Genomic DNA, 1,076,233 nt, shown 5'->3' with positions numbered 1-1,076,233 from the left:
ACACTAGAAATAACATAAGCCTAGAATGGAGTAGAAAAGGAGAAGCAATTAGCAAAGAGAGATTTAAAGCCAATTTTCCCAAGCTAAAAAGATCTATAACCTTAGCTGTATAAAGAATCTACCAAGTACTGGGAAAATTAACATATTGACACACATAGAAACAATCTCGTGGTATTTCTGAATTTCAGGAATATTGGACAAATTCCATAAGCATGCAAGTTGGAGGGGGAAAGTAGCCACAAGAAAATAAAATCAATAGCAGCCTCATAGATTTCTGTTACCTAACACTAAATGCCAGAAGGAAGGAACATTTCTATTGAAGGATTTTGAATTTTGAGGGTAAAAAAGATGATTTAAGAATTTTACTTTTGGGAAAATATTTGTGAAGATAGCAGAAAGACATTGTTAAGCAGAAAGCATATCATGAATCTCTATGTACCCATTCTGTACTCCAGCCAACCTTAAAACTATGGAAGTAAGGTATGGACGTGACACCGTATATGAGAAAAGGCAGTGAGCACTGCAAGTTCAAGATCCTTTCTAAATGATCATTTGTGTGGTTATGAAACAATGTAATGAACAAAAATAATTCCTCAAATGAAAATCTATACTGCAAAAAAAAAAAAATCAATCTACCAAAATAATACCCTGACTATTCCAATAAAATGTCTACTATAGGAGCATTCAGAAGGATAAAAGTGTTCCAAGTCTTTTTAATGGGAGAAGTTTCAACGGATAGATAGGAAAGTAGATATTAAAATATTTAGTTAAAAAATTTAAAGACTAATGCTAGCAGAATGAAAATTGAATTATAAACTCCATGTTTCGGAGGCAAAAAGGGAACAACAAACTTGAGAACTATTATGAAATAAAGCGTTTTTGTTTTTATTTTCTAAGGTGATCAGGAAGAAGTACATATAAGAAACCAGGTTAAAAAATCACAGCGTGTAAATTCAGATAGGTAAAGTTATCTAGTAAAGGATAGTTATTATCATAGTGTATCCAAAGAGTGAACTATTTGCTGTGTACCAGATATATACCCCAAATGGAATGACATAGAAAGGTTAAAAATAATGATACTTTGTAAAATTGCAATAGTCATATGTAAGCAGACAACAACAAAAAAAATGGTAGCAATATTAATTTCCCGGATGAAACTGAGAAGAAAAACAGCAGAGCAAAGAGAGTTACTTTATCTTGATAAATTATTATTCACAGTATAAATAAATAATTAATCTCCATGTTAGATACAAAAGTAAGTTTAAAAAAAGTCATTTGAAAGACAATTCTCCATAGGCTTCTTGCACTTCTGAATGTCTTTTGAGCAGAGGTAGTAGTTCTGCTTTTTTTCAGACTTATTTTGAAGGATGTTTGTGTAGCAAGCAGTCTTGGAAGATAGGGATAGTGTTTACTGTTCACTATAAAAGATTCAGAGTCTCTAAGCCCAGGATTTCTATCCTGCAAACAACTCACTGTGCGTGCATGTGGCGTCTGGACCTTGTATCACCCTGGTGGAATTAGGGCAAAATGCTGATATTCTGGCCGCTGCTATTTCTGTGAACAATAGATTGTGCTTCATCCCTGACCTAGGAGTCTCATGTCTTCCATTCTCATCTACGAAATTCCAGCAGGCAAATTTGTTAGCATCTCAGACCCTTTGCAGTTCTTGACCCAGATAACCTTAAAAATGAAAAAATCGTGAGTCAAGAGGTAGAAAATGTTTCTCCTCTCTTTCCAGGGGTACTGGGTGACTGATTGCAATTCTTCATCCTCTTGAAATGTGGCAGGATTATGTAACATGCTTTGCCCAAAGTATTATGCAAGTAAAATTGTCTTTGTCACAAATGAGCATTGAGGGGCGCCTGGGTGGCGCAGTCAGTTGAGCGTCCGACTTCAGCCAGGTCACGATCTCGCGGTCCGTGAGTTCGAGCCCCGCGTCGGGCTCTGGGCTGATGGCTCAGAGCCTGGAGCCTGTTTCCGATTCTGTGTCTCCCTCTCTCTCTGCCCCTCCCCCATTCAAGCTCTGTCTCTCTCTGTCCCAAAAATAAATAAAACGTTGAAAAAAAAAATGAGCATTGAAAGAATGAATAATTCTAAAGGAATATCTATAGATACTCCTCTAAGAAATAGAAAAAGAGTGAATACTCCCCAACTCATGAGGCCAACATATCCTCGATACCAAAATTTGACAAGGATAGTACAAGAAAATGATAGGCCACTTTCACAATGAATATAGATGCAAAAATCCTAAACAAAATATTAGCAAGTAAAATTTAAAAACATATTAGAAGATAAATAATGTCTTTTGCTGGATATTCTTCATTCGCTTCTTCAGATTTCCCTTCCACCCTTCTCTTCTCTGTTGTGTGCCCTTAAAGGCTGCTCTTTTTGCACGTATCAGTGAGTGTATAATGTCCTCCAGTTGCATCTGGTCAGTGGGAAGCATCAGCAGGACATCTGAGATCTGGAAGACACACAGAGGTTGGGTATTTATTCTCTTGACTCCTATCTGATTTTTGGTCTGTTGTCAGTGACTGCATTTATCTGCCGGAGGCCGTATCTCTCATTGTATGTATGGTCTGCCTTTCTACTCTATAACTCTCTTTGAGTTCTGAGACTCATTCCTTTACTCCTTCAGCTTATGGGTGAATTGCTTTCTTTTGTAGCTAGGTTGAAGGTGCTTCACTTTTTTATTTTGATTTCCTTAAACCGTGCCCTTTCCTTTGTAAACAACCCTTTTCTAAATACTTTTCAAATTCACAGTTTGAGTGTGCCTCCTGGACCCTGACAAAAACAGTAACTGGTACCAGGAACAATCCTAGCAAACAGACTTTAAAATGGAATTTAGGCTTGGGCTGCTCACATATTTGGAGAGCATATGGATAACCTCCTTGCCAGGGGGAAATAGGACACTGGTAATGTGCACCATGTGGTAGCATCATGATAACTCAAAATATCACAAGTGGTGGTGCACAGTGGGGTACACGTGGAGGATAAGCATAGGGAGATCAAATGGCTGAGCCAACTAGTCACTTTGGTGGCAAAGATTATGGCATAGGATGGTACTTCTTACAACTGAAAGGGTTCATAAGGAAAAGACAGACTGGAAGCCTTGAAGGTCCAACACAAGGCCCAGATAGAAATTCAGAAAACCTTAATGACAACTCTAAAGAAATTACTTATCTCCTGTGTTTACCTGTCAGATGTAACTGGGGATTAAGTCTAGAGCCTGACTGGAAGGTTTACAGAGTTATACTGTTAGTAAAGTGTGTACCCAGGCTAGATCACATTAAGGTAAGGATAGTGGTGAGGAAGAACAAACAAGGTATGGTCGGGTATGGGTTAGCCTATATACTGAAAGAGTTGTAGGATCGTGTCAGTTTTTATTAAGAGTTAGGGGAGCATGTGTAAGAGTTTATTCTAAGACTATTAGACCAAAAAGGACAAAACAAAAGATTGCACCGAAGCAAATTCATGTTCTTGCCTAGAATTCAGGATTTACTGTGTTGGCTTGAGGCCCTGTGAACTGCTACATATGTTTACCACTAGAAAGTGACCTATATCAATGACCTCAAAATGCAAGAACTTCCCTCGAAAACATTATTCAGGAAAATGGGTTGTTGGGGTGGATCTATTATGTGTGACTTTCTCAGACACCCCTTACAGGTGTCAGTACTACACAAGAGGATCTTCGCCAAGGCATTAAGAAATGCAGTCGTGAGTGTGTTACCAGCTTCCCTGAAAAGCTCTGTGGTGGCTGTTCCCTATAGGCTGGAGATGACAGTGGGAATATCGTTATGGAAATTGATAACCTGATTTTATGGGAACAATGTGATCCCCAACGCTAAAAGCCGAGTGGTGAAGCTTAACCATTGGAGAAAAAGAGGGCAGAGTTATAATAAAAAGCCCTAGGAGCAAAATGATTTACCCTGAAGAGATTTATAAGGATGATTAAATGATAATCAGATCCACGGGGATGAAACGGACAGTCATATTCATTTTCTAGAGCTCCTGTAACAAATTAAAACAAACTGAATGGCTTAAAACAACAAGTATTTCTTTTCTCACAATTCTGCAGGCCAGAAGTCTGAAATCAAGGTGTTGGCAGAGACACTCTCTCTCCAGATGCTATGTGAGAGAATCTTTTCTTGCCTCTTCCAGCTTCTGGTGGCTCCAGGCATTTCTTGGATTCTTTGGCTGTAGTATTCCAATCTCTGCCTTTATGCTCACATGTGGCCTCCTTCTCTTAATGTGTCTGTTTTCTATTCTTCTGCCTCTTATGTGGATACTTATCATTGGATGATTCACTAAGTGACGACATTACTAAAAAATGCCCATAATAAACTGTATGTTATCAGATTGACCCAATCATAAAGTTGAATGTACACAGCATCATTCCATTGTGAAGTGGAAATTGTATATTCAGGAACACCCTTGTAGGTTTAGAAGTTACAAGTAAACCACATGAAGTAGATACTTCAGACTCCCATGTTATATACTCCTACTGCTTTCCCCCTTACCCCTCAACAGACAACTATGGCTTCATGGACAGTTGCCTATGACCACTGAAATGGAAGGAAAAAAAGAATTGGTTTACAGAAGGATCTTCACACCATAGTGTCAATAGATGATCCAGTTTAGGGAAAGGTCTGCACATATGCTTCCCACTTTACTGCAGCTCCACTTTGGAACGCCATGGAAGACACTATAAAGAATTCTCTCGAAGGGAAGACTTTCAAGTGGCACATCTTGTTATCTACTTTTTGTGCAATGGGAACATAGTTGGTGGTATAGATCTACAGAGATCCATGGGCAGTACCTACAAGGTTAATCAACTGGAAAGAGACTTAGAATAATATTTATTTTTAATTTTTTTTAACATTTATTTATTTTTGAGACAGAGAGAGACAGAGCATGAACTGGGGAGGGCCAGAGAGAGGGAGACACAGAATATGAAACAGGCTCCAGGCTCTGAGCTGTCAGCACAGAGCCCGATGTGGGGCTCGAACTCACGGACTGCGAGATCATGACCTGAGCCGAAGTCGGCCACCCAACCGACTGAGCCACCCAGGCGCCCCTAGAATAATATTTAAAACTTGGTGATAAGGAGTTTGGGGGGGATGCATGTGGGTAAGCATGTCCTATGTAAGTGCACTCCAGATGGCATCTGCTGCAGAGGATGCTGTCAGTAATCAAGCAGACAAGATTATTCCTCCTATGTATCTCAATCAGCTTCTTCCACCAGATTTCTGGTGTTTGCTCAATGGGTTCATTCACAAACCAACACTGACAATATGGGTGGAACTCATCTATGGGCTTAACAACAGGGATTTTGCTTCACCTAGTCCTATTTGGCTACAACCACAGCCAGATGTCTAATCTGCCAATAGCAGAGGACAATAATAAGTCACAAGATGATAATATTCCCCAGGGAAACCAGCTGGCAATCTGATGGATAGTTGAGTATATTGGATCTTTTTTATCAGGGAAAGGGCATTCTCATGAATATAGATGTTTAATATGCATATGGACTTGTCTTCCTTGCTTACAGTATTTCTGTCCACACAATCATTCATGGACCTACAGGAAGTATTACTTATCATTATGGTTTCATGTATTACATTACCTTCAACCAAGGACTCATTTCACAGAGGAGGAAGTGAGACATTGGGTTCAGGCTCACAGAATTCACTGGTCTTACCATGTCCTTACTACCTAGAAATATCTGGCTTGATTAAATTCTAGAATGACCTACTGAAGGGTCAGTTATGGCATCATCGGAGTGACAATACCCTGAGGGGTTGGAGTGCTGTCTTACAGGATGTAGTATATGCCTTAAATCATTGGTCAGTATATACTGTCTCTTTCAGTCAGAATGCATAGGCTGGGAAAAAATGGGCAGAACTAGCTAGTGGATGTTGCTATCTCTCCTATCCTAAAAATGCACAGAACTGGGAACAAAAGATAAAGCTGAGTGTGACCCCTTTCACTGTTATGCCATGTAATCTACATAAAATTATCACTGTTCATCCTTTCAACCTTGTACTCAATGGATTTGTAGATCTTAATACACAAGGAAGAAATTCCCCCAGGGAACACAATAATATTCCCACTGAACTGGAATTCAAGACTCACAAAGCAATTCTTTAGAGAGCATAAATGGTCAAGTCAGTGTGTCTAAGAGAACAGGTCATAATTTCTATTTTTTGTAGATTGAGAGCTACCAATACCTGGTTGAGAAAGAATATTTTCACTTTTTTTTTTTTTGGCTTTAAGACTATTTTATTCTCATTAGATCTCATAGGAGTCCCTGGCAACTCCAAATGATACTCCAGATAGTATGCCATGGTGACCTATTAGAAGCAATACACCATGTTGCTTTATGTGAATTATGTATCACTCCATAATGGGCATTATAAAACATCATTTTGGACTCTCAAAACTGTCACATATTATATATATATATATATATATATATATATATATATACACACACACACATGTGTGTGTGTGTATATATATACATATACATACATATATGTATATATATATACACACACACACACATGTATATATATATATATGACACACACACACATGTATATATATATATATGACTTTCAGAGGGAAAACTGAAAAAGTTTAGTTAAAATAATATACTGGGGGTTCCTGGGTAGCTCAGTCAGTTAAGTCCGACTCTGGGTTTTGGCTCAGGTCATGATCTTACAGTTCATGAGATTGAGCCCCGAGTTGGGCTCTGTGCTGACATCATGAAGCCTGCTTGGGATTCTCTCTCTCCTTCTCTCTCTGCCCCTCCCCCACTCACACTTGCTCACTCGTGCATGCATGTGTTTTCTCTCTCACCCTCTCTCCCTCTCAAAATAAATAAACTTTAAAAATAAGACTAATATACTGGATGCTCTTTGCTTGAGAAGAATGTATATTCTGTTGGATGATGTAGTCTATAGACATCCATTATATGCAGCTCATTGATGGTGTTGTTGAGTTCAACTGTGTTCTTAGTAATTTTCTGGATGCTGGATCTGTACATTTCTGACAGAGGGATGCTGAAGTGCCCAACTATAACAAAATAATCCTAATTCCTCCCTTCCATCCCTTGTATCATTGCTGTCATTCATTTCACTTACATATAAGCAGACATAAACATTTATATGATATATACAAACACACGCAAAGTCATTTTGCTACTGTTTTTAACAAAATGTTATCTGTTAAATCAATTAGGAATACTGTTCTAGTAGGTTGTGACTCACTATTTGCCTGTCATTCTCTCCAATATAAGGTTTGTCTGTGACCTTACTTCTGTTATGGATGTAAAAAGAGTTGTTGATTTTTCAGTTGGCTCAGCTTTTTATTTGTTAGGACAGAGTGGGCACTTCTAAGCTTTTTTACATGCTGTACCAAAACTCCCCTAGATGTTCTGGGCTTGGAAGGAATTCTAATAATCCTTTTGCCAACTTAAATTTAATGTACTGCATATTTTTAAAAACATTTCTTATGTTACACATCTAATACATATAAAATAGATTAAAATATTACCAATAAAAGTCAATTTATAAAAACATACACTCAATTTTCAGTCTTAATGATTCAGGAAAAAATATTTCCACTATAGTCATTATATGTATGCATTTATATAATCAGGAAAGGAAAATACATACTGAACTATAAACTTCTCAATATGAATAGTTTGTGATAATGACAGTGTCTGCTTTTCATCGCATATTACGGACAGCTATTGCAAGATGTTTGTGAAATCTACACTGAATTTGAACTTCTTTCCCACATACAATGTAGAATTAAATTACAATTTGAACAAATACATGCTAAGAGTGTTCTCAGATTCTAGAGAGCTGATATATTTGCATTGTGTGAAAACTGAAATTAAGAGCATATCAAAAACTGAATTGAGCAATGTTTAATCATTGCTGATTCAAGTGACTTGGAGTGAAGATCAATATAGGGGATGCAGAAGCAAATTGATACTGAACAAAGTGTAAAAGTTTTGCACAAGTCCGATGAGTATATTTTTCTGACTCTCCAATAAGGTAATATACTGGAGTTTAGTATTTCCTGCTAGTATTGGATTTGTGAGTTGAATTAGGTACAAGAACAAGTAATGAAAGAAGGAGACTGGATTATTTTTCCTTAATAGCTTTTCAAATTGTTATCTATATACTTACTGATATGCATTTTCCACCCTGGGTATTCCCCTTGTTTGGTTGGTTGGTTGGTTGGTTGGTTGGTTGGTTGGTTTTTTTCCTACCTTCTCTCCCATGCCTCTACTTTATTCTAATCTTATTTTAAGGCCAGCCCAACTGTACTTCATGATGTGGACTAGTTACTGTGCCTTAGGGCCACAATGTTAAATAAAATGCTATCCATGCCCTAAAGGAACCTATGTAGATAGATAGACAAATAATTGTGACCTTTCTGTGCTTCTTCATCCATAAAGTAGGCAATACTTCTTAACTGACTGAGCCACCCAGGCGCCCCCCAAGTAGGCAATAGTTCAGCAGCAGGATTGTTAACAATTAAGACTGTTTATGTAAAATATATGGGAACAGGAAATGTAAAATGTTTGTTAAATGAAGGATTAACGTTTGCTGTCTTTAAGTGCTTTTAAAGACAGCTTAGGGGCGCCTGGGTGGCGCAGTCGGTTAAGCGTCCGACTTCAGCCAGGTCACGATCTTGTGGTCCGTGAGTTCGAGCCCCGCATCCGGATCTGGGCTGATGGCTCGGAGCCTGGAGCCTGTTTCTGATTCTGTGTCTCCCTCTCTCTCTGCCCTCCCCCGTTCATGCTCTGTCTCTCTCTGTCCCAAAAATAAATAAAAAAGGTTAAAAAAAAATTTGAAGACAGCTTAATTTTCTCTCTTTTATGATTTCACATGCAGTATTTTGTTGGGGGACACGCAGAATTAGGTCTTACCCTCTAATGACGGGTCATCTGTTTTAGTGGCCTGCATGCTTGTTAACAGTGCCATGGCTCTGTGGGAATTTGTCCAACAGCCAGCGCGTGCTAATTTGACCTGCAACTCATCCCTTACCTTTATTGTTTCCTTTTATCCAGAGCTCTGCTTTAAGCAGAACTCTGCTTTCTACAGCTAAATGTTCCAGGTGTATGAAGTGTGAACAGCTACTGTGATATTTTGCAGCTATGAACTTTACGAACGTTCAAGAGGTTATTATGAACTTCCTGTGGCGCTTCCTCAGAAAAAACCCATCTTCACAAGAGCTTTCCCTGTAAATTGTTTGCTTCGTTCTCTCCACCACTCAGCTTGGCTCCTCACTAATGCTGTGTTTGGCAGCCTCCATTGGTGTTCCTAACCTGCATTTATCTTTCCCAAGTTAGAAGCAGCTGGGCAATTTTAGGAAAACAACAACTCACTAATTCTTTCATTGCTAATTTGTAAAGCCAGTAATTCTCTCAAACTTTAGGATCCTGGTTTGGCTTTGAAACAAAAACTATATATGGTCTTAAACTTTCTAAGCTTTATAATTTACAAATATCCTCTTAATGTGAGAGTTTTAAAAATACCAGTTACTGGAATAACAAATATTATATACTGTGATAGCTCTATTTTCCTTACCTGTTTTTACGTTGACATGAATAAAACCAACTGGAGTTGGTCTCACATTGTAAGAAACTATTTCATTTGTATCACACACAGCAAGTAGCCAGAAAAGATCCTTGAGTTGAAAAAATTTTTAAGTTGCTTTCAAATAAATAATAAAGACTTCTTATCTGCTAAACAAAAACCCCAGTTTTATGATAACGATATGTTTTTGTAATTGTTTTCTTTGGAGAAAATTCTAGAGAGATTAATTATTTTTAGAATGAATTTAATGTCTGCTGGTTTTCAAACTTTTAAATTACATTATTATTTGACTGAACTGAACTCCTCTTGATCTGCCTTTTAAACGATCTTTTCCTTATAAATAAGTTAGGGAAAAACTTACTAAGTAGGCCAAAATGCCACATACTGGTCAGGCTCCCTCCAGATATGAAAGTAGGGAGAAGGAAAGCAGCCTTAGATGTTCGACAAATTATAACAATACTTTGTTTTAAAAACATCAATATAGTGGGGCGCCTGGGTGGTTCAGTCAGTTGAGCGTCTGACTTCGGCTCATGTCACGATCTCACGGTTTGTGGGTTCCAGCCCCACGTCGGGCTCTGTGGTGACAGCTCAGAGCCTGGAGCCTGCTTGGGATTCTGTGTCTGTCCCTCTCTGCCCCTTTCCCACTCACACTGTCTCTCTTTCCTTCAAAAATAAATAAACATTAAAAGTAAATAAATAAAAACATCAATATAGTAATAAAAATGCTATAAGAAATAGCAAAACTAGTTATGTTATTCTTTTAATAAAAACCGCATTACACAAGAAATAAATTTAAAAACCTATGACTCGCAGAAAGGATCCTAATTCCCCCAATATACCTATAGTTGCAATTTTTACTTGCAGTGGTTGAAGTGTACATAAGAAATTTATTTTTATTGCATCATTTCATTATTGAGGTAAAATTTATAAAGAGTGAAATACATAGATCCTATGTGTATAATTTAATGATTTTGAACAATGTGTACATCTGTATGACCAATATATTATAGAACATAGATACGATTTCAGAAAGTAGTTTTGTGGCCCCATACAGTCAATTCTTACCCACCACAGACAATCACCATTCTGACTCCAGTCATCAGAGATTAGCATTGATTGTTCTTGAGTTTATATTATAAAGAACTCTTTTGTGCCTGGCTTCTTTTGTGCAATATAATATTTTTGAGATTCCCTGATGTTTAATGCCTCGACAATTTGTTAATATTATTGTTGAATGATATTTTATTTGGATTCTCGCCAGGCGCTTTGGGCTATTATAAATAAGCTGCTATGAACTTTCTTTTACCAAGCCTTTTTCTGAACACATACTTTCATTTCTATTGAGGAAATATCTAGAATAAAAATTGTTACGTTGTAGGGCAGATATATTTGCAACTTTAGCATAATGGGCTGAACAGTTTTCCATAATTGATTATATTTTACATTCCACCAACAATGTGTAAGAATTGTATTTGCTCTGAATCTTCACTAGCAGTTGGTGGTATAGGTCTTTTTGTTATCTTATTGGATGTGAAGTGGCATCTTATTATAGTTGTAATTTACATTTCCCTGTTGACTAATGAAGAACAACTTTCTATGTTCTTACTGCATCATTCTTATGCATTCTGTTGGAAGGTGTTTCATCCATTCTTCAGTTGGATTGCTTTTCTTAGGTGTTAAGTATTCTTTATATTTTCTGAATACAAGTCCTCTGTCAGATACATATTGGCGGCTCTTTTCTTCCAGTCTGTGGCTCTCTGTTTAATTGTATCGTGTCCTTTCGTGAGTAACAGTTTTTAACTTGTGAAAGTCCGGTTAATCAGTTATTTTTATGGTGGTCAGTGCTTTTGTGTCCTAAGAAAAGTTTGCCTTCCCTCAAGTTGAGCAGGTATTCTTTCTTTCTACTTGTTTGTAGCTTTAGCTTTACATTTAGGTCCTTTACATTTAGGTCCTTAACTCATCTGAGTGAATTTCTGTATATTAAGTGAAATTGGGACTGACTAAAGTTTCTTTTTTGTGTGTGGCTCTCTAGTTGCTAGAGCCATTTGTTGAAAGGAATTTCCTTTGTCCCTTCTTTTATTGGTACTTTGATTGTATTCTTTGCTTGTCTCCATTGATATCTGCTCTCACTTTTATTAATTTATTGTTTCTATTTATTTTGGGTTAATATGCTTATCTTTCCCTAGTTTCTTCAAGTGAAAACTTTGAAGAGAATTGATTTTAAATCTTTTATTCATATAAACATTTCATGCTATAATTTTCCCTCCAAACAATGCTTTAGCTATACTCAACAAATCTAAGATGTTGTCTTTTCAACATCAATTTATGATATAAGAATGCAAAATAGTCAAGTGCTATTTGACTCTGCTTATTCTATTCTCATATAACCTAAAGGCACATTTCAAAGAAGAAAAGTTTGAGGCAGGTTTCTATTCATATGCAATTATATGTATAAGTGCATAATTTGACTTTGGGCATAAAAATGAATTCCTCTAGAATAATATACAAATATATTACATAAACCAAATATATTAGATTTTTAAAACTATGCAATTTAAGAGGTAAGAGTATTCACTCAAAGTAAATTTATTTTAGTACTCATTTATAAAATCCAAATGATGAATACCTGCAACTTTAATATCAAATCACTCTAAGATTGCTATCTTTTTTTTTTTTTTTTTTTAATTTTTTTTTCAACGTTTTTTATTTATTTTTGGGACAGAGAGAGACAGAGCATGAACGGGGGAGGGGCAGAGAGAGAGGGAGACACAGAATCGGAAACAGGCTCCAGGCTCCGAGCCATCAGCCCAGAGCCCGACGCGGGGCTCGAACTCACGGACCGTGAGATCGTGACCTGGCTGAAGTCGGACGCTTAACCGACTGCGCCACCCAGGCGCTCCTAAGATTGCTATCTTTTCTTTCTCTCCTTTTCTCTTGTTCTGTCCTCTGAATTGTTCTGGTGATACATTATGAGGAAGGCTAAATATGCCTCACAAAAGTTCATATTTGTTGAAAAACTTGACCATATCCTTGGGAAGGAGTACTACTCAAGAAAACGAAATACACTTTATGCAATGGTCTGTGTTTTTATTTGCCAGCATTACTCAGAGAATGGTAGCCACATTTTGCCTGTCCAGGGCAGAAATGCCAAATAGCATTTCTGACTTTAATGTTTATTACCCATAGTATATTTGTCTCCTATACATGCATATTGTCTAGAGTAGTGTGGCTAAGCCCATAGGTTGAACAGGAAATTAAACTTCTAATTTTATAGTGTTTCCCTATATATCTCTTAGGCTGGAATGTATATACCTATCACAGCTAAGGAATTAGAAGGTGTGGTTGAAAGGTGTTGAGGTACATTGAAAGAGACTTGGGTTTTCATCTTGATGCAGTTTACTATGCATTTGATTTTGGATGAGTAAATTATTTCTCCATCTTTTCAATGAACCGTTTGGTCCAGATAATCCCTATGGTGCCTTGAAGCTACAGAATTTTAAGTCTACGATAAATGCAAACCAGATCAGAATTTGGTGCTACGATTTGTTACTCAGTCATTATAATCAGTTAGTTTCCAAATTCAGAGAATTGATAAAACTTTTCAAATGACTATCAATTATATCTATTATTTTTCGCATAGACTTTTAACGACTTTTTTTTCACATTTTAACCCAATCGGCCCAAAGAAGCCTATGAAAATTACATAAATAATACTAACTTCAAAAGACCTTTGCCAATGCAATATTTTGGTTAAGAATGCTTTTTATTATGTTATATACTTTAAATACATTCTTTTCAAAACTTAAGACTGCAGATTATAGATTTAACTCATTCCGTTGTGGTGGCTATGAGAGACGTCATTCAGCTTTCGCTGTGGGGAGCACCCTCAGCAGGCAGACCTAGTTTTGGCTCTTCGGTTCCACCACTGAGTTTGCACTGACGCGGTACTTTCCTTGGGCAGCTCCCGGCTAGTAGTAGTGGGAATAATAGGGCCCGCCCATTCCTGGGAACACGGCGGGGGGCGGGGCCAAACACGCAACTTGGGACTCTATATCCAGAGTCAAAGCTTTCTCAGAACCGCATTGCAATCTGAGGCTTTTCCTACTTTACTCTTCTTCCTTCCTCTTCTTTCAAAGGTGTTAGGATTGCCTTGTGCTCCGAAGGCCATCCTGCCAGCTCCTGCTCTTTCTTCTTCTCTCCATTGGGTTTTGTTTCCTAATAAATCTCTCGCATGTTTAATCCTGCCTTGGCGGGAGGACCAGAAGTGACATAAATTTTTGTACAACGTCAGCCATCTAATATAATTAATAAAGCCAGTCCTCAGAGTCAACACAGCCAGATTAGACTTCATTTCTGGCAGAAAGTCTGGCTCTTTTTGCCCATTTACATTAACATTGTAGTAAGAATTTTCCGAATATAATACAATTACCTAAGGTAAATTATGGAATATATCTCATAAAAGATTACTGAAAGCAGTCAATTCAAGATTAAGATGACATAAGAAGTAACGTAATTAATGGGGCTCCTGGAAGGCTCAGTTGGTTGAGTGACCGACTGTCGATACCAGCTCATGTCATGATCTCCCGGTTTGTGAGATCGAGTCCCACATCAGACTCTGTTGACAGTGCAGAGCCCGCTTGGTATTCTCTGTCTCCCTCTGTCTCTCTACCCCTCCCTTGATCATGCTCTCTCTCAAAATAAATAAACTTAAAAAAAAAAAAGAACTAATTAATACTAATGTAACTAATGTAATAAGGTTTTTGGAAGATCATAAAACAATAATAAATTTATATGGTATTATTCATTACTTAATTTTAATAATGCATTGTATAAATAGCTAATATAATTTATTTATAAGGCAAAGATGAAGCTAAAATGCATAGTATTCCTTAAGTAAATCAGTATACATGCATATATTAGACTGTGATGTTCAGCTTTTGGAAATAATTAAAAAAGAATTATGTATGAAAAATCAGAAATAACTCCAGTAATTTTTTATCTATCTATTTATTTATTTATTATTATTTTTTAATCTAAATCCAAGTTAGTTAACATATAGTGTAATAATGATTTCAAGAACAGAATTTAGTGATTCATCACTTATCTATAACACCCAGTGCTCATCCCAACAGGTGCCTACTTAATGCCCATCACCCATCTAGCCCATCCCTTCCCCCAACACTCTGCCAGCAACCTTCAGTTTATTCTCTGTATGTAAGAGACTCTTATGGTTTGCCTCCCTCTCTGTTTTAATCTTATTTTTGCTTACCTTTCCCCTATGTTTATCTGTTTTGTTTCTGAAATTCCACATATGAGTGAAATCATATAATATTTGTCTTTCTCTGACTCATTTTGCTTAACGTAATACATTGTGGTTCCATCCACATCGTTGCAAATGGCAAGATTTCATTCTTTTTGATTGCTGAGTAATATTCCAGTGTGTGTGTGTGTGTGTGTGTGTGTGTGTGTACAACATCTTCTTTATCCATTCATCAGTCGATGGGCCTTTGTGCTCTTTCCATACTTTGGCTATGACAATAGTGCTGCCATAAACATTGGGGTGCATATGCCCCTTCAAATCAGCATTTTTGTATTCTTTGGATAAATACCTAGTAGAGCAATTGCTGGATCGTAGGTTAGTTCTATTTTTAATTTTTTGAGGAACCTCCATACAGTTTTCCAGAATGGCTGCACCAGTTTGCATTCCCACCAGCAGTGCAAAAGAGATCCTTTTCTCCTCATCCTCTCCAACATCTGTTGTTGCCCAAGTTGTTAATTTTAGCCATTCTGACAGGTGTGAGGTGGTATCTCATTGTGGTTTTGATTTGTCAGTAATTTTTTTTAAATATTAAGATTAAGCTTTTCCGGGGGCACCTGGGTGACTCAGTCAGTTAAGCATTTGATTTCGGCTTAGGTCATGATCTCACGGTTCGTGCAAGTCCTGTATTGAGCTCCACATTGACAGTGCAGAGCCTGCTTGAGATTCTCTCCCTCCCTCTTTGCCCCTCCCCCACTGCTGCACGTGTGCTCTCTTTCTCTCTCTCAAAAATAAATAAATAAATAATAAATAAATAAATAAATAAATTTTAAAGAAGATAAACAAAGATTAAATTTTCCTATGTATCAACAAAAGGAAAAGTGTATATGGCTAAAAACTAATTGATCCAGTAACTACTTATTTTTATTTTTTTGTATTACTAATAGAATTTGATAAATATTGGGATGCCTGGCTGGCTTGGTTGGTTGGTTAAGTGTCCGACTTAGGCTCAGGTCATGATCTCACAGTGTGTGGGTTTGAGCCCCATGGCAGGCTCTGCTCAGGCAGCTCAGAGCCTGGAGCATGCTTCACATTCTGTCTCTGTCTCTCTCTGCCCCTTCCCTGCTCCTGCTCTGTCTCTGCCTCTCAAAAATAAGTAAAATGTAAAACAAAAAATTTTTTTAAAGTATATGATAAACACTAAACATTTTATAAAATAACTAAAATTTTATAAAATAAACTAAAAAAATGAATATACTTGAAGATTTAGTTACATATACACATTATATATACATATGTGAAATGTATATAATTTAATCATATAATTTGACAAAATATGTTAATTATATTGCCCTACTGTATGCTTTAATTCTATCAAGTTTAAATGGTATCACATCAAATTTACACCTACAAGTTTTATTCCTTGTAGTTAGAATGGTACAGTACTTGTTCTTTGGTTATTGGGAGGTACTTTTCATTCCACCTAATCACTCATTCTGTGGAGAAATGTTGGGAGAAATGGAAAAGAAATGCTCATCCTTAAGTAAAAAATAATCCATTTCCACCTCTATGTTTTCTTTCATATATCTTTTTGCTTTACTTACATGTTCTTTAGAAATTAATTATTTTAATAATAATTTAAGGATGCTGAGATTAAAACTATTGAAGGAAAATCCTCATTCTGATTAACCATGTTCTCCAATTCTCCAACATACCTGATTTTAGATCATCCTGACAAGGACCAAAATTCCCAATTTCTTCATTTTTTTACCTACAATTGATATAAGACACAGGAAGACAAGATACTTTCATTAAGCTAGGTTTGGTGTGCTTTGATTACTCATTAAACGAGGTTCCACAATAATTGTATTCGTAATTGCCCCTTAGTTTATTGCCTTGGTAGTCATTACTCCCTAGAACAATGTATCATAGAGAGATTCCTATGACCAAGGAATCATTAGTTATGGTAGGAAATGGGATGTTATGAAGAGGGAGATGAAAAATAGAATCTACTTGATGCTAAAGTGCAACTGCATGTTGAGAGTATGAGAAATTAATTCCTTCAAACCTTGGTGTCCTTACACCCCTTAAAAGTCCTCCTATACCCTCCACCCCCAAGGCCATGCATTTTTCAGGTTGAAGATTTCTGACTTTGTCCTCCTTTCCCAACTATTACTGGCCCTTACTTCTTGTATAAAAATTCTGGAACCGTCACTGACCTAAATGCTATAGACATTTGAGGTTGTAAATCCAGAGTACAGTCAGAGGAGGCAGGAGAAAAATGGAGAGAAAAAAAATTGAAGAAGAGGAAACAAAAGGAGAGATGCAAATCTTTATCTATAGAGGGAAAGAAAGCACACATATGTACGCACGAATAAGGATAAAGAGGATGTATCAACTAAGAAAATAGATACAATGGTAGTTTTAAAGGCACTTGTTTAAGATAACTGTTTTGGATTTTGATGTAAATCTTAGGGTGAGTTATAACTTCTCTTTGAAATATCCATTGATCCAATTGTTCCCAAGTAGAGGGCCCATTGGAATCACCAAAGGAACTTTAAAAAATACAGAGCCCAATCCTTTTCTAGACCTACTGAATCAGAATCTCTGGGATAGAATCCAGGATGCACTTTAACAACCTATTTGTGTGTATTATTATATTCTCATAAGACACCTTCCAGGTCTAGGAAACTGCAAACACCATGTGGGGACACTGAGGAAGGATGACAAAGGAAGGATTTTTTTTTAATCTCCAGAAATTAGAAAATGAGGAAATAATGATAGAACTTGCTTTTGTGAGCATATTGAAGGAAGAGAGCCAAGACGAGGACACAAGAAGTGACCCAAACCTCCTCCAATTTCTGACTTTTGAGGGACAGTAGAAGAGAAAGGTTTAAACGGGCGAGCTAGGGTTCAAGAAGGACTAGCTGACCAGGAACAGTGTGCACAAGGGTCTGGAAACATAGTAGTCAAAAATCAAAATCACTGGGAGATGAGCTGTGCTAGCAGCAGATTTTGTCCACTTCATAAACATGCCTGGACCTAGATGCCTCTCATCTTTCGAAATCTCAGCCTAGAGAGGTCACCTGGATCCAGCCCTCCCTTTATCCCACCTAAGTCACTGCTTCTAGTGTTTTCTCTCTTCTGTCCACCACTCACTCTCGGACTCCCCTTATCATCTCATAATTTCCCTTCCCTCTCAGATTTCTTTCCAGTATCATTCACCATCTATATCTGCTTAGCTTTCTGTTTCCATGGTGAGTCTTGTTTTTTCATAATCGATGAAGCTGAATTCTTGTTACTGATCCCTTCATTGGGGAATCCATTGTTACCAGGAAGAGCATTGGCAATAGGCACTGGGCTAGTGATTAAGAGCATTTTCCTATTTATCACTTTAAAAAGTAGAAGTAAATAATACATGAATGAATATAGATTCCAAAATGCTTTCATTAATGAAACCCTGACACATGCACTTCTTTTTTTTTTTTTTTACATTTATTTATTTTTGAGAGAGTAAAAGAGAGAGACAGAGCGTGAGCAGGAGAGGGGCAGAGAGAGAGGGAGACAGAATCCGAAGCAGGCTCCAGGCTCTGAGCTGTCAGCACAGAGCCCAATGCGGGGCTTGAAACCACAAACTTTGAGATCATGACCTGACCTGAAGTCAGACGCTTTACTGACTGAGCCACCCAGGTGCCCCATGACACTTTTACTTCTTAACCCCTCCTGCAATGTACAAATCATCCCTGGTGAAAAATTCCTGTTATTTAACCAACTTCTCTCATGTCACAGACCAGGCCTATGTCCTCTGTTCCACTGTAAAAATGGAAAACCATTTTCTATCATTTTTTGTGTAATAACCTCTCATTTGATACCTAGAAATTGTACAGTGAACTTTTTCACCCAAGTTTATTACTTATTTCCACAGTTATTGTAATAAAATTTGAAATATCTTTACAAAGGGACATATCACCCCACTGCCTTTAACTCCAGCTTTACCATATTTATGGGAAGAGCCGTAAGTCAGTTTTCCCCAAGGCTACTCTTGATTTTAGGTGACAAAACAAAGGCTACTTGCTGTAGGTGTATAGACTCACACCTGTTATCTCTTCTTGAGTCCAGATCTGTAGTCAGTTCCTCTGTAAATCTCCCTCTTCTAAAACTAAATGTTCAGAAAGGATATCTAAACTGATGTAAGGCTAAGTTTTTTCAGCACAAGTGATTTCTCAAAGCTCTATGCCACTATTCTTCATTCCAGCTATTAAAATTCATAGCAGCAAACTCTGTGAACACTGGATCTATGTGGGTTGGAGGTAAATTTAGGCCTTAATAGAGGATGTCACTCACAAGGCAAGATAATTTAAAGATGGTCTCTTTGCATTTGAATTTCAAAGCACTACAGCAGGAAGAAAGAAATGTTGCCAGTGTAAATTTATGTATGATATGGCTTCTGAAAAGTATCTCTAGAGTCAACATATGGATCACAGAGATCCTATAATAAGCCTGGATAATGAAAAATCACTTATTTTTATCTCAGTTTATTTTTAAAGATGATTTTATACATTTTGATATCCACAGGAGCCAAAACTGTATTTCCACAAGGAGAAAGACATGTATGGTAATCCAAAAGCCTGACGCCAAGTATCTGCCCCCAAAACTTAAAGTTATAGGATGATCTCATTTGACCATCTGGGAAAACAATATTAAATAGATAAATTCCAAACAGTGGCCATGATCTGCAGTAGTAATCTTTTTTTTTTGTAGTTGTATACTGGCTCCCACATAGGTTGGCAGTAACAACTACAAAGGTAATTTTGGCACATATAGGCATAGAATATCCAGTTAAATTGAGATGTTTATTCGCTACATTTTTATTCGCTAAATCTAGCAACTCTTATTATAGAGGTATTTCTTTGGCCTTATGTGCCTCATTTCTTTTGGCAACAGGCAGATAATTGGAGACTCTCACTAGAACCAGAAAAATTATTCATTATACCTCTATTTTTAATAAGCTTTCTTCATTCTCCTCCCCATGCCTTTCATTCTCAAAAGCTATAAAGCTCAGCAAAACCGAACCAAACAGAACAGGGCGAAATTCATTAATGGCATTTTAATTTCACTCTTCTCTGTGCTTATCTAGATAGATAATTTACATTATTATAGGGATTTTAACATGACAAACTGTGTTATGTTCCAACCAACTTACAAAGCCCTACCGGAGCAGCAGAAGGTATCCTGCTGCCTGCTCTAGATTCCCTGACGTTCCTCTGTAAAGTCTCTTACATTTTTAATAAATTAAGAAAATCTATGTGCTAGTGTACCTGTTAACTAAGCCAGGGAAGCCAACTCTTTGGGTCAAGGAGGGGCATCAGGGTCCTGTTTCATATTTATGTAGAATGTACATCTCATTCTTTGCAAGACACCAAGGAAAACAAGCCTGGATTAAGTTCAGGAAGAAGGAGGGAATGAGAGAGTGTTGAGTGAGGGCTGGAGAGGAGCTGAAGCAAGTGTGTCATCTGAGAGAGGTTCTTTGGAAAGGAGAAAGGCACTGCCCTGATTCCATCCCCCCCCCCCCCCCCACTTCATAGCAGGGGGCAGCTGTTTGAATCACACCATTGCTTAGGCTTGTGGGGCTGACTTGGATTCCAAGTTCTTTTGTCTTTCTGATGTTAACTTGAGTTGCCATGTCATCATTCTAATTTTTGTCCTACCTTTTTTTTCCCTTGGAACTGATTGCTTGTTCACTACACGTATCTCTAGGAGATTTCCCTGTGATTATTGTGGGAGTCAGTGATTGGGAAAGGAGGGTGGGCATGGGATTTCACCCTCATTCAATGAGTCATTCAATGAGAGTTCTGTGATATTTTTATCTTTAGCATAATTTATTCTGGTTACAGTATTTGGAAGCAGATATCTTTGATTTTATTTTTTAGGCTTAAATTTGAAGTGAGATGATGTAGTTTCTTTCTTGCAAGTCTCATAAGTATACCCAAAGCATTTTCTATCGTATTTAAAAGCAAAAATGATTTGCCAAAAAGTGATTGGGGCTCTCTTTCACCCTCCAGTGTATTCCCTCATTCGGTTGGCCCTTCTCTGACCTCAGAGCCTGATTCCCTCATACTGCATTCTGTTTTCCCACCAGGGTATACTCTATCCCGCTCTTCACCTTTTTCTCCTACCTGTCAATTCATTTGTTCATTCAGTTATGTATTAGTTCATTTTGCAAATAATTATTATCTACCATGTACTGTTCTAGGTGCTGATGCACAGCACTGAATAAAGCAATGTTCTTGCCCCCATGTGTATGTAGGGGTGAGAGACAAAGTATAAGTAATATAATGTGTAAGTATGTAAACACACATAAATATTTAAATATAAAAGTATAAGCATACAATGTCAACCAGAGATAAAGACCATTAAGGAAAGCCCAATCAAAGTAAGAAGAGAGTTCTATTAGTTATGGTGGTAAGGAAAGGCCTGTTTGATGAGGTGATATTTGAGCAGCAACCTGACTAAAGCAAAGGAGGAAGCCAGGCAAATAACTGGGTTGAAGAGTTCTGGGCTGAGGGAACAATAAGAAAGCCAGTGTGAGGGGAAAGGAGATCCAAGTGGTAGCCAGGGGCCAGATCACGCAGGGCCTTGTGAGAACTTTGGGATTCCTTTTCATGAAAAGGGACAACATTGTAGGGTTGTAGATACAGGAAAGTAACAAGGTGAAATTGATATTGTAAAACAGTGTTCAATGGCACTTCCCCAAAATACTAGTTTTTTCATGCATTTGTGGCTTTTTATATACTCTTTCTTCTGCCCTCTAATGTTCTCTCTCACCCCATTTTTCTGCTCCCATTGTGTTTTGTGCATAGAATTGTTATGTTGCATAACAGTATGCTCTAATTCTTTATTAGGAGACTATCTCCTTTATTATTTATTTATTTATTTATTTATTTATTTATTTATTGTGTCAACTGTACTTATTTTTTAATTTATTTTATTTTTTTAATGTACATCCAAGTTAGTTAGCATATAGTGCAACAGTGATTTCAGGAGTAGATTCCTTAGTGCCCCTTATCCATTTAGCCCATTCCCCCTCCTACAATCCCTCCAGTAACCCTCAGTGTGTTCTCCATATTTATGAGTCTCTTCTGTTTTGTCCCCCTCTCTGTTTTTATATTATTTTTGCTTCCCTTCCCTTGTGTTCATCTGTCCTGTGTCTTAAAGTCCTCATATGAGTGAAGTCATTGATAATTGTTTTTCTCTGACTGACTAATTTTGCTTAGCATAATACCCTCTAGTTTCATCCATGGAGTTGCAAATGACAATATTTCATTCTTTTTGATTGTCAATACTTCATTGCATATATATATACCATTTCTTCTTTATCCGTTTATCCATTGATGGACATTTGGGCTCTTTCCATACTTTGGCTATTGTTGATAGTGCTGCTATAAACATTGGAGTGCATGTGCCCCTTTGAAACAGCATACCTGTATCCCTTGGATAAATACCTACTAGTGCAATTGCTGGGTCGTAAGGTAGTTCTATTTTTAATTTTTTGAGGAAACTTCATACTGTTTTCCAGAGTGGCTGCACCAGCATTCCCACCAGCAGTGCTAAAGGGATCCTCTCTCTCTGCATCCTCACCAACATCTGTCGTTGCCTGAGTTGTTAATGTTAGCTATTCTGACAGGTGTGAGGTGGTATCTCATTGTGGTTTTGATTTATGTTTCCCTGATGATGAGTGATGTGGAGCATTTTTTCATGTGTCAGTTGGCCATCTGGATGTCTTCTTTGGAGAATTGTCTATTCATGTCTTTTGCGCACTTCCTCAATGGATTATTTGTTTTTGAGGTGTTGAGTTTGATGAGTTCTTTATAGATTTTGGATACTAATCCTTTATCTGATATGTCATTTGCAGATATCTTCTCCCATTCCATCAGTTGCCTTTTAGTTTTGCTGATTGTTTCCTTCGCTGTGCAGAAGCTTTTTATTTTGATGAGGTCCCAATAGTTCATTTTTGCTTTTGTTTCTTTTGCCTATGGAGATATGTTGAATAAAAATTTTCTGCAGCCAAGGTCAAAAGGTTTTTGTCTGCTTTCCCTTGAGGATTTTGATGGCTTCCTGTCTTGCATTTAGGTCTTCCATCCATTTTGAGTTTATTTTTGTGTATGGTGTAAGGAAGTGGTCCAGGTTCATTCTTTTGCATGTCGCTGTCCAGTTTTCCCAGCACCACTTGCTGAAGAGACTGTCTTTATTCCATTGGATATTCTTTCCTGCTTTGTCAAAGATTAGTTGGCCATAATTTTCTGGGTGCATTTCTGGGTTCTCTACTTTGTTCCATTGTTCTGAGTGTCTGTTCTTATGCCAGTACCATACTGCTGGATGATTACAGCTTTGTAATACAGCTCAAAGTTCGGGATTGTGATGCCTCCTGCTTTGATTATCCTTTTCAAGATTGCTTTGACTATTCGGGGTCTTTTCTGGTTCCATTCAAATTTTAGGATTGTTTGTTCTATCTCTGAAGAATGCCGGTGTTATTTTGATAGGGATTGCATTGAATATGTAGATTGCTTTGGGTAGTATTGACATTTTAACAATATTTGTTTTTCCTATCCAGGAGCATGGAATCTTTTTCCATTTTTTTGTGTGTCTTCTTCAATTTCTTTCATAAAGTTTCCGTAGTTTTCAGTGTATAGATTTTTCACCTCTTTGGTTAGATTTATTCCTAGGTATTTTATGGTTTTTGGTGCAATTGTAAATGGGATTGATTCCTTGATTTTTCTTTCTGTTGCTTCACTGTTGGTGTATAGGAATGCAACCTATTTCTATGCATTGATTTTATATCCTACAACTTTGTTGAATTCATGAATCAGTTCTAGCAGTTTTTTGTTGGAATCTTTTGGATTTTCCATATAGAGTGTCATGTCATCTGCGAAGAGTGAACATTTGACCTCCTCTTGGCTGATTTGGATGCCTTTTATTTCTTTGTGTTTTCTGACCGCAGAAGCTAAGATTTCCAATACTATGTTAAATAACAGTGGTGAGAGTGGACATCCCTGTCTTGTTCCTGACCTTAGGGGGAAAGCTCTCAGTTTTTCCCCATTGAGGATGATATTAGCATTGGGTCTTTATATATGGCTTTTATAATCTTGAGGTATGATCCTTCTATCCCTACCTTCTTGAGGGTTTTTATCAAGAAAGGATGCTGTATTTTGTCAAAAGCTTTCTCTGCATCTATTGAGAGGATCATGTGGTTCTTGTCCTTTCTTTTACTGATTTGATGAATCACAATGATTGTTTTGTGGATATTGAAACAGACCTGCATCCCAGGTATAAATCCCAGTTGGTTGTGGTGAATAATTTTTTAATATATTGTTGGATCCAGTTGGCTAGTATCTTGTTGAGGATTTTTGTATCCAGGTTCATCAGGGAAATTGGTCTATAGTTCTCCTTTTTTGGGGTCTTTGTCTGGTTTTGGAATCAAGGTAATTCTGGCTTCATAGAAAGAGTTTGGAAGTTTTCTTTCCATTTCTATTTTTTGAAACAGCTTCAAGTGAATAGGTGTTAACTCTTCCTTAAATGTTTGGTAGAATTCCCCTGGAAAGCCATCTGGCCCTGGACTCTGATTTTTTGAGAGATTTTTGATTACTAATTCGATTTCTTTACTGGTTATGGGTCTGTCCAAATTTCTATATCTTCCTGTTTCAGTTTTGGTAGTGTATATGTTTCTAAGAATTTGTCCATTTCTTCCAGATTGCCCATTTTATTGGCATATAATTACTCATAATTTTCTCTTATTATTGTTTGTAATTCTGCTGTGTTGGTTGTAATCTCTCCTCTTTCATTCTTGATTTTATTTATTTGGGTCCTTTCCTTTTTCTTTTTGATCAAACTGGCTAGTGGTTTATCAATTTTGTTAATTCTTTCAAAGAACCAGCTTCTAGTTTCATTGATCTGTTCTACTGTTTTTTTGGTTTTGATACCATTGATTTCTGCTCTAATCTTTATTATTTCCTGTCTTCTACTCATTTTGTGTTTTATTTGCTGTTCTTTTTCCATCTCTTTAAGGTTTAAGGTTAGGTTGTGTATCTGAGACCTTTTTCTCTTCTTGAGGAAGGCCTGGATTGTTATATACTTACCTCTTATGACCGCCTTTGCTGTGTCCCAGAGGTTTTGTGCTGTGGAGTTATTTTCTTTGACTTCCATGTACTTTTTAATTTCCTCTTTAACTTCTTGGTTAGCCCATTCATTCTTTGGGATGTTCTTTAGTCTCCAAGTATTTGTTACCTTTCCAAATGTTTTCTTGTGGTTGAATTTGAGTTTCAGAGTGTTGTGGTCTGAAAATATGCACGGTATGATCTTGATCTTTTTGTACTTGTTGAGGGCTGATTTGTGTCCCAGTATGTGATCTATTCTAGAAAACGTTCCATATACACTGGAGAAGAATGTATATTCCACTGCTTTAGGATGAAATGTTCTGAATATATGTTAAGTCCATCCAGTCCAGTGTGTCATTCAAAACCATTGTTTCCTTGTTGATTTTCTAATTAGATGATCTGTCCATTGCTATAAGTGGGGTGTTGAAGTCCCTTACTATTATGGTATTATTATTACCAATGAGTTTCTTTATGTTTGTGATTAATTGATATATATTTGGGTGCTATCACATTTGGAGCATAAATGTTTACAATTTTTCTGTCTTCTTGTTGGGTAGACCCCTTAGTTATGATATAATGCCCTTCCTCATCTCTTGTTACAGTCTTTATTTTAAAGTCTAGATTGTCTGATGTAAGTATGGCTACTCCAGCTTTCTTTTGTCGACCATTACCATGATAGATAGTTCTCCAGTCATCTATCTCAATCTGAAGGTGTCCTTAGGTCTAAAGTGGGTCTCTTGTAAACAGCATATAGATGGATGTTGTTTTCTTATCCATCCTGTTACTCCATGTTTTTTGATTGGAGCATTGAGTCCATTGACATTTAGAGTGAGTACTGAAAGATATGAATTTATTGCCATTACGTTTCTTGTCGAGTTGGAATGTCTGGTGGTGTTCTCTGGTTCTTTCTAGTCTTTGTTGCTTTTGGTACGTATTTATTTATTTATTTATTTATTTATTTATTTATTTATTTATTTTCATCTTTTCTCTCTCAGAGAGTCCCCCTTAAAATTTCTTGCAGGGCTGGTTTAGTGATCATGAACTCCTTTAATTTTTGTTTGTCTGGGAAACTTTTTATCTCTCCTTCTATTTTGAATGATAGCCTTGATGGATAAAGAATTCTTGGCTGCATGTTTTCTGATTCAGCACATGGAATATATCTCGCCACTGCTTTCTGGCCTGCCAAGTTTCTGTGCATAGCTCTGCTGCAATCCTGATCTGTCTTCCCTTGTAGGTTAAGGACTTTTTTTCCCTTGCTGCTTTCATGATTTTTTCCTTGCCTGAGTATTTTGTGAATTTGACTACAATATGCCTTGTTGATGATCGGTTTTTGTTTAATCTAATGGGAGTCCTCTGTGCTTCCTGGATTTGGATGTCTGTGTCTTTCCCCAGGTTAGGAAAGTTCTCTGCTATGATTTACTCACATAACCCTTCTACCCTTTTTTCTCTCTCTTCATCTCTGGGACCCTTATGATTCTGATGTAGTTCCTTTTTAATGAATCACTGATTTCTTTAATTCTTAAATTGTGCTCTTTTGCCTTAGTCTCCCTCTTTTTTTCTGCTTCATTATTCTCCATAAGTTTGTCCTCTATATCGCTGATTTACAGCTCTGCCTCATCCATCCTTGCCAGTATGGCATCCATTTGAGGTTGCAGGTCAGTTATAGCATTTTTTTAAATTTCATCCTGACTAGCTTTTATTTCTTTTATATCCACAGAGAGGGATTCTAATCTATTGTCAACCCTAGCTAGTATTCTTATTATCATGATTCTAAATTCTGGTTTAGACATCTTGGTTGTATCTGTGTTGGTTAAGTCCCCGGCTGTCGTTTCTTACTGCTTTTTCTTTTGGAGTGAATTCCTGTCGAGGTCTGTGGTTCAAGTTGTGCAGATTGTTGTATTAATCCTGAAATCGGTTTTCTAGGTGTGCAGGATGGTTTAGTGTTGATCACGGACGTGAGACACAATAAAACTTCCATGCTGTTCCATCATCTTGGCTCCTCTCTGAGACTATCTCCTTTAATTGTTATGCTGCAGATGATGTCCTCATTCATTATCCACCAGAGTTAGAACACTTCATGTAGCCCTTCCCTTATCAAAGTGTTGAGTGGATAAACAAATGAGGTCGAGTGAATAAGTAACAAATGCTTCAGATTAATGTGTCACTAGGAAGTAAGGTCCACATTAGAGAATCCCTTTAACTCTGAATATTGTTTAATGGTACAGTATGAAGTTGGCTTATATATATATATATATATATATATATATATATATATATATTGTCAAAAGACTTTAAAACCTAGCTAGAGTCAACAGCCTGTTTACTATGTATTATTCTCTAACATTTTTTTCTTGAAACTATATATACTTATATCAACCCAGCACAATTAAGATATGAGCGTTTTAAAAAAATTTAAATTCAAGTTAGTTAACATACAGTGTAGTCTTGGATTCAGGAGTAGAACTCAGTGATTCATTCATCTCTTACAAATGACACCCAGTGCTCCTCTTGAAAAGTGCCCACCTTGGCTGTTATGGACATCACTCGATTAGGACCTGCCAGATGTAGATACCCTCCCACCCCCCTGCAACCCCAGCTATGGGAAAGGCCACACTTGATGTTTGTTTTTTAACTGCAATGAGATAGAAATTTCAGAAGAGAAAAGAGAAATTGGTAGGGGAGGGAGGAGAAGAGGACATTGAGGAGAGAAGAATCTGGGAACAGCACCCTTGACCTTCTAATGCTGTGGCTTTATAAGGCTAGGCTGTCAAGCTGCTCAAGGACCCATGAAGAAAATAAGTTCTCTCCCTTCAGAGAAATGTCTTCAGGAAAAAAAAAAAAGTGCCACAAACAGCTTTCTTTTTCCAGACACTAGAGTGTTTTCCCCTTAGGTCAATGACCATTAGATAACTGACCCTATTTTCATTTTTGTTTTGGCCCCCAAAACTTAGCATGACATTTACAGCTCAATTTTATTAACGCTGTAGTTAACTCTCTAGTCTGTCTAAACATTTATTCCATCTTTCTACCTGGCCTTGTCTGTTTATAGTTATGTATTCTCAGGTACCAATTTTCAACTATTGTATGTTAGCTAGTAAATTATATATGCTTGTAGACAAACACCATTCTTATGTGACCAATAAATAATGAAAAAGAAAAGTGCCCTCCTTAATGCCTGTCACCCATTTAACCCATCCCCCACCCACCTCCTCTCCAGCAAACCTTAGTTGGTTCTCTGTATTCAAGAGTCTTTTATGGTTTGCCTCCCTCTCTGTTTTTATCTTATTTTTCCTTCCCTTCTCCTGTGTTCATCTGTTTTATTTCTTAAATTCCACATAAGAGTGAAATCATAGGCTATTTGTCTTTCTCTGGCTGACTTATTTTGCTAAACGTAATACCCTCTGGTTCCATCCATGTTGAGCCTATTTTAATGGTATTATTTCCTACCTAATTTTTTTCTTAAAATCTGTAAGTGTGCCAGATACTGTTGGCTAGTACTTGACTATAACCCCTCTCTTTCACGTGCACTACTGTTTCCAGAAAGACTGAAAGCACTTCCTAGAATCCCTCGATGGTTAGGTTTCAGATAGGTGCTGCCAGTGAGGAGGTACTGAAGCAAAATTATAAGGCAGAAGGAAGAGAGACACTCTTCTGCTTCCGGCTCTGGTAGTGGCAGGCAATTTCAGGTTCTGTTAGTGGTGGCTTTGGATCCAGCAGCCGCAGATACAGCTGTTCTAAAAAGTTAGCACAGCATAGAGTTAGTTTTATCCTTAGCCCAGGGAAGGTAGCAGGGGTAGCCTCTCCTCAGCTGCAGTGCCTGAATCTTCCCCAGGGTCGGTGACAAGTCAAGGTTCCTTGCTCTGGCTCCACAGTGGTGGTAGCCTGGTCTTCAGGTAATGCTTCATTTTTGTTTTGCTCAGCCAACTCTTCTAATACATTTGTTATGAATTTCCTGCATTAAATCCTTTCCTTCTTTTTTGGAAATACCTCAAACGGGTTCTGTTTTCCTCATTACATCCTAATAAGGAAAGGAGTAGACTGCATTTCTGCATTCACAGGTGTTGACCAAAATGTAGCCTGGAAGTCACAGTCCTCTCCCTACTCTAGTTTCTAAACACAAACTCTGTCCAGTGTAATTCAAAATGATGAATTTTCAAGCTAAACAAAATTCCTGTCATTTCTAGGTTTCTGAGGGGTTTTTTTGTTGTTGGTTTGTTTCTACTTATAAGGGGACAAAATCTTCTGTTACCCCACAGAACCCAGCATGGTGCTGAGTTAGAATCCTATGTACAAAAATATACCTGTTGAACTGAAGGTAGATTAACATACAAAAGAAACTATAAACTACAAAGCTAATAAAATATGGATGAATACTCAGAAGTATGTGACAATACAGAATGTTGGGAGCCTAAGAAAGAGTGAGTGGTGGTAACCTTGACTTTCCCTGCTTTAGTGTTAACTGTCGTCTATGGAAAGGTATAACATGATGTTTTCCTTGCCTCATTCACATAAATGTTCAAGTTTAGTAGGTGAGTGACTACTCAGCTCTCTCCATGTCTGTGGAGTTTGAAGTGACCCACAGCCTCTTAAATGAGTACAATTCTGCTGGTAAAACCACTGGCAAGGCATGAGTGGGTGGATGTAAAACTCAAAGAGTATTTGGGTTCTTAGAGAAATACTCAACTACTTAGAAATGTGCAAAAGTGAATTGCCTTATTACTGTGGAAATAATAAAGCAGAAGTTAGTGAAGCAGGCATTTTTCCAGACCAAACATATTGTAGATGTAATGGATACAGGGTTAAGAGAGAGAGAGAGGTAGAAAAAGCCTTGAATATAATGAAAAGGAGTTTGGACTTGATATTATTGGAAAGGATTAGCTATGTGGCTGAAAGAGGGAGTTTAAAATGTGGCCCACTGACCCTACATTCTACCCACCTGGGTATTATTCTTTTCTTTTTCACTTTCTCTTTTATTTCTTTTTGTTTCTTTTCTTTTTATCTTTCCTTTTAAAGTAGATAATCCAAAAGATAGCATGTATCCACCAGGGGGACATAACCCACTACCAATAATAAATTTGAAGAGTTTGGTATAAATATGAAAAATTTGAATTCACATGCCAAATATGGGGGCACTTTCAAAAAAATAGGCTGGAGACCCAGGATTTCTGAATTTAATCTAGGTTTCCCGATTAAAAGAAAAAAATTGGTATGCCCACTTTCCTTTGCATCATTATATGGAGGGCATGTACTATGAATATTGTAAATGAGAGTCACCATCTGATTTGATGAAAAAAAGTGATCATCATTGTAACTTTTTTCATATCTTTAACTAGTTGGGACGTTTGGGAGAAGTGCAGAGTCTCAGAATTGGATTAAAGCAGTGCCAAACAGATATGGGAGGGATGGATAGAAGAGACAGCATGTGAAAAGAAACAAAAAGACAATTTGATCTACAAGTTGTGGATAGAGCAATGGGGGAAATCAAAGAAGTGCCTAAGGATCTGAACCTGAGAGCCTAGGTTTGTTAAAGGGGGTGGGACTTAGAGAGTTGCAAGGGTGTGGGAAGGAGGACTGGGACTAAGTGCCTTAAATGCCTTGCTATTCTATAAGTTTCTAATGAAGTTTAACAATTCTCTCATATAATGGAATGCTCTGTCATTGGGTTGGTTAGTCACAGTTTTCTATGCTTTATTCAAGTTCAACCTTCTTTGCTTCTTCTCAGGAGTCTACTGCACAGTTTCAAGGAGGTTTTCCACTTGCCAAAGCTCCAAGCAAGGACAGTAGATTTTTATGAAATTCAGAAAGGCATAATAAGAGGGATGACTTCAAAAGGTAGAAAAGTCTGTGGAAACACTGAGAGATTTCTCCTAGTATACGAGTTGTCTATAACCCCTAATTTCAAGGGTTAGTAATTCCAATGTTAACAAATTACAGTTCTAAGTAGGGACATGATAGCAGGCTTGTAGTAGTGGAAAATTTGGTTTCAGGATGAAGGCATTACTAGTAATGACAAGATGAGCATTTAAACATGGATCTTTTTTATCTTGATGTGGACAACTATTCAGAATCCCAACAAATGAGCTAGTGGTTGCTTGCTCTACTTTTTTGTTGACATGGAAGTATGCAGATCTGCATTCTATCTAGATCCAATTACTGCAGATGCTGTAAGAAAAGGTGGCTTATCTTTTTTTACTTCCTTGGGTCTCATCCATTCTTTTTTGGGTCTTATTTGATTAAGATCATGAAAGAGGATTTTATTTGAATTTCTTTTTCTCTTGAAACCTTCTTTGAAGCACTCTGGTAAATCTCTGTCTCTAATTTACTTTTGAATTAATTTGAAGCTTTGTTCCAATCAGAAGAAAGTGATTATTAAAACCTATGTTGTATTCTGAGTGGCCGTAGAATTTATAAAATGTTAGTAATAGAGATTGATTTTCTCAGGCAAGGAAGGCAAGTAAAATAGTTTTTTTTTTTAAGTTTATTTATTTTGAGAGAGTGAGAGAGAGAGAGAGAGCGCGCAAGCATGAGTTGGGGAGGTGAGGAGAGAGAAAGAGAGAATCCCAAGCAGACTCTGTGCTAACAAGTCTAATGTGGGGCTTGAGCTCACAAATTGTGAGATCATGACCTGAGTTGAAACTGAGAGATGCTTAACCAACTGAGCCACCCAGGTGCCCCCAAAATTTTGTTTTATAATAGAGCTTAACTGGAAAAATTTCTAACAGATGTAGTTGTAGCTCCCTTCTGTATGTAATGGTATTTGCCTCTAAATACTTAAAAGAGAGCTACTTTGGGAATTTCACTAATTAGTAGTCAACAATTAATTGCAATTTTGATATATTACCATCCTTTGTGTGACTACTGAATGCTAACCATATGTTTTGTATATAATTCGTGGCTTCTGATGTGCTTGGAATTGTTCTCTTTGGTAGGTAAAGTGTTAATTTATTACACCATTAGTATACACATTTCCAGTATCCTATAATCAGATTTTGGAAAAGCATCCTACATATTTAGCCATCATCAAGTGAAGCAAAGTGCGTTGCAAGATGTAGTTTTCATCATTCTCTTCACCTCATTATTCATTTTTGAGGGTTCATTGTTTGAAATTGTTTACTAGTAATACTTTATGTACTCCTTTATAATTAAACCATCACAAGTATTTTGGTAGGTGGTGAATTTTAATTACCATTTTGTAGTGGTTTATCTGGACCAATCCACTTACCATAGAAGCTGTCAGTGAAATCTGGTGTGTGTGTGTGTGTGTGTGTGTGTGTGTGTGTGTGTACACATATATACAGATACATATGTATACATACATACACATAGATATATACATGTGTATAAATATCCACATCATGTAGAATATGTATATTTATATATATCTCCCTTAGAAGTACTATTCATGTTTAGAAATTGATCAATATGATGTGAAGAATGTGTTTGATTTTATCTTTCTATAATTTGCTATTTGGTTGTCTCACACTTTTTAAAAGTTCTTTCTCTGATTTCAGATTATGCCTTTTATTATATACCAAGAATTTTTATCCCTTTTGGTTTCTATCCTGATACACTAAATTGTTTCATTAATCTGCCTATTAATGCATCAATACTGCACTACTTTATTTATACAGACTTTATAGCATGTTTTAAAATTTAGTCTGGTCCCCTCTCCTACATTGCTTTTCTTTCACAAGGCTTTTCTGGCTTTTCGTTTTACTCATTCTGATATGTAAGCTAACTAATCAACTTGTAACTTAAGAAAAATATGATGATATTTTATTAAGATTGTTTTAAATTTTTAAGTTTTCCTTGGAAAATTGACATGTTTATGATGTTGAATATTCTAAACTAAGAATCTGTCAGTGTCTTTCCATTCATTCAGGTTTAATTTTGTGTTTTGTTTCAAGAATGCGTTATAGTTTTACTCATGTAAGTCTTGCACTTTTCTTTCTTTTTTTATTAGTTTATTTTTTTTTAACTTACATCCAAGTTAGTTAGCATATAGTGCAGTAATGATTTCAGGGGTAGAATCCAGTGTTTCATCACCTACATATACCACCCAGTGCTCACCCAATGCCCATTGCCCATTTAGGCCATCCGCCCACCCAAAACCCCTCCAGCAACCCTCAGTTTCTTCTCTGTATTTAAGAGTCTCTGATGATTTGCCTCCCTCTCTGTTTTTATCTTACTTTTGCTTCCCTTCCCCTATGTTCATGTTTTGTTTCTGAAATTCCACATATGAGTGAAATCATATATTTGTCTTTCTCTGAGTGACTTATTTTGCTTAGCATAATATACTCTAGTTCCATTCACATTGTTGCAAATGGCAAGATGTCATTCTTTTTACTTGCCAAGTAATATTCCATGGTGTGTGTATGTATGTATGTGTATATATATGTGTGTGTATGTGTTTGTTGTGGTATATATGTATATATATACACATCACATCTTAAAAATTTTTTTTAATGTTTATTATTTATTTTGAGAGTGAGAGAGAGACAGAGCATGAGCAGGGGAGGGGCAGAGAGAGAGGGAGATACAGAATCTGAAGCAGGCTCCAGGCTCTGAGCTGTCAGCACAGAGCTCCACACAGGCTCGAACTCACAAACCTTGAGATCGTGACCTGAGCCGAAGTTGGAAGCTTAACCAGGCACCCGTACACATCTTCTTTATCCATTCATCAGTCATAAACATTTGGACTCTTTCCATACTTTGGCTATTGTTGATAATGCTGCTATAAACATTGGGGTGCATGTGCCCCTTCAAAACAGCACACCTATATCCTTTGGATAAATACCTAGCGCACTTTTCTTTTTAAGCTGATGTTTGGATATGTTATTTTTTGCAAAGTAAATACAGTCTGCTCTTCCGTTATTTCTTCTAATTAAATTCTGTTTGTATGCATAAAGGCTATGGATTTCTGCATTTTAATTTTGTATTCTTTATTTTATTAAGTTCTTTCATAACTTTTACTAGTTTTTATCATGGATTCTTTTGGGGTTTCCAGATATTTAGGTGTATCATCTGCAAATAGACATGTTTTTGCTTCTTCTTTTGCATTTTCTCTAATCTGTTTATGATAAATTGTCTGTTTGGACTTTTTATGTTGGTTGGAACCCATTTTCCTAAATTTTATTTTCCCAGAAAACTACCAATTTCTGTTAGAATTTCAAATATAGTTTTATAGAATTATGTAAAGTTAACCAGTTAAATTTATAGCCTTTTGTTTCTTGGTCATATTTTCAATATATCTTTACCTTAAAAATTCATAGTAGGGGCACCTGGGTGGCTCAGTTGGTTGAGCACCTGACTTTGGCTTAAGTCATGATCCCACAGCTTGTGGGTTTGAGCCCCGCGTTGGGCTTGTGCTGACACCTCGGAGCATGGAACCTGCTTTGGATTCTGTGTCTCCTTTTCTCTCTGCCCCTCCCCTACTTGTACTCTGTGTCTCTCTTTCTCAAAAATAAATAAACATTAAAAAATTTTTTTAAATAAAAAATTCATATTAAACTAACATTTTATAGTCAGTATTGAAGTCTTGTGTGGTGTCTAATTTTTTTATTATTTTTTTTCTTAGTCTCGCTCCGGCTAACTTGCTTACATGTTTGGTACTTTATTATTTTGAACTCATACTTTGCTGACTTAACCTAAGGGGGCATGGGTTAAGAAAAGTTTCCCCCAGAAAATATTTTCTACTGCTGGGACCCAGAGGGTACCATCAGTTGAGACTATGTGGTAGACAAGGGGATGAAGCATCAACATCCTTTAAGAAAGATCTTGCTGCTGCCCTGCAGACAGTGTGCTAAGCAGAGAAAGAACTTCTAGCTCCTAGCCATATTAGTTCTGCTCAGCTGTAAGAAGCCACGACACCTGAAATCACAAAGCAGGTATAATGGCCTGGTTATTATAGCTCACCTCTGGACACTTGGACAGCCAATACTCACTCCAGGTCACCCTGCTGGGTTGTCTGAGCTTTTTTTTTCCTCCTGCCCCATCCTGCTCCCTCTTCTGTCCCTTCGCAGGCATTGATCCTTAGTAAACCATTCTTCAGTCTCTTATCTCAGCCCTGGTTCTGAAGAATCCAACCTGCAAACCTTATTGGCATAGGTTTTTATGACCCTGCAATTAACGTATTCCCAGGCCCAAATGTAGGCAGGTCTGTGGTTGGAAATTCCAAGAGGAGACAATCATTATTACATTTTCCCCCAACTCTGACCATGGTGGACACAGAGAGATTTTAAGTTCCCTTTGAGATTTTGCCTCAAATAGGAAGATTTTCTTTTTATAAGTATGGCTCTTTGCGAGGATCTCAGGTTTATTTCCCTTTCTTCTCACTCTGTAGAGACCCAAGGCCTGAGTCACTTCTCCCCCAACCCCCCAACCTGACATTTAACTCCTCAGACTGAAGGATCTCAGATCTTCAGTTCCCATTTGGCTGACTTTAATATTTGGAATTTTAAGTGGCCCAAAGGGAGAAGACTTCTCTCCATAGAGGACTTAGGTGGTTCTGTCAGATGCCTGGAGGAACTGCCAGTCAGGAGCACCTTAAACTGAATTTTCAGTTGGGATGTTGGGGCCTCACTGGAAATGTGAATTCCAGCCCCGAGTCCACATGAGTGTGAGCTTATGGTTTTGAATTCTCAGGAGGCGGTTCTTCTACCCAGCCCCTTTTACTAGCCAAGGCTGAGGTAGGTACGTTTTCTTACTTGCTGCCTTTGGGTTTCTGTTTACTTGATTTTTAACTTTACCCATTGAGAGTATTGACTTTGGTGGTACCATGTTTATCTGGTCTTTGCTACAATTTCCCAAATGATGAGAGGGCTTGATTTTGTCTTCTCACCTCATTATGTTCCATGAAACGAAAGACTGCCAGGGACTGACCCATGGCCTCAGATAAACAGTAGTATTAGCACATGCTCAGCTCTTCAGATGTGTGCTTTTTTGTGGTTTTAGGCTTCTGAACTTCTTTAACTTTCTCGTTGGCCAGGCTATGTATCAAAAGGGTATTTATTTATTTTAAAAAGGTTTTGTTTTAATTTTATTTGTTTTTGAGAGAGAGAGGAGGGGGCAGAGAGAGAGGGAGACACAGAATCTGAAGCAGACTCTAGGTACTGAGCTGTCAGCACAGAGCCACACATGGGGCTCAAACCCACGAGCTGAGCGTGACATTATGACCTGAGCCGAAGTCAAACTCTGAACCAACTCAAGTCACCCAGGTGTCCCTCAAAAGGGTATTTAAAGGGGCGCCTGGGTGGCTCAGTCGGTTGAGCGTCCGACTTCAGCTCAGGTCATGATCTCGCGGTCCACGAGTTCGAGCCCCGCGTCGGGCTCTGGGCTGATGGCTCAGAGCCTGGAGCCTGCTTCCGATTCTGTGTCTCCCTCTCTCTCTGCCCCTCCCCCGTTCATGCTGTGTCTCTCTCTGTCTCAAAAATAAATAAATGTTAAAAAAAAAAAAGGGTATTTAAAAGGGAAGATTTGTGTGTGTGTGTGTGTGTGTGTGTGTGTGTGTGTGTGTGTGTTTGGTCTTTTTTTGTTATTGGGAATAGAAGTAAATGTTTTAGTTTTGAGCTAGTTTTAACTGAGTCATAAGTTCTGAGAAGGAAGCATTAAAGGAAATGAATTCTAAAAGACATTGATAGAGATTTGAAACTGTATTGACATTAAGGCCATCTTTTTTATAGAGCCGGCTTTGGCTAATCAGCTGTGCAAAAGGACATTCAAGGAGAAAAACACTGGCTCTGAGCCAAAAGGATAGGTATGCAAATGAAGTTCTGAGAAAAATACCAGAATTTTCTTAAGGAAAAAAAAAATCACCCATAACTCTGAGATGTGGTCCATCTTGAAGATCTGCTGCTCCAAACATCACTAAAAGCATCATGCTGGCATTAATGACTGAGGGAAGGTAAATGTCAGATTGTAGGGTAGCTGATGAGTGGAGAAAATCATCTTTCAAATGACAGATTTATAGCTCAGGGAGGTTAGACGGTTGGCAGATAGTCACGAGGATTGTGGTGCTATCTTGTGGCTGCTTTGCTATAACAAGCAAACCTAGGAATGAAACAGGTTTGAATCAAACCAGATTTCTTTTTTCATTTTTTTAGAAAGAAAATATGCACAATGGATTTCCAATATAAATTGACAACATGAAAGTTTTAGTAAAAACCGAGGGCATACAGATCATGCATAGTGTTTGGAGTAGAGCTGCTAACATGTATAAAACAATGAGAACTTTATTTTGTATGTACTGTACTGATTTGTGTTATCTCTAAACATAGTTATGGCAGCAGTTGGACAGAGTTTACTTCAAGAGATTTACGTTATGAGGACAACTAACAAATATTCTTTCAACTAGCAAATACTCTTACTCTCAGGATTCCATTCTGAGTGAACTCTGGGTTGATGATGAGAACCAGCCTTGGTTGACTCTGCTCTTTTTTTTTTTTTTTTTTTTTTTTACTTTTTCCAATGCCATCTTGCTTCTCAGTCTTCCCATATGTCTCAGCAAGTGCTATAATAGGACTGATGGGTGATGTATGTGTGATATCTTGCCTAAAATTAAAGTCTAAAATATATTCTGAAAAAAGTAACAGTAACAACACTTTGGGCATATGCAAAGGTGACAGATGTTGTTAGGAGAAGGGCCATATTTTTCATGGATACGGAGCACCTTTCTCTGAGGCCAACATTATGTTCCTTCCCAACACCCATTTGTCAATGACTCCAAATGCTCCTTCTGTGACAGAATAACAGAAGCACTGATCCTTGAGGCTGTAATCACTCTTGCTGTAATTGCTTTTGTTATGTACACTTAGTACCATCCACAGTGTTTTCCTTCCTGATGGGTAAGAACTTTCACAGCCACGTAGAGCTTCTGCTCTGTGCTGCTTCCAGAATCTTGTTTATATGTGCTGAGTCCCTAATCTCCCGCTCCAAAATCACTGGGCTGAACAGGGAAGGGAATGGGTGACATAGGTCTTGAATTGGCCCTGACACAAAACATCTGAATTGGATTGAGTCCATTGTTGCAACCCTTCTCTAAGGATGAGAGGGCAGTTCTGATTAATTCTGAATCACTTCGTTAGTCTCACTGATTTCCTTGGAAGGATTTAAATTCCCTTATTTTTTCTACTCATTTCCCACATATTTTTATTTTTTTTTTTTAAAGGAAAGCTGATCTGTACTGTATTTCAGACTCCATCCTTTTGGCCACACTCACCAGGTGTCCCTTTGTAATGCACCCTGGAGAGATGTACCTTGCAGGACAAGGCTTACTGCCCTCAAGATCTGCCCTCACCTTTCCTCCTGGCCACCAGACCAGTAGCTAAGTCCACCAAGTAAAGTCCTCTGGGCCATCCAAGAAACACAGTCTGTTAAAAGTGTGAGGGACTTACATAATAGATCCAGTCTAACAAGCCCACTCCCCTGAATCTTTGACCCCTTTCCATGCTCTGCCAAGGCAGTTCTGGTATTGCTATTCATTTTATGAGAGCCAACCTTTTCCAAGTGTCTAAGAACCTTACCAGCCATGCTTCAGAACTGGCACTCTTGCCTAGACACTAGATTTTGTCTCATAGGAAAGTGCCCCCATATTGATACATTTTGCTTAGTTCAGCTTTACATTTTGCCACTCTTGTTTGGTTCAGCAACACTATCACCCTTCCCAGGTATAGCTTCCTGGCTTTGGCTGATCGAGTCAATGCCTTTTGTGCCTGAGTAAAATCTAAGTAAGAGAAATAGTATAGAGAAGAGAAAGGAGCTATGGAAGAATCCAATCTCTGGTAGTTGCAGGAAGAGTCTAGTGTCATCATGATACAATGGGGAATTCTCAAATGTAAATCCCATCACAAAAACTGCCCCACCTTGAGACGAGGGAGTAGGGCTTTTGTATCATTATCCAATCAATAGTTGGTTATTGGCAATGGGATAAGTGGCATGAAGTTAGTTTCAATCCCAGGTACTCTTCCAGAAAAGATTGGAGGTGTAAACCATTATTAGCTAAAGCACTCCACAGCAGCTAGGGTTTGGGTGCATCGACCAAAGTAGGAAAAGAGATTGCAGGGGATCAGAGCAGCCCACCAACACAGCATGTTGTACAATTTATCAAAATATTTGTTATGTTAATGTTCAGCTGAAAGATAATTTCCAAATTTTTACTAGTATTTCAACCAGAATGCATTATTCTCTTCTCTCCATGTTTACATGTAATTTGTAATTGCTTTAAAGTTTCTATTTGTAATTGCTTTAAAGTTTCTGAGATACAGTTAGTTGTTTATATAACTGTGTCCCAACTCAGTTGTAAATCTGGAGAAACAGTCAGTCATTCTAGACTTCACAGAGTGAACTTATACATTGTATCTAATACTTTTTAAAAAGATGTGTTTGGGGCGCCTGGGTGGCTGTCGGTTAAGTGACCGACTTCAGCTCAGGTCATGATCTCACAGTTCGTGGATTTCAGCCCCGCGTGGGGCTCTGTGCTGACAGCTCAGAGCCTGGAGCCTGCTTCGGATTCTGTCTCCCTCTCTCTCTGCCCCTCCCTTGCTCATGCTCTGTCTCTCTCTCTCTCTCTCTCTCCCAAAAATAAATAAATAAAATTTAAAAAAATAAAAAATAAATAAAAAGATGTGTTTGATGATCTGCATCAGAGTTGGCAGGAGAAAACCTATAGAGATTCCTTTTGTAAAGAAAAAGTATTCTCAGTTTATCTTTTAAGTTAGTCTGCATCTTCACATGTTATATTTGCTTAATGGTTGTGTATGTCAGCAAAGATTTCAGAGATCCTTGGAATAAAATGGTTATATACGTGTACAACCTGAGCAAATTCAGCTTTGTAATTGACTGAGATAATGATGGTATCCTTGGGAAAGGCTGTGGTCATGGTCTCAGAAAAAATCCTTGAATAAGGATTATTAAAATAAATGTGGACTTCAGTAAACTTTAGAGACACCCAGAGAGAAAAACAAAATGTACCTAGTGAATTTTCTTCTCTAGTTGGCTCTAGTTGGGCAGAAAAAAAATACCTGCCACCCAAATATCATTAGACTAGAAAACAAACAGAAATAATGCTTTGGCAAGAAAACAAGCATATTAAAGAGCTTTTCAGGGGCGCCTGGGTGGCGCAGTCGGTTAAGCGTCCAACTTCAGCCAGGTCACGATCTCGCGGTCCGTGAGTTCGAGCCCCGCGTCGGGCTCTGGGCTGATGGCTCAGAGCCTGGAGCCTGTTTCCCATTCTGTGTCTCCCTCTCTCTCTGCCCCTCCCCCGTTCATGCTCTGTCTCTCTCTGTCCCAAAAATAAATAAACGTTGAAAAAAAAATTAAAAAAAAAAAAAGCTTTTCAAATTGTTAAAAGGTGGATGGGAAGAACATGAATTAAACCAGTTCTTTTCAAAATTTAAGTCTTTTTCAAGGCATGAGGTAAACACTTTCGATAGTTTGCTTTTTTTCATAGTTGTTTGCTTTTGCAACCTAATTAAAAATTATTCTTTGTACAAAGATTCTATCTCTGATGTTTAATCTACCCATTCAGACCAAGACACCGGGGTACAAATTTAGTAGGCAACTTACCAAAAACCTGAAAAGCAGAACTGTTGTTAAGGGCAAGGCTCTAAAAGGAGAGTTCATTCTTTGTATGCTACAGCAGATTCTCTCCTTGGTGCAACTCTATAACGTGCTGCAGATCTCCAATATCTTTGAGTCTTTTTTTTTTTTTTTTAACATTTATTTATTTTTGAGACAGAGAGAGAGAGAGAGCATGAACACGGGAGGGTCAGAGAAAGAGGGAGACACAGAATCTGAAACAGGTTCCAGGCTCTGAGCTGTCAGCCCAGAGCCCGACGCGGGGCTCGAACCCAAGACCTTGAGATCATGACCTGAGCCGAAGTCGGACGCCCAACCGACCGAGCCACCCAGGGGCCCCTCTTTGAGTCTTTTTTTAAATAATTTTTAAAAATGTTTTACTCATTTTTGAGACAGAGAAAGACAGAACGTGAGTAGGGGAGGGATAGAGAGAGAGCGAGACACAGAATCCAAAGCAGGCTCCAGGCTCCGAGCGGTCAGCACAGAACCCGACGCGGAGCTCGAACTCACAAACGGCGAGATCATGACCTGAGCCGAAGTCGGACCCTCAGCGGACTGAGCCACCCAGGCGCCCCGGCCTTTCTTTCTTTCTTTCTTTCTTTTTTTTTTTTTTTTTCTTTTTTTTTGGCTTTTCTAAAGTCAAGGAAATTTATTTCCTGAGGTCATGACACAGGAAGTAGACTCAGCCACAGCTGTGGAGGTCTCCTAGCGGAGGCCAGAGCCTTACGGACGTGCTGGACGAGCCAGGACGCTTACGGGGAAAGGTCCAGTTACGTCGGCTAGTGCCCAGGACAGGGGAGAGCCGTCCCAGAGCAAAGGTGTCAGGGAGGTGCCGGCGCGCCCGGCTTCACTGCGAGACCTCGCGGAGGGGGAAGCGTCAACAGTTTACGGAGGCTCCAGCCATCGGGTCAGATTGAGACAAACCGTGCGTGGTGGGGTTTGGGTCAGCAGGCCGGAGACGCTTCTGCTTTTTGATCATTATCGCCTGGGGCCCCATCGGGGTTGTGGAGGGCTGAGCCCCAAAGCTGGGAAATTCTTCAGAGCTGCTCACATCAAGAGACTTCTCGCTGCTGCTGGCGGTCCAGGGAGCGTTCCGTACCGCATAGCCCTTGGATGGCGCCTTCGACTCCTCGGCGGCCGGTGGCTTCACGTACACCTGCAACGGCTCGCTGTCGACTACGTCAGCCAGGTATTCCTCGTCTAGGTTGAGAATGTGGTGCATGGCCCCCTCCACGTTCTCCGGGAGCCCCGTCACAGTGACGCACTTGGAGTCTGGGGCGAAGCGAAGGGCCACCGTGAATTCATCCGTTATTTTGAGGATGGCTTTTCCACGGGCACAGTGCCTTTGATTCTTGAACGGATTGGTTTGGAATAGGATCTACCCTCTAGAGTCAAGGAGAAACGAAAAGAAGGGCCTATGTGCTGTATCTCTTATACCAAGATCAGTGCACTTGTTTGGCACGCAATCAATATTTATTGCATAAGTAAATATTCTTGTTTTTATGACAACATCCATTTTATACATGGTTACCATATTGCTTAACATTTTATCTCAGTATGTTATTGAAGTTTCTAATTTAAATTATTTAAAATAGATATTAAGACATGGGGATTATCGACGATGGGAATAGTTTAGATTAAACATGCTTTGATTTAGCGGAGTGCATTAGAACAGATCTTTACAGGCGCATGAGTATTTTTCAGTGAAGACTAAGTTAGGGATATCTGTTAATAATGATTCAGAAAATTAAAATGAAGTGTTTAGAGTCCGCATTTTGTCATATTTGGACTTTAATGCTCCGCATATTCTCAGATCTGCTGTAACCTGAGGATCTCAGGTTAACTCCTTGATGCTTATCCATGGAGATCCGAAACACCTGCTTCCTCTTCTTTCGGGAGGCCCAGATTTCCCCGCGTTGTCCATGGGAGGCTGGCATGTGTCTCTAGGACTGAACTAAACTTCCCTATGTTGTGAATAATTGGAGGAAGCAAATTATACACAACTGAAGCAAGTTTCTGTATTTCTCTTCTCTTGGCATAGATTTCAGTCATGATGTGATCATTTTCAATCCCTCCCTATCACTTTTCCCACTTTCTAAGCAGACGTCTTCTTCCAGCCTCCATTTATTATATGATTACTTTGTCAACGTAAGGTGCTGCAATACATCTACTTTATAAATATATGTGTAGATGTATTGCATACATGTACTTTAGAAATGTATGTATAGATGTCAAATACCCAGAGGATTCTTTGTACCAAGGAAAACTGATACTTGGCCCGACAACTCCATTGCAAGATTGTGGACATACCAGTTGGCAGTTAAGAGAGGTACCCAGAATCAACTTGCTTCCTTTGTGTTGGTCATGGGTGACCATGTAGCCTCAATTCAGTGCACGTCCTTTAGGCTTAGTGGTTGAGGGACCAGCAGGCTGCCTGAGACTTTTGGCTCCTGGGTCAAAAAGAACCAGTGTTTTGGCAGAAAGGACACTTGTCTAGCCACTAACTCCCCAGATGTTTATCTATTGATGAGCATAAAGAAGGCTTCAGCTTATGTTGTGTCTTTAACTTAGTCTCTCTTCACTCATGTGTCTCTGACTTAGTCTCTCCTCACTCATGGCCTTCTCTAGGCCACTGTTACAGCATGGATGTCTCTCACTGCTTGTTGGAATTTGGAAGGTAAATGTCTATCAACCTAAGTAGCTGAGACAATAGTTTTCTTCTCTCAAAGATATGTAACCATATAACTGGAGCCTTAACTGTTTAATGTTAGAACAAAATAGATAAGAATGTCAGGAAGTGGGGTGGGGGACAGATATATGAACCTTGTAGAGGAGAGATCTAAAAGGAAGGTTTAAACTTGCACAAGTTTATCCTAAGCGTGTATAAATTAGCAATACGTATGTATGTGATTTGTTGAGTTCCTTCTTCTTACATACCAAGTAAGTACTTGTATACCCTTCCTAACTCTGTGAAATAGGGAATATTATTACCTTGTTCAAAAGGTGAGAACTGGGGCGCCTGGGTGGCGCAGTCGGTTAAGCGTCCGACTTCAGCCAGGTCACGATCTCGCGGTCCTTGAGTTCGAGCCCCGCGTCGGGCTCTGGGCTGATGGCTCAGAGCCTGGAGCCTGTTTCCAATTCTGTGTCTCCCTCTCTCTCTGCCCCTCCCCCGTTCATGCTCTGTCTCTCTCTGTCCCAAAAATAAATAAACATTGAAAAAAAAAAAAAAGGTGAGAACTGTCCTCAGAGGTTGAAAAACTTGCCAAGGTGACATGGCTAGTAGGTAATGGAGCCATACTGGCTCCACCTACTCACTCCAGATGTTAGCTCTGAACCCTTCTGCGGAGATGATGCATAGATTGTGTGACCGGAAGTACACTCCTGGGGCTGTGCGAATGGCACAATCACTCTGCTCTGTTGCCCTGGGCAAAGAGAAGGGTGGACTTAAAATTCTGGTTCCTTTGTTCTCTTTTGAATAGCCTCAGATTGTAAGTAGTCTCTATTTTTTATGCTCTAGGGCCCTTGAAGGAAAGGCAGCTCTAGGAAAGGGAAGATCATTTTTTTGTTGCTCCTGTGTAGTCTGGGTTTTATAGGGCAGTGCCAGATTGATTTATATTCTTTCTTGCAATGAAAAAAGACAATTTTTATTTAAAAAGGAAAGATTCTTGAAGGCGGTGGGAAATGAATAGGATTAAAAAAGGTTATATTTTTTTCGCTTTTGACATTTTCTGCTACATTGACATTTTTCTGTGGTGTTTGGTAGGGGGTGAGACCTTTTCTGTTTTGCTTTATTTACTTATGTGTGTCTTAAACAAATCAAGCTCTTTGTTTCAAACTATTTCTATTGTTTTTCCTTTTTTGCTTTGTGGGAGCAAATCTTTATAAGAAAATACTAACTTGCTTTTATTTGATTCAAGGTCAAAATACATTTGTTGAAAAAAAGATCTATATATTCTAGAAGAGAAATGAATGTTTCTCTGTTTTAAAGGATTTTAAATATTTAGCTTCTGAAAAAAATCACAATTATATGAACACTGGGGCACCTGGGTGTCTCAGTCAGTTAAGCATCTGACTTTGGCTCAGGTTCTGATTTCATGGTTCATGAGTTTGAGCCATGCATCAGGCTCTGCGCTGACAGTGCGGAGCCTGCTTGGGATTCTCTCTCTCTCTCCCTCTCCTTCTCTGGCCCTGCTCTGCTCTCTTGCATGTTCTCTCTCTCTCTCTTTTCTCTCTCAAAGTAAATAAATTTTAAAAACATATGAACACTAATGCCATGTTTATGCGATACGTGCATTTTTGTTGAACTTGATTTTGATAGGCAGGGTGGATAATTTAGGATACAATTCTCCTTTGGTATAAAGAGGTATCAATATAACATTTCATCAAGGAGCACAAGTGAAGGCTTCCCAGCTCACACTGTAAAGCTAGCATGCCACATTTTGGAGGGCTCTTACATTAGTAAGTTGGTCCTTATGAAGACCATTTGTGTGGTAGATAATTGCTTGACTACACAATTTTATTAGTTTAAGACTCAGAGAATTATAGAATTTCAAGAATTGAAATGACTACCAGTCATTTACCAGGCTTTAGCCTTCCTGTTTTGTTAGATATTTTTTGTTCTCTCTTCAAAAATCACATTATGCATATTACAATAAAGAAAATACCCTGTTCGCTCTTCCCCTTGTGTAAAGCCATTGGCATCTATTTTAGTTTCCTAGACCTGCCATAACAAGGAACCAAGGTGGCTTCAAACAACAAAGATTTATTCTGTCACAGTTCAGGAAGCCAGAAGTCCAAAATCAAGGTGCCAGCCAGGTTACTTTCCTTTGGAGGGTCTGAGACAGAATCTGTACCACATTCCTCTCCTCTCCTCTGGTGGTTCCCAGCAATCCTTGGTGTTCTTGCATTGTGGACACATAACTCCAGTCTCTGCCTCCGTCTTTACATGACATTCTCCCCTGTGGGTTTTTGTCCAAATTTCCCTCCTCTTATAAGGACACCAGGCATTGGATTAAGGTTCACCCTAATCCAGAATGACCTCATTTTAACTTGATTGTTAAGTACAAAGACACCATTTCCATATAAAGTCACACTCACAGGTACTGGGGTTAGGACATCAACATATCCTTTTGGGAGATACAGTTAGGCCTACACTGGCACCACCAGGACATATTAGACGTAGAAGTCCTGTACTAGGAGACAGAATCCATGCTTGAGTGAACAGTTAGTGAAACACTATTTATTCATTTGTTCCATTATTGCAAATCTTAAAGGACTGGTCAGAGTGTTTTATTTTCCTAGAATATTGACTTGAAATGAGTCGGCTACAGATTGGTGTATGAAAATCTCATATTGGCTTCATATTACTGATTTTTGCTATAAAGGATTGGAAAGCTGGTAATTTCCGTGGTCTTAGGAGTTTGTTAGGCATTAAGAAAATGAGTCAGGATGTATGTGTACCACTCTGTGGCCAGAGGAAGGATTCTGAACTTAGCACTTCCCACTCCTCAAATTTGCTTGAGGAAATTGAAGGCTCGTCCCAGGAGCAAGAAGAAGAAACAGATTGGAGTGGGGACAGAGGCTAAGACTTGGCACTGAAGGTGTGGGTGACTTCTCTCTTGGGCTTGAGCAGCCTCACTCAGGAGTCTTATCTCTACATATAGTGACGTGCTGACATGCCTGGGTGAGGACTTCTGCACATCATCAGCCGGCATACATTTAGGTGCCCAGGAGAATCTGGAGAGGTATACATGAAGAAGGAGGCCTGCATGTTAGGGTCTGCCTCTGGATAACAGAGCAAAGAGAACAGGGTGGGAGGATCCCACTGACCTGAGGGCTGGGCCAATAAAAGGCAGCCCAGAGGCTTCCCTGCAAGGAACTCACTGAGGAAGGATGAAAAATTCTGGAACAGGACCCTGTATGTCATGTGGGAATACTCATGGTCAGACATTGTGAAGCTATTGAGAAACCACAACTTGCTTGGTGAAGAGAAACATTTTTGGATTTTTCTACACACTTCAATGAAAACCTCCTTCTGATGTGCATTGGCCCGTGTGCCTGTATATTTGGGAATTGAGGACAGCTTGCTGGGCTCTCCACTGGAGACATTTTCCCCAGGTGTCTGGGGGGAGGCTTTGAGCCAAGGAAAGTGTTTCACTCAAATGAAGTAGTCTGGGTCTTTTCAGCGTAGGACAGATCAGGTATGAATGTTATTCTTTGAAAAGCCCTGAAATTGTACACAAAACTTTCTGTAGATTTCCGTGTACTTTGTGAGGATGAAGGTCCATAACTTTCAATGGAAGGCCTTCATGACGTAGAAAAGGCTAACCTTACCTCTTTCCAGTCTACTCTGAGTTGACTGAACACGATGAACTTTTGTCTTATGTAGGACTATTGTTCTACGTGGGATACTTTCCCTTCTCTTCCTGCCCTCCTTCCACACCCATCCTCACTCCTGCTGGACTCCTCCTCAGACTGCAAGTCTTAGCTTAAAGTTCATCTCTTTCTCTTTCCCATCTAAAGAATGTTGTCTCCTTGCCTATTATTCTCTCCTCAGCTCCTTATGTGTTTCTTCTAAAAATGCATCAAAACATACATAATTTGTTTATTTTTAATCTATTTCCCAAAGGTCGAGGATCTTGTCTGTCTTGTTTCTCTTCAAATCCCAAGTGCCTAACCCAGTGCCCAGATGTTCATAGTCATAGTGCAGAGTAAATGTTCAGGAAATATTTATTAAATACAAAATACTTAGAGAACACGTTCTAACCTCAGGTAACAAACCGAAGAGCATTAGATTTATAGAATCATAATCCTTAAAGACAGTTCCAGATACTTGTTTTTTACACTACGTTCATAGTTATTTGTGCTGATGAAATCACCAGCTGTACCCATAATCAGAGCTTAATTTACCTTTGCAGAAGAAACAGAATTTCTTAAAGTCCCATAAAAAAAACCCCAAAAAACAGATATTAGCAACCAGTGAAGCAAACTCTAAACTGAAATGAAATTTAGAGAACATTTTCTTCAATCTAATATAAGTTGCAAAAAATAAGAGAGCCCGAATATTTCTTGTTACCAATGCCCACATTTCTGGACATGTAAAAACATGATGTATTCTGTTACTCTTTTGTGTACCAATAATTTCAAACCTAATGCATAGCAACTCACAGAGCAGTGCACTCACAAAAAAGGGGGCTCAGGAAAGACTTATTTGGTGCCCAATTCTTTGACAGCTTTCTTTTTTTTTAAATTTTTTTAACGTTTTTTTATTTATTTTTGAGATAGAGACAGAGCATGAACGGGGGAGGGTCAGAGAGAGAGGGAGACATAGAATCTGAAACAGGTTCCAGGCTCTGAGCTGTCAGCCCAGAGCCTGACACGGGGCTTGAACTCATGGACCGCGAGATCGTGACCTGAGCCGAAGTCGAATGCTTAACCGATTGAGCCACCCAGGCACCCCTCTTTGACAGCTTTCAATGGCTAGGCCTTTCTGTGTCTGTTTTTATTTTTTTATAATTTTTTAATTATTATTATTATTATTATTATTATTTTTGAGAGACAGAATACGAGTGGGGGAGGGACAGAGAGAGAGAGGGAGACACAGAATTTGAAGCAGGCTCCAGGCTCTGAGCTTCAGCACAGAGCCAGATGCGGGGCTTGAACCCATGAACCACAAGATCACGAACTGAACGGAAGTTGGACGCTTAAACAACTGAGCCACTCAGGTGCCCCTGTGTTGGTTTTTAAAAGAGAGATCTATACCTATAAATATTAGCCTCAGTTTCAATATAGTTCTAGTTTACTTTTAAATTTCCAAAGACAGTCCAATAGGATATGTGAATCTGTATCTTTGTACTTAAGTGACTTCATTTTTTAAAAAGTTCTTTAGCAGCCCTTTTCAGGACAGTATTGACAGTGAATGGTTTAATTATTCATCCAGGACAATTCTTAAACTTAGGACAATGATGACTGATGTAACCGCACTTCAGCTTAAGGAACAGAAAACTTGCTTTCTACAGATTATTGTTCCTTCATATAAAAATATAATGCACATCAGAAGGGATTAAGTTAAAACTTGATTACCCACTGAATATTTTACAAAAAGATTTTTCCCCAGCCCATTAACTTAAGGAATGTCCTCATTTTTCAGACAAAGAGGTTTCAAATAATTGCACAATTTGCTTAGGTTATAGCTTTACCTGTAGACTTCTAGGTTCAATAAAATGTTATGTTAAAAGCAAGTTTTGTATTTATTTGTGACATTTCTATAGACCTGTAAGGAAATACATTTAAAATTTTAAGATTGTATTCTTTTTCTAACAAAAGCACTGCACAATCACTGTAGAAAAACGTAAAAGTGAATAAAAAAATTCAGCATGCCCTAATAAAACTGTGATGAATATTCTTTTGATGAAATACTTTCATCCATTTTTGAATTATTTCCAGAATAAATTTTCTCTGTGTACAATTTTAAAGTATATTATACATGTTTGAAACTACTTACTGGTACTTGATTATTAATAAATCAAATGTAATTTTTCTTTAATACACAATCTATACTATTAAGATAAGGAATAAAGCCAAACTGAAAAAAAAGAAAATGGCAACCTATTCCTAAAAATATTAACTAGGAAAAAATAAAATAGGCCAATTCAGTCCTTTAGGTCATGTTAACTTAATTACACTGTGATTACGTTCGAACTCCATGAGGGCAAAGATTTTTGTTAGTTTTGTTCACTGCTTAATTCTTATGCCCAAAACAGTACTTGCCATATATTAATACTAAAAATCATATGTAGGATGAGTTAATCAGGGCAATATGATAAAATTACGGTTTGTAGACAGTTTAAAGCCCCTTTCGGCAGTATAAATCTAATCAAAATGGATTCATTTAGTACCTTTATGTTTGGAGCCCACAGATACTTGCCTCTACTTTACATATGAGGAAACCACAGCTCATATTGGTCTCTTTGGTTTTTCTTCCTCTAATAGTCCAACAAAATTAACAACTGAGCCACACAACGAGAAATGAATTACAAATCTACTATGATGTTTATTAGCTAAAGATATCTAAAATTGAGATCTATATCTTATACATGACTGATTAGAAAATCATTCTTTTTTTTTTTTCTTTTTGGATTTTTAATTCCAGTAGAACTAACATACAGTGTTATATTAGTTTCAGGTGTACAATACAGTGATTCAACATTTCCATACACACCCAGTGCTCATCTTGGCAAGTGCCCTCCTTTATCCTGATGACCTATTTTCCCATCCCCCCTCACACCTCCTCTCTGGTAACCTTCAGTTCATTGTCTATAGTTAAGAGTCAGCTTCATAGTTTATCTCATTCTCTGTTTCTTTTTCCTTTGCTCATTTGTTTTGTCTTAGCACGATTTGATCGTAGCACGATTACTGGATCATATTTCTGACGTTTTGAGGAATCTCCATACCATTTTCCACAGTGGCTGCACCAGTTAGCGTTTCCAACAGTGCATGAGGGTTCCTTTTTCTCCGCATCCTCTCCAACACTTGTTTCTTTGTTTCTAATTTTAGTCTATTCTGACGGGTATGAGGTAGTATCTCATTGTAGTTTTGATTTGCATTTCCCTGACGATGAGTGATGTTGAGCATCTTTTCATGTGTCTGTCTTTTGGATGTCTTCTTTGGAGAAATACCTGTTCATTGTCTTCTGCCCATTTTTTAATTGGATTATTTGTTTTTCGGGTATTGGATTGTGTAAGTTCTTTATATATTTTGGCTACAAACCCCTTATCAGATATGTCATTTGCAAATATCTTCTCCCATTCAGTAGGTTGCCTTTTATTTTTGTTGATTATTTCCTTTGCTGTGCAGAAGCTTTTTATTTTGATATAGTCCCAATAGTTTATTTTTGCTCCTATTTCCCTTGCTGCAGGAGTCATATCTAGAAAAATGTTGCTACAGCTGATGTCAGAGACATTACTGCCTGGTGCTCTTCTACTATTTTTATGGTTGCAGGTCTCACATTTAGGTCTTTAATCCATTTCGAGTTTATTTTTGTATATGGTGTAAGAAAATGGCCCATTTTCATTCTTTTGCATGTAGCTGACCACTTTTCCCAGCACCATTTGTTGAAGAGACTGTCTTTTTCCCATTGGATGTTCTTTCCTGCTTTGTCAAAGATTACTTGACCATATAATTGTGACTTTATTTCTGTGTTTTCTATTCTGTTCCATTAATATATGTGTCTATTTTTGTGCCCATATCATACTGTTTTAATTACTACAGCTTTGTAATATAACTGGAAGTCTGGAATTGTGATACCTCCAGCTTTCCTTTTCTTTTTCAAAATTGCTTTGGCTATTTGGGGTATTTTGTGGTTCCATATAAATTTTAGGATTGTTTATTCTAGTTCTGTGAAAAATGCTGCATTAAATGTGTAGATTGCTCTGGGTATTATAGGCATTTTAACAATATTTGTTCTTCTAATCCATGAGCATGCAACGTCTTTCCATTTCTTTGTGTCATTTTCATGTTCTTTCTTCAATGTTTTATAGTTTTCAGAATACACATCTTTCACCTCTTTGGTTAGGTTAATTCCCAGGTGTCTTATTTTTGGTGCAATTGTAAATGGAATTGTTTCTAACATCCCTAATATCCCTTCCTGCTACTTCATTATTAGTGTATAGAAACGCAACAGATTTCTGGGGCGCCTGGATGGCTCAGTTGGTTGAGTGTCTGGCTTTGGCTCAGGTCATGATCTCGTGGTCTGTGGGTTTGAGTCCCACATTGGTCTCTGTGCTGAAAGCTCAGAGCTTGGAGCCTGCTTCAGAATCTGTGTCTCCCTCTCTCTCTCTGCCTCTCCCCAACTCATGCTCTGTCTCTCTCCATCTCTCAAAAATGAATAAACATTTAAAAAGTTTTACAAAAAAAAGAAATGCAACAGATTTCTGCACATTGATTTTGTATCCTATGACTTTATTGAATTCACTTTCAGTTCTCCTAGTTTTTGGTGGAGTCTTTTGGGTTTTTTATATATAGTATCATGTCATCTGCAGAGAGTGAAAGTTTTATTTCTTCCTTACCAATTTGGATGCCATTTATTTATTTATTTATTTATTTATTTATTTATTTATTTATTTTCTGATTGCTGTGGCTAGGACTTGTTGAATCAAAGTGGTAAGAGTGGACATCCTTGTCTTTTGCCTGACCTTTGGGGAAAGCTCTCACTTTTTCCCCATTGAGTATGTTGTTCACTGTGATTTTTCATATATGGCCTTTATTATGCTGAGTTGTAGTTGTGTTACCGCTAAACCTACTTTGCTGAGGGCTTTTATCATGAATGGTTATTTTATTTTGTCAAATACTTTTTGTGTGTCTGTTGAAATGATCATATGGTTTTTATCCTTTCTTATTGATGTGATTTATTATGTTGATTGACTTGTGAATATTGAGCCACTCTTGCATCCTCGAAATAAATCTCACTTGATCATGGTGAATTATTTTTTTAAATGTATTATTGGATTCAGTGTGCTAATATTTTGTTGAGGATTTCTACCTCCATGTTCATCAGAGATATTGGCCTATAGTTCTGCTTTTTCGTAGTGTCTTAATCTGGTTTTGGTATCAGGGTGATACTGACCTCTTAGAATAAATTGGGAAGTTTTCCTTCTATTTTTTTTTGGGGGGGGGGGAATAGTTTGAGAAAAATAGATATTAACTGTTCTTTAAGAAGAATTTAAGAGTTAAGTTTTGTAGAATTCACCTGTGTAGTCATCTGATCCTGGACCTTTGTTTCTTGGAAGTTTTTGATTACTCTTCAGTCTTCTTTTTTTTTTTTTTTTTAATTTTTTTTTCAACGTTTTTATTTATTTTTGGGACAGAGAGAGACAGAGCATGAACGGGGGAGGGGCAGAGAGAGAGGGAGACACAGAATCGGAAGCAGGCTCCAGGCTCCGAGCCATCAGCCCAGAGCCTGACGCGGGGCTCGAACTCACGGACCGCGAGATCGTGACCTGGCTGAAGTCGGACGCTTAACCGACTGCGCCACCCAGGCGCCCCACTCTTCAGTCTTCTTCTTGGTAATTGGTCTGTTCCAATTTCCTGTTTCTTCCTGCTTCAGTATGGGAGGTTATATGTTTTTAGGAATGTATCCATTTATTCTAGTTTGTCCAATTTGTTGGCATATAGTTTTTCAGAACATTCTCTCAATTGTTGGTATTTCTGTGGTGTTGATTTTTGTTTCTCCTCTTTCATTAGTGATTTTGTTGATTTGAGTCCTCTCTCTCTCTCTGTGTCTCTCTCTTTTGATGAGTCTGGCTAGAGGTTTTTCAATTTTGTTGACTTTTTTCAAAGAACTAGCTCCTCATTTCATTGATCTATTCTATTTTTTAAAGTTCTCGTATTATTTATATCTGCTCTAATCTTTATTATTTCCTTTCTTCTGCTGGTTTGGGGTTTTGTTTGTTGTTCTTTTAATAGCTTTTGTAGGTGCAAAGTTAGGTTGCTTATTTGAGAATTTTCTTGCTTCTTGAGATAGGCCTGTATTGCTATAAATTTCTTCTATGAACCACTTTGCTGCATCCCAAAGATTTTGGACCATTGTGTTTTCATTTTTGTTTGTTTCCATGTACTTTTCGATTTCTTGGTTGCCCTGTTCATTGTTTAGTAGAATGTTAATTAACCTCCATGTATTTGTGGTTTTTCCAGATTTTTTTTCTTGTGGTTGATTTCTAGTTTCATAGCATTGTGGTCAGAGAAGATGCCTGGTATGAGTTCAATCTTTTTGAATTTGTTGAGGCTTGTTCTGTGGCCTTATATGTGATCTCTTCTGGAGAATGTTCTATGTGCACTTGAAATGAATATGTATTCTGCTCTTTTAGGACAGAATGTTCTGAATATATCTGTTAAATCCATCTGGTCCAGTGTGTCCTTCAAAGCCATTGTTTTCTTGTTGATTTTATGTTTGAATGATCTGCCCATCAATGTAAGTGGGGTGTTAAAGTCTCCTACAATTATTCTATTACCATCAATTAGTTCCTTTATGTTTATTATTAACTGTTTTATGTTTTTGGATGATCATATGTTGGGTGCATAAATATTTACAATTGTTATGTCTTCTTGGTGGATTGCCCCCTTTATTATAATATAGTGTCCTTCTTTGTTTTAAAGTCTATGTTGTCTGATACAGGTATTGCTACTCTGGCTTTCTTTTGACATCCATTTGCATGATAAGTGTTTCTTCATCCACTCGCTTTCAATCTGCAGGTGTCTTTCGGTCTGAAATGAATCTTTTGTAGGCAACATATGGATGGGTCTTATTTTTTTAATCCATTCTGTAACCCTGTCTTTTGATTGGAACATTTAGACCATTTATATTAAAAGTAATTATTGATAGATATGTATTGCCATTTTATTATTTGTTTTGTCGTTTTTTGTAGTTTTTCTCTGATCCTTTCTTCTCTTTCTTTCATGGTTTGTTGGTTTTCTTGGTGACATACTTAGATTCCTTTTTTTTTAATTCTTTGCATGTCTATCATTGGTATTTGATTTGTATATATTTATATATCATTGGGTCTGTACATAACATTTTCTGTGTATAGCAGTCTGTATTAAGTTGATGATTGCTTAAGTTCAAACCCATTCTTTACTTTTCGCCCCCACCATGTTTTAGGTATATGGTACCACATTTTACATCCTTTTATTTTGTGAATTTCTTGACTGATTTTTTTTTCCACAAATACTTATTTTTACTGCTTTTGTGCTTCCTACTTTTCATAGTCTCACTTATGGACTTTGTTTTTCACCCCAGGAGTCCCCTTTAATATTTCTTGTAAGGCTGCTTTAGTGGTTGGTCATGAACTCTTTTAGTTTTTGTTTATCTGAGCAACTCAGTTTATCTCTCCTTCAGTTCTGGATAGTAGCCTTACTGGATTAAATATTCTTGGCTTTAGGTTTTTCCCTTCCAGCACTTTAAATATATCACACCACTCCTTTCTGGCCTGCAAAGTTTCTGCTGAAAAATCCTGATAGCTTTATGGGCTTTCCTTTGTATGTAACTCTCTTCTTCTTTTCTATTTAATTTTTTTTCTTTATCACTACTTTTTGCCATTTTACTTCACTGTGTGTCTTGTGTAGCCCTCCGTTGGTTGATTTTGTTGGAAGATCTCTGTGCTTCTTGGATCTGGATATCGGTTTCCTTCCTCAGATTAGGGAAGTTTTCAACTATTATTTCACCAGATAAATTTTCTGCTTCTTCTTCTCTCTCTTCTCCTTCTGGGATCCCTATAATGCAAATGTTATTATGCTTAATGGAGTCACTGAATTCCCTAAGATTGTTCTTGTTCTGCATAATTATTTTTCTTTCATTTGTTCAGCTTGATTACTTTCCACGACTGTCTTCTAGTTCATTAATTCATTCCTTTGCTTCTTCCAGTCTGCTACTTATTCCATCAAGCGTATTTTTTTAAGTTTATTTGTTTATTTTTGAGAGAGAGAAAAAGCATGAGCAGGAGAGGGGCAGAGAGAGAGAGGGAAAGAGGGAATCCCAAGCAGGCTCTACACTGTCGGTGCAGAGCTTGACACGAGGCTTGATTCCATGAACCGTGATATCATGACCTGAGCTAAAATCAAGGGTCAGATGTTTAACTGACTGAGCCACCCAGATGCCCCTCTATCAAGTGTATTTTAAATTTCATTTATTGTGTTCTGCTTCTCTGGTTAGTTCTTTGTTTTCTCTCTCTTTCACTGATGTCCTCCACTCTTTTCTCAGGTCCAGTGAGTATCTTTATGATTAATCCTTTAAATTCTTTATCAGGTATGTTAATAATATCCATTTCGCTTAGGTCTCATGGTGTGGTTTTGTCCTCTTCTTTCATTTGTGACATATTCCTTTGCCTCCTCATTTTGCCTACTTCTCTGTGTCTGTTTCTCTGGGTTAGGAAAGTCAGCTAAATCTCTTGCTTTTGAAAGTAGTAGGGTGGGAGGTGCACTTTTACCTAGGTGGCACCGGTTCTTCTTCACAGGAGATGAGCAGCCTTCATGGAGACCTGGACTGGCCTGACTGTCCACAAAGCACACATGGGCTGGGATGCAGTTGTAACAAGGTACAGGTAGTGTTGGCAAGGTTTGCGCAGGTCTTCTGGGGGAGAGGTTCTGCAGCACCAGGACTGAAGCAGGCCTGCCTGGAGGGGGTGGGGCACAGGGTAAGTAAGTTAGATAGTGAATGCTAGTGCTGCTAGTGCTGCTGGTTCTACAGGTGATTCTGTGTTTATGATGAGGGACAGCGGAGGAAGATGGCACCCATCAGCTCCCCTGTTCCTGGAGAAGTCCCTCAGCAAACTGAGATCAGCAACTAAGTCTCCCTGTTGCAAGCCCCCGGCACCCTAAGCCACTATTCCCAAGCTGCATCTCCACAGCCATCTGTTGCATGTCCCTTCGAGGGCAGGAGCTCAGCCCCCTTTTGCCCTCCCCTCAATCTACCAGAGCTGAGCCTACTGACCTTCAGAGCTCTCGGCTCCAAGTCAGGTGACTGCAAGCACCCATGGAATTTGGCCCCTCTGATTCTCAAAGCCAAATGCCAGAGGGATTTCTACTTCCCCATAGGCTCCCTGGTATGCTAGTCTGTTTCTTGCCCCTCTCCATGCATGTAGCTCCCTCCCTCTGGCTGTCAGACACATGGGGTTTGGGACTCCCACTGAATCCTTGCCCTTTCTACCCTTTTCCATGTGGCCTCTTCTCTACATTTAGTTGTGGAGTTTGTTCAGCTAGTCTTTGGGTCCTTTTCTGGGTTATTTGCTCTGATGAGAGCAAATATCCAGTATCCATGAGATGAAATGAGTTTAGAGTCCTCCTACTCTACCATCTTCCCCAGAAGTTGGAAAATAATTCTTAAAACAATTTAGAGAAACTCACGGAAGCTCTTTATGTGTAATATAACTTTTGGACCTGATTGTTGTGCACTCTGGGTTAATTTGCTAATTAGCTCATTTAACTACATTCTCATTTAGTTTTTTCATCTAGTAGCCTTAGTGTTTGTTTACATTTTCTGATTAGGTTGGATGAAGATAATTGTTAATAATATCTCCCTTGTGATCACTTGAAATGAATGTAAACCACTTGGAAAATGCCTTTTCAGAACTTGTTGAACCCAAAGTTCTTTGTCCTATAGCAGACAATCTCTGTTAAATTTCCCAAAGTCTAATCTTGTGCATCTTCAGCCAAGTCTGATGACTCGAGTTCAGTCTCTATGCAGACTTCCACTTGTCCTCCATCATTATAACTCCTTTCCCTCTAAATTCTAAACTCTTTTTTAAAATATAATTTACTGTCAAATTGGTTTCCATAGTAAATTCTAAACTCTTTAGCAACTTGGAAATCCAATTTTTGCTGCCTTTTCCTCTGTTACTCCTCTAAGCTTCCACTCCTTGAGTCAGAGTAGAAAAATACCTCTAGGCAGAATCCCAGGGCTATCATGAGACTCACATTACAAGTTTTTCTTCTCTGGAGAATCATAGTTTTGTACTGTCTGTTGTTCAATACCTGAAAACAGTTACCACATCTATTTGGCAAGTTGTGAAGTTTTTTACAGCACGAATGACAAACCTGCTTATACTACTTGCTCTGTCAAGTCCAGAAACAGACATCTTATTTACTTTTTGTTACGCTTTTTTCATCGTGTTCTTCTTTTTTTCTTTCCTGACTGAATACACTTACTTATTTTGGTTGAATACATTTATTTCATTCTTTTTTTTTTTTTTTTTTGGTGTGATTTGAAATCAACACTCTATTTCCATTAAAGAGTGGTCATTTAAAAAAATATATATTTGCCTAATATTTGAACCTTTATTTTTGTAACAACATCAATAATTAACGAATATATTTAAGATTGCTCCCTCTAAGAATGTGATTGTGAAAATTGAGGCATAAATATTGGAAAAGAAACTTCCGAGTCACAATTTAGAATGCTATTATTTATACCTAGAAAATCTAACAGATTAAAGTAATTTATTATATCTAATAAGATAATTTAATAATCTGGCTACAAAATTAAGAGTCTTTCTGTATACTAAGATGTGTATTGGCCCCTGGCAGAGGAACAGCAGCAGGCCTAGGTAGACTTCCTTGGTTCCCCTCAACTTTGACAAAGGCAATCGGGATAATTGAAGTTCTCCAGAGGGAGGTGAAACCCCACCAGGATGAATAGCCTGAGGTTAGGATTGTAATCCGGATAGCTCAAATCGATGAACAAAAGGGAACTGCTGCTGCTGTGCATAAAATACAGTGGGCTGGCATCTATGTGGAAAATGCTTTCTTCAATATCATACTGCTTCTGATTCCCCTGTCCCCCTTTGGAGGTGTGTATATGTGTTTAAAAAAAGTTTCCTGTTGATTTTCCTGGAAGGATAAGAAAGATTATCTTAACACTGATAGAGAAATCTTGGAAGATGCTAAGGCTTGGAGAGATAAAGGTTAACCAAGATTCTCCTACTGTCTTGAGGGCTACTCACTAGCCTTCAAGATGTAATTCCAAATTGAATAACTAAATCTTTGGGGAAAGTGTCATCGTCATTATGTCCTATGAATCATACCGGTAAGAGAAGGGAGATGGTTCCTTAGAAGAAACATCTGTGAACAGGAAATGGTGATGTTTTTCTAAAGGGTGGTAGACACTAGCTCTGTGAAAGTATAAAGAAGAGATACTTTTTAAGGAGAGGGGAAAAAAGGCAGCTGTCAACTCAGAGAAGCAAGGATAACAAATGAGTTGTCACTACAGAGAGGTGATCTCTGGGGGAAAAAAAATGACTTTCTTTTTCCTAGGACTGTGGGCAGCCTTTTATGTACCGTGTAATTTAAATTTTTTCTCCAATGTTCCAATTTCTTTATTTTACCCTTCTTGTTTCTGGCATACTTCTGTAGCCTGTGCATTAGCACTGCGAGCAGTTAACCTAATGAGGAGTTAAGGAAAGTGCAGTCTTACCCAGCTTGTGGCATTAAAATTGCATCAAGAAGGACAGTAGGTCTCAGTGAAGCAAGGGAAGCCCAGAACAGCAGCACTCTAGCCCAGAGTGCTAAGAGGATGACTTAGGGGAGGGCATTGAGACAACTCCCTACCCATTTGTCGAATGCACCAGAGAAAGGCAACACTTGATTCAGGGAAGGCTAACAATTGGGTTATATAACAATTTAAATAAGTTCATGAATATCTTCTTCTTTAATGTAATTTTAACTTCAAAATGCTGTAATATGCATATTAACATCATTAACGACAGCAATAATAGATAATATTTACTGAGTGCTTGCTATTTCTATACTTTGTGTTGTACTTGAGTTATCTCATTTAATCCTCGAAAATGATTTATGAGGAAGATACTACCATTTTCTCAGATGAGGAAATAGAGTTTTGATGAGATTAAGTGAGATTAAGTAACTTTGGTCATGCTTACACATCTAGTTAATGAAGTAGCCAGCATTCAAATTCAAGTACCTGATTTTAGACCCTACCTTTTTATATACTCCGAATAAGCCAAATATAGTGAGTACCGATATATAGAATAAATAATACAGCCTACAGCACAGTCCCATGGATAGACATCAGTACTTCCAGAAGTGATCTCGCACACTGGAATTTTATATCCTCATGAAGTAAGTAGAGAGAGTGTTTTCTGGAGGTAAGGTGAGCTGGGAATTCTATTTTCTGTCTGCTAAAACAATAGGAATTCCTTTCTTCCAGTCAGAAATATTAAGTAAGTCAAGGCCATCTATGAGCATAACATACTGGGTGTATAAGGTCTGGAAAATAAACACCTGCTGTACCGGGACTAAGGCCATCTAATGGTTTTTACCCAAACAACTCAAGGGAGGATATCTCCTCAAATGTGTTTTTGAAGTACATAGTGTTTTATGAAAAAAATGAAGATAATAAATGCTGCATATTAAAATGTTTGTGACAGGTGCATTTAAAGTCTTCTCTGACCTCCTGCCCCTAAGTGTGTTCACATGACAACTTCCTTGAATAAATACTTAGTCTGGAGGCTATTCTGGAAAGCAGAGGTCTCTGATACACTTGGTAACTATAGTTACAGTTGTCTCTTCTTTTCCTGGAATGTAAAATAATATATCATCATCTCAGAAGTCATTTTGAAAGCCTTAATGAGATAAACACTCATTTTTCCTTGCAATATTCTTATTGTTGAGTGCTAGTCATAATTTCCTTCTCTTAATGATAAAAATGATGTCTAGCCATAAAGCAGAAGCAAGATGTGAATGCTAATGTCTCACAACTTGAAGAACAAATCTATTAATTAAAAAAGTATTCCAAGGAAAGTGTTTTTCTTGTCATTATTAAAACAAAATAACTAATTTATTTAATTAATGGTTATTCTGGATAATGATTATATTGAGTTTTAATTGGCTAATCCATACAAACTTGGCAAAACATTAATACAAAACTGATTTTTTAAAATGTTCACCAAAAATTGAAGTGTTCCTCTCAGCTTGGAAAAGCAATTGTAACACGTGGAAGAAATGGGAAATTAATCCAGTGGCTTGGTAATGTGAATCATTCCCCTACTCCCTGATGTCTCTTGTGTCTTGTGGGAAGGGACTCTCCTCCAGGGGCTCCAAAGGAAAAAGGTTAACAAAACTTGTCTCTTCAGTTCTTATTCATGAGAAGGCATTTAGGAGGAGATTTTAAATTTTACTTCCTCAGTTATACTAAAAAGCATATCTATAGTAAAATAGAAACACTTTAATAAATATCCTTCAGGATAGATTTGCCAATCTTTCCTGTTATGTCCAAGGTATGGTGTTTCCCCCACAAAGAAATAGAGTACTTGATATGCCAAGTAGAATTCTTTTCCAACTTAGTTTCTACACCCATTGCTGAGGTCTGTGACTTGAGCTCAACTTGGGCTGGGAAACTGACTTGTGTGGGTCCTGGATGCTGTCCCTACCTTTTTATCCTGTTGTGAACACGATGGGTAACAAGAAAACACACTGGCAAAGGCATAGGGAATGATTTTGGCTGCAAATTTTTATTTCTTAAGTAAAATTTTGTTACTCTGTTCGCTTGTACCTCACCTTCAGAATTTATTTCCTTATGAATTCTGAGCCTTCTTACCACTGTAGGAGAGCCCCAAGTCCAAACATTAAAGAGACCATGACTGTCATCACTACTCCTTATTCTTCCCTTTAACCCAGGTCCACAGTGGCAAGAGGAAGTTTTTTAAAGTGACACCAAAGCCAATAATCAAGAGAAAAAGATGAAGTAGATTGAAGCAGGAGCTCAAGAACAAGTGACAAGGACTGTAAACAACTTTTGGTGTCTGTAGCTTGTCACTATGTGCCAGCAGATAGGTAGCTCACACAATGGGCCAGATTGTTTTGAAGAAAAATAGTTGAAATGGCCATTTTTCAACTAGTGGTGTCTTTTAGAGGTGTAACATATAAGAGCAGGTCTACTGACTATATATTTCAACAAACTGCTACATAATTACTTATACAGGTGACTTTTCAGTATTTTACTTGAAAATAAACATATTGACTTATCAGAGAGTGAGCTGCTTGAAGGCAGTGCTGATTCAGATTTATTATTCTGTCTAAATCTATCTAAATATCTAGATATATTTAGATATCTATCTAAATCTAAAATAGTGTAAGTATCCTTGCAAGGCTGGAGAGCTCTCTCTTTCTGCCCCCCTCTCTCTCTTTATATATATATGTATATATGTATATGTATACATGTATATGTACATATGTATATATACACATGTACATATGTATATGTATATGTACATGTATACATGTACATATATATGTGTACATGTATATATATGTATACATATATATCTGTACATACATATACACACGTACATATATATGTATACATGCATATATATACATGTACATATATATGTGTATGTATGTATATGTAATTTATATGTGTATGTTCTATATCTATATTTATATGTCTTTATCTATCTATGTATATATATCTGTTAATCTCACCAGGGCTGGTGAAAGAGAGAGAGAGGAAAGGAGGGAGACATAGAGGAAGGGAGGGAGAAAGAAGGAAGGGGAGAGAGAGAGAGAGAGAGAGAGAGAGAGAGAGAGAGAAATATACAAACCTTCCATATTTTCCTCCCTGTAGTGATGGAGTGAGAAAGAGATTTGCAAGACAGCTGTATTCTTGGTTGCATTGAGAAGTTATTGTTCATTCTTTGGTGGCTGTGACTCCTGCTCCAACTTTTGGACACAGGCTCCTTATGGACATGCAGTAAATCCAACATTGCCTCCACCCTGCTAAAGGATGCTTAAGTTCTATCAGCTCTCCTAGACACTAAGATTCTTAGAAGGCTCTTCCCACATCTTTTTGAGGTGGTGGTGAACTACAGTATTTTGGGTTCTGTACTGAGTTTTAATGTTGAAGGAGTGGTTTACCTCTATACCACCAACCAATATTTTGGACACCACCTGAGTGTCATATAATCCAATACAGTTTTGATGCTGTTCACTCAGAGGTAGCATTAGATCCCACAGGTTCAGTCCCGGAAGACTGCTCTCTACTTCACATGCCAACTGCAAGTCCAGGTTGTTGGATGTGCTTCTGACTGAATGGCCATAAATTAGAAGTTTCCATGACCCCTTCCCTGGTTTTGATTAATTTGCTAGAGTAGCTTACAGAATTCAGGGAACCCATTAATTCATTATATTACTAGCTTATTACATAGGATATGAAAGGATGCAAGTCAACAGCCAAATGGCTAGCCAACGCTAGCCAATGGACTAGCTTATTACATAGCATATGAAACGATGCGAGTCAACAGCCAAATGGAAAGATACATACAGCAAGGTGTGGGGAAGGTGCAGCAGACACACCACTCTCCCTGGATCTCCTCATGATCACCAACCCATAAGCTCTCTGAACCCTCTCCTTTTGGCTTTTCATGGAGGCTTCATTACACAGGCGATATTTATTAAATCATTGGAAACTGGTGATTGATTCAACCTCTAGTTCCCTTCCTTCTCCCTGGAAATCAGGGGGTGAGTCTGAAAGTTCTAACCCTCTAACCACATGGTTGGGGTTCCCTAGCAACCAAGCCCCATCCCTAGGTGTTTCCAAAGCCACCTCATAAACATAAACCCCATTGTGGTGGAATGAGGCTTATTATGAATAATAAGATGCCCATTTGACCTTTGTGGCTCTGAATCAATTTCAGGAACTGATGACAAGAGACCAAATGTTATAACAAAAGATGCTTCCATTGTTGTTATCACTCAATTCCAGAGGTTTTAGAAGCAGTGAGCCAGGAATCATGGATGAAGACCAGATATATATGAGAAATATATTTTGGTCACTTGAATGAATAAATATATATGTCAAAAACCAAACTGTACACAGAATAAAACAAAGTAGAAAGACGAGTTTATTGACCTGCAAGCTGGGAAACTCAAGGCTACAGGAGCTGTGAGTTCTGGATTGCTCATGGAATAAAGGATTTTTATGGGGTGAATGTGGAAGTTATTTGGCTTTTTCAGCTGACTGGTTGCCCAGTAGTCTTCTTCTTTATTTGCATTAGGGTGACTGAGCCAGGGGAACAAGGAAGTCCAAAGATGACGTGAGCAGACTTGGTGTTTGAAGATTGGCTGGCATCCGGGGGTTGACTGGCATCCTCTGCTGATTTCTGAGAAAAGCTGCAAATTCCTGAGAATTATGTTAGGTAAGGTTAAGTTTTATTGTTCTTTAATGCACCTGTGTTGGCCAACTCTGTTTTTGTCCCCAACATAAATGACTCTGTCGTAGTTTTGGTTCTACATACAATTCTTATAAATATCACACTCTGCAAGGTGGTAGGTTCTAATAACAACACCTTCTGCAGCCTTCAGATCTGATCACTTGCAGAATTCATATTCTCCATATCTTGGGAATGGGAAAATTGAAATTTGGTGGCTAGCGGTAGAGGTGTGGTGGTGGTTATGTGGAGTTTTGCCATAATGTCGTCTCTGAACAAACCTTTCAGAAAAGTTTCTGATTCTGATATTTGTAAGTTCTCTATTCCTAAAATATGGACCATGTGTGCCCAGCATAAGCTTTTGTTGTCAAGTCCTGGAAAATAAGATCCTACAAGGCATCTGACACTATCCTGTTCGTATTATATGTCAGAGTAACACTTGAAGTAACATGTCTTCGTATTATTTAATTCTTATTAGTAGCTTGGTTGTTTGTTTAAATCTCAGTAGCTAATTCATGTAATTAACTGTAATTTTCCAGGATGGTCTTTTGGTAGCTTACGAGTATAGAAATGTGAAATTTCCCCTCAAGAATGATAAATAAATTCATCACTTTCATCACTGACATATGGTCTTTAATGTCAATAATCTAATAAAGGTCTTAGGTTAGACTCATAAAAATAAGTAAAGATTAGAAAATGAGACCTGTAGGAAAAGATTAAAGGATCATTCAGAAAAACTGAGAGCCGTTTCACTGATAATCTTCATTTTTCTGATAATAAAATAAGGAGAATGTTGGTCACCTTCATAAAGGAGAATTATTGTTCTTCATAAATAATAGAAGGAAGAGTAAATAAAGTGTTAATTTTAATACTTGAATGGGTCAGAAATTTCACCCAGTTGGAAAATATTAAGGATTACTTTAGAAATGAAAAATTTAGAATTCTTTCTGGATTAAGACAGGACAGCTTTCTGATTTGTTGGTTGTGATCTGGGACAGGTTAACTAAAGCACGTGGAGAAATCTGATCGCTTTAATAAAGTTCAGTCAACTGTTTAATCTTAGAAACCCTCTGTCATTCTTAGAATGGCCTCTGGAGGTCAGGGTTGAGGCATGGTGTGTTGCTGAGTTCCCTAGTTCACTGTCTTTGCGGTCAGAGTACCACAAACACTGCTACTTTTGGTTCTCCATCTGGTATCACTTATAAACTCTAAGTTTGTTTACGCATAAAAGATAATTCAACTAACAAGCTAATGTGCAATATTCTGTGTTATTGGATATTTGCATATCTTTGTAAACATTTTTAATTTATACATTTAAGTAAGAGTCTGTATTAATTTCTGTTAAAATAAAGTAGTTAGGGCTCAAAGAACATTAAAAAAATCTGTTAAGGTCTTGAAATATGTAAAGACTTGTAAAATAATACATATTGAGAGTGAAGGCACCTTAAGTTTAAAATAATAGGATTATTTTAATTTTTCTCACGTTCTTAAAATTTAGGATTGCAATCATTCTTTTAATTCAAAAGCATTTGAAAGCTCTCCAAAAAATTTTAAAAAACCATTTGGAATGAGGTAGAATAATTTACCATTATTACTGTACGTTAGTGTTTTTATTAGCCCCGACTCAGAGAATGGCAGGCAGCCAAAAGACATCCATCCTCCCCCGAGTCCCTCCTGTGCATCCTTACTCCACAGTCCAATGACTAGTGAAGGCCAGCACCTAGGAAGGGGGGATTAGAGGAAGGTTCTATATTTGAGAAGCTCTTTACCAATTTTTGGAACTACATGTTTTCCTATTCTTTTGCTATTTTCTGCTTTCTTCCCATTTATACTTATTTGTGTTTAAACAATGCTCCCGGATATCCTTGAATATTTTGGAAAAATATGAATGGTAGTCTTATATTTTCAACGTCTAAATGTTTAAAACATTTAAACATCTAAACGTCCTAATGAGTTGCTGTATTTAATTATATATTGTGTGGTAATAAATATGAGGATGATTGAGCTGTTTCCAGATATTATTCACTTAAAAAGAGTATGCCCTGGTAATTCTGGTAATGCCCAGGCTTTTCCTAGGCCTTTGAGTCCCTTCCCTCATTCCTGCCTTCATTCCCAAACCCTATTCTTTAAGGCTCCAATGTCTTTTTTGTGAAGGTTTCTCAAATTCCATCATGTGAATTTCACACCCCTTTCTGGGTTTTCTCACCGGATCTTATACATACCTCTGTTAAAACTCATGCAGTGGCATCTTTTTAAGTTCTTCCATGTTCCTAAAATTCACAGTTACAAACAGCAAGGTAATAGAGGATATCAAAACATTTAAAAACCAGCAGAGTACCAGCGTTGATCAATTGGAATGGAGACCAGCTTGAAATAACACTGGTATGGTGGGGCTTAAAAAGATCTCTTCAGGCTACCTTCTGAGCTCATCAAGGGCAGGACTTCTGCATAACTTGGTATTCTTAGACCTAGCACAGTACTTGGCATTTGGTTGATCAATAAATGTTTTATGAATAAGTGAATGAGATATCAAGAAAAGTTATTCATTAATTCCAGGACAAACCCTAAAGTGTGAGTAGTGACTTCAGGATTGCCTGACACCATTTAACGTTAGACATTAGGTTAGCTTGTGTTGTTCCTCATATGAGGTGATCCTAATGACACATTCCACAAGATCTATGCGTTGAATTATTGTGACAGGCCATCTGTTCTCACACTTTCCTGGTATATTTTTGAGGGACAGAATGGGTTGATTAAATTGGATTTGTGAAAGAACAGATAGTAGATAAACCTGTTTCTCAAAGAAATCAGTCTATGATGCCATTTAAAAAATAACCTGTAATTAATTATTTAAAAGATATCGAACATTTTGAAAGCTGTTATTCCTCATAAGTTACTTTCACGTATGGTAGGATACATACTAGATGAGAGTCATTCTTCATTTAATGTTTATTTATTGTGGAAAAAGATTCTTTGGATACAATTTAGAACTATTTAAATTGAGGAAATAAGTGTTCAGTTTGCCTCGGGGTAGCAATTCTTTAGAGCCTTTTTTTTTTATAACCTTAAAGTAGAGACAGTACATGTCAACCTGGTTTCCAACTATCTTTCCTGTGATGATTCCTTTATCTTATTCATTGGGATGGCTTCAGTTTCTTTCCACTTTCTTCTAGCAGTTGAAACTTTCTTCTTAGCAGAATGGTGGTTCCTTCTCTCCTACCCTAAGCGATGCACATACCCCCACAGCACACGTTGAACTGAATAGACTCAATTTGCTCCTCTTAGACTGACTCAGGGGAATAAAGTTTGGGGCCAGTGCTGGTCAATTTGAGGTTAATTAGACCAACATAAAATAATTATTTACCTCTGCTTAATATAGTGCTTCTAAGTGATGAAACCACAGCAGGATTAAAGGGCATGAGTTTTGTCCCTCCGGTTAAGTTAAAATGGAAATCAGGGTGGAGCTATAGGAAGCTTTAATCTTACAGTCCAAAGGTTCCAGCTTTCTCCTGGGAGACTGTGTGATAGCAGGCAAATCTTGGAACTTCTGGCAAACCTTTTTCTCATAGGGATTATTAAGCATTTGGCTTAGCTCACCTCTAAAGTGTTACATGGCCCCAAAATTCTACAATTTTTAAAACATTTTTTAAGTTTATTTATTTATTTTGTGAGGGTGGGAGGGGCAGAGAGAGATTGGAAGGGAGAGAATCTCAAGCAAGCTCTCCCTTGTTGATGAGGGAGCATAAGGCAAACTGATGCCCTGCAAGCCCCCCTCCCCCAGGTGGGATATGTGTGACATTCCTTAGGTGCTCCTGGCTGCCCTGAAGCTAAGAGAAGGAGAAAACAAATGGCTAACTGAGGAGATCACAGTCATGCAGGACATGAGTCTCCATCAGTTTACATACGTCTTAGTAAATGACAAGAAAAAGGCAATCTTATCAATAGCCTAACCTCCAGAAACCTATAGACTCAGTTTCCTGGAGCCTTAACATCACCCTCCCCACCATAGTGATGTGGGCAACAAAGACAAGAATGGAATGGTAAATAAGATTAAACTTCCTCATAACCTGCAGCCCATTGACAAATACTTGAGATAGGCAGAGTAAAACGTTCCTCCAAGAATGCTCTATGGTCTTAATGCCTTGCTAGAGAAAAAACAACTTTAGCTTGACAATAACTACATCTCAGGTATCTTATTGGTCCTCTTTAACATAGCAACTCCTTTTGGAAACTTCCGCTTTTGCCTTTACCTCCATAGTACACAACCAGCCACTCTTCGCAACCCCAGTGCAACTCTTATTTTCCCATGGGGTCTGTCCTCGTGCTTTAATAGAATCACCTTTTTTTAAATTTTTAAAAAGTTTTTTAAATGTTTATTTTATTTTTGAGAGAGAGAGAGAGAGAGAACGGGGGAGGGGCAGAGAGAGGGGGAGACACAGAATCCAAACAGGCTCCAGGCTCTGAGCTGTCAGCACAGAGCCCGACATGGGGCTCGAACCCAGGAACCGTGAGATCATAACTTGAGCTGAAGTTGGCACTTAACTGACTGAGCCACCCAGGTGCCCCAAAATTCTACAGTTTTTTGAAAGGTAACTTTTCAAAGGTTTGGGAGTTGTGATTAAGCAGGTGTTGAGGAGGAATGTTATTCTGCTCTTTAAGATCCTTTTAGCTGGACTAAGAATCAAATTGATGTGAGACAGATTAACAAGAGAAAGTCAAATTTAGAATCCACACAAACATGAAATTCCAAAGATAGTGAGGCAACATGACACTCATATGAGGTGAGGAGAGGAGTAGGGTCTGAGGATACAAAGGGGAGAAAGACCATTAGCAACAAAGGTAAAAGGAGATGTTTAAAAAACAAAGGTTGTCCAATTATGCAGATAAATTTCTTAGGTAAAGAGGAATCTCTGTTTACAGATCTCTGCCTGATATAGGCTGGCAGCTGATGGGGAGGTAAAGAGCTTTTCCTGAATGTGCCGGGTTTTGACTGCTTTTAATGCAAAATAATGTTCATGCAAAATGAACCATCTTGGGGTGGCCTGCCCTTGGCCCCTACACGGGTTATGAACTGAGCATGTTCTGTCTGCCCAAAAGCCGCCCCCACCCCCCACCCCCCACCCCCCGCCCCGGGCTCTGACTCTCTAAATGTTTGCATTGTAATAACAGCTGGCATCTCCTCATCTCACAAACTGTCCTTTTCATTCCAGAAACGGGAGCTCCATAATGGTTTTTGGAGTTACTCCCTTTCAATTACTGATTGATTTCAGGGCACTATCCCCTTCTAAAATTATGCCTGGCACATATTCAAAGTAAGAGAATTACAAATTTGCTTTCTTAAGATGTCAATGTAAGTGTGCGATTTATTCTTCCAAAAGTGAGACCAAGACAATAGAAATTAGCCTGAAACATGAATGCAAAAAAGGTGAAAATGATGATGCTTCATCTTAAAAATTAACATCTGCTGTGGTATTGAGGAAAGTGCAAGTGGAAGACTGAGCTGCTTTTCAGAGCCTGAGTCTCGGTGCTTTTAAGAGTGCTCTTGGGGGGACCTCACATGTCCTCCAGTTTGCAGATACTAAAGCCCAATTGTCTTTCTTCCTAAGTAAATTCTAGAAGATTGAGTCATCCTGAAGGAATTTTTTTGTATACAATAATGCCAATTTGTTAATTTATAACCAAAAACAACTAAGAAGTAGACTAGAATCCCGTGGAACTGGTCAGCAAATTGTGTTTCTTATAGGAAAGTTTAGTTACAAAATTAAATCAATATTAGAAGATTACTTGGTAACTATACTGTTATAGAGTGGGGAGTGACATGATCTCCTGGGACAATTAAAATAATAGTTAACGCCGAGGAATATTATCACCAATCTCTATAGTAAGCTTTTATTTCTAAACAAGAATTAACCAGTCCCTTAGGCAGTAATGGAAACACACTGGTGAATTTTTACTATTAAGTCTTTATATTTAGCATGCTATAGTCACCATAAACTCTAGTCCTTATGATAACTGTACTTTCTCATTAAAGATTTTCCAAGATTATAGTACTCCCAACTTAATTATATTTCAAAATGCTTTTATTTTATAAGGCACAGGGAGTTGCTTATTGGGATCTAGGAAATGTAGTTGTCTGAGCAACCTATTTGTAAATCTTTTCCTTGGAGGGGTATTTCTTAAGAAAATGTCAAAGCCAATCATGTTTATGTTGGCTATAGTTAGCACTTGTTTCTTACCACTGTTCATAAATGCACCTTACTTGGAATCTAAAACCCTTATGCAAATTTATAGATTGGACTGAGATTGGTTACACCAGGCAAATCTCTTAACTACATTGTGGTTCTCAAGGATTTGCTGAGATTTTGGTAGATGTAATTTAAATGGCAACTGTAGTTTCATCTTCTATGTTTTTAGTTTTCTTCAAGACACAATTTACCTATAAGGCTCTATTTGTTTTATATGTGTGCAGGTATAGTAGGACCTCAAATACCTGTAACTCTCAGCTTTCAGTATTTATTAAGGGTCAGTAATTGTAAAATACAGTAAAAATTTGAAGATGTGGCCAAAGTAAATTTCTTTTTAACTAGGCAGATTGAATCATAGGCAAAATATTGAAACATTTATAGTGTCTAAAATGATTTTTTTTTGGACTAATTTAAGCAAGGTTGTTCAGGTCTCCTTTTTCCTCAAAAAAAAGAAAGGAAATTTGAACAAAGTTCTAGTTAGTTACTTTGTTAAAAAATTGATTGTATTCATAGCTTTTGAAGTTAAAATTAATTTAAAAACTTCCTATGATAGTTTGGTTTAGGAACCATTGTCTTAGGATATGGTCTGAGCAAGAATATGTAATAAGCAGCCCTTTGGAAGTGATTTTTGTGATCTCTTAAAAAATATCCACATAACTCACTAGCTAATATTGCCAGCAACACAGATGCCATTTTCCTATTGAAGCATTTTTATCTGGAACAGTTGACAGTTAAGTTTGAAGTTTTCAGGAGAGAGCAAAGTACTAAGAATGAGGAATAAGGCAAAAGATACTGAGTATAAACTGTCCTGGACAGTCTAGGTAGGGCATAGGCAGTTGGAGACCCTAGACGGGCAGTAGGGCATGGGTTGCAAAAGTACTAAAAATCAAAAAGGGGGTACAGAAAAAGGAATGGAGTAAGGTTTTCATACCTACATGGATCTACATATTCTCACGCATTCATGAGTTTGACCTCTGAGGGTCCCCTTGACCAAAAATATCCTTTCTGACATTTCTCCATAGTTGCCTGAAATTCTCATTGTATTTGTTTTGGGGGGATAAAAGCAAGGATGATCTAGCCCTTTTCTTCTAATCAGCCTGTAAGCATCTTATTAACAAGGATTGTATCCTGTTTCTCTGAACACCCACACAGTGCATAACAGTGATGTGTATATATACATGTGACCTTTTCTTGTGAAGGAAAAAGGGGCATCTTCATTTCTACCTGTTGAGACTTCAGCTCATGTTGGTGTCCAAGGGGCACCACAGAGGGAAGTGCAGCCTCAGTAGAGGAGCACTAGTAAGGGTTAGAGTAGGAAACCTTGGGCCACCCTGGCCTGCTCTCAGTTTTCTTGTTGGAGGAGGATTTCTGAGAAAGGTGTTTCGTTGATTAGGTACCCTTGCATTGATCAGACCCTTGCATTGTCTTTCTGAATGGGAAAAGTGTGGGGTTTGGGGGCAGAAAACTTAGAACTGATTCCTAGCTGTGGGATTTGGCCCAAGCACTCTCTCATCTTCACTCATCATTATCCTGATCTGTAAAATGGGATGAAACAGTAACTACCCTGGCCTTGTGGAACCCCATTCCTTCTCTGGCTACCTAGTGATTATGTCTGGTTGACACGAGTGTCCACCTCTTACTGCTTGCTCCTCACTTTCCTATCATCCCCACCCTACCTGTTCATGTGGTTAGGGATTAGCACGGTGATGGTTATTGCTTAAAGCTTGAAAATTAACTATTTAAGTAAAAGAAAAATCCTTGCTGCAGTCTGATTTCAAATAACATGAAGGTAAACATCAACTCAGCCCATGGGCAAATTCCAAATTAGTGTAGCCTGATTTTAAAATTTTATTCTTGGTGGCTCAGAGGCTAGGTGGCAGACTTTGGCTCAGGTCATGATCTCATGGTTCCTGGGTTCCAACCCCACCTCAGTCTCTGTGCTGACAGTTCAGAGCCTGGAGCCTGCTTTGGATTCTGTGTCTCCCTCTCTCTCTGCCCCTCCCCCATTCTCTCTCTCTCTTGCACACTTTGTCTCTCAAAATAAATAAACGCTAAAAAAAATTCTTAAAAATGTAAAAAATAAAAATGAATAAAAATCTTATTCTGGGGGTACCTGGGTGGCTCAGTCGGTTAAGTGTCGGACTCTTGATTTCAACTTGGATCATGATCCCAGGGTCATGGAATCAAGCCCTCCTCAGGCTCTGCATTGAGGGTGGACCTGCTTGGACCTCTCTCTCTCTCTCTCTCTCTCTCTCTTTCTCTCTCTCTCTCTCTCTCTCTCTCCCTCTCTCTTTCTCTCTCTCTCTCTCTCTCTCTCCCTCTCTCTCTCTCTCTCTCTCTCTCTCTCTCTCCCTCTCCCCCTTCCTCCCTCCCTTCCTCCTCCCTGCTCCCTCTTCCCCAATTGTGTTCTCTTTCTCTCTTCAAGAAAATAAAAAAAATAAAATAAAACAAAATAAAACAAAATAAAACAAAATAAAACAAAATATTATTCTGGGTCTTTAGACTACATGTACGAACTAGTTCCCTGTATATTTTCACATTTGAAATGCATTGGTACACATCTGAGTGTGATTTTCAAGGTTACAATTTGCAGAATTATAATAGGGCAGAAAGTTTCATTGCTGTTACTCCTTAGATTTTCTGATTAAACAGGAGTTGGATTTTCTTGGTTGAAGAATGAGGAGTGGAGCAAAGTGGTGGGTTATTTATTTATTCTGTTCCTAATCTATTCTCTTCATGTTGCGTATTATTACTTTTTGTAGTGTTCTTGCTTCTGGTATTTTAAACTATCTTTTAATATTTCAGTTGATATTGTATATTGAACAGATGTCTTAAATTATTTCAGCATGGTGTACAGAGAAACCTAAAAAGAATTCGTTTTAAAAATCATTATTTGTTGCTTTCCCAAAACTTGGTATAGTGCTTTCTCCATTTTTTCCCCCACAGTAATATTCTTGATTTCATCTTTTGAGGTCAATATGTTGCCTCATATCGATATTAATTCACTGGAGCAAGGTCTTGAGTACATTTGTCAAATGTCCAATTTGGTTATAACCAAGTTAACGAGTAACATTTGTTATTAATTACATCAATAAAAACATCATAATCTTACGACTCTGGTTTGAGCCTAATAGAGTAGGAGGTTTGAGGGATGAATATTCACAGGCAATTAATGGACTGTTCTCTAGAAAAAACATGCTAAGAATCATTTTAATAGCCTCTTTGCATCCTAACCAGACTTCAATCAAATCAAACTGTTTCTGGCTATAAAAAAAATGTAATCGGTTCCTCAAAATTAAATCCAATGAACTTGTCTTTGTAGAAGGTCAAGTAATATACTCTCATGAAAGAAAATGGTTCCTCATTTAATGCATCAGTTATTAAAAAGGTGTTCTATTTTCCTGTTTGGGTTCTGTCTGTTTTTTTTATTACTGCATATTAAAGTAACCATCTTGCCAACATGCAAATGATACGCTAACTGAACATGGTTTGCATGAAAGGGCCAGAGAGACCTATCAGAGGCATTATTATGCCTAAGCAGTAGAAAATCACAGAGCATCTTGCTCTATTGCATGCTTATATGACTCATAGAAACAAGTAAAAATTAAAATATAGTAGATGATTTTCTACTTTTTTTTTATTTTTATTTTATTTTATTTTATTTTATTTTATTTTATTTTTATGAAATTTATTGACAAATTGGTTTCCATACAACACCCAGTGCTCATCCCAAAAGGTGCCCTCCTCAATACCCATCACCCACCCTCTCCTCCCTCCCACCCCCCATCAACCCTCAGTTTGTTCTCAGTTTTTAACAGTCTCTTATGCTTTGGCTCTCTCCCATTCTAACCTCTTTTTTTTTTTTTTTCCCTTCCCCTCCCCCATGGGTTCCTGTTAAGTTTCTCAGGATCCACATAAGAGTCTACTTCTTTTTTTTTAAAGAAGACTTTCAGAGAATCTTATAAAATCTTAGATTTTGGTACCTCTTTACTGGTGAAAGAGTCAGACACCTCAGGTTTAGTTAAGGAATATAAAAGAGAGAACAAGAAGGGAGATGAGAGGGAGGGAAGAGGAGAATGTTAGACAGAAAGGTGCATAGAAAGGGAAAAAGAGAGAGAGAATAGGCAAAAATACCAGAGAACTATAGCTTTGTCATAACAGAGAATGGAATAATGTTCATTGAAAATATCTTACCAAGTGCTGCTGGATACTTGGCATATTTTATAGCATTTTATCTTTTGAAGTAGGTTCTATCTTCCATTTAAAGTTAGAGAAACAAAGGCTTACAGTGTTTCCAAAAACCTTGTCCAAGGCCACAAGCTACCATGTGAACCACCTTTTTGACTTTGAGGCCCATGATTTTTTCATTGTGCCATGCTAGCCAAAGGCATGCGGTATCTAATTTTTGGTAAGGAAAATCCATTCCAGTCTTACTAAAATGAAATTTCAATATACCATCATTACTTTCTATCCTAAGTGAAAAGTTGATTAGGTTTTTCAGACATAATAAAGATAAAGGAAATGGAGATTGCTATTTCTTGGTAGATATATGTGTGCACTTATTTCTTTGATGAACAAATCTCAGTGTCCTACAGAAAAAGGCCACTCGTCAGCTAGAAGCTGCAGATATGTTTTATCTGGGCTGGTTGGAAAGATTCTCTCCCTGTCCTTCCTATTTTTGTTCTTGGATAATAATCTCCCATACAAGGACAAGAGAAGCTGTAGATGACCAGCAGTGTTATAAAGGTCACTACCTTAAGTGAAGCTTCTACTGGCCAAGACAGAAAGTTTCCAGTAAAAGGAACTGGGCCTCACTCAGAGAACAGTGCTGTAATTCAAAAGTCCTAGGACCAGAGGATGCTTCAGGTAGTCTGGTTGGTGGCATGTAGACCCTGAGACTTGGCTCTCTTTTTACTTTTTTAAAAAATTGAGATATAACTCATCTACCATAAAATGTACCCTTTTAAAGTATACAATTGAGTGTTTTTTAGTATATTCACAGGTTGCACAACCATCATTGCTGTTGAATGCTAGAATATTTTCATAACCTTAAGAAGAAATCCCATTACTCATTAGCAATCACTCTTTATTTCCTCCTCCCCCAGTTCTCTGCAACCACAATTCTACTTTCTGCCTCTCAAGATTTGCCTATCCAGCTACATTTTATATGTAATTACAAAGCCACACATTTGATGACATTTCCTGTTACCATTACTATTGCTCCCATATGGGCATTGGGCAATCCAGTAGGCTTTTTTCCCAGGATGTTAAAGTGAGGGACCAAGTGTAATTTCCCCACACCCCTTCAAGTGTATCCAGCCTCAGTTCCAGTGCAGGGATTACATTTTCCCCTGGAGTTTACAAGCTTCCTCTAGACTCCCTGAATTGTGGATATTGGAAAAAGCATTAGGAACTCAATTAAATTTGAGTCTTTACTAGAAATATTTATCCCCTAATCTTCTCACATAAGCAAATATTCATTAGACCCATGACTTCAGTCTGATTTTTCCCTTTGTTCTCGAATCTCACTGCTCTAAACATCATTTGTGTGCATTTAATATCTCTAAAAGACCTTTGAATCCTGTGAAATCGGTTACCAAAGCCAGAAACCCAAGAATCATCTTAGATCTTTCTTCATGGTTTTATTTTGCTTCCTCTTTCACTTCAAGAACCCATTACTAGATTCTAGAGATTTTAACCACCTATTGCAATATCTTCCCTACTCTCTCCTTCATCTCTAGACCCCCTACCATTGTGAAAGCCCCTTCAACATGAAGTAGTTATGATGACCAGACTGCAACTACTTCTCTTCTGGTCCCCCTGCTTCCCATCTTGCCCCACTTCATTATCTCCAGTAATGCCCCCAAGTAGTCTTCTCATAATCGCAATCTGTTTATTTCCTTCCCCTCATCTTAAAATTCTTGAAAATTTCTCCACAGTTTTCAGAATGAAGTTCAAAATGTACTAGTTCCTCCAGAGTCTTCCCTTAGGTCCGCCTTGCACAATTCCTCACTTGTACCCTTTCCCTGCACCCACACTGACTGGCTTGTCTGCCCTGAATAGGTTACTCAGCTTCAGGTTCACTGCCCCTGCACAGAACTTTGCATTATCTAGAATGTTCTTTTCTACTTTATTCTTTTATTACTCTTTGAGTCCTACCATCTCTTTTCTGGAATGTAGGCCCTCAGTGGACAGAGACGGCATAATTTGTTCATCTCTATGCCAAGTGCTCTGCTCATTACTCTGCTGCCACACTTCTGATACTTTACTCACTTTTCCATAATGTCATTGCAATTCTCAGTATCTACAACTGTACTGTAAATGTATTGAAAACACGTAGCAGCTAGTATAATACCTAAGTAAATGTCTAGTATTTATTGGATGGAAGGGAAGAAGGAAAGAGAAATAAAGAAAGGAAAATAAAGAGCAACAGGACCCAAATGTTGCCTATCTCCATATGCATCATGAACTCATGGTGGGATTCAGCACTTTGCCCTTAAAGCCGACCCATGCTGGAAATCATAAGTGAGTAAAACCAGCTTTATACTGCTGTTTGAAAAATGTGTGGAGGGCATGAAGGAAAGACTTTAGAAAGTAAAGCCATAAAACATAAAACATTTGGTAAACTTCATAAAAGTCAAATTTGGTTTTTTGACCTATTTGGTTTCCCCCTGTGTTCCAAGAAGACATAGCAATCCTAAATGCACATGCACGTAAAACATCAAAATCTATGGTATATATAAAATATATGATTAAAATATATAAGGCAAAAACTGATAGAACCACAAGGAGAAATAGGTTAATCCATTATTACAGTGAAGACTTTAACACTGCTCTGTCACACATGGACAGATCCAGCAGGCAGAAAATCAGTAACGACATAGTTGAATTCAGAACACTGTCAATCAACTGACTATAATGAACATCTATAGCCTACTTCAACAACAGCAGAATATATATTCTTCTCAAAGTCACATGGAACATTCACCAAGGTAGACCACATCTTAGGCTATAAAATGCACCTTAGCAAATTTAGAAGAATAGGAATTATATAATGTCTATGTATTCTCAGATCATCGTGGAATTAAATTAGAAATCAATAACAGAAAAATAGAAAACACCCAAATATTTGGTGATTAAACAACGTACTTCTAAATAATATATGAACCAAAGGAAAAAAAACTCGAAAGAAATTTTAAAATATTTGGAATAAATGAAAATGAGCACACAACTTATCAAAATTTGGGAATCCTGAGAAAGCAGTGCTTGTAGGGAAATTAATAGCATTGAATGCATATACCAGTAAGAAGCAGATGAATTCACACCATGGAACTTGGGAAAGATTTGGGACTGAGAGGCACCTATGACTGCACCAGACAGGGGTGACACATGGGGCTGAAAACAAAAAGAACTGGTTAAAAGCCTCACTGAGAGTCAATTAGACCTAATGATCCTTTCTTCCATTTCCTGTAGCTTAACCTTAACAAGAAACTGGAAATTTACTTTGTAGAGAGTAAATCTCAAAATCACCAGGGATAATGGCAAAAAGGGAAGAGCTACTGCAATAAAATGGTAAATTATAAACTAACAATAAAGACTATATATGGAGACTTGTACTTTCACCCCAATGCTCCTCGCTGTATGAACATTCAAAGTCAAGTATGTGCTTCCCCTTTTCCCTGGATAAGTTTTATAGAACTCTTCTCTGGAGAAACTGAAGTGTTCCTAAGAAAAGACCTGTGGGTACCATCCTAGCAGGAAAACAGATTCATACTAGATGATTCAAATGAAGGGACATTAATGAAGGAACTACTTACAGTCTGTACATGAACAAATGAGGGATGGTGAGTCACCTAGCAACTAGCAACAGTAAGAAGTCATTATATCCCCAGGTTGAAGGCAAAATGGAGGGAAGTAAAAGCCAGTGAGAAGTAAAACAGTGCAACAGAGCCCTCTCGGCAGGAACCAAAGTGTGGAGAGTTGCAGGTACTGCTAGAGACTCTGTGCTAAAGCAAGGAGAGAAGCAGGGAAAATACCCTTAGTCTGGTTGTTTAGGGGGAACTAGTGTATAGTTCTCAGGGTCAGCCTCCTGGGACACAGAGTAGGATAGAGAAAAATAGAGAAAAGACATGATGGAGGAGGCAGTGCACAAACAATATCTAGCAAAGATACTGACACTTGGAAGTCTTCTAATGAAACCTCTGTACTCCAATTTGAACACTCTAGAAGTCTACTAGTGTGAACTTCCAAGTTGTTCTGTAGTGCCACATTCTTAAGTGTGATTGGTCAGCCATACTAACCTTTGAAAAGGTCTCCAAATTAAAAGGCAGTTGAGGGGCGCCTGGGTGGTTCAGTCGGTTAAGCGTCCGACTTGATTTCAGCGCAGGTCATGATCTCACATTTCTTGAATTCAAGCTTCACATCATGCTCTGCACTGATAGCATGGAGCCTGTCTGGGCTCTCTCTCCCTCTCTCTCTGCTCTCTCCCTCTCTCCCCCCCCCCAATAAATAAATAAATAAACATTAAAAAAAAGTTGTAAGAGAAACCACCCAAATAATCATTCAAAAATTAAAAACTCTAGAGGACAAAAGAAAAATAGGGGACTTTAAAAACAATATATTTAAGTCTATATTCTCAGACGATTGTATTTCATTCATAAAGCAAAAATCAGAATGAATTTTTTTATGTTTTAAAATTTTATTTATTTATTTTGAAATAGAGTGCAAGTTGGGGAGGGCAGGGAGAGAGGGAGAGAGAGCATCCCAAGCAGGCTTCCCACTGCCCGTTTAGAGCCTGATACAGGGCTGGAACCCATGAATCATGAGATCATGACCTGAGCCACAGTCGGATGCTCAAACAACTGAACCACCCAGGCACCCTCAGAATGTTTTAAAAGCAGCAGTAGAAACACTGAACTTTCAGAAGTGAAAAATATAATAAAATAAATCAATAAAAGAATTATAAAGTTAGGAAATAGTTGAGAAAGTAGGACAAAATTGCAAAGATATTTAAAGGAGAAGGGAAATTAGATAATAAATCCATGAGCTCTAACATCTGACTCATAAGAGTTTCTAAAAGAGGCAACAGAGAAAAATGGAAGGGAGAAAATCTCCAAAGAATTTATCCAATAACATTTGCGTCACTGAAGAATGTGTGACTTTAGAGATATCATTGAGCATCCAATGCAATGAACATAATTTCAGACCACCAGGAATAACAGGAATTGCTGAAAACCTTTAGAGGTCAAACAAATTGACATTCAAGGAATCGAGGACAAAGTGACATTAGACTTCTCAACAGCAACATTGGAAGTTAGAAGACAGTGGAAAAGTATCTTCAAACTTATGAGGGAAAGAAAGATGATTTTTTAAAAATGTTTATTTTTGACAGAGAGAGACATAGTGTGAGTAGGAGAGGGGCAGAGAGAGAGGGAGACACAGAATCCGAAGCAGGCTCCAGGCTCTGAGCTGTCAGCACAGAACCCGACACAGGACTTGAACACACTAACTGTGAGAACATGACCTGAACTGAAGTCAGATGCTTAACTGACTGAGCTGCACAGACGCCCTGGGAAAGGTTATTTTTAACTTAGAATTCTATATCCATCCAAATGATTTGTCAAGAATGACACTAGATAACCACATTTTCAAACATTTGAAGTCTTAAAAACCTATTTTTTGTGTGCCATGTCTTAGTTGTTAATGAAGGACATATGTGTATGCTACTAAATCAATATATTCTACTAAATTAGTGCCTCCAGGTAAGGAGAGAGAGGAAAGGTAAAGTCCCAGGTTGACAGCTGTGCCATTAGGCTTAGAGAGCAACCAGTCTGGATTGAAGGAGGAAGAGAGAGTTTCCCAGGATGGGTGTCTAAAAAAAAGGGACCTAATTATCTTGTGTGCCTAGTCATAGTGACTAAGATGGCCTTAACATTCCCCTCAGCTTGGCTAAATTTTAGGCAGTCTTCTTCCTGATTATGGGCCCCTGACCATAATCATTTCTTAAAGCATTTACTTTAGAAAACTTGGGATTATAAATTCTTTCTCTGCCCCCTTGAGATTTAAATCTCTCAGACTTGCCAGTTGTACAACTCAGGAATATCTTTTTCAAGTGACTTAGGACCTTGGAAATGTAATCATCAAGTAAGTAGGGCCCCTATCTTCTAGTGTCTGTGGAGGAGTAGGAGCCTAACTTTGTTAAGGGGAAATTAACAGAGGTCCTACTCATACTGATCAACCTCTCAGCTAATGTCCACCAATATTTTTCCCACTAGTTCACCCCAGTACTTAAAAACCACCACTTTATGATCTAGAGGATTTGAGTTCAACCTATCTCTCCTACTACAATAGTCTTAAGTCTTTCTTTCGTTCTTTCCTGTTTAACCCATCCAGTGTAATTTTTCTTTGATAGTTCAAAAGTAGTATTAGGAGGCATTTATTCATTATATTGTATAGTCTGGGAAGAACTCATGATAGTGACATAGAAAACTAAGGAAAGAAGAAATAATTGCTTAGTCAATTCAACGTTTTCTTACTGTACCTTTTTCTATTCCTGAGTTTCCTGCCCAGAGAGGCTTCTCACTTATTTGAGCCACACAGTGCGTTTTGCTTATGCGTTTCTTTTACAACATATTGTTCCTCCTGGAATGCTGAATCCTTATTCTCCATAATAAGAAGTCTATAGATTTAATTTCTTTCCTTTAATTTTGTTCCTCCCCAATTCGACACAGTATCTAAACTTTCCAGATTTTTTAATTTAAGATCCTTGGTTGGATGGTGCATTAAATTTGGTACTTTGGACGGTGCATTATATGGTACTTCATAACCCACAGAGGACCCTTATACCCCATCTTAATTGATCCTTATAACAACCCTGTAATACAGGTGAGTTTTGGCACTGGATTCAGAAAAACATAGGTCAATACCCTAAATCTGGTCAAGTTTTTTAATCTCACTAAGCCTCAATCTTACGTTACTGTGAGGTGTGGGCAGTACGTAGCCCATAGGGCAGTTGTGAGGATTAAATGAGACCATGCATATAATTGCTTTGCACAATATCTGGCATAGTCAACACTCAGTAAGTCTATTAATGATTATTACTATTTTATAAGGGAAGACTAAAGTTTAGACTCAATGGAAGAAAAGTTACTATATTATGAAACAGGGTTTTAAATGTATATCTTTTGATTCCAAAAGCAGTTCATATCTACTATCTCACACTGTCTCTCTAACTCTGTGTTTTTAAAGCAGCATCTTCATTAGGATTTACTGGCTCATTATTTTAGGTTAGATGTTTAGTACATAAGTATGTTTTGAAAGAGAATGTGGCCTACAGTGTGATAGGGAAGGAGACATTGGATTCTCAGTAGTGATGGGGAGGGGGACAGAACAAAAAGAGACCTAACCAGGGAGCTGTGAACGGTTGGGAGGCAGGGAGAGGGAAGAGGGGCTAAGATGGGGGAAGGGCAGAGGCATCACGATGTGCAATAGGGGCACCAGAAGACAAACTGCTCGTGCCTGTCATTCATATCTGGTGTGCCCTCGCCATCCGTGGTTCTCAACAGTGATGGAATAGCCAGACAAAATAATGTGTTTCAAAAGAAGAGCCACTGGAAAAGGAGAGGGCCCTCTAATTTTTAACCTGGTGTGCAAAGTGTAAATTTAATTCATCCACAGGGGTAAAGGGAAGGGAAGAGTAGCTGAGATGAGCAGACTGCGAGGGGTGCTTCTCTGAGAACAGCCCAGACCTGGGGACTAAGTGGTCTGTGTGGCGGCTGTGCCCGAGACCAGCTGTTGCTTTCACTTTTCGATGTCTTTGTTCAAACCATATGGTGTAGAAAAGGTACATATTTATAAATAAATTGACGGTGATTCTAGATTCCATCTGTGTATGTGACTTGTTTTGTCTCAGATTTATCACTCTCTTGGAAGAGAAGATGGACTTGAATCGGACAAGGTTGGCCCTCAGAGAACCCATAAGATAATTTTCCACTGTGTTTGTTTTCCTATCTGACACAGTGGTAAACCTCAACAACAGAGAGCTGTTTTTTTTTATTTTGTCATGTTTGGTTTTTAGTAATTGAAAGGATATCTAAAATGGGTATAACCATTCATATCCTTTTTAAATTCCTCCTTTGAGAAGGTTGTCACTGATTTTGAATTTAATTTTATGATTTTGAATACTTCAAGTACCTCGGCTCTGGGTAGCTTTTGCAGATAAAACAGGCACCTTTAGGGTTCTTGAAGGGCAAAGGGTTTACTGGACCGGGAGAGAGGGAGGGCTGGGTTAGGCCTTCAAACTTCTGACTCTGCAAGCTCTTGGCAAAGGTTTTTCATTTATTTGTTTGTTTGTTTTTGACTGCTGCGTGATTCAAGTGATTTTGGCCCTGATGACCTTGTGGGTAGATTCTACATGTTAGAGCTGGAAAGAGCCATGGGAATCATCCAGTGTAATCCTTCCCTGTTTTACAGTTGAGAAAACCAAGAAGACCCAAGGAAGCATAGCTACTTGTTCTATACCTAGGAAAATATTTTATTTACTATATACATTACCAAAAAATATCTCATAACCCACACTTACGAGCACAAATAATGATTCAGGTTTGCCATCACCAGAAGCATGCTCAGCCCTGCAGGCTACCTCCTACCATCAGGCTCACCGATATCTGAAAGCTATTATTCTTGTGCTATTTACATTCCCTCTTCCATTCACTCTACAGCCTTCCAATCTGTATGTTATTCCACAGGTGCTAACTGACTAATCTGATAAATTAATCATCAGTCTGCTGATGGGGAACAAGAAAGGCCCAAATAGGAAAAGATACCTCAGAAATTTCTGAGCAGGCTACTGTTGTCATTCCTCCAAACATTGTTTGGAGTGTTGCCACACAGGAATCCTGACCCTGAGAAAACCATGCTTCCCTTTCCTGTGTTTCAGGGTCTACCCAAAGAGTTGAGGGTTCCTTGCTGGGGTCGAGGTTCTAGTTCAGGTACTGCTCCTACTTTTCCTTTCTTAGGGGACTTTAGCCATAAAATATTTGAGTGAATGAATGCCTTTGTCTCTGAAACTCCAGAACTCAAGCATAATCTCTATCCATACCTTTGTGCTACGTCTGAAGATTCCCACCGTGGTTATCTTTTCCCCTGAGGTGAGGATTTTCTTTTGATATATTTGTTTATACTCAGATCAGTATGTTCCAGGGTTTGCTGGATCAGATTCAAAGTGAGTAGTCACCACATGCTTCCTGAAAGAGTTCAAGAAGTTCACGGAATAATTAGGGAAATGACACAGTGCCTTAGGGAAGTATTTTCTTATGAGACTTTATGAAGGGGATGTATTGCTTAATGGTTAAGAACATGGATTCTGGGGCAAGAGAATCCTGGGTTCAGATCCTGGCTGAGTCCATTACTAGCTATATGACTTTGGGAAAATTACTTAAACTCAGTATGCCTCAGTTTCCCTATCTATAAAGTGGGGGATAAAAGGAATACACATTCGAGGGTCATAGAAATTATATAACTAACTGCATATAAAGGTACTATAAGAATTGTGTATTCTAAATCATAACACCCCAGACCATATCATAATACCACATATTATAAAATCGTATATAAGCTCATGGTTAAAGAAGGATTTTCTATGGTTAACTCATTAGTTCTCACTTTGTTTCAGCTCAACAAACAAAAGTTCCGTGCTTGACTAATAAGACAAGGTCTGTGATGTTAAGGGGTTCAGGGTTCTACTGAGGAAAACAACTCTTTGTACCTCTCTTGATTGACTTTCACCCTCTGAATCATCACTGACTCCTGAGCCTTGTAGACCATGAATACAAAGAATCAAATTGAGGGGTGCCTGGATGGCTGAGTCAGTTAAGTATCCGACTTAAGCTCAGGTCATGATCTCACAGTTCCTGGGTTTGAGCCCCTGCTTCGGATCCTCTGTCTCTTTCCCTCTGCCTCTCTCCCTCTGTCGCTCTCTCTCTCTCTCTCTCTCTCTCTCTCAAAAATAAATGAACATTAAAAAAGTAAGAGTCAGATTGGTAGTGGAACCTTCCCCCAAGTGATGCACACATCCAATATGAGCACAAGGGCCCTGTTTCTGTTTATACAACCTCACCTCTGAATAACTTCCGTATACTTTCCTCCTTCTGCTACAATTCTCTGAGGAAGGCAGTTTAGAAAATTGATTTCTGTAAGGCCTAATGTTTAACTAGTATGACCAGGAGCACATTTTCATAGAGAGAGATAATTAACTTGGTTTCATTTTCACATGACTATCCCGTGATAAGTTGAATTCTTAGAATAAAAACATGTGTCACTTTCCTTCCAAAGGGCAATTATGAGGTGCTCAGCTAGACTTTCCCCTTAATATTATTTCCTCACCCTCAGAATCGCCACCCTGATGGCTAAGGAAAAGTCCCTTGGATGAAACAGAACGTGAGTTAGCAGAGAGTTTTTAGCATAATCTGCTACTAAGGTGGCAGTTTGGCCTTTCCTGCTACATGTAAGCTTTGCAGACAGAGGTGTAAGCAGCCCAGAGGAAAAAGAAGTGTGATTTCAGTCAGATGATTTAAGAATCTGAAACCCACAGCCAGTTACTAGTAAGAGTTATAGGAATGAAATAAAAATTTAGTAAAAGTCTGTTATAAAATATTTGCCTATGTAATGGATTATGTTCTATCAAAATAAAATCATGTGCCTCAAATTAGGGTGATACATCATTAAGTCGTAGGGAGCAAATCGAATGGATTTGCTGCCTGAGGCTGTGAGAGGCTGAGGACAGTAGAACAAGGACAATTGATGTATCTTCTTGGAGACGAGTGTGCTCATTGCTGTCCCAGAGATGGCACTAACTGTCCTGGGGCTCTGCGTGTGTTAAGTAACAAATGCAAAGTCTCTGGCACATCGTAAGCACTCAAAAGATAATATTATTACATTTTGGTTTTACATCATAATGGTGTTTACTCTAATTGACTGAGGGTTTTTTAAGTTATTAGAATGTGGACTCATAATTTATTAACCAGAAATCTCTATTTGCAATCAGTGGTGAAATATTTAGTAGAAGCCAGGAAATGACAAAGATAATCCTTCATCTCAAAGCTTTTAAATTATGTAATTGTTAGATAATTTTCAATTCATTTGGATAAAAATCTCAGTATTCATTCAAGCAAAAAGGGTATTTGTAGGAAGAATCGAAACATACTCATAGAAAGAATGTCAGTCATTGTTCTCAATCTAAGTGAATAATACCATTTAATAATGCTATCAATAGTATGGAAAGATAGAGGACAAGTTGTGATCCTTGTTATTATCATTGAGAGGGGCTTCCAGGGAAGCAACATTAATACCAGCGGCAGAGGGGAAGTGAGGAGGAGTGACAGCTGAGGGCAGGAGGGTAACCAGCCAACCTTCCAATGTCAGCAGAAGGAAAATATTTTTAGAGAAGTAGCAATGGAGAAAGGATGAGAAAAAGGGAAGGTGCAACAAGACTGAGCACAAAGGAAAGAGAAAGAGTGCTAGCTGTCAGTGATTCTAGGATGTTGTTTTACAGAATGCAGCGAACTCATTAACGAGTTGTCGTACAGTTGCTTTATGTGGGTAAAGAGTTAAACAGTATTTCGCATTAACTGCATTGTAGTGCCAGCCAGATTTCTTTGATGATTTATTCTCAACTTTGCCAACATTAGCCTGGCATGTGAGAAACTGCGCTCTCAGCAGCCATAAATTTTCTAAAAGTTTCATTTCGTTTTAGGGAGAAAATTAAGTGTCCATTCCAATAGCAATAAGAAAGAATAAATCCCATTTTAAGCACATATTTCTTGCTGTGAGCTTAAAAATACAATTTTTACTAGCCTGTTTCTCTTTTTCTTATGAATTAATTTTGAGTGGCTGCTTTAAGATATTCAGAGTAGGCACAGATCCATATAAAGAAAAAGGATTATGTATCAGAGACAGTTTCTTTCTTAAAATCATCCATATTTGCATGTCATGGCTAATATCCACCGATGCTTAGTAAATCGGTAGACTGTGGCTGTATTGACAATCTTGTGCTTAAGCTACTACTGTTTTATCAGGACTGTTAGCTTTTTCCTCAGGCTCCTGGCAGCCCAGGGCAGACTTTTATTTCCAAGCATCTGCTCACTACTTAATTCATAATTATCGTTCTGGATACAGCCAGTGCCCGTAGCAGTAGTTCTAAATTACCACTTTGGACAAGCATATAAATGATGAAACCTCATTTATGAGTGACGTCTCTGCGGAAAGCATGATTTCTGATGTTGTTTACATCCTTCATCGGTGATTGATTAAGTCACAAACCAGAATAATTTTGCTGTAATAACTAAGATAATGATTTTTCCTATTGTATTTGCTTTTTCTTTGTTTCCTTCTCAATTTGGGGGACCGTTCAGTCTGGACCCCTGGAGGCTCTTTTTCTCTCTTTATCCATATCATGGATAGTCATACCAATTATGCTGTAATATTGTTTTATTCCTCATGTTATTAGGGATTAAACTATTGCATAAAATGGGCTTAAATGCTGAGAATTTAAGTACATGTTTAAATCCTGAGAATTGTGTTACACTGGCAATAAAGTTTCTATCACATTTCAAAGTTTAAAACCTCAGTTCTAACAATGACAGCATTTTAAAATCTCTTTGGATGGCACTAAAGGTTCAGTGTTCATGGATATTTTGTTTGAATCTGTGGATTAGGCATTGAACCTGTGGATTACTCAGCTATTCTTGATGAGTTTGGAGAGTTTGGAAAATGAACACCAAATATAATGATGCTGACTGATGGCCCAAAGTGAGGCGTGGTGACCCACTCCATGGACATGCAGGGGGGCCGCTTTTAGGAAGTGGTCCCCGTGGTGATCAGAGTCATGGTCTCCAGTGATGCTACCACATCCAGAACATCTGCTGGACACGGGATCTGGTCCAGGGCCAGCCTCTGCAGGCATCACTGGGCAGCCGCATGGGCCCCAGGAAGATGGAGGCACAGATGACCATGGTGCTTCGACAGCCCAAGGGAACGTCACGCTACATCCCTGCATGTGTGCGGGTGAACATGCGACATGTTTATTCAGAGTTACACAGTCTGGGAATTAATGGAATTCAGAGTAACGCAGTCTGAATTAATAGAATTGTTAAAATCAAAAACAAATGAAGACCAACCTTGAAAACCACCCCCACACAAGATAAAATCAGTTTAGTCATACAAACAATGTTTAATTTAGCTTGTTTTACGAGACTAACTTGACCTGAGTCAGTTTTACTTATGCCTCTGGAAATCATAAGCAAAACTCAAACTGTTGCCCAAGGTTGATCAATTTCTTATCATTTAAGAAAATTCTAATATTATAAATTCTAACTGAGTTCTCCCCTCTTTACATTCCCTGCCCATAAATACACCTACATCAAATCCTTAAAGGACCCGCCTAGAGCTCACTACAGTTTGTGTGTGTCGAATTCCAGTTCCTCTTCTACTCCTGAAGAAACTCATCTTTTTGATAATTTTGAGTTTGCCTCAGTTTATTCCACTGTTTAGGTTGACAGACAGGATGAAAAGGAGAATAGATACTAACTTTTTCTTATGAGACAGGAAGAGAAACATCCAGCTGTGGGGTCACTTTGGCTCCCTCTTTTATATAATATGTCTTTCTGGTTATGAATTTGGTTTTTCTCTCCATTCTGTGTAAGAAATACAGGTATTATTGATATGTCTGTAACCTGGACTCAGGACTGTCAGGTCCCAACAGCACTGTCCTGTTGCTAGACCTTGGGAGTTGGGAGTGGATAGGAATGGATATTTAGCTCCAGAACGAAGTCTTATTTTACCCTATAGGTCTTTTGGCACATAAGGTATATTTATACACTTCCACTAAGACCAAAGTTTAAACTCTCTCCATCCAGTAATTTGTTGTGTTCCTTCTATTGAGCAGAAAGAATTTCAGATACATCTTTCTTACTCTAAACTCATTCCCCCCATGTTCCCACTGGGTTTTGAGGTAAAAAGCCAACCACTTTTCTATTTTGGTAGGTTTGTATTTGGAGCAAGTACACAGTGCTTCTATTTCAACTCTATTTTGAGATTTTTTTTTTTCCAAAAGAAGCATTTTTAAAAGAAAAATTTTCCCGCTGGAGTAAATGATTTACCAGCCAGGCAAAAGAGCAAGGAAATTGTTCATATTAAATCTCAGAACATTCAAAGTTCTAATGTGCCTCTGAAGTTTAGCTCTTAGAACTTTACATAGTACTCAAATACCTGGACCCTAAAAAGAAGCAATACTATATAAGCAAAAGGCGTTCCATTTTTAGGATTTAAACAGTAATAGATTTTGAAAAACCATGTTAGAAATTCATGTTTAGATACAATCTATAGATAAGTGTTCAATTTCTTGAGGTCTGCTCATTAAAAATTCTTATTTTACAATATTTACATGAACAGGTGCCCCTTCCATACATATACCAACTTACACACACACACACACACACACACACACACACACACACACACAGCATTTTTCCAGAATTTTATTTCCTTCACCATACATGATACACATGGAATATTTTAAATAGAATGTATTAAGGAGTCAGAATCAATTCAGATTAGCTTCTGTGTAACCAGCTAACAAACTATCAACCCTCACATAAAAGAAGGCTACAACTATGGAAGAGACCCACTATATCTAGAATGAAATGTATGTTATGGATTTCATTGAAAAATACTCTTATTAAGGCCTTGATTACATTAAAATCTGTCTTTGAGTTTTAGACTGGTTAATTGCAAACTATTTTCCCACTTCCTCACCCAAAATAATGAAAGCTTTGACACAGTGTTTATCAAATATTTAGAACCAGAGAATCTTAATATGAAAAGAGCAATTATTGAAATCATCAGATAGATTTTCAACAGAATATTACACTACAAAAATGGTAATAGTTACAAGGTGTAATTGTGTCAGTTTATCTCAAATCATCCGTGTTCAGAATGAATGAGGAAAGGATACATACTTAGCTTGGAATAGAAGAAAATATTTCCTTTGCTTTTGATGTTGTTTCTTATTTCTTTGATAGTAAAACATAAATAACTAAAACTTTGCTCATAGGTGGCAAAATCTTAACTTTTTACTTCCTAGTGGGTCCCTGGTTGAGCTTGGAAGTAAATAAAAGTCTTTAGAACTAAGAAGAGAGAGGAACTGGAAGCTGTTAACATTCTCAAATATAAAAGTATGACAAGGTGCAAGCAACAGTTTAAGTCAGAGGAAGTTATTGCTTGAGAGAACATTACAAAACAGGAGACCAGTTAGCAGAGTTGCCACCAGGGAAAACTAGGAGCATGAAGGAGGTCTTTCTGTTCTGTACATCTCCTGACCATGTATATTCAAGCTTCCTCCCTCAAATTCTCCTCCTTGCCAACCTTTTAATAGTCATGTCTAACTGGAAAGTATTTACTTTCTTCCATCATCTTGGAGCTCTGCAATATGTAACTTGCCAAATTGCTCTGTGTTAACAACAAAAATACCTAAGCATCAAATATGTATAGTGCATGGAAATTACTCATTTCAGGTACCATGTTTAATGGCGGTAGCACTCCCATTTGGTTCTCCAGTAGAAGGGATTTGTGGACAGATTAAAAAGGCAGAACTTTGGGAGCTTTCTAGGGGAAAGATATCTAAAATCAGGTATAGCCTTGTGACTTCCCTTGACTCACAGTGTTCAAATATATCTGCTGATTTTATGTAGCTTGGTCCATGACTTAGACTTGGAGAACACAAGAAAATCAGATTGCTTTATGGTCTTCTAATCACCAATGTTTGTTTTTTGATTATACTGGATGAAAAATCCAGATTCTCAGAGGGTTAAAGGAGTCATGGATTAATAAGATAAATTTTCATCCTGAAAATTGATTCTTAACTTCTTATTTCTCACATAGAAATATATTTTCTCCATTCTAAGGACATACTGATTTCAAATACATAGCCTGTTCAACTTGACTTCTAAGAATCACCGCACACACACCCACACCTAACTGAAGGCAATTTAAGAACTAATAGGAGATGTGCCTAAGAACTTGAAGATGGCACTTTCATTTTCAGTTTGGCTGGAACTGAGAAAATTGAAAATGTATATTAAAAAGCCATTATAAAAAATTTACTGTATTTATCATTTAAATCATGTCTTCAAAAATTTGGAATTGACAGTTTTAGAGATCATGTGCTTGATTCATGCTCTTAAAGTAATTCAACAAGTATATTAACATGATAGCTCTTCTTCTACTGAAGAACATTAATTTCTTTCATTCAATGTGCTAATGGATACTTGAAGTCATTGCTAAGGTCAACTACAAACATTCCCTTTTGACTATACAGTGACTGTTCTTATTAAATGAACATTTATTCAGCTCTAAACATGATGAAATGCATGACTGGAGGATGATGTCTGCTCTTTAGTTCTTATGACTTCAGTATCATTATTCTAGTAAGCCTCTCAGTAAAACTTGCACAGGGGACATTGCTTTCATGTCCCCTTTACTCTTTAGGAAGCAGTTGCCTGAACTCTGCTAACCTTCATTCAGACAGAGAAATGTGAAATTAGCATGCCTCTTTCATGCCTTGTCTTTGATAAAAAGTGCAAAACATTTACGAATAAAACCATTAGGTTATTTCATTTCTAGACTGCTGCAATCTGCTGTTTAAGGACAACCTAACAGGGAGAAAAATACAGACACATTTTAGTCTGTTTGGATTCCATTTTTAATTACTTCCTTTTAATTTTTACTTGTTACAGACTTGAGTTTAATTAACAACCTGTAGTGGATGCTGTAGTGTGATGCCCAGGTTCCTCTTCCAGGAATGAGATTTGAGAGATTTATCTTTTTTTTCTTAAGTTGATTTATTTATTTTGAGAGAAAGAGAGAGAGAGAGCATGAGCAGGGGAGGGACGGAGAGAGAATCAGAGAATCCTAAGCAGGCTGTGCACTGACAGAACAGAGCCCGAAGCAGGACTCAATATCAGGAATCATGAAATCATGACCTGAGCCGAAATCAAGAGTCAGAAGCTTGACTGACTGAGCCACCCAGGTGCCCTGAGAATTTGTCTTTTGACGGTTCTCAACTGAAATATCTTTAGCCAAAGAGAGCCATCTGCTCAAGGCCATGCCCTTTCCCTGAGGTCAGCTGCATCAAATGTCTAGTTTCTCCAGGCTTGGGTCTATGTATCCCACACCCTTGCCAAAAGACAGCACAACTCTGAGGGCTCCATCCCTGCTCCAGAGTACCCACGTAATTGGGTGAGCCTTTGTTGTGACTTCATCCATTTTAAACCTTCTTTTGCTGTCCTACAAACCTTCCTAGTCAACTTCCTGCATACAAATGTCTATTTCTATAAGAGTACCGTAAATGACGGTACTCTTATATACAATACCATGCAAGTTTGAAAATCACAGCCACTTTCTGATAACCTAAACCAGTATTTCAAAGAGAAAGTTTAGGGTATGGGATGGAGTGAGATTAAGTGGCAACAATCATAAAGTTTTTTTTCTCTAGAGGCCTACAATAGAGCTGTAGAATCCAAGAGTTACCAGTCAACAGAAATCTTCCCATGAAATAACTGATCTACTGCAACCGACAGAGCACTGTTGAAAGAGCACTGGACAGGAAGAAGACACTTATTGTTCATTCCTGCAAACAGTGTGGGACCCTGGTCAAGTTGGCTTATTCATTAAAGACTAGACTGTGTATTTTCTAAGGTCCCTTCAATTCATGGGTCTGTGATTTTTTTTCCAGGCTTATGAAAGAAGTACTATTTATACTTGTTAAAAATTATTAGGACAATACTTATTTCTTTATAGGTATCTTCAGTGAGAGTGCCATAGACCATATAACAGGGCTGAATGGCAGATTTGAAAAAGGACAATAATTCACTAGAGCTGAGGAGATATCAAAGTAGCCATGATGTTTATGAAGGGTTGGTCCTAAGAGGGAGGACAACATGGTAAAACCATGAGGGGGAGTCTGAGAAAATGTTATGTCAACAGGTAGAAAAATAACTGCCACAGGTGAAAAAAAAAAACCACAAAAAATGAAAGCTTATTCTGTCTTTCCTTTTTCATGCTTCTTAGTATGCTGTGTTAATTCCAAATACCACAACTTCTGTTTCTGGCTATGACAGACTAGCTTATAGACCAATCATTCTTCCAAGAAAACCTAGAGAAGTGAAAAGCTGGATTAAAATACACACACACACACACACACACACACACACACACACATACACACACACACACACACACACACGTAATCTGAAGACATTAGAGAGATTCCAAGGCAACAAGGACTTGGGGGCCAGATTGCTGAAGAGAAGGAAAAGTGAGTGAGTACAACATGCAGTACTACTGATTTTCCCCCCAAAGCATTTGCCAATTTGTAAGTGATGGTTGTGAGGCTGGAAGTCTGCCCAGAGCTTTGAGACAAAAATGGAATTCAGAGATCATTATGGAGGACAGACCTAGTTAACAATCCAGGATTTCCGTTGTGACTCCTGAAGAGTTACTCTTTAATAGTAATGACAAACCAGAAATAGACTGGCTCACACACAGGCTGAACTCTGCTTCAAACTAGCTCAATTTCAACTTCAGGCTGGATTAAGGGAAATTTCCCTTATCCCTATCCTTATCCTAAATGTCTACTAGAAGACAGATGTCTCTAGAATTTTTCATACCCTGTGTGCAGCATTCATTTATACATTTACCAGGCTATAGGAAACAAGAACAAATGTTAATAGAGGAAAAAAAAAAAAGATACTAGTAAAGGTCTTTAGCAATTTCAGCTATTGGAGTTATCAAATACTGACCTTTTGTTAACCTGTGAGGACCCTAGTTCCCTCATTCTCCCTAGACCTCTGATGTATTCAAGGTGATAAGAGGTAATTTCACATAATAGTTCATGCTAATATATGAGGAGAACTTTTCTTCCATCTCATTCAACTCTTTGATGAACTTTAATGGTGCTTCTAGGGAAATAACTAGTTATTTGTGTAGCCCCAAAGAGATAGTGGGAATCTCAGGCTATGGAGGAAAGAAGAATATTGGTAAAATGGCAGTATATGAGAGCGATATTTTGGGGGCAGGAAAGGCACCATGAGAATCCAATAATGGCTTTATATAGGCGGCTATTCAGCCTGCCTACATGAAGGTAAATTCTCAGCAAGCATAATTAATCACTGGCCCCTATGATTTTGTTTGTTTTATCTTCATACTATAGCTACTTTATTCCTCAAGATCCTTCGCTATATTTCATGCAGTTCTGTTGTTTTAAAACACTGATGAGGTATGATGCGCTTTCAGTAAAGCAGCTGTAAATCTATCAAATCTGCCACAGTCAATATCAAATCCACAAAGGCATGATTGCTGGCATAAGAAATTCAGATTACTTTCTGTTGACTGTACTTGGATAAAGATAGAACTTGCTTAAGGAATCTGAAAAGATGAAGGGCATAGGGCTCTTGGTTTTGCTTTTTAGAAAAAGGAGATATGACATAAAATAATATTTCTAGGTCCAGTAGAGGAAAACAAGACAGACTTTATTTATTTATTTATTTTGTAGGTGATGGTGTTGAAAGGTATAACAAAATAAGAGGTAAAATAAAAAATCCAGTTGGAAGATTGAATAGTTGGGTCTAATATAGCTATTATTCTGTCAGCGTTGACATTATAAATTCCCATCTTTGGGTGTTTATAAAATCCAGTTAGACCTAAAACAAAATACACTAGACTCTAGCCAGCAAGCAATTAAAAAAAATTGAATAATGTACTTTAAATCATTTTTAGCTCTAGGCCTTGCAAATTGCGCTACCACCAAATGACCCTGAATATTTCCAACTTCATTTACCTGGGACTGAACTTGATTTCTTTCAGGTACAGTTTTGGAATATAGAAGTATGACAAAATGCTCTTCAAAGATATTTTAATATGGATAAATGTAGGCGTTAAGCTTCATCACTACTGTCAGGGGGTCACCAGTGGTTATCATTTGAATCAAACAGGTTTACTGAATACTTTATAAGTACTGAACTTCATTCGAATAATGTTCAGTATTTTAAAGAGCTGAAATTAAGCTTGTAAATTAAGATTTCAAGGCAATATTAACTAAGTATAATAGACCCAGTGCTAACATAGTGACCAGCACAACGTTGGTGCTCAAGTACTATACTGGATCAATCAGCCCTGCCTTTTCCCAGCACTGCTACATAAATGTTGCAGTTTTATTGATTTTGTCTGAGAGACAGAGAATAGAAAAAGATGGGAGAAGACAACAGAATGGTTATTGAAGACCAGTAAAAGAAAAAAACAGAAAAATAAAGTGGGGAAACAGAAGAGATGAGCAGACACAGGTGACCCAGAAGCAGACTCATATCAAGATTTATAGCTTATTCAGTGGACATCATGCTGCTTGCAATAAGTATAATCAAGATGACACATTTAATTGTTAATCATTAATTTAACAAATAAATAAGCATAGCAACAATAATAGTATATTGTGGGATAAAAGGAAAACCACAAAAAAAACCCTGAAATACTCAATGACAGTATCACACAGATCAGACATGTTTGGAGTTTGAAGATCTTTGCATTGTTTGAGAGAATGGTAAAGATACTTATTGATTTCAGACTTGGAAGAATATAATAGCTCATGATAGAAAGTTTAAAGGAACAACTAACAGAATTGGATCGTGGTATATATTCTCCAAATTTGTAGTTAAGAGAGATGGGATTAAAAAAAACATAATCAAAAGTGTGTGTGGGGGGGGGGGCGGGACAAGAAAGGAGAAAAAAAGCATTGTTAAAGGCAAAAATAAGACCACAGAAATAAATTCAAATTTATCAATACTGTGATGGATATAAATGGATAAATGCTTTGGTTGAAAAATTGGCAGATAGGGCCAGGTTTTTTTTTTTTCTCTCAGACTGGATTTGAAAACATACACATAGGCAACTCACTATATTTTGTTGATAAGAAGTACATCTAAAACATAATGATCCAGAAATTCTGAAAACCAAAAAGTAGAAAAAGATACTTCTTACAAAGAAAATTTAGAATTCAAAGGTAAGGGGTGCCTGGGTGGCTCAGTCAGTTGAGCATCTGAGTCTTCATTTCCACTCAGGTCATGTTCCCAACATCATGAGATCAAGCCACACATCTGCCTCTGCACTGAGCTTGGAGCCTGCTTAAGATGCCCCCCCACCCCGTCTCTAAGCACCTGGATGGCTCAGTTGGTTAAGCATCCCACTTCAGCTCAGGTCATGATCTCATGGTCAGTGAGTTTGGCCTAACATCAGGGTCCCTGCTGTTAGCACAGAGCTTGCTTCAGATCCTCTGTCTCTCTCTCTCTTCCCCTCCCCAACTTGTGCATGCGTGCACTCTCTCTCTCTGTCTCAAAAATAAATAAACATTAAAAAATGATTCTCTCAAAAAAAACCCACAAAAGTCAAAGGGCAGAAAAAATATTCCTAACAAAATGAAAATTGGTATACTTACATTAGTATACAGAGAAAGCTATAAGGCAAAAAAGCATTATTAAAGATAAATAAGATCAGAGTATAATTTTTAAAAGTATTAATACACCATATTTTAAACTTGGATATATCAAATAATGAAACTTCAAAATACATTAAGCAAAAATTGATAGATCTGCAAAAGAAATATGCAAATCCGAAGCATAATGGGACCTTTAATCGTATTTGTTGGTAATTGATGAATCAAGTGTACAAAAGATGTGGGCTAATGGTCCTGTGCTTAAGTGCCATTGTAGTTGTGTGCTTTCACAAAGCATAACTAATTGTAAGAGACTTTCACAAATACACTCTGGACAGAAGTAAACAAATAAGCAAATTACTTACAAGGCAGTGCCATTTCAGACATAATTCTTTTATAATTAGTAGTTTTTGGAAAATGGAGTTTGGCATAATTTACAATTCAGTCAACATTCATGGAGGCTGACTATCACAGAAATAAGGTGCACTATGACCACAAGAAGTTTTTTCATACTTTGCAAGTGGTTTTGTATTTTAGCTATGAAGATTAGTTATCAGAGCCAAACTTGGTCTTAACAAGTAGAATTTTTATGTATGTACATTCAAAGTCTCTTACATCTTTCTGAGCCTATTCATTTGCAGATAGAAGTAACAGCTGTAACAAGGTTCTTCATATCATGCATTCACATATGATATGCACAATTTTTTAAAGAAATCTCCAATTTCTTTAAGACAAAAGGAGGACTTGCAACAGGGCCCTATAGATGAGGAAGTTCCAAGTGTAGGCGATCCACCCTCAGGTGTCTTCCATTTTTTTTTTTTAAGTTTTATTTATTTGTTTTGAGAGAGAGAAAGAAAGAGCATGAGCAGGGGAGGGGAGGAGAGAGAGAGAGAGAGAGAGAGAATCCCAAGCAGGCTCCATGCTGTAAGTGTGGAGCCTGATGTGAGGCTCAGATTCATGAACAAGGAGATCATGACTTGAGCCAAAATCAAGAGTTGGATGCTTAACCGACTGAGCTACCCAGGAGCCCCAGGTGTCTTCCATTTCATTTTGTTTAGCTTCATCTCGAGCCCTTTGTCTGAAATGTCATGGCTCTGCCTCATAGGGCGTGTGGTTGGCATTCTGCTTTCTTCACTGCCTGGCACTTGGACAATTTTAACTTTTCCAAACTCAATTACTTTCTATGTAGAATGGAAGTCATAGTATCTAACTGATTGCATTGCTGTGAATTTTAAGTAAGATATATTCAAAAAACTTTACCAAGAGATATTAATATTCTTCTCGCTTCCCCCCACCCCACCTTGCTCCTTCTACTCCCAATGCCCCCATCAGAGGACTAAGACCAATGTTCTGCATCTATGATGTCATGTTATATGCTCACCCTAACTCAGGCATCTACTCTTCGTTCTTTCAGTGTCCCTGCTATGGGTCATAGTCTGGGTAACTGAGATGCCAAGCTTACCAGCCAGGGAAGCTACATTATGCTTTTCTTTCTATATCCAATGCTGTTGCTATTGCATTGTTTTGTGTTCACCGAACACCTGATCACTATTATTATCATCATTCCAACTGATGACAATAATAAAACAATCACTTAGGATTTTGCAGATGATGTCAACTCTCCTAAGGTTGTTTGGCTGTTTCTGCTGTATTTTCTCAGTTTGATCCAAAACAGATCCCTGAGTTATCTCTTAGTTGATAATATCTTTCCTAACTCATTTGATTTCACTCATTTTTCCCCTCCAGATTTTAAATGATGAGCAAGTTCTGTACAGACTCTTCTCAGAACTGATTTAGTTTAGATTCAGTAGCAGTCTTGCAGGATCATGGAGAGACTGCTAAGTTTAATGCCACAATCATCTCAGCTCCTACAGAGTATTCATTTCATTGTCAGCTGGTGGGAACAGGCAATTGCTGTGCTCTAAGGCTGATTCCCTTCAGTAATGAAGCAAGGCACTGGGACATTTTCATTTCTGAATTCCAAGTGAGTACATATTGTCATTTCAGATGCTATTCTAAGATCTATCATTTGCTGGAGTGCATCTGGTACCACATTTATTTACAGCATTCTAATTTTTCTTTAAAACTTAGAGAATGTGGGAAGAAACTGAGGTATTGATTTTGGATATGTAGAGCTCAGCTAGTAATATAGGGTCAAGTTGTATTCTCCAAGGGAAAAATGCTCAATTTCTCATCATTTCTGCTACTGAAGACAGCATTAGAAATAATAATTGAAAATAGGTAATAGACAATCAGCCAGAGGGTTTATTTGATAGCAAAGAGATGTCTGAGTCCCAGGGAGAGAAAATCAAGTTGTAAGAGAGGCAAAGTGCTACCAGGCAGTAATAATGGGAAATTGTGCAACTTTTTACTTTGATACTGAAACATTTCTTATCCTGCTCTAAATGAGACGGTGAACACTAGTATCCTGCTTAAAAAATAAAGGAAAAGAAAATGGAAGAATATTGTAAGGTAATAATTGCCTTGCCCTGAGAAAAATCCATGAAGCAAAGGAAAATTATAGCACAATATTGAAAGGTGAATTTCATATAATTAAACAAGTAACTGAAGATGTAAAAGACAACCACAAATCAGAAATTAAAAATCTCTGAAATTGTCAACAGCTGTATATGATGTTAGATAAAAGTAGAGTAACATTTTTAAGAATTTCAAGGAAGAATATGTGATCCAGGAGTTTTATATGCGCTGCTTCAATTTTCACAGCTATAGAAAACTCATTTTAACCATGTAAGAACTCAGGGACTATTGCACTCACAAGTTCTTTCTTCCTGAGGAAACTGCTAGAGAACAGCCTTCATCCAATCAAGAGACAATTTTAGCCAAAATGCTTGTAGTGTGTACTGTTTGCATATATTTAATTGCAGAGCTAAGAGTAAATTAAAGATAAGATTAGAATGTAAATGTTAAATCCTCTGAATAAATATAAATACCACAACTAAAAACTGGAAGAGGAAGGTATAAAGCTAACAACTGTACAAAAGGTATAAGGAAAACATTAAATGCTTACGATATATACATTATATTCAAGCAAATGGGAAGATGTTCCATAATCTTAAAAAGGAAGGATAAAAAATTATCAGGATGTTAACTCTATCCAAGGTAATAATAAGAATGAAATGAAATGAAATGAAAATACCAGGTTTTTAAAAAATTTTCTAAAAATTGAATCCGAAGTTTAGATGAAAAAAATTAATCAAGCTTTGATAACTGTAAGTTGTGGGGGAAGGAAGGCAACAGAAGTGAGGAGGCTAGCACTCATAGATGCTAAAGAATACTGTGTAGCCTCTAATTAAAACAGTGTTGGATAGGCAAGTAAGTGGACTGACTGACAATCCAAAGGAACAAACATATAGAAAACCCCCAAATAGACCCCAAATGTAGGTTCATTTATTCATCTTAATCACTGGAGAAAGGTAACTCAGCAAATTGTATTGGGTTAATTGGAGAAACATTGGGAAAAAAAAGTTGGATCCTTACCTCAAACTATGTATAAGAATAAACTCCTCTGATTGATCAGAGATATGAATATTTAAAAAAATGAAAATGAAAAAGAAACTATACATGTACTAATAAAAGGGAATTCCTCTATAAAATGGAAATGGAAAAGCTTTCCTAATTATGACTAAAACTCTCCTTGAATTATTAGGGGAAAAACTGATAAATTTGCTCTAAAAAATGTATAAGGCAAAGGAAAAAAAACTAAATTTAAAAGAAATATATAAGATTTAGAAAGGAAAGGAAAAGAAGATTTGCCTTGCCCCTGAAGTCTTTCTTCATCTCAGTTTGATCTTAAATGGTTTTGAGTAAGTAGGTTGGATAAAACAATGTCTAAAGTTACTTCAATCTCAATATTTTAGAATTCTGGTATGCGTGGACTACCTAAATAAGAGAGAGAGGAAGGTATATTCTTGGAATGGATTTTGGTCTCTGTTTTTTTTTTTCTTTCTAGTAATCTGACCACTTCACTTTAATCTCTGCCCAACCATAAAATACAGGATATATTCTCACTATTGCTTCTTTATGTGTGACACTGATAGACTTTACTCTTCATTCCTCTCGAAATGAAGACCATACCGTCAGTTCATGAGCAGAGACTCAAGCCTCATGGATTAGAATTTCTGTTTCTTGGGGAGCCTGGGTGACTCAGTCGGTTAAGCATCCAACTCTTGATCTCTGCTCAGGTCATCATCTCTTGGTTTGTGGGATTGAGCCCCTCATCGGGCTCAGGGCTGACAGCACAGAGCATGCTTGGGATTCTTTCTCTCCCTCCCTCTCTCTCTCTCTGCTCCTAACCTATTCATGTGAGTTCTCTCTCTCCCTCTCTCCTCTCTCTCTCTCTCTCTCTCTCTCTCTCAATAAAATAATAAACTTAAAAAAAATAATTTCTGTTTCCTCAAGCCTTCTAGTATCCAGGAACTTTGTAAATTCCCGGTGAATAGGCAACAGCTGATTAAGGTCCCTGGGTTTGTGGAGTGCTGGGTAACACAATGAATTCAGAGAACTTTGGCCTTGGGAAAGGTGGTGGGAAAAGAAAACATCCTGTAACAGGAAGTAAGTTCCATGACCTTTGACCATGTGTATAAATGGTAGTTTGGGATAAGGAAGTGTAAAAGGGTAAAGAGCAGAGGTAGAAAAGAAACCATATTGCTATCAGAGATTATTTTTGCCCATGATGATGACTTGTAGTTACAAGAGTTTTCATGAAGGAAAAAGGAAGCTAACTATGATTTTTTTTCTAAATAAATACACAGCTTCTAGCTATTTGTAATTATTCCAAAAATGGTTTGAGTTTGCTTAAAAATAAAAGTTGCATTTACAAAGAAAAAAATCATATGGTGTCTGAGACTGAGGATAATTATATATAATACCTTGGATATAAATAATTTAAAGGTTATTTACTCATATTAGGCATGGTATTGTACAAGCAAAAGCCAAAAAAAGGAGAAAATATATATTGAGTTATATAATTTTCATCGTCATTTAAAAGTAAGCACATCTTTTTTTTTTTTTTTGAAGTAACAGTTTTTATTTATTTATTTATTTTGGGACAACATCTTTTTAAGAGAGAGAGGTTTTTTGTTTTGTTTTGTTTTGTTTTGTTTTGTTTTCTGTTGTTAAATTCTTTGAGAAGTTTATCTGAAAGATCCTTACATAGGAACAGGGAAGGAAACATTCAGCAGTGGGTCTGTAACTGGTTTCTTCTTTCCTCAGGGCTGCCTGAGGAAAGATTGACCTGAACTCTTGCAAACATTGACTTATGGAACATACAACTAAAAGGCAAATGAGAGTTTAGCCAGAATGCTTTTAGAAGGGTATACGTGGTTTATCTAGTTTGATTCTTATTAATAAATCTGAAATTTATGAACTTATGTGCCATAGCCATGATAAAGAACAGGATTTAATTATGTAGCTAGAACAGGTTGTGTGATTAATGAGGCATATAAGAGACCCCAAACTCAGTGGTTTTCCTGTGTTTGACTGGCACCCAAAAGATGGCATAAGTCTGAAACCAAATGAACTCAGGTACAGAAAAGTGTACTCTAAGACCTGCATCGGATATTTGGTGCCTCATAGATATTGATGTTGCTTGTATTATTGCTTTCATTTCTTTGCTAATCATTAATCATTAATAAAGCTTGAGCCTGATGAAGATTCTTATTTCATTGATTGATAATTGAGGCCTTTGCGATTGTACCGGAATAGTGAACAGTATAAGCAACAGCATCTCCACTTTGTTTTAAATTTTTTAAAATGTTTATTTTTGAGAGAGACAGAGACAGAATGCCGATGGGTTAGGGGCAGAGAGAGAGGGAGACACAGAATCCGAAGCAGGCTCCAGGCTCTGAGCTGTCAGCACAGAGCCTGACGCGGGGCTGGAATTCACAAGCTGTGAGATCATGAGCCTGACGCGGGGCTGGAATTCACAAGCTGTGAGATCATGACCTGAGCTGAAGTTGGACGCTCAACCCACTGAGCCACCCAGGCGCCCCTCCACTTTGTTTTAGAAAGGACACTGCCACCTTCTTCACATGACTATTCCTTATAGACAATGTTTACAGCAGCTGAGGACCCAACATAGTGAAAACAAACTGTTTCTATAAGGACTCAAATTTCTCTGGGACATATATGTGGCTTTTTGAAGGTTGGGCTCAGTTCAAGGGTAGAATTCCAGAAATGTAGAACAATGAATCACTAGCACGTTGTATAGACTCTCTTTCACATGCTAACAGTCTTAATAAGGCTTACATCAAGAGCTCTCCAGGGACCCATTTATGATAAAGCTTTCTAGAGAATGGCTGAAGTGTAGGTATTTATTGAATGAAAGAAAGGTCTTTAAGATGTAGAAACAAGGTGTGCTGTATTAAAGTGGACAATGTTATAAGTTTTTAAAGATTTTTCTTCTTTTTTTTTTCTTTGGACTGGATGCAAGACAATTATTTATATCATCTATTAACCTTTATACCTATTAACATTTATACCTTGTCACTGAACAGCAGGTACCAATTCTGGATACATTCAAATAAAAGTCAGAATCATTCTTTTATGAGTATTACCTGCTTGTAAGAGTTTCCTTTACATATGTTTTGTATTTATAAGTTGTTAGGTACAGAGTACGTGTTTCTTCTTCACTTTTTTAAAACTTAAAAGCACTTTTACCTAGTAAATTTTCCCGATGGGTAAAGAAGGTGTGAAAAAAAAATTTTTTTTTTTTTTTTTGCTTCTGGAATAGTTCTCACTGTAAAGTAATGAATGATCTTTTTTGGTTGATTTACCTGAATCTGTCTTCTAGAATTTATCACATTATATTTATATTTTTTACCTGTAAATATGAGTACCAGACCCTGGATTTATGGGGAGCCTATCAAGGTGAGGATAACCTTCTATCTGTCTCAGGTACACCTAACAGGAAGATACCTTCTTGTTAGGAAAGCAAAGGTAGGGCTGGAGGTTGGGGGCGGGGGAAGGGAGACAAAATGATTTAGAAAATGGGAGTTGAAAAGAGAAGACTATGAAATCTCTTGAGTCATGACTTTTAAATCCCTGGATTATAGTGGTGCAATGAATTCATTTTTACCTTCTGAATGTATTGGTATTTTATTGGGCAGTATTGTCTACATCACACCCAAGGGGCTACTTTTAATCAAATCCATTCGTTTGGCAAATATTTTTAAAGCCATGTTTTTGCTTAACACTGGGCTTTATCTAGGGATATAAGTAATTAACAAAATAGTTAGGATTTCTTCCCTTGGGGAGACCATTATCTTAGGGGAGAAACAGACATTTAATTGAGTACTCAATTGATTGTTTAATTATAATTGTGATAAATACCTCAAAGGACAGGAGCTATATATGATGGAAGGCTATTAGCAGATGATCTGACATAAAGTAAGATTCAGTAAGGTTCTTTTAATTGCCTGAAATCATACAGTTTAGAAGTAGCAGAATAGAAATTTGAACCCGGGCGTAATCTTACTCTGACTCTGCAACTAAATAGTGGCACAAAGTACCATGTGAGCAAAAAGAAGTTTTCTTTGACTACTCTAACAAGTTACTACACATTTAGTAGCTTAAGACAACACAATGTGTTATTTTACAGTTCTCTAGGTTAGAAGTCCAATACAGGTCTCATGGGCTAACATCAGGTGTCAGCAGATTTATGTTCCTTTCTGGAGGCTTTCTGGGAAAATCTGTTTCCTTACTAAGTTTTCCATCTTTAAGAGGCTGTCCTCATTCCTTGGCCCATGGCCTTCTTTCTCCATCTTCAAAACCAGCAAAGATGAGTCCTGTTTTTCTCACATCACATCACTCTGATTACTCTTGTGCTTTCCTCTTTTACTTTTAAGGACTCTGGTGATTACATTGAGCCCATGTGGATAATCCAGGATAATCTTTCTATTTTAAAGTCAGCTGATTAGCAAACTTAATTCCCCTTTCACATGTATGGCAACACATTCACTGGTCTCAGGGATTAAGATGTGAAGGTGTGGATGTCCTTGGGTGGGGGAAGGGGGGAGGGGGAGTGATTATTTCAGCTTCCACAAAGGGGATATTAATTGTGGCTCAAGGGTAGAAGAATCAGAGATAGCATTGGGTGGAAAAGAGTATGATAAACAGGTATGATAAACAGGTTACCACAGCATGAGCAAGACATGGAAAGGAGTTCTTTAAGAAGTATGGAGCTCAGACGAACCTGAGTCCAAAATGCAATTGGGCTCTACTTCAGAGAAGCAACTGTAAAATATATATTTTTTATATTTATAAACAACTGGAAATGTGAAACTTTCAAGACATTTGGTATTGAGTGATCGTTACTTCATTTTTTAGATGTTATAATGGTATTATGGCTATGTGTATAAAATATTCCTTACCTCTTAGTCATACATATAAAATATTGGTGGATGAAATCATAAGACACCTGCAATTTACTTTCAGTACAGAAAAGGAGAGATGAAACAGAATTATGTCCATGGATTGATGACTATTGAATAAGAGAGTTGGGAGGAGGGGATTCATCCTGCTCTGTGGTTTGAAATTTTCCATAATAAAAAATTAAAGTTAAAAATAAAAATAGGCTTTTTTTTAGGACAAATAATATTCTGTTGTATGTAGGTACTACATTTTCTCTATCCATTTGTCTATCAATGGACATTTAAGTTGCTTTCATATCTTGACTAGTATGAATAATGCTGCAGTGAACACCGGAGTACAAATATCTCAAACTTTGGGGACATTATGCTAAGTGTAATGAGCCCATCACAAAAGGACACGTACTGCATAGCTCCATTTAGATGAGGTACCTAAAGTAATCAAACTCATACAAGCAGAAAGAAGAATGGTGGTTGCCAGAGGGTGAGGGGGCAGTGGAAATGGGGAGTTGCTGTTCAGCAGGTAAAGTTTCCACTATTCAAGTTGTAAAATTCTAGACACCTGTGGTATAAAATTATGCTTATAGTTAACAATAAAGTGTTAAGAGTATAAACAGTGAACTTAAAAACTTAAGAGGATAGATCTTATGTGAATTTAATTTAGAAAACAAAGGCATGTCACCATTTTGCAAATTTTGATAACAAATGAATAAGTTAAGTGATGACTCTATCAAATATTTTTTTTTTACATTTGTTATAATGTCTTTAGATATCTTATGTAATCTGGTCAGCCAGTGTATTGTCCAAACAATTTTCATTAAAACATTTATCTTTTTACTTTGTAGGTAATGATTTTAGTCCATGATGACACTATATGTCATAAATTGAATTCATTGGCAGAGACCTAGAGTTTAATTATCAACACACAGTTAATTCTGTCTTCGTTCCATCTGATAACATTATGCCAAAGGGAATATATAGATATCATAAAGATATATGACCTTTAATCTTACAGCCTATAAAGATATTGACTAGATAAAACAGCACTGTGGTCTATGAATCATTACACTTGCATTGTAGTCTTGGTTCTACCTATCAAAATGCATTCTTTAAGGACATTAAGCTCACTCTTTTTTTGGCACAGGGCTGATAATACTCACTTAAAGGAGAATTATGCAGATTAGCGTATTTAAAAATGTTTTAATCCTGGAAAGTAAGCTTTGACTGAAGATTTTAACTAGTGAAAATAGTTTCAACCTTAAACATATTTGCTAAAATATTTGTGATATGTGTTCTTGACATGCTACACAGTTAAAATACAGACTTTGAAGTAAAAGTTTGCTGCGTTGTAAGTCGAGTGTTTCTTTAATATGTCTCATTGCTAAGGTTTCCAACTTAAAATAATTTTTCCCATCTTTTCTTTTGTAACAACTCATGGAAATAAGTGAGAACAACAAAGTCTAACATGGATAAAAAATAGGAATGAGCACACGGACATTAAATGAAGATTGCCACTTCAGTTACTTACAGAGGACCTTATTATTATTTTTTTCTCCGACTTTTCAAATTTTGTGTACTGCCCTAATATTCTAGGACATTGAAGCTGGGATGGACATCAGAGCATCAAGTTCACAAGTTATTTTACACCTTTGATATCAGATGGTATAGGCTGCTGGGCCATATGTGCTTCCCCATAGCTTTCAGCAGGAAGGTTTAGATGGTTTACTTAAAAGCCATATGTAGCATGATTTGTCTATATTCTAGTTGCACCTTAGAAATCCTACTATTTGTATTTACAGCTATTATCACAGGAGCACTTTAAGTAGCGGTTACAGATTTGTGATGCTTTAGTCACATGCTTTCTTCCAGGCTCCTCCGTTTGTGAACCTTGGGTTTACAGAAGGCCTGGTTAAATGTCCTGGCATGATCTGGGGCTGAAAACTGTTGTGCCTTATGTAAAACTACCTGATAAAAGGAATATTCTTGGGACGATGACCTCATTACTATGGTACTCTCATTGAACAAATGAAGCTTTTAAATACAATCATCATACCCAGTTGCCTGCTAGGGTGAACCCCGAGGAGCTGAGGGCTGAGAAATTGTTTGAACTGACACCTTGGCAGTGGCTAGTGAACTATTTTGATTATTTTTACTACCACAATTCTCTCCTGTTGGTTCACCTCTTGTGGCCCAAAGTATATAGGGCTGCTTTACTGTGCTATGACCAAGAACAATCTTTATGTATAGTCTCCATCATAATGGTAAGTTTTGTTGTCTTCAATATTATCCATATGCCAGGGATTTTAATAACTAGGGCCTGAAAATCCTGAATTAATAGGGGCAAACATAGTGATCTATAAATCTATAAGAAAACGAGCATTTAAAATTTTTTTTTCAACGTTTTTTATTTATTTTTGGGACAGAGAGAGACAGAGCATGAACGGGGGAGGGGCAGAGAGAGAGGGAGACACAGAATCGGAAACAGGCTCCAGGCTCCGAGCCATCAGCCCAGAGCCTGACGCGGGGCTCGAACTCAATGGACCGCGAGATCGTGACCTGGCTGAAGTCGGAGGCTTAACCGACTGCGCCACCCAGGCGCCCCAAAACGAGCATTTTAAATTTGATCTAAGTTCTGTAATATTCAATAATGCTTTCACAAAAAATTCTCTAAGATGTAGGAATGTTTGTTTTGCCAAATAGAAATTACTTCATTCATTCTATTATAAAGGAATGCATGTATATTCATTACAAATAATTCAAAAAATACAAAACATATAGAAAAAGAAAATTAAAATCATCACAATCTCATCACTAAAAGATAATTTCTGTTAACAATTGGCTATGTATTTTTCCAGACTCTTAACTATATCTACTATCTGTTCTTACAAAAATATGATCACATTATATATACTGTTTTGTGACCTGATTTACCACCCCCAAATCCCTGCTGCCCCCTAAACCACACACATACACACACACACACACACACACACACACACACACACACACACCCCACTGGTACTTTTCTATTTCAAAATTTTGCTTATATACAACCAAGACCTAAAAAGGTTGGATAATGTCTAATCAGGGGATTTTATGTTTAGAAGTATGAAGGATGAAGAAGGATTACTACTTAACTGTTAGAAATATCAGACGTGTATGTGTTTCACCAAGGATCACAAACCTGGGTTAACATGGCAGAAGCACCGAAACAGAGTTTTAAGAAATATGTATGTCATTCCAGGCATGATACAGAATACAAGAGCACTGCCCTATATGGTTGAGAACAGTTCTGAATTCCATCTTACAATTTTAAGTCTACCTTTGTGCTTTGACTTAAGACACTTTATCGCTGGGCTAGTTACTGGTAGCTATGCATAAATTTATTAGTTACCAGTTTTATGGTGGGCTCTCCATATCCTTATCACTACATGAAAGCTGAATGAGAGGAAGGTAAAATATAATTGCTGTTTATTCATGTCAGCAATCAGGGGAAATGAGATAGTGCTGCTGAAGGAGGCCTAGACCTGGCAGTGCTTACAAACCCTGGCAGTCAAGTTCAGTGCGGTCAGAGGAAGCCTTGAGTCATAGGCAGGTACTCTAGCTTTTAAGTTGCAGGTTTTTTAAGACTGCATGTTGCAGTAACAACTTGTCTACTTTGAGACTGGCTAAAAAAACCAGGTGTACTCAAACCTAATTTTCCTTTATCAGACTAGATTTTTCAGGGTTTGGTAGTCTAAATTCTTGTCCTGAGCAAGAGTTTTATCTTATTGAATGTATAAGTATCTCCTTTTGACATGTGATCATAAATTAAAGAATGTTAAGTATGTACCTAAATATATTAAAGATTTACGTAGTCACATAATTTACCAGTGGAAGAATTAAAGGTTAGAGAAGTGACCTTTTAAGATCGCATAAATAGGGGCACCTAGGTGGCTCAGTCCATGAAGCGTACGACTCTTGATTTCGGTTCAGGTCATGATCTCAGTGTCATGAGATCAAGCTCTGTATCCGTCTCCATGCTGAGTGTGGAGCCTGCTTTAGATTCTCTCTCTTCCTCTCTCTCTCTCTTTCTCTCTCTCTGCTCCTTCCATTCTCTCTCTCTCTCAAAAAAAAAAAAGGTTTGCATAAATAATTACTGACAGATCTGTGATGGGAACCCATGACTCTTGTCACCTAGGGAGTCTACTGGACAATATAATGTATTAACTGTATCTTTTATTTTCTGTATTCTGATGCTTTGACATCTGGGGCCTTTCTGACCCTGGAGGGGCTGCACCATACAGAGTTAGCCTAGCCAACTTCTAGAGATACTAAATAACTTGCTTATCAGCACATTTTTCAATTGAAAACCAATCAACCCAGAGCCCACATCCCTAACCACCTCCTTTATTAGGCTGTTACACTCTCAGTCACTATCCACCTGCCCTAATCACACCAGGATCAGGTATCAGGCAATAAGGGAGAGTCCCTATGCCCCAAAGCCCACTGAAATTATCCAAACTGGTCAATTTCTAACGTGCCTACCCTATTTTATCTGTTCCTGCTCATGAAAATCACAATAAAATCTTGTCTTTTTATACCCCCTCCCCACTTCCTGACTGATCTTGGTGCTCCTCTGTGCCCCCCACCCCATCCCCATGACATGGTGATGCTCTGTCTCTTGGGACCTGTAAATAAAACAAACTATCTTTTCATTGGCAGTGATCTCCTAATTTGCTGGCCTTGTCATGCCTGAATAATAATAATTAAAAATCCATATATTAAAACATGTAGAACCTTTTTAAAAAAATTTTTTTTAATGTTGATTTATTTTTGAGAGACAGAGAACAAGGGAGGGGGGGAGAGAGAGAGGGAAACAGAATCCGAAGCAAGCTCCAGGCTCTAAAATGTCACCACAGAGCCCCACACAGGGCTCGAACCCACAAACCATAAGATCATGACCTGAGCTGAAGTCAGATGCTTAACCGACTGAGCCACCCATGTGCCCCAACACATAGACCCTTCTTAATCATGATAGACTTCAGTTATACTACTACTACCAGATAAACATTATGTGTGCAGAAATTACAGTCACTGCCTCTGATTCTGCTCTATGCCAATACTATATTGTCTTTATAATCATTCAAGTAGATCAAAGAGAGGCCAGTACTACACCTCTGTTAGGATATTATAGATACATTTAAATATATATATTACAAAATATGTACGAATGATGCACATATTTCAGACTTCCTTTCCATTCAATTTATCCTCTTCCAGATTCATATACAATTGTACAGTTAGCAAAGGAGGTGAACCTCATGAGAGCCTCTGATGAACTGCAGTATTCAATTCAATGCTTATAAGTCATATGGCCTTTTGGCTTTGTTTTGGTAGTCCTGGGCTTCTTATGACAAAGTTCTTGTAACATTCTAGGAAAAAAAAAAGATGAGCTTAAAATCCACGTTATTCACAAATTACATTCCCATAACCACAAACAGGTCCTATTTCCTATTTGGGGAAAACAGGAAGACTTTGGAGCAAGTCAGGAGGATCTGGGAGAGCATTCAGAAATTCTCAGAGTTAGAGAAAGTTTTCATATCATAATTTAGAAAAGTCTCATTTTAAACCAAAGATTTATAGAAAAATTGCTTTCACCTATTAGAATGAACTGTAGGAAATTTCCATTCTTCCAGGTGAAAAAGGGTCAAATATTGACAGTTCCCTATGGTTTAGCCTATTAGCAGAGCAAGTAGGATTTTTCTCTGCCCAGCAGTTTTTGTCTTTTTTTTTTTTATCAATGTGACAACTAGAAAAATGGGGCTTTAATGATCAAAGATAAACTGTTACTCATGTTTTAATTATCCTCCTAAACTGTAGATGGAAGCTCATCCCACAGGCACAGTGCCTATTGTCTCTATGAATCAAAAAGTGAAGGAGACAGATCAACATTTTAGGACTAAGAAGACAGAAGCTAACACTTCTGTTTTTCAGATTGGAATTTATTTTCTGCTGTGGTATTATTATTTAGCCTTGTCATCTCCAATCTGACAATTACCAAGTTTTCTAGTAGCTTCAATTGACAATCCAATATCTTAATTTTTAATCTTCCTCTAACATTTACAGATGGTGAATTTCATACTAGTTTGAAGAAAACATGGACTATTGACTGATTGTAGAAGTTTCCTCAATATTTTTATCCCTGGTATTATATTTCAACAGGGTAGAATTTGCAAAATGGGTAGTGTGGCTGGTAAATATAGATTACATTAATAAAGATCTATGCCTCCTCAGAGGAAAAGGAATGGATTGAAGTGAAAAAGAATTTCTGTGGTGTTTATCTTAAAACTAACATCAGCAGAGCAAACCTCCTGGGAACTTTTCTGTGCCTCCACGAAATCTTCTCTTTGTAGATTCCAGGCTTTGGTGTCAGAAACACCTTGCATTTATATGCATTGACTCTCTGTGCTCTCCTGATGTTTGGATAGCCGGAAAACATCAATAAACTTACTTTGGAGCCTGATGTATACAATCCATGTGATTTTACATCTTACAGTGAACAATAGAGTAGATGACCTAGGAGACTCACCTTGGTCAGTTCTTTGGAAAATATAGTCTTGTCTGATTTACCTTTGTATACTTTCTTAGTATTGTGTTGTGAATGAAGGCATGCTTTTTGGTTTGATATGTTGGAAAGCAAAGACATGTTCTCTAATTGCGTATGAGCTTGAAATCCTCAGAAACCAGACATGGAAATGGTATGGTCCACAATGATAATAGCAGCTCCACAATGATAACCTCTTGGTCATGACAGTGACAGTCTGGCCAGAGTCTAAGAGTTAATCGCAACCTGAAATAAAGGCCTAAAATGAAGTCAGTGGCTTTTCTTAATTCTATTAAAATAACCACTGGTATCAGCCTAGAGATTTATTTCTGTTATCAGAGGTAGTTGCTTGAAGATTCTTATTTCATAAGAAATAAGGTATTTATTAACAAATGATATGCTGGAACATGTTCAAACTTCTGGCTAATTAAAAAGATTTTAAACTCAAAGCAACTATGATGGGAATTTGTAAAGATTTTGTCATATCAAAAACTGGAAGCATCAGAATGCAGCAGACAAAATACAAAAAGTGAGGAGAAAACACTCATGTCTGAAGTATAGAAAAGGAAAACCTTGGACAGGAGGTCTAAGGAAAGGCTGAGCTTTGGCAAAGGTGGAGACTACAGTGCCCAGGAGATGGGTCCCCTAGCAGATGAGGCACCGGCCTTGTGAATCACCAGGACATGTAATAAACCAATAGTCTCTGGCATTACTTCACTATCTGAGTTTATTTATAGAATTCTCTTGGTTTGTGTAGTCCTTTTTATGCTATTATTTTAACCAAGTGATCATTTAAGATCCTTTGCTGTGGCACACAGAATTAAGGTCTTCTTTTCCACAAAGTGGTACCCCAGGATCTGATATTTAGGAATAAATCAGCATCTGTTGTAACTACACATATTCTGTAATCTTGTAAAGACTTCTCATTTTAATTCAAGTTGTATGTCTGCTTAAGAAGCCTGTAACATTCGCCCCTATTTTTGTTTTTTAAAAATTATATCTTACTGTCTGACTTAATAGAAATTAAGTTAGTAAATTAAAAAAACAATTTTTTTAACGTTTATTTTTATTTTTGAGACAGAGACAGAGCATGAATGGGGGAGGGTCAGAGAGAGAGGGAGACACAGAATCTGAAGCAGTCTCCAGGCTCTGAGCTGTCAGCACAGAGCCCGATGCAGGGCTCGAACTCACAGACCGCGAGATCATGACCTAAGCTGAAGTCGGCCGCTTAACCGACTGAGCCACCCAGGCGCCCCAAAAAGACAATTTTTAATGTTTGTTTATTATTTTTTTTTTTAATTTTTTTTTTCAACGTTTATTTATTTTTGGGACAGAGAGAGACAGAGCATGAACGGGGGAGGGGCAGAGAGAGAGGGAGACACAGAATTGGAAACAGGCTTCAGGCTCCGAGCCATCAGCCCAGAGCCTGACGCGGGGCTTGAACTCACGGACCGCGAGATCGTGACCTGGCTGAAGTCGGACGCTTAACCGACTGCGCCACCCAGGCGCCCCAATGTTTGTTTATTTTTGAGAGAGAGAGAGAGAGAGCATGAGTAAGGGAGGGGCAGAGAGAGAGGGAGACACAGAATCTGAAGCAGGCTCCAGGCTCTGAGCTGTCAGCACAGAGCCCAATGTGAGGCTTGAACTCACGAACTGCAAGATCATGACCTGAGCTGAAGTTGGATGCTTAACCAACTGAGCTACCCAGGCGCCCCAAGTTAGTAAATTTTTACCTGATTGTAAAGGTGTTAAAATGTGGAGTGTGACTATATTCTCATCTGTGTTAACCATTAATTATTTGAAAAATAGTTGAAGATATGTTAAAGACTCACTGTAATCTGGCAATACTGTTATATCTGTGAACCATCTCATGACTACAAAAGATGTTCTATGGAAACCATGTTGTGGAGGTCTGATGTTCAGGTGCCTCAGAAAGAAGGCAGAATCAGAGGTTCAGATATAAGCAACTAGAAAAAGTTACAGCAGCAGAAGAAGGTAGGATTGTGCTTCAGATTCTTCTAAACTAAGAGGACTTTAATATACCAAAAGGAGCTAACCCTGGATGATATTTGGGATATCCAGGACATAAAGAACTGTTCAATTTACTTTAATTAAAATTAGGCAGATGCTCTGAAATTCATCTAAGTGCTTCAGAATCCCAGTCCTGGTGGTCTGAGGTTAATACTGGTATGTGGAGGGATTTCAGGTGCATTCATTTTCTCAAACTTAGACACTACTTAAAGTTTAGCTTATAAATCTCTCTCTTTTGCTGAATGGGCTCAGGTAGCAGCCCAAGAATGTTTTTTGATTGTTGTTTTCAGTGAAATTTTAATTTTTAAAAATTGATAGTCTATTTTTAGACCAGTTTTAAATTTATAGAAAATTGAGCAGATAGCACAGGGGGTTCCCATATTCCTCTTTTTCCCATGCCCATAATTTCTGCTGTTATTAATATCTTAAAATAATTGTGGTACATTTGTTACCATCAATGAACCAGTATCAATACTTTGTTACTAATTAAACTCCATAGTTTACATCAAGGTTAACTCTTCCTGTTGTACAGAAATTTCTGCAGTTGTGGTAAGTCTATAATGATGTGTATCTCCCATTAAACTAAGGTAATTGTTTAGGTTGAGTGACCGAATCAAAGATAATTTTAAAGTGGCTATTATGGCATGACCATAAAGATGTTTAAATCTCAAGTATCAGTGACACATCCCCGAAGGCAAGGGAATTAAAAGCAAAAATGAACTATTGGAACCTCATGAAGATAAAAAGCTTCTGCACAGCAAAGGAAACAACCGACAAAACTAAAAGGTAACCAATGGAATGGGAAAAGATATTTGCAAATGACATATTGGACAAAGGGCTAGTATCCAAAATCTATAAAGAGCTCACCAAACTCCACACCCGAGAAACAAATAATCCAGTGAAGAAATGGGCAGAAAACATGAATAGACACTTCTCTAAAGAAGACATCTGGATGGCCAACAGGCACATGAAAAGATGTTCAACATTGCTCCTCATCAGGGAAATAGAAATCAAAACCATACTCAGATATCACCTCACGCCAGTCAGAGTGGCCAAAATGAACAAATCAGGAGACTATAGATGCTGGCGAGGATGTGGAGAAACGGGAACCCTCTTGCACTGTTGGTGGGAATGCAAACTGGTGCAGCTGCTCTGGACAACTGTGTGGAGGCTCCTCAAAAAATTAAAAATAGACCTATCTATGGCCCAGCAGTAACACTGCTAGGAATTTACCCAAGGGAAACAGGAGTGCTGATGCATAGGGGCACTTGTATCCCAATGTTTATAGCAGCGCTCTCAACAATAGCCAAATTTTGGAAAGAGCCTAAATGTCCATCAACTGATGAATGGATAAAGAAATTGTGGGTTATATACACAATGGAGTACTATGTGGCAATGAGAAAGAATGAAATATGGCCTTTTGTAGCAACGTGGATGGAACTGGAGAGTGTGATGCTAAGTGAAATAAGCCATACAGAGAAAGACAGATACCATATGTCTTCCCTCCCACGGGGGAGGGGAAGGAAAAAAAAAAAGAGGTTAGAGTGGGAGAGAGCCAAAGCATAAGAGACTCTTAAAAACTCAGAACAAACTGAGGGTTGATGGGGGGTGGGAGGAAGGGGAGGGTAGGTGATGGGTATTAAAGAGGGCATCTTTTGGGATGAGAACTAGGTGTTGTATGGAAACCAATTTGACAATAAATTTCATATATTAACAAAATAAAATAAATAAACCAATAAAAAAACATAAATCTCAAGTATCAGTTTAACTTTTTCTTCCTAAATAGCTTATGGAAGTTAAACTGATACTAATTTGTAATAAAAAAGTATAATCTAGAGGAGAGGAGTAGATGGCAGAGCAAACAAGAAAAAAATCTTCCAATAAGGAAGAGGGATTGCTTGCTTCTCCTACTTTGCTTCGCTAAAGAGATGAAGTTACTCCTAATCAACACCTTTGTAAGAAAGTTCACCAGAGCTAGAAGCTTGTAGCCATGCAACAGTGAATTGAAGTGGGGCATAAAGAAATGAGTATTGAGGTGCTCTCAAAAAAAAAAAGCTACTTACTAGCCAAGAACTATTCCAGATACTCTTAGACACCATGATTAAAGACAGCTTACTCCATGCTTTGTTTTAGGTAGCTTCTTCCTGACTTAGAATAAAAACTTTCCTTAATTTAATACTATTAAATGCATGTTTTAAAAAAAAAAAACAGTTCAATCAGCAAGAGTACAGTAGATTTGGTTTATTCTGTCTTTAATTTGATTGACTGAATGACAGTCCAATTTCATCAATAATTAATAAAGCCACAGTTCCTAAATTAACCATGTTGTGGTACATAGTTTTGTTATTGTCTTAGGTGGTAGTCATAATACCACTGGTTGGTTTCTTTTCTTCCTCATATAGTTCTGGCTTTTTCAACTTCTTCTTTCTACTATATTTACACTTTGTTTTTATTTATGTGATACCATTATCTTAAGTGGTTAATGTGTTTTTCTAAGGTAATGTAATGTTTTTTCTAGTTGTGATTTCACTACAGTAAATCTTTTCTCATGTTTTGTCCTGGAGGCCTCTTGACCTTCACCTACCAAATACCCTGACTTGAGTTCTTTGGGCTATAACATTGAGTTGCAAATAGTGTGTGATCCATTAAGCTGTTTTCTAGGATTCTGCCTACTGGAAACAATGCTGTTGAGTGATTACTTTTTAGACATGTAGGTGTCTTCTCCACACCCCGCCCCCCCCTTTTTTCCAAATTGAACGTTATTTTGTTAATTTCTGTTCCCATTTCCAGATTCTTGGGAAATTTATATCATTTTTCTTACCACATTAAGTGTAACAACTTCCAATCTGGAATCATTGACCATTGTTTTTGAGAAGTTGATTTCCTATTTCAGGTGAATAATGAAGACAAAGTTTGTTCTCTTCTAACTCCTATAGAACATTGCTTACACTACTCTTATCACCTCCCAGACAGCTTTGTACGTGATAAATTGTGTTTATTTTCCTTGTGAGATTACAAGTGTCTCTAGGGCAGAGGATATTCAGATTTGCATTTTCCACAGATATTAGCATAATGCTTTTCACACAGTAGGAATTTAGTAAATATGTGGGATTTACATTATTACGCCTCTTTATAGGAAACTTCACAAATGCGTCTAGAAATACTGCCATTCAGCCTAACACATAGTCTGTGTTTTTTTCTTCTGTCTTTCAGCTGATGTTTACCACATGTACTTATGCAAATTGATTTGATTAACATTGTTTTTATGGTTTGGGATGGGGCATTATGTCTTTTAAAATCCAGGCGCACAATAAGTGTTACATTTGTTCTAATCACAACATGAAATTCAACGGGGAAGGTTTTGTTGGTTTTTTGTTTTTTTTAAGTTAATTGGGCCTTTCCATCCTGGCATTTAAGATTCTGATTGCTTTTGTTTCATGTATTTAAATGCTTTCCCTTGGCATTTTCTAATTATTACATAAATAACACAGACATACAGGAGCAGTGTTTCAGCCTTCACTCTTATTTTGCCAGGAGTCCAAAGTGATTATGTTAGCATTGAGGGCTTTCTTCATAATTTCTCCTTAGTTTTCTCCTGCTTTCAAATGTAAAACAATTACCCTGTAAAAACACAAAACATTAAAAAGCATTAATAAGTAGATAAAAATTAATTATGATTTATAATTTGGAGACTACCATCATCAATGTTTTAGGAATATATTCTTGCATTTTTAAAGAAAAAATTTTGTTTTATAATTTTCTTTTTTCACTTAAATGCATATATAAAACATTTTCCACCCCTTAAATATTCTATAGTAGCATTTTCAGTATTTTCTTATTGTGATATTTTGATGTATCGTGATTTTGACAATCTTTGCTTTGGATATAAGAGACTTTTCCTTATTCATACCCTTATAAATTCCAGTGTATGACCATCAAACATACTTTATGATAAATTAATTTTCAATGAGTAGTCAGCCTTATGTGTATAGAAAGGGACCATGGCTAATACTTGGACTACTATGACGTTGAAATTCCTAAAGTCTGATTGTTTGTTCCTTTACTACTCAGTCATTGCCATTGTTGAGCCTACAATCTGACCCTGCAGTTTCTAGGCACTGAAATTATGGTTCTTTTATGGACCATAACCAGTTAGAGCTGGTTAAAGGACTCCTCTGTGCTGAGGCATTAGTATGGCCAGAAAGGAAGTGAGCAAATCCTCCAATTTATGCTGTGCCATGGAAAGTGAAGAGAGTTTTCTTTTAATATTTCATTAGTAATGATAACATAAATACTGGTACTGAGATGATAAAAAATTGAGATGTAACTAAATTGGGAAAATGGGGAAAGGAGAAATAGGTATCATGGTGTAAGAGTGCCATAACAGTTGTGTCTGTTATGATTAGTTTTGGTTGTATATAAAATGAAAATACAGAAGAAGATAGACTTAAACAGATAGTAGGCTTATTTCCTCTTCAGTAAATGAATTTGGGAGATGGGCTGCCTAGATTGATGTGGAAGTTCTATCAAGCACATGGGGCCCTATACCTTTTGAATCACTGCTTTGTCATGCTAGTGTGTTGCCTTCTTCCTCAAGGACCAAAGTGGCTACTGGAGATTTATTCATGATAACTGCATTCCAGGAAGCAGGAAAGAGGAAGGAGAGAAAAAAAAATAGTCATACAGAAAAATACTGAATTATGAGTACAGTTCAATACATTATCACAAAGGGAACTCACCCAAGTAGCTACAACCCAGGGTCAAGGAACAGAATATTTCCAGCATCATAGGAATGCTTCCTGCACCCCTTCCCAATCCCCAAATCTTTCTTCTCCTCTCCAAAGATAACCATGATTCTCACTTCTACCATGATTGATTGACTTTTCCTATTTTTGCATTTTTACAAATGAAAATATACAGTATGTATTCTTTTGTGTTTGGATTTTTCTATACAACATTATTTTCTGTGAACTAATCCATGTTTTTGTAAGTAGCTACATTTCATTCAAGAACTTGGAAGATGCCATTTTGTGTTCTTCTAGCTTCCATTGTTCCTATTGAGAAGTAACCTGTAATTCTTATTGTTGCAATTTTGAAGGTAACCTGCCTTACTTTTTTTTCTTTAAATTTCCAGTATAATTAACATATAATGTTATGTTAGTTTCAGGTGTACATTATAGTGATCCAACAACTTTATACATTACTCACTGCTCATCACAATAAGTGTACTCTTAACCCTGTTAATTTATTTCGCTCATTCCCCCCCACACCTCTCCTCTGGTAACCACCAGTTCTCTATACTTAAGAGTCTGGTTTTTTTGGTTGTCTCTTTGTTTGTTTGTTTTATTAATTAAGTTCTATAGATGAGTGAAATCTTATGGTGTTTGCCTTTCTCTGACTGACTTCTTTTATTTAGCATTGTATTATCTAGATCCATCCATTTTGTTGCAAATGGCAAGATTTAATTCTTTTTTTTATGGCTGATAATATTCCGTTGTATGTATATACCACATCTTCTTTATCCAGTATCATTTATCAATGGACACTTGGGTTGCTTCCATAATTTGGCTACTGTAAATAATGCTGCAGTAAATGCAGGGCTGCATATATCTTTTTGAATTAGTGTTTCCATATTCTCTGGGTAAACACTCAGTAGTGGAATTACTGGATCATATGGCAATTCTATTTTTAGTTTTTTTGAGGACCATCCATACTGTTTTCCACAGTGGCCGCATCAATTTGCATTCCCACCAATAGTGAGCAAGAGTTTCTTTTTCTCCACATCCTCAGCAACACTCGTTTCTTGTGTTTCTGATTTTAGCCATTCTGGCGGGTGTGAAGTGGTATCTCATTATGGTTTTGATTTGCATTTCCCTGATGATGAGTAATGATGAGCATCTTTTCATGTATTCTGGCCATCTGTATGTCTTCTTTGGAGAAATGTTTGTTCATATCTTCTGCCCATTCTTTAATTGGATTGTTGTTGTTGTTGTTGTTGTTGTTGTTGTTTGTTTTCCTGTTTTTGGTTTTGTGTGTGTGTGTGTGTGTGTGTGTGTGTGTATGTGTGTGTGTTTGGTGTTGAGTTGTATAAGTTCTTTATATATTTTGGATGCTAACCCCTTACCAGATACGTAATTTGCAAATATTTTCTCTCATTCAATAGGTTGTCTTTTAGTGTTGTTGATAGTTTCATTTGCTGTGCAGAAGCTTTTTATTTTAATGTAGTCCCAATAGTCTATTTTTGCTTTTGTTTCCCCTGCCTCAGGAGACATATCTAGAAAAATATTGCTATGGCCAATGTCAGAGAAATTACTGTTTGTGTTCTCTTCTAGGATTTTTGTGGCTTCAGGTCTCACATTTAATCCATTTTGAGTTTATTGTTGTGTATGGTGTAAAAAAGTGGTCCATTTTCATTCTTTTGCATGTAGCTGACCAATTTTCCCAACACCATTTGTTGAAGAGACTGTCTTTATTCCCATTGCATATTCTTGTCTCCTTTGTGAAAGATTAATTGATCATATAACTGTGGGTTTATTTCTGGGCTCTCTATTTTTTTTTTTTTCTGTTGATCTGTGTGTCTATTTTTGTGCTAGGACCATGATGTTTAGATTATTACAACTTTGTAGTATATCTTGAAATCTAGGACTGTATACTTCCAGTTGTGTTCTTTGTTTTCAAGATTGCTTTGGCTATTTGGGGCCTTTTGTAATTCTAGTTCTATGAAAAACACTGTTGGTATTTTGATAGGTATTGCATTAAATCTGTAGATTACTTTGGGTACTATGACCATTTTAACAATTTTGTTCCCTCAATTCATGAGTATGGAATATCTTTACATGTGTTTCTGTTATCTTCAATTTCTTTCATCAGTGTTTTAATAGTTTTCAGAGTTCAGGTCTTTCACCTCTCTGGTTAAGTTTATACTAAAGTATTTTATTATTTTTGTACCAAATGGGATCGTTTTCTTGATTTCTCTCTCTGCTTCTTCCTTGTTAGTAGATAGAAATGTAGCAGGTTTTTATATATTGATTGTATATCCTGCAATCTTACTGAATTCATTGATCAGTTCTACTAGACTTTTGGTGGTGTCTTTAGGGCTTTTCTACAAGTAGTATCATGTCATCTGCAAATAGTGAAAGTTTTACCTCTTTCCCTACCAATTTGGATGCCTTTTATTTTTTCTTATCTGACTGCTATGGCTAGGATTTCCTGTACTATATTGAATAAAAAGTAGTGAGAATGGACATTCTTGTCTTATTTCTGATCTTAGGGGAAATTCAAAAATTTCTCAGTTTTTCACCATTGAGTATGATGTTAGCTGTGGGTTTTTCATTTAAGGCTTTTATTATGTTGAAGTGTGTTTCCTCTAAACCTAGTTTGTTGAGGATTTTTTTATCATGAATGGATGTTGTACTTTGTCAAATGCTTTTTCTGAAGCTATTAAAATGATACATGTATTTTATCCTTTCTTATTGATGTGATATATCACATTGATTGATTTGTGATGTTTTGAACCACTCTTGCCTCCTAGGAAGGAATCCCACTTGATTTTGGTGAATTATTTTTTAATATACTGTTGGATTCAGTTTGCTAATATTTTGTTGAGGATCTTTGCATGTATGTTCATCAGACATATTGGTGTGTAGTTCCTTTTTTTTTTTTTTTTTTTTTTTTCCCCTGTAGTGTCTTAATCTGGTTTTGTTATCAGGACAATGCTGGCCTCATAGAATGAGTTTGGTAGTTTTCCTTCCTCTTCTATTTTTTGTAATCATTTGAGAAGAATAGGTATTAGCTCTTCCTTCAGTGTTTGGTAGAATTCACTTATAAAGCTGTATGGTTCTGGACTTTTGTTTGTTGGACATTAAAAAAATTTTTTTTAATGTTTATTTATTTTTGAGAGAGACAGAGACAGAGTGTGAATCAGGGAGGGGCAAGAAAGAGAAGGACACATAGAATCCTAAGCAGGCTCCAGGCTCCAAGCTGTCAGCACAGAGCTCCATGTGAGGCTTGACCTCACCAACAGTGAGATCATGACCTGAACCAATGTTCAACCGACTGAGCCACCCAGATGCCTCTGGACATTTTTTGATTACCGATTCAGTTTCATTACTGGTAATTATCTCTCTAATCTGAATGATAGCCTTGCTGGATGGAATATTCTTGGTTGCAGGGTTGGTTTTTTTGTTTTTGTTTTTGTTTTTTTTTTCTTTCAGCACTTTGAATGTAGCGTTTCTTTCCCTTCTAGCCTCCAAAGTGAAAAATCAGCTGATAACCTTATGGGGCTTTCCTTCTATGTAACTATTTTCTATTCTGTTGCTTCTTTTTAAATTCTTTCTCACTACTTTTTGTTATTTTAATTCTATGTGTTTTGGTATGGACCTCCTTGGTTTGATATTCTTGGGGACTCTCTAGGCATTCTGGATTTGGATTTCTGTTTCCTTTCCCAATTTGGGATGCTTTCAGCTATTATTTTCTGTAGCCTTTTCTCTTCTTCTGAGATCCCTATAAGGCGAATATTATTTCACTTGATAGTTTTGCTGAAAAACCTTTACCTATTTTCATTTGTTATTACTTTTTCTATCTCTCCTGTTCTGCTTGATTGCTTTCCATTACTCTGTTCTCCAGATCACTGATCTGTTCTGCTTCATCTAGTCTACTGTTTATTCCATTTAGTGTGTGTTTTTAAGTGTTTTTATTTATTTTGAGAGAGAGGGGGCATGTGAGCAGGGCAGGTGCAGAGAGAGAGAGAGGGAGAAAGAAAGAATCCCAAGCAGACTGGGCATGCATGGAGCCTGACACAGGACTCATAATCACGAGCCATGAGATCATGACCTGTGCTGAAATCAAGAGTAAGATGCTTAACCAACTGAGCCACCCAGGCACCCCCTATGTAGTGTATTTTTAATTTGTTATTGAGTTCTTTATCTGATGGGTTCTTTTTTATGTTTACTCTTTGTTGAGGGTCTCACTGAGGTCCTCCACTCTTTTCTCAAGGCTGTGAGTTTCTTAATGACCATTACTTTAAATTCTCTATCAGGTATATTATTTATCTCTGCTTCATTTAGCTCTTTTGCTGCAATTTTGTCCTGTTTTTTTCATTTGTGACAGACATATTTCTCTATCTCCTCATTCTGTCTAACTCTCTGTGTCTGTTTCTATGTGTTAGGAAAGTCAGCTACACCTCCTGCTTTTGAAAGTAGTGGCCTTATGGGGACACCTGGGTGGTTCAGTCAGTTAAGTGTCCAACTTCAGTTCAGGTCATGATCTCACAGTTTGTGAGTTCAAGCCCCACATAAGGCTCTGTGCTGACAGCTCGGATCCTGGAGCCTGCTTTGAATTCTGTGTCTCCCTCTCTCTCCACCCCTCCCTCGCTCGTACGCTCTCTCTCTCTCCCTTTCTCTCAAAAATAAATAAACATTAAAACAAGTTAAGAAAGTAGTGGTCTTATGAGGAATAGGTCCTGTAGTGCCCTGTAGTGCAATGTCTCCTGTGCATCAGAACCTGACATTTCAGGGATGTTTTCTGTGTGTGTCACATGCACGCTACTATTATGACTGAGCTGTGTTTTCCTTCTGTCCAGGGGTCTGCGTTGCCTCTCTTTGCCTGTTGTGGTCAGGGTTTGGTCCCTGTGTTGTCAGTGGGTCAGTCTGGGGCTACCTTGCACTTGAATTGGGTCAGATCACCAGGCATTTGCCAGAGCTTGGTAGCACCAAACTGCAGGGTAGTCTCCCTATGTTTTCTCCTGAGAAGCTTTTTTTGGTGGACCAGGTCTTCAGTCAGACCAGATGTTTGCCCTAAGCCCACTACTGGGATTGCAGTCAAACTGGTGTGTGTGGTTATATCCCCCTCTCCCAGGGACAGAAGACGATTTTGTGTGGTCCTGACCCCTGTTGAGGCTGTTTGTATACTGCCATGCTTGTGGCGCAGCTTTGGAATGACTCCTACTGAGGGCATGAGTCTGCAGGAGAATGTGGGAGGGGAGCACGCTGTTAGCAAGCTAGGTGAAGATTGTTCAGGCTGCGCTGATTCCTGTCAGGGTCAGTGTGTCTGGGCTGGGTGTCAGGGGAGGGAAATGGCACCCGCCAGCCTCTTTGTTCTTAGCGATGTCTTCCAAAGATCCCTGCACCTCCAGCACAGGCCTTACCAAACATATCTTCCTCCCATACACCCCAGGCATTTTTCAAACTGTTGCTTCTATGCTGTATCTCCTGAGGCTGTTTGCTGTGTTGTCTCTTCAAGAGCAGGGCATGTTTCCCATTTCCTCCCAGCTCTTACAGAGCCAAGCCATTGATTTTTAACATTCCAGGTGTTAAGCTCCACTAATTGTAGGAACCCGAGAAGTTCCTCTGGTTTTTAAAGCCAATGTTATGGAGTTTTGTCTTCCTGGTGGAGGTCTCTGTGTCTGGGGTGCCCGGTGTGGGGTCTGCTCCTCTCTTTTCCATGCCCACAGTGTCCCTCTCTCTTACAGATGGTCCTAAGGGTCATTTTGTCTTCCAACCACTTCTCTGCTCTTCCTATCCTCTTTGATGGGGTTTCTTCTCTACATTTAACTGTGGGGAGTCTGTTCTGCCAGTCTTGTGTGGTTTTCTGGGTTATTTACACGGATGTGAATGTTATCTAGGTGTATCTGTGGGATGGGGTGAGCCTAGGATCCTCCTACTCCACCATCTTCCCTGTTTATTTCTTTATCTTTGCTGTTGAGCGGTTTCGCTTTGATATGCCTAGGTCTGGTTTTCTTTGAATTTTTCTTGCTTGGGATTTGTAGTGATTTTTGATTCTATAAATTATCCTTCATCAGTTTTAGAAACTATGAGCCATTATCTCTTCAAATGTTGCTTCCGCTTCATTCTGTCTCTTCTTTTTCTCCTTCTTCTCCTTCTCCTCCTCCCTGCTTTTCTTCTTCTTCATTCCAGTTATACATAAGTTAGTGTATATGCTCTGTGTTTCAATATTTCTATGTTTCTATCATTTTTCTCTTATTTGTATTGTCTTCTGACCTACCTTCTACTTCACTCATTTGTTCTTAAGTTATGAATTATCTGCTATGAATCCATCAGGCAAGATCTCAATATCAGTTACTTTATTTTTCAATGTTGGAATTTTTATTTGGATCTTTTTAATAGTCTTTAGTTTTTGCTGAGATTTTAAATCTTGTCGTTTATTTAACATATTAGACATAATTTTTCAATATAAATTGAGCACTAGGAAGATGCTATCTTCCTGAAGAGAGAATTTGTCTTTGCTTCTGGCAGGCTGCTAGGGTCACTAGGAATCCGGGATCATTTTAATCCAGTGAAGAAGGGGAATGATTTGAAGCTCATTTTCCCATAATTTTCTGTACAGGCTGGTCTACTTCTAGTTCATCTTTTTGCCTAAAGTATAATTCTCTACAGCCCCAATTTAAAGTCTTAGTGGTTTATCAGGTCCTCCCTCTTTGGGGGTTCTTGAGCTCCATTGTTCCTCTAGCACAAGAAATATGTCAAAAACTGCTCAGTTTCTCAGAGATCTTTTCTGGAACCTGGATAAGCCTTGTGCTGTATAGCCCATTCATGTCCCTAGCTTCAGTTCTGCACTATTACGTCTTTCTACAGCTAGTGTTACTTTACCAAGCTCAAATATTTGCTCCCCATTCTGTTCCTTCAATCCTCATGGCACTAGGGGCTTCCTCTTCTAACCCTAGGGATGTCACCATCCCTTTATTATGTGTTTTTTTTTTTCTTTACCATCCCCACAACTGTGTATATAGTCCCATAGTTAAGCACACTTCAACTACATTTTTGACTGTGCCATCTGCTCCTTGCTACACTCTGATGCAAGCATGCCTGTGGGGGGAAATAAAACTGCAGGTACTGTACTCTTTTCTCTAGGTTTCCTTCTTGTCCTGAATCTTGGCCCGTAATTTTTATTAAATCTCTAATACCTCAACTTGTTTTATTTTTAAAAATACATTGTTTGTCTTTTCTAATTATTTTTAGTGGTGGAGTTGTGAATTACCTAGTCCATATTCCTGAGTGTGGAATTTTCCCCCATGCTTGTATTTTAAAGGAAATGTTTTTTTTTTAATTTTTTTTAACATTTATTTATTTTGAGACAGAGAGAGAGAGACAGAGCATGAACGGGGGAGGGGCAGAGAGAGAGGGAGACACAGAATCTGAAGCAGGCTCCAGGCTCCGAGCCATCAACCCAGAGCCCGACTCGGGGCTCGAACTCACAGACCGCGAGATCGTGACCTGAGCTGAAGTCGGACGCTCAACCGACTGAGCCACCCAGGCGCCCCTTAAAGGAAATGTTTAAAAAAATGCACAAAATACCCTTTAGTTGGTCATATGATTGGTCATATGGGTACACATAACTGCAAAGAAATCTGGAAAATCTTTAACCTAGATGGCAATATGCACATCTAAAATGGGAAGTCTGTTCTATAGAAGAAAGTGAAGCTGGGTATAGTGAGGTAACTAGCAGTGCATGCCCCAGAAACAAGTAGATAATATCAACAATTTAGAAATATATTGTGTAAATAAATATATCACTTAGAAATGCAAAGAGGAATATTATAAAAATTAAGAGTTAAAAAGGATTTCTTTTCTGGCAGGTGGGACTCAGAGGTAGAGAAGAGCAAGGCAAGGAACTGCCATTTTGTTGTTGTTGTTGTTGTTGTTGTTGTTGCTGCTGCTGCTGCTATTGTTTTTATAAGTCTTATGGTTCTAATGGACATACAAATCCATCTCCATGTATTGCTTTGATACAAATAAAGTTCATATTAAAAGGAAGAAAAATGATAGTGTCTTTCTGTCCTAAATGTATGTGATCTTTATTCTTATACTTCTCTGGGTTTCAGTTGCCTTCTCTAAAAATTCTTTCAGTTTATATTGTGCTTTACCATGAAATGGAATTAGACTAAATGCTCTTTAATGTCCCTTTGATTCTTGATATTTAATTAATCTGATTCAATCTATGAAAAACATATAGTGCTGATTTAAAATGTATCTGTCACCACACTTAGATACAGACCTGTTTGTATCTTGGTGTTCGTTTCGAACCAGACTAGGTACCTATTACCCAGAGAAAGCAAAAAAATCTCCACATGTAAATTTACGTAATAATGAAAATGTTAAAAGCAGAGAATTTTCCCCAGGAGCCAAGATAAAGTTTCAGCTTTAAAAATATGAAAGTAGCAATTGGGGAATCTCAAAATATGTACAACATGCTTATTTGATAGTTTCTGATATTGAATGATATTAAAATCTGAACATGCTGGTTTGTGAACCCATACCCTTGAATAAGATTTTTGAGGGCCATGTTGAAGATTACTGAGATAATACCTATTAAGGCATTTGAGTCCTTTAGAGAAGACTTGCATTACAAAGAGTAGAATTACCTATATAAACTGTTCTTGGTTTTCTCACGTTTTAAATGAGATTAAGTGGGGGAAATGGCTACACTGTGGGGTTTTCTAAAAGTTCTCTTTCCAGTTGCTGTTAGGACTCTATGGAAATTGCAATAGAAATGAAGGAAATGAGTAATTGCACCAAACATCTGTGCGAGAGAAGTAAGAATAAGTGTTATACTGGTATGACACCTACATCTTCCTGGTTATTCTAATGTGATGAACAATATCTCTAAAAAGATTTTCACACTTATAGGCCTGTTTTTACTCTTTGAATTTATCTCGTTTTCACGGAAGAGTATATCACTCTGCACGTATTTTTATTTTGGCCTCTGTTATACTTGCCTGAGTCCCTCTACTTTAATTTTAAATTTAACATCTTTCTTTGTATCAGATAGTCTCCATGGTACTCATGAGAAGAGTCTTCATACTACAGGGCTCACTTGCTCTCGATCACCTGGCTTATAGATTGGCCAAACTTGGGGCTAATACTTACCTGCCATTTGCTCATTCATGACTGAGATAGCGCATCCCTGTGGTACCTATATGAAAATTATGTTCGAGGAATTCCTTATGAGGACACAGTAGATGAGGAAAGATATTCTAATATCTTACTTAAAAAAATAAAATATTGAATCCAGGTCTGTCTAGGAGTGTTTGGAAGATTGTTGAGGAGGATCTAATATTGATCTTTTTCTTTGATCAGAGGCTGAGTCTTGTATTAAAATTTAAAATTATTGTATGGGAAAAGAGAACTGAATTTGGCTTCGAGACAGTGAGGTAGGCCAGAGCTGCATGATTTAGCTGTAACCTTGGTCAAGTGACCTCAGTACTCAAATCTTCCTTTTTCATCTTTTAAATAGGAATAGTGGTAGTATATATTTTGTAAAGCTGTTGTGAAAATTAAAATAATTCATATAAATACTCGGCTTATAGCAAATGCTATATGTTATTTTTATTGCCTAATTAAGCATTGTTTTGGTAATAATAAAGATGTTCACAATAGTCACTAAATCTTCATCTCCATTTTCTTTGATAGATTATGCTCTATTTGCTTCTTTGGTTGTTTGGTTTCAAACAGACTTCTTTGGTTGTTTTTCAGTCAGTGTTACCAGAATTAACTATGCTTTCTCCAAATGTGCACAACCTTTCAGCAATTTAATGTAAAGACTTCTGGGTATCTTTGTAATTTTCAAGGTAATTTTATATTTTTCAAAAAAGACAGTAAGAAAATTCTAAATGTCATTAGATGTATACTAAACTTTTGTTTCCCTTTCTTTTTCTCCCGCCAGTGGGTATAGATTTGCACAAGCCTGACCAGTCCCACCAACTCTTATTCAGTCCCCTTTATGCCCAGCAGAATGTGTTAAATAACTGAAAGTGCATATGTCCAGTCACTAAGAGACAAATAAGAGAAGAAAAAATTATACTAATGTTTTTGCCCCTTTATGACCCTTCTCAACAACTCTAATATTGGCTCTTTATCTGATTGAAAGATAAAATGTGGCATATCGTTCTCTAATAGGTAAATATATTATTTTTAAGGTCTTGAGTTCTAAGGTCTAGAAGAACCAATCCTTGTATTACAATATAAACAGTTGCTCATGGGGCGCCTGGGTGGCTCAGTCAGTTGAGCGTCTGACCTCGGCTCAGGTCATGATCTCACGGTCTATGAGTTCGAGCCCCGCGGTGGGCTCTGTGCTGACAGCTCAGAGCCTGGAGCCTGCTTCGGATTCTGTCTCTCCCTCTCTCTCTGCCCCTCCCCCACTCATGCTCTGTCTCTCTCTGTCTCAGAAATAAATAAACATTAAAACAAATTTTAAAAAATAAATAAAAATAAAATACAAATAAACAGTTGCTCGTGTCTGGAGCCTCCTGCCTCTAGAGGTTAGCATAACATGAGTTAGTAGCATACACCTTTAAGGTCAAATCAAAAAAGTATTTACTTTTTGTTTTGTTTTGTTTTATTTTAAAAGAAAAAAGAATTCAAGAACCAGCAAAAGTCTATTCAAGAAAATAGAAGATCTCTTTGAACTTGGAATCTGTGTCTCATAGTATTTCTGATAAGGTCACCAGGCAAAAGGTGGCCTCAAGTCCTCAATCTTCCAGAGCCTCCAAAACAGTTTCGTCCTCCTACATTTCAATCTAATTCTGAAACATGTATATAATCTTCTTGGTGGGAGTCATGTCCTCTCATAGCTCCCTGTATACGTAATATAGTGGTCTGTGTGGTTCAAGTAGAAGAAAGATATTGACTGACTGAATGAAAAAACAATTAGCGTAACTTTGGGCAGCACATTAATTTCTTTATGATTTATCCTGTCATATTCCAAACAGTCTCTTAACAGTTTGTTAAACAGGTCTGGCTACTGCTCTGCTCACCTCCATTTCCCCTGGAGAATGTAGGCAATGACACTTTGGTCTTACCTGACTCTGACACTTAATGGCAATTTGAACACATTATGTCACCTTTGAGGTCCTCAGTTTATTCATCTATAAAGAGAAGATAATGGTTCCTGCTCTGTTGGCCTTGCATATTTTCAAAAGGATCTATCTAATAAGAACTGAACATGAAAAGCTCAAAGTCTGCCAGTGTACAAAAGGAATGTGTTCATATTAACCAAGCACTGAGCATGGGTCCATGGGCTGAGAAAGCCTTCAGGCACAGGGTGCCTGTTAGGGGGTCCTGTGTTAGCTTTGTTCCTTCCATGCTCTTCCCCCCCCCCCCCCCCCCTTAAATAGCCTGTAATCACCCTGCAATAGCTAATCAACACACTTTTCTGATTAGAGGGAAACATGAAGCATATGGACAAAAATAAGGGAAAATAGAAAGTCGGACACTGAATTTGATACAAATTGATTTTAGTTGGGCTTAAAAATTGTATATTCTTAATATTTAGCAGAACCATTCAAAATATGCATAACAAGTCACTTACTAGCTTTGCTTAAATATAAGAACTATATTCTACTATATTCTTTCCCCTTGATTTCTCACATTTCTTCTTCTCTTCTATTCTTAAATGTTTTCTCTACAACCTTTTTGTTCTGGGCTTGAGTCTCCACCCACCTCTCCCTTCCCCTAAATGGACCAGGACAAACCTGACCTCTTTTAGATTCCCTCCTTAAAACCAACTGAGAGCTGATCTTGTTTTTTATTATGCCTCGTATTGCAATAAGCAGCTTTTTTCCAGTAGCTCTTCAGTTTACTAAGGGTTCATGAGGGAGAAATTCCTAGAGCAGAGATGAGAAGTACAGAAAGGGAAAAGACACGGAAAGAGAAGTAGAAGCCTGCAACAAGCAAATATTCTGCACTATAAAAGTCTCTCAAGAAGTGATGTTTCTCTACTGATTTTCCACACAAACAGGCTAGCTGAACCCTGGCCAAAGAACTTGTCTCCGGGACCTACATGCATTTCTTGGAACTTTACTTTCAAACATGTAGAATCACTACATTCTTTGGGAATTGGAGCTATAGAAATGCACATGTAATGTAAATAAATTTGTGTGTGTGTGTCAGAAGCATCAATTGTGACAAACTCAACAGATATTTATTGGGCATTTGTTACAAACCCGGCATTATGTCAGGTGTTGGAGATACAGCTATGGATAAGACAAAAACAGTTTTGAGTGTAGTTTGCTTACACTTTCATTACAGAGGTTTTGTTTTTTAACTAAGCTTTTCTGCTTTCCTGCAAACAGATAAAGAATATAAACTACAACTATATTTGAATTTAATGCATACCTTTTCCCAGCAGTTATTACTTCCTCAGTAGCCTGCATGGGATAATATGATACATAAATAGTACTTGAAACACTATCTGAACATACAACCAGTCAATAAAAGTTAGAAGGAGGAGGAAGAAGACGACGATGGAGTCCGAGAACTGTAGTTACCTACTAGATTTGACAATAACATTGTACCCTGAGTATGGGGTGGTGCAATGAGTTGAAGAGGAACCATCAGAATGCTTGGGTGAGAGTTCCAATATTTGCCATTTTCTTTTGGACAGATTAGTCTCTCAGGGCCACCATGTGCTCAGGTACAAGATGGGAGGAAAATTTAAATCTTCCTACATCACTGGAGGCTGCTGGATCAAATAATATAGGGTATGCGATAATAATTTTGTGACTTAACAGAAGTACTATTAAGTAAGGTGGTTAGTAAAAGTTTATGCTGAATATGAATCAAAATATCAGTAGATCCACCTTATCTAAATGTAACTAATGTTTTATTAGGAAATCCACACTACTGAATGCCCCAATTCATTGGAAAATGTGAGCTCTATTTTTATTTCTCAGAATGCAAACACAAGGGATTTCTGAGATAGGCACGTATTTCTTTTATGGGAGGGAAAGAGGCTTAGTTGTTTGGAAAATGGTACCTGCTGGTTAATCTGTGCCATCTCTGTCATCTCCATAGCAACAAGCTCTGATGTAACAAACAGAGGAACTTGATGGAGAAATCAAAAATAGCTCAGAGATATGGTAATGGGAATTCATAAAGTTACCAATGAAGTAAGAAGATTGTTCCCATGTAAATATTCTCTCTTCCACTTCTGTTCTTAATGAGAAATTCCTCTTCGGAAGGTATTCGTTACCGTGGTTATTAAAACTTAAATACCATCTATTCTTTTTTTTTCTATTAAAAAGTTGGTTGTTGCAGAGTAATGCATTTTTAGTAAAACAAAACGTGGCAGACTTATAATTCCTGACTCACTTAAGGGGATACGTTGTATCTGGTACAAGATAACATTCTTTGGTTCCAGCAGTTGGTTCTAAGAGTAAAAGAGTCAGGAATGGATCTCACTGCCCTTGACTCTTTGGCTCCCAAGGTTAGAGTATTAAGGAATAAATGGACTGCTATCCAGATTATATTGTCTGTTTTGGTACTTTCAGCATTTTTTTTTTTATTAAGAGTGAATAATAATAATAGTAAACATATATGTAGAGGTCACAACATGCAAGCAATATTCTAGGAGGTATATGTGTGTGTTTTCATTCAATTTATGAAATAGGTACTATTATTATCCCCAATTTACAAGGAACAGAGAACTAACTTGCCTCAAATTACACAGCTGGTAATGTAAATGGTGTTGTTTGTTTTCTGTAGACAATGGTAATTTATTTGCTTTTGTATCCAGAGGATCACTGTCTAAGAATGATGATAGACCATATTGTAAGTAGTATGATATCCCATTTCAATCAGGGATGATGAAACCTTTAATACTTAAGTAGGCGCAGAGAAAAGGGAATGAGCAATGTTTTTCCTAAATAGGAACAAGGAGGAAGGGAGATGCTGTATCTTTTGGTTCAGGCCAAGTCTCTCTACTGCACTTTGCAATAATATTGATAGCTACTATTTATATAAGGCACATTCTATGGGCTAAGCAATATAATGCATGTTTTATAGGTACTTCTCATTTAATTCTCACAACAGTCTATTCGGTAGGTGTTATTTTCATTTTACAGGTGAGGAAATGGGGATGAAAGGATTTTGAGTGAATGATGGAATGATAGAATTTTCTAATAATTTTTTATTCTTTCAGTCGGGGCTTAGAAATTTTACAAAGTTCATAATGGTGGGTGGTCTAAGGTTTAAATCATAGACTGATTCCAAACTCTAGAAAGTGATCAAAAGTAATTGATGATGGGGCACCTGAGTGGCTCAGTGGGTTAGGCGACCAACTTCGGCTCAGGTCATGATCTCACGGTCTGTGAGTTTGAGCCCCGCGTCAGGCTCTGTGCTGACAGCTCAGAGCCTGGAGCCTCCTTCGGATTCTGTGTCTCCCTCTCTCTCTGTCCCTCCCCTGTTCACGCTGTTTCTCTCTGTCTCTCAATAACAAATAAACATTAAAAAAAATTTTTTTTAAGTAATTGATGAAATTTATTTACACAAGTGTGCGGGTCCTTCTGAAAACTATTTTATCAAAGTAAATAGGATGGGTGGGTGTAGTTGAAAATTTATCCTGTATGAAGCTTGCCTTGTAAATACTCTGGAATGATAACTTATTTCATTCCTTGTATATTTTGATGTATCAAAGTCTCAGATGGCAAATCTGCCCTTGTTTTATTTTGCTTTTATTTATTCATTAAAAAAAAAATCTTTATTGAACACCAACTCTGACCACACACCATGCCAAATTACGGAGATACAGAGATGACTAAAACATCTTCCTTGGCCTGAAGTTGCTCATAGCTGAGTGGATGAGATGATAAATAGATGACGAGTGAGCATGTAGGACAAAACTCTCATCTGGGAGCTTTGGGAGTAGTAAAGGACCAAATGTCAGACAGGAAGTAGTGTCTGTGCAGAGATTTGAAGGATGAATTGAACAATTGTTCCAGATAGTGTGGGTATGGAAGCTGATTTCAACCACAGGGGAAAGAATGTGATTTTTAAGATATCAATATGTGGAGAGAAAATAGAAGAACAAAGCTGCCTTGCCTGAAAACTGATCACTCCACTAAAACAAGTGACTTTTTACTTTCATGTCAGCATCACTAATTTAAAAGCATGTTTCTGATTTCTTGAGAGGATATGACCTTGCAAGACCTTTTGCAGTAGTCTAGATACAGGAGGGAATTGTGGATGATTTCTCATTGTTTTCTACTTGTTATACTTAAGGACATCGATCTGTGTCACAAAACGTATTTCAGGATGACTTATCATATACGTTGCAAATGTATTTGAACTGGAAAGGTAGAAAGCTCAGGGTATATTGAAGTGTAGTGGTTGAGTTGCAAATTGGCCGTTTACAGTAATAAACGTCCCCACCCAGACTTCCTGGCAAATTGCAATTTATCCTTTCAAGACTTTGCTTAGACACTACTTCCTTTTTGATCTTCTTTTCCTAATAACTGAAGGGTTTTTAGAAATGTTATCATTTATTCCCCAGTGAAAATATGTGAAGTACAGTTATTTCTTTCAGCTTGAGGAACAGCATCTTCTAAGTGGAGAATGTAAAAAGAAACTCAAGTCATTGATGTTCTCTTGACTCTTTTCACTTGCCCGTGTACAATCCTGATTTGCCTCATTTTCTGCCCATTCCAACCTCTCCCTTTGTCCCTAAAACACTTTCAGTTTTCCCTTCTTTCCTCATTTTCTGTCTCTTTTTTTAATGTTTATTTATTTAGTTAGTTGTTTTTTGTTTGTTTGTTTTTTGTTTTTTTTTTGAGAGAGAGAGGGACAGAGAGTAAGCAGGGGAGGGGCAGGGAGAGAGAGGGAGACACAGAATGTGAAGCAGGCTCTAGGCTCCGAGCTGTCAGTATAGAGCCCAGCGCCGGCTGGAACTCACAAACCGGGAGATCATGACCTAAGCTGAAGTCAGATGCTTACCAACTGAGCCACCCAGGCACCCCTTTCCTCATTCTTAATCACCTGTTTCATTGACAATCCTCTGTCTATTCATAAATATGATTTTTCTCTATTCCCTAGTGTTTATGAGTAATAGGTTGATGGGTAAATCATTTTCTTTTCATAGAGCTTTCCCAAATTGTTCTTTTAACTGCTGGTAAATTTCCTAATCAATTATTTCATACAACCCAGTGCAACTAGGGTGTTTATTTGTTTGGAATCGTAGACAATTCTAATCAACGACACCATATAAAAGCCAGATCCCTTATATTCATGTGTGCTTGTGGGTGAGAGTGGGTGGACTGGAGGGAAACAAGTCTTAAGTGTTCTAGAATCTTCAAATTTTTGAGCCAAAAAAAATAATTTAGGTATCGTTTAGTTCAGCCCCTTAATTTTAATAAAGAGCAAACAAGTCCAGAATCCCACAGTAGTACAAGGAGGCAGATTGGAAGGCAGGACCAAGGCTCTGAGCTGTGCCACCAAGCCCAGGTCTCCCAAAGCAAATCTGTTAAAATCAAGTGGGCTTGGCCTTTTGTAAAAATGTAGATTTTTTTTTTTTTTTGAGTCCTTTAAAAAAGACCTGGCCTGAAAAACTATCCAGTCTGACTAGGTCTGATTCTTTTCACTGGAGTGTGAGGAAGTAGAAGAAGATTACATTTCAATTTATTTGGTGATATCCTCAGCTCTGAAGTACTTTGCAGGTCTGAGAAAAGAGACATACATAGAAATTAGGTTCTTAAAAGTAATTCCAAAGCTACTTAAATTGCATGATTTAATGCTATGTAGGGAAAGGGTGGGGAGTCTCTAAAGAAACTGACCTCTACCCCTTTGAATAGGAAAGCACTTTTTGGCCTCTTGGCCTCGAAATTGACATCAGAGTTTGGAGAATGAAATTCTGTATGATAGAATTTACCTAGCCACATCACCCTGTCATTTACTTAAATTATGTATTTCTTTTTCGCTCTCAAGTCCTGGCATTCATACCAGAAATTTGAGGTCATTTTTATTATGTTCTATGGTAATTAAAGAAATTTCTTCCCTGTCCTAGAAAGACCAAATTAACCCCTCATGTTCTCCCTTTGGGACTCAAAGTTAATTAATGGCCACATAATGGGTCACTTTGCTCTTCACTCATTCCCAGAGCACTTTCCTTCCCCTCACTGTCTTTGAGATCTGAAAATTGCATTTTTTTCTTCCTCTTTCACGTCTCCTGAAACTTCGGACCTTCTGAGTGGCTATAGAACATGGAAATACACTTGCTCTCCTCCATGGTAATTTCCCTGAGGTATAGAATTTCATTCCTGCTATCTGAACAGTGTTAAGGGATTTGGATCATTCTTTCAGAATCCATAGTACAATATTTCGCAGGAGGATGCAGAAAAAAATGAGTCTCATACCTAATTCTATGTAACAGTTGCAGTGGGAACAGAAATGTAGAAGTTAGAGTCTAGGGGAGAAACTCAATTTTAAGTTTGGTAGGTTGCCTGCTGCTAGGGTAAAGGGAGCATGAGTCTGAATGTAACCCTACCTTTTTGGATGTGTCCCAGAAATATATCTGAGGATATTAAAACATGCCTGGAACTCATGAAGCAAGCTGCAATGCATTCATTTAGCCACCTTGAAGGAGGTGGGGCTGATTATGTCGTGTCTGTTAAATGTGTTTTCCTATTTTCCCAGTGTTCACTAGGTGTATAATACATATGTATGAACATAAATACATACATACATCTGCCCCCAAGTAATCATCATGGGTGGTTTGTAATTTGCTGCTTTTATACAGAAGGAAGCTTTTAGAGCGCAAGTGTTAGCTGTTTTACATTTTAAGGCAAGTCCCCAGGTGAGAGCTGATCCTGGATTCCTTTCAAGGAAACTACTCAGCAGGAGTTTGGAGGCAGAAACTAATACAGAAATTATACATCCACAACATGCACTTGACTCTCCTTTGAAGTTGTTCTAACACGGTGATTATGAAATCTGACCCGTGAAGGAAAGATTTTCAAAATAACTCCTCCTCAGAAACAATAATTAAAACTGGCCTAATTAGTTGTTGGATAAGTAACATGACTTCTTTATGTTCTGTTCTTTATGTCAGTAAAAGTCTAAAACTGTGGGAAAAATGGAACTAAAGTACAGGATGGACTTCAAGTGGAGAAAACCATCACAGACATGCTAGGGCTTATTCAAAGGTAGTTCATCTCTGGTTTGCTCATGTGACTGTGAATTACCAGCCTCACTAACTGCTTCAAGATCCAAAGAGAGTGCCTGCAAGGCTTCTTTGGGAGTGATGCAAATCCACTGAATCGTTATCAAAGGGAGTTCCTTGTATGAGATATCTTTTATGTTTCCCAGCAGTACATATGATAGAATTGGGAAAAAAAAAAAAAAAAAGAGGAGCAAAGTTTCCATCTGAAACTACTGGAGAGCTGCTGGATCTGACCATCACTAAGGTTGTTGGAATGTAGGGGAGTGAGGGCACCAACCTCTTTATCTGACTTTGCAGTATTCGCCCACCCCACCCTATCGGCTGCTCTGTCTTCCTCCCAAGGGAGTGATAACAGTAGGGGTACAGTCAGAACAGGCGCTAACATGCCAGTTATGTAAATGCAGAACCTTGTACCCATGGAACCCCACCACAAGAGCTGGCATTTTGGCAAGTCTAAAATCTTACCCGGTGTGGATTCTAGGACTTCCTTCACGTTGTGTAGACTCATGACATGCACTTAACTTTAAAGGTTATTTATAGTTTCTAAAAAGCTTTTCATAAATGTTCCCTCATTTGATTTTCATTATAACCCTGTGGTGTGAATATTGTTATTTTGAAGACTATCTTGTTATTTTGCTGATGATGCCTCAAATGTATTTTTTTTCTTATGTGTTGTTTCAACAAACAAACATAACTTAACACCTATGGTCTGCAGCATAATGCCCCAAAGACATACTTCCCCAAAGACATCATCAATCATCCTAATCCCTGGAGATGGTGAGCTTGTTAAGATTATATGACAAAAGGGAATTAAGATTGCAGATGGAATTAAGGTTCTAAATCAGCTACTAATCCCTTATAATAGGGGGTTTGTCCTGAATTATTCAGGTGGGCCTGTTGTAAACACAGGGAATTTAGAAGTAGAAGAACAGGCACAAGAGGTCAGAGTGGTATTGTACAAGAAAGACCAGACCCGCTGTTGCTGGCTTTGAAGATGAAGGAATGGGCCGAATAGCCAGAGAATCTGGGTGGCTTCTAGAAGCTGGAAAAGGCAAGGGAACAGATTCTCCTCTAGAGCTTACAGAAGGGAAGTAGTCTTACTGACACTTTGATTTTAGTGCAATTAAACTTGTGTTTTTTTTGTAAAATTGTAAGACAATAAATTTGTACTGTTTTAAGCCACTAAATTTGAGATGATTTGTTACAGCAGCCATAGAAAACTAACAGACTTTTTCACACAAGTGAATGGTCTAGATAACTAAAGTATAATATTTTGATTGACAGTTTAAATCCTTTAGATGGAAATATCTGTTAAATATATTTTGCATTTCTTTACTACATTAAACAGGATACACTGATCACAATTTAGCTTTCCTAATAATTATGAAACATAGTTATGAACACAAAAATTCGGGGCTGCAATAGTACTGATGAACTCCTGAGGATATTAATGTAGGAAGAGCTGTTGGGCATTAAACTAAATAAGCCTAGCCTAGTTTTTTTGGTTTGTTTGTTTGTTTTTTAAAGTTCTTGGGTCTCAATTCTCCTTATCAGTTCTTCCTGCTGGCTGTTTATAAGTTTCTACCAGCCACCTCCAATGATGCTTATAATCTGTTTATAACCAAACTTGTTAAAAAGTAACTTAAAATTATATTTAATGGAATTTAGAAAATATATGCCAAGTGACACACACACATACACACGCATACACACCTATGTATTTTTTCCTAATGTGCTTGGTTGTCTGAGGATTGAACATAATATGAATGTACCATCTGTAGGTACTTCATTGTATATTTAATATTCACTAGGATCCCATGAGGTCGGTGGGAGACTAATAAGTGCATAATTTCTGTGAGTTTATGTCTGTGTCTGACCTAAAGGAGATAACATTATATTAAAAATCAATAGGCTGGAGGTTGGGACTGGAGGCTCTGAAATGCTTGCAAGTTTGAGACACTGAAAAGCTTGCATGGTTGCGAGGTGACAGAGAAGAAGAAAGAAAGGTCAGGCCAGAGAGGAAGGCATGACTGTGATAATGACTTTGGGTTGTATTCCAAGAGGAAAGAATTAAGGAGAGAAGAAGCATGATCAGAACAAAAGATCACTTGACTGCTGTGTAAAAAATCAATTGAGTGCGGGTGAGGGGGGAAACAGGAGTGGATAAGAGGAGAATTTTCGTAAGGAAGCTATGTCAGCAATCCAGGCAACGGAGTGGTGGCTTCAGCTAGCGGTGAACAGGGAAAAGGGATGGATGGAGTCAAGACAGATGTTGGAGGCAGAGCATTTTATCCAGATCTTAAAGGAAAGGCTTATGATCTTATGTGGGGCAAATATTCAGCATATTCAGTGTAATAGGGGAGCTCTAACTTGACATAAATCACATTAACACAAGGCAGAAGGCCTTGACTATCACAGTAAAGGTATATATAGTATGGAAATCTTGACAACATTTGTATCAAGATTGACTATCTGCCCTTAGTGTCGGAAGCTTAAAACTGGGCCTCTCACCAAAGCTGGGGAAGCCATCCCTTCACTGCCCCATCCCTTCAGAATGTCCTTTCTTCTGCTCTTTCCAGTGCTGGAGCTCGGACTCTTGAGTGACCGCTCAGGCAGTCCAGGTAGAATCCCGCCTACTTTCGGCTCTGCCGTATAGACCTATAACACGTGAGCCCTAATAGAAAAATTTGGAAACCTGACAGGGATGTTTACATGAATCTTGACTTAGAGAAAATCCAGTTTTGGACTAAATTTATCTTGAGCTCTGAGATTTAAATGATGCTGTCTCAAGCTTAAGAAAATCTGGAAAATCGATATATCATTCAGTTAAGCAAAATATACTTCACATGTTGAATTTAAGTTTATTTGAAAGTTTCCAATTATCTGAATCAGGAAAGGATCCAGATATTGAGATAAGGATACAAGATTCTTTGACCTGGCTCTGAATATGACATGCCAAGGTTTCCTAATAAAAGTAACATTTTCTAGCAAATACTAACATTTATCATTCAAATATATTTTTCATTTTTTATAAGGATATCTCAGAGATTACCAAGCTTTTAAAAAAGGCATAAACTCTGCAATCTAGCAGCAATTTCTTGACTTCTATATAACATCAGGACGCCCTGTTTTTCTTTATATTCCCTTCAATGTTAGGGTTTAAGGCCAGGTCTCCAGAATGATAACTGAAGCAAATAAATCACTCCTTACCCATTGTATTGGAAGTAATAAGAGCACAAACTAAAGCAATTGGTAGAATTCATCATTTTTCACCTTGGAAGTATTCTAAGTGGGCCTGGGTGGCTCAGTCGGTTATGCGTCTGACTTCGACACAGGTCATGATCTCACGGTTCGTGAGTTTGAGCCCTGTGTCAGGCTCTGTGCCAACAGCTCAGAGCCTGGAGCCTGCTTTGGATTCCGTGTCTCCCTTCTTGTCTGCACCTCCCCCCTCCATGTGTTTTCTGTCTCTCTCTCTTTCAAAAATAAATAAAACATTAAAAAAAATTTTTAACTTATTGCCATAATTTAGCTATTGTTGAAAGTGCATCTATAAACACTGGGGTAAAGCATTCCACCTGAAAGCCAAAAAGTAAAGAATTGATACTTTTTTTAAATGCCTAAAAATGATAATAGAAAGTAGTCATAGGAAAGAAAACTTGAATGTCCTTTCTAAATCTCTTTCAAATAAAGTTAGATTGATTTTTTTTAACATAAACAAAAATCACATGTTTTCTCCTATAACAGTACTCTTCAACCAATTAACATTCACAAAGAGTGCTTTGCTGTGTTCTGAAAATTTTAAATAAGTAATTGAGTCAGTGAAATAAACCTGTACACATGTGGAAAATAATAACCAAGGGCCAGAAGGTGATTCAGTGAGTGCCTGTCAACTGAATGGCCTCTAAGCTTCTTGACTGGGAGAGTTCAGCCTTGGCTACACATTAGAGTCCCTCGAGCAGTTTTGAAAAATGCTGAGTCTTGGGCCATACTCCAGACCAATAAGCAGAATCTCTAGAGGAGTTACTGGGGCATGGTTGTTATTTTTGAGCCTTTCCAAATGCTCCCCAAACGCAGCCAAGATGGAACCACTGCAGCGTGATCAATGTTATACCTTCAGACATATCAGGATTGCTTAGGTGTTTTCTCCAAACTTACATGAATCTTAAAGAACTGGGACTGAGAACTCTGTGGATGAGAAGTTCATTCCAATAAGGGTACAAGGAAGTTGGCACTATTTGCTGCTGACTGCTAATGAGAAGGTGTGTACCTTATTTTTGTACCTTATTGCTCTGAAGAACTGGCTAAAAACAATTCACCACCATCTGAACAAAGCCGCTTTCTCAGTAGGTCAGACCTGCTCAGTTATTACATTTGGTTTCTTAACTACTAAGAAGAGGGCAAGACTTTAGAAGTACAATGAAAGAGGAAGCTCAGTAATTACTTACCTGTTCCACCAAGTGCCAAGACACCTATAAGTGAGTGAACAAACACTAGCATTCAGGAACTTGGCTTCCATACAGAACCCAGTGCTTCTGTAAACCAAATAAGAGGCCCAGTTTTATATAAGGAGGAGGCTGGGATTGTTTCTAATTGGGGAGAAAAATCCACTCCCATTAGAAAGATACTCCCACCAAGTGCACGCGCGTGCACACACACACACACACACACACACACACGACTGTTTACGTTTGAAGAAATTGATATGCATAGGAGACAAAAAATATCTTTATGAAGGAATACTTAAAAACTGTTTGAAGATGAAGGTCACAACTGAATTCCATTTTCTCAGTCTTTCTGAAGTATAGAAATCCACATTACAATAGGCTCCTCGAGCAAATACAAACTGATTTTAACAAGTGAGCGAAGGAATATTATTGTCCATCACCAGCAGTAATTATGTGTCCTTTTCTAGAACTACCCAATTTCTTTTAAAGTTACTATTCTGGGGCCACCTGGGTGGCTCCATCGGTTAAACATCTGAATCTTGATTTCAGCTCAGGTCCTGATCTCACTTTGTGAGTTTGTGAGTTCGAGCCCCACATTGGGCTCTCTGTTGCCAGCACAGAGCCTGCCTCAGATCCTCTGTCCCCCCCTCTCTCTGCCCCTATCCTGCACTCTTTCTATCTCAAAAATATATATATAAAATAAATTTTAAAAATAAAAAAACCTTAAAGTTATTATTCTGAGAGTACAGGTTAGCAGAGGGTTTTGTGTGGCTGAATCTGGTAAACATCTGGGAATCCAGGTGCTTGACATTTAAATTCTCTGTGGCAGAAGTGTTCCTTCATCATATGAAACTGTCACATTATTATTTTGCCTAATGATACCATCATTATCATATTCACTTGAGTGACAAAATGCCAGAATCTCGCTCATCAGTTTTCTGCTGTGTCCTTCCAAAATCAAAGAGCTTTTTCTTTTTAAATCTATTGAATTAGCATGGTAGGCTCAGGCAACAGAGTGGAGCTTCAGTAGTGGTATTCAAAAATTATATGCCATCTTAGGCCACCCCTGTAATTCATGCATTAAATTTAGTTCTGCCAAGATTTAGCCATTTAAGCTTGAGTTGTTTTAAATTTAATTATGTGTGTCAAGACAAATATTTAAGTGTGAAAATTTCAATCACAAGAAATAAGGAAAAAGTAAACATAATTTAGAGAGACAGGGTAAAACAAAATATTCTTATTATACCAATCTGCTAACCTATATGATTCTAATTCCTTTGATTGAATTAAAAGAATAAATTTGTTTTTCATGTATTTTAAAACGATGTTTTGTCTGCACACATATTACAGCAAGTATAGTTAGTAGGAATTACATAAAAACAGTGATGTGTTGAAAGTTTCTAATAATTCAATAAATGATGTGGGGAGACTGAGTAAAGAAGGTAAAAAGAAACACAAGATGCCTTAGTTGTTAGGGGATTGGACTCTGGAATCAAATAACATGAATTTAATCTTGGCTCAGCCACTTGTATGTGAACTTAGCAATTATTTAACTGTTCAAAGCCTTGTATCAATGCGACCCCGCTTGTGTGTCTGTTGTGAGGACAGAAGTAGACAACATGTATGGTACATAAATGCTCAGTAGTGGTTAGCTATTATTAATAATAGCAAGGATTATATTATGTTGCATTTATTATATATCATACCACATTATATGATATTAAATGATATTATATTATAAGGTAGCTTTATTTCCAATTATAAGAGATACATAACAGAGATGAATAGACAAAGGGTATCTAGATTTCAGCTACCATTTGGAAGCTACTTTAATAATCATAATATTATTAATGTAGCTAAAACCAAAACCTGCTGATGGTAGTTCAGCATGATGAGATGATGAAGCCTCAGATAACTGGTTACCATTAGTGAAACTGAACTCACTAAATAGGATCTGCTTCAGTTCAATTAGTGGCACCACCCTAATACCCACCCAGTCATGCAAGTCTGAACCTCCTGGGCCTGTGAGATGCTCCTCACTCCTTCACTGCTCTTCCCCCCAACTGTTAGTTAACTCAGAAGATTTCATTGTTTACAACTCCTAAAAGCCTCCAGACTCTTCATTCCTCCCCATTCCTCTCTCCCGCGCTCTCCTGGCCTCTCCTGGCCTCTCCTGCCTGGATGCTCTGTTTTTCTCCCATTCTCCTACACACGCTGTCTCTGGAGTGTCTGCTTTCCTTCTTTCCTAACACAGTTGCTTTCTGTCTTCTCTTCAGTCCATAGAAAGCCCTTTTCTTTCTTCCCATTATGGGATGACTGACAAACAAAATCCTAATATGAGAATTAATTAGTGAAAGCCATTTTTTGAGCCCAGTCTTACTGAATTGCCAAATTACTGATTTTATGTTTCCTGATTAAACTTAGTATGTGTAGTTAACCCTCTGGCTTCATAGAAATCTAGAAGATCAGATGACCTATGCAGAAGGCCTAGTCGCTAATGATTCTTTAATTCCGTTTAAGTCAATACAGTGACATGTGTTTTACTGGCATAAAAACAAATGCAATGGGCTTTTGCCATGTTTCCAAGAAGAGATCTCAAGCATGAGGAAAGTAAGGCAGTATGGTACTTAATAGCATGGGTTGTGGGGTCAGACTGCCTCAATCACAGGCTGCCTCAGGTTCTCTGCAGCCTGGGGAAAGTTATTCACTCTTTTTACTAGACATGCTCTGAGAATAACCACATAAAATGCTCAACACAGTACCTATTATATTTTCAGCATCTCGTGACTGGTAGATCAAAGTGATGGCCCTGTTCTGTGTCTCCTGAGAGTGTTTGTGTCTGTGAATGTGTGTGTCTGTGCTTTAATTTTCCCTTCAAGAGTGATCTCTAGCACAATTCCAAAGAGAGAATGAAACAGGAGGGGACAGATACTTTTAAAGGAGTAGGAGGAATACATATAAAGGCTTATAAAATCGAATTGCTGTTATGTTGGCTTTCTGAAAATTTCCACTCATAAATAATATTTATTCATTTATTTAAAAATATTGTCATAAATGTTTATTGAGGGTCTACTATGTTCACTGTTTGAGCTGCTGGGGATACAGCAGTGAAAAAAACACAAAGTTCCTTTCCTGGTTTATACCCTAGGGGAGGGAGATGGGCAATAAATAAATCAGTAAATATGCAGTGTATCAGATGGTAACAGGGTAATAGAGAAAAATAAAGCAGGCTGGAAAGCATGAGATATGTGTAATTGGTTATTAACATAATGATGATGATGATGATGATTTTATGAAGACTGCTGCTCTCCTGCCTGACTGACCTTCATTAGTTTTATAAGAAGAGTAGATCAGGGGCGCCTGGGTGGCGCAGTCGGTTAAGCGTCCGACTTCAGCCAGGTCACGATCTCGCGGTCCGTGAGTTCGAGCCCCGCGTCGGGCTCTGGGCTGATGGTTCAGAGCCTGGAGCCTGTTTCCGGTTCTGTGTCTCCCTCTCTCTCTCTGCCCCTCCCCCGTTCATGCTCTGTCTCTCTCTGTCCCAAAAATAAATAAAAAATAAAATAAAATAAAATAAAAAAAAAGAAGAGTAGATCAGCCCGCAGGTAACCGCATGTCTCAATATAGTCTGTGGGGATGGGTCTAGGATGGGCTGGGGCTATCAGGTGGGGCACACAGCAGAAACAACATTCTTTTGCATGAGGAAGTTCTGAGAATACAGCATTGTACTACTGTAATATGGAAGAGACATTAAAGACCAAAGGTAGTACCAAAAGAATAGAGCTAGAAAGAAACTTAAAGATGTGAATTGAATGGTGCACTCCTGTGCTTCCTAACACAAGTCATTTTTCCAGACATGAAGATCTGAAGAGACAGACTGAAAGAAAATAACTTTAAGTTAACATTATACTGGACACTTAAGAATAGATTGCATTGATTCATTATGTTAAAAAAATCCTGATGAAGATTTTTCCTGATGATTCATTATGTTAAAAAAAACCTGAGAGACATCTGATGAAGCCTCACTGTTAAGGTGTCCAGTGAGGAGGGGAGAGGAGGAGAGTGCAAGGAAGGCATCTGAGGGATGCGAATTCCAGGCAGAGGGAACAGCAAGTGCCAAGTCCCAGAGGCAGGAACACAGTCTATGGTTTCACGAATAGCAGGAATACCTGTCAGCACAGGGGAGAGTGAGAGGCAGGCAGAACACACTGATCGTTAGACCAATTTAAAGACTTTGGCTTTTATTCTGAGTGCAAATGGGAAACCAGTGGAAGGCTTTTGAGTGGAGGAGTAAACATGACCCAACTGATGCATTACGAGGTTGTCTGCAGCCTTTCTGTAGAGAATAGATGGAAGGGAATTGGCAGTGGGATGAGGGTGGAAGCAGGGAGCCCTATTAGGAAGTAATTGCAGTAATCCAGTCAGAGTTGAAGGTGACTTGGACCAGTGTGAAGGCTGTGGAAGTGGTGAAAGTGGGCAGATTCTGCGTGTAGTAATATGAAAGTAGAGCTGACAGGACTGAGTGCTGGATCAGCTTGTCACAGATGATAAAACATTCTGTCCGTTAGTTCATTGTCTCCCTTCACACTCCTGACAAGGGTGAGAAGCAGGTGTTGCACTTACTTCATAAGAGAGAATTGATGCTCTGAGGAGTTAATACAGATATGAGGTCTAACAGTGTCAGCGGGGCAGGGGTGTGGTCTTGAACCCCCTGTTGTCATTCCTAGCCGCCTCCTCCTGGAGGACCCTCTCTCCCCAAGAGTTCTCGTAGGACCCTTTTATCCCCATACAGCATCTGTGTGACAGCAGAACCAACATTTCTTTGTTCAATTCAATAGTGCCTTCCTATTACAAATCCATTCCCTTGTGCCATTGGATTTCCCAGATTTCTCACACAATGACTTCATAGTGTCCTGAGTAGAAAATTCAAAAACCCTTTTTAGATGTCTCACCAGCTTTCTCTTTATTTGGTGGCAAGTAATTTCTGGCTTCATTTCTGGCTGAACCTCTCCACTGCTGTCCCATATGCCTGTACTAAACTAAACACACACACACACACACACACACACACACACACACACACTAATTGATTGCAGTTATAAGATTACCCTAACTTGATTAGATGTGAATATAACAACCCAAGCATATATTTTCTGATCTGAAAGGATAAACACAGCAAAATATAGCAATAGACCAAAACAGAAAGTATCAATTAGTCCTCTTGCAAAATAGTTATTAAACTTCAGATATCACAGAGATGTTCTTTTTGGCTTTGTCTTTGTCTTCTCAGTGTAGAAGAACTTATTTTATACTTCTAAAACATTTCTGGAATAGAACTGGTAGGGGAAGAGGATGTGGAGGATAAGGAGTCACGGAGATTTTTAAGTGGGCAAGTTATTTCCTTGAACATAGTTAGAATTTAAACAGCATGATGCTGATTTTTCTCCTCACTCTCATGGTTGAGGAATAAATGAAAATTAACAGCGTCTTTGCTGAGATGAAACATAAAGTGATTCCAGCTTAGTACCTTATAAAATCAAGTAATTTCTATCCCAGTGATAAAGAGTCCCTCAAAGTCCTGTGAATGAAAACTCAGTTATGTCTTGGGCAATTTTGTTCACTTTACGTCCTATATGCTTTTTTTATAAATGCATGTACAGTATGGGAGGGGTAATTGTTTAGTCTCCAGACAACCTTTCCACTTACCCTGTGATTCTGAGACTCTGGTGCCTCTGTGAAGACAGCCATAGAAAGCTGCTCACATACTGGATTTTGGCATGCAGGATGCCTTTCTGCATTCATGGCACCAATATGAGGCAATTTGGCTGGACTGACTTCATTAGGAATTAGGCTATAATGGATGTTAGTGTTTTTACCTCCATGGAGAGTGGGAGAGTGTCCCAGCTCCTAATAGTTATTACTTATGTATACAACTTTCCATTCTTTCATTCTCTCTTTGTAAAATGAGGCTGAAGGATTGGCTTGAAGTTATAGAGAGGAAAGATTATGCACAGTCTTCCAAATCACTCAGCTCTCTAATTGGTTCCTAAAGACAATTAAATTGATTCTGTTACTTCAGTACTCTGTTTCTGTTGGCCTTGGCACAATAAGTCACTTCTGAGAAATGGCAAAGTCCTACATTAGGATCGATCAGTGAAATGAGTTTTCAATCTCATTCCCATAATTACTATAAGGACAATAAAAGCGTGGCCTTCTGGTAGACATGCAAGAAAGTACTAATTTCCAAATGTATGAAATAAATAGACTAAGGGTGTGGTCAGTTATTGAATAAGAAGGAACTATTCCTTATTCTGTAGCAATTATTTGTATAGATTCCATTCATTCATTTCTCTGTAGGAATAATAGTCTTATGAAAATGTAAACATTCCTAAGAAGGTAACATGTTAGGTTATTATTGACCACAGTAACTTTGGTAGCTTAAGTTACTGTTCACAGTATTTACATACTGCACTTAGCATGTGACTTCCTTGGGGCTTGAGGTGGGCAAATTGTAATTCTCTGCCCTTTGGGAATCAGAGTGTTCTTTGATTGCTGTTTCCATGTTGGGCTCAGTGTGCACCTTCCTTTGGCCAGAGGGATATTAGCAGACTGGATTGCATCATTGGCCTTGATCTCTTACATTTCTATCATTGCCATACTTCCTCTATGAAGCTGCTGTCCCTTCAACCTGGGCCCCAGGATGGCATACATGGAGAAGAATGGACCTCAACCATCAGTGAAGTCTAGTCTAAGGCAGCCAATGTTTAGCTGACCTGTATACAGGTATACATGTATCTCTTAAGTTTATATGTTTCTGGGTGGTTTATGCAGTAATAGTTGAATAATACAATAACAATCATTAATTAGATACTTAGGAGTTAAAGGTGCTAAACATACATTATCTCTGAAAGAGTTGGTTTCATGCTGGAGTAGGACATTAAGTTTAGGATAGACTTCTAAATCTGATTGTGCAATTATGTAAAAATAAATACGTTGGAGTATCTATGAGAGAAGGTGTCCTTCTTGCCTTCCTAAAAGAAAGGGGTGATCTAGAATATTCTTTATTTTTCCCTGAGAGTGACTTAACAGTGGTAATATGATGCAATATAAGAATGGAGTATGACAGTTTAAAAAGAAATAAAGAAGAATGAGGGGTGCCTAGATGGCTCAGTCGATTGGGTGTCTGACTCTTGATTTCAGCTCAGGTCATGATCTTATCATTCCTGCGATCGAGCCCCGTGTCTGGCTCTGCGTTGACAACATGGAGCCTACTTGTGATTGTCTCTCTCTCCCTCTCTCTTCTGCCCCTCCCCAACTCACACTCTTTCTGTCTCTCAAAATAAGTAAATAAACTTAACAGAAAAGAAAGAAGAATGAAAAAAAATGTATTAGGATCTCCTTGTTACTTTTTAAGTATAGAAGGTGCAGAGTATGGTATACTCGTGTGCCAGGTTTTTATTTTGATTTGCTCATTTCATCCTCACAGCAATGAATTTAGGAAGTTGGCACTATTATTATAGGCATTTTATAGTTGAAGAAACTGAGACATAAGAGTTCAAGGAAACTAACATCCTCACCCAACTGAGAAATAGAATGCTATGACTAAAACCAAGGCAGACTGGCTCCAAAGTCCCTGCTATACCAAATTGTGAATTAACCAAACTCTAAGGAACAGTACTACTGAAAGTTGTAAGAAATATCCAGCATTTTCTAAATGAACAAGGAACTCTCATCCCTTGATCCTTCATACATGTGAATTCCACTGAATGGGGTGTCTTGCCCTTTTTGCCCAGCACATTCCTTAAGACCCATCCCAGATGCACTACCTCCAGAAAGCCTCCTTGGTCTCCCCAGTCTGGGTTAGGTGTCTTTTCTTCTTTGTTTCAGTTCTCCTTGTGCTGTGTCATTCACCTTCAACACAATGTTGTTATAGTTTATGTGCTGTGTCTCTTCCTCAGAATATGAACATCTTAAGAGCAGGAATTATGTCTTTGTGCTAGTTACATAGAAGGTTCTTAACAATGGCCAGTGGTGAGTTATATGATACACTTAAGGGTACAACAAGTGATTGGTATTTGGAAAGAGTCCCCATTATTTTCTTTCCAACTTAATTTTACAACAACCTGCATCACCTGATAAGCTTCTTTCAAGCTGGTGTTTCAGAGCTCTGGTTCCCCTCCAAGTCTTTTAGCTGGTAGCCTTCCTGCCAGGAGTGCTCTTCAGCCCTCCTCTTTCTGTAGCTGGCTTCTTCACCTCTGTCAGCCTCAGATAGCCTTGTCTGACTTCTTATGTTGTGGACTTCACCTTGTTATCACCTTTCAGGGCAGCCCCATTTGTTTCTTGCGTATTGTATCAGGAGATTCCATCAAGATACTCATTTGTGTTTTCTTTTTGTTGGTATTGAAGAATCAAACTACTGAGAGCTATTGTGTTTTGTTTTCTTTATTTATTACTCCCAGATTTTTAGAAGGCCTAATTTTATTTTTTTATTTTTTAAATTTAAATCCAAGTTAATGTATAGTGTAATAATGATTTCAGGAGTAGAATTTAGTGATTCATCACTTACATGCAACACCCAGTGCTCATCCCAACAAGTGCCCTCCTTAATGTGGAAGGCCTGATTTTAAAGAGGAGATTATTCTGGGTACTCCAGAGCAGGGAGAAGAAAGGCTCATGCCTGTGAAGGTGGGGGTCAGAGGGTGGAAGAGAACATTTTCAAACCCTGGGAAAGGGACAGCAGAGTGTCAGTCTACAGGCAATGGTTCTGTTCCAGTTTCCTGGAAGTATTTCATGGGAGGTTCAGAGTCCTACTAAGTAGGGTTCTGTGTGTCTCTAGGAATGCTGGTCCCTTAGAACTAGACTCATTGGCTCAGCTAAGAGTTCTGAATTCAAGCGTGGGGGCAGCAGGCTGCCTGCCCTTTCAGGACCATGTGGGCTCAGTGACTTCAACAATCCGATCCCAGCCATGCTGGCCTGAAGACTGAAGGAGGATGAGGTGGCCCCTAAAATGACTGAGATCAAATTTCCCACCAGCCTGATATGCTGGGGATTCAGAGGTATGTTTAATTTTGTTTGAAGAAAACAAATTAATCTGACAGTTCAAGCTTACTTGACTATAATTCATACCTGCTACAAAAGCACTTGTTACGGTTTATAATTATATATTATATTTCTCTTGTTCATTGTTTGTCTTACAGATTCTAAGTTCAATGAGGGCAAGAAGGTGCTGAAGTAATTTTTCTCAAATCAATGTTGAATTAATGAATTTTGCACATAATAGGGTAAAGACTAATTGTTCACTTAACTCATTAGTGAGGTATACTTACCAGAGTGCGAGGTGGTAAACAGCATTACAAAAAAAAAAAAATATTCACAGGAAGGTCAATAAGCTTTCTCCACTTTTTATTCCTATTTATTAATGGCAGAAATTTAATTGAGAAAAATGCTACCAATTAACCTTCCAAAACATCCCTTAAACATGTAATAGTCAGTGTGCTAGGTGGTCCACTGACAATGAACAAAGGAATGGGGCAGGGGGGCGGGGGCCGTTATAAGGACAAAGAGAACAAGGACATGTGACAGGAATGAAAGAGAAGAGGGGAAAAGGGGGGGGGGGGGTGGAAAGGGCAAACTGTGGGAAGGATACTCAGTAAAGACCTGAGGATGATTCCTGAGAAGATGTTCAAGAACATTCTAAAAGAACTGAGTGGACTAAGGAAAAAATCACCATGAAAAGCATAGGAGTAGGATAGGAATGTGGATGGAATTCAGTTTAAGAGCTGTCCTGGGGCTGTGACATCTCATTACTTGTCCTTATGCACCTGCCTAGACCTTACTGTATACTGTAATCTATATGTAGGGTTGATTATACAAAGGTAAAGAATGAGGGTTTCTACTCATCAAAAATTGTGCATGAACAGAACAAGTTCATAAAGTTCAACAGAACATAAAGTGCTCAGAACAGAACAAGTTAGGTGATCTAGGTGACTATTTGGGTTATTTGTGTTTACTTCTCCTGAATTTGTCATTTGGTCTTATTATCACCTGCCTGGATGTTCTATTTTTTATAAATCATTACAGCATTGAAGCGTTCAAGTGCTAAGATTCTAACATGAGTATAGCGTGTTATGAGCTATATCTCTAATAGTGAAGATGGCTTTGTGAAGAGTGGCCTTAAAACCAGCCTTTATCCTTGGATGCTCTGCATTTGGCCACAATGGAACCCTGAAGAGAGGCTGTTGATGGAGCATGATAATAAGAAAGCGTAAGTCATTCATCTCTGAGTTCCCTATAATGGGGCTGCAAAACCATCTCCTGCCCCAAAGAAAGATTTAACTAGTGACAAGGGAGTGTTGGTTATGGGGAGGAAAATTACCTTCCCCCCATACTTTAGCAATAAAAATAAGGATAAGAATCAGGGTTTGAGACAAATGCTGCTATTCACTGACTTTCTTTTTATGTTGTTTTGATGGTGCTGAGCTTTGGAGTCAGGACAGAATGGAGATGTTGGGATAGGAAGGGCATCTTTCAAAATTTACAAATTACTAATTAACTAAAATGAAATGGCCTTTTGGTACTCTCTGAAGTGGGTCATTGTAAGAGAAAAAAAGTCATTTGTTTTCCTTTCACTTTGGGCATTGCAAATGAATATTCCTTTAGGAAAATTGTGTATGGAGACTCAGAAAAATCATTGCTCTATTCATTCAGTGTGACAGAAATGAAAATGATTCTATGAAAACAAAGCAGTATGAGTTGGATTATATTTTTTATTGCTGATAATCTAAATTTTTTCCAATGCCATCACAGTAGTATCTGTTAACAAATATTTATTAAGCCCTCAGTGTGTTTTCTGCTTAAAGCAACTGGATGGGGATGAGAGGGAACGAGGCTAGGTTAGAATAAAGACAGAACTAACAAGACTATTTGCTATCAACCCATCCTGTGTTTTTACTGTGACTGGAGATCACATGTCAATGCCTTTTTTGGGGGTCTGGCCTTTACCATAAAGGAGACATTTCATCTAAAAAAGGTCAAAAAGACCAAAAAATATATAGAAGGAATGTAAAGATAAGATATATAGATATTTCCAGGCAATAGATACTGTGATCATGTATGAATAATGACAGAAATCTGGACCTCCCAGTACTAGTTAGCAAATTTACTTTTTGACTCTCTAGATATTTTGAAAAGGTTTTTACTTATAAATAAACACGTATAAACAACTACCCATGACCAAAAAACAAAAACAAACAAAAAACAAAAAATAAAACAAGGAATAAATGACAGTTAACAGTTACTAATGTCAGAGTTAATAATTTGGCATTGTAATTCATAGTGGATAATAAAATTACAGGCAATTTTAAGTTCTGGTCAGCTGCTAAGTGGTTAGATCTTTAAACCAATTTTGAAAAGGAGATATGGAGTATTAAATAGAGTCCTGGAAAACCATTCCCTAAGGATATTATTTCCCATGATCATACATCCTGGTTTCCAGAGTGCAAATTCAGTTTATGGCTACTGTCCCAGAATAAATATTAATGGATCCTTTTTAACTCTAAAAAGTGTGCCAGTTAGATTAAAAAATTGTATCTACCTATGGGACATCATGACTATCATGATGTGCTCTCCATTTGAGGAATATGAATCATTTTGAATTCCAGTTGAGTTGTATTTATTGAGCAACCACTATAGACTCAACAATGATAATAATAATAATAATAATAGCAATTTTAGCAGATAATATTTATTTTGGGATTACCATGTTCTGGGTAATTATACTGGGCACTTTATGTGCATTAGCTCATTTAAATTTTAAAACAAGCTTGTGGAGTAAATGCTCTTATCACCATTATATAGATTTTTTTTTAAGTAATGGAAGCACAAAATAATAAGTAACTTGCCCAAGAACACACAGATAGTACGTATTGAATCCAATAGTCAGCATTTTTATTCCAAGCCCTATTTTGTTAACCATTTTTTTTTTTTATCAAGAAGCTTACCAATTAGTTAAGTAACTAGGTTAGGAAGTATGACATAAGCACATGAAATAAATAAAATGGGATAGTAAATGAGATAAAATGTATGTATTGCCCATTTCCCAGAGGCTCTTTCATCTGTGGAACATAGAATTATTGTGGAGAGTTTTTAAAAAGTTATAGAAAACATGAAACATTTATAAATTGAATAGATAATAGGCTTCATATTTCTGCTATACTTTTATGATTGATAAATTATACTTAAATTAAAAGCAATACAGAATTCAAAGTAGTTTCTTTTGTTACTTCAAATATATTTTTCTTAAAACCCTACTGCTTTCAAGTTTCATGTCACCAGGGGCAAAGAGGGTACCAGCAAATCAACAAAAGCTGGATGAACGAATTGCCCAACAACAGCAAGCACCCTGTACAGAGAAAGTGAGAGTGATTACTTGATAGTTGTATTAGGAGGTTAAGTGTGGTGATGTATGTAAGTGTTTAGAATGGTATCAGACACATGGTAAATGCTTATGAAATGATTATTCAATAAATGCTACTGAGGAATGTGACACTCAGTAGGGTGTTATTAGGGTGTTAGATTAGCATGGAATTTGGAGATGCCAGGATAAGGATGGAAAGATAAAAAGGAAAAACATAAATGAGTTGTTGAAGACAAAAGTGGGTCTAGCAGGACAGGACAGAAGAGCAAGCAGGAGATAGTAGATGGTGGTGGTCAGTCGTAGTGATTGGAAAAGGAGAATTTAAATAAGTGGTTACTTGAAAAGGAGAGTAAAATGCTCCAGAGCACTCACAAAATCATTTGGGATGTTTCCTTCTTTTCTACTCTTGCTATAACTTACTTTCCCAGAACTGCTTTGGGTAACCCATTCATCCCTTTAAAACCAAATTTTATGCATGTTGAATTATACGTACTAAAAGATAAACAGTGGAAGCATTTATAATAAGTTCAAAGAACAAATAAACGAAGTGATTTTTTCTTTTTGCATCTATATTCCTCCTTGTTTTCTGAATGTTTTCTGATCGTTCTCCACTCTGCAGTTGGCTGTGGTGAATGTTCTTAATTATGGTCATCAGAATGATGAAAGAGTTTTCATATCACAGGTGTTGACAGCAGACAAATCTGTGGTTTCAGAAAAGGCAGTTTCGGTCTGAAGACGAATGTTGACAAAAGCACAATAGATATTGCAAGGGTACTAATCTCAAATTTATAGGGAGAACAGCACATGTCATGCTGTGCAGCCCAAGTTTGGGACATTTAATATAAGGAATGGCTTCCATACTGATTGCAACAAGAACGTTAATTGTTCTCCTCTTGCACTGTGTCTAGTGCTACAGCACAAATCTGCTTCCCTTAATTAGATTTCAGAGGATTCAGAAAGGTTCCACTCTTGATCTGAATTGTTTCATTTAGTGGCATTATTGGGTTTTTATTTCAGCAGCCTGGAGGTGAAACCCATCAACCAATCAGCAAGTTTATACAGCATCCCTACTATGCAGTTGGCTTTGTGTTAGGTGCCTATAATGGAACTGTGGAGGCAGAACCTGCACATATGAAATAATAAGAGAACAATGAAGGCCGAACTGTGTGGAACTGACTTTCAATGCAACAGAAACTGAGAACAGAGGGATCAGTGTGGGCTAAAGAGGTTTAAATTTTTTTCTTATGATTTTAAATTATTATTATCAATTCCTACCATTATAACAACATTTACTGAGCATTAAGTGCTCACCATACACCAGGTACTATGCAGAGCACTTTGTGTGCCTTCTCTGATTTAATCCTCACAACAACCCTTTTTATTATTCCCACTTACAAAGAGAAAACAACATACTCTCTTTTCCCCTAATTTATATATGATGATATTGACTCTTGACATGGTTATATAATTCACCCATAGTCAGAGTTAGAAATGCCCGAGTCTATACTTGAATGCAAGTTTGTCTGACCCACCCCCCCCGACCATTATGCACATTAAAACAATATATGCTGATATAGCTTCATAGCAGGATGAAGCACATAAAGTAAGTCTTAAAAACTACATGTAGATTCCAAAAGGCAACAGAGAAGAGGGAGGGTATTTTAACAGGAGGAGTAGAACATACATACACACTGAGACAAGAATGAGCACGACATCTTTAAGGTGCAGGGGAAAGGTGCATGTCCAGAGCAGAAAGTTAGTGCCATGGAGGAGTATAAAGGCTGAGTGGATCTTGTTTTCATAGTCCTGTGCTTGAATCTACACAAACCAAGGTGTGGCTTGAAGCTGGATCAGGCAGAAAACAGGCAGTACTACTAAAGAAATTAGAATATCTGATAGCAAAATAGTTACATCAATTTTAAAAATTTTTTATGTTTATTTTTGAGAGAGACAAAGAGAGAAAGCATGAGAAGGAAAGGTGCAGAGAGAGAGGGAGACACAGAATCTGAAGCAGGCTTCAGGCTCTGAGCTGTCAGCACAGAGCCCTACACGGGGCTCGAACCCACATGCTGTGAAATCTTGACCTGAGCCAAAGTTGGTCGCTCCACCGACTGAGCCACCCAGGTGTCCTTACTTCAAACTTGATGGCCGAGAGACTCAGGTACACGAGAGTCAGAGTAACAGAACAAGACTAGATAGGGTAGGTCATACATTTGTTCATACCCTCCCTTCATTCATCCACACTGTTGTAAATGAGCATGTGTTACATTTAAGACATTACACTGGGTGTTGTAAAAATTTTAGCGATTAAAAAAAAAGGCAGGATTTCTTCCCTCAAACAGTTTGTAGTCTAGACTGGGTTGACTTGAGCTGTGGTTGTTAAAGTGTACCAATTGGGAGAAAGTGGAGCAGGAGAAGATCTGTGAAGGAAGACTAATACATTCTGAGTGAACTGAAAGCCCAATCAGAGGAATAATTTACTGATTGATTGATTTAAAGACTATTTTTGAGCACATATCTTATGCTAGGTGTTGGGGAAAAAAATGGAGTCCTCATAAAACTTAGATGTGGGTAAAGGATAAACAATAAGATGAACTCACGGGTGAATGTAAAATTACAAGGTCAGGGAAGACTTCTCTGCAAGAAATTAATTGAGACTGAGGGATATATATGAAACAACCAGACACAGAAGGGAGGGAATATTGTTCTGGGCAAAGAAAAGAGCATATGTGAATGTTGAGTGTGGGGTGGAAATACGGTAACGGTAAAGAACTGAAGGCCAGAGCCCCTGAAGCACGGCAAGTGACAGAGACCATATTGTGTGAGGAGTTGAAGAAACACAAAACAAAGATCTGTAGGCCATTACACAGCATCGTCTTTATCTTAAGAACAATGGAAAGCCGGTGAAGAGGGAAAGAGGGAAGTGATACATCAGATCTGCAGCAATGTGGAGAAAAGATTGGAAGGAAGGAAGATTGAATGCAGTGGGGTAATGATAGCTTCAATTAGGGTGGTGTTGATAGTGCTCGTAGGGTGGAGATGAAAACAAAAAAATCAAAAGCTATTTATGAGATAAAACCAGAAAGACTTTGTAGTGGATTGGATATAGAGGTGAAGAGGAAAATATCAAGGAAAACTAGATTATGCTTGTACAACTGGATGAATGATGGTGCTGTTTTCTGGAAGACCATGTTCTTGGTGGCAGGAGACTAAGTTTAGATGAGGTTTTTGGGGAAATCTAAGAAAAATCTCAAGTAGGCAGCTATATATATGTGTGTCTAAATCTGAAAGAGAGTTCTGGACTGAGAATATATATTTGTGAGTTTGTTGTTTCAGAACTACAGGATGGCAGCTGAATCCTAGAAGGAGAAATTTAAGTTTTCTTCATGAAAGACCTTGTTTTCATGCGGTCTAGCACAGTCAGTCTGAGGCCAGTGTTCTGCTGGTTCTGCCCTTACACATCCTCACAGAACAAGAAGTATCCATCCTACTAGTATTTAGGAGCTGTATGTAGCAAAGGCATATTGGAAGGATTTATACCATAATTTGGTCTAAGAAAATCCATAATTTGATTTAATGAATACCTCTTATAGGTGAGGTCTTCTACTAAATAACCCAGGAGTTGAAATTTGAGTGAGATGTGGTCCCCGATGATGCTCAGAATCTCCTATTGCTAAATCATGGGAAATAAACATAGTTGGTTCTCAATAAGTAGTAAACCATAATAAAAGCATGTTTATTATGCTCTTATAACCTATCTCCTTCCTAAGTAAAGCAGAGGTCTATTAGAGCAATGAAAACTTAGGTTGAAAAGATGACCAATGTGCCAAGACTGAGAGAAAATGCCTAACAAAAGGCAAGATATAGGATAAAAAAAATAGATGGACACTTTTACAGGTTCTGCCCATGCACCAGATAAGCAGCTAAGGACTATATTTAAAAATGCAGTGCTCACATGCACATAGATTACATTATCACCCTGTCTTCTTTACTTAAAGTTTTCATCAGAGCATTACTGATTTTAATTGGAGAGACTCCACCCATGTCACTTTAAACTGCATTTCCCTGTAAGGTAGAATTCCTGGAAGGAATTTGAAATATCAGAAAGAGTACCTTTAATGTAAGTAAAAACAGCATATATAGTGTGACTTGAAAGAAAACATGTATCTGATAAAGAACTTATATTGAGACTATATAAAGAACACTTACAACTCAATAATAATAATAATAATAGGAATAGTAGGAAGACCAAACTTTCTGATCTTTTTAAAAAATAGGCCAAATGGGGTGCCTGGGTGGCTCAGTCGGTTAAGTGGCCGACTTCGGCTCAGGTCATGATCTCTCGGTCCGTGAGTTTGAGCCCCGCATCGGGCTCTGTGCTGACAGCTCAGAGCCTGGAGCCTGTTTCAGATTCTGTGTCTCCCTCTCTCTGACCCTCCCCTGTTCATGCTCTGTCTCTCACTGTCTCAAAAATAAATAAAACGTTAAAAAAAATTTTTAAAAATAGGCCAAAGATTTAAACAAAAAGAATGTATACTAGAATAGCCAATAAGCACATGAAAGATAATCAACATCATTACTCAATAAAGAAATGCAAATTTAAGCCATATTGAGATATTACACACCAACCAGAATGATTAAAATTTAAAAAACTTATAGTACCAATTGTTGACCAAGATGTGGAAAAACTGGAACTCACATTCTACCGGTAGGAATGTAAAATGTTTCAGTCACATTGGAAAATAATATGGTAGGTTTTTATTATACACTTTCCAGATGACTCAGCAATCACGCTTCTAAGTATTTACTCAAAAGAAATGAAAATGTATGTTCACAAAAGTCATGCATGCAGATGTTCATAGTAATTTATTTAGAATGGTCAAAAACTGGAAACAATCCACATGTCCACCACCTGATCGCTAGATACACAAATTGTGGTATATCCATAAATCAAATATTATTCAGAGATTTAAAAAGGAAAAACTATGGGGCACCTGGGTGGCTCAGTCAGTTAAGCGTCTGACTTTGGCTTAGGTCATGATCTCATGATTTGTGAGTTTGAGCCCCACATCAGGCTCTGCACTGACAGTGCAGAAAAAAGAAAAAGGACTACTGATGTATGGAAAATTATGGATAAAGCCTCACTGACAAAACCAGTGTAGTTCTAAAACATTGAGTTTTGGAAAAACTGAACTTTATTTCTTTTTTCCCCCTCCAAACATTATCCTGTTCAGCTTCTCTACATTCAGTGCCAAAAAGAAAATACAATCATTGTCCTACAGGCACATGGTTATCTTTTTGTGTGAAACTTGTACATGTATCTGTTTCAATTCACAATAGTCCTCAATCCAATTTCTCTCTCTCAACGAAATACTTCTGGAAATATCTCTATATGACTGAAATACTGTTGTATTATCCAAGAGGGGAAAAAAAGTCTTGAATTTTGTCAACAATAGTTACTGTAGATTTTTCTTACTCAGTAGAGAATGCCTTAGTGTAATTCTTAGAAGTCATTGCCTTTATTACAGCATTCCCTTACCACCCATATCTGACATAAAAGTGGTCTGATGTTGACATGTACTTGCTTATACCCCAATGATATACATTCATCTAACCATTCATTTGAAAACATTTTTTGAGTACTCACTGAAATACTCACTCCTATGCTAGATCCAGAGACTAGGACAACGAATAAGACTTATTTCAAAGGCCTGAGCCTCCTGGAAGAGATAAGACATGCTAATAGTTGATAAGGATATAGTATTATAGTCAGTGGTTCTCAGCTCTGGCTTCATAATAGAATGACTGGGGAGACCTTTCAGGAAGTGCTGATACTGGGTTCCAACCGAGAGATTCTAGTTTAATTGGTCTGAAGCAATGCATGGACATCAGTATTGTTTTTAACAACACGCAATTAAATCTAGTAGCATCTGTGACGGAGGAAAATATAAGGTACTGTGGGAGCATTTAGGAGTTACCTAGGATCCAAAATAAATATCTGATGGAATTGATTAACTCAGTGAGTTGATTCACTCAGTGAAGAAAGAATATCTAATCGAATCAGGAAGAAGTTTCTCCCAACCAGATGCATCAGAAAAGGGCAAAACATGAAAATCCTTCCCTCAACAAATACTTACTGAGTGTCGTCTATATTCCAGGCACTGTCCAAAGACCTAAGAACTAGGTCTCAGTAACCAAAGAGAAATCTCTCCTGTTCTTACAGAAATTATACTATGATGTAGATACTGACATTATACTATTAATTGTGGAAATAATACTTAAATTACAATTCTGAAAAATGCCATAAAACACAGGAACTATGAGGGTCTAGTTGAGATATACCCAACTCACTGTGTGTGGCCGGTAAGGTTTTTGAGAAGGACTGAATTTAGCTTGAAACTTGAAGGATGGACAAATGGCAATCAACATAAGTGGGAATTCAGAGAATGGCTGGCAGAGAAGAGAACTGTGAAAAGCCCTGATGTGGACTGCATGGTCAGTAGGTGGCTGAAGAACAGTGAGCTGAAGGAGGATTATGGAGGAGAATGTTTCTCCACTGAGGCAAATTACCCGGGACTTTGTAGGCCATGCTAAGTCCTTAGTATATCACATCCCTTCTGTTCCCATGTGGTATCAGTGACACATCAGTTTGTGTGACTCTTGGCAGCTAACAAAATATTTCCACAAATATCTCATGTCCTCAAAAACAGTCCTGTCTCTTAGATAATATTCAAAGATGCTAATTGACTTGCTCAAGTTCACATAGCTTAAAATCAGTCTATAGAAACCAAGACTCCAAACCTGAGCCTTTTTCTATCATACAACAGCTAATATTTTGTTACTAGATTATATCTATTGTGTGCAGCTAAGTAAAGATTGTTCTGATAAATTTAGAATCACTTGTCTAGATTTTATGACAGTACAAAGATGTTAGGAGCACTTTGTGATTTGTTGTTTGTTTTTATAAGAACAATGGACTCAAAAGACAAAGGGCAGATTTAACAGTAGCTAGGCAGACCTGTCTAGATGAAAGGAATTTATCAAGATAGATCTCTGCTCGGAGCTAGAGGAGCCTTATTTACTCAGTAACTGCTTCCAAGAGGAAATGAATGCCTGTAAAGAAAAGAGAGACTTCTCACTGCCCAAATTCTACTGATGAAAGAGAAAGCTTTGCCTTGTTAAAGATTCCAAGCAACCTATAAGAGCTCTGAGGAAGCAGCCAATAAATACAGTCTTTGCACTGCTCTAGGACCTCACTCTTTGCTTGTCTGGCGAGGAGGGAAGGTGTGCCTGCCTAGGTTCCTCCACATGGCTCTGGAGCATGTTCATTGGACGCCATTTTGTTGATGGCGCCCTATCAGAGCCACCACCTCCCCCCCAAAGGGATTCTTCAAGGAATTTACCTAGTGTCTGCCTGAGTGGAAAAGATTCATGGTAGACATGGGATAAAGCAATTCATCTTTCTTGGCACTTTTTCTTGTAGTCTAGACTGGCTAGATTGTAGTAGCTAGTACCACAAAAAGATTCAGAGAGAAATGTTCTCTATAGATGTTAAATTGGGACATATACTATGTGTTTAAATAAGTAAATCACGAACTAGGCACAACTAAATGCCAGAAAAAGTAACATCTAATAACTTGCTGAAAATGTCAACTCTTTAATATTTGTCTCTGTGTCCTAAATGTGCAAAACTATAATACGTATATGTTACAGAGAGTGGAAGTCAGGTACTTTTGAGTTTGGGTGAGCATCTCAATTCCTTGAATATAACCAAGGGTTTTATAAGTACATGAGTATTTCATTTGGTCAGTATTATTAGGAAGCAAAATATTTAAGAAGCATATTTCTAGATCACTAAAAGCAAGCCCTCCAAATGTCAAAATATGTATTTTCTTATTTTTACTTTTTACTACCCTTTAGTATAACTGCCCTTTGTTTTTACCAGATCTAGTTAAGATTATCATTCTTCCTGTCCCTCAAGGCAGGCTCCCCATGGCCCTTTATTTATCCAGATCCCTTCCTTATCCAATCTGTCTTCTGGTTTAATAGATTCCACCCCGTAAGAACTCACATATTTAGTCTTGATTCCTCTTTTCCATTTCCACTTTTGGTGGAAATACAATACAGTTCATGTATCACCTGGACTACTGCAAAATGTTTTGAATTCTTCTCAAAGAATTGCTCTCAATTCTTCTCAAGGAAGAGTTGCTTGCTTCCAACTCTGTTGTCATTAATTCTGTTGTCAGGTGAGATGGCCATCTGCCATGACAAACCAGCACTTTGGGGCGAGGCTTGCTATGCTTGGAGAATTTCCAACAATGTGGAATCTGCCTTCCCAAGGTACATCCAAGAAATCTTCGTTCTCTGGCTGCTGGGTAACAAGGGCACAGGCATAGAACTGGGCTTTGTTATTTAGGTTCATCCATGCAACACTTGGATTCTGAAGCGTGTAAATGGAAGAAAGAAGCTCTACATACATTCCTTTTTGCTGGCAGGAAGTCTGGTTCTGGAAATAGAGTCACTGTAGCATCCAGTGGCAGCAGCATCTCAGATGGCCATCTCTGATGGAGCCAGTTCTGAGCATGATTTGGGGTATCATTCTTCAAAGTAGCCTGGAGCATAGTTCTTCAACTCTCCCAGGGGTTCCATGAATCACCCAGTATTATTTCAGTCAAGTCAGCTCTTTTTCTTGCCCCTTATAAGCACAGAGTAATCTTTCTGAAAAGTAAACCCAACAATTTCACTCCTGCTTAAACTTCAGGACTCCCTACTGCCTACAGAATGAAGTTCAGACTCTTTAACTTGACATTCCAGGTTCATTACCATTTTGGTTCCATCAGCATCTCTAGCCTCTTGTCCTCCCATTCTCCCCACACAGACACTAATCCAAACATACCAAACAACATGCAACACCCTCTTTGTGCCATTGTTTTTAGTGCTCTACCCTTTGCTTGGAATGCTCCTAATTCCACTCTGTCCAGTAAACACCATTCTTCCTTCATGTCTTAACTTACTGCAACATTTATTCCCTACAACCTCCTTGGCAAACTTATGCATTTTCCCTCTTTCTTTCAAGTTGTGTCCTATATATCTCTATTTTAATACTCACCACATTGCAGAAAGTGTTTAGACATTGGCCTTACCTACCCTGGCTGTATGCCTCTCAAAGGCAAGAACTATGTGGTATTTATAGTTCTTCAACTATAGTTCTTCAACTAGCACAATCCCTAATGCTTGATATTAACTTTATACATCGTGGATGAATAGATAATGAATTTACCTCGTCCTTTTAATTCATCCAGCTTCACCTCTTTCAGTACCCCACTCACACCCCACCTACTCCAGCCAAGGGCTTCCCCCATCACCACCCCCGCCTCTGCTACTGAGGGCACCTGACATCTTTGTTCCTTTCTGCAAAGTCCTTCCTCTGGATGTTCTCTGGGAAGCATTTACACAGTTAACAAGACTGTTCAGTTATCTCTTTCATACTAAGCATTTCTGTCCCCTTTTCCTATCCCCCAGTATATTGAACCACTCCCTATTTTGTGTTTAAACTGTCCCCTAAAGAGGCTTTTTTTTTCCCAGAGTCTCTAAAATACTTTCTTGCCTTTATTCACACAGTCTGTAACTCTTTTCTATGCTGTAATCTTCTGGGGAACAGTGACCATGTCTTCTTAATCTTCATATCCCCGGCACTGACCAAAAACACCTGGTAAATGAAAGAAGCTTCATAAAATTTTGACAAATTATTTGAATGTTGCTACTACACATTTTCTAGTGAGAAATGTATTGTTGGCCTTTCTTTTTCTTGGTCTTCTATCTCTTTCTTTGCTCTTGTCTTCCCCCTACCGACTTTTTCACTAAAAGCTAATGTTTCCACAGAAAGAGGGATTTAATATTTAGTTTTAGGGGATGGTTGGATGGATATATGGATGGATGGGTGGATGGATGGTTGGATAGATGGATGATGTATGAAAACATAGATACATATATAAATTGACAGATAGATTGACAGATATGATAACATATTAGAGAAAAAATGTTATCTTAAAAATTACAAGGCACTGAAAGTTAATAACTAGAGAAATTAAAACAAGCAGCTGTCAGAAGACATAATGAGAGAATCCAACTAATTACAATTTTAAAAATACAAGGCCATGTTCTAATTCATCCTGAAACCTGGGGCCAGAATTGGCAATCTTAAATGCCTATCTACTTGAGTTACTTTTATGCCTTAAATCTTCCAATGACCCAAATATTAGCAAAACCTATAGAGTTTAAGTATAACCTGATCCTAGCTCTCTCCCAACCTGCAGAGCTAATAAGGGGAGGATTCTTTTAAATCAAGAGTAGAGCACATAAAGTTTTTATTGCTAAGTATGCCCTATAAGCAAGATGTGTGGGATCTGACTGAAGGACCTCAGGTGTTGGAATGATGCAAAGGGCAGGGGCGCTGTTGGTGGAGATAGAGACAGTCAACCCTAGTAGCCACACACGAAGAGTGAGAGAAGGTCTGGGTGAAATGCAGCTACCAAAAAGCTGGATGAGAAGGAACCAGAACTGAAGTAGGAATTCAGCGTTTTGCAGAACGTTGTGGTGAAGGGGATTGACTTGGTCACTGGAAAATTCAAGATTGGTGAAAGGGAAAGAAGTAAAGGCTCACTGCCACTTGCAGACTTCCAGTGGCCCTCAGAGGCATTGCAGTCACCCTAACAGCAAGTGCAGAGAGGACTAAGAGAGCATGCAGTAGTCATCCATTGTTAGAAGGCAGTTCATGTCTTACCAACAAATAAAATGAACTAAGGAATGCCACCAGAGGAAAGGAGAAAGCTAAAAAATGCATTAGAAATGACAAAGGAAATAATGCAAATTAGATGCAATAAAAGCAACAGAAATTCAAATAATAGACACAGATTTTTTTAAAAACACATTTTAAAAAGTTTTCAATTGAGCTGACCATTTATTTGTCTTTGAGCCCTCTCTCTTTCCATTAGAATGCCATTGCCTATGCCAAAGCAGTTGGTCCCGTTAGCACCTATTTCCTTGAGCTGATGAGTTGTCTGCCATGGGTCCTTCTAGCAGAAGCAGTGCTAACAAGTGCCAGGGCCCACTGCCAGGTGCCCTCTCTGGGCTGCTGATGGGGTGCAGTTCAGAGGGACTTGCGGCAAACCACCGTCGCAAGGCTTGTTCGGTTCCCAGTTTCTATGGTGGTGTTTTTGCAGAGTTCTAAAGAGAGCTCCCAAAGAGTTCATTTGGGCCTCTGCAAAGATTTCAGTGTAACATCAGTCAAGTTAAATGATTCTACACCTGGGATTTCGACTTGTTTTCTCCTTTTTCTCCCTCCCCCCACCTTTTTCTTTTTGTTAGGCTGAGTGACATAGGCACTGATGTTTCCTCTCTCTAAAGCTGCTGGTGGCCTGGTGATTTCATAGATCACCTCATTCAGATTCTCCCACAGGGGCTAGTTTCAAAACACTGGCCCTGATCTATAATCAAATTTGCTGGCTGTCTGTTTCCTTGAAGTGGCAGAATCCTGCTGATGCCATAGTAAATACTGCCCCTCAGGAAGGGAACATTGTGTTTTAGGTCCTGGCTCATTGCATAGAAATAGAATGGCGAATGTTGAGCAAAGTCAGCACTGCAAATTTTTCCCTACAAAAAGTAGATTATTTTGTTTAATGGAATCTTAATGTATATTATTTATCAGTAAAGAATGGACATTTGATATACTATCAGACCACTTGTGTCTTATATTACGATGAAATGTTAAATTACAGTGGAATGGAGAGGTGAGAAAAGCATTATCTTAGTGTGACCGTGGCTTGAGTCAGCTTTTATCCATAAAACCCCATTGCTCATCTCAGATAAAGGGATTTGAAGTAGAAGACTCAAATGTCCAATTTCAGTTTGGCTTCTATATTTAATAATATAGAATAAATTATATAAAATAATTCTATTTTATAGAATTCTATTTTATAGAATATATAATTCTATTATAAAATATAATAGAATAAACCCATATTTAAATATGGGTTTAACCCATATTACTGCTGCATTAATAAATGCATCTGTTAGTGCATTCCTAAGCATAACTCATGGTAGATTCATTTAAGTTCCAGAGATTGCTTAGCAACGATATACAATAAACTGTGCTTCTCTTGGGATACAAGGATGACTTTGACCCCTCAATGAGACATGACTTTGATGTTTTTTCTTAATTGATGGTGATGATTTGTGCTCTGAGTCATCCACACTCTAGGATATGTGGCTGGCTAAGTATAGATCTATCCTATGGGTCACAGGACAGAGTTTTAGCTGGAAGAACTACAAGAGGATTATATTCATACCTTCAATTCTATTAGTATCAAACTGAATTGGTTGCTGACATTTAAATCTCAAGAAATTTCATGTAAAAGATTATAATACTGAGGGTTATTTTTTGGTTTTGTTTTGTTTTGTTTGTTTTGTTTTATTTTTTTCCTAATTCAGAAAAAGCTGATGGCCTGGGACCTGTAGCGTCTCATGCCAACTGAGTGGGTCTGAGGATGGCTGGCTCCTCTAGGGAGCCACCTACTTTTGATTTTACCAAGGTTCCCTGCTTGCTCCTCCCTCTCATATTTGATGGACTCGTACCCAAAGACGTTTGAGTTTGCAATCCCTGCTTAAGGGCTATTTTATTTGTTATGCAGGGAAGGACACTCACCTTAATTAAAGTGCTTCCACCCAATGTCCTCTGTGATGGAGGAGGCATGCATTTCGCAGTTACTTTCACCACAAATACATTTTGTGTCCTTAATGGAATTAAGCTCTGTGGCCTGTGAATCAGCAAGTCTATCAGGATCATAGGTAAAATCTCTGTCTAGTAGAGACAACCTGTCACTCAAACTAGTTTTTGACACTCAAGAATAGATTACTTCAGGTGTTTAAAATTCTTAATAAAGTTTTTAGTTAATCTTAAGATTCTGTGAGCTCTCGGGACTTTTTAAATCCTCTGTACCGCGAATTAATTTACTCAGGTCAATCTCCATTCCTTTTGCCACATCATTCATTCCCTTTGATCAGAGCGCTCTCCCCAGACTCTCCAAAGATCCCAAATCTTTATTTTTAGATGCCTTTTAACTCTCAGTTTCTGCATGGCTAAGGGGACCACATGATGCAATTTGCCTTGAACAGCCTTAGAGTAATTATTAATAGCATCCCTTTTATTCTCAAAAGTGTCCAGATCTGAGCAATAAAATATAGGGTTACCCTACCCTGGCTACCCCAGTCCTTACGATACCTGTGTTTGTGATTATTGTAACACAGAGCAGTCCATGTTCTAGGATTTAAAAATTCTAATTCACTTATTAACTCTGAGTCTGAAGATTTCTTCTCAGCAACATCAAAGTGAATAGACACCTCTAACTACCCACCTCCCATAGAAGGCAAACTTCTAATAATAATAGTTTACCTCATTGATATTTGTTTAGTTCAGCACTTCTCAAAATGGGGTTTAGGTACTCTGTGGGATTATTTTCATAATCAGACAAAGACATTATTTGCTTTTGTTTTCTCTCACTCTCTCATCAGTATTTGGTGGCGTTTCCCAGAGGCAACATGACATGATATGGCAGTAGATTGAATGCAGAGTCCAACTGTTTCCAGTCTCTAAAGAGATTTGCAAAAATGTAAAACAATACCATTATTCTCACAGTTTTTTTGAGGAGTATATTTAAGTTTCTTAAAATATATTATTTGTGTTAGCCTATAATGGGGTTATTATTTTTAGTATTAAGCAAATTGCTAAATATGTAAAGTTTTTCTCAGCTTTATTTTCTAATGGCGTATGAAAAAATGTTTAAGTAAGAGCATAGAGCATCTGAGACAGAATGTTTGAGGACTGCTCACAAAGTGCTTTGTACTTTTCAAATAATTTCACATTTATTATGCAATTTTGAGCAGTTTTATCTTTTCTTAAATGGAGATGTGACTCACATGCTGCAATGTTCACTCTTAAAGTGTACAATTCAGTGTTTTTTCATATATTCACAAAATTGTACAGTTATCACCACTGTCTAATTTCAGCATAATTTCATAACCAAAAAAGAAACTGCATGCCCATTAGTAATTATTCCCCACTTTCCCCTTTCCCCAACCCTTGGCAACCACTAATCTACTCTCTGTTTCTATGGATTTGCCTATCCTGGGCATTTCATATGTATGTTATTGTAGAATAAGCAGCCATTTATATCTGACTTCTTTTACTGAGCATAATGTTATCAAGGTTTATAATTGTAACAAGTAGCAGGTATCAGGTGTAGCAGGTATCAGAATCTCATTCTATTTTATGGCTTAATAATATTCCATTGTATGCTTATACCAAATTTTGTTTACCCATTCATCTTTTAGCAGACATTTGGATCATTCCCACTTTTCAAAAATCCTGTAAAAAATGCTCTTGTGAACATTCATATACAGGTTTTTGTGTCCAGACATGTTTTCATTTCTCTTGGGTATATACCTAAATGTGGAATTGCTAGGTCATATGGCAATTTAATATTTAACATTTGGGAAAATTCCAAACTGTTTTTCAAAGCTGCTGCAGTTTTACATTCCCAACAATTGTGTATGGGATTCAGTTCTTCTATATTCTTGGCAACAGTTGTTATTATCTGTGTTTTGTTTTTTTTTTTTTTTAATCGCAGTCACCCCAGTGAGTTTGAAGTAGCATTCTGTTATGGTTTGATTTGCGTTTCTTTGGTGACCAATAATCACGAGCACCTTTTTGTATGCATATTGGCCATTTGTGTATCTTCTTTACAGAAATGTCTGTTGAAATCTGACTCAGAAAAATCTGTCAAATCTGTTAAAAAATTATATCGTCAGGGCGACTGGGTGGCTCAGTCGGTTAAGCTTCCGACTTCGGCTCAGGTCGTGATCTCACGGTGCATGAATTTGAGCCTCACGATGCATTGATCTCACGGTGCATGAATCTGAGCCTCTGACAGCTCAGAGCCTGGAGCCTGCTTCCGATTCTGTGTCTCCCTCTCTCTGCCTCTCTCCCACTCACACGCTGTCTCTCTCTCTCTCAAAAATAAATAAACATTAAAAAAATTTTTTTAATTGTATTGTCTTTTTACTGTTGAATTGTAATTTTTAAAAATATATTCTAGGGGTGCCTGGGTGGCTCAGTTGATTAAGGGTCCAGCTCTTGGTTTCAGCTCAGGTCATGATCTCAATGGTTCATGAGTTTGAGCCTCATGCTTGGGATTCTCTCTCTCCCTCTCTCTCTGTCCCTCCCCTGTTCGTGCTCTCTCTTTCCATCTCTGTCTCCCAAAATAAATAAATAAACTTAAAAAAATAAAAAATATATATATTCTAGATATGACACCTTTATCAGATATATGATTTATAAATATATTCTCTCATTTTATGGGTTGTGTTTTCACTTTCTTGGTAGTGTCTTTGGAGCACAGACATCTTTAATTTTGATGAATCTAACTTGTCTAGTTTTTCTTTGGTTACTTTTAGTTTTGGTATCATATCTAAAGAAAACAATGCCAGGGTTGGAGAAATAGGTGAAGGTGGTCAAAAGATACAAATTTCCAATTACAAAATAAATAAATCATGGGCATGTAATGTACAGCATTATGACTCTAGTTAATAGTACTGCAGTGTTACATTTAAAAGTTGCTAAGAGAGTAGATCTTAAAAGTTCTCATTACAAGGAAGAGAATTTGTTACTATGTGATGATAGATTTTAACTAGACTCCTGGTGATCATTTCTCAATAAATACAAATATGCCAAACCATTATGCTGTGCACCTGAAACTAATATAATAAGTCAGTTATATCTCAATTAAGAAAATAAACTAGATAAACCCAAACAACAGCATGACTGAATGAATGAGTAAATGTAAATACAGAAGGAAAGAAACAGGGGCTCCTGGGTGGCTCAGTTGGTTAAGCATCTGACTCTTGATTTCAGCTCAGGTCATGATTTCAGTGTGTGGGATTGAGCCTGCATCAGGCTTCGTGCTGACAGCAAGGAGCCTGCTTGGGATTCTCTCTCTCCCTCTCTCTCTCTTTGCTCCTCCCCTGCTCACGCGCACTCTCTCTCCCTCTCTTTCAAAATAAATCAATGAACTAAAAAGGATTAAATAAATAAACCAGTGCCAAATCTAAGGTCACAAATATTCAAACCAGTGTTTCTTCTAAGAGTTTTATAGTTTCAGCTCTTACATTTAGCTCTTCCATCCATTTTGAATTAATTTTTGGATATAGTGTGAGTCAGGGATACAACTTAATTTTTGTACATACAGATATCCAGTTGTCCCAGCACTATTTATAGGAAACAACTCTCCTTCCCCATTGAATTATCTTCCTCACCCTCATCAGAGTAGTTTTACTTTTACCTCAATTTTCATTGCTTCCAAATTAGTCTCTACTTAATTGCACCTTTTGCTCAATTTCAAAGTGCACATTCCCAGATGGAGCACTGGCTGCCAAATAATTAGTGAAAACAAGTGACAATGAAGTTACTCAGAAGTTAATCCTGAGAAACAGTTTACTAAATGTCTATGAAAACATCTTCCAGGATGAGTGATCACAGCAAGTTGCTGGGTCTATGAAAAGATGAATGATTCTGTGTAAAATCATCTGAACGTTTCCTTTATACTATGTAGATTGGATTTCTTGACAAATGACAGTAGATTGCGCCAAAGGTTGTTTTAAGTAGCAAATCTCTTGGCTATTTGTTTGGATGGACTTTGGATAGTTTCTTTTACATTGTTAATAGTTCTTTTTTTTTTCATTTTTAGGAGAAACATAGCATCAAAGGTTAGAAATCTGTACATTTTCCTAGAAAGTTTTGAGAATTCTACATTTTTTGAAAGAAAAATTTTAATGTATATATTGAGAAGAAATTTTTTGAATATAAATCAGCTCTAGAAATACAGAATGTAAGAGCTGTGAGATCATGTAAATCCTTGATTTTTAACATTTTTTTTAACATTTATTTATTTTTGAGAGAGACAGAGTGTGAGCCAGGAAGGGCCAGAGAGAGAAGGAGACACAGAATCCAAAGCAGGCTCCAGACTCTGAGCTGTCAGCACAGAGCCTGATGCGGGGCTCAAACCCACAAACGGAGAGATCATGACCTGAGCTGAAGTCGGTTGCTCAATCAACTGAGCCACCCAGGCGCCCCGAAATCCTTGATTTTTTTTTTAAGGGAGAATAATGAAGGCTACAAAGGTAAATTTATTTATCTGAGGAATGCCCACAGAGAAGTAATAAGGCAATGAGGAAAATCAGTAGGAGACTATAGGCAAGGTCTTGAAAGAGTTGAAAAATGGAAGGCACTTTAAAACCTGCAGTAACTGTCCAGATACAACACATATTTAGAGAACCTATCTGCTTAGTAAACAACTGGAGTGCTTCTCCCAGTATAAGAGTTGACCTGTCAGTTATCATAATGATACGTTAACTAAGGCAACAGAAAGTAGGCAGCAAGGTTAAGATGAAAAGAGTTGCCATGAGGCTATCAGACCAAGGGAATATCACAATAAAAAAATGAAAATCAAATACTTGTCTTCTATGAAAGTATGGGATGGGGGAATAGCAGGCAGCTGCCTTAAATGTTTTAGATATAGAGAGAGTCTTGAAGTTGAGAATGATTAAAGTGACCATTGAAAGATGAATTTTATACATGGCCAAATATTAGAATAATGCTCCTAGTAGTATAAAAATCAGATGTTAGAGAATATTAGTTTTGGGGGGGATACTCCCATCCTTCTCCTTTATGAGTCTATTTCTGTGTTTTTGTTTGTTCATTTGTTTTGTTTTTTAGACTCCACGTATAAGTGAAATCATACGGTATCTGTCTTTCTGTGTCTGACTTATTTCACTTAGCATAATACCCTCCAGGTTCATCCATGTTGTTGCAGATAGTAAGATCTCATTCTTTTTTATGGCTGAGTAATATTCTATGTATGTATAAATATATAAATATAGATATATACCACATCTTCTTTATTCACTCATTTATCAATGGAAATTTAGGTTGCTTCCATATGTTGGCTGTTGTAAATAATGTTGCAGTAAACGTTGGGTACATATGAGTGTTTTTATTTTCTTTGGGTGAATAGTAGTGGAATTACTTGATTGTATAGTATTTCAATACTATAATTTTTTGAGGTGCCTACTTGGGTCTTTATACTTTCGGGTGATGCCTCTTTTCCCTAAGGGGAAGGTCTGAGATCCATTCACTCTCTCAGCCTTGGTACTTCCCAGTCCAGGCTCTCTCTTGCTCCAGGAAGCTCTGCCAAGATCCCTGAGTGGCTGATGCTGAGTTTGCGTAGTAGATAACATCCCTACAGAACAGAAGAGAGGAAAGAGTGGCCAAGAGGAAAAATACTAGTGGTTTCTAATTATACTCGGTTCATATTAACTCCACATGTGATCTCTTGGGTGTCTGTTTATAGAGTCACATATATGCATTCACACATATTTAATACTGATGGCATTTCCTTTCTAGAAAATATGAACATTCCTAATTTTTGAGTAATTACTAATGGACAGTCCTCCTTTCTTCGGAGAAATCCATAGTTCAATAAGTATAGTTACTAACACTTCTTATCCAGACAAAAACATATTTCAAAATATAAAGGAATAATTGTTTAGTGAAGTTGAAAGTAACTTATGCCTTAGAAAAAACTGTTTATATCCTTTTTTGGCGTTTATGCTAACTAAAGAGTAGAGGGTAGACATAATCAGATGTGTAGCAGAGGCTTCTGGGAAAGTAGATTTCAAAAATTTTATGAGAAATGTGGATTTGTGCTTGAAGACAGGAGACAGGAAAATGCCAACAAGGCAAAAGTCATTGCTATTAACTGTACATCAGTGAGTGAAAGGTCAATCTTGGGCCAGATTCTAGAATGGACTACATTCTACTAAAAGCGCATGTCTACTCAAAGAAGACAATTCAGTAGACCTGAGTTAATGATATTGTCCAAGAGCTGCTTTCTAATGCAAGAGTGTCAACTTGAAGGAAGGTATCTGGAGAAAGGAACCTGTTGAATATATTATCGATGAATCTAGATAAAAATATGCAGGGTGCTAATATTAAATATTTGTTTAGCATGCATGTGATGAATGACAGAAGTCATGGCAATTTAAAACCTGTAAAAATCTAAGAAGAGAGAAATTAATAGGGAAGATTTTCTGTGTCTATCAGTATGACAAAATAGAGATTACTAAGCTACAGCATATGGAAAAATATTTTGAATGTTTATTGGATGGTGAGCTCAAAATGTTTCAGCAATGTAATACGGCAATGCAAACCAAACTCTGCAGTGCAGCCTGCATTACTATAAGAACCACATAAGAACTGTTCCTGTCTGCTGAACAGCATCTACAATAGAGCTGTGAACTCAGGCCAGAGGTATAGAAAAAACTAGTTGCTGCTTTTAATCTGAGAAGAGTGCTCAGGCTACTGATAAGACTTGAAATTTGAGACACGAGGAACAATTGAAGCAAATGGGTAAGAGGAGACTTCAAATAATAAAGACTGTCATGTGGAAGTGGAGCTTGATTTCCACCTCCCAACTCCAGCCCCATGATCCCAAAAAGCAAAATTTAAAAAGCAGGTGGAAGTTACAGGAAGACAAATTTTGGCTCAGTCTCAGGGAAAAAAAATCTAACAGAGATTAGATTAGGGGATATTTAAATACGGAACGAGGGATGATTCGTCTATCATTCAAGGCATTCAAGAATGGGCTAGGGTTGCCTGGCTGGCTAAGTCAGAAGAGCATACGACTCTTGATCTCAGGGTTGTGAGTTTGAGCCCCACATAGGGTATAGAGATTACTTACATACATATATACATACATATATACACAAACAAACTTGGGGAGGGGAAAGAATGGGCTAAAACAAACAAACAAAAACGGGTTTTTCGCACCAATATCTCACAGAGGCCAAACAATTTTCCAAACCAGAGATACTGTGATTCCCCAAATGTAGAGGAAGCCACATTAGGCCAAGACTCTTGCTGTGAGAATTTCTAATCAGTTACTTTAGGGGCTAGGAAAATAGACATTGTTATGAAAGCTAGCAGAACAGTCAAAATTAGTTGTCTTCCCATAGGACATGTCTTATGCTGTACTAAGCCATAAGGAGTCCTTTTCTGTGTACGTGGCGTCTTCCTCATTCAATGGTAAGCTCTCTTGTGGCACCATACTTTATTCATATCAGTTCACTCACGAGAAGGGGTCCATTTTATTAGCTTCATTTCTTTTAAAATCTCCCAGAGTTTAGGGGCACCTGGGTGGCTCAGTCAGTTGAGCATCCCGCTTCGGCTGAGGTCATGATCTCCTAGTTCATGAGTTTGAGCCCTGTGTCAGACTCTTTGCTGACAGTTTGGAGCCTGGAGCCTGCTTCAGATTCTGTGTCTCTGCCCCTCCCCCATTCATTCTCTCCTCTCTCTCTCTCTCTCTCTCAAATAAACATTAAAAAATATAAACAAACAAACAAACAAACAAAATCTCCCAGAGTTTAAACTACTGACCACTGTCATTTTTTTATCATGTTTATCCAGACCAAAAGTATAATTTAAGCTGTGTCCTCATGGTCTGTAAATTAATGTGGTTTAACTGTACAATCATAGAAATTGAGAAGAAAATATTGTTCTGAAAATGCACCTCTGTGAATCTTTGGTGAAAGAAAATGGACAAGAATGTAAGCATAAATAACTTGTCAGAATAAATGTTGGTATGTTTCTTCATAAGGTCTTGAGTTGCCACAAGGCACACATTTCCTTCCTTTAAACAATGAATTTCCTCTATAAGCAACCATTTTGAACCGAAAGCTGCCAAACCCAAATAATAAAGCCCATGTGGTGAAGAAGAGTGAATGCTGTAGCTATGCCAACAGAAAATTGCTCCAAGAGGGCAGCCTGGCTAACTTCCTGTATTCATGTTAATGACATATTATAAAATATTCTACACTTAGGTCAAAAATAACTTCCAAGGAAGATGGGTCAGCTTGGCAGTAAGCTGGATGGTGTCAGTGCCACCTACTAAACTTAAAATGAAATCACCATTAGGAACTATGTTAACACTTTATCTGTTCACTGTCCTCAAGGACAGGAGATGTCCCAAGCTCAAATGGACTTTTGGTAGTAAAAATGATGGGAGAAATACCAATTTTTTTTTTCCTGAGATAGGAAAAGCAGACCTAATGGCTGTGAACAACAGTGAATTCATAGCAGAATTGAGATTACTAGGGGAAAATTTTTACCTCACTAGTTTCTTTAAACTGGTCTCTCTAGCTATACCCAAAAGCAGATTCTAACTGCTTACTCTGAACTATATGAAATCCTTCTGACTTTATAAGAGGACTGAACACTTGGATCAGCTGGGATCATGTGGGCTATTTCTGTGGCTCCTTAGCTTCCATTGCTGGGGCATTCTGGAATCATAAGCAATCCTCTCAGAGCACCTGAAACTCTGGTCTGCTTTCTCATCCAGGTGCTGATAACAATGCTACATCCAGGAGTCCTGGGCTCTCCTTTGAATATCACGAGGATGACGATATGTCTTACGTGTGAAGACGGTTGAAACATAACTGTCACACAAGATGATTGGGCAGGGGAGGGAGAGGCGGGCAAGGAACGGAAGTAAACAGTGTTCCAGGCAATTCACTTTTGTAATGATCTGCTCAATACTCCAGAATGTCCTTTGTCCTCTTCCCTTCTCAACATTTCTCTCTTCCTCCCTCTATCCTTAGATTTTTCCTTTCATCTCCCAGAGAACCCAGGATAAAGATATGGCCAGTGTTGGTCAAGGGAAAACATTCCTCCCACCCTGGTAGAGGGTGTGACCAGTTGTTAATGGCTGCAGTACTAAACTGCTCTGGCAACTGCTCTTTTGTGCTGGAAATAGGTCCTCTTTCAGAATTTGCTTTGCTTCTCAGTTCATGGGAGTTCAGGTCCTCACCCACAGGTCACGGTTCAGTCTTCACTGTTCAGTCAGCCATTTACCTCATGACATCAGAAGAATGATTACTGAAGTTGTGGTTAATAATCAGCGTACCAATTTAGGAGTTAGGCAGGAATCTGGAGTCTCCAGGGCAGACTGTCTTTCTCTAAATAATGACTTTATCCTTTACATTAGGAAATAAAAATAAAAACTGATGCAGTTCATTGATGTGGGCCTGGAAATGTTCCTGTATATATTATCTATATGTTTCACTTTCATCAAGATAATTCATCATCTTTTAATTTTTTTTTAATGTTTATTTCTGAGACAGAGAGAGACAGAGCCTGAGAGGGGGAGGGGCAGAGAGAGAGGGAGACATAGAATCTGAAGCAGACTCCAGGCTCTGAGCTGTCAGCACAGAGCCTGACGCGGGGCTCCAACTCACAAACCATGAGATCATGACCTGAGCCGAAGTTGGTCGCTCAACCAACTGAACCACCCAGGTGCCCCGAAAATTCATCATCTTAAAGAATAGAAAAGTGGGCAAGAAGAAATTGAAAATACTAAAAAGTACTAAGGAAAATGACCACTAAATGCCAGTTAGGAGGGGGAAAAATCATCTTAGTTTTCATAATATCAAAAAGGGGTTTGGGGCACAGCTCACATACATCATTCAGAGAGTGAAACCCTTCACAGTGCAGGGTCCGGAAGTTGTGGAATTTATAAATGTAACCAGAATATATAAATGGAGATGCGCCATGAATGAGTGTCAAAATTAGGAACTTGTCGAGGCTTAGAAACAAATGAACTGTAAGGAGAAAATCTGACCTACATTCCTTGACTTAATTGTCTAACAATAGCAATCAACTAAGACTGGCATGCACCTTCAAGTCTAAAAATTCAAGGAATGAAAATAGGAGCACATAATTGAAGCAAACGCAGTGGTTGTTTTTTTTTTTTTTTTTAATGTTTTATTTATTTTTGAGACAGAGAGAGACAGAGCATGAGCAGGGGAGGGGCAGAGAGAGAGGGAGACACAGAATCCGAAGCAGGCTCCAGGCTCCAGGCTCCGAGCCGTCAGCACAGAGCCCGACACGGGGCTCGAACCCACAAACTGTGAGATCATGACCTGAGCCGAAGTTGGACGCTTAACCAACTGAGCCACCCAGGCGCCCCTGTTTGTTTGTTTGTTTGTTTGTTTGTTTGTTTGTTTTAAATACAAATGTGCCTATCTGCTTTCACCAATAGTAAAAGCATTCTGACCTTTTTTTTTCTAGTCAAAGTATATACTGAGTATGCACACTTTGGGGTATATTTGCAATGCAGCAGATATTCCCCCATGGGACAAGCCATGTCTCTTTGCAGACCTAATACACTATTGAAGAATTCCTCTTAGAAACCATACTCTCTCAGCAATGAGGCTAATCAGTTCCCACTTGTCTATATCTGTAGGTAAGTTTAGAGAAACTTTTCACAGAATATTCACTTGTCTCTAGCAGCTTGCTAGAGACATAAGGGGAGTAAATTAATGTCCCCTGGACTCAAAGTGTTTGCAATCTTACTGAGGATTTAAGATTTACATGTATTAATAAAATTGTAATTCAGGTAAGCCAGTTTACTTACAGGCAAAAATGTACCTTACAGATACTAAGTCAGTGATTCTCAAATATTAGTGTGCATGAAAGCTATGTTGGGAGCCATCTAAACATGCAGCCACATTTTGACCCAACAGGTCAGGGATCTTTACCTTTGTCAAGCACTCCAGATTGTTTGGATGTTGTTTGGCCAGTGAGGCTCTTGGGTGGGTGCATGGGAAGTCAGGAACTGTCAGGATGGGTTTATAGAAGGCAGCAGACTGGAGATGAAGCTACAAGTCACACTTCAAGGATTGGTGGGATTTAAATTTAGAGAAGGGAAGCATATTCTTGGAAGAGGGAAAAGCCTGAAGAAAAGCACAAGTTTGGGAGCAAATGTAGGATAAGAAATATATACCCAGAAAACAAGCCTGAGAGAAGCATGTAGGATAGTCACATTTCCACTCCACTCGTATAGACTGTCTATGCAGCTTTCATATCCTAGTCAACCTAACTTCTTTATGCAGGTAATCAGAATATATAAAGAAAGAATCTTTCTTTTCTTCATGCTGGAACCTGAGTTTCACATGTTATGTTCAATAAGAAGTCTCAAGGAACATAAAAAAGAAAGCAAGCCTTATAGTTACAATGTCTAAGCCAACCAAATCATGTCTATATACAAATTCTAGTTCTGATGGTTAGTATTAGTCTCAGATTAATAGTCATTATGGTGACGTATGACATAGTTAAGAAAACATCATTGCCTTAGGAACCAGAAAGAACTGGATTTAAATCATTATTATATCACTTAGTACCTGGGACATTTTGCATCTCTTTGGATTTTAATTTCCAAATCAATAAAAGAGAAATAATTATAACAATACCTACAATATCAATACCTTGTATTGAGTTTTGAAGATTAAACAAGGTGGTTATGTAAACTCCCTGGCACATAGTAAATAACTTTAAATAAATGAATAATGTTTCTAATATTTTTGCATTTGTAAAGAACATGTTTTAAGTGAATTAATCCATGATTATACATTGGCATAATTCATTTTAGATCAGATAGGTAAAACATAGCACAGTTGTGATATATTAGGAGAGTTATGTTTTTCTGTACAAAGAAGGGGTGCACTTTGGCAGTGGTAGAACTGGTTAACAATGTGATGTGATTTGAAGGACACCCTAAGATATGTTGCCAAGGGGCCCAAAGTCTCCCATTAAGAGTGTCATTCTCTGGTGACTCTTAGAGAGGTATGCAGCTCATATCAGTCATTCATGCCTAGTGTTAATTATCCTGTCAGATCTTTTCTCTCTGTGAGAGTGAGGAACAAGAGATTGGCTGGACATAAAGAAAAGGTGTAACCATTTTGTAATAAGGGGCACACACAGAGGACTGAGCTGGTTAGAGCCTCGGGCCACAGTAGGAGGGTCTTACAAGCCTTAGTCTGGTGAGAAGAGCAGCAGAATAGAGAAAATAAGGCATAGAAAGGAGGCACTGACAAATGTCAAGAGTTTTTCCTTCAGTCTCCATCTGGTTTGAGAGCCACTGTTCCCCCATTTCTGTTAAATGTCACACAAATGCCTTTTCATTTTTGGTATCATTTCATAAAGTAAAATTCTCTAAGATAAGAAAGTGAGGCTCAAATGGTCTCACCAGGTGGCCTAAGGAAATTTAAGAACAGAAATGGTTTCCTAAAAAACATTCAATGAACTGTACAGAGTGTTACATAGAGGAAAAAAAAGAAAAGAAGTATTGAAACTGTTTTGGGTAATTGTGTTCCTTTAATGTGTTTCTTTAAAACACTTATTATTATTCCTCGTTATTTATTACTATTATTTGTAATTACCCTCTCTTTTTCTCACCTGAGAAATTTAAGAAGTAATGTACCTTTCTGGTTTGGAGACTTTTTTTTCTGTATACTCTGCTGATTTTCCTGAATCACTATCTGTGATATATCTTTAGAAATTTAGACACTTAGAGGGAAAAGTGCTTTCTCATCTACGTTAATAATAAGGCGAACGTTGGTGAAAGAATTATCTTCTTTGATAGGAAAAGAAAGCAGTTACATTAGTGTGGAATTAGAAATAAGGTCTAAATGCTAACCATAGACTACATAAAAGTAAGGTTATTTATACCAAGAGAAATTGACTATAAATTATAAAAAAAATGTGTTCTGTTTATACCTAGGGCTAGGTGCGTAGTAGTTATTTAGTTGAAGTGTATCACATTATTAATTTACAACACAATTAGAAACAAACCAGAGTCCCTAGCCCTGAGCGGTTTTGAAATACATCCTCCACATCACTGTGAGAACAGTCACCATCTTCACACATGTGCTTACACACACACACACACACACACACACACACACACACACACACTCACCCCTTGAATGGCCCCAATGACTTATCTCTGGGAAGATTTCCTGTTAATTATCTAGTCAGAATCAGCCCAGTAGTGTCAACTTAGTCATGAAAAAGTGGAACAGGGGAGGGCTTATATAAGGCTTTATGATAACTTTTAGTTTTCTATCAAAAGAGACAATGGGGTACAAGAAACACACAGAATTTTGCTTTCAATTAGTGAATAAATCATTGTGCAACTGAGTGTGATATTGGGAGAAAAATGCTGCTCAACATCAGAAGCAGTGTTATTTATCTTTTGAATGAGAGCAGAGAATTCCTAAATGAGAGAGGTCAGGAGCTCTTCTCTGAGCCATACTTCACATAGGCAGTGCAGAGGGCTGCCTCAACACATTACCTGAGAAGCCCTAGAAAAATCTGTACCAAAACCTTTACCTTTCACACTGCCATACACTGAAATTCCTACTGCTGGAAATCGCTATTTCAATTCACACACTGAAAATGCACTTTCTTAGAAAGGGCACTGGGGGCATCCGATAGAGATTGCTCAAGGCACCACCCAAATATGGAGCCCGGAAGTCAGGGGACATCGAAAGGGGCAGAGGGGCCTCACTGTGGGCAACATCAACAAACCTCACTATTTTGCCTTCCCCTAGATATGGCCAATAAATGTTCTAGTTAATGTGAACAAATTAAATAGGGAAAAATCAGTTGTATCTTTCAAAATCCATACCAGCAAGTGGCATGTGATTTCTTACGAACACTCGGGCTTCTCTCTCCATGTTAATCGTGACAGTAAAACAATAAAAAATCAAGATTTAATTTTAACTCATGTTGAACCATCTAGTGCAATAAATGATGATGATGGGCTGGAGAAATATTAATCCGTGTTGGTTATTTAACACCTGCCTTATTTTCAGAAGAGCACTATCAAACGTGTCTGCTCAGGACAATGAACGTCCTCAGCTATGTTCTAGTTTATCGTAAGTTTTTCCTGGTAGTTTTCACTCTGTTGGTTTTACTGCCATTGCCAATCATCCTTCGCACCAAGGTAAGTGAACCTGGAGAATAGGCTGGTGGATTTCCTGATTTATTTAGCTGTCCTTTAATAGTTTCTGTGTAATTGCCTGGTTCAGAACTGGATGGGTGGTGCCACTCTGAGTTTGAAGTCAGGATGGTCGTACATTGTGTTTTGTCCACTTTGCCCCTTTTTAATGGTTAAAGTTGGTGATCCTCAGTATGACCAACTAGAATAATTAAATAACATATTCAATCAGAATTGTTCTCTTTCTGGTTAACCAGATGAGACAAAGAACAAAAGAAGCACAACCCTTGAGATCTTGTCATTCTAGTTATCAATCTCCAGGCACGATCCTGGGTTAGCACGATCCCATCTCCCAAGGCCAGGCAGCTTTGGGATACTGGGGAAAGAGCTAGAAGAATAACCGGGAGCCCCAGGGTCTAGCACAGACTAATTTACTTGTCAGCTCCATGGCTCAGTGTGGGCCACTAAACCTCCTGGAAATTTAGTTTCCTTATGGAATGAGAAAACGTTGAAAGCATGATGTAATTTTCCTCAGTTAATTAGAAAACTTAATAAATGATTGTACCATGTTCCAATCATTTGAGATCTTATTTCAGTTCGGTGTACTTAGAAGCATTTTTCTGTTTGCTTTTAAGTGTAGTCAAAGTCCAGAACAATAAACCCAAGACATTTTTAATCCCGTGGTAAAATGATTTGAATCAGCAAGCATTTAGTGAGCGTAATGAGTGTTACTTGGTAAGAGGACAATCACTGGAGCTAAACTCTCTGCTTTAGGTCACAGATATACCACTTACAAGCTGTGTGACTTGGGCAAATTAGTTAACTTCTCTGGGCTTCTGTTTTCTTGTATGTAAGCCTGGGAGAGTAACAGGCTTGTTGTGAAGATTAAATGCATAAGCATTCATCAGTAGTGGCTGGCACACAGTAAGTAGGGCAGCAAGAGTCTCCCTAAATGTGTTCACCCACAGCCGGTGCAGTTCCCACCACCCCATGATGGCTTTCTGATGTTCTCTAACAAATATTAATCAAGGTTTTACCAGTCTACGTTGAAGTAGAATCACAGTAATTATAATATGGTGGATCTTTCAGTCTCCCTCAAAAGCCTATCACTGATCTAGGAATCTCTGAAGGAAATTCATGTGAGCTAATGAAAAATCCTTTTTGATTCTACCAAGGTCTCCTCTGCCTGTAAAGCTGGGGAAGGGACTGGCCTCTACTGCCCCTGGCTACTTGTTGCCTCGTGCAGGGGACAGCCTTCCAGCTCTAGCAGCCTCCCAGGCTGGGCCTCTCTCTCCTCACAATGATGACTCACAATTCCCTGTTGAGGAAGGGAAGGACTCCCACCCTTTTTGGTCAAACATTGTCTGAACCCTCAAAGCCTTAAAGAATTTCTAGTGAAAACAATAGGCCCTGTCCATTGCTTTGGTTTAGTTGGTTTTGTTTTTCAAATTTTGTGTGATTAATCTTTCTCTCACCCCCCTTCTGCTTCCCGTATCAGCTACTTCTGAGGACTCCTATACGAGTCTCTGGCAGTTACAGACATGGGACTCTAATGTGAATGCTGCTCTATCTGAACCCCCTTCAAAGACTTGTTACTCTGCCTAGTGTGCATGATGGCCTCCTCTTTCAAACTCCCCTGGTCCTGTGGGCCCCCCAGACCTGGCTGAATTCTACCATTCTATCATGAATACATCCTGGTTCATACCTGGACCCCTGCTATATTTTAATATTTCTGGATTAGTTTCAGCCTAAATCCTTACTTATGGCAGAGAAAATAAGAAATCAAGCTAGTCAGTACAAACTTATGCTATGACTATATATCATCTGTGCTGCTCCTTTGACATACATGTGCATGAGACTTTGATTATCTTCCATAATTTTCAGAGGAAGTGAATATAAATTCGTTGAAAGGGAGAACAACTAACTAAATAAAAAGCAGAGGTTTCAGTGCATGATTCATTAATCAGAAAGTATATTCTTGTTAAGAAATGCAGTCATTAATTTGTTTTTTCAAGGCACTATGACAGGAGTACATTAGGTCTGTGGAGAAACCAGGGACCTGGCATCATGTTGCATTTGATGAACTGTGTTCCTCCTTCCTTTTCCACTAATCAACTCATTTGTTAAAATTCAATCAGTGTTAATGTGAGGTTTTTTTCCTAGCACAATAGCATGATTTCATTTTTGGCTACTTCAAATGCATATTTAATCATTCAATCAACTGCTAAATAAACTCAATAGTATTTTAACTGTTGCTTACAATGAAAGCAGAACTTTTTTTTCAAACAATATGGGGCATTGGAGGGAATGAACTTAAAGTAGAGGCTATTTTGACATGGCTGCAAATCACTTTATTGTAACTTTTGGATGACCAAACTGAAGAACCCTATGCTTCTAAACAGCCAGTAACAGAACAACTAAAGAATTCAAGCAAAACAAAAAATCAATTTTGCTTTATAAAAATACAATAATTCTGCGTGAATGTCAGAACAATGAATTATTGACTGATTTTTTTTTTTTTCATTTTCCTACTGCTTATTGAGTTGTTTCTATAGATTGGCCTTAACCCTTACCTTAATTCCATCACAGTTTAGAAATGTACATGGGTGGCTCAGTAGGTTAAGCAGCAAACTTCAGCTCAGGTCATGATCTCATGATTCATGGGTTCAAGCCCCACTGAGAGCTCAGAGCCCACTTCGAATCCTCTGTCTCCCTCTCTGCCCCTCCCACGCTCTTGTATGCTCTCTCTCTCTCTCTCGCTCTCTCTCTCTCTCTCTCAAAAATAAACATTAAAAAAAAAGAAATGTGGCATTAACAATTAGAGACCCTTAGTAGTTTTGCAATACAATATTCAAAGGGAAGGAGAAGGAATTCCCTTTGCAGAACATGCCTCTGTTATAAGCATTCTGCCAGCTGCTTTATCTGAATTATCTCATTTAACCTTCATTACAAACCTATAAGACAGTCACATATGTTCTATCATTCTCATTTTCCACTTGGGGAAGCTGATGCACAAAGTATGTGACCCAACAAAGGTCACATAGATGCTATGGAAACTGGATTTAAACACAGATTCTGTCAGAACTCAGACTTCATGCTTTCCCATTGATTATGTTTTAGTCTTTTCTGTATTTTGTATTTTTTGAAGATTTACCCTCTATTTCGAATAGTTATATAAAGTGTGGCTTGATGATCATTATCAACAACTCAGGCATTTCTCCTTGTGATAATGCTTTAGAAGGTCAAAATACAGAAGGGGTGTATCTTAGCCATTTCCTCACTTGACCTCTTGCTATTCAACGTCTTCAAGTTAGAAAATTGCAGTGATTCTAACTACTGCAGATGGGCATATGAGAACCAAAGTAACAGTCTTACATGTGTGTCATTTGCTGAATGTCCCAGAGTTTCAGCTATACAAGCTGGTCATGTCAGCTTGTCAGCATATGCTGTACCTTCCCTTCACACCTGTACCCAAATGTTCATTATGAGTCATGGCATTCGATTGGCATCTTAAGATCTTCTAGTTGGAAGAAATTTTAAGACTGTGTTTTTCAATGTTTTCATGGAAATATTTCATAGCAAAGGAGACTATGCTCATGGGCATAAGTCAAACAGAAGCTCAAATTTAATCCTTATGAATTAGGTATTATTATTAGTCCAGTTCTGCAGATTAGAAACAGAGACAGAAACGAGTAAACAGATTACCAAAATGTGGCTATATAGATGTTTCCAGTCAACATCTGTCTGACTCCAGAGCTGTGATCTCAACCGCAACTGAATATCTGTATTCTTACAGCTTCCACAATGGTAATAATTATACTCCTAATACATTGGGATAAATGTCACTTTACTAAAGGAATCACAATTTCCTATTGCTTTACAATGAAACATCAGTTTTTAATTATGATATAAACATAAAGGTAGTCTTAGTCCTTCTCCAGTGAGTAGCTAGTGATCAATAAAACAAGCCTGGAATATAATTCATATTTATGTAAATATTTGAATGAAATTAATAATTGCACTGAATTTTTCTCAATTTGGAAAGGAACTTTCTTAAATATTGCCTGATAAAAAGTTAAAATTGGCGTAGGCCATATGCCATAGTTTCAGTGATATCCTCTGTGCAATTGTGTTCTTTTATTACTGTTTTTAGCATCTTGTTAATTTTTACTTTTCTCAGTACCCTCTACTATTCCCTTACTCATTTTTCCAATTCTTGGTTTTTCTTTGATTTTCTATTAATAATACAAAAAGATAAGAGGAAGGCCAGGGTTTTTTGAGGAGCAGTAAGAGGAGAAAATTGAGCAATAATATTTTCTGTGTATAGAGTGCATTTCTTCCAGTCGTATCTCACTCGGTCTGGCTTATCCCTGGTTTATCCCTAATTAGAACCCCTTTTTGAGATAAAGAGAGGGGAAACAGCCACACAGAAACTGAGCAGCATGTCCTAGTTAATTGGTTATAAAACCGAAACCAGATTTTAATTATCTCTCAGATACTCCAGGATCTCTCTGCAAAATATTTTACACCAAGAGAGACTTGGAGAGAAAAGAGAATGGCAGAGTCAACACAGCAGAGCATTAGTGCGCAGTCACGACATGGGTTATGGAGGGAGGGACTATGGCATTAAGGGCAGCTCTGTATCTGCATTGTCATGTGCTACCTGCATTTCCCTCACAATATATTCATCTGATATGTCCTGAGTTTCAAAGTTATAATAGAAATTATAATAAATAGAAGAAATGATACAAATGACAGACTTATGGTGTCAAATCTAAAACAAAAACAAAACAGGAAAATATCATGCTTGTAGAGAAATGTAACCTTGTAAGTGATAAAGGATGTACCAGAAGGAGGAAATTCTGACAGAGAAAAGAAAATGAAGGGGAGAGAATTTAAAATGATTACAAGTGAAAGAAGAGCAAAGGAGAAAAACTCCAAGAAAACATACTGAACTTTGAAAGGGACAAGTCAAACAGGCATTTCAATAGAAATAATTGATATTGTTCTAAATGTTGGTTTAAAGCATAGTAGGGACTTAAGATATGGGGGGAAATTCTGTAAACTCCAAGAAAGTAAGCACTTCAGTCACAAAAGAGCATCAAAATGATGTAGGGCAAGAAAAAAAAAAGGCAGAAGTCATGCTAATAGTAATGTGGTAGATGAACAAAACGAGGAAATCCAAATTTGATACATATTTTTTCATGACTATTTTATGAGACCTTGCTAAGCCCAATGTGTTGTGCTAAGTGAACTGTGGTATGTAAACATAAGTTTAAATTAATGTTTCTGCTTTCAAGAAGCCTGCACAGTTTTTGAAAAGTCAGTATACACTGTGGCAAACATTAACCACAAATTTAAGGTTGTATATAAATACACACCAAATGATTTAAACAAATAATTTGTGTCTAGACATGTAATTAAAAGGCAGATGGATCTCTGGGGATTCATCCTCCTCCAGCCCCACCCCCACCCCCATGTCCTCAATCACACACAGTCCCGCTTGTCCACCACCTGCTGCTCCTTCTGTTTTCTTTATCTCCTAGAACCTGCTAGCCTTCACCCCATTCCCAGGTCGGAAACCTGTGTGTCATCTCAGGTGCTTCAAATCATCAGTCTATGTTGTGTCACTTCCTTTTTTTTTTTTTTTTAATAATTTTTTAAATGTTTATTTATTTTTGAGAGATGGAGAAAGACAGAGAATGAGCAGAGGAGGGGCAGAGAGAGAGGGAGACACAGAATCTGAAGCAGGCTCCAGGCTCTGAGCTGTCAGCACAGAGCCCGACGCAGGGCTCGAACCAGATCATGACCTGAGCCAAAGTCAGACACTTAACCGACTGAGCCACCCAGGCCCCCCTGTTGCCTCACTTCCTAAATCCCCCCTCCCATCTGCTTCTTCATCTCCCTGCTGGCACTGCTTTCATTAGGCTGTCCCATATCTCTTTCCCATGGACCATTTTTAGTCTTTTTCCCGTGTCTCCTACCAGAGCACTGTTTTTTAAATGCCAACCAGGTCCTGTTGTATCCCTGGTCAAAGTTGTTCAGTGATTCCCTTTTGCTTACGGGGGAAACAAATATCTAAACAAAGCATGTATACACTGATGGATATTCAAGGTTTTGCCAATGATTTGTCCTAACAACCCTCTCCCAGAACCCAAGTACCCGTCTCCCACATTCATGTTTTACATGTTAGCAGTATTTCACTATTTGCAGTCCCTAGATTACTATTGACTATTTGTGGCTATTCTTGCCTCTCTGTCTTTGCACATGCTGTACCCTTGTCCTGAAATGCTCTCTCCTCTTGCTCTGTCGTTTTTGAGGAAGCAGATCAGGCAGTGATACAAACTGGGAATCATCCTCAATGCTCTCGATGCATCTTGGATACTTCAGCCTGTGTTATAGTACGTGTTCCACTTTGCTTTTATCATTTGCTCCTCCTGTACACTCTAAATACCTCAAAAGCATGGAGCATACTGTTTAATTTCTGTTTTCTCTGGCATCAAACATAGTGCCAGTCACACAGTAGATAGTTGATAACTATGCTGAATGAGAGTGGTGATGTCTAGTAGTAGAAAGATGTGGAGACTTAATCCAGATCTTGGAGGAAAGATAGGATGCAGGAGAAAGAAGATGATCGAAGGAAGGGATTTCAAATAGAGTGACAAGGATGGCAAAGGGACAGAACAAGAACGCTGGAGTAAGTTTTTTTCCTTCCGTGGTACATTTTTATACCTAGTTTGATAATGATGATCAGTATCAACGTCCGCTATAAACCCCATAGCAGCCATTAGAAATACTCAGTATTACGCCCAGTTTATAGACGAACAAACAGAGACTAAAAGAGGTGAAGCAATTTGCCCAAAGTCACACAGGCTATAAAGGGAGTAAGAGGATGTAAACACAAGTCTCTCTGACTCCCAAGTCCATCAAGGATATTGCTTCTTTAATAGTATTTATATCAGATCTTTAAAAGCTTGTGCACAGTTGGCCTTACTCCATCGTTTTCTGGGTTTTCGAGTACAAAAGCATAAGTTGATATGAGGCCTCCCTCTGCCCGGATTGCAGGGTAATCATGACCCATGATGGACAAATAGTGTGAGCAAGCCTTAGACTCTGATTGTTTTACGCTGCTGAGATTTAAGGACTTTGCCACAGCATAGCCTCAGCTGCCCTGACTTACCTTGCACATTCTGAAAAACTTCCCAAGTGACTCTGTCGTGCTGCCCCTGGACCATTTCCTCATCTGTAAAATGAACAAGACTCTTAAAAGAGTTTTAAATGTGATCTGTGGATCAGCTGCCTCAGATTCACCTGAGCTACTTGTTTCAAATCACAACCTCTGTACGTGAAGTACAAGACACTGCACGCTTAACAGACTCCTCATGATTCTGAAGCTGTCAATTCACAGACTGCATTCTGATCGCCCTCTAATGCATTCTCAGGTCGGAGAACGAGGTGGACTCTGGTCATTTCCAGTTCCCCCGTGTGGGCGGCGTGTGAGAACTGTATATCTCCATTGCTAATTAGTTGCAGAGGTGAAATGAAAAGTAGGAGTTAATCATTCCCCAGTAATTGGCATAGTGGCGCCACCAGTTGCCTTTCCCCGCTGTCCATTTGGGCTAAAAACAAGAAATGCTAGTTTTTTCCCTTGACTGTGTAGTTGAGCTCCTCCTTACTCTTTATCTTCCAACATGAGAATATTTCTAGTCATGGTAAGCCTTGCAATTAGTATGGATTGAGTCTTGAGAAATCACTGCGTCAGAAAAGGTAGGTGTATCACAAACCACGCAAAGCCCTTTACAGGCTCTGTGAAATAATAATAGTGTTTTTCTTGTAGCAGACAGATTTAAAATGCATGATTTTTCTCCTTTCTTAATTGCTTTGTGTCCTCTTTAGAAAATCAATTGCAGTGAGTGAGGCCTGTGATTGGTCCTGCTTTTCTCCAGCTGTGCTGAGAGATCATACCCACATACGTACTAATTCATCAGCCGAATTGCTCCCTAATACCAGTCAGAGTGTCATTAAAAAAGGAGGGAAGGGGCAAAAGAAACTATATTTTAAAGCCTAATTTTTATTCCAATTCCATCTGGAGATATAATTTAAAAGAGAACCGAGGTGATTTTTAAGTATAATCAGCCACATTTCCCAAGACAATTTGACAGTCGGAATTTGTGGAGGAAAACCGTTATCCAAATTGTCTAGTCATAGCTTCATTTGCCTTCCTACCTCTGCAGCAGGTACCCTGGCTGCACTTGGTTGAGGTGGTTAAGACAAGACACGACTGTGTTATTGTTAAATGGGGCCTGGGGAAGCATGAAAGTGTCGGCTGTGAGGAAGTAACCTATGCAGGAAAAGTTTTAGCTCCAATGCTCGTTTACTGGCAAGAGAGATGAGAGCTCCGGGAAAAATGTAGAGACATTCCTCCACTGGGGTGAGGGTTAAGATAGCCGGTGCCAGACAAGTGGGAGAGAAAACAAAAAAGAAAACAAGGCAAAGTAAAGAAGTTCCTAATGCTGAAGAATTCTATGTTTAGATAGCGATTGAGAGTTTTCTAGAAGGATCAAGCCCTATAAATAGAAACAACTGTAGGGAGAACACAGAAAAACTGTGAGAAGAAAACATCTATTCAAGGAATATTCCTGAGTGCTTCGTATGTCCCAGGCACTGCTTTCAGTGCAGGAATAGAGCAATAAATAAAAAATATATGCTCTCGTAGCATTTTCGCTTGGATTGAATCCCAGCTCTACCACGTACTAGCAATGTGATCACTAATCTCTAGTTGAACTTGGAATTACAATATGTACCTCAAAGAATTTGGGTGCACATTAAGTCAGTGGAACACCAAATATTGTATCTGGCATGTAGTGGACATTCATAAGTGTTATTTTCCCATCCTTTTACTTATTCATAGGTCAGAAAAACACATTTGTCCATTTACCTGGCAGATGTCTTCACCTTTTAAATAAGTTCTCCTGTCTATAAAGTTTATGATCCGCAGTGTAGATGAAGTTTGTACAGTTAGGATTCTTCTACCCCAACCCCTTCTCCACGCTACACCCAAAGCAAACACATGCTTCCATAGACCAGAATGGGTAAGACAAACAAACGGGGGGAGTAAAGGTGAGAACTTAATGGTTCAAAATACTCCCGCATCGTCCTGAGGTCAGGTTCAAAGAGCCAAACTAAGTGCCAGAGAGTAGTTTTCTTGCAGCTGTGGGGAGAGGGGGAAAAAGACAGACGACTGTCTGTGGCAGCATTCATAGGAGGCAGACACGCAGCCTGCCACCCAGCACCTGACTCAAGCTACTGGATCCAGCTAGATGATTGGATTTGCATTGTCCTGGTAGGGCAGGACCCCAGGCTGCCAAGATAAGACATTCTAGATTGGAAGCTAAGGACTTGCTGGAGGCAACTGTAAAGCTTCTGGATGAGGAATAATGAATATAGAAAAAATAAACAGAAAGATAAAAGGACTACCCCTCAGGATAAATATGAAAATAAATTTCAGCATGCAAAAAGATAATTAAGAAAGACTGAAAATGAAATCAACACAGCAATGAAACACTCCAAATCTAAGGAAAACAATAGGGGAATCAAGACAAGTTTGAGAAAAATATAAGATGAAGGACTTGAGATACAGATTGTAAAACTTGTTAAAAAGCTGTAATACTTAAAAGAGTTTAACAGTTTTGCAGAAAGTGATTTTTATTTTTATTTATTTATTTTTTTAAACATTTATTTATTTTTGAGACAGAGAGAGACAGAGCATGAACGGGGGAGGGGCAGAGAGAGAGGGAGACACAGAATCGGAAACAGGCTCCAGGCTCTGAGCCATCAGCTCAGAGCCCGACGCGGGGCTTGAACTCACGGACCGCGAGATCGTGACCTGGCTGAAGTCGGACGCTTAACCGACTGCGCCACCCAGGCGCCCCTAGAAAGTGATTTTTAAAAGGTGGCTGTGATTGAGGCCAGAAACAAATGTGCCTGCATTTATAGAAATTTGGCATAAGAAATGGGTAACAACAGGAATTGGTGGGAAAAAGACAGACCATCCAATTTAAAAAGCCAGGACATTTTGGCTACCCATTTAGGAAAAATAAGGTATCAGTTTCCTATATAAGTAAATCAAGGCCCTACTCTTGAAAAGTTTTAACTTCAGAAAAAACCGTGGGAGTATATAATACAGGAAGAATTTCTCATACAAGGTAGTAAAAATTTTTTAAAATAAGAACATTTTAAAATAACTGCATTAAAATTAAAAACTTGTCAACCAAAACTACAATAAAGCAAATTGCATAGGCGAGCCAGACATTAAGAAAAACATTTGAAAATATTTAACTTCTAAATAAATATTAAGAATCTAAAAGGTAACTCCACAGATTCATGAAAAAAAGAAGCAAAGAAACAACAGAAGAATAAGAGGTTATAAATAAGGTAATTTGCAGGAGAGAAACAATTATGTTCAATTACCATGAAAAAAATACTTCAATGGTATTCAAGCAAATGCAAATTAAATTAAGAGGAGCTTTTCATACCATCAAATTGTCAAATAAATCAATTAGCCCAATATACCGGTGGTTGGTGAAATGGAACTCTCTCACATTGTTGGTACTGATATAAACAGATACAACTATCTTAGATATCACTTGAGCAATACTCACTACAGTTAGAATCCACGCCTTCCATCTAGAAATTTCACTACTAGTTTTAGATATATACTCGAGCTTTGAAAATCTCTTTCCTGTTATCCACATGGAGGCACGGTACAAAGATGTTGGGGAAAGAACCCTAAACCTTCAGTAGAAATATGGACAGATGAATTGTAATAAATGCATAAAAAGAAATGCCATATCCATTTAAAATTAATTAATAATAGGTCTACATGTATCAATATGAACACATTTGAAATACATGAGTAAGATGGGAAATTAGGGTAAAAAGGCATTTTTTGCATGAGTAAAAAAACAAATTAAAAAATGATATAGACAGTAAGCCTTGTTTAATTTTAAAACCATGCGGTGTTTATTGTCTATAATGTATTAATGTCTACATGTAGTAAAATCGCAAAAACATGGGTAGAAAGGGTACAAACCACATTTTAGACAGTGGTTGACTTTAAGGATTGACCAAGAAGAAAGAAATGGAGTAGTTTATATGTCCCGAACTATACGTGGAATGTTTTATTTACTTAAAAAATTCAAGCAAATGTAGCAAGTCGTCAACATTTTTAAAATATGATGAAGTGTACAAGTGTTATATTATTTTTTCATATGTTCTCAATATTTTATTTAATAATTGGAATACTGCTCAACAATGAAAAAGAATGAAATCTTGCCATTTGCAACAACGTGATGGATCTAGAGGGTATTATGCTAAGTGAAATAAGTCAGTCAGAGAAAGACAGATATCATATGATTTCACTCAGGTGGAATTTGAGAAACTCAATAGATGAACATAGGGGAAGGGAAGGATAAATAAGACAAAAACAGAGAGGGAAGTTGGGGTGCCTGGGTGACTCAGTTGATTAAGCGTCCAACTCTTGGTTTCAGCTCAGATCATGATCTCACAGCTTCGTGGGTTTGAGCCCTACATCGGATTCTGTGCTGGCAGTGTGGAGCCTGCTTGGAATTCTCTTTCCTTCTGTCTCTGCCCCTCACCCACCTGTGCTGCCTCTGTCTCTCAACATAAACAAATAAACTAAAAAAACAAACAAACAAACAAAACAGAGAGGGAGACAAACCATAAGAGACGGTTAAATACAGAGAACAGGAGCACCTGGGTGGCTCAGTCGGTTAAGCTCTGACTTCAGCTCAGGTCATGATCTAACAGTTCATGAGTTCAAGCCCCGCATCGGGCTCTGTGCTGACAGCTCAGATCCTGGAGCCTCCTTCACATTCTGTCTCCCTCGCTCTCTCCGCCCCTGCCCTGCTCACGCTGTCTCTGTCTCCCTGATCTCTTTCTCTCTCAAAAATAAATAAGCATGAAAAAAATTAAATACAGAGAACAAGCTGAGGGCTGCTGGAGGGGAGGTGGGTGGGGGGATGGGCTAAGTGGGTGATGGGCATTAAGGAGGGCACTTGCTGGGATGAGTGCTGGGTGTCATATGTAAGAGATGAATCACTGGGTTCTACTCCTGAAGCCAAGACTACACTGTATCTTTATTAACTTGAATTTAAATTAAAAAATAGAAAAAAAATTAAAGATATATTGCTAGAAAAATTCTAATACTTTTTTTAATGTCAGAAAACAGGAACCTCCTGTTCATATTGGTAATTAGTCTGCACTTAATAGCTTCATCTCTCTCTGGTATTTGAGAGAATCTTCATGCAACAGAAAAAGTGGTGATGGCCCTAAATGAGCCAGGGAGGCACAGCGGACACACACAGAGTGGGAGACCGTGGTTAAGTGACATTAAACCTCATACTGCGTAACGGAATTTACAACATCTGTCTTCTGCACAACTGCCTTTTGTCTGGCTGGATGTGGTTTGTTTGCTGAATTTGCCCATGTAATTTTTGGAAATCGTAGAGAGCAGATAAATTTTTGAACAGAATTTTTTTCTTTTATTTTGAGGTATTTTTATTTGGAAAAGCTGTCTCAACTCCCCCACCCTCGTTTCATGTAGCGTCTTGAGAATGAATCATGATTTTAAATATCCTTTTTGTAAGATCAGTCTTAGAATTTGGAATCTTTTTTTTTTTCTTACTCTATTTTCCTTCACAATAAACACAGAAGAAGTGCACATGATTGTGTTGCTCTGACTCAGTTCAAGAACTCATACTAAAGTGCTTTCCTATTTCTAGAACAAAATTTTATTTAAATTATTACTTTTTTTGTAAATTAAATTATTTAAATTATAGTTGCAGAGTTCATTTGAATAAGATATCAGTGATTTCTACTAGACTTAAGAGGCATTGGAAGAGAGGGGAAAACAATTCGCCCACAATCTAACTGAGCGGACATCGGTCTCCTTTCACTGTGGCTTTATCATTATTTGCCTCTGGTGGCCGTAGCGGTGGTTGTGATGTGTGGTGGTGGTAATGGTGGGGCAGCTCTATTTTAGGGATGGGGGGCTTGCCAAGAAGGTGGAAAAAGAGATGGAAGAGAAAAACTAAAGCGATCACCAGGAGATAAATATGGGAGAGCTAGACACGATGGGCCAGTCTACAGCTTTCTACCGACAAAATGAAGGAGTTTTTCCTCTCCCTCAGAACGGGTTCCGTGAACCAGGTATCCAGGATACCCCTTCAGTGACAGCACAGACAACTTACGCGTTGTCTGTTTTTTTTCCTTCATTAGAAGAACCTAGTCACCAAAAATTTCTTACCCTAATATTAGTGTTTTTTAAATAGATACCAATAACAGAAAACAATGAAATGTTTTTGTCCCTCTTTTGTTACTTCTTAACGAGAATATTCACAGATATTTGATTTTTAAAAATAATTCGACATATTTTAATATTAGGTTCTTTAAAAAAAATGCTTAACATTGTGTCTGGATTAACCTTCTGTTGTTAAATGCCTGAAGAGTGTTGATGGGAAAGAACACTTTCCTTCCCATGACTCCAAGCCTGACCAAGGAAGATCACATAATAGAAAACAGGAACTGGAGGGAGATATCAATAGGATGTGACTGTAATTTATCAGCCAAAAGAGGGACACTTTTGAGAATGAAAAGGGTTGCTAATCAGAAAAATACCTGTATGTCAGGTGTAACCCAGCACTATCCCAAGAAAACTGAGATTGCCATCTTGCCCACCCAGAGAGAGAATTCTCTATTCCTCCTTTTCTAGACTTTTGAGTTTTCCTCAAGATATGAAAAATGGGGCACTTGCCACAAATTCTGGGAAGGCAGCTCTTAGGGACAATGCAGATATGGTGCCTTAGCCAGCTGCAATTAAAATCTCCTGGGACTCAAATGCAAAAGTATGAAATGTGTTCGAGTGTTTGGGGGAAGCTCCATAGACAAGACATAAATTTGAACCTTACATTGAAGGATGGACAACTTTTCAAAATATGTTCTAAACCTAGGGATTAAATTTGAGCAGTTTATTTTTACCTGGGAGCAGTATCTGGAAACCTGTATCTGGTTTCCAAATTGGAGGCCAGAGTTAAAGAGAAAAGGGAAAAAGGAAGTAACCCAGTGCCTCTCAAAATTTAACTTGTATACGAATCACCCGGGGAACCTGAAAATACTGATTCTGATTCAGTGTGTCTGGGGAAGGGCCTGATTTCTGCATTTCTCACAAGCTCTAGGCTCATGCTGATGCTACTGGTCCATGGGCCACACAGAAATTCAAACAAACAGTTCAAATGTTGGTTCTGAAATGGTAAAGAAAGATGTACTCGCAAGGCAGAGTATGTAGGTAGCATTTTTACTACCAGAGATTTTATTCAAATGCCAACAAAGGCCAAGCAGATAAGAGAATAAAGTGAAATGGTGCAGACATGCTGTGCAGAACTGAAAAGCACAAGTCTGTCTTGAAGGATAAGCTCTGCTTGAGTCTGGAGAATTGTTGACATGGAAGAATATTATCCTAATATTACCAAATGCATTAGTTTTTTTTTCAAGGAAAGCCAGGAATTCAGATTTTATTTTTAATATGAAATTTGGTTTGTAAATCATGATTCAAATTAAACACTCACATGTGCGCGCATGCACACACACACACACACACACACACATACACACACCATAGTGAGTCAAATAAATTATATTTTGTTAGTCAGGGTCATCAGCTTCCAACTGCTTCATCCAAATTGAACTGGATGAACTTCATCCAGTCAAACTGGATCAAATGGTCCAAGGGTCTAGAGTATGGTTACAGGCAGGTAGAAGCTTCCACTTAAGGGCATCTGGGGGCTTACTGGTATGACTGCGTGGCTGAACATTATGTATTAAAGTTCAGAAAAAGGCTGCATAATGAGGAGCAGGGATAAGAACCCAAGTATCAGGAAGGTGCATAAATAAACTCCTTAGAAGCAGAGAGCTGAGGGGCACCTGGGTAGCTCATTCGGTTAAGCTAAGCATCTGACTTTGGCTCAGGTCATGATCTTGTGTTTGTGAGTTGGAGCCCCGCTTCGGGCTCTGTGCTGACAGCTCAGAGCCTGGAGCCTGCTTTGGATACTGTATCTCCTTCTCTTTCTCTGCTACTCCGCTACTTGTGTGCCCTCTCCTCTCTGTCTCTGTCTCTCTCTCTCTCTCTCTCAGAAATAATAAATGAATAAACTTAAAAAAATACATTTAAAGAAATAGCTGATGTCAGAAAGTATTTGGGGTAAGTCTTATTATAATTAGAGTTCAAGTGGCCTTGAATGCAAGATGAGGATTTTGGATTATTTTCAATAAACAACTGAAAATCACTGACTTGATTTTAAGTCCGGGCTGGGCCAGTTAAAATATGAAAGTTATTAGGGAAGCTAATAATTTGATACTTGAAATTTTGCTTTTTATTGTGTTTTAAAAAGTCGGCCACTGAGCAGAGTATGAAGTTTAGCTGAAGTAGACCCATATGGAGATGAAACGGGGGTTATGTTAGCTAGCGCCATCTTTTCCGTTTATTTTTGTTTTAGCAGTCCGTTACAGACTGGTGCTACAAATAGATTTCAGGGTGGCTAGTCCCTTAATCTGGCTTTATACAAGGGGATGACAAAATCAAAGTGGAAGATGATCTGGTCAGGAGGAACAGTCTTGCCTGCAGTGGAGGAAGTGGGGTGGAGGTTGATGGGCAGATCTGAGAGAAAAAGGACAGGGGATGGATAGGTGATCTGGCTGTGGCTGAAGAGCAAGACAATAAAAGGGTTCGTTTTTCTTTGAAATCTGGGTTCTTGCAAATATGGTAGAAAACAAAGTCGTAAGGAGAAACTTTGGAGGAACTTCATGTGTTCTCAACAAGAGAAAACACAGGCCTGGCCGTTCTCACGCACTGGCATTTTAAATGAAGCTAGTATTCACAAAGTCTCTTCAGAGCAAATCAGAAGTTTCAGTCAAGGCTCAGGTTTGTCTCGTCGTTTTGTTGTCAAGATTATAGAGGCAGGCTTTCTATAAACCTGTCAACATCCAAACACCTTTATTCTTTCTCCTTTAAAAAGATAACACAATGAAGACATAACATAATCTGGTTTATTATGGATTTCTTAGACCCCCGGCTGAAGGTGCGGGGATGCCAGATGACTAAACACCAGGCTCAGAGGATTCAGCCTGACATGGGTGAATCAGAGGGCAGCAGAGCTAGGAATTTTGTTGCCCTGGGAAAATCATAAGTAAAACACCTCATTAAACTCAGACAGTTTTTGTAAACTTCTCAAATGCAACTCAGGATTTGCAGAGATTAAGCACTGTGGGAGTCAAACAAAGCCATATGATAGATGCTAACTTTTGTTGACCACTTAGTACTCTCCAGGTGATTTCATTTCAAAATTATTTATATAAGCCAAATATAATAATATACTTTAACCATTTTTTAATTGACATATACTTGATATCCAACATTAGATTCGTTTCAGGTATAGAACACAGTGATTCCACATTTGTATACACTGTGAAATGATCACCACGGTAAATCTAGTTACCATCTGTCACCATACAAATTTACATTTTTTTTTCCTTCTTATGATAGGAACTTTTAAGATTTACTTTCTTTGCATCTTGCAAATTGGAGATACAATGTCATTGACTGTAGTCATCATGCTCTATGCATTATGTCCTCATGACTTTTTATTTTATAACTGGAATTTTGTACCTTTTGATCCACTTCAACCCATTTTGTCTGCCTTCCCAACCCCTCCCCTCTAGCAACCACCAATCTGTTCTCTGTATCTATAAGTTTGGCTTGGTTTGATTTTGTGTGATCATTTCTTTATTAGATGCCACATATAAGTGAGATCATGCGGTATTTGTCTTTCTTTGTGTGACTTATTTCACTTAGCACAATACCCTGGAGGGCCTTCTATGTTGCCACAAATGGCAAGATTCCATTCTTTTTTACGGCTCAGAGGTATTCATACATACACCATATTTTTATCCATTCATCCATCAATGGGCACGTAGGTACTTTCCATACCTTGGCTATTGTAAATAATGCTGCAGTGAACATAAGAGTACATATCTCTTTTTGAATTAGTGTTTTCATACTCTTCAGGAAAATACCCAATAATGGAATTACTGGATCATCGTATGGTAGTTCTATTTTTAATTTTTTGAAGGACCCCCACACTGTTTTCCAGTGGGGCTGGAAATTGCACCAATTTACATTGCTACTAACAGTGCACAAGTGTTCCTCTTTCCTCCACATCCTTGCCAGCACTTACTATCTCTTCTCCTTTTCCTAATAGCCATTCTGACAGGTGTGAGGTGATCTCAGTATGGTTTTGATTTGCATATCCCTGAAGATTGTGATGCTGAGCACCTTTCATATGCCTGTTGGCCATCTGTGTGTCTTCTTTAGAAAAACGTCTATTCAGATCCTCTGCCTATTTTTAATTGTTTTTTGTTGTTGTTACTGAGTTTATGAATTCTTTATATATTTTGGATATTGGCTTCTTACCAGGTGTATAAATTACAAATATCTTCTCTCATTCATTAGGTTAATTTTTATTCTGTTGATAGTCTCCTTCTCTATGCAGAAGCTTTATAGTTTGTTGTAGTCACATTTGTTTATTTTTGCTTTTGTTGCTGTTGCCTTTTGAGTCAGATCAAAAAAAAAAAAAAGGTATCACCAAGACCATTGTCAGGGAGCTTACTGCCTATGTTTTCTTCTGGTAATTTTGTGATTTCTGTTCTTACATTCAAGTCTTTAATCCATTTTGAGTTAATTTTTGTGTGGTCTAGTTTCATTCTTTTGCGTGTGGCTGTCCAGTTTTCCAAATACTATTATTTGAAGACACTGTCCTTTCTCCATTGTATACTCTTGGTTTCTTTGTCATAAATTAATTGGTCATATATATGTGGGTTTATTTATGAACTCTCTATACTGTCCTATTGATCTATGAGTCTGTTTTTATGCCAATACCATACTGTTTTGATTATTATAGCTTTGTAATATCATTTGAAATCAAGGAGCATGATGCCTCTAGCTTTGTCCTTTTTTCTCAAGATTGCTTGGCTCTTCATATTTTTGTGTTCCATACAAATTTTAGGATTGTTTGTTCAAATTCTGTGAAAAATTTCATTGAAATTTTGACAGGAATTTCATTGAATCTCTTGAGTGCTTTGGGTAATATGGACATTTTAACAGCATTAATTCTTTAAACTCATGAGCACAGAATATTTTTCCATTTATTTGTGTCTTCAATTTCTTTCGTCAGTGTCATAGTTTTTAACATACAGATCTTTCACCTCCTGGTTAAATTTATTCCCAGGTATTTTATTCTTTTTGATATGGTTGTAAATGGGATGGTTTTCTTAATTTATTTTCTTATAGTGCATTGTTACTATATAAAAACACAAAAAATTATAGTTGTTTTGTGTCCTGCAATTTTAATTAATTTATTAGCCTCAGTAGTGTTTTTGGTGGAGTCTTTAAGATTTTCTCTATATAATATTATGTCATATGCAAATAGTGCCAGTTTTGCTTCTTCCTTCGAATTTGGATTCCTTTTATTTGCTTTTCTTGCCTAATTGTTGTGGCTGGAACTTCCAGTACTATGCTGAGTAGAAGTAGTGAGAGTGGACATCTGTGTCTTGTTCCTGATCTTAGAGGAAGTGCTTTCAGCTTTTTACCATTGAGTATATGATAGCTGTGGGCTTGTCATATATGGCTTTTATTATACTGAGTTTTATTCCATCTATACCCACCTTGTCGAGTTTTTATCATAAAAGGATGTTGAATTTTGTCAGGTGCTTTTTCTGTATCTATTGAGATGATCATATAAATTTTATCATTCATTATATCAATGTGGTATATCACCTTGATAGATTTGTGGATATTGAACCATCCTTGAATCCCTGGAATAATTCTCACTTGATTATGATGCATGATCCTTTTAATGTACCACTGAATTCAGTTAGCTAATATTTTGTTGAGGATTTGGCATCTATGTTCATTAGGGAGATTGACCTGTAATTTTTTTCTTATGTGTCCTTTTCTGGTTTTGGTATCAAGGTGATATTGGTCTCATAAAATGAGTTTGGGAGCATTCCCTCCTCTCCAGTTTTTGGACAAGCTTAAGAATGAGAAGTGTTAGGGGCGCCTGGGTGGCGCAGTCGGTTAGGCGTCCGACTTCAGCCAGGTCACGATCTCGCAGTCCGTGAGTTTGAGCCCCGCGTCAGGCTCTGGGCTGATGGCTCAGAGCCTGGAGCCTGTTTCTGATTCTGTGTCTCCCTCTCTCTCTGCCCCTCCCTCGTTCATGCTCTGTCTCTCTCTGTCCCAAAAATAAATAAACGTTGAAAAAAAAATTAAAAAAAAAAAAGAATGAGAAGTGTTAGATCTTTTAACATTTGGTAGAATTCACTGGTGAAGCTCTTCAGTCCTGGACTTTTCTTTGTTGGGAGTTTTTGATTACTCACTCAATCTCCTTACTAGTAATTGGTCTTTTCAGATTTTCTATTTCTTTATGATTCCGTCTTAGAAGATTGTATAGTTCTAGGAATTTATCCATTTCTTCTAGTTTGTCCAGTTTATTGGTATACAATTTTTCATAGTAGTCTTTTATGATTATTTGTAATTCTTTGATGTCAGGTATAACTTATCTGATATTCTAACTTTATTTATTTGAGCCCTCTCTCTTTTTTTCTTTCATAGGTCTAGCTAAAAGTTTTTGAGTTTTGTTTATCTTTTCAAAGAACCAGATCTTAGTTCCATTGATCTTTTCTCTTGTCTTTTTAGTGTCTATTTTATTTATTTCCACTCTGAAATGGAAATAATTTCCATAAAATTAATTTGGAATTAATTTGAAAAATAATTATTTTTTTCCTTTTACAAATGTTGGGCTTTATTGTTATTTTCCTGGTTCCTTTAGGTACAAAGTTAGACTATTTGTATTTTTTCTTGTTTCTTTAGGTGGTAGCATGCCAATGACTATCTCTCTGATTGTTGTAGACTTGTAGTGCCCAGAAATGCTGTCCTCCCTGGCCAGCAGAGCCAGGCACTCGAGGGGCATATTCTGTGGTGGGTACACTTTCCTGCTAGCTTTGGCAGGGCTTTGAATGTAGGATCAGCCTCCCAGCTCTGGCAGGGTGGAGGGGGCCGTAGGGGTGGATACCACAAGACAAGGGAAGAATGCAAAAATAGCACCAACCAGCACCTCTTTCCCTGGACAGAATCCTAACAGGCTCTGCCCCTCTGGGAGACACTTTTAAGATTAGCGAATGACTCTCCTTCGTGTATGGTCTCAGCACTTTTCAAACTGCTGATTTTGTGCTGAGTCCCAGGGTGGGTGAATTCGTACATGAACCCTTGAAGAGTAGAATCTCCATTCCCTACAGCCTCATGGTTCACCTGAACCTAAGCCCCACTGGTTTTCAAAGCCAGATATTTGGGGGCCTCCTCTCTCTGGTACAGATCCCAAGAGTTGAGGTGTCCAATCTGGGGCACAAACCCCTCACTCCTCAGGGAGTAACTTCATATTTGTGAGATATCTCCTAATGGTGGGTCACCATACCATACACAGGGTTTTTGGTGAGACCACATCTCTGCCTCTCTTACCTGTCCAGATGTGGCTTTTTTATCCTTTGTTGTGAAGGAAACTATTAAGGTAGTTCCTAGGTTTATTTTTCTGAACAAATTATCTCATGTGTAGCTATAGATTTGTTGTGTCTATGGGAGGAGGCAAGTTCAGTTCTGCCATCTTGAGCCCCAAATCTCAACCATTTTTTAACAACATCCTAAAACATAAACACACAATTTTATACCTAGCAAAGCAACAGATTCTGTTAAGAATCTCATTTCTGTTGAGTCTCTCTATGTTTCCCCAGGAGCTCAGCTGTCTTTCTAAAAAGCAAAGCAGGAGGCTCTTAAACTCCAGGTCCATGTTACTTAGGAGCTCATTTAGTCCCATCCATCTCATGTAGCTTGGCCCTGCCCTTCTTTATCTGAAGCAAAATACAGCAAAAAGTTTTTTCTAGGTTGATTTACGCCCTTTAGTAGGAGAGGAAGGCAGGTGTACATGTGCCACCAACAGGCACCAGGGAACACATTTAAAAGTCATATATGTCTCGCCCCAGGGGAAAGGCAGTAACTTGGCTATTTACACACTCCAGAAGAACCGGGAGGGCATTTTATAGGCAAATAAAAGTGAACACAAGCATTCATACACACCGATACGAGCACAGAAAATTGACTATATGCTGTTATCTGTTTCGAAGGAAGGTGAATGAAAATTAAAAACTGAGGACTTTTTTGTCTTCGTTTTTTCATTTTATTAAATTTTGGCTCTTAGAATCCCTGAGAAATAATTATTTGCTGCCCAACTTAAAGGTTCAGAGACCTCCAGAGTTTCCTCTTACTTTCTCGGTGACACAGCTCCATTCAGCAAATGTGGATGTGATTTGATTAATGATTTCCCAGCCTCATTATTTCACCTTGCATTTTTCTTTTGTTCTTTCCAGGAAGCAGAATGTGCCTACACACTCTTTGTCATTGCCACATTTTGGCTTACAGAAGCTTTGCCTCTGTCAGTAACAGCTTTGCTGCCTGGTTTAATGTTTCCATTGTTTGGGATCATGCCTTCTAAGAACGTAAGTCCTCTTGCAAATGTATGTGATAATTAGATTCCTTATTTTGTGTTGATACTCCCATTGAGAAAGTTGTATTGAAAGGGAGCAATAATCCTATTGATAAAGCTTCCACATTAGTCCTGCATGTTTCCAGTTGTTTCTCCCTAGAATTCTGCATGTATGTCTGCATTCAGGTGGACAGAAACAAAACACAGGCTGTAGCCTCTTGAGTCATGTGTGTCAGTAGGAGAAATGCGTGTCCAGCCTTCCTGGACTGACATCTATGGCTGGTGTCTCTCTCCCAACAAAAGGGCCAACCTTTTCACATCCTGCATAAGCTTTTTCTTTTCAACAGAATTTGGTCTCACACAGTGTTAGAAAAGCAATTTTTGTTTTTAATGAAGAAAAAGCTACCCTGTTTTCTTTTCCAGAAACCTGCCATTTCAAAAGATAAAGCCAAATTAACTTTCATGTGTATTTCTATTTTGTTCTTGCTGAGAGGAGTTTATTCATGCTGAGAGGTGTTTCTTACCTTTATACAATCTGAGGGTACCCGTCTGAAGAAAATGGATTCAGTTTCCCATTAAAAGCATGAAATGCATTGAAATCAGAAAATCTGTCTTCATGCAGTCTCCAGCCACCCAGCACACAACTGCCCAAACCACAGCTGAAAGAATCTCAGGAAAGGTGTCAAGTTCAAGATGCCAGCCCCTGCAATTTGTCACCTTTGGACTTCTATCTTCTGCCAGGGTTCAATATTGCTAACTTGAGGTTCATCTGTCTTATAACGTGGGTAGAGATTTTTCTTTTTAAATAACCCATGTTATATAGAGATGGGGTTTTTTGTTGTTGTTATTTTGTTTTGTTTTTTGTCCTATGGGAGAAGCAATTCCTTTCCTTCTCTTCATGTCCTTCTTCCTCATTTCGTGGTTCAAGATCTTCTTTTCTTCTTTTTGCGTTGCAGATCCATTTTACTCCTCTTTTCTTACTGCATTTTCCCTTCCCTCAGAAACTTGACTCTTTTCTTTCTAAGCACCATTGCTTGGGAAGAGAGTGTAGCTTCTCGTCCCCTTCTGCTGCCCACAGAATCTGGGATCTATAATTTAAGAAGTTTCTCAAATGTTCCAACATGCTACATGGCTCCCAGTAAAGGAATATTTAAAAGAAGGGGCAGGCAAGTTCTTAAACGTAGTGTGTTAAGTTATTAACTCCTGTCCTGCTGGCCTAGGTGGTTGTACCTCTAAAGGTGACTAGTTCAACAGTGACGTATTTGTCTTTTACGGTTTAATAAGAATGAAACTGACTAAATTGACTTTTTAAAAGAAGCTGAGATCAAAGCAAGATTAACTGCAACTGGGGCATTTCTGTAGCAAAGAGGCTAAAGGAAGACAGGAGAAGAAGGATGCCTAGGAAAGCCTGGCTTTGTGGGAACTGCCAAAGAAATATCTTTGCCTCTTTACAGAATGTGGAGGCCTGGCTAGAGGCAGCAAAATTCTAGGTACTATCAGCTGTTGCGTTAGTCAGGCTGCCAATACCTGTCCAGGAGTCCTTTGTCTCCAGAAGTGTCAACCTCAGACTAATTTAACAGTCATAGAACCTTAGCCTTGGAAGCTCGTACTTCTGGATCATTTCATCCTGGGCAGGGATTTCCCCTCTCAATAGCTCTTACAGATGAGATCACTCAGGAAGTGTTTGGGTCTTCCTGTGTGTGGGTTTAGAATACCCTTCAAAGAAAATACATATTTTTTTTTTAACACTTTGAATACTTGATTCACTCAGCTTTACTGAGCCCAGTGTCAAACTCAGTCACTTTGTCCCTAGACTTTCCTCTAAATGTCTAAGATTACGCATACACACACACACACACACACACACACACACGCGCGCACACACACACACACACACACACACATGGACAGCAACAATAGCAACAATAAAAACTTCATCTTTCTTCCACATGACATTGCTGTTTTTGATGTGAAAATAAATACCATTTCCTCTTTCAGTCTCCCCCGCTCCAGTCTTTATGGTTTCTGCATCTCAACTCCCTTCCTTAACCCCACCACCTCCACCTGTGCCATCACCACCATCTTCACTCCTGTTCCCAGAACTACCTCCAGTTTGTCAGTGGTACTTATGAATTAGATAGTTAGTGAATGTAATGTCTATCACGTGGTAAGCACTCACTATATATTAGTTAATATTATCATTATTTGTACATTGACAAGAGTGAATACCTCACTAGAAACATTCTGACTGTTGCAAAGCTAAGTGAATCTATTTCATTTCAGCCTAAATTCATTGCAAATTTTATGTGACTTTTTTTTACCCTAAGCTTAGTAGGAACTTGAAACAAATCAAAGTCCTTAGGACTTTCAGTGTAGCAAACTGCTCTTCAGTCTTATGATCCTCTTTCCAGAAAGGGCAACTGGAATTTTACTAGGAAATATCTGACCAAAGTTATGGGGAAAGGGCTAGAGATTTATTCAGAAGACCTGAGCTTAAAACCTGATATTCACCACTAATTACTTGTATGGTCCTGATCATATCCCTTAGCAACTCTTTTTTTCTCATAATCCAGAGGTTGTTATAATAATCAAATCAAATAAAAATGTGAAACAGTGATAGATACTAGGCATCAATTATTCTTATGAGTTTTAATATCCACAGTTAAAGGTGTTAAATATCATTCCAGCCCTTCTGAAGGATTTGGAATCTCAACTTTGCCATGGAGACTAATGTGTCTTTAATACCCTTGTCTAAGTGCAGAGCCTTACACATCCTTCTCTTTGGCCACAATAGTTTTAATCTTATGTTATGCATTTATTAAGTCAATGCTAAATATCTGTATCTTACTGAGCACCTTATTGTATTAAATAATGTCAACAAATTTTGAATTTCTCTCATATCTATTGAATAAAATCTGAAATGCTAAATATTTAGTGTGCCGAATTAGATATTCCAAAACAAATATCATTATTATTATTATCGTCATGGAAAAAGTGTTTATATATAAATTTTATAGATATAAATATGAAGATACTCATATGTATATGCAGATGTTATATATTTAGGTCAGTCGTGCAATAAATATTTATGTGCTAGGACTCTGCCAGGATCTTGGGAATACATTAATGAGTAAATACAGACAAAAGTCCCTGTCTTCATAGGAGAAAAGAGACAATAAACAATATACCTTAATGCATAGGTAAATTACAGGGAGTTAGAAGGTAATTGGTGCTATGGAAAAAAGCAACAGGATAATAAAGATCTAGAGAGGGTTGCAGTTTTAAACAGGATCATCAGAGTAGACTCAATGAGGTGTCAATACCTGAACAAAGACTTACAGGAGATGAGGGAGTTAGTCATGTGGATATCTGGGGAACAGCCGTCACTGAAGGCCACACGGCCCCCACAAACACCTCAAGGCAGGAATAGGTCCGAAGGGTGATTAGAGCAAAGTGAGTGAAGGAGAAAATGATAGAAGATGATGTCAGGGAGATAATGTGTAGAGGGACTAGACCATCTAGGGCCAAAGTAGGCCAACATAAGTAACATTTTAATGAAATGAGAATGAGACTCTCTAGAGAGTTTTGAGTAGAGGAGTGGCATGATCAATTTGACTTTTATTTAAAAGGATAATTTAGACCTGCTATGCTGAGAAACAAGGCAAAAAGAAGGAAACAGGTAGCAGGTTATTGCAATAATGCAGTTGAGAGGCCATGGTTAATTCAGACAAGGGATAGTAATAGGGATATTGAATATATTGTTAATGTATTTTTAAGATAAAACCAACAAAATTTCCTGTATGATTTGATAGAGCATATGATAGAAAGAAAGAATTCAAGGATGCCTCAGAACTTTTTGACCTGGCAGCTGGAAAATTGGAGTTGCCATCAACTGAAATGGGGAAAACCATGGGCAGAGTAGGCTTGTTGCACAAGAGAGGCTGACACCAGGAATACAAAGTTGGACACTAAGTATGAAATAACTGTTTGATATACAAGTGAGGGTGTTAAATAGGCAGTTAAATACAAATGGGCCGAGAGAGCTGAGCTGGAGATACAGGTTTGAGAATTATCAGCATATACATGATACTGAAAGCTCTAAAAGTTGATGAGATCGTTTAGAGAATGAGTGAAGATAAAAAACAAAGATAACAAAGAACTGACTAATTGGAGAACTACAACATTAAGGGATTGATAAGAAGAAAAAGAATTTGCAAAGAAGAATGAGGATAGGTTATTGAGGTAGGAGGAAGACCAGGAGAGTGTGGGATCCTGGAAATGTTTTAAGGATGAGGCAGTGATCAAATGTGTCGAATCTAATAGGTCAATTAATGCGAAAACTGGAAATTGACCATTGGATTTAGCAACAAAGCATAAATACATATTCTTAAACAACAAAATATATATAATATAATAATAATATAATATAATATAATTAATATAATATAATTAATATAATCATATACTTTATAACTGAGCATTTTTCTAAAAAATATCATTTAATTCACAAACTTGATATGAAGTATTATTGAACTTTTATGGGTAAGTATACTGACTTGTAGGAAGCTTGTGAACTGGTAAATTTTATAGCTAAGAGAGAACCCACATGCTCTGATAGCAAAAGTGCATGTGTTTTGGTGAAATCCCACTTTGAGACAGAAATATGACTACCTTGATCTTAAAAACAGATTTCAAATTTCATTAGAATTTTATTTGACATGCTTATTTTGCCTCAAAAATAGTTATATTTACCAGTGTCATTTACAGACCAGTAGCATTTTCTCCTATTACCTCCTATACACATGGGCTATAAACAAACACATATACTCGTGACTAATGTGCTACAAATATACTGTGATGAAACCCAAAGAATGGGTAATACAATGGAAAACAAAAGAATGTGAGAATTCCTCCTTAGGTTTATAATTATTTGCATTTAGACAATTGGGCTGCAGGCCATTTTTTTGTTTACAGAGTCTATTAAGAGACTGGAAAACTATGAGTCTGAGGGCCAAATTCAGCCTGCTACCCAATTTTTAAATTAAAGTTTTACTGGAGGAGCACCTGGGTGGCTCAGTCAGTTGAGCCTTCGACTTCAGCTCAGGTCATGATCTTGTGGTTTGTGAGTTCGGGCCCCACATCTGTGCTGACAGCTCAGAGCCTGGAGCCTGCCTCAGATTCTGTGTCTTCCTCTCTCTCTCTGTCCCTCCCCTGCTCACACTCTGTCAATCTCTCTCTCAAAAAATAAATAAACATTTAAAAAAATGTTTTTTAAGTTTTATTGGAAACACACAAAGCCATGGTTGTTCATTTACAGTCTCTGGCTACTTTTGTGCTACAGACAAGTTGAGTAGTTGCAGTACAAACAATGAGGCTCACAAATTCACATTTATTATCTGACCTTTTACAGACAAAGTCTGCCAACTGCTGACATAATCTAAAGAGAAATACAAGAGTATCTTATGGTCTTGGACTTCCTTCTGTGTTCAATAATTTACTAATAATGGCTCACTTCTATTTCTTTAAATACATGGTAATTTTTTAAATAATTCTGCATTTATTTTTTCATAGAATTCTCAGACTGATGGAATAGTGTAAGTAGGGTTTATTTTCATGAGCAAAACTGCAAAAGAGATAAGAGCAGAGGAAAGCTCAAATGTCTATTTATCTTCCAATAATCAATTTGAATATCAGGTACTGTAAGAAGAGTTTCCCAATTCCCCTAGAAAAAGGTGGTTATTTACTCTTTGAGCCTCAGCTATAGCTTGAAGAAATATTTTCCATGCACCTGTGATACTTTACTGCTGTCTTTGTTACCTTGTTTTTCTCACCTAGTAACCTGTAAGCTTCTTGAGTCTAGGGACTTATTAATTCAGTATCTATTGAGTGCCAATACGTGCCATGAATGTCCTAAATCCATAAATGCAATGATCAATAAGACACATCTCTGCCTTCAACATATAGCTAGTCTAATAAAGGGGATAATAAAGTAAAAAACAAAATTATCACCACGTGCATTAAGATGTACTCTCACAAAAGGAAGCGGCATCCAACCACGTTTAGGGTAGTCAGGAAAGGCATCTTAGAATTGACATCTGATTTCATCCATGAAGGAAAATTATGGGTAACCAAAATAAGAGAATAGAGTCATTCCAGGTTAAATGACAGCCGAGTGTTAAAACATTTCTGTGATTGGAGAGTTTCACACATAAGGAGAAGTTGGCAGAGAGCACTGAAAGACTAAGCTGGAAAGGTGAAATGGGACTAAATGATGAAGAGTCTTACAAGACGTGTTGAGAAGGTTGGATTTGGGTCTTAAAACACATGGGGTCCACTGAAGTAGTATAGGAGGCACAATGATGTGATTAGATTTATACTTTAGAAAAGTAATTGTGACAATGGTGAGGGGTGGATTAGAAAAAGATCAAACGGTAACCATGTGAGAAGTGGTAAGGAGCTCAATTAAAGGTTTGAGTAGTAGTAAGGTTTGAATAGAACAAAGTGGACAATTTAAAGTAGATGGGGGAACTGGAAATAATAGGACTTAGTGACTAAGACGCACTTATTGGAAATGAAAAAGGAATCAGAGCTGACCCTTAGGTTTCTAACTTGGAGAACTAAGTAGATGGAAGTTTCATTTGCCACAAAAAGGCATATGCTGAGTTTTTAGATATTTATAGGAAATTCAAATGGAAATGTCCAGCTGGATACACCAGTCTGGAACACAGAAGACTTATCTGTTTGGGCACAAACACCTTAGTGTCATCAGCATTAATTCAACAAATAGGTATTGAATGCCTACTATGTGCCAAACATGATTTTAGTCACATAGAGTTAGAAATTGAATCTGTAAGATTCAATAATCAGGGGTGCAAAACAAGACTGGAGACAAACCTTATAGAGTACCAACATTTAAAAAAAGGTAGAGGAAAAGTAATTTTGAAAGTAGGCCAAGAAGAAAAATTCAGAGAGGCAGAGATAGACCCAGGAAGGGAAAAAAATGGTTTGTCAGGTTGTAAATACTAGTAAAATAATAAATTGAAAGAATACTTATACTGAATGTAAGGACTGAGAGAGTTAAGAGGTTAGAAGTTTGGGAAGAGAGGGTAGACAATTGGGATTTAGGAGCTCAAAGAGTGTAGCTTGTACGTGGATTCCCTTCCTCCCTCTCTCACTCATCCAGTATTATTTACTGAGCTCCTACTCTGTACCAGAACTGTACTAGGTGCCAAATATGCAATGACTAGCAAAACAGATTCCTGGTCCTCTTAGAATGTATAGTGTAATAACAAACTACATAATGTGATGTGCTATAAAGGAAATAAACAGGGCTCCACAATACAGAAAAATAGTAAAATCTGTTTAGAAAAGCTGGATATTTGAGAATTGAAGAGGTGTGAAGAGGGAAAAACATGTCAGACATTTATTCTTGCCTTCCCTGTTCATATAACAGTTTTGGTGCATAGTAAACTCTTGTCCAATGTTAGAGTAATTAATAAATGAAATAATAAGGAAATTGATATAATTATTTTCTATTATGCAATTACTACAAAATGCAAAGAGGTACATATAAACTTTGAAAACATAATAAACTAACTTTTCACAAAACATAAAGAAGAGATCCACTTGTCCACTTTTAATTCCAAGGCTAATTTTTATTTTGTTTTGAAACCAAGCCAGATTTGGTGGGTTATACTAAAAGTGCAGGTACAACTCAAAATATCAAAATAAGGGCGCCTGTGTGGTTCAGTCCATTGAGTGTCCAACTTCAGCTCAGGTCATGATCTCCTGGTTCGTGGGTTCGAGCCCCACATCGGGCTCTGTGCTGACAGCTCAAAGCCTGGACCCTGCTTTGGATTCTGTGTCTCCCTCTCTCTCTGCCCCACTAATGTTCTGTCTCTCTCTCTCTCTGTCTCCCTCTCTGTGTCAAGAATAAATAAACATTAAAAAAATTTTAATAGCAAAATCATCATGAAGACTGATTTTTCTGTTCCTTTGTGGTTTCATATTAGAATAGTTATTTTCCAACTCTTCCATTCCTTCTAACAGATATTTTTAAGGGATATTTCTTCTTTCTTTTTAAATGTCTATTTATTTATTTTGAGAGAGAGTGTGCAAGTGGAAGAGGGGCAGAGAGAGGGAGAGAGAGAAATCCCAAGCAAGCTCCACGCTGCCCGCGCAGAGCCTGCTGTGGGGATTGATCTCACGTATGGTGAGATCATGACCTGAACTGAAATCAAGAGTCAGACACTTAACTGACTGAGCCACTCAGGTGCCTTAGGGATATTTCCTCTTATAATCGTCTCTTTTCTGCACAGCCTTGTGATTCAGTTTAACCAAGCGGGTCCTAAAGTCAGGTCTGTTGAATATCAGTCTCATGAGGTACAGCACCTAAGAATTTAAAAGTAAGTTTTCTGTGGTTAGATAAATTGAGAAATATGTTGTATATGGAACTCTTGGAGTGGCAATATATATTAAAGGTATACTTAATATAAATATATAATACAATGTTTATATTATTTATAAAATTTAATGTTTAAATATTATAAGTATAGTATTTAAAGGTTTTGAGGAGATCTACGGGAAAGAAAATGCTAGTATTTCAAAACTCTCTGGTTTCTAAACTTATTTGACCACAACATCTTTGTGTTGTTGCTGCTGTTTGAGAAAAAGATTATGTACCTAACATACCTCAGAGCATTCTTTGGTAAATAGGTGGACCCAAAGTGTCTGTACACTCTACTAATCTCTCAATGGTGTTAGCTAAAAATGGTTTAAAATGTTGGCTCCTATTGAAGGGTATTTATTTTCTAGCTAATGATTTTGAAGGTAAAACCATTCAAAGTATTAAGAAGTGACACTGAAGTTATGGCATAATGGATAGTATCGACGACACTGGCAAGTTGGAGACTTAACTTGGACTTTCCCAAATCACAGTCATTGTCATTCTACCATAGTAGCATAACTCGATTAACCCCAGCTGAGAGGAGGAAAAATTAAGACATTGAAGGCAGTTTCCTGATGTTACACAGTTATTTAAAAACCCAGTATGGAGCATCTGTGTGGCTCAGTCAGCTACGCATCCAACTCTTGATATTGGTTCAGGTCATGATCTTGTGGTCGTGAGATAGAGCCATGCCTGGAGCTCCTCATCGGGCTCCACGCTAAGTGTGGAGCCTGATTGGGATTCTCTCCCTCCCCCTCTCTCTACCCTTCCCCTACTCGTTCTCCCTCCCCCCTCAAAATAAATAAATAAACATTAAAAATAAAAAAATAAAAGTAAATAAAAACCCAGTATCTTGGGTTCCCTTTCTTTTTTTTTTTTTTTTTTGTATACATTCTTCCTTAACACTACTATTTCTGGATAAGAATATAGAACTTACTTCAAATTTGTATTCTAATGCATCTACATTTTTCTTAACCAAATAGAAAGATTAAGTAGTTTGAAGGTCACAGCTAAGAGCAGCAAAGTTAAGAGAAAGCAAAATTGCTTTCTCGGGCAATCTCATTTTCCCCCCACCAACATAAATAAATGATCATGGGCTTAACTATAATTTCAGGTGGCATCTGCTTATTTCAAAGATTTTCATCTACTGCTAATTGGAGTCATCTGCTTAGCAACATCAATAGAAAAATGGAATTTACACAAAAGGATCGCTCTGAGAATGGTGATGACAGTGGGTGTGAACCCAGCATGGTAAGTACCGCATTTACTGTTCCAGGTTTACATTCCAAACAGATCATTTTTATGCAGAGCAAATAACTAAATAAGTAATACGCGTCCAGGCAGTCATTCATATCACAGTATAATTCATGCCTTTTTCTCTCCTCTGCAAATATGAAAGGGATGTAAAGTGTACTTGAGTTGGAGGAGGAAACAACAACTTTCCCTTCACAGCAGGTCTAACTACAGGGAGATTGGAGTAAGTGCACACAACTCTCTCACCTTTCATGCACATTAAGAGGCAAAGCTGAAAGGAGCCTTGAACCTCAACAGACAAGATTGATAGGCTTCAGAGTAGATTTCAGTCCTATCTCGTTTTTTGGCTAATTACCCATTCAAGACTTGTTCAAGAGCATCCTTGATCATCAGGGAAGATGTTAAGAACCAAAGACAAAGACATTACTGACAAAATACAAATGTGTGCAGAAAAATTCCAAGGTGAACATTTTTCTTTTTAAATGAACTGTTGCAAAGTGAAACAATTAAGAAGTTTCATCTACAGAATGTGAAATCGCTCACTTGACTGATTTTCCCCCACTGAATGCTTTCCCCCACTGAAATGAATGCTTTTTTCCATTAAATTAATTGGCTTTTGTAGTTTTAATTCTAGCTCTTGTTAAGAACATAGATGTGAGCTAAAAAATATATTTTCAGTGTCATAATCACTTGCATATGAGAAATTACATGTTTCTATCTAAAGGCAATACATATATACCAGTCCTTATAAAGTTTAGTGTGTAGTAAGCAGAAAGTTCCCAGTAAAATTACCACCAAAAAGTTCTAAATTAGAAATTATAATAATACTGATTTTAAAATACGCATTTAACATTTGCCTAAGCATTAAGCTTTAAAGCCTTAGGTGGTTCTTCCCTTCTCATTTTTCTTTGAAAATAAGAAAATTTTATTGAATTATGTTGCATAATTCATTCTAGAGTGTATCCATATCTGTGTTTACCATTTATGAGTAAAATAGTGTTGTTGAATACAGAAAATAACTCAGATGAGTCAAATTTTTTAAATGTTTGTTACTTACAATTTTTATAACATGTATGTATTAAGGTAATTTCACTCTTAAAATGAAATGGTGTTCCACAGCTCTTGGGACGCTACAGATACTGTCTCTTTTCCTTGATCACCTTCTCACTGACCACAGGGAATAGGGGAGTGAACCGCACAGTGAAGCAAGAGTCCTGTCCATTATATCATTAAGTGGCTTTGCAATTTAAGGCATTTTCACCACACTAAAGATTTATCTGATCACCATCTTCTTTTATAGGAATATTTCATGTCTTGTCAGAGCCTTAAGTTAAAGGTATTTCTAGTTTACTTTTATTAAGAATCATGTCTTATTTAAACAGATATCTGAAGAGTTCTATTTTGTTTTACATGTAAAAATTGTTCACCTGATCTGAAGTGGAAACTTACAGTGTGGAATTTTTCTTGTGGATCTACTTTTTTTTTTTAATCTTTATTTATTTTTGAGAGAGAGACAGCATGTGAGCAGGGAAGGAGCAGAGACAGAGAGAGACACAGAATGCGAAGCAGGCTCCAGGCTCCAAGCTGTCAGCACAGAGCCCGACATGGGGCTCAAACTCATGAACTGTGAGATCATGACCTGAGCTGAAGTGGGATGCTCAACCCACTGGGCCACCCAGGCGCCCCACTTGTGGATCTACTTTTAAGGGGAGTCACAGAATTTTATAAATGGCTTTATATGGAAAGATGTGCTTCTGAATGATTTTCTGGGATCTCCTACTCAAAGGAGATCATATTTTTCCCCCCAGGTGTGACTTTGAAAGCTTATAGATACAGTTTCAAATCCTAGAAGTCTTAGGTGTGTTATTTTTAAAGGAGAAGAACTGCTCTAAATATAAGAGAAGACAAAATAATATATCCAGTTCTTGACCACAGGTAGGAATGTTAAATTCAAGAAAGCGTAAATAATAGAATCTATAGAAAATTCTGAAACCTCATTTTAGCTAGTAATTTTAACCATTTCCTTTATCTACCATATACTGAACCAAGTAGTCAATAACAAAAAGCAGATTTAAAAATACTAATTTTTCTCCTTGCCCTTGTGCTTCCCTGGCACAAAGACTAATAAACAGAGATGAGATCAAAAGGTAAGAGAAAGAATAAGGGATCCTAAACTCAAAAATTGATGACATTTCCTCTTACTAGTATTTGAAGGTAAGCGTCATCTGCAAAGGGCATTCAAATATTGGTATAATATTATAAGCTGTTATACCATCTACTGACTTGCAGTTCGGTTATACATTTAATCATTTTTTTCTGTTTCAAGAGAAGATTCTTATGGTTTCCAGGGAGACAAATCTCATAAAAACTCCACTCTTCTATGTGCCACTTTGGTTCCTGTCTGGCTATGGCCATCCTCAGGGGTCGTCATCCAAGGGGAACCTTAACTTAAGTGTGTTTTGAAAAAAATTCCCAAGTCAAAAACAGCAACCTTGACAGTTAAATAATACAGAGCTAGTTAAGCTGAAGAGCACAGTTCATACTAAAAGCCCTCTCATTTCAGGCTGACATTGGGGTTCATGAGCAGTACCGCCTTTTTATCTATGTGGCTTAGCAACACCTCAACTGCTGCCATGGTGATGCCCATCGTGGAGGCTGTGGCACAGCAAATCATCAGTGCTGAAGCAGAGGTCGAGGCCACTCAGATGACTTATTTCAGTGGATCAACCAACCATGGACTGGAAATTGATGGTATCACATGTTGTTACAGCTGCAGCGGGGTCTAATCATTTGGGCAATAGGCATAAACTCAAGAATCCTGGCTTATATTTTATTGACTATCCATACATGCATGATGTGAATTTAGCCTTCCCCTTTCTGTATTTATACAAAGGAATGACATTACCCGAATATTTTACCTTCAGTTAATGGTCAAATCTACATTCTCTGGAAAAAAAGAGGAAGAATGCCCTTTCTATCCTCCAGCCAGTCTGATGGAAATCTTTCTCTGTCTCTCTCTCTCAGGAGACCCCAGGTCTACTTTCATACTGAATTGACATTCCTGCATAAAACTGGGAATCTGTCATTCCTACATTCTATTTGGAAAGAGCATTGCATTTGGCTGTGGTTATTTCTGGCTCTGATAAATTTCCCTGATAGAGTGAAAACTGTTGGGGCAATATTTGTATTTATAAAATACTTTATTAAGATGAATGTTATGTCAGTAGGTGAATTTATTTTCAGTTTCTAGTAATGCTTCCATCTTTACACACACACACACACACACACACACACACACACACACCTGCACACACAGAAAACCCTTTAAAGTATTTTTCTTCTATTTAATGTTTTGCAGAAAGTGTTAATGAACACGAAACAAACGAGAGGAAAGAGAAGACAATACCAGTTCCAGGGTAAAGAATATTGACATTTTGATTAGGATTTTCTAAATTACATTTTAATAAAATTATAAACGGGGTCGATTTATTTTGCAGATACAGTAATGATGCAGGGAAAAATTCAAGCAATATGGAGCTGGAAAAGGTACATTAAATGTGATTCTTTCTAAATAATTATATGTGAAATTATATTAGATGTGCAGTTAGAGACGTATGCATTTTAAAATCTGCTACTTGCTTCCTTGTTTATAAATTACTTTGCTTGCCCAAGTCAAAATGGTTTGATAAGCCCTCATGGAGAGACTAAAATCAATATTCTGATAGAAAGTATTTTAGGCTTTGAAAATTAGCATCATTATTTTCTCCTTTTACTAAGTTTGTGGTGATAGGAGGTAGCATATGTAGTTCAAAGAAATATAATTCCAGTCTCAGAATATTGTTTCATTTTCTTATTAAAATCTTACTGGCTTGGTAGCCTGATTTTCATTAGGACTCTCCCCATTTCTTTCAGGTTATAAACTTAGAGCAACTATTCGTGTAATTGCAATCCAGTTATCTTTAGTATTCCCACTAAAAAATTCAATGCAGAATTTATGAATTGCTACTGTCAAACACAGATGGAGGAGTCGTAGTCATTCTAGCTATTCAAGGAAGGAAGGAGACTTTTGTAAATTATCCCACAGAATTCATTTCCCAGAATAAATCAATATAAAAATTCTATACCGAGTCGTATTGGGAGCAATAGATCTTGAGTCTACTGAAAAGTAATCCTGCATAGCAATAGTTTTATAGTAACCATGGTATTAGGAATAGGAGAGTGGGGCATATGTTCCTTCCTCAGGCTGTAATGCATTCACATGCAGCTCAGTAGGAAAAAGAAAACTCTCTTGTTATTTACAGAAATCTTTAAGGAAAGAGTGATTTCTGTGTAAAGCAGAGACAAATAACAAAGCTAAGTTTTAAGCCTTTAGCTACAGTGTACAGTAAGAGTTTTAAAGATGAGAACTGAATATACATTTATGAAAACATTATCATTTTTAGTGATAGAGTAATTCTTGTAAAACATAGAAAATCAATAGCAGGCAAAGTATGTCACAGAAGAATACATTAAAAATGAGCTTTAAAAATTATGAAAACTGGCAATCCTAAACAGAAAAATATGCTCGCACTCAGTAACTTTCTCGTGGTCATCTTTAGAAACCCAGTTTTCTGGCATGATGCTGAAATTTAGTGTCAAGCCCCTTCGAATCGATTTGACATCCAACACAGTCCTAGGCATTATAGAAAGGTCCAACGATGAAAAGACCTGCTCCCCACTGTGTGCAGCTCAGAGTCTAGTGGGGAAGGTGGACGTAAAAAAGACATGTGACATAACTCCTACAACAGAAGCATGCACAGAGGGGCTAAGTGTTCAGAAGTGGAGAGCAACCAGCTCAGTCAGGGCATGTTGCAGGAGTGGAGTGCAAGGGAACGAGATTTGAGTCAGGAAGGACACAGCATGTTCAATCAGCAGAATGCAGACTCCATGCATGCAGGGACTATGTCTCATTTGTTCACCATTTAATTCCATGACACGCTTCATTGCCTCATTTTCAGTAGATATTTATCTTCATCAATTAATGAATGAGTGAAAAGAGAAGAGGTATTCTAATTAGAGAATGCAGTGAATTCAAAGACCCAAATATGTGGAGAACCGGCCTTTTCTCAGGAAACCTCTCCACTGCAGGTTCTAGGGATGAGTTGTGGTAAGTGAAATGTGAAGATAGATCAAGCCATGTTCAGAATAGCTGTCTGTGGGACGCCTGGGTGACTAGTCTGGTTAAGCATCCGACTCTTGATTCCTGCTCAGGTCATGATCTCACAGTTTCGTGAGTTCGAGCCACACGTCAGGCCCTGCGCTGAACCTGCAGAGCCTGCTTGGGATTGTCTCTCTCTCTCTCTCTGTCTCTGCCCTTCCCTGCCCATGCTCTCTCTGCCTCTCTCAAAATAAATAAATAAACTTTTAAAAAAATATTTAAAAAAATAGCTGTTCTTGGGGCGTGTGGGTGGTCCCTTAAGCGTCAGACTTCGGCTCAGGTCATGATCTCATTGTTTGTGAGTTGGAGCCTCCGTGTTGGGATCTGTGCTGACAGCTCAGAGCCCAGATCTTGCTTCAGATTCTGTGTCTCCCTCTCTTTCTGAGCCTCCCCTGCTCATGCTCTGTCTCTGTCTCTCTCTCTCTCAAAAGTAAATAAACATTAAAAAAATAATATTTAAAAATTTGTTTTAAATGCAGAAGAGTTTAGAGTTTATCTTAGGGGAAATGGGAATCTTTGAAACTGGAGAGCAGCATGGTAAATTCTGCCCATTGAGAAACTTCCTGTGGCAACAATTTGAAGAGTGGAGAGTGCAAACCAAACTGGACTTTTTTGATTGATCAGACTTTGAGGACAAGAGAGAGAAAAGCATAGAAGATGTCTCTGCCAGAGTAAACAAGGTAAATGTAGGCCTTGATGTCACCAATTGAGATGCAGACACAGGAGGAACAAGTGTTCAATGGAGAAAAGTAAAGATAATGTGGGTACATTTAGGGCAATAAAGACTGAGTTCTGAGTTTGGGAGAAGAGAGCAAGCAAGGCCTTTGAACAATGCTTCTGTGGTCTTTGTAGAACTCAACGTATAAAATTCAACTTTATGCAAAAGAAAAATTAAAGGATAACTTTTTACTTTACAAAAGTATTCTTTGTTAGAGATAACACGAAAGTGTTATTTTATATACACACTTAAGATATGTTTTGATTTTTAACAATTACAGATAGATATATTGTATATTTTGTGTTCAATTTGTACTAAATTGCACCTGTTCTTTGCCAGGTTTAAACTAGCTACTTTAACATTAATTGATTATGTGGAAGAATCTGTATCTACTTCATCTAGTTATGAAAAGGAAAGAATATTTATATTTATAATGTTTTTTCTTCTATTTTCTTCTTGAAGCAGGTAGGGCATTCTATTGAATTAAAATAGCTGTATGGTTTGGCTTTGAATTTGAACTATAAGTCATCAAAGATCCAAATATTACTCCTTTAAAGAAGGAATGGTTTAAAATAAATTTCAGAGAAGAGGGAAAAATGAAGGGCTTAGGTTTTTCTAAATTTGCACTATTTTGCCATGTTCGTATTTTAAAAAAATATTTAATTTCTACTGAAAATTACTACAATTTTGTACATTTGAATCATTTGTTCAGTAAAAAAATAAGTCTTTTTCTTAAATTTAATTAAAATCTGTTTACTAGTATAATTAAATCAATCCAAGATGATCAATAACCTTACTTTATTTTAGAATTATATATTTACTTCATTTTTTAGAATTATGTTTCTCTTTAAAGGCAATAACACACACCAATCCATATAAAGTTTAGTGTGTAGTAAGCAGAAAGTTCCCAGTAAGTAGAAGAAAATTAAGAATTACTACCAAATAAGTTCTACATTAGTAATTATAATAATATTGATTAAAAATATACGTTTAACATTTGCCCTAGTATTATCTTCTTAATGAGGCCTACCCTGATCACCCATTTTCATTATGGCCAATACATCCCTCCTAATACCCTTGAACCTGCCCTACTTTTCCCAAAGCATGCATTACCTTCATACCAATGAAATTATTTATTTAATTATTTTCCATATGCTTATTTGTATTTCAAATATCTAGAACAGGTGACTGCCATAGAGTAAGCATGTAGTAAATATTTGCTGAGTGAAGGAATAAATTCAGTAATATTTTTCTCAATAATACTTAGATTAAAAGAACTCATTCTGTATAGAAACTATAACAAGAAAAAAGCAAACTGATAAAGGTTGAAAGATAAAACCGTGAGTCAGATTAATTTCATTTTTTCCAGCTTAATTGAGATATAATTGACACATAAGTATACTTCACTCAGCCAACACATTGGGTAAATTTAAGGCGCACCTGTTGATTTGATATATTTATATATTGCAGAATGATTATCACCATTGCAATAGTTAATACCTCCATCACATTACATAATTACCATTTCTTTTTTGTGGTAAGAACATTTAAGATCTACTCTGTTAGCAACTTCCAATATATAGCAAGTATTATTAATTTTAACCATCATGCTGGACATTAGGTCCTGAGAAATTATTCATCTTATAACTGTAAGTTTGTACCCTTTGACCAAAATCTCATTTCCCCAACCCCAGCCCCCAGGACCACACTCTACACTCTGTTTCTATGAATTAGACTTTTTTCAATTCCACATGTAAATGATAACATGCAATAATTGTCTTTGACTTATTTCACTTAGCATAATGTTATTATAATAACAGCCATTCTGTTGGGTATGAGGTCATAACTCACTGTGATTTTGATTTGCATTTCCCTGATGGTAGTGATATTGAGTATCTTCTCATCCACCTGTTGGACCACTTGTATGTCTTCTTTGAAAAAATGTCCATTCAGTTCCTCTCATTTTTAAATTGGATTATCTGGGATTTGTTGCTGTTGAGTTAATTTTTATGAGTAGTACAAGAAAGGGGTCCAATTTTATATGCCTGTGGTAATCCAGTTTTCCCAACACCATTTATTGAAGAGGCTGTCCTTTCCTCACTAAGTATCTTGGCTCCTTGTCAAATGCTGGCTCCTTGTATATATTAAGGTTTATTTCTGGGCTTTCAATTCTGTCCTGTTGGGGTGTGTGTCTCTCTTTTTATGCCAATTCCAGACTGTTTTGATTACTATAGCTTAGTAATATAGTTTGAAACCAGCAAGTGTGATACCCTCAGTTTTGTTCTTTCTCAGAAAAGAGAAAATTGCTTTGGCTATTCATGGGGATTAATTTCATTTTTTGGTGGAAAGAATATAAGGGTTTGGAACTAAAACTTATCAACCCTAAAATTGTCGTTGATAGAACTGCAAACTTCTGACATAGATGATAATAATGATAATTTTGCCATTGCTGCTGCTACTGCTAGTAATGATTACATGTTAGTTTTGAAGGTGATAGATATTCAGTAGCCCCTCTGATTCCAGGAACTGATTAAAGAATAGCCATATACCAATGCTGCATACCTAAAAGGGAGATGTTTTCCATGACTTGCCAAGTTCTCTTCTTATTATAGACCATGACCCAGACATTAGCAGAGCTCCCTACTTGTGCCCAAATAAAAGTGGTGGGTAAGTGATTAGCCTATAAATCCTGCATGACTCTAAAAGTAGTTACAATATTTTTTTTGAGGCAAAAAGGAACAAAAAACAATGGAATATCCTAAAGGGACACTGACAGTACATGGTCAAATTTATTTGTCAGGTTCCAGGGGAGCAACTGAGAAACCAATCATCATCACTTCATATTATTTCTATCAGAAATGAGTTCCAGGTATCCAAAAACCAATTTTTACATACCAAAAGAAGAATCAAGTTGCTAGATTTTTTCCTTCTTCACAAGCACTAGTATTATTCAAAGAGATACCCACATTTTTATACTAGCTCAATTTCTAAACGTCCAGGCATCTTTGAATGAAAGGAATTGGAAAATCGGTTTGCTTTTAATGAAAGGTCTAAGATAATTGTTTTCCTTTCATTTTATATAATTCGTCATCCTCTACAGGGAAGAGTTCAAAGGGAAAATTTCCTTGAACAAATGAAATCTTGTTTTTTATTTTATTTTTTTTTTTTAATTTTTTTTTTCAACGTTTATTTATTTTTGGGACAGAGAGAGACAGAGCATGAACGGGGGAGGGGCAGAGAGAGAGGGAGACACAGAATTGGAAACAGGCTCCAGGCTCTGAGCCATCAGCCCAGAGCCCGACGCGGGGCTCGAACTCACGGACCGCGAGATCGTGACCTGGCTGAAGTCGGACGCTTAACCGACTGCGCCACCCAGGCGCCCCTAAATCTTGTTTTTTAATTAGGTGTTTAGTTTGGGGGTGAAAATCCTTATTATTGAAAACCAAATTCTAAAAGAAAACACTATTTAATGTTCTCCAAGAATTCAAAGAACCATATTAACTGTAATAAGCATGGTTCGTAATATCATGGTCTAGGGGCATTAGTTCTGCCAAGTTGGTAGATAACAATTCTAGAATATCTGGTGTCTACATCAAATAGAAACAAAACTGTGTTCTCCTTGATTACTCTTCCATGCAAGCCTAGGTGTAACTGAGTGACAAAGCCACTCATGAGAGCTCTTCAGTCCTCACCTGACACCTGACAATGTAGGTGTCTTCTTTCACTCATCCAGACAAATCCTGTAGTTTACAGAGAGATGATGATAGGGAAGGAGAGTAACCACCACATACCCTTTAGGAATAACAGCCCCATCAGAATGACAGGAGACAGCAAGTGTCTGCAAGGATGTGGAGAAAAGGGAACCCTTGTGCACTATTGGTGGGAATGTAAATTGGTTCGGTCACTGTAGAAAACAGTATATAAAGGTTCATCAGGAAATTAAAAAGGGAGTTACCATATGATCTAGAAATCCCACTTCTGGATATATATCCAAAGGAAATGAAAATAAGATCTCAGAGAGATATCTGCACTCCTATGTTCATTGCAGCATTATTCACAATAGCCACAATATGGAAACAACCTAAGTGTCCACCGATGGATGAATGGATAAAGAAGTGGTATGTATATACAATGGAATATTATTCAGCCATGAGAGAGAAGGAAATCCTGCCATTTGCAACAATATGGATGAAATTTGAGGACATTATGCTAAGTGAAATAAGGCAGACAGAAAAATACAAATACTGCATGGTATCATTTATATGTGGAATCTAAAAAACAAAGTAAAATTCATACAAACAGTAGAAAAGTGGTTGTCAAGGGCTGAGTGGTGGGGTGCAAACTTTTGGCTATAAGATGAGTTAGGTCCAAGGATGTAATGTAAAACATGGTGACTATGGTTAACACTATTGTATGATTGAGATTGGTTAGGGTAGTAGTGTTTGAATGTCTCAAAAAACAACAACAACAACAACAACAACAACAACAGAAAAATAGATGTGTGAGGTGGTGGAAATATTGATTGGCTGGGTTGGGGTTACTTTTCATAATGTATGTATGTGTCAGATTACCACAACTATGCACTTTAACTATTTTATAATTTTGTCAATTATATCTCAATAAAGTTGAAAGAAAATGTGGGATTTTTTAAAGTTTATTTATTATGTGAGAGAGAGAGTATGAGCTGGTGAGGGTGGGGGTTGGGGCAGAGAGAGGAGAGAGAATCCCAAGAAGGCTGGGTACCGTCAGCACAAAGCCCAGCCTGGGCTTGGTCCCACGAAAAGACAGTCAACCAACTGAGCCACCCAGGTGCCCCAGTTGTGGGATAATATATGTGTACATCAAGTGACCTTGATGTACACACTAACAGTGAAAGGATTCCTCCAATCCAGTTGATTGGCATCTAGATATTTATCAAGTTTAGGCACTTCTCATGTTTTTTTAAAAATTTTTTTAAAGGTTCATTTATTTATTTTTGAGGTGGGGGCAGCGGCATAGAGAGAAGGAGACAGAGAAACCCAAGCAGGCTGTGCACTGTCAGCACAAAGCCCAACGCGAGGCTCAAGCTCATGAACTGTGAGATCATGACCTGAGCCAAAGTTGGACAGATAACTAACTGAACCACCCAGGCGCCCCTACTTTGTCTTTTTTTTTTCTTAAACATTTATTCATTTTTGTAGACAGAGAGAGATGGAGTGTGAGCGGGAGAGGGGCAGAGGGAGAGGGAGACACAGAATCTGAAGCAGGCTCCAGGCTCTGAGCTGTCAGCATGCAGCCCAATATGAGGCTTAAACTAACGAACTGTGAGATCATGACCTGAGCCAAGTCTAACGCCCAACCGACTGAGCCACCCAGACACCCCTAGTTAGTCCTTTTTAATGTGGCAGTTCCTACGCCTCTGGGAATACAAATTGAGCTTTTAAAAGAAATCATAACTATCCTATTTACTAATCCATTTTATGACAACACATTTCATTCAAGAATTCGGATGCCTCACTGTCAGTGTTCTTATATCAGAACAAAAGATTAAATTTCTGGTATGTAATAGAGATCCAATATCTTCCACAAACAGTCTAGACTAGAGTGAAGGTAAATGCCTGCGTACGGACAAGCAGGTAAAACCTAATTCATCTGAAATTATACCAGGTGTATTTTTTTTTAAGTTTATTTATGTATTTTGAGAGACAGAGACAGCACAAGTGGGGGGAGGGGCAGAGAGAGGGAGAGAGAGAGAATCCCAAGCAGTCTCAACACTGCCAGTGCAGAGCCTAATGCGGGGCTCAAACCCACAAAGCCCTGAGATCATGACTGAGCCAAAACCAAGAGGGATGTTTAACTGACTGAGCCACCCAGGTGCTACCAGGTGTATTTTCTGATAAAATAAGGTAGTAGGTGGCAACAGTTAGTGAGGTAAATTCACTTATCTTAAAAAAAAAAAAGATAAAGGAATCACAGAAGCAATCTGTGAACATGACCTCACTCCATATTTCAATTTTTATTGCCGCCAAAGTCCTAGCTCCACTGATATCTAGACTTAGCTGTGTTTCCATAAAACACTTTGTTGTTAAAGGAATGATTGTTGATAATATCTTTTCTCCCATATGTCTTTCATTTTTGAATCACCAAAATGCAGTTCTTCACATTTGAAGTTATTGAAATATCATCTGGCAAATAACATAAGTTCAGCCATGTTGGAAGCATCTGTACTTTCCTCTAACTGTACAGTAAGCCTCCCACGCTATATAATTTATTCTAATACTGTAGTTTGTTTTTTTAAAATCCTCAGAAATGTTTTTCTATGCATCTTCCCATAGTATTTCCTAACAAAAGAGTGCATTTATTTTATTTTGTCCTCAAATCGTTTTTATGTATTTGATCACAAAATACTTTACACACACATGTATTTGTAAAATGTAACAGAAAAAATTTAAAGAAAATGCATAAAATGGTATCTTTCACACCTCAGCTTAATTAATTTTGAGAAATCTCTGTGAGCCCTTCTCTGATTCCATCTCCTTTCCTCACACAATCACATCCTTCCCCTTATTGAGACAGCCACAGTCAAGAATGTTGTGTTAATCATTCTCTTGTTTTCTTTTCAGTATTTCTACTTCTTACTTCTTCATCACGACAAAGACCCAAAATAGCAATAGTTTTAACAAGATAGGAATACGCTGAAATGGTGGCTCCACAGTCATGATGGCCCTGATTCTTTCTGTCCCAGTTGTGCCATCCTCTCAGCACTTGACTGCTACCTCATGGTGTAAGATTAGCTGCCTCATCTCCCTCTATCCATTCTCTACTCTAGCTAGCTGCAAAAAAAGAAAACAGGTGTATGTACTTAGAAATTGCTCTATTACTTTCCTGGCTTTAGGATTGTTTATATTTTCTATTTCTACCTGAGTTAGTTGCATTTTTCTAGGAATTTATGCATTCCATCTCAAATATACTGGCATATAGTTGTTTACAATATCCACTAAGACCTATTTAATTTCTTTTTTTTTTAAATTTCTTTTTAATGTTTGTTGTTTTTGAGAGAGAGAGAGACAGAGAGCAAGCAGGGGAGGGGCAGAGAGAGAGGGAGACACAGAATCAGAAGCAGGCTCTAGGCTCTGAGCTGTCAGCACAGAGCCCAATGCGGGGCTCGAACTCACAGACCGCGTGATCATGACCTGAGCTGTAGTCGGCTGCCCAACTGACTGAGCCACCCAGGCGCCCAGACCTATTTAATTTCTAAAGTACTTTTAGTTACAACTTTTGTCATTCTTAATATTTTTACTTATGCTTTTAAACTTGCTAAAATAATCTTTTAAAAGCCTATGTCTATTTTATTTGTCTTATAAGTCTTGTCAAAGCACTGACCTTTGGCTCTTTAATCGTATTTATGTATGTTCTAATTTATTTATTAGTTTCCTCTATTATTTTGTTCCGTCTGCTTAATTTTTGCATTCATTCTGTTCTTTTTAAAGTAGATATTTACATTATGAAATTCGAGCTATTATTTTCTTTCAAAGTAACAATTTAAGGAGATGAATTTTCTTCTATTAATTTATCTATACCACATATTTTTCAGTTCTTTGAGTTTTCTGATTTCTATTATGCTAGATTCTTTCATTCATGAGTTGCTTAGAAGTGTATTTTAAAATTTGAAATAAATGAGGCTTTTGAACTACTTTTTAAAAATTTCTAACTTAATTTTACTGTAGTCTGACATCAGTTCTTCTAAACTTGTTGAGGCAGATTTGTGAACTAGCACATGGTCAATTGTGATAAATATTTCATTGCACTTAAAAGATTGTATATTCTCAACTTACTGCGTGCAGTATTTTCCAAAAGTCTGTTAGATCAAGTTTGCTAGTTGTTTTTAAAATTTTCTGTGACCTAACCAATTTTTTGTCTATTTAACCCAGCAATTAATGGAACAGTTGTATTAAAATCCCCCTCTAGGATATGGATATGTCTATTTCTTCTGATAGTGTTGTCAATTTTAGTTTATATATATTTTTAGATTATTTAGATTATGTTATTGTGTCCCTACCAGTTTAGAATGTTTGTATATTCCTAGTTAATTAATGCTTTTACCACTTTGCAGTGCCCCTCTCAGTGTATAGTAATGTTTTGGGGTCTTAGAGTTTATTTGTATGCTAATGTAGCAATGCCAGCTTTCTTTTTTTTTTAACCTTCATATTTATTTTTCGTATTTATTTTAATTCCAGTATAATTAACATACAGTGTTATATGAGTGTCAAGTGTACATATAGTGATTCAACAAACTCTATATATTACTCGGTGCTCATCATGAGAAGTGTACTCTTAATCCCCTTCCCCTATTCTACCCAACCCCCACCCACCTACCCTATGATGACTGTTAATTTGTTCTCTATATTCAAGACTCTGATTTTTGGTTTGTCTCTTTTTTCTTTGCTTGTTTTGTTTAAGTTCCACATATTAGTGAAATTGTATATTTGTCTTCCTCTGACTGACTTATTTCACTTAGCATTATACCCTTTAGATCCATCCACGTTGTTGCAAATGGCAAGATTTCATTCTTTTTTATGGCTGAGTAATATTCTATTTATACTGCATATTTTATTTATCCATTCATCTATTGATGGACACTCTGGTTGCTTCCATAATTTGGCTATTATAAATCATGCTGCAATAAACATAGGTGTTCATATCTTTTTTCAAATTACTGCTTTTGTATTTTGAGGGTAAATACCCACTAATGGAATTATTGGATCATTTGGTAATTCTATTTTTTATTTTTTAAATTAAAAAATTTAACGTTCGTTTTTAAGAGACAGAGAGAGGCAGAACATGAGCAGGGGAGGGGCAGAGATAGAGGGAGACACAGATTCCAAAGCAGGCTCCAGGCTCTAAGCTGTCAGCACAGAGCCTGATGCGGGGCTTGAACCCATGAACTGTGAGATCATGACCTGAACTGAAGTTGTACGCTTAACTGACTGAGCCACCCAGGAGCCCTTGGTAAATCTGTTTTTAACTTTTTGAGGAACCTCTATATTAAGGACATTTTAACAGTATTTTTTCTATCCATGAGCAGAGAATATCTTTCTATTTGTTTCTGTTGTCTTTAATTTCTTTCATCAATGTTTTATAGTTTCAGAGCACAGGTCTTTCACCTCTTTGGCTAAGTTTATTCCTAAGTATTTTATTATTTTTGGTGCAGTTGTAAATGGAACTGCCTTCTTAATTTCTCCTTCTACTGTTTTATTATTAGTGTACAGAAATACAATGGATTTCTGTATATTGATTTTGTATCCTGAAACCTGACTTAATTCATTTACCGATTCTATTTACCAAAGATTTTTGGTCAAGTCTTTGGGGTCTTCTATATATAATATCATGTCATTTGCAAACAGTGAAAGCTTTACTTTTGTCTTACCTTTTGGATGCCTTTTATTTCTTTTTGTTGTCAGATTGCTGCAGCTAGGACTTCCAGTACTATGTCGAATAAAAGTGGTAAGAGTGGACATCCTGGCATTGTTCTTGACCTTAAGGAAAAGTTCTCAGTTTTTCACCATTGAGTATGATGTTAGCTGTGGGTTTTTCATATGTGGCCTTTATTATGTTGAGGTATGTTCCCTCTAAACCTACTTTGTTGAGAGTTTTTGTCATGAATGTTCTACTTTGTTAAATGCTTTTTTTTTTTTTTTGGCATCTATTGAAATGATCTTGTGGTTCTTATTCTTTCTCTTATTGATGTGATGTATCACATTGATTTATTTGCAAATGTTGAACCACACTTGCATCTCAGGATGAATCCCACATGATCATGGTGAATGATTTTTTGAATGCATTGTTGAATTCAGTTTGCTAGTGTTTCATTGAGGATTTTTGCATCTATGTTCATTGGACATATTGGCCTGTAATTCTCTTTTTTTGCAGTGTCTTAATCTGGTTTCGATTTCAGGGTAATGGTGGCCTCATAAAATGAATTTGGAAGCTTTTCTTCCTTTTCTATTTTTTTTGGATTAGTTTATGAAGGATGAGTATTAACTCTAATTTAGATGTTTGGTAGAATTCACCTGTGAAGCCATCGGGTCCTGAACTTTGTTGGGAGTTTTTTTGATAACTACTTCAATTTCATCAGTGATAATTGGTCTGTTCAAATTTTCTATTTCCTTCTGATTCAATTTTGGGAGGTTACATGTTTCTAGGAATTTATGCATTTCTTCTAGGTTGTCCAATTTGTTGGCATATAATTTTTCATAATATTCTAATTGTATTTCTGTGATGTCAGTTACTTCTCCTGTTTCATTTCTGAATTTGTTTGTGTCCTCTCCTTTGTTGTTTGTTGTTGATGAAGATGATGATGATGAGTTTGACTAAAGCTATATGAATTTTGTTAATCTGTGCAAAGAAACAGCTCCTGGTTTCATTGATCTGTTCTATTGGTTTTTTAGTTTCTATTTTATTTCTGCTCTAATCTTAGTTATTTCCTTCCTTTCACTGGTTTTGGGTTTTATTTGTTGTTCTATTTCTAGCTCTTTTAGGTATAAGATTAGGTTGTTTATTTGAGAATTTTCTTGCTTCTTGAGGTAGACCTGTATTGCTATAAACTTTATTGTTAGTACACCTTTTGCTACATCCCAAAGGTTTTGGACTGTTGTTTTCATTTTAATTTGTCTCTATGTATTTTTTATCTTTGATTTGATTTCTTGGTTGGCCCATTCATTGTTTAGTAGCATGTTATTTAACCTCCATATATTTGTGCTTTTTCCAGATTTGTGTATATGTAGTTGATTTCCAGTTTCATAGTAAGTGTTATGGTCAAAATAGTGTTATGGTCAAAAAAGATGCATGTTATGACTTTAATCTTTTTGAATTTGTTGATACTTGTTTTGTGGTCTAATATATGATCTATTCTGGAGAATGTTCTCATGTGCACTTGAAAAGAATATGTATTTGCTGTTTTAGGATGGAATGTTCTGAATATATCTGTTAGATCCATCTGGTCCAATATATCATTCAAAGCCACCGTTTCATTGTTGGTTTTCTGTATGAAAGATCTATCCATTGATGTAAGTGGGGTGTTAAAGTCCCATACTATTATTGTATTACCATCAGTTACTTTATATTTGTTATTAGCTGCTTTATGTATTTGAATGCATATTTATAATTGTTATACTTTCTTGATTGTTCTCTTTATGATTATAGAGTGTCCTTCTTTGACTCTTGTTACACTCTTTGTTTTAAAGCCCATTTTTCCTAATATAAATATTGCTACTGTGGCTTTCTTTTCACTTCCATTTGCAAGATAAATGCTTTTTTATCCCTTCACCTTCAATCTGCATGTTGCTTTAGGTCTGAAGTGAGTATCTTGCAGGCAGGATATAGATGGACTTGCTTTTTTATCGCTTCCGTCATGCTTTTTTTTGATTTGGGCATTAGTCCGTTTACATTTGAAGTAGGTATGTTCTTATTAATTACTATTAATTCATAATTATTAATTATGTACTTATGTAATTATTAATAGGTATGTACTTATTTCATTTTGTTGTTTGTTTTATGATTGTTTTTGTAGTTCTTTCTTTTTTCTCTTGCTCTTTTCTCGCATAGTTTGCTGGCTCTCTTTAGTGGTGTACTTGGATTGGGTTCTCTTTATTTTTTGCATATTCATTAACAGTTTTTTATTTGTGGTTCCCATTAGTCTTATATACAAAATTTTATGCATATAGCAACCTATATTAAGTTGATAGTCTCTTACATTTGAGCTCATTCTTTATTCCTCTGCCCCCCTCACCATGTTTTAGGTATATAGTGTCATACTTTACATCCTTTTATTTTGTGAATTCCTTGACTTATTTTTATAGGTATACATTATTTTACTGCTTTTGTGCTTTCTACTTTTCTTGCTTCTGTTTGTGGTCTCTCCTTTCCATTCAAAGGGCCCTTTAACATTTCTCACACGGCTGGTTTAGTGGTGATGAATTCCTTTAACTTGTTTGTCTGGGAAACTCCTTTATCTCTCTATTCTGAATGACAGCCTTGTTTGATGAGTATTCTTGGTTGCAGGGTTTTTTCCATTCAGCTCTTTGAATATATCATGCCACTCCCTTCTGGCCTGCAAAGTTTGTGCTAAAAAATCAGCTGATAGCCTTATGGGGATTCCCTTGTAGGTTACAGTTTTCTTTTCTCTTGCTTCTTTTAAGATACTTTTTAAAAAAATTTTTTAATGTTTATTTTTATTTCTTTTTGAGAGAGAGACAGAGTGCAGAAGAGAGGGAGACACAGAATCTGAAGCAGGCTCCAGGCTCTGAGCTGTCAGCACAGAGCCTGGGGGCTCAAACTCACAAATCATGAGATCATGACCTGAGCTGAAGTCAGATGTTTAACGGTCTGAGCCACCCAGGTGCCCCTTACTGTGTGTCTTGTGGACCACCTTGGGTTGATTTTGTTGGGGACTCACGTGCTTCCTGGATCCGGATTTCTGTTTCTTTCCCCAGATTTGGGAGGTTTTCAGCTATTATTTCTTCAAAGAATTTTTTTTGCCACTTCTTCTCTTCTCTTTCTGGGATCCCTACAATGCAAATGTTATTACACTTGATGGTGTCACTGAGTTCCCCTTACATAATTTCATTTCTTTTTCTTTTTCTTTCTCTCCTGTTCAGCTTGATGGTTTTCCATTAATCTGTGTTCCATATCACTGACCCATTCTTCTGCTTTCTCTAGTCTATTATTTATCCCATCAAGTGTATTTGTAATTTCAGTTATTGAGTTATTCATGTCTGATTGGTTCTTTTTTGTGTGGTCTATCTCTTTGTTGAGGGTCTCCCTGAGTTTCTCCACTCTTTTCTCAAGTCCAGTGAGTATCTTTATGATCCTTACTTTAAATTCTCTATCAGACATATTGCTTGTCTCCATTTCATTTAGTTCTGTTGCTGTGATTTTCTCCTCTTCTTTCATTTGGCACATTTCCATCCTTCTCATCATTTTGTCTAATTCTCTGTGTTTGTTTTTATGTGCTAAGAAATTCATCCCTGTTTTCTGCTCTTGCAAGTAGTGGCCTTATGAAGAAGAGGTCCTCTAGTGCCCTGTAGTGCAATGTTCCTGGTCCACCAGAACCTGGCACTTCAGGAGTGTCTCCAGTGTGTGTTGTGTGCACCCTACTGTTGTGGCTAAAGCATGTTTGTCTTCGGTCCAGTCATCTGCAATGGCTTCTTTGTTGTGAGCAGGTTTTAGTCTTTGCATTGCTACCGAGCCAGTCTAAGGCATTTGCCAGAGATGCAATACCACTGAACTGCAGGGTACTTTCTCTGTGTTGTCTCCTCAAAGACTTTTGTTGATGGGCAGGGCCTGTAATCAGACCCTGATGTCTGCTGTAGCCCACTGCTGGGGCCACAGTTGGACTGGTGTATGTGGTTATCTTCCCCTATCCCTTGGGTAGGAGTCATTTTGGAGTGGTGCTGGCCCCTATTAGTACCGCTTCTACACTGCCAGGTTTGTGGCACCATTTTGGAAGGGCTCTAGTCAAGGGCATATTGGAGGCATAAGGTCCATAGGAGAAGGTGGGGGTGGGGTGCATGGTGCCAGCAAAGTCCAGCTGGTCAGATGTGGGAGAGGACCTGCAACCTCCTAGGAAAACTCCTGCCCAGGCCAGCCAGGTTGGAGGGGACGGATCCACAGAAGCACAAGGGCTGGGGAGAGAGAGCTAGGTAGAAAGTGTTGGTGCTGTGCTGGTTCCTACAGGTATCCATGTATCTAGGCTGGAGGGTGAGGGAAGGAAATGGCAGCTGCCAGCTCTTTTGTTCTTAAAGTCTCCCAAAGATCCCTGCACCTCAAGCATTTGGTCTGAGATTAGTAAATAAATCTCCTTCCTGTATACCCCAGGTGTTTCATACTGCTGCTTCTATGCTGTATCTCAATATTGTGCTGTCTCTTTGGGGTTGGGGACTCCACCCTCCTGGCTCTCCCGGAGCTGACCCTGCTGATTTTTAAAGTTGCAGGTATTAAGCCCCACTGACTGTTGAGTCTCTTGGTTTTCAAAGCCAAATGTTACGGGGATTCATCTTCCCTGTACAAGTCCCCCATGCCTAGGGTGTTTGGTGTGAGGGTCTGGTCCTCTCCTTTTTTGAGACCCACAATATCCCTTCTTTGCACAGAGTCCTGTGGGTATGTTTGGTTCCAGACCTCATCTTTGCATTTCCTACTCTCTTTGATGTGGCCTCTTCTGTACATTTAGCTGTGGAGAGTCTGTTCTGCCAGTCTTCAGGTCTTTTTCTGGGTTATTTACACTGATGTGAGTGTTATCTAGTTGTATCTGTGGGAGGAGGTGAGCTTAGAATCCTCTGACTCTACCGTCTTCCCCAGAAGTCTCCTTAAGTGCCAGCTTTCTTTCAGTTAGACTTTACCTAGCATTTCTTCTCTCCTTTCACGTTCAATATTTCTATGTCCTTATGCTTTAGATGTATTTCTTATAAAAAAACATATTGCTGGCTTTTACATTTTTATCCAGGTTGAAGATTTTTGGCTGACAAGTTTTATCCATTTGAATTTTTTGTGACTTTATAAATTTAGAATAATTTTGAATATCAGATTTCTATTTTTTTCCAAATATTTTTTTATATCTCTTCCCTGCATTCTTTTGCAGTTATTTTCTTTTTGTTCTTTATTTAGTTCATCACACACACATACACACACATACACACACACCCCTGCATGCATATATACACGTATGCACATATACACGCACACACACATACACACACTTATACACTATGCTCTGTGTCTGTTATTATTATAGATTTACTGAAAATTTTTATCATGTGTATTGGTCAACTAAGTCTAACAAAACATGGCAGACTTGGTGGCTTAAACAACAGAAATTTATTTTCTTACATTTCTGTAGGATAAAAGTCCAAGCCACCAGGGTTAGTTCTGGTAAGGCCTTTCTTCCTGGCTTGTAGACAGCTTGCCTGCTCACTGTGTCTTCACACAGCCTTCTCTCTTTGCAGAAGCAGAGAGAAAAAGAGAGATGTCTGGTCTTTCTTCCTCTTCTTATAAGGACAACAATTTTATCACATTAGGGCCCTACCTTTGTGGTCTCATTTAACTCTAATTACCACCTTAAATTCCCTGTATCCAAAACAGTCACATTGGGTGTTAAGGCTTCAATATATGAATGTGAGGTGGACACAGTTCAAACTATAATGTCATGTATGCTTGATTTATAAAAATGTAAAAAGAATCCATTATTCCCTTCCTCTTGAACAGGACGAAGACCTTAGGACATTTCAACTATACCATCTCTTCCTGTTTATGTGTGGCCATTTTCTAATATTTGCTAGTTCTACTCTGCCATTCTCCTATAAACTATATAATTTTATTTTTTAAATCAATGCTTTGTACAATTATGTGCATATTTACTAATATCTTTGTTCACCATTGTTTCTTGCTTCTTGAACATTCTTTCTGGTTTCATACTCTTTCTGCCTGAATATATCTTTTGAATGTACTTCAGAGAGTACCTTTTGAGGGTAAACTCTCAGTTTTGTTTTATATAAAGGTCTTTACAATTCATGGAATATATTTTTGTGATTATAGATTTCTAGATTGACTATTTTTTTTTCATTGCATATTGACACGTATTCCTACTGTCTTTTGACTGTTTTGCTGTTATAAATAAGCTAGCTGTCATTCAAATTGCCATTCCTTTAACAGACAATCCTTTCTCTTTGGTTACTTTAAAGATGTGCATGTCTATGTGCATGTGTGTAACTTGAATCTTTTCTAATAATTATTTTTTTTAATGTTTATTTATTATTGAGAGACAGAGCATGAGCATGGGAGGGGCAGAGGGAGGGGGAGACACAGAATCCAAAGCAGGCTCCAGACTTTGAGCTGTCAACACAGAGCCCAATGAGGGGCTCGAACTCACAAACTGAGAGATCATTACCTGAGCCAAAGTCAGACGCTTAACTGACTGAACCACCCAGGTGCCCCTTTTCCAATAATTCTTGAGAATTCTCAGCCATTATTTTCTCTGAGTCTCCAGTTAAACATATGTTAAACTTTATTATTCTGTCTTCCATGCTTTTTAACACCTTTATTTTCCTTCTGTGTCTTGCTAGACTACATTATGAATAACTTCAGATCTATCTCCCAGTTCATTAATTCTCCCTTCAGCTATGTCTATCTTTTTTGTTTAACTATTTACTGAGTATTTAAATCCAGTTATTTATTTAATTTTATTTATTTTAGGGAGATAGAGAAATGGAAAGAGTATGCATGAGCAAGGGAGAAGAGTAGAGGGAGAGAGAGAGAGAATCTTAAGCAGGTTCCATGCTTAGTGTGGAGCCCAACATGAGGCTTGGTCCCACAACCGTGGGATCATGACCTGAGCTGAAATCAAGAATTAGATACTCAGCCAACTGAGCCATCCAGGTGTTCCTAAATTCAGTTACTTAAATTTTAATTTCTATAAATTCTATTTGTCTCCTTTTAAGATTTGCTGGGTGATTTTTTTATAGTCTCTTTATCTTTGCTCATATTTTCCATTTCTTCTCTAATTTTGTTAATCATAAATTAATTTACTTATATGTCTAATGGCTCTAGTGTCTGAGGTCCTGTAGATCACTCCTTGGCCTATTTTTGTTTTCTGCTGTTTTCTCACTTTTCTTGCCTTTTGTGTGTGTGTGTGTGTGTGTGTGTGTGTGTGTGTGTGTATGTTTTGTGTTTTTAAATATTGAAATGATAGGGGCACCTGGGTTGCTTATTCAGTTGAGCATCCAACTCTTGATTTCAGCTCAGGTCATGGTCCTAGGGTCATGGGACCAAGCCCCGCATCAGGCTCCACGCTGAGCATGGAGCCTGCTTAAGATTCTCTTTCTTTCTCTCTCTGCCCCTCTCCTCCACTTGCATACTCTCTCTTTCTCAAATTAAAAAAATAAAAATAAATAAATATTGAAATACTAGTTTTTCTTGAAACTTCTGTGGGAATTCCTTAAGTCCTGGGTTGCAGCTGCATAGAACTTCTATATTATTGTTTTTCTTTTAACAGACAGGTAGCACCAATTCAGACTAAAAGTGGTCATGGTTAGGAGTTTTTAGGCTACATTATGTTTTCCCCTTAAGTCAGGATGAGATTTCCTTGCTGTCTATTTTTACAAAGAATACCCGTTTTATGAGTGTTCTCCTCCATGATTCCCCATGGAGGGTGGGCCTTAGGTGTTATCTGCCATCCCAGCTCTCTCTGCAAAAGAATAAACTGATATCCTCAGATCAAAAAGCTGCCTAGTCACTCACCTAAGATTCCCATTTTCACTTTATTTAGGGCCAAGGCAAATCCCTTACTTTTGTATAGTTTTGTAATACATCTTAAGGTGCTTTTTAAATATTTAAACCACATTTTATTTAACAGGAGATCTGACTTGTCATATAGCTGAAGAGAAATCCACTGTTATTTATATATTATGTCAGTCATTTTTACTCCTATAGAAAGAAAAAGATTTTTCCCAGTACACATATATTTTCATTTTCAGCTATTCATGAATGCATTACAAAGGAAATTTCTAAATATTTAACATTTAGGATAATAGCATTTTATTAAATAAACCTTGGATTTAAGTATGATTTTTGACATTGCTAGAAAAGTAGAATTTTTATAAAGAGTCTTCATGTCTTAAGTGCTTAATTTTAAATATCTTTCTATTCATCATACTATTACTATATAATCTAATATTCCAATTCACAATATGCAAATACTTCTTTATTAACTACAGTGGATATAAATCACATTTCCAGGAGTCTTATTGATAACTTCAATTTTGTTACCAACTTCTCTGATTGTTCAAGTTATTACAGATTTGATCCTTACCAGATCTTCATGAAGAGTTCATATTGGGGGTAGAAGGATCTCCTCTCATATTTTCTTTCTGGTCACTTATGTATTATCTTTATTCTGGGCTTTCTTTACATACATAATTTCCTATAGAAATCATTTAAATCCATATGTGTATTATGAGAAGGCTGTTTTAATTAAAACTACAAAGCATAATCTGTTATCCACTTAACCAAGTACATGTAAACTCAATATGCTGAGAGCTAACAAAGGAGACAGGACCCCACTGTCAATCCCTCTTCACACTATGGAGCTTTTACTCTCCCCCCACCTTTTACCTATATTATCCACCAATGCATAGACCATCAAGGCATCAAGGTCAATCTGTGCAATAATTATTAGTTAAGATTCATTCATTTATTTTTAATGTGAAACAGAAAATATTGCATCTTCCAATAAGATGCCAGATTGAATAAGCCCATTTACCTTCACCCTATCCTAAATCTCCATTACAACAAGAACAAATAGACCTTTTAAGTCACAAGTTACAATTCTATAAATGTCAAGAGAAGAGATGACAGCAAAATCATTTTGGAAGCTGGAAATAAAAGGATGAGTCAGTTATGTCACGAAAGCGGAATCTTAAATCAATGGTGAGGAAAGACAATAAACAATCCAACTTACATAGCAGCAGCCTTCAAAGTTTTTAAAATGTTGAAAATCAAGGATAAGTAAAAAATGGCTTATGAAACATTAAATTCCCAAATTTCTTCCTCAACTCTACATAAATGCAACTGCTTCTCCTCCACCAGACAGAAGTGGAATATTTAGATCTGGTAAAGCAGAGGGTAAAGAGAGCTGGAACCTGTTCAGGTCACAGGAGGGTTTCACAGTGATAACTGGGGCAGTAGGAGGCATTTTATATGTCAAATGGTGAGAAACTTGCCTTCTACTCAACTGTTCCTGGGAGCCAGACATATACCCTCCAGGTGTCAACGGACAGGAGACCAGGGGTCCATCCCTGGGGAACGTAATCAACACAAAGAAAAGGTAAAAATATATAGAATTGGGTTTTCTCAGGAGAAAAAAAAAAAAAGGCCCACTCAGATGATACTGCAGTGAAACCCACAATCAATAACAAATCCCAAAGCACATGTATAGAGCTTCCAAACAGTTTTCCACTGTCTTAAATATGAGCCAACATATCTGAAGAATATCTTGGGCATGAAAGAGAGAGTTCCAAAGAAACAAAAAGAAAGCAGAAAGCTGCAGGAAACGGAAACCATGTAAGAAGGTGAAAACACAAGAAAAGAGACTATCATTAATATAGTAACAGAGAGGTAAACAAAGGAATTGCATTCATGGAATATATGAAGGGTGTTCTTTTTTTTCAGCATAGGTATGTTTAATACAATGCTGTCTTGCACCATCCTTTTTTTAGTTTTTATTTTTAAATAAATTTACACTTTCACCTATTTCTAACCCCCTCACCCCTTGCCTCTTGCAACCACCAATCTGTTCTCTGCATCTATGAGTGTGGTTTTTTTGTGGCTTTGTGCTTTTACTTTTTTAAAAGATTTCACATATAGTAGAGATTGTATAATATTTGTCTTTCACTGTCTGACTTATTTCATTTAGCGTAATTCCTTTGATTTCCATCTGTGTTGTCACAAACGGCAAGATTTCATTCATTTTTTTATGGCTGAATGATATTGCACTGTGTACATATACCACAATTTCTTTATTCATTCATCCATCAATGGACACTTAGGTTGTTTCCATATCATTGCTATTGCAGATAATGTAGCAATGAACATGGGTATGCGTATTTCTTTTCGAGTTAGGTTTTCCATTTTCTTTTCAGAACTACCCCAAAGTAGAATTGCTACATCATATTGTAGTTCTTTTTTAGTTTTTTGAGGAACTTCCATACTGTTGTCCATTGTGGCTGCACCAGTTTACATTCCAGCCAACAGTGCATAAGGGTTCCCTTTTCTCCACATCCTCACCAACACTTATTATTTCTTGTCTTTTTGATAATAGTCATGCTGAAAGGTATGAGGTGATAACTCATTGTGGTTTTGATTTATATTTCCCTCATCATTAAGGATGTTGAGCATCTTTTCATGTGCCTGTTGACCATTTGTATGTCATCTTTGGGAAAATGTCTGTTCAGACCTTCTGCACATTTATTGATTGAATTGTTTGGGGTTTTTGCTATTGAGCTGTATGAGTTCTTTATATTTTTTGTATAGTAGCCCCTTATCAGGAATATGATTTGAAAATACTTTCTCTCATTTAGTAAGTTGTCTTTTCATTTTTGTTGATGGTTTCCTTTGCTGTGCAGCAGCTTTTTAGTATAAGTCCCACTTATTTATTTTTGCTTTTGTGGCTTTTGCTTTTGGTGTCAGATTCAAAAAGCCATCACCAAGACCTATGTCGAAGAGGTTACCATCTAAGTTTTCTTTTAGGAGTTTTATGGTTTCAGACTATGTTCAAGTCTTTAACCCATTTTGAGTTAATTTTTGTGTATACTTTAAGACTGTGGCAAAATTTCATTGTTTTGCATGTGGCTGTCCACTTTTTCTAATACCACTTATTGAAGAAGCCCTCCTTTACCCCATTGGCTCCTTTGTCATAAATTAATTGACTATATCTATGTGGGTTTTATTTGGGGGCTTTCTATTCTGTTCCATTGATCTATGAGTCTGTTTTTATGCCAATTAGCACACTATTTTAATTACTATGGATTTTTAATGTAGTTTGAAATCAGGTAGCATGATGCCTCCAGCTTTGTTCTTTTTTCTCAAGATTGCTTTGGCTACTCGGGGTGTTTTGTGGTTCCATACAAATTTTAGGATTGTTTGCTCTGTTTTTGTGAAAAATGTCACCAGAATTTTGATATCAAATTTGCATCAAATCTGTAGATTGCTTTGGGTAGTTTGGATACTACAGATTGCTTTTGAGTAGTATCAATTTTAACAATATTGATTCTTCTAATCTGTAAGCATGGAATGTCTTTCCATTTGTGTCTTTTTCAATTTCTTCATTAATATCTTCTAGTTTTCAATATACAGGTCTTTTTCATCCTTGGTTAAATTTATTTCTAGATATTTTATTATTTTGTGTAATTATAAATGGAATAGTTTTCTGCTTCTCCTGACTGTTCATTTTAGTGTATAGAAATGCAGCAGATTTTGCATATGGATTTTGTTTGCTGCAGTGTTACTGAATTTTATTAGTTCTAACAGTTTTTTTCATGAAGTGTTTAGAGCTTTCTATATATAATATCATTTCATTACAAATAGTGACAGTTTTACTTCTTTCTTTCCAATTTGGATTCCCTTTCTTTCTTTCTTTCTTTTCTGTTTTGTTGCTCTTGTTTTTTTTTGTTTTTTGTTCTAGCTAGGACTTCCAATACTCCATAGAATAGATGTGCTGAGTGGGCATCCTTGTTTTGTTTCTGATCATAAAAGAAAGACTTTCAGCTTTTCACCATTGAGTATGTTATTAGCAGTGGGCTTGTCATATATCGCCTTTCTTATGTTGAGGTACATTTCCTCTGTACTCACTTTATTGAGAGTTTTTATCATAAATGATGGCTGAATTTTGGTAAACACTTTTACTACATCTATCAATATGATATTTTTATCCTTCATTTTGTTAATGAGGTGTATCACATTGACAAGCTGCAGATGTTGAATCAGCCTTGTATTGCTAGAATAAATTTCATTTAATAATGGTATATGATCCTTTTAATGTATTCAATGTATTGAATTTGGCTTGCTATGATTTTGTTGAGGATTTTTGCATATATGTTCATCAGGGATAGTGGCATGTAATTATCTTTTTTTGTAGTGTCCTTGAATGGTCTTGGTATCATGGTAATTAATGCTGGCCTCATAAAATGAGTTTGGAAGAGTCCCTCCTCTTCTATTTTTTGGAAGTTTGAGTAAGATTGTTATTAATTATTCTTTGACTGTTTGGTAGACTTCACCAATGAAGCCATCTAGTCCTGGACTTTTTTTGTTGAGAGATTTTGGATTACTGACTCAATCGCCTTGCTAGTAATCAGTGTGTTGACATTTTCTATTTCATCATGATTCAGTATTGGTACAATGTATGTTTCTAGGAATTTATCCATGAATGGAATTCTTTAAAAGAGGAACAAGAAGACAAAAAGTAAAATGTGAACATAAATAAAATATAAAATATATAAAATGTAATTTAAAAATATGAAATTACATCATAAATAGAAAATTTAGTAGAAAAAAATAGAATGAAACAAGAGAAGAGAATAATAGGAAATTTCAGAAAAAGAATAGAGAAGACTGAGTGAAGACTAATCAAAAATTGAAGAAAATTTCCATAGTGGAAGAATATAATTTTTATGATTAATAGTCCCACTGGGTGCCAACATAAGAGATGAAACACACTCACATTGAGAAGGTTATTGATATTTCAGGATATTATGAAAAAAAGGGAAGATCCTAAAAGTTATCAGGAAAAGGGAAAAACTGATTCATTAAAAAGGATGAAAAACATGAATGGCTAAAAACTTCTCTATAGCAACATTGGAAATTCAAACAGTAGGGAAAAATGCCTTCAACATTCTGCATAACATTTATTTTCAATCTTGAAATCAATATCCAGTCAAATTATGGATAGAAGCAAGAGGATAGACTAAAGTCTAGGTAGATCTTTGCAGATGTAGAGAAGAAAATGACTGGACTTAGAAAAGGTTAGGAAGGCCTCTGAAAGAAGTGCTCTAAGACAGTGAAATTGGTAGAATACTTGGTGTAGGCTAAGTATGTTGTTTGATTGTTCTGAGAGAAGATTTAAACAACCACAGAATGGTTGGGGCCATTTAGTGGTGGTTATTTAGAAAACTAAGCAAAACTTAGAAAATTAAGCAAACAAGGAGGGGTAGAAAAAGTACAAAACAGGAAAAGTAATATAGGTAGTATTGCTCAGATGTTCATGCATCTCTACTCTAGGCAGCATTCTGAACATTGAATTCTGCTCTAAATTATCATGTAGTCATAATGGGAGGATAATGGGGACGTGAAAAGTGTGAGTGTGTTCAGTGGTCAAGTCTATGAAAGAAAGCGAAATTCCCATTGTCTAACATAGTAGAAATTTAATTGTAATGCCAACAACTGCGAAATAAATGTATCATATCCTATGGATATTTTTAAGATAAGTGCAAATAAATACCCAAAAAGAGCTAGAAGATTTTAAACTGGCTGTCTTCAGCAAGCAGAAAATGATTAGCTAGAACTAAGATTTTGTACAATTAGCCGCCAATAATTATTTAAATGTAAATGGACACCCCTAACGTTTTCTTACCACTCTCACCCCAGTGAATTATTATGCACATGATTGAAGACCACTGGTTTAGCCTATGCTGGTTCATGTATGCATTTTTAGTAAGGAAGATTGGAAGGAAATGTTTAACATGCCCCTGGAATCTCCAGTCATAGCCACCAGGTGGCAATAGTGAGTTATATCTGGACCTGCAAGATTTCTGTTCTGAAATGTCCCTTGAGCACCACGCATTTGATGATGTCATGGGATTGACATTTGGTCATGTCTTAGACAAAATTTGTCTGTCGCTTGGAAGAATTTGTAGAAGGTACATTCACAAGGTCTTAGATGTCATATTTGTGTGAAATAACAAACAATTGGGATTGAATAAAAACAGATTACAATTGCTATGATAAAAGCAATATGAAATGTAATTAAGTATAAAGTCTTAGGTGTAGATTTAAAAACACATAAATAAAAAGTGTTCTGGAAGGTCAAATGGTACAAAAGAAATAATTGACTGGAAACTCAGATACATGGATTCTGAGCTATGTCACATTTAAGATGAATTTTGGTCTTCTGAAAAATGTACCACGTAATCTCTAAATACTTGTCTGCACTAATAGACTACAATTCTTTTATATATTGGGAAAACTCTTTTATGATTGTAGAAGACACAAAAAATATCAAGAAGACAGAAGATACCCCCAATTCTATTGTTAATATTTTGACATTTTTCATTTTGGGCTATTCCTAGGCATTATGTGTGTGTGGATATATTTTTATTATAAAAATTACTTTATTCTGAATATTTAAATTCACGTAAGTCCCCCATCATGAAACATTATAAAGCAAGCACTTTCCCATTCACAGTATGTCCATGGCAATGTCCTTTGGTCTTCTTAGCACAGGAAGTCTTCTCTGGCCATGTTATCCCTGACTGTCTCCAGCTTCACCCCTCTAGATGTTTTGCATCTCTTCTTTTCTTTGCATAGGAATCATTTTTCCCTCCCAAACTCTTAGGAGAAAGTACACCAAACACACACATGCATGCACACACACACACACACATACACACACACACACACACACCAAATTCCTCATCTACTTATGGAAGAATGTAGTGCTTATTTTATTGTCCTCATATCTGCAAACACATGCTCTTGACTTTCTAGTCCAAATGACTTATTACAAATCTCTTTTGAGCCCTTTGGTCAACCCTTGGTCTCAAGTTGAAACCACTGTCTTCAGCAAAAGACTAACCTGCTGAGGACTCTCCTTTCCATTGTTTTTGTAGTTTCTGTACCAGTAGTTGGCTCAATTAATGGCTTGTCTCAGGCTTTCTTAAGGGATGTATCCATAAGAGACTCTTAAATATGGAGAACAAACTGAGGGTTGCTGGAGGGGACGTGGGTGGGAGGATGGGTTAATGGGTGATGGGCATTAGGAGGGCACTTTTCACGATGAGCACTAGGCGTCATATGGAAGAGATGAATCACTGGGTTCTACTTCTGAAGCCAAGACTATACTGTGTGTTAACTACCTTGAATTTAAATTTAAAAGAATTTTTTTAAGAACAGCTCTAGTTTTCTGCCCACTGACCTCCACTACTGTCTCTCTGGAACCCAGTCTTTACCCCTTACTATAACATCATCTCCTCAATAAATTCGACCCAGTAATCACATGACCTAAGCCAAAAACAACAACAAAAAAAACAAACAAAAACCAAAAACAAAATCAAACAATAGGGCTGACTGCATGGGGTTCACATTTACTGGATGATAACAGAATTGTTGCACCCCATCCCACCTCCCAACACCTGCACTTAACCCTTAACATGTATTATGATATATTAGTGTTACAATTTATTGCAGAATTTAAATTTAACTTGAATTTTTAATGTTTCTAAATTGTCCATGATATTTGCATAAATATCACCTTATGTGCAGTAGCATTAATGTATGTTTTAAAGGTCTATACAGAGGGAAAAGTATGGGAAGTCCATAAAGGATAAAACATGGTGAATATATTAGTATTTTCCTATTTTGATTTTTAAAATTTTATATCAGCCAATGCATTTTAGTCATTGTGCTTTATATACATATATAAACACCTATATATGCATGTATTTTCAGTTCAGCTTTTATATGAAATCCAGTTTTTTCTTTGTAGTTTTGAAAGTGTTTTTTGTAATTTTGAAAGTTTTAATGTGTCAGTGAGAATTATTATACACATTACATCTTTAAGTTTCCATTCTTATTATCAGTTTAATTGTATCCAAATTATATATCACTTTCTGGTTTCTCTTTGGTCTTTTCTGTAGCAAAATAGATAATTTTTAAGCCCTAAATTTCATTTGTACCACTATAATAATTTTTAAAGATATTTTGCTATTTTATTCACATACCATTTATTTTTCAAATTTTCAATGGCAGCTTTTATCGTGGAAAATACACATCATTTCCATGTAGGAAATGTAGGAAATATTAGACAAAAGGAGACACTTACAAATTATTTTAGGTGAAGAGTAGATACCCAGAGGGCTAACTTTTAAGTTAATTAGAAGGTAAGAGGCAAATTACAATCAATGCACCAGACCCTACAATGCTAAGTCATTCCCACATCCATGATGGTTTTCAGTGAATAGAAAATATTTCCTTTCTGTGATTTCTCCCAAAGATCTTTCAGTGTGTGTATCACAGATAGCATACCTATCTGTATGGAATAGGGAGATTCCTCTATTTGTATATTTTAAAAATACATCTATTTTTTTTTTTTTTTAATTTTTTTTTTTCAACGTTTTTATTTATTTTTGGGACAGAGAGAGACAGAGCATGAACGGGGGAGGGGCAGAGAGAGAGGGAGACCCAGAATCGGAAACAGGCTCCAGGCTCTGAGCCATCTGCCCAGAGCCCGACGCGGGGCTTGAACTCACGGATCGCAAGATCGTGACCTGGCTGAAGTCGGATGCTTAACCGACTGCGCCACCCAGGCGCCCCGAAATACATCTATATTTTTTTAAGGCTGAAATGTGTGGGACAGGTCTCAAATAGGCAAGACTTGATAGATAAATACCCATAAGGAGGCTATTACAGTAGGCCAAATCAGATTTGATTTATACCAAAGTGATAGTAGTGGAGATGAACACGAAAGAGTCCAGACATATTTAAGTAGATAAAATTGACATGATTTGGGAGGGTGAGGAAGAGAATGTTTTCAAGGAGGACAAGCAATATAGTGTAGTGGCTGAGGTTATGAATTGTAAAACAAGACTACACGGCTTTAAAATCCAAGTGTGCCATTTTCAGACTATGTGACCTTGGGCGAGCCACTTAACTTTATCTCATGTCTTCATGTGTAAAATGGAATAACAGCGCTAACCTCATTGTGTTGTAAGAATAAAGTGGATTAAGTTGTTTATTTAATTTTGACTTAGAACGGTGTTTATTGTACACTAAGCACACTATAAGTATTTGTAATTATAATGATGATGATACTACCAGATTAATTAGGTGATCCTGAAGAAGAACTACATTTGAGGAAGGAAATGCTGAGTTTGGTTTTGAACATTTTGGGATTGAGGTTTTATTTAAGACATTCAAATTATGTTAAACAGTTAATTGGGTATGTAGGTCTAAAAGGAGAAGTCTGGGCTGAAGAACAGAATTGATGGTCTGGTGTATCTATATTCATTAAACCAGTGAAAATATATGAGATTTCCTAAGGATAAACATTGCAGTGAAAAGAGACAGGTGCCCATGACATAGTTTTCAAGAAATTCCAGTTTTAAGGAAAGATGAGGGAAAATGAACTGACAAGGGAGACAGAGAAACAAGCAGAGATGTAGGAGAAAACCCAGAAGAGTGAGATACCACAGAAGCCCTAAGAAGAGTTTTCAAGCGGGAAGAAGCGATTAACTCTTTCAGGTCCTGTTGAGAGGTCTACAAAACTGAGACTGAAAAGTATCCGTTGAGTTTAGTAATGTGGAGGCTATTGATAATCACAGCAAGCACACTTGGGGTGGACTGAAGAGATGGAAGCCAGATTGGCGTGAGTAAGAATGCAGTCAGTGGATGTAGACAGCTCTTTTGAGTAGTTCGGCTGTGAAAATGAAAGTGAGGTAGGGCAGTGGTTTGATCGAGAAGAAGGTTAAGAAGGCCGCCTTTTTCTCTTTTGTAAAGATGACTTGAAAATGATTAAATGTTGGTGACACAGAAGACAAATAGAAGAGGACCACGTGATGTGTAAACTATTTTCTGTTGAACAGAATTCAGGCACAGGAGCCAAGTATCGAACAAAGAAGGACCACATGATGTGTAAACTTATGTGCTTGTGTATTGCTTACTCTTCCACCATCGGTGGACTGACAACGATCACTGGTACTTCCACCAACCTGATCTTCGCTGAGCATTTCAATATGTAAGTAAAAGTTTTGAACTGTCGATTTGATAAAGAGACAGCATGCAACTTATGAAGGTGAGTCTTAACTGATTCAGAGAATTCAGGAACAGTGATTGCTATCCTGAGTTAACTCTCCTTCGTTTTTGTTTTTTTTTAATGTTTATTTATTTGTTTGACAAAGAGAGAGCACGCACACAACAGGGGAGGACCAGAGAGAGAAAGGAAAAAAGAGAATCCCAAGTGGACTCTGTGCTGTTAGCACTGAGCCCGATGTGGAGCTTGACCCCACGAACTGTGAGATCATTCCCTGAGCCAAAATCAAGAGTCAGACACTTAACTGACTGAGCCACCCAGGTGCCCCTACTCTCCTTTGTTTTTTATCAGGACATCAGGACATCTGCCCTTCTACTAAGAGTTAAATATGTAGGGCATAGTGAATCAGTAGGTGCTCACAGATTCCCCAAGCAAGCTCAGAAGAGATAACTCCTGGCTAACCATTCTAGCCAAATGGGGAAAACATTTATCATTACAAATAATACTGCAAATGATAGTTAACAAAAGCGAATAGGGATTATTTGCAGAGGAAAATTTTTGTCGGGCTTGGGAACTAGCATTTGAACTTGAAAGATGAGTGGTGAGCAAAGGTGCTAATTACAGAAGTCTTACCTAGAATTCAAAAATAGTTGAAGGATTGGGCAATTGCAAGAAATGTCAGTAATAAAGTATTCTAAGGACAGATTCATGACTCTAAATATAAGTCTGCAACTGTGATGTTAATCCATTGCAGAACATGGGGAATATGTGAGTAGAGTCAGATAACTTGGATGCAAAATTCCACAATTATCAGGGGTGCCGAGGTGGCTCAGTCAGTTACGTGTCAGACTCTTGATTTCGCCTCAGGTCATGATCTCATGTGAGATCAAGCTCCAGGTTGGGCTCTGCGCTGACAGCATGGGATGTGCTTGGTATTCTCTCTCTCTGCCTCTACCCATGCTGGTGCATGCTCTCTTGTCTGTCTTTCTCAAAATAAATAAATAAACTTTTTTTAAAATTCCACAATCTGGGGCACTTGGGTGGCTCAATCGGTTAAGCGTCCAACTTCAGCTCAGGTCATGATCTAGCGGCTTGTGAGTTCGAGCCCTGCATCGGGCTCTGTGCTGACAGCTCAGAGTATGGAACCTGCTTCAGATTCTGTGTCTCCCTCTCTCTCTGCTCCTCCTCCACTCACTCTCTCTCTCTCTCTCTCTCTCTCAAAAATAAATAAACAATAAAAAAATTTTTAATTCCACAATTTTCAGTCACTTACTTTATGAATTTGAAGAATAAAAAGTGCATTACTCTCCCCAAGACTTAATTTTACCTATCGAAAATAGTCACAGTTCAGATGGTTATTGTGAGAATTAAATGAATTAAACTATGTAAAAATACTTGACAGTATTTGTAAGAGCTATTATAAGAACTATTGAAAAATAGTTTGAAAGTCCATGCTTTTATGTGAGGCCTCAAACTGCTTCTACACCCAAGGTATATTTTCAAGTACTAATAGGACAGATAACTGTCAGAGTTCCAGCAAGTTGGGCAGCATTAAGGATGCTCTGGAAAAGGATTTAGCTCTTTTCACAGGAAAATTCAGGTTCAGAATCAGGAAAATTACATACTTCAAAGCAGATTCACAGATTTTATAAACTTTCTGAAATTATTTGCAAAATGTTGTACATGCATAGCTTTTCCAAGAAATCCAAGATTCAAGAAAATGTCACAGTCCATTCTAAAAAGAACAAGAACTTGTGTGCAAAGAACAGTGGCAGGGCGGTTTAGGACAGGCTACCACAGACCTCCATGTGTATTTATTGTTTCTCTGATTACACATGCATCATGTATACTCCCAACGGCCATCTTAGAAACAAACTTCTAAAAGGCATTTGGTTTATAAGTGGGAGACTTCTTTAATTTGCCATCTCAGAAAGGACTTACCCAATGTATCCCCTAATTTAAGACAGGAAATGTACTTGATCTCTTTCTGAAAATTAGACTACTGTCCTTTCTCATTAATTCCCCAAGAAGGTTCCACATAATAGTCTTCTCTGTAAATCTCTTTTTCTAAAAATTTAGACCAGAATTTTATTATTTTATTCTTGGTGGTAGAGAACTGCTAGCCTCTACCATTCCCATGAAATTGATGGTGTTAAAGTAAAGTAAAGTAATCTATGCTGAATTTGCCATTGGTCTGTAGTCTTGCACAATGTATCAACCAAATTTTCTTTTACTTAACTGTTCCCTTGTCATTTGCAATGACAGATTGAGAGCATTGTAGCACTTTGAGCAAAATGTTTCAGTAACTATTTTCCCTAATTATCTAATCTTCTAATTCTCCTAGTCATGGGAATTTGGCCAAAGATTCTTTAAATTTAGAAAATGCTTAACATGTAGTTTGAAATTTGGCGACGTTTTGTCTTCAAAAGTTTACTTTAACATTAGGAATTATACACAAAAAGAAAGAAACTCAGAGTACCCCTTCTTGATAGAAAATACTAGAATAGAGGGGAAAAACAACCTTATGTGAAAAAATATAATTGATATTATTAAACAAACTAGATATTTAACTTTTTCTTAAGTATTGGCCCTAAAAGACAACAGCATCTCAAAGCAACAATGGAATGAAATGCATTCACTTTCTTTAGGAAAAGTTCCAGAAACTTAAAACTACAGGGAAAAAAAAAAGGATTTATATTCTTTGCCCAGATCTTTGGAAACAGACAGAAATTGCCCTTTATTTTCAAATCCACTACAATAATGCCACCTTTATCCTCTTGACACCGCTTGCCATCTTTTTTAAAGCAATACCAACAGTGATTTTGTGCAATTTAATTTTGGATCTCGCCCAGCTCCAAAGGTGCATGAATCCTAAGAATCCATGATTTCCTACCATTTACTTCTAGAGAAAGGTGCCATCTTACAAACAATGGGAAGAGGAGAATGGATAACACATTTCAAAGCCTTTATCCATCTCTCCATCTATCACTTATAGATACAAAATATATTTATATGTATTTTATATATTCATATAAATATATTTATAAGTATATTTATATATACATATATATAGTGTCTTTTATTCTCTTCTTTGCACAAAGAATGGAAGAACAATGAATTCTGAGAAAGCTAAATTTCATTCAGTGCAAATAAAACAAACCTTTATTCCTTCATTCTTCAGTCAACAAACATTAGTTGAGGACTGACAATGTGCAAGGCACTGTTTTGAATTCTTCTGGAGAATGCAAAAAATAAAACTTGTCAGGAAACTTCGAAATTCCATCTGGTTTTCTAGACAAAACATGCATATGTGAAAAACTTAAAAATTTTTAAAACATAATAACATTTGGTTTTGACATATAGGAGAGAAGTTAGGTGACATGTATTGAATTCGTGTCAGAAATTTTACATACGTTTTAGTGCACACATACTCTATATATCCTTGCTGTGAAGGTGGCATATACTGGGGAGTAAAGCATAGGCTCTAGACTTAAAATGTCTGTGTTGAAATCCCAGTTCTTCCATTTACAAACGAGGTGATCTTGGACAGATTACTCTCTTTAAGCTTGTTACCTTCCCAGAGAAATGGGGATGATAATAAGGTCTCTCTCTTAGAGAGTTGTTTAGAGTTTTACAATAAATAAATAAATAACACTTTAAAAAGTGCCTAGCACAGAGCATATGCTCTGTAAATGTTTGTTATTATTACTAGAGTCAAGAAAGTGGATGTTTGTATAGCAGACTGAGGTCCAAACCAAGATCATTCAAACCCCCATCTGTCTCCCTAAACAATTACCTCCCTAGAAACATAATTGAACGTTCACTCTAACAGAGGAGTGTAGCTGTGTGCACGGCCAGGATCACTAGAGAAAACTTGTCTATACAGCATGACCCAATCTTAAAAGAGGTAAATAGCATGTTTATGAAGAAAATGAATGCAAATAATTCATAAAACCAAAACACAAAAAGTTTGTAATCATGTTTTTAGGGAGGCAGTGAAATAATCTGTGTATTTTTTGGCACTGTTTAGAACAGCAATGTGCAGATTGATTGGCATTCTAAGAGTCTGAGGATAGAAGACCAATTAGGAGTCTATTACCAAAGTGCTAACAGACGATAAGGGCAAAACTAAGCTAGTTGTGAAGTGATAGGATTTAGACTCAGGACACTGTATGTACAGACAGGAAGAGTGAGTAATTAGGTGTGAGGATTTATGGGCAAGGAGGGGTTAGGGCAACTCTGGGAATTTTTGCCAATATGGATAAATAGGTAGTGATGCCATGAATTTCTTGGTTCATTGGAGAAATTAATAAATTTGATTTTAGATGTACTAACATGGCCTGCTAAGACCCTATCCACAAGATTTTCAGTAGTCATTTGCAAATGCATCGTTGAAGTTAGTTTAAAATCTGAGGGCTGGCGCATCTGGGTGGTTCAGTCGGTTGAGTGTCTGATTTTGGCTCAGGTCAGGATCTCCTGGTTCGTGGGTTCGAGCCTCACTTCGGGCCTGCTTCAGATTCTGTGTCTCCCTGTCTCTGTTCCTCTCCCCTGCTTGCACTCTGTCTCTCTCTCTTACTCAAAAATAAATAAACATTAAAAAAAATTTTAATTTGAGGGACATATATACATACATACACACACACACACATACACACATGTATACACACACACATACATACACACACACACACACACACAGAAATTAAAATCTTGGATGTAGAAATGGTTACAAAGGGAGAAAAAAGTTAAAAGAATCAAGACATGGATAGACTCTTGGGTAGTGTTGAAAAAAAGTTGAGAAAAGTTTATCAGAGTAGGTGGAGAACCAGGAGCATGTGGTGTTTTGAAAGCCAAATAAGACCATTTTCAAAGTGGAGGATGACTCAGGAACAAGCAGTGTGGTAGAAGGGTCAAGGAGGAGGATGGCTAAGAAAAGGCTTGATTCTTATCAGTGTCCCCCAAGAAGACACATGGGAGGGAGGACCAAATTTAGACTGCAGAGAGTTAAGATGTGAGTAAATAGTGGGGAGGGGAAAGCAGCTAACTTAAATGGTTCTTTCAAGTTTGACAAAGCAAAGAAAAAAAGAACAAGCATGGTGTGACCAGAGGTAGAGAGTTCTCTTGGAACAAGGGAGATGTCAGTTTTGTTTTACACTCAGGAGAAGGAAACTGTAAAAGAGATGTGTGACATTTTGAAAAAGAGAGAGGAGGAGATTGATTGGCCAAGAGTCAGGTAGAAGCAGAATGGAATTAGAAACAAGAGTCGAAATGTTAGTCTTGGAAAAGAAGTACACATCCTCTTGAGTAATAATGAGGGTAAGAAGAGAAAAAGTGAAGACAGAGGAATTTCAGAGCATGTGTACAGTTCCCTCCTTTCACAGATGAGGAAACTGAGGCTCAGAGACTTTAAGCAATTGATCACTAGTCAATGGAGGAACAGCCAGATGAAGACAGATGGCCCAAGGCCTAGTGCTCTTTCTATTCTGCAGTCTCACTGCCTCACAGACCATATTATGTGAGGGTGCCAAGATGGCAAAATTCTAAAAACACAAGTTTGCTGCCAGTAGCAAGAAAAACTACATCAGTCTTCACATTCATGGGTGGCATTTTCTTTTTTTTTTAATGTAAGCGTGCAAACATAGCAAGTGGCATTTGAAATAGTTGCAAAGCTAAGTGTGTGGCTAGTTAGACTGAACCATTCCCTTGTTGTTATGAGCTGATGTATAGCTTGGGAGGTGATTTTCAGAATAATACTAACCAGATGAAGCTAATTCCCTAACTCAACTATAAAGTGTGCCGTTTTTTGGCATTCTTAATCTGAATCTAGCACCAGTGGTACCTAAATTCTGGCTCCTCTGTGATTAATTCACCATTATCCTTAACTAATCCTTGGAATAGAGCGTTCTGGAAATATTCTTTCGTCTTCCTACTTCCTGTTACTACCTTACAGGTTTGTGAGATTTTTATTAGCTTCTCTGTTAGGTAAATCCTGGTTGATCAGCATTCTCTGCCTGACCCTCATTCCATTCTGCTCCACTGACAATACTTCCAGTCATCACCCAATCTCCTCATTCCCTGACAATTATTGTTAATATCTACCACCTTGTAATAAACCCATTTCCTCCTACTCCGGTTCTTAAAAGGCCTGCCAACTGTGTCAATTTCTTTCTCTACTTGTGTGGATGCTCTTTCATCTGAAACTCCGTTCAGTTACTCCTATACCACCATTCCCATCTCCTCTGATCATAAACTGTATTCACATCTCTATAAGCGTGTCTCATCTACATTTATGCATAACCATCACCCCTGATGATTTTCAGACTTATAGAGTCTGAATGAATCATTGTCTTATTCTTTTAGCACACAAGGGGCACAGGTAGATGATCGATAATCATCAGCTGAGATGAACTCTACCAAGACATAAATGAAGTGCTTATTGTTCTTGGGAATCATCTCAATAACTAAATAATTTTTTGATATTAAAATTATGCTACTGAGGGAAATATTATTAGAGGCAATTACTGCTGTCATAGCAAACTAGTTTTGATGCATCGATATTATTTAACAAATAGAACAGCTATTAGTTAAACCCAAAACGCAAATCTACCAGATTAAAATGGAAGTAAAATTTCATAACTTGTTGATTATCAAAGAATATTATTCAGCTTGTGGGTGGCAGCTGTGTAATATGTGGGTGTACAAAGAGCATGGAAGGAACTTTTATTGTGAACAATTAGCACAGTCGTTGTTACTAATTACATATTAAATTATAACTACTGTGGTTCACAAACTAAGAAATTGTAAAATAAATGTGTTTATAGGTCCCCTAAATTCAAATGTGTTTATTGGTACCCATCTTCCTAACCTTTCTTGTTGGCTAATTATAGAGGTAGAAGATAAACCAGTTACCTAACAATAGCTACCTTCAAAAGTTACCATGATTTTTTCCTGGAGAATTGAGCAATTATATTTCTCAGAAATAAGTTCTCTGGCAAGTACCATAGAAGAAATTTGGGTATTGCAGAGTTTGCACTCAGACCTTGGCTCAGATTGCAGTCTTGCCATATATTAGCTTAACTTCTGTGAACATCATCAGTTTCTTCCTCTGTATAATGGGGGTGATACTAGAACTTATTACTGTGAGGATTAAGTGGGATAATGCATGCTTGGCTCTTAGCAAGAGGGCCTGGCACATAGGAAATTGCCAATAATGCTAGCAGTTGATGCTGTTTATTTTACTTTTGCTATTCCTATTAGAAATATAAGCTTGGTTCCTGAATAACAAGTAGTTAATATTTGAAAAGAAATGTCTGCAAATATACCAATACAGAACTGAAAAGTGGCTTTGACTCAAATAATCAAAGCAGTCATTAATCAAAAGGACTATAATCAGCATGGACACAGCGTATAGTGCTCTAAAGGCCAAAATTTGTTTCAAGGCTGTAAATTTCCACAAGTACATCCATTCTTTTGAGACAATTTCTGTGAATTTCATTAGAATTAATGCTATTCATCATTCTGTAGTTGGGCATGAGAACTGCAACAACAACACTATCTTCCTGAGTTTCAACAATGATGGGCACACAGGCTTCAGGTCAAAGCACATCTCTGCTATGGTGAAATCATTTCTATGGTGTTCTAAAATGTCCTTAGACATAAAGTTTGTGCCCTGGCTTACGGATATCTTGCAGTATATATGGAGCTTTCTATTTTCACCTGGGGACTGGAGTTGAGGACACTATGCCTTAATGAAAAGACAGTGTATTTTAAACCCCCCTTCTGGGTTGAAAATTCTGCTTGACTGTACAATCTGTGACCTTGAACAATCCATTTAACCTTATGAGACGTAGTGTCTTCCTGTGTAAAATGGATATATAATGCTTTCCTCACAGGATTTGTGTTAGAATGAAATGTGCTTAGCTCATCTGCTCATTCCTAAACCTCTGCCTGACCTCTAGATGCCCCAGGGTGCGTTCCCTCTTCCTTTTATCTCCATTTACTCCTGAAATTATCGCGCCCATTTCTGTGGTTTACAATATCACCTGTATGTTGGCAACGACCTCTTTTCTATCTCTAACCGCCCGCTGCTCTCATTTTCAGACTCATCTATCTAACTGCCCATCCAACATGACCACTTGGAAAACTAAGGGACATCTTTGATTAACATGCCCACAGCAGCATTTTTGACCCTCCATTCCCTTACCCATCTGCCAACCTGTTCTCTCCTCAGACTTCATTTCAATAAACGGCACCTCTTCCTCATTCCTCCACATTTTGTCCCAAATATGTTTAAAATCAATTGTCTTCTCATCTTCACTGCTACCAATCTGACTTCAGCTAAAATCTACTCTATTTCCCATTCTACCCTACTCCTCTGCCAAACTTCTTTTGTCTTCTAATAAATTTCCCTGTGTATTTGGTTTATATTGCTACTTTACACATTACCATTAACTTAACCGGCCTAAAACTGCATGAATTTGTGACCTCATAATTTCTGTGGGTCAGGAGTCTAGGCACAGGTTAGCTGAGAACCTTGCTTAGGATCTCACCAGGCTAAAAATCAAGGTGACAGCTGGAACTCTAATCTCCACAGAAGGTTAGAGCCCTATTCCAAGATCATTCAGGTTACTGGCCTGAACTGAGTTCCCTGTGGTTGAATTACTGACGTGCCCATTTTATTGCTAAGTTTTGGCGTGAGGTCACTCTCAACTTCTAGAGCTACCTCTAGGTCCTTGACACATGGCCCCTTCCTCTGGCAATAGGAAAGCTTACTTCTTTAGGCCAGCAGGAAAGGTTCTCTTTTTTTTTTAATTTTTTTTTCCAACGTTTATTTATTTTTGGGACAGAGAGAGACAAAGCATGAATGGGGGAGGGGCAGAGAGAGAGGGAGACACAGAATCGGAAACAAGCTCCAGGCTCTGAGCCATCAGCCCAGAGCCAGACGTGGGGCTCGAACTCCCGGACCACGAGATCGTGACCTGGCTGAAGTCGGACGCTTAACCGACTGCGCCACCCAGGCGCCCCGGAAAGGTTCTCTTTTAAGGGTTCACCTGATTAAGTCAGATCCACCCAAGATAATCTCCCTTTTGATTAACTCAAAAATTAATGGGGACCTTGATTACCACTGCAAAATCCCTTCACTTTTTCCATAAAAGAAACTAATCACAGGAATGAAATCCCACCTTATATGCAAGTTCTTCCCACACAGAAGAGAAAAGATTATACAAAACATGTATACCAGGCACAGAAATCTTGTGGGTCATTTTGGAGTTCTGCCTACTACAACTTGGCTTCCACTCTTGTTGCCTTCAATCTTGAGGATCCATCTAACCAACGTGCTTTATGTAAATAACAAATTTACATAGACTTTAAGTTAGATCATGTCACTAACTTATTTATTATGTTCCAATTACTCCTGATTACGTTTGTGCTAAAATTCAAATTCCTTCTGATGGCCTACAAGGTGTTACTTGATCTGATTGCTGTTGGCTACTTCTTGGGCTTTATTTCATGCCACTAACTTTAGCTCACTACCCACAGCCACACTGGCCTTCTGATCCTCAAACATTCTGCACTCATTCCTACCTCAGGGCCTTTGTACTTGCTATTTCCTCTGGGGGGTGGGGGACAGGTAACTATTTCCCAGCTATTTACAAGACTGGCTCCTTCTTGCCATTTAGATCTCATTTCAAATATCACCCTCTTTAACCACACTATGTAAAACTTTTTCCTCTCCCTAGTAATTTTCTATTACATTATTTTGTTTGATTGTTTTCATGCTTACCTATTTACTGTCTGTGCTCCTCATTTCAATGTAAGCTTTATGGGGGCACCTGGGTGGCTCAGTCTGTTAAGCCTCCAACTCGATTTCGTCTCAGGTCAGGATCTCACAGTTGGTGAGATCCAGCCCCGAGTCAGACGGTGCTGACAGTACAAAGCTTGCTTGGGATTTCCCCTCTCTCCCTCTCTCACTGCTCCTCCCCCACTTCCCCCCCCCCCTCTCTCTTTCTCAAAATGAATACATAAACTTAAAAAATGTTTAAAAAATGTAAACTTTATGAAAGGCTATCTTACATCCATCTAATTCACCACTATATCCCCAATATTTAGAAGAGTGCCTGGTACATGGTAGATACTCAAAGTGTTGGGTAAAAGTAATTCATTCTATCAGAATGAATTGTACTTAACATAGTTCATGATATTTATTTTAGGCAGATACTTGCAGTCGCTTCACTTTACAGGGCATGAGGAAGTGGGAAAAGAAAAAGTGAAAAACTAATCCTTCACAGTATGCCATTCATTCCATTATCACTTAAAGTATTCACTGGAAATATAAGTATAAAGGTTATGATCATGGAGGCCACTGTCCTGTGTGGTGTTCACTTCCTTAATACTAAAGAAAAAAAGCAAAAAGAAAACAGAATTTAGCTTTTTCAGGCTTTCATTTACTAAATGAACTACCTCCCTCCAGGCAAAAATTCTAAAAAGGCCCTCGTCAATTAAACAAATTTTATTTAAAAAAAATTTTTTATACATTTATTTACCTTTTTTTTAATATATGAAATTTATTGTCAAATTGGTTTCCATACAACACCCAGTGCTCATCCCAACAGGTGCCCTCCTCAATACCCATCACCCACCCTCCCCTCCCTCCCACCCCCCATCAACCCTCAGTTTGTTCTCAGTTTTTAAGAGTCTCTTATGCTTTGGCTCTCTCCCACTCTAACCTCTTTTTTTTTTTTTCCTTCCCCTCCCCCATGGGTTCCTGTTAAGTTTCTCAGGATCCACATAAGAGTGAAAACATAGGGTATCTGTCTTTCTCTGTATGGCTTATTTCACTTAGCATCACACTCTCCAGTTCCATCCATGTTGCTACAAAGGGCCATATTTCATTCTTTCTCATTGCCACGTAGTACTCCATTGTGTATATAAACCACAATTTCTTTATCCATTCATCAGTTGATGGACATTTAGGCTCTTTCCACAATTTGGCTATTGTTGAGAGTGCTGCTATAAACATTGGGGTACAAGTGCCCCTATGCATCAGTACTCCTGTTTCCCTTGGGTAAATTCCTAGCAGTGCTATTGCTGGATCATAGGGTAGGTCTATTTTTAATTTTTTGAGGAACCTCCACACTGTTTTCCAGAGGAGCTGCACCAGTCTGCATTCCCACCAACAGTGCAAGAGGGTTCCTGTTTCTCCACATCCTCGCCAGCATCTACAGTCTCCTGATTTGTTCATTTTGGCCACTCTGACTGGCATGAGGTGATATCTGAGTGTGGTTTTGATTTGTAGTTCCCTGATGAGCGATGTTGAGCATCTTTTCATGTGCCTGTTGGCCATCCAGATATCTTCTTTAGAGAAGTGTCTATTCATGTTTTCTGCCCATTTCTTTCCTGGATTATTTGTTTTTCGGGTGTGGAGTTTGGTGAGCTCTTTATAGATTTTGGATACTAGCTCTTTGTCCAATATGTCATTTGCAAATATCTTTTCCCATTCCATTGGTTGCCTTTTAGTTTTGTTGATTGTTTCCTTTGCTGTGCAGAAGCTTTTTATCTTCATGAGGTCCCAATAGTTCATTTTTGCTTTTGATAGGGAGAGACAGAGCACAAGTGAGGGAGGGGCAGAGAGAGACGGAGACACAGAATCCAAAGCAGGCTCCAGGCTCTGAGCTGTCAGCACAGAGCCCGACAAGGGCTCAAACTCACAAACCGTGAGATCATGACCTGAGCCGAAGTCAGATGCTTACCCTACTGAGCCACCCAGGCGCCCCCAGTTAAATTTTAGAGGACTGAGTAAGGAGAACAATATAGCCTGATTTCAAAGTATGAGCTACAGACGGTGAGAGATGAAATGGGGTTTGGGGTGCTGGTTTGAACCTAATTCTGGCAGCATTTCTAAATGCCTTTAGGCTGAACAGAATAGCATAAGCCATCAACCTGTAACCCAAGTCTAATAAACTGATGAGAAATAAGAATAAGCCTTTTCGTCCTTATTGAATTTTCCAACTGAAGACAGCAAACATTTTTAGCAATTCTTAGTAGAAGCTCATGGACATGATATAGCATTTTTCCATTCATCAATTCTCTGTATTCTGTAGCATTTCTTACTTACCCTTGGTCATTTCTAATTGCGTAAATGTGTAAGCTAAGCTTTGGATCTCTTCACGATAGATAATGATCATCCCAACTTGCTCCTGATAAATCTAGGATGTAGAGCAATTTTTTTATAACCTCAAAGTAATGGTAGAAAACACTGGAAATCTAGAGTTTTAAAAACCCATTCTTTTTTTTTTTTAAGTCTTTGCATTACTTAGCAACCATCTTAAAATAGAGGAGACACTTTATAAAATAGAAAAATGTGGCTTATGTTGATGGCTATAGTGTGAAACATTTCATTTATTTACATGACCTTTTTTAAATGGAAAAATACAAAGCGTGATTTAAATAGAACAAGAATATAAAAGTCTATCATTTCTATAAAGTTCTCTATATTTTATCATTTCAAAAATAATAAAAATAGGTTAACAGTGTCTTTATTGCTTCTGTGTGTTTTCTGTACTTTCCAAAGTTCCAAAGTCACTGTGTCAAGAAAAAAAGCAAAGAAACTATTTCTCAAATTTCCTGTTTTTCCCTCCTCTGTCATAAAATAGATAACTATGTGAGAATTAACTTGGAATTTATACTACATTTTTGAAGAATAAATGTGAGGTTACCAAAGAAACTGTGCTTGTCTCTGACTCCTCCCCTCCCCCAACTTTTTTTATTATTGTTTTGTGTTTATGTGGATTGAAAAGCTGAAAATAACTAGGAGAAATAAAGGAAGAGCTCATGTTTTCCGCAGAACTTTTAGTCATTTTTATCTGGTCCAGATTTATTCTGTTTGGCTGAGCCCTAAAGCACTGTCTAATTCTAAGAAGGGCCTGGCAAGATGGTTGTAGTTTCTTCAGGGCAGACAGAAGAGAGGAGAAACGGCTATAGAAGACAATATGGATGGATCAGAGTCCCTTCCTAAGTGCCTGGGATGCCAGCTACCAATTTAGGTTCCATGAAGTTAATTTTCATCTGTTCCCAAGTCTGTTTGTCTTTCCTCGCTCACATACCGATGATTCGAGTGCTAAGAACCAGGCACATATACCCATGCATACCCATTTCTTGTGCATTTAGTGAGTGTGGACACTGTGCCAGCTTTCCCAAGCACTTCCTTACACATTGAACAAAGGGAACAAAAATCATAACATACCCACCCTTGCTTGTGAGGGAAGCAGCAATAATCACAGAGTTACAGATTCAGGACAAGAGGTAAGAGGTAAAACCAACTGCCGTACTTAATGATGAGAAGGTTCCACACCTTCCCTCTTGACTGGGAGCATGGCAAAGACATGAGGTGTTGCTTCCCAGAGGACCATCAGAAAGGATTCCCTTTACACTCCCGTGAACACTTTTCTGTCTTTTCACACAGGCGTTACCCTGAATGTCGTTGCATTAACTTTGGATCCTGGTTTATGCTTTCCTTCCCGGCAGCTATTATTATTCTATTCTTGTCCTGGATCTGGCTTCAGTGGCTTTTCCTAGGATTCAAGTAAGTAAATATTCCATGTTGATCGGATAACTAAAGGTGTCTCGGTTCCCAGTTCTCAGCTGCTCACCCAGTGCCCTTTCACCCGTTCCGTGCACACGGAGTCTCTGCATTTCTCTTCCTTACAAAACTGATGCACATGAGCACATATTTTAAGGATAAGCTAAAACATTATCTAAACAGTGTTGGCTGTGGAGGAGAGTTTGTAAAAAGCAAATCTATCTTGGTCTCCTTTGAATCCTAAGCTAATAATTTATTAATCAGCTGGAAGGGCATAAGGAACTTGTGGTAAGGACCCAGTCCAGCTTGTTAAAGTGGAATTTCAAGAAGTTTTGTCCCTCCTTTTTGTTTAATGTGGGGATTTCCTCTGGTTACCTAGTCACTTTAAACTATAGCACGCAATATTCCTGCTTCATCTTGGCACCAAAATTAGTACATCCTTGAAAAAATCACATAAAGACGTGAGAGTGTGCCCTGTGGAAAGAATGTTAGATTAGGAATCAGGAGACCAGGGATAAAGACTGTGGCTTCTCACAGTCCAGATGAGTGATCTTTCTCAGTCTCCATGTTTTCAACTGTAAAATGATGGAGTTTCATTGGATTATCAGTAAGATCACTTCCAATACTGCAATTGTAACACATATGGGTCCAAGGTGAACACCTAGAAGTCAAGGTGAGAAACACTGATCAAGAAAGAGCCACTAAAATGTCAAATACATGTATTCAAGGAAAATTTGGCAATAATGCCTTGGCTGGACTGAAGCTGGTAGTTCATAAGTACCAATGAGTTACAATACTTAAATGACAGCCAGCGTTTAAAATTATGAAGGACTCCACAGCAAAATCTAAATATATATATATTTATATTTATATTTATATTTATATTTATATTTATATTTATATTTATATATATTTATATATAACAGTACTCCACAAAGAAAGGGGAAATGGCTATAAATCAAACCCTGAGAATTTTTTTCCTGAAAAAACAAAACAATTGAAATTCATCTTTATCGGCTATTTAAATAATCTCAAGGACCTATGAACAAAACAACGTGTTATCTCCTAAGCAGGTGAGACTGAAGTCAGCTATCTGTGCTTCCTTTGAAAAGCAAAGCACTGTGTCCATGTGGTGGTCCGTGCCCGTGCCCAAATTTTCCAAGTCTAGTCACCTAAGGACTCATATTCTTCCCTCTCCATTTCCTCTTCCTGATTTTTCTCCAGAACTGCCACAGTTTTGTTAGCAGTGGGAAGATGATACTGATGATTTAAAAAACAAAAAAACAAACAAACAAAAAAAACTGTTTGTCCAGATTGTGGGAGCAGCGTGTGGCAGTTCTCCTGCTGAAGCAAATGTGTGGAATGTCACTGACTTCAGCAGGTGGGCATCAGTGGGGAGAAGCCAGCTGTATACTAAATGCCCCTTCCTGGAAATCCAAGCCTCTGGTGGTCTATTCAGTTGCACAGGTAGCAATTCAAGATGCAAAGGACAGGAATCCCAACTAAGGGAGAAAGCACCTGGTCACAGACCCATAGTTGTTTCCTTCTTTGCTGCTACATATAATGACTTTATTAAAAAATGTATGCAACCATTGTCATTATTATGGAATGGCCTACCCTGTATAAAGGAGAAATTAAGAAAATAAAGGGCAGATGTATTGAAAGGTGTTCTCAGTGAGGACAAAAATCCTGTGAAGTGCATACATTAGGCAAAAGTCCATAAATCATGACCGGTGACATGTTTAAGCAGTCCCGTTGCTGTCCGCTATCGGTTAGACATTACACAACTTCACACTCCGGCCAATTTTTCAGTGTCCATTTCAGTCAGTCGGGGTCTTCACCTCCAAAGGTTTTAGATCAACAAACAGAAATTATCAGCCACTCCCCTGGCAGGCCACCCTACATTCTGGTTAGCATGTTGGCTGTTAACACAGTTAACTCACCCATTATAAATGATCCCAGCATACTTGGGAAGAGAGGCTCATCTATCAGTGCCGCTGAACTTATTTAATGCATTGTCATATGCTTCATCAGTTCCTTTGTGAAGGCATTAACCTTCTTTGTAGCAAAGCCAATATGGCGTTGGACTTGACTATTTATAGTCCCCAACCAAAGAGACCAAATACATATACAGTCTACTGGCTGGAAAACATTTTTTAGGGAGACTTGCCTCTTTTTTTAATTCTACCTTTCTGTTCTACAGATGGATCTCAAGGTGGTTCAGGATCAATTTCTTATAATAGTAGTATTTATATTGTGACAAGGGGTAAAATTTCAAGACCGGCACTAGTCAGTAATTTAGTTGAGATTATAAACATTAAATATTATCCTCATTGATCTTAAGTATAACAACATCCATCTCATTATGTTCAGGGGTTGGAATGTGTGCAGGAGAATGATTATGAAAGTGTAGAATGGATGATTTAAGAATTGAGGAAACTCGGGGTGCCTGGGTGGCTCAGTCAGTTAAGCGTCCGACTTTGACTCAGGTCATGATCTCAGGGTCTGTGGGTTTGAGCCCTGCATCTAGCTCTGTGCTTACAGCTCAGAGCCTGGAGCCTGTTTCAGATTCTGTGTCTCCCTCTGTCTCTACCCCTCCCCCACTTGTTCTCTCTCTCTCTCTCTCTCTCTCTCTCTCTCTCTCTCTCAAAAACAAATAAGCATTAAACAGAATTTTTTAATTAAAAAAAACGAATTGAGGAAACTCGCCTCCTTCAAAGGGAATAATAGTCCAAACAAGTCTGAGTGGCAGAGCTACAGAAATAAATAGATAAATAAATAAAATGTCTCTGTGTGATAGCTGTCTTCACACCGCCTCAGTCTTCCAGCTTCCTCCCTCATATACATCCATGTTCAGCCCAGCAATTTTCCAGAAGAATATGCTTCTGTGTTCGTTCTTCTCCTAAAATTGCTTTCACTGACGTCTGATTGACCTACAAAAAACCATAGATATTTGATATGTACAACGTGTTTGGAGATCAGTGTACACCCATGAACCATCATCAATGTGAAGGCCAAAAACTTTTCCATCACCTCCAAGTTTCCTTTTGTCCCTGCGCTTTTTCTTTTTTTCTCCCTTTTGTGGTAAAAGCACTTAACATAAGATCTGCCCTCTCAGTGAATTTTTAAGTATACAATACAGTATTGTGAATCATAGGCCTTATTTTGTGCAGTAAATCTCTAGAGCTTATTTATTTTTCATAAGGGAAACTTTGTACCCTTTGACTAACACCTCCCCATTGCCCTCTCCTTCCATTCCCTGGCAAACACCATTTTACTCTCTGCTCTTATGTGTTTGACTATTTTGGATTCTGCATTTCTGTAAGATCATACAGTATTTGTTTTTCTGCATCTGGCTTATTTCACTTAGCAGAATGTCCCCGAGTCCATCTGTCTTACTACAAATGGCAGGATTTCCTTCTTTGAGGCTGAATAATATTCCGTTGTATGTATAAGCCACTGTTTCTTTTTTTTAATACCACTTTTACTTTACCTACTTGTTTGTCAGTGGACATCTGAGTTGTTTCCATGTCTTGACCATTGTGAATAATGGTTCAGTGAACATGTGAGTGCAGGTATCTGGTCAAGATCCAGATTTCAATTTCTTTGGATATACACTCAGAAATGCCTTCCCTACTGCACATAATGTAATCTAACTCACCTACTCATAGACCTTCCAAAAGGTAGTCCATAAGAATCTAGCCATTTGCTCATTTGTTTATTCCTCTGGAGGGATTTTTTGTTTTTAATCTAGGCGCTAGAGCAGTACTTCACAAAAAAAAAGTTTTGAAGACCCTGGACTTCGAGAAAGAAAAATTAGTCACAGGGGAAGGTATCACTAAAGTCAACAGCTGAAAGAAATAGGCACCGGCAGTTACTATTGGCAATAGTTGAAAAACTATCTAGTAGATTCTATTAGGACATAAGAGGTCAAGAATCTTATAGGAAAAAAAAAAATGGAACCAAGTTGTTTTCGTTCTGAGAATAGATCTAGTTCAGACTCCGCTCATGATCACGGTACATGACTTTGCTGCCCTAGTGTATGACCCGAGTTTAGTATATTTTGTGAAAACTGATGGATCTGACAACCAGCTGTCTCAATTTGACACTGTTCAGTTGATGAGTCGAGTGTTTATTTTACATGCCAGTTATATGTACAGTGTTGAGAGTCACTGTACCAAAGGGAACATCTATGACACTGCCCCTGCCTTCAAACAATTGGTTATCTCACTAGTGAGATAAAACCTACACATGTGCAACAATTAACAGTCAAGATAGACAAGACATAGATTAAAATCTATAACAATCAGGTATATAATAAAGTGTTAAATTAGAGATGAGCGTCTCATGGCAAAATTCCAAGGGTACAGAGGTAGAAACAGAGGTAGAAAAGGAAGGGATCAGGGGAAGATGTGTGAAAATGGGGAACAAAAATTAAGTCTCGCAAATTGAGAAAACCAGGCAAAAGAGGAAAAAGGGGAGAGGACATTCAAAGAAGGTGATGGAGGTATAGGAACCAAACACAGATTTCTGTTATTGGCCGGGAGATCCATATTTTGTAAAGCTTTCACACAAATCTCTTCTATGAAGGGAGAATTCTTTGCTTAACAAGTTTATTCTTTTCAGTTTTAAGGAGATGTTCAAATGTGGCAAGACCAAAACAGTCAAGCAAAAAGCCTGTGCTGAGGTGATTAAACAAGAATACCAAAAACTTGGGCCAATAAGGTAAGATGCACCTGCACGCAGACGCACAAGCAAACACACTCATGCTCACACAGGTGCATACTGTTTATACTGCAAGTATTCGTGCAAAGGGAAACAGGCACATAATAGTCTATAATGTGTTTAGGACACCTAATAAGGGCCTTGAATATGCTAGCCCTTGTAAATAGATCTCAACATGACAAAATACATACTTTTAGCTCACTGAAATTTACCAGGTAGAATCAAAGGAAGCCAAAGACTCCATAGAGGAGTCGAGTCCTTTTCTAACTGGATTGGTTCTCTCAAATTGTTGACACGTAATCATCTGGTTTTTATAGCGTTTAGCGTTCTGCTAAGATTACTCTGGCAATAGCTCAGGGAGTTTCTACGAATGTCCTGACTGAGAAAATAAATGAAATGATGGGAATTTTTGCACAGGTATCAGGAAATTGTGACCTTGGTCCTCTTCATTGTGATGGCTCTGCTATGGTTTAGCCGAGATCCTGGGTTTGTTCCCGGTTGGTCTGCACTTTTTTCCAAGTAAGCATTACATATTATGTTTGTCAAACCTTACTGTTTTTTGTTGGTTTTTTTTTTTTCTGGTTTTCTCCTAAGTGGTTCCTATAACTCTATAAGATTATATGAGACTTTTTTCCCCCTTCCTTTCCACTGAAAAGATTTAATTCTAATCTTTTCAGGAAAAAAAATAAGAAATGAAATTTAAGGTAAGACTGCAGATAAGATAATCATATATTCTGTAACTAAAAGTCAGGCTCCTTTAGGCAAAGCTTTTCCCAGCCTTACAAAATTAGAAATATAATCTGTAGGAAAGCCATGATCTGTGGTGGTTTGGAGTGCAGACTGTGGAGCCTCACTGCTTGAGGTGTATTCTGGATCTTCCACTTTGGGCAAGTCACTTATATCTGAGTTCCTCCATCTGTGAAATAAGGCTAATAACAGCACTTAGAATAGCGCTGCCCTACTCTATACTGACAGTGCAGAGCCTGCTTGGGATTCTCTCTCTCCCTCTTTCTCTGCCCTCCCCTGCTTGCTCTCTCTCTCTCTCTCTCTCTCTCTCTCTCTCAAAATAAATAACATAAACTTTTAAAAAAAAAGAGTAGTGCTGCCCTTACTCCCTACAGAAATGCAGTATTTATTATTAAGTGAGATAAATGCCACTCCATCCTTGTTAATAACCTGAGATGGATCGCTTCTCAGCCTTTTGGCTAAGATCAAGTGTAATAACCTGAGATGGATTCATATTCTGTGATTTTTGCCAACTTATTTTTTTTTTTTTTTTACTCAGGTCAGTATCTTCTCTTTTTTTTCTAATTATGTTCCTTTTTTATACTAGTTCACTATAAATCCATCCCTGCCCCTATTTTTTAGATAAAGAATTCCTGAATAAGTAATAAGACTGATTTTAGAAACTAATGTTAGCAGCTGGGTCGAGTTAATTTCATCTTGCAGTGTCTTATAGACCAGCAGTCCTGCTGAGTCATATGAAGTCACGGGGAGGATGATAGCGTAATTTTCTAAATTAAGGGCCATCCTATGTGTCAATATAAATACTTTGGTTTTGAGATGTATGTTCCCAATCTGTCTTTCACTGAAGTACTCTGCTTCCTAAATTGAGCAGATCTCCGATGATGACTTCCTGTCTCACATCCCACAGCAAGAATCCATGTCTCTGGGGACAGAAACCAAAATTATTTTAGTTAAAGGCATTCTGCTGACATGGAATAAAGAGGTCCTTCTCTTCTTGAATAGAGACTTCTGGCAATATAGGCATTCGCAACATTTTTTAAAGGTGCGAGGTCTGTGTGCAAATTCCTAGTGAACATACAAGTGCAGCAGTGTGATGCGGTAGCATGTTTCAAAGGATCGGCTTCAGCTTGATAAACTTTTTGTTTAGGACTAAAACTTTTCACTTTGAGAAGTCTAAACAAAAGGCAGCATCCTGTTATTCATAGCAAACTATCACTTAACAGTTTGATTATTATTTTTTAGTTTTGTAATAGGTTGTAAACCAACATAAAAAGTGAGTTTCCTTTTCAAAATTCCACTCCTATTAACCTAAGTAGGGAGAGTCTTCTCTAAACACTAGTGTGTAAACACTAAATGAAATCAGATAGTAGCTAATAAAAACCAGGAAGAAATCCCAGTATGAATTCAACGTAATAAGTTTCTAATTTCTGTTCTTTATAGGAAGAAAGTGTAATTCAGAAGATATTTTGTTTGCAGCAGGAAAACGGAGTATATTTACTATGGTCAGGTGTTCGTGTTATGTAGAATTCCGAGAGAAAACAATAGGAAAAGGAACAAAGGCTTGAGAGGAGAAGGAATTTGAAGATATAAGTCTAACTGACTTTGATTCATAAATCGCCAAAGCAAATAAAATTTGTGTAAGCTTAATATTTTGTAATACTGAGGCAACCTTAGTTCATAATCAAGTAAAAATAAAATGAAAATAAACAAGTACTGAAATAATAATAGTTTTAAAAGTCTTTGGGAACACAATTACCTCAACATTTATGGCTTGATTTTATGTAAAGTATATTCTGTAGAATATATTTGTAATATAGAGATTTTAAGCATTTAGAATTTCCAAAGCTAGGGTGATATATCAAGATTTATAGCTACCACCTAATGTTTTCATTCCATCTGTTTGAACCTGGACTGAATTCAATGTGTCTTTTCATATAAAACAAAATCAGATTACATGATGCCTGACCTAATTTGGTAAAATTACAATAAAAAATTATAACTCAAGTAAAAGAAATAAGGAGCAATAAAATAATAAATATTGGTGAAGTTTGTTGAATAAATTACACCAAATAGCTTTGTACTCAGCAAAGAAATAAATAAAATCTATATTTAAGGAAAACAGACTCCTTTCTAAAGTTGCCAGATTGAATAAAAATAATGTGTTTCCTTGATTATTTATACTGTTCAAGTGAATCACAGGAGTAGAGAGCTTCTATAGTATGTACACATTGCCGAGTCACAAGGCAGCAAAATAATCTCTAGGGTGTACATATTTCTTCTCAGGTTACAAAGATTCACTAGTTAATACTGCTGAATCTTAAAACTGAATTTTAATTATGTATGTCTGTTTAATTCATGTCTGGTTTCCAGGTGCTTATTAACAGTTGAGGCTTCTGGGAACCTGTCTTACTTGCTGGAATGACCTAGTGATTCTAAGACCCCATCTGTTCCTGAATCACTCTTAATTTGTACAGTGATCATTTATGAGCATCTCATAAACCATTCTAATAATTAATATTCTTGACTGAGTTTCACAGGGTGCAAAGCATTAAATGGGTTGATTTCATTTGTATGATATGGCTAGGGCCTATAATCACAGAAGCAGATGTTATATCTTAGAAAAACAGATCAATTTCTTTTCATAATTTACAGAAGAATTTTAGAGGACTCTAGAAACACCCTTTCGTTGCCACAAGTCAATACTGTGATGTTATACAACAATTATACAGGGCTTTGCCTAGTCTAGCAATTGTTTTGGTTTCAGTTCTCTGCCAGTATATTAAATGAAAAAATTCAAAGAAAAAATCACTTACCAAATCCTTGAGCCTTGCCTAAAAAGTGTGGGCCATTATGTTAGCATGTGTATTCATGGTTTTGAAAGTAGGAGACATATATGGAAACAATGAGAACATGGTGTGAGATTTTCGGCTTCACTAAGTTACATCATTTAGTTGGAAATCCGTAGATTTTAGACCTGATTATCCAGAATAAATAATCTATACCTCCACTACTACTTGTATGCTTATTAGCATAGTCGATTGTCGTTTAGTTCATTCAAGTTCTTCCTGCTATTTTTAATGTACACATCTGTCCTTTTTCAGGTATCCTGGTTTTGCTACAGATTCAACTGTTGCCTTACTTATAGGACTTCTCTTCTTTCTTATCCCAGCTAAGAGATTGACTAAAACTACACCTACAGGAGAAATTGGTTGAGTATTATTTATAATTCTGAATGAATTTGACAGAAGAGCAAAAATTACAAAATTCCATTGGTTTCAGTTAGCACTTAGAACAGAAGGAATGGACATGCTTCCAAGAAGGCCTGGCTTAGCACACCCTGTTTGCGCACTGCAACCCTTATTCAGCCAGCACGTGTTCTCCCCCTGCAAGGAGAACCATCTTACTTGGCAGAAGTGAGAAGTAGATTTCCTTATGCAACATGGTTAGAACTCCACTATGAGTGATACTGTTTGGTTCACAATAGGCCCACTTCCCCTGCCATAATCAGAATTAATCTTACTATTGGCAAACATAGGAACAAGAACTCTAAAGTCATACTTCATGATGAGCCCTTGATAATAAATGCTGAGGATCTAAAAAGGTGAAGAGTTTCAAGGGAAAGAGTATTTACATCATCATAGTAATCCTGGAGAGAATGCAAATCAAGCCCACATATAGCCAGAACCCTAGTGTCACAAATGAAAGACGTAGTATTCAGTGGGAGCATTCATTGTCTTTGTAATACATGGACAAAGAAGTATCCTTGTTTATGTGAGCATACCCCCCTTCCCCTGACACACACATATTTTTTAAACACAGGATTCTGCTGTCCCCCCCCCCCCATTTATGCTTTATACTAATATAGCAGGTGTTTTTGGTAGTCAGATTCCTATGTTGTTATTGTAGGACAAATGGTTTAAAATTGTTTGGAAATAGTTTAGTAGAGGGTGGGGGGGTTTATTGTTGGTTTTTCTTTTATTTGTGCCGCCTTTTTTTTTGCATGGGTGGAACCTGGATTCATGGAGTTGAGTTGGCCCACCTGACTCCCTGTGTCCAAATTGATAAGCGACTAATGAGTCAGATTTCTAGGACATGATATATATAAATAGCATAATGTAGAAATAAATACCTTTTGTTCTTTACTTGAGTCTAGAACATCTCAAAGTGTGTTATAAGGAGATATTGTAATACAGAGTAATAATTTCTGTGAGACCCTGAGGACACTGACCGTTGAAGTCAAATCCCTATGGCCTATTAGTGGCCAGTGTTGAGGAACCAATGCTTGGCTTAACTTCCCTGGTTCCCACATTTGAATCCTCCTCTCAGAAAAAGCCTTGCTTCTGTTGGGGAGAAAGAATTTTATCTTCCCTTCAAGATCCTTCCAGCTGGACTAAGACTCAAGTTGATAGGAGCAGATTAATGGTAGAAAATCAAATTTAATGATGTACATACAGGGAATCCACACAGACATGGAAGTTCCAAAGACAGTGAGGCAACATGACCCTTATATGAGCTAAGAAGAGGGATAGGGGTCTGAGGATACAGAGGAGAAAGACCAATAGCAGGAAGGTGAAAGGAGATGTTTGGAAAACAAAGGTTACCCAATTATGCAGATAAGTTTCTTAGGTAAAGAGAAATCTTTGTTAATCTCTCTCTTCCTGGTACAAGCAGATAGTTGAGTGGGGAGGCAAAGAACTTTTTCTGAATCTGCTGGGGTTTTTTTGTTTGTATTTTTAATGTTTTTGGGGGTTTTGTTTTGTTTTATTTTTAAGAGAGAGAGCACTAGCAGAGGGACAGAGAGAGGGGGGGACAAAGTATACAAAGCAGGCTCTGCAGTTATATCAGCGAGCTCCATGTGGAGCTCAAACTCACGAACCATGAGATCATGACCTGAGCCAAAGTTGGACACTCAACCGCCTGAGCCATCCAGGTTGCCCAAGTCTGCTGGGTTGTGATTGCTTTTAACTCAAAATAACATTCATGACAAAGTCGCCCATCTTGGGGCAGCCTGCCGTTGGCCCCTATACCAATGTCTACCAGTCTCTCTCTTCTCATTCTTCAACTCCTGTTCTCCCTGATAAACTCATTCACAGTAGGTTTAAAAATGGCAAGACATTATGTGTTAAATTTTACATGAGAGGCATATTTCAGAAATGTTTGTGTCTTAACAGAAAATATATTGCTTTTTTTTGAGAGACAGAGAGAGAGAGAGAGAGCGTGCACACAGGTGGGGAGGGGCAGAGGAAGAGAGAGAATCTTAAGGAGGCTCCATGCCTAGTACGGAGCATAGTGCAGGACTTGATCTCAAGATCATGAGATCCTAACCTGAGCTGAAATCAGGAGTCAGATGCTTAACTGACTGAACCACCAAGGCAGGCCTTGATAGGTATATATATCCTAATTCAAGCAAGGAAGAGCAAAATCTCCATCAATAGTGAAGGCAAGTTTGGTTTAGGTTTAACAGAAGGAGATAGGAAGGAGTCTTAGTAGTAACCTTAAAATCTCACCATGTAGAAGGCCACTTGTTACACACAAATGTTAAATGGGAATAATATATTCATGGATGACCTTTTTTCTCAACAAATCAAATGAGCCATTATGACCTAAATATCAAAAGAAGTCTTTATGATAATTGCTTTGTAAGAATTTTAAGAGTCTTATGAATGATACTTAAATTATTTAATCTGAACTTTGATTTTAAACTGAAATCATGATGAATCTATTATGACCCTCCTCATGATTTGAAAAAATAAAAAAGGTTCAAGAAAATAGTGAATAAAATTATAATGCAACAGTGATGATATTAGAACCAATGTCGTATTAGACACTTTGAATAGCAAAGAATAGTATAGTCAATGCATTGTGTTACTCATAGTAGGCAGAATGTTAGTGGAATGAATGAATGAATGAATGGCACTATAAATGATAATGTTATAATCTATCTAAATTTGTAATATGATCCAAAGGATTTTTCCAAGTCATGTTTATGTTTGTTTGTTTGTTTTGGAATGCAGTGTCCCACCTCAGCCAGGTAGAAATCACTCAAAGTTCAGATCAAGTTACTTACCTAAAAACAATAGAGGAATATTAAAAACTTCTTATGAGATGGCGGTTTCAGGTAATGAAAACAAATACATGTCATATTGTCATCTTTTAAGCAATGTATAACTGTGGGAATTGTGTTTTGCAGTTGCTTTTGATTATTCTCCGCTGATTACTTGGAAAGAATTCCAGTCATTCATGCCCTGGGATATAGCCATCCTTGTTGGTGGAGGGTTTGCCTTGGCAGATGGCTGTGAGGTAATACTCTGTGTCTAAGATATTTAACAATTAACTAGACTTTTCCAAAGAAGAACAAGAGACATTTAATTTAAGCTTTGACATATTCAACTTTACCCTATCATTTTAACAATACAGAATTCAATAGTCATGCAGTGAGTATACCACACAAACAAAGTGAGTTCAATAATTTTTACAGGCTGCGAGCATAAAACATCATTTTTTATGATGTCCCAACATGTCAAAAGGAATAAAGCAAAGAAGATTAGAATTCTTAAATCATGAAATGGTACTAGAAGACTAGCTAAGTAAGAAAGAAATGCAAAAATCATATGTACAATGACTCCTAGCAAAACATTTTGTTTTATACCTTTACCTTATTTCATGATGAATTTGAGTACCTCACAGACTTCTCTTCAGTGTATCATAGTCCAGGTGGGCCTGGGTGGCTCAGTCAGTTAAACGTCCTACTCTTGATTTTGGCTCAGGTCACGATCTCACAGTTCATGGGATCAAGCCCGGCTTTGGGTTCTGCCCTGAAGGGCTCTGCGCTCGCTCTCTCTCTCTCTCTCTCTCTCTCTCTCTGCCTCTCCCCTGCATGTGCTGGCTGTCTCTCAAAAATAAACATTTTTTAAAAATTTACAATATATCATAGTCCTAAGGCTGTCAAAGAAGAATAAGAAGTAACAGTACTTCATTACATCATTTATTTATTACATATTAAGTACATTAAAAGTACTTAGTACATGCTGGGGCACCTGGGTGGGTCTGTTGGCTAAGCATCTGCCTTCGGCTCAGGTTAGGATCCCACAGTTCAGGGGTTCGAGCCCTGCATGGAGTTCTGTGCTGACAGCTCAGAGCCTGGAGCCTGCTTCACATTCTGTGTCTCCCTCCCTCTGCCCTCCCCCTGGTCACGCTCTGTCTTTCTCTGTCTCTATCTCAAAAATAAATAAACATTAAAAAAAAAAGTATTTAGTGAATGTTTATTGAATGAAGTCCAGAGAGAATTTTACATAACCATTGCTAATACTACATTATGTCTAATTTTAGGGAGAAATAAAACCACCATTAGGAATAATTCTTTGGCCTGTCATCTACTATCTAGTTTATATAAAGTAGAAGTCTGAGGAGGCCTTTGTCACTTGAAAGTCATTGTAGGGCTGCTGGAAAAAAGCATCTTCTTGAAAAGCCCATGAGAAAGTTTTTACTCTTTGATTAAAAACTCTCATTTCTGGGTCTTATAGTCATATGTGAAACACTTAAAGCTCACAGCTGCTCCATTTCCTTATTCAGCCATCAGAGTAAAAAGGATGATGAAAGAGATGTGTTGTGTCCAGCCTTTTCGTTTCTGGAAAGTTAAATTTTTATTTTTCTCAAGGCGAATAACTATCTGCTATCTTCTAAATAGCCTCTAGGGAGATTGTCTTTTGCTTCTTACTTTATTGTCAATTTTTCTGTATGGCATTTGGACACAAAACTTTCGACTTAATAGGTGAAAAATCTCAGAAATTGTCTCAATTCTGAGTGCCACTTATAATGCCTTTTTACATCTAGATTTGGCTTGCCTCATAGACCACTCAAATTTAAATGATAGAAATATAAGGCAAATTCACTTTTTTCCCCTACTATTTCAGAAATAATGAGATCTGGTTTCTCAGAATCAGTAACTTCCGTTATTTTTATTGCTAATTTGAACTGTGAGGGAATCAGAATCGGTAATTCTGACACTGATGTTAACTTTGTTCATGTCTCCTTCCCAGAATATCTGTCCGGATTGGACTCTAGATACTCAAAGTGATTTTAAAAGCATTGGCCAGACCCTAGAATTGCAAAATCCAAGAAAATTAAAAGGTGTGGACTTCCTCTGATACACTAGCCCCTCCCACTGGAAGAATTAGGGAAACCATAGAAAGAGGTCTAGTTTGCTGTGAAAATCCTGGTACATAGAATTAAATTTCTGTGGGATATCCAGAATGACCCTATCCCTGAGTGGGTATGTTGAAGCCATGAATTTCAAAAATATGGCTGTGGAAAAATATGCCCCTAGAAACTGATTTTACAAAGATTTGGAGACAGTTCATTTTTTAAAATTTTGTTCCAAACTGTAATTAGTTTGGCAAATGTCCAGAACTCAATAACTCTCCTGGGTGGGAGCAATGAGAGAGCAGCTAGCTACTAAAGCATTCACCTCTTTGTAATTCGCTCTCTCTTAAAAGCCTGTTAACTTTGTTTTAATATAATCACAGTACACTAAGTGTCTCAGGTATGAACAATATTCATATAATCCTAATGGCAAAATTTAAATATTGATTTAATAAAAAGTGTTGATATATGAGTAAAGGAAATGGAGGGCCAGGAAATACATGTATGGTGGATGGTGTAAGAAAGCTGAATCCTTATGTAACGTATTGGAAAGTCAGTAAACAAAATCTAAATTAGCAAATTAGAAAAACACATAGTTTAAAAAATAGCTGTAAATAGCTAATATGGGTTGAAAATTGTCTCTGGGGAACACAACGTAGGAATAGAGAGAGGCAGACCAGAGGGCTTCCATTTTCTTAAAGTCCTGTAGTACCACATGATTTGTCCATATAAATTAGGTAAAATTAAATTTTAATTTAAAAAACGTGAGAAGACAATTCAAATTTCCTAAAGCATGTTGGTAGTGTTAAAATCAGAATAATTGAGAACTTCTCCATGTCAGAGCCTCCTAGATCTACCAAACTATGGGAAAATATGAAAGATTAAAGTTATATTTTAGAAACTGTGTTCTTAGGGCAAAGGTTACATTTTATACATTTAAATTGTGTCTGATTAAAATGAATTGTTTACAAATAACATTACAAATTATTATTATTTTCTTTTTTTTTTTTTTTTTTTTTTTAGGAATCAGGACTATCTAAGTGGATAGGAAATAAATTATCTCCTCTAGGTTCATTACCAGTATGGCTAATAATTCTGATATCTTCTTTGCTTGTCACATCTTTAACAGAGGTAGCCAGCAATCCAGCTACCATTACCCTTCTTCTCCCGATATTATCTTCACTGGTGGGTATCTCATTGATCTGCTTTTATACTCATCAAAAGTGTAGTGTTCTACTTTGCTTGTTCTCATATTGTGGTATGGAATCATTTTTGGTGTGAATGATCTTCTTATAAGTAGCTTATAGAGTGGTCTTTATTTGGGTTGATACTTTTTTGGGAGACCTCAACGCAGAACTCTGTTCTACATTCAAGCAGCAAGATCTTAAGAGAAGTACTTACCTTCTTTCTGCCCAGATTTTTCATTTGCAGATAAGTACAAGGGTCAGCCTGGGTCCTTTCCAGCTGTGAGACTTTGGGATTCAGTGTTTCCTGGCAACTTCAGTATTTACATGTCTAACACTGACACTTCTCCCTCCAGATTATTCCTCAGTTTCTGAGAAGTGGTTCATATAGGTGATTTGCAAGTGAATAAGAAGCTAGGCTTATGCTTCCGGCTTTAAGCTTAAATATCTTAGACATGGTTGTTTCTCTCTATAGCCCAGGGAATAATTTTAAAAGATAAGTAAAAACCAGATTTGCAAGGAGAGAGAGGAAACGACAATCTACCTTTTTTCTCCCCACCTAGCTAGCAATTACAAGAAATAGCGTTAAGTAAAATGTTTTCCTTATTGGGACGGCTAAGTTTGGTGAGAGGTAGCACTTTAAATTAAGAAGGATTGCCCTTCTGAAATTGTTCTCCTCCAGCTCAAGGCGCATATGATAGCATTCTTAAGCTGCTGCTTCAAATTAGAGAAGAAATGTAGGCAGTTTATACTGGCAAAATACCATTTTGGTTTTTCTGTTTTTTATTTCTCAACAGGGCACAGATGAAATGGCACAGTTAGAAAAGTTAGATGATGAATTAAGAATAGGAGTGACTCTTCTTCTGTGAAGATCCCTAAGCAAATTTCAAATTATATATGGCACAGAGGCAGAAAAGTTAATGGAATAATGAGAAGCTTTGGAGCCAGAGAGACATAAGCCCCTACATAAGCTCTGCTGCTTGCCATCTTTGTGTCTGGACTTTAACCTTTCTGGGCCTTAGTTTCTTCATCTGTTATTTGGGGCTATAATAGCCATCTCATAGGTCATTGGGAAAATTAAGTTATTTTATATAAATACACACACACACACACACACACACACAGCACCTAGCACACTGGATAAATGATAAATTGCTTCTGTTTTTATTTAGTTCCTGGAATAAATGATACTTTATTTTCTAAATGAACTGAGCTTTAATACTTATGTGGGCATCAATAACCATATAGACAACAACAAGAGGAAGAGACATTTCTGAAAAATATTCTTCAAGCTAGAGTTGCATTTATGTGTACAATTTTATGTCTTTAAGTTTTAACCTGCTTCTGTGAAAGTTTATTATAATAATTTTGCTCATTTTGATGCTTGGTGCCTACCTCAAAATTTCGCTTAGACTCCTTTGTCTTTCCCAACAGGCTGAAGCCATTCAAGTGAACCCTCTTTATATTTTGATACCTTCTACTCTGTGTACTTCATTTGCATTCCTCCTACCAGTAGCAAATCCACCCAATGCTATTGTTTTTTCATATGGCCATCTAAAAGTAATTGACATGGTGAGTGAGCTGAAAGAAAACAATCAGGTCCAATGTCTTGTGTTATCGCTCCTTTTACACACTAATCAACTTCCAGGGAAAGCATGGCTTGAGTTCTGTTTCTGAAGGTGAGTACATGATTGGTCATAGAATTGTTTTCAAGAGTGATACCAGAAGCAAACAGGCCATTAGAATTTGCAGTCACAAACACGGATACTGAATGCATCAGTAACACCCTGGAAGAGGGAAAAGAGCATAGACTGTGTTCCACACAAGGGCTTAAACTTACATGTCAAAATCAGAATCCAACTTGACCTAGGCAAAAGGAAGAAGTAGAATTAATGAAATTCAGCAGAAAACCACGCCCTGTGGTTTTCTATCACAAATATCTTTGCAACCAACCAACATTTGCTTTGAATAACATACTGGGCTCAGTGCCTGCTGATGAAAAGTCGTCTTTCTTGCTGTGATTCTAATAGTGGCATCTGACATGAAAGTGCAAGCAAGTCATAACAGAACGTTTAGTGTGGTGTCTACATGTGGTGTTTCTTCCGATCCGATGGGGGCCCCAAAATGTGGGGCAACGATCGGGTGGAAGCCACCTGAGGCAGAACAGAGGAGATAGAAGTTGGCTGAATACACCACAAGAGAACAACGGGCAGGACGGCAGAAGAAAGGCTGTCTGCAAGGAGGCAGTGGGTGGGGGGCATTTTTAAAGGAGGAAGTTGAAGAGGTTTGGCAATATATGGAATTTTCCCTTTTTTGGTAACTGAGCCTGGTTGTAAGTAGCCCATTGTCATTTAGGGCCTTTGGATATTTGGGGGTGGGTCGCCTGATGGGCCTGTCAGTATTCAGCCAGGTGGTCACTGTGTCCCTTTCTACATTCCCTTGCTCATGGCTGTTTGCCGTGGTAGGCAAGGACTAGCTTGAGAATACTCTAGTCTCCCCCAAATCTTGATCACCAACTTCCAAACCAAACCAAACAGGAATGTAATGAAAGTAACTTCCATTAGTTTACTCTGCAGGTGCACTCCCCAGGTAAGTCCCAGCTCCCTCCCGCCACACACATTGCTGTCCCTACATTCCTGCAGTGTAAACATTTTGGAAATGCCTCTATGCAGAAGTCACATAATAATCTTTTGGAAAAGAAAATGTGTATGACACCATATAACCAGTGTCCTGTGCACATGAATTTAAACAATAAAAACAGGATTTTGGAAAAGTGAATGGCTTGCATAGAAAGAAAAGGAGACTCCCTATAATAATCATCACTAGATATCCCCTTTTGCTTTGGGGCTCCATGCTTTAAAACAAAGAATGCAGAGGTAAGCAATCTTTCCCTGTAAAAAGTCAGACAGTAAATATTTGACATTCTGTGGGCCGTATGCTCTCTCTCACGACTACTCAATTCTGCCATTGTATCACGACCGCAGCCAACAACAATATGTGAACAAATAGTCGTAGTTCTAGTACCATAAAACTTTATTTACCAAAACAGGTCATGGGCAGTATTTTGCCAGTCTCTGTTTTAATGGATAGAAAACAACTTTGAAATTTTTAGTAGCTACTAGGATGATGACATAAGAGCCAGAAAAATGGGCACTCTAAGAAAGATGGATAGAAGTGGCATTTTATTAAATCTCAATAGGAGAATACTAAAGGCTAAACTAATAATGGTATTGAGTGAACATGAAGGATCCAGTTATCATATCGTGACCCGAACCTTACCCACTGAAAGACAAGACCTCAAAACTCAAATTCTGATTTAACATGAAATGGCAACTTTTTAAAGGGATTTTTTCTTGAGTTAGTTGATTCCAGTATATTCCTAAGAGGAACCTCTCAGCATCTCCAACTAAATGTCATTTAGCTGGGGACGGATTCTCCTTTGACATGAATGGAAGAATTCATTGTTTTATGAAATGACAACAATTTACACACATCATTTAGGGCGCATGTAAATCTGGCATATACTTTCTGCTACAGTGTTCTAACTCTCCTATAGGTTTTCTTTTGGGGAGACTGACATTTATGCTCTTTCCTGTTCAAGGTTAAAGCTGGACTTGGTGTTAACATCGTGGGTGTCGCTGTGGTGATGCTTGGCATGTCCACCTGGATTGTGACTCTGTTTGACCTGTCTACTTACCCTTCTTGGGCTCCTCCAATTAGTAATGCGACCATGCCATGACAAGCATGAACATTATAACTATCCTGTGGTGAGTTTTGAGAACCATTGAGAATTCACTGCAGATTTGGCTTTGGGAAATTGATGACACATTTAAATTAGTCCTGATGTAGCTTTTGTGGTTCCAGTAAACGCTCAAAACCTGCTGGCATAACCCAGAGTTCACAGCAAAGAGCGTCTCCGTGCCTTTATCAAGAAGCTCACAGCTGAGATTTTGCTCATAGACCCTATGCATCCTGCTTCAACGTAAGAGTAATTTATAACATGACCTTCAAAGAGATTAGGTGATTTATTTCATTTTATAGTTTTGGTTTGGTGTAACATTTCAAACATCAATTTAGTATTTCAGAAACTTCCCATAAAGCTAGAAATAGGAAATAAAACATACCACTTAATTAGGTACTTGGATAAATCATTTCTGTAGTGTTGCTGAAGGGAATTTGTTGAAAAACCAAAGCAGTGGTCATCTGCTGGTGCAGAAGAAAGGTTTAATTTAAATGAAATCTGCACTCTATCATTTTAAAAAATACCAGATTATTTTTGACGTATACATATGATATGAAAATTGAAATTGAACTGGTAGTTTCAAAATTATAGTTGAATCCACTAAACAATAGAAATCTCATAGATAAGGATTAATGTCTACTTGACCTTATGGTTGGGTTAATATAATTCATACCTTTATATCTCAGTGCACTAAGAAATGCATTTTGTAGAGCTGTGAATAATGCTTGCTATGATTTGCACTGTTAGCACAGTGTAGGTATAAAAGAAAGCTGAACACTATAAAACTATTAACACATTTATGTATGTGTATAACAGTTTTGTTTATGTTTATCTTATAAATACATAAATACAAAATATAAATATAAATCAGAAATACATAATGTCATATGTAAAAAGAGAAGATTCAGAAATCTAAATGAATTATCACTATGTATAGAGATAGAAAAAAGTAACATAACTCCATTATTTTCAACATTGAGGCAAAATATCAGATGAAAAATAAGAATAAAAAAGTAAAACTGTTGACATATTTACGAAATAAAAATTATTAAATTAACTATTGAACAATAATTTTATTATTACTAAATAGTTAATAATTTAATAATTATTAAATTAATAGTTATTAAGTTATTCATGGGCAAAAAAAAAAGGAAAAAAAGAAGGGGTGTCTGAGTGGCTCAGTTGGTTAAGCATCTGACTCTTGATTTCAGCTCAGGGCAGGATCTAAGTTTGTGGGTTTGAGAGCCCCATGTCAGGTGCTATGCTGGTGGTGAAGCCTGCTTGGGATTCTCTCTCTCTCTCTCTCTCTCTCTCTTTCTCTGCCCTCACTCATGCTTGCTCGCTCTCTCTCTCTCTCAAAAATAAACTTTAAAGCAGAAAAGGAAAGGAAAGGAAAGAAAAAAAGAAAGAGAAGAGAAGAAAAAAGAAATCTGAACATTTAAACAAAAATAGAAAGAGAATAGTCTCCTAGCACTCAGGATGTGAAAAAGAATAAGGTCTATTGACATTTCCTAAATTCGACTACAGGGGAAAAAACGACAATGAAAAACAAAATAATGTGCACAGTTAGGAAAGGATGGAGAAGTTAAAACATAACAATTCTCATGCTAAAAATAAAGTGGAAGACAGGTTAAGAAAATACTTTTGGTATTTTAATCTTGATAGAAGTCATCAGCCCTCAGTTGGTTTTTATGCAAATGATGGTACTTATAAGGTTGTTCTTGAAAATTAAATATAGCAAAAAGTAGTTTTTAAAAAGGAAGACATTCCTTTAAAAATTATATATTATACATTGTCTATGTTCATTGTCTATTAGTCAATGCAAAATTTATCATTTTTTTAAAAATTTGTCCATTTGAGCCTTACAATATATTGCTGCTTTATGTATGTCTTCTAAGTTCCCCCTATTCACTTATTTTTTTCCCTATCATATGTTATACTTTTACTTATGATCAATAGAATCTATTACTTTTTGGCTTTTTTTTCTAGTCATTCAATTTATCACTGCTGAATTATATTATGTGATGAATACATTTTAATTATGAAAAAATGAAATGACTTTTCAAATTAGAGTGAAGAAGTTTTCCCTTCAAAAAAATAATACAAACATTTCAGCTTGATTCATTTTAATGAATTGCTTCCACAGCTGCCAGCTGAGTACAAGAAAAATAATACTTAGTCAAAATTTGTTTAAGTGAGCCATACTGTTCTCTTGCTCCACCTTTATGTTTAGTTGACATATCAAAAATGACTTAACTCATCCATTTCACATTTGTCCCATTTACATCAAAGTTCTCAAGCTATTTTAGTTTGAAAGTTGTGTACTGTCTTTGGAAGTTTCCAAAAGGCAATCTAAACAGATGATCAAACAAATCTGTGTCCTCCCACTCCATGGTAGAGAGTGTTTTTGTTATTATCCTGATCCTTTCTTAAAGGTTAACTAGAAATCTTTGTCACTTTAAGTCCCAGTATCTTCCTCAGGATTGGCTCTTGTCTAGATAATAGTAGCAATTTCACTAAGTGCCTATTTACTGTCTGTTCATGCAAGTGTTTGGAGGCCCCACTGGCGTATGTGTGTGTCTTTCACTCACTTCAGCTGCCTCTGTACATGTCAGCATCTCTAGAATTCAGACTTCCTTCCCTTCAAATGTCTGCACTGTTTCCACCTCACTTGGTCAACACGGCTTTGTTCTCTCCTTTCAGCCTGGGAGGTGGGGAAGTATGCTTTTAACCAATGAGAGTCATCAACCCTGTTATCAAAAATTGATAATATAATATCCTGGTACCTTGGAAGTTTCTTGACATGTATACTACATAGTATAATACGTAAAAGATTTATTATTTGATACATTATTATATCTCTGCCATGGCTAAATATTTGATAAAGATTGGGGCGCCTGGGTGATTCAGTCATTTAGGCGTCCAACTTCGATTCAGGTCACGATCTCACAGTTGATGGGTTCAAGCCCTGCATCGGGCTGTGTGCTGACAGCTCAGAGCCTGAAGTCTGCTTCAGATTCTCTGTCTTCCTCTCTCTCTCTGCCCCTCCCCTGCTTGTGCTGTCTCACTCTTTCTCAAAAATAGATAAGTATTAAAGAAAAGTTTTTTAAGCAAAAGAAGAAATGAAACACTTTATTTTTTTAATGTTTATTTATTTTGAGAGAGAGAGACACACAGAGCATGAGTTGGGGAGGGGCAGAGAAAGAGGGAGACACAGAATCTGAAGCAGGTTACAGGCTCTAAACTGTCAGCACAGAACCTGATGTGGGACTCAAACCCAAGAATAGTAGGATCATGACCTGAGCCAAAGTCTGATGCTCAACCGACTGGGCCATCCAGGTGCCCCAGAAGCACTTTAATCAAAGTAAAAATTATGGGGCACCTGGGTGACTCAGTTGGTTAAGCCTCCAACTCTTGATTTCAGCTCAGGTCATAATGTCACTGTCGTGGGATCGAGCCCCATGTTGGGCTCCATGTTGGGCATGGACCCTGCTTAAGATTCTCTCTCTCCCTCTTCCTCTGCTCTTCCCGTGCTCACATGCATTCTCTCTCTCTCTCTCTCTCTCTCTCAAAAAAAAAAAAGGGGGTGGGGGGTAAAAAGTTATTAGGTAAGTTTTCTGGATGCAGATATCAAAAACACAGGTCCCCAGGCTGTGTTTGTAAAAGCAAGACCAGACTAGACCAAGAGTAAACAGTAAACCAGTGTAGAACTAAAGCAGAAATCAATGGGTTTTTCCAAATATGGGGATCATCATTTGCCTAAGAAGAAAAAGCCTCAGGGTTTAAAAAAGAAATAAAGGAGGTTTTCTTACTTATAGTATAGTGGTATAGATACTGGGGGTGTTTTTAGGGGGAGTAGATTTTAAACCAAATAATAAAAAATATTGTATAACATATATTTCTATGCCAGTAAGAAAATAATGGAAGTCCTCAAGAGAAAGATGATTGAGCACCAGCAAGCACCCAGAGACTTAACCAAGGACTGACAGTGGCAACTGTTAATCCCTAGACATCTCAAAATTTTCTTTTAATGGGTAGATACACAGGAAGCAAGGGATGGGTGACAAAGCCAGGACCCAAGCAAGTGTAGGTTGAATGGAAAACTAAATTGAGTGAGGATCTCAAAGGGCTGTATTCTCAGAGCAAATGTGAACTGGGGGAAAAAAGCCCATCCTATAGAGGAAAACATCAAAGGAACCTTCATGTTTTGGCCTATGCACTAGGTAGAAGAGTAAAATCTCCCTTGAGAATTCGTAACTGTGCAGGTTAGGGGCCTAAACTCTCAATACCAGTGTGTATTGGAAAAAAACCTTAATCTGAAACTTTATCTTAAAACAATCCCGGGTTGGTAGTATGCCCAAGTATCTGGCAAAAGGAAGGAGCACCTTCTTCAGCCTGGGGCTCGGAGAATTACTAAGGTGAAATCTCTGTGAGAGATTATAATCAAAACTTGTAAATTCTGCCAAGACGCAAAACATACTGTGCAAGAGCCTGAATAATCCAAAGGACAAAGACAATAGATACTCTACTTATCAAATACAGAATATAAAATGAGGAAGTATAATGTTTGACAATATAAAAGAGGGTATGAGAAATATAATAATTGTGGTAGGCAGAATTCTAAAAATGTCTCCCTAAGTTTTCTGTCTTCTGGTTATTCAATCAAACACTAATCTAGGTATTGCGATGAAGGGGGTTTGCAGACATAATTAAGTTTATTCATCAGCTAGCCTTAAAATATGGAGATTATCCTGGATTATCCAGATGGGTCTAATGTGATCATATGAGATTTTAAAACCAAAAGAGGAATACAGAAGAGTCAAGGGGGTGAGATGAGACAATGAGAAGTCAGAGAGATTGGAAGCATTATAAGGCCTAACTCATTATCGGTGGTTTTTGAAGATGAAAGGGGTTATAAGCCAGGAATGCAGAAGACTCTAGAAGCCGAGAATGACCCCTGGTTGAAACCCAACAAGAAAACAGAGGCCTCAGTCCTACAGATTCATGGAACTGAATTCTACCAATCCTAAGCCTAGAAGTTGATTCTCCTCAAGAAACTCCAATAAGGAACACAGCCTGGAAGATGCCTTGATCTTAATCCTATGAGACTTGTTTTGGACAAGTCTGTTAATCTACAGAATTTTAGGATAATAATGACTATTGTTTTAAGCCAGTAAATTTGTGGTAGTTTTTATGACAACAATAGAAATCAAATAAAATAAGGAATGAGAGACTGTAAAAAGTGACCAGATAGATCTGAAAAAGTATCAAATAGAAATTTTAGACATGAAAACTATAAGTTAAGTTAAAAACTTAATGAATGGGTTAAATAGCACATTTTACAAACCAGTAAATTGTGTGAACTTGACAACACATTCCCAAAAAAATTAATTAGAATGCAACACAGAGATAGACAAAAGGAGCCCTGAAATGGAAGTAAAGAAAAATACAAGCTAGAATGCCAAATTATAACATATGTTTAATTAGAATTCCAAGAGTAGATTTAAAAAATGAAGGAGACACAATCACTGAATACAATGAGTGACAGTTTTCCAATACTAATAAAATAAACGAATCCAGATTTTCAAGAAGCATGATGAATCCAAAGCAGGACTTAGGGGGGAAAAACAGTAAATCTACACTCACCTACATGATTGTGAATAGTTGAACAACCAAGAGAAAGACAAGATCTTAATAGAAGACTAAGGCTTAGACTAAGGCTACTTTCTCAAAAGCAATTAGAAACAGTGAAGTATCTTCAAGTGCTAAAACAAAGAATTGGATATCTAGAAAATCTATGTTTTAAGAATAAAAGAAGGGACACCTGGGTGGCTCAGCCAGTTGAGCACCCAACTCTTGATTTCGGCTCAGGTCATGATTCCAGGGTTGTGGGATCTGCATTGGGCTCTGCGCTGAGTGGAGCTTACTTAAGATTCTCTCTCTCTCTCTCTCTCTCTCTCTCTCTCTCTCTCTCTCCCTCCCTCCCTCAGCCCCTCTCCCCCATTCATGCTCTCTCTCTGTCTCCAAAATATAAATTAAAATAAAATTTCAAAAAAGAAAACTAAAGAATTTTCAAACTAACAAAAACTAAGACAGTTTACCACTAACCAAAGCTCCAAAATTACTTCTATTGGTCATATCAAAAGAAAAAGAATTCAAGGAAGAAGATAATGTGACACAATAAGAAATGGTGAATAATCAAACTGATAAATATATGGGTTTGAAAAACCAAGTAGAATTAAAATACTACAAGAGCAAAATGTACAGTTCCAAGGAGACAAAATAGTCTAATTTTGCTCTCAAGCCCCATTTTCTTGGCAGTAGGACACTTAATCTAACTAAATCAAAGCCAAATTCACCATTTCAGTGTTTTAACGGATTTCAGAGTTTAATTTAGTCAAACTTAGTTTTTGTGTTTTCGATCCTCTCTCTTATTTCCTTCAGCTTACAGTTTTTATCCAAGTTTTGTGGACCGTACATGTGAAACTCTCACTGAGTGACTGTAATGTATCTAGTCTTTGTGATTAGACTGGCTTCCACCAAGATGCACAGTCCTCGGAAGTGTACAGTTCTCATTGGTTTTATCATTCACTTCTGATTGAAAGATGTACTCATGCGACTCACATCATCCCTGAAGTCAACATCTCCTCATTGTAACCACAGGCTCTATTGATCCACCGCTTGAAGGGCTTTCAGGACTTTGGATACTCTGCATCTCTCTGGGGTCCTGGCAGTCTGAGGAGGAAAGTGTGTCTAAGCCCCACCTGTACCACACTCCTTCCCATTAGTCTGCTTTCCTGCTGGACTGCATGTTAAGTGCAAGGGAGAGAGAGCCTGAAGCTCACATCTTATACCCAGAAGAGTCAGTATATTCATTCATTCATTCATTCATTCATTCATTCAATAAGTCATTAATTAATTATTCATTAAAAATAATGGATGCAACCTTATAGCCACAGAACAGAGCACATCAGCCTAGCTCAAATGGAGACCAAAACCATTGTTTGTCTTAAGAAGTGTTTATGAGCATAGGATCTGGAGGCAGATTGCCAGCACTGAATCCCTGCTCTCCACTCACGATTCCGTCTTCAGATGTGTTAGGTAACCTCTGTATGCTGCAATTTCCTCATCTGAAAATGGGAAGGCAGAAGGATATTTTCATGGAGTTACAAGGATTAAATGAGTTAATTGCACAGAGAACACTTACAACAGTAACTGGCCATAGTAAAAGCTCAGTATGAGATAGTATTCTTCTCAATGTTGTATCATTTTTATTCCTCACCACAGCACACAGAAGTAATTGCACTCATAAAATCACTAGACTTGGTCAGACTCCTTCTTCAGGAGGCTCTTAGCCAAGATCTCATTGAAACCTTAGGATTTAAGTTAGAAAGGTTACTCCTAGTTCATAACACCTAAGCAGAGATTTCCAGAGAATCTTCTAATATTTACCCAATAAGTTGAGAGAGAACACTGGAGGTGAAACAGTGACCAAAGTATGTATTTTTTTTAATGGACCTCAATTTATAGAATTCAGTGCACAAAGACTCTATAAGGAAATTTAGACACCATAGACAGTACTGTAAGCCAAGTTGAATAACTTACTGAAATAATGTGGCATTATGTTCATATCGAATGAGCCTCTCACTCCATTAAATGATTCTCATCATTAGTTTTCACTTCAGGGATTTTCAAATAGTTCAAAACTCCCCATGTTGCCAATGCTCCCTGGAGCATTGTCTGCAGGGTTGTTGATGAATCCTGACAGCTGTAGTTCTGTGCACCTGCTGAGCTGAGCCTACCCTCTGACCTCCCCGCAGCAGCACGTCTACCGCTGGGCCACTGAGTCAGATGCTGTGCCTTTGTGGTTATTGTTCTGTAAAAAGTACGCCCTGAAGATTACCAAAATATCAGAAATGTCACGCAGCCTCCTCCTTCATTCCAAGAAGATTTGTGTGCTCTTGAATCCATGTGAAATAGCCAGCATTCCCATTATTTTTCCTTATTTATTCTAATTGCTTCATTCTGCCCTTTTTTGTTTCTTTTTTGTTTTTTGTTTCTTGATGCATTTTTTTTAAGCAAACGTGGTTTAGATTCCTCAGAAAAGTCAGATACTATGTTTGTTAGAACCTCAGAATAGCGATCTCTTAACAGTGCTTCTACACAAAGAAATTACAAATAGATCACTTTGCACATCTACTCCAGATTCAATTATGGCCTATGGATAAATTTGCAACTAGAGCTTGAAAATTACATACCTTATATTTCATACAACGGCTTTCAAATTCCATGTCATCCTGATAGAAAGTAGGGGAAGTTTTGGTGGCACAGTTTAGGAAAGAAAGAAGAGATGTTCTGAAAACAGGAAATTCGATTTATTTTAACATGACTGCCGTGAAATCGGCTTCTACTTTGAAGAAAGTCTTCAATTCCTCAAACAATTTTGTATGTGTTAGATGCTGGACTTCCAGACTAGCCTCCAGAGGCCTTCCTTTCCTAGCACTTCTTGACGGAGTTGAGGGACTTTTACCACCTTAGACAATTAAAATAAGCCGTGTACCAGAAACAAACATTTTTGAGACTAGAACAAGAACCCAATGAACTCTAGTCATAATGGATAAATGAACTGAGGAAGAATTGACATTTTAAAAATTTTGAGTCTCCTGACCCATGAACACACTGCATTTCTCTATTTAGGTATTCTTTAATTTCTCTGAGCAATGTTATATAGTTTTCGATGTACAGTTTGTTCATCTTTAAACACATTTAACCCTAAGTGTTGCTATTGTCAGTGGTCTTATATTTTAGCTTCAATTTCTGGTTGATAGTTGCCATGATTTAGAAATGCCATACATTTTTATAAATTGATTTTGTACCTGCACCGTTGCTAAGCTTACTTAGTATTTCTAGTTGGGTTTTGGAGTGGGTTTGGGGGGTTTTTCTTATTGTTGTTATTTTGGTAAATTTCATAAAATTGTCTACATGATATCTTCTGTGAATAAAATCGGCAGTATTTCACCCTTTCCAATCTGATTACTTTTATTTCCCATTTTATCTTAAAATATCTTTGTTTTTTCTTCTCCTAGTAGCATTTTTTTTTACCATTAATTATGAATGTTTGCTGTTGAATTTTCAGAGCCTTTTTAATCAGATTGAGGGAACTCTTCTGCTAGTTTGCTGAGAGGTTTTTGTTGTTGTTGTTGTTGTTGTTTTTTTAATTAGGAATGGATGTTGGAATTTGTCAAATGCTTTTGCTGCACCTTTGGAGCTTATATTCTAGTTTTATTTTGCAGTCTTTTAATATGCTAAATTACACTGAATTAGACAAACTTTGAACATGATATTTTGTATTTTATATATTGTTAGATTTTGTTTACCAAAATTTTGTTAAGAATTTTTGCACCAGTGTTCAGGATGGACATTGGTCTGTAGCTTCCTTACTTTGTTGTTTTTGTTGTTGTATTAGGATAATGCTTGCCTAAGAGAATGAGTTAGGAAGCATTTTCTTCTCTTCAATTGTCTGGAAGAGTTGTAGAATTTAAATTATTTTAAATTTATTGAGATTCTTTATGAAAGAATATTGTTTATCTTGAGAAATATTCTGCCTTGAAAAGGGTATGTATTCTGCTGTTGCTGAGCAGAGACTTGTAAAGTGTCAATTGGGCCAACTTTGTTGATACTTTTTTCAATTATTCTATATTCTTACCGATTTTTTTTCCTACTTGTTCTGCCAATATATATCAAGAGAGGAATTTTGAAATCTTTGCCTATAATTGTAGAGTTGTCAATTACTTGCATTTTGACCTGCTTTTGCTCTATGTTTTTCAAAACTCTACTTTTTGGTTAGTGTGTAAACATAAGGTTGCTATGTACTCTATGCCTTTATCACTGTATAATGCTCTTTTTACCAATGTTGATATTCTTCACTCTGAAATATATGGGTATTAATGTAAGTATACTTTTTAAATTAGTTTTAGCATAGGTTATCTTTTTCCAGTCCTTTATTTGTAACTGGCTTGTGTCTTTATATTTAAGGTGAGTTTCTTATAGGAAATATGATTGAATCTTGTGTTCTTATGTATTAATCAAATATGACTGACTCTGCTATTTAATTTAAGTATTTATGTCTTTTGTATTTATGTTACATTTTGTATAATTGCATTTAAATCCACAATTTTGCTGTTTTTTCCTATTTTATTTGTTCCGTGCTTTGTTTCCCTCTTGTACTGCCCTCCTTTGGATTATTGACTTTTTTATGACTTAATTTTATTTCATTCCTTGACTTATTTATTGTAATATTTCTAGTTTCTTGAAGATTCACAGTATACATCTTTAACTATCACAATTTACATAATATATTACTGCTTTATGTGTAATATTCTTTTTTTTTAATTTTATTTTTACTTTTTAAAATTTACATCCAAATCAGTTAGCATATAGTGCAACAATGATTTCAGGAGTAGATTCCTTAAGCCCCTTACCCATTTAGCCCATCCCCCCTCCCACAACCCCTCCAGCAACCCTCAGTTTGTTCTCCATATTTATGAGTCTCTTCTGTTTTGTCCCCTTCTCTGTTTTTACATTATTTTTTGTTTCCCTTCCCTTATGTTCATCTGTTCTGTATCTTAAAGTCCCCATATGAGTGAATTGATATGATTTTTGTCTTTCTCTGACTGACTAATTTCACTTAGCATAATAACCTCCAGTTCCATCCACGTAGTTGCAAATAGCAAGATTTCATTCTTTTTGATTGCCGAGTAATACTCCATCGTATCTATATACCACTTCTTCTTTATCCATTCATCCATTGATGGAAATTTGGGCTCTTTCCATACTTTGGCTATTGTTGATAGTGCTGCTATAAACATGGGGATGCATGTGTCCCTTCAAAACAGCACACCTGTATCCCGTGGGTAAATGCCTAGTAGTGCCATTGCTGGGTCATAGGGTAGTTCTATTTTTAGATTTTTGAGGAACCTCCATACTGTTTTCCAGAGTGGCTGCACCAGCTTGCATTGCCACCAACAGTGCAAAAGAGATCCTCTCCACATCCTCGTCGACATCAGTTGTTGCCTGAGTTGTTAATGTTAGCCATTCTGACAGGTGTAAGGTGGTATCTCATTGTGGTTTTGATTTGTATTTCCCTGATAATGAGTGATGTTGAGCATTTCTTCATGTGTCGGTTGGCCATCTGGATGTCTTCCTTGGAGAAGTGTCTATTCATGTCTTTCGCCCATTTCTTCACTGGATTATTTGTTTTTTGGGTGTTGAGTTTGATAAGTTCTTTATAGACTTTGGATACTAACCCTTTATCTGATATGTCATTTGCAAATATCTTCTCCCAATCTGTCGGTTGCCTTTTAGTTTTGCTGATTGTTTCTTCGCTGTGCAGAAGCTTTTTATTTTGATGAGGTCCCAGTAGTTCATTTTTGCTTTTATTTCCCTTGCCTCCAGAGACGTGTTGAGTAAGAAGTTGCTGCGGGCAACATCAAAGAGGTTTTTGCCTGCTTTCTCCCCGAGGATTTTGATGGCTTCCTGTCTTACATTGAGGTCTTTCATCCATTTTGAGTTTATTTTTGTGTATGGTGTAAGAAAGTGGTCCAGGTTTGGGGCGCCTGGGTGGCGCAGTCGGTTAAGCGTCCGACTTCAGCCAGGTCACGATCTCGTGGTCTGTGAGTTCGAGCCCCGCATCAGGCTCTGGGCTGATGGCTCGGAGCCTGGAGCCTGTTTCCGATTCTGTGTCTCCCTCTCTCTCTGCCCCTCACCCGTTCATGCTCTGTCTCTCTCTGTCCCAAAAATAAATAAACGTTGAAAAAAAAAATTAAAAAAAAAAAAAAAAAAAGAAAGTGGTCCAGGTTCATTCTTCTGTATATTGCTGTCCAGTTTTGCCAGCACCACTTGCTGAAGAGACTGTCTTTATTCCATTGGATATTCTTTCCTGCTTTGTTAAAGATTAGTTGGCCATATGTTTGTGGGTCCATTTCTAGGTTCTCTATTCTGTTCCATTGATCTGAGTGTCTGTTCTTGTGCCAGTACCATACTGTCTTGATGATTACAGTTTTGGAGTATAGCTTGAAGTCTGGGATTATGATGCATCCTCCTTTGGTTTTCTTTTTCAAGATTGCTTTGGCTATTTGGGTCTCTTCTGGTTCCATACAAATTTTAGGATTATTTGTTCTAGCTCTGTGAAGAATGCTGATGTTACTTTGATAGGGATTGCATTGAATATGTAGATTGCTTAGGGTAGTATTGATATTTTAACAATATTTGTTCTTCCTATCCAGGAGCATGGAATCTTTTTCCATTTTTTTGTGTCTTCTTCAATTTCTTTCATAAGCTTTCTATAGTTTTCAGTGTATAGAGTTTTCACCTCTTTGGTTAGATTTATTCCTAGGTATTTTATGGTTTTTGGTGCAACTGTAATGGGATCGATTCCTTAATTTCTCCCTCTGTTGCTTCATTGTTGGTATATAGGAATGCAACTGATTTCTGTGTGTTGATTTTATATCTGCAACTTTGCTGAATTCATGAATCAATTCTAGCAGTTTTTTGCTGGAATGTTTTGGGTTTTCCATATAGAGTATCATGTCATCTGCAAAGAGTGAATGTTTGACCTCCTCCTGGCCGATTTGGATGCCTTTTATTTCTTTGTGTTGTCTGATCGCAGAGGCTAAGACTTCCAATACTATGTTGAATAACAGTGGTGAGAGTGGACATCCCTGTCTTGTTCCTGACCTTAGGTGGAAAGCTCTCAGTTTTTCCCCATTGAGGATGATATTAGCATTAGGTCTTTCATATATGGCTTTTAGGATCTCGAGATGTGCTCCTTCTATCCCTACTTTCTTGAGGGTTTTTATCAAGAAAGAATGCTGTATTTTGTCCAATGCTTTCTCTGCATCTATTGATAGGATCATATGGTTCTTGTCCTTCCTTTTATTGATGTGATGAATCACATTAATTGTTTTGTGGATATTAAACCAGCCCTGTATCCCAGGTATAAATCCCACTTGGTCATGGTGAATAATTTTTTTTAATGTATTGTTGGATCTGGTTGGCCAATATCTTGTTGAGGATTTTTGCATCCATGTTCATCAGGGAATTTAGTCTATAATTCTCCTTTTTAGTGGGATCTCTGTCTGGTTTTGGAATCAAGGTAATGCTGGCTTCATAGAAAGAGTTTGGAAGTTTTCCTTCCATTTCTATTTTTTGGAACAATTTCAAGAGAATAGGTGCTAACTCTTCCTTAAAGGTTTGGTAGAATTCCCCTGGAAAGCCAGCTGGCCCTGGACTCTTGTTTTTTGGGAGATTTTTGATTACTAATTCGATTTCCTTACTGGTTATGGGTCTGTTCAAATTTTCTATTTCTTCCTGTTTCAGTTTTGGTAGTGTATATGTTTCTAGGAGTTTGTCCATTTCTTCCAGATTACCCATTTTATTGGCATATAGTTGCTCATAATATTCTCTTATTATTGTTTTCATTTGTTTTCATTTCATTCTGAACACAACAGAATCTCTCCTCTTTCATTCTTGATTTTATTTATTTGGGTCCTTTCGTTTTTCTTCTTGGTCAGACTGGCTAGTGGTTTATCAATTTTGTTAATTATTTCAAAGAACCAGCTTCTGGTTTCATTGACCTGTTCTGTTTTTTTTGGTTTTGATAGCATTAATTTCTGCTCTAATCTTTATTATTTCCTGTCTTCTGCTGGTTTGGGGTTTTATTTGTTGTTCTTTTTCCAGCTCCTTAAGGCAGAAGGTTAGGTTGTGTATCTGAGATCTTTCTTCCTTCTTTAAGAAGGCCTGGATGGCTATATAGTTCCCTCCTATGACTGCTTTGCTGCATCCTAGAGGTTTTCAATTGTGGTGTTATCACTTTCATTGACTTCCATATACTTTTTAATTTCCTCTTTAACTGCTCAGTTAGCCCATTCATTCTTTAGTAGGATGTTATTTAGTCACCAGGTATTTGTTACTTTGCCAACTTTTTTCTTGTGGTTGATTTTGAGTTTCATAGCATTGTGGTCTGAAAATATGCACGGTATGATCTCAATCTTTTTATACTTACTTAGGGCTGATTTGTGGTCTGTTCTGGAGAATGTTCCATGTGCACTGGAGAAGAATGTATATTCTGCTGCTTTAGGATGAAATGTTCTGAATATATCTGTTAAGTCCATCTGGTCCAGTGTGTCATTCAAAGCCATTGTTTCCTTGTTGGTTTTTTGATTAGATGATCCGTCCATTGCTGTGAGTGTGGTGTTGAAGTCTCCTACTATTATGGTATTACTATCGATGAGTTTCTTTTTTTTTTTTTTTTAATTTTTAATGTTTATTTATTTTTGAGACAGAGACAGCATGAACGGGGGAGGGTCAGAGAGAGGGAGACACAGAATCTGAAACAGGCTTCAGGCTCTGAGCCGTCAGCACAGAGCCCGATGCGGGGCTCGAACTCACGGACTGCGAGATCATGACCTGAGCCAAAGTCGGCCGCTTAACCGACTGAGCCACCTAGGTGCCCCTCGATGAGTTTCTTTACATTTGTGATTAACTGATTTATATATTTGGGTGTTTCCACATTTGGCGCATAAATGTTTACAATTTTTAGGTCTTCTTGGTCTATAGACTCCTTGATTATGATATAATGCCCTTCTGCATCTCTTGATACAGTCTTTGTTTTAAAGTCTAGATTGTCTGATATAAGTATGGCTACTCTGGCTTCCTTTTGTTGATCGTTAGCATGATAGATGGTTCTCCATCCCCTTATTTTCAATCTGAAGGTGTCTTTAGGTCTAAAGTGGGTCTCTTGTAAACAGCATATAGATGGATCTTGTTTTCTTATCCATTCTGTTACCGTATGTCTTTTGATTGGAGCATTGAGTCCATTGACGTTTAGAGTGAGTACTGAAAGTACTGAAAGATGATGCTTGTTGAGTTGGAGTTTCTGGTGGTGTTCTCTGGTCCTTTCTAATCTTTTGTTGCTTTTGGTTTGTATATATATATATATATATATATATATATATATATATATATTTCATCTTTTCTCCCCTCTGAAAATCCCCCTCAACATTTCTTGCAGGACTGGTTTAGTGGTCGCAAACTTCTTTATTTTTTGTTTGTCTGGGAAACTTTTTATCTCTCCTTGTATTTTGAATGACAGCCTTGCTGGATAAAGAATTCTTGGCTACATATTTTTCCGATTCAGCACACTGAATATGTCCTGCCACTCCTTTCTGACCTGCCAGTTTTCTGTGGATAGGTCTGCTGCAAACCTGATCTGTCTTCCCTTGTAGGTTAGCAACTTTCTTTCCCTTACTGCTTTCATGATTCTTTCCTTGCCTGAATAGTTTGTGAATTTGACTATGATATGCCTTGTTGATGGTTGGTTTTTGTTGAATCTAATGAGGGTCCTCTGTGCTCCCTGGATTTTGATGTCTCTGTCTTTCCCCAGGGTAGGAAAGTTTTCCACTATGATTTGCTCACATAACCCTTCTACCCCTATTTCTCTCTCTTCGTCTTCTGGGACCCCTATGATTCTGATGTTGTTCCTTTTTAATGAGTCACTGATTTCTCTAATCTTAAATCATGCTCTTTTGCCTTAATCTCCCTCTTTTTTCCTGCTTCATTATTCTCTATAAGTTTGTCCTCTATATCGCTGATTCTCTGTTCTGCCTCATCCATCCTTGCTGCCGCTGCATCCATCCGTGATTGCAGCTCAGTTATAGCATTTTTAATCTCATTCTGGCTATTCTTTACTTCTTTTATCTCTGCTGAAAGGGATTCTAATCCATTTTCGACTCCAGCTAGTATTCTTATTATCGTGATTCTAAATTCTGGTTCAGACATCTTGCTTGTATCTGTGTTGGTTAAATCCCTGGCTGTCGTTTTTTGTGCTCTTTCTTTTGGAGTGAATTCCTTCGTTTTGTCATTTTGAAGGGAGAAAAGGAATTAATTAGGTAGAAAAATTGAAATAAAAAAATTAAAATTAAAAAAATTAAAATTAAAAATTAAAAACACGCACAAAAATCAAATAGATAATGCTAGATCCTAGGTGAGTTTTGGTCTGTGTGTTGAAAGTGGTTTGACAGATTAGAGAAAGAAAAAAACAAAAGGGGGGGAAGGAAAAAAAAAGGAAATCGTTTGAGAATTTGAAAAAATGAATACACTGAAGTAGACTAAAATGAGATGATGGGGGTAAAATAGAATTTGAAAAAATATACAAAAAGGTAAAGAATGTGGTAGAAAAAAGTCAAAGAAGAGTATTTTTAATAAAAATTAAAAATAAATATGAATTTTTTCATTTTCTATATTTAAGAAAAAAGAAAATAAAGGAAAAAGAAAAAAGATAAAAAAAGAAAAAAAGAAATCGTTTGAAAATTTGTAAAAGTGAATACACTGTAGTAGACTAAAATAAAATAATGGAAGTAAAATAGAATTTGAAAAAATTACATAAAAGCAAAAACTTATGGTAATAAAAATTAAATAAAAATATTTTTAACAGAAATTGAAAGTAAAAATGAAGTTTTCTCTCTCTGCATTCAAGAAAAAGAAAATAAATGAAAAAGAAAAAAAGAAAAATAAAGAAAAAAAGGAAATTGAAAATTTGAAAAGGTGAGTACACTGAAGTAGACAAAAATAAAATGATGGAAGTAAAGTAGAATTTGAAAAAAATTACACAAAAGTAAAGAATATAGTAATACAAATTAAAGATATATTTAATAAAAATTGAAAATAAAAATGAAGTTTTTCTCTTTCTGTATTCAAAAAAAAGAAAAGAATTGTAAAAGAGAAAAAGGAAAAAGAAAAAAGAAAGAAAGAAAAAAATTGAATAGATGAACCTGTGAACAGACTGAAGTAGGACTGAAATTGCTTTGTTTTCCCCTAGAAGTCAGTCTATGTAGCTCTTTATAGTCCATAAGCTGGTGGTGAGGCTTGTGTTCTTGAAGAGCGAAGTTGGCCCAGTTGGGCGGGGCTCAGTATAACAGCTCCGCTCTCCACTAGATGGCACTGCTAGCCTACTGGGGTGGATTGTTGCCATGCGCATAGGTGCATACGTGCATGTGCAGGAGTGGTGAAAATGGCGCCATCCAGCTACCCAGTCTGTTCTCCCAGATGAGCAATTGCACACCCATCTTCTGTCTTTAGCTCTCGTCCACTTTCTGCTTTTTCTCTCTCCATGCGGCCCCAGGCAGTACCTCTCTCCCAAGTTTTGTCTCAGATGTGGCTGTTTTCCCTGGCCCCTTACTTCCAAAGAACTGCGGCTTTGACCCATTCCAACCCTCTGCAGTTGGGTCGCATGAGCAATGGCTAAATGTCGGCTGCACCCAGGAACGCCCGCTGGACCCTGTTGTTGTTGGTGCCCCGAGACTGCAGCCAGATGCTAGACCGCCCCAGAAAAAGTTCGTGAGACAATATAGCAGGAGCATTTCAGGGATTATGGAAAATCCCACCACACATGTGGCACCAGGCTTCACCCTTAATGACCTTCCCCAGCACCAGCGAATATGGCCGCCTTCCGGGTCTGCCGGGACTGGGTAGCTTCAACAGTCTCTACCAACTGTCCTTCCAGCAGTGGAATCGCTTTTCCCCATGTGGCCCAAGAACCTCCTGAACCCCAGTCTGTTCCTGGGGATTCGCCCTTCCCAGATATCGATTACCGCCAGGTATCGAGCTGCAGAGTTGCAGCCTTTGTGCTCCCCTTGTTTACAGTCTTAATGGAATTTAAACCCTCTCCTTTCTCCTTTCTCCCTTTTTAGTTTAGACCCTGCGGCTGTTTCCAGTTTTTCCCCTTTCTCTCCAGCTGCTTTTGGGGAGGGGTGATTTTCCCGTATTCTACCCCCACACAGACTCCATCCTCTCTCTGCCCACAAAAGCGGTTCTCTACCTTTCGCAGCTTCTCGCTCCCCATGTTCAGCTCTCTGCACTGCATACCTGCTGAATTCTGTGGTTCAGGTTGTGCAGATTGTTGTGTTAATCCTCCAATCAGTTTTCTAGGTGTGTAGGATGGTTTAGTGTTGGTCTGGCTGTATTTCATGGACACAAGACACACAAAAAGCTTCCATGCTGTTCTGCCATCTTGGCTCCTCCCTTTATGTGTAATATTCTTTTTTTTTTATTTTTTTTTTTAAATTTTTTTTTCAACGTTTATTTTTATTTTTGGGACAGAGAGAGACAGAGCATGAACGGGGGAGGGGCAGAGAGAGAGGGAGACACAGAATCGGAAACAGGCTCCAGGCTCTGAGCCATCAGCCCAGAGCCCGACGCGGGGCTCGAATTCACGGACCTCGAGATCGTGACCTGGCTGAAGTCGGACGCTTAACCAACTGCGCCACCCAGGCGCCCCTATGTGTAATATTCTTAACAGAATTTATACCTATAGCCTCCTCTTACCACTTTGTGTTATTGTTGTCATACATTTTATTTCTATATAGATCATAAACTAAAAAATGAATTGCTATTTTTTATCTAAACAGTCAACTTTTGAAAATAACAAAAAATATTTGATTTTTTTCCACATTTTTCATTTCTTTTATATAAGCTTGCTATTTTGATTTCTACCTGGTATAATTTTTATTCTTTAAGCTTTTTTAAATCTGGAAAAAAATCTAATTTACCTTTATTTTGGAAAGATGTTTTCACTGGGAATAAAATTTTAAGTTGATAGTATTTATCTCTCAGAAAATTAACAATGTTCCATAGTCTTCTGGTTTATATTCTTTTTGATAAGAATTCCTAACTTTTAATTCCTAACTTTGTTCTTCCATATGTAATGTGTATGTTTTTTCTTCTGGCTACTTTTAAGATTTTTCTTTATTACTGATTTTATACAATTTTATTATAAGGTACCTTGGTATAATTTTATTTCTATGTGTTCAGGTTTCATTAGCCTTCAAAGTATTTATAATCAGATGTTTGTTTTTATCAAATTTTGGTGTAATTTTCTTTGTTTCTATGTGTTCAGGTTTCATCAGGTTTCAGTGTATTTATAAAAGTTTTTTTTTTTAATCAAATCTGGAAAACCTTCATCCATTTTTCCTTAAAGTAGTCTCTCTATGCCTCCTTTTATTTCAGGGACTACAATAACACACATATTTGGTCACTTGATATTGTCCCAAAGTACACTGAATCTCTGTTTTTGTTTTCTGTTTTTTCCATCATTTTTTATGTGTGTTTATCATTTTGAATAGTCTCTGTTGTTACATCTTTAGTTTTACCAGTTCTTTCTTCTTCGTTGTCTAATCTGTTAACTCCATCAAGTACATTTTCCGTCTCAAACATTGTAATTTTCAACTTTAGAAATTTGATTTTGGTCTTTTGTATTTTTCCTGTAATTATTGAGCATACTCATATTTTTCTCTACCTTCTTGAACATATGTAATATAGTTTTAATAACTTTCATGATCTTATCTACTAATTCTATCACCTATGTCATTTCTGTTTCTATTCCTGTTGCTTGACTTTTCTCTCTTTTAAGAGTCCTGTTTTCCTTCTTTTGCTGTCTGGTATTTTTTTTTTTCAATTGAGAGCCATATATTGCTTATTTTACTTTGTTTAATACTATACATATACATATATATGCCTATATATATATTTATTTATTTAAGTTTATTAATTTCTGAGAGAGGGAGAGAGAGGGGGGGAGATAGAGAGAAAGAGAGAGAGAGAGAGAGAGAGAGAATCTTAAGCAGCCTCCATGCTATCACGGAGGGCTTGAACTCATGAATCATGAGATTTTGGCTTGAGCCAGAACAAAGAGTCAGATGCTTAACCAACTGAGCCACCCAAGTGCCCTAATACCAGATATATTTTTATTCCTAACATACTTGAGTGTTATTCTGGGGCATTCTTGCATTATTCAGAAATATTTTGATCCTTGCTCTTAAGATTTACTGGGTGAGACCAGGAAAACCTTTAGTAGAGTGACATTTGCCTCATACTGAGGCAATACCTTTTTGAGTATTGTACTGGATGCTCCATTAATTTACCACTCTAGCTCATGGGAACATGAATTATTCCCAGCCCTGTGCTAGTTTTTGGAATTGTCCCGTCTAATAATTTGATTCGTTTTTTCTTCACCCTTAGCTAGTTTCCTGAGAGACAGGCATTAATCAGTATTCAGCAGATTAGTGGACAGGATTCCTGGAGATCTCTCTGCACTTGTCAGTGCATGTTTCTCCTTTCTGATACTCTGCCTGATAACTACAGCCACCTGTCCTCTTCACACTCCCAGCGCCATCTATTCAACTCAGGTGATCACCAGTATCGGCCTGGATTCCCTTTTTTGAACCTGCTGCCTGGAAACTCTCCCCTTGTTGTAAGTTGGAATAATCATAGTTCTCAATGATTTCTTCTCTCTCAGAGATCACTGTCCTGTATTTCCTGATGTCCAATGTCTGAAAATTGTTGTTTCATATCATTTTTCCTATTTTTAGTTATTTGAGGCAGAGGGTGAATCCTGTTCCTCATGCTGTATCTTGCCAAAAGTGGAAGTATCTAGAAGAGTCAGATGTAATTATAATCTTTTTCTCCTAGTAAGGTTGGAATCAGGACAAGTGGAGTTAATTGGATGGTTCTGAAGTCTCCAATTTTAATCACTGGTGTATAATTCAGCTCTTAAATAAGAGAGTAAATACTGTATGAAGAGCCTCTATGGTAGTATTGGGAAGTAGAGAGGGTTGCTTCATGAATGCAATTTGAATTTGTTGAGTTTGAGATTTATTCACCACTTATGAGAGACTTAAGAAGAAATAACTAATGAGCACTTAAATAATCCGAATGTGAAATGGCAAATAGTAGTCAGACCTGCATTTCTAGTTTAAAATTAAAGATGAAGTGAGTCTGGAACATACAAAAAATGTGTAAGAACATCCTTTCTGTTGTTTCTTCATCGTCAGTACTATGATAGCTACCTGATATTAATGTCCTATATTGTTTGATATATTTTTAATTATTATTTTAATTCAGAACTAAAGTTTTATGGCCCTATTTGAGAGTATGCTATGACAAATGTAACCCATATGTGTGTGTATGTGTGTATATATATATATATATATATTGCTTATATGTAAAAATAATAAAGGCATATACAGGGATATATATATGCAGTTTTAAAATCTTGGGAAAATTGTTCAGAGAACAATTCAACTGCAAAGTAAGTTCAACATGAGGAGGCAGGTCTCTGACAGAAACTGTGATATGTGTGGTATGACAGGAATATTTTATCTTCACAGCCATGGGACTTTTTGGGTAGATCATCTAACAGATGTTAAATGAATAATAAATAATGACAGGTTATTCCGCAGGGTCTGGGAAGTAATTTTTTACTACAGTCCTTGATATTGCTCTCCATAAACTTTTAATCTCCATCTCAGCTGGGAAAGTAATTGCTTCTGGTCAGAGCTGGAGGTCCACTGGGAGCGAGCAGTCCTCTCCTCAGGGAACCCAGTGGGTTAGTATCCCTAAGTATCCCTAAGATACGCTCTTATCTTCCTCTCCGTACAGAACCTACTCATGGGTCCTCCTTAGAATTTGAACAGGGCCAGAATCCATCATCAGAACTGGAATTTAAATCCTCGCATTACGCCTGTAGTCAGGACTGTATGTGTGATTTAATGTGCTAGATATTTTATACTTTGACTTAAAGCCAGCTTTATAGTTAATGTATTACTGAAGGCTAAAGTTACTTGTATTTACCTCCCCATATTTTTGTAAAGCCAGAATTCTGAAGATTATAAAGAACATAAGGGGTGCCTGGCTGGCTCAGTCAGTAGAGCATGTGACTCTTGACATTGTTAAGTTTGAGCCCCATGTTGGTTGGAGAGATTACTACAAAGTAAAATCTCTAAAATAAAAAAGAACATCAATCATCCCATGAAGACAGAAATCTCACTGGCCACTATTTACATTCCTCTTCGCCATCTATTTTCTTTATCTTCATTTATTCACTTGACTAAAGAATGTAAACAAGGAAAGAAAACTACATACAATTCCCTAAAGCACTATTGAACATTTCTAGTAGATTGCTTTTTAAAGTCTGTCATTAGCCAAGTACTTCACAAAATATAAAGCATGTTTGCAAGAAAGAGAATTTTTAACTTAGCAGTCTTTGCTGTGCCTCCTGGGAAAACCTACATGGAGAGCAGAGGTGATAACTAAACACGCAAGTACTGTTTGTTGTGATATTACTAATCGCATCTTATGCGATCTCCTCTGAATCTATTCTCCAAACATTGTGGATATTGAATAGCAATGAAGTGGCTCAGTGAATCCAATAACATTCAAGAGAGTTTAAAGTCGACTTTAAATTTAGACTTTTGAGTATCATAACGGAGACAGACTAGTTTACCCGACTTCAAGACTTATTATATAGATAGAGTAATCAAGACTATGTGGTATTGGTAAAGGCATGGACATATATAGTTAACACCGAATGAAGAACCATAAGTAGTCCCATGTAAATATGCCTATTTTGGACAAAGGTACAAAAGCAATTTAATGGAGGAAGGATAGCCTTTACCACAAATGGTGCTGTAGAAGTAGACATCCACAGACAAAACCAGGAAACAAAACAAAACTTTGACCTGAGCTTTATATTGTATGAAAATTAGCTTCATCGATAATGAGCTTAAATGCATAAATGTAAAAACATAAAACTCTAAAATGTTTAGAAAAAAATTGAAAGGGGGCGCCTGGGTGGCGCAGTCGGTTAAGCGTCCGACTTCAGCCAGGTCACGATCTCGCGGTCCGTGAGTTCGAGCCCCGAGTCGGGCTCTGGGCTGATGGCTCAGAGCCTGGAGCCTGTTTCCGATTCTGTGTCTCCCTCTCTCTCTGCCCCTCCCCCGTTCATGCTCTGTCTCTCTCTGTCCCAAAAATAAATAAACGTTGGAAAAAAAAAAAAAAGAAAAAAATTGAAAGAAAATCTTCATGGATCTAGGGCTTGGCAAAGAGTTCTTAGACTTAACACCAAAAGTATAATCCATAAAAGCAAAAATTAATAAACTGGATATCAAAATTTAAAACTGTTGCTCAGCAAATCCCCCATTAAGAGATTGAAAAAAAAACACGAAATGAGAGAAAATATTTGCAAACCACAGGGACTAATACTGACAATGTATGAAGAACTCTTAAAACTCAGTAAACAAACAATCCAACTAGACAGTGGGCAAAAGATGGGCACCTGGGTGGCTCAGTCAGTTAAGCGTCTGACTTCAGCTCAGGTCATGATCTCACAGTCCGTGAGTTCGAGCCTCGTGTCCGGCTCTGGGCTGACAGCTCAAAGCCCGGAGCTTGCTTCGGATTAGGTGCCTCCCTCTCTGCCCCTCCCCCACTCATGCTGTGTGTGTGTCTCCCTCTCTAACTCTCAAAAATAAACATTAAAAACTTAAAAAGAAAAAAAAAAGAAAGTGGGCAAAAGATATGAAGATACACTTCACAGAGGAGCATATATAGATGTTAAATAAATACATGAAAAGATGTCCAAATCATTATCCATCATGTAAATGCAAATTAAAAACACAACGAGCTATTACTACACCCATGTCAGGATGGCTAAAGTAAAGAACGACAGCACCGAATGCTGTCAAGGATGTGGAGAAACTCAATCACTCAGTGCTGGTGGCAATACAGGTGGTACCGCCAGTCTGGAAGACAAATTGGCAGCTTCTTAACAAAAAATTGGACATGAAACTCCCATGTCCCAGCAATTGCTATCCTGGACATTTCTCTGCAATCCAGAGAAATGAAAGTGTATGTTCATACAAAAACCTACGTGCAAATGTTTATAGCAGCTTAGTAGGAAAAGCCAAAAACTGGAAACAACCTCGATGTCCCTCAAATTGTGAATGGACAGGCAAACTGAGACACATTCGTACCCTGGAACATGACTCAGTATGAAAAAAGAACAAACTTTGCACTGAGTTAGGTCCTTGTGAGGTCTCGGGTCCAGTGAAATTGCTAAAGTGTCTTTGGCCACACAAGTTGGCAAGGCATGCCTTTAGCACTTCTTCAGTGTTGGTGACATTTTGCTTAGTGAGGTGGTAAGCCTTTTGTGAGAGAGTAGCTGTAAATATTTATTACTGACATTGTCCTAAGTTCTCTCACCACAAACAGTAAATTATGGTGAAAAACAAAACAAATGTGGAGACGGAGGTTGGGATGGAAGGTGCAGACATCACTTTTCAGCTACACCTGAACTTTGCCGAACTGAGATGGATGCAATACTCTGCACGTTCAGGAGCAGTACTGAGCCAGTTTTTCTCCTTCCTCTTGTTTTTATTCTTCACAGTCCATCTGGTTTTCACTCTTACTGTCTGAATGGCTGATAGAGTACCTTTTTATAAAGCACTCAGAATGTCTGTGTAAATTGAAAGATGCAGCACACACAATTGCGTGTTCTCAAAGAATTTTCACATTGTTCATTTTCAGTAGAGTCTGATTAAGTGCCTCCTAAGAGCCGAAGCAACAATCTGAACTATCAAAGCAATCAGCAGCCTATCTTTTAATTCTTCTCCATAAAATAATGTCAGCTTGTGAATCAGATTTTCTAAAATTTTCTTGTTGACATTTTCTAATCCTTTTTTTTTAATTCCCTTAGAAAAAACATATAACAAATGCTGATTTAATAGTGCCTGCTGTCTCCCATGTATTGTTCTTAATTCCTATCAGCATATGTACAAAATTTTGAGGAAAGGGGCACCTGGGTAGCTCAGTCAGTTGAGTGTCAGACTTCAGCTCAGGTCATGATTTGGCTTAGGTCGTGATCTCATGGTTCATGGGTTCCAGCCCCGCATCAGACTATCTACTGTCAGCACGGAGCCCACTTCAGATTCTCTGTCCACCTCTCTCTGCCTCTTCCCCACTCACACTCTCTCTCCCAAAGATAAATATTTTTAAAATTTTTCTAGGAAGAGTTGGAAAATCAGCTATGTCCACCACTGCCACTCCTGTTCAGAGGTTAGAATTAGTTGGGGGCTGATTCGGCCCGTTGTACATAGCATTGTTTAATTTTTTTTTGATTTTTTAAATGTTTTTATTTATTTTTGAGGCAGAAAGAGACAGAGCATGAGCAGGGGAGGGGCAGAGAGAGAGGGAGACACAAAATCCAAAGCAGGATCCAGGCTCTGAGCTGTCAGCACAGAGCCTGACACGGGACTCGAACTCACGGAGTGTGAGATCATGGCCTGAACTGAAGGCGGATGCTTAACCGACAGAGCCACCCAGGCACCCCACATAGCATTGTTTTAGAGCAAGACCTTGTGATGGGTTCTAGGAGTTCTTTGTGAAAATACAACACCGTTATAAATATTTCTGTCACTCTTAGGAAAAAATATCAGAATAAAAAATAGTCTTCTGGAAAAGATCATTTAGTCCACATTTTTACTTTTTTGGATAAATGTGGGTGCCCAAAGAGCTTTGATATGAAAAGCTCATTGATCAGTTGATTTTAAAGGAGGTATGACCACGTTGTTTTGAATGAGTGGACTATGAAAGCCTGGGATGGGGAGGTAAAAGAATATAGTAGGAACATGTTTATATACAATATTATCTAAATATTACCAAGATGCCTTTGGATTTAGGTTATTTGCCAGAGTACTATTGCCTAATTTAAGATTAGAAAATTTAAAAATATGAGTTAAGAGCCTGGTTTGGGCTGCGCCTTGGAGCCCCATGTACCGCTCTACACCGACAGCAAGGAACCTGCTTGGGATTCTTGCTCTCTGCCCCTCCCCTGCTCATGCTCACATACACTCCCGCACGAGCTCTCTCTCTTCCTCTCTCTCTGAAATAAAAAAATAAACATTAAAAAAAGAAAAAGAGCCTGGTTTGGGAGTAAGAAATACCAGGGCTCCAATATTACCATTTCCCATGTGCATTACTTTGGCCTGCTTATGTAAGTCTTTAACTCCCAGCTTCTCTGACTATAAAATGTAGTAACGGTAGTTAACTATTGAGATTACAACATATAATGCATGTATTTACTTTTTAGGAAGCACTTTAAAATTGTCCTTACTATTTTATTATTGCTTATAAAACGTGTTTTTACCTATTTGGATTGTTACTTTTATACAAGAGTAGGATTAGGAAATGAACTCCTTTTTTTGAATCCTCTTGATAATTTCTTTTAATCTGTTTATTTTTAAACTTTGCCCTGGGCTTCCTTCCAGAAAGGATTGCAATTAGGTTATAGATATTACAATCAAAGAGAATTTTTTTAAAAATAGAGAAAGAAAGAGTATAGGGAAAATAAACCCAGGAAAATCAGTTGAAGCTAAATGCATTGCAGTACATTTAAGATATGTTTCATATAGCCAGGTGTCTTTTTACCTTGCTGATAAAGAAGATTCCATCCTTAATGACATTATTCACTATTCATTATTCACTATTAGTGAAACTCCTGAGCTGTTTCTTAGAATGCTCTATAATAAAATCCCATAGTGGGGCACCTAGGTGGCTCAGTTGGTTGAGCATCCGACTTCAGTTCAGGTCATGATCTCACCGTTCTTGAGTTCGAGTCCCACATAGGACTCGCTGCTGTCAGCCTGTCAGCGTAGAGCCCGCCTTAGATCCTCTGTCCCTCTCTCTGTCCCTCCCCCACTTGCGCTCTCCCAAAAATACATAACTATTTAAAATATAAAATAAAATCCCACAGAATAATCACATCACTCAGGGAGAGCAAGTCTTGTTATGACCTGGGTGGGAAGTGTGGGTTTGTTGAGGCAGGTGAGGGATGGAGGAGAAATGCCACAATTTTAGTTCAGGTGTTTTGTGTCTGACTGACTTGACTCTGAGTATTTTATCTAAAGAATGACCATTACAGTCTTTGAAATATATTCCATGTATATTGATTTTTTATATCTATTTTTAGTTTTTAATTATAAAATGCTTCAAACATACAGAAAAGCACAGAACGTATTAGTAACCACACCAGCGTACCCACTGTCCCATGAACCCACCATGCAAATTTTTTAAATTAATAACAATTTATGATATTTGTCCCATATATTTTTCCAAAAGACAGGAATATTCCAAATAACATCTAAAGGCCCCTAAAACTCATTACTGCCACCAGAGTCACATGATGACTATCCATGACAGTAATGACTATCCATGTTAGCATACATTTTCTCCAGTTGTATGTATGTATAAGTAATTTCTAGTAATGTGTTTAGAATGTTTTTTAAGTTTTACATAAATTTTATCATTCTGTGCATATATTTTACAGTACATTTTTCTTAATAACTGCATTCATATGTGTAGTCTAGTTTATTATTTTAATTTCTGTATAGCATTAGATTTTATTTTAAAGGACAATTTTATCAACTCCCCCAATGACGGGCAAATATTTTTTCCCCAGTAATATTCTTGTACATGGCTCGTTGTGCACATGTATGAATTTCTCTAGAGAAGATCAATGCAATTGAAATTGCTTATTTCCAGAGCACGGACAGCTCCAATTTTACCAGGTATTGCCTACATGGCTTTCAGTAGAGGCTGTATTCATTTATACTCCTGACAGCAATGTGTAGGAGTTCTCATTTGCCCACATCCTTTTCCACATTTGTTGTTAGACATTTCAACTCTTGCCATACTCATAGGAATTTTATCTTGATATTGCTGTAACATTTTTCTAATATGTTCTGAAGTTGAACATTTTTCCATACATTTATTAGCTAGCCCTTGGAATTTCATGTTCTTTGAATTGTATATAAATAGGTTTTCCCTAACCTTCTGCTATTTATTTTTATTGATTTATAGTAATTCTGTACCTTAGATAGCAATCCTCATGCTGTTTGGCAGGCTGTTGTTGTTGTTGTTTTTCATGATGGATTAGCTTTGAACCAAGTTGTTAATTTTAGCACAGTAAAACTTATGTGTTGTTTCCTTTAACATTTTGTGGGTTTTGCCTTTTTGCCCTTTATGGATATACTCTGTGCGCTCATATAAAAAACCACGTCCCTGCCCCCCAATATCATAAAGCTATTTTCTTATGTTTTACAGCAATGCTCATATATAAAATTATTTTATAATTTTTTTCCTTTTTTTTTTTTATCTCCGTCCAACTTTGTTATCAAGGTTATAATACTTTTATCCTGTGAGTTAAGTATCTTTCCCACTTTTTCTATTCTCTGGGATCATTTATATTAGATATAGATTATCTTGGGGCGCCTGGGTGGCACAGTCGGTTGAGCCTCCGACTTCAGCCAGGTCACGATCTCGCGGTCCGTGAGTTCGAGCCCCGCGTGGGCTCTGGGCTGATGACTCAGAGCCTGGAGCCTGTTTCCGATTCTGTGTCTCCCTCTCTCTCTGCCCCTCCCCCGTTCATGCTCTGTCTCTCTCTGTCCCAAAAATAAATAAACGTTGAAAAAAAAATTAAAAAAAAAAAGATATAGATTATCTTTCTTCTAAGACTTGAAAGAAATTGACTACATAAATATCTAGAATTTTCCCACAAAATTTTGCTATGAACGTTCTCATATAGCAAAGTAGAAGGAATTTTAGTGAAGGCCCTTCTACCTACTACCTAGATTCCACCATTAACATTTTACTCTGCTTGCTTTATCACATATTTGTCCATCTCTCCATCCCTCTGCCCAACTAGATTGTTGGTTAGTAAGTAGTTTTGATTCTTCTTTGATGTAAATCTAGATTTTTTTTTAATTTTTTTTTTTAACTTTTATTTATTTTTGAGACAGAGAGAGACAGAGCATGAACGGGGGAGGGGCAGAGAGAGGGAGACACAGAATCGGAAACAGGCTCCAGGCTCCGAGCCATCAGCCCAGAGCCTGACGCGGGGCTCGAACTCACGGACCGCGAGATCGTGACCTGGCTGAAGTCGGACGCTTAACCGACTGCGCCACCCAGGCGCCCCTAGATTTTTAAAAACTCTGTTACAAATGACTCACCTTAGTTTTCAATATTATTAGAATAAAATTTTCAACATGAGCCTGTTATTTTGTCTACTATATTTGTAACTGTGCCCTATATCTCCATTGTTATTTTTTTTTACAAATTAAGTGATCATGACCTAGTTCACAAAACATGTCTCAATAAATTACAATAAATCAGTTTTTGACAATGTTTTATAACCACAATGTAATAAAATCAGCTAATAACAAAAAGATAGTTCAAAATGTTTACAAGGTTTAAAAACATTTCTAACAAATTTCTAATAAATGTGAATTATATGTTATGTTGTGTTTGTTACATATGTTCTATATGTTATTTGCCAGTAACATCTCTTTGCTGTCAGCATTTATTGCTACCAACTGATTTGTGGTTATATCCAATATGAATTTTTTTTTGTACTACATTTGTTCAGATCTCGTTTCATGTGCTTTAGTAAGAATCTAGTTTTATTCTTATAGGTCCCATGCTGATTTTATGTTATTGATGTTATCATCAGAACAAGTACTTTTTCCCTGAGCTACTTTTTTCTGTGGAGTTTCATACAATGTTCAACTTATTCACCATAATTAGTACATTCTTCCCTTCATTAGTTTCAACGTGGCTAAAAGCTGTCATCTCATCTGTTCTTGTTGGAGATGGCATGTGTCACTGCTTTTTCTTCCTCAGATTTCTTTTTCTATTCAGATTACTTACCCTTTTCCTGACTCTGAAAAGGGGTTGCTTGAAGAACATTTGCCAGACACAAAGAATGACAATTGTGCATTTGCCATTACTGGTCCTGGTATCACCAGGTTCTCCCTCAGATATTTCCCCCTCATGTTTACCATCAGCCACATGAAGACTTCTGGACCAGAACACCACACTTAGCACCTCCTTCACTCAGCTAGTCACAAGATTCTTATTAGATCCAAAGCAGTCTTGGGACCCAGAATTAAATAAAAATAGTAGCTCACACTTAGTGAGTTTGGACTGTGCTGCAGGCATGGTTTGGGGGGATTTACACGTACCTTCTCACATATTTTGGACACAGATATTTTATTCCACGGTCATCACAAAAACATTTTTAACCTTCCTACAGTGAGATATATTTGATGCTTGCCTCACCAGTTTGTTAAAGGTGGCAAAATTAGTTTCGTTCAGACTGAATGGCAGCAGGATTAGTGATAAACAAGTTTTCAGCATTTTCCTCTGGCCCTTATGTTTAAGATTAAGTTAACATTGCCACGACATATTAGATTAGCGTAATTTCAGTCATTATTTGCATAGCCTATAGAAAAATATGCAAAGGCAGCCAAACATAATTTATTATTTGGCCTTTAATACACTTAAAGTCTTGCCGGTGACTGTAGAAGATTATAAATGTTCCTCGTAGGTTTTTTTAATTATTTTTTTTTCCTTCTCCCTTCATTTGGTGCTATTTACTAAAGCTGTACTCGCTCACTGCTTTCGCATACTGATCTAATGGTTTTTGTTCACATTCAAACAGATAAGGAAAGTACATATACAGACCCCAGACCCTCCATGCAGGGAGGATCCTGCCTTGTGTCCCTGGATAGACAGCTGCTTCCTGACGTTGGTGCCCGCCTGCTTACACTTCCTTTGTTAGCTGTGTGATGTATCTATTTGTAGGTTGCAGAGTCAAGAGATTCAGGGTTTTCATTCCCTTTTGAGTCAGATTCTTTAGGCTTACCCTTAGTCTCCTCTGTTCTGGGCAAAAACTCCTCCTTTCTGATCACCACGGAGGTTAATATTTGCCCTCAGTCGAGCTCTGCCCCACTTCCCCTCCCTCAGAGTGTAGGGAAGAGGACTGGGTGCTTCTGCCAAACTTACTGGGGAAAGAAGTAAAACAAACGAACAAGATAAATATGTAGCCCTTTAATGTGCATTCTCATCTCTTGTTCTTGGAGATTCTGATTTCTGTCACCCATTGGCTCAGTGGGGACAACTAGCTTACCAGTTGGTCTTTGAATGTCTTTCCTTCTCCCTTCAGTATGTATCAGGGTTTCTCAACAACAGCACTCTTGACATTGTAGTCCTGGTAAGTCTTTTATGTGAAGAACTGTGCTGTGTCCTGTAGGGTGGCTAGCAGCTTTCTGGCCCCTGCCTGCTAGATGCCAGCAGCAGACGTCCTCCACTTGGGACAACCAGAAATATCTCTGGACTATGTCAAATGTCCCCCGGGGGTCAGAATTACCAGTTAAGGCCACTAATATATATCATTTAATTGTAATTATAGATACTATTAATCTAATTTATTACAGAAAACAAAAGTGCTATTGTAACAAAATACCTTTAAAATTTTCATATTTAAAAAAGGAAGTAGAATATTTTTTAAATGGACCAAATTGACAAAAATAGTAAATAATTCAATAGATGGGAACGACCAAGAGCACTGCATTGTAGCCCACAAGGACATAACTGCTCGCTGTCGGGCATTTGTATTATAGTGACTGCTCCCCTCATTCTTTCCTTCAGCAATATTGGTATAATTACTTTGCTCTAGGAACTGTGCGGAGGACAGGGGTTACAGAAATGAAAATGAAACAGAACAATCCTTGTCTTTAAACATTGTTTGACAAGTATAGTTTTTCTGAAGATATAATCTTAATAAATTTAAGGAATGTACAAAGTCTGAAGTCAGTGTTGAATAAAAGTTTAATTCTAAGCTTGGTCGTTTTCTCAATTTTTGCCAAACTACTTTTGCCAGTGTCAATAAAAACTAAAATTTCATGAATTTTTGTCGGCGAAAGAAGAACTATCGTAAGTTATCAACAACAATTTAGTAAACCTTTTTTTTTCATTTTCTATTGTTATTGAAGTTAACTAAAACATCGCCATGATAATTTTAGGGATCTGTTTTCATGACTAGGCAAACATGACTACTTTTTTCTTTTACTCAACATAATAACTTTATTTATTTTTTATTTTTTAATATAATTTATTGTCAAATAGGCTTCCATACAACACCCAGTGCTCATCCCAATAAGTGCCCTCCTCAATGCCCATCACCCACCTTCCCCTCTCCCCCCACCCCCATAAACCCTCAGTTTGTTCTCTGTATTTAAAAGTCTCTTATGGTTTGCCTCCCTCCCTCTCTGTTTGTAACTTTTTTTGTCCCCTTCCCCTCCCCCATGGTCTTCTGTTAAGTTTCTCAAGATCCACATATGAGTGAAAACATATGGTATCTGTCTTTCTCTGCCTGACTTATTTCACTTAGCATAATACCCTCCAGTTCTACCCACATTACTTCAATGGCCAGATTTCATTCTTTCTCATTGCCAAATAGTATTCCGTTGTATATATAAACCACATCTTCTTCATCCACTCATCAGTTGGTGGACATTTGGGCTCTTTCCATAGTTTGGCTATTGTTGAAAGTGCTGCTATAAACATTGGGGTACAAGTGCCCCTATGCATCAGCATTCCTGTATCTCTTGTGTAAATTCCTGGCAGTGCTATTGCTGGGTCATGGGGTAGGTCTATTTTTAATTTTTTGAGGAACCTCCACACTGTTTTCCAGAGAGCCTGCACCAGGCAAACATGAATTTAAATTGGCTTGTGTTCATACATGCTTCTTTAGTTTGTATATTTCCCTTAACAATATATATTAAATATAACATGATAATACACGTATTTCCTCCATTTATAATGAATGTAGAAAATTTCTTTGTGAGAATATACCATGAAGTATTTGCCTTCCCTCCACTGATATACACTGAGGTCATTTGCAAGGTTTCATTATTAGAAATGATACTGCAGTGAAAAGCCTTCTTCATACCTTCTTCTGCACTTAGGTGAGAATTTCTGAACAGTAGGTACCTTGTGCTATGACGCATCTGCACCTTCACTCTGTGTTACCAAGTGATCCTCGAAAGTGCTACACTAACTTCTGCTGCCACTGAAATTATTGATAATTTCCACTTAAACCCTCATTCTTTCCAACAGTTGATATTTGCAATTCTCTTACAATCTTAGCCAATTTGATGAATGGATAATTAGTATTTGATGATTGAAGTTTGCATTTCCCTGACTGATAATGAGAATAAATATTTTACGTTTCTTCTTCTATGAATTTCCTGTTCATATATTTTTCTATTTATCTTTCTATTGAGTTGTCTGGCTTCTATTTATTAATAGAAGAATTTCTATTTTTTTATATTTATTTTCTTGCTTGTATTTATATTTTCTTGCTTGTAATCCTTCGACACTTGTACTTGTGTTTATCTTGTCCTGGTGAATGACCATATTTTGCTTTTGTCTGCTTTGTTTTTTGAATTGAGTTAAAGTTTTTAGATTTAAGTCCTCATTGAATTAGCTTTTAATCCTCATTAATTTTTATCAAATTAATGTTTCCTTTGTGTTATATTCTATATGTATCTTTTATTTTAAAAAAGCTTTCTCTACTCCACTTATGAAGTTATTCTCTATAAATTCTTTTAAAATATTTGTTTTGCTTTTCACCTTTGTTTTTAAATGAATTTAATTTGTTTTTGTAAATACTGAGAATAAGCATCTATTTTTAATTTTTCAGTATGAATACATCTATTGCCCCAGTAATAGGGCAACTGTCTCAATAACTTGAGAAGTCTAATATTTTCCCCATCGATTTTTTACATGCCAAACTCCCATTACAAGAATAATCCCTGTTTGGGGACTCTATTCTCTTTCATTGACCCATTGGTTCCAGTTTTTTTTAAATAAAGTTTTAATAAGGTTTTTAAATAAATTTTATTTTTAGAATAATTTTAGATTTATAGAAAATTGCAAAGACAGTGTAACATTTATGTTTTGCACCCAATTTCCCCTATTATTAGAACCTTAATTAGTACAGTATATTATGATTAGCGAGACAATATTGGTTCATTATTATTAATTAAAGTGCATTATTTAATCCTATTTCCTTAGTTTTACCTGACATCCTTTTTCTGTTCCAGGATAAGCCCGCATTAAGTTGTCATATCTCCTTAGGCTCTCCTAACAGTTTCTCAGACTTTCTTTGTTTTGATGATCTTGACAGTTTTGAGAGGTACTGGTCAGGTAGTTTGTAGAATGTCACTCTATTGGGATTTGTCTAATGTTTTTTTTCTCATTATTAGACTGGGCCTCTAGGTTTTTTGATCTGCTTGGGTGCCTGCCCTGCTCTCCCCAGAAAGCTTCATTATGTGAGTAATACAACTTTCCGTTCCCTATCGGTGCTAGTGTGGCATATCAGCCTGACATGGCGACTGAATTTGAGGAGGAGGGGAGACAGTCAGGCCTGCCTCAGTAGGGTGGCTTAAGAGTTTCATTGTTCATTAAAATAGATTAGGACTTCTTTGAATTGAGACCCTATACTATGTTCTTAGTGAACATTTACAGACCACTAAATATTCTTTTAAATTTCTTGTAAATTTCTCTTTTAATTTCTCCTGATATCTCAGGATATCAATTATGAACCTGTGGTGATAGATTTTATGTCACATCTGTCTGACTTTCCCCTGTGGCTCAACACGATACTCTCCCTGGTATCATAGTCATTCTCTTATATTTAAAAAAAAATGAAGCTTTAAAGCTTTGCTTCTAATATTTGCTATGAATTTATGTTGGTCTTCTATAAGGAAAAGATATAATTGATATAAATTTACAAAAGGTATAAAATTTTTTTCTATATAAATGACCAATTCTTCCAGTACTGTTTGTTAAATGCCCTTGTCTTTCCTCGCTGGTTTGAAAGACTCTGTCATATAAAAGTATCTCCATCTATGTTTGTGCAATATCACCACGGACTCCAAGTAGGGGAGCCTCTAGCTGAGGACCCATGCTTCAGAACGTCTGCAATGGTCCCTCTCCAGCCACATCCCTTCCTATGATGAGAGCAGGCAGCAAGGCAAGAGACATACCCACCCAGAGCCCTGTCCCAGTTTTCAACCTACCTAGTGTTGGATACCCTGGATCCCGGAATTTCATGTCCAAACAACTCTGAACCCTCTTGCAGGTATAAGGCCTGCACAATTTGCTTTCCTTCAGAGGAGACCATACCACCAATAAGCAGGAGGGCTGACCAAGTGGAGGCTGTGTTGGTGGATCCATGGGAAGGGCTTGGAGGTTCAGGCTAGTGTCCACACTAGGCGTGCATGAAACCTTTAGGAATGGGAAGAGAATAGGGCCAGGCCAAGACTCAGAAGCAGGAGTCAGAGGCCTATGCGTCCTGTACCACCACATTCTGAGACAGAACTCAAACAATCCGAGAATTATAAATTCAGACCTTGCCTTCCAAATATATATACATATGAATGTGTATGTGTCAAATTAAAAAGATAAAACATATTTCACTTATTTCTTTGCTAGCTTACTTAAATGGTATATGGGTTTCCATTTGTACTCTTGCCCTAGCTCCTACAAATGGTAAGGGTGTCTTGTGTTTGTGTTTGTTTCTAGGTTCTTTATCATGTTCCATTGGCCTATTTGTCTGTTTTTGTTTCAATAGCACCCTGCCTTAATTAATGTAATAATTAATCAAAAGGGAAAGTCCCCTACCAATTTTGTTCTAAATTATTTTAGTTATTTTTGTCCTTTTTTCCTCCAATGTAAATCTGGGAGGGGGGGATCAGCTTATCAAGTTCAAAAAAAAAATCTCCTTTAAACTATCATTTTTACTGGTTCATTCTCTTTTTAATTTAAAAGCTCCCTTTTAGGCTAATGTATGAATTTTCTCATATTTTAACCGACTGCCATTGGTTCTGTCTTAGCCTCTAAATCAGTGGTTCTAGACCAGAGGGACTTTGGCCCCCCAGGGGACATTTGACGATGTCTGGAGACGTTTCTGGTTGTCACAAATGAAGTGAGGGGTGCCACTGGCATCTAGTGGGTAGAGACCAGGATGCTGCTAAACATCCTGAAGTGCATACAACAGCCCTCACAGCAAACCGTGTGACCCAAAATGTCAAAGGTGCTGGGGCTGAGAACCCCGTTCCAGACGACACAGGAGCATGCAGAACCATTATGACACATATATACACATAAGTGCATGTTACAAGCGTGTGGACCCGTTTGCACATCTGTGAGTATATTGTCATCGGTACTGAGCTAACTGCTTTCTTACCCCTGCCCTGCATCTGAGAGTCTCAAAGCAATTTACCGACATTATCCTGTTAGTCCTCATCCAGAGCTCTCGAAATAGGTGACAGCATGATTACCCTTGTTTTATTAATTCAGAGACACAGATTAAGTGCTTTCCCAGTGTTCTTTACAAAAGTAAAACTATTGAAAACCATATTCCATGAAGCCCTCTGTTTCAGCCATTATGTGATGGATGATAGTTTCTTCTTTTCTTCTGCTTTAAGAAGTTGGATGATTTTTCTTCAGGCAACAATACCCTTCCTACTTTTCAACACACAATTCAATTCTAAGTACCTAGTTCTTAACATAGAAAGGAGTCTAATTTTAATACACACTTAAAAATTTTATTTAAGTCGGTAGAAATATTTTCATACTTGAAGGAAAAAAATCTAGGGAAAACCTTCATAAAAGTTTGGAATGGTTTAGTGATTAAGAATCTGAAAAGAACTAATGCTGTAAAGGAATTTACTGAACTTTATTTAATTTAATCAGGATAGCAGTGTCATTAGGTTTTAGACTTCATTTAGACTTCAATATTTAATAGCAAACTGATCTTCAGTAATTCTGAAGGGATTATTACTGATCATATTGATTCTTAAGGAATCATAAATCTGGACATGGATATAAAAGAATATTTCATGCTGAGGGCACTGGTCATAAGGGCAAATACATCTTCCTTGCTCTCATAGCCAGTGGAATTATACTTGAGTATGTGTGATGATTAATTTTATATGTCAACTTGGCCAGGCCATGGTGTCCGGATATGCGGTCAAACATTGTTCTGGATAATTCTTTGATAATCATTGTTTTGGATGATAGTAGCATTTAAAATAGTAACATAGAATAAAGCCCATTACTCTCCTTAGTGTGGATGGGCCTCTTCCAATCAGGTGAATTCCTGAAAACAATAGACTGACCTCCTCCTAGCAAGAGGGAATTCTGCAGCAGGTGGCCTGTGCACTTGAAGTACAGCATTGGTTCTTTCTGGATCTCCAGTCTGCCAGCCCACCCTGCAGATTTTGAATTTGCCAGCCTCAATAATCAAATGAGTCAATTTCTTAAAGTAGATATCTTTCCATAGATATACACACACCCTATTGGTTCTGTTTCTCTAGAGAACTCCGAGTAATAAAATATGTAAAGAACTTCTTTATCATGTATCAACAATATGGATTGATACACATAGACTTTGAACTAAAAAGAATTATACATAGTGTCTAGTAACCAGCTGTGTTTTCTTTTATTTAGACAATTGGTTTACACACTTTTTCATCTTCTCCACTCTCAAATCCCATCAATGTGCTGTGATTATCACAAACACACTAAGATAAATTCTACATATCCTGTTCTCCTGTCTTTCTTGAACATATGGGAAACTAAACTTCCTAGGAGTTAGGTAGCCAGGCCAGTGGGACTAGTCTTGGCTAAAGAAATGTGAATGGAAATGACTTGTGTTACTTCCAGGTTGAGGCAGTAAATCTTCCTGTGCAATTCTCCAGTCTCCCTCTTTCCCCGCCTCAGCAAACCGTGAAACCTGATGTTGAAATGTCAATGCCTCCCTTAACCAGAATCCTTGAGTGACCATCTGTGGAGCAAAGCCTACCTCTGCCCAGCTTTGATACAGAAACAAGTCTTCATTGTCTTTAACTATTGGAATTCATGGCTAATGTTTTACCACAGGATAACCTAGTTTATCCTGACCAATATATATGGCAACGCTTCCTTGCTGGCACCACATAAATGCTGGAAGAAAAGGGGACTGCAACTATACTCTTATGAAATGTGGTCATATTATCTAAAAGAAGAAGGTGAATCCAGAATTAATACAATATAATCTAAAATTAACTAAGAACGTTCTAAAATTAACACTATCATGTTATCTGATACTTTGGCTAAATTCAAATATATTTAAATCAGTTTATGGATATAGATAAAATCTTCTGTCTCACACTTTTCTGGCATTGTCCAAATCATTTCAATTTCCTGTACAACTGTTTCCTTACTACATTGTTATAAAAATTAGGATGAGAACTAGTTTTTTTTTAACCTTGTGAGCTTCTTATGAGAAATGCTTTTAAGAAATAAGAGCACAAGTTTTATTTGGAGCTAATATTCCAGGGCACATACAAACCAAAGAATAGTGATTACATAATTTTAGCCCCATTAATATAAGGAGATATAAGTTGACATTATGTACCTGACTCAGTTCTTTCTTCCACTTCCTCTCCTTCTAGATATGATGAAACAAAGATATCACAAGGTTTTTCTGGTTCCCGAGCTAGCCTTCCCACCCCATGGAAGGAAAAGGTGGAACCATCCCACCATGGAAGGAAAAAAAGAAGAAAAATACTTAAATCTCAATTTTACCTTAGCAGCAACAGGCACAGGGCCTTAGTCTTTTGCCCTGCCAGAGCAAACTGCTTTTCAAATCTGAAAGTAATGAGGAGAGTCCTGAATTTGTCTTACTTTCTGGGTATAAACCCTGTATCTAAAAGTTACTCTCTTGGGATGCTGAATTAGTCATTTACTCTCCCTTATCCTCAATTTCCTCAATTCAAAAAAATAAATTTATTAATATGTAACTCCTGTAGTTCTTCCCCAGGTGGCCCCTTGGTGATGCTTAATAATCACTCAAAATTATCTGACGCTTAGTAATTACTGAAAATTAATTATTAAATAAATACAATCATGGATCGGTGGCTGGTAACTATGAAATTTGTAGATCAAAATAATGTTTGTGAAAATATTTTCTTTTAAGAAAAAATTTTTTAATGTTTATTATTTTTGAGAGAGAGACAGAGACAGAGCAAGCAGGGAAGGGGCAGAGAGAGAGGGAGACACAGAATCAGAAGCAGGCTCCAGTCTCCGAGCTGTCAGCACAGAGCCCGATGTGGGGCTCGAGCTCATAGACCACGAGATCATGACCTGAGCTGTAGTGGGCCGCCCAACCGACTGAGCCGCCCAGGCGCCCCAAAAATATTTTCAAAATGATTAAGAGCTATAAAGATATAAGGTATTATCAATAGAAAAGTGTTTTGAAAATATTATCTCTAATATTTATTAGATACGAGTCTAAAACCTTCTGGCTTAACAACATAGAATTCTTTTAGATTCTGTATGCACTTAGTAGATGCCTCAGAAGTTGGGGAGTTCCTTTCATAGCAACCTGAGCAAAAGGAGACTTCAGTGCTCCACCCCCCCCCCCAACCTGTCCCTGGAGATGCATGTTCACAGCATACTTGAACTTCATAATGCAGTTGGAGTTTCTGCACCAGGAAGGTTGGCCCCTCTAAAAGCAATGCCTCAGAAATAGTTTGAGAGGAACCACAGAAGGGATGCCTTTATACCTCACCCTCTATACCCACCTCTCATAGAAGATGAGGAAAATACTCATGGGACCACCTGGGGAAGCACTTTCTCCAAAACAATGAATATATGTGAAAGACTTTTGACCTTGAAGTGGTGCAGGAATTAGGTTTACCCTTCGGTGTAGTTTAGGGTCTTGAAATCCTAGGAACCTACAAAGGTGAAGTAACACTTCAGACCAGATCTTCAAAGAAAGCCTCTGACTGAACTTCAGTTGAAGTAACTTCAAACAGGTGCAGACTCTGACATCTCGGAGTTCTTCCAAAGATCAGCCCATGTCTGGTTCTGATTTGCTGTTGATTTAGAGAAACTCTTTATTTTCTTTGGGCATCAAAGTTTGTTTTTGTCATAAACAAAAGCCTCTCCTATCTCACTGCCCCCAGACCCAGCTCATAGCAGAACTCTCAGAGTATTTAATCAACAATAAAGACTGACGTTAACTCAAGAAATTTACTTAGAACTTTCGAGCATTAGGCAATTTGCTAGTTATCTGTGAAATTCATCTTTGACTTATAAATAAAGCAATTAAACTTGCTATCTTTTTTTTAATGCTTATTAAATTATAAGAGAGAGAGAGACAGAAAAGAGTAGGACAGCCTAATTAGGTAATAGCTGATGATGACAATTGCACCTTTATTTTTCTTTGTATGATTCTAAACTTCACTCCTCTCTCCACACCAGTGCCATTGTCACCACCGCAAACTCCTTTTCTAATGGTTTAATCATATTCTACTGGGGCTGCTTTGTGAGACAAACAGTAATAAGAAGTCTCAAGAAAAGGAAAGTTAAATAGTGATATATTTAACATTTTCACAACTCCTTAGTTTTTGAAGAATTTCAAGGACCTTGGTTCATAATGGACAGGCACCAGATACCTACCTACAAATGATGTTTTCCAAAAATAACACTCCTTACGATCACTACCTTATGTCACAGACTATGAGTCTGGAGTTCTCTCTTGTCCAGCAAGAGGACAGATGCAGAATTGAATATGAGAGAGGCTAATGTCTGGGAGGAGACAAGAGCCCCAAACAGGGGTATTTTATTGAGATATCAAGATCTTACACATGTGGTGAATGTGCAGAAGAAAACAAACAGATAGTAATCGTTAACTTGTGTGTGTAAGAAGCAAAGGGCCTGGGGGGCAAGTGGAATTTGAAGTTGTGATCAAAGTATATTGGTGCCAGATGGAAAGTAGTTTCCTGCAGATGATATAACAAGTTACTCGTGATCCCATTATAATATCTCGCTAACTAATCTTGGGCAATTTCTCCCTGTGGTGGCAGCTTTCCACCCTAAGCTTTTTTTTTTTTTAACATATTTGTGTAAGTATAAGGAATTCTTGAACCTATTTCCCACAACCTTAAGTCTGAAACAATTAACATGAGGGCAGAAAGCTCCCCCTGGTTTGTGGCTTTCTTTGCTATGGTCCCTGATATTGGCTCTCAGGTACCTCGATAAGCCTAGACTGATTTTTTATAAGTATACAAGAATGAGGGTGTGCCAACATAGCTTACACACTTGCTTTTTCTCTCTGTCTCTTTTTCTCTCCAACAGCCTGTAGGATACAGGGGATATAAATACTCTTTCCTATTCCAGCCAATAACATTCCTGAAAGAATGAATTATTAACACCAGAGATTGTCAAACTATTTGTGATAAAATAGTTATACATATTATGAAATGTAGTTCTGTTCTATTATTTTCATCAAGACTGAGTAGACAAAGTGGTAGAGACCCATCACTACATGCAAACAAATTCTTTTCTCATCAAGGCCTGTCCCCATCCTCCACCTTCTGGTCACACTAATTATATGAGACAGCTTGTAGGGATAGTAGAGGCTCTCATGCCTACCACAGAATTCACATTTGGGTGTCAAAGCAAAAATTCCACCAAAGTCAAACAAGTAAGGAAGATTTTGTGCTGAGCTGTTGCAACAGGGAGCCAGGCCAGAACTGAGTTTGAATTCATCTCTGTTGAAATAAAAGGCAGGAGAGTTTTGAAGCACTGGGGTGAGCTTTTGAAAGAGTATTGGAGGACATTAGGAGGAAAGGTTGGTTAATGAAATGTGTGGAGCCACTGAGTTATTCCTGAGTTTGCAAATGTTTTTCTGTGATTAGGCCATCTGTGTTCACCCCTAGAACTTACAAGTTAGCCTCCTGTTCTCCCACAGAAAGTATGGCCCTATTTCCCTGATGATTACATTTCAAAGAAACAACTCCCAGACCCTGGAGAAAGACATTCCTGGGTTTAAAACTGGCGAAAGGTTTCTAAAAGGTTTATGTCTCAAAGGAGCAGAGAAAGAATTTACATGTTTTCTAAAGCAAACGCTCTGAGAAAAGGGAGGTCAGGATCCTGGAGTCAGGAAGAAGTCTGTCTAAAGTCAAGAAGCTGAGAGGAATGTTCAGGTTGTCTTGGTCATGGGCCCATTTTAATTACTGCTGAACTAGAGTGTCTCCACAGTATGACCTTCTACAAAATAAAATTTGGTAGAAAATGAACTTATTTTAACTATATACAAGAAGGTTTAGTCACAGAATGGCCTCCCTGGGAGGCCTCCTCTAAGGCAGATCTCCACAGAAGTACACATTAAAAAATACAAGATGTCAATTTGTTTTCCAGTATATTCCTACTGACTATTGTGATCAAAACACAAAACTGATTTTCACATGAAATCAAGTCACCATATGGCTCAAGTGACCTGAAGAACCATAGGTCTTGTGAATCATGTCTTGCTTTTTGCTTAGACACGAAGGTGAAATCCTTAAAAGCTTTTCTTCTTTTTAATGATATGCACTGATAGAGCTGCTGGTTTGTTCCCCACTTCCATATATCACAGAATGAGCTTTGTTACCAAAAATCAAGGACTTTGGTTTTCATTCCCGACTCAAACGCTCCCCGACTCCCACCTCTAGTCCTTTTTGGTTTTTTGTTTGTTTGTTTGTTTGTTTGGAAGTTGAGAAGCTTTCTTAACACCTTGCTCTTAGAATATAATTTATGTTGGGGCGCCTGGGTGGCGCAGTCGGTTAAGCGTCCGACTTCAGCCAGGTCACGATCTCGCGGTCCGGGAGTTCGAGCCCCGCGTCAGGCTCTGGGCTGATGGCTCAGAGCCTGGAGCCTGTTTCCGATTCTGTGTCTCCCTCTCTCTGACCCTCCCCCGTTCATGCTCTGTCTCTCTCTGTCCCAAAAATAAATAAACGTTGAAAAAAAAAAAAAAGAATATAATTTATGTTTCTTTAGGTACCCAGAAGCCAGAAGGCATCATATAAATAAAATTAACTTCATTTTGAACCAGGCTGTAAACTGGTTAATGGAAACCAAGATGAATTGCTTCTGAATGGAAATCAACACTCATCCCTAGAATTGGAGCACCTATCCCAACAAACAAAAGAACTGTTACATGAAGAATAATTTTCTGTTTATAAATCTCTGTGTATTTCCAATCATGCTTATTGTCATATGAACAAAGTGTAAGTTAGAAAGAAGCTCACTTCCCAATAGTTGGATCTTCATTTAAAAAAAATTTTTTTAACGTTTTTATTTATTTTTGGGACAGAGAGAGACAGAGCATGAATGGGGGAGGGGCAGAGAGAGAGGGAGACACAGAATCGGAAGCAGGCTCCAGGCTCTGAGCCATCATCCCAGAGCCTGACGCGGGGCTCGAACTCCCGGACCGCGAGATCGTGACCTGGCTGAAGTCGGACGCTTAACCAACTGCGCCACCCAGGCGCCCCTGGATCTTCATTTAATATTCATCCACAGTCGCTGCTGGAATTAATTACTCACACCTGCGCACGTTGTTCCCCTCATACTTTTGCTTCTACCAGCGGCCATCAGGAATTACCCAGCCTCTGGGCTACTTCTCTAAGTCGCTTAGAGCCACCCACTCACAGATTGTTTTTTTTCTAAGGATGTGGTTTCTTAGTATTCCTCTGGGTTTTCTTTGTTTGTTTTCCTAGCTTTGTTGAGATAGAGTTGACGTATGGTATAAAAGGTGTACAACGTGATGATTTGATATATGTATATATTGTGAAATGATTACCACAATAAGATTAGTTAACACCTCCATCCCCTTACACGGTTACGCGTGTGTGTGTGTGTGTGTGTGTGTGAGAGAGAGAGAGAGAGAGAGAGAGAGAGAGAGAAAACATTTAAGATCTCCTCTCTTAGCAACTTTCAAGTATACAATACAGTATAGTTAACTATAGTCATCATGCTGCACCTTGGGTCACCAGAACTTATTTATTTTATAAGTGAAAGTTTGTTCCCTTTGACCAACATCTTCCCATTTCCCCCCACACCCCAAGTATTTTTCTTACAAGGAAATTCTATTTATTTAGTGCATGTTGGGCTATTCAGTTGAGTTAAATGGACACAGATCACAACTTGTTTAAAATTCTGATTGGCTATGTTCACCTTTAAGTCTTAACATTTCTGTAATAATTAGGCTAATGACCATCTAATCAGAAGAAAATACTTCAGTGTCACCACTGCAGGGCATATGTTTGGGGCTGCTTTGATTAGCATCAAATCATTTGCAGTCTTAAGTGATCAAAACTTAAATGAGCGAGACCAGTGAAGGTTTTAGATACAGTGCAAAGTCATGAAATGGAGTCACTTTAACAGGATTAGATATTGTTATCAAGTCCTTGAAATAACATGATACATACTTCACGGGAAAAAATGGCTTATTCAACGTTAATAACAAAGTTAATTGGAAGGAAGGATGGATGGATCGATGGATGGATGGATGGATGGATGGATGAATGGATAGATGAAAAGGAATATATATGGGTTATAGATTCGGTAAAATACAGGTTTTTTTTTCTCAGAACAACATGATTCTTCCTCATTAGGTCATGTTTACATATATAAGTTAATCAATATTCAATTGTTACACATTTATAATATGTATAATTCTTCCTTATTATAAACCCATCTGCAAAAAAAAATTTATAAATACACCTTAACATGCATCTAAACAGCAAACACGTATTATGACCTGTTGGTACACATACGTGACCCAGCACAGCATTTATTGGAGAAAACTGGCCAGGACAGGAGCAATCAGGAGCAGGTACAGAGGCTGCTTCTGCTCATCACATCTAGACTCAGTGCGAAAGGATAAAGCAGGGCCAGAGAGAAGCCCTGGGGGGTTTAAAGGACCCCAAGGCTTTCCCTTCCCTTAGTCTAAGCTCTGTGGTTCCAGCATATGGCAAAACTCTGGCCTCCTGTCTTAGTCTACCCTCTTTGCATTCCTGGTTGATGGAACATAAAAGGAAGAACCCAAATAGAGGACAGAATTTGGAAAAAAATGATGGAAGGGTGAAATTTTTAAATCTTTAGCCAAGGTCATGCCTAACCTGACCAACTCACTTCAGGCATTTTCAATTATAGTCCTCTGTTTTAATTTCTTCATAGCAATTATTGTTGCCTTGAATTATTTTACTTTATTACTTCTTGATTTTGTGTCTCCCCAAACTTGAAGATGAATTCCGTGAAAGGAGAAATCCTGCCTGACTTACATTCCTGGCACTCAAAATAGTATCTGCATCATTGTGAAAACTGACTATTTGTTGAAATAAAAAGGGGAATGAATAAATAAATTCTATTACCTGGAAAATAACTCATACATTAGATATATACTATGTAATATATACATTTGTTACAATGTAGATACACAACACACATAGGTGTGAATATATGTATATATAGTGTATATGTGAGTGTGTGTGTACATGTGTGTATTTAGAACTGGTGTAAGAATGAGCTTACTTTGAGACTGGAAAACTGGTAACTATCTAAAAGGCAACATCAGAATTGAATTCTCTCTTCCCACTGCATCATGGGGTCTTGCTTCCTTCCATGAGAAAATGACAGGGTATTTACCTTTTTTGACCTCATAATTGCACTCTGCCGTTAGCTGTCCTTCCTCACTGCAGCTCAGACAAATTGGGGGTGAGGTCAAGGGGTGTTACCCTCTCTGGAGCCTATGTGTTTCTGGATTGACTTCACGATGTCTCTGTCACACTGAGGTCTGCCCAGTGCCGGGGACTGTTGCTGAAGTGTGGGCAACAATCTCATTTGGGAAACATCCTGGGATAAAGAAAGCAAATCTGGGGGTGCATGGCACAACCCCGATATCTGGCTAGGTAGGGGCTCCTGACACAGTAGGAATCTATTGCCCTGCTCACCTACAACTTGCTGGCTAGGGATCTGGCTTCAGCGGTCTGGCTCCTGCCTCCCTCACCTGTGAGCCCACAAGGTCACACAAAGCTCTGGTCATAATGTCACTGTTTGGTCTGAGGCATGGCCGTTTTATTTTTATACTTCATCAGTAGCTTCACTAGTAGCAAGGATTTCGAAACTCTGAGAACTGTCTGGGTTTGGTAGAAACTCCTGCTCATCTATCTCTGAGACCTACATTGGCCTCACACAGATATTTCAGTTTCAGTAAGCTGCATTTCACAGCATCTAGCTGATTGGACCCTGTCATTTCCCCCTAAGCCTAAACACATAATTAGAGCACATACTGACCTTTCTATCTACATGCAGGTGTGATTTAAACATGTGAACCCAGTAGTAACTGCACTCCTTGCTTCATCTTCTATGATTGATGAGTTTTCTGCTACAAAGATCCGCATGGACATAAATATTTCCTAATGCTGGATCCTGGCTGACTATCCCATTAACCTAAGTCTCCACTTAGCCCCAAGGTCTGAAAGCCCTCTTTCAATTCAATGCATTTTCTAACCATGAAACAATGTCCTCTTGCTTCATACCTGACACGATACCTGTGACATTCTTGGTGACAAACAGCTTATAGCAGTGTTACCCAAACCTACTTGATCTTGGCAGCTCGGTCTCCATGGGACTTGCTCTTGGCTACTGACGAGGTTCCAGTCTCATTATGAGTGTCAGAGACCTCTGCTCTCTTTTCAGGAAAGACTCTAAATCCTATATAAATTGTGTGTCTGAGGAAGAAAGATAACACCTCATTTCCAGCCTGCAAGTTTGAAGTCGTTTTTCACACCCTTTCATTCTGGGTATCTCACATAACACTGCCTCTGTCTAATTCAGCTGTGCAGGGGGTGGGGGAAGGTAGGGGGTGGATAGAAGAAAATTTGAAATATGGCTTTTGTGTGTACTCGGGAAGAAGTGAGGCGATGGTCAGCCAGAGCCCAGGAACTACCGCATCTCATTTCTTGACATATCAGCAGACAGTTCAACCCAAGATTCTCCCACATACACCCTCAAGAACTGCTTTAGGATCCACAGTGGTAGGTGAGCTTTTAACCAAAAGAAAACAAACTTCACAAAGCCATTCCATTTCAGAAGAGACTCAAGCATGCATTTGAAAGGAAGGGGTATTAGGATAATCAATCGGAACAAAGATGAGGTTGACAGTGAAAGTCTATGAAAGGGTTTGGACGATTATTCAAGAGAATAAACCATTTTTAAATTGAATCTTTTAACTTTTAGAAAGTGTGACAATGTTCTGGGGATTACAAGGGGCTGCTGTTTCCTCTTCAATTCTTCAAGGCATCATATTCCAGGCACTTTATTCTCACAACACTTGTAATTCCTATTTCAGACTCATTTTCATGATCTCCCTCTTACTCTTAGGCAATTGCTTTCCATTCTTTAAAACCATAAATCAAGCATCTTGGAAAACGTGGTGTTACAGGGTGCCGATTTAATCAGAGTGTCAGGGGGCAAATCAAATAATAGATCTTAAATCTTAATATGACTACAATTAAACTGAATCACCTGGGAACTCAATAGGGTGTGATCCATCAGAAAAATATCCATATACACCCCAGAGATCTGTTTAGATATTTCCCTTCTTAAATTTCTACTCTTGGACTCAGCTGGTCAAAAGTTAATCCTTTTTTCTCTTTCCACACAAACCTTTTAAGATCTGTTTGTCTCTCCCATTTCCTTCCTTCCTTTCCAGGCTCCCCATTTCAGCTTCAGCCAAATCCATAAGCCACCCTCCCTCCTGCAAGAAGTTCTTGCCTTAAGAGGAGAAAGCCTTCAGCTTAGACTGGTTATTCTTTAAAAAGAAAGAAAAAAAAAATCACCCTCCTTAGAATCCCCCAGCTTGAATGTATGAACCAGAGTTTAGATTTTGGCCATCTTGAGTCAAGGGTAAAGGCTCTTCTAACATCACTCTGGACAACACAGAGAAGCCCAATCACTCCTCCGCCTCAAGGCTGCCCCTATAGTCCTACCTGGGAATATTTTCTCCTCCCTCAACTATGTTTTAGAACAGCATATTTGTAATGTAACTTTTTTTTCTTTTTTGCAGTTAATAATTTCGAGAAACTGAATAGTGTAAATAAACAAAATAAGCCCAAAGATACAAAATTAAAGTTTTACAGTTGATGTCCCCAGCTCCTCAGTGGATTACAAAGTTCAATTCCTGACTCTCTGGGCTCTCTAGGCTCCCTGTTACCTGATTCTGACTCTCTGGGTCTTGGCAGAGAGGCTGTATAGTTCAATGGTTATGAGGACAGGCTATGAAACTCACAGTTCCATGCTCACTGGAGGGTTATTTTTTTTTCTTTTAATGGTTTTTTAATTTATTTTTTAATATGAAATTTATTGTCAAATTGGTTTCCATACAACACCCAGTGCTCATCCCGACAGATGCCTTCCTCAATGCCCATCACCCACTGCCCCCTCCCTCCCACTCCCCATCAACCCTCAGTTTATTCTCAGATTTTAAGAGTCTCTTATGGTTTGGCTGTCTTCTTCCCTTTTTTCCCCCTCCCCCTCCCCCATGGTCTTCTATTAAGTTTCTCAGGATCCACATAAGAGTGAAGACATATGGTATCTGTCTTTCTCTGTATGACTCATTTCACTTAGCATAAGACCCTCTAGTTCCATCCACGTTGCTACAAAGGGCCATATTTCATTCTTTCTCATTGCCGCGTAGTACTCCATTGTGTATATAAACCACAGTTTCTTTATCCATTCATCAGTTGATGGACATTTAGGCTCTTTCCATGATCTGGCTACTATTGAAAGTGCTGCTATAAAAATTGGGGTACAAGTGCCCCTATGCATCAGCACTCCTGTATCCCTTGGGTAAATTCCTAGCAGTGCTATTGCTGGGTCATAGGGTAGATCTATTTTTAATTTTTTGAGGAACCTCCACACTATTTTCCAGAGTGGCTGCACCAGTTTGCATTCCCACCAACAGTGCAAGAGGGTTGCCGTTTCTCCACATCCTCGCCAGCATCTATAGTCACTGGAGGGTTATTTAAAGACCATTCTGTGCCCCATTTTTCTGTGTGACTGATGATGATCAATTAGAGACATGACATCAAGATAGTTGCTCAGATGACTGTGCTGTTATCCCAAAATCCTGCACTTCCTCATTTGTCTGTAGATAAGGCCTCTGCTGAGTTAACCTGAACACATTGCTTCCTTGAAATCTTCAAGATTCTAAGACACTATTGTTCACACTCAAAAAATGAGATGCACTCAGTCTCTAGCTGTTTTTCTTTTTCTTTTTTTAAGTGTATGAAGACACTTGATTTACCCAGAAAAGTTTGCCAAAAAATTGATCAGAAAATAAATGAACTATCCTGAAAGTAATGCTGATGCTTCATAGTGTGATTTTTTTTTTTTAACTTAAGGATACAGTATGGATTTCTCTAAAGATGCTAGAAAGTGATTTGGTCTCAGTTCCAGTAGTTTTGAAATTTTATTCTTTAAGGAACTCTAGCAAATTTGAGGAAGAAGTTTTATCCCTTTCATTGCCATATTAATCAAAAGGAACTATGCAACTTTCTCATTTCCTGAATTATTTTTTAAAAGCTGCTCTTTTTATTACATAAAGACTTGGTAAAGAAAAAAATCAAAATAAGTAGAAACTAGCTCACCTATTTTTCTTTCAAGAGCTTACATTTTTAGTGCCTAGCACAATGTCTTTTCTATTCCTTATTATTTTTTTGCAAAAGTTTCTTTTTCAGTTTGATGTATAAATCAAGATAGGCTATGAACTATTTCTTCCCTTCAATTATGTATGCATAGACTGCCAAAAATGTATCACTAGCAAGTGGCATTTAAATGGCAATTGGAGGGGGGGCACCTGGGTGGCTAGGTCAGTTAAGCATCCCACTCTTGGTTTTAGCTCAGGTCATGATCTCATAGATGCTGACTTAGAATTCAAGCCCCTCATTGGGCTCTGGGCTGACAGCATGGAGTCTCCTTGCGATCCTCTCTTTCCCTCTCTTTGTCCTCTCCCTCTCCTGCTCGTGCTCTCATGATCTCTCTCTCTCTCTCTCTCTCTCTCTCAAGATAAATAAACTTAAAAAAAAAGAATAAATGGAAATTTTTAATACTAAAATATAAAGCTATAATTAATAGCCATTATTGACATGTCGAAAAATTACATACTCAGTTCACATCTGTGATTGTAGTCTGGGACTAGGCAATTTGAGAAACAGTATGTCCCTGACATGTTGCATTAGACTTACAAATTTTCTTTTTGTTTCTGTTTCTTTGTTTTTTTACATGCATTTTTAAATTTTTTATAATTTATATATTTTTTATAATTTATATGCAAGTTAGTTAGCACATGTGCAACAATGATTTCAGGAGTAGATTCCTTAAGCCCCTTACCCATTTAGCCCATCCCCCCTCCCACAACCCCTCCAGCAACCCTCTGTTTGCTCTCTATATTTAAGAGTCTCTATATTTAAGAGTCTATATTTAAGTTTTGTCCCCCTCCCTCTTTTTATTTTATTTTTGCTTCCTTTCCCTTATGTTCATCTGTTTTGTATCTTAAGTCCTCATATGAGTGAAGTCATATGATATTTGTCTTTCTATGACTGACTAATTTCACTTAGCATAATACCCTCTAGTTCCATCCATGTAATTCCAAATGGCAAGATTTCATGCTTTTTGATGGCCGAGTAATACTCCATTATATATATATATACCACTTCTTCTTTATCCATTCATCCATCGATGGACATTTGGGCTCTTTCCATACTTTGGCTATTGTTGATAGTATTGCTATAAACACTGGGGTGCAATTGCCCCTTTGAAACAGCATACCTGTATCCCTTGGATAAATAGCTAGTAGTGCAATTGCCTAGGGTATTTCTATTTTAATTTTTTGAGGAACCTCCATACTGTTTTCCCAAGTGGCTGCACCAGTTTGCATTCCCACCAGCAGTGCAAAAGAGATCCTCTTTCTCCACATCCCAGCAACATCTGTTGTTGCCTGGGTTGTTCATTTTAGCCATTCTGACAGGTGTGAGGTGGTATTTCAAAGTGGCTTTGATTTGTATTTCCTGGATGATGATGTTGAGCATTTTTTCATGTGTCAGTTGGCCATCTGGATGTATTCTTTGGAGAAGTGTCTATTCATGTCTTTTGCCTACTTCCTCACTGGATTATTTGTTTTTTGGGTGTTGAGTTTGATACGTTCTTATAGATTTTGGATACTAACCTTTTATCTGAGATGTCATTTGCAAATATCTCCTACCATTCCATCAGTTGCCTTTAGTTTTTCTGGTTGTTTCCTTCGCTGTTCAGAAGCTTTTTATTACAGTGAAGTCCCGATAGTTCACTTTTGCTTTGGTTTCCCTTGCCTCGGGAGATGTGTTGAATAAGAAGTTGCTGAAAATGAACTATTGGAACCTCATGAAGATAAAAAGCTTCTGCACAGCAAAGGAAACAATCAACAAAACTAAAAGGCAACCAACGGAATGGGAAAAGATATTTGCAAATGACATATCAGACAAAAAGCTAGTATCCAAAATCTATAAATAGCTCACCAAACTCCACATCCAAAAAACAAATAATCCAGTGAAGAAATGGGCAGAAATCATGAATAGACACTTCTCTAAAGAAGACATCCAGGGGCGCCTGGGTGGCGCAGTCGGTTAGGCGTCCGACTTCAGCCAGGTCACGATCTTGCGGTCCGGGAGTTCGAGCCCCACGTCGGGCTCTGGGCTGATGGCTCGGAGCCTGGAGCCTGTTTCCGATTCTGTGTCTCCCTCTCTCTCTGCCCCTCCCCCATTCATGCTCTGTCTCTCTCTGTCCCAAAAATAAATAAACGTTGAAAAACAATTTAAAAAAAAAAAAAAAAAAAAAAAGAAGACATCCAGATGGCCAACAGGCACATGAAAAGATGCTCAACATCGCTCCTCATCAGGGAAATACAAATCAAAACCACACTCAGATATCACCTCACGCCAGTCAGAGTGGCCAAAATGAACAAATCAGGAGACTATAGATGCTGGAGAGGATGTGGAGAAACGGGAACCCTCTTTGCACTGTTGGTGGGAATGCAAACTGGTGCAGCCACTCTGGAAAACAGTGTGGAGGTTCCTCAGAAAATTAAAAATAGACCTACCCTATGACCCAGCAATAGCACTGCTAGGAATTTACCCAAGGGATACAGGAGTACTGATGCATAGGGGCACTTGTACCCCAATGTTTATAGCAGCATTCTCAACAATAGCCAAATTGTGGAAAGAGCCTAAATGTCCATCAACTGATGAATGGATAAAGAAACTGTGGTTTATATACACAATGGAGTACTACGTGGCAATGAGAAAGAATGAAATATGGCCCTTTGTAGCAACATGGGTGGAACTGGAGAGTGTTATGCTAAATGAAATAAGCCATACAGAGAAAGACAGATACCATATGTTTTCACTTTTATGTGGATCCTGAGAAACTTAACAGAAACCCATGGGGGAGGGGAAGGGAAAAAAAAAGAGGTTAGGGTGGGAGAGAGCCAAAGCATAAGAGACTCTTAAAAATTGAGGACAAACTGAGGGTTTATGGAGGGTGGGAATGGGGCAACCGTGCAGAAGCTTTATATCTTCATGAGGTCCCAATAGATGCATTGAAGAGGGCATCTTTTGGGATGAGCACTGGGTGTTGTATGGAAACCAGTTTGACAATAAATTTCATATATTAAAAAATAAATAAATAAATAAACAAATAAATATTTAAAAATATATATTATCTCAAAAAAAAATAAGAAGTTGCTGCAGGTGAGGTCAAAGAAGTTTTTGCCTGCTTTCTCCCCAAGGATTTTGATGGCTTCCTGTCTTACATTGAGGTCTTTCATCCATTTTGAGTTTGTTTTTGTGTGTGGTGTAAGAAAGTGGTCCAGGTTCATTCTTCTGCATGTCCAGTTTTCCCAGCACCACTTGCTGAAGAGACTGTCTTTATTCCATTGGATATTCTTTCTTGCTTTGTCAAAGATTAGTTGGCCATACATTTGTGGGTCCATTTCTGGGTTCTCTATTCTGTTCCATTGATCTAAATGTCTGTTTTTGTACCAGTACCATATTGTCTTGATGATTACAGCTTTGTAATACACATTAAAGTCCAGGATTGTGATGCCTCCTGCTTTGGTTTTCTTTTTCAAGATTGCTTTGGATTTGTGGGGTCTTTTCTGGTTCCATAAAAATTTTATGATTGTTTGTTCTAGCTCTGTGAAGAATGCTGGTGGTATTTTGATAGGGATTTCACTGAATATGTAGATTGCTTTGGCTAGCGTTGACATTTTAAGAATATTTGTTCTTCCTATCCAGGAGCATGGAATCTTTTTCCTTTTTTTGTGTGTCTTCTTCAATTTCTTTCATAAGCTTTCTATAGTTTTCAGTGTATAGATTTTTCACCTCTTTGGTTAGGTTTATTCCTAGGTATTTTATGATTTTTGGTGCAATTGTAAATAGGATTGATTCCTTGATTTTTCTTTCTGTTGCTACATTATTGGTGTATAGGAATGCAACCAATTTCTATGCATTGATTTTATATCCTGTGACTTTGGTGAATTCATGGATCAGTTGTAGCAGTTTCTTGGTGGAATCTTTTAGGTTTTCCATATAGAGTATCATGTCATCTGCAAAGAATGAATGTTTGACCTCCTCCTGGCCAATTTGGATGCCTTTTATTTCTTTGTGTTGTCTGATTGCAGAGGCTAAGACTTCCAATACTATGTTGAGTAACAGTGGTGGGAGTGGACATCCCTGTCATGGTCCTGACATTAGAAGGAAAGCTGTCAGTTTTTCCTCATTGAGGATGATATTACCATTGGGTGTTTCATATATGGCTTTTAGGATCTTAAGGTATGCTCCTTCTGTCCCTACTTTCTTGAGGGTTTTTATCAAGAAAGGATGCTGGGGCGCTTGGGTGGCTCAGTCGGTTAGGCGGCCGACTTCGGCTCAGGTCACGATCTCGCTGTCCGTGAGTTCGAGCCCCACGTCGGGCTCTGTGCTGACAGCTCAGAGCCTGGAGCCTGTTTCGGATTCTGTGTCTCCCTCTCTCTGACCCTCTCCTGTTCATGCTCTGTCTCTCTCTGTCTCAAAAAAAAATAAACGTTAAAAAAAAAAAAGAAAGGATGCTGTATTTTGTCAAATGCTTTCTCTGCATCTATTGATAGAATCATGTGGTTCTTGTCCTTTATTTTACTGATGTGATGAATCATATTGATTGTTTTGTGGATACTGAACCAGCCCTGCATCTCAGGTATAAATCCCACTTGGTCATGGTGAATAATTTTTTTAATGTATTGTTGGAACCAGTTGGCTAGTATCTTGTTGAGGATTTTTGCATCCATGTTCATCAGGGAATTTGGTCTATAGTTCTCCTTTTTAGTGACATCTCTGTCTGGTTTTGGAATCAAGGTAATGCTGGCTTCATAGAAAGAGTTTGGAAGTTTTCTTTCCATTCCTATTTTTTGGAACAGCTTCAAGAGAATAGGTGCTAACTCTTCCTTAAATGTGTGGTAGAGTTCTCCTGGAAAGCCATCTGGCCCTGGACTCTTTGTTTTGGGGGATATTTTTGGTTACTAATTCGATTTCCTTACTGGTTATGGGTCTGTTCAAATTTTCTATTTTCTTGTTTCAGTTTTGATAGTTTATATGTTTCTAGGAATTTGTCCATTTCTTCCAGATTGCCCATTTTATTGGCATATAATTGCTCATAATATTCTCTTATTATTGTTTGTATTTCTGCTCTATTGGTTTTGATCTCTCCTCTTTCATTCTTGATTTTATTTATTTGGGTCCTTTCCGTTTTCTTTTTGATCAAACTGGCTAGTAGTTTATCAATTTTGTTAATTCTTTCAAAGAACCAGCTTCTGGTTTCATTGATCTGTTCTAATGTTTTTTTGGTTTCGATAGCATTGATTTCTGCTCTAATCTTTATTATTTCCTGTCTTTTGCTAGTTTTGTGTTTTATTTCATGTTCTTTTTCCAGCTTTTTAAGACGTAAGGTTAGGTTGGGTATTTGTGACCTTTCTTCCTTCTTTAAGAAGGCCTGAATTGCTATATACTTCCCTCTTATGACTGCCTTTGCTGTGTCCCAGAGGTTTGGGGCTGTGGCATTATCATTTTCATTGGCTTATAAGTACTTTTAAATTTCCTTTTTAACTTCTTGTTTAGCCCATTCATTCTTTAGTAAGATGGTCTTTTGTCTCCAAGTATTTGTTATCTTTCCATATTTTTTCTTGTGGTTGATTTCAAGTTTCATAGCATTGTGGTCTGAAAATATGCATGTTATGATCAATTTTTTTGTACTTATTGAGGGCTGGTTTGTGTTCCAGTATGTGATGTATTCTGGAGAATGTTCCATGTGCACTGGAGAAGAATGTGTATTCTGCTGCTTTTGGATGAAATGCTCTGAATATATCTGTTAAGTCCATCCGGTCCAGTGTGTCATTCAAAGCCATTGTTTCCGTGTTGATTTTCTGGTTAGGTGATCTCTCCATTGTTGTAAGTGGGATGTTGAAGTCCCCTACTATTATGGTATTATTATCAATGAGTTTCTTTATGTTTGTGATTAATTTATTTATATATTTGGATGCTCTCACATTTGGAGCATAAGTGTTTACAATTGTTAGATCTTCTTGGTGAATAGACTCCTTGATTATGATATAATGCCCTTCTTCATCTGTTGTTAGTCTTTATTTTAAAGTCTAGATTGTCTGATATAAGTATGGCTACTCCGGTTTTCTTTTGTTGACCATTAGCATGATAGATGGTTCTCCATCCCCTTACTTTCAATCTGAAGGTGTCTTTAGGTCTAAAGTTGGTCTCTTGTAAGCAGCATATAGATGGATCTTGTTTTCTTATCCATTCTGTTACTCTTTGTCTTTTGATTGGAGCATTTAGTCTATTGACGTTTAGAGTGAGTCCTGAAAAGATAAGAATTTCTTGCCATTATGTTGCCTGTAGAGTTGGAGTTTCTGGTGGTGTTCTCTGGTCCTTTCTAGTCTTTGTTGCTTTTGGTCTTTTTTTTTTTTTTTTTTTTTGTCTTTTCTCCCCTCAGAGAGTACCCCTTAACATTTCTTGCAGGGCTGGTTTAGTGGTCATGAACTCCTTTAATTTTTGTTTGAGAAACTTTCTATCTCTCCCTCTATTTTGAATGACAGCCTGCTGGATAAAGAATTCTTGGCTGCACATTTTTCTGATTCAGCACACTGAATATATGCTACCACTCCTTTCTGGCCTGTCAAGTTTCTGTGGATAGGTCTGCTGCAAACCTGATCTGTCTTCTCTTGTAGGTTAAGGACTTTTTTCCCTTGCTGCTTTCATGATTCTTTCCTTGCCTGAGTACTTTGTGAACTTGACTATGATATGCCTTGTTGATGGTCGGTTTTTGTTGAATCTAATGGGGAGTCCTCTGTGCTTCCTGGATTTTGATGTCTGTGTCTTTCCCCAGGTTAGGAAAGTTTTCTACTATGATTTGCTCACATAACCCTTCTACCCCTTTTTCTCTCTCTTCATTTTCTGGGACCCCTATGATACTGGCATTGTTCCTTTTTAATAGTCACTGATTTCTTTAATTTTTTTTTTAATTTTTTTTTCAACGTTTATTTATTTTTGGGACAGAGAGAGACAGAGCATGAACGGGGAAGGGGCAGAGAGAGAGGGAGACACAGAATCGGAAACAGGCTCCAGGCTCTGAGCCATCAGCCCAGAGCCTGACGCGGGGCTCGAACTCACGGACTGCGAGATCGTGACCTGGCTGAAGTCGGACGCTTAACCGACTGCGCCACCCAGGCGCCCCTGATTTCTTTAATTTTTAAATTGTGTTCCTTTGCCTTAGTCTAGCTCTTTGTTCCTGCTTCATTGTTCTCCATAAGTTTGTCCTCTCTATGGCTGATTTGCAGCTCTGCCTCATCCATCCTTATCACTGTGGCATCTATTCAAGATTGCAGCTCAGTTATAGCATTTTTTATTTCATCCTGATTAACTTTTATCTCTGCAGAAAGAGATTCTAATCTGTTTTCAACCCCAGCTAGTATTCTTGTCATCCTGATTCAAATTCTGGTTCAGACATCTTGCTTGTATCTGTGTTGATTAAGTCCCTGGCTGTCATTTCTTACTGTTATTTCTTTTGGGATGAATTCCTTCATTTTGTGATTTTTGAAGGAAGAAAAGGAATTAATAAGGTAAGGAAAAAATTAAAATTAAAAAATTAAAAACAACACAAAAAATCAAATAAAGGATTCTAGATCCTAGGTGTGTTCTGGTGTGGTTATTGAAAGAACCTTGATGGATTAGAGAAAAAAGGGAAAACTAAGAAAAGAAAAAAAAAAGGAAAATGTTTGAAAATTTGAAAAAAATACAATGAAATAGAATAAAATTAAATGATGGAAGTAAAAAAAATAGAATTTGAAAAATTTAGAAAAAAAGTAAAAAATTCAGTAGAAAAAAATTAAAGAAAAATATTTTTAATAGAAATGGAAAATAAAAATAATTTTTTTCTCTTTCTGTATTCAAGAATAAAAGAAAAGAAATTGAATAGATAGACCAGCAAACAGACTGAAGTACGATTGAAATTACATTGGTTTCCCCTAGAAGTCGAACTATGAAGCACTTCATAGTCTGTATACTAAGCAGGCAGAGAGACTTGTATTGTTCCTGAAGAGGGAGGTTGGCTCAGTTGGGCGGGGACTTAGTGTAAGGACTCCGTTCTCCACTAGATGGCGCTGCTTAGCTCACTGGGTCGATTGCCAGTGGCGCTTGTAGGTGTGTATGCACATGCGCCAGAGGGGTGAAAATGGCCTGACTACCCAGTCTCGGAACTCTGTTCTCCCTGACCAGGCAATTGCACAGCTTTCCTTTGTCTCTGGCTTCAGTCCGCTCCTCGCTTTTACACTGTCTGTGACCAAGCCGTCAGGTTGCCAGGCGGCACCTCCCTCCTGAGTTTTATCTCAGGTGCGGCTGTGTTTCCCGGCCCCTCGCTTCTGAGGGACTGTGGCTTTGACCCGCTTATACCCTCTGGGGGAGGGTCTGACCGAGGAATGGTCGGTGCCGGCTGCTCCCAGGAACATTTGCGGGACCATGCTGCTGCCAACGCCCAGCGACTGCGGCTGGGTGCCAGCCCACCCCAGAAAAAGTTCACGCGATCATTTCAGGGGTTATGGAAAATCACAACACATCTGGCACCAGGCTTCACCCTTAACGACCTTGTTCCAGTGCAGCGAATGTGGTTGTTCTCTGGCGTCTGCTGACACCCTTGTCTGGGGGGGGTCCACACAGCCTCTACCAGATGCCCTCCCAGCAGGGGAACCGCCTCTCCCCTGTGGCCTGCAGACCCACAGACTTCACTCTGCTCTTGGAGATTCACCCTTCCCACCAGCGCACCTCCAGGTATTGAACTGCAGAGTTTCAGGCTCTGTGCTCCCCCTGTTTATAGAGTCTTAATGGAATTTAAACTGTCTCTCCTTTATCCCTTTTTTGTTCAGTTCCTTGAGTACTCTTTCTTTTCTCTCCAGCTGCTTTGGGCGGGAGTGGGGATGCTTTTCGTACTCTGCCCCCCCCCCCCCCCGTCTCCATCCTCTCTCTGCAAACAAAAACAGCTGCCTGCCCTCTGCAGCTTCTCTCTTCCCCAGTTCACCTCTCCGCGCCATGTACCTGCTGAGTTCTGTGGTTCAGGTTGTGCAGATTGTTGTGTTAATCCTCAGATCAGCTTACTAGGTGTGCAGGATGGTTTAGTGTTGATCTGGCTGTATTTCAGGGATGAGAGGCGCAAAAAAACTTCCATGCTGTTCCACCATCTTGACTTAACAAATGTGTTAAGTCAAGACTGTTTTCAATCATATTTGTTTCAAATTTCTGTTTAGGTGAAATTGTCTCAGACATTAGATTGGCTAAAATATCAAATGCCTGTTTAGAATGGGACTTTGCAAAAGCAGTGTCTATTTGCTGTCCCTTTTAAATCAGTTGAACTCAGTGCCATATATTAAAGTTGCCTGAGAAGGTTTAATATTTTTCATATTAATAGTGGAAGAGCTTAAATATTTTAATTTAATTGCACTAGAGTGAGGCTTCTAAAAAGAGTCAAGATATGAATCACTGATTTTCCCTAACAGTGAAAATTGAAGAGTCAGGACAAAGCGTGGGACCAGGAGTCTGTGCATTAGTTGGTATCTTTTTAACCATGAAGGATTTAAGACTAACCAATGGTGCAAAAATCCCTTGTCTACTTTCATGTTTGCTATCCTTTATATGTATTCTTTTTTAAAAATATTTTTTAATGTTTATTTATTCTTGACAGTGTGTGTGTGTGTGTGTGTGTGTGTGTGTGAGTGTGTGTGAGCAGAAGTGGGTCAGAGAGAGGGAGACACAGAATCTAAAGTAGGCTCTAGGCTCTGAGCTGTCAGCACAGAGCCAGATGTGGGGCTCAAACTCACTAACCTTGAGATCATAATCTGAGCCAAAGTCAGACACTCAACTGACTGAGCCACACAGGCAACCCCCTTATATATTCTTAAATGTGGTTCACCCCAATTCATGTGGGCCTTTATTTTCAAGTAAGCATATGGGGGAGACAAACTTCACAGAGAAACTAAGAATGAACCATCTCACTTTAAATGCAGAACTCACAGATGAGCTTCCTTAATGTGGCAGTCTGGACCAGAGCCCTTTCTTTTGTTATCTCAGCTGGCACTGGGGTTGGTGGGGGTCTCAGGGCTGTAAAGGATAAAATGCCACAGAAAACACTATGCTTCCGATTGTAAAGTTGAAAGTCAAAAGAGGTCATGTCTCATCTTCTTGCTGATTCAGAAGAAGACAGAAGATCCAAAAAAGCAGATGTTTCTAACAGTTCCTGGAGATGCAAGAGACCTGGACAGAAATATTGAAACCCACACTCCTGCTTCCCAAAGTATCTGAGTTAGTAGCCTTTTGCTCACCCAAAGGACACATTTATGGCAACCTCCCCCACTCTTGGCACATAACAGATGCTCTGTAAATCTTTTGGGAATTGATTAGGAAAAAATGGCCATAATAAAATGCTTGGATCCACAGGAAAAGAAGTCTTTTAAGCCTCATATAAAACCCATTGATGAGGAAATAATTTTTTTAACTTAACAAATTTGGTCATCTGTGTCCCTAGATTACATAAAACAGCCTTTTAGAAAGACTAATTGGGCTGATAAGCTAGAAGCTGATGCTGAGAAAGAACAGCTGATGTAAAATCCAGACCTAGAAAAGTAGGGTCTCATTGGGTTCACAGTAAAACTGAAACAATTGAAATTTATCACTCTGGTTCCATCAGAGAACTTCATATTTTGTTCAGGACACTGTACGTAACAGGATGAAAAAAAATATTAACTTACATTAAAAAGTTGTGACTTAACTATCTACATGGCTTAAATATAATAGTGAATAAATTCTAAGCCTTAATCATTATAAAATTTCAATTATGGGAAACAATTTATTTTCTGATAGAGCTACATAGATAAAACAATAGTCTTTTTCTTTTCTATATGAAATAAAGACTCCTGGTCTGAGAGCAGCTATATACTCATCATGTTCTCCCTGAAAGCCCGTAATTGCCACACTTCCTGTTACCGTTCTCCCAATGGATTGAATGCCAGTCAATGTTCGCTACCGACTCCTGGGGGCTTCTGAGGCTTACATGCTGACTCTGTAATTAAAAGCCTGTGCCAGGAAGCAACTGTCAGCTCAAGCCTTCCCTCCTACTGGTGAATGTCTGTCAACTCAAGGATTTATTTTTTTAATATGAGAAAATGTCAGTTGCCGTCTGAAATAAAGTTTTTGATGATTCAAGCAAACATTGAATACCTAATGGTTAAATAAAAGAAATACAAAAAATACAGCATTGCTTTGAAAGCAACTCCTTTTACATTGTGAAAAGGATTTTACCCAAGAACTCATCATAGATCATAAATAAATGTTATATATTCCCCTTTTGTAAATTTTACACACACACACACATACACACACACACACATACGTGTGTGTGTGTGTGTGTGTGTGTGTGTTCTAGGGTTAGTGTTTTTTAATAAGAAGAACCTATAAAAACCTCAAGATCTCTTATCACTACATCTGTTCCTATGAACATAAAAACATCTATAGTAGGAAACACCATGAAGTTTAGTAGCAAAGATGATATTTATTCATCATGAACTTTAACACTTGATTGAACAACATTATGACTATCCCAATTTCATACCAAAATAACAGTGTAATATTTTTTAATTCAGAAAAAACTAGTTGCCATATTATGAATACAGTTGACCCTTAAACAATGCAGGTGAAAAGAGTAAGATGAAGTCACTCATGTCAAGCAGTGACCCATGTCAAGCAGTGATGTAAGCAGCCAAGTGTGTTGCAGCTAAGACCACTGAAATCAGCACAAGCTGATGACACCAGAATTGATAACGAGCAGAACCAGAGGAGGCCTGCAAAGCCCCAAGACTGATTTTACTCCTTGAAAAAGAGAGGACTTTTACAGCAAGCTGCCAGACTCTCCAGATGCTGATCCTTTCGCGTCTGACAACATCAAAAAGGCAACAGCTGCTTAAAGGCTCTGCCTGACTGATCTCTGAACAGAACAGAGATCCTCCATTGCTTGAACATGATAAGCAACACGTGCAGAGGGCTGACCGTGACCGGATGGAGGCCTCATCTCAACTGCGCGCTCTCAGATTGATGTCACGTTTGGTTTGTTAACTTCTTACCCCTTGTTGTATCTGATTTTTTGTGTGACTTTGTATTGTGCTTTGCTTTGTGTGATGTGTATGAAGCCAAGTTAAATGCACAATGAAATATCATTGAGTTTGTAATCCTGGACCTGCTTTACAGTTAGTTAACCTTGCTTTATAATTGAATAAAGCTGACATTATGGAAAGACTCAACTCATGGGACGCCTAGGTGGCTCAGTCGGTTAAACATCTGACTCTTGATCTCAGCTCAAGTTTTGCTCTCAGGGTTATGGGCTCCACCCTGGGCATGAAGCCTACTTCAAAAAAGAAAAAAAGAAGACACATTGCATCCACAACTTATGTGTGCACCTTCATAGTGTCCTGATGACAGCAGGGATTAGGGGTACCAACCTCCTGTGCAGTTGAAAATCTGCATGTAACTTTTGACTTCTCAAAAACTTAACCACTAATATCCCACTGCTGACCAGAAGCCTTCCAACAACATAAAAAGTCAATTAACACTTATTTTGTATGGTTTATTTTGAGAGAGAGAGAGAGTGTATGTGCGTGTGCATGATTGGGGGAGGGGCAGAGAAAGAGGGAGAATATCAAGCAGGCTCCACCCGTAGCGTGGAGCCCTACACATGGCTCAGTCTCACAACTATGAGATCATGACCCGAGCCAAAATCAAGAGTCAGATGCTTAACCAACTGAGCCACCCAGGCACCCCCATATTTTGTATGTTACCTTGTTATATACTATAATCTTACAACAATGTAGAGAAAGAAGATATTATTAAGCAAGCTATAAGGAAGAGAAAATACATTTACAGTACTGTACTATATTTATGGGAAAAAATCTGCTTATAAGTGAATCTGCACAGTTCAAACTCGTGTTGTTCGAGGGTCAACTATATATGCCCATGGAGATATTTATTTTCCAAATTCACTCATGTAAGTTTGAGCACACCTTATCTACATTTGTTTATAAGTGCCCAGACTGTGATTTTGGTAGAAACAGTATAACGGTAATCGTTCATTTCTATCTTGCCCTCCCATCAACTATGGCTTCCGCCACATACATCCCATCCATTAGTTCTGGGATTCCCATGAATGACATGTGCTCTCAAACAGCTCTCATTCTATAAGACATCACTGTCACCCCATCACAACTTTTCCCCTCCAAGTCTTCCCCAGAAAGGACAGTACGTCTCAAAATGCTGTGGCTCTGCCATTTCGTGTGTTCCTTCTTGAAAATGGGTCATCCTTCTCTTGTGCACATCCCTTCTCCTATAGAAGTTTCAGCAGGAGACTGACAGCACACTGTCCCCTCCATTTCCTCCACATTGCTTCCGTTCTACAGGAGCCATTCTGGCCCTGGAACTTCCTTCTTCTATGATCCTAAACAAAGGCCTCATGCAAACCAATCCCTCATGAAGATCAATCCCTTTAGGCTTGTTCGAACCTTAAGTCACAAGGAAGGGTAGCCACTACACATTCCTTCTTTCAAATGGCTTTTACTGAGACCTTTACAAATTTCCAACACATGATTTAAGAAAGCTATACAGGATGAAGTGTAATGACAGGATGTTACGAAAGAGAAGCACACTAAAGAAGGGGAGCATTAAGATCATTCCTCTTCCTAAACTAGATGAGTAGCAGTAGGTGTACATGTGTGATTATGTTCAATACCTGCTTTTATGAAGTGCCTCTAGATCACTTTCATTATAAACCTTCAAAGCAACAATTCCATCTTTATTTCATTGTTTTATGAATATACCTAGAGGCCTACTTGAGTAGTATACTTGATAAATCCAGTTAATAGCTGATAACTCTCTAAGATCACTCAATTGCTAAAGAAAGGGGCACATGCTAGGTTTATATTTGCAGACACTGAAATAAATTACTAGATTTTTATCCCATACAGCTAGAGGTAGAGATTGATAAAGATGCTAAGTCCCATTACTAATCTTTTTCTTGTACTGTCAGTAAATATGTTTTTGAACTCCTGCCATATGTAAGAAACTATGTTAGGTATTTTGATGCATTAAACAAATAAAAATAAAGTTAGAAGATAACTTACCATCTAGTTTGGGAAGGAAACCATGTACGTACAAATCAATATAAGGCCTTACACTATATTCCAAGTTTGAAGATTTGTAAAGCTATGTAAATTTAAAGTTTTTATTAAATATGTACATCATATTTATACAAGAGCATAAGCTCCTGTTTAGTAACTATGCAGAGATAAATTTTGTGTTCTTAATCTTTTTCCATAAAGTCTCTATGTAGCTTAACAAAGCTGACTAGTTGAGACCTGGTTATTGATATATAAATTCATCTTTTTGAAATAATCATGTGGTTTCTTTGAGATAGATTCTCATTTATTTGTTTGATAGGTGATAAATGCGTTTGGTATGATATTCAAAAGGTAAAATCTATGAACAGTGAAAGGTAAATCTCAATCTCTTTCTTCTTCTCTAGTTATCAGTCCCCCCACCCCCAGCCAATACTTTTACCAGTTTCTTGTATATCTTTCTAGAGAAAAATTATGCCTTTACAAATTGTACATACGTGCTTTGCTTTTTTGATATAAATGGCAGCTTACTATGTATAATCTTTTGTTTTATTCACTAAGTAACATTAAATTTAGAGTTATGATATTCCCATATTAGTCCATGTAAAAGTGTATATACCATAATGCATTTAATCAGTACCTTATTAAAGAACATTTAGTTATTGTCCAACTTTTATGAGTACAAGCACTGTTTTAGTGAATATCTTTGTACATAGATCATTTCACACATGAAATAGAATTGCTGGATTAATGGGAGGTACATTTAAAATTTTGACAGATATAGTCAATTTCCTTCCAGCAATAAATTTCTTCAATGGCAAATCACTTATGAAAATAGCAAACCCATGGAGCAAGCTGAACATCTGTTTTCTTATGCAAGAAGCAAGTGGTTTTTAAGCCTTACATTTTAAGGCTATATCTATAACCAGAGTGGTAAGGCCAAAATTATTCAAGAACTATTTCAAATGAAGCATTTGTCTTTAAAATTAGCTACAGTCCATCGAGTACAATTGTTGTCAGGGGACAAATTTTAGGGACAAATTTTGGGGCATTTATTTTTAACTAGCATTAGGTCATAAGCAGGGTATATTTGGAAATTTTCTGTCAGTGGTATCAATAAATATGGTCTAATAATTTTTCTGAACATTTCCCCAAAGTGTTTTATTCTTTTAAGTCAACAGGCAATATTTGACAAATACTTTAAGTATGTATTTTGAGTCAGGCACCATTGTAAATATATACTGAGTACAACAATGAATATTACATGGCCTCTGACTTCAATTAGAAAAGCCACATACAGGTAGAATAACATTTTAATTAAAAAGGCAGTGAAGTGTTACAGAAGTGTTAACAAGGACCAATGGATATACAAAGGAAAATATCAATTATAGCTAAGGGAGAAGAAGAGACTTCATAGAGGAGATAGCACATGAATTGAGTTTAACAAGTGAGTTAATATTCAACACGTACATTGAAGATGGAGATGACATGAGGAAGCAGAGGCCAGGAGGATGAAAAACTTTGGTATAGTCCATGAAAAAAATTCAGAATAGTCAAAAAGATAGATGTAGATAGACATAAATATACACACTGAACACATATATATGTAGGTACACACATATATATTACATTACATATAGGATATATATAATACTTTAATATATTATATATAATATATATTTATATGTATATAAAACTATGGACAAGGAGCAGAAAAGGGATGCAACTTGAGATAAGGTTGGAAGAGAAGTCAAAGACTAGATCCTGAAAGAACCTTGTATGATACATTAAGATATTTTGACTTTGAATCTCCTACGACTAAGCAGTGCACCACTTGGAACTGACAACACTAAATCTGTTACAGTTTCACATTCCATGAACAATTCAGCTCTAGGATGGCTGAGGATACAAGAAAATCTCCCAGGCATGTCCCTCTGAACAAGTAATCTCATCCATTTACACCAAAATATACATCATTTTCTATGTGTGCCATGATAAAGAGAAAAGTAGAGACAAACTCCTGTAGGTAATAAGAAGCTATTTAAGCTCCTAAATCACATGCAGTTTAGAAAGATCACTAAGAATTGCATGAAAGATAAAGAAGGCTTAAAGGCCAAGTACTGAGTTGACAATTGATAACGAGAAGGTACAATTAATATCTCCCAGGAGATAAAAGGATGGCACCCACATTTTGCCTTCATTGACCAAGAGAATAGTAATGTCTCTTGTTGAGTTTAAGAATAAAAGATAAGTAAGAGCTTTTGCAGGAAAGATGAGTTGAATGTTAGAATAGTCCTCGCATGTCAAAAGCCAGAGGGACATATAAGATACATATGAGATGCCAGTAGAAATATCGAACATTGGGGCACCTGGGTGGCTCAGTGGTTGAGCCCCCAATTCATATTGGCTGAAGTCATGATCCCAGGGTCGTGGGATCAAGCCCGCGATTCCCCCTCTCTCTTCCTCTGCCACTCTACCCCGCTTGCACTCGCTCGCTCTCGAAGAAGAAGAAGAAAAAGAAGAAGAAGAAGAAGAAGAAGAAGAAGAAGAAGAAGAAGAAGAAAAGAAAGAAAGAAAGAAAGAAAGAAAGAAAGAAAGAAAGAAAGAAAGAAAGAAGGAAAGAAGAAAAGAAAGAAAAAAAGAAGAAAAGAAAAGAAAAATCAAATTTTAACATTGGCTTAAAATGCTATGTGTACTTAAAGTCAAGTAATAGAAACTGTAGATACTGCAATTACCTTGTGCCCTAGAAACTGCCCTAACTTTGTATAACAAATATGTGGAAAGTGGATTAAACAAGATCTAGATTTTTTTTTATTCCATGTAGCTTGTCCAGTCTGGAGTTGGATATTCCAGGACTTGATGCTTTAGTTCCAGGGTGTGATCAATGACCCAGACAGCCTAGGAGTTTTCACTGCACTATGCTTTCTGGTGATTTCCAGCCTTGAAGTCACTATAAGGTCATAAAATGGCAACTGTAGTTCTAGCCAAAATATCCACATTCCATGAAGGAAGAAGGAGACAAAGGAGAAGATAGAGGGCATGTGCCCATTGAGTTTAGTCATTCTGTTAAGATTTCCCAGAAACATTAAAACTTGCCTCCAGAATGAAGCTGGACCTTGTGGGAGTAACAGAAGGCTGGAAAGTCTGAAGAAAGAAGGTATCCCTACAGGAAGCAGCCTTTGTATGTACAGAAAGGCCACGTGCAAAAAGTAAAGTTCCACACACACCCACCATGGGCCTTCATTTGCATCCGACCAGCTAGTCATGAACTTGTTTTCTTTCTCAAAATGGACTGTGCCCAAACTCATTTCTAGATGCTGTGAGCATGAATAAGTGAATTGATCAAAATAATAAGTACTGAAAATAGTTTCAAATATATTTGAGTCATAAAGTTTGTGTTAGTCGTTATCCTTATTTATTAATGCCTTCTTATATAGCTCAGCATACCATAAGAAAGTAGAAACATTATGTAGCAAATATGTGTATTGAGTGTTTATGGATACACATTTCAGTTGAAAGAAAGAAGAGAAAAGACCCAGGGCCTGGGCTCTTTTTGAATCACTACATGTCAGCATGTTAATCTCCACGGTTATGGTCATAGCCAAAATGTTCTACCTCCAAGGTTAGAAGTCCTTTCCAGCTGATAACTAATTTAAGTGTCTTGGTATAAGCTGGGAGAGATCTTTAAACACAGTAAGACTTGAACACATGACAACATAAGGAGTGTAATGAGATGAGAAACAAAACTAGAACATTCTACACTGTCTTGGTGTTGGGTAGGGGATTTTTAATTCTAGCAAAAGATACAGTCTTTTTTCCTTTGATCCTTTCCTTATTTTCATTCATTTATGGTGTTTGTTGGTTGGTAAACTTGCCTTGTAAGTCAGTTTTCTTGGTTTGTACTCTGGCATTCTCACTGCCAAATATGGGAACAACACCATTGGCTAACTATTGCATTTCTTTCCAAAAAACCATTTGATATTCCTTGTCTAAGCAATTTCCCATTAAATAAAAATCATTTATTGTCATTGTGATTATATAAACAGATCAACTTTTGACATTTCTGCTTTTAAAAACATCATTCCCACCAATCACCCTATTTCCTTCAGCAGTGTTCCTTTGGTGACTCCTATGTTTCCTTTTCAATTACCATCCTATTTTCTTTTTAAATTAATACTTAGTGGAAAATGTAAGTGCTACGACAATGTTATGAAAATAATCCCACACGAAATCTTTAAGAATTTTATTTCCCATTAACTTCCATTGTAAAAGTTGTTTTCATTTCTTGTGAAAGGCAAATTTAATAGACCAAGACTCACAGTTTAGGAAGTGAAGGAATGTTTGTGTGCATTCTCTCTGCTCAGCCACAGATTTCCCTGAGCTGTCCATATCTAGTGGATCACTGGGTGCTTCACACCCTATGGCTTTCTTTAGGTAATAATGACTATTACATTTTTCAAGTGATAAATACTCTTGACAGTCCAGGTAACTTTTCGGATTTTTGTTCCTACTTTTGCAGGCCTTATATCATCTTTTTTGGGTTTATCTGTTCTTCCTACTTTCTATTTTCTTCTCCTACCTCAGACATCCAGGAAATATAGAATGTGTCTTTTACTTTCATTCTCAAACTTTCAGGCCTTCACAAAAAGTAGAGAAAAATGTCTGAAGTTAATGAAAGGCAATTTTTCCTTCACCCACTGGAGAAATTGAAAATATGACCTTTCAAAAAGACATATAGAGAGACAGCTTAAAGTCTGATAAAATCTATGTCAAATTAAGTGATTCCCCCAGCCCATAATTGCTCTTCAGGTGGTTGATTTCCATCAGGATTACACAGGACCCAGACTAGCTTGAGCAATTTACAAATACTCTCTGCCTTTTCCCTGCGTATTACCCCTTAGTTTTGGCCCCATTACTTCTCCTTATCATTTTCCAGCTTTCACCCATTTGCAGACTAAATTACACATCAGACACCAGGAATCTTGAACACCAATTTCATGCACAGAAATTTGAAATGAAGAAGCTCATAGCAATGTCTCCTTTACCTGAAAAGAGCATCTTTATTTCTGTGCTAAGAAAATAGGTGTCCTATTATGGGTTTAGATATCTCTAATAATTTAATCTGCACTTAGTCTCATTTTTAAATTATAAAATAGGGATAAATAATCCTTTTAGAGTAGTCATGAGATTGGAGAAAGGTCCTATTATATGATCAATAAAAGAGGTTGTAATAAGGATAATAATAACAGAAAGCAAATGATTACCTAGCACTTTCCACAATGCAAAGGGCTTTCACATGCAGGTTTCATACTGTATATTTCTAAATTTGCCCTCATGGCAATCTCAAGAATTAGATAGCTAGTAGATATCACAGATGTGGAAATTTAGAGAATTAAAGTGACTTGATCAAAGTCACACACTTAGGAGGAATCAAAACCTTGACTAAACAAGGACATCTGATTCCTATCCCCCAAACTTTCTATGCTTAAAACATAAAATAAAATAAAACAAATTTAACTAAGTCTATTTATCTTCCTTCATAAAACACTATTGTTCTGATCACTGAAAAATAGACTCTAAAAATTAGAAAAGTCTTATATCCCAGATTTTCACTCCATCCATAAATCTTTTTCACAATATAGCAGATTCTCTGGATTCTTCTTAAATACCAGTGTCAGGGAGCATCCTGCCTTGTATATGGCAGCCTGTTCCACTTGAGTTATCCTATTTGTGTGTGTGTGTGTGTGTGTGTGTGTGTGTGTGTGTGTGTGTAACCAATATTTTCTTCCCCTCAGCTTTAAAGCTCCTTATCATTTGCCCTCTCTGTGTTGGTTATGTTCTTCAGATGCATCTTTTATCCTAGCCCACCAGATAAGTACTGTATGATGGTTCTACATATATTTTAAAATAGGTTTCTCTTCTGTTCTGTTTTCTCTTAAGTAAACTTCCCCAAATCCTTATATGAGACATTTACCTGCTTCCTCTCTAGCCTTGGTATCTGTTTTTTGAACATTTCCTAATTGCCAAAAGAGCATCCAGTTGAAATCCCAGCACTCTTCTCCATAAGACATTGGAGGAATCATTTGGACATTTAAAAAAAACCTCAACCACCCTTTCCTGCCCTCCAACAAGGAATGAGAAAACCAAAGCATAGAGGGCTAAGTGACTCGTCTGAGGACACAAAAGTCATGGCACAGGACTCCTTGATATTATACAGTAATATTATTCTCTTAATATCATGATACCAATGATTCTCCCTTCTTAGACTTGCAAATATGAAAATCTTAAAAGTCACTGGAATGTTAAAACAGTCACTGAAAGAATGTTCTCAGTTGATTTTTCACTAAATTGGTCATTTTATATACTTATTTCTTGGGGCTAACCCCTGAAAAATGTCAGGGCACCAGCAGAAGCAATCCTTGCACCCTCATGGAGAATCACCTCCAAGACCATTATAGCTCTAATACCCTACGGGTCTATGTTATAGGTCAAATGATATCATGCATTCTACTTCCAGGGAAAATTACTTGCAAGAGTATAGTTTAATCTCCGTTGCTGAGCTCCTGAATGACTTAGATGTCTCTCAGCTACTAAAATTAGCCCACCTCTACTATTAAAAAAAAGTATTATATACTTACACTGCATCTCTAAGGTCTTGGTACAAGGAAATATTAAATATACAAATATTTATTAACTGGCATAATTTAGGAATAGTTTGTTTTGATTACTCCATAAGCTTTCTGGCTAACGGAGCATTCCCTCTCCTTACATAGTAAAATTGCTGGGGCAATGCAAAGAGTTGCCATGGAAATTCTCTTTGATGTGTGTATAATTGCATGTTTTTTTTAAGGTTTATTTATTTATTTGTTTATTTTGAAAGAGAGAGAGCGAGCACTTGCAAGCGTGCGTGCAGGCAGGGGAGGGGCAGAGAGAAAGGGAGAGAGAGAATCCCAAGCAGGCTCCGTGCTGACACTGCAGAGCCTGACATGGGGCCCAGACTCACAAACTGTGAGGTCATGACCTGAGCAGAAACCAGGAGGCCCACACATAACTGACCGAGCCAACCTAGCACCCCTGCATGGTTTTATTTTTAAACTATGTATTTTAAAACAGGTGGTTACCAGAGGGGAGGTGGGTGGGGAGACGGGTGAAATAGGTGAAGGGGATTAAGAGTACACTTATCATGATGAGCACTGAGTATTGTATGGATGGCATTGTTGAATCACCAGATTGTACACCTGAAACAAATATAACATTGTATGTTAACTACACTGGAAGCAAAGTTAAAAAAAATAAAAATGGTAATTCTACAGACTAAAATGTGACAGCAAGATAACCAATAACAGGAATTGGTTTAAATTTAAAAAGTAGGAATTTAAGTAGGCACACAGGAAAAATAAATCCTCTAAATTTTACATAAGTAGAAAGCTTAAGGAATGAATAATAATACTACTAATACTAACAATAATATTTTAAAAATCAGAAAAACAAGAAGTCTAAAGTGTTTCTGAGAAATACCAGAGGCTTAAAAAGTATTTGTGAGGGTCACAATTAAAATGCTACAGTCTGGGGAACCCTCTTGCACTGTTGGTGGGAATGCAGACTGGTGCAGCCACTCTGGAAAACAGTGTGGAGGTTCCTCAGAAAATTAAAAATAGACCTACCCTATGACCCAGCAGTAGCACTGCTAGAAATTTACCCAAGGGATACAGGAGTACTGATGCATAGGGGCACTTGTACCCCAATGTTCACAGCAGCACTCTCAACAATAGCCAAATTATGGAAAGAGCCTAAATGTCCATCAACTGATGAATGGATAAAGAAACTGTGGTTTATATACACAATGGAGTACTATGTGGCAATGAGAAAGAATGAAATATGGCCCTTTGTAGCAACGTGGATGGAACTGGAGAGTGTGATGCTAAGTGAAATAAGCCATACAGAGAAAGACAGATACCATATGTTTTCACTCTTATGTGGATCCTGAGAAACTTAACAGAAACCCATGGGGGAGGGGAAGGAAAAAAAAAAAAAGAGGTTAGAGTGGGAGAGAGCCAAAGCATAAGAGACTCTTAAAAACTGAGAACAAACTGAGGGTTGATGGGAGGTGGGAGGGAGGGTAGGGTGGGTAATGGGCATTGAAGAGGGCATCTTTTGGGATGAGCACTGGGTGTTGTATGGAAACCAATTTGACAATAAATTTCATATATTAAAAAAATAAATTAAATAAATAAATAAATAAATATATAAATAAAATAAAATGCTACAGTCTGTCCATTCATCCCTGCTTTATCCTCTTAGAAGCTATGAATACTATGCTTACACAATTAAAACTTACTTCTAAAAAATCTTTATTCCCAATGGATTAAGATCACTGAAATTTCTAAAAAACTTTTATTCTTTTTTTTATTATAACCATAATACATATTCAACTTAGAGAAGTGGGAAATATAGGGAATATGTGGAAATATATCCACAAAAATTAATATTACTAACTCCATTACTCAAATGCGATCAGTGAAAATTTTTCCATTATCCATTTAACCTTTATATATGCCCTGATGTAAATATTATAATATGTAAGTTTGAGGGGCGCCTGGGTGGCGTCTGACTTTAGCTCAGGTCGTGATCTTGCAATTCATGGGTTTAAGCCCCGCCTCGGGCTCTGTGCTGACAGCTTAGAGCCTGGAGCCTGCTTCAGATTCTGTCTCCCTCTCTCTCTGCCCCTCCTCCACTCTCACTCTATCTCACTTTCAAAACTAAACATTAAAAATTTTTAATAAAAATACGTAAATTTGAAATATTGGGGTCATATGATACATAATGGAATATAACTTTTTTTTTCACTTATGAAAATACCATAAAGCCTATTCCGTATGTTTGAATACCCTTCAAAAATGATTTTACTCAACATAAAAATGTTGAGACATTGTTATGGATATATCAAAATGTGTTTAGTTCCCCTATGATGCATTAGGTTATTTCCATTTACGGTAATTAAATTTCTCTCTAGTAAACAATGTTGTGTATGTATTAATACAAATATATATAATATGTCCTATATACACATATACACATACATATGGGGGCATAAGGATATAGCTGTCTTGAAGTTCTTTGGTGCATATTACTAAAATGCCTTACAGAATTTCATGATTTATACTCCCATCAGACAAATATAGAATGCGTGTATATTTTTAACTCATTGTTTTAACTTGTGCCTATCATTATTTGTATTAAGACTGTTATGATAAGGAGGATAATGGTCCCCCAAAGATGTTCTAATCTCCCAAAGCTGTGAATATGTACCCTCACATGGCCCAAAGGACTCTGTAGATGTGATTAAATGAAGCTCTTGAGATCGGAAGATCATCCTGGATTATCCTAGCAGGCCCAATGTAATCACAAGAATCCTTATAAGAAGCAGGTAGGAAGAGTCAGAGAAGGCAGTGTGATAGCAGAAGCAGAGAAGATATGCTGACTGAAGCAGGAGGCAGAGAGAGAGAGAGAAATAAAGATGCCACACTGTTGGCCTTGAAGATGGAGGGAGGAGCCACAAGCCAAAAAATGCAGGTAGACTTTGAAAAGTTCTAAAGGCAAGGAAATAGATTCTTCCCTAGAACTCTTAGAAGAAATACAGGAATACAACCCTTTTGACCTCCAGAGCTGTAAGACAATATATGTGTGTTGTTTTAAACCACTAAATTAGTGGTAATTGTTACAACAGCAATAGAAACTAACACAGCTCTTTTCATCGATTGTGGATTCTGTTATCACAGGTCATCTTTTAGACCATAAATACATTGTCTTTTTTACTTCTACTTTCATGAACATAAAAAATGTTTGACAGTTCTCAGCAACCACCTATTGTTACTATGCTAGTTAATAGAATTACGGGTCTTACATCAAAAGAAGGAGATTTCATTACATACTCGAAGACATGGATACTCAGAGACCATTAGCTCTCCAAGGGAGTTTAGAGACTATAAAGTCCCACAAAAATTAAATCTTCTTATTCATGAAGAATACTTCAAGTTTATGAATAACTGGTTCACATTTAGGTGACAGTTTCATTTCACTTAATGTTAATTCAAATTCATAGTGAGAATCACAATAGCCTGCTACATAGGTATGAAAACAGAAAAAGATCATCAAAGAATCCCAACAATGGGATGAGTAGGAAAACCAGTCAGAATCCAGAAAAAAAGTCACACCAAATAACTGATTGGGGAAGGTAACAACCAGTACTTTCTAGGCTTTCCTCAGGAAATAGAAAGGACATCAAGTTTGTACCTCCTATAGTGTCCAGCCCCTATTTTGTAGTCACTATGTGTAGCACCCAGACACCTGGACCAATGTCTCTGCAGAGCAGATGTGGGAACCAATCAGTACCCTGCAACACTGTGCACTGACTTCTTTTAGGACCTTGTCAAAATGGGAGTGACACCCTACTTTGAATAGGCCCAATTTAATTGACTTTTTAAGTAAACAATGAGATGGAAGCTTCTGGACACCAAAGAATGGAATTCTGTTAAAGAGATTGTCAACCTCTACCTTTCAATACCTACTGTTGTTTGAAATAACATTCCACCCTGGACCAGTGAGTCTTCTGTTCTCAAATTTTTGAGCAGACACCAAAAACTGTTTAGTCCAAATTTTCTGAGAAGCAGATATCAAGAAAGGATTAAATGTGCAAGGATTGTAATATGGGAAATGCCCGTGTGAGTGAAGTAAAGAAGCTTGGAGAAGCCTGGGAAAGACTAAGATGAAAGTCTGACTTCAAGTGAAGGAGAAAGCCCATGTTTCTCTAGTCAGACACAGACACTATGCTCTGGAGAAAGGAATATCTTTCTAACTCTCAACTCCTCTCCACTACTCAAAAGTTGTGCAGAGGTACCTGGGTGGCTCAGTCAATTAACCGTCCAACTTCAGCTCAGGTCATGATCTCACCATTCCTGAGTTCAAGCCCTGCATCAGGCTCTGTGCTGACAGCTCAGAGCCTGGAGCCTGTTTCGGATTCTGTGTCTGTCTCCCTCTCTGCCCCTCCCCTGCCAGCTCTCTCTCTCTCTCTCTCTCTCTCTCAAAAATAAATAAACACTAAAAAAAATTTGTTTAAATAAAAATAAAAACAAAAGTTGTGCAAATATGGACAAGTAAAACTTCTCCAAGACTTAGTTTCTTTGTCAATTGAATGGGGATACTAATAGTATTCCCCTGCTACAGCTGGGCTAGTAAATGAAAGTGTATATAATTTAAGCTCAGTGATTGGCATTAAACTTTTAATAAATCTGGCTATTGTAAATATAACTTGATTAGTTCACCTCTCTTCTAGATAAAAAGAAAATAGATTAAAAACAACATTTCTCTTTTAAGATGCAGCAAAGGATAGTGAGTGCTATAAAGATAATTAAAAAGCATGATGGGCTATGCAACCCTACAGACCAGAGTTCAAATTGTATTTCAGCCCTCTGAAACTTACTGAGACATTGCAAATTAATTAAAATAGCTGAGACTTTCCTCATTTGTAAAATGAGGGTAATAATAATATCTATAGTATATGGATATAGTTGTTTCAGGGATTAAATGAGATAATAAATGTATTCAAAACCCCTACGCAGTGCCTAGCACGATAGTAAGAGCACAAAACATTTTAGTTATAATCCACTATTGTTCTCTATTATATAGCATGATAATTTCACGGCTGATGAGTTAAGTAGAGTCATCAATTCCTGAAACTAATAATTACAAATTATTCTCTTCAAGGTTTTCATCATCCTTTAAAAAATGTTTTAAAATCTCTTTTCATGTTGTCCTTCGTGGTTCATATATTCGGTGGTCACACTTGTCATCTTCACCAGAGTATGTGCCCATTTTAGAGGTTGTGCCCTCAATGTGCCTGTTACAGCGGCTTTGTTTCTTTCTTCCTAGATTTTGTTTCTAAGCTGCTTAGGTGCTTGGTAGCCAGAGATGCAAATTTCACTCAGTTGTATGCAAAATAAGAATAAATATATTATGAATGAGAGGCTAAGAGATTTTCCTTGTCCAGAGTGCTGAGCTTGAGTACCAAGGCTTCAGTGAAATACATTTTGCTCTCCAAAGGCCATTCTCACATCCTTCCTAACTCTGCAATATTTCCCTATAAAAACTGAGTCTCAGATATCATATGATTTCACTCATTTGTGGAATTTGAGAAACTTAACAGATGAACATAGGGGAAGGGAAGGAAAAATAAGATAAAAACAGAGAGGGAGACAAATCATAAAAGACTCTTAAATACAGAGGACAAACTGAGGGTTAATGGTGGGGGGGCTTAAATGGGTGATGGGCATTAAGGAGGGCACTTTTTGGGATGAGTACTGGGTTAAGAGATAAATCACCCAGCTCTATTCCTGAAGTCAAGACTACACTGTATGCTAACTTGAGAATAAAAAAAATAAAATAAATTAAAAAAAAAAACCACTGAGACTCCAGTGGGTTGCAGTTGCTGACTATAGTCCTGTGCCCATAAAAAAAATGCCAATAATGGTTGTTAATTGAATGAAACGGAAATAAGTTGAAATAAGTTGAACCTTAGCAACATTACGACCAGTCTTCTTTCAGTATAAAAGTGTTATAGACTAAACGGTCTATAAATGTTCACATTATTTTATTTCTACAAACCACATTGCATGTCTGGTCATGTGTCCTTAGGAACTTTGATTTTCTTTTATACCAATGAAAAAATGAAAACTTTGCTAATCCTGTTGCAATCCTCTCTGAGGATCCATTCCTGTGTCTGATTAGACAAGTGTTGGTATATGAGCCTACCTTTAGGCACGGCAAACATTCAATATCCCTCTGCTTATTTGGTTTTAAAAAGGTTTGTGAAGTGTACATCTGGGTATTCTCAGCACTTCATTTTCCTTCTTTTCCAAGTGGCATTTAATACTAAACAAAAGCTGATCAGAGGTTGGGAATTATCCTTGGCCCATTGTGTTTCCATGGTTACAGGTCTGTGTTGTTCATCTTCCGAATTCAGCCTCAATGACTTACGCTGCCTTTGTGACCTGTGCTTATTAAATCTTGATTACTATGTTCCATCTGCATTGGTCTCTTACTTATACACCACAATAGCTTCTAAAGGAGGCAGTCTTCCTACATTGTGATTGAAGCATCTGAACACAAACATCACTTTGTCAGTATTTCTCACTTCTCATGACAAAGTCCACACTAAAATAACTGGCCCCTTTTAAAGTTATGCTTTGAGGAAAGTAACATCTTTTTAACCTCTTTTAACAATGTTATTCCTTCAAAATTCTCTCCAATGTATGATTAATCACCTCCTTTTCTACCCTCCCATCTAGAAAAACTATTATTTGTTTGTTTCACTACCAAGGTAATGAATGGATTAATATAATCTAGAAAACAATGAAGCAGTGCTACCAAATTAATAGAACATTACAACACTAATTAATAGAAGATATTTTGAAAATGAAAATGTAATTCAATTCAATCAGAATGCCTGCTGCCTTTGTAAGTAAATTTTAGAAAATCCTAGATGAGAATATTTGTAAAATAGAGAAAATTGAATTACCAAAGGAAGGTAATTGAAAAACAGTCTGTATCAGAATTAGACACTGCTGCCTGTAACAATAGTAATAAAAATAATAAGAAAAATAGTGTCATAAGTAAAATAGAAGTTTTGTTCCCTAATAAAAGGATTCTAAAAGTAGGCAGTCCCTGGAAGGAATGGCAGCTCCATAGTCATCAAGGACCCAGGCTTCTTGTAGTTTCTGCCTCAGGATCTTTAGCAGGCTGATTCACAATCCATTAGCATTGCTAGAGCTCCAGCTCTCATAGCTACATTCCAGGAAACAAGATAGAGAAAGGGGAGGACTCCTTCAAACTCCACACATCATATGTACTTACATCTCTTTGGCCAAAAATTAGTTATATGGTTACATGTGGTTGCAAAGAAGTCTGGAAATATAGTCTCTTAAATGGGCTACAAGGTGGCCAGCTAAAAATCAAGATTCTGTTACTATAGAAGAAGAGGAAAATGGATATTGTGAACAACTAGCAGTCTCTATCAGAAATCCCAAAAATATAACATAAAGATTATAAAGAATGCCATGAATAGGCACTACTGACAAAATCATATTTAAATAACTGTTGTAGCATTTGAAAAACAACTTTCAAATATTTCTTTGTTTTAAGGAATATTTGACAAATTAAATTTTAATCTCTTCCCCTTTTTCATCTCACAGTATTGTCTTTACCTTCCCTAGACAATTTGATAATAAAGATAATTGACATTTATTGAGCAGACTAAGTGCTAGGCAATGAGCTTAATTTTAAAACCCTCAGGCCAAACTTTTGAGGTGGTTATAATTTATTGCCATTTTATAAAAAACAAATTTAAGGAGATAAGTAATTTGACCAAAGTCATAAAGCTAAGTGGTGAAGTCAAGACTCTAACTCAGTCAAGTTGACCAGGGAATTCTGTTCTCACTATACTACAGCACTATTCACTTATTGTAATTATAATTTGCTCCTATGCTTTTATATACTTCTATATACAATTCTTATCTCCCTTACCTTCTGCGTCTTACATCCAATTACCTTTTTCTACTCATTTTCTAAGCTAGAACTCAGTAAAAACCTAAAACGTACACTAAGAAGCAATTTAGGGTTAATGTGTTCACTATCGTCGTATATTGCCTAATATAGTCCCTTCCATAAAGTAGGTGCTCACTAAATACTTAGGGGCAGCATACAAGAAGGCTAGAAGAAGGTAATGGGTAATGTATGGATGAGTGGTTTCAGGTAAATGGTGGAGGAAGAAATAGACTATAAAACGTAAGCAGAAAAAGAAAGCAGGAATGTCGGGTGAGTCTGTACTCTTGAGTTTTGCATTAAAAGGTTAGAGGTTAAATAAAGATTACAGGGCTTAGCAGGATTTTGTGCAATTTGGGTTCTGATGGTTTGGTTTTTGTTTGTTTTGATTTTAACATCTGGGAATGTTGAGAATGTTTGAGGTATAAAAAGTCTGAGGAGGGGCGCCTGGGTGGCTCAGTCAGTTGGGCAGCTGACTTTGGCTCAGGTCATGATCTTGCACTTTGTGGGTTTGTGTGCTCACATTTTATAGTCTATTTCTTCCTCCACCATTTACCTGAAACCACTCATCCATACATTACCCATTACCTTCTTCTAGCCTTCTAGAACCCCTCTGTGGGTTCAAGCCCCGTGTCGGGCTCTGTGCTGACAGCTTGCAGCCTGGGGCCTGCTTCAGATTCTGTGTCTCCCTCTCTCTCTGGTCCTCCCCTGCTTGCACTCTGTCTCTCTCTCAAAGATAAATAAAGATTTTTTAAAAAATTTTAAGTCTGAGGAAATAAGGAGAAAGATAATGTAAGGGATAAAATGTAAAAATAGCCCCAAAGGAAGTGAGACAGTATGAGATGAGGGCGTAAATGAAAAGCAGAACCTCAGCAAAGACAGAGAAGTCCATTTTCCTGAACTGTATGGAAAAATGGAGGTACAGGAACAATAATTAATCTCCTTTACTGCAACCTGAAATTAGGCACTATTGCTAGTTGAAATGAGGATAGGACAGGAGATATAAATGAAAAGGAATAAAAGAGGAAAAATGTTGGAGTCCAGCCAAGAAGGGACCCATGAACTAGATGTGGAAAGTTAGGCACAGAAAAATCATCGAAGAACATCGCTACAGATGGGCAAATCAGTATGGTAGCAAGAGCGATTCTCAAGGATCTAGTGGAGAAGCCACAAGGAGAAAGGGAAACTACTGACATGAAAAGCAGCCAGTGAAATGGATGAAGACAAAGGGGACTGAAAACAGGATCAGGGTATTTGGAGAAGACTGAGGTATGTGGGGGAAGTGAGAGGTGAGTAGACTTTTCCTCTGATAAATGTTCTCTAGTCAGCCATTGCATTAGAAGGTAATTTGAAAAAATGTCCTACATTAGCATATGACAAAAGGAGAAAAAAAGAAGAACATTCTGTGCAGATCTAATCTTTGGGGGTATTCAAAGCAACAGCATATTGTTTATTATCATATTTCATAATCACAGAGTCATTATACCGAACTGACATTTTTCTCAAGTACCCCTTTTATTTTCCTCACCGCCACTACATTTTGCTTCCATGATACTCTTTACAAATTTATCTCTTTGGCTAAATGAGATCTTGAGCTATTGCTCAATGAAATAATGAATAAATCAGTATGTACTCCAGACACAAGGCCACCATCAGCGGTGGTAATGCAAATGTGAGATTTCTCCATGAAGAGATTCCTATGATTTCAATACCATTACAGCATTAATGTTAAATTATTTACCCAACTTGGCATAGACTTGCAATCATTTATCCACCTTTCTTCATCCAGTTCCCTTTCTGGTAATGAGCAAATATTTTTCAGAATAGGAATAGCCTTAGAAAAGCCGAAAACATCATTAGCAAATTTCAATGAATCATTCAAGAAAATATTTACTGGCCTCATTATGATCCCAACACTGTGTGGGCACTGGGGATCTAGTTGTCACAAAACAAAGTTCCTACCATCCCTCATTTACATTTTGATGAAGCAAGTAGACACTAAACGAATAATTTAGTTTATGGTGTATCAGCTGGGAATAGGTGCTGTGAGGAAAAAAAAAAAAGGACAGGCTAGGATAGATGAGGTAGGACTAGGGAGTGAGTAGGATAGTGAGGGAGAAAAATGCAATCTTAAATAAGAGTCAATAGAAACCTTGCTTGTGAAGGTAATATTTGAGTAAAGATTAGAAGGAATTGAGACAGTAAACTAGATATCTGTGAGAAATAGTTAAGTAAGACTGGGAACAACAAATCAAAAGACCTAAGAGACCCTGAAGTTGGAGCCTGCATAGTCAGAGAAATGATGGGGTTGTAGATCATTACAATATGGGAAGACATTGGAGGATTTTGTGCAGAGCAATAGCTGATTGGGCTCACGTTTTTAAAGGATCACTCTGGACATTATGTTGAGAATAAGCAGTAGATGGCAACAGTGGAGCCAGACAGATGGTAGAAAAGCAATTGTGATATTGAACTGAGAGGCGATGGGACCTTGCTCCTGAAGAGCATTAGCAGCAGTAGTAAGAAGTGATAGGTTCCTGGGTCAGTTTTGGATATCCATATTTGCTAATGGATGGGATGTGGGATTTGAAAGACAGAGACAGCAGTGACCCCATTATTTTTGTCATGAGCAAATGAAAAGTTGGAGGTGCCATTGGGGCAGGAGGGATAACTACAGGAAGAGCAGATATGTTGCTTTTCTGTTGATGCTGTTAAATCTGGAAGGCTCAAAGAGGATCAATTTAAATGTAAGAAACACCAGGTAATTCTTCCAGATGGCTCAAGTTAGCTAAAGGAATAAGGGATTGAGGACAGTTAATCCAGGTCTACTTAAATTGAATACTCATCAAACCCAGACTCATGAAGCAAAGGTCAAACATTTTGCTTCAAAGACCAAAGGAGGGAGGAGAGGCCCCGGCCCTCATCTCCTCTTATCTGTCACTTGTGGTCTGATGAGAGGTTCTTCTCTCAGCCAGGGTGTCCTCCTTCAAGCTCAGGGGAGAGAGGCAATATATATAAGGCTAATTGCTCCTCTTGCAGTGGGGTTCAATTAATGGTGAGATCTCGTAACATTTTCATAGCAATAGAGAGTGGGTAATAACCAAAAATTGGAGTTGGCTCTCAAATTTTATCAAAGCAGGAATGATGTGCAGCAGGTCTTTGAGTAGTATTCAGGGATTTTTTTAAATCTGTTTTTTTCCCCTCTTGCATCAGCATCACAAGTAAGGATCAGTAGTAGCTTATCAGTCCCATCCACCATCACCCCCCATTCAGGGTTGTTTCATCAATAGCAGGGGCTCACTTCTAATTTGCTTATTGATTTCCAAGAAAAATCTAGTGCTTGTGAATAACTCTCTTTATTTGATCAACTGAATTCTCTTACTTAATGAAGCAAAGTTAAGTGATTCTTAAATAAAACATTTGCTGCTATATAAAAGTTGTATCCACTTTTCTTTATCCCAAATACTATATTGACTAACCTAAACATCATTAACTTTTTCTTGTGTCCTATTGCTCCCCTTTATGAGGCAAGACAACCTTTAAAATATTCTAAAAACAACAAAAAACAAAAAACAACTACCCAATTTAGAAATGTTTAGCCTTCATGTTGACGCTCCCTGTTCTGTTTCCTTTCTTCTCATCTTTACTGCGGTTGTGGAATATTACAAAGGAGCATGCTATTGGTCAAGAAAGAGCCTGAAGGCCCTGATCTGGATTTTGGTTCCTTAGCAGCTCTGTGTATGCTACCATCAGAATAAAAGTGTTTTCATAAACTACTGAACAACCAGCTAGTTAAACTAAGCCATGCATTTTTAGCCCTTATTATCCAGGAGAGCACTTTTCGTGTTTACCTGGCTGCAAAGGAAAGAAATAAGCTGATGAATCTTATCCAAAACAGATTACATTGTGAAAAACTGGGAAGGGGTATTGAAACTGGCATGCTGTATGTTTTAATCTAATGTGGCTATATTACATGTATATGTTAATATTTGAATGAATTGAGTCGTTTTGTGTCCCATATTTTTCTCCAGAAGGTGATAAAAGGAAGATATAGGAAACGAAGTTGCAAATATACATATATATGAAAATGAGAGAGAATAGAAATAAGTGAAAATGTATACAAGGCACACTGATAGTCAAAATATGTTATTAACTGGATGTCTCCACAGACTTTTCTACTTGCCTCTTTTTCTCATTGTTAATAGAAATATTATAGTATTTATCTGTTGTTATTTTCTCAAGTTCATTAATCTTTTCATCCGCAGAGTTTAATGTGCTCTTTTTTCCAGCTTTATTGACATACTATTGACATATAACATGTAAATTTAATGTGTACAGTGTAATTATTTGATACACATATATATTGTGAAATGATTACCACAGTAAGATTAGTTAACACTCCATCTCCTCACATAACTACCTTTGTGTGTGTGTGACAATAGCATTTAAAACCTATTCTTTTAACAGCTTTCGGATATATGATCCAGTTTGTTAATTATAATCACTATGATGTACATTAGATCCACACAACTTACAGCGTAAGTTTGTACCTTTGAGCAAATCTCCCCATTTCCCCCATTCCCCAGCCCCTGGCAACCACCATTCTATTCTCTATTTCTATGAATTTAGCTTTTTAAAATTCCATATGTAAGTGAAAACATAGTATTTGTCCTTTTCTGTGTGACTTATTTTACTTTTCATAATGTCCTCAAGGTCTTCATCAGTATATACATCACATCTTCTTTATCCATTTACCCATCAGGAGACACTCAGATTGTTTCTATGTCCTGGCTAATGTGAATAAGTGAATAATGCTGCAATAAACACAGGGGTGCAGATACCTCTTTAAGATAGTGGTTTCATTTCCTTTGGAAATATACCTAGAAGTGGGATTGCTAGATTCTATGGTAGTTCTATTTTTAATTTCTTGAGGAACCTCCATACTGTTTTCCATAGTGGCTGTACCAGTTTACATTCCCACCAACAGGGCACGAGGATTCGCTTTTCCCTACATCCTCACCAACACTTGTTCTCTCTTATCTTTTTTTTATGTTTATTTATTCTTGAGAGAGAGAGACAGAGACAGAGAGAGACAGAGTGCAAGAGGGGGAGGGGCAGAGAGAGAGGATGACACAAAATCTGAAGCAAGCTTCAGGCTCTCAGCTATCAGCACAGAGCCCAGTTCAGGGCTTAAACCCACAGACTGCGAGATCATGATCTGAGCCGAAGTTGGATGCTTAACCAACTGAGCCACCCGGGCACCCCTCTTATCCTTTTTATAATAGCCATTCTAACAGGTGTGGGGTGATACCTCATTGTGGTTTTGATTTGCCTTTTCCTGATGTGCCTCTCATCTGCTATTAATCCATCTAGCCAATTTCTTACAGTTCTTTCATGTTTGATTTCTTTCCTCTTTTATCAGGCTCACCACATCCCCATCAAGATCCTTCTGAGACAACCTTTGTTAGCAGTCTGCCACCCAGGAGAGGAGATAGAGTAGTTCCTGAGGGCTGCATTTGTTGCCTGGTAGAAAGGGGCCTCTACAGCACCTTCTAGCATGGGAGATATACTCGCTCTTACAGGGAATGGAGGGGTACTTCTGAAAGTGTTGAGTGTTTAGTGATATCTGTCTAGCCAAAATCCTAAGGGGCAGACATTCAGATATCCTTCATCCTGTGTCTAAGTATCCCAGGTTTTCCCAACCAGGGCCTTGACTTTACCCTGGAAGACCTGTCTTGGCTTAACATTTAAATAGTTCTGGATCTCTGCAACATTATCAAATCTTCATTTCAGTGCTCAGTTTTGTCTGCTGTTAGCTCTTCCACTATGAGAGGTAAGAGCCTCATGATAAGTTACCAAAGGTGCCTCTGGCTTTCATACTTAACCTTTAACTGCTTGTCCATGAATCTCAGTTTCTTCTTATCCCTTTCCAGGGAGTCAGTACAACTTAGCAGAAACCAGCAAACTACTTGTAGGTATTGTTCCCTCCTTATCTTTCAAATGACTAAATTATCACAACTTTAAGGTCAGTTCATTCCACTGAGATGTTTTCCCAGGTCACCACTGGTGAACCTTTAGCAATCAGGGCACCATATTGTGCCAGGGGCTATGTGTGTCCCCAAATAATATTCATATTGAGGTCCTCTCTGCCTGCTGAGATAAGAATGAGTGAGTCTCCAAATCCCATCTTATCACCTGCTCCTCAGACCACTCCTGGGACCACTTATGCGAGTTCAGACTTCCAAAAAGCAGACACCACAATAGCATCTTATGTGCAAAAGACTAACTGGATAAATTTCTGTGAAACAAAGAGGATGACTCTGAACATGACAGAGGTAGAATCCAGACTGAGATGGAATTTGACCTCTAGAGAGAAGGGGAGTGAGGAAAGATGATGAGGTAGGAAGATTCTTAGACTGCAGTGCAGTTTAAAGGAAGTTCTGGCCAGACTGAAAAGCGTCCTTGAACCAAAGTCACACAGTGAAGGAGTCCCCATCTCACAGAAATGGATCTGCATCATTCCTCCCTTTCCTCCAGCCATGCTCAGTCTCCCTTTCCTCCTGCCATGCTCAGTCACTAAGTGAGAACAGCCCATGGGAAACATGGCTTTCATGGCAAATGCGGTTGTGGAACTAGAAGGACAGACACTGGGGCCATCAGTCAAGCATGTTGTTACCAGCAGCTAGAAATCTGAGCAGCACATTTTCATGGCTACTGTCTCCACAGCTCCTTGCTAACTAGTCTATGTAAATGCTGCCCTCTAGAGTTCTGAAGGCACAACCCCTAGGTGTCTGATTCCTAAATATCTACTGCACAAACTCACCTCCGTCTTCAAATTCAGACAATTCCATCCCTTCCTCCTTCTCAGCTTACAATATTTTGTTTCCTACTTCACTGAAAAAAATAGGCACAATAAGAAAGGAACTTCAACATGTTATCACCATGTATATACTTCTTTTATTCCTGCTACTGGGGAAAAAACATTCTTGCATAAAACAAAGGTCAGTTCCTCCACTTGGCTAGGTCCCATTACCTCTGAACAAAATTCCAGAAGTTCTCAGTCCTCTCTCTCTTCTTCTCCCCCGTCCTCTCTCATCAATCTACCTTCTCTACTAGATTACTCGTATATAAAAACATGCCATTATTAATCTTTAAAGAGGGTTTAGGCAGCCTGTGAACAACTCTAAATTCTGGGCTAAGACAAAGACCAGGAGGCTTGAGAACTCTTGTCCTCTTTCTCTTTATTTCTCAATCCTTTCCTTTCCTTCATCTTCTTGCATTTTCATCCTTCTTGTTCCTTTTGTTCCTATGCAAATACTTTGGGTAGCACAGAGATATCCTAGTCTTCCATGAAGGTTGCCACCATTGTTTGCATCCAGGGCTGACTGATGAGTTATTGACCTTGTAGTTGTGAAAGATGCAGAAGGAAACCAAGAGAAGGCTTCTCAAAGTTCTTCAGTAGCTCGTCTGTCTCTTATTCTTTTCTACCATGTGTCATTAAGTAAGATTTATTCCCAAACTTCTCTCTAAGGTATTTGACCTCTGAAAATATTATATTGCCCCAAATTAGAACAAGGATACTTTTGTAGTGGGATCTCATTTATTAAAAACAGGAGAAAAACCTCACTTATTTTATATGTGGACAGAATCTCAGCTTGGGCCAAAGTGTGTCTTCTCTTGGAGTCAAGATAAATTTATTTATAACTAGAACACCCTGAGGAGTGGCCACAGGGAAGCCTATGTATACGAGGTCCCGAGACATCCCAAGGCTAGAAGGAACCAGGTATGATGTATTCATATCAATAATTGTCAAACTTTATCAGGCATCCAAATCACCTAAAAGCCTTGTTAAAATTTGGATTGTTAGGTCCCACTCCCAGTATTTCTGACTCAATAGGTCAGAATAGGGCCCAAGAATTTACATTTCTAAGTATTTTTCTGGTGATAATGATGCTGTTAATTTATGGGATCCATGGTTTTAGACATTATTGCAAGAGAGGACTGTCTCTGAGGGTAGTGTTTATCATTCTGTCCTAACCCCTTCCAGTGTCATGGATTTATACTATGTCCTAGGGAGAGAGAGAGAGAGAGAGAGAGAGAGAGAGAGAGAGAGAGACAAATAAATTAAACATCACTGAGGCTCTGGAATATTTGGCTTTGGTAGCTTTCTAATTGAATATAACAGGAGAAGGGGGAAATTATTCTCATCCACAGTACCACAGGTCATCAGAGCCCTATACCTTGAGTGTTCAAAGGTTCTAAGGCATCATGGATAGTGCCTGATTGGAATGATGAAATGGAGAGAGTGCCTAATGGAGGTACATATGTCACCTGAAACACAGTTGTTGATGATGATGGTGGTGGGCTTTAACTCCTTTTGGTCAGAATTTTGCCTAAGGCCTTTGAGTGGCATCATTTTAGTATTAAATTACAGTTCTTGTACTGTCTATAATTTGCAATTTGCCAACTGACTGGGTACATGCTCCCAGGGTTTCAGTAATGTGTACATTCAATAAATTAGAGACTAAACAAATTAATGCTATGATTCTTATCTAAAGAATGAGATAAAAAGCAAAGAAAAACATTACTTGCTTCAGGCCACAAAGGTTGGTGGCAGAATTAGAAATAGGAGAGAGAAAGCTCCCAAACCTTCTTCATGGACCACGTTAGTTACTATTAAATATTCATTTAAACTGCTGACCATTTTCAAATGAAAAAGATCAATTCTGATTGTTATTGAATGCTGGTGACACAAGAAAGAATGTGTATGGCTAACTGGGAAACATCTAAGACCACTGTTTTTTGACAAATCTGGAATTGCTTTAACAAGAGTCAAAAGCAAAAAAACTCCAGAGCACCTGGGTGGCTTAGTCGGTTAAGTGTCCGACTCTTGATTTGGTTCAGGTCATGATATCATAGTTTCTGGAGTTCGAGCCCAGCATTGGGCTCTGCACTGACTGCATGAAACCTGCTGGATATTCTCCCTCTCTTTCTGCCCCTACCTGGCTCATACTCTCTCTGCCTCTCTTAAAATAAATAATTAAACTTTAAAAAGAAAAGAAAAGAAAAAAGAAGGCACCAAACTCTATGACTAGCCTGTTGGGGAAGGAGTTCTGTTTTTCAGGGAAGTGAGTTATAAAGGAGAAGGCAGGTAAACAAAGCATGCTGTTCATTTTGGGGTGAAGATGAAATCATTTTTCCCACAGCCTTTAAGGATGGATACAATCTTCCTCCACAGAACAAATAAATACTAAGAAAAATAAGATTGTCACAGACGGAAAAGAAGCTTCCCCTACTATATATAGGAACAAGTATAGGCTTAAGTCACCTCCAGAGATGGATTATCTCTGAACTTCTATAACACAGGGAAACTTTAAAGAAAGAGGTATATAGAGTATAAATCTTCACAGGATCTTTAGAGAAGGCTTTGTTTAGAAGTCACAGCCCTACATGTTGTGCAATATACAGGCTCTAATGTTATTAGATAATTAAAATGCACCTGGAGTTCATGAATGCTTTGAAAATATGATGCTATATATAGCATTAAACATTTCATTTGTAGCTGCAGAAAAATTGTGGCTTTTACTAGAATAATCAATATACCAGAATTTGGGATGATAGTAGAACCATAAGCATATTCACAAATTTGGAAACTAAGAAAGATCCAGCAAAATTTATATTGGGTGAAAGCACTGAGGGATAAAAATATGTAACGAAGACTATCTTCATACTGTGGATGAATGAGAATTATTTCCTGAAGAATTGGACACTCCCATCATTTTTCAGCTACTAAAAGCTTATGAAATGAAGAGGTCACTTCGCCTTACAGATGTTCAAAGTAAAACTACACATGGAAGTTTTGTTATTGTCACTACACATGCAAGTATCTTCCCCACAGAGGTGGCTCTAAAGCCGTGGGTCTAAAACTGAGCTGCCATTTAGAATTTGGTGGGGTGATTTTGTAAAATCCTGATACCCAGCCTATACCCCAGAAAATTAAATTAGAGTATTAGGGATGGAACTTAGGTCTCAGTTATTGATTTTTTTTTTACAGCTTTACTGAGGTATAATTGATACACAGTTGACCCTAGAACACAGGTTTAAACTACATGGGTCCACGTACATGCAGATTTCTTATAGTACAGCATGATAAATGTATTTTCTCTTCCGTATGGTTTTCTTAATAACCTTTTGTCTCTAGCTTACATTATTATAAGAATATAGTTTATGATACAGATAACATACAGAATATGTGTTAAATGACTGTTTATTTTATCCGTGAAGCATCTGGTCAATAGCAGGTTATTAGTAGTTAAGTTTCTGGGATTCAAAAGTTATATGCAGAATTTTTTTTTTTATTGGGGGAGAGAGAGAGAGAGAGAGTGTGTGTGTGTGTGTGTGTGTGTGTGTGTGTGTGAGGGGGGTGGGCAGAGGGAGAGAGAGTGAAAGCGAAAGAGAAAGAGAGAGAATCTCAAGCAGGCTGCATGCTCAGCCCAGAGTCTGACACAGGACTCAATCCCACAACCCTGGGATCATGACCTGAGCCAAAATCAAGAGTCAGATGCTCAATTGACTGAGCCACCCAGGTGCCCCAGTTATATGCAGACCTTCAATTACATGGGGGGTTGAAAACTGTACAAAAACTACATATATTTAGTGCGTACAATTTGATGAGTTTAGACGTGTACAAACACTCATGATAACCATCACTACAGTCAAGGTAGTACCATATGCAACACTTCCCAGAGTTTCCTTGTGTCCCTTTGCTTTTTTTTTTGCTTTATTTTGTGGTAAGAACACTTAACATGAGATTTACTCTCTTGACAAATTTCGAATGCATAATATCATATTGTTAACTATAAAATCCATGTTGTATAGCAGATCTCTAGCACTTATTCATTGAGCATGACTTAAACATTATTCCTATTGAATAACAATAACCCATTTCCTCACTACCCAACCTCTGGGAAGCACTATTATATTCTCTGATTCTATGAATTTGACTATTTTACATATGTCATATAAGTGGAATCATGCATTATTGATCTCATTATGACTAGCTTATTTCATGTTGGATATCTGTCAGATTCATCCATGTTGTCACAAATAGTAAGATTTCCTACATTTTTAAGGCTGAATAATATTCCATTGTACATATATACCATATTTTCTTTACCCATTCATCTGTTGATGAACATTTTGGTTGTTTCCACTTCTGGGCTATTATGAATAGTGTTACAATTAACATGGGAGTGCGACATCTCTTTGAGATCCTGACTTCAACTTTTTGGATATATATACCCAGAAGTGAGATTGCTGAATTATATGGTAGTTCTATTGTTAAGTTTTTGAGGAATCTCCATCTATTTTTTCATAGTTGTTATGCCCACCAACAGTTACATTCCCACCAACAGTATTCCAATTTCTCTGTGGCTGCTCCAATGCTTATCTTTTTGTTTTTTAATAGTAGTCATCCTAGGGGCAACTGAGTGGCTTAGTTGTTAAGCATCCAACTCTTGATTACGACTCAGGTCATGACCTCGGTTTGTGAGGTCGAGCTCCATGTCGGGCTCTGTGCTGACAGTGCAGAGCCTGCTTAGGATTATCTCTCTCCCTCTCTCTCTGCCTCTTCCCTGTGCTCTCTCTCTTTCTCTCAAAATTAGTAAACATTAAAAAAAGTTTTAAATAATAGTCATCCTAGCAGATATGAGGTGACATTTATTGCAGTTTTTTTTTCTGCTTTATTGTGATGCTTTTAACCTCAGCACAAAGAGTAAGTAATTTATCTTCCACATTTTCTTTATTGCACCTCTGATTTGCATTTTCCTGATAATTAATGACATTGACTATCTTTCCACATATGTGTTGGCCATTTTGCAGGATACAAAATTGATATATAAAATTGGTTGCATTTACATACACTAATAATTAACCATCTAAAAGGGGAATTAAGAAAACAACCCCACCTACAATAGCATCAAAAAGGATAATATACTTAGGAATGAACTTGTTTTTTTCTGTAGAAACAGAAAAACAATTCTAAAGTTCTTAGGGGACCACAGAAGAATCATAGTAGCTAAAGGAAGATTGAAAATGCACAAACAAGCTAGAGACATCACATGTTCGGATTTCCAAATATATTAGATTTCCAAATATATTACAAAGTTGCAGTAATTAAAACAGTATGGTACTGGCATACAGACAAATATATACACTAGCAGAATGGGATAGAACAGAAAAAAAACCTATCGTGTACACAACCAACTGATCATTGACAAGGAATGGGGAAAAGAAAATCTCTTCAACAAAAGGTGCTAGGAAGCCTGGATACACAAATGCAAAAGAAAGAAACTGGACCCTTATACTAACACAAAATCAACACAAAATGCATTAAAGACTTAAATGTGAGACTATAAACAGTAAAACTCCTAGAAGAAAACATAGGGGAAACGTTCCTTGACATTGCACTTTGCAGTGATTTCTTCAATGTGACACCAAAAACACAGGGAACATAAGCAAAAATAGACAAGTTCAACTATATCAAACTAGAAAGTTTCTGTACAGGAAAGGAAACAACCAACAAAAATAAAAAGGCAACCTATGGAATGGGGTAAAATATTTGTAAATCAGATATATAATAAAGGGTTTATTCCCAGGAGGTATAAGGAACTCCTAAAATTCAGTAGCAAATAATCAAATAACCTGGTTCAAAAATGCACAAAGAACTTGAAGACATTTTCCCAAAAATGTCAGTTATGGTCTCTAAAGCTCTATAAATGAGTCCATGTGTACCTGTGGAGACTCTAGTTCTCTGGGGTGAAACTCAAGTATGTAGTAAGTAGCTTCTAAGTGGTCTACCTATATTTATCCTGATTTGTCACAGAAATCTTAGTCTATTCTATTGAGATTTTGCCTGTATATAAACCCATTATTTTATTACTTACTAAATATAGGTACCTATAAATATAATTCAACTAACATAGAGTTTGGCTATCTGTTTCTTAGAGTTGCCTCTGTATTAGCTTCCTATTGCTGCTGTAACAAATTACTATAAATGTAGTAGTTTAGAGCAGCACAAATTTATTATCTTAAAGTTCCAGAAGTCAGAGTCTGAAGTGAGACTTGTGGGTCTAAATCAAGGTGTCCACATAGCTGTGCTCCTTCTGGGAACTCTAGGGGAGAATCTGTTTCTTGTCTTTTCCTGCTTCTAGAAGCTGCCTGGATTCCTTAGATTGTGACTCTGATCTCTGCTTCCATCATCACATCACCTCCTCTGACTCTCACTCTCCTGCCTTCCTCTTACAAGGACCTTTGTGATTACACTGGGTCTATTCCAGTTTTCCAGGATCATCTTATCATCTCAAGATTGAGATTATCTACAATGTCCTTTTGCTGTATAAGGTAACATAGTCAAAGGTTTCAGGGATTCAAATATGACAATTTGTGGACCCTTATTTTATCTATGAAATTATAAATAAACTACCATGTGATGGGCACGTGACCATAGTATTGCTGAAATTACATTGTATTAACTTGGGTTCATTTTGCCAGTCCCATTGGTTCAAACAGTGATTGACAGTACATATCCACAGTCATGTGGATCATGGAAATCTCTCTCCACAATGTCACATGTGATTATAAGTCACCATTTGTCTCATTCAGTTTCAGTGCATTTGTTCAAGCCACAATTTTTCCCTGAAAAATAGTTGCCAACTTAGGCACACTTATATTTTATCAACCTTGCCAATTTCAGTTATTTGAATGGCATAGGAATATAACCATAGTGTATATTCTCTACAATGTTAGGCCACTGGCCCTTACACTTACAGTAGAATATGTGGTTCTCTAGTCTGCTCTTCTTGTGTTCTTCATTCATTCAATAGATATTTTCTAAGCACCAACTAGAGGCTGTAGTGTTCTAGTTGCTAAATCAAGGGACCTCAGAGATTGCTCTACAGGAGTCATACACACAGACGTAATAAAAGACAACCTTTGAACTCCTAACCCCACAGAACATTAACCACCAGTTTATAGGGGGACTCTTTACGTGTCACTTTCAGAGAATCTGGGTTGTTTGATTGGCTGTTATCACAAAGAGAGTGCGTCTGTGGAGTAGAGTTGTGCCAGATCATCCCTGGGGCTGCGGGCCAGCCTATCAGTGGCTGGTTTGGACAGGTGCTCATTCCTGGTCCAACTACAGTGGCTGGTATTGTCACGAGGGCTATAGTAGTGCGTATTGCGCTTAAGAACCCCTCAGAAGGAGGTCTGGAGCATCATGAGCATTCTGAGGTTCTCTGAGTGAGGCAGTGCCTATTGGAGGCAACATGTTTAGTGCATCCTGGACAAAAGGCAGATCTTAATGTTATTATTGCATATTTCACTTACCATCACTTCTCATTCTCTTCTTTCTCCCTACTTCTGTATGGACACATCTTAACCCATTCACCTGGTAATCGCAAGCTACTGTTTTGTCATCTCACTTTTTAAATTTGCTGATTCTTGCATTTTATTGAGAATGCAAAGCACATGCTTTCTAATATTCTTTTTTCTAGTATAATTTTTTAACTATTGTTTTTACCTTTGTATCATGAGTTCAGTGGTTTATTGTTATGTTTAAGAATTCTAAGCGTCATGTTGGATTGCTTCTGTTTTCTCCTCTGTGAATGATTAAAAGTCCATAAGACTTGGTGCTTATCACACATAAGGTCCATGACTTTCACTTTGTCTTTATCGCCAACTAGCAATTATTAGAATTTGCTTCTCATTTTTGAAGCCAGTAATTAAATGTTTGGTATCTATCTGGTACAGTTTTCCTGAACTCATTTCCTGAATTCATCCTCTAGTCAGCCTATATAGCTATGAATTAGTTCCTAGATATTTGGAAGTAATGAGTAGCTTGTCCCTTGTCCAAAACAGTGCTTAAAGTCTACCAGTTCACAGATTCCTGCTTATAGGGATCTTTTTGTCTCGGAGTCTTTCAATTCCATCTTCATGTTCCAAGGTGCCACACACACCATGGGTTCACTTCCACCTAGCAGCATTAGGTACACTGAACCGTGGTTCTAGAATCAAGTTATAAAAAGAGATTGCTTCATGGAGGTGCCATGAGAGCTGTTTGAGAAACTGCGAATCAAGTTTGCCTCTAGTGAGAATGCAAAGCGTGGAAGGGCAAGGGGTTAAGCTTCCATGTCCCCTGTAACAGGTGAATGTGAACACAGGTATGCTTCACCACAGACCACTGGCTGCTCAGCTTGGGCTCAGGACCTGTAGCAATTGGAGCTTTGAGCATCATAGCATGTGATGGGGAAGAGTACAGCAAACACCATGGTACACTGCTAGAAAGGGAAGCAGCTGGCAGGTGCAGTATCCTCAGCAGGTGCCTGACAAATCAGACCATCCAGCATCTGCTGCAGTCAGTCTTGCTTGTGATCCCACAGGGGACACTTCCAGAAATAATTCATGGGTACCGTACAGAGGGCTGATAGTTTACAGGACCAGATTATACCAGTCAGAGACATTTGAAGTCACGACCATCAGTGATTCCATTGTTCCAGCCTCCCAAACAGAGAAAGCAAAGCTTCTTGGCTTCTCTGCTCAACAGGCCTAATTTTTAAAAATTGTTTTACTAGTGGTGAGAGGGCCTTCTTTATTCATCTTGAGCAATGTCAGCAGTGACAAAAAGAGCTGGCCATGTAGGAAGGCAAAAAACAATGATGTCAATGGAACATGAACAATTCTCAAAGATATATAAAGCATTGGCTCAAGGCATTGAAATTGGCAGAACAACAGCTAAGGATGCCACCCTACCACTGTAGGGAGTGCAGTGCAGGAACTCAATGGGCAGTTATGAAAGTGGCATGCATTGGATGAGGGTACTTGAAGGTCTGGAATTCTAGCAATATTGCAGGTAGAAACTGAGAGTAAGGACTTTTCTTTGTTATTTTTAATTTGCACTCACACTTTGGTTATAGCATCCACTCCAGCCTACTGTGGAAGCCAAGGAGAGAGGATTTCTGAAGTTTTCCTTATTATGGCCTTCAGCAGAATAGAAATATTATCCAGGACATGAATGGACGGTGAAGGCTTTATCTTCCCTGTGGTTCAAATTTTAGGTTAAAGAAGTGAGGATATCATTTAAAAAATATTTTTTTTACTGTTTGTTTATTTTTGAGAGAGAGTGGGGAAGGGGCAGAGAGAGAAGGAGACACGGAATCCGAAGCAGGCTCCAGGCTCCAAACTGTCAGCACAGAGCCCGAGATGGGGCTCAAACCCATGAACCGTAAGATCATGACCTGAGCTGAAACTGGACGCTTAACTGACTGAGCCACTCAGGCGCCCCAAGAAGTGAGGATATCATTTAAAGAAGATGCGAAAATAAGTTAAAGATGCCTTAGACAGATAAAGATATAAACAGCATGACTATGAAATAAGTATGTCTTTTATGGGAATAATCAAGGCACCTCAGGAGCAGGAAACAACATTCAAACAGATTTCTTTGCATCCGGGCCTGCTAAAAAACCAGCAAGCAAAGCATAAGCAGATCTTGCAGATAGGAAAATAGCAAAGTGAAAGATGAGCTGGGAAAAATTTACATCCAGAGGGCGGTATTTTCTTGCATGAGACAATAGTGGGACTTGGAGCCTATTCCCTACCTGGAAATTATTGCAGAGATTTTGAGTCCGTGTCCAAGAAGATACTTTGGAGTGGAAGAATGATGCCCCTCCGGCTCACTATCTTCTTCATAACCATCTATGTGCTCAAATCCTTGAGAGTAATTATGCAGAGGAGCTTAATGTTTGCAGTGCTGGGCAGAGTGGGTGCAGGCCAAAAGGCTGTCATCGGTGGACTTGAGTCTCATCTGCCTGGGTATTTGCTGCTTCTGTCTACAGTGGGCATCTGACTTATACAATTTTTGCTCCTATTTTAACCCTAACTATGTATTTTGGTACTTATCAATCACCTGAGAATTTACTAATACTCTTACTTTCTGGTTAACCAGCTTGCTTGCTGTCTTCTACTGTGTCAAAGTCTCTTCCTTTACCAGTCCACCTCTTCTAGCTGAGGTGGAGAATGTTGAGATTTGTTCCTCGGATGTTGCTGGGTTCTTTGTTGGTTTTTTGTGTGTCAATCATCTTTTCAACTATTAGGAATTGTGTCAATGTTCGCTTAATCACCGTGGGGCGTTTCTCTACAAACAGCACTATGGTTAAGGGACTTAAGACATTCCATTTGTTTACCATATCTCATCTAATGGTTGCATTGGTTATTCCTTTCCTCCTGTTCCTGGCCTCCACCATCATGCTCATGGCCTCACTGTTCCAACACATGGAGCAGATGCAACACCATAGCACTGGTCACTGCAGCTCCAGCATGAAAGCTCACACCACTGCCCTCAGGTCTCTCACCATTTTCCTCGTCCTCTTCACTTCTTACTTGCTGACCCTACTCATCTCTATTATGAGTATCTCATTGGATAAGAGGTCTTGGTTCAGGGCTTGGGGAGCTGTCATCTGTGCTATAGTCTCTATTCACGCTGCTTAACTAATGCTGAGCATCCCTAAATTGAAAAAGTTTTCAAGATAAGGTGCTGGAGCCTAGAGACTGACTGAGGCACAGGGTACAACAAGACCCCTGGGTAAATGGGAGTATGCATTGACACAACTAATACCAATAACCAGCATTATTCTTGACAATCCCCCATGTAATAGTAATACACCATATGTGCAAGCCTCATTCTCCTTCATCCCACAGCCATCTATCTCTAATCAATTCTTTCTCTATTCCATGACACTCCTTCATTTGCTTTCCACAATCACCATGTTGGTCCCAACTTTCTCATGCATTTTTATTTTATCCTTTTCATGACTGCCAATTACTTTATGCATTAATATGAATCCCTTCCCCTCAAGAATTTATTGCCCACACCCTGAATATTCCCCATGCTAACCCCTCAATCCACTTTCCTAAACTTAGTCAAGAAAGGTCTTGCCATCTCTCTCTCTCTCTCTCTGCTGCTACTGCTTCTAAACCTTTATCCAATGACATATATTTTCTTATTTGGTTCTCTACCAAATACTGTCCCTTAATTCCGCTAAAACTCAAGTCAAAAATGAACTCCTCTTTTATTTTCATTCACCAAGAAACTATACTCTTCCCAGAATAGTAGACTACTGACCCAGTCTGGGTTCATCCTAGAACCTCTCCAAATATTGGCAACCTAACTGGGTCAATTGTAGATAGTTTCCATTGGTTGGATACTTGCCTCTCTATCGTACTACAAATTGGACAGAACTTTCTAGGAAGATTCCTAGATTGAGGCTTAGCTGGTTTTCGATATATAACCCAGGGGTCAGCTGGGAAACTCCTCTTACTTTGTAAAATCTGAATTACATTGGCTTAAATTTTCTATTCTCTTCTATATGTGCTCAGTCATAGTCCAAAGTCCTCCTCAAATGGGTAAGAATATAAGAGTTGCATAGTACTCAATTAAAAATCACCTGTAGGACTTTCCTGTGCTTTGGAAGCCCTTTTCAGCCTTCTCAATCCCACAGAACTCTCTCATACTCTTTCCTTTGCAAAAACTAGCCCCACTCTCTTCCCATGACATCTTGTTCATTATTTCTCCCCTCTTCACCCTGGCCCACCCGCAACAAAGTGTCTTGGCAACACCCAACTCTCAGGCCTTTGGGTCTCAGCTTTTGTCTGCTCCAGGCACTTATCAAGGTATTTTTCCTAAAGACAGCTTCATCTCTTAAGGCATCCTGGTGCCTGAGGTTTCACCTTTTATATGAATCAAGCATGTGTGATGAACTGAAATTCTGGCTCTCTCACTAGAAGACTGAAGCACCTGCTGAGAAAAAGCCAAACTATCGGGAAAAGGACACAGTTATCTCAAGCTAGACTTTAAAGAAAGACTTAGTCCCTGGAAGGGAATGGAAATTCCCATCTGGCCTTGGGTCTGTCATTCCAATTTGTCTCCAAGTAAAGCCATCCCTTAAATTCACGTTTGAAACTGAGGATGTGAAACAGAAGCATAGTCTGAGAGACCACTCTCACCAAAGACTCTGTGCCATGCGTCAGACCTCAGCACCACTGCTTTGTTGCATAGAAAGGTCAGTGAACTATATTTTCGCACTTCATGGCACCACGCACGCAGCCTTGGCATTTCCCAAGCTCCAATGCTTCAACTATAGTAGAAGGTGGATGGAACATGGTGGATGCGGTAATATCTGGGGAACACAGTCATAACCCGATGAAGTGGGACTGAGAAGAAGAAAGGAAAATAAGAAGTAGATATCAACGTTGTGTTACCTAATCAGAGACCCCCAGGAATGCTTAGGAAGCTGGTGGGGAGATAGGTTGCAAGGGTTTGGGATCTGAACGGAATAGGTGGGACAAGAGACAGTAAAATTTGAGTTACTGCTATGGGTCAATTATAGTATCCACATCTTACATGTTGTAAAATCACAGAAAGCTGAAAATAACAAAACTGTAACCTCCATATATGTATAAATAAAGAACGGAGGGGCGCCTGGGTGGCTCAGTCAGTTGGGCATCCGACTTCGGCTCAGGTCACGATCTCGCGGTCCATGAGTTCGAGCCCCACGTCGGGCTCTGGGCTGATGGCTCAGAGCCTGGAGCATGCTTCCGATTCTGTGTCTCCCTCTCTCTCTGCCCCTCCCCCGTTCATGCTCTGTCTCTCTCTGTCTCAAAAATAAATAAACGTTAAAAAAAATTTTTTTTTAAAAAGAACGGGGGGGGAACCCTCCCCTTAACTATCACATACATAGATGCTCTTCCAGAATCTGTTAAATATTTGTCATACTCAGTCTTCTTTTGTGTAAAGTGCAATGGAAAACTTATTCTGGATATACAAAAGGTGGGGTGTTAGAGGTAGTTGAAGGGGTACAGAAATAAAAAAAATACAGTGGAAACTGAAATAATAACTATCCCTTATATTCATGGCACCTAACAATTCACAAAGAGTTTTCACATACATTTTCTCATTTTCAACTAAAAAGACAGGTCAAGATCATCCAATCCAACCCAGATGGAAAACAGACCTGAGAAGGTCAAGTGAATTACCTAAATTCGCATTGTTGGTTAATACCAGACCTAAGAATCAAGGGAAAAGAAAAGGAAACCAAGGGATAAATTTTATTTTATATTTTTCCCAATATATGAAGTTTATTGTCAAATTGGTTTCCATACAACACCCAGTGCTCATCCCAAAAGGTGCCCTCCTCAATACCCATTACCCACCCTCCCCTCCCTCCCACCCCCCATCAACCCTCAGTTTGTTCTCAGTTTTTAAGAGTCTCTTATGCTTTGGCTCTCTTCCACTCTAACCTCTTTTTTTTTCCTTCCCCTCCCCCATGGGTTTCTGTTAAGTTTCTCAGGATCCACATAAGAGTGAAAACATATGGTATCTGTCTTTCTCTGTATGGCTTATTTCACTTAGCATAACACTCTCCAGTTCCATCCATGTTGCTACAAAGGGCCATATTTCATTCTTTCTCATTGCCACGTAGTACTCCATTGTGTATATAAACCACAATTTCTTTATCCATTCATCAGTTGATAGACATTTAGGTTCTTTCCATAATTTGGCTATTGTTGAGAGTGCTGCTATAAACATTGGGGTACAAGTGCCCCTATGCATCAGTACTCCTGTATCCCCAAGGGATAAATTTTAAAGAAGCAAAGAGTTTAAATTTGGAAAAAGATGATTAACATTTAAAAAGGAAATACTTTTTTTTTTAATGTTTATTTTTGAGAGAGAGAGACAGATCAGGAGTGGGGGAGGGGCAGAGAGAGATGGAGACAGAATCTTAGGCAGGTTCCAGGATCTGAGCTGTCAGCACAGAGCCTGATGTGAGGCTCAAACTCATGAGCTGTGAGATCATGGCTTGAGCCAGAGTCAGACATTCAATCAACTGAGCCACCAGGCGCCCCACAAGGGAAATACTTTATAGAGAACAGCAGCAGTGTTTGGACCAAGGACAAAGAAAATTCTTTTGAGAGTTGAAGTTAGCTAGATAAGAAATTCTATCTGCCAAAGGGCTATGTACCCGTGTTGTCCAGCTTGTAAGTAGTTTATCCTATAATACTCGTTATTAACATTAATTGACATGCATGCATAGAGTGTGTTGCCTGATAACTCACAACAATCAGGGAGCAGAAGATAAAAAAAAAAAAAAAAAAAGAAGATAAAGAAGTCCTGGATTTTAGGAGCAAATGTTTAGAAGCCCATGGGTAGTGACAGTGAATTTAGGAGGAGCTATGTGAATGTGGCATCCCAGCACCTGTATATACACCAAATCTTTAGCAACTAGAAAGTAGATTCTCCACCCTTCACACAATGCCCCATGAGTTTAATGAATGTCTTATGATACAGAGAAGAGTAGCAACTGTGGTGAATTTCTGGTAATGCCTGGCATGGAGTCTGTTCCTAATTAGACACACCACAGAATTTATCCATTGAATGATATTTTCTAAGTCCCAACCCCCACTCCTACCATTCAATTTACATGAGTTCAAAAACTTGAGTTGCACCATTTTGCCTGTTTCTGAGCTGATGTAAGCCTCAACAAGATCTGCCTCTGAACCACTGGCCCAGCCTGAACTCCCAGTAATCTCCAGCCTAAACCCAAGTGTTTGCACCAGAAGCATCTGTTTCCTGAATATCCATGCATAGCTCTACATCCTCACATTCACTGATGCCATTCACCTTTTCCTGTGCTCCTCTTTATGACCATGGCCTAAGTTTTATTCCCCTTCGAGCCCTAGTGCCAGACAAGCTGCATACACAAGTGCCAAACCCGATCACTAACTCTTGCCCCTTCACACTTGTTCCCCTTTCTGTTATACCTAATGTGTTTATCTCTTACTTGGCACTGAGTGTAAGCTCTGTCCCATTATCACATATCTCTTTATTTCACCTCTTTTTAAAAAATTGAGATATAATTGACATATATTATTTAAGTTTAAAGTGTACAAACATGTTTTTTTTATGCCTTGTTGTTTATTTATTTTGAGAGAGAGAGAGCACGTGTGAGTGGGGAGGGACAGAGAAAGAGACAGGGAGAGAGCGAGAATCCCAAGCAGGCTCCTCACTGTCAGCACAGAGCCTGATGTGGGGCAGGGCCAATCGAGGGGCAGAGTTGGACTTGGGGATCAATACTCACGAACCGTAAGATCATGATCTGAGCCAAAATCAAGAGTTGAACAATTAACAGACTGAGCCACTCAGACACCCCACAACATGTTTATTTTATACACTTAGATATTGTAATATGATTACCACCACAGTGTTAGCTAAAAACCTCAATCATGTCACATAGTCACCATTTCTTTTTTGTGGTAGACATTTAAGATCTAGTTACTTAATGACTCTCAAGTACATAATACAGTATTATGAAATATAATCACAATGCTATGCACTAGATCCCCAGAACACATTCATCTTCAGATTGCAAGCTTTTAACCCTTTGACCAGCATATCCCAATTCCTCCACACCCAAGCCCTTTGTAACCACCATTCTACAGGTTTGGCTTTTATAGATTCCATGTATAAGTGAAATAATACTTGGCTTTGACAGGGATTCCACTAAATCTATCAGGTGGCTTTGGGTAGTATGGACTTTTTATAATATTAATTCTTCCAATCTATGAACAAAGGACAGCTTCCCAGTTATTTATGCCTTCAATCTCTTTCATTAAAGTCATGTAGTTTTTAGTGTATGGATCCTTTGATTCTTCATTCAACTTATCCCTGTTTTATTGTTTTTGATGCTATTGTGAATAGGGATTTTTTTTTAATTTCTTTTTTAGACATTTCATTGTTGATGTATAGGAATGCAACTAATTTCTGTATGCTGATTTTAAATCCTGACACTTTACTGAATTTGTTGGTTACTTCCAAGTGTTTTTTGGTTAAGACTGGTCTCTATGTGCTCTCCCTGTGTACGCACATCACCTGTCTTGGGGCCGGGCATACACAGACAGCCACAGAGTCAGGGGAGGTACGGTTTGACACTCAGGGCATTGGGGGTGCCTGGGGGTCAGTTGCAGGGATCCTCAGGTGAGGTTTTCCCGGAAGCTCATGGGCAGAATTCCTGCTGGAGCCCAAAACACAGTCAGCAGTAACCATATCCCTTTAATGTCCTCTGATATTTGTATGCACGTCTTTTCCAATCTCCTCCCTAGTAGTGTCCCCCACAGCTGGGGAAGCCGGGAACTCACTCCACCCCTTCTCTTTCTCCTATGGGCAAGGTGACCAACCTGTTTCTCTTACCTACATCGATGTGTCCAAACTCTTCTGTTTTTCTTTCTCAAGTGGAGTGCTGGAACTTCTCCTCTGGAGAATCTGGACTTCTACAAGGGCTCTCTTGCTGGTGAGTATCTACACAAGCTGGTGATCTCCACATGCTCTTAGACTACAGCCAAAAGGGGCTTAAGCCAGTTCACAGTCTCCTGCTGGTTCCATAGCCAAAACCGATATCTGTTTGCCTAGTACCTGATCTACAGGTGGGCAAGACTCCTCCCAGGTCCCTTGGCATATGGTGTTGGACCCTACGACCACCACAGAGGCACTTTTGTTTATGAAAGGATGCTGAATTTTAGTTGCTAAAGGAGTGACAAAAAGGAAGGCATCTTATGCCTCCTTGATGTTGATGTCATTGTGTCTGCTCCTATGCAGTGGAAGCTTTCTACACACAAGAAATTCAACTAATATTAAATGGTGATGATGACCATGGGATGATAAGTAACAACACTGAATTCTGATGAGACAGCACAGGATTGGCTCAGATTTATTCCATAAATATTCACCGTCAACCTACTGGACACTGCTGGGAATATAAAGATGGGCTGGCAGCTGTATCAACCTGTGTTCCTCCTGGGAAATGAGGGCTCTTCCCTGAGAGTTCACATGTCAGCTTTGTTATCCCAGTGGAGTGCTTAGATCAGCTTTTACCCTTCTTGTTTCAAGAGAACGTGGGTAGAAAGAGGCTGTGGGTGTTCCACGAAGGGGTAAAAGCTCAAAGGAGCCAAGCAGTAAGAGCCTTTCCTATAGCAGGGAATGATCCATCAAGTGTGGAAATCCCATCTTGAAGCACAGGAAACAGCCTGCCTGCATTTGCACCCCTTCCCCAACAGAGGGCACCAATGGCCAGATTACAATAGCACCAGGCAGTTAGGCTTTAATTTTATTTTCCCCTCAACTCAATGGTCCTGTAAGAGCAGGAAGAAGAGAGAGAGGAGGAAGTGAAAGAATTGAATCTCCACTTTCTTCCCTGCTGGTCTTCAACCTCTGTACTAGACCTAAGATAGTGGAGGAGATGAAGACTTTAATTAGATATGACATTAATGTTGATTTAGACTCTTTAAAACCTGAAAATGAGACTAGTCTTCAAAACCTGTGGAATCTATAATGCCATCAAGTGGTGATCTCTGGAATGTTTTTGAAGGCAGAGGTTGGAGAAAAGCTTGTTTCTTTAGAGTTCGGTCTATTCAATAAATGTGTTGTTCCATGAGACGTAAAAATCAGTATGATGTGAAATACCTCTGTATTTTCTTTGAGATCGCTTATCCTGTGTTGTGTATTTCATTCCCCTTATAAAAAGACCTTGAGATAAGTTCCTTGCTCAGAAAGAACTAAACCAAAGGTCAAGGTAAAGGCCTATCTCTGATAATCCTTCATTTTCTTGCCACTGTGGCGGTCACAACTTCCTCTACCTGAATCCAGATATAGCCGCCTTAAATTGTCTCTGTTGAAATACTTTTCTAAGGTACTCCTGACACAGAGCTCTGCTCTCCTGCTCATTCTGGTGCTTGTGTTTATATATTTCGTTACTGGTGTTATTGGTCTCCTATGAATGGTTCTTATCGTCTCGTATTTCTACTATAGATTGTGGCAAGTTCTTTCCAACATTGGTCTTGTGAAAGATAGAACAAGAGAAGACAAAGAAAGATTACCAGAGGCAGTGGAGGAGTAACATTGTAGCAATGAAACAATCATGACATACCTGCAATTGCAAACCAATTTTTTAAAACTGTGCAGATTTATTTTTATCCCAGAAACACATATTAAAGGAGAGAGTTTAGGGAACTTGTTCTTGTAAAGCCTAGAGGAGGTATCTCCTTACAATCAGTGGGAAATAAGTTATTCCTGTGACTATTCTTAATGTCAAAATTCTTCCCAACAGGAAGGGAAACCATCTTCTTCAGCCTTTAAATAGAATCCTTGAGACACATTCACCATCTATTAGCCACGTCTTAAACTCCCAAAGAAACACTTTTTGAAAGACTATTTGTTCTATTTTTAATAACACTTACAAAATTGATCCTAAGTGTGAATTGACTTTTTTGTTAGTTTTGCTGGCAAGGATATAGTTATATAAACTGTATTGCGGTGCCAAGTTTCTTCAAAACATATTTTTTAATAAAATATACCAAAAATGACAGGTTAAGTTGGTTGGATGAAAGATAAATCCCTTATCATGAGCTAAGTTTTCTTTAAATTTTAACCTAAATGATAGATTTTTTCAAAGATATTTTTTATTAAAATATGCTAGATGTAAGTAACTGAAACACAGCCAAGATACAGTCAAAATGATTGCGAATAATCCCTTGCATTGCAGGGAAAATAGATCTTAAAACTTAAGTTTAAAATTAGAAGAAAGATAAGTCTCACAAGCCTTCATTCTTAAAGTCTAAAGATAGACTGTGTAGGTCGATATTTCTTAAGAATATTGGCAGCTTGGTGTTGTCAGTACTTGATGGTTTGAATGAGGCCCACTCCAAGAACTTGGAAATAAGATCATCTTCTGAAGAGTCAATCAAGAAATCAACTCGCATCCCTACCTCTTCTCTAAATGTAGTAACCAGAAAATGGGTGGCTAGAGCATAAGTTTTTAGTCAGTATATAGTTTCAAGGAGGGCTAGGGAACTAGGCAGAATCAATGCACCAAGCAGAAATACCCAACCATACCCACACCATCTGCCACTGGCATCCATGACGTTAGGGGACAGGCAAGAGGACACGCATCACAGCTGTCCTGAGAGCCTCCGATGCCTGTGACCCAAGATCAGCTCTCACCTACACAGCCACTACCCCACATCACTTATTTCCTCCTTGTGTGACTCTGGTGGGTGCCTCTGCTTACTAACATGGATCACACATAGAGTTCTAGCTGCAGAGTCTGAAAAATGCCATGTTAATATCCCAGCCTTCACTGAAGGCTCACAGGAAGGGAGCCAGAGGGGGTATAGAGTGAGACAAAGCAGTCTCTCCACAACTTTCTTATGCAAATACCTGCCACCTGTAATTTATAGACCTTACACATTGATTACCATTTTTCACTAATAAAAAACTAGTGAAGTATTGCCAAAAAATGTGCTTATACCTAAAATGGATATGAAATGGATATGAAATGGATATGAAAATAAATCATGAAAGTTCTCAAGCAATTGATACCGGAAAAAAAAAATCTCTATATAACATCAAGGATAATTCAATATGGCTACCTTGACATTTATTAAAATCAAGAATCCCAAACTCTAATAATTTCAGGCTAGTCACATAAATATGTGAAGTTCACGTAAGACAATGGTAAACGTGGCAGAACACGCTGACCGTTCCCCATGTCACTTGCTTTCTGTTGCAGAGGGGGAAAATACCTTAAATGTAATGGCAGAGAAGGGGAAGAAGACATTATTAGCTGTAGTATTAGATGGGCTTCATTTCCCTCCCTGATCCTCTTTATCAAATCCGTGCACTTAGCTCCTAGCTGTTGTCACGATCAGCTGCTAACAGCTCACAAGAGCTCACTTCTTAAGAAAATTGCTAACAAACAACAGAAACAGCCTTACTCAGGAAACTATTTTCAGCCTACATATTGTAGCCTACAGCTAATGACTGAATGATATGGAGTGTAAATTCCAACCCCCTTGGGCCAGACTAACTCTATGGTACAATTCATACTCAGAACTCCCTCTGGGATCCCACATCCTTACCTAGCTTTCCCCTACCTGCCCTACCCAGCATGCCTCACTCATTTTCTCCTGAGAACTCTCCTTCACTATATCATCTGAACAAGAATCTGCCCAAGTTTTGTCTCCAGGGAATTAAAATGAACTAAGAAACTAGCTATTTTCGGTATTGTTATAGTAGAAAAATAGTAAGGAGCAAAGAGAAAAAAAGAAGGCACTAATACTTAGTAAAGAGAAATATATCAGAGCTAAACAGTATAAAAACACATGCATGTTAAAATGCTAAAATCTAGCAGTAGATAATATATCTTATTTTTAATTGTACATGCAACATGTTATAAAAATTGACCACAGATTAGACGAAAAAGAAAAAAACCCCAAAAGTTTCAAAATGAAATAATACAGCCAACATTATTTGACACAATACAATTAACCCAGAAAATAATAACAAAAACGATTAAAAAGACCTTTTTACATAAACCTTGAAAAGCATGCTGAAAACTCTTGGTTCAAGGCAGAAGACAAGACTTCAAAATTTATTGACAATAGCTGCAAACAAAACATATCAAGTCTGTGAGATACAACTAAAACAGTTTTAGTGTTGAATTCCCATAAAATACAAATACAAAATAAAAATCCATTGATTAAACACCCTACTCAAAAAACTTTGAAAGGAAAAGAAAGCAAAAAGAAATTAATAAAGATAAAAGCAAAAATTGATGGATTTGAAAACTGAAAAAGAGTTAAACTAATAAAATCGAAAAGTGTTAGTTGAAAATTTTAATACAATAGACAAATTACTAGCTAATTTAATCTAGAAATGATGGGAAAAAACAAAATTATCCAAAATTATAAGTGACAAAAGATAAATAACCATTAAAACAGAACATTAAGATTTTTTTAATAATGTTTATTTACTTTTAAGAGAAAGAGAGAGACAGAGACAGAGGCAAGAGCGGGGGGGGGGGGGGGGGGGAGGGAGGGGAGGGGTTGGGAGGTGGGGTCAGAGAGAGGGAGACCCAGAATTCAAAGCTGTCAGCACAGAGCCCGATGCCGGGAGCCCACAGACGCCCCAAAATAGAACTTTTAAAGAAAATTGTGAAACTACTTTGCAAAACTCTGAGAAAATCCATTTTAAAATATAGATGAGGGACACATGGGTGGCTCAGTTGGTTAAGTGTCCGACTGTGGCTCAGGTCATGATCTCATGGTTCGTGGGTCCAAGCCCCATATCAGGCTCTGCGCTGACAGCTCAAAGCCTGGACCCTGCTTCAGATCCTGTGTCTCCCTCTTTCTCTGCTCCTCTCCCACTCGTGCTCTGGCTCTCTCAGTCTCTCAAAAATTAATAAACGTTAAAAAAATTGTTTTAATATAGATGAAATGGGCACCTGGGAGGCTCAGTCCGTCAAGCAGCCAACTTGGGCTCAAGTCATGATCTCGTTGTTTATGGGGTTGAGCCCCACATTGTGCTCTGTGCTGACAGCTTAGAACCTGGAGCCTGTTTCAGATTCTGTGTCTCCCTCACTCTCTGCCTCCCCTCCACTTGCACTCTCTCTCTCTCTCAAAAATAAAGAAAACATTAAAAAAAATTTAAATATAGATGAAACAAATAATTTTCTACAACAATGGAACAGAGGGACTTCCAGGTTTCTGTTCCACATGTAAGGAGCTTGGAAGTTGCCATTCCAGCCCAGCCCATGTAAAGAGCTGAACAGACTGAACCCTGGCAAAGATTACCTAAGCCAGGTGATCAAGGTTAACCTCATTAGTGGTATGTCATACCCCTGCTATGGGCCCCCTGGTAGGAAGTAATAAGAATGACACTTCAGCTCTGTGCTCTTCCTCCTAGAAACCCAGTGTAACCATGAAAACAACATCAGACAAACCCAAACTGAGAGACATTCTACAAAATACCTGAGCAATTCTTCTCAAGACCCCTCAAAAAATCGGAGAAATTGTCCCAGACCAGAAGAGGTTAAGGCAGCAACGATGATTAAATACAGTGTGATTATCTTTGATAAGAGTCCAGAACACAAAAAGGACATTAAGGAAAAACTAGTGAAATCTGAATAAACTTCAGAAATCAGTTAATAGTAACATATCAATGTTCGATCCTTAGCTGTGATAAATGTTCTGTATGTATCCTAAGTAACAATTGGGGAAAACAAGTATTAGCACTCTTTGCTCTGTCTTTGAAATTCTTTTGTAAATCTCAACTATTTTAAAATCAAAGTTTTTTTTTTTAATATTTATTTATTTGGGGGAGAGTGCAAGCGGGGGAGGGACAGAGAACAGAAGATCAGTCTACCCTAGGTGATCCACACGTCCCTTGCTCTACCCTAGGTGATCCTTTCCATACATCCTTTCTCTCCTTGGAGGAGGCTGTCCCTGCATGGGTGTCAGATTGCTCAATCACCTTATGTCTTTAGCTCCATGGTGGGTTCAAGAAAAGTTACGATTTTGTCATTTATCCAGCTCTTTCTCATTGATAGATGGGAGCATGTTCTTTTCAGCTTTGCCCATCCTAGGTGTAAGACAAACTCCAGAGATTTCTCCCTAACTCTGAATACTACAGTCAAGCATGCATTTGGGAGGGGTGGTGATTATATTAATCACCATTAGAATTAGAATTATATTCTAATGGTGATTAGAATAATATACTTTTAAAACAGAGATTCTGGGGTGCCTGCGTGGCTTAGTCAGTTAAATGTCCAAGCCCTGATTTTGGCTCAGGTCATGATCTCACAGTTGGTGAGATTGAACCCTGCATCCACTGATAGCACGGAGCCGGCTTTGGATCCTCTCTCTCCTCTCTCTCTGCCCCTCACCTGCTCATTTTTTTTTCTCTCTCTCTCTCTCTCTGAAAATAAATAAATAAACTTTTTTTTTAAAAAGAGAGAGATTCTGAAGATTTCAAAAGAATCATAGAATCGTAACAGTGCAAGGAATATATTAGAGGCAATCTAGCTTAGATAAATTCTTTAAGCCATGTCCTGTTTTATTAAAATTAACATTTCACTCATATTCCTTCCAGGAGGAGGTTGCTTCTAAGTAAAGATCACTATACTTCCTGCACATCCCTACCAATCAAAAAATATCTCTCACTCTTTTCTTTCAACTGAAATGAAAAGCATAGGACATAAAACTTACAATATTGAGAATGTTTTCAAACTCTACACCCCTATCCTGACTCTGCTTAAATCAGTACTGTATATGGAATCTTCCCCCTCCTTAGTTAGAAAATAATTCACTATTCCAAACACTCCCCAAATAAATATTTTTCTTCTGTATATGTGCTTCTCAAAAAAGTACTTTTGACAGTGAATTCTTTACACTGACACAACAAACCAACGTGGTAGTAACAAAGATGGGGATAGATAACACGGGCAAGAGAGGGAGGACAGGTCTATCTCTTTTTGCAAGAAGGCTGAAAGGTGGGTTATAATAAAAAAGAACTGTGCCATCTAAGGACTCAATACTTCTAAGGCAAATGTGGTAAAGCACCAAATAGCCAAAGAACTGAGGTGATGGAACAGATTCATATCAAGTGTCTCTAGTCTCTGACCAGAAACAGAAACCCCCGTGAAGAAATCAGAAACATCTGCAATGTGAGACCTGAGGGACACAGCCCATCTTCATTGTTTGTAATTCTCAAATGCTGGAAAAAAAATCCTGTAACGATTACCATTGACTAGTAAAACATAACCTTGGAGAAGTGTTCCCTTGTCATAAGAATCATCAGGCTTCCTATCAAAAATACAGATTCCTGGGAACCATTCCAGATCAAAAAAACAGAATCTCCAGGAAAGATTCCACAAAAGGTAAACTTTCTTTTTTTCTTTTTAAATGTGCATTTATTTTTGAGACAGTGTAAGTGGGGGAGGGACAGAGAGTGAGACAGAGGATCTGAAGCAGGCTCTGTGCTGACATGACAGCAATGAGCCCCGTGTGGGGCTTGAACTCATGAACTGCAAGATCATGACTTCAGCCAAAGTTGGACACTCAACCAAGAGAACCACCAAGGTGCACCTTGTTTAAAACAAAACAAAACAAAACAAAACTATTTTATTTATTTTTTAATTTTATTTTTTATTTTTTAAAATTTACATCCAAATTAGTTAGCATATAGTGCAACAATGATTTCAGGAGTAGATTCCTTAAGCCCCTTACCCATTTAGCCCATCCCCCCTCCCACAACCCCTCCAGCAACCCTCAGTTTGTTCTCCATATTTATGAGTCTCTTCTGTTTTGTCTCCCTCCCTGTTTTTATATTATTTTTGTTTCCCTTCACTTATGTTCATCTGTTCTGTCTCTTAAAGATCTCATATGAGTGAAGTCATATGATTTTTGTCTTTCTCTGACTAATTTCACTTAGCACAATACCCTCCAGTTACATCCACATAGTTGCAAATGGCAAGATTTCCTTCTTTTTGATTGCTGAGTAATACTCCACTGTATATATATACCACTTCTTCTTTATCCATTCATCCATCGATGAACATTTGGGCTCTTTCCATACTTTGGCTATTGTTGATAGTACTGCTATAAACACTGGGGTGCAATTGCCCCTTTGAAACAGCACACCTGTATCCCGTGGGCAAATGCCTAGTAGTGCAATTGCTGGGTCATAGGGTAGTTCTATTTTTATTTTTTTGAGGAACCTCCATACTGTTTTACAGAGTGGCTGCACCAGCCTGCATTGCCACCAACAATGCAAAAGAGATCCTCTTTCTCCACATCCTCGCCAACATCTGTTGTTGCCTGAGTTGTTCATGTTAGCCATTCTGACAGGTGTAAGGTGGTATCTCATTGTGGTTTTGATTTGTATTTCCCTGATGATGAGTGATGTTGAACATTTCTTCATGTGTCGGTTGGCCATCTGGATGTCTTCCTTGGAGAAGTGTCTATTCATGTCTTTCGCCCATTTCTTCACTGGATTATTTGTTTTTTGGGTGTTGAGTTTGAAAAGTTCTTTTTTTTTATTTTTGAGACAGGGAGAGACAGAGCACGAACAGGGGAGGGTCAGAGAGAGGGAGACACAGAATCTGAAACAGGCTCCAGGCTCTGAGCTGTCAGCACAGAGCCCGACGCGGGGTCGAACTCACGGACTGTGAGATCATGACCTGAGCCGAAGTCAGACCCTTAACCGACTGAGCCACCCAGGTGCCCCTGATAAGTTCTTTATAGACTTTGGATTCTAACCCTTTATCTGATATGTCATTTGCAAATATCTTCTCCCAATCTGTCGGTTGCCTTTTAGTTTTGCTGATTGTTTCCTTCACTGTGCAGAAGCTTTTTATTTTGATGAGGTCCCAGTAGTTCATTTTTGCTTTTATTTCCCTTGCCTCCAGAGACGTGTTGAGTAAGAAGTTGCTGCAGGCAACATCAAAGAGGTTTTTGCCTGCTTTCTCCCTGAGGATTTTGATGGCTTCCTGTCTTACATTGAGGTCTTTCATCCATTTTGAGTTTATTTTTGTGTATGGTGTAAGAATGTGGTCCAGGTTCAGTTTTTTTGCATGTAGCTGTCCAGTTTTGCCAGCACCACTTGCTGAAGAGACTGTCTTTATTCCATTGGATATTCTTTCCTGCTTTGTCAAAGATTAGTTGGCCATATATCTGTGGGTCCATTTCTAGGTTCTCTATTCTGTTCCATTGATCTGAGTGTCTGTTCTTGTGCCAGTACCATACTGTCTTGATGATTACAGTTTTGGAGTATAGCTTGAAGTCTGGGATTGTGATGCCTCCTGCTTTGGTTTTCTTTTTCAAGATTGATTTGGCTATTTGGGTCTCTTCTGGTTCCATAAAAATTTTAGGATTATTTGTTCTAGCTCTGTGAAGAATTCTGGTGTTACTTTGATATAGATTGCATTGAATATGTAGATTGCTTTGGGTAGTATTGACATTTTAACAATATTTGTTCTTCATATTCAGGAACATGGACTCCTTTTCCATTTTTGTATCTTCTTCAATTTCTTTCATAAGCTTTCTATGGTTTTCAATGTATCGATTTTTCACCTCTTTAGTTAGATTTATTCCTAGGTATTTTATGGTTTTGTGTGCAACTGTAAATGGGATTGATTCTTTGATTTCTCTTTCTGTCACTTCATTGTTGGTGTATAGGAATGTAACTGATTTCTGTGAATTGATTTTATATCCTGCAAATTTGCTGAATTCATGAATCAATTCTAGCAGTTTTTTGGTGGAATGTTTTGGGTTTTGCATATAGAGTTATCATGTCATCTGTGAAGAGTGAAAGTTTGACCTCCTCCTAGCTGATTTGGATTCCTTTTATTTCTTTGTATTGTCTGATTGCAGAGGTTAAGACTTCTAATACTATGTTGAATAACAGTGGTGAGAGTGGACATCCCTGTCTTGTTCCTGACCTTAGGGGGAAAGCTCTCAGTTTTTCCCCATTGAGGATGAGTTTCTTTATGCTTTTGATTAACTGATTTATGTATTTGGGTTCTCCCACATTTGGCGCATAAATGTTTATAATTGTTAAGCCTTCTTGGTGGACAGACCCCACCCAGATTATGATATAATGCCCTTCTGCATCTCTTGATACAGTCTTTGTTTTAAAGTCTAGATTGTCTGATATAAGTATGGCTACTCTGGCTTTCTTTTATTGGCCATTAGCATGATATATGGTTCTCCATCCCCTTATTTTCAATCTGAAGGTGTCTTTAGGTCTAAAGTGGGTCTCTTGTAAACAGCATATAGATGGATCTTGTTTTCTTATCCATCCTGTTACCCTATGTCTTTTGATTGAAGCATTGAGTCCATTGACGTTTAGAGTGAGTATTGAAAGATATGAATTTATTGCCATTATGCTTGTAGAGTTGGAGTGTCTGGTGGTGTTCTCTAGTCCTTTCTAATCTTTTGTTGCTTTTGGTATATATATATATATATATATATATATATATATATATATATATATATTCTTTTCATCTTTTCTCCCCTCAGAGAGTGCCCCCTTAACATTTCTTGCAGGGCTGGTTTAGTGGTCACAAACTCCTTTATTTTTTGTTTGTTTGAGAAACTTTGTATCTCTCCTATTTTGAGTGATGGCCTTGCTGGATAAAGAATTCTTGGCTACATATTTTTCCGATTCAGCACACTGAATATATCCCACCATTCCTTCTGTCCTGCCAAGTTTCTGTGGATAGGTCTGCTGCAAACCTGATCTGTCTTCCCTTGTAGGTTAGCAACTTTTTTTCCCTTACTGCTTTCATGATTCTTTCCTTGCCTGAGTAGTTTGTGAATTTGACTATGATATGCCTTGTTGATGGTTGGTTTTTGTTGAATCTAATGAGGGTCCTCTGTGCTTCCTGGATTTTGATGTCTCTGTCTTTCCCCAGGGTAGGAAAGTTTTCCACTATGATTTGCTCACATAACCCTTCTACCCCTATTTCTCTCTCTTCCTCTTCTGGGACCCCTATGATTCTGATGTTGTTCCTTTTTAATGAGTCACTGATTTCTCTAATTCTTAAATCATGCTCTTTTGCCTTAATCTCCCTCTTTTTTCCTGCTTCATTATTCTTTATAAGTTTGTCCTCTATATCGCCGATCTCTGTTCTGCCTCATCTATCCTTGCTGCCGCTGCATCCATTTGTGATTGCAGCTCAGTTATAGCACTTTTAATTTCATTCTGGCTATTTTTTATTTCCTTTATATCTGCAGAAAGGGATTCTAATCTATTTTAAACTCCAGCTAGTATTCTTATTATCGTGATTCTAAATTCTGGTTCAGATATCTTGCTTGTATCTGTGTTGGGTTAAATCCCTGGCTGTTGTTTCTTTGTGCTCTTTCTTTTGGGGTGAATTCCTTCATTTTGTCATTTTTAAGGGAGAAAAGGAATTAATGAGGTAGAAAAATTGAAATAAAAAATTAAAATTAAAAATTACAAACACACACACACACAAATCGAATAGATGATGCTAGATTCTAGGTGTGTTTTGGTCTGGGTGTTGAAAGTGATTTGACAGATTAAAGGAAAAAAAAGGGGGGGCAGGAGAAAAGAAAAGGAAATCATTTGAGAATTTGAAAAAATGAATACACTGAAGTAGACTAAAATGAGATGATGGGGGTAAAATAGAATTTGAAAAAAAATACACAAAAGTAAAAATATAGTAGAAAAAAATTAAAGAAAAATATTTTTAATAAAAATTAAAAACAAATGTGAATTTTTTGTTTTCTGTATTTAAGAAAAAAGAAATGAAAAAGAAAAAAGATAAAAATGAAAGAAAAAAGAAATATTTTGAAATTTTGAAAAAGTGAAAATATTGTAGGATACTAAAATAAAATAATGGAAGTAAAATAGAGTTTGAAAAAATTTACATAAAAGCAAAAAATATAGTAATTAAAATTAAATAAGAATATTTTTAATAGAAATTGAATGTAAAAAATAAAGTTTTTCTCTTTCTGCATTCAAGAAAAAGAAAAGAAATGAAAGAGGGGAAAAAAGAAAAAAAAGGAAATCGTTTGATTATTTGAAAAAGTGAATACACTGTAGTAGACTAAAATAAAATAATGGAAGTAAAATAGAATTTGAAAAAATTTACACAAAAGTAAAAAATATAGTAATAAAAATTAAGTAAAGGTATTTTTAATAAAAATTGAAAATAAAAATGAATTTTTCTCTTTCTGTATTAAAGAAAAAGAAAATAATTGTAAAAAAGAAAAAGAAAAAAGGGAAAAAAAGAAAGAAAATTGAATAGATGAACTTGCTAACAGATTGAAGTAGGACTGAAATTACTTTGTTTTCCCCTAGAAGTCAGTCTATGTAGCTCTTTACAGTCCATAAATCAAGCCAGTGGTGAGTCTTGTGTTCTTTAAGAGTGAAGTTGGCCCAGTTGGGCGGGGCTCAGTGTAACAGCTCCACTCTCCACTAGGTGGCACTGCTAGCCTACTGGGGTGGATTGTTGCTGTGCTTGTAGGTGTGTTTGCGCAGGTGCAGGAGCCGTGAAAATGGTGCCACCAGGCTACCCAGTCTGTTCTCCCAGATCAGCAATCGTGCACCCATCCTCTGTCTTCAACTTTCGTCCACTCCCCGCTTTTCCACTCTCCGTGACCAGGCCCCAGGCAGTACTTCTCTCCCGAGTTTTGTCTCAGATGCGGCTGTTTTCCCCACGCCTTACTTCTAAAGGACTGTGGTTTTGACCTGTTCTGCCCCTCTGCAGGAGGGTCTCACCGAGCAATGGCTGAATGTCGGCTGCACCCAGGAACGCCCGCTGGACCCTGTTGTTGCCGGTGCCCCAAGACTCAGCCAGGTGCCAGCCCGTCCCAGAAAACGTTCATGATACAGTGTAGTAGCAGCGTTTCAGGGATTATGGAAAATCCCACCACACATGTGGCACCAGGCTTCACCCTTAATGACCTTGCCCCAGCACCAGTGAACGTGGCCACCTTCCAGGTTCTGCTGGGACCACGTGGCTTCAACAGTCTCTACCAACTGTCCTTCCAGCAGTGAAACCACTTTTCCCTGTGTGGCCCAAGAACCTCCCAGACCCCACTCTGTTCCTGGGGATTCGCCCTTCCCATCAGAGCACCAGCAGGTATTGAGCTGCAGAGTTGCAACCTTTGTGCTCCCCTTGTTTACAGTCTTAATGGAATTTAAACCCTCTCCTTTCTCCTTTCTCCCCTTTTAGTTTAGTCCCTGCGACTGTTTCCAATTTTCCCCTTTCTCTCCAGCTGCTTTTGGGGAGGGGTGATTTTCCCCTATTCTCCCCCTCTCCCCAGTCTCTGTCTTCTCTCTGCCCACAAAAGTGTTTCCCTACCTTCGTGGCTTCTTGCTCCCCAAGTTCAGCTCTCTGTGCCACGTACCTGCTGAATTCTGTGGTTCAGGTTGTGCAGATTGTTGTGTTAATCCTCCAATCAGTTTTCTAGGTGTGTAGGATGGTTTAGTGTTGGTCTGGCTGTATTTCATGGACGCGAGACACACAAAAAGCTTCCATGCTGTTCTGCCATCTTGGCTCCTCACCCCCAAAAAACTATTTTTTTAAGTTTATTTATTTATTTTGGGAGAGAGAGTACACGCACATGCAAAAGCAGGGAAAGGGCAGAAACAGAGAGGGAGAGAGGATCCCAAGCAGGCTCCAGGCTGCCGGTGCTGGGCTGGACACGAGGCTGGACACAGGGCTTAGGTTCACAAACCGTGAGCTCCTGACCTGAGCTGAGATCAACGGTTGGATGCTTCACTGACTGAGCCACCCAGGTGCCCCAGAACTGAGACCCATGGGATTCCTTGGCTCAGAATTATTTGGGGAACACAGTTGGAACACAGCCTCTTCAACCATTCCTTGCCCTAAACAGCATTTTTGTATTATTAGCCAATTATTTCTGATAATCAAGGCCAAATAACCCTGATGCTTAACACTAAAATATTAAATATGAGGAGTTGCCTGTGTGCTTGTTAAACTATAATTTCTTTTCTGGAGATACAAACGGAAGAAACTCAGTGTTGAATTCACCTTACAGTAAATTTTAGTGAGAAGCTGGTAGCAAGCAAACTGAAGTGTTTTATTTTTGCCTGAATGATTTCCTTTAGAAAATTATTCAAGGACAAGATATAACCTTTTTAAACAAATTATTCCAATGAGTGTAAAATTATATGAGCAGGAACAAATCAAAATTTATTCATAAACATATGACTGACAGAGTAGAATCATTGCTCTAAACCTCTTGAGAATATGTCTCAGACTGAACCTAGATTGAGAGCCTCTTTGTGAACTATCCACGGCCACATACTTCAGTGGAAATATGTTTGTTTTACACAAAAGGAGTTTCTAATGAAGAGAACTTTGTCTTTTATAGTAAAGATGAAAGGCATTGAGGCTTGGTTTTAATTTGGGGGAAAAGGATGAAAATACTGCAGAGACTTGTTTTGTTTTTTAAGTTTTTATTTACCAGAGACTTCTTTGAATTCTCCTACAAACTACCTCCTGGGCTCTTATCACTGACCCTTAGGCAGTGTTTCTTAATGTCTGGCTTGAGATTATTGGAGTCAGGAGTACTTGAAATTAAGTGTTTAAAATGCTAATTCCTAGGACCCCTTAGACTTAAAGAAGTCACATTTTAAGTGTGTAAGCCAGAAGATACATTTTTAAAAGCATTCCAAATTATATAGATGAACACAGAAGTTGGAAAAATCAGTGCCCTGAAGTATGGAGCAGCTAATCTTTTCTGGAAAAGGCCAAATACTAAGTATTTTTACTTTATTCTTAAACCACTTTTTTTGAAGTATGGGTGACATATAAAAGGTTGTACATATTTAATGTAGATAGTTGTATGAGTTTGAGGATAAGTATACACCCCGGAAACCATCATCACCATTAAGATCATGGATGTATTCATAACCTCCCATGGTTTCCCCCAGCCCCCTCTATTATTATTACTATTACTATTTTGGTGTGATAAAAATATTTAATGTAAGATCTGTTCTTTTAGCAAATTTTAAGTATACAATACAGTATTGATAGCTATAGGTACTGTGCTATATAGGGATTGCTCGAACTTATTTATCTTGCAAAACTGAAACTGTGTACCCTTTGACCATCATCTCCCCCATTTCGCTCTCCCCGCTGCCCCTGGCAGCCACTTTTCTATTCTCTGCTTCTGCGAGTTTGATTATTTCCGATTATCCATGTAAATTATATCACATAGGGGCGCCTGGGTGGCTAGTCAGTTAAGTGTCCCACTTTGGCTTAGGTCATGATCTCGCGGTTTGTAAGTTCAAGCCCCACATCGGGCTCTGTGCTGACAGCTCAGAGCCTGGAACCTGCTTTGGATTCTGTGCCTCCCTCTCTCTCTGCCTCTCCCCTGATCATGCTCTGTCTCTCTCTCAAAAATAAATAAACATTAAAAAAAAGTTTAATGATATCACTTAGTATTTATCTTTCTGTGCCTGGTTATTTCACTTAGCATAACGTCCTTCAGGTCTATCCATGTTGTCACACATGACAGGATTTCCATCGTTTTTAAGGCTGAATAACATCCCACTGAATGTATAAAGCACTTTTTCTTTATCCATTCATCTGTCAGTGGACCCAGGTTGTTTCCCTGTCTTGGCTATTGTGAATAATGCTGCAGTGAACATGTGAGTGCAGGTATCTCTCAAGATCCTGACTTTAATTCCTTTTGATAAAGATCCACAAGTGGAATTGCTGGATCATATGGTAGTTCTATTTTTCATTTTTTGAGGAGATAATGTAATTTTAGAATGCATTTAGCTAGAATGATAAACAAAACTATACTACTTGTATCCAGAATGTTTTTCTGTTGTCTACCTTTAAAAGACACTTATTAATTCTAATAATTTTAATAAGAAAACTCAGAAACTCCATTCATAATTAAGTGCCTCTTTTATTTGTAGCCTGTTTAGAAACTAACTCTTACTTTTGGAGCTCTGGGACAAATTATAATATTCCCCATTGAAATCTCTACCAGTTGCCTTTTGTCTTAATGTCTTTTGATCTGACTCTGCTAACATTGTTAAGTGAGAGAAAGAATGTACTCTTATGTTTGCAAAACTTATTTCATACCAAATTTCTATAATTTTCTAGAACCAATATCAGAACTTCAGCATCAGCTTTATTTTTATTTTATACCAAAATACTCCTACATCCAAGAGGCATAAAGTTCTCTTCAAGGGTAAACTTTTTATGATCAAAGGCACTCCTAGATACCACAGGCCCCCAAACACCATGCCTTCTCTTTCTGCCTTCGCCGCTCTCATGGCCTCCTAATTCCCACATCTGCCACACATGCACACACGTGCTCGCATGCGCACACGCTGCACATCCTCTCTTCTTCCACAGACCCCTAATCGTTGTTGCCTGGGTTTTGCCTATTTCCTAATCCAATGTTTGCATAGGAGAAAGTGTAAGTGATTACAACAGAGAAAAAGGAAGAGAATTGAAAGGAGTGGAGAAAGTATTGTCGTGAGGTAGCCATGAAATGAAATAACAGCATAGAGAAGGAGCTGTGTGTAAATCTCTGCCTTCATCTGATGACAGATGTGTTGATGCAGAATTTGAGGGCTAGGATAGACCTGTGAGTCTTCCAGTACAAAGCCCTCTGTTAGCAGATAAAGAAAAAAAAAAGGAGTAGAGAGTGGGTGACTTAATTCAGGAATTTAAATAGGTGTTGAGGAAACTAGAATTAGAAACTATATGTCAGTTTTTCCATTAAGATGTTTGAGTTTTGTTTTTGTTTTCGTTTTTCCTATTCATACATCCTTAGTAGCATGTACTCCTCCTAACCCATATGAGATAAGACTGGTATTTTCACCCCCGCATTATCAGCACAGTGATAGTGGTGGTGTATTCATCAGGACTCAGGGTTTGAGGGAACTGATTGTACTCAGATTGCACAAAGAACTATGATTAGTTTATGCTAATTAATTTGGGTTTATTGCATAAATACACCAAGAGTAAATTAAACAGTAAACAGTATAAATTGTCCCATAGCCAGGTCTCATGGAGCACTGGAATGTTAGTTGCAAAGCAAGTCTAAGGATCCAAAATTCTTGTTCCTATTCAACAGCAGACATCCTTGCTCCCTATTCCAGTGTTCTAATATGATGTTGACTCAGCTAATCTCTAAATGTAATGCTCTTATTTTTACTAATAATAGACTTTTTCCCCTTTCTCTGTGTGTATGACTAATACCACTCCCTTAGAAAAATGGCAATCACCTTTTAACGTGGAACGACCCAAACATGACAGAGCACTTGTGTGTGCCCACTTCAAAGGCCATGAGTTAACCCCCAGATCTGGTTCTTTTAGGTCAGATGCCCATCTTGTGTCAATCAGTTATGGCGAGGGTGGTGGCAAAAATCATGGCATCATATGAAATAAAATACGCCTCAGTGGAGGCCATGGGTATAGCAGCCCTATGGTTTCCCAAAAGGTCATTGTAACCACTTCACATGTTAAGCACTTCGCATGGCCTGCCCTATGAAGAAACAAGCTTTAAAAACAACCCCCACCAAAAAAAAAAATATACACAATGAATGAATACAGAATATATATGTGTAGTACACATAAAGCAGAGAGATTTTGGATTACAATTGAATGTACACAGTAGTCACACCTGAGACCACAGTAAATGATGACAAAGGAGGGGTGGGGTGGAGGCATCAACCTTTACAGATGAAGAGAAAGGAAGAGGGGACAAGAAAAACAGTATTTTGTGGGCAAGAGCACAGACGTTTGGTAACTGACTCAGCACTACTGAGAAAGTTGAATCCTAAACTGACAATATTAGAAAATCAAAAAGCAAGGCAATTTATACCACATGACTCATGAAAGAGATGAAGGCTCCGGGCACCTCTGGAAGTGGGGGTGAAAGTGGAGAGAGAACAAGAGATGTTGCTAAAGTCTGTTAAAGAGAGTAGTGGCCTCCGTAGTTCCTCTGCCTGCCATGGCAAAGCCTGGGGCTTATTCTCCAGGGAGGATGAAACAGAGGGTAGGTCAAGTGGATGTCACTGGCACAGCTAAGATTGGGTACCATCCTGGAAAAGTGCCTTCTGCCAGGACTCAGGTTCCAGAATCCCAGCAGCTGAGTTTATACCTTTCAGACAGGAGATTAGAAACACTTTCCTGAAGAATTCGACTACTAGGGGTTCCCTAGCCAAATGCCAAGCCAGATCACCCAGCAGTGGATCCCACCACATTCAACACATGACAGTCCTGTGCAGAGAGCTTCCCCTCAGCCTTTTGGCACCGGATTCTTCAATACGATTGAATAGCATGTCCAGATATTTGGTGAAAGCTTCTAGTAGGAAAGGCAGAGAAACAAGAACCACAGGGAAAAGTAGCTTGGAGGAAATAAAAATTTGAAAGGACCTAGTGGTGAATACTCCCCTAAAAAAAAATCACAGCTCTTTGCAAGGGTGTTATTGCTTTTCCTCCCATCAAGAGAGTCCATTTGAATATGCGCTGGCTGGTGACAGACTTGGAGAGTTTGTCAAGGGGGCCTATAAGCCTCTGCTATTGCTCTCTTAGAACCCGGGAATTGCCCGGAATCACGAGAAATAGTAAATGAAATTGTTCTAAACCACCAAGTTTGATATGTGTTCATTTTAAGATTGCATAAGAATCATGGTCTTACCTTTTTAAAACTGTGCTTTAGCAACAGCCAGGTCTTCATTTTTCTCAGGTTGAGAGAATGCCTAAAACTGGGCGGGGGGTGGGGGCTGGGAGGCAAAATAAGCATGTTACTTAGAATAATGGACATTAATGTCAAAAGAAACCATGAAAGCTTGAAATTGTCATTTTTCCTTATAATCTTTACAAAAAAACTCTTGTTTTATCAAAGTCTTGTGCATGTGTAACTTGGATAAAAGTTAAAACTACATCCTAAAATGTAAAGGCCCAAGAAAAAAGATAGAGAAAGAAATGTACCAAAATGTTCCTGATGCTACTGATTGCCTGAATGGTCGGTTGCAAGTGATTTTTATTTTGTATTGTTTTGAATATGTACTGATTACATATTCTCTAACTTTTCTCTATTTTCCAAATTTTCAATAGTGAGTATATATGGCTTACATAATCAGAAAAAAAAACTTGATGAGTTAGAGAAAAAAATAAGCAAGAAAGTCTTCTTGACCATGTTTAACTGCTAGGCTCTCCTGCACTCCCATGTCCCTTCCCATTCTCTTCAGGCTTCTGAATGTTTTCATCTCTTTCTCACTCTCACACATAATGAGAACACACAATCAGCTCCTTGACAATTGTCAATTCTTTTTAGGTTTTTGGTTCTTCCTGAAAACAAACCTTCTCAGAAAAACAAACTGGTCTGTATATGGCAGCTTTCTTTGATTTCTAGACATTCTCTGTGTTTCTGTATAACTTTTTGTCTCTCCCCTATCCTAACCCCTAAGACTACTGGCTCTGCCATCCTATCCTACTCTCCCTCATCTAGAAGTACCAAACTCAGATCCTCCATGTTCATGATTTGACTGCAGGATAGTGATTCGACACATCTGTGTTAAATCATAATCCACTTTCCCAAGCTGTTTTTCCTCACAGTCAGGGCTGATGTTGGCCAGAAGAATGACAGAAGTACCATTTGTCTCTGGTTCCACCCCTTGTAAGCTCTTTTTAAGGGGAGCTGTGATGTTGAATGTCACTGTTCACCCTATAACACCATCTTGTAGGCTGTCGATACTGTTGCTCATGTTACAGGTTGATCTGCATGAAATACGTGCACTATCCACAAACCTGAGAGTCTTGCAGAAAGGATCGTTTAAGGAATCCACACATAGGAGAAAGATTTTTCAAGGTATTAGTTCTTTCCTTCTTAGAAGAAAGGCTAATTTCCAAATAAAACAGTGGAGACAGGGAGGGCTGAGAGGAAAGGATAAAGACTTGCCTTTCACTGAGACATAAATATTTTATATGTGAAAGCTAGGATTAGTTTCTACTCTGGTCTTTGAATGTTTTTTTATTCTTTAGCTAAAATGTGCTTTTCCAAATTACAGCAGGAATATTATAATACAGCAGTACTTTCTAACCCTGCCACTGTGTCACACTCAACTGTTGTGGTTCACTCCTTTAAACTGTGCTTCAGATTACATAGATAAGTGATTATTAATACTGTACATATTTATGTACTTGATAAATTATTTTCAATATTTGCATTTTTGGTGAAAAAAGTCTCCCTATATAGAGGAGAGGAGGGAGTCAAAAGGAAAAAAAACTATTATAAGCTAAGGGCAGGGCTAAAGTATTGAGCAAAGTATGAGTCTTCATGACTAAAATGTTCACTCCTATCTAAAAAAAACATACTACAGTCAATTGTTTGAATAAACAATTCTAAGAGCATGAAAAGATCCTTGTTTTTACATGGAGCACAGCTTGTATTTATATACAGTGTAAGGTATTAAAGTATAAACACAAGAAGTCGCTGCAATAGGTAATAACACCTACTTCCTTTGTGATGAGGGACTAGGAAGCTCTCAACTGTGTTGGAGAAAAATCATCCATGGGAAAGAAGGAGGGAAGAGAAAAAGAAAGAAGGAAGGAAGGGAGGGAGGGAGGCAGGAAGGAGTAAGGAGAAAAGAAGGAAGGAACCCTACTGATTTAAACTGTATTTACCAACTCTAATCCACCAAGAAATTTTAGAAATACTGATTTATGTCAAGAAAAACATTTTTTAAGGTTATTTATTAATTTTGAGAGAGAGAGAGAGATAGTACACGGGCATGCACAAGCACAAATAGGGCAGGGGCAGAGAGAGGAGGAGAGAGGATCCCAAGCAGGCTCCATGTTGTGCAGAGACTGACATGGTGCTCGATCCCAGGAACTGGGAGATCATGACCTCAGCCAAAATCAAGAGTCAGATGCTTAACCAACTAAGCCACACAGGAGCTTCAGGAAAACATTTTCATCTTACATTCAGAAATGGGGAAAGGGATGGTCTGGTCATATCAAAAAGGGAATATTAAATTCTCTCTTTTTAAGCTGCTAACAATAATAATCTATAGTTAAGACTTTTTGCTTAAAGGTACCAAAGAAAATAAGAAGACAAAAAAGAAAATTAACTTTATTGTACCTCCCAGAGTCTGTGGGCATAGCCAGCTGTGCATGATGTAATAGGGGGTACTGCAATAGATGGGCACAGAGGCCAGCACAGGAGATTTGAGCCACATACTTGGATTTGGAGAACTTTTGGAATCTGGGTTTTTTTTTCTTTGTTTGTCAGGTGGTACTAAAATGTTTTAATTTTATAAAATAAAAAAGATGGAGAGATAGAAAACTAAATGTGATAGAGATTAAAATAATAAAAAAAAATCTACAGAGAGTGGAGTTGGGATGGGGAAGTTAATTACCAATTTCTATTCTGATTCTTCCACCTTATATTTTATCATAGCTCTTGGATATCACTTTAAACACAACTTTGTCTTTTCCTTATAACCCCATAACAAATTCCCCTTCTCTTCCCTTCATATTTTCAAATATACCCCTCTTCTCTCTTATTCCCTCCACTTTTCTTCCTTGTCTTTCCTCCTCTATTTCCTATTTTTCTTTCCCTAATAGCAAGAGACAAGCAAAGTGTAGAACAAAATGGGAGTATTATTTTTAAATGAAATGGGGGAAAATGTCAAGAAACAGCAGGAAGAGCAGATGGAGAGAAGGAGAGGAAAAAGGGGAGAAGAGGAGGATTTCCACAAATAATCTCCATGATCTTTGGGGGCAAAGGGACCCAAGTTTGAAGTACTAAGGAGTGACTGAGCCAAAGAAGGGAGATCAACGCAGAAGAGTAAGATGAAGAGTAATAGAGTGTACTAATGAGGTGGGAAAGGAATAGGATTAGTGGTAAATATAAAGCAAAAAAGAAAATGTGTAAATTGGATTGTTAAAATTATATTCAGTGCTTTCAGTTGTGTAAATCAAAGGTATGAAAATCCACTAGAAAGGCTTTTGTTTCAATAGTATCAAATGTCATAATGAATTAGAAAGCAAAATCATAACCAAGGACATTGTTGAAAAAATTCATTAATAACGCTTAAAAAGTTATAGCACACATAAATTGTTAAGTACTGCCCACTCAAAACAATTAATAATTCAACTTAATATGTAGCTCCTAGTCCAGACAAATGGTTTTAGCATATTTACTTAAATAATGAAAGATTTCATTAATTATGAAGGCTGGTAGTGGGATAAAAAGTTATTCAAGGCATTCAAATTGTTCTTTTTCTAGGATATGCTCTTATATGGAGTGTTGAAATGAAAAGGTGAGATTTGCAATCTATTAGAACACCAAAAACTAAGGGCTATAATATTGCTAAATACTTATTTGTACTCAATATTATGCAGTCTGTAAGGCTTTCCTTCTTTTCTTTTTAATTTGATGATCATACCCAACAAATTGCCTGATTTATCTCTAATTATCTTGTCAAAATTCTAAATAGTAAATTTTTACATAAGTAGAATTATAGCCAGGTAAGAAATTTTTTAAGTTTCTAGCATATCTACTAAATAAAATATACTATGATAGACAAAGAGGATTATCAATAAATTTAATTTCTATTAGTAGGACAACTGCGTTAGAGCAAACTAATCATTTGTGAAGAGTGGACATACTTTAAAAATACATTTAATTAAATACATTTAATTCAGTCAGAATTGCTGGTCTTCTCTTTGCTCAAGACCTTATTTATATTAGGCATTAAAATGGGTCAAATAATTTTAGGTGAGAAACAAAAATACAAGTGATTATAAAACCACACTTGCTCTTATGTATACTTTAATATTTAATAGTTCAATAGTACAGTGGAAAGAGTACATAGTAGTACAGTATCTGAAGTAGGAGAGATAAAAATAATAATGGAAAGACCTGGAAATCCCCACGGATTGGTAAGAATAATGCAGTGCCTTCCACCGACATCACAGGGAAGGAAAGTTTGAAAAGATGGTGAAAAGCAAGAGCTAAGGCCCAGAGGTAGGCATCTCTTATTTCTGAAGTTTCTTCCCTTGTAGCAATCTGAAATCAAATCCTCTGTGATTTTAATCCCCTGATATTTTTCCTGTCTCTGGAGTTATGCACACTAGACCTATTCATTCCTTTAAAAGACGGCTTTTAATTACTGTTGATTGTGTCTGAGTCTTCTGTAAGTAAAGATCTTCTGTTCCTTCTTAAATGACAATTTTTAAGTGTTTCTTAACTGTCAAAATTTTGAATCACTTTATTATCTTCATTGTTTTCTTCTAAATCAGTTTCAGATTGATCATACTATTTCAAGTGTGTTGTCAAATGCCTTTCAGTGGTGACAAAGCAAAACTGGATTACAAGATCTCCTGCTCCCAAACACAGATGAATAAACAATTACCAAAAATGACAAATGTACTGCAATCAAAGAAAAAAGTAGAAAATTCTGGGCTTTTTTATATGGCTCTGAACTCCCAAGAAATATTATCAAGGGAAAAAGTGGATTGAAATCTTAAAAATCTCACAAATGCTATCTATGTGGAAAGAAATGTACTATAAGTGAGTAGGAAGCAGGGGAAAGAAAGTCTTGAGAGTAGAAAGCAGTATGATTTTTCATGTTTTTAGAAGCTCAGCAGAGGCAGAATATGTGGTTAAGGATTGACATTGTCCAGGGATTTCCAAAATAAAGAACTAATGTCAAGCCTTAAACCATTGTTTCTTGAAAATACAGCATACCTTGGACTAGATAATGTGGACTCCATGAGAACTGGAGAAGGCCATCAAAAAAATATGAAACAAAAACTCAGCATCTGAGTCTTATGAAGAAGGCTGCTCCAGTTCCAGCTCTTATACATACTTCATATTTCAGAAAGGTGGATAACATGTAGTTCCAATCTTTAAGCAGAAGAGAAGCCTATCTTAGGTAAAGTGTTAACGCTGCAAGAAAGAATTCAATCACTTTAAATCAAAACATTGAGAATGTCCGGATAGAACTGCCCACATCAAACATGAGCAAGCTGAGAGAAAAAAGCCAAAAACAACAACCAATGAAAAAAATAAGAAAACAGAGAAGGAGAGGAAGAGAAGGATGAGAACGAAGCATGCAAAGATGAAGAACCCACTACAGAAGAAGGCATTACCCAAGGTAAAGAAAATCTTCCAAAAATGCTTTGAGCCACAGAAAAATGGAATATGGATAGGAATTCAATAAAACATTAACTCTAGGAGAGGATGATAAAGCATCTATATAAATGGCTGAAGAAACAAATTGAGAAAAAATGCATTATTCCAGAACTAAACAATAATTTAGAATCAGCAAGGAACAGAATTGACATGGCTAAAAATCTATTAGCTACATAGACAATAGAACTGAATATCACGGTAACTGTGTACAGTAGGTTAGATAATAACCACCTAAGAATATCAGGTGTCAGTCCCTGAAACCTGCAAATATTACCTGATAAGGAAAAGGGGTCTTTTCAGATGGGAGTAAGTGAAGGATCTTGACATGGGGAGATGATCCTAGATTACCCAGGTGGGCCATAAATCTAATCATAAATGTCCATGTAAAAGAGAGGCAAAGGGAGATCTGACTCCGTGGAAGAGGAGGAAGCAATGTGACCAAGGAGGCAGGGGCTGGAGTGACACTGCCATAGGAAAGGTTGCCAGCAGCGACCAGAAGCTGGAAGAAGGGGAGCAAATCTTCCTAGAATGTTCAGAGAGCCTAGCCCTGCTGACACCTTCATTTCAGCTCAGGGAAGCTAATGTCAGACTTCTGGACTCTGGAACTCTGAGAGAATACATTTCTGGTGTTTTAAGCCACTGACTTTGTGGAGCTTTGTTACAGCAGCTCTAGGGAACTAGAGAGAGATGACTGCTTCATTTTTGCCTTCCAGACCCTGCAAAATTCCTCTTCTGCCCAGCTCTAACCTACTACCATACAGGAAAGGGGGGTCTAGGAAAAGTAGTTCACACTTAACTAAATGATTGATTTGGTTGGTAAGCCAACATGAGTAGCCTGAGGTTTCCAAACAAGGAGCCCAGAGGTTTGGAACAATTGGTCTGTAATCAGAAACCATTCAAACAAAACAAATCTGTATTTGCTTGTAAAATGACCTGCTCTCTTTTTATCTTGTTCTCTAATGATGCTTATTGTTTTCATGTCCAAGATTAAATGTCCATTCAAGCTTAACCAATTTCCTCCTGATGTTCATTTCAGGTTTATACCACAATGAGGTCATGATTTTACTCTTGCAATCATACATTGGTAAAATGAAGTTACTTCTGAAAATTATTTAATATCTAATTCAAGACAAAAAATTTGAGAAGATATGACAAGTAACCAACACTGCTAGTGTTTAGGTAGTTGACTATCTTCCTATCTACTTTCAGAGTGAAGGATTACACGGAAACAGAGTAAAACTACACTACATTTGGAATACATCTGATACTTCATCCCCCAGTTTTTTTTTCTGATCAGTACTATCTCTCATTTATTTATAAAGGAACAAAATGTAAGAGCGGCATTTTCTGATGTGCAAGATGGGCGTTCTTGAATGACTATAAGTTTCATGCAGCATTATACAAAATTTGATCACATAGAGATAAAGATCTGCCCTTCCCAATTATCTTTCCATTGATTATACCAAAGAGAAAGTCTCAACTTCTTGCTAGTATCTTAAACATACCTCTAAATATAACTGTTCTCTTGAAGTAAATAGAGATCAGGTCTCAGGCCAAGGGCTTAGGGAAGGCAAGAGGACTTGCTATAACTTATTTAGTGTTTTCAATGCATTTAGTTTTATAAAAGTCTACTTTCTCCAAGTAATATCACTGACTAATTATATTAGTTATAGAAAGCCAATTTAAGGAATATGGTAAGTAAATAATGTTACAAGTAGATGTGGATATAGCAAATGTTATGAAGGTAGTACAAAAATGGATGAACTTAGAGAAACAGTGCATGGGGAAATCACGCAACATACCTTCACCATAACTGGTTGTCACTGCCATAAATAACACAAAGAAAGAGGTGACATCATCACGGGTTATTTTCTTTGTACTAAAGCTACTGTATTTATACTTAGAATTGTTCTTCACGAGGGATATTCCCTACTAAAGAATAGTTATGTATACATATAAAACCAGATTCAATCAGTTATGATGCAGGTTCAGCTGCTATTACTGGTAACCAAGTGAAAAATGGCTCAGATAACATAGAAGTTGATTTCTCTCTCCTGTAATAGGCATATTGCAAGTAGCCCAGGAGGTTTCCATTTCGCTTTTGCTCCTCTTGCACTGCTGAAGCTGCTACAGGATCAAAGATGCCCAAGCACACGTTCTACATCTCATGTAGCAGGATGAAAGCAGAAGCCAAATGAAGGAAAGCTTCTTCCCTTAGTGCTGTACCCTGGTAAGGGCAAAAGCATCTTGCCACATTTAAATATAAAGGAGGTTGGTTGGTCGTATGGTCCACCGGAAATTCCATTAGTATAGAAGAGAATGGGTATTCATGGGCACATAGGGGTCTGTTTAAAGATCCAGGGGATTTCTCAATACAGAAGAGATGAAATTATATTCAGTATTATTTTATCATTACTGCATTATTGCATCTTATGGTTCTATTCCATGCTAAATTAAATACAAACCCCTTGGCCTAAAGTTCAAGTATCTCCACAGTTATCTACAATATAAAAATATGGCTTTAAGTTACAGACAGTTTGAAATGGCAACACATTAGAGCTGCTTCTTTAAAAAAAATGTACAATGTTACTGAATGTATCTGGGTGAATATGATAATTAAGCAAGATGCGAATTTGAGCATGTAAGAGCATGTATATGGGGTTTATTTCTTGAAGACATCAACTGACACTAAAGCCTAGAAAGGTATTTATACATTTTTAGCTCTGCTAATGACCAGTAGGTGACAGAAGGTAAACTTAAGACTCCCACAGAAGAGGCTGACACTGATAAATGAAAACGAGGTTAAACAGAATCATTATAAAAATCCCTTTGGTAAAACTTTAGAAAAACAGAAGTTAAAGCCAGATGCTTCTGTTACACAGCTCATCCAATTTAAGTCCACACAAGTATCAAAAATCTCTCTTCTAAGACTTCATCACAAATGCCCAAGGTTTTGGGAGTGGCAGGAGAAGTGGTCAGCACTTGCCACTTCTGGGACATTTTGTATGAGGCCCCCAAAATCGTATAATTTGAGTTGTGGGAAGCCCCTGGAACCTGTCCTAGATATAAGGGTCTTAAGTCGTATTCACTACCATGATAGCACCATTGGGAATATAACTTTTCAACTTTCCATATCTTGGAAATAATTGTGACAGATGGTAAGCAGAAAGTGGGACACTTTCTGTGGGACACAGAACTACACTCCCCCTGTAGTTCTGTGTAGGAACTCCCCTATACACCCCCAAGAGTAACAGAGATTCCATTCCACTGTAACAGTGAAAATAAAGTGAAAACAATCATCAATATAATAGAGTAGTATTATCACTTACTACTCAAATGGTACCAGAGTATAAGAATTCACTTATATATCAGATCAGAATATGTACTCATTCAAGCATATATGACCTAACGCTACTTCTCTTTCAAATCTTAGAATATTTTCAATATGTAAAGAATTGTGTCCATCCATCCTTAAAAAGTAAAGCTATGCTGGACATGAGGAAAGTAGCTTAACTGTTATTAGGATAGCTCTAAATAAAATCGTAGAGTAGGCAGAGCTTCTGTCTTCACTTCCAGCCTAGCTCTTTTACAATTTCCTGCTGGTCTCTACCCCTAATCTTTCAAGCACCTGGTCTCCTTGCATTCTTCTCTATCCTATCCCACATCCTAGCTTCTGATTTCATCCATGCTATTCTTGCTCCCAGAGAAGGATCTTCTACACATGGCAATAGTACATTACATTGTATACTCAACTTCAAGGGGAAAAGAATGACTATGGACAGGGTGGCTAGATATTTCCATCCTCTTCCATCAACAGTATTATGAAAGAAGTCGTGCCCCACTCATTCTTGGTCATGTCATTTGGGTTGGATAAACCATTCACAACTTTAGGGGTGAGCCGTATGATCGCCTTTTGTCATCTGGATCAAGTACCTATAGAAGGCCAAGTTTTCAGTGGAAATAAAGAGTTTAAGGACTGTGGACTTGGTTGGTTACCTCTAAAAAATGTGGGAAAAGAAAATGATGAGTTTAGAGCTTTAAATTCATAGCACAAGGTCTAGGGAATAAACGGAAAGCTTCCTTACACCTTGTAGCTAAATGGTTGAGATGTCTGAAAACAAACCCAAAGTCCAATCCTGCAGGTGGCTAAATTATAATGCACATAGAGTTCACAGCCCCAGATTCTCTTATGTTATAGAATTGATTAGAAAAGAGTGGGAACTATGAAAAGTGGAATGAGACTATCTGGAGAAGTCCTAGAGAAGCTGGGCACCTTGAACCTCCAAATTCTGCTGTGTCTCTTTTGCCAGGAGAAAAAGCCTATTTTCACTGTGGAAAGAGGTTAGACTCTTCTTGCCTAAAAAACGTGTAATGACATTTCCAAGAGAGTTACCTTGCAGGAAATCTTAATCTTCTTCTTACTATTACTCCTTACCTATAACTATGTTAAAATCCAGGGCACTGAGAATAAAGTATGACCTGGGAGGAAGTGGCATACACAATATTGCAAAATTCTGGCAATATACACAAACTAAAACCTGAGGAATGTGTATCATAATGGATTCTATCATAATGGAGTGCTTGGAATCAGGTAGAAGGAATGCACTATTGGCAAAGGCCAAACTTACTGATATAGGGGGATTAATGACAAATTTTGAATTTAATGTGTTATCTAAGGTAGTTTGGATTGGCTCTATGGGTTCAATTGCTTGATTGAAATTTGGAGTTAAGTGTGGTTATGCTGACTGAAGTTGAGAAACCAAAATTGCCCTGGTATTTTGCAGAGAAATGTATCAAATATTTAAGGACTATTGGATACTGCAGTGACTTTATAACGTGTGACTTCCTCTCCCATCAAATTATGTCCTCAAGGAAGGTCTGGAGGGCATTTCCTTTATAAAGGCTTTGAGAAGTAGACTGGTGAAGGGATCACCAGTATCCTTGAAGGCTTCTGTAATAGCTTTTTCTGGAGGCCAGGGGTAACAGTGGGCAATGCTGCTATTAAAATAGGTTGTCTGAATCCTGTGTGGGAAGATGCAATCCCACTGTACCACAAGCCAAGTTCCAGGTCTTACTTGTCAAGAGTCAAAGAAGGTACAGTTACTATAACAGGAAGCAGACTATTTGACCATCAGTGATCTTTGGTCCTGGATAATTGATTGTGATGATTTTAGGTCTGAAATACACCATTGTAGTTTATTTGAATAATCAGAATGGCTCTGATAACTGAATAATGGTGGACAGAAATCTAACTTAAATCATCTCAATAGAGAGTCCTGGACCCTCAATCAATTCCCAGATTTGAGCCAATTTATAGGTAAAATCTCCTTGAATGAAGGTAGGGCTGGGTTTCCTTGAGACATTTGGGACCCTTAGACATTCCCAAAGAATATCCCATAAAACTTCTTAGCCTTTCCCAAAGGAATTGTGGACACTTACCAATGTGAATGCACTGACGAAAGGGTAACACCCAGATCTGAGGGAATTATTGGACCCTGGGCACTAAACCAAAACTAACTTGGGGAACAAAACCTTAACAGTCAAGTTAGAAGCTTATGGAAGTCAGGAGACTAATAAGGTTTTGGTTCATGTCTGCCTTGTAGTGGCTCCAGTAGAACCTCTATCCACTCTAGTAATTTTTTCCAATTCCAGAAAACAGAATTGAAATAGACACACCTAACAATTGCCAGAATCCCCACAGTAGTTCGCTGACACACAGTGAGGCAAGAATTATAGTAGGAAAGGCCAAATGGAAACCTCTAGAATAGCACTGAATTATCAAAAATTAATCTGATGGTGACTCTTGTCACAGTGGCTATTCTACATGTGTTTCTTGACTACAATAAATCAACATAGTCTCTGGTTCCTGGTGTGCAGCTGTTAAACTGGTGAAATCTTTTCCTCTGTACTTGCTAGAAACAATCAAGAGTAGTTTGCTTTCAACTCACTATCTCTCTGTCCAATTCAGTCTTCAGGCACTTTGATAACCTATCCATCCTATAGGATATGATACTGCTCAAATACAATGGCATCACACTAATTGAACCTTCCTGGTAAGCAGAAACAGAAACATTGGTAAGTCACATGTGGGTCAGAGGTAGAAAGAAACCTCCGTGAAAATTCAAGGGTCTGACACCCCAGTGAAATTTCTAGGAGTTCCATAGTTTGGGGCATATCGAAATAGCCCTTACATGGTTTAAAAATCCTCTCCAGTTACTAAGAAAGAGGCTTAATGGCATCTTTTCACTTCAGGGACATCATACTTTATTTGGGTATTCTATTACAAACCATTTACTGAAAAACCTGAAAGACTAAAATTTTTAAATGGACCCAAAGCAAAAAATAGCTCTGCAACAGGTAAAGGAGGCTGTACAGTTGTTCTGCCATTTGAGTCCTATGACCCCGCAGATCCAGTAATGTTTGAAATGTCTGGGCAGATAGGGATGCTGTATGGAGTCTTGGCCAGACCCTATAGGGAAAATGCATCACAGGAATACATTTTACAGCATAGCTATGCTGTTATCTGCAGATAACTATTTCCCTTTTGAAAAATAGTTTATGGCTTACCAATGAGGGTAAACAGACACTGACTGCTTGGCCATTGGCCCTTGAGTTAGTATATTTTCTGAGCTGCCCATGACAAACTGGGAATTGTCTGATGCCCAAGTCATTCATAGTAACAGTAACAACACCTTGTCAGGAAAACGTAGTAGAAAGGAAATCAGAGTTGGGAAGGTCATGAGGCACAAGTAACAACATCAAATGGCTCAGATTCCTTAAAAAGCAGTTAATTAAAAGTCTACTACTTTCCCCACTATGTTCAGAACTCCTTGAAGCAGAGAATATGGAGTGTTCATCTCTTTATCTGTAATGCTTGAAAAATTCCCAGCAAATTTCAACATATTTTTATTGAATGTGTCCAAGCATGAAATAATTAGGGCCTAGTTAAGGAAGTGGGAACACAGCACAAAGGAATTGGTGGGTTAAATTAAATTAGCAAGAAAGTTGTACTGGGGGCAAAAAGCTGAGAGAACAGTTGGGGAACAATCAGGCAGCATGGGAAACATGGACAATGACAGTGAGAATTCTGATTTTTTTTTAACTAAACCTGGGGTAGAAAATGACATCTTATTGGTTGATATAAACAGAAATTTCAGAAAAAGAAGTTTCAGAATGATGCAATGAAGTATAGTGTCTGTGAATATAAGATATAAGGAGCTCTTCAAGGCAATTAGTATCCCGATGAAATAGTAGGTCCTCCAGAAAGGATCATAATCATATTAAAGGGGGTCATGGAGAAGAAGCAAGTAAAGAAGAAAATTCAAGAGCAAATAAGGGGGAGAAATGGAGAAACAAGAATAATGTAGTTGTGTCAAAGTAGGTAGGTCTAACAATACTGTCAAATATGCAATAAAGAGGGATAAGAATAGGCTCCTGCTTTAGGTGTCTTTGTCTTTAGTCACTTTTTAATTGGAATGATTTCAGTAACATGGAAACAGTGTAAACCACAATAGAGAGCCACAAAATTTGAAAAATAAATAGAGAAAGGCTGCAGGGATATTCTATTTGATCAAGTTGAAGCAAAGAGAGGAAGGGGAAGCATTCAGGGTGAGTATACACTGGGCAGAGGACATACCTCCCCATGTTTGAATATGGCAGGGCTGGAAGCAATGGGAAGAGGTGAACAATGAAAGAGAAAGCATGGGCTCAAGGCTGAGGCAGGTGGATGGCTGAAGAATAGGTATGTCTGTGGAGAACAGCTGATTTATGATTATGATATTGGAAGATGGGGGAAAGCGAAAAAAGATTAGGTGCCAAAATCAGTGATGTTTTCCCAAAAGTCCACCTCACAGGGCCTGGGAAGAAATGATCAATGGGGAATAATAGATTTTTAAAACTGTGAATGCTCATTAGTGATAAATAAAGGAGCAATAAAAAGCTGAAGATCATAGAAAAATATGCATTGTTTCACCTTGATTTGACTCGTCAGTCTTATAAGCTTTCGTTTTACTTGTATCCCAAGTACACAGAACTACACTTGATTATAGTCATGCATTTTGGATTAGTGAATATTTAACAATAAATTTTATCATGACTTAGGTGCTAAATTTTGCTCTGTATTCAATAACATCAATTATGAAATGCAATGTTCCAGATTCTAGTTCAGTAGCAGGGAACATGCACATTAATGGAATCTTTAAAAGCCTATATATATAAATTACAAATGCAAATATGAAAATCATATATATTATACAATCTTAGGTTTGAAAGATATAGAAAGATTTAAGAAGTCCTTTTTCTCTTACCCACTGAGGGCTATGAGATTAAACAAAGTTGTGGAGGCTTCCCATTGAAATGAAGCCTATTACCTTGAATATTTTCCTCCTACTCCACTACTCCTATTTTCATTCTAAAAACTCAATATAGGGGCGCCTGGGTGGCACAGTCGGTTAAGCGTCCGACTTCAGCCAGGTCACGATCTCGCGGTCCGGGAGTTCGAGCCCCGCGTCGGGCTCTGGGCTGATGGCTCAGAGCCTGGAGCCTGTTTCCGATTCTGTGTCTCCCTCTCTCTCTGCCCCTCCCCCGTTCATATTCTGTCTCTCTCTGTCCCCCAAAAAATAAATAAACGTTGAAAAAAAAATTCTAAAAACTCAATATAGTCTTAACATATTTTGAGTTTATCTGTGCATTACTTTATTTTCCCCATCTTGTTTAAGAATTCTGAGGGAATAGGAGAGGAGAAGTACCCTTCAGATACCCACAATAATGCTGCTTCCATGGAATCACATTCAATTAATTGGCACCTGACCCCAGACCTAGGAGCATCCTCCTGAAAAAAATGTAGTTAAAAAATGTTCAATAAGCATGTTCAGTGATAGATGTTCAAGTGCTGATTTTCAAGACCAGTTTTTCTATACCTATTAGCCTACCAGTTTTGTGGTTCTCTTCGTTTACCATCAGGAGAGAGCAGTCATAAACATAGCTAGTCATTAGGAGCTTGGGTGGTTTTAATAAAATGAAAATTGCCTTGTTTCTATTATTGATGATCTATCTCTTCCTTTGCTTGTATTGAATAGCAACTACTAAATGGGTTCATAATACTAATTCTTTGCTGAGTTCCCTGAGGTTGCAAGGAAAAGACATGCCAGGTTAGATGATATGGTGTTATTATAAGGATGGCTCTAGAAATAAAGAAGCATGGGAAGCCATCTCACCAGCTATACTCCAGTTCAGAAGTGCATCACCTCTAGGGATGGGATTGCATTTAATTCCATGAAAAACAAGCAAGGGCCCATTTTCATCAGGATTTTTCAGACTAAGGCCCAAGAACCCACCTCCTATTGGGGTATCTTCACATTAATGAGACAATCCAGTATGGAACATCCCAGTTGGGCTGAGTATTGCACCAAGCCATCTCAGTAGGAGATAGCACACCTTACATCCATGAGATGGCATATCTTATTTATGTCTATACTTTATGTCCAAGTTTATTTCAGGCAGGGTACCTATAGCTGGATCCCTATAGCTATTTCATATTGTGTACCTACTATAAACCATAGTAGCTTAAAACAGAAGTTCATTTCCTTATAACAGGTCTGAAGGGCATCCTTGTCCGCAATTCATCTCTGGTATCATTGCTTCTGTAGGTAAGTACTGTCTAAATAGTAAAACATTGGATCTCAAGTGTATGTAAGATTAACCTGTAATGCTTATTTAAAATGTAGGTGATTAAATAAATTTAGAGGGAGTTGGTGCTCTCATTTTTTATTAGAGAGAGAGAGGGAGTGCCTGCAAGGGAAAGGGGAACTAGGAGACAGAGAGAGAGAGAGAGAGAGAGAGAGAGAGAATCCCAAGCAGGCTGCATACTCAGCACACAGCCAGATGTGGGGCTCAATCCCATGACCTTGGTATCATGACCTGAGCTGAAATCAAGAGTCAGACACTCCACTGAATGAGCCACCCAGGTGCCATACATGCTTCCATTTTAAAAAGCACCTTTTGTGTTTCTGATGAAAGTGGTAGAGGATCGCACTTTGAGAAATTCTGTATAGAGAATGTCTTCTCAGCCTGCTTTGCTTTTTCCAGACTGAGTCATTTGAGGCTATTCAGGGTTTTACCAGGTCACATAATCTTGCACTCAGTTTCTTTAAAGACTAAATGTTTGAGAATCAGACCAAGATACCCATAGAGGAAGAAGAGAACTCATTAGGGACAAAGGTAGTTTTAGAAGTTACATATGACATGAAAATAAGAAAAAAATACTGTATCAGGAATTATTCTTTGCAAAATGCCTGTAATTCACCACCATTATCACTTCCACAGTTAGACGCTGTTAGAATGGAGGCTATTAGAAGACTCCACCCAGCTGGGTTTGGAAACTTGATTAGATCATGGTTCGGTGGCAGATGGTAGCTGGAAAAATAATGCAAAGCACAACTAAATGATAGCAGGAAAATGAGGATCCACATTGAGAGGGAACACACCATAATCTTTAATGACAAATTAAGTTCAGTTAACTAAGCTCGTCCAAGCCTTCAGTACCGTGTAGTGTGAGATTTTAGAAAAACATCTCTGCTAAACATGAACAAACCATTCTTTTATAGACAACTTAATCATTTATCTTCTTATATTGGCAGCTAGATAATTTCATTACCAAGCTTTCCTTGAAATATTTTTTAATTGATTACTTCTATGTAACAGGTATTTATGAATAAGTTTAGAAAGATACGTAAAACACCATTAGGAAGTTCTGTTGCTGGGTTTGCAATGTGAAGTTTATAAACTACTTTATTCAGAAGCAGTAGAGGCCAAGTTTCCTCTACATGTACCTCCCTCAAAAAGATTAAATGGGTAATACTTCTAAAATATTATGAGAGATTTAATTAAGACTACATAATCCAGCATATAGGATTAGAGAAGCACTGTTAACTAGCAAGAAAGGAAATACGGGCTCTGAAGGAAAAATCACAAAGCCTTAGCACGACAGAAGCTGAGGTAGGTTAAGAACTAAGACAGGAGAAGGGGCCATATAATGGAGTGGTTGAGAGCATGGACCTTCTCTCCCTCTCTCTCTGTCTCTCTCTCTGTCTTTGTTGTTGTTGTTGTTGTTGCCTACATTAGGAATCCTAACCTTCTCTATCTATAAAGACAGGATAATAACAATATCTGTTTCACCAGACTGTTGCAGAGTCAATGAGTTACCATAGGTAAAGGACTTAGGACAGTGCCTGCACATAGCAAGTTCCAAGTAGCCCTAACTCTTGGCTCTTATTATTAACTAGAGGAGATTAGAGGAGATTCACACCACTCTAAGACAGAAGGGTTTAAATAATAACACGTTCCCCATAGGTAAGCCAAATCCCTTCCTCTCTTTCAATTTAAACTCATATTCTCTTACTGTGTCATTCATGGCAGCAGGGAATAGTTGGACACTCTCCTCTGCATGATGACCCTTCATACTCTGAATGATTTCATGTATTCGGAAACATTTGTGGATGTAGAGCTCTTCAGGGAAAAGCGTGTCCCAATCTAATTTCACAAAGTAATGTCTGGAAGGAAACGATCAATGAGGTTAGTCTAAATCAAAGCACTTTAGAGAAAGTCTTTTAATCCATCTTTAGGCCAGTAAAGCATGGATAGAGAATCACTGATGTCCAAAAGAGTTCCTTATATCTATACTTCCTAGTACATTTTGAGGCTAAAATTAAAGGTTAGGGAAAGATTTAATCGATTAAATCAGAATAATGTGGAGTCTGTTTCCACATTACGATATCAGAATATTTATTTTGAATCTTGAGGTTTATAACATGATTTTGGTTTATCCTAATCTTGGATTTAGTTACCTATTTGAAGTAACAACTGGAAGGCAGAGGATCCTATTTACACATATTCAGATTTTCACAAAACCTAGCAAATGGTTTACCTATTACAAGTATTCATTAAGCATTAGTGCTTAATGAGTCCATAGTAGTCAAGTTAGAAATTTAGGAGCTAACAATCATTTCTGAGTTCTGTTTATTAAAATTAATAGCAACCACGGAACATCACACCATGAGGTAAATGCTCAATAAATATATGTTGCTTCAAGCAGTGCAGACAAACAGTAAATGAAATGTCAAGCTCACTTTCTTTAATGAGTGCTGAGGGTGCTCATAGGCCAGTTGGGGGATTCATGGGTGAGGTGAGCCCAATGTCTCATGGGTGGAGTTCTTGATGGGAATCTCTGATTCACTTAGTGGGATCCACGTTCCTTTAATGTCCTCTGAGAGTCCTATCTTCCACTCTCTCGGCCTTCTCCCTCTATCTCCACATGCAACTCATGATTCCGTGCTTCATATATGGTGAGAAGGAAATGGGTCTCTGGAGCAACATCCCACAGGGCTGGGGAAGCTTGGTTGTCAGCCACATGTAATCACTCTCCCCCATGGGAGAGATCACAGGCCAGTAAGGTCTCACTTGGCACTGAGCCATGACCCTTGTAGGGGAAGGGTAATGCAGATGAAGTCAAACTGTTCCTCTGACTCCAGTGCATCCAAACTCGTACTTTCTTTTTCCTTTAGTGGTGGGCTAGAGCTTCTTCACTGAAAACCTGGACTTCCACATAGGTTCTTGCATCCATGGGTGATCGTCTAAGTCCACAGCCAAGAAGGGCTGGAGCCAGCTCACAGGCCACTGCAGAGTCCACAGACAGGACCAAGGTCTATGTACCTATTACTTAACACATGGGTGGGCAAGACTCCTCAGGTTTTTTGGTATATTGTGCTGTATCCCACAGTTCCCACAAATGCATTCGGTCTATGGATTGATGCCAAACTGTTGTGAATGCAGGATACAACAAGGGACATCTTATTCAGCCACGTTGCTGATGTCACATATGAACATATACTTAACTCATACAGATTCTTCCCTAACTGAGAAATGTACTTTGATCCTGTATTACATTGTCTGTCACCTGTCACCATTGACCCAATACTACACTCAGGCCTTCCCAGACTTCTTTTCATTTTCATTAAGTTTTGAGGTTGTTTCATTAGGTTACTTTAGTCCCAATAAGAAATAAATCAGAGCTTTTGACACCGCAGGCCCAGGGCTCTTCCTTTCAAGTAGTATCAGGGTATGTTCTATACATTAAACATTAATACGTGTAATCCTTCTGTTGTTTCCCACAAGACAGAATTGAACGATATAATATATTCAGGCTGATTTTTTTTCCTAAAAAGTCTAAAATGTTTTTCAATGCTTTTTTATCGCTCCTATCATATCTTCCATATGTACTTGGGAAATGGGCAAAGAGCTTTAGAGTACTCAAGATCATGCGATGAGAAGCTAAAAATTAGAATCTTTGACTATAAGCTATTTGAAATACAGCTTTGCAATAATCTTCTAGTAATCACAAGAGCTTAAGATTGCATTTTGAATTCTTTTAAATATCAGCTTATTTTATATTTCATGTTCTGTAGGATTTTACTTGGCTTTTACTCATGTTCATTTTCACCTTTTTTTTTCCATCTTCTATATTTAAAGTCTAGGCAATTTCTTACTAAATTGTCATTTCCAGGTGAGGTTGGTGAGTGACTGCTGATGACATTTAAACTGTGAATTCATAAACATCCAAAATATTCCTCACTTGCATGAACTTTTCATTCTTTTAAATTAAAATATTTAGACTCCATAAACCTGCCATTAAAATTCAAATGTGATACTTGGAATAAGTAATATTTTAAGTCATTATCACTAACACGTTTTGTAATCAAATTAGTTGATGTACATAGTTCATTGAATTTCAAGTAGATACTCTTTATAACTAATTCAATTCTCCTGTTCATAGATTTATTATTTTTGAGTGCTATTTATTAAGAGAACTGTATTTTAGCTTTTGACCAGGTTAGAGTAGGTTAATATACAATTCCTTATAGGTTAATGAACACTTATTTCAGTGACAGAAATTAAATAAAATAAGAAATTGTGATGAGGAGGCAGAGAATTAGCATAGACTTCAATGCTACTTACAAAATAAATGTTATATGAACTAAAAAAGTTGATGGGTTCAAGGATCCAACACTATAACCTAAAATGGAAATTTAATAATAAACTCTTGTCAGCAGTTACAAATTACTCAAGTAAAGAATGAATTTGTAGAAAGAAAGCAACTCACAAAGGAAAAAACATGAGCAACAAATGTTTAAAATCTTTGACTAAATATTTAAAAATAAAATGTACATTAAGACAACAATATAACAGGATTTTATTTTGTTTTGTTTTTTTTGTCCCAAATTTGTCCCAAATTGTCCTATTTTAAAAATTGATAACAACAACTGTGTTAGGAGTACAAAAAGAAAAAAAAAAACAGGCAATCCCTCATATTCATAGAAGCAATGTTAATTGATATAGCCTTTCCAGCAATTGGGTGACATATATGCAAATTTTCTGGCAATTAAAAAATATATACCAAACATCTTGAAATATATGTTTGTCAACTTAGAAAAGCCTCTTCTAAAAAGTTGTTTAGAGAAAATATTTATTGGTATCTGCAAAAATACAGCTGCATTATTAAGGGCTGTAAAGGTCCAATAATCAGGGTTAAGTAATTGTGTTTCACAAATTGACGTGTAAAGTTATTCAAAATTATCATTAATCAGAAAGCCCATTTTTGTAAAAAAAGATATACATGCATATATAAATATAAATAGTCATAATTTCTGAGATATATACCAGGGAACTTGTGTGATATCAACTTTTTATTTTTTACTATTTTATTATTTCTATTTTACTATTCTATTTTGTGCATCTATATTTATAATTTTTGTCCAATGATCATGTATTTAACAAAGTTTTTAAAAATAATCTAATAATTGTTTTACATACGCCTCAAATATATAACCCCCCAAAATCTCCTTAAGCTGTAATCCTTTTTAATGAAAGAAAATTGGGAAATGTATAAAAACCTGTTGAGCCATATACTCAGCACCATCCCCATCTCTGACAACTGCCCTTCTTCACCCCAGTGAGAGAGCCCGACAGCTCTTATTTTTTTGTTTATTTATTTCCTTTGAAGAGAGAGAGAGAGAGAGAGAGAGAGAGAGAGAGAGAGAGAGAGAATCCCAAGCAGGCTCCTTGCTGTCAATGCAGAGCTTGATGTGGGGCTTGATCCCACAAACCATGAGATCATAACTTGAGCTGAAATCAAGAGTCCGAGGCTCAAACTACTGGGCCACCCAGCTGCCACCCCCCCCCCACATAGCTGTGTTTTAATGGCTAACGCCGCTGGAACCAGATATGGACATTTGTACAAACGAGGCCACTCAAGGTCTCTCCCTTTATCTGGAACTGGAATTCAGATTGGCTAGTAAGCAATACCTGAACTGAAAACAAATAAACCCAGAGGTATGGGATGTTGTAAGAGAAAGGTAGAAAAAATTAGCCTCCTAGAGACAGAAGGAAGGTGAGGGAAGAATAGAGAAGAGACAGACTGTGGAGTTACCAGGAAGACAACATGAGTAATCCTAGTTCTAAGGTTCTTTTCTGAAGCTTACCAGGCCTGATTGCACTTCCTGTCTCAGGATTCCAGGAGCAACATATATTCTATGATAAAGTCTATTTCTTCTTAAACGAGTTCAAGTAAGTTTCTGTTATTTTCAAAGAAAAAGCACAGATTAAGAAATAGTCTATCAGTTAAGAAAGCAGAAGTCATACCAACTATTTTAACTAGAAAATTTAATAGAAGGAATTGATTTAACAGTTACTAGAGGATCAAAGAGAGAAAAAAGGAAACACTGAAGTATCGTTGAGGTAGCAACCACAGTAGGAAGCTACCACCTGTAGGGCTGGCATAATAAAGAGAAGAAAGTAGGAATACTGTAAAACCTAGGAGTTTGAAAGCAGGCTGCCTAGCTGGCCCTTGTAACTCAATGATCGTGGAGAAGAGGCCCCAAGAACCTGGGACTCAGGTATCCAAGAAGAGGATGCCAGCCAGCTGGTGCTGGTCTTTCTGAGAAGGCAAAATGAGAGTGGCTGTGGAAGTTTGAGGGAAAGAAGTAGAAACTAGAACCAACTGCTACTGTTATTTATTGTCACTTCCAGGGCAAAAAAAAACACTTCTGGGGTGATGTTGACAGTGACAGGAAACAAAACGGGAAAGAACACATCCCTTTTTCCTTCTTTGGCCTCCAGTATTCCTTTAGAATTCTCTATTGTCAAAGTCTAAGACAGAGGCACCTGGCAAAGTGGAAATGTGTATGGTTTGCATAGTCCCAGCCCTAGTAATACAAAGCAGAACGGAAAAGAGTAGGTTTGAAACAACAAGAAAATGCCTTAATAACAAGTAAATATGGCAGAAGTAAATTTTATGTTACTTCTTAATTCTATGTTTATGCCAAATACAATCTAAAAATACTTTCAAAATGAATGAAAAACACTGTAGAGAAACCATAGAAACCATTCAGTAGATAAATTAGCAAATTCAGGGGAAATTTGCTATTTTGGCAGTCTGTGTTCTGCTAAAAAAACTCTTTTAATTAGCTTTGTTTAGTCCTACATATAATTAAGTTTGTGAATTTAGAAGCAATCTTATATGTGTCAGTTGAACAAAAATGAGAAATTGTTAGCATCTTTTTTGTTGAAAAATGTTGAATTCCGACAGTACCAAAACCTAATACAAGAAATAATTGGAAGACAAAAATTTAAATGGGAACCATATGAGGTGATGAATTTGTTAATTAGCTTGATTGTGGTAATCACTTTACAATGTATGCTTATATCAAAACATCACATTGTACACCCTAAATATATGCATTTATTTGTCAAAAAAGAATAGAAAAATTAAATAATCTTAAATTAAGGAAATTAAGTCAATTATTTTTATCAAACAAATAAAATCACATCTCAAAAACTTCACTAGTGAAAATTTCTAAACATTGAAATAAAAAATAAGACCCACCCTAGATAACTCTTTCAAAGAATAGAGAAAGAGTGGATACTTTCTATTTCTTTTTTTGCCAACATAGATGTTACAAGAAAGAGAAATTACAGACCACCCTTTCTTGCAAATACAAATGGAAAAATCCTTTTAAAAAGTTGTCAAGTCAAATATAGCTATATATAAAAAGGATAATGCAACAAAACTAACTGGGGTTTATCCCAGGAATGTAAGGTTAGGTAAATATTCAAAAATTATTCAGTGTAATTTTTTACATTAACAGAATGAAGGGAAAAAATGATCATCTCAATAAGTACAGAAATATATTTGATAAAATTCAATACTTATAATAACAATAAAAAAACCCTCTTCACATACTGGGACTAGAAAGGAATATTCATATTATTATAATGGTTGTCTATGAGCAATCCATAGCTAACATTATACTTAGTGATGAAAGAGGCAGTACTCTCACCCTGAAGGTAGAAGGAAGACTCATATGTCAACACTCACCATTTGTATTCAACATTGTACCAGAGGTCCTAGTCTGTGTAATAAGACAAGTAAAAGAAATAAAAGATATAAATATCAAAGAGAAGGAAGCAAAACTCTGTATTTTCATGTGACATGTGTGTATATATTTTTTAAAATCCAGACAAAAATTGCATATGACGTGTGTGTGAATATTTTTTAAAAGCCAGGAAAACTATTGGAAGTAATAAATGAGTCTGGCAAAGTTGCAGTATTAACAAGATTAATAACAAGGCTATTAACAAGGTTACTATACAAAATTGATTTTTTTCTGTATACTGGCAATGAATAAGTGGAAAGTAAAATTTTAAATCAATGTCATTTGCAATAGCATCAAGATCACCAAATACCTCAAACTAAATCTAATAAAAGATGTGCAGTGCCTCTACAATAAAAATTTCGAGGGGTGCAGTCGGTTAAACGTCCGACTTCAGCTAGGTCACGATCTCGCGGTCCGTGAGTTCGAGCCCTGCGTCAGGCTCTGGGCTGATGGCTTAGAGCCTGGAGCCTGTTTCCGATTCTGTGTCTCCCTCTCTCTCTGCCCCTCCCCCGTTCATGCTGTCTCTCTCTGTCCCAAAAATAAATAAACGTTGAAAAAAAAATTTTTTTTTTTAAATTTCGAAAGCTTATTAACAAGAATTGAGTAAATAAAGTAGCATTTCACCATATTTATGGCTTGGAAACCTCAATATTTTTTTAAGTTTATGTATTAATTTTGAGAAAGAGAGAGAGAGGGACTGTGAGTGGGGGAGGAACAAGGAAAGAGAAGGACAGAGAGGATCCTAAGCAGGTTCCACACACTCAGTGTAGAGGCTGACTTAGTAGGGCTCGAACTTACGAAGCATGAGACCATGACCTGAGCCAAAACCAAGAGTCAGACGTTTAACTGACTGAGCCGCCCAGGTGCCCCAGAAACCTCAATATTTTTGAGATGTCAGTTTCCCCAGATGAACCACTGGTTTCAATGTAATCCCAACCAAGAGTTCAGAAATGTGTGTGTTTATGAGTATGTAAACTGTCAAAATGTTGCTAAGAGTTACACGAAAATTAAAAAAAAACAACAACTTGAAAAGCCAAGACAATCTTGAATAAAAAAAATCTTGGAGGACTTAGACTATCATATTTCAAGACTTAGTATCATGCCAAAATTGGTGCAAGGATCAATAAGTGGAACAATGGAACCAAGTGGCAAAAGCCCCACAGCAATTCATGGAGAAATGAATTACTTTTCAATGACTGGTTCTGTGGGAACTGAATACCTATAAGAATCCAAAGGAGCTTGACTCCCTACTTCATACACTATACAAATAAAAACACTAGGTTGAGGTATATCAAGGGTAAATGTGAACAATGAATACATAAAGCAAAAAGACGGGGAAAAATCCCAGAGGACAATATCTATATTATTTTGGGACAGGCAAATATTTCTTACACGGGACACAAAAAGCATTAGCAATAAAAAATGGTGATGTTGGACTGCTTTAAATTAATAATTTCTTTTCATTAAAAGACATCAGTATTGGGTCAGAAAAGGTAACCGGGAATTCATATTTTCAGTTTCTATAACTGTCAAGGGCTTATATAACAGTTTATACAATTGTCCGGGATATTTAAGAACTCACACAGATCCATTAAAAAAAAAAAAAAAAAGACAGGCAATACAAGAGAAAATTGAGCCAAAAAAGGAAACCGACATTACAAAAAAGAAGAAAGTGAAATGGCTGGGAAATACATAAAAACATATTCAATTTTACTACAGTACCAGCTCCACAAAAATACCAGAATGAGAAGAACAGACAAGGACGACAATGATGCAGGACAATTGGAAATGTCATACACTGCAGTAGACATTTACATTGATATTATCACTTGGAAAAATTGTTTGGCAGTATCTACTACTGTGGAACATACACACACCTTATCAGGTTTCTATTCCTAGATCTATACGTGAGAGATGCATACAAATATTAATAAGAAAGACATATATAAGAATATTCATGGCAGTGTTGTTTGAATAACTCAAAACTGGAAAAATGTAAATGTCTACTTATGGTAAAACTGATGAAAAATTATGGTACATTTTAAAAAACGGAATGCTATCAGGGCGCCTGAGTGGCTCAATTGGTGAAGCTTCTGACTCTTGATTTCGGTTCAGGTCCTGATCTTGTGGTTTGTGGGATCGGGCCCCATGTGGCACTCTGTGCTGAGAGTGGGGAGACTGCTTGGGATTCTCTCCCTCTGTCTCTCCTGTGCTTTTGTGCACGCTCTCTCTCTCAAAATAAATAAAGAAACGTTAAAAAGTGGAATGTTATCGATTAGTGACAATGATCAAATTACAATTTCACGCAACAGCACAAATATACTGTTGGAAGAAAGAAGCCATAAGCAAAAAAAGAAAATATTGTAAGATTCCATTCGTAGAAAGTCTTAAAAAAACACAGGCAAACTAGCCAATTTCAGGGGCGCCTGGGTGGCTCAGTCAGTTTAGCATCCGAATTCGGCTCTAGTCATGATCGCACAGTTTGTGGGTTGGAGCCCCGAGTCGGTCTCTGTGCTGACAGCTCAGAGCCTGAAGCCTGCTTCGCATTCTGTTTCCCTCTCTCTCTGCCCCTCCCCCGCTCATGTTCTGTCTGTCTGTCTGTCTGTCTCTCAAAACTAAGCAAATATTTTTAAAAAATTAAAAAAACACTAACCAATTTCATTAAGTCAGGATATTGGCTACCCTTGAAATGGGAAGGACAGGGTGGGGCATAAAGGGGACTTCTGAGGTATTCATAATGTGCAGGTTAAGTGAACATGTTCATTTTGTGAAAACACATTAAGCTACTCTTATGATTTGTGTACTTTTAAAATGTATGTTATAATCCAATAAAATTTACATTAGCAAGCCTGAATGGAAGGATTAAGCAGCTAATTAGACACAGATGAGAAATAATGTGATGACTAGAAAATAGATCTGAAAAAACTTGGAAAAATACAGCACAGGGAGAAAATTTGAAAGATTAAAAGATGCAGAAAGTAGAATCCAAATGAGGATAAATACAAATTGATATACACTTAGATACAGTGTCATGAGATACAAAATGCCAACACACACACACACACACACACACACACACACACACACACACTTAAAAGCCACAAGAGAAAAGAAAATTATCTTAAAAAAAGGAATGACAATTATCCTGGAAGCCAGAAAATTGTGGGAAAATATCTTCAGAATACTAAGAGAAAGTATTTTTCACTCTAGACTTGTACACAACATGCCTGCATCCTAGATGAAAGTAAACCTGGGTATGCGAGTTCTCTTGTTTCTTGGGAGGGCTGACTTTACAATGTAGGAAATTACAAAACATAAGGCTGTTCAAAGATGTTGGACAGCCACTTCTGATGAATATCCCCTCCATCCCATTCCTTGACTGCCTGCCAACCACATGCTACTTTATTATATACCTGAATATCCAAAAATGAATTCCCTCACCCCAACAGAAGAATGCTGTTTCCACAAAAGCAAAGCAAAATGAACCTCATTCGTTTGTTCCCTAAAAAGGAACAATTTGTAAATATCATCAGGGACTGCATCTAAACTCCAATTTCAATATTCTAAAGAAATGTGTTTTCCTCCTGTGGATTACTCATGATGTTGTTTTTTTGCTTTGCTTTTTACATTTTTTAATTGAGATATAATTGACTTATAACATTATATTAGTTTCAGGTATATGACATAATAATTAGATATTTGTATATATTGCAAAATGATCAACACAAGAAGTCTAGTTAATATCTATCACCATACATAGTTACAGTGAGGTTTTGATATTCTGTAAGTTATGAACGAAATTACAAAAATGACCACCAGCCACAAATCCTATTTAAAATAGTAGATGAGGGGCGTCTGGGTGGCTCAGTTGGTTGAGCGTCCGACTTCAGCCAGGTCACGATCTCGCGGTCCGTGAGTTCGAGCCCCGCGTCAGGCTCTGGGCTGATGGCTCAGAGCCTGGAGCCTGTTTCTGATTCTGTGTCTCCCTCTCTCTCTGCCCCTCCCCCGTTCATGCTCTGTCTCTCTCTGTCCCAAAAATAAATGAACGTAGAAAAAAAAATTTTTTTAATTAAAAAAATAAAAAATAAATAAAATAAAATAGTAGATGAATTGGAGGTGCTTCAAACTCAGTTAATACCTTAAATACCACCTTCATTTCTACAAATGGTCACTAGAGAACCAAAGTTCATTCCTTAGAGCAATAAACCTTTGATGGTCCTGTCTGGGTGGATATACTCTAGAATGCGGTCAATTCTAGTGAACGTGATAGTACAACAGGACACTAGGTTATCTCCACAATTCCATCTGTACTCCTCCAACCCTTATTGTTTACTTTGTACAAAATGCTCTGCAAAATGCCTTATGCTGCTTTTTATTATCTTGAGAATACCACTTATATAGTACTGCAGCTGAGAATCTTTGGAAACTCAAGGCCAAATATACATATACACCCAAAATTGTCTATAGAAAGCATAAAATGCCTTCCCCATCTATGCATTTGTAAATGTGTAGATGGCACTTCCAACTAATGAAATACAGTTTACTTCATTGTTTCTCTCACTTAACAAGTATCTATTAAGGGGAGTCAGTCTATCTCATCACATGTGCCAAAAATAGGGATGGAGTGGATGCCCACAGGAAAAATTAGTTCTGTTACCAGAAGAAAAGTGATAGATTTTGAGCAGGCAAAGACAGCAAATAGTCACCCTGTCATTTATTTTCAAAATCTATATAGGCATGGAAAGATGAGAGTCGGGATGAAGTTTTGAAACTTTGCCCGTTCTTACCTCTTCCCTTGAAGCTCTGTGTATAAGCCAAAGATGAAGAAAATGACAATCATGATATAATAGAGTGGCAAGAATCTGAACTTTGTGTTAGTAATTTCACAACAAAATTATTTAATACATGTGAATATCAGCTTCCTTGTTCAAAAACAAAATGGAAGAGGAGGAGGAGGAGGGAAAGAGAAAATTGAATAAGATGAGCTCCGAAGTACCAAAATTCTATGCTTCTTTATCTTTTATTTTAATATTCCTGATTAGACAGAATCTCATTTTCCTTTTTTATGTTTAAGAATTTGATGTTTTTAATATCTCATGCTTCTTGGTTATTATCCACATATGTGCTGCGGTAATAATCTTACTATCTGGTATTGGGTTTTGAATAAAAACAAAATTGCAGTATTTGATGACAAATATATAAGGAAGATTTTTTTTTTGTGGAAGCATGGATACATATTTTCATGGAATTGTTTTTTTCTTATCTAACAGATCAGATTGGATGTTTTTGCAGGACAAGGATAATGTATTGGGCATAAAGTAGAGTTCATTATGGAAACGTGTTGCACTAATATCAGGTATAGAAATAATGCATTAGAGTCCAGGAGAACAGTACCAAGCAAATATAATGGTCATTTTGCAGTGATCTTTAAATAAGATGCTATAGAACCTTGGATAGGAAGATAATAATAACCACCCTTTATTGAACAGCTGCTAGGTGTCAGCTTTTTGTGTGTTCTCTGTAACATTCTCTTATAAACCATATTACAGTGTTGTGTATAGAGATCATGAAATAGAATACATGTATAAGGAAATGGCAAAGGGATTAAGGCTCAAAGATTGATAGTTTACCTAAACTCACAGATGTGGTCATTGACAACAACGAATCCGTTCTCAGGTCTCTTGGATATTTTGAGACCATTGTCTTTCCTACTTTGAGATTATGACTTTTGATAATTTCCAAGAAGAGAATGCCTCGCCTTCTTGTTTCATATCAGGAAAGTTGTTCCCTATGAAACATCTCTGCGACATTTGAATCTGAGGCAAATCTATATCAAATGAAGAAAGGTCTACAGAAATGCAGGAGTTGTGATTTTTTTATAAATTGCTATTTATTATTTGGTAGAGAATACAAAATGTTGACATAAGAAAGAGCAAATTGGCTCTTATTTCTAAATCCATAAATGCAGTTGATAGTGGTCTTGTAGAAACTCTTACTAGAATGTCCTACAGAGATATGAAATTAGGTTACTAATTTAGGATCTGTTTAAAGATAGCAGTATTAATTTCCCTTTGTTTTCCATGTTATCCAGAATAAACTACCTTATTTGGAGGAAGATGCTTCTGAAGCAAGAAGCACAAGAAAGCAGCTCAAAGTTTCTTACTCTTAAGAATAGTGATTGTTCCTTATTAAATCAGTGGTCATAGATCAGCAAAGCTGCCTCCAAAGGTAATTTCAGATGAATCAAGCCCTAGGTAATCAAGGCAAAGCTTTGCTATGCACATGTTAATTTGAGTATGTCTCACACTGCCAAAGGCAATAGCAGAACCCACGGCAACGAGTATGCTAATAAAGTAGCTGGATGTACATATGGAGCAAGAGGAAGCTGAATAGGTCTCTGGTCTAGTTCAACAGCAAGACTTCTTTCTATTCTAAATTTTCACAACAAAGTGGTTATGCAAGCTCGGATAAATCTCAAGAGGTTGAATAATGGTTCAGGAGCCAATTGGAATGTTTCCATTTTAAATGTAGTCCTTAAAATAAAGAAATAAAAACAAATGTAGTCATTATTTTGGTAATGTCATGGATTGCTTAATTCTGCTAGTTTTTCAACAGTGAGAGGTAGCAGAATATACCACCCTCCATATGCCATTTTGACATATTGATTGTTTTGAATCAAAGTTCCTTAAGACAGTTAAGAAGGACACACTGACTCTCCTTTGTCCCCTTGAAAGCAAAAAATAAATCTCCGTGTAAAAGATACCCTCCCTTTATCAGGAGGAAGAAAAACATCATTATCACCAGAGACAGGGAATTTAGGGCTGAGAAAGCTATATAAACAAACCTTGTTACTTCTTCGCTAATTTACTACCCCAAGCCCAAACTTCTTTGTCTTGTCAATTCTTCACAAATGTATTGTTTGTCTAGAAGATATAAAAGATGCTTGCTTTGGTAACTTCTTGGAGTACTACATTTTGGTGGGCTCCTGTACATATGAAATTAAATTTAATTTTTTTCCTGTCAGTTTGTCTTAATGTCAATTTAATAATTAGACCTGCTAAAGAACCTCAAAGAGAAGAGCAGAAAAGGTTTCCTCCCCTACAGCAGAAAAGGGAAATGGAAACCATTGCTGTACTTGCCAATATGCAGCTTTACACGGATACCCGCTGAACTGGAATGGAAGCTATGCCAGGCTTTCAGTTAATGAGGTTTCTCAATCAACTGGCTATAGGTGCTGAGTGCCTGCTCTAGGGGTGCACTTTTCCAGGCAAACTCTGTGTTAGATTTTCTATGTATAGCCACAAGTGCCTCTCCAAAATTTGGAAGAAGGGGAAATAAGTTTGTTTTAAGAGACAAACATTGAAATCAATGTATAAAACAACAGTAAGCAGATTTGCCTCAAAGAGAGTGAAAGGCTCCACTGATGAATGGTAACTTGATTGAATGAAATAGCAACATATTTAATGGAAGAATGTGTTAATGAATGGAGAAATAAATTAGTCACACACACACACACACACACACAGAATATGAGAAAGAGAGAGAGAATGCGAAAATCTAAGTATCTAGAAATAAAATGGGATCAGGGCAACACAAGTCTGGTGTAAATTAAACATTGGAATATTGTACCTTTAAGGGTAAAAACAAATTAAAAATAAGAAGCTTAATTCTCCCTATTGAAAATGAGAGCACTTCTCTCCCACTTCCCCTTTCTTAGAGAATTTACTTAGAAACCTTTTAAGTTCTTTTGCTCCTTTTGGAAATGTATATGTCTTTTATTTTTTATTTAGGTATAATTGACCTATAACATGATATTAGTATCAGGTGTACAACATAATGATTTGATATTTGTACATACTGTGAAATGATCACCACACTCAGTCTAATTAACATCCATCACCATACGTAGATAGAAATTGTTCTTTCTTGTGATGAAAATCTTCAAGATCTACTCTCTTAGCAACTTGCAAATACAGAATACAGTGTTATTCACTATAATCCCCATGTTGTACATTATATTCCCATAAGTTATTTATTTTATAGCTGGAAGTTTGTACATCTTAACCTCCTTTACCCATTTTGCCCTCCAACCCCATCCCCTATCTTGGGCAACAACCGATCTCGTCTCTGTATCCATAAGCTCAGGAGTTTGTGGGGTTTTATTGCTTTTTAGTTGTTGTTGTTGTTGTTGTTGTTGTTGTTGTTGTTATTTTTTAGATTCTACATATAAGTGAGATCATATGGTATATAAGCCTTTTTAAAAGTTAGATAAGCCTGTTGGTAACTTCAAGAGCCAGGAATGTCTTTCTCAATGACCTAGGAACCATCTCTTTGAAAATGTAATAATCAAGACGGATAACACCCCTATTTCCTAGTTTCTGTGGAAGATTAGTGGCCTAACCTCAGTGAGAGTCTCATTTCAAGTTATAAAACTACTTCCAGTCCTAAAGTTAAAAGATTTTTTTTTTCTTTTGGGTAAAGCCAATTAGCTAACAAAGATGGTTATCCTAATTACCAAGTTAATTAAGGGTGAACTATGTGTGACAAATGGTGTTGTTCTCTTAAGAACTAGTTATTGTTCATCTTGAGAACATGGATATAATGAATTATATCTGCCTGGCTATATAAGAGTGAGATTTTTTGTTTTTGCATACTATTTGGTGGATTGCCTGTGATGTGTTTCACATTGTGGTTTACTGCTTATTCAATAATAAAATTGTTTACCTTCTCTTCTATCTTTGTGGTGAGGTTTTCTGAGCTAGGAGATTTTATTTCTAATTATATTTCTACAACACAATTCCCTTTGCTCTGATCCCATGCTCATTCTAAGTTCTTGATTATAAATAGTTTTCCCTTAAAAGTCTGGATCCAATGCATTAAATAGGTGTAAGAATTTTTGGCTTACATTCTTATTCTTCTCCTTGTAAAATAATACGCATTTGTTTATACACATCAGTCTCTAGGAGTTTGATTATTGTTAGTACACTTTCAAAGAAGACTCCAATCTTAATTATGCTGTCAAGTTTTTAAGCGCGTAAATCTGAGAACCATCTTCCTATCCCTGATGAATTGCCAAGATGAATGCTACTCTGTGAGGATTCTTAGCAAATAGCCAACAGGCTTTCCCTAGTGAATTACTTTAGACATGCAACTTTTCATGCAAAATTTCTTCAGAAGCAAAAAGATAATAGATTAGAAAAACTTGCCTACCTAACAAAAATTGCTAAATGTTAAAACAAATGTTGTCTGTTCAGATCTTGCTCTTGGCTTTGCACTAAAAAGTGGTTAAGTGTTGTGATGCCTTAAATTTCTTTCTGGGATATACAAGGGAATTCATCAATGTGGAAAGAAACAGGTATTCTACTGAGGAATGAAGGAAAGAAAACAAAACATTATGTTTCAGTGTTTCTATCCTAACATCTCTCAGATATAGGGCTTGGTAGCCAGCAGATGGAGAACACCATTCTCTCTGCCTAATTTCATTTTAAAAAATATGGAAGACTAAAGAAAGTCTACACATTATTTATTCTTTCTGTTATCAAATGCCCATTTTATTCTACATTTGTTTTAGATGCTTCCAGGTAGCATTAAAATATAAAGACACATCAGTTTTCTGGGAAATTTCAATATACCATTGAATATCTGGAGCTGAACTTTTAATTCAATAACATACTTGGGACCCTGTTCCATCACTTGAACTTCTAGTAACAAGCCTTCATTTCTATTTACCCTTTCTATGTTCATTTTGTTGTTCAGCCTCTTAATATGCTGGCACACTTTTATCCAGAGCAGCTCATTTTTAGTATATCAGTTTTTCTCTATACTATATAGAACTGAAAACTATGGTTTCGTGTAACCTAGCTACATTCAGGCTGCACACATATAAATTGCTTGAGATTTATGTACATTTGAAGTTTGGAGTACTTAATTTTGATTCTAGATTATCTTGCTCTCCAGAATATTAGTTTTCATTTGTTTACTAAGAAGCTTTTTAGTTTGTGAGTTCCATGGTTTTGTGATTAGCTTGAATTTTGGTTATGTACATATTGGTGGTGTGCCCTGAAATAATTTTATTTAAATGTTTTTAGTGTTTTATTTTTATTTTTGAAAGAGAGAGAGAGACAGAACGTGAGTGAGGGAGGAACAGAGAGAGAGGGAGACACAGAATCTGAAGCAGGCTCCAGGCTCTGGGCTGTCAGCGCAGAGCCTGACACGGGGCTTGAACTCACAGACTGCGAGATCTTGACCTGAGCGAAGTCAGACGCTCAACCTACTGAGCCACCCAGGCTTAATTTTTTCTAAATTATTTTTTTAATAATTTTTTCTAAATCCTTACTAATAATTGTTTTTCACTTGTTAAAAAATATTCTGTCTCACTGTAAGTTACAAATGGTTTGGTCACTTAGGTGCTTCACTGTAAAAGATCATCAGTCTCATTTAAAATAAAGCACACGATGGGGCACTTGAGTGGCTTAGTTAATTGAGTGCCCAACTCTTGATTTCAGCTGGGGTCATGATCCTAGGGTCATGACATCGAGCCCATGCTTAGTGTAGGGCCTGCTTGAAGATTCTCTCTCTCTCCCTCTGTCTCTCTTCCTGGCTCACGCTCTCTCTATCTCTCTAAAATAAAAAATAAATAAATAAACAAATAAAATAAAGCACATGCAAATCCCCCTGTCCACTTCCAATCAAACCCAACAGATTTTTAGTCGCTCTTCAAGAAGTTTTTTTTTTTTTTTTTTTAAGTAAGCTCTAGGCCCAACATGGGGCTTGATCTCCTGACCCCAATATCGCAAGTCTCATGCTCTACTGACTGAACCAGCTAGGCTCCTCAAGAGCTTTTAATGATAGTCTTAAACACCTACTTTGTCTTACTCTTTTCAGTGTTAATCAAAAATATTATAAATGGAGAACGTGACTCTTCTAATTAAAATATATTAACATTATTATATCATAAGGAATGTGATTTCTTTAAAAAGGTATGATAAAAATTTGCAATCTAACAGTTATATTTAGCAGGTAAAATGTTGTGTTATTTAATATTGCTCTAGAGAGTGTTGAAATGCTACATTCAAAAACATGAAGACAGAAGGAGAAATTGGGCTTAAATTGGTAAATAGGAAGATTCCACTAAATCTGATAAAACCTAATAAATGGCAAGGATTTGATAAATGGCAAGATTCACTGGCACTCAGTAAAACCTGAGATGCCAAGAAAACCAAAAGATCAAATTATTTTCTTATTTTATCTTAGCATACCTGCTTTTCAGTTGCCAAGAATTCAAATAATCATGTCCGATTACTTTAGTACTTTTCTGTGCTGGCTGAGCAATGTCAGAAAAAGCTCACTGAAATAAATAGGAACATTGATGTGGTCTTTCTCCGGGGAAGGGCATACGGTTAGTTATGCACAACTCTAGGGAGTACTTCTCATATTCATGGTTGCCCTGGACTTGTGTGTTGATTACCATGGCTGTTTGTCAGATGGACGTACATGCTTTGAGAAAGAAATTTTCTCCTACTATGAACAAAAGCACCATTCAGGCTGCAGCAAGGCTAGACTCTAGATACGCACTGCCAAGCAGTAACACAATAAGCCAGAATCTTTGCATGATTAGATTACAGCGTCAACCAAACTTGCATCCTTTGTGAAAACATGTGGAAATTCAAATGTAATATTTCTTCAGAAATTTAGTGACTTTAACAAGGATATCATATTCTGAAATAAAATAATAAAAAATGATTAGCTTTTATAGTATAAATATAAATAGGAATCTGCTGATTTTATTATTAGTTCTTCCCTGTTGCAGTCAATAGTTCTGGTTTGTTTCAGTCAAAAAATAGCTAAAATTTTGCACATCAAGTGGAATACAATTAGATAAAATATAGGAAAAAATTTTAATGAACAATATAGTCAAAAAGTAATATAAGAAATACAATGAAAACAAAAGTACAACCAGAAAAATAATGGTACATTAAATTACTGAAGAATATTACAGAGAAAGAAGTAGTTGCCCATGAAATGCTATTAAAAAGAATTATATACCAAATAGCATGAACTTGAAAACAGTATATTAATATAAAGCTAAGAGGGAAGGTAAGTCCATGCATCAACACCTATGCTCTGACTTAGAAGATACAGGGAAAGAACAATTGGAATAAACTCCCCAAAATAAAAGAGCAAAAACTTAACATTGAAGAACAGTTACAGATGCTTGTAACAGAATCAGATAGGTGGGGGAAAGAGATCTTGAATAACAGCAAAGAAAACCAGTAGAAAACTGTCCTGTGGTCAGGAGATCTTTGGGGAGCTCATTGCAAGAGAAGGAGAATATTGGAAACATCAGAATAAACCCCAGAAGTAAGAGGAGAAAAAAGAGTAGGCTGAAAGGAAAAGTAAACCCCACAGAGAAGAAGCAAGCATTCCATTAGGCAGTAAGGTATATCCTAGAATGAAAACACACAGTCTTGATGGCTTGAGTTCACATCCTACCTCTGTTATTCAACTGGCTGTGTGAACTTGGGCAAGGTAGTTACCCCTCTAAGGATTAAATATGTATTGTGTAGGTATGATATTTGTCATAATTGCATGCAGTATGTATGTCCAGCCATCCAATCATGAATATATGTATTATATATCTCATATATTATTATGGCAAAAACAAATGAGGGAAAGAGAAATGTTGCAACCAGGAATAGTATTCAAAAGAGTTTTAGTTTGAATCTGGAAATTCCAAGATGTAGAGGAGATAGAAAGGATGATATAGCCTTCTCACCATACAGTTAAAAATATTATTAATTATAATTCCTTTCCATCCCTATGCAGGTTAGAGAGGGAGCCATTCAGATTTTTCTGTTGACTATACCTACAGTTTGCCTTCTTGCAAGTTAGTTTTTCCACTAATTTCTTCAAAATGCCACTGAATATTAGTTTACTATACTGACAATTTTGTGGTTGATGACATTTGTCTGCCCTGCCAATCTGGTCTCCTTTCTTCCTTCCTAGAAAAACCTCTTATTTGATCATAGCAAAACCCTTTTCCAGGGGTTGGCCTGATTGGTCTAAGACCAAAAGTGAATTCTAGTGACTGGTTCAGGGATCTAGACCTAAGCCAATCAGCACATGACACATCTTAGGCTACAAGATTCAGTCACAAATGGGTATGTGACCAAATTCTGGCTAATTGGGAGAGATTTGCTGAAGACTTCTGGGGGGGGGGGGGGGGACGGGAAGCATCTTTGTTATTATAAGATGGCTCCCTGAATCTTTCCTATCTTTTTCTGGTGTAGTAATAGGCGATGGGCAATATAGCATTTTCGCTACTATGCAGACAGCAGTCTAAGGAAAAACCCAATACTCAGAGGAAGGCACAGGAAACTATGAAGAACCAGAACCAGAATTACTAAATGAAACAGACCTAAAGTCTGTCTGGCCTCTGGAGTCTCAGTCACATAAGTCAATAAATTTTCTTACTGTTTAAGCCAATTTGAATAGGATTTTGAGGTACTTGTGTGTGAATTGACTTCCATGTCAAAAGAGTGTTGGTTCATTCTCTGACCAGAGTGCCCTGTATCCAGTTTATGTGGCCTTATGAGTTACTGTATTTCAGCCAGAAGGACTTTTGGTCATAAAATGTTGGAGGATCTCCTGATCGATTCCGGACTGTATCAAAGAATTAAAAATTTCTTAGCTACCACTCTCAGGAAATTCTTCTGCTTGTTTGCACTGGTTTTTCTTTTTGTTCCAGATTAACAAATAAAACAGTGGATTTATTTCTCATAAATTCTTTTGCTAATATAAGTAGAGCGTGATTTCTGAGTCCTCTCTTCCTTTAGATCAGTATATGGCTGCCATGAGGCTTCTTCTATTCAGAACTGTCCTTCATAGGAAGTAGGCTGCTAAGAAAGAAAAATGAGATCATTCTCACCAAGACAGTTTTGCCTAAATGAAAAAGAGAAGACAAATAAAAATTAAATTAAAATAAATTCATTATGAGTTTAATACTATATTTTTTGATGAATAGATGGTAATTTGCATGTTATGTTACATATTCTGAAATTATTGCCATTTTAATAATACAGAATAGTATTAGAAAAAATGTAAACTGGAGGAAAATAATTCAAATTCAATGTGTCTATTTTCCTTTTTTTTAATATTTTATTTTTAAGTAATCTCTACTCCCAACATGGGACTCAAACCCACAACCCCAAGATCAAGAGTCTCATACACTCCACTGACTGAGCCAGCCAGGTGCCCCAGTATGTCTATTTTCAAGTCAAACTAACAGGGTTTTTTTGTGGCTTTCATCTTCAAATAACTATCCTTTCAAGATGCATTTCATTTCAATTCCAAATAAGTAGCATTTCATTTCTTTTACTTTAGTGGGTTTTTCCTTATTATTTGTTCACCAATACTTAGTTAATTTACTCTCATGGGCTTGTACCTTAGTCCTGCTGCAAGTAATCTTTCACATCTATTATATATCTTGCTTCACAAGTATTTGGTCGTGTTTTAAAATTTATTTGACAAGAAAATTATTCATTGCTGAGTTCAGATATTACCTCCTTTGGGAAGGCTGTCTGGACTCTCCTAAAGCGACTCAATCTGCCTCGTCTGTTCTCCCTAGAACATATAGTTACCATTCATACCTCTATAGCTTGTTATTTACCTCATTTTCTTTCATTTAACTTTTTAAGTAATGGTCTCCTTTACTAGCCTATGATGTCTGCATTAGTAGACTCCCAGCCTTATTAGAACTTCAGGCCTCGGTACCTACCACAAAACCTGACACAGGTACAACCAATAAAAGTTTCTTGTGTCCCTGCTCAGTTTAAGGTCTTCTAAGGAATGTGCCTAGTTTCTGCCATTCTTAACCTAAAAGTTGGAGACAGTTCGCTTTCACCTGTCTCTATATTGCAGTATTTGCAATTCATAGAGATTAAGAGACTGCATTCTAGAGTTAGATTATCTGCATTCAAATTCCAGCTTTGTTCGTTTCTAGCTGAGTAACCTTGAAGAAGTTACTTAATATCTCCAAGTCTCAATTTCTTTAGCTGTAAAGTTGGCATAATAATAGCATAGCAACTTGGCATAATAATAATATGCTAATAGGGATTTTGTGAAGATCCAGCGGGGGAAAAAATTATAAAACTCTTAATACAATGCCTGGGTTGTACTACGCATTCTCACCCTCAAGTATATGGCAGGCAGTGCTTTTGGGTTTAACGTTAGCTATTATTATTACTGTTGTTATTATTAGCTATTTAAATATTTTATTTTCAGTGTGATTAGATACTACGTTTCAGATAGTAATGAAATGTTGTTATAGAAGGAAGGCTGTTGATTTAAGGTAGCTTTAGAAAAATTCCAGGTAATATTACAGCTAAGAATTAACAGTATCAACAAGAAGCATTCACACCAGAATTCTGCTTTTATTGTTCACAGGCTATCTTTTTACAGGAAAACAAGTTTTATATTTTCAGTCAGTCTTGATCCACCATTTGAATTCAATGGTTGCTATCTTTGGGTTTTTAGCATGTGGATATCTTAGTACACAAACTCTAGAATTCAAATAAACAGTTGATAGTTGGGGGGAGGGATGTACTTTGCTATGTCTTCAAAATGCTCCAAATTTGCTCATATTTCTCTACATGATAGATCACCATGGACAAGTATGGATTGTGAGAGATTTAGAAAATGGACAACGAACTAAAATGCTGATTATTTAGTATTTTCCTATTAACTTCATTTTTTTGTTCACAATTCCAGATATTGAAAATTTGTGGGTGTGATGGAAATATGTGTAGGTATATGTCTGCCAGAGGAAAATTGATGTATATGGTACTGCTTCTAGGTGAAAAATCCCCAATATGCAGTCTATTCGAATTCCAAAGAATCTCACATGATTATTCACTGTGGTTCTTTAATGTTAGTGCTTGAAATATTCAAGTTGAAAAAGTTAAATTAGTTGAGACTAATAAAGACTGCCCCGTTAAAAGCTTAACCATGACTTTTGGCTGGACGATAGAAAAATTGTGTTTATTTTGGAAACTGACTCCTAAGACTCTGTTATTTGTAAACTTCATATGTAGGAAAGAAAAAAACAAATGTGGGATCAACTTGTAGATTCCAGTGTGGCAACTGTAAGAGAAAGCATTAGAAACCAGTAACAGTCTCCTCAGAGATTCACTACATTAGGTCTGAATTTCGTTAGATTCTGTAAGCACGTATACATTACCGTGACCTTGGGAGTACCTTCTCCGAATTCTGGAGACTGCGTATGCAATGTTTAATTCATTTTATTTTTGGGGTGCCTGGGTGGCTCAGTCGGTTAGGCGTCTAACTTCAGCTCAGGTCATGATCTCATGGTCCATGAGTTCGAGCCCCACGTCAGGCTCTGTGCTGACAGCTCAGAGCCTGGAGCCTGCTTCGGATTCTGGGTCTCCCTCTCTCTCTGCCCCTTCCCCACTCATGCTCTGTCTCTCTCTCTCTCGTAAATAAAATAAAAACATAAAAATTTCTTTAAAAAAAATAATTCATTTTATTTTTGTCAGTACTTCCAATTGCTTTAATGGGATTACATGTACTACCTCTAGTATTTTAATTTTATACCTGAAAATTATTTCCCAAATTACAAAAAAATCAACCTTCTTATATATCAGCAGTGCCTAAGGTAATAGCACTAGCTGAAGTCTATTTAAAAAGTCCCCTCACTTATCTGCCGGGGTTATGTGCCAAGACACCAAGTGGACGCCTATGGATAAAGTCAAACCTTATGTATACTGGGTTTTTTTTTTCACTATACACACAAAGCTATGATAAAGGTTAATTTATAAATTAAGCACAGTAAGAGATGAACAATGATAACTAATAATAAAATAGAATAATAGTAATAATCTACTGTAATAAAAAGTTATGTGATTGTGGTTTCTCTTTCAAAATATTTTATTGTACTGTACTTACCCTTCTGGTGATGATGTGAGATGGTAAAATGCTTACGTGAGGAGAAGTGAGGTGAATGACGCAGGCATCATGTCAAAACTAGGCTACCATTGACCTTCTGCTAATTCATCGGGAGGATGATCTGCTTCCAGATTCCCATTGACAGAGGGTAATGGAAACCACAGAAATGAAACAGCAGATGAAGTGAGACTACTGTATTTATAGAAATTCAGCAGCATTACTTGCTTTCTAGTTTGCGATAAGCATCATCACCAATGAAATATTAATTTTCTATAGGTCATTTCATTCCAACTTTTGGAAACTTTTCTATTTTTTATTTATTAAATGTTTATTTATTTAGGGGCGCCTGGATGGCTCAGTTGGTTAAGCATCTGCCTCTTGACATCAGCTCAGGTCATGATCTCGTTGTTCATGGGTTCTGGCCCTGCGTTGAGCTCTGCATTGACAGGGCTGAGCCTGCTTGGGATTCTCTCTCTCTCCTTCTCTCTCTGCCCCTCCCCTGCTCACTCGTTCTTTAAAATTAAGTAAGTAAACTTAAGAAATAGTTAAATGTTTATTTATTTTGAGAGGGAGGGAAAGAGTGTGAACAAGGGGAGGGGCAAAGAGAGAGGAAGACAGAGAATCCCAAGCAGGTTCCAGAACCTCACGTGGGGCTGGATCTCATGAACACTGGGATCATGACCTAAGCCGAAATCAAGAGTCAGATGCTTAACTGACTGAGCCATCTAGGTACTCCCCTTGTTATTTTTTTAATCAACTTTATTGAGTTGTAATTTACAAATAATGAACTACATTCATATAAACTACAGTAAAACCCTGGTTTGTGAGCATAGTTCATTCCAGAAACATGCTTGTAATCCAAAGCACTTGTATATCAAAGTGAATGTCCACACAAGAAATGAAGGAAACTCAAATGATTCTTTCCACAACCCAAAAATATTCATATAAAATCATTACGGTACTGTAATATAATACAAAATAATAAAGAAACTACAAAATATAAAGAAAAATAAACAAATTAACCTGCACTTTCCTTTGAAAACCTTCATGGCTGGAGTGAGGGAGACAAGAGAAATGAGGATTATTATGTAGGACAAGTTTCACTATCACTAATAGAATCACTGCTATCTATTGGCTCAATGGAATACTTTTCATTTCGTGCAGGTTTAACAAGGAACCTATCCAAAGACACTTGCTTTTGCCTCCTTTTGAGGATTTTGCGGAAATGTGACATTGCATTGTCATTAAACAGATTCGTTGCTCGCACTGTTACTGCCTTATTTGCGTGGTGCTTTTCTACAAAGTTTGCACAGTCTCCTGCATTTTACACATCTCCCTAATCTCATTTGAAGTGAAGGGTTCCTCCACCTTTTTCTCCTCCTCTGCAGATGAGATGCAGATGTTAAACTTCTTATAAAATCTTGCAATTTTGGCCACTCACATACCTCATTCATACTTCTTGATGATTTCCTTCCTAATTTCCACCATAATCATCTCCTTCTTACCACCTTTCTTTTCAACTTTTTCTGCATGGGGGTCATTGTATACACTTGCATGGATATTGACTACAGTTCAGTATTAATAAACTTGTGTCATATACTGTATTTAATGTAACTGGCAATAAGGTAGCAGAGGAAAAGGTCTCTATCTATAGGTAGCCTGACCTAGAATGAAGCAAAACACTTCTATTCTTACTCTTGTATGGAAAAAGTAAAGGACTGTACATAAATACTTTGAAGTGACAAAAAATACACTAGTGCCAGTTGTGGGCACCTTCCAATGTTCTGAAAAATCACTGATTTCTGCCAAACACCATGGCCTGAGACCGAGCGTCCGAGCATGGAAGATGATCACCCACAATCCCACACAAGAGACACTGAGAGAGAGAAGAACCATTGGCTCAGTTGTAATTATGTGACATTCAGCGTCATGTACTACTCATATTGCAAGACATCACTCGTTTATTAAGGTAACATTTATTATAAATATTTGCTTGTCTTATGAAACACTCACAGAACAAGTTAATCGCAATCCAAGGTTTTACTCTATATGATTTGTTGAGTATTGACGGAGGTATGCGTCTGTGAAACTACTACTATGAATCAAGACACAAAATGTTTTGATAGCCCCCAAACTATTCCCCATGGCATTTTGCAATCCATCTCTTCCTCTGCTCCTGATCCCAGGCGACCACTTTTGCCTTCTGTTATGATAGGTTAGTTTGCAATTGTCATACTTTTAGATAAATAGAATTATACATATGTCCTTCTTGTGTCTGGCTTCTTTCACTCATCACAGTATTTTTGAGATTCATCCATATTGCACATATCAGTAGTTCATTCCTTTTTATTGCTGAGTAATAATAAATTCATGCATTTACCATATTTTTTCCCATTCACCTGTTGATTTGGAGAGTGTCTAGCGTTTGGCTAGCATTATTGTGAATAATGCTGATTTGAGCATTCATGCATATCTTTATTTGGACTTGGGTTTTCATTTCTCTTAGGTAAATACATACTTAGGAATGGAATTGCTGGTTCATATGCTAATTATATGTCTAAATGGATGAGAAACTGCCATACAATTTTCCAAAGTGCTGTGCCATTTTACCTTCCCACTTAGCAGAGTGTAAGTTCCAGTCCTCCGCATCCTCACCAACAATTGGTATTGGTGATGTTTTTACTTTTAATTCAGATGGCTATGTAGTACTGTGTCGTTGTGGTTTTAACCAGTTAATGAACGTTGCTTTTAAAAGTGGGGTAGAAATGAAATTCAATGATCTTTTGCAAGGTTCCAATTCTGTCCTATCCCTAACTCTATTCAATAAGTATAGTTAATCATCTACCTTGTGTCATGTACTGTGTTAGGAAAGAGAAAAGAATAAGAAACTGTTTTCTGAAGACTTCACTTCATGAGACAGGAGTAAAAAAAAAATGTCACATACAGTCCAGTTGCTACTATAGTAAAGGTTTAGGAAATACATTGACAGGGGCGCCTGGATGGCTCAGTAGGTTGAGTGTCCAACTTTCACTCAGGTCATGATCTCACAGTTTGTGAGTTCGAGCCCCACAGCAGGCTCTCTGCGGTCATCACAGAGTCTGCTTCAGATCCTCTGTCTCTCTCTCAAAAATAAATAACGACTAAAAAATACATATATTGACAAGAGCATCTGGGTGGTTCAGTCGGTTGAGTGTCTGATTTTGACCCAGGTCATAATCTCATGGTTTGTGAGTTCAAGCCCCGAATTGGGCTTTGTGATGATAGCTGAGAGCCTGGAGCCTGCTTCGGGTTCTGTGTCTCCCTTTTGCTCTGCACCTCCCCCACTGATGCTCACTTTCTCTCTCTCTCTCTCTCTCTCTCTCTCTCTCTCTCTCAAAAATAAACATAAAAAATTAATATAGATAGATAGTAATAGAGGAAGGAAGAAAAGTTGGAGAGGACTTCACAAGAGGTGGTGTCACTTGAATTATCTTCATTATAATTCCTTTTACCTTCTTTTGAAAAGGAAATACATTCATAACAGAAAATTTAGAAAAAATAAATGAGATTTACCTCATTAATCTGTATTTTGGGTGCTAGCAATCTCATATGGACCAAAAAGTTCAATGAGGAGATGTGCCTTAAGTAAGAAAAAGAAACCTGGTTGTCTTGCCTGACAGGCCTTCCCTACAGATGAGTCATTTATACTGATATGGCCACTAGAGTTAACTTCACTTAAATGTAAACCTCTTGTCTTGTGCCAAACAAGTGTGCTTCACTGGAAAAAGGGAATGGGCTTGAGAGGAAACAAGATGGGTAGGAGAAGCCAGGAGGTGGAGATTTCATTAAATGAGCAGAGACACACAGAAATCGCAGTGCCTGCTCTTTACCCGCCATTCACTACGGGACACACATCCTAAGTGTTTTGTTGAATTCTCACAGCAACCTTAAGAGGGTTTTAAATAGAGAGAAGCTGAAGTAAGAGATATTAAGACTACCATGATAGATTCAAAGATTGTTTAAAAAAATTGACTCTCCCCCACCCTTACTTCCCCACTGCATTGATGCTTGATTTGGTCATTTGACTGGGCTCATGGTGGACAGAAGGCAGAAAGACTTTAGTTTTGGCCATGTGATTTGCTTTGGTCAATGGGATGCTAACAGGTATAACACAAGCAGAGGCTTAAAATATGCATGCAGGGATGGCTTCTCCTCTAATGGCTCTGCCATCACAATGAAACATGCCCTACTTGGCCTACTGGTACAAGGAGGATGAAAGACAGGTGGAGCAGTCCTGGGACCAACATGTAATTTAGAGTACAGGCAAGCCTGAGGCAGGTAGCCCACAGACAAGTGAGAAAGAATAGTTGATTATTGTTTATTCCACTGAGTTTTAGGGTGATTTTATTACTCAGCCACCTAAGTATCAGAAAGAATTTGAACTGTGACAACATAACTACAGAGTCTAAACCACATTGCCACTCATTCGGTTATTTTCAGATATCTAGGTAAAGATAACTGGTTGGAGGCTGAAAGATAATCAGGAGGAAGTTATGGGTCCGGAATTAAAAGAATATTTTGTCGATTAAAGAACTAAACCTTGGCAAATTATTTAATCTCTCTGTGCCTTCCTTATAAGGCTATGGTGAAAAAGAAAATGCAGTAATAGCTATCATATCTCTTCAAGTGTGGTAAAAGTGTTATGGAAATGCTAGTTTTTCTTTTAAGTCTATTTTCTTTCCTGCTGTTTCTCAGTGCCTAGAACAGCACCTGGTGTGCAGTGGGCACTCAGTAAATATTTGTTAAGAGAAATTAAATTTTTTTCAAATAGTATTCTCAGTTTGTAAATGTAAATGACAGGAACACACTGTGCGTCTATCATTAGGGGAGTAATTTCTGTTTTTGACAAGAGTGGGGGAAGTCTAGGAAGTCCCTTCCTCTTAGAGCAGATTTGTGTGGGGTATACTCTACAGGGGATGTTCGTTTCCTGTCTCTATCACCCAACTAAAGGCACCCAAACTAATGCTCTGTAAATCCTCACATTAAAGGAGAATGTTATTGCAGTCTTATACTACGATGCTTTCTGCCTCAAAGATTGTTTTATTAATGGGAAAATATTTGAATTTCATATTTGTTCTGCCGTTAAAGAAAGGGAACTTGATTTATAAAATACAGATAATTCAGAAAACAGCCAAATGAACATCTGGGTTTGAAAGTTGGGTCACCATGATAAAAATGTTCATTTACCCTTTTTCCTTCTTTGTTTACCACAAAGCAAGATCTAGCCAAATGAGACATCTCACTTTACGACATTTGCATTTAAATCACTTTAGGATTCAGGTCAGAGAAATGGTTGGTTTGGTTTGGGTTAGATGAGCAATTTGTTCCCCACATCAACTCACAGAACATTCAAGGACTAGAGATGTTATTTAACTTGCTCTATTTTCTATTATAACACAGACTGCCTTTTTATCCCAAAACTTTTCCGAAGATTTCCCAAGAAAACTTCTGGTCGTGTGGATAAAGGATTACTTCAGCTCCAAACTTTCCTGTTAAAATATTAAACAGGAACATTTGAACAGTATAGTATCATCGCCATGAAACTGACTAACAATCTGGAAGCAATAAATTTTGCTTAAGTATCCTCCATTGTACTGAGTGCTTCACCCTGTGACAGATATTCTCCAGTGAGGGTTTCGAGTGAAACTCCTATCTCAGCTAAAAATCTTTTAATAGCTACTCCTAATCCTGAACCATTTTTGGCCTCAGTTAATATGTGTTAGGAATGTAATTAACCTATCAGTATCAGTAGTATGTTAACAGTTATAGACTAAACCTAGTATTGAAAGACAAAAAAGAAAAGATCAATCTCATTATTCTCGCTGTAGATTTTCATTATAATGAATCCTTTGTTTTATTTCTTGAAAATCCGTTGTATCTATTCCAAGACCACATGTTTGAAAAAAAATTTTTTTAATCTGATAAAAAAACAATTTTTTAATGATTACTTATTTTTAAGACAGAGAGAGAGAGAGAGAGAGAGAGAGAGAGAGAGAGCATGAACCAGGGAGGGACAGACAGAGAAGGAAATACAGAATCCAAAGAAGGCTCCAGGCTCTGAGCTGTCAGCGCAGAGACCAATGGGAGGCTTGAATTCACAAACCAGAGATCATGACCTGAGCAGAAGTCAGATGCTTAACTGACTGAGCCACCCAGGCTCCTCAACAATTTTCTTAATTAAAAGAATTTCGCAAGTCCAATATTGTACAAACTCAAAAGTTTGGGAGGCCTTAACATCTTCACTCTCATTTTTGTCTAATATCCATTTCTTCATCAAGATACTTCAGTTATAGCTCCCATATTTCTTTCCAATTATTTCCTTTCTTCTATTTCCACTGCTTTCACCTATTCTTGCCCTCTTGTAATCGCTACAGTGCAACTTGAGTGATTTTTATTATAAAAAATAAAACGTGAATATAATGCTGATGCCCAACACCATCATTGCTCTTAGGATACAGGCCAAAACCTTTGGGATGGTCCACAGGGCCTGGGCTGTCTGGCTTCAGTTCTGGGCATTCCAGTCACCCTGGCCTTCTTTCAGGGACTGAGAACAAACCAAACTCCTTCTTGTTTCAGGATGCCCCCTCAAATATGCCCCCTTCTGCCTGAAAGTCTAGTATGTATCTCTCTCTCTCTCTCTGTATATATATATATAATATATATATATATATATTATATATATATATCCACATACCTATTATTGAAATTATCACACATATGTATACTAACAATACATTTTTAATCTTATTTCATTTATGGCACCACCTGCCTCTCCTCCAGCCCAGACAATTTTGAAGCAAATCCCAGGCATATTATGAAAGGCCCTTTCTAACTCATGCCTATCCTCACGATCTCTGCCCAAGCACCACCTGCTTTCCTCATCTCTCTGCCAGAGTGGGTCATATCTGCCTGTCTCATGTTGTCTTATGTTCACTAATACAGCACTTCATAATGACTACTAGCTTACTCAAAGTTTTCGGAAAAACTATAGCATTGTATCGGATTAAAAGGTGTAATGATGGTGTCAATCAGAAGATGGCACTGTTCAAAGGGAGAAAAATAATCTGAGCAATTGATGGAAAAGCCAATCAATAAAATTAAAAATATCCCCGAATTATAGCAGTAAATATTTTCTTTGAGATTTTCATGTGGCTATGTTATGCCTTAGATATACTTATATAGATATTACTGCCCTTAAGAACTTCAAGTATTTCCTTTTAGGAACACATTTTCCCTTATTACCTCCCCTAAAATGGTTTCTCTTCATTTGACATAAGATTGTTTATCTTTTTTAAAATTTTTTAAATTTTTTTTCAACGTTTATTTATTTATTGATTGATTGATTTATTTATTTTTGGGGGACAGAGAGAGACAGCATGAACGGGGGAGGGGCAGAGAGAGAGGGAGACACAGAATCGGAAACAGGCTCCAGGCTCTGAGCCATCAGCCCAGAGCCTGACGCTGGGCTCGAACTCACGGACGGAGAGATCGTGACCTGGCTGAAGTCGGACGCTTAACGACTGCGCCACCCAGGCTCCCCAAGATTGTTTATCTTAAAAGTAAAGGATCTTGTAACCAATTTTTGAGTACTCTGTTTATTAAACCTACTTATGAGTGATAATTAGATAGGATATAAAATATTACTTCTCCTGACCACATCACCTGAAATCAGAAATACATTATACAATTAGCACATCTTAAATTATCTTTCCCTCACTGGGTAAATAATCTAGAGAGAGAAAATTATTGAGTTAGCTCCTCTATAGTTCCTCAACAATTGAAAGGACATGCTTGCGTGTGATGTCATTTCTAATTTCCACTGGATGTTACAGAGGACTTCTAAAGACAACTGCTAACCTTGGTAGAAAGTGATACTGTATATCATCCAACTGCTTCATTTGTCTAATATGGTATGTGCAAAGTGGCTATTTAGAAAATATCAGTTGAAATAAGAAGTTCAATTATTTTTTTCATCTATACCAGGTGACTGAATCTGGGGCAGGACATTTTAGCAGTTGTGTGATATATGAAAAATAAGTATGTAAAGATTCCAGTTACACTTATACTGACATCTCTAGAGCATAAGACTTATTAAAAGTTAAACTCCAACCTAGTCTTTTAACCACATTTGTAATACATGTGTTTTAGCATTCAAGTATCTGACCAAGTTAAAGATACAGCACCATCTTATGGATATTTCTGTATTTGTAAAATCTGGAAATGCAAAAATCATTCAAGTTTGGGAAAGGAAATCTTTACCAGAAAAAAATTGTAGAAGGAGAATATTTTAATATAACAAGGGAAAATGATACGGTATTGAATAATCTGAATATGTGTGTGTGCATGTATGAATGTGTGTGTTTGTGATGGCATATTAAATGAAGGCACAAACCGAGATCTGTAATTCTTTTTCTTTTCAAAATTGTGAATTCCGATAAAAAGAAAAATGAACACCTGTTCTTTCAATCCAAATTCATAACTTTGTGAAATAAGACATGTAGCCCAGAATCCTATCAGTCTCTAAATGACACTGAAATATCACTGAGTATCAACCTTGCAAAGATGCTTTCAAACTACAGAACTATTGAGAAGTAGAAGCGTGCTTACTAGCCATGAGTCACACTTCCTAAAGAATTCTGAGAAGCTTAGGTGATAATAAACCTATTTAACTATCTGCTGATACTACACAACTGGTAATAAAGTCTCCTTATGTTTATCTAGTATTTAAATGTTTTCACAAGTGATTTATGCCCATTATTTTGTTTAGATTTTAGATGCAGATATTTTTGAATAATCGCTTCTTAATAGAACTCTTATTATTGTAATGTAGAACACAAAGCCGGTTTAAGGAGATTACAGAAAAATTGATGAACAAAACTCCCCAGTTAATGGTTAAGGTGTAGTCAGATACGTATGGTCCACCAACTTTCGTTCACTTTAGTTATCAAGTATGGGCCTGAGGCATTACATGATTTACCGAGTTCATATTTTATAGAATGATTCCGCTCTAACTAAAACACAGCTTCAGTGATTCTTAGATTTTTGCTGCCTTGAACTCTATGGTATAAGCTTTGGAACCTCTTCTTAGAAAAACAGTCCATGGATTTGATACATTTTGCATACAATTTTAGGGGGCTCTAGACCCCCTGGAGTTCATCCATACTCTATGATTTTAAATAATATTCTCCTTATTTTATTTTATTTTTAAAGTAGTTTTTAATATTTATTTATTTATTTTTGAGAGGTAGAGCAGGGGCAGAGAGACAGGGAGTGAGAGAAGACCCCAAGCAGGTTCTGCGCGCGGTCAGCACAGAGCCCCATGTGAGGTTCAAACCCACGAACCGTGAGATCATGACCTGAGCCGAAATCAAGAGTGCGCCGCTCAACCAACTGGGCCACCCAGGTGCCCCTATTCTCCTTATTTTAACATTTATTTATTTAGGTCCTATTTTGATGAGTAAAAGCCGGGAACTTAATTGCAAAAATATGAAGTCTTGTGATAGAGAGGATCTATAATTTTTCCAAACACACACACAAACACACTCCTATTTGGTTTTAAGTCATTTCCCCCCACAACTAAATTACATAAAAAGATCATTGTAAATAAAGAGGTTCTTATTGGCTTATTTTTATATATATTTTATTTTCATATTGTTTACTTCAGAGTGAGATGTGAAAATATGATGCTGACTACAAGTAATATAGAATTTTTAGTTTTATCTGCACAGAATAGTATAGTTTCTAACAATGTCCTGTTAGGAATCATTTTTTTTATATAATGTAGACTCTTGAATCTAAATTTCTAAATTTTGTTTTAAATGTAAACTTGTCACCAATTAATAAAATTAAGTTATCCCTAGATGTCCACAGTAGTAGAAAAAATATGACATAGTTGAAAAATTCTAAGCATACCATATATATCTTTTTTGCTCAGTTCTTAGATAAAGATAGGTATTTTTATGACTTAAAAGAAACCCAGGGAAATTTAATAGGCTTATAATAATAATATGTTTAAGTTCAGATTCAAGGCATAATATTAGATATTAAATTACCTTTTTTATGTTATCAAATGAAGAATTATCCCTATATAAAAATTACTTTATTAATATTCCAGAAATATCTTGCTAATTTAATACAATGCTTTAATTTTTGAGAGAGACTGCATAAAATGTATGAAAAATTTATATATATGATAATTTAAAATATGAATGAAGACATTTTCACAGTCTATATCTTTAACTGTAATAAGATCCACGGGATATATTTGTTCAACATAGTATAATACCTACTTTATTCTAGACAGAGAGAAGAATATTTGAGAGTGAATATTTAATGGGTAACAACAATGTTTTAGTTGTACAATAGCAAAATTAGAAACCTAACCCTGAAGACGAAGCATACTCAAAATACGATCCTTAAACCCCTGGGCATCCCTAAGACCCTAACAGAGAGGTTGAAAATTTTTTCATGTGAATACAAGATGTTATTGGTCTTGTTCACTGTGTTGACATTACATAGCTGCTGTAGAAGACAATGGTGGATTCATGCTGGAACTTCAGCGGGAATCAAAGCAGTGGCTTAAAAAGCCACTAATATCACTGTGTCCTTCACCTGCAGACACTCACAGAAAGAAAAAAAAAGCCAATGTCACTTAAAAATATTCCTGATTAAGCAGTAAAAAGGTAATGAGTTTGTTAAGTCTCAACCCTTGGGCATACACTTAAAAATATATTCTGTGAGGTGAAATGAGATGTTCACATAGAACACTTCCACTGTATATTGAAATACAATGTTTGTCTGGAGGAGAAGGAACTGTTTGAGTTGCAAGCTGAACTAGCTGCTTTTTCATTGAACGCCATTTTTACCGGAGAGAGCAACTTGACAAACAAATTATAACTATTCAGACTTCGATAACTTGGGAGGCATTTCCTCAAACATGAGTGAGGTGAGCTTGTCTCCACTGACAGTATTGTTACCAGTTATAAAATTCAAGCTTTCGAATGAAAATTAGAATTCGGAAAATCTCTGTCTGCAACTGTGAGCTTAATAGTTTTCCGGTACTCAACGACTTTTTTGATGTTATTGCTGGTTATTGACAAATGTCGTTTTTTGGGTGCTATGTAATTAAATAAAATGTGCCAACTTTTGGACAATCTAGATTATCCAATGAACCGGTGTAAGAAAGTTTTACTGATGTGGTTTTAGATTCCATATTGCAACTAATCTTAAGGAAACCCCCACTTACTGAGTTTGGGTATAATATCAAAGTAGCATAACCACAGTTACAGAAACAGGCTATTAAAATACTCCTTCCTTTGTCAACTGCATATTTATGTGGGATTGGATTGTCTTCATCTCTTTCAAACAAAACATATTTCAACAGGTTGAATGTAGAAACAGATAAGAAAATCTACATGATTTCTATTAAGTCAGACATTAAAAAGATTTGTGTAGTGGAAAATAATGCCACTCTTTCCACCCACCTTTTTATTTTGGAAATACAGTTCTTTTTTTTCATAAAAATATGTAATTTATGTTACATAATAGGTTTGTTACTTTTACGTTTAAATGAATTAATAAAGAACTATTCCTAAATTTTCTTAGTTTTATTTTTCTAATATTAAAAATACCAATAAATGTAACCCGCCTAACCAAGACCTTGTGGTCCTTAACAACTTTTAAGAGTGTAAGCGGGTCCTGAGAACAAGTTTGTTCAGCACTGCTACAGACCAGAGTAATAGTAGTTAATAAAAATATATCTTTATTTTTCCTATGTAACGTAATTTAACTATCACTTATAATTGTCTTCAATAAAAACTACTTCAATTTAGTTTAATTTTTTTGAGCATTATTGTTGAAATGGTGTAAGTTTTTTTTTTTACAGTAGTAGAATTCTCATCTCTTGAGTAAGACATTGGTTGAATTTCTAGTCCATCGATGCAATGCTCTCTTTACAGTGCCCTAGTACGGTGCTTAATGTAGAAAAGGCACTCAATAAATATTATTGATTGGCAAAAAAATCTGTTCAGCAACAAAGTCAATATAACTTCAAGAAAACTATAAAAGGTAGATGGGGGGAAAAACCTGTTATTGCTTTATCCATTTATGAGCATAATTCCTACGTTTTAACATTTAAAATACAAACATCTTTTCTAGGCTAGATATCTGCTTCTCTAGAAGAGCATAATCACCACATGCATTATATAACTTGAATTAATGTAAGACTTTTCGCATGACATTTTGAGCACATAGGTCACAATATGTTTCTACCTTTTTTTCTCCTTGTACTTTACAACCAGCTCATTTCTGTTACCTCCTCCAAATTTCCACCAAATGGAAAATTAAGAACAAAACTATAATCAGTCATTAATGAATGTCCACAGATTGAATAGGAACAGAAGAAAAGTAGCTTCTTCTTGTGGGTCAGACCTTCTTATAAAAATTATGAAATCTTTGGGGTGCCTGGGTGGCTCAGATGGTTTGACGTTCCACCCTTGATTTTGCCTCCAGTCATGATCTCATGGTTGGTTCACGGGTTTGAGCCTCGCGTTGGGCTCTGCACTGACTGTGTGGAGCCTGCTTGGGATTCTTTCTCTCTCCATCTCTCTGCCTCTCTCCTGCTCCTGCTCTCTCTCTCTCTCTTTCTCAAAATAAATAAACATTTTAAAAATTTATGAAATCTTTGAGATCTTAATAAAATACTTTAACACATATTTGGGGGTTTCTTCAGTCTGGTTGTTTCAGGACAAATAATTTAGAAATACAAATTCTAAGCTATGTAAAACCCAATAAAAATGCATAGAATCATTTACTATATTATCTACAGTTTGTTTCTTAAAAATTTTTTTAATGTATATTTATTTTTAATAGAGAAAGAGAAAGACTGCAAGTGGGAGAGGGACAGAGCGAGAGGGAGACAGAATCTGAAGCAGGCTCCAGGCTCTGAGCTGTCAGCACAGAGCCCAACGTGGGACTTGAGCTCACAAACTATGAGATCATGACCTGAGCTGAAGTCGGACGCTTAACTGACTGAGCCACCCAGGCACCTCTTTACAGTTTGTTTTTATAGTTCTATGGTTAACAGTGAGCCAAATAATAAAGCAGTTATAATAACAACAGCAAAATACTTGGCATTCACTGAGAATTTACTCTGTATCAAATACTTTTTTAGTACTTTACGTCCATTATCTTGTTTTATCTTCACAACAATCCTTTGACTATATCTTGTGTTTATGTGCATGAGTCTGTGTATCAATGTTGACTACTCGTTTACTGGTCAATTTGTGCTAATCGTTTGCATATATTTTACCCATTATCTATAAAAAGTGGAGTCCTGGAACAGTTCTCCACTAGGACTCAAATTCTAACTAGAGAGGAGGAAAAAGGGAAAGCTAGGCAACGAGAGGAAAGGGATTTAAATAAAGTTGCCAGGAAGATCATTGCCTCATAAGATATAAATATTCATCTTCAAATTTGTTGTTTTTATCTTACTTCTGTAAATGCATAGTCTTTTTTCTTACCTGGGCTTGTGAGTTGACAGTTTTCCTGTACATATTTGCAAAACTGGTCCTTCTATTTGACCTGAAAAAGATTCCTCTCTCTGTTGTAATATTATTTTAGTGATAACTAGACTACAAAAAATAATAGACTGTCCAATTCCAAAACACTTAAGGGATATTTTGTGAATTTTTTCTGTATTGCCACAAGAGCATATATTACCATAATTTCTTATTTTGCTCATGTCTGTTTCACATGCATTGCCTCAGGGACTAACTTTTATTGTTTTTATCTATTCAGAATAGTGCAGAGCCTAGAGTGGATGCCCAAAAAAATATCTGTTCAATGAAAGAATGATTTCATTTGTGACTTAAAAGAGTTAATACCTTCCTTTCAGGTCAAATGCACAAATCAATTCTTAACCAGAAAACAGACCACCTATAGCTATTCAGGTCACACACCTGTTTCCTTAAATATCATTGCCAAAACACATTTTATATTCTATTTCATTACTGTGCATCCATCTTTCCCCAGGATTAAAGGTGTTTCATTAAAAAGCAGTATAAGCTCAATTTGTTTTTATATTCACCTTGACAAAAGTAAAAAGGTATCGGGGCGCCTGGGTGGCGCAGTCGGTTAAACGTCTGACTTCAGCCAGGTCACGATCTCGCGGTCTGTGAGTTCGAGCCCCGCGTCGGGCTCTGGGCTGATGGCTCAGAGCCTGGAGCCTGTTTCCGATTCTGTGTCTCCCTCTCTCTCTGCCCCTCCCCCGTTCATGCTCTGTCTCTCTCTGTCCCAAAAATAAATAAACGTTGGAAAAAAAAATTTTTTAAAAAAGTAAAAAGGTATCATTGAATAAGTTCAAGTGTATTTTGTGTATTTATGAAATGGTACAAGCCAATCATAGTCTTACGTTAGGCATCATTATTCAATTATTCTGGAGCATCAGCTGATGTTATAATTGCCTGGAAAGCTAATATTTAAGGTAAAATTTGGCAAGAACATCCATGCCAGCACAAAATAAAAAATGTTAATTAAGAACAACTGAATTCTAATGATCAGGTTGTCTTTTCAGGCTTGTTTTCTTTGAACCATCCTTTAATTGGAGAAGAGGCAGGGAGGGTTCCCCAGAGACCCATTGTTGGCCTTCTCTCTCTGAACATGATTTCTGGACCTTCTCATCTATATCTGTAGCTTCAACTAGCACCAATATGCTGACGATTCCCTTATCTGCTGACAGAATTGAATAACAGCTTTGCATCTCCAACTGATCTAGGATAGAGTTTAGGATCTCTATGATGGGTTCCTCAAAACTTCATGTTTCTCCAAACCTATGTGTCTATCATCAGTGAAGTTACCCTATCCTGAGAATCGTATTCTATTCTTAACCTCTTCCTCAGCTCCTCATCCATATTCTATTAATTCCTTTGTCCTTCTCTTAAGCGTCCCTCTTCTTCTTGTCCTCTGTTTAAAGTCAAGCCCTCACTGTTTCTCTCCCCGATTTTTTTTTTTTTTTTTGAGTAATTTAATTGGTATTTTGCTTCTGGCTTCACTGCCCTTACACTGCTCTGGATGACTCTTAAGAGTTAAGGATCATCTTATGTTGTACCTTACTTAAGCCTTCACGTATAACCCCATTCGGATGCCTGCTCACTGTCTTGCTTGATGCTAGATTTGCCTCTGCCAGTTCTCTAGTCTCACTCCCTTCATCTTCATATGTATCCTCCTCTTCAGGCATGCCAGTTTATTTGCAATTCTCTGAACATGGCAAATAATTGCATACCTTTGCAAACAGTTCCTCCTGCCTCCAAGTGCCCTCACCCTAATAGCTCTAAATCATTCTTCAAGACGTATGTCAAGCATCCTTCCTTTTCTCTGTCCTGCATGAGGTAATTCTTCTCTATCTTACATTATCTTTGGGGATACTAGAATAATCATCAGATTGCAATATCAATATTTATTTTCTGCTTTTTTAAAATAAATCATTTTCTCATTTGTCATTGTTTAATCTATACACTTTTAAAGGTTCAAGACTAGATCTTGTTTTTCTAAGTATACCCAGCATAGTTTTGACATATGTTAGCTTCTTAAGCGATGTATGTTTAATTAATGAAATCCTTAAACATTGTCTTTGTTGTCTTTTGGATACTTCTTTAATTTATGCCCCTTAAACCATTTTCATCTTCATAGAGAAAACACTACATCTTTTTTTAAAAATGTTTATTTACTTTTGAGAGAGAAAGACAGAGAGAGAGAGAGAGAGAGAGAGAGAGAGAGAGAGAGAGAATGAGCGGGGGAGGTGCAGAGAGAGAGGGGGACAGATGATACAAAGCAGGCTCTGTGCTGACAGCAGAGAGCCTGATGTGGGGCTCAAACTCACAAACTGAGAGATCATGACATGAGCCAGAGTCAGACACTCAACTGATTGAGTCACCCAAGTGCCCCCACTGTCTATCTTATTCTAAAAATTATTAGATGTTTTCCAGTCATGTCCCCAAGGCTTGAAGAATCTTTAATTTGGTAACTATTTTTAATAGGAAGAGAATAAGTGATTACATCAAGTAGTATTAACTAATTAATAAAGGAAACAAAAGTATAGCTTTCTTTGGCAAGAAAAGAAAGGGCAATAAAACTGTTATAAATTGTACTTTTATGTTGCTAAGTACAACATATTTGAGTTATCAGTTTAATAAACATCATACATTTAGTAAACTGATTTATAATCAGATTATAATAGAAAAAAAGCACTATTTGGAATTAGAAAGGACTCATAATGTTGAGTCTTTGTTCCCATAATTCTGTGGGAAAGAGGATTCTCTAAATCTCAGGATCCTTATCTGTACAAAGGAACTACTAATAAAAATAAAAAAATGAAATAATGTATGTAAAGGGCTTGGTGCAATAGTCCATACAAAGCACCTAAAAGATTAATTGTAATCATCACCATCATCATTACCTGTTATCCAAAGGTTACTTTGATGGCATTAGTTAAGCACATTTACAAAACTTTGCAAAATGTAAATTGCTATGTATGTAAGCATTAGATACTATGACTGAAATGAATAGGCTTATCATTTATGGTTTACCTTGCCAAGAATAAAACATTCTTGAAATACATCAGTTTCTGAGATTTCCTATTCCTTGGAAAGTTGGAGATCTGCCAGCAGTAATGCCCTCAGTGAACATTTTATCGCCATGGGCACCCATTGAGGATTGATAAATAAGCAAGGCTCCTTAGGAGTAAATGCCTCCTTATCTTTTTATCCCATCTAGGGAGAACGTCAGTAAATGCAGAAGGAAAGCCTCTCTATTGTGTACCTAACTGTGCAAGTGGCTTTAAAAAAGCTAGAACTGCTTTTTGGCCACAGAGTAGACAAGCTCAGAGTCGACAGTGTACCTCCCCCGTATCTCCCCGGCGCTTCATAATCTCTCTGCCAGTCTGGCCATAGTACATTGCATCTTGGATTGAATGCACTGTTTTCCCTGTTTCCCCCTCTTGACCGGATTAAGAACATTGGAAACAGAAATCACAGGAAGAAACTTCCAGGTGGTTCCAGCATTGGGACTGAGAAATCTGTGCAGATAAAACAGGCTTCAGGTGCAGCCTCGAGACGCCCACTTGAGGCCAGAACCAACAATGACCAAGTGCTGTGTGTCCCTGAGCTTCGCAGGCTCCGCCAAATGCTGACAGTGCCGGACAACGGGCGTGTGCACAAACGTTAGCTGAAGATATGTGTGCACTACACAAACTATTTGAGTCAATCTCATTCCAACCCAGAAAATAATCCAGCTATGTGTGAGCTGAACCAAAGTGCCATTCCAAAAATACAAAATCTATCTTGCTCATGTGGGAATAAAAACAGTTTAAAAAGAAAGCCTCGCGTGTTTCTTTTTCTTTCTTTCTTTCTTTCTTTTTCTTTCTTTCTTTTTCTTTTCTTTCTTTCTTTCTTTTTTTTTTTTTTTTTTGTCAAAAACGTTCCTCTGACTTTATAATTTGGACTTCTGCATGAGCGTCAAACAGCAGCAGAGCAGAGCGAGAGACTTTTCAAAGTCTCTCCCCAACATTATTTTGAGGTGAGTGGCTCCCACTTTTCCGCACTTGGGTTCAATCTGGGCATCGGATTCGGGTCTCAGGGATGTTCTGGCCGCTTTCCTCACCTTCGGAGAGTAGCAGCAACTCCACCGCCCCCATCCACCTGCCCTTTAGGAATCTGTCGGGAGGAAAAGCATGGAGGGTAGGGGGTCAAGGTAGTCCAAGCAACCCCGGGTGTGCATACGGAGCAGATACGTCTAGCCCCTCCTCGCTTTTGCAAACTACCAGCCTCGGCACCCGGGATCCTGGGCACCGGCAGCAGCCGCGGCGCGCGCACGCGTACTCCACGACCCCGCGCCCGCTCAACATTTTATTCCACGTGTTGCTTGTTGTAGGAGCCACAGGTTCCCCACCTGCGTCCGGGCGCTCGGGCCGCCCCGCCTCTGCCCGCCGGCGTGGCCGGATCACGGGGTTGGCGGGTCCCGGGCGGGCAGAGGAATTCACGAGGTGCTCACGTTCACCTCCAACGCTAACTCCGCCTATTTAATCCCGGCGGCTCCCCCTCGCCTCCTCCCGGCTCTTGCCCGCCCCTTTCGCCCTGGTGGTAGGAAACATTCCGGTCTTTAACTCGACGTGTCCGGAAAGCTCTGGCCAGTTTTCCTTTCGTTCTGCGGCCGCTGCTGCCAGCCGCACGGCTCCCTCAGACCGGCGGACGCAGCTGCCGCGGGTGAGGCGCCTGGGGGCCGCGGGCCGAGCGGCGGGGCGCCCCGAGCACCATGCTGGACCCGTCTTCCAGCGAAGAGGAGTCGGACGAAGGGCTGGAAGAGGAGAGCCGCGATGTGCTGGTGGCGGCCGGCGGCCCGCAGCGAGCGCCACCGGCCCCGGCTCGCGAAGGGCGGCGGGACGCGCCGGGGCGCGCGGGCGGCGGCAGCGCGGCCAGACCCGTGAGCCCGAGCCCCTCTGTGCTCAGCGAGGGGCGAGATGAGCCCGACAGGCAGCTGGATGAGGAGCAGGAGCGGAGGATCCGCCTGCAGCTCTACGTCTTCGTCGTGAGGTGCATCGCGTACCCCTTCAACGCCAAGCAGCCCACCGACATGGCCCGGAGGCAGCAGAAGGTGAGTTGCACGCAGGACTCGGCGCCTCCGGCCGCCACTTCTACCTCCCCGGAGTTTTCTCCCGGGAGAGCGCTGGGGCGTTTGCCCTCTGCCCTTGTATAATGCGTGCACTGTTTTTTGTCGGTCTTTACGGTTCAAGGGAATCTTTCAGGGGGAATCCCTTCGTGCTTTAGCCGGCTGGGTACCGGGTTGCAGCGGATGCGTCCTCCCCCAGCCCCCTTCCTGTTGGCAGAAGCTGTCAGCTTGGCATCGGGAGACCCGCAGCGCCCGCCGTGCGGTGGTTGCACCCGCTGGGACTCCGCTCCGGCCAGGTTACAACGCAACTTCCATCAACTTAAGTTTCTAAGAGCAGTGGTGCTTTCCTCCCCACCTGAGTTCAGCTGGAGCTGGGCTTTTCTGTGGGTCTTAATGATTGTGTAATTAGGCGAAACAGGTGGAATCTGGCCACCCCTGTTAGCTAGAGCAGCCTTCACTAGGGCGAAGGGGTAGAAATTTTCCGCAGGGAATAAAAAAGTTAACGAGCTTGCTTTACTGCTATGTAATGAACACTTCAAATCCAAACCCTGGAGAAGGTACGCAGTTCTTAGAATTGCTGTAGGTTGATAATTCCTGGTCTGGGCAGGCACTATTAATGAAAAACAAAGGATTGGTGCATAACCACTTGGTAAGGAATGCGTGTTTTTTTTTGTTTTTGTTTTTTTTGCTTTGTTTTTGCATCCCAAAGAGGTAAGGAGATTGTTTCAGGTGTAACGTCTGCCAACTTTAGTTTTAAAACAACATTGCAGGGGTCCGATGTTTTTGTAACAGTAGAAAGTCATGACTCCAATTGCTCTAATTGGGTAAATGGGAACCTAAGAAATCTTTCTGATAGAATGCTGAACCTAAAAGGTCCAGTAGAAATCTAACTATCTCTGACAAAATGTGGAGACCCAGAGAGCTTATAATTTGCCCGAGGCGTATCTAGATGCACACGTGTTTATTTTCTGAAATATCAAGCACATAAAGCATTTCTCAGAAATCCAGGGAGAATTTGAATGGTCTTCTGAAACACCACTGCAGCTTTGAGTACATGCAGTCCTCCCACCATCCTCCTCTATCCAGCCTTTAATAACACACCTAAACTAAGTAGCTGTTTTGAAACCCTTCACTCTCTGGGAATACTTGAGGGGTGATTCTTTACAGCTGGTGCCTAATTACACCGAACCTTCAAGAACCTAACCCTGTAGGTAATTCAGTCACAGAATGCTAGAGCTGGAAAAGACCTTGGTGTCCTCCAGGCAGACCCCTCATTTCGGAGGTGAGCAGTCTGAGTATCCTTTCCTCAGGGGGCATGATTGAAGTCCCCATTCCTCCAGTCAGTTGTGCGTGCCCCATGATGTTCTTGTGCACCTTCTATTCTTCCGTAGGTAAGTACCCTGCTTCCTCATCGTTGTGCTGCAGTCACCTGTTGCTTGTCCACTCCATAGGTCAAGCAGATTTCAACTTCAGTAGTCCTCCTTATGCTAAGTGTAAGTAATTCTTGACCTGTCTAGCCGTGTAAAGCTTCTGAATGTCAGCCTGTTATCACTTCAGTCATTCATATTGCATTGAAGCTTATTTTTAGTGTATTAAACTGTAAAAGCGTATGGTGAAACTAAAGCTAGTCCTGTCCAGACTATTCTGCTTTTGTAAAAAGTTACTGGTAGCTGACTTACACTGTGCTTGTCGCATTTTGGTACTGAAACTCCCCTTTGCTTGTTCATGGTTACAGATCTGACTCCTCCCATTTAAATAGAATGTTCCTACAGAAGTTATTTGAACTGTCAAATATGTTCACAACCCTAAGAAAACTATGACCTTACCCAGAGGTTACCAAAACCCAAACAACAAAACCCTGCATCTGATCTCTGCAAAACTACTTGGAAACTTCAGCTCTCTAAATCTTGGGAGCATTGAGTGCTGTCAGATTAACTTCAGTGAATTTTATTAAGGGGGAGGCCACATAACCTAAATCTTTGCCTTATTCCAAAGTCCCCACACTTTTTTTTAACGTGCTGCTTCCTAGAGGGAAGTGGAACAATTCTTGGTAGTAGGTTTTCTTCTAGGATGGAGTGAAGTGGGAACTTCTATTCCTGTGAATTTGATACATAAGTCAATTAATGCCAGAAACTTTAAGTCTCAAATTATACACGTGGGTTATGTAAAAAATCACTGCATAATTGCAAAATCATTAATCCATTGTATGTTTTTTCCTGTATCTTCAAGTAGTCCAACATCTAATAAAAGGATCTGATAGCTTAAATTGTTATTGACCTGCATGTTGCTGCTTACTCCTCACAACTTTGAGAATTTAGAAACTCTCAGACTGAGATCTTGAAAGGGTCCTCACTTAAAAAAAAAAAAAAAGAAAAAAGTTAATGTTTATTCACTTTTTGAGAGTGAGGGACCTAGCACAAGCAGGGGAGGGGCAGGGATGGAGACCCAATCCAAAGCAGGCTCCAGGTTCTGAGCTGTTAGCACAGAGCCTGACACTGGGCTCAGACCCATGAACTGTGATATGACCTGGGCCGAAGTCTGACACTTATCTGACTGAACCACCCAGGAGCCCCAGGGGTCCTCGTTTTATAAGTGACACAAGAGCCTTCCCTCTGGCTGTCCTAGCCCTCCCTTAAAGGGCTGGTGAGTTTTTTGAACTAGACCTCAGCTGCAGTGTTTTGTTTTCTCCTTACTTAGCTAGAAAGGCCCACAAAGCTAGTTAGGGGTTTTATCCAGGAGTTACTCGAAAGCTTAGTAGCATTAAACTCGGTTGACTCAAACATTGCTTTCTTTGCTCTTGGCTGGAAAACTTCGAGGAACAGTGGCCAGTGTATGCCATTGGGGCCCTGGGACTACTGATGGCTCTACAGAAAATTCTGGAAGTGAGTATCTGGGTCCACCCTAACAGCTTTGCACCAGGTGGTCACATCACTTAACTTATCCAGGGGTTCACACGTGATACCAATATGAAGTAACTGCTAATGGCAAAAGATTTAGTTCCGAATAGTGACTAAGCCTGATGCCTCTTTACCTTGATGACTTTGGTACCATCAGAATGCTACAGCAATAATGAACTTTGTGTGACTCTCTATCATTGGTTAAGGGTGGGATCAGTATTAATGGCAAAGCAGTTTACCAAATAAGCAAATCCGCTTCATCATAAGGCAAATCATAAAGGCAATTTATTGAACCTTTGGAAAAGTAATAGGTGTTCATGGTGACTAGAAGGTAGGGGGACTCTGACCCATCATAACGACTACCACAGCAGGGGGGTCAGTATGTTCATTCCTGTAGTTAAAGGTTTAGACTACAGGTCTGTAGGCTTCTAATGGGTGGTTGCACTGTTTTTGTTTTCGTTAAGGTTAGTAAAGTCTGATGTTGAAGGAACCTGTTCTTTTTAAACTAGAAATCAGGAATTAGAGTAAAATGGTATTTGATAACTTTCTGTGAATCCTAGATCGATGTTCTTGCCATTTCTACATGTATGACCAGTAATCACTCTAAATTGTGACTTAACCTTCACCTAGAATAAGCATTCCCACCACTTCACATAATTTTTGTCTAAGTTTGAGAAACGTACACAAATGTGAAATTGTGGGTGGGGGTGGGGGGGAATGCATAGGTGCCTGCCTAGAACTCTGCCATCTGAATGTTTCATTACAAAAAGTGGCTACCTGTAGATCTTTGGACATGATGGTCTCTTTTGTTAACATTCTGACTGCTCAGGTGATCCCTAAGTTCAGGGAAAAGAGCCAAATTTTTAAAATTTTCTTTAAATGTTTATTTCTGAGACCGAGTGGGGGAGGGGCAGAGAGGGGAGACACAGAATCCCAAGAGGCTTCAGGCTCTGAGCTGTCTACACAGAGCCCAACCTAGGACTCAAACCTGGAGATCTTGACCTGAGCCTGGGTCAGACACTTAACGGAATGAGCCACCCTGGCATCCTGGAAAAACCAGTTTTCCAAAACAAAGCCCCCACAGCTTTACAAGGGTTGAGAATCCCTTACCTAAGGCTAGGAAATCTTATGCCTTTAGTGCTGTGTTGCCCCCTCTTTGGTGCCTTAGCTAGGGCGTCCAGCAAAAACGTGTCTTGGGGGGGGGGGGGCGCATGCCTTGGTGGCTCAGTTAGCTAAACATCAGACTCTTGATTTCAGCTCAAGTCATAATCTTGAGGCCTGCTTAAGATTCTCTGCCCCTCCCATGCTCATTGGTGTATGTGCTCAAACCCCCCAAAACTTGTTTGGATACAAACAAGTGTCAGATTTAGTACATGTTGCAAAGAATTAGGTGCAATTTAGAGGAAAGCGGTGGCAGGGGTGGGGGGGTGCTGGGAGAAAGGAAAGTAAGGGTCTTCTGATCTCGGGGAAACTAGTGTTCCTAAATGTGCTTTTGAGACCTCCAGGATTTTTACCCCTGAAAACCATAAAAATGTAAAGCTGGTAGAACTGATGACTGCAAAGTGAAACTTGGCCACTGCCACTACCAAGCCCAAGAGACCAGCAGTGTAGAAGCCCAGTATTCTACCTTGTTTTCTTGTTTGCAGGTTTCCAGCAAATGATGTGAAAATCTTAAAAAGCCACCCTCTTTGGGAGTTAGGCTTAATTCAGCCTTTGTGCTCTTTCTGACTTTGGTACATTGTGGAGCAAATGCAGAAGGGATAGGTTATGTTGGTTTTTAAGAGCGAATACATTGTCCTCTAGGGAGTGAGTTGAAACCACATTAAAGTAACCTCAGACCGGACTTAATACAGTATCTCAGGAAGATGCGTGTTGCTTTGATTCATCTAACCCTCCACAGGGTGTCTTGAGATGGTGGCACTTAATTTAGTGGAATGAGTTGTGTTGATGAGAAGAACTCAGACGGATTAAGTGATATTGACGTTTGCTTCTTTCAAAAATGAAATCAGCTGTAATTCTGATATACAATGACTGCTTATAAAGTGAAATAGCTAATCATGTTTCCCTCTTTGGTTTTTTCTTAATGGAAACTGTTCCCTTTATTTATACCCTCAAAAGATAAATAACACTGTATGTAAGGTCATTAAAGAACTTTAAGATAAAATTAAAGCCAATTGCCAGGTTATGAAATAGAATTCCAAATAGAACATCCCACCAGTTTGGTAGTGAGGAGGCCTCTTTTGCATGATTGTGCTATTTTCTATGCATTTCAGATTGACTTAGATCTTTAGGAAGGAAGTGGTGGGTCACATAGTCATGTGTTGCCGTTTTAATTTTTGGGTTAAAGACCTAATAGCTGTAAATGTAAAGGTGGACGTATACTGGAACAAAGGACACCTGCCCAAAATTAATATTTAGGAATCAAATTATGAAATTGTCCTGAGTTGGTAACACTTCCTGTTAGGACCACTGTTTTTGGTCCCTGTGTTTCAAAATCAGCTGAGGATTTTGATGGGCTTTCATTTTTTTAAAAACAAAAATCTGATTTCTATCCTTAGCTGCACATTAGAATTCCCTGGAGAGCCCTTAAGAATCCCATCATCCAAGTTGCACCCCACATTAATGAAATCAATCTCTGGGGGTTGTAGTCTTAAAGCTTCCTAGGTGATTCCAGTGTAGGGCCAAGGTTGAGAACTGTGTGTGTGTGTTTTCTGGAAAGCTGCCGGAAACTGGCTTATTTTCACATGGGCAAGGTGAAAGTATTTGCATTAACGAGTAAGATTACTGAGTAATTAAACCAATATTCCATGTTAAGGTAAAAGCAACAGGGATGCTCTAAGGGAGGAACGAACATCTAAATATTCTAGACTTTATTGAATCAATACAGTGGGAGGCCAGTACATATTAGACTTCCGAAAGGTCTTTAATTAGGTAATATGCTAGAGGCAATTAAGTTGAATTTGCAAGTGTGTAATTATAAAACCACAGATCACAACGTTAGCGATAGAAAATATAGGATGCTGAGGGTAAGCCTGAGTGTTGCTTCCTATTCCAAAATGAACTGGGAGAGTATAGTGAAATCTCAGAGGTTGACACTGAGTAATGCCTAACTGAAGAGTAAATTGCACCAAGGTCTTTCAAGATCTTTAGTCAGTGGAATATTTCCTTGGTATATGCAGTAGTCGTCCATATGGGTCTTTCAGAAAGTAACTTCAGAAGGCATTAAGTGAAGTACTTAGCTAAGTTCTTGTTTAAACGGTTTTAAGTGTTATATTTTTGTTTGCAGTCCGCAAAATTTTAGCGTTAGGTGGAGAGTATGGAAACCTGTTGAAATTGCATTAGTGTCACATAACTGTTGTACACCTGAGACTAACGTTGTGTATTGACTGTACTTCAGGAAATTAAAAAAAAATACATTAATAGGTTGTAGTTTGCATTTGAGAGTCTTCTGTTTGTAGAGCATCATTGGTCTACTTTTTGAAACTTCTTCACATCACTTTGTAAACCTTGTGGTTTGAATATTTTCATTTTCTAACCTTCAGGTTTGTGATGAATTTTTACAACAAAAATATTACTGGGGCAAAAGGTATGAACAGTTTAAAGGCAGTCTTTGCCAGGCTAGCAGGATAGTTAACTCGCTCCTTCCTGATAGTGAAGATGAATATATGTGTATGGTCTAATGTCCTTTTTTTCATTTTTTTTGGTTGCGATTTTGGTAATGTGAACTCTTTATCAGTATGTTGAAAATAACATTCCTTTGTGAAGGGTTTTCTATAGTCTGCCTTTTTTTAAGATATACTTTGATCTTTTCCTTAACTTTTCTTCTCTTGGACAATTTCCCATCTAGAATTAATGTTTGAAGCAAGGAGTTGACATCTCCCCGCGCCCCCCCCCCCCCCCCCCCCCCCCCCCCCCCGCCAAAGTTAAGCAGTTCTTGCAGACTGATTCTTGATTATGCTCTGCTTCCTTCCATTCCTAAGCTGGAAGGCCAAGTTCATATGATTTCCCTCATTAATTCATTGACCAAGTATCTATTGAGCCTCTACTTAACAAGATCAGATGTTCTGGAAACACAGTCAAGAATAAAACAAGCATAAATTCCCTCAGTAGTGTTCAGTAACTTATAGATTATGCGTATGTGTCTTTTACATCTTTTTTTAGGTTACCTATTCTAATTGATCTAGCTCTTTTCCTATTGCTCATATCATATAATTTTGACTTAGGATAATTACATATTTTAATACTTGATTGGAGTTCCCATTTGTCAAATTTTTTACCATTCTATTCCTCCCCCATCCCCACCCCCTCACCCTTAATTTTTTTTTTTATGTTTATTTTTGAGAGAGAGCCACAAGAGTGCAAGCAGGGGAAGGGCAGGGGGAGAGGGAGACACAGAATCCTAAGCAGGCTCCAGGCTCTGAGCTTTAGGCACAGAGCCCCATGCAGGGCTCAAACTCAAGGACCCTGAGATCATGACCTGAGCTGAGGTCAGCTCAGGCACTCAACCAAATGAGCCACCCAGGTGCCCCTCATTTGCCCTTTATTAAAAAAAAAAAAAATGCAGCAGTTAGGAAATTGCTTTGTCTTCAGGGAGCCTGGCTTCATTCTTTTGTAGTATCCATGCATTGTATGAGTAAGGTATTTCTGCTCTCTAGGTCCTGGCTTTTTCATTTGTAAAAAGGAGCTAATGGCTGCATAGAATTTTTGTTACAATTAAATGAGATGCATAGAAAGTGTTTAGCTTAGTGCCTGCTAACACATATCCTCCCTTATGCTCCTGATTAGATGCTGTCATTTCTTGTTAAGCCTGTTTGAGAAACTAATTTTTACTAAAGTCAGTCTTGTTGATGTACATCCTCTTCAGTTAGGCTTCTTCTGTCGTCGTGATGTTTCGTCCCTTTCATTGTATTGACCCCTTGGGTTTATAACCAAGTTATTTTTAAACCTTTTACAATTTTTTCGCTGTGGCTTGTGTTTTTCTATTACCAGTAATTGGTAAATGTTAAACTCTAGCTTTGTTTTAACTGATCATATCGCTGTGCACTATTGTTTTAGTAAGTCCTATCTGAGCCTTCTGGGTTGTCTATGGTAGGCGGTTGAATCCTCTGATAGTAATGATTTGTCTTCTCCGGTAGCTGTACCTGTTCTGTTTGACATCTCTGGTTAAGAACGTTCAAAACCGTGTATTTGTTTTTTTTTTAATTTTTAAAAAAAAATTTAAATGTTTATTTTTGAGAGAGTGACAGACCAGAGTGAGCAGGGGAGGGGCCGAGAGAGAGAGGGAGACACAGAATCAGAAGCAGGTTCCAGGCTCTGAGCTGTCAGCACAGAGCCTGACTCAGGGCTTGAACCCACAGACAGTGAGATCATAACCTGAGCTGAATTTGGATGCTTAACCAACTGAGCCACCCAGGTGCCCTGCCATATCCTTCTCTTGATGCAGGCTTTACTAGGAATGCTTTTGGAATTGTACCAAGGAACATATTGTTAGCATTTTAGGGTATTCTTTGCTAGTCTATTTTTCTTACATTAAGTGAGTTGAAAAATATCAGGAATGGACTTTTATCAAATTTCTTGTCCCATCAATTGAGGTGATTGCCTGACTTAATTTTACTGATGTGATGGATTTACTAGGTTTCCTATTGTTAAACTGTATTTACATTCCTAGGGTAATTGCTCCCTGATTGTGGTGGTTTTTAAAAAACTTGAGTTCCCTAGGCTTTTAATTTTTTGTATTTCTTTTGGTCTGTATTCAGAAAGGTCTTTTTCTGGGCTGGCTGTCAACTGTCACCGAAAATTGGCCATTTCTAGGTTTTCAGGTATATTAACATAGTTGGATATATCTTTCATTTTCTCTATCTTCAGCTTTTGGTCTCCAGGGTTTCTCCTTTTTAAAAATTCATTAGATAGCCCAGATACTCTTGTTCTTACAAATGTACACGTTAACTTTATAAACTTTGTTTTATAGTTTCTATTTTCCTAAGTTGGTTTTTTTTTTTTTTTTGGGGGGGGGTGGGGGTGGAGCTGGGTAAGGGGAGATACAAGGTGGTTCTTTGATCTGGCAGCTTAACAGGATTTTTTTTCTGCTTTGTAATAAAATGAAAGTATATGAAGCTATGAATTTACCTCTAGGTACATTTTGGCATCTGTCTGTAGTACTATGAAATTTTTGCTAAATGTTATTTTTCTCTTGAATCGGTATTAACGTAGTTAACCAGAATACTTAAAAATTTCTAGTGGTGAAGTTTTTTTTTTTTTCTCTGGTAATTTCTAATCTTATGTTGACACTATGGTTCACTGTAGTATGCAATGAATATTAAGTTTTAGGTCAAAAATCATGTGGCAAATTTTGACTTTAGGATTTTTTTATATATCTAATAATTAGCATTATAGTAATCATTCCTATCTTATTTGTTGTCTTTATAGTATCATCTTTATATTATCCTACAATTGTATGTATCTTTAACTGACTTTGTATATCTAGAAGCATTTAACTCCTAGATATTGATGCCAGATTCCTACTAGTATAAAGAGAAGTATATACTGTAGTCAGTGGAAAGGAACTCCCTTTGATTCATTTAGTGTGGGTGTTGGACAAGGATTCTTTGTCCAACTTTAAAGGTTAAAACTACTTTCTGTTGGAGTTTTGGATGTTAATCATAATGCATACACCTGCTTTTCACATCTATAAACACATCTGCATGTGTGCATATATACATTTTGAGGTTATTTTGTATTGAAGATTATTTAATACAACAATTTTTGCCTGGTCTTTGCTTTTGAGTTTGAAACCATCATTGCCAATGTACCATTAATCTTATTTTCCATTTTGTTTTTTGTTTCCTTTATTTTTGTTTTGTCTTGAGTATATGGCATTTCAGCTCTTCCATCCTGGAGCCAGGGACAGGTAGAGGGACAGGATATAAATCTTGCTAGGTCTTCATAGTTGTGCTTCTTGTTTTGATTCACAAAGCAAAGCATGTGTGCTTTAAGAAGCTGGGTCTCTAGTTTTCATGGATTATGAAGTTAATGGACATTCATCTTGATGGGTTTTAGTCTTATATTTCATCTGCAGTATTTCCTTTAAAAATACTGTTATGTATCTGTATGAATACTGGAAGATGGGAAAATTAAATTCTGCTACAAAACCTGTATTTTTATTTCACAAATTTAGGGAAATCTATTCCATATTTTATTTAAAGAGATGAGAGTCTTAATTTGGCTCTGTAGAAAAATCTCTAAAACTCAAAATACTTCTTTAGCCAGAAAGGCTTACAAAATGCTAAGTATCCTCAGGAATCATTCTGAACTATAACAAGACATCTATTGCCTACATTTGTGAAGCTCTGGTTTTCTTTACCAGAAGGGCTTCATGTATTGTTGAGTGGCAGGAAGTAGGGAGATAGAAAGCACTTTTTTTTTTTTTTTTTGAGAGTGGGGGAGGGCAGACAGGGGGCGGGGGAGAGAATCCCAAGCAGACTCTTTGCTTTGATCGCAGAGCCTGATATATAGGGTTTGATCCCAAACTGTGAGATTATGACCTGCACTGAAATCAAGAGTTGGCTGCTTAACTGACTGAGCCACTCAGGCATTCCAGAAAGCACATTCTTGTTCTCTATTCCCTGCTTCAACTAGAAGGCCACTCTGTTTTACATGATAGAACAGTATATCTTAAATTACTGGGGGAGGACAGTGTCCAAATAGCTTTAATGTTTCATAATTGTGGTTCAAGGGTGCGATCCTGTAAGAACGTCTATAATTTGATCGCTACATCCTAGAATCCTAGGCTTTGTTGCCTTTCTTATTCTTAAAAATATTTGAGAAGCTATGTGGGGATATACAATTTAATCCAATACAGATCATGCCATGAGGAACTTAAAACCTAATAGGTGAGATGTTGAATTTGTGGTCCTTGAAATAAGTAGAGCTCAAAAGGACAATCGTTTGGAGCTTGGGAGGGATTTGGGTATAAGAAGTAAATTTGAGAATTGTCATGTGGATTTCATTTGAAAGCATGGGCTTGAATGATGTAGAAGGAAAGTGAATCCAGCAAGAGAAGTAGCACTAGGAGTGCTAGTTTGAGATTGTAATCTGAATCTAAGCTATTACAATATATTTACATAGCATAAACCTTGCAGAACTTAGAATTAAACAGTCTGTTCACTCTTCCCCATTGCCAATCAGCTTTCCAGAGGGAACCTTTATAACTTTTCATGTTTTTTTAGTTCTTTTGGAAATAGTTCATAAATTGAAATATGTATACCACTTTTCTCATGGATTCCTAGTGACTTTAGCCATTGCTTCCTGTAGAATATACGATGGGGAGAGTCAGCTCATTTCCTACAAGCATCTGGTTTCCTTTCTTCTGGAATATGGTCTTTTACCATTATTGGTTTCTGCTAGTTCCTCCTCTATGTTCTCACCTTCTTACAAGAAATAGAATTTTTAGCTGGGCACGTGGCTGTCTGGCTGAAGACTACATTTCTTATCTTGCCCTCCCCTTCCTTTTGTTATCCGTGGAACAGAGCATGACTGTCCAGAGAATGTATGTCAAGAACCTAGCTTGGAGGGTGCCAACTTTATTTCTCCCACACGAGAATAGGGCCAGGTCCCATGGCCCTATCAGTCTTTACAAGGAATTGCACAGGTAATGTCTTTGTTTTTACACAATTCTGGAAGACCAGCTACAGACTTGAGATTTTGCTGAGGAGGGCAGGAAGGAAGTCTTGCCAGAATAGGAGGAACAAGTATGTGGCATACAAATTGTTGGCTCAAATTGTCGTTGATGGCTGGGAACAATTGGAATCTGATATTTGTTCTACCTTCTCTTGGCAGTTAGCTTAGCCAAAAGACTAATTTCAGGCTAGCGGGCTATGAATGGAAGTGATGTGTGCGAATGTATGGGCCGTTCCTTGTGAAGGGAAGGAAAAATTCGTCTTTTAAGGTTTTCTAGCTGGAGTAAGAATTAAATTTACATGAGACAGACCAGAGAAAAAGTTTATTGCATGCACACAGAGGCCCAATAATAGAGACCTAAAGACATGACTAAGGCAGCTTTTTCACTTTTTAGGTAAAGACAGTAAATTTGAGGAATTGACAACTGAATTTGGGGAGCCTCAGTAAGGAATTCTAAACAGAATTTAGGCCAAGGTACTAAATTAGTAAAAAGGGTTGTTTGTACAGGCTTCAGGCTCTAAATTTCCAGTCTCTCATCATGAGAATGTCTTTTAACCTCCTGGTACAGGGAGGGTACCTTTTGTGTGGGGCATGATGCCCTGCTTTTAAGGGGGACAGAGGAGGGTCTAGGTGTCCTTGTGCAGGCTGTCCCAGTAACTTTTATTTAAAGAAGTAAGTTAGGGGCGCCTGGGTGGCTCTGTCAGTTAAGCATCCAACTTCAGCTCAGGTCATGATCTCAGAGTTCAGGGGTTGGAGCCCTGCCTCAAGCTCTCTAGTGTCAGCACAGAGCCAGCTTCAGATCCTCTGCCCCCATCTCTGTCCCTCCTCTGCTTGTGCTCGTTCTTTCAAAAGTTAAATATTCCAGAGTGTGGTCTGTCTTGGGGAAGCCTGCCTTTGGCTCCTACACCGGAAACAAGAGGAGCGTGTCCCTGTCCCTCTGCCCTTTCCCACCCACTGGCTGAATATCTGTCTCAGTCTGGCAGTTAAAGCAGCCTTTGGATGAGGAGCCGGTTACTAATTGAGTCGCTGAGCGGCGTGGCTTGCAGACGGAGAGCTACCCCACCTCTCAGATCTCTACAGGAGAGAGAAGTGAACCTCTCATGGTTAATTTTCAAGTGACTTGATTTTTACTTGTTAAAGTGGGTCTGCTCTATCCATATTGTAACTACAGTTAGTTTGAAGTCTAAACAATCACTTGTTTTTTGCCTTCCTATATGAGGCAGGAAACACTCCTTGTGACTACAAGGAAAAGACTGCAGGAATTTCAGACACTGGAATTGAAATCCATTGCCAACAGCACCTGCATCTAGATTCTTCAATGAAGAAAATATCTTCCCAAGGTTAACTTTATCTTTTAGAATCCTTAAGACTTCTGGGGCTCCTAGGTGGCTCAGGTAAGTGTCTGACTTTGGCTCAGGTCATGATTTCACAGTTGGTGGGTTTTGAACCCTGTGTCCATCTCTGTGCTGACAGCTCAGAGCCTGGAGCCTGCTTCAGATTCCGTCTCCCTCTCTCTCCACCTCTCCCCCACTTATTCCTTCTCTCACTCGCTCAAATAAACATGAAAATTAAAAATCCTAAAGACTTTTGTATTTTGAGTAGCTGATTCTAAAAACTGGAAGCTACTTAGTGGAGTTCTGTCACTACAAACCACATAGTATGCATTGGTTGCATATCTTCTAAAAGTTGAAACTTTTCTTGGAGTTCTTGTTTTTCTTTACCTATTTTGTCTCAAGTTGCTAATTACGAACCATTGGTACTTGGAAGCAAAAACCTAAAAACAGGGAGGGGGACATGACAGACTCTTAAATATAGGGAACAGAGGGTTGCTGGAGGGGTTTTGGGAGGGGGGGATGGGTTAAATGGGTAAGGGGCATTAAAGACACTTGGTATGAGCACTGGGTGTTATACATAGGGGCTTAATCACTGGAATCTACTCTTGAAAATTGTTGTTGTGCTATATGTTAACTGGGATGTAAGTTAAAAAATATAAAAAGTGGTAAACAGAAAAAAGTTTTATTACTTAAAAAACAAAAAAAACCTTGGTTCCCAATGGGGCTGGTAATACCCCCAGCAGACACTTAACCAACATACCCCATAAAATGTTTTTTTCTCGGTGATTGGGGGGTTGCTACTAGTATTTAGTGGGTAGGGTCCAGGGATTCTAGAAAAAACTAAAATGCAGGATAAATTGTCTTTCATCCTACATGGCATTTGAATGTCTTGTTGGACATTGATGTAGGTAAATCCTGTCTATGGTTATTTGAGCCTAGAGTAAAGCTCTTTATAAAGAAGGTATTGGGGCACCTGGGTGGTTCAGCTGGTTGGGTGGCTGACTCTTAATTTTGGCTCAGGTTGTCATCCCAGGGTCTGGGAATTGAGCCCCCCCCCCCCCCCCCATCCTCCTACTGCCATTGTGCTCTGTGCACAGAGCATGGAGCCTGCTTAAGATTCTCTCCTTCCTCCCCTCTCCTCTGCTCATGCTGAAGCTTACTCTAAAATTTAAAAAAATCTGTATGGTTTAATATGTATGATCTTCCAAAAAATCCAGACAACTTTTGGGTAAATTGGGGAAAGATTGAACTCTATTTTGTTAGGAACTTACCTGAGAATTGCTCATCATATTGGAAAAAAAAGTCACCAGTAGCAATGATGCTTATGATGTTTGTTATCGATATAGGATGCCTGTGTCAGCTTTCATTTTCAGTTGTCCCATTCTCCTGGATTTTATGGATAGGCAAACTGTTTAGCCCTTGAAAATATCAAAAGAGAGTGTTGATAACATTCAGTTAAATCTTATCTCCCTTATCTTAAATTCAGACTTCCATATCATATATGTGGGTATACATGTCGAGTTTACTTTCCTGTAGACCAGCTATGCCTAAGCACTTATATCTGAAATCCATGTTATTTCCCTTCATTTTATTATTCTAGTTAGGAGGTTATATTTTTGAAAGTATGTGGAAATACTGTAACCTAGCAGTAAAATCACTTCTGTGTAGCCAAAAGGTTATTATTTATTTTTTTAAAGGAGGAGGATTATGAAATAGGGCCCAGTAGGAAATAACTGTTATGCCAAGGGGCAACTCACAAATGAGAGGGTCAGGTAGTTTAAGGGAACCAATGAGGGATGGTGAAGCATTCAAGGGTTACTACAGGGGGAAGAACTTACTTACCTGTAGGCCTCTGTGGGCGAAAGGAGGAAACTCTGACCTGAACTGACCAGGAAGCAAAGGTGTGGGAGAAAGCTATCTGACAGAGGGTGTGGTCTTCAGGTGTAGAATAGAATTATGGCCAGATGGTGCATAGTAGGGAGGTGGCCCAGGGATTAAATCTCCTGTTATCTTGTACTTCTTTCCCTCTGATTTTGTGCAGGCACCTCCCCAACAAGGAAAACCCAAAGAGAAGCTGAAGAACAAGCCTGCTTAGCTGTTAGGACTTATTGATTCTGAGAGTGCAGAGCCGGATAGGTGATGGGAAATGGAGCTCGAGACCAAAGGGGGAATCCAGCGCATGGGATATCTGATTGGGTTTGGAAATGACTATTACAGTGGATAGCTGGCCTTGATCGCTTCATCTCTTTTCTTTTGCATATCTTTCCCCTTTGGTTTACTCTGAACTCAGTGTTGGGACAACAGGCTGAGAGTTGTGATTCTCTTTTCATAGTTCTTGTGAGCTATAGAGCCCCTGTTCCTATTTCCTAATTTTGTTTGAAAGTTTTCATACTCCCCTTTGAAGGAGTGTGACAAATTTTCTGAATCTACATGGGTTTGAAATTTTTTTCATAGAGAAATCAACTGGGCAGAGTAGTCTGGATTGAAACCCTCTTCCCTCGGAACTTTTAAGGCATTAATAGTACACTCTTCCAGTTTCCAGTGTTGCTAATATAAAGTTTGAAGTTGGCTTTCACTCATTTTTAGAAGACCCATTTTTTCCTTTCTGGTGCTTTTAATGTACTTGGCTTTAGAGGGCTCTAAAATGTTAGTCTTAGTTTGAAAGTTTGTTGTGCTAGATGCTAAATTTTGCTGTTCTAGTCAATCTGGCTATAGGCACATGTCATCTTAACCCAAAGGAAATTATTTGTGGATTTGGGGTGGACAAAGGCTGGGTTATAAAAGGTGGTGATTGCTTTTCTTAAAGGTGAGAAAGCTCCTTAGAATCACTGGCTTTATAAGCACACTTAGAAATTTCACAGGGTTCTATTTGGATGAATTTTCTAATCCTGCTCTTGAGATTGTTTAAAGTGTTTTTTGCCTGTCTCTTGGTTTTGCTTTAGGTATCAGAGTAATATAAAGTTAGCTTAGAAGAATCCAAGAACAGAACAGTGTATTCATGTTCTGTATATAATTAAAATGTTCCCTATTCTTTTAACTTTCTGTGTGACTTCCATGTGTACTAATGGAGCTGTTTAACTGGAGTAAGGCCGTGATGATAAAATATAAACATCTGGCTGAAAAAGCGAATTTCAAAAGAAATGTATTGGTATGCTGCATGGTTTTTACCTAGGGGCATTAAGCAGTTAATGCAAATGTTAAAAAATCTGATTTAACCAACTTTTTTTCAATCTGTATGTATGACTCCCATGTTCAGTCAGTCATTTATAAAATGGAGTCTTTGGGGATTTTATTGTAAAATATTGCAAACTTAGCTAAAACCCAGTTAAATTGAGTATCTTAAGCAGGCTTGGGAACACACCAATAAGGGAGTAGTGAGGGGAATCGGGAGTATATTCTGAAAAAGAACTTGGAAGTTATGTGCTAGGGTCCAGGAAGAGCTGGGAATTTTTATTATTTTTTGGGTAGATACTTAACTTTTCATCGTGCATAACCCTTAGGGCCCTGTTCCCTGATGATATCAATATGTGTTGGTTTCAGTAGGTAATAATGACTGTATTTGCCCCCAAGAGCCAAGAGTGTGACCACAAGAACATTTGAATTTTATGAAGCAACTTATATTTTCATTAAAAAATGCTCTTTTCAGCATATTTGCTTAAATACAGCCCTTTTCGTGTGTGTTTTTTCTCATCAAGAACCTCACGAGACCAGTGTGTTCATCAGTTTCAGAGTTCGGTATTGCTGTTCAGAGGTCTCACAGCAGAATCGTCTCTCTCTTCATAAAAACATAGACTCTAAACTGTCAGCTACATACATTGTGCCCAAAATATTGTTGACCAGGTTCTGAGATGTTCTTCAGATCATGAGGGTTAAAAAGGGATGAAATAGATAAAATTTCTTTCTAAAAGAAATGAGTAGGATTAAATGGCACTTTCAAGTGTTGGGCGTTTGAGCTCATCTTATTTCTGTTTCTGCGTGTGCTCAGGGAATGTAAGTGATCTGCCTTAGGTCAGTAAATGATGGCATTGGAATTACCCCGTCTCTGTGCCTTCACACCCTTGGATCTTCATGGGCTTGCCAAGGTGTGTTCTTGGTTTTTTTTTCTCTCACAGTAAGAACTATATTTGTTTCTTGAATAAGAGCTCTTATTTAAAACTGGTTTGTTAAATTGCATGGAAGTCAGGAGTACGTGGTTGTGTCGCAGAACAAGTCATGTGCCTCCAGTGCGTTACTACCTACAGTTATAGCCCAAGTGACTTGAATGTTTTTGTGATCTTCCACAGTGGCTTTCTACAGGGAGTTAGGATTGTATGGGAAATTGTTTGAATAGGAGATGTTCAAATGTCAGGACCTCATGATTGGAATTCTGAAGTCTCCTAAATTGTAATGGAGGCTGTCACACTGCTAAGGTTATTGATCTTGATTCCCTTTGGGTGCTTCGACTGAGGGCTCCCAGCTCCCTTCACCAAAGCCACATGAATCTGGTTATGGAAAGCTGTCCTCATTTAATAGTAGCTGAACCTGGGTTCTTTGTACTGTTGCATTTTTTTTATACTATCTTTTGTTTTTCTTATCTCCAGAGCTGTATATATTTTTTGAATATAGAAATAATGTGCTTGTAAAAAACTTCAAAAACAGAAGTTAAGGGGGAAGTTACTCAGGATCTGGCTAGAGGTAACAGTGGTGAGTGCTGAGCAGTTCATCCTTACTGTTCCCATGCGACTCCCATTGATCATGCTGTAAGCAACTTTGTATCTTGGCTTTTTTCCCCCACTTAGCATTCTATCCTGAATATATCCCTGTTCAAAAAAACTTGTTAACGGTCTTGTACTCTTTCCTCATACATACTAATTTCATGAACATTTATGTCCTGATGACCTTCTTGGTGTACCTTATGGGGATGAGGGATGGATTTGACGACACTTCTATTGTAGGTGTACAATAAGCGTGCACATGTTGACACTTGTAATATACAGTTGGCCCCTGAACAGCGTAGGGTTAGGGGCACCAAGCCCCCCCCCCCCCGCCATTCTCCCATGCAGTCAAATCTGTGCATATGTTTTGACTCCCAAAAAACTTAATTTGCTTATAGCTTGCTGTTGACTGCAAGACTTACTGATATCCTAAACAGTCCATCAATATATCGCATGTGTATTATATACTGTATGCTTAAAGTAAGCTAGAGAAAACGTTAAAATCCTAAGGAAGAGGAAATTTACTATAAGAGAAAAAAAATCCACATGCAAGTGGACCCACACAGTTCAAACTTCTGTTCAAAGTATATTGAGTAATTATACTGATATATACATACACACCTGTGAATAGTCTTTAAGAATATCTCCTTGCATCCTCACCAACTTTGAATGTAGTAGAGATGTTTTGGTAAAGGTTTCTTTCATTTTAACAAAGACCATCTTCCTGTGCTCTGTGAGGAGTTAGACATCTTTGTATATTGGATATAAATGGTCTCTTTACTACTTAAAAATGTTAAAATGCTGGCTTTTCACATGTTTTTGTAGCCATTGTTGGACCCCATTATTGTGAAGTCTCTTGAGAGACAAAGTAGAATCCAAGAATTCATGTTGGTATGTCTGGAAAACTTGTCAGGAGAGGTTTGTGTGTCTAAAAAGTGTATTGGTGGCGGGGAGGAGTTTGGCGTTTCAGTGGTCTAGAGAAGGAGAGCATGAGTGAAGGTAGTGAAGGTAACGGAAGGGTTGTATGGTGTTTAAGAAACAATGAGGTACAAATGGGCTGATGTGAATGAAGAGGATTTAAGGATGATTCTTAGGATCTTGCTGGTGCCAGTTGGGGGGATGTGAAATGGAAGAACAGGATTTGGGGATCTTCCAGTGAGGATTTTGTTGGCTCTGAACAGAAAGGCAGTCTAATAGCTTAAATCACTGGGCTTTATTTCCCTTTACAAGAACAGAGTGCTGTGGCAGTGGCTCCCTTGTGCTTTATCCCTCCCATGACACTTTGGCCATTATGGCTGCAACTACCTGCAGGTGAGGCACTTACCTTCCAAGTGGAAGGAACAGGGAAGCCATGGGCTCCATCATGGAGAAGACCTCATTCTGGAAAGGAGGTCCCCTCCCCACTTCGGCTTCTTTCTATAGCTTATTGGCAAACCATAGTTGTAAAGAAGGCTGGGTGGAGGTGCCTGGAAGGCTCAGTCATTTGATTTTTTTTTTTTTTTTTTTTTTTTTTTTTTTTCCTTACCAGCTTCTGTATCAGAGGAACACAGAAGAGGGATTTGGAATTGGAGTAAAGTTACTGAGAGTATGCCAACAAGGAAGGCAGGAAACAAACTAAATTTTGGCATGTTTGTGGAGGAGACTTCTGTGCAATAGAAAACAATGCCTCCTTCGGAAGTTGTCAGTGTTTGAAATACATAGGGGCAGTCTGTACTTCATATTTAGCCTTATAACTAAAGAACTTCATGTTTTTTCTTTGTTTCTGTGGCTTCTCCTAAATTCCATTTCGTAGGTTTCCTGCCAGTTGGTGGTTTCAAGACCATGTCCTCCACCTTCCAGCCACAGAGCCGGATTCCCCGTGACTTCTTATTCTGGTCTGGTGTGCTGTTATTTTCCTTAACTGTCTCAGTTCTCCTGGGTATGCTTCTAGTGTGAATGGGAGGGTCCTTATCCATGTTTGGAACTTGCATTCCAGTTTATAGCGTATAGATGGCAACCACAATTTCCAGTTCCTCCCCATGCAGTTGACCTTTGAATAACACGGGTGTAAACTTCACGGGTCCACTTGAATCCATGTGTGGATTTTTTTTTTAAATACTGTAATAGCATTTTCTTATGACTTCATAATTATTTTGAGCTTTATGATAATACAGTATATTATGAAACATACATAATGACTGTTCCTTTTTTTTTTAACGTTTATTTATTTTTGAGACAGAGACAGAGCATGAATGGGGGAGGGTCAGAGAGAGAGGGAGACACAGAATCGGAAACAGGCTCCAGGCTCTGAGCTGTCAGCACAGAGCCTCACGTAGGGCTCGAACTCACGGACCGCGAGATCATGACCTGAGCCGAAGTCGGACGCTTAACCGACTGAGCCACCCGGGTGCCCCCATAATGACTGTTCTTGGTAAAGCTTCTAGTCAACTGTGAGCTACTAAGTTTTTGGGAAGTTGGGTTATACTTGGCTTTTGGACTACATAGCAGGTGGTGCCCCTAACACCAGCATTGTCCAAGGGTCATCCGTATATACCTTTACGTAAATGGGGGATTGGATTGCTCCTGGACTAAATGTGTAGTAACTCTTAACTCGAAAGGTCTATTCCCTCCTGGTATCTGTTTCGTATCCATTCACCGTGCTAATGCAGGGAGATGTAGCTTCCAGGAAGAATACTGCTGTGAGGGATACTCCTGCTAAAGAAGTGATCCCTCTAGGAAATGAACACTCCCTTTCCATAGGATGGTGCTTGTTTCCTCCCTTTTGTGTCCTTTGCTATCCTGAGGACAGCAGATGGGGATCAAAGTGACCCTTGAAAAGCTTTCAGACTACCACGAACTACTTCCTCTCCAGGGACAAAGGCTTTTAAGTAATTTGAAGCCTTTATAGGTTCTATTTCGTATGGGTTGTATTTTCACATATAACGAGTCTGTAAACATCTAATGTTTTAGGTCTGACGCAGTCTAGTTGATGTCCCTTTATACTATGACTGTCAAGGACATGATTCATTGTTGAATTAGTGGTGACTAACCGTTGGAGTGCTGAAGCGGTTTTCTGATCCGTGCGGCTACCTGTCTTCCCTGGGGTCAGTCCAACATTCCCTTTTATACCAAAGTGCTTATGCAACACAATATAACCTGAAGTGTGTTTTCTGTAGAACTTGTTACTCTCACAGGCACTCCAGGCTGAATTTTCTGTCCTTGTATATGCATCCTGTTTATCTGCAGGGCTAATGAGCGTTAGCCTGGAGGTTGCCGGTAGAGTCTCCCCAGCCCTTGTGTGCACAGCACACATTGTTCGAGCCCAGCTGCGTGATGGAGGGGGTCTGGTTTGCCCACGTTCTGTAGCAAGTGTGGGTGGTATCTTTGTCTTGACACCTTAGCGGCTCAGGTTTTTCTATTGACGTTTCTGTACATCGACCTCACCTCCTTTGACTTCTTAATCATTCTGTGCTGTGAGTACAGGGTTGGTGAAAGCAAGGCTCGTTTCTGGCAGCTTCTGGGACTGGCCTCAGGGGTGCCCGGAGCCTTGAGGTGGTGACTGTTAGCAGCAAGTTCTCTAGGAGGACTGGGGTGAGGTTTCCTGGCTGAGCTGTAAGCCCTGAGGAGCCTCCAGGACTTTTGCCTTGGGCTCCAGATCAAGAGTATTTGTAACGCACTTAATCCGTGATCTGGAGGACATCCCTCTTTGCCTCTTCCTCTCGCACCCGTTGCCCCTTTCGTCTCCCCTGATCTCCCTTCAGCCAGATTTCCCTGGGAAATCAGTGTAGGTTACTATAGAGTATGTGCATACCTTCCAGATTGTAATTTAACACACCATGCATGTATATCTTTTGACATAGGAGTACCAAAGGATCTAATCAGAAAAACGACCACCAAGTGGTTTCATAGAGGGAATATAATATAGGGAACTAATTACGAAGGTGTTAGGAAAGCCAAAAGAGCAGATATGAATCTGTTCTTCAATGCAGAGGTTACCAGCTGCAGGAAGCTGCCATTCCTTGGGCCACAGTGGGGGTAAGAAGAGTTCCTGTTGTTAGAGCCAAGGAGAGGGAGCGTGGTGGGAGCCCAGCTGTAGTAGAGGAGCCACCTGTGAGCAGAACCCAGGATCTAGGGCCACCTGATTCCAACTGGAACCATGGAAGAGGCTCCCCATGGGGAACTGAACAGTGGAGATCTAGCTACTGTTGGAGATGCCACCTGAAGTAGAAGACGTTGGGGGAGAAACATTGATCTTTCTAGTCATGACGTCCAGTTTCCAGCTAGTCTCTTAAGCCAGCTGTCCAGGAATCCTGGGCACTGAAGTCTCTGGCCTTCAGTCCTGTGAAGGGGAAGGTGGGAATAGATGGGAAGGCAAAGGACAGGGCCTTTTCCTTAAGTATGGTTCTTTATTAAAAAAAAAAAATTTTTTTTTTAAATTTTTGAGAGCACGAGGGGAAGCGGGGGAAGGGCAGAGAAAGAGGGAGACCCTGAATCTGAAGCAGGCTCCAGGCTCTGAGCTGTCAGCACAGAGCTCCATGCAGGGCTTGAACTCACTAATCTTGAGATCATGACAACTAAGGTTGGACACTTAACGGACTCCCTGATGCCAGACCTTAAGGGATAGTCCTGCTTTTCTAGCCTAAGGCACATCCCTGATGTACCTTCTATATTTCCACTTCAGATTCTTTTAATTGGTGGGATTTAATTTCATGTGATTTTTTTTTTTTTAGAATGGTGATTACAAAGCAGTCTGCACGCAGAATTCTGCAGTAGCCTTCTAAACTTGTTTTCTTCTGTCCTTCAGACAACCCAGTCTGATCTCTTCAAGCAGTCAGTGATTACTTTGTAACAAAAGTCAAACTGCTTTTGTTCAAGACCTCCAGTGGGTTCCACTGCACTCCTAGAAAGTCTTCACTGTGGCCTGCAAGGCTCTGCATGATCTGCCCCCTTTATCTCTTACCTCCTGCTCCTCTCTTGCTCTTTCTTCTTCTCTAAACGACCTTTTTGCTGTTCTGGAACATGCTGGCATGTTCTTACATCTGCCCTTTTGTTCTTACCATTCCCTGAACCTCAGATGCTTTTCTTCTAGATAACCCTCCTGCCCCCCTTCACCTGTACTTTCAGTTTGGTAAGGCAGTTTTAGTCAGGAAAACCTGACCTTGGTCTGTCCTTCTACTCATTTACATACTAACTACTTTCTCTTCCTGCTTTAATTTTCCCTGTTGTACTTATCACCTAATATACTATGTAACCTTCATTGTTCACCCCTACCTTCTATCTCCTCCCATAAGCTCAATGAGGGCAGGGAATTTTGTCGGTTTGTTCATAGAAGGTCTGGCATATGTATGTCTTTAGGAAGATTTTCTAGCCATTTGGAGTGTCAAGATTACTTATCTTTCAATTACATTGGATGGGACAGTATTCTACCAACTTTTTAAAAGACATTTGAGAGAGTGCACATGTGTGAGTTGGGGAAGGGGAGGAGAGTGAGAGGGAGGGAGAATATCAAGCAGAGGCTATGGACCACTCAGAGCCCGATGTGGAGCTCCATCCCACCAATTGTGAGATCTTGACCTGAGCTAAAATCAAGAGTCAGGAGATAGACCAACTGAGCCACCCAGGTGTCCCATATTTTTACCAACTTTTAATGCGTATCTCATTTAACTTAATTCTTCATAGAAGAAAAACTTCTTCACTCAAACTCGCGGGGTAGTAAGGACTTCTGGATTCAAATTAGAGTTGACACTAATTGATCGTGGTCCATCACCTTTGCCTTCGCTTCCTTGGTGATATTAAGGTAATAGTGCCTTGCTTCATGGTTGTGGGTATCAAGGCATAAAAAAGGTTGAGCCTACACAGTAAGTGTTCACTTGCTCTTAGCTGTTATAATGGGATTACATGCTGGGGTGACTTGTAAAGTGGATCTCTGGGGGCTCCTTGGCTCATCGCCCACTTTCTGGGAGTTGGATGCTCCTTTGCTTCCTCTGGCACTCTGAGGTCCTGTCTGCTGTGGGCTGGGCCTAGCCAGGTGACCAGGGACAGAAGGGATTGTAAGGTAGGCAATCCTTCAAATTGTGGGACTGTGCTAATGGATGACTTGAGCTCGAGGACTTGCTATCCACTTGGCTGAACCTTTTCTTGGACCTTTGCCAGAAGTCCAGTCCTTCTCTCTTCTCCTTGAATCTTGTATGAGGATGCTGCCTGTCTTTGCTCCCTACTTGTTATGGGATGTGTGTGTGTGTGTCCCCAAAATTTAGAAGTTGAAATCCTACCCATCAAGGTGATGGTATTGGGGGTGGGACCTTTAGGACATGATTAAGTTATGAGGGTAGAGCCCTCATGAATAGGATTACTGCCCTTCAAAAGGCATCTATGAACCAGGAAGTGGGCCAGGCACCACATCTGCCTGTGCCTTAATCTTGGACTTCCAGCCTCCAGAACTATGAGAAATAAATGCTGGTCACCCAACCAATTATTCTTTTGTTTATAGTAGCCTGGATGGACTGGGACCCTACTCCAATAGGTCTTTTATTGGAGGCTCCAGGCTGCAAGCTGTCAGCACAGAGCCCAATGCGGGACTCGAACTCACGAACTGTGAGATCATGACCCAGGCCGAAGTTGGATGCTTAACTGACTGAGCCACCCAGGCGTCCTGGGCTTGTACATGTTTAATCTTACTAGTGGCTTCTTGATGGATCCGAACTAATGCAAATGACACTCAAGATAATAAAAGCCTCACTGAAAGTTTTCCAAAGTTGGAGAGGAGTGATGGCTGTCTGGAGGGAAAGTATTCAAGGTTCAGGAAACTGTAAGACCATGGGGGCAGATGAACATGCCAGGATGTTCTAGAACACCAAGGAGGTAGTTTAGTTGAAAAACACAACCATCTCATTGTGGGCTTAGGACTTGTCCTACTGAGAGCAGAAATGTGTGGCCAGTGAGGAGCCTACTAGCTACGGTATGCCCTTTGCAGAGTAAGAATGGTGCCAAGGTAAATGGAGAACATATAATAAACTTGTGTCTTGCTGGCTGTTGGAGTTTCTGCTAATAGTATTAGCTTGCAAGCTGTTTCCCCCTGCCTGCACCACCCCACCCCCGATTTCACGGAAGTGAAATCATATGGTATTTCTTTCTCTGACTTCTTTCACTTAGCATAATATCATCTAGGTCCATCCATGTTGTCACATATGGCAGGATTTCATTCTTCATGGCTGAGTATATCTATTGAGTATCTCAATGGCTGAGTATCTCCATTGCTTGTATGTGCCACATGTTCATCTAGTGATGGACACTTAGGTTGCTTCCTTATCTAGATTATTATAAATACTGTGGTGAACACAGGGGTACATATATTTCTGAACTGATTTTCATTTTCTTTGGATAACTGGAAATTGGTAGTATGGTAGTTCCATTTTTAATTTTTTGAGGAATCTCCATCCTGTTGGCGTTGTGGCCACGCCAGTTTATATGCCCACGGATAGTGCACAAGTGTTTGGTCATTCTCCATATCCTTGCTAACTCTTGTTATCTTGTCCTTTTGAGAATAGCCAGTGTCACAGGTGTAAGGGGGTAGCTCATTGTGGCTTTGATTGCATTTCCCTGACTAGCCGTGTTGAGCATCTTTACATGTGCCTGTTGGCCATCTGTAGGTCTTTGGGAAAATGTCTATGTCCTCTGCCCATATTTTAATTACTGTTTTTTTTAAATAATGTGTAAACTCTGTATTTGGGATGTTAACCCCTTATTTGGGTAGGATTTATAAATCTCTTTCATCCGGTGGGTTGCCTATTTTGTTTGCTGTGCAAAAGCTTCATAGTTTGTTGTAATCACATTTGTTTATTTTGGCTTTTGTTGACCTTGCTTGAGGAGACTGGTCCAAAAAAATTGCTAAGACCAATGTCGAACTGCTTACTGTCTGTTTTCTTCTAGGAGGCTTATGTGATTTTTCTTTCAGAAGACTTTTGACTAAGCAGATTAAATATAATGAAAAAGTAAGTTTTACCCAGGCATCTTACAAATTGAGAAATTCAGAATGTGCCAACATTCTTCAATAGAACTGTTCAAAATTTTGGTAAACATGAATAAATTACATTTGTGTTTATCAAATAGTGGGTAACTCACTTATTAATCACTGATGGAAATGTGAATTTGAGTGGTCTCTAGATAGCTTGGTAAGGAGACTAAGTTTAGACTCCATTTCTTAGCCTTCAGATGAAAACTGTTAGATGTGGAGGGTTGAGAGGTTTAGCAATTATTCGTTAACCTGCCTGGGACTTTAGAAAGCAGGTTCCATGTTCTGGCATCTATTTTCTTAATAGAACACGAAAAGCTGTGCTGAGATGCTTCCGAAACCTTTTCTTCTTGTGAAGTCTTAAGAACAACAATGTAGGGGAGAGAAAAATGACTTTGCTTCAACCCATCTAGGTTCTTGGCTGACACCACCTCCCTATAGTACGAGATTAAGAGGAGAAAAACAGAAGTTTAATACTCCACTTACCCCACACGTATGGGAGAGACAACAGAAGACTCAATAACTCCCTAAATGGCCCAAGCCAGCACGTTAAATATCATCTGCAGCTAATGACAAAGAAGATGGTAGTGGGGTGGGGGGAGGATGGAGGAAAGCAAGTTACGGGAGGTTTCTTAGGCAAACCGCAGTAAATAAAGGCTTGTGGTGGTTCCTTGCCTTCTCCATTGGTAAGTTTCTAGAGATTTAATCTTCCCCCTCTACCTGGTAGGGAGAAGGGGGTACACTTACAAATGGAGATGTGTCTGCTATTAAAAATCATGAGCTGAAGATAATCCTTATGCCAAAGAGGTGTATTTTGGGGTGGCAGATTTTCCCTTTCAGTAGCTTGTGTGTGTAAATCTTGAGATTTCTTAGATGCATTCTCTCTCCCCTTCCTGACATCCACTGCCTCGGAGTTTAGAAGGAGTTGCCTGAAGGTTTTGGTTGCCTACGTGTCAAATTCTTAAGGTAAAAGTCAGCATTGCATTTTACACACAGATGCAGAGTCTGGGTGTAGTCCACTAACATGGAAATATTTTAATTTGCAGTGACCTCTGAGAATAACAGTTCAGTGGGGTGGCATTGGAGGCTGTGGGGTCTGTTTGAATCACAGCTGTGCCACTTTGTAGCATCTGATCTTGGCATTTGAGCCTTTGGGAGCCCTGACTCCTCATCCATGAGGAAAACACTCAGCACAGATCTGGGGCATCATAGACTGTAGATAAATGGTCTTTACTCTAGAAGGTGGTGTAGGCATTTGCCAGTTTGAGGGGAGACTTTTCCTTCTGACCCTTCCCATGCAAATGGAGAGATTCAGGTTCCCTTGTTCTTATTATTCCAGCAGTGACTCTAGTATCTGAGGGCTCTGTTTCTGAGGAAGGGCTTGTTTGTCTGTCTTGGAACACTGCCTCAACAGGGACTTTTCTCTTAGTTATGCTGGTTACAGGCCTTGAGAGAGTAAGGGTATTGCTTTTATCAGGGGCATTTATAAATTGGCAAGAGCTTAACTATAAGCAGATACTGAGTGTTCTAGTGGGATCACCTTGTTAGAAGGTTCAAATTGTCTATTCTGGCAAATTTTGCCATGTGGTTGCTCTAACAAGTTATCTTGCTCCCACCAAATAGTTTCTTGGCAGGATGTTTTATTGGTTTTGCTAATTTCTTTCAGTCCGAAGTATTAACCAATACTATTCTAATACCTTTACCATTCTTACCACTACTGTTGGAATTGGAAGCCAGGAACACTTTTTATTTCAGTAAGTCTAGAAAAGAAAAACGAGGGAGGTTAAGTAAGTAACTGATAAGGCTGTTGGGTTTGAATGGTAACTTGACTAATGCCTACCAGTGTGAGCTGAAGCAAAGTTGCTTTTGAAAACCTGTTTTCCCATGTATTAAGAGGGCATAAGAATGGTATTTTTCTCATGGGGACTGTTAATGAAGAAAAGTCGAGTTAGACATAGATATATGGTGGCTGTTCTTGTTCAAACAAGTGAATTGATATAAAAAATGGGAAACATACAGAGCTGCACACAATTGAAGAAAGCAGAAGGCCCTTTAGTTGATCACTGAAGACTTCTATTAGGTAAGTATTGAACTAGATTAGAAGAGATGAATGAGGAATAATGGACTAGAGAGACTTCCATTCAGGTACTTAATTACTTATTCAAACTTTTGTTTCTTTTTTATTTAAAAATTGTTTTTAAAAGTTTATTTTTGAGAGTGAGCATGAGCAAGAGGGAGGGGGGGGAGAGAGAATCCCAAGCAGGCTCGGCAGTGTCAGAATGGAGTCCAAATGTGGGGCTCAAGCTTAGGAAACCATAAGATCGTGACCCGAGCTGAAATCAAGAGTCGGAAACTTAACTGACTGAGCCACCCAGGCACCCCTTACTCAACATTTTAAAGCCATGGTTCTCAAACTGCAGCATGTGTTAGCCTGCTGAGGACGACTCCTGAGGAGACCTTCAAAAATGCACGTTCCTGGGGCGCCTGGGTGGCTCAGTCGGTTAAGCGTCAGACTTCAGCTCAGGTCATGATCTCGTGGTTTGTGAGTTCAAGCCCCACCATGTAGGGCTCTCCACTCTCAGCAGAGGGCACACTAAAGATCCTCTGTCTTCGTCTCTCTGCCCTTCCCCAGCTTGTGCTCTCTGTCAAAAACAAAAACACATTCCTGAGCCTACTGCCAGGTGTTGTGGGTCAACAGGTATGGGGTGGGGCACGAAAATTTACATTTTAACAAGCACCAGAGTTGTGGCTACTGACAACACTACCAGTCTGTGGCAGGGAGATGCCGCAGGGTCCCATGGAGCTTGGCATGTTGCTGACGGGAATGGAGGCCAACTTGAGGGTCCTCTCAGGATGTGAAAGTTGCAGTTGGCACAGTCGCATAATTTGCTATATGCGGATTCTCCAGACAACTAGAACCAGTTGGCGTGTGGTGGGGGATGGTGCTCAGGAGAGTAGAGGTTTAATGAGGGAAGTGGCTCATATGACGACGGAGGCCAAGAAATTCCACAGTCTGCTGTCTGCAAGCTAGAGAACCAGGAAAGCTGTTGCTGTAATTCAGTCTGAGTCCAAAGGCCCGAGAATTGAAGGACCAGTGGTTGAAGTCCTAATGTAAGTCTGAAGGTCCAAGACTCGGGAGCACAGATGCCTAAAGGCAGGAGAAGGTGGATGTTGCACAGTCAGCAAATTGACCCTTCCACCTTTCGTCTGTTTTATTTAGATCTTCAAGGGATCGGATGTCCACTAGCATTGGGAAAGACCATCTGTATTCTGTCTTGTGATTCAGGGCTAATCTCTGGGGAGATCTCATATACACCCAGAAGTGTTAGATCAGTTCTTGGGGTATCTTGTAGTTCAGGGACATTGACCCAGTCATTCCCCTCTGCTCTGCGTATTTTCTAGAACCTCAGTTTTGACGGTTTTGGCCTGTTTGTGGTTGTTCCTTACCAAGATACAAGTAACTGGTCTGTGTCTTTCTTCACATTTTTGGCTGTTTGCAACACAAACCTCTCTCTCATAGCTCATATCAACTTTTATTTCTGCAATTCTGTTGAATCTGTGAATACATATATTTCACCTAAAAATTGAAGCAGCGCTTCAAATACCTCATCCTTGGCTTTAAATTTCCTATATTAGGTGACTTTTGCATCTAACTAAACTCAACCTAAAGTTTACTTTTGAGCCTTAAAAAGTACAGCCATAAACCTTCTCAACACTGGTGAAAAAATTTCCCATAATTTCCTTGATATTTGAGAGATTTGTACCATTTGCTTTAGGCTACAACTTAGTAGACCATCTTTTTAGTGTATGAAGCAGTTTTTCTCACACAGGTTTAAGTCCGTTTTTATTTACATCTTATTCCAGCTTTTACATCTTGTTTCTTAGAGTAGAAATGAATAAACCTTGCTGACTAGGTTTTATAGTACCTTTATCACTTAATATGACTAAGTGGAATGTGTAAGATGCAGTGCTTACCATTTAGTACCTTGCATTAAAATAAATGTCTCCAGCTTAATTGTGAATCCCTACAGAGAAACAGCTAGAATTCAACATATTTGCTTACCTCTGAATTTTTAGAGGTACATACTCCAGTTTTCTTCTTGGGTATTTTAACCATTGTGTTGATTTGCAAAAACACGACTTTGTGTTCCCTCAAACACTCCCCCCCCCCCCCCCCCCCCGCCCTTGGATGGAGTCTTCACTAGGTGCTGTAACCTTTCTTGGACGATAACATGAGTGATATGTCAAATTCTCTTATTTCCTGTAGTCCTACAAATCCCATTTTGGTAGCTTTCAGTTTTGAGTCATAATCAAAACTCTAGACTTTGAGGTTTGAAGATGGTCCGTCCTGTATGCGAGGGCCTGCCTTGGGCTGAGCCCCGTAGTGGGGTAAGTAGTGCAGTTGGAGAGAAATTTATAAATGAAGCTTCTTGTGAAGAAAAAAAAATGGGGCATTTATACAAGAGGATTAATTTTAATTGGAGTGATTAGAAAAGGTACCAAGGAGAGGTGCCTGGGTGGCTTAGTCGGTTAAGCGCCTGACTTCTTGATTTCCGTTCAGGTCATGATTCTGTGGTGGTGGGATCGAACCCTGCATAGTGCTCTGCTCTGGGTGTGGAGCCTGCTAAAGATTCTCTCTCCTCTCCCCCACTTCCGCGCTCATTTCACTTGTACGCTCTCAAAAACAAAACAAACACCAAGGAGTTGGCATTTGAATGCAGTCTTGGAAATCATCTCCTTTAAGTCTTATTCGAGGAGTAGGAGAGTGGCAGGTATGTTGAGAGGACTTGGTATAATCTGGGGAGATTGCAGTATAATGGACATGGTGGGGCAGGGATGATAAAGTTGGAAAGGTCAAATTCTGGAAGTTTGAGTGCCATGCAAAGAAACTGGGATTTAATGAAGGGAATATTCCTTAGTTGTAAAGCATTGCGTGTGAAGCCCAGCTAGAGGTCAGAGCTGGGAACTGGAGCATGATCTTCAAAGATGCCATAAAGGGTTTACAGTGACATTACACAGCCACCAATCCAGGGACGTGTGAGAAAGATCTTTATCACCTCAAGTCTTCTGTGGCCATTATCTTCTGATGGATGGTGATAACCCCTATTCTCCCTCATTCCTAGGATCTGAGCCAAATAGAATTTGTGGTCGAGAACTGAGGATGTCTGTCAGTGGGGAAATGGTGATTAAAATGCCTAATTCAAAGTTTTAAATCTCTCAGAAGCACCTTGATTTTGTCCCTCTGTGAACTATGGAATGATAAAATCTGTGGGGGGGGAACCCCATAACTTGCAATGCGCACGCACCCCCCCCCCCCACACACACACGGTAACCAAAAAGCCTTAGAATAAAATATTGTTACGTCTTCTCATTTACATACTGCTTTAGGCCACAGGTCTATCTTTACATCAGAATTTGACTCAAACTCTTAAAATTGCCTTCTGTAAATCTTTTGTCTCCTAAGCTCGAATAGCTGACTTTTCTAACTGCATCAGACCTCTGACCTCCAATCTTTTATTTGATGTGACTTTTTACTTATTAAAAATTTTAATATTTGTTTACTTTTGACAGAGATCCAGAACATGAGTGGGGGAAGGGCATAGGGAGAGGGACACAGAATCTGAAGAAGGCTCCAGGCTCTGAACTGTTAGCACATAGCCCGACATGGGGCTCAAACTCACGGACTGTGAGATCGTGACCTAAACCGAAATCAGACACTTAACCGTCTGAACCACCAAGGGGCACCTTGATGTGACTTTGGATAGTGTAGTCACTACCATGATTGCATACATTATACCTGAATCCTTGTCCACAAACTGTAATTTAGGATGCATCACTATATTGAGGTATTCTAAAAGAGCTATTTTCTACTTAATTCGGTAAGCTGTATTTTCCATCCTAGTATGAGTGCCAGTGTTCTAAAATGTTTCCTATGTGTAAAGAGGATACAGGATGTATAGCGATACTGTATTGTTAAGGCATACTCTTTGAGAAGGGAACTCCTAGAAATGTTTGGTCCCCAAAAAGACCTGTATCTATGATCTAGATATCAGGGGTAAACAGGATTCTCAAGTATCCCTTTTAGAGGAAAGGTCAGGTAGGGTATTTCTTGGCTTTAAAGCTCTCAAAGAGTTTGCCTCTAATCTTAGAAGATGAATTTTAATATGAAAAGTACAACTTAGTTATGCCCCAACACTTCACTCCATCTTGTAGGTTCAGCCTCATCCCCCAGACAGGGCTGATTTTTTTTTGTCTGTAGTAGGGCCTGTATGAAGAGTTTAGAAGCAGAAAGCCATTAGACTCAACTTTAGGCTTGGCTTGTGTTCAGTCTGGTTCTCCTCTTGGTGCCCTAGTTGCCTGGAAACTGGATTCCTGCCTTGCTCATCTGTGATCACTTCTCTGCTGGGTATCCCAGTTTGCTTTCAGATACAACGTACTCCCTTTGAATTCCTTGTTCTCCTTTTCATCAGACCACTTGTGCCCATAATGCCTTCCAACTTGCCCTCCACCCAGATCCTATTTTCGCTTTCAACTTTTGGCTTATAATGGTATCCTCCCCCCACCCCAACTTCATCGTGTAGGCTCTTTTCATTTCAGATCTTCTAGACTCAGGCCCTCTTTTACCATCTTATCATTAACTGAGTCTTTTTTTCTTCTGTATTCTGATCAGTGTGGAATTTCAAGTCAAACCTTCCAAAGTCTGTCTTGTCAGACTGCTTAATTTTATGGTGAAAATATTTTTTCTTTGTCAAATGTCATAATTTGGTATGATAGCATCATTCCCCAAGGAACTGGGGTTTTCATTAGGAGCTCACACATGCATTGCTGGCTGTGCATTTTAAAATATTATTCTTTGTATCAAAGCACCAACTTCATTGTTTCCCTCTCCAGGGCATCACTTTTTGTTATCCTGATAACCACTCGTCTCATGGTTTCAGATCCAAGTATATATATACACGTATGCCTGGTCTATGGCTGAAGAATTAAAAGCTTTTACATATTATGCGGTTTAGCCAGGGACACATTGGAAAGCCAGAGATGAAACTAAGGATAGGACTCTACTTTTGCTAATCTTTGGTTCCTGTAGCCCTCTTGATGGAAGAACATTAACACAAAATCCACTATGTGGGGTGGTGCTTAAGCTGATCTTGATTCCCTATCTTTTGCCTCAGGAAGATTGTCTCTGTAGGCTCTGTAAGCTACGACCTAATTTTCATGATCTCTTTTTCCTATAGCTGAGAAGTAACTTTATCTGCCACAGGGCTGATGTAGTTGCTGTTGGGAGCTTAGGGAACCTGGGTTGTAGGGAAATGAGAATTCTTCTTGGGCTGTGAGAGTAGGAGAGAATGTTCAAATATGTGAATGATTACAACCTAGATTTTCAGGAAAGGTATCCAAAAACTAACTTTGGAGAACTAGGGTGTAAACTTTTTGAAATATATGCATTTATTTTTTTAATTTTTTTTCAACGTTTATTTATTTTTGGGGCAGAGAGAGACAGAGCATGAACGGGGGAGGGGCAGAGAGAGAGGGAGACACAGCATTGGAAACAGGCTCCAGGCTCCAAGCCATCAGCCCAGAGCCCGACACGGGGCTCGAACTCCCGGACCGCGAGATCGTGACCTGGCTGAAGTCGGATGCTTAACCGACTGCGCCACCCAGGCGCCCCAAAATATATGCATTTAAAATCAGGTAGTGAGGACATTAATCGCATGTTCTTTATTAGGTCTAATGCTTTTTTTTAAATAACAAATAGTGTGTAATACCATTTTTTGTGTCCTAAAATAGCTATATGCTCTATGAATTTTATATTTAAATATTTATAACAAATGCATAACCCAGTCATAATGCATTGTTATAATGCCTTATCTATAATATGAAGTAAAAATAATTTCAGTAAACTAACATGTAAATCAATGTGTAAATACTTGAACACAGCTATCCTGGGAGATCCAATTTAAGATGTGTGTATTCATATTTATATAAAATCATGGAATGTACCAATCTCTGGTGCAGACTGACATAAATGTATTCTGTTGATTTAAACATAGCCCACAGCAGGATTTTCCTAACTAGCAAATAGCTGTTAATGTTTCTAAAAATATGGTCTTTCCTGAATTTGCATAGTAGTTGTATTTTCGAAAAACTGTGGATATATTTAAACCCCTGCAAAAATGCTTGTATATAAACTTAGTATTAGGTTCTAGTAAGTTTTTTTCTCTTCTGTGGATGTCCTGGAGGATGTCTGCAGCCCCAGGACCATCCTTCATGTAGATCATTTAGCATTACTATCCCCTGCTTCTCTAATACCAGCTATGCCCCTTCACTCCCATGTCATTGGGACAACCGTCAGTAACCATTTTAAAATGTTCCTCAATGAGGGTGGTCTGTGGCCTTCTTAGAGACCCTGTGCACCAGTCATTGGGGTGGTGATGCATCCCTGTAGATGAGCTTCCAACCTCAAATAATAGGTTCGTTCGGGTCTTTTCTGACTTCTGCTAGGTTTCTGGCCATTTATATTCTTGGTGCTGCTGATATTATACTCAGAAAATAAAGTTGGACTAAACCCATTCTAGTCAAGGGTCCATTCTGGTCATGGAACCAGGAAGAATGGGTTCTGAAATACTTCTGGCAAGGAAGGGATAGTCCTCAGCCCTTTAAATTAGTAGTTGTAGTTCAAATGCCGGTCGCAGTCGGTGTGACAAATGGGTGTTGGCTTCATCTGTCTCCCACTCCAGGGCAGGAGTGGAAAAGACAGATTTTTTTTTTTTTCCCTCTAGCCCTGTGGTTCACGAATATGGCTGCATATTAGAATCACTTGGTAAGCCTTGAAGCAAAGCCAGGTCTACACCAAGTGAATCAGAATTCTGGGGCTTACCCTGGATATTTAAGCTCTCCAGACAGTTTGGTCAGTCATGGTTAGAGGGGACTTCTCCATCAGCTCTTATTCCAATTAACTAGGCTGGTGCCTTGTCCAGTCTAGCACTTTGATGTTCTGGCAAGATCTTTGGCTAATCGATATATCAAAAATGTGCTGGTTTTATCGATAAAAAGTTTTATTCATTTGGTAAGCAAATACCACAGATCTAGGACTTGAGGATTCACACTGACTGAGAAAGTAACCTGTCCTGAGGGAGGAACACAAAGGAGCAGTCAGTTCTCCAAGGCACCATCAGAGTTGACTTCTTGGAGGAAGTGAAATTAGAGCAGCAGGTTGAAAGGTGAATAGATCAATATGTGAGTGAGAGGGATTCAGATGGGATTAGCTGTAAGGGTACCAGGACATGAAGTGGCACATTGTGTGTGGGGGGCAGCTTTGGGGAAAGGCACATAGCAAGAGATGAAACTTGGTTAGGTGGGTGGGAACTGGGTACGCGGAGCCTTTTGCAGGAGTTTGGGCTTTATTCTGTAAAGCGAGACCTAGTGAAGGCTTGCACGGAGGAAAAATATGAGGTGAGTTCTTTGTAAAAAGAGCATTCTGGAAAACCTAATGAGAATAGTTTAGAGGAAGGCAGAGGTGAGTGAGTGGGAAGGTCCTGGCAGAATTCGGACAACCTGAAGTAAGGTAGTAGCTGTGTAGGTAGGTAGAGATACTGTTGGGATGATCAACACATCCCATCTGTGTTGGGATGTTGGGGTTTGATCAGAGATCCAGTCAGTAGGAGAGTGGAGTCGAAGGGATTTACGGTGACTCCTCCCTTTTACATTTGAGCGACTGGGTGGGCAGTGATGGTATTTCCTTCTAAAATGTTCCCTTTGAGGTCGATGATCCAGGCATCTTGATGGGACTCGCTGGCTCTTGAGGTGTGGGCTGACTCAAACTAAGCCCTTAGGAAGGTGAGAAGCTAATAGCATGTAAATAGAGATTTTGATAAGCATTGCAAAGGCAACTGATGAATTTCCTTTGAAAATAGGCTTCTGTCTGGTTAGAGGAGGCCATTCACTACATCGGAGTTAGCTTGCCCAGTGGCCAGGTATCTTTGGAGGCTGTCCCGTGGGGCTACCAGACACTGTCACTGATAGTACATCTCAAATTTGTCACCTGTTTCTATCAAATATCCCTTCATCTCAAAGTTTGGTTGTAACTTTGACAGTAGACCGTGACACTTCAGAGGTCAAGGTAGTGGTGTGAGCAGATTAGTTACCTTCCTTCTCAACTTCCCATTTTGATGTTTTCCTGGCTTTTTCTGTTATGGCAGATACGTGGGTAATTCTGTGGCCTGCTTTCTCCATCCTTCTATATTGTTGAAGGAGAATTTCGTCCTGCTTTTGGTAGGAAAGAAAAAATAACCCATCTAGTACATTGAGTACAGGCTCTTGCTAGTGTGTGTTCAGAATGGGAATCCGGTATCTGGTATTAGAAAGCACTGTTCTTAATGAAGCCTTTTGTTTTTCCAGTTTGGTATCCTTAGCTAGCTGTAAAAAGAAAAAAAAAAAACCCAGAAAAACAAAAGGTTGGGGGAGGTAACAATCTCTTAAGTAATTTACTCATGGGATTGTAAAGCATTGTTTTCCTTTGTGCCTTCTTCCACATATAGTTACAATTGATTTTTATTTTTGCTCCATTAGAAGTGTTTAAAAACAACCCCCACAAAATTTTGCTTCAGTGGTGGCTACTGAAAGGCTTAAGTTATCTAGCTTATTTCCTTTAGTTATCTTGACAGCAAAAATGTTCTCAAACTGAGAATTGACTGGGCCCTTACTGGATAATCTAGAACATGTGTTTTTTCCCTTTCCTACCTGTTTGTATCTTAGTCTGGAAATTTAAAGACCACTGTATCCTATGTTAACACATACCATTTTTAACATATATATTCACATGCTTATAACTTTAACATACAAAGAATATGTACTTTATTTTTCTGATGCCATTCTGTAAGCATTATCTAGTTGACTTTATAATCTTAGTATCTCTCCCCCCCCCCCCCATTGTCACTTTTTGGTATGTAGGATTGTGACTATTGTTAAATGAGTGTCCATTTTCGACATGGTTAAAGAGGAATAGAAAGCGTTTCAGATGGTCAGGAGCCTTCCACCAGGTTTCAGGGCATTGTGTGAAACTGGCACGAACAATGCTGCAAATCAGAATTCGAAGCAGAAGAGCAGTCCTGAGGCTGGGCTCACCCTGTCCTACCAGATTGTTGCTCCTTTAGACTCCCCTTCCACCCTTTCTCACCATGCTTTCTGCCCCAGAAGTGGACCTGCTTGGACTCTTGCTCTCAGGCTTCTGATTAGGTTTGGCTCTTGGGAACCTGGCTGAAGCTGGGAGGGTCGGGGGAGGAAAGAAGTCCCAAGTATTCCTGCTCCCTCCCTGACCCCCAAGGTCCTCTGGAGTGGGCTGTGCTCCTTAGAGCTCACAGCTCTCCACGAAGCAACCATTTCTTTTCTTTTACATTTATTTATCTCTGAGAGACAGAGCACAAGTGGGGGAAGGTCAGAGAGAGAAGGAGACACAGAATCCGAAGCAGGGTTCCAGGCTCTGAGCTGTCAGCACAGAGCCTGATGTGGGGCTCGAACCCACAAACTGTGAGATCATGACCTGAGCCGAAGTCGGTTGCTTAACCAACTGAGCCACCCAGGCACCCCCCACAAAGCAACCATTTCTGTGGCTGTTTCTCAGACTGACAATAACTGCTCCTTCACCTACTTCTAAGCTAGGAGTGGTCACGGCCCAGCCACTGTCAGCCTAGGGCAGGGTTCTGTTACACTCCCACCTTGTAAATCACCCTTATTAAATTCTGTTACTACATTCTGAGTGTCCCATCTTTTTCTTCTTGGGACCCTGAGTGAAGGACTGGTCATACTGGATAGTTGGCTTGTAGTACAAAGTTCTTAGTAGGAACTAGGCTTTGGAAATTTGGAATTAATGGACTCAGCCTTGAAGATCTTCAGTTCTTCCTGTTTACATTGGTTTTGGGAGGAATAGTTGAGAATCCAAGTCAGCCTGGGGAAAAAAGGTCTGCTTTTCTTTGCTATTTTATGATGGGTGGAGAGGTTCTAGGTTGTTTGGTTTTGTTTTTCCCTGTAATCAGATATATTTTTTGATTCTTCCTACTCTTAACATACTCAACTTGCATTTTCACCTCTTTCATAAATTGGCTTAAAATTTATGGTTGCTGTAACTTGCTTTATGCTACAAGGTAGGTTTATTTTTTTAAAATGTTTATTATGTTACATAAAACTAAATATATATTTATAGTATATATATTCTCATGTTTATTTTTAAGAGGCAGTGTGAGTGGGGAAGGGGCAGAGAGAGGGGGGACACAGAATCTGAAGCAGGCTCTAGGCTCTGAGCTGTCAGCATAGAGCCCAACGCGGGGCTTGAACCCATGAACCGTGAGATCGTGACCTGAGCTGAAGTCGGACGCTCAACCGACTGAGCCACCCGGGCACCCCTTCAGGGTAGATTTGAAAAGTTTTCTGTGGTGCTATGTTATCTAAGTTATTAACTTTTCTTAAATCCTTGAGCTTGATACCAAATTTCATACATTAAATTACATATAATTATGTCTTTCCTGAGACTTCTAATTCTTTTGCCTCAATCTGCTTTAATTTTATGATTGTTTTAATGGTAGTTTGTAATGTAAAGGTGGGGCTAACTGTCCTGTCCCTTTCATGTTGGAGTACTTGACAACATATTCTTTGAAAATAAGTTTTGATTTATTTAGTGAATACATTTGTTATCACGTGTGTCTACAAGTGTACATGTACTGTCAGGTGTCATTTGTATACTTTGCAATTGTAATGTTGACCATTTCCCCCCAGAATCTTCACCCTAAACAAATGGTTTAAAGAGTTTTATACAGTTTAAATTTGGGTGCCTGGGTGGCTCTGTTGCCTAAGCATTTTCTTTTAATTAAAAAAAATATATATTTTTTTTAACGTTTATTTATCTTGAGACAGAGCATGAACAGGGGAGGGTCAGAGAGAGAGGGAGACACAGAATCTAAACAGGCTCCAGGCCCTGAGCTGTCAGCACAGAGCCCGACGCAGGGCTCGAGCTCATGGACCGTGAGATCGTGACCTGAGCCGAAGTCGGACGCTCAACCCACTGAGCCCACCCAGGCGCCCCATGGCCTAAGCATTTTCACTCTTGATCTCCGCTCAGGCCCTCATCTCAGGGTTGAGTGTTTAAGCTCTGTCCTGGGCATGAAAGCTATTTAAAAAAAGAAACCAAACCCAAAACAAGTTTAAACTGCAGTATAAGCATTGGAAGGAATTTTTTATTGCTAAATGATGCCCGTAGATTACTGCATATAACCTCTAGCATGGCATTCTACAAAACAGCATTGATAAGGTTGATACCGATAGACTGGTTCTGTATTTTCTGGAACGTTAATCACAAAGAATTGATGTTTTTGCAGTTGTTTTCATAAAGGAATATTACAGGAATGTTACATAACTTTTAGGTACATAAATTTTATACCTTGATATATGGGCATGAAAATTTTATTATATACGTGACTTCTTTAGTAAAGATTATCTTTTCTGTAGATCTGCCAATGTATCAATTCATATACTTTGCTATTTCTTATCATTGTATTAAGAATTTCCAAAGGGGGCATTAATGGTAGTAGGCCTTTTTTAAAAATCTATTTGAAGAGAAGGTCTCCACTCTGAAGTATTCTGTGGCTTTTTGTTTAGCGTGATACATTTTATTCTGTTTATCAACTTCTAAAAGGTTTTAACTCAGAAAAATGGAAAAATTGTTTTTATGACTACCCTCCCCCCCAGATACTTGTTATAGTAGCAAAGCCCCTCAAAAGGTGGAGGGTGCCACTGTGTGTCTTTCTCAGTTTATGGTACCTGGCTATTTTTGGGTAATTCTTCCATTGGTTTTAGGTATGGTGGTAGTAGACTCTCGGGCTGTGTTGAGCATCTATGCTGTGTACCGGTATCTCCCTTAAGGAAGTTTGACGTGACTGGCACTCTTGAGCCTGCTCTCTGCTCTGGTACAGAGTGGTACAGAGAAGAGCAAGAAAGCCAGAAGGAGTCTAGAATTTGGTGATGGTATACTGCTTATTTTCTTTTCAGTGCTGTTTTGTAGAATGCCATGCTAGATGTTATATGCAGTGATCTATGGGCATCATTTAGCAGTCTTTTATCCAGGATAAAAAATTCCTTGTAATGCTTGTACTGAAGTTTAAACCATTTAGGGTGGAGGTTGTGTGGGGTAATGGTCAACATTATAATTGGTTAAGGGATCTAGAGTTATAAAGTAAATGTATTACACAAATGAGACATGCGTGATACACATATACTTGTATATACATATGACATATTTTTTGGCTGTTGTAATCTTGCAAACCAATTAATAAAACCAAATTTTAACTGAAATTCTCTTATGGGCTTGGATGCCTTGAATCTTTATCTACAACTGAGTTGTTTCAGTAAGCTTGGAAAAGAGAATCCTCTGCATTCTGTAGAAAGTAAATTTTAATAATTTTAGATGTAAGGTAATGCTATCTAAGAATCTAACATAAAATTACTTTCACATACAATATTTACTAAAATGATTACTGGAAGGTTCACTGAACAGATATGGAATGGAGGCACCAATAAATTTCCACTTATGCTTATAAGTAGATCTGAGTAAAGGATCTAAGTCGTCAGTTGGTTTTCTTCATCTTCATTTCTTGTTTTGCCAAAATGTAAAACCAAAGGTGACTTGAATTCCAACACTGAAGGGATTTGTTTTCCTATAGAAGATTTATAAAAATGAATTTGATTATATTTTGGGTTCCTTTTAAAATTGTAACTGACTTGCTTACGTAACTAATGCTTGCCTCCCTCCAGAAAAGTACTCCCTAATCGTCTCCAAGTCCTGGCACACTTAAATGATAATTTGTATAGTACTTCCTGGTAACTGGAAAAGGCTTCCTTCGTTTGGAATTGATGGGACCAGGTGATTCTGGTTGTCCTGGGCCCAGCCTTGTTCCTGGGCCATGGCACGTGTGCCATGGAGGCTCCGGGTAGAGCTCATTATAAAGTTCGGCAGCACAATGAATACATTCTTCAATACGGTTACTGCGAAAGACAGAAAGCACTGTAGGAACAGCTCCACTCATTCGGTTTTGTTGTTCTTCCACGATTCTGACCTAGGTTTTTCACTCTTCTGCTCAAAACCCCAGTGGCTCCCTAATACACTCAAACCACAGGTCTTAAATCACCTGCAGGATCTGTCATCCTTTGACTTCATAGCTTTACCTATCCTTGTTTCTCTGTGTTTTTAACTCCCCACTAGCCTTCTTTGTACTGCCTTCTACATGCTAGGCATGTTCTCCGTGCTGTTTCCTCTACCTGAAATGTTCTTCCCCAGAGAATCAGTATGACCTTCCCAGAGGCCAACTGACCACTCTTTGAAAAATGGATTTGACTTTTGGGTTCCCTGTGCATTATCAACTTCGCTGATAGTGGAACTTGGGTTTATGCTGGTATTTCTGGGAAAAGTCAACTGCAAAATCTACAAGGTTCTCTGCTTGTTGTTCCTGTCGAAACTGAATTCTTGAAGGTCTTTACCACTAAATCTATTGGCCTCTTCAGCTGATGTTTTCCTGCCCTTCTGTAGCATGGGATAATTGCCCTGCTTGTTAAAACCATCTTCTCCTTGAACTTTGGTAATTCTGCCCTTCCCTAGGTTTGTAATGCTTTGATGGTTCTTCAGTTTTCTTTCACCTGGGATTTTTTTCAATTCTTTCAGGGTAATTTCCCAAGGGTTAGACGTGGATTTTCAGTTACTACCCATTTAGTTTTTCTACCTTAACCTTTTCACCTATTCTCACAATGTTATCAACTCTGCCCTTGCAGGCCTATCTTGGTTATTATCTTTGATGGCACTCCTATCTGAACAGTTTATAAGTTTCTTTTAGCCAAATGTGTTTAAGGTAGTCTCTGGTTCCTGGCTCTTTTTCCCTCCATATCCATTCAAACCTTATTTAAGAACAAGCTCAAATCTATTTCCCATCTGAAACCTTCCCAAACACTCAGTCTGATATTTCTTGAATTTGTGTTCTTAGAAAGTCCATAAATTAAGGACTTTTATTGTTAACTTGAAATTTTTTTATTTTATTTTTTTTTAATTTGTATTATCTAATAAACTTTTTATTTTTATTTATTTTTATATATGAAATTTATTGTCAAATTTGTTTCCATACAACACCCAGTGCTCATCCCAAAAGGTGCCCTCCTCAATACCCATCACCCACCCTCTCCTCCCTCCCACCCCCCATCAACCCTCAGTTTGTTCTCAGTTTTTAACAGTCTCTTATGCTTTGGCTCTCTCCCACTCTAACCTCTTTTTTTTTTTTTTTTTTCCTTCCCCTCCCCCATGGGTTCCTGTTAAGTTTCTCAGGGTCCACATAAGAGTGAAACCATAGGGTATCTGTCTTTCTCTGTATGGCTTATTTCACTTAGCATCACACTCTCCAGTTCCATCCACGTTGCTACAAAGGGCCATATTTCATTTTTTCTCATTGCCACGTAGTATTCCATTGTGTATATAAACCACAATTTCTTTATCCATTCATCAGTTGATGGACATTTAGGCTCTTTCCATAATTTGGCTATTGTTGAGAGTGCTGCTATGAACATTGGGGTACAAGTGGCCCTATGCATCAGTACTCCTGTATCCCTTGGATAAATTCCTAGCAGTGCTATTGCTGGGTCATAGGGCAGGTCTATTTTTAATTTTCTGAGGAACCTCCACACTGCTAACTTGAAATTTTTTTAAAACCCTATTGCTGTTGAAGTGAAAGTTAGAGGAAATACCCTCTTGGGCCCACATTAAGTGTATTTAAGCTTAATGTTTAACATTGTAATTCTTAAAACCAAGTTTAGTATTTAAACATAAAGCATGATACATAAACATTTTCCTGTTTCTTGAACTGATTCACAACATTTTAATAAGGTGAAAAAATGGTCCATTTCAGTAGGAATTAAAACATTACAAACCACTAGATACTACTTTCATCTGTTAGCAAAGATTTTGAATACTATAATGGTATGTTATGTTAAAACGTTATCTCATAAAGGGGCGCCTAGGTTGGCTCAGTCCATCTCGGAGCATCTGACTCTTGATTTCGGCTCAGGTCATGATCCCACGGTTTGTGGGACTGAGCCCTGTGTCAGGCTCTGCACTGAGAATGTGGAGCCTGCTTGGGATTCTCTCTCCCCCGCTCTCTCTGCCCCACTCACATTCTTTCTCAAAATAAACTTAAATTATATCATCACAATTAGGGAAAATGGAAATAGAAATGATATGAACAGAACAGAGGCTAGAAGGCATTACGAAAATGTTACTGGTCTCACTGTCCAGGCACAACTATCTTTCCTCCCTGGGTTATTTCCCCCACTTTTTGATCAGCAATATGGTATTTGGACATCTGTTTCCTTTTTGTAGTTAGAGGAGGAGTGTATTCACGTGAGCTAAGGAAAACAAAAGTGAAGAGAAATGCCGTTATTTCATCATGAAACTAATAAAAAAATTAAGACTTTCATTTTTTATAGCAGTGTTAAGTGCACAAAACTGAGGGGACATACAGAGGTTGCCTGTACACTGTATGACTTCCCCATTGTCCACATCCCCCACCAGATGGTACGTTTGTTACCACTGATAAACCTACGTTGGCACATCATAATCACCCAAAGCCCATGGTTAATTTTAGGGTTCACTCTTGGTGTTGTCCATTCTATGGGTTTGAATACAGGTATATTATGTATCCACCATTTTGGTATCCTACTTGGTAGTTTCACTGCTAAAATTGTCTTTTTATGATCCGGCAGTCTCCCATTCTCTGTATTGGAATGGCTTGCTTTCATGACCGACGAAGATTTGGGTAATGTTTGTGTAGATCTCACTATGTTATGGCAATTTCCATATCGTACTGTGATTTCTTGGCTTCTCTGGGGATAGCCAGCTATGGTTTTGAATTACTAATTTGTATAGCAGCATTTGAACATCTATTCAGTTTACATCTGTGAGGTTTACTTCAGTTGCCTTGCAGTGGTAGGTAGAACCAGACCACAATATTGTCATCTGTTCCCACGGTTATACTGGTAGGTTTCTGGTAACACAGGCAGAGTAGGTCTGTTTATGTTCCATTTCTTCAGATGGAAGATCAGACCCAGGAAAATAAGCCCTTTTTCTATTTCCAGATGATTTCTGATCAAGCATAAATAGACTTTGAAAATCTGTATGCTACATTTCTCTTGAGCAAGTATTAGCAAAGGGCCATGTATGAAACCAGGTCTCTCTACGCTGTTTCAGGATTCAAGTTCACACTTCTCATTTAGTATACATGTGTGCACACATGTGTGGTTCACAACATGCTTTTTATACTTAAGCTTTTTTAAGTCCATGATCTTGGAAACTGTGGACTTAAGGAAATCTGATGTTTTGAGGGAATTAACATTATGTGTTTACATGCCACCTACCACCGGAATAGAGTTCCCTTAATGACCACTCTGGTATTTGTTCCTTTATTTTTATTTTTATTTTTTTATTTTTGAGACCATGAGCAGGAGAGGGGCAGAGAGAGAGAGAGACAGACAGAATCTGAAGCAGGCTCCAGGCTCTGAACTGTCAGCACAGAGCCCAGTGTGGGACTCGAACTCAGCCATGAGATCATGACCTGAACTGAAGTTGGACACTTAACCAACTTAAGCCACCTAGACACCCCAGGACTGTTATTTCGTGTATGCATCCTAACAATGCTTGGCACATAAATATTTTTGAATGATTTTAGAGTGAAATACATACTTCTATATAAATCCATCTATTACCAAAGAGGGACAGTATTTTATAGCATGATTGATGTTGGCATTTATGGTCTCTAACCAGAATGGGACCATTCCTTTATGGAATGCTGACCTAGAGCTTTCCTTACATACTATATTGGCATCCCTTTTTCTGGAAAGATTTTCATTTTTCAAAGGGGAAAGATAACTTACTACAAGCTTCAGTCTATTTTATGTGAGAGTAGAGCTACAGTGACAATCCCTATGTATGCTTTGTGTGTGTATGTGGGGGGGGGGGTCTCTGATCAACTTTTTAAATTGCTAATATTGGAAAGGGCTCTTTAATCTTTGGCAGAATTGCTTGAGGGTGAGGAGTTTGAGTTCAGGCTTTTGGCCCCTACTGAGGTGGAGAGTTAAGTTTATGTGATTGAAATTTTACTGGCAATAATTCCAGGGACCTCCTTTAAACTGCCCCCTACTGCCAGACAACATCCCAACAGGAATACAGGAATTGAAGTACATCCCCATTTGGGAAATAACTCCTATATCTTCAGTCCTCTTTTTTTTTTTTTTTTAAGGTAAAAGCCTGTAGAATTCACAATAAAATATAAACATCACAGGTTCTAATGAAAATCCATAATTGAATATACTGATGGTTTTTGAAGACTGGAATGTATCAATTTTTCTTGTAGAAATAATAAAGGGTTGCTTTGCTATTTTACCCCACAAATAACACCAGTTAGGGCATGATGTTTTGTTGCATGAAGTGATGATGTAATATAGGTATGAGTCCCTTATGTTACTTGATCATGTAATGTTGGACTTGGTTTTCTTTTTGTAACAAGAAGATCTGAATAATAGCCCCATTGATCACTTTCAGCGGGAAGAAGGAAGAGGAGGCCTGTTTCCTAGTAGGTCACTGAATTTTGTGTGGTATTACTACTTCCTCCAGCCTAGGTTCTAAATTTCTCCTAGAAAAGCCTAATAATATGGCCCTCAGATTTTTTACATTTAAAAGATTATGGGGCACCTGACTGGCTTAGAGCATGTGACTCGACCTCAGGGTCGGGAGTTCAAGCCTCACTTTGGGTGTGGCACCTACTTAGAAAAAAACCCAACATCAGATTTTTTTTTTTTTAATTTCCGCTTTAATCCCGTGGTGGTTCTTTGTTTTTTTATCATAAGCTCTGTTCACTGGAAGTCCTGATTGCATTCTTTTAATGACCTATTGTGAGTACTTTCTTTTGAATTTCATGGTGTTATAGTTGGAATTTATAAATGGAAAACATGAAACTTTTTTTTTCTTAAATAGAATGGAGTTATTTTATAGCTGAAGGGGATATGTAATTATTGGACTTGGAACTATCTTTAGCCTTCTTTTACAGTATGAATTGCTTGCTTTATGATTAATCTTTTTGCTTCAGTGTTTTCTGAAGAACCTCCTAAATAGGAATTGAAGATCTTCCAGTGTCCAGAGACCGTTCTTTTTTTGCAGTTATTACAAATTGAAGACTACAAATTACTGAAAAAAATACTGAGCCTGGCTCATCTCTTTTTCCTCTTATGCACTATATATGGGAGAAGTTAAATTTCTTATTTTGGTACTTCTTATTTTTAAATTACTGCACATTCAGAATAGTCTGTCTCTGCAGACCTTTTGAAATTGGTGGGATTGGCATCTTCTTTTTTTTTTTTGGTATCCTAATGCTAATAAGGTTTAACTTCCTGCTATTTCTATAGCACTGTCAATAAATGGAATGCCACTTTTTTAAACCTCACTTAAAATAGAATCCTTATTCTATAGATTTTACACTTTGCCTTTTAATCTTGCAGTAGACATTACTCTCCTGTGATTTTTCTGAGTCTGCAGTGTAGTGACGAGTTAGCAGGGACTATGGAGACCAGACTGTCTCAATTTTGATGATTCTGCCTCTTACCGGCTGTGTGGACTTGGGCTGGGCTAGTTAACCTTTCTGTGTCTAAATTATTCTCACCTTGAAACGGGGATAATAGTTCTTTCCTGTACTTTTATATATAGTGATCACTGTAGTGAAGTACAACGGATAGTTGTATGCCTCATTCTGTGTATTCATAAGTACTTTTTTTTGTGTGTGTCACAATACTTGAAAAGGTATCTGCTCTTGTGCTGTTTTGAATGAGCTTGGCCTAAATGAATTATAATCTTATTGTCAAATTTAGAGATATTAGAGGCCCCTTTTAAACAGTTTTGTAAAAAGAGGTGCATCTTCTCTGTAGGGTAAAGACTTCAAGCTGTGTTTTAGAAGTGCTTAAAATATATTTAATACATGAAATAAGCTAAAGGCTTAAGGTTACTTAGGAGTGAAATATTTATGTACCAGTTGACCTCTATAGTAAGGTTTTCCTGTAAAACTTCTGTCATGCTTTCTTCACATGAGACAAAAGATAGTTGAATCCATCTACCAGTCGCACGTGACTCTTCATAGGGTAATTGAAAATATAGAAAGTGGCTTTTGCATGCAAGGTAGGAATGTGGGAGGTTGACCTTGTAATGCCATTCACGAGGTTTCTTCTTGCAAAACATTGAACAAAACTGATCCAGTATTCCTTCAGAGTGCAAAGGGAAGAAAATTTCTAAGTTTGGCTTTTGGATTCTCTGCTTCACTCTTTTGCTGAAGGAAAACAACACGTTAGCCTAATGCAAGTAGTATATACATTATAATCACCTGAAGACGTGATGGGTAGAATCGGTGGGTTGGACAGTGGAGAATAGTGCTGTTTGACCAAAAACACCTAGGTGTTCTGATGGCAGACCTCAGTCTGAATGCTCCCATAAAGTTCATAGTATTTCCTAATATTTTTAATGGCTGGGGAATTTACAGTGTTGTATTTCATTCTGGGTATCGGTGATGTGTGTCTTTTTCTGTTTTTATGGTTGTTGCTAGAAGTTTAACAAACTTATTCCCCCCACCCCCTCAAAAACCAGCTTTTTATTCCATTGATCTTTTCCCTCTGTTGATTTCCTATTTTCAATTTCATTAGCTTTTGCTTTTCATTTCCTTCTACTTAGATTGGATTTATTTTGTTCTTTCTCGGTTCTTGAGCTGAGAGCTTAAATTAAGACTTCTAAAATCTATACATCTAGTGCTATAAATTTTGCTCTCAGCAATGCTTGTGTCTAATCTAGATATATTGTATACTCATTCGGTTTAACATTGGTTTATTTTTAAAAATTCATTAGGGAGGGTACGCAAGTCGGGGAGGTGGCAGAGGGGGAGAGAATCCTAAGCAGGCCCCACACTCATCACAGAGCTTGATCTCACTACCCTGGGATCATGACCTGAGCTGAAATTAAGGGTCAGACACTCAATCTACCGAGCTGCCCAGGTGCCCCTCTTGTTTAAAAAAAAAAAAAAAAAAAAAAATTGAGACCCTCTTCGATCCACTTGTTTAGAAGTGTATTGCTTGGTTTTCAGCTGCTTGGAAGTCTTCCTGTTGTCTTTGCTATTGATTCCTAGTTCGGTCCTATTTTGGTCAGATAAAATAGTCTGTATGATATCATTAGTTCTTTTAAAGTTTTTGAAGTTTGTGGCTCAGGATACGGTCTATCTCGATATGTGCTCTGATGTCACTCGAATGTATTCTGCTGTTGGGCAGAGTGTTAACATTAGATTCTCCTAGTTGAAGGTATTGAATCCTGTATGTTTTCTAGTAACTTAGTTCATCTCCAACTGTAATGGTAGACGTGTATATTTTGAGTTTTAGTTCTGCTTTACATATTTTGCAGCCTTGTTTTTTGGTGCATGCACATTTAGGTCACCTAGGCCATCTTGGTGGATTGACTTTTTCCCATTATGTAATATCCCTTTGTCTACTAATTTTGCTCTGAAGTTTGTTGTATCTGATAGTCCTAATTACCTTTCACCAATGTTTGCATGATATCTTTTTCCTTCCATTTCCTTTCAATTGCCTGTGTCATATTTGAAGTGAGTTTATTGTATGCAGTATATAGTTGGGTTAGGGTTTTTAATCTGTCAGTCTGTCTTTAGTATATTTAAACCATTTATATTTAATATAACCATTTATCTGTTAGGGCATAAGTCTGCCATTTCATTTTGTTTTCTCATTTTCACTTAGTCTTGACTTCCTATGGGTTATTTTAATATAGGTTAAAATTATGATAATATCTACAATGAGTGTATCTTTATGGCCTTCTAAGAGGTTGCTCTAGGTATTACCTAAATACCCATAAATTCTTACAGTCCACTAGTATCACCTTTTTACTAGTCCTTTTGAAATATAGACTCTTTTTATATTTCAAAACACTTCTATTCCAGTGTGTGTATTCACACACATACACCACATCTGGATCCACTCATCTGTCAGTGGGCACTTATGTTGCTTCTGTATGTTGGCTATTGCAAATAATGCTGCAATAAACACAGGGGTGCATGTACTTTTTGAATTAGTGTTTTTGTGTTCTTTGGATAGATACCCAATAATGGGATTATTGGATCATAGGGCATTTCTATTTTCAACTTTTTGAGGAATTTACATACTGTTTTCCACAGTGGCTACCCCAGTTGGCTTGCATTCCCACCAACCGTACACGAGGGCTTCTTTCTTTCCTTTCACATTTTTGTGAACACGTGCTATTCTTTTTTAATTTTAGCCATCCTTACAGGTGTAAGAGATCTCATTTTGGTTTGGACTTGAAATTCTCTGTGGAGTAGCTTTTCCTGTGTCTAGCCATCTGAATGTTGTCTTTGGAAAAATGTCTATTCAAGTTCTCTGCCTGTTGGATTGATGTGTTTTGTTTTTGGTGTTATGTAAGATCTTTATGTATTTTGGATATTAACTCCTTATCATAAATACTGTGCAAATATATTTTCCTGTTCAGTAGGTTGCCATTTTGTGTTGTTGTTGATGATTTTCCTTCATTGTGTGAAAGCTTTTTATTTGGATATAGTCCCAGTAGTTCATTTTTTGCTTTTGTTTCTCTTGCCTTAGGAGACCTATCTAGAAAAATGTTGCTATGACTGATGTCAGAGAAATTACTGCTTGTATTGTCCAGTTTTATGGTTTCATGTCTGACATTTAAGTCTTTAATCCATTCGGAGTTTATCTTTGAATAGGGTTTTAAAAAGTAGTCCAGTTGGAATTTTTTTTTCCATGTAGCTATCCTGTTTTCCTAGCACCATTTATTGAAGAGACTTTTCCCAGTTGTATAATCCTGCTTCCTTTGCCATAGATTGACCATATAAGCATGGGTGTATTTTTGGGCTCTATATTCTGTTCTGTTGATCAGTGTTTCTGTTCTGTAACAGATCCAGACTGTTTTGATTATTACAGCTTTGTGGTAGATTAGGAAATCTGGAACGGAGATTTTTGGCTCTGTTCTTTCTCAGGATTGCTTTGGCTATTTGTGGTCTTCTGTGGTTCCATACAAATTCTAGTATTCTGTGAAAAATGCTGTTGATACTTTGAGAGGATTGCATTAAATCCTATAGATTGCTTTGGGTAGCATAGACATTTGACCAGTATTCTTCCAATCCATGGGCATGGAAAATCTTTCCATTTGTGTCCTCTTCACTTTCATGAGTGCTAGAGTTCTCAGGGTACAGATCTTTCATCTCCTCGGTTACATTTATTCCTAGGTGTCTAATTCTTCTTGGTACTATTCTAAATGGAATTATTTCCTGGATTTATTTTGCTTTGTTATTTGTGTACAGAAATGCTACTAATTCCTGGGTATTAATTTTGTATCCTGCAGTTTTACTGAATCTTAGTTTTTCATGGCGTCGATAGCGTTTTCTATATAGAGGATGTTACACAGCCATGAAAAGGATGAGCTCTTGTTAATTGTGACAACACTGATGGACCCAGAGGGTATTATGCTAAATAAGTCAGACTGAGAAAGACCAATACCATGTGATTTCACTCCGGTAGAATCTAAAAAGAATCAGACTTCTAAATACAGAGAGCAAACTCAAGGTTGCCTGAAGGAAGAGGGTGGGGTTTATAGGCTAATAAGGTGGAGGTGGTTTTACAGTTATGGAATGAGTAAGTCATGGAAATGTGCACAGAATAGGGAATACAGTCAGTGATATTGGAGTAGTATCCTGTGGTGACAGATGGTAGCTACTTGTGAATGTAGCATAGAGAAGTTGAATCACTATACACCTGAAACTAATGCAACACTGTCAACTATACTGAAAAAACAAAATGAAGCAATTAAAAATATTTTTATACATAACATTGGAATGATATGAAACAGTGTTTTGCTTTAACCATCAAAAAACATAATTTAGAAATCTGAAAAGGAAGAAAGCTTATTATGTTTACCTGTGTTTTGGTTTATTTGGTTTTTCTACCAAATGTTTTCTAGAAAACACTTCAGTTGCTTTTAAAGTAGGTTTGCTTGTGAAAAGTCCTGGGTTTCATTTATCTGAGAAAGTCTGGATATCCCTTCTATTTCCTGAGGACATGTTGGATATAGGATTGTAGGTTTGCCATTTATTTCTACTTTTGCATAACACTCAACTCTGGCTTCCATGGTTGCTAATAAGACACATATTTTCAATAAAGTATGTCATTTTTCTTAGCTGCTTTACAGATTTTGTTTCAGAAGTTTAATTATTATGGGTCTTGGCATGGATTTCTTCGGGGTTATCCAGTGTTTGGGGTTTTCTTGGTTTCTTGAATCCATAGGTTTGTGTCTCCATGGCAAATTTGGAGAGCTTTCAGCCATGATTCAGTACTTTTTCAGACTCCCCCTTGTTTCTCTTTTCCTGGGATTCCATTGACAGAAAAGCTAGATGATTATTAACCCATAGGTTGCTGAGACTGTTGATTTTTTTTTTTCTCTTGTTCATACTGGGTATTTCCTATTCTGCTTTCTAGTTCATATTCTTTCCTCTGTTGCCTCCACTCTGTCATTGAATTCATTCACGGAATTTTAAATTTTGGTTGTATATTTCCTTTAAAATTCCCATTTGTGTTTTCCCTTGCTGAGGCTTAATTTCTTTGAGGCTCTTTTTTTTTTTTTTTTTTTTTTGGATGGGTTTTAATAAACATAATTGTTCTTTGAAGTATTTTTATGATGGCTGCTTTAAAATCTTTGTCAGGGGCGCCTGGGTGGCTCAGTCGGTTAAGCGTCCGACTTCAGCTCAGGTCACGATCTCACGGACCGTGGGTTCGAGCCCCGCGTCAGGCTCTGGGCTGACGGCTCGGAGCCTGGAGCCTGCTTCCGGTTCTGTGTCTCCCTCTCTCTCTGCCCCTCCCCCGTTCATGCTCTGTTTCTCTCTGTCTCAAAAATGAATAATCATTAAAAAAAAAAAAATCTTTGTCAGTTAAATCTGATGTCTGTCATTTCAGTGTTGGCATCTGTTGATTGTCCCTTCAGTTTCCAGTATTCCTGGTTCTTGGTTATGACTATTTTTCTATTGAAACCTGGATCTTTTTGTGTCATGAAAGACTATGGTGGTGGTTAAACTTTAAGTGCTTGTGTTTGCTGCTGGCAGAGAGCAGGGGATACTGCCTCATTGCTAGCAGGGGGAGCTAGAAGTCTAGATTCTTCAGTGAGCCTCAGTTGACCTGTGAGTGGGGGTTCTTAATTGTTGGGTGGGGTGGAATTTTTGCCTTTTCTCTCCATGGACCCCGTGGTGTTTCTGCTGGTTGATGGTGAAAGTCTTTAGTCTGCACTAGGCCACCTCTGTCCCTACCTGAGTGGGAGGGATGTCACCTTGTGGGGGGGCTGAAGTCCAGGCTTACCGTGTTGCTTCTAGTGATTGAGGAAGAAGGGTGCTCATCATTGCCCAGTAGGCTTTAATCACACCTTCCCTCACTTACTCCGTGGTCTCTGGCACAACCTAGGCAGGAGTGTTTCAGGTGTTCAAGTCTCTAGAGAAAGTAGAATTCCTGACCTTTGTTGGCTTGGGTGGTGGAGATGAGGTAGGTTTGGTTATTTCTTGTGTTTGTGTATGTGTGTGTGTGTGTGTGTGTGTGTGTGTGTGTGTGTGTGTGTGTGTGTGTGTTTAGGCCATAACAACTGTATTCCAAATGTTTTCTGTCTAATCAAGTTGCCTGTTTGCTAGTATTTTGGTTATCTGGAGAAGCCTTTTGTCAGGGCTTTTTTTTGGGTTGGGCCATTTGTTTTTAGGTGTCCTAAATCTTTAGCTCCAAATCTGGAATATAAGAGGCAGAACCAAACAGTGTTATTTCTTGGTTCCCAGCTTTCTTCTTTCTCTTTAATATTCTTATCCTTGTTTTATAAATCCAAGATTTTCTGTTGTACTTAATGGGAGGAATAGGGAAAAGGACATCTACTCAGTTGTTCCAGAAGCAGCAAAAGTACCATACAACACTTCTTGAATGAAAAAATTGTAGAAATCAAAGACAGATGAGTTTTGAACAGGGGTTAGGGATGGGGTGGGGCTGTGGCAGGAAGGTTATGTGTGATGTTCTAAATAAGCAACCTGAAGAATTCTTGTGGTTTTTGTACCCACGGTGTTGGATTAGAGGAACCTTCACTGGTGACCACATTATTTACAACCTAATGTGCATACACAAGGAATATGCATAATCTGGGGAAATTTAAGTTAGATGGATTGTGTCAATGTCAATATACTGGCTTCAGTATTGTACTCTGGTTTTGCAAATTGTTACCATGGATCAAAGTGGACATGGGACCTCTCTATTTGAACTATGTGTGATTATGGAGTGATCTCCGTAAAAATCTTAAATTAATGAATTCCAAAATACAAAACTAAAACTATAGAGTAAGGTATATTCACAGAAATCTTGTTTTCAGAGATGTCCCCTCCTTTTTTGGCTAAGTAACCATATCTGTGTTTTTTCTTCTTGTTTTTTTTGTTTGCTTTTGTTTTTTCCTTTGGGAACCTTGATGTGCCCACTTATGAAGAATCCTATTGAAAACATTGTATATCGTGCTTTTTCACTTGATAATAAGGTTTGCCTTGGTCACTCTATATAGACTGTTTTCACCCATTATTGCATGGGTGAACCATAGTTCGTTGGCTCTTATAATAATACTATCTTTATGCTGTGGTTATTTTGTATTCTTGTGAGTATATTTTGGAATACAGTAGAGGTGGGATTTCTAGATTAAGTGGAAACATTGGAAATTTTGCAAGAATTTTTAATTCTAGAGAGTTTGTAATGTAGTTAATACCAGGGTGGGATAATCCCATTCACCCAATTACTGTGCTTTTTCTGGCTGTTCTAGGTATTTTTCCACCTTGAACTTTTCAATGAACAATTGAAGGGCGTCTGGATTTTTTTTTCTCTATTAGATTATGTGTACATTGTTTCATTGGTCACAAAACCTAGTACTGTGTATGAAAAGGTTTATCAAATCAGTGAGGAAAAAATGGACTTAATAGCCATTTTTTAAACCACTGAATAGCCATATGGAAAAATAAAATTAAATTTGTTCTTCGTTAATGCATAAGAATTAATTCCAAATCCAGAATAAATTCCAAATACAAAAAATGAAATAGTACAAGCCCTTAGGAATAGAGAAGGCATTCCTATACAAAATTCAAAACCCAGGAGCAATTAAGATATTAATACATTTGCCAAAGATATAAGCAAGGTTGAAATAATCAAACTGGAAATCATTGCTACACATCATAGACCTAGAATAAGGACTAACCTTGATTTTGTAAGGAGCTATTAAAAACTGGAAGAGTAATAAAAAAGGGTAATGGAATAAATGTAAATGGCTCTTGAACAGGAAAGTATAGGGCATCTGGGTGGCTTAGTTGGTTAAGGGTCTGACTTTTGTGGGCTCTGGTCATGATCTCAGGGTTGAGATCAAGCTCCTTGTTGGGCTCTGGGCTGGTTGTGGAGCCTATTTGGGATTCTTGTGCTCTGGCTCCCTTAGTAGCTCCCCTGCCTTGTGTGTACATGCTCTCAAAAAAACAAAAACATGGGAAAGTATAAAAGCAGTTAAAACAATGAGTGAGCAATCATTTCTTTCGGATCAAGTGGCAGAATGCTACAAGTTTATTTTTTTGCTGGCAAAGCATTGAGAAAAAAGCATACTGACATTGTAAGTTCAGATTCGGTGCTCGTGCGGAAGTTTTTTCAGGGTGCAGTTAAGAGCATGGACCCTATGCTCCTGATGTTGTAATTACTCTTGTTAGCTACATGACCTTGCACATATTTCTTGGCTTCCCTAAGTTAGTTATCTTGTCAATGAAAGAGCGATGTAAAAATATTTATCTTGGGCGACTTTTGTGAGAAATAATACATTAAATGAAAACACCATGATATTTTTTTCCTCATCACTTCTGTCCTCACTGTTTCCTAATTGTTAAATGATTGCCAGACTAATTCTTAAGCTGAAGATGAAGGGGTACTGAAGGGTACTTGGAGGTTGAGCTTGAGCAATTGCAAGTCCATGCCTTGTGCCTGTGCAAGTCACAAGGTTTGGGAAGGTCAGGCGTGGAACTGGAGCTCTGGGAGGGACAGCATAACCCCACAGTGTGAGGCGTTGTTGTTGCAGTTGTTGCTGTTGCAGTTGTTGCTGTTGCAGTTGTTGCTGTTGCAGTTGTTGCTGTTGCAGTTGTTGCTGTTGCAGTTGTTGCTGTTGCAGTTGTTGCTGTTGCAGTTGTTGCTGTTGCAGTTGTTGCTGTTGCAGTTGTTGCAGCAGCTGTAGCAGCTGTTGTGGTTGTTGAAAACCCAGCACTGCTTTTACCCTTCTTATGATATGATACTCAACTACTAGAGTAAATGGTGAGGGACCCAGAAACTGGTGCAAAGTGGGCAAGAGACTTTTTCAGAGGCCCAGCTCCAAAGTTAGGTCCATTGCAGGTTACATTTTGTTAACATTTCTGAGTGAACACACCCAATGGAGTCTGTATCTTGAAACAAAAATAACCTTGTGAATTGGAGCTGATCTCCCTCCATAGTTACAGAGCCCTGCTACTGGGACTGTGGACAGGTAGGGCAGTTACCTTCAGAAATTCAGAATCTCTAGCCCCACCCCAAGCCTATTGAATTAGACTCTTCATTCAGCAGGATCAACCGGGGATTTGTATGCATATTTCAAAATTAGAAGCATTGTTTACTTGAAACTCTTCTAGGCATGGGGCGCCTGGGTGGCGCAGTCGGTTAAGCGTCTGACTTCAGCCAGGTCACGATCTCGCGGTCCGTGAGTTTGAGCCCCGCGTCAGGCTCTGGGCTGATGGCTCAGAGCCTGGAGCCTGTTTCCGATTCTGTGTCTCTCTCTCTCTCTCTCTCTCTCTCTCTCTCTCTCTCTCTGCCCCTCCCCCGTTCATGCTCTGTCTCTCTCTGTCCCAAAAATAAATAAACGTTGAAAAAAAAATTAAAAAAAAAAAAAACTCTTCTAGGCAAACTATCTAGGAGAGAGGGACAGGCTATATTCATAACTTTTTATTACCTGATTAGCTTGCTTTTTCATTCCCAGTATTGAGGCTTTACAGACACATTGCAATTTATTAATCACTTATATGCTAAGACAGTGGTTAAACAAGGTATACCATTATCATCTAATACCTCAAGGTTAAGAGTTAAGTTCTGGTCTCCCCATTTTTACAGTGGAGGAAACTGAGGCAAGGGAATTTTCCCTGCCACCCCCCTCCCAAATGGAAACGCATTGTGCAATTAAGAACATGTGAGGTGAGCATCAGGTATTTCTCTACTGATAAGGATTGAATATTTTGGAGCACATGCCTTGACACGAAATGATTTCTTTAAAAGCTAAGAATTAAAAAATTTAGGAAATAGCATTTAATTTTTGAGAGAGTAGAGTTCATCTTTTCTTCTAACAATAGGTTAATTCTTAAGCAGAATGATTGCAATTAGAGCTGCTGAGAGTTGAAACTTTGCTCTCCGTGACTGCCAGGTTAGAGGTGGGGTAATTGGTCAAGTCTTCTAACCATGAAGGACCTGGTGGGTTTATTCCGTACTTGTCAAGGTTTAACAGTTCTCTGGAATGTATGATAAATTTTTGTTTTTTCATTATTAGCCATGGCTCATTTGTTTCCCTCCCTTTCAGGTCTAGTTCTGTTGTATATCTGTATGGTTTCACCTGCTTACAGCATTTCTTGCTTCTACCACAGCCGGGGAATAACTTCAAGAATTACATATTTTAACTGACTTCTAAATTAGGTGTCATGTTTTGATCTTTTGTTTAAAAATGGTAGATAAACTTGTCTCCTGCACAGCTTTGTGAAATCAGTTTTTCCAGATGTGAGGTCAAAGCATAATCATCTGAAGTGTATTCTTGAGCATTACGTGGGGCCTTGAACACCCTTTTTCTGGAAGCAAATTAGCATTCTGGGTGAGTTGAGCAGTACGTCTCTAGTTAGGTGCACTTTGGAGATTCTCTGAACAATTGTGACTAAGGAAAGCATACATTACATGTAGAACGATAATTTAGTGAGTTACAGGAGCAATGTATTCAAACCACTTTATTGTAGCTATGTTGCAAAGTCTAAGCATGCAGAAGCCTTCCCCCCCATCCCCCACCCTCCACTTTACCTCTTAAATACATCTTGGTTTTTGCCTGTAAAGCTGCCTGCTTCAGTTGTATTTTCCTTCACGCTTTGTGCTAAAGCTCTGTTGGACTGATCTAGGAAAAATTCCCACTCATCCGGTTGCGAGTACAGGGACCCTGAATCAAAAGTGTCTAAAGGAGGTTTCCATGAACCAAAATACAATCAATTTAATAACATGACAACTGTATGTGAATATCATAGTTTCTTGATTCACAGGAACTTGTAATAAAAATAGTGAAATGCTGGCTGTCTTTAAAATTGCACAACAAAATAGATTAGTATGTGTATATATACCAATATACACAAATTCAAACATTTTAGGCTTGGTAGGCCATAGTGTCTCTGTATCCACTCTGGTAGTGCAGAAGTAGTCCTAGTATGCAGATACATGGCATGGCCGTGTCATAGCAAAATTGTGGATGCAAGTTTTAACTTCATAGAATTTTGGTGTGTTGTGAATAATATACTTGATTAAAAATTTTTTTTTAAACATGAGAATACCATGTCTCCTAGAAAGTATGCTAGGCCCCCGTAATGTAGATTTTATAGTCTGTTGACACCATTATGGTTGTGGTGCAGTTAAGATGCTTCTTAGAGTATTTCAGTTACTTAAATTCTACATTTGTTTCAGGCTTCACTAAATTGGGAAGACTTCTTATTTTGCTTATGTGATCTGCTTTAAGTATATCTCCTCTCTTTGTAGGATTTTGCTAATACTACCGAGAATATTGTCTGCTTGACTTTTGTTCAGAATATTTAGCGAGATACTAGTTGGAAGGCAGAAATAGCTTGATGTAGTTAGGCTTTGTAATCAGGTTCCGCATGCTGGCTTTATGATTTGGGCCCACTCCTAAGCCTCATTTTACTCAGCTTTAAAATGGAAATAGAGGACTAGTTTTGCCCCCCACATCACTATACACACATGAATGAAGTAATTTTTTTAAAAACTGGGGGAAGGGTGCCTGGGTGGCTCCATCAGTTATGCGTCTGACTCTTGATTTCTGCTTAGGTCATGATCTCATGGTTCATGAGTTCAGAGCCCCATGTTGGGCTCTGTGCTTGCAGTGTGGGGCCTGTTTGGGATTCTCTCTCCCTCTCTCTACCCCTCCCCTCTTCATGTATGCTGTGCATAAATAAACTTTAAAACCTAGGGGAAAAGCAAATTAAAACAGTGAGCTCCCACTGCATACCATAGAATGGCCCAAACTTGAAACATCAACACCGAATGCTGACGTAGAGCAACAAGAACTTATATTTCTGGTGAGACTATAAATGGTACAACTACTTTGGAAGATGGTATGATGGCTTCTTACAAAAAGAACATACTCTGACCATACAACCCAGCCATTGTACTCCTTAGTATTTGCCCAAAGTACTTGAAAACTTAAGCTCACACAGAAATCAGCACATACATGTTAATGGCAGCTTTATTCATAATTTTCAAAACTTAGAAGCAAGCAAGATATTATTCAGTAGGTGAGTGGATAAATAAGCTGGTATATCCAGACAGTGAAATGTTATTCACTGTTTAGAGGAAATATGAAGCCATAAGAAGATGTGCAGGAACCTTAAACGCATATTATGAAGTGAAGGAACTGATTTGAAAAGGCTTCTGTAGAATTCCAATTACAATGTTCTAGAAAAGGCAGAATTATAGGGAAAGTAGATAAATGGTGGTTGAGGGCTAGGGAAGGGGAGGGATGAATAGGCATAGCACAGAAGGTTTAAGGCAGTGAAAAAACTGATACCATAATGATGGGTATGTGTCATTAGTATACGTTTGTCCAAAACCATAGAATGAATGCCACCAAGAGTGAAGCCTCAGGTAAACTGAGTCCTTTGGGGGGTTACGATGTCAATGTAGGGTTATCAACTATAACAAATACACTATTCTGGAGGATTTTGGTAATGGGGCAGCTGTGTATGTTGGGGTAGGAGGGTTTCTATGGGAAATCTCTGTACCTTTCCCTTCATTTTGTCAACCTAAAACTACCCCCAAAATACTTCTGATTAAAAGCCAGCATGGATAACATTATTTTAAAACTTTAAGTCAGGGCCACCTGGGTGGCTCAAGTCATGATCTTTGTGGTTTCAGAGTTTAAGCCCTGCGCTGGGCTCTGTGCTGACTGCTCGTAGCCTGGTGCCTGCTTTGGATTCTGTCTGTCTCTGTCTCTGTCTCTGTCTCTGTCTGTCTGTCTCTCTCTCTCTCTCTCTCTGCCCCTCCCCACTTGCTTGCTTGCTTGCTCTCTCTCCCTCAAAAATAAACCCTTCAAAACCAAACAAACAAAAAAACCCCCAAAACTTTAGGTCAGACCTCATTTCTCCCTGGTTAACATTTTTATGGGACATACTCATTTTCCCGTGTTTAAAGAGGAAGGCCTGTTTTTGAGGGGGGGGGGGGGAGGAAAAGTTAGTACATCTGTAACTTAAAAAATTCTTTATTAAAGTATTTCCTAGTACCCAGTTTTTTTTGGGGTAATACTAAGAATGGTATTATCAAATAAAGTCCTGAAGGGCGATTGAGACCAAGCTGTGAACACAGACGGTACAGTTTTTTTAATGCAGTGGTATTGTCAGAATACCCCCCTTTATAGCCTGCATGCATTTCCAGGCATTTACTGAAGTCCAGTTTCTTGATGTTACAGTTCAGTTTTTAAGACCATATCTATACTTAAAAGATTCTTAATGTAAATAAGCAAGGTAATTTACAAGTGATAGTGGTTTTGAGTGTTTTTTTGACTAGAGAACAATGAACACTCCATTTATGGTTAGCAAACAGCTAGAAATGATGAGTTATATAATGCCACAATTACATTTTAGTAAAAAGACTTAAGAGTATCACAAATTAGCATAATTAAGCAATATAAGTATAGTCTGTTGATATAATTTGGAGCTGTGTGGAAAATTAAAGTGTCCTTACTCACTTTCATTTCTGAACAGGGAGTAGGAGGAGAAGAAAAACCCTATAAATGCAGGTATTGATTTACATCTTGCAGGGAAGGGTCAAAAGGGACTTGGCTGTAGATAAAGACATAATTAGCTTGTACTTTTCTCTAAGATAATGTTGTCTTTGAAAAATCTTTCTACCTATGCTGTTTTAAAATCTGAGTGGAAGAAGAATGGAAAGTGGTAGGACCTTGGTCTTTGTTCATAGCTTTTCCTGCAGTGTTCCATTTTGGGTAGAATACCAGAAGATTGGATTCCTAGCTTTAGGAGGTCCAAGGAGCAGTTGACAAATAGCACATTGAGAGCCAACCAAAAATAACTACTAGGTTTTCAGGGTGTGTTAACAAATAGTAGTGTTGGTTATATAGAGAAAGTTCATAGGAGGACACTATATTTAATTTAAAATGACCCTAATTTTAAGAAACCATAGTATTAGTAATGAAACGAGATCTTTTTAGCATCTAATCTGTAATAACTGGAAGATAGTATGGCCGAAACATAGGATGAATAAACGGTATGTGTTGGGTATTATATAAAGATTTTGAAAAACAAAGTGTTGTATCTATCATAAAGATGACCCCCTCCCCACCCATTTTCATAGGAAGTTTTTAATTGGAATTCCCATGTTAAAAAGTTCTTTTATGCTATTTTTGTTTTCTATAGCATTTACCAGCCTTTAGCATTTATTCATAGTTTTAGATCTATAGCTAACTAGAAGGAAAGACTATTTCTGTTCTTTGAAGTTCTATTTTCTGTCAGTATATCATGAAAATCCTTTAGAATAACTGATCAACCTATATAACCTTGATGGATGTGTATACCATCATGCAGATAGGGAATTGATAGCAGAAATCACTGAACATGTGTTGGGACAAGTAGGGTATTTAGTCCATTGGAACCTCAGTCTACCAAATTGTATGAAAGGAAACATACAGGAGGGGAAGAAATAAGTTGAAAATCCCAATCAGCTGAGGACCCAGAATACTAGAATCTTTAAAAGGGGAAAAAGCAACAGTAAATGATCTAAATGATTGAATAAATAATAGAGGAGTTTGCTCAGTTTAGCAAATGATTGCCCTAATTAGTTTTAGCAGTGGGTAATGTAATAAAACAATATTTTCCAAGATATTTCATCTCCGTATATTAAAAAACCACTTAGTAATAGGCATTTAAGATTCCTCTTTTTGTGGCTTGACAGTTGATATTTGTGGGTATTTTTAAATACATTACAAAGTGTATGGTATTAGAAATGGCAAGCAGGTGAGAAGAACTTCTAGAGGTAGCAAAGAGATTACAGGGAAAAAGGATAGTTGATCTCGAGGCAAGACCAGAAAATCCGATCAGGTGTATAAGAATTTGAGGCATGTCAGTCTAGTCATTAACATAGGGAAACTGACCCTCCATGGTACATAGTATCCTTAGGACATCTGTTATAATCTAGAGTAGTAATCTCCAATCACGGTAATTTAGAGGTTTAAGAAAGGCTGAAATATTTTCTGCTTCATTGACTTAATACTGCATACTCCAGTATGTAGCCAAAAATCCTTGTCATTTCCTTAAAATGCCATTGAAGAAATATTCTAGGGGTGCCTGGGTGGCTCAGTCGTCAAGCGTCCGACTTCAGCTCAGGTCATGATCTCGTAGTCTGTGAGTTTGAGCCCCGCATGGGGCTCTGTGCTGACAGCTCAGAACCTGGAGCCTGCTTCCAATTCTGTGTCTCCCTCTCTCTCCCTGCCCCTCCCTCACTCGTGCTCGCTTGCTCTCTCTCAAAAATATTAAAAAAATTTTAAAAATAATGGTAAGTTGATCTCTTGGCTTCAACTAGAACTGTCAGCCATTCAATTGCACAGGAGTTCAGAGAGCAGATGATCTATTACATTAAAAATACTTTCCTGAAAGAAAACTCAGTCTATATCTGTGGTTGTAAAAATGTAGCATTTAGTGGTTATGAATGTTGATATTCAAACTTTTGGTAGATATTTATAGATTTGCCTTGTTTTGACTTAAAAGAAGTTATTTTATAAAAAAGTCATTTTCAAGGATGTTTAAAAGCTTAGAGTAAATTAACTTGTTTTTTTCTTCTAGGGAAATACTGGTTATGCCATTGCCTTGCGCTGATGTCTTTGTCTAAGACTTTTCTGAACTTAGAGTTCAGGTTCAGTCCTATCCTCAGTCAGGAACAGACCAAGAGCATTGTGATGGCTGGGGACACTGACCACAGTGGATTGATGGCCCTTTCCCACCATTTGGCCAGAGGGAGTATAGCTGTTAGTCACAAAGCAAAAAGCCTTAGTGCAAACATGTTTGTGATTCTTTCCATTCAGGAATCATCCCCCCAACACAGTTAAAATGGAGCATAAATACACTGGAAGAGCCAGGCATTCATCTTGGTTATCTAAAAGAATGTTGACAGCTCTGAAGTGTGTATAATACTCAGTTGACAATGCCTTGTGTTCTTAATTGAAGCAATTTAATTTTAAATTGAGGATCTTCTTTCTCAAACCTCTTTCCATTGAAGAGACCAGTGATGTCAGAGGCCTGAGCTCACCATCTAGTGGTTAAAGGTTACTGTGAGTAAGGGTATGTCACGTTATCATACATGATAAGAGAAAACACCATGGAGAATGACCAGCTCTATCTCACAGTGGTAGCAACCTGACATTCTTTCAGATCCCGAAGTGAGCTCCATAATAGAATGTTTTCTTCCCTACTCTTTATCTTAGATTACCAGGACAAGGATTTAGGCAGGTGGTTACTGTTTCTACCTTGCAAAGGAAGAAATGAGTCTTGCCAGATTGTGATTACTCTTTACAGAATACTGGCAATATGTACTTTTTCACTTAAGATGTACATTTTTTTTTTAAGCAGTAAGGTAAGGGATTAAGTGAATTTCTACAAACAGCACTGAGCTGTATGACTTGTATTCACCGGTTTAATTTTTAAAAGTTAATTTTTGAGTTCATCTACAGTATGACAAGGCAATAAGGGGGGAGATGGGGAAGTGAAGAGGCCTAGATCCTTAAAAATACATGCATATGATAATGCATCCATATTGGTTTCTTATTAAAAACCATTTTTTAGAACAGTAAAATAAAAATATGAGAAATCACAACATGTTAATAAAGGTAGTCATTGTAAGAACTGTATCCTTTTGTATACACGAATTTGATTATAAAAGGTATAGTGGTCTGTGTTCTGTACTTTACCAGCTTTCCTTAACTACTTTTCAGGGCTATCATTTTAATGGTCGATGCCATTGTATGCATGTGTAACTATTTAACCAACCAACTACTTATATTTGGATGGTGGCTAATATTTAAAAAAGTGTTTTGAAGAACCTTTTTATTTTTTTTATTTAAAAACAATTTTTTTTAACATTTATTTTTGAGACAGAGACAGAGCATGAACAGGGGAGGGTCAGAGAGAGAGAGGGAGACGCAGAATCTGAAACAGGCTTCAGGCTCTGAGCTGTCAGCACAGAGCCCGATGCGGGGCTTGAACTCCCGAACCGCGAGATCATGACCTGAGCCGAAGTCGGACGCTTAACCGACTGAGCCATCCAGGCTCCCCTTGAAGAACCTTTTTTTTTAAATTTTTTTTTTCAACGTTTATTTATTTTTGGGACAGAGAGAGACAGAGCATGAACGGGGGAGGGGCAGAGAGAGAGGGAGACACAGAATCGGAAACAGGCTCCAGGCTCCGAGCCATCAGCTCAGAGCCTGACGCGGGGCTCGAACTCATGGACCGCGAGATCGTGACCTGGCTGAAGTCGGACGCTTAACCGACTGCGCCACCCAGGCGCCCCTGAAGAACCTTTTTAAACAAACCTGTGTGTCAGGCTTTATGCCAAGTCTCAGAGATGACAGGGGAGATGTGATTTCTTCAGTGATGGAGCTTTTGATGGGAGAAGATACTTATGGTTGGACATTTATAATGGGATAGACCTACACCTAGGGTGTGTAAAGGCATGTGGGTGCATATCTACATTAGGGAACTCAGAAAAATTTTTTGAACTGAGGTCCCAGGAGTGAGACTGGGCCAGCTGTTACAGAAGACTGAGGTAGAGCATTTGAGGCAGAAAGAATAGGAAGTGCAAAGTTCCTGAGGCACCCGTGGCCTCAGCTTGTTGTTAAAAGGAAGAGATCTTTGAGTATCTATTTCTCCTTCTGCTTTGAAAATGAATCATGGGTTCAGTGTTAGTTTAGAAAGCTGGACTTTATTTTTTTTTTTTAACTTTAATTTTTTTTGCCCACATAGGGTAATTTCAGGGGGATATTTGGCACCCACAGTATAGTATTATTCACAGTACTATGCACATAGTAGAAACATAAACACTCTATTCAGGTTATTTTTACATCTTTGAATTTTTAAGATTTTACCCATATTGACACCTTTGAGACATTTTAAGTTTTTTCTATAAGATTTTTGAATACTGTTAGTTGTAGGTCTTGAAGCCCTTACTGAAGCCTTAGGGTTTAAAAATTCTCTTGACTTTCCATATGGATCTGATTTCCAGTAAATACCAATTTAAGTTTTCCTTTTTTAAAATGTATATTTTTGACTAATGTTTCTTACTGCATTGACTAAAAATATAGTAAGTGAGTAGTAGCAATGGTACTAGGGATCCTGTTTTTTTTTCCTAATTTAAATGAGAACATACCTAATATCTTCTGGCTAATTGTGTGGGAGATTTGTGCTAGGTACACTTTGATACCCTTTACTACATGAAGACCCTTGAATACTGGTCCTTGCTAAATACATTTTGTTAGCAAAGGGTGATGAATTACTTAGATCCTTTTAAGCATTGATGTGATCCCATGACATTTATTCTTTAATCTGTTAATGTAACAGATTTCATTAGGATATTTCTAACATACTGGACCGTCTGTACATTCGTGGCATAAACATTAATGGGTTTAGGCACATTATCTAGGAGCTTGTGAGAAATGCAGATTCTCAGGTATCTACTGAACCAGAATCTGAATTTTAAAAAGACTCCCAGGTGACTCACGTGAATGTTAAAGTTTAAGAATCCCTGTCCTGGAACTTGATCAGTGTTTGTTAAAGGTTACGTACGTGTTTTAACAGAGTATTAATCTGTGAGGTAAAAATTTCTCCTTTATTTTGACAAGTTAGATTGTGTACTGTGCTTAACGAAATCGGAGATGTTAAATTTTCCAACATGACTACATTTATCAAAATATTTCTCATGTGAATCAAATATGAAACAGGAATAGAAACTAGTATTGTGACTCTGGATGTATCCGTTTATTGAGTAATATATTCCAAGTATTGAACTAGATTGTAGACAGTGAAAATGGCTTATGTGTAAATGGTATTTATGGAGCACTGTTTGCATATATATCTATTTTAAATATTTTTATTTATTTTTGAGAGAGAGAATGTGAAGTGGGGAGGGACAGAGAGAGAGAGACACAATGCAAAGCAGGCTCCGAGCTGTCAGCACAGAGCCGCGGAGCTGTCAGCACAGAGCCGCGGGGCTCGAACTCACGAACTGCGAGATCATGACCTGAGCCAAAGTCGGACACTTAACCGCCTGAGCCACCCAGGCGCCCCTGCATATATTAACTTTCCAGGACAAGGGAGTGTTAGGTGTTTCCTTCTGAGAAGCCACAAGCAGCCTTTCTAAAGTTCCTTAGCTGGTAGGTGTTGGGGCCGGGAGCTGTAGATTTATCTCCCCAGCCTGAGGTGTGGTGACTTTTTTCCCCACACGGATAAAGGTATTACCTGGGGAAAAAGTGTAAATATAAGGCATCGAACCTCACCACTTAGAAGAGAAAGTGAACAATTGAATATTTTAAAGAGTTTTAATTGTTAGGTTATATGTTGACTGATTGGAGTGCCATGGCTAATGTTTTTATCTGCTTGTTCAGGCCTTTTGATGAAAAGATTTTTGTTGAATTTGATTCCATTTTAATTCTTTAGGTTAATGTTCTATATTTGCTTAATGAGCTATACTCCTTAAAAATATACTTTCATCTTCTCAAAATACTGTGTTTTGTGTTTCTTGCATTATTTGGGAACTGTGTTTTATAATTAATATTTTCAGATGGATTGGCAATATCTCAGGGTTGGTATTTAAAGAAAAGTGCTGTATTATTGAAAGGTAGGAAGATTATAAACCTGAATCTGATTTTGTTTATAAAGCCATTAGGTTTATCATGTGACTGAAAATGTGACCAATATTTTAACAATGGAAGATCATTTTTCTAAATGTGAGTTATACCTGAACAGATGATTTCACTAGTACTCCTTGCATAGAGAGCTTTTTGTGGGTCCCCACCTAGCTGTCCAAAGTAACTGTTAAATGCTTTCTGCAAAGGGAGACTTTTCTTCACCCTCCTGTCTTGGAAAAATCAAGCAGCAGGTAAAGAAGGTTTGCATAAATCTTTTATGAGCTCAGGAAAACTCAAACACTCCTCCCATAATGTAGCTTTTATTTTCTTCCTGGAACAAGTCTTCCATGAAGTAGAGTTTAAAATAAAATGGAAGTGGGGCACCTGGGTGGCTCAGTTGACTAAGTATCTGACTCTTGGTTTCGGCTCAGGTCATGAACTTGCAGTTTGTGAGTTTAAGCTCCGTATTGAGCTCTGTGCTGGCAGCTTGGAGCATGCTTGGGATTCTTTGCTTTCTTGCTCTCTCGCTTTTGCTCTTTCTCTCCCCCTTCCTTTCTGTTTTTCTTTTTCTTTCTTTCTCTCGCTCACGCGCTCTCTTGCTCTTTTTCGCTCTCACTCTTTTTCGCTCTGTTTCTCTCGCTCTTTCCCGCTTTCGCACTCGTGCTTTCGTGCTCACTTTCTCTCGCTTTCTCTTTCGTTTTCTCTCTAGCTCTCTCACTCTTTCTCGCTCTCTCGCTTTCTCTCGCTCTTTTTCTTTCTCTAGCTCTTGCTCTCACTCGCTCTCACTTTCTTTCTGCCCCTGCCTTCCCCCCAGCTGTGTGTGTGTGTCTCTCTCTCTCTCTCTCTCAAAATAGATAAACTTAAAAATACATAAAATAAAATGGAAGTCTCCAGAGTTCCAATACAATTGGGTCTACAAAACTTGTGATGGAGTCCATGGTAGAATTTCTTTTGTTGAAAAGGTTACCTTATAATGTTTTGCATTGGCTAAGGCTTTGTGAAGACTAACCTTCCATTTGCTTTTGCAGCATTTGGGATAATAAAGGACCTATATATAGGTTGATATAGAGACAGAGGCTGTAAATATCATCCAGGTAGTGGTGGTTCCCCTCTAAAGAATTTCATTTCAGCTGATAGTTAATGTCTTAGTCTGTGAGGAAGTTTATGTGCTTACTTTGGCTTTTCATCAAGGAGAGTAGCCTATTACCTTACTCCAGGGGCTGAGTGAGCTGTGGCCTTGAGCAAGCAATGATGGCTGAGTCGAGGATGGTGTGTTCAGGGAGGCTCATAGAGCCTTCCTTCCTGGTTTTTGCTCTTGATATTTACAATGAGTTAGGGAAGAAAAGAAGTTGTTAGAGCTTTACCATGGAGTTAGAGTTCTTGAGGATAATGTGAAGAGGAGGATTCCATGTCTGAATGTTAGTCAAAGAATAATGTTCAAGGGTTAGGGGTTGGAGAGATGTACCAAGGAATTTTAAACAGTGAAAGTGGGAAGAAATGAGAAAATCTGTGAAATCATAAGGGGCCTTGAGTAATCTTTTTAGACACTGGACACCATAAATCTGTGGTGTTTTAGGTTTGTGTGTATGTGTATATATGGAATGGCTGAAAGGTACAACTTTTATGTTTCCTCGTTTGCACTCGGTGGTCTTTGCATGAACTCAAGGATTCCTACTGGAATGCTCAGACATGCAGTCAGGAATCACATTAGAATTGTACAAATCTTATCCATGGTGTGTTGACTAGAAGTTGAGGTAAACATAGTGCTGTTAGAATGATCAGTTTATCTTGAGAGACTAGATGCTTTCCTGTTTCTTGGCTTTGGATGAGCGATCTACCTTTCATTTGCTCCGTTTATGTTTAAACGGAACATGTTCTAATTCAATTTTTTTGCTTTAACAAAATAAGCTATTTGAAAGACATCAGATCTAATTTACTTGAAATCCATAATTTCATGCTACTAAATACCTTTGAGAATCTTATGGGTGCTTCTTTAAAGCCTGTTGAATTTTTACTAACAGTAGTTTAAGTTTGTTACCAGAGTAATGGTGATCTCTGTTCGCCACAGCATATGCTTGGGAATACATTTTGCTTGGTATACAAGATTGTGATTTGATTGACAGACACTGAGTCTGCCTTTTGTTTTTAGGTTCATTTCTTTTTAATATTCAGCACAAAGCAAATATGTGGGATTTGGTCTGTTGTTTAGAGACTGACTTAGCCACTTGATTTAGTTCCCTTAAGACATCAACCACTAATATAAAATGTATTTTCTTCACCAGAGATTTTGAGAAATAATTAGATGCATATAAATCATTTAATTACTAACATTGAGATGAAGATGCATTTGTGATTTACTCAACCCATTTAGTAATTTATAAAATTTAAGTGCCTTCAATTCCGAGCAAACATTTTAGACTGTGGTTTATAATTAGATTGAGTTCATTTTTTTTTATTTTAAAATTTACTCTGAAATTGAAAAACTTCCAAGATAGGCTGTTTGTGTAAAAATTCTTTTGTCCTGTCTTGCTATTCTTAATAGGATAATTAAATAGCAATAAGATGCTGAGAAAGTTGCTAAATCACGATGTACTTGGTAATGGCATCCTGTGTAATCTTTCTCCAGATTGTGTTTGAATAGCTGTTATTCTGGCAGTTGGCTGTTAGTTGCTGTGCTGGTATATCTGCCTATGAGTTTCACTCCTAACCTTTGGCCCAATTCAGAATGAACTCAAGATTTAGTTGACATTGACTATCAACCCAAGGATGATGGGAATGTTCAGAAGAAGAACTAAGAATAGCAAGGTTTAGAAACCTTTGTGTTTTTATCTCTGAAAAGAATACTATCTCATCCCATCTATGGCTTCCCCAGTGTGTTGTATAGTGTAAAATTGAAAAGTTAGGCAATCTTTTTTTTTTTTTAATTTATTTTACTTGGGGTGGGGGTGGAGGGCTGGAGAGAGAGAATCCCAAGCAGGCTCCATGCTGTCAGCACAGAGCCCAACACAGGGCTCTATCCCGCCAACAGAAAGATCATGACCTGAGCTGAAATCAAGAGTGGGATGCTTAACTGAGCCACCCAGGTGCTCTGAAAGTTAGACAATATTGTATGCCATAGTGGAAAAATAATTTCTTCTGGAAAACTGTGGTGTTAAAGGAAGAACTTCATCTGAACCTCATATATTACAAATCAGTCGTTTGTACTCGTAACCACCAGCACAGTCTCATACAGCATATTTAATTTTGCCCTGGTCAGTGTGGTCTACAGCATTGAAGCACAGTAATAAAGACAACTGGTAGAATTGAGGGACCTTTTCATTTCCTGTGGGCATACTGCATATGGAGCTCTAAATTTAAAATGATTTGTACATTTTTCCCTTTGCTATATTTTAGGTGCTACCGTTTCCTTTTGTACTTTGCTCATAGTTGAGATTCCTTAAATGCTTCAGTGTTAAGTCTTAATAGCCAGGAAAAGTTACGAAGATGGGCTCTTGGGAGACTTTAGTTCTACAGAAGGTCAGGATCTTATGCCTGAGAATTTTCGAGTAGCAGCTCAATTAGTCAGAACTAGTCATGCATTGGAGTATCTTGAAGAGCTATCTTGAAACCAATTTCAAACCTAGCTGGTGTTCATGAATTGTAATTTCAAGAATGAAGGATAGAGTACTAGATTTAGATGCTTCTTTAAAAATCAGTTTCATATGGATTAAGTTGATGTTTCATAAGCACTAGTTTGATCTTTATATGCCTCGATAGTTTAAAATCCTGTATTTTCCTGAGTTTTGAATTCATTTCTGTAGTGTTTATTTTAAAAAGCTAAATTGAAAGGGGGAAGATTAGGAGCCTTTTCTTGAGTTTAAGAACTTTAATAAAGTTGCATTTAAGGAAAAACTCATCCACTCTGACCATTCTGTTTTTGATCCACAACCTTATTGCAAACTTCGCTCCAGGGACCTGTGTTTGTCTTAAACAAAAACCCAAACCTGCCTGATGGGATTCTTTGTTCTTATGTCAACATAAAGTATTTATTTCCTTCAGCACCCTACCTTCAATTTATTTTTCTAAGAAAATGGGTTAAGTGCCATTTTTATTTTCTTCAAACTGTATATGCAAGTCTGTGTTCTTTTAAGGAAACTAGCTCTATATCTCTTAGCATTGCAGATATTTTTCCACACATAGTTTTGCCTTTCTAAATGGTGTTTCATTTTTTGCTCTGTTTTTATGCACAAGTTTTAAAGTTTTATGTAGTCAAATTATCTAGGTTTTCCCTTTGGCCTCTGGGTTTTATGTACAAATGACTTTTGAAAAGTGTTTACTGGCTATACCCTTACCGAGGGACATCTTTAGGAGTTAGAGCACTTTTTCTGATCTGGAAGTGGGAGAACTTTAAAATTTATTTTGAGAGAGAGGGAGAGAAAGAGAACATGAGCAGGGCTGGGACAGAGAATCTCAAGTAGGCTCCGTGGCCAGCATGGAGCCCAACATGGGGCTTGATCCCACGACGGTGAGATCATGATCTGAGCCCAAATCAAGAGTCAGACACTTAACCAGGTGAGCCACTCAGGTGCCCCTGGAAGGGAGGGAATTGATACGGATGTCCTCTGGGTTTGGGAACTAAATAGGTTTTGGGGGTTAGGTTGTAATCCTGATGTAGTAAGTGGCAGAGCTTTTTGTATTCCTGAGCAGTTCTCCCCTGTAAGACCTTTGGCTTCTGAGTGCTTTCCAAAGCAAGATAAAGTGGCTGAGGCAATTAAATAAGAGATCTCACTACTAATTACTGGGCCTTTGGAGTAAATGAACCAATTAGAGGCTAACCCTTCCTTGAAATGTATTGGCCTTAAGGGACGTGTGGGCTAGTAAAGCAGTAACCAGCCTTTCTGACAGAAAAGTGGTTATAAAAATGTGAAGTTCTGAGTAGACTCTGGATGCTGCAGCTGGCATTCTGAATCCTTCCAGCCCAAATGACACCCTACTACTGAAGTCTTTTCCTCTGAGGACATTCCCTTCCTCCCCTCATTCTTTTATGTATGTCCCACATGGGTCCAGGGCAGCTAAGCTGAAGACTGAGAAATAGCATTATCCTTGCCTCCCCATCTGACACTTTCCATCTCTGAGGACATGTGGCCTGGGGAGTATCTTAAAGCCTGGGACCGAGTGTTGGAGATAGGTAGGCAAGTACTTCTTTGTGGTCCACATCTAATGGCAGCCAGGGTGCTTGCAGCCTTTAGAGTAAGGGCTAGTGAAGTGTGGAACTGTTTGTCCTGCTGAAGCAGGCAGTTCCTTAATTGTGGTGACTGTTTGAGGGCTTAAACCCTGGGGAGCACAAGTCCACCTAAGCCTGACTGAACACAAGTGACAAAAGTGGAGCCCTGTGACCTCAGATCAGACTTAGTGCCTCAGGCTTTGCTGGAATCTACACTCAGTCATGGAATGGGTGGTTCCCTGAAGGCTTGCCGAGGGTCTTGCTGTAGCCAAATCAGCCTAAGACCATCAGGGACAATGTTGTAGTTTTACAAAGTCATGTTGATTCTTTGCAATGAGGGAGACCACACAGCAGAGGATCCATTCAACCTTTCATCAATAAAAAGAAAATACAGAGTTATTACAGGGTTTTGGAGAAGGATGAGGTTTGGGTGACATTTAAATAAACTTTTTGATAGGTTTAGAGCTGGACTTCGTCTAAATAGGTTAACATCACTGCAAAGTGGACCTTGGTCCTGTTTCCTTGGAAACTGCAAAGCTGAGTGATGAGAAATGTCCTATCCATCAACCTTTCTGAAGCTCTGTGCCTGGGTTTGTAAATCAAGTTTACTTCTTTGTCCAAGTGACTTAGATCCTCCAGGTTAAAGTGAAATGATTCATTCTCATTAGGATTTTAAACAAAGTTTCTGATAGTCTGTGATTTTAGTGAACTAAAGTTTCTTCAGGAGTAAGAAAATGGACACACAAAGGGGGTTATTATGGAACATTACAGTAGCAGGAGTCCTTGAGAAAAATACTGCTTTCTACTAACCTGGAAAGTGGCTCTATCCATATCTGTTGTTCCAGCCTGATGAATGGCTGGGCAGATTTTTACTTTAATTTGTACTTTTTCCTTCTCCAGTAGTACGCACTCAGTCTCAAAGGAGGATGTTTGTTATGTAGTCTGAGTATGGTTTGTCAGGGACTCTTTGTTCTCTCCTAGGACCGTAACTGCACAATGCCTTTCCAGTTGTTTTAGGCTGGTGGTTGGACCTTGAGAGGTGTTGAGTGAGGGTTAGAGATCACTTAGTACTGCTTTGCCTCATCCCCTAACATGAAGTTTTGTGCATGGTAAAAGATACTACTGAAGGATCCCCTGCTATTGCCAGACATCCTGGAATGCAGTTAGTTTGTCAGGTTAGAATTTACTCCCTTTTCCCTGCCCCAGACATGTAATTGGGAACTTGCAATGGACCCTGTAATGCACTAGGCACTTATGTCAATGTTAATACAAGGTGGTTTTGTCTTTTGGGAGCTCTGTTGGGAGAGATGAGTATGGAAGCAGGTTGTTGTAGTGAATGTTGGAGACACGGAGTTGGTGTTGATGAAGTGTCCATTTCCATTTGAACTTTAATAACTCTTCAGTTACCTGGGATTTGGGCCCTGCATTGGAATATATCTGGGCTCAGAGTCCGTTTACAGATGAGAGTGCATCATCCAGAAGTTTTATAATAACTTGTAGGCCTGTGGTTTTCATAGACCCTTCTGCGATGGCCTGAGACAGCATATGCATAAATTCATGGTACTGGACACGGCTGTCAAATGGCATGAAACCTAAGTGAATAAACTTTCAGGTTTTCCTTCTGAGTAGGGAGACACTTTGAGACACCCTCCTGAGAGGCAGGGAGGTTAAATATCTGGTCTCCAGTCACTCAGCCAGTGAGAGCATGAGATGTTCCTGGTGCTTAGTTTTGTTTTTGGAATGAGTTATCCAGAGTATTTAGATGAAGGAGTTGGGAATTGTTTCCAAAGAGTCCTGTGTATTCCTAGGGGATTCACATCTTAAATGCTAGGTGAGGCCTGCCTATATATGCCTGGCATTTGCTAGCACTAGGAATGCGGCTGTGAGAAACACCCATGCTTCATTCTCCTGGAACCTCGTTTCCAGCAGGGGAGAATGCATTGGGCTGGGAGGATGGAGTCTTGAGCAGTCTTGATTATCCTTTTATCTGTTGTCTGGTTTATTTCAGTTTTCTTTTGAATAAAGGGTAGCCAAAATCAATTTGAAAACCACCTTTATAGAAAAAAGTCGAATGTGGTGATGGTTTATTGCCCTTTACTTCTCACGTTATAGTTCTAAAAATACTGGTTGCAGTCCTGTCTGCAACCTGGGACTCCTACACCATTAGTAAAAGCATTTACAATTGAAGATTGGAAGGGAAAACTGTTCACGGAACTTGTGCCATGTATCAAAATTGGGAAATTTTGTGAGAATTCAACAATGTTGACATAATAGAAAAGAGACAAGAATGTCACTCCCTATTCGCCAACTTTCAGCTAAACATCCTTGTGCAAATCTAATCTATAAATCTGCTGCTTATCTATTTTGTAAATCATTTTGACTTTGCTTCAGGCATTATCTGGTTAGTCCTTTTTCTCCCAGTTTCTTGTCTGCTTGATCCTCCTCCTTCCCTTTTGAAATTTGCTCTTGGCATTCTAATGCTCATTATTAGCTGACCTACACCGTTCTCTCTGGCCTCTCACCCATTTCCCCAGTGTTGCTAATTTGCCACTTAAATGAACAAAAACTGTATTTAGATGTTGACTATATCCTATAAATGTCAAAAATGAAAGTCTATGTGATTCCTGCCTAGGAGGGCAGTTTGAAGATGTGGGTATGTTTTATTTCTCTTAGGACCTTGTTACCTGGCTCTTCTGAGCCACAGGGACCTATAGGCAGCAGGTTTAAGGGGGGTGGGGCTTCAGGGAAATGAAATGGTGGGGGCTTTCTCTAAATGGTCTGAGCCTTGCTGGGAGAACAGTGTTAGAACCACAGGATGAAGAATCTCAAAGAGATCCTGGAAAAAGGCTGGTCTTTGGAGATCTGCATGTTCCTTGGAGTAGGCGTGTGAAAGTGTGCTGGACACCCTAAAAGCCCAAGAGGAAGCTGACTGGCTAGACTGGGTCATTCATGCTCTTGAGCCTGAGACAGCAGTAGGCCTGAGAGGAATGAGACTTCCCCCTGCTCTTTGCCAGGGACTGACAGCCTCTTCAGAGCTCACATGGGTGCAATTTAAAACCAGGTTAGAGCTCAGGTTCTCCAACTTACATGGGGAATTTACATAACTAATGCCTGAGTTTTCTACTCCAGGGATTCTTATTTAATAGGCCCTAGGCTTTAGAAATTTTAAACTCCCCAACCACCCAAGTGAATCTAATGTGTAGCCAGATTAGAGAACCACCAGACTGGAACCAACAAAGACAGCAATCTACATAAGACAACCTGCAGTCAGAAAAAGGAAAATCAAAACAAATTTGAAATGAAGTATTTCATTGGATGAGACATGTTAAACACTCAAAAAAAAAAAACCAAACAAACCCTAAAAATCTTAAGCATGATTCCTAATCAACTTAGTTCATGAATAAGAAGGGAATAAGAGTGAGGTTGGTCACTGCTGACACCTGAGTTGGTGTCCTTGGAAGATCAAGTACACAAATATCTCAGGTTACAGAAGTATAAAGATGATAAAAAGATAAAAATCATGAGGGGAAAATAGAAGAATGGGAGAGTAGATTCTAGAGGTCTGAAATAAAAGTAACAAATTTAGTGAGGTTAAAAAAAATAGGAAAGGTATGAATTCTCTATAGTAGAGAGTCTCCCTGACCTGAACATAGGAAAGATCTGGGCCAGTAAGCTGAAATTGCTCACTAAGGTCTAGGCTCACCTGATGAGAAAGACCTACAGTCTAGACCTATTCTGGTAACATTATGTTCTGTAAGGCTATAGATGGTTCCAGGGAGAAGAAGAAGAAAAAAAAAACCCAACTTTAGAAAACAGTGGGAGGTGGGAACCAGCCTGGCATTGGTTTTCTCATCTGCAAGTCAGAGAGGAGATGGGGATATCCACAAGTTACTGAGAGAAGTGGACCATAATCCAAGAATGCTATTTCCAATTTATGTAACTCACCTGCCTACATGAAAGATGTGTGAGGATATGCATGAATTCAGAGAATCACCAGTACATACCCTATTGTAAGGATAGGTGCTAACTAAATACTAAATGAACCTGAACAATGACTTCAAGATGGGAAAAGATAGAGTAAATACTGATCATAAACCTTAACACATTTGTGCATAGACAATTAGAAATTAAACCTAAATGGATGGAGATCACTGGGGATTTGTAACTTAAATGCAAAATGACACCTTAAGTCTTCCTAGAAAACCCAAAGGTATACTCTATCAGACAAACTGAGAGTGGTGGGCAGAGAAGTGGAAGCATTCTAGAAAGATCATAAGAGGGTTGAGGGAGGAGAAATTAAAAAGAACACACAGTGAGCTTACTAGGGCGGTATAAAAGGGTAAAGAGAAGGTCATCTTGGGAAAACTCCATTAATGGAAGTAGTTGTAATCTTGTTTTCAAAGAATGGAGCCTTATCTGGTGAGAATAGGGAGAAAGAAGGTGACTAATGAAAGAAAGGATGTCCAAATTAACAAGGGGGTTGGTAAATAACAAATCAGTCCTTCAATTAAAAACTGTGAAATAAAACGACTACAAGAAGGAATAATAGGAATAAAATATTAGTCCTTGTGTTAAATATAAACAGAATAATTAGAAAATTAAAAGCCAGATATAAGATTAATTAGAGTAAACCAAGTTAGTCTATTTATTGCTTATTGCCATTTATTGTTAGTGTTTATAAGAATATTTGAAAGAGATGCATTAAAATCATACTAGGAAATGACAGGTTAAAAACATAAATGCACCAAACAACATCAGTTAAACTGTAAAGCAAAAAAAAAAAATGTGAATCAAACAGACTATCCATACACATAATCCATTATGTCCTCACATTTGGTATAGATGACCAAATACTTTTTATTTTTTAATGTTTGTTTATTTTTGAGAGAGGAGGAGAGACAGTGTGAGTTGGGGAGGGGCGGAGAGGAAAGGAGACACAGAATCTGAAGCAGGCTCCAGACTCCAAGCTGTCAGCACAGAGCCCAACGTGGGGCCCTGAACTCATGAACTGCGAGATCATGACCTGAGCCGAAGTTGGATGCTTAACTGACTGAAACACTTGGGTGTGCCGATGACCAAATACTTCTTAGTGTGTGCTGATGTCATTTCCAATGAAAACTGAAACAGGAAGAAATTTAAATCAATCTTTAAAATTTTAGAATAAATGATTACTAGTATAACAGATTAACAACTAAGTTATCTAGTTGTGCTATTTTTAACATTTCTTGAAAATTTTAGTAAATGGGATAGTAAAGTAGCAAAGACCTTGGAAGGTTATTGTTACTGTTATGGAGAGATATAATTTTATACCTAGAAAACTTAATCTAGTAAAAGAATTTGATAATTTTTGTGTATTTACCTTATATCTAGCAACAATAAGTCTATGTGCTAAGCAGCCAAAATAAAAATGCAAATAATTTAGAATAGTGACAAAACCACATAGTGATAAATTCAAGGTAAGCATAAGACCTATGTGAATAAACCAAAGTTTTCCTGACATAAAATGAAATCTGAACAAATGAACTTAAAATGGAAGATTCAAGGGGCACCTGGGTGGCTCAGTCAGTTAAGTGTCCATCTTCGACTCAGGTGATAATCTCATGGTTGGGGAGTTTGAGCCCTGCATTGGGCTCTGTGCTGAGAGCTCGGAGCCTGGAACCTGCTTTGGGTTCTGTCTCCCTCTCTCTCTCCCTCCCCTACTTGTGTATGCATGCTCTCAAAAAAAAAAAATAACCATTAAAAAACTGGAAGATTCGATGGCAGTAAATATGAAGTCATTCAGTATATAGAGGTTTCCATTTCAGATGTCAACATGGTTGTTAAATGGAAAGAAATAGTTTATGGAGAATAAGTGCTTGGATAGAAAACTTAGGGGGATTTTGGCTACTCAGTTGGAGTATTCTCTCTACTGAGTTAATAGTACAATATTTAATCAATATAGCATTGTGCTAAGAACAGATAAATAGGTGAGTAGAACAAAATTAAAAATCTACTCTGTAGAAAATTTAACACTGATAATGCTTTATTAAATGTAGAGACTAGGAAAGGATATTTACTGAGTGGTACTGGTACAATTGAAGGAAAAGTGAATTCTTTTATGTTCAGATAAAAGAACAAATGAGGTAAGAGATAAATATAAAAGCCTCCAGGTAGGAGAATAACACCTAACAAAGACTGGAAACACAAACTAAAAAAAGAAAAAAGACTTTATAGTCTCTTCTACTCAGAAGAGTTATCTTTTAAAGAGTCAAAGAGCCCCCCACCTCAAATATCATACAAATGATGTATTTATAGCAATTACATGGAAAGACCTGGTAATAGACAAGACAAAAGGGTAATGGGTAAGGAAATAGACAATTCAGAGAAGAGCAAACCCAAATGATCAAATTTATGAGACGATGCAAAATGAAATATCAAAGGTTGATTTTTATTTATCAGACTGGTAATTGTAAAATGACGCTACATCATGGGTATGGCAGGAAAGGTATTCTGGTAGATCACTTCCGTAAGAAGCTACAAATCTATTGAAAGGTATACATCCATTACTTCAGTATTTTCACATGTGGGACTACTCTAGAGAATAAAAGCACCTTAAGTAAGGCTATATATGGAAGAATGGTTATTGGTGCATTGTTTGCAGTGACGTGAAACCAAAAACCATGTAGGTGCTGTCAGAAGAGGAATGGCCGTATGAATTGTGGTCGGTACAGCTACGTGTCATTTAGTATTATGCAGGTCCTAAGAGAAGGACTCAGAGCTAAACTGGATTTAGGGGAGGTTTCTCTGGAGGTACTGGTTGAGTGAGAAATGCAGTCTACCAAAAACTAATTTCCCATTTTTGTAAAATAAAACTATGGTTTAAAATACCTCTGTAGCTTATGTAGTTGTGTGCATGTTTGTATCTATAGAATTGAATATGGAGAAAAAGTCAAAGTTGTATTATTTCTAGTACTCCTGGTAGAGGTGTCACTCTGAGTTTCTTTGTAAGACTATAAAAAGTGAAGGTTGGTGAGGAAGAGCATGGACTCAAGCTGGAAAGAAAAAACTACTTAAAAAAAATATTGATAATATGTAGGGATTTGTAGAATGCTGTACAGGTAGACACAGATTTTTAAAATCTGGCTCTTGGGTATTTGACTTTGAGACAAGTTGAGCCAACCTACTTATCTCTTCAAGTCTGGAAAGGACCAACAAACAACAAAAACTAAACTTAGTGAAAGTGCTAGAAAACATGGAAGGATGCCACTGAGTAACCTGAGGCACTGAGGAATTTTTAGCAGTTCTGCAGCAGACAACATCAGATGAGGAGAAAAGTCCAATAATGGTGACTGGCCTGTGATTCATCACATGGAACAGAGGACGTGCCCAGGAAGTGACTCGTCAGTGGAGGTGGTTTTACTCAGAAGGCTTTAGTAAGTCTGTAGTTTGAGGGTAGCAAGGTAGTGATGTTAGGTTCATGATGGAGTGGTACACAGGGTGACAAAATGAAGGCCCTTTTGAACATGCGTTAATTCTGTGTGTGACTCCTGGCTTTGTCACTGAGGTCTGTTCCCAAAATAAATGGGACCTCTGCTGCAGTGGGTTTTGTTTGTGTGGGCACTCAGTTCTTTGTTTGTTTGTTTTTTCTTTTAATGTTTACTTTGAAAGACAACAAGTGAGTAGGGGATGGGCAGAGAGAAGGGGGAGAATTTCAAGCAGGCTCCGTGCTGTCACTGCAGAGCCCGATGCGGGGCTAAGATCACCTGAACTGTGAGATCATGACCTGAGCTCAAATGAGTCCAGATGCTTAACCAGCTGAGCCACCCAAGGGCCCCCTGAACACTCAGTTCTTTTTTTTTTTTTTTTGAGAGAGGGAGAGAGAGAATGCGAGCCAGGGGATGGGGGAGAGTCAGAGGAAGCAGAAGCTGACTCTGTGCTGACAGCAGAGTGCCTGATGTAGGGCTTGAACTCACAGACCCGTGAGGTCATGACCTGAGCTGAAGACAGATGCTTAACCAACTGAGCCACCCAGGTGCCCAACACTCAGTTCTTGAATACCTAGAAGGTTTATTTATTGTGTGGTGGAAAGTGGGGGCTGTGAACTAAGGCATTCACAATAACTGAGATTATTGTCTAGCAAATGCTTGCTCTTTTTTTCTCCTTCCAGGCAGAGTTTACTTTCCTTGCCCCTTGGCTTTGAGCCCGGCCTTTTGATTTCAGCCAGTGTAATGTTTGTGGGTGTTACTTGAACAGAGTTTTGAAATGTTAAACCTATTTGAGGTTGGCCCCCTTGAGAGCTACTGACTTCAACATGAGAAGACGTGTCTTCTGTTCCTGAGCCTGGCCCCAGAATGAGACCAGTGGAATGGTCACCTGGTTGACCAGAAGCAGCAGAGCTACCCTAGCTGATGACTCTTGAGAGAGGAAAGGCTACTTGTCTTTGGCTGACACGCTGTAAACAATAGCTGAGTGACACAGCTATTGTAGAGGAGAAAAACCTGTTGTTTTACAGGTACAAGAACTAGAAATTCCTCTGACTTTACTAGAAATTTTACTTTGAACTTGAGAAAAAGTACTTTATCCAAATGGAAGAGGAATCCTAATAACATGGAAGGGGAATGGAGGAATCAGCAGTGGAAACTGAAATTAGTAAAATTTATGATTAAGCTTAAGTAACAGCTTGTAAGAAGGCTGTGAATCTTAATACAGTTGTTAGGAAAGGATTTTCAGAATTCAAGATCTGTTCTGTTGGAAAAAGTATCGGGAGTCTAAGCTCAGTAAATTTCAGGAGGCTGGCAGGGAAGGGGAATTAAAACCTTGTTTATAGTCCTCAGTCCTATTTTACTAGGGGGAAGATCATATATAGTGTTGATTGTTAATGGTGATAAGCAAGTATAGGTGCAAATATGCTAAATTAAAGGTAAGTAAAAAATGCAATATTAAAAAAAAAAACTGCCCTCTGTGCCAGAGGGAGACTTTGTTTCCTAACCAGGGTAATAAATACTTCCTTTCCTCCCTCTGGGAGGAAGTTTAGAAAGCTATGCCTAGCATTTAATTAAAAAAATAAATACGTACATACTTACATACATACATACATACATACATTGACATTTCCTAAACCACAGGGTTTTGTAGCTGTGACACGAACACACTGTGCAGCATCTTGCATCAAGCCACCTTGCATCCCTTCTATGGGACTTCACAAGCAGAACCCCTTGACCATGAAGCTAATGCTCCCTTGTGTGTTATGAAAAATAATCTCCTTTAATCTTTGACTCAGGAGTTTCATCTCCTGTACCAGTGTCTATAAAACGACAGGCCAGTTTGTTACCTTGAAAACAGTAAAATCTCAGACTTTTCAGATATTCTGTTATACTGTTAAATGTTTTTTGTATCACCCTTGGATAAAAGGTACAGCATACTGAGAATGAGTATAATTGTCATCAAACTTTTATAATGCAAAACAACATGATAAAAATTCTGGAAGTAGTTTATATTTTCAAAAAAAATTTTTTTTGAAAAAAAATTTAACGTTTATCTTTGAGAGACCGAGCTTGACAGGAGAGTGGCAGAGAGAGAGGGAGCTACAGAATCCTAAGTAGGCTCCATGCTCTGAGCTGTCAGCACAGAGCCTGGCGTGGGGCTTGAACTCACAAACTGTGGGATTATGACCTGAGCCGAAGTCTGTCACTCAACCAACTGAGTCATCCAGGCACCCCATTTTGAAACCCTTATTTCAAAAGCTTTAACATGGTATTATCAAAAAATTTAACAAAAATCTAGGGAGATTTGACTATCACCCTCAAAAACTTGAGTACATAAAATATTTATAGATCTACATATACCATATTAGAAAGTAATGTAAACTGAGTGCCCATGAAACCATTAAATACAGTGTAGGCTTCAAATGAAAGTTCAATATTAAAAAGTAGAAACAATTCAGTCTATATTTGCTTTCCTAAATCCCTTTAAACTAGAAATTAGGTTGGAATTTTTGGTTCCAAACAGAATTGAAAGCTTCTAAATAATTTTAGGATCAAGGAGGATATCAAATGTAAAACTATGCTGCTGGAATAAGAGACATACTCTGTAGCAAAGGTTATCTTAAGTGGTTAAACCATAGTTGGTAGAAAATTCATAACCTTATGCTTTGATTAAACAAAAGGATATGAAAATAAATGAGAAATTCAGACCTAGAAACTAGGGAGTCTTCACTAACTTTTCCTTGGAAATGGTTCTGGTTCTCACTGCTAAATATAAGCTTGTGCTAACACATTGTTCCATTTTTAGAAAAGAAAATAGCTTTTTAGCTTCTAAAGAAATTGGCTTGAGAAGGCTTTTTTGTCAGTTAGTATGTTTCCAGAGTGTGTATTTTTATTTTTATAGAAAAACTTGAATAAATCTTAGCAGATTTCTCATATTCAAAAACAACTTATAATAATTTACACCATCTACCTTTAGAGATTAATACATAGGACAACATGTAGTGCTTGAAATTTAAATGGAATTGAAGAGTTATTTTTTTTAAACCGAAATGCTTACAAGACTGATTCAGTATCTGAACTACATTTATTTTTTTTTTCTTCTGGATATTTGGGTTTTTTTTTTTTTATAGCCTGTTAATAAAAAAAAAAATTTGACCTATAATGTGCAGAGTTTGCACAAGAGAGAACTAAGCAAACATAAGTTTATAATCCGTACAGCATGCAGAACAAACAAGGTGAAGGAAAATGTGAATGCCAAACATCAGAGAGCAAAACTGTGGAGATCTGTCTTTATTCCTTTAAAATGTAAAAGGTGATTTAAGGAAAGCTCCACAAGGGAAGTGGACTGAAAATTTGAAGTGCTGTCACGGAAAAGTAGTTTGCTACAGTAGTAAAGATTAAAAAAGTATTTTGTATGCCAACCTTTTTCTGATATTAAAGCAGTGCCAGAAAAATACTTGTTCATTTTAGAACATTTAGGATGTGTAAACATACAAAGAGGATGAATCCTACGTTTCTTTTGTGAAGTCTTTTCCATGTCTTTGGGCTGCATTCTTCTTAATTTTTTTAATGTTTAGTTTTGAGAGAGAGCACGAGAAGGGGAGGGGCAGAGAGAGAGGGAGACAGAATCTGAAGCAGGCTCCAGGTTCTGAGCTGTCAGCATGGAGCCTGATACGGGGCTCGAACCCACAAACTGTGAGATGATGACCTGAGCTGAAGTCAGACCCTTAACTGACTGAGCCACCCAGGCACCCCTCTCTGGGCTGGATTCTATTCCTCCTTTTTGTGTCCAAGGTGTACCCTTTTCATTCTCGGTATTTCATGCACAGTAGTAAAGCTGTGATTATCTTCTCCATTATGGTAGGTAGCATTGAAGTTTAAACAATGTTACCTTTTTTTTTTTTTTTTAATATCGGCAATTTAGTGATGTCATTAATAGCACTCAGTAAACACTGATTTTTGGGTTAGTTATTAGGATTGATTTATTCTAGAAGAGGAGATGCTTCTTTAAGCAGAATAAACCGTATTTAGGCCTTAGGTCAACTAGCATTTCAGAAATGCTAACTGCCAATTTTTGCACTCGATTTAGGTTTAAAAATCCCCGTATCACTGTGTCCTTTCCAGCACTGGGCATTCCAACTTTAAGGTGTTAGCCAATGTAATCAATAAAATCTTAATGTGCTCTCTTTTCATTACTAGAGCGATTGGACATTTTAACAGTATTGAAATCCTGTGAATTACTCATGTCTTCTCCCTTCTGCTTGAGATCTAATTCTAATAAACTTAACTTTTGCCCATTTCATGTGAGGGAATGTTCTTCCAGTTTGTTGCTTTTTTAGTTTTCTTTGGGATCTGTGTGCCATACAAAAGTTTTGTGTATATAATATCATGGATTCTTTGTCATTTCGTTTGTCTGGAAAGTCCTTTTGTATAAAGAGCATACGTTTTCACTTTTATTTTCTTGCGGTGTTATATGGTTTAAGTGCCTTATCTAGCGCAAAGAGTGCATTGTATTTACTGGATTTGCATTAATTGAGCATGTGGATTTGTGAAGAATGGACATCTAACTTCTGGTCCAGAAACCGAACCGGTTTCTCCAATTATTTACTTGAAATCTCTCAGCGAAGATTTTTTTTTTTTTTTTTTAATGTAGACTCCGAATCTTCCATAATTTTTCCTCTGTTTTAGTTTGGGATGATTTTTGCCCCTGGATTTTCCTATTCTATAAAATTTTACTCATGAAAAACTTTTTTTTCCCCCACAGATTGACCTATATCTGTTGAATTTATTGAACTCCCTTATTTACCAGAAGCTACCCAGTTCAGGTTTTCTAGATAGAAAGTATATTTAAGAGTAAAGTGATATTCTGGCTTGGGATTGTCCTCAGTTTTTCAACCATTAAGAATGCTCTCCGTTGTTGTGAAATGTAGGTTATAATGTTCCCAAAATTTACTTAATTTTTAAAAATAGGAATCCATATAGAATTTGACAAATATACAAATACCTTCTTGGCCTATATTAAGATCAAATCTACAGATACCTAGCATATATTAAGATCATTACGTGGTGTCAGAGTTTGACCTGTTGAAGTGCTCTACTAGTCAGATTTGTATATTAAACCGTTCTTGAAGAAATCTGACCTAGTCTTGGATTATTTTAACAGAAGATTGGAATCGATCCACTTTTATTTTCCCAAATACTTAATATCACATTTTGAGGAGCACATGAAAAATTCCTGCATACTACCCATCTGTCTCTATTCTGTTCTCCTTCCTTAGTGACTTCAGATTACCCTGACTCCTAAGTTTTTTCACTCTTCCATAGGGAATGGATGAATTTAGTTAAAACTTCTACCCCTAAATGTATGCAATCCTTCTTCCCCAGCAGCAGTTGCCTTGCTATGATCTCTCTTCCCTGCTCCCAAACACAAATTTGATCATGCCAGTTCAGTTTTCAAAATCAATTGGTGGTGTTGCATTGCCTTTGCAATGAAACTGAAGCTCTTTAGCGGAGTTATTTTGATCTTTGACTACCTTGAAGTCTTTACATTTGCCCTTATTCCAGTCTTAGTGCATCACCTTATGTTATAGAAGTATGATAGGTTCTCACAGCCTAGAATGATCTACTGCCTTATTTGCCTGGTGACTCCTGCAGCTTCCCTCTTAAGCTCAGCATCTACTTCATCTCGGAAGTGTTTTATGATAGCTTGGCTATGCACCCTAAATTTAGCTGTCTTTCCTGTCTACTCCCATTATAGCCTTCATGTTTGTGTTCTACTTATCACACAGTATTTTAATTTTCTTGCCTTTTCATCACTACGCATTTGAGAGCAAGTATGTTTGGCCTTATTCGTCTTACTGTGTCTCCTAAACAATAGAGGCTCAATAAATATTTGAGTGAAAGGATAGAGAAATAGACTACCTGGAGCCTGCATTATAGTAGACCCTGGTCTTTTCCTCTTCTGCCTCACTGCTACTGGTGTTCTTTCCAGAAGATAAATCTAATACTTTTAGAACAGCATTGTAAATCCTTTAATGAGTCTCAACACCCACATGATAAAGTACTTGAAGCAGTGTTTCTCTAGACTTGATTCTGAATGCCTACAGGTTAGAATCATCTGGGGAGTTTGAAAAACCATGGGGATGCCTATACCCTATCCCAGACCAGTTACAGTAATCTCTGGGGTTAGGCCTCAGCATGGGTATTTTCCCAAAACTCCCTGGATCCTAGTATGTAGTAAGATGAAATTTGCCCAGCTCACAATCTGGGCATTTCCAGCAGCCACCGGTCAAGTCCCTCAGTTTATCTGGAAGTCTGAGCGTCAAGGCTTGATGGAGCACTGAGAATTCTTCCTGGTTGTTTTCTCTCTGCTGAGACCTGCTTCACTGTTTGGAGACTGGCTCCTCAAGGCCTTGATGCCCTGGTTGTCTGCAGAGGCCCGTGAGTGCCCATGTGGCATGGTTGCCATCGGGACTGCCATTTGGGTGCCACCATACACACTGCAGATACTTTACATCCTCCGTGCACTGTTCTTCACAGCTCTCCGGGGTTTACATTTATGGGTTTGCTCTGCCTAACCTGTATTGGGCACTAGGTTGAAGAAAGAGTGCTTTTCTTTGTCATTCTCCCTTATTTAATGGGTGTCATAAGAAGTGAAGCTACCTTATGCCTGGTATGTTCTAAGTTAGTGTGATGTCTTAGCTGAGATTGCGGTAACAATATACTGTAACCTGGGTGACTTCTACAACAAACGTTTCTCAGTTCTGGAGGCCTGGGACATCCAAGATCAAAATGCAGACAGAATCATTGTATTGTGAGCATGTTCCCTGGTGTATAGACAGCTGTTATCTGTCTTCACATGTCCCAGAGAGGGAGCTTTTGTCTTGTCCTTTTTTTTTTTTTTTTTTTTTTTTTTTTAAATCAGGACACTAATCCCATCTTGAAGGACCTGCTCTCATCACCTGATCTAACCCTAGTTACCTCCCCAATGTCTGACCTCCAGATACCATCATACTATGGGTTAGTATGGATTTCAAAATGTGAATTTTGAGGGGAGGGTCTCAAACTTTCTCTAACAAAGGACCAGTGGTACTTGTGTTACAGATACTGTGTGTATAGATTTACCTTTGAGAAGGTTACTTTGTCACTTGCCAGAATGGTCTGTTACACTCTTTAAGGGGAATTTTTTTTTTTTTTTTTGAAATCTGAGGGATGCTGTTAATCCCTTGTATCCTTAAATTTCTTTTGATAAAAGTGGTCTTCTCAATTAAGGTACTGATTTTATAATCCACATGATAGAGGGTGGAGTGCAGATGAGGTAGGAAAAAGAAAGGAGTGTGTGGCTGGTGCTATTGGAACAGACTGAATACCGTGTGCTCACTCAGTGAGGCAAGCTGTCCTGGAGGTGAAGGGTTCTGTACACCCACAGCTGGGTTTCAGTTTTTATCCCATCAGTTATAGCTGGTGTCCTTGGGTAGCCACTTAACCTCATGCCTCAGCTTCTGTAAAACACCCATGAGTTCTCATCTCATGGGTGGTTGTGTGGATTCAGTGAATTAACTATATAAAGTGCTTACAAGAATACCTGACACATAGAAGCGCTCAGTAAATGTTAGCTATCGTTAGAACTGTGAAAACTATAATTTTAACCCTCACAGCAGCTATTTGAGATTTCTCTTACTATCTCCATTTTAAAGGAGGAAAAACCAGCTTTGGAGATGTTCACTGAATGACCCAGGACATGTGATTTAACAGCTGACAGATTCAAACCCATGTCTGTCTCAGTCTGAAGCCTCTACTCTTAGTTTAACTATAACCGTAGAAAGATGATGTTTAAACTGCTCCTAAGTATTGTTGAAGTCTTTGATTAGAAAGTTTTCAGTGGTTACTTGATCTGAAAACCACTAAGAAGATTGACCTTCGTCAGAGTGATTAATGTCATTCCCAGAAAATTGTGCTGCACGTATGGAGTGATTGGTGGGGGTTCCGGGGGGGTGCGAGGATAAAGACCTGGCAACGTCAGGTGACAGAGCTTGAACAGAGGTGGAGTCAGGGAAGAGTAGGAATATTGTGACCTGGAGATCTCCAAGTCCTTGGCGGCCGGCTACTGCAAGCTGTGGACCCAAGTGCTGCTTTCCTGAAGAATAGATCGCTTCGCCATGTTGGGAATTTGGAGGGAGGAGAAATGCTGTCAAGGCCTTTCCAAAGGGAGAGCATGAGATTTGGACTCTAATTTTTAGCTGTGGATTTTAAAACCATGTGTTGGCAGAGGTGTAAGAGCTAAGTGTCTTATCTAGTAATCGTAAGACTAAGCGGAGTTGTCTTGAGGGCAGGGCGAACATAAAAGCAGAAAGTCAGATTATAGTTGTCTCAGTGACTGGAGTCTCTCAAACTCGGGGTATGGATCTTACATTAAACATACACCAAATTTGACTGCAGTTAGAGTGGCAGCCTTGCTGTGATCTAGAAATACTTACGGCAGCTGTGGCTTTTTTTTTCCCCCCTTAGAATGGCACTTAGCATATGCTGTCTTTCCAGGTTATCTGTATTTTCTGTCATAGGCTCTGCTTTGAATTGTGGCTGTCATTCCTCATTTAGGTTTTCTTTTTAGAACAAAATGTATTTACTGTGTTCTCTCAGGACTTGGTATACATGGGATCTTTGGGCTACTCGGTACTTGAAGACAAAACCTGAAAGGGGGAATACTTAAGTCTAAACATATGGCTTCCAAAGGAACTGCTATTACTTATATAATTATCCACAATATGATTTTCCTCATGTCTAAGCAGACACTTTAAAAATAGCATATGTCTCCTTCTGCAAAACTGAAGACATTATTTTGTGTCCTTCTTAGTCATTTTGTTTTCAATCTTGAAAAACAAATCCTTACCAGATAGTGTTTTAAAGATCTCTATCGGATGACCAGCGGGTAAGGTAAAGTAAGGTGACCTTCGTAAAAATCTTTCAGCTTCTATTTGACTCTAAGATTTACTGGTCCCCCTTTTCTCCTATTTAAAAGAATCTTAAATTTTTAGAACAAAGTAGGATTTTTTTTTTTCCGAAATTCCTGTTTTTCTAACAGGATGGTCTGTCTGCTATTCATATGTGACTTGGTATATTTCTTATAAGACTGACTAAAGCTTTATGTTGCCTTCACACTTAGCACCCGACCACTCTAGTAGGAGCTAGGAAATGAAGGTCATAACCCTGGATTTGGGCTTGCCAGTGTCAGGTTTTTCTGTCAAGTGCTTGTCTCACTCAGCCAAACTGATGATTAGACATTTGAAGGTGCCTGCTGTAAGCCGTCCTTTATTAAGGGACAGTTTGGCTGTAATTATCACATTTCCCTTTGTTAATTTGTGACTGACACCTGGCTGCATCCTTCAAAAACTGTATATAAGACCACAAACTCATTTCAGCCATGACTGTCACCTGATCTATTTTTCTAAAATTGTAAACACAAAAAGGAATGCAAACTTGTTTCTCATGTGAAATAACACATGAGAGGAAGTAGATCAGTCACAGTAAGAGAACCAGAATTCTAGAAGCCTAATTTTTCAACATGGATTATCTAAGTTCTATTATGAAACAGTTTCTTCACCCTTTTTAACTACAATCTCATGAAATGACTGAAAATCTGGGAGTTGTTCCAATCAGATAGTACCCTTCATCATAGTTTACTAAAAGTGCTTGGAGGTAAATTTTTGGAATGTCAGTAAGTGACTAATTTACAGTTGCTAAAATGATTGGCACACCACCACGTGGACTGGAAGGGTGAGGCGAAGGCAGGAAGAAATGGGCACGATGGGTGTGCCAGCTGTGTAGAAGTAAAGCCTTTGTGGATCTCACTGGATGCTTTAGAGGTCTTCTCATCTGTCGGCTTTTCCTTGCACAAAAAGTAGGTAATTTGTCTCCAACTGGGAAGTTCAGGTTCTTGAAAAGCATAGTAGGTGGCACCTGTGGGTTGTGAGGAGCGACGGGGTTAGGGTGGTGGCACAGTGTTCAAAAAGGTAGACTTTGGAATTAACATACCCAGGTCCAGAATCCCATCTCTCACTTCCAGGCATTGGCACTTTGCTTAACTGCTGAGCCCACATTTTCTTGTCTGTGAAATGGGGATACTAACCTCTGCTTCAGAGTGAATTAGTTTACTGTCTAAAACCTAGGAAGCTTTCAATAAAGGACGGTCTTGTAATGATCTAGGAAAAAATTAAAATGACATTACGTGCACATTTAAAAACTCATTAAGGGGCGCTTGGGTGGCTCACTTGGTTAAGGGTCAGACTTCTGACAGCTCAGCCTGGAGCCTGCTGTGGTTTCTGTATCTCCCTCTCTCTCTCCCCCTCCCCCTCTCCCACTGTGTGTGTGTGTGTGTGTGTGTGTGTGTGTGTGTCTGTCTGTCTGTCTGTCTGTCTCTCTCAAGGATAAAGGAACATTACAAAAAACCTTAAAGTTTCTAAAAGTGTTTGCTTGGAAGCGTTCTACAGTTTTTATTATTTATTCATTCATTCATTTTTGAGAGAAACAGAGACAGAGCAGGGGTGGGCCAGAGAGAGTCTCTAGCAGGCTCCACACTGTCAGTGCAAAGCCCAGTGTGGGACTTGAACTCGCAAACCGTGAGAACACAATTTGAGCTGAAACCAAGAGCCGGACACTTAGCCAACCAAGCCACCCAGGTGCCCCGGAAGCATTCTACATTTTGATAGCATTGAAAACACAATTTGGCAGTCAGCCTTCTCCACAATCTCCTTACATTATCTAGGGAATAATGACTTTTTTCTTTTTAATGTTTGTTTAGTTTTGAGAGAGCATGAGCAGGGGAGGAGCAGAGAGAGGAGGAGACACAGAATCCGAAGCAGGCTCCAGGCTATCAGCACAGAGCCTGTTGTGGGCTTGAACCTATGAACCGCGAGCTCATGACCTGAGCCCAAGTTGGACGCTTAACCAACTGAGCCACCCAGGCACCCCGGGAATAATGACTTTTTATTAAGTAGCTGATAAGTGTTAGATGCTTGTCTTTCATATTTGGCTTTCATATTTTATGTGTATTAGTCATCTCATCTTATGCCAGTTCTGTGAAATAGGTACTATTATTATCCCCTCTTTATAGATAAGAAATGGAGGTGTAAAGAGCGAGTTACTTCCCCAGTAACGAGCAAATGATAGCACTGGCATTTAGCTTGAACTCCATCAGCAGGGCCAGAGTTGGTTGGGTACCTGTCAGCTAGGATGTCGTCATCTGCTGACATACATTCTCCTACACTTCTGTGTTCCACAAAGTCTTTTTAAAAGCTTTTGAACTAGCCCTTACATATTTGAGATTTACTGTCTCTTGCACTGGCATACACCCTTGCTAACACCTTGTCTTGGGTGTTAGCAAGACAGCTTTTCAAAGTCGTCTTGGTTTTGAAGGGTTTTTCTGAGCCAAAGCTGGCTGTATATTGAAAGAGAAGGGAAAGAACAGTTTTCATTTCCCTGCCCCATGGTTCAAAAAACATAGTCTTTAGGACATGTAACAGTAACTTTTGAGTTTGAGGACAGATAACTAAATGCGTAAAATGACCAGAGATGTAAAAATATTCCTAAATCCATATAAAACATTTCTAGGGGTGCCCGGGTAGCTTAGTTGGCTAAGTGTCCAACTTCACAGTTCATGAGTTTCAGCCCCGTGTCGGGCTCTGTGCTGACAGCTCAGAGCCTGGAACCTGCTTCGGATTCTGTGTTCTCCTCTCACTGCCCCTCCCCTGCTCATACTGTCTGAAAATAAATATTAAAAGAATTTTTTCTGAAAATCTAGTTGGCTAGCAATCAGTCTGTATTATATCTATACGACCATGGCTCAAATGAATGAAAAACTGTTGTTTACCTTCATGAGAGAGAAATTGGTCCCGGAAATCAAACACGTCTGAGGATTTGCATAATGGCCTCACAAACAGCTAGCTCTTGGGTGACCTCGGGAACCTTACCTGTCCTGGAGTACTGCTTCTCAACTGTAAATTAGAGATAATAAAAATTACAGATTTGTTTAGATGATAAAATGGGTTTACATTTTAGCTAGCATAGTACATAGGAGGGTTTCAATTATTGACGGCTGCTACTTCAGCTGATTTTTGTTAATACGTTTTTACAAAGAGGACATGTTCCTAACAAAGAGTGCACTTGAGTTTTAGAAATATCGTAAACCACCTTATTTTGAATATACATTGTGACTGTATTAGTGGAGCAGGTGCTGTGGGAAGTTCTGGAACTGGGAAGAAGTTGATGGCGATGGTCCTTGAGGTGTAGAAGGTCTGCAGACTAGTGGTTGAGTTCCTGACTGCATCTGTCCTCTCCTGGTGACTGACTGGTGAGTCGTTGGTCCATGTGCTTCTAAAGTGTTTCTTAACATATTCAGGGTGATGGTTCCATATCTTTAGCTTCCAGGGTTTGTTTGAGTTTATCAATCCCCCCCCCCCCACACACACACACAGGTCAACAGTAAGCAGTATAAACTGACCAGGATTCTCCATGGTCATTTTAATCAGTTGTCTTCCAGGAGGGAGAATTAAATATACTATTGGACTTCAACTTGAAAATTCTTGACTGGGACATATTGAGACCCTTGAGCCCTGACTTTCTACAGGAGTAAAATCGAGCTGTGAGCCTTCGAAGCTCTGAACTGTTGGAGTGCCTGAGCTATTACATGCCAGAACATGTACAGTTCAATTGGTATAATCCATCACCGTATCAGATGAGCCCCTGCAATTGGATTTAATTCATGAGGGTGCGAGTCGGGGAGTGTGACCCTGCGGATGTCTGAGAGCCAGCTTACCTGGCACCCTCCATCTGCCCTCAGCTGGGTGGTGGTAGGGGGCACAGGAGCAGGGAAGGCAAGGTAGTAAGATGCCTGGGCTCCAGATTTTGCTGTTAGTGTAACAAACTTGACATTTTGTAGTTGAGGGGAAATGAGGCTTAGAGAGGTAAAATGATTTCTTGCAAACTTATGTAACTGGTTGGTGGCATAACTGCCTCGAACACATACTTTCCCTTTTCTGGGCCTTGGTATTTGGCTCTTACCTCTAGCTGGAGCAGACTTACCCTAAATGCCTAGTTTTTCCCTCCCTCACCATCTTGTCTAAAATAGCACTCCTTCTTTTTCCTTTCTACCACTTTACTCTGCTTTATTTTGCTTTGTGACCCACTCCGCACCGTCTCACACTGTTAAATATACTTGCATCTTTGTCTCTCCATCTAGAATGTAAGTTCCACAAAGGCCAGTTATTTGTACTCTTTACAGTTTTATACTCAAAGCCTAGGAAATGCCTGGCTACACAGTAGATGCTAAATATCACTTAAATCAAGGAACAAACTCGTTAATCAGACATCTGTCTACAGTGACCAAGTATTATACGAGTTGCTGAGGATACAGTTATAAATAGGCTATTTGCTGTATCAAGATTGCGTTTTCTAGTGGAAGAGAGACCAGATTCATTTAGTGTGTGTTCTATTGATAGGAACGCACAGGAGGGTCTCTAGGCTTAGAGATAGAGAAGTTACCCTGAAAATGTGATAATTTAAGCTGAGTCATAGAAGCAGCTTGAGTGAAACTGAAGTGTGGAAGTGTTGGGCAGGGAAGTGATGGACATCAGGCAAAGGGAGCTCCAAATGGAAATGCCTACAGGAACGGGAGCTGAGAGAATTTTAGGAGTTAGGTTGCCTGGATGAGGAGATCTTAAAAATCTTTTGGCCCAGCTGAATTTATTAACCTCTAGATATACTGATGAAATAAATATGTGTACTCATAATATTGGTACATTAAATCCTGTACCCTATAAAAACATACCAAAAGTCCTGCTTCTATTTTAATCATTTGAAATGTCTCAGCCTTTTGATGTGTATCTTCTGTGTTATTGTTATCATAAATAGAACCGCTTTGGGGTTACCTAACAAAGTCTTCCAGAGCTGCTTATTTTTTACTTTGCTAAAGTCATGCATTCATTCAGTAATAAGCATTGCAGAGCAACTCCTTCGTGCCAGGCACAGTGATGGAAAATGGACAGAACCCTTAACTCTCGAGAATAGAGTTAACATTTTGAATGTTTGTGATGTGCTTTTTGAATGTAGATTTGGTATTCTTGACAATGTTATCTCTACAGATACTTGTATAACCTTAAAGCCATTTTTGCTCTTTTCTGTTTCTTCTGACAATTATACATGCCCATATTTTCTTCTTAAATAATTTTTTTGAAGTTTATTTTGAGAGAGCCGGAGTGGGGGAGGGGCAGAAAGAGAAGGAGTCAGAGAATCCCATGTAGGCTCCGCACTGTAAGCATGGAGCATGATATGGGGCTGAAACTCATGAACCATGAGATCATGACCTGAGCTGAAACCAAGAGATGGATGCTTAACTGACTGAGCTGCCCAGGTGCCCCCACATGCCTGTATCTCTAAAGAATGTTTATGTACTCATGTAATTGATCCATTTTAGCCATTGTCTGCCGAATTCCTATCATTATGGCTTAGGATTTAGTGCTGTTAACCCTCTATCCCCTTTCCTTCCCTTCCCTCTCCTTACTCATATAGGGTTGTATTAATCTTTTTTCTTCTATCACTATTTAATATTTTGCATATGCAGTATTCACAACTGGGAATTATGCAGTGTGATGATATTTTCTTCATTTTGTTTTTCTTGAAACTAATGATGACTTACTTGCTTAGTTATAACTACCAATTATACTTTTCCCCACTCTATCCAAAAGACTTTCTATGCAGCCCTCCATAAGTTGGTCATGTTAAGGAAAGAAAATCTCTTCTCTGATTTTTGGTGGTCCCATCTCTGTGGTGATCTCTATTGACCATGTAGACTGGTTGCGAGGTGGGCTGCCTTTTAGGTTTTGTGCGAATTTCCTTTGCTGTTATCTTGGATATTCCTTTTAAAGACTGTATTATGGATATTCATATGACAGTGTAGAAGCCCACAGAGCTTTGGTTTACTAGATTTAAAAAAAAAAAAAAAAAAAACACCTGAAGTCTATCAGTTGGGTTGAAGAAGAAATCACATACCTTGATGTAGTCATCATATGCCTGTCTTAGGAACTAAATACAGTTAGAAAGTTAGGACCAAAAGGAGAAGAGCAATTATTTTTGCAAAAAAGGGAATAAGATGTTTAAAAGGATAGGAGTTTTAAATCTGTATTTAAAAAAAATACACACACATATCAAAATTAAAATTGACATCTAATCATTAAATACACACTTAACCAAACAGCTTTGGTGACCTTCTAGAATTCACGTGTAGTGAGCTTGTTAAATCAGTTGGTAGCTGATTTTTTCCACATGTTGTATGTTCTATGTTGAAACTTCTCTGGCTAGTTAAGGCACAGGTAGTAAAGGTATGCTTTGATTAAATCACCAGTGATTGTCAGGATACAGATGATCCCCTATTTAAGCACAGCTTGGTGGATGCCTTTTATTGCTTGCTTTGCCCATGTGTGCATATGAGTGTTACTCTTCTAAAAGACAGGGAAGTCCTATTTTGACTGTTCTTCCTTTCTTGCTCTTGTCCTATACATTTTCATGAACTGGTTTGTTCAATGACCTACACATGTAATCAGGAAATTAAAATAGGGAACAAACCAATTAATACACAACAGGGCATGGTGAAAATTGTGGACAACTCAAGAGTTCATCACTTCTCAGCTGTAGCTGTCATTGCCCAGTTTAGTAAATCTTCCCTCCTTCTCTTTTCCTCCTTCCTTACTGTTATCCAGAAATTCAGTTTTTGTGTGTAATCTCACTTTGAAGAGGACTTTTGCCCTTTGAGTTGGTTCAGAATTTGGATCAGTAACCACCAGCTAAGTTTGGCTTTCTCAGTCTTGAGAGAGCATACATGTGCTGCTTCTGGCTTCCTGGGTGGAGTTAATTCAGGGGTGTTGCTTTCCGGGGCCTCTTGGTTCCTTCTTTGGCAGATGGCTCTGGCACTCCAGGTTCTTTAGCTACTCTTCTGAAGGGCTGGGCATCCATGAAGGATTTTTGTGTACTGCAGGGGTTCTCCTATTCCCTTCTTCTTTTGAATCCTTTTCTCTCTTACCAAAATCACTTTCTTGGTCTTTCACTTGCTTGGGCCAAACATGTTCTCTAATAGTGTCATCAAGTTAAAAAAAAAAAAAAAGTACAATAGCAATGCACACTGTGGTGACAGCCCTTAACAAATCTGCCTTTTAAGGGTCTCTTGGGTGGCTCAGTGGGTTAAGCCTCTGACTCTTCATTTTGGCTCAGGGTATGATCTCCTGGTTCATGACGTTGAGGCCCCTCTCCTGACAGCCCAGAGCCTGTTGGGGAGTCTCTTTCCCTCTTTCTCTGCCCTACCCCTGCTTTTGTACAAGTTCTTGCTCAGTAAATAAACATTAAAAACACACACACACACACAAATTTGCCTTTTGAGTCACAGTGTTCCAATTTGGACAGGGTTGCCCTTGGTTGATACATACTTCTCATCCTAAAATCTCAGCCATCTTGAGAGTTCAGTTTGCTTGGCTCCTTAGTTGAAGCTTCAGTTTCCTAGGAGGATGTTCTCTTTCTTGGGAGGACATCTCATTTTGTTGAAGCACATCCTCCAGTAACTTCCTGAGAGATGGTCGTGCGCGGGAGGAATATTTATTGAATTTTGTAAAAACACTTTTTATTCACGTGTTCAATTAATAGTTGGACTAGGTAAAGAATTTTAAGTCCATTTTCCTCAATTTTTAAAGCCTTTGTTCCATTGTCTTAGTTTTTGGTGAGTCTGAAGCCCTTCTGATTCCTCATCTATTTATTACAGTGATGTGCTTTGATTCGTAATCCGAATTCAGAAACACTACCCCTACCGTGTTTTATTACAAGGTGATACGCATGGTGAAATGTACCAAGGTAGTATTTTTTTTCTTTGTACTTTTGAAAAATCAGAAATGTAACTTTATGAAAATGGAGTTTATTCCTTCTTTAACCTTGCATTTCAATTCATCCTTTGTCTTGTGTCTTTAATCCTTTTTGTCCACTCACATCTGCTTCATTCCTCTTCAGAGTATATGCTTTTTTTCAATTAAAAAAAACTCAGAGAAAGGCATAATAATCTTACTCATTTTGGCAATAATTCCTGAGACTGTCTATTTAGTGAGGAAATAGTAAATTTTTTGTCCTATTCAGTAGCTTCATAAAAATACAGTTTACTGCTCTGAAACCACATGGATTCCTTGGCCTCTTCTTTTTCCTTTAAGGGCTTTAATTTTTTTCTTTTCCCTGAAATAAGAAAGCCCTTAATCACTATTTTTAGCTTATGCTAAGTAAAATTTTCCTTTCTAAACAAATGCACTCTTTGAATGTGTTAAGCTTAGTGCTTTCTTATCCTAGTCACTTTCCCCTTGAACTTTGCTGATAAAGATTAAGAAACACTGATGGTTTACAGCTATCACTTTTTTTAATGCCAAAGGCTTTCATGGCAAGAGAAGAAATAATTGAATGAACTTAGTTCTAATTCTGAAAGGTGGTTTAGCATTAGCTCTGAAGACTGCTTAGGGAAAGGTCAGTAAACATATGCAAATCCCATCTTCCTTCGGATTTGAGTAGCTTTTGCCCCCGCATCCCTGCGAGTCTGATTTCATATAATTTTGAGTGATACAGATGATTTGATGTGTGCCCGTTTAAAAAGTGGCAACAACTTAGTATTTGTTGAATAGGAAATCGTTCAAGAAGCATAGGTACTAAAATTTATGTTTTTTATACCAAAATCAGGCACTTGATATCAGTCTCAAAATAGTTACTTTATACATTCCTTGTGCTTTAAATCCAGTAGAGACTTTCAAAATAAGGAGCAAGATTGCATTTGCTTCGCTTCATCTCTGTGGTCATTATAATGTGTATGAAAATGTTCGTAAGAGTCTTAATGGGACTGATCAAAGATTTTAGAAGTTTAAGTAAAATACAGTGAAAAGTTTGGTTTATTTGTGGCCTGACCATTTTCTTGCTGTGCTGGGGTTGAGTGTACAATACCAAAACAAGAACTGATGTTGAGAACCTCTAAGGAATATAACAATAAGGTCTGACAATTTTCTTTCCTGCTGTTGAATTATAATTGACATACAACATTACTAGTTTCAGGTGTACAAGAGAGTGGTTCAGTATTTTTACACATTTTGAGATGGATCACCATGAGTGGTCCAGTTACTGTCTGTTCCTTTCCAAAGTTATTACAGTGTTGTGGACTGTAGTCCCTCTGCTGTACATTTCATCCCTGCAACTTATTTTATAACTAGAAGTTTGTACCTCTTAATCTTCACCCCTTCCCCCACCGGCACCCTGCTTCCCTGGGGGACCTACTGGATCTCTGAATCTATGAGTCTGTTTCTGTTGGTGGTGGTGGTTTAAGATTCCACCTACAAGTGAAAGTGGTGTTTGTTTGTTTCTGACTTAACTCCACTTAGCATCGTACCCTCTAAGTCCATTCATGTCGTCACAAACATCAAGATTTTATTTTTTTATGACTAATATTGTGTATATATACCACATACTCTCCATCAATCAGTGGACAGGTTGCGTCCATATCTTCTTGGCTATTGTAAACAGTGCTACAGTGAACGTAGGGGTATATGTATCTTTTTGAATTAGTGTTTTCATTTTCATCAGATAAATACCTGGAAGTGGAATTGCTGGATCATATGGTCATTCTATTTTTATTGTTTTGAGGAACCTCTCTACTGTTTTTCACAGTGGCTGTACCAGTTTACATTTTCACCCCCAGTGCATGAGTGTTCCCTTTTCCTCCATATTCTCCTGTATGCTTGTTATTTTTCATATTTTTTATCCTAGTTATTCTGACTGGTGTGAAGGGGGTATCTTCTTGTGGTCTGGATTTACATTTCCCTGATGATTAGTGATGTTGAATATCTTTTCATGTGTCTATTGGCCACCCGTATGTCTTTGGAAAAATGTTCCTCTGCTCATTTTTAATCTGATTATTTTTTTGTTATTGAGTTATTGAGTTCTTTATACATTTTGAAATTCAGGCCCTTATCTGCTGTATTATTTGCAGGTATCTTTTACTGTTAAGTAGGTTGCCCTTTCATTTTATTGATGGTTCCCTTTGCTGTGTAAAAAAGCTTTTCAATTTGATACTATCTTGGTTTTCTGTTGCCCTTATCTGAGATGTATTAAAAAAAAATTACTAAGACCAATGTCAAAAAGCAATTGCCTTTTTTTTTTTTTGGAAATGTTATGGTTTTAGGTCTTAAATTTTTTAATCCACTTTTTATTTTTCTATGTGGTATAATAAAATGGTCTGGTTTCATTCTATTGCATGTAGTTTTGCCAACAGTTTTCCCAACATCATTTATTGAAGATTGTTTTTTTCCCATTGTGTTGTTGCCGCCTTTATCATAGCTAAATTAACCATATAAATGTGGGTTTATTTCTGGGCTGTGTCTGTTTTGGTGACCGGGCCTGACTGTATTGATAACTATAACTTTGTAACATAGTTTGAAATCAAGGCGTATGATACTCCAGCTTCCTTCTTCTTAAGATTGCTTTGGCTATTTGTAGTCTTTTATGGTTCCATGCGAATTTTTGAATTACTCTAGTTTGGTATAAAATACCCTTGGGGTTTTTTTGTTTTGTTTTTTGTTTTTGTTTTTTTGATGGTGATTATTTTGAATCTGTAGATGGCTTTGAGTAGTTTGAACGTTCTAACAATGTTGGGCCAATTCCTTAGCACAGTACATCTATTTATTTGTGTCGTCTTCAGTTTGTTTCATCATTGTCATAGAATTTTCAGAATACAGGACTTTTCACCTCCTTGGTTAAATTTATTTCTGGGTATTCTTATTGATGCAATTGTAAATGGGATTTAAAAAAAAATCTTACTGCTTTTAGCATATAGAAATACAACAAATTCATATTTGTATCCTGCAACTTCACTGAATTCTAATACTATTTTGGTGGATTCTTTAGAGTTTTCTATACATAGTATCATGTCATCTGCAACTTGTGACAGTTTTCTATCCAATTAGGATGCCCCTCCTTTTTTTTTCTTGCCTAATTTATGTGGCTAGGATTTCCAATATTGTGTTGAATAAAAGTGATGAGTGGGCCTCCTTGTTTCTGATGGTTGTCTTAATTTGTTGGCAATTTGCAACTGAAAGGAACTCAGTTTCATAGGCATGGGTGGTAGTGCATATATGTAAGTAATTATAATTTAATCCAAGATCTAAAAACTGCAAGGAAGTTTTTTACAAAGCATAAAGGGAAGCAAGCTTGTTTGTTGCATTTGCTTCCAATAGACTTGATGTCTGTCTACTAAGAAAGTATTAGGTTGTGAATGTTCCTGTCCAAGTGTTGTTAGTTTTTTAAATAGCATTTTATGTAGGAAGAATATAATAATTTTGGAAATCCTAGCTATACTTGTATGGTTATCTTATGCTTTTACTGATGTTAATTTTTTCTTTGAACTATGTGGCTATATTTAGGAAGACAGCCAGGAGTTTGATCTAGACAAGGTTTTTATAATTTTATCTTAAAATTAACTCTATATAATAGTATCAAATAGGTAATGACCACTTCCTTTTTTTGGCCTAAAATAAATAAATTTATAATTTTTCTTTAATCTTCAAGTATGTAATTTTTATTAGTTTTATAATTCAGCTCAAGATTGAATCTAAGCAGGAGTCTTATAAAAGAGGATTGTTCAGGTTTTCAGATTCCAGCCAAGTGTTCAGGACATGAATGTCTGGACTGCTTCCATCCCCTAAGTGACTACAAAGCATCTAGAGCAGGAACTGGGATTTTGAGTTTGGTTGAGTGTGCCTCAGCCAAAGACCTTACCATTCTCTCTGTTGCCACGTAAAGGTCTCGGGATGCCAAGTCTATTGTAGTACGGAGCACTTTGAAAAATACGCCCAACTTGTGGTAACAGAAGCTTGGTCAGCAGTGTTTTAAAACATTGCCTTTTGGCCATATTTCACAGCTTTCTCACTTATGTGTTGGAATACACTACAGTGGTCATTATATGTATGGCCAAGGGCTGCCTTTTTAGCAGAATTTTAGGAAGTACCATTCACGTTCATTCAACATAAAAGATGCCCCTCAGGAGAGGTACAGGATGCCCCTGTACCTCTGGAGTGGTACAGGATTAGCAGTATTGCATACTGCAACGTGGGATGCAAACTTGAGGGTATTAGGATATCTGTATTGGTTCAATGAAACAGTTCAGGACTTTTTTTGTTGCGAAGAATGATTTTGACCTGGGAAAACCTCTGAGTATCTGGAAATTTGATTACTAAGGGTATAAATATTCTTCAAATGTAGCATCTCTTAACAAGTGTGGTAGGTATACTTTTGTAAATATAAGTGCTTTTCAAATTGAACTTTCTCCTATCAGGACTTTCAGAATGATTTTATTCTTCACGCATTGTTTACATGATGTCCTACAGTATGAGGATACAAATAACACCAACTAAGCTGTGCTAGTGACTTGTCTTAGCCTCACTTTTGAAGTTGAATTGTTTTCAGTCTATAAGCTTTGTCAGTACATGTTCACGTATATTCATCCAGTCCTTGTAATTTTCGATTAGTTCATTCTGGGTCTCCAGTGTCTGCCACTTTTTGAAGCTGGCCAGTAAGTATCCAACAAATCTGCAAGGTGAGTGTAAAGCATTACAGTTTTCTTTAAAAAAAAAAAAATCACTTTTTAATTTCCTCTTTAGATACACTTTCCTGTGCCATCAGGACGCTGTGATAGGAAACAAATAACAAATGATGGTCTGATCTTCCTGTTGCCTCACATAAAAGCTGGAAGCAGATGGGACGGTAGCCACTTGGATTATATTCACCATTTGCTTAACATAATTTAGTATAAAATCCAGGCAGGCTTCTATAGGAAGGGTCTTTGGAAGAAAAATGACGTGGTAATTACATTGCAATATTTTCAGAATCAACTCTTGATGTCCAAGCCTTTACATATTCCTGTCAGTGCAGAGCATACACATAGGCCTTGTTTATATAATGTCTTATTTGTTTCTTGATTTTTCTTCTGCCACAGAGGATATTTCATTCCTAGTAGTTTGGGTATTTCTCTGCAAAACAAACAGTGTTGTTCTAAGCATGACTTCTCTGGAATTTTAGTTGTTTTTTTTTTTTTTTTTTTTAAAGACCATTTTAATAGCTGCAGATTCATTAATATGTAATGAAAATTAAATTTTTGATTTAGTAATGTTTGGAATTAGTATCGTCCGTCATCTGACCTCTTTATCTGTAAGAATTTGGACAGCTGACACCTTTTGGTCCCTTATACAATCTAATGTTGATAATATGTAACTGTTGAAATAAGCCATGTCCTGGTTTAGGTGAGATGTTTTGGCGTTAGCGTTTAATTGCATGACCTTGAGTTCTTGAGTTCAGTATGATACATTTGTAACAGAGCTAATAAAATTTCTTAAAATTCATCACTTATTTATGAATATATTATGGTAAGGTATGAGCATGGTTTTTGTGTAATACCTTTGCTGAACTTGATAAATGTTTGTGATGAAATAAGACATTTAGACTGCAGAAAAGAATTACTGGAATATACAAATCCTGATCTGGTATAATCTTCATACTGCCTAGTGTCAGACCTTCTTATCACTATTATCTGAAGGTGTTCTAAATTAAAAAGAAAAAAAAATGTATTTTAGTGGAAAGATATCTGTAAAAACTCTATTCAGATCAAAGTTTTAAAGGAAACTATGAGCTATTACGAATTTGGAAACTTGATCCAAAAAAACTCTAAGGTTGCCTGTTTTAAGATTGTTAGACTACTCAAAAATTTAAAAATAGTTTTAGGAAATACTGAGATACAGATATCCTGTAATATTCAACAATTAAAACTTAGAAATTCACATAGATGTTCATAAAATAAAAAATTAAAAAAAATAAACATCTGTTCAGAAGCTCTAAAGGCCCTTAATCCTTTTCATTAAATTGCATGAATTGAGAAGCAAACTTCTTTCCAAATCATAGAATTCCTTCAAGGGGCCTTTGGTTAAGTATTAAAAATGACAATAGATAAACTTAGGAATAGTTGATCCAGTTCACAGAAAAACAATAGTAGTTGTGGTAGTAGTGATAAGCAGTGCCACTTTGTGTTAGTAGGAAAAATTATGAAACACAGAGAAGCAAATTAAATGGAGGGAACGCTAAACGTTTTACATGTGGGTGCTAAACAAAACTCCTTGGTTATAAACGGACTGCGAGGACAATTATCCTGTGATTCAGCTGGGGGTCGGGGGGTGCAGTTTGTAGGGACCTTATGCTGCTGCTTGTTAGTGTGGAGTGCTCTGCATCAAGCCTTATTTGTCAAAGTGACCATGACCTAACCAAGAAGGTTTATGGAAGGAGCCATGCAAATTATGTTCAAATAGGATTCAACTGATTAAAGCTTTTTGAATAGTACTTTGAAGAGGTTAATTCTTTTTGGTGACCTGCAGCCCTCAGGAAGCTCTGTTCTGTAGAGCTTGTTAACAGCCCCCCCCCCCCCGCCCCGCCCCACTACTGCCAGTGGGTGGGTAGGGGGAGTATATGCGTATGCTCTGCAAGTACGCTTATGCATTGGCGTGTTAACGCATACACAGTGGAGTCAGTCCTATGTTTGGCAGCCATAGCTGTTAGCTAAAGTGTACTCTTTTACAAACCAAGATCACAGGAAGGAAGAAACTTCCTTTCTTCAGTCACAACTCGATTTCAAAGTATCATAATTTATTTTACAAAACACTGGAAAATGAGGATGTATTTTCACCCAAATACTAACTAAACTCACTGAAGGTAGACTTTTTTGGTCCCCCATTGTCACTGCAGTACTTGGTATGGGACAGGGTCTCGTATATTTGTTGAAATGAATATTTGAGAAAACCTTAAATACTAACAACCTTTCTAAATAGAAGTTGAGGCACTTATTGCTTTAAAGTTTCCTATTTGCATTTAGAAAATTGTAGGGCAGTGTAGTAATTGAGAAGTGATGTGTATGGCTTTTGGCTTAAACAGAGAATAACATGAGAATGAGTTTCTCTGCTTTATGTGTATGTAGCATAAAGTGCATCTCCTTCCTGGGAAATTTCTCTTTGATTTAGTTAAACCCTATCAGATTTTATTTTTAAAAAATGTGCTTTTAAGATGTATATTAAAGATGTGTATTAATAAGAGACTAATTTCTAGGTTTGCAGTCACAAGTAATCTTTTACCTAAGGACTGGTGACGAAGTAATCTACCAGAATGTCCATTGAGCACTTTCTTGGGATGACTCCCTTTTGGGGAGTAGAAGTTCCAGTCTCCGTATCTTATTCTCTGTTGATCTGCTTCCTTCCCACAGCCTTCTATCTGCTTGCTTTCTTTTTCCTCTGCTGACTCCTTTCCTAATCAGGAGGGAAAATCATTGGTGCCCTGTCTTCTAGGAGAAGGCTGCTGGCTTAGTGAGCTAATGCTAAGCTGCCATGCACTTTAAAGAACTAATAGGTTTAGATACTCACCTACTATAGGAATTTTTAACAAGGCAGAGGTTCTGGAAACAATACTATAACCCAGAGAGTTAGTCATTATAGAATGCCAGACATTTTGGTGGGCAGAGATGGGATATGTGAGTAATGTTTCGGAAGATGTGACAAATCACAAATCTGTCACATGGAAGCCTTTTGAGTTGTGTAAAATTTACCCAGTGTTTTTTCAATTTAGGTGCTTTATGTAATTCTTTGCAGTATCCTAATTACAGTGGCACTAAATTTCATGCTTAACTGTTAATGTATATTAATTATTGATATTTATAATTCTGTCATTGTAGCCAAGTTTTGCAGTGATACCCAGGAACACTTCAATTATTTATAATACTCGGGACTTCAGAAAGCATGAGAATGTGGTATTCTTTGCTACAAAAGTAATTTAGGTGGTATTGTAATTTAGCAATGTCAATAGATATTTTATGGGATAAGTAGGGTTTGTTCATAGAATTTTTTGTGAGAAACATTAAACAGAAACACTGGAATGTCTTCCAATATGAAAAAAAAATTCAGATGTGCTTTAGCACAAAATATTTAACTTTTCTGTTCTATATATTCACATCCTAGATTATCTTTCGGTTTTTAGCATCTTGAATCCCTTTTGAGTTGTCTTGAGTTTTCTTGGACATCTGTTTTGTGAATCTAAATTTTCTCCTGCAAAATGGAACTGATAATAGTCTTAAACATTAACAAAGAGTAAATAAGGACTCTTCTAGTTGGCTTGGCTCTAGGTCTTTGTGTGGGCAGGAGATGGAGTAGAGCCAAAGGCACCCCAATAGACAGTTCTAGGACCAAAATGCAAATTCTGTGGCCTGAATTGCATGGTTACTTCACTCTTGAGGAATCTTTATGTATATGCATTTGGTATAGGATAGGTTTTCTCTTGAGACCAATGTATTCTGTGGGGATACTTGACATGTGGTCACCAGTGAGTGATACTATGCAGTGACCCTTCTCCATTCCTGTGGTTTGGTTGTATTTGGAGGTTCGGTTTGTGTGGCCAAGGTCTTTCCATGTTGATTTGAATTGCTTTAATTTTTTTTACAATATGGCATTCTATTTTTTTTTGCTTTTTTTGCTTTTTTAAACTTGTAGACTTGGTGTATAAAGCGACCTTCTTTAAGATTCAGGCAGGTTAAGGTTAGATTGTATGTGAAGGCTAACTTTCCTGGGCATGGTGTGAAGGAGAGCATGCTTTAGATTTTTTAAGATATATTTTGAGAGAGAATACAAGTGGGTGATGGACAGAGAGAGAGGGTGAGATCGAATCCCAAGCAGGCTCTGCACTCTCAGTGTGGAACCCAAAGCAGGACTCAAACTCACAAACCAGGAGATCATGACCTGAGCCAAAACTAAGAGTAGGATGCTTAACTGAGCCACCCAGGTGACCCTAATTTCTAACACACTATGTATGCTCAGCCTTCTACCTCAGTAGAATGCATGGCTAAACCTTAGGTTCTGTATGTTAATTCCCCATGCTCTGGAAAATTATATTCTGTATTATTTCTCATGAGAAATTTGCTTTATTTATAAGCATTTGCGTGTTAGATGCTTTCCAAGCAGACAAGATGTACAACTTAAGTTCCTGTATCTTAAACTAGGACTCATAATTACACTAACCAGGAGATAAATGTATTTTTTTTTTGGTCATGAATAAAAATCTAAAAGTTGCTTGTAGTCCTACCCTGTGTATCTTGCATGTCTGTTTTTCCATTTTGTTAGTTGAAAATACAATTTTACGAGTTAAATCTAAGCAGTATGTTGTGTAAATAAACCTTAATCCACTGATGCCTCCATACATTTGTTTTAGTTAGGTAGATGTCTTAACTCATGGGTACCAGATCCAATAATCCTCTAACCTAGCTGAACATCAGACCCTCAGGAATTTAGAGTAGCTTTCCAGGTCCCTGTATGCAGAAGTTGAAATAGTAGGTCTTCAGTATCTGTATTTCTGAAAAAGCTTTCAAAGATTGTGAGGAGCCAGGTTTCAGAAACTCCCCAGTTTTTCATGGTTTAAAAACAATCACACATGCCTCTTAGTGGTGTCTCCTCTATTTGTCCAGTTTTCATCTTGCACAGCATATTGAGTTGTGTTGTAAAGATTTCCTTGTGAGGTTTCTTTTCAGATAGCACTGAAAAGATAAAGAAGTTGGAGGGGACAGTTACAGTGACACATTGTCAGGTCCTAAGAGGCAGAGGAATACAAGGCAATCCAAAGAACAAAGGGAAGATGTTATCAAAGCCTCGGTGAGTTAGAAGGTAGAATACAAATACAACTATAGGATACCCTGGGACACTGGAATTTTAGGTAAACTGTGAATAACATTTGACATAAGTATCCCAGGTAGCTCATAGGACATACTTCTAAAAACCACCCTAAATACGTGTTTAACATAAGTATTTTATCATTACCCATTGCTTATCTGAAATACAAATTTATTGGGACATCCTATATTTGGCAGCCTTACCTAGAAGCACACTGGTATGAAAGGAGGACATGCTATATGCTTAGACTCAACAGCATAGCCAAAAGTGGCCGTTCAACTAAATTAGCTCTAGAAGCAGTTTTTATTTTAAGATCCCTTATTTTCTTGTTTTTAGTTACTTGAAAGCTAGCTTTGTAGTTGACAGAATAAACTATTTGCTTTTTTTTTTTTTTAATGCTTCATTTTGAGAGAGGGAGAGAGTGTGTGCCGTGTGTGTGTGTGTGTGAGCTGGGGAGGGGAAGAGACGGAAGGAGAGGACTGTGCTGTCAGGGCAGAGCTCCACGTGGAGCTTGATCTCATGAACCTCCAGACGACCTGAGCCAATACCAATAGTCCGATGCTGAGTTCTCCAGGTGCCCCCATTTGCTTTTTCTTAGTGGGGAAATGGTTACATAGTTTTTTGTTTGGTTTGACCTCACTGTGTACAAGTGTACTATCTACTTTTATCTACCAGCAGCATTCTGCACATGAATTAAAATTGCTTTTAAAATCTAAAAATCTAAAGCACATGTCATCCAAGTCTATGTGTTCAGTTCTTTTAATGCTAATCTTGAAGAGGTTTTTGGGGGTATTTTGTGTGTGTGTGTGTGTGTGTGTGTGTGTGTGTGTGTGTGTTTGTGTTAACTCCGTTTAATTTTCACCAGTCCTTGAATTTGCTGATAACAAATGTTAAGCCCTGAAGTTGAGGTAGCATAGCATGCTTTGCTGGCTAAAATTCTGGTAGATTGTTCTCTTTAAAGGAGTAGTAATGTGATCTTTGCAGTTATCAACAGGGGTTAAATTCTTAAAGTTGCTGCTAAGATTTCTGTTTGAGGTACACACTAGGACTTTATGTGTTAGGGAAATTAGCCAGGCATTTGAACATAGAAGGCTTTAACTCTTCTCTGCATCTTTCCATTCCAAGCCTCCTTTTTGGAAAGGTCAGGAAGAATGACAGTTCTAGTTGGCCTACATCATAGTCCTTGTGTAGCTACAGTTCTTCCCTAACCAGACCCTTGGATTTATTCAGATATCAGACCCCCATTGTGCGGGAATGACTGGATTCCTCTTGAATCCTCAGGGTGACTGACTCTGGATCCATCCATCATGATACTACCCCTTCCCTTACTTCAGGGATTTCTTCAGGAATAGATCCATGAATCCTTACTGGATAGTAACATGTAGGGAGAAATACTACATGTAAGGGTGTGCTGATTCTGGGAAAGTTGTCTCTACCCGCCCCCCGCCCCTCCTCAGAGTAAAAACACTTTCTTTAATGTTTAGTTTTTGTGACTTGGAGGATGCCTTGATAGAGTGAACATGGGTTTCTTTGGAGGCAGGGAAGCTGGAGGACAAACCAGCACATGGAGGGATATACCTAGATGTAAAAGGCCTACTAAACCCTTGATGACTTCATTGAGTGACTCAGTTAACTGATCTGGAACCCTCTTGTCTTGAGATGTGCGATGATAAACCCCTATTTTGTCTAATAGGCCCTTTTGAGTTGGAGCTTGTGTAACTTTCAGTCTAATGCACTCTTACCAAATTAAAGGAGTTAAAGAGGATATTCTCTCACTGGGGTTGGCCCCACTGGGTGTGTCAGGGATGGGTCAACCAAGATGACAAGCTGAAAGTTCCCCCTCCCCCCCCCCCTTTTTTTTTTTAACAGATAGCCTTTGCTCATCCATGATGTATCTGCTTTAGAAAGAAAGCAAAAACTTCAAACATTTCTGGGGAAAGCAAATGTATATCCTATTTTCTTTTAAAAGCAGCTATCCCAGAGCACTTATTAGCTCCTGGAAAAGGCCATTGTGTGGCTTGGAGCTGGTCAGCTTGTTTAAGCTTTTAGACAAGTACACAGTTGTCTGCAGCAGTGTCTGTCCAAGTTCTTTGTGACGAATATAAAATCTCTGTTTCTTCAGCATGCGGAACTTTGCCATGAAATACCAGATGGTACCAAGGCACAGAGTTCTTCCTGCCGGAGAACAATATTCTCTGCAAAACAGAACTACTCACACTGCAGCTCAGCAAAGAAAGCCTTTGGTATTTCTTAGGTCCTCACTGAGTCTGACCATGCTTACTTAGACAACACACAGCCCTGGAATTTTAAGACTGTCCCATACTCCTCATTCAGTTATGTCACTGCAAGTGTCTTTTTTTTTTTTTTTTAATGTTTATTTTTGAGAGACAGATGTGGCACGAGTGGGGAGGGGCAGAGAGAGGGAGGGAGACACAGAATCTGAAGCAGGCCCCAGGCTCTGAGCTGTCAGCGCAGAGCCCGATGCATGGTGAGATCATGACCTGAGCTGAAGTCGGACGCTCAGCCGACTGAGCCACCCAGGTGCCCTGCTAGTGTCCTTTGCCAATGGTTGTGACAGGATACATGCCCAGAAAAGCAGGGTAGTGCATAATGATCTCTTCCACTCTAGATTTTCTTCCAGTGTAGATGACTTTGTATCAGCAAACACTGTACTTAGTGGGAATGGGGATACATAGATAACTGACAGCCCTGTGTAAGGAATGTGTACTCTAGTGAGGAGAAAACCATGCTATGCAAATGGTAGGGTACACAGAAGGTTTCTTGGAGGTTTTGTTTGGGTTCCTTTCTAAAGGGAGAAAGGAAATCTAGGCAGAGTGGACTAACCTGTGTTGAACAAGCATGGTGGGATAATGATATGGAGGGAAAGAGAGGAGCTTTTAAGGGGCGCCTGGGTGGCTCAGTTGGTTGAACGTCCGACTTCGGCTCAGGTCATGATCTCACAGTCTGTGAGTTTGAGCCCCGTGTCAGGCTCTGTGCTGACAGCTCAGAGCCTGGAGCCTGCTTCAAATTCTGTGTCTCCCTCTCTCTCTGCTCCTCCCCTGCTCGTGCTCTCTCTCCAAAAAAAAAAAAAAAAAAAAAAAAAAAAGCCTTTACTCAACTTGCCAGGCTGATCAAATCTTGTGATGGCTTTGCCAGGCTCTGAGGGTCTTGTATCTTGACACTGGTATGAAGAATGATTTGCTCAAGAAGAAACTCAAAGGGTAGCCAGTGGCTAAGAGTGTGCTAGTCAGATGCACCTGACTCTGCCTCCAAATTATGTGAGTTGGGTCTTTCTTATCTGGGTCTTAGCTTCATATTTGACACAAGGAACCTACCTCATGGGTGCTTGGAATAACCCTTGTAAAGAGGTTAGAAATGTGCTTACTATGTGGTAAGTGGTCAATTAGTATTAGCTATTCCTAGGTATTAATTACATGTTTATCAGGGGTGGTCAAGGGGAAGTTCTATTGTTTAAAAAGGGCAATCCCCTTATCTCCCTTGACATGGTCTACTAGACTTATTTGTAGGAAGACAGGACTGCTTCTGACTCTGCAGGTGGTGAGGTGACTGAACATGTGCTGGACTACTTCCTGTTTTCTGCCTTTCTAACCTAGTTCATCTCCAAGATGTCTTTTGGGAAGTCTTGTATACCCATAGTTATCTCTGACTTGCTTGATTCCAACAGATCGTTAAGACTGTTATTATAATTGGCATATTAGTCAGGGTTCTCTAGAGAAATAGAGCCCATAGTATATCTATATATATCTGCGATTTATTACAGGAATTGGCTCACACAATTATGAAGGCTGAGAAGTCCCATAATCTTCCCTCTGTAAGCTGCAGGGCCAGGAAAGTTGGTGTATTCAGTGAGTCCGAAGGCCCAAGAACCAGGAGCCGTGATGTTCAAGAGCAGTAAAAGATGGATGTCACAGCTCAAGAAGAGAGAATTCACCTTTTATCAGCTTGTTTCTATTCAGGCTCTCAGTGAATCAGATGATACCTGCTCATACTGGTGAGGGTGGATCTCTTTATTCAGTGTACTGAATCAAATCTTCATCTCTTCCAAAAACACTTCCATAGACCTACCGAGAAACCGTATTTTACCAGCTATCTGTCAAGTGGGCAGATAAAAAAAAATATATCCTCACGATTAGTTTGCATTTGCTTGTGATGAGCTGCTATTATTTGGGACCATTAAAGGTGTTCATAGGTCCATCTCCTTCTGAATCGTGGGTGAAACTGATGCTCTAATGAGTAAGAAGGTCCTAAAGCAGATTGTTGAAAGATAATGACCAACAAAATTTGGCAGTTGGCTCTCTTAACCTTTATTCACTTGATTGTCTTTGGTAAGATAAACTGAATGGAGACTTAGAGTCAAACAACATGTCAGTGGGATAGGCAGCATGTAGGGATAAAATACAACTCATAGACTTGGATTCAGAATACCTAGGTTATGATCTTGCTTCTGTGACCTAACGGGTTATGTACCTTTTAACCTTTAAGACTGTTTTCTCATCTAAAATATGACTAATAATACCTACTTTGCTCTTTGACAGTGAAAAAATACTAGGCAAATACTTAAGTTTTTTGCCTTTTAGGCTCTTGTGTTCTTCTGAATCAGTCATACCCTAAGACTGCCACAAGCCACATACTGGGGGTCCTGTTGCTGTGAGGTCACAGCTATTTGGCAGGATATAGCATGGACTTGTTCATCTGTCATCAATGGACACCTGACCATCACTCACATTTCTCTCTACCAGTGTATCTGATTGAACTAAAATGGGAGCCGTGTAACTAACTTAAAATTTTCCAGTGGTGCTTTAAAAGCAGATGAAGGTCATTTTAATAAGTCATTCTATATATACAAAATGTCTTTCAATATATAACCGATATGCAAGTATTAGTGAGATGCTTCATATTTTTTATTGTACTGTTTGAAATCTTGCAGGTGTTTTAGACTTGGACCACATGTCAACTTGGACCAGCCACATTTCAGTTGCTTGGTGGCCAGGTGTGGTTATGTACTGGACAGCATAGCTCTGGGCAGTCTATTTTTAATGGTCCATCTGCATCCATCTTAAGATTGGTTTTTGTCTCTGGTCTCTGCCACTGTGGAAACAAAATCCCCATGTATTTCTAAAATAATAGGTAACAGTTCAAAGCATTTAATGTGTGTTAAGCAGTTTTTCCCCATTACTGGGAACAGCCTTATTGTAGATTGCTACCATCCTCATTGTGTAGATAAGGAACTGGAGACCTTGAGGGTAAGTGACCTGAAGAGCCTACAACTTGTGGGGGATCCTGGAAACAAAGGCAGTCGGGCACTGCAGCCTGTTATCTTTATTACTGTTTGTCATGTAGAACCTTGTTAATGAGTAGGTGAACCTGTCTGATAAGCTGTTGTCTGATCTGTTGTGATGGATTGAGGTAGTCTTGAGGTGTTATGATTGCATGATAAGCCAACATTTTTGTGGGGGTAGGTGAGCGTGAGAGTGGAGGATGTAGCTGTCCTGGTAAGGAATAGTGTCATAGCGGCTGGTATATGTTTGTTCATTTGTTCATTCTTTAAAAAAAAAAAAAAAACACAAAAAAACATGTTCTATGTGTTAAAATCATGTTCTTATCCCGATGTGGATTTTATTCTAGTGGGGAGACTTTAATAAGCAAAAGAAAACATACAAGCTATCTGTGACACAATGGACAGTGATAAACACCTCTTAACTGGTTGGGGGGGGGGGTGGTGGAGAGTGACTGAGCAAAAACAGTAGTATGGTGATTAGAAATAATATAGGCTTTAGACCAGGATACTGGTTTACATTCTTCCCCTGCCCCTTTATCAGATGTGAAGTTAGGCAAAGTGCTTAACTTCTTTGGGCTTAATTTCCTCATGTATAAAACGAAGATGAACACTTTATAGGAGACTAAGGAAGATTGAAACACGTGTGGAATGTGTTTAGTGCAACAAGGAAATTGATGGAATTCATGGATTTAACTTGTCTAGGTCCAGTATTTACTAGCATCCCCCTACACCCTCCAATCCCATCATGGCATGTAATTTTGCTGAGGCTTGAATTTGACTTAGGAGGCCAGTGAGAATGGGAATAGAAGTAGTCACTTAGTGGCTAAGACTAGCCTGCAGCCTGTCTATTCAGAGGGATTTTGCTCTTTCAACTCATGACTGTATACATTTCATTATAAAATGTTTTAAAGCAGATTTGGGGCTTTTTAATACCCACTTTCAATACTGTGGACAATAGAATTCAGTCTGGCAGATAGCTTTATTTTTAGCCTCCATCAGGCACTTAAACCCTAGGCTTAACTGTTCATGGGGTGAAGTTTACTAGATGGTTTTTTGTTTGTTTGTTTTTACATAAAATAACATATGGAATGAATATTCTATTTCAAAACTAAGATAACCTTACCAGCAAGGGATGGCATTTTCACCCTGGTTGGGTATCTCACCGGGATTTGTATCAGTTAGGATTTGTTTCATTGCTATATTGATAATGAACTCCAGATAAGAGTGATGGGTATATAGAGGCTTATTTCCCTTTTACATAAAGGAAATTGGGGTGTAGATGGTCCAGGGTTACAGTGGCTCTTCCACATCAAAAAGGGCATCAGGCTCTTTCTATCTTCCACCATTTTTATGGGCCAACCTGAGAGTTACTGCAAACACCTCAAATTCCAGTCAGTAGGAAAAAAGGAAAGAGATAAAAATTGGCTTTTCAGCTACCTTTTAGGGTCTCCTGCAAGTTGCACACACTTGCTTACATCTCTTAAGCCTTAACTTGGAAATACTAGATGAAGCTGTTGTTTGTAGTCTTAGCTAGGAGTATTCACTGTTCCAAATATCTGTGCTTACAGAAGGGGGCAAGAAAAGTTATTTGGCTAGGAAACTAATAGCAATGCCTTCCACGGGCTTTATAACTGGCCATATAACTGGTCATATAACTGAGACCTGGCCACGGTCCCTCTGTTTTTCTACTGATAGGCAGTTTGGAGAGGTTTGTGGTTTTGGAAACATGGAAGGTGTAGATTATTTTGCCCTAATAGTGTCTTTTTTTTTTTTTTTTTTTTTTTTTTTTTGGAGAGAGAGAGTGCATACGAATGGGGGAGGGGCAGAGGAACAGGGAGCTCAAATCTCATGCAGACTCCATGTCCAGCACAGACCCTGTCACTGCGGTGGATCTCAGGACCCGAGACCACAACCTGAGCGAAAACCAAGAGTGGGATGCTTATCTGACTGAGTCACCCTAGGCGCCTCGCCCCAATGGTTTTGTGTAGATCTTTTTGACTGCCAGAATGTTGGTAGGGAGGGAAAAATGAAAATAGCATCTCTACTTTAGTCTTCTTCTGTTAATATCTTTTAGTATATCTCACTAATAGGCATTAAAGCTATGCTTGTGTATTTCAGAGACCATCTGTGCCTGGAGTAAATCCTTTCATTTTCTTGAAAAATATTTGTTAGTATCTCTTCGAGGTATGCATACACTGTGACCCATTCTCCAATCCTAGAGGGAGGTACCATACCCACTAGTCACCTGCCACTTTGCTTTGGAATCTGTGGTCACTTTTACGTGGATGTCACACAGCCCCACCATGAGTGTGAAGGCTCTTGATGGGGAGCACAGGTCAGGACAGGCTTTGCACAGCAGTGCTTGCTGGATTCCTAAATTCCTGACTAACATAAATGTCTGGTTTCCTGCTGTAGTCAAGATGCTGATGTAAGTCTTCAGTTGGTCATGACTTAGAATGAAAATGCTAGAGTCTAATTTGAAAATGAAGGAAAAAAAAACACCTAAGAAACATAAGACACATCTGAACTTTGAAAATTGTTTTCTGTGGCAGTTGTTATGGATAAATTATCACTGCCAGCCAGAAGTCGTAAAACTTAGCTTTTGCTGTCAGTATTCAGAATGTTCTGTTTATAAGCCTAATCTCTTGGCTGTATTTAGATATTTGCAAGGATATTTATGTTCTAGTTTCTGCAATTTAATTTCATATAAAAAGCTCTCTAAAAATTCCCGTTGGATAATTTTTGCATCAGAGTTTTCTCTATTTGAAAAACGTTATGTATTCATTGGTAAGTATACTCTTGTGAAGGCAGTATATGGACAAAACTGAAATATAGGATGAATCCTAATAAAGTCAGCTACCCTGGAGAATGTTAATCGATTGTGTCAAATTTGGGTGAATCCATGTAATGATAGGTTTCCTGTTTCTTAATCCTCAGCTGAAGGTTTCTTAAAATGACTCCCCCAGTTGAAGACTACAGATACCACCTTATGTTAGTGGACATAAAGCTAGGAGTGTTATTTGGTCATTGGGTGAAGGAATTAGAATTCTAATAAAATATTAATCAACTGGAATAGTAGACCAAATCTAGCAAGATGAAACATGGCTTAATGAAACGCAGGTAAGAATGTTATAGAAATTTTTGTTTATAAGCATGATGTGAGTCAGTTGATGTGACTGCCAAGAAGAGTTCATTTGTTTTTGGTTTGAATTAAGAGTGATTAGAATGTGGGAAGTGGTCCCCCCCCTTCTGTGTTGCCCACACTGTCTTAGGAGAATTATGATCAGTTGGCTCAGTATTTTTAAGACGGACATTACTATTGTTATGAGCTCCGTTTGTATGTTACATCTTCCAATGTGCTTTTTTTAATACTTACCTGTAACGAACTTCTATTTAATGGTTGAATGTTTAATTTATGAAGAAACCTTTAGGGTGTTGGGGAACTGGCAGACTTTATCCTGGAAAGGCAAAGACTCACAAATAAGCCAGTACCTGTTTTCCAGTTCCTGAACAGCTATGTTGAAGAAAGTAATGTTTAGTCTGTCTTGTCCTGGTGCTAGAACTAGGATTGTGTGAAAGTCCTAAGGGAAGGGAAGCAAATTTCAATTCTTGAAAATTTGTATAGGCTTCATTGTGAGGCAATGAAGGTGTGTGTTAGCTTTAATAGACTCCAAGGGAGGCTGAGAGATGACTTCATAGGGATTTTGTAAAGTTTAACGCTTTGATCAGAATATTAAATGACTGCTACAGTTTTATTCTGAGTTTGTTGTTTTTTTATTTTCCTGGTCTAGAGATGTTAGACCCAAAAACTCAAAAACTCAAAAATCAACAACAACAAAAAAAGTGGGACTGTCAAGTTCAAATCTTTCACTTGAAAGGAGAACTGAAAAATCAGGTCATCTGTTGTCCAGTCTCCCTGCAGGATGATGAGATCTAAACTATATGCAATGGATCGTAATTGTTCTGTGTTAAAACATGTGGAAAGTTGCTCTCATAGCTTATTTTAAATCTAAATTAAAATTTGAGTGAAGAGTCCTAGGAGTTAAAATCTAAAATAAATATAGCAGTATAGGTTGAAAAGTCTTTTTTACTTTTTTTCCATCTGTCCAGTGCCCATAGCCATCCTTCTCTAGTTTCCATCTGCGTGTGGAAACATATTCACATGCGTGTTCTAATTTTGCCCCTTTTCAATGGGAGTGGTGGCTTATTTTTATACCCTGTTCTATAACTAGCTTCCTTCCCCCAAGATATTTTGCAGATCTTTTCATATCCATACAGAAGAGAACTTTTTTCTTTTTATAGAGCAAATAGTATTGCCACTGTTTGGATATAGCATTTATTAGCCCTCTATTTATGAAAATTTAGGCTGTTAGCTTTTTTCTGCTTTTTGCTGCCACTGAGTGGAGGGGTGGGGGATGACCAGCTGCTACTGTGCTAGAAGCTAAAATTGGCCCGAATTAAACACAATTTACATTCAAGTCTTCCCCTGTAAGTTGCAAGCCCTCAGTAGACTCCAGAATTCCAAAATATTTATATCAGACAGAAACTGCCAATGCAATTGTAGGCTAGGTGGGAGAGATTTCTGGTGCTTCCCACTCCACCATCTTCCCAGAATCCTTCCTCTGTCATGTAGATCTAATTTGCATTTTACTTATTATGAATGAAGTTAGGCATGCTTTTTCATAGCTTAAGAGTCATTTCTCTGGATATATCCATTTGGTCTGTTTCTCTGTTGTCAGATTCTTATAGTGTCTGGGATATGTATTTGGAAATTAGCTCTTTAAGATAGGAGTTACATGTATTTTCCTCACCCCTCATTGGTCTTTTTCTAACTTTTTTGCCTATGATTTTTTTGCCATGGAGAATTTATGTTTAGTGTATTTGTAATTAAATTTATGACTTGCAGATTTGCATTCATGGTTAGAAAGATCTTTTCACATGCTAGTGTTTAAAAGAATTTTCTTCTTCATGCACTTCTACGTTTTCATGTTAAAAGTTTTAATTTGGACTGTAACAGTGTGTGTGATGATACAATTTAATTTTTTTCTCTTTGGCTACCCACTTATTGTAACCCCATTCATTAAATAGACCATCTTTTGAGTGTACTTAGACCTAATTCTTTGGTTTATTCCATTAGTCTTTATCTGTTGATGTGTAATATTTATTTTGATAATGCAAATAGATTTTAGGGAACTCTACTTTCTAAACAGCTATCCCTGCTGCTAGATTTTAAATTTAATTTCCTTTTTTCCCCTCCGTATCTTTTGTGGAAATACAGACTTCTATACTAAAAAAGTACTTTATTGACTTTTTTTTTTATATATATATTACTGTAATGGTGGCTGTCATTTTAGGTCTTAAATGTAACTGCAGTAATTGTTAAAAAAAAAAAAAAGTTGAAGTTGGATATTTAGCTAGATGCCTCTGGCCTGTTTATGAACTATACCAACAGTGTTGAAGTTTCTAAGAAGACTGTTTTCTCAGATATCATGTACCTAATTGGAATTCATGAATTTTCCATGCCGTAATCCCCCAAAAGAAGTAACTCATTGGTACAATGGCACAATAAACACTGTAAAGAACAAAATGCATCTGATAAGACAATTGAATGAAGAAGTCTCCAGTTTTTGAAAGCTATTTACTTTATATATATATATATATGTATATATACAATGTGTGTATAAAATGGATGTGTATAAATGTATAAAATACATAAAATATATATATCTCAAATGAGGGAGATGGGGAGAAAGCTCAGTAAGATCTCTTCCAGTTCGTTGTCATTTGCACATTTTTCCATGTTCATTGTGTTACCTGGACACTTGGTTTGCAAGTTGAAGCCCTTGCTGGCAGTTCGTGGGCTTGGCAGCTAATGTGCTCTCAACAACTGCTGTCCTGTTTCCATCTGGTCCTTTTGTGTGAGCCATGCTTCAAGAGCTAAAGTCGTGGACTCCATTTGCCTTGCCAGTACTTACACACAAAAGGTCCCTGCTTTGATTTTCCTTATGTTATAAAGAGGCAAGTGTAATATAATGGTGATAGTTCTGCATTTGAGCTTGGTTTAGCTTTCCCTAAAATGAAGGAGATAAGGTTAAAAAAAAATGGAGTGGTATTTCTTCTCTGCTGCTCAGGGCAAGAGGTTTCTTACGCTGGGGTACAATAGGACGTTTCTGTGTTAAGTCTGTCACTACCAGCAGCATTTTCTCTGGAAACTGTCTTGTTAGATTCCTGAATAAAATCCCCTTTCTTTTGAAAGCGCTTGTCTTTCCTATTGGAATGGCATCTTAATAAGCCTTTTGAACAGATTTAAACTTAGGGCACATCAGCCTTCTTTTGGAAGCCAAATCGTTGCAGTTTATTTAGCCTTCCTTCCTAATCCTTTTTTAATCATTTTATCTTTAGCATATTTCCAAATGTTTCGTATCTCTCTGTAGAATCCAGAACTGGAATGAGTTCTTTAATAGTCTGATGAGGAATGAATGAAATGGAAAGATCACTTTTTCCTGTTCCTTATGTATGTTGGCATTGTGGGTTGTTTTTTTTTTTCTTCCCCTGCAAGACTGTTCTCTCAGCAGGTAAGCACTTTCAACTGCTGTGGGACCTACTGTGCCCCACCTCTAGTGAAGTCTGTGCCCTGTATTCTGGGCTGGCTTCAGGGGCAGTTGCACAGGGCTCCATGCTTCAAAGGGCCCATGCTTGGTGGAAAGTGCTGTTACTACTGTCTTGAAATCCTTCAATTTTTAATAACGGGCTCCTGCGTCTCCTATTGCCTTGAGCCCTACAAACAGCTGACTCTGCTTGTCACTGATGACTGTAGGACATAGTTGGTAAGTCATGGTTCATGTCCCATGCACCTTTAGTAATCATTATGGCAGCCAGACCCAGGGTGAGGAAATCTGGTTGTGAACTTGAACTCCCCTCCGTGGCGTATAGCTCTTGCTTGGTATGCTTATAATAAGGCATGCTCTGTCTGCCTGTTGCCTCTCTGTTCTCTGGATTTGTCTTCCAATCAATTCTTTATCTCCCCTCAAGCATTGAGATATGTTCATGGAATTCAAATTTGTGCCATCCAAAAAATGTTCTTTCCAGAGGATACTTTCTCAGGGTCCTCTGTCCTTTGCAGTCTTCCAGTTAGTCTTCATCTAAGGTGGCTGTTGTTCACTCACTTCCAAGGACCCTCGTTCTCTCTGTTCTCTGTGCTCAGGACAGCTGGCAATTTTGCACAACAGTTCATTTCTCATCCGAACTTTAGATTTTACCTGTTTCTACAAACAGACCAGGGTAGTAAACCTAGGAGCTCCATCTGGCATAGAAACTTGTATCACATTGCAATGTTAGGATTCCAGAGTATGGGAAAGTGAATTGGAAATGTTTTAAAATTGAGCCATAGTATAAGTTAGTAGGAGTTGTTAGCTTTTTTTTTTTTTTCTTTTTTAACATAAAGCTAATTCTAGGTGTCAGATCTAACTTCTGGCTATTAACATTTTTATGAATTGTCACATTTCTCAGATTGGCTGATTTTTCAGCTAATTCCCTCTTTTTCTTCTAGCTTAACAAGCAACAATTGCAGTTATTGAAAGAAAGGTTCCAGGCCTTCCTCAACGGAGAAACTCAAATTGTGGCTGATGAAGCATTTTGCAATGCAGTTCGGAGTTATTATGAGGTAAGTTTAAAGAGCTTTGTTTTTGATATTTTGATGCTTCTTAGAAAGATTTTTAAAAATGGCTTTCCTATTTTAAGGAACTCACTGGTATGATAGGAAGGCTGTGAGTTTGCAACCTTCCTGAAAGCATTGTCAAATTTATTTTACAATTTAAAAACTCTAATTCCACAACCTGGCTTGGAGAGATAAACAGAATTGGAAATTATTCACATCTTTTCGGGAGAAGTAAACTGTTTAGAAAAATGTTCTGGCAGTGATTGATACAGGTGAGTATAGCTATCTTTGGGTCCACATGTCTAAATTATCCTTTTTAATCAGAATTTTAATAGTAAATTACTATCTTGTACCATTGTGTTCCCTAAGCTTTATAATTAAGGCTGGTACTAATTTCAATAGGATAAACTGAATTCCTTTTTCTTCCTGGAGGAATAATACTACCAATACCACCTTGCTTATTCTGATTTTAGTTTGTGATTCATCAAGAATTCTCTGTGGATTTCCTATGAGCACCAGTTTTCACACATGGTCATTAACTGCTTCAGTGAGTTGCCAGTAGATATTAAATTTAGAGAAATCCCTTTTTATCCTAAGCATTTCAGAGTCATTGGTGGGGGGTGGGGATGCATTCCTTTTACTGTGTAGACAGTCGAAATCTTTAGCTGTAGAAGCAGAACATGCAAACTAGTAAAAGGAAAATGTGGAGATGCGGTAGGTCAGAACTTGCCTGATGCAGGGAATATCTTTGCATGAAAAATCACTGGATGTACAGATAATTGGTTGCATTTGTCATTTACTGATGGTAGGCGTTCGGAGGTCCCTCATGCCACCTGAGGGAGGTTTGTATTAGCCCAGGAGTTGGCCTTGTTGAGTTGTATGAACGTGTGGAAGTCTTGCTTACCGAATGTCTGTATGGCATGGATCTCATGACAGCAATGACGTGTCCAACTGGATCTCGACTCAAAAGATCTTAAAGTATAAGATATATGAAATATATATAAATATATATAAATAAATAAAGTATATATGAAATATAAGGACCTGTAGTAGTAGCCTCGTGTAATGAAAGAATAGCCAAAGGTCTGTGTTCGGGATGAAGGAAATGGAGGTTCTGGAAAGTAATTTGTGCTAAAAAAGAAACAAAAACGGGGTGCCTGGGTGGCTCAGTCGGTTGAGTGTCCAACTTCGGCTCATGTCATGATCTCACGGTTTGTGGGTTCAAGCCCCACATCAGGCTCTTGTGCTGATGGCTTGGACCCTGGAGCCTGCTTTGGATTCCGTGTCTCCCTTTCTCACTGCCACTCTCCCATTTGTGCTCTGTCTCAAGAATAAACAAACATTAAAATTTTTTTTTAATGTAACTTAAAAAATCAACCGGCTCATTTTTGGTTTGGGGAAATGTACTGTGGCCACTGGCTATGTTAACATTAGGAAAAACTGAGTCTGGGTGAGGGGAGTGTGTGAGAGCGTGCAGTACTATATCTGCAATTTGCGTGTAAATCTGAAATTATTCCAAAGTAAAGTATATTCCAAAATAAGTTATTAAGCACATTAAAAAGCATAATGTGATATGGTCACACTTTGACAAGAGGCACACTTAAGCTGTGACACTGGAGAGATTGAATTGTAATGAAAGTGTGTCCTCATTGTATCCTACATGGGGATTTTCTCTTGGTGTCCTGTATAAAGATGTGGACAAATTTAGGGTTATCATGTTTGGAACATATCACATGTAGGTTGTTTTAAGAAGTGAGAAATGTTTAGTCAGGAGATGGATTAGGTGTCTGTGGAGCCAACAGCAAAACTAGCCTAAGGTGGAAACTAAAGTGGGGAGATGCCAACCTAACATCAGAGTTTTGTCGCACGCCCCAAATGCAGAATGGCTGGTGAGAGCAGCATCACCAGAGGCTAGATTCTGGCTACACTTGCACATCACTTGGGAGGCATATTGCACAAACCGGTCCTGGAACTTTGCCCTGGACTTTGTGAGTCAGAATTTCAGAATCTGTCCTTACCAAAGCTCCTCAGGTTGTTCTCCTGCAGTTGGTAGGTTTCTAAACAATGGAATTAGATGATGATTTGCTGGGATTGTTGCAAAAAGAGTCGCAAGAACTGAAGAGGTGGTTGGACTGGGTGACCAAGCATTTTCTAGTCTTCTGGATACTATTTCTAGCCAGCGTGAGACTGTATCCACCTTGCCTTTGTGCAACTCTCAAAGCCATGTTAAGATTGGTGATACTAATCGTGTTTATGGAGGCAGCATTCCTGATTTACATTTTGGAGTTATTCTCAAGGTGGCACACAGTTGGTATTTAAACTCTTCAACAGGGGTATTTTGTTGGGTAAATACGGCAAAAAAAAACTTTGCAGTTTTTTTCCTCAGAAGTCCTATTTTTGTACATATGCTGTGACTAACAGTGCTAGTAGCCTCTGGTACCTTTATGAGGTATTTTTTATGGCTCAATAAAAATCCCTAATTTTTTTCTTCCAGTGTCTCTAGTAAAGAGTACACATATTACCCACAAATGAGAGGTTAGAAACTAAATCTCACAGATGTTATAGGACTTGTCTGGTAAGCATCTGAGTTAAACCTGAACCTAGATGTTCAGAAACATTCTGATAGAGCTGTTTCACGGTTGCCATTTTGAATACACCTGTGTCAGGTAGTATATGTGAAGCACTTCAAAAAATACTTTATTTTTTTAAAATGTTTTTCTTTATTTTTGAGACAGACAGAGCATGAGCAGGGGAGGGGCAGAGAGAGAGGGAGACACAGAAGCCGAAGCAGGCAGTAGGCTCTGAGCTGTCAGCACAGAGCCAAACGTGGGGCTCGAACTCAGAACTGTGAGATCATGACCTAAACTGAAGTCCAACATCTCACCGACTGAGCTCCCCAGGCACTCCCCAAAATTATTTTTATTCTTGAATAAACCTTTTAAACAGACTTCATCTCATTTTAGAGATGAAACTGACAAGTGTCAAAATCTGTATTGCTAATTAGTAGCACAACTAAAACCTCTCTTTCCATTAAAGCTTTTTTCTTTTTTTGAGCATGAGACAGTGTAAGTGGGGGAGGGGCAGAGAATGAGTGGGGTAGAGAGAGAGAATCCCAAGCAGGTTCTGAGCTGTCAGTGTTGAGCCCTAGACAGGGCTCTCTCACAAACCATGAGATCATGACCTGAGCCAAAATCCAAAGCCAGATGCTTAACCAACTGAGCTGCCCAGTTGCTCCTCCCCTAAAGTTTTTTTTTTTTTTTTTAACATTTATTCATTTTTGAGAGATGGAGACACACACATCATGAGTGGGGGATGGGCAGAGAGAGGGAGACACAGAATCCGAAGCAGGCTCCGAGCTGTCAGTACAGAGCCCCAAGTGGGGCTCGAACCCACCAACCCTTGAGATTGTGACTTGAGCTGAAAATGGACACTCAACAGACTGAGCCCCCCAGGCACCCCTCCCCTAAAGCTTTTTAGAAGTAGATTTTAATTCACTGTATTTTGAGAAACATGTTGAACTAGATCTTACAACTACTAGAATAGGTGTTTCCTGAAGGATCTGTTTTTGTCCTGGTCATCATTGTATCCCCAGTGTGTAGAACACAAATGCATTCAGCAGCTATTTGTTGGCTAAGTGAGGGAGTATCGTAGCACCTATTTCTCTATGTAGAAATTGCTTATTTTCCCGCACAACAGTATTTTTCTAAGAGTATTTCAGTATTGCGATGGAATTTGCTTTGGTTATAAATGTTCTCATTCATGATTTGTTCTTCAGAAGTTGCAATTACTTGGGCACCTGGGTGGCTCAGTTGGTTAAGCTTCTGACTGTAAGTCATTATCTCATGGTCCCTGAGTTGGAGCCCCTCATCCAGCTCTTTGTTTACAGCTCAGAGCCTGGAGCCTGCTTTGGATTCTGTGTCTCCCTCTCTCTGCCCCTCTTCTGCTCATGCTCTCTCTCTCAAAAACCAATAAAAAAAAAAAAAAAACCAAAAAACAGATTTCAGATAGTTTAGAAGTCTGGTTGAATTTTCATGTTCTAACTTAGTATTCTATGATTCTATGATCTATGTTTTGGCTTCTCACATCCTTTGAGGTCTGTTTTCAGAGATACTTTGTTGTTTGCTATATATAATTGTTTTCAACTACTAATCTTATCAGTAGTAATTTTCTCATTTATTAGGTTCTGTACCCTTTAGCTGCAATGGCCATTTCTAAGTACGATAGGCATGAAAAACCCTAATAAATGTGTATTACCAATAAAACTGATAGTACATCTTCATACTTTGTGAACCAAAGTTCCCCCAAAGTCTGTATGCTACTGACTTTATTTTTATATTTTTGGTTTCATAAATGCTATTTAGTGATTTTTATGGCATCTTTTCCAGCTTGGTTGTATATCTTTTTTGTAATTTTTAATTTTTAATTTTTTTTAAAGACCAGAGTTACCTGCCTGGTTTTTGTTTTGCTTGTAACTTCAGATATTTGGTTTGCATTACTTTTTAGCAACTGGATCTTAATATGACTCAAAAGACACATTTCTTCAAGGTACATTCATTACTTTAAAAGATAATTTCTTTCAACTAGATCATGACAGGATTGGGATTTGGTATTTTATGTGGTGCCCTCTTGGGTGTGCTTCTTCAGGTCTTTGTTTTAATAAATACCATGAATACTATTCAGTATGTCACTTACACAGAATTATATATTATGAAGGTAATGATTCCTATTGGACAACATAATTTTTATCACATCGATTTTAATAAGATGTCTCAAGTTTGGCTTAAATACTGGCTTATAAAGTACTAAGAGTAAGTCTGTTTTTGAAATCACACCAGTCTTTCTCACCATAAAGCTAAGCATAATTAGAAAACTGTATCCAGGCATCTAAACCACCTAACGAGGCAGCCATATGGTACAGAGGGACCAGAACGGGAAAAGAGGAAAATGGCAGGTAGTGTATATAGCTACTTAATAAAAGTTAGCAGTTATTCTCTTGATAATTTCGTCATTGCTAATGGTGGTTAGATTCTACCGTGCTTTTTTTAATTGAAATTTTCTTCCTTTCAAGTTTTTTGTTTTGTTGTTTTTTCTTATTTTTTTAATTGTTTTTAACTGCTGCAGGTAACTTATTGTCTGGAGGAAAGCATAAATGGATATTAAGTCTATGTATTTTTTTCTTGCCTTTTTTTTTTTTTGCGTTTTGCTTTTCAACTTAGGAAACTTCAGCTGATTCTGGGAATGGGGAAACATAAGTTTTATTACAACATAAAACTTTCCAACTTATTCTTCCCATCAGATATATGCTTGTTTCACAAGACTCAAGTGGACTTTATCCAAATACAACCAATGACAGTGTGATTTATAACAGATATGTGGGAAAGTAAATGGCTTTTCTCAGAAATTTCCAAGAGTATACAATTGCTTACTACTTGCTTTCAGCCCAACAAGCTTTCAAGTTCTGTTAGTGTGGGAGAAGTTAAAAAAAAAACAAAAACACCAAGATGTTGGAGCTTTTCTTTGTGGGTTGGTTTTCTTCACAACTTTTCAGAAAGGGTGTGATTTTTTCTATTACTTCCACTTGTTTATGTTCTCTTCTGGTTCTGAAGAATGGACAAGGGTTATAGGGGCGTTTAGTGTTTAAAAATTGCCAAAAATATATTGATGTTAGTCTTGCCCCCACCATCACGACCACCACCATGGGCTCTCCAGAATTTCTACTTGCTAATAAGAAAAAATGAAAATTCTTTCACTAACTTAAATTTCTCTTCAGTGTTCAAATTTCATATAAAATGAAAAATTACTTTCATCTCAAAATATAGTGAGCTCTAATTTTCGCCCTTTTATTGCATACTTTTATTTAAAATGCATTTTTAAATTCTTGGATTCAGAAAATGTCTACTTTATTGAAGAACACTTGTGAGTAGAAGTAATACATGTTTATGTTAGAGAATTAAAAACTAAACAGGAAAATTTGCTATCCTAAAACTGTTGTAAAAAAATATAGTACTATTTTAAAAAAGGAAAAACAAATAATCACCTATAATTGCAAAACCTGTAAATAACTCCTTTCAACAGTTTAGCGTTTCTCTCTTATACATAAGAAACTGGAATCATTTGAATTTCCTTATGTACTACTATGTCAAGACTATTTTTTTTTTTTAAGTTTATTTTGAGAGGGAGTGGGGAGGCAATGAAGGGGAGAGAGGATACCAAGCAGGCTCCATGCTGACAGCATGGAGCACAGTGCGGGGCTCAAACTCACGAACTGTGAGATCATGAACTGAGCTGAAACTGAGAGTCATCAGTCGTCGAATGCTTAACTGACTGACTCACCCAGGCACCCCTGTCATGAGCATTCTTTAACAGCAAATGTTCACCATAAACATGGTTTTAAATAGGTGCATAATACATACACCATTGATAAAAATAAAACCCATGTATCTTTTAATTTTCTTAATAGATGTTCCAACTTTTTCCATTTTTAGCTATTAAAGTACTGAAATGGTCATTAATACTCATTTATTTTTTTTTTAATATTTTTTTTTCAACGTTTATTTATTTTTTGGGGGACAGAGAGAGACGGAGCATGAACGGGGGAGGGGCAGAGAGAGAAGGAGACACAGAATCAGAAACAGGCTCCAGGCTCTGAGCCATCAGCCCAGAGCCCGACGCGGGGCTCGAACTCACGGACCGTGAGATCGTGACCTGGCTGAAGTCGGATGCTTAACCGACTGCGCCACCCAGGCGCCCCAATACTCATTTATTTTTGATAAATTTCTGCAGGTGGTATTACGGGATGATCTGAAATGAGCATTGTTTACTCTTCATACCAGTTACTAAATTGCCCTCAAAAGTAGTAATAACTTGTGGTAAAAACAATGAGAGCCTCATTTTTAAAAAAATGTTTATTTTTAATGTGTTTATTTCTGAGACAGAGAAAGACAGCATGAGTAGGGGAGGGGCAGAGAGAAAGGAAGACACAGAATCTGAAGCAGGCTCCAGACTCTGAGCTGTCAGCACAGCCCGACATGGGGCTCGAACTCAGACTGTGAGATCATGACCTGAGCTGAAGTCGGATGCCCAACCGACTGAGCCACCCAGGCGCCCCTAAAAATGTTTGTTTTTGAGAGTGCATACAAGCAGGCAAGGTGCAGAAAGAGGGAGACACAGAATCTGAAGCAGGCTCTAGACTCTGAGCTGTCAGCACAGAGCCCAACACGGGGCTCGAACAGATGAACTGTGAGATCATGGACCTGAGCCAAAGTCGGACGCTTAACAGATGGAGCCACCCAGGCAACCAGAGAGTGCCAGTTTTTTCCTTCACACTTGGTATTACCATAAAATAAATGCCAGCTATTTGGTTCACTTATTTCTGTTTTACTAGTGTGGTTTTGACAGTCTCTATTGGTCATTCATATTTCTTGAATTACCTGTTCATATCCTTTGTCCATTTTTCCATTTGGATATTCTGTCAAATACTGAGTTTATGGTTGTTTTTATACAGCAAGAAAACTATTAATCCTTTGTTATGCTGTGGTCATTTATCTTTTTTTTTTTTTTTTTGCACGTTTCCTTATCTCCAGTAGTGATTCATTTCCTGTTCTGGTGGAATGAAAGACCTGTTCACATACAGAGTAGAACCTATACCCTATTTTGTTAGCTTTGGATTTTCTTCTTCAAAAATCACTTGTGACCGTGCTTTCCATCATACTTCCAGCTACTGCCTTTCTTTGCTCTGTCAGTAGCTAATATTGGTGTAACTCCTGTCACTGCTGTGCCTGAAGGGGGAAGATGATCTCAGACTGCCTCTAATTGCACAAGTCCCTGAAGGGTAATTTGTGTCTCGCTACTTTTCCTTTCTTTGTCCTGTGTGCTCTTACATCTCCAAAATGAAAAGAACAAATAGAGGAGCATGGCTTGATACTATTGTCCTCAGACAAATACCTGAGCCATAGTTTTGAATTCTTAGATAAACACATTAAGACAAAGCAAAACGATCTTTCTCGTCCAGAACACCAAGGAACTTCGGCCTGCTTCTTCCATGGAAATTGGGGTATGCGTTCCTGTTACATAAAAATTAAGTGCAGGAGTGCCTGGCTGGATCAGGCAGTAGAGCATAGGACATTTAATCTCAGGGTTATGAGTTTAAGCCCCACACTGTGTGTAGAGCTTTTTAAAAGGTTGACCTCAAGGGTTGCCTGTTGTGGTAGAGGTGACAGTGTCCTATGAACTAGAATGAGAACCCTGGAGATGAAGATCAATGGGAAGACTGGGATCTGTTTGGAGGATAGAGATTATTAATCTCTGACCTTGATACTTGACCCTCCCCCATCTTCACCTCAATGATAAAATTGTCACATATTACAAGTATAGATATTTAATGGTTTGTGAAAACTGAGAGCGTTTTAATGCATTTTTGTCTTGTTTTATGTAATTACTGTCGTTATTTTAGAGTTAACCTGTACAGCCTGAGTGTTCCTTTGTCTAGTGTGTGCCAACTAAAAGGAGAGAGAGGCTGAGCAGGCCTGCATTTAAATATTTTGATGAAAGTTTCTTTATCATTTTACTTTGGGATAGAAAGATTTACTTTTCATATTCCAAGGGATGTTTGACCTGTCAAAATCTTTTACAATGTGAAATAATGCCATGCAAAAGGCCTATTTTTTCATAGGGAATTGACGATTGCTGAGTAAACCAAGATTGGCAGCCTGTGGCAGGAGGGTGTAAAAAAAGGTCAGCACATTCACAGATGAAATCCAGTAACCGGTAATGAGAAGTGAGGTTTTAAATTTGCATTGAGCTCTGCGGATCACATTGCGTTTGCTATTTTTGATATTAGCCATTTTATTTCACATCACATTTTCTTAAATTCTAAGGATGGCATTTTCAATTAAGTATTCTGTAAGAATCTGGAAAATGTTTTCATGTCTGAGATTCCTATTTCTGTTCAGGGGAGCTTCCTTGATGCTCTCTGTCAGTGGGTTTTGTAGACCTGCTTACCTTCTTGATGGCATCCATTTCATGGTGAAGAAGGGTTAGTCTATAGATTGTATGATTTTGTTGTTTGAAGGTAGGCGATGTTTGAAGCAAACCTGGTTTGACCATCTTCTTCCTCTTCACATGTTTTTAGAAGAATTTGTCTTTGTTTTTCAAGCTCATATAACGTATTTGTGGTAGAGGGCATGGTTAGACTTTATCTCTTAGCTCTTAATGTTCTTTACATTTTAAGACAACGATATTGTATCTTTACCATGGGCTATGGGTTAGTAGACCTAGTGCAGCTTTCCAGTTTGGCTGGTGATTTGGAAATTTAATCCAAGCCAGGTAGCCACAAAGAACAGAAGTATCTGTGGCTTACTTCAGGCCAGCATTCTCTAATCCCCAAACCCAGTGTGAGAGTTCTCCATTTAGGGTTACCACACGACAAAGGTAGACTTTTGAGCTTTGCCCTATCTCAGGTGCTTTTTTTTATTATTAAATTTTAAAAATTTACATCCAAGTTAGCATATAGTGCAACAGTGGTTTCAGGGCTAGATTCCTTAATGTTCCTTACCCATTTAGCCCACCCCCCCCCCCACAACCCCTCCAGTAACCTTCTGTTTGTTCTCCATGTTTAAGAGTCTCTTATGTTTTGTCCCCCTCCCTGTTTCTACATTATTTTTGCTTCCTTTCCCTGTGTTCATCTGTTCTGTGTCTTAAAGTCCTCATATGAGTGACATCATATGATACTTGTCTTTCTCTAATTTTGCTTAGCATAATACCCTCTTGTTCCATCCACATAGCTGCAAATGGCAAGATTTCATTCTTTTTGATTGCTGAGTAATACTCCATTGTATATATATACACCACATCTTCTTTATCCATTCATCCATCAGTGGACATTTGGGCTCTTTCCATACTTTGGCTATTGTTGATAGTGCTGCTGCAAACATTGGGGTGCTTGTGTCCTTTCAAAACAGCATATCAGGTGCTTATTTTTGAGTCACACCACAGGCATGTTCTACTTTGGCCTAACATCATGATCCAGGAAGAATTTAGACCTATGTTGGTCCAACTATCATGCTTTCTATCAGGCACTCTCAGTTCTTTCAATAAAATGCAAGTCAGCAAAGCCATATCCTCCTCCCGGGAAAATTCCACATTAGTGCTTAGAGAATCTGACTGGTCTCACTGCTGGTGCTTTGTGATGGATGAGCTGTTGGGTCACAGATTACATTTTTTTTTAAGGGAAATGCTCTTTAAGTGTCTTTGAGAAGTTGTTTAGTGTCATTTGTTAAATTATGTCACCCTAAGGTTAACATGTCTTTGAAAAACTATTGTGCTTTGATTTACCTAATTAGGCAAGTTATATCTTATGTGGATTGTTTTTTGGTATCAGATAGTTGTTTCTAATTCTAAAGTTAATTTCTTTGATTACCTGGAGCATTTTTCAATTTTCAAAAAGTTTCAGGAGTTAAATAATCCCTTTCCCTGATGCTTTATGACCCTGAAAGCATCAAGACGCTTTGTGGTTACTTAAATGTCACTCTTAGGTCGAATGCCTTTCCTCTGCTTATCTTCTGTCAGGTTTACTCATTAGAACTTTTTAGCATTGAACTTCTATTTATTTTTAAGGGAGGGACAGAGAGAGAGGGAGACACAGAATCTGAAGCAGGATCCAGGCTCTGAGCTGTCAGCATGGAGCCTGATGTAGAGCTTGAACTCATCAACCTCGAGATCATGACCTGAGCCGAAGTCAGACGCTTAACTGACTGAACCACCCAGATGCCCCTGAAATTGTTTTTAAAGCTTTGTCTTTCACTGGTTTCAGGGGTGAGATCTTGAGAGGAATCCCATGTACCCTTGTTAGCATAGTCCCAGTGGGGGCTGGTCTCACCTTGGTATGTCTAAGTTTTTCTCTATCCTAAAAAATGAATAGAATATGCTCTTGAAAAGCATAAGGTATTAAGCAGGTAAAATATGCAAGACAATGGCCAGCTAAGATTGCCATTGATCATCTGTTTCTTAGCTCATATAACTTGAATACCTCTGTTAACTGTTTTCAAAGTACTTATTGAAAGGCCTGTTTGATACCTCCACAAAACACACTGAAGATCTAGTCCTTATCCTTTAACACTTTACAGTTAAAACAAAAAAACCTCAGTGTCCATGAAGGTACTGGTTCTTCTGACCTTTTCAGAAGATCACAGAGAATTATGGAAAGAGCCTAAATGTCCATCAACTGATGAATGGATAAAGAAATTGTGTCCATCAATTGATGAATGGATAAAGAAATTAATTCTCCATACACAATGGAGTACTACGTGGCAATGAGAAAGAATGAAATATGGCCCTTTGTAGCAATGTGGATGGAACTGGAGAGTGATACTAAGTGAAATAAGCCATACAGAGAAAGACAGATACCCTATGGTTTCACTCTTATGTGGATCCTGAGAAACTTAACAGAAACCCATGGGGGAGGGGAAGAAAGAAAAAAGAGGTTAGAGTGGGAGAGAGCCAAAGCATAAGAGACTCTTAAAAACTGAGAACAAACTGAGGGTTTTGATGGGGGTTGGGAGGAGGGGTGATGGAGGGAGGGGAGGGTGGGTGATGGGTATTGAGGAGGGCACCTTTTGGGATGAGCACTGGGTGTTGTATGGAAACCAATTTGACAATAAATTTCACATATTGAAAAAAATCAGAGAGGAACATTCTTTTGCATACAAATCTGTTTGTGATGGGAGTTTTATTTAAAAGTAGTTGAGCTGGTGAAAGAAGATTTGGTGTCTTGATGAAGGATAACTATTTGAAAAAAATTGTCAAGCTTCTTTGGAAGTGCCTACTATTTTTAGCCAAAGGGATAATATAAAAGTTGTATGCATTTATCCCATAATCCTTCAGCCTTCCACTCACTGTGTGTGAGGTGCTATGCAGGTACCCTCCAGGTGTTTGACTGCTACTTTGCTCCTAAAGTACTAGCTGTTCCATTAAGGGTAAAGACAGAGTATCAGCATTCCTAGCTGTAATGAGAGGAAGGATCATGAAGAATGGTAAAAGAGGGGTGCGTGGGTGGCGCAGTCGGTTAAGCGTCCGACTTCAGCCAGGTCACGATCTCGCGGTCTGTGAGTTCGAGCCCCGCGTCGGGCTCTGGGCTGATGGCTCGGAGCCTGTTTCTGATGCTGTGTCTCCCTCTCTCTCTGCCCCTCCCCCATTCATGCTCTGTTTCTCTCTGTCCCAAAAATAAATAAAAAACGTTGAAAAAAAATTTTTTTTTTAAAAAAGAATGGTAAAAGAGAAATGTCAGAGAGAGGCTGATTAATTATAATTTACAGCTGTGGATCTTTTTTAAAAATATTTTTTTAATATCCATTTGTTTAAGACAGACCATGCAAGCGGGAAAGGGGCACAGAGAGATAGGGAGACGCAGAATCCGAAGCAGGCTCCAGGCTCTGAGCTGTCAGCAAAGAGCCCTACGTGGGCCTGGAACCCATGAACCTATCTGAGCCACAGTTGGATGCTTCACCGACTGAGCCACCCAGGCACCCTACAGCTGAGGTTCTTAATCTGGAGAGAATTCAGGGAATCTGAGCTCAGATGGAAAAACATTACACCTTTATTTTCACTAATCTGTAACTGAAACTTAGCATTTACTTATGAATGTAGAAAACACGCTACAGTAGTACTGGGTGTTATCTGTGGCTTTATCTCCAATCAAAATACATGTTTCTTCCTATCACATATTTCATTGCAGCTATCTTGAAATACTGTTTACATTCATGAGCTACACTGAAATTACAGTACTTTTAATACCTTATTGCATCTTTAAAAAAATTTTTTTTAATGTTTATTTTTGAGCACAAGAGAAGAGAGAACGTGAGCAGGGGAAGGGCAGAGAAAGGGAGACAGAATCTGAAGCAGGCTCCGGCTCTGAGCTGTCAGCACAGAGCCTGACACGAGGCTTGAACCCATGAACTGCAAGATGATGACCTGAGCTGAAGTCGGACACCTAACTGACTGAGCCACCCAGGTGCCCTCTGTATTGCATCTTCCTAATGAGTTATTAACGATACATATAAACTTCCTGCCACACATTGGCTTTTAAAATATTTTTTATAACTGTATTTCAGTAAAACTGCTTTTCTTTGTAATCCTGTGAATTTGTTTAAAAGCACTATCCTCAGAAGGGATTCATAGGCTTTACTAGACTGCCAAAAAAGATCCTATTACCAAAATGGTTAGAAATCTTAGAGGACTTTTGAAGACTTCAATACAGAGGGAATAGGGTGTAAGCATAAGGGGTGAAAGCGGGCAGACAAAAGTGTGTTTTGTTTCTGTGCTGGGGTTGCAGATTTAACACCTATCTGTGTGACTCCTAGAACTGAACCTTGCTGCTTCATTTTCTTCATCTGTAAAACGGTGCTAGTGCATCTCCCTCCCAGGATTGTTGATGATTAAATTGCCAAGCCCAGTGTTAGATGTGAGCTATTTATTACCTGGAGCATTGCTTTCCCAAAAGTACCTCCCCCCCCCCCTTTTTTTTTTTTTTGCCTAGTTCAGCACTTAATTCATATTATGTGTATTCCTTCCTAATTAAATGCTCTTTCAGAACAGGAAACCATGGCTTATATATGCTACAGAACATAGAGACATAAAGTAATCAATTTTGAGTGAAATAGCTCATCTAATAAACATTGAAATGTTAATCAGGTACTGTCTTATGCTCTGGAAATACAAAGATGGATAAGCAAGGTCCCGTGACCTCAAAGACTCCAGTGTGTTTGGACGGATAGATACACGAGCAGTTGATGATTAAAATCACCCTGGGCCAACTTTACTAGCTTGGAGTAGGGAGAACTGAAACCACATCTAAGTTCTCCCTTCTGTACAGAGTAAACCTAAGAAGACTTGAATGTGCTGTCACCTACGTCTATGTGACAGTTTTATGTACATAGTAGTTGACACTTGGTGATTTCTATGAAGCTGTGAAAATTAGATTAAGTGTGTTAATGTACCACAGTGTGTGGCACATATTACATTTGTGATGGTAGCTTTTCAGTTGAATGATACGAAACTGCCAATATGTTTTTAATAAAAAAGCTTCCTATGGATACATCTAATAGTATTTAAAGCTGCAATAATTAATTCTACTTGCTGTCTCTCCTAGGTGGTTTTGTGTGTCAGTGTTTTTTAAAAATTCTTTGTTTATTTTTGAGAGACTGGGTGAGTAGGGGAGGGGCATAAAGAGAGGGAGACAGAGCCTGTTGTAGGGCTTGAACCCACAAACCCCGAGATCATGACCTGAGCCAAAGTCAGACGCTTAACCAACTGAGCCACCCAAGTGCCCTTGTGTGTCAGAAATCTTGTGAACATCTAGATATCGGTCAGAATCGTATGTGATTGACTTTTAAGAACGTGACTGGAGGCAGATGACTTATTAGGGGCAGACTAGAAGATTCCAAAGGTTCTTCATGAAAATCCTTCATCATATATACTTTTGTAATACCTTATGCTTACTTACTGTCAAGGTATATTTAAGCATATACAGTTTTAACAGCATTAATACTGTTTTTATGTGTTCTTAATTTTGTTTCCAAATATTTGACATGTCCTCTCAAATCACATTTAGAAATTAATATTTAAATTATTTAATTTAATAAAATGGTGTTTATTATCTCAGAAACAGTCTCTGCTGTCTCATGAGGCCTGACACCTAATCAGCATGGCAAAATGATTTTATTTCAGATCAGCCAACATTTGGATATCCATTGATCATGTGGATTTGGAGTAGCCCTGCCTGTGCTCCAAAATTAGGGGAAAATTGTGAGCTGTTGAATTCAAACATAATGTTTAGGAAACATTTTAGTAAATAGTTCTCTATTGCAAGAACTCTCCTTTTTGAATAAGCTTTTTCCATTCTGAGATGGTATGTACGTGTTTTCATTTTTTAAATTGCAACAGACAGTTGCAGGGGAAATTCTTCCTTCCCCAATGGCCTTTTAATCTCTGATTTTGAAGAAGCGGTAAGTGATGATTTTCTACTTCTGTGATTTTTTTTTCCAGTCACCTTGGACTATATTTAATCCTTTATATACTGCTGAGATTTTAGCTTGACTAGAGTTCTGAAAATTTCTATCTCACATAGGGGAATTTAATTCCCATCCTGGCTTGGCTTCTCCTTTTCTTATAAAATTATATGCATGTTATAGTATAGCACGGATAGGTGTTAAACCAGTGATCATTATAGATGGATTATGAAGGGTCCTTCAAGAGGTAAGGCTGTAAATACACTTCATCTCAGTTCCATGCATACTGGAAAGAAAAATGGATGCCAGCTTCCCTCCCTGTTTCTGTGCCTAGTAGCCTTGGTTTTTAAAATTGACTTCATGTGTACTCTCGTTAGTCACTCCGAAGGATAGGTGTGGTGTGAACTTGGCCCTCTTGTTTCCTTTACAGCATGGAGAAAGTAGATGATTTGAGCAACCTAGGGAGCAGAGAGGAAGGGCAGTGTTGGGGGACTTCCTGCTGACTCCCCTGTAAACAGAATTCCACACCTCAGTTAGGCTGGCCTTTTTCTGTTTCACTGCCTTGTCCTTCCTTTGTTTTCCCTCTTTCCCCGACCCCGACCCCGTTTAAAGAGCTCTCGGTATGGTCAGCACCTCTCATCTCAAACCTAGTGACTGCTGGCCCCTTCTCCTCCCACACTTGAAGATCCTGGGTTGCCCATGGCTATCAGCAAGTATGCTAAGGGGGTTGAGTCCATAGAACATGGAGGGATTTGCATCTCGGCTTTTTTTTTTTTTTTTTAAACTTCACCCCTTCAAAATTGATACACTGAAGGTGGCATCAGATAGCAGTCCCTGAAAGTTTAAAAAAAAAAGTTTTAACATTCATTTTTTTGTTTTTTTCAACGTTTATTTATTTTTGGGACAGAGAGAAACAGAGCATGAACAGGGGAGGGGCAGAGAGAGAGGGAGACACAGAATCGGAAACAAGCTCCAGGCTCTGAGCCATCAGCCCAGAGCCCAACGCGGTGCTCGAACTCACGGACCGCGAGATCGTGACCTGGCTGAAGTCGGACGCTTAACCGACTGCGCCACCCAGGCGCCCCTAACATTCATTTTTGAAAGACAAAGTGAGCAGGAGGAAGGAGGGGGTAGAGAGGGGGAGGGAGACACAGAATCTGAAGCAGGCTCCAGCCTCTGAGCTGTCAGCACAGAGCCCGACGTGGGGCTTGAGCACACAAACAGTGAGATGATGACCTGAGCCGAAGTTGGATGCTTAACTGACTGAGCCACCTGGGCGCCCCATCCCTGAACATTTTATTATTGAAACACAATCAGTGGCTAATGATTGTTGTAAATGTAGCAAGTTGGAGGTGTAAAGAGGTCCACCCTAAACTATATTCTTTGCCAAATTCTGTTTGAGAAAAGGAGTTTATTTGCTTTTATTCATTGCTATATCAAACCAGCTGACAGGGTCCTTGGCTCCCCACATTGTCTCTGAGAAGTAGTCCATGGTTCTTGTTTAGCTTCTGTGCTCTACAGTGTGTTCTCATTCTTTTAAATGTTATGTTGTAATGCTTGGATTATACATGGAGCCACTTGATCAGCTCCTTGCCAATTTATGTCTTCGTTTTAGTCTATTCAGGCTGCTATAATAAAACACCATACACTGGATGACTTATAAACAATAGAAAGATTTTTCTATAAGTTCTGGAGACTGGGAAGTCTAAGATCATGGTTCTGGAATAGTGAATGGGGTAGCAGGCAAGGAACTAATTCCTGGTTAATGCATGGTGCTTTCTTGCTGTGTCCTCCTCATTCAGTGGAACAAGCTAGGGAGCTCCATTGAGTCCCTTTTTATAAGAGCCCTAGTCCATTCATTGAGGGCTCTACCCTCCGGACTTAAGTATCTTCCAGAGACCTCACCTCCTAAAACCATCACATTGGGTGTTAGGATTTCAGTGTTCAGAATTTGGAGGGGGGGACACAAGCCTTAAATCATAGACCTCGTTTCACTACATCATACATGACTGTTCAGTGATGGGGGAAGGGAGAGTGGTGGTGCAGAACTGTAGTTACCTGAGAATGACATACACATCTTTTCATTTCCATGGTTTTCCCATCCTGCTCTATCCAGAGAACACTTATCTGTCCTGGAAGACTGAGCTTCCTTATTACGTCCTCTGTGTAACCCTCCCTTCTCTCCCCATCCTCCTTCCACTTCTCCCTTCCCTCCTTTTCTTTTCCCCTTGTCCTCCCACATGATTTTTCCATGTCAAAAGATTTACAGATCTATAGGAACATAATGGATGATGTGGATATGACCTTCTTGGAGTAGATTAAGATGTAATAGTTGAATTGCATAATGACGATCACATAAACTACACAAAGTTTCTACCCTTAGTAAACTCTAAATGTGAATTTTGAAAAAGAAAAAGGGGGGATATACTGCTGGTCTGAGGTAAATAGTATTTCGGTATTTTCTGCCCAGTAATTTTATTATCTCAGGAAAATGTTTATCTTCTCTAGGGTACATTCTTAAATTTAAGGCCTTTGAGCTAAAAGATGGAAGGGATGGAAAGATTTCAGTTGCTCAATGTTGTATAACATTGGTTTTTCTACAGTATATTTGGGACAGAGAGAGACAGAGCATGAACGGGGGAGGGGCAGAGAGAGGGAGACACAGAATCAGAAACAGGCTCCAGGCTCTGAGCCATCAGCCCAGAGCCTGACGCGGGGCTCGAACTCACGGACCGCGAGATCGTGACCTGGCTGAAGTCGGACGCTTAACCGACGGCGCCACCCAGGCGCCCCTACTCCCTATTATCGTAAAGCTGCTTCATTATTACTCTTAGCTTGGGGGTATGAAAATCGGTTTTTTATTTTCAAGATAACTTCCATATGGAAAACCTAAACAGTACTATCTATAAACCAATTTTTAGTCAATATTTATTGGGAGAAAAAGTTTCTGCTACTTTATAATGTTCTTTATAATTTTTATAAAAAATTCTACATGTTCTTACCCATTTAATGTTTTCATTCAAAAATTAAGCACTACCTACAAGAACTATTTATGGTCTGTGTTTTTAAATGTCTTTGTACCTTCAATTTACACATTTTTGAAGTTGTCAGACTGTTAAGGCATTGCTACTATCTGTCCCCTTTGCTTATTTGGTGGGACCAAACAAAAAGAGGAGAAAACCTCTTAATTGGGTTCTTGACATGCTATTTGGGAAATTTAGTGTGAAGTAGTAAAAAATGATAGATAATGCCAAATATGAAAATAAGCTGGGGATCTGTGACATCTTGAATTCAAACATATTAAATGTACAGAATAGTTAATGTTAAGAAAGATTACTTGCAGTAAAAATCTGTGTTTTGTCATTTAGTTCATTATAAATTTCGCTTAAGTGGTAAATTTTGTTTGTATATTGAAAACTCAGGTATAGCATGTGTTAGATTGTCCGCTCTGTCCTAGAATGAAAGGCATGTTTACATTCTGTGTAGAAACTGAACTCCTTTTCTTCGGATGTGGAGTGACTATAAATAGACTCACAGTACTTTAGATCAGATTTGCCCCCAAATGAGTTTATTGCAAACTTCAGGGAAAAAAAAGTTCATGTTGAAATGTGTATAAAACATATGGCCCTTAGTAAAATCTAGAGGAGCACAATCATGTTCTTTTTTTTTTTTTTCCCCCAACGTTTTATTTTTTGGGGGACAGAGAGAGAGCATGAATGGGGGAGGGGCAGAGAGAGAGGGAGACACAGAATCGGAAACAGGCTCCAGGCTCCGAGCCATCAGCCCAGAGCCTGACGCGGGGCTCGAACTCACGGACCGCGAGATCGTGACCTGGCTGAAGTCGGACGCTTAACCGACTGCGCCACCCAGGCGCCCCTCATAATCATGTTCTTAATGTTGGTCACAGTGGATGGATGACTTTATTATTGGCACCTTACTAAGAATAGACTATTGGGATTTTTAGTCTGGAGTTATGTATTGGTGGTTTTTACAGTTGTACCACTGGATTTCTTTTTGTCATAGCTTGTGTGTGAAAGTTTTAAGCCTTATGCTATGGAGAAGTTTTTGGCCTTGGCGGGAGGAGTATAGCTGGCTTTGTCCATGGGAAAGCTGCTCTTGATTTAGAGGCAGTTACTGTATTTACACTTAGACCTTACACAAAGGAGCATGCACTCAGTTTAAACTACAGGTGGCCCTGGTACACAGGCTTAGAATAACACTGGTGTTTTCCTAGGCATAAGTGTGTGAAAGACCATCTTTTTCACGTCTTTTAGGCATAAGCAACACAGTATCTGCTCATCTTTAATTGCAAGGCGTATAAATCCTGTTGTGTGACTTACAGAGGAGCCACGTTTGGATTCATGCTGTTTGTCCGTAGGCTCAGATTCCATACCCCCGACCCAGGCCCATTCCACCAGTTTGGCTGTGAGGAGAGAAACCTTCACCAGGAAGCAGGGTTATATAAGGCCTAACCAAACCTAACTAGTGACAGTGGACACTCCAATAATAGTCACTTACTAAAGAATAATGTCATACCACTTGAGAGACTACCCATGCATGGGGGCGGGGAGGGTAAAGGGTATATACAAGTTAAAAGGTTTTATATATGATGGAAGAGATTGAGAGCCTCAAAACCTGGTATCAGGCATTCATCATTGCAAAGAAGGAAAAGTGTCTCAAATGTCATTCTGAGAGTGAAGATTGTTTATAGAGGCGGGTTCTTACACCACCCACTTGGTAAATTCATAGTGTTAATTAAAGTCAGCATCTTAATGGGAGTACTTAGGTTTACAGGTCAGTCAGAACAGCTGCCATGGACTGATTAGCATCTTGGCAACATTAAAAGGCTTTTTTTAAAAAATTTTTTTTTAAAACCTTTGACTTTTCTATCTTGGCTATAGTTTTGGCTACATACACTGTTCCCTCAGATAACTGACTTACTGCTGAGTCCGGGTACTTAATTCTGTAGATAATTATAACCCCAAAGAATGAACTTGAAAGTAGTAAACATGATAAAAAGTAAAGAAACTGAGGCTAAAGTCTAGTTGTGGTAGACCTGTGAGACTGATGCTACCCAGATTAATGAAAAAATGCATAAATAAGCACAGTTAGATAAGCCCAAATAGCAGAATTACATTTGAATTTTAGCTACTTTGAACAATGCTAGGCCAATACGTTTGGAAACTTTTATGAATTGGTATTTTTGTTGGAAAACAAAATTGAAGAAGAAAAAGAAACCCTGAATGATCTATAATCCTTTAAGACAGTGAAATGATAAGTTGCACTCAAATAGTTTTACCAAACCTTAAGGGAAAAATAATTTCTAAGACCTGTTCTGGAAATGAGAAGAAATGCTTGTTTTATGAGGCTGGTAAATCTTTGTACAAACGAAATTGGAAAATATATGAATAGAAAACTAAAGATCAGCCTTTTTACATAGATACACAACACTGATATTTAACATTTTATTAAGGATTTTTGTATCAAAAAGTGTGTTCTATCCTGAGTGGGTGAATGGGTCAGTATTAGAAAAACTATTAATATTGTATACATTGAGCTAAGAGAGGAATCATTATGTCAATGTAACAAATGGCATTTAATACAATTCAACATGTGTTTAGGATAAAAATGTGCAAGATAAAAATGGGCACTAGAAAGGTTCTTGAATATCAAAAATTTACACAAAGCATCTAGTTAATGAAGACCTTGAAGTTTTCAAAAGAAAAGACAAGGCTGTCACCCCTTACTATTCAAGTATTCCATGATGTAACAGAAGTCCTAGTCACTGCAAATAAGAAAAAGTGACTTTAAACTTGTAAAAGTAAACTATCCACATTTGCAGGTGCTACGTTTTCTATGTAGACCATTTCAAGAAAACCTATAGAGAAACTACGAAAACTAATGACTTCGGCAGGATTGCTGGATAAAAACTAGGCCAACCTACAGAAATCTGTACCACTTTTATTAAAGAACTAGTAAAAAAAAAAAATGGGAAAAAAAACAATTCATTCTCAAAAGCATCAAAACTCAAAGTACCTGTTAGGTACGAATCCAACCAAATACTGCAAGGTCCCAGGGAGAAATATCATGAAATATTATTGAAGGTAGAGAACATGTTTCTGAATGGGAATATTTGATGGCATTAGTTATAATTTAACCTGAGCATAGTCAGGAAATGATTGAAATTAAAACCTCCAACAGAATCTTGTTTTTTCTTACGTTACTTGATAAGCTGATACTGAAACTTGTGTGGAAAAGCAAAGGATCAAGAAACAGGCATGATCGTGTGGAAAAGGAGAAATGGCATGGGGAGATTTGCTGTACCAGGAACCCATGATTATAATTAAGATGGCTTATTTACTTCTCTATTATTGTCATAATATAAATAAATCCATGCATAGGTATAAACTTGATCTGTTTCACAAGTGGCATTACAAACTTTTGAAGAAATGATGGACTGATGGATAAACATTGCTAGGATAACTGGCTACCCGTAGGGAGTTAAGATACTACTGGATTCTGTCCTCACACTCTGCACAAATACGTTCTAAACATGTTAAATACAGAAATGCAAAAAGCAAGAACTTTGAGGAAAATGTAAGTGAAAATAGGATGACAGGATTTTTAAGCCAAAGAAAGCACAAACCATAAGTGATTGAAAAAAATGCTAAAAGCTGAAATACTTCACATGACAAAACAAAGTAGGGAGAAAATAGTTGGTATTACCATCAACAAGCCTATAATACATAGGCTTAATACCTAAAATACATACAGAACTCTTCTATGTCTGTATGACAAGGCAAATGGTCCCTGGACAGAATGGGTAAATTTCAAAGAATAGGAAATCTACATGGTTAATAAACTGTAATAGTTTCATGTAGCTGTTGTGATAGTTGCCACAAACTGATTGGCTTAAAACCTTTATTTTCCTAGTTTGGAAGGTCAGATACCTGAAATCAAGATGTAAGCAGGGCTGCATTCTCTCAGCTCTGGGGGAAGACTCCTTCAAAGCTTCTTCCAGCTTTTGGAGTCTCTTGACATTGTCATCTTAGCTTGTGATCGTGTCACCCTAGACTCTGCCTTCATCTTTACGTTGCTGCTTTCCCTTCTGCCTGCCAGATATTCCCTGTGTCTCTCTCAGAAGGACACTGGTCATTAGATTTGGACCCCGCTTGATAACCTAAGATGATTTCTTCATCTCAAGATCTTTAATTTTATCCACAAAGACTTTTTCAACAAAAGTAGCTTTCATAAGCTCCAGGGGTTTAACATGGATGTCAAATACATGTTGGAGTCATTCAACCTGTTACAAAATTGGGATGATTAACATTCCTAGTAATCAAGGATGTTTAGATTAAAAGGAGATACCGTTTCTTCCAGTTTGGTGAATTTGGAAAAATGAAACTTTAATAAGGATATAGGAGAATGAGTAGTTACATGGTTCTGGCTGAAGTTGTAAATCTTTTCAAACAATCTGTTCAACTTGTAGCAGTGTAGTGCCTATACCTTGTGAACTGGAAATTGGCCTGCCAGGAGTATAGTCTAGGGAAACTCAAGCACAAGGAAACCCATGTAGGAATGTCTGTTGCAACGCTGAAATATTGAAGGAGTGAAAACAACTCAAGTACTTATCAATAGGTGAGTGAATATAAAGTACGATATGTTCATACAATAGAATGCTATAAAACTGGTGAATCTCAAAGACAATGATCAAAAAAGTTGCAGAATGGTTTGTATGGCATAGTTGTATTTATATGGTTTTTGTAACACATAGCAGAGTTTTTCTATATGAATACATGCACATAAAGCTTACTGAAATTAGTAGCACTTTCAGAATAGGGTTTATCTCTGGACGTCTGGATTATTGGTTTGAGGGTGGTATATAAAGGGCTTCAAGTGTGTCTAATTTATTTTCATTAAACATCCTTTACTAGGTTGTGTAGTGTTCCCCCCCAAATTCAGGTTCTTCAGAACCTCAAAATGTGACTTCATTTGGAAGTAGCGTTGTTGTAGATGTAATTACGGTGGGGGGCATACCAGAGTAGAGTGTGCTCTTAAGTTCTATGACTAGTGTCCTTAGGAGAAGAAAGATACAGGGGAGGAAGCCCTGAGAAGATATGAGGATCGGGGCAGACGTTGCAGTGATATGTCTGTAAGTCAAGGGACTAAGAATTGCTGGGAACCGCCAGAATGTGCTGGAAAACATGGACCAGATTCTCTTGAGCTTGCAGTAGGAATAAGTCCTGCCAACACTTCAATTTTCTATCTCTAGCACGAAGAACTATGAGGGGAAAAAAGCCCTATTTCAAGTCATCTAGTCTGTGGTATTTTGTTACATGGCCCTAGGAACTGAATGTGTGTCTAAGATGTTAAGATTAAAAGTTTGGGTGATGAGTATGTGAGTGTAACATTTTCTTTTTCTTTTTAAATATTGCACCTTAAAAATACTTAAAAGTGAATAATCCCCACTAATTTGATTGAATTTGCTATGATTAACCTTTTTGTTGAAGAAAATAAATGTGTATGTAATTGTCTAAATGAGCAGTGCTGCAAATATTGCAGATGGACTCATGGCTGATAGTTGCAGTAAAATCCCAGCAGTATGTTTTCTGTTGTCTTTTAAGGTTTTAAATATTGAAGTGGGGGACTAATTCACCATCTGAAAAAGTTGTTCTTGGCCAGTGTCCAGTATGGTAAATGATTATGCATCGGGACCTGCTTATAAAAGTATTTGGGCTATGAGACATTATGATAGCTATCAGGGTCAAATCCTGATTCCTATTTAACTCCCTCTGTGGTGTTAAATGACTACTTGCTTGGCTTCAGTTTTCTCATTTATAGCTTAGAGATTCTAAATAGTACTACTTCATTGCCAGGTGAATAGTAAAAGCGATAATCTAGAAGGTGCTAAACCCCACCATTTAGTAAAGACTCAAATTGAAGCTCTGTTATGGTTCATAGCAATAGCATTATAAATTACTGTACTTCAACAGATTATGAAAGTACTATAGTTGAAATATGAGCTAGAACAGTTTGTAAAAATACTACACTAATAACCTTGAGAGTACTTTGTATTCCTGTGCATGGCATTGGGTTTTGTCTGATTGACTCTCCATCTGTCTCACACTCAGTAGCCCATCTTGTGTATTTTTTGAGACATAAATGTAAACCCACGAATTTTGTTTCAGTCTTCAGTTTTTTGTGGATTTTTTCTGTAATTTTCACCTGTGGCCCTACTTAATGTTTTTTGTTCCATGATTGATGCAAGAAAAGTATTAAATTTACTAAAGGTTTTAAAAGAAAAAATGACATTTGGAAGATGAAGTTAAAAAATAAGACCACCAGAAACAATTCACAAAGTTGTAGAGAGGAGAGAAGGTGTTAACTTCATATACTTGGAGATAAAAAGGCTGTCACTCACCTGTGTTTTCGGGTTAACTGTGTCACCATCTTTTTTACAGTGTTTATTTCGATCACTCAGTCTCGTCACCCAATTTCATCACAAATGTACTGTTTTTTTTTTTTTAATGTTTTTATTTATTTTTGAGACCAAGACAGAGTGTGAGCAAGGGAGGGGCAGAGAGAGGAGACACAGAATCCGAAACAGGCTGCAGGCTCTGAGCTGTCAGCACAGAACCCGATGTGGGGCTCAAACCCACAAACCACGAAATCATGACCTGAGCTGAATTTGGACGCTCAATAGACTGAGCCACCCAGGTGCCCCGCAAATGCACTCTCAATCCCCTCACTTATTTCACCCTTCCCTCGTTTCATTCATTCCCCCCACTCCTCTCCCCTCTGGTAACCATCTGTTTATTTTCTATCATTAAGAGACTGTTTCTTGTCTTGTTTCTTTCCCCCCTGCCTTTTGCTCATTTGTTTCTTAAATTCCACTTATGAGTGAAATCAGATGGTAATTCTTTGACTGACTTCACTTAGCTACATCCATGCCATTTCAAATGACAAGACTTTTTTATGGTGGAATAATATTTTAATGTGTGTGTATATCATAGATTCTATATCCATCAGTTGATAGATACTTACCCTGCTTCTGTATCTTGGCTATTATAAATAATGTTGCTTTAAACGTAGGGATGCATGTACCCCCTTTGAATTACTGTTCTTGTGTTCTTCAGGTAAATAAGCAGTATTGTAATTGCTGGGTAACAGGATAGTTCTAATTTTAAGTTTTTGAGGAACCTCCATATTTTCTAGATGGCTATATCAGTTTGCATTCCTACCAACAGTGCAAAAAAAGATCCCCCCTCCCCATCCCTGCCAACACCTGTTGTTTCTTGTGTTGTAGACTTTAGCCATTCTGGTGAGTATGAGGTGATCGTTCATTGTGGTTTTAATTTGCATGTTCTTGATGTCAGGTGACTATGAACATCTTCCCATGTATTCGTTGGCCATGTGTATGTCGTCTTGGGAGAAATGTCAGTCTGTGTCTTCTAACTTTTTTTTTTAATCTTTATTTTTGAGGGAGAGAGAGGGACATAGCACAAGCAGGGGAGGGGCAGAGATAGAGGGAGACATCGAATCTAAAGCAGGCTCCAGGCTCCCGAGCTGTCACCATGAGCTGTGAGATCATGACCTGAGCTGAAGTTGGACACTCAACCGACTGAGCCACCCAAGCACCCCTGTCTTCTGCCAGTTTTTTTAATTGGATTATTTGTCTTTTGGATGTTGAAGTTGTATCAGTTCTTCATATATTTTAGGTAATAGCCCTTAATTTGATGTATCATTTGGAAATATCTTTTCCTATTCCATAGGTTGCCTTTCAGTTGTATTGTTTCCTTCACTGTGAAGAGGCTTTTTATTTTGATGTAGTCCCAGTAGTTTATTTTTGATCTTGTTTCCCTTGCCTCAGGGGACTTATCTGGAAAAAAAAGGTTGCTGTGGCTGATGTCAGAAAAATTATTGCCTGTGCTCTTTCCTAGGATTTTTATGGTTTCAGGTCACACATTTAGGTCTTTCATCCATTGTGAGTTTATTTTTGTGTATAGTGTGAGAAAGTGATCCAATTTCATTCTTTTACCTGTAGCTGTCCAGTTTTCACAACACTATTTGTTGGAGACTTTTTCCCCGTTAGATATTCTCTCCTGCTTTGTCAAAGATTAATTGACCATATAATTATGGGTTTATTTTTGGATTTTTTATTCTGTCCTGTTGCTCTGTGTCTATTTTTGTGTTAGTGCCATACTTTTTTGATTACTATAGCTTTGTAGTATAACTTGAAGTCCAGAAGTGTGATGCCTCCAGCTTTGCTTTTCTTCTTCAAGATTGCTTTGGCTATTTGGGGTCTTTTGCAGTTCAATACAAATTTTAGAGTGGTTCTAGTTCTGTGAAAAATGCTGTTGGTATACTGATAGGGATTGCATTAAATGTGTAGATTGCTTTGGGTAGTATAGCCATCTTAACAGTGTTTTTCAAAAATACTAGAATGTGAAATGTCTTTCCATTTGGGTCTTCAATTTCTTTCGTCAGTGTTTTGTAGCTTTCACAGTTACAGGTCTTTCACCTCTTTGGTTAGGCTTCTTCCTAGGTAACATTATATTAGGTATGGGAATAAATGGTATTGTTTTCATAAATTCTTTCTGCTGTTTCGTTATTTGTGTATAGAAATGCAACAGATTTCTGTAGATTGATTTTATATTCTGTGACTTTACTTGAATTAGTTTATCAGTTAAAGCAGGTTTTTTTTGTTTTGTTTTTTGATGGATTTTTGTTTTTGTTTTTGTGGAGTCTTTCAGGTATCTATGTAAGGTATCATGTCATCTGCAAATAGTGAAAGTTTTACCTTTTTCTTGCCAATTTGGATGCCTTTTATTTTTTTGTCTGAATATTGTGGCTAGGACTCCCAGTACTATGTTGAATAAAAGTGATCAGAGTGAGGGGCACCTGACTGGCTCAGTCTGTACAGCATGCAACTCTTGATCTTGGGGTTGTAAGTTTGAGCCCTATGTTGGGTGTAAAGATTACTTTTAAAAAATCTAAAAAATTTAAAAAGGTGGTAAAAGTAGACATCCTTGTCTTGTTCCTCACCTTAGGGAAAGGCTCTCAGTATATTCCTACTAAGGATATTAGCTCTGGGTTTTTCATGGATGACCTTTATTATGTTGTGGTATGTTTCCTCTAAACCTACTTCATTGTGGGTTTTTATCATAAATGGATGTTGTACTTTGTCAAATGCTTTTTCTGTGTCTATTGAAATCATAGAATTTTTTATCCTTTCTCTTATTGATGTGATATGTTATATTGATTTGTGAATATTGAACCACCCTTGTAATCAGGAATAAATCCCACTTGATTGTGGTGAATGATTTTTGTATTATTGGATTCTGTTTGCTAGTATTTTGTTGAGGATTTCTGGGTCTGTGTTCATCAGACATACTAGCCTTTAGTTCTCTTTTTTTTTGTGGTGTCTTTATCTGTTTTTGGTATCATGATAATGCTGGCCTCACAGAATGAATTTGGAAGTTCCCCTTCCTCTTCTATTTCTTGGAATCGTTTGAGAAGAATAGGTATTAACTCTTCTTTAAATGTTTAGTAGAATTTGCCTGTGAAGCTGTCAGGTCCTGGACTTTTGTTAGGTGTTTTTTGATTACTGATTCAATTTCTTTGCTGGTAATTGGTCTATTCAAATTTTCTGTATCATCTTGTTTCAGTTTTGGCAGGTTATATGTTTCTAGAAACTTACCCATTTCTTCTAGGTTGTCCAATTTGTTGGCATGTCGTTTTTCATAAATATTCTCATAGTTGTATTTCTGTGGTAGTATTGGTCCTCTATCATTTATGATTTTATTTATTTGGGTCCTTTCTTTTCTTGATCTGGAGAGAAGTTTATCATTTTTTTTTAAAGCTTACTTGGAGAGAGCAAGAGCTGTGGGGAGGGGTAGAGAGACCGAATCCCAAGCAGGCTCCACACCAACAGCATGGCTCACTCCCACGAAGCGTGAGATCATGACCTGAACAGAAACCAAAAGCCAGACACTTAACCGACTGAGCCAGCCCGGTGCCCTAGAGGTTTGTTAGTTTTACTGATTTTTTTTTCCCTCTCCAAAGAACCAGTTCCTGGTTTCATTGATCTGTTCTATTATGGTTTATTTTTGTGTTTTGTTTTTTAGTTTTTATATCCTTTATTTCTGCTCCAACCTTTATTTCTTTCCCTATCCTGGTTTTAGGTTTTGTTCTTCTAGTTCATTTAGGTGGAAGGTTAGGTTGAGATTTTTCTTCTGTATAGGCCTATATTGTAATAAACTTTCCTTTTAGACCTGCTTTTGCTGCATCCGAAACGTTTTGAACCATTGTGTTTTCATCTTCATTTATTTCTGTGTACTTTATTTCCTGGTTGATCCATTCATTATTCAGTAGTATGTTATTTAATCCTATTTTTGTGGTTTTCTTGGTGAATGACTTTGTTTCTCAGTGTATGGTCAGAAAAGATGCATCGTATGACTTGGATGTATTTGAATTTTTTGAGGCTGGTTTGTGGCCTGATACTTGATCTGTGCTGGAGAATGTTCCATGTGCATTTGAAAAGAATGTGTGTTCTGTTTTAGGAGCGAATGTTTTTGAATATATCTGGTAAATCCATCTGGTCCAGTGTGTCGTTCAAAGCCAGTTTTTCCGTGTTGATTTTCTGGTTAGACGATCTGTCCATTGATGTAAGTGGGGTGTTAAAGTGCCTTGTTGCCGTTGTGTTATCATTGGTTGGTTCCTTTGACCTAGTTATTAACTGTTTTAATTATCTTGTTGCTACCATGCTGGGTGCATAAATAGTTACAGTTGTTACATCTTGTTGGATTGTCTTTTATTATAAATGTTCTCCTTTGTCTCTTATTACAGTCTTTGTTTCAAAATCTATTTTGTCCAACATAGCTTTGCTACTTTAGCTTTCTTTTGACAACCATTTGCGTGATAAATGTTTTTCTGTCCTCTCACTTCCAATCTATAGGTGTCTTTAGGTCTGAAATGAGTCTCTTAGGGACAGCATATACATGGGTCTTGTTTTTTTTTGTTTTTGTTTTTTTTATCCATTCCATCACACAATATCTTTTTATTGGAGTGTTTAGTCAATTTACGTTCCAAGTAATTATTGATATGTATTTATTGCCATTTTATTAATTATTTTGTGGTTGAAGATTTTCCCTCACCCTTTTTTGTCTTTTTCATGGTTTGCTGATTTTCTTTAATGATCTATTTGGATTTCTTTGTTATTCTTTGCACATTTATTATTGATCTGTGATTATCATTAGGTTTGTATATAACATCTGTGTGTACAGTCTATATCAAGTTGATGGTCCTTTAATGGAACCATTAAAGGTGGTTCCTTTAATGATGGAACCCATTCTTTACTCCTCCCCATGTTGTAGGTGCATGTATATAGGTCATATACCTAAAACATACCATACTTAAAACATATACCTAAAGGAATAATTTTTATTCTTTTATTTTGTGAGTTCCTTGACTGATATTTTACAAAAATGCTCATTTTTACTACTATTGTGTTTCCTGCCTTTATACTGTAACTTTTGGTTTCCTTTTCCACCCAGAGTCCCCTTTATTATTTCTTACAGGGCTGGCTTAGTGGTCATAACTCTTATAGTTTTTGTCTGGGAAGCTCTTTATCTCTCCTCTTATTCTGTGCGATAACCTTGTGGCGTAGAATATTCTTGGTTGCAGGTTTTTCCCATTCAGCACTTTGTATATATCATCCCACTCCTTTCTGGCTTGGAATGTTTCTGCTGAAAAACCTACTGATAGATAGCCTTATGGTGGGGTTTCCTTTGTATATAACCATCTTTTGTCTTGATTCTTTTATAGTGTTTTTTTCCTGTATCACTACATTTTGCCATTTTGATTACAACATGCCTTGGTGTCGATCTGCTTTTGTTAATTTTGTTAGGGTTTCTCTGTGCCTCCTGGATCTGGATATCTGCTTCCTTCCCCAGGTTAGGGGAGCTTTCAGCTATTATGTTTTCAAATATATTCTGTCCCCCTTTCTCCTTTTCTTCTGGGACTGCTATAATATGAATGTTACTATGTTTGATGGAATCGCTGGGTTCCCTAAGTTCTTTTGTGTAACTCTTTTTCTCTTTTGTTAACCTTGATTTCTTTCCATTACTCTTTTAAGTCATAAATTTGTTCCTCTCAGCCTCCTGTCCCTTCCATCCAGCGTGTTTCTTATTTTGTTTATCGAGGCCCTTATCTCTATTTATTCTTTATCTGTGTTAAGGGTATCACTCACGACCTACACTCTTTTCAAATCAATTGAGTATCCTTCTGATGATTGCTTTAAATCCTCTATCAGACATGTTACTTACACCTGTTTCACTTAGATCTCTGGCCTTGTCGTGGTCTTTTATTTATTTGGGACATTCCTCTGTCTTATTTTGTCTAAGTATCTGTGCCTATTTTGTGTATTAGGAAAGTCAGTTACTTCTCCTTTAATGGCCTTATGAAGAAGAAATCCCATAGTGCCCTGGATTTTAGCATCCCCTGTTTCTCAGGGCCTGGTGCTTCTGGGATTGTCGTCAATGTGTGCTCCGTGCACTCTGCTGTTGTGTCCTGGCTGTTTTTTTGTTTTGTTTTGTTTTGTTTTTTCCCTTTAGACCAGCCTTCTGCAGAGGCTTTCTTTGTGTGTTGTGGGTAATGTTTGGTCCCTGGTCTGAATGTGCTAAGTTTAACTAGGTATGCTTTGATCTGCTTCTGAAATGAGACCTGTCTGTGTTGCCACTAGGACAGAGGACTTGGAAAAACCCCAGGGTTGGGGGTTGTGGTGTGGGCAGGGGTTTGGGCTGGTCTTCTGAGAGAGGGGTTCCTGCAGGGCCAAGACTGAGGCAGGTGTGACTGGGAAGGATGGTTCCACCATAGTGCAGGGGTTGGGACTTGGCATGAGCAAGTTAGGTAATGAGTACGGGCACTGGCTGGTTACTGCAGGTAGCCCTGGGCTCAATGCTGAAGGGTGGGGAAGAAAATGGCACCTGCCAGTTCTTTTGTTACTGGTAGGATCTCACCCTCGATACTCCCTCTTTGGGACAAGCTCTGAGACGAGCACCTAACCTTCCAACTGTGTGCTTCAGGTGCTCTTCAGATAACGGTTTCCATACTGTTGGTCCACAGGCAGTTTGCCCTTCAGCACCAGTATCCTCCAGCCTCTCCCAGGGCCAAGCATGCTGACCCAGGCTTTAAAACTCCAGGCTTTAAGCTGTGCTTGTTTCAAGAACTCATGAAATCTAGGTCCTCTCACTTTCCAAGCCACTTGCTGTAGGGGTTCATTTTCGCCATGTACTCCCCTATGTGCTAATCTGCCTCTCCCCCTTCTCTGCAACCACGTTTATGATCCAGTTCTCTCCCAAGCCACACCTCTGCACTTCCCACCTTCTTTGATGTGGCTTCCGCTCTATCTTTAGTTGAGTTTGTTCCGCCAGACTTCATGTTGATTTCTGGGATATTTAGTATGATCTCATTGTTGTATTCCTAGGATAAAGGGAGCCTAGGGTCTTCCTACTCTGCCGCCATCTTTTTACAGTCTACTTTCATTTATATGGGATGTCGATCATTTAGTTTTTCCACCTGAGTAATTTTAGTGTCCTCTCAATAAAATAGACAGTGGAACATCAGTAATTCAGCTATGTTGCACAGAATGAAATTCTTTACGTGTAGTTTACACATACTTTGCTTTCTCACATAACATCTGTCCCTTAAAACTCAAACATCTTTTCCTAAAAACTCATGGATAGTTTGAGTCATTGGTGACCTGAATGTTCTTCTTCGAGTTTAATGTGGATTAGTAATATAACAATTGGTGAAACAAGGCTCCTTTTCAACATAATGAACAATATCATGGCAGGAAAGCTAATCAAAAGCTTTACTTCTTTGTTTTGATTTTATAGGAGGTCTGTGGGTGTGAGGGAACAAAAAACACCTTTTGTTTGAAGTTGGTCATGTGTATTCCAACAATAATAACTAAGCTCTGTGACTATTTTCTTGCCCCCTCTGAGTCCCAAAACCCTTTCTCTAAAGGGCAGCCATGTTAACTGTTTAGTTGGAGATGGTAAGAGGCATTTATGTAGAGACTAGGTCTCTAGTCTTTAAGAGTGAATGTTACATGTGGAAAAGTGATAGCAAATATTCTGTCAATATAGAGAACTTCTTAGAATTATAGGATTTTAATCAGCAGGTTTCTGGGGATTGTAGGATTTGACCACATTTTTGGCTGGGGAATATAGAAGGCCTTCTGGGTTGCTGAGAAAGTTGGTGTCTTTAGAACTTTGTGCTTTAAGTATTACTGTTGATCTAATCTAGGGCTTTGAGGTGCTGCAATGCGCAATATTAATCTGATACAGTTTTCTTATATTGACCATTTGACATATGACTTGAGGTACAGATATGTTGATCTATAAACTAAAATAATTTTTTTAATGTTTGTTTTGAAAGAGAGAGGTAGAAAGCAAGGGAGGGACAGAGGGAGCGGGGGAAAGAATCCCAAACAGACTCTACACTCTCAGCGTAGAGCCTGCTGTGGGGCTCGAACCTATGAACCCAGGAGATCATGACCTGAGCCGAAATCAAGAGTCAGATGCTTAAACGACTGAGCCACCCAGGCACTCCTAAACTAAAGGGTTTTTGATTCAGTAGAGTCTACTTAAACATTAGAAATAGTTATTACTTTATGGCTGTATATTATTCCATTTTTCAAGTATAGAGCTGTGGATGGAATTTATTTCACAGAAAAAATGTCAGACGGATGGCCTCTGATCTTATGATACTAAATAAGCCTTTGCTGGACAACTGTTGTCAAAGTAATTCTTAGCTGAGGGAAGATTTGTCACATCATTGCCTGTTTTATATATTTTTTAAATGGGTGGCTGTACAAAGCAGAGGTTGCCAGAGCTGCTGATGGATCTTAGTATTTTGAAGAATAAGTACTTGAAAAGACACATTTGACGGGGACCCTGAGCGCTAGTCCCTGTGCTAGTATAGGGGGAAAAGGGAGGAAACCAGTTTTATACAAATAAGTTAACATTACTCACCAGACATTTTAAGCCAAACTGAACTGGGAACAGACATAAACACCTAACTACATGTAATATACGGCAGGATTGACTGTCAAATAGATGTAAAAACAATGTGTCATAGGAACAGGTGCTTTTCTCTGGGGAGCTTGCAGAGGGAGGATTGGGATGAGTCGTGAAGGATGAGAAGAATGTTATTAGGTGGAAAATGGAGGAAATAGGCTATCTAGAATTGGGAAGGGGCGGAAGGGCCAGGCCTGTTGATCAAGCCTCTACCATGCCAGTGGTGTGCTTGGTGATTTCTGAATAAATGTGGAAGCGGTCATCTGATAGTCCACCATCCATCGCGCTGAGAGGCCGACATTACTTCCCCATCGTACAAGTGAAAAAACAGGCTCACTGTGGCACCCCTCACTCAGCATGTGGTGAAGACTAGGTTTCCCGGTGGGTCTGTCACATAGCTGGGTGCTTCAGCAAGTTGCTGCTAGCATGATGACGCCATCCTCCTGTTTTTTCTCCTCTGCTGCCTCCCAGGAGGGATTAAATTACCTCACAAATGGGTAAAGTTTTTGTGACCGGTGAATTGGAAAAATATAACTGATTTAAATGGGAAAATCTCCTTAATTGCCTCTACCCTGCTATTTCAGGTGGCTAAGAGCTTACTCAGAGTTAAGTGCTCTGCAGGACTGGTCTTCAGAAGGCAAAACAGAAACCTTCAATGACTGACTTTGGCTTAGGAAGGTCTGGAATCTACTTGAGGGTTTTAGAACAATTTTAAAATGGCAGAGCCTCAAAATCGGCCTTCATACCCATTTGGTCCTCAGTGTTGGCTCTTACTAACTACAGAAGCAGAAAAAGTCTATTGATAGAACAAGTTCTTGGCAGTTATTCAAAAGATTCCTTTTTTTTTTCTTTTTGAGTGCATTGCCTATTCACCCTTTCAAACAAAACTCCAGACTAAATGATCGAGTTAATATTAAGATGTGTTTTGTCCCAACTCAAAGAAAGATGGTCATACAATCAAATACAGTTCTTAATCTTGTGTTTACTTAAGGATGTTCAGCTCCTTCCTCTATCCTTCTTGATGCAAAGGTTACAGTGTAAATAAAGGTTTTTTTGCCCCAATTACTTCTCAGACTGGTTACTAATATATTCCTACTCTATTGATTACCATTCTATATTTGAACTAGGTAGATGGAGAAGAAAAAAAGGTATTCAATTTAGTGTTAGTTATATGAACCTTAAATTCTGAATGCAGAAGAGAATATAATTTAGGTAGTTTGTTTTATACCCATTAAAATTTAAAGACATTTGGTCATACTCTACCTGCTCATTTATCTTTGTATTCAAGTATGGCTATAGGAAATCCAGTTTGGAGTATTAAATATACAGAATTCAATATTGAACTCATGCACATTCTAATTATACCCAAACTGAAATTATCACCCTTGTAACGATAAAACAAAATACATAATTATTGAATGAGGAATAGTATATATTAGGATATAGAGGATAATGACACTGTGAGTTTATCCAGCCTTCACTAAGAACTTACAATAGATAACTACATGTGCTAGATACTGTGCTAGAGGATGAGTACTGAAAATGAGCCATTGAGTCCTAGCTGTGAAGGAAGTTAATGGAGTAGATAATTCTGTAGAGGGAGCTCTGTCAGCTGCTGCATTATAAACCATCCCACACTCCTGTATATCGGGGCAGTTTCTTCTTTTTATAAACTGTAAAATAAGAGTATCTGTTATTGCTCAGAAGTCTAGGGTTGACCAGGTGAGTCTTCAGTTCTGTGTGGTCACCTCACGATCATGTAGACCTCTCTGCTTATCAAGGCCTTTCACACATGTTGGTCTATCTGTAGACGGATGTAGGGTGGGCTCAGCTAGGCTGCCTGGCCTCTCCTCCACTTAGCATCTTGTTAGTCAGGCTTGTTAGGCTAGTTTTCTTTACTTTGAGGGTGGTGGGGTTCCGAGAGCTGGGGAACAGGGCAAGACGGTAAGGCTTCCTGAGGCTTAGACTCAGACCTGGCATGTCTGTACTTCTGTTCTAGTCTCTTTACTACCTAAGTTCAAAGGGTATAGAAATAGATACACCTCCTGATGGAAGGAACTGCTCTAAGCCACATTTTAAGGGCTGTCATTAGAGGGAGGGAAGTAATTGGTGTCGTTTGCAATCAGTGTACCTACCATAGGAACAAACCCGCTTATTAGAAGGCATAAAGCCTGTGTAAGGTCTTCTATAGTGACTGCCGCAATAGGAGTGCAGGAAACTATAAGCTGTTTGAATTGAAGAAGATAAATTTCAGGATTGATAATTGTAGAAAATGAGACCAGATGAAAGCAAAGAGGACCAAGCTGGAGAGGCTTGTATTTCATTCTTGGCCGCTTGGGTGTTATCCTTTGAATAGAGCAAGCCATCTAAAGTTTTAAGCAAAAAAAGGAATGCCATTGTAAACTTCATTACTTTTTGTCTATAGGTTGCTCTGGCAACGAATGAATCCAAGGTGATGGGAGATTAGATAACGATGCTATTGCAAAGTTCTACACTGTGGGAATGATTTTGAAGGCCAGACTAAAACAGTGGAAAGTATTCATTCAAGTGTGATAAAACCTGACCATGCTAACTATTCATTCACACAAGCTCTTTTGAGCCAGCACTGTTAAGTGTTTGAGTAAGGTGAGCATTCCTTGTCCTCCATGTCATGGTGGCTTCTTGGAGCTTTGGAGCTCCTACACTAACTAAACTTTCCTTCTGCATCTGTTAGGCATGCCAGTAAATAGAAATAGTAATCCTGGCCTACGTTAGTGAAGAAATGGTAGTTGGTCATGTGGTGATTTAAAATGTGTCTGCTTTGTGGGCACCTGTGTGGTACTGTTGGTCTTCAGCTCAGGTCATGATCTCATGGTTTGTGAGTCCAAGCCCCTACATCGAACTTGCTCCTATGAGCACTGTACCCCTTTCTGTGACCCTCCCCCTGCTTATGCACATGCTCTCTCAGACCTTCCCCCCAAAAAACCAAAAACTTCACATGTACAGAGAAAAAACAAGTGTCTACTAATATACTTAATTACCAGAGCCCTTAATGACTTTGAAAGTCATTAAATTGGTTAATATAATGAATAATGAAGAGCCTGAGTAAATTTTGGGGTTTTCAGGTATCTGTACCTGTTCTAGTACATAGTACTTGACTGTCCAGGTAATTCCCAACTTCATGTTACTTAAAAAATTTATTGTCTTTCATTTAAGCATATTCAGAACTCCTTTCTGTGTTCAAGAATATTAAGAGGAGAAAGCATTTGTATATTAAAAAATTTTTTATTGCATATGTCTGAATATGTGAGAATAATGATTAACTTATGAGAGAAAATGAGAAAATACATGAGAACTTAATTTACAATAAAATAGATAATTTTAAGTTGATGTAATTCTGCCTTTTAATATTCTGTTCTTGCCAAATCCTATTATGCATTTAGTTACTGGCATAAAACTTACATAGTTTTCAAACTTTAAGTGAATCCAGTGTGTTTTGTGGATTCTTAGAGATCTCGAATATCATAGCCCTGGATACTGTGACTTGTGAAATCATTTATTAAAGTTTCTTCAGTATCACCTGTATCTTACAGATACTATGTAGGCAATGCTGAGTGAATGCATTTGGCTATTTCTGTCATCAGGGTGGAGATTTCTGGAAATTTGAGTAATGAAAATTATAACCTTCTTAACATTTTAGGTGGAACCTGAAAGTTAAGATACAGAGATGCCTATTTCTGATTTGTTCATAACACTTTTCTACTACGTAGATGATGACCTCCTTAATAGAGGGGCCGTGTTGTGTTCCTTGTGATACAGGCTCTAGCCCTTGTCAGTGTATAGTGTGTATTACATGTTTGTTGTGGTTAATGATTATTTAAATATTCCTTTGGGCAAAAGGAATTTAGAGCCTGTAGCTGCTGTGTTGTTTACCTACTCACGTGGCAGTTTGTACCTTTTTCCTTTGGTGGGAGAGCACCAGTAAAGGGGATCGTTATTGATATATTGGCAATTATAAAAGCTGAATTTATGATAAGAGCTCAGATATCCCATGGAGAAGTAAGTTTTGTGTTGGTTCCTTCCTCACAAGCCTGTTCTATTAGTTTATTAGCCTCAGCATTGACATTTTGGACCAGATAATTATTTAACCGGGCTATCCATGTGCACTTTGGAATTTTAAAAAGCATCCCTGGCCTCTACCAGTGCATGCCAATAGTATTCTGTCATTGTGGCAGTCGAAAATGTCTTCAGAAGCAGCCAAATATCCCCTGGAAGGGAAAATTGTCCCCTATTTGGAAACCACTGTGTTGGAGATAAACAGTTGTTTCTTATAGTTGCATGTATTCTGGGACTCCAGCGAGTTCTATCATTGCCTTAGTTCCCTTACCTCGTAGTGAGAAAAATACAATGAATTGGTAAAATTTTCAAATCATTTTTCAACCACAGGACCTTGAGATTTGAGATGTGTTACTGAGTCAGAATATAGTTCCTGTTTAAACTGTTTACCCTTAAGAATTAGCAAACCAAAACAAAGTTAGAATTTTTTAACCAGATTTACTGAGGTATTGACAAATGGACAAAAATTATACATGTGTGAGGTGTACAGTGTGATGCTTTGGTACGTGTACGTTTTGAAATCGATCACAAACTAGTTAACCTATCCATCCCCTCACATAGTTTCCATTTGTGTGTGTGATGAGGACACTTGAGATCTACTTTTTTGGCAAATGTTGAGTATACAGCATTCTTGAAGTTGTGTGTTTTCCAGGTGTAGTTGACACACAGTGTTACGTATTTTCAGGTATATGCATAGTGACTGGACAAGTTTATATGTGATGTTCGGCCCACAAGTGTGGTAGCTGCTATCTGTCACCCTACAATGCTGTCACAATACGATTGACTAATATTGCTTACACTATGCCTTTTAGTCCCATGACTTAGAGAATTACTTCTTAAAATCCAAATGTTAAGTAATCCTACAGCACCTAATGTGATGATGTAAATGGTCTTCCTAGTAAGGCTTCACCTGGTCAACGTTAATGGGCCAGCGCTTGACATGATTTGAAGCTAGGAAGAGTCCACGTTCTGTGTGTCTTCACAATAGTCCAGATGTGAACTGAATGATGAGACAAGTTTCATGGTTTCCAATTTTATTTTTGTAAGTGAATATTAAATATTACAAGGAGTACAACTAAATGCTTTTGTCAAAACGGCAGAATTCTGTCAACATGCCTCAAATTTTTTTTTTGTCCCTTTTGTATCCCGAGGGCGTTAGGTATGCCTGGGGCATAGGCTACATTTTATATAATGAAAATGATAAATGTTTGAGTGTTGCCTGTTTATTGCATCTTTGAAACAGACTTCAGGTGAGATTTAAAATTAAAGCAAATAAGCATTAAAGGATCTTTAAAGCAGTAAAGATGCCATGGTTTGCAGCAATAAACTGAGTGATTTGTGGCCATTGTGGTCCTCCTTTCCTCCACCCACTACTACCCTTCCAGTTACCAGATCTGTTAATTCAACCTTTGAAGTGACTGACTTGTCTGTGCCTCTGCATGTTTACTACTATTTCAGGAGTCCAAGCCACTGTCTACCTAAGCTCCCCTCACCACTCTTCTCCTCCAACCCGCTCCCCGCATGAGACAGCCAGAGTGTGCTTGATAACGTGTCTACATCTTGTAAATGTTTGTAAGTCCACCTCCCCACCTTGCAACCCCTTTGGTGTGTTTCTTTTGTCCTTGGGACCTAATCCAAAATCCTGGTGTAACATTTACAACCCTGCACGCTGATTGCTGTTTGCCCTCCTCCCTCATTACCTTTTGCCCTCTCTCCTGTTTTGCCAAACAGACATTGCTTCAGATCCTTTCATTTGCTGTGTTCTTTCCTGTGTTAGGGTCTTGAAACTGCCATTTCCTCTGCCTGAAATACTATTCTTAGCCTAGGTAATTCTGATTTATCTTTCAAGTCTTAGTGGTACTACGTACCACTTCCTTGGGGAGCAATGCCTTGGACCTCTAATCAAATTTGTGTCCTTTTATATTCTTCGGATAGAGTGTTTTCCTTTCAGCGACCCTATCAACTTGCAGCTACGTGTTTGTGTGTGTGTTTAAGATGTGTCCTCACTAGGGGTGCCTGAATGGCTCAGTTGGTTAAGCATCCGACTTCGGTTCAGGTCATGATCTCACCATTCATGAGTTTGAGCCCTGCCTCAGGCTCTGTGCTGACAGTTCAGAGCCTAGAGCCTGCTTCAGATTCTGTGTCTCCCTCTCTCTCTGTCCCTTCCCTGTTTGTGCTCTGTCTCTCTCTTCTCAAAAACAAATATGTATTTATATATATAATACAGATTTTTATGTATATATATGTATATACATATATATAAACGTATATATACATGTATATACATATACATATATATACATATATACATATACATATATATAAATCTGTGCTAGGTTGTAAGCTCCACACAGTAGGTGCCTGTCTGTTTTTGCCTCCAATGTATGATCCGTGCTTAGTGTTTGCCTAGCACATAGATTCTTAGTAGCAATTTTAGTGAAAAGTTGAATGTGCCTTGTGAGTTGGCAATGTATCAGGCTTACAACATGTTTATTGTCCTCATGTTGAATCTGAGATAAGCATTTAATTTTGAAAGAGTAGAAATGATTTGTTCCTGCTGCCCATAGATTAGCATATTGGGTAGCATGGAACCATGCATGAGGACTGGTGACTGGCCAGCCACATGCACGAATACATGAATGATTTCTACTTTGCTTAACAGACAGAAAAACAATATAGAGTGGTATTAGGCAGTTTTCACTCTATCCAGAACTAGGAAAGAAACTCCGGGCTTAAAAAAACAAAAACTTGCCTGTTTATTGCTTTACAGTTTATCCAAATTGTTATATACCATGAGTCCTTGCTTGGTGGTTTTTTGGCCAATAGAATTTCAGTATGCAGTGCACTAATATCAACTCCTGGATTGGCTTAACTACCTCTGATGTCACAATATCCCCGTGAGGAAGTCATAATTTGCTTGAAATCACATTGTACTAATAACAACTCTTGTTCTGTTTCATTACAAGAAAGATAATCTACCAAAAATAAAAATGCTGGAAGGAGGAACATACCTCTGATCAACACAGACTTTTTTCCATTTATGTGCTTTAATTATCTACTGCCAACAATTGAAGTTAGCTTCTTTGCTGTTTTTTGTTTTTTGTTTGTCAGTTAAGAGGCAAATGGAGGAATGAGCCTACTTAGAATTACTCCTTCAACTCATAGTTCTGTTTCATCTCAACTATTGAGGCTTAGCATCTTTCTACTACTTAGCCTTTCTGGCTCAAAAGGAAAAGCCATTTGGACAGCCCACCTGAATATAACATTTCAGGTGGGAAATCGGATTATATCTGAATTAGGAGAGAGTGGAGTGTTCGGAAATCATTCTCCTTTGGAAAGGGTGTCTGGTGTGGCGGTACTTCCGGAAGGATGGAATCAGAATGCTTGTAATCCTATGACCAACTTCAGCAGACCTGAACAAGCAGACTCTTGGTTGGCCCTCATTGAACGGGGAGGCTGTACTTTCACACATAAAATCAACGTGGCAGCAGAGAAGGGAGCAAATGGGGTGATCATCTATAACTATCCAGGTACGGGTAACAAAGTATTTCCCATGTCTCACCAGGGAACGGAAAATATAGTTGCAGTAATGATAGGCAACTTGAAAGGCATGGAACTTTTGCATTTGATTCAGAAAGGAGTCTACGTGACGATCATCATTGAGGTGGGAAGAATGCACATGCCATGGCTGAGCCATTATGTCATGTCTCTCTTTACCTTCCTGGCTGCCACAGTTGCCTACCTTTTCTTGTACTGTGCTTGGAGACCTAGGGTGCCCAATTCTTCCACCAGGAGGCGAAGACAGATGAAAGCAGATGTGAAGAAAGCTATCGGTCAGCTTCAACTGCGAGTGCTCAAGGAGGGGGATAAGGAACTAGATCCAAACGAAGACAGTTGTGTTGTTTGCTTTGACATCTACAAACCCCAAGATGTAGTACGTATTTTAACTTGCAAACATTTTTTCCATAAGACGTGCATTGACCCCTGGCTTTTAGCACACAGGACATGCCCCATGTGCAAGTGTGACATTTTGAAGACTTCAACCCAGACAATCTTCTGAAGATGTAACTGAGTCTTTCCAAAGGTTAAAATTAAATGAATTTTCATGTAGTACTTGATGTAGAGAGAAACTCCATCTTCTCTACCTAAGCACTGAAGAGGATGAAAGTTGCGTTTTTAAAATAAAACTCCATATCATGCCAGCTATTTGAACTTGTTGTTTTTCTATTAAGCTGTTAGATTTTTTTGTCTTTATCCAAATAAGAACATCAGTATATGTTTAAAAGCAAATTAGTTTTATCTTCAAATTAAAATGATTTTGGTGTTGAGGCTATAGAGGATTAGGCATGATATTTTAAAGTTTCTTTTTTAGATTCATTTTATTATTTCTATGGGTTTTTTAATTATGAAATTAATTGTCAAATTGGTTTCCATACAACACCCAGTGCTCATCCCCAACAGGTGCCCTCCTCAATGCCTGTCACACACTTTCCCCTCCCTCCCACCCCCCATCAACCCTCAGTTTATTCTCAGTTTTTAAGAGTCTCTTATGGTCTGGCTCCCTCCCTCTCTCCCTTTTTTCTTTTTTTTTTTTTTCCTTCCCCTACCCCATGGTCTTGGTCTTCTGTTAAATTTCTCAGGATCCACATAAGAGTGAAAACATATGGTATCTGTCTTTCTCTGTATGACTTATTTCACTTAGCATAACACTCTGTTTTTGATACCTAAAATCTCTATTAAATAAATTTCATTATAGGGACGCCTGGATGGCTCAGCCAATAGAGCATGCAACTCTTAATCTCAGGGTTGTGAGTTCAGGCCCCAAGTTGGGCATAGAGCTTACTTAAAAAAATAAAATCATTATATAATTAGACCTTGATTTAATTCTCCATGGTTAATCAATAGGAACTCTGGTTTCCAAAGGCACTGGGTAGATCATGAGTTCTAAGTAATTGCTTTGGATGACAACACCTCTGGTTAGGTAACTAAAATATTTTAAATTATTATAGACCTCATTTAAGGAAAGCATCACAAAAAAATATCTCTTTTGTTTGTCAGAGCCTGGTTAGCCTAGCCTACTGAATTTAGCTCTGGTAGCAGATTTCTCTTCTAGAATTAACCTTAGTAAGTGCTTTTGTTTTCTTAAAATGGTGGTGAGTGTGTTTCTGCTTGGGCATTTTGACACAGTTCTAGAGTGGAGCTGAAATTTTGTTCGGCTGCCTTTAAAAATTGTGAGTAGATAAACACAAATACTTCTGTGTAACAATGGAGAGGCTGAAAGATTTGGGTTTTGTGTTTGACTAAAATCTCTCTGGATGAAATGCTACACCATTGGTATCAACTTAGATGGCACTTTATGGATGTACACACTATGTACTACACATTTTGAAGAGTGGGTTGTATGGAAATACAATCAGGTTAGTGGCCTTTGGAAAAGAAAATTCACTCTTGGGAGCTGAAGTTTACTCAGTAGTATTTATGTTTTTATGCCGCTTGGGTTGGGCCTGTAGGACCCTGTTCTTCTTCCCTCCCTCAAGTTTTGTTGACTCACATTTCATAAGAACAACTAGCTCTCTTAGCCCTGGTGAGACCCAGCCAAAACTGTCTCTCAGCATCCTGTGTTGTAAGGACAGACATTTGGTTCAAGGTAAAAATTCTTGCTTTCCTAGCCAGTGGATAAGAACCAATGAGAGAGACCCTCATGAAAGTGTATGCCCCTACACCAGGGGCTGTCCATGTTAGTCCACAAGTCACTTTGGTATGAAGTCCTTTTGTGCCAGTGATAGAAGTGAGCAAAAATATAGGCAGAACTGATAGTGTATGTGGGGATGGGGAAGGGCAGTTTCTATCAGGGATGTTTGATTTTAGCAAATGTTTTGTTCAAAGCATCTGTGACCTTTAACACTGCTGTTGGTGTTCATCTAAATGAGGAACCTTGATGTTTTATTAAAATCAATAGTTGCCTTTTTGTTTAAAATGAATGATGCGAAGACTGCTAAACAGAATTGTTTCCCCTTATACTCTTCCTCTCTTCCCTCAAAATATTGTTAGATCAGTAACAGATGTCAGTGTCTGCAGAGAAAAGAGATTAAAGTTCTTTACTGCTGTCATCCCTATGGATAGGCAACGTAAGAGTGAGACAAGCGAGGCTAAAGTAATCCAACAGGATACCCTCCTTTTAAAAATCAAAACCAAATCAAACCAACGAATCTGAGCAAGCAGTTGTTAAATAAACTTAGTACAGTGCTTTATGTGATAAATAAATCTATTGTGATCACGTGAGTGAAAAATGGTAGTAACGCTCATTGCTTTTACCACATAATTGTTCTTCATGCTAATTCCTAATTATTTTAAACTTGCCATTTTGTTGCATGTTTCCTCGATTTGTGAAGAGTGATAATGCTGTGGCTTTCTTGCATATGCTTTCAGGTGTGTGTGTGTGTGTGTGGTATGAATTTTATATTTCTGATTTAATGTGATACCTGTTAATATGTTGCTCAGGGATTGACTTGATCTTACAACCTAGGTATCACCCATAAACAGTATTTGAAACTCTCAAGTCAGTAAGTTGACAGCAGGTTCAAAGCTCTTATCTAATTGGCTGTGTTATCTTTTATGTCATAATCACATCACCCAATTGTAAACAGTATCTGGAGTTACATTAGTGGGACTGGGATTTTTTTCTTTTTCAATCTAAAGGGTTTCTCTTCCTCTCTCTAATAAAACATCTGAACCTCCTAAGACCTCTTTAAGAATTTCTTACAAAAACATGCCGGAAGACCGTGGAACTTGTTTTCACCCTGAAGATTTTTCTCATTTTATTATTTTCAACTGATTGCCCACAGATGTGGAAGCCACATCTTTTTGTTGGGTTGGTTCTTCAGTCGCTAGGTGGGGAGAGAGATGAATCCACTCAAGATTAGCACTTACAGAAACAAAACTGCCTCTTCCTGGCTTATGAAATTCAGTTTTCTTTGGCTTCTTAGTCACAATTGTTGCAGAGCCAGTGCTGTCTGGACTGCTTACATGAACATCTCGTTTCATGTTGGGAATCGGATGTTGTCAGAGTTGGGGGAAACGGGAGTGTTTGGAAGAAGCTCCACTTTGAAGAGAGTGGCAGGAGTTATCGTGCCACCTGATGGAAAAACTCAAAATGCATGTAATCCCAGTACCAGTTTCAGCAGATTGAAGAACTCAGAGACCTGGCTTGCACTTGTTGAACGAGGTGGTTGTACCTTCACGCAGAAAATTAAGGTGGCCATCGAGAAGGGAGCCGGCGGAGTGATCATCTACAACTTTCCAGGAACTGGCAATCAGGTTTTTCCCATGTCTCATCAGGCATTTGAAGACATCGTTGTGGTGATGATTGGCAACCTCAAGGGCGTGGAGATTTTGCATTTAATTCAGAAGGGAGTTCACGTTACAGTCATAGTTGAGGTGGGGAGGAAACACATCATCTGGATGAATCACTATTTTGTCTCTTTTGTGATTGTCACAACTGCTACTTTAGCATATTTCATCTTTTATCGTATTCGGAGACTTTGGATAGCAAGGATTCAGAACCGGAGATGGCAGCGGTTAACAACTGATCTCAAGAAAGCCTTTGGCCAGCTGCAGCTTCGGGTTCTGAAAGAGGGGGATGAGGAAATCAGTCCAAATGGAGATAGCTGCGTAGTTTGCTTTGAACTCTATAAGCCTAACGATACAGTTCGTATTCTCACTTGTAAACACTTTTTCCACAAGAGTTGCATTGACCCCTGGATTCTGGCCCATGGGACGTGCCCCATGTGCAAACGTGACATTCTTAAAGCTTTGGGTATTCAGGTGGATGTTGAAGATGGGACAGAATCTTTGCAGGTTCTCATGTCAAATGAATTGTCTGATGCCCTGTCCCCTGATGAAGAAGAGACAGACAGTGAACTTCCTCCTGTGAGAGGATCTGACGAAGTGACCCCTTTAGAAGCGGGGGAGGTGCCACTGCCCCCTCAGAATGACAGCCAGCCTACTTCAGTAGTTGAAGATGTTCATCCTTTACCTTGACAGCATGACCTTTGAGCAAGTGGATTAAACCTGTTTGTCAACTCAAGTCCTAATACTGACAAGCAGTTTGTCTGTTTGAAGTGTGGTTTTTGTGTCCTCTTGTTACTTTGGTAACTTTCTGCATTGTTTGTCAAGCAGAAAAAGGGCCTAGCAGGATTTTTTTGTTTACCTTTTTGCCTTTGCTAAATGTAACTTTTTGTCCATGTCTATTGAGTATATATGTCTATTTGTACACATGCATGTTAAAATCAAGAATGAACTTTCCCCCCTAAATGTTCGTACATATTCTGGGCTCCATTTTGATAAGAAAATTGTTCATATATTCGCATGTTCCTTATACAGAAGCCATCAATTGTTTGGGAACGATAAATTATCTTATGTGCTAGAAAGAGTAATATTTTTGATACATTTATAGTACAATATACTACTTTTGAAGTCAATGTGTGCTGTGGTTTTTTCATTCTTAGCATGAAAATTTTGCTGGCCAGAATTTTATTACTCTCACCCTTGGCAAGAAGTTCTTTTCAAGCTGTTAGTACATTTTGATGGGTTCTGCATATGCATGGTGATAGTAATTTTAAAAGTAAAACACTAGCACTTTTCAGTGAACAGCAAATAATTCAGTGCCCAATATTGCTGAAAAGTATTACATGTTCATGATTTGTGGAAAGATTTAAATGGTCAAGAATTCCTATGGTGTTTGTTAGGGTGTATTCATTTCCTATGTATTTCAGCTTACTAAGTATGTTTTGTCATTAAAGATTTAAAACGTGCTAGATTATTTTCAGGTAAGTATCACAATGTAGATGTTCTTACGACAGCGTTTGTGTTTATTTTGTTCACTGTATTTTCAGGATCTAGCAGAATGCTGGACACTCATAGTTTTGAGTGAAAGGATGAGTAATAAGTATTTTTTTTATCCCAATCATACAAAATAAGGGGAACTTAGTCCTGACAATTTTCATCCTAAATCACCTTGACAAAATAGAAAACTGATTCTCAGCTCAGAATCCATTATTTCTACTTAACGTATATAGTTCTAACAAGGAGCTTTGAACTCTTCCCGGCCTGACAGTGGGTTTTTAGTTCTTGTGCAACACTAAGAGAGTGGGGTTTTTTTGTTCTTGGCAACACTGGAGAGAGATCTGTTAGGAACTTTCTTGAGTTCAGTGCTGACAACCCTGGAATTCAGAAGCTGGTGGAAGGGCAACAGTTGATTCTAACTGCAACACCAAGTCAGACTATTTAAAGGAGGGAGAAACAATCATTGAAGGTCAGGGAGAATCGGAACACAGCAAAATGTATCTAAGATGACCAGGTAGAGGGGTGAAACTTGACTTGGTACACACATGCTTCTTTTTATTTTTGAGAGTGAGTGTGCTATCGGGGGAGGGGTGGAGGGGCAGGGAGAATCTTAAGCAGGCTCCATTCCGGGCATGGAGCCAGATGAAGGACTTGATCTCAGGAGTCTGAGATCATGATCTGAGCCGAAATCAAGAGCTGGATGCTTAACCCACTGAGTCACCCAGGCACCTTTACACAGGCTCTTATACCTAACCGGGGAGAGGTTTGATTCAGTTAATCAAAGGAATTGGTCTTTGAAAGAACTGCAGAGCATCGATACTGTGGAGGATTTCACAGAAACACTGTTTGGCAGATCTTTTTGCTTTTACCTGGGAGAGTAAATTTGTTTGAGGTACCAAGGATCACTTTAAAGAGACAGGAGACTGAAGATCATTTAAAAGCCACTCCTACTAGAATCTGTTGCTAAATCCAGGATAAGTTGTCTTTCTCAGACTGGCCACTGTTGGCATCTCAGTCTCTAGGGCTAGCAGCTCATGGAGTGGCAAGGGTAACTTCCACTGGTTGCCCAAGAGAATCATTGGAACTATGGAAGTGAATGCATCTTGGCAGCCCCCGAACCTAGGTTCTAGAATCATTACAGCTGTGTGTCCTCCTGGCAAATTAAATATGGGTTACATGTTCCACGATAGACCTAGCATTTAAATTTGCTTTTCACACTAACTGCCGTTGTGTTCTCTTTCAGTCCTTCCTGTGCCTCCTCGGTTTTTCCTTTTGGTTCATCATTGTCAACCGTAAACATGACTTATCATGTGTACAAAATTAACATATTTACTTTCATAATTCAGTGTCTCATTGATGGACATTTAACGCACTGTGGGCTTATTGTCTTGATCTGAGAATTTTCAGTGGATACCCTTTAAAAGGTGTTAGAACCTGTATTTGTGTTGGGGAAGGAAAGGTCAGTGAGCTTGGAAGCTGTCATTGCTGAGTTGTCTACCATGTAGGCAGAGGACTAAGTGCTTTCTCTTTCTTATGTCCGAACAAAAGTTTTAATTTTTGTCTTTAGAATGTTGTAAACAGATCAGTTAAAACACTTTTGCTGAGTTTAATAACTAGAACCTGGAAATAAGGCTGCTGTGTCAAATTTAAGGTATTATTCGTTGTAGTAAATTTTTACCTATTTTGTGGGCTACCTCATTTTCTCTTAGCGAGGTAAACGTCTTTTGTCATAATGGCATGGGACCATGATAGGAACTGTCTTGCTCCTAATACCAGCGTCATGATACATTTCCCTTGTGTTTCTTCGTACATACTTTTGCATTCCCTGGTGGTTGATTCCCCACACCCACCTCTAATAGGGGGGTTTGATGTTCCTTATAAAAATTCAACTTCTTTGCTTCATTACTGGGATATATTAGGTTTAATTATTTACTAAACCGAAAGTGGCCTTAACCACTTGGGTGAACTTGACCACTGATTGGGTGATGCAATAGGTGATTTTATCTATACATTTCCTTGTATGACAAGACACACTAAACTATAACCCTGTCTCTTGCTATAGAAATACTGTAATGTAGTTGTGCTGTAGAGAAATGTTGGCCAACCATACTATTTACAATAGTTTGTGTACTTTAAAAGGCTTAGCTTGAGAGCTGGTGTTTCCGATGGTATTTAAGTTTTGTGTAGAGTTAATGTTTTCTCCTACAGACTTTCAGGTTTTTGAAGTAGCACACAGGAATCAAGGAAAGGATCAGAATTTAGAGAAGCACTGATGTAAAAAAACAAAAGAAAAAAACATTCACTCCTGGCTACTGTGTGAAGAGTAATGGCGACTCCCATGTTCTTACTCCATCATTTCCTATGGGCACCAGTTTCCGTCTTTTAGAATTTATTTGGCTTTGTGTTTGGTGCATTTTTAAGTGTTTAGTGCTTACTGATGAAGAATACGGATTATGAGTTACTGCAGTTACTAAAAGAAATATCTTAAAAATAACTGTTTTTATAAACTGCAAGTACTTTTTTTTAGAAAAGGAGGGAATAATGCACTTGAGATTAGCTGCTCCCTGTGCACAGGTGTTAAAGCTCCTCATCACAGTCCCTCCACAGAAACCTGCCTTATTTGTAGATATTCTGCCTATAAGTCTTCACAGTTGTGCTGTCATCTTAGACCTCTGAGATAGAGTTCCTTGAGGACTTCAGCTGCTGACATGAACTTTCCTCATTGTTGACAACCAGCGTAATCCTGATTTCAAAACTTCTCTACACCTGTAGTGTTCATCTCCCAGTTCTACAACACACCATTGTCTCCGCCATCAGCTTCTGTCATTTTTGAAAATGACTCAACTAAGAGCATCTTTTTCAGAATTACCTCTTTGAATTCACTTGACTTTTCCTTTCCACCCCTTGCTTGCTTTGTTCTCATTCTATGGTTTCCTGTACCCATTCTTTTTCAGCCCATCTCTTTTCCAGCTGCAGCCTAGAACCAACCAGCAGCCATTTGTTTTGTTCTACCACATGCCACTGAATTCCTTGCCTTCTAAACTTTTTTCCAGGACCATTGGTTGTCTGAGTCATCTCTACTGATTTTTACCAGATACTTAGTTCTGTTTAAAAATTCTTTATTCTCAGGGCGCCTGGGTGGCTCATTCGGTTGAGCGTCCGACTTCAACTTAGGTCATGATCTCACAGTTTGTGGGTTTGAGCCCTGCATCAGGCTCTGTGCTGACAGCTCAGAGCCTGGAGCCTGTTTCAGATTCTGTGTCTCCCTCTCTCTCTGCCCCTCCCCGCTCACGCGCTGTCTCCCTCTGTCTCGAAAATAAACAGAAAACATTTAAAAATTCTTTATTCTCAGGGTGCCTAGGTGGCTCAGTTGGTTAAGCATCCTACTTCGGCTCACATCATGATATGAGTTTGTGAGTTCGAACCCTGCATCGGGCTCTGTGCTGACCACTCAGAGCCTGGGCCCTGCTTCAGATTCTGTGTCTCCCTCCCCTGTTGGCTCGTGCATGTGCACGCTCGCTCACTCTGTCTCAAAAATAAATATAAAAAAATTTTTAAATTCTTTATTCTCTTAAGTCCCTCTTTTGTTTCTCATGGAGCAGTGCTTCTTGACCTTGGCTACACATCAGAATCCTGTTGAAGGCTCTTAAAATTCTCCATGTCCAGACTGCACCCAGCACCTGTGCTTTGGGCTCTGGCTTCAGAATTTTTTTCACTTACCCAGTTGATTGCAATAAACAGACAAGATCAAGAACCACTACCATAGGGTTTTTTCAGAGAGCCTTTATGTTAATCAAGTTCCTTGTTTCACCTTCTGCTTACTTCTTATTGACTTGTTTTCACTTTACTCAAAATATTGAGATGGAAATCTAGCAAGTCATGAAGGGTGATATTTCATGAAGAGCAATTGATAAAGGCTTCTGGGAATATGAAGGAATGGATTTCAGCTAGAGAAGCAAGAACACTTAGCCCCATTTCAAATGTTACTTCCTTCTCTATCATTTGGGAAGAAGCACATTTTAATGGAGGGAAGGATGTGAGCAGCAGTGTGGTTCCCCCCACCAAAGAAATATATTGTTGGTAATTCAGGCAGTAAAATAATCATGTAAGAATTTAAGAATGTTGATATATCATGGATTATTATTATTTTTTAAGAGAGTGAGTGCACGAGAGGGGTAGAGAGAATCCCAAGCAGGCTCCACACTCAGCCATGAGCCCTACTCAGGGCTCCATCCCACAACCCTGTGATCATGACCTGAGCTGAAATCAAGAGTCAGACGCTTAACCAGCTGGGCCACCTAGGGTCCTCAGATCATGGATTGTTAATCTGTTTTTTTCTTTTTCAAGTATTTAAATTCCAGATAACATGGTATAATATTTCAGGTGTAAAATTTAGTGATTTATCACTTAAAATACCCAGTACTCATCACAAGTACCTTCCTTAATCCCCATCATCCATTTAACCCATCCCATACTCCAAACCTCTAGCAACCCTCAGTTCTCTATAGTTAAGAGTCTGTTTTAACAACAGTGTTTTCTAAAGAAGTTAGTATCATGTAGAATTTTGATTAAGGAACTTGAAGACCAGGAATTCTGGAGGCTGTTGTAGGAAACCAGGAGTGATAAAAAGAAAGTGTAAACAAAAGCAGTAATGGGTGAAATTGAGTAAGAGAATTCACCTTCAAGATAACATGTGCTTTGATTTCGTTTGCTGATTTGTATTTTTGATCTGATTTTTTAATGACCAAGTTGGTACTGATTTCAGAACTTGCCTTTATACCCATAACTTTCATCTTCAGTTTAGCAACACCGTGAATAAAGAATAGAAGGGTTAGTTAGGGTCAGCAGGAGTAGAGGAGGAAGGGCCAGGGTCAAGGATGACTCCTAGATTTCCGTCTGGGGCACTAGGTGATAATGGTGCTATTCATTGGAGTAGAAAATAGGTGAATCAAGCTTTTGGGGTAGAAGAAGGGTTCACATTTTGAATGTGCTGGATTTGAGGAGCCCACATAACTTACAATAATGTCCACTACACGGCTGAAAATAATAGGTCTGTAGGAATTAAATGAGAACATAGCAAAAGAAAGGATCTGTACAAAGTAGTCAATTGTGGTGATTTACTAACAAAACAATCCACCATTGACTTGTATATTAGTGGTAACTTACTAATGTAAAATTTAATACTGCTGTTTTGGATTCCTTGATTTTATGGTATTCCCATGGAAGTGCTATATGGCTTTTTCTCTCAAAAAGTGGTGGTTAGGATGGTAGTGTGGTGATAATAACCGTTTTGGCATGACAGGATGCTGTTCCATGTGTTTATCAGGCAGACACTCATTTAACCCTAACAATAACTGAGGTATGCTCATTCTTTAGATGATAAAACTTAGACCCACAGAGGCTAAGCAGTTTGCCTAAAGTTAAACAGCTGTTATGTGGCAGCATCTGTGTTTGACTTTGGTCTGGTTCCACAGCTCTTGGCCTTTACCACAGCACTACAATTAGCTTGAAAAACCAGTTTTTTAAGAGGAGTCTTGTTTTGAGGACTTCAAGAATTGGGCCTTAGAAGAAAATTCCCAGCTAAAAGATACTGGGAGTGCTGGTGAGAGGGTGGTGCAAGTGATAACTGGAGAAATCTCCAGACAATTTAGGGATACAGGAGCATGGGTGGCTGAGGGTTGTGGGAAAAATGTATCTAATTGAGAAGGGAAAGTTGAGCTCAAGGGGAATGTCTGCTTACATTTAGAAAGTATGGATTCTGGAGTTGATCTCATACAAAAAATCAATTAGTTGGGGGGTTTTATGTAGTCTTTTATTCCTTTGAAGTTGGAAAGGGTTAAAAATAATTTTTACAATTGCCCTAATAATTGATAACACTCCATTTTGCATGTTCAGGGATAAGCACAGTTGCCTATTGAAAAGAATACCATGCTTTTTTATACATCAGGTGACCTGTATTCATATCCTTTCCCCCAAGGCAGAGCATCTCAGAACAGTAGTCCTCAGGCCAGTACCGTTAGCATCACTTGAGCCTGTTGGAAGTGCAGGTTCTCAGCCCCCACTAGACCTTTATGGAGCCAGAAAAGTTGGGGAGGAGGGGAGGGAGGCCAATACCTGTTTCAGCGAGTCTTCCAGCTGATTATGATGGACATTCAGGTTTAGGGATCTCTACTGTCTCAGGAAGTTTATTTTCAGAAGAGGATGCATCACATAGTTGTCATCAGATAGAAATAGTATACATGAAAATAATGGTGAATCTTAAAGCAGTACACAAATCATAGTTGCTATTGTTGTATTAAGAGACCTAGTAGGCATTTTTCACAGGTCCAACTTAACAGATTTATGTAGGACTTGTGCATATAAATGCTTACTCCTTTCCTCTCCTAGTTCTCGTTTCTCTACCACCACTATCACACTGCCAAGGGATTTGTGAAAAAACAGATTATAGACAATTTAGGAATTCCAAAGTAGAAGGTTAGGGGAAAAAAAAAAACACAGAGCTTAGAGCAGTCGATGCACTGGGTAAGGATTGTTTCTAATACCACCTATTTAGTAGGTCTGAAAATAACCTACTAAAACGGGACCATTGATGAAATGCAGAAGGGAATTAGGTAAATTCCTGGGTTTGGGTTCAGAAAACCAGCCTCACAAATACTGGAGGGAGACTCCGTTTAGAGTCCATGAATATATAGCTGAAAGTACATCTGTGCAGCTACCTGAAAATGCTTGGCGTCTTCTGTGTGAATAGAACCACTGCTTCTGTAGCAGGAGTTACTCCTTTTTGTGTTAATGGTGAGCATCTTACCCATATGGCAGATTCATTGATAATTTCATTCAACAAATATCGATTGCCTTGGAAGTCTAGGAATAAACCATATAAAACCCATTGCCCTGATGGAACTTGCTTTCTAGCATGTAATAGCAGGATAAATGTAATATGTTAAATAGTTTTAATTGCTGCGGAGAACAGACAGAAAACAGGATGGGAGCTGTCAGAAGTAGAGTTGCAGTTTTAAATGGAGTAGGCTTTGAGGCACCTGGGTGGCTCAGTCCATTGAGCGTCCAATTCTTGATACTGGCTCAGGTCATGATCTCAGGATCATGGGATTGAGCCCCACGTCGGAGTGTGTGCTGAGTGTGGAGTCTGCTTAAGATAGTCTCTCTCACCCTCTGCCACTCTCCCCTGCTCACACTTGTGTTCTCTCAAAATTAAAAAAATAATAGTAATAAAAAATAAAACTGGAGGAGACTTCACAAAGAAGATCAAAAACTGAACCAAAGACCCGGAAGGAATGTGTGCCATGCACTAGAACACATGCACGGAAAGGGCAGCACGTGCAGAGGAGAGCCACCAGGTTAGTAAGGGGGCCTGTCATCTGAAGAATGTTTAACCTCACAGCTTGAAGACCGGGTTAACTGCCATTAAAAAGCTTGAGGAATGGCCTTTGGAAGAACAGAGGTTGTCTTTGCGATGACATGAGGTAAAAGTCTGTGAGAGAATGACAGCCGTAAGGAAAGTGTTGCCACCGGGAAACAACCTTCCTGTCCTTGGTCCTGTTCTAGACAGATTATGGCAGCAGAGAGTTTCTCTTCCCTAAAGGAATTGGTGGTTGTTTAGATATCATTTTAATGGTGGTGGTGAGGGAATCCATGTTTTGAAAGGACTCTGGGATTTGTACCCTTGAAGTCCCTTACTATCCTGAAAGCCAAATTCTGGGATTAAATACCAACAATGTTATTTCATGCACAGTAGCCATCTTGTGGAAAAACAAATAACTGCAAGGTATAAACCACAAAAATTCAAGTATTTACTGAGCCCAATTGTATGCCAGAGAGATGGTAGTTCAACCAGTTTTGGGTTCATTTTCTTTACCATAGCAGAATGTTTGCTTTGAAGATTGACTTCCTTTCCAGAAATATTTTTCATTTTCATTTTGAAACTTCATTTCTCTGCTGTAGGCTCCTGGCTTATCAAGAGTAAATAACTTGGTATCCTTAAGATTCATGTTTTAGAAACCTAGAATATGAAAGGGTAGTAGCTCATTCTCTGGTATCCTGATAGTATCGTAGAAAAAAAAATGTTTTGGTTTTTTAGAAATGGTCTTTCTCAATTTCGGTGTCAACGTTAGTATATCACCTGTCTTCTCAAAAGTTTCCTGAGATATTGTATCTGCAGCAAAGGAACGAGTATTTGTTTTCCAATCCATCATGGATTATTTTGTAAAATAAAACCCATGTGTTTTATTTCCTCTGAAAATGTATAACAGAAGTAATTTGGATTGATGAAGGGATGGATGGATATGTGAAAGAAACACTAGAGTAAAATGTCATTTGTAGAATCTAGGCTGGGAGGTATATGTCAGAACAAAGGCAGTTGTTAGGAGTTTTAGCTTCTGATCTCTTCACATTTGATAAAGGAATGAAGATTGGTTAAATGAGTGATTTTTCAGACCACCAAAAGCTTTTTTTTTTTTTCTTTTCCAATTTTTACGTTTGGACACTTCCATAGCAAAATGGTGATTAAAACTCTGCTTTTGGATGTCATGGCATTGTCACATCACTGCAAGTTTCTAAAACGTCTCTGTACTCTGTCCTTGATGGACAGATGATGATAATTTGAGAGTTGGCGTTGGTCCACGGATCACACTTCCCATAACACTGATGAAACTGACACATTACTATATTCTGTAATAAAAGAAAGCATATTGAAGAAGGCCGTTACCCCTATTCCACCAGCGAGGAAACTGACCCAGAACGTTGCATGTTCTCAGCTTGTGTCACACCTGGAACACCCAGGGCTGATTCCCTTTTTGTTACATTATTTTCCAGCCGACAAAAGGAGAGTGACACAGAAATGGAGGATGAGGTGAACAGAATTAGAGAATTGATGCTGGACTATTGTAGAAGAAGAGGACTGAGCACGTTTTTTGTTCCATACAATAAAGGATTTATTGAACGTTAGATACTATGAGACTCCAAAAGTAATCCACTGTTCAGTATTTTTTTTTTCTGTATCATAATCATGAGGGGGGGGGGGATATCTTTGTAAAACAGAACAAAGTAGCTCAACCCAGAAACTTAACAGTTTCTATGGTACCATGAAACATTGAAACAAGAGCGAGGAGATGGGTGCAGAGAGGGTGGCATCTTCTTTCACTCTATGTGTTTGTATAGAAAAATACTGTAGAAATTCACATTTTCTATGTCATGGCTTGCTTTTCCATTGCGAACATGAGGTTTTTTTTTCTTTGAACCCTAAACCATCCCAGTCTGGAGATTGGAATCCCAGCTAGTACCCAGTGATTTTGGTTCTGTGTGTATGGAACTTAAAGTGAGTGGGTTGGTGACTTTTTTCAGCTTCAGCCTCTCTAGTTACAGGGTTAAGGAAAGTTTGCCATTGGTTTAAGGAAGTTTAAAGGACATTCTTAAGCTGAAAAATACTTGTAAAGAAAACTGAAGGATCTGCTATTGGTTGATATTACAAGAAAAACTTTATAAAAACTTTGTAATGTTGACAATAGAAATAGCATGTATATGTTTTTCCAAAAAGCTTCGTATTTTTCCCATCACCTTTATGTTCATCTGGATATAAGTTCCCCTCAATCGAACTATAGGACAATGCAAGAAGACTTTAGTAGTTTAGGGGGTTCAGATTTGCTCTAAGGGCTTAGGTGAGTTATAACAAAAGGGTCATTTGAGAATACCTGCTTTCTAGTTTAAGGATAGAGGTTTAAAGGTATCACCCAATTTTTCAAATAAGAGATGGTTTGCTATCATTGTTAAGTTATATTTTCACATTTGATAAGGGATTGGGATTGGTTAAATTAGTGGTTTCCAAACTGTTGGAATTCAAACAAAAGAAAAACCCCCCGAGGTCAACTACAGCTTTTTTTATTATTTTTGTCAAGAAGGATCATTAACCACAACAAAAAATTGATTCACAATTTACTGTTAATAACATTGTATTACAAGTAAGTGACTTGTACCTATGATTTCTATCAAAATATTGGAGTGAATGTAGCTTTACTAAAATTACTTTGCAATCTACATTTCTTTACATTGAATTAGGGAAAACTACATTCCAGGGTGGTCATAAAACCATCTTTTGGATTCAGTAACTTTCCCAAATTCCTTGCTCCTATGAGGACTCATGATTTCCTTTAAAATTTGAGTGTTGAATGATACCAGATCCTACAGAGGCCTTAAAGGTACAGCTCTAATGAAGTTCATAGTCTAAGCAGGGGAAAGATACAGGGATTGCTGTACAGAATTTGCTGCAGCGTGAGAACAGGTTAGGTTCCGTTCCTTAAGAGAGGATGGGGAAGCCCTAAGAAGGCTCACAATGAAGAGGCAGTATCAAGGCCGTGGGAAGCCTCACAAAGGAGGTGGACAGTAACAAGAGAAAATTCCGTACCTCCCAATTCTCTTCATCCACCCAATTCTGTAGCTCAGTTTCATAAACCATAAGTTGATCCCCAAATTTTATTATAGGGTGGGGGATGAGGAGGGATCTCAAGTGAGACCCTCAGAGCTTCAACTTTGACCCTTCGGCAGTCTGGATGTGTGACCTGGGGCATGTTTCTTTACCCCTCTGCTTTTTTTTTTTTTTTCCTTTTCTTTTTTACACCTTTAAAGTAGAGGCTAGCATGTACTTTGTGTTGTGAAGGTTAGTATATCTAAAACCCTAGAATGTGTTCTAACTATTTTCAAAATGCTTTTTTAATCATGTGACTCCCAGACTTAAATGTTCGGAAGGCGTTCTGTGTTCTCTTGGGATAAAGACCAGGTACCTTCCAGGGCTTTAGGAAGCCTATCCCTCCTCTCTGGCCTCTTCTCATTCACTAGATGCCCTGTCCCTTCACTGATTCTAAGGAGCCTTTTCAAACCCACTTAGATCAGTTGTGTTCCCCCGTCTACTATCCCTTGGTCTCCCCTCTTTCCAAACAAATTCCTCTCCATTTTCATATCTCCAATCACCACCTCAGGGAATCTTCTGTGACCTCCTCAAATAGGTTCAGAACCTTGTTATAAACTCTCATGGCTCCAGAAATTCCCAGTGTTTTCACCTAGCTGCCATCATTTTGTTTGGTTTTCTCTAATGTAAGTTCTGTGAAGGCAGCAGACTCTTGCCTTTTTCTCAGTAGTACATTCCCAACATTGAGCACATTGCCCAGTAGTTAGTATGTTTTGATAAAATATTTATGGGAGAAATGGGTGAGGTATGGGGGAGGGAACTTGTAGAGGACTGTGCTAAACAAGTGTTCCCTTTATTAGAAAAGAAAATACATTCTTCCGACAGGTAGAAGAGAAGACTGTAAAGGAAGCTTGTGGGATACCCAGATGGATGAAGTGACTGGCACAGTACAGCCAGTAGGGAACCTATTGACTGGCTCTGGGCATGTGAAGTGACCTGATAGATGCTGGCGTTGATACTGGAAAACTAGAAATTGATACACAGTGGGACGAAATTCATCACTGTTAAGCTACATGAATTGATAACACCTGAAAAATAGGTTTTAAAAACAGTCACGGTTTCTCTGTGCACAGCCTCCATTATGGGAATTAGAAGTAGTTGCCATTAAGGAGAAAAGGGCGTCTCTTATAAGTGGGGCTCTTGTACTTTCTCCATGTTTTTCCTGGCTGGACACCTGCTGGCAGCTTTCCCAGGAACCATCTCATAGATAGCCACAATGATTTGGCACGCACATAATGTTTTTCTTGTCATTATACGATCCTTCTGAATCAGAGAAGCGATGCATGGATCAGATCAAAAGCAATGGCTGAACAATAAGTGCTTCTGTGGAAAAGTGTATTTGAAGTTTTATTTGGACAGCTGAGCAGACTTACCTTTTGCAGATAGAGCTTACTATTGTAGTCATCACATTTCAATTGTTATTCTCCATGACATGAAGGTATTCAGTGACTTCTTTGGTATATAAACTGAGCAGCTGAATGGAAAGGGTGGCTGTTGGTGGTGCTCAGCGGGCCCCCATACGTGGTATAACTTGTTAAAATGTGGAGAAGACGTGACTACACGGTATGTTCTGGTTTGATATGAGGTACCTGACTCCCACACTGAATTGGTAGGGTGTGTTCAGTGGCATTTTCACATAAAGGTCACTGATTGGTAATTCCCATAGTGTGGACCAGCACCCATCAGAATATATATGCCTATCAGGGGTGAACCCTTGATAGGAGTGGGGAAGTGAGAAGAGTAAGTAAAGGAATGTTGCTTTTGGATTCCATTGGTCTCTTCTCTCAATATGTGGCCTTAGGCCAGTCACTTAACTTCACAGTCTAGAACACTTAATCTGTAAAAGAGAAAGATAATAAAGGCCCAGGGAGGATGATTGTGGGGACAAAAGAAGATAATATGTAAAGAGCTCTAGGGAGACAGAATATCTGCTCATCAGTGGGTTTGCTGATATACCAAGTTCCCATCACTGCTTTAGCACCAATAATGACACACTATTCAATGTACCCCAGGCATAATTTTATGGAGGATCCTGGGGCTCTGACCAGAAAGCTGGCATGTGTGCACCCAAGGCTTGGAGGCCAGTTCCTAGAACCAGCCTCTTCATGTGGCAACCCTTTACCTGCCTTTAACTTGACAATTGTTACTGTGAAAGGTTAGAAGATTAAGATAGTTTATATCTAATGGGACTAAATCCATCATTGTTCCATAATTTATAACATCTGAAAAATCTTTTAAAACTATCTGTGATTACAGTAGATTGTCATTCAGACTTTTTAATTTTTTTTTTTTTTTTGAGATAGCGTGTGTGCACAAGCACCTGTGTGAGCAGGAGTGGGGCAGAGAGAAAGGGAGACACAGAATTTGAAGTGGGCTCCAGGCTCGGAGAGCTGTCAGCACAGGGCTCAAACTCGTGAACTGTGAGATCATGACCTGAGCCAAAGTCAGACACTTAACTGACTGAGCCACCCATGTGCCCCTAAAGTTTGAGAGAATGCATGCACACGCCAACAGGGCAGGAGGTGGAGAGTGAGAATCCCAGGCAGGCTCTACTGTCAGCCTGGAGCCCAACACAGGGCTCAAACTCATGAACTGTGAGATCATGACCTGAGCCAGAGTCAAAAGTCAGATGCTCAGCTGACTGAGCCACCCAGGTGCCTCTAGACATTGTTTTTAAACAGTGTTTTTAAAGTTTTGTTTTTTTTAATGTTTATTTTTGAGAGAGACAGAGACAGAATGCAAGTGAGTTGGGGCAAAGAGAGAGAGAGGGAGGCACAGAATCCGAAGCAAGCTCCAGGCTCCAAGCTGTCAGCACAGAGCCCAACACGGGGCTCGAACTCACAAGCTGTGCGATCATGAACTGAGCTGAAGTCGGATGCTTAACAGGTGCCCCTAAACAGTGTTTTAAACATTTTAAACAGAGATGTTTTTCTGTCCCATTCATGTGGACAAGCTCCATATTTTAAGTTAAGCATATAATTGAAAATTACTAAACCTTAGTGGTTATTTAAGTTATGCAAGTGCATGGATGGGGAAATAATCATCCAAACCATCGTCATTTATTCATTTCATGGATATTTTCTAAGTGCATGCTCTGTACTTGGCCTGGTGGCAGGTGCTACAGATACAGTACTGAACGACACCATCTTTGGCTTTGGAACTTACTATTTACTGAGTTAAAGAATAAGATGACAATATAACCTTCCCTGAATTATCACAGTGACAAAGTGCTAAGTACTGTAAAGGAAAAAGGTGCTAGGATTACATGCAAACACCGCCAGATTGGGCTGATTCAAGGCGATTGGGGAAGGAATCAGTAAGGAAGGGTTAATTGTGCCAATATCCTGCTTTCTTGATGATTACAGCTTTGTAGTAGAGGCTAAAGTCTGGGATTGTGGTGCCTCACGCTTTGGTTGTCGTCTTCAATATTACTTTGGCTATTCGGGGTCTTTCATGGACAGGAAACCCATCAAGACTCTAGAGGAGAAAGCAGGAAAAAACCTCTCTGACCTCAGCCACAGCAACTTCTTACTTGACACATCTCCAAAAGCAAGGGAATTAAAAGCAAAAGTGAACTATTGGGACCTCACGAAGTTAAAAGCTTCTGCACTGCAAAGGAAACAATCAACAGAACTAAAAGGCAACCAATGGAATGGGAAAAGATATTTGCAAATGACATATCAGACAAAGGGCTAGTATCCAAAATCAATAAAGAACTCACCAAACTCCACACCCGAAAAACAAATAATCAAGTGAAGAAATGGGCAGCAAACATGAATAGACACTTCTCTAAAGAAGGCATACAGATGGCCAACAGGCACATGAAAAGATGCTCAACGTCGCTCCTCATTAGGGAAATACAAATCAAAACCACACTCAGATATTACCTCATGCCAGTCAGAGTGGCTAAAATGAACAAATCAGGAGACTATAGATGCTGGCGAGGATGTGGAGAAACAGGAACCCTCTTGCACTGTTGGTGGGAATGCAGACTGGTGAAGCCATCCTGGAAAACAGTGTGGAGGTTCCTCAAAAAATTAAAAATAGATCTACCCTATGACTCAGCAGTAGCACTGCTAGGAATTTACCCAAGGGAAACAGGAGTGCTGATGCATAGGGGCACTTGTACCCCAATGTTTATAGCAGCACTTTCAACAATAGCCAAATTATGGAAAGAGCCTAAATGTCCATCAACTGATGAATGGATAAAGAAATTGTGGTTTATACACACAATGGAATACTACGTGGCAATGAGAAAGAATGAAATCTTGCCATTTGCAGCAACATGGATGGAACTGGAGAGTGTTATGCTAAGTGAAATAAGTCATACAGAGAAGGACTAGATACCATATGTTTTCACTCTTATGTGGATCCTGAGAAACTGAACAGAAGACCGTGGGGGAGGGGAAGGGGGAAAAAAGAGGGAGGGAGCCAAACCATAAGAGACTCTTAAAATCTGGGAATATACTGAGGGTTGATGGGGAATGGGAGGGAGGGAAGGGTGGGTGATGGGCATTGAGGAGGGCATCTGTTGGGATGAGCACTGGGTGTTGTATGGAAACCAATTTGACAATAAATTTCATATTAAAAAAAGGGTTAATGGAGGGGGGATCTGAAGCATTACCAAGAGATAATTAGATGATGGTCAGATGGACAGTGTGAAGTTTTGGAGAGACCAGTGGGACTGGAGCATGGAGACTGAGCGAGCGAGCAAGAGACAGACAGAGAATATGCCTTGTAATGAAGCCAGAGTGGTAGTTTGGAGCCAGTGAAGAATTTGTAAGCTGGAGGAGGATTGAAATAACAGAATAAAAAAAATACTAGTTTGATGCCAGTGAAGGGAATAAGTTGAGAAAATGAGAATCATTTGGGTGGCTTTCAGGAAAACGGAGGTAGGAAAGCCAGTTCCAGGCACTCTGGGGTGCCTGGGTGGCTCAGGGAAGCGTCTGACTCTTGATTTCAGGTCAGGTCATGATCTCACGGTTGTGAGATGGAGCCTTGTGTTGGACTCTGGACTGAATGTGGGGTCTGCTTGGGATTCTCCTCCTTCTGCTCCTCCCCCACTTGTGCTCACTTGTGTGCTTTCAAAAAAACAAAAAGAACTTGCTTTTAGCTAGTTGAGACAGAGTGAGGTGCATAAACAACTTTTGTGGGCACAGGAAGAGGAAAAGAAGGATTTGAGAGGAATTTAGGGGGTGGGATCAGCAGGGTTTAGTGACAAGTTGTAGGGAAATAAACATGGAAGAGATGGAGGTTTTGAGAATGCTTTCCAGGTCTCAAGGCAGGAAGTAGGTATCTGATGTTCACTGAAGCAGATAGAGCAAACAATAGGGAAAGTTATGCATTCTGTTTGAGACTTGTCCCACTGGCACCCTAGACTTCATGTGTAAGGAGAGCTTTTGGTTGGTATTAGCTATGTCCGAAGCTTGAGTGATATTTGAAGAGTTTGGTGGATCCCGTTTTGTGATGGTGTCAGAATTGGGAGCATGTGCAAAGTGGACTACCCCAGACCTAACTGATACTGGTCAGCATGGGATCCCAGAGGAGGACACAGAAGGGAAAAGCAGCCATGGTATCATGGTAGGTCTTCCTTTCCATATGCCTGGGATCAGGGGAGGGCTGTCCCTTCCCCCTGCTTTCAGATCACAGCTTTTCCTTCCTCATGCAAAATCTCTCTTGCCTTCTGGAATGCATTCCTTTCCACTAGACCACAAATCTTTCAGCTTTTTAGTGTTTATTCATTTCATGGCTCCTCTCACACAGACATCCATATCTCAGGAAATCTGTGAGCTGGATGCCTATGTAATCCTCTTCTTTAGCTTTAGAGTGTTCAATGTCCGTAGATAGTACTTTTTTCAACAAATCTTTATTGAGCTCCTATTATGGGACAGGCTCTGTATCAGGCCCTGGATTCACCAGCAAACAAAACCAAGTGTCTATGTACTAAGAAGAAAACTAGAGCAAGATAGGAGGGTGAGAATGACAAAAGGGGGCCGAGAGGGCAGTTCTTCTCAGAAAGTGATATAACGGAGACCCAAATGAAGTTAATATAGTAACCCATGTGGGTATATTTGCTGTCTAACAAATCATCTTAAAATTTAGCAGCTTAAAGTGATAAATGTGTACATATCATTTCACAATACCCCAGTGTAAGGAATCAGGGTGTAGCTTAGCTGATGTTTCTGTCTGGGGTCTCTCGTGAAGTTGCAATCCAGCTGTCGGCTGAGACAGCCATTATCTCATGGCTCAATTGGGACTAAAGAATTTGCTGTCCAGAACACTTGTGTGGTTCTTGGTGACCTAGTTCACTGAGGGCCTCCTTTCTTTGCCTCCTAGCAGCTTGCTTCCCCAGCTCAAATGTTGGGAGAGAGGGACAGTATGCCATGGTCTTCTGTCAACAGATCTCAGAAGTGACAGACCATCATTATTTTCTGTCATCCATACCTTAAACTGCCTCTTTACTGACTTGTTTGTCTCCCTCATTGCCTAACTGCAATTTCCCAGTCCAGCTTCTCCCTCTTTTCTCGTTTCCCTTTTTATTCATGCTTCCTAAAAGGAGAGTTTATATTTGCTGTCTTAAGTTTTACAACTTGTCCCCCCTTTCTCTCCTACACATTGGCTCCCTCTCTCTTCCACACCATGAACTCTTCTCTGTCAAAGGTGACCTCTGGTGATAAAGACTCTTCTTAATTAAAAAATCTAGTCTAAATTTAGTTGCCTTCTCTTGTGGCATTTAATCCTTTTTCTCTTGAGATGATCTCCCCTCTGGATAGCAAATAGATCATATCTTGCCTTTTCCTTCTCTGACGCTGCCCCCTTTCTTGGATCCAGTTCTTTTCCCAACTGTTTAAATGTAGGTATTTAAGAGTTTTTTCTTCACTTTTTGTATGATTTTCACCTTTATTTTTTTTTATGAAATTTATTGACAAATTGGTTTCCATACAACACCCAGTGCTCATCCCAACAGGTGCCCTCCTCGATACCCATCACCCACCCTCCCCTCCCTCCCACCCCCCATCAACCCTCAGTTTGTTCTCAGTTTTTAAGAGTCTCTTATGCTTTGGCTCTCTCCCACTCTAACCTCTTTTTTTTTTTTTTTCTTTCCCCTCCCCCATGGGTTCCTGTTAAGTTTCTCAGGATCCACATAAGGTTTCACTTTTTGTTTTTAGTTTACTTTGTCTTCAAAGCTGACTTCTGCCAAAACTAAAATAATCCATGACCCCTCCTGACACCACCGCCATATACAAACACTACACACACACACACACACACATGTTGTTCCATCTGTATTCTTTCACTCTTTATTTTTGGTTAATGGAATCCAGGCACCCTCTAGAACTTTTCCTGCCTTTCCAAATTCTATAATTCGTAACACATGTTAATTCTGTCTTTTAACTCCTTGCCTCTCCCTAGTTCTCTAGTTAATGACCTTTGCCCTAGATCAAGCCCTTCCTGTTTTCACCTGGTCTACTGTACTTGTATGGTAACTGATTACCTGATCTCTGTTCTGTTCCATCGTCATGTCTTTGATGCTGCTACCAGTTGTTAGCGTAACTCCTGCTTGTCAACATTTCAATACCTGGGTTGCCCGGCCATCATTGGCTCTCTGTCCTCAGAGCCCAGGTCCCTTGCTTGGCGCACAGTGCATTTTGCCATCTGGTCTCTGTTGGTCTGCTTGGCACAACTTTGGCTCCCCTTACCCTTACATTTATTTAATGCTTCTGCAGTATGAAAATTCTGACGTTACCCTCAGAAGACCATGGTGTCTTATGCCTTTATGCTTTCATTTCTTTTGTTTTCCTGAAATGTATTTTATTCTCCCTTTTCTCCTTTAACCCACAGGTCAAATTACAGGTTCCTGTCTTTGTTTTGTGCCGCCTTTGTCCTCAACCTTGTCCCCAGACAATGGAGTTCCTTTCCTTTTCTCCCCCCTACCTCCTGCCCCCTTGCATAGGCTGCAGTTCTTGCTTTTATTTGATTATTTATCCTGTCTCTCTCTGGTTGTGTGAGCTTTGAGGGCAGGGTCTCTGGCCCATTCACTCTTGTGTCCCCTCAGTACTTAGCAAAATGCCTCACAGGTGGTTATCTAGTAAATATGTATAAATAACACATATTTTGACTGAGTTAGTATGGCTTCACCTATGGTTTTATAGGGTAGTTAAGACTCCAGAGACTCCTTATTATCCTTGCTTCAAAAACATTGTCGTGTTCCTTGGTAGAATTTAGCACTGTGTTAGGCAGGAGAAGTTGAGAAAACATAAAATGCCTGCCAACTTAAAGTATCAAATACCAAGTAATTAAAAGCTCTTCTGAAGCCAGTCCTAAGGTATTTATTTTGCACATTAAAAATATCTTGCTGTTTCCAGCTATACACACAGCTACCAAATTTTTAAAAGTTGTTTGTCTCAACTCCAAATAATCTCCCATAGAAATAATGTTACTTACAGCATTTCAGTATTTCTAGATCAGGGTGCAGTCTGGAGACAGCGCACAATTGAGCAGGGACAATTAAATCAATGAGAGATTGGTTACCATGGGTAAGGAAAGCTGAAAAATATGGGGGCACAGCACCTGGGGAAGGAACAAATCTGGGAAGGGTTCCACTCCCTGCCTCTCAAAGGCTGGGATCCGGTCCTTGTTGGAGATGATGGGGCATGTCCTACTGCATGGCAGAGACATTTCACTGAAGCACCACACTAGTGGGGCTCAGGGGTGGGAGGGGGTCTGCCTTCTGAGGTGCTGCACTGCAGAACTCACTGGAAATCTGCCAGTGGGGGTGGTGCACTGGGAAGTCACACTCAGGCCTGGGGAGAAGATGTCCAGGGGTTGGTACCACATGCCTCCAGGTATGAGAAGAGAACCAGAAGGAAGAGCCCTCTTCCTCCAGTGTCCCTCCAACACCCTGTAAAGTGGTGCTAGCTGACACAGGCAGGGTACCGGAAGGGTAGCACAGAAAAGCAATAAATTGACTGACCACTGAGCTTATCTATGTCCCCATTTAACAATATACCTGTATCACAGGAGTTAGAAAAAATACATAAATGTAATTTATCTTGAATTCTAGTGCCTAGTGAGAGTTGTGCAGTTAGATGATTAGAAAGGAGATGAAGGCACTCCCATGTGTATCGAAGTTGTTAATGGTATTCTTGGACAAGGTACATCATTAAATGTCTTCATTTTCATTGATCTGCGTAAAATAAAGGCATTATTGTTACACCTGTCACTTAAGAATTAGTTGCAGCTTAGAAACCTAGAAAATAAGAGTATTTTATGTAATAACTGAGCCACAGCTGGTAAAGAGGAAGCGTTGTGTGTAGGTCTTAAATGTTTGCTTAATACAGAGTTTACAACCCCTATTTCAGTACATTAGTGGACCAAAATGTTTGAAGAATCAGGAATCTTTTGGCCAGTGAGCAAAGATAGGAATACATATTTTGTGTGAATGACTTTAAAAGGAGAAAAATGTTGGAGAAAGGTTTGGAGTTAGGTGACAGTCAATGGAACTAGTGAGGTCAGTTTATATGGAATGTGTGTCCTGCTTACTGACATGCAGACAGACAAGAGCCTATCTAGTCTAAGTAGTGGGTTCATAACTTGGGGTGCCAGTTCTTTGGGTAAAAGTTAACAGGGATTTTTGTTTCATAAGCTTCACAGATGAAACTCTTGGGACTGCACTGAATAATCCTACATGCTCTTTGGGAAGAATTTGTCATTATAGGAAAAGAAGGAATAAAATCAGTCTTATCTGATTCATAGTGGATTCTTAGGACTATTGACGAGAAAATCAGTATTTGAATCTTGACTGATATTTGCTCATTTTGGGGTCTGTAACTTAGAAGAAAGGAGATGCTTAAGGCCAAGTGTGAGTTGTTGCACAGTAAGACCTTATTATCCATTTCTTCCTGTTTCATGAACATTCCTCTCCTTTTCTCTCTCTCCCTCTCTCTCCCACTCTCCCCCACTCTCCCCTTCCCCCTCATTGTCTTTGTATTTTATTTCTTAACCTGGTATTAGCAGACTGCTAGATGCTTCTTAGAGAATTTGCTTTTCTGTCATGCATTTTTACCAGCTATGAGACATGTGGGAGAAGTTGGTGGACTAGTCAAGTCAGGGTTGTGGAAGGTTATACCCTAACCCCCAGCTGTGGGACAGTTTTGTTTAACAGTTATACATGCTAAGTATTGATTTGGATACTAGACTTACCACGCTATTGGACTTAAGATCCTGACTCAAATAATTGGAACTCCTCTCCCCGCTAAAAACCTAGCCTAAACCCTTAAGTACAGATAAAAACGCTGAGTTGATGTCTCCAGTTACCTACTTAACTCTGAAAAAATTCAGTTGCAGAGATGCCTAGGGCCTTCCGGTAGAGGTGCATGTAGTTCGGGTTGGCTCATGTTATAGATTTCTCACCATTCATTACTGCCTCTTGTAAATGTTTCGTCATTTTAGAAGATTTGGGTCCTCCATTATGTTATTAGTTACCATGTGCTAGAAAACATTTTTAATCATTGTAGAATATTTGTCCTCATTCTGAATAGATGGCTAAAAGCAAGTGTTTTTGCCCAGTTGTAAATGGTTTTTTGGTTTGTTTTTTTGTGTCTTCTAGGTTTTTCTGAAGAGTGACCGAGTGGCAAGAATGGTTCAGAGTGGAGGATGTTCTGCTAATGACTTCAGAGAGGTGTTTAAGAAAAACATAGAAAAACGTGTGCGGAGTCTGCCAGAAATTGATGGCTTGAGCAAAGAGACAGTGCTCAGTTCATGGATAGCCAAATATGATGCCATTTACAGAGGTGAAGAGGACTTGTGCAAACAGCCCAACAGAATGGCCCTAAGTGCTGTGTCTGAACTTATTCTGAGCAAGGAACAACTCTATGAGATGTTCCAGCAGATTCTGGGTATTAAAAAACTAGAACACCAACTCCTTTATAATGCATGTCAGGTAAGTGGTCCATATTTCCTATTGCCCCGTCTCAGAAGGCACATCAAATGTTTAAAAACCTGTGAAAATGTATGTTTTATAATCAGTTGGCTGAAGAGTTGAGTGGAAATGAATTTTAGTAAATTGAGTAGTGGTATTTGAAAGAAACTTTGAAAGATGCATTTGATGGAGAACCTTTTATCCCGTGAGTAGTTGTTCCCATGCATCCTATTTGAGGACATCAGATTTTCACCTATTGGGTATATATAGGGCATGCCCCAAGTACAAAAGTGAAAATAATCTGTTATCTGAAAAAGTTGGGAGATTTAAAATAAACAGGTATTCCTGAGTGCAAAATAATTTTTTCATAAAGATATGCTGGTCTTTTGAGTTTTATGGAAGTAATTGAAATTTCAAACTTTTTTCTTTAACCCATCCAGATAGAAATGAAGATATTGCTGAACTATGTAATTAAGAGATGACCAAATTAAAAGTATTTTTTCTCTTCAGATGTTATTTGTAACCATACATAGGAAAAATGGAATAAAATATATACCGCACCTTTCATCTTTGGACCCTGTGATTTGTCTAATAATGTAGTCATTTCATATGTGCATTTTGTTTGCTTGTTTTAGTGGTATAAATTATTTAACTATGCTTTAAAATACAATTCACATTAACAAAATTCAGCATTTTGAAATTCGTGCATTCATGAAGAGTTGTACTGCTATAATCATACATTCACGTTTTTCATCTTTTCACAAATCTCAGTTTCTGTGTTCTGTGTGTATCATTTGCATTATGAACTTGTGGATCAATTCAAATGAATAAATTGACAGTTAATAGTAAAGCAATGTAGCATCTTAACTATGAACAATTTATGCATTCATAATTGTTTTTCACTGTTATCAAACCGGATGGTTATTTGATAATAGTGGAGGATGACAGTAAAACCAAAATCTGTTTTAAAAGATCTTTGTATTTTTAATGAAACAGTAGCCCACTTGTACAGTTAAATTGATGAGCGTGACTTAATGAAATCCATAATCACATATTTGGTAGATACTTATTGAGTTCGGTGTGGGAGAAACCAAGCTGAGCAAAAGAAAGTATTCTCCATATCTCCATATGTTGAAGTCTAATAGAGCAGATAGACCTCTAAAATGAATTATTACAAATGCATTGGAATTTATACTGGTGTTAGAGGGTCATAAAATTTCTGTGAACCTATCAGTTTATTTTTTTTAAATGATAACAGTGTTGTATCTTTTTATGTAAGTAATTCCTTTATAATTATATAAAAATCCCTCTATTTCTGATAATTTTCTTATTTTGAAGTCTGCTTTGCCTTAAACTAATAGGACTACTCCAGCTTTCTTTTGATTAGAGTTAGCGTGGTGGTCTTTCTCTGTTTACTGCTAACCAATCTGATTCCTTATGCTTAAAGTGGGGTTTTTTTGTAGACAGCATAAAATTGCCTCTTGGCTTTTTCTCTTTTAATCCAGTCAGACATTGTCTTTCAATGGATGTGTTTAGACTGTTCATGTTTCAAGTGATATTGTTTTCCATTCTGTTCCTTTGATCTATAGGTGTATTTTTGTGCCAGTACCATACTGTCTTGATGACTACAATTTTGTAATATAGCATGAAATCCACTTTTTTTCTTTTTCAGGATTGCTTTGGTCGTTTGGGGTCTTCTGTGGTCTCGTACAAATTTTAGGCTTGTTCTAGCTCTGTGAAAAATGCTGTTGGTATTTGGATAGGAATTGCATTAAATGTGTAGGTTGCTTTGGGTAGTATAGATAGTTCATGAGCATTGAATGCCCTTCCATTTCTTTGTATCCTCTTCAGTTTCTTTCACAGGTGTTTTAGTTTTCAGGGTACAGGTCTTTGACCTCTTTGGTTAGTTTATTCCTAGGTATCCTGTTGTTAGTACAATTGCAAGGGGACAACGACATTCAGAAGAGTGAAACTGGACCACTTTCTTACATTATGCACAAAATAAATTCAAAATGGATGAAAGACCTAAATATGAGACAGGAAACCATAAAATCCTAAAGGAGAACATAGGCAGCATCCTCTTTGATCTCAGCTGCAGCAACTTCTTACTAGACCTGTCACCGAAGGCGAGGGAAACAAAGGCAAACATGAATTATTGGGACTTCATCAAGATAAAAAGCTTCTGTACAGCGAAGGAAACAATACACCACTAAAAGGCAGTCTACAGAATGGGTGAAGATACTTGCAAACGACACATCTGATAGAGGGTTAGTGTCCAAAATCTATAAAGAACTTATTAAACTGAGGACCCAAAAAACAACCCAGTTAAGAAATGGACAGAAGACATGAACAGACACTTTTACAAAGAAAACATCCAGATTGCCTAAAGACAGATGAAAAGATGCTCATCATCACTCATCAGGGAAATAGAAATCAAACCCATGATGGAGTTTGATTTCTCACCCCTGTCAGAATGGCTATAAAATTAACAGCAGAGGAAACATCAGGTGTTGGCAAGAATGTGGAGAAAGGTGGGGGGGGGACCATTTTGCATTGTTTGTGGGAATGCAAAGTGGTACAGCCACTCTGGAGAACAATATGAGGTTTCTTAAAAAGTTAAAAACAGATCTACCCTACGATCCAGCACTGATAGGTATTTACCCAAAGGACACAAAAATACAGATTCAAAGGGGTACATGCACCTCAATGTTTATAGTAGCATTATCCGCAATAGCTGAGCTAAACTATGAAGAGAGCCCAAATGTCCATTGACTGATGAATGGATAAAGAAGATGTAGACATACACACACATGAACACATGCAATGAAATATTATTCAGCCATCAAAAAGGGCCTCAAGTGTAGTACAGTTGTCCCATGATAAAGAATTCCCAATTCCTGCTTACTATCCCTTAGGATGTCTGTCATTTATTTCGCTGACCTTTCTGTCCTTCATTTCCTTGATGTTATTATCACCCAGCACATTGTTACTATTATTGCTTTAAATAGCTAACGTTTGGGTATTGAGAATAAGAAAATAAGAAAAAGTTAAAAAAAATTATCCATTTTTACCTTCATTCATTCCTTCTCCTGACCCTCTTTCTTCATGCAGACGCAAGTTTCTGACTGGTGTCTTTTTCCTTATCTTTCTTCTCACATTTCTTGTAAGGGAGGACTATTGGTGATGAGTTCCTTCAGTTTTTGTGTGTGAGAACGTCTTTTTTTCCCTTCATGTTTAAAGGATAATTTCATTGGATATAGGATTATCAGCTAGTTCTTTTTTCTATTTCAACATTCTAAAGGTTTCACTTCACAAGTTTCTTGCTTGCATGCTTTCTGATGAGAAGTCTGAAGCTCTTCTGACTTGAGTGTTTTTTTCTTAGTTTCCTACAGTTTGAATATGATATGCCTAAGTATAGGCTTTATGATATTTCTCTTGCTTGGCATTCTCTGAGCTTTCTGGATCTGTGGGTTGGTGTTTGTCATTAAATTTGGAAAATTCTCGGCCATGATTACTTCAGATTTTCCTTCTGTCCCATTCTCCCCTTCTTCTGGAACTCTAGTTCTGTTTGTCACTCCTCTTTGATTATTGTTCTCCACAGTTTTTGGATATTCATTTTGTTTGGTTGGGTGTTTAAAATTTTTGAGTTTTTTTTCTCTTCGCTTTTGAGATTTGGAAATTTATGTTGACTTTTCTTCAAGTTTAGGGATTCTCTCAAAATCATCAGGTCTACTGATAAGCCCATCAAAGGCACTGTTCATTTCTGCTAATGTTCTTGATTGCTAGCATTTCCTTTTGAGTCTTTCTTGAGGGTTCTCATCTCCTTGTTTACATTACCCATCTATTCCTGAATGTTTCTAACTTTTTCCATTAGAGCCCTTAACATATTAACAATAGTTAAACTTTCTTAAAGTATAACATCTCTGTCACCTCTAAATCCAGTTGGAATGCTTCCCTTGTCTTTTCAGACTGTGTTTCCTTTTCTTTTTTGGCATGCTTTGTATTTTTTTGTTGAAAGCCAGACCTGTTGTATCAGATAATAAGAACTGAGATATATTTTCCTTTAGTGTGGGGGTTTATAGTAATCTGACTGGAAGTTAGGCTGTGTTTAATGTTCATTGTAACCATAGGTACAAGATTTGACTTTAGACTTCCCTAAGTATTTCTGTTCAGAAAGAGTCTGTCTTGCATCTCTGTTAGCTGTGGTACTCTGCTGTGACACTGGAGTGATGTTGGGGAGTAGGGACTGTTCTACAGTCTGACTGAATCTTGGACTTTTGGTGGGCCTAGGTCTCAGGGCTGTAACCTTCACAAGTGCTTCTGTCCCTTGTCTAAGAGTATCACTTCCCTCCCCAACATGTGCCTATTCCTTTTCTTGCCTAAAGCATCCCCAGTCTGTTTCCTTGAAGCCGTGTCTCCTGTTCCCTCAGATGTCCCCTCCCCCCTCCCCACCCTGTAGAAGACATCAGAAGGCTGCAGAGGGTATCCTTCTTTGTCTCCAGTTGGGATAATTTTTTCCTGTTTCCTTTTGGCAAAGTCCATCCCTCTTTGTTAGGTAGAAGAATCTGGGAGGTTTAACAGTGGCTTTTCTTCCCCTCTTCCTGCCAGGTCCACATGGGGATCTTTCTTAGATCCCTACCATGAGAACTTGGTGGGGTTACTGGAAGTAAAGGCCAGTAGATTGTGGGAGTCCCCTCTGACTGCAGCCCCAGGATTTTCTCACTCTCTTCACTCAGCTTTTAGTGATTTGTCCAGATTACTAGCCAAGTAAGTAGTCATACGCTTTATGGCCTCCATAGACTTCTGCTTTCTGTGTTGTGCCTCTCTGGTTTTGATTGTGTCTCTAGGTTTTGGGTTAGTGGTTTGCCCTGCAGCCATAGTTCTCTGAGAAGTCCAAAAAAAGTCCTTGATTTTCAGTTTATCCAGCTCTTAATTTTAAGAATGGCAGTGATGACTTCCATTCTCTACACATGTCCGAGGGGAAACTACAATTCCTTTTTTTGGCTCTGGGGTTTAAAATACTTTTGGATTATTTTTTGATTGACTTGAAAACAAATTACAAATAATACTCATACATAAAGGAAGAGTTTTACTTTGGAGTAACAATCATTTTATGAAATCAACAGTTATGAAAATAGAGGGTTAAGAAAACAGGAGAGATTTTTTTTTTTCTTTCTCTAGGGCATATGGATCTTCTATGTTCTTCCATTGTCTTTCAACAGAGGTTTAAAAAGAAAAGGTGATAGAAAACACAGATGATAGTCTATCCTTTACTAAGGAAAGGAATAGTCTGAGAAGAGGAATAGTGGAGCAGGGCTCAGGGGAGCGGAGAGAGGACCTGAAGCCAGCTGAGCTCTTGGAACCTGGCTCCAGGTATAGGTCAGTGAAATGTATTCCACTTTTTCTGGCATCTCAGAAAAGGCTTTAAAACTTACTAACTGTAACTCTTCTGTATTTGTTTACCCTTAGCTGGTCCCTTGTTTTTGCTGGTAGTGGTTCCCTAGGAAATCTCAAAGATGTGTGCTTGCTTCAGGGTCAGAAGCTCAGGATAGGGATCTGTTCTGTTAAGATGCGCATGATGGTGACAGCCAGTCTGTCCCTGGGACTTGAGAAAGAACAGGAATGTGAAGGGAACGGTGCCAGAACTGCAGCCTGATGCCAACGGGATCCTACCTGAAAGATACTGCATTTAAATGATAAAGCTAAGGATAATTGAAAGAAAAATTATTACATGTTAACAAAAAATAGAAAAGAATAAGAACAATCCATGTATTTCATAGATTAGCTATTGTGCTATTAAAGCTATCTGTCAGGGGCTCCTGGATGGCTCAGTTAAGCATCCAACTTCAGCTCAGGTCATGATCTCGTGGTTCGTGAGTTCGAGCCCTGCGTTGGGCTCTGTGCTGACAGCTCAGAGCCTGGAGCCTGCTTCGGAGTCTGTGTCACCCTCTCTCTCTGCCCCTCCCCCACTTGCTCTCCCTCAAAAATGAATAAATGCTAAAAAATGTCACATTTTGGATTCTTTGGTTTGAGAGTCATGTGTATTGCACATTTACAGAACCAAATATTAAAAAGAGCTCATTCTAAAATGAGCAACATAACAGTTTGAGAATCTGAATTTGTTAGCCATGATTTATTTGAATCAGACTATTAGAGGTGCAGTAAAGTAACAGGTCTGAAAGACAATCTGCTGGTGGAAAGTTTAATTTCAGAATAGTTTTAAGGAAACATAGTGAATTTCAGGTAAATATAGTTATACTTTTAGAGAAAACAGTTATTAAAGGTATATATTTTATAATCTCAAGTAAGAATTCTGTCACCTATTTTTTTTTATTAAAAAATCTTTTAATGTTTATTTTTGAGAGACAGTATGAGTGGGGAAGGGGCAGAGGAGGGAGACACAGAATCTGAAGCAGGCTCCATCCAGGCTGTGATCTGTCAGCACAGAGCCCAATGTGAGGCTTAAACTCCCCAGTCGCTGTGAGATCGTGTGACCTGAGCTGAAGCCAGACGCTTAACTGACTGAACCACCCAGGCACCCCATTTCATGTATTTTTAACGAAAATGTGGTTATTGAAATGGTACTAGTAATCAGCTTCCTTTGAAAAGAAGTAGGCTTATTAAACTTTATTTTAAAATATGACAGGATAATATATTACGTTCAAATCGATAGTCTGCATTATCATGTTTGGGGGGTGATGTGGGGGAGGAGAGATGCTGGCTCTTGTCTCGTGGAGTCGAAGAATGAATCTCACGGACAGCAGAGAGTGAGCAAAGTGATAGAGTTTAGCGAGGGCAAGTATAAAGCTCTCAAGAGTGAAAGGGGTTCTGACCGCATAGCCACCAAGGATTTTTGTCCCTTTTTATTGGGACCTTAACAGAAAGTTTGTGAGACTTGATGTGTGGCACTAGCCCAGGAGGGTCCAGAACACGTTTACCTTCTCTTCTTCCCCAAACTCTGCTGCCACTACTGCTTCCTCAGCCTCCCACTTGCAGCCGCATTCTGCCTCCCTGAAGTTCCCTGATCTTTCCCTGCCTAATGTTAGCCCTTTCCCTATTCAATGTTAGGAATATATGTAGTGAAAAAGTATGTGCCAAGCACTGTATTGAATGATAGGAACACAGAGACCAGACCTAGTTATAGCTAGATAAAAAGAAAAAAAAAAAAAAAAAAAAGACAGCCCTGTTGTAAATGCCGCAGTGATGTGGTGAGTTCCTGGCTCTGTGTTCTTGAGATTGAAAAAAATACAGTATTGGAGGAGTGTCATGAAGATACCAGAATAAGTTGCTAAAAAAGAATTATGCAAGGAGGGATGAGTAAGTGTAGAGTATCCAAAAAGGCATGGCATTAAGGGGAACTGCAAGTCTTTGTTGCTGCTGGAGTATAAGGAAGAGAGGGGCTGTGGTTTGAGAGGACATTAGCCGATGTAGGTAGGGGTGTTGCACACTGTGGAGAACAATCCAACCCTAGATGACCAGAGTCGGTGTGGTGGGGTCATAGTACTAAATCAACACTAGTTCTTTTACTTCTTGATTTGTATTTTAAGAGAATTAGTAAGGGAGTTTTACAGCTATCCAAATCCTATCTTTTCTGCCTAAGGCAACCTTCATTAATCTTGCATAATCCCATTACATTAACTGAAGAAAGTGATTCATCCATAGGATCCAAGGGTCAAAGCAAAGTTGAGTGAAATCTTCCTCTCTAAATATTCCTCTGCCCCAGATCTCTTATATTCTGAAGACTGCAAGAACTCTAAGTGATACTACAGAACTGTTGTAAATTTTAAGGGACAAGTGGGAATGATTCACAAATGGTTAGAAAGTAGCATTCAGGTCTATGATACCTTTTCTCTGGGATTTTAGCTTTGGAGTTGAAGCACTTGAGTTTAAGAGTTTCAAGGAAATGGGCAAATCTAGGCAGTTGCAAGGTTCTTTGCTCCTCTCATTGTGAGAGTCTTGCCTTGGAAGACCTGCATTCAGAATGTCAACTGCAAATGGAAGAGCGAGGAGTGTGAATACTCCGAGGAAATTGGTATCTGCCTTGCACCACTACCCTCTTTTCTTCTCCACTAGTGCTGTGTGATTTGATAATACTTCTTGTTTAATATAATTTGTCTGCTTTGGCAAAAATAAAAGCACACCCTACAGAGGCAGTTACATTTGATAACAAAAATCATTTTCAAAATTAGAAAATAAAGCTGTAGAAATGACCATTTGCAGGGTGTATCTTTCAAATCCTCAAAATGCTTGAGGAAAATGTTGAAATAAATGTCATTAAATGGCAGTTATGTTCTAGGATGCCTCAAGAAGCTTAAGACTTTAAAAATGAGTTGATTTTATAGTCTCTGATTTTTCAAATTCTGTAATTATAATTGGAATGGCCATAATATTTATGTACATGTTCACTTTTTAAAATGAAGGTGTCATGATATGAATTAGAGGACTCTGATTTCATTTCAATGAATTTGAATATCTGATTAACATTAAATCAGTTTTCTCTCTAAAAATTAAAAATTTTAATTGTGAATACATTTCTAATATATTAAACCAAATTTTAGGTTTTATCAATAAGTTTTGCTTCATTCAACTGTGCATTATTTTGTTTTTTTTTTTTTTACCTTTGGCCCATCTGTAAGAGAACTACATAAGAATATGCCTAAATAAGATTTCTCCCAAAAATGTTTTACTTTGCTTTTTCCCAAATCTCACTAGATACCAAATATAGGCTACCTTCAGACATTCCTTGCATTTATTTTAGGGTTTTCTTTACCCAGATCTAGCCTATACAAATTAAGATATTAACTTTTCCACTTTTTAAATAAGCGAGTACAAATCTTCAGAGATCAGGCATCTTTGTAGTAGTAATAGTTGAGCCAGGGTGGAGGTGTATTTTTGCTAATATATTTCAAGACCTGTTCTCAACTCTTCATAAAAAAGGATCATATGCATATACTGTTTCAAGTATAATAAGCAATTGTATCTTTTTCATGATTGTTCATGAAAATATTCTATGGAAATTAAAATGAGGTATCTACAAATGTCAGGGAGAATGCAAAAATGACAGAATTTGATTTTTTCAAGGTATCTGCATATGGTCAGGGGACAGATCTATAAAGAAAACGTAATGGTATAGTTAAAAAGTGTGATCCTGAGGCTATGTATACTGCACAACGTGGGCATGTGTGTGACTGTATTTTAATTTGACATGGGTTAATTGGCACAGCTTTCTCTAGTTCTCCATCCTGGCTGCACATTAGAATGATCTAAGGAGCTTTAAAAACCACTCAATGCCTCAGCCCCACCTCAGACTAAGTGAAACAAACCATAGAAATGGGGCCTGCTGTCTGGTTTTAAAAAGCCTTCTACATTACGCTGATGAAGATGCCCAGTACGGTTGGGGACCCCTGGCCTGACTGCCCATCGAGGACTTAATGCCATGGTGAGCTCAAACCATAGAAACAGCTTGAGAACTGTCTGAGAACAGTCTACCGTTGTGCTCCGCAAGAGGAGTGTTTGGGCAGTGTGGAAAACCTATTTTCCTTTGTAGCTTTAATGAAGGTTCTAAGAAGGCACAAATTCCTGAATTTTAGAAGATGGGTAGAAATTTGACCGACAGGTAGGTGGAAAATAACATTTACAAAGGCACAAGGAGAGTGAAAAGGCTTGGAATTTGCTAGGAAGGTATGTTGTGTGTATTGCTGGAGTAGAGGACATGAGGCTAAAAAGGACTTGGATATTAAGGGTCTTTAACTGGTAGCTGGAAGACCTTAGACTTTATTATGGGCTGGTAACAGAGCTAGGCTGGAAGAAAAGAAATGACAGGAGCAAGGTGGGATTCTGCAAAGCTTTTTCTCCGTGGCCTAAAAAATAGATTGCCAGTGGTCAATATCGTGCCTCACCCAACCTGTGGGCATATTGCAGCATTATTAAAACAGAAGTGGGTAGGGGCTCCTGGGTGGCTCAGTCTGTTGAGTGTCCAACTTCGGCTCGGGTCATGATCTCACAGTTGGTGAATTCGAGCCCCGTGTCAGGCTCTGTGCTGACAGCCTGGAGCCTGCTTCGGACTCTCTCTCTGTCTCTCTGTCTGCTCCTCCCCTGCTCACATGCTGTCTCTCTCTCAAAAATAAATAAAGATTAAAAAAAATTTCAAAAAACAAAAAAACAGAAGTGGGTCAGGGACCTACGTGTTAATCCTTCAAGTAATCTCCATGCTCTGCTCCTTGCCCTGCTGTGGTCCTGTTTTATCTCTCTGTTGCTTGTGAAGTTCCTAGACTACTGGCTTTGACCTAGGAGTCTGTTGTCGCATCCTCTTAGATCCATCCCCTGTATTGTGCTTCACAGTCCTGCTGGGTTCCTCACATACTTGGGAACTTGGCCTTGAGTCAGAACACTGGAACACCTGTTTGCAAGGAAAGGGACAAAGAAGTCTGGCAATGCAGGCAGAAGCCAGGAGTCAACTTGGGTCTATAACTTAAGACATACCATTTTCTAGAACTTTGATTAAGACTGCCTATTCCTCTCCCTTTCTTTTTGTAGGAAAGATCCTATGCTTTAATGGCTATCTTCCCATTTGTTAATGCTTACCTGATTCAATGTTTATGTTAACCATGGTCTGATGAGGCATCTTTGATTAGGGTTTTCTTTCATCATAGTACCTACTCTAGTCCAGCACTGTTGTAGGCTTTCAATATATGCTGTTCCCTCTTCTCAAGGAGCAACATCTTGGGGAGGGAAAAGTGGGGGGGGGGGGGGAATCAGAGGAGTTCTGTTTTATACATGCTGAAAACAAAATACTAAATGTCCACATGGAAAAGGCAGGTGGTAGATGGATGTGCAAATCTGAAATGCCAGTGAGTGGTCTGGGTGGAGATACAGATTTGGGAATCATTTAGATAAAGTTAATATTTGAAGCCAGAGGCCACTATGAGATCATTTTAGGACAGTCTGGAGCTCAAGAAGTAAAAGGGCCCAGAAAAGAATCCTGTGGACACCAGGATTCAGAGGCTGCACAAAAGGCGAATAGCCAGGGAAGTAGGAGGGAACCCATAGCATGTGGTATCAGGGAAGCCAAGAGAATACCCGTCAGAGAAGGAGAGGGTTTATGCCACAAGCTTCTCAGAGGTCAGGTAAGAGGAAAATGAAGTGACCCTTGTATTTGTCATGGTAGAAGGCACTCTTGACTGTCTTGGAGTGGATTAAGAGAGGAACCAAGAAGGCAAGAAAATGGAATTAACAGTAAATTCTTTAGGGGATTAGGCAGTAGCATAAAACATTTACATATTCAAGAAACCCCTTCTATATAGTACATTGAATCGTTTTATTAAATTTGTTGGCACCTTACTGTGTGCCAAGCTCATAGCACCAGACTTTCTTCTTGTTTATTATTTTTGGATTTATAGAAATGTGTGGCCCAGAGAATTTAACACCTGCTCCTTTTGGTAGATGGTTAGAGCAACTTTTTGGTTTTTATAATGCACTTAAAAAAAATTTGAAAGGCTGAGGGAAAGGGATTGATACATACTCACAAAAGAGTACCTGCTGATATTTAATGCTTTTTAGCTGATTATCAAGGTCATAATATCCTAAATCCTCTTTGCTTTAGACTATAAAAAATTTCCATTTACCCTAATCACATTAGAGCAGGGCCAACTGATCATTATCTTAGTAAGATTTTGCTTGTGTAATGGGTGGCAGTGATTGATTCTGGCTATTTATTACAAACTTCTAGGAAGGCCTCTGTTATTGTTAAATGTTGAAAATGATGTTCTTTTCTGTTTGAGTGTTTTCTTGATTCTGATGTGAAGGTCTCCAGATTAACAAGGCTTACATCTCAGTCTGTGAATCCTCATCAGAGGTTTGTGAACTCATTTTGTACATGGTATGATAAGAGCAATAGTGTTTGAAAATTAGAAACAGGCTCACTACCCTATTTTTGAGAAATGAGATGCTACTGTTTTTGTTGCATTGAGTTAGATCCACTGAAAAATACTGCAGTGATAAAAACAACACCACCACTCACTGTGTTTTGCTTATTTTGAGTATTAGTGCCTTTTTACCCTTTTTACGTAGGTCAGCTCCTCCCTCTCCATTCTGTCTCACTATAGCCCAGGGCAAACTGATGAATCTGAGACTCCTGAGACACAACAGGTTCAAAATGCCATTTGTTTGCATCCCAAACACGATTCTTCTTTTATTTGTGTCAGCTTTCTGACTCATAACCATCGGTCCTTCTATGTCTTCCCAGCCCAATTACCTGCACTGCTGCTTTCTCCATAATGCTGTATCATCTCTCTTATTTATTAAGAAATTTATTATCAAATTGGTTTCCATACAACACCCAGTGCTCATCCCAACAGGTGTCCTCCTCAATACCCATCACCCACACACCCCACCCTCCCACCCCCCATAAGCCCTCAGTTCTCAGTTTTTAGGAGTCTCTTATGTTTTGGCTCCCTCCCTCTCTAACCACATTTTTTTCCCTTCCCCTCCCCCATGGTCTTCTGTTAAGTTTCTCAGGATCCACATAAGAGTGAACACATGGAATCTGTCCTTCTCTGTATGACTTATTTCACTTAGCGTAACACTCTCCAGTTCCATCCACGTTGCTACAAAAGGCCATATTTTATTCTTTCTCATTGCCAAGTAGTATTCCATTGTGTATATAAAGCACAATTTCTTTATCCATTCATCAGTGGATGGACATTTAGGCTCTTTCCATAATTTAGCTATTGTAGAGAGTGCTGCCATAAACATTGGGGTACAAGGGCCCCTATGCATCAGCACTCCTGTATCCCTTGGGTAAATTCCTAGCAGTGCTACTGCTGGGTCCTAGGGTAGGTCTATTTTTAATTTTTTGAGGAACCTCCATACTGTTTTCCAGAGTGGCTGCACCAGTTTGCATTCCCAACAACAGTGCAAGAGGTTTCCTGTTTCTCCACATCCTCGCCAGCATCTATAGTCTCCTGATTTGTTCATTTTGGCCACTCTGACTGGCATGAGGTGATATCTGAGTGTGGTTTTGATTTGTATTTCCCTGATGAGGAGCGATGTTGAGCATCTTTTCATGTGCCTGTTGGCCACCTGGATGCCTTCTTTAGAGAAGTCTATTCATGTTTGCTGCCCATTTCTTCACTTGATTATTTGTTTTTCGGGTGTGGAGTTTGGTGAGTTCTTTATTGATTTTGGATACTAGCCCTTTGTCTGATATGTCATTTGCAAATATCTTTTCCCATTCCATTGGTTGCCTTTTAGTTCTGTTGATTGTTTCCTTTGCAGTGCAGAAGCTTTTTATCTTCATGAGGTCCCCATAGTTCATTTTTGCTTTTAATTCCCTTGGCTTTGGGGATGTGTCAAGTAAGAAATTGCTGTGGCTGAGGTCAGAGAGGTTTTTCCCTGCTTTCTCCTCTAGGGTTTTGATGGTTTCCTGTCTCACATTCAGGTCCTTTATCTATTTTGAGGTTTTTTTTTGTGAATGGTGTCAGAAAGTGGTCTAGTTTCATCCTTCTGCATGTTGTTGTCCAGTTCTCCCAGCACCATTTGTTAAAGAGTCCTCTCTATTTCCATGGTCATTGCCCTCGCTCCAGACTTCACTTATGAGCACAGCATATGGAGCACGGCAGTAATTTAACTGCTTCCCCCTCCCAACCTTAATGTATTTTTGTTGCCAGATTAGTATTATTGGAGCACCATCCCATTCTCATCATAACCCAACTATGAATAGGAAAGAAAAAAAATGCTCCTCTCTGTCAACAGAATGAAGCTAACACCACCTCAGTGTTCAATCTGGCTCCCACGTGCCTTGCTTATGTTATTTCCCATGTAACAAATCTTTACATACCCTGGTTCCATGTAAATTGAATCGCTCCCTGTATTTTCTTATATTTTAATTTTGTCTCTTAATATTCTCTTCACTTCAAATTCCATATTAATTCTTCAAGACGCAAGAGAAGGTCCACTTGCATGAAGATTTCCCTGCTCCTGTCCCCATTTTTCTTAAATACTGGGAGAGGACCCCCCAAAAATGAGAAATTTACAATTCCTTATCATTACCCAAAAGCCTACCATATTTTACTTTTATATATTTAATAATAAATATTAAATATTATTAATATTAAATATTAAATAATAAATATTAAATATTAAATATTTAAAAATAAATATTATTATATTTATATATGCCTCTTCTACTTCATTGAACATGGGATATTGAATCTTTGTATCATTAATTTGACAATATTTAATGTGCTTCCTATTGTGGGTACTCCTGGATAGAGCGAATGACAGAAAGAATGGAAATTGAGTGTGAGGTAGTTAAGTTGAACCCTGCACTCAAACTGCCCTGCCCCTTATTAACTGTGTGACCTTGACCCTGGATAATTGCTTAAAGCAGTCTGTGCTTCAGATTTTTCATCACTAAAATGGGATAAAGTTATCACCTATCCCATAGGGTTGCTTTGAGGCTTAAATGCCATCATGTTTATAAAAACATAGAAGAGTTTCTTATATGTCATAAGTGCTGTATAAATTTAGTTTTTATTAATCTTGATGAAGGTGGAGTTCTAATGTACTGGGACAAAGTTTTCTAATATCCTTGATTAGTGTCTGTTACTTAATATTAAACTCTCTCAATTTCCGCATTATTTAATTATTAATGTGAATGTACACTCAACTATTGAAGTGAACATAGTAGTTGCTTGAAAGTATTAACATGTTACTCTTGTCTGGAAGATAAAATGTTAATATAAATGAAATACTGAAGATTCTATGATATTTCAAATTTTGCCACCTACCATTTTAGAGAATATGCATGCATTGTCTTCAGGCTATTGAAGTCTCATGGTTTTTAGATTTGAGGTTAAATTCTTATGTTCTTGCTTTTGAACACTTTGATCCATTATTTAATACAGTTCAGTTCACATAGGGTAATCTTATATGTAATTAACTCATTCATCTTTCCCCTACTTCTTTAGCATTCAAATGAAAGTGTGGTTTGGGAAATGATCTTTCTTAGTTTTATTGAAACATAATTGACCTATGTCTTTGTATAAGTTTAAAATGTACAGCATGATTGTTTGGTTCACGTATATTGTGAAATGATTACCACACTGGTTTAACCAAGTTCTGTCTTCTCTTATAGATACAATAAAAAGAAAATGGAACTTTTTTTCCCTTGTGATGATAACTCTTAGCTTTTCCTATATATCCTGCAGCAGTCCTAGCTATATTCCTCATGCTGTACAGTATATCCTTAGTGCTTATTTATGTTATAACTGGAAGTTTGGGCTTTTTGACCACCTTCAGTTTCCTTCCCTCCCAACCCCCTCTGCCTTTGGTGACCACAGTTCTGATCTCTGAGTTTTGTTTTTTCAATTAGAGAAAAATTTTTTTTAGATTGCACACAAGCAATCCTACAGTATTTACTTTTCTATGACTTACTCTACTTAGCATAATGCCTTCAGGTTCGATACATGTTATTGCAAATGGTAGGATTTCTTCTCCTTTATGGGTGAATAATATTCCATTGTATATATACACTACAACTTCTTGATCCATTCATCCATCGATGGGCATTTAGGTTGTTTCCATGTCTTGGCTATTGTAAATAATGCTGCTACGAACATGGTGCAGATATCTTTTCAAGCTTGTGTTTTCATTTCCTTTGGATATATTCCCAGAAGTGGAATTGCTGGACCATATGGTTGTTGTATTTTTAATTTTGTGAGAATCCTCCATACTGTTTTCCATAGTGACGGCACCAAATTATAGTCCCACCAACAGTGCACACAGGTTCCCTCTTCTCCACATCCACGCCAGCATTTGTTATCTCTTGTCATTTTGATGATGGCTATTCTAACAGGCATAAGGTGACATTTTTGTGGTTTTCATTTGCATTTCCCTAGTGACTTATCAAGTTAGGTGTATTTTCATGTACCTGTTGGTCTTTCATATATCTTCTTTGGAGAAATATCTATTCAGGTCCTTTGCTCATTTTTTAAATTGTGGTGTTTTGTTTTTGTTTTGATTTGTATGAATTCTTTATGTGTTTTGGATACTAACTTATTTTAAGATGTATGGTTTGAAAATATTTTTTCATTCCATGGGTTTTCTTTTCACTGTTGGTTTCTTTTGCTGAGCAGAAACTTTTTAGCGTCCTATAGTTAATACTTGTTTATATTTGATTTTGTTGCATTTGCTTTCAGTATTGTATATAAAAGCAAATAAATCATTACCAAGACCCCAGTCAAGGAGCTTTATTCCTTTGTTCTAGGATTTTCACGGTTTCAGGTTTTATATTTAAGCCTTTAATCCATTTGAGTTAAATATTGTGAGGGGTGGAAGATATGGGTCCAGTTTCATTCTCTTACATATGAATACCTAATTATCCCAGCATGATTTATTAAAGAGATTGTCTTTTCTCCATTGAGCATTCTTGGCTCCTTTGTCAAATATTAGTTGATTATACATTGTTGGGTTTATTTATGGGCTCTGGACCTGTTCTATTCATCTTTGTGTGTTTTCATGTCCATGCCTTACTGTTTTTGACGACTGTAACTTTATAGTATAGGTTGAAATTAGGAAGTGTGATGCCTCCTGCTTTTGTTCTTTCTCAGGATTTCTTTGGCTTTTCAGGATTTTTTGTGGTTCCATGTAAATTTTAGGCATATTTTTTCTACTTCTATAAAAAAGAAATGCCATTGGAATCTTTATAGGGTCTTCCAGGCTATGAACATGGGAAACCTTTCCATTTATATGTGTTTTCTTTGATTTCCTCAATTTTATTTACCAATATCTTGTAGTTTTCAGAGTAGAGATCTTTGACCTCCTTAGTAAAATTTATGCTTAAGTATTTTGTTTTTGATGCTATTGTAAATGGCATTTTAAAATTTCTTTTTGAGAAAATTCATTGTTACCGTATAGAAACACTACTGGTTTTTCTATGTTAATTTTGTATCCTATTACTACTAAAGTCATTGATTAGATCTAATAGGTTTTTGGTTGAGTCTTTAGGATTTTCTGTACATCAAACCTTATTCTCTACAAGTAAAGACCATTTTACTTCTTTGCAGTTCTGATACCTTTTATTTCTTTTTTTGTTGCCAGGTTGTTCTAGGTTGGTCTTCTAGTATTATCTTCAATAGTAGTACTGAGGGTAGGTGCCCCTGTGTTACTCCTCATCTTAGAGGGAAAGCTTTTAATTGAGTATGTTGTTAGGGGCTTATTATGTTGAAATAAGTATGTTCTTTCTTCCTTCTGGGAAATGCATTTTTAAGACTCTTAGAACTGTTCTACAAGGACCCATGGCAGAACTGCTATTTCTGAGTCAGGTTTTTTATACATAATCTATACGATAGATACAAGGGAATTCTTTCAATGCTTTGCCTCTAGCACATGTGATGTTACCTGAATCATGAGAGTATGGGAATAACTTCATTTTCTTATTATTATTATATTCTTTTTGTTGTATGACATTACAAAGAGAGTTTACCATGTTGTTGGCTGATTCCCAGTGACCAAGAAAAAGGGAGGAAAGAGGTTTTGGTTTTTTCAGGGGGATTGACTCACAGAAGATGGGTCAGCTTGGAGGGAATGTCTTGGACATTCTTTGTATTTGAATTAAAATTTACACTAGTTCTTTGAATTCCCCTATTCGAGATGGAGTTGTTTTACCCCTCTGGGTAGGCTGGGCTGACAAGAGGCATACATTGCAGGCTGAGGTAGTGGTCATAAATATCTGAAGTTCAACAATAATAGGAAACTATGAAAGATATGTCATGAGATAATACCTGCTTTATTATTAAATGATTGGTAAGGTAATCTCAGATTTTAAGATTGATCAGGACAGTGAAGGTAGGTAAGAGAAATGTTGCTGGCAGAAGAAAGAAACACAAGCAGAATGCATGACTGGGAAAATGTAATATGTTCAGTAAACACTAAACAAACTGACTTGTATAGATAATGGAATTATCCAAGAGCTTAAAAATATAGATTGGTACAAAATTTGGGAGGACCTTAATACTAACCTGAGGTGTTTGGGTATCATTCTCTCTATTCATATTGATTTATTTAGTCCTTTCTCTCCTTTCCTCATCTCTCTTCCTCCCTCTGAGACTGTAGCGTGATCAAGGGTAGTGGGAATTCTATGTAGAAATAGGAAGCTATGTTGAAGAGTGGATGATAAAGAACAGATTGTTTTTTTGAAATTTTAACTTATTTTTTTAATTTACATCCGAGTTAGCATATAATGCAGTAATGATTTTAGGAGTAAGTTCCATTGATTCATCCCATATGTATAACACCCAGTGTTCATCCCAACAAGTGGCTTCCTTAATGCCCCTTACCCATTTAGCCCATCTCCCCATCCACAACCCCTCCAGCAACCCTCAGTTCTCTGTATTTAAGAGTCTCTTATGTTTTGTCTCCTTCCTTGTTTTTATATTAGTTTTGCTTCCATTCCCTTATGTTCATCTGTTTTGTATCTTAAAATCCACATAATGAGTGAAGTCATATGATATTTCTCTTTCTCTGACTAATTTTGTTTAGCATAATACACTCTAGTTCCATCCATTTGTTGGAAATGGCAAGATTTCATTCTTTTTGATTGGCGAGTAATTCTGCATTGTATACATATACGACATGTTCTTTATTCATCTGTTGATGAACATTTGGGCTCTTTCCATACTTTGGCTATTGTTGATAGCACTGCTGTAAACATTGGGGTGCATGTGCCCTTTCGAAACAGCACAAGAACAGGTTTAGTTTTAGCTTGAGGACTTTGTGGGTGCCTAAAAAGAAAGGCCTTGCCTTCAGCTGGAGAGCTGAAACTCAGGGGAAAGGCCAGTGGTATGTACTGACTAATGATACTGTTTTGAGAAGTAACTGGAGATACTCTGATATCTAGAATAGCCAAGAACGTGTGTGTGTGTGTGTGTGTGTGTGTGTGTGTGTGTGTGTGTGTGTGTGTGTAGGCATGAGGAGGTGGGGGGCAGCACAGAAAACAGAAGTAGTAGGTAGAGTTAGGCGCTATCTTTATGATAAATCTGTGGTTCAAGTAATAATAAAAATTAACACGATTTATAGATGAAGTAAATTAACACCTAAAGCTTTTTGATGAGTGGTTTTAGGTTCTGTTGCAAAATCCATGTATATTTGATAGTGTCAAGTAAACACTGGGCTACTAGAAAATTACGTGATAAAGTGTTGAAGTGTTCTTTTGGAATCTGTGTTAGGTTTGTACTGCTTACTTCTCATGATGTATTATGTATAAATCACTGGATTTATAGATAATATAAATACAGTGGACCAGCATATGGATTAATCTTAGGGAAAACACGAAGTTTATATAACAAATCCTAGTCTCCTTGCATTTTTCATACTAAAGCATAAAGATGAATATTGCAAGAAAATAACAATATAATTTGAAAAGAGGTATGCCATAATTGGAGTATGGAGTTGGAGAGAATACTAATTTCTTCAGTGGGAGAAAGGACATGATTGAGTAAGGTTGGCACACACAAAGGCATCATTATGGGAAAACAGCTATTCCCCTTTTTAGTGATTGACAGTGTTAATACAGTTATCCTGGTTCTAGAAAATAGATTGATAGGAGAGGGTAATGATGCTAAACAGCACTGTGAAAAGTGCTTTTTATAAATGATCTTTTTTTTAAAGATGAGCAAATTTAATGAACTCAAATGTTTGATATTTATAGTTTTTAAACCATTGAAAGAATATCACAAGTTGTAAAATGAAGGTGTTAGATGGAACTTGGTAAAGTTATTTTATTGCTGTTTATTACAGTTTGTGAAAATTTTAGACTTGGACACCACATAGGCTTTGGGTCCTCCTGAGGCCTTTCTGCAAAGGGAGATGTGCTGATCCCTGAGATCTCTTTTCAGAACTGTTTCCAAGGACATGAGGGGAATGTGGCAAAGACAGCCTAGGGTTAGAGATTTGTAAGTCAAGACCAAAATAGACTGCTGCATCAGGTCAGCATTTACTCCTCCACCTTTTACTATTTCCATCTTCACGAATGCATCCTGTTACTAATCAACCAGGAAACACATCTCTCTCATTACTGAATTCTTACAGCACCTGGTCAGTAACTTTCTTGTGGCAATTCTGTTCTGTGTACTATTTTTACTGTTTTCGACATAAAGTGTGAACTTCTGGAAGGCCCTTACTTCTGTAGGTACTGATGAGCTTTCATAGTGGTTGCTATATGGTAGGTGTAGGAAAGGTAAATAGAGTTGGTAAAGTAACTGTGGACCATTGCCAACACTATTGAGAGTCTGTGTCTTAGCATCCCTTTACAAAGATTTAACAAATCTCTGTAAGAGTAAGGTTGATGATGTGTAGGTCTGAGGTGACCATTTCCCATGGTTTATTTTTTAAAACCCATATAGCCTCTTCTAGGATATAGAGGCTTCTAGAAAGATGATGTCCTTACAGAGTTGTTCTTTACTTTGTTTGAGTTAGGGAGTTGCCACCCCTTTGAGTAAGGTATGAAAGTCAAGCCGTTCCCCGAGGGGAAAAAAAATGCATAACTCTACAAAATTTTGCTCACAACTTGAGTAATTCAGACCCCCCAAAGGTCCAGGTTAAGAATTCCCTAGCCTAGAGAATTTTAATTAAGGAAATTATAATCCCTGTGTAAAAACAAGAGGAAAATAAAAATTCACTTTCTGTATTAAATATTAAGCTAGTGAAATATTTTCATCGTTGGAGTGGTCACTGATTTTTGAATATGGTAATTGATTTTGAAGTGGTATCAAAATTGATAATTTTCAATTAATCATGGAAAATGCTTTGTATAGTGGATAGTAGAGGCATTGCAGGGAATAAGGCTACATTTGGGCACCTGTCATGGTCAAGGTTGATTGACCCTTTTTAAAAGACCTGAAAGATCTTCTGTCCCAGAGGATTCTGAATGTGGAAACAGTAATTTCTGTGTAATGAATAGGAGGAAACTAAAAGTACATTTCCTGTACTAAATATTTGCCATTCCAGAAATATCTCTTGATAATTGAAATTGATAATTTTCAATTAATAATTGAAAATGCTCTGTGTAGTGGATACTAGGGGCATTACAGAGAATAAAGATACATTTGGGCATCTGTTATGGTCAGGGTTGAATAACTCCCTTTAAAAGACTGGGAAAATATTCTGTGCCAGGAAAGGACACCTGTGAGTTAAGTCATCTATTGTCAAAAAGTGTTGAAATCAAGAATTTAAAAGAAAATGAAGTTTAAAATGAAGTTGCTCTTGTGGAATGAAACTTATGTCTAGTCCCTACCATGAATTCCAGAGTCTGCATATCCCCATTTTATCTCATACCCCAAATCAGGCATTAGAGACAGATGTGTTTCCCAACATTTAATTTTTTTCTTTTATTATTTTAACATTTCTTTGTTTTGAGAGAGAGCAAGAATCCCAAGCAAGCTCTGTGCTTTCAGGACACAGCCCAATGTGGGGCTCAATCTCAAGAACCGTGAGTTCATGACCTGAGCCATAATCAAGAGTTGGATGCTCAACCGACTGAGCCACCCAGGTACTCTGGTGTTACCAGGCATTTTATTTTATTTTAATTTTTCTTAATGTTTATTTTTGAGAGAGCACATGCACAGGCACACAGCGGGGAAGGGGCAAAGAGAGAGGGAGACGTGGAATCTGAAACAGGCTCCAGACTGTGAGCTGTCAGCAAAGAGCCTAGCACAGGGCTCGAACCCATGAACCGTGAGATCATGACCTGAGCTGAAGTTGGACGCTTAACCTACTGAGCCACCCAGGTGCCCCTGTTACCCAGCATTTTAAAATCTGATGTCCCACATCTGTAAACCACCTAACCAGACTTCTCCTTTTTTTCTATTTTTATTTTTTGAGAAGGGGGTGGAGGGAGTGGTATAAAAACCCAGGTTCTCTTGAGGGTCAGAAAAGGAAAAGAATTATGTTCACCATAACCATAGGTACAAGTGTTCTGATGAGAGGAGATGTACTTGAAGTGGCTAAGGAAACACTCCACTCCCCAGAAAAGTGGTCCTGGCCAAGAACTCTTGAGTACCTCAGTTCTGGTCTGCCTCAACAATGTGATCTAGGTTTCACCCTGCATGGCTCAAGGTTGGATTGGATGTGGGCCGTGAGACAAAGGGGAAGGTTAAAGATGACACGTAGGCTTTGGGCTTGAGCATTTGTATGACATGGCATTATTCATCAAAGGAGTGATTGGGACAGGCTACTAGAAAATCAAGATTGCATTTTGGGCTTACTAGTGCAATGAGCCTTCTCTTCATGCAAACAGAAATGGTAAATAGGCAGCTGGAAATGTAAGTCAAACTCTAATGAAGGATTGGAGCTAGAAATACATGCTTGGGAGTTGTCAATGAGTAGATGCTATGTAGGGCCATATGCTTTGAGGAAAGAAGTCAGGTGGTGAACTTGAAGATTTAAGAGGTCTGAGACCCCCCATCTACTGTTGACAAATGTTAACCTCATAAGAGGCCATGTCCAATTTCATAATGGAAAGTAAAAGAAAACCCATTTGCCTTTTTAGAATTTATTTTTAGACATTGTGAAAAGAGGTGCATTATTATTAAAACCAACTGCAGGTTCCCTGGAGGGAAATGGGTCTGGTTATAAAAGGGCAACTTATGATGTTAAAACTCTTCAGTGTTTTGACTGGTGGTGGTGAACCTGTGAATCTAGATAAATAATTGGTTAAGACAAATGAATAAGCATAAAACTGAGAAACTCTGGATAAGATGGATGATTATATCAAAGTCAATATCCTGGTTGTGCTAGAATAGTTTTGTATGATGGTGCCATTGGGGGAAACTGGGCAGTGGGTGTATCTATTTCTTATAACTACATGTGAAACTAATTTCAATTAAGTCAACTTTTAAGAAAATATTTATAAAAATTACATAAGCTTTCAATGAATTTGAAAACAAAGGCAATACTCAGAAGAAAACAAAACGCACGGGACATTAACATTCTTACATGTAAAAATAAAAAAAGCTAACCAACTGATCTACTTCCTTCAATTGTATTTAGAATTACATGACACAAAGATAAGAATTTATTGGTTGTTTTTATTAGCTTTTCCTCTCTTTTGTTAATGTGTTTGGAATTATGCTGTTCTATTTTCACCAAATGACACCAGTAGTCACAAAAATTAGTGTTCGGTCTCTGAAAATTTATTAAGGAAGAGAAAGCTAGTCAAAGGTCGTTTGGTACAGCAGCGCTCTGCTTTTGTCTGCCTACGTTGTTTCAGAAAAAGCACTTAAGGTATTAATATTTTTTAGAAGTAGCAGAAAACTGGCTCTTGCAGTGATCATTCTTGCAAAACCCAGAAGTAAGTCAAATAATCCACTTAAAATTAGGGGCTGTTAATAAGAAGATAAGAATATTTGAAGATGTTAAATAGTGTTTTGTGATTGAGTTTGAAGGAGAACTATGACCTTTTATTTTAAGATGTTAAATACTGTGTCTTAGTGGAACTAGAACTCTTTACATGCAGGTAATCATTTCATTTCAGTTTTCTGTGGAAACATACTGATTAGCATTTAAGCAAAAATCGGAACATTTTCCGTGTTAAGTTTAACGTATTTGAAGTATTATAGTTACAAGTTCTTACACATAATTTTTGCTTTTAGGACCTTGATTTCCATTACCTAGAACAGACATACCACGTATTCTTTAACAGTTTTGTTAGTTTTTAATGTAGATTATTTTGACTTTGGACACAGTGAAGAGAAACTGTTTGACTTTGCCTCCTATTAACTGTATTTGTTTTGAGATGACATGGAAAATTGTCTACAGGGGCGCCTGGGTGGCGCAGTCGGTTAAGCGTCCGACTTCAGCCAGGTCACGATCTCGCGGCCCGTGAGTTCGAGCCCCGCGTCAGGCTCTGGGCTGATGGCTCAGAGCCTGGAGCCTGTTTCCGATTCTGTGTCTCCCTCTCTCTCTGCCCCTCCCCCGTTCATGCTCTGTCTCTCTCTGTCCCAAAAATGAATAAATGTTGAAAAAAAAAATTTAAAAAAAAAAAAAGAAAATTGTCTACCAACAATTTAGTTTAAGAAAATCTTGGCTATTTTTAAACTTGTCTTTTAAAAGAATTTGATTTTTTAAATGAACTTGGAAACATATTTTTTGGAAAGTAACCCCAGATCTCTCTTTTTAATGAATAAATAATAGACTTCCTATGTCCCTCTAACCTGTTGTTAGTGCCGGAAACAGAGTGATCTTTCCAAAATCCTGTTTAAAACCTCTCAGTGAATTCTCATTGCTGTAGGAACCAACTCCAGACTCCCTAATGTGGCTGTGAATAGTAGTTTATGAAGTAGCTGGTCTCTCTCCAGCCCCATTTTCCATGTATCTTCCCCTGCCTGCCCTCCCATCCCATTACCAAGATTATTAATCTCACCTCCAAACTTTTGATGCCCTCTTAGTGAAACATCTTCCCCTTTTCTTGACTCTTTATATTTGCCCCGACACCACCATCCTGTTGACCTGCATTGCCCCCACTCCTCTTTTTCAGGCATTATTTTTTTCTTTTTTAAGGCCGTGTTAAAGCATGTAATCTGGTCCATTTGTAGTTCTTCAGCAAATAGAATACATCTCTATTTTCCTAGGCATTTAATGTGGTACTCAATACTAATGCAGTCTTTAGGTGGGCCTTTACTATAATACAGTTGTATTGTGTGGTCCTGTTTTCTTAATGAGGGAAGTAGGAAAGGGGAAGGAATTAAAGTTGAGGGAAACATCTGTAGCCCACCCAGTGCATCCCCCACTGCGCATGGCTCATAGGACCTCCGCAGTTTAGCAGTTTTTATAATGAACTAATAAAAGAAATTGATTATGAATAATTCAGGAGAAGGGAATCATGAGGAAAAGTTAAAAGAAAATCTATAAGAAAAGGGTTATTTCACTGGATAAGTGAAAGTAATTTTCTGTGTAAATATCTTTAAAAAACAATGACCACGTGCTTTTCTTGCTTTCAATCAAATTTAGTACAAGAGAATGGAATTCTAATGTGGTGCCAGTCTGTGAAGAGTAGAAGGGTTTCCTGGCAGTATAAGTCTGTTGAAAACTAGAATGAGGAGAATATGAAAACTTAAAGGGTAGGAAGTTCTATCAGTCAATCAAATGCTACTTTTATAGTTTAGCACTAATGCACAAACTTGTTATAAAACTGACGAAGAAGTAAAACATTACTCAGTATCTCACCATCCAGAAATACACTGTGGAAATTTGAAAGAACAAGACAAGAGACTCGTCTATCTGGAACTACTTAGGAACTGACCTTCAAGAAGATAGAAGGATGGACTGAATAAGCCTAACAACCATTTAACCAATTTAATATAACTTCAAGGAAACAGCTTACTGGACACGTTGGGCAAAGAATGATTATGGTTAGATTTTTGGTAAACTGAGCTATGATTCTTAGCAATTGAATAACTTTTATAGCAACTGAATAACTTTTTTAGCAATCGGATAATTTTTTTGTGAACAAAACTAAAATGAAAGGTGCCCAAGAAATTTAATTGGACTGCTGACCTAATTAAACATTGTTCTGTGTTCTCAATAGGTAGCTGAGAGAATTTATTAAAAACAAAAATCGAGTCTTTAAATCTTCACTTTAAACTGTAGGTCACTGCCGTTAAGTAATCACATATGTGTAATTTCTGTCTTAAAGCTGGACAATGCAGATGAGCAAGCTGCTCAGATCAGAAGGGAACTTGATGGTCGTTTGCAGCTGGCAGAGAAGATGGCAAAGGTAAATGGTTAACTTTGACACACTGTGCCACACTTCTTTGTATGTAGATTTCTGTGAGCTGAAAAAGTTTTGTATAGATAAATGCAGCATAATTTTTATCATTTTCTTCTCTGTGTGCATGTTTCTTAAGCCCAAATATCTGAATGCATATTGTCTGAATGGAGCATATTATCTATTTTACAGATCCTTCCTTATACATAGGACATATTTAAGTTCAGTAACTTTTGTAGATTAAAGCCACGCCTGATTTTCTCAAACTGACAGATTTAAAAGAATTTTAATATTGCACTAAACATAATATAATCAGGGAGTAAAATATTGTCCCTGTGAAATATGTGAAATCACATATTCTAAAGTATTCAGCACGGTGATTGGCACATAGTGGAGTCAACTAATATTTGAATGGACGAAAGATACAGCTTGAAGTTTCTTGTAAAAAGTCTCTGTGTATTTAATGTTTTATTTTGTGCAATCACTGTGTTTCTCTGTAATAGGAATAAATTTCTTAAAAAAAATTTTTTTTGATGTTTATTTATTTTTGAGAGAGACAGAGACAGAATGCGAGTGGGTTAGGGACAGAGAGAGAGGGAGACACAGAAACCGAAACAGGCTCCAGGCTCTAAGCTGTCAGCACAGAGCCTGACGCAGGGCTCGAACTCATGACCACAAGATCATGACCTGAGCCAAAGTCGGCTGCTCAACTGCCTGAGCCACCCAGGCACCCCTGTAATGGAAATAAATTTCAAACAAAAACCTTGAATTTCTTCTTAAGACTTTAAAGATCATGGAACTTCATTATCTGCCTCATTCTTTAGTATAGTTGATGCATTAATTTATTAGTGGTAAGGGAAAATTTAGTCTTTACCAATAGACTTGAGGCTATAGTGCTCTTGATCTGAGACTATGATTTTTTTCCCTTTTTTCTGCTAAGCAAAACTTTGAATATTTGGTGGTAGACTCTTCCTTTCCCTCCCTCCATCTTTCGGATGACTCCTCCCTATTGAGGGAATATTACTCATTTCTTTAAAATTTAAGTATAATGTGTACAGTATACAGATAGTTGACAGCTCAGTGAATATGTGTGTATATATACACACATATATATATACACTGTGCGACCACCTCCCAAATTAAGATAGTGAACTTTTCCAGCACTAGAGAAGACACATCCTGTGCTGATTTTAACAATTTAAATGCGTTTGTTTTTGCAAAGACAAATATATTTGTGAATAATGTATAAGTTTTAAGAACACTAATACTGTGTTTATTTAAAAGTCTGTTAAACTAAAAAGTAGGGAAGTTGTTGAGAAATCGGAGATAAATAGAAAAGTAGAGAAAATTGAGAGAAATCTGGGTAGCAGAGAGGAGAGTAAGTTGTGAGAACCAAGTCGGAGATAGACGAGGAAGTATCTGCAGATGAATGAAAACATAGGATGGTGTGAGTTGGGAGCTAGAGAGTTATATTCATCCAAAGGGCAGTGGTTATAGGGCAGCATGCCTTGTTACTATGGTCTGGATATCTGGAGAGGCACTGCATCATCCCAGAGATAAAAATGTCAGATTCATAGCCTGGAAGTCAAGTTAGATTAAGACGATTAGAAGCTTTAGAGAAGAAAATACTTTCCCCAAAACCCTCAGCTGAATTGGAAACTGGCTGGAAAGACCTTTGCTTTTCTAGAAGACCCGAGGCTGGGAGAGAATCCCGAGAGATCTTCCAGACCCTGTGGGGAAGGACCCTGGAGCTGAGAGCTGCATTTGTAGATTGCCTAGGTGTATGTAGATTGTACCTGAGACTTCGCACATTGTCATGAGTTGGATTTGCTTCTGTAAGGGCCTGGCCAAAGATGTGATGCTTTAGAATAAAGTTTAAATGAATTTCTGGAGAGTAATGAAACAGGAGAGCCTTGGTGTTTTCTCAAGGCCAGGTCTGGGGAGGAGGATGTGGGTTTATAACCTCTGGACTTGAGAAGGGTCAGTGATGCACCTACAGAGAGTTCTCTTTGATGATACCCTGCTGATGCCATCACAAACATTGATACATTTTAAAAAGTGTGGAGAAGGGCCAGGCACTTGGGTGGCTCAGTTGGTTAAGCAAGTGTCCAATTCTTGATTACAGCTCAGGTCAAGATCTCATGGTTTCTGAGATCAGCCCCATGTCTGCTTGGGATTCTTTCTTACTCTCTCCCTGCCCCCCCATCCCACACTCCCACTGTGCCTCATCTCTCTCTCTCTAATAATAATCTCTCTCTCTCAAAATAAATAAATAAATAATAATACATATATAAATAAATAAATCTCTCTCTCTCTCTCTCAAAATAAATAAACATTAAAAAATAAAGTGTGGAGAAGGATGTGAAGCCAGTGGGATTGGAAGGGGGAAAAATGCCACCAAAAATAAAATGCCTTTTGGTGAATGTATTGACATAGCAGATAGAACATGTTTAATTGCTTTCTACTTTAATTGCACCAATTATAAGCCATCTTCATAAAATATTCATGGCGCTAATTATAATTATTGACCTTGTTGCATTGTATATCTATAATCTATGAACCCACAATGGCAGATGATACAATGAATCTGTTTAATAGACCAGGATATTGAGATCTAGGGAAGATTATTGATCTCAAGATTACATAACAAATAATGTGCTGGAGGCTGGGCTCAAACCCTGGTCCTTTGACTCCAGAACCTAGTTTGTGCTCTTGGGTGCAACTGCCTGTTCAATCTGATAAATCCAGAAGTGTTGTCCATTAGCTAATCATTGGTAATCAGTAACCCCTCCTACCACACTTCACAATACGATATAATAACAAGGAAGGCCCAGGGCAGAAATCTGTTTGAAAAGATAGAAATACTGACCTTAATACTTTAGCCAAGGTCTAATTTGGAAGTAGTCGGAAAGGTGTGGACTGAGCCAGAAAAACCTGTAGGCAAATCCATGATTGCCATTTCCTAGATATAGAACATTAGGCAAGTTTGTTTAACTTTTTGGAGCCTGAATTTTTCCATCCGTAAATTCAGTGTTTATTGAACACCTGCTAAAATAGCTATGCAATGTTGTAGGTGCTTAGGATACATCCAGACAAATGTGTGGTTGTCTTGGGATAAAACCAGACAAAAATATATCTGCTATGCCCTAACAGAGCTTGCATTTGAGAGAGCCCCACAATAAGCAATATATGTTCTATATAACTGAATTATGGAGGGTGATCATTTACTGTTTAGAAAATAAAGACAAGTTAGAGTCAGGAGTTTGGAAGGGAGGGAGGGTGCTTAAAATCTCCTGTTAAGTGGTCAGGTTAGGCCAGTTCTTGGCAGTGGTGTCTTTTCGATTACACCAAAAAACTTGGAATCATCTCTGACTCCCTTCTTTTTCTCGTGCTTCATGGCAAATTTATTAGAAAACCCATTTGCATCTGTCTTCAAAGTATTTCTAGAATCTGACAGATGTCTCCATCTTCCACCTACTACTCTGGTCCAGGCTTCATCTAGTGAAGATTAGGAGCACTTAAAAAGTGACTAAATTTGAATACTGTGAATTTTTTTATGGAGCAAACATTTTCACATATATCATGTGTTAGGGCTGCTAATGAGCGAGTGAATTAGGACTTTTAAACCATGGTTTATAAGAGCAACTCACAGTTAAACTAGAGAATAACCCATTTCTGATTCTTTTCTAATTTAACAGATCAAATTTAACATATAGAGTTGCCTGAAGTACCCTTGATTTTGTTTCCAAGAAAGAGGCAACATAAGCGGGCTAAATAAAGTTGATGAAATACTATTAATAAGCCTCTGAGCTTTAAAGCAGGATTGTCTATCTTTTCCCCCAGAGAGGAAAAAAAAAATGAGTATAGTCTATTTCTTGAAAAGTTGGAAAATGCTGATAAAACAGTCACTTTTGGTGATTCCTGCCAGTCTCCTCCTTAAAAAATGATAGTGAGTGAAGTGTTGTTTTTAATGCTAAATAGGAGTAGGATCTTTTATATGGTGATGGTAAGTTTTCCATCAAATAACACCTTAAAAATTTGACAAGAGAAAATTGGTGCATCCAGGCTTTCAAAGAAGGTATTTCTTTTTGCTTTGCTAAAACAAAAATTTTACAAAGGCAAAAATCATGACTCCTACACATATACAATGAACACACAATAAAGGTTTCATTGAGAGCATAATGAACAAGCCAACTAGTTATAGATGAAGTAACCTCAAGAACATACTAGAACTAGGTGGTTTTAGCCAAGGTTAAAATAAGATTCATGGATTAAATCTGAACGTGGTTAATTTCCAATAAAGTTGTAAAGTATAACCATTGGATTCTCTTATTCACCAGACACACACTATTTGTATCTTTTTCAGACAAAATTCTGTAAGGTTAACATGTAATTTCACTTTTTAAATTTTTTTTTTTTAACGTTCATTTTTGAGAGACAGAATGTGAGTGGGGGAGGGGCAGAGAGAGAGGGAAACAGAATCCAGAGCAGGCTCCAGGCTCTGAGCTGTCAGCACAGAGCCTTCTGTGGGGCTTGAACCCACAAATTGAGAGATCATGACCTGAGCCAAAGTTGGATGCTTAACTGACTGAGCCACCCAGGCGCCCCTGAGACTTTTCATCAATAAACAGTAAATTGAACTTAGTATATTTCCTCAAATGACCCTTGGATGTCCTTTATCCATACAGGACATTGAAAGGACCTTCCCCCCCTCACCCTTTTGCCTTATTTCTAAGTTTTGGAGACTTTTCATGACAACTTTTAAAGTCAGTGCACCAATCTATAAATCTATTTTTATGGCTTATTTTGCTTGTAATTTTGTTTTTCCTTTACATACATTGAGAAACCATTCCAAAACTTTTCTTTTTCACCAAAGGAAGCCAAGGTATTCTGTACCTGACTAGCTATGTGTTTTTCCTGGGATTGCAAACTGACTGTTTTTGGGGTGTCACTTCAAACTATAAAGGAATGTTGAAAGGGTATTTAAGAATCTTACTTACAAACGTTACTTCTGAATGTGGATATTTAATTACTGTGTGATAATATTCAATTTTAATATTGATTATATGTAAATTATGTTAAAAGAAATACGTGAAGGTTGTACTGGGGACAAGAAAAACAGGTGGCCTGGGACTCTGGGACTGATTTGTGAAGTGGTGCCAGGTGTCGCTTTCCATCCCATGAACAAACGAGGGCATGTGAGTCACAGGTTAGGTGCTGGTTGATGGGAGCATTCTGGATGTGTTCCAGTTATCTCAGAGATGAGGGTTCCTTGGGTTAGGCTTTGAATGATGCCAAGGGAAACTGTAAGGAAGGCACTGCTTTTCTAGGGCATTAGGCAGCTGTTTGAAAGGTGGCTGCTTTAGGCTTTCATTCCCAGCCAGTTTTGTGCAGTAGGTGGATATGGTATGTCATACTTGATACCATTATAAACTCTCTACCTCTAAGGAAAGAGCTAATGCCAATTGTCTAAGGGTTAAGGAAGAGCCAGCGGGAGGAAGTCTCATTTTGCTGTTTGTAGTAATATGAATGGCTATAATCTTCTCTAAGGGCAATTTGGCAGTGTCTGTCAATATTTTTTGGAATACTGATACTTGGAATGTCCTTTTCATCGAGTGAAAGAAACCAAAATCTGATGGCAGAGATAGAAGGATCAAATGTCAGTGCTCATGTGACCAAAAAGAAAATGACTCTTCTAAGTTGATATTATTCTTTTATATGTAGATGTGAAAATTCTAGAAATATCATATTGCTATTTCACATGATTTTTTAATTTGAATGCTTATTTTATAAAAAGGATATCTTCTCAATAATACACATCTGTGGTAAGGGAGAGATTTAAAATGTTTGTTTCCCAACAGGCAAGGCATCCTGTACTGAACATTTTTCTTACCAACCAATTACCCCAAGCATTTCAAAGTTACCAGTGGCTAATTAAGATCGATACACACACTAAGTTTCTTTCATGTAGGTTTCCAGTTTTTACTTAAGCAAAACCTTATCAAAAATAAAGTTAATGTTGAAAATGTAATTCATCTTGTACCATAATGATTCTGAGTAAGGGATATGAGTAGGGTACTCTTATACATAATCAAAATTGCCAAAGCCTCATGATTTTAAAGCCTGAAGACTCAAGTATTGGGTAGCTGCATTTATACTGAGTATCATAATTTCTGAGAGTCAAATATATACATCATGTGATCTTTTATGATAAAATTGAAATATGTCTTTTGTAACGTTATTTTAAAATTATTTTCAAGGAAAGAAACTTCCCCAAATTCATAGCAAAAGAAATGGAGAACATGTATATAGAAGAGTTGCGATCTTCAGTGAATTTGCTAATGGCCAATTTGGAGAGTCTTCCAGTTTCAAAAGGTGGTCCGGAATTTAAACTACAAAAACTAAAACGTTCACAGAATTCTGCCTTTTTGGACATTGGAGATGAGAATGAGATTCAGCTGTCAAAATCTGACGTAGTGCTGTCATTCACCTTGGAGGTAAGTGTCTTTATCCCATACTCACCTCTGACAGCCTGAATGAGGCTGCAAAATAATTTCTGCTGACCTTCGTGGTAACTCTTTGAATTTAAAGCAGTGTAATTTGAAGAAGTTACATTATTCTTCATTTGCTAGACAATCAGGTTGTGAATGCAGATTAATGCAAATTGCTCTTTAAACCTAACAGCAGTTTTAGGATTAAATAATAAAATGAGTTTTGAGGGAAGTCATCTTGTGCTGGTGTACTAGGCTGGTGTACGTTTATTGATAAAGTTAAACACCAAAGCACTCTTTAAACACATGATTTAAATCTCTAATTTGGGAATTGCTTTCAGGCTTTGGTTTAGCTTTGTTTTTAATCTACCTCACTTGTGTTTTTCTAGCCTCAACTCACACCATCTAGCTTTGAAACACAATATTGGGTGAATATAGATGATAAGTAGTTCTTCCTTTCCAGGATGTCCATTTTTGTTATAATATTTTAAGGACCAGGAACAGATGTGATACATTTAAAATTGTCCTCCTGGAGGCGCATCTGAGTGGTTCAGTTTCAGTGTCTGACTCTTGATTTTGACTCGGGTCATGATCTCACTTGAGCCCTGTGATGGGCTCTGTGCTGATAGTGCTGAACCTGCTTGGGATTCTCTCCTTTGCTCTCTGCCCCTTCCCTGCTCATGCGTGTTCTCTCTCCCCCTCCCCCCTTCTCAAAAATAAATACATTGTAAAAAGATAAATAATATGTGTTTCCTGAGACTTCAGAGTTTCATCATTTTTATATAATTCACTGGAAACCAGATACTGATACGGACTCTTATTGCCACAACCACTTGATGTTTTTCATGATTACATTTTTTCATTGCTAATCTGTGTATTTGAGCTAATCCACGTAATATTTTGATGTATTTATACATAAAACAGACACACAATATCAAGGTTAAATTTATAGCTCTCTCAAAAATTAAAACTTCTAACTCCTTCCTTGCATTGTTAAATTGTCACTTTTCTGGTACCCAGTACTGCTATTTGAGTTTGTGGATTGACAGAGAAAAGTACATGGAGTCTTAGGAGGTACCGTTTTAAATTTCCCTGTTGATACTTCTTACTCTCGGCTCGCTTAGGTTGTGGCAGAAAAATGTGTGCTTTTTGTTCTTTCCTCCACCTGTTCAACTCTAAGGTAAATTCAGGCTTCAGGATAAGCCAACTGCCTCTCTCTTTCTTGACTTCCAGGCTAATGATTTCTGTGTAGGTTAACAGATTAAATGTACTATCAGAGTAGAGATAGGTTTTCTTCTGACTCAAGCCTCAGTTCTGGGGTTCCCTAATGATTGTGCCATTAATGCCTTTCTTCTCAGTCTCTTGTCATTACTGGGTTTCTTCTCAATCTCTCCAATATCTTAAAGAGATATTTAAAGGGAAAATACACAGTATCTTACATGTCGAATTTTCTTAGCATACCTGTCTCAGTTTTCCTATTGACCAAGATATAAAGTGCCCAGTTTTTTTTAAGGCTTTGTATGAAACAAAATGAGTTTATTATAATTTGTAAAGCAGCTTATTTTTGTCATGTATAAATCTGCCATTATATAAACACGCAGAACTGGAAACAGTTCAGAACGTCATCTCTTTTCTCTATTCTTTAAAAAACTGTAAACAATAGTAAATAATTGGCTCTTACAGACTTTTTCCCTACTTAAAAACAAAATTATGTTCGTGAGTTAGTGTCTGTGTGAAACCATGCGTTGTTCTATGCTTCATCACCAGTGTCTTAAACAGGGCTGAGCATGTAGCAATAAAATGGCATTGGGGGAGAATAGGAGTTAAAACTTCATTTTGTGTGGTCTGAGAAGCTTGTATATTTATAAAATTATTTTGATGTTCTTTATTGCTATGTGTATAAAGGCAGATATTTTCCTTCCTTAGCATAATACAGATCTTTTCCATGATGCCCCCAGTATTATAAATAGGAGATGTGTGTTCAACAGCAAAATGAAATCACATTCAGTGCAAACTACATACACAGTATGTATCCATCAGTCAAGCTTAGAATTGGTCTAGTGAGAAAGGTTTTTTCTAGGAACTGAAGTCTGGGTCGAAAGGGTAAGTGCAGATTTGAAAAACTCATATTTTATCACCCTCTTTAAAATTGCTGCTGACTGCTCTCTTCTCTCACCCCACCCTATTCTGTGTTCAAGCTGAATTTTTGCCACAGCTCTTAACCACCTACTGTATAATTCAGTTATTATGTTTATTATTCATCTGATTTATTCTACTACAATGTAAGCTATGGGAAGTTGAGGTCTTTTGTTTACTGAGGTATCACACGAGCCTAAAACACTGCCTGCTACACAACTAGCTTGATAAATACTGATTGAGTTGGGGACTTTGGTCGTTCAAAAAGCAGCAGTTGGTCACACATGATTACTTTCAGGTCTCTCCATTCATGAAGCCTTCAGTTCAGAGAGAATAGTAAAGCAAGAGACCAGCTAAGCCACAAAACTGTAAGCCATACAATGGGATTTTAAAATTAAATATTCAAATCAGGGGAGGACAACAGATGTTCATCTATGAAGTTGAGTCTGCATGTCGTAAGAGAAGAGGAATGGTTTTCGCTGGCATGAGAACAGTTGGTTTTCACTGGTTTTAGGCTTGCAGACCCTGTGACTTCTTTCTCTGGTATATGTGGTCCCCATATACTGCTCAGCTTTGTTTTCTCAAACCTGCCCACACCCTGATGCCACAGAACTCTGGACAATTCAGAAGCATGTTACCAAGCTTTATATTTTGTACGTGCCTCCCTTCTTTTTGCTTCTAGAATAACTCTGTATATTTTATCTTTATCATATCAGTCACAGAGAGATTGGGGAAGAGAAGATGAAATTTAGACTAGTTTTATTTTCTGTAGTTGCATTGTCAAATCTTGCAGGGAATTGGTAGAAACCGTTACCTAAAATTAGGTTAGTTGATGGTTCATGGGATTCTGGGCTGTCTTTATCATTAATGATTGAGACTAGCTGTATTTTTTTTCTCCTTTTGGAAACCAGATCTGCAGAATTGTGTTGTTTTGTGTATATGTATGGATTCCAAACAGAAGTTCCTTCTTTTGAGAGTGGCGATTCTGCAGAATAAAACCTTCCCGGCACAGATGGGAGTATTGTTTTGCAGAGCAGAAAACAGTTTCCTGAGTTGTATGCCTCAGGAGGTCCTGTTTACAGTAGCTTGTAGTAGAGGTGACAGAAATAGTGTTAAGCATATGCTTCCTTTCTTCTTTTTTGAACTTTGACTATTAAACACACTGTAGAAAGAGATGCAGTGCAAATAAACCTATTCCCAAATAGGAACTAAAACATTTCTAGATTTATCATGTGTACATGATTCTGTTGCTTCCTATATTTTAAGTGATCTTCCAAAAATTTTATTTAGAAGTCATTGGGGTCAGGGCACCTGGGTGGCTCAGTCGTTTAAGTGTTTTAGCTCAGATCATGATCTCACAGTTAGTGAGTATGAGCCCCTCCATCAGGCTCTATTCTGACAGTGAGGAGCCTGCTTGGAATTCTCTCTTTCCCTCTGCCTCTGCTCTCTCCTGCTCGAGCTCCCTCTCAAATAAACTTAAAAAAAAAAAAAGTTTACAAATGACCAAAAAAAGAAGTCATTAGGGTCATGGTAGTAAGTCCATGTGGAGTTGGCTTTTGATCGATTAGGGTTACAGATCTCATTTGTTTTAGTTTCTGCTTAGTTCTAACGAGTTTCAAAATGATTAACAATGAAGCTGATTTATTAAGAATATATACCTTCTTTTGCTTACTTTCCATCAATAAGATGAAGTGCTTTACTTCAACTTCCTTGAATGTATTAGGGAAGCTGTGAAAGATAATTCTGTTATCTATTAGTTCTTAGTCTGTTTTCAGTTAAGTCCTTATTTTTATTCGTGACTTGGTATGCATTTCATTGCAATAAAATGACAAAAGTCTTGATTGAGGAGGAAAATGGTTCAGAGTTTGACCTTTTTTAGTGATTAGTTTCCTATTTTTTTGTGAAAAACAAATTTGGCATTTGTATTTATGAACATAATCCTTCTGTTGTGCTGGAGAGTGAAAGGAAAAATAGTTTTTTTAAGATGGCTTCTTTGAGACCTTTTGCCTCCAGATTCATATCATAATTCATGAAAGGGGTAATGATTTAATAATGCATTAAGTGATCAATATATGATTTTTTAGTGGATATTTTGGTAGCTACTTGGCATGAATGCTGTTTATCTTGTTTGTACAAATACAACACGAGATCAGTAAAGACATGAATGTATATTATGAAAATGCCATTGAATATATTTTATGCAATTTGAGAACTGAGGAAACTTTTGGGTTGCAAGTTTTGGTTGAAAAAGCTATAGCATGTAATATTCAATAATCATATTTTATGTGTATACCCAGTGAAAACATTAGGTTACAGTGTTTTAAAATCAGTAGCCTTTTATATGAGTATAAAAGGCTCACTTGAAAAAAAATTGTTTCCCTTTTTTCCAGGACTTATAGATGCATAAAATAATATCACCTTCTACCCTTTTCCAGTAAACTGCCTTAAATTAGCACATACTTTTAGTGGATGAAGAAGTCCTTTTTTTTCCTTGTGAAGTTAGTAGAAAGATGTTCATTGGCAAGTTAAATTTTCCATATTTCATAATACATACATCTGCTATAATGCATATTCTTCTATAAGTAGTAGTAGTCATCTAAAATAAGTGAATATAGAAAATTCTGATGTCATATATTCATAACAGTGAATTGGTATTATGATGTGTGCCACTCATAAATCGTATTCCACTTTATGTGGCACTCAACCTGTACATGTTTTAGCACATTCACTGAGATTTCATTGGTCATTCTGCTTTACCTGATGCAGACTTGCCATCGTTTTTTAAGGATCTGAGTGTATACCTCACCTATTAATTCAGTAGGGCTTATATTTAGAGATTTTAACCTTACTGTAATAGCTGGCAGGAGATATTTCTTCAATATCCAATATTTCTTCAATTTCTTCAAAATTTCTTCAATTTCTTCAATATTCTTCAACTCCAATATTGAAGAAATCTTGAACATTCTTCAGAATATTGAACATTCAGAAATATTGAACATTCTTCAGAATGTTATTTACTTTACCTTTCATGAATACAGGTGGATTCTAAGGAAGAAAAAATACCATTGGTGTTACCAGATAATTTATTCAATTGGTCATTCTAATTGTAGTCAATGCTGCTATCTCTGTATATTGCTAAAGGCTGCCAACTTGATGTATCATTTAAATTTTTTTTATTTTTAGATTGTCATCATGGAAGTTCAAGGTTTGAAGTCTGTTGCTCCCAATCGAATTGTTTATTGTACAATGGAAGTGGAAGGAGGAGAAAAACTGCAGACAGACCAGGCTGAAGCCTCAAGGCCACAGTAAGGCACTTAAAAAAAAAAAAAAATTCTCCCCTTCCAAAGAAACCCGGTTTGTTTATTTGCAGCATTGTGTGGTTTTATACTCTGAAACTGTTATTTGGCCAGGCTTGTCTGAACTGTGCTAGAATTATTGTATGCCTTTCTAGATAAGGATGCCATAAATAGAACTGTAGCAGAATCCCTGTGTAGTACGAACAGAAAATCTAACATGCAAATGAGAAGCTAATTATTAGGCAATTAAATGTTGGTAAGTCATTTAAAAGGGAAACATGCATTATATGTTATTTAGAAGGTAGTGCTTGATCCTATTTCAGTTTCTAGAATTGTAACTTAATAGCTTTTCCATTTCCATATATTATAACACTTATGTTGAGGTAGCTACAATTTGGCACAATGTCTTAGAATACTTAGGGAATAGGCTTTAGGTAGAGAAGCAGTTAATGACAACCATACAGTAATCAGAGAAGCTAAAGCTGTTTTCTGCTGGCAGTTTTATGTTTCAGATTGTGGAAATGAGTTTAATTAAGTTTGGAAGATGTTCTTTTTAACTGACTGAAACTTGGGAAACATCACAGTCTCTGGTAGAAATAACCAGGCTAGTCTGAGGAATTTGAGTGAAAATTGCCTGGCTTTCATTTGTACACTGCCTATAGAAAAGAATTTGTTTTTCCTTCCTCAGGATTTAGGATTTTTGTCTTATCACAGCATGATGATGGGACTAATCATACAGGAGACATCAGTTCAGATCCTGGCTAGGCACTGGTTAGATAGTGGTAAATAAAACCTTTCGTTCTCTGTAGGGCAGGCACAGCTTAAGGTAGAGACACAAGTTGACATGTAACAGGACAGATGTGCACAGGGTATTGTGAGATGGAGGAAGAAGCAAGTTGCAGCTTCTCACCCTGCCTTACAAAAAGCCATACAGGTCTGCCCCTAGCCCGCCCCTCATTACCTCTGGGACCTCACCTTGACCCTCGGTTTCCCTGGTCAAGTACTGGACTTCATGCAGTTCCTTCAACATCTCAGCCTGTTACCATTGCACTTGCTTTTTCCCTCTGCCTGCCTGCTTTCTTACCTTTGTATGGCTGGATCCTTGATACTAAGAATCTTAACACAAACTTCACTTGCTGGGAAGATCTTTTAGATAACCCAATATGGAGCAGATATCTTCTGGCTCATTTTAATTTTTAGACCAATGTGTTTCTCATCTGTTCATTTGGTATTGTTTTCCCTTGAGAAAGGGGAAGCTATCTTGTCCTATTTGATCTTCTAGTACCTGGTAGATTGTCAGAACTTACTAGTTCAGTTGCTTGCACTTATTTTTATGACTTAGTCACAGCAAATATTTAAGGTCGCAGTATTTACTCTTGCAGGCAAGTAGAGTTGAGTTGCATTGAGTTGTGACAATGAGGTAAAAATAATGAGGGCAAACAACTCTTTTAAGAGATTTTCTAAACCTAAAAGAAGGCTGTGGAGATAGAAGGAAGTCGATTGGGGCCAGTTTTGGCCAGGCATATGGAGTCAAGGGAGAAGTTTGTTTTCTGTTTTCAAGGACAGCTATATTAGTATATGTTAGTATATTCACAGAATTATGCAACCATCAGCAATTTTAGAACATACTCATCACGTCAAAAAGAAACCCTATACCCTTTTCCTAACAAACTCAGATTACCCCGTCCTGAGCAACTAAGTGACCTTCTTTCTCTCTGGATTTGCCAATTCCAGGCATTTTATATAAATAGGATCATATAATAGGTGCTCCTTTGTGACTGGCTTCTTTCCCTTAACATCATGTTTTCAAGGTTCTTTCATCTTGCAGCGTGTGTCAGAACTTCATTCCTTTTTATGGCTAAATAATAGTCTAAAGTAAACACATTTTGTTTCATCTAGATTTTTGACGCTAGGGTTGTTTCCACCTTTTGGCAACTATGAATAATGCTATAACTAAAGTTGTACAAATATCTGTTTGAGTTCCTGTTTTCAAATGTTTTAGGTATATTCATAGGAGTGGAATTGCTGGATTATAGAGTAATTGTGTGTTTAGATTTTTGAGGGTCCACTAAACTGCTTCCCACAGTGTTTGCACCATTTTATTTTCCCACCAGCAATGTATATGTGTTTCAGTTGCTTCACATTCTCACCAGTATTTATCATTTGTCACATACACACACAGTCCTTCTAGTGGGGGTAAAGTGGTATCTCATGTTGCTTTCATTTACCCTTCCCTCCTAATGAGTTGTGAGCATATTTGCATTTGTTGATTAGCTGTTTGTTGATTTTCTTTAGAGGAAAGTCTATTCAAGTCTTTTGCTCCTTTTTTAACTGGGCTGTTTATCTTTTCAGTTGGAAGAGCTACCGGTATATTCTAAATGTTAAATCCTTATATATATGATTGCAAATGTTTTCTCCCATTATGTGGATTTGTATTTTTATTTCCGTGATATTGTCTTTTGCTATCATTCAGTTTACTTTGTTGTTGATACTTGTTTGTGCTTTTGGTGTCATACCCAAGAATCTGGTGTCCAGTCAAAGTCAGAGACTTATACCCATGTTTTCTCCTGAGACATTCATAGTTTTTCCTTTGACATTTAGGTCATTGATGTATTTTCAGTTGAGTTTTGTTCACAATATGATATAAGGGTTCAACTTGTTTCATTTGACAATTCAGTTGTCTAATTCTTCAGCTGAAGAAACTATTCTTATTAAGTGTTCTTGGTACCTTTTTGAAAATCACTTTACCGTAGATAGATACATGGGTTTATTCCTGGAATCTCAATTGTATTTCGTTGATGTACTTAATGCTAGTACCACATTATTTTGATTACCATTGCCTTGTATGAAGTGGGTTTTTGTTTTGTTTTGCCTTGTATGATGTTTTAAGCATCCAGTAATGTTCTTTTTTGAGATTATTTTGTCTATTCTGTATTTCCATATGACCTTTAGGATGAATTTGTCATTTTCTGCAAAGATTTTGCAGGTATCTCTAGCTGAGATTCTGACAGAGATTGTGTAGAATCTGGTCCATTTGGAGAGTATTGCAATCTTAACAGTGTTGAGTCTTCCTGTTCATGAACGTGGAATGTCTTTCTAGTTATTTAGATCTTTTGTTTCTTTTAACAATAGTTTATAGTTTCCAAAGTTTAAGTTTTAAATTTCTTTGGTTTAATTTATTATTTTTGACCCTATTATAAAGGAAATTGTTTTTGGATTATTTAAGTATATAAAGACAATTGATTTTTTTTAGATGTTAATCTTCTATGCTGCACCCTTGCTGTACTTTATTCTAATGGTTTTTTTGTTGGGTTTATTAGATTTTTCTTTATATAAAATCATGTCATGGGGTGCCTGGGTGGCTCAGTTGGTTAAGTGTCTGACTTCGGCTCAGGTCATGATCTCGCGGTTCATGAGTTCAAGCCCCGGGTCAGGCTCTGTGCTGATGGCTCAGAGCCTGGAGCCTGTTTCAGATCCTGTGTCTCCCTCTCTCTCTGACCCTCCCCCGTTCATGCTGTGTCTCTCTCTGTCTCAAAAATAGATAAACGTTAAAAAAAAATTTTTTTTAAATCCTGTCATTTGCAAATAGTGATAATTGTATTTCTACCTGATCTGGATGCTATTTATTTACCTAATTACCCTCTCTCCTTCAGTGCAGTGTTGGATAGAATTGGCAGGAGTATAACTCCTTGCATTCTTCCAGATTTTAGTAGGAAAGCTTCTATCTTTCACCAAGTACAATGCTAGCTCTCTGGGGTTTTTGTAGATGCCTATTAACCAATTTGTGGAAGTTCCTTTATATTTATAGCTTGTTAAATGTTTTCATCGTTAAAAGGTGTTGGGTTTTGTCAAACAATTTCTCTGCATCTGTTGAGATGATCATAAGGGATTTTTGCTTTTTATCCTGTTGTTATGGTGTATTACATTCTTTAATTTTCAGGTGTCAAACCAGCCTTGCATTCCTGGCATAATTTGCACTTGGTCATGATGTATAATTCTTTTTATTTGTTACTGGATTCACTTCTCCGGTGTTTTGTCAAGGATTTTTGCATCTATGTAAGAAAGAGTGGTCTACTAATATCCTTTTTTGTGAATTCTTTATCTGATTTTATATTGGCCTCATAGAATGAGTTTGGAGGTGGTCTCTGGTTTCATTTCTTTGTTTTTATTTTTGTTGAATTTTTTTGGAAAGGTATGAAGAATTGGTATTCTTTAAGTGTTTGGTAGGATTTACAAGTGAAGCTGTCTGGGGCTGGGCTGTCCTTTATGGATAATTCTCTACTAATTCAGTCTTTTTATTTGTTATAGATTCATTCAGATCCTCTGTTCCTTGTCACTTTTGGTATTTGGGATCTTTCCAGTAATTTGGCCATTTCATTCAAGTTATCTAATTTACTGGCATACAGTTAATTTATATTTTTCCATAAAGTATAATGTTTATAATGTTATATAATGTTTTTTTATTTCCATAAAGTATTCCCTCTTTCATTTCTGATTCTAGTAATTGGAATCTCCTATCTTTTTCTTACTCCAATCTAGCTAAAAATTTATGTTTTCTGATGTTTAAAAACCCACCTTTTGCTTTACTGATACTTTTTTTTTTTGCATTAATTTCTATTATAATCTTCATTATTCCCTTCTCCTTTTTCTTTTAGGTTTAGTTGGCTCTTTTTATAGTGTCTTAAAGTGGAAAGTTAGGTTTTTGAGGTCTTCTTTCTTGATTTAGGCATTTAGAGCTATAAATTTCCTTCTGTGCACTACTTTATCAGCATGCCATAAATGTCCACATGTTTTCTTCATTTTCATTCATCAAGGAGCCTTGAGCCAGGGACATGTGTTATTTGCATGATAAATTGTGGAAGTAGTTTCTTAGCTGCAAGAAGATACAAGCCTCAGATGCTGTCCTGCCCCACCCCCCCACCCACCAGCAACTGAGGGAATTGAAGTCACTCTCAACCCATTGGAAACACAACACTATGTCACCACTCACTGGTTGGAAGCTCTTTCATGTCAGCTATTTTAGTTTATTTAATCTGTGTGTCTTAGTTCAGGCTACTGTAGCAGAAATGCCGTATACTGGGTGGCTTAAACACCAGACGTTATTTGTCGCAGTTTTGGATGGTGGAAGTGTAAGATCAAGGTGCTGGCATGGTCATGGTTCTTAGTGAGGGCCCTCTTTCTGGGTAACGGAAGGCCACTTTCTTGCCAGATCATCACAGAGTAGACAGTGAGCTCTTTGATCTCTTTATCCTCTTACAGCTGCACCATTTCCATCATGGGGGTCCCTCGTGACCTCCTCCAAATCCAGTTATTTCCAAAGGGCCCCACCTTAAGACACTGTCACATTAGGGATTAGAGCTTAAACATATGAACTTTGGGTGTGCACATTCAATCCTTCACATTTCACCTATGGCCTCTCAAAATTCGTGTCTTCATCTGCAAAACACATTAATTCCATCCTGACAGCCCCAAAGGATTTAACTAATTCCAGCATCAGTCCTGAAGTATAAAGTCCAAAGTCTCATCTAAATATCATCTAAATCAGATATGAGTGAAACTCAAATTATGATTCATTCTGAGACAAAATTCCTCCAGCTGTGAACCTGTGAAACATTCAAGTAAGTCATATGCTTCCCAAGAACAGTGGTGGGAGAGGCACAGAATCTATCTTCCCGTTCAAAAACGGGGAAATCAGGAATAGAGGGGTGAGTACAAGCCCCAAGTAAATCTAAAAGCTAGCAAAACAAACCCTTTAGACCTTAAGGCTCAAGAATACTCTTCTTTTGTTCTATGCTTCGCCTTGTAGAACCACTTAGGCAGTGCTCATGCCTGTGTGATGGGTGTTTTGCCCCTGCAGCTTCTGGTGCCTGCCATCTGGCCTATTGAAACCAAAGTGATGGCCCCATCCACAAGGTCCTGCTGGGAAGAGGTCTTACCCTTTGAAACCAAGGGTGGGGATAGCCCTTTGTGTGCCCCCCCCCCCCCCCGACCTGCCCTGTCCCACAGGCTTGTTGCACTCAAGGCCTGTGCTGGGATTGGCAGCCCTAATAATCTCTGAGTACTTCTGGAGTCATTCCTCCCTTGCTTTGAAGACTAGAATGTGTTCATAGCTGAATCTATGGTCCATCTGTGTAGGGGCTGAGGAGTTCAACAGCCTTCCTTCATTTCTTTCCATCTCCTTTAGTTCAGTGGTGTTCTTGCTGGGATGGTTGACAAGGTTCAGGGTTCATACCTATACTTACCTCCTTATCAAATGGTTAGTCTACCACACCTTTAGTGTCCTCTTCTGTACCTGCTTTTAATTTTTATTTATGAACAGGTTGAGAATCTTTAAACTCTTTATGATCTGGTACCTTTTTGCAGAATAATTCTGTCTTTAATCCATTGATCACTGTTGCTTTTTACTGCAAGCGGTCAGGAGGAACCAAGCTGCTCATTAGCCCTCGGCTTAGACATTTCCCCAGGTAAACCTCCAGGTTCACTGCATGGAAGGTTCTACATTTCACAAAAGACTAGAACATGAACACACTTCAGCCAGGTTTTTGCCTCTGGTAATGAAGATCGTCTTTCTTGTGGTTTCCAATAACCTGTTCCTCATTTCCACTGAGACCTCATCAAAATTGCTTTTACCATCCATATTTTCTGCCAACATTCTGTTTGTTATATATTCTCCAAGAAGACAGAAGCTTCCTCTGTAGTTCTCGTTGCTTTGAGTCTTCACCAGAACTTCCTTTAGAGTCCCTTTATTGTAATACTGGCTTCTTCCAGCATGCACCTCAGAATTCTTCCAGCCTTGATCCAGTTCCAAAGCTGCTTCCACATATTTAGGTATTTGTTTGTTACAGCAGCACCACGCTTCTCCAGTTGGGCTGCTAGAATGAAAATACTGTAGAATCCGTGGTTTAAACAGCAAACCTTTATTTCTCACAATTCTGGAACTAGAAGTCCGAGATCAGGGCACCAGCAAGGCGGGGTTCTTGCTGAGGGCTCTCTTCCTGGTTTACAAATGGCTGAGTTCTGCCTGTACCCTCACATAGTGGAGAGAGCGATCATCACCTCCATGACCTTATTCAAACTCGGTTCCCTCCCAGAGGCCCAAACTCCAAACACCATCATACTGAGGATTAGTGCCTCAACATGAGAAGTGGGGGTGGGGACATAAGCCCTATGACAGTAGTAATCCATGTAATCTTGAGGGAGTGCAAATGCCCTAAGAATCTGAATACCACGTTATTTCTTTTTACAGAATCTTTTTAAAAAGTTTTGTTGAGCTAAACTTCATATAGCATAAAACTATTCCATTGTCATGTAGATGATTTTTAGTAAATTTATGTGCTTGTACCACTACCAGCTGGTGCCACTCTCAGTTCAGTTTTAAAATCCATCACTTCGAAAAGTCCCTCATGCCCATATTTAGTTTTCCAAATGCCAGTTCCAGGAAGCCACTCATCTACCTCCAGTGCTATAATTTTCTTTTTTTCTAGACATTGCATATAAATGAAATCATGCAGCATGTAGTCTTTTATATCTGGCCTTTTCATGTAGCATAATTTCTATAAAATTTATTTGATACTCAAATATTTGGTCAATCAAACAAATTAACTTTTATATCAGTAAAGTTATTTTAACGACTTTTTTCACAAATAGGTTTTCATGAGGTGTTTCTCATTAAAAAAAACTTTTTTAATGTTTATTTTTGAGAGAGAGCACATGTGTGAGTGAGTGCGTGTGAACAGGGGAGGGGCAGAGAGAGAGAGAGAGGGAGACACAGAATCCAAAGCAGGCTCCAGGCTCTGAGCCGTCAGCACAGAACCCAACATGAGGCTCGAACTCACAAACTGCAAGATCATGACCTGAGCCAAGTCTGAGGCTTAACCGACTGAGCCACCCAGGCACCCCAGGTGTTTCTCATTTAATTTATGATGTATTCATAACGAGATTCTGATAATAGGAAACATGTAAGTGGACAATTCAAGTGAATTTAAATGCTTAGAAGTGAGAAAATATTACAATAATCCTCCAGTACTCTTTTTTATTACTCTGACCGCAAGGAAATTTGGCTAAAATACTGCTTTTCTCTTTCCTCATGAACACGTAGTTAACTTATAAATTGAATTAAATGATTTATATTTATCGTGTATCCCAGGGGCAGATTACCTTAAAGATGTGTCTTCTGAAGCTGGCCAACTGCGGCTTTTCAGCAGTGTGGTAACTTCTGTCTTGAACTCACCTTGCACAACAGGAAAGAGATTCATCTCCTCCATCATTATAGCGAATCATGCCTCAGACACGTTTTCTATGTTTTATTGCTTTAACAGTTTCTGCTGTATTGGATATCAATTCATTCTTTTGTCTGATACTAATTAAAGTGCCTTATTTAGTCCATATTTCCAATAAACTTAATCAAGATTTCTAGTCATTGCCTATTTCATTCCTGTAGTTCACATTTCCTACCAGCAATTAGGTGGAAACAGTGTGTGAGGTTGGTGCATAACTTAGGAAATAGAATCTGAGATCTCATAAAAGTGTGTTTATAGACAAGTTTGATTTACAAAGAGTAGTAGTGAGTTAAAGTTTTTATTTTATAATGGAGGGAAGAGAATGTATGTGAACTGTATTTCAGTTATGAAAGAGACTGTTTATGGATTTTCATAGTCTCTCAGCCAGGAAAGGTTTTGTTCTCTATGAATAGAGGTCCATAAACACTGTTGCTACCCTTGTGTAGCTTTTTACCATTTCCAGACATTTGGTGATTTGAGTTTTAGCCCATACCCTTCATGACCTGCCCCCCCAAAGGAAAGAGAGCGTAAGAATGACAGACTGAAAGGAGAAGGGGTCGGTTGTGTTGTCCTCACCAGTCTCTCAGTAACACTGTGCCTATAAATAATGACCATCTTTGCCTAAGACACAAAAGCTGATAATTTTCCGTGGAGGGTGAAGATAAATCTTGGTACCAGAAAAATAAAAGCAAGGAAATTAGTTGTTAGAAACAAACCAGAAGTGCCTGGGTGGTTCCATTAGTTAAGCTTCCAGCTTGATTTTGGCTCATGATGTCAATTTGTGAGATCAAGCCCCGCATAGGGCTCTGCACTGCCAGCATGGAGCCTGCTTGTGATTCTCTCCCCATGCCCCTCAAAGTAAATAAACTTTAAAAATATTTAAAAAAAAAATAAACCAGGAACTGGGAGGAAGGGGAAATGGGGAGTTGTTCTTTAAGACATACAAAGTTTCAGTTATGCAACATGAATAATTGTATGAGACCTACTGTCTAATATTGGACTTACGGTTAACAATACTGGACTGTACACGTAAGCATTTAAAAGGCAGATGTCATCCTCCATGTTTTTACCACAATAAAAAAGATGGAAGCAGCACTGGTTTTGCGGGGGGGAGGAGGGGTGGTTTTGTTTTTGCCATACTTTCTGTATCTCTTTCATGCCGTAGTGTTTTTAAAGGTACCTCTATTTCTTTTATTAAAGGTATTTGAAAGTTAATTGGTCTCTGCTCCCAACCCTCTGAAAGTAATATAAAGGTAAGGAGCAATTAAAAAAACTAATGAGGTGCATTATTAGAGAAATATATTTATGGATATGAGGACAAAACTTTCTTCTTCCTCATGAAAATGATGAGAAATACAGGCTCCAGTACCCATTTCTGGAAACTCTACATTCTGAACCAGAATTGTAACAATCTGTCAAACTATGGAAGGAATAGTAGAGCCACAAATGGAAGGCTTATCTGTATCAAGGGGTTGGGACAAGTGTGTGAGAGATTAAGTACAGACTGCATAGAAACTAAAAGAAGCTAACCAGGCTTTTTAAAAACAGTAGTTTACATCTTAATTTAGGAATGTCAGAGTTTTGAAATATAATTCATTAGCCTGCTACTCTTGCAGAGCAGAGATCAAATATACTAAATTGATATGTGATCTGTCAAAAAGTGTGCCTGTTTTCAATGAACCTAAAGGTAAACACTAGAATGGCATGAGTCCCATCTTTTCTCATTTCCATCTTGAAAAACATGAGCTTGCTTCGGCTTACATAAATAAATTCACCAGAAGTAACATTTCTCTGAGCTGATGTGACTGGTACAGAACAAAATGAAGCCTAAAGAGACCAACATTGGCCAAATACAGGGATTACATTCATTGAGAATTTATTTGGAAGTAAAGGAAGCTGATTTGGCAATCCTTGTAACTAGTGACATCTACATTAAAGGGAAAACATGATGGATTCAGGTTCCAGATGCTGGCTCAAGGGGCCCTATGAGCTAAAGTGGAAAATGGCCATGAGAGAGCTTGGGAGAAAGTTTATATAATTATGATTATCAACATCTCTGTGATGGATTTACAACTTGTAAATTACTTCCCTTTACAATCCGTGACTTTTTTTTTTCAGAGCAACCTTTTGTAGTTGTTTTCATTATTATTCCATTCAATTTATGTAACCACTGTATCAGATGGGCTAAATTTGGCAGAGAGTGAGTAGCAAACAACTTAATTTTTATCCCAGTATTACTCTCAGACACAGACTAGAATCTCCCTTCATATCCTTTGAAGAAATCTTGGCAGAAAGCATAGCTCTTGTTGTTGTTAGGTATTAAATACCATGTTCGGGTATTAGAATTTTCAGGTTTCAGTCAAAACTTATGCCATTTCAAAACTTGTTCCTTTTCTTCCAGCTCCTCCAGAAAGCTGTAGGAGGGAGGAATATACTGTAGTTCTTTTCACTATTCTTGTTTTGCCTGCCCATATACTTTTTCTACCACTTTTGAGTAGGATTGAGGTTGGGAGGAGGGGAAAAGGTGAAAAGGGCACATCGTTTTTGTGTGTGGTGCTCTTGTAATCCTCTCTTCTAGCAAATGGCTTCTGTCATGGCCTACGTCCACACCTAACTTTTCTCTAGGGTAGTTCATTGGAGACGCCCATGCTGCCAGCAACTTGTGACATGGCATTATTCTTTCCTAGAATGATGCATCATGTAGCTGCCATCTTTCTCTTCCCCCTGAGCTTAATAACATCCCCCACATAGCTTCTTCCTGCTTACATTTAATTTCCTTTGCAGATGACTCACATGATGTAGAAGCTACTTGAAAGACAGGGGCTATATCATAAACCTCCTGGTTTCTGTTTAGCACCAGCCGCAGTAATATGGCCAAATAGTGCTCAGTAATCTGAATGTTTACCCTTCAGAATATGAAAAATAGAGTCTCCCGGTAGGTTTCTCGGTATGACATCTGAGCTATTACCTGCTTGTGATCAGCATATCCAGCCCTTGTTCTCCCATCCCAAGCTCCCATTTTTCTAGAAATTCCTTGGAAAACATATTTTAAAGAGCAGCGCTTTTGCTTGTACTTACTGGTGACTGGAATTAAGGACACTTCCGACTCTTGCTACCCTTGCTATCCTGAGATGGGGGACCCTCTGGGTAAACAAGACTACTTCTTCAGGAATGTGGAGGCACAAGTATGATTTTAATGGAATCAATATATGATTCCTTCGTTCACACGTACTCACTCCTAAAGCTCTTCTTTCTAGAAAATAGCCTGCTTTATGCAAGTTCTTTCTGGAACTTGGCTCTCTTCTTTGACTTTTACAAAGGAAAGGCACATCTCTCGACCAACTTGAGTCTTACCGTCATTTTTGTCCTAGAGTGGAAAAACCTCTAGGTCACCATTTGAAAGGGAAATTTATGATTCGTTTTGAGAAAGTGATTGACAAATGATGTCATAAGTCCTTCTGTAGATTATGAGGCTTGTATTTCTTTGTTTTCAACAAAGATGAAGGGTTTATTTTGAACTGCTAAATGATTGAAAAATAGTTTTTGCTTATCAATCACTGTAGTTGGTGACATTTGAATAAAAAATTAGCAAATTGATGGAAATTGCCATAATAAAGTCTATCTAATTATTTTTAGTGCCTACAATAGGAAAATAGTAACCTGGAAGTGGATCAATTGAAATTGATACTGAAAATCTAAATTAAGTAATGGCCACTGCTTTAGATAGGTTAGATAGATTCATCAACTAATTGGGGAAAAACACTATCAATTTCATTAAGAGATATATATCAAAAAATATATTTTTTGTATTAATCACTTGTCATATATTGGATCATATGAATACTATTTAGTAATTGTAATAAAAATTAAATTCAGAAGGAATTTTATTTCCTGGTTTAATTCTTGACTTGGTTTTTGACAAATAACTATTTAAGGTGTACAACATGATGTTTTGGTATGTGTTATGAAATGATTATCATAATCAAACTAATTAACATATTTCATATCCCATAGTTACCTTTTATATGTGTGATGAGATCAGTTGAGATCTAGTTACTCTTAGCAGATATCGACTATACGGTACATTATAAACTGTAGTCACCATATTGTGATTAGTTCTTGAGAACTTACTCATATATGACACATTGTACCCTTTGATTAATATCTCCCCATTTCTTCCACCCTACAGTTTCTGATGACCACCATTCTTGTGCTATTACTATGAGTTTGACCTTTTTTTTTTTTTTTTTTTTTTTTAGATTCTATGTATAAGAGATCATGCAATATTTGTTATTCTGCGTGTGGCTTAGTTAGCAAACTACACTCCAGGTTCCTACATGTTGTTGCAAGTGACAGGACTTCTCTCTTTTTTAAGGCTGCATGATACCCCATTGTATGCATATACCGTGTTTTCTTCAGCCATTCAGCTATTGATGAGCACTTAGGTTGTTTCCATATCTTGGTTACTCTGAAGAACACTGGAGTGAACATAGGCGTGCAGATCTCTCTTCAAAATAGTGGTTTTTAGGGGCACCTGGGTGGCTCAGTCTGTTAAGCATCCAGTTCTTGATTTTGGCTCAGGTCAGGATCTCATAATTGGTGGGTTTGAGTCCCGTGTTGGGCTCTGAACTGACAGTGTGGAGCCTGCTTGAGATCCTCTCTCTCTGCCTCTCCTCTGCTTGTGCATGCCCGCTCTCTCTCAAAATAAACAAACTTAAAGTGATTTGGGGGTGCCTGGGTGGCTCAGTTGGTTAGGCATCTGACTCTTGATTTTGGCTCAAGTCATGATCTCTTGGTTCATGAGTGTGAGCCCTGCATAGGGCTCCACACTGACCGTGCAGAGCCTGCTTGGGATTCTGTCTCTACCCGCACCCCCCCCCCCCCAAAAAAAGAAATAAACTTTTAAAAAAATGATTTTATTTCCTTTGGGTATATACTCAGAAGTGCAATTGATGGATCATGTGGTAGTTCTATTTTTAATTTTTTGAGGCATCTCCACACTGTTTTCCATAAAACAGTTGTACCAGTTTATGTTCTCACCAAAATGCAAATGTTCTTCACATCTTCATCAATACTTGTTATCTTTGACTTTCTGATAATAGCCATCCTAGTAGATGTGAGGTAATATCTCATTGTGGTTTTGATTCTCATTTCCCTAATGATGAGTGATATTTAGCATCTTTTCATATACCTATTGGCCGTTTATAGGTTTTCATTGAAAAAATGTTCAGGTCCTTTACCCCTTAATAGGTATCTGAGTTTTGTTACTGAGTTGTAGGAATTCCTTATATATTCTAGATTAATCCTTTATTAGATGTATACTTTGCAAATATTCCAAAAGTTTCTTTTTCTTTTTGTTGGTTATTTGCTGTGCAGAAAGTTTTTAGTTTGATTTTTGCTTTTGTTGACTGTGTTTTTGGTGTAGTCCAAAAATCCCTTGCTAAAACAGGATGCTTTTCTTCTGCATTTTCTTTCAGGAGTTGTGTGGTCTCAGAGATTATGTTTAAGTCTTTAATCCATTTTGAGTTTATTTTTTGTATATGAACACGGATATCCAGTTTTCCCAGCACCATTTATTGAAGAGACCATTCTCTCCCATTGTATGTTCTTGGTACCTTTGATAAAAATCAGTTGAACGCATGTGCATGGATTTATTTCTGGGCTCTCTATTCTGCTCCCTTGATCTGTGTCTTCTTTCATGACCATACTATATTGTTTTGATGACTATAGCTTTGCAATATTTTTTTTAATTTTTTTTAACGTTTATTTATTTTTTGGGACAGAGAGAGACAGAGCATGAATGGGGGAGGGGCAGAGAGAGAGAGAGAGGGAGACACAGAATGGGAAGCAGGCTCCAGGCTCTGAGCCATCAGCCCAGAGCCCGATGCGGGGCTCGAGCTCACAGACCGCGAGATCGTGACCTAAGCTAAAGTTGGATGCTTAACTGACTGAGCCACCCAGGTGCCCCTATAGCTTTGTAATATTATTTGAAATCAGGAAGTGTGATGCCTCCAGTTTAGTTCTTCTTTCTCAAGATTGTGTTTAGCTATTCAAGGGTTTTTGTGATTCCAAACTAATTTTAGGATTTATTTTCACTTCTTTGAAAAATGCCATGGGAAATTTGATGGGGATTGCATCGAACTCTGTAGATCACTTTGGGTAGAATAGACATTTTAACAATACTATTCCAATTAACAAACATGGGATAGCTTTGTGTTTTTTGCAGTTCTTTTCGTTAGCATCTTAGAGTTTTCAGTGTTCAGATTGTCCACATTTTCAGTTAAATTTATTCTTACGTATTGTACTCGCTGTTGTAAGTGGGATTGTTTTTTTTTAATGCCCTTTATGCAGAGCTTGTTGTTAGCATGTGGAAATGCAAGTGATTTTTGTATGGTAATTTCTATATCCTGGATTTATTCATTACTTTTAACAGGTTTTGGGGAGGGGGTGGAGTCTTTAGGGCTTTCTATATGTAAGATCATGTTTTCTACAGAGACCATTTTACTTCTTTTCTGGCTTAGGTCTCTCTCTTAGACTTCCTATATTCTGTTGAATGTAAGTGGAAAGAGTGGGCACCCTTGCCTTGTTTGTGATCTTAGAGGAAAAGTTTTGTGTTTTTTCACTGTTGAGTGTGAAGTTAGCCATGGGCATGTCATCTATGGCTTTTATATTGAGGTATGTTTCTGAAGAAGATAAATCTATATATTTTTATATAAATAGGTATCTTTATAGACACACCATTATACATATTAATATATATACTGCCTTTACAGAGGACCTTATCAAAGAAAATAAAAATTATATATAATTTAGCACAGATAATTAGGATCCTCAGTAAAGCATGTTCAAGTGTTAAAATATATTACAGTAGAATAAAATTCTAAATTTGTGAGGGGATAAAGGGAATCAAAGTGGGATCTTGAAGTAAAATGAAATGTTGCAATTCTATTAAAGAGGTGTGCAGATGTTTTTAAAATGGGTGGTGGTAGGATTATCTTGCTATGATAGATTGCATTGAATCCACTTAAGAATGACATCACATTTTTGTTAAATGGCAACGTTTACAGTGCCAGGAATTAGACCCTTTGTAGCCCTTTAAATGTATATTTCAAATTTCTACATATGAAATTGAAAATGGGTGTATACTTTTTTAAAATTCTTTTAGGAATTACGGGAGAGAAAATGCGAAGGCTGCTTCTTTACAGTGTGCCCTGTATTAGAGCCAGACTAAGTCCTAGGTCAGAAGACGTTGTTGTGTTTTAGATGCAAACTTATACAGTCGAAAGAATGTCTTTGTTCTTAGTCTCTGCTGTCCTTATATCGAGAATTCTGCTTGGCAGTCTAGGAGATACCCCTGGGGCCCACCTGCACTGCTGCTGGTACAGATCTTCACCCAGACCAGAGCGCTGTCTAGTGGTACAACATAGGACTACTCTTCCCTTGGGACACTACTTCGAAGACTGCTGTGAGGAGCTGGGGGGAGGAGGAGCACCTTCAAACGATTTGCCAGGACCCTTAGAACAATCAGTGGATGAAGAAGAATGATGATGAGGGGCGCCTGGGCTGCTCAGTCAGTGAGCTTCTAACTCTTCATTTTGGCTCAGGTCATGATCTCATGGTTCGTGGGATCGAGCCCCACATCTGGCTTTGCACTGACTGTGCAGAGCCTGTTTGGGATTCTCTCTGTCCCTCTCTCTCTGCCGCTCCCCCACTCATAGTCACTCTCTCTCTTTTTCTCTGAAAATAAACTTAAAAAAAAAAGAATGGTGATATCAGTAAGTAGAGAAGACATTTTAGGAAACCTAATTGAATAATATTTAATGTGAAGTGGTAAATAAGTTCATATTTTCAGAAATGACTGGGAATTATAATAATTAAAAATAGAAAGGCCTATATTGGAAGTAAGAGTTGAGGAGATAGAGGTTTTAGGGGTGCCTGGGTGGCTCGGTCAGTTGAGCGTCCGACTTTAGCTCAGGTCATGATTTCACGGTTCGTCGGTTCTGGCCCCGTGTCAGGCTTACTGCTGTCAGTGCAGAACCTACTTTGCATCTTGTTCCTTTCTCTCTCTACCTCTCCCCCTCTCACACGCTGTCTCCCTCTCTCTCAAATATTTTAAACAGGAAGTAGAGTTTTTAAATCAGATTTTGAGACTTTTAAAATGTTAATTTCACAGTGATTATAGTGGACGTTTATCAGGGCAACATGGCTTTAAGGAAAAGAATGAGACCAGAATATAAATCTCCAGATTTGTCACAGATGAGCCATGTTATCATGGCTAGTTAAATCTCTTTCAGTGTGTGTGTCCTGATTGGTGAAATGGGGGTAATATGCTTGTATCAAGGATTGTGAATTGAGAGAATGCAGGTGGGAACACTCAGTCATGCTCTTCTGCTTTTACCTCTCCCCATATACTATTTTTTTTCTTTGACCCTTTGTTTCGTGTGCTTGTCACTGGAGTTGTTGATGTTTCTTTCTTTAAAACATGTGTATGTGCTCTCTTAGCATCCTGTTTGAAAGTCCAGAGAATTAGCAGGAGGGGGCTCACACTTGATGAAGGATTGAGTGCTTCTGACAATATGAAAGAAATTTATTTGATGAAGTGAAATTTGCTTGTGTCTTCTGAGTCCGTCCTGCCTGAGATTTTCGGTTGGTGTTTTTTATTGTCATGTAATATTTATTTGGTAAGAACCCCATAACCATCTTTTCAAGATTTGAGAGTTACTTTCAATCAAATGTAGGCAGTTTTCAATATGAATAATGGCCTGGTGTCAGTTACGAAGGGACCGCATTCTTTGGTTGTCAGATATTTACTATCAGCACTGGTTTTGTTTCTCAGTTGATGTCATTGAAGATTTGTATCTTCTCTGGTAAAATGCAGCTGTCAAAGGATTGCTAGCACTGTGCATCAGAGCATTCTGCAACTGTTGACAGTAACTTTGCAGCCATGTCTTCCATGTTGGCACCGTGTTAATACATTATGTGCGGGGCACTCAACTGTGACTTGTATTGCAGCTGTGGAATTGAAATGCAGCTGGGAGCTCCCACTACAATTGATGTGTGGATCAGCCAAAGAAAGGATAATCCTAAATTCAATGCAACCCTTTATTACTGGGATTGTATCAGCTATAGGGAAATCTGAAACAGTTTGTAAAAATATCTTGGAATCCTTTGTGGGCCCTCAGGGTAAGAAGGGAATACGGGAGGTTGTTTCTGTAAATTAGAGTGTTTAAAGGGCCTCGGTGACTGAGATGCAAGGTAAGTAGGAGTCAGGAGTGCCATGCTCCGCGAGGCCTCTGCACGTGAGAGCACGGTGCTTCCTTTGACTTTCCTCTGTCCAGGAAATCTGAGGACTGCTCCAAGACCACTTGAACTGGGGGAAGGTTTGCACCTGGATTGATCTCAGGGTGGTCTTTTCTTTATTAAAGCACTTTTTTTTTTTTTTTACTTTTAAATACAGTGAAATGTTAATACAACATATTATAATGTATTTACACTTTTATATTCATTCTGATGAATCCTTATATATATATGCCTTCCTAGACAAAAATACTCATTTTGGAGTAGTATCTGTATTGTGTACATTTATGTATATATGCATTACTATATAAATTTTCAGTTAAGTGACTATGAAATACAATTGCGGTAGTTGTAATAGGATGACAATGGACATTATTTGCAGGTGAAATTTGTTATTGTGGTAAGGACACAACATAGGATCTCCTTTCTTAAATTTTTAAGTGTAAAATATAGTATTGTTTACCGTGGGCAAAATGTTTTTCACTAGATCTCTAGAATTTGTTCATCTCCTAGAACTGAAACCTTTTACTTCCTGAACAGCACCTCCTCAGGTCCCCTTCCCCTGCAGTCCCTGGCAACCACCTTACTGCTGATTCCAGGAGTTTGACTATTTTCGATAGCTCCTGTAAGTGGAATCATGCTTTTTTTTTTTTTTTTTTTTTTTTTTTTGTCCTTTTGTGACTATCTAGTTTTACCTAGTATAATGCCCTTGAGGTTCATCCCTGTTGTCACATGTGGCACGATTTCATTCTTTTTCCCAGGTGGAATAATTTTCCACATCTTCTTTATCCATTCATCCATTGATAATGCATTGAGGTTGTTCCATAGCTTAACTATGGTGAATAATGACGCAACAAGCATGGGAGTACTGGTATCTCTTTGAGATCCTGATTTAAAATTCTTTTAGGTATATACCCAGAAGTAGGATGGTATGGTATTCTATTTTTTTTAAGTTTTTGATGAACCCCCATACTGTTGTCCATACTGAATGTACCATTTTGTATTCCCACCAATGGCGCTTTGAGGGTTTCCGTTTCTCCATATCCTCACCAGCACTTCTCTGTGTTTTAGATTAATAGCCATCCTCACAGCTGTGCGTGATCTCTCACTGCAGTTTTGCCTCGCGTTTCCCTGATTATTAACTGATTTCCCTGATTATTACTTTTCATGTACCTTTGGTCATTTGTGGATCTTGCTTAGAGATATGTCTGTTTAAGTCCTTTTCCCATTTTCTAATTGGTTTGTTTTTTGTGTTTGCTATTGGGTTGTACTCTCTGTATGCTTTGGATATTAACCAAAATTATTAATATCGGATATAAGGCTGGCAAATATTTTCTCGCATTTCATAGGTTGCCTTTTCACTGTGTTGATTGTTTCCTTGGCTGTACAGAGCTTTGTCTGATATACTTTCACTTTGCTATTTTTGCTTTGTGGCTTGTGCTTTTTTAGCATCATATCTAAGAAATAATTACTTAGACCAATGTCCCGAAACGTTACTGTTTTCTTCTAGAAGTTTTAAGGATTCAGATCTTACATTTAAATCATTAATTTATTTTGAGTTGATTTTTGTATATGGTGTAAGGTAAGGGTCTAATTTGATTGTTTTACATGCAGCTGTTCTGTTTTCCCAGCCCTATTTGTTAAAGAGATTACCTTTTTTTTCCCATTGTGTGTTCTTGGGACTCTTGTTAAAGATTATTTGATTGTAGATGTGTCGGTATGTCAGGGCTCCCTGTTCTGTTTCATTGATCTCCATCTTTTTAGGCCAGTATCCTATTGATGTAATTATTTAGCTTTGTAATTTGAAATCAAGAAGTGTGTTACCTAAACTTCTTTCTTTCTTAAGATTGCTTTGACATAAGAGACTCTTAAAAACTGAGAACAGGGGCGCCTGGGTGGCTCAGTCAGTTGGGCGACCAACTTCGGCTCAGGTCATGATCTCGCGGTCTGTGAGTTCGAGCCCCGCATCGGGCTCTGTGCTGAGAGCTCAGAGCCTGGAGCCTATTTCAGATTCTTTGTCTCCCTCTCTCTCTGACCTTCCCCCATTCATGCTCTGTCTCTCTCTGTGTCTAAAATGAATAAACGTTAAAAAAAAAAAAAAACAGAACAAACTGAGGGTTGATGGGGTGTGGGAGGGAGGGGAGGGTAGGTGATGGGCATTGAAGAAGGCATCTTTTGGGATGAGCACTTGGTGTTGTATGGAAACCAATTTGACAATAAATTTCATTTTAAAATTGCTTTGAATATTCAAGGTATGTAGTGATTCTATTTGATTTTTAGGATTTTTTATTTTTTATAAATGCTATGGAATTTTGATAGGGATTATATTATATGCCTTGTTTCTGATCTTAGAAGAAAGGTTTTCTGGTTTTCACCATGGCGTATGATGTTAGCTGTGGACTTATTGTATATGGCCTATATTATACTGAGTTAAATTCCTTTTATACCTAATTTTTTCAGAGATTTTTATCATGAAGGGTGTTGAATTTTGTCAAATGCTTTTTTCTGCATCAGTGGTTATGATTATATGGTTTTTACTCTTCTCTCACTATGGTGTGTCCCATTAATTTGTAGATGTTGAACCATTTTTTTTGCATCCCAGGAATAAACTCACTTGGTCATGGTGTATGGTCCTTTTAATGGCCTTGTTGGTTGTATTTTGCCAGTATTTTGTGGAGGGCTTTTGTATCTATATATGTCAAAGATACTGGCCTGTAGTTTTTCTTAATGGTCTTTGTCTGGCTTTGGTATCTGGATAATGCTAGCTTTTTAAAATGAGTTTGAAAATGTTCTCTTCAGTTTTTTGGAAGAGTTTGAGAAGTGATTAGTAATTCTTTTTTTAAATTGTGGTGTAATTTACCGGTGAAGCCATCTGATCCTGGGCTTTTCTTTGTTGGCAGGTTTTTTATTACTCATTCAATCTCCTTATTAGTTATAGGTGTGAACAGATATTTTATTTCTTCATGAATCAGTCTTGTATGTTTCTAAGAACTTACACATTTCCTCTAGGCTGTTCAGTTTGTTGGCATTAATTGTAGTAGTCTTTTACATGATTTTATTTATGTGTCATCAGTTGTAATGTCTCCTCTTTTGCTTCTGATTTTGAGTCTTCTCTGTATCCCACATATCTGTATCCCCCTGTATCTATCCATAGGTTGCACAATTTATTTGAGGAAATTTCTGCTCCAACCATGGAAGTGACCTTTTCTTCCCCTACCAAAGCACTTTTATTAATGTATCAAGACGGTGACTTTCCTATTTTAAGATTTTTTTCGTTACTAATTTATGAAGAATAATAAGTTATTTTTAAATTTATATAATTTTTTTAAAAATCACAATTTTGAAGCTTGTTTAGAAGGAAGGGGGGGGATACATTAAATACATTGTGTAACATACTGACAATTATCAGGGAACTTAGGCAGAGTAAGACTCATTATTCATGGTAGTTGTTCCTACTCTATGAAATTTGAAGAACTTTAAAAAAAATTTTTTTTTCAACGTTTATTTATTTTTGGGACAGAGAGAGACAGAGCATGAACGGGGGAGGGGCAGAGAGAGAGGGAGACACAGAACCGGAAACAGGCTCCAGGCTCCGAGCCATCAGCCCAGAGCCCGACGCGGGGCTCGAACTCCCGGACCGAGAGATCGTGACCTGGCTGAAGTCGGACGCTCAACCGACTGCGCCACCCAGGCGCCCCTTGAAGAACTTTTTAAATATAGGAACCCTATTACTGGAATATATGACTTTGTTTTTTCTTAAGTTTTGTTTTAAGAAAAGAATAAGTCTTCTGTAAACTTAATGGTGGGGGGGGCAGATTGGTGAGTTTTAATTTTTTACACTACTACATCTTCCATAGCTTCCAAATTAAACCTGTAGGCTCTAGAAATACTGCTGGACAGGTAATGACATCACATTATTTAAAGAGAGTTTTGAAAGTTTGGGAGACAAGCCTATTTTTAAATTTCTTTTTTCTCAGAAAAGATTTCATTGACTTAAGAGACCACCAAAGAAGCCATAGTGATGGTAAATTTGGCAAAAGAAATAAGTGAATCATTAGTCAATTTTTAGACAACGCTTTTGTTACCTTGGCTCAGATTTCCTTATTATATAAAATGCAAGATGGATTTGGTTGGCAAAGATTTGATATCTTTTGGCTTTTATAAAATAGCAAAATTTTACCTGGAGCAAAGTTTTTGAGCTTTTCACTGTGTTCTAATGTTTAATTTTCCTCTTTTTGCCATAATATAGCTTTGCTGGCAGATGGCAACATTTGGATCATATTGAATTTGGCAAATTCTCATAAGAATCTTTAAAAATTTTAATATTTGCATGTGAAAAAAACACAAATTTTACATAGCTCTGCCAAGAGGTAGAGACAAAGTCTTCTGCATTTTTCTTATTTTCATACCCTGTATTGCTTCACATTTAAATAGGGTAAATGTCTAGGAAAAACATGAATTAATGTATAACAAATATAATCTTCGGGATATAAAAACTTAACCTATCGTGTTCCACATTTAAAAACTGTGTTCCTAAAGTAGAATCTTGTGTTTTTCTTAAAATCAGTAGCTGAAGGTCAACATTCATGTCAACACTAGACAACTTTTCCTGTAGCTTCCCTTTAAAAATTGGAAATGTTTGCATCTGATTACTTATTTTTACATAGGGGCCAGTGTTTCAGGTCACCCCATTTTCCTGTTTGCTCTACAATGCTGGGTTCCCGGAGGAGGCTGTGGAACTATCTGCTAAGAGGGAGGCCTGTTGTTGTTCTTTTAATAAACGGGACCCGGGGTATGTAGGACCAAAACAGATACACATTTTTTTTTTTAATTCAGCTCCAAATAAATTCATGCCATAGCTAGATTTTGGTGGATTTACGTATTTATGCGGAGCTCCTCCCTTAAGCACACATCCTACTTATAATGGGACTAGAATTATAAATGGCTTAGACTCAGGGACTTGAATTCTGTGGCAAACTCATTAAAATTGCACAACTATTTCTGGAAGGCTCAGAACAGGTTTGTGGACTTAATGCGATTAGTCACTTTTGTGATGAGACTTACTGACAGATGGACCCTGTTTCTCCCATAATCAGACAGATTGGTTGATTACATGAAAATTTCATCATTAATATTTTCTTGGGCCTATCTGAATGTTTCATGGCTTAGTTTTTCAGAGAAGGTCCCCAACCTCGCCAGTGACCTTTGGCTGTTTTCCCTCAGTTGGTGGGATCTTTAAAAAGACAAAGCTTGTTTACACCAAGCTGAGCTTGGCTTTGTTGCTTTGACTCCATGGGGCTGCTCTTTCTGTTCACAAAGAGGCTAATTCCTTTACTTAGCTATTTTCTGTTGTTTGCTTTCTTGCCATCATGTAGCTGTGATGGCCTGGACGCAAAGTGTACATCCATTTTACAATCATTCTTTTCTTAAAACCAATCCAAAGATGTACTACTCAAATGTCCTATTCTTATAAATTGATCAAAATTTTTCAGTTTTATAGCACCACTTATGTAAATTAAGATATATTACAAGGAGGATAATTCATCTGATGTAGAAATATTTATCCATATGGTGTGGATGAGCAAGAGCTTCCCAGTGGAATATAATCACTCTCTTTTATTAGATAGGAGACATATAACAATTTATTCTGCATTACGTTAATATGTGAGTAATTCATATTGTGTGTGGTGTTGTTTCTTCTGAAAGAAACTTTCATGGCGGGCCAACCCTTGTGATAGAATACAAAGAAAAATAGCTTTCGGATTCAGAAGGCTGTTGCTGAAAGCAATTCTGCAAAGGACAGAATCCACTTTTTAGTTCACCCGATTGGTTCTGGATGGCATATCCTTCTGTCTGGATATCTTCATTCGGATATCTTACAGACCCTGAAATTCACATTCAAAATAGAAACACTTATTTTTACTTTTAACACTCCTTCTTTCTGTTTACCATCTCAGTGTGTGGTCACTCCATCTACAGAGGCGCCTAAGCCAGAAGCTTGGGTGTTCCACACTTCTTCCTCTTTCCAATCCCCACATCTAAAATCCTGTCTGGTATGCCTCCTCCATGCCCAACGAAACTATTTCCCTTTCCACATCTTCATTGTCAGCACATGGGTTCAGCCTTTGCTAACTTGATTTCAAGAGCCTGTATTTGGTCTCCCGGCCTTCCTGCTTGCCCCCACTGCAGTCCAGTTGCTAAAACACAGGTCAGATTATGTCATTCCCCTTGACATTTTTTAGTGACTTCCCTTTGCCTTCGTGAAGAAGTCTGGCATGAAAGACTCTGCGTTTACCTGACTTCCACTTACTTCTCCACCCTACCTCTTTTTGCCGGTCACAGTGTTTCCAGGCATTTGGTTGCATTTTGTGGGAGCGGTTTTCATCAGTGGAACTGCATTATAGGTAATTTAGCTTTCATAGCCTCTGCCCATACACATATTTAAATGCCCTGAGCAGGAGGAGGAACCATTTCTGGGGAGAACCACTATCTCTCCTTGTACATGGACTGCCTGCCTTTCATTTGTACCTAGCTGCCTACCCTCAGGAAGGTTTGGGGGGCTCTCCTCTGTGTAGAGGTCCTGAACCCCCTGCCCTCACTTTCCTCAACAGGCTTCCTGAACAGTGTGTGTGCTCTGTCCCCCAAATATAGTTGCCTCTATTTGCTGCTGCTCAAAAGCTGTCTGCCCCCCCCAAGATAGAGCCCAGGTCTTATTCAGCATTGCACCCTCAGCATCTGGCTCTGCGACTGACCTCTATTTGATGGAGTATTTGACCTTTAATAACTGACAATAGTATTCTCTTGAATCTATTAAGTAAGCGTTGATGACAATATATAGGGGAAATACTGATTAACAAAAATTAGATATGCATATAAAACTAGGTACACACTGACTTGTCTTCTAGTGTTCATGCAGAAAAAAGTTAAAAGTGAGTCTGGACTTAATAGCAGCTGGGAGCAATTGTTACCCTAATTTCCACCCACTGCACAGTTAAATACAGTCTAAGTGACATTGTACAGATCACTCTCTGTGTCCCACATATCCCTTCACAAATTGCAAATAATTTAACATCGACATCTCATCTCACATATCTGGAATATTGGTACGGTGACAAAAACACTATATATTAAAATCTCTATAAATCATGCATTATCTAGGGGAAACACCCCTTCAATTTGAGCTGGAATTTTAACATTTCTTAAAGTTATCATGATACTCTAATTTTTTACGTATGAAGGTATTTTTCAAAAACACATCTTTGTAGCAAAGGTAGAAAATTTTTATTTAGCCAAATATACAACGGTGCTTGTTTTCACTTAGAAACTTTCCACCCACATTGCTTACTTCTTTGGCATATGGAAGTAAGGATTAACAAGTGACAGCTAAAAATGTATGCATTGTAGGTAATTAAGAAAGTTGTAATCGCAAAATAATTAAATATCTAAACTCTATTTTGTAAACACATGATTTTGGAGGTCAAGGGCCCAGATAATATTTTGTCTTCTAAACTATATTATTCTCTTCTAAAAACAAATGTTAAGATGTGAAGTCTGGCTTTGCCACAAGTTCTGTATGCTTCCATTGAAAAACGTGACCGGGGCGCCTGGGTGGCGCAGTCGGTTAAGTGTCCGACTTCAGCCAGGTCACGATCGCGCGGTCCATGAGTTCAAGCCCCGCGTCGGGCTCTGGGCTGATGGCTCAGAGCCTGGAACCTGTTTCCGATTCTGTGTCTCCCTCTCTCTCTGCCCCTCCCCCGTTCATGCTCTGTCTCTCTCTGTCCCAAAAATAAATGTTGAAAAAAAAAATTTAAAAAAAAAAGTGACAAATGTATCTTCCCTAATTAAATTGGAATACAAGTTCACAGTTAAATGCTGTGATTCATCTTAAGTTCAAACATATCAGACATATTTGGTGAACTTAATGTTTGTGAGGTATTAGAATGGAAATTGGAAGTAAACTACCTTTCTCAACTGAAGTTAGTATTTAGTTTAACAATGTGTATAAATAGTCTTTGCCTCAGTCTTTCAGTTTTTTATGTCAGGGAAGACTTTGGTGAATAAAAAGATCTATTGGAGATTTACCTCCTAGAGAAAATTATGGTTACTACTCAAGTAGTCATGTAACAGTTACTTCTTGCAAAGTATTCTGTTGTAATTCTCTACTTATGCAGGACACAGGTGCAATGATGGTAGGATAAATAAAAGTATATCCCAACAGACAAGTGAAAAAATACAACAAAATGATTTAATTCAGTCACTGCAAAGCTTAAGACACACCTGTTACTCATTAACAACTTTTGCCTAAAGAAACTTCCTCCTTTTCACCATTTGCTGATTCAGAGATTGGGTAAGAGATGAACAGTAGTAGTCTCAGGTAAACACACTTAACGTGTGTCCATGTGTTTATTACCTCTGACAGTTCTAATATGTAGATATTCACTTGTTTTAGAATCTTCACCACTATAAATAGGCTAAAATGACCATATTATTTTACACACGTCGTATTTTTAAATACCGAAGTGGCTTTCAGATTCAGGTGATTATCCCACTCCGCCATCTTGAGTCGGTTGCATTGTCCAGAAAAACTGTTCCTGCGTAAATATGAAAATTTTTGCATATTTTTGTATCATTGACAGTCTGATCTAGAGCTGTTGTACATGCGTGTTGTTTAGTTGTCCAGTGTGGCGGTGATTCAGGAAACCCCATTCCTGATCTGGTTTCTGTTCTACATTTAACAAAGCAAAATATACTGTCAAGAAAACTCGGTTATCCAGGGGCACCTGGGTGGCTCAGTTGGTTAAATGGCCAACTTTGGTTCAAGTCATGATCTTAAGGTTTGTGAGTTCGAACCACACATCGGGCTCCAAGCTGACAGTGCAGAGTGTAATTGGGATTCTCTGCCTCTCTCTCTCTCTCTCTCTCTCTCTCTCTCTCTCTCTCTGCCTCTCTCTGCCTCTCTCTCTCTCTGCCTCTCTCTGCCTCTCTCTGCCTCTCCCCCACTTTCTCTCTCTCTCGCGCATGCATGTGCACAACATAAAAAAAAAAAAGAAAGAAAACTTGGTCATCCAAATACTGTGGCTCTCCTCATAGTCCTTTGAGGATTGTCCAGAATAAAGTATATGGTGTCCTTTATTAAATCAACAAATAATTTTGAGCTCTGCTCTGTGCTAAGTGCTGCACAGGTACTGGGGTTGAAATGATGACTAAAATCAGACGTGGCTGTAGCAAATGGCATTTGTTGTCTAAAGCAGAGGAGCTAGGCATTAACAGCTCAGCACCTAGGATCATATAATTACAAACTAGGTAAGTGCTTTGAAGGAAAGGAATATAATCCTATGCAAATATGACACAATGGAACTTATTTGGAGGACTGCACAGTGGAGCAGGTGGCGATGGTTAAGGAAGTCTTTCTGAGCAAGCAACCCTTGGTCTTTCAACAGAAAGACACATAGTAGTTACCAGACAATGGAGTGGAGCAATGAGGAAGCAGCACTACTCCTGACGGAACAGGCAAGTGTCCTGCCCTATGGCAAGAGCCTTCTGGATGGGCACAAATGCGGGTTAGAATGGTTGAGATGAGGCTGAGGAATAGCCAGGTATGCTCAGCGTTGGGAGCTATGGTTAAGAATGTTAATCTTCATTGTGTTGTCTTGTTTGGTTATTTTACCTTGTCTTTTCCCATCTTCTATGGTAGAAACCTGAGTATACTTAAGAGGTTTTGTTTTCATTTCTAAACATTGACCTTCTTAGTGCTTCTCAGAACTGCTGAATCTTTCTAGAGAAAAGGGAATTAGTTTCATACTCTGGACTTCGGTGGCAAAGAACCATTTGTAAAAATAGCTCATGTGTAAAACAACAGTTTTTTGTTGTTGTTTTTGTGTTTTGTTTTTTCCTGTCATCATAGCAGAAGGCTAGTTAATGGTTCATGATCAGTTACTCCAGCGCTGTGGCTAGATCAAAGCTTGCTTCTCTGGTAACCTTTACCATCTTCGCCTGTGTTCTTTATCCTGGATTATCATTTTCTGATTTTTCCATTCTTAGCTGATGTTTTGGGATTATGCTCAGTCTGTGTTATTATCTGTTCTTTCCATGCTGTGTAGTGCTCTGTGTGTAACACCACATCCCTCCTATTTGATTAGGCCTGTTTCTCGACTCTGATCATTTTAGCTCATCTATGTAGCCATTCTTCGCATTTTTTTTTATTATCTCCACCTTCTAAAAATAAGACTGTTGGTAACCATGGTAGCTCAAGGACATAGTTAGGAAAGGAAAAAACAAAAAAAACAAAAATAAGAAAACTCAAGCGTCTCCCTCTGTGAGTACCAAACCAAAAGGGGGAGAAGAGACCTGCCAGGGAGTCTTGAATCTTTTTTTTCTTAATTTATTTATTTTGGACGTGTGTGGGAAGGGGCAGACGGTAGTGGGAGGGAATCCCAAGCAGGCTTCACATTGCCAGTGTGGAATCCGATGCAGGGCTGAAACCTATGAACCTTTGAGATCATGACCTGAGCCGAAATCAAGACTCAGACGCTTAGTGGACTGAGTCATCCAGGTGTCCTGATGAATTTAAGTCTTAAAAGAGCTTAAATTCACCTCTAGACTTTCCACCCACAGACCGACTAAAGCCCCACCTGAGCTACGAAGTTCTTAGACTGACCAAGATCAGCACCAGCTTTGTACCACTACAAAATACTATTAAGGAGTGGAATTTTTAATTCTTGGGTTTCAGAATTTCTTCCAAAACAGACCTGTGAAGATGTTATTAAATATTTTAGGAATTCCAAATATATTTGACACGTCATTTTCCAAAATGCTTCTTCCTACCTTAAGATTGGAGTACCATGACAATGTGAAAATAGCAGTGCCTTACATGAGCTGATTAAAGACTACATTAAATGGGGCGCCTGGGTGGCGCAGTCGGTTAAGCGTCCGACTTCAGCCAGGTCACGATCTCGCCGTCTGTGAGTTCGAGCCCCGCGTCGGGCTCTGGGCTGACGGCTCAGAGCCTGGAGCCTGTTTCCGACTCTGTGTCTCCCTCTCTCTCTGCCCCTCCCCCGTTCATGCTCTGTCTCTCTCTGTCCCAAAAATAAATAAATGTTGAAAAAAAAAATTTAAAAATAAAAAAAAAAGACTACATTAAAGCCAAAACATGTACTTGCCATGTTTGCTGGAGCTAGTTTAAGAGTGAGGGAATTCCTAAAAGTCCGCTATCAACACAAGCTGTATTCCCAAGTAATACAGCTAAAACCTGGTGTGTTTCAGGACCGGTCTTCTACCGTACTTGATATTTGCTGCTGCTTTCCACAGAAAAGAGACTGTAGGATCACTCAGAGGACTTCTTCCCCTTTAGAGAAGATGGAATGGGAAAGCAATCAGGAATTGCTCATTGGACCCCTGCCCTGACATCAGGAAAATGGGGTGCACAAGTGAAAAGACAAGAAGCATTTATTTTTTTATGCCTCCTAATTTTCCAAGCATTCTAGTATTTTCTTATTGATTTCACTCTTCTGAATACTTAGGTGGGACTTATTACTATTCCTATTTTCTAGATAAGAGAATGGATCCTTAAAAAATATTCTATAGCATACCTAAATTAACTCTGCTATCAGGCAGAGCAACCAGTATTCAAACCCAGTCCTCTTAGATTCCAAAGTCCATGCTCTCCGTACACAGTCTCCTCTCCTGAGCATGTGATGTATGCCGGTTATTTCCTGGGCCGTAATGGTGGCTGCAGTGAGAGATGTAGCTGTAGTTGCTAAGACAAATCATGAAGGTAGAAAAGTAATGCAGGTAGTCTCCAGTATTAAAATGAAGGTCACTCTTCAGCTTTCCGCAGCACTTTCATATTTATTACATTTCCTGCTTCTCAGTTTCCTCCAAGTACAAGTCCTTAGGGGCTGCAGTCTGTTTTCCTTCATCTTTGTATTTTTCACATTCATCCGCATGACGGGCACGTACAGAGTACTTATTACATATCATTTCGGAGATTACACGAGTGAGGAAGTGAGGACCAGAATTACAGTAAATGCTGTTATTTCAAGTTTCCTTAACCCTAACAGGGCTTCTGTTACCTCATGAGTACCAAGATTTTTTTTCCTCAAAATATCACTGTAAATGTCTTTAAGCTTTAAAAGCATGTCTGTGTTGTATTTATGTCCCAAGGTTATCTCAAAATTAGTCACTGGCCATCAGAAATCTGCAAGTGGGGATTTCGTTTTCTGAATAATATGGGGATAGGTCTCTTAGGAACCAGGAGCAGCAAATGCCCCGGTGATTACTTAGTTTGTGGGGATTACTTGAGCAGATTTCTCCTGAGGCTGCTCGTAACATGGTCACCTCTGTACTGTGTGCTCCCCTGATGCTCCAGGGGCTGGTTTCAGCTGTCCCCTTGTTTTGCTGGCTGGACTGTCTGGTTGCGTCTCCTTCCCGCACTGTGCCTTTTTTGAGCACCTCATGCTTTTTACAATCTTCTCAGCCCCCTCAGGAATGGTCTCAAGTAATTCTACCCTCTGGAAATCTCCAGATATTTGTATAATTCAGAAACTTCTTTCCTCCCAGATTCCTCCTGTGCAGTTGAAAAGTCTTTATTTCTCCCAAAGAAACTGTCATTTAGGAAAGAGAAACAAAGTTTTATCTGCAGGGAGCTCCCCAGGAGGACCATTCCTAGGAGAAATGAAGTAAACCTGGGTAGATACTTCAGTCTGGTATTCTCTCTTTAAAGCCCCCATGTTACTGCTCTAAGGACCAAGGAGTCTTTTATCTTTGGAGAAGCTGGAAACATTGCAGAAGCATTTGCTTTTAAATGGAAACCGTTAAGAATAGAAGCACTGACATTGTAGGACTTGGGCAATTCCAAGGTGTTCAAATTAAGGAAATAGCAGAGCATTTTCACACCCATATGTCTGGCCTCCAAGAGCATCCCACCGCCCCCTTTGAGGTTCTGTCAAATTAGAGATGAATTACTGGAATGGATCTGGTAAAACAAGGACCAGTAACAGATACTCCAGTTTACTAGAAACAATATGCTCTATTGATTAATGATGATTACAGTAGTTTGTGTTTTACATTTCTATAGTACATTTTATCTTTGAGGGATAATGCATTGATTCACAGTTGAAAGGTTTTCTTTTTGTCTAGTTCATGTAACACATTCACATTTTTGTGTCAAAAACAAACAAAAAACACAGGAGCAAACCAGGCTGATGTTCTCACATTACTTCAAAGTTAAGGGTATAACCCAAGTGTGAACATACGTTAATAAGTGTGTGTAGTGATTAATTATTGGCTTATGCAGTAGAGTTGTGCTCATCTCTACACCATTGCATTTTATTATTTTGAAATCTTTCTAGAGGTTTGTTGTATAACACATTATGCATTAAAGTTAAATTAATGTACCTGATCAGTTATTTTGCTTGTATTCCTATACATAGGTTCTTGAAAATCTTGGTTTCTGATAAAAAGTTACACTTTTTTGTACTGCCTTGACCAAGTAAAATTGTAATGCAAGATACAACAAATGGTTCTCTTTAAAATTAGATGCTTCAAGCTAATGTCTTTGAACTACCCTGCTATGAGGAAGAGAAAGGAAAATGCTTGTGAGGGATTATATCTTCTATTTTTTCTGAAACCTGGTTTTGTGCTAACATGCTTGCTAGACTTTCCCAGAAGAAAATGGTATAAGTATAATATGATTACTCTGGATATGGAGGTTTAATGGCATGAATACTTCATAAATGAAATACGGACTTTAGAGGATAATTTTACTCGGTTATTCTTGAGGCTTTAGCAATCTTTAGAGCAGCAAAATGGGAGCTGTCTCTTTGAAGGGAAATGGAAATTTCCAGACACATTAAGAGAGAATGAAGGGTGAAGTCCCTGGGATTTTTCTCTTATTATAACAGTGATCATTACCCACCCCAAGCTATCCCCAAATATTTTTCTGCCTTCATCGCAGGATTTCTTCTTTGCCGTGTTGAAAAGAGAACTTTGTATTGTCTTTTCATCATAATGAAAAGTTTTAATGTAGTGTTTTTGAAAGATCATCCCAGAAGCTTTGAGTGATAAAGCTTAGTTACTTTAAAGGATATTTTCTAGCCCTTCTCTTAAAATTTGCATCATGTCAGCATTTTAGACTAAATATTTTTTTAAAGAAAGATTAAAGAATCATGTGCAAAATACATCAAGATTGATAGTAACTCAGTTTATAACTCTTTATCCCAGGTTGGTCCTGTGTTAATCGTCCCTTCTTTTCTCCATCTCTGCCCTTCTTACCACCCTCTCTCTCTTCCTCTCTCTTTTTTGTCCTGTTTTGCTGTCAGTGGAGGTCTCTCTCTTTGTAGTTTCTTCTAGTGCCTGGGTTTTAGTGTTGCTGTTTTATGAAGTTGATTAAAACTTTAATGTTCCAGGCCATCCATCGTCTTCAAGTAGGTATCATTTTGCTTGTGCGGTTAAACTAGAATAGTCTACTATGGCTGCTAATAACAACAGTTAGCATTTGATGTGCGCTGTCCGTATGACATTTGGGTCATACGTGCTGTGGCATTATGGGTGTTAATGTGAATTGCCTTCATTCGCACCTCCACGGTTTGAGGAGGGACGTAGTATAAGATTAGAGGCAAGTTGATTGCTCGGACTCCCTTTGTGTGTGGGAATTTGTCTTTGAGCCCAGAAATGGTCTCTGGGGTCTGCACTGTGGAACCCTGTCTCTCCATGACCGTACTCTGCTGTGGGCAAGGGCTCTGGTACTGGTTCTGAAGTTTTTTCCTTCCCTTCCCTCCCCTCCCCTCTCCTCCCCTCCTCTCCCCTGTTTGTTTATTTTTGAAGGAGAGAGAGACAGAGCATGAGCAGGGGAGGGGCAGAGAGGGAGACAGAGAATCTGAAGCAGGCTCCAGGCTCTGAGCTGTCAGCACAGAGCACGATGTGGGGCTCAAACTCACAGCCATGAGATCATGACCTGGGTGGGTCGAAGTCAGATGCTTAACTGACAGAGCCACCCAGGTGCCCCATTTTATATTTTTTAATCTTTTCCCTCCCCTCACACATCTTTATATGAAACTATTTAGAACAATGTTATATTTGTGTTGCTAATTTCATCCAGGTGGTTATCTTTGTATAGCTGTACAGAACAATTCCTTTGGTTTTGTTGAAAGGATAGAATATTTTGTCTTAAATGCCAGTGTAATGGTAAATGTTATCTTCTTGACCCAGAAGGTCATGCCATGATTTCATTAGTTGGCGTAGCTATATTGCCTTGGAGGTATTGCTAACCTGTGTGTGGTTCAAATTTGATATGAAATTGAAATTTAAAGTATGTCAACCACAGTAATGATAATAAGTAAAACAGTTTTTATAAACACTATTGATCACCCAACTTAAACTAATTAAATGCATAGGAAATGTTTTTAATAATATACCCAATATATTTTTAAAGTAAGAAATTTAATCTCTACTACAGATTATTAAAATTGAAGGGAAAGGATGTTTACAATGAAATTTTGAAATCCTAGCAAACTTGGATTTTGTTTTACATTGAATTTTGAAATTTTGGCTTTTGGGATAATGTGGCTTTTGTGCTCAATTTTATTTACATAGGTACATCTCTTATGAATTGACTTTTTAAATTAGTATAATCTTTTGTATTTAAGATTAGTTTAAAATCTTGGGGGGCGCCTGGGTGGCACAGTCGGTTAAGCGTCCGACTTCAGCCAGGTCATGATCTCGCGGTCCGTGAGTTCGAGCCCCGTGTCAGGCTCTGGGCTGATGGCTCAGAGCCTGGAGCCTGTTTCCGATTCTGTGTCTCCCTCTCTCTCTCTGCCCCTCCCCCATTCATGCTCTGTCTCTCTCTGTCCCAAAAATAAATAAACGTTGAAAAAAAAAATTAAAAAAAAAATTAAAAAAAAAAATAAATAAATAAAATCTTGGGCTGTCTTAGAAGTCTGTCCTTGGTCTTCTTTTCAGTATTTCTGTAAAAATAATTAAATATATATGAGGATGTCTTTGCAACATTTCTATAATAGTTGAAATTGGAAAGAATGCTACGGTCTGTCAGAAGAGTGAATATGGTACAACTATACAAGAGGAATGTGTTAGAGTCTTAAAATATTGTGTAAACTCCATGTACTCATAGGTGAAGATGTTCAATATGTAGTGTTACATAAAAGCACAAGTTATAGAGCAATTTGGATATCCCACTTATTGAAATATAATAAACGTGTTTAGGCACACGCATACACGGATATAGAAACATATGTAGGCCTGGATTTGTAAGATACCAACTCCTACCATCATGAAGTTTTTAATGAACACCCCTTCATAGGTTTTGTTCATTCTTAGAGTTTCTACTATCCACCTCTGTGTTAAGAATTCTCAAATCTGTGTCTTTATTTGCAGCCTTTTTGCTAAAGTCCAGACATGAATTTTCAGCAACTTATTTGGAATCAGACTCTTGGGGTTTTCAGATAAGTCCCTTCATCTCTTACATATACTTTGATAATGGAAAAGGATGACACCAGCCATCCACATTTCTGTGAAAATGTAGTTACCTTCACTTCTTCCCTTTTTCTTGGGCTCATGTCCATCAGTAATAACACTGATACATTTGGGCCCTGGGAAATGACGTAGAAATGCTGAACTTTTTAAATATCAAAAGCTGCCCTTCCAAAAGTGTCTTCTGCTTAGAGCTTTCCATGAAACTGTCTTAATTGCTCTTAATAATCAGAAATGCTGTATTTAAAAGAATTTGTTCAGGGGGCGCCTGGGTGGCTCAGTCGGTTAAGCATCGGACTTCGGCTCAGGTCATGATCTCACAGTTCGTGAGTTCGAGCCCCGCGTCGGGCTCTATGCTGATAGCTCAGAGCCTGGAGCCTGTTTCAGATTCTGTGTCTCCCTCTCTCTCTGCCCCTCCCCTGCTCATGCTCTGTCTCTCTCTCTCTCAAAAATAAACATTAAAAAAAAATAAAAAAATAAAAAGAATTTGTTCAGTGCTTAATACTATTAAAATGCCTTCAGTGTTCTATTTAATCTTTATATAGTAGGCTCTTAGTGATTGTTTTTAAACTCCTCAGTTTTAAATTCTTCACTTAAAAAGAGGTATATTCATCATAGTGAGGTCCTGCATTTACTTTGTATATTGTACAAGCCCTATTAATGTGCCTGTTTTACATATACATCTGTTTCAGAAGAGTTTGACTGTATTGCTGTGGTCATTGTGAGCAGGACACTGACTGACAGAAAGATACCCACAGAGGTGCAGATATATCTTTTTTTATGTAAGTAAAGCAAACTAAAGCTCACCTGCATGTCCCTGCATGAGTAGGGACACAGCTCTGTGCCCTGAGTCAACCAGGCAAGTTTCCCTGGCCTCCTGACCCCAGGACGGCAAACAGCTGCGGATGGTTTCGTCTGACAGCCCTGAGGATACACACGTTTAGGCCTTTCTGGCCGACTCCCTGTATCCCATTCCCAAGCATCACTATTCCCTCTTGGCGGCTCTTAGACTTGTGAAGAGTGTTCATCTATGTTGTCACCAAATAAGAATGTTAAAAATAACTCCAGGTGATCCTGTTTATTATTAGGTGAATCCAATCCTGTAGGAGTTGTGGGGGCAAATGTCCTATATGACAACAGAAAGTGACCTCAAACCCATATGAAATTGATTGCAGAAAACTTGGGAAGATTTTCTGTTTCATAAGTGAATGTTTAAATCAATATCTACCAAATATCTGATGTTTGGATATTTAAGTTATGAACCTAAACTTGATTGAGACAAGTAATCTTGGATAAACATGACATTTTAATCTTAAAATGCCTAAGTTATGAAAATTCTATAGTTGGATTGTTAATATTTTTCATGCTGCAGTTATTTTAAGGATTATGCATAATTAAAAAAATTTTAATGTTTTTATTTATTTCTGAGACAGCATGAGCGGGGGAGGGGCAGAGAGAGAGGCAGACACAGAATCCGAAGCAGGCTCCAGGCTCTGAGCTGTCAGCACAGAGCCTGATGCAGGGCTCGATCCCATGGAGTGTGAGATCATAACCTGAGCTGAAATTGGATGCTTAACCGACTGAGCCACCCAGGCACCCCAGGATTATGCATAATTTTTAAAAGACTTTCACTTCAGGGTGCCTGGGTGGTTCAGTCAGTTAAGAATCCGACTGTTGATTTCGGCCTAGGTCATGATCTCACAGATCATGGCTTCAAACCCTGCGTTAGGTTCTGCAGTGACAGAGCGGAGCCTGCTCGAGATTCTCTATCTCTTCTCTCTACCTGTACTTTGTGCATGCACATGTGCTGTCTCTCAAAATAAATAAAAAATAAATAAACTTAAAAAAAAAAGACTTTAACTTCTTCCCCTTTAGATACTGATTTCATGTTTTCTGCTAGAAAATTAGGGATGCTTTTGTAATTATAGGTCATTGTTAATCGATTATTTTAGTAACTCAGTGTTTGTAATAGGATTAATGGTAATTTGGTCATGAAAACATTTAAGGTTTCACTGGATTGGAAGTGAGGCAAAACTATTACTTATAAAAAGAGTTCATAACGTTCTTGTATACCAGCAGTTGTCAGATAACATAAAGGACACAGTTTCCTTAGGATTCCAAAATATAAAATACTATGAAAGTGGGGTCCCTGGGTGGCTCAGTCGGTTAGGTATCCGATGCTTGGTTTCAGCTGATGTCATGAGCTCACGGTTCGTTGGCTCGAGCCCCACATCAGGCTTTGTGCCAGCAGTTGCAGAGCCTGCCTGGGATTCTCTCTCACTCCCTCTCTGTTTGCTCCTCCCCCACTCCCTCTCACAAAGTAAATAAACATAAAAGAAAACTTAGAAAACTATGCAATAATTTTAACACAGAATGTGTAGGACTTACCTGCATGGAAGAAGGAAAAAGTTTAAGACTTTACAAAAAAAATTAGAATAGATCTTAATAAATGGAGAGAACTCCCTTTTTATTGAATAGAAATGTAGTAAGTTGGAAATATCTAGTTCCTTCTTGAACTAACTGGTATTCTAATATCTCATAAAGCCACAACAGTTCAAACAGTATAGCCCAGCTCAGGAGGTCTATCTTGAGGACAAAGTTCAAAATCAAACCCCAGTTTATATAATAATACCACAAGTATATTTGATTTCTTAAACTAAGCGAGATTGGATAGATGAGAAATTAAGGGAAAATACCATTTAATATCACTGTTAAATTTTAGACAACTTGAACGTTTAAATAGTGGAAACGTGGAAGAAATAAAGGTTAATATTTATATCATCCTTGGTTAAGTAAAGACTCTTTAGGATGTCAAAATCCAGTACTATAAATCACATTGCTAGAACTTTACTGTCTAATATTTTTAAAGTATACATTAAAAAAAAAAAACCCTGGAAAGAGTTAAATAGAAAATAACCAGCTGTGGCAAATTTGCCATATATATCAGAAACAGTAAATGCCTTTCTTTATGTTTTTTAAAATCAAAAGAAAGCCTCCTAGATAGAAAGCCTAATGTAATAGATAAATGGACAATGATAATAAAAAAGAAAGTCATAAAAGAAATTTAGATGACTATAAAGAGAAAGTGCCTGATCTCAGAAGAAATTTTTAAAAGTGCTGTTTAGAAAGCTTGTTCAATTCTGTGTGATTGGATTTATTATTTATATTTATGAGTTTATAGGTCTTTTTCCCCTACCAGTCTGAGATCATCTAGGGACAGGATCTGTTTTCTTAATTTTTTTTTTTTTTAAATGCCTACCGTTTCCCAATGCCAGCTCCACAGCTGGATGGATAAAAGGATGGAGGCATGGATAGATGAAATAATTTTTCAAATTACATACACCCTATTCATCAGTGCTGGTCATAGATAAGGAACGTGGATTGAGTCTTCTTTTTAGTTTTATCTTTTATCATCATGTATGCATTATATGTTCACAAGAAGAATTTTGAATTGAGGGATTTGAATGATTTTTTTTTTCAACGGTTTTTTGTTTGTTTGTTTGTTTTTGGGACAGAGAGAGACAGAGCATGAACGGGGGAGGGGCAGAGAGAGAGGGAGACACAGAATCGGAAACAGGCTCCAGGCTCTGAGCCATCAGCCCAGAGCCTGCCGCGGGGCTCGAACTCACGGACCACGAGATCATGACCTGGCTGAAGTCGGACGCTTAACCGACTGCGCCACCCAGGCGCCCCGGGATTTGAATGATTTTTGATAACTGTTGCAGTGTTGATGGCTTTCAACGTACTTTGAAACAAATATGCTAATACTTTTTGAGAATCCTTTTAGGTCCCATTTTAAACCTAGTTCTCCCGATGCTGTAAGACGCATGAGAAGTATCCAGCTGTTAAGAACACAGGGCGAGGTGTTCTATGTTATGTATATATTACAGTATATAATCAAATTATTTGTTATCTATAATCTATTAGAGTATCAGTTCCAAGAGAGTGGAGACTTTGGTTGACACTAGAGTATTGTCTGGCACATACGAAGTACTCAGTATGGTTTTTGAGAGAATAAGAGGTCCAGATTGTTTTCGTTTCCACATTACCATATCACCTTCATATCACCCCATATCACCTTCATAGCCATCATTTTAAGTAGCAGCAAAATATTCCATTGTGTGCCACTAAGTTACATAATTTTCCTTAAATGTTAGATATTTGAGATGCTTACTTTTGCTGTTATACATGGTGCTGTAGTGAATATGTTTCTGCTGCTAGTCTTTTCAGTACTCACGATTCTTTTGTTAGGGAAGATTCCTAGAAATAGTTTTACTAGATGAATAGACATGTACACATATTTTGGCTCATCATGTGAATTTCCAGGATACTTAATTTAGTAGCAAATACATAATTAATATCAGTTCCTTCAGTTGGTATGTTAGCTGCCCTGTGTTTGCTTAGCCAGGAAGTCCTGCTGTCCCCGTACAGGTGCTTTGTAGATATTTTATTCTTTTGAAGATTTACACTGGAAGTCTGAATCCTCATAAATAATACATGCATAGAAGTGAAAAAGGCAATGTATTTTGAGTCAAAGCAAATTGACAGCAAGGGAAACGTATTATTTTATCACAGAATACAGAGAAAATAGTAGGAAGATAATAACTGGTATTAATTCCTGGAAGTATTTAAACATGCCAGTTAAGTAAAAAACAAGGAAACATCTTGGTGAATGTTGAAAATATTCACCTATTATCTTCCTTCCTTCCCCTGCCCTTTTGGGGGGTTGGGTGTAGGAAGGAGGACTTTGGTTTTTAATTCATTTATTGTAGAATTCATAAGCATTTTCTAACTGTATATATCTTTTAACGTTAGTTCTTAGAAATTCTCAGGTCACCTGGGTGGTTCAGTTGGTTGAGCATTTGACTTTGGCTCAGGTCACGATCTCGCTGTTGGTGAGTTTGAATCCCGTGTCAGCCTCTCTGCTGGCAGCTGGGAGCCTGGAGCCTGCTTTGGGTTGGCTCCCTCTGCCCATACCCCGCTCATGCTATGTCTCTCTCTCAAAAATAAACATTAAAAAAATTATCAAAGGGGTGCTAGTTTGTTTGTATTCTGGAATTTGGGATTTATGAAGGCTATTAAGTGCTACTGTATACTTAGGCACCCCTTTATAATTGCACATTTTTGTTGACTATCATAAAAGCTTAGTCCTCTGGCTGTTGAAGTTAGGATCCGTCAGTCCCCTTGTGCCTTTGCTTATCTCTGCCTGAAAGCATGTTATTTAATGCTCTCTCATTTCACAGGAGCTGACCATTAATGTTCCATGCCCTTGACTCAGGTGGTCCCAGACCTTGTTAGGTAGATAACATTCTTGCAGATTGCTTTACCAGGGCTTGTGATATTCCTGTTTCCTGCCCTCATTGGCATAGGTTTTGAGAATGGAGATCCTGCATTGTTCCAAGTTCTAGATTACTAGTGGCTTCCTGTAAAATTTAGCTCTTTGTTTTCTAATAAATTACTATCTATACTTGCCATGTGTTGATTAGGTTCCTCATGTGACTTCTCTAAGCATGTGTTGTACTTATTACCATTCCTGGCATAGTGTTCACTAATTTTACACAAGTATAATGGTAGAAAAGTATTCATGGCCTTCAAATTATAAAAGATAAACACTTCATATTAAAAGGCCAGGGTTACTATTAAATCTTTTACATCACCGAATAGGATACCAAAAGTTGACAAAAAGATAAAGGGAAATTGTCAAAATCCCTAGGTTGATGGGAGAGGATAATACTTCTACCTTGCTATATAAAGGACACCAAAAAATCAGTAATGATAAAATAGATTTGCACAGTTAACAAGCATGATCTAATGTCCACATATACAACATTGTACCCACAGTGGAAAATACTTTGCATTTCCAAGTACTCATGGAAGAGTTAAACACACACACCCCTACCTACATATTTTGGAATATATAAAAGCTAGTTTCAATTATTTCAGAAGATTAGTATCCTGTAAGTTATATTATCCCTTGCTAACCTAATGCAATAAGCATAGGGCTTATCTAGGAAAAGGAAAACTGCATTTACAAATTCTAGAACACACCTGAAAAGAGCCAAATAATAACAAAAATGTCAGTTTGGGGGATGCTGTACTTAAGGTGGTTAAGGGAAATGTATAGCCTGAAATGCTTACAATGCTAAGCTTGAATGCTTAGAACAAAATAAAGGCTTGAAATTAATGAGCCATGCATTCAAGTTAATTCTACAGTTCTACATTTTTAACACCGATAAATTAAGATAAAATAAAAAGAGGAATTTAATGAAATAGAAAACAAGTGTGCAGTGGAGGAGATCGTCAAAGTCCAGCAATAGTAATTTGAAGAGAATAATAAGACAAACTTATGTCAAAGTTAAAAGTGGGGAAAAAAAGATGAGGAATGAGGAAAGATACTTAACTACAGATGCCATAGATGCAAAAGATAAGAGAAATTTTAAGTTTATTTTGAGAAAGGGGGGTTAGAGCATGCATGGTGAAGGGTCAGAGAGAGAGAGAGAATCCCAAGTAGATTCCCTGCCCAGCACAGACCCTGACTTGGGGCTTGATCCCACAACTGTGAGATCATGATCTGAGCCGAAATCAAGTTGGCTGCTTAAGCAACTGAGCCACCTAGGTGCCCTCATGCAAATACTTTCATGTGGATGAAATAACTTTTTTTCTAGTAATATATCAAAGTGGCTTAAATAGAAAACTGGAATAGTTTTATAACTATAACCTGTGAAGAAACAGAATCAGCATCAAATGCTTCATTACCACGAAGAAACACTGCACCCAAACATCTTGATAAATTCCAAGAACAGAGAATTCTCATTTATTGCAAACTCTTCCAGATAATAAAAATGTGGCAGTGTTCAACTGCTTCAGTAAAACTAGCGTAAGAAAAACAGGAAAATACAAGAATGTAAATCTACAGGCTGGTTTCATTGATGAAAATTATACAGCATACTACAGCATCCTAAATCTGTGTGTTTTTTTTTAAGATAGGAAATTAGGTTTATCTCTGAAAAGCAAAAAAAAAAAAAAAAAAAAAAAAAAAATCAATATAAACCACTGTAATTACCATCTCAGGAGGTACAGGAAAAAGTTTAATGGAACATTCATTTCTGGATTACAGATAGGTAAGATCTGTGGTCTAGATCTGATAGATATATATAGTGTGTGTATATATATAGATGATATGCACAAAACTGGGTTATATATATCTATATTAACATCCATAAAACATACCTGCATCTAGGGTAGAAAAGTCAGAAATGGATTCTATATAAGATCTCTAGGAGGTGGGCACCCGGATGGCTCAGTCAGTTAAGCCTCTGACTTTGGCTCAGGTCATGATTTCACAGTTCGTGAATTTGAGCCCCACATTGCGCTCTCTGCTGTCAGCATAGAGCCTGCTTCAGATCCTCTGTCCTCCTCTCTCTCTGCCCCTCCCTTGCTCATTCCCAAAATAAATAAACTTCAAAAAAATCCATAGGAGGATATATATAAAATCTAGGACATAGGTAATATACCATGATGTATATCCCATATCTGATATATGTGTATGAAAGGCCTATATTCCGATTTATTTGTGGGTATATAATGAACTAGGAAAAGAAGATTATTTTCTTTACCCATTAAAGACCAATTACAGGACACCTGGAGCAATGATCACCTCTAGAGGTAAAATGCTAAAGATACTCCCTTTAAAAAGAAAGCCGAGACAATTACTAATACAGAACCCAGAATCCTAGCTAATCTTATGGTGTGGGGTTGGGATGAGAGGAAGATGTGATCAGGGCAGGGCACAAAGAGGACTTTCCTGATGTACTGGTATATTCTCCGTTGTAACCTGGGGTAGTGGAAATGCTGATTTTTTATTCTTTAAACTGCATCTCATCTTTAGATACTTAATGTGTAATTTACACAATAAACTTTTTATTAGATGAGAGAGGTCTGAATAAAGACTGAAGATATAGGGGTGGGATACTTTTCCTTTCTGGTAGGTTCTTTGGTCTAATAATTGGCATAAAAACAAAAACTGGAGTGCCTGGGTGACTCGGCCAATTAAGTGTCTGACTCGTGGTTTTGGCTCAGGTTTTGATCTCACGGTCATGGGATCAAGCCCCAAGTCAGACTCTGTGCTGGGCATGGAGTCTACTTGGGATATTCATTGTCTGTCTGTCTGTCTGTCTGTCTCTCTCTCTCTCTCTCTCTGTCTGTCTTTCCTTCCCTCCCTCTCTCCTTCTCTCTCTCTTTCTCTCTCTCTGTCTCTCTCTCTGTCTCTTCCTTTGCCCCTCCCCCACTGTCAAATAAAGTAACGTTAAAAAAATAGAAAAACAAATTTAATTTGTACATATATGAAATAGGAAACTCAAAGTGACCAAAGCAGGCAGCTTTTAGAGCTCTTAGACAAACAATAAATTTGTGAAGAACTGAAGTCAAAAGAAGTTTGGGCTTTGGGGATAGTAAGTTAATAAAGAAGTAATGAGGTTTGTTCATGTAATTTCCTTGGCCCTAAATTTCCTGTTTCTGGTAATAAGGATGTCTTCTGCCTTCCGGTTTGGGGGGTAGGGGAGGGTACCTTTCCATAGGAGATTTATTTCCTGCTTTCAGGGGGACAAAGGAAGAGTCCTAGTTTCCTTGTTGCACCTCCTGTTTCTTCAGTAACTTTAATTCAAGGTAATATGCCAACATGGCATACATTGGAGTGGCCTGTCCTGAACCCCATCAACGAAGAGTTGTTGAAGATCTCTGTTTATGAAGGATCTGAGGTACAAGGCAATTTTGTGGAGGTTCATGGGTTCACGAGTGAGCACAGTTCTTTACATATGCATTGTGGTTTGTCTTACTCTAGCAGTGGAAATGGCAATGCATTTCCCTTCGTGTATCATCCTTGCAAAGGGGCCATGCTGTTCTTCTCTGTATCATTCCAGTTTTGGTATATGTGCTGCCCAAGAGAGCGTGCATTTTCCTTCATGTAAAGTGGCAGAGAGATGGGAGTCAGAGATGAAATTCACAGTCTCCCAGTGATGGTTAATGTGGTCATCAGTACTTTTCGCTTTGGAGAATTGCAGTAGATGGGAGCTTACATACCATCATAGAAAACAGTGTAAGCACTTGCAAAGGCTTTTGACATTTAGAGGGAAGAAAATAACAAAGGAATTTTTATGAAGAGAATTAGTTGAAAAGATGAGCAGATTCTATGTAAAACTGTTAGGCTGTGTCTACATGGTTACTACAGATCTTTGATTTCACTTGTAAGGAAATGTCTCAAAGGGTTTAGTTTCCCAGATTGAACCACATGACACGAAGTAAAGGCTAGTATGTCGTGGGAATTTACTCTAGAGTTGTCATCTGGATAGCCTTGACTATTCAAGTCTTAAGATCCTACGCACTAAACTGAGAATATTTCTCTACTCCCTTATTTTGGTTCTGAATCTGTTTTTACTTTTAGTTTTATTTATTTAGCTCTACTTTATCTCAGACCATCTTAATTCTATGAAACGGCAAAAAAGATTCTTTGCTAACCCCTTTCTAGAAGTCTAAAATAAAAATTAAGCTGTTTTTCCATTCTAACTGAATATTTCTTTTCCCTCTGGCATACGACTTTAATTTCAGGAGGACAAATTATAGCTACATACTAGTTTCTTCGGCCACTGAAATGGCCTCTGCTTTACTGTACACATATTACAGTGTTATCACTGTTGTGGTAGGGAAGGAAGACATCAGTTATTCAGTTTTTATTAGACTTCCTCCATTTTTTTTATTTCCCAAGGTTTCTGAATATGGTTTATAAAATAAAATTTAGATAATGCCTTGAAAATGGTAAATTCATTTTTTTAAAATAAGAGGAGAAAATTAATATTTTTAACATGGTGATTTCTTTGTAGCAGGAATCCTTATTGTGTTAAATCTCACTTTAGTGTGTTTTTCTCAATGGCATTTTCTTGATGCTGTGCTGCATTTCATGCCTGTGATCCTAGCGTTATGAGAAACAGTGATAAGATTTTTTAATATCAGGTGTATGCCAGTTGAGTTTGTAAGCACACTAGGATGAACTGGTGTGTGGTAAAGCTGAGATGCTATTAATTAAAAGATAAGCCAAGAAAAATGTTATTTTGTTATGATGATTTGAAAAGCCAGATGTCGACAGACTTACTGCATTCCTAGGAGAGTGTATTGGGAAATTAACTGTAAAATACTCCTATTTTTATAGTGCTTATTTATTTCCTTTTGACAGGAGCTTTTAAAAATCATAAAGTAATAGATGTGAGATAATTACCTCCACTTTTTAAAGTACAAAATATCTAGTAAAGACTTCCCAAGAAGTTATGGGATAAAGTTTTTAGCATGCAAAAAATAGTTTTCTGTGACACTACCTCTTATATAAAGAAACTTTTAGCAATATCCTCCAGGCATCTGTAAAAATTGGGTTATAATTTATATTTGAATTAATAAAATAGTAGAGTTTAGTAGCTCCGTATATAATGCTTTACCTTAACCTAAATTCTTATTGCACACTCTGTTATATACTCTATTGTGCTAACTTTTGGAACAGCTTTGGAATTATTATAAGCTGATAAGCTATAAAACTTACTGTTATTTTTCCTCCTTGACTCTGCCATCTGTCAGAAACAAAAGCAAAGCTAAAAATCTCATTGAGCACCAAAGATTCTGCATTGCTTAATGGGCCTTCTAAGGAGATACATCTGTCGGGGAAAAAAAAAAAATTAATGCTGCATTTTAAAGAAAATCTTTGTTCCTTAATTGCAGATGGGGAACTCAAGGTGATTTCACCACCACCCATCCTCGGCCTGTGGTCAAAGTAAAACTCTTCACGGAAAGCACTGGGGTCCTGGCCCTTGAAGATAAAGAACTGGGAAGGGTGAGTTGTGGTCAGTCCTGTGTGCTTGAGGTCACACAATTGCTACTTCTTGTGCTTTACAGTTAAGGTGGACCAATATGTAGTGTGTGAACTTACTGTTGAAAACCTAAATAAAATAATTTACTTGTAATTTTCCATTGCCCCGGATTAATAGCTCTAATCTATTAAAGGCAACTGTCAATAACATAGAAAATACTGTGATAGGCTTTGGGTATATAAAGGTTGTATATAAGATCATAGTCAGGGACCCGTTTTGCTTACACGTGCTTTGGTCATTGGGTGTTTATGGCACAGGGCAACTTGTTCTTTTGGGTGAAAGGGAATTGTGATTTAAACATTTCCGTCTATGGGTTGAAAGAAGCATCTTGATATTTAAAGTCCATCTGTTCAGGTCCATTATGATTAGACTAATTATAGAATATCTAAAGGTATTTCTGTCTCAATCTCTCGTGTTTTCCCTGTGAGTAGGTCTTTTTCACGTATCTTTTAACTCTGGATTTTTTTTTCCCTGTACTCACTTCATACCTAGAATATATTTATCCGCAATTCCAGGGTCTTTCCACTATACTCAGCTCTTGCTGGCAGTGCATTAAGATGAGGGTGGATTTGTGATCTTAACACCTCTCTGTGTGAAAGATTATCTGCAGTCCCATTTATAAAGTACATGTGCTACAATGAGTAGGCTATAAAGTTACCTTCTCTAATGTGGATCTCTCTTACCCAGACCTGAAGACTGAACTCGTAGGTATTTTTCAGAGATTAAAGCCTTCAGAAATCTTACCTGAAATTTTCTGGTAATGATGGACAGACAGCTTATGTGATGGTGGATGTTGAAGGATACTAGGATCATTGGGTATATTGAAAATTTTTTTCCCCAGAGTTGGGCTTTTGATTCATTTCAAATCTGTATCCTCTTGTGTCTCCTTTATCTGATTAGAATTTCCCATTTCTAGGGATTTTGTGTATCTGTACCCACGCTCCAGAAATTGAGAATCTATATTCATATTCCAGGTTTCCTCTTCTGTTTCCTTGTTAGGTGTATTTGTTAAGACCTAAGAGCTAGGCCATACCATTCATTCATTCATGTGCTTACATATTTGTGTGCTTAACTCATTCAGCAAAGGTACATGTACAGGTAGCATAATCTTATAGAAGACCTTTGGAGACTCCGTATGATCCGATGGATTTATAAATCAGGTTTTTCACTTAAACTATTATTAATTTTACCCTATTTCCTTATGACTATTTTCCACACTCAAATAGCAGCCATTTTAAGTCTAATGCTATAAGGCAATTCTTTAGATATTATTTATTTATTTATTTATTTATTTATTTATTTATTTTTTAAATACTTAATAAAAAAGTATTATTGGAGTTTTTTTTTTCAATATATGAAATTTATTGTCAAATTGGTTTCCATACAACACCCAGTGCTCATCCCAGCAGGTGCCCTCCTAAGCAGGTTTTAAATTGGGTATGTAAGTGATATGCTTCCCAGTTATTAGTATATCTGAGAAAGGCCTCATGCTCCTTTGCCCTCTTCATACAAGACAGGTTTTCTTTCCATACAAGGGTTTCTCAATCTCAGCACTATTGATATTTTGAGCAGGAAAGTGCTTTGTTGTTAGAATCCTTTCTGTACACTTTATATTTAGCAGCATCCCTGGCCTCTGGTCAGATGCCAGTAGTGCACCCAGCCTTCGGTCAAGATGGTCAAAAATGTGTCCAGACATTGCACCCTGGGAGGTGTGCAAAATCACCCTTAAGGATCCATTAAGGATCCATTGAACTACCCTAATGATCTGAGTAGGTTCCATGATTATAAATATCATTTATGTGGCAATAACTTCCAAGTTAAAATTTTTCTTTCTCGGAGCTTCAGATTTGTATATCCAATCCACATACTTAGTATTTCTAAGTTGCATTTAACAGTTATCTCGAACTAAATATTTCTGAAATAGAAATTATGATTAGCAACCCCATAAAGTTTTCCATAGAGGTAGTTTTTAAGTCTGTGACATGACATATACTTTGTTTCTCCTTCCATCACCTTAATGCTCCCATCTATTTGCAAGTTCTGTCAGCTTTCCCTAAATTTATTCTGAATACGTCCACATCTTAATTTCTCCTCTACCCTAATTCAGGACACCATCCTTCCTTGCTGCTAATAGTCTCCTTACTACTTTCCCATTTATCATGTTGTCCCCTCTGATCTAGCTTTCACACCTCAGCCACTATGATCTATTTAAAATTCTAAACAAATCACATCATTCTGCCCTAAAAATCTTCGAGTATCTTCTCATTTATTTGGAACAAAAATCAGACTCCTCGGGGAGCCTGGGTGTCTCGGTCAGTTAAGTGTCTGACTTTGACTCAGGTCATGATCTCACAGCTCATGGGTTCGAGCCCCACATAGGGCTCTGTGCTGACAGTGCAGAGCCTGGAGCTTGCTCCAGATTCTGTGTCTCCCTCTCTCTCTGCCCCTCCCCTGCTCTTGCTCTCTCTCAAAAATAAGCATAAAAAATTTTTATTAAAAATCAGAGTCCTCATCATGGTGTAGCATGTCCAAGAATGGTTCTCAAGATGGGACCCCGGATCAGCGATATCAGCACCTGGAAGAGTTAGAAATGCAGATTCTCAGGCCTTGCACTCGATCTGCTGGACCAAAAACTCTGAAGGTGGTGTGCCGTAGTGTTTTAACCGGGCCTCCTGGTAATTTCAAGACACCCCAATGTTGAAGAACCCTGATCTACATGAACTGACCTTTAAGTCTCCTGTTAGAGCCATCTTGCTTACTGTCCTCTTGCCTTCAGACTTGGCTTTCTTCCTTTCCTCAAACATATCCGATTCATTTCTGCTTTAAACTTGGGGTCTTCAGATGTATTGTAGTCTGAGTCCATGTACATATGCATGCACGATTAGAAGAAACTGGCGGTGATCAGGGCACCTGGGTGGCTCAGTCGGTTGAGTGTCCGACTCAATTTCGGCTCAGGTCACGATCCCAGGGTTCATGGATCAAGCCCCATGTTGGGATTGTGTGCTGAGTGTGGAGCCTGCATAAGATTCTTCCTCGCCCTTGCCCCTGCCCCTGCCCCATCTCCCCATCACACTCTCTCTTACTCTCTAAAATAATAATAATAAAAAAAAACTGGTGATCATCTCTGGCTGGTAGAGCTACTAGTAATGTTTCCTGGTATAGCTATCTACTTTTATATTGGGAAGCAGAAACAGTTCGGTTTTTTCTTTATTTTTTTTTTAATTTGAAGGAAAAAGCCTTACATGATCTGAAATTTACAGTGTAAATTTTTACAAATCGATACCTGGAGATCCTAGTTTTAAAGTGAAGTTTTATAATTAAAATTTTGTGTAGCAAAATTGTGTTGAATTTAAAGATGAGCAGCACAGTCCCTAAAATAGATAGATACCACAAGGAGACCCCACCACTATACAGTTGGTAAAATGGCTAACGTACAAGAAAGCTGACAATAACAAGTGCTGACAAGGATATTAAACAACAAACTTGATCTCTGCTGGGTAGAAATGCAAAATTGTACAGCTACTTTGGGAATACAATTTGCCAGTGTTTTTTGTTTTTAAGTGAAATCTAGACATGCCATATTACCCAGAGGTTGCCCTCTTAGGTATTTACCTGAGGTTTATTACTTAGTATCTGTACGTGAATGTTGATAACAGCTTTATTCCTAGTCACTAAAAACTGGAAGCATTAACATGTCTTTCAATGGAGGAACTGATACATAAACTGTGGTACATCCATAAAATGAAATGCTATTCAGTGATAAAAAGAAATAAACCATTAATTCATGCAACAACATAGATGAAACTTGAATGCAAGAGAACGAAATCAGACTCTTTGCCCCATTTAATCCTCTTTGAGGATGGTAGTCTCATCCCATGTTGAGACAGAAAGTGAGAATCTGATTAAGACCTCTCAGCAAGTGCAAGAGTCAGTATTTGAACTTGGGTTTTCTGATCCCAAAGCCTATATTCTAAATCATTAAACAGTACACCTGATAAGACGAGGAAATTTGGCAGTATTTTACAAATCTTGGTATGAATAGGGGCCCATTTAATTTCATGGCTTAAGGCAGGAACCAAATGTTATTTAAGCTAATGCCATTTTATGCATTTCATAATATTTTATGCCATAATTTTCATCTTCCTACAGTAATCTCTGGAGGCACTTTCTTTTTACGTTTATTTGTTTTGATAGGGAGGAAGGGAGAGAGAATCCCAAACTTGCTGCATGCTGTCAGCATGGAACCCTCTGTGGGGCTCGATGTCACAAACCATGAGATTGTGACCTGAGTCAAAATCAAGAGTCAGAAGCTTAACTGAGCCACCCAGATGTTCCTCTCTGGCTGCACTCTTCCATGTCATAGTGCCACTCAACTGTCTGTGCACATAAAGAACCCCTAGGAAATGCATGAAAAGACTCAGGCTATAGGCCCACACTCATCTTTTGGTTGGTTGGGGGTGAGTCCAGGAAGGAGCATTTTAAGCACCTCTCAGGAACTAACAGTGTGCACATAGGTTTGAGAAGCACTGGTACAAATAGTGTCACTAAGCAGCCGGAGTTGAGAACTGGTAACGCCCAGGGATAAGAGAAAATCTTCTCTAGCATATAGTTTTGTAAAATGATAGTTCAAATTTAAGTAGGCATTGGCCAGTTGAAGGTTATGTTCTTTGGAAAGTACTTGGCATGCAGATTTCGTTTGGAGATGGCAGGTGCAAATACTTATTTATAGAAATGGAGGTGGCATATGGAGATTTTTCATCTGAATTGGTGGCCAACCCTCTACCAGGTGCCTTAGAGAATACCTGGAGACAGAACAGGGAATTTTTCATATTATGGGCTTGTTCTAGCAAGGAAACAGTTGACCAATCAAGCACCCAAAAGTATATCGTTCATCAATGATACTGCAATAGTACTTTATGGTAGCTATGCTTTTGATGAGCATAGTATAATGTATAAACTTGTCGAATCACTGTGTTTGTACCCCTAAAACTAATGTCACATTATGTGTCAGCTCTGCCTAAATTAAAAAAAAATTAAGATGATTTTGTCCCCAAAACTTTAAAGGCAAGGCTTACTTAACATAGCCGTATAAAAATCCAAATTGCTTCCAGGACATCTATTTGTGGACAATGGAGTTTCCATTGAGCCTTTCAGAATTAATTTTTGTACTCCTTGGTAACTTTTTAACTTGCTGAATGGTGTTCTTTAGTACAAAATGAATATTTGAAGTTTCCACCCAAGTAACTTTTTAGTTTTAGGAGTGTTTCTATCAAAGCATTCTAACCGTTGTTAGAAAAAGAGCCTAGTTAGTGTCTGTTCAAGCGCTGAGTTCATGGTCTTGATAGCACATCATCAGTATCCACAGAAGGATGCTCGTTTTTCCCCCATGAGGATAGAGACTCCCACAAATCAGAGAAGCTATTTTCCTTTCCAGGGGAGCCAGAACGTCTTCTAATTTGATTAAATATTTTAAGATAGCAAAAGACTAACAGTCTGATTATCTCTTAGATATACATTTTTAGAGTAGTTATATTTTTGAAATTAAGGTTTCATTTTATGTATTTCTCTCACTTTTTCTATTTGACTATCTGCTTGTATTTAACATTTCTCAACATGGAGATGTTCATACCCAATAAATTCAAAGTGACAGTCACGTTTGTTTTACAAATACAAATACTATAAGGAAATAGCTGGTGGTTAATTTCATATACATTTTAAATATTAAGATAAATTAGAATTGCTGAAATGATTACTCCATTACATTGAACTATTATCTTTCAAGCAGCTTGTAATGTCTTAATGTAGCAAGTAAAAATTAGCTTATATATTTGCCTTTTTCGTTGTTTCTTCTGTTTGCTTTATGAAGCATCAAAGGAGATCTGTCTCAAGAGTGATCAGAATATGCACAATTTCTATTTGTTTTTGAAACTTGACAAGAGAAATAAGCAATTGAGTGGTATGTTAACCCGTCTGTCGTCTTGGGAGGTAAAGAAATAGTTGTCTTAGGAGCTCTAATTAACTGATCAGTCTAATATTCTTTTTCTTGCCTCTCTTGTTTTTCTGGCGTATATCCTCTTCACTTTTTCTCATTTGTGTGGCTTTGATTGAATTCTCTAAGTTTTCGTTAATGCTAAAACTTTCAGCAGCCACATTAATTATTAATGCCAAACTTAGCATATTTAATTGGATATCCCATATATAACTGGTTAGAACTCATAGACTTAACAATTTTTTTAATGTTTATTCATTTTTGAGACAGAGAAAGAAAGAGTGTGAGCGGGGAAGGGGCAGAAAGCAAGAGGGAGACAGAATCCTTAGCTCCAGGCTCTGAGCTGTCAGCACAGAGCCTGACAGGGGCTCGAACCCACAGACCATGAGATCGTGACCTGAGCTGAAGTCAACCACTTAACCAACTGAGCCACCCAGGTGCCCTTAGAGCTCATAGACTTTAAACATTTGTCTAATTGCCTGCTTTATACCCAGTCATCATAGAACTTTGATTTCAACATACACAGTAATAAGTTAGGAATAGACTACAGATGTTTTAAATAACTATCCTAATTTTTCAAAAATAAATATACAGTTAAATTCATAAAAAACGTTTTAGGCCTTTCCTTCACTCAAACCGTCAAAATTTATATTTGGATTAAAAAAAAGTTTCCAGCATTATGTGAATTTGATTCATCTACATATGAATCAAGCATTAGAGAAGCTGCTAGCAAAATCATAATACGTATTTTTCTTCACTTTGAAAGCGAAATTTAATATCCAGTTTTATTGAAATTGCCAGCACTGGATGCCTGCTGCTGTGGCCGGCGAATTAATATCATATACTGCAAAATGGAACGGAGACTCATTTGCATTTCATATGCCTAATTGAACTCACCCTATACTGTGGACTTTAATTTTTGTAGTTTTAGCAAGCACTGTAGCTTCTCTGAAACTAAAATTCGCAGAAAAGGTCTCATCCTCCTTTAGTCATTTCATATAGCCATCCCTCCCAGGACTCTGCTGTCCTGTCTCAGGATCCGTGCCAGTGACAAGCTGGACCACGGACAGGTGGAAGGCCATGGATGATTCATAGATGGTGCAAATTTTTTCTAACTGTTTTTTCTAACTGCAGTTAATTATGTCTGCTCATTAATCACATGCCGTGAAGAGTTAGAGAAGACTTACCATTCAGAGTCTGACTTTGAAGGAAAAGCACCTTTGATAACATGCATCAGTTGTTAGTGACTCTGCCTCAGACCTTCTCTAGGGAGTTGCCTGAAATCTTCTCTGTAGAGGTAAAGGAAAGCATATTCTTACCTACTCACATTCAAGTGGGTGAACAGGTTTAAATAGGCATCCTCCATGGTGGGTCCATGTGGGTGATTATGTTAGCAGAAGTTGGTGTTTCAGTTTTCCCATAGTAATAAAGGTCTGCCTCTCCCCCAGACAGAATATTAGAAACCATATACACTGTACTTATCTCTTATTTCTAAGAAGTATGGTGTTATTTCCTCATGGTTTTAATTTTCTTTTCTCTACCAACTAATACTGATCATGTTGAACATTTTTTTTTCATGCTTGTCTTCCACACATCTTCTTGGTATATACATTCATCTTCTTGACCCATACATCTTCTTTGATGAATCTGTTCAGATAGCTTCCCCAATTTTTAATTGGGCTGTTTATTGTTCTTGAGTTTGGAAAGACTATAATAAGTTGTTTATACCTCCTTTATCAGATATATTTGTAAATATTCTCCCAGTCTTTAGTTTGTCTTTGTATTCTGCTCATGGTGTGTTTAAAAGAGCAGGAGTTTTTAATTTTGATGAATGAAATTCAGTTTGTGAATTTGTTTTTATGGCTTGTGCTTTTGGTACTATATCCAAGAAATTTTTGCCTAGCCCAAGGTCAGAATTCTCCTCTGAAAGTTTTTTAGTTTTAGATTTTTATGTTTAGATCTTTTATCCATTCCAAGTTAATTTTTGTATCTACAGCGATGTATAGGTCAAAGTTCACTTTTTTGTTATATGAATATCTGGTTCTAGTACCATTTGTTTATTAGAGAGTGCATGTGCAAGGGGGGAGAGGGGCAGAGAGAGAGAGCATCTCATGCAGGCTCCACGCTCAGTGTGGAGTTCGATACGAATCTTGATTCCATGACTGGGATCATGACCTAAGCTGAAATCAGGAGTCAAACGCTCAACTGACCGAGTCATCCAGGGGCCCCTTTAGCACCATCTATTGAAAAGACTTTCTTCACTGGTTTTCCTTAGCACTTTTGTTGAAAATCAATTGTATATGTATCTGTGGGTCTATTTGTGGACTCTCTAGTCTGTTCCATTGGTCTGTTTTCCTGTCTTAATGCCACTAGTGTACTGCTCTGATTACTTTAGCTTTCTCATAAGTGTGTCATAGCAAGTACTGATAGTTCTTCAACTTTGTACTTTTTGTTTTTGATTTCCCCAGTTTTGTCTGTTGTAATATAGTTCTTTGCCCTATGAATTTTAAAATCAAGTTGTAGCTTTCTATAAGAAGACACTCAGTGTTATTTTGACTATGATTTCATTGAATGTGTAGGTCAATTTTGGAATTGATCAATAGTATTGGGTCTTTCGACCCATGGATACGGTGATATATCTCTTTAGGTCTTGCATCATTCCTCATAGCAAGGTCTTAGAGTTTTCAGTGTACAGGTCTTGCATTTCTTTTGTCTGATCTGTCACTTGACTATTTCATATTTTTGATGCTATTCTAAATGGCATTGTTTAAGTTTTTAAACTAGGTATTACTAGTATATTGAAATACAGATGACTTTTCTATACTGATCTTCTATCCTGCAGTGTTACTCAACTCACTAGTTGCAGTAACATTTCGTAGATTGTTTCTCCGTAGACAATATTGTCTAAAAATACAGTTTTTCCTTTCCAATCTAGATAGTTTTTATTTTTGTTGCCTTATTGTACTTACTAGAACCTAAATTACAGTGTTAAATACAAGTGGTGAAAACGGACTTCCTTGTCTTCTTCTCAGTTTTAGGGGGTAAGCATCTAGTCTTTAAACATTAAGTATAATATTAGCTGTACTTTTTTTTTTTTGGGTAGATCCCCTTCATCAGATTGATAAAGGTCCTTCTAATATTTGTTTGGGCTCTGATCTTTATTATTTCTTTTATTTACCTTGGGTTTAATTTATACTTTTTCTATTTATTAAAAGCTGAAGGCATTGATATGAGAAAAATCTTTTTTCTAAAGTAGACATTTAGTGCTATAAATACACATTCCCTAATTATTGCGTTCGTAGCATCCCACAAATTCTTACTTTTTTTCATTTTCGTTCTTTTGAAAATACTAGGTTTTATTTTGATTTCTTCCTTTGACCATAAGTTATTAAGCATGTGCTATTTAGTTTCCATATATATTAGAGTTTTTCAGAGTTTTGTTGTTGATTTCTAATTGAAGTCTATTAATTAGAGAATATACTTCTAGAACTTTGATCCTTTTAAAATTTACTAAGGCTTAGTTTATCACCCACAACCTGTTGGATTTCCATGTGCATTTGTAAAGACTGTATTCTTCCATTGTCTAATAGGGTGTTTCATAGAAGTCAGATAGTTCAGGTTACTCAGATCTTTCATATACTTACTGATTTTCTGTTTACTTTTTTTAAAACAATTTCTGACAGATTGATACTAATCTCTATTATTCTGGATCTGTCATTTTTTTGTTTCTTCTATCTTGAAGATCTGTTCAAAAATATTAAGGATCTGTATATATTTTTAAATTAACTGACTGCTTTGGCATTATGAAATGACCTTCCTTAGCCCTCATAATATACTTTGCTTTAAAATTTCCTTTATCTTAGGGGTGCCTGGGTGGCTAAGTCAGTTAAGTATCTGATTGTTGATCTCAGCTCAGGGTTATGAGTTCAAGCCCTACATTGGTCTCCATACTAGGCATGAAGCCCACTACTACTATTACTAATAATAATAATAAATAAAATCTACTTTATCTTAGCCATCCCAGGTTTTTTAAAACTAGTGTTAGCATATCATGTCTTTTTCCATCCTTTAGTCTACTTCTTTACATTTAAAATATGTTTATTTAAGGCTCAGTGGAGCATGTGACTCTTGATCTTGGGATTGTGAGCTCGAGCCCCACATCAGGTGTAGAGATTACTTAAAAAAATAAAATATATTTAAGCAATGTATAACTAGGTCTTTTTTTTAGTCAATCTGGTAGTCTTTTAATCAGAGTATTTAAACTATATTTTATTACAATTTTTGATATGGTTAAGTTTAAATCTGTCATTTAGGTATTCTTTGTGTCTCATGTCCTTTATTCCCTTTTTTCTCTTTAGACTAACCAATTTTTTAACATATTTATTCATTTTTGAGAGAGCATGAGTGGGGCAGAGGCGGGGACAGAGGATCCGAAGGCAGGCTCTGAGCTGACGGCAGCAAGCCCGATGTAGGGCTTGAACTCCTGAACCGTGAGATCATGACCTGAACCAAAGTCAGATGCACAACTGACTGAGCCACCCATGCGCCCCAACTGATTGTATATTCAGTGGTTCCATTTTTTATCAATAACTGTTATTCTAGGTGTTGCTTTAAATCATCACAGCCTAACTTTAAGTGATATTATAGCACTGAGTATAGTGTAAGAACCTTACAATAGTGTATCTCCATTTCCTGTTGAAGGTGAGGCCAAGGACATACTGTCATTTCACCAACATCTAACAGTATTTAATCTATAATACATGTGCAGCTAATGTTGGGAAGATGAATGAACAAATGAATCTCTTGAACTTGGCCTGGTTCCATTTTATTTCTCATATGCAAAATTATAGCAGACAGTAGAATGACTCCCTTTGAATGCCTGAGCTTCAAGTTATAAACAACAATTGCAGAATAATGTAAGGTTTGGATCCTATAAGAAGAGTGAGGTTCTAGTAGAGTCAGGCTCTCTCCTTATAATACATGGAATAAGCAAGTTGGAAGAGCCTCAGATCCATTGCTAACATCTTCTTGTAGTTGCTGCATTAAGAAAAGAAGTTCCTATGCATCTTGCTGCTATCCATAACCACTTAGGAATATTCATCATCATGGTCTTTAGCACTGATGCCAAAAAGCTAAGTACTTTTGTTCCCTACTAGTTATTATCTGCAGTGTTTGAATCAAAAATAAATTCTTTAGGTAAAAGGTGCATGATTCAAATTGGTTCTTGAGCACCAGAAACTGAAAATTTAAAACCTGCTTCCAGAAGACATGGATTCTGGTATTGGCTTTGTCATCGTAGCCATGGGGACAAGTGGACAGATCACTCAACTTCTCATTCTCTGCCCTAATCTTTATCTTCCACATACCTCCATCTTACCATATACTGAATGTGAATCAAATATATTTTAAGGATGCAGCTGAATCCAGGTTTAGACAGTCTGTAATTTCCTCCTTCCCATCCTACTATCGTCTATTCTGGATTAAGAAATAAAATTGACTTGGCTCTAAAAATCCTTACAGTATTTAATAACCACAGCGAGAACAAAGCTACATTAGTTATTATAACGTTTGTGAAATAAGGGAATAATTTGTTGGATTAAGGAGGGGGAGGTAACACTGTAAGTGTCCATTGTTATCCTGAAGAAATTTTCTTAGGTATCCATTTAACTTCAGTGTCAAATTATTTACATAACCAGAGTAACGCCTATCCTTTAAGGGTGATGTGAGAATTAATTTAAATTTCACAAAGCACTTTGAGGCATTCACTTGAAAGGTTCTTTATAAATGCCAGGCATTATTACAACCAGCCTAGTAAAAAGAAACGGGATAAAGCTACTCATGCCGTGTCCTTTGACAGGAACTGTATTGGTTAGGGAAGTATAAAGGTTACCGCTATTCATAATTTATGGTTGAGGGGAATAGATCAAGAAGAGTAATGACGCTTTTCTGTCCAGTTAAATCTTAAAAAACACAGATATAACAGTGATGGAATATATTGCTCTTCCAAGGAGAAGTATGAAATCGATACCTTACAAGCAATAAAAATGATATAGGAAGATGAATAAAGGCCAGTATCTTTAATCACGTCATAAAAATACAGTGACAGCCTTGACTGTCCCTCCTTCAAAATCTTCAAGAAAGACTTTGCAATGGAAGAAATGATTCTTGATCATGTGGGTGTATAGAATTTGAAATTTGCTAGAAATACATGCAGATGGTCTTCATTGTAGTAACCAAAATAATCAGCCTCATTGTTAAGCACTTAAAAATGTATATGATAAGTTAAAATTTTAACACACAAAAACTTTTCCAAAGATTTCATACAAGCAGGATGCTTCAGGTATGTGAGAGATAATCACACACAAAAACCTCCCGTTAAAGTAATCAGACGAAGCTACTGATTGAAGTCTGTGTGTAAAAATATCTTTGAATCACACTTGGCAGAAGAAATTTAAAAGGTAAATTTAGTGTTCTTTTAATCTCAGCAGTTAGTGTTTTTATGATCAAATCTCAGCCTTTATTGTCTGTATTAGTTTCAATTGGGACTTTAACAAATTATTAAAAACACAAATTTATTGTGGAGGTCAGAAGTCCAAAATGAGTCTCAGTTAGCTAAAATCAAGATGTTGGAAGAGTTGCGTTTCTTTCCAGAGGATCTAAGAGAGAATGGAATTTATTTTTACTTTTTCAGTTTCTAGAGACTGCCTGTGTTCTTGGCTCATGGCCCCTTCCATACCAAAGCCATCAATGGCTAATTTGAATTTGAATGTTTCTCACATCACATGGCTCCAACACCCACTTTTCTGCTTTTCTCTTCCATATCTAAGAACTCTTTTTTTAAAGTTTGTTTATTTTGAGAGGGAGCAAGTGAGCTAAGTGGGGGAGGGGCAGAGAGAGGGAGACAGAGAATCCCAAGCAGGCTCCATGCTGTCAGCACAAAGCCAGACCCAGGGCTCCAACCCACAAACCGTGAGATCTTGACCTGAGCCAAGACCAAGAGTTGGACGCTTAACCAGCTGAGCCACTGAAACACCCCTCGGAACTCTTGTAGTTGTGTGAGGCCCACCTGGGTAACCTGGGTTATCTTCTCATTTTAAGGTTGGCCAGTTAGCAATCTGCAATTCCATCTGCTACTTCAGTTCCCTTTTGCCTTAGAAGAGAGCATATTCACAGATTCTGGGGATTAGGTTGTAGGCATCTTTGGGAAACTTACTCTACCTACCACAGTCCAGGAATGGAAAAGGAGAGTTACTTAACTTTTTGCAGACTGGCAAGTAAACGGCATACAGATTCTGACATTGACTATGGTCATTTTCTGTTACCACGGTTGGCAGTACTTTAGTTGGCAAGCCTTTTTCTCTTTTCACCTCAGTGAAGTATCCATTTTAGGCTTGTATTTTTGTTTTGGGTTTCTCTCTGCATGCATCCATCCAGTCAGCCACCTAAAATGCTTGGTGTAAGTATCTACCCCAGATTTGAAGCTAGGGGACCATGGTGAGGAAGAGTTTAATTGAAGATACTGACTTAAATTAACCTGTAAGGCGCTGATGAGCTACTTTACCACACCATAGCTTCTGCCTTCAGGGAGCAGAGTCTGCTGAATGCCTTCGAAGAAATTCTTCACATAATGGTTCATTATTAAGTCGGGATTTCAGAAAAGATTGAAGAATTTTGACACCTTGGTTTTTCTTTTCCGTACCCTTTTCCCAGCTCCCATCATGCAAATAACAAAGTTTTTCATCTCTGTCTTTTAACAATTAATGTCAGGGAAAAGTATTTAATCAAGATGATAATATTTCTTGTACTGTTTTATTTATTGATTGATTTTTCGAAAAAGGCCTTATTTGAAAAGCACTATATAAAAGGAAGCAATTGTGTGGTTCCGTCAGGTCAGGTGCACATTTGGTAAGGGGTCGGGAGTTGGATCAGTTCCATATTGTAAATTCCAGGATTCTTTCCAACTTTAAAAATAAAAGGAACTGGATTTAGCCCACGGACAATAAGGTTGACAGAAGACTTAATGGTAATCTTTCAGTATACAAAAGAGCATTGTGTTAGTGAGAATGAGCAGGTGTTCTTTGTTTCAGCTAAGTAGGACAGGAAGCAGGGATATTAAATGGAAGGAAAAATAATTTAGACAAAGCAACCTCCTGTGTATTAAAACACAGGAAAGTGTTACTAAGAAGGATGTAGATTTCTCTCAGAAAAATCTTTCGATTTATCTTCTCCGTGCACTGAAAATACAGAGGCCCCCGATACTGGAGAAAATATATACTAGTTATTAACATGTGCTAAATAAAAATTGATTGAGATGAACTAAATTCAGTTATTCTTTCTCTCCAGGTTATAACTCTCAGGAAGGTACTTGAGAGGTTCACAAGGAATAGTCATTGTGAATCTTAGCTAATGTATAAAATCTCTGTCATTTGAAGGAGAAAGATAGAAAAATGTCAACTGAACCCAAAAATCAAGGTTTCTTATCAAGACAACTCTACATATCTGAGGAGATGTTCCCTTGCGCATGTCCTTAAAACAGCTGTGTCTCAAGGACATCTGATTGTCCACATAAAGGATTTTTTAGGGGGGAGCATGCAAAGGGAAAGAGAAGAGAAAGAATCCCAAGCAGTCGCCATGCCCAGCATGAGGTGGACACAGGGCCAATCCTACAATGGTGAGATCATGACCTGAGCCAAAATCAAGAGTCAGATGTTCAACCGACTGAGCCACCGAAGCTCCCCTCAGAAAAAGGATGTTTAATCACAATTGAAACATGATTCCAGCTAATAGCATTTTCACTGCCACCTGTCTTTTAAAGGTGTATTTCCAAGGCCAGATCATCTCTTAGTTGAATGTTAGGATACCTCACCACACATTGAGTTACATGACTGCATCTGGGATGCATACAGATGGATAGAGGGGTATTAATTCTTTACTCCAGGATATACAAATTTGGTTGTCATTCCCTGGCTTAAAAGTATCTTCTAGGGGCGCCTGGGTGGCTCAGTCGGTTAAGGGTCTGACTTCAGCCAGGTCATGATCTCGCGGTGCGTGAGTTTGAGCCCCGCGTCAGGCTCTGGGCTGATGGCTCAGAGCCTGGAGCCTGCTTCCGATTCTGTGTCTCCCTCTCTCTCTGCCCCTCCCCCATTCATATTCTGTCTCTCTCTGTCTCAAAAATAAGTAAAAACATTAAAAAAAAATTAAAAAAAGAAAAGTATCTTCTAAATGCATGTTATGGGATAACCTTATAAACTCCTTAGCAAAATATCTCCTTTACAGACTATCCCTAGTCTTCCTTTCTGGTCTCATCTGTCAGCACAAGCTTCCCATTTCCTTACCGTCTTCATGCTTTCCGGCTTTATTCCCCCCGCCTTGGCCAACGGTGCTTTTCTAGCCGAAGTGATCTTGCCTGACTTGCCCTGACATCACTTAGGAGTCAGGTGAGGTCTTTTCCTATTCCTCAAATAGATTTTTGTTCTTGAAACTATTGCAGTCTGGCCTCACATAACTTGATGAGATCTTGAGTAATTTGTCTGTTAAACCAAGCAATACCCTTTCTGTTTTTCCTGTGCTTAACCTCTCAATTGTCATTTGACACTGATGGCTATTTCCTACTCCCTAAAACACTGTCCAGCTTAAATGCAGTGTATCACCTTCTGGTTTTTCTGCGTACTTGGCCCCTGGTCTCAATTCTATAGTTGTCTTCCTAATTCTCAAAAGGTCTTCACAGAATTCTCCCTTACCTTTTTTTTTTTTTTTTTAACAGTATTATTGACTATATTCCCCAAGCTGTACTTTTTATCTCTGTGACTTATTTTATAATTGGAAGTTTGTACCTCTTAATCTCCTTCAGTTATTTTGCTCATACCCCCATCTACCTCCCCTCAGCAACCACCAATTTTCTGTATTTTAGAGTCTGCTTTTATTTTGTTTCTCCGTTTTTTAGTTTCCACATATAAGTGAAATCATATGGCATTTGTTCTAACTTATTTCACTTAATACCTTTTAAGTCCGTCCATGTTTCAAATGGGAACATCCTTTTTTATGGCTGCATAATATTCCATGCTCGTATTCCGTCTTCATCTATCAGTGGACACTTGAGTTGCTTGTTACTGTAAATAATGCAGCAAGAGATATAGGGGCATGTGTATCTTCTTGAATTCGTGTTTTTGTTTTGGCTTAGTTCCAACAGCCTCATGTCTTTGTCTTAGCTTCTTCCCCATGTCTTGCCTTGTAATTCTTAATGTGTTCTTTTAGACTCCCAAATGGAAGTAATTCCTCTATGCAGTCTGTCCTGATCCCTTCCAGAATTGCTGGTTGCACCCATCTCTGAGCTAGAATTGTACCAAGTATGTATCTCTATTTTACTTTAAGACTAAAATGCAATTATTGTGGTCATATACTCTTTTTTTCTTCCTCTCTGCTAACAGATATTTATAGGAAAGCAGTGAATTGTTTATCTGGCTCCAGGGCCTATCTATCCCTCTCTAGTTCTTCTAGATTTTTTCCCTTAGCTTTTACATCTTTAAGACCTTGTTGAAATTGTTTAGAAGGCTTTAAGTGGATAGGTCACAGAGTTCAACTAATGTGGTATGTGCATAAATGTACATGACTTCGCTTTAACTAAGGTATTTTAATTAGGAAAGCAATGTAGAGATGTCAGCTTGTACAAATATGTTAGAACAGAGATCCTATGAACTATTACTCTAAACATTATGTGTATGTGTATACTTACACTTCATTCTTAAGTTTTTTCTTCCTGTGTATTAAATTTGACAGAATTTTAAACAAAGTGTAAAAAAAATTGTGTTTTTCAATTACACTTCAGCAAACATGGCAAGTAACTTTGACATTTTATTATGAAGAAGATACATTGGCTTTATATTTAAGGTAAGGAATCATAAAATGTGTGTGCCATGCTAAGTGACAAGACATTTCAAGTGTTGGTGACAAAAATAAACTAGAAGAAGCATGAATGTGTATAGAAAGGTTCAGAGAAATGGATGGCAAAGAATAGACTAGTTTGCTTAATAGAAGAAGCTAACTATTTTGTACATAGCTATAGTTTAATTTAGATGTGAACCTGGAATATAGCAGAATCCTTAATAAATCTTTATATCTGTTAATATTTTAATTGTACCAAATCCTTTTTTTAATAATTTAACTTTATTTTTTAAATTTTTTTAATGTTTATTTTTGAGAGAGAGGGAGGGAGGTGGAAGAGCAGAGAAAGAGGGAGACACAGAATCCAAAGCAGGCTCCAGGCTCTGAGCTGTCAGCACAGAGCCTGATGTGGGGCTCAAACTTGTGAACTGTGAGATCATGATCTGAGCTGAAGTCAGGTGCTTAACCGACTGAGCCACCTAGGCACCCCAAGTTTGTTTTTTTGAGAGAGGTCTGAGATGGGGAGGGGCAGGGAGGGAAGAAGGGAGGGAGAGAATTCAAAGCAGGCTCCAAGGTGTCAGCACAGAGCCTGACCTGAGGCTCAAACCCAGGAAACCGTGAGAACATGACCTGAGCCAAAGTCAGATGCTTAACCGTGAGGCACCCAGGTGCTCCTGTACCGGGTCATTTTCAAGTAGAACTGCTTATCTTAAGAATTGTAAGTGCTTACCTGTTAAAGAAGATACATGAAGCAAAACTTTGTTAATGTTTTACTTAGGATTCTATGAAATGCTGTGACAAACATTTCACTTGTTCCAAACAGTAACACCTGTAGAACACTTTACTGTGGGTGTTACCGATAGATGGGGTAGATGTCCTCCACCTGGTGACTCAGGGCTCCGGTTTCTCTCATTTTATGGCTCTCATTTCCTAGAGCAGTGGTATCTCTGGATTTGGCTAGCAGATGAGTAAAGAGGGATGTATCTTAATTTTTCCCCAAAGTGATACTGACCACTTCTCTTCATATTCCATTAGCTGGGACTTTCATGTGTCCCTACTTCGTGTAAGAGGAGCTCAAAAACATAGCCTCTGGTTGACTAGCTGCATCCGGCAGCAGCTCTATGCTAGTAAAAGCACAAATCCTGGTAAACAGATGATCAGCTGTAGTTCGCCCCTATAGCCAAAGAGAATGATTGTGTTACCCTGCCTCCTACATACAGAACACCTTCACTTCAACTCAAGGGCATCACCCCAAAGTCTCTTCCGGTCCAGCTTCTCCATCAGTCCCAGCTGTGGCTCTTTGCAGCCTGATGACCTATGAATTCAAGTTCATGTTTAACTACCTCCACCTCCCCTCCCCACATTGCCCTAGCACAAACGCTAGCACAAAGTCTACAGCGGTGGAACAGGAACAAGAGAACTACAAGTGTCCCATCTGAAAAAAGGTAAAGTAGAAAATGCATAGTAATATCTGTCCATCGACAGTACTGAGATCCTGTCCTGGCAGGCACTGTGAAGATACCCTGTCCTGGCAGTGTTTAGGATCTCTTGACTAGACCCTCGTTATGCATCTGAAAGAGAACTCCTTTGTCCTTTACTCTCTTTGGCCCTTGGAGCTCTACACATTGGGAGCTGCCTCTTGTCTGTTAACATCCTTGGCAACATCACGTAGAGGAGTGTGACCACTTCATGCTTGTGCAGTTTGGGAACCTGGAAACAATTTTACAGCCATTGTTAAGACTAAGTTCAGGGTTTATTCACCAGTACAGTCCCTTTAGAAACAACAGATAGCATAGGTATGGATCTCCATTGGTTACACATGTCAGTGTTTCTTCCTGACAAACAATTTCAGGTATTTCAAAAGGAGGAAATGTAACACAAGGAATTAGCTTCAAATGTGATAGAACAGAGCCACCAAAGAAATGACAGTGAGTAAACCTAGAGACTGACAAAATGAGAAACCTTTGCACATCTTAGGGATAGAAGGGCAATAGGAGAAAGTGATATGATCAGATAGTATCCGATATTATATCATCAGATCTTAGCTCCAATAACAAGAAACTGTAAACTCCGTGAGGGATCTGAGTCATCCATATTCTTTTACCTTTTTGTGTCCCCATATAATGAGCCCTCAAATGTTTACTTAAGTAGTAAATCCTTCCACTGATATCACTTAGGAATACTCACTAGGAATCTAAAATGTGGCAAAAATGATGGTATTCAACAGTGAGATGATCCTTAATTTGTGGATCAGATGCAGTTAGCTGTTTTGGGACCTTATTTGATAACTGTCATCAGCATTTAGAGAATGAGAAACTGTCAAAAGTTTTCATTTAAATAATCTCTTCCTGTTTAAGGCTTTTGGAGTTTGGAACAACATCAGTTTTTGTATAAACATAGAAGGAAGAATTAAAAAGGAATAAAGTATGTATATGTAGGTGGCTCATGCCAAAATAAATTGGGGGGGGGTGTGGGGAGAAAGAGAAAAAGCTTTCCAGAATTGCTAGGGAAATGGAAGCTATAGCTTCAGAGGTTAGATCTACAACTCTTAGGCTTTGTTTCATTTTTGGAATCATCCTCTAAGTTAGTAATAACATTATTTTGTCTACTGGTTTGAGCCAAAAATCATCACTTTTTTTTAAACTCATTTAAGAAAGAATCTGTAAAATATTCCATTGGATACTTTAGCAGTCACAGAGGACTAATTCTATAATACAGTTTTTGAAGATATCACAAATGCCATTTTCTCTGTTCCTGGATGTGCCTTTATATGCTCAAGTGTATAGATATGCTGGATTCAACTCAACTGTGGCTTTTAGGATAGGCTTTGAGCAAAGTCTCAAAATAGTAGATACATTTAACAACTTGGGAGTTGAGAATAGTTTAAGAAGCTTTTATGACTGTTGTCTTTCTTAGAAAAAGAGCTTTGCTTGAAAATTTCTGTGTGAATAGTTCCACTTATCCACAGAAATGATGACTTTTTTTTTTCTTTTTTTTGCCAGAGCATGCCAAATTTAGTTGCCATGTTTTGCTTTTAAACACATGAGCATGTTTATAATTCTTTCATTTACATAGAAACTTCAGGTTTGTTTACTTCTCACATTGGTATAAAATAAGAATGGCTTAAAGTATAATATACTGCATTTCATTTTTTTAAATTTTAAAGCACGTGTGCAAGCAGGGGAGAGGGATAAAGGGAGACAGAGAATTTTAAGCAGGCTCCACACTCAGCCAGGAGCCCGATGTGTGGGGCTCAATCCCGTGACCCAAAATCAAGAGTCAGATGCTCCAGCCGACTTAGCCACCCAGGCTCACCTACACTACATTTCATATCTTTATCCTTCAGGATATAGGCTTCCCATTTAAAAATATCAAGGCCTTGATATAAGCTGTGTCTAAATAATATTCTGACTAACAAGGGGGAAATACATCATTTTACATACAGACATGCCTCAGAGATACTGTGAACTTGGTTCCAGAGTTCTGCAATAAAATGAATATCATCAAGTGAGTCAATTGAATTTTTTGTTTTTTCAGTGCATGTGAAAGTTACATTTATAATATACTGTAATATAAGTGCAATAACATTGTCTTTAAAAAGTACATATCTTTGGGTGCCTGGGTGGCTCAGTCTGTTAAGCATCTGATTCTTAACTTCAGCTCAGGTCATATCCTCACAGTTTGTGAGTTCAAGCTCTGCGTTGGGCTCTGTGCTGACAGTACGGAGCCTGCTTAGGATTCTCTCTCTCCCCCTCTCTCTGCCCCTCTCTCTGCCCCTCTTCCACTAGGTCGGTCGGTCTCTCTCTCTCTCTCTCTCTCTCTCTCTCTCTCTCTCTCTCATAAACTTAAAGAGTATATACCTTAATTAAAAAACACTTACTACTGAAAATGCTAACCATCATCTGAGCTTTCAGCAAATTGCAATCTTTTTGCTGATGGAGGATCCTGCCTTGATGTTGATGATTTCTGAATGATCAGGGTGGGGTGACCCTGGTAATTTAAGATACATGAAGTTTGCCATGTCAGTTGACTTTTCCTTTCGTGAACAATTTCTCTAGCATGCAATGCTATTTGATAGCATTTTACATACAGTAGAATTTCTTTCAGAATTAGTCAATCTTCTTGAACTCTGCCATTGCTTTATCAATGAAGTCTAGATAATATGCTAAATCCTTTATTTTCAATTCAACAATCTTCACAGCATCTTCATTAGGAATAGATTCCATGTCAGGAAATCACTTTCTTTAGTCATCTGTAAAAAGTACCTCCTTACCTATTAAAGTGTGATGAGATGATAGCCATTTGTACTGTGATTTATTTCGCTTAAAAACTTACAGGCCATTGCTGGGTGATTGGCATAATTTCAATATTGTTGTATCTCAAGGAATAATTAGTTACATTTTCAGGTTCCACTTCTGGCTCTCTTGCTGTTTACACCACATCTGCAGTCACTTCCTCCACTGAACTCTTAAAACTCTCCAGAATCATCCAGGAGAATTGCAGTCAACTTCTTCCAAACTCCTACTGTTACCTTGACCTCTTCATGTAAATCGTAGATGTCCTTAATGGCATCTAAAATGGTGACTCTGGGGCATCTGGGTGGCTCAGTCAGTTAAGCATCTGACTCTTGATTTCAGCTCAGGTCTTCAGGGTTGTGGGATTGAGGCCCGTGTTGGACTCCGTACTGACAGTGAGGAACCTGCTTGGGATTCTCTCTATGCCCTTCCCCTGTTTGTGCATGTTCTCCCCCCCTCCCTAAAAATAAATAACTTTAAAAAAAATGGTGACTTCTTTTCAGAAGGTTGTCCATTTACCTTGCCTAGATTTGTCAAAGTAATCGTTATTTAGAGCAGCTTTAGCCTTAAAAAATATTTCTTAAATAAGACTTCAGAGTGAAAATCACTCCTTGACTCTTGGGCTACAGAATGAATGTTGTGTTAGCCAGTGTGGAAATAGCATTAATCTCATTGTCCATCTCCAGAAGAGCTCTTGGGTGACCAGGTGCATTGTCATTAAGAAGTAATAATTTGAAAGAATGTTTTTTCCTGAGCAGTAGTTCTCAGCGGTCCTCTTAAAATAGCCACAAACCATGGTGTACACAGATGTGCTGTTATCAAGGCTTTGTTATTCCATTTACAGAGCTCAAGCAGAGTAGATTTAGCGTAATTCTTAACAGCCCTGGGATTTTTGGAATGGTACATGAGCTTTGGCTTCAATTTAAAGTTACCAGCTGTATTAGCCCCTAACAAGAGAGTCAGCCCGTCCCTTTGGTGCTTTGAACCCAGCAATTGGCTTCTCCTCTCTATGAAAGTCTAAGACGACACCTTCCTGGACGTTGAAAATCTGTTGTGTAGTGTAGCCACTTTTATTAGCTAGATCTTCTGGATAACTTGCAGCTTCTACATCAGCACGAGCTGCTTTACTTTGCACCTTTATGTTATAGAAATGGCTTCTTCCCTTAAAGCTCGTGAACCAACCTCTGCTAGCTTTACATTTCTGCAACTTCCTCACCTTTCTCAGCCTGCTTAGAATTGAAGAGAGGGCCTTGCCCTGGATTAAGCTTTGGCTTAAGGAAATGTTGTGGCAACTTGGATCTTCTATCCAGATCATGAAAACTTTCTCCATATCAGCAACAAGGGTGTTTTGCTTTGTCATCATTTGTGTATTCACTGGAGTACAGTTTTAATTTCCCTCAAAAACTTTTCTGCTGACAACTTGGCTGTTGGGCCCAAGAGACCGAGCCCTCAGCCTCTCTTGGCTTATGTCATGCCGTCCTCACTAAACTGAATGATTTCTAGCTTTTGATGTAAAGTGAGAGACATGTGGAGCACCTGGGTGGCTCAGTCGGTTGAGCATCCAACTCTTGATATGATCTCATGGTTCAGGTCATGATCTCATGGTTTTTGAGGTCGAGCCCCACATTGGGCTCTGTGCTGTCAGTGCAGACTAGGATTCTCTCTCCTCCTTTCCCTCTCCGTCCCTCTGCCACTTGCACAGGTGTGCACACTCGCGTTCTCTCTCTCTCACTTTCAAAATAAATAAAAATTTTAAAAGGTAAATAAAGTGAGAGATGTGTGACTCCTTCTTTCATATTTAGAAACGATTGTAGGGTTATTATCTTGATTTCAGTATTGTTGTGTCTCCAGGAATAGGAAGGCCCAAGGGGAGGGTGAGATACAGTGGAATAACCAGTTGGTAAAGCATTCAGAAAAACACAAATTTATCAGTTAAGTTCATTGTCTTATGTGGATGTGGTTTGTGATGCCCCAAACAATGAAATTAGTAACGTCACAGTTCTTCGCTGATCACAGGTCACTATGACAAATACAACGTAAAAGTTTAAAATATTACGAGAATTACTGAAACTTGACAGAGACGTGACGTGAGTGAATGCTATTGGAAAAAGGGCACCAGCAGACCAACTCGGCACAGGATTGCCATAGACCTTCAATTTGTAAAACGCAGTATCTGCGAAGCACAATAAAGTGAAATGCAATAAAATGAAGTGTGGTTGTATACGGCATGTAAGTTATGAAGAGTAAGCTTGTCTCTCCTGTGTCGGCTCTGTGAAGCTGTGGTATTAGAAAATAATCAGTTGGAAATTTTATTAAAAATAATTACTTTGTGAGGGCGCCTGGGTGGTTCCGTCAGTTAAGCATGTGGCTCTTAATTTCAGCTCTTGTCATGATCTCATGGTTTGTGGCATCGAGCACCACATCAGGCTCTGCAATGACAGCACAGACCCTGCTTGGAATCCTACTCTCCCCTCCCCTCCCCTCTCCTTTCTCTCCCTCCCCAGCTTGCACGTGCCAGGGTCTCCTTCCCCTCCCTCCCTCCCTCTCTCTCTCTCAAAATAAATAAATAAAAATTTAAAAATTTATTTTAATTATTTTGTGTCAGTCCTTATAGTATTTATAGATATGAAGACATCAGGAAAAAGTCCTCTGGTGTTGATCTAGGACAGAAAATGTGCTATGATATTGGTCTTTTCCGTCTCTAATTGTGTTGACTTCCTTTCATGCTGTCTTACAATGCAAATATTAAAACATTAGGTATATTTTTGCTGCCTAGAATAATTGGTTTTACTTTTTAAACATGCTATCTGTAATTTCAAAAAATATTTCCTTCTGAACTTCATGCCCTGAGTTTAGAATAGTCTTGAAATTATAGGTGTCTAATAAGTATTTCTCAACTGTCAATTCAACTGCAGCCTTTGTGCTATTACCTCATTAGGAAATGACACAGGAAGAAAACTCGTTATGTGATAATATGAAAACACATATTTGTCAAAAAGATAAATGAGGCTGTATTGAAAACCCATCTGTTGTGGTGGGAGTCAAGTGGTTTAGACACATTTGGGCATGATACCTTCTTTTTAAACAGGAAAACAAGATTTCTGTTTCAATCCTTGGAGCTTGTATTGTGCACTTAAATGTGTTCTTTTTTGTCTTTTATAGGTGATATTATACCCAACTTCTAATAGCTCCAAGTCAGCTGAGTTGCACCGAATGGTAGTTCCAAAAAATAGCCAGGACTCTGACTTAAAGATCAAATTAGCAGTGCGAATGGATAAACCACCACATATGAAACATAGTGGGTGAGTGTGTACATGAAGGTGCTTTTCTCCTGAATTATTGGATCTCGTTTCAATGTATCATTTTTGCCAGTTTACTGACAGAACAGGTATATCATGAAATTTTCCCCCCAAAATGACATTTACAGGTTAACTTAATTTTTTACACTCCTAGACACGTTTACAGCTAAATATATGTGTATTTAGTTATTATAACTGTGTGCATGCTAACATAATAATAATTGATTGCACTGGTATTCTGTATCACTCATGTCAATGAGGAGCAGTGATGGATGGAGATAACTTCCAAGAACTACTCTTCAAAATATAATAGTCAAAACAAGCATAGTATTCAGCTCTCCAACAGCTAAACTTACATAAAATATATTAAATTTTTTTTTCAACGTTTATTTATTTTTGGGACAGAGAGAGACAGAGCATGAACGGGGGAGGGGCAGAGAGAGAGGGAGACACAGAATCAGAAACAGGCTCCAGGCTCTGAGCCATCAGCCCAGAGCCTGATGCGGGGCTCGAACTCACGGACCGTGAGATCGTGACCTGGCTGAAGTCGGACGCTTAACCGACTGTGCCACCCAGGCGCCCCTAAAATACATTAAAGCTAAGATGTCGTTCACATATAACCCAGGACACTGTGAAAGGTTTGTCAGGGAGGGATGTGAGTGTTCATCCGATATGTGAGTGAAAAACTAAATCAATGCTGGAGAGTAAGCCAGAGGGCAGGACCTGTCTCCTGCGGACCACCATGGGTCAGAGTCCGTCGTCCTCTCTTCCAGGGTTCCTTTTCCCTTGTAGTTGGTGAGGTAATAAGTCTGAACTCTTGAACACAATGAGTTTTTTAAAAACCTCGGTCTTTCTCAGATTAACACTGTAGGGCTCGCTACAGTCAAATCACAGCACAGAGTTGTTAGCTATTAGGAAAGCATGTGATCTTTTTCTTCACGAAGGAGAGAAACAGTCGCTAAAGTGGCTCCCTTTGAGATTAGCAGCCAACATGAGTCTAAGAAAGTACATTCCTATACAGAGAGGTGTCATCTTCTGGCTTTAGAGCCAAATCACCAACACTGTAGCGGAGTTCACTGATGAGTCAACAAAATAAGGATTCTTTGGATGACTAACACGGGGCTAAGGACTACATTGCCTCCTTAGTTTGGATGGGCAGTGTATGCAGTGTCAGAATGAGTCTCCCTGATGGGAGAAACAGCTCAGAGGGTGGGCTCTTTGAAAGGAAACCGTAAGTTGGGTAGCTCACATTGTGGCATCTCAGTGTAGTGTTGCAAACTAAAGTCTAACTATGACTCAGCTCATAATGCAGATGGAATTCTTGGGATTTAATATTTAGAGTTCTTCTCATTCATTCATCTCCCTGGTCACCATTGATTTATTTAGCAGGCATGTATTGAGCACTTGCTCTGTTCCACCCAGAGCAAACCTCAGTGAGGTACCCTCTCAGGCCTAAGGAAAGTGGCTAGTCAGGGATTCAGACTTATATACAAGTAGCTGTAATAGTGATGTTAGTCACGAAAATCCCACAAGACACCTGACTTTCAAGATAAAACTTGGAAGTGTGAATTCAGGTGGGCAATGAGGAGGAAGAGCATCCCAGTCACATGATCTAGCATATTCATGGCCAAGAGTTCTGGAAGGGCTGTTAGCCAATGAAGACAAGTTGGACACAGTTAGCATAGAGCGTGTTGAGACAAGAGAGTTAGAATACTACTGCCGTAAAGTGCTTAGAGATTAGTAGAGCCTAGATTTGGACATAATATTTCTTCTGTTTTTACATCAGTCTCTTTTGATGAATGGCACCATAAGAAATTGGAACCTATGTATTATAATTCCAACAGAGTCCTTAATTTGCAAATGTCCAGCACCATGGTGAATACCCCTGGAGCCTTAAAATTGTCCAAAGAACCAAGATTAAACATGAGGTTAGGCACATGGCAAATTCTGCAGCCTTTCACTTGTGTGGAAAGAAAGCCCTGCTCTCTTCTTTGGCAATTTCTTCCCTTAGAATGCTCCAGGGCAGGTGAGACAATCCAGCCCCCTTCCAAGACTTGATTTTGTTGTTGTTTGTTTTTCCTTTTTTTTTTTTTTTTTTTAATCACTCCTTTGCCCTTAAGAAGTACTGGTTTATATCCTATCTCTGAGCCCTTGACTAAATCAGGACCCCGCCCCCGCCCCGCCGCCCAGGATGTGTGTGGAGTTGTGTTCAAGACTGCTGGTGAAAGGGATCACTAAAGAGAATATATCTTAGTCTCTCAATTTAATACATAAAGCCCAAGAACTCGCCTTGGATTCAGATGAGGAATGCTTTAGATCCATCCACATCAATTATTATCTAAAATGATCGTGACAGACATTACTAGATATTCGGGTGTCTCTGCAGTTGATAGTATGTAAAAGGAAGGAATTCTAGAACTGAAAATATCTGTGATGCTGTTCTCCTAGTTGGTATGTTATTCAGCATAATTAAAGACAACATATTTCATAATAATTCCTTAAAAACTAATACCAGTATTGGACATAATAATGATCAATCAGAATTAAAAGTTTTCAACACTGCTATAATAGGTGATCCCCATGGGCAGGCACAGGTGTTTACTACAAGTGCCTGATTGGGTTCCTCAGCGCCTGTGGAGACACACAAATATTTTGAATATCACCCCTGTGTATGTGGGCAAACATGATTTGACCTATATTATAATTGTATTCATCTTTTTCTGCAGTGTTTCATAAATGGATTTTACTGAACTTAATTACATTTAAGAAGAGAAAGTCCACTAACCTTTTTCTTCCAAGTACTCTATCATATGCCAAAGCAATAATAGGATATGAGTAGTAGATTAATAGCATTTTGCTTTGAGGCTGGAGTGTGTTCTGTCAATAGTTCATCCCATAATGAATAATTAACACATGAATAATGAATAATTGAAAAAGAAACAAGTCAAGTTAAAAAAAGATTAATATATTGGGGCGCCTGGGTGGCTTGGTCGGTTGAGTGTCCGACTTCGGCTCAGGTCATGATCTCACAGTCCGTGAGTTCGAGCCCCGCGTCGGGCTCTGTGCTGACAGCTCAGATCCTGGAGCCTGTTTCAGATTCTGTGTCTCCCTCTCTCTGTGACCCTCCCCCGTTCATGCCCTGTCTCTCTCTGTCTCAAAAATAAATAAAAACGTTTAAAAAAAATTTAAAAAAAAGATTAATATATCTTTAAAATATAGCAAACCTCTCTTACAGAGAGTTGTCAAGTGGATTAAACAATAAATTGGGAGGGTTATGGGTTTTTATCTTCAGAGCACTTTTGAGAACTAGACTTTGAAATACTCTGGGTTGTTGGTTATAAAAACCTATTGGCTTTTAAAAATAATACGGGTATCTCTTATATGAACTATTGGAACATATAAATAGATGAATATTCATCATATGTGTAGAGCACCTGTATGGTCCCTAAATATTTTATCAATGTTTTTTATATTTTTTGTGGCCCCAACTGCACTGTGAGTTTCTTAGACCCATTTGAATCCACTGCCTCCCACAATGTGCAGTCAAGGACAGATATTAATATAATGATGATGATGAAAATAATAGTGTGCTCCTTAGAGTTTTAAGGAAAAAATTTACAGTAGGTTGCATTCCTAAGTTGAAAAGTAAAGAGTTCTAAACTCACGTTACATAGAACAGAGTATAATTTAAAATGAAAAATACCTAACGGGCACCTGCGCAGCTCAGTTGGTTAAGCACCCAACTTCAGCTCAGGTCATGATCTCCCCATTCGTGAATTCGAGCCCCACATCTGACTCTCCACTCTCAGTGCAAAACCTGTTTCAGATCCTCTGTCTCTGTCTCTCTCCCTGCCCTTAACTTGCTCATGCTCTCTGTCTCAAAAATAAACAAACTTAAAAGAAAAAGACCTAAAATAAATGTGTTTGGTTCTCAACTGTTGCATTTTTAAATAATCTTTTTTTTAAGTAGAAAAATATATCTGTTCTAAAGCTCATTTTTCTGATAACTAATGAGTGTGTGACTATACATTATAGTTTTTTTTAAGTAGGAATAACTGTATGCAAATGAAATTACATTTAATTTGGATAAAATAAAGATGATTTCATTCTTTTAAAACCAAACCACATGACATATATTTGATTGTTTAAAAAGAGCTCATTTATTCTTTTGGAATATATCCTATAAACTAATTATATAAACTCATATAAATCTGTTAAGTGAATTACCAGGTAGGTTTTGAATGGTTAAATAATTCATATCCATTTTTTTTGCGGTTGTTTTCCTGCTTTTTCTGGGTAGCTGGAAGACAGACGTGTTCTAGGACAAATGGACTATCCTTTAGCATAGCCTAGTGGCTAAGTAGCAGCATTAACTTAAATCTCAGAAAATACTATTCCTCTTTTTACTGAATTACATTTTCCTAATTCAAAGGTTATTTTTTTCAGTCAGACAATAAAGTGGAATGAGATAAAGCGAATGATTTATTATGACAATTAAGCCTACAATGGAAAAGGAAAAAGAAGAAAATTAAATTGCCACAAATATGCAGAAGCATAAGACCAGGTTCTATCTATCCGAGGTCTCCGTGCACATGTTTTTTGGTTTTTGGTTTTTGGTTTTTTTTATAGTGAAAATGAATGAAAACCTCATGAGTGTCTAACCATAGGAGAATTTTGTCACAGTTAAGAACTGGTAAGACTTGTAAGACAAAATATTAGCCAGATCACTGTCCTCCTATACATCTGTTTCTCTTTGTGCAGAGTCATGCTTGGCTCTTTAAACATTTCTTGATCAGATAGATGTATTGAAACATTTTGTAACTGTCGTTTATAAGTCTCTGTTTAATTAATATCTTAAAGGTTTCAAAGGCCCCGGGGCCTGTTTCTTGCTGCCAGGGAGAGACAGGAGTGGAGATTGCAGTGGGAAGAACGGTGTCCACACCAAGCTGGCTGCAGGATTATTATCCCCTGCTTTCCCACAGAGCCGGCCAGCCCTGCATTCAGGGACTGCGGCGTTAGGCTGTCAGACGTGGCATTTGCTCTTAACGTGAACGGACTGCGCTGTAATAAAATTGGATTGTTGATGATTTTAAGGTTTATGATCTTCAATTAGTTTGGGGGGGTAGTCTGATGATCAAAGGGAGGAAAAATCTTACTTTCGTCAAGATGGCATTTGCTCTCAGGGTCCAGGCCTTACAGAAAGGACACGTCTGTTTTTTCCCTGGAAGAAAATTGATTCTCACTTTAAGTTGACCTTTTAGAATGATTTTCCTACATGTCCTTGTCTAAAATAGCCATGTTTTGACATTTGAACCTATATATAGGTCTGTTTGCCTTCCCAATTTGAATTTACCTCATTCTGACTTATTCTTATTTCATAGAAATCCTACTTCTTACTGCCTTGCGAAAACCTCTGACAAAGTATTTGCTAGGTTCTTAATAAATGATTGATTCCTTTTCCAAATACAGCTCTCAGAAGAGAAGTCTGTCTGTGGTACTTTATAAACATGAATGTAACTGTTGTAGAATGATAAAAGGAATAAGCCCTCAAGGCAACTTCGTTTTTCCAGATACCTTATATTCATGTCCCTTTCTGCATGCTAATTTAAATCATTAACTGTATTTTTCATTTTAATTTACTGATGACTAGTTATGTAATAATCATAGAAACATATTCAGGCATGGCTTTAATGATCCTTAAACTACATGTTTTAACTTCTCCTTTGCAAAACCTTCTCGGATTTCTCCTGTAATAAATTAGTTTGCCACTGAGGGTTGATGGGGGGTGGGAAGGAGGGGAGGGTGGGTGATGGGTATTGAGGAGGGCACCTTTTGGGATGAGCACTGGGTGTTGTATGGAAACCAATTTGACAATAAATTTCATATATTGAAAAAAAATAAATTAGTTTGCCTTTAACTTTAAGCTTAAATGTGGCTTTCTCGAGATTTTTCTCCAGGGAGTGACATTTTAAGTTATTTTTCATGCATCAAATAACTATGCTCTCTTGCTTTTAGGCATCCTTCAGTGTCCTATCTGAGCATCTTAAAAGCATGTGAGGCCAAACAACTAAAAGTAGAATTGAGGTCTTGTAAAATTTTCTTTCAGGAACCCCAGACCATACTCATAGGTTATCCTAATGAATTTGGGGCACTTCTTAAAAAATTACAGTGAAGGGGCGCCTGGGTGGCGCAGTCGGCTAAGCGTCCAACTTCAGCCAGGTCACGATCTCACGGTCCGTGACTTCGAGCCCCGCGTCGGGCTCTGGGCTGATGGCCCAGAGCCTGGAGCCTGTTTCCGATTCTGTGTCTCCCTCTCTCTCTGCCCCTCCCCCGTTCATGCTCTGTCTCTCTCTGTCCCAAAAATAAATAAATGTTGAAAAAAAAATTACAGTGAAAACTAGGAATAATTTAAAATATTTTATAAACAGTTAACATACAGAATTATAATAGACCAGTTCCATCTCCTTTATTGGTGCCTTTTATTATGCAGTTTTTCTATTTGCACACATTCAAAAATTTTAAAATATTATCACCGAGTTTATAAATTAAAGCTCTTGGGCTTGTTAATGAGCATTGTGGGAGGTCGGGAAAAATTTGAACATTAGTTACAGACATTTAGTTGATTCCTCAGATACGTGACTGCACGGTGGTGCCGGTGGAGGGCAGTGCGGTAGTAGTTGTATACGACAAGTACAGGTGTCGAGCCCAGGACACTGGGTTTGGGTCTCAGTTCTGTCACTAACTTGGATAAGTCACTGCACCTGTCCTGGCCTGGTTTCATCAGTTGCTAAAGGGGACATCAGACTAGAACATTTGAATGGTCCCTTCAGCTCCCCAGAGGACAGCCTGAGAAGATAGGACATTTGGGGACTCATGTCAATCTTCTCAAGATAAGAAAAGGAAGTATGGAGACTGACTGAAGCATCAGGCTTCTTTTGTAGAAAAGTAATTTGAAAATACACATCGTAGAATTGTTTATACTCTGATAGTAATGTTAAAAAACAGATGCATATAAAAATTTAGAAATGAAATACACTAAATATACTAAATAGAATAATGCAACTATGGGTAACTATTATGGGTACTATTATGATGAAAAAATGCAATTATCAAACTAAAGATCAAACAGGTTTTCTTTTAATTAACAGTAGATAACCACTAGGGTGCCTGGGTGGCTCAGTCGGTTGAGTGTCTGACTTCAGCTCAGATCATGATCTCAAGGTTAATGAGTTCAAGCCCCAGGTCAGGCTCTATGCTGACAGCTGGGAGCCTGGAGCCTGCTTTAGATTCTGTGTCTTCCTCTCTCTCCCCCTCTCCTCCCTCCCTGTCTCTCAAAAATACACACACACACACACACACACACACACACACACACACACACACAAGGTAGGTAATCAGATATTTGGTAAAACTAATTTATTAGGGAAATTTATTTGAGAGGTTTCCTTAAGATGGCCTTGAAAGACTCCTGTCCATCCAGCGTTTGTCCTATTACTTTTTTTTAAGTTTATTTTGAGAGAGGATGTATGAGTGGGGGAGGGGCAGAGAGAGAGAGAGCGAGCAAAAATCCAAGCAGGCTCCACGCTGTCAGGCCAGAGCCCAATGCAGGGCTCGTTCTCACGAACCATGAGATCATGACCTGAGCCAAAATCAGGAATTGGACACTTAACCAACCATCCAATATTTAAGGACTCGGTGTGGCTTAGGAACGTGCACTCTGGAGCCAGACTGCCTCTCTTCATATCCTGGCTCCACCAATAGCTATGGCATCTTGGGAAAGTTGTAAAACCTCTCTCTGCCTCAGTTTCTTCATCTGCAAAATGAAATTGTTGGTAGAACGTAACTCATAGAATCATTTAGAGGAGGAGCATTTTATTTTGTTATTGCAATGTAATTAGCATACAATCTTATATTGGTTTCAGGTGTACAACATAGCTTTAACAATTCTATACGTTACTCAGTGCTCATCACAGTAACTGTATTCATCACCTGTCCCCATACAACGTTATTACAATATTGTGTGATGCTGTACTTTTTATCGCCATGAATTTATTTAATAACCAGAAGTTTGTACCTCTTAATCCTGTTTATTTCACTGATCCTCTCATCCATTTCCCCTGTGGGAACCATCAGTTCCCAGAGTTTGTATTTTTAGAGTCTGGGGTTTTTTTTCTTTTTCTTCATTTATTTTTTTAGATAACACATGTAAGTGAAATGATATGGTGTTTGACTTCCTCTGACTTAATTCAGTTAGCTTAATACCCTCTGGGTCCATCTTTGTTGTTGCAAATGGCAAGATCTCATTCTTTATGGCTGAATAATACTCCATTGGATATAGATACCACATCTTTACTCAACACTTGGGTTGCTTTTATATCTTGGCTATTATAAAACTGTGGTAAAGAAAGTGTGCATATGTCTTTTCAAATTAATGTTTTTGTTTTCTTTAGGTAAATACCCAGTAGTGGAATTACTGAATTGTATGGAGTTTTTATTTTTAATTTTTTGAGGAACCTCCATACGTTTTTCCACAGTGGCTGCACCAACATATTCCTGTCACCAGTTTATGATGGTTCCTTTTTCTCCCCATCCTCACCAATACTTGATGTTTCTTTTTGATACTAGCCATCCTGATGTGAGAGGATACCTCATTGTGGTTTTGATTTGTGTTTCCTTGATAATTAGTGATCATCAGGACCTTTTCAAGTCGTCTTTAGAAAATGTTCCGTATGTCTTCTTTAGAAAAATTTTTATTCAGGTCTATTTTTAAATCAGATTATTGTGGCTTCATACAAATGCCAGTGTTCTATGAAAAATGTTGATATTTTGATAGGGATCGTGTTGAATCTGTAGATTGGGTAGGATGGATGTCTCCACAATATTCTGATTCATGAGCATGGAATAGCTTTCCATTTGTTGGTGTCCTCTTCCATTTCTTTCATCAGTGCTTTATAGTTTTCAGAGTACCAGTGTTTCGTCTCCTTGGTGAAGTTCATTTTTAGCCTTTTTTTTTTTTGATGCAGTTGTAAATGGGATTGTTTTCTGAATTTCTCTTTCTGCTACTTGATTATTTGTGTATACAAATGCAACAGATTTCTATATAATAGTTTTGTATCCTGCAACGTTATTGAATTCATTTACCAGTTCTAGTAGTTTTTTGGTTGAATCTCTAGGGTTTACTGTATATAGTATCACGTCATCTGCACATAGTGACACAGTGACTTCTTCCCAGGTTGGATACCTTTTATTTCTTGTCTGTTTGGCGTGACTAGGACTTCCAGTATTATGCTGAATAAAAGTGGTGAGAGTGGACATCCTTGTCTTGTTCCTGATCTGAGAGGAAAAGCTTTAAATTTTTTACCATTGCATATGATAATAGCTGTGGGTTTTTCATATATGGAGAAGTAGTATCTTAGTGTGTATAATGTGCTTTCAAGAGTAGCTGGCTTGGGCGCCTGGGTGGCTTAGTTGGTTAAGTGTCCAACTTGAGCTCAGGTCATCATCTCACAGTTTGTGAGTTCAAGCCCCACATCAGACACCCTGCTGTTGGCACAGAGCCTGCTTCAGATTTCTCTCTGCACCACCTCCGTGTTCTCTGTCTCTCTCAAAATAAATAAACTTAAAAGTAGCTATCTAGCTCACAGTAATACCCAAAATGTTTTAGCTATTGATAAAACCCTAAAGAAGGTATGTGTTTGGGTTGAGACACTTACTAAAAGAAGGAAAAATAACTCTTAAATATTTACAATATGAAACAAAACAAAAACCAAAGCACCGTGATAAAAAATGCTGGTACATCAGAGAAGACAGAATAGGACTGGGTGGAGTGTTACTCAGCACTGGAGAAATAGGACATAGCGAAGACCCTTGTGGACCATACTAAGTACAATCCCACCTGGCCCTGGGTTGTGGGGAGGAACTTTGGTAGTTAGGTGACACATGAAATGTCTACTTCCTGGGCCAAATTTGGTTTAAAGCATAGTCTGTGTCACACACCCAGTGATCCATCCAAGAACAGGGACTGCAGCCTAAATTCCAAATACCAGAGACTGAAACCTCAGCCTTGCCTATAGGAACACCTGCATCTTTGAACCTTTATCATGTTTTGTACGGGTTATTCTCTGTATGAACTTATTGCGGTAATAAAACAATTAACAAAACAGCTTACATTTGTATTTTCTGTTTCCTACCTGTCTGCCCCATATTTTTTCTTCTCAAAATCCATTCCTTTAAAAAAAAAATCTGGGGCACCTGGGTGGCTCAATCCGTTAAGCATCCGACTTCAGCTCAGGTTGTGATCTCGTGGTTTGTGAGTTTGAGCCCCGTGTCGGGCTCTGTGCTGACAGCTCAGAGCCTGGAGCCTACTTCAGATTCTATCGTCTCCTCTCTCTGCCCCTCCCTGCTCATGCTCTCTCTGTCTGTCAATAAAAAAGCGAACATTAAAATAATAATAATTAAAACAAGTCTTTTGGAGAAGTACGTGTTAGCTAGGATTTGTTCCAATCTACGGTTGAAGATGGACTATCACTTGATCTTGATAAGGGTGGGGAGAATCAATCCTTGAAGTTAGTTTCTGTGGGGTATAGTAGATTATTCTACTCACTAAAGTATTTCTCGCCCATCCTGCAATCGTCATGCATGGAAGAATATTACTCAGAACTGCATGTCAGGAAATGGATGGTAGAGAAACGTTTGGATTAAATCTTATTACCAACCAGCTAAATACTTTGTTTAAGCCCTCATTTTATTAGAATGTTGCTATAGAATGATCTGGGCCTTGGGTCTCAGGTGGTGATGAATACATAGAACACCTTTTTCTTTCTCTTTTTTTTTCCAGTTAACATTCTTTATTTCCTGTTTATTCTGGATCCTTCACTTTTTTCCAATTTTTAAAAATTTAAATCCAAGTTAGTTAACATATAGTCTAATAATGATTTCAGGAATAGAATTTAGTGATTCATCATTTAAAGATAACACCCAGTGCTCATCCCAAAAAGTGCCCTTCTTAATGCCCATCACCCATTTAGCCCATCCCCCCACCCAATACCCCACCAGCAACCCTTGGATTGTTCTTTGTATTTACGAGTCTCCTATGGTTTGTCTCCATCTGTTTTTATCTTATTTTTCCTTCCCTTCCCCTATGTTCATCTGTTTTCTTAAATTTTACATAGGAGTTAAAAAACGTATTTGTCTTTCTTTGACTTATTTTGCTTAGCATAATACATTCTAGTTCCATCCACGTTGTTGCAATGGCAAGAGTTCATTCTTTTTGATCACCAAGTAATATTCCATTGTGGGGGGAGTGATATATATACACCACATCTTTATCGGCTCTAGGCTGTCGTCCTCCCCCCCCCTTTTTTTTTTTTACTGCCTTGTCCCAAAAGGATGCTCTAAAGATGAAAGGTGGTCTTAAAAGGGAAGATGAAACTTCTTGAGCAGCAGTCTTTCCTCCATATGATCCTAATAAAGTCTTTGAAGGAATTTCATTTAGAAACCCCATTCACAACTAAGTGAATTAATTAAAAGGGCACCATTTCCATCTCACCTGCACCTCTGACAACTTTCTCTTGCTCCTTCTCAAGCATCCATTAGGGCTGCTACTGAGTAGTAGAGGGGACTGGCCTGTGGATGACCTAGGCTCTAGCCTGCTCTGCCTACGGGTTGCTCTGGGTCTTTAGTCATGTGCCTCCTTAGCTTCATCTTTAAAGCTGCATATTGAGCTCGTTAAAAAAAAAACAAAAAACTTTTAGTTTTCTTCCAGCTCTGAAATTTCTTTCAATTTTTTATTTTAAACCTAAAAGTAGGTGTCTTAAGGAAAGTAAAATACAAATAGTTCGTATTCCTGGGATAGAATAGAAACAGGTAAATGATTTTCAAGGCATATCATCCTCTTTAAGGACATTTCCATAAACAAGAGGCACAGGGTACAGGGAGGTTAAGAACACAGGCTTTGGAGTTAGACCCAGGTTCATACTTGAGCCCTGTCATTTTTATGCAAACTTGGTCATATCTAGCTTCTCATGGCCTCACTTGTCTCAACTATAAAGTTGGATTGTCCTCAGCAGGAAATGAGATCTACTCAGAAAGCATGTAGAACAGTGCCTGCTACACAGTAAGTGCTTGATCACCTAGTAACAGTTGTTACTAGAATAAACATTATTTTTAAAAAATTGTAGTCCCATGAGGTATAATAAAACCTAAGTTTAACATCATAGTTTGATTGTATTTGGAAGAAGATGCCCAAAGACATATGGGAAAATAGCAAATCTTAATTCCTTCAGAATATAAAAATTATGTCCCCCATTAGGGCCCTATGCTTTAATTTTTTTGACAGTTACGGACGTAGGTGGTGGTGGTAGTTCATATGTGTACATTTTGCTGTTAACTTTGTTTTGTCTTCTGTATGTCCATGGAGAAAAATAGAAAATATTATGTAAGAGCACTCAGATAAGCTCAAGTTCTCAAAAAAAAAAAAAAAAAAACAAAAAAACAAAAAACATCTGGAGATTATTTCATAGCAAGTGAGAAGAAGATAGAACTTTTCCCTTTATTTTAGCCCACTACAGTCTAACTTATTTTTTAAATGGCAGATGCTTTCAAAGCATGATATTTTAAACAACTAGTCGTGTCTTTTGCTGATTTAGGGCAGTTGCTGATTTTAATTTTCTTAAATCTTTAGGTGAGTGTTGATCTTCTATAGCTTTAAGCAGCCTGTTAGGTTTGGAAGTATTAAAATTTGTCAACTTTTCAGTAAGTTATTGTTCACAGTAATTTTTGCATACTATGTAAGTTTTCATTTTGTTGGGTGTTTTAAGTTGGTTTTATACATGGTTCATTTAAAGAGGGATTGAGAAAAGCTTACTCAATACTTAACGATTCAAAGACTTGTTTTGTAGTTGATAGCATCCAAGACCTTCGTGTCGTTGAATAATTAAATATGCTAATGTTTTATGAAAACAGTTGCTGGGAAAGATTGGCAGCATTGAGGTTGGGGTTCCAAGGATTCTTCATGAATGTTCTCAAGTGGTTCCTGGTACATGCCTTTGGTAGTGTGGTGGACACTTAAAGAATGCTTTTACCCCGACCTCTGCCCCTGCACCTTTCAGTTCTTTGGTCAGGTGTGATCTCTGCACAGGGGCCCATCCTCCCCACCCCACACAGAATAGTGCCTTTCTTTCCTCACTGCCAACTTTCTCTTCTAACTAGCTTCATTATTTTCTTGTTTATTTTGAGAGATCATGCGAGCAGGAGAGGTGCAGAGAGAGAGAGAGAATCCCAAGCAGTCCCCTGGCTGTCAGTGCAGAGCCCTATACAGGGCTTGAGCTCACCAACCATGAGGTGATATGATCGGAACCAAAATCAAGAGTGGGTCACTCAACCTACATAGCCACCCAGGCACTCTGGTTCATTATTTCTTAAGCTCTTATCATTACCTGATACTATTTACTGCCTGTTGTTTGACTATCTCATTACTACAATGTTACTTCCGTTTGGATGATTTGCTATTAACGTAGCCCTCCCAACCAAATCTAATTTCAGTAGGGAAATTTCCGTGGCCTTACTGCTATTTTTAAACCTAGTTTTTTAAGAAAACTGTCTATTGCTTAGTAGAAGCTAAATAAATACTTGAGTGGATGTTTTCTTTTCCAAAGAAAGAACAGAATGCAGAACTTAAGTTCACAGTTCTTTTATATTCAAAATAAGTGTTGGATTGATGGGATAGAAACCTCAAATTATAGTATTCTCTAATTGGTACCACTGTAAGTTTGTTGGGATATGCTTCAAAATATTATTTCCCCAGAGGATTTACAATAGGTTTTTACAATTATAGAAATTTAGAAATTTCTATAGGACTAGAAATCTGAAGACTATTATCAAAAGAAAATTAGAAATATAGGGGCCCCTGGGTGGCTCAGTTGGTTAAGCGGCCGACTTCGGCTCAGGTCATGATCTCGCGGTCCATGAGTTCAAGCCCCACGTCAGGCTCTGTGCTGACTGCTCGGAGCCTGGAGCCTGCTTCGGATTCTGTGCCTCCCTCTCTCTGACCCTCCCCATTCATGCTCTGTCTCTCTCTGTCTCAAAAATAAATAAACGTTAAAAAAAAATTAAAAAAAAAATTAGAAATATAGAAATTATAGAAATTTACAATTTCTATAGGACTAGAAATCTGAAGACTATTATAAAAAGAAAATGTATTGTTCAAAAACACTTCAAGGGGTGCCTGGGTGTCTCAGTTGGTTAAGTTTCTGAGTGTTGATTTTGGCTCAGGTCGGGAGCTCACCGTTCATGAGTTTGAGCACCATAAAGGACTCTGTGCTGACAGTGCAGAGCCTGCTTGGGATTCTCTCTTCTCTCTTCTCTCTCTTTCTCTCAAAATAAGTAAAAAAAAAAAAAAAAAAAAAAAAAAACTTCAAAGTCATTATTCTCTAGAGTGAGACTTCCTTTTTTAATCATTTTTTTGCCTATGATGGAGGAAGTAGATTTGTAATATTATCTGTCAACATTTTCTGTTTTGACCATTTCTTTGATACATGGTGGAACTGTAGGAGGAGTTTCAGCAACACTTCCTGTGGGTAGGAGTATATCCCAGTGTTTGCATACAAGAATGCTGTATAACCGATACTAAAGGCCAAAAGAAAACTAGATTTGAGCATTGTTTATGCTGTCTTTGTGGAATCAGTAAAACTTTTGCTTTCTTTCTCCTATGGGAATTCCAGATTGAAGTCCTATTTATTTCAGGGTTTATTGTTTTTCTATTTCATGAACACTTCTCCATTTACATTGGCTCAAAAAAAAAAAAACATTTCATGAAAATATTCTCCCCAACAACTGACAAAGAAGAACAAAGAGAAATTAAAAAGAAGCCAGTGCGTTGATCATCCGAGACAGAAAGAGTCATGGATATATCCGGGGAGGGGAGCAGAAGGGAGGAGGGAGTGAGCAAAAGAACTCTGCCTGTTGTCAACCTGAGTGAAGATTGTGCAGGGGCCAGAGTGTGGTTTGGGTCCAAAACAGGAAGAAACTTAGGAGCCTGAACATTACATGAATTTAGAAAACAGGATGAAGCCTGGCAGTAGTGAAGGACCATACCTAAAAAGAACCTGGTCGACATTTATTGCTGTAAAGCTGGCCTTGTTGGAAGCCCATGACAAGGAGAGCAAAATAGTTTGGGAGTTGGGGGTAATGACGAGGTCCAAAGGGAAGAAAATGGGTGTTAGTGGAAAGTAGGGATGGATAGAACAGCACCTGAAAATACAGAAACAAATCTCTTCAAAAGTAGTCCCAACTCATCTGCCAGTGTATTTTAATCCTGGCATTCTTTTCACAAATCCCATCTGGTCATAAGGAATACTTCCTAATCCTCTCTTTATGATCATAGAGTTTAGCAAAATGGGTATTGGTGACAGGATATAAACTTCACAACCACAGTTCTCTGTCAACACCATATTTGAGGTGCCCGAAAATCATTATGTTGATGATGGGGAAGATAGCTAATGAATCTGTTTCAGCTGCATGGGTGGATGGATGGATGTTTTGATTATAAAAAGAATCATCACCAGCCACCTGGGTGGCTCAGTTGGTTAAGCATCCAATTCTTGATATCAGCTCAGGTCTTGATCTCAGGATCATCAGTTCAAGCCTTACATTGGGTTCCATGCTGGCTATGAAGCGTACTTTAAAAAAAAAAAAAAAGAAAAGAATCATCACAACTTTAATTGATACCCATGTTAATTACATGAACAGAGCATAGAGTTCAGGAGTATTAAAATGTCTAATCACTCATCCTGGAATCTTGTATATCCTTAGGAGTAAATTAATATTCAGATCAGAAGAAAATAACTTATTTTCATGATTTAAAAAAATCTGTGTTGTCTTTATGAATGTATCTTTTATTGTCTTTGCTTATTTCATGTATCAGTACTTTTGAAATTTTTTTTAAATTTGACAGTGGGCTAGAGGGTACAACAGTAGACCAGTCAGAAAGGTAACAGAAAATTTGAGTATCAGCTATTTCCACCTTTGTGAAATTGGCAAGCTTCTTTTTGCCGGTTGGATTTTTAGGTTCATCTTTAACTACTTTCTGTTCACTGACATTAATTAATCCCTAGCTGTCTTTAGTATTTGCCACAGAAAATCCCTTTCCATTCCTTCTCTCAATTCAGTCTCTACCCTGACAAAAACACCTGTTCTAATAATTTTTGTAGTGATCTTCCTGCATTCACCTGTTTTCCAAAACCAATCAGGAAATTTAGGAGTACTATTTGTATTTTTACTAAAAAAGTTCTAGTGCTTTCTGTTGCTAATGGGACGAGATTCACATTCTATATCCTTGCCTTCAAATTCTTCAAAAATCTGGCCCTATCTGATGTTTCGCTGTTTCTCCTTTTAGTGCTCCAGGCAAACCCCCAGCTTCAGCCAAATCAGTCTGTTCATATACCCAAACACGCTTTAACTAACTCAGTCCTATTTCTTCCACTTTGACTTAACCTGGTACTGGTCCAGTACTAGGTTATCTGTTTTCTCACATTAGTACAGATGTGCCAAGAAAATTGGTTTTCTCTATAGTCTTTCTCATGAGCAGATGGTCTGCTGACTGCCAACTAACTTTGTCCCTCCCTGATTTTGAGGGAACTGGTCATCGTTTCACTGGTTTACTTGCACCAGAAGAGTGGGCTTTCATTCTGTCTGCCTATGACCTTCCTTATTTAAAACTCTTTAGTCAGCCAGATCTGCCTTTTGTTCTATTGAAAGAGATATGCTTATTGAGAAAATTCATTCTTTGTACATATGGTAGGTTGATTGTGAAAGTGGACCCAGCAAATGGACTCTCTATATCTTTTTTTTTTTAAGTTTGTTTAATTATTTTGAGAGAGAGAATCCTAAGTAGTCTTTGAGCTGTCCGTGCAGAGCCTGACGCAGGGCTCGGTCTCATGAACTGTGAGATCATAACCTGAGCTGTAATCAAGAGTCTGATGCTTAACTGACTGAGCCACCCAGGTGCCTCCTAAACTATACCCTTTGTCCTGTATCTATGTTGTTCCTTCCAACGTTGGGCTCAGCCATGTGACTTGCTTTGGCCCCTGGAACAGTAGAAACTGGGCATAAGCAGAGGCTTGAAAAAGCACCTGTGCATTTTCACTTCTTCTCTTGCTCTCTGCCTTCATCATGAGATGACCTATGGGTTTGACTGTCAGAGGAACAGAAATGGATGAGCCCAGTTTTTCTGGCCAAGGTCTCAGACATGAGTGAGCCCAGACAGAATAAACAAAGCTGGCTAGCCGATTTGTAGCTGACCATAGGTCAAGGAGTGGGTCATGTAGAGCCCTGATCAGATCAGTAGTAATGCTCAGTGAATGATAGGTTTATGAGAAATAATAAATGCTTGATGTGTTAAGGTGCCAAGTTGAGGATGATATGTTACACTGCAAAGGCTGATACTGTACACTGTTGTCTTGCTACTAAATCCTGTTCACTTTTTTCTTCTATAGATCAGATGCACAGAATTGGATTAGTCATAATCCTTGGCCCATGCAATATCCCATATTGATCTATACATGTAATAGTGTATGTAATCTTTCCTGTATAATATGCCTTTCTATAAATATACTATGATTTATGCACTTTATCATAATGGGCATTTAAGTAGTTTCCAGATTTTGGCTGCTTCAGGAAGTGCTACTATAAACATCTTGTGTTTATCTCTTGGTACATATATTTTCTTTCTCCTTAGTGTGTACCTAAGAGTGAATTGATGAGAATGTAAAAGTTCTCTTTACAAGATAATGCTAAACTTTTTCAAGTTTTAACAACAGTTGTAGCAATTTCCTCCAGTTGAATGTGAGATTGTTTTGCCATCTTTGGCTCTTACCACATAGTACCTTCTTTTGATAGTTAGATTTTCATATATTTTATGTGTATAGCTGTATTATCTCCTGAAGGTAGGGAAGGTATACTTTTTCCTTTGTTACTTTGCCCACACACTTCAGAACATAGTGGATACAAATTAAATATTGACAACTGGTTCATTTTTATGTACTTTCAAATTAAGAGGCAATATAAAAATTCCTTGACCTCATGTTTCCACTTCAGACTGATGTGGGCATCCCGAATCTGTGCTCATAGATAGCCTGAGAGTGTTCTGTTATAGAATTATAACCATTCACACTCTCTCCAGTTGGGATTAACACCTTGTAGACTGGCGCTTCTTAGTCACCATTGTTTGACCCGATGCTTAATACAGGCATGGTTTCATCAAGTGATTTATTGATAACCATGTGCCAGGTTCTGAGCCAAAGAATGGATGGGTGCAGTTTGTTATAAGAGTAGTAATTCTTTGGGTGCTTGGCTGGCTCAGAGCATGCATCTCTTGTGCTCAGGGTCATGAGTTCAAACGCTCCATGTTGGGAGTAGAGTTTACTTTAAGAAAAAGAGTGATACTTAAGAAACATTAATCAGCAGGAGAAATACATTAGATACATGGAGCTAATTCTCCCACTGAATTAGAACAGTTGTTAACCGGGGCGCCTGGGTGGCGCAGTCGGTTAAGCGTCCGACTTCAGCCAGGTCACGCTCTCGCGGTCCGTGAGTTCGAGCCCCACCTCAGGCTCTGGGCTGATGGCTCAGAGCCTGGAGCCTGTTTCCGATTCTGTGTCTCCCTCTCTCTCTGCCCCTCCCCCGTTCATGCTCTGTCTCTCTCTGTCCCAAAAATAAATAAACGTTGAAAAAAAAAATTAAAAAAAAAAAAAAGAACAGTTGTTAAGCTAACAGTATAAACTTAGAAGATGAAGAGAACCGTAAAATGGAAAACAAGCTGGCAAAATATATAGAGAATGTAATGGTCTTACAGATGATTGCTTCTTCCGTGACTTTGACATCCCAGTTGACAAGATATAAATAAGTGATTCACAGAATCTATTTTAATTGGTGGTTTGAAGCTGTTTCCAAAAGCCCTTATATCAGAATTCAAAAACACTTCTAAAAGATATGCAATTTGAGGGGGGGGGGCGGTGGTGCCTGGGTGGGTCAGTCAATTGAGCTTCAAACTCTTCTTGATTTTAGCTCAGGTCATGATCCCGGCATCATGGGATGGAGCCCCACGTCGGGCTCCACGCTAAATAGAGAGCCTGTTTAAAATTTTCTGCCTCTCCCTCAGCCCCTCTTCTCTGCTCACACACATGCATATTCTCTCTCTCTCTCAAAAACAAAAAAAAAAACTTTTTATTCTTTGTGGGTATTAGTATGCACACACAAGTGTTTAGCTTGGTTGAGTATAATTTTCATTGGTCACTCTGCTCTGAAAGCACAAGAATATGAGTATTTGGGAATAATATCTGTTGACTGAAAAATATTGTCCCAGTAGGTAATGGTAGTAAGAATTGTGCTTATGAATGTTTATTAAACAAAACAAATTTTAAAAGGATGAAAGGGCTCAGCTCGTTGCATGAAATGTGAAAAGTGATAGAGGAGGAAAGCTGATCAAACCTCAGTCATCCAGATTTCTAGGCTGATGGAGACTATAATAACCAAGGCAGAAAAAATGACTAGGTGAAGGGAGTCCAAAGGTACAAACTTCAAGTTATAAAGTAAGTCATGGGAATGTAGAATGTACAGCATGGTAACTGTAGTTAATAACACTGTGTTGCAAATTTAAACAACACCTAAGGGAGTAGATCTTAAAAATTCTCATCACAAGAAAAAGACAATTTCTATGTAGTGATGGCTATTAACCAGACTTGCCATGACTATTTTGTAATATGCACAAGTATCGAATCATTATGTTGTACACCGAAAACTAAAGTTTTATGTCATTTGTACCTCAATTTAAAAAGTAAGGATTGGACCTGAAATGAGTAAAGTAGTATAAAATGAATAAGATGGCTACAAAAAACAAAAACGAAACCAATACTGTTTCAGTTGTAAATACTGCAGAGAATATGGATAAGGTTGTCATGCTTTGCCATACCACTGTTTGCTTTGGACACAAATTGGGTTTTTTTTTTTTTAGTTTACTTATTTATTTCTGAGAGAGAGTGAGTACGAGTGGGGAAGGGGCAGAGGGGAAAAGAATCCCAAGCAGGCTCTGTGCTATCAGTGCAGAGCTCAACCCACAGCTCAGTCTCACTGACTGAGATCATGACCTCAGCTGGAATCACGAGTTGGTCATTTAACTGACTGAGGCACCCAGGCACCCCACAAATACATCTTTTTATGCAAAGGAAAAACAAGTTTCCCCATATGTTTAGTCTTTTCCTTGACCTTAAATAGGATGCAACTGTGGACATTTTGTTTATAGTTCCAAAACTTGCACTTGGTTACAGATAACTATGCATTGTTCACTCAGAGGTTTAACCTTTCGACTTACTGAGTATATCTGAGAGAATCAAAGTGTTAAGTTACATGTTATACCGTGTAAGTTTAAGATATTTTCATATTACAGTAGTAATATATATTACAAAAAAATGAATTGTAAGAAAAACATCAAAAAGGAGATAAAAGTTTACTTCATAATCCTTTAAAAATTTAGGCATTTAAAAATTAAAAGTCTGTCTCTCTGATCCTATCAGCAGCATTAATGACTTGTGCATATATTTTCATATTAACATATTCAATTTAGAGTAGTTTTAGATGTCTCCTTTTCAGCACTGATATTAAAGTCCTAGCATGAATAAATGGGTTAAAAAATATTTCTTAATTAAAATTATTCCCACAACTTGATCAATTGGTTGTAATAAGTTATATAAAATGAAAAATTGAACTTTGTGATACAGTGTACAAATTGCATTAATGATTGATAGGTAATATGCGTGAAATGAAAAATTACTAGGCAGGGAGGAAAAAGTGTTTATCCTGCTACCAAATTCTCGGTGAATAGAGTATAGCTATGATCATCCCTCTAATGTTTCTCATAGTAATTGACAGAAAGAGGTATGAAGAATCATGAGACCTTAATAATATGCCTTGCCATTTTAATTGCTGAGACAAGTAAGAGAATCTTAATTGCCAGGGGACGCATTACTAATTAAAGTGTCATTCTACATTCATTCTGAAATAATTAGTTTGAATATTTGTAAGAGCTGAGATATAAATTTAGTTCCAAATTCAAGAACATACCCACAGCAGACTTTGTTAAAATGATCTATGGTTAAGAAAGGTTAACAATCATAAAATTTTTAATGTTTCTTTAATTTGGTACAATTTAATTTTTATTAGATTATTGAACTTGAAAGAATGGAGTTCATAGTATCATAAAACTTAGTATGGTTTTTAAATTGCTATAACACCGAGTTAAATTCTTGAATTCCTTTTGAGATTTATGAGATGTGAGATGTTGATATTTTGTTTTGGTGTTTATCACAATTTGGGAAAAACCTCTAATGAATAATGATGTCAACATATAGTTACATTATAATGTATGAATTGTTCTGTTATCACTACGTGGCAACTTACAAATGTAGCCATGATTCAGTGGACTTAAGTTCGAGATTAAGTTGTTAAGACCTGTGTACGTTGTTACATATTCTTCTAGGTCATTCCTTCTTATATTCCCTAATATCTGTTACATTTTACCTATGCAATCCTCTAACGATGAACACCTGAATTGTCTCCAGTCCATCATCTTAATAGATATTAAATAGATCTTTGTTTCTGTCCACTTGTAGGCCTAGTAAGAATTTGTCCACCACATGTAACCAAGAATCAGACATACACATACTTAATTTCGTCAAGTATTCCAGGTTTACTTTCCAGATTACCTGTTCTTCTTTACAGTCCTACATCCCTGTATCCATACCCAAAATTCATATATAGACCTTTCTAATTTTTGCTTTTTCTGATGAGTGTGAAATAGTGTTTGATTATATTTAATAAGCTTGAATATCTATTCCTATGTGTTTCCACTAGTTAGTCTTCTTTTCTGATTCATATGTTCCTCTCCTCTCCCAGTTCACTTTAAAATATTTTTCATTGTTGTAAAATGTTCTTTCTCTCTATCAACATTGTCCAGTACAACTTCAGTGATGGAAATATGGACCTGGACTATCCAGTAGGTTAAACCACTATGAAGCTAAGTTGAATTCCTAAATTTCTTTCTGGAGTATTAGTATTTTTTCATTATTGTGTTTCAGGTTTATCACAGTGTGGGGATGATGTGATTTTTGAACACTTGAAATGTAGCTAGAAGCCAATATTTTAATTTTAATTAATTTTTGTTAATTTAAATGTAAATAGTCACACTTGTTCATTCTGCTGGACAGAGAGATTTTAGATAATCTTTTGTTGGCTTCAGCTATGACAGATAGCCTCTTACCTTTAATCTTCTGGATAACCTTCTTGAACAGAAATGCTTAATAGTCAAATCCATCAATTTTTTTTCCCACGTGTTTGTGCTTTTGGAGTTGTTTTAAAAGTATCCTTCATCTCTAAATCCCGGAAATAATCTTTCATTTTCTTTGTTTGGTTTTACAGATTTATCTTTAATTTTTAAGTCTTTAACCCATATAGAGCTTGCTTTGGAATATGGTATGAGAAAGGCCTCCAAATTTTCTCAAAAAGCCAGTTTTCCCACATTGCACGTGGAAGGCAATCCGTCCTTCGACCTTTGCTTTTGTGGTATAAGCACGGTATTGATTGCAGTAAGCTAATCTGACCACTTGTCTTTTTCTGTCCTCTGCAAGGAGCCATTTTTTTCTTCTTAATTTAGTGTCCTTTCTCTTTTTTTTATTCTATGGGCCAGTGCCTCTAGTGTTGTGTTAGTTAGAAGTGGCAGTGGGCAAACTGGCTTTTTCCCAGTCTTAGAGCTAAATCTGTTAGTCAGGATTGTCCAGAAAAACAGAACCAGCAGGATACACACACATGTGTGTTTGTATTACATATATCATAAGGGATTGGCTCGTGTGATTATGGAGTCTGGCAGTTCCAAAATCTAGAGAGCTAAGATCTGAAAGCCCCAAGTTACTTTAGAACCAGGAAGAACCGATGTCCCAGTTTAAAGGCCATCAGGCAGGACATGTTTTATTTCAAAGAGGATCAGGAGAAGTGGGTCTTACTGGAGGGAGGGTCAGCTTTTTGTTCTATTCAGGCCTTCAACTAAGATGAGGTCCACCCACTTTCAAGAGAGCAATCGAAGGGCTACCAATTTAAATGTTAATTTCATCCAAAAAACATCCTCAAAGAAACACCCAAAATAATGTTTCAGCAAATATCTGGGCACCACCCCAGGGCTCAGGCAAGTTGATCCATAATATTAACCATCACCATATCTGAAATTTCTTTCATTAGGCATATTTGCTTTATGTTCTTAGTATGCAGCTTTACTAAATTTCTTAAACCAAACATGGTTGAACTTTATCACATGCAAACACTTTCTCCTATCACGTTAGTGCTATTTTTCTTCTTTAACCATCTGTATGGTGATTTACATTGGTGGGTTTTCTGACGGTAAACCATCCTTACATTCATAGATACAATGTTCTGTTAAAGTTATTTTAAATTTAAATATTTGCAGCATTGGCAAAGAACACGGATCACCAAATTCATGATCTGTAAATTGAAGACAGTTGATAGCATTCATACACAGATACTGAACAAGTTTAACAACTGTAGTCGGCCTCGAAAATGATGTCTACCTAACAGTGGGATGAAGGAAGAAAGAAAATGTTTTCTTGTTTTAAAGTTGGAATAGATACAGATATTTTATGTGACATGGCTAGAGCACATATCATGTTACAAGCAAATTCTTATCTAGCCAAAAAAATTTTTCACAGATGTAAAATATTCAACATTTGTGCCCTGGGTTTTAATTTGTAGGCCACAGATTTTGGGGGGAACAGTGAATCTGTCGGATCTCTTTAAGTTTATTCTCCTCAGAGTTTATTGAACTTCCTTGGTGTGTAAACTAATATTTCTCATCAAATTTGGCAAGTTTTTGGCCATTATTTCTTCAAATACTATTTCTGGCTTTCCTTCTGAGACTTCTGTTATGTGTATGTTGGTTGCTGCATCTCAGCCATTTGGTGCTCTGTTTTTCCTCCCCTCTCCTTCTTCTTCTGTTCCTCAGACTGGGTAACCTCAATTACCTATTTTAATGCCTATGGATTCTTCTGCCACCTCAACCCACTATTGAGTCCTTGTAGTGAGTTTCTAATTTCTTTTACTTTGAAACTCCAGAATTTTTAAAAATAATTTCTATTCCCTTATTGATGTTCTCTTTTCGATGAGACAGTGTTTCATAATTTTCTCTCTAAACGACATTGTCTTTCGTTCTTGAAAATATTTAAATGTTTAACATTGCTTATGTCTTATGTCTTACTCTGTAGAGATTATATTATGACAAAATTTGTGTCTGGAGAAACCCAATCACAAACATGATTTCTATGAGAGCACGTTGCCCTATTACAGGTTTTCTCCCTTTGACAATAGTGAGAGGTAGTCTGGAATTTCTTCTTTTTTTTTTTTATTTGTTAATTTCTCCTTTTAATTCTATGATTATATATTTGAAGTGATGTTAACTGCTGATTACACATTTTATTTTTTTAATTTTTTTAATATATGAAATTTATTGTCAAATTGGTTTCCATACAACGCCCAGTGCTCATCCCAAAGGATGCCCTCTTCAATGCCCATCACCTACCCTCCCCTCCCTCCCACCCCCCATCAACCCTCAGTTTCTTCTCAGTTTTTAAGAGTCTCTTATGCTTTGGCTCTCTCCCACTCTAACCTCTTTTTTTTTTCCTTCCCCTCCCCCATGGGTTTCTGTTAAGTTTCTCAGGATCCACATAAGAGTGAATACATATGGCATTTGTCTCTCTCTGTATGACTTATTTCACTTAGCATAACACTCTCCAATTCCATCCACGTTGCTACAAAGGGCCATATTTCATTCTTTCTCATTGCCACGTAGTACTCCATTGTGTGTATAAATCACAATTTCTTTATCCATTCATCAGCTGACGGACATTTAGGCTTTTTTCACAATTTGGCTATTGAGGGTGCTGCCATAACATTGGGGTACAAGTACCCCTATGCATCAGTACTCCTGTATCCCTTGGGTAAATTCCTAGCAGTGCTACTGCTGGGTCATAGGGTAGGTCTATTTTTAATTTTTAAAGGAACCTCCACACTGTTTCCAGACTAGCTGCACCAGTTTGCATTCCCACCAACAGTGCAAGAGGGTTCCCATTTCTCCACATTCTCGCCAGCATCTGCAGTCTCCTGATTTGTTCATTTTGGCAACTCTGACTGGCGTGAGGTGATATCTGAGTGTGGTTTTGATTGGTAGTTCCCTGATGAGGAGCGACGTTGAGCATCTTTTCATGTGCCTGTTGGCCATCTGGATGTCTTCTTTAGAGAAGTGTCTCTTCATGTTTTCTGCCCATGTCTTCACTGGATTATTTGTTTTTTGGGGTGTGGAGCTTGATGAGCTCTTTTAGATTTTGGATACTAGCCCTTTGTCCGATATGTCATTTGCAAAATGGTGGCCTTTTAGTTTTGTTGATTGTTTCCTTTGCAGTGCAGAAGCTTTTTATCTTCATGAGGTCCCAGTAGTTCATTTTTGCTTTTAATTCCCTTGCCTTTTGGGGATGTGTCAAGTAAGGAATTGCTGCGGCTGAGGTCAGAGAGGTCTTTTCCTGCTTTCTCCTTTAGGGTTTTGATGGTTTCCTGTCTCACATTCAGGTCCTTTATCCATTTTGAGTTTATTTTTGTGGATTGTGTGAGAAAGTGGTCTAGTTTCATCCTTCTGCATGTTGCTGTCCAGTTCTTCCAGCACCATTTGTTAAAGAGACTGTCTTTTTTCCATTGGATGTTCTTTCCTGCTTTGTGAAAGATGAGTTGGCCATACTTTTGTGGGTCTAGTTCTGGGGTTTCTATTCTATTCCATTGGTCTATGTGTCTGTTTTTGTGCCAATACCATGCTGTCTTGATGATGACAGCTTTGTAGTAGAGGCTAAAGTCTGGGATTGTGATGCCTCCTGCTTTGGTCTTCTTCTTCAAAATTACTTTGGCTATTCGGGGTCTTTTGTGGTTCCATACAAATTTTAGGATCGCTTGTTCTAGCTTCGAGAAGAATGCTGGTGCAATTTTGATTGGGATTGCATTGAATGTGTAGATAGCTTTGGGTAGTATTGACATTTTAACAATATTTATTCTTCTAATCCATGAGCATGGAATGTTTCTGTATTTCTTTATATCTTCTTCAATTTCCTTCATACGCTTTCTATAGTTTTCAGCATACAGATCTTGTACATCTTTGGTTAGATTTATTCCTAGGTATTTTATGCTTCTTGGTGTAATTGTGAAGGGGATCAGTTTCTTTATTTGTCTTTCTGTTGCTTCATTATTAGTGTATAAGAATGCAACTGATTTCAGTACATTGATTTTGTATCCTGCAACTTTGCTGAATTCATGTATCAGTTCTAGCAGCCTTTTGGTGGAGTCTTATCGGATTTTCCATGTATAATATGTCATCTGCAAAAAGTGAAAGCTTGACTTCATCTTTGCCAGTTTGGATGCCTTTGATTTCCTCTTGTTGTCTGATTGCTGATGCTAGAACTTCCAACACTATGTTAAACAACAGCAGTGAGAGTGGACATCCCTGTCATGTTCCTGATCTCAGGGGGAAAGCTCTCAGTTTTTCCCCATTGAGGATGATATTAGCTGTGGGCTTTTCATAAATGATTTTTATGAGGTTTAAGTATGTTCCTTCTATCCTGACTTTCTCAAGGGTTTTTATTAAGAAAGGATGCTGAATTTTGTCAAATGCCTTTTCTGCATCGATTGACAGGATCATATGGTTCTTATCTTTTCTTTTATTAATGTGATGTATCATGTTGATTGATTTGTGAATGTTGAACCAGCCCTGCATCCCAGGAATGAATCCCACTTGATCATGGTGAATAATTCCTTTATATGCTGTTGAATTCGATTTGCTAGTGTCTTATTGAGAATTTTTGCATCCATATTCATCAGGGATATTGGCCTGTAGTTCTCTTTTTTTACTGGGTCTCTGTCTGGTTTAGGAATCAAAGTAATACTAGCTTCATAGAATGAGTCTGGAAGGTTTCCTTCCCTTACTATTCTTTGGAATAGCTTGAGAAGGATAGGTATTATCTCTGCTTTAAATGTCTGGTAGAATTCCCCAGGGAAGCCATCTGGTCCTGGACTCTTATTTGTTGGGAGATTTTTGATAACTGATTCAATTTCTTCACTGGTTATGGGTCTGTTCAAGCTTTCTATTTCCTCCTGATTGAGTTTTGGAACTGTGTGCGTGTTTAGAAATTTGTCCATTTCTTCCAGGTTGCCCAGTTTGTTGGCATATAATTTGTCGTAGTATTCCCTGATAATTGCTTGTATTTCTGATGGATTGGTTGTAATAATTCCATTTTCATTCATGATTTTATCTGTTTGGGTCATCTCCCTTTTCTTTTTGAGAAGCCTGGCTAGAGGTTTATCAACTTTGTTTATTTTTTCAAAAAACCAACTCTTGGTTTCATTGATCTGCTCTACAGTTTTTTTAGATTCTATATTGTTTATTTCTGCTCTGATCTTTATTATTTCTCTTCTTCTGCTGGGTTTGGGGTGTCTTTGCTGTTCTGCTTCTAGTTCCTTTAGGTGTGCTGTTAGAGTTTGTATTTGGGATTTTTCTTGTTTCTTGAGATAAGCCTGGATTGCAATGTATTTTCCTCTCAGGACTGCCTTTGCTGCATCCCAAAGCATTGGGATTGTTGTATTTTCAACTTCGTTTGTTTCCATATATTTTTAAATTTCTTCTCTAATTGCCTGGTTGACCCATTCATTCTTTAGTAGGGTGTTTTTTAACCTCCATGCTTTTGGAGGTTTTCCAGACTTTTTCCTGTGGTTGATTTCAAGCTTCATAGCATTGTGGTCAGAAAGTATGCATGGTATGATCTCAATTCTTGTGTACTTATGAAGGGCTGTTTTGTGACCCAGTATATGATCTATCTTGGAGAATGTTCCATGTGCACTCGAGAAGAAAGTATATTCTGTTGCTTTGGGATGCAGAGTTCTAAATATATCTGTCAAGTCCATCTGATCCAATGTGTCATTCAGGGCCCTTGTTTCTTTATTGACCATGTGTCTAGATGATCTATGCATTGTTGTAAGTGGGGTATTAAAGTCCCCTGCAATTACCACATTCTTGTCAATAAGGTTGCTTATGTTTGTGAGTAATTGTTTTATATATTTCGGAGCTCCCATATTCGGCACATAGACATTTATAATTGTTAGTTCTTCCTGATGGATAGACCCTGTAATTATTATATAATGACCTTCTTTATCTCTTGTTACAGCCTTCAATTTAAAGTCTAGTTTGTCTGATATAAGTATGGCTACTCCAGCTTTCTTTTGACTTCCTGTGGCATGATAAATAGTTCTCCATCCCCTCACTTTCAATCTGAAAGTGTCCTCAGGTCTAAAATGAGTCTCTTGTAGACAGCAAATAGATGGGTCTTATTTTTTTATCCATTCTTATACCGTATGTCTTTTGGTTGGAGCATTTAGTCCATTTACATTCAGTGTTATTATAGAAAGATATGGGTTTAGAGTCATTGTGATGTCTGTAGGTTTCATACTTGTAGGGATGTCTCTGGTACTTTGTCTCACAGGATCCACCTTAGGATCTCTTGTAGGGCTTGTTTAGTGGTGACGAATTCCTTCAGTTTTTGTTTGTTTGGGAAGACCTTTATCTCTCCTTCTATTCTAAATGACAGACTTGCTGGATAAAGGATTCTCGGCTGCATATTTTTTCTGTTCATCACATTGAAGATTTCCTGCCATTCCGTTCTGGCCTGCCAAGTTTCAGTAGAGAGATCCGTCACTAGTCTTATCAGTCTCCCTATATGTTAGAGCACATTTATCCCTAGCTGCTTGCAGAATTTTCTCTTTATCCTTGTATTTTGCCAGTTTCACTATGATAATGTCATGCAGAAGATCGATTCAAGTTACGTCTGAAGGGAGTTCTCTGTGCCTCTTGGATTTCAATGCCTTTTTCCTTCCCCAGTTCAGGGAAGTTCTCAGCTATGATTTCTTCAGTACCCTTCAGCACCTTTCCCTCTCTCTTCCTCTTCTGGAATACCAATTATGGGTAGATTATTTCTCTTTAGTGCATCACTTAGTTCTCTAATTTTCCCCTCATACTCCTGGATTTTTTTATCCCTCTTTTTCTCAGCTTCTTCTTTTTCCATAATTTTATCTTCTGGTTCACCTATTCTCTCCTCTGCCTCTTCAATCCAAGCTGTGGTCGTCTCCATTTTATTTTGCAGCTCATTAATAGCATTTTTCAGCTCCTCCTGGCTGTTCCTTAGTCCCTTGATCTCTGTAGGAAGAGATTCTCTGCTGTCCTCTATACTGTTTTCAAGCCCAGCGATTAATTTTATGACTATTATTCTAAATTCACTTTGTTATATTGTTTAAATCCTTTTTGGTAAGTTCATTAGCTGTCGCTATTTCCTGGAGATTCTTTTGAGGGGAATTCTTCCGTTTCGTCATTTTGGATAGTCCCTTGAGTGGTGCGGACCTGCAGGGCACTTCCCCTGTGCTGTGGTGTATAACTGGAGTTGGTGGGCGGGGCCGCAGTCAGACCTGATGTCTGCCCCCAGCCCACCACTGGGGCCACAGTCAGACTGGTGTGCGCCTTCTCTTCCCCTCTCCTAGGGGCGGGATTCACTGTGGGGTGGCGTGGCCTGTCTGGGCTACTTGCACACTGCCAGGCTTGTGGTAATGGGGATCATGGTGTATTAGCTGGGGTGGATCGGCAAGGTGCACAGGGGCAGGAGGGGTAGGCTCAGCTCCCTTTTTCTTCAGAGATCCACTTTGGGAGGGGCCCTGCGGCACCGGGAGGGAGTCAGACCTGCCAGAGGGATGGATCCGTAGAAGCACAGCATTGGGTGTTTGCGCAGTACAAGCAAGTTCCAGGAGCTGGTTCCCTTTGTGGTTTCGGCTGGGGGATGGGCGAGGGAGATGGCGCTGGTGAGCGCCTTTGTTCCCCGCCAAGCTGCAAGCTGCACTCTGTTGTCCAGGGCTCAACAACTCTCCCTCCCGTTGTCCTCCAGCCCTCCTGTTCTCTGTGCAGAGCTGTTAGCTTATAACCTTCCAGATGTTAAGTCCTGCTCACTGTCCAAACACTCTCCGTCCAGCCCCTCTGCTTTTGCCAGCCAGACTCGGGGGCTCTGCTTGGCCGACGGGCTGCCCTTCCGCCTGGCTCCCTCCCGCCAGTCTGTGGAGCGCGCACCGCCTCTCTGCCCTTCCTACCCTCTTCCGTGGGCCTCTCATCTGCACTTGGCTCTGGAGAATCCATTCTGCTAGTCTTCTGGTGGTTTCCTGGGTTATTTAGGCAGGTGGGGGTGGAATCTAAGTGATCTGCAGGACGCGGTGAGCCCAGTGTCCTCCTACCTGGAATTTCTTCCAAGGTCTTATTATCCCCTCATCCTCAAGTATGGTTGGAAAAGTAAGAGTAAGACTTATAGTGAAAGTTTTGAAAAGTTCCATAAAGGCTCCAAAAAACATGTGAGTCACTTTTGGTGATGTTAGGTTCAATATTGCATCCCATCAACCTGCAGTTTTACCAGTGTTCTTTAAAACAAGATCTAATTGCCTTGGGATTCTTGTCAAAGTTTTAAATATATGTGTCTTCATCAGTGGTGCAGTTATATTCTTCATTAGTTCTTAAAGGAATGTGTGGTCAATATGAATAATAACTTGTGCCCTTTCTGTACAAGTCTCGTGAACATACTGGGAAGAGTCCTTGACAGCAGCAAGCAGTTATTTAAATAGGACATGTATCCATTATCTCGTAGAGTGTTCTTTATCTGTTATTTATTTATTCATTTTGAGAGAGCGTGCATGCATGCACATCGGAAGAAGTAGAGGAAGGAGGAGGATCTTAAGCAGGCTCCATGCCCAGCGCTGAGCCCGACACAGGGCTCAATCTCATGACGGCGAGATCATGACCTGATGTGAAATTGTACTGGATGCTTAACTGGCTAAGCCACCCAAGGCACCCCAGAATTTTACCCTTTTAGACTTCACATTTATTATACTATTAATTAGCAAGATGAAGCATATTATTTCTTACACCTGTGACATCAAAATAATGTTACAATTCGATGTGATGTTTTATGTGATTTATATGATGCATTTATATATATCATTTGATACTGATGTCACTATTACATCAATTTACAGAGAGATTACTGAGGCAAAGGAAGTTAAGGAATTTTATCAGAGTCCTATAACTCGTTAAGTGACTGTGGTTTAAACCTGTTTGTCTGATTCCAGAGCTTGTCCCTAAACCACTAGACAGCACTGCCTAATAACACAATACTTCTCAGAAGTGATTGCACTGCAAGTTCACAAGAGTCAAATGCTGCAGAAGGCCAGGCAAATCAAATAAATGCATGAAGTCAATTAAGTATAAGGTCAGGAAAAGTGGAATAGTCAGGATCACGGGAATGAAGAGAACATGAAAAGCAATTCAAACTATATATTTTTAATGCAGTGCTTTCAAAGCACATCTGCAGGCCAGATTTGGCCCATAAGGTCACCATTTTGCCTCTCTTGGTTTATAGAAATCATCTCTTTCTGTTATTACCTTTGAATAATGTTTAAGGCTTTGCTGGCTGCCACATACTCAGAAATAGCACTTATTTTTTAATGAGTAAGGGACCTTAAGGAATTACATATTTTTAAATTGATTTCATTGAGATAAGAGAATGAAAGGAATTTTTAAAATTTTTTTTAAACCTTCTTCATATGTTCTTTTAAAATAATGAGGTCGTCACTAATGGACATTGCTGTTACTCTACCATCTAATTAAGTGATCTTTTCAGTTGTCTCTTTTTGGTTATTTGATATTAAGGTTTTAGAGACCTGGCCCTATTGGCTACTGAATAACCAATTGGAAAATCCTAAACATTAGGGTCTTCATTTAGGACATAACGCAGCATTGGTCTACTATTTACCCTCTGAATTGCATCCATCTCTAGACGTGCCATGATGAATACCTTAATTCATAAGTATGTTTTAAGTCTGTGTCTTGGCCATAAATGATATAAAAAGCAAATCTGCATAACATCTTTTAGCCAAGTGAGTAAGTTGATCCCTTCTGTGTAGGTATTTTGCTAAAATAACATTTAAGTACTCTGTTGGGAGGGCTTTGTGGAATAGGCTTTTTACATGTTAAAAGCTTAGAATTATCCTAGTTCAAGGAATTTACCTCAGTACAAAAGCAAATGGTTTTGATGATTTAAGTGTAAGATTAGGTAACAAAAGTCCTCGCGTTAAAATGCTCTAGAGCTTAGATAAAAATCACAATCATCCTTTTAAAAGAGTTCAATAAATAGAATTTAGAGCATCACATATTCAGACTCCTAAATCAGTGGCAAATTAGGGACTACACAGGGCTAGAGATGTGAATATTCTATAATGAGGATAATAAAGGAGTTGAATGTGATGTGCCTTGGGTGTACGTTAGTAGCTAATTCCAGTAAGAATGCTTTGCAATCATTTGTCGGTTGAGATGCATGTGTTCAGCTAAATGGAAATCTTGGACGTTCTCTCATACACCCCATTATTTGTAATTGAACACCTGATTTCTATCATGCAACAAATTAACATCTGCACTGAATCTGTCTTTTATGCATATGGATACACTGATTAGAATTTTGCCGATAGGCAGATACTTGAAAACAAAAAGACAACATTGTGAAACACTTCCAGCCATAATTTTTGATTACATATTGAGAATCGTTTAATTATCTTACTCCATTTAATTAGCCCTTCTACTTAGGTCAATTGCTTTTTTTATTAGCATGACGTGTTAGCAGTTTGTTAATTGGCATGAAATAACATGAGACTTTTCTGGGTATTTTGTATGAGATCCATATTTCATGTGTGCGGAAGAAATTTAAGGGAAGTGCAGAGAGAGAAATGTACTCATTAGCCCCCTTCCAGCTTTTACCGGGGTCATTATGTGGTGCCACCAGAACCTGGGTTTCTGCCCTTCAGTCCTTGTATCATGTCGAATGAGTTTGTTGGTTTGAGTGATGAAAAAAATTGGAGAGCCTGGGCATACATTTAAAATAGAAGGATCTTTTCTGAAATTAAGATAATGATAAAAAGAAGAGGTGTATGTGTGTGTGAATTTATATATATATAAATTTTCCATACATATCTGTATACACATATACATGCATACTGGTAGATGGGAGGGAGGTAGGCATTACATACATGCATGTAAGAAAGTTACTAAGAAAACGATTTAGTCAGTATCTGGTCTTTTTCGCCATTGTTTTCTATTTTAAATAATTTGACATATCAACAGTTTTCCTTTTGTAGCTAAGGCCCCCCAGTTTAGTGATTCCATATATACCCTTTGAAGTAAAAAATGAAAGTGTAAGCTGATATGTTTTTAAGATGAATTACAGAATATAATATGTAAACATCTATGGAGTGTATGTAAAGATATCATCTAGGAAGGAAGTTTATTTTCTTCCCAAGACTTCCTCTAGGATATGGCACAGACAACTACCAGTCTCCTGCGTTGGAGAGACAGGTATGTAGCTGGAGCACATTTAACCACCTTGCATTATATTCAATCACCTAGGTACAAATCGTTGTTGTTGTTGTTGTTTTTCCTAAATGCTAAATTATCACAACTTTGAGGAACTGTGTGATGGCGAGAATGGAGAGCACAGAACAATAATAGTTTTCCTGTTAGTCGTTTGTTTATATTACACTTTTTTCTAAATGAGATTTGTGGTTACTTCCTGCCAACATAAAATTAAAGAACTAAAAAAGATTTTGGGATCATCTGGCCCAATATTAATGTTGTATAAGTAAAACACTGAGGGCAAGAATGGTAAGTCTTTCTGAAATATGTGCAGGTGTTTATTAAGCTAACCTGTACTGAAGGTATGCTGGGCAAAGCGCCAGTTTGGGCATTCTGGCAAATACGAAAGTAGGTTTACATAAACCCCATCCCAGTGAAAATCGGTCCATTTTCCTTTCTTGTTAGTATTTTTTTATCCACTTGGGGGCACTATGATCAAATTTAAGAGACAAAGTTATTTGGTTTATTTCATTTAGAAAAATTGCTTAGGGTAAAGAAATCTTAACTGATTATATACTGTTAGGTAAAAATACATTTTAAAATATATAGGTATGGCTGAGGTTTTTGTTTCTGTTGAAGTTTCAAAACAGATCTGGTCTCTGGACCAGGAGCACCAGCATCTCCTGAGAACTTGCTAGAAATGCAGATGGTCAGGCTTGATCTAGTGACTCTACCTCAGGGCCCAGCAGACTGTATTTTGACATAGATTTTCCTGAGATTTTGTGGAAACTGCTGGAAGGGAATACTGCTGCACCGAAGAGAAGACCTCCAAACTTTTCTGCTACAGTCAGTAGGAAGATCTTCCAGAGATAGGGGTGACTGGGTGGTAACATTGGGACTGTGAGTTTGCCCTTCCTGGAGGGATTCCCTCACATCCTTCATACTATGCTAGACCTCAGACATGCCCTAACTCCACCTCTTTTCCTTTCTCTTCCATTGTAGGCACTGCTTCTTTGTTTCTCTTTGTTCAATTAAAGTGGTGTAGAACTTCTAAAAGTCTTTATGCTGAGGGAGAACAAATGATGGAGTCATAAGGGATATGAGAAGCTTCCTGGAAAGCTTGCCATCATTCTCAGGGCCTCTGACAGTTCACCTACTGTCCTCCACTAGCTGTGTTCCTTCCTCAAGAGGCTGACCTGACTTAGGTGGTACCCTTTGAGGATACCCTACTGTTTTGCTTTTAGTCTTTGCTCCAAATGAAGACTCCTATTTAACACCTGCAACCCAGGGAATGGTCTTCTGGCTAAGTAAGCACTTTCTCATTCATAACCAAGCCAGGAACTGGGACACAATGCCTCTCACCCAATATACAATGAGTGGTCTTGATCTCAAAGACCACATTCTCCATATATACAAGGTAACCTCTTCCATGAACACAATTGTTTTATGTGTATAACAACTGGAGGTTGTTCCTTTATAATTTACTTACGAAATGAATCTTATAGCAAAGCCAAAAATCAACTGAAAATATCCAGTAAAAATTTGTAAGTAATACTGAAGGTAGTTCTTAACATAGTTTTTGTAGTATTAAGATTATCAGAAGTTGGTTATAAACTACATTTGTTGTAGTTTATAGCAGTAACTATACCTACCTTATAGGATTGTTGTATTAACTGAGATTATATATGTAAAGTACAAAAAGCACAATGCCAGGAATTCAATAAATCTCTAAAGATAAAATGTAACCTGTTATAATGAAAACAATGAGGGGCATCTGGGTAGCTCAGTCAGCTAAGTGTTTGACTTCACCTCAGGTGGTGATCTCACAGTTCAGTTCGTGACTTCGAGCCCCATGTGGGGCTCTGCGTGGAAAGCCTGGAACCTGCTTCAGATTCTCTGTCTCCCTCATTCTCTGCCTCACAAAATAAACATTAAAAATAAACATTAAATAAACATTAATAAACATTAATAATCACAAAATTAAAACACACAAAAAATTAAAAATTAAAAAAAAAATTAAAAATCACAAAAATAAACATTAAAAAGGAAGGAGGAGGGAGGGGGAAGGGAAAGGAGAAGAGAAGAATGAAATGCATTGGGAATAGTTATTTGAAGCATATCAGTATAAAATTATTCTATAACAGAACGTATCCTAATATAGTCTGCCATTTTACTTTTTTTTGACTTTGTTTTTTTTACTTTCAGATAGCATCAAAAGGATGCTAGCAGAATAAGTCTCACAAGAAACCATATTTAATTTCAAATTTTATTGCTGAACATTCTTTTAGTATTTATTAGAATTCTGGGCTGCTTTTCAGAGTTAATAAATATATTTTTATTTGAGGATTGAGGATCATTTATTTTACCTATGCTCGTCTGTCTGAAAATCTCGGACTTGTACAAATTCTCATGATTGTTCATCTTCACTTTTCGTAATATTTCTACCTTAGGCTAATGTCCTATGTCTTATGTCTTAAACTATACAAGGTAAATATTAAATATCTCTAAAGAACATTGACTCCAAGATATGTCTCCTAATTTCTGAAGTAAGTTTGTTTTTTTATTTTCCTCTACTTGTATAGCAAAGGAAGGCAGAAAAAAAACCCTCTAAGTTGAAAGTTATTTGAATTCTTGTCCATTACAGTTACACTGTAATTTATAATAACTTTCTAGTAATTTATGCACCCCACTGAAAGGCAGATACATACGTGCCAGCAACTGAATCAAACCCCAGGATGTAATTATGACACAGACCTTTGAACAGGATTCCCACTTTGTTTTCTTAGGAAAAAATAATATGTCTTCTGAACTGAAAATGAACAAATCTCAAATTTCTTTGCAGTTCTTCTGCTATTTAGGTGGTGCCACCATAAAAAGAATAGGAGAAAAAATATTTAGAGGTCAGTGTATTCCATGTACTGTTTTTTTTTTTTGCATTCTGTTTTATTATTTTGGTTTTAACTATTAAGAAAAATTCAAATACATCTTTGGAATTGATGTAATTCTTTTCTATGAAGTAATCTTGATATTACAAATTTATGGAACAAAATTCTAATCTTTAGCTCTAGCTGGATGGCTAAATGGAAGAGAGCCTCTGCTTATATTTGTTTTAAAATTACATGCTGGTGTTTTTTAAATAAATAGTTAAATAGTTATCTCATTTCCTGCATTTATTTTTTTCTATTTCATGTACACTTTTGCCTGTGAATATATAACTCTCGAATGATTCCATTAAGAAGGGACTACTGAGTTATGAACTGACATGTATTTGAGTACATTTGAAACAATGTACATTAACCTTGGGGGGAAAGGTGCCAATTTCCCCTACTGACACATGCCTTCAAACACAAGAAAGAGAAGGACCGGATTTTCTTCCAAAGTTGGATATTAAAGGAAAGTATCTTTGGAAGAGTTAGTTTTTGTTTGATGGAAGTAGTCATATATTTATCCAGTAGGTGGCGCAAGCATTCCCTGAAAACAGAATCATGTTTTCTCCTTTGAGTAGAGAACTTGGTAATAAAGGTGGCACTATTTAAGGAGTATTAAGTAACCTTCAAGACATTTTCTTTAAAAAAAAAAGTGTAAGAAGAAAGGTTAGAAGAAGGTGAAGTGGTAGCTCATTTTGGACATATCAAACTTGTCAAGACATTTTATCAAATTAATGTAGAAAAACTTTAATGCTTAGTAGTAGATGAATAATCAAAGATATCACTAAGGTCAGTTTTAACCAAAAATATGTGAAACTTGAAATTCTGACTATGTTTTGTAAATGTCAAAGGTTTTCTTCTCTTAACTATATTGATTTCAGTTTTCTTTGTATCTTGCATTCATAGGCAGAAGTCTCATAAATACAGTTTATAGACAAATAAATAAATGGAATTCTTAAGCTTTAAAATTAAAGGAGAACAGGAAGCATTTTACAAGCCTAGCCCAATGAATCCCAGCTTGATTGTACATGGCCCCCTTAATACTATTGCCTTTATTTTGTTATTCTCCAAATAGATGGAGGTAAGAGAGAAACTGGATGTAAATGTGCATTTTTTTCATAGTATTCTAGAATTTTGTTTGTTGATAAGTAACAGTTTCCTAAGAACCTAAGGAATTTAGTGACTGGGAAACATATATGTATGCTACAGAAATATTACTTGTATCTGATGAATGAGAAAAACTAGTTTTGTCGTAACCTGTGCGATATGCTGTTATTCTTGATTTTAGAAAAACAGGTTTTTGCCCACTCTTGGAAAGTTTTTTTTAATGGACAAGTTGGAAAATTCATTGTCACTCCCCTGCACTTGCCGAAGAGTCCTTCAAAAAAGTTAGATTGAAGTATTTTTCAGTATATTCTACTACAACTACTATAATGATGATGATGCCTTGATTTACCTTGTGCTTTATAGGTTTGCACTTTATAGTTTCAAAGGGCCTTTTACATACATCATTTCACCCTGTTTTTGCACTGACCCTGTCTCTTGTACTCAAGGCAGACACTGCTACTCCTATTTTATACATGAAAAAAGGGAAAGTCATGCTGGGCACATAGAAGTTAAAAGGAACTTAAAAGTTGCATGTGTTTCTGTATTTTTGTTCCCCCTCCCTCCCTCCCTCCCTCCCTCTCTCTGTGAATATTTTCACTTTTTCATCTCTGTTTCGACAAAGCACTTCTTGCACACCCCTGATACTTGCTTGCTTCCATGTGGCGGGACCTCCACGACAGTAATACCCCTGGCTTCTCTCCTATCCGTTTTTGGACTTAGCTGAGTGGTTAGCTTTAAAGCAGGAGCTGGGCATGCATAGATCAGCCCTTTCCACTCTGTCCTTTGAAGGTGAGTTGTCCATGGGGAGTGCCTGTTCTCTGCTTCTCCCTGAATAAGTCTGTCAGAGGCAGCATCTTCATGCCTCTGGACATGGACAGGCCTCTCCTGTTCAGCACTGTCTGTGACTGGAGACAATAATGGTGAATGAGGTGATGTTTTTGCCTCTTAACTATATTCTCATAAGCCAATTTGTTCAGAACTTAGGCAAAGAAAAGAGAAATATACTGTATAAAGTATCAGGGCTTCTCAGAGACTCCCAACAATGTCCATATATCAGCAAATTAAAAAAATAAAAGAGTATTAGTGGAGTTAGGAATCTGGGGGAACTTTGAGATCTTTAGACCTAGAATGTATTCTATTCCATTTTGACTAAAAGGCCCCTGTGATGCTATGACCTTGAGGCTGTTTCCAGCAGTGGTTCAAACTGTTTTGCCTAAAGTTCAGGAGTCTCTGGGGACCCTGACTGGCTCAGTCAATGTAGCATGTGACTCTTGATCTTAGGCTTGTGAGTTCAAGCCCGATGTTGAGTGTAGGCCTTATTTCAAAAGTTCAGGAGTACCTTTTTTGGATAATGGGGTGGTGGGTAGACTGGACTCCTACTAAAGTTCTGTGCCTGCTTTCATAGCAGTTGATTTATGCTTCCTTTATGTTTTGATTTTCCATGTTAAAAATTAAACATTAGGATAACATTCTGCTAAAACTATTTGAGTACTTGTGATTAAATAAATCTAAAAATAACAACTTTATGAAATATCCAAAGTCTATCCAATGCTTTTTATTTTACTTTGATACATGTTATATAAATTTTTGCTGAAGGTTGATTTTCTTTATGTTCTTATTATAATTATTCCTTATGACAGACGTAGAAACAGCCATTTAGTCATTCCAAAAATGCTTATGGAATATCTGCTATATAAAGGCCCAGTGCTGGGATGGAGTGGTGAGTCATGACCGATGTGGCCCTTGACTTACACAGATTTACGGTCTTGTGCTGGAAATAGACTGATCCAATATGCCTCTCCATAGGCCGTGGCAGAGCTATGGAAGAAGTGTCCACATCTTGCCTAATACATGAAATAAAGGAATATGACCTTATTAGGGATATCAGGGAGGGCTTGTGTGGAAGGGTAGTGGCTGAACTGAGAGATGGGAAGAAAGTGGAAAGGTGAGACTCAAGAACTAAATTAATTTAAATTGCAGGAAATTAATGAAAAAGGTTAGATGTGTGTGGAACTGATTAGAGGAACAGCAAGAACAGAGTATCTGTGCCGACGAGTACATGGTATCAAAACCAAGGGAAGTATCTGCAGATCTCAGCACAGGCAGTGGTATTTGCAGATGTGAGCCATCGCCGATGGCATCACCGATGCCAAAGCAGGGTATCAGAGAAGGATGCACAAGAGCAAAGCTGGGTCCTTGGCCTGGAGTGTTGGGTTGCTTATCCAAACAATGAGGGCAGGGGATAAGACAGTGAGGCCAAGGTACAACGTCAGAACTGGAGTGATAGTCCCTGAAGTCTTGAACCAGAACTCCACACAGTTGTGCTGGACTACAAAGAAGATCGGTCACAAGACGTAACATTGAAATTCAGGTGAAACAGTGCGGGTAGAACAAGGCTATTAGGGCAGGGAATCTGTGAAACACGCCGGGTGTCAGGAGGAATTCAAATGCATTAATAAATGACTGACATGAGGGTAAGTTCCTTTAAAGATGGATATAGCCTTCTAAATTTCAGAGTCTTCTGAAAATGTCCTCATTCACTAAGACCAGAGAGAAACATTACAGAGCAAGTGATCTTTCAGAAATCAAATATGATCCATGGAGATTATGATCCAAATTTTACAAAAAACTTTTTATCCCCCAAACGTAAGTGTTGACAGATTCCTACGAAAACGATGTTAGAAGTGAAGAAGATATTTTAATTATGATTAGGATTTTTGTTAATTCCGAACAGAATGTAAAAACTCAATTGTATAATTTTATCACTTAAAGACTAATTATCAGTATTCTAGTCTGCCTGATTTCCCAAAGTGTATGCTGGAAAACATTACTCCTACAAGCTACTTTCTGAAGAAGATTCTGTAATTTTGCAGATGCTACACCCGCTCTTCTCCCTTCCCCTCCTGCTTTTTAGTGTCTCTTCCAGGTCTACGATAAGCTCTCACTCATCCTCTCATTCCGAATGCTTTCAGCTTTTTTTAACTGAGTATTTCTCACATGTATTTGCCCACCACATTTGTTCTTTTTTTCACATAATCCTTCTTTGTATCCAATTCCCAAGACACACAGTGGAAAACACTGAATCTCACATTACCTTCTCAATGATTTTCATTTTCCTTTTTTTAAATTTAAGTTCAAGTTTAAATAGACATACAGCATAGTCTTGACTTCTTTTGTTTTTTGTGTTTTTTTTTAAGTTTATGTATTTTGAGAGTGCACACACACTGAAGCAGGGGAGGGGCAGAGAGGGGGAGAGAGAATCCCAAGCAGACTCCTTGCTGACATGGGAGAGGCGGGGGGGGGGGGAGGGGGGGGAGGGGTCTCCATCTCCCGAATTGTGAGATCATGACCTGAGCAGAAATCAAGAGTCCGACGCTTAACCAACTGAGGTACCTAGGCGCCCCATGATTTTCTTTTTAGAGTGTATACAGTTTACAAATGGGCATTTTTTGTGCATATTTCATCTCAAATTTATCATAAATATGAAGAAGGTAGGACAGATATCTCCACTTACAGAAAACCGAGACCTAAAAATTTCTGCTAACTCAGCATTACCTATATTGGATATGATGTTTCAAAGTGATTATTTTTGCTTTGTTTTGGGAATACTGTGTCGAAAAAGAGAACATATTTGGAATAGTCAATAAGATACAGTTTGTTACATAAAAACCCCTTGCTAAAACTTTTGTTTCATTATTACCAAATCATTTGCACTTTCAGGAAGAGGAGAGTTTAATGGATCTCTCAAAAGTATCTGGGATTGTCTAAGTGAATTATTTCATCTTAATTGGTAGGTGCCCTAGAGCTTTATTGCCAAGTGCAGAGTGTCCTTCCTTTTGGATCGTGTGGTAGATGACCCTCCACCCACCCCCACCCCCCAGATTCACATCTTCCCAGCCTGTACCCTCCTCCACAGAAGATGGAGGTATGGTCTTGACTCTGCAAGTTAGCCTGGCTGGAATAGGTTGCTTAGTACATTATTTGGACATATTTTCACTTATCCCCTTCTGAGATATTTTATAATTAACTTGGAAAGCTAATTTTCTTTAACTTCTAACAAAGCAGTAAGGCTTCTGCACAGGCAGAAAAGTATTACTTATTTTGAAGGACGTTTGAACTGAGGGCAAACATGAAGAAACCATGCTTACAAAATCTGCCCTCTGTCTTACAGTATATTAGAATGAGACTCTAACATATTGGTGTAACTTTGTAAAATATGTGAGACCATGATCCATTAAAAAAGTTTTTAAGGGGCGCCTGGGTGGCTCAGTCGGTTGAGCGTCCGACTTCAGCTCAGGTCACGATCTCGCGGTCCGTGAGTTCGAGCCCCGCGTCGGGCTCTGGGCTGATGGCTCAGAGCCTGGAGCCTGCTTCCATTCTGTGTCTCCCCCTCTCTCTGCCCCTCCCCCGTTCATGCTCTGTCTCTCTCTGTCTCAAAAATAAATAAAACGTTAAAAAAATTTAAAAAAAAGTTTTTAAGACTACTTTTCCTGTTGACATATAAAAGAATACTGCTGATCAGTCATCAAAGATAAATCTAGAAAAAAACTGCCTTTCAAATAGATTTCTCTGTGCGGTTTCATTTAGGTGGTTTGCCTTGTGCGTATTTAAACATACTTTTCGAAGAGCTACTGTTATAATTTCCCCAGTTTGGTTTGTTTCTGGGTGACTGTGCATTGCTTTTTATTTTGGACCTCTTTTACAAATGGTCGTTTGGAGTTCTTAATGTCTTACCCGAGGTTGGGGTATCAGTCTTCCCATGTTGGCAGATTGCCTCCGTTCGTGTTCTGTAGTAGGCAATGGCAAACCGGTGTTTAGAAGACAGCTTTCATACATTAGACTGTTACACTCTGATAATGCTGATACAAGCTGAGAGTTAACTCAGGCTTAGAGTAAACTACCAGAAGATGGGACTTAGGAAGAAAAGGAGGGGTGATTGGTTTTATGTTACTAATTCTATAAAGTGTGGTCCAGAAAAGGAGTGGAGAACTCTACATTTTACTCGTTTGCTTTTGTAAGTCTGTTTATACAGCACACACATTTCAACTTCTTGTTTAGCTGTAGGAGTTTCATATTTTTCTTTGTTCATAATTTCTCTCAAAATGTTAAGTAGTTTTGTTTGGTGGGGAACCTTCCTTTGCCTCCCCAACCTCATGTACTCTTTCCCTTAAGAATTCAGGAGGTAAAAAGCCAGTTGGAAGGTATTTATTTCTCGGTTTCTTAATGCCCAGGTCACACTGTTGTCTTGAATCAGTTTCTTTCTCTCATCCTTAGCCAAAAGTACCCCCCACCCCCCAAAAAAGGCTTATCTTTCAGGGTTAAATAAAAGAAAGAATGCAGTGAAAGGAAGATTCCTTTTATCCAGGCAGCAGAGAACAGGGAACGTGCAGGATGACTGAAAGTGCCTGAGGGCATTTGGTCCCTATTGGTTTTCACATCAGATGCAGTGGTGCCCACAGATAGCCTGTATTGTTGTCAGTTAAATGGGATCATGAGTGTCTGAAAGGTGTTTGAGAATGAACCGAAAATCATTTTCACAAGTGGATGATTACTTCTGCCACATGTTAACCGAACTCTATCAGAATGGCCCAGATTTTTGAGCCTGCATTAATTGCTCTTTCAACCTTGACTGAGGTTTCTCTTTAAGAAAGCCCTTTCCAGGACTAAACGACTCTATATATTGATTTTTTTCCCCTTTCTGTATTTTTCCTTGAAAAATGAAGCCTTGTAGAAGGAAAGGCTTTATCATTCAACATGTAGATTGATTGTTCCATTTCTTTGAATAAAAAGCTGGACTCAAGTGATCCGACAAAAGAAACAGTCCTTTTTTTCAAGCACCGAATAATTCCCATATTCTGTACACAATTATGTTTTTCAAATATTCATTAGTGATGATTTTTCATCACAAAGTGAAACCATGAACTCCCACAGCATGGACTCAGAGCAAATAAATTGTCATATTCTCCTTTCTATTAGACCTGTATGCCACCACTCTAATTGAAACTTAACTACAATATTTAGTAATATGTTTGGAGAATTTTTGTGTGTTGAAGATGCTTTGAGCAGTCTTTAAGTTAGGTCTTATAAAGTGTTTTTAGAGTGTTTGGATAATTGTTATTGGTTATGTTCTCCCATTTTCCATTTCAAATATGACATAGAGAATTTTAGCTGTTTATTTACTAGAATAGGATAGGATATATTAGAGCTCAGACACACTGTGTTACAAAGTTGAGTTAACTCTCAATTTTAAAAACTAACCAAACAATGAGTTCCTGAAATTTCAATAACTTTTGTGATTATATATTAGCAGAGAATATATACCATTTACAGAAAAATGGTTTAATTTATTATTAAAACTAATTTGGGGGGTTTGGGGCTTAAAGGAAGACACATCACAGAATGATATATGTGAATCTACTATTAAAAACCATTCACAGGAGCACTGTGTAAGAACAAGCATTTAAAATAATTTTATTTTACAAGCATTGCAATGTAAACATGTAATGAAATCTAAATATCTCCTTGAAAATGCAGCAAAAATGAACATGTTGCCAGTTTTTGTTTGCTTGATGCTTGTTTTTAGGAAACTCCATTTTTTCCAGTCTGTGGTTGAGGTCATTTTCTTGGTAATAATATATATCGTTAATAGGCAGCACATGTCTGAAGAAAAGTGTTTATCCCTGTTGTCATAGAACGTTCTAATGGATTTCATAAAGGCTCTGCTTTTGTTTCTCCACAGATGAAAACTTTTAAAAGCACCTTGTCTTATCAAGTTATCACATAACTCTTTTAAGGATGATAGCGATTCCATAAAGATAGTACAGTTTTTAGTGTTGAGATTCTCTCATAGTCATGACAGGGATTTGGTCCCTGTTGGGTTTTTTGGTCCCTACATAGTTATTGACAGAGAAGATGAGAAATAATGCCCTGTTTTCCTTGTTGATACTAACTTGAGGTTTGCTGTTGCCAAAGTTCTTCAATTTTCTTTTCTTTCTTCATGTGACATTTTCCCTGACAGTATCCACATCATATTTTAAATATGCAGTCAAAACTCTTGAAAGTGTCACATTTCTTTTATATTTGAGGATAGAGCATGACCAAGAATAGTACCACCAAAAAAAAAAATAGTCCTAGGCGAATGAAACATTGATACACATTTAGGTGGGTCTGTGCCTTATTTTCTAGCAATGATTGCTATGTCTCTTTGGAACAAATAGTACTCTCCATTAGAAGCAGCCCTAGAAGAGGGATTAATTCTTTAAGATTATTGCTGTGTTGATACTGATTTATAAAACCAAATGCTTCAAGGCTTTAACTCTTGTGTGTTAAATCCAAGCTTTGTGCCAGTGCTGTTAATTTCTTTGTTACCTAATCCCCATGTAAGAAGAGAAGATTTTAAAGTTAATCAGGCAATTTTTTGTTCAAAGGGAACAACTTCCTAATACGTTAAGTTGGGTGTATTGATGAAAGCAAACACTATTAAATAGTATCTGAGCAGTTACTCTAAGTAATCCAAAATACTCTAGTTACATGAGTATTATGCTGCATTGGAAATATTTTAATGGAAAGACGTTACATTTAGTACAAATTAGGGATAGAAATCTGTACTTTTCAAATGTGTTACGTACAATAGAATCTTTTTTCCCATTCAGATCATTCTTGGATCAAATTGAATTTTGATTAGATAATTTTTTTTTTCTGAAGGCCATACTCTAATACAGGCTTGGAGAATGTGGCATGACCATGAAAATGGCTGATACAGGTATTCCTTCATTTTCTGTCCATTTGTTACTTAGCTGAAATAATTTAACAAGGATGAGTAAAAATGTTTAAAACCAAATTTTGTAGGCTAATGAAAATGAATAATGTTGAAAGCCCCATGGGAGGACAAAAGAGAAAACTAGCTTTTCTCTTTAAAACCTCTTCAAAATAAGGTGAAAAAAATTCACAGTCTGCATTAGAGACTACTGCTGTCATATATATGATATTTTATTGGATAACCTTATAAGTTGTCAAATAAAGCCCAGTTAAATGTGTGTTCCCAGTCCGAGTGGTATTTGGCAGGTCTGATTTACATACCCTTTAAAAAATAACTTTCTTTTTGAGTTAATCACATAGTCAATTGAGAGGAAGCTAATGATTCAGCAGGTTACAAAATAATCAGGGAGAATACGAGTGCTGAGCACACCCGCCAACAGACCTGTAGTACGCTAGCCAAAGTAGTCTGTCTCCAGAATGACAAATATACTTCCTGGAAGAGACTCTCTACACTTTTATGGGGTAGAAGTAGATTTTATAAGGCAGTAAAAAACCAATTCGTTCAAAATTCAGAAAGAAAGATATTAATAATAGATTTTTTTTTTACATTCTGAGCTATTTTTATGAAACAGAAATGGATGACAGGTAAATAGCTTTCAAAGATGTGCTTAATACTATTGCTAGATTTAGACCTGTCGACGATACCTTCTCCTTTACAGAATTATGCAGTTATAATTGACGTTCCTAATAATGACCCTGAGGTGCCCTAGCATCTTTTCTAAATCAAGTCAACCTGTTGTATACAAAATCCTTAAAAATTCGTTATGGGTATAGTTTCTACATAGAGTAACTCATTTTTCAGTAATTAAGAATACTCAAACATCACTATGTAAATGTAATGAACTGAATCTTAACTGCCTACTAGAGCACAACATGTTAAATGTAACTTTAGTATATTTATCTGAAATAAAGCTTCCTGGCTTTTTATCTATAAATGAGATAATTTGTAGCCTAACACTCAACATTAAAAACAAAACAAAACAGGTGAGAGAATGCATATTAATTTTTACAGATGTTTCTAAAAATGGATTATCTGATTATAACCGAATATTCAAATGATTTGGGCTAATTTTTTCCTTACTCTCTCCACAATTCAACTCTTGCGCAGCTAAGACCACCAAACTACAGACTTGAGAATAGCCTTGACACCTGAAAAACCATTGAACTATTAAAGCTTATAGGGGTGCCTGGGTGGCTCAGTTGGTTAAGCGTCTGACTTCGGCTCAGGTCATGATCTCACAGTCCGTGAGTTCAAGCCCCACATCGGGCTTTGTGCTGACAGCTCAGAGCCTGGAGCCTGCTTCAGATTATGTGTCTCCCTCTCTCTCTGACCCTCCCCTGTTCATGCTCTCTGTCTCAAAAATAAATAAATAAAGCTTATAGAAGGAGTTCTCCAATGTACTCAAGGTACCTATAGACCAAAGAGAAGGATCTTTGTCACTGTATTTGACTTTGTCATACCAGAATTACAATTTATGGATCCATAATGAATATATCCCCCAAATCCCTCAGAGCAGTAATTTTTTCTGATTATAAAATAAGAGGTACTCTCATATATTGCTGGTGGTAATACAAAATTGTGCAGCTACTTTGGATAACCAGTTTGGCAGTTTCATATAAAGTTAAGCACACACTTTAAATATAATCCCGTAATCCCACTCCTAGATATTTACCTGAGAGGAATGAAAATATGGACCCACAAAAGACCTGGACATGCGTGTTTATAGCAATTTTGTTTATGATAGCTAGAAAAATGAGAGCAATCCAAACATCCACCAACTGGTAAATGGATAAACACGTTGAAGTAAATTCATACAATGTAATAAATTCAGCACTGACAAGAATGAACTCCTGATATAGACAACAGGGGTGAATCTCAAAAGCTTTTTACCAACTGAAAGAAACCAGACGCAAAAGGGTGCGTACTGTATTTTTCCACTTACGTGACATTCTGGAAAACACTTAACTGTAAGGTTAGAAATCTGATCTGTGGTTGCAGAGCTAGGGGATGTGAGGAGGAGACTGATTATACAAAGGCCTCAAGGAAGGTTTGGAGGGATGCAGATGTTCTGTTAGTTCATGGTGGCGGTGGTTACATTGCTATGTCGACACTCACCAAATTATATACCTAAAGTGGATGAACCTTACTGTATGTAAACTATACCAATAAATCTTACTTTAAAAATACGGAAGATATGCTCAGTGTAGAAATTGTGGAAATGTGAAGGCCTAGAGAACAATATGAAGGAGCACCTGGCTGACTCATGAGGTAGAGCATGCAGCTCTTAACTTTGAGGTTGTGAGTTTGAGCCCCACATTGGATGTGGAGATTACTTTAAAAAATGAACTTCATCTTTAATCTCACCAGCCCAATATTAACTGCAGGCTTAACATTTTGATTCATCTTTCTGGGTTTTCTTCCCATGCATATACTATAAGCTCATGTGACAGCTTTTTTTTTTTTAACTTAGCATTGTAATAATTTTTGCATATTATTTTTTGGCATTATTTTTCATGGCAACTTATTCCTTACCATTGATTCTTAGATGATTTTGAGTTTTTTCTTTTAAACAGTATTGATGAATGTCTTGTTCTTCATTCTTTCCTTAATGTTAAATATCTCTTATGTCCAGAATCTACTTTTATACTAGTGAGAAAGCAGCTAGCTAGTACTAGACATCTAACTCCAGAAATCATTCTTAGAGTAAAAAAAAAAAACCTCAAGTTGGTTGAAGTTAAGTTTAGTGCATTCTTATTCAGTATAGTTATCTTTTCTGATGTATTCATGTCCATTTTATTTCATTAAATTTTTATCTGGCTAATGTGAAAACGGAAGGACAGAAACTGTCATTTTGCTACATAGCGTTTATAACGTTGCCTTTATGCAGTCTATCTTGTGTTGAACGTAATCTGTTTTCTTATGCAGAGAGCAAAACTCTCATGCTTAGCTACTTTCTAGATATGTGTGATCACTTGTGACTTCTGTTGGTAGTTGACTGAATTCCTTCTTACAGGGCAACACCCCCAAAACACCCCAGAGGCCAAATGAAATGCTTACCTTGGTTCCATTCTTAAATCATCTCTTATTCAGTTCCTTACATCTCCCAACTTCTAGTATACACATGTATGTATCCACCCACTGCTCTGCTGTCTTCAGAGAAATCCTACAGTGTCATTCCCAGTATGTTGAGCCCGGATTTTGAGTGATGTTGCCGCTGGTAGTAGTATTACTTGTGTATCACCCTAGCAAGACTTACACTCGCTTGTGGTGTTGATGGTTTGCTTCTCACTAACTGAGATGCTGAGTGAGACGCTGAAGCTGCTGAGAAGCAGGCAGTGGTCACAGGCAAAGGTAATTCCCAATGTCTTCTGTGGCTCCTCAGCAGCTATTCGGTGCACATCTTGCCAGTGCACTTTTATAGAGGGCGTCTGTCGTGTCCACAGTGTCTGGCTCCTGAGGTCATTGCTGTTAACCCTGTAATAGGAGTTGGGGTGTGTGCATTTCAAGGAGAAGGAAATTACGTACAAAAGACAGAAAGAGAGCAGCTAAGCACCTATCACCAGAACCCCAGAAGAGAAATTAGAGCCTGGAGCAAAGGTGGGGCAAAGGGTTTTAACGGGACCTCAGGTGGTGATAGTGAACAGGTGAGCCCGGTAGCAGTGGATGTCTCTGTCAGGCAGTCACTAAATGAATATCCAGAAGTGCAGGCAGCGTGGTGTCAGGGGTATTGTCAGAGCCGAGTAGAAGTTCACCTAGATAGTGGATAGGTTTGACACAAAATACGTACTTGATTTGGGCAGTTATGGATGATGATTTCCAATGCAAATGTCTAGTTTCTAGTTTGACTTTTAGTAACTGCATCTTTTTTGTTGTTTTTGTTTTTGATTCTGAACATTTAGAACCCAATAAATCAAGCTCATAGATACAGAGAACACAATGGTGGTTGCTAAAGGCTGTTGGGCTTGGGGTGGGGACAGATGGGGGAAGGGGAAAAAAAAGTAAAGAGTGCCTATTCATTTCTTGCATCACTTTTTAAAAGGGGGGCAAAAATGCTTTGCTGTGCAAAAGAGAATTATTTTAATACGACAGAATTTCAAGCTAAGATTTTTTGCTAAGAATTTCAAGCTAATTATTTTAATACGACAGAATTTCAAGCTAAGATTTTAGTTTTAAAAATTGTGAAACTCTCAAGACTTTAAGCCCCCAAATAAGTGATTAACTGTAGTGCTTTTTTTTATCACTCAGAATTGTATATAAATTTAGTTTGAATAGCCTTAACAGTGGTGAACCTTCACTTCAGAAAAAAAAGGATTATGATAAACTATTGAAAAATTGTATTTTAATTTAAAAACTAGGCCTGTATTTATCATATTTCAAACTCTAATGATATTTTCCACTTTTGTAGTGTGTATATCGTTCCAAGGTGTAATTTTTTTTCCCATGGTATAATTTTTAAATAGCTCTCCATGACATGCTTATACTAGAGCAATTTTTAATTTCTTCTTTTTCCTCCTTGATAAACTTGATAAGCTTACATCTATATATATTCAGTAAGAATATTCTCAAATGATTGACTCCTTTATTCATTTCAATTCACATTGTTAATAGCAATGCACAGTTCAACATAGTTTCAGCCAGGGCTTTTGTTTAATTACACCATGTTCTCTTCACCTGAACTTCATAGTTAGGAAAATTTGCAGCAAGATACTTTCTGTAAATCAGCTAAACCCCCAAATTATGAGGCCGGCAGAGACCTTAGAAATCAGCAAAGCCAGTCTTGCCATTTATAGTTGAAGAAACAGAAACCGAGATTGGTGCTGGCACAACTTGGGGTCACCCAGCTGGACAGTGACCCTTCACTCAGGTTCTTGACTGTACAGCCACTTCTGGGGCCACACTTCTCAGCCGCGGTCATCTGAGAGCTGAAACACTGAGTCTTCTATCCCCAGTTTGTAGTCTTTGTCTATCCTAAGAAATGTGTCGTAAGCATAAAATTCCCACTGGTTCTTTGATTATTCTTTCTAGCTCCAACGCGGCTCAATTTGTAGTAAGAACTGACAAATTGATAAGCCACATAAATCAATTCCCTTTCAAGAACCTAGAATAAGCTCAAGTCGTTTTATAACACAGAAGCTACATGTTTTCTCCATTTTCAAATGAACTAGACTTTGCCTTTAGCAGGCTGGTCTCCAGAACGAATACCTGTGGAAGAAATATGATTGCACAGAGCCACAGCATCATTCATCTAAAATATCTTTTGCTTGCTTTTCTTACCAGGTATTTGTATGCCCTTGGACAGAAGGTCTGGAAAAGATGGAAAAAACGTTACTTTGTTCTTGTTCAGGTTAGTAAATTTTTTTTCCTGTTACACAACCGGTCTAAGAGCAGTGCTCAAACTTTCGTTTGGTGGGTTATATCTATAGGTATTCACTGTGTTAGAAATTAAAACAAACTTTTAAGTATTTCATTTTAAAATAAAAGTAGTGAATTTCTTTACATGCCCACACAAGTAACATTTTTATGTAAAATAACTTTTGAACAAAACAATTTAGGGAAATGAGTAATATTATTCCAGGATTTCACATATCTCTTTAATGTCTAGCTTAATAGAATGCAGCTATATTTTCCTATCAGGTTCTACATTCAATCTGTTGTAATATCAGATGAACTTTAGCCTCTGGAAAATTCCACTGTACACACAGAGAATAACTGTGGAAAATGCAGATGATGTCTGAATATTACAGTTTTGACCTCACAGATTCCCTGAAAAGATCTTGAAGTTCTCCAGGATTGCAAAACCACACCTTGGGAACCACTGCATGAGTCTGATATTTTATAGATAAACCATAATACTTCGAAGCTTCCATTTTTACACAAGTCTGACATTTTTTTATCACTTATTCACATAACTGTAGCTTTAAATTTCCAGGACTGGTAGATATGTTTGTAATAGGATTCTGAATATTATTGGATTATTGGAATATACGTTCTGGCTGACTCTTCCTTGTTTTGTTAGTTTTTAATCATGGATAACCTTTACTCCTAGAATATACTCATTAAATTAAATTTACATTAAAGAATAACTTTCTAAATAGTAGTCATTCCATTCTGTGATGAATACAAGCTATTTTGTTCCCAGTGGTTCTATAGAAAAAATTGTTCTTGGTGGTATTAACATAAGACAGTCTCTAAACTCTTGTCAATTCTTACCCACACATTAAGCAAATTTAAATGGACTAGATCAGAATAACATGGTGAAATGCCAAGGAAGGAAAACTTGTCATTTTTCTGTCTTCCATAAGTAAGGTTATCTATCCGCTTTTGGATGTGCCACAATGGCGTGGTAACTTCATGAAAAGTATAAAAATTCAGTCAAAACTAGTTTTATCTATGTGGAAGATAGCCAGTCTATTTGGTTAAAATGTAGCGTTTTCTCATGTGATTAGAACCAATATTTGGCCAGCTACTTTAACAAAAGATGCACATATGTGTGCACAGCATACATTGACAGTCCTGATATAAATAGATTGAGTAAGGGGCTCCTGTTTGGAGTTGAGTGATCTGCCCTCCAAAAACCATACCCATAAGATGTCTTCTTTGGTTTCCAGGTTTAATTTCTTTACATTGGCACAAGCATTTAAATGCATTTACCAGGCAGTTTTAATGCAGATCTTTCTGGACATTTGATTTTATTGCTATTTACAGATGTCTCACATCTAATGTGACAAGTTTACATTAGCGACTTGTCTTTATCAAATCTTTCTAAATCACTCAAGTGATTTTTCATAGAAACAGTAGCTGCTTTTTCATAGTCATACTCAGTGCATTTAGGTAGAATCTTAATTAATTCCATATTTTTAATAGCTGATGTGACTGGCACAAACCTAGCTGACTCTTAATTAGCATGAACTTTTACTTATTAATTATTATGTTTTTTATTTTTACCTTTTTAAAAAAAACTTTATTTTTTAGAACAGTTTTAGGCTCACAACAAAACTGAGAGAAGATACAAAGATTTTCCATATATCCCGTCTTCACATATGCGGTGGCCTCCCGTTATCAACATCACGTGATACATTTGTTACCAAAGATGAATCAACATTGACACATCATAATCATCCAATGTCCATTATTTACAGTATGGTTCACTCTTAGTGTTGTATATTATACGTGTTTGGACAAATGTATAATAACATATATCCACCATTAAATGTCGTACAGAGTATTTTCACTGCCCTAATAATCCTATGTTCTCTGCCCATGAATCCCTTCTCTCCCCCATGGCAACCACTGATCTTTTTATGGTCTCCATAGTTTTGCGTTTTCTAGAATGTCATATAATTGGAATCATACCCCATGTAGCCTTTTGAGATTGGTTTATTTCACTTAATAATTTCAATTTCCTCCCTGTCTTTACATAGCTTGATAACTCATTTCTTTTTAGCATTACGTATTCCATTGGCTGGGGGTGCCTGGGTGGCTCAGTCGGTTAGCATCTGACTCGTGATCTCTGGGTTATAATTTCAAGCCCCACATTGAGTTCCATGCTGGGTGTGGAACTGACTTAAAAAAAAACACACATTGTCTGGATGAATCATAGTTTATTCATTCATTCACCTATTGAAGGCCATCTTGGTTGCTTGTAAGTTTTGTCAACTATGTTTAAAGTTGCTGTAAACAGTCCTGGGCAGTGTAGACATAAGTTTTTCAATTCCTTTGGGTAATTACCAAATAATGCAATTGCTGGATGTTTTAAAGAATGAATCAGAGAATGTTCATTAGTTTGGAGATCTGGTTAAGTGACAAGCTAAGAGAGTTTCTGTTATATTGATCATATGAAAATTGGCTTTATTATTTATTAGATCAGTCTTGAGAGATCAGATGATTGCCTCATGCTTTTGGCCAGGTAAAGTTTTAGGTAATCCTTTTCTGCATACTGTATTTTCTAGCATATGATCGCAAGAATCAAAAGTTACAGAACAAACGTATACTTTGATCACCCTATAAAAGAGTTTAGAAATGAAAGAAAGAATTAGAATACTTTGAGATCATTTGAGGAACATTAACCGTGTCTTTGGGAAGCTAGAGAGTTGGCTCAGTAACAAAAATAAGTTTGACATTTTCAAAGGCAAAATTTAAGCCCATAATTAAAATTTAATTTAAAGCCATATACTCCATAATTGGAATTTAGAAAAAAAATCACCAGACAATAATGAATTCAGATTTATTCTACCTGAGGTACCTTCTTAAAATCTGAAGTCCTATTTAAGCCTTATAATTTTGCACAAATATATGTATACACACGCATTCATACAGAGAATTCCATGCCCACATGCATTGAAATAAACATGCCAGTACACTGGCAACTTGTTCGAGTTTTAAATACAATTGAATCTTCCTTTCAATTCCAAACGTAATGGGAAGACAAATTGAATGCGCACATTTCCAAATCAAGATGGATGTGTATGGAGATTCAGTGAGAGTGGCCCATTGGGAGGAACTGGGTAGTTTTTATTAGTATTTTTAAAGATAGCTCTCATTCTGTTGGCATGCAGCCTGTAGGTTCATACCTGCAGGCTGCATTATTGAAAGGTGAAGGAGTCATTTTTCTAGGGAGGACACTGTGCCCCTGCTGTGTCTGCTGCTGCCATCGGCAGGATGGTGCTTTGGCGATAATGTGAATCTCATCACCACTTGTGAGTGTGTATTATATGAGTGATATAGCTGGAGATACAGCCATCAGCTCAAGAATTTGTACTCATAAAAATTGATCGCGAGCCTGGTTTGGCCAGCTGCAAAGTCATTGTTCAAAGTGAACACTCGAGGGGCTGCTGAGGTGAAAAGACTTTCACATCAACATTTAAAGCAGAGTCCAAAATGGGAAAATAAATTATTTGTTAATATGGGGTGCTTTTCTAGCTTCTAAGTAAGATTCTAAGTAAGTAAGATTTGGTCTCCATTTAGATTCTGCAGTCAGTATAATAACTGTGTTAAATAGATTTTCATGTTTCTTAAGAGGCTGCTTTTTTTTTCCAATGAATGAATGAAAGTAAATGTTGATTCAAGCCAAACTGAAAGAACAGTTAATTTTGAAGAATATGTTTGAAATCTTATCAAAATTAAACTTATGTTTCTTACTCATTTTTCTTATACTTCTTCAGTGTTTTACTATTTGATTTGGAGCATATCATTATTGTGAAGTACTTATGACACTTATGAACATTTTTGTTCATTATAGTCCAACCATTTAATAGTCTTAAAAAATTCTCTAAGATTTAGTCAAAAGGAATTATTTCATAATTCTGTGTTCTGCTAATGCCTATTCAAATAACTGTCCCCATGTAGTGCATATTCTGTAATCCAGATATTTCTGAAGCACTCTCACCTACTACTGTAGGTATTGCTGTATTTATTCTAATACTTATTAAGCAATAGTAACAGGCATTTATGCAAAGCACTTTTTAACACAGAATGAGGTATGTTTGAGGGATAGGTGTTATGATCCCTGTTGTACGGATACAACTGATACACAAAGGGGTTATGTTATTTACCTGGAATTGGAAAGTTAGTATGTGATAGAGTCAAGCATTCAAATCCACATATAGTCTAGAGAGTAGACTTTTCATTTCTCTGTCATCGTCCTATGATTAAATGGATGCACACAAATACAGTTGATATAGGAATAATCTCTGTGGATCATTCATTTCATGAGGTACAGAGCACTTTTACTAGAAACGGCTAGTGATAGCATAGTGTCGTGCTCATGAAGGGCACTTATTGTGTGACATCACGGGAAACTGACAGTGTTGTTTTGACCCTGTATCAAAGTGTTCACTGCTTGTTGTCAGTGTGCCAGAATCATGACTTGAAGTTCTACAAACAACAGGCTATCAAGACATAATGTTAATTACATGCACATCAGCTGAGTTGGCACAGGATGTAAACAGTCATCCATGTCACTGAGTGATCTGTACATGCTACAAACATGCAAGAAGCACTCTGTTTAGTGAGATGCCATCAAAATCTGCTTTAGACTTTAAAGAAGTGACTGCGCTAGTGTCTTGCTATCTGAAATCTTCAGCACACATGGAAATCCACTGCAGCAGGCTGCTGTCACATATCAGAGAAGGCCACTACTGGATGAAACGCTATGGTCTAGATTTAGTCTGAGGTCATCAGCTATGTTGGCTTGTAATATGAAGTGGACAGATACACTGTTGACAGATGCAGAAAATCATGGGATAGTAGCTCTCTAGCTTTATGTTTTAAATGAAAATTTACAAACTCAGGGCACGTACAGTGTAGGATGAAATCAAATCATACAGAAGTACTTATGGAGAAAATGAAGTGCCTTTTTTTTTTAATTTTTTTTTCAACGTTTATTTATTTTTGGGACAGAGACAGAGCATGAACGGGGGAGGGGCAGAGAGAGAGGGAGACACAGAATCGGAAACAGGCTCCAGGCTGAGCCATCAGCCCAGAGCCTGACGCAGGGCTCTAACTCACGGACCGCGAGATCGTGACCTGGCTGAAGTCGGACACTCAACCGACTGCGCCACCCAGGCGCCCCATAATTTCCTCTTTTTTTAATGAGCAGTGGTACAAGCAGCATATGTAAAGTTTTTATATATTAAGTTTTGTGTGTATGTGGGCATATTCTTGTAGAAATGAAATTACTGGGCCAAAGGGCTTGGCTACCTATAAGAAAAAGTAAGATTATAAACCTTTAGATGACTCATGAGTACTTAGTCACCAGAACTTCAGCTTGTTTTTTCATTTATTATTTTTTATAGTTAATAAATAGTCCTTATATGTCAAGTAGCATATATTATTTTGTCTTTCAAATTGCACACCTGTAATAATATGAAAGAAAATGGAAAATTCTATTGGCTTGGGGGCTTATTTGGAACAAAATGTTAGAGGATAAGAAATTTTTTCTTAGGTTTTATTTTGTAAGATAACTTTTGGTTTGTGATCAATTGAGTTTTCCATAGCAAAAAAATTTGTCATTTTATATGATTTACCCTTAGATATTAACTAACAATGCATTTACTCTTCAAAATAGTTCTAAAATATGAACTATTATGTGATCATTTACCTGTATCTCAAGAGCTAAAATTATAAAAGACAAGGTGAAGTGAACATTAGGCTGGATTTAGTAAGGAGAATCTCATATGGATCCGGTGGTGATCTCAATGCAAAACTGCCTCTTTTATATAGCCCCTGTGTTCCCTTAAAATGTTTGTTGTTATTTAGATTCCAAGGAAATGTCGGATTCCTCTTATTGTATAGCTCATACCTGCAAAAAAACACAAAGGACCTAGAAATGAGGATTGTCTGATGTTGTAAAGTCAGCATTAAATATTGGTGGGCTATTTTTTTTTTAAATGGCTTTACAAGTGTCCACTTTTAAATGTTGTGTGTACGTATAGCTTATGTGTATATTTATGTGCATGTACAGTATATCTTTACGTATACGTGTGCAGCGTGCTTGCCACATAGTAAAGACTCAGTGAAGATTGAAGTGAATATAGCCTGTCCTTTAACTTAGGCTTCTTCTCAGACCTTTATGTGGACCATAAAATTGACTTACATTTGGGCATACGTGACAAAACCTAGGTGTTATGTTTGATCTGCAGCCCACACAGTGCCCCACTTACATCCAGTCCTCCCCGTTTTCTCTGCTGCTGTACTAGCCGAAACCGCTGTCCCCTTCCCACAGACTCCCACAGCATTATCCCAGCTGCTTCACCGCCATTCTCCTCACAACCTATTGCTTGCATTGTCCAAATAATCTATTTGAGGCTTAACTCCGATTCTGCTACTTCTCGCTGCTTAAATGGTTCTATGGCTTCCCATTACACTTAGAATTACCCCGACCACGACCTGGGGAAGATGCTACAGAATCTGTCGCTAACTTCGTCTTCAGGGAGTCTTTCCCGGTCACACTGAGCAGCACGTCAACTTGCAAGGTTCTGCCCCCAGATAAGTTACAGTGCCAAGAATTGTAGTATTGCACCTCACTGTCACTAGCCTCCCTCTCCAAACATATCTCAAATAAATATGTAACATGGGTTTAGTTTTTAGTGTGTGATTATGAAGATTTGCCTTGAATTAAGTCCCCTGCCTTTCTTCCATCTATGGTTGTTCGGCGACTCATAAATATCTCTGTAGAAATTCTGAACATTCTATTGCTTTGATTTCTCCGTGGCTGGCTCATTCTATCCTTTCAAGGGTCGGGTCAGATGTCGTCTCAAATGGGCCTCTTCTGCTCACCCAATCTAAAAGTACCTCTCAACTCACTCCCTGTCCCAGTACCTTATTTTATATTTTTTCAGAGCATATTCCTAATCAGAATGATCTTTTTATTTAAATTGTCTTTGTATTATTTCTTTACCCCTTCTAGAATATATGCTCCATGAAAATAAGGGTCTTGTATTTCTTATAGTCTACTGTGAGTAGAAACTATATATTAAATTAATATATGTGTGTCACTCTCAGCAGTGTAAAAAGACCGCCTTTCCCCTCTTTAGTTTATACACTGATTGCTAAATCTCTTTTATGCCATTTGGTCAAGGCAATAAATATATATTCCCCTCAAATCCATCATGGTCTTGAAGAAGATATATTCCTTTTCCTTGATTAAATTAAGCTGTGGGATTTTTTTTTTTTTTTTTTTTTTTTAAATAACTCTAGCAGCACCTTTGGCCTCTGCCAAGAAGGTTTCCAGCTAAGGATTTTTTAAGCCTTAATCTTTACTGAAATTAGATGGTGGCAGTTGCTAAGCTGCCAGCTGTTAACATGATCTCTGCAGTAGGAATACAACATGCGAACCTGAATGCTGTGGTCTCTAAAAACTCATAGTTAGCCCTTGCACATGTGGACACAGGTGTTGAACAGGTTGGCAATTGAAAATGAAATGGGAGGATTCCCAGAGCAGATGCAGATTTTACCTTGTGGGACCTCAGCCACCTAAGTTAAGGTGCCCTGTCAAAGGTAATGATGCCAAAACCTGATTTAATGCTGTCCTCAGATTAAAGTCTGCTTATATCCCCCAATTCTCAATAAATCCATTCTTTATGGAGTTAAGAGTGGATTGGGTTAAGTATATGAATGTTTATCATTGCTGTGTCTTTCCACCAAAAGGATTTTCAGTTGCAGTGTAGTATATTATACGAGCTTTGTTCAGTAATGTACAAGTAAGCTTTTAAGTGAAAATAAATACTAGGTCAGACCACCTGTTTTTATCTAATTCCCTGGCATGTGGTGATGGGCCAGAGTGCAGGCTGCAAAATCTCTAGCTTGGGAGTGCAGGGAGCAGGGTGACCCCCTTGGTCCCATCGCTCCTTTTAGCCACATGTTTTGACTATTAGTGCCACTTCGTTCAGAGGGCAGCTTCTCCCCATGACCCTTAATTTGGATCTTGGCTGGCAAGCCAGTAGCTACAAGGTGTTACCACCATTCAGAAGGATTCACTAACATATACGTTGCGGCCTCATTGTAGGGTTTGTTTGCCTCAGGAATGCGATTTCACATGACTTTGCAAAAGAGATGGGTAAAGTAAAAGCTCTTGGGGTTAGTCAAGGAATCCAAAGAAGCTCAAAATGCCGCATCATTTTATGGACCTAGAACCAGGAGCCAGTGACTTAAAAGGATGGTGTTCATAGTTAGTTGCTTCTGGAGCCCATGTATTCGAAATTCAAACTGTACTTTGTTCAGTTGTCTCCTGGGTCAGGTTTCCTCATTCTTAGCAGTAGCTTTGTCAGTCTGTGGTGTTGTGTTCCTGTTCCATCTGTACTCTCTGTTAAAACCCTCGGCCCAGTTACCTGTGACAGAGTCTGGGTCTTTTGAGTGACTTTTGAGATGTGAAAATATTAAAGGTACGAAGTAAAATAAATGTTTAATACCTTATCATTTAAATCCCCATGGCTTTAGAAAGTAGGTGATTCCTCTGAGGTTGTGAAGGGGTTTGTTTTTTAGGCTTTAGAATTTCTAAAGATCTTGAATGTGCTTCTCCCAATTTTATATATCTATCATGTTAAATAATTATTTAGAGCTAGCTAGAAATACAACACTAGAAATAAAGCCTAGAATAGCAACTGAACCTGTATTTCAAGTTATATAAAGAAAGAGCACTGATCTAAGCTTTTCACACTGCGTGTAATAAAACAAGCCCTTTGGGTAATTTTGAAGACTAGATCTTAAATGGCAAGCAAACTTTTAGCATTTTAGGTGGGTTACACATATCAAGTCTGGGTTCTTTATTTTTATTTTTAATGTTTGTTTATTATTGAGAAAGACAAAGTGTGAGCAGGGGAGGGACAGAGACAGGGGGAGATACAGAATCCAAAGCAGGCTTCAGGCTCTGAGCTGTCAGCACAGAGCCCAACGTGGGGCTTGAACTTACCAGCCGTGAGATCATGATCTGAAGTTGGACGCTTACCTGACTGAGCAACCCATGTGCCCCTAGTCTGGTTTCTTTAAGGCATGACCACATGAACTTGATATATGTCTCAGAGATCTTTAGAGATGAAACCTTTTTAAAAAGATGAATAATTTTAAAAACCTACATTAAAATCTATAGCCACGATACTATCCATTAGAAATAAAAGGGATACTAGCTAAAACTACATTTATAGGCATCTCTATCTTCTCTTTCTCAGGTTATTGTTCATTTACATATCCATTCAGCAAGTACTTTAAACATTGTCCACTGTGTTCTTAATGGGAAAGAAACAACCTAGGGGAGACAGGGAGGGAGACAGGGAGGGAGCCAAGCGAGGCCGGGAAACAAGCCGAGACAGCAAAGCCAACAGCCCTCCCATCATTCACAGCAGAGAAGCATATGGCCTCACAATCAGTTCAGTCCCCAAATCAGCCAGGTGCCTCCCCTGTGTTAGAACAACGAAGCACATCTCCAACCCCCAATGAAATGATCCTTGGAATACGAGAAGGAAGATGGTTTCCTGACAGCTGGGTTTGGTTGGTTGGGAGACTGCTGCTCCACAGGCAAGCCAGTGCCAGTGCTCCACATCAGTTACCTCTGATTGTCTGAGAAACCCTGTGGCACGCATTATCGTGGTCTCTTTTACAGAAAATCAGACTGAGGTATAGAAGAGTTAAAATGATTTTCCCAAGGTCATGTCGAAGATGAGTTGGAAAGAATAAGTAACTGAGGAGGAATGAAAGTGTGACTTTCATTTTGCAATAACAGACTCGTGTTAAACCTGGCCTGTGAAGGGGACTTCACTTCCATTTGAAATGCAGTAAAACCTTGGATTGAGAGCATAATTCATTCCGGAAACATGCTTGTAACCCAAAGCACTTGTATATCAAAGTGCATTTCCTCATAAGAAATAATGGAAACTCAGATGATTCATTCCACAAACCCAAATATTCACATAAAAACGATTATGATGCTGTAATATAATACAAAACAATAAAATGCACAATATAAAGAAAAACAAACTAACCTGCACTTACCTTTGAACACCTTTGTGGCTGGTGTGAGAGAAAGGAGAGAGGAGGGTTATTGTGTAGGACAACTTTCACTATCACTAAGGGAATCACTTCTATCTATTGGCTCAATGGAATCTTGTTCTTTAAGTGCAGATTTAACAAGGAACTTATCCAATGATACTTGCTTTTGCCTCCTTTTAAGGATTTTGCAGAAATGGGACATTGCATTGTTAAACAGATTTATCATTCTCGCACTGCTACTGCCTTCTGGGGGTTGTACTTTTCTACAAAGTTTGCACTGTTTGCCACATTTTACACACCTCCTTAATCTCTTTGAAGCGAGGGGTTCCTCTGCCTTTATCTCCTTCTCCTCTGCAGATGATATGCAGATGTTAGACTTCTTATAAAATCTTGCAATTTCAGCCACTTGCATACCTCATTCACACTTCTCGATTTCCTTCTTAACATCCACCATAATCATCATCTTATTGCCTTTCTTTTCAACTTTTTCTGCATGGGGGCCATTGTATAAGCTCACACGATGTTGACTACAGTACAGTATTAATAAACTCTTGTAATATACTGTACTTAACGTAACTGGCAATAAGGTAACAGAAGAAAGAGTCTTTTTTTTTTTAATTTTTTTTTTCAACGTTTATTTATTTTTGGGACAGAGAGAGACAGAGCATGAACGGGGGAGGGGCAGAGAGAGAGGGAGACACAGAATCGGAAACAGGCTCCAGGCTCTGAGCCATCAGCCCAGAGCCTGACCTAAGCTTACTCTTGTATGGAAAAGCAAAGGACTATCCATAAATGCTTTGAAGTGACAAAAATACACCAGTGCCAGTTGTGGGCACCTTCCGGTGTTCTGAAAAATCACTGATTTCTGCCAAACACTGTGGCCTGAGCCCAAGCATCTGAGCATGGGAGATGATCACCCACAGTCCTGCACAGAGAGAGAGAGAGAGAGAGAGAGAGAGAGAACAACCCTTTAACAAGTTAAAATTTACTAGAAATGTTTGCTTGTCCTGCAGAACACTTGTAGAACAATCTGTTGGCAATCCAAATTTACTGTACCTTAATACGATTATCTTTAGAGAGCTCTTTTCTGGCCAAATTATCAAAAATATACCCCTTTAACTATCATTCTCTTTACTCTGCTTTTTTTTTTCTTGGAGACAATTCACGACTCAAAATTGTTTTAGATATCTCTTTGTTTATTTGTGATTGAGTCTTCTCCGTTCTCTCTGTGTGAGATTGATTTCATTTTTCTAATTTTTTCTCTGATTCTGATGCTGGGGGATTTGTTGTAATCCTCAAGAACTAGAAATACTCACTCTAGATGCTCAGTAAATATTTGTTGAATGAATAAGAGAGTGGGAAATACCCATAAGAATGGAAGAAGATATGAAAATTATAAATGCACATGAAGCGAAAGTCAGTTATTTACCATACTGATTAGTAGGCAAGGAAACACTAACTCCCAGATCTGTAAAAAAATACCAAAGAAGGACAAAATACAGCTTTCTAAAAGACCAGATTACATTCACATTAGTCTTCAAACTGTTTTGTTAATATATTGTCCCTTAAAATAATTTTGTGCAACTTCTAGATCATTATAACTTTTCACCATAAATTAGTTGCAGTGGATATAGTTTCTAACATAAAACCGTTTATCAATTGTAAGCATGCCTCGTAGAATCTAAATGCTGTTGTGAATCTATATCTACCTGTAACCATGGAAAATTGAATATCAGTAGCTTTTTTCCCCTCGAGTTCTTATTTCCATGGCTCTTTCCCAACAGAAATTTACTCTTAGGAAATAAATATTGTGTTTTAGAATCCTATCTGATCACTCTATCATGCTTCTCTGCAATTAAAAAGTCTACAAAATTGGAATTAAAAAAAAATTCCTGTGAAGTCCTAACGACTGGTGTCTTAGAATGTGACTTAGTTGGAAATAGTGTTGTAATTAGGATGAGGTCATAGTGTAAAAGAGGGGGGGGGCTCTAAGCCAGGATGACTGGTGTCCTCGTAAAGAAGAAGGTGTTTGGGAGTAGTCCTGCACACAGGGAGAGCGTCACGGGTAGGTGAAAGCAGAGGTGGAGATGATAGTTCTACAAACTAAGATATGCCAAAAATTGCTAGTAAACTACTAGAAGTGATGGGAGAGACCCAGGATAGATGGTCCCTCACAGCCCTCAGAAAGAACCAACCTTGATTTTAAACTTCTCACCTCCAGAACAGGGAGACAATAAATTTCTGTTTACGCCACATAAACAAACTTCAGCAGAGAACAGATTGCTAACAGATGCAAAAAAATAACATGGGAAAGACAAAAAGCGCCTTTCACTAAAAATAGCTCCATCATTACATCTTTTTTAAATATTTTGTTTTGAGAGAGAGAGAAAGCACATTGCATGAGCAGGGGAGGTACAGAAGGAGAGAATCTCAGGCAGGCTCCATGCCCAGTGCAGAGCAAGATGCTGGGCTTGATCCCACGACCATGAGATCATGACCTGAGCTGAAATCAAGAGTCAGATGCTCGACTGAGCCACCCAGGTGCCCCCATCATTACATCTTTATATACTAAACACCCAGATTTATTTCCCCTTCTCCCTCTGTTTGAACAAACCAAGTTAAACTACCTCACCTGAATAAAATTAAGACTTTGAAAAGGAGAAAGCAAACTGTTATAAACAAAAGGCTTTCAGTATTAAAAATTATTTTATATTGATGTATATTTGCAATGATAAGTAGCAGAAAACTGATAAAAGCATATAAATATATGACGAAATTTAAAGGACAATTATTAAACATAAAGTTTATTGGAAATGCCCATCTTAATGAGCTAGATACGGCTTCCCTTCCCAATTTAACTGTAAATGAGTATTTTTCTAAAATGAGAAAAGGTTTCAGACTGACTCCTTGTTTATAGTGTTTGAGAGATAAGCATGAATGAACTCGGCTCACCTAAGTAGGTTTATGGAAATAGTTTTGTCACATCACTCAGTTTCTCAACCGGTGTGTGTGTGTGTGTGTGTGTGTGTGTGTGTGTGTGTGTGTGTGTATGTGTAAGTTCCTAAATTAGATTCCCCCAACACGTAGTGATATATCATAAAAAATATTTTTAATATTCTGTCATCTTATAACTAAATTAGTTCCTTTCATATCTTTGCCAAAAGCAAAAAATGCAAAAACCATCTAATTTTCAAATACTTTGTTTTGCCTCTGAATGTAGAGCACCACAGCACTGCAGCTGGAAAAATTCCTATGCATATCTCACTACATAAATGCCTGCTAGAAAATGAAAATTGGGTTAGAGGGAGCTGTTCATTTCTACTTCTCTCCAGCTTGAGTTTGAAGAGGTAAATCCTGTCAGTTCTCTAGTAGGAGATGAAGGGGAATCAATGAGGATTTCCTGTCATTGGCGAAATCAGACCTTGCAAGATCACTGTTTGTTTGAGGATGGAGAAAGGGGCAGGGTAGTGTGGAGACCTATGGAGACCTATCAAAGGATTCTGTAATATTAAAATCAAATATACTGATTTTGTTTAATTTATAAGAAACATGGACACTATTGAAAAGTGAAAATGAGAGTTGGCTGAAATTAATAAAAGAGCTCTAAAAAATAAGGCAAAAAACAAGTTGATGTCCACATTTTAGGTAATGTACAGAATGAACACGACATAGATGAACTCAGTAATATGGAAGACCAGAGAAACTCCAAAAGTGTGAAGTCAAAACCCTACCTACCTATACTAAGGAAAGAAAGCCAATACTCAGTATGACCAAAATCTGCTTATCTAAATGGGAAGAGAACACAGATAAAACAGAAGTAGTGATAAGAGCAATGGTGAAAATAAAAATAAAAGGAACATTTTCTGATATTTCAAAGAAATTAGTCTGCAGAAATACAGACTTCCCACATTTCAGGAAATTTAGTGAGAAGAAGGTATTTCCAATTTCTTCTAAAACATTTTTTCAATTAAAAATGTGTGTTGAGTGTTACACTCAAATACAAAAATTAGTGGAGTTAGATCTACAGAGAATGAATGGAAAATTGACTTGAGAATTTGGTATACATCCAAGATCTGTAAGTCACCTTCCTGAAAATATATAAAGAGGAGCTCCTGGTATTTGAGATGAAGGAGTATAGTTTCTCGGGAATAGGAAACTTAGAAAAGAATTAAAGAGTAATGATAAAAAATATAGCTGAATCTCTATTAATGTTATAAAATACTTTGAGCCCAACACTTGTAAACATGAGGATTGTTCCTGAACAAGTTGTGGATGTATGAAGTAATTATAACAAGATGTGAAACATAAACTCAAAGTTAATGAATGCAGTAATAACAGGCTGTACTCCTCAAGTTACGTAAGAAACAATCAGAAATTAGTTTATATTTTCAATAGAGAAAATACGGGGTCAACTCTGTCCTTGAAAAGTTTTAAAGTCTACAAATTAGGATGCCTAGAAAACTTTAGTAAACATAAAACAGAAGACAGCAATAGGTATGTAAATTGTTACTATGCATGTGGTAAATAGAAGTTTTAGGAGTCAGATTCTCAGAATGGGATTAAAAAACAAAATCCATATGTATGGTGGCTTTCCGGGATACACCATAAAAAAAAAAAAAAACAGAACATGGAGAGAAAGCGTGACAATATTTAGACTAAGGAAACTTTAAGAGCAGTATTAAACACATAAAGGGTTATAATTTTATATTCATTAAAGATATCATCAACAATTAGTATAAAACAAATAATGGTTGTTAAAATGTCAATACTACCCAAAGCAATCTACACATTAAATACAATCCTAATCAAAATAGCAACAGCATTCTTCACAGAGCTAGAATAAACCCAAAATTTGTATGGAACTGCAAAAGACCCCATATATAGCCCAAGAAATGTTGAAAAAGAAAACTAACGCTGAAGGCATTCCAATCCCAGACTTTAGCCTATATTACAAAGCTGTAATCATCAAGACAGCATGGTATTGGCACAAAAACAGACACATAGACCAATGGGATAGAATAGAGAACCCAGAAATAAACCGACAGATATATGGCCAACCAATCTTTGACAAAGCAGGAAAGAGTATCCAAAGGAAAAAAGACAGTCTCTTAAGCAAATGGTGCGGGGAGAAATGGACAGCGACATGCAGAAGAATGAAACTGGACCACTTTCTTACACCATACACAAAAATAAATCCAAAATGGATGAAAGACCTAAATGTGAGACAGGAAACCATCAAAATCCTACAGGAGAAAACAGGCAGCAACCTCTTTGACCTCAGCCGCAGCAACTTCTTGACATGTCGTAAGAGGCAAGGGAAAGAAAAGCAAAAATGAACTATTACGACCTCATCAAGATAAAAAGCTTCTGCACAGCAAAGGAAACAGTCAACAAAACTAAAAGGCAACCTACAGAATGGGAAAAGATATTTGCAAATAACATATCAGGTAAAGGATTAGTATCCAAAATCTATCAAGAACTTACCAAACTCAATACCTGAAAAACAAACAATCCAGTGAAGAGATGGGCAAAAGACATGAATTGACACTTTTCCAAAGAAATCCATATGACAAACAGAGGCATAAAGAGATGCTCAATATCACTCATCATCAGTGCAATACAAATCAAAACCATACTGAGATACTACCTCACACCTGTCAGAGTGGCTAAAATTAACAAGTCAGGAAACAACAGATATTGGCAAGGATGTGGAGAAAGGAGAACCCTCTTGCACTATTGGTGGGAATGCAAACTGGTGCAGCTGCTCTGGAAAACTGTGGAGCTTCCTCAAAAAATTAAAAATAGAACTACCCTACAACCCAGCAGTAGCACTTCTGGGAATTTATCCAGAGGATACAGGAGTGCTGATTCTTAGGGGCATATGCACCCCAATGTTTATAGCAGCGCTATCAACAATAGCCAAATTATGGAAAGAGCCCAAATGTCCATCAACTGATAAATGGATAAAGAAGATGTTGCATATATTTATTTATATTATGTTATACTATATATATGTATATGTGTGTGTGTGTGTGTGTGTATATATATATATAAAATGGAACAGTACTTGGCAATGAAAAAGAAATCTTTCCATTTGTAATAAGGTGGATGAAACTAAAGGGTATTACGCTAAGTGAAGTAAGTCAGTCAGAGAAAGACAGATCTCCTATGATTTCACTCATATGTGGCACTTGAGAAATTTAACAGAAGACCATAGGGGAAGGGAAAGAAAAATAAGTTATAAACAGAGAAGGAAGCAAACTATAGGAGACTCTTAAATACAGAGAACAAACTAGGGTTAATGGGGGTGAAAGGTTGGGGGGGGGGTGGGATGAGCACTGGATGTTGTATGTAAGTGATGAATCTTCGGAATTTACTCCTGAAGCCAAGACTGCACTGTATGTTAGCTAACTTGACAATCAATTAAAAGTAAAATAAAAAGCAAAACAAATGAAACAAATGATGTATTGAATATGTACCTGAAGAAGATAATAAAAGAATAATGCATAATGCCTCAAATTACTTGCTATTCAATTTCTTTCTCTCTCATAACCTTAGTAGTCTTAGTAGTCTTTGATTATAGATTCTTACATATAACTGTATATTATATAGCTATTTTAAATGATAACGTTACCATAGAATATATGAGGTAATTGGCTTATGTGGGAAAACAGGATAAGCTTTAGAATGCCAATTATAAAATAAGGTGGTATATTAGAAGGAGTACTAACTGTATCTGAGGAGAGTTATGTTTCTAGACTCAAGATGACATTTTCCTTCTGAATGACCTTGGGAAAGTCAGTTTGCTCTTCTGTGAACTCTGGAGTAGAGATCATTATCTCCAGGGCCCTGAACCCCAATCCCCTAATACTAGTATGTCCTATGGAATAATCTTATTTTTTCTTTTCATTGAAGCTTAACTCTGGGTTTTAATTATTAGTGATTTAGTGAGACCTGAGTCCTCTAGATATCATAGTCTCTAGTTTCCAAATGTTCTTAAGATCCTCCCCACCCAACTTAAATCTATAATTCTATCAAATGTAACAGTATTTTATTGGTTAATATTTACTGATTAAATATCTTGTAGAATATTAGGACAATACTATCAGAAAGTAAACCTACAATGCCGAGAAATCCAATCCCATCTATACTATTACATAATACATATCTTACCATTTTTCCTGATGAGTTTTCAATTTGCAGTGCTTATAATATTTCGGCTCTACCTTTTTCTTATAGCAAAAACATAAAATATAACAAGGTCTCACATGAATCAGATGTTTTTGAGGAAGTTAAGAATTTCTTTTTAACATAATCACTCCCTAATTGCCGTTTCCCAATTATTGTTTGATATTTCATTTTGTTTTTTTCCTAGTGATCTTGTGATTTTAATGGGTTTCTTAGGACTGTGATCACATCGTAGCTATTGGTATACCTGGAAGACTAAGACCTGGTTCCTCCGTGGCTCTTAAAAGTGGGTCCATCACACTCTGGGTGCTTCAGACAGCCTAGTTGGATAAAGGAATGAACTTAGCCTCATGTTTATTGTTTCCTGAACATTTTAAGTACAGTGTTTGACATTTTAAAAAATCTAATATTACTTGAATGGTGAGTGGAGGAGGATTCATTTAAGAGTACAAGTAGGGGGGGCTCCTGCGTGGCTCAGTTGGTTGGGCATCCGACTTCAGCTCAGGTCATGATCTCGCGGTCCGTGGGTTCAGGCCCGCGTCGGGCTCTGTGCTGACAGCTTGGAGCCTGGAGCCTGTTTCAGATTCTGTGTCTCCCTCTCTCTCTCTGACCTTCCCCCATTCATGCTCTCTGTCTCAAAAATGAATAAACGTTAAAAAAAAAAATTTTTTTTAAGAGTACAAGTAGGGTAATTTGGACTGCTAGACTATTAGTATTTTTTTTAAACAAGGTAAGTATGTGATCTGTCCTAACAAAGATAATAGATTTTCAAACGTGGCTGAGTAATTTTATTAAGTTGAAATAAGTTTAATTTCCCAGAGAAATTAAAAGGCAGGGACAATATGCCAGGCACTGTGGGAGCCAATGAGTCACAAAGAGACAACAGCCAAGTAAATGCAGTTAGGTGTGAAGGGGACAAGTTTGTAAGGGTGCTAGAGGGAGGAGGAGGGTTTACTAGATTAGGAAATCTATATAAATCATGCAATTTCAAAGGTGGAGGTGATCTATTCCTGCTTGGGAGTTCAGGTAGAGAAATGAATAAAAGTGGACAAGTCTTGTTGGGGAGCCTGTCTGGAGTACCAAACACAGTGGTAGCTATAAATTCCGACTAATATTTGTGGGAGATTTTTGCAAGCCGTGCAGAGAAGACAGACCTTTCTGTGCTAGTCATCTTTCTCCCAGCAGATTCCAGATTGTTCGTGTGGTGATGTGTCAGGAGACTTTCTTTCAGCCAGGTTTATATGATTCTTCCAAATGAAAGAATAAAAAGGGGAACTTTTTGGATAATTGGCTCGATATATTTCCTGTTTTGTTAACAATGGTCACAGAAGTATTACTTTGTGTAGTAGTCCCCTGAAATCTAATAATTATATTTTCATTATAAGACAAATTTGAACATTTTTTTTACAGTTTGTATTTCAGCTTTATTTATGCTTCCTGTTAAGAACATCTGATGTTTTTTTTTTTTATACAAAATTTATTGTCATACTGGTTTCCATACAACACCCAGTGCTCATCCCAATAGGTGCCCTTCTCAATACCCATCACCCACCCTCTCCTCCCTCCCACCCTCCAACAACCCCCCATCAACCCTCAGTTCTCAGTTTTTAAGAGTCTCTTCTGTTTTGGCTCCCGCCCTCTCTAACCTCTTTTTTTTTTTTTCCTTCCTCACCCCACTGTCTTCTGGTAACTTTCTCAAGATCCACATAAAAGTGAAAACATATGGTATCTGTCTTTCTCTGTATGACTTATTTCACTTAGCATAACACTCTCCAGTTCCATCCACGTTGCTACAAAGGGCCATATTTCATTCCTTCTCATTGCCGTGTAGTATTCCATTGTGTATATAAACCACAATTTCTTTATCCATTCATCAGTTGATGGACATTTAGGCTTTTTCCAAAATTTGGCTATTGTTGAGAGTGCTTCTATAAGCATTGGGGTACAAGTTCCCCTATGCATCAGCACTCCTCGATCCCTTGGGTAAATTCCTAGCAGTGCTATTGCTGGGTCATGGGGTAGGTCTATTTTTAATTTTTTGAGGAACCTCCACACTGTTTTCCAGAGCAGCTGCACCAGTTTGCATTCCCATCAACAGTGCAAGAGGGTTCCCGTTTCTCCACATTCTCGCCAGCATCTACAGTCTCCTGATTTGTTCATTTTGGCCACTCTGGCGTGAGGTGATATCAGAGTGTGGTTTTGATTTGTATTTCCCTGATGAGCGACGTTGAGCATCTTTTCATGTGCCTGTTGGCCATCTGGATATCTTCTTTAGAGAAGTGTCTCTTCATGTTTTCTGCCCATTTCTTCACTGGATTATTTGTTTTTCGGGTGTGGAGTTTGGTGAGCTCTTTATAGATTTTGGAAACTAGCCCTTTGTCCGATATGTCATTTGCAAATATCTTTTCCCATTCCGTTGGTTGCCTTTTAGTTTTGTTGATTGTTTCCTTTGCAGTGCAGAAGCTTTTTATCTTCATGAGGTCCCAGTAGTTCATTTTTGCTTTTAATACCCTTGCCTTTGGGGATGTGTCAAGTAAGAAATTGCTGAGGCTGAGGTCAGAGAGGTCTTTTCCTGCTTTCTCCTCTAGGGTTTTGATGGTTTCCTGTCTCACATTCAGGTCCTTTATCCATTTTGAGTTTATTTTTGTGGATTGTGTGAGAAAGTGGTCTAGTTTCATCCTTCTGCATGTTGCTGTCCAGTTCTCCCAGCACCATTTGTTAAAGAGACTGTCTTTTTTCCATTGGATGTTCTTTCCTGCTTTGTCAAGATGAGTTGGCCATACTTTTGTGGGTCTAGTTCTGGGGTTTCTATTCTATTCCATTGGTCTATGTGTCTGTTTTTGTGCCAATACCATGCTGTCTTGATGATGACAGCTTTGTAGTAGAGGCTAAAGTCTGGGATTGTGATGCCTCCTGCTTTGGTCTTCTTCAAAATTACTTTGGCTATTGGGGGTCTTTTGTGGTTCCATACAAATTTTAGGATTGCTTGTTCTAGCTTCGAGAAGAATGCTGGTGCAATTTTGATTGGGATTGCATTGAATGTGTAGATAGCTTTGGGTAGTATTGACATTTTAACAATATTTATTCTTCCAACCCATGAGCATGGAATGTTTTTCCATTTTTTTTTTATATCTTCTTCAATTTCCTTCATAAGCTTTCTATAGTTTTCAGCATACAGATCTTCTACATCTTTGGTTAGATTTATTCCTAGGTATTTAATGCTTCTTGGTGCAATTGTGAAGGGGATCAGTTTCTTTATTTGTCTTTCTGTTGCTTCATTATTAGTGTATAAGAATGCAACTGATTTCTGTACATTGATTTTGTATCCTGCAACTTTGCTGAATTCATGTATCAGTTCTAGTAGACTTTTGGTGGAGTCTATTGGGTTCTCCATGTATAGTATCATGTCATCTGCAAAACATGAAAGCTTGACTTCATCTTTGCCATTTTGGATGCTTTTGATTTCCTTTTGTTGTCTGCTGATGCTAGAACTTCCAACACTGTTAAACAACAACGGTGAGAGTGGACATCCCTGTCATGTTCCTGATCTCAGAGGGGAAAGCTCTCAGTTTTTCCCCATTGATGATGATATTAGCCGTGGGCTTTTTATAAATGGCTTTTATGAGGTTTAAGTATGTTCCTTCTATCCCAACTTTCTCAAGGGTTTTTATTAAGAAAGGATGCTGAATTTTGTCAAATGCTTTTTCTGCATCAATTGACAGGATCATATGGTTCTTTTCTTTTATTAATGTGATGTATCACATTGATTTGCGAATGTTGAATCAGCCCTGCATCCCAGGAATGAATCCCACTTGATCATGGTGAATATTTCTTAATATATGCTGTTGAATTCGATTTGCTAGTGTCTTATTGAGAATTTTTGCATCCATATTCATCAGGGATATTGGCCTGTAGTTCTCTTTTTTTACTGGGTCTCTGTCTGGTTTAGGAATCAAAGTAATGCTGGCTTCATAGAATGAATCTGGAAGTTTTCCTTCCCTTTCTATTTTTTGGAACAGCTTGAGAAGGATAGGTATCACTCTGCTTTAAATGTCTGGTAGAATTCCCCAGGGAAGCCATCTGGTCCTGGACTCTTATTTGTTGGGAGATTTTTGATAACTGATTCAATTTCTTCACTGGTTATGGGTCTGTTCGAGTTTCCTATTTCTTCCTGTTTGAGTTTTGGAAGTGTGTGGGTGCTTAGGAATTTGTCCATTTCTTCCAGGTTGTCCAGCTTGTTGGCATATAATTTTTCATAGTATTCCCTGATAATTGCTTGTATTTCTGATGGATTGGTTGTAATAATTCCATTTTCATTCATAATTTTATTTGGGTCATCTCCCTTTTCTTTTTGAGAAGCCTGGCTAGAGGTTTATCAATTTTGTTTATTTTTTCAAAAACCCAACTCTTGGTTTCATTGATCTGCTCTACAGTTCTTTTAGATTCTATTTTGTTTATTTCTGCTCTGATCTTCATTATTTCTCTTCTCCTGGGTTTGGGGTATCTTTGCTGTTCTGCTTCTGTTTCCTTTAGGTGTGCTGTTAGATTTTGTATCTGGGATTTTTCTTGTTTCTTGAGATAGGCCTGGAGTGCAATGTATTTTCCTCTCAGGACTGCCTTTGCTGCATCCCAAAGCATTGGGATTGTTGTATTTTCAATTTCGTTTGTTTCCATATATTTTTAAATTTCTTCTCTAATTGCCTGGTTGACCCATTCATTCTTTAGAATGGTGTTCTTTAACCTCCATGCTTTTGGAGGTTTTCCAGACTTTTTCCTGTGGTTGATTTCAAGCTTCATAGCATTATGGGTCTGAAAGTGTGCATGGTATGATCTCAATTCTTGTATACTTATGAAGGGCTGTTTTGTGACCCAGTATGTGATCTATATTGGATAATGTTCCATGTGCACTCAAGAAGAAAGTATATTCTCTTGCAGAGTTCTAAATATATCTGTCAATTCCATCTGATCCAATGTATCATTCAGGGCCCTTGTTTCTTTATTGACTGTGTGTCTAGATGATCTATCCATTGTTGTAAGTGGGGTATTAAAGTCCCCTGCAATTACCACATTCTTATCAGTAAGGTTGCTTATGTTGGCAATCGTTTTATATATTTCAGAGCTCCTATATTTGGCGCGTAGACATTTATAATTGTTAGTTCTTCCTGATGGATAGACCCTGTAATTATTATATAATGCCGTTCTTCATCTCTTGTTACAGCCTTTAAAGTCTAGTTTGTCTGATATAAGTATGGCTACTCCAGATTTCTTTTGACTTCAGTAGCATGGTAGATAGTTCTCCATCCCCTCACTTTCAATCTGAAGGTGTCCTCAGGTCTAAAATGAGTTACTTGTAGACAGCAAATAGATGGGTCTTGTGTTTTTATCCGTTCTGATACCCTATGTCTTTTGGTTGGAGCATTTAGTCCATTTACATTCAGTGTTATTGTAGAAAGATACGGGTTTAGAGTCATTGTGATGTCTGTAGGTTTCATGCCTGTAGTGATGTCTCTGGTACGTTGTGGTCCATGCAACATTTCACTCACAGAATCCCCCTTAGGATCTCTTGTAGGGCTGGTTTAGTGGTGATGAATTCCTTCAGTTTTTGGGAAGACCTTTCTCTCTCCTATTCTGAATGACAGACTTGCTGGATAAAGGATTCTTGGCTGCCTGGTTTTTCTGTTCATCACATTGAAGATTTCCTGCCATTCCTTTCTGGTCTGCCAAGTTTCAGTAGATAGGTCTGTCACTGGTCTTATCAGTCTCCCTTATAAATTTGAACATATTTTGATTTTACATGCAAACCCCATCAACAAACTTCTTTTCCTGGAATGTGGTGAATATAATAGTTTTTCTCATATATATGAAAGCTAGACCTATTATTTAGAATCTCTATAAAAAAAATAGAATTGAAGGATTAGCAAAAGCATTTGAATTGGGGTCTTGGCTAGTCTGCAATGTAATGCTAAGAATTCTTTTATGGAAAACACCTAGAAATGCTGGGTAAGGTATAATACACATCTTTTTTACATGCATACCTGAACTGCAAGAAGAAAGGAAAACCCCAGGGACCAAAGAGTGAAGCTTGTGAGTTGACTTTGTAGCTGTATTGGGGCTGGACACACAAGGGTGTTGATGTTGGTTTGTAGGGATTTTACTGTTCACGCAAAGAAAACATACCCTGAGGCATACTCAGAGTGGGAATTTGGATAAGAGATCTTCTCATAAAGAACTTAAAAGATCTAGAACACTGTGAAATGTGGACTAGAAAAAAAAAACTGCCCCCAGGCTAGTAAATTTATATTTGGCTCTAAATATGGAGTAAAAATGACTCCTGAGAATTTATAACTATTAGCCTGTACTCAGAGAATGTTGAAGTTCTAATTTATTTTATACAAATTTAAGGGAGAAATGCTCAAGTTAAGAAATAAACATAAAAAGTACTTATGGATTGGTGATATATCTGAGGCATGTGACATTTTTAAAAAACTTTTTGGAGAGATGAACCTTTAAAGTAGGTTTTATAAAATATCCACAGATAAAATGGTGTTGGATATGAGCTCATAATTTAAAATCACAAAACAATAAACCACTTATTTATACACCCAAGAATTTTAGTAATAACTATCATATGTATAAACTACAAAATAATTAAACTTAGGGTGATGAAATTTATAAACTGATTCAAAACTATAAGAAAAGAAAACACACTATGAAAAATGAACAAGCAGGTTTGGAATAGGACTATGTGGAGCTAGTAAAAATTTTAAAGTCATTGAAATTATATCTTTATTGGACAGGTTAAACAGTAGGTTAGACACATCTAAAGAGAAAATTAGTGATGTAATTAATGATAGAATATTATAATCTTAAGAAATTACTCAGCATAGAGAAATGAAGAAGCATAAAGTATGTAGAGGTTAAAAGGTAGGAAAGAATCTACAGTTCCAAGATACTTGTGATAGAATTTGAAGAAAGAGTAAAGGGCAAATGAGATAGAGTCAACATTTGAAAAGATAATGAATGAGATTAAAATTTGATAAAAGTCACAAATTATCAGATACAAGAAATACTACAAATATTAACCAAGATAAACATTAAAACTCCCTAAAATTTCACAGTAAAACTATAGGATAACAGGACTGGCTGGCTCCATTGGTAGAACATGCAGGGTCATGAGTTTGAGGCCCCTTGATCTCCGGGTTGTGAGTTGGAGCCCATCGAGGGTAGGGTTTGCTTTTAAAAGAAAATTTTTAATTAAAACACAGGATAACAAAGATAAAGAGTACATTTAGGAGAAATTAGAAAAGGCAAATTCACTGCAAAGGGACCACAGTCAGAGTGTCATCAAACTTTTCAATATGGATTATGTAAGGTTTCTGATGATGGAATATCTTCAAAGTGCTGAAAGATTACTAGCCTAGAATATTCTATAACCAACTAAACATTCATAGGGTAGGGGCTCCTGGGTGGCTCAGTCAGTTAAGCGTCCGACTTCGGCTCAGGTCATGATCTAGCGGTTCGTGAGTTCGAGCCCTGAGTCGGGCCCTGTGCTGACAGCTCGGAGCCTGGAGCCTGTTTTGGATTCTGTGTCTCCCTCTCTCTGACCCTCCCCCGTTCATGCTCTGTCTCTCTCTGTCTCAAAAATAAATAAACGTTAAAAACAATTTAAAAAAAACATAGGGTAGAGTTAAAGACATTTTTAAAATAAAAACTGACTCAAAAAGTTTTTACTAAGGAAGGAAATTGAACCCAGTGATGGTGCGTGCCTTCTTTTTAAGCCTTCTTTTATTTTTTTTTTTTTCTGAAATTTATTGACAAATTGGTTTCCATACAACACCCAGTGCTCATCCCAAAAGGTGCCCTCCTCAATACCCATCACCCACACTCTCCTCCCTCCCACCCCCCATCAACCCTCAGTTTGTTCTCAGTTTTTAACAGTCTCTTATGCTTTGGCTCTCTCCCATTCTAACCTCTTTTTTTTTTTTTTTCCTTCCCCTCCCCGATGGGTTCCTGGTAAGTTTCTCAGGATCCACATAAGAGTGAAACCATATGGTATCTGTCTTTCTCTGTATGGCTTATTTCACTTAGCATCACACTCTCCAGTTCCATCCACGTTGCTACAAAAGGCCATATTTCATTTTTTCTCATTGCCACGTAATATTCCATTGTGTATATAAACCACAATTTCTTTATCCATTCATCAGTTGATGGACATTTAGGCTCTTTCCATAATTTGGCTATTGTTGAGAGTGCTGCTATGAACATTGGGGTACAAGTGGCCCTATGCATCAGTACTCCTGTATCCCTTGGATAAATTCCTAGCAGTGCTATTGCTGGGTCATAGGGTAGGTCTATTTTTAATTTTCTGAGGAACCTCCACACTGCTTTCCAGAGCGGCTGCACCAATTTGCATTCCCACCAACAGTGCAAGAGGGTTCCCGTTTCTCCACATCCTCTCCAGCATCTATAGTCTCCTGATTTGTTCATTTTGGCCACTCTGACTGGCGTGAGGTGATACCTGAGTGTGGTTTTGATTTGTATTTCCCTGATAAGGAGCGACGCTGAACATCTTTTCATGTGCTTGTTGGCCATCCGGATGTCTTCTTTAAAGAAGTGTCTATTCATGTTTTCTGCCCATTTCTTCACTGGGTTATTTGTTTTTCGGGTGTGGAGTTTGGTGAGCTCTTTATAGATTTTGGATACTAGCCCTTTGTCCGATATGTCATTTGCGAATATCTTTTCCCATTCCGTTGGTTGCCTTTTAGTTTTGTTGGTTGTTTCCTTTGCTGTGCAGAAGCTTTTTATCTTCATAAGGTCCCAGTAATTCACTTTTGCTTTTAATTCCCTTGCCTTTGGGGATGTGTCGAGTAAGAGATTGCTACGGCTGAGGTCAGAGAGGTCTTTTCCTGCTTTCTCCTCTAAGGTTTTGATGGTTTCCTGTCTCACATTTAGGTCCTTTATCCATTTTGAGTTTATTTTTGTGAATGGTGTGAGAAAGTGGTCTAGTTTCAACCTTCTACATGTTGCTGTCCAGTTCTCCCAGCACCATTTGTTAAAGAGGCTGTCTTTTTTCCATTGGATGTTCTTTCCTGCTTTGTCAAAGATGAGTTGGCCATATGTTTGTGGGTCTAGTTCTGGGGTTTCTATTCTATTCCATTGGTCTATGTGTCTGTTTTGGTGCCAATACCATGCTGTCTTGATGATGACAGCTTTGTAGTAGAGGCTAAAGTCTGGGATTGTGATGCCTCCTGCTTTGGTCTTCTTCTTCAAAATTCCTTTGGCTATTCGGGGCCTTTTGTGGTTCCATATGAATTTTAGGATTGCTTGTTCTAGTTTCGAGAAGAATGCTCGTGCAATTTTGATTGGGGTTGCATTGAATGTGTAGATAGCTTTGGGTAGTATTGACATTTTGACAATATTTATTTTTCCAATCCATGAGCAGGGAATGTCTTTCCATTTCTTTAAATCTTCTTCAATTTCCTTCAGAAGCTTTCTATAGTTTTCAGCATACAGATCCTTTACATCTTTGGTTAGATTTATTCCTAGATATTTTATGCTTCTTGGTGCAATTGTGAATGGGATCAGTTTCTTTATTTGTCTTTCTGTTGCTTCATTGTTAGTGTATAAGAATGCAACTGATTTCTGTACATTGATTTTGTATCCTGCAACTTTGCTGAATTCCTGTATCAGTTCTAGCAGACTTTTGGTGGAGTCTATCGGATTTTCCATGTATAATATCAAGTCATCTGCAAAAAGCGAAAGCTTGACTTCATCTTTGCCAATTTTGATGCCTTTGATTTCCTTTTGTTGTCTGATTGCTGATGCTAGAACTTCCAGCACTATGTTAAACAGCAGCGGTGAGAGTGGGCATCCTTGTCGTGTTCCTGATCTCAGGGAAAAAGCTTTCAGTTTTTCCCCGTTGAGGATGATGTTAGCTGTGGGCTTTTCATAAATGGCTTTTATGATCTTTAAGTATGTTCCTTCTATCCCGACTTTCTCAAGGGTTTTTATTAAGAAAGGGTGCTGGATTTTGTCGAAGGCCTTTTCTGCATCGATTGACAGGATCATATGGTTCTTCTCTCTTTTTTTGTTAATGTGATGTATCACGTTGATTGATTTGCGAATGTTGAACCAGCCCTGCATCCCAGGAATGAATCCCACTTGATCATGGTGAATAATTCTTTTTATATGCCGTTGAATTCGATTTGCTAGTATCTTATTGAGAATTTTTGCATCCATATTCATCAGGGATATTGGCCTGTAGTTCTCTTTTTTTACTGGGTCTCTGTCTGGTTTAGGAATCAAAGTAATACTGGCTTCATAGAATGAGTCTGGAAGTTTTCCTTCCCTTTCTATTTCTTGGAATAGCTTGAGAAGGATAGGTATTATCTCTGCTTTAAATGTGTGGTAGAACTCCCCTGGGAAGCCATCTGGTCCTGGACTCTTATTTGTTGGGAGATTTTTGATAACCGATTCAATTTCTTCGCTGGTTATGGGTCTGTTCAAGCTTTCTATTTCCTCCTGATTGAGTTTTGGAAGAGTGTGGGTGTTCAGGAATTTGTCCATTTCTTCCAGGTTGTCCAATTTGTTGGCATATAAGTTTTCATAGTATTCCCTGATAATTGTTTGTATCTCTGAGGGATTGGTTGTAATCATTCCATTTTCATTCATGATTTTATCTATTTGGGTCATCTCCCTTTTCTTTTTGAGAAGCCTGGCTAGAGGTTTGTCAATTTTGTTTATTTTTTCAAAAAACCAACTCTTGGTTTCGTTGATCTGCTCTACAGTTTTTTTAGTTTCTATATTGTTTATTTCTGCTCTGATCTTTATTATTTCTCTTCTTCTGCTGGGCTTAGGCTGCCTTTGCTGTTCTGCTTCTAGTTCCTTTAGGTGTGCTGTTAGATTTTGTATTTGGGATTTTTCTTGTTTCTTGAGATAGGCCTGGATGGCAATGTATTTTCCTCTCAGGACTGCCTTTGCTGCGTCCCAAAGTGTTTGGATTGTTGTATTTTCATTTTCGTTTGTTTCCATATATTTTTTAATTTCTTCTCGAATTGCCTGGTTGACCCACTCATTCGTTAGTAGGGTGTTCTTTAACCTCCATGCTTTTGGAGGTTTTCCAGACTTTTTTCTGTGGTTGATTTCAAGCTTCATAGCATTGTGGTCTGAAAGTAAGCATGGTATAATTTCAATTCTTGTAAACTTATGAAGGGCTGTTTTGTGACCCAGTATATGATCTATCTTGGAGAATGTTCCATGTGCACTCGAGAAGAAAGTATATTCTGTTGCTTTGGGATGCAGAGTTCTAAATATATCTGTCAAGTCCATCTGATCCAATGTCTCATTCAGGGCCCTTGTTTCTTTATTGACCGTGTGTCTAGATGATCTATCCATTTCTGTAAGTGGGGTGTTAAAGTCCCCTGCAATTACCACATTCTTATCAATAAGGTTGCTTATGTTTATGAGTAATTGTTTTATATATTTGGGGGCTCCGGTATTCGGTGCATAGACATTTATAATTGTTAGCTCTTCCTGATGGATAGACCCTGTAACTATTATATAATGTCCTTCTTCATCTCTTGTTACAGCCTTTAATTTAAAGTCTAGTTTGTCTGATATAAGTATGGCTACTCCAGCTTTCTTTTGGCTTCCAGTCGCATGATAAATAGTTCTCCATCCCCTCACTCTCAATCTAAAGGTGTCCTCAGGTCTAAAATGAGTCTCTTGTAGACAGCAAATAGATGGGTCTTGTTTTTTTATCCATTCTGATACCCTATGTCTTTTGGTTGGCGCATTTAATCCATTTACATTCAGTGTTATTATAGAAAGATACGGGTTTAGAGTCATTGTGATGTCTGTATGTTTTATGCTTATAGTGATGTCTCTGGGACTTTGTCTCACAGGGTCCCCCTTAGGATCTCTTGTAGGGCTGGTTTAGTGGTGACAAATTCCTTCAGTTTTTGTTTGTTTGGGAAGACCTTTATCTCTCCTTCTATTCTAAATGACAGACTTGCTGGATAAAGGATTCTTGGCTGCATATTTTTTCTGTCTAGCACCCTGAAAATCTCGTGCCAATTCTTTCTGGCCTGCCAAGTTTCAAAAGAGAGATCAGTCACGAGTCTTATAGGTCTCCCTTTATATGTGAGGGCACGTTTACCCCTTGCTGCTTTCAGAATTTTCTCTTTATCCTTGTATTTTGCCAGTTTCACTATGATATGTCGTGCAGAAGATCGATTCAAGTTACGTCTGAAGGGAGTTCTCTGTGCCTCTTGGATTTCAATGCCTTTTTCCTTCCCCAGTTCAGGGAAGTTCTCAGCTATTATTTCTTCAAGTACCCCTTCAGCACCTTTCCCTCTCTCTTCCTCCTCTGGGATACCAATTATGCGTATATTATTTCTTTTTAGTGTATCACTTAATTCTCTAATTTTCCCCTCATACTCCTGGATTTTTTTATCTCTCTTTTTCTCAGCTTCCTCTTTTTCCATAACTTTATCTTCTAGTTCACCTATTCTCTCCTCTGCCTCTTCAAGCCGAGCTGTGGTGGTTTCCATTTTGTTATGCATTTCGTTTAAAGCGTTTTTCAGCTCCTCGTGACTGTTCCTTAGTCCCTTGATCTCTGTAGCAAGTGATTCTCTGCTGTCCTGTATACTGTTTTCAAGCCCAGCGATTAATTTTATGACTATTATTCTAAATTCACTTTCTGTTATATTATTTAAGTCCTTTTTGATCAGCTCATTAGCTGTTGTTATTTCCTGGAGATTCTTCTGAGGGGAGTTCTTCCGCTTGGTCATTTTGGATAGTCCCTGGCGTGGTGAGGACCTGCAGGGCACTTCCCCTGTGCTGTGGTGTATACCTGGAGTTGGTGGGCGGGGCCACAGTCAGACCTGATGTCTGCCCCCAGCCCACCACTGGGGCCACAGTCAGACTGGTGTGTGCCTTCTCTTCCCCTCTCCTAGGGGCGGGATTCACTGTAGGGTGGTGTGGCTCGTCTGGGCTACTTGCACCCTGCCAGGCTTGTGATGCTGGGGATCTGGCGTATTAGCTGGGGTGGGTAGGCAAGGTGCTCGGGGGCAGGAGGGGCAGGCTTAGATCGCTTCTCCTTAGGTGATCCACTTCAGGAGGGGCCCTGTGGCAGCAGGAGGGAGTCAGATCCGCTGCCGGAGGTTTGGCTCCGCAGAAGCGCAGAGTTGGGTGTTTGCGCGGAGCCAGCAAGTTCCCTGGCAGGAACCGGTTCCCTTTGGGATTTCGGCTGGGGGATGGGCGGGGGAAATGGCGCTGGCGAGCGCCTTTGTTCCCCACCAAACTGAGCTCTGTTGTCAGGGGGCGCAGCAGCTCTCCCTCCCTTTGTCCTCCAGCCTTCCCGCTTTCGGAGCAGAGCTGTTAACTTATGACCTCCCAGACGCTAAGTCGCGCTTGCTGTTGGAACACAGTCCGCCCGGCCCCTCCGCTTTTGCCAGCCAGACTCGGGGGCTCTGCTTGGCCGGCGAGCCGCCCCTCCGCCCCGGCTCCCTCCCGCCAGTCCGTGGAGCGCGCACCGCCTCGCCGCCCTTCCTACCCTCTTCCGTGGGCCTCTCGTCTGCGTTTGGCTCCGGCGACTCCGTTCTGCTAATCCTCTGATGGTTTTCTGGGTTATTTAGGCAGGTGTAGATGGAATCTAAGTGATCAGCAGGACGTGCGGTGAGCCCAGTGTCCTCCTAAGCCGCCATCTTGCCGCAACTCCTTAAGCCTTCTTTTAAAAAGCTGGTCATGCCCTAGGCAACAGAGCAGGTTTCAAAAAATACTAAAATTCTGAATCATTCTGGTCACAATAGAATTACTTTAAAACTCAGTAAGAAAAATGTAACCGCACATCCACATATGAAAGCACACTTGTAAATAGTTCATGTATAAAAAAGAACTAATGAAATGAGAAATATTTAGAACTGAACTAAGGAAAATGCTGTATGATAACTTGTGAGATTAAGCTAAAGTAAACTTAGAATAAACCTAGATATATATGCATTTAGGCTTATCGAACCTATATAATAACAACTGAAAATGAGTAAGCTAAGTAGATGAATTAAAACATTCATAAAAGAATAAGCCCCCCCAAAAAAGAAGGGAGAAATAATAAAGATAGCAGAAATTAAGAAATAGAAAACAAAGAATAGGGAGGAGTAACTAAATGCAAAGATACTCCTTGCAGGTGCTCAAAAAGGTAAATAAATCTCTTGCAAAACCGATTATGGGAAAAGGATTTGAATGACTGATAACATTAGGAAATGAGCAAACTTGTTTAATAAAGTAACCCACAGAAAAGAAATCCCAAGTGGCTAATAAAAATAGGAAATGTTCAGCCATATTAGTAATGAGAATTCAGAGAATCCAGAGAAATTCAGAGAATAGAGACACACCACGTACCATTCGTCAAAGTTGGTAAAATATTAAAGACTCAAAAACCAAGTTAAGCAAAGATATGTAGTACCAGGAGCTCTCCTGGACCCTTGATGTACGTATGCACTGGAAAGTAGTTTTGTAATGTCTAGCGAGGATGTAGATACACATGCCCTACAGCCTAGCAATTCCCTTCCCTGATGTAGCCCTTTAGGCAGCTCTAACACATGTGTGCAAGAATGACCGTTATGACACTATTTTTAATGGCAACAAGTGGAAGGTACTGAAGGCCATCATTAAGACATTGGGTAGAGTGTGGCAGTTCAGATAACAGAGTAGGTATCAAGATGGCTAAACATCATGTTGAACTTTTGGGCGAAAAGTTGCAGAAGAAAGATACATGATTTATTCATACAAAGTGTTAAAATGTGTGAAGAAGTACTTGATTTTCTCAATTTACTTATGTGGCAATTGTGATTTGTGATAAATACATACTTGGTCTTTATCCCCATTCTAGCATAGAATCCTTGTACTTTTCTACTGAGTGGTAAAGCTGTCTTATGTTAGATGATTTTAGAGCCCACCTAAGCATGGGGGCTGTTTGCCTAGAGAATCAACAGTGTGATTAGAACTGGAACTTTCACTTCCACCTACCCCCCACATCCTCCCAGACCTCAGGGAGGAGGCAGGCTAGAGGCTGGATACATTGCCAATGACCAGTGATTTAATCAATCAAGTAAGCCTCTATAATGAAGCCTCTGTAAAACACCAAAATAAGGGGCTTGAGAGAGCTTTTCAGGTTGGTGAACAGATGGAAGACTTAGGAGGTTGTGGGAAACCCTGATCTGTAGCCATTCAGAAATACAGGTAATAATTTGGACTAGTGTCTGAAGTACAAGGAGAGAGGGGCATCTGGGTGGCTCAGTCAGTTAAGCTTCTGACTCTTGATTTAAACTCCGGGCATGATCTCATGGTTTGTGAGTTGGAGCTCCTGCAGTTGGGCTCTGTGCTGACAGCATGGGACCTGCTCGGGATTCTCTCTCTTCCTCTATCTCTGCACCCCCCTTCCCTTCCCCCCTTCCCTTCCCCGTGCTCCCCCACCCCGCCACTTGCAAATAAATGAACTTAAAAAATGGAGTACAAGGAGAGAGTGGTAAGAACCTCCCATCTGTAGGTTACATTCTGGGTTTATGACTGGCATCTGAGGGGGAGTGGGGGTGGGTCAGTCTTGTAGGACTGCACCCTTAACCTATGGAATTTGAGTTCTATGTGCTGTGTTGGTATAGTGTTACAATTGAGCATATTGTAGGATACCCAACTGGTATCCAGAGCATTGCTTGTTATTGGTGTGGAAACCACCCTGCCTATGTATAAACCAGGTTGGAACTGGGTCTAAGAACCTAAAAATTTATGTAATAAAAGTTGTAAAAACATGCATGGGAATAATAAACACAAAATCCAGCATGATAATTACCTTTGTGGAAAGAGAAAAGAAAAATGGGTTTGAATATCTATATACACACACGCACACACACATATATATATACATTAACTGTATCCAGACAAAAACCCTTAAATATATATGTGTGGGTGTATATGTACATTTATATGTACATATGTGTGTGTATGTGTATACACACACACAAACACACACACACATATATGTTTTTTTGTTTTTTTAAGTAGGCTTCACACCCAGCTCAGAGCCCAATGTGGAGCTTCAGGACCTGAACTAAGATCAGGCTTAACTGACTGAGTAACCCAGGCATCCCCATAATAGCACTTTTCAGTAATTAGTATAAATATTTTCATCTGTATCCTGTTCATATGTATGTACAGCGTTTATCCAAAAAAGTACACTCTACATTTTTGTTTTTCTGCCTGCTTTTTATGTTATATCTTAGAAATAAAGATATGTCTTGAAAAAAAAATCTGTCGTAAGTGCTTTGAAGGCTGAATAGCATTGTACTGTGTGATCATGTTGTAGTGTATTTAACCAAACCGCTATTGGTTTTTCCAGTTTTTGCTTACATTCAGTACTGCAGTGAACATACCATGCATGCATCTTTGAATATTTTCCATTTGTTTACTCAGAATAAGTTCTAAGATTTGCTGGATCAAAGGGATTGGGTAATAAACAGTGAGGCTTACATACTAGGAAGTTTCCAGCAGGCTGGAAACTCAGGAGGTGATGCTACAGTCTTGAAGCAGAATTGCCTCTTCCCTAGTGACGCTCAGTTGTTGCTCTTCTCTGTCAGCCTGTATTGATAGATAGCAGTTCTTTGCTGAATATATGTTTTGCATACATCTTAGTTTATGGCTTTGCCTTTTTACTCCTTTTTTTTTTTTAACATTTTATTTATTTTTGATAGAGACAGAGCACAAGTGGGGGAGGGGCAGAGAGAGCCAGAGACACAGAATCCAAAGCAGGCTCCAGGCTCTGAGCTGTCAGCACAGAGCCTGATGCAGGGCTCCAACTCACAAATCAAGAGATCATGACCTGAGCTGAAGGCAGACGCTTAACCGACTGAGCCACCCAAGCGCCCCTCCTTTTTACTTTCTTTGTGGTGTCCTTTAATAAGGAGAATTTCTTAACTTTAGCATAGTCTGTGTAACTTTTTTCCATAATTAGCTCTCGAGCCCTCTTTAATTTTTGTGTATTGAAAGGTATTTTTTGTGTTTTCTTACTTTCATTTATGTTTATAAGTGGAAAGGGGGCATAATTTACATTACCCAAACTGTTTTCCATGGAATCCTGTGTTCTATGATATTTTGCAGTTTAAGTGTTAATCCACCAAACATTCTTTTCTCCTGCTGGGAACAGCACTTCCCCTCTCTATTTGGGGGGAACATCTCAGAGCCCACCTATTGGAGCATTTGACATTCTTTGCCACAGATGTAAGCTCTTGACCCATACTGGACTAATGTCAGTTTTACCCCTTAGCCATAGTGATTTGTCCAAATATGGCCTTAAGACTCCAGGTGGGACAGCCAGGCAGGTGACTGAGGAGCTGCTGGCCACTGTGGTTCTAGGTCACTGAGACCACAGCACAAGAAAATGAAGCCAGTTTCAAAAGAGAAGTAGAGTGGAGACACAGAGTGATCTTGGCAGTGTTGAGTCTCTGGCTGCCAAAAAACTCACTCCACCCTGAACCTTCCTGTGGGTTTGCTTATGTGGGCCAGTAAATTCCCAATTTTTATTGAAATCTTTTTATTTATTTATTTGTTTGTTTGTTTTGAGAGACAGCACACGTCTGTGTGCACGTACAAGCAGGTGAGGGGCAGAGAAAAAAGGGGAGAGAAGATTGGAAGCAGACTCTGCTGACAGCTGAGAGCGCGACGCAGGGCTCCAGCTCACAAACCGTGAGATGATCATGACCTGAGCCGAATTCAGATGCGTAACCAATTGAGCCACCCAGGCGCCCCTGAAATCTTTTTTTTTTTAATCTGGAAATAAGTACATTTTAAAGTGTAGTTCCATGATCATACACGTTTGAGAATGCTTCTGTTATATCTTACTCTTAGAGAGTCACAAAGTATGTTAGCCTACTAAAGACCATAACAAAACATGCAGTAGAAGAAGCCTGTTTATCTTTATTTAACCCAGTGATTCTCAAACTTATTTTTAACATGAATACTTTTTTATGATGCTTCTATTAACGTCTCATAGAATCTTGGCCAGCAGATCATCGGCTTGGGAAATGTTATCGTAGGCATGGAAGGGCCTAACTGCAAGCTGGCAGAGGAGAGGTGCTTTCATTTCTGAGTTAGGTTTTGAAAAATGCTAACACCTATTGAATTTTTAAAATTTGGCAAAGAATCCTCTGATTAAAAAATAAAAGAGATTTAATGCTAGCAATCTGCAAACCTTCTCTTGTGCAGGTTAGCCAGTATACCTTCGCTATGTGCAGTTATAGAGAAAAAAAGTCTGAACCACAAGAACTAATGCAGCTTGAAGGATACACTGTGGATTATACAGATCCCCACCCAGGTAATTCTAAGCCGAATCTCTTTCTCTGCCACGTATTCATGAAATTCTCATAACTCTCCTGTCTCTGTTCTATGTTTCAAGCTCCATTGAATGAATAGGGTGCATATTTCACTGAGGTACCTGGACAAGACTTCATGAGATTCGACTTCTATCTTTCTGCGGACTACTTAGCTTTAGGCTAAACTCATCATTTCTGTCGTCTTTAGGACAAGGATGCAATAGTGAAGGTTACAATAATTGGAAAAATTGTGTGAGCAATATCAGCAATGCTTACATAAACTTCTTTAGTGGAAGGCAAAAACTTACAAGAGACAGAAATAGGGAAAGAAATGACCAATGAACTTTTATGTAGTCTATCAATTTTTTCCCCAATAGCACATTCTTATACTTCTCTCCTTACCTCCATATTAATACTAGGTATGTAGTAGACATTTGGTGTCTAAAATTGGTAAGAGAATGAATTAATGAATATGTGGCCATGAATGAAATTAATAAAGCAATATTAAGGAATACATAGATTTAATAAATGCAGAGATTAAAAATTTCACATAGATGAAAAGTAGGAATCTGTGATCATGTTCACTAATTGGTCAGTGAAAAATGAAAAACGTCATCTCTGTGAAAGAATTTTGCAGAGGATAAGATGCCATACAGATAAAAGCATCATTTTTGCCTTTTCTGCTAAAATTACCGTATATTTCTCCTGCATCTAGCATTAGAAATGTGCCAAGAGAAGACTTTCTTCTCTGGCCTGAGCTTTCAGACTACACTATATATTTCTATGGAGTAGGTTTATATGGCTTGCATAATGTTACTGTGCCATGAACTATTCGTTTCCCTAGGCTATTTTTAATTTTTAAAGTAGTACGGAAATTTAAACTTTTCTTAGTAGCATCGAGCTATTGATATCAAATTCATTCTTTTCTATGAGACCATTTAGCAAATGCACTTAAAACTCTGCCAACTACGTAAGTTTTTTTAATGATGTCTTTCTTTCTCCACAGGCCTTCAGGGTGGACAGATGTTCTTTAATGCGGTTAAAGAAGGAGACACGGTGATATTTGCCAGTGATGATGAACAGGATAGAATATTATGGGTTCAGGCCATGTATAGGGCCACAGGTCAATCATATAAACCCATTCCTGCGATTCAAACCCAGAAACTGAATCCTAAAGGAGGGACTCTCCATGCAGATGCTCAGCTTTGTAAGTTTTGTTAAAACATAATTTCATTATCAATTAATAACCTTAATAATATATAAAATTGCCTGAGGCAAATTTGTTCAGTATCATAGTTTACATCATTAACGAATTCCTAATTGAATAAAAATAGTTTGTATTAGTCATAGAATCAGCTCTCTAATTTTTCATATGGATCTGGAATAAATGGTGCCTGGGTTTTCAGTTACAAATTTGCCAAGCATTGGGGTACATTTGGGCATCTCAAGGGCATATAAGAAAATTCTCCAAAACTTCTAAAAGAAAATTTATTTTAATACTTATAATTGTAACTTTTTTTAATGTGTTTTACAAAAATGGAAAAAGTATTGCAAAATTAAATGGGCATTGATAGGACTCCAGAATACCAAAATCATGAACCGTCACTTTCTAGGGTTGTTCTTAACTCAGAAGAATAAGAGGGCTATTTTCTGTTGTAGATTGACAAAAAAGAATGAGTCATCAAGCCAACTTTCTTTATCTAAATACCTTAGTATTCATGTCATTCTTTTTATGCTAATTTAAATCAAGAATTTTATTCTTCATTTGAATCTACAAGTGATTAATAACGAATGATGTAATAATTACAGAAACGTTTTCGAACACAGCTTTAATAATCATTAAACCCAGATATTCTAGTTTGTTACACTTGCAAAACTTCTCTGGTCTCTTCTGTAATAAGACTTTTTTTGGTATGACTTTAAATTCAAATTTTGACTTTTCATTCAACACCCTTTACTGTTAAGGTTCTTCTCCAGGAGAGTAACATCTTGACGTTCATTATTTTGTTCTCCACATCAAATAACTACTCTCTTTTCTTTTTGAGCCCCCTTCAGTATCACATCTAGGCATCTTAACGGTACATAAGGCCAAATAATTAAAGATGGAATATGAGCTCAACTCCAATTACCTTTGTGCTATACCATACGTATAGTATATATACACACATAAATATATATATACATATACATATAGTATATATACACAGGCACATATATATACACACACCACTGTGTGTCTGTGTGTGTGTGTATGTATATATATACACACACTGTATATATAACATATATATAACATATATAAATATATCTATGTAAATATACGTATGTATATACACCATATATATAACATACACTTTATGTTAGCTAACAGGACAATGAATTATTTTTTAAAAAACTAAAATAGGGGTGCCTGGGTGGCGCAGTCAGTTAAGCGTCCGACTTCAGCCAGGTCACGATCTCGCGGTCCGTGAGTTCGAGCCCCCCGTCGGGCTCTGTGCTGACACCTCGGAGCCTGGAGCCTGTTTCAGATTCTGTGTCTCCCTCTCTCTCTGCCCCTCCCCCGTTCATGCTCTGTCTCTCTCTGTCCCAAAAATAAATAAACGTTGAAAAAATAAAATAAAATAAAAAGTAAAAAACTAAAATAAAAAAGAATACTGATGTTGACCTCTATCAGAGAAACCATTTAACTTTCCAGAGAGTAGTTAGCCCTTAGTATTTTCTTCATTCCATGACTTCCATAGCATTCCTTTTTCTTCTTTTTTGGTCATCTCTTGGAAGAACAGCTTTTAGAGTTGTTCTTAGTTAATAGAAACTAAGAAGATAACATGAAAATAAAGTGACTAGTTATAGAAATAAATATTCTCCTAATCTATTTATGCTTTTTCACTCCTTTGCTGACCTATAGCTGGTAAAGGTGAGTGTTTTCATGATTTTCTTTTTGCTTCGTTGTATTAAAATTTTTGTAATAATGTGATTGTTGAAGGAATATCATGGTCTTATTTACAATGCCAGTCTCTTTCTAGGCAAACCCAGAATATTTAGGTTAACTTTGCCATTTATGAAACAAAAACGTATATTTTTGCCACAACAGAGAAGTAGAAACAACCTAATATCTACCATTCATATGGGCATAAAGGTCATGGCTGCGAAGGTATTACAACAGCCTGCAAAACACTACTCAGTAATGTTACGTGGAAAAATACTAAATTGTGTGTATGGCATTTCACTGTGTTAGACACAGTTTTATAAATAGAATAAATTATTCACAGTATATGAGTTTAATTAAAGGGACTAGTTGCTAGTCCATTTCCTCTATTTCCTGAATTATCTTTGAAATATTTATGTTATAACCTAAACCTTTTTTAGAACTAAACATTTTTTAATGTTTAGAGATAGTCAGAAAAAAATAATAAATTTATAAAGTCTAACTTATTTGAAGATAACCTTATTTTAGGATATAAATAAAGGTATGTATTTATAGATTTTTCTAGTAAGTGAATCTATTCAACTTCCCTGTTTCTTTAGCTTTCAGGATATTTAGAAATTTTAAGAAAATAGAGTAAACTGAACAGATAGAGAGTCGGCTTGATATCCAGTTTCTCTGCTTCAGATAGTACATTGCCTTCTGCCAGACTGACAGGCAGTCTTTGATTAAACTGTCCTTTTCTATGCAAAGCAACTATTTTTCATTTTTCTCTCATGTATATAATGCAATACAGTATGTATGTAACACAATACAGTACAACACAGTTCATTTCCAATAATGTCAAAAAAGAACCAGAAAATTTACCTTTTTATTTTAAACCAGATTAAAAAAATCTTAAATTAGAATATAAGCTTACATTTAATTTTATGAGCTTATTTTCTTGATTAATCTAGTAAGTTGAATTTCACACTTCATAGGTATGTTTTATCTTACATTGAATATATTATATATTGTAATATACTATTTCAAATAATACCTTGCCTGTGATTCTAGTCTGTATGTGTTGATTAAAATTGTCTTGTGAAAATACTCCTTATTTGTTATTCGTTGCAGAAAGCAAGATGTGTAAATTCATACATCCGGTTTTAATTTAACAAAAACAAGCTAAGAAATTATTTGGATCGATAATAGAGGTGTGAACAAACTCCTAATATACGTATCAACATTTCTCTTTGGTGTTCAGCATAATACATGTGTACATAAAACAAAAAATATTAACCAAGATCTACATAAAATTTTGTAACCTGGAACTTCCTATTAGTGGCTACGTGGGTGCTATAAAAAGACAAGTGGTCCTTATCTGTCCCATGTTTAACTTCATGTGAATTTTCAAGCTCATTGAGAATTTGACCTAAAAGGAAAGTATAATCAGATGTGGGTATCGGGAAATGCAGCTACCAGCAAACTCTTAACCTTAGGACAGTCTTAAGTTATTGTATTTGAATAGATTCATATGCTGCTTAGTTCAGTTCAGGATTTTGCAGAGGAGGAGATGCACTCTTAGGTAGCAACACCTTTTTCATAGTCCTTTTGGTACCTGAGTCCCAGGTCTGAACACCAGAGTGTTCTCAGAATGCTAAGGGATGCCTGCCTCTTCCCCTGCAGTGTCACATTTGCCCCTTCCTCACATCCTTTTCTCCCCTGTTTTATATTTTAATTTCTCTCAACACCAAGAGCAGTGAGCGTACATGCGTGCACGCACGCACACACACCATCCTTAGAATTAGTTGCAAAAGAAGAAACATTTTAGTTGATTTAAAAAAAATTTTTTTAATGTTTATTTTTGAGAAAGACACAGTGTGAGCAGGGGCGCAGGGGAGGGGCAGAGAGAGAAGGAGAGACACAGAACTCGAAGTGGGCTCCAGGCACAGAGCCTGACGCGGGGCTTGAACTCACAAACTGTGAGATCATGACCTGAGGTGGAGTCAGACGCTTAACCAACTGAGCCACCCAGGTGCCCCTTCAGTTAACTTTTTTCCCCCCTCACATCCTGAACTCTGACTTCAAATGCCTATCCTCGTGTTTGCATTCTTGAGCATACAGGGGCCGGCCGTGGTCAGTGTCTACCGAAGAGCCCCCTCCCACACACCACAGGGGGGCCTACCAGCCTGCTAATAGTCCTCGCGTTGTTTCCTAGGCTAGCTGTTTTCAACTCAGTGTTAACTGTTTAAATTGGTACTGTCAGCCTACTCATTCTTTTCCCTGGACTTCCAACAGCTGTTACCCTAATGACAAATTTAAATTTTCAGGTTCCGTTTGAATAAGCCTCTATAATTCCATACATCTATAGCAAATAATAATCTTTCTCAATTTGGGTTTTATTCCATCCACTTTTACCACACCTGGTGACAGTACCACCTATAGACGCTGGCGCATATAGCCAACTGTTACCATAGAAACTCCACCAGTATCCTCAATTACCGTGTCCCACATCTGTAGTTAGTCCATAGGTTAATCATCACAATTTGTGACAGTTTTGCAGTGCGTTGTTCAAGCTCAAATCTCGTCGGTTTCTTTTGATAATTTTCTTACACCGTTTCGGAAGACAAACTGAACTGAAATTTGTCCTTATCGGTGAACGTTTGATTAGTGCCATGAATAATTTTTCATTTAAAAGTAGTCACCATAATTTTGTGTTATAATAAACATTAATTGAAGATAATCGAATATAACCCAGTTTTAAAGCCGGTCTCCAAGCTTTGCATTTGGTATGTAATTGATATCCAGATGATATCTCTGCATTTTCTAAGAGTAAATGTAGGTATGTTACGCCAAGAGAAAACTACATGAAAATATTCTTGTACAGAAATAAGAAACTAGATAGTATTTCAACAATAGTTTTCCTATTGTACTTTGGTTCATGAGCGGGTGTTTTAAAGTGAAATATTTCTCACACAGAGATCAAAACTGTTGCTTTTTCAAAATTTATTTCTTCATGAATTTATAGAAACTAATGAATCAGTGGTGCATCGTGAAATATATTTGCATGAAGTATTTCAAATTGTGCTTATAAGGTATAAAAAGAAAGTAGAACAGCTTGGTCTTTGCAGCCTGTATTTTGAAGATGGGGCAATCCCTAAGAATACATTTCACTTTCATGGAAATGTAGCCCCAGCGAGATTATGGGGTTTCTTTCTTTAATAGAATTTTGTTGGCCTGCATATTTTATCACTGTCGATATGGAGTCCATTTTTGTGACTTAAACTGCTATTAGGAATATTTTTATCATGAAAGCCAATTGTTGGCAAAGTAATTTTTCATTCATGTGTGTGATTCAGAAGGGCTTAACACATAGGTAAATGTGTGGTTTAGAGTTACATTTCATGAGGAAAATACTTCGTAAAGTAAATTCATTTTTAAAAATACGATTTGATTGCAGAAATGAACCATAAGTCATATTTTTCAGGACCTTGTAGATTTTATTTAAAGACTGTAAACACTTTGCTTTAAAATGAAAAAAAATTGCTTCTATAAACCTCTATAAAGGGTGGAAGCAAAAAGAGAATTATGTACAATGTATTGTATGTATTTATGTATGTAATGTATGTATTTTGTAGAAGTGTAAAAGAATTGTGGATTTTCTGTGAAATTTATTGTATATCCTATTCTCAACAGATAAGCCTTAAGTGAGTGTTATTTTTAACTTCTTGTTATGACCTTCTCCGTTGAAAGAAATAATGAATAAAATTCAGATGTTTTATAAAACTAGTAATTTCATAAAGATGTTACTAAAAGATTTTTTTCACTCAAACGGAGAAATGAAGATTCTAAGATTATTTAGAACACAAAGTAACAGTTTTATTATATATGTACCTTGCATTTTTCAATATGCTGTCTACTAATTTGATATTATTTTTGCATTATTATATATGTAACTTTATTTTGAAAGACTTATACATACAAATAAAGTACAAGAGAATTTGGATTTTCTCATTTCTCAATTCAGGAAGAGCAGTTTAATAACATTTGGTGTTCATCCAGTTAATACTAATTTACCACATGTAATGCATTTAATCATTCAGTTAAGTAATTAGTGAATGCAAGGGAATACATATGACAGTTTCTCCATGGATCACAACCCAATACCTTACATCATCGATGAACACCCATTCATTGCTAACTTGCTGCATTCACATCTGCACTGATGTGAGATTTTTTTTTAATGTGATTCTGAAGACCCTTCAGCTTGAATTACATAGTTCTTCCATCCACAAATATGGCTGAAAGTTGAACTTGACATAGGATCAATATGATCTGGGCTAAATATCTAAATGTGACTGATTATGTTAGCATCATGTCCACAGATCAATATTGAGTTTTATTATGAGCCTGACTCTATAATTGCGTTTAATCAATAAACTTTTGTCTTCCTTCCTTTACAATTTTAGGATTGTACCATATAGGTTTTAAAAATTACATTTGGCTTACATTTAGGACTCTACTTCTTGTGATGACCAGAATGAGATCTGTCTATGAATTTTAAGGAACAATGGAGACTCGGCCCCACCATTGTCAGGAGAGTCCACTTTTACCCTGATAACTGATTGCTTGCCTGATGCGCGCTACATTTCTAACAGAGCTAATGTAGTAACACCCCAGCACTCCTTTTGGGTGGTGTGTGTCTTTTTTTCTCTCTACTTAGTAAATAATTCACATTGAAGACTTTGACAAAACATACCATTAATGAAAGCAGTCCTAAAAGCTTGCCTTTTGATAAACCCGCAGGGTCTGCAGGCGTTGAAAGATGCAATCTGCAAAGAACAAGAAATTTGGGTCTTTGATTGAAGTGCCATTTGGGACGTTATGCTTTGTCTGCGTATTTGCACAAACATGATGCTCCCTTTTTCCCATCTCTTAAACTTGAAGCTTGAGAGCATTCAGTGCCATTTCTACATGAAGGTTGGTCCCATTAAAGGCTAAAAAAAAAAAAAAAAAGAAAAAAAAGACTGGAAGTGATCCAGCAGAAGCCTGTGTGTTCATTTCTGTCCTAGTTTGCCATTTGGAAAGCAAGCTTCTAGCCATCATTGCTATTTTTTTTATGACTAGACCTGGGTTCTTTTCCAGTCAATTCCTTCTTTAAACACATACTTAAAATGTATCTACTTTCTTAAAATTGGAAAATAAGATTATTTCTGTGATGAATATTAGAAGAGGCTCTGATTGAAAGTAGGATTTCCTCATTTCAAATGATCTGCAGATTTTTCCAGATCATTTTTCACTAGGCTGCAGAAAAATTGCAATTTATGTTAATATGCTGGATTCCTGGCATCCTATTTTTTGCAATAGAAAATAGTGTGTTATCATGAGGCATGCATTTGGTGTTCAAAAACTGTATTTGCCCATGAGTAAGCCAGGAAAGTAAATGTATTATACATGCTTTTCTGGATTTACAGATGCAGACCGTTTTCAGAAACATGGTATGGATGAGTTTATTTCTGCTAATCCTTGCAAGCTGGACCACGCCTTCCTTTTTAGACTACTCCAGAGGCAGACTTTGGATCACAGACTGAATGATTCCTATTCTTGCTTGGTGAGTACAAGTCTGTCCATCCAGTTCCCTGTAGGTTAGAATGAAAGAATTTTTTTAAGTGAGAAACACTTGTTATGAAGCGGCATTTTATTCCTGACCCCTTTAATAACTGTAGTTGGGAGTTAGGGATAAAGGATTCCAATCGATTGCTTCCCAATTTGAAAATTATACACTTGAAGACCACTGCTGTGCCACTCAATAGACAGGAGAATAGACTCAAACAGACACTGACTTGTGGTTTATCAGTTCCTCTGGAGAAGGCTGAATGAAAATAAAGGCTTTAATGAAGGCAAAAAAAAAAAAAAAAAAAAAAAAAAACCACACCTCTGGGATAGGATTTACTAACACCTGTAGAGACATTTTAAGGTTTAAAGTCTCACCAAATGTTGATATCTTTCGTTTCTCTCTTGTTTCTAGAAAGACAACCTAAGTGGCGGGGGAAAGAAACAGTGGGATAAATGATATGACAGGGCAACATGTAACAAGAAACCTTTGGTTTCCTTTAACCTTCCAAAAACAACTTGAATTCCTTAAGAAAACTAAATCAAGTAGCTAAACTGCTACTCTGTATGTGTTGAAACCAGGCAGAATTTGGCATATAAAGTACCGTTTACATATAGAAGGAATGCTTGACCCCTCAGAATGTGGGCATTAAACTGTAGCCTAGGAATTGCACGTGCCTTTCCAAGGATTTATATCAGCGGCCATTCCTCTGAAATGTGTCCAGCCTGAATATGCCTGTTTCCATCACCACATGGTCTTTTGACTGCTAAACATGGTATGGTAGCTACCTACAATAAAGCTACGGTCTCTTTAAAGTAAGATTTTAGACAGGATGTGCTCCAAGCTCATTGGACATGTTTGAATAGGCAGGAGGAATTAAAACCACTTACTGCTGTGATCCCAATTTACTGTCCTGATAAGTCATTTGTACATTCATTATTAAGTACACTACGTGCATGGTTTAAACCTGATCCAGCCCAAACTTTACAATTATATGGAGAGTGAAATCATCACAAGACCTGATGGTGCCTTTCCGGGGACAAGCACACACACAGTGGACATCAATGACGGGCTTCCCTGGTGGATTTCCACTCAGTGGAGTTGGGTACTGAATTACAAAAGTTGTTTTGGTTAAGTGGATGACCCCACGTGTCATAAGGAGTCTGAGGAGAGCACTACAGTGTGTCTTCAACTGCATCTAGAGGGTAGTGAGCATGGTGTGATGAGAAAAGGGTGTTTGGAGGCAGGATGGATGGCCCTGGATGTAAATCATGGCCCGACAATCGACTTTAGGTGTCTTGAGCAATTCACTAAATGTTGCTGCATTGTAGCTTATGTGGCTGTGACAGGGAGAGCATAGTAACTACCAGGCACGATGGCTCTAATATTACAGAGAGCGCATAATATTGTATGTCCAGTTCGGTGCCTGTACCATCACCACAGTAAGTTTTTGAGAGCTTGTTTTTCTCCGTCTTAGTGTTCTTGCTGTCTTAGCTTTCTGCATTTCTCACCAATGTTTTCCTTCTCTTGTGCCATTATCCTGCCCCGTTTTAAAACCATTTATTTCTTAGTTCATATAATCCATCAAAACATTTTATGAACCAACTCTGCCTAACCCTGCCCTCCAGTATTAGCCAAGCAGACACTACCTGCTGGTTCAGTTGGCTCTCTCACACACACACACACACACACACACGCACACGCGCGCGCGGACACACACACACCTTTCACATCTCGTTTCAAGAACACCAAAAACTATTATAAAACATTAACTCTGTTATATTGGTCACAGAAGGACAAACAGAACGAGAACAATGTCCCAAAAATGTAAATTTCCAAATAGCATATGTTTACCACTGCTAGACTTAACTAGGATTTTCTTATAAAAGTGCTTCTGGCAACTCGGCAGTTTCGATTATGGTGTCTGATTTACCGTTCTCTTTTTAATTGACTCATTCATGGATCGAAGTTTGTCAGAATGTTATTCTTCGTGACTGACAATTTTAGATACTGTGAATAAATTTGGTTAATTTTGAATGACGGTGGAGAAAAACTGGTTTCCCGTGCCTTGCCGTGGCAATAAAGAGAGAATGGTGTTAGGTGACCAGCGTCCCAGATCAGGTCCAAAACTGTTGACATTAGCTTTCTGAAAATAACATGCAACATGCTACTAATAAAAAAAATATATCAAAAGACACTTTGATGCAGCTTCTTATAATGTCTAAGAGTGCCTACAGAAAAGCAAATCCTAGTACAGAAAGAAAAAAAAAATTTTTTTTTCTTTTGCAGGGTTGGTTTAGCCCTGGCCAAGTCTTTGTGTTAGATGAGTACTGTGCCCGTTATGGTGTGAGAGGCTGTCACAGACATCTCTGCTACCTTACAGAACTGATGGAACATTCAGAAAACGGTGCTGTCATTGACCCAACCCTGCTCCATTACAGCTTTGCATTCTGCGCCTCTCACGTGCATGGCAACAGGTATTTTTACTTGCAAACACGCAGTGATATATGTAGGGTTGACTTGGGAAGAGAGAAAAATGTGCTTTGCCACTATCACCTAGTAACAGATTTTAAATAGCAAGCACTTCTTGCAAGAGACGGGAAAAAAACCCACAAAGGAAAAATGTACATCAATATGCTGTTGATTTAGGTTGGCTGCACTTTATGTTTCTTTTTGCCGTTGAAGCCACTTGAAAGAGAAAGGAAGAGAATATCTAGGAGATTAGAAGTTGCCTTTTAGTTCTTAGGTACCACCTCGCACTCAGGTCTGCACAGCTGAAGTGTCCTCTGTATTTTCATCATGATGCATATGTATGTCTGGGTAGAACTTGTTGACAGGTCCGTGTATACCTAATGGTCCATCCTTGCCTTTCCACTGTGGAATAAGTTTTCATTGATAAAGCAAGATAAATAAGGAGGTTTATGGGGAGTCTCCTCTTAGCTCCTGCTCTGTACCTTAGGAACAAGTGTCCCGTTTTAGCACCCTGAGCCAGTGACCTCACCTTTTGCTTTACCAAAAGGACAAAAAAAAAATCACCTAATACAGGCCCCCCACAGCTATGTGCTTCTGAGCTTAAAATCTCTCCATGTCTCATTCCCTACCTTTTCTTCATTCTGTTCCAGGGAACCTTATTAGGGTTCCTCCCACAAAGGGGTTACCCCTTATCCCATCCCCCTTTTGGCTTGTTTCAACCATCATTCCATCTCTCCATCTTCCTATTTCCTTTCTTCCCACAAACCTGTGTAAGCTTTTGCTAGCCTCACAGCATTACAGGATGGTCAAGGGACTCTGAAGTCAGAGTGCTGAGTTCAAAGGAATACAAATTAACAGTGTGAGGTAGGGTAAGCTTCATCATCTAGTGAAGTGTCTGGGTTTTCCTGTCCTTAAGAAGGATAGAACATAGCATCTTTCTCAGAAGTCATGAATTGGCTAGGGATTAAGTGCATTAGTATGTGTCAGGTACTTAGAACACTGCCTGACACATGATTTGTCAAAAAAAAATGTTAACTGGTAGTTTATGTTGTTGTAAGTGTTGTTATTATGTCAAGCTACCTTTCAATTGTTCTCTTTATCTCCCCAACCAACCTTCTGTCTCCATTCCCCCATCTGCTTCTGGCTTCTAGCTCCTCACTTACCAACAAGGCTTCTTGAAATAGATTGCATAATGACCTAATCCAGGAACCTCTTCTCCGGCTTCACCTTCGCTACTCCCACTGAAAAGATGATGCTCTTGAATTTCCCAGGGTCTGTGCTGCTTGAACTGCTGCTTATCTCCCTAGTGCCGTACCACCTCATGTCGGCTCTCCCCTTATTTATTTTTGACCATCTCTTTGCTAATAATTTTTGTTCCTCCAGACTCCCAGGTACAGGATAGCTCTTTTCTCACATCTGTTCTTGAACTTGCTCTTCTTTCTGAGAATTTTTCTACTTCACAGAAAAATTGTACTTCAGTGATCTTGCCCCTTTCCACACCGACCTCTCTTTTTACAGACAACTCCATCCCAATGACTCTTCTAAAGTATAGGTCTCTATTGACCATGGATGGCTTGAATGTTCTGGTACTTTCAACTCTGTATAAAATAAGTCTGTCATCTCACTAGACCAGCTTCTGTACCTCTTGTAGCTCTTAGCAGGGTACCTGGCAAAGAGTAACGAAATAAGTGCTCAGTAAACATTTGATGAGTGAATGAATGACTTCACTAGTTATGTTAATATCACTTCCATTAATGACATATTCATTTTCCATTCATCTTTTGCTTTTACCTTCTAGACCCAGTCTGTTGCCAGTGTCAACACTGAGCACTCCTCAGGTTCGCTTTTTTATCATTTTCATTGCATTATCCTAATTCAAGCCTTCATTTTTTTCTTGCTTATTTATCTTTATACATGTCTGTACTGCTTTTTAAAAAATTTTTTTTAAGTTTATTCATTTTTGAGAAAGAGCATGAGCAGGGGAGGGGCAGAGAGAGAGAGAGGTAGACACAGAATCCAAAGCAGGCTCCAGGCTCCAAGCTGTCAGCACAGAGCCTGATGCAGGACCCTAACTCACAGAGCATGAGATCATGACCTGAGCTGAGGTCAGAGGTTCAACCGACTGAGCCACCCAGGTGCCCTATCCATCTCTACTGCTTTTTTAAAAAAAAATTATTTTGGGGCGCCTGGGTGGCGCAGTCGGTTAAGCATCCGACTTCAGCCAGGTCACGATCTCACGGTCCGTGAGTTGGAGCCCCGCGTCAGGCTCTGGGCTGATGGCTCAGAGGCTGGAGCCTGTTTCCGATTCTGTGTCTCCCTCTCTCTCTGCCCCTCCCCCGTTCATGCTCTGTCTCTCTCTGTCCCAAAAATAAATTTAAAAAAAAAACGTTGAAAAAAAAATTATTTTAAGAGAGAGCACAAGCCAGGAAGAAGGGCAGAGGGAGGGAGAATCTTAGGCTCCACCCTCAATGCAGATCACGATGTGGGGCTTGATCTCAGAAACCATGAGATCACAACCTGAGTTGAAATCAAGAGTCTGACGCTTAACCAACAGAGCTACCCAAGCACCCCTCTCTGCTGCTTTTTGCCCTCCCTACAAAAGTCTAGCAATCACCTTCAAAATTACAGATTAACTTTTATTCTACTCCTTTACAAAAAACTTCAGTGATCCTTGTTTGATTAGGAAATTAAAGATAAGTTCCAATCTATATTGTTAGGGTTTTCTCTACATATTTCTTGTCTGATCTACCCAGACTTCTCTCCCAGTATGCCTCCATATATAATCTTTACCCCAGACAACTCATTTATTCATCATGTCCTATTTGTCGTTTCCCAAATTTGTAATCGTCCTGTATCATAAAGCTCCTCAAAGAAAGCTTCAGTTAACTTAAACACTAAAAACCTTATGCCTGTAGCTTTCTTATGAACTTTATCCCGCATACCTACATGCTGCATCCATGCCCACACTCACCTGCTTCTATCCTAGTAGGTCATATTTTAAAGGCAAAACCCAGCTCTCGTTCACCTGTTGTGCTCTGCAGGAGGAGACCACACTGCCTTGTACATTGTGGGCACACAGTAAGTATTTGCTGAGTTGAAGTTGTCATTGTTGCCATTCTCATTCCACAGTAAATGAAAACCAGTCCTGGTCTCAGGATCTGGGACCTAATTATGGAACACAACCTTAACTTGAGAATTAAGGGGAAACTGCAGATTGTAGTCATTTCCCATTACCCTAAACTAAACCATCTACACTCCATAAACTTTGGTGGGGGGGTGGAGGGTAACGGGGTGGCAACAACAGGGGACAGTCAGGATCACTAATCAATAGCCAACATGAGCAGTTTTTTTGTTTTTTTTTTAAACTAAAACTGTTTCTTAGCTCCTGGCTCTGTCTTACCTCCTCCTGACCAATGGATGTCAAAAGATACGTCTCCCAATGTTAGTTAGGCAGGATTCTGAAATGCAAGAGGCTGAGAAGGTTGTACTGAAACAGACCTACCCAAAGAATTTGGTACGATCAGATTATTTTCATCATTAACACTGAAAGGGATAATTAAGTTGAGAACCTTAAGTAGGACATTCAGCTAATGCTTCCCCAAAACGTGTATGTTTGAGACACATTTTAATGGAAAGTTACTGAGGCAGCTGGGAACTGCCACCTTGGAGGCAGGCTGATTTGAATCTATAGGTTGCCATAGTTACTTTTATTCTGTAAAGCTATTGTTTTCTTTATAATGGTACACTGCAAAGTATAATATAAGGTGTGCTTATATGTTCATGCTTGTGTTATGCTTAACATAAATCCATTTTCTGGGTTAAAATGTGTACATTTTCAGATATCTCTGCATGGTATAAAACAAATACGGGTCAGTCTGGGATTCAACATTTAGGTCACATGCAGCTTAAAAAAGAAAGGAAGAAATGCAGTTTTAGGGAAATCTGAACCTCAGTTTGAGGTAGAAATTATCTAAGATAAGCTGACGGGTATGATGTCATTCAGAAATGTCATGCCATCACAGTGAACGAATAAAAAGAGGCAAAAGATCACTACTTGAATCTAACTCCGAAATCTGCAAACTGACCCATTTTGGGCAAATGACTTAATCTTTCTGAAACTCCCAAGTTCTCGTGTGTAAAAGGGGAAATGCTAATATGAAGATACTGGATAATTATCAGTACTTATTAGTTGTTATTCTAACAGTGCTTTTTCCCTTTGCCACCCAGCCACAGGGACGTAAACTGTAAGGAGAAAAAAATGTGAAAAATAGGTAGAGCTGTGATAGCTCATCTAAGTGGAAATATTTCAGTGCATATGTAATTACAATCTTCATTTCTTTGCTGAAAGAATATTCAGGTTTTAGCAACCTCGCCTTATGAACATAAACTTCTCTTATCCAAGTCTGCGGTATCTGATATTTATACAGACTTTTGTTAAAAATACCATCAATGTCAAGTCCGACTTTTCTACAGTATTTGCCATAGTCTCTCTTTATGATCGTTTTTATCTGTCAAGACACATTCAGAGCTCCATTTTACTCATTACCTGAGCTACCTCTGTCAAAAATTCAAAAGGAAAAAAGATTGCCTTTTGTCATTGACTGAAGTGAAGGACAACAGTGCCGTCTGGATCTGAAATTTTTCCGGGAGCACATCCTATTACACAGCATTGAGCTCTCAAGGTGCTCTGTGCCGACCCATCTTCTCTGAATAGCACTCGGAGTGTTTCAGGAATAAAAGAATAGAGTTAAACAGAAAAGGTCTGGCTGGTACTAAGATGGAGGGAGAGAGAGAAAAAGAAAGGAAGAAAGAAAAAAGTGAGTCAAGGACAGAAACAGACACATTCCTGCAGGATGATAGCCGCACGTCTGTGAATAACAGAGCCACTCAGCGATCGTGACACTAAGGACTGACAGGAAGGAGAAAAGAGACTTTCAGAGACTATGCATTATAGGGCAAAGTTCTAGGTTGATATGTGTGGTTATGCATCTTGGTTTTGCTAGTCACGCTGAGGGTGGAGAAGCTAAAGCAGCAACACAAAATGGCTTTTATGTGTCAGTTTAGGTATGTATGCAGGGTATTCACTGGCTTGGCCACAGTTTAGTGGGCCCGCCTTAGAGCTGCTGCACGTCTGACAAAAGCCAGCTCAGATGCGCTTTCAAGTGTAGGGATGGGTTTGTAACATGACTAGAGTTTATATTGAAAATAATCTCGATTTTTTGTGGACTCCAGACTACGTCACAGAGTAGTAGGCAGCCTTCATGGGATCAATCATATTATTATATGATGATGTCTCCATCTTCACAGATAACATTTCCTCTGACGTATCACTTCAGAAATGGTGCCTTAACTTCCTGTCTCTTAATTTTAGGGACAGTGGTGCATGTTTGAGTAAAATCATAGATAATTGCATCAAATAGGCTCATCAAAACTTTTCCTTACCACTTTTTTTTCCTTACCATTTCTTTTTTTTTTTTTAATTTTTTTTTAATGTTTATTTATTTTTGAGACAGAGAGAGAGCATGAACGGGGGAGGGTCAGAGAGAGACAGAGACACAGAATCTGAAACAGGCTCCAGGCTCTGAGCTGTCAGCACAGAGCCTGATGCGGGGCTCGAACTCACAGACTGCGAGATCATGACCTGAGCCAAAGTCGGTCGCCCAACTGACTGAGCCACCCTGGCGCCCCTCCTTACCATTTCTTAATTCTAGTCTTTTATATGTGACTTAGAGAAAATAAGTGTAAATGTCACATCAGTTGTGAATCTGGAGACTCACTTCTGGGGCAGGTGGGCAACCAGATCAAATGCCATAAGCAAGGTTCATCTTCATGTAATGCGTCTAGGTGGACAGATTTCATCCTATGTGCACAGAAGGGGAAGGGATAGTGATCAATGAGTGCCTTTTTTTTTTAATTTTTTTTTCAACGTTTATTTATTTTTGGGACAGAGAGAGACAGAGCATGAACGGGGGAGGGGCAGAGAGAGAGGGAGACACAGAATCGGAAACAGGCTCCAGGCTCTGAGCCATCAGCCCAGAGCCCAATGCAGGGCTCGAACCCACGGACCGCGAGATCATGACCTGGCTGAAGTCGGACGCTTAACCGACTGCGCCACCCAGGCGCCCCAATGAGTGCCTTTTAAAATATACTCTGAGCGTTCTTTGTTGATTCTCTCAGAAACTATAGAATAACCTCAGATCTGTCTCAGTCAGGCTTGCCTAGCAATAACATCTACCCCCACCCAGCCTTGAGTTCAATACTAGAGCAAGGTAATTATGCCTTTCAAAACAACACAGACAAAAACAGAAAGTGAGCAGTTGAGTGGAAAGACATAGTATGTTGAAACAGAACATCTGTCTTCAGCTCTCCTACTTATGAGCTATTTCCTTTTGATCAGTTGGTCCTGTCTGAGCCTCAGTTTCCCATCTGTTCATTGTGAATAATTACATCAATGCTGCCACCTCATGTTTCTGGAAAACATTGTGGGTCTAATGGGACAGTGGCAAAGACCTCGCCAAAAGCAGGAGTCAAGAACCCAGTCATCAAGGGTAATAAGTAAGCTGCCAGAATGCAACCTGAAGAATATAGTTATTAAAATCACCTAATCAGTTTCCTGTTTTCCTTCCACACCATTCATTCGCAGCACACAGCTCCTAGATTTTTCTGAAATAATGCATAAAAGAGCCCACTGAAGGTAAATCGTTAAGGAAGAGACAAGGCAAAGGGTTTTTTAATACGTGTTAGAATGTAAATCAGGTTAATTTACCTTGTAAATTAGCTCTTGTAAGCAAGAACTACACCAGCTTTTTTTAAACTCAGGGCCTTTAGCGCCTTCTTAGCATCTAGACTTAGGTGTGGAAAAGTTTGAGGTCTTGAGTTGGATTTTCATATAACTTTCTAATATACTAAAGTTTTTTTTTTTTAAGAACATAATATGTAATGCTGTTACATAAAAACAAACACAACTATCTGTGCACATCTATACCATTTACTAGTACTCTTGCCAGTTTAGGGTTTTTAGATCTATGTTGATGCACAAAATTGGCCTATTTTTTCCCTCTCTCATACGGCTTTTATTGGGATGTGATATTCACGTTACCATAGATAGCCATATACAGTGAGTTTGGGAACTTTGTAGCTTGTTTTGTATAGACGTCAAATGACTTACTGTTTAAAAATTATCAGTGACTCCTCTTTAAAACCATCTGGGCTTTGAGACTTCTAGATGGAAAGATTTTTACCTATCACATTAGTTAATTTTGTAGTTAGCTATACAGGCTTTCCTTCTATCTTTTTGAGTGAGTTTTGTCGGGTTATGGTTTTCTAGGAAATAGTGCATTTTATTGAAGTTTTCAAATGCATTGATACTAAGTTCAAGTCATTCTTTGTACTTTTTGCTCTGCCTACTTTTTGTACATTATAATGTTGTTTATTTGTATCTTCTCTTTTCCCCCTCAATCCATCTTGCCAGAAGTTCTGTAAACTTTATTAGTCTTTCCAAAGAAGTAGATTTTGGCTTTGTTGAACTATACTACTCTTTTCCCTTTTCATTAATTTTTTTTAAAAAACCAACTTTTTAGAAACATAATTTTAGATTTACAGAAAAATTGCAAGGATGTTGCAGGGAATTTCTATGTTTGTTTCCCCTGTTACCGTCGTATAATATCATGGTATATCTGTCAAAACTAAGAAACCAACATTGGCATGTTACTGTTAGCTAACCAGTAGTTCTTAATTGTGTTTCACTAGCCCATTTTTTTGTGTCCTGTTTTTTCCTTTCCTGTTCCAAGGTCCAACTCAGGATGCCACCCCTGTTGCATTTAGTTGTCATGTCCCCTCTGATCTGTGGAGTTCCTCCATCTTTTTGTGGTTTTTCATAACCTTGACTGTTTGGGAGAGTTCTGGTCGAGTATTTTGTCAGGTATCTCTCAGTTTGGGTTTGTGGGACATTTTCATGATTAGATTGAGGTTATGGGATTTTAAAGAGATAAAATACTGTCTCATCTCAGGAAGTCCTTGATAACCCCAAGACATCACTGGTCATCTTCACTCTAGGGTCACTTGGGAAAGGTAGTGCATGCCCGGATTCTCCACTGCAAAGATATTATTTTGCTTTCTCTAAACACTAGTTTTTGAAAGCAAGTCACTAAGTCTAACTCACACTCAGTGGGAGAGTGCCACTTTCCTGGAGGGAGGACCAACTAGATATATTATTTGGAATTCTTCTGCAAGGAAATTTGTCTTCTCTCTATTTACTCAGTCAAACATTTATCTATATTAATCTGGATTCATATGTAGTTATTTTGTACTTTGGGTTATAATCTGATAGATACTGCTTTATTTTGTTGCTCAAATGGTTCCAGCTTGAGCCATTGAGAGCTCTTTCAGACTGACTCCCTATGATAGGTACTAAAACATGCTCCAAGCTCATCTTGCATTTTCCCCCGTCTGGTAAGTGGAAAGCTGTAGCTGCCATAGTGGATTCTTTCTCCTGCTTATGCCAGTTTTTGCTTTGTATATTTTGAGGCTGTTTATTAGGTACATTCAAGTTTAAAATTGTTAAATCCTCCTAGAGAATGGGAATTATTATTATTTAATAATGACACTTTTTACAACTAATGTATTTTGCATTCAAGTTTATTAAGATGGTTATTAATGTAGCCTTCTTTTGGTATTTGTCTGATATGTTTATTCATACTTTTAGCCTTTCTGTATTCTTGTGTTTTAGTGTATTTTATAAGTAGCAAACCAGATTCTGATTTAATTCTCCAGTATGACAATTTGTTTTTTAATCAGTTTAGTCCATTTACAATTATGTGTATTGATATAAATGAATTTATTTCTACCATTTTATTTTGGCCTTTCTTTTTTTTTTGGTTCATGTTTGTAGGCTTTTTGTTTCTTTCTTGCCCTATTGTTTTATCCAGGTTCTTCTGTTTTTTTTTCCCCCTCAATAGCTTACATTTTCCAACATTTGAGATTTTACCAAGCATGTTGCTAAAAAATTTTTAAGTTTTATGCTAATCAACACATTTCTTCTCCTTCTAAAGAGTAGAGAGACCTTACTCTCTATGCTTTTATTCTCTGGTATTTCAGTTGTATCCTTGTTTATTTGTTTTCTATTTTATACTCAACACTTGCTTAGATTTAGAAATTTTTCCTTTTTTTCTGAAGTATATTTTTTGGAATTTCCTATTATGGAGCACTTATGGATAGTGAATTTTTATTTGGAACTGTGTGTGTTCTACATTTTTTCAAAGAAAATTTTGCTAGGTGTACAGTTCTACATTGGCTGTTACTTTCTCTCAAAACTTTAAAGATGATACTTCGTTCTCTTCTGGCTTCCTTTGTTATGAGAAAGAAAGCTGTTGGCAATCTAATTGCCATTCTTTTGATGTGGATTTATCTCTCCTCTCTGGATACTTTCAAGATTATTTTGTTCATTAGTGTTTTGTGGGTTCACTATACCATATCTACATGTGGATTTCTTTTCATGTATACTGTTGGGGGTTCCTGTGGATTTCTGATCCATGTACCCTGTTATTGAGTAAGTGCAGATTTCTTTGAATTTACCTTGATTTGGGTGTGAAGATCCATGTTTGCCATCGTTCTGGAATATTGTTATCTCTTTAAATGTTGGTTCTCCCCTAATCTCTTTTCTGAAATTTCAAATATCCATATATGAGGCATTTATCTTATGTATGTTTTAATGTCTGTAATACATATTCTACTTATTTCTCCAGTTGCATTCTGGGTAATACTTTCAGTTCTATCTTCAAAAAACTTGACAAAGTTTTTCTATAAAGGGCCAGATAGTAAACATAATAAATATTTTGGACTTTGTGGGCCATATGATGTCTGCCACAATTGCTCAAGTGTATGTTTTAGTGCAAAAACAGCCAAGAGTAATATGTAAATGAATGGGTGTGGTTTGTGTTCTAATAAAATTTTATTCATAAAAACAAGTGGTAGAGTATACTTTGCCAACCCTTACTTTATCTCATTCTCTCTTTAGTGAGGATATCTACTTTTTAACCCACTCATTGAATTGTTAATTTCAATTTTTTTTAGTTCTGGAAATTTCTATTTGGTTCTTTTTAAAATCCATTTGATTTTTGTTTTGTTTGTTTTTTGTTGTTGTGTTTTGAGAGAGAGAGAGAGTGTGTGCATGCATGATCCAGGGAGGGAGAGAATCTTAATCAGGCTCCACTCTGCCCATGTGGGGCTTGATTGCATTACTGTGAAATCAAGACCTGAACTGCAATCGAGAGTCAGACGCTCAGCTGACTAAGCCACTCTGGCACCCCCATTTCATCATTTCTGAACCTCTCTCATTTGATTCTTGGTTTTTATCTCTCCCTCCTTTTCCCCTTAGACCTTTATAATTATTTTATATTCTGATCAATTTTAATAACTAAAATTTTCTAGGCATTTATATCTTGTTTCTGCTGACATTTTTGCCATGGTCACTGTTTTCTTATTCAGCTAGCTTTTTTTTTTTTTTTTTCTTAGTAAGCACATGTATTTGAAATTAATTTGTGAGAATTCTACAAGGCCTGGTTGAGAATGAGAATACTCTCTTTTAAAGAGGATGTGCTCTTGCTTTTACTTGGTGATTGAGGTGCTACTGGAGCTACTTTAGTTTCTCATCTTGGGGATTTCTTGATTGCACAGGTAGTACCCAGTTTAATGAGGTTGGGCATATGGTTCATATTGTCAGGAAAGACTCTTTCACTCAATCTTTAGATGTTGTGGAAACAGACAGGTTTCCTTGTTGCCTCCCCCTTACAAGAATGTGGATTCTTTCTGGCCTGTCCTTTAACTGATAGTACAGCCCAGTTGTTTGTACTGGGCCCAGTTTTTGCAGGAATCTCCGGTTCAGTGGCCCCTGGGGTTGTGGACCCCATGGTGCATTCTCTTGAACATAGCTGTAAAGCCTCCTTAGTATCAGCATTTACCCCCCAAGGCAGCCCTGTTGTTCACATGCACCCCCACTTTGGTTTCAGTTTCTGGTTCCTTTTCATTTTCCTGGCTTTGGAGAATTTTTTTTTAACTTTCTTCTAGTACAGCACATTTAACTACTGTATGCTTATTATGACTTTGGCAGTGTTTAGGTGTTTTGTAGTGAAAAGGGGCTTTTGGAGTATCAAGTCAACCCACTATACTAAAAGCAGAAGACTCATATAAAATTTGCATTTTGGAAAAAAAAAATTGAACATCTTGACTATGGAGAACCTGTTGGAACGCTCTCCACAACCTCTGCTTCTAGTTCCACCTGATTAAATACTGCTCATCTGTTACATCTCAGCTGAAAAATCATTCCAAACCTGACTCCTTCCCTGAAAATCCGTACTACCTCAAAGCTTTGTACCTTTGCCCTTCTTTATTGCAATTGTACATTACTGTCTGGTTTTTCTTTTAATGCCTTTCCCTGCTATAAACTCTGTTGGGGCAGGAGACATTTCTGTTCTGGTTATATTTTCCCCAGCACCTAGGCAGGTACTCAATGAATATTTGTTGAGTCAGGAAATGAATGATAGTGGCCATCTGTTTACAAATTTTATAAGTGAAATGTTGGGGCACTTGGTAAGTAGAGTTCACAGTTAAATATTCTGAATGAATCAAATGCAATGATTTTTATGACCTGTGGAGAGATTCTGTGTAAAGTGGAAAGATTGTATCATTTTGCCACCCTGAAATTAATGGTTTAAAACAATGAAATACTGTTTTTATGTATAAAATTGAAAATGATTATAACAAATGATAAAGACAACAGTTGATGAGATTGCAGGGAAATGAATCATTTCATGCACATGGGTCACGGAGCAAACATAAGTAAGTGCTTTCTTAAAAAGCAATTTGGTAGTATGTATCAAATTTCTGAAAACATCATTACATTGTCTTAGCTTGGGCCGCCATAAAAAAACTCCATCAGTTGGGTGGCTTAAACATTAGGAATTTCTTTTCTCACAGTTTTGGGGATTGGAAGTCAGAGATCAAGGTGCCCAGCATGGTCAGGTTCTGGGGAAGGCTCTCTTCCTGACTCGCAAATTACTTCCTTCCCCCCGTGTCCTCATATAACAGAGAATAAGAAATCCCACTCTTTCTCTTCTTAGAAGGCCACCCATCTTATCAGTTTAGTGTCCCACCCCTATGACTGACCTCTTTTAACCTGATTACCACCTAAAAGTGCCATCTATAAATACAGTAACATTGGGGGCTGGGACTTCAGCATATGGATTTTCATTCATGGTGGATTCAGTACAATCCATAGTACCACTTATCCAACAATGTGCCTTCAAGAATTTACCCTAAAGAAGCAATAAGAGATGGATTAAAAATATTATAGTGTAAGATTGTGTATATGTAAGAATATAAGTGTGGGGCACCAGGATGGCTCAGTTTGTTAAGCGTTTGAGTCTTGATGTAGGCTCAGGTCATGATCTCACAGTTCATGGGTTCAAACCCTGCCTCAGGCTCCACACTGACAGTATATGGAGCCTGCTTGGAATTCTCTATCTGCCCCTCCCTTGCACGCGTGCACACGTGCTTTTTCTCTCTTGCTGTCAAAATAAACTTAAAAAAAAAGTTTACTCTATATATGGTAGTATACATGGTAGGAAGAAATAGAGGAAAAAGTCTAAATTCTAATGGAATACTGGGTAAGTTATGGTACTTCCATAACATGAAATATCATACTTACATTAAAAAGCATAAATGGCGGGGGCACCCAGGTGGCTCAGGCAGCTAAGCGTCCGACTCCTGATTTAGGCTCAGGTCGTGATCTCACAGTTTTGTGAGTTCAGGTCCACACTGGGCTCTGCACAGGCAGTGAGGAGCCTTCTTGGGATTCTCTCTTTCTCTCTCTGCCCCTTCCTCACTCATGCTGTCTCTGTCTCTCTCAAAATAAATAAATAAAACTAAAAAAAATTTTAAGCATACATTAGGAGAAGAGGTTTATAGTTCATTATAAATAAATTCAAATTATAAATCAGACTTGCAGTGCGTGTATAGATTTATAGAACAAAAACTGGAATTACATTTACAAAATGATTGGGACATTTAAAGAAATTTTAAATTTTGTCTTTGTGGTTTTCTGAATTCTTCTAAGTTATGTACATATAGACCATTAGTTAAAATGTTGTGGTTTTTTTAAAATAATATTAGGTATGGGTCAAAGATGACCTATCAATACTACCAACGTTAATACTCTTTATTTTTATTTAAAAATCACCTTGATATTTTATTTCTATTTATTTCTATTTCTATTTATTTCTATTAAATTCTAGAGTTCTATGCAGTAATGATTTTAGTTTGGTTCCAGGAGAGTCCAGTTATCAAACACCTTGATAATGGTCTATGACCTGTTCATCACTAAACACAAAAAACTGAGTCACAAGATCACATATCTTCATAGAGTTGGATAACTGCTTTTTTGTGAATAAGTATCTTTTTTTTTAATAACTCCCAAAGAAAACAGACCACAGTAGGAAATTCAAATAAGGAATGGATTAGGAGGGAGGAGTGTTTAAAAAGATAATAGGAGTTGTAAATTTCATTTGCAAAGTATTTTTTTGCAATTCATGGAAAGTGCTGCTTCTGTCACAATGAACGTAGGGGTCAAATTAATTTCTTCTGGATATTTAAAATAATCAGGGGAAATGACACTGATTTATGTGACCAATATATGATCATCCAAATGAGATATCATTTTGTTTCAAACAATTAAGAAGTGTTCTAGGTTAGGGAACAAAATTGAGAGATTGTTGTTTTCTCCCTCCTCTCCCGTCACTTCTCATTCTTGTGCTGGTCTTCCTCTCCTTTTTATTCTGTTCACAAATGGATATTGGTGGGAACTACACGAAGTGCAAAGTGACTTTGACCTGCTGTGCTGCAGGCCCAGTTGACAATTCCGAAAGGCCACTCTCCAGGTGTCTCTCCCCTTCTCACTTTGTCCAGAGGAAGCTAAGAGGTCGTACATTCCTCATAAGAGACAGCACGTGAAAAGAAGCCTCTAAGAAACTCAGACACACCATGAACTTTGCTATCTGCCCTGTCATTGCTTACAAAATCTCTTTTGCTGCAAGCCACCAAACTTCCAGGACAAACTTATTTGATGAACTGGGGCGGGGGCGGGGTGGGGGTGGGGAGGCGTTGGTGAAGGAAATCTGTATTTACCAGACTTTTCTTTACAATGGTAACTCCTGGTATCTTTCTTCAACCCACAAGCTTCCTGAGCACTCTCTTCCAAGCAATATGCAGGCTTCTAGAGATTATAAAACCAAGGACACTTTTATCCCTTAACTATCTAGAGTCTGTCCGGCTGATAAAATGATTAAGAAAATAACCATAGAATGAATATGTTAACAATTTTCATTAAGTAACCAAATACTCATCAGCACTAAATGAGTCTTTTGAAGTGGGAATTGTGGAGAGATCCCATGATCAAATAATTTTGAAAAGTGATGTGAAAGTTAAACAGATTTCTTTACTATGAGACTTCGCAAACGCCTTGACATGCCTTGGTTACATCATGGGCCTCCAGCAAGGTCTCATAAATTATATTATTCAAAAAACCCTTGAGTGTTAGGACCATAGTTTTTTAAAACCCGTTAGGAGCCAGATGAAATAGATATTTAAATTAGTTTTCATCAGTCTTTATGGGCCTCTGAAAGTCTGTATTATACTGGGAAAAAAGGACCATAAAATGTGTGAACTGTAAACTGTTCAAGGGAAATGAAGCTATGAGGTTAGACTATATTAAAATATTTAAGCAGATTGCCTCATTAATGTTTGCTCTTCTCCAATGACGGACTCTGCAACCCATTTTTCACACTTTCCCTTTTAGATCTTTCTTGAAATATAATTCTTACCTTCACAGAAACTAATTTCTTATCTGAACTACCCCAAAAGCCATCAGAGATGATAGAAGGTGGGTTATGATACTGTTTCTCTCTCTTGTTCTGAGTGGTCTTTCAAAAACATCCCTCTCAGGGGCGCCTGGGTGGCTCAGTCGGTTAAGCATCCAACTTTGGCTCAGGTCGTGATCTCACAGTTTGTGAGTTGGAGCCCTGCATTAGATTCTGTGCTGAGAGCTCAGAGCCTGGAGCCTGCTTGGAATTCTGTCTCCTCCTCTCTCGGCCCCTCCCCCACTCACACACTGGCTCCCTCTCTCCCCCTCTCTCTCTGAAATATAAATAAACATTAACTTTTTTTAATCTTTCTCAATTTAGAGCTTATTTTGTACTTGTCACCAAGAGTTGCTAGCAATGACAGGATGTCCAGCACATATAATGGATTCTATTTGTTTTAAAATGCCTAATCTTCCAGATTGACGAATGGCACAAGTTACAAAATCCATTGTAAGATCTCTTAGTTCATGTAGGAATTTAATAAAATTAATTTGTATAAGGCCTTAATATGTATAGGAACTATTTTTGGATGAATCTGCTTTTCAGGAAAGGTAGTGTGTGTGTCTATACGTGTGAATGTGCCTGCGTGTGATTCTTTCTCAGAGAACAGACTGTGACCCCGAGGCAAATGTAAGATGGGGCTCTTTAGCATCAGTCAGAGGATTCCATTGCATGAATTCTTTTTTTTTTTTAAAGAGTCTATCAAGTACAATTAACATAGACCCAACTACATTTGGTGTTCATTTGTTTATTATGAAATGCCAGAAAGATGTTCTATGTCATAACTCGTTTGGGTCTATAATTAAAAGAAATGCATCTACTATTACACTGTGTTTTATAATTTGTTAATATCTTAAACTTTCATGGAGCAGTTTTCTTAAAATCATGTGACTTCAGTAACTGCAGGCCCCAAGAAAAAAAGGAAAGATTTAAATTTTGGTACCTGAGAAGGTCTTCTTGTGTCATTGGAACAGCTTTAATATTTAATTATCAGTCATAGAATTAAGCTCCAAGTAACATTTGAATCAGAAAATTGGCTTTTTATTGTAGAATTGTCAATAACCATATTTTAACGTCATCTGAAAAGATGTCAGTGTCAAAGAGGCATTATTTATTTTACTTTTATTATCTCGGGGGGAAAAATTCTGTTTTTGAGATTTAAAGCAAATGATTTCACTAATAATTAAATGACAGGTAAATACTAAAAATGTTCTGCTAAGTGTAAATATAGCTAACTTTTTTTAGAACTCTTTTACCCAGAATATTAGAGTTAATTCCTGTTCTGTTTGTTCGTCAAAAAATTTCCTGTTTTACCCACTGTGATAGGATTTAAAACATTGCAAATAATCTAATACTAATAAGCAATCATATTTTTGATATTACTAATTCATGAATTTTTATAATCTGTACTTGGCATTTTTATATTCTATGTATCACTTATTCATGTCTTTAGCACTTCTGTATTGAACATCAGTCTGCCAGTTCTGGTTACCAGGGTTGCAGCACAAAGGAGGCAGATAATAAAAACAAGTCTGTCATGTGTGGGGTGATGGCAGTATGCACAGTGAGCAGCAGTAAAGCATATTAAAGGAGAAGAGACCTGTGGGAAGGGGAGATTACATCTTTACCTCAGGTGTTTAGAGATAACCTCACTGATTCTGAGTCCTTTAGGTTGAGATGAGAAGGGAGTGAGCAAGCCATGTGTGACTAGAAAAGTGGAGCAGCATATGCAAAGGCCCTGAGGCATGTGTTCTGTGTTTGAGGGCTAGCTAGGAGACCATCATGGGGTGGGGAGTCTGCTGTGAGGGGTAGAGAAGATCAGAGTGTAAGTGTGGGGAGAGGGGGTCCTAACAGGTCTTGCGGAACATTATAAAGGTTTGGGCTTTTGCAATGAGTTGTTCGCATGACAAAGTATGACTCATACTTGCAAAAGGCTCACCCTAGTGTGTTGCCAAGACTCTGACATAGAAAAGACTAGAAAAGGGAGACCAACGAGGCTGCAGCCATACCAGGATATGTTTTGAAGGTATAACTGACAGAAACTAATTTATAAGCTAAGTTTGTAAAGCTATTATTTTAAATTTCTATTACCTTGGGTCTACTAGATGAATGTTCATAATATAAAACTGTTTTAAGTTTCTCTTAAAGCTGCTTTCTACAAGTACAAATTTCAGAACTGACTTTGTTGAGATTTTTTTAATAGAATTACTGATTCAGTGGCAGGTATTTTGTTTTTGTTTTTGTTTTGTTTTTTAATATAATTTATTTTGAGAGAGAGCACACATGAGCAGGGGAGGGGCAGAGAGAGAGAGAGAGAGAATCCCAAGTGCAGGGGGCCCCACCCAGGCCTTGATTTCACAAACTGATGAACTGTGAGATCATGCCCTGAGCCAAAATGCAGTCAGATGCTTAACTGACTGAGGGACCCAGGTGCCCTATAGGTATTTTAAATTTTATCAATTTTTAAGCTTGCTGCCATATGTGAGTAATATAGAAAATGTCTGATGTAAGTAAATATGTTTGAAATATTCCACATTGCTTCTCAGATACAGTTTCCATTTTTTAACACAGATTTTTTTCCTCTTTATTATTTTCTGTGAAAATATCGGGGAAAGAGAATAAGACGTGGGTACTAAGAGCCCTGGATTTGGAATGCAAGAGACCTAGGTTCAAGTCCAGGCCTCTGCACTTATAATCGCCAAGACCTTGGGAAAGTCACCTCACCCCCATGACCCTCAGCAGCCTCCTCTCTTGGAGGCTGCAGAATGGATTGCTGTGAGCCTCTTATGTTATGCATATAAAACAGCTAGCATAGTACCAGGGGCACGTTAAGAATTTTGTTTCTGGTAATTGCTATATTTGTTCTGATAACAACCATGACAAGGAAGATCTGATGACACAGAGATATTTGTGTTTATTAGGAAGAATAATTTTAGAAGGAGCTGTTACCTGTAGGCATGACTGCAGCTAAGTTACTTGTTACCATCACTTAGGTATAGATGCCCACTCCATATACCTAATATTCAGTACGTAGTCTGGTATATGCACTAAAGGCATGTAAATAAGGACAAGTCCAAAATACTAACTCCTGTGTTTAACTGGTCAGATTTATACCTAATGAAATAATCTCACTAAAATGGCAGCCCTTCGCTGTGTATAACAGTCTTTATTTTAGTGAAAGTTCACACAAGTGATGTTCCCCTGACTTACCTTTCTTGCTTTTCATCACCTAAACCCCTGGCTCCGTTGTGTCAGGTAGGTGAGGTGCCCAAGTGAAGTTTGATATGGCAGGACGAGTTGCTGTATCCTTGTGAATCACAATCTCCTTTGACAGTTGAAGCAAGGTTGACTCTAACATAACTGTGTGGAGTCTGCCAGAGAACAAAGCCAAAGAACCATATCAGTCATCAGAAAACTAAAGATAAGTTCCTTGCCCTTTTTCATCAAAGTTTGCATAGGTGAAATACCCACCCACAACGTGGTATGAGTTTTTGTGCTGTGTACTAACATAATGTGGCTATAGTTTTCATCTGAATGCTCAAATTCCCAGGTTAATGATTTATATAGAACTCACCACTTGAACTTTTGTGATCATTATTGTACTTATTTTTAAGTGTACTTATTTTTAAGTCTGGGTTGTTACCGTTTTCTCAGTGGGTATTTATTCTGAAGTACTATGTGAAAAATCCATTTTATTACAAATGATTATAATATTACAAATTTGTTTTTAATTTTTTTAATGTTTTTATTTGTTTTTGAGAAGAGAGAGAGCATGAGCGGGGGAGGGGAGAGAGAAAGAGGGAGACACAGAATCTGAAGCAGGCTCCAGGCTCTGAGCTGTCAGCACAGAGCCCGACGCGGGGCTCAAACTCACAAGCTGTGAGATCATGACCTGAGCTGAAGTTGGATGCTTAACCAACAGAGCCACCCGGGTGCCCCTATAATATTACAAATTATTATAAAACATTGGGTTAGCTCAAAGTTCATTGTTTTATAATTTCTAGATCAGACTTTCTTTTCTCCTTCCTAAAAATATTTGAAAAAATATTTGAATATTTTTCTGGAGTTCACATTCTGATGCAATGTATTATTCTATGAAATTAAATAATTGATGTTTCCCTATTTAAGGATGAAGTATAATTATAAGAATTTCACAGCATAAATTCTAGCAGCAGTGAGTTTCTGAAATAACAAATTATTCACTCTATAGTGGAAAAGAAATTTCTGGACTTAAGAGATGCCTTGATATCAATAAAAGGTCTTTGTCATAATGATTCAGGTATAACTTTAAAATTAATTGCTTTTATCCTAATTGACTAGTTGCAAGCATCAAAGATACACACACACACACACACACACACACACACACACACACATACATATACATATGTGTATATATATATATGTAAAACAAGAGTGGGAGAACCAAATAAAAACCTTATGGGAAAGTTATATGAAACATTTCCATAATTATTTCTACCCATTTTATACATAAACATTAAAAATTAGTTAAAATTATAAATAATATAAGTCTTTGGTAACTAAAATATAATCTTTAGAAAAATAAGCTAATTGAGGAAGAAATGATTAGTGTTAATTATCAAATCCAAAAGATTCATTTTGTTGAAATATACACTTTTTGAATGAGATCAATACATCTTTCTCTTTGCATTAACTAAGTTAAAATTTGTTCAAAATTTTTGATGATTGTTGCACAAGCAGACTTAAACTTATATAGTATAAATTCTAAATCCATTATTCATTAGAAATATCTTATACTTTTAATCCTGACCTTAGTAAAAGAAGATGTCTGTTTAGTCTTCATAATTACTTCTAAAAATTTTAATGAGATCTTGCCTTGATTCCATAGGGATATTTGGCTAAGCACAAAAATCCTGAAACACAGATGGTCTGTCTTCTCTATATGTTTTTATTCAAGTATTTATTTTTATTTTTAAATAAGTTAAAATTTGTGTGCTGACACACTTAAATAAAGAAAACTATGGTACAATAAACCACTACATCTATTCAGAATTTCTGTGTTTTTTCAATTAAAATTAAATCTCCAGTTTCACATTAGCTTAATTTTTATTTGGAAGAAGAGCAGTTCAGATATTTTAGTTTGTGTTCAGTATGCTTTTATAATATTTCTATCCAGGGGATATTTATTCAATTTGTCAAATATCTGATGCCACTATAAAACACTTTTCACTGTCATCTCAAGGACTAATCATTGTTTTCTGTAGATCTGGAAAGTATTTATTGTACTCCTTTACCTTGAAGGCTGTCTAAAACAGAATAGTTCGATTGCATTCATTTCAGGTTAAAATCTGAAACAAATGACTACAAATACCTCCTTTAAATAAATTTCCATTACAGATGCAAGTAATATGTATACTGTGAACCAGTATACATTTTACTTAACTATTCTTCAGGGAAATATAAAGATTACACACACACACACACACACACACACACACACACACACACACAAGGGCAATGGGTGGCTCAGGTGAATAAGCATCCAACTCTTGGTTTCACCTCAGCTCATGATCTCAGGGTTCATGAGACTGAGCCCTGTGTTGGGCTCTGCACTGATGGCATGGAGCCTACGTTGTATTCTCTCTCCCTCTCTCTGTGCCCCTCCCACACTTGCACTTTCTTTTCTCTCAAAATACATGTGTATAAATAAAGATATATATATATGTGTGTGTGTGTGTGTGTGTGTGTGTATAAAGATATAAAATACATGATAATAGCCATTCTATCAATATAAATGACTGATTTTGATTTTTTCCAGGCCTGATGGAATTGGAACAGTTTCAATGGAAGAAAAAGAGAGATTTGAGGAGATAAAAGAAAGACTCTCTTCCCTTTTAGAAAATCAGATAAGCCATTTCAGGTATATATATTCCATTCATTAATATTAAGTATTTGCTTTCTTCATTCCACACTCCAATCCCCCACAGCTGTTTATCATGTCTTTCTGCTGCTACTCAAGAACTACCAGTAGCTTCTTTTCCAATGCCTGCAAGGTAAGATCCACGTTCCTCAGTCCGTGGTCTGTTTCTAAGCCCACCACCATTCAGTTTCCACCATTCGCTAAGGTAGATCCCTTCGCCCTTCAGTGTCCAGTGTGGAACGTATTTCTCACGTGTGCATTTCTCATTCTTGAGTAGCCTCTTTCCCCAGCTCTGGTGACTAGTCCTTTCTCTCAGAATCACCAAGCAAGGAACCTCTTATGTCCTGTCTTCACAGTGCAGCCTTTCTCAGTCATTCCAGCAAAGACTGAAAAACCTGAAGTCTTTCAGCATATGTCATCTGTACTTTTCACTAGTCGTTTATCACATAGTCATAACACCCATTTTTTAAGCCATTAGTTATCCTTTTATTTATATTTTCCGAGAACAAGGGTCCCACTGCCTGGCACAGTTTCTTGCTCAAAAAAACCATTTAAACTAAGAAACATTTGCATAGTGAAAGGTCAAAAATCTTAATATTTTCCCCCCTGATAGCTGTTAGCTGTTAGCTGTCAGCTGTTAGCTGAACAGAACCTCATGGTTAAAAACAGAAATTTGCCAATATGTTCCCTTTTTTTTTTTCAATCATTTTTACCAGGTCCTATAGTATGTTGTGTCTTACAACATACTTGTCTTGTTGCAGAGATCAGACTTGAAATTATTTCATCATTACTGAAAACTTCGGTTTAATATACTTCTGTAATAGTTCAAGAAAGCTGTTACTTAACCATTACCTTCTAGGCATATTATAAGTCTTCCCCTGTGAGTCTGACTAGCTCAAGAGAGAAGACCTAAAGCCATGGACAATAAAGACTCCCACTGGAACAGCCCAGCCAGATTCTTCTTTAGCAAAGACCATAGCCTACACATACCCACCTTAAGAGCATATAGCTTCCATTCAGGTTTTTACTGCCACACTTTTGAAAATGATCAGACAACCAAGGTCATCAGACATTTGAGGAAAGTATTTAATATGGAAAATAGAGTCTAAAATAAGTAAATACGAAAAGAGCAATTGGGAAAACATGGGGAAAGAAAATTAATGTGGGGACTAAGGCAATGAAAATCTGTTATTGATGTCCTTGGAGAGGTTTAAGAAGATAGGGCAACTATAAAACAAAAGCAGGATGTTGTTAAAAAGAAAAAAAAATGAATAAACCTTAAGGAACAAATACGAACACATACACGCTATTAAAAATTAAGTTAATGAAACCTTCTAGAAAGTAATAGGAGAAAGGTAGGAAAATGGAAATACAAAGATAAGAAAAATTAAGGATTTGCTCAGGAGTTTCATCACCATAAGTAATAGGAATTCTGGAAACATAAGGCTGAAAGTAGGAAATTGTCAATACATTTATTCAAAAACATTTTACAGAAGTAAAAGACCTAAGGGTTCACAGTGAAAGAGCTCATTGAGTACCCAGCACAATGGATTAGAATAGATACTCATCAGGGACATTTTCATGAACTTCCAGCATCTTGGGGATAAAAGAGAAGATCCTGAAATACAAAGAATCCAGAATCAGAATTACTTCTCAACATTGATTCGTTCTACAAACATACATTGAGTACATATTGTGTGTCAGGCAGAGGACAAAGTTAAAGTTCCTTTTCTTCAACTTTCATTCTGATGGGAGGAGCAATACCGATATTCAGAAAACAATGCATCACTGTCTTCAAATTTCTGAGGAAAGATTATTTTCAACCTAGAATTCTATACCAGTAACAGTCTTAAGAGTAGTAGTAGAAAAATATTTTCAGACATTAGGACCTTAAACGATACGCTTCTTGAGGTGACTGATTGCTAAAGCCAGTAGAGCATGTAGCTCTTGATCTCAGGGGTTATGAGTTCAAGCTCCATGTTGGGCATGGAGCCCACCTAAAAAAAAAAAAAAAAGATACGCTTCCCATAATCCCTTTCTGGAGAGTACAAATTCCAGACAAAGGAAAAAACAAGGAGGGATCGTTAAGATCCCTGAAACTGAAAATCGGCATTAAAGAAGAGGGAATCTTCATGGTGATTGTTAATAGAAACCCCAAGTGATGGCTGAGCTTTGAAAGCAGCCAGTTCTGATAAGAGCAGGTCAGAAAAAAATCTTCAAGTAAATTAAATTGACAAAATACTAAGATGTTTTAATATGTTGAGAGAGAATTTACCCATTTGGAAGTGAGTTTGGAGTTATATTAATTAGATTATATTAGTTATATTGGAATTTGGAATTACATTAGATAAGGTCTATAAAAAGAGGAAATTAGGGGCGCCTGTGTAACTCAATCAGGTGAGCATCTGACTCTTGATCTCTGTTCATGTCATGATCTCACAGTTGTGAGATTGAGCCCCACATTGGACTCTGCTGTCAGCACAGAGATTCTTGTGATTCTTCCTCTCCCTTTCCTTCTGACCCTCCCCTGTGCACACATGCACTCTTGTGCATGTGCTCTCTCTCTTTCAAAATAAACAAAAAAATATTTAAAAAAATAAATAAAAATAAAGACAGGTATTAAATATAAACAAAATGATGGCACATAAGAAATCATAGTACTGTGTCTCAGTTATCTAGGATATTACATAATATAAATACTCTATTTAACCCCCAAATGGTATAACTGTGTTAGAAAGACAGGAAGGACAGGAATTACATTTAGGGTTGGGTAAAGTAGTCAAAAAAAATAACATATGTCTAAGATGGGATGATATTTATCCTGTCATCTGAAACAAAAAAAAAATTTAAAGACTAAAGTATGTGCAAAAATGCTTTTCAACACATTAAATATAAGACCATGAATAAAAGTGATTCTTGAGAGATGAGAAACAAATGAATAAGCCCTTTCATTGCCTCTGCTTAGCATGAGGACAGTGTTTCCAGGCCATGGCCCAGGGAGGAGAATCTCAGTGGACCCTGACTTGAGACAGAGATGGGAGTCCAGGAAGGACAAGACAGCCAGAATTCTCAGATCAGACTTCTAAAGAAAGAGAGAAGAGACCTACAGGTATTTGCTGAGGGTCCCCTTAGAGTCTTCAACTAACTATTGATCTGAGCAAGTATGTAAGGAAACTATTTAAAGTCAGGCAAATAATCCTTTCTCTCTGTGGTAGAATTACAGAGGATAATCCCCAAAGCTAACACAGCTAAGAGGAGTACCAGTTTCTACCACCCAGATTGGAAAGCTTCTAAATCATGAGTATCAGAATACTGAGACGGCTTTGCTTCAGTAATGGAAAAAAAAAATTAGCCCTGTTTTTATCTCTCCTGATGAGAATTAAAATCAAAATTCAAATAAATCAAACTGTTTTTAAGTCATTTCATTGAATTCCAGAACAAAGTTCAAGAATAGAGGAATACAAAAATATTGAGCCACCAATAATGTAAAACAACACTGTCTAGCATCCAGTCAAAAATTTCTAGGCATATGAAAAAAAATAGTAAAATATAACCAATGAAGAGAGCAAAAACAGCCAAAAGTAGAAATAACACAAGATAGAATTAGTAAACCATACTATTAAGAGACTTATTACCAAATGTCTTATGCTCAACCTGTTAAGGGCTTTAATGGAAAACCTACAGCTTCATACTTAATATGAAGACTGAATGTGAAAGATTGAAAGTTTTTCACCTAAGATCAAAAGGCAAGGATGTTTGCTCAGAAATCAGTATTCAAGGTAGTGTGGTATGGACAGTTCAGAAGTAGACTCATACACATATGGTCAATGGATTTTCAAAAAATATATAAAGATAATTTACAAAGTATGCTTTTTTTCAACAAATATTAACCTGGACCCATACCTCATACATGATTGAAGAGTTAACCTAAAATGGATAGATCTAGAAAACAGAAAAATGTCTCTGTCCTTAGACTAAGCATAGATTCTTAAACACCAAAATCACGATTCATAAATGGAAAAATTTTACCTTAAACTTCAACAACATTAAAAACTTTTGATCTTCCAAAGACATTGAGAGAGTAAGAGATACATTCCAGAATGGGAAGAACTGTTTGCACAATACGTATCCCACAAAAGACTTTTTAATCCAGAATATATAAATAACTCTTAAAACTTATTAAGAAATGAAACAACTCAATAAAAAAATTATGATATTTCACCAAAGACATATGGTGAAAAGGCATATGAAAAGATGCTCAACATCATTACTCTTCAGGGAAATACAAACTAAAATACAATGAGGTACTACTATGTCATTAGCATAGCTAAAGTTTAAAAATTACTCCCCAAGGTGTTGGCATGGTTGTGAAACTGGACCTAGCCTATGACCTAGGCCATTCCACTTGTAGGTACTCCCCCAAGAGAAATGAAAGCATATGTCCACACAGAGACTTTTATGTGAGTGTTCAAACCTTAACATACCAGCATTATTCCTAATAAACATAATATGAAAATAAGCCAGGTGGCCATCACCGAGGAATGAACAATGTATTGCAATACTTCTGAGCAGTAAAAAGGAATGAACTGTTGATAGCATAAAAATATATTGAGAGAAATTACATGCAAAGAAGTACATGCTATGATTTCTCTTACATAAAATGATAGAAAATACAAATTATTCCAAATGACAAAGTAAATCAGTGGTTGCCTGGGCCCAGTGGGTGGGGAAGGAACATTTGAGGGTCATGAATATATATATTAAGTTGAATGTAGTGATGGTTTCACAGGTGTTTACATATGTCAAAACTTATCAAATTATATATTTTAAATATGTGCAGTTCATTATATATCCTTTATGCCTCTAAATCTATTAAAAACTAAGTACTTCCATAGTGGAAAGTCAGTAGAATCATATTTAAAACTGAAAAACCAAGAATTAGAAATATTAGCATGTAGGTTAGGAATATAACTTTTAAATACTGAAAGAAGTAGCAAAAAGTTAAAAACTTTTTTCTGAAGAAATTTTTTTTTCTGAAGAAATTTACTTGGGGAGTGGGGTGGAAATGACATAAAGAACTTTTTTTCATAAAAAGTCTTGAAAAGAAGTTTCCTTTCAGACTATGTGCATATATAACTTTAACAAAAAGAAATCCTGTATTTTAAAATGGATAAGGAAAGGAAACAATTTGTGGGACATGTGTATGCAGGTTCATTTATCTGTGTAATTAATTTACTATGTTAGGAATCAGGGTGATTTTAATTTATTCAGATTAGATATTAAACTTTGTTGAATTTTATTTGATAATTGAGTATTTTCCCCTTTGCTTTGCTATTAGAGAGCTATCAAAGTGGTAAAAACCTAAAATATTTATCCTGAAAGGCAGAACAAAACTATTCCTTTCTTTTAAAACTCATTTTGTAAAGATTAATTAAGCTTCTGTGTAGTTATTTTCTGTACTTTATTGATTCAGGATTACTTGTACTCTGTAAATGTGCTGAATTATTTACACATCATGGGCAGCTATGCTAATTCAGAACATACCCAGTGGGACCTCAGAGCCCTGAAATGCTAAATGTAATCTGGGGATCAGTAACATTCCATTCATAAAATGTGTCACCCACAGGTTAATGGAAATAAACAATAGGAAAGACAATGGGTGGATTATGCAAATACACTGAAAAGATTTAAGCAGGGGGAGGGGACTATAAGAACCCAATTTGTGTTTTATTTAAACGTGGATTAAGGTTTATGGTACACAAAATGATGAAAGCTACTTTGCTAATTTGCTAATGCTCTAAAAGGCAACACTGCCCAGGAAACAAAACTATCAAAAATAAATTGGTGGTGGTTTTTGTGCACGGGAGCAGAGGGAGGAGTGAGAGAATGCATCAAGGCAAGCGTAAGTGAAGGAAATTTTTGACAGTAAATGAAATGATAAACACTGTTGGGAAGAAAAATTTGAGTGACTGGATTTATGACATTTTTTTGCATTTATCTGAAACTAATAAAAGTTTCATAAAACTAAAACCCAGCCCTAATATAAATTTAACAACTGCTTTGTGAGAAATCAGTCTTTAATCACTCTTTAATCACTCTTCAAAATTCACTCCTATAAAATAATTTGAATTTAAAATATACGTGCTTTTAAGGAAACCTGTTCAAATTGCCTTGTGAAAACAGTAATTTCATAGTGAGTTACATCTTAGAAGATGTGTTAACCAAGTCCCTGAATAATGGCAAAGGACATGGAAATATACAAACTTCAAGTTACTAGTGTCAAGATTTCTAATACAGATCCAAGTGGCAGCCTGTGGACAGCTCAGCTGCCTGGAGCACTTGATCTTGGGGGGGGGGCAGTGGTTGGGGGGGTGAGGTGCTTTACTGAACTGATTCAACAAAGCGAGGAGCTCCAGCAGGATGAAGTGGCCCTGACGTTTTCTGCTCTTTAAGTGGAAAGTGACCTGAAGAGGGACTCCTGTGTAAAGAGCCATAAATCTGTTACCACCATGTGTCAACAAACTTCCAAGGAGCCCACTCACTCCCCAAGCTTCTGACCCTGATTTCAGAATGCTAATGTAACCTGTCCTCCAGTTGTGGGGGTGAATTAGGAATACACAGGACTGGAAAGACTGAGGATGACCCACTCTGCTGGCAAACTGCAGAGTTCCCCAAGGTTTATGTGTTTTGTGTGGGGAGATGCCACCGGCACAGAAGACAAAAAGGGAGAGCTGAAAGCCATTTTTTGTACTAGAAGTTATGACTGGTGGGGAAGGGGGGTGGTATTTCCATCTCAAGCCACACAAGTACAGGAGTAGATGGGCGAAGTCATTTTGTTGATGATAGGGCTTGATAACAACAAAACTTAAGAAATGTTTAGGGAATATGTTTTAATTATCTCTTTAATAGGACCTTTCTGAACATGTATCGTCAAAACTGTAGAACCTTTTCATCACAGTTGACAGCCTTACTGTTTAAAGAAATTTACAGCATGAACTAGGTAAACTTCTGCTGTTAAAATTTTTCCCAAATGGGCTGATGCTATTTTAACCAACCTTTCACTGTTCTTTAATAATGCCAAGTAATAGAAGAGGGAATTATTTAGCAGTCTCGGATATTAAATGTGTGACTTTTTTTGTTCCTCCTTTTGTTTTTAAAGATACTGTTTTCCCTTTGGACGACCTGAGGGTGCTCTAAAAGCTACGCTTTCATTACTCGAAAGGGTATGTTTGAACACTACTTTGTAAACACTATTTGCACTCTTAGTGGCTGTGTGTTTTAGTTACTAACCCAGGCAGATAAGCCCATTCCTCGCAAGTGTGTTCCCTGAGGCTGTTGGTCACATTTCATCACTTTGTCATCTGCTCTTACCACAACTCCTCCTATTGACTATTTCTTCCTGTCCGAAACCTTTCTGAAGCCCACCCCGGCCATCCTGTGCCGAGATGATGGCATCTTGGTGGTATCCATTTTCCCCACCTCTTTCTTTCCCTCATGAGATTTTCTAGTCAAGTATAATTATGTTTTTCAGACTTGATTGTTGTCTTTTATTACCACCCTCCACCCCGACTTATTTGAACTTCTGTCATGTTTGTCACACCTATAAGAGTTTATCATTTAATATTTACAAATGTAACATGCCTTTCATTCTAAATCTCAGAATTCACTTCAACTTATGTTACTTTAAATGAATACACAAATGGAAGAAATTCATTTTCCCTCAACTAAATAGCAAACAAGGCTTTCATATCCACGCTAAAATAACTTACTAATGAAAATACGTTCTTCACTCCTGTTTTTGTGGCAGACTAAATTTGAAAGGGAAGAATCATTTTGATATATTTATAAAACTATATGCTGGGTGGATCCTAACAGTTAAGCAATGTGGACAATTCCTTTTCCTTATCAGTATTAGAAACAATTTCTAAGGATCATTTATAGCTCATGATTTGAATGTTCTGGCCCTGATTTATTGACTTCAAACACTTGGTCTTGCCCACTTTCCTGCCAAATGAATTCTAGATTGTTTATTAGCACTTCTATTAAAAGCAAAAAGGGATTTCACGGATTTGAGCACTTGGAAGATGAGGGCTAGAACTGATGAATGTAATGAGATCTTTGGATTATACATTGGTTTCCGCTGTATATCCCTGTCTTATTGTTCCCTGTGCATCATGTGATAGAAATATTATTATAGTAGTGACCTGTTTTATTTGAACTTTTATAATAAAGCTGCATGTAACCTAGGCTTTTCAAAGTATTCATTTCATCCAGTTCATTAAGGTATCATAGAAAAGATAAAATCTTTACAGAGAGCTTTACTTTTGGAATGGCATCCCATCCTGGGGACCTAATACAACCTGTCTGTGTTACGGTTTCCACGGTGGAGCCTCCATCCTCCCCCCATCATGGAAGAGTTAGTAATAGCAGAGATGCTCTCACGCCCTGACAGGCGGCAGGATGAACAGTGACCTTTTTCCCAGTTATAGTCGCTAATCATGTCTCTTGCTGAACTGAGACAGAAATGGGAGGGCCACTTCTTCATTTTCACGTCTCTGTATTTATTGACATCTTAGAAAAAATAAATCTCCATGTGAATTCTTCATACTTATTATGCCTTGGAAGAAATGGAGAAGATACAGGAGACAAGCTGGGTCTCTCTTTCGCACTTGCGCCCTAACATTGCCCTTTGCCAGGAAAGAGGATACAGTTCCCTCCATTCCAAATTAAATACCCAGCTCCTGGATACTATGAACTATAACCCAATTTCATTCCTGGACTCGTCTCTGTAACAGACCACATACATTCTAATTTCAGCAACTCTATTATTTAAAAGTGTACCACCAGGGGAAGGCCTGATAGTAAAGTTCATCATTCTGCGTGTGGGACAAAATTAATATTAAATTTAAATCTTACTAATAATCACATTAAAAATAATAGTACACATTAAAGCTTTTTTTTTTTTTTTACTATGAGCCGAAGGGTTTTTCTGCCTATAAAGACTCTGATGTGTAGTTCTAATTAAAGTTCCAGATACGTGTAAAATATGTTAAAAATTTTTAATACGAAACTATGAAGAATAATTGAATTTGATGGGAAGGACGTTTTTCAGTGATAAAGTTTGCTGTTTTGAAAAGGAAACCTTGCCTGACAAAATTAAAATATGTTGTGAAAGACCACCAGTGCTTAAGTGGTTGAATAAATTTGAGATTATAAAATCCTTCGTGCCGAGGCTGATCAAAAGAGAATGAAGTAATAAAGCATGGATGTTTTCATGCTCTTTTGATGATTCTTTAAGGTGAAAGACTAATAGAATAGTAAGAATACTTACTGTTCTTGTCTTCTTTATACTCACGTTTTGCCATATATTTTATAATTTGAATATAAGCAAAACCAGAAAAGCTGCATTAAGTATATGGAAAAATAGTTCTGGACTAATGGTATAATCAAAACTGCCTGTAAGCAATTTTATCACTGAAAAAGTTTTAAGGAAAATTACCAATGAGTCATTATAAAAGTGCTTAAATACATAATATCTTGAATTCTGGATATGATTGCATTTTTGCCTTGCCAATAATAATACTTATAAAGGAAAAAAATCTAAAAATACAGTTAAGAACTCAACAGAAAATAATCTGTTCTTTTTAATTTCAGAAAGTTTCTGTGTGTTTTAACACAGAAATGCCATTCATTTCACTAAAACAAAAGATTTTTTTCCCTCTCAGCAGATCACAGGAATTAGTTTGTGAGAATTAGAGATCTTGATTTTTATAGAGCTCAAAAACAGTGCTTGTTATTAATGGAACTTTGTTACTGTTTTCATATATATCGCTCAAAAGATTTAAAGCATTTAAATTAGGGATGTGCAAGAGAAACTTTATTGCTTGTCCCAAGGACTATAATCCTGATCTGAAACAGCTGCTCTAACGGTGTCCTGGGCCCCTGGAGGAAAAGTGACAGTCCTCACACTGAATGGTGGTTTGGCCTAGGGGAGGTTTTGATGTGCATAAATGAGGCTTAGACAGGAGGAGCCAAGATTGGAGGATTATGTTCCCAGTTGTGATGTGCCGACTCATTACTTTCCCTCAATGTTACCTAGGACCCCTTCCTGGTAATAGATATAGGACAATTTGTATAATTTGATTTTAGTATCTGTTTTATGCAATCTCTCCCTGTCTTCCTCTCTTTAGGTCTTAATGAAAGATATTGCCACTCCCATACCAGCAGAAGAGGTGAAAAAAGTGGTCAGAAAATGTCTCGAGAAAGCTGCCTTGATCAATTACACCAGACTCACAGAATATGCCAAAATAGAAGGTCAGTGCAGTGAGCAATTGCCGAAGTGGCAGTGAGAGCCAACAATGCCTATTAACTGAATTTTCTGTGAGAAGTTCTTTCCTTTCCTGAACAAACCTGTACCGTGGCAAAGGGAAATGTCTCATTAAAATCTCAGCTGGTGAACTGAAGAGCTTTTTCCTATTCATTGCTTTAATATGCCTCCTGGGACTCTGCTTGAATGAAAGACCCAGGATTCGTGCTTAAGTTGTCCTTTGTTCTTATTTTGAGTTTTCAGGGAACCAAAAGGTGTTTTCATGGGTTGTATTTTTTGACATTACCGTAAGTATGTCTAACATTTCAACTGTAGGTAGTGTCTTCTTTCCTGATCAGTAATAGTGTAGTATTACATAATTTTATTTTCTGTTCAACAGTGTTGCTCAGAGAAGGAGGAAACTTGTTGATTATGATGAGGGCCAAAATAAACTGACAGAATTCCCTGCAACTTCTCATTGCTTGCAATATATTAACACATTTGAATGATTACATCTCTTGAGAGGACTGCACTTTTTTTTTCCTCTTCCTTCAGATTTCACTCATTAAGATTACTGAGGTTTAAGATGCTTAGAAATAACTAAATTGAAATTTGTGGCAAAGACACAAAAATGGGCTTTATTCGACAATCCTTTGATACAATTAAAAATGATAGAAAGGGCCTCAAAGTTTTTGCTCCAATTATTCATAAAACTGGCTTGTGTCGTCCATGTAGCATTCACTTAGGAAAAGTTTGCAAAGTTAAATGCGTATATCTAAAAATAAAGGCAAATCCTCTGTTAGAAAAATTTTAGTAACTTTTAATATAAAATTGTACTGAATTATAAATTTGTTAATTATTGATGTGAAGATAGTTTTATCAAAAGTGGTACAATGAAAAAGATTGATTATAATTGGCTGTGTTATATCCTTTTTTTCTCTCCGAATCTGATCAAGCTTTCTAACAAGCATGCAATAACCAACCTCCTGAGTGATTAACAAAAAAGCCATCCCATCACTATAGCAACCAATATTATATCACGAGAGTAACAACATGAAACCTCCTTAGTTACCAGTTTAACATCATTAATTATGATATCATGTTGTGTTAAAGCAAAAGCAATGAATATTAGCTCATTTGGGGAAAGTGGAAGATAAACAGATTGGTTTTCACATCATGAATACTCATTCAAACAATCTTCGTGTTTTGAACATTGTGTGTTGTGAACATGGGTTGAAAGAATCGTTATAAAAATAGACCTATTAAAACCTTTCAAATCTAGTAAAGGGAAAAAAGTTTGTGCACAACTTGAATAAACACAGTATTGTTTTATTCAAGTGTTTAAACTCAATCCAAAAAAAAAAAAAAACCCTATGAGAATCCTTTTGTTCTTAACTGGCCATTCCAGTTAGTATTTTTGACCATTGTGCAAGAATACCGAAAACAGGTTATTTCTATTTTCTAGTCCTAGAGTCCATTTTAACATGGACAAATAAAATTGTCCCAGCCATGGATAACTTTTGTTAATTAGTTAGACAAACGTGTTAACACTGGTGGTCAAAAGACATAGCTGTTCCTCTGGATCACACATGAAAACAAGTCTGTGTTAGAGAAAATCCTATTCTGGGACCAAATAAACAGTGAGCAGGGAGCTCTCATAGCTCTTTCCTTTCTGGAGTCATCTGTCTCTTACTTCTAGTCTACTGTGAGAATATTCTAGAAAATGGATCCTAGGAATCTAGGTGGGACTACTGAGCAGTCTCCATTTTCAGAAAAACAAAATGCATGCTTATTATATGAGAAAACGTCTATGCATTTCATTTTCTCCCTTCCTTCCCACCCCCTTTTGTGTATGTTAAAAAATAAAGCGCTTTTTGCTTTATGCTCAGGATCAGACCAAGAACAAAATCAAATTTAAGTTAGATATAGGAAGTGGGCCACTTTTCTTTGCTTAATTGACTTTCTGCATTATGTGAGCAACATGGGTAGAGTCTGCTTTTTTCCTAAATTGTCTTTTCTTATGTTTTAGGCCCAGCAGAAAAGGAAGCAGGTAATGGATGTTTGTGCATGCACGTGCTGTTGTTTCTATTGTGGCATGATGTTTGATATTGATGAATAGCTGTCTGCTTTTCAGGGCTCCTATTAGATGACTTTAAGATACTGAAAATACTTTCATTTTGGGAGAACTATTGTTAATGCTCTGTAGGTAAAATACAGGCCATTTATCTCTGTTAAAGTTCAGCGTTTTTTATACGAAGTCAAAGCCAAAAATTGGAGGCTATATTAATGTTTTAAGCATGGACACTAATCTTATTTGGAAGCTGTAGCCAATATTTGGAGGGCTCTTACAGCTAGAGAAGAGGACCATCTCTCCTTTATCACTGCTGAAAAATAACACAGTGAAAAGCATAAATGCTATTAAATAAGAAGTAAGAAGCTCTTAACTTTGAAAGTTGCTAATCAGAGGAATGAGCAGGGATTATGAAGTCCTAGTCTCAGGAAATTGCTAGGAAAGTGTTCTCCGGATCACTGAATTTTTAAAGGTTTTTTTACTTTTCTCTTATGCCACTTATCACAGTTGTAATTAATTTAATTATGTGCTGTTATCTGTTTATCTTGTCTGTCTCTTCTTTAGCCCCTTGCCGGCAGGGTCTTTATGGACTGTGTTTACTGTTGCATCCTGGCACCCAGCCCTGCACCACTGGCCCCAAGTAGGCTCTCGGTGCTTTGGAGAGAGAGGAGAGCTTAGCTAGTTAGTTCCATGGGGCAAGAGCCCAGGGATCAACCTTTCTAGTCCGAGTTTCCCTGTCTCATTTAAAGCCTACATGCAGTGTTATAGACAAGTTTGGGTTGGTTTTAACTGAAGTCTTCGACTAAAGGGTTCTCTTTCTGTTTTCCTAACTCTTTCCATTCTGTTTCAGCATTTGACCCCAGAAAGTGTGAGGAACAAAACACTCTGAGCCAGGAAAAGGGGAAAGAACACGATGACCACTAAAGTGCACTTTTGAGACTACCATCACTTCTTAAGACAGCCCATTGTAATAGCAACAGTCCTGTTCTCTTTAACAAACTTCTTCAAAATCTCTTAGGGCATTTCATCCACTGCAGTGTTCCTGTAGTGAAAATAGTTTTTTATATAGTTGACACACAGGAAGTCTGGGGTTGTTAGGGCTTTCCCACTGACACAGAGTAAATAAATCAGCCAGCTGGGACTTGCATCAGGTGTCCTGATCCCCAGCCTACCAAGGCTATGCTCCTTCCCCTGTGAAATATGAGGGAGTCACAGCACGTCTTCATGAAGGTTGAAGTGGAGGAACCATGTAGAGTTGCACACATTCCCATTAAAAAGAGGAGAGAACGAGAAAGTTGCTGTCCCTCATGTACCTCACTTCCAGACAGAAGCCTTCCCTCACGCATTTCTGGCATCCATATGACTGTTCAACTCTAGAGGCTGATGATGCTAGGAAAAATACTTTCTTTAAAATTAAATTCTAAGAGGGGCATCCGGCTGGCTCAGTCGGTGGAACATGTGACTCTTGATCTCAGGGTTGTGAGTTTGAGCCCTACTTTGGGTGTAGAGATTACTTAAAAATCTTAAAAAAAAGAAAAAAAAGGCCCAGATGGAAGAGAGAAAAAAATCAGTGTATAGTCTAGATGATTTCAGTGGATTGAAGGGATAGTTAATCTCAGTTGAAGAATGTTGTGAAATAATAAAAGAGAGGTTTTAAAAAAAAAATGTAGTTCTATTTCTTTGGTTGCATCTGGTAGCAAGTTTAAGAGAGTTACCTAATGTTCTTGGGGGTGTAAATGACTCAAAATGAGAATGTCAGTTACATGTGTAAGAGCTCAAATGCTTCCAAGCAGTATTCTCTTGGGCATTATGATAATTTTCCTCAGTTAGTTTGTACCGTGTAGACAAGAGTTGAATTCTGCCCAAGATTGGTCTTCATTTTGTCATCTGTTGACAGTTCCCTCAGAGGTTTTGTTTTTGTTTTTTTGTTTTTGTTTTTGTTTTATTTACTCTGCTTCATTAGTTCCTAAAACAACTGTAGAAAACAGATATTTCATAGAAGAGGTAACCAAGACTATAGAAAAAGTCTGTAACTTTCACAAAGGTGTGCTGTTGTTATTCAATTGAGCAGACATGAGATTTGTACCCGTGCCTCTCAGATATGGAGCGTGTTCTGTCCACTGGTTGCCCTGCCTCTGGGGCTGTCCGATTCTGAGGCACAGTGCAAGAGCCAAGGGGTCACTTTTTCCAAAAGTATAGATATTTACTTAATAGTAAGAGCAAACACTCATTAGTAGGAACTGTTTTAAGCACTTTGCATGTGTCCATTCGTCCTTTACAATAAATATTTCTATTACTGCTTTTTTAGGAAACTGAAGCAGAGAAGTCACTAGTCATACATCCAGAGACCACTAGGAAGCAGGAGATTAGAACACAGTGTCTCCCTTTCAAACTGTCATTTTATTTTCCTTGGTCTTTCTCCCTCCCTTTTCTTAGCCTGTGTAGTTAAGTTTGTCATGGGCATTTGAAAGGAGGTCTGGAGCAGTGTGGTTCATAGAATTATGATGAAAGCTGTAGATATAACTTAAAATTTTCTAGTAATCGCATTAAAGAGGTAAAAAGAAATGGAAAATTAATTTTAATAATAGTTTTTTAACCCAATATATCTAAAATATTCCTTTAAAGTATATTCAATATAGAAAATTGAGATATTTTACAATATTTTTTCATATGTAGTCCTTGAAATCTGGTGTGTATTTTTACTAGCACATTTTGTCGCCCCATGTCAAGTACTTGTTTACCACATGTGACTATGGCTGCGGAATTAATCGGACAGCACAGATCCCATGGTAAGGCTAGGAACTGACTCCAAAATCCGAAGCTTTTTGTTTTTACGCTCACATATCTCACAGCGTCAGGTGTTGAAAGGGATTAAAATTTGCAACCTTGCCCCCCCCCAGCCCATACGTAGCCTCTTTTTCCCTCCCCTATTTTATTTTTCTCTGCAGCACTTGTATTCTAGCACATGATATGGTTCATTCATGCTACTCTTGTCCTAGAGTGGTAGCTCCACCAGGGCAGGACTTTCGTATTTTAGTAGCTGCTGTATCTCCGGTGCCTGAAAAAGGTGCCTGGCACATGTTTGGTACTCAATAAATATTTGTTGAATAAATGAATGAGTTTATGGCACAGAATGATCAAGCTATTTATAGCAGAGAGAACATGTATAAACTGGCAAGCTGGCTTACAAAAGGTCATTCAGATCAATCACTAAATAATCAGAAATATGAGAGCAAAAGTAACCACTTAAAAATAACAAGATTGGAGGGGCACCTGGGTGGCTCAGTTAGTTTAGCATCCAAATTTGGCTTAGGTCATGATCTCGCAAGTGATGAGTGGGTGAGAGCCTCGCCTCGGGCTCTGTGACAGCTCAGAGCCTGGAGCCTGCTTCAGTTTCTCTGTCTCCCGCTCTCTCTGCCCCTCTCTGCCCTCTCCCACTTATGCTCTCTCTCTAAAAAATAAACATACGTTAAAAAAGTTTTTTTAGGGGCGCCTGGGTGGCGCAGTCGGTTAGGCGTCCGACTTCAGCCAGGTCACGATCTCGCGGTCCGTGAGTTCGAGCCCCGCGTCGGGCTCTGGGCTGATGGCTCAGAGCCTGGAGCCTGTTTCCGATTCTGTGTCTCCCTCTCTCTCTGCCCCTCCCCGTTCATGCTCTGTCTCTCTCTGTCCCAAAAAATAAATAAACGTTGAAAAAAAAATTTTTTTTTAAGTTTTTTTAAATAACAAGATTGGACAAATTAAACCAGAATTCCATGCTCTTACCATGGGTGTGGGACACTAACCCTGGATCACAGCAGCCAGAGGTGATGGAGAACAGTGGCGTTAACAGTAGTTAGCATTCTAACCTGTTTCAGTTGTTTCCATAATTCAACATATGCTCAGTTGGACTTCTAGTTCTCTTCCATCCTTGGGAATTCTTCCCATTCTCCATCAGCAGCATGTATTTGCAGAAAAAAGGAATTTTACAACTTTGTAATAAATGAAATAAACGACCTCTCTCTAAATGTCTTCTTTCCTTCTTAGGATATCTTTGCATTTGTTTCATGAGAACAGAGTTCATTTTGAGAACTTAATATTTCTACAAGGCATTTTTTTTTAATTTTAAGAAATATCTGAGAGCTACACGGTTGCAAAAATCAACTGGTGCTCTTCCTCAATTTAATTTTATCACTACTGTGCATTTAACAATAAGATCATTTTTACAGTATTTATAGTCTAGGGTTCAAAAAGGTACTGCAACTTCATCTTCCTAATTGTGTCTTTTTTTAAATTTAAATCACATACCTTTTTGATGCAAACTAGCTCTTTTTAAAGGAGAATCGATTCCTTACTTCAGGGAGTTTCTTATAGACAAGAACAGCAGTCTAGTAACAGTCCCTGCTATCTCCTGAAAACTACGTATCATATGAGGGCTTATGATAAAAGAGAGAGACGGCTCATTAGAGCTTGCCTTGACCTGAGATCTTTTGCATAGACTTGGTAGCTAGGCTTATTGTGAATCTCAAAACATGGAGGTGCCCTAAACAAAAGGTAGCATGGAATGAACAGGCAAGAGCTTTGTGCACTGAGGATCTGTCTGGGCCCTTTGGTTGCCAGGTTCCCAGGTCTAACCCCCAAGTGCTCTCATTTTCAAAGTCTCGGTTGAACAGGTAGAGATGCTTTCCCAGAGGGCCACACTGCTTGCTTTCTTTGAGAGAAGTTGCACTTTGGCAGGCCTTACGTCATTAGGATGTGTTTGCCATCTGGGTGGCATTTTAATTGAGCGCTCCACTGTCAAGAGTATAGCGATAAATAATAAATAGAATCCGTTCTTAAGTGTATGTGTGTGTAGAAGTTGAGTAGATCAAAAGCATACTTGATGAAAATATTTTTTTGTCAGTGAATAATTTCTTACTAATATTTCTAGGATAACATAACCATTTTCTCTCATAAAAGCTATATTTTCTTATAAATTTGATTTTAAAAATTTTGAATATTATATTATGTTGAATTCAGGTTACTGATATCTCTAAATAATAGTCCTGAAATTTTGCATTCCCATAAGAATTGACAGTACTCTGCAGGAAGTGATTTGTGTATTAGAAGAAACAATTCTCACCTTAAAAACTATAAAGCAAAGTTGAAGAATTAAAGAATTTTTTTGTAGCCTTTGTTAGCGTGGCATGGATAGTAGGACTTTGGCACGAAAACCTTTATGACCATTTGTGCTTCTGAGTCACCTGATGACTTACAAATTGAAAAATGTAATTTCTGACTCTAAAAGAGAATATCTTATTGTTGTCTTCAAAATGTTTGAGAAAATTAAATCTATAAAGAGCTTTTAGTTTATAAAACTATGTATGTAGCGTAAACATTTGCTGCTTGAGCTACGCCATCTGGATAGGGACCAACTTAAAATTTATTTTTGTACTATATACAGAGAAAAAGTATTTTTCAGATGATCAGTGGACTCTTTAAATTACCTGAGAAGATAAATTTTTCTGATAGCTCTAAGTGACTTTTATTCCACTATCTAATATGCATCGGATGTTAATTTTAAATTATTTTTTCAACATGTTCCCATCAATATGTTGAGTTAAATGTTTTTAACACCCACTTCCTTGCTACCCCAGTAGCCTCATTCTATAGGTCATATATACCAGAAAATATTATGACCATATTCTCTTTTCAGTACTATGTAAGTAATACGAATTTACTTTGGCCATTTCTACATCTAATTTGGAATGAATGAGGATTTGTAATATGTTTATTTGCTTCAGCTTTTTTCCCACCACCTCACTAGCCTCACAAGATAGCAGCCCCACACTGGATAATTTGTGTTCACACCAGTTAGTTAACTCATGACAGTGTTGACAAATTAATTCCTATGAATCAAGAGATGTTTGGGGGACAAACAGGAGTTGCAGGGATTATTGACGAGAAGAGGCAAATGAAGACATTGGCTTCCATCCGACAGGGCTTTCCAGCTGTGCATGTACCTTCAGTCAGCTCAAGACAGACTTAAGACAGGAAGAGTGTGCTGTGCAGTTATACAGTGGCTGTCTGCACACTCAGGTGACCAACTAAGAGAAAAGTCAACTGAGGACACAAGGAGCACCCTGTATACCAGTGACAGTATGATGGTAATGTTTGGAACCCCTCTCAGGACCACTGCACGTATACTACCCACAGCTTTAGTGACCAAAGGACGAAGGTTCTGTCAACTCCACACAAACCATGGAGACACTTAAGGACACTTGGCACTCTCTCCTCTGATATTGGTTCTGTCTGCATTTCATTAATACTCTTCTTGATTCGTTTGTGTGTAATTGTGAGGAAGCATTAATATCTGTCACTCCGTTAAAAACAACTGCTGATAGTACCGTCCTGTTGCCTCTGGTTATGACTTTTCACCCTTTACGTTGGAGTTAATATTGCCAACACTGGATGATTCGTCGCGCCTCCGCTGAGGTGTTCTGTGACCAAATGGAGTGGCATCTGTCCTTGATTCACAGTCTTTGTCGTGAGTCATCCACCATTTCCTTCTTTGTTTTTGTAGTAGAAGTTATAATGGATAAGGAGAGTCTCAGTCAGGGATGGTCATAGCTAATCCCATATTCAAGGTGAAGCTTGACTCAATCTTGATTGATGTTCTCTTTCCAAATCAGGCTATCACAGGAATTTGATCTTCAGTTTAAATGACAGCTAAGTTTAGGGTATTCGAGGGCAGTCCCTTCTTTTCCACCTTGGAAGCATAGTAATCCTCAGCTCTGTAGGCTCTATACCTATAAACTTCTTGGCATCCCCACCCACCCAGGTCTCCTGTTCTCCAGCATCAAGGGATGAGGTATCTTCCTCTTCAAGGTAGACTCATCCAACCTGTGATATTGATCTCAATTGCACCTACTTCTTTTTGGGTGGAATTTACTCCATCATATATCTCTTCTTTCTCCTGTGGTTAGTTCCCCCATCTTCCTTCTACATATTTCATTTCCATCTATAACCATGGTATCTCCATAAATAAAGCAGCTTTACCCTGATCTTCCATTGCTTGCCATCTGCCATCCAAAGAGCAGCTTATGCTCACATTCATTTCAGTCACCTTCACTTCACTTGTCTGCTCCAACGAGTTTGGTTGCCAGTCCCCAGTCTGTCTTGTGGGGAGTTCTAGCCTGGAGTATGGCTGAGCAGAGAGGGAGTGAAGGGTCGTTGCCTTGAGACCATCAGTTCCTTTTGCCTTTGGAGTTGGTAGCAGTAGGCCAGATGGCTGTTATCTGTGGCTTTATCAAAACTGGGCCCAGCTGTGCTGCCATGAGCTGAAAACTGGAATGAGCTGAGCCACTCTCAGGCAGTCATGCCTTCAGTCCTCTGTATCCCAACATCTAGCCTAGTGGATTACAACCTAAGGAAACTTTTGGTCAAGTACTGCAGCTTTGAATCTAGCAGATTAACAGTGAATCCATGTCCTTAGAAGTTGCCTAATGGGTTAGTAGCAAAAGGAAATTAGTAGTAGTATTGGTCTTGTATTCTGGGATCCTCTACTCCAAAGCCTAAGTTTCTCTGTCCTCAAAGGGCACACAGGCAAGCACCTGCCTATCATTCCATCCTGAGTTTCTCCAATGACCATGAGCTTTCAAGTCAAAGTGGACTCCTGAGGAGTTACAGCCCCTTATAAAAGACAGTAAACGAAATGATATGTGTCATCTAGAACTTACTATTCTTAGGAGCAAAAATTTACCTTAAGCATAATATACTCAAGGATATATTGGAAGATTCTAGAAATATGCAGGAACAAGAAGTCATGAGAAACCAATTGGAAATATTGAGTATGAAACATTAGGTATGAAAATAATATGGTAAGAAACATTGGATACAGGATGAATACAGCTGGAGAGATTGTCATCTGGGAGATTAGTGAGAGCAGCAGGAAAGGTGAAGATGTAGACAGTGTAAAAAGAAAGCAAAGTGATGTGGAGAATAGAAAGAGTAAGATAGACTTCCATTAGACTGATTATGAAAAAAATTCAGGTAAATATAATATGAAAAATAATTAGAGACACAAGAGGTATAGAAAATAATGGAAGAGTATTATGAACAAAGACAAAAATTGAAAGTCTTGATGAAATTGATTACATTTCTTGAAAACCTATATTGGTGTGGTCAAGACAAGAAATGAGCCTCAGGCTATTAAGTTTTAAAGTAATTGAAATGGTTGTGAAAACCCTCCCTTTCCCAGATCCCTAAGCCTGGTTGGTTTTGGACGTGAGTTCTACCATATTTTTAAGGAAAAAATCCTATCCAAAATAAGTTCAGTGAAGTGGAAAATGAATGAATCCTGTCCAGTCCATTTCATGAGGCAAATACAATCTTAATTTCCATACCTGGTAAAGGCAGTAGAACAAAAGAACGTTATTACAGGCCCATTTCATTGTGAGCCTATATATGCAAAACCCCTAAGTATAAGCCTACAGAATCCAACAGTTTATTGGGAAAATAATCAACGGGGTTTATCCCAGAAATATAAAAGGAGTTCAACATTAGGAAACAAACTAAAAGCAAAAATCCTACCTCAAGAGACGTAAAAAAAAAAAGTATGTGGAAAATTATACTGTGAGCATCTTGGAATTTCTTAGCTTTATAAAACCCATATGGAAAAAAACCTACACCAAATGTTTTACATAATGAAGGAAGTTAGAGGCATTCCCACTAGGGTTTGTGATAGTTACTTCCAGTATCGTCACAACACTGGGAGTCTTAGCATGAAAGAAATGAAAAAAGTAAATCCAAAGAATGGAAAGAGGAGATAAAACCATCATTGCAGATGAAATGACCATCTGCCTAGAAAATCCAACAGGATCTACATAGAACCTTTTATGTGTAAGTGTTCAGCCAGGTTGCCAGCTATAAAATCAGCCTGCTAAAATCCATAGCCTCTCTCTACACCAGTAGTTATCAAATGATTTAGTCTCACAAACTTAGTACACTCTAAAAATTCAGATCCCAAAAAGCTTTTGTTCAGATAGGTTGTTTACCAGTATTTACCATACTAGAAGAAAAACATAGAGAAATTCATAAAATATTACTCTTTACAAATAGCAATAGCAAACCCATTACCTGTCAACATAAATAGCTTTATAAAACATTTTTTGCACACCTCTTTAATGGCTGTCTTCATAGAAGACAGCTGGATTCTCATAGGCACTTCACACTGAGTCTATGACAATATGTTATTTTGGTTGATAGATGTTTTTTTAAAAATCGACATATACTGATCTGCAGTGGGAAAAGGGGAAAGTATTTTAATAGACTTTTTAGATAATTGTGGGTTTTCTTCTGTGTTATACTAAAGCTTGGCAAGTGATAATTTCTTATGGGTTAATTGCAATGTCGAATCTGAAAGCCTATCAATGAATTTTTCATGCTATTAAATCCGGTTGGTTCATCATGTACTTTGAATACGTTTTTCACCATGCATGGTTTTTTAACACCATGTACTAATCATTTGGTCCACTGAGTTAAGATACTCTTAGTGTTACCAAGTATAATAAAGTCACCCTTGTTAATATCATCAGAAAAGTCTCAAAGTCTTGGGAAGCTGTCAAGTGCATGACAGATACAGGCTTACTAAAATTCTAATTTTCCTTGAAAGCTTTAATTTTATCATTAGCAACAAATACTATTTAAGTGACAGGTTTACTTAATTTTTCAGAAAACGTCTACCAAATATCCCCAAGTCTGAATAACCATATTTTTGTCCATCGGTAGGCTTTTCAACTAAAAAATGGTTCTCTGAAAATAAAACAGTTCAGCCTAGACTGAAACAAGCACACACTTTTACTTTAGACAATCATTACGCTTCAGTATGCAGATGTGCCTAATGCCAAGTTCTCATTTTGTCACAGACGATATTTAAAAATGTATACTCAAGGGGAGAGATTCAATAAAGTGGGTGGGTTTTTTTTTTTACTGTTTTATCAAGGACTTTTGTATGTAAAACTGGCTTTTTTCTTGCATGCACGGGGGTAAAGAACCCAGTGATTATAATTTAGCACCACAGCCTTGATTCATGCTAAGGTAACAAGAGTTTTACCTGCCACTGCTTTTGTACCATCACTGTGAAGATCAACTAAGTCAAAAAGGCAAAAACATTTCAGTATTATTATGAAAATACTTCTGCACTCACAGATCCCTGAAAGGTCCTGGGGATCTGCGGTGGTCTGCAAACCACAGTCAGAGAACCACTGCCTAGAAACCACTAACCACCATCAGTTAACTGCCTAGAAAATATTAACCAAAAGTATCTTTTACAGTAACCACCAAACATCCAGGAATTAACTTTGCCAAAAACATGCAAAACTTCCTAGACCTCTAAAGAAAATTTTGAAACTCAGAGTCATAAAGAGAGATCTAAATAGATGTAAGATAGTCCTTGCCCTTAAGAGAGAGGACTTGACAGTATGATATTTAAACTCTCCCCCCAAATGTATAAATTAATTGCAGTGTCTGTTGGAATTCCAGAGGTGTTTTTTTTTTAAGAACGTAATAAATTGAAAATATAAGTGGAAGAATAAAGGATACTGAATAAGTCAACTTAAAATAAAACGCATGGAGACTTGCCTTGGCCGACACTAAGATTACAAAACTATCACCAAAGCCTGTGAAGAAGAATCTACAGGCTCATGTACCGATGGGAGCCTGCTGTGCTTCATCCATAATAAAATGGACCATAAACCAGTGGGGAAAGGATGGACTGTTTGGAAGATGATGCTAGAAAGAAGGGCTTACTAAATGGACAAAAAATAAACTGAATCCCTCTCTGGTGGAAGCATGGCCTCCAGAGAGATCAGAAACTTCAATGTAATGAAGAAAATGTCTACTGCTATGGATTTAGTGTTTCTCTTTATTTTTTTGAAAGTTTGAGAGCGAACGAGTCGGGAGAGGAAGAGAGAATCGCAAGCAGGCCCCAAGCTATCAGCTCAAAGCCCAGCGTGGGGCTTGATCTCACAACCACGAGATCATAACCTGAGCCAAAGTCAAAAGTTAGACGCTTAACTGACTGAGCCACCCAGGCTCCCTGGTATTTCTCTTTATTGTAACTATCCCCAACTAATGTTTTTACCGTTTTGCTTCCTTGGTAATTTCTCAAGCTTGTCTGGTATCTGAGATATGTAGCAAAATTGTTTTTAACTTTCTGATAAAACCTAGCATGTTCCAGTGTAGTTACTTCATTTTCTACATAGAATTGTCAGCTAACCATCTATCCTTGAGAAAAATACTTGGCTGCTCTGAAGTGATGCCGTGAAAGCTTCCATGAATCCTACTGATTCCCAGTTGCAAGAGAGAAAAATTCAGAAGATAATATAAGGGAGCTACACAAAATAATGCATCAAGAGTACTTAATTGAATATATCCCAGATTGCCCACGAACTGGAAAAACATTATCTTCCCCCCAAACCTTCTCTTTGATGAATATTTGCCTTCTGTAGAAATTCTTAACCAGAACATAAGCACCTCCTGAGAAAAACCAAGCATTTATGTAATGTCTCCTTCAGTGTGCCCCTTACCAGGAATTATTCCCTCAGCCATGATCTCTAACACTCTGAACAGCTCTTGCTAAAGTCTTCTCTCCTTCCTCCGAAGATGCATGGAAATCTCATTACAAGTGTTCAACACCTGTTCCCTAAAAGGTCTCAAAAAGGATGTCAGTTTACTCAGCTCACTTGACAATGTGTCATGTTTTATTTTTTTTTTTACTTTCACATGGAATGTGGTGCACAGATAAATGCAGCCTTGGAATAGCAAGTTTTCTTATGAGCCATTTGGTAGAATTTATCATTCTCTAAATCCATAGTTTGAAACCCACTGTTTGGTGACCTTTTCATTTATTTACTAACGTGTGTCAACAGGTAAACCAAGTGACATATAGCCCTGTGGCTCCTGCAGCACCTTGTTAATCTGAGTAGTTTAGATGTATTAAAAAGTCTTTTCCAGTTGGACAAAACCAGAGTAATGCAAACTGACAGATTTCACCTCTTGATAGCTCAATAGAGTTTGTAAGTACTCAGAGCCTGGACAGGTGAATAGTTTTAGAAATCAGAGGTTATTACCTATCGGCCGGAACTAAGTGGCCGTATAGCTTCAAGAGCTAAATTAAAAGGCCTAATGAGTGTCTGCAATGCCAGATCCTTTTTTATTTCAAAAGGATAAACCTGTAAAAATACCCCAGAGGCATTTTGTTTACACACATTTTCACAGTGGCTGGCAGACCCAGGATGTTAAAATTGTAGAAACATTCAAGATATCACCAAGCCCAACCTGCCTCTCTACACCTGGTCTTTACACTTGTCCAAGTAGGAGACATTCTCCAAATCTAAGCATCAGATATCACCACTAACGCATTAGTTGGCTGCCCTACCCCATCTTGTTTATATCTCAAAGGAGACAGAGATACATACAGACATCAAGATCTTTGACTCATTTCTTAGTACCCAAGGCTACAAATCTTTTCAAAATAGATCTTTCATACTGTTCTCTTTCCTTCTTCAGCTTGCCTCCCACTGGCCAGCCTCTGCAGTCCTGACTTTTCACCCTCCTCATTGCCCGTCATCACCACTACCTCCAGGATCCTGCTTTGCCTGACTGTTCACGGGCAGAGCTTCTCCCTGAGAATGAAAGAGAGTTTAAGGGGCAGGAGGAGGATGGGAGAGTGGAGGTGTGATGGTACTTCTTTGATGCGTGAATGTAACAAATGACCAAGAAAACGCTATTTTAAGTAAATGTAATTAGAAGACAAGAACTAGGCATGAAATTTAAGATGCTATAGCCCTTAATTATGTGATAATTTAGTACTGGCCTGGCAGTTATTATAACTGAGATCAATTTCTGAATCTGTATTCTGTTGAGAGGATAAGGAGCACTAAAACCAAGGAGACCATTTATCAGTTTCAGCTGCTGAATATATATCAGTGTGTGTGAGATATATGTATGATAGATGTATAGGCTATATAACGGGATAGCTATAAAGACCAGTCTTTAGGAAAACCCCTGTTACACAGTTAGGCAGAATTCTCCATGGAAAAATTTTATGCTGTCATTAAAATCCTGCAACATATTTCTAACCAGAGCTGAACAGAGTTAAATAAACATTGCAGAAAGTTTTTTTTCCTCTGTCAAGCCTTCATAGTCCTCTCAGCCAGCAATCCTATGAAGATATTTTTTTTTTTTCCCTGTGAGATCCTGGATCTTCCTTCTTCACAAACTTGAAAGCCAGCATCACAATAGTTAAAAAGACAACTTTATTTTTTTTTAACTTTTTAAGTGTTTATTTTTGAGAGAGCATGAACGGGCGGGGGGCGGGGGTGCGGGCAGAGAGAGAGGGAGACACAGAATCCGAAGTAGGCTCCAGGTTCTGAGCTGTCAGCACAGAGACCAATGCGGGGCTCAAACTCACCAACCATGAGATCATGACCTGAGCCGAAGTCAGATGCTCAACTGACTGAGCCACCCAGGTGCCCCTAAAAGGACAACTTTAATAAAATCAAGCCAAGGTGTCTGTGTTTCTCCACTCTTACAAATCACATAACTATAAAAGCCTGTGACAATTTAAGCCTACTAATGTTTCTCTGATTCCATCACCATCACCCCTTATTTTAAGATCTTAAGAGGAGACTATGTTGCCGTATTCCTCCTGAAGAAAGTCTCACAAAACCTCACTGATGTCTACCTCACATATGTATCTTTTTATGGCCCATTACCCCTGAATCTCCACTTGTTCTTGGCTTCTGCATTTGTTCGGTTTGGGTCCATTCTGGCTGCTATGGGCCTATACTCCAGTGGCCAATCTCCTTTGATCCAGAGTTGACCATTGGCTTAAAAATGAATTTACTGAGGGGAGAGATAATCCAGGTAAAGTAGCTAATGTGACTGTCACAACAGAACAATTACTCCAAAGTGCTGTATCATTAGCATGGTTAATTCCAGAGGTATTAACTGCAACTGTTGCTTTAAATGGCAGGGTTATTAAGGAAGTTAATACCCAAGGGATTCTTGGAATTAGGCCACAGACCTATTGTTTTCAAACATCCATGGTATTAGTACTCTCAGGGATTTTAAACAGCTGTAGGGAGGCCATAACATTCCAGATATTTTCATTCACACAGAATTGTTCAAATATGTACGCCATCCTACTGAATAACATGACAGAAAAGCAAGATGTGTTCAGATTCTACAGAAAAAGTCACCTTTTTTTCCCCCTAAAATGAAATTTATACAAAGAGGTAGCTTGATTTCAGGTAAACGAAATAATCTGAAGTTCCTACGGGTCACCGTGGTATATGTTTGTTTTTCATAAACACTGGTAGTTCTCAAAGTGCATTCCCCAAAGCGGCATCATTGGCAACTCCTAGGAACTTGTAGGAAATGCAGATTCTTGGGTCCCAAACAAGATCTACGGAATCTGAAATTCAGAGGGTGATGCCAGGGAATCCGTGTTTAACAAGCTCTCCGGGAGGTTCTGGTGCATGCCGAAGCTGAGAACCACAGATCTATACGGAAGCTATTCCAGTCATCGACTGCAGCGATGGATGTATTCCAGCACTCTCAAAACTGTACTAACATTTAGGTTGCCATCAGACAATGCAGGAAGGGATCCATGTTAATGCTATTCTCTTGCATTAGCTGAGAGTACCATGTCTTGGGGAGTCAGATACTGGGCAAGGTTGAGTCAGGTTGGCCCTGAAGAGTTGGGGAAGTAGAGTTTAGTTTTAGAAACTGCTTCTCCCCTAGATTCTGAGGCAGTCTTCTTAGCATGTTCTATCCTGTTTCCTCTACGTGGCTAACTCAGGGTTCCCCCCGGAGTCATCTAGTCACGAGTTCTGAAAGTGGCAGACAGGTTTCAAGAGGGAGTTTTGCCTAATAAGGAAGAATTTGCTCTCTTACCCACCTTTCCCTCTCAGGATGAGAAATCCCATGAGCATGGAGATCTGGCTGGGATTAGGACTTGAAGAAGCCTGGTCGTGTTAGGCTCTGGCACCCTCACTCACCACAGGTTGCTGTGCTAGAGCCAGAGGATAGGTCAGAAGACCTCAATAAATTTTAGACTTTCCAATTGAGTCATCAGTCTGGATCATGCAAAGTGGGAGAACATTAACACCAATAAGAGTTAAGGTTACAATTAGGGACAGACTAGAGTCAGTAGACATTCCTTGAGCCAAGGGAAATACAAATCAGAACTACTATGATGTACTACCTCACACCCGTCAGAATGGCTAAAATTAACAACTCAGGCAACAGCAGATGTTGGCAAGGATGCAAAGAGGAACCCTCTTGCCCTGTTGGTGGGAATGCAAACTGGTGCAGCTACTCTGGAAAACAGTATGGAAGTTCCTCAAAAAATTAAAAATCAGATTACCCTACGACCCAGCAGTTGCAACTATGATGTATTTATCCAAAGGATACAGGAGTGCTGTTTCAAAAGTGCACGTGCACCCCAGTGTCAACAATAACCAAAGTATGGAAAGAGCCCAACTGTTGATAGACTGATGAATGCCTAAAGAAGATGTGGTATGTATATACAATGGAATATTACTCAGTGATCAAAAGTGATGAGATCTTGCCATTTGCAACAACATGGATGGAATTGAGTATATTCTAAGCAAAATAAGTCAGAGGAAGATAAATATATGATTTCACTCATATGAGGAATTTAAGATACAAAACAGATGAACATAAAGGGAGGGAAGCAAAAATAATATAAAAACAAGGAGACAAACCATAAGAGACTCCTAAATACAGAGAACAAACTGAGGGTTTCTGGAGGGGGTGTTGGGGGGGATGGGCTAAATGGCCGATGGGCATTAAGGAGGACACTTGTTGGGATGAGCACTGTTATATATAAGTGTTACGTATAAGTGATGAATCCCTAAATTCCATTCCTGAAATCGTGATTACACTATATGTAAAGCAGTTAGACTGCTGCTGACTTTCTCTGATCTAAAGTTTCTGACCTCACAGACTCACTAAAAGAAGCTTTTATTTCTGAAGATCTCCTTATGTTACCTATGAGCAACTTAAAGCCTTCCTATTGACGTATCTTTGATCATATATCTTGCAAGATAATAATGCTTTTCTTGCATGTTGAGTCCATTTAATTCCCTCTGTATCAGAGCTTTATAGCAGAACTTCCTCATATTGACCAAAAACCTATGGTATAGAGCTATCCTCTATACCATATAATCTGCCAAGAGAGAAAGACAAATAATTTCTTTGAAGCCTGAAATATTACCTTGTTCATCATCATATCCCCTTAGTTGTTAGTAGACTACCTTCCAGGCAATAAATGTTGACTCAAATTCAGGGTCACAAAATCTGGGGATGTTGAGGAACCAGGCAAGAAATCTTAGTTTGTATATAGGAATTACTTTTTGATGTACTCTAGCTGGTTATCATGACCTAGACGCAAGGGAGAGAAGTATTATGGTAGCATTATTGCCATAGTCCCTTTATCCAACACCATCTTTATCATTTGGTTGCAAGTATAGATATAAGTCTGTTAAGACTTAAGGTCAAATACCTTACAAATTTCTCCATATCCTATATGGGGGAAAGGGGGGACTGAAATGATCTTACTGGTCTTCTCCCCAGGTTCCCTTGCAACCTTCACTCTGAGCATCACTGTGTGTCCACCACTAAGGATTTTGACAGGAAACGGCTAGAAGGGAGGCAGCTGGGGAGAATATGCTAAGAGTATGCAATAGGGAACAGAATTAAAGCCTAAAGCCTGCTAAAACAAAATAGTCAAGCTGTCTTCTCTACCTCCTTACCTTTTTTCTGCTGAGATATTTTCTTCAATGTACAGAGCTATAATGAAAAGGAATTGCTTTGACCAGTCAGGGAGTGTTAACTGTAGAAAATTAAAAGTGGTGCAAAATGAAGAAAGCTTGTCCCCAAGAGCAGTGCATTGAAAAGTCATCAAGCAACCTTGCTACTTTGGGCATATTTGTTTCAAATGACACTATTTGAAATGTATTACAACAATCATCAGCTTGGTGCGAAGCTTGAATATAGAGACATATGTAATGCTGTGAAGATGTTACAGAAAGTGAACATTTCGAGGAGGAATTCTCAAATATTCAGTGTTCAGATTCTTAATGGAGCCATTGATAACCTTGTTATCTAATAGAGTTCTGACTATAGACATGCATTAAACTTCTTGGCTGTAGTCAAATGAGTGACAGCCAGAGATGGTATACACAGTGTACTTGATAAAAATGCTATTTATTTAAAGTATTAGAGTGGCCATTATGTTCAAGTACAAAGTTCTTCTCAGTAAATTTAGTCTGGAAAAAATAAAATGTTTTAAACTGTTTTTAAGTTTCAGAAGGACACAGGGTACTCTCCAAGTTTTTACTTAAGATAGTGTCAAATGTAAAAGCTGGTTTTGACATAGGCACCTGTAAACAGAAACAAGTTTTCAGGTTCTTTCTGTGATTATTTTCCATTATTGCATACTTGTGGCTAAGGATATGGTGACTTAATAAACTCTTCAAACCTGCAGCCATTTCAGAAGCTTCTATTGAACGTATACAGTCAGTCGAGTGTATGTGTGATTCCTATTCAAAGAATTGAAAATTAAAAAGGATTCAGTCCTTGTGTTATTGCCGCTTACCTGACATCAGAGGTAAGATTTTAATCCATTCTCAGCCGGTATCCTGTATGACCTTGGACACCTTCTTTAACCCCTCCAAGGACTCTCTTAATATGGAAATGGGGGCCATTATTTTCTAACTTGCAGAATGGTTGTAAGGATTCAGTAAATAATGTAATAAAGAAGGTAGGAAAGTAAGTTCTTTTGTGATAATAAATTTTGTTGCTTTTCTATTTCCTTATGAAAAGCACACGATATAAACATAGAAATATGTTTAACACAATCCAATGTAGAGAAAGCCCAACATTTATGTTTATAGGAAGCATAGAATTTCTTAGCTAGAAGGAATTGTAGAGATTATAGGATTTGGTGACTGTTAGCATTTGTTTAGTTTATGAACCACTTTGAGAACCTGAAAGGTATGATCCCTCTCTCCCCGCAGTGCCTTCATACCCAAAACTTAGCAAATAATTTTAAGGCTGTGCCCTAAAACCTGTTCCTAATCTCTAAATCCCTTGGGTTGAGAATCCTCAACTTAATTCAATACCTTCAATCTAAAGATGGAAAAATTAAGGAATGTAAGTGATATGCTCTCGAGAATTAAAAATTATTTTGATAACCCTTTTACAAATATGTCTTTCTCTAAGAATACAGCATTCATCAGATTTTTGAGCATTATTCTCAAACTGCAGCCACATTTCATTGGTGGACTTGCCGATTCTGTCACCCTTGTCATGTTAGTGACAGGAGCAATTTGCAGTTGTACACAAAGTTAAGTGATTTGGGTATTTACTTTTAACACAGTTTTTCCCAAAAAGGTATATTCTTGCATCATCAATAAACTTTCATTAGTTATCTGTGATGGTCCAAAGCCTATTCAAAATATTGAGGGTACAAGATAATGAGATCTAGTTTCTGACTTGGATCTGGGCATAGACTCATAAGCCCCTAAGAGGGGAACTCGGAGGAAGGAGCAACTCATTCAGCCCTAGAACTTTAAGAAGGTCCCACATTTAAGGCAACATTAAAGTTGTATCTTCAATGATGAGTAGGGGTTTTCTAGGCAGAGAATCCAGATGTCTTAACTCCCTGTGTGGGCAGATTTTACATGACTTAGTTGTCTTTTTAGTTTAGAATCATTAACTGATACATATATGGCAGTCCTAAAATATATAGGACGCCCCATTGGAGACCCATTCCCTGGTTTTACAACCATGCATTCCTCATTTCCTGAGCCACACAGTCTCCAAACCTCAGAGTCATTCTCCTCTCTGGCCTGCAATTTCTAGTAACTTTCAAGGGCTTGCAAATTTGTTCTTCAAAGCATCCCTGCGCCCTCCTCTTACCATCTTCCCATAGTTCTCCATATTGCTAGACCTGACCCTTGGAATCCTGGTCACACAGCCTCACCAATCCTTCCTTTTTCTGCACAACCACAAATACATTTTCCTAAAATCAATTTAATCTGAAGCCTTGCAAAGCAACGCTTGCTGTGTTATACGTAGGATATAGTTATCCAGTGTACTTATGATCTTACTTAAAGCCTGCCACAGTCCGAACCCAAACTCATCACCTATTATTCTCCTGCATGTTTGCACTCCAGCCAGGCAGGGGCAAAGCAGAAGTGGTAAGAGCCCACATTAAGTTCAGTTCTCCCCTTTTCCACTTGCTAGCTGTTGCACTTCATCCTTCCAGGCTTGTTTCCTTATCTGTAAGTTAGATGAAGAAATAACCAAACAAAGCTGTTAGGGAAATTAGTGTGGTGATGCATGGAAAGTGCCTGGTGCTATATGCCTGACACATAATTGACTCTCAATAAGTGGTAACATTTGTAATCATTATCTTCCTCTGAAACGCACCTCTCTGTCATAGAGACATTTCTAGAAACCTGTCCTCTACCTACCAGGTCATTTGTTACTCCTTTAGGACCTGCTTCAGGTTCTGCTTACCTTCCTGCTGATTCCTCCCTCCAAACCCACCTGTTCTCGGCTGCTCTCACGTCTACGTTACTGCTGTGTTTGCTCTGCGTTGTTTTCAAACTTTTCTTAAGGAGCTTGTCTTTCTCATCAGACTGTAGTAGCTAGAGCTGCCCCCAAATGGAGGAGATGATTGTGCAAAGCCATGATCTCCTTGACTTCACCCTCTTTTGAGGATTTTGAAGTGATCGTGAAACAGGTGGAAGATTGGATAGTTGATGTCTAAGGATCCTTTTCAGTAGTGATTTTGGAGTCTGAGTTGTTACAGATCAGGGACATGGCTTACACCCCCTCCTCCTCACAGCTTAAGAACATGTAGGGACACTCAATTATGTGGTGTTTGGCAGACTGGCTTTCCGCTCTTGACCCCTGTCACAGACAAGCGGTGGCTTTCCATCCTGCAGGGAAGTTTAGGAGAATGAGTGCAGGGTTGGGGGATGGAAACCCCCACATCTATCACACTGTGACCTGTAGTACGCTTATAATAAATGTTTAATGAGCAAGCACCAGCCGTAAGCAGTGTTTCACTGCCTCATTGTACAGCCCTTGGAAATAAGAGCAATTGGAAGAGTGCCTTTCAAGTTTAAGGCTGAAGTTTTAGGAAGAAGTTGAAGGAAAATATCCATTGCCAAAAATCAGAACTCCTTTAGGTTCCGCAGAAAAAGCCATTTCTCAGGGCGCCTGGGTGGCTCAGGCAGTTAAGTGTAAGACTCTTGATTTTGGCTCGGGTCTTGGTCTCCCAGTTTGTGGGATCGAGCCCCCACATCAGGCTCTATGCTGACAGTGCAGAGCCTGCTTGGGATTCTCTCTCACCTTGCTCCCTGCCCCTCCCCTGGTCCTTGTGCACTCGTGTGCTCACCCTCTCTCTCTTTCAAAATAAACATTTTAAAAAGAAAAAGCCCTTTTCCTGAAAATTTTATTTCCCTTCTTTACAACCTCCTTACTGGGACAAAGAGTCCATGAACGTAAGACAGTGTTTATCTTCAGTGTGCTTGTTCAAAACTCTGTTCTTCACATTCAGTTTGAAACAGTTTCATTATACGAGGCACTGCTGATTTCTGCCAGTTTGTTCTATCTCTAAAATCAACTGCTTTTCCTTCTCTGTTGCTGAATTTCAGGTAGCTGTACTTAATCTTATTGTGGCCTTGCCTTTTTATACCAGTTTCCCTAATGCTGAGAGAACCTTCAGCTTCAAAGAACTCCTCCCCACCCCTCTCCAGTTGGAGGAGGGCAGTGGGTGGCATAATGGCAGACATGGAAGGATGGGGCGGGGGAGGGGGAGGAATCAGTTAATCGCAGGATGTCCAAGTTGTTTTAGGTGGCTTTATATTTCTTGAATTTAAGATCAATGTAAACTATAAACATTTCAGGCTGAGAATTTAAATGGCAACAAAAAACCATGGTTTTTGCTAATGTCAGGAATGACTCATCTGGTGAGAATGGTATTGTATTGATAATACAATACAGAGAGAAGGAAAAGACTACAGTATCGTCTGTCTTTGTGTTCCTGACCTTGAGGAGAATAGTAACTTGTTTGTTGCAGAAGTTGAGCATCTAATGTGCTGATGCACCTGTTCTTATATATTAAATGGCAAAGCACTTGCAGTTCTGTGATTGCTTTGTGAGGGAAATATTTTCTACAATCTGGTGAACTGTTTTTGTTTTTTTTTAAGAATGTATTTATTTGTATTTTTTGCATCTCTTATTTCTCAAAAATATGCTTTCTATTCTACTTCAACACCCTGATCTCCTCATTACATATTGGAGTATGTTTGGCTTTTTCTTTTCAAGGTAACATTATCATGATTTCTTTTTAACATAGAGACCATGAACCAGGCAACTCCTGCCAGAAAGCTGGAAGAGGTCCTTCACCTAGCAGAGCTCTGCATAGAAGTCTTACAGCAGAATGAAGAGCATCATGCGGAGGTGACGACTTGCTTTAACTGTCCTATAAAGCTGCACGTGATGCTTTGCCATAGTAGGAATAGCACTGAAGAAGTGGCCTGCCCGTAGACTTTGATAGGTAGCTGGCCATCTACCTGTAAGAAAAACTGAGAATGTATGTGCATTTCCTGGGTATCCAATTCCTATATGTTACAGAGGGACTGTAGATGTATATAATTTATTATCTGTTCCTGACAACAGTCACTCTATGAGGAACATGGGAGAACTTATGGGATCTGCCAAACACGTACAGGTAATCAGAAGCAGAGCTGGAACACAAACCCATCTCCTGATGCCAGATTCCTTGCGTCTCCCCCATGCTGGGATGGCTTTAGTTTAGAAATGGAAATTAATCAAGATGCAAAAGGAAAAGTAGTGATAAACTATAACAAAATCAAGTAGAAGACATGGATAACTACATGACTGATAATTAGTCTTTTATTCTTACCATCAAACTTTTCTCTAAATTTTCACTAAACCTGCATTCTTTATAGTGTTAAAAGTTTTAATTATGTATTAACATTCACTCTGTAGAGTGGTATTTCACCGGGCCAACTGCTTATTCTAAGACTTAAAACTGCTGCTCTTTTTAATAGTCATGAGCGTATTAAAAAAAAAAAAACAAACAAAAGGGGGCACCTTGGTGGCTCAGTCGGTTAAACCTCTGACTTCGGCTCAGGTCATGATCTCACAGTTGTGAGTTTGAGCTTCACGTCGGGCTCTGTGCTGACAGCTCATAGCCTGGAGCCTGCTTCAGATTCTGTGTCTTCCTCTCTCTCTGCCCCTCCTCCTTTCCTGCTCTGTCTCTCAAAAATAAACATTAAAAATTAAAAAAAAAAAAAGAATTTTATGACTTTGAATTCAGTTTGGAAAATATATGGATTTAAGTAAGTATAATAAATTTCAGGGCCTTAACAGTGCTTTTATTCTTGAGGAAGCACATGAAATGGGCAAGAGTTTTTTAAAACCCAGATACATAAGACTTTATAGAACATTTATATGTAATGAGGCCAAGTTCTTAAAAATATGAGAAACTATAGGAAGTACATTTTAAGCAAATTCTTAAAAAAGAATATTCAGGAAACCTTACTATAGGTAACTAAGATTTATGGTATCTGATTATAAATATGATCATTCAAAACATCTGCTTTTAGCTCACACTATGGAATCTAGTTTTTACCTTACATCTGTCATGTGTGAACTTGTTATGGATATTTTATTTTAAACTGAAGAAACAGCTGCTTCAATAATGTGAAATGAATCCCCATGAGGATCTTCTCTAGGCTAGTACTACTGCTATGTTACAATGAAAATGATTATATGCTGAGATATACGTGTGTGATGTCTTTGTCTTTTGTTAAAAGGCATTAGCATCAGAGTGTTAGACATTTTTGAATTAAAAAATATTTCTGATTGGATATTCAGCTTCAGTGTATTTCACCTAAATGGGTACATCTAATATTCCCCTACATTTCACAAAAATAACATTTAATTTTTCTGTACTCATAAGGAAAATAATTACTCTCCTGTCTTTTAAATGCAATGATTAAGTGTTGTCTATTCCACACAGTCACTAAATGCTTGTTAAAGGTAATGTATTAAAATATAATTAAAATGTAAATAATATTTTGTAATCCACAAAAATATGGTTGACGAGATGGATAATTATAACTCATAAATATCACTCTACTATATGCTGAAGTATAAAATTATTATAATGACCTCTTTTTAAAATGCTTTGTAACACTATGGCCTTTTCCATTACCCAATGCTTCCAAATTCTTGGAATCCATCAGGGAAGAGAGGTGAGTAAAGCTGTTCCCACTGTTTTTCTAGCATGGAATAAATAACTCTTTTAGTGAAGATTAGATAGAACCCACTTTGATCATAGTTACTTTAACGCCAAGTTACTTCTCCTCCTTACAATTAAAGATTATTTCTTTGCATGGACTTATCTTGGTTGTATCGTTTCTATAAATGTATCTTAATAATTGTGTGCATAATTACTGCTGGCCATCTAAGTAAGGTTTTTGAAAAGGTTTTGATGATTTGGTTTTATCCTTTTTTTTTTTTTTGCCTTTTTCTTTTCTTTCTTTTTTTTTTTTTTTAAAGATTTTTATTTTACTTTTAAGTAATCTCTGCACCCATTGTGGGACTGAAATGTACAACCCTGAGATCAGCAGTTGCATGACCTACTGACTGAGCCAGCCAGGCACCACCCCGCCTTTTTCTTTTTGTAACCAGCAGAGCAACTTTTTCTTTGAACCGTATTGGGGAGAGAATTGGTCTGATGCTAACGTCATTTCCAGAGTAAGTTAGTAGACTGCACTCTGCACTGATCTTTATTCTGCTGGGTGTTCACATTGGAGTCTCTTTACTCCGCACGAGCACCTGCTTGGCTCCCTTGGTGGAGGTCAATGTGTCTGCCTCACAGAGCCCTCCCATTGGCTCCTGTGTAGGCTTCTTTTACCTTTACTGTACCTCTATCACAGTGGCAATTTAGTTTCAGGGCTAAGAGGTGGTTTCTAGCAGCAATTTCCCAGTCAAGCAGTTTTCACTTCTTCACATTTTTAACAGCCCTCCCTTCTCTCTGATGGCCTCTCCACTTCTCTTTTGAGGCCTTATTTCTGACCTTGTTTTCTCTTTAAAAAGATAGTTTAAGATCCTTTCCAGAAAATCTTTAAGGCTGTCTCCACATTCCAGTGCCCAGACTGTGCCTGACCAGAAACGTAGGCAAACCGATCTGTCAACTGTCCATCCAGAGGCCACTCACTTTGACAATGCCGGGAGGACCCAGATGTTGAGGAGAAAGCCCTGGGCTCCCACCAGCACACCGTCTCCACGTGCGCCATTTGACTGATAAGAAAACTGACCCAGAAAGGTTGAGCGACTTGCCAGAAATGCACAGGTGGTTAGTGATGGGACTGCAGACCTGGGTGCTTTGCAGTGAACCACATTGTTATTTCTCGTTGACTGGAGGGGCAGAATAGTTGTCTTACCCTGGTCTGCTGCCAAGTTTCATACCGGGCATCATAGCAGGGATGGCAATACAGAGGGGATGATTATGGTGCAAGCCTGGGGATGCCCCTTTCCATTCATTCTCTTCCTTTCCTGGCTGTCTGGTGGATCCTAGGACTCTGCCTAAGGGAGTGGAGTACTGAAAATATCAGTAGATGGGAGGAGAGAAGAAACATCATCAGTGCAAGCACAGCTCAGGTTGTTCCTTTGTTGCTCATGATTACAGCAGGATCTAGATTTAAGGTCGCTGAAATCATCGAAATGTAATATTGTCCGTCATATCAGGGACACTGTAAGAAAAAAGGATGTTGGCAGTAATTTGGTATTTGTGGCACAGATCGCTCTCAGTTCACTGCACATCGGCGATTCTTCTTGTGCTTCAGCTGGCTGTGTCCCAGGCTCTTCCTCCGGCAACGGAGGCAGGACAGGAAAGGAGTTAGGGTGGACACACGTATTTGTGTATACACTCACTCATATGAACATCAGTATCTGAACCAGATGATGTTTCTGGATGGATTCTAACGTGAAGAGAGAGGGTATTTGATTTTTTCTCCATTTATTTTGCCACTTTGTGTGTGACCCTACTCTTCTCACTAACATGCACATCCAAGGAGCATCTTAAAGTACGGTTATTTGTTCATGAACGAGATCTGCTTCCTACCGACTACTGACTAAACTACAATAATCCCAACCGTTGAGTTAGTATTAATTACGTAGTATTTGTATCTCGATAGCCAGTGAGATAAACCAACATTTTTTAGAGTGGTTTTACTATTGGGTTAGATTAGCCTCTGGTCCAACAAATGTCCCTTATTTTGAAAGAAGATAACCAGCAAGTGGCTTTCAGATGGCAAAGTTATAGAGACAGAGTTCCATTTGCTGCAGTGACTCTCAAATGGAATTCCATGAACATCAATAGCCTACCAAAAATGTCTGTTAATTATTTAGTAATGTTTAATACTGTGTGTATATAACATATATAATACTATATAATAATAAGAGGAGTACTTTCCTCTGAAAAGTACTTTCCCCTAAGATATGCTTTGAAATATTTTCAGTTTGCTTTCTCTCTTGATTATTTCAATATTTATATTCATGTATGAATCCAATGAGGGAGAGATTTTGTTGAATCCAAAGAGCCATAAAAAACCTATGGCTAGGTTGACAGTGGTTTAGGTGTCGTCCTCTAGACCATTCTACTGGTTCCTCAAAAGAGCATACATATTTCTGGAATATGGCCCCTTAGTGTTACATTGCTCTCTGTGTATGTGTATGTTGGGGCTGGGGGATCTTCCAGACACTAGACTTGTCTCCAGAGCTTTCAAGATTGTCTATAAAATACAGGATTGCAAACTGATCTCTTCCTGAGGAAAAAAAAATGAGCACATAGTGCATTTCAAAATCAGATTCACTGTTTTTTGCTCATTTATGCAGTTACCTTTTTTTTGTAAATTATAAATTTTAACTATATTTTTTAGGGTAAAGTTAATCAAACGCTTCTGACCTCAAATAAATTAGAAAAGACATAAAGGAGTATTAATAGATGTTCTGGCAAGAAAAAACCGGAAGACATTAACAGTGGTCTGATCTGCACAACATGATAGACATACAGATAGAAGGACAAGTATTGTTGATTAAGAAGCATCTACATGTGTAAGATCTTGGTCTCTATACTCCAGCTGACTGAGATTCAAATTATTGTCCTGACACCTACGAAGTGTATGACTTTGGGCAAGTTCTGTAAACTCTCTGTGTTTGCTAACATAGAAAGCAAGGATAATTATGCCATTTACCTTTCTGGAAGGGTTGTTTTGAGGATCAAATAATATAATGTATAAAAAGCCTTTATAATAGGGGCCCCTAGGTGGCTCAAGTAAACATCTGACTCTTGATTTTGGCTCAGGTCATGATCTCACGGTTGTGGGATCGAGCCCCACATCAGGCTCCGTGATGAGTGTGGAGCCTGCTTGGGATTCTCTCTCTCCCTCTCTCTCTGTGCCTCCCAAGCTTGCTTGTGCTCGCTCGCTCTCTCTCTCTCTCTCTCTCTCTCTCTCTCTCTCTCTCTCTCAAAAAATAAATAAGGGAGGTGAGGAGAAGCATTGCCAATTTGCAGAAGAGGAAATGGAAATTCACCGAGGGAACTGATTTGTCCATGAGCACTCAAGTCTCACCACTAAGTGCAAAAGCTTGGTACTCACTTCTAGTTTCAGTGTCCATTCTTACCTGCACTGTTTTCAACTATGCTTAGAAAACAAACACAGCTTTCAAAGTATTGTCACCTTGTCGCATACATCATTTTCACTGTATAAGATCTTTTTGTTGTTAGAATGTTGGTAGAAATGGTATGGCTGAAGGATTACAATCAAGTTTTGTATTTTCCTCTTAAACAATTCAGCATTACCTTCTGCCTCTGTCATCTCATATACAAAAATTAGTGGCTTAGCTCTAATGCTAAGATAACTTTAACCCAGGTAATCATGACTTGATTGGTGCCCTTCAGATGGCTACATTTCTGGGTGGGGTTTCCTCCTCCCTGGTGGAGATCTTGACGCCATGGAACCTCCACAATCCTCCGTAAAGTGGTCCTTGAGGGAGGACATCGTACAGCCTCTCTTCTTACAGTCCACGGTGGGATGACTGCCACCTAGGGGGATGGCAAAAAAGTAAGTGGGTAGGTGTCGAAACCACTCTGTTCTCAAGGTAACGGCCTTTGACCCTTACTTTTTCTTTTCAAAGACTGTGATTGCTTAAAGCTTTCTCTGGTCGTCTTAGGAGAACAATAAGCGTTCATCACAGATTGGCTTACATTCATCAGGAATACAGTTTGAGACACAGAAGTACACTTCTGTAAAAATAATGAAAATTGTGAGTTGATCGCAAAATCTTGCCATCCTGAAGTTACTTTTTTTTTTTTTTTTTTAGATAAAATTCTGTTCCATTTTATTTCATTCCCTACCGTGGCTTTGTCTTCCAAGTTCATTTTAAAAAGAGCTCTGTAAATTTTTCTGAGCCTTGAAACGATCCTTGACATAACATGATGGTTACTTTCTTAATCTTTTGAGATTAAAAATTTTAATCTTTTGTGAAAGTACTGGTTGTGAACTACAAGTAAGACCACAAGTCCCTCTTTGCAGCACCACATTTTTGCTTGAGTTTCTATCCTGCTGCAACTAGAGTCAGGAATCTCCGGTTCCTCTTATGTCAGTCATTGCTGTAGCTCTAAAAGATAGGAGTAAGACATATGTAATGAAATGACACTGTTTTATTTTTTACTTTTATATTATTTGTCACATACCCATTTTTTTTAATGTTTGTTTATTTCTGAGACAGAGGGAGACAGAGAGTGAGTGGGGGAGGGGCAGAGAGAGAGGGAGGCACAGAATCTGAAACAGGCTCCGGGCTCTGAGCTGTCAGCACAGAGCCGGATGTGGGGCTCCAACCCACGAACCATGAGATCATGACCTGAGCCAAAGTCGGACGTTTAACTGAGCCACGCAAGCGCCCCTGTCACATACCCATTTAAGTAGATAGTTAAGAAGTATTCAAAGATAATATTTTGAAAGAGCAATAGCTCATGACATAAAGCATACCATTTCCAACAGTTTTTCACGTTTATATATTTGTAGCAGCAAAGTTCAAGTCCTAAACACTGAGCTGGGCATTAAATGTCCCTAACTCTCACATCTGTTTGTATTCTTCCTGTAGGCAATGCTTTCTTACACTGGCCATCCATTAATTCATTACATGGCGATGTTTTGTATTAATAAATTGTGGGGCGCCTGGGTGGCTCAGTTAGTTGAGCATCTGACTTCGGCTCAGGTCATGATCTCATGGTTCGTGACTTCGAGCCCCACATTGGGCTCTGTGCTGACAGAGCCTGGAACCTGCTTCAGATTCTGTGTCTCCCTCTCTCTGCCCCTCCCCCACTCATACTCTGTCTCTATGTCTCTCAAAAATAAATAAAACATTTAAAATAATACTTGTATTAATAAATTGGACATTATCTTGTGATACAAGTTTTTAAGAAAATACCCAATGGGTTGATATTTTATAATCCATTTTGTTTTGTGGTTTGACACTTAATGTGGTTTTAATCTAATTTACATTTGAAGAAATTAAATGAAGTTTTACAACCATGTATCACATGTTCTTAGAAAGTTCTTGAAAGTAAACGTTGACTTCTCTGTATATAGCATGATGAATCCTTTTTTTTTTTTTTTTGTAACGTTTATTCATTTTTGAGAAAGAAAGAGAGATGGGAGGAGTAGAGAGAAAAGGAGATACAGAATCCAAAGCAGGCTCCAGGCTCCGAGCTGTCAGCACAGAGCCTGGCACGGGGCTCGAACTCACGAACCATGGGGTCATGACCTAAGCTGAGGTTGGAGGCTTAACCAACTGAGCCACCCAGGCACCCCCATGATGAATCCTTTTTAAGTGATTAATTCTAATTGGGAACTAATGGAAACTTCTGTATCACAGACGTGTAAATATTTTGTATCTATTTGGTTAACACACTACCAAAAGGTAAATTTTAAAAGGGGGAGAAAGGGGGCTCCTGGCTGGCTCAGTAGATAGAGCATGCAGCTCTCGGTCTTGGGGTGGTGAGTTCAAGCTCCATGTTGAGTACAGACTTTATTTAATAAAGAATTTTTTTTTCTAGGCTGGGGAGGGGGGGAAGACCTGAAAAACAATTCACTAAAAACAGTATAAAGAGAGCCCTTATGGATATGAAAAAATGTTCAAACCCATTCATTATTAGAGAAATGCAAATGAAAACAGAACTGAGATGCCGTAGCCAGACAAATCCACATTATTTTTTTTGTGAGTGTGATAAGAGCACTTAACACAAGATGTAGCCTCGAAGCAAAATGTTGAGTATGTAACAGAGCACTGTTAACTCTAGGCACTGTACTGCACAGTAGATCTCTAAGACTTGTTCATCTCGTATAATGAAATCTTTGCACCTTTCACTAATGCATCCCTGATTCACACTCCCCCCAGCCGTTCTGCGTCTGAATCCACCATTCCACACTCTGCTTCTAAGGATTTGACTAGCGTAGATCTCACTCAGCATAAGATCTTCTAGATTTAACCAGGTTGTGGCAAATGGCATGATTTCCCTCCTTTTTAAAGGAATTTCCATTGTATATCAATGCCCTATTTTCTTTATCCATTCATCTGCTGGTGGACATTTAGATTGCTTCCATGTCTTAGCTATTGTGAATAATGCTTCAGTGGACAGGGCAATGCAGATATCTCTTTGAGATTCTGATTTCAGTTCCTTTAGATATATCTATATATATATCTATATATAATCCTATATATATAGGATTGCTGGATCTGTGGCACTTCTATTTTTAATTTGTTGAGAAATCTCCATACTGTTTATCATAATGGCAGTAGCAATTTACATTCTCAGCAACAGTATACAAGAGTTCTCCTTTCTCTACATCTTCAACAAAATTTATCTTTTGTGGGTTTTTTTAGTAATAGCCATCCTGATAGGTGTGAGGTGATAGCTCATTGTAGTTTTGATTTGCATTCGAAAATCAAAGTATGATTAATGATGCTGAGGACCTTTTCATATGGCTGTTGGCCGTTTGTCAATCTTCTTCAGAGAAATGTCCATTCAGGTCTTCGCCCATCCTTTAATCAGATTATTTGGGTTCTCATGCTGTTGAGCTATAGCGTTCTTTATACACTTTGGATATTAACCCTTTATCAGAGAAACTCTTTGCAAATATGTTCTCCCGTTCCATAAGTTGCCTGTTGATGGTTTCCTTTGCCATGCAGCAGCTTTTTAGTTTGATATAGTCCTATTTATGTATTTTTGCTTTTATTGTCTGTGCTTTTGGTGGAATATTCAAGATATCATTGGGTAATAGTCCCTTTTCATCTTTTTTATTCCCATGGCATTGGTTTTAATGCCTTCTCTTTCATTTATGATTTTATTTGCATCGTCTTTTTATTAGCCTAAAGTTTTCTTGGTATTGTTTATCTTTTTAAAAATTTAACTTAGTATCATTGATATCTTCTATTACTTCATATTTTCTATTTCATTTAAGCTCTAATCTTTATTATTTTGTTTTTTTCCTAACTTCAGACTTAGTTATTTTTCTAATTCCTTGAAGTGTGACATGAGGTTGTTATTTGAGATCTTTCTACTTTTTTAATATAGGTGTTTATTGCTGTAAACTTCCTTCTTAGTACTACTTTTACTGCATCCCATAAATTTTGGTATATAGTGTTTTCATTTTTGTTTGTCTCAATATATTTTCTATTTCCCTTATGATTTTTTGTTTGACCCAATGGCTGTTCAAGAGTGTCTTGTTTATCTCCATATATTTGTGATTTTTCTGTCTTCCTTTTGTTACTGATTTCTGATCTCCTTCCACTGTTGTAAGAAAAGATACTTGGGGTGATTTCAAAAGTTAAGAATTTTTTGTGACTTAGTATGGGATCTCTCCTGGGTATTGTTCTGTGTGTACTTGAGAAGAATGTACAGTCTCTGGCTGGTGGGTAGAATGTTCTTTATATGTTCTTTTAGGTCCATTTGGTCTAAAGTGTTATTCAAGTCTGCTGTTTCCTTATTAATTTTCTGTGTGGAAGAGATCTATTCATTATTGAAAGTGTAGTCTTTAAAGTCTCCGAATATAATTGTATTGCTTTCTATTTCTCCCTTAAGAGTGTCAGTGTTTGTTTTATATATTTAGGTACTCTGAGCTTGGGTGCATATATATTTATAATTATTCTTTCTTGTTAGTAAATTGACTCTTTAATCATTATATAGTGACCCACTTTTTTTCTCTTACGGCAGTTTTTTACTTAAAGTCTGTTTGTTCAATGTAAGTATAACCACCCCTGCTCTTTTGGTTACCATTTGCACGGAATATCTTTTACAATACCTTCACGTTCAGCCTATGTGTGTCCTTAAATCTAAAGTCTCATAAACGTAGAGTTGGATCTTTTTTAAAAAAAAAATTTTTTTTTAACATTTATTTATTTTTGAGACAGAGAGAGACAGAGCATGAACAGGGGAGGGTCAGAGAGGGAGACACAGAATCTGAAACAGGCTCCAGGCTCTGAGCAGTCAGCACAGAGCCCGACGTGGGGCTCGAACTCACATACCGCGAGGTCGTGACCTGAGCCAAAGTCAGACGCTCAACCGACTGAGCCACCCAGGCGCCCCGTTTTTTTTATTCATTTATTCAGTCTGTGTCTTTTGATTGGGGAGTTTCATTCATTTACACTTAAAGTAAGTATTCTTACGTAAGGATTTACCTTTTAATTGGACTCCACACCTTTTAACAGTGGTAACAACTTAAATTTAAAACACTACACTTTTACTTACCCCACTCACACACACCTACGTTATGCCATTGATGGGAGAATTGACTTCTTCTATACTGTGTATCCATTAACAAATTTTTCTGGTAATAGTCATTATTAAAAAATTTTTTTATGGTAAAAACCTTTTGTTAACACCCTTCATACTCATGAGGAGGGTAATAAAAGTTGAATTCAGACAGTTTTTATCTGTAACTGAAACTTACCATCTTGATCAGTTGACATCAGACTTCACATAGCCCAGTTACATTTATAAAGCAGAGTAACCAGTCTTTTCAAAGCATGGGATTAGTATAGACTCAAACATTTTGATAGTCTATCCTTGAAGGACTAGGAGAAAAGTATGTTCTAATCGTTTACATGAGGACTCTATGTTCTTTAACTCCCCTTACTATGTATTAAATTTGTAGTTCCCACATTAAAGAAGACCTGAGAATGTATCCCCAAAAGTGTGAGCTTAAAATACAAGGCTGCCATATTAAAATTTTTGTTGACATTAGATCTAGCAAAGGCTCTAGGGGAAAAAAAAGTGCTGACTGTAAATGCCTTCTATTTATGTACATAAGGATTTCTTAGGAAGCTTGATGCTCCATTAAAGGTATTTTTAATTCATTGGGCCAACTTCTAAAATGTATGGCACATTTAAAACCTATACCATAGTTTGCTTCTTTATATAAATCAAATAGACCTAAAGGAAGTAGACACTTAAATCTTTGTATTTCAGTATGAGTTATCTGATTTGGATTTGATTTTTCTTTACAAAACCCACACTCACTCATTAGAGTCATATTTATCTACTTAGCAGTTTAGGGAAGAACTTGGCAATTTTGTGGTTTTTGAGATTATCATTCTCTTAAAGTGCCAGTGTTTTAAAATAGTGTTCTTGTATACAATTTTACAGGCTTTTGTGGTGGAGTGCTGTTTTGTTATATAATTTTGACTTGGATTCTTTCAATTTGCATTTGTTTGTGTAATTTCAGGAGAAATACTGAACATCTGAGTCCTGGGTGATACTAATAAACTAATAATTGCAGAAGTTTTTTTTTTTAAATACTTTCCTGGGGTTCCTGGGTGGCTCAGTCGGTTGAGTGTCTGACTTCAGCCCAGATCATGACCTCACGGCTTGTGGATTCAAGCCCCGTGTCAGGCTCTGCCCTGACAGCTCAGAGCCTGGAGCCTGCTTCGGATTCTGTGTTACCCTATCTGCCCCTCCCCCACTCATGCTCTGTCTCTCTCTCTCTCTGTCTCTCTCTCTCTCTGTCTCTCAAAAATAAACATTAAAAAAATTTTTTTAATACTTTTCTCTTTTAGATTTTATACTAGAATTAAAAGTGATTTGTTCACCCCTATTATAGTATTATATTACTATTAGTCTATGTATTTACCTTTACCAGTGAGATTTATATTTTCACATATATTTTTGTTGTTGTTGTTTAATGTTTATTCATTTTTAAGAGACAGAGAGAGACAGTGTGTGAGTGAGGGGCAGAGGGAGAGGGAGACACAGAATCTAAAGCAGGTTCCAGGCTCTGAGCTGTCAGCACAGAGCCTGGCGTGGGGCTCAAACTCACAAACTGTGAGATCAGGACCTGAACCAAAGTGGGACACTTAACCAACCGAGCCACTCAGACGCCCCAATGTTTGTTTGTTTGTTTGTTTGTTTGTTTGTTTGTTTATCTATTTATTTATTTATTTATTTCTTGAGAGACAGAGCACAAGCCGGGGAGGGGTAGAGAAAGAGAGGGAGAGAGAGAATCCAAAGCAGGCTCCGCACCATCAGTGCAGAATCCAATGCAGGGCTTGAGCTCAAAATGACAAGTTCATGGCCTGAGCTGAAATCAAGAGTAGGACGCTCAACTACCCAGGCACCCCTATATTTTCATATATGTTTGTGTTAATGTTTAGCATCCTTTGTTTCAATTTGGAAGAATGCCCTTTAGCACTTATCTGTAAAGGCAAGTCTAGTGGTAATGAGCTTTTTCAGCTTTTGTCTGGGTAAGTCTTTACTTGTCCTTCATTTTTAAAGAACAAGTTTACTGAGTATTCTTCGTTGGCGGTTTTTTTTTTTTTTTTTTTTTTTTAGCATTTGTATGTATCTTACCATTCTCACCAAGCCACCAAGGTTTCTGCTGAGAAATCTGATAGCTTTGGTGAGGTGGTGGGGGGTGTATATGATGAATTACTTTTCTCTTGCTGCTTTCAAAATTCTCTGTCTTTGACTTTTGACAGTTTAGTTATAATGTGTCCTGGTGTGGACTTTTTTAGGTCAAGCAATTTGGTGTCCTTTAGGTTTCATGAATCTGGATGTCCATTTCCCTATCCAGGTTTGGGAGGTTTTCAGCCACTATTTCTTTTCTTTTCTTTTTTTTTTTTTTTAATTTTTTTAAATGTTTATTTATTTTTGAGATACAGAGTGTAAGTGGGGGAGGGGCAGAGAGAAAGGGAGACACAGAATCCGAAGCAGGCTCCGGGCTCCGAGCTGTCAGTGCAGAGCCTGACATGGGGCTCGAACCCACAAACTGAGATCATCACCTGAGCCAAAGTCTAACGCTTAACCGATTGAGCCACCCAGGTGCTGCAGCCACCATTTCTTTTAAAAAGGCTTTCTGCCCCTTTCCCTTTCTCTCCTGTCTTTGGGACTCCCATAATATCTATCACTGGTTTATTCAAAGATACCTCATAAATCCTGTAGGCATTCTTCACTTTGTTTGATTCTTTTGTTGTTATTGTTCCTCTGACTGGAGAACTTCAGATTACTTGTCTTCAAGTTCATTGATTTGATTCTTTCTTCTTGATCAACTCTGTTGAAGCTCTCTGTTGAATTTTTCAGTCATTGTTCAGTTCTAGAATATTTGTTTAGTTCTTATGGTTTCTATCTCTTTGTTGAACTTCTCGTTTTTTTAATGTTTTCCTGAATTTATTTAGTTGTTCATCTGTGTTCTCTCGTAGCTTATTGAGCTTCTTTAAGATGATATCTTTGTATTCTTTCAGGCACTTTGCAAATCTCCATGTCTTTAGGTTGGGTACTAGATCTTTATTTTGTTCTTTTGTTGATATCATGTTTCTTTGATTCTTCATGGTCCTTAAAGACTTGTGTTGGTGTCTGCACATATGAAGAAGCAGCCATCTCTTGTAGTCTCTACAGACTGGCTTCCTCAGGGAAAACCCTTCACTAATCATCCCATTAAGAGATTGTTGGTGGGCTGGTTGGTAGGGACCATGGGAGATTGGGCCTGCTGCTGGATTCCATGGGCAGGCAGTCTTGGTGCTGTGGTCCATGGTCAGACCACATGGTTTTCAAGAACTTTCTAGAAAGTAAATATTATTTTCACTCAGATAAACAGCAGATTTTTTAAAGTGAATATTGCCATGACCTAAAAGGCACTAGAAAATGCCCAGCTGACTATAAAATAATAAATAGAACATATACAGACTTGTCTTTGTAGTGTTACTGTCTAATTAAGAGGCAGAAATTAAAATATTCGCATATATAGTCATATATACAATGCCAAGACCTGCAAAATTAAAATGCTGGGCATCAGAGAGACTATGGAAGACTAGTTACGACAAAGACCATTGGAGCACCTAATTAACATCAGAGTTAAGAAATCCCTCCCTTTGAAAGTATATTTTAGCTTTACACCTTAGATTTATTTTTTAAAGTACTACAAATAAAAAAGTAGTATTTTTTAAATGTGAGAAAAAATGTTATGCACAAATTTTAAATAAGCAAATTTGGCATTGAATGAAATAGGAAATCTAAAATAGAATTAAAATGCAAAATGACATTTATCACTTCACTTTAAAAATACATGTTTAGGGGCGCCTGGGTGGCGCCGTCAGTTAAGTGTCCGACTTCAGCCAGGTCATGATCTCGCGGTCCGTGAGTTCGAGCCCCGCATCAGGCTCTGGGCTGATGGCTCGGAGCCTGGAGCCTGTTTCCGATTCTGTGTCTCCCTCTCTCTCTGCCCCTCCCCCGTTCATGCTCTGTCTCTCTCTGTCCCAAAAATAAATAAACGTTGAAAAAAAAATTTAAAAATACATGTTTAATATATAACATTTGAAAATATAAAACAAAAAAATCTATTTCATAATTTAAGTATAACTACTTATGAATGTTTTTGTGTATTTCTACTATCGCTTTTTTCTGTGAGTAGACTTATTTTTAAATGTGTTACATATCCTATTTTATAGCATTCTACAATTTCACTTTTAATGACATGTTTTCAGGTGGCAGGGTATTTGTGTGTGTTTCTAAGAAGTAATCTAATTTTACATTATTTATTTATCCTTTTATAGGCATTTGCCTGGTGGCCTGATTTATTGGCAGAGCATGCAGAGAAATTTTGGGCTTTATTCACAGTGGATATGGATACTGCACTGGAGGCCCAACCACAAGACTCCTGGGATAGTTTTCCTCTTTTCCAACTACTTAATAATTTCCTCAGAAATGACAGTAAGCACGTGCGTTTTCTTTCATATATGAAATGGGGAGGGGAAGGTCGATGAAGAGAATGTTGTGTGAGTGAATGTGTATTTATAGAGCTCTCATACTCACTGAACAAGATTGACATTGATAACATTAATGTTTTCTCAGTCTCCCTGACTTTTTCAAGCTGGGTTCTGGGGGAAACCAGTAATATGCCCAGATTTCTCCACTGGCCTCTGAAGTTCCTCTTATTTCTACCCTTCTGCTTTTATCAAGAACTGATAATTATAGGCATCTTCGCTGTACCTTGTGAACCAGAAAATCTTCAGAGGTTAGCATTTCTAAAGCACTTGAGAATACTTGCATCTCTGAAAGACAACTTAGAAGTGTGCCATTATTCTAAGAATCATGCTATGTTAAGGCTTCTACTAATATGCATTCTGACAGTTTTGTTTGCCTGAGAGGGATTCGCTTCCGTAATGATGGTGTAATATTGCTGTGTGGTATGGGTTGCTCTCTCAGTATTTAGAAATTTAGGAGGATGTAAAGGTCCTCTATTGAGACATTTCTTTCCAATGCAATAACAACTTCTACAACTTTTCTGGCACATGGTCTTCTAAAAGCCAGAACAAACCTAGTTTTACATCAGAACTTTATGGGGACATTTCTTAACACACAGATTCCTAGGCCTTTCTCATGATGATTCTTTTTAAAGTACCCTTAAACCCAAGTTTGGTTACTACTGACGGCCTTTGCTTCAACACTTGCAGTGATCACAGGTCACCAGTTACCTGTTCTATCCTGTTCTTCCCATTATAGACCAAGTTGATCTCTGCCGCCCCCTCCCCTCTGCTTCTGACTTGTTCTACGTGATCGATGTAACAGCCTTGTACTATTGTGTGTTTTCTTCTCTGAGCCATTATTGCTAGGCCATTCAGTCCTTTCTCGCATGATAGTGTTTCTGTGCCCATTACCACTCTTACCACCTTCCTCTGCATAGACCTCAGTCCATGTTTCAGTATTGCTCTGGAGTGTGGTGCTGTGAAGAGCACAGTGCTCACAACGTGGCCTGAGTAACCCAGACCCCCAGGAGAGGTGCTGTCCCTCTGCCCTGTCTTTGTGCAGCTCATGCTGCTCTAACTTGCCAAGGAACTCAGTCACCCTGTGATACCTTGCAAACTTAATGTAACTTAAAACTCCAGATCCTTTTACTGCCCTCGTTCCAGGACATCACTATTATGTACTTGTAGGCTTAAACTTAAATCCATGTCTTTACATTTAACTTTGTTTTTAAAAAAAAATTACTCTTGGGGCACCCAGATGGCTTGGTCAGTTAAGCGTCCGACTCTTGATTTCAGCTCAGGTCATGATCTCACAGTTCATGAGTTTGAGCCCTGGGTCGGGCTCTGCACTGACAGCATGGAACCTGCTTGGGATTCTCTATCCCTCCCTCTCTGCCTCTCCCCTGTTCCTTGTCCTCTCTCTCTCTCTCTCTCTCTCTCTCTCTCTCTCTCAAACATTTTTAATTTTTTTAACTAAAAAACTTACTCTTTCAGTTTTGTTCCTCACTCTGCTCTGTTACATCTTACCTTTCTTTGTTGTTCATCCTTTTCAGTCTCTGATAAAACTGTAACTGTTTTTGCTGGAGGGGGAAATCCACATTAATATGAAATTGTGTGTAATATTAGACTCCCCATAGACATCAGATTTAGGATGGCAGGTCAAGAACCTCCGTTATAGTAAGAGAGGTGTGATTTTTAGTAATTATTAACATGGACTGTGATGCCAGAGAGATTCACATCTGTCTCTGCCACTTGCAACTTGACCTTTGACAGTAGCTTGACCCCTGTGAACTTTAGGTTCTTCATCTATAAAGGAAGGAAAATAATAGCACATACAGTGTCATTGGTGGTGAGGATTGAACACCATAATAGTGCACATATAGTAGACACAAAATAAATATTATAGGTATTAGTCTGAAAATTTCAGTCTCGACTCTTTCAACTAATTTCATTCTCCTATCCAATTTCATTTCCAAAATATCCTACTAGAAAGCCAAAGAACTAAGCTACATTTCCTAATTCATATTTAACCACAATGTCTACTGTCAGAAGTAGCTAAACCCACATTATCTGTATGTGAATCATTCATTCTGCAAATGATCCCAGCCAGCTTTTAAGTTGTACTTTGGTTCCCTCCTCCCAGCTAGCAGACTTTGAATGACCTTCTTCTTTTCCCAGTCTCTTAGCATCATTTATTTTCTGCTAAGAAATTATAAGTCAGGTTTCATATTATCTTAAGATAATAAACCTGTCAAAAATAAATATATGTGTTATTCATTAAGTCCCCAACTGAACATAAATAGTTGTAAGCTTATTTTGAGCATTGCTTTCTCCATTTGTATGAAAAAGTCAAGAATTGACCATATTTAAATTTATTTGGGAGTTCATTCAAAAATGAGGCATTTATTAATGTTCATAGTCAAACAGTAAAGGTGATGAATCATTTAACTTATTCAACATATCAGTATTTATGCATGGAGAAAACAAGTATAGGTTTCTAAGAAACCTTTGTGGGGGGACCTAAACTGCAAACTCCACTGAATTGGCCTCTTTTAATATTTATTTTTTAAGCTTATGTATTTATTTTGAGACAGAGAGAGAGTGGGGCGGGGGCGGGGGGTTGGGGGCAGAGAGAGAAGGAGAGAGAGAATCCCAAACAGGCTCCAAGCTGTCACCACAGAGTCCATGGAGCTCAATCCCATGAACCATGAGATCATGACCTGAGCCGAAGTCAAGAGTGGGACCCTCAACTGACTGAGCCACCCAGACATCCCTAGTATTTATTTTTAATAAGAGTTCTTAAATTGCAGGTGTGGATTTATGAGAGTTATATCAAAAAGAACACTAAAATGAAGGGCCTCTCTCCCATGGGGCTGTGTGGGTCCCTTTTCTCTTCAACCAGGGTTGGAGGCCAAGATCAGCTCTCAAGGATCATTGTCGGGGCTGTCATGACCTAATAATCTTATTTTCCTGCCTCAGACATCTGTAGTTGCTGGGAGCTCCCACTTGGTCTATATCAGGCCACAGACACACAAGGGTCTAAAGTGGCAGCACTGGGCAGGAGGCCTCTGGCTCTCCTTAGATACTGCCAGACTCTCATGAGCTGATTGATATTAGCCTGTGTTGTCCCAAAAGTAGCTTGGCCCCCTGCCTGATCCATAGGCAGCACCTAACAAACACACCTAAACAGGGTCTCGTACGGGATTGCGTGGTGCAGGGTGGTGAGAAAGAGCCGTGAGTGGGTGCCGGAGAAGAAAGAGTACCTCGGGCATCAAGGCAAGGAGATCAGACCTGACACTCAGGAGGCCAGTTGCAAATACAAGTCCCGCTTCTAAGCCATTAGCTGCATCGAATTGGACAGCTTGGGCTCCACACAGTTGCACGGGGGAGAGTTTTCTCTGTTGAAGTGCCTACTTCCATCAGCTGACAAAATAATGTTTTAGAAAAGTTTTCAAGTGCTAGCGGTTTTTCTTCACTAACAAAAGTTCTGAAAGCATCTTATTTTCTTCTAAAAGCAATAAACCACTTTCTGTAGAACTAGAAAAATAAAAAGGAACCCTAAAGTGAGAATAGCAGAAAGTTAATTTTTAGCCAGACCTGCATATATTTAATTCAAAATAATTGAATTTTAAATTAAAAATTTCCCATTTTAAACCATTTCTATAACATTGGCTACTAGTAAATGCATAAAGTATAGTTTTATGTTGTGTTGTAAATTATTCAACTAAAACATGGAAGCATTTATTACTGATCTCTTTTGAGCGCTATCAGTTTTGAGGTAAGTCTAGATCTTGGCTTTGATTTTGCAGTGATTAACAGATTTGAAGAAAACATCAATTATTTCAGAGAAAAACAGCTCCTCCATGTAGTGAGGTAAATAGAAAAGTTCCCCAGTGCCATAATTTCCTTTTGGTATTGGGAGCACAGTAGAGTCTGGGGAATTGAAATACAATGCAGTCACTTTCCTCTCAAACTCAGAAGTTACTATCCAAAGCCAAGACCACTGAGTATCTTGATAGTTGGTAAATTGTACTTTCTTTTTGCTATTAATTCACTCTTGATAGTAATGAAGAATATTGTTAATAATTATGTGTTTGTTTTATTAAATTCCTGAAATATTCAGATGGCGATTTAGTGAACTCAGTTCAAATGTTAAAATATCAACCTACCGCTGCCCCTGTATTGGCCTTTTGGAAAGCTTTAGGAAAACATACAACTTCTATCCTTTTAATTCCCCCTAGAAACAAAGAGCCTTACGTCAGTACTATGGCATGACAGTTTTTTCCACATTGACCCAATTAACGTTAGAGTCCAAATTATAATTAATTACAACTTTAACCAGGAGTAAAGGAAACAGATCACTCTGAAATGTCCAGTCTTGGAACGGGAGAGAATTTGCTAAATAACGGTGCTTACTGTTAGCCCACATGTGGTACACAACTAATTATACACTATAGATTTTAAATGGTTGTGACTTATAATAATGTTGCATGCTTATGTTGGCATTCCCAAAATAAAAATTACTGACACACCTCAAAGTAGTGGAGGTACGGGTTAAAAATTTTACTTCATTTATTTGTGCCTTGAAAACTTGGTAGCCGAGTTGTTTTGCGCTTTTTTAATGAATAATTCAATATGTCCCCACTGGTTGTCTCCCATCTTTCTTAATGCTTGGATTTTTTTTTAAACGTTTATTTATTTTTGAGACAGATAGAGACAAAGCATGAACAGGGTAGGGTCAGAGAGAGAGGGAGACACAGAATCTGAAACAGGCTCCAGGCTCTGAGTGGTCAGCACAGAGCCCGACGCGGGGCTCGAACTCACGGACTGCGAGATCATGACCTGAGCTGAAGTCGGCTGCCCAACCAACTGAGCCACCCAGGCGCCCCTGCTTGGATATTTTTAAAATAGGTGTTTATCTTTTGGAAAGGGGACAGGATTTTAGACAGAGCTCTCCATTTTCCAGCCTAGGAAAGTAAATCCCTAAGAGGTGATGTGGCCAGGCAGGAGCTGGCTGATGGGAGTCACAGACAGAGGTGAGCAGGAGCCCGCCCCCTTGGTCTCCAGTTCCGTCTTGGCCTGTGCAAACAAAAACAGATTCTGGGGCACTTACAAAATAATATAATTTTTTAAAGGAAGACAGGAGATTCCATGAAGTTTTGTTTTCACCTCAGAAAATTTTCATAAAGCCCTTGAGTTGTGGGGGCAGAGGAAGAGAGTTGGTCAAAGGGTACAGAATCAGATAAATGGTATATGTTGTCCTATCACGTATGATATGAAACGTCCACAATGAGAATGCCAGGGACTGAACTAATTAGTTGGGGGAAAGATTCAAGACAGCAGATTCAGTTTCTGTTGTAAGGAGGAGAAAAATTCTGTCGGGGTCATGCGTCTTTCCGTAGGGTTGGGCATGATTGGGGAAAGTCTTAGCCTTAAGAACCCTTGGAGATGAAATGTAGTTTTCCTCCAGGGAAGAGTATCAGCTGCACCATAATTTTAGCAACTGTCCCCAATCTCCCGCCCCTCACAGACTCACCCACTGATTCCCAGAGCAGGACTGATGATGAAAACAAACTCCGGCTCCTTCATTTCTGTCCAGAAAAGACTGAGCTCCCGCTCGTCCCTCCATCCTACCTCCGTCCACCCTGATCCACTCCCCCTGCCCCAACTAAAGAGATAATTAGGTGGGTAATTACTTTAAATGGTATCTAAGGAAACAATTTTGAGAAAGAGATGTATTAAAGTTGAGGGAAAATAAATGTTTTCATAATGAAGCAATTAGCATGATAGTTAAATGATGCTGTGCGACTCTAACGCTAGTACAAATAGATTCTACCCTTGCGTGCTGTCTGCCACAATTGTCCTGTCGATAATAGATATGGCAAGTGACCGCTTCTGACAAATGAAAGCCATCTGCAAATGGCACAAATCATTTCTTTCAGCACTACTGAAAGGCAAACCCTTAGAGCTAGTCACCTTTTAATCTGTGGATATGTTAGCAAGTGGCAAATGACCATTCTTTTGGGAACTGATTCCCAAGTGAAAAATACCACGGTGCTTCTTCTTTAATTAACAGCCTTTTCACATTGCTAGCACATTAAAGCCATCCTGAAGAACACCCGTGCTTATATAATCAATGTCACAGCGTCTCTGCCTAAACGAATAATAAATGTTCGGGCTCTGCACTAAGTGAAAACCTATTCTCCAAGACTTTCACCTTCATAAAGATGGGCTCATAAAAATCGAAAAAGGAAAAATTGGAATGTGGTCTCATGAGGATAAAAAGGCTAGTGTTAATAATTAACAAGGAGAGTGAAGTGGAGTCAAATTAGCCATAATAGAGCCCAGAGTGACTGGCAAAGTCACCTCTCATTATCAAAAAACTCATTAAGAAATGAAGAAGTGGAAATCCCGCTGGGTTATTCTCACACTTAGGCTGTATCAGAGATTATTTTTCAGATTTCTTTCAAATGAAGAATGGTTAGGTCACCATATTGTATATTAGGTTAATCTTCAAGCTTTGAAATATGGAGGGCTGACACCTGCGTGTTATCCTGTCTCAAGCACTTAAATGAGCCGTGCATCTGAAATTCACGAATTGGTGTTTATAGATACATCTGTACATACATCTACGAGGCACAATGCAGAAAGGATATGACTTCTAGATGACAACAGGGCTGTGTGCCAGCCTAGTTTTATAGATAGGCACTTTTACAAACGATGAGATGACCACAAAAATGCAAAAATGTATTTAACTCCAGTTTCCAGAGTTGACTGAATGCAAAATTACATGTCAGAATGTGTTCTGCCAGTGTGTAGAGTAAAATAAATGTAAAAGCAAGCAGTCACTAGCCTTTTTTTTTTGTAGTTGAGTTCCACAGTGTTGCTCTAGATTCTTTACCACATGTAGACATCTAAAATTTTCAGTCTGATTTTTATATTTTCATATATGAGAACTTAATGCCTGAAAAAAAATAACCTGCTCTAAAATGCCTACGTGTCCCTCATAGTAGATTTGCAGAAAGCTCTGTAGCCCCTACGGCCATGAGCATCAAGAAGCCTACACTTGAGGGTTGTTGATCACGTTACAGCCGAACTCAATTGTTTTCATCACCTAGGGCAGGCATTGAGGAACATAATCCCAGTCAGAAAGCTGTATGTAACTGGAATAAAATTACAGACTTCTCCATTTGGATTTTTTATTAATCTCATAAAAGACAGCATGAGAAGAGCAGGACCATGAGACTTCGTTGTCTATGTTTACCCTAAGCCTTGGTTAATGTTTATATCGGGTTTTTTCCTGAATTCTGCAACAAACATGTACTGAATACCTAAAATTTACAAGTCCCAGTCACTTTGCAGAAACTTGGATTAAAAAACAGTCCTGGCCTGTGCTCGCTTCGGCAGCACATATACTAAAAAACAGTCCTGGCCCTTGAAAAGCTTATCATCTAGTAGAGCATATGGACATATATGCCTTACTGACTATAATGCAATAGATTGTAGAAATAGAACTCAATTATGTGTACTGTACTATGGCATCTTTAATTATAGTTTTAAACTCGGATTTGTTGGATTTGGGCTGCTGTCCAAAATATAGGAAACATAACACCAGTGCTATCGCTCCGTAGGTAGGTTAGGCAGATACGTAGGTAGGTAGGTAGATAGATAATTTTTAACAAGTGCACCAAGGAGAAAGGAAGAATTGGATGTGGTTTTAGGAGGTCGTTATGCTTGTAATTGTACAAATTAAATATTACCAAACTATATAGATTTACTTATTAAGCTTTTAATTAAAAAGAAAATAAAACCCAGTGAGTTTCCTATTCTACTTAAACTTCGAAGGGACACTCTCAGAGTTTCCTTTAGGCAGTGGATATTTATTGGTATTTATTCAGTAAACACACATTTATGTAGTGCCTATTTAATGTGCCAGATTCTTGGCTGGTGCTATTCCTAGATCTCAGGGGATTTTTTTTGTTGTTTCGCTGTGTGTATTTTCTTCCTTGTACATCATTCTGTTTTAGACTGAAATCTTCCTGACTTTTCTCCTGAAGCCCTTGTTCAGATTTCAGTGATCCTCATTGTATACATTTGTCAACTAATTTTATGTCTTAGTCTCCTGGGTTTTCACTGTGCAGGATCCATACAGTTTGTAGTCCCTTGAATAATTGTTGTTTTATGGCAAAGTCTTGTTTTTATTGTGGTCAGTGCTGTTTATTTTGCTGGTCATGAATTACTAGTTTCCTTCTCAAATGGCTATTTAGAATTTTAGGAGAAGTCATTCACCCTAGTAATCCATTAATGCTGACTAATTGGAAGGGGGTGGTACAGTATAAAATTGGATTAAATGGGCTCAGGAGTCACCAGCATATTTTTACCCTAAAAAGAATACAGGAACTCTTTTATCTGCTTATTCTTCACTTGTCCAGTGATTACTATCTCAGTAATTGTTATTAATTGGATCATAGTTTATATTCTTAGATGAAATCTTACTATTAAAAGCCTATGACAAGTACTTTTGTAAATGTAAGACTCTTTTTGGTATGTAAATAATCAACATTAATTTATTAATTATTGGGATGCTCAAAATAATCGGGCACATCCGCATCCCTAGTTTACCTTTTATTTAAGCCTTTTGCTTCCTTTTTGCCATTTCTAATTGTACTGTTCAGCTAGATGTCATTGATGCTTCATTATTTTCTGACAAGGTGGTATTTGGAAACATGGAATCTTTGAGGGGAAAATGATTATTTAACAAAGTAGATGCTGGGTCCTCCACTTACATTCTCGTAACCACTATTTTAGACTCCTTCCAAGCAGTCCTTTCTGCTTCCACACCTCGGATATAATGTCAGAAGCATTCTTGGAGGAGGCCACATTGAGGAGTTGCCTCTTGGAATAAGCTGTTAGAAGGGGTGCCCTGCAGAGGCTTGATCTGGACAGGTGGCAGCCCCAAATCGCAGCCTACCCTTACTAAACCGTATGGAGAAGATAGAAGCACTCATTCTGATGCCTGGGGCTCCATAGTAAGAGGGCGTTTGATGGTGTCTGATAGGAGTGGAATGCAAACTGGCATATGGGCAACTGAGAAAAAGAGCATGCATTTACATACACAAGTACAGTGTCCTGTGTGTTTCTCTAGTCTTGCCTTTTGACCCGAAGCTTTCGCTTTTCTTTCTTGCTTCTTCTGCATTTTTTCTGTATTTCTTTTCTTCTCTCTCTTCCTCCTTCTCTCCATCCCTCCCTTCTCCACCACGCGCCCCCCCCCCACCTTTCCTGAGTCTAATTACCAAAGAAATAATACTGCCAATTGCCAGTTTTCTAAAACTTTGGAAAATGGGTCTATAATTTGATTTTTAAAAAATAAAAAGGAACACCCTGAGGCAACATGAGCAGACTTTTGGCCAGAAGTAAGCATTTGTGACAGGTCTTAGGAAATAGAGAAAACCTCCCTTTTCTCCTAATCTTCAGGATGTGTTAGTTTGCTACCAAGAGTCATGACTGAACAGAAAAAATACTCCTCTTGCCACATTCATTAAGATAAGAGACATAAAATAGCCACATTCATATCCAGTAGAATTTTTAGTAGTCTGGTCTTAGACATCTGGACTACCCTATTTTAAATAAGATATTCAAGGACACGTGAGTAGCTCAGGTTTAGCTTCTGATTTCAGCTCAGGTCATGATCTCACGGTTTGTGAGTTTGAGCCCCACATCAGGCTCTGTGCTGGCAGCACAGAGCCAGCTTGGGAGCCTCTCTTTCCCTCTCTCTCTCTTTGCACCTCCCCTGTGCTTTCACTCTCTCTCAAAAATAAATAAACATTAAAAAAATAGGATATTCATACCAATAGTATTTAATACCATATATTCTATATAAAATTTGAAGAGATATACAGGCTTCAATAAGTTCTTAGACAGTTTCCTGAATAATAGTGTAGTCATCTTAATGTTGTATCCAAGTAATTATTCACTCAACAAACATCTGAACAATTGCTTGGAGCCATGCACTTTGCTAGATACTAAGAATACAGACATGGTTCCTGCCTCAAGGACCCTGCACCCTTGTGGGGGAGATTAGAAATGGCAGTAGGTACAGAAGTATGATCTGCACCACCGTGGAAGTCTGTACAAAGTAGTGAGTAAACAGGGGGAACCAGTAACTGGGCAAGGGGACAGCAGAGCAAAGCATTTCCAGAAAGGTTTAGAGGAGTTAATTATAGACTTGAACTGACCATGCAAATCATTATGGCTGGACCACAGCAAATATGAGGGTCAGGCAACAGAGATGAGCCAGAGAAGTCGTTTTAAGGTATGGCATGGATGGTCTTCATGTCATGCAAAGACTTTTAGAGTTTGTTGCTGATGATCCACTAAAGGTTTACAGTCTTTAGGAAGGACATTACTAGTTTTATATATTTGCAAGCCCCTCTGCTTGAGATTTGATTGACAAAGAGAAAATATGGATCCTGGAGACCAGGAAAGAGATTACTGCACTAGGCAAGGCAGGAGATAAGAAGGCTGGAGGAAGTAGGGCAACAGCAGTGACGATAAAGAGAGGGAGGGATGTGTTGAGATGGATATTAAGGATGCAAAGTACGTAGGTCTTGATTACTCTTTGGATGTAAAAAGTAAAAGCCAAGCAGGTAGTACAGTCACCAGCTTCAGATTTGGTGATCTGGTGGACAGTCTCTGCTTTCACTCCCATGATGGGAATACGAGAGAAACAGGCTTATTTAACAAGTTGGTGAATTCAGGGCTTAGCAAGTGTATTAAAAAAGAGAGCTCTTGCTAGAAATACATTTGAGTCAACTGGTACTTAATCTTAGAATCATTATAACATTTAATAACAACATTGAGTATTGATTCTCCTATGTGCTTCACTTTAACAAACTAAGCATGACTTAATAACCACCATACATAATCTCTAAATGCATAATAAAGTAGCGTTTGGCTTGATGAGGTAGAGTTACTCTCATTTGTAGATGTAATGATTTCATAGGGGCGTGTGTGTTTTGGTCTTGGACTAGTTAAAAATAACGATAGTGCTTAACAGCACCTGAGATGTAGAGCCTGTGGCTCTTTGCATTTTTTTTTTTACATTTTTATTTATTTTTGAGAGACAGAGTGCAAGCAGAGGAGGGGGCAGAGAGAGAGAGAGGGAGACACAGAATCTGAAGCAGGCTCCAGGCTCTGAGCGGTCAGCACAGAGCCCGACGCAGGGCTGGAACCCATCAACTGTGAGATCAAGACCTGAGCCGAAGTCAGACACTTAACCGACTGAGCCACCCAGGTGTCCCTGCATTTTTTTATTAGTAGCCCACATAAATTAAAGGTTAGGCTATAGTCTAGCTACATAGCAATGTGAAATTGTCCAGCTTTCGATGCGTATTATAAGCACATTGAATATTTTCAGTGTTCATTCATTTTTCACTTCATTGAGTCTAATAGTTCTGTTCAATCTCTTGACTTATTCATAGTGTAACTGAGTTTTTCAAAATTCTAATTCTAAAAACATAATTCATCTAAGATGTGGAGTAATGTGTTTGTCATTTGCAAGATTTTTCTACCTAAAATAACCTCTACTTTTCTAAGTCTTAAAAGATGCTGATAGGCTGCTGGTAGGTTGGATGAATGATGAATGGATGCATACACAGATAACAGTTTATGGTTATGTAAATTGAGAGGTGGCAGTATTATACTCTATGGAGGTTAAGGGCTCTTGTTCTATTGTTTAATGACTAGATGGCTTTGCCACATGCCCCCCTAAATCCTCTGTGCCTCAGTTTCCTTATTGATAAGACTAAAAAAAATAATAATAGTGCTTCTATCATAGAGTTTTTGTAATGATTAAATGAGAGAATGCATATAAAAGACTTAGCACTGTGCTTGACACTCCAAAAATTCTGGCAAGGAGGAGGAAGAAGGAGGAGAGTTGTTAAGTGGAGATCCAATAAATTCAGATAGGGGTGTATTTTTTAATTTTCTTACCACAGTGACTTAGGTGGCTTGAGAGAGAATATTTCATCCTTAATGTTCAACATCCTTATTTAGGTGACATTTGGCAAAAGGAACTGAATTACGTGATCTATAGTACCTTGAGTTCTTTGATTGAATCTCTAAGAATAAATAAAGCTCTTTTCAGTGTGCTAATGAAAACATCATTAAGATAACATTAGTCTCCTAAGTAAGACATTTATCTTTAAATATGATTATCATTCCCACTTTAATAGAAAATCTTTTCGCATATAGATAACCCAGAAAAAAAACCTACTTAACCACAAAAAATACTAAACCAAATTAACTAGAAATAGGAAAAAAAAAAAACTGGGTTGTATTTTCCTCTGCATTTAGAATTTTTTCCAACCCCACTTTTACATGTCTGTAGTTTTCCAGCCTCTGACAAATTTCAGAATCCATTAAAGCAGTATTCATGCCACTATGGTAAGCATCACATACTTTGCCCAAGTTTTAAAACACTATTTAGCTTTTGGGGTATTTTTGCCATGAGGAAGATTTATGTGGGAAATTGGCATATTTAGTGGAGTATTTTATATGACATTACTATTAAAGTTACTAGTTATTAGATTTTGTACACAGGCACACACAGCTATTCAGATCCATAGAAGTGAATGGGAGTCCTGAAGAACTTTCCCCCATCTTTCACCTCTGCTGCTCTAATCCCAGTCCCCATTCATCATCACCATCACCCTTTACCTGGTCTATTGCAGTGAAGCACTGAGCACTGAGTACCTTCTTTGCTTCCCCCCCCCCCCCCCGCCCCGCCTTGGTCATCCACTCCCATCTTCCACACAGCTGCCAGACACATTCTGTCGTGTCACTCCTCTGCTTAATAATAATAAAAATAATGATGCTTCCCTGAGGACCCACGTCCTACCATCTAGACATCACCTTGCACTATTCTTTCCCTGTCTCTCACCCTACTCCTGCCACACTGGCTTTCTCGTCCTTCTAGAAGTGCATCTGCTTATACCCTGCCTAGAACTTTCATACCAGCTCTTCTCTCTACCTGGAGACCTTCCCTCCAAATCTTCTGTGAATGCCACCCTGTCATTTAGGCTCAATTAAAAGACTATCTCTTCAGAAATACCTTTGCCAACCATGATGTATATTTTGAAATGAATATGTTTTCACTTTGAGAGTCAAAAAAACATCACAGCTGGGTTTAAGATATGTTCACTTGAGAAACAAACATGTACCATCATCTAAAAAATTTCAAATTATTTATTGAATATTACGTAACATTGCTTAGTATTTTCCTATAGATTCTCTGTTCTTTCATGGTGCAACTTAGACACATACTGGCTGTCTTAGTCCATTCAGGCTGTTACAACAGAGTACCAGAGATTGGGTGGCTTATAAACAACAGAAATATATTTCTCACAGTTTTGGGGGCTGGGAAGTCCAAGATCAGAGTGCCCACAGATTCAGTGTCCGGTGAGAACTTGCTTCCTAATGGCCATCTTTGAGCTGTGTCCTCAATGGCAAAAGGGTCGAAGGATTTCTCTGGGATCTCTTTTATGAGGGTACTAATCCTGTTCATGAGGACTCTGCCCTCATGACCGAATCATCCCTTCAAGGCTCCACCTCCTAATACGATTACATTGGAAGTTAGGATTTCAACCTATGAATTTGTCAGGGGAGTGGATGGGTGGGACACAAAGAGTGTATAGATAGCACTGAGCGTCTTCTAATCAAATTATGTCCTGTGCATAGAAAGCATCCACCTTCTGGTATAGGGAGGTGCACCTTACCTACTACCTACTACCTACTACCTACTTACTAAACAGTCCTGTCCCAGTAGCACAAATTCTAAGACCTCTACAACTGCTGTAAGTAGGGTGTTCCACAGTAGAATTCATTAAAGACAAATGGACACCTGGAAAAGGCAGGGGATATGCTGTTTTCAAAGACTCATGTGGAAAATTGGGTAACAAGAAAATCCACAAATAACTGAAAAGTTCATGAATCAGATTAGACATTCCCAAGGCCACAGTCACCCTCCTGGTGAATTAAATAAGTGTATCTCTTACAAGTAATCAAGCTTAGCTCTTAGAATTAAATGGGTTTAGCTCTTTGTGATACACAGTATAGCACAGGGATTGTAACGCTCTTTATCACTATATTTACATGTGTCAAGACCTTCAGTGTATCCAACAGCTCCCTTGAATCTCTAGCAAGTAGTCCTATGCCTCATGTGTTAAACCTCTTAGAAAGTAAAAACATACCACCTGCCAGGAACATTTTATAGAGATATAATCTATTTGCAGTTTTGACAGCCATGCTTAGGAGGTTGATTATACTTCTTGATTAGCTTTCATGATATATTCAATATGAGGAGCAAGACCCATTATCATCTATGTCAGTTCTTCTGTGTCAGACTCTTCCAGGAAATGTTTTTTTCACCCCTGTTTCCCAAATGCCTGATGCGATCCCTCTGACAAACATATTTCTGCTTGACTATTTCAGCACTTTTACGTAATGGAAAATTTCACAAACACTTGCAAGAGATCTTTGTGCCCTTGGTTGTTCGCTACGTGGATCTCATGGAGTCCTCCATTGCCCAGTCAATTCACAGAGGCTTCGAGCAAGAGACGTGGCAGCCTGTCAAGTGGGTATCTTGCCTGGTGTCCATGGAACATCTGTCTCTTCAATCCTGACCTTATGACTTTACACGTGGCCATCTGTAGTTCTTGCTTATGGTGGTCCCTTCCCACGTTGTTTGTTTCTTTACAGGAATATCGCCAACAGTCTTCCCAATGTAGCTCTTCCAAAAGTTCCAAGTCTGCCTCTTAATCTTCCACAGATTCCTAGCTTTTCTACTCCTTCGTGGATGGCTTCTTTATATGAGTCCACGTGTGTATTCCTCACTTATTTCCTGGTGGTGCGTGAGCTAGTGCATGGCCTGGGCTGTGTTCTGTGCACATGTGTTTAGATTGCATGGCATTTATCATCGTTGGTTGAGGGACACTATGTTTTGGTTTTGTTTGAGTTTTTAAGCTATTAAGCTAAGCTTAGCATAGCGATGATAAATGATGCAGTTTTGTTTTTTTTTTTAACACTCATTGGATTGATGTAGCCTATATGTAATCTGTTGGTCCGAGGTCATTTTGCGACCCAGGTTGTAGACTCCAGCCTAAATCATAGAGTTCAGGCAATCAATGTGGTACCAGTATGTCTAGGAACCTTAGTTGGCTCCAGCTTTGTTACTTCCCACATAGGTTCTCTTGCACATGTAGAAAACCATTGTAAGAACAGTTTCAAGAATATAATCCTTTTTTCTTAGTCTCACTTTTAAAGAAATATTGTAGGTTGCAGAGAAGTGATTGTCCTTTATTTCCTAACACGAGCAAATTCTTCTTTTGTCCTTTCACATATCAGTTGATGTGACCCGTTATTTTTAAATAATCTGTGTATCTTTAAAAACTGTATTTATTAACTCCACCTTGTGATAAGCCTACCAATTGCAGATTTGGTAACTAAGGGTCATTAAAACAAAAAGGACACAGGCTTTGAAATTGAGCAGCACTGAATTTAGACCCTTGCTCGTTATTCATTAAGTTCTCTCCTACCCTCAGTTTCCTCAGCTCTGAAATGGTTATGATACGTAATTTAAAGACATTTTTGTGAGAAGAAACAAGGGGGGAGAAAACTATGAAAAGTTCCTGGCACACCCTAGGCTCTCAATCATAATAACTACTCCTATTCTACATTATGATTTTATTGTCATTATTACTGTCATCAGTCATCATTATTCATGATTGTATAGTTTTCAAAAATATGAGCCTCATAGGCAACAGATGAACTCAATAATAGTCCATGTTTTGCCCAAGATCTCCCATGAAGTCAACTAGAAAGAATAATACTAGAGGAAGAAAAATAGCTACCATTTATTGAGCATTTATTATGTCCCAGTTACAGTGCCAAATCCTTTATCTCATTTAAGCCTTATAACAACCCTGTGAGGTAAATGTCATTGTCCCCGTTTTACAGTTAAGGAAACCAAGTCCTAAAGAAGGTAAGAAACAGAACCTGCCCGGGGTTTCACAGTAAGTGAGTGACAGAGGTGAGCTTCGAATTGAGGTCTGCCTCACTCCTCTCATTTATGTATCAGGCTTCCAGAGAATATACTAGCTAAGAACTTGTTCAGCATCCTGTGTGCCAGTCCTCCCACCACTGTTAAACCTGCTCCCAGTCAAGGCTGCATACGTTCAAGAAAAGAAAGACCAAGAAAGAGAAGAATAACTTGCGAGACTGCTTAGCAATACTTCTCTAAGTTAAACATCGTCACTGTGCCTGTGCTAATTATTAGGATATTGGGTTACATGTGAATCTTTATCAGGCAAATGCTTTGGGCACTTACGGTGTATAGAGTGGTGTGTGTGTGTGCTTGGCAATTATCTAGGAAGTATAATGAATCTAAGTTGATGTGTTTTTGTGCTTCTTAATACTGTTTTATAATTTCACTCCTCTTCTTCCTCATCCCTCATCTGTTTCCCCCCACCTTGATTTTCACCAAGAACACCATTGTGGGCATTACCTTGTGAAATTTAGATTTTTTTGTCATTATTTTATTAGCTTTGAGGTATGTCTGAAACCTGAATCTCATTATTGGAAGCCCCTTTTTAAAATGACCCTCAGGACACGAGTCAGGACAGACTGTGGCTTTGTAAATAAAGTGCTCATATTTTCATCATTCTGGATAAATAAAAAAATATGGTATACAAGTTAGTCACTGTTATCTTTTCCTGCTAGGATTATCAACATTAGGCTCTTCAGCAGGGTGCTCAGAATTACTTATTAATGTTATGATGTAATCACAACTAGTTTTTGGGTTTTTTTTATTTGCAGGGGGAGGGGAGGAGGGAGTTGTTAAAGATTTTATTTTTATTTTTTAAAGTAATCTCTATTCCCAATGTTGGACTTGAACCCATGACCCCAAGATTAAGAATTGCATGCTCCACTGACTGAGCCAGGCCAGGTGCCAGTTTTTTTAATTTTTGTTATAAAGCATTAAATACCGCCCGAATCGTTCCATTTCATACATATAAGGAATTAAAAGTACAACACAACTATGGCTTTAAAGGTACATCCTTATCTGTTAATGTATGTATCACCTTACAAGGTTCTCCTCCCCATCTTCCTTCTGGGTTTTTTTCAGCTCTAAAAGTAGATGCAGTAAGATAAGTTCCCTACTGGTGGTTTTAGGAAATTATCTCAGAATCCATTATTCACATTTGAATTCTTTGATCTGTTAATAATACTTTCGGAATAGGTGACTGATTAGAAATAATTTTAAAATGAAAAAGTTCTGAGTAAATTGCAAGGTATATATTCCAGCTCAAGAGAAAACCTATTTACATTTTTTTATCTAAGTATAACAAACACTTGTTACCGTAATTACATTCCCAATTAAGCACACTTATTATTCTAGAGTCTTACCATAGCATCAAAGAACAGTACATATATCCATACTCTCTGTAAAGATTTGTTATATGTTATGAGAAAGTCCATTTTCAATAGAATTCCACCTTCACTATTTCAGAGTTTGTCTTGATGGTGGTTTTTGTTGTTTTGTTATGCTGTGAAGAATACATTCATGTTGCAAATAGCTACTTATATTTCTCCACAGTAAATAATGATAAGTAGTAGGTTTGCTTCTTTAACCAATTGTATTCAATTACTTTTAAAATCTAGGTCCTCTAATTTACCGCATTGTATACTATGGATATATAGGAGGATTTTGCCTGGTCATTTTTTCCTCTTATTTTTATTCTATATACGGCAAAAGGGAGAAATAAGTATGGTGTTTTTTCTCACATTTTTCACATCGACATCAACATGGTTTGTCTGGTTCTTTTGATTGATGGTAGTTTGGGGGCACTGATATTTAAGGTGTGAAGAGATATTGAGTAAAGAGGTGGCATCAGGGCTTTGCTGCGATTCTCCCTTTGAGAATTAACTCTGGGCACATGTTGGCTAGGCAAGGAGACCATGAGGAATTACAGGCAGACTGGGAGAAGAAACACAAAGTAGGCTGGTAATGCAGGAAAGATGCTGAGGTGCAGGTGGTGGAGGCAAATGAGCATTTAATCAGCCAGAGGAGGAGGTGATTTTTTTAAGCCAACTAATTAAGATATATTTATCCAAACAAAGTGGGTATTTAAAAGAATTTTATTTTTATAGGGGCACCTGCATGGCTCCCTCCATTAAGCGTCCCAACTTTGGCTCAGGTCGTGATCTCACAGTTCACGAGTCTAAGCCCCACATCAGGTTCTGGGCTGACCGCTCAGAGCCTGGAGCCTGCTTCGGATTCTGTGTCCCTCTCTCTCTCTGCCATTCCCCCTCTCACCCTCTGTCTCTCTCTCAAAAATAAATAAACGTTTAAAAATATATAAAAGAATTTTACTTTTATAAAAGTTTTCTGCTGTGCTTTTGTGATAAATTATTTTGTTTCTCTGATTTTCTTTTGCACACCCAAAAGAGAACTTTTAGGCTAGTATATGTGAAACATTTATGGGAACGCTGAGGAGAAATGAATCACACAGGGGCTTTTTTCTCCTTTAATTCTTAAGTTTCAGTGTGTTTTAACATAGGAACATTTTACTCTCAAAGCATCTGTTTCCTTATTAGGCTATATACTTGCATAATGGAAAGGAGTACTATTATCCTTTGCCCAAATGTTATATGTACTTTGATACGAATTACTTTCCTACACGGGGTGAAGCTTCAGTCCCCTAAGTAATTTTGCCACAGCAGTGACCACAGAGCAGATCTACACTCCACAGTTAGATGGATGGAACAATCTGAAATACGTGAATTGGTTCCCACTACAGAACACCCTGAATGTCATTTCTCTGTTAGACTGTATAGATACCTCGTACTGTTAGGTTGAATTATGAGCGAGAAAAGTCAAAAGGCATTTCAAAATGGGCATAAGATTTGCCTCCCTCCCCAGCCTGTTATTCCACTGGCAGTTCCTGTTTCACCTTTACCCATAATTGAGAAATTTAAGGATCTTGTACCCTACATACGTGTCTGTAGACACACAGAAGCCGTTGTGATGGCAAAGACACATACATAGGCATGAGCAGAAGAGTAAAGATTCCAGTTGCTGTCATATGGGTTTTCTTATGTAAAGCATACTTTTCGGAATTTCTAGGAGGAAACATTTATGAATTTTATCTTTATCTTAAAGATTGGTAAAAAGCATTTGAAATGTTCTTCCCTGTCCAATCTGATTTATTTTCCTTAGTGAACTACCCTTATCCATTCTACCCCTTTCTATGAAACTTTACTACTAGATTCATTTCTATTTTGTTTTGGGTGTTTTGCCTTACCTTATTAAGAAGTGAAAAGGAAGAGATTTAGAAGGTTGAATAAAGAAAATACCAATGATTAAGGAATTTACCTGCTATTTTGTTTTTTGTTTTTTGTTTTTTTTTTACTAATGGCTATTGATACAGAAAGGAAATCACAATGTATTGTTGATCTCATAGCTAACCATGGCCATTGATGATGCTCTTCGTGTTTCCTTTTTCTTCTAGCAATGGCTCAGCAACATCAGAAGACCTTTTTTGGAAACTTGATGCACTGCAAATGTTTGTCTTTGATCTACACTGGCCAGAACAAGAATTTGCCCACCACTTAGAGCAAAGACTTAAACTAATGGCCAGTGATATGATAGAGGCCTGTGTCAAAAGGTAGACCTGTGTTTTCAAGTCGCTGCTTAGTATGCCAGCAGCCAAAGTGGCACTTTTCACCAAGCACCTGTTATATAATTGTCACAAGGGAAGGTTTCGTTATGTACTGCTATTACAAAATTTAATGGACATGAGGTTCTCAGACCTAAATTCTGGGGACTCCTGTAACTGACAGGCTTGACCTGAAACATTTTTTTAGGCCTCCTAACCATTGCCCTCATCAGTGGCATCCGTATTATATTAATCATTTCTGTTGTGCTTATTGTTGTCTCTCTGGGAATACTGTGCTTTAAATTCCCAAGGCAGTACTTCCGGAGACATATGGAAAAGGTCTGTTAAGTACTTTATGCATTATGCACTATGTCTGTACGCTGTGAAATGGCCTGGCAAACTCAAATTATGCTCAGTGCCATTGATTCTTCCGTCTTCTGGTAGTCTCTATCAGTATCAAATGAGTTCCAAGTATCCATTTACATTCTTCAGAATTTAACCAGAAATAAATTATGAGGCTTTGGATTCTTCCAAATGTGCTTCCTTTTTTTTCTTTTTTTCTTTTTTTTTTTTACATTTCCTACAAAATCAGCATCGTATCTCTCATTAGCCAAGCATTGTTTTTCCCATTGCCCTTATTCATGACACCTATAAGGACAATGTGGGCAGCATATTGGAAGAAACACTGGTTGGAGCAATTGAATAATCCTGAATTCTTCAAAGGAAGAACAATCCTGCCTTTAGAATAAGGTTTAATGGCTTCCTAAGGCAAGGCCATGAATTAGATTATTTAATGTTTAAAAAATCATGTTTGTCATATGTGATTCTGATGTCTCAAATTTATGGAGGTTCTCTGGATACTTTAGCAAAAATAAAATTCCAAATTGCCTGTTCCACAGTTTCTTTCAAACAGCTATCTACAGTTATGGGTATTTGAAAGAAAACCTAAGTGATGACATTCATTATGATGTTTTAGAGTTTTCCAGACTTGTACGTTTCTTTATTTGGTAAACTCTGATGCAGAGGATTTGTTCTGCTTTAATGCAGAGAAGTAAGTGGTTTTTATACTTGGAAATTAATCCAGGCAGTTAAGTAAAACTAAGACGTCTTTCTATTAAGAGTTACACACTAGATGTAACAAATAGCTTCATTTGGGTAGAGATACTGTCTGCATGACTGCAAAAGCTCTGTGTAATATAAAATATCTCTGTGATCTCTCCTGTGAGACACCTGAGAAAGAAGAGCTTCCCGTCCCCTAGCTCCCAAGCAATGCAACACTCTGTATTTGCATGTTTTAAATTAGCATCTTGTAGTGTTGATTTCACTTTTACTGAACAGGTGACACATAGTTCAGAATTACTTACTATGAATTCATGTTTTAATAACTAGAACAAGAACTGCATTTGAACTCAAGCTGCAAAAGGCAAGCAAAACAACTGACTTGCGCATTCCAGCTTCTGTGTGTACAATGTTCAATGTCTTAGTCGATGCCAGAAAGCAAAGCGCCAAACTTTGTGCCCTGGATGGAGGACAAGAGGTAAGCGAACTGAGTGTCACATATGGATATGCAGCATGGGATACTGGATGCTGTTTCCAGAAGTCTCTGGTTTGATTGGATTAAAAGACCAAGGTCTCCAATAGAAGTGTTTGATCTTTTCTTTACTATATTAATGGAAGGCCCTTTATCCTTTCTTCATGTCAGTTTCTTCTTTTTTATATGAAGACTGCCTAAGATTTTACAAGTGGCCATTGAATTTCAGATACACCTTTTAACAGCTTAGGTGTTGTGTTTTTACATAAACCTTACTTTTCACAAGCAAATAAGAAAGCTAGAAAGCTACCTGCTTTGTTTATACAAATCTAGAGTATCCTGAGTTTGCATTCAAAAGACAAGGCACAGAAATAGCATATGAAATATTTTATTTATACAAAAGTTTCCATTTTTTTAAAGATCTGGTAGAAACGTACTTTAAAAATTAGGCTTTTTGGGGCGCCTGGGTGGCGCAGTCGGTTAAGCGTCCGACTTCAGCCAGGTCACAATCTCACGGTCCGTGAGTTCGAGCCCCGCGTCAGGCTCTGGGCTGATGGCTCAGAGCCTGGAGCCTGTTTCCGATTCTGTGTCTCCCTCTCTCTCTGCCCCTCCCCTGTTCATGCTCTGTCTCTCTCTGTCCCAAAAATAAATAAACATTGAAAAAAAATTTTTTTTTAAATTAGGCTTTTTTTTTTGTTTTAATAAATATCCCATTGTTTCACTTCAATTCATGTTTTGTTTGGTTCTATGTTCAGAAACAGCTTATTTACCTTTTTGTTGAGAGTGGCGATTGGATGAAAATGGATCTAATTTTCTTAGATTATCTGTTTAAGTTGACATTTTGTTGCCTCTTTTCTCATTGTAATTACTTTTCATCATTTTTTTACTCTTCCCCTATGTTCTCCTTCATCATCTTTTTTTTTTTTTCCTCCATGGCATGATCCAGTTTGGTAGTCAATGGGTAAGTCTGATTTTTTGTTGTTGTTAAAACACACTTTCATTTGAATTATTATTTTTGTAAATGTACATTTTTAAATTTTCATCTTTTCAAGTTAAAATAATGTAATTAATTCCATTTTCTTGTTTGTGGTTTTTATACACATGTATAACACTAATGACTCACCATAACTTAGCAATACCCAGAAACACGTTAAAGTACACATACTTATACCTTAAATAATGTCAAGGGGAATGTTTCCTCCCTGTTAGGCTGCAGAAACACAAACTGCTTTTAGATTTTTAAGGATAAAATTATTTAAAATGAAATGAATTCACCCTCCTTTAAACAAAATTCTAAAAAAATTCAGAAGCAGAGTGATTATAACTATTTTCAAGGTGCATATATCTGTAGTATGTACTTCCACTAATCCTAGAAAAATTTGGAGTTTGGGGATTTGGATGACATAAAGTACATGTCAGGGTACCTCTAAATTCGAAGACCAGGAGGCCATTCCTAAGGTCACTTCGTGCAGAAGAACCCAATTGTGGATTTCAATAAGGTACATGCCCACCAGTGATACAGTCTTTCCTCCCACTCATAGCCTGGGAAGTAACCATCGTCAGAGGCAGGTAAGAGGCAGACCTGTGTCAGGAGCCTTTCAGCTCCTCCCCGCTACACAAGGTTGTCTTGAGTTACCACCCAGAACCTCAGAGGGACATGATTTGAAAACTTATATGCCTGTATAATTGACTAGATATTACATAAATACATGTAAAATAGGGGCGCCTGGGTGGCTCAGTCGGTTGAGTGTCCGACTTTGGCTCAGGTCATGATCTCGCAGTCTGTGAGTTCGAGCCCCGTGTCGGGCTCTGTGCTGACAGCTCAGAGCCTGGAGCCTGCTTGGGATTCTATGTCTCCCTCTCTCTCTGCCCCTCCCCTGCTCATGCTCTGTCTCTATGTCAAAAATAAATAAAACATTAAAAAATAAAACAAAATAAAAATATGTAAAATATATATATATTATATATATAATATATATATATGTTTTGATAAGTCAGTGTTTTTGTGCTCTCTGGGTATGTTAAATCTTACAAGTCTTAAAGTTGCCACCTGGGAGTCCAGCTCAGGGTGAGTCTACTAGGTTAACGATTCTCATCCAAGCAGAAGGGCTTATGTAGCTCTGAAAAAGGATAAGAAGGCCCACTATTGGTGAATTTCATACTTATTTATCCCAGACATAGACATTAACTATTTGGCCATACTTTATGTGCATGCACACATATTTCATTCTTTGAGTAATTCAAGAGGAAAAAATACATTTCTAATACCATAGCATACAACCTTACAGCTGTATTAATATTATTATATAATATTATATAATTTATTATAATAATTTATTATTTCTAATTATCTGAATGAGGAAGCAGCTGGCTTGGATATCAACAGCTCATCTCTACCTTTTCACATTTTTCAGTACTCAGATGTAAGCCTTTGATGGTATACTGTCTTAAGTCTTCATAAGCCCATCCATTTCTTGTCAGGTTCATAGAATCATCTTGCCTCTTCCCATTAATATTGGATTTACCCATTTGTTTTTATTTTAACATACACAGCAGTACCTGACACATAATAGGCACTTAGTAATATTTGTTGAATGAGCAGACTGGTATGTTGTCACTACTTTAAAAATCCTCCCCTGTAAGAAACAACTTATTCCAGTACTAAAAAAGGAAAAACAGGCACACAGGCAGATGACAAAACATTGTTGCATTGTCAAATGATGTCTTATGTTAACAAGTAGATGGTTTTGAAGAGTAATCTGCTACTGTTCATTATATTTGCACCTGTACCTTCTCACCAGAGACAATTAGTTCCCCACAACTTTCACACAATTAATATAGTTCAAAATGTGCAGGTGTAAAACCCATTAGCAACTATGAAAAGTGGTAAACAAGAATTTCAGTGCAGAAGAAGGATTTTATACTTTGCTTTTAATCACCAGTAAACAGACCCACATAACTGCACAGGCTTTCCCTCTCTGTGCCCGAGATAAGTTTTGGAATTGTTGCAAATTAGCAAATACATTGCCTGCATAGGTGAACCAGTGGACCCCATTCTGTAGTAAGCAGCAAATTAAAAACTCAATTATTGCACAATCTGGAACCTTGTGAAATATATACTTACACATAGGTAAACCTAGTAGAAAGATTTTTCTAACTTTTAGGGAATTGCCTCGCCAGAGTCCCCAGTAAATTTGTTATATGCCGCTGCTGAGATAAGACCTTCTCAGCTCCTTTCCCACAAGGCAGTGCCTTCTGTGCTCCTAAGTGAGGATTCTGTTTTCTCACGTGGCACACGATGATGCAAACGTGCTCAACCGCAGCCCAGAATGGTGTTTAATGGAGTCATTAGTGAGCGAATGATCCACTCATGTGACAGCTGTGCATAATGAGTCAGCAGTCTGAGGCCAGTTCCTGAGGGACAGATGTTGAGATCACAAAACCACCAGTGTTTAGAAATCTTCACTCTCCATAAACTGCCTGGGTCTTGGTCCTCAGTGCCGCTGTGTCGGATGGCCCATCCATTGAGGATGAAAGCACATTCATGGAGGCGACTTGTGCAGGATTTGTTCTCAGCTACAGTAAAATGTTTCCATTTCCAGAACTAACAATCCAATACCTTTCAAATTCTTCCCAAGAGAAGGACAAAATCTTTTAAGAATGCTGATCGTACTGGCATTTGATTAGTCTTCATTTCTTGTGTGCTTACCTTAACAACAGTCAGGTGAAATGATGATATTTACCTAAGTGTGGGGAGACCAGGATTTCAGACTCTTGCCTGATCTCTGAATTCCCTGGGCTCCATGAAGTAAGAATTCTTTAAAGGTTAATTTTAATCTAAAGTCAGAGTCATCTGCTGGAGAAGCAGGGCACATACACTTCATTTTTCAGGGCAGATGTAGGGAGAATTATTCTAAGAAGTGAGCTGTAATTTGCCAGAACCCCGGTATGTTAGGGTTAGCGATCCAACTTGAAATATTCTGATAGAAATTTTATAGGTTTTTATTGTTGCAGACCAAAAATTTGCAGATTTTTATCAAAAATTCGGTCTGTTGGGGTGCCTGGGTGGCCCAGTGGGTTAAGCACTTGACTCTTGATTTCAGCTCAGGCCATGATCTCACACTTCTTGGGATTGAGCCCCGTGTAAGGGCTCTGCACTGGGATTCTCTCTCTCCCTCTCTCTACAGCCCTTCCCCACTTGCATGTGCGCATGCACATGCACACATCTCTCTCTCTCTCTTTCTATCTCTCTCTCTCTCTCAAATAAACTTAAAACAATGTTTTTTTTTTAATTCAGTCTGTTAATGTAAATGAACTATCTACCAGTTTTAGGTTAGGTAATGTAAATGTCTATGCAAATAAATTCTGTTCTTATCTGTGATCTCTTGGTATGTTTTGTTTGTGTTTGTCTTTGGAAGCTGTCTGGATTCCCTGATGAATAACTCTTTCCAGCTAACCTTCTATCTCTATGTGGCATACGTGGGTTATTCTCTTTGCAGAACATATATATATATATATATAATGTGAATTCTGAGGCTACCTGCCCAGTTCATGCAGACCACCTCTACCAATTGTGCAACTAGAGCAGATTCTGGAAGTTTTAATATTAGTGAAAGTTCAAGCTAATCAGATAAGTTTACAATAGCAAAATCTCATGTTATAAAAACCTAACAAACCTTATGCTATTTGGGTTTGCCCCTTGGGTAGTACATTTAATATACTTTTCTTCCTTTTTAATTTTTTGTTTCTCTTTCGCCTTCTCCTCCTCCCTCACTCCCTCCTTCTCTCACTGCTCTTGGCTAGATAAGATGTCAAAGAAAATAGCAATTTAAAGGTGTGTATGATAGGAGAATTTGATGGCTCCAAGGGTCCATGGCTTTCCCTGCCTTTTGATAAAAAGGGTGTAAGGAACCTCCTTAGTGGCTCATCTCTTGATTTTAAGATGTGCCCAAATCGATCCAGTCTAAAAGTTTAACATGTAGAAACTCTATACTTTTATATCCAATAGCCTTCTGATGACATCTGATTACTTTTGAGTTAAAAAAAATGTAATATATGGGGCTCCTGAGTGGCTCAGTCTCTTAAGCATCCAACTCTTGATTTCAGCTCGTCATGATCTCCCAGTGGTGGGATAGAGCTCTGCATTGGGCTCTGCGCTCTGGGCCCAGCACAAAGCCTGCTTGGGATTCTCTCTCTCCCCCTCTCTCTCTGCCCCTCCTCTGCTCATACTTCCTCTCTCTCAAAAGAAATAAACATTTAAACTTTTTTTAAATTTTTTTAAGTTTTATTCATTTTTCAGAGACAGAGGGAGACAAAGCATGAGTCGGAGAAGGGCAGAGAGAGAGAGGGAGATAGAATCTAAAGCAGGCTCCAGGCTCTGAGCTGTCAGCATGCAGCCCAACCCATGGACTCTGAGATCATGACCTGAGTTAAGTCGAAGGCTTAACCAACTGAACCACCCAGGTGCCCCTAAAAAATTGTTTGGGTGAAATATATGACAGAGGCACCTGGCTGGTCCAGTTGGTAGAACATGCGGCTCTTAATCTTGGTGTTGTAAGTTCGAGTCCCTGGTTGGGTATAGAGATTACTTAAAAATAAAATCATTTTTAAAAAGTGAAATGTGGGGGTGTCAGGGTGGCTCAGTTGGTTAAGCGTCCAACTTCAGCTCAGGTCATGATCTCATAGTCTGTGAGTTCAAGCCCCATGTCAGGCTCTGTGCTGACAGCTCAGAGCCTGGAGCCTGCTTTGGATTCTGTGTCTCCCTCTGTCTCTGCCCCTCCCATGCTCATGCTCTGTCTCTCTCTGTCTCAAAAATAAATAAAAACAATTTTTAAAAATTTTAAAAATAAATAAATGAATAATGAAATGTGTAACAAACATAAACATATCAAGTATATATTTAACAATTTGGAACTGCTCAGAGGTCTGGGCACCTTGATCCCTACATGTTCTTTCCAGGGAAGAGGGAGGTGAGAAGCTTAAAGCCCATCTCCTGTATCCCTTTCGGACTCTACCCCAAAGAGGAACCTCAGTCTGGTATTTCACTTCCTCCTGCTGCACAGATACAAATTTGGAGACAGAAGGATATGAAAAGAGAGTAGCAGGGAGGGAGAGCCTGGGCAGGGCTCATTTGCATAAGCTCCTCACACCAGGTCAGCTGTCCAGCTTCATGCGGAGCTGGGGGACCCTTTTTGTACCTGTGTCTGTAGGGGGCTTCCCAGCCATCTCAACTACCAGCCAGATTCTTGAAGCTCTTTCTTTTCTACTTTGTTTTTCTTTATTTTCTCCCCTTTCCTTTTCCTTCTCTTCAAGATGTTCTAAAAGGAAAAGAATCAACACTACTATAATAGAAATCTACCCTCTGTGTTTCTGTTCCAGTCGTCTCTGGGGAGCACAAGTTGGGGAATCTGTACGGCTTTCAGTCAGACAGACACATAATATTTCCCTGCATTAGGTGAAATACATGTCTGGAAAGCTCCATATTCATATGTGTGTGGTTAATTTTAGACCAGTTGTCAACACACCCACTTACACATGCAGAAAAGAAAATTCACGGGCTCCAAAATTATGCTTCCTTTATTATTTATGCTGGTAGATAACCACTTGTAACTGGCAGAGCCACTGGGGGAGAATCATTCCTATGTATTCCAAAGCAGAACTAAGTTGATGTTTTGTTGTGTGTGGAAACTTTGAGACATGTTTTCAGAAGAAAAAAATAGCTTTCAAAAACTTACATCTTAGGAAACCATTCAACCAGCAGCTGTTAAGTTGGTCTAATGTTTATACTGACCTGAGTACTTTTACTCTATGCATTATGTTAGCTGTTCCAAGAAGCCTTGAACCATCAAGATAGGGTTAGTCTTTACAAGTCACATTTTCTGTGAAGTGGCTATTGGGGACAATCGGCTGTCAGATAAATGCTTCTAAAGGAAGAATTAGTGTTTAAATGAATGTGCCTTCACACACTGCAGAAGCCGAAGCTCCTGCTAATTTAAGAATGCAACTCTCTAGTATTCTCTAAAGAAAGCAAAAAAAAAAAAAAAAAAAAAAAAAAAAAAAGAGGCTTTCAGGTTTATTTTAAATACATCTTTTTTTATATTTACTTAAAGGCGTCTTTCTCATGAGGAAACAGCGATAAAACTATGGGGAGTGAGTGCTGTTCCATTATACCTTTTATGGCCTATTAATTTGTTACCATCTATTCACCTTTGTTGATGAAATTTTAATTTTGCCCTTGCTTGAGCATATTGTAAGAATTGTATAAACTGCTACTCCCTGCACTGACAAAAACGGTCCTTTGAGGGGGAACAATTGGGAGCTCATTTTATTTCTAGAGCACATTTAAAATAACTTATGAATGAGAGTTGTCAGACACGAAATGCTGTATTAATTAAATCTTTTTCTAGTCTTTTTGCTTCTTCAGCTAAGCCAACCCTTTAGAAAAATACACGGCCACCTTCATTATAGAGAAGAAGACAAAAAGTACCCTTCACATTCCTCTGCCTGAATAAGAATAAGAACTCAATTCATCTATATAATAACCCCATTAGCTGCTTAACTCAACAGTGCACATGGGAAAATTTTCAAACCACAGTGTAAAAAGTGTTGATTGGGTGGATCGTTTTCAAGGTTTTGTTCTTCTGGTGTTCAAAATGATCATTTTAAGTAAATCCGATATGTCCTAACCAGTAGCTTTAAAGCATTTCTGACTTAATGACAAAAGTTTCGTGTCCACATCAACTAACGCATCTTTGTCTTTTAACATCCAGCAACAATACCATTCGAAGATAGATGAGTTGATTGACAACAGTGTAAAAGAAATCATTTCACTGCTAGTTTCAAAGGTAATGTATTATTTACTCACCTTTATAAATCAAAGTCAAAGATATATTTTGCTGAGAGGTTGTAGAAATGTCTGTCTTGTGTTTCAAATACCTAAGTGAGAAATAGTAGTTTTAAAAATAGATGCAAGAACCGATCAGATTTTAAGAAGAGTTCTGAACCAAATAGGAACACTCTTTGTCAACAACTTTTGATGGTTTTGTTTGTTTGTTTACAATTCCTTTTGGCTTTTCTTGCAACTGTTGTCCTTTTAAAAATAACCGTGTCTTCCAGTAAGACCTATTATTTCACATTCATGTTCTCTTACTATCTATCTTATCTGTTTGGCTGATTTGAGTCCTCACCAGTCCTTGAATGGAGCCTGTTTGTTGTGACGACAGTGCTGAGGCTCTAGGCTGGTCCCAGGCAGACAGAGAAAGCTGGCCGCCTGGACTCTGATGTTCTCCACTCCCGGGAAGGCTCCCACGATTTCCAGTGTGAGGCTCCAAACACCTTTGACAAAGGCTCTGGCCTTTAATTGTGTAAGTGGAGATGAAGCATAAATGAGTATTCCATCAAATGATTAGATGAATTAAAACCCCACTGAGGTGTAACAGACTTCCACGAGTGACACTTGAGATCTGGCTCTGCAAGGGGAAGACATAGAAAACGGAACTCAAGAGGGTAAGGAGCCAGAATGGACATGGTCCAGGGGCACATTCACATGAGCAGATATAGCCCTTGCTCTTGCAAGGCTCAATCAAAGGACCTCAAATCAGACTTCATAGAACAATTGGAAGAATATACAAAGAGCAAAGGAAAAAACACCCCTAACTTAATAAACCAAGAACATGTTACTTCGAAAATAGAGTGATGCCCAATAAGCATTAAAATTGTTAAACCTCATTAATAACTTAAAGAATGAAGAAAAACTCGGGTGCCTGGGTAGCTCAGTCAGTTAAGCATCTGACTCTTGACTTCGGCTCAGGTCATTATCTCACTATTTGTGAGTTCAAGCCCTGCATCAGGCTCTGCACTGACAGTGTGGAGTCTGCTTGGGACTCTCTCTCCTTCTCTCTCTCTTCCTCCCTCTCTTGCTCTCTGAATGAATGAATGAATGAATGAATGAATGAATGAATGAAAATAAACCTAAAAGAATGAAGAAAAATATACTATTTTTTCTAACTCGTTTTTAAGCTAACACTTGGTTGTAGAAAAGGTGAGCTGGGACACTCATATTTCCTGTCTATGGGAGTATAAATTGTTACAAACTTTGTAGAGATAGTTTGGAACTGTATGGAGTACTTTAATACCCTTTCACCTAATAATTATTTTTGCACTTTTTTCTGTGAAGAGAGATGCACAAAATGTATATACATTGATATGGTCACATTACATTTAATGAAAAATTGGAAACAACTTTAATCTCTAACAGTAAGGGAAGGTGAAGTAAATTATGGGACATCTATATTAAGAAACTATGTTTTCAGAGACTATTAATGATAAAGGAAAAGTTTCATAATATAGTGTTAAGTGAAAATGAAAGCTTAGTATTTTAGAAATATAAAGTATGATACGAATTCTCATCACATAGAGAAAAGATGTTGACAAAATGTTGACAGAGCTTCTCTGAATGGTGAGATTATACTTGATATGGGGAGAGGAGTCTTCTTCAGGTTTTGTTTTTGTTTTGTTTTGTTTTGTTTTGTTTTTTGTATTTTCCAAATTCTTTGGTAGCAAGTGTTAAGATGGAAAGTAGCCACAAAGATGACTTTAGAATAGCACCACCCCTCCAGTTTGTTCTTGGTCTCCTGACTTCTTCTACTGCAAGAATTATCTATACCTCCACATACAACACACACTCCCCAACAATAAGTAAGGGAAAAGGTTAACAGGGAAGCCATCCAGCAGGTGGTGGGAGAAGTGAACCCCTGGAGAACAAAGCTCCAGGGGAAGGACAGGGAGGTTTCCCTTCTCCCAGGAGCCTACGTGCTCCCCTCAGCCACGTGCAGCCCTGCACGGACAGCCCACTGAAGTGAAACGTGCTTAACGTTGCACCTTCGTTGTCTGTGACTCATCCGGGCAAATTTTACTGGGCTGCTATGGCCTCATCTTCACAGTTCTCCTGTGGAAGTTGTCTTTTGTGAGAAGGGGGCATAATGGAAGTAATTAAATTGCGTCGGGCGCCTGGGTGGCTCAGTTGGTTGAGGATCTGACCCTTGATTTCCGTTCAGATCACAATCTCAAGGTTTAGTGAGTTTGAGCCCCACGTGGGCTCTGCGCTGACAGCGCAGAACCTCCTTGAGATTCTGCCCCCCCCCCAACACACACACACACACACACACACACACACACACACACACACACACACTAAATAAATAAATAAATAAATAAATAAATAAATAAATAAAACTTTTAAAAAAACATAAATTGTGTGATAGCAAGCAGTTGGTAAAGGGTTAAATAGGCAGCAAGGAAGAGACTAGTTTGGGTTTTCCATTGGTGGGAAGTGGTGGGGGGAGGGTAGGAAAAGAGACTAGTTTTCTCTTGGGGGGGGCGGGAGGGGGAGGGTAGAGAAAGAAACTAGTCTATTGGTGGGGTCAGTGCTGGGGGAGGGTGACAGAGAAGGCAGGCAGGGCTCTGCATGCTTTTCTGGCAAAGTAAAAAACTGATTGTTTAATATCAGGTCTAGGTTAGTCTTTTTCTATGGATCATTTCTCCTATAATCTAACAGTACTTATTAATAATCTTCAATTCTTTGGTTGAGAATTATAAAATAAACTGGCTCGACAGATTGAACCAGCCGTCTTAAGCTCCCACAGGAGATGACAGTAAATGGTGGGTTTTTTCTTTCATTAAACAAACACAGATAATCTGCAATACAGTTCTTAAATGTTAGCGTGCCAAAAAAAATTACCTGAGATCTTGTTAAAATGTAGATTCCATGCCCTGCTTTCCGACAATTCTGAGTCAGAAGCTTGGGAAGAGGAGCAGGAATGTATGTGTGTAACCAGTCACCGTGGTAATTTTGATATAGAGGTTCAGTGAGCCAGACTTTGAGAACCACTGCTCTGATGAATCGCTATCCAGGCTATCCTGTGAAAGATCTTTAAACTTCCGTATAGTGTTTAAAAACAAAACAGCTTCTAAGATGGTCTGTTCACATTTGTTTTCTCTGAAGAAATGATATTTTAAAAGGAGGTATTTATGGGGATGCCTGGGTGGCTCAGTCCCTTAACAAGTATCTGACTTCAGGGGCACCTGGGTGGCTCAGTCGGTTAAGCATCTGACTTTGGCTCAGGTTGTGATCTCGCAGCCCGTGAATTTGAGCCCCGCGTAGGGCTCTGTGCTGACAGCTTGGACCCTGGAGCCTGCTTCGGATTCTGTGTCTCCCTCTCTCTGACCCTCCCCCGTTCATGCTCTGTCTCTGTCTCAAAAATAAATAAACGTAAAAAAAATTTTTAAAAAACTGTGTCTGACCTCAGCTCAGGTCATGGTTCGTGACCATGGTTTTTTGTTTTTGTTTTTGTTTTTAATTTTTTTTAAGTTTATTTATTTTTGACAGAAACAGAGTGCGAGCATGAGCTGGGGAGGGGCAGAGAGAGAGGGAGACACAGAATCCGAAGCAGGCTCCAGGCTCTATGCTGTCAGCACAGAGCCCAGTGCGGGGCTTGAACCCACGAACTGTGAGATCATGACCTGGGCCGAAGTCGGACACTTGACCGACTGAGCCACCCAGGCGCCACCCCCCCCCCTTTTTTTTTTTAAATCACCAAAGAGTGTCTTTATTCAGCATGAGCATGGTTCGTGAGTTCAAGCCTCACATCAGGCTCCCTGCTGTCAGCACAGAGCCCACTTTGGATCCTCTGTCCTCCTCTCTCCACCTCTCCTCCATTTACTCTCTCTCTCAAAAACAAGTAAACATTTAAAAAAGAGGCATTTATGAAATACCTACTGTGAAACACCTATGGGATGGGTAGTCTATTTCACAGATAGAAACATAATCCTCAAAGTAGTTTAGTGAATTGACCACACACATAATAAGTGAGAGTCCCGAATCAAACTTCTGAGCTTCAGATTCCTAATCCATTGTACCTACAGATTCCAGATCAGGAAATCAGTGAAAAGCAAAAATACCCTAAAACTTAAAATATGTTACTTCTAAATTAACTATCTTTACTTTACCCTGTCAAATTTCAAGAGTCATGTCCTAAACATTTTTACTTTATCCTAGCATGTTAATTAACTCAACATAAAGTAGATGAATAGAATAATGAATTCCTTGTGTTGTATTCCAAATGTTTCTTCCCAAGTTTTAATTATTCTGTGCATATTGATAAATCTATTTGCCACATTTGGATAAATTAGAATCCTCCCTTCTTTTTACCTCCTCTCTTCAGTCACCTCCATATCCTTTTCTTATACTAGCACTCAGCAGTACATGTCCCAATTGCATGCACATTTTACATACCTAGAAAAAAAAACTTGGTGTTCCCTCTCTGTGTCCTTTGTCCACCTAGCACCTAAATGCTGGTATTAGTGAGTTTCCATCTTTAGTCTTCTTTTGAACTCACTTCACAAATTTCTTTGACTTTCACACTTCTGACCTTATATACTAATGATTCCCAACTCTGTGCCCAAGAGGCAGAGTGGAATCGTAATGAAAAGCCCAACTTCAGACCTGAGGATCCTAATGTCTTCATCCAAGAACAGTGGGAAGCCACCAAAGGGTTGGGGAGGCAGTGAGTAGGGGTAAGGAATTAATCATATTTTCACTATAGGAAGATTCATTGAATTACCTGTAGCAAATAGGTTACAGAGAGGGTAGGATGGAGACTGTTATGTTTGATCTCTGGTGGACTAATTCGAAGACACTTAAGGAGTGCTGTAGGCTGAATGTTTGTGTCCTCCCACCCAAATTCATATGTTGAAACTTAATCTCTAAGATGATGGTATTAGGAGGTGGGGCCTTTGGGAGGTAATTAGGTCATGAGGATAGAGGTCTCATGAACAGGATTAGTGCCCTTATTTTAAAAAGAGAAAAAAGAAAAAAACAAAACACCCCACAGAATTCCGTAGCCCCTTCTGCCACACAAAAACACAGCCAAAGACATCATCTTTGAACCAGGAAGTGGATTTTTAACAGACACCAAGTATACCTCCACCTTGTTTGTGGACATCTCAGTCTCCAGAACTGAGCAAAAATTGTTCATTGTTTATAAGTCACCCAGTCCAGAGCATTCTGTTATAGCAGACCCAGGGTTAGTATTGGGGAAAGGAAAACCAACCAACCCTAAGGATGGTTCCTAGGTTTAGGGCTTGAAGCACAGGATGGATGTTGAGGCCATCGACTAATGCAGGGTGCCTGAAAGAGGAATGGATTTTGAGAGAAAGACCATGATGTCAGTATTGGACATGTTGAGACTGAGCTGCCTCGGAGAGATCTGAAGGACGAGAGATCAAGGAGACATTCACATAATAGTTGGGTCTGGAATTCAGAGAAGGCGTATGGAACCAAATGTGGTTATAAGATTTCAACCATTGGAAATGATTCTATGTCAGTGGCTACTATTCTTAGGCAGATTTTGCATAACTGGAGACCCTATGGAGAAATGAAAGTCAACCTTAAAGGGGGAAAAAATAAATAAAGATGCTTCTACCCAAAAAGGGACTTAGATTGTTTTTAGTGAGGGAAAAAAAAAAGTGACAGGAACATTGAATCTTGCCAAAGAAAGGAAACAAAAAATGTTGTATTTATTGCCACCCTATATTAATTAAGTTGCCTTAATTGTGGGATAGTCAGAAGATCTGAACTCTGCTCCTGTTTCTTCATGTTACCATCTGGGTCTTCCTACACAACTTAATTTCCTCATCAAAAAGCATGAGTATTAGATCAAAAAAATATATTATCTATAGCCTTTTGTCAGTCTAAAACAAAATCCTTATATAGAGTTCTTTATAGAAGCCTCTGGGGGCCCGCATCTTTTCTCCCCAGGTGGTAGTGTCACATAGGACACACAGTGCTACAGTTGGAACCCTGAGACCCTCTAGCTTGGGATTTTCAAACATTTTTATAATGTTTATAAGACACATTTAATGTTCTCAAGTGTATGTTGGGTAGCCCCCTAAAGTTACAACACTGATCAGAGCAAAGGTGCTCTGATTGAAGAGGGAAGGAGGCCTACATCTCCACTTATGGGGCTCCATCTCCCAAGGCAAGCCTGATCACCAGGGCTTGCCCCAGAGTCCAGTCCCCTTGTTCACAGGTGAGGAAACAGAGGCCCAGGTTCACATGGTAGGTAGCTGTGGAGCCAGGACTTGATCCTCATGGTCCCTAGGCCCGTCACCTTTCCACAACACTGCACAGAATTCAGCAAGAGCAGAGAGGAAGAGAATGGGTGCTTCACCTCCCAGGCTTCTGGTGTGCCCTCTATGTCTGGGTTGTACTGACCAGCCTGTGTCCCTTCTTTGACAAGCATACATGCTGTGGGACCGGCATGGGCAGGTAGATGAGAATGGAATTTATTGTGTGTAATATGAGGATGCTGAAGAAAACCTGTGAGAGATGAGAGAAGGAAGTGCTTGGGGGAAATGGTTAGCAGAGCAAAGAATGAGAAAATGACCACTCCCATAATGCACTCTGGTAACAGAGCTCAGTAAATTCTGGGTATGAAGTAAAAGAGCAGAGTAATCTATTCAACTTCCTAAATCCTCAATTATTGCAAAACAGGATTTGGGAAAGAAGATACACTGCCTCACTGAGTTCATATAGCTATAAATGTGTCGGTGTAAATATATATGTACACACCCTTGTTCTTTCTGACAACCTAGAATGTTTTCCCTGAATTTCTCTTAATAATAAGATGAGCAGAGGATACATCAAACCTGACTACCTAGATTCTGTAATTAAAGTATCTCACCAACTCAACCTAAGATTAATTTGATTAAATTTACTCATTCAGATCAAGGCTATATATTCAGAAGACACCTGTTCAAAAACAAGTATATGCCTGAAAGGTTTCTTAGGAGCCATCAGGAGAGAGGAAATACAAAATGTGATGGGTCACTCCATTTGTGGGGCAAGGGTAAAGGAGAGAAGTGTGTGCTGAATGCGACATTTTGGAAATTGTCTTAGATATTTTGTGGAATGAGGTATGTTACAAATAAATATTTGCCATCAAATACTAGATCTCCTTGCTCAGGGATATCATGCTGTATCTTTCTATGTCATCCCAATTTTAGTATACATGCTGCCAAAGCAATCACTCGAATACTGTCCATCCTTGACACAGATGTGGAGAATCTGGAAAGACCCTTTGGAAGTCCACTGGAACAAATGTTCAGAGAAATGGATTCACAGTTGGAGAAAAGTGACTGAGGGAGGGACCATTGCATTGTATCATAACATTAACCTTCTGATTTGGGGAAGAAACCAGTCCGTGGTATTCTGGTTCCCTGGGGATGTTTAACAAGACTAGCTAGTCCTGATCTTACCAAATAAGCATAAAACATCTGCTAATAGATATCTCCAGCACCACTAACCCTCGCCCCCGTCCCCACCACCAAAAGAAAAGGAAAGAACTTAGTTTTTCACAATGAGTCCTACTTGGATGAATCTCTTCTCTGTGGAAGATGTTACAATTTGCAGGGCAGATGATGTGAATATCCCTTAGTTATTTCACGAAATGTAGCTGAAAAAACAAGAACTGTGTTTTGAACCCACCAATCTATAGCTGGAATCCTCCCAATAACTTTTTAGAATTTGTGGTCTACTTTCCGTGCACATGGGAAAATGAATCTTATACCCTGTTAAAATTCAACAGGAAATTGAAACCAACATGCCTTGTGGCACACTTCATGTTTCATTCTACTAGTTATTTCAAAGTGCTTTTCATCTTTAATTTCCTTGAGAGTGTGCTAGTGAGGCAAAGTTGGTAATTACCCAGACAGACTTTAGGTGTTAAATATTATTCAAACAAACCCAGTAAATGGCATCTACAATAAAGAGCAGGGAAACAAAGAGATTACAGTGTTTCATTCCAACCCGACACCCTCAGGAGAACAGAGAGCACAAGGCAAACCCCTAAGTGTTTATATACTCCCTGAGCTGTACTGAGAAAGTTCACAGGAAGCGGTTAAAGACACAGCAACTAAACCCAGCATTTAACTGGATTTCTTTGGAATCTTGCTGTTTTGTGCAATTAACAGCCAGACGGAAAATATATCATTATTAGTCAATCCTGATTTTAATAGAGTTTGATTTCTAAGGCAGCTCTTCTACCACATATGTCTCGTAGAAGTCTCACAAAGACAGCCTTCCTGTAGGAACTGTATGGCTGGGCTGGTTGATCCCAGTGGTGCAGATGCTGTTCACTGCCATGTAAGCACATAAAAGTCCCCACTGTATTATGCCTCCCCAAGGACTATTTGGGGTAGAGAGGAACTCAAGGAGACACTGTCCGCTATTGTTAAAATGGAGGCAAAGAATGTTGTGAAATGCATGCAACAGCCAACCGGTCCTTATGTAGAATTTACACAGTTACAACCCAGGCTTGGTTCTCACCAGAGATGGTGAGACACACAGGCTGCCAGATGCTGCAGTGGGGAACCTTTTGCCCTAAAACCATCCACCAGTAGGCTTGCCTGAGTGTCATTTTATCTAACCCTCCATTTCTGCCCTCCTGAGATCAGCTCCTGTGCCACCTTGTAAATGAAGCTTACCTAACGTCCTCCAGTTAAAAGCCATGCTTTCCCTCCTCCTGTTTCAGTTACACTGTTTGCCCATCTTTGCTGGACCTTAAAACTTTCTGCCTGTCTCTTCCACTAGTTTGTGTGTTCTTGAAAGGAAAGGTCTGAGACTCCTATTGTCTGCATTTTGCACATTAGGTACTCAATAATAACAGAATGACATTTATTGAATACTTATATGCTGAGCACATTACTTATTTAATACTTACAACTGTCTACTGGTAATGAACATGGGCTTTGGAGCCAGACCACCTATGTTCAAAGCGTTCTTCCTCTGCTGTCAGCCAAACGACCTTAAAGCAGATGGGATTTTAATGCAGGTCGTCTGATTTACAGCTTCAAATCTGTTCTGCCTCAGTAGGTATCTTTAAATTGAATTAGACCCATTCACTGGTAACCAAACTCATTATTACTCCTTATCCCTAAACAATCCTAAGGCTACGCCCATTACCCTGTGACTTATACATTTCTAGACCTATATAATGGATAGTTTTAGCTAATCATATCAATAATATTAGTTCTTTGCATTTCTTTAGTATTTTGCTGCACATAAAATATCTTAAATGATCTTCACTGATCCTTCTAAGATGGACATGATGGCTGCCGTTTTCTTTCCCTCTCTGACTGATGAGTCTAAAGCTAGAGAAGCTCATGGCTTGACTGTTGTCGTGTAGCCAGAGATTGGCGTGGCTACAACTTGAACTAAGATCTTCTAAATCCATCCACAGGCGTCTTGCCTCTACCTTGCCTTGTCCCTCAGCACCACCCATGTGTGTCCACGTATACCCACTCGAGGGTACCAAGAACCAGGTGCCGTGCTAGAGCCTTCACTGGCTCAGGTTGTCCGGTAACCATAGCAATTGTCGCTCTGCTCTCCTCATGGCAAATGAGATCACCTGGCACACACTGGCTCTCTCAAGATTGGAGTTAGAAGAGATGAAGCATTTTCCACAGAGGGCCATTAAGTTTGGAATTCCCTTCCCCTGGTTTGACATAACCCTGGAGTATTGGTCTTCTGGGTCTTTGCAAACCACATCAAGTTGAGTTAGCCAACTGTGACTGGTAAGAAATCCTAATGGGCAGGAAGAAAGTGCTAAATTGACTTTTAGTAGTTGTGAGCAATTTGTAATTTTGTGTTTTTTGCTGTCTGTATCCCTTAGGATAACTAATGAACCACACATAATTTTCATTCTTTAAAAATAAAATTTTAGTCAGCAGTTTGCATGATTTTGTTTCTGTGTTCTTACATCATGTCGCACATGATGTGATGGGGAAACCTATAGGGAAGTTTTTGTTTCTTTTGCATAAACTATTTTGCAGTAATTGACCAGCCATAGAGAAAAGATTATCTCCTGTGCACTCTCAGTGAGTTCTCTGGTCACCAGAGACCAATAAGCTGTGTCCCTAGAACTATTATCACTTTGTTGAAGAAGCTGCTATGTGAACAAAAACCAGCCTTCGTTAATTTCCCTTTTCGTATTTAAAAAACGTTGTCAGTATTTTCCCTTTGGGAGTTTATAATTTGTCAATAGTGCATATTATTTTAGTTCTAAAGAGGAAAGTTGCAGGGCAGTATATTCTTAACTAATTTCTTTATCTTCTTGCCAGATTTTAATGTTGCCACTCGCTGAAATGTAATTTCCTACATTTTTAATCATATTATGGTATATACGTCTTTTCACTTCATAGAAATATAAAATTTTAGAAATGTACAACACTTGTCAGGCAAATTTAATTTGTCACACACACACACACACACACACACACACACTTTAACTGATGGGGGAACTGATTGATGCAGTAGTTGGCCTGAGCCCACAGAGTAGTCAGTATAGGAATCAGGCTATATAAGCTCAGTCTAGTACTCTTTACCTTGCTGCCTGCAGTGTGTTTATCTGTTCTAGCTCTCCAACGGCTTTGTAAGCTTCTGAAAGCAGGTTTGATCCTTGTATGTCCCAATTAGAACCGCTTGGTTAATGCCTGTTAACTGATATCAGACTTGATTGCAGTGTTACAAGAGCCTCAGAGGTTACACATGTCTTTCGTTATCTGGTCCTTATTCATCCTCTTCTATAGATAGAAAAAGTTGGGGAATGGTCAAGTGATTTACAATAGAAAAGAATTTGATTAAACTTCACCATCATTGCTCCTACACATCTATATTGAAGTTGAAAGTTGTTTTAAGGAACAGTCTAAGGAATTTCAAGTTATTTATTAATGGTTTAAGTTATCTCACATGTATAGTGACCAGACTGCTATTACATGTTATTCTTTGTTGTTAAAAAACAAAAACAAACCTTGTGTATTATTTCCAGCAATGGAAAAGGACCTTTGAGCCCATCTTCAAAATGAAAGAGTAAATGTAACAAGTCAACACCACCGCTTCGATGTGCATTTTTGTGCCGTGGGAGAAGTTGGTCTTGGGATTGTTTGCCCTGTTATTATTTTGAAATATTCTAGATACTCACTGTAAACAATTACAGTTTGTTTCAGTGTTGGAAGGGGTGCTGTCTAAGCTCTCAAGATATGATGAAGGCACTTTCTTTTCATCCATCCTGTCATTCACTGTAAGTATTTGAGTTCTCTTCTGTCTTTTGACTGTTGTCACAGTACTTATCTAACAGTTCAGAAAATAATTCTTATAATTATCTCTTTTCCACTTAAGGTGAAAGCAGCTGCAAAATATGTTGATGTTCCAGTAAGTATTTTTCCATTTGTTTTTTAAAAAATAAATATATATGTATATACATACATATATATATGTATATATATATGTGTGTATATATGTGTGTGTGTGTGTGTGTATATATATATATATATATATATATATATATATATATATATATGTATATGGCACCTGGATGGCTCAGTCAGTTAAGCATCTGACTCTTGGTTTTGGCTCAGGTCATGACCTCATGGTTTCATGGCTCAGATTATGACCTCATGGTCTCGTGGGTTCAGGCCCCAGGTCGGGCTCCATGCTGACAGTAGAGAGCCTGCTTGGGATTCTGTCTCCCTCTCTCTGCCCCTCCCCAACTCACACTGTCTCTGTCTCTCTCAGAAAACTTTGTATATGTGTGTTACATGTATTATATGTGTGTATACATATATACACACACATATATAATTTTTTTAAATAATTTTGGTTTCCCACAGGTTTATTTCAAATCTTCAAAACAGTAAGTGCCAATTCCTAAGGGAGCAGTTTATTTTCCTTAAGCAAGTGCTAGCCCTCATGGCAAGGCTTGACATGGTTATTTCAGTGTATATTGTCCATTTTAACTTGGGAACTCTTTTGGAGGTCAAGTCATTGTGAGAACATGTCAGTTGCAGAGCGTAGTTACATACTCTAGGATGGGATAGAAAGTGCCTCATTCTTTTTGTAGAAAAATGCTCACTCTCTCTTCCCTTTATGTAAAAACTGTAATAGGTTTCTTATAGGAACCAAAGTAACAATAATGATGGACCAGTTAAAGAACTAGTTTTCTAAACACGAAAGTATTATAAATCAGTTTTCACTTATTTTAACATTTGGTTTTTCACAAAATTCTTGGGGAATAATTTGTAACCTATAAATCTGTTCAAAGATTAAGATACCATGAGCTACAATTAGAAAATTCACATGATAGGGGTGCCTGGTGACTCAGTCAGTAAAGAGTCTGATTCTTGACCTCATCTCAGGGTCTTGATCTCAGGATTGTGAGTTCAAACCTCATGTTGGGCTCCATGCTGGGTGTGATGCCTACATTAAAAAAAAATTCACATGATAAATATAATCAAGTTAGTGCAGCATTTTTAAGTTGATAATCCTGACAAATTAGTTTTTGCCTTCATCCTACTACCAGGTATATGGTCAAGGCCTAATGTGTTCTGTTTGATATATATATTGGCATATGTATCACTTTTCAAAGAATTTGAACACAATGGAAATAAAGTTTACAAATTAAAACTAAATGGAAACGGAATAGAAGTCATCTTTGCTTAAGATTGTGCTTGGGCAGCACCACATCTAGATTGTCATTATGCATGTTAGTGGTTTGAATCCTCGCAAGCTTTGTATACCAGTAGTAGATAGCTCTTATCTTTAAAATGCAGAACCACATTTTATACTGTGGACTAGATAGTCCCCAGATTTATTGCTGCTATAATTATTATAAATGGATTTTTGTATCATTTTATATTTTTTTTCATTGTGATAAGTGTACTCTTTAATCCCCATTCCCCTACGTGCCCCATCCTCCCACCCACCTCCCCTCTGGTAGCCATCAGTTTGTTCTCTGTAGTTAAGAGTATAAATGGTGGGGCCCCTGGGTGACTCAGTCAGCTGGCAGACCTGGAGCCTGCTTTGGCTCTAAGTCTCCCTCTCTCTCTCTCCCCCTCCCCTGCTTACATGCTCGCTCTCTCACTCTCATTCTCTCTTTCTCTCAAATATAAATAAACAGTTTTTTAATTTTTAAAAAGAGTATAAACAGATACTTTAAATGAAAAGGCCATGGACTTTCCTGCCTTTGCATGGGGTTTCTTTGTAACAAGCCTTTTTTAATCTTACAAATGATTCCCAAAGAAGTCTTGACATACTCCGTGTCTTGTACATAGAATCAGAAAATCAGCACTGGGCAATAAGCAGAAATAATCACATGTAGGGTCTTGCAAAGTGACAGCACGAAAGAGAGGATGGGAAAATTAAGGGCAATAGTTTATATTTCCTATCTTAGAAAAAGACAAGGAATCATAGGAACACATGAAATTCATTGGCATTCCTAGCACATATTTTATAATACAGTTTTGTTTTTATTTTGAATCATAAATGGAACGGGAAACAATAATTATTTTCGTTCTTAGGGCTTCTGAAGTTCTTAACCTGACCCTGCCCTAGATCTGTGAGACTTTGCAGAACTTCAGAGTTGAAAGATACAGAAAGAGGTTTATTCATTTTCCTTCTAGGTGCCGAAAGCCCTTCCCCCAATATCCCTCACAAAAATTCATTCAGTGTCTTTTAATTTTTTCAGTGATTGCAGCCTCCTCTCACGTTTAATGAGTTGAAATTCTGTATCTCTATGAATTCTACCTTGGTTCTAATCCCTCTTCTGCATGATAGCCCTTCAAATATTTGATGATAATTAATCATGCCTCCTCTTCCCAAAGGGTGTGGTGGCTATTCAAAGGGATATACTGTCTGGGAAATTCTTACTTTCTATATTACACAAGCTCAGTTTCTTCACTGAACTCACTAATTAAATATTTATGTAACACTAAATGCTAGGCGCTGGGCTTACATGATAAAAATATACACTGCCTGCCCACAAGCTGTTCAGTGTCCAGGATGAAAGAGATAGGGAAACAGACATAGCATGAAAACAGCTACAACTGTAGATGAATTCCAGCTTACCAGCGCCATTATTAAATCAAGTTGTCCCCCCACACTCTCCCCTCCTAGCAGAGCATACTAAACCATAGACATAGTCTGGCCTTGGCAGATTATTACTGATGCCTGTGAATATTAACTTCAAAAGCTGTAAGTTGCTGTTGACTGTTACTGTTTTTTATGCTAAAACACCAGCAAATATGCCTCCCTGAAGCATTCTTTTTAGAAGAACCTCACAAGAAAAAAGAACAGTGGTTCACCTTTCACAAAAACTAACTCAAGACTGTCCAAAAACCTACCAGTAAAATGCAAATTATGAAACTGAGAAAACATAAGAGAAAATATATGTGGTCTTGGGTTTGGTGATGATGTTTTAGGTACACTACCAAAACCTCCGTGACAGAAAAACAGTGCACATTGGACTTAATAATTAACTGTTCTGCACAATTAAAAGAATGAAAAGACAAGCCAGAGACACATGTTTGGTAAATAACTTGTGTCTAAAATGTACAAAGAACTCTCAACAATAAAATTTTTTTTTAAATGGCAAAAGATCAGAATGGATACTATACCAACAAAGACATACAGATACCAAATAAGCGTATGAAAAGATGCTCAGCATCATTTATTGGTAGGGAAATGCATGCTAAAATAATGTGATACCACTGCACACCCATTAGTGTGGCTAAAATTTAAATTTAAGAAAAGCTGACAATGGCAAGATACTGACAGGGCTTTCAGAGCACGGGGACTGTCATTCATTGCTGGTGTAAAAGTAGTATGGTCCGGCCACTTTGGAAGACTGAGAGTTTCTTACAAAGCTAAAGAGTCTTACCTGCAACCCACCGTTTGCACTCCTAAGTATTTATCCAACAGATTTGAAAACGTGCATCCACACCAAAACCTGCACATGAATGTTCATAGCAGCCTTATTCATAATCACCAAACATTGTAAGCAACCAAAATATCCTTCAATAGACAAAGCAACAATTGGAATACTAGCCAGCAAAAAAAAAAAAAAAAAGAGAAAGAAAAAGAAAAATTGGCTGGTAGGCCACACAAAGACATGGATGAACCTTAAAGGCATAGTGCCAAGTGCAAGAAGCCATTCTGAGAAGGCTACACACTATATGATTCTATTTATATCACCTTATAGTAAAAGCAAAACTATAAAGATTATAAGGCAGATTAATAGTTGCCATAAGTTCAGGGTCAGCGATGTGAGTAGGTGAAGCCCAGGAAACTTTTAGGAGCAGTGGAACTCTTCTGTGCGATACTATAATGGTTACATAATACTAGGTATTCGTCAAAACCTAACTTTATGGCACAAAGATTGAACCTGAGCATAGGTAAATTTTTATTTTTTATTTATTTATTTTAAACATTCGATATTTTAAATTTTTTTTTAAACATTTACTTATTTTTGAGACAGAGAGAGACAGAGCATGAACAGGGGAGGGTCAGAGAGAGAGGGAGACACAGAATCTGAAACAGGCTCCAGGCTCTGAGCAGTCAGCACAGAACCCGACGCGGAGCTCAAACTCACAGACCGTGAGATCATGACCTGAGCCGAAGTCGGACGCTTAACCGACCGAGCCACCCAGGCGCCCCGAGCATAGGTAAATTTTTAAAAGGACAATTAGGATATCATGGGATCCCAGGATGGAAAGGAGACTGGTATTTTTAAAAATTTAATTCTATTGCAAATGTGTGGAGTGATCTCACTGAAAAATATGGAGGAAAAAGTGCTGATTTGAGTAACTTTGGAAATAATTAGAGTCTGTAAAATTAAAGGAAAAGGGAACTGTACATAAGCATTGTAGCCTAGTTGACAAACTGTTTCCCCTACACCTATGCACTAGAAGTGAATGATTAAGTAAAGAGGTGGTATTTGGTGAAAGCCAAGTTTCTGACTGTGGGGAGTGAGAGGTTGGAGACAAGAGGAAGAGGCTAGAATGATCCATGTGGTAATGGATTAGAGTTGGAGTCATCAGTGTGACTTGTCTTGAGCTTAATACGGTGCTGGGTACATGCAGAAATATAGATATACACATATATTTCCTTGGCTTGTTAGCTGGGAGAACCCAGAAGCAATGATACCCCAGTAGCAACAACCACACCGAGTGCCCAGATCTTAGTATCTAGTCTGCAGTAAAATGAACCAGGACTCTTTGGAGAAATGGCAGATGCTAGGACTGGGGCAGCAAATCTACCAGATGAGCCTGGAGCATCTTGCAGTGACAGAAAGTAAAAGAAGTATTGGAAAGAAAAAACCCACAATTAGAGGATGTGTTAAAGAGACACACGAGGAGCCTGAAGAGCTCCCAAGGGCCTGAGATAGGATAATTTGAGCAACTAAATAAGTTAGGTAGTATTAGATTATAACCCAAAGTATAAAATAAATATCCATTAGTCCATACTCATGCAACTAAATGATTGAGCAAATAAATGCAGAGACAGATAAATCTCCCTTAAGAAGACTTCCCAGTAATTAACATAGATACTTGACTCCCAAGGAGGCAGGGTGATTCCCTACAACCTGAGGCCATGCATAGTGACTTCCTTCTAAAGAATGCAGTATGAGAAGGGGGTGGGGGATAGATTTATCATGGAGAAACCTGACAAATACTACCTCAGCCCCTTGATTGAGGTCAACAGCAACTGTGATAAATTATGTTGACAGTATTTACTCTTCATAAATACTCTGTGGTCTTCCTGCAAAAAATCCTCTAACTCCAGGCCAATCATGACAGGCATTGTTCCTTTCTCCACAATATTTTTTTCCTAGCTCTTCATTTTCTCATCATCACCTTCTAGGTGGCATTTTTGGGCTTTGTTGTTGGAAAGGTTGGAATAGGACAGACCTTAAGAGTTCACAGAATGATAGGGGCACCCGGATGGCTCAGTCATTTGAGCATCCAGTTCTTGATTTTGGCTCAGGTCAGGATCTTATGGTCATGAGATAGAACCCTGCATTGAGCAATGGAGTCTGCTTGGGAGTCTCCCTTTTCCCTCTGCCCCTCCCCTGCCCATGCTGTCTCTCTCTCTTTCTCTCTCTCACTCACTCACTCAAAATAAACATTTTTTAAAAAGTCACAGAATGATAGAACGTTGCAGTAGGACTCATGCAGTTTTTATAACATCCTCGCTCATTTTATAGATGACTAAATTATAGGCTGTATTAGTTATGAAGCATGTTGGTGTGTGTCTGTATGTGTGTGTGTCCACAATGCCTATTGAAAATTGTCTTGTTTCCATTTGCACCCACATTGCATATGACCTCTCTGCTAGACAGTGAGGTGACACAGCTAAAGACACCTGGAGGACATGATAAGGATGAATGTGACCATGAACAATGAGGAAGCAAAGGAGAAACTCCTCATTGATCTGCTTCACAGTGCTGGTGCCTGATCCTGGTTTTCTGTCCTGAGAAATGGAGATGGTTTCTTTTTGTCTTGTCTTCATTAATAATTCTTTCAAATGTTCTCTCTTCTTTATGACACTTGCCAAAGATTTCTAATCTTCCACCTCCCCAAAGTATGGCTTGAATTCAGCTCTGTAATATCCAGACTTGCTCTGGAGTCCAAGATTTAGTTCACATCCCACCCTTTGCATCCTACTAGCTGTCCGACGCCTGGGCTTCCATTTTCCCACCTTCACGCTGAGGATAATGGATAATTCCTGTGCTGTCTCCCTCATTCGGCTCTTAGGAGGTTCAGTGAACATATTAACATAAAAGTTCTTTGTAAAGGTAAAGCACTATTGAAATAAATAGGATTGTTATTGCTTCTACCTGGAGTGATGCTTCCTGTTCTCATACACTACTCTGCAGTTCCCATTGCTTGCTTCAGAACATGATTGTTTTCCAAAAGAAAAATCTTCTGCCTTCCACAGTGAACAAATAAGATCATTTTTCATTTATTTTCCTTTTATTTTAGAATATTAAACACTTCATGTATATCACTGGTGACTTTTAAAGGTATAGTTGCCTAGCTGACTCAGTAGGTAGAGCATGGGACTCTTAATCTTGGAGTCGTGAGCTTGAGCCCCACACCGGGCATTGAGATGACTTAAAATAATGTTTGTTAGTGCCCATTGCTGATGGTTAAAAGTTGAATAAGGATTTTTGTTAATTAAAAATAAAGTTATAGTTGGTCAGTTCAACGACCATGGCATTTTCCCTCCTTCCTTTGCTTCAAATATTTTTTTTATTTCTTAGATGAGGCAGCTTGAATATCAGTGTTTTACGTCCAATTGAGAGCCAGGCAGAACCCAGAGAGTGAAGCACCTGCCCCCTGGGCATATTCACCTGGAGGGAGAGATGCATGCTAGAACCAGATTAAAGTTTCACCATTCCAGGAGAAGAGGAGGGTGCCTATTGCCCTTTCTAGATAAGCATTTTGCTTCTCTCATCTTTGTTCCTTTGTTTTTTGTTTTGTTTTTTTCTGGCTGGCTTTTCTCATATAAGGGAAATCCATGGACTGCCTCTGGCTTTGAGCTTCTAACATCCTCAGGTCTCCTTTGAGCTAAAATCTGAAATGTTCCAAATTGGGACTGAGTAAATCAATTCCAGTCAATCTAAATTTTAAAAGCTAAATGAAATGATAGCCACAGCATTTTAATTTCAGGCCTTTGAGTCCTTAGTGTCATTTCTGTGGTTGACGTCGTAACAACTGTAGACAGACAAGGGAAAGGTTAGTGAACATTGTTACAAACTGAGATTGAGAACCTTCATCATCATTATAATCATTACTCATGAAAACAAGAGTATAAAGGAATCAGGTGCTACTTATATTGGCACTTTTCTTGTCTGGTAGTCCTGTATCAGCACCTCTTCCTCTAAACTCTGAGATGTTGGTGATCTTTATTACAGATCGGAAATAACAGGAGAGATTCTAGAAGCCCATAGGCTCAAGTGAGCAAGACATAGTAAGATTAAAATTGAGCCCATAAGTCTCAGTTCAAAGTCAACCTGCCTCTTTTCCTTGAGGGTTTCAGGCTAGTGTTTTAAACCATTATTCAGTATTCCTTTTAATACTTAAAATAACCTCCTCTTTGGAAAGATATTTTCCCCCAATGATACAACAAAATATCAAATAACAATACTGTATGTTGGTACATACAAATGCTTAGACCTGTGAATAATATATCACAATGTAGAAGAAATAGTGTGAAGCATTCACATGAACTGAAGAGTGAAAACAATATGACTACAGAAGTTACACAAATATTAATAATAGCAGATTCTGATATACTCTCATAGCATTGTGTTGGGAACATGCTGTTTACCAACTATACTCACAGGGAGCAGACAGGAGACTCTCTTCTAGAGCAAGAAGTCTGGAGACATGGAACCATCTCTGTCTTAGAAATATGGGACTAAAGGAAACATACATACTTAAAACATGCATGTTCCATGTCTAAAAGACGTTTTCAAATGGATGCGGGTGCCATTATCTTTAGTTCAGAATTTTCTACTTCCCAATTTGGAGTCAAAATGTATAATAGTGTTAATTAATGGAATTTTGAATACCGCTAAATTTAACAGAGAGAAAGGTGACTCTGCCTGCTTCACTGCTTAAAATAACAGTTTGGAGGGTTTTCTAAGAACAATGAAAATTGTTTTATTGTTTTAAAAAGTTAGGTAAACTACTATTAGAAATCTTGAAAACTTCATATCGTGACATTTTCATCGTTCACATTTCTTCCCCCCCACTCCTTTTATGAATTATTCCTCTTCCTGGGCTGATGTAATATTTAAGATGGCATAAACCTAGTTTGAAGGGTTAGTTCTGTTTATTTCCTTTTGCTTTTCAATGTGGATACAATATAATTATTCTACTTTGTACAAAATTGGTAAAATATATTTTTACACCATAATCATCGTAGCGATACTCAAAACCTATTTTTGGAAATATTTGAGAACATATAACTTACTAAACCTACTCCAAATGCTTTTTGAAAACCTTAACTTTAAGAACATTTTCACTCAAATGTAACACTGTAGAAATGGCTGCATGAATGTCAGAATAATGAAAAAATATGTTGAACAGTGAAAGAAAGATATATATTGTTAACGATAGCTGGGATAAGTTGTATGTTTGTAGAATTACGTCCCGTGTTCCCTGATGATCAGTTGCAGACCATTTCTGTATCTGAAATGCCAGAGCTGACATAGAAACTGCTCCTACTACAATTTCACACTGAGAAGGTGTTCAATTGTTTCAAACCTCACAAGATCCATGCATGCAGATTCTTACCCATCAGGGTAGCACAGCCCCACCCTCGATCGTTTCTTCAAGGCAAGCTTTTTTAGGTTATGAGAAGCGCACTTTCACATTAAGTCAATTATACTGTAGCTTCTGGTTAATCTTTGAGACTAGAATAGTATATTTAAAAATCTGTCTCCTTGTTAAACAGACACCATGAAAGTGTTTGCATAGTGTATTGTTAACCTCCCATGGAAGGTTAAGCGGCTTCTTCTGCATCTAAATCCGTTGCTGTGGAAAATGACCGGGGCAGCACTGCACCCACCTACCCATGAATAGGGAGGGCGAAGACTTGCACCTGTGGGATTAGGTAGAGCAGCAGGAAGTAAGAGCATTTGCAGCGTATAATTAACAAGGAATTTTTTTTCTCCTTTTCTAAACGGCATTTTCATCCCACTAGGTTAACTAGTGATTAACGCTTAAAAAAAATTTTTGCTGGAGCCTGCACCCTTACTTAAACTCACTCACTCACTGGTGTATTCTGTTACTTATGCCGCCAATGTCAGAGACACGCTCCTCACCATACTACATTTCCCTCCACACTTACTGATTTCTTTATGCTCATGGGGGAATTTTGTGATGTTTGTGTTAACTTTGTTAGCCAAATTTTGTTCTTTTTTGAAACAAATTAGAATTCACGATTCCTATTTTGATTTAGAGATTACTGCCCTAACAGACAAGATGGAGAAGTTAGTGCTTAGTGAACCAAGGATCTCAGAGGTGTAAATGGTGGAAGGCAAAAAAGTGTTTAAGTGGTAGATAATGCGTAGCGTGCTTGCTACCTAGTTTTAATTGTTGTTTTCTCATGTTCGTTAAGAAATCTATAATTATCAATATAGAACAGATTTCTAAGTTTAGCTCTCTAGGGGCGCCTGGGTGGCTCAGTTGGTTAAGCCTCTGACTTCAGCTCAGGTCATGATCTTCCACTCCGTGAGTTCGAGGCCCACATCGGACTCTGTGCTGACAGCTCAGAGCCTGGAGCCCGCTTTGGATTCTGTGACTCCTTCTCTCTCTGCCCCTCGGCCTCCGGTGCTCTGTCTCTCTCTCAAAAATAAACATTAAAAAAAATGAAAACAGGGGCGCCTGGGTGGCGCAGTCGGTTAAGCGTCCGACTTCAGCCAGGTCACGATCTCGCGGTCCGTGAGTTCGAGCCCCGCGTCGGGCTCTGGGCTGATGGCTCGGAGCCTGGAGCCTGTTTCCGATTCTGTGTCTCCCTCTCTCTCTGCCCCTCCCCTGTTCATGCTCTGTCTCTCTCTGTCCCAAAAATAAATAAACATTGAAAAAAAATTTAAAAAAAAATGAAAACAATAAAAAATAATAAATTTAGCTCTCTAGATTACAATATTCTTGATAAAACCTCATCCATATCCACAGTTTTTGAGGTTTAATAGACCTCTACTTTGATAAGGTTAGTGGACACCCACTTGTACCAATATGTGTAGCAATTTGTTGTCTCTGCCAAGCAGTCACATGCATTCCCATTCATTTACAAAAAATGAAGCCTTAACAGAGTGTGTTCAGTGGTTTGTTTGGTTTTTTTTTTACTTTTTAACAAAACTTCATTTCCTAATAAAAGATAACATCTAATGATGAAATTAGATGCATAACGTGTAATAATGGAATTAGATGTAGTGACTTCCAAAGTATGTAAATTTTACTGCCATAAAACAGAGTCTTTGCACAAAGGAGCACTGAACCAGTGATAATGTCTTCTATCCAAACACATTTGTACTGTAAGTAGAAACTGTTTAAAAGGAAAATTACATCTTTTTCAGCAATTTATCAGAGATAATTACCCTTCATACACTAAAGGAGGGATAAAGAACCATAATTCTAATTGGTAAATGTCACCAACTGTTGCAGTTACTCTTACTTGTGTATATTCTTTTAATGATTAGAGTCTCATGCCACAGCTACATGAAAATATACTCACTAGGTGTGAAATTCCCATATGTCACAGTTTCAAGAATAGGTAAACAGCTCAAAGATAAAGAAATAATGCTAATGAGAAATGTAAGAATTCTAGGTTTTGTTTTCCAGGCAAGTGGATCTTAATTTGCCAAAAGGGGAGAAAGTATAATTAAAAAAAAAAAAAAAGAAAGAAAGAAAACAAAATACAAAAACACTTAGTTTTGTTGGATTAAACTTTTAAATGAGCTTTACTTCACACTTTCAACCAGAGATTTTTATTTCCTTAGAAAGTTGTAGAACTGTCTCAACCTACAGATTTCAGGATCGTATCCGTTGGGTCTGCCAAAGGGAACAGCTTTTAAAATTCTTTTAGGCTTAAACTATAAAGTGTTTTGTTAGTTTCAGATGTTAGAAGATAAACTCCTCCTGGACAGTGTTATATTTTGTCCAGTGTTATCTTGAAAAGGATCAAAAAAACAGAAAAAATGACCTTAGAATCTATGGCAAGTGTTTAAAGTCACTCTTCTCCAGTCTTCCTAGCTATAAGTTAGTTTCCAGTGAGCTTGATGGGTCAAGTGATTGACTAGATAAAACTTGTAAGCCTACTTTTCTTTCAAAAGGTAGAAATAAAAATGGGGTTGAGCAGGGTAAGAGATGATGGAGAAAACAAACCTCTCGTTTGTATATTCTGTAACTCTCAGGTTAGCTGAGCTGTGCCCGACTGCTTGGTATTATATATGTCATAGTATTTTGTTTCCAAGCACCTGGCTGAGGTTCAGATGCTGAGCTAACTTTCTATATGCTATCCATTGTACGTAGACCAGTGTTCTGTTGCTGTTTTCATTCTGTGGCAGTATGTTTCCTGGATGTCGTCATTTCTGATGTTTTGACAAAGTTTGAGAAGCGTGGAGAGAAGTACTTATCTTATGGGCTAGCACTCTTCAAGTATTAATAGTAGTAATTTTTGTACAAATTACCCTGCCTCTTCACTGGAAAAACTGATATATAGTTCCCCACCCCTGGCTGCAAAAAAAGAAAAAAAGAAAGAAAAAGAAAGAACCTAGGGTTCTCTTGGTTATCCATGTCATTGTATTTAAACTTTCAAACATGGCTCAAGAGAATTATGCAGAAAAATAGTAAAGGAATGAATTTGATAAGTTGCCTCCCTTAGGTTTGAAACCTATTCCCTACATTGTATATGGATGCTCTTGAAGGAAAGAACAGTGAAAACATTTAAGTGTATGTATTATAACTGATAACTAACTTTGTCATATTAGGGTTATGTTTGAAGGGATCCTTGAATTTACGTGGCATATGTTTCCCTTCAGGCTAAATAAGAGAGCAGTAAGAGCTTCCTTACCCAGAAGGAACTCGCATTACCCAGAAATAACTTTGTTACCAAAAAAATCAAATTCAGTTTTATTGGTTACATATGCTCATTGCCTATACTGTGCACTGGTGAAGAGATGAGCAATTTTATCATTGTATATAAAATATGCGCCCTCCCCCCACCAAAAAAAGTGGTAAGAAATTTTTGTCCTTCATTTAAGGAGAGGGGCTGCCACGATACTCAGTTATGCTTTTTTCTTGCAGCAGTAATCGTTAAATGAACGATATTCTCTTTCACTTCGTTTCCTTGCAAGATTTACTTTGCAAAGTGAGTCTGATGATGGAGGTTATAAGTACATTCTATGAATATGAAATGATACAAGACCAATGGACTTGGACCTCAGTTCCACCATTATGTTATTATTAATGCCATATTCTTTATTATTATTTTAGAAAGAGAGCACGAGCAGGAGAGAGGGGCAGAGAGAGAGAGAGAATCTTAAGTTGGTTCCATGCTTAGCATGGGGGTGGGAGGAGGGGAGGAGGGCTTGATCCCACAACCTTGGGATCGTGTCGTGAGCTGAAATTAAGTCAGGCACTCAACTGACTGAGCCTCCCAGGTGCCCCTTAATGCCGTATTCTAATCAAATGAATACCTCAGTACAGATTATGAATCAACCCCAAGTGTAGATCATTCAAATGAGTATTTTTATTAACTAGTCTAGCTATTTGAAACACGAAAAAGAACTAAAGATAAGTCTAGGAGGAAAACTCTTTGGAAGCCATTCAGATTTTTGTCCCTTCCTAGTACTGATTTTGAAGACTTTGTAACAAGGAGGAATTATATTAACTGCCCTATCTCCTCTAACATCACAAGACACCAGATGTTGTATACCTTCAGAAAGTTATCTGAATCACACTTTAGACTCTTCTTAGGAGACTGGTTCATTGATATTCTTGTTGTATTTCTAAAATAAAATAAATCTTTGAGATAGATAAATACGAATGAGTAGAAGCAATGGATAATCCACAAAATTTTGGTTTACATTTCACTTTGTAATCCATTAAATTTTTTGCCCAATATCTTCCTACGAATATTTTATTCAAACTAATAAAATTTACCTTGTATGCCTTGAGCACTGATCGTAGTTGAGGCAGGCAATCCAAGGAAAACTAACATTTTTGTTTTTAATGTATATGAATAAACCAGCCAGAGATAGTGACAAGTAAATTGTATTGGAAATTAGGAAAGGATTATTGCAAGTGGGGACTTCTTAAAAAAAAAATCATTCATTTATACTGCTCGGCATATTAACCGTTCAAGATAGCCATTAAAGAAAAAAGATACCTAGTAGTTTACAGCCACACGTCTCTACTCATTTTCATAATGATGAATAACTGTGACCTCAAGTTACAGACACCAGTAATAAACTTTTATTTATTTTAATTACAGAATTTACTGAAGGTGCTCATTGTTGATTTTGGTCTTGAGCATAATTTACTAATGTAATTTTTTAAATGATATGTGAATTACTTTTTAAGGTTGTGTTTTAATAATGTTTTCACAATTGAGACCTGATATTTTATTCCCCATGCTTTTCCCCTACCACAGAAACCAGGAATGGATCTGGCAGACACCTATATCATGTTTGTTCGGCAAAACCAGGATATTCTTCGAGAAAAGGTCAATGAGGAAATGTATATAGAAAAGCTGTTTGATGTAAGTAACTGCCCTCGCAAGGCTTCCTGGCATCATAGAAATATGTGCAGGGAAAATTGCATTTTGATGATATGTTTGCAAAGCAGACTCCTTTTCTGATCCCCTTTCTTCTGTGCGGCTAATACAGTTGATAGTTTTATTTCTCTGACTGTTGACAGAAGGCTTAATTGACTTCTTTTGTATGTGGGAAGTGTCACTGTTAGAATGGAGGTCTCAAAAATCTTCTAAGGTTAATTTTAACGAGCAGGATGATAACCAGTTTACCATTATGTACAGCATCGGTCCGCTTGCCTTTGTGCATTCCCTCAACAGGATAATGCTGGCATGGAGTTGGCCCCTCCTCGTAAAGTTTTGCGAGTCAACGTCATGCTCCTTAGTTGCACAAAGACATAAGCTTCAGTAAAGCCAAATATCCACCACCAATCTACTGTTATTGAACACTTTCCCCTTGATTTACAGCACTGGCATATGCTGACGGTATCACCCTGGGGTTTTATCAGCACAAACGTCTTCATTTCCACAAGGCAACTCCTAGAAGTAGGGGGGTGTGGTTTTAGAGAGCTTGATCATTAAGTTTCATTTATCTGGTATCTGTAAAGGAAACTAAGAGAGCAACCCATTTCAATAACAATGTTGTCATTCATTTGTAATTATTTAACAGTCAATTCAAAGGAAATGGTGCTTTTGCTTGTGTTGGAACTTCCCAGAATTCACCACAATGCTGATGCTGAAATGGAATATTTGCTTTGAACTGTATTTATTTATGTACATCTCCCCTGCATTTTGGAAATGATTTTCTGGCAGTTTCATTTAATTATGCAAGTTGCCGCAAATGTTTTCATAACAGCAATTCACGGGCTTCGCGGTGACACTTCAGCTGTGGCAGTTACAGAAGGTCCTGCTACGTCATCATCTCCTTCATGGTCTGTTGTGTCAGTGTTCACTGTTTGTCAGATCCGGTGGTCAACATGAGTCTCCTCTTTCATATTTTATGCTTCTAGCCTCTACCCAGGCTGTTTTACAATAAAAGTATCATCTGTTTTAATAAGCTAAGTGTTAATATGTGTGAAAAGAATGATTTCCTAAAAGCTTTGATGCCCTGCAGGGGTAGAAAAATTATCATCTATCCAGCTGGCTCTTTTACAAAATACTGGAACCGTATTAGCAACTTCTGCTTCCATTTGGTATTGCTCTGAATTTACAAGCATATGTTTTACTTCCAAATTCTCTTTTACCTTTTTTGCTTATGTGGTAATTTTCACAAATGTTGAACAGAATAGGGAAATTGGATTGATGGTATTTCCTTTATGTTTATTCTTAGTATATCTGAAGCATGTTTTCTATGATGGGAAAAGATAGAATCATCTGGAAATAGGCCACTATAGGTAGGGAGGTAGGGGTGTGTGTGTGTGTGTGTGTGTGTGTGTGTGTGTGTTCTTAACATCTTCAACTTTTTATCTTGGTGACCTATTTACTACAAAGCCAGCCATCAGTTCATAACAGAGGTAGAATTTTTTCGCTATAAAGATATTCCCTACTTCGTCTCTCTCACATTCACCAAACTTTCTTTGAAGACTTTTTGTGTGACAACAATAATCAACAGAGCTGACTGAAGTAGAGTCAACATTAAAAGGGCCAACATTAAAATTATGTCTAGTTTAGGGGGCACCTGGCTGGCTCTGTCGGTAGAGCACATGACTCTTGATCTTAGGGTCATGAGTTCAAGCCTCACGTTGGGCATAGAGCTTTCTTTAAAAAATGTAAAAGTATGTCTAGGTTAATTGCCCTGGTTATGTACACTTTCCTTTGATACCTAAGCGTTTGACATGGCGGTAAGTTTGCTTCTGAAAAGAACTCTTGACAAGCAACCGTTCTGTTTTGGTTGTGAAGGTTTTGTCATTTTGCGTATCCCCAGAACAGTGGACTTGTTACTTGTGAAATAGTTATAATGTCCTTAAACATTCTAATATTTTTAAATTGCACATTTTTATTACTGTAATTAAAAATAAAAAGTAGACCCTAATTCTATTGATATGTCATCAAGAATAACATGTATGAGGGGTACTAAGAGCCCCTAATTAGCCAAGACTGAATTTGCCTCAATTATAGTTAGTAAATGAGAGGTTATCAAGTATGTGTTGAAAGGTAAAACAGAATGTGTATCTTAAGCAACAGATCATTACTGAGAGACATTATATAATTATTGGAAATCCTCTTGGCTGGAACTTAAAATAGTATTGTTAGATGTCAAGAAACAGTTGAAAATAATGACCCTATAAATAGTGTTGGCAACCTTAGTCTATTACAGATAAAAGATTGAAGAGAACAATTTTATTCAGGCATCACGACAAACTTTTGCTATTTCAATTAAAATAAGAAGTAAATAGAAGGAAAGGAAAGGAGAGGGAAGGGAAGGGAAGAAAGGAGAGGAGAGGAAAGGGGAGGAGAGGAGTGGGGGGAGGGGGAGAGGGGAGGGGAAGAGACAGAGACCCCTAACTTCAGACACAGAGGAAAATGTGCATATACACATGCATGCACACGCACTGCAGTGAATCAATACTTGTGGTTTAACCAACCCGGGTAAGGGTATAGGGCATCCAGCTTCTGGTCATTCAGTATGATAACTTCACTCCTTAAGAAGGATATTCTTTTGACCCAAACGAGATTCGCTTCATTTTGGAAATCCCACAAATTACAATATTTTTATACAAAACAATTATTGCGAAGACATACTTTAATCCTGCCTTCGATGCCGACACTTTAAAAAAGAACTCGTGTGTTTTACTAAGTAATCTTTTTCTGCATGATGCTCTGCTCACAGAAAAGACTATTGAAAGTTCTGTGAAACTTTCCCTGAGAGTAGTAATTACCTGTATTTCTGGCCTCAGAAACGTTTTGATCAATTAAGCATCTTAATGGCTCATGATATTTGTGGTGAAATACTTTAGGGTTCTATTTACATAATTGTACCAGTGCCTAAGGCCAAATAATGACCATTACCCTAGATTTGTGTCCATCGCTTTGCATGCATCTACAAACAAAAACAGTACCTCCTACGGTCATCCATGTACAACTCGTGAAGCCATAAGCCATGGTCCGGTTTCCTGAGCATCTTGCACTGCAATTATTATTGTTCTAGCCTCCATGGAAAGGGATTTTGTTCCCTTAACTTCAGAGTCTTAAAGACAGGAATGATCAAAATTTGTATTACCTTCAAGACCCTAACTATAGGATGACCTTTAGACTTTTACATTAAATTTTAAAATATTAAAGCCAAATGTACCCTTGAAAGATCAAAAAGAGATCGTATTAGGACAAAGAACCAAGACATTCTACTTCAAAGTCCATCAGTAGTTAAACTTCTGAAACATTTTCTGCATCACACAGAAATAATTTTTCAAAAGTATAAATAAACAATGGCAGATCCATGCTGCTAATAGAAGGAACCGAGTTTGTTTTAAGGTATATCCCTAATCTTCTCAAATTATCAAAATAATAATACTGGCCCTAGCTGTCATCACTAGCATTCCCAGGGCACCTCCATGTGCCAGGAAATGTGCTATGTGCTTTACCTATATCATTTCTAACCTGCTGAGCTAGATGCCATCATCTCCATTTGTGCTGATTTTCAGGTTAAGGAATCTCCCACTCATAGAAGATAAGTGACTTGTGAATTGTTGAATCAGACTTTGAAATTGTGTCTCTCCAGTTTCAAAGTCTCTGCTATCTCCACCATAAAGTCTATGCTATCTCCACCATACTTTAGACTTACAAAACCTGAAATGGTAACACAGTACCATGGGAGAGGCCTGGACCAGGAATCCAGATCCCTGAGTTCCAGCCACGGTTCTGCCATTGATTGTCAGAGTGAGTGTCCAGAAGTTATGTCACCTGCCTAAGACTCAGTATAGTTAGTACATACAAACTGAAGAAATTGGTCCAAAACTCCAGACGGTTTCTGAAATATCTTCCAGATTTTAAAACAACTAAATTAAATTAGTTTCAATTATGTTAGCAGTGATGACAAAAATTACCGGATTGGTTGGATGCTAAGCCTTGCACCCCAGAGTAGCAGTTCTGAAGGTGTTTTGTTTTGTTTTGTCATGGCCAAGTGAAAGCAGGTATCCCACCGAAGAATCAACAGCAAGTGCAATAGATAAAGAAAAAAAGAGATTCTGTATAAAAGAATAGCTGTACCATGACATTCTGTGTATCTACCACCAGGGCTCTGAACCCCTTTAGAAAAATAGTTGGAACTCATCCATTCCATATTCATGCAAAATCTTTCTGAGCGACCAGAGTATTTTAAACAGAGACTGTCTCTTCCTCTCAAGCCGTCATCGTTACACATGCTGAGTTTAAAATCTCCATGTTAGGGGCACCTGGGTGGCTCAATCAGTTAAGCGGCCGACTTCGGCTCAGGTCATGATCTCGCGGTCGATGAGTTGGAGCCCCGCATCGGGCTCTGTGCTGACAGCTCAGAGCCTGGAGCCTGTTTCAGATTCTGTGTCTCCCTCTCTCTCTGACCCTCCCCCGTTCATGCTCTGTCTCTCTCTGTCTAAAAAATAAAAATAATAAAAATAAAAAAATAAAATCTCCATGTTAAACTTACATTTTCAATTTAGAAAAAATGTGCCTTATCTGGGTAAGAAAAATCTTAAAGTTCTCCTGTAGGGAGAGAGGTCATGGATGCGCCAAATGGTTTTTCAGCTTTCTATGCAATCTCTCTTACCCTAGTGTTTTTTTCTTACATATTAAACACCATTGTCAGCAACCTTTTTAAAGTTTTTATCAAATCGAAACCATCTACAATTGTCTAATCCCAATATAGAAGTATGACAAAGATCTTCTAATTCTTAAGACCCATTTTTAAATGTCTACTGTGATGTTTCTTCCCACACACTCAGGCTTCAGGACACGCAGTGCTAGCCACAGGTTCCCGTGTGTCAGGAGAGAGGCTGGGTAGTTCCCGCGAGTCTCTGGTTTGGACAGTGGTGGTGTTTCCAGAGTCAAAACTGACCTGTGCAGTAATTGCCCAAGAGCACGCGCTGTGGTCCTTTCCTAATGTCCAAGAATATTACAACTTGGAGGTAGTTAGGGGTTGACTGAAATACATTTTATTGTCCAGGATGCACACTAAACCCACCTACCTCTCTAAATCTTTTGTATATTTATTGGGCATTGCCCTTCTTGAGTCCCTTTGAAACAATTTCATTTCAGCTCTCATGTTGCTGAAGACACATCAGGGTGCAGTATTTAATTGGTAAATCATGCAGATTAAATGTTCTCATGTGTTATAAACTGATTAAATATTTAATTGTTGAGGAGTTTCATTTCAATGAGATTTTTTTTAAATATTGTGGTGATGTCTTATAAAATTAAAAGTAATTCTTTAAATGATAGTTAATCAGTTATATTCATCCAAATAGTTTTTTATAAAGGATTAATTTCTCAGGACTTTTCCTTGAAAAGAATTATTTTCAGTAAAGCGACTCTACATTAAACACTGTAAGTAAAACTGACCTACGCTATCTACGTGAATTCGGTAGCCATCCTAAGATACGATAACATACAAAGAAAAAAAAAACTGAACCTGTGACAAGAGACTGTATTTCTCAAAATAAAAGTCATTTCCCATTTCTGTGCTCTCGTCTCTGACTCTGAAATAAGAAAGGGCAGAAATGCTCAGAATTTTTGAATGCAGTTTCACACCAGTGCCCAAACTTTGTGACTCCGGAATTTATTCATCCTCAGTAAGATCAGCACTACTATTCTTAACTTCCTTAAAGATTCAGTTTATTATCATGTTGATTTTCACAAGAATAGTTGAAATCAACAGAGCTTGGATAATAGTGGCTGCTAGATGAAACTTTCCTACCGTGATGCCCTCCATGATATGTATTTAAAGCTGACTCTACTTTCTCAGTCCTTTGGATAAATTTCTTTGTGTGTGCAATCAGCCTCTTTATTGGGAATGCAGGCTGCAGCCCAGTAAGACTGAAAACTTCTTTGTCTTCTTGCGTTTCTTATAATTCTAAGATATTATAGGTATATTCTCTAGTATGTGAATGTTAATTTAAAAAGAGCAGTTTTCTTCTTTTCAATAATCTTTTACTTTCAAATGACTAGGAAGTTGTTCTATAAACTACATAAATCAGTCTAGATTCCCATTACAGAGGATGTTCTCTTTGGTTTTGCCTCTGTATAAAAAGAATTCAAATATAAAACATTAACTGTTGGACCATTATGCCCAACCATGATTTTCCTGTCACCAATCAAAATTAAAGGTTACTATCACTCTCATACCAAAGCCATTATGTTCCTTCATCGATAGGAAAGGCTGGATGATACGTTCAATGATGGACTCGAGGCTATTTGAGGTAATGTATTTCTAAACGTGGTTGTGCTACAGACTAAACATGGTTTAGTACCTCATTGCGTCCTAAAGGTGGATAAAAAGTTTGATCTCCACTTGTTATCTGTGTTACTTTTGACACTGTTAGTGGCTTTGATACATCGTTCCCCAGGTGTTTGGGTTTTTGTGTTTAATTGTCTATATTTCCGCTTCATTTTACCTACAGTATTTGGTCTCACGCTGAAGTTGTTTGACCTCTTTTAAGATAGTCCTAGTCAGACGTGTTCTGCGGAGCATCTTGTCTGCCTCAGTAAACGCCCTCCACAGCTTGCTCCTTAGCGGTTTGTTTCCTCGGAGTTTGTTTCTGTTTAAAACCTCTGCTCTCGAATTACGGCTGTCTGGTTCGTTTTTGTTAATAACCTTTATTTTAATGTTAAGCTATTATTTGTAAGTATAAGAATTTATTGAAGAGTCTACTTTTTGATGTATGGTGGGTGCCGGAATAGCTCTGGCAAGTCCAGACGCAGCCCAGCGCCGCCAGAGGCCCTCATTTGAATCTAAGCTGTGGGTGAATTAAAACCTGGGAAACTTGAGATACGCGTGCCTAATTGCCTAAAAGAAACTCCTCGAGAAAGTGTATTGTAGCGTGTTGATCTTTTTTCTTTGATAATTCAAAAGAATCTTCAAGAAATATGTGGGCTTCTTCCTTATATTCCTGAAATGTGATCATGAAACACAATGGTCATTTGGCACATTCCCAGAAATAGACGTCTTTGCATGAGGCACCTGGACATATGTGGCAGGTCTGGTAGAATCAGCTAATTAACAACACAGGCTTAAACAGGCACCTCATCTGGCAGTGCAGTTAGTTGCCTGATGGTGCTCAGCAGGACTGGGTAGTGCTTTTTATTTTTCTATCCTAATGGTCTGCTGCCCACCTAATTTTGCCTTATTGTCAGTCACTACTTACCGCAGCTTGGGGCCCTCCCAGGAGGCTAAATTATTATCAAAGGATTAGGGAGATGTAGCCTCGCAGCTCTGACATTTCTGATTGCTTGTCTATGCCAGAACACTAATTAGCTGTGACTAATTAAGAAAAATGTCCCTGCCATAGAAAACCATTTAAAAGAACTGAGAAGTGGAAAAAGCAATTCAGAAGCTGAGCAGTGCTCAGATTTGCCGATGCTCTTTAGATTTCCACCAGAGCCTTAACTCACCTTTAATTGTGCTCAGAATTTAAAAAAAAAGAGAAAGAAAGAAAGAAAGAAAATCTCACATGTGAACTGATCTGAGGTTGTGCTTGAACAGGAAGAAAAAAAAATTGTTGATCACGTAACCTCTCTTAGCGAGATCTCTGATGAATGGAAGATGACAAAACTTTCATTTTCATGGAGACATTTTTCTAAACCCCAAATGTGTAAATGTGCATTAGCATTCATTCACCCAAGCCAATAACAACGACTTAATGGTCATTGAAGGAAGTTAGAATATTCCCTGGACTGATGCTCTAAAAGATGGTTCAAATGATCACAAGCAGCACATTGAGCATTTTAGAAGTTATTTAGTATTGATTTCATGCAGCTTCCACATTTAAGACAGTCTGGAAATTGTGGCTTCTCCACGCACAGCCTGGTGTTTCCACAGTGATTTTACATGCTTGTACTGCAACTGGCCACCAGTGACTTATTACTGAAAATACCCGGGACTCCCCTGAGACCAGTGTCTCTATCAGTTGACCAGTGCAATGTTTTCATAGAACTGGTAACTACTACTCTCCTTCTCTTCCAACCTAACTTCATCAGCAAATGTCACACGGCCTAAGGCCACTTCCCGTGGTGGCTTTTTGAGCTCCTCCTCTGTCAGCCCCCTCCTATGCAAGCCTTCCCTGCATCCCTGGCAGTGCCTCTCATGAGTGGACACAGCAGTGACAGCCAGCCAGACTGCCAGCCACCGTTGACTAAGTCCAACTGGAAAAAAAAAAAAATCTGTGTAAGGAAGGAGTTGTTGTGGCAAACCATTATTCGATGTATCTACTGAATGCATTGAAAGGAAACTCTATAAAAGACTAATATCCAAAGGTACTTACCAGCACCTAGAGAGAGCCCTTACTTAATTTCCTGATTATGGCCCAGCCCTAAGTAAGAGACCATCTAAATTTTACTGTGTTCATACAAGCAAAATATTTTGTTTGAAATAAAATTCTAACCCCGTCTCACCTAAACTTTCATGCTAGTTTTTAAACTCATTTTCCCTTTTCCTCTTGGTGGAGAAAAAGCAGGTAGCCAGCATCCTCTAGGGAATAATCCTTCCTATATATGAAGACTGTTATTAAGGCACTTGTCATACTTGTCTACTCCAGGATAAATAATCCCTGTTTGTTTAACTTCTCTTCATAGGCCCCTTTCCTAGCCCTCTAATCATCTTCGGGGTTGTCCTTTGAAACTTCTCTAAGCGTTCTCTGTCATGCTTAGGATTTTGAGTCAGGAATGGGATGCAGTGTTTGAATGTGGTTGAACAAGATTCTTTCAAGCCACGTTCCTGCTTACGCAGTCTAATATATAGCGTCCCCATACTTTTCCTCTGCAGATCCTCAGAAATTTGGTTCTGTATACTCCCCACAGCTCCTTTTGTTGGCTTTCCCCTCAGTGACTGCCCATACCATACGCATATAATGTGTATGTTTATTGATGTAGAATGTCCGTTCAGTTGACGTGTTGGATGCATGAGGAAACCTCCCATTCACGTCATGTGTATGGGATAGTGTATGCGATAGTGGTGAATACTGGGACTGAAAGGTTTGGTCCTGGGGTGGTGCCTGGGTGGCTCAGTCGGTTCAGCATCCTACTCCAGCTCAGGTCATGATCTCACAGTACGTGAGTTTGAGCCCCACATTGGGCTCTAGGCTGTCAGCACAGAGCCCGCTTTGGATCATCTGTGCCTCTCTCTCTCTCTCTCTCTCTCTCTCTCAAAAATAAACGTTAAAAAAACATTTGGCATTGTTTTATCCCACACATATGGATATCTCTGTCACAGTGACGATGGGATTCTAATTAAAGTAGGAAATTGAAACTCCCCTTATTAACCATTTATTCAACCCCCCCCCCAGTATTTATTTTGTAGAGGCCACATGCTATGTGGCAGCGTTAAACAGGATACACCAAGTCCCTGTCTTAAAGAAGCTTACATTCTTATGATCAAATGGGCCTTTTGAAAAAGTTAATTTCTCATTAAAATGTTTGACATTTTCGTCTCCAGAATTAACATTAACATTAGCATATTTTCTTTGAAATGGATGTATTATGGAAAACTAAAATTTAATTCCCTTCCAAGAGAGATAATAGTGATTCAAGAAATTCATTTATTTATCTGTGTCAAGTGGAAGATTGGAAACTTGCCAAAAATTAGGGCCGGTGCAAGGTCATCCCCACACAGCTCCACTGTTTGCAGTATCAAATGTCATGACTGCAAGATAAGGGCACACTCTTCCTCTTTACCCTTCGTGAGTTCTTTGCTCAAAAGCCAGGCTTGTTTCAGGTCCCAGGAGAGTTGTCACGTTCCCTTAGACTGAAACCAACAATGCCATAGCAGTGATACTTTTCTGCCTTAAAAAAAAAAAAAGCTCTTGTACAAAACCAGCAAGTATAGAAGTCACCCAGGACATGTCACTTGGTGGTCAAAATGCACAGGCAGCACTGCCAGCCGTCCTCCAGATAGGCTCCACAGCCGTCAATAACCTGTAGGAATGGGGCCCAGTACCCCAGGGCATATGCTGGTGAGGCAGCTCCCTGCTTGCATGACAGACTCCCAGAGCCGAGCACATCAACACCTGAACACGTGGTATTATTAGATCTGGTGTCTGTAAACTATGTATGTGGATACTCGTGTATGTCATAGACCTAGGGGTTTGTTAGTTTACAGTACTTTCTCCTTTATTTAATTCATCACTTACGTGAAATTAGACGGTCACATTTAAAGCTCCGTTTTAGTCCTATGTTAAGTTTCTTTAGCTAAACGCCATCATTTACTTTTTGGTGATTTCTACAACTTTCATATCTATTAAATTATTTCTCTATCAATGAGACATGCCATTCAAATCAACAAACTGGCTCTGATACTCTCCTATCCTTTCTCTATTAAAAACCTCACTCTCACTATTACGTATGTAGCACTTTATATCTCCAAGTATTCTAAAGCATTCTAGTCCTTTGACAAATATGCAATGCATGCTGTGTGCCAGTCTGTGGAGGGCTGGAGATAGCAGTAAAAATAAGACTTGGTTGCTGCCTTGCATTTACACATAGCCCATTGAGACAGACGTATAGCACATGGTGCAATATTTATATAGATGTCGGTACAGAGTCCTAGGAGCAGGAACTGTAAGAGCGTCTAATTCTGCCTAGTAGGAGATAGTGTTGGCTTCCTAGCAGAAGTAATGGTTGAAATGAGTTTCAAAGGCTGACGTGGATCTGGCCGGGGAAGCATACTTTGGGATAGAAGTCCAGACGGAGGGACTGACATGACCGGAAATCCCAGACTTAGAGGACCCCAACATGCAGCAGGGGACCGGGTCTTTCCATTTGCTAGGGATGGATCCTGTGAGAGTGAGCCAGGAGTTGGAGACTCCTGGAGCTGCCATGGAGGATGGTAGCTAGTGAGTTCAGTCCTTACAGTACTCTCCAAAAGTCATTTTGAAATGACGGTCTCCCATTTCTGTAAGGAAACTTCAGTTTCAGTTTCCAGGAAGACCTACTAATAGTTAATCCTCAGGCCTAGATTTTTCTCTCCAGCTTGTGCCATCCAATACAAGCCCTTCCCGGAGTCTGATACATATTTTTATTCAGATACTACATTATGAATTTAAATGCAATCCTGACCAAAATTGTGTACCAAAATGCCTCATTGAACCAGATGAAAAGGTCATAGTGCCCAAATGAACCATTCAGAGACTATGTGCCCCAAACTAGTACCTACAGCAATATAACTGGACTGACTACTGAGTTTGGCCAAGCCAATGATTAGTCATTTAAGTCAAAAAATTAGTCAAACCAGCATGCATCCCATCATTTGTCATGAAGTAGGAGAGAGGGGAACAGCTGATTATCTGAAACTTTCACTTTGTAATGAATCTTTTTAACACCAGGAAAAGGACCCCAGAATAAACTTACAGAGGCACTTGCCTACTTGATAATAATGAAGAATAAAGAACAGTATTGATGTCAATGCTCTTTGTGTAGCGTGGGAGAAGATAGGCTAGTTTGATAATACTATTTCCAGGACATTTTGGAATGAAGGGAATGTTCGATTAATGAAACGTGCTTGTACAACTCCCAGTTTATGGAACTTATCCTGTTATGTAACTTGTATTTTGTAACTTAAGAAGATCTAATTCATCTAGAAATATCTTGGTATTTACACATTTTTTGTCAGTTTTTTTTAAGTAATCTCTACACCCAATGTGGGGCTCAAACTCATGACCCAGAGATCAAGAGTTGGATGCTCTACTGACTGAGCTAGCCAGGCACCCCTACCTTTTTTTTTAAACACACAAACAAAAAAATATGGTGGCACCTGGGTGGCTCATTCGGTTAAGTGTCCAACTCTTGGTTTCTGCTCAGGTCATGATCTCATGGTTCATGGAACTGAGCCTTGCATTGGGCTCTGTGCTGACAGTGTGGAGGCTGCTTGGGATCCTCTGTCTCTCTCTCTCTCTCTCTCTCTCTGCCCTTCCCCTGCTTGCTTGTGTGTGCACTCTCTGTCTCTCTTTCTCTCTCAAAATTAAAAAAAAAATAGTATGGGGGGAAAAGTATTGAACTTCAAGAATAGGAAAGTTTTTTCAGCGTTCAACAAACATTTATTAGGTACCAACTCTATGCCAATCTTTCCATGTTATAAGCACTTTTTACATTTTCTTAACAGGCATCAAAATGCTCATAAACTCTCTTTTGTAGACTTCCTGATAGACTAGAAAATGAAAACCACCCTGCATGTCAGGTTATTATTGAATATGGAAGAAAAATGACATGAATCAAATGCTTCTCTGCTCTATGTTTAAAAAAAAACACATGAAAAAAGCTGCATATATAGATCAAGTCCCTTTATGAATAAACCAAGGATCTTTTTTCCTACATTGCCTTGTTTTGTTATAGTGGGGGGAAAAAACCCTTCCCAGTATTCCTAAGCATTAAGGTGTATGGCACCTTAAAACATCTTAAGAATAGGGTGGCATGGTGTGGGGCGCCTGCGTGGCTCAGTCAGTAGCTCCTGCAACTCTTGATCTCTGGGTGGTGAGTTCAAGCACCACATTGGACATAGAGATTCTTTAAAGTCTTAAGAATGGGACATGTGGGAAAGGCATAGCAGAAGAACCACTTGGTCGGTTATCCTAAGGGAGTGTGGTTCTTGAAAGAATTGATTTACATTACATATTATATTATTAGGTTTAAAAATATCTTTGGTCTTTGGAAACACAGCTTGCATTCACTTGCAAGGAAGTGTGGTAGACTTATTTGAAACAATTAATAAGCATTTCCTGTTTACTTCACAATCCTGTATTACAGTAACGATCAGGAACCCCCAGGAAGGGTAGAGGTGGTTTTCTTAGTTGTCTGCTGGAAGCAGCAAACTGCCCTTAAAGAATCAGAGATTTTATTGACAGAACAGACTGTTTTCTAGAAGGGACTGGAATAACCTAGCAGTCATGAGTACAGACTCTGAATCATGTATCCGTATAGAGAAGATATAAATCTAACCTTGCCATGCATACCTATTGTATAAATCCAAATAACACGCTTAATCTAAACTCAGTTTCCTACCTATGTAAGCTCAGTTTCCACATACGCAAAATAGGAAAAATAACAGCCATCTCATTAAGGTTGTTCTCAGAAGTAAATGAAATTTTAACTGATGCATTAAATTTCCCAGGAAGAACTTAAAAAATCAGATGGCTTTATAATCCGAATTCATAAAAGAATAGAAATGAGTAACTGTACCTCACAGTTCTTGAGAAATCTCATTCAGTCCTCATTACACTTTTCCTGTTTATAATGTATTTGCACTTTGTTAAAAGGCCAAAATGAGTAAGTTAATAACAAACAAAATAACAGGTGATAGAAAGTTCTGGAGCTCTAGGCTTGCATTTTTTTTCTTTTGAAGAATAAAGCTGTATTTCAGCACCATGTAGAAAGAAAAAGTGTGATAATTTGGCTTTTCCCTGCAGTTCATTTTTTACAAGAATCACAAGCTCTATTGGTTCTAATCATGCCCTTTATTCTGATGATCAAGTCTAATATCATAGTATTTTGGGAGAACATCAGAATCTTCTTATTTAAAAGCCAGGTTCACAGACTCTACCCTTCATATTACAGATGAGAAGACTGAGACAGAGGAAACCCTGACCAGCTCGGTCAGGCAGACAGAGCATAGAAGGTGCTGGCCCTTTTCCCCTCTCAGCTTCTGTGTGCTGTGTTGACAGCCAGCCCTCCGCTTCCACGTTCAGACCCAAGCCTCTATTTTTCCCCCACGAATAGTTCTGGGTCTAGCTGGGAGGCTTGATAGGTATAGGGCGGGTTGAACACTTCTGTATTTTTAACCATAAGAGACTGGTTTCAGTTTTCCCAAAATGTTGCCCTCGCTCCTATTCCAAGCCAACAAAAAATCTGCACTTAAAACTTTATAGATGCTGGTGTTTCAGGGGTCTGTTTTGTGGAACCGCATAGCATCGTTTCAGTGGGATGCCTCATATAGAGGAGGGAAGTGTTGGTGTTACTGTTTCAAATTTACCATAAATATAAAATGTGTACTTTAGTGTTTAGAAATGGGAAGTGACTGGCCATGAATTTAGTTCTGTTAAATAGATGCAGTGTTGACAAAAGAGACACTCAATGTACAGTGAAGCATTTATATGTAGTGGGGCATTAATGTTTCTAAATATTTTGTTGCTCTCCAAAGCTACAAAATGATACTAAAGAATGCCTTATATTTATCAACTTATCAAAACCTTCAGCATTTAAAAAATATCATTTGTTATTTTATTCAATTCAACTTGGCATTTAAAAGGTACCTATTTCCTAAAGTGGTATTTTCTAGATGGTATTGTGGTTGAACTTGGTGACTCAACACTTATAAAACCGACAGCTTCCCCTGAAATAAATGAAGAAATACATACACACTGGAAATTCAGCCATTCCATATCTTAATGCCCTAAAAACTGTTGGCTTTCTTTTTTTTTTTTTTCTGTTGTTCACCTATTGAGCTGAGCCTAGCTGGAGAAGAATGAAAATATATCAACTAGTTGTACCAATTCATAATCAATAAAAAGCTAAACACTTAAGCAGAAAATATATCACAGATTTGTTCCCTAGCAAAGCAGCTATTTTTGCCTTGCCATCATCATCAGAAGCCACATTCTGACAGAAATCATTTGCTCGAAGCAGCCGTGATATATACACCCTATGTGGTCTTGTGGTTCAGATTTAGGAATATCAGCCACAGAGGGTCTAAAGGCATTGTGCATTAGTATGTATTGAGACCTCATTCCAGGTGGCCAGCAGCTGGACTTTTTGAAAATAAAACTTCCAAAATAAATGTGAAGTGCTTGTTTCCAGGCAATAAGTGTTACATTTAATTGAATCATCCTCCAAAATGTTATAAATTAGGCAGAAAAGGGAGTTTGCATATTTAATATATTTGTTTTATATTTCCACTAGTCAACAGAATAATGAAATTCCTTAACTACTTCTCTTTAACTTGCATGAAGAAAGCACGGTATGTTGCTAAATCTCTTTTCACCAGCACCGCGGAGAAACAACTTTAATCCTTGTTAGAAAATTGCCGAGTCTGGGACTGACAAAGAGCTCATGCTTGTTCCATTGTTAGTGCTCCCCGGCCCCAAGAGCAGAGCCCTTTACAGCTGCGTGGATCCCGCCCGGCTCAGCTGCACTATTTAGGAGAGGAGGTTTGTCAATTTCTATTGACAATGGAGAGAGTTTTTCAGGGCCTGTAGCAGTGCTGACACAGTTGGGGATCAATGCCAGCCATTCAGACTGCACCCTCTTTCATTGCTTTGGTTTGTTAATTCAAGACTAAAGGTCCACTGAGGGGGTTCAGGGTGTTTAAGAAAGCTGATGAACTGTTTAAGAAAGCTGATGAACTGCAAGCATTTATAGCCCTGGTGTGGCAATTTCCATAGTCAGTGGCAACTCCTGGCACTGAGGGAGCTGTGTCCTTGTTGACCCTCTTGTTATTAAAAATGCACAAGTGCTGCGCTTCTCAATATTTCAACAATCTTTCATTGTCAATACCACCTTCTGAGCCCTTCAGCTTGTTGCTTGCTCTAAAGATCTTCTTAGATTGGGTTTGAAAACTTCACCTTAAACACTAGATTAGACTGATGTTCTGTTTTCCGTGCTCCTGTTGATTTGTTGAACCTTCCCAGGGCTGGAAAGCAAGTAGCAGCTTGATGGGGAGACGGGCTGCTAATATGATTTACCAGTCTACAGTCATGCACAATAAGTGTGAATAAATACAGGGGTCTCACAGAGTCAACCCTAGCCTTTCCTTTTCTTTTATTTTTGCTTTAAAAGAAATATCTCAAGAAAATGAAGTGAGTAATGCATGCCCTTACAGGAGTTGAATGAACCACAGAAAGAAAAAAAAAAGACATATTTTTTTGTTAAAGTGGTAGGCTGCTGTCATGGATTGATGTAGGAAAAATGTAGAATATACACTTACTGCTTTATTCCTAAGTAGACCAAAGCAAAGAAAGAAGCAGTAATGCCATACCCATGACTTCAGTGCAGACCACAGCGCCCCTTCCTTGTCGTCCCCTGAAGGGAAAAGTGAATCGTCCACCCAATTGTTTTATAAAATTAACTTTTCCAAAATGAAAGGACATTTTCTAACATTCACACTTTACTGGACATTCACCCTTTTTGAATGCTTTTTTTCTTCGTAATGTTAAAGGGTTGGTTTTGTTTGGGGTGGGGGAAGATGCAGCCAAGCTACCTTTGACTTTTTTGTCAAGATATAAAAATGGAACCTACCATATTGCAGCACCCCAGAGAGGAACATGTCAATTCCAGCACCAGAAATAGGAAACTGCTGGAGATTTCCATTTGGTTGTTTTGTTTGTTTATTTATTTACTTGGAGTGCGTGCATGTGTGTGCATGCACACGTGTGTGTGTGTGTGTGTGTGTGTGTGTGTGTGTGTCTATTTCCTCATATACAAGAAAGAAGCAGTCCTAGTGGGTTTTTTGTTGTTAGCTTGTTCTTAGTAACAACATAAACTCTGAGCAAAAGTACTGCTTTCTCTTTATTATTTGTTTGTTTTAGCTGAAAATCTTCAAAATGCCTTGACTTGGAGACCAAAAAATAGGCATTTGTATCTGATAGAATTATTTTTTGTATAGAATTTTCCTTATAATTTGGTTGCCTTTAAAGCTAAGATGATGGTAAAGTAGCTTAAGCTTTTTTTACTTAAGAGTGGTTCTCTTTTTCTCTCTTTTTATAGTTAACTTCAGATCATTTGATTCCCAACTTATTTTTCTCTAAAGTTATAATTTTGGCATTGTGTTAAAGAAGTTATATTAATAATAAATTTCTGTGTTACATTAAATGCCCTTTTGATTATCACTTAATCATAAGTATCATTGATGTGTAATGGGAAAATGAGTTAAATTAATTTTAAATTGTGTAAGGATTTCTTAAAGATGCATAGGGAGTAATTTTAAGAAAGGATTTTCATTTCCCTCAAATTCTTACAACTTACAATAAATATAGTAACTTTATAGTCTGACAGATTAGCTAGTATGTTATGCTAGACCATATATCATCTTTTGTTTCCCCCAACAAAAAAAATATATTATCTCTTGCAAAAGGACTATAATTTAAGAGTTATAACCATTGTGACTACATTTTAGCTTTCAAATTATCTGGAGAGTGGTGTGGAGGTGAGGGTCTTAATTTAGTATACTCATATTCAATATCACCAATACCTGGGAGTGTTTATGTGTATTAAAATAGAATTCAAGAGGTTGAGGCTATAAATAATTTGAAATAAGGAAGTATAGGATTTAAATACCAGTAGAAATTAATATGTCAGCTGAAGTACTGAATTCATTAGCAGTTTATTTTTTTAAGAATTTAGGAGTGTATCTTATTTTGTAAATCTTATTTCTGATACTTTTACAAAAATGTCCTGAAAATTAAGAAAGCAGTCATTAGGAAAGAGCAAAGTCGGGTACATGAACAATATTTTTTTTAGATCCTAGCCTATCTCACATTTTAAAAACCTGAAACTTCCATTCATCCATGTGATATAATATTTAGTAAATCAGTTACTCATTTTAATTACCTTATCTCATTTTATGCATGTGTGTTCAGTGTATTAAATTAACAGAAATAAGTCTAATGAAATGTGAAACTAATTCATGTTTAATTTATGCTTAAAATACCATTTCTTATACCAAATTTTGTCAGAACAAGGTTAATAAATACGAGTCCAGATGAATTTCAGACTTACTTATAACATGTGATGGTACTCTTAGAAATTGGATTTGTCATTTTAATACGGAAGAAAAATATTTTTTATGATTTTTTTCCTGTGTTTGAATACCTAAGACACATGTACCACACGTGCATGATGTATTGTGTCACTATGTTTGTGTTTACAAACAAGACACAAAATCCCTTTTCTCATGAAACTCTTGTTATTTCCTAAGTGCTGAATGGGCTTTGAGATTGATTTCTTACTGTTATCTGAATGAGTGGCATTATTAATTTTCCAGTACTACCTAAACCTAGTTCTAGCGTGTAGTGCTGAATCCCTTAAAATGTCACCACTAATGGCAGATTGCCTTTAAAACACAAAAACAAAAACAAACAGGAACAAATTTCTTCTTCTATACTCGTAGACATTATACAGGAGCAGGAAATTACATTGGAGAAGAATTTCAGTTTCCCTCTCCAGAAAGTGGTAATAAACAGAGGAAAAACCATGAACCCTCCAAAAACACTTGTAAAATGAAACCAGTTCTTTCCTTTCATAATTTGGTCAACTGACATCTTTTTTATTCTTATAGACACAACAATTCCATCCTGAATAATGTTCCTTCCTCAGGCATCCCATCTTTATTTTCAGTGGTTTTAAAACATCTTGGCAAATACTTAACGATACTAGGTAAAGGTGTGATTGAGGATGTCTTACCATCACTTCTGTAAAACGTTATTTCTAGGTATTGACTGCATGCGTCATGGCATAAATCTACTCTGATTTTTACATAACATGCGGGCTAATTAGAAATTTCCCTTTGTAAGTAATTTACCTACTTTTTCCTGCTGTTTGGGAGTCCATTCAGTCCCATACCATGTATTTAGTGCCCGTTGTTACCTACCAATTACAAAGCAGGCCTCTAGGCCTGCAAGTGCAAAAACACAGTTTCCCTTGAATATGTTACAGCTGAAAGACTAATGTTAATTCATGTAGAGAACAGCCTAGGTCAACTTAGCAGATTTTCTAGCAAAACATAGAATTCTGTTAACAGGAAATTATAGCATTATTGACTTCAAGTGCTGATCTGTGGTCATTTCAGAGTGTTTCATTACCCCCTCATTACCGAATCTGTTACATGAATACTGCAGAGGCTGTTTTCTTTTCTGTTCTCCTCCCCTCCGCCCCCATCCTTCTTTCCAGCAATGGTACAGCAGTTCCATGAAAGTCATTTGTGTCTGGTTGGCTGATAGATTAGACCTTCAGCTTCATATTTACCAACTGAAGACGCTCATCAAGATTGTGAAGGTAAACAAAATGTGTTGAGATGTGAATTGCCCACCAAGCTATAAAGAATAATGGCTAGATATTGACACACAAGAAAATTGTATGTGACACACCTGAGTGGATGTAAGTACTTTAAAAACATCACTCTCAGCAGTGCTGTGCCACTGTTTACTTCCATTTTCAGTTAGATTATCAAGTAAATGTAAATTTTTCTGCACTAATAAATAAAAGATATTTTATCAATAGTCAAATTTTAAGACAATGTACACAAAGCCTCTGGCACATTTACCTGATTGTAGTAGGCCCACAGAATTTCGTCTTCATTTTCTTAGGTATAGAAATATTTTCTCCTCCTGATACGTTTGCTTCATGCTTATTAGGATCGCATATGATTATGAGGACTTTTTTTTTTGAACGTGCTCACATGCATGTACTCATGTGCCAGCTGGGGAGGGGAAGAGAGAGAGGGAGAGAGAATCCCAAGCAGGCTCCACACTGTCAGCATAGAGCCCACAGCCGGGCTTGATCTCACCAACCATGAGATCATAACCTGAACTGAAATCAGGAGTTGGTGCTTAACCAACTGAGCCACCCAGGTGCTCCATGAGGGCTTTGGAATTGTATTGGCCCACAGCATAAGGAGAGTGTCCGTTATTTTGTCATATCCTGACACAAAAGTAACATTGTCACTGCCTAACTTCTTTAGAAGCATGCCCCATCTGACATGTAAGAGATGATCAGTTTGAGTGTTGGGGAACATCCCAACCAACAACAGGTGTCACATCCCTTAAGGCCATTTTGTCTTTTGCTCTTCAAAAGAAAAGGTAATAACACAAGTATTATATTTATTGAGTATATTTATTTATTTACTTAACGTGATTTTATTAATATATATAATTATTTAACATGATTTTTCACGCTCCGTAATTCTAATGGAAACACAAAATTTGCTCCAAGTGTAACTTTTCCTAAAATTGAGACAAATCCTACTTAATGACTAAAACATAACTCTAAGCTATTGAGAATCAGCTGTTCTTTTGAAAAGATGACCTTCCATTTTAATGCCATTTGTCAAATGCAATATATATATTTGGGTGTGTGTATATAGGCACAAATATGTATGTTTATATTTATGTGTATGTATGTGCATATGCGACACACAGTAGTTCTCAAAGTGTCATTTCTGACTTATATCAGCATCACCTGGGAACTCATTAGGCATACACATTATTGGGCCCTACCCCAGACCTGCTGAGTCAGAAATTCTGATTCTGGAGCCCAGCAGTTTATATATTAACAAGTCCTCCAGGTGATTCCGATGTTAAAGTTTGAGAGGAACTATTGCATTACATCATTAAGTTTTAACCACATTAAAATATTTTCCATCATTCTCTAGATTCCTGTAGTCTAATTAGAATACAAATTATTTTGTGCCATAGACACACAGGTTATCACAAATTAGAAAGACCCATAAATAGGAAAGTTCTGTTCTAAAGTGAGAAATTGGCAAATCTACCGGAACATAGAACCAGACCTTATAATGTCACAGTAATAGCAATCATGATTAGTCATAAAGAACAAGTAAAATTATAGCCGCCCACTAATTTTTAATACCTCTGAACATGACATTTCAATGGAAAAAATAACTTTGGTCCAGAACACTTCTTACCAGGTGTTATTTGTTTTACAAAGAAACCGAAAGTGCACAATAATACGTTCATATTTGCCTTCGATTCTGCAATGTTTCTTTCTTGTTCTATTAACGTGACTTGGAGAGCTTTCAAATGAAGTTTGTTTTTCATAAAAGAGAATCAGAATCTGTGTATACCTTCTACGTATATGTGTATGTTGAGGTTGCAGTCTGTACTGTGACTAATATTGGGATTAGCTGCTTACCTTACAATCAGACATATTTTCAAGTTAACATCTATTGCATTCAAGATGTCAGAAATTACGTATTCAGCTGATTGGCATTTTTGGCTGGATTGTTAAGCTCTCTACTTTGTTTTTAGAATAAAAATCTCTATTAGCCCATCATCTTTCAAAGTTCTTCCTCTTCTCATATTCACACGTCATTACAATTAAAGATCAAATACCAGTGAATATTTTAGCAGAATAAAATGATAATGTCACGAATTATGCAGTGGCATTTCCATTGTACTCTACACCAATCAATTTATCTTAGTTTAACATATTCTTCATTATGGCTACCAACAGTCAAGACTGATAAATATGGAAATAAGTTTCATGAATATATTTGACTTTCCATGCTTTGTTTTTCACGAGCAGGTCCCCAGACTCAGCCAATGCTTTCTTTGGCTGATACATTTAATCAAATTGTAAAGCTTTATGTAATAATTAAAAATTCTTATTTTCACAAAGAAAATCAGGATGAATTAATAATTTAATGTTTTGATTGTTTCCTACTTTGAGTATAAACAGACTTTAACCAGTTTCGTAGATAGATTCATAATTCTTCAGAACCTATATGGTTATATTTGTAATGTTCATTTTTCAGTGAATTTAAGAAGCTATTAAATAGCACATGTATATAGGGGTGCCTGGGTGGCTCAGTCGGTTAAGTGTCCAACTCTGGCTTTTGGCTCAGGTCATGATCTTACGGTCATGAGATCGAGTCCCATGTCAGGCTCCACAGCATGGAGCCTGCTTAAGATTCTCTCTCCCTCTCCCTCTCCCTCTCCCTCTGCCGCTCCCCTGTCCACTTGCATGCCTGCACGCTCTCTCTCTCTAAAATAAAAAATAATAATAAGTATAAAAGCACATGTATACAATTGTGAAGGCCCCTGAGTAGGCTTTCCTTCCGTCCACATCTCCCAGTGCTAGCCAGCATGTTACTACAGAGTAGTGCATTCTACCAAGGAGCCAAACTGCTAGTTGTTTGGTTTTTTTACTCTACAGGCATAGTCATTCTTCTCTGCCCACTGGAGACCCAGATGCCACCAAGATGTATATTACAGCCAACTTTGGCCCACAAAGACACTTAGATACTAATCAGTTCATTCATGTCACTCGCTGAGAAAAAACAAATTCCACTAACAGATTCACAGAGAGTTTAGGGCTATGAAATTATTCGCAGTTTTAACATCGGAATGATTTATTGAAGGAGGGGGAGAAACAGAATCCTCAAACAATCAAAGTGGCGGACGGATTTGTGTTCTCCCGAGTGGCCCTATGACATTTAAAAGCAGTTAACGTAGATCAGCTGCTCTTACTAGGAGACAGGAAGACAAGTGAACAGAACCCCATGGCAGGCCCTTGTCTTAAATAAGAACTAAGCAGACCTTCCTTGCCAGCCACAGAGGATGTCCAAGGGCCAATAATATTTTATGAATTCTAAAGAGAGAGAGAGAGATCACAAGGATACCTGTCCTGCAGCTCCGCTAACTAACTACCTGTTGCTTGGTGATAAAATAAGGCAGTAGAGTCTTAATTACACATAAATTAGAAAGCCTTCAGGACTGCAGATCTACAAAACAAATCTGTCCTGGCCAACTTACTGACAATTAAGCTAAGTCTAAGAAAAGTCAATTCTAATAAAACAAAAAAGCAGGACTTATAAACTCAGCATATAATTGTTAACGGAACAATATTTCATATCAGATGCATTATGCAATATTTCGTGTCAGGTACATGAGTAATTTGTGTACTTGACATAGTTTTAATCAAACTATTAAACAGTTACAGTCTTGAACACAAATCTCTGGGGTAATACTACTGTGTATATTAGTTACCAGATTTTCTGGATAAAACTTACCCTTCAGAGCCATTCCCAGGTGTCTTGATGCAAGTTACCAGAGGTTTCGGTGTAAGAGAGTGCCACCTTAGTAATAATGAGATTAACACCTTAGAAAGAGAATATGAGGATAGTGGGGTGTAAGTATCTTAAAATATTAAAATGTAAGTAAAAATAGTTTTGATCATTTAAGAAACCACTCTCTGAATCAAATTTTTATGGGCTGTTAAGATACCTCTGATACTGCACAGCATTTCTCACAGTTCAGTTTATTTTTGGACAGGTGGTAGACTTTTCAAATATGAATTTTATTTATAACAAGTAATGATCCAAATGAGAAAAAAATTATTCACCCTCCATACTTGCTTTTGGCATATCACTTCTGAAACTTGTAATGATACTGTGGGGCATACATCAGATTAAAAAAGACAGGAAAATGTGAAAATACCAATGGCCCCCACAACCTTGTAATGATTTTGCTCCTTCCCCGAAATCTGTTAGTAAACCAGGTGTGTATATCAAGGGGATTAAGGTGCTATTCATCAGCATTTCCTACCTGATATGAATAAGTACCTTCAATGAAACTGTGTGAATATTAAAAGTTTCCTTCCATATATTCTGTTGAACGAAATCAAGCATGCCTTCATGTTAATGTCCAGCTATTGGAGTTGTAATATTGGGCCAGAAAGTACAACATTCCTTCTTACTTGACTTTTTTCATCTATTAAGTGTAAAGCAGACAACAACAAAAGTACCTACTAGAAACATTTAGAACAATGGTGGCATGTTGATACCGATACTTGAGGCCAGTCCATTAAAATCTGAATGTTTAATATTCTAAATCTAACACAGGACAGTAAACAAAATCTGGAAAGATATTTAGCATTAAAAACAGCCTTAGAAGTGACTCTACACAATGGGATATCTTCATTTGTGTTTTGTTTCCACACTGAACTAATTCTAGATTTTTCCCACAATTTAAAAAAAAAAAAAACTAATAAAATTCCAGTCCTGTTTAGTCTCAGAAAAAAATCTTATATGAGGAAAATTGCACATAAGGGGATCAGTGAAATAAGCGATGCTTTCTAGGTGACATATGTTAAGGGCCACAGAACCCAGAATTCTGTTGTTCCTGTCATTGTTCTTAGGATTCATGTTATTAACATTAACATGATGTTTGTTCTATTTTTGACATATAATACATCAAATAATAGGCTTTTCACAGAAAAATATAAATACATGTTGTATTTATCATCTGTGGAAGCTTTCTACCAGAATTTTGACACTTCACATTCCAAGGGAATTTCAAAAGGCAAGGGCAGAATTCATCCAGACTTCTGGGTGTACACAAATTTTTAACCGGTGGTACATATAAATAAATGTTGTAATTCACAAATGCTGAAAATGCAAACTTCTTTTACTGATAATAGGATTAATTATCTCCCTCCACACTTCCCCCCAAAAGCTAATACATTGCATAAAATGTGTTTTTCAGTGTTAAAGGAAAGACATGTCAACTGAAAAACTAAGAATTCCTTCATTTAAAAATGTACATAAGTGCCTATCATTTTACCTTGTCGCAAGCTATTCAAATAGCAAAGTCTGTGCCATTAGCAATATTTTTCACTTGTCATCTGTCAGAACATTTTGATCTATTCAGAGTGATTCTACTTTGAAAAGCAGGATCCGAGGTCTCATTTCTTTTTCTCCCCAGAAATATACCAACAGGTTGACTGACATGGGCAGCTACAATCTGAGTCCATTAGTGAATTGTCCCACATTATTTTTGAAATGCTAACTGAGGATACATACGGACGTCCATCCATACAATTCGTGAGCTATCTAAGCAAAGTCTTTCTTCTTCTTCCAGAAAACCTATAGGGACTTCCGACTTCAGGGTGTATTAGAAGGCACACTGAACAGTAAGACCTACGATACTCTGCACAGACGTCTAACAGTCGAGGAGGCTACAGCCTCCGTCTCGGAAGGAGGAGGACTTCAGGGCATCACCATGAAAGACAGTGATGAAGAAGAAGGCTAATAACTCCCAGCTCTGTGGGAGGAAGGAGGACCTTGACATTATTTTGTACCCTGTCCTTGTAATTACATTGATTGGTTGGACCAAATTAAAAATGCTTGTATTTCACTCCGCATTGTAAAGAGTGAACCTGGAAGCAGAGTTAAAGGGGAAAATGGCAAGTTTCTTGGTTTGGGGGGATTTTTAAAGATGAGTCTCTTTTGTGTAGTTTGACCTAAAATGAGCTTTGGCTTTGTGATTGGAACATAACTTTTTGTTTTTTTTGGAAGATTTGACTTTTCCGTCTGTAATTACATCAAAGTAGTGTCCCGTGTGTGAAATGAGATATGTATTTCTCATAATGTGACATTGTGAGAAGAAGCTACTTGGATCACTGTGCCAGCTCTATCGTGCCCTTGTTAAAGTGGTGTGTATTTAATAGTTTATCATTTATGTGTGAGGGGTTTTTTTTTTGTAGTTAATTTGCCATTGTTGTGTATAAAAACTTTAACCTCTGTTCTTAGTATTCTGAGTTCATCTGCAGGCTTCAAGGACTGCCAAACCCAAATATAGACTAGATTATCCATCAGCTTGTGTCTTGTTTTATTCTGAACATTCCTTCTTTCAAGTGTAAGAAAAAAATCCCAAAGTGTAAGGTAGTAAATGTGCTGCCTTCAACATACCCTATTCTCCTACTTCTAAGTGTAAGAGCTTGCAGGCAATAAAAATCTCTTTGGTCGAAACCACTCCTGTATTTATTAGACTTGTGTAAATTAAATGCAGTAAAAAAAAAAATGTTTGCAGTATTATAAAAACCCGCAACAATTTGTCTCTGTGTTTTTGTGTTTTTGTTTGTTTACAATCAAATGAGTAAAAGATATCAACAGTGCTTTTGCACCTGGAAGGCACACACATTTGTTAAAAGAGTAAGTTACTCCGACAGTCTATTTCCATAGCAAAGGTAATGTTGACTACATACTCATATGTGTTATTAATGTTAGCAGTGTTAACTAACGAAGAGTAATATAGGAATGCTGGTAATTTAACTAGCAATTGACAGGTTAGTTAACTATTATATCTTCTTCCAAAATATTTTCTTGCTATAATTTTGAAAAATAATAGTGTTATACTTTGTAATTTCTCTGTGAGTTTTAATTGTGTATTTTTTCCTAAAATTCATATTGTGCTACTACATCCATTCATAAATAATCTTTAAATGAGGTAAGTTAATGCAGAATAAGCAGAGGTATCCCTGAATTTATGTAAACTGTAGTTCTTGAATTTTGGAAGTGAAACCGACTTCTTAGACCTCCAAATTCATTCTCCTGTGTTGTTATAAATGGTGTCTCAGTAGCTGGACTAGCCCACAAAAATCCATTTAATTCAGTTATTATATACTACTGGTTTGGGCTCAAATCTGGGTCCTGGGGGTAAGACACCCTACGATACAGGACAAACATGAAAGTAGATGTCTTCCCCTTTCCTGGATTAGAAACTAACTCTACCAACTCGGTGTTGTGGAAAGTCAGTTTTTCGTGAAATGTTCTCTTTCCCTGTCTTCACCTTCACATCCAGTATCATCCTCTCTTTGGGCCCCTACATGTCCACTTGTGCCACCCTAAACTCCTCGGTGGTACCCTCTCCACGGTTGCTGCCGCACAGCTCAAATGGCTGGCTACTTGCAAATTACCCACCCTTGTTTTCTTCTAAATGTCTGTGTCTTTGATTCAGCTCATCTCTAAGTAATTGGCCCATATTGTCCTGAAGTATGAATGATGGATGACTGATCCCTTCGCCCCCCTCCAGCCCGATGAAAGGAAATATCTAGCTGACCCAATTCAGAAATGCAGGGGAAAGCCCTTGGGGCCAGGCGGATCTTCCTACTGATCTAGTTCACCTGCCTGCTGGCTCTCTTGGCTGGTCAGCCTCTTGTAGCTTCTCTCTAGATTTGCGGGTTCTCTGCGCCTTCCCTTCTGTACTCAGGAGATTTCTAAAACCTCTACTCCCCACTCCAACCTTCAGTGGCTTCCACAGGGAGAACAGCAGAGCCAAAGGCAGGTAGTGGGGATGCTCAGAAGTTTATGATGACTATGTGGACTAACCTTTTAGCCACAAAGAGGCGTAGAAGAGAAATCTATAAAGTAACTGAAAGAGAATGAAATCCCACTTTTGGGTTTTTGCCCAGAAATTCTCTCCAACATAACTGCAAATTGCTTGAGACGACTTAATAATTGTTCATCGGTGTGTGTAACTGTTATGGTGAATACCCAAGCATCTGTCTATTAAAGGAAGCCAAGTGTTACTATTTTTTAAAAAAGTATTATTTCATTTAAAGGAATTTAATTGAACGACGAACAAGTTTTAACAAAATTTTTGAAGTGAAAATCATTTTTAACTCAAAGAAATAGTCCTGTCCTCCTAATTGGTTTTGGGCAAGGGCCAAAAAGTGCGTTTTGGGGGCAGTTTGGTGAGTGTTGCAGGAGAAAATAACTAATGCAGTCCAATATCCAGCTGGAATGGATCTGTTAAATAACACGTCTAAAAGGAAAGTTTCTCTGAACGCATGGAGAAAAAAATAATAATGCCTTTTCCCGGAAAGGGAAAGAACCACAGAGCTTAACGTAAACCTCTCAGCTCCAGCTGTGGGTCGTTCTTGCATTCACGGGTTTTTCCACCTGAATTCCCCTTAGTTCTTGTTCATTGTCCCTCGCTCTGCAGAAAGGACTTCCTGCTACTTTTGCAGTAAGCGCCCGTGCAAAGTGTCTCGGGGCACCCACCCCGCCCCCCACGGTCATAGCCCGGCCTGGCCTAGCGCCGCCCTCCTTCGCCCGCGAAGAGTTCGGGTCCCTGAGCTCCGGGAAGGTGCGCTTGGTGGGAAGGAGGTCACTCGGCCATCGCTGCTCATGGAGCCCCTCCCTGCTGCGACCTCCTGCAGTCCGAGAGGCGCGCGCCCCCAACCCTCCCTGCCCGCTCCCTGCAAACGCGCGGAGACGCGGGGTCAGCGCCCGGCGTACGGGACTAGGGCGCTGGCGGTCGGCAGGATCCCCGCGAGCCGGAGCTCAGAGCCTGCCTTCCCATCCCCTCCCGCCTGGCGTTTGGTAGAAAGACCTGAGCGTGGAGATTCGAGCATGAGCCTGGTCGCTTTTATTTTTTACTCCCCAAACAGAAAATGGAAATTTCCCGGTCCGGGTCCCTAAAGGGAGGTGATAGATCGATGGTCCTGAGAGATGTTCACGCGCCGCTGGTGGCGGGGTAAACACTCGCCCAAAGAGCAAGCAGATCGGCCCCCGCGCGCTCTGCGCCTCTGCCTTCGCCGCAAGGCCCAGCCCCCACCGACTGCCCTCGACCCATCCCACCCCCGTTAGTTTTGCGCGGAACTGGAGGCCTGGTCTGTGGGAGTTCGGGAAGACCGTGTTCGTCCTATCCTTACATGGGGTCCTCCTAACTCACCCCCCTGCCCCAGTGCTATGCGGCGAGCGCGGTGGAGAGCGGGTCTCCTTTCCCCCTTCAAACTCTGCTCGCTGGACGGGCAGGAACCTTCGGGGAAAGCGGACGTCTGAGTTGGCTCCAGTACTTTGCTGCAGACGGAGTGGAGCCCAGGGGCCTGGGCAGCCGGGCGGAGGCGAAGAGGAGCTGAGACCCCGCAGTGCCCGAAGCGCGCGGCTGGCAGTTGCCCCCCCTTCCCCTTCCAAGGGTGAGGCTTTTCCCCAGCGTTGACTGAAGGATGGGGTGCAGAGATGCCTTAATCTGCTCTTCTCTGTGACACTGAAGAAAGATACTTAGAGGAGTAGAAGCGGATAGAGACTGAGCGCAAAGCGCTGAGCCTGCGTTCCCGAAGTCACGACCGACAGTCAGTCGCGCCCTTCGTCCGTGTGCAAGATGTGATTGTTTTAAGGGAATAGGCAGTGGAGTGTGAGAGTGTAGTGCCGAGAAGAGAAGAAGAATTCGATGTGGTTCCCAAATGAAGACCCCTGATTTAATACCAAGAAACCGGTGCACAGGACACCGCTTGGAGATCGTAGTAAGCAAGGCCTTGGGGCCAGAGAAGCCTGGGTTTGAGTCTTTTGAGTCCTAACAGCTACGCCTCTTCCCCGCGTCTGAGCTCTGTGTCCTTGGGCAAGTCACTGAACCTCACTGTAAAATGAGGACTTAATAAGGCAGGTGGTTGTAAGAATTAGAGACAGGTGATAAGTTGTGGCCAATACTAACTAGTTCTTTGTGAGGAATGGATTCAAAAGAAATCGTGGCAGTCCTGCCTCTGCCAATGCGCACCACCATTCTCCAGCCATTGTCCCCGCGGTGGTTTCAGGGTCCTTCTGCATCACAGCCAGCTCAGCGGATCTTCAGCCTCGCCCCCGGCGTGTCAGTGGACTGGAGGGTTCCGGGGTTATATATAGGGCCAGCCTAGTGGGAGGAGAGGAGAAGACGGGGAGGGGCAAACCTTGTCGGGTCTCCAGAAAGGGCCGGCTTCGCCTGGAGCAGCCCCCGGAGCGGCCGGAGGGAGGGGAGGCAGCTGGAGACGTGCCTTTGGGGGATGGAGTTGGTCAGAGGCTCAGAAACTAGACAGGTGTGATCCCGGGGTGCTAGACCACAAGTGAGGAATCTCAGACCTCGGCCTCTGCCCAGTAGGTTCTAAGTGCAAGAGAATTTAAGGGGCAAATTGGTGTTCATTAATGTTTTCCAAAGTTTAAGGAGGCCTAGAATGGCGTCCTGCGTCTCAGACCGGAGATGCGCACACAGTAAGCGCTTGGAAAATTCGAAGCGGAACCGAAAGAGAAGCAGAGGAGGCCGCAAACCGCCCCAGCGCGCCCCACGGAAGTCGAGCGAAAACGGCTGACACTGAAGGGCAACAGTCAGCACCGAGTCCTGGCCCAGAGTGCGGAACTGCCAGCCCTTGTAGGCTGTCGTGAAAACGCCAATAACTGGGAGGCCCAGCGTGGGCCGAGGGCAAGCCCCAGGGGCTCATCCCAGCGTGTCCGTGGCGAGGGAGACACGTGCCCTGGTGATGCTGGGGCCAGGCACTCGGCGGCCCTGGAGACGAAGACACTCACCACTTAGCAAAGGGGAAGATACTCCCCCTGCTTTTGGCTAGGACTAGAGCTACTTTTATAACTGGAGGGATGTTCCCCACCTTCATCATTCCTGTAAAGTAGCCTGCCTGCAGCTATTGGGTTCCAGATAGAGGAAGCAGAATGCCACAGATGCCTTTAACTCCCAGGACTTCATAACTTTACATCAAAAGTGACTGTATTTATGTGCTTATTTGTGGGTGATTGTTAAAATTTAGCAAATAGGGGCACCTGGCTGGCTCAGTCCGTTAAAGGGCGGGAGGAGGGGGGGGGAGGGTTGATTTCAACTCAGGTCATGAATGTAAGGTTTGTGGGATCCAGCCCAGGAAGCAGGGTCCAAGCTGAGAGCACCGAGCCTGTTTGGGATTCTCTCTCTCCCTCTCTTCCTGCTCCTCCCCTGCTCACTCTCATTTTCTCTCTCTCTCTCAGAATAAATAAACTTAAAAAAAAATTTATATAAAATTTAGTAAATAAACATATTCTAGACATATTCGTCTAAAATCTTTTTCCATCCCGAGGCGCCTAGGTGGCTCAGTTGGTTGACCACCTCACTCCAGCTCAAGTCATGATCTTGTGGTTCTTGAGTCAGAGCCCCACATTGGACTTGCTGCTCTCAGCACAGAGCCAGCTTGGGATCCTGTATCTACCCCTCCCCCCCACTCTCCCCTGCTTGGGTGTGCTCTCTCTCTTTAATAAAACACTAAAAGATATTTTTTAAAAATCAATAAAATAAAATCTTTGGCCATCCCTAAGATCAGTGGTTCTCAAGTCAGAGAGGAAGTGAAGAGTTTATTTTGAATTCAAGAATCATCAGGCAGAGGAGTTACCCTTTCCTGGGCTCAGACACAGACTTGTTTCTGGGTCCCCTACACACAATTTGTACCTTCGAAAAATTAAGTGGTGTGTCAAATCTTTTCTGCTTCAAATCAATTCTGACTTGCCTCTTAACACTGCTTCCTTGCTAACAGCCAACCAACAAGTAACACCTCTCGTGGATGTGATTGGTGGAAAGAAACATTTAAATGCTGAAACTTTTTAGGGCATTTCTCTAAAATGCCAAGGAAGCACAACGAATTGTAACTTTGGAAGGAGATACTGCTAGGGAGGTAGAAAAAGTTTCATTAAAGAGGGGTTATATAGTAAAAGGTCAGAACCCAGCAGGACTGTACTTCAAAAACTGGAAAGTGAAACGTGGAAAGATGGGGGTAGCAGCTGATTGTGGCAAGAGAGAGCTTTGACAGGTTCCCCCCCCTCCCCAGAGCCGGGTAATAATTTTTTAAAACACACTTCAAAGTTGCTGTATTAAAGAATCTCATTTGTTGTCATTTGTTCAAACTGCCCAGGCTTTTTTGTTGTTGTTATATTGTGTGATTGCTGGGTGTATTCTTTCATATAACTAGGATAGTCTATCAAAAAGTTGATTAATTTTAGAAATGCATAAGTGCTTCTAAACAGATGAAATCTGCTTTAATCAAACTGGGATTTTTGAAAAGCTTTTGTGAAAGGTTAATTCATCATTCTACAGAAGAAAGTGTCCCCTGGAGACCTTAGGACTGAATGTGGGAGAGCAGGCCCCCAAGGATAAGGAAAACCCTCAAGGCTGTGAAAAATAATTTAGCAAATGTGATTCTTTACGTGCATTTTAACATGTCCATGTATTTAACCAGAAATCAAATCGTTGAGCTGAAGGGGTGTTTTTTAAATACAGATTTTCTGAAAAATATTTTGGAAAAGTTTGTAGCCTAACTTTTTAACAAGGTGATAGATAGCTTTTCATATGTAAAGTAGTTTTATTTTAAAATCCCTTTTCAGTCTCCAAGCCTCCCAAGAATGAAATAGGCTTTGATTTAGTCCCATTTCACAGAAAAACAATCCAAGGCAAAGGGTAACTGCCACCATCTGTTGTGGTTAACAAGGGGTCCACTAGCTGTGTGGCCTTCCCCAGATGAAGGCACTCTGCTTTAGGAGGCCAAAGCAAGGCAGGAAACTGGCATCATTTAATCCGGCCCTCAAAATGTGTGGGACAAATTGGTGATAGAAGTACATACGAAAAACTGTCTTAGAAAGGGGAAAAGGTTGTTGTCCATTTCAATGGACAATTGAAGAATCCAGCTTTAAAATGATAGTAAGGGGGGAGGGGTGCCTGAGTGGCTCAGTCCCTTAAGTATCCGACTTTGGCTCAGGTCATGATCTAGATATTGGTGGGTTCAAGCCCAGCATCAGGCTCTGTACTGACAGCGCAGAGCCTGATTGGGATTCTCTCTCCCTCTCTGTCTGCCCCTCCCCTGCTCGTGCTCTGCCTCTTTCTCAAAATAAGTAAATAAACATGAAAAAAAAAATGGAAGGATAGTAAGGAACACGAAGGAAAGGGGATTATAATGGCTAGTTTTGCATACGGGTTTTGCAGAGGTAAGAGAAGCTGGAAGAACGGAAAGATGCAGGAGAAGGAGGAGGGGGAATTGGTCTTTCCCGTTTGTGATTTCCAGTTACCACCACCCCCACGTCTAAACAATGAGGGAAGGGCTCCGATGCCCACTCCCGCGCGGCTGGACGCGAGGCACATTGGCAGAGGCGGAGCGCGAGACCAAAGGCCACTCACACCAGTGCGGCCATCGTGGCTAACATAAGAGGACGCTGGGGTCCCACAGATCTTGCGGCTGGATTTGCCCCTGTCCCGCATTTGATTCCACATCATTAGGATGAATCATTAGGAAAATGTTTCAAGTAGGGCTCCGGATTTGGAATTTACTAGTGGTATCCAAGTTCAAAGTCAGAAAAGAAAGAAAAAACACGAATCCTAGAAAGGCACCGACAGCAATCACGTGTACTTCCTAGCTGCCGCCTTTCCCTTTTCCATCTTATATGTGAATGGGCCGGTTGGAGCCCTCTCGACAGAGAAGGCATTCTGTCAGTAAATGTTGGGGCCTTCACTTGTCTAGAGAAATAATAAATTGGAATGTTCTGCTAATATTAAAGGCTAATGATTTTCTTCTTCAAATAAAACGTCGATATCTGCCAAATAAAAGGGGAAGAGATCCTTTGGAAAGTAAGGAACCCCAATTATTATCATGCCTGCTGCCTTTTGAACGCAGCATATGCTCTTAATTTTTAAAATTGTTTTGCTTTCCGTAAGAACTCTAAATCAGCGTCATTAAAGCCAATTTCTCCTTCTTTCCCTTTTTTCTCCCTCTCCGCCTCTTCTTTCAACAGTGGTGTGAAAGTTCAGTTATTCTCCGTCATGAGTATAAAGCTTTGGAAATCAGCTCATGTGCCAACACCGGGAACTTTTCCAGGCCCACGGTGCGAAAATGGAATATGTGCTGTGGAATTATTATTTTTGTCCTTTAGGTTTACATCTACGCCTTTGTATTATGTAAATTTATGAGAAGCTGTGAATCACAGGGTTAGGTAGAGGAGGGGTTTCTTCCCCCTCCACAGGCAGCGGGAACCGACCCCATTCAGTCTTTGAATGATGCACAGCCTTCTTATCCTTCCGAGGTTTTTTTTGTTTGTTTGTTTTGTGTTGTGTTGTTTGTTTGTTTTTTTTTACCCAGACCCAGCTTCTCTCCCCACCGTCGACCCCGCGGGCCGGCAGGGGCTCAGGGCTGACACCCAGGCCCCAGGAGCCTCGGCAGACACGTTCGTGACAGCAGCCGGCCGGCCCCACGAGGTCGCCGGGGGCCGCGGGATGCTGTTCCCCTGTTGCCAGCGTCAGCACTGACGCGGGGCGCTGAACGCTTCGCGCTCTTTCCAGTACCCTCGTCCCCTGTGAGTCTAACTGGAAGCTATGAGGGCGGACCCACTGTCAGCGAAAGTCAAAGAGTTAACAACTCCAAGAGGACACAGAGGGAAGAGAAAAAGAAAAAAAGGCTTCCAAACTAATTCAAACTAAGACGGCAGTAATTTTACCTAACATCGTAAAAGTTGGAGAGATTCCTTAAAGCCTGGGATTCACAGTTCAACTTTTGAAACATGTGCAATGCCTACAGGATCAGGTCTGAGAGAGGCCTAAGGTGGTGGGGGCGGGTGTCGCAGAAGAACGTCCACCTCCACCAAGAGAGGGGGCCCCGGCCAGTGGCTGAGCGTCCCCTCTCCGTCCTTCAGGGATTGTGAAAGTAGCTGGAGGTGGCTGTGGGGGTATTGTGCTCCGTTCACAGACATGCCCTCTCCTTTAGCAAGGAAGAAGGGCTTGGCAGGGGGAGCTCAGGAACCGGAATGAAAGTTCAGGTTGGAGGGTGGGGCCCAAAGGGGAAGGCAGAAGGAAACTCTTCCACCGAAGAATCGAGTTAGAAAACTCCTTCGCTTTCCCCGAGACCGTCAGGAGACACCCAACAATTGGCAGCCCAAGCCGAACGGCTCCGAAGGCAGGATTCGCGCGGCTGGGGCGGGCACTGAAACAGAGCGCAATGGACACGAAAGGTTTTCGGAGGAGAGCTCACAGGTGCCCCCACCACCCCGTTTAAAAGTGGCTTAAGGAAGTGTTTTCCGGGAAACTGAAAGTGACAGGCAAAACTTATAAAAAGATGCTCCGGTTCCCTCTTGGGCGTGCCGCGGCGTCAGGCCTGTTTTCTTTCTCTTGACATCTAGATTAAATGACCCTTCAGTTACACCCGGAGTCGTCAAAGCAAGTCTATTAGCGACTGTTCTGTTCAGAAACTTTTCAAACGGGAGTTCTCCGCCATCTGTTACTTGGTCTCTAAACCCGATCCGGCACCCCCGCCCGAAACCCTTTGGTGACTGCCCCCATCTCCCACCAGCCTTGGGGGTGGGGAGGGGAGGGACGGAGCCGCCGCTGGATCCGCGGGGGTGCGGCGGGGAGAGGGAGGAGCGAGATCGCGCCCCAAAGGAGCGCGGGGCGCGAAGGTGTGGTGGAGGCCCCGAGGCCAGAGGTCAGAGGGACCCGAGCGACGGCCGCGCGGCGCGGGCAGGGGGGGTGGGGGGCGCGGGAGCCCCGCCGGACGCGCAGCGCGCGGGGGGCGGGCGGGGAGGTCTGGCTGGCGGCGGGCGGTGGGAGTAGCGCCCCGGCTCCCAGTCCCCTCTAAGCCGCTCCAGCCTCCCTAGCCGGCCCCTCCAAGGCAGGGTCACAGAGCCCGGTCGCCCCCGGCCTTGCCGACGTCATTTTTAACCGTTCGGGACTCGTGAGCAAGAACCAATAAGTGGAGATCCCAGCCCGGGAGTGTTGTCAGCTTTTCGGTTTCACTTCGGGCTTCTTTTTAAATGGCTCTGCTCCGGCAAACGAATCGTGAGTGAGGCCGGGTACCTCAGCTCCGGCGCCCGCAGCGGGAACGCAGTTCCCGTCCGAGGCCAGGGCCGGGGGGGCGCCGAGGTCGCCGCCGTTATGGACGCCCAGGCGGCCGAGGGCAGCGGGTCGGCGCGGGGCGCTCCCGGCCGGGAGCCACCGACGGCCGGGGTCCGGGAGGTAACTACGTTGATAAAAGGCTCTCGGATTTTCATTTACTTCTGTCGCTTCTCCATTTCTCTAAGCTCCTTCTCTGCTCTGTATTATTTGATTTTCTGTTATAGACATTTATTTCATGGGAAATCAGAAAGTTTGCAAAGAACATCACAACTGCTCTAACCCTCGTGGGTAGTATCAAGGAAAGAATCGGGCGGTGTCGAATGTAGGTTTTATTTTGACCGCAAAAATGACTCGTAAAAAATTATCTGGGGACCGCTGTTGAAAAGCTATCATCAGCCAGTTGCACAACCAGCGATCAGTGCAGAACAAAAGAGCGTGTTTGGGGCGTCCTCTTCTAATTGTTCACTTCCCAGGCTTCCAGAACTACCTTGTAAATTGCAAGCAAAACTTGTCTGACTTTTGTAGTTAGACTTGTAGGCAGCTTCTCGAATGAGTTGGAAACATTGGGTTGCTTGTTTCTGAACTTCTTTTTCCCCCAAGTCCGGCTCTGAGTCGCAGTCTGTAGGGAACACACCTCACAGGCCTGTGGGAACGGGTGAGAAAAACCCCAGCATTAGTGGAGAGGCAGAAACAAACCCGCGGCAGGTGATCCTTGTCTGTAATGCTTGCCGCCTCATTAACAGCTCTCACCTTTGGGGCTCTTCCTTTACTTTTACAAACCGATTTAATATGTAAATGCTGTTTTGAGGACAATAATTCCACTAGGTTGAACCGGGACCCCCAATAAAAAGAAATAAGTAGTAACAACAAAGGTCTAAACAACAAACCACGCTCCGTCCTCCCCTCCCCCAGAAGAAAGGAGAGCTCGGTGAGTTAACTGACCCCTCCTTCACAACCAACCGAGGACACTGCCCTTCACACGCTCTACAAAATTAGCAAAAATTCTTTATTTGCTGCCAAACTAAAAGCACACTAGTAGCCTCAAATCGGAACTCGTAGCTCTTGTGTTTGTTGATGTGCTGGAAAGTTAGTTCCCACTGTGTATTCATTAACTTAATCTGAGGTACTCAACAAGACTCTTCCTTTGAACCTTGCAGATCCCCCTCTTTGGGGCCTACTCCAACGCTCCACCTCCATCACACAGTACAGGAAGTAACAAAAGACAAGTCAGAGATAAAGACTGAGTAAAACTGTAGAAGAATTTAGGAATGTTTTTCCTCCTCCAGAAGGCAGGTAGGTTGCTATTTATTAAACAGGAAGACTTGTGGATGGGTCCTAGTGCCTGGGGAGGCAGGGTGGTCGGAATAATAATCTAGTCTCTTCCATTGAGCTCACAGTAGCTACTAAGAAGCAAAGGGAAAGCAGGCTGTTACTTCTGATGATGGATGAGGCAGGGGCCATGGATGTTGGAAAGGCCTGAAAATCCTAAAAACATGAGCAGAGATGAATTCATGCACTTGGCAGAAGGTTGGATAAGTTATAATAGTTTCTGATCCATGTGTTCCTTTTTAAAAACTCAACAGTACTTTGTGGCTTATTAAAGAAGAAGAGGGGAAAGATTGTGGATTATAATCAATGGCTCCATTATATTGCCTTTTATTTCAGATTGCAATAGTCTTGACCAAAAACTGCATTTGCTTGTGATAGGAATGTAAATGTAAAAACCTGTGAAAATTATGCAAGTTCTTGAACAATGAAGAACAAAGTTGAGGAAGCACTGAAATAAAAATTGGGCTCCCGAGGCAAAAAAAAAAAAAAAAAAAAAAAAGAGAATTTGAAATGATTTTAGAAGAGTAGAAATTTTTCGTATTTTCTCAGGAGGTCTTCAGAGTTGATCAGGTCTCTTCATATCAAGGACTGCTCTGCTTCCCTCAGTACATCTCAGGCGGGATAAACCACACACTTAATACTCCCCTTCCACAAGGATTTAAATACTGGCCTTCTGTGATTGGGAAGGAGTGGGACACTTAAATCACTGGCTCTGACCAAAAAGGGGATTAGAAGAGTCTCAAAGAAAGTCCAAAGAAACTATAACTGTTTCTATTTGCCATTAATGAAACGAACAAGGCTGTCTTGCATTCTTTTAATAAACAATTTTTAAGTGATGAACAGTTTTAGAAGCTTCTGAATTTGCCAAATATGCTCTGCTTTTCCTTTCTTTTTTGTTTTGTTATCTTTCAAATGTGGGGAAGAAAACCCAAAGTACTGGACAGATTTGACAAGACGATGAAAGCCCTTCCTAAATGCATGTTGCATTTTGTTTACGGCAGTTCTAACTGAATAGAGATATATTTTTTTAAGTAAGAGCTTTAAGTTAGGTTTTGAATAGAAGATGCTCATTAACCAATGTTGGAATATCAAGACCTTGATTTCATAAAAGCACCTCTTCAGTCTTTAGGATTAGCAAACTCAGGTCTGATGTTTTAAAGGGAGAGCACAATTGCTACTTTGCAATATTTGTGTTAACTCGCATGACACCTTACTTTCAAACACTTGTCAAAAAGGCAAATCCCGAAAAGACCAGTGAAAAGCAAACAGTGGAAATATTAACTATACAAATAAGTATACCCCTTAGCCAATAATTCTCCTTGTTAGTTCGGTGTCCACCGAAGGAGAAATGTACCGGGGTCAAAAACAGGACTCTGGCCGTTAAGGAGGAGGGAGTGGGGGAGGGGGAGAGGGGAGTGCGGAGGGACACGCGACGAACGTAAAACAAACTGGTGGCATTCAGTCCAGAAGGCAGGTAACGCTCCGGAAGCGGATGAGGTGTACCAGTCAGCTGGGCGCTCCGAAGCTTTCCAGAGCCAGGCTGTTTCGTGCTTCTTTGCCTTTTCCTTCAAACCTGGCCCTATGTTGGAGGGGTGCAGCGTGAGGGGGATTCTTCGATGTTGGGAAGTGGCAGGTAGGAAAGGAAACCTGACCTCCCCCAAAAGGCAGCAATTAAAGTCTTAACGGCGACCCATCTGTCGTGGGACGCCACCGCCCCCACCCCCACCCCGCCTTTCCCCTAGCAAAGTCGTCCCGAGCTCTTTGTCTGAGCAGGGAAGAAGAGGAGACAGGGTCTGAGGCCCCAACAGCAAAAGGAAAGGAAATTTCCAGCTTGGGTGCACCCTGGGTGACTGAGCCCGGGCCCAAATCCGCTGCGAAGGCGCCTCTCTCTGGACTCGGCTCTAGAGCCCTAAGCTCGCCTCACCCTGCACCTGTGTACGGCTGCAGCCTCCCAGCCCGAAGCCACCCCGAGACCCGAAAGGAGGCATTTCCCAGGCCTAGTTGTTAAGGCCGGTCGCATCCAGACTTTCTCCCCATTTAGCCCTTTGGCTGCCTCCAACTTCCAATAGGACTCACGTCTCCTCCCCCACATCCTTAGCAATTGCGTGTCCCCACCACCCATCCCGCTGCTCTGCTCCGCCGCTGGACACAAGGCGCGCGTCCCCAGCCCTGGCTCTCTGCAGTGTCCACCCCTCTCGGCTCGCACGGCCGGGGCGGGGCAGACCCTCACGAAAAGCCAGAGTGAGTGGCCTGTGCTGAGCATTGTGGTAGGGAGGAGGGATTATTTTGAGGCAAATTTCCTCCGTTTGGGGTCCAACTTCTCATTTTGGGGTGACATTGCTCAGAGGCTCAACAATCCCAGGTTTTATAGTCTGCATCCAGGCTCCCACTGCTGACCCTTTCCAGGCCTCTTGCAAGAAGTCACCCACACCCACCCGTCACCACCCGTTCTACACGCACTCACTGAGGGTAACTCACCAGGTAGATGGCACCCTGGGCTGCAGCGGGTGGCCGCTCCCAGGGGCTTGCGGGCCGCAGGGTTCTGAACTGGCACGTTTGCGCTCTTCCTCCACTTCGTGGCTCGGGCTCGCGGCCGCCGATCTCTCGCCGTGCAGCCGCTAGTCCCACGGCTAAGCTCTGCGGGATCGCAGGCTTGCAAAGGGGAGCAACCAGGAGCGAGAGCGCTGCAGTGGTCGGCGCGCTCCGGACCGCGCCTGCCTAGGCGGCGGGAACCCGCGCAGCACGGAGGAGCAGTCACCGGAGGCTTCCAGGAACACCCCTTACGCTCTACCGCTCCTCGCCGAGTTTTGACAGAGGCGCCAGACCCGAGAGCGCCGGCATATTGGGGCGTTGCAGGGACTAGGTCTCCGCGCGCTCGCGTGCCCGCAGGTCCCGGTGCTCGCCGCCGCGCGGTGAGCACACGCACCCAGGCTGCCTCCTGCGCTGCTATGACAAGTGGTGGGGACTCCAGCAGTAGGGACATGGAGGGCTGGGGGTGGAATCATAGGTTGTTTCCCTTCTCTGCTTAACTTTCAGTATCTAAAATGCTCCGAGAGAGCTCTGAGAGCAGGTACTTAACATAAATATTTTTTCTGGGCTCTCAATGGAAACGTATAAAAGCGCGCGTGTGTGTGTTCGTGTATATCGGGGGTGGGGTCGGGCCGTAGCCGAGGTTTCTTGTCGTGTGATACCCGCCTATTCCTTGCAACTCCTTCTCAACTTTGTGGATGGAGTGCGGCTTTCCCAAACTTCTGTCAAGGTACCACATTTACAAAACCACAAATACATAACAAGCCTCCCAAGGCCTTTAATTCTCAGGGACGTTTTGTGAGGCCAGTTACCTGCTGGCGTCTTCCAAGTGGTCCAGATTCGGCTCGGGCCGCAGAGACTCCGGGATGCCAGGAGTCCTCAGCCCCGGGCCCCAGAGGAGCCCTAGAAAGAGGGCTGCGGAGGAGGCGGCGCGGCTTTGACCTGGGCCCGGTGTCGGCCCGGCGGAACCGTGCAGAGAAAGCTCGGATTTCGCTGCGGTCGGCTTCCTGGCCGTGGCTTTCTGGAGCCTGGCGTTTCATAAATATAGCCGGGCGTTTGCCCCTGAATTAGACTCCGTTTCCTTATTTAGCCTTTGCACAATGATTTTAGATGATGTCACTTAGAGCTAAACGAGAAAATTGATCTCAGATTTGCTTGGCCTTTAAAGCCTGGTTAAGCAGATTGAGAATTAAAAAGACAGAGGAAAAAGCAAAGGGGCGGGGGAGGACGGCGAGGTGTGCGCCCGAAAGACTGCGCGCAGAGGGGAGGGCGTGCCGCGCGGCGAAGAGCGCCCCCGCCTCTTTTGGGCGGGGGAACTTCACTCACCAATGAAAAGTAGTCACTGACTGCGGAGAAAAAAAAGTTTTCCTGTTGACTGTTGGAAGCGAATTGAGCAATTATCTAGTTTACCTTCTCCTCTTGGAAGTTAACGATTGGCGAGATCTTGGCTGCGTTATTGACACAACACTTTCTATTGATAGAAATAAGTAGTGATTGTCCTCGAGTCATTGGTGCGCCAAGAACTCTGCGATGGGCTGGCAGGAGTCCATTGGGCTGGGCAGGCAGGTTCGGCTGGTGATGCTGGGGAGGAGGAGGAGGAGGCTGTTGGTGGTGATGGTGCCCGTCCTCCTCTCCGCAGGTCTGTGACAAGCAGGGAACAAGGCAACGACGGCGCAGCCTGGCCCCGGCTGACGGACGCTGGCGACTCAGAGATGGACAGTAGCTGCCACAACGCGACTGCCAAAATGTTAGCTACTGCTCCGGCCCGGGGCAACATGATGAGCACCTCCAAACCCTTGGCTTTCTCCATCGAACGAATCATGGCGCGCACCCCAGAGCCCAAGGCCCTGCCCGTCCCCCACTTCCTTCAGGGAGCCGTGCCCAAGGGGGACCCCAAGCACTCTTTGCATCTTAACTCGTCGATCCCTTGCATGATCCCCTTCGTGCCTGTGGCGTACGATACGAGCTCCAAGGCTGGAATGACGGGCTCGGAGCCGCGGAAGGCGAGTCTGGAGGCTCCGGCGGCACCCGCAGCGGCGCCCGCAGCGCCCGCGTTCAGCTGCAGCGATCTGCTCAACTGCGCGCTGAGTCTCAAGGGCGACCTGGCCCGGGACGCGCTGCCGCTGCAGCAGTACAAGCTGGTAAGGCCCCGTGTGGTCAACCATTCTTCCTTCCACGCCATGGGAGCCCTGTGCTACCTGAATCGAGGTGACGGCCCCTGCCACCCGGCAGCCGGCGTTAACATCCACCCGGTGGCCTCCTACTTCCTCAGTTCCCCTCTGCACCCTCAGCCAAAAACGTATTTAGCTGAAAGAAATAAACTGGTGGTCCCGGCGGTGGAGAAGTACCCCTCGGGAGTAGCTTTCAAAGACTTGTCCCAGGCTCAACTGCAGCATTATATGAAAGAAAGCGCCCAGCTTCTGTCGGAAAAAATCGCGTTCAAAACCTCTGACTTCAGCCGAGGCTCTCCTAACACCAAGCCCAAAGTTTTCACTTGCGAAGTGTGTGGAAAGGCAAGTACTATGCAGGAGGGAGGTCTCCCTTCCTTCCTTCCTTCCTTCCTTCCTTCCTTCCTTCCTTCCTTCCTTCCTTCCTTCCTTCCTTCCTCCTTTCCTCCTTCTTTCCTTCCCTCCTTCCCTCCTTTCTTTCAAATTTCATTTTAATTTGTAATTATTTGTATACATTTTCTATAAGGTTATTTCCTCCCTCCCCCTGCTCTGCCGCGCTTAATTTCAAAGTACTTGTTGGGCTAACCTGTTCTCCATGTGTTTAACTTTAAGGTCTTTAACGCACACTATAACTTAACCCGTCACATGCCAGTGCACACAGGAGCCAGACCCTTCGTTTGCAAAGTGTGTGGAAAGGGCTTCCGGCAAGCCAGCACCCTGTGCAGGCACAAGATCATTCATACCCAGGTGCGGAACGGTTGGTAGAAAAATAGCCGCTAAACCCTGTTTAGCAAAAGGTTTAAAATGTGCTAGCTGGACAGGAGGAAATGCCATGTTTTTGCCTTTGTTCTGCTTAAAAACACGGGGGACAGCATTACTGTGTTTTTTGAGTTTGCAGGACTCCACAAAATACCTTAACTTCTCTGCTTTTCTTCCCTTCCCCTTAGGAAAAACCTCACAAATGTAACCAGTGTGGCAAAGCATTTAATAGAAGTTCCACTTTAAACACGCATACCCGAATACACGCAGGCTACAAACCGTTTGTGTGTGAATTCTGTGGCAAAGGATTTCATCAAAAAGGTATAGAACGCAGGAGGCGTTGCCTTTCACCAGTAGTCTTACTGAAAGTTCCAATCTTTTCCGGGTATTTTGGAAAAATGATTTTTAAAGTGCACCTAGTTACTGGTGCATCTGTTGCCATTCCAACCTCCTGCCCTTGCATCTGATCAGTAATAGAGGAAGACATGGTTTATACACTGAGGGGTATTTCCGAGCGGCTTGTTCTCGTTTTATATAACTGGGTTAATAAATATGTTTTAAAATGTGGAGGGGATGGCCTCATTGCTGATATTTACAAGTAAACGTGGGGAGAGAAGTGCAGGTGCCCAGCGCAGCCCGGCACCTGCTGTCCGAGCTGTGGCAGCTCTTCCTCTCGCTTTGCAATAGTCCACTCCTCTCTTTTCAAGCTCTCAACTTAGACCCACGTCCCTGTCATCTGTCTGTTTCAGGGAATTACAAAAACCACAAGTTGACCCACAGCGGGGAGAAGCAGTTCAAGTGCAGTATCTGCAACAAGGCTTTCCACCAGGTTTACAACCTCACCTTTCACATGCACACTCACAACGACAAGAAGCCGTTCACGTGCCCCACGTGTGGCAAAGGCTTCTGCAGGAACTTTGACCTCAAGAAGCACGTCCGCAAGCTACACGACAGCAGCCTGGGGCTGGCCCGCACGTCCGCTGGGGAGCCCGGCACGGACCCGTCGCCCCCTCTACAGCAGATGCCGCCTGCCACCCTGCCGCCGCTGCCGCCGCCGCTGCCGCCCCCCGGTCCCCTGCAGCCCGGGCTCCACCCGGCCCACCAGTGATCAAGGCCAAAGTCGCTTCCCAGCCGCATTCGGGCCCCACTACCGAGGCAGCGGGGGAATAGAGCTGGTCCTGCAGACCCAAGCTCGTCTGCAGACCCCAGGGCGTGTTGGGCCCCACGTTAGCGCCTACCAGAAGCCTCTGCATTTCCCCCGCTTTTAGCCTCTTGCATGCACCTGCTAAATGGTTCTGTGTATTATATCCTATATACGCACTAACGATTATGAGAAAATTGGGGGTTTTGTTTTCTGATTTTTTTTAAACAAAATTCTGCTGTATTTATTGAGATCTGTATTATCCTACCCGGGAATGCTGCACCATTTTAATTTTATTATTGTATATATTTCCATTGTGTTATTCTGCGGTCTCAAGATGCCTGCCGATTGTTTATCATTTCCTCTTTCCCTGAGGTAACAAGACACTGTGTGTATGTTATATATACACGCATAGATGTGTGTGCCTGTAAAGGCACATTTCACAGTCGTGAGCACACACACACACACACACACACACACACACACTAGAAAAAGGTGGTTCATTATGGATGAATTTGAATTTTGGTTTTGATTCTTGCACGTGAAAATTGATTCATTGACTGTTGGAAATAAATACTTGGAACATGCTTATTTAATCAACAAACGTAAGGGCTCTGTTCATATTATTCAGCTAGAGATCACTATTCTGACCCCCTCATCCTTCCACATTCTTTGAAAGTTCAACCCTGGGTTAGTACCACCTAATGTTTGTTCTGAGAAATTCACCAAGAACAAAATAATAGTCTCTTTACACAGTTACAACTTCGGCCCAAAGCAATGAAATTTGACAAAGTTCAGAGGCAGAAGATGTGAAGTTTTCTAACAAACGTCTTTGTCCTGGGCCATCTGATCTGTTTGAAGTGCTGGTTAAATGGAAACAACGTATCTAGGGGATGTGTGTAATATACATCCCAAACGTGCATCAGGACAATACCATGCAGAAAGGTATCTATTGTTTGCATCCTGAGTGCACACAGGCACTTGTACACAGCTGGCAAAAAGATCCTCCGTGTTTTTATGTGTATATATGTTTATAGACGAATATACTTCCAATCAAGGAGGGAACATGGATGAAAACCAAACTGTGTCGGGTGCCAGGTCCTTGAAATGCTTCAAGTGTTAATCAGCAGCTCCACTGTGAGCTCGGGCTCTGGTGTTTTCTAACTGCAAGTCTCTCCTGTTTTCTTGCCAAAACAGTGAAACAACTGCTAAAGACTTTAATTAAGAGGGGTAATTAGTTCAGATTTATCAAAGCCGGGTTGTTATACTATTAGCTGCTCAGTAGAAGCTGCCAGACAAACTCGCAGAGCAGCACAGCCATCCCACCGCAGCGGGACCACATCCGGGGAGAGATGCAGGGGACAGCGGGCCGCAGGGGTCCCCGCCTCGCCACCGCGGTCCCGGCACCCCTGCCCGCCCGCAGGGTGCGTCTCGGCCCCTCCCCTCGGCCTGGCGCTATCTGCAGTCCTGGCGGTGGCGAACAATCCACCGCAGATCCACACCGCGGGCACAGGCTCCAGAGAAGCCTAGATTCTCTTCCCGCGCCTGGGGCAGCGCTGCCTCACTAGCTCTTGGAGCGCCCCGATGGTTGCATGAGAGAGGCGCGGGGAACGAGTTTAAAAATGTGCTGTGCCGCCTCACTTTTGCAAGTCTTTGTGGCGCTCCTGGCAAAGTGGCGCCTTCAGCCAGAGGCGGGACGAAGAACGAACCTGGGCCGGGGGCACCGCGGGGGCAAGGCGGCGATTTCCTTGGCAACCAGAATCTGCATTTCAAGGCCGGGAAGGATTGACGCGGGCGCGGCGAGCCCTCGACCCGAGGGGCTCCTCTGCGGCCCAAAGGGCAGGGAGACGACAGCCCCGGAGAGGACCGCGGGCGAGCGGGTGAGCGGGCCCCGCTGGACACCCTCACCCAGTCCACTCGGGGCCCCTTTCGGGTTCGGGGAGCCCCAGACGCGTGGCGCGGAGTTGCACCCGAGGGTTCCGAGAACGGGGAATTACTGATTCCACGTGCAGACATGGGGTCCAGCCTCCCCTCTGCTCTTACCCAAAGACGCTCGCCCTACGGCATCCCACCGCCCTCGCGCACTGGGAGTTTTTTTTAAGCCCCGGCCCCGCAATCATTAGATGGAATCCCCACGTTTTTCTTTTCCTGGCCTCCCCACACCCCATCTTAAACTTTGCTGCGCCCAGATCCATGTTGGGGTTGCCTCAGAAAGAGATGGAGAGGTTTGGAATCCCGTAGAGTTGGGTGGTTTCTGAATCTACGCGGCAGGTGGAATTGTGGTCGCTCCCTAAATGTAGAGGCCGATTGAAAAATCTTGTCCCAGGCGCTAGCTGCAATCGTTTTCACAGTTGCCCACGCCATGGAGGGAGTTTCGGGAAATGTCTCAGAGTTTAGAAGTAACTACCTTTTGGAGGTGGTTTCGGCGCATCTTGAAAGCATTTGTTCCCTTTGAGTAAACATAATGAGGTCAGGGGTCATTTTAAAGGGCAGAAAATGGCCTTTGCTTCGTGAACTTATTCTCAGTCAGTATTTGAACTTATTCTCAAAACCCCGGGAAGTAGTTCTTCCAGACTTTCAACGTGACACGATTTTACTGGTGAAAAACAAGTTGAACAACGTTGAGGAAAATTACTAAACCATAAAATACTTGCAGCGAGAAAGTACTTCTATGTGGTAGTATCCCCACCCTCTACCCCATGCCAGTGTGCTTTGACTTATATTAAAAATAGACATCTCTGGAAGGAAAAATTAGGTTGGGGGGTGGGAGAATGAGAGAGGGAGAGAGAGAGAGAGAGAGAGGATGGGTGTGTGTGTGTGTGTGTGTGTGTGTGTGTGTGTGGAGTGGGGGGGTCTGTTACTGTAATCTGGAATGACTGTATAGGTCTAATTTGGGGAGGTACAATGGTTCCAGAGAAGGCAGGCAAAAGGAAACGTTGTCTACCTGCTCACAGGTTTGAGTAGCCTGAAGCGGTGGTGATTAAGTAGGCGAAGCCAGAAGGAAATTCTCTAAAATAAGCACTCAAGAGGACTACTTGTCTGGAGGCGAATTATGGATGAACTTTGATTTATGACACAGCTGGTAGAGCTTACTAAACATCAAGGACAATCTCCTTAAAGATAGGATGAGTTTAGAGATTAAGAGGGAGGGGCAGGTAAAAATTGATGAAGAGGGATACTTAGCTAATAGTTGATGGAAGACTTCACAATTCTACCCCCTCCGACAAATATTAAAAGGTGTTTTTCCCCTAACTGTTCAACCTGTGTATGTCTGTATGTGCTTACATAAATGTTTATGTTCATTCATGAAACGCGTACCATAAAAGTATAAATCGCAAATTGGCTTATCCCAGTCCACCTTCTTTTTACCAGCAAACTCAGTTCTTTGGTCAGTTTTGGAAATCAGAATATAGTACAAAACGAATAATGTAAGTAGTTAATTCCTACCAGTTTTAACACAGAATGCAAATCCTGATTTCCAAAAATATCTTCCCAAAGGATATAATTTGTTCAGACTTTCAAAATTTTAGTTGGAGAACGAGTTATTGTGCAAGATTAGAACTAAAGTGACCATTTTTCACTAGTAAACAAAAGCATTATTTAGGGGCCTCATCAAAGAAGTTACTTGTTAGTGAAGTTTGAAGGTTTATGAATTTTGTGTAGAACTTCGATCCTTTACAAATGTGAAAGAAATGAATCAAAAAATGCAATGGAGTCATGATTCCCAGAATCTGTGCACCCTGTTTGATAGATGCTTCTTTTATTAGTAGTAGTTAGCAATGTCAGAAATCATAATATGACTCAAAGCATTGACTGAATTATAACTATAATGGGTATGTTTTGTCTTTGTAAAATACTCATCCTAAAATAGACAATATAAAATATAAATTACTTCAAATTCAAAATCGGTGAAGAAACAAAAATATTTTTGTCATCACTTGTAAACCCCTGTAATGGGTAGATTTTTGTTATACTTTGTTTATGATTTTAAGAGATCATAACTTACTCTGTTACCAAACAGTGTATATTTAAATTTTTTTTCAACGTTTATTTATTTTTGGGACAGAGAGAGACAGAGCATGAACGGGGGAGGAGCAGAGAGAGAGGGAGACACAGAATCGGAAACAGGCTCCAGGCTCTGAGCCATCAGCCCAGAGCCTGACGCGGGGCTCAAACTCACGGACCGCGAGGACCGCGAGATCGTGACCTGGCTGAAGTCGGACGCTTAACCGACTGCGCCACCCAGGCGCCCCTATTTAAATTTTTTTAATGTTTATTTATTTTTGAGAGACAGAGAGCGTGAGCAGGGGAGGGACAGAGAGAGAGGGAGACACAGAATCCGAAGCAAGCTCCATGCTCAGAGCTGTCAGCACAGAGCCCGACGCGGGGCTCGAACTCACAGACCGGAGATCATGACCTGAGCTGAAGTGGACGCTCAAGCAACTGAGCCACCCAGGCGCCCCTAAACAGCGCATATTTAAAAGCATGAAAATTAAAGACAAGACTGAACTTCAATGGGTAAGAATATGAAGTTGTTGACTGGTCCTGAAAAAAAATTTTGAACCAGATAAAACATTGCCTTTTTGCTATATTTTTGCCAAACCCCAGATTACTTTCACACAAGAAATTATATACTTCCACTAGGTTAATTAAAAACCAAAAAACCATATTTGTAAGGAGAACATACTTTATTATGAATTTCATTGTTTCTAGAAATCAAAGCATATGTTCATTCCAGCTCCAGGGCATACCAACTGAAAACAAATATTGTAAAGATACATTAACACACTGGTCATTTGTGTACTCTTAGTGTTGAAGCAATTGCCAGTTCAAGCCAGAGTAGGGTCCCTCACTCCAGGCAATAGAGAAGAGGAGGAGGCCTGGTGTTTAAATGACCTTGGTAGGAAAACCTGCCTCTGTTATATTTTTCTGCTTCTATTGTGATATGTTGCTCACAATGAACTTTAAGCAAAAGTCAGAATCCATCATGCACTTGAATGGGCACAAAGTTATTCCAAAAACGCACGTACATTTTCTGTTCAAGTTTGAGGTGACGTTGGTATCAGATGAAATCATACTGCTTTGGTCTTATGGAGATTAAGTTACTAAATAAAGATGAAATAAAATTCTGTCAATACAAGTCTCCAGGGCTAATATTTTGCTGTCAAACAAATGTTGCTCAAGGGTACAAAGGTGAGAGTGGGGAGAGAAAGCATCATGTATCAGTTCCTAAAGAGCTAGAAATCTATACAAAGTGAAGAACAGATCTCCAGTTTGATTTAACTGTGTCCTTCTTGATAACCATAATATAGACTTTTTGTGTGTAAAAAATCTAAAAGTTCATACCTTTCTGATACAGAGCCCTCTGATGACAGTAACAAATATGGTGATGTCTTTTGATAACCCACCACAGAAATGTAATTTTTCAGTTAAATGTAAACCAAATCTGGAGGATAGGTGCGACATTCCACATTTTTTTTTACGCAAATCTCTGGATGAGAGCTGTATCTTTAAAATTTCCGCCACAGACTTCGGAACAAACCTCTACAGGACAAAGAACCTAGTTTCTTCAACAAATAATAGTGAGGGAGGGACTCCTGGGGGGCTCAGTCAGTTAAGCGGCTGACTTCAACTCAAGTCATAATCCTGTGGTGGTGGTTCCTGGGTTCGAGCCCCACTTGGGGCTCTGTGCTGACAGCTCGGAGCCTGGAGCCTGCTTCAGATTCTGTGTCTCCTTCTCTCTCTGCCCCTCCCCCACGCGGGCTCTGTTCTCTCTCTCTCTCAAAAATAGACATTAAAAAATTAAAAAAAATAATAATAGGAAGAGGAAGAGGAGAAACAGGAGGAAGGAGGGGGCCAGGTCAGGGATAACAAGAAAACCTATCAGTTAAAAGAGATTGGAAAAACAAAATAAACATTTGTTATGTACGGCTCTCATTTAAATCCCAACTGCATCAAATGAACCTTACAAATAAAAGTCAGTATGACACCTTAAACTACTGGAAATTTCAATGCTGACTGGGTGTTTAATGAAATTAAGGAATTATGTTGACTCCTTAAGATGTGGAAAAAATTATTTTGGTTTTGTTTAAAAAATAGTGTTTTTAGAGCTATGCATTCAACTCTCTAAGGGTGAAGTGATAATATGTCCAGGACATGCTTAAAAATAATACAGAAAAAGGGAAGTGGATTTAGGGGCAGATCAACAAGATTGGCCATGAATTTATAATTGTTGAAGCTGGGCGATGGTAAACAAGATCATAATATATATCTTGAAAACTTTTGATTAAATTTGCAATTTCACATAAACAGTGTTTAAATATCTTTCATATTAAGTTGCATCGTGTCACAAAACAGTTTCCCAATGAAGACTCAGAATCCTGCCACCTTAAAATCATTAATTGTATTTTTTACGTTGTTCATTTTAGTCTGATTCCAGGACTACTACCATTACAATACACAGCTCTAAATATTTTGTAGAAATGTTTAAAAGTTAAGGTAAAATAAGATATGTAGAAGGATTTGAAGCGGGGAGATGGACTTTAAGACACATAAAAATTCTAGTGATTGTCAGTTTATGATGTAAAGGAAGAGAACCAGTGAATCTGTTACTTTCCTGAGGAGACAGAGTTGAGAACAAATGACAATAAGAAACTTCCATTGGTTAGGCGATTTCAGGTAGTGAGGAAGAAAAGCAATACATAAAAGGGAAACCACCTCAGCATTGTATAGTCACTCCGGGTCCTAAGAAAAGCAGAACTAAAACTCAGTATTCATTCACCATTTCATCGATTCATTCAAAGTACAAGGGGCATCAGCCTAGCTGCTGGTTATGCAATAGGATCTAAGACGATTATTATGTTATCTTCCTGGAATTTATATTCTAGCAATGGAAATAGAAGTCAGCAGTGAGTTTATGTTATTTTAAGTGTGAACAGAGTGCTGATGTATTCAGACACAAGAGTCATCTTTGGGGTAGCCTGAAATTCAGCTATTTTTCTTCATTTGCTTCATGCCAGGGCTATGGTTTCAAAGGGGGTGGGGGAGAGTTTTCTCCCTGAGGGCATTTGGCAATGTCTGGAGACATCGCAGTTTTCATAACTGTGAAGGGAGTACAATGGGCATCTACTGAGTAGAAGCCAGGGGTGCTACTAAATATCCTAAAAACGCGTAGGACAGTTCCCTACAACAAAGAAGTACCTGGTCCAAGATGTTGATAGTGCCAAAATTGAGAAACTGACTTAGAGGCTCTAATTCCTCAGATAGGTTCTGATGGGGTCAGTTCGGTCTTTTCATTTGACCTGTTCATTTGGGTACTGATTCACGGTCCACATGAATACCTTGTGGCCCAGAGTATCCATTTTTCTCCCACAGTGTCCAATATGCTAGTGGGCTCATTCAGTGAAAATTTTATTTCAGATATTATATTTTCAGTTCTAGAATATCCATTTCTTCTTCTTTTATAGTATCCTTTTCTTTTTTAAAAGTTTATTTGTTTACTTATTTTGAGAGAGAAGGAGACAATGAGTGGGGGAGGGGCAGAGAGAGAGGGGGGCGGACAGAGGATCCAAAGCAGGTTCTGCACTGACAGCAGAGAACCCAAGGTGGGGTTCAAACTCATGAACTGTGAGATCATGACCTGAACCTAAATTGAACACTTAACTGACTGAACCACACAGGTGCCCCTTATAGTATCCTTTTCTTTTTGACTGAGATTCCCCATCTATTTGCTCATTATATCTGATAATTTCCCTTGAATTATTGAAGACTTTTATAATAGTTGTTTCAGAGTCCTTGCCTGCTAATGCCAACATCTCTGTCATCTTGGGATACGTTTCTATTGCTTATTCTCCAGATCATGTCACATTTTTTTTGCTTCTTTCTATGTCTATTAATTTTTTTATTCTATGCTAGATATGTAATATGAGTTACTGTATTATTGTTTTCATATCCTTTAAATAGTGATAAGTATCTTTTAAAGCAGGCAGTTAATTTGCTGGGGAATCAGTGTGATCCTGTTGGAGATTGGATTTAGGTTGTGTTAGCACAGTCTGTAGTGGCATAGTTAAGATATAGCTTTTCTGGGGTCTCTGCTGAATGATTTGTATTCGGCAAGTCTTTCTACCCTTGCTGGTCAGAATTCCAATATCTCCCAGCATTGGCAAACTCTAAAATATCTGTTTAGCTCAGAGTCCCCAGTTATTCTCTGCCAGGCTTCATATAATTTCTCCCTATGGATATAGAGTTTAATATTCTACCAAAGACTCATGGGGACCCCATTCATACTTCTGCCCCCCCCCCCCCCCCCCCCCCCCGTACAATTCATTCCTCTCCCATAAGCTATCTTACAATTTGCAGCCACTTCAGCAATCCCACAGTCTGGATTTCTCCATCCAGCGAGATGGTTCCTTTCTGTTTGGACTCACTTCTTTGTACCTTGCTTTGTAAAGTTTAAGAGACTACATCGCTAAAAGTAGAAAATGGAATACCACGTGATTTGGGTGGTTGGATATTTTTAGCTTTGAGGAAATGTAGTCTTTCATTTATATGATCATTTATATAAAAATGTTAGAAAATTAATATGAGAAGTGGATCAGAAGTCAGGACTATCCTTAATCTCACACAAATTGGCAGAAAATATTGCATAATCCTTGGTGCATTGTGGCAATATTTATACAGTATACATGCATATTTATTGCTGTTCAATTAAGCACATTTTATAGAGTGAGCTTAAAATATGAGAAACCATATATATAATTAGAAATAACTAAAAATAATTAAAAGTATGAAAAGTACAGTGGAAAAGAACTGAGCACCTCTCAAAGAAGATTTAATGAAGTCTTGGAGTGAGAGAGGTAGATATTTGAAAAGGTTTTCCTGAGAAAGTGATTTCAATGGGAGCATTTTTACCACCATCTGGATCCTTCTTTGTCTATAAGGCAGTCTTTTTTGGCAAGAGACTAATATTAGAGAATAAAAGAAAATACAAATTCTAGAAAAAAAAAGGTTACCGTTCTACTTTGAGCCTCAGAGTTGACTTTAATGGTGAGATAAGTCTTATCTATGATGAGACAAGTCTTAAAATCTAGGCTTTTTAAAGAGACAAATGATTTTTCTTAGTTTCAAAACCCATACTTAGTCCTTCTAGATATCTTCTGGGCAGTTTTAAGTATTAGCCTCAAACTAGTTAGTATCTTTTATATAAAAGATAAAGAATATAATTGTTTGTATAACACCTGTTTGGCTTGTGCCTAAGGTAAGGTGATCTTGGAGAATGACACTTGAATTATGAAACTGAATCAGGGGCTGGTTCTAATTACAGCTGCCGTCCGTCTATGGTCTCTCTTCTGGAGTGCGTGAACATGCACCCTGGGCAGGCATACTGTTGTCCATCTGCTGAATGCTCCTTTCCTCTGTAATGAGGAGTAAAGACTGCCTGAAGCCACTTGTTTTCACTTGGAAAGGACAGCAATACACTTTGTCTTACCTCTGAGTTATGTGATTTCTCATGCTTTCTGCACAACCTGAACTGCTAGAAACTTGAGTCTCGCTGTCCCTCAGGAAGTCATGTCGATCTGCTGTACTGATTATATCATGCTGACTGGCTTTGTTTAGCAGGGAATTGCAAGTCTATTAGAGGCCTGGGTAAGGCACAAGTGTGTCAGAAGTTTAGAGATAAACCAAATGAAAATTCAGGAGAGTGTCATTTTAGCGATGTTTGAGGGGTCTGGAGGTCTGGGGTGTGTTGAGATAGCACCTCCAAAGTGAAAATATTGCTGCATCTCATCTCACACTGCCTATCTTTAAGATAAGTGTCACAACACATGGTAGTTTTGATTATGCCATAACAAACACGGCTGACCTTGCTCCTGGGACTGACTTACCGAGGGGCCTGAAAGGCTAAAAGTTTTGAGTGGGGTCAAGAGCAAAATAAGTCTTCAGAAATGGTACGGCTACAGTTCAAAGAGCTGTGCAACAAATTCAATAGTGTTGTAAATGTCAGTGGCAGATCAGAATGCTGAATGAATACTCTTTCAAAACTCAGTAGGAGAATGTCTGAGCATATCCTTGGGTTTTAAAGCAAAGAAGTATCTTCTTTTTTTCAAATACTTAATGCTCTATTTCAGAAAAAACTTTTGACTTGTACCGAGCCCTGGAGGAGATTTGGTGCCTGACAATGGATGTCAAATAGCTTTAAAACCTAGTATTCCTAATGTGAAACTGGGTGTCTCTGGTCCACCATGTCACAGAGTTGAGTTTATGAAGCATGATTCCTTTACCAAGAGAAAGTGGTAGACTTGAAGTTGGGCCCCATTACATTCTAAAGGCAAAAGTAAGTTGCAAGAGGAGATGCCTCAGGCTTTTGTGTCACTTCTGTTTTAACCCATACTTATGGTCTTCTGCGGGGTGTTCTTTATAATAATTGAGAGAAGAACATGAGCCTAGTTTAAAGATTGCTCCACATGATATGCTGAAACCAGTCAGAAGTGAAACCTGGAACATTATAATCCCAAATAGAGGACAATTTCAGAGACAAGTAAGGGAAATACGCCCTTGGGAAAGAACTTTTGAGTAACATATCTGATTGCCCATTTGAAGGAGAGATGGCAAGAAGTATAGATATACATATGTTCTTAATCAGTAGCTAATTGTTCCCCCAGAAGGAACATGATTGGAAAATTTATGAAGACGAGATCTGGAAAAACAAATATGTGAATGGACCTTTCTGTATGGCCCAACATCAGGATGTTTCTAGCTTATATGATTGCGACAATCAACCCCCGTGATGAAATGTAATTTTATCAGGTGGACAAGATTACCTGTTCTCTTTCCCCAGTCATCCCATACTCGCCCAATGGGTTCATAAACAAGGTGGCCTTGGTGACAAGGGTGAAAATTATGTGTGGGCTCAATGGACTTCCCTGTCATTAAGATTGATGTGGCTTTCATGGGTGAATGACATCCTTACGAATAGTAAGATCTAATGCAGAGCCTTTGGTATGGTATTACGGGACCAGCTGACTACCTGGTGGTACACTGATCACATTGGACTCCTTCCTCACGGAGGATAGCATGTTGTCTTTGTTGGAATAGACATTTATCATGTATATAGATTTGTCTTTTTTGTACACAGGTGGGTTTTTTTGTTGTTGTTGTTTTTTGGGTTTGTTTGTTTTTTTTTTTTTGCCAGAACTTCCATCCGTGGATTCTCTAAATTCCTCATTTACCTTCATGCCACATGAAGTTTTTAGAGCAAGAAATATTATAGCAAGAAAATTCACTCACTGTGAATATGCAGTGAGTTTACAGAAAGTATTTGCAATGAGTAAAATGGCTAAAACATTTCAACGCACGTAATTGACTAATAGTATCCAGCATATATAAAGAAATTTGTACATTAAAAAGAAATGACAAAACAAAACTAATAGAAAAACAGGCAAAAAACTGACAAGGAATTACAAAGGAAGAAACCAAAAATGTTCATATACATGTGAAAAGATGCCTTATCCTCTTAGTGATCATCATAATTCAAATTATCACCCCAGTGAGATCCATTTTCATACTTAACCAATTAGACCAAGTTTTACAATAGCAAGAGTGGTGAACACGTAGAGCATCCACAACAACTATATGCCCTCTGCCCTCGATAGGAAAGGAACTCATAATGGTTTTAGAAATCGTTTTAGAAAACGTGGGCATTATCAAGCAAATTTGTCTATACACTTTCCCTGTCACCTAGAAACTCCTCCATTAGCTGTATAACTTAAAGAGCTTCTTGTACACGGGACATATAGGTACAAGGTAGAAGACCTCATATTTGCACCGTTATAATTATAAAAAATTGGAAACCACCCAAATGTCTATGAACAGGAAAAGAAATAAATAGTGGTATGCTTATACAATGGAGTAGTATACAGGAGTGAAAATAAATGGATTACTATTACATGCAAAAACATGGGACAAATCTCAGGAAGATAATTTGAGTAAATATGCAGGTTACCTAAGGATGTACTCTATGTGAATCCATTAAAAACATCTTAAAACCGTCTGTGGCAAAATTACCAATAAAACCCAGAAACGAAGAATAAAAAATTTAGAATAATGGTTACCCATGAGCAGGAAATAAGCGAATGAGATAGGATACACAGGAGGCATCAGTGATCATATTTATGGTCTTTTTGTTAAAACAAACTGTGTGTAGGGGTGCCTGGGTGTCTCAGTTGGCTGAGAGTTGGGCTCTGGACTTTGGCTCAGGTCATGATTTTTGGGTTCCAGCTGTGCATCCAGCTCTGGCCTGTCAGTACAGAGCCTGCTTGGGATTCATTCTCTCCCTCTCTGCATCTCACTCTCTTTCTCCATCTCCTTCTCCCTTTCAAGAATAAATTAATTAATTAAAAAACTTCAAAATAGATTGTGTGTATACAGATGTTTGTTATGATGATTCCTAACAGATTTTATAGCTATTATTTTCTGATTAACACTTAATAAAAAAAAGTTTAGAAAAAATACTATATTTTGGAACCTCTAGTATACAACTAAACCACTAAACCAGAAGAAAATACAAGTCCTTAAATACAGAATGTGGGTAGAATTGTCTTTAAGATAGTTTTTCTGTTTGTTTGTTTGTTTTGTTTTGTTTTCTAACATTTATTTCTTTTGAGAGACAGAATGTGCGCCTGGGGGCTTGAGTAGGGGAGAGCCAGAGAGCTAGAGGGAGAGACAGAATCTCAGGCAAGCTCTGCATTGTCAGTGTGGAGCCTGATATGGGGCTCGAACCCACGAGTGAGATCATGATCTGAGCCAAAATCAAGAGTCTGACGCTTAACTGAGCTGCCCAGGCACCCTAGGATAGTCTGGGTTTTTTTTTTTTTTAGCTTTATTTATTTAAATAATCTCTACACCCATGTGGGGCTCAAACCCATGACCCAGAGATCAAGAGTCACATGCTCCTTAGACTGAGCCAGCCAGGCCCCCCTTCAATATAGTTTTAACCAACTAAATAAAACCAAACCAAGGTTTTATAGCAGTGTAGCAGTATGCTATCATTGTGTGTGAGAGAGAAAAATGTCTTCTGCTTGTACGAGAACGTAATATTCCTAGGAGGATCTGCAAGAAACTGGTAACTTTGGTTACCCAATCTGAGAACTGGTAGCTGGAAGGGTGGGAAAGTTGAGGGTCTGAGGCAAGGGGTGGTCGGGGGAGGGAAGATTCTACCTACAATAACCCTCCCCCTCACCCGCAGTTTTGCTATAGGCAGTCTTGTCAAAGGCAGTGCGGAAGCGGATGATCCTCCTGACGAATCTGCAGAAGGTCAATAGTAGCCTAACCTTACGTCAAGATGCTACGTGATTCACGTCCCTTCATCTTATCACGTACCGTGTCTCATCATCACAAGAAGGGTGAGTACAGCCCAATAAGATGCTTACAGAGAGAGAGAGAATATTCACACAACTTTCATTATAGTCTGTTGTTAAAATTGTTTTATTTTACTAGTTGTTGTTAAACACTTTGCCTAATTTATGAATTAAATGTTATCATGGATGTGTATATATAGGAAAAAACATAGTATATATGGTGTTTAATACCATCTGCAGTTTTGGGCATCCACTGGAGGGTCTTGAATCCTATCCCCTGAGGATAAGAGGGGGGGACTACGGTATATCCTTTTACTACATACTCTTTTGAATTGTGAATCAGTATATATGTGTGGCAGACACTGTTACTAGCCTATCTCCTAACCATTTAACTTTCTTCGCGCTGGAAGAGACCTGATTTGGTTCAGGTGTTCACATTTTGACTTGTAACTCACGTATATTTTGCTTAGTTTGTGCCTATCATTGTGTTTTTTACCCTTGTCGGGGGGCTGTTGAAAATGAGCAGTGGGGTATTGGTAAATATTTAACAACTGGCTCTCAAAAAAAGTCCTGATTTGTAGCAATCAACAATATCTCTGGTGTAACTACTCCCACTGTGACTGATTCAAATCACCGGGCTCATAAAATTCCCGAAAATTTAACAATTGACTCTCGCGAGCCAATATGAGCTAGTTACAACACGCCCCTGAGAGTGAACATCTGATTGCTTCTGCCAATGAGAAATGAGGGAAATTATTCTGCGAATTATTTGGGGGAAAACTTTTATTATTCATAAAAAAAGATTCAGAAGAACAAAACAATCCTTTTTCTTCTGGCTGGTTTTTCCTAGCTTTTTATTATAAAAAATTCTTTAGCAAAGATGAAAGATTTTTATAGTAAAGGTATATATATATTTATCACCTGGATTCTACTATTAATATATTACTATGTTTGATTTATCCCATATCTATCCATCTATAATTCCATTGATCCATCTTGTTTCTTAATGCACTTCAGAGCAAATTACAGATGTCAGTACTCTTCTCACTAGATACTTCAGCATGTATAATATTAAGTAGAGTTCACTATATGTTTATAATTTTTTTCTTTTGAAGTAAAATTTGCAAATGAAATGTAAAAATCTTAAGTGATAAATGCATACACTGTGTAACCCAAATCGCCCCCAACATACAGAACGTTGTTCTTACTCTAGAAAGTTTCCTTATTCTCCTTCTAAGTCAATCCTTACCTCTTGCCCCAAGAAGCACCTATTCTGGTTTTTTTTCTATCATAGATTAATGTTGCCTATTCTACAATTTTATATAAATAGAATCATACAATATGTACTCTTTTGTGTAAAACTCTTTTCAGTCAGCATTGATTGGGCTTTTGAGATTTATCCACATTGTTGCATGTATCAGTGATTTTTTCCTTTTTAAATTAAGTAGTAATATTGCAGTGTATGAATATACCACCGTTTGTGCATTCTTCTAGTAGTGGACATCTGGGATTTTTCCAATTTTGACTATTCTGAGTAAAGTTGCTATAAACATTTTATACAGTCTTTTTAGAAGCCTATTTTTATTTCTCTTGAGTAACCACCTAGAAGTGGGATTGTTGGGTCAAAGGGAAAGTGTTTTAATTTTATAAGAAAGCTTTCCAATGTGATTGTAAAATTTTACACTCAACAAAAAATATATCCAAGTTCCAGGTACTCCACATTTGGCATTGTGGTGGTCGTATAGTGGTAGCTCATTTCCTTGATGACCAATGATGTTGAGCACTTTTTCATGTGCCTATTAGCTATTCATTCTTTTATTTTTATTTATTTTTATTTTTTTTCAACGTTTATTTATTTTTGGGACAGAGAGAGACAGAGCATGAACAGGGGAGGGGCAGAGAGAGGGAGACACAGAATCGGAAACAGGCTCCAGGCTCTGAGCCATCAGCCCAGAGCCTGACGCGGGGCTCGAACTCACAGACCGCGAGATCGTGACCTGGCTGAAGTCGGACGCTTAACCGACTGCGCCACCCAGGCGCCCCAGCTATTCATTCTTTTAAATGAAATATTTATTAAAATGTTTTATCTGTTTGTTTAATTGGGTTGCTCACCTTTAGATCATTAAGTTGTAGGAGTTATTTATTTATCCTACATACCAGTCTTTTATCAGAAATAACATTTTGCAAATGTTTCTCTACAGCTGCAAGTCTATAGCCTCCATATCCACTTTCTTAATGACGTTTGATAAGCAGTTTTTAATTTTGATTAAATTTATCAGTCTATTTTCTTTTATTCATCCTCTCTAAGAAATGTATTCTTACCTCAAAGTCACAAATGTTTTCTTCCGTTTTTCTTTAAAAGTATTATGGTTTTAGCTTTTATGTTGAGGTCTAGAATCCATCTTGATTTAATTTTGGAGTAGATATGGAGCAGGGGTTGAGGATCATTTCTTTTCCGTATGCGTGTTTAGTTTTCCCAGAACTATTTGTCAAAACCTTTCTTTTTCCCACTGGATTTCTTTGGTGCTTTTGTTGAGAATAAGATAACCATATAATTGACAGTCTATAGCTGGAATTAGTATGCTATTCCATTGATTTAAAAATTATCTTTATTCTAATAGTATATTATCTTGATTATTGTAGCTTTATAGTAAATATTTATTATTATTTTTTAAGTTTATTTTTATTTATTTTGAGACAGAGCTAGAGAGCAATTTGGGGAAGGGCAGAGAGGGAAGGAGACAGAATCCCAAACAGGCTCTGTGCCATTAGCGCGGAGGCCACACGGGGATCAAACTCATGAACTGTGAATTGACATATTAAAAATGCCAAGTTTTCCGATCCATGAATATGGTTTATCTCTTTATTTATAAATTATCTAGTTTCTCTGGGAAATGTTTTATAGTTTTCAGTGTAGAGGTTTTACATATTTTGTTGAATTTATGCCTAAATATTTCATGCTTTTTTTGGTCCTATTATAGATTTAATTATTTCTGAATTTACTTTTTTAATTGTTTCCTTGTAGTTTATAAAAACACAGTGGAGTTTTGTAAATTCACCTCATATCCTGTGACCTTGCTAAATTTATTAACTTGTGTAATTGTTTAGTAGATTCCATTGAGTTTTCTGAGTAATATCTGAGTAGTATCATAATCTGCCAATAAAAACAGTTCTTTCTTTCCTATCCTTTTGCCTTTTATTTCTTTTTACTTGCCTTATTGGAATGGCCAGTGTCTTCTGGATATTTTAGTGTTTTTATTTGTTGCCTAGAACTTTAGCAGCCATCTTGTAATATGAAGGAAGATAACTTGAAAATAACATGCTGGAGATGGCAGAGCATAAATCTGCAGGGAACCTGCACCTTAATGACTTCATCAAGCTACTGAATTAATTACCTATTTCAAATTTACTTCCAGACTTTTGGTGAGGGGAGGTAGAAATCATTTTTGGAGGTAGATTTAACATAAAGCTTAAAAATCAAGGTGTTTCTTGTGCTCAGGGGTTTCTGAGACCTGGAGAGTGGCCTAGCAGTATTGAATTTATACCTGGACATTTTTTTCGCTTGAAGAGATCCTCAAAAATGGTCGAAGCCTCAGGTTTCGTAATGCTTGAATCTGCCTGAGATCTTCCATTGTTGAAGCCATTTTGAGTTGTGATCTCTGTTATTTGGAGCGAAAAGCATCCTAAAAAATAAAGAGGTAGTATGGCATTTGTGTCCTTTAGCATCTTCTGACAGAAAATAAATTCTGTTGTTTCTTTGTTTTTCCTTCTTTCGTCAGAGCGTATCTCAAGATTGGGATCGCTTGCCAGATATCATCATCATAGTATTTACATTTGAATCAGAAAGTGGGGCCTCTCCCCTTAAGAAGTAATGACCCTGTGTACTAATTAGGATTTCTGAGGACAACCCACAAAACTGGATTTGTATATCTGAAAAAAAAAAAAGGAATTTATTGAATGGAAATTGTTTGTTTCACAGATACAGTTGCTCACAGTTTGGATCCCAAAGCTTTAAACGGAACTCAGAAACAGAGGGAGGGAATAGCCGTGATCCTGCCCAGGATGATGCCACAGACTCCCTTGCTACTGGATACTAGACAGCAGCACAGCCATGGGGCCTGGTGCTAATATCTCAGAACAAAGAATTCTGGCCAGAAATACTACACTGACCTTTCAGAGAATGGTGCTTGGATGTTCTCTGTAGTCATCCTCCTGAGCTTCCCCAGATTATAGTTTCAAGGCTCGTTACAAAATCTTCAAAAATGAGTTACAGAACATCCTTTCTTTCTTCCCCCATGGCGACATTCTATGCAGGCTGGTAGTGTAGGTTGAAGAGTAGCATTTAAAGGAGGACCTCTGTAATGAAATACAGTATTTTTTCCTACTTGGCTACCTGAAATGCCTTCAGATTTTTTTTTTTCTGAAAAAAATTTCAGTAGGGGCACTAAAAATGATTTTCTTTGCTTCGGGAGGAATTTAAAATAGATTACTAGAGCATATAAATACAATAAGAAAATAAAGTCTAAAGTTAACAGGTGAGAAAATGAAGGCAGGAAAGATGAAATCAAGCCTGGACTAGATTTAGGACATGAAACTGTGTTGGCAGATCTTGTCAGTTTACTGGCACTGAGACACAAATTATGTTTTACGCTTTCGAAAAGCAAACATGAAAAGGGAGAAATCATCAGTGGTGTGATTGACTGTACAAAGATTTGCTGCAAAGAAATAAAACTGTACTAGGAGTGAGACGCAGCAGAAATCTTTACACCGGGTCTTCCTAGAGAAGACCCTGACAGGATGGAACGAATTTCATCCTCAAAGATTTCCATACAGTAAACTTTGAAAAATTGTGTCATATAGATTTGCTTAGCCTGGGCCACTGGTGAGCTATGAAAGTAAAACTTAACAAAAACAACCACTGACGGGCCTAGCAGTTTGGGTCAGGAATTCAGTTCTTCATTTTTTTCCCCTAACAATAGAGATTCTGTGGGTATAGTTAGACTGTATTTCAGGTACTTTTTCATGAATGTTGGGTTTCCTCTAATGGAGATTTAAAAATTTGGGGGCATCACCAGTGAGTTAAGGTAATATAATCTGGGATATAAATTGCTAGGTAATCAATAAGCAATGTTTTAAAAATCAACAGAGATGGGAGATTGAATCAAAATCCCATTATGAAAATTGAGGAATCAGGTTAGGTTATGTGCCAGAATACATTGCTATACTACAGTGGTATACAGGAGGTCTGAGGGATACCTTTATATAGTATAGGGCCAAGATTCCTGGAAGATGTAATTTTGACTTTGCTCTTACCAACAATGAATCATTGAAATCTACGGGCTTTTTTGTTCGTTTGTTTTGTTTTGGTTTTGGTTTTGGTTTTTCTGTTGTAGGGCAGAGCTGCAATGAGTTTAGCCTGGAGAAATTTCAAAGCACTTGTAACCAAATACCTCAACCATAAAAAACCACCACCACCACCACCACCACCATCACAACATCCCAAACCTCAGGTTATTCTATAATATATAACATTGTGTGATGTAACTTTGCTCATTGACGAACTTTTTCCAAGATAAACTGTAGCCAAGTAGGACAGTAAGTTGACCATACTGTTAGTTTGGGAGGCTGTACATCCTTACCTTGTAGCAAGTTGTTACTGTATAAGGGAGAGAAAACAAGTCTTTATTTTGCATACCTACCACCCAGCATGACCCTGAAGTTTGGCAATGAACTTAATGGGTTTGAGAGTCCTGTAACTTGTTTTAAAATTATTTCCTTTCCATAAATTTAAAACACGAAAAAAAGATCGGTAAAAGCCCACAGAAAATTTTTAAACAGTTTTATTGAGGTATAATTTATGTATCAGACAAAACACCCATTTAAAGTATACAACCTAGGGTGCCTGGGTGGCTACGTGGGTTAAGCATCCACATCTTGATTTTGGCTCAGGTCATGATCTCATGATTCACGAGATCGAGCTTCACGTTGGGCTCCACGCTGACAGTGCACAGCTTGCTTGGGATTCTCTCCTCTTCTCTCTCTGCCTCTCCCCCATTCAGGTGCTCTGTCTCTCAAAAAAAACACAAAAAACAACAAACAAACAAAAACCCAACAACTTAAAAAAAAGTGTATAACCTAATTTTTAAAAGTAAGCCCACAGAGTTGTGCAATCATTACTAAAATCTAACTTTAGAACACTTTTATCCTGATTTAGATATAGATATATAGATGTAGATATTCTGGAAGTCCCCAAAACAATTTTTTTTGGGTTATTCTTAACAAATTTCTTCACCAAATCAAAGGCGGAATAATCATGCCTAAATCTTTTGCCACATCCTGTCATTTACTCCATAATTCCTACACTTTCTCTTAGCTTCTTCAATGTGAAGAGAAACGAGATGACATAGCAAAGCCCTTCCCACATCAGGGCTTCTGCTTATGCTGTTTGCTATTTGTTCTGATTTAACAGTCACTCTTCTCTGCAGGAAGTCACCTCCTCACATCCGACTTTTTTTTTTTTAATGTTTTTTTTTTTTTTAATTTTTTTTTCCAACATTTATTTATTTTTGGGACAGAGAGAGACATAGCATGAACGGGGGAGGGGCAGAGAGAGAGGGAGACACAGAATCGGAAACAGGCTCCAGGCTCCAAGCCATCAGCCCAGAGCCTGACGCGGGGCTCGAACTCACGGACCGCGAGATCGTGACCTGGCTGAAGTCGGACGCTTAACCGACTGCCCCACCCAGGCGCCCCAACATCCGACTTTTTGAATCTCAAGTTAAAATATCAATTCCTTGAGGAATGAAGTTTTTCCTGATTCACTAAGGCTACATCAGCAACTCCCTTATAGTTTCATAGCTTCTTATAATTTTTCCTAATAGCACTTATTGCAGAGTGAAGTGATACATTTCTGTGATTATTTGATTAATTTCTCTATTCCCCACTACACTATAAGCTTCTAATGGAAAGGCTAATGGATAGTGCTGACTTTAGTACCTGTCACAGGGCACACAATAAAAACTGTGGAATTAATGAGTGAATGCATGTATTCTGTATTCCATATATATATATATATATATATATATATATATAAAATATAGAATATATATATAATATAGAATATATATATATGATAACTGAACTGCTTTTCAGAGGTGTTTCCCCTCATGCTCTCACCAGCACCCTATCCAGCATCAAGTACCATCCTCATAAAGGTTAGAACTAAAGTGACAGAATAAAAGTCATTTTAGTGTCCTTTAATTGATAATGAGCTTGAATAGTTTCTGCATGTTCATTAACCACTTACATATTTGTGTCATCAGTACCTTGTCTCCTTATGTCCTTTGTCCATTTTTTGAAGTCTCATTTTCAGTAGAACTTCCAGCTTTTGGGGGCTTGCTGGTCTTGCCGAAGTTTCCTGAGGACAGCCTCTGCCAGAGGGTGGGACTCTTGCCTCTGACTTTCCTCCCAAACCAGCGGTGATTTGCAATCTTTGCCATAGTCCATTTGGCCAGTCTTACTAGGACTGATGTTCTCCTGAGTTAGTGAAGAATCAAGTCAGGAGCAGCACGTTCTTCCCTGTCAGGCTTCTTTGTTGTGTGGCTAGCTCTTTCCATCTGCATGCTTGTTTCTAGTTTCCAGCACATTCCAATTCCTGTCAGTCTCCTGCTTTCTGCATATTTGCATGGATTTGGGGTTTGCTGTTCTCTTGGTTTCTGTTGGAGTCTCTGCCTTCTCCCTCTCCTTCACTAAGCACCAGTCTCTCATGAGCTCTGCAGTTCTTTGTCTAGGCTTCTTGCTTCCTTTTCCTTGATTGGCTGCTGCCAAGAACCCACTTGGACAATAGCATTGGTGGCATTCAACCTTGGGGCTAGAGCAGAGGAAGCAACAATATATGATCACGGTAGGTACTGCATTGGGCAGGTCACAAAATCAAGAAACCTTGAAGAGGTATAGTCAAGGGTAATATTTTGTGTAGTATTAGTCTTCTGTCTAATTAATAAATGTCAGTAGAGTCAATTCAATTAAAATAGTACAGTACAGGCTAAATTCCTAGCATAAATATAGAGAGGGGCTTTGGATGGCGTCCTGTGGCCAGGCCCCACTTAAAAATTCTTATTTGGTTCCTCATTATTGGCATTTGGAATTGGTAGTTGTGGTTGAAAAATTAGTGATCTGAAATTCCCCTACTGTGAGTCTAGTCAGCATTGACTTCCGCTTTGGACTGTGCTCCTTAACTAGTCTTCCTCATGATTAGCAATGATCTCAAACCCTCTTTCAGTGCACACTTCTCTTATTTGGGAAGTTTCAAATCTGCTTTGTTCTCACTTAACAGCGATCACTTCTGTGGCCTGAAGTGCTCAGAAATACTTCTTCCAAATTTATACCTGACTGAGATCAGACTCCTAAATAATACCAGGAAATTCTAGAGCAATATTATAGGACATTGATCTGCAGCTCTTGGGGAAAAGTTGGACAAGTGTGTCATTCTTAATACCTTTATTTCATATATACTAGTTGAACATTTACTACTGTGGTAAATAAAAATTAGGACAGATGTGAATTTTGCCTTTATAGAAATTTTAGCTTAATATTTATAGAATAGACTAAAATCGAACATATACCATGACCTATTCTGTGAAAGAAGTTTAATCAAAGGCTTATTTAATTGAATATTATTGAGTGCCTATAACAAAATGGAGATACTACTGTGAATAGGTAAGACAAAAGCTTTTTCCATAAGTCTTATAAGTAAGGGAGAGGTTGTTTTGCATTTGGGGAAATCAAAGAGAACTTCATTGAAGAGATAGTATTCAGGAGGGTCCTTAAAGCACAGGTAACATTTATCCATGTTTATCCACCCAGTCATTCATCTATCCATCCATCCATCCATCCATCCATGCATTTAATACAGAGTCTGGTATGAAGCTCCCATCAAAGAAGCTCAAATTCCAAAGTGGCAAAAGAACCAGGCCCGTGGTAGAATAGACTGAGAATGTTTTAGAAGATATAGCTTGAATTTGCATTTAGATGGGTACTACTGATTTTTTCAAGGGACACAATTTCCTGCCTTTGCTTCTTTGGGGCCTGGATGCACCTCACTCCTGAAAGTGAAAGCCTCCAAAAAGACAATTGCTGGAAGGATGTGGAGAAAAGGAAACCCTTCTGCACTACTGATGGCAATTTAAATTGGCGTAGCCAATATGGAGGTGCCACAAAAAGTTAGAAATAGAATTAATAGAACTAATGACCCAGCAGTTTCACTTCTGGGTGTATATCCAAAGGAAATGAAATCACTATCTCAAAGAGATATCTGCACTCCTATGTTCACTGGAACATTATTCATAATAGCCAAGATATGGAAACAAGCTAGTGTCCATCAGCAGATGATGAATGGATAAAGAAGATGTTTTATATATATATATATATATATATATATATATATATATATATATGCAATGGAGTATTATTCAGCCCTCCCCCCCCCAAAAGAGGGAAATCCTATCATTTGTAACGACATGGATGAAGCTAGAGGACCTTATGCTAAGTGAAATAAGCCAGAAACAGAAAGACAAATACTGAATGGTGTCATTTATATGTGGAATCTGAAGGAAAAAGTTGAATTCACATTAGCAGAGAAGAGAATGGTGGTTACTAGGGGCAAAAGGATGGGGAAGAAGGAGGGATATTGATCAAAGGGTACAGACTTTCAATTATAAGATGAGTACCTTCTGGAGACATAAGGTACAGCATGGTGATCATAGTTAATCATAATGTATTGCATACTTGAAATTTGGTAAGAGAGTAGATCTCAAGTGTTCTCACCACACACAAAAAAGAGTAACTATATGAGGTGATGGATATGTCAATTAGCTTGATTGTGGTAACCATTTCACAATGTGTATGTTTATCAAAACATTACATTGTACAACCTAAATGTATACAATTTTGTCAACCATACTTCAGTAAAGGCTAGAGAAAAAAAAAGACTCAGACTCATAGTCAATGAAGGACACTACCAATGCTTTTGAGAAATAAGCAGCTTCTCAGAGGTGGATAAAAAATTGGCAGTCTCCAATTTCAGCCTTTCAAAAGCAGCCAGATAAGTTTCTTACTACCCTTTCATTTGTGACATTAAACAGCCAAGGCAATATGCTCGGTTAGGGAGAATACAGTTGCTGACACCCTTCAAGGCTTCCAGTGAGCTGCTTAAAGTCTGAGACTTAAAACCATTTGATCCTGCTGCCTTCTCATCCCTGAATCCCCTGCCACACTCAAAATGCAGGTCTCCCTGGTCAATTTTGCTCTTATACAAAGTAATTGCCATCTTTCAAGTCATTCATGAATGCCATTGCTAACCTCTCTTCAATACACTTCTCTGAGACCTCTTTATTCTTTTTCATCTAGATCACTGCCACTCTAGGGTCTTGCCTCCTTCCCTAGTTAGCCTACACTTCACAGCGCGTGATGTCAGCCACTTCCTTGCCAGTATTTTCAGCATCCTAATCTTCTAATTTTACTGCAAGCCTCACCTTAAGCTCCAGTCTTGAATCAATTCATGTACCTGCTTACTTTCTTACTGTACACAGGTTGCTAATGTGCTACTGGAGAAAATCACAAAACTGTATCTAACTGGTTTCAACCTCAGGTGGGGAGTTCTACCTCCCTGAAGGCAGAGCTTCTACATAAATTATTTGGAATTCTTCTGCACGGGAGATTTGCCTTTTCTCCACTTGTTTATTTATCTGTTTAAGCATTTATGTATATCAGTGTTGACTCATAGATGTTCACTTTATACTTTGAGTTATAATATAATTCTAGTTTATTTTTTTGCTCCAATTATTCCAGCTTTGGCAACTGAGATCTTTTTCAGTTGGCTCCTATGTCCCTTTGACATAACCCCATCGTCAGTGCATGTGCGTGTGCGTGTTCGTGTGTGTGTGTGTGTGTTTGAGTGCTTCCTTACATGCTGGCACTAGAAGATGTTCCAGGCTCATCTTATAAATTTACTGTCCGAGTCATAGATTTCACTGTTTTTCCAGGAATCCCTGGTTCTTTTTATTGGAGAATGATAGTAGAAATCAAGATTTGGTCACTAGGTATGCTCTTTGCTACTGGGCATTCATTGCTTCCAGGCCCTCAGAGCTGTCAGAGCAGGGATATATACATGTGTATAATAACTGGCATATGTATATATATATATGCACATATATTTTTATGAAAACATTGCATTGTACAACCTGAATGTATACAATTTTGTCAACCATACTTCAGTAAAGGCTGGGGAAAAAAAGACTCAGACTCATAGTCAATGAAGGACATTACCAATGCTTTTGGGAAATAAGCAGCTTCTCAGAGGTGGATAAAAAATTGGCTATACACACACACACACACACACACACCTATATATATACATACATACATACATATATACATACATGTATACATATATATACATATATATAAACATATACACACACAAATATGTCTATGTATCTATATGAACCTAAACATGAGTTCATATTGCTGTCTCAGACTTCACTCAAGTAATACATGGATCATTCTAGCCCTCCTCTCTTTCTTATTTTTAATCTCCCACTCAAAGAGTGAGAAATCTCATTCCTGCCGTCCACTATCCATTTACTTATTTGTTCACATAGAGTGGTTTCTGAATTGGTAACCTGTACACCTATGGGGAAAAGCTTCATCAGCTAGAATATCATGCTTGTGGACAGTTCATTTTGTCTGACATTGTCCATTTATTTCCAACGTGACTTAGATAAGCAACATTTATCTCATCCCTCCCAGTGAGGTTGTTTTACATATTTGTAATACAGTTAGATCTTGTTCTAGTCTGCCTTCCTTCCTGGGATTCTAAGAACTTCTAAGTAACTTTTTAAAAATTTTGCACACATTAAACTTTACTCCTTGCGCTGTAAAGTTCCAAGGGCTTTGGCAAACATATAATATCATAAATCCACCACTGCTGCACCATACAGAATTATTTCACCCCCACCCCCAAATCTATGCCTCATCTGTTCAGCCCCTCTCCCCTTGAACCTCTGGCAAAAACTCACTGGTTTCTAATCCATGGGTACACACTGTCTCTCCATTTCTTTAGATTTCTTTCATTGATGTTTTATAGTTTTCCACACATGGGTTCTGCATATATTATGCTAGATTTATACCAGAGTATATAATATTTTGGTGTTATTATAAATAGTATTAAGAAACATTTTCAGGTTACAAATGTTCATTACTGGTGTATAAAAACACAGTCTTCCTTTTCACATTGACATTATATCCTGTGAACATGCTATATAAGCTTATTAGTTCCAGAAGTTCTTTGTTGGGGATTTCTCTATATACTATCATGCCATCTATCACTAAAAATATTTTTATTTATTCCTTTAAAATCTGTAAATCTTTCTATTTATTTTTCTTGTCTTAGTGCATTAGCTAAGATTTCTGGTATAATGTTGAATAGGAGTAAAGAGAACATCTTTGTCTTGTTTCCAATCTTGGGAGGAAAGGGTCCAGTCTCTCACCAGTCAATTTGATGGTAGCTGTAGATTTTTTGTAAATGTTATTTTTTTAAGTTTTGTTTAAAAATTCTATTTAACTCATGTATATGTATATGTTATTTATCAAGTTGAGACAGTTCTCCTGTCTTCCTGGTTTGCTGAGAGTTTTTATCACTAATGGTGTTTCTGCTTTCTTCCTAAAGCAGAAAATTGATGCTTTTTCTGCATCAATTGATATGTTCATGTGACTTTTCTTCTTTAGGCTACTGATATGGTGGGTTAAACTAATTGATTTTTTTTTTTTTTTTTTTTAATTTTTTTGATGTTTATTTATTTTTGGGACAGAGAGAGACAGAGCATGAACGGGGGAGGGTCAGAGAGATAAACAGAGACACAGAATCCGAAACAGGCCCCAGGCTCCAAGCTGTCAGCACAGAGCCCAACGTGGGGCTTGAACTCACGAACCGCGAGATCATGACCCGAGGGGCAGTCGGATGGTTAACCAACTGAGCCACCCAGGTGCCCCAAACTAATTGATTTTTAAATGTTGAACCAGATTTGGACATTTGGAATAAATCCCACTTGGCTGTGGTGTTTAATTCTTTCTATACATTGTTGGATTATGTAAATATGAGTTAAAAAATCTCCTCCCTTAAAGGATCTTATAGTCAATTAGAGGGAAATAAAGAGATGAGCACATACTTAACTATAGAATCCAAGGTGGAGCATATCAAGTGTTCTAAAAGAGGGGGAAATCCTACAGGTTTTCAATGGAGGGAAAAACCATATCTGGCTTGGAGGAGTTAGGAGACACTGCTGTATAAAATGTGGCTTATGTAGTATCAGAATTTGAGACCTGGAAGAAACTTTTGATCATATAATTCAAGCCCTCTCCTTTTCTGATAAATGAGGTGGAACACAGTCTATCTCTCCCTAAGTAAGGAGCTGGGATCTGATCTGAGTCATCCCATCCTTATGTCAATAAGCTTTCCTCTGCCTCACACAACCACCTACTAAAATAAGTCACATAAATCTCAACTTTTAAGTAGCTGATTTAGAAAATGAGCATGGCTGTTCCTTTGAATTTCCTCATTCCTTCAATAGAAAGAAAACTGGAGGCACTAGGTGGGTATGGAATTGCCTAATTCTGCAATTGTGTTCCATCGTGTTCTTGTGCCTCAGACCGAGAAAGCCAAACAAAGAAAACATAATCCCCATCTGCTACAATCTGTAGCTACCTTGCTCCTCCCTGAGGGAGGTGATTCCCGGCTGGTGCAGCCATTACTGTATATTCTCTGCACAGACTTGTCTTTAACGTGTGAGTTAGCTCTTTTTTCTAAACTTGGGCCAATTTCTTTCCCACAGAAAATTTACAGAGAAACTTAAGTTGAAGTTCACCTGTGTTTATTCTTTGTAATTTAAAGAGATAAAATTCACTTTGCCCTAAGGACATTTTAAATAAGGAATTTGTTATAGCTTATTCCAAGAAAGGCACATTCTTAAGGTTATTCAAAATAAAAACTGTCACTTTATATAATTGCTGATAATTGGGTTCTTTCTATCATAGCCATGTGCAACAGAGGATGGATATTTCTACTCATCTCATATAGAGAATTAATTTTCCTGAAATGATAATTATGATAATGAAGATAACAATGATAGTTTCTGCTATGTATACTGAATCTTGCAAGATGTCCAATACATTCTATAGGTGATTTTTTAATTCTCTCAACCATCCCATGAATTAGGACTTGTTAATATCATCCCCATTTTAGAGAGGAAGTAGTTTTAACTTAGACAAGGTAAGTAACTTGCCCAAGATGGTGGAGTTATGAAGTAACTCTGGTGGTTGGTCTGACATCAGTTCTTTGGTTTTTACTGCAGTGATCTACTTACTGGCATTTACAGCCTCTCCCTTGTTAGCCTAAGTCCTTGGCTGGCACCCATTCCCCCCCACCCCCCCGCCACATACACATTCCCTCTTCCTTATTCACCCCAGTGGCCTCTGTGGCTTCCAATTATCCTGACATTCAAATCCATCCACAAACAGCCTCCTCCTCTACAGCCAACCACTTCCCCACATGAACCCTTCAATCCAGCTAAAGGAGTCACTTTGGTTTTTTTTTTTTTTTTTTCCCTCTCCATGTAGTCTCACCTTTGCTCAAGCAGCTCCCTTCAGCTGCAGTGCCCATTCCCACCTCCTCACCACCTGTCTACATTCTGGCTGGGTCAGCTGAAAAGAAAAATTTCCAAGGATGGAGAGAAGATAGGCAGTGGGTGGCTGAGCCCAAGGTGAAGTAAAATAATGTTTTCTTTTATTGATTTACCAATGTTTGTCTTTTAATTTCTGGAGAGCCTCAATTGCATGCAAAAATGTTAATAGGAGTTGAAGGTCTCTTATTCATACAGTTCCAATCTATTCTGCAAATAAAAAGCAGTGAAAATGATTCATATGTGAATAATTCCTCCAAACCTTTGCTTATTGAAATGGATCAGAGATAATTACCAGGTTGGAGAATTTGCATCCACACAATTTTCTAGTCTCACAAACATAATTTTCTTTAGAATGAATAGAAAATATTTGCTCTTTTAAAAGCTGCTGTGAATGGTGGAACTGTATTCTTTCCGTATCTGCAGAAATGTGGCTGCACTGTCCACTGCTGAGCAGGGACTTCTTTCTCCCAGCCGGCCTCCAGCGCTGTGGAGCTCAGATCATTTTAAATTCCCATCTGCATTCATCTCTGGGTGGAAACCTGTGTTTTCTGTTGGTCATTACATCCACAAAAAAGAAGTTCATGTAACCTTGTAGTTTGGGTGTTTGTAATTTCTTCTTCAAGATGACTTCACATACACACCACTGGTCGGGAGACAAGGATAACCTGTCACATCCTTGGGGTTTATTAACTTTGAGTGTTTAGTGGAGACTAGGAGGAAATTTTAATTGGAGTTGCTCTGAGAAGGGGGTGGGGACAAACGCTTTTTGTCTGTGATCCTTCAGAACCATCTGGAATACACATGAGATTCGTTTTCTGCCATTGTGTCTCCAAAGCATCAGGCTGTTGTTCCAGGTGTGTGAAGTGCCAGTATGGCTTAGGTTTAATACTTGATTTTCATTATGCCCAACAGCTTGGTCCTTTATTCTCTGGGGATGTGTTTTCAATACCACAGGAGATTTCTTTATGCCCAACCAAATGAATCTTTACAAACAGCTCAACTGGTATAAGGCCTCAGGTGGGCTTAAGGGACCCACAAGAACAAGGTTTATGTGTAGGCACAGGGCATATTCAAATGTGGCATTATATAAAAGGCATTTTAAATTTCTCTATTCTGGTTTTTTAGAAAAACAAGCACCCTTCCTTCTGAGACTAAAGAACAGATTCCAGGGTTCCTTGAAACTATGTTGGAAAAAGAAAAAGCAAGGCATGTACGAGATACTGAGTAAAATAAATGAGGATATTGTGGAAAAAGAAAGGAAATAAAAAACAAAAATTTAATGTTTTTAAAGGAGCAGATGAGAAAAAAAGGTGACGTCCATAGATGAATTTCCAGGAATGGATTAGGTTTTTTTTTGTGTTGCTCCGAGTTAACACATTATCTTTAAAATGGAAAAGGAAGTCAGTAAACAAAATGAATGAACATTGCTACATAGGGTAATATGGGTGAATGTTAGGAATATAATTTTAAATGAAAAGTCCCCAGAGATTACATCCTGCATGATACCTTTAAATAGCCCTTTTTATTGTGAAATATAACATACTAAAAGTGTATAGAGATGCCCTTTTTATAAGTTTAAAAACAGCCAAACCAAAAGTATATGCTATTAATAAATACAGATAAACCTAATATAATTGTATGCAAAGGAAAGCAAGGTAACAATGAACTCAGGTTTCAAGGTGAGAGACAGGGAGATAGGATGGGCAAGGATCTCATGTGGATATCAGTTATCATCATCATTTTGATTTTTGTTGGGTGATGATTTCATAATTGTTTGTTTTTAAAATCAACAAACCAAAAATGAACAACAAATAAAGGAGAACTTTTTATGTATAAATAATGGAAGGCTGTTACGGATTTAGGATTATGATTAAAGCAATTCTGTGCACCTGAGGTCCAGTTTTAAAAATCTGACAAAGGAAAAGGGGAAAGAAATAGTTCTCCTTTGAGTAGCATATTCTAAGCATAGCTGTTCCTATACAGTATATTTCTTTCCCCCAGAATTGGTTATTAATTATTCTTCTTGCCTTTAAATACATATATGTTTATATATGTATATATTATTATATACATATATATGTATGTATATGTATATACACGTATATATGCATACATATTATTGTATGTATATACATATATAACATGTATGTATATATACATATTATTATATACATATATGTATGTATATGTATATACACATACATATACATGTATATGTATGTATATGTATATACACCATATGTATATACATATATGTATGTATATATGTATATATTATATATAAACATATATGTATTTAAAAAGAAGAATAATTAATATATACATATATATATGAATTCATATATTCACCCATATTACCATATGTAGCAATGTTCATTCATTTTGTTTATTGACTTCCTTTTCCGTTTTAAAAATAATGTGTTAACTCGGAGCAACACAAAAACACCTAATCCATTTCTGGAAATTCATCTATGGATGTCACCTTTTTTTTCTCAACTGCTCCTTTAAAAACATTAAATTTTTGTCTTTATTTCTTCTCTTTTTACACAAAATCCTCATATATATATATATATATATACACACGTATACACACACACACACACACACACACACGTGTGTATATATATACACATACCTGTGAAGATTTCTCAATTCCACCAGCAAGTATTAGTCTCTTGGGAGATACTCTCCCCTTGCTGCAGAAAAATAATTTGTTGGTACATGTTTCAGGCAAAAGCGCCCTCTGCTATCAGGTAGTGGTATGACACTTCTATGAACACCACCAGATCTGTAGTGGAGCTCAAGGTATAGGTAGGTCTCCACCAGAACTGAAAAACCTAAGTGTCAAAATGGATAACTTGAATTTCCAAGCAGAACTAATATTCCTCCATGCATCCCCAAAACTATAAATGCAGAACTTTTAATCCTAACTTATTATACTGATTCTTTGTATTAATTGTTGCTAGTTGGGTTTCCTGGGAAGCAGATTGAATTGGAGAAAAACATCTGTAATCATGTGAAGGAAGCAGGATTGGGCAGAAGGAGAAGTTGAATTGTGATGCAGTCATAAGAGAAGCCCCAGCTGATCCCATAGTGTGCTAAATAGCTGGGAGAGTTCTGAAGAAATGTCTCCAACTGAGGCAAGGGGCCTGAGCCTTTGAACTCCCCTTCTCCAGGGGAAATCCACATCCAAGACTGCCTTTGGGGAGGATTTTCCTGATGATACCTCTCTGCCCCCCAAGTCAGGATATAGTGCAATTGCAGCCAATTTTTGGCTTGCATATAAATACTGAGCCAACCCACCTGTGAACTAACTCAGCATGGCCTTTTCTCCCCTCTGGACTATGGGTCTAAGGTAGTATTTGCGATAGGTGTGAGCAGAGGGGGAGGCATACTTGCAATAATAATGGATGTGATAGGAATCTGGATCATCACTCATGCAATTTGTGCCCTCTGGTCTTGCTTATGACTCATATCCGATGTACCACTTCTGTGTTACTATAGCCAGTTCTCTGCTGCAGATGCCATGGCCTTACTCCAGAACTTTAGGTGTCTAATGTTATAACTCTCCTATGAGAACTTGCCATAACCCCCTACAACATCTCTTCTCATCACAGATTCCTCTAGGGTCTGTTAGATTATACAGCCAGGGCTAACTTGTGCTACAGCCATAGAGTCCTTTGCATGTCTGGATCTCATTACAAGTTGTCAATCTCCCATGTCACTCAGTAAATAGGTTGGAGTAGTATTTACAAGTATAAAATGTGTTGTCTCCAGAGCCTCATGTGTGATAATCCTGGTGTACCTCAGACCACTGAAATCCTAAACAAAACAAAACAAAACAAAACAAAACAAAACAAAGCAAAACAAAACAGAAATCTACTGAAAGTCTCCAACATACTAGCTGTGTTTGCTCAACTGATCCAATTTACATGATACCATTGGTATAGTGGGCCAATGTTATGTCATGCTAAATGTCAACGTCCAGATGGTCTAGGCCTTTTTGGACTATATTGTGACAGAGAGCAGGAATAATATAACCTTCAGAGAAGACTCTAAATGTATACTGCTGTCCATCTTACATGGATGTGAATTGTTTCTGGTCTTCCTTGAGAGAGATGGAAAAGAAAGCATTTGCCAGACGAATAGCTACATATCATGTATCTGGAATCATGTTAATCTGCTCTAGAAAATATTTCATATCTGGCATCTTAATTGCAATTGGGACTACTGTTGAATTGAACTTAACACTTCCACCCTTGCAACCTTTAGATTTCTAAGGGTGCTATAAATCTCTATCCTTTTTCAAGAGCAAGATATATGCAATTAATTAATTAATTAATGTGGTTGGTTGGTTTTCACTGAAGTATAATTCATTACAATAAAATCTTAAGTGTATGTCGTCCAGTGAAATTTGACAGTCGTGTGCAACTATGTAACCTAACACAGTCAAAATAGAAAACATTTTTACATCCAAAAATGTTTTCATATACCATTTTCAGGTTAATTTTACCTGCTTTCTCAGCCCTGACCCCAGGCAGGCATTGATCCACTTTCTGCTTGTATATTATATTTGGCTTTTCTAGGGTTTTATATAAATAGAATCATACAGTATGATTTTTGTTTTGTTTTGTTTTTGGCTTCTTTCACCATACTATTTTGAGATTCATTCATATTGTTCATGGTATCACTTGTTTGTTCCTTTTAAGATTGAGTAGTATTCCAGTAAATGCATATATCATAATTCATTTATACATTCTCCTATTAATGGATACTTGAATTATTTTCTAGTTATGGCTATTAAGAGTAAAACTGCTATTAACACTCATGTCAAGTTTTTTCGTGTGTGTGAACATATATTTTCATTTATCATGAGTAAATTTTTAGGAGTAGAATTGTTGGGTTATAGAGGAGATGTTTATCTTTTTTTTTTTTTTTTAAATTTTTTTTCCAACGTTTTTTATTTATTTTTGGGACAGAGAGAGACAGCATGAACAGAGGAGGGGCAGAGAGAGAGGGAGACACAGAATCGGAAACAGGCTCCAGGCTCCGAGCCATCAGCCCAGAGCCCGACGCGGGGCTCGAACTCACGGACCGCGAGATTGTGACCTGGCTGAAGTCGGACGCTTAACCGACTGCGCCACCCAGGCGCCCCGAGATGTTTATCTTTTTAAGAAACTTTGTAAAGTGTTCTCAAAAAAGGTTATACTAATTTTTCACTCCCACTGGCAATATATGAGGTGTAGATCCTCATCAACACGGGGAACTAGCATAGTTTTGGCTTAAGCCGCTCTAAGAGGTGTGAAATGGTGGTTTCATTCACTTCAACCACTTCCTTGTGGTTTTAGTTTGCATTTTCCTGATTAATGATTTTGAGCACCTTTTCACATGATGTTGGCTATACCTGGTCTTCTCTTACTGTCTCTTTAACCCTTTTGCCCGTTAAAATTTTTTTTAATAATTGATTTGTAGCAGTTTTTAAAAGTATATTCCAGCTATAAGTTCTTTCTTAAGGATATACTGTGAATATTTTCCCCAGGGGTTGACTTTTCTTTTCTTTTTTTTTAAGTTTTATTTATTTAAGTAATCTCTACACCCAACGTGGGTCTCGAACTACAACCCCAATATCGAGAGTCACACGCTCTTCTGACTGAGCCAGCCAGGTGCCCCAACTTTTCATTTTTTTTAATTGAAGTATAGTTTACCTATAATGTTATATTCGTTTCAGGTACAACATAGTGACCTGATAATTCTATACATCATTCAGTGCTTACCACCCATTAGTATAGTCATCATCTGACACCATACAGTGTTACTATAATATTATTGACTGTGTTTCCTATGCTGTACTCTTCATGTCCATGATTTATTTATTCTGTAACTGGAAGTTTGTATCTTTTAATTCCCTTTCTCCTATTTCACCCATTCCCCCACCCACCTCCCCTCTGGCAGCCACTAGTTCTCCATATATAAGAGGCTGTTTGTTCTTTTGTTTGTTTGTTTTGGCTGTTCACTTTTTCAGGTGTCTTTGATGAGCAGAATTTATTCTTTTGTGGTTAATGCTTTTTGTGATTTAAGAAACCTTTTCTTACCTCAAAGTCACGAAGATATATACTTATATTTTCTGCTAAAAGCTTTATGAATCTAGCTTCTACATTTAGGCTATGATACATCTCAAATTAAATTTTGTGTATGGTTGCATGGAGGCAGAGGTCCATTTTTTCCACATGCTTATCCAGTTCCAGAATCATTTGTTAGAGAAAAAAAAAAACTTTTCTTTTCCCCCTCAATTGACATATGTGTGTTGGTCTATTCTGGACTCTCTATTCTGTTCCACTGATCTATTATTCATCTATGCTTAGGCCAACAACATTGTCTTAATTATTTTAGCTGTAAAATCATTAAATCAATGCAAATATTTTACTTTGTCCGTCTTTTTCAATATTGCTTTGGATATTCTAAGTGCTTTGCATTTTTATATAAGTTTTAGAATAAGCTTATACATTTCTATGAAAATCCTTACTGGAATTTTGACTGGGATTGCATGGCATTTGGAGAGACAGGAAATACAATATTGAGTCTTTTAATTCATGAATGACATATATCTTTTCATTAGTTTATGTCTTCTTCAGTTTCTTTAAGCAATACTTTGTAGTTTTCAAGGTAGATGTATTACATGCCCTTTCTTGGATTTATTCTTAATTGTATGATGTTTGCTCTTGAATTATAAACTTATTTTAAAACATTTTTAAATGTAATTTTAAAGTGTTTTGGATTACAGTTTTTGCATACTTTGATTTTTGCATACTGATCTTGTATTCGATCACCTTAAAAATTCATTAGGATTAGTAGTTTTATTACTAGTGTTATTTATTTATGTTTTATTTTATTAGTTATTTTATAAGTGTTTTTGAAGATTCATTTGGGTTTTCTATGTATGTTTGCATGTAGTTGGAGTGTAGCAATCAAGGGTTATACTTCCTAATATTTCTTTTCTCTTTCTTTTTTTCTTGCTTTATTACATTAGCTGGGACTTGTATTATAATGTTGAATGGAATAAGTGACAGCAGACACGTTTGCATTATTTCCAGTGTTAATGAAAAAGAGTTCAGTGTTTTGCCATTATGTATGTTAGCTATAGTTTTACAAGGATTCACTTTATCAGAAAGAAGTTTTCTTCTCTTCCTAGTTTGCTAAGTTTTTATGATGAATGCATTTTTTTCTATTAACATGTCAAATACTTTTCCTCCATCTATTAAAATAATAATGATTCCCCTCCTTATGCTGTTAATTAATTGGGTGAATTACATAGATTGATGTAGAAATGTTAAGCCAACCTTGAATTTTTGGATTAAACCCCATTTGATCATGTTGTATTATCTTATATAGTATATATGCTGCTGAGTTTGATTTGCTCATGTTTTGTTAAGATTATTTTGTTCCTGTGTTCAGAATACAGGACACAGAATAATAATTCTGAATCTTTCATCTCTTGTTTGTGTCTTTTCAGGTCTAATTTCTTAAATTGATTTGGGAAGTATTCCCTCCTCTTACATTTTCTTTTTTTCCATTTTATTTTTTATTTTTTAAATTTACATCCAAATTAGTTAGCATATAGTGCAACAATGATTTCAGGAGTAGATTCCTTAGTGCCCCTTACCCATTTAGCCCATCCCCCCCCCACAACCCCTTCAGCAACCCTCAGTTTGTTCTCCATATTTATTAGTCTCTTCTGTTTTGTCCCCCTCCCTGTTTTTATATTATTTTTGTTTCCCTTCCCTTATGTTCATCTGTTTTGTGTCTTAAAGTCCTCATATGAGTGAAGTCATGATTTTTGTCTTTCTCTGACTCATTTCACTTAGCATAATACCCTCCAGTTCCATCCATGTAGTTGCAAATGGCAAGATTTCATTCTAAAATGGTTTGTGTGAGATTAGAATTATTTCTTCCTTAAATGTTTAACAGAATTCACTGGTAGTGCTATCTGGGCCCGTAGTTATTTTTGTTACAAGATTTTAGTTGGAAATACACTTTCTTTAATAGATAGAAAGCTATTTGATTTTCTAATTTTTTTTCCTGTCCACTTTATTATTTTTTTTTAATTTTTTTTCAACGTTTTTTATTTATTTTTGGGACAGAGAGAGACAGAGCATGAATGGGGGAGGGGCAGAGAGAGAGGGAGACACAGAATCGGAAACAGGCTCCAGGCTCTGAGCCATCAGCCCAGAGCCCGACGCGGGGGCTCGAACTCACAGACTGCGAGATCGTGACCTGGCTGAAGTCGGACGCTTAACCGACTGCGCCACCCAGGCGCCCCTCCTGTCCACTTTAAAAAGTTGTATTTTTCAAGGAATTTGTTCATTTCCTTTATCCATCAAATTCATTGGCATGAACTTGTTCAAAATATCCACTTATTATCTTTTTAATATTTGTAGCATCTGTAGTGATGTCCCCATTTCATCTTCAGAAGGGTCCCCATTTCAGCCTTCAGAAGGCTATTGGTAATTTGTGCCTTCTATTTTTTTTTTGATAAGTCTTTACTAGAGGATTATAAAGTCAATTAAACTTTCAAAACATTTTGTTGATTTTTTTCTGTTGTCTATTTGCTATCGTATTGATTTCCATCCTTTTTATTGTTTTCTTTCTTTATTTTGGACTTAATTTACTCTACTTAAAAAATAAGGTTTTAGGCCATCTTGCGTCCCCACGTGTGTGCGCCTAATCTCAGCTGGTCCACCCGAGACCGCCTGAGCGCCAACCCTAGTCCCCTGCGCGCGTTCCCATTTCCGCCCCAACAAGATGAAAGAAACTATCATGAACCAGGAGAAACTCACCAAACTGCAAGCACAAGTGCGCATTGGTGGGAAAGGAAGTGCTCCCCGAAAGAAGAAGGTGGTTCATAGAACAGCTACAGCAGATGATAAAAAACTTCAGTTCTCCTTAAAGAAGTGAGGAGTAAACAATATCTCTGGTATTGAAGAAGTGAGTATGTTCACAAACCAAGGAACAGTGATCCATTTTAACAACCCTAAAGTTCAGGCATCCCTGGCAGCCAACAGGCCATGCTGAGACAAAGCAGCTGACAGAAATGCTACCCAGTATCTTAAACCAACTTGGTGCAGACAGTCCGACGAGTTTAAGAAGGCTGGCTGAAGCTCTGCCCAAACAATCTGTGGATGGAAAGGCACCACTTGCTACCGGAGAGGATGATGATGATGAAGTTCCAGATTTTGTGGAGAATTTTGATGAAGCTTCCAAGAATGAAGCAGACTGGATTGAGCCAACTTCTGAAGAAGAAAAAACTTGAAGCAGTTACTGGGAGCTGCTGTTTTATATTATGACTGCTTTCTAAAAATTTTGTTCATGGATCTGATAAAATCTAGGTCTCTAATATTTTTAAGCCCAAGCCCTTGGACACTGCAGCTCTTTTCAGTTTTTGCTTATACACAATTCATTCTTTGCAGCTAAATTAAGCTGAAGAAGCCTGGGAATAAAGTTTGAAACAAGATTAATAAAGTTCTTTGCCTAGTAAAAAAAGAAAAATAAGTTTTAAGGTGGAAGCTTAGATAATTGACTTTATGCTTTTTTGTTCTAATGTAAATATCTAGACCAATAATTTTTTTCTTGAAGCACTACTTTTTGCTGTGTCTTGCAAATTTTGATATGCTAATATACTACAACCTTTTAATGACCTTCCAGTACAAAATATTTTCTAGCATTATAATTTTTTTTGACTCATGGGTTATTTAGAAGTGTGTTACTTAATTTACAAATATTAGGGATTTTCTGGATGCCTTAATTTTTATTGATTTCTGATCTAAAGCCACCATGGTTAGAGAACATACTTTGTTATACATTTATGATTTTAAATGCTGACATTTAAATATTGACATTTTAAATGCTTAATTTTTTATTTTTATTTTTTTTAAGATTTTATTTTTAAGTAATCTCTATACCCAATGAGGGGCTTGAACTCAACCCCGAGATCAAGAGTTGCATCCTCTGACTGAGCCAGCCAGGTGCCCCTTAAGTACTTTAAATACTGACTTTAAATACTGGCAAATGGTCCTTATGCATTTGAAAAGAATGTGTATTATGAAATTTTAATTGTGATGTTTTCCTCAATGTTAATTAAGTGAAGTTGGTTGATAGTGTCATTCAAATATTATATATCCTTAGTGATTGGGGAGAAGCTTAATTTTTCTACCAGTTACTGAGAGAAACCTGTTAAAATCTCCAACTATAATTGTGGATTTGTCTACTTTCCTCTTCTAATTTTACCATCTGCATTTTGTTTTCTTTTATCCCCTGTTATCTTATTTTTGATGAAGTAATGTTTTAGGACCCTAGTTTATCTCCTCTATTGTATTTTTAGCTGTATCTCATTTGACTTTAGTGTTTTCTCTAGAGATTATGATATATATTTTGTCACAAAATATCTTCAAATAATAGTCTATTACCTCATGAGGAGTATAATAACCTTAAAATACAATGCAAGTGTTTTTATTCCTTTTCCTGACTTCTGTTTTCTTATTCTTATATATTTTACTTCTGTATATGCTATAAACTTTACATTACTAATGTTACTTGTTTTTCTTTTTCATAATCAATAATCTTTTAAATAATCTTTTAAAATTTTAAAATATATATATTTTGGTGCTTTTTTTCCTTTTCTCATATCCAGTATTTGATAGCATTTTTCTTCAGTCTTAAATTCTTTTAGTGTTTCTTGTACAGATCTCCTGGAGACAAAATCTTTCAGGTTGCTAATGAGAATGTCTTTATCTCATCTTCATTTTTGAAGAATAATTTGCTGGATATGGGATTTTAGGTTGGCTTTTCCTTTTTCTTACAGCACTTTAAAATATTTTTCCATTCTCTTTTGGCCTTTTCCATTAGCTTTCTTATTGTTTCTGATGAGAAGTGATGCCAGTTTTCCTCGGTGTATAATGTGTTTTATCTTCTTTCTGCTTTTTTAGATCTTTTCCTACCTTTGTTTTTCAGAAGTTTGGCTATGTTGCGCATAAGTGTGTGTGTGTGTGTTTCCACTTGTGGTTCACTGAAACTTTTGTATTCATGGGATGATGTATTTTTATCGCTTTGGGGGAAATTGCATTATCTCTTTGAATATTTCTTTTGTTCCATTTTCTTACTCCCTTACTTCTGGCATTCCATGTATATGTGTACCAGACTCTTGAATATTTGTCTCAGAAATTTAAGATGTTCTGTTTCATTTTTCATTCCTTTTTCCCTTTATATTTCAATTTGAGTAATTTTTACTACTTCTCTTTAAGTTTACTTATTTTTCCTCTGCCGTATCCAATGTGCAGTTAAGCCTATTGCTTGAATTCCTAATTTTGATACCATATTTTTCTTTTATAGTAATTTCTTTTAACTTTGTGTATGATTTTCATCTCTCTTCTAAAATTCTCCATATGTTTTCACATTTTGTCTGTCTTTTCCAGTATTTCTTTTAATGTTCATAATTACTTTAAAATCACTATCTTTTAATTATGGGATATTTTACAGTCTGAGATATAGAGATAGCTATATAGAGAAAGAGAGAATCTGCTTCATGGTTTTCCTCTCTTGGTCATGAATCAGATTCTCTTGCTTCTTCTTATATCCTATATTGTTTGACTATATGGCCCAATATTATGTGTAAGAGAATAGTAGAGACTGAAGTAGATAATATGGCGATCCTTCTTCTGGCAGGTCACCAGTATAGGACACTAAGACTATCATATCTGGACTTTGAACTGAATCTGGACTTTGTTGTAGCTTTAGTTAAATTCAGTTCACCTCTGGTTTGAATTTTGTGTGGGGTTGTTTTGTTTTTGTTTTTGGTTTTGGGTTTTTTTGGCAGTATCAGAACTTTTCATTCGTCAGTGCTTGGAATCTGGGCTCTGCCCAGATTCTAGAGTCTTTGTGCTCCATAGCCTAGTTGCCAGCTTTTAGTGTTCCTGAAGAGTGCTTCAGGCAGTGTTTTTTGTTTTTTTGTTCGGTTCTGCCACATTGTAACCGATCTTTGGTACATAATCCTTGTGTACTTGGTGAAAACTTATGGGAAATGTTAGACTAAGGTAGATGCAGACTTGCTCTTGGCTGGGGACTCCTTGGGATTCCAATCCACATGTTCTGCTCTCAGAGGGTTATTAAATGTTTGGTTGGTTTCCCCTTTCCATTGTCAAGGGTGTATTCCTCCTCTTCCCAGTGCTCTGCCAGAAGTAGAAGCATCTCATCATTTTCTGGTTTTTAGTTTGGTTTTAGTTTTTAGTTTTTAGTTTTTAGTTTACTTTGGTTTGTGTCCTAAGCCCTCTCATCAGTTAAATAAAGCCATGATTTAGGTTTTTGGTATTTTTTTTAAGCTTTTTTAGCTTGTTGGCAGTAGTGTTGGAGTAATAGTCTCATTACTGTATATATTCTAACTGGAAGTGGAATTCTCTCGTTTATTCACTATCTCACATAAGGTAAGGCAAGATTCAGAAGCTTCCGTTTGGTTTCCTTCACTGCAACATCTCTTATCCCACATGTCAAGGAATTAATGTGTTAATTCTGCCAACCACTAAATATATTCATTCATGGCCCAGAAAAAATGACCATTGGATGACTCTATGAATTAACTGGATCCAGTGGATCTACCCAGAATCAAATCTAGGCCAGAAAACCATTTATTATTTCGTTCCTATATGCTTTCACTTTAACAATTAGGCTCTAATGGCACGTCAAGTCCCTGGGTATCAATTTCAACTTAGACTGTTTGTCCAGGAGTCCTAAAATAAAACAAAAACAAGAAATAAAACTGTGTATTTCCTCTCCCCAGTTTACTGTTACCCAGGTATCTGGGGTTCTGAGCCTTTGGGGAAGGATTAGAATAATTAATATCATATATACTTGCCAGAAAGGCTCTTTCTCACGGCACTTCTCTCTAGGCTACATTATTCTGTAACTCTTTCGAGTGACAATAAAATGGAAAATTGAAGGACACCAAGAGACAGAACATGCTAATGATCTTTTCAACCCATTTATGCCCTGCTAGATAGAAAACTGATCAATACTGAGATGTTTCATTGTTGCTTCCAGTCCTTTGCCTGGAGGTAGGATTCTTCAGTTATTGAAGAATTCTGGGCCATGAGTTCTCATTACCCTCTCCTTATTGGGAATGGACCATGAACAGAGAGGTTCTTGAAACTTCCAAGTAAATCTCTTCTATATTGAAGTACTATCTCCCAAAGGAGATATTATGACCCCCTTTTTAAAATTTCTTTGGGGTGCCAAATTCCAGCAAATGCTTTAGGTAACTTGGAATCTACTCATCACTCATTTTCTCTTGATAATTTCTACTAAACAGGACACTAGAGGGTAAGTTTCTTCCTATTCTCCAGAAGAAACACAAAGACTGGGTTTGCATAATTTCTAAACAAAGAGGGACTTATAGTAGGAAATTTGCAAATGTCATTTATTCTTTTTCTTTGTTGCATTATGTAGTCTATCTTCTGGGAAAGAAGCCCACAAATCTTAAAGCCATGGACCCTAGTCTAGTTCCACTCTGTTAATTCCATCTCCTTCCCATGGGTGGAATGGTAGTTGTATATTGCTTATTAACAAATATTTAATGAGCATCTGCAATCATCCGTGCATTATTCCTGGTGGAGGTACTTTGGTTAAAAGAGACAAAAGCTTTTATGGAGCTTACATTCTAGTGAGGGGAGGCAGTCAGTAAGTAAGTTAATGTGTGAGATGGTATTAAGTGCTATGGAGAAAAATAAAACAAGAACAGGGGAGAGAGCTGCTGGATTGGAGCTGGTAGTGGTCATAATTTTAACTAGGGTAGTTAGAAAAGACTTTACTAAAAAGGTGACATTAAAGATTATCTGTGGGAGGATGTCAAGGAGTCTGAAAGCCCAACGAAGGGAATTTTTCAAAGCATCTCCCATTTCACCTAAGTTAGCAGCAAACTGAGGCCCAAATCCAGGTATTAGTATCCTTTGTCTCCTGTGCTTTTCCATTCTGTGACACTGTTATAAGGCCCTATAAGGGATTCACTGAAGCAGTATATCAAGCGATGTGGTGTAACTGTGAACTGTTGGCAAACAGGAGTGGCAAACAAATTAGCTAAACAAGTCCTCATTGATTCCCTACTGTTCAGAGAAGATCACAGGTTCCCTAGGGATCTCAGAGAAATACACACTGGATTTCCTGCCTTCAATAAGCTGACAACATGGGGTAGGAGTGGGGGCAAAGAACAAACAGATCAAGCAGGTGTTTTGATGATACAGTCTGAACAGTGCAGACACAGAACTACAACCAGGGATGTTCTTAGGGCAGTGTCTTTTGCCAAAATCCAAATGACGTTTTTCACAGGCTTGCTGTGAAGAAAGACAGTTCCGTTCACTCACCTTCTTTTCAGCCTTGCTCACACACATGGATTATCATACTGTCAACAGCATAATCTAATAAGAAGGATGGCAGTATATTGTCTTTTGTTAGCTGGCTGAAACCCAAGGACTGTGGTTGTTGAATACAGAAGGGCAGACAGATGGAAGTTTCACGCTGTCCTGTAATTGCAAAGTAGCTTTACCTTTGAGAGTCCTTTTCAGAACAGTGTCTATTACCTGTGGCTAAGTTGGGATGGTACATTTTAAAATAATATGGAATAGACCTACTGGTGAAATTTAATTGTTACCAATTAGATCTAGCAGAGGGAGAATTTATATCAAGCACTGTGACTTACCTAATTGGACTGCAGAATTGAAGTTGTCGTTATATTCAGAAAAGCAAGTACTTGTTTTAGATGTCGGTTTTTATACTGCATGGAAAATAGTGGCTAGAAACTAGGCATATATTGCCTCCCCGTGCTGTGTACCATGGTGCCGGAAGTAACAAATATGCAATTCAAAAGGTATTAGAAAGTAGTCCCAGTAAAAAGAAGAGAAATTCAGAAAGTCTAAGATATATCTACTTTGCAGCAAATGAGGGTGTGTATTTGATAAAAAAATTCCATTCAGGAAATATCAGCCAAACCAGTGATTGTCCTTACATTTTCGTTAAAACTTATAATATCATTAAAACAGCCTGGTGTTTGTCTTTGGTATCCTGAAGAGGACTCACTTGGTCTCAGTTGTTGTTGTTGTTGTTGTTGTTGTTTTAATTTGTTTGACTTTACCTTCCTCAGTTTTAAAGAAAAAAAAATATTTACAATAGTTTAAGTTTTATGGCACATTTAAACATTTGCCCCTTTATCCTGTTATCTGTTAGATAGGAATTATCAAAAGAAAAAGAATGGTGGCTATATTTTAAGATACATAAAGCATTTGCTTGGAAAGTGATAAGAAATTAATATTTGGGGTTTTAAGCTTAACTCCATCCCTGATTTTGTGTTTATTTTTCCAGTTAACATAAAATGGGCCCCATGGGTCCTACTTTTAATATACACAACGCATACATACATATACATGCATAATTTCCCTCATATTACACATTTCTTAATCGAGAGACATTTGTGGTCTACTAGGTTTTCCTATTATTGAAATGTTATTAAGGACCTACCTTTTGGAGTTTGAATAAGTTAACTACTTAACATTTAAAAGTCATAAATACCTAGACTTGTCAGTTAAAATTAGTACAGCATTATTGGATTTTTTGGGGAAACTTTATTTCAATTGTTTCAAGATAATCTTCAACAGGTCACAGAAAAAGCAGCTTCTAACTGCATTCAGATCAGAATCCTCTGGGAAAAGGACTTGCCTCTGCTTCCTGGAGTCCGGCACCATCCAAAGATTTGGTTTATTCTAATTTTCTATAGGCTTAGAATTTGTAGGTAACTGAAAGGTCAGTTCATCACTCCTAAGGTTGTCTTAATGAACCACAGTGAATTGGAATAAAAGGTTCTTTTGGCCTCTCCCTTTGAGTCATTCTCTCTACTGAAGTAGTAGCAGAAGATGACCTGCTTACAAGCCAGGGCAAGTTAGAAGTACAATTGGGCTGTTTTGCAATTAATAGATTGTAAACAACAAGTTCAAATGTGGCACGTCACCAGTGGATAATGTGGTATGAGTTGGACAAACTATTCTTATGGTGATGGTGGTGGTGGTGGTGGTGGTGGTGGTGGTGGTGTGGGATCTGTGTACTGCAAAATTATTGCCAAAGGTGACTGGTGATTGCCTAGCAACTTTTCTCTTCCATCTCCCCCTCCCCACCTAAATACCTAGCATGGGAACGTGTGGTGAGCATAGGGTAGGGCGTATGGTATCACTGCAAAGAAAGAGACCTTATTAAGGCTCTGGAAAATAAATGTTGGGTTTCAAGCAATCTAAGGAACCAAGAACCCAGCTGAGGGCTTGAAAGAAATGGTGCGGTAGTTGGCAGGGAGCAAATCCAGGTGGGACCAGAAAAATCTGGATATGAAGGACATCCAGGAGAGGGAGATACTGACAGCATGGGGAGTTTTAGTTTCTGATGGCAGTAACTTAGTTAATGCTGTTACTTGTATTTTCTCTTAAAGAAACCTTTTGTTGTTGTTCCCAATACACTTGTGTTCATAATGATAGCAGTATCATAGGGCAAGCTCTTCTGAGCCCATGTTTTATATCTTTTAGGGATGGTGGGATAAAGGTGGGGATAGAAAAGGGTTTGCACAGACTAGCACAGTAATGATTTCACAATGCTAATTAATTTGGGCACTGGTGGCCCACACTTATGTGGTTGGTTTAGAAGGTTGCTGATACACTAAGCCACTGGAGAAGTGTTATCACCAGCAGCATGAGTGAAAAGATGATGTTCAGCAGACGGAGAGACTTGTGCATGGTTTTCCTCACTGCTTCCCTTGTACAGTGTTATCTTACCAGCATTATCACATGGTTTAGTTCAAGAAATGGGCCTTTGGAAACTGTCTTTACTCTTCCTGTTTTTATAAGATGCAGTGGGGGAATTGCTCAGATGGAAGAATAAGAGGGGACAGGCTTCACCATATTTTAAGTTTCCTCCTTATACTCACAGCTTCCCAGCAGCACCTTAGCTAAGGCTACGAGTGCCTATATGGTTGGGGGTGGGGGCGGCGGAAAGAGAGGAGTAAAAAGCCCATAGAAGTTGACAGAAGAGGTTAGAGACCTAGGACAGAGAAGGAAGAGTGTGTATCAGGTAATAATTGCTAACAATTACTAAGCACCTGCCTGGCAGGCACTGGAAGGTAGAAGATGGAAATACAAAGTGCAAAGGAGCTGGTAAACAGGTGGGAAGTATGCGCTGAGGTGTTGGGTGAATCACAGAACATTGGTTCACAGAAGGCATATTCTCTCTCTGATGTACGTATTTTCTCTGCTATGCCTGGCAAGGGGGTGAGACACACCTGGAACAAACTTCGGGGAGCTCATTGCTCTCTGTTTCTCTGCAGAGCTCTAATGGTTCCTAAGTTCCTCTTCAACTAACAGTGATTGGTGTCTCAGAAAGCCCTGCTTCTCAGGACCCATCAGAGCAAACTTAATCTCTTGTCCACAGTAGGTTTTCAACCTTTGTTCCCTGTTTGTTTTATGGTGAATTCTTCCCAGTTTCTTCCATTTTCTTCTGAACATGAAATGACATGGGTCATTGATCATCCTGCTAATTTCTTCTGAGTAGACTTTGGTTTGGCAGGAGCCCTGGGGAATGTGATACCTGAATTGAACACCCTAGGTGTGGTCTGACCAGCTTGGAGGAGAGCTGGACAATCTCTGCTTTCGTCTTGGACTTCATTGACAAAGACTGCTATCTCATTAGCCCCCGGCCAGTCTCTTTATAGTTGACTGAAATGAGCTTATGGTCCATGAAAACCTACAAGTCATTTTTAATATATATTTATTTCTCGTCCTGTATTTAAACTTATTTTTGGGTTGCCTGGGCAGCTAGGTCGGTTAAGCATCCGACTTCAGCTCAGGTCATGATCTCGTGGTTCGTGAGTTCAAGCCCTGTGTTGGGGCTCTGTGCTGACAGCTCAGAGCCTGGAACCTGCTTCAGATTCTGTCTCCCTCTTTCTCTGCCCTTCCCCCGCTCATGCTCTGTCTCTCTCTCTCTTTTTCAAAAATAAACATTAAAAAATAAAATAAATGCACTTATTTTTAACAGAGGACATGATATTACATATTTCTGTGATGTATTTCATCATTTAGGTTTATCTTATTGTTTAATCTTTTTGGATATTGGTTCTGTCACACAAAATTAACTTCCTCCAAGGTCTGTTCTCCTCAAGGTTTGATTAACATGACATCAGTGTCTCATCTAAATGATTAAAACATGTGGTGAAAAGGCAGGTCAGAGCCTTGGAGTCTGACCCTAGGAGCTCTCATCAGAAGCAGTTTTTGTTCTCTTCGGAAAGCTAAAGGATTCCTACAAGTCAGAAGAATCTGCTGTTCTGAGAAAGGTCCTTTATGACTTCTACATCTTCCCTGTGCACCTGTGTATGGGTCTGCATCTGGGATGAACCACTGAGTTATACGTGGGTTTGTGGGTCTTGAGTGAGAACTTGTTTTCCCAGTGTGCATCTCTCCGAATTCCCCCTTGTGAGTCAGATTGGATTAAGGGCCCACTCTATTCCAGTGTGACCTCATCTTAAGTAACGAACTAACTACTTTGCAGTGACTGTATTTCCAAATAAGTTCACATTCTGAGGTCCTAGAGAATAGGGGTTCAACATACGGATTTTGGGAGATACAATTCAACCCATAACATGTGGTGAACCTGTGATGTGTGGCTCTGACCCCTTTCAGCTGCTGAAGATACTGTTGTAAGATGGTCTGCAGCTGTAACACCTTTTTGGCATGTCTTCAGCTGAAGAAAACTACCTCTCCCAAGATCTGGCTTCCTTCTAGAGCAGCCTCGAAAACCGAGCAATCAGTAGGTATAGTTTCCTAGCACCTTTGCCTCAACTTGGATATTGCTGAAGGGCCATCCCAGCTGCAGAGCTGCCTGTAGGGTCAGATGGCCCTTCATTGGGACTGCATCCCAGCCTACCGTCTCCCTTTGCCCCATCTTGCTTCTGATCCCTCCCTTCCACAGGGGCACTTCCTAGAAACCTTCTGCAGGCCACTTTTTCAGAGTCAGCTTCCAATCTATGACACAAGGTAGCATTTATCAAAGACTTCTAAAATGTCAAAGAATCTTGCTCTTGAGTCACTATCTGAGCCTATGTCTCAAGCTGGCCTATGCCACAGATAATTTTTTCTATCACCTTTCAAATTGCTGAAGGTATCAGTCTCTTATCTTGCTTTCTGGGTCATCCCTAATGTATTTCATAGCACTTGGTTTGATCATAAAGTTGTGTGGATAGGTGGATTTAAAATGTTGTATGAGGAGAGGAAGGAAGACTGATGGAGAGTTCAGTGGTAAGGAATAAAAATGCCAGTTTATTACAGATTGATTAGCTGCCCCAGTTTTTTAAGTGCCAATGTAAAATTAATTTAAATTTAAAAATTTAATTTAAAATTACAGTGAATGCTGATTTCCAACCCAGATGAAAAACTATGGTTTATATACAGAAACATGGGAGGATGCATCGGTCATTAAAGAGAGACTTTTAAGGTGGTTGAGCTCAGGTTATAGGCTATTGCTGCCATTTTCCTGCAGTGGGACCTTGAGTCACCTTTCATTTCCTCATCAAAGAATTGCAGAATTGTGTAGATTAGATAAGGCATCTAGTAGATTCTTTCTTTTTTTCTTTTTCTTTTTATGTTTATTTATTTTTGAGAGAGACAGAGACAGAATGAGAGTGGGTTAGGGGCAGAGAGAGAGGGAGACACAGAATCCGAAGCAGGCTCCAGGCTCTGAGCCATCAGCACAGAGCCCAACGCGGGGCTCGAACTCACAAGCTGTGAGATCATGACCTGAGCCAAAATCGGGCGCTCAAACCGACTGAGCCACCCAGGTGCCCCAAGGCATCTAGTAGATTCTTGGCATCTACTAGACCAACAATAAATTATATTCAAAGAACAGTAGCAATAATACAAATAATAACAGTGGTAACTGTTTGGAAGTAGAATGATACATTATTTCAAGTGGCTCCTATTTTAAAATGTATTCTAAAATGAATGTAAAAATGTATAGATTATTCTAGAAACATGGCTTGTTGTTGGTTCATACTTTTAAGATCCTTCTGCTGAAATCACATCTGTGCCAGCAATGCCAAGATTATGCTGAAGGATATGTTTTTTATGTTTGTAGTGTTTCAAATAGCATCTTCACATCCAATTTCCTGAATTGTCATTTCAATAGTTTGTAGTGAAAGAAGTAAACTATCACTTGAAAAGAATGTATTATATAAAATGTATTTCTAAGAAACTTGAATTTATTTGAAAAATTTTATTGGGGCTCAATTTGTTAATGAAAAACATTATTTCATGTAAGTAGCTTTCTCAAGAATTGAAACGTCTCCATTAAGTGCTAAAGATTTCATATGGTACCAGGTTTTTAAAGACTTAAAAGAACACCTAAAAGCACCAATAAACAGCTTATTCTGCCTGTGTGCTCAGAATTAGAATAAAGCTTTTGACAATATCATCAATGTGCTGACATTATTATTAAAGGTCCTTAACCTTATTATAGAACCGTTGAACAATACGTGCTTGTTCATCCCAGACTCATGTAGGAAAGATCGTTGGGTTCCAAGGTTTTTAGGCACTTTTTTCTTTTCTTCTTCTCCTTTCTCCTCCTCCTCCTCTTCTTCTTCTTCTTCTCCTTCTCCTTCTCCTTCTTCTTCTTCTTTTAAAGCAAAAGTGATGTTGGCATTTCTTCATTCTGAGACACTCTTCCTAAAGGAAACTACTATTTTGCCAATTTCTAGTGTATCTTTCTTGAAAATGTTCTATGCATATAAAAATACATATTTTAAATATTTCTTTTATTGGACTGTAAAGACAGCATAGTACAGGCAGGACCTCAGACTCCAGAGCTAGAAAACCTGGGCTGGAATCCTGAATCCTCCAAAGACATTATGTGACTTTAAATAAATTAATCTCTTTGTGCCTCAGTTCTTTCATCTGTAAAATGGAGCTATTAAGCCTCAGAGGGTTGCTTTTAGAATTGGATGTGTTATGTTAAAAACACTCCTGGCACATAGCATTCAGTAAATGAGAACTACAATTACTGTTTATGCCAAACAGATTGTTTATTTTTCAGTTTTATAGAGATATAATTGACAAATAAAATTGTAAGATACATGACGTGTACAACATGATGATCTGACATATGTACATTGTGAATAGATTAATTAACACATCCATCACATTACATAATTGCCTTTTTTTGGTAAGAGCATTTAAATTCTGGTCTTTAAGCAGATTTCTTTAAAAATTTTTTTTTAATGTGTGTTTATTTTTGAGGGAGAGAGAGAGAGAGAGAGAGAGATTGGGAACGCGTATGCACACATAAGTTGGGGAGGAGCAGAGGGAGAGGGAGACACAGATCCGAAGCAGGCTCCAGGCTCCAGCTGTCAGCACAGAGCCTGATGGGGACTTAAACTCATGAACCAACTGAGCCACCCAGACACCGCTAAGCAAATTTCAATTATACAAAACAGCATTACCAACCTATGGTTACCATGGTATACATTAGATCCTCAGTCATTTATCTTATAATTTAAAGTTTATACCCCTTTACCAGCCTCTACTTATTTCCCTCATGCCCTAGCCCCTGGCAATCACTTTTCTATTCTGTGTGTTAGGAGTTTGACTTTTTTTTTTCTTCTTCTTTTTTTTTAGATTTTATATATTAGTTATGCCATGCAGTATTTGTTTTCTCTGTAGGGCGCATTTCACTTAGCATTATGTCCTCCAGTTTCATCCATGTTTTTGCAAATGAAAGCATTTGCTTCTTTTTTTTAAGGTTGAATAATATTCCTTTATATATGTATATACCACATTATTTTTTAATGTTTATTTATTTATTTTTGAGAGGGAGGGGCAGAGAGGGAGACAGAGAATCCCAAGCAGGCTCCCCACTGTCAGCACAGAGCCTGAAGCAGGCTCTGTGAGATCATGACCTGGGCCTAAATCAAGAGTTGGATGCGTAACCGCCTGAGCCACCCAGGCATCCATGTACCACGTTTGTTTGATCCATTCATCCGTTAATGGGCACTTAGGTTGTTTCCATACCTTGGCTATTGTCAATAATGATGCAATGAACGTAGAAGTACAGATATCTCTTAGAGGAAATGTTTTTGTGTCCTTTGGATATATACCCAGAAGTGGGATTGCTAAATTACATGGTAGTTCTATTTTTAATTTCTTGAGGAACCTCCATACCATATTCCATAGTGGCTATACCAGTTTGTGTTCCCACCAACACTCCACACAGCTTCCCTTTTGTCCACATCCACACCAGCATTTGCTATCTCTGTCTTTTTGATAATAGCCAGCCTAACAAATATGAGGTAGTATCTCATTGTGGTTTTGATTTGCATTTCTCTGATGTTTAGTAATGCTGAGCACTTTTTCATGTACCTGCCACTCATTTGTATGTTTTCTTTGGAAAAATTTTGAGTTGATTTTTGTGTATAGTGTAAGATAGGAGTCCAGTTTCATTTTTTTGCAGGTGGCTATCCAGTTTTCACAACACTGTTTACTGAAGAGACTATCATTCCCCATTGTATATTCTTGGCTCCTTTGTTGAAAATGAATTGACCATATAAGCATAGGTTTATTTCTATGCTCTCTATACTGCTCCATTGATCTACATGCCTTTATGCCAATACCATACCTTTTTTTAAAAGATATTAGAACTTGGGTAAATTTATTTCTTTGACAAATTACTTATAAAAGTATACATTCCAAGGAAAAATTATTTCAAATATTAATGATAACATTTGTGCATGAATTTTCCTATTTCTATGTCTACTAAAAATAAATGGTTTATTAGCCAATATACAAATTAAAAAATTTTAATTCCAGTGTAGTTACCATACAGTGTTATATTAGTTTCAGGTGTACAATATAGTGATTCAACACTTCCATATATCACTCAGTGCTCGTCATGAGAGTGCACTCTGAATCCCCTTCACAAATTTCACTCATCCTCCCATTCACCTCCTCTCAGATAACCATCCATTTGTTCTCTGTAGTTAAGACTCTGGTTTGTACCTTTTTTTGTTGTTCTTCATTTGTTTTGTGTAATTTCACACATGAGTGGAATCATATAGTATTTGTCTTTCTCTGACTGGCTTATTTCACTTCGCATTATACTCTCTAGCTCTATCCATGTTGCCGAAAATGGCAAGATTTCATTATTTTTCATGGCCAGATATATTCCATTATATATATATATGTATTATGTATACATATGTACACATATATGTATACATATGTACACATACATACTATTATAAAAATATATAATATATATTAATGTGTGTATACATTAATTTTAATGTAATTATTATGTATTATATAATATATACATTAATATATATTAATGTATAATAATGGAATATATGTAATATATAATGCAGTATTATTTTGTATATATTCCATTATGCATGCGTATTGAAATATCTATCTATCTATCCATCTAGAGATTGCATTCCCACCAACAGTGAATGAGAGTTCCTTTTTTTCCACATCCTTACCAATACTTGTTGTTTCTTGTGTTTTTGATCTTAACCATTCATTCTGACAGGTGTGAGGTGATATCTAATGTGGTTTTGATTTGCATTTCCCTGGTGATGAGTGATGGTGAACATCTTTTCATGTGTCTGTTGGCCATATGTATGTGTTTTTTGGAGAAATTTCTGTTCCTGTCTTCTGCCCATTTTTAAATTGGATTATTTGGTTTTTTGGTGTTGAGTTATATTAGTTCTTTATATATTTTGGATACTAACGCTTTATTGGATATATCATTGCAAATATCTTCTCCCATTAAGTAGATTGACTTTTAGTTTTATGTGTTGTTTCCTTTGCTGTGCTGAAGTTTTTATTTTGATGTAGTCCCAATAGTTTATTTTTGCTTTTGTTTCCCTTGCCTAGGAGACATATCTAGAAAAATGTTGCCATGGCCAATGTCAAAGGAATTACTGCCTGTACTCTCTTAGTGTAGGTTTTTTATGGTTTCAGGTATCATATTTAAGTCCCCAACTTATTTTAAGTTTATTTTTCTGTGTGGTTTAAGAAAGTGGTACAGGGGCGCCTGGGTGGCGCAGTCGGTTAAGCGTCCGACTTCAGCCAGGTCACGATCTCGCAGTCCGTGAGTTCGAGCCCCGCATCGGGCTCTGGGCTGATGGCTCAGAGCCTGGAGCCTGTTTCCGATTCTGTGTCTCCCTCTCTCTCTGCCCCTCCCCCGTTCATGCTCTGCCTCTCTCTGTCCCAAAAATAAATAAACGTTGAAAAAAAAAAATTAAAAAAAAAAAAAAAAGAAAGTGGTACAGTTTAATTCCTTTGCATGTAGCTGTGTAATTTTCCCAACACCATTTTGTTGAAGAGACTTTTTCTCATTGTATATTCTTGCCTCTTTTGCCATAGATTAATTGACCATATAATTGTGGGTTTATTTACAGGCTGTCTATTCTGTTCCTATGATCTGTATGTCTATTTTTGTGCCAGTACCATACTGTTTTGATTATTACAGTTTTTTCTTTTATTTATTTATTTATTTATTTATTTATTTATTGCTTGATTGATTATTACAGTTTTCAATAGAACTTGAAGTCTGAAATTGTGATACCTCCACTTTTGATTTTCTTTTTTCAAGGTTACTTTGCCTATTTAGGGTCTTTTGTGGTTCCGCACAATTTTTTGGATTGTTCTCGTTCTGTGAAAAATGCTATGTCATTTTGATGGGATTTCATTAAATCTATAGATTGCTTTGTGTAGTATAGACATTTTAACAATATTCGTTCTTCCAATCCATGAGCATAGACTATCTTTCCATGTATTTGTGTCATCTTCAATTTCTTTCATCAGTGTTTTATAGTTTTCCAAGTACAAGTCTTTCACCTTTTTGGTTAGGTTTATTTTTAAGTGTCTTATTTTTGGTGCAATTGTAAATGGGACTGTTTTCTTAAGTTATGTTTCTGCTGCTTCATTGTTAGTGTATAGAAATGCAGTGGATTTCTGTACATTGATTTTGAAAACTGCAACCTTACTGAATTCATTTATCAGTTCTAGCAGTTTTTTGGTGGAATCTATATGGTTTTCTATATGTAGGATCATGCCATTTGCAAATAGTGAAAGTTTTATCTCCTACTTGACAATTTGGATGCCTTTTATTCCTCTCTTTTGTCTGAGTGCTATGGCTAGGACTTTCAGTACTATGTTGAATAAAAGTAGTGAGAGTGGACATCCTTGTCTCGTTTCTGACTTTAGGGGAAAAGCTGTCAGTTTTTCACCATTGAGTATGATGTTAGCCGTGGATTTTTCATATCACATTTTTATTATATTGAGATATGTTCCCTCTAAACCTATTCTGTTGACAGTTTTTGTCATGAATGGATGTTGTACTCTGTCAGATGCTTTTTCTGCATCTATTGAAATGGTCATAAGGTTTTTATCCTATCTCTTATTGATGTGATATATCATGCTGGTTGATTTGCAAATATTGAACCACCTTTGCACCCCAGGAATAAATTCCATTTGATTGTGGTGAATGATTTTTTTAATGCATTGTTGGAAATGGTTTGCTAATTTTTTGGTGAGAATTTTTGCATCTGTGTTCATCAGAGATATTGGTCTGTAGTCCTTTTTTTGTGCTGTGCCTGTATCTGTCTTTGGGATAGGGGTATAGAATGAATTTGGAAGGTTCCTTCCCTTTCTATTTTTTGGAAAAATTTGAGAGGAATAGATACTAATTCTTCTTTAATGTTTGGTAGAATTCACCTGTTCACCTGGTCCCGGACTTCTGTTTGTTGGGAATTTTTGGTTACTGATTCAGTTTCACTGTTGGTAATCAGTCTGTTCAAGTTTTCTATTTCTTCCTACTTCAGTTTTGGTAGGTTATGTTTCTAGGAACGTATCCATCTTATCTAGGTTGTCCAGTTTGTTGGCATATAATTTTTCATAATATTCTCTTAAAGTTTTTTGTATTTCTGTGGCATTGGTTTTTATTGTTCCTCTTTCATTTCTGATTTTGTTTATTTGAGTCCTCTTTCCCTCCCTCCCTCACCTGCCTCTCTTTTTATGAGTCTGGCTAGAGGTTTACCAATTTTGTTGATCTTTTCAAAGAACCAGCTATTGGTTTCATTGATCTGTCCTGTTGTTTTTTTAGTTTCTGTTTTGTTTATTTCTGCTTCAATCTTACTATTTCCTTCCTTCTACTGAGTTTTGGTATTGTTTGTTTTTCTTTTTCTAGCTCATTTAGGCATAAGGTTAAGCTGTTTATTTGAGATTTATGTTGCTTTTGAGGTAGGCCTGGATTGCTATAAATTTCCTTCTGAGAACCATTTTTGCTGCATCTCAAAGATTTGGGGCCATTGTGTTTTCATTTTCATTTGTTTTCCTGGAATTTTTGGTTTTTTTTATTTCTTAGTTGGCCGATTCATTGTTTATACCGTGTTTTTTACCTTCATGTATTTGTGCTCTTTCCAAATTTTCTCTTGTGCTTGATTTCTAGTTTCATAGCATGGTCAGAAAAGATGTGTGGTATGACTTTGATTTATTTTATTTTATTTTATTTTATTTTATTTTATTTTATTTTATTATGTTGAGACTTGTTTTGTGGCCTAATATGTAATCTATTCTAGAGAATGTTCCATGTGCACTTGAAATGAATGTGTATTCTGCTGTTTTAGGATGGAATGTTTGAAATATGTCCATGAAATCCATCTCATCTAGAGTGTCATTCAAAGCCACTGTTTCTGGGGTGCCTGCCTGACTTAGTTGGTAGAGCATGCGACTCTTGATCTCAGGGTCGTGAGCCACACTGTCTCTGCACAGAGCCTGACATGGGGCTTGAACTCACGAACTGTGAGATCATGACCTGAGCCAAATTAAGAATCAGATGCTTAGCTGACTGAGCCACCAAAGGTGCACCTGTTACTAACTGTTTTATGTATTTGAGTCCTCCCATGTTGTGTGCATGGATATTTACAATTCTTATGTCTTCTTGTTGATTTGCCTCTTAAAGATTACATAGCATCCTTCTTTGTCTTGTTAAAATCTCTTTTAAAGTCTATCTTGTCTATTGTAAGTATTGCTACCATGGCTCTTTTTTCACATCTGTCTGGGTGATAAATATTTCATCATCCTCTCACTTAAAAAAATTTTTTTTAATGTCTTCATTTATTTTTTTGAGACAGAGAGAGACAGAGCATGAGCAGGGGAGGGGCAGAGAGAGAGGGAGACATAGAATCAGAAGCAGGCTCCAGGCTCTGAGCTGTCAGCACAGAGCCCAATGCAGGGCTCGAACTCACGGACTGTGAGATCATGACCTGAGCCGAAGTCGGCCACTCAACCGACTGAGCCACCCAAGCGCCCCACCATCCTCTCACTTTTAATCTGCATGTGTCTTTAGGTCTGAGGTGAGTCTCTTGAAGGTAGCATATAGATGGGTCTTGTTTTTTTTTTGGTCCATTCTGTCACTTTGTGTCTTTGGTTGGAGCATTTAGTCCATTTACATTCCAAGTAATTACTGATAGGTATGTATTTACTGCGATTTTGTTTGTTTTGTGTTTTTCAATGCTTATTTATTTATTTTGAGAGAGAAAATGAATACACAAGGTGGGTGGCAGAGAGAGAGAGAGAGAGAGAGAGAGAGAGAGAATCCCAAGCAGGCTCCGCACTATCAAAAGCAGAGTCTGATGTGGGGCTCAAACTCACGAACCATAGATCATGACCTGAGCTGAAATCAAGAGTCAGATGCTTAACCAACTGAACCACCCAGGTACCACTGTTTTCTGTTTTTGTGGATCTTCTCTTTTCCTTTCTTCCATTGCTCTCTTCTCTCACCATAGGTTGGCTTTCTTTAGTGATATACTAGGATTCCTTTATTTTTTTGCATATTTATTACTGTTTTTTTATTTGTGGTTACCACTAGGTTTATATACTACATCTTCTGTATATAGCAGTCTATGTTAAGCTGATGGTCACTTAAGTTTGAACCTATTTATTCCTCTCTTCCCCATGTTTTAGGTGTATGGTATCATACTTCACAGTTTTTAAAAAATTTTGATTGATCTTTAACATATATTTTAACTTATTTAAAAATAAGCACTGCTTTTGTGCTTCCTGCTTTTCTTACCTTTGCTTATGGTCTTCCCTTTCCACTCAGAGAGTCCCCTTTATCATTTCTTATAGGGCTGGTTTAGTGGTCATTAACGTCTTTAACTTTTGATTTGAAAACTCTTTATCTCTCCTTATATTCTTTTTTTTAATTTAATTTTTTATTTTTTTAAATTTACATCCCAATTAGTTAGCATATAGTGCAACAATGATTTCAGGAGTAGATTCCTTAGTGCCCCTTACCCATTTAGCCCATCCCCCCCTCCCACAACCCCTCCAGCAACCCTCAGTTTGTTCTCCATATTTATGAGTCTCTTCTGTTTTATCCCCCTCCCTGTTTTTATATTATTTTTGTTTCCCTTCCCTTATGTTCACCTGTTTTGTGTCTTAAAGTCCTCATATGAGTGAAGTCATATGATTTTTGTCTTTCTCTGACTAATTTCACTTAGCATGATACCCTCCAGTTCCATTCACATAATTGCAAATGGTAAGATTTCCTTCTATTTGATTGCCAAGTAATACTCTATTGTATATATATATACCATCTCTTCTTTATCCATTTATCCATCAGTGGACATTTGGGCTGTTTCCATACTTTGGCTATTGTTGATAGTGCTGCTATAAACATGGGGGTGTATGTGTCCCTTTGAAACAGCACACCTGTATCCCGTGGATAAATGCCTAGTAGTGCAATTGCTGGGTCGCAGGATAGTTCTATTTTTAGTTTTTTGAGGAACCTCCATACTGTTTTCCAGAGTGGCTGCACCAGCTTGCATTCCCACCAACAATGCAAAAGAGATCCTCTGTCTCCTTATATTCGTAATGACAGTCTTGCTGGATAGAGTATTCTCAGCTGCAGATTTTTTTCCTTTCAACACTTTGAATATATCATGTCACTCTCTTCTGCCCTGCAAAGTTTCTGCTGAGAAATCTGCTGATATCCTTATGGGGTTTCCCTTGTATGTAACTTATTTCTCCTGCTGCTTTAAAAATTCTTTATCACTCACTACTTTTTGGCATTTTGATTACTATGTGTCTTGATGTGGACCTCATTGGGTTGATTTTGTTGAGGGATCTCTGTGCCTCCTGGATCTGAATTTCTGTTTCCTTCCCCAGATTTGGGAAGTTTTCAGTTACTGTTTCTTCAATAAATTTTCTTCCCGCTTTCTCTCTTCTTCTAGGATCCCTATAATGAGATTTTTATTACGCTTGATGAAGTCACTGTGTTTCCTAAATATATTCTCATTTTGCATATTTGTTTTTTCTCACCTGCTCAGCTTGATTACTTTCCATAACTCTGTCCTCCAGGTTGCTAATTAGATCTGTATCTTCTAGCCTGCTATTTATTACATCTAGTGTATTTTTTATTTCAATTATTGTGTTCTTCATCTCCGATTTGTTCTTTTTAATCTCTTTGTTAAGAATTTCACTAATGTCCTCCACTCTTTTCTCAAGTCCACATCTTGAGATCATTGTGATCTTTATGATCATTACTTTATGATTATACTTTATGATCATTACTTTAAATTCTTTATGATCATTACTTTAAATTCTCTATCAGGCATATTACTCATCTCTGTTTCACAGGTTTCCTGCTGTTATTTTGTCCTGTTCTTTCATTTGGGATATATTCCTCTGTCTCCTCATTTTGTTTAACTATCTGTGTCTGTTTCTGTGTGTTAGGAAATTCAGCTATGTGTCTTATTCTTGCAAGTAGTGGGGAGGATGCACACTTTTAACAAGGTGGTCCTGGTCCTCTTCCATAGGGGATGTGCAGCCACCAGGGCCACCTTGCAAAATGGTTGGGGGTAGGGCTTGCAGTTTTAACAAGGTGCACACATCCTCCTTGGGAGGTACTGGCCACCAATGCTGCTGGACTGAGGCCCTGCAAAACTCAGAGTAGGGAGATGTAGTGTTGGCAAGGTTTTCACCTGTCTTCTGAGGGAGGGGGGACACATAGCACTGAGATTGAGACAGGCCCAGCAGGAGGGGGCAGGGCATAGTGTAAGCAAGTTAGGCAGGAAATGCTGGTGCAGGCTTGCTTTCCAGTAGGTGGCTGTGTGTTTATGCGGGGGGGCTGGGTAGGGAAATGACACCTGTTAGTTCCTTTGTTCCTGGAGGAGTCCCTCAAGGAACTCGGAGAGTAGTAAATAACTCCCTGCCATATGCCCAGGTGTATTTTCAAACTTCTGCTTCAGTGCTGTATCTCCATGGGCTATTTATTGTGCTGTCTCTTTCAGGGTGAGGAGTCAGTTTTCTATCACCCTCCCAGCTCTCCTAGAGTTGTGTCTGTTGCAGACTTTGCAGTCTGGAGTTGTTTCTTTTCCAGCAAGAGAGTGGACACAGAATTGAATATGAGAGAGGCTAATGTTCCGGAGGAGACAAGAGCCCTGAGTTAGGGTCCTTGCTCTGTATTTCTTAGCATCAGAAGGCTTACAAACATGACGGATGTGCAGAAAGAGACAATGAAACAGTGATCATTAACTCAAGTGTATGAGAGAAAGGGGGTTTTGAAGATATGTGGTGTTCAAGGTTTGGGTCAATACACAACAAAATCCCGGCACCAAGCAGTTTATGGCAGTTTATGGCAGGCACAAGGTGCCATGTCTGTTTATCTTAACTTGCCTAGGGGATAAGATAGTATGCTACCTCAGGGTCAACAAGGCACTTTTTTTTTTTTGCTAATTAGCCCCAGGCAATTTCACCCTTTTGTGGTGGTCTTTTGCCCCATTTACCTGTTTACTATTCTTGGATGCTTTCATCCTGTGGAAGCAGCTTCCTGCTCTACACTTTTGTTCTACTCTGGGGCACTTTTGTCCTGTGGCCACTTTCCACTCTAAGCCTTATTAACCCATTGGTGCAAGCTCGGGGATTTATTAAACTTATTCCCCACATGTGCCTACTGATTTTTTAAAGTTCCAGGGTTTACATCCTGCTGGTTGTAAGAGCTCATGAAATTCTGCCTCTCTGGTTTTCAAAGCCAAATGTTATGGAGATTTGTCCTCTTATGCAGGCTTTCCAATAGGATAGCCTGTTCCTCTCCCTTCTCCACACACTTGTCTCCCTCCCTGTGTCTCTGCCCTCCTACTCTCTTCAGTGTAACTTCTTAATTTTTTAAAAATGTTTATTTTTTTTGAGAGAGAGAGAGAGGAAGAGAATGAGTGGGGGAGGGGCAGGGAGAGGGAGATTCAGAATCTGAATAGGCTCCAGGCTCTGAGCTGTAAGCACAGAGCCCGATGCAGGGCTCAAACTCAGGAACCAGGAGATCATGACCTGAGCAGAAGTAGGATGCTTAACCATCTGAGCCACCCAGGTGCCTCTCTTCAGTGTAACTTCTTATCTACATTTAGTTGCAGAGTTTATTCTGCCAGTCATCAGATTGTTTTCTGTGTTATTTGTACTAATGTGAGTGTTATCTAGTTGTATCCATGGGAGGAAGTGAGCTTAGGGTTCTCCTACTCTGCCGTCTCCTTGGAAGTCTCAATACTATAATGTTTTGATTACTATAGCTTTGTAATATAGTTTGAAATCAGGAAATGTGACGACTCCAGGTTTATTCTTCTTTCGCAAGATTGTTTTGGCCATTTGGAGTATTGTGGTTCCACATACATTTTAGGATTATTTTTACTATTTCTGTGAAAAATGCCATTGGAATTTTGATAGATTGCATTGAACCTGTAGATTGCTTTGGGTAGCGTGAGCATTTTAACAATAGCAATCCATGAACATGGAATATCATTCCATTTACTTGTGTCTTTAGTTTCTTTCATCTGTGTCATAGTTTTGAATATATAGGTTTTTCACCCCCTTGTTTACATTTATTCCTGTTTTATTGTTGTTGATGTTATATAAATGGAATTGTTTTCTTAATTTCTCTTTTGAATAGTTCATTGTCAAAACAGTATATTTTAATTCCTGCTTTACTTTATTTAGCTTTGTGTAACCATTTTTTATATATTCTCATTTTTAAACTTCTTCTGAATCACATTGTTTTCAATGTATTTCTTATAAATAATACATAATTTTAAAAAGTATGAAATATGAATTCTTCCTCTTAGCAGATGAATTTATGCTGTATTTATTGATAGAACAAATATATTGGGTTTTATTTATTTATATATTTTGTTATTTTATGTTAAGTTGTTAATGCATTCTCTATAGTCTTTCTGTTGTTGCATGGATTTTTTTCTGATGTATTCATGTTTTTCTTTGAATAATTTGGACAATTATTATCTATTTTTAAAATTCTACTTACATTTATAACTTTATATTATACTTGATCTTCTATCTTTATTTTTGAAATCTATTTCATTTTATTTATTTACTTTTTTTATTTTAGAGAGAGTGTGTGCAAGTTGGGGAGGAGGGTAGAGGGAGTGAGTGAGAGACAGAGAGACAGAGAGACAGAGAGAGAGAATCTTAAGCAGGCTCCACGCTCAGCACGGAGCCTGACACAGGGCTCAATTGCACAACCCAGGAATCATTACCTGAGCTGCAATCAAGAGTCAAACACTAAACCTACTGAGCCGCCGAGGCCCCCTGATCCTTTAGCTTTAAATATAACAACTTTGGGGTGCCTAGGTGGCTCAATAAATTGAACATTGACTCTTGATTTGACTCAGGTGATGATCCCAAGGTTGTGGGACTCAGTCCTGCTCAAGATTCTCCTTCTCTCTCCCCTTGCCCCTCTCCTCCACTCACACACCCTCTCTAAGATACAATAAATCATAAATAAATAAACTTAACAATTTCAGACAATACTATTCCTTGCAGAAGGAAATAAGAAAATTAGCAATTTACACTTTTATTTAGCTCTTTCCTTATCCTCCACCTTCCAAATATTGTTAGTTACATTCTTATTTTCAGTCACTTTCAATAGTTTGGTAGTGTTTAAAAACATTTTTATATTGTTAAATCTTGATTTATCAAAATAGGAATATTTTTTATTTACTAAGAAAACTGCTAAAAGTATAAAGTTTATTTTTATTCCCATTTCCTGTCCAAATTTTTACTTGTTATAAGTGCCAAAATTTAAAGGCCTTATTTTCTGTAATTGTACTTTCATAGTTGTTTGTTTTAGTTGTATATTTGAGTAGATTCAGTGCTCATAATAAAATATTTGACCCCAGAAGTTATTTAGAATTGTGGTTTTAAATTTCCCTTGTGGTTATAACTTTTTGTTGTTGTTGTTGTTATTAATTTCCAATATTTGTTGAGTTGTGGTCTGAATAATACCAATTCAGTTAAGTTTCTTGAGTCTACTTTATGGCTTGCAGTCAGTTTTTTGTTTCTTATGTGCTGGACAAGAATGTGTATTTTTTTATCTTTTTAGATGGAGTATTCCATATACATCTAGCTTATTGCTCAAATCTTTTTTGTCTGCTAGCCTTTTAATAATAGAGAGAGCTATATTGATATCTCCCCCTATGAAGGTGATTTATCCATTCCTCATTGTGCTTTTAATGATTTTTTTTCTTGGTTATTTTGAAGATATTTTACTAGATGTATACAAAGTTAAAATTTTTAAGCTGCCTTGACTAATGGAACTTTTCATCTTTATACAGTGATCTTTAAAAAAAAATCATATATTCTGTTTGATATTAAAATACCTATCCCAACTGTCTTTGGCTAATTTTTTTTTCCCCTGGTATAGTACTGAAATCTTTTACTGATACCTACTATTTTGTGCTTCATATTTGATTTACTTTCTTTTTTTCTTCCTTTTCTGTTTATTTTGTTTTTTCTCATTACACACTTTTTTCCCCTATTAGTTGGAAGTTATACACCCTATTTTATTCTACTCGCTGTTTTTCTTGAAATTTTACCATTTATATTTAACAAAGCCCAAAATTTATTCCTAACCCCTATCCCAGACAATGATCTTAGCACATCTTAATTCTGATCAACATTTCTGTAGCTTTATCTACAGTTACTTTTTATTTTTTAATTTTTGTTCCTTTTTGTATTCAAACCTTTTCTGGACCCGTTTTGCTTCTTCCTGAAGCACATCTTTAGGAAGTTCCTTAGTAGATCTCTATCACTAGGTGCTCAGTTTTCTATATCTTCCCTCAAAGATGACACTAAGCCCAGACAGGTATTTAAGAACATTCTTGTTCCTAAAAGATAATTTTGATGGTTCCAAAATTCTAGGTTTTTTCTCAATGAGCTCAATACATGATTTTACCGTTCTCTAACAATTATGGATGCTCACATAGTGGTTGTTGGTTTATCCATCAGTCCTTGCTTTCCAGCTGTTTTAAAATGTAAAGTTTGGAGCACCTGGGTGGCTCAGTTGGTTAAGTGTCCAACTTCGGCTTAGGTCATGATCTCATGGTTCATGAGTTCAAGTCCCATGTTGGGCTCTGTGCTGACAGCTCAGAGCCTGGAGTCTGCTTCAGATTCTGTCTCCCTCTCTGTCTGCCCCTCCCTAGCTCACACTCTGTCTCTCTCTCTCTCTCAAACGTAAATTTAAAAAATACTTAAAATGTAAAGTTTTAAATCGAAAATATTTGCTTCCACCTTCTTCTCCAATTTTGTTACAGTATTTATAGGTGTGAATTTTTATATATTCTGTTTTGGTTTTGATATATTTAAAATGTGAGACTTGGTATCTTTTATCAGTTCTGGAAAATTGTTAGTCATTACCTCTTCATATTTTCCCTTTTCTCCATCTTCCCTCTTGTCTTTTCTTAGATTCCAATTAGACCATCTTATTTGAACATTTTATCTCTTACATTTCTTTCGTATTTGTCCTATTCCTGTCTCTTTGTGTTGCATTATCCATTGTGTTAATGGATATGTTAATTCTTGAGCTCTCATCTTTGGTTCTTCAATGTGCTTTCAACTGTGTTTCATATGCTGTTAACATAGTCATTAAGGTGTTATTAGTAATCGTAGCAGTAGCAATAAATGTAAGTTAGTTCTCAGGTTAGATGTTGAATTTCCAAGTGTTCATTATATTTTTTAAATAGAACAAAATTTAAAAAGGCAGTTCTTGGCAAATGTTTCTAGTGTGTCATGATTCAAGGGTTATGATTAAGCCAGTTCTGTGCACCTAATTTCTAATAAAAATAATAAAAGTTTTCAAATCATCTCGGATATTTAATTTTTTAAGCTATTTTGTTATATTTTAATTATTTTTTACTATACTTGACATATAGTGTTATATTAGTTTCGGGTGTAGTACATGGTGATTTGACAATTCTGTACATTATCCAGTGCTCATCATGGTAAGTGTAATTACCATCCATCAGTATACAAAGTTATTACAGTGTTATTAAGTATATTCCTATGCTGTACTTTTCATCCTCATGATTCATTTGTATCATAACTGGAAGTTTGTACATCTTAGTCCCCTTCACCTGTTTGGCCCATCTGCCCACCGCTTCCCCTCTGGCAGTTGCAAGTTTTAAATAATTGTTTTTCTCATTCAAAAAAATTATATTTTGTATTTTAACGTATTTCCCACCTAGTAATTTTATATTGTATATCAATTTCAATATCTGAAGACTTCAGTTTTCTGAATCTGTTGTTTGTTTTAATGCAATTTGTTACTCATGTGTCTTGTAACTGAAAAGGAAAAGATAGATAAATTGGACCAAATTAAAAACAAGAACTTTAATTCATCAAATAAAGCCATTAAGAAATTAAAAGTAAAGGGAAAGAAAGAAATTAGAGGGAAAGAAAAATTTTGCACCTATATATCTGATTAAAGACATATCTAGAATAAAAAAAAAAGCACCTACAAATCAGTAAGAAAATGACAAACCACTAGATAATTGGGCAAAGAACTTGAATAAGTACTTCACAAAAGAGGATTTCCAATACAGAAGTGCTCAACCTCATTACAGTGCCGGGAAATTAAAATTAAAATTAAATAATTAAGTATCGGTACACCCCTGACACAATGGCTAAAATAAAAAAGACTGGCAA

The 1,076,233-nt window shown here is 38.3% G+C and overlaps 6 protein-coding genes, 2 non-coding genes and 1 pseudogene across 26 annotated transcripts; 8 read left to right on the top strand and 1 right to left on the bottom strand.

Moving 5' to 3' along the window:
* The first annotated feature begins 178,728 nt into the window (after positions 1 to 178,728).
* SLC13A1 (solute carrier family 13 member 1) lies at positions 178,729 to 318,627 on the top strand. Its single transcript, XM_043589381.1, has 16 exons — positions 178,729 to 178,848; positions 200,389 to 200,517; positions 210,065 to 210,201; positions 212,768 to 212,955; positions 213,563 to 213,620; positions 213,702 to 213,750; positions 243,497 to 243,648; positions 257,126 to 257,245; positions 261,869 to 261,967; positions 262,385 to 262,486; positions 265,816 to 265,922; positions 268,905 to 269,014; positions 271,880 to 272,041; positions 273,475 to 273,612; positions 275,642 to 275,807; positions 318,383 to 318,627. The coding sequence occupies exons 1-15, from the start codon at positions 178,750 to 178,752 to the stop codon at positions 275,777 to 275,779; spliced, it is 1,788 nt and encodes a 595-aa protein (XP_043445316.1). The 5' UTR covers positions 178,729 to 178,749; the 3' UTR covers positions 275,780 to 275,807; positions 318,383 to 318,627.
* Positions 318,628 to 370,470: 51,843 nt separating this feature from the next.
* TAS2R16 (taste 2 receptor member 16) lies at positions 370,471 to 371,590 on the top strand. The gene is given in 3 exon segments (XM_043585857.1): positions 370,471 to 370,568; positions 370,570 to 370,804; positions 370,806 to 371,590. Coding segments are annotated over 3 exon segments (828 nt in total). The 3' UTR covers positions 371,301 to 371,590.
* Positions 371,591 to 453,980: 82,390 nt separating this feature from the next.
* On the top strand, positions 453,981 to 994,563 carry CADPS2 (calcium dependent secretion activator 2). 19 transcript variants are annotated; one of them, XM_043589358.1, is made up of 32 exons: positions 453,981 to 454,501; positions 572,765 to 572,878; positions 639,980 to 640,312; positions 665,982 to 666,062; positions 672,314 to 672,550; positions 677,864 to 677,985; positions 722,796 to 722,907; positions 747,272 to 747,411; positions 798,104 to 798,170; positions 833,750 to 833,858; positions 834,863 to 835,063; positions 836,762 to 836,770; positions 842,236 to 842,372; positions 844,665 to 844,852; positions 865,560 to 865,661; positions 872,821 to 872,884; positions 875,852 to 875,975; positions 877,997 to 878,017; positions 899,460 to 899,563; positions 901,378 to 901,386; positions 914,246 to 914,402; positions 928,928 to 929,069; positions 929,195 to 929,314; positions 934,006 to 934,161; positions 935,542 to 935,689; positions 936,630 to 936,644; positions 943,453 to 943,527; positions 954,736 to 954,819; positions 954,918 to 954,950; positions 968,739 to 968,846; positions 987,891 to 987,995; positions 993,599 to 994,563. In XM_043589358.1, exons 1-32 carry the CDS (start codon positions 454,163 to 454,165, stop codon positions 993,767 to 993,769), a joined length of 3,927 nt encoding a protein of 1,308 aa, XP_043445293.1. In that variant the 5' UTR covers positions 453,981 to 454,162; the 3' UTR covers positions 993,770 to 994,563. The 19 variants fall into 19 exon arrangements, with proteins under 19 accessions (XP_043445293.1, XP_043445294.1, XP_043445297.1 ...); XM_043589359.1 differs by lacking the exon at positions 836,762 to 836,770; XM_043589362.1 differs by lacking the exon at positions 877,997 to 878,017.
* Positions 612,951 to 614,254, top strand: RNF148 (ring finger protein 148). Its single transcript, XM_043589379.1, has one exon. The coding sequence runs from the start codon at positions 613,183 to 613,185 to the stop codon at positions 614,110 to 614,112; it is 930 nt and encodes a 309-aa protein (XP_043445314.1). The 5' UTR covers positions 612,951 to 613,182; the 3' UTR covers positions 614,113 to 614,254.
* RNF133 (ring finger protein 133) lies at positions 616,613 to 618,138 on the top strand. Its single transcript, XM_043589378.1, has one exon. It carries the CDS (start codon positions 616,956 to 616,958, stop codon positions 618,090 to 618,092), a length of 1,137 nt encoding a protein of 378 aa, XP_043445313.1. The 5' UTR covers positions 616,613 to 616,955; the 3' UTR covers positions 618,093 to 618,138.
* Positions 720,882 to 720,983, bottom strand: LOC122488810. The gene has a single exon (XR_006298733.1). It is a non-coding gene; the product is annotated as a U6 spliceosomal RNA (small nuclear RNA).
* On the top strand, positions 917,293 to 917,422 carry LOC122488855. Its single transcript, XR_006298768.1, has one exon.
* A 9,234-nt stretch (positions 994,564 to 1,003,797) lies between the features above and the next one.
* Positions 1,003,798 to 1,012,643, top strand: FEZF1 (FEZ family zinc finger 1). Its single transcript, XM_043589357.1, has 6 exons — positions 1,003,798 to 1,004,233; positions 1,005,271 to 1,005,406; positions 1,009,611 to 1,010,484; positions 1,010,752 to 1,010,886; positions 1,011,087 to 1,011,219; positions 1,011,648 to 1,012,643. Exons 3-6 carry the CDS (start codon positions 1,009,684 to 1,009,686, stop codon positions 1,012,004 to 1,012,006), a joined length of 1,428 nt encoding a protein of 475 aa, XP_043445292.1. The 5' UTR covers positions 1,003,798 to 1,004,233; positions 1,005,271 to 1,005,406; positions 1,009,611 to 1,009,683; the 3' UTR covers positions 1,012,007 to 1,012,643.
* Positions 1,012,644 to 1,048,831: 36,188 nt separating this feature from the next.
* LOC122486471 lies at positions 1,048,832 to 1,049,669 on the top strand (annotated as a pseudogene).
* Positions 1,049,670 to 1,076,233: the final 26,564 nt, after the last annotated feature.

The sequence above is a fragment of the Prionailurus bengalensis genome, chromosome A2 (assembly GCF_016509475.1).
Source record: "Prionailurus bengalensis isolate Pbe53 chromosome A2, Fcat_Pben_1.1_paternal_pri, whole genome shotgun sequence".
NCBI lineage: Eukaryota > Metazoa > Chordata > Mammalia > Carnivora > Felidae > Prionailurus > Prionailurus bengalensis.
The sequence above is the reverse complement of the archived record's forward strand: the minus strand, read 5'-3'. Positions and strand labels throughout refer to the sequence as shown.

Bases quoted from the DNA above. Each gene is read 5' to 3' on its own strand.
- RNF133 (XM_043589378.1), top strand. From the start codon at position 616,956: ATGAATCCACTCAAGATTAGCACTTACAGAAACAAAACTGCCTCTTCC.
- RNF148 (XM_043589379.1), top strand. From the start codon at position 613,183: ATGAGCCTACTTAGAATTACTCCTTCAACTCATAGTTCTGTTTCATCT.
- CADPS2 (XM_043589358.1), top strand. From the start codon at position 454,163: ATGCTGGACCCGTCTTCCAGCGAAGAGGAGTCGGACGAAGGGCTGGAA. The intron at 833,859-834,862 runs GTAATTCTAAGC...CTTTCTCCACAG, and splicing joins TTATACAGATCCCCACCCAG to GCCTTCAGGGTGGACAGATG. The intron at 968,847-987,890 runs GTAAGTAACTGC...CCTTCTTTCCAG, and splicing joins ATATAGAAAAGCTGTTTGAT to CAATGGTACAGCAGTTCCAT.
- FEZF1 (XM_043589357.1), top strand. From the start codon at position 1,009,684: ATGGACAGTAGCTGCCACAACGCGACTGCCAAAATGTTAGCTACTGCT. The intron at 1,010,887-1,011,086 runs GTGCGGAACGGT...CCTTCCCCTTAG, and splicing joins ACAAGATCATTCATACCCAG to GAAAAACCTCACAAATGTAA. The intron at 1,011,220-1,011,647 runs GTATAGAACGCA...TGTCTGTTTCAG, and splicing joins CAAAGGATTTCATCAAAAAG to GGAATTACAAAAACCACAAG.
- SLC13A1 (XM_043589381.1), top strand. From the start codon at position 178,750: ATGAACGTCCTCAGCTATGTTCTAGTTTATCGTAAGTTTTTCCTGGTA. The intron at 210,202-212,767 runs GTAAGTACCGCA...CTCTCATTTCAG, and splicing joins GTGGGTGTGAACCCAGCATG to GCTGACATTGGGGTTCATGA. The intron at 269,015-271,879 runs GTAATACTCTGT...TTTTTTTTTTAG, and splicing joins CCTTGGCAGATGGCTGTGAG to GAATCAGGACTATCTAAGTG.